The sequence below is a fragment of the Barbus barbus genome (genome assembly GCF_936440315.1).
Source record: "Barbus barbus genome assembly, chromosome: 6".
Lineage (NCBI taxonomy): Eukaryota > Metazoa > Chordata > Actinopteri > Cypriniformes > Cyprinidae > Barbus > Barbus barbus.
The window spans coordinates 1,003,183-2,156,615 of record NC_136734.1 but is presented as its reverse complement, the minus strand read 5'-3'; the positions used below and the strand labels follow the sequence as shown (position 1 = coordinate 2,156,615).

Here is a 1,153,433-nt window from a genome sequence, read left to right as displayed (position 1 = left end):
GTAAAAGATTATGAGGGCACACAAATTAAAATAAAATGATATGCAAGGATATATTATAATAAACACTGCAATATTCTGGAAAAAAAATTGTTCATTTCCATTTCATGGTGACAAATGTGATTTTATGGTTTTATCTGAACACAGATATTTTTGTCTGCCTTGTACTCGTACACTTTTATATTATTTTATGTCGTTTTATTGTGCATTTCTATTATTATTTTGTTTATTATTATACTGCTTTTTTCTGGCAATTGTTTTGCTCGACTGTGACAGTGTTTTGCTACAATCCCCTGTAAACATTTTTTTTTTTTCGTTGTTTACAAAAAAATAACTAGCTGTTTAGTTAATTAACTCCCAGTGGATTAAATCAAGTCCTGATCTACCTTTTCTTTTTTTTTTGCAGTGCATTTTCATGTTTAAAAATATATTCTCTGCATCTTGTTTTCCTTCTCATTTCTTGCTCTGAGTGTAAACAGAAAACTATTTATTTTCTCAACAGGATTTTCAATACATTTCCTCAAGGCTTCAGACAGAAAATGACTGCAGAAATGACATGCAGATTGTTTTGTGCATGAATAAGCCTTTGCAGCATCTACCGATTTTAAAATATAAATGCAATTGACATTGTAAGAAATGGTCTGAGCTACAGTTCGATGTTACATAAATAGTTTGTGCTTGTGGTTGTAAACATGGCCTGCCTTGTGGTCATATGTAGGAACCTTTATTAATGGTGTTTGTTAATGAAAGCATCATATTACTATTTAGTGTTAGTGATGTGATCAAACCTCTTACATTGAGTATTACATTTATGTATGAGCGAACGATTCCTTTAATCATGTGTCTTTTTGCCGTTCTCCACAGTGTCCTATCAGCAGGACGGGGCTGGAGAAATGGACCAGTCAGATCTATCCAGAGCCTGAGGCGGCATCAGAGGAAGTACACATGTTTGACTTGGATTGCTTCCTGTCAGATATCTCAGACACGCTGTTCACCATGACCCAGAAACCCAGTCCCTGGAGTGGAGACCGCCAAAACAGTGAGTCCATAGAGGGACAGTTCATCCAAAAATCATTTACTCACCTTCATGTCATTCCAAACCCAGAAAATCAGTTTGTATTGGCCCTTCAAGATGCGATGTACCAGGTTTAACATCACTGATGCCAACAGTTATTGGTGCATGGCTTGTAATGATTCACATTGTGCTAATTTTGAAATATGCAAAGGCACAGATGTTTTATGGACTGATTTTCAGGATTTTTGTAGGTTTTAAAAATTGGAGCATCAAGTCTTACATTCATAAAGTCATGTCATTAAATATTGCATGCACTGGAAATAAAAAAGAATATCTTCCTCAGTAGTCTTCCAATGCAAATATTTAAACGTTCTTAAATCAAGATACATTTATTGAGATGCAAAATTAATTTATGCTTAAAACATCTGTCAATAGGGTATACAAACTTTTTTCTTTTAAACAAGCTTTTCTGAGCCTGTTGGCAGATATTTGTTGGTTTTAACCATAAACTCCCTTTATTTCAGTTTCTGAGAAAATAAGACGTGAATTTTCAAACTTTGAAGTGTTGCTAATACAACTCATTTTCTGTGTCCTACACATTTACATTTAGACAACTTCATTTTCCTTAACTTTTCTAGTTAAGGTCCTAATAAGTCTTAAATTTAACTTCATAAAACATGACCTTTTTGGAGCCTTACAGCACATGAACATTATCTGCATTCTCATATGAAAAACATATAATCATATAAAAATACAATCTAATTTTATTTCCCACAGAAAAAAGTAAGCTTTGAAATGACATGTAATTAAATTATGAGAGAATTATTATTATTGGATGATCTGTTCTTTTAAGCTCTAATGCAAGATCAGCTTTGTGAGTCTCAGTAAAAATAATTCTGTGGTCACTATATATTGATCTTGAAAAGATATTTGGCTGATTTAACAAGATTGCAATATAATATGCATCTTTCAGTGACATTTAATGCCTCCCCTGCCTTAAAGTATTTTCATTTAGGATTTCATAAATAAGAGATGACTTTAGAGATTTAGTCACATGAGTTCATAAAATATATCCAGGAAGGACACCACACCCTAAAACAAGGAACTTTAAAAGAATAAATGCTCCAAACAGAGCAGTGTTAAACACACACATCCTTACAGTATATTTCACTCCTGTGGTCTCAGCGTACACCAGTAATGCAGATATGATCCAGCCCGGCTTGACCCCATTACAGCCCAACTTGGATGACCTGATGGACATACCGGGTGAGTTTAATGAACTCTTCGTATCACTCTTTATTATACTCACATTGCTCGGCTTTATAACTCAAACTAAATTGTTTTATATGCTGTGTGCTGCTCTGCACTCTGGTCCTGGTGCCTTGGATGCACTTGATTATAAAGAAGAGTGGTATGAAAAGGGAGGCATACATTTACACCTTCTTACTATAGTTGGAACGCTAATATGAAATGTAATTAAATTAAATATAGTCATTAATGTAACGGAATGATATAAAAAAGGTAAATCATTTTTCAACACTAATATGTTGATTTAATATTTATGAACAATGATTTAACAGCATTTTGAATGTTAATAAATATAATCATTAATATAAATATTATACAATTTTTCATTAATTTTCAATAATATATTGATCAGTATTTTTGAAAAAAAAAATGTCTGTAGCTTGAATGTTAATAATAAATAGAATTCAAATTCAATATAGTCATGGATATAATTAATATAAAAATGTTCAATATTTTTTCAATCAATATATTGATTTAATGTTTATGAACAATGTTTTATCTGTATATTTTTAATGGTAAGTTTGAATGTTAATAAAAATATAATGTAAATATAAATTAAATATAGTCATTATTACATTATATTCATACACACACACACACACACACACACACACACACACACATATATATATATATATATATATATATATATATATATTATTAATGTTTAGTGTTTCTGAAAAATGTTTTAGCTGTCTTTATTAAGAATCTTAAATATAATTTAATGTAAAATTAAGTATAGTCATTAATATAAAATATTCTTGTTTCAATATTTCAGTATCAATATATGAATTAATATTTGTGAACAATATTTATATATTAAATTGAATATAATATAATTTAAATTGAATATAGCAATTAAATATTTTGTATAACAATGTTATATGATATAATGATTATTTGTTAAATTAATTTTTCAATATTAATTTATTGATGGATATTTATAAACATACTGTATATATAATGATTGATTAATTGTTAAGAATTAATATTATTTGGAAAAACCTGAAGAACCTTAAGAATGGTAAAAATAAATATGTGATGAGTTTATGAATAGATACTTAGTTGATAAGAAGTATTGGATAACTTTGAGGAGCTATAAGGAAGTTCAGAAGTTAATTTGCGCAAGCTTTAGTGAAGCCGGCCCAACAATCTGCCTGTGCTTCAATTTTGGGGTGTCTAGAGGGCAATGAATGAGTCTAACCCCTTTGTGGCATATCTGGGATTTCCTCTAAGGGCATTTGCGACAGGGTCGTTTAGAGGGTAAAGAGTCAATGACTGAAGAGTGGAAGTCAGACAGGATGTGATCAGCCCTGAAGAGTGAGTCATTTGTAGGGATGAGTTTACTTTAGGACAGCAGCACCGTTCAGCTCCCTCCATTTGTGTACTGATTTATCTTCTGTCAGTGTCAAGAATACGCAGGTGTATTTGCATTCAAAAAAGCTTTTTTAGTGCTGTCAAACGATTAATCGTGATTAATCGCATCCAAAATAAAAGTGTTTGTTTACATAATATATGTGTGTGTACTGTGTATATACACATACTGTCACGGTGCACACAGCAGTAAACTCAAATGAACACCAGGGAGTAACGAGTAGACCAGACGACACGAAACTGAACACAGGATAATCATAGATAATGAGACAAACACAGCTGGACAAGAATTAACTAATAATCACGCTAAACAAGGACAGGAAACAAACCAAATATGGAAACAAGTGGCAGGAACACACGACAGAGGTCGGACACATACAGTATATATTTAGAAAATATTTATATGTATATATTTATATTCATTTATATGAGATATAAATATATTTAAAATATAAACATATATTGTTCTTAAATATATACATGCATGTGTGTGTGTGTATTTATATATACATAATAAATATACACAGTACACACATATATTAAGTAAACAAAAACTTTTATTTTGGAAGTGATTAATCACGATTAATTGTTTGACAGCATTAATATTTATAAGTAAATGCTATAATGTTATAAAGATCTAATTTATCTATCTTATAAGTGTTAGAATTTCATCACATTTTGTCCATATAAATATCATCATCTGCACCAAATTGCATATTTTTGCTCAGTTTGGGCATCTGAATTAAACTGAGCAGTTTTTCCTCCATATTCTCAAAGCCTGATGTATCAAATATGATGCTCAGCAATAATAATCTAAACTACGATCAGGGCCTCGCTAATGGACTCTAGTGCACCAGCATATGACTGTCATGTTCCTGGCAGTGTTTGCTGTGTTCAGCTGGCAGGACTCGGTCACGAGGCTCTGGACTCATTCATTGTGGCAATGCCAGGTTTCTCACAGATATCAACACAGATCACGTGAGCGTCCACATTTGATCTGTAAATGTTCTTAGCTTTATTTATATATTCTGCTCAGTAGCATCACAGTGGTAAGTGTTCTTACTATAATGTAAATTCACTCTATTGAAGCGTGCATGTGACTGAAACATTAAGGTCTGGTATTGCATGGCCACATGAAGCACGTATCAGCTGAGGTGGAAAATACCTTTCCCAGAAGGCAGTCTGATTGGTTGCATGTGGGTTTGGCAGGTCCAGAGGAATAGTTTAGATACTGTGAGAGACTAAACCATGCTGCATGGGCGCTTGCTTGTAGTGGAGACTTAAGATTTGCCGATTCATGTTCGTATGGCAGTTGACGTTTCTTCTGAGCCATTAGAAGTCATTTTTAAGCCATTGCAATTTTCAGGATACGTCTGAAGAACATGTGAGTCCCTCTCACCTACTTGCTAAGAAATAACTTAATTCTCTTTGCTTTCTAGACATTTTCATGAGTTTCCGCGGGCAGCCGACGGAGCACGTGGGTTATTCAGACTGCAGCTTCTTTGAGAGTTCGTCTAGCGTGACGTTTCCTTCAGCTGCTTCCTCTGCCGGCACCAGTCAGATGATACACACAGGATCTCTGCTGACACAGGTACAGCACTCATTCATGGTTTAAACAAAGTGTGTAATTGCAAAGTGCCACTAATGTCACCAAACAAAGCTGTAAACATGACTGTTTTCTCAAACACTTCCCCCGTCTGCCATTGTACATATTCCAGAGTTTCATTTTTAGCAGAATCACCCTACAAATGAGCTGATTCATTCTGAACATTAAATAATACTTCATTATTTTAATGTTAATGTTTGTTATTATATTAAAATGTATTTATTATTTATATACGTATATAAAATTTTATAAATGTATTTTATTTCCAAAATTTTTATGTAGAAATGTGTGCCATGATAATTATTCTATTCTATTCTATGCTATGCTATTATTATTTGCATGGTTATTATAGGCATAGTACACATTTCATTAAAATAAAATAATTGTATTATATTTATATTATATAATATTACATTCTAATTATTTGCATGGTTATTATAAGCACAGCACACACTCCAACAGTAAAATGCATAAAATAAGATGAATATCTTATAATTATTGTTTGTATAATCATAGGCATAGTACACCTTCAACATAAAATGTTTCAAATAAAATAAATAAATAATAATATATTGTATTACATTATAATTAATAGTATGGTTATAAGCACATTTCATATTTCAACATCAAAATGTTTAAAGTAAAATAAATAAATAAAAATCAAACTAATTTAAAATTTAAATTAATTATATTTAATATATAATAAAATCATTTGTTTTATTTAAAATGTTTGTCGTGTTTTGGACTATTTACCTCACATAAATTTAATGCATTTTTTCCAAATGTATGTCAAAAACTGTCACATAATTTCACTTTTTTTCAATTTAAATTTTTAGCCTCCTCTCTCAGCTGAAAGTTTATCTCAGCCGTCCTCATCTGTAAACCTACCTGGACCCAGTTATCCTCACCAGACCATCGACCCCGACTTGACCTTCAACCCCAGTGGTGAAACCTCAGAGCCCAAGTTCAAAGGTCACTCAGAATACATCAGTGACTTCCATCACTCTCTGAACCTCTCGTCTGGTCTGGTCCCGTACGGTCCGCAGACGTCCTTCAGCGGTCACGACACTGAGATGCCGGGTGTCATGGCACAGGAAAGCCCTTACCCATCAGCCTGCCTCCGACACAGATATTCATCCGGCCAATCACGGACCTGCGCAGCTGCCACGTCCACGGTCATCACCCACACTGGCTCTGCCACGAGTGCCCTGCCGCTGGACGCCCAGCACGGATACTCCAGCATGGCCGAGATGTTTCCTCCTGCCACCTGCATGTCTTTGAGCTACCAGCCCATGACGCTGACCCCGTCTCTGCCTTCCCCCTGTGCCTCTCACAGCTTCTCTGTGCCGCAGCAGGTGGGCGTGGCCACTGGCGGGGGGAAGCACAAACAAAAGATAGGAGGAGCCCAATTGGTTCCCAGGGTGATGACTTCATCTACAACCCCGCCCACTCAGACGAGCTGCCTGGCCAATCTGCTCTCTTCCAGATCTCAAGAGCGTATGTAGATGTTAGATCAGGGGTCACCAGACTCGGTCCTGAAGGGCCACTGTTTTTATAAACTTTTTCTATGAACTAAACATGAACTAAGAATGAACAATACTTCTACAGCATTTATTAATCTTAGTTAATGTTAATTTCAGCATTTACTGATGCATTATTAAATTCACAAGTTGTGTTTGTTAACATTAGTTAATGTACTAACATGAGTAAACAATGATCAACTGTATTTTCATTAACTAACATTAACAAAGTTTAATAAATAGTGTAATAAATGCATTGTTCATTGTTTGTTCATGTTAGTTAATACATTAACTAATGTTAATAAATGGAATCTTATTCTAAAGTGTTACCCTTTTTCTAAATAATCTGATTATTTAACATCATTCTTTAACATTTTAAAAAACTTTCTAGGAAAACCATCGAGTTTTGACGTTCCTTCTGCAGGGTTAAAAGGCCACAGACCATCGTCACCCATCTCTCCGGTAAGCTCTCCTCATAGCAAAATCTAATATCTGCAGCACACGCTGTAAAACAAGTGACAATTATATAAGCACGCTGACAGACATTTATCCAGACTAAAGTAACAATGCTGAAAATTCAGCTTTGCCATCAAAGAAATAAATTACATTTTAAAATAGAAAACAGCTATTTTAGACTAATAATATTTCAGTTACTGTATTTTTGATCAAATAAATGCAACTTTGGTGAGCAGAACTTCTTTCAAAAACATCTTAATTATTAATTAATAATTACTTAATTATTCACCATGACAGCCAAAGAGCAGCAGTCGAGGAGGATCGCAGATGTCCCACAATCCCCCCTGGGCCTCCACTGCAATCCCACCACTGTCACCTTTACACTGTCAGACGCCCATGTCAACCCACAGCCACAGCGGCACCTCGCAGGGAAGCACCATTTCCTCTCTGCTCATGCAACAAACGCCGCTTCTCATCCCAAAAACAGAAAAACTCTCCCCGGTACAAATGCACACAAGTGACAGGACCAGTTTAACAGGTGTGTTGATCTGTGTGGTTTTATAGGAATAGTTTACCCAAAAACGATAATTTGCTAAAGATTTACTCCCTCTCAGGCCATCTAAGATTAGGATGAGTTTGTTTCTTCATCAGGTTTGTAGAAATGTGTCTCTGCATCAGTGTCTCAGCAATGGATGCTCTGCAGTGAATGGGTGCCGTCAGAATGAGAGTCTAATGAAAACATCACAATAATCCACGCCACTCCAGTCCATCAGTTAACATTTTGTAAAGCAAAAAGATGCATGCTTGTAAAAAACAAATCCTTCATTAAGGTGTTTTTAACTTCAAACTGTTGCTTCCAGCTAAAATACAAGTCCATAATTCATAATACTGCTTTCTCCAGTGAAAAAAATGATCTATTCTGAATCAGGAGAGAAATCTGCACAGATCAAGCACTATTTACAAGACAAAACAGTCCAGAACAGCTCAAAACAAATATGTGGCTGGAGTTTGATGTGAGAGACAACAGGAGATTCTGGATTATGGACTCATATTTTGGCTAGAAGCAACGGTTTGAAGTTAAAAATGTTTGATTGATGGATTTGTTTCTTACAAAAACACAGCTTTTGTCTTCTCAAGATGTTAACTGATGGACTGGAGTGGTGTGGATTATTGTGATGTTTTTATCAGCAGGACTCTCATTCTGACGGCACCCATTCACTGGTGAGCAGGTGATGTAATGCTACATTTCTCCCAATCTGATCTACATGTTGGATGGCCTGAGGGTGAGTACATTGTTAGCAAATTATAGTTACAGTATATTTACATTTACAACTATATCATGACACACATAATAACTCAAGCACTGTTGTATTCCAATAGTAATGAAATGTCTTGTTGAAATGTTTTTATAGTCAGTTTTTCAGGAAACATGGGACAGGCTTCACCTACGAATCCAGCAGAGAAAAGCCCGGAGTCGTTACCTGGACAAGCCAAGATGGATTCCACAAGAGTAAAAACACAAATCCGCACATGATTATTTCATAACCCGCTCAGTGTGTGTTGTGCTTCTCATATTGTCTTGTCTTACAGACAGACACACGGCGGATCACACACATTTCAGCCGAGCAGAAGAGACGGTTCAACATCAAGCTTGGCTTTGACACGTTACACAGTCTGGTGACGACTCTCAGCTCACAGCCGAGTATAAAGGTAACACTCGTTTCAGTGACTCTATCAGTCAGCACTTGAGAAAAAGACTTCATTGGATTGAATGTGCACATGTAGTGTACTTCAAATCTCAAAAGGATGTTTTTTTTTAAACTGTACTTGCAGTAGATAATATTAATGAAATAAAAGGCCACTTAACTGTGTCAAGAAACGTAGTCATGAAAGTGTCTCTCTTCAAGTACATTTTAAGTAGTGCGATTAATCGCATCCAAAATAAGCGTTTTTCTTTACATTATACATGTGTGTGTACTGTGTATATTTATTATGTATATATAAATACACACACATACAGTATATATTTTGAAAACACGTACCTATTTATATTCATAGAAATTATATCATATGTATATATATTTAATATATACATGTAACATATTTTTCTTAAATATGTACATGCATGTGTATTTATATATATACAGTACATAATAAATATACACAGTACTACATGTATGTATGTATAATATGTGTGTGTGTAAATAAAAACCTTTATTTTGGATGCGCTTAATCGTTTGACAGCACTAATTTTAAATAATTGTTGTCATGCTTGTGTTGATTAACATACTAAGGCACATGTAAAGTGCTTGATTATAATTTAATCTGTAGTGTACTCTTGGATATAAATGTTATAGTTAATATTGTTGAAGTACTAAAATTCTAAAACTGAAATAAAAATAAATAAATTCTTAATAGAAATATGAAAAAACTAATAAAAATTACAAAAAATACTAACTTAAACTTAAAAATTCAAATATAAAAAATATAAGCTAATTTAAAATATTAATAAATACTGTAATGACAAGATTCAATAGAAATGACATAAAAGTGTATTTTAGTTTACCATAAATGCTTGTCAGTACATTTGGCAGTACAACTTTACCATATTTCAAAGACAGTAGTAGTACATGTGAAGATGTAAAGCACTCTCTTAAGTTCAACTAATTGCATTTAATATAAATTTAAATTAGCATACATTTTCATTTAATTGTAAATAACATGCACGAGTACTTTTTCACAAGAGAATAATAGCTGTGGATTTTAGCTTCTAAGTTACTTTAGATGAAAACGTCTGGGAGATTTCTCATCTGATTTAATATCTTCAATCGTGCTTCCTCCACCTCTGTGCTCTCATTCCCGCTGGTCTCAGATCAGTAAGGCCACGACGCTGCATAAGACGGCGGAGTACATCAGTAAGATGCAGCAGGAGAGAGCTCAGCTCCACGAGGAGGCCCAGAGACTCCGAGACGAGATCCTCATGCTCAACTCTGCCATCAAGTGAGTGTGTTTGAGCGGTTTTACAATGTTCTGAGAGACGGCTACATGAATGCATGAGTGTGATTGTGATTGTATCTGAACTGTGTGTATGTAGTGCGTGTCAGCAGCAGCTTCCAGCTACAGGAGTCCCAATAACACGACAGCGCTTCGACCACATGAGGGAGAAGTTCAGAGAGTATGTGAGAGCTCAGACGCTACAGAACTGGAAGTTCTGGATCGTATCCTACGAAGCGGTTTCAAATCTGAAACAAAATTGCTGACCGACAGAGAAAGTCTCTGTCTAGGTGGACTAGGTACAAGAAATGAACTAAGAGATATCACCACACTTCCTACAGTTGATTAAAAACTTGATTGTTTAAAGGGGTCATATGATGCGATTTCATGTTTTCCTTTGTCTTTGGAGTGTTACAAGCTGTACGGCTCATTCAAACAGGCCTCCACATGTCTACTGGGGACACAATTTTTATTCTGGCTGTAGTATTGTTGCTGCCGCCGGCGCTGAAAGCGAAAGTACTTCCAAAAGAGGACATGACTAGAAATCAGTTATTGTGTTTACAACACTGTTCCAAAACAGTTCAACCCAAATATTCGAGTGTGTGCAGCGCAATTTACGGAGGACTATTTCCTGAACCTGGGAGAGTAGCCTACAATGTGAACACTATGAATGGCTGTGAACACTTTACTATAAAGTGGGGCAATTCCAACATCGCAAGGACAGTCTGGTGCTTCTGACTCACAGCCTGTAAGTACGTTTCGATATTTAAAGAATTTCAAACGCAAGTTTTGAGCAGTGCAGAGTAGTGCTTGTTTGGCGTTTCTACGATCACAAATGCAGACATGGTGTTGTGTTTACGTGGTGCAATGCGTAAAAAGACTTTATGCGTCATTATAATCAGTAATTATGTCCCCACTGGATGTAACAAATGGCTCGTTTATCGTGGGTTTTACTGTTTTTGTGTTATCACTCACGGCATCACAATACGGTAAGGGGCATAACATTTCCGTCTCACACTTGAGGTATTCGGCCAATCACAACGCACTAGATAACTGGCCAATCAGAGCACACCTCACCTCTCAGAACGACGAGCTTCGTAAAAATCGACGCATTTCAGCATAGAGGAGCAACAATAATGTGCAGTATGTGGAAAATAATGTTTTTTTGAACCTCGAACCACGTATACGCATTACACCAAATACACAAAATCATGTTCTTTTTAGCAACATCATGTGACCCCTTTAATTAACTAAGCACTAATTTGCATATATTTCCAGAAGTGAAATCTGAACATAGGACAGGTTCAAAATTCAAAGGTTTTTACGGAAGGGATTTGGGATATTTTTTAGCACCCCATAAATCACAAAATACTGTCAATAGCCAGAATAATAAATTTTCCCGTTTTTAGGAATACAATTTTGTAGAAAATCTGTATTAATTATTTATGAACAAAAACTAAAGTTTTGGATGCAAATAGATGATGTGTAATAAAGTAAACACTTAAATGTGTATTTTGGATGTTTTCTTTCTACTAGTCTGTAATGGAAGTAAAATAGCTTTAAAATCAGTCAGTCCATGAAAATGTTTTTGCCTGTGTTTTTGTGGATATCAGCATCCAAAACATCTGTGCTTGTCCTGGTAGCGTGTTTAATTCTGTTAAGATGCAAGGCCTCCACGTCTGCGTATTTTCCTGAACCGCAGCCGTTCTCTTAGTTCAGCATCATCATCGAGCCGCTGTTTGAGTCGTTTAACGGGATGGTGTCCACAGCCAGTGTTGATGATCTGTGTCGCAGCACTCTGTCCTGGCTGGACCAGCACTGCTCTCTGCCCGCGCTCAGACCCAGTGAGTGACCAGCACCTCTCTAGAAAACACTGCTTCCTGTTTCACTTTCACACTTCCTTCCCTCAGACCTCACTTTCAGAACCACTTTTCCATGTCCTGGCATATTTATCACTCTCTGCCTTCTTGTTTTGTGTGTGGGTATATTAGTATTTTCACCATATTCAATTTCACCATGATTTTACCACAGTTAAGGGGTGTTTTTAAGCATGATGCAAAACAGAATCATGATCAACTTACTGCGTTAATTATACTTTAATATTATATAAATAAATAGAATATAACATTTTTAATATAAAATTATCATATTTTTTAAATAAATTTGGTAAAATTTTGATAAGATGTTAAAATAAGTCACTTTTGCTCATTGAGGCTGCATTTATTTGATCAAAACTACAGTAAAATAACTAAAGTAATAATTCTAGGCAATATTCTGAAACATTATTGCAATTTAAAATGTGTTTTCTATGTGAATATATTGTTAAAATCCTTCAGAAATCATTCTAATATACTGATTTGTTGAAACAGTTGTGCTGCTGATTATTTTTGTGGAAGCTGTGATACTTTTTTGTTTTTCAGGATTCTTTGATGAATAGAAAGTTCCAAAGAACAGCATTCATTTGAAATGGAGATCTTTTGTAACATTATAAATGTCTTTACTGTCACTTTTGATCAATTTAATGCATCCTTGATAAATAAAAATACTAATTTCTTTAAAAAAAAATTGATTATTTCGAATAAATGATTCTTCCGCTTAGTTATAAATTAGTTGCACAACTTATCAGTAATGCAGCAGAACCTGCTTATCCAATCAGAAATCGAGTCGGATCTACCAGGTAATATCAGTTTGATTGTAATACTTCTACCTTGTCTTGTCTCTGTTTCTCTTCAGCTGTTTTGAGTTCCCTCCGTCTGCTCAGCACCTCCACATCAATCCTCTCAGACCCCAGTCTGGTTCCTGAACAGGCCGTCCAGGCGGTCACTCACGGACATTCATCCCACAGCTACAGCCAATGACAGCACACGCTCTCAAAACCACAGCCAATCACACGACCCACATGCACATCCAATCAGAACACTCGTCCCACACCAACGACCAATGAAATTTTGCAGCCAATGATGCTCTTCCCCACTAATGTGCGAGTGACAGCTTCGGTTTCTTTTTTATTATTTATAATTATCAGAATCGATGCGGAGAAGAAAGTGGAATTGATGTGAGCCAGACTAAAACTATGGGTTCAGTATTTCAGATTCAGTTTAGTTCATTGCAACCAGTATTTAACATGCATTTGTCCCGTGCCGTTTAATGCCTTACTGATGAAGACCCAGCATCTGTCTCTTCTGTTCATGTTACTTTGTAATTCTCATAAAAATATCAGTGAACGTTCTGTGCCTTGTTTACGTTTCCACATGTAATTTCAGCTTTGGACTGTTCGGCTGCTCTTTTCAACAGTTCCTCCAAGGAATAAATAGAAAATTTGATTATTTTTCTTAAGTGTGTTTTTCTTTGTGATGGCATCACTCACACTCATGTGGTAAGCTTTGGTGTCCCGTAAAGCATTTGAGGCACACATCCCATGTTTTTTTTTTGTTTTTTTTTGCCAGGCTGTTAGGTAAACTATTATCTAGTAAATTATATGTGAATTTTTAAAACCCCAAAAATGACAATTCGTATGCTTTCTACAGAATCAGGTGTAGACAAGTAAATTATTTATTTAATTAAAAAAAAATTTCATTTTTAATCTCAAGCATACAGTTCTGTTACAAACGTTATCATAAGAAAAATACCAAACAAATACTAAATGCATATATATTTATGATTCGAATATTTCCTAAATATTACCGTAATTTAAAATAACTGTTTTCTATATGGATTTATTTTAAAATGTATTTTATAAAACTGAATTTTCAGGTTAGAGTCTTCAGCCTTTTTTTTTGGGGTGTTTTTGTTTTTCTGTAAATGTTCTAAAAACAAAAAAGTCTAGGTTAAATAATATTTAAATAAATGGATAAATAATAAAATAACACTTATTCTAATCTAATTATTCTAATTATTTATTTATTTTCAAAATGTTTATATAATAGACAGAAATGTTCCTGTGGTAAAACTGCACCAGCAGGTGTTCCATCACATGTTTTAAATGTGTGTTTTATGAATTATAGTAATTATTATTTCATAATTAGTCTGTTTTGATATGAGTCAGTCTTGCGGCACGCTGCGGTGTCTCCTCCTGAGCGCTGGAGGACGCTGCGTCTGATGCGCTCGCGCTGTCCAGCACTCAGAGCGTTCAGCACCGCGAGCGGAGGACAGCTCCCGACCCTCCGAGAAAAACACCGCAGACCGACGCAGAAGCGCTTCAGCCAGCCTCGTCTACATCTACAAGACCAACCGGTAAGATTACTCCCCGCTTCCCATCAAATACAGCGCTGAACTAACACGAGAGAGTGCGTGAGCATCAAACACACAACAGCAGCGGCGCCACAAGCTCTTAATGTGATTAAACGCGATTATTGCTCCTTCTTTTGTTCTTCACACTGTGTTTATGTGCCTGCGTAACTAAAATACACACACATGACGTTTGATTTTAATATTTTCCGTCTCATCTTGACCGTCTGACAATAATAATAAGACATGTTAGGAATTAACGGCGAGCTTTATAGCTGACTCTCAGAATAAATGTAGAACTGAATGCATTTATTGATTTAAATGACACGGTAATCTGATCCGAGCCATAATGAAGAAATTATGAAAGAAATGTTTCATTTATGTTTATACCAAAAGGGTGAATCTCATAATGAACGTGATCATATTTGCAGGAGGGTAATAGAAACCTAATCATAACGTTATTTAAAGGTTGCAAAAACGTTTCTTAGACAAAATAACATCATAAAGATGTTCAGAGAATGTTCTAAAAACGTTTTCTCTCAACGTTATGAGAACATGTTAATTATGAGAACACATTACTTTGAGGACGTTTTGTCCTAACATTATTATAACTTAAATAAAAATAAAAAAGCTTTAGAGAAAGGTGTTAGCTGGCTGATGCATGTTTAGTTTGCTTGCACAAAATAAACTGTGTGTATTATTCTAAATGCATAATTACCTTGCACAGCTTCTTATGTTTATGCATTATTGTTTTTATTCCTGTTGCTAAATGAATGATGTGTAACACAGACATGGTAAAGTGCCACTAGTATTTCTTACTATGCTTTGTTTTTGAATGGTAAAGCTGTAGAGATAGGTGTGCCTGTGTTTAACACCTCTGTCTCTGTGCTCCGCTCAGCCTTACATGAAGCTCTCGACACCCTCTTTATTCTGGGGTCACTGGCTGCTGGTCGTTCAGAAAGAGATAAATGCACTCATGTAATGGAGGGGAGTTAGTTATCCACGGCTGGTTGTCAGTAATTTCCCAGGGTGCCGTTTTAGTCTGCATATCCCCAGTAATGTAGATTTATTTCTTAATGTGTACAGGAATTGTGTTTTTAGGAAGTAATTTATCCACAGTGTGTGAGTGACAGTAGTAAACGGTTTAAAACATTGCTGGTTTGCCTGAGAAATGTAAGAATATCAAATATGAAGACTTTAAAGATGTACAATGTTTGCTGGGTTGATCTTTGACTGCAGCTGTGGGGCAGAAAATTCATTCAGATCAGTTTTGTGTGTGTGAGTGAGTGTGTAAACATCTCTTAATGTCTTCTTTCTTGTGTTTTAAGTGTTTGTTAGGTTTTTGCCAAGTGGTTGCGAGAGTATCCTGGTTGGCAGGTGTTCTGTGTGGAAAGTGCATCCTTTGATTTTATTTAATGGCACTCTCAGAAAAAGGTGCAAAAGTTGTCACCGGGGCAGTACACTTTCAAAAGTTATAAATATGTATCTTTTAGATACTAATATGCACACTCTAGGTACAAATATGTATCTTTAAGGTAACAAAATGCATCCTTTAGTTGTAAAAAAGGGTACAAAGAAGTAGCTTTTGAAAGGGTGCCATCCCAGTGACAGCTTTTGTACCTTTTTTTTTTGAGAGTGCAGGTAAAAATTGTAAGTCTAATCTCTTAGTGCACTAACAGCACAGCTCTCTTTTGACACAATCTGATGATTTGATTTCGACGGATTACAGACATTATTAGCCAATGTTTAAGTTAATGATTTGAACAAACTACAAACTTCTAGTAGCGATGATTTACTCTACAATTATCAAAATCAATATAATGCCTTTAAATTCATGCTGGTCCATGTGTTGGTCATGAAAATCATCCAAGTCTGTTTTTTTTCAGCGTTCTTTTATTGTGTAAACATCAATCATCTTGCGCTTCATAGAAATACTTGTAATTGAACCCAGAGCAGAGAGCTTTCTGATTGGCTGTGAATGTCCTGATTGACAACTAAATATTTAAATGCCTAAATTTAGCACAATTGCATCACAGTCCATGTTGACTCCTGATCACAGATCACAGGGGGCCGGCTGCATAAACTGTTTAGACTGGTCTTAAAAAGTTAGTCATCTAATTTTTTTCTTTAAGACTGGTTATAGCTTTTTTAATTCAGTTTTGAAAAGGAAGATTGGTCTTATTTGTATTGGAAAAGTGAGACTTATTACCCCTTGGCAACTGCTAGTTGGTAAAACTGGTTCTTAAGGCACAGTCGTAACATTATGGCTAAGTTTATGCAACTGGCCCCAGATGTGCTTATCTGTTTCAGATCGAGGCTACAATTGTTTGCATCGTCATCAAAACAAATGACAGACTTGAAACAGTCTCTTTGCACCCCCTAGGGACCATGTGATCTCATTAATATTCATGCATCTTTTTTTACACAAACAAAATATCAACATATTGACAGCTTCTGAAATGCACACCCTTTTATGCATACATAAAATAAAACTGATTTGAATTGCGTTGACTGCAACAAATGCTTTGTGCACATTTGTTTGTCTCTAAAGCTTGTTTGTAAACTATACAGCGGTTATATGGAGAAGTTGCATATACTGTACATTGATATTTTACTAATAAATACTGCAGGCAAAAATTAAAAGTAACCATTTATACGCTGCATTCATTATTTTTTTTCATTACATTAATTATATTGTCACAACATTGAAAGAAATTGCTAGTACATTATTCAGAAATTGCTAGTACATTTCACAAGTAATTACAAGGAAATGGCAAGTAACACCAAGTAGGGCTCGCTGCAGTCCACAACATCTAGGGGGCGTGGTTGGATCCACATCTAGGGGGTGGAGATGGGTAGGTTTAGGTATAGGCAGGTGGGAGGAGTTGGACCTGGATCCAACCTGTCACGTTCCCTCTCGGGATACAAGGAGGTGCGGAGACGTGAAGGTTCCTATAAGGATCTTTATTAGAATCCAGCATACAAACAGGGATCAAGGGGAGAGACGAACACATCTGACGTGATGACCGGACACAGGGGCTAGGAAACACAGGGCTTATAAACACTAGGAAAACAAGGAACAGGTGTGGACTAATCACAACACAGGGCTAGGGACTAATTAAACTAATGAAGACAAACGAGGACAGGAACAGGAAGGCCAAATATGGGCACAGGAGGAGGGGAAACACAAGACAAGGACTGACATTACGCCCCCCTCCGGAAGGCGTGTCCTCACGCCTAACCCCATCCAATGGGGAGGGGGGGTGGGCGCTCTGGAGGCCTCCAGGGCGGTGCCCGTTCCAGGGGCCATGGCGGGTCAGGGGACTCGGGAGGCCATGGCGGGTCAGGAGACTCGGGAGGCCCTGGCGGATCTGGAGACTCGGGAGGCCATGGCGGATCTGGAGACTCGGGAGGCCATGGCGGATCTGGAGACTCGGGAGGCCAGGGCGGATCTGGAGACTCGGGAGGCCAGGGCGGATCTGGAGACTCGGGAGGCCAGGGCGGGTCAGGGGACTCGGGAGGCCAGGGCGGGTCAGGGGGCTCGGGAGGCCAGGGCGGGTCAGGGGGCTCGGGAGGCCAGGGCGGGTCAGGGGACTCGGGAAGCCACGGCCTATTTTTTTCGGGTCGTGTGGCCTTGGCCCTTGGCCCGGCCACACAGGCTGTGACCCTCTTACCCCCCCCCAAAATTTTCTTGGGGAAGCTCCCCCCTGGGAGCCACAGAGGAGCGGACTGTGACGGGCGCTCTTGCAGCGCGGACTCTGACGGGCGCTCTTGCAGCGCGGACTCTGACGGGCGCTCTTGCAGCGCGGACTCTGACGGGCGCTCTTGCAGCGCGGACTCTGACGGGCGCTCTTGCAGCGCGGACTCTGACGGGCGCTCTTGCAGCGCGGACTCTGACGGGCGCTCTTGCAGCGCGGACTCTGTCGGGCGCTCTTGCAGCGCGGACTCTGTCGGGCGCTCTTGCAGCGCGGACTCTGTCGGGCGCTCTTGCAGCGCGGACTCTGTCGGGCGCTCTTGCAGCGCGGACTCTGTCGGGCGCTCTTGCAGCGCGGACTCTGTCGGGCGCTCTTGCAGCGCGGACTCTGTCGGGCGCTCTTGCAGCGCGGACTCTGTCGGGCGCTCTTGCAGCGCGGACTCTGTCGGGCGCTCTTGCAGCGCGGACTCTGTCGGGCGCTCTTGCAGCGCGGGGCTGGATGGAACCAGCGGAAACGCAGGAGGGCACGTGCGTGGAGCCGGCACGGGAGGGCACGTGCGTGGAGCCGGCACGGGAGGGCACGTGCGTGGAGCCGGCACGGGAGGGCACGTGCGTGGAGCCGGCACGGGAGGGCACGTGCGTGGAGCCGGCACGGGAGGGCACGTGCGTGGAGCCGGCACGGGAGGGCACGTGCGTGGAGCCGGCACTGGGGGGCGCTCGGGAAGCGCGGACACTTGGGGGCGCTCTGGAAGCGCGGACACTTGGGGGCGCTCTGGAAGCGCGGACACTTGGGGGCGCTCTGGAAGCGCGGACACTTGGGGGCGCTCTGGAAGCGCGGACACTTGGGGGCGCTCTGGAAGCGCGGACACTTGGGGGCGCTCTGGAAGCGCGGACACTTGGGGGCGCTCTGGAAGCGCGGACACTTGGGGGCGCTCTGGAAGCGCGGACACTTGGGGGCGCTCTGGAAGCGCGGACACTTGGGGGCGCTCTGGAAGCGCGGACACTTGGGGGCGCTCTGGAAGCGCGGGGCTGGACGGAACCAGCGGGAACTCAGGAGGGCTGGACGGAACCAGCGGGAACTCAGGAGGGCTGGACGGAACCAGCGGGAACTCAGGAGGGCTGGACGGAACCAGCGGGAACTCAGGAGGGCTGGACGGAACCAGCGGGAACTCAGGAGGGCTGGACGGAACCAGCGGGAACTCAGGAGGGCTGGACGGAACCAGCGGGAACTCAGGAGGGCTGGACGGAACCAGCGGGAACTCAGGAGGGCTGGACGGAACCAGCGGGAACTCAGGAGGGCTGGACGGAACCAGCGGGAACTCAGGAGGGCTGGACGGAACCAGCGGGAACTCAGGAGGGCTGGACGGAACCAGCGGGACTTCAGGACGGCTGGGCGGAACCAGCGGGAACTCAGGAGTCCACCTGCGAGGAGCAGGCACTGGAGGGCGCTCTGGAAGCGCGAGTTCGCGGGGGCGCTCTGGAAGCGCGAGCGGCGGCGGGCTCGGGAGAGCCGCGGACGACGGCGGGCTAGCTTCGACTCGGGCCCGGAAGTCTCCCAGACACCGGTATATCCCCAGCCTCCAGGTCAATCCCGTGGTGTCTGGGAGGTTCATGGGGCGGTGGTGACAGGCCCCGAGCCGGAAGAGCTGGAGGATGACCGCGTCGTGCAGCTCCGCCTTCCCGGCCAGCTCGCAGAACTCCTCCGTGTACTCCACGAAGGGGAGGTCCCGCAAAACGAGGGCGCCGAGGCGGGCGGTGAACTCCATCGCCGTGGAGGGAGCGGGAAAAAAGGAGCTAACAAAAAACTTTCAAAAGCGGAAAAAAAAGGCGGGGGTGGAAAAGCGCCGCTTACTTCTGTTTGGGTCCGGTCATCTGTCACGTTCCCTCTCGGGATACAAGGAGGTGCGGAGACGTGAAGGTTCCTATAAGGATCTTTATTAGAATCCAGCATACAAACAGGGATCAAGGGGAGAGACGAACACATCTGACGTGATGACCGGACACAGGGGCTAGGAAACACAGGGCTTATAAACACTAGGAAAACAAGGAACAGGTGTGGACTAATCACAACACAGGGCTAGGGACTAATTAAACTAATGAAGACAAACGAGGACAGGAACAGGAAGGCCAAATATGGGCACAGGAGGAGGGGAAACACAAGACAAGGACTGACACAACCACGCCCCCTGGATCTTGTAGGAGACGCTTCTCAGTAACGCTTTGAATTAAAGGTGAAATTTTGAAGTAGAAAGAATGCATTATTATATGTATTATGTGCAACTTCAGTTTTTTACAATGTAGATATTTCACCAATTCCAATCTTTTTCGAATGGGTTCTTAAAACTGCCAGTAAGATGAAGTACAAAAATGTGCACTTTTAATGTATGAATGCGCAGCGAGAGCCAACGCGATCATCCTAGTAGGGTGCTGCGTTTTAATCCGGGTGTCTGGAAGACAACTCGTTTCTCTCTCACCCCATTTTTCTCTTTTTTTTTCTCAGCCTCCATTTTATCAAAAGTGTCTCCTCCTGCCATCCTAATTCTCCCATCCGCTGATGGTTCCCCTGAAGGGCACACAGATCCTCAGGGGGCTGGTTAGCGTGTGTGTGTGTGTGTGTTTTCCAGCATATGTCTGTCCTCTATACCCGCACTGGAGTGTGTTTAATGCTAAATGGGAATGTTGACTCTCAGCAGGCTTCTGTCTCTTTTTTCCAGTCTATTCCTGTCTATTTACTCTTAGAATTTCACAGCAGAATCGCTCTTAGAATGGCAGAACAATTAGCAGAAATGCACCTTTTTTACAGATTATTTCATAGACATAATTCATTTCAAAAAGACTAAATATATAGATGTGCATGCTTCATCTTGTTTAAAAGATTTGATGGTGATAACTTAAAGGAACAGTTCACCCCAAAAATGAAAATTTGCTGTAAATGTACTCAGCCTCAGGCCACCCATGATGTAGGTGAGTTTGTTTAGAGCTGTTTTGGCTTGAAAATGGTGCTTCTGTGCAGATTTCTCTCCTGATTCAGATCAGAAGACTTTTTTATTATAGGCTATGGACTCATATTTTAGCCGGAAGCAACGGTTTGAAGTTAAGAACATCTTTCACTAGGAATAGTTCACCCAAAAATGAAATTCAAAATTAAAATCATCACATCAAGTTCCAAACTGTATGACTTTCTTTCTTCCTTCCATGAAACACAAAAGAAAATATATTGCAGAATTTGACCTGTTTTTTTTTTTATAATGGTACCCGGGGCTTCAAAAAGAAAGCACCATTAAAGCGTAATAAAATTAGTCCATAAGTCTTTTGAAGTCACACAATGCTTTCTTTATTCATTATAAGTCATTATTCACTGAATGACTCTTCATACCAGACGTTTGTTTTTTTGACATCACTGACGCGTATTACAGTCATTTTAGTGAAAAATCATTATTTCTGTCATATGACTTTTTAAAATTGGGGATAGTGTATAAGACACCTTTGGTCATTTTAGAAGCTTGACAGCCCTAATCCTCATTTTTGTTTTTGTGTTATATGGCAATTAGCACAAGAAATAACCACAAAGAAATGGGACACGAGTAAATGATTTCGCTTTAAGCAGGAGTGTGTGGTCATCTCAGTCTGCTCAGTGTATTCTGGGCAATCTAGACAACTCATATCTACACTCATCTCAGTTCAAAGGACGTATCAGACAGAATATGCAACATCCAATTGAAATCAGGATATAAATGGAATCATTTGAGTCACATCAAAGACAAAGTTCATTTGTAAAGCAGCATCATTCGATCTCTTCTGACAGCATGTGGTTTGACATCATGAGATGTTTATTCACTTTCATAAATTGCATTTATTTCCTCTGTGCAGAAATTTATTTTTGTGAAGCAGAAAGAGTCAAAATAATGATCTGTTCATCATTGCTAGTCTGTGTTTTCGCTGGTGTCTCTGTGCTGGATTGCTCTGGTCTGGTCTGGATGTAGAGAGCAGATGAAAGGGCATTATTGAAGAGATGAGGGAAGATGGAGGCTGTCTGTTTGAAGCTTTGCTGCTCATGCATTTGTCTACAGGGATGGCAGAAGACTTCTGTCATAGACATTGCTGTGTGTTTGGAGCATATCTTATGCTCTTCCTTCCTAACCTTCCTTTCTTCTGCTTCTTTTGGCTTCACGTTTGCTTTAATGTCTCTCTTTAAAGTTCCTGAAACATTTAAGTCAATGTAACATCAAAGTAGACCCTATTTACATTCTTAATGCATGTTCCCGGTCTTATGGTTATTGCAAAGAAAAAAGTATCCAAATAACCATTACGCAGTTTTTGTAATGCAGCCTAAAAAAATTTAAATAATGAATTTTGATTAATGTATTTTTTTGTCTTGTTTTCTAGTACAAATAATAACATTTCTAAATCGAGATGCATTTACTTGAGCAAGAAAAGGACTTCAGATATTAAGTGTTGCTGAAAAATCTATCAAAACTGAGTGAGTTCATGCTTAAAACTAGAACAAATATCTGCTAGTGGGGTTAACAAGGGAAAACAAGATTATTTTTCAGAAAACAAGACTTATATGTTATGTAATTTTGCATTTCATGTAAATGTATCTTGATTTAAGAATGTTATTGCAGATATTGTACTGGAAAAAGAGACAAAAAAGAGAAAATAATTTTTTGCAATATTGGCATTTCTGCAAATCTGAGCACAGTTTGAGACAATGTTAAGATCTCTTCTGAAACTGATGCATGTGAGATTACTTGCATTTGTTTTACCAGCAAAATTCAATTTGCCCTCAATTGCTTTCTAGGAGAAACGGGTGCGATATTGAAGCCCTCGCATTTGTGATTTTCTCCATCCCGTGTGTGTGTTCAGAGATCTGTACATCTGCACTGTCTTCCTCTGAATAATGGAGGAGCATGTCTGTCTCAGGAACTCAGGAGAGTGCACACACACACACACACACACACACACACACACACACACACAGATCAGGTGGAGCGAATCGGGTTTCCAGATACAATAAGAGGCGTAGCAGCCCTCAAACATCACCGCAGCGTCTGCTGCACACAAGCTAAGATGGATCTCTGTCTTGTCTGCGTTCAATGTAAATTAAGCTATTAATTTTTATTTTCTGAAAAATGTATAAAAATTGAGTGAGTTTACGCATAAATATCTGTCAGTGGGGTAAGAAAAATGACCTTAATTCAAAGGGAAAGCAAGATTATTTTCTGGCATGACTGACAGATTTTTTTTTCTCCTGGTTTTAAGCAAAAACTTACATAATTATATACAAGACAAGATAAAATAACCAGACAAAAATACTGAGTAAGAATTAATTTGCAGCATGTAAACCCTAAAACCTCAAAGTTACTGTAAAAATGATGACTGAAACAACGTCACATCCTAAATAACAGACAGGGTTTAACTGTGCTTTTATCAAATAAGACATATTAACACACACACATTTTTGTTAATGTGTGAAGATGCTCCTTTATGCCCCTTATGACAGAATCCAGTATCTCTGAAGCTTATTTTGATGGATTGTGGTTTTTAACTCTTCTAGGACTCTGTTTTTGGTCGATTCTCATGAAACTGTAATTTAGTAAATTAAGTAAGACCATATTTTGTTATAGATTTTTTTTTAACTTTATTTATACATTTTGCTTTTATAATTTTTTTTTTTATATGTTTACTTTTTCTATTTTTCACACGTTTTTCACCTTAAATATAGCAGTGATTGTTGACTTGGTACTAAATTATAAACAAACAGTCAAACATGCATAAAATTATAATCTTCATTTAAATTATTAGAAAAAAATCACTTTCATTATCAGTCCCTCATACACCTCATTTTATTATTATTAAAAATAGTTCATTTTTTTGTGCTAATTAACATTATGCCACAAATGCTGACAATTGAGATTAGCTTGTATTAAACCTTCTGCTTGTTCTTAAAGTACGAGCAGCTGCAGTGCAGTTTTTTTTTTTTCACACTGTGACCGAATGCATACTGTGTGTATCTGTGTGTGTGTGAGATGCTTTGACTGACAGCTCAAGACAGCTCTTACAGCGACACTGAACTTTCCTCCCCTCTCTCGGGAGATCGCACACACACACACACACACACACACACACACACACTCTCAAAGGTGCTGCAGTTACATCACAGATGGCACTCAACAGAAACCATCTGTAATGCAACAAGCATCACTGTATACGCCAGTCCTGCTTCTAATTAGACGCTCAGATCACATGACCTGCTCATTATCTCTGGCTATAATAGAACAGCACCATTTATAATTTACTCTGTTGCTGAATAGTAGAGAAGACAATAAAATGAACAAACAGCACAGACAGACAGATAAATACACACTCTTCATACTCTCTCCTACACATTTATTTTATGGCAGTGACTCTGCACTGAGGTTAAATAGTCAGTCTTGTTGGCAAAGTCTGTTTTCAGTAACTCCGCCCACCATTGCTCAGATTTGGTATATATAGGGTATTATGTCAACTTACACTTTGCATTAATATTATCTGTCACGATTTGTGCTTACTGTAAACAAGATGTTCTTTGTTGCTATTTATACTCGCTGTCTATCAGCATGTACGTTTTTAAAACTCATTATAAATAGCTGCTGCTTTAATTAATCAAGTCTAATTCCTAGCACAGCCCCAGTGATATCAGCACAGTCCGATCTCACATATAAAGATGGGAAATGACATAAAGTGCCCTCCAAAAGTATTGGAACAGTAAAGACAAAATTGCTCTGTTGGCTGTGGAGTCAAGACATTTACAAATATGATTAAAAGATGAATATGAGACAAAACAGAATGTCACATTTTATTACTGGGTGATTCAACACATAGGGTAAACGTACCCATTAAGCTCACCAAAATCTACATTGAGACATTTTTAGTGCACAAGATATTGGTTTCAGTACAAAACGTTATGTTAAAATAATTTAAAATTTTAAATGACAAAAGCATTTCAATTGAGATATATATCATTAAATAAAAAAAAAAGTCTGTCTGTACTTAATGGGTACATTTTTGTACCCTGTTCCCATTAAGCGCACATCATGTTTTATTAAAAAATCTTATGTTCAGCTGTCCCAATACTTATGCTCACATCAATGAGTGGGATGAACTCTAAAAGTGCTGTTCTTTTTATTTGGTAAAACATGTATGTGTTGAAACGGCTAATAATAAAATGTGACATTCTGTAGTTTTGTCTCATATTCATCTTTTAATCATATTTGCAAATGTCTCCACAGCCAACAGAGCAATTTTGTCTTTACTGTTCCAATACTTTTGGAGGGCACTGTATTTTGAATGTTATCGTGTGTGTGCTGTCAGACGGCGTATTACTCATGTCCCATAATTGAAGGTAATGACAACGTTCAGAGAAATCCAAGTGCCCTTCATAGAATGGATCTTAGAATTATTACTATGTTCGGAAATATAGAATCAGCACACATTAAAGGACAAAAGAGGCGCTTAATTTTTATCAGAATCTTGTTGTATAGAGCAAATGAGCTCTCTTCAACAGAAAGGACTTAGGTGGGGCATTTCTGAGTATCAGATGAAGCCAGAGACGAGGGCACTTACTAGTGCTCTGCTCTTAGAGCTCGATAACAAACACATGATCCCACTGACTCTCAAATCGCGAGGAAGAGAGACACATTTCTGAGGCATTCCGATGCAAGTTTGCAGGTTAAAATCAAATGGTTTGGCATACAGTCGAATTAGTTTAAAATATCTGGATTTTGCATTCATTTCTCAAAAAATGTGGTCTGATCTTCATCAGTTATAGACACAATCTGATTTAAAGGCAGGGTTGGTGATTTGGTTCAAAAACGTTTTGGTCTGCTGGTTGAGCGTCTCTTCTCATCCCGATAGCAATCACTAAGTTAAGTGGTCTAAATATATTTATATTGTCTGTGGAAGGCGTAGGACCATGAAATGTTCTCCAATCATATGCTTCAGTCCGAGGGCCACGATAGACTGTCCCACCTGCCTGTAAATGTATGTATTTGCATACCTCTGTGCACTCTGTTCGTGCAGACATGGTGCATCATCAGCATGGTCCATTGCGTTACTGCAGACTGAGCAAGAAAGGAAGATGTTATTATTGTAATATTATGCGCTTTGTACTGTTATGTTTTCTCTCCAGAGATAATCTGACTGCATTCACTCCGTTTCTCATCTTGTCGCTGATGTCTGTGCTCTGTCTGTGTGCGGTCATGTGTTTTGGAGGAGGCGTGGCTTCGGGTAGTGATTTGCAGGGAGGGAGGAATCTTATGCTTTCAAAGCTAGATTGCTATTGCTAGCCTCTCTCTCCCTACCTAATAACACACACACACGGTTGTACTTTTCACGTTTTTACTGACTACTCAGGATGGAGAAAATAAGTGACCCCTTGAACTTGTAGATGCTCCTATAGGAGCAAAACCTCCACCGTATGCCTTCTGTAGATTTTTATAAGACTTCTGACCAATTTTGAACCATCCCTACCCACGAATCTGTTTCAGTTTAGCAATATTGCTTGGTTTTTTGAATAACACAACCTGCTTTAGGTTATGCCACAGCGTCTCAATTGGCTATTTGTGCACAACTGGCTCCAATTCAGAGGTTCACTTACTTTTTCCAGCCTGCCATGTCAATGATCACTCAGTGTCTTCAGTAACTTTTTGAAAAGTACAACCGTTTGTATATTGTTAGGTCAGAAAGACTCACCACCATCAATATATTTGGTCCAATATTCCCTATTTACCTAAATGTTAAAGCAGATATATACTACTATAATTCAAAAGCTTGAGGTCAATAAGGTTTTTTGTTTTGTTTTGTTTTTAATGTCTCTTATGCTCATTGAGACTGATCATAAATACAGTAAAAACAATAATTTTGAGAATATTATTACAATTTAAAACATTTTGCAACAGTGTCAGTGAAAAGTGCAACTGTTTGTGTGTTATTAGTTAAGTCAGATAAGACAAAAGTTCATAATAGGGTTTGTATGAGTATATGTATTTAAATGGCTCATGATGTTAGACTAAGTGCATAAGTGCAGATGTTTTCTTTGTTACTAACAATATTTTATTAGCAGCAGTGTTTAAAGAGCTTTAACTCCGAGATGCTCTGTGAGAGTTGCTATGGGTTGTTTAACATGAGACACATATTTGTGTTCAGAAACAGCTGGACGGTGAGCTGAATTCAGCAATGTGTTCATCTAACGTCTCGAGGTGTGCTTAATATTGAACTTCACTTTAAAGTGCTTTACATACTATTTGATCTCATATTTCTGTCTGTTTGTTCTCATGCTGGGTTTCTGGCAGTCATTACAGTAGACATCATCTCATGTTTTGTTCGGCTCCTTTATTTTCCTGAGAGAAACGGCTGAAGGTCAAACGCTTCCCGCCGCAGGACTGTAACGTCAGGTGTTCTTCTCCCTCTTGAATCAGCAGACGCAGCAGGAAGTCGCCATATCTCTTGAAATGCAGTGCGGTGTATGATTGTGTGTAAAGTTGCAGTCATCGCTTACATCACTTTTATAGGCAGCGGCAGATGCTGTTCACTGACACAGAAAGCCATTATACCACAGCGCTGCTGTTTGTCACCGCTGCTGAGTGCGTTTATGGACTGGCTATACAGTTTTCAGTGCACTTTGTTTAAATAGTTTGATGTGCACCATTGTCGCTGGCATATTTTTAAAAATACATTTTTGGTGAATTTTCACTGTAAATATGTAAGTTAAGGAGATAAACACCACCATTTAATTTTTTTCGGTCTGTAAGATTTTTAATGTTTTTGAAGTCTCTTGCTCACCAAGGCTGCATTTATTTGATCAAAAATACAATGAAAACAGTCATACTCCAGTCTTCAGTGTCACAAGATCCTTCAGAAATCATTCTAATATGCTGATTTGCTGCTCAAGAAGCATTTCAGATTATTAATAATGTTGAAAACTGTTCTTTTGTGGAAACCCTGATGCATTTATTTTTTCTTTTGATTCTTTGATGAATAGAAAGTTCAAAAGGACAGCATTTATGAAGTAGAAGTAGAATTGTTTGCAACAAAGTAATAGTTTTACGGTCACTTTTGATCATTTTAATGCGTCCTTTCTGAATAATAGTATAAATATCAAAAGCTTTTGAATGGTAGTGTATGCATTTTAAAAAATTATTATTAATTTCCCCAAAGCTAACAGACATACAGTATGAGTAAAAACCTAAATTTTTTCCATTCTGTATTCTATTTCACTTGGAAATATGTCATATTGTGTACAGTATGTAAAATTGTTTGCAGCTTTAAGCTTCCCTCAATGAAATCTCCTGTATTGTAGAAAGCAGAGGAAGTCGAGCAGGAGCTGTGAAGGTTGTGATGATATGATTATCTGAGAGGAACCTGCTAGAATACAGACTTTGTGATGATCATCCAACCATGTAGAGAGACAGAAAGAGAGATCAACAGCTGGCGGAAATGGATGCAGAGAGCGAATTTTGAGTCCATATGCCTTAGGGTGAAGAGAAGGGCTGTCTGACCTTTTTCAGCAAATGGAGATGACTATATGTGAGCTGAGCCCACAGCTGGTGAATAACATAACCTCGCTGTCTCGCTCTCACAGTCTCTGATATCTGTCATAATACACTCACGGCTGACATGCAGAAGGCATGCATGCGCGATTATGCATGTGCACACCCGTGTGTATAGCGCTTTGTGGGAGTGTTAAATCATTTGTATGTGATGGATGTTGTGTTGTTTTCCACAGATAAGCGAGAAGAGAGAAGCAGGCGATCACTGTTGAAGATTTCAATATTTTTTTCTTTAATCTTTGTTTGTGCATTTGCTATGAAATGGCTTAAAGGATTTTTTTTCCAATAATAGGAACCAAATAGAACAGCCATTTTAGCCCAGTAGATTCAAAATGCAAGAAGAAACATGCAAAAAAAAGAGAAAAGAAATAAATAAAAAATACAATCTAAAGATAAATACAATAAAATTAATAAAGATTTTTGTAAGAAATGAATAGATTTATTTAGGATTCATTAAATTGGTTAAAAGTGGCAGTAAAGATTTCTATTTCAAATGAATAAAATACTGAAAAAAATTTATCACAAAAATATTATGCAGTTTTTAGTATGGAAGCAGAATAATGACAATAGTTTTTGAAACATAAAGCATGCTGAATTCCACAAATTGAAAAAAAAAGATGCATTGCAATTAACAGTGCTTGCATTTTAATGCCTTGTATTTCCAGGGTTTGCATTTTTAGGTCCTGAAATGTATCATAGTTGTTTATTTAAGCTGTGAATATTTCATTTTAAACTATTTCACACACATTTTCATAATTAAAAATTCAATAATTCATATTCACCTTCCAGAATTCACTTCCAAAATATCCAATCTGTTTAAAAATACTATGTATAATATTCGACAGGCAAATTTCGGTCATTTTATTTCACTTTCCAAATTCGCTACCACAAATTAAGTGGTTAAAATTCGGCAGAAAATTCACCTGTAAGGCCGGGACATCCAAGTTATAGAACCTGGCAAATGTGGACAGTGAGGCCCAGCTGGCCGCTGCACAGATGTCTGTCATGGACACACCACTAGACCACGCCCAGGAAGAGGCCACGCCTCTAGTGGAATGGGCTCTCACTTCAATGGGGCTCTGGAGGCCTAGGGAGGAGTATGCTAGTGCAATAGCGTCAACTAACCATCGAGATATCCTGTGCTTTGTGACCGGAGACCCCTTGGTCGCCAAAGCAGACAAAGAGTTGTTCCGATTGCCTAAAGGGCACGGAATGCTCGATGTAAGTTCTCAATGCTCCGACCGGGCAGAGAAGGTTGAACTCTCGGCCCTCCTCAGAAGGAGAGTGTAATAACCTGGGCTCTAAACGGAGTGTTGAGCACCTTCAGAACATAGCCATGTCTTGGCTTTAGGACGACCTTAGAGTCGTTACGCCTAAACTCAAGACAGGCAGGGTTTACAGAGAGAGCCTGCAAGTCACCTACTCTCTTCACCGATGCTAGCGCAAGCAGCAGAGCGGTCTTTAGCGACAGTGTTTTTAAGCTTGCAGATTGTAGTGGCTCAAAGGGAGCGCCCTTAAGGGCTCTCAGGGCCGTGGGCAAGTCCCATGCAGGGACTGTGAGGGGTCTGGGTGGATGGAGCCTCCTAGAACCCCTCAGGAAACGGACAACCAGGTTGTTCCGGCCCACCGACTGTCCGGCTATAGGAGCGTGAGAAGCTGCTATAGCTGCCACATAGACTCTGAGCGTGGAAGGGCCGCGGCCCTTATCCAACAGCTCTTGTAAATAGGACAATATCACTGATATGTCACATGTTGTCGGGTCCTCATCGTGGGCTTGACACAGGCGGAGAAAACCGACCACTTAAGGGCGTAGAGGCGTCTCGTGGACTGGGCTCTAGCCTGATCAATGGTATTCAGGACATTCTCAGGGAGATCTATTGAGTCCCATCGAGTGCCCATAGATGCAGGTCCCACAGCTCGGGCTGGGGGTGCCAGATCGTTCTGTTCGCCTGAGAGAGGAGGTCTCGTTACTTAGCCCCGTGGCTCTATCGTTTCATTCTCCGAGCTTGCTGAGAGAGGAGAAACGGAAGAGCGGAGCTGCCTTCATAGAAGGCCAGCGAGTGGAGAAGAGCGAGACTCATACTCGAGTGAGCATTCTGTCTCAGTGAACGCGCAGTCTGTGTTCACCGCCATTCTGCATCATGCAGAATTCCCTGCGCGAGCCACACTCACAGTGCGACATTTGCAACAATGTCGCTTGAAATTAGATTTTAGACTCACCGGATGGCCGCAGGGGACGAGGCTGGCATCTGCACAGGTCGCTGGAGCAGCTCGAAGAGCAGGCAGAACAGCGAGAGGGCGCAGAGGAAAAGGCAGCTTCTATCCGCAGCGAGGCGTTTCTACGGCGAGTGTCTTCAGTCCCGAGTGTCAGCGAAGGGATGATCATCATGGCTGAAGGAGAATTGATCTGATTTCCTATGGCGAAGCGCCCGCTTATATAGCCAGATGGCCCCGCCCTTTCTGGCGGGCTCTGGCGGGCTTTGCCGCCATAGGCTCGTGCAGCGTCGCTGACGAGCCATTGGTTCGTTTTTATTTACTGCACGAACCAATGGCCGTGCAGTCACACTGCTTGATTGAAAAAGTCTTCAGTCCTCTGAGAAAAAGGAGTTTTCCCCATAGCGTCTAGCGACGCAGTACGAGTGAAGTATCAACAGGGAGCCACCTTAAATCAGTGTAATATTCACAACGTTGCTTCATTTTATAGACAGACTCACAGTGTCGTGTGTTAGGAAAGTGTATTTGATTATTCAGCTCGCTTGGCTGTAAAATGCAATATAATGTGACAAAAAAAGTGATTTAGTGTTTTGTCACGGTACACTGCTACATGTTGGAAAATTACCTTTTAAAAAAAAGCAGCACTGAAGGCACCTGTCACACTGCTGAAAGATGTATTAAAGTTAGTAGTGTCACTGCTGTTAGTTAGTTACTCTCCAGCACTGCAGACCAAACCTTCACCCGCCGTTCATTTGTATTCCACGAGCCTGCTGGCACCTGCATCAATTAAACGCCACAAAACGTGTGAGAGAAAGAACGTCTGAGATCCAGTCGTTGAATATCAAGGGAAATTTCATGCCTGCTGCTCTTTCCGTCAGGGTAAAATTGCCTACTATTGCTGTGTGTTCCTCCCCAGAGACCTTAAACAGCTGACCTGGAAACCAGCCTGAGAGTCTGTGAAAGGAGAAAAATACAGAAAATAGATGAAGATGGAGGTGACACAAAATCACAGACAGTAATCTGATAGATTAAAGATGGTACTAAAGCATTAAAATGGTATGGTACTAATATGGTACTAAAGCATTAAAAATACCATAACATGTTTGCAGATATTTAGGAAACATGCCAAGTACATATACTTGTTTCTCCGAAATTTGAGTTCCGTATTTTGAAATTTGAGTTCCGTATTTTGAAATTTGAGTTCCTTATTTTGAAATGTGAGTTCCATGTCGGAATGTCTGCTGTTGTTTTGGTCTGTGGGACTCCACCCGCTGCCAATTTAGCCAATAGTATTTAAACTCTCCAGGTTGCCAGTTGCCAGAAAACACAGTGCATTGCAGCCATGGCGGCCAGCAAACAAACTGGGTCAGAGATAGCAGATTCTACCTGACCTAAAGAGCTTCGCCATCCATTTAAAAAGCTATTCTTGGATTTATGCGGTTGCTAAGGTGTTCTGGGTGGTTTCTAAGGTTTTCTGTGCAGTTGCTAGGGAGTTGATATGCATTTGCTGATATGTTGTGTGTGGTTGATAGGGATTTATGCGGTCGCTAAGGTTTCAGGGTGGTTGTTACAGAGTTCTGTGGTTGCTAAGATACTCTGGATGTAGTTACAGAGGTGTTAAACAGTTGCAAATGTTTCTGGACAGTTGCTAAGGTGTTGCTATACAGATGCTGAGATTTTCTGGGCAGTTGCTAGCGTGTTGTGTTTCTGTGGGCAGCACAGAATCGTGTGGCTGGTGTTTGTGCTGATTTGCAGTCAGTTTTTTGGTTGCTCCTGAAGTATGTAGGTCGGTCCGGTGGATATTAATGGAGGAAAGCCCTCGCTGCTTCACGCTCAATGGGAAGGCGAGCAGCTGTGTCCCAGTAGCACAGTTTGACCTTCCTTTTCCCTGTGATCCAGATCAGCAGAGGACAGAATTCCCAAAGGATGCCGGGCAGGAAGTGATTCAAACAGACGGCTCTCGGTTTGTCTCCCAGGAAACCAAACTGTGAATTAGACCGGTAGAGACTCTAGCAATATGTGACAGCACACTAGCCAGTGTTGTTATTATAAACTAAAACTAAATAATTTTTGTTAATTGAATAAAGCTGAAAAGAAAAAAAAAATTATATGAAACACTTAAAAAGTATTGCCTTGGCAACTATTAAAATACTACCATACCACTTTTGCACACTACGTTTAAAAAAAAATATATATTAATTTGTTTTCTTTATAAACTAAATATATAGTATATTTTGTGTAGTAGGTAGTATACAGTATGTTAGCATGTGAGCATAGCAAGCTCTTGTTTGTGTGTGTCAGGATCTGCCGTAAATGTGAATGAACACTCATGATGGTGTACTGTTTCATCTTGATCAATAATTTATAACACTCAAATGTCACAGACATCATTTCTCCAGAACACAATGGAGAGAAGAGCATGTTTAGGTCAGGGAGTGGCTGCAAGCATGTTGCTATGGGGTTGCCTAGGTGATTAAGGGTGTTTGCTAAGGTTGCTATGTTGCTATGTAGTTACTAGCGTATTCTGGGCAGCTGTTAAAGAATTATGCAGTTGCTATGGTGTTGCTGTGCAGTTACTATGTTCTGGAAAGTTTCTGAGCAGTTACTAGGATGTTCTGGGAAGTCACTCGGGAAATGCAGTTGTTAGGGTGTTCTGGGAAGTTATTGGGCAGTTGTTATGCAGTTACTAAGGTGTCCTGAACAGTTGTTGGGGAGTTGCTATGCAGTTGCTAGGGTTTTCTCAGAAGTTGCTTGGGAAATGCAGTTGCTAGGGTGTTCTGGGAAGTTGCTAATGAAATGCAGTTGTTAGGGTGTTCTGGACAGTCGCTATGCAGTTGATAGGGTGTCCTGCGTAGTTACAAGGTGAATTGCTATGCAGTTACTAGGGTGTTCTGGGAAGTTGCTACGGAAATGTACTTGCTAGAGTGTTCTGGGTAGTTGCTAGGGTATTCTGGGCACTTCCTATTTAGGTACAAGGGTGTTATGAACAGTTGCTAGGGTGTTCTGGGAAGTTGCTAGGGAAATGCAGTTGCTAGGGTGCTCTAGGGAGTTCATTGTGTTTCTGTATCGTATCCGATGCTCCTTGTATTTCATCTGTCACTCTGTACGACTGTATTACCACTGATTCACTGGCAGCTAGAGATGCTTTATTTATCTGAACTGGTCCTGTGGCGTCTCTCGTTAGAAGGAGTGAAGGTGTTTCTGTATCAATCTAAAGGTTAGAGGTGCTGTGAGTGTCTGTAATACAGTCCGCAGTGAGCTCTAGTTAGTTGTTCATGATACATGTCAGCAGTTAAAGCGCATACGATCCTACCGGGTGCAGAAATGAGTGTATGACTGCCTTCAGCAGCCCAGTAATATCTAGAAAAAAAGGCTTTACATAGATCTGACATAGATTTGCTTCTTACGCTGGATATTATTTCTGATTTATGTCCTCGCAAAGCTTCTTAATCAAGGATTTGACATCCCTGCTTAAAAGACCAGCTCAGACTGGTATGATTTTCCATTCTGCTTCAAACTGGTTTAGATCGTTAGAGCCAGGGACAGGGACATTTCAACCAAATTAAACTTCTGTCATCATTTATGAACCAAAACAGCGTCAAACAGTCAAACTATCCTCTTTTCCATTGTTTATTTAAATTTTATATAAATATTAGAACAAAACATTCTTAATTTAATGTTTATGGAACATTCTTTAATATTTGACTTCCTAAATATTTTATATTTGAAAATGTTCTAAGAACATCTTTCTAGGAATGTCCTTATGATGTTATTTGTACTTGATGAACGTTCCAAGAAACATTTTTGTAACATTTAAGGAACATTCTAATCATGACAAGGAAACTGGACATTTTAATGTTCTTGGAATGTTAAAAACAAACGTTCAAATATTTTGGGTTATATTTTGGGTAAAATAATATGAAACGAATGTTCCCACAATATTTTATAACCTAAATTTGTTACCTGGGTTTATTCAGAAGAAAGAAGGTCAAACAAATTAAACCTCTGTCATCATTTATGAACCAAAACAGCTATAAACAGTCAAAATATCCTCTTTCCATCAAGTTTTATAAATGGACAAAACAGTAATGAAAATGGACTGTTCTTGTAACTTTATTAATATTTGATATAAATTCTAAATATTTAATATTTTGAAAAACATTCTAAGAACAACACACTATAAATGTCCTTATGATGTTATCTGTACTCGATAAACACTCCAAGAAACTTTCTTTGCAACCTTGAAATAATGTTCTAATCACAAAATAAAAACTAGACATTTTAACGTTCTTAGAAATAAGAACGTTAAAAGAAATGTTTAAACATTAAACGAAATGTAAAAAAAAAAAAATTAAATAATGTTATATTTTGGGTCAAAATAAAGTTAGTTGAAAGTAGAAAGAAATATTTTGTAACCTTTTCATGGCCAGAAAACTGGACATTTTAACATTCTTAAATATTAAAAATAATCGTTCAGATAATGTTTTTTATTTCTTTTTGAGGTAATAATAACTTTATTAGAATGTTATAAGAAACGTTTTTTGTAAACTTTAAATAACGTCCTAATCATGACAAGAACCTTCTGTTTATGTGGATCCTAATTATATAAGATTTGTAGGTCTAATCATGTTCCATATGCACTGTGCTGTAAAAAAATATTTTTCAAAGTTGTTTTACAAGAAAATTCCATTTAAATCTTTCACATTTAGTTTAATGGTATTTCTTTATTAAATTTACTAGAATTTTCTAAATAAAATGTTCTAAAGATGTTCTGATACAGATGGGCATAAAGCAAACGCTAGTTAGGACATGACACCCCATCATCGAGTGCACAGATATAATCTCATCAGCATCACAACACGACAGCGCTGGGATTATGAAACAGAGCCGAGAACAAGTCATCACTCATTCAGGAGACAGGGGAAAGCATATGAGAGTGTATTTGATTCACTGGGTGGACGCAATGCATTCATATTCAACATGCATTCAAATTAAATCAAAATTTACTGTGTTGTTCAAAAGACGTATGTTTTTAAGGAAATTAATGCTTTTATTGAGCAAGGATGCATTAGGTTGATTAAAAGCGACAGTAAATGCATTTATATTGTTACTAAAGAGTTCCATTTCATATAAATGCTGTTCTTTTGAACTTTCTATTCATCAAAGAATACTGAAAAAATATGATGCATCACAGATGTTTTCAACATTGATAATAAAATATTTCTGAGCAGCAAATCAGTATATGAGAATGATTTCTGAAGATCATGTGACACTGAAGACTGGAGTAATGATGTTGAAAATACAGCTTTGATCACAGGAATCAATTACATTTTACTATATATTCACGTGGAAAACACTTATTTTAAATTGTAATATTTAACAGTATTACTGTTTTTACTACTGTATTTTTTTATCAAATAAATGTAGCCTTGGTGAACAGAAACATTTAAAAAAAAATCTAAACTTTCCTAAAAAAGCCATCCTAGGTTTTTGTCTTATTCAGTGTCAATGCCTTCACCCATTACTTATTTAATAGTCTATTTTCTCGTTCATTCTGCTTCACTCATTTATTCCTCCTTTGGAGGATGTTGTATGACTCCAGCAGGAGAAAGAGAGAGAGAGAGATGCTGTTTTCCGCATCACGGATGCTGAGGGTCAGAGCGGATAGAGCCAGAAATAAGCTGTCAACAGCTTTCACCTGTCCGCTGATTGATCTCTCTATCAGTTTCTCTCTCTCTGCTCATTTCACATGACAATGATCTCTCGTTCTCCCTCTGGCTCGCCTCCATCTGTCTCTCTTCATCATTTTTTATTATCACTGTCCTTTTCTCTTCATATGCGGACTAAATATCTCTACATGCACTTCATGCTTACTAATGACAAGCAGCTGGGATTGAACATGTGCTCACATAATGTTGGATTATGTAATAATCATACATTTAAAGAAATAGGTCACCCAAAACAGGTCTTTCTAAAGCAGATTCTCAAACTGGTAGAACCTTTTGAGGAACCTTTAGGTATTTTTATAAATGGATTTTGCGTTTGTATATCTGCTTCTGTTTTCAGTTCATTAACCTGTCTGTCAGCAGAATTTTACATTAGGAAAGGAAAGTAACATCTAATGGATATCTTCCTATCTTCAGCCCCGCTCTAATTGAATGCTTATATTCATGTGTCTTTGCATGTCTGATCTGGTCCAAGAAAGACAGGATCAAAAATCCTGCAACCGGTTGAGTGCATTCAGTTGATAGCAATACAGTAAAAACAGTAATTCTGTGAAATATTATTGCAATTTAAAACACCCATTTTCTATATGAATATATTATAAAATGTAATTTATTTCTGTGATTAAAGCTGGATTTTCAGCATCATTACTCCAGTCTTCAGTGTCACATAATCCTTCAGAAATCATTCTAATATACTGATTTACTGCTCAAAAACATTTCTGATTATTATCAATGTTGAATTGCATATTTTTGTGGAAACTGTAATGCATTTTATTTTTCAGGATTCTTTGATTAACAGGAACCTAAAAACAACAGCATTTATTTGAAATAGGATAAATAAAATAAATATAGAAATTAAAATATATATTCAAGATAATATTTACATTTCACATATGTCTCAGTTTCAGTGTTTATTTATTATGAATTTTAAATATTTTTCCGTTTGTGATAAAAATTGTTCCACATTAGTTCCTCAGTTTCAAAACTTTACCTTTTGTTTGCATGAAAAAATATTTTATTTATAAAGAGTAAAATTAATTCAATATTTATACAAAATATAATTGATTTATAATTCGTAATTTTAAAGTAATATTTCCTCAAATATAACAGTACACAGATCTATTTTACTAGATGCATTGTATAAAAATGCACACAAAGTGCACACTTTTGATCAATTTAATGCAGGCTTGCCAATGTAAAATATTAATTTCTTTCCAAAAATTGTCCTGTTGTGTGCCAAGGAATTTTATTTTATTTATTAGATTTTTTTTGCATTCCAGGTTGCATTCCAAATCCAGTTGGCTCAAAATGATGACAGTATGAAGCATGGCCTCTTGCTTGTTGTAGTTTTAATAGGTTTAATCAGAAGTATTCAAGGATTTGCTCTTGTGTGAGCTGTTGTGTTTTTCTCTCAGCGGTCAGCAGTCCCAACACCTTCATCATGTTCTGCTTTTGTCAGATGCTCGGGTCGGTACAGCACTGTTGTCCTTGAACTTCCTGTCACATACTCTCTCCAAACGCTAGAAAAGAATCCTGCTGTTGCCGTGGATACACACAGCGGCCGTCTGCACCTGCAGTTCACTATTAGACACCGACACCCCACCTGCAATCCAACCCTCAATCCCTCCATAACTCACGTCATTCCACTCATGTCTGTGCAAACACAGCAGCCTTGATACTTCAGACATTTACAAAAAATCTTGGTAACACTTTAGTATAGGGAACACTTATTCACTATTAACGACGACTTTTCCCCTCAATAAATTCCTAATTTGCTGCTTATTAATAGTTAGTAAGGTAGTTTAGGTATTGGGTAGGATTAGGGATGTAGAATAAGGTCATGCAGAATAAGGCATTAATATGTGCTTAATTACTACTAATAAATAGCTAATATTCTAGTAATATGCATGCTAATAAGCAACTAGACCCTAAAATAAAATGTTACCAAAATCTTCAGTATGGTGGTTTTGCTGAAAATCTATTTCTCTATAGAGAAGATAAATTGGATTTTTCTTATTGATTTTTACTACTTTGCTCTATAGCAAAAGATCTACATGTTGAGTATGAATCCTCCGCAAACTTAGAAGAGCCAGAGCCCCGGTCCCCATCATGTGCACCTTCTACAGAGGCACCATCGAGAGCATCCTGACTAGCTGCATCACTGTGTGGTATGGTGCTTGCAATGCATCCTGCCGCAAGTCACTTCAACGCATTGCGAGAGCAGCTGAGAAGATCGTTGGTGTCTCTCTCCCCTCCCTCCAGGACATCTACAGCACCCGTCTCACCCGCAAAGCCCTCCGCATTGCAGGTGATCCTACCCACCCGACACACAGCTTCTTCAGTCTGCTGCCATCAGGGAGGAGACTGCGGAGTCTCCAGGCGAGGACCAGCAGACTGAAGGACAGCTTCATACATCAGGCTGTCAGGAAGCTGAACTCCCTCCCGTCCTTGCCCCCCCTCCCCTCTTTTACCCCATGCAACACTGAACTCTGATACTACGACCCACAGGTCCCCACATCCCCAGGACCTTCCACCCCCCCACCCACTTACAAACTGTGACCAGCACCTGTCACTTGTGCAGCATTGGACTGATCACTACCTCATCCAGCATTGACTGCAAACTACCTCTTAGTGAACTTGGTGCACTTTTCTCAAAAACTTAAGAAAATCTCGAAGCAGCTGTATGGTTGCTAGGCTGTTCCACATAGTTTCCAGATGGTTTCTGAATGTTTTTACTTATTTTATCGTCCACCACCAGGTGATAATTATGCAACTAAGATGCAGAAATCATTTATTTTTAGTTGCAGAGAGTTTGATGCCTGGTGTTCAGATCACTAACCCTAAATATGAGCAGTAGTACTAGTGATGGTTGACTTGGCAAACAGCACTAATTATCTTCCCACCTGATGGGAAATCCATCCTAAAGAGTCTGTGAAGTGCTCATGAAGATAATTACTGGGTTTCTGTTCTAAATTGACATCCAAACAGCGTCGTGGGTGGAGACTGTATATTCTGATAAATCACGGCAGAGCATCATGCATGAGCTCCCACCGCCAAACGTGATTATCATGTTCCTCCTCGCTTATTCCTGATGATGTGAACATGTGAATGTGTCATTAGCGGAGACTCGAAATGAGCTGCTATAATGAGCACATTGTTGCTGTTCTACTTTGGTCTTCATCATTTTTGTCTTTGTAAAGTCCCAGCGAGTCTGGGTGCTCTTTTTCTGAACATCCGTCTCGCTCTTGCCCCATTTCTGTTGTCCTCTCGTCTTCCTCTCTCTCGCTGGGTTATTTCTGAGATAGTGGGCATCAGCGTTACTTTGGTATCATGGAGATACTAAAATAGTTTTTGTTTGTATTTTGAATTAGATTATATTTTTACATTTTGTGTTTTCATTTTAATTTAAGTCATTTTTATTTTATTTTATTTTTTTGTAGTATGTAGTATAGTAAATAAAGTTTTAATTTTTTGTTTTAGTTATTACTTAAACTTAACAAAATGTTAATCAACTAAAGTTTTGTTTTATTTAATTTTAATTTTTCAGCTAACTGTTTCATTTTCAGTTTTTCATTTTAATTTTAGCTTAAATTTACTATTTTTCTGTGCATTTGTTTGTGCATTTAAAAAAAATATCTCTATGTTTTATATTAATTTTATTTTAGTTTTGGTTGTTTTAATACATCGAGTAAAATATTTATATTTATATTTTTAATTTAATTTCAGTTGTAGTTTTAGGAATTTTGGTACTTCATCTTATTTTATATCAGCTAATGTTTATTTTATGAAGTAACGAAAAGAATGAAAAAGATAAAGCATTGAAAATTTTAATTTCAGTTTTAATTTTAATGTATTGTACTAATTTTCACGTGCATATGTTTAATATATTTCATATTTATTTCATTTTATTTCAGTTTTGGTAAAGTACTTCAACTTCTTTCTTTCTTTCTTTCTTTCTTTTGTTATTTAGTTACCAAGGCAACATTTTTCATCTAATATTGAATTTAATCTAAATTTTTTTAGATTTTAATTCTCGAAAATAATTTTTAATAGATGCAGTTAACAATAACACTTTCACATGCTCTATTTGTTTGAAATAGTATGCAGTTTGCAATGTGCTAATCTGCAGTCTCTCTTTGCTCATTCTCTTGATCTCTCACCCACATACATCGTAAAATAGTTCAATATTCCATTAAACCTACAGTATAAAAACACAGCTGTGGGAGTAGAAGCAGAAAGACGACTCATTTCCTCCTCTATTTTCTTTCAGATTGCTTCTGCTCCTGCCGCCGCCGTTTTCTCCTCGCTCATTGATTTCCGCCTCCATCTTCTCTCTCTATTCATCTGTCTAACCCGTCTGAGATTTGTGTGTTTAGCTGTTTGTATCACTTGACTTTACATGTTCAAATTTTAAGGTTGGAAATGGATACCGGCATGCGTTTATGACCCTGAACATGGAGTCAATCAAGCGTAATTTTCAATTATCAGCAGGCATGCGCAACATGTCCACGGGCTCCGTTCCAAACGAGGAGAGCTGCCTACCTAGATGGCATTGGGACTTGATATGAAGGCTGTTTCCAACAGTAGGAGGTAAAATTATTCTGCCTTTTGATGCTAAATTCTAAGGCAACATCGCATGCAACCTTTCACAAATAAGATCATCTTAGAATGCAATGCAACAAGCTAAATTGCCCAAAATAGTGATACTATTTCATACCCAGTGCAACACCCAATGCAATACCCAATCCAACTTCTCACTAGGGGTTTGGAACGGAGCCGTGAAGTGCTGTTGATTTGCAGACCCTTCTAATGCAATAGTCTGGTGTGTTTGAATCAGATCTGGTTTCAATGAAGATGCATGTCTAAATAAACCAGTGGGAATCAAAAGACTCTCTTCACTTCTGCTTTTGGGGTTTATTCATCGCTTTCCCTCTCTTTCACTCGCTTCACAGCTCTTGTTTACAAACTTTGTTCTTCAAAGTATGCTAATGGACAATGTGACCCAGATCTGTGTGTGTGTGTGTGTGTGTGTGTGTGTGTGATGGGAGAGACACCTGGCCTGTGAGGATGAGTGTGGTTGGACTCATTATGTAGAAGTGGCAGCCGAAGCCATAACCCTCATACTCCAGAGAAATCACTTTCTGCTTTTGCCCTGAAAAATTACTCAATTATGTGTGTGTGTGTGTGTGTGTGTGTCTCTCTCTTTTGATCAGTCATAGTTATGTGAGTTACAGCAGATGCTTTTTATCCCATATGACTTGCACAAATAAAGCTCTTCAAAAATCTAGTGAGCTGCCTTGGCTACTAAGTCAAATGAAGCTCGTAAGTGACTGCTTTGGAGCACTAATGCACAGTAGTCATTAGGGGTGACCCCGACTAGTCGAAGATTCGATGCTTTGATAGGAGGAGCCTGATTCAACTACCAATCTCACAGTTGAATATTTGCAGATGTATTATGATCATGCCATTTGGGCTATAGGGGGGTGCTCAATGTCTGATTTCACATAGAACTAGATTTAAACACAGGAATAAATTACAATTTACCATATATTCAATTAGAAAACAGCTATTTTAAATTGTAAATTGTCTTCCTGAAGTAAATGTGATTATCTTCGAAGGCTCTCAGTGAAGGGAAAGTGTCGTCCCAGGTTTTCCTCAAGATCTCAGGATCTTTACCCTGCTCAGACACATTAAGGCAAGTGTTAAAATAACAAATACGCCCTTCGCTTCAATCCTGCAGAGCTAAATTGAGTTTCTTTGGCTCTTTTTACAACAACAAAGCAGTTTTCTTATTGATTATCATCTCCTTCAACCCTGTGAGACTGAAAGCAACAGCAGAAAGGAGATCTAGAAACCCTCATATTACCTTGAATATCATACCGGCAAAGTATTTGGTGTTGATAAATGGTAATTTTATGTTTTTGCAGTGCTATTATGCATGTTGCATGCTGCTTTGCGCTGTATAACGTGAAAAGCAATGCATTCATTACAGTGTGTGTTTGTGGCCATGCATTTAGTCATTGGTTTAATTCACTGCTGTAAACACAGTGTACATTAGCAGTGAATTTCTGTTCATTTTTGTGTACTTCATCTAGTCCAGCAGACACTAACAAGGTTTTCTACCAACAAAACCGCTGATATATTCAGACATTGTGTGTGCGTTTCAGTAGGTAGAATTGATGTACTGGGTCAATGTGTTGTGCCCGGTGAAGGCGATATGATGAATGTTTGTTTGCAAAGCTCAGACTCGCTGGACCTGAAACTGAATCAATTACTCCGCTATCTCTGAAAAATACACACAGGGCAAATTTACACACTAGAAAGTCAACAGTATGCCCTTTAACTCGCCCTGCCCGCTGTGTGTGTGTAACTTTTAGCAGAATAATCTGTTTTAGCACGGACCGAAGGCAGTATGTGATGCTCTTTTTAGTAAGGTTTAACCCTAACAAAAATTGTTAGGGTTAAACTGAAGTTCATGAAACAGTAGCACAACTTCAGCACCAAACCCACAGTGCGATGTAACCAGGTCAGTGTTATTAGTTCAGCAAACACATCTGCTTTCATTGTAAATGTGTAATCCGATTCTACAATCGTCAGCGCTGTTCGTCTGCTGCAGCTAATGCTGTGCTGTTTGATTTCACACAAGCATGTTTACATATTTTCTAGTGATTATGAGTAATGCATCAATTGATGTGCAAATAAACACTTTAACTGTGCATATATTCAGGCATCAGGGATATTTTTCCATATTTACACAGATTTACATGTTTTCCGACTTGAGACGTGAATGAAGTTTAGCATTTGAAAGCTAATTTAAGACATTAAATTACATCCATAAATGTTAGTATTACAAGCTTACTTTTATTCTGTATAATAATAATAATAATAATTATTAAATACTTGATTTGTTTATATTTTACTTATGCAATAATTATTTATTTTATAGTCAAATAATGTTAATATTAATATTATTATTAATAATAATAAGTAGAATTAAATCACATAATAAATAATAATTGTTTTATTATATTTCAATAATAATAATGTATTTATTTGTTTAATTCTTTAACTGTTTAATTGACAAAATAAAATGATATTAATTGCTATTATTATTATTATTATAACACGTTTAACTGTCATATTTTTATTATAATATTATCAAATACTTTTATTTTTATTTTTTTTTAGATTAGTATTATTGCAATAATAGTTTATAGTTGATATTAAATTATTGTTATCATTATTATGATAGAGTCATATTGAATGGGTGCACAGCTATAATAGTGAAATGCTCAGATTTCATTATGAACTTGATGGATGAAGTCTTATATTCCTGTGAATGAACACTGGTCTGATTAAGTTTGCTCACAAGGTTTCTAGACCCTTGCTCTGCAATATTTATAGAAGCACATTTCTTCTGAACTTTATGATTCGTTTTGTAGAGCGTTAGACATATTTTTTTGGTCTTTTAAATGCACGAGGCGACGCTGACCCCCAATTTCTGTCTCCTCTGAGCCGTAGGAAAAAACAGCCCTGAGGGGAAAAAGTGAACAGATTCTTCCTCCATAACTCCATCAGCTGTGGAGGATTATTCTGCTTCAAGAACAACTTTCTTCCATCCTCAGATAATGGCGCAGAAGGTTATTTCAGGTTTTCTGTGAATGGAAAACTTCTAGAACCAGTTTTGTGTCTTTGTTCATTTCGTATCCTCAAAGCTAAAGAGAGTCCTTAAGAAGAAAATGAGAAAATGGTGGTGCGTTCGCTGTGTCGGCTCTCTTTTTAAGAGAGGCAATAAAGCTTAAAATCATTTGGAGGAGGACAGCTGCCCTCTGGGAAAGGCGCTCAATCTCGGGGTCTTTCATTCGCTTCATTCTGTGAGATCGACCCGTCTTTAAAGGCCACGCCACTGAAATCAAGTTGATTCAGGTTCGCTCCACTGAGCTTCTCACGCTCTTCACAGTAAATGGCAGAAGCCTGAGATGAAATTATCGACGCAGTCAAACTACGTAACACAGTCTGTGAGCAGAGATGCTGCAGTTCACTGAGGGTCTCGTGTAGTTATATAGACTCTTATACAGTTATAGACAGTATGTCCTGAGAGCCGAAGATCAGTCGAGATATTCATCTAGAGCATTTTGAGTGGGGGTTTGTCTCACAAAGATCAATTTGATGCTCTCCTGGGCACTTTCTATCCTCATTATTTATTTACAGACTGTTTTCACCAGCCTAAACAATAGCTGTGTTTCAAAACCTAGTGAGCTGCCTACTGAGACGGCATTTTGAGGCATAAGGAACGCTCCCCACACAAACAATATAACTTATTTAACACCAATTCTATGATAACAGTATACATTCAAATACATACTTTGGTAGATAGTTTATAGCATATGTAAAATCCCCATAGTGGAATTTGTATATATGTTAATCATATCTATATGGTGATTGTTGTTATATGATATTATATGTAGCAACCATATAGTGCATGTCAACAGTGCATTTTTATTTATTTATGCATCTTTATTAAAACAACATATAGCCTATGCAAAAAATCTGTATGTTTTTGCGATATATATAAGAACATGTATTGACAGGTTTTAGGATGGATATACATGTGCAATGCATATATGTCCAAAAATGTATTACACATATGCTGTATGTTCCCATTTCTAATATGGTTCATATATTTTTTTACTTTTTTACTCCACATGACAATAACATTTAATGTACATATATTACATTTGCATATGGGATAAGATAATAACAAATGAAGAGTTTATTTGCAAAAACAGATAACTCCATTATGTTATTATGTTTTTATTAAGCTTTATTGTGTTAGTTAGCTGTATTTTTTAGTTATTTTTCAACCTGATCAAAATGACCCAACTGCGGTTTGATTGAGATTAATTGGAATGCACAATGAAAAAAATAGATTTTTGAAAATTGTTAAAAAGGAGTTATCTGTTTTTACAAATGAACTCTTCAAATATATTCTTGATTCTTTATTCTATAAAGAATTTTAATTTAATACTGATTCTGTTCAAAAGTTTGGAATCGGTAAGATTTTTTACTTTTATTTAGCAAGGATGCATTAAATTGGTCAAAAGTGAAGGCAAAGACATTTTATGCTGCAAAAGATTTCTGTTTTCAATAAATGCTGTTTTTGAACTTTATCAAAGAGTCAAACATGTATCATAATTTAAAAAAGAATTAAAGCTGTTCAATATTGATAATTATCAGAAAAGTTTACTGAGCAGTAAATCAGTATATTAGAATGATTTCTGAAGGATCATGGGACACTGAAGACTGGAGAAATGATGCTGAAAATTCATCTTTGATCACAGGAATAAATTACATTTTAACATACATTCAAATAGAAAGCAGTTATTTTAAATTGTAATAATTTTTCACAATATTACTGATTTTACTGTACTTTTGATTAAAAAAAAATGCGGCCTTGGTGAGCAGAAGAGACTTTATAAAAACATTATACTGGCCCCAGACTTTTGAATAGTATATGTTTCTATCAAATTACACGCTTCAGTTACACAAGGTTCCATTTTAATTAGGATTCTGTCTTAATAGGCTGCTGTCATGTATGCAGCATGTTAGCTCACTGCAGTTTTTTCTTCTATGTGAGATGCAGATGCTTTTAATGAAATCAACGCTAAAAGAGAAAGTGTTTATTCCTGACATTTGCCTGGGGAAAACATGAGTTAGTAATAGATAATTAAAATAATGCCAGAAGAGTGTATGTATGACAGCGAGAGGAAATCCGCTGAACATAGAGAACTAAATGAACGGAGCCTCAGAGAAAAGCAGAAGTGGTTTAAGATCTCTTGAGGATCTCTGGGGAAACGGCGTGTGGAGGGTGTTGTTAGCGCTCAGGTGCACAGGTGATCCGTTCTGAGGTGAAATCAGTTATAGTGGTTGAGTCTGAGTGTGATACAGCGAATCCCGGCGGCTCACACTCAGCAGATCCCAGCTGTCTGTCTGAAGCAGCTAATGCAGCAGAACTCGTGTCTTCTCCTGTCCATCGTTTCGTATACCAAATCCTGCTCTACTCCTCCTTTCTTCCTTTCTCTTATGTTTGTGTGAAGCAGAGTTAATTCAGTCCTCCAGGGCTTCTGTGGTCTTCATCAACACCCTTTTCTGATGCAACAACAGAACAGTATTTTTCACCTTTAATATGGGATGTATAATGTGCTTAAAGGGATATTTCATCTAAAAATGACATTTTTACCATCATCATGTAGGGCTGCGTAATAAATCTTATTTTAAATCGCAATAGCGATTTATGCTTCTATTTGTATTACTTAAAAGTAAGTGTTTATTTAAATATAATACATCAAAAAAACTACACGAGGTAAAATAAGGGTTTTGGGTTAAACCTGCATGCTATTATTAACAGCATTGCTACTGGTGGAACAGATGCACACACTAGCACCCGTCTGTCACTTTGCGGTTTCTGTATTTTGCAGATTTATTCCAGGCCAGTCTAGTCTGACAGGCGAGCGCTGTGACGGTCTCTGGAGTAATGCTATTCTAACTCACTCTCATCGGGCGCACCGAAATAAATGCACCACTTTCAGCCGTTTTATCCACACTGGGCTGGACGGCGTGCGGTCATTGTCGCTAGTTAGTATCCTAGCTGCTGGTTGCAAAGGCAGAATTAGTGAGGAGAGTGAAAAATAGGCTGTGTAGATTGAGGTTAGAAAGACCTTCAGAGCTCTTGAGGAGGCCTTGAAGAATGATGCAAGATTGCATTGATGAGAGCTGGAGCGAGGGATTTCATGCGGCAGAAATCATGCATTTTGCATTCAGAGAAGCAGAGCAATAGAGAATCTGGTTGAGTTGAACAAGATCTAAAGTTCTCTTTTCTTTTTCTTTTGCTTTTTAAGGCCATTAATCATCATTGTAACGATTCATAGTCATAAATTATCATTAAGTTGACTTTGAAGCAGAATGTCATTTAAGGAAATGGCAAAAAGTGCCTTTAGGAATATGAATTAATCTTTTTTCTAAAAAATGAAATGATACTCTAAATATGAAACTAAAGCCTCTTGTATATTTTGTATAAATATATATAAAAACATCTGCTAAATGGAAATATATTAACAGTGGATGATTTTATATATAAACTTATATATAAATTATGCTTGCAGTTTTAGTTTTAGTTTCGTTTGTCAAAAAATCATTTCATATTTCAATATTATTTGAAAACATGAATACCCATTTATAACCATCATTTCTAATCATTTCTTTTCTCATCTAATAATGACTGTAAATGATCTTTTGGGGGGGTAATTTCTCAGCAAATATTGATGTGCATTTTATTTGAAATGATCTAATTAATTGGCTATTTGAATAACTCTGCTAAATGCATTACTGCAATTGCAAAGCTTTATCAAAGGAAACTTGGATCATTCTTAGTCATGTGTGTTATATAATATTTCAGAGTATTTAATATTCGTTTAGCCTGGAAGCAAACTGTAGGCATACACAAAGCAGAATAAGATTGACCATTACAGGTCACTAGCGATCTCTGTGAGTTTATAAACACCCACTGGGTTTAGAAAGTGACCTGTGTTGTAGTCTTCATCTTTGCTGACCAGCTGCCCACTATCTGGTGCATATTGAGCGCTGCAGGGACGTTCACATTGACACTGATTCAGTCCAAGGAGGTCGGCAGGTTGCTGTAGAACTGGATGTTAGTAGACTATACAACTTGACCACAGTATCCATCCTATTAATAGCACATGAAAAACAGACTTTATTAAGTAATATTCCAAATGTTTCTTCTTTTTTTTCCCTCAAATTGCTTACATTTTTTGCCTGATTTCTGATCATGTGACACTGAAGACTGGAGTAATGATGCTGAAAATTCAGCTTTGCATCACAGAAATAAATTACATTCTACAATATATTCAAACAGAGAGCAGTTATTTTAAATTGTAATAATATTTTAAAATATTACTGTTTTTACTGTATTTTTGATCAAATAAATTTAGACTTGGTGAGCAGAAGAGACTTCTTTCAAAAAACATCTAAAACACCGGCTTAGCATCATAGTGGCAACTTCTGTATTTTCCTTTAGAAAATGTATGAATGTAGTTAATATTGTTGAAAATGTTAGTGCAGAGTGCCTTCATGCTCATCTTATTTCTGACTGATATCAGTCTCTTGTTCAGTCATTCTTGAGTAGTAAAAGTTCAGTTGTACTGAAAGTCTCCAGGTATCACAGGAAAATGCTGATACCCGTGAAGTAGCCTGTGCTGTTTAAAGTTTGTACCAGTGGTAATTTGACAGTCGCTGCATTAAAGAGCTTAATTGCCCAGTTTTGACTCAAAAGTAAGCAGTATTTTTTGTTTTGTTGAACTGAGTAAAAGGTGTCAGCACAAATTACAATGAAGTAGAGACTATGGGAACAAAACAAGACCATATCTAGCGGTTTTTAATTATACTCTGGAGAGAGAAAGAGAGTTATCAGTACATTGCTTATTCAGGAAGACACCTGTACTAAGGTTTTCCTCTAATAATCCCAAAATTAAGATTTATATGTACATGCAAATACATATGCATATAGTGTAGCACTATTTAAAAGTTTGGGGTCTATATGTTTTTAAAAGAAGGCTCTTCTGCTCTCCAAGGCTGCATTTATTTGATCAAAAATACAGTAAAAACAGTAATATTGTCAAATATAATTACTATTTAAAATAACTGTTGTCTATTTTAATATATTGTAAAATGTAATTTATTTCTGTGCTCAAAGCTGTATTTTCAGCATCATTTCTCCAGTCTTTAGTGTCACATGATCCTTCAGAAATCATAATAATATACTGATTTGCTGCTCAAGAAACATTTCTGATTATTTCTGAAACTGTGATGCATTTATTTTTTTAGGATTCTTTTATGAATAGAAAGTTCAGAAGAACAGCGTTTATTTGAAAAACAAATCTTTCGTAACATGTCTTTACTGCCAATTTAATGCATCCTTGATGAATATAAGTATTAATTTCTTTAAAAAAAAATGTACAGACCCCAAACATTTTAATGGTAGTATATACAGTATTACATAAAAACCACCTCAGTGATATCTGTCCGGTAGTATGAACATTTTATGTGTAGTTTATCAAAGAAATGACTTGTTTTAATGATGATGAAGGTCAGGTTAGAGTGTAGCATTTTCTCTGTACTTCACAGATCGTTTGTACTCACTTTAATAGAGATGGGGACTTAAATATCATTTAGTATGAGAGAAGTGAATAAATCAGTACAGTATGCTGCTTCATGTCCTGTGTAATTGCTTTTATAACCATCAAAGGTCACATGTCAGAAGACACAATGAATATAAAGGGAAATAATTCAGAGACTTATGAGGAGAATAAGTATTCAAGTCGCAGATATCTGAGGCAAAGATTTAGCCTGTAATGAATTCAGTGATGATTCCTCCTGCTGTTCCACCACCTGTTCAGCTCTACGCCGCTTCATGACTTTACCCACAATCCACGGCGTGCTAAACAACACAAAGAACGTCACCCTCCGTCATTAGTCCTTGCTGGAAAACAAGCATCTGTAATCGAAACCTTTTAGCACCCAGCTCTGACTGCGTGATTAAAAACAAGAAGAGAAAAGAGAATATTTTACATTCTAATTTCTATGCACTCCTGTTGTCTCTTCTACTGAATCTAAACAATTATATCATTTCTTTTAATAAAACAAGATTTTTGAGGTCAAATCTCTCCAGGTAGTTTTTCCAGGTAATTCACATTTATATTTTAAATCTTTTTTTGCACATGATTTATATCATAACCCACATTCATTCACATCAACATGTTTTTATAAAAAAAAAAAAAAAAAAAAATATATATATATATATATATATATAATAAAAAGGCTGTAATTAATTGAAGAAATAATCAAAAGATTAATTAATTTTTACAATAAATGTTTGTTGAAGTTCTAAAAATGTTACATTATATTGAAAACAATTTGTGTGTGAGATTGTTGGGCTGTGAATATTGAATAATGTTCTTTAATAAAATGTTTTGGAATTTTTATCTGCTGTAATAAATTGAAGACATCAAAAATCAATTAATTATCAGGTAACACTTTACAATAAGGTGTCATTTATTAACATTAGTTAATGTATTAACTAACATGAACAAACAATGAACGATGCATTTATTACACTATTTATTAAACTTTGTTAATGAGAATATAGTTGTTCATTGTTTATTCATGTTAGTGCATTAACTAATGTTAACAAACACAACTTGTGATTTTAATAATGCATCAGTAAATACTGAAATTAACATTAAGATTAATAAATGCTGTAGAAGTATTGTTCATTCTTATTTCATGTTTGCTAATGAAACTTATTTTAAAAGTGTTATCAAAATAAATGTTCGTTGAATTCCATTTTTTTTTAAATATAATATTGTTACATATATTTCACACAGTTGTTTGAATAGCGTGCCCTTTAATAAGATATGTAGAAATAAAAGAAATTGTAATGGAATAAACAATGAAAATCTAACCTATTTTCAAAAAAATGTTATGAACATGAAACAATTATTTCAGACATGCATATGACATCCAAATAAACAGCAAAACCTTTATGGAAATGTGAGCCTGCAGCAAAGCCCTCACGCAGGGAAAGATCATGAGAGAGTTTGCGGTGACAGTGATGAAGGGAATGTGTTGAACTCAAGTCTCTATTTTGAAATACGAGACCGTTAGTCGCAGGTTCTGGGATCTCATCCAGACGCTTCTCTCCCTTTCTCATTTTTGTGGTATATTGCCAGCAGCAAATATGATTCAATCAACTCAGCAAAAAAATACTGCCATTTATTATACCACGTCATTTAGGTGAGAATGTCTTCTTTGTGGATGGGAATTACTGGCCGGATGTTAATGTTACAATGGACTGTGTTATTCAATCAGTCATTATACGTGTCCAACATCGAGATTGCATCGAGTTCATGGTTCCTGTAACATAAAATAGAGCTTATATTTGTGAATGCAAACTATAAAAGCTCAACTTGCATTGAAAAGAGACATTTGCTCCTAATTTACATATATATGCAATTGCAGTCTGTGTCCTGTACAGAAGATATGGGCGAAAATAAAAGCTTGCATGCCTCTATTGCTGCTTGTGTTGCTGTAGTTATCAGGGCAGAAAACAGTCATGTCTTATTTCTTTATAGTTTCTGTCATCCTCTTAATGCCAGTGAGGTCTGAATGTGGTGGTGCGGTTGATTTTATGGTATTTTTTGCATTAATTATTCACTGCTGTTCAAAAGATTGTGGCTATTTTTTAATGTTTTTGGAAGAAGACTTTTCTGCTCACCATGGCTGCATTTATTTGATCAAAAATACAGGAAAAAGAGTAACATTGTGAAATATTATTAAGATTTTAGAAAAGTGTTTTTTTCTGTGTGAATATTTGAAAATGTAATTTATTTCTGTGATCAAAGCTGAATTTTCGGCATTATTACTCCAGTCTTCAGTGTCACATGATCCTTCAGAAATAGTTTCAGTCGTAGTTATATAATAACTCTGGTCTGTGATGTACTTCTGGAATCGTTGTTCATTTCGGATCTCATGTCTCTGTGTTTGTGTCTGTCAGAGTGCCGTGGCCATGTACGATGGGGCGAGGGTTCCCTCCCCTGAGGACGCCGCTAACGGGGGCCCGCTGCAGCCCGAGACACCCGCGGTCACACATCCCAAAGCCGCCGAGCAGCCGGAGGAGGAAAACGGAGTCCCACCTGAGCCTGTCCTGGTGAAGAAGGCTCACCGTGAGATTCTGGATCATGAGAGGAAGAGGAGGGTGGAGCTGAAATGCATGGAGCTTCAGGAGATGATGGAGGAAGAGGGGTGAGTGAGTCACTGATAGCACCATGTTTAGCTCTGTTCCAAAAACCTATCAAGCTGCCTTGTTGTCTACTATCTACTTGTTGTCTACTATATCCAAAGCAGCATCCTAAATGTTCAGGAGCCTCATAAGTGACTCACTAGTGCTGGTATTGTAAGGTAAAACTAAAACTATAAAAAATTCAGAAATCATTAATTGAAATAAAGCTGATTTAAAATATTTTATACACTTAAAAACTTAAAATTGTGACATAATACTATGAGTCTCTTTATATTCTACATTCTACATAAATAAAGAGTTTAAAGTCAAAGTTAAACGTAATTCAAAATTTTTCTTGGACTATAGTTGAAATAATACATTTAAGTTGCAAATTATGTAATAAAGTCAGTCCCTCTACATTCTAAACATTGTCTGAATTTGCCTATAAATGAATATTTTGCAATATGCTTCAAATAAATGATATTTTGTGTTTATAATCAACAACTTAAAATTAACTCAAAATGTTTATAATTTGCATTCCATTCACCGTCTTCACTGAAATAGTGTTTTCTTATAAAACAATAATCTTAATTTTATTTACAACTTCAAAAAATCGTACTTCAATATGACTACAATATTTGTGCTTTACAAAGGAAACGTGATTTTTTTTCTTGCATGAGACGTCACATGAAGAGCAAAGACATGAAGGAGAATATGAAATCACAGTGCATTGTTGCCTGTGCCGTTGTTTTATTTACAGTAGTTCTTGCATTATTTCTGATGCAGAAATGCAACGCTGGTATTTCTTCATGCACTGAGGTCTAAACTAAGCAAGCACCAAAACAGAAACACTTGATTTTATGGATTGTTGCATTCTGAAATGTGTCAGAGCACAATTCATAATTCACAATTGCATTCTCAATATTGCCACAAAGTCCTCTTCTGTGGTCAGTTTACTTTTTCAAGTCAGCTATTGTCTTGGCAGTGCAACAATTCAAAGAGAATCCTGCAGGGTGAGTTCATTAAAGTGCTGACATGTTAAGGTAACCAGTTATCTGAGTAACGTATCTGGCACAAACTATTGAAGGAAAGTGTATCGTTCCTTTGAGTACTGATTGTGAATTTGAATTGAATCAACTGCACAGGAAGTTGGATTGTAATTTGAATCGGAATGACAGGAAATGGAATTTACTGAATGAAAATTAAAAGAAATTCAACATTCTGGTAAAATAATTGATCTTCCATTCTGATGCATAAAAATTATTTTTTTAAATATGACAAAATATATACATTCCCATTCAGACATTTGGGGTCAGTAAAGAAAAAAACTTTAATTCATAAAAGAATCCTAAAACGTATCACGTTTTCCCAAAATATGAAGCTGCACAACTGTTTTCAACATTGATAATAATATTAAATATTTCTTGAGCAGTAAATCAGTATATTAGTAATGATGCTGAACATTCAGCTGCGCATCACAGAAATAAATTACATTTTGCAATATATTCATATATATATATATATATATATATATATATATTCATATAATACATATATGATATTTTCATCTATATAAATATTAGATGAAAACTCTAAGTTGCAAATTATGTAATGCTGTCAGTCTCTCTACATTATAATGTGATAAGAATCTGCATATATATATATATATATATATATGAATATTTTGCGATTATACTTCCAAGAATTTTTTTTGCACTTTAACTTGATCATAAGAGACTTCTTTGAGTAACATTATAAAATCTTACCAACCCCAAACTTTGAGTGGTTTTAACTAAATACAGCCTTTTTTTGTAGTTAAAAAATGAGAGATTTGTGAATTTTAGTTCATTTGAATTCTCCTTCTTTAAAAGTCCTTCTCAGTCCAGTTCTGACCGCTCCACAGCGCTGCAGGAAGCAGTAAAGCACATGGCCTGTAATGCTGCTGTATTTGTGATGTGGTGGAGGATTTGTGGCCTGATTGACATCTGCTCTAATCCTGCAGACGTCTGCGCTCGGCCCGCGTCTGACGGCCTTCTGAAGCAGCTCTGAGTGTCTCTAATTAAACAGCAGCTGTGTGACCTTGAGGCAGAATGAATGATGGTGATAAAGCACACAAACACCGCCACGGGGGAACCGGCTCAGCGCACAAAAGCTGATGAAAGATTTGCTTCAGTTCAGGATTAGAAATCTGCTAACGTGCTTAAATGCTTAGTGAATGAGGTGCTGAGTGGGCCTGAATTTCTGCTTCCATTCATCAAGAAACAGAGGAAAGCATGTTTGGTTTATCAGCAGTTTAGTTTTGGATTCCATGTGTAGAACAGATAGTTTCAGTCCCGTCATCTGATTGGTCAATCCAGTGGGGATCTAGTGTATATCACTGCACAGCTTCCATAGAGAGACTATATACATGGGTTTACATGACAACATTAGATTACTAGTGGAAGAACGACACCAAGCTCGACAAAGAAAATAAGTTTGAATGAAAATGTGTGTCCTTAAATTTTATTATTAGGGATAAGGGATAGTTCAGCACCCAAAAATTAACCTTTAATTTTTTTATTTTTTTTTATTGGCATGATTGTGTTTATACAATATTGCCAAAGCATTGTAGACAAAAAAAAAAAAAAAAAAATATATATATATATATATACAGTACAATATAACCATAACAAACAAACAAAACTGTTATAAAAAAGTATGAAAATATTATAAAAAAGTTATAAAAAATATGAAAGTCAATACAATGAAAGTCAATGAGGTCCAGTGTTATTTTAGTATTATTTATATTCTGTTATAGTATTTATTAATATTTTGAATTAGCTTTAATAAGACATAGCTCTTGAATTAGCTATATTTTCAGTTTTCATTTTTATTTCAGTTTTAGTTTTAGCCATTTTGTACTTTGTAAATTTTTTCTTTTCTTTTATTTTTATTGGACTTTTTTATTTCAAGTTTTGGAATGAATATTTATATTTCATTTTATTTCAGCATTATTTCAATAAAGACAATTATTTTTAATAGTTTTTGTTTTAACTGACAATAACAATACGGAATGACATAAGTGAAAGTATATGATGACAGAATTTTTATTTGGGTGAAAGAATAGAATAGAATAGAATAGAATAGAATAGAATAGAATAGAATAGAACCAATGTTTATCAAAACCTAGTAGAATGTGGCCCCTTTAAAAGTGAACGGTGTAATTTCTGCACCACTAGCAGTGGAATTCTGAAAATAATGACTGTTTTCAAACAGGTTTCCCAAACGTTTGTCTGTATAAAGTCACATGTACAGTATGAAGACCGTCTCATTTTCATGCTCTGCATCCTCTTATTAGTGGAAATGGATTTTTGCTTGTTAGGAGTTCTTGAGTAATAGTTATTAGATTGATGACGATGCTGTGGAGCAGGATGTTGGAGATGGAGGAGGGTGGTGGATCAGCCATCTGGCAGCGCACACACACACACACACACACACACACACACACTGCATCATGACTAATTGTGCTCTGCTTTAGGAGATGTTGGCTCCCCATATGTTTGTCCCAGTGTGAGTAGCAGCAGACGCCGTGCAGCTCTGTGAAAGTCAGACGAGCTCCGTGTAGCATTTGCTGAAGATCTGGTTTTCTTGTGTTAAACATGCTTCAGCGGCCACGTGTCCTCAGCTTATCTCTGTTTGTACAAGAGACTTCCACATGTCATCCTTGAGGCTTTTTAAATGGACAGTTCAGCCAAAAATAACATTCTGTCATCATTTACTCACCCTCATGTCGATCCAAACCCGCATGACTTCATTCTTGCAACGCAAATGAGATTTTGAAGAATCCTTCAAGCTGTTTTACAAACAGGAACTAAAAAGCAGCATGACTCTTGCGCTGTATAACAAATCATATGATTTTTTTTTTTTTTTGTGAGGAGTATTATTTGCTGAAAAACTTGCTCTTCATTGTTGCTCTTGAATCTCATTTGCATTTATGCATATTCAAACGTGACTCATGAAGATGCATCGCTTCAGGTTTGACTTAATGTGCATCTCTTGATCAAGTCTGAATAAGCATAATGAGATTTGAGAGCTTGTAGAACCGAGAATATTGTACAAACAAGAATGAATATAACCAAACATGTTAGGGGTATATGGACAGAAAAAGACAAAAAAATCTGAAAAACATTTTACATTTCAAACAATTTAAAGTTTTTACTTTTAGATACAGTATAGTTTCCAAATACAATTAAATGTCAGTTTTAAAATGTTAAATTCTCTCAAACCAGTTGCAGTAGCAGTGTATGATATTTACACAAGAAAGACAGTCATAGGTTTGGAATGACATGAGGAAGAATAAAAGATTTGTAGGTGAACTGTTCCTTTAAACGAAGGGCTTGTCTCTATGCATCAGATATCAGCGAGATGCAGGATAATTGCAGGGGTGTTTCACAGAGAGCGGCGGGGAATTACATTTTATAATGGCGACTGGAGGCTCTTCTCTGATGCTGTGGATATAAACCGATGCGACACTCCCCCCATAAAGTCTTTAACCCCGTAACCTCTTGTATACAGCCTGCCCCAACACACACACACACACACACAGTTTCTTACCCACCCAGCTTGTTTTAGCTTGATTAAATAGGCAGATGGATGAAGCACACACACATATTTATGCATAAGACTCATCATTATTAGTGTTCGATGATTTGTACAAACATGCGATATTAAACTTCAATGTTTGCATCAAACAGAGGTGTGCTGTTATTAGATGTTATTTTTAGATATGTTTTTGTATATTTTTATATTTCACTTTATATATATACATTTTTATGTATTCATTTTAGTGTATTTAGTTTGAGTTATTTTAGTACTTAAAGTTAAAGTAAATGAATGAGAAACGTTGGCTTGGCATCTAGCCAAAATAAAATATTTTATTTTATTTATTTTATTTCAGTTCATTTTGATGTTACTATTTTTAGGTTGCCTTTTTTCAGCGCATGCATTTATTTAAGTTGTGATAATACAGTAGGGCCACTGAATTTCTTTTTAGTAATGCGTAGTGTAAACTAAATACAGCCTGCAAGCGTTTGTGCTTCACGTGTCTCGTTGAGCAGAGGTGTGCTGTTCTATTCTAAGCGACTGGACATGCAGTTTTGCACCTGTCGGACGATAAAACAGGTTGAAAAATCCAGCAGTAGTTGGTCGTCTGGCATTTTCACCCCAGCAGGAACCAATTAGTGGAGTGTTACTGTTGGAGCAGCGCTCCGGTTAATCACTCCACCGCCACCGGCTACGCCAGCGGCCCAAGGCCTCCATCTGCCCCCACCTCCGGGATCAGACCCGTCCGCGGCCATAGAGACGGGACAGACAGATGGAGACGAGGATGAGGCTTCATGTATTATTGACACACTCCCTGGAGAAGCGTGCTGAGACTCAGTGGATGGACAGATAGATAGATCGACTCCAGTAAGGAAAGATGTAGTTCATTGTGTAACTGGATTCCCAGACGAGTCTGAGGCTCATTAATATGCATGATACCTTTTTATTGGACTTTAGCATTTAACCTTACTGTAAACCACCAACCAATCAGATCAACTCATGCCACGTTAAATAAACACAATAGTCCAATGCCGATCTTGGTTTTGAAAGTACTTTTAGACTTGTTTTTAGAGGTGGAATGTGTTGTTTTGATGAAAAAGGCATTTTTGAACATGCATTTTCAGGTTTTTGGGTAGAGGAATTAATTATGAATCAAATGATTTATGAAATGTTGATTGCATCATATCACCATATTATGAGAAGGGAAATGTAAAAAGTTTTAGTATTGTTTTGATTTAAATAATACAGCAAGACACACTTATAGTTAAGTTGTTATTGGTGTTTCATAGCCATATGTTGTGTGCGGTTGTATGAGAACTAAATAGATAATAAATACATATTCATGAAGCTTACTTTTCCTTCACTATATTCCAAAGCATAATATCTGACTTTTTACTCCACTTCATTTTAAGGAAAACATGCTGTTTCTTGATGCATTACTCTTTTAAATGTTTTACATTTACATTTAGTCATTTAGCAGACAAAGCTTTAAACACTAATAGGTCTTTCTCTTTACAAAGAAAGAAAGAACAAGAAAAGTAAAGAAAAGAACACTTAATTTCAACATTTATTCTCCATATCCAGTCATCTTCGCTGAGGTCAGCTAGCAATGTCCATTTCAAATCTTTTGAGTCAGGTCTTTTTTTAATGAACCACAAATTCACCAATTACATTTAATGATTCATTTATGAATTCAGGTGATTAAACTTTCAGCAGTTAACAAAAATATTTTCTAAGAACGTTCAAAACTTCCAGTTTTTTTACATTTAAAAAAAAATTGTTTATTTTCCATGAACATATAAAAAACAAGTTAGATAAATATCCAAATAAAATATTTCAGAAATAATAAATAAAGACCAAACAAACGTTCTAGTGAAGTGAAGTGAAGTGACATACTGCCAAGTATGGTGACCCATACTCGGAATTCGTGCTCTGCATTTAACCCATCCAACGTGCACACACACAGCAGTGAACACACACACACACACACACACACAGCAGTGAACACACACACACACACACACACACACACACCTACAATTCCTGCCGGCCCGAGACTCGAACCCGCAACCTTTGGATTACGAGTCCGACTCTCTAACCATTAGGCCACGACTTCCCCTCAACACTACTTATTTCTACTAACATTACTGAAAGAACACTTGTTCGTAACATTGAGAGAGCCTTTACAGAACGTTAAACACCTCAATTGATCTTGTTCACAATAAAATGATGCACAATTAAACCAGTTTTTTTCACTGAAATAAAATCTGCATGAGTTGACAGTTTGTCAGTACAGTCTGCACCATCAGTATTGATATGATTGATCAATAAGCTGCACTCTATAATCCATCTCTATATGCTCTGCATTGAACCGCCGGCTTCATTAGGTGCACAGGGGAGTATGTGCTATTAAACAAGGTTAATCAGTGCTATCGATTCACAGTTAAACAAAACAGACAGAAGGTGCATTAGTGTCCCAGGAGTCTTCTGCTAATGATGGCGACTTTGCTCTTGTCATTATAATCTAATTGGCTTAAAAAGGCCTTTTCCATTGTGAGTGTGAGTGCATGTGTGTGTGTGTGTGTGTGTGTGTGTGTTACAGTTGCTATTTTCAAACATGGCTAGAGCCCCCTGCAGGTCATGTTGGCATAGGAGTCCATGTACTGCCTTCCACTTATTTTTATAAATAGAAAGTGAAATAGCAAGTAATGTGCAATACTGAACAGCTCTATGCCACATATTTAATTCACCAAGTGGCATCAGTTGTCATCTCAAATATACACTTATACACTCAAATAAACAGTTTGTTTTCAGAAAGACTTTATTAAAAAATTAATGATTAGTTTTATTCATCAAAGATGCGTTTAATTGATCAAAAGTAACAGCAAAGACATTTATAATATTACAAAAGATTTCTGTTTCAAACAAATGCTGTTCTTTTGAACTTTCTATTCATCAATAATCCTGAAAAATAAACAGTTTGCACAAATACATGCAGCACAACTGTTTTCAACATTGATACATTTTTGAATGGTAGTGTATGCATGCTTATTTTATTTATTATACAATATTGTAACATTTGGAAGCCCAATATAATAATTGGTCACAAATTAGATATTAAAAATTATAGTTGATTTGGGCGTTGAGCGTGTCATTGGGAAAACGTGTCAGATGCAATGGATACAGCATCTGTATTAATGGTAAATTTGTTCGAATTAATGTTTTTTTTTGTAAATTTAAAATAAAAATAAATTGCATGGACAAAATACCATATTATTGTGCAAATAAAACAGAATATATGATGATTCAATTTATAGCACCTTCACAAGTTGAATAGAAAAACAAAGCAAAAATACATCCGATGTATATTCGTTATTCATTATTGCGTAGATGTAGAGAGAAATGTTGCATCTCTGTCTTACTCCAACCTGATTTGAACAGACCTGAGGTCATAATAACAACTTCCAAACTCATAATCACAATCTTCCCAGGAGGACGTGAACGCACCAGACATGTCTTTTAAGTCAGTAAAATTCCTAAAGGAAAATATACAAAATAAAGTGATTTCTAAAAATATTTAAATCATCAATGATCATGAGAAAAACGTGTGTGCTTCTGTTTGTTCTACCTGCTGTCCTCTGCTCATATTGCACAAAAAGCACAGAAAATCATTTTTGTCTTGTGTGTGTGTGTATATGCGCGTGCATATGTCGGAATGGATTTGATAAAGCAGCATTATCTCCAGCCCCTCCAGCACAAGCTTTTATTGCAGGAAAGTTTGGCTTCTTCACAAACACACACATCATCTTCCTCATGCGCTTCTGTGTGCAGCTGCTCTGGGCAGAGGCTGATAAAACCTGCTATTGTGATACCATACATTACCAGCTGAACTGAATGCACAATGGTTGCCCCTGGTTACACCAGTCTACTTTAACCAGACAGCAGGTGCATCATGTGCTGCTGTGTTAAAACTCCTTCACATGACTTACATCAACAAACCTCGACACACACGTCAATGTGCTGCTTCGATCTCTGTGTGAAAACCTGCTCTGCTCCAAAACCTAGTGATCTGCCCTGCTGTCTGCTGCCTGCATAGTGAGCATGCTGAATGAAATGGAGCAGTGCACATCATTGTGAAATGCACAAGATTTGACTCGCAGTTGAATTCAGTGGTTGCATGATGGTAAACTGCAGTAATATACGTAAAAATGCACAGCACACACAAATATTGGGGAAAATAGTCATTATTTAAGCTACATTTACACTACTGGTCAAAAAAAAAAAAAGGAATTTAATCTCTTCTGTTCACCAAGGCTGCATTTATTTGATCAAAAATACAGTAAAAACAGTCAAATTGTGATTTTTTTTTTCTATTTGAATATATTTTTAAAATGTAATTGATTCCTGTGATCAAAGCTGAATTTTCAGCATCATTTCTCCAGTCTTCAGTGTCACATGATCTTCAGAAATCATTCTAATATACTGATTTGCTGCTCAAGAAACATTTATTATTATTATCAGTGTTGAAAACATGTGCTTTTGTGGAAACCATGATACATTGCCATTTTAAAAAATTTGGATTAAAAAAATAATAATAATAATACTTTAATTCAGCAAGGACACATTAACTTGATAGAAAATGACAATAAAGACATTTATAATGTTGCAAAAGATTTCTGTTTCAGTAAATGCTGTTCTTTTGAACTCTATTCATCAAAGAATCCTGAAAAAAAATCACAGTTTCCACAAAAATATTATGTAGCAAAAACTGTTCTCAACATTGAAAACTCTAAGAAACAGTATTAATCACCAACAAGAACTGATAATAACTAAGCAGCAAATCAGCATATTAGAATGATTTCTGAAGGATCATGTGACACTGAAGACTGGAGTAATGATGCTGAAAATACAGCTTTGCAACAGAAATAAATTACATTTTAAAATATATTTAATTAGAAAACAGTTGTGCACCATCCAGTGGCTGACCCAAAACAGACAGGAGTGGAAGACTTTTGTTGCTGCCCTACATGCCAAGGGCATACTGGGTAGCAAGTAAGTATTAGAGATTGTAATAATTTCACAATATTGCTGTTTTTACTTTGTTTTATCAAATGAATGCATTGAACAAAAGACACTTAATTATTCAAAATTTTGACTTGTAACATAACTATTGCAATGCTTTCTGTTGTTTATAGAATTATTCATTCTAATAAATGACGTCTCTCACATATTTCACTTGATATATTTGATAGATTTTTTTCGCTCAGCTTGTTGCATATAACTTTGTCTCGGAAGGGAGCACGTCTGAGATGCTTCAGCATGTTGTGTTCATAGGCAACTGGTTTGGAACAGGATTTCAGTTCCATCTCTTTTTGCACAGTATGTGTTCGAATGTTATCAAGCGCACACTGTTGTCTGTGTGCTGACTGTCAAGTCACCTTTGCCACCCACAGATTTCTGCATGGTGACATTGAGTGAATATAAAGAGTGTTTCTCCGGTCCGGCGTCCCCTGCAGGCAGCTGTGCGCCTCTGAAATCACATTACAGCCAAACTGTGTGGCATGACAGTCTTACACACACACACACACACATACACACACTACACTAATCTTGTTTCCTGATGGATGCGCTCTGGAGAAAACGAGAATGGCCCATTTAATATCCAAACCCTTAGTGCAGCCGAATGTTTCCATGCTGCATTTATTCACTCATTTTTAGCACAGCTCTGAAAGAGGCAAGACTAAAACTAGACTTTCTGAAGAAATTGTAAGTGGTGACTGGTGCAAAAGTTTTTCTGGGCGGTTGCTGGCAGGGTTAATTATGGTTGCTTGGCTCCCTCCATCAATGTTTGCTGGGATTTTTTCACCTGTTTTATCATCCAGTGAGTGAAAATCACTCCAGACCTGAAAGATTCTTTAAACCGTGTTTTATTGAGGACATTGTTGTCAGTTGACTGCTTTCATTTTTGTTTGCAGATATTCCGAAGAAGAAATCCGGCAGAAGGTTGGAACGTTTCGGCAGATGCTGATGGAGAAGGAGGGTGTGATAACTCGAGAAGGCTTGCACCCACGTCCCCCGTGAGTCAATCACACATGATGCTTGTCAGACAGTAAACGAGGAAACCATCGATCCGCTCTGATCCTATTTTCCTCACGTAATTGAATATAGTGTGTGTTTCCTGTAGAGACAGTATCGGATAGCGTTTGTGTGTGACATTGTATTCCTGTGATTAATGATAATGCTAACCAGCACTGATAGAAACCATCCATAACACGGATCTCTGTGCCAGTGAATAGATACTGCATGTTTAATAGATAAATGTACATTAAATACAAATACAACTTTAATTTATGTAGCTCACTGGAAAACCATTTAGCTAAATAGTGCAATGCAAAAATGCTTCACAGGGATTGAAATGAATAATTTCTCTTTCTGGTTCATTTACATGAACTGTCTGAACAAACTGATTCACTAAAATGAATCTTTGGGAAGTGCATTCTCTATATTTTAGCTACCGATGAACAGAAACCTTTTTAGCACTAGTGCATCAAAATTAAGCACAATTGATGAACATTAAAGGCTTTAGCTATATAGTGTATTTTATAATGTTGTCATGGAGGATAATGGGAAATGTAGCTTTGTTGCCTATAGCATAAAGACAAGTCATAACGTTGGCTTCCATGAGGTCATGTTGAAATAGGTTCATAAATAAGATGTTGTGTTTTGCTGCATATAGGCTGAATGTATTTGTTTCAGCAGGTACACATACAAACTTTCTTATAGCTTGTGGGTGCAGGTCCTTTATCAGGAGCAGAAGAAGGAGATGATTTAATATTCTCTACAGATCATAAATGACCCTGTGTTAATGCCGTGCACAGCCCAGAGGAAACCTCAGCGACCGTACATCACCTCCTTCACCCAGAGACCAATCTAATAAAAAAGCCTTTTCATCTTAAACCTAAACTCCTGTTCTGGCCATTCTTTTCACAAGAACTCAGAGCCTGAGCCATTATAGCTCCAGCAACACAACATTTCTGCTACAGTGCCCTCCAAAAGTATTGGAACAGTAAAGACAAAATTGCTCTGTTGACTGTGGAGTCAAGACATTTACAAATATGATTAAAAGATGAATATGAGACAAAACTACAGAATGTCACATTTTATTATTGGGTGATTCAACACATAGATGTTTTACCAGCTAAGAAGTTCAGCACTTCTATAGTTTCATCCCTCTATCTGATGTGAGCATAAGTATTGGGACAGTTGCCTCTCAGGTCTTTCTAAGTGATCAGCTGTGTCCTGTTGCATTCATTCTTCAGGTGAGATGGCGCATTGGACATTTTTTCTGGTTTTTGATTATTCAGACGCCTTGTTGGATGTTCTAGTCGGAGGGGCAGCGGTCCTAGTCAAACGCGCGCTTAGATGGAAAAGAGGGAAGCGTGCCGGGGTGCTGGTTAAGCTCCGCGAACAGCGCTCCCTAGTATCCATCTAGCGAATCTCCGATCCCTTCCTAACAAAACGGATGAACTACTTCTCCTCACCCACACAGACAAGGATTTTTCAAACTCTGCTGCATTGTGTTTCACTGAAACCTGGCTGAGTGAAGCCATTCCGGACAACGCACTTCATTTGCTGGGCTACCAGCTGTTCAGAGCGGATCGCATCACGGAGTTAACACGGAAAACGAGAGGTGGTGGACTATGCTTCTACATACATGACGGTTGGTGTACAGACGTAACAACTATGAAGAAGATGTGTTCTCCTAATTTAGAGGCATGCTTCATAAACGGTAAACCGCTCTACTCGCCGCAGGAGTTTTCTTCTTTCATTCTCGTGAATGTGTACGTGCCTCCAGACGCATGCGTGAGCGCTGCGATGCAACAACTGGCTGAACAAATATCTGAAACAGAGCAATGGTACCCGGACTCTCTTTTAATCATTCTTGGAGATTTTAACAAAGCAAATCTCTCCCGTGAACTGCCAAAATACAGACAGCACGTCACATGTCCCACCAGAGACAGTAATATATTGGATCACTGTTACACAGCAATAAAGGACGCATATCACTCTGTCCTACGGGGAGCTTTAGGACTCTCTGATCACTGTTTGGTTCATCTTATTCCGTCCTACAGGCAGAAACTTAAATCTGCAAAACCTGTATTAAGAACTGTTAAAAGATGGACTAATGAAACAGAGCAGGATTTACAAGCCTGTTTCTCTCTCACTGATTGGACTGTTTTTGAAGCTGAAGCCACCGATCTGGATGAGCTCACAGAGACTGTAACTTCATATATCAGTTTCTGTGAGGATATGTGCATCCCCACCTGGACATTCTTATCATTCAATAATGATAACCCGTGGTTTACTGGGAAACTCAAACAGCTTCGTCAGGCCAAAGAGGATGCTTACAGAAGTGGGGATAAAATATTGTATAAACAGGCCAGGAACAGACTAACAAAGGAGATCAGAGTAGCTAAAAAGAACTACTCTGAAAAGCTGAGAAGAGAGCTTTCAGCCAATTTTCCGGCATCAGTATGGACTGGTCTGAGGAACATCACCAAGTACAAGACACCACCCCCACAGTCTGTGGAGACTCAACAACTGGCTGACGATCTGAATGTGTTTTCCTGTCGATTTGAAAAGGCCAGACTGACACCCAGCACCCGCTCTGATCTGCACTCCACACATTCGCCTACCCCCCCTGCAACCCCCCCCCCCCTACTCCCTCCCCAACCATGTTACCTGCGCTTAAAGTCTGTGTAGAGGATGTGAACCGGATCTTCAGAAAACAGAAATCTAGAAAAGCTTCAGGACCAGACGGTATTTCACCTGCCTGTCTAAATGTCTGTGCTGACCAACTGGCCCCCATCTTTACACAGATCTTCAACAGATCTCTGGAGCTGTGCGAAGTTCCCTGCTGCTTCAAACGCTCCACCATCATTCCCGTTCCCAAAAAGCCCAAAATCACTGGTCTTAACGACTACAGACCTGTCGCTCTCACGTCTGTGGTCATGAAGTAATTTGAGCATCTGGTGCAGTCACAACAACTTGGAGCTCAACACACTCAAAACAGTGGAGATGATAGTAGACTTCAGGAGGAACCCCCCTGCACTCCCCCTACTCACCATCATGGACAGCACTGTGGCTGCAGTAGAGTCATTCAGGTTCCTGGGCACCACCATCTCCCAGGACCTGAAGTGGGACATTCATATTGACTGTATTGTGAAAAAGGCCCAGCAGAGGCTGTATTTCCTTCGCCAGCTGAGGAAGTTCAAACTGCCACAGGAGCTGCTGAAACAGTTCTACTCTGCCATCATTGAGTCTATCCTGTGTTCATCTATAACTGTTTGGTTTGGCTCAGCTACCAACACAGCCATTAGAAGACTACAACGGACAGTCAGGACTGCTGAGAGGATTATCGTACCCCTCTACCCAACCTCCAAGATCTTTATATCTCCAGAGTGAGGAAAAGTCACTCTGGACCCCTCACACCCAGCTCACTCTCTCTTTGAACTGTTGCCCTCTGGCCGGCGCTACAGATCACTGAGCATCAGAACAGCCAGACACAAGAACAGTTTTTTCCCCCAGGCCATATCCCACCTGAACAACACATAACACACCCCGGTACTGTACATCTATAAATAACTCATCAAACCCTCATCCGTACATAAGACATATGCACATTCACAGTTCTGTCTATGGACATTTTTTCATTTTATTATTTTCTGCATATTTGTATTTTTATTACTGTCGTTATTTATAATTTATTGTCTTTTCTCTTCATTATTAGTGTTTTTATTACCTTAATTATATGTTGTCTGCACTATGTTTGTACTTCTGTACTGGAAGCTCCTAACACCAAGACAAATTCATTGTGTGTGTAAAAACACATAAAGCTCTTTCTGATTCTGATTCAATGAGACAAAGATGAACCTTTATCTAAGTGACGGGAAAGCAAAAATGTGGAGAAAAAAAGGGAACTGCAATGATCCCAAGCATACAGCCTCATCTGTAAAGCATGGTGGAGGTGGTGTCATGGCATGGGCATGCATGGCTGTCTCTGGAACAGGCCCTCTTAACTTTACTGATGACTTAATGTATGATGACAGTAGCAGAATGAATTTGGAAGGGTACAAAACCATCTTGCCTACCAATATTCAAGAAAATGCCACCAGATTCATTGGGAAGTGCTTCATATTGCATCAGGACAATGATCCAAAACACCCTGCCAGGTCAGTCAAGGAATTTATAAAGAAGAAATGGAAAGTGTTAGATTGCCCAAGTCAATCTCCAGATTTAAATCTGATTGAACATGAATTTCAGCAGCTGAAGAGGAGAGTAAAGGCAGAAACTCCACAAAACAAGCAACAATTGGAATTTGCTGCATTAAAGGCTGGGAAAAGCATTTCAAAGGATGAGAGCAAGAGTCTGGTGATGTCTATGGGTCACAGACTCACTGCTGTGATTGTGTGCAAGGGATCTGCAACTAAATAATAGCTTTTAATCTTTTATATCTGCCTTATGTTCAACTGTCCCAATACTTATGCTCACATCAATGATTGGGATGAACTCTAAAAGTGCTGTTCTTTTTATTTGGTAAAACATGTATGTGTTGAAACGGCTAATAATAAAATGTGACATTCTGTAGTTTTGTCTCATATTCATCTTTTAATCATATTTGCAAATGTCTTGACCCCACAGCCAACAGAGCAATTTTGTCTTACTGTTCCAATACTTATGGAGGGCACTGTATATCTTACAAATCTTCTGTTCTAGCAGAGGAACCTTATGTTGTAATTTAACCCTTCTATTCCAATATAGGACTATTATGTTGTCATTTAATCCTTCCGTTCTGTCACAAAACCCTTGTATTGTCATTTAATCCTGCTGTTTTATCACAGGACCCTTATGTCTTGAATTAGCCCTTCTGTTCCTTCGTAGGGCCCTTACAGTATGTTGTCTTTTAACCGTTCTGTACCCTTGTGTAGTCATTTAACCCTTATTTCATCATAGGACCCTTACAGTATTTTGTCATTTAATCCTTCAGTTTTGTCACAGAACCATTATATTGTCATTTAACCCTTCTGTTTAATCACAGAATCCTAATTTTGTCATTTAACCCTTTTCCCATCATAGAACCCTTACAGTATTTTGTCATTTAACGCTTCCGTTCAGTCACAGAACTCTTATATTGCCATTTAACCCTTCTGTTTCATCACAGGGCCCTTATGTAGTCATTTAACCCTTCTGTTCCATCATAGGACCCTTACACCCTTCTGTTCTGTCACAGAACCCTTATGTTGTCTTTTAAACCTTCTTTTAAATCATAGAACAGTTAGGCTGTTAATAAAAAGCACTTTTGCAGAAATTATTGGTATGTAAAAATAAATAGATGTTGACTTAACCCAGAGAAAAATGTTTTTGCTCACAGGTTGCTCTTTCATAGATCAACTGTGTCTCAGATGTTTTTTTTTATTTTTTCTTAGAAAAAATAAAAATGAGCCAAGAGGTGACGAATATTAAAGTATAGAGTAAAATTAACATACATTAGTGTAAAATGAAGTCTTTCAAATCTGAACACAGTTTGAGACACTGCAAGAATGAGACAGAATAGCTCATTACTGCATTTTAGACCAGCGCAGGTCATGACCTTTGACCTTTACCTCCTACATGCACAGGGTTAGGCTGCTTCCTCACGGGGATGAAGATCATGTGGAAAATGCTGCGTACATCGAGGGCTATAAGGAAGACTGTGATTGGGATGGAGAATATTACGTGCAAGATTCAGCTGCCTACGATGACTGCAGGTGAAAAGCTAAAAAAGAAGCTCTGAACTCAACACCTACATGCTGAGAGAAACTGAAAATAAATGAATTAAGAAAATAAATGCAATTAAGAAAATGATTTAAATTTCCATAAATTTACTTAATAAATACTATTGAAAACATCTCAAGCCAGGTGCTTTCATTCTGAAAAACCACAACAAAACGCTAGCTGATGATGAGAAAAATAATGCAAAGCTAAAATGTAAATAACTTTACTTTCCAAAAAGAATATTAACAATGTAACAGAATTGATTACCTATATTAGGTATAACATAATATAAAATGTTAATAACTTACCCCAACTATATACTGTATATGTATTTCCAACACTGCATTTGTTTTACTCCATTTCTTGTCTTCTACTCTAGATCCAAGAGGAAATCCAGCAGTTCACCTTCCCCTCGGCCAAAAAAGAGGAAAAAGAAGAAAGCAAGAAGACACAGTCGGTCAGTGTGCTTTCTGTGATTTGCAATGCAATGCAGCATCATGTACTGAAAAGTCAGTTCACCCGGCAGCCAATGTATACTGTGAATAGTTTGCAAATGTTCTGTATGCAATGCATAGAATACTTAAATGACCAAACGAGTAATATACAACAGAAACACTGTGTCCAACAATGCAGTGAGCTAAAAATTAACCTTTAATTGCCAGTGTGATCTCTCACGTTGAGTTTTTGAGCCAAAAATTGAAATTTAATGTTTAGAAGTTTGTTCAGATTAAACAAATTAAGTATAAACAGTACTAGTAAAACTTGACATACTTTAGCAAGAAACAAGTTTTTTTTTTGACAGTGAAAAGGGTCAAGAAGCATTTAAATATAATTCAGTGAAAATGATGATATGTGAAGAAAATGATGGTATGTGCTTGTGTGATATTTCATCCAGCAGTATTGTTGTGTTTGTGTGACCCATAGAGCTGACAGTCCATCTCCAACCCGCAGAGACAAGAGGAAGAAAAGCGGAAAGAAACACAAAAGAGACAGGTGTGTGTGTGTGTGTGTGTGTGTGTGTGCGTGTGGTTATTCATTCACACAGGTGTACATCATTCACCGATCAATTAACACTGATCTCCCTGCCAATATTCATTAGATTATACTGTAGACTGCAGTATGCAAACTTTCAGTATCCATACCACACAAATACCAATATGACCTACTACATTAGTCAAAGTGTGCATTATACACAAAACACACTACATGAGATACTGCATCCTACAATGCAATGCACTAAATCTAAATTTCCATTTCTACTAACACAAACTATCACTTTATTATATCTTCTTGACCTGTTACTTGCTTAGATCAGTTTTGTTTATACACAAAATTGGATTAAAAATGCAAAATTTGCATTTTAGATTAAATTGAACATGCAGCATAGAGAGATCATGTGACAGCAATGTTGCAGTGATGGTGGCACTTTTCTATTCTGAACATATAGTCTCAGAGTCTAACTTTAATCTTTGACAAAATAGAAAATGGCTTTATGAAGAGTAGCTCGGGCAGATTTAAACCGTTCTTGTTCATATTTTATTATCAGCGTTTTTATTTTGACCAGAAGCATCAAGGACTAGAGCAAACTCAACTCAGTGTCCAAAAATAGCACCAGACATGAACAAGAAATGCCTGCTTTACACAAAGACCTTTCTGCGTTCATCAAATATTCATGATATTATGTCAGAAATATCTGCTGTATTTTGCGCCTTTGCAGCCTTAAAAACGTCCTTGTCTAAATATTGATAACCGGACGTCTCAGCATTTTAAATGCTTCGGTTTCTGTCTGTCTTTCTATTATTATAATTAGTGTGTAAATCTGTGTATCACTATACAGGTTTCTTCTGAGTTTCCTCTTGTCATGACCTCTACTCTATTAAAATTCATAAGGTGGTTTTTCCCACAGCAGTCTATTTTGAACATGCTATATGATTCTGTGTATAGGGGTCTTGACACAGAGTTAGCAATGCCCTAGCAATACCAAGGTCATCTATTCAATTCCCAGGGAACACAAAGCATAAAGCTTGTATGTAATGTTACTCACTGTGGATAAAAGCATCTGCTGAATGAATAATTTATTCTGAATTTCCGGCTCACAGGCTGATAGAGTTTCATATAGTCTCTTAAGTGTATATTCAGTTTTTACTTCATGCATTTTGGCTTGTGCCTGTAGTCTGATTTATTTATCGATTTACTTATATAATTTATTTATAATTATGTGTGTGTGTGCAATAAAATTTCTTCCAATTCAATGCAGTCTTCTCTGTACAGGAGTCAGGACAGATCATTTTTATTCATCTCACGTTACCCTGACGGCTTTATTACAGCTTTTTTTTTCTATATCAAGAAAACATGACAGGACTGACAGATGCTTGGGTGCTTGTGTATCTGTTTGTGTCAGATGTATATAATAGCGAACACACTACGGAAACATGGTGGATCCATGTCTTATCACAGCAGCTTCAATACTGTCAGACTGTGTGTGAGGGGAAAAAGTGTGAAAGAGAGTTAGAAATTGAGCGAAGAAAGTCAAGTATTTCTCCTTTCAGTATAAATTGAGCAAAGACGTTTAAAGGTGAAAATGTGGTATGTGTATTCTGTGTTAAATCACTCAAAAAAATCCACAAAAGACCCAGAATCTTCCAACTGAGGCAAAAGTTGGTAAGACAGATGTATGTTAACCATTGTCTTTAACACAACATAAAAATATATGGATATTTAAAAATGAATGTCACTGCATTAGATATAAGTGCCACATCATCTTTTATTTTCACTAATGCCACTTTTCTTCATTATTTTTGCTTAGTGTCTTTTAGTCAGCTGGTATTTGTTTGATTTGTAGTGGATGTCTGAAGTCAGTTATCCTTGACTTATTAATGGGCAACAACACAAGATCTATCGTTTTATCATTTCAAACCAAACTAATTTATTTTTGTCAAGTATTTTGTTTGAAAAGCATGATCGTACATCTTTCTTAACTCTTTCCCCGCCAGCAGTTTTGTTCTAGTTTCATGCATTATTTTATTATCAACAATTGAATGCGGGTTAGTTTCATGAAAAAGCAACATTTTGAATTTAAAATTTAAATAGCATTTAAATAGTGCGTCCCGTTCGGCAGCATCCTATACCACTTCCTGGATCGACATTTCATTTGGTAATGTTTGGCAGTTTTGATTTATATGCTGTTTAGTGTTTAATGATTGCATCATTTTACATATGTATCTGCTTACATATGCAATAATTTGTTTCTGCTTCTTCTTCACTTGTGTTTTGATTCAGAGATTCAGTACTCTTTCAGAAGATGTGTAATAGCAACTTCTACCTTATAACAGTGAAAACACAGAAAGCCGGAAACTTCCATCAATGGCGGGGAACAATAAATGGCTTTTATATTCCAGTATCTAATGCATGACATTCAGAGATTTAAGTCTGACTTCAGTGTCCAAATACTGAATGCTGAAGCCTAAAACTACAAAATCTACTTATATAAACAGCAGCAGTTTTCTGGTAGTCATAATCTGTTATCTAACCCAACATTTCCTCTGTGTCAGGTCCACATCTGGCTCAAGGAAGAAGAGGAGACACAGGTAAACACTGAGCTACCCTAAGATCCTTTAGATTTTATGGTTTGGGAACTGTGCTGGATTAGTCTTGCAGAGCCAACATCCACTTTAAAGTTTGTCCAAGAGCCGTCTATTGACATGTAAAGTGACAAGCCGCAGTTCATTTTGCTTGTATGTACTGTTTAGGGGTGAATAAATAAAAAATCGATGATACCGCAGTAGTAGACTGGCCTAGAAAACGCTCGTTCAATAGTAGTCTCTTTGAATAGCTGTACAAACAAAACTGAAGAAAATAGCGTAAACGTAATAAGTATTGATCATTTCACAGACATCACTCAGAAAACAAAGCAGAATATGCAGTACTGCTTATAGACCTCTACACTCTAAGAAAAAAAAGGTACACAAGCTGTCATCTTTGAAAAAGGTACACCTTTGCACTCTATTTACCCCAAAAGAGGACATATTAGTACCTTAAAAGTACATGTTAGTACCTAAACTGTACATATTAGTACCTAAATGGTGCTTTATAGTACCTTTTGAAAAGGTACTATGACAACCTTTGTACCTTTTTTCTGAGATTTTAGTGTCTTGAACAAAACTGAGTATCAGAAGTGTTCACTGAAGCAGTAACATAATTTAACATAATTTTGTTTTGATTTCAAGACTTTAATGCTCCACACTTAAGCTCTAAATTCAGTTCTTATTTAGGTATATGTGTTTGTTTTCTCCTTTCAGATCTGGGAGCCCCAAAAACAAACACAAAGACAAGAACAAACAGAAGAAGAGGTGAGGGACGTTTATTCTGCTGTTTGCGTTTCTAAAAATGTTCAATGTTCAGAATGATGCTTTCAGTCACAATACCGTAATGCCTCAGCCTGACAAAGAAACTCCAATGCACTGATTACAGAGTTTAATGATAGTAATGTTCTAAGCAATCAGTGTTGTGATTTTTCACTTGGGATAGTAAGCAAGCAGGCAGCAACCATCTAGAATACCTTAGCAATCACTGACAACCACTTGAAACATTTTAAAAACTACATAGCAACACCCTGGCAACCACCCTCAACAACCTAGTAACCATCTAGAATGCCACAACAACCACTAAGCCATTCAACTACATAGAACATTTTAACAACCACATAGAAACACCCAGGCAACCACCCACAACACCCCAGTAACCATCTAGAACAACCACATAGAAACACCCAGGCAACCACCCACAACACCCCAGTAACCATCTAGAACAACCTAGCAACCACCAGCAATGCACTGACAACCATTTGAAACATCTTAGCAATTGCATAGCAACACCATAGCAACCACCCACAATGATCTTGTGACCATCTAGAGCACCCTAAAAACCACCTGACATTGCACTGACAAATCAAATGCATAGCAACAACCTGGCAACACCCTAGAAACCACCTAGAACACCTCAGCAATGCACTGACAACCAGAACAAACAGAATCAGACAAAATAAATTTGTAACTAAATAGCAACACCCTGGCAACCACCCACAACACCCTAGTAACCATCTAGAACACCCTGGAAACCACCTAACAATGCTGTCAACTCAGAATCTTTGAGCAACCACATAGCAACACCTTGGCAACCACCCACAAGAAACCGTCTAAAACACCCTAGTAACCACCTAGCAATATATTGACAACCACTCAGAACTTTTTAGCGATTGCATAGCAACACCCCAGAAACTGCCCACAGCACACGAATAAACATTTAAAACTCCCTAGCAATGCCTTGACAACACTCAGAACATTTTAGCAAACACATAGCAACACCCCGGCAACCACCCACAAAAAAATGTCTAAAACACCCTTGTAACCACCTAGCAATGCCTTGACAACCACTCAGAACTTTTTAGCAACTGCATAGCAACATCCTTTCAAACAACCTACAACACCACAGTGACGGTCTGAAGCACCAGAGTAACCATTAAGTAATTCACTGTAAACCAGCTGAAACATTTGAGCAAATGCACAGCAACATGCTGGCAACCACCCAAAACACCTTAGAAACCACCTAGCAATGCACTGAAAACCGTTCAGAACATTTTAGCAAACACATAGCAACATCCTAGCAACCACCCACTACACCCAACACTCACATGTCAGTGTAGGCCGTATGCATGGATTGTTTATGAAAGGATTGATGACACAGACTGTGAGGTGTATGATGAAGCGGTGTGGGCAGAGTGTGTGAGTGTGTGTGTGGTGTGACGTGTGTTTGTGTGTGTCCCGCAGGTGTTCAGTGGAGTCTCCCAGCAGGAGTTCTCAGCACAGAGGCAGCTGCTGTAGTTCCCGCAGCGGATCCGTCTCCTCCACCGCCAGCGTCTCCAAATCACCCAGCAGGTGCGGCTTATATTCGGCCTCTTATCTCCATTTCACAGGCCCTCCGACAAACCTCCTCTAACACACATTTACTATGGTGAACATAGTTTCTGCCAAAATACCATGGTTACTACAATAAGACTGTGGTAATGTGGTGTTAGTCACCACTGTCATCACAGAAAGGGAATAATCACTATGGCAGAAAGACAGAAAAGCTTTCCATAGTCATTTATTATGACTTTACTGCACTAACTATGGCATAGTTAAACTGTGTAAGGACCTACACTACATTTCAAAGCTCAAGGCTGCATTTATTTCATAAAAAATACAATAATATTGTGAAATAATATTACAGTTTAAAATAAGTTTTCTATGTGAATATATTTTAAAATATACTTTATTCCTGTGATCAAAGCTGAATTTTTAACAACTCCTTCAGTGTCATATTATCCTTCAGAAATCATTCTAATATGCTGATTTACTGCTCAACAAACATTTGTGATTATTATCAATGTTGAAAACAGTGCTGCTTCATATTTTTGTTGATTCATTTTATTTTTCAGGATTCTTTGATGAATAGAAAGCTCACAACAACAGCATTTTGTAAAATATAAATATTTTGTAACAATATAAATGTCTCCACTATCAATTTGTGCTTGCTGAATAAACCTATTAATTTCTTCTTAAAAACTGGAAATATCAGGGAATTTCAAAAATGTGATTTTTTTCCATATATTTCGTCCATATAATTTTTTTTATCTGTAAATTCAGTTTTAAAAATCTGCATTAGTCAATTTCAAATTGATCCCAATTGATCAAATTTGAAACTTTTAAACAACCTGCAATGTGCAAAAACAGCATTTCATGTCAAAACAGTTGCCAATCCCTGGACTATATAGTTTATTATACGTGGTACACAACAAATACACTGCAAAAAATATGTTCTTTCACAATATTTTTATCAGTATAACTATCTAAACATTCAAAATTATTTAGGTTTATAGTCTGATCTTGTTTTCTGGAATTATCAAAATCAAGTGAGTTTATACTTAAAACAAGAAAAAAATCGGGGGTCAGAAAAATCAACTTCATTGAAAGGGAAAACAAGTTTAATTTTCCTTCTCCATCGGTAGACATTTGTTATTATTTAAAGCATGAAGCCACTTCAGAAAATAATACTTTATATCTTGTCATTTTGCTTCTCAAATAAATGTCTTCATTTAAGAATGTGTAGATATTTTACTGAAAAATAGTAAGACAAAAAAACTCAATAAGAAAATTAGTGAAGCGCTAAACTCAATCCTTTCCAATCTGACCTCTCAAACCAGATCAAGTGCAAAGTGCAGGAACGACAGGCACAAACAGGAAGGAAGTCACCCCAGCCACAGCCCACTGCCATCCCCCAGCGCTGACCAGCCAATCACGTGGCAGAATGGGAACCACAGCGTCCGGGTACGCAATGGCAAAGATTCAGGAGCCAATCACACGGAGGGGAATAAAGGGAATGATGTATGTAGTCTCCTCTACTTTACCTTCATCTGTTCTCTGCCACTAATAATCCCACAAACACTCTCTCTCTCTCTCACACACACACACACACACACACACAAACTGATTCAGTCATATCTGTGTGAGCTGACTCTATATCTCTTTTCCCTCTTTGGCTCCATTTTGTGAGTTTTTCTGTTCTCAAGCCATTTATGTGTTTGTTGGGAAGGGTTTTTATTTTGTCGAGACAGATGTCCATCATTTTCTTTCTGTAATAATGTCATGCTTTATTTCACGCATTAGCCATGTTGACTTTCTCAGTTCTAGAAAGAGAATCCATGGAAATATTTAGGATCCATTTAAAAGTTTTTTACTTACAGTGGAAACTAAAATACAACCAATTGTTGAACATGTGGGATTTCATGGAGGCACCAGCTCCATCCCGAAGGCACAAACTGATGGTTGCGACATTTTTTTTTACATAAAGCATCTATTGCTAATACTTCAATAGCTGGTGTTGGATAACATCCCTCTATGCCTCAACCAGATTAATTATAGATATTTTGGTAACACTTTTGCTTCATTTGTTAACATTAGTTAACTAAATTAGTTAACATTAACTAACAATGAACAAAGTGAATGGGTGCCGTCAGAATGAGAGTCCAAACAGCTGTTAAAAACATCACAATAGTAATCCACACCACACCAGTCCATCAGTTAACATCTCTAGAAGCCAAAAGCTGTGTTTTTGTAAGAAACAAATCCATTGTTATGGACGTTTTAAATTCAAACCGACTAAAATACAAGTCCATAATCCATAATAGCGCTTCCTCCAGTGAAAAAGTCCATCTCCTGTTTTCTCTCACAACCACCCATATATTTGTTTAGAACGGTTCTGGACTGTTTTTACTTGTAAACAGTGCTTGATCTGTGCAGATTTCTCTCCTGATTCAGATTAGATGACTTTTCACTGGAGAAAGCAAGGTAACACTTTTTGATAGTCATTGTACTAACAGTAAGTAACTTTGCTACTAAATGTCAACTAGCAGTCATTAGAGTATTAGTAGACTGTCTGCTTAATATCTTCTACCACTTCATTTGGATGGGTCCACAGCATACAACATACTGACTATGAGACATTATGCAAGTTCTACTAACCCTAAACCTAACCTAACAGTCTACTCTGAGAGTTAGTAGACATGTAGTTGCAAAGTTACTTATAGTTAGTAGAATTTCTAAAGTGCCCTATCAAAATAAAGTGTAACAGAAAGCAATATTATGGAAAGAGGACTTGTATATTAGATGGAAACAAAGGTTTGAAATTAAAACGTCATAACGATGGATTTGTTTCTTACAAAGCTTTTGGCTTCACAAGGAGTGGAGTGGTGTGGATTACTTGTGGATTACTGTGATGTTGTTTTTTAGCTGTTTGGACTCTCATTCTGACGGCACCCATTCACTGCAGAGGATCTATTGGTGAGCAAGTGATGGAATGCAACAAATGGATTAACTAATGTTAACAAATGAGACCTTGTAAGTGTTACCACTATTTTGAATATCAGTCTAAACTTCATATATAAATCATATAAAAACACTTTTTGTTTTCTTATCTTGTACATTTTATTGTGTACCACAAAACGTCAGCGCAGTTTATTCAAAGACAGTGAGGAGGAATGAATTGTGGCGATCATCTTTTATATAGTAATAACACCACATTAATCGCATTTGTGCTGAAAAGAATGACAGCAATGTAATTTAAATATGCATGACATATTTTGTATGTATTCATACAGTCACACAGTGTCTAATACGGCCACAATTATTATTTAGCTAATCTTTGACCTGTGTTTGGACAGATATCAGATATCTGGTCATACTTACTGTATCTGGGACAGTTTGCATGCAGTTTTTCAGAAGTTCTCATGCTCTCTTTCTCTCTCCTTTCATTTGCTGAATTCATCCCTCTGTTTTGTTGATTTCTTGACCTCTATGAATTCACATGATCTCTTCCCACAAATAAATGCCCAAACTTTTCTGTCTTGTTTGTGTAAAAAGCACTCATATGATTTGGAACTGGACCGAGTAGATTAAATGGGTATGTCTACTAGTTTTTCTTGTCAATACAGTTGAAACTCTCATTTTCTGCTCAGTTTTACCGTAGCACCCTTTTCCAGATGTGTATCAGGTGTTGAAAGAGCCGATGATCTGAGACCTGCAATCAGATCGTCCCTTATTATTGATCATTTTCTGTAATGTAAGGTGAAGAACTATTAATCAAGAGATGGTTTTCATTGACCAACCCCTCAGACGCTTTTAGCCAATCAGCTGTCATTCCTGGGTCTGCTGAAAGGATGAATGAGTCTGAATGTTACAATCACAGATAGGAAATATGTGGATGCTGCATTTGGCGGATCTGGATTTGTCATTAGTGCCGCCATCTTGGAAAGGTCAATGGATTGGAACATTATATAGTCCTTTATAAAGAGTTTATTGTATTCTTCAGTTTATGGAGTGTGTTTCAGATTAGGAATGTACAATTATTTTTTTTTATTATTATTAATATTATGGTTAATAGTTTTAAAAATATTAATCAATTGTTTAATTATTTTTAAATTTATATAATAATTATACAAATTAAAAATAATAGTAATAATAATTATTGTTGTTGTTATTATATCCATAAAACATTTTTTTTCATTGTTCATGGCCTCATAGCTTTAATTATAAATTTCAAACAATCAGAGCTCTATTATGATAAATTGTTGACCAATAAAATGATCTTATTTTTTTATTTGTTTGTTTATTTATTTATTTATTTATTTACAGCATACAACAACTTTTCTGCCACTAAAAATCTGACATTGTTGGGTAATTGAAGAAATGCCAGTTTGGACATTATGATTTTGTATGTCTATGTTTGTTACTATACCTAAAAACCTGTGTTTGTTCATTTTATTTATTTATGACTCTATAATAACTGTACAGAGTGTTTTATGAATACTCATTTTGTTACATCTGCAATAAGCAGAATTGTATGGTGGTATAATTCTTATTGACCTTTCCAATATGGTGGACGTGCTGATGTATTGTGGTAATTAGAATGGTTGCCAATTTGATTTTGCTTGTAAATACCAATAAGAGAGTAATTCTGCATCATTCCCCCAAATTGTCGTCCAAAAGCAACATAGAAAATGCAAAGAAATAAAATAAATAAAATGCCGTTTTGGGCCTGTTAATGCAGTATCTATATCTGTGGTCACAACAGGCTACAGATTCATGAATTCTCTCTTGGGTAAAGGCTGAAAAATCTCCACTGACAAGGGCCGGTTCAGTGCCATTGGTGATTTCAGATGGTTTTCATCGACATGGTTTCTAATGCTCACTTTTCACTAGCACTTGCTATGTATAAATATACATTCTTATACTGTAACTAGGTGTTTGTTTCCTTCCTGTCAACATTTGAGTGGTGTAATGTACGTCTAGATGTTTGACAGGGACAAACGGACGCTCTATAAACATTAGCCGACAGCAAACTACACTAACTAGGGTCATTTAGTAAAGTTGTTACACTAAAAGGGACCCAAGCCATTTGGATTCTCTTCCTAAGCGAATGTGGCATCTTTGCATCCTTTGTGAAAGACTTTTGACAATTGCTGAGAGCAAAAATCTACTTTTAGTGTTAGTGAGTGCCAACAAACGAGCACTAAATTCTCATTACGTAGACCGATCGATAACGATACGGCTTAACGAACGTGACTGGGGTCCCTTTGAGATGTTAGTCGTCCATCCTAGAAGTGACCACCCTCCACCCAACACCCCTCTCCCTTCACCCGTTCATCTGTGCTGTCCGTTGTCCCGACATGCTTTCTCTTTTCCCATTAAACCACATTGCGCATGCATGGCCATCGATATTTACGTTCCTTCTAGCAAATTGGATTTGTTGAGATTTTGTCGCACCCTAACGCTCCTTAACGTACGATAGAATGTGGCTGCACATGTGTCCAAGCGAAAAAGACAGCAATTCATGTAGATTGCTTTGGGGGTTTCTTATTCCTGATTCATTTCGTTTTGGGTTCTTTGTTGTTTTTGATTTTTCCTTTTGTATGTCCACTCTTTTTTTGTTTTGTTTTGCTTCGTTTTGTTGGAATTGTCTCCTTTAGTCTGTGGATCAATTATCTTAGCCTGGATACTAAAAGAATTCATTGTCTTTTTCCCATTTCGCTGCGGAGAATTTTCCTTTCTCCTTTTTGTTTTTCCTTTTTCTTCCTTTGTTTTGTTGATATTGCATACGTGTCACTGATTGAAGCGGAAGGTAGGTAACGCTCTGCCTACGCACGTGGAGAATGTGACAAGCACCCTAGCTTGACATCAGTGTCTCTCTCTCTTTTTCTCTTTGTTTATCTGAGGAAAACCAAAGGTTGGCGGGTTGTTTTTCATTGTTTTCCTTTTAGAACTGTTTGCTCTATTTTCATTCTTTTTTTGTTTCAATCTGAAATCTACCTTTGCTTTCATGCTTCAGTCTTCAGTACACTGCCCTCCCCACAGGTCCATCTCTTGTCTGCGTTTTATTTGATTTTTGTTATTATTTTTCGGTAGAATGCATTTCCTGTCTGTGCCGCATTCCTTTTGTCTTTGGTGAAATGGTACGTGTCATATGATTTGGTCACTTTCCCTCCTTTTTATTTTTTGTATACACAAGGGCTGTTTCTGAAGTATCTGGGATTTAAGTTCAGCTGTTCATTTTTTTGTTTTTTTATATGATATTATTATTATTATTTTTCTTTTTTTTGTTTGGTTAAGTCTGAGGTCGATCAGAAATCCTTGCCTACCGATGGTAATAAAAAAGAACCAGATGGATGAATAGTGTAACACATAGACATTGCTTTGCTTAGTGTAATATTTTAGCCTCAATTTTCAGTTTTGCTGCTAAAGATGATCAGTCTCAGCTCTGAAGGACCCCATGAAATCCAAAGTAAAGTTTTGTGGTTTTTGGTTTATGTGTGTGAATTTGACCTGATACATTGAAAATTTGGTGTAGAAACAATTCTCTCAGATATTGCTAGTAAATTACACAACCATCAGGTAACATATTAAACTGAATGTGAAATTTTGATTAGATCATATTGCACCTCAAAATCAAAAAGAAAAATAAATAAATGAATATGTATGTATGTATGTGTAAATTATATATTTTATATATGTGATGTATTTTCAACACTTTTTGAAAATTTTATATTACATCCATCCATCTATTCATCATTATCTGGGACTGGGTCACAGTGGCAGCAGGCTGAGTAAAGACACCCATACGTCCTTTTCCCTGGTCACTTCCTCTAGCTCATCCTGGAGAATCCTGAGGTGTTTCCTGGCCAGCTGAGAGATATAAACTAGTGATCGACCGATATTGATTTTTTTTATAACCGATACCGATGCCAATTATTTGCATGTTTATGTGCCCGAGAACCGATATTTGTTTACTGTTATAAAGTAAATAAATGACTGCGTGAAGTAAGTCCATACTTCACTTTGGTTTTTCAGCTGATGGTTGCTTAGCAACGACAGACGCCTCCGGAGCGCAACCGCCCGAGCGCTTTGGAAAAAAAGGAGAAAGCGGCGCATCTAGCGTTTTCCAAGCGTTTTTAGGCGCAATATGTGAACGGCCCCTGAGAGACATGTTGCTTGGTCACTTTCCCATTGAGAATGGGTAATAAATTTCTATCAGGATATTTTAGATCGGTTGTGGGCCCTGTGTCTCACCTGGTTGCCTGTTGATGGCAACGTTTCCCAAAGTTGCCCGACAACATTCCTCAAAAAGTTGCCCCTTGTATCATCAGCCTTGGACCCCTGATATGGACACACTCCATCCTCCTGCTCCGCCTTAAGATCCTGTTCATGAATATAAAAAACAGGATTGGTGACAGGGAACAGCCCTGGAAGAGTCCAGCACTCACTGGGAACAAGCCGGTAGTATAGAGCACGTATGAACCTGGATGAACCCAGCACCCCATACTCCCGGACTACCCCCCTACAGTATAAGCAATCACGGGGAACATGGTCATAAGCCTTCTTCAAATATACAAAACACATGTAGACTGGATAAACAAACTCCCATGCCCCCTCCAGGACTCCTGCCAGGGTAAAAAAACTGGTCCAGTGTTCCACATCCGGGACGTAATCCGCATTGTTCCTCCTCCAGTTGAGGTTCGACAATTGGTCGGATTCCCCTTTCTGGTACTCTGGCATAGGCTTTCCCAGGCAGGCTGAGAAGTGTGATTCCTCTATAATTGGAACACACCCTCTGGTCCCCTTTTTAAACAAATGAGAACCACCACACCTGTCTGCCAATCACCAGGCACTGTTCCAGATTCCCATGTGATGTTGGACAAGTGTGTCAACCACAAAAGCCCAACTTCATCTAGGGCCTTCAGCTTCTCAGGGCGAAACTCGTCCACCCTTGGCACCTTGCCACTTCTCTTCCCACACCCTGAGTCTTTGCTTCCCTGACCACTGTAGCTGCGGTCCTTCTAGCCTGCCAGTACCTGTCGGCAGAATTGGGAGACCCACAAGTCAACCAGACCCGAAAGGCCTGCTTCTTGTGCCTGACGACCTCCCTCACCGCTGATGTCCACCAGCGTGTTATTGGGCTTGCCGCCACAACAGGCATCAACAACGTTCCAGCCACAGCTCGCAGCAGCCATTTCCGCGATGGAGGATTTGAACAGGGCCCACTCTGAGTCCATGTCTCCAGCTGTCACTGGGAGCAAGGAAAAAGCTTCTCTGAACATGGGGAGTAGAAAATATTCCAGACAGGATCCTCTGTCAGATGTTCCCAGTTAACCCTCATTATTTGTTTGGGTTTCCCGGGTCTGTCCGGCGGCCTCCCCTGTTATCTTATCCAACTCACCCACCTGGTGGTGATCAGTTGACAGCCCTGCCACTCTCTTTCCACTCACTCTCTTTAGTGTCCAGAACATAAGGACACAGGTTTGATGATACAACTAACGTAATCGATCAAAACCTTTGGCCCAAGGCGGTCTATTACCAAGTACACTTTTGAACCACTTTATGTTCGAAATTGATTTTGGTCCATGCTGAGCACAGAAGTCTAATAACAAAACACCACATGGGTTCAGATCAGGCAGGCTGTTCCTCCAAATCAACCCCTCCAGGTTTCTTCATCATCCCCAACATGAGCATTAAAGTTGCCCAACAGAACTATGGAGTCCTCAGGCGGTACCCCTTCCAGGGCTCCACCCAAGACATCCAAGAAGGCAGGATACTCTGAACTGTATTTTGACACATAAACACATAACACAGTCAGAGGCTTCCACCCCACAGGCAACCCTCTCGTCTATTGGGCAAAACTCAACACAGTGGCACCGAGTCTGGGACTTGTGAGTATTCCCAGCCCCGCTTGGCTCCTCTCACCCTGAGCGACTCCGGAGAAGGAGAGAGTCCAACCCCTATCTAGGAGTTTGGTTCCAGAGCCAGAGCTATGCGTAAAAGTGGGGCAACTATATCTAGCTGGTAACACTCAACCTTCTGCACTAATTCCATTTCCCACCAGAGAGGTCACATTCCATGTACCAAAAGTCTGCAGGCACCCACCTGCGAGCTTGCATTTATGTATCCATATGTGTAACATTACTTTGTATCTAAATATAAATTGTAAAATAATGATAACAATGATTAATAAATATTATAAATAATAATAATTGTATTACTAAAATTAAAATAATTGATTACTACCATTATGCATATGTAATATTTTATTTTTATTTATCTATCCATTACAGTAAAGGAAGTTTGAGGTACAGTATGCTTATTTTCTAAATTAAAATATTTGATGTAAAATACGATTTTTTTTATTTTTGCATTAAAGAAAATAAGATATTGACCTAAATAGGCTTTATGCAAAATATGATTTATTTTCCTTTTCCTTATTTATGGGGTGCAATATGTCCTTGATAGGTTTTGGATATTAAAGTATCCCCAGTATTGTGTGTGCTACTGCAACTTTGTGTTTCAACAAGAAATGCATGAACAGAAAACAACCGCTTGTTGAGCCATTTCATGGGGTCTTTAATTCAACTGATTGATAACCCATAATGCAAGTTCAGTTAATGGTTTTTACTCAGAAACTGTTGAAACGAGAGCATCCATTCGTAGCATATTACAGTCACTCTTGAACCTTTAAAACCTCACAGAAGAGTGAACCACTGTTAAAATGCACTCAAACTGTTCGCGTTCCAGCCCACACACTGTGAGATCCGTTTGAATTTGATTTCTTTTGTGTGTCTTTTTCTCTCTTTAGTTTGATTTTCATGCATTGTTTCATACTCACTATCCAGGGAAGGGTGTTGTGTCTTTTTCTCTTGCATTTTGTGAATCTAATGATGCACTTATGTTGCCCCACTTTTCCCTTCTCTTCATACCTTACCTACTAAAGGAGGGAATACCACTTTATTGGTAAGTGGATGTTAACCAAAAGGGAGTTGAAAAACAGAATAACCTTTTAAAAAAGCTATTAAAACAGGAAATGGGTCGCTGTTCACATCTCAGCAATTGTCTGCAGGACAAAACAAATCCACAAGCAAGTTCTATTGAGTAGAAGACCAATTGTTTTCTAATTTGATTGAATCTATTCTTGTGACTCTTTATTTCGTTCCTTCCATTTCTGTGATGTTCCGTCAAGTTGTCTTTTCTTTATTTTCTAGTTTTATTTTTCACCTTTTTTGTTTGTAGCTCTTTCTGAAATTGAAAAAGTCCTCTTTCTCTTCTACTGTATATTCTCCAGTCTCTGTCGCTCTTTATATTCTCTCTAAACTTTTTTCTTTCAGAGTTTCGCATATTTTCCCTCAATCCCTTTTTTGTTTCGATTTTCTTTCGGGACTATTCTTTTCAAATCATTATGGTTTTGCATGCCGAGTATTGCATGCGCTGCACAATAGAGGACTGTCTATAAGCCAGAGAACAATCCTAGCACTTTCTTTTAGATATTTTTTTGCCAAGTACACGATAACGCTCTTCCACCCAGGAGGAAAAAGACTCTAATTTCACTGTTCTCTTTCTGTTTTTTTGTTTTTTTTCACATTTATTTCTTTTTTCCCTTTGGTTTGTTGGTTATAATTCATCTACAGAAGCTTCGATCTCTGGCTCCGTCTCCCTCGAGCACACAGACGCACGCGTCGCCTCATCTAAGAGGTGCTAAACACCACGCCGACCGTCTCAAGAGCCCCGGAGGACCAGCGGTGCAGACGGGAGAGGACGGCTGTGCAGACGACAGGCCGGCGATGGGCAAACCGCTCTCAGAGTCATCGGGGAGACGCGGCGGGAGGCCGAGGGTTCGAGAGAAGACGTCGCACTCGCCGGCGCACAGCAGTGACACTGAACCACACACCAAAACCAAGAATCAGAAGAAGTAAGAACATTAACATTTATCATTTATTCAGATGCATGCATTACTGGTCAGAAGTTATATAGGAATACATTTTTTGAAAGACTTCTCTTCTTCTCACCAAGGCTAACCCTAAGGGTTTTGACCTAAAATACAGTAAAAATTGTGAAATATTATAAAAATTTAAAGGGTTAGTTCACCCCAAAATGAAAATTAGCCTGTTATTTACTCACACTTCAAGACATCCTAGGTATATGTGACTTTCTTCTTTCAGACAAAGCTCAATCATTGCAATGGGTGGGCGTTTCTGTTCTACAGTCCAAAAGATAAAGCGCGCGTATCCATAATAAAATGTGCCTCACACGGCTCCGGGGAGTGAATAAAGGCCTCCTGTAGTGAATCCAGGCATATTTCAAACATAAACACTTCTCTCTCACTTCATCTAACTGTCATAAGCGGAAGTCGTTCCGGCGGATGACGTAGGACATCGGCGTTGCGTGATTAGTGACGAACGCGGAGAGAGAACAAAACAAAATGCCGGTCATGAATTAGACGTACAAACCGAGGATTTGTAAAGAAAAATGTTGGAGGATTTCGATATATAAAGGACTGGTTTTCCTTTCTTCAGTGTCACATGATCCTTCAGAAATCATTCTAATATGCAGATTTGATATTGAGAAACTCATATAGACCATCATTCAAAAGTTTGGGGTGAGTATTTTTTTAAAGAAATTAATAGTCTCAAAATTGAGAATAATAAGAACCATTATTAATAATTGATCACCAATAATAATAGATAATAGCTGAGCAGTAAATCAGTATATTAGAATGATTTCTGAAGGATCATGTGACACTGAAGACTGGAGTAATGAGGCTGAAAATACAGCTTTGATCACAGGAATAAATTGCATTTTAAAATATATATTATAATAGATTTTTTTTTTACCTACTAATAATATTTCACAATTTTAACTTGCAATAATACTTCACTGTTTTTACTGCGTTTTTATCATATAAATTTAGCCTTGGTGAGCAGAAGAGACTTTATTAAATAAATTATTCCAAACATGACCAGTAGTGTGTATTACACAAAATGTATTTTAAAACATGTTGTTGCACCTTTCTGTCTAATACTGCATAAAATGCAATTTATAATTATTTTATTATGTATGCCAAGGGTAAATTAAGCAAGCAATGACAAATGTTAAGTTAGCTGAATTTCTGTTCACACTGAAGTCAGAGAAATCAGATACATGTCCAGTATATTTCCATATCAGAAAGTTTCCCAGATCATATTGAAAAATGTCTAAGTGTGACTTTCCACATCTAAGGTCACATTCAGCTTCAGCTTGAATTTAGCTGTGCAGAGATTTGCCAAAATATTTAACAAACAAAATCTGCTATCAAAAAGATCTCAATACGAACTCAAACATTTTTTTATGCTTCACATTCATTTTATAACTCTGTACTCTTACTTTGTCAATTTGAGTAAGTTTAAGAGCAACATCTACAGTAGATCCCTAAATAAACCAAAACTGAGAGCTCTTTTAAGTCTCTTGATGATGAAAGGCAAGCATATCGAGCACCGTTTCTCAAGCCTATCACTGTATTCTCACTCAGAACGAAAGGATCTCATTCGTCGAAGCGACACCATCGCGGACGCGGTCAGAATCGCCACCGGAGTTCCTCTGTGTCACCGGGTCGGCACAAACACACGTCCAAGAAGAAGAAGAGCAAGAGTCACGGGACGGCCCGGCAGAGGAGCAGCTCCTGGAGCAGCGGGAGGTCGTCGTCACGAGCTCATTCTAGAGAACGCGGATCGAGCAAGAACAAATCACCACACGTCCGACAGAACAACTCCAGGTACACACAAAGGGTTAATATTGTTTAAAAATATATATTTTTGTTAGTGCCCTCAAATGATTAATCGCGATTAATCCCATTCAAAATAAAAGTTTTTGTTTACATAATATATGTGTGTATGCTGTGTATATTTATTATGTACGATATATATAAATACAAACACATGCATGTATATATTTCAGAAAAATATATCAGGTTTATATATTAAGTATATTTATATATAATATAAAATATAAGAATATAAATATAGAAATGTATATACATGTAAATATTTTCTAAATATATATGGTATGTGTGTGTATTTATATATATACATAATAAATATACACAGTACACGTACATATATTATGTAAACAAAAACTTTTATTTTGGATGCATTAATCGTTCGACAGCACTAATTTTTATAAAAGAAACTCATTAATATTCATGGAAGAAGTATGATTTTGCAAATTAGTATTTTTGCCTTGTTTTCCAGTACAAATATCTAAACATTCTCAAATCAGGATCCAAAAAATTTAAAAAAATTAAAGCATGTTTTTGAACATGCTTTAATTTTGTCTAAAATATATACGTCTAAAATAAGAAAAAATATCTGCCAAAGAGATCAGAATTTTTTTTTTGTTTTCTCTTTGAAATGTTTTTTTCTGATCTCAGTGGCAGATATTTTTTCTTGCTTTACACATTAACTCAATAAAAAAAAATTGAAAACAAAAATGTTGAAAAGTAAATGAGTTTTTGTCAGAAATAAGAAAGAAAATGTGCCAATGAGCCAAGTGACACACTCTTAAACCTCAATACGTTTTATGCTTAAAACAAGAACAAAGCAATCCCTGAAAAGTCCCTAAAATAAGAGAAAGTCAGATGCAACTAAAGCGATCTTCCTGCAGTCTCTGTCACATAAATCCAGTCATCTGAAGGACATCACGTGCCGTGATGAGCAGACCGTACTCAAATCCTCTCAATCCCAGCATGCCTTGTGTCTGTCTGTCTGCAGGGAGAGAGACAGTCCTCATCACTCGGATGCAGAACGAGCTCGCCGCCGCTCACGCAGCTATTCTCCCATCCGCAAGAGACGGAGAGACTCACCCAGCTTTATGGAAGCTCGCAGGATCACCAGGTAAAGACATCTCACGCTGCCTCAGGAGTCTGTGGGTGTTTCTCCTTCTGTTTAAAGTGCAGTAATGGTTTGGTGTGGGAATGCATGGTCATTTCTGCATTTACAGGCTGTTTTCAGGTCTGACTGCAGGTCGCCTCTGCTGGTAGATGTCATAACTGCACCATCCAGAGGCAAATGTTTCTTTTTTCAAGCAAATATTACATTTTACTACAGTAGATCAAAAGTTCCTAGCATGAAATGGATTTATATTCACCCTGTCTGTTTTTTTTGGACATCACATCAGGACAGTTGCTTTCAGTCCCAATAAATAATTTCCACCTGAATCAGTGCTATTTTAGTGTCATTAATACACATTAATACGTTTTTGTTAATATTTTGAATTAGATTTTATTTTTTTCTATTTTCACGTTAATTTTAGTTAAAGTTTTAGTAATTGTTTTATTTTTGTCATTTTTATTAGTTTGTTTTATATGGCTATAGTTTTTATTATTTCATTACTTTATTTTATCCTGAAGAAGGCTTTAAAGCCGAAATGATTTATTTGAATGATTTAGCCCAGTTAATTAAAGGCTTTCTATTGTTACTACGAGTACCTTGGAGTAATTCAACTTTATAGTTTTTATAAATTTGTATTTATTAGTTTATTTAGTTTTAGTTATTTTAGTTTTTTACGTTTTTTTATTTTATTTTAGTTAACATTCATTTTATTTCAAATAAAAAATGCATGGTTTTAGTTTTAATTAATAATATTATGCAGTTTATTATAATGAAAGCATTGTTATGGGTATAACCCGTATAATAGATCAACTCAAATAGGGGTTAAGAAATATGGAAATTTTCTCTTTAGTGTGTGTGTGTAGTCCGTAGCAAATAAATGTTGCATCAGATCAGTGTTGATTTTTATCTATATTTTGAATGTATGTTTATTTTGATATTTTTCATTTTAATTTTAGTTTAAGTTTTAGTCATTTTTTTTATGTGATTTTTTCATTTTTATTTGTTTCTTAAAAATATTTATATTTCAGTTTTAGTCATTTTAGTACTTTAACTTATTTTAGTTGCCACATTAGTTGATTTTAGTGCAACATTTCTAGTTTTAAGTTTTTTAATTTAAATTTTTTCACCATTTTCTTTTCATGAATATCAACTTTATTTCAATTACTGAAAAAGTTAAAAGATAGTTAAATGGTTTTTATTTTATTTTCAATAACAGCACTGACATTGACCAGGCAAATTAAAGAAACACTGACACCTACAGGCCAGTCTGTGTACTGCAGGATTTCTGCATTCATTCTTCGAGTGTTTTCACCAATAGCAACTCATTTTAGCACTAGAGCAAAAAAACTGGCTTTGACTTGCAATGCAAAAGTCTGATTTTGGTTTTCCTAACACAAAACTCTTTTTTAAGTATTTGGCATGTCCTCACTTTGCTTTAATCACAATTTTTAGGTTTTCAGTATGGACTGTGTACTGGAATGAGCGTTCATAAGCATTATAAAATGATTTTTCTGTACTCATGCAAATTATGAAACATTTTTAAATGATTTCCCTCTGCTCTGATTGGTCAGGATTTGAATTTACTCTGTCCTATATGAAGGTTTCCTCGACGACCTCACACCGGAATGATGCTAAACTGCAGACACGGTTACCATGGTAACTGTTACCATGCATCAGGACACCCTGGTTTCCTCCTGAAGCAGCTCTCAGCGTCTCAAGAGTACAACTATATCTGTGTCTCTTTACTTCCTTTCTCTCTGCTTTTGTCGTTCTCACCACTAAACGAGTTCTCTTCACAGATTAACACTAACGATCCCACACAGTTCGCTGACACAGAGATACTGAGAGCCAGAATGCACTGCAATGAGCTCAGTGAAAACATCCATCCAATATGGCTTTCAGAGTTAAATGTTGACTGAAAATATACTTCATTGATTACTGAATAACACAGAGAAACAGTGATACTCACTCGAATCATACAGAAGAATTCATTCACAGTTGATTTACAGATTTTGATGTTAACATGATGCTGCTATGTATCTTATTGTTAGATTGAACTACTTTATCAATGTCTCAGTGTTATTTTATTTAGAATAATTTTTATAATCAGCTTTTTTCCTCTGAGCTTTTAGAAGTGCATTCTGGCTGTTGTGAAAAAAAAGGAGAACACTTCAGCATACTTTCAATAATAATTATTATTATTATGAGAAGAATATGCTTAAGTATGAACTGAGTGTAATTTTTTTGGATACTTAATTGTGTGTTATTTACTATTGAATGGAAATGTATTAATATGTATTATATTATAAAAAATAAGATTTAAAAAATTAAAACAAATATGGTTAAAGTGTACTGCTGTGTAGATTAAAATTAATACAAAAAATATATTAACTTCAATATTATAAAAATTTAATTTAATTAAAAAAATTATCAAATCAACATTATTTTCAAAAAATATATTATAATTAATATATACATATATTTTTATATTATTATAAAAAAATAAGATATTAAAAAATTCATACAAATCTGATTAAAATAAATAAAAATGTGATCAAAATAAGTAAGTAAACCAATAAATATAACACTACATTACAGTAATGAGAAAAAAAACAATGTTATGTAACTTAATAGAAATTAAATATTTTCAAGACAAGAATTTTTGGTGAACTGAAATATACTTTAATAACATTTCTATTGAAACTTGTATTTAAATATATTTATAAATTACACAAATGTAATGATAAACTTGCAATTTAGTACATGTAAAATATATTAACTTCAAATGTAATGTCAAATAACACATTACAGTTAAAATTATAATCAAGTACTTTACACGTGTTTTAGAATGTTAGACAACACATCAAAATAAGTGTACTTCTATAAAGCTTCTTTGATGGAAGATTGTTAAAACAGAATGACGTAAAAGTGTTCTTAAGTGTGTTAGTAACCTAGAGCAATCTATGAAGCCGTAAATAAGTAGCCGTAAGTAGTAGGGTACGGCACAGATCAGAGTCAGATCTCTCTCCGTGTTCACAGAAACTAACAGCCGCTCACTGCAAACACTAAACGCTACTGGAGTGTGAATGTGTGTCTAACATACTGTAAGAACTGATGTTTCTCTTTGAAGACGGAGCCCATGTGTGTATTTACAGTCTGTTTACATGATGATGATGATGCGGTTAACACTCACTAACCAAAGCTCAACCTTTTCCAGACATTTTCTCTTACAGAAACTAATCATCACTGCAGCACGCTGGCACTTCCACCGCTTTGACCACAACAGTGTTTTGTTGGTATATGTTAAGGCAGAAACCTGCTGCTGATGGTCAATGGGTCTGCATGGTTTCTAGCTGGTCCAATAAGCTGGTCTAGATCAGGGGTTGTCACACTGGGGCCTGGGAAATGACTGGGAATTTTTTTTAAATAAATAAATAATAAAAGTAAAATTTAAAAAATCTGATTAAAATAAATAAATACAAAATAGACATGTAAATAATTTTAAAAAATCAATAATGTAAAAAATAAATACAGAATTAAAATAAAATTAAAAAATAATTAAAATCATTTAAAAAAATGTATTCAAATAATATGTATATAAATAAAATAAATAAATAAATAAGTAAATAAAAAATAAGTATATTATAAAATACAATTTACATGAAAAAAATAGATTAAATAAAAAAATCTAAATTGAAAATTTGAATAATTATATAAATGATTAAATCATTCTACAGTGTACAAAATGTATATAAATAATAAAAATTCAAATGTGATTAAAATGAGTAAATAAAAGAATAAATAAATATACTCAAAAACAAATACAAAATGTAAAAAATAAAATTCAGATTAAAATATATACATTTAAAAAAAAAAAAAATGTCCTGTGCGAGCCTCCTGCACCCCTTTTTGGTGTAGGCCGGGGCTCGCGACCAGAAGACCAGTCACTGTTGTCGTAGCACTACCCACTCCGTGAGATTGTATAACACAGGGAAAACGTAACCATTCCACTTGGAACAGGAACGTTGCAGAAGCCCGATCTTTCCCGAAGGAGAAACGTGTTGAACGTGTTGGGGGTCGCCCAGCTCACAGCTCTACAAATATCTGTCAGCAAGTTGCCACAAGCCAGTGCCCAGGAGGATGAAACACTTCTAGTAGAGTGAGCTCGCAACCTGTGCAGGCAGGGCACACCCTGTGCCTGATAAGCCAGGGTGATGGCATCCTCTGCTTAGAGACGGCATTCCCCTTCTGCCGGCTTCCGAAACTGACAAAGAGCTGATCTGAGGTCCTGAAGCTTTGTGTCCAGTCCGCGTACCATCTTACGTGAATGGGGCAGAGCAAAGCTAGGGCTTGGTCTGCCTCCTCTGGGGGCAGCGCTTGCAGGTTCATTACCTGATCCCTGAAGGGAGTACTAGGAACCTTGGGCACATAACCTCAGAATTACCTGGGAGTCAGCTGGCCCAAACTCTAGGCATAATTTGCCGACTGAAAATGTGTGCAGGTCCCCTACCCTCTTGATTGAGGCCAATGCAACCAAGAGCAGCGTTTTCATTTAAAAAACTTTAGCTTGACTGACTGCAAAGGCTCAAATGGGCCCTTCTGTAATGCTCTGAGCACCAGAGTCAGGTCACAAGAAGGTATAGAGGGAGGACAAGGAGGATTCAACCTTCTCACCCCCTAAGAAACCTGATGACCAGGTCATGCTTCCCTACCAACTTCCCCTCCACGGGGTCATGTTAAGCAGAAATTGCAGTGACATAGACTTTAAGGGTGGAGGGAGACAACCTTCCTCAGAGGAATCTTCCAGGGGGGAATATGAATGGCATGAAGCGACCTCAGATGCTTCTGAATCTAGAGGAGGTGGCAGGCTAGTTCAGACATGAGACGGGAGCGCAGACCACCTTGTCAGTTGATGTACGCAATGGTCGCAGTGTTGTCCGTATGGACCAGTATGTGCTTGCCTCGTAAGTGCCTTTTGAGACGGTTCATGGCAAGGTGCCCTTGAACGAATTCAAGCAGTTCAACACCGACCGTGCACGTTGCTCTGTGAGATGTGCTGTCTGTTCGACCGAATTCATCTCCATACTGAGAAAAGAGATCCTCTGCGTCTGGGAGAGTTTGCTCTTTTCCCAGTTGACCCAAAGACCCAACTGGCTGAGGTGCCTGAGCATCAGGTCCCTGTGCTCGCACAACTGATGCCGAAACTCATTGCACCCTATTGGCCCAACCGGATCTGGTTCCCAGAACTAATACTCCTTGTGACAGCAAAAAAAAGGCTCTTTTAGCATGCTGAAGCGCACAGGGGAGATGGCCGCTTGCAACACAAACAGGGGGTAGTGCAGCCTGATGTGTGCAACCCACTCAACACGGGAAAACGACCACCACTGTAACGCCGTTCCACCAACACACAGAAGCTCCCTTAGAGCGCGCTGAACTTGTCTCGTTCACAACCGAAGCTTTTTAAGAGCAGAACGATTGATACCGCTCGGCTCTGAAGTGAAAATCTGAGTATGCATTGCACCTGCTGCCTATTTATACTCGCGCTGCGATCAGTGGCAGCTGGATGCAGTCATCGCATGCCAATGTGCATTGGCTCGTTTCTTTTACACTCAGAGTAGATTGGTCTCTCTAGCAAGATCGTCGATCATCAACGGGACGTCGAGAGTGGCCGACTGAAAGGAAACTAAATATTTTCCAAGTAACATTTTAGACATATGTATAGTTTTAATTTTTCACAGTATAAGTTGATTCTTTATATAAAATTGTATGTATAAATTGATTGCTAAATCATCTCGGTCAGGCTAGTTAGAGCTATTAGACCACCTTGGACCATCAAGAAACAAGCTAACATGTAAGAAAATTAGAGTAAATTTACTTACTCTATCAAGTGGTCAAAGTGGTATTAAAGTGCTTAGGAATTTTTTATTTTATTCTATTACGTGTCTGTATTATATGATCTCTCTCTGCCATCTTTTCTGCAGCGCACGGAAGCGTCCCATCCCATACTATCGGCCGAGCCCGTCCTCTTCCAGCTCGGCCAGCAGCTACAGCAGCTCCAGTCGCAGTCGCAGCCGCAGCCGCAGCTACTACAGCTACAGCAGTTACAGCAGCTACAGCCACAGTCGCAGCCGCAGCCCGAGCCCCGCGCACAGTTACTACAGCCAAAGCAGCTACGACAGCCCCGGATTCTGAGACCCAGTGAAGGTACGGAGGGGAGACGAAACAAACATCGCAGCCGTGCAGGATGCCGCAGGATCTGTGTTGGAGAAAACACTATATAACGTGCAGATGTAGTGCAGCGGGTACCAGGGTTTCCGGAGGGTTACCTGACAGGACGCTCCATACATACATGCTAGCATGCAAAAACTGAACAAAAATGATATATGTTACAGGTGAAGTGGGTAATTGCACTGCAAAATGTGATTTTCTTACTTAATATTTTTGTCCTGTATTACAGTACAAATGTATATCCAGTACAAAAAAATTATTAAATCAAAATACAATTACTTGAGAGGGTAAAATGAACAAAATGCTAAATGTTTTATGAAAAAGATTGTCAAAATGAAGTGAGTTTATGTTTAAAACCAGAAAAAAATATCTGCCATTAGGGTAAAAAAAAACTAATTTAAGGTGGAAAACATCATTATTTTTCTGGCCACACTTTGTTTTTCATACATTTTTAAGAAAACAAGACTTATATCTTAATTTTGCTTCTTAAAATTCAATTTGCTAAAATTTGATCCATTTAATTTAAAATATTTACATATTTATACTGGAAAATAAGACAGAAATACTGATTAAGAAAATATTTTTTATTCTATTAATTAAATTTTTGTGGTATATCTGACTCAAACTTGGCTACATTTATTATATTTAATTATATTTAATATTATATTTAAGAGAAAACATGCTTATTTTGTGACCTCGTGATGCAGAAATCACACCCTTCACCTTTAACATAGTCTTTGTTCAGTCAGAAAGCAAAAATCATTATTAATTTTATTATTATTATTAATTAATTTATTTATATATATATATTTATTTTTTTGGGGGGTGTATCTGACTCAAATCCACTCTGTCCAATTTTTTGTACTTTAAACAGCATTAAAAAAATGCATAATATCAGATTTTTCCATCTTTTAAAATAATTTAAAAAAGGTGTTATCACTATGGTAAATTATGTAGATACACCAGATATAATGCATAAACTACACTGTCTGAACAAACACGTCTGATGAGAAATGACATGTAGACTTGAAGAGTGGATTTGAGTGTTCAGTGTGAACAAAAGCATTTTAGGAAGTGAATTGGGAAATAACTGCAAACAATATATTTGACGTTACACGATAAAACAGTCTTTACAGATTAAAATCAGCCGCTCATTTTACTCACCAAGAGTTGCTGACTAACATCAAATACTGTAAGACGCTGACACACACACACACACACACACACACACTTATGATGCTGTCAGCATTCAATGTTACAAATAGATCCAGTGTCTCTATTTAAAGACTAAAAGGCCTGAAGAACAAAGATGAGATGAGCACTTTTTCCTGAAATTCTTCCACGCTGTAAAAATAACCAAAAACCTGGGTTAACAATGAGAGACTAATGTGATGGAGTCTAAAATATTCTCCAAATCAAGAGACTTTATTCCTGCAGTGAAGATTCAGACTCAACTTGATGAACGAAAGCAAGAACAAATGATTCGGTTTTACAGTAGCTTATGATTTGGGTGAATCTCGTAAAGAAATGTCCACGTCATAAAGAAATATACACACACACATTAATAGTACTTATACAATGATTTATTTCGGCTGCTGACAGTTTGGTGGTTTAAATGTGTTTAATAATCTTGATTGTGTTAATTATGTTTAAAAAAATACATGCTTTATTTACTTTTCTTATGCAAATTGAATTTGTCTTTTTTTAATTCATTTATTTATTGATGATTGGGTGGTTTAAATGTATATAATAATAATAATAATAATAAACAAAAATCTTTTTTATACAAATTTTTTTATTTATTTTGACTGACAGTTTTTGTGAGATTCACCCATTTAGTATTTAAAAAAACTCATGTTTTTTCAAGAAGTTGTATTATAATGATTGTATGTCAGGATGTTTCAGTTTGAATATTTACGCTGCAAGTTTTGGCTGTAAACTATGCACTGTATATTCCAAGTTCTATAGCGGATTATATAAAGGCTTTGTATGTGGAAAAGCTTGGCATGATGCAGAGGAGAGGCTGCGTTTCTGGGTGTCAGTCCTTTACTCTCCGATCTCTTTGGTAAATCCATATCTGATGCACCTATAATGCCATTCCATTTTGGAGATGTGATATTTCTTATTATATACAGTATTCCACTTCTATTTTGGCTGTGTTTAGTGCATATAAATAGAGCTCTGTGTTATATAGACACCATGTACAGTTCCGATCTCTGCTGTTTTTAAACTCGCGTCTCTAGTGTAGTTGCACTTTCCTGAAACCAGGCTGCAAAAATATACACACACATGTCTTTTTCAGCATATTTATTCAGTGACTTATTCATGTGATGCTGTTTATTTATTTAGTATTTGTTGTATATTTATTTTGTTATTTATTCATTTCTGGCTCTGAGAACACATTTTGGATCGTTTGCAATGACAAGCTTCTGCGTTCTTTAAAGTCAACATGAAATCAGAATTGATTCGATTTACTTTCTTAATGCTTCTGGTCCAAAACATTGTCTTTATTATTTGTCATCTCTGAAACAACTTCAAAAATACATTTTACGTCTCAAGCATCTGCCAACTTCATCATCCAATTCATTCCTGATGCATTTTCTATAATTCAAAAAGTTGGTGCAGTCTGAAGTACGTTGCATTTTGAGAATAAAATGAGCTTCATGTTGACCTTAAATGCAGAACCAAGATGAATTGTTGTGAAATGATTTTTTCCAGCAGAAGACAGATTGTTGTTTTACGAGTTTGCATTTTGCAAATATTTATTATGATTTATTGTACTATTTATTCTATCATTCCCTCCTTCAAATGGAGACTGAACTGGCCTTTATCAGTGATTTCTTTTTCTTTCTCAATCTTCCTGTGAGTTCTGTAAAGAGCTAATAAAGGAGCCCGATGACAGTGAACTTTAACCTCGTGATGCAGGAATCGGCCTGTCTTCCTTTTTCAGTGTTATATGATTTTACAGACACCTGTTGAGTTACTCATGTGAGTTGATACGGCTCTCACTTCCCAACTGTATAAAGTCAGTAGATTTAGTGACCAGTCATAATTAAACACATAATAAAAGTCTCTACAAATGGATCACCTTCATGTGCTGTTCTTGATTTTGAGTTTGCCTTTGTTTCTTGTCAGGATTGTTATCATAAACTACAACTATTAAAATAGTTTTGTTGTTTGAAATAAAGCTAAAATAATATATGAATGTTTGATGAAAAACGTGAAATTTGAAATGTTGCCTTGCTAACTAACTTGAAGCACTAAAATTACTAACTGGAAATAAAAACTAAAATTAAAACTGAAATAAAAATAAATGAACCCTAATTGGTAATATAAAAAAAAAAAAAAAAATTAATTAAAATGGCAAAAGCTCATAACAAAATTACTAAGAAATCATCTTAAAATTTAAACTGAAAATATAAAAATAAAAGCTAATTCAAAACATTAATGAAAAAGTAAATAAAAAATAAAACTGAAATAAATTCATCCTAAATAGTAATATTAAAAAAGAATACAACTGATAAAAGCTCATAACAAAATGACAAAAAAAGCTTGAAATGAAAACTAATAATAAACAAATAAAAGTTTACAAAGTTCAAAACATTAATAAAAACTATAATAATGTATTAATTAATAAATAAATTGATCTGAAATATAACTAAATTAATCTTAAATAGTCATATTTGCAAAAGAACAAAAACCATAAAAAGCAACAAATAAAATGACTAATGAAAACGGGAAATATAAAAATAAAAGCTAATTCTAAACAATATTCAAAACAATCAATCAATCAAACTAAAACTGAAATAAAAATACATTAATCTTAAATAGTAATATTTTTTCAAATAAAAATGAGACGCCAAAAGCTAAAAATCAACTTGAAAATATAAAAAGAAAAGCTAGTCGAAACATTATTAAAAGCTATAATAATGTATAAATAATACTTAACACATTTCTAGTGCTTAGAATGGATACTAGCACCTGGTGTGTTGTACAGTGTTGATTTTTATAGGACATGCTGCAGAATTTGCAGTCATAATATGGCAGTATGCTGTTTTTTTGAGTGTCTTCAGCACTAGATGACGTTACTGATGCTGTAGAAGAAGCTCATGTGATCTGGATTTGCGTCTGGAAGTTTCCTGCTCACCTGGGAAAATGGATCAGTTGTATTTTTAGTCCGGTGGCGCAAAACCAGCAGCTCAAATGACTTGTCTAGCCATTTCTACTGCCTTCCATTAGTTTCTTCCAGAGTTTTATTTACTGAACATTTCAAACTCCATGAAAGCTACTAAAATCACTTCTTTTATCAGTTCGGATGAATTCATTTTAGTGAAAATTTGCGTTCTTTTTATCCTAGTAACTTTATTGTAATTTATTAGTCTTGATATCTTTATATCTAGCTGCAGATATAGTAGTCAGTCCACCTTCATTATATTTTCAGCACTATATACACATTATAGCACTTCAGTCTGAAACCATCTGTACAATCGATGTACTTACATTAATTCATTTTACAGACACTTTCATCCAAAACGACTTGCATTGCATTAAAGGTATACATTTAATAGTCTAATTCATGCATTTGCTGGGAATCGAACCCGTGACCCAGACGTTGCTAGCATTCTAGCGTTTGACCCCCAGGCGTCGATGCAGGAATGAAATCACATGTTCATGCAGTCAGGAGATTAATGCAGAACCGCCGCAGAGCTGAAATCAAACTGCTGACACACTATTTGAGGGTTTAATTAAACATCTGAGTGCTGCTTTACTGATACATGTGCGTCATTACTCTATATTTAACTGTGATATAAGATATTGTTCATGAAGATGTCATGATATTGTCAGTGAAGAGCAGTTCCCTTTGAATCAGTGTTATTTTATATAATTGATATACAGCACCTTTATAGTTTTTGTTAATTTTTTTTCTCTTTTTTTTTGGTTTTACTAATTTTGTTATTTTGTCACTTTTATTATTTTTTTTTTAAAGCCTATTTAGTTTTTTTTTTTATTAATTTCTATTTATTATTATTATTATTTAGTTTTACTAATTTCAGTTGGCAACTAGCTGAAATAAAATAACTTTAAGCTTTTTTTTATTTCAGTTAAAAAAAAATTTTCAAGTAAAATTAAAGTAAAAAATGTTTTTGGTTTTATTTTTTTAGTTAAGGATAATAACCAAACTTCCATGACGATTCATAAAAGAAGTCATTTTTCTAGCTTTTCTACATTTATTGTTTGATTTTGACAGTCTATGGTTCCTTGTTTGTCTTCAGTGTTATTTTATTTTATACCATTATAGTTTTATATATTATAGTTTATAAAAAAAATTTAGCTTTTTTTATGTATATAATTTTATTTTATTCAAAATAAAGATCAACAAAGATTAATGAACTTTATTATTATTATTACTATTATTATTTCAGTCTTTCTACTTTAACTTGTGACTGTAATTCAGTGCATTCATTAATGTTTCTTAGTAATTATTTGTGAAGTTTACTAGATTATTCTCAGTAAAAAGTGACAAATCTGAGTGTCTGTATTTTAATTTGTTTTGTGTTCTGTGTGTTTGCAGATTGACTGAATTCCTCCTGTGAATTAGCACATGTGTGTTTGGTCCCCTGTTGTATCTTTGTGTTATCAGAAGGCTCGGTTTGTGCTGACTCGCTCTGACCTCCAGATTCCTCCGCTCCTGTGTCACGACAAGAGAATGTGTTTGAGAGAGGGGTTCAACCATCCAGGAAACGTACGGTGCCGGCTTTGGGAAGGCCATTCTCATGCGAGGCCGTCCGTGAATAGACATTCTAGTCACTTCTATAAATATCTGGATGGGAGGGGGTGTTGCATTAGTGTGAAAAGGGGAGTGTTGCTTAAGAACGTTCTTATAAATCTCAGCACTCCCAAACCGAACACAGCACTTGCCAGAAAACTTTCAGAGCAAGAACAAACTTCAGCCATGTCCGAGAGACGTATTCCTTTCACCTTCATGCACGGCCCATCCTGGGACCCTTTCCGCGACTGGTACCAGGGCAGCCGGCACTTCGATCAGCCACACTTCTCCGAGGAGATGCCCACCTTTCCCAGCACACACTGGCCCGGATACATTCGACAGTTTGGATTCCCAGAAATGGCCTCTTTAATGCAGAGCCCAGTGGCTCAGATGCCCATGTCGCCCACCGCCACCATGATGCACGCCCCGAACTACAGCCGGGCCCTGTCCCGACAGATGAGCTCAGGAATGTCTGAGATAAAGCAGACGCCAGACGCCTGGAAGATCAGCCTGGATGTTAACCACTTCGCCCCGGAGGAGCTGACGGTGAAGACCAAGGATGGGGTGGTGGAGATCACCGGTGAGCACTTTGCTTCATAATTTCATCATTTAGCCCAAGAAGAGCATCTCATAAAGTATTTGGACACTAAATCACTCTTAAAAATGTCTGAATGTCATTGCATTAGATTCCAGAGTATAAAACCAAATGTTGTTTATTATAAAGAAACATGCATTTCACAAAATAGGTTTGACATGCTAAAACAATAGATGCCAGTATTGTGCTGGTTTGTGATTATTTAGTGGATGATGTTGCTAGTTAATGTGATTCTTTACACCTGCGTGAACTGATTTGTATTGAACATCCACTAAAAAACACCAAAACATCAGCTGATTTCAAACATGAGTCTTTAAACATGATGCAGAAAAGTGAACTTCGGAAAAAGATCGTCTTGATGCAATGAATAGTAGTCCAAGTGTTATAGCATGTAAAAACTACTATAAAAGTTCATATTTCACTTTCAGGAATGAAATTAGAGCTGGTTTGTTTGGTTGTTTTGGAAGGGACATGTCCAGGAAGTATAGAAGCCCATTTCTGCTACATAAGAAAAAAAAAACTGTTTTGATAAATCATAATTCTGACATAAACATTGATATAATTACAAAAAAAAAATATTTTGATAAAATAAATGACAAAAAGAAGTCTATGAGATATGAGATGAGATAACTATGAGATAAAAATCATAATTATGACAAAATTTGACTGTCATGATGACCTTTTATGTAACAATTATGAGTTAGTATGTCATGTTATAATTTTAACGTTTTATGTAATTTTTTTCATGATTAAACATCAATTTTGACTTTTTAATGTCATCATTTCAACGTTCAAAATTATGACTTAGTATCATATTCTGTCATAAGAGTTTTTATCACATAATTATGACTTAGCATCTCATAATTTGGACTTTCTTGTCAATTATGACTTTTTATCTCAACTTTAATTAGAAAATATAATTTCTATAATTTTTTTGTCATAATTGAGTCTTAATTTTAACTTTTTGCCTCATAATTATGGTCATTTTGACATTTAAAAAAAATGTTACTTAGTGTCTCATGATTTTGACATTTTGTCATAATTGGGAATTTTATCTCATAATTATGATGCACCAAAGCATGCTTTTTTTGTTTGTTTGTTTTTTGTGGAAGAAATGGGCTTCCCTAAGGAAGAGAGGCGGTCGAATGAATGAATGAATGAATGAATGATGAATGAATGAATGAATGAATGAATGAATGAATGATGGATTTATATAGCGCTTTATTGTGTATTGCTGTACACCCAAAGTGCTTTACAAGCATGTCTCTCCCTCAACCACCACCAGTTGAGTGTGAAGGAAACAAAAGGCTGCTGAATAACAGGCATTGCTGGGAAAACTTTTATCTTCTGTAGGGTGGGAGCTGATTTTCCTGAGAAATTCAAGAGATATTACACAACCCGAGCACAATGCAGTTAAAACAGCGTTTGCAGAATGCAGAGGCCAGAGCTTGAGACTAAAGTTATCAGCTTTGTGCCATTCAAGTACAAACATTTTGTATGTAACATCATATTTTTGCTGTCTTAACATTTTTACTTTTATTTCAATTGGAAAAGCATCAGATTTCAGAAGTGAAATGGTGATATGGGGAGTGTTTCATGTTGAGCTTGTGAAGTAATACACACTGGACTCCTCTCATATCTCATCCGTCACTGTGGCCGTCTGTCAGATGGTGAGGGTCTTCTGAGGTCTCAGTCGCGTTGTCTAAACAAACAGAGCTGATGCTGGGTTACCCGGCCGGGTGTCAGCCAGAGTTTAGAGCTTTGAGGAACAGTCACACAATATTATGTTACACATTCAAGAGAAGGAGCAGATACTCGTCGCCAAACTGAGGAACCTTAAATATGACACATTAGAGGCGAAGCTCAGTCAACATGTGGTTAAACATTCCTGATTGTCTCAATCAACACTACATCAGAAACGTAACACTAATCAGATTTTGCAAATATAATCAGATTTGTACATTTTCTGAATAATGTGAATGGTGATTGGTTGCCACGATGTTGCTATCCAGTTCTTATGGTGGTATCTTATAAAAATAGACACAACTGAGACAGCTGATATACAGCAAGAGTATGTGTATAGCAGCTTAGATCATTTGATCCCAGGAGATTTTCATGAGAAATGTCCATTTGCTCTCCTTTTAATTCAGTGTTTGTTGTTTTGAAGAATTTGAGAGATATTTCATGTGTGTTTTTTTCTTTTCCATGTGTCTGTGCTCGTCTCATCTACATGCAGGCAAACATGAGGAGCGGAAGGATGAACATGGCTTTGTGTCCAGATGTTTCACCAGGAAATACACGTAAGTACGGCACACTTGATAGGGAGGCTCAAGAGTCACAGTGTCCCGAGAATACTAAGAGGGTGGGACATGTTTGAGATAATGTCTCTTGACAATGATTCATATATCACATTGCATAATACTTCACATCTGCTTTTGAAAGAGCTGAAACTCTCTGTGGAGCTGTGCTCATATTTTGTGCGAATTTCAAAATATGAGGCTTGGAATTGCATTTTTTTATTTTTTTTTTATTTACTTATTTATTTATGCATTAACTACAAAATTTCTGTGATTGTATGGCAGACACGTCAGTGAAAAAAGTGCACTAAAATTGGTATAGAAACAATTTTCACTCAGAAATTCCTAGTAAATTTTACAATTACAAGTAACACATTTAATTAGATGTGAAAAAGTGGAATAGTTTTTTCTTGTAAAACATACTTCAATAGTCTTTGTTTTATTATAGTGTAGTAGCTTTTGACCTAAAGAAATATATAGTACAAATATAATGTAAAATATTCTCTAGATAAGTCGAACAGATTTAAAACTTGATGTGATGGCTTCTAAAGATGACCTTTTGTCTGGAGCTGTGATTTCCTGAATGTAAGGTGATTGTCTTGTGTTGCAGTCTTCCCTCTGGTGTCGACTCTGAGAAGATCACCTCCTCTCTGTCTCCTGAAGGCATCCTGACCATTGAAGCTCCGCTGCCCAAACCTGCCATCCAGGGCTCTGAAATCAACATCCCTGTTAACACAGGCAGCGCAGTGACTGCCAGCAGTACAAAGAACCCCTGAGCACTACAACACACACACACACACACACAGGCAGATCACAGTGGTTCTTTGAGTTTGTTTTCTTCAGCATGAACGCAAATGTTCCATATTAATGTCTTGATACTTCTATTCTTTGTAAACTGCAGGTAGGAGATGAGGAATTGCCATATTGCATTCCCATCTCATGTTTTACATCACTCTTTTTCCTCATTGTCTCTTCTTTTTATCATCCTCCTCTCTTCTACTTGTAGTAAATAGCAATGACTGTGTACACACCAATCTCTAGAAAAAATGCTAATCCCCCCCTCTAAATCAAAAAGATTCAATATAAAATAATATTTTGCATAAAGAAAATTAAGTCTGTTTTATGTGCAATATATTATCTGGAGGGATTGATTTTATTCAATGTGAATGAAATGTTTTTGCACTACAGTCATGTAAGAATTTAAAATAATGTAACAATGCAAATGGTCCTAAAATATGGATTGTCTTTAAGAAAAATAAAATAAAAATGTCTTTAGATTTTGAGGTGAATTATGGCCATGACATTTCTTCAGGAGCTTCACAAAACTGCAGTATTACCGTGTGCTGGTAAAATGTTGGTTTTAATAATATGTATTCATCAAAATGTTATACGTTGCTCTGCCTGAAACCTTTTTTTCTGCTATGTCACCTTGTCCATGTTAGCTATCAGTTAATGTTGACAAGTAAATACTGTAGCTTTTTAGCCATTGTTTTAGGCTACAATATTGTAGCTTTTTTAAACTCTATTCTCATATGAAGCTGAAGACACTGAAAATGAAGGATAGCCTGTTTCCTTTTGAAATGATAAAAAAGGTTACTCTTGTCCTTTGAAAATCATATTTCCCATGTTACAAAAACAGCATTCTTCCATCTTAGAAACATTGCCAAGCTTCGAAACATGCTGCCTGTTTCTGATGCAGAAAAGCTAGTTCATGCATTCATGAGCTCTAGACTGGACTATTGTAATGCACTGCTAGCTGGTTGTCCTGCATCTTCAATAAACAAGCTACAGATAGTCCAAAATGCAGCGGCTAGAGTTCTTACCAGGTCAAGAAAATATGATCATATTACCCCAATTTTACAGTCTCTGCACTGGCTACCTATTCAGTTCCGTATCATTTACTAAATATTATTACTTGTCTATAAGGCCCTAAATGGTTTAGCACCTGCGTACCTAACTCGTCTTCTACCACGCTACAATCCAACCCGCTCCCTAAGATCGCAAAACTCTGGACTTTTGGTAGTACCTAGGATAGCAAAGTCCACTAAAGGAGGTAGAGCTTTTTCACATTAGGCTCCCAAACTCTGGAATAGCCTTCCTGATAACGTTCAGGGTTCAGACACACTCTCTCTGTTTAAATCTAGATTAAAGACACATCTCTTTAGCCAAGCATTCACATAATGCATCTTATAATCTTGTACTGCAGTTATATCTGATCAAATGTACATTATTATTATTCTTTAGCTTGGGTTGAACAAATCATTTTTGCTTAGACGGAACAGCAGCTACGCTAATTATGTCTCTATTTGTTTCTCTGTTTCTGTAACTAGGAATTACAGAAGCTTCAGTCTGGATCCAACCCTTAAATGATCTGAGACGACCGAACACCTGAGAAGAGATAATGCCAACCCCTCAGAGGACCTCAGAGGATGCCAAAGCTCAGTCAACGTACAGAATTACCTAATTTTGCCATAAGTTAAATATATTAAGGTTCTGCAATATATAAATATATTGTGGAAACTTAATTTCCTGTAGAGCTGCTTTGCAACGATTTGTATCGTAAAAAGCGCTATACAAATAAACTTGAAACTTGAACTCTTGAATTTATCATACAAATAGATTCCACCAGACATCGCCATGCTGTTTAACTGCAGGAAGCGCAACAACATGGTTTTCTCACATCAGTCGTCTCAGCAGGGAGTGTCTTCAGATTGGTCTCTTTGGGTTTGGTGAGGCATTGCATAATGTTTTAAATGACTGGAATAAAGGCTTTGTTTCTGAATATCCTCATGGTGGAGTTGGGTATAAACATCTTCAGGCAGTCTGGATTAACTGGTGTTTATCTGTTTGATCACAATTATTTATTATTATATGTTGCTACATTTTTACCATATTTAAATCAGTTTAAAGAATTACACAAATCCTGACTGTACTTGCCAAGTCATCTCTCTCACACAACAGGAAAATATTTAGTCACATCTTTCATGAATTTAAACATAAAATCAGTATGGTTATTGACTGTAACTGTAAGAGGTGCCTTAAAATAGCAGTGATGAGACAGAAACGGGTAGAAACCCCTTTAATAAGTAATGCACATTATTTGAAATGTTTTATGCATAATGCATTAGTCATGCATGTAAGCTTCATCTACTGAAGTAGCATCTTTCATGTTCACTGCACGCAGTTTTCATCATTGTCAGGAAAATCCTTGCGTTAATATTACCCGTGCACTTCTGTGGTGAACAAATTACAGACGTTTTTAACCCTGCATGGTGCTTTAGGTGATAATGCAGATCTAAAGGAAACTGATGAACTCTATTGATTCTGACAGCTCTGAACAAAGATTGCCTTAGTACATGAGCCAACAGACCACTGAAAGTGCAATGTGCTGTTATCATTATGTAATTTTAGATTTACCAACTGTCATGCATTTCATGTTCATTTTGTATATTAAAATGATGTCGCATTATAAAAGCAATGAAGGTTTTCCCATTTGTTTTGTATAGTTACAAAACAAATTTGTAGCCTACAGTATGCATACAAATGAATGTGTATCTTAATTAATTTTGGGCTAGTCTAGATGAATTTAAGTTGTTGTTAAAATACATATATTCTAGCTTTATATACAGAAGCAACTGTGACCTATTCTTTGTGTAATGTAAAATTATTCCTAGTGGCCTGAAATTGGCATAAACCAATGGCATGAGATTGAAGGAAATTGTTTGTCCAACTAACTCCAGATTTGGTCCAAGAAACCAAAACCAAAGTCATTATTTACTCTATGTTTGACTGCACTGTTCTTCTGAAAAGCTTTACCTCTTTCCCATCTATTGCATCCATCCATTCCTTATTTTGCCAGCTGTCCTTTTCTGAGCTAGTCCGGTTTTATGTAGTGAAATGAGCCGAGGGTTTGATTGGAGGAACCACAGATGCGTGCGCATGCACACCGTCAGCTGAAACGCAGAAATAGGTCAGCTCTCCTAAGACTCTGTCTCACTAACTCTCATTGCAGTAATATTGATATGACTGCCTAATTTTTATAAAAGCAATATGGGGTGCAATTTATCTACTATATAAAATACAGAGAGAGCAATTGGCCAAAGAACATAAAAATAAAATTTCAAAGGACTGAGTGGATTAACTCAGTGGATAACCCTTATGGATTAACAACTGGCAATATTTCAGCATATGCACTTTTGAGGGATGCTTTATGGAAACTATGCACTAAGGACCCTAGAAACAATAGGCCTTTTTCAACATGATAGTTGGTTCTGTGTTGATTAGCAAATACAGGACGTGACTTCAGAACATGTTCTAAGATCTGTCTAAAGTTCTTTATCTATTAATTACATGAAAAGAATGAATTCTGCGGCATATATTTAGGATTTTCTTGGTTCTCAAAAAATGGTTGAAAGAATCTAATTCTTTCACATCATGTCATTTTATTCACCCACACTACAACAAATGCAATTCCCATGAGACTGTAGTTTGGCATAAATAGTTGAATCTCTCTGCAATGGATGTTTCTGCCATGTAGCATATAAAAAAACTTAGCCTAAACATAGCAGCTTCAAATTGAACTCTTTTTTATGTTAACCACAAATACATTATATACTGTACATCCCCAAAACATTTGCACTACACATAGTTTATAGGGTTTTTTTTCAACCGCGTGGCAACTTTGATCCCATTGAATGGCGCGTTCGCCTCTGCACCATCTTGATTGGTCCTTTTCAAATTGTGTCTCAAAATAAATCACTGTGGGTATGAGATTTGTCAGAAATATAAATGATGTAGGTCGCATCATTAATTCATTCCCTGTCCCTGAGGTCGTTTTGAAGCATTTTAGTAATTCGGTTGAATAAATGATTCAATGACTCACTCATCGTTTTTGAAAGAATCAGTTTTTTAAATAATCCGTTCATTTTTTTTATTATTATTAATTTAAATGTGATTTACACTATTTTAGACTATCGTATCGTCAATGTCCATGTTTGGATCCAAACTACTTTTACCCTAGTACTTCTATAGCATACAAAAAATTATTAAGAATATAGATAAAATTATGGATTGAAACAGAGGTACCCTCCAATCCCCTCATTTCAGAAATAGTCGAATCTCACAAAATCAAAATAAATAAATAATTGCATAAAGAAAATGGTGAAATAGTTTTCAGGTCCAAGCAGGAACAGTAATTGATCATTAGCTGCATCTTTTTATTTAGTAATTATTTTATTCCTCAGTCACTAATTACCTTGAATAAAGTGTGCAAGGAATTGTTTTGTAAGTGAAAGGTCTATGCAAAAAGATTGGTTTTCCAGATCATATTATCATTAGTAATGGGGTTTGGAAGAAAGCGATCAGGCATCCTCATGATACTCGCTGGCCTTGCTTCTTTTGTTCATAATCATTGATTTCCCATTCTCTGTCTTTGCCTGATGGTATAATGTTCACAGAAACTCATCAACCCCAGACCGAATCAATATTTGCTTGTGTTGTAGGATTTAGTTCCCTACTGGCTCCATCTTACTCAGGCAGATTGCCTACTTGACTTTGGACTGGAGTTGGTGGCGTATACAGCTATCCAGGAGCACAAGGGCACTATTTCATTAGTATTTGTCTATGAAACATTGGTACTTTTGTTGCAGTATCATGCCGTTATGTATTTACAATGTATTATGATTTTCACCTTTCAGTGACGTTCTCGTAAATGCATTGATTAAATGTCACAGTTTAAAAAGAAGGCATTTAATTAGTGTATCATTAGCATATTTGAACTGGTGTAGCATCCATGCTTTTTATAAGGTAGGTAAGTCTCATCAGTACAGAAGTCCTTGTAATAGTTATAGAGCTAAGGGTAAGGTTACATTACATTTTTCCTTTGCGTTTTTGAAACGTTTTGAGTACAGATGACAACGTTGACAAAATGATCCCAGTTCATACAGATCCTCAAAAACTACTAAAAAACCCTGTATTATGGATGCCAGGCCAGTAGTTGGCGATGTCACGTTGTTAAGAAATTAGTGCATGCCTATACACTGAAAACAAAATACGCATGCGTGTAACATTTCACTAATTCACATTTTTATCATTTACACACAGTTGCTAATGGTATTGTTTCCAAAAATGTGCACTTTGAAACCAATAGTTTGCATTTTTTGTGCCCCCAAAACACCATTGTCATGTGAATAAATGTCCAAAACGCATAAAAAGTGTTTTGATTCTAGTTGAAAATGGCATCGTGTGAGCGCTTCCTTGGATAGAGTCATAGCTTACATTAGCATGCTTAATGAATATTAATTTGTGGTTGCAAATGGTTTGTATATTTTCTGGAAATGTTCTGGAAGTTTCCTAAACTTTTTCAGCCCCTTTGCAGTCCTATTAATATTTAAAAAGTCATCATCTCACTCTTTCTATATCCATCTTATCAATACCTTTGGAAAAGTTGAAGTTAAAGAGATACTTCATTCAAAAATGAAAATTCTGTCACTGTTTTCAAAAGATATTTTAAAGAATGTGGATAAACAATTGGTACCACTGACTTCCCTAGTATGGGAAAAAAAAAAAAAAAAAAACACTATGGAAGTCAATGGGGACCAGAAACTGTCTTCAAAATATTTTTGAGTTCAGCAAAAGAAAGAAATTCATTCAGTTTTGGAAGAACTTGATGGTGAGAAATCATGACTGAATTTTCATTTTTGGGTGAACTATGCCTAAACCAGCTTCACCCGAATGAATTTTAGACTAAAGCAGAGCTGTTGGCACTAACTGTGTGGCAGATGCTAGCATTAAGCACAGCTTTAGCAGAGACAGCCTTCAGCTATCTAGGAGATGGCACGGGATGGCACCGAATGGGAGGGGAAAGAGAGCTCAAACAGAGTTGTTCAGTATTATCTGACTACTAGACTAACCACTGTGCCATTGGATGTGCACTTATTAATAATAGCACATCAAGTTTTTCTGATGATGTCAACAGGAAACGACTCAACAACAGCACTGAAATGGTGGTTAGAAGAGCACAGTCATGTTTTATTTTTTAATTATCATTATTATTATCATTATGTTTCTTTTGTGCAACCGCTACATGACTCACATTTAAGATACCAGTAGACGAGGAGAAAGAAAGAAAACAAATCATAAGAATAGGTCATGTTCCATGAGTGAATCCCATACAGAAACAGATTCTGAGGAAAAAAACAAACACATATTACAGCAAATCTTAAATATCTCACAGTAGAATTTGACAGAAGAAAGCACAGAAAAGGAAAAGTCATTTTAAGAACAACATTAATCGTTTCACAATGTAATCATAATTTACTGAGACCAAACACCAGACTTGGTGTCTTCTCTTAGTTTTTTTGTCTTTTCACTTCCTTTTTTGTTTATTAAAAACCAAATACAAGAATCGCATGTCACTAGAGCAATATCCATAGCAGATTATTTCATGGTAAACACGCACTGTTTTGGTATAGCGTACTTCAGCAAGGAAAAAATATATAAGTTAAAAATCATAACAGATTGAAACAATCAAATAGAAAATAATCAGATTAAATCCTTGTCATTTCTTGTTCATATGAATACATAACATCTACAGATTTTAAAGTTAATAAAGTCGAGCTATGGTATATAAATACATCACCAGCATGCACAATATTGTATTATCAAGAATATTGGAGCTGTAATCGTCCTACACTGAGAAACAGTATAATAGGCAAGTGCATTTCATGAGAATTAAAAAAAATAAAAATAAATAACACAAGCAATGCCAGTGCACTGTCAAAAACTCAAAATAAATTAACTGAATAACAAAAAAATAGTCTATGGTACCAGTAATATTAATTGAGTGTATCAAACCAAGTGATTAGGCATTACTTTAGAGAGGTCTTTTTTTTCTGCTAAGCATTGGGCATTTTAGTGCTTTTCGTACATTTTATTTTTCGCCTGTACCGTCATTTGATTAATTTATCTATAATATTTATAACTATTCTTCAGTGCATTAAAATCAAATCTAATTTTTCTCATACAGTGTGGGTCAGGCTTGACGATTTTTGAAACTGCATCCATAATAATAATGATAATAATAACGATTGGAAAAGGGTTTTAGCTTTGGACTGAAAAGGCAATTCATGTACCAGGGAAGTCTTAACTGTGTTATTTTTGCACACCTAATCAACATTACTGTAATACAGTAGTATCGTGTGGTTCCGAGGTGAGACGCATACTAACGATGTGTATCATAAATGGCACAGATAACCAGTTTGACGTAAACGACTTTCAAACATTAGTGGGTGCGATTCAGAATCCCTATGAACGTTTATATCAGACAAAAACACGACCATTTACGCCCAGTGCAGCCTGTTACTACCTACTTTTGCGAGGCGATAACATTCAAGTTTTCACTTAAAGATTTTTTTTTGTCATTTACACCCACCTTTGACGCTTTAGAGTACTCTTTACTCACAATGTAAATTAATATAAGCAGCTCCGCTTCGTATTTCACTACAAGAACAGTCCCTATGCCAGCGGGTTTAGCGTAACCCTTCAGCCATTTAGAAACGACTGACGCACTGACAAGCTTTTTCCTCAAAGTGTTGAGTAAACGTCACCGAAAGAGAGGTTTAAGTTATTCTTTTTAAGCTACTTCTTAATTTTTTTGAGACATACCATTCTTTGTAACTAGCATATTTCTCTCAATTGGTAATTTTGTGGAAAATAAAGAAAACTGCGCTGCTTTGCTATCAGCAAACGTGGCTGACACAGTTCCATCATGCCCCCTTTTGTGAATTTTTCATGTAACTTATACTTTTTTGTTTTTCTTTGTTGTGTGAGCACGCGTGTTTTATGTTACGGCTGAGAGGAAAAGGGTCTCAAAGATCTTCTCTTTTCGTCTTCAACGCTTAATTGTTGCCTTCGCCTCCCTCGTCGTCTTGTTGATCGCTCGTCCAGAGCGTCAAGTTGTCTCGCAGGAGCTGCATGATGAGCGTGGAGTCTTTGTAGGAGTCCTCGTTCAGGGTGTCCAGTTCGGCGATCGCGTCGTCGAAAGCCGTCTTGGCCAGATGGCAGGCCTGCTCGGGTGCGTTCTGGATCTCGTAGTAGAAGACGGAGTAATTGAGCGCCAGGCCCAGGCGGATGGGGTGCGTAGGCTGCATGTGCTCTTTGCTGATCTCGTGGGCCTCGCTGTAGGCCTTCTCAGAAGACTCCACTACCGTGGCTTTCTTTTCGCCCGTGGCCACCTCTGCCAGGTAGCGGTAGTAGTCACCCTTCATCTTCAGGTAGAAGACTTTGCTCTCGTGCTGGGTGTCGTTGCAGTTCTTGATCAGGAAGTTGTCGAGGAGGTTGAGCACGTCTTGGCACACGGCCTCCAGCTCCTTCTCGATTTTCTCGCGGTAAGCGCGGACCATCTCGATTTTCTTCTCATTGCCATCAGCGGAGGTCTTCTGCTCGATGCTGGAGATGACGCGCCAGGAGGAGCGGCGCGCGCCCACCACGTTCTTGTAGGCCACAGAGAGCAGGTTCCTCTCCTCGTTGGAAAGGGCCTCGTTCAGCTCTGTTACCTGAGAGACAGGGAGGAGGAGGAGAGGTTACTTAATCATTCTTTCAAAATTGAACAGGTTTACAAAGTGATAAACAGGCCCAATGATACATGTTCCACTGATACACTTGATGAATAAAATGATCTATTTACACTACCTTTAGCCTCACCAAGGATGCATTTATTTGATCAAAAAAGTGAAATATTTTAACATTTTAATATACCAATTTTCTGCATATGTCATTTTATTTAATAGAATTGAATTTAACAATGTACTGTAATTTAATGATCAACGTTTAGCATCATTACTCCAGTCTTCAGCGTCACGTGATCCTTCCGAAATCATTCTAATATACTGATTTACTGCTTGAGCAACATTTCTTATCATTAGTGTTGAAAATCAAGTTTGGGATAAATAAGATTTAAATAAAAAGATTCTTGTATATTTATTCAGCAATGATGTATTTGCTCAAAAGTAACAGTGAAGACATTTGTAATGTTACAAAACATTTCTATTTTAGATTGTTCTGTTGAACTTTGTGTTCATCAAAGAATTTATCACTGACTTTACAAAAATATTACGCAACAAAAACTGTATTTAAGCACAAATAATAATTGAAAATTTTGCACCAAATTGGAATATTAGACTGATTTCTGAAGAATAATGCTTTGCCATCACAAGAATAAATGACATTTTTACTATATTTTTAATCAAATAAATGCAGCCTTGGTGAGCACTTACTTAATTATTCCAGTAATTATCATAATTATTCCAAACTTTTGACCGGTAGTGTACATGTATGCATTAGGCAGGCACTTTTATCCAAAGCAATTAACATTGCATTCAATGTATATGTATACATTTCAACAGTCTAATTTGTCCAATACACTCCAGGTTAAAATGACAGTCTGAACTATGGTGCAGTGCAGTCTTATTTTATGAAATTATCATGTTTTCTCCATCGTCTTCTACTTCAGCAGAAGGAGAGAAGGAAAACCTGCTGTACTGCAGTATGCATTTTGATGACATCTGCTAAAAGCATCGCTTGCAAACCAAAAAAGCACACTAACTCGACGTTTAGTGAGAGAGCTGTTTATGCAGCATTAGGGTCACTCGTAATCCTTCTTCATTTGCATGGGTCACTATAATGAAAACTGACTGGGAGAAGATTATCGTTATACACTAATCCGTGTCAACTTCAGCCTTTTCTTATATTCATTACATTTGAATAATGAACAGTTTAAGGACGTGTCATTTAAGTACAGAATAGCAGCAGAGATGTGGATAAAGTGTTGTGTTGTGAATGTAAGTAACTTCAAGTAAGCTCCAATGTGGTGTTTTGCCAAATGCCTATTTATGGACATGGCATCTTCATTGTTCATTTTCATCAGCACATGTACCACATGTCCTAGTGTAGGCTGGAAGCGGTGTAGTAAATCTATTCATAGAAGACTGGCAGCGCTTCAAAATGAAAGATCAGTTTGGACTATCATGCCACTTGCGTTGTTTAAAAACACATTGCAACCTGAATTACTGTATGTTGTTTACTGTGCGACATAGTGAAAAGTGAGCCTACACATTCCCGTGCAAATGAAAGCATCGCAGCACATCGTCGCAGAGATGCTTTGATTTAACAGCCTGGCAGTGGGCGGATGAGCTGGTGCCTACAGATCTCTCTCGCTCTCTCTCTTCTACTACTTTCAGATGCAATTTCCTGCATCCTTTGGAGAAGCTCTGTGATTTACAGCATTTTTTGCTGAATCATTCACTGTTTGTGTCATCGTCAACCAAAACGCAAGCACAACCACATAGCATGCCGATGCATCATGCTCAAATTTAATACAGAGAACGGCTGTTGATAATACAAGCGCTCATCAACAAAGCAGGTTTGATGTTGCTATTATTCAGATCCTGTTTAATTTGACCTAAATTATTTACTTGAAATGCCCAGAGATTAAGTTATTATTTAAATAATTTAACAACACATGTTTACAGTTCTCTGGCAGTGGTTAACCAAGTTTTGATTTTTAGAATTTTTTTTACTTCATCAGAATGGAATAAAACTTGGAACAGTTTTTGGCAATTGCTATGAGAACACACACACACACACGATTCGGAAAGGTTAAATTATCTTTGCAGTCAAAAGTGGTGAAATTGAATTCAATTGAAACTTAACTTGACTTAAACTTAAATTGAAATTGAACTTTAAATCAAAAAAGTGAATTAGAAACTTTTGGTACTGCACCTAAACAAAAGCATAATAAAAGCTCATTTTTTATTTATTTATCAATTTATCTAAAAAGAAAAAATAGTATTTTTGTGTGTTTTTCATAATAATAATTGTATAACTTTTTTTTATAATTATAAGTAATAATTAGTGTCTTCTTTAAAAATAGACCAAACTTAAGTCAAGATTGATGAAAATTGGGCCTGGTTTCACAGACAGGGTTTAGACTAAACCAGGATTAGGGCATAGCTCAATTAGGACCTTTAAGTAATTTTTATTAACATGCCTTAGAAAAAAAACATTACTGGTGTGCATCTCGACACAAAACAAAGGAACTGATATATTTTAAGCTCAGTCAGTGCAAGTTTATTTCAGTTGAAATGGTCAAATTACATTTTAGTCTGGGACTAGTTTTAAGCCATGTCTGTGAAACCAGGGGTTTCAGTTGGAAATTTAATTTTCAGTCTACACTCAAAAAGTGGTACAGATAATAAATGGATCATAACTACTCCATAAATATAATCTAGTACCAAAAAATCGCCTAGAAATACTAAATATTAAATAAAAAACACTTTTCACTACAATATAGTACCTTCATTGAATTTTTGACCTCCATGCGAACAACACCAAAGGGTTAATGGACACGTGACATGCAGGTAAAATAATAAAATAATTAAAAAAATTTTGTGCAATTTTGATTGTAAAAAATTGAATAATTAACTTAAAATTAATCATAAAAATTATTAATTAATTTATGATTAAATTAGGTTTTCATCAACCCCTTGTTCCCTCACAAACCTCCGTTTGGGAAACTCTGTGTGATTGATTCATTGCCGGCATTTTGACATGGACATCTTTCTAAAAAGAGACATCTAAAAAGGTTGTGTAGTAAATGGCATAACTGATTCATTTCAATCAACAACTGGTGCTTCCTCAAAAGAACCAATTAAATGGATTCAGAATCAGAACATTATTAGGGTTGGATATCATTTCAATTTGAGTCTGATAATTAATGAGTCCCATTTTCGATTCCAATAAGGTATAAAAAAAAAGGAAATCAAACATTTAAATTATCAAACATATTTACTCCGGTCTTTTTTTTGCAAAACTTTCTGTTGCAGTTGAATACTATGAACAAAAATCAGCACACAGGTATCGATAAGTGGAAGCAGAACAATTTATACCGATCAATTATTCCAAAACTTCCTTACTTCCTTCATCTCAAGCACAACAGCCATTAAACACACCCTTTGAGATTGAAAGAGACAGTGGCTGAATCACCGTGTAACACATTGACTGGTATTGCAGACATAGTTTTGGTTGTGTACAGTAGCTGTTTTGTTATGTTACCATTTACAAGCTGCCTTTAACCTCTTCCGCACATAACCTCCCATCCAGACAGCAGGGGGTAAGTAAAGAGCTATCTCCCGTCTCCATAGAAACACGGCAGTCGTCTTTGTTTGGATGCAATTGACTATCTCTGCTGCTGCCGTGGCAACAGCAACGATGTCCACGCTTCTTGTGTGTGTGTGTGTGTGTGTGTTTGGGGAGTGAGCTGTAGATGTGTGTGTGTGTGTGTGTGTGTTTGGGGAGTGAGCTGTAGATGTGTGTGTGTGTGTGTGTGTGTGTGTGTTTGGGGAGTGAGCTGTAGATGTGTGTGTGTGTGTGTGTTTGGGGAGTGAGCTGTAGATGTGTGTGTGTGATGCACGTGCGAGCTTGTGGGTGGATGTGTTGTGCTGTTTTACTTTGTCACACATGGATCAAACTCAAACTGTAGAAGAATCAACAGATGTGTGTTAATCAAGCCGTATAAATAGAATATCCTGGAATTTCACTGAATGCTCAAACTTTTCTATGTACATTTTGAGCTCAGCTTTAAAATTATAATACCGTGTTATTTTGTGTAGAATGTAATGGAAGCTTATAGCTTATCTCTTATATTTTTTTTGTTCCCGCTACAAAAAGGTACTTGAGAGGTTATCTCACAATTGCAAGTTGATGACTTTTCTCCTCAGAAGTTTTCAGAATTGTGAGAAAAAAGTCAGAATTGAGAGATATAAACTCAGAATTGTGCGATTAAAAAGTTATTTTTTATTCTGTGGCAGAAATATAACTCCATAGAATGTTTTTCCACATGTATAAAATAAATTGTCACTTATGATTGGATCACCTGAGACAGATCAAAATACTAGATAGAAATACTACATATAAAGGGGCCTAAATTATTTCAGAAGAGGAGGTTGATTTGTAATATTCCTTTTTTGTTGTTGTTCAGTGTTGATGAACTTGCAACATATCTACACTGGAAGTGACCGAGGTGAGGACCAATCAGCTGTAAGCTTGATGCCTAACTTCAGGCATGGATAAATTTCTTTGTTTGTTAAGTTACCTACTTTTTCAATATATTAAATACTGACTTTATATTATCTATTTTAACATAGTGATTAAAAACCAAAAGATAGTTTAGTAACAAGAGAGAAGAAACATCACAAGTTCACTTTGAAGTAATGATTAAGTAACATTTATAGTAATAAATTCATGATATTTGTAAATAAGCTAATTTTATTTATGAAAAAAAAGGGAATATAGTGGGTGCAGCAAGTGTGCTGCAATATATAAGGCGCACTAATATAAAACAATTCAAATGGCACTTCCGGTGTAGCGTTTATTATAATGGGAGCGAGTTATGCCTGGTAGCCTAATGATTTATCACGATAATTTGGGTCTAGAAAACCATGAATATAACTGAAATACAAATAAATAGTTAATAGTATGTGCAATACAACTGCATAAAGTTCATGTGATGACATAAGCAAAAAAAATAAGCACATTTCTGTACAGTTTGCACAAGTGTACATCAGTGGTTGTATGTGCAGAGTCTGTGTTTGATGAATGAAGACGGGCTGCGCTTATGTCTTTTCTTTCTGGTGGAGCCTATTAGCCTTTTCATTTCTCTCTCCTGGCCTGCCCTTTCCTCTTGATCTCACTGAAGTAAGCTCATAACCTTAAAGTCAGCTTGAAATCAAACTTGTCATCAACCAATGGGTAAAACTGATTTAGTTTCTTGTTAAATATCCTGTTTCACTCAGTAATATGTCACATTATGGTCATCATTTACCCATTATAATGTTGTTTGAAACCAATGTGAACGATATGCACAAGTCAAATCTGGCAGCTTCACAAAATGTATCTGCAGCTGGAAAACATGGTGCGTTTTGTCCTTTTTTGGGGTGGACAATCACAATTGTGGTTGTATGGAAAAAAGCAACTTGGACATTATGCTACATAACACCTTTTGTGTTCTGCAAAAAAACTAAAAAAATCACAGGTTTCAAACACGAGTCAGTATCTTCGAGAACAAAAAACCTAACACAATGCTGTATGATTCATGACAAGTGTAATGGTTTTAATGGAAGGCAAATCTCAAACTACTTTGTTTTTATGATGCCTTATCAATTTCTTAGAACTTTGTTGGCGTGCAGCCTCGAGTATATAAATCGTACACAACCTATTCTATGCGTGGTAAAGCACTTGATTATTTGGCCTAATTAGATACAGATGCATTGAGCAGTGTTGCACAACAGTGCAATGATACAGCTCATAGTGTGCTAATTCTGTCTGTGAGCCCTTTGTAGTCTTGGTAATCTCAGGGCACTTGCAATTGGAGTTGCATCATAAGACTCCAATAAAGCCGCCAGCTATTGCAGCACGAATGTTCGTTGACTTTTAGCCCCAGTTGTAGATTATGACAAATGCAAAAGGGTGAAGAAAAGAGAGATGGGCTTGAGATGGCAGTAAGCAAGAAAAGAGACGTTTATGGCCATCAAAATCTAGTTAATGTGACTTCAGTTCAGTGTTATTCTAACACTCTTTTCCACTTCGTTGCTTAATAACTGAGAAAACCCCTTTAGTGACCGGCTGTTACTGAGCCATGCAGCCTCTCTCAGCAATGAATATCATTGAAATTATAGATGATATCATTGTGGACTTGATGGAGAGGACTAGTGCCATTTCCTGGTAATCTGGTGATTTCAGGAATGCATGTACAGTGTCAATAGAAGTGTGTCTAACTAGAGATTTTGCTATACTGTTTATGACTCGTTGATTTACATGATTTATGCATAAGATTGGCAAAGAAATATGAAAATGGGATATTTTTTTTCTAATGAGGGCATTTCTTATCTTTGTGATTTTTTAAATAACTGAAGGAAACAAACTATTTGTGGTTATATGCTGAATAGTTTGAACAATTAAAATCAGAGCTTACTTGAAACGAAGACGTCTTATGAAAAAGTTTTATTGTAAAAAGCAAGTTTCCTTTTTTTTGCAAACAAAATAAATGAATATTTCCATGTCAAAAGTAGAAAATAACCAGCATTTCTTGCAAACAAAATAGCCTACTTTTTAAATATTGTCATGCGAAAAGCAGAAAATAATATCTTGCATCTCCTGTAAACAAATGTTTTACATTATGAATGTAAATAAAACACTGCTGATTAAAAGAAAGAGCGTGGCACCATCTCAGTGATCTTGTCCTGTAATGCTATATGTGCAAGTATTTACTCTAGGTCAGTGATCCTCAAATCTGGCTCATGAGATCCACTTTTGGTTAGGGTTCGAGCTAAACTCTGCAGGAAAGTGGATCTCGCGAGCCTGATTTGAGCCTGATCCCTGCTCTATGTTATACTGGCCATTCACACAGAACACGTCTTTGTGTCTGAAACCGTGAGACTTAGGAATGGTTTTTAAAAAAGTGCAGTGCAGAATGCCTACTCTGCCATGTTGCTGTAAAATACAAAACTTGTCATGCCAGCCTGCTACTGTAAACACACTTGTCCCGCCTCTGCGGTCGTCTGATTGGTCCACTGTTTGGGAATTGACATTGATAAGCGGCACTGCGTGTATAAGTTTAAAATCTTTTAATGTGCCTCTCACGTGCAAGACGCTGCAAAAGACCCGAGCACGACAGTCATACACACACGGTAAGTATCTTTTTAAGGGAAAAGTATTAAAAATTGAAATAACTACATGGGAAAATTATGTCAGGTTTCTGCTTCGATTTCTTTTCGATTAATCGTCCAGCCCTATTTTGAACAATATAACAATTCATTGTATAGTATATTATATAATATTAAGTCAATATATTAATATTATATATAAAATCTAAGTTTGAATATTAACTTCTAAATTCTTCCAGCAAACAATTACTCATATATACAGTATATACTCTTATCGTGATATACAATTACTCGTACATTGAAGTAAGATATTGGTCATACTGCCCTCTCCTTTTTATCGTATTTGGAGGAGATTGATATTTATCATAATAAAAGAAGAATCACGTGGAGTATTAGACAGATCTGCCTGACAAGGAGTTATTGTAATCCTGACTAGTGCTATGGTGTTATCATGAGCACAAAGAGGCTCTTTATTCTCTTCTACAGTCTTATAATTCATAATACAAAGCAGCTCATAATTCATCTGCACATTTTAAACTTCACGTTAACATTTAGTAGATTATCTGAAAACAACATTTAGGTCTGAGGTAATAAGTCATTTAGCCTAAGTTGAATTCAAATATGCTAGTGCATCTCAAATCAGTTTCTATTAAAGTGAACAGGGAATCAAAACAAAGCTTTGATTTGATCAAGCTGTGTTGTTAAGTTAGGAATTTAATTTAAGGCTAAGAAATTTCAAATAGGTAAGCGGAAATGCCCAGTCAACCCTTTGCCAAGCCTGTCGAAGTCTCTTGTAATCATCTATAATTATGGCTGTTGCTTCAAATCAAAAGTTGCTTGCAAAAATGCACAGAAATGAAGTACCTATAGACTGAAGTATTTCCATGGTGATAGTGGAGCAGGAAGGAGTGGAGGATGGGATGATGGGGATGTTGCAAGGATGGAAGAAGGGGATTCTTATTTAAAGTAGCTCATTGTTGTTATATAACCATCGAGTGATTGCAGATGTTTTTTCAAGAAATGTTTTTGCAGCAGCTGCAGGCTTCTAAAAATAAAATGCATGAAAGCTTTATTACCATACTGTTTTGAAAAAAACATGAGTTGCTGTCTTAAAGCCACGTCCATGGTAATGCCAGATGAAAGACAGCAGATGGAGGTGGATGTGGGTTTAACGCCACACATGATGGATAATTCAGAGCATAAGCACAGAAATTTCCCAATCGGTTAAAAAATGCAATGACTCTAAAACTGCTTTCCTTTTTTATGCAAATCCCAGTTTTTCAAACGAAATACATTCTGGTACGTAATGCCAGAGACTGTATAACGGAAACAGTCCGCTTGTAAATATTTAAATGGGACCCCTATATATGGCGTCTGTAGTCCCACATTACAGTTACAAGAGTCAATTGCATTTTTCATAGCATCACAACACAGCTGTACGAATGAAAGTCCTGTTTACAGTTAAAAGAGCCAATGTGTTGGTTACTGTAGAACAGGGATTCCCAAACAGGGGTTTGTGAAATCAAGAAAAGCTAATACTTAATTACATCGTAGGTAAAATTAAAATAAGATGGGCTGCACAATAATCGCAAGAAAGCTTTTGTGCGATTATCAAATCAAAGGATGCAATTTAATTAAATAACTAGTCTGATGCACTGTGTGCTTCACTCTTGACTTTAATTAATAATCTTTATTATAATGATCAAATATTTACTGTTTTATTTTACAGTACAACTGTAATATATACATACACACACACACACACACACACATCTAAGGGGTTTGTCTGACAAAAAATTTGTAGATGTGCATTAGTATGAGCATAATAAATAAATAAATATTTAGCATGATTTGAGCTTAAGAAATAAAATATATAATACCTTTGTTGAAACAATTTCAACAAACAGTTACAGATTTTTGTATTTCCTTGATCAAGTAGGAATAGGTGCTTACTTAAATGACTAAATATTTTGTAAAGGAATGCAAGCTGAATTTGCTTTATTAGCATTTTTCGTATCAACTTTGATTATGATTTAAAATCACTTTTTTACCCACACCTTCTCTCTCTTCTGCTTATGAAAGCAGAAAACGGTGTGTTTCTGCTGAATAAATGTATGCAGTCTAAAGGTTCAAAGCTGTAACTGTGCCAGATTGGGTACAACATGTCAGAATAAATGTACTATAATTAAACAACTGAGTGTAAAACAGTAACAAATGAATAAAACTCAATGCATGCTTAGAAGTCTAAATTAAAACACCTGACATATCACATGGCAGTTTGCAAGAGTCAGAACATGTTCCAATTATTAATACAAATTATTGCATAACAATTTTTTGTGTATTTTGTATTGAGCAGTTTTAACTGCGCTACAGCTCAGTCTCATAATTTGCAAGGTATCTGATTTCTTATTCCAGGCCTTTAAGGGCGTAGGCTGCCAACAGGCAGTGAGCATCGCCGCAGTGATGAGAGTTTCCTCCCATAGTGAGAAGAAGACACGACTGAACACACACACCCCTGAGTTGCTCAGGGACCTTCCAGCTAGATGAGCTTTCCGGTCAGCTGAGGAGTAAATCGATACATGGACAAATCAATCCATTCTCCAGTGTGTCTCAAAAAGAGACAATGCCGAGTAAGTTGCATCAATCCCTTTGCATGCATAAGCACACTGAATGAAGTTTAAGTCAGTCACTTCTGCTCGAGTGTAGGGGAGAGTGGGGACAGTTGCAACACTTTTTGCATTTCCTTTAGTTTTTCAGAGACTGTTTGCATTAGAAAGCCATAATTTTAATACAATAAAGCAACATCAGTCGGCTACTCACCCACATTGCTTTAACACGTGCACATATGATTATATACACACAATTTATACTTGAATAGACAAAGTCCAATGTTGCAACTAACCCCCAACAGGGGACGGTTGCAACAGTCCACAGGGGCAGTTGCAACATTCATTAGAATGTAATTAAAACCATTCTTAAATATCATTTTGCAGGTTCTTTATTTTATTTGTGCATAAGTTAAATTGGCTGTATAAAAACAAAGAATAGTAAATGGAAGAAAAAAAATTCAAGTACCATGTAACAACCTTGTCTTGGCTAATTATGACAATACATTTGAACTGCAAAATATTAATTTAATCAGAATCAAGACACTAAAACTTAATAATAGCCTTCTTCTGTTAACATATGTGAAAGGTTACTGAACTAAGGCCAGTTGCATGAACTTAGTCACTGTCTTAAGAACTAGTTTGACCAACTAGCAGTTAACCAAGTGTATCAATGTTGTGGTAAGGGACAGCATGTTGGGACGGTTGCAACTGTCCCCACCCTTGATAGCCGTGATGAAACTTGGTATAATAGCTTGACACAATATCTTTGACACATGCTAGCTATGCCTATTAGAAGCTAAGAAAACACAGATATAAAACATATGTTCTTACAATGCTTCACGCAAACAACTTAGACAGTATGACAAAAAAAAAATATGATTAAAAAAATACTTTTTTACCATGAAAATTATTTTTTGGTAAAAGGAAAGGTCACATGTTCCTAATTTCATCCAGGAAGGATGGGGGGCTGATTTAGCATGTGCAGTATGAATATCATTACTGTAGCTCATTCCTGATTGAAGAAATAAGCCATGTTGCAACTGTCCCCCGTTGCAACGTCCCCACTCTCCCCTACTGCATGGAAGCCTGTTTCTGCCACTGAATAAAAAATTAAAAAGGTAATTGCACAATCCTGCCTTTTTCTAGTACTTGCAAGTTTACATCTACATCAACAAAGTTGCAACTGCATGTTATAAAGTCAAAATTGCGAGATATAAATCTGAGTTTACATCAGGCAATTCTGACTTTTTTTTCTGTTTTATATGAACTCTCAATTCTCTGAAAAAAGTGTCCTTTAATTTCCTCAGAACTGGACTTTTAAACTGAGAAAAGACCGATTTGTGACAAAGTCAGAATTGCGAGATATGGAAACCTGTTTCTGACACTGAATGAAAAAAAGGTAATTGCAACTTTATATCTCACAATTCTGACTTTATAAAATGCAGTTGCAACTTTCTTGTTTATATCTTGCAATTGCAGGAAAAAAGACACAATTGTCAGATTAAAAAGTCACACTTATCTTTTTTTGTTTTTATTTTAGAAGTGAAAATGTGCTGCCATATGTGTGAGATCAAGTAGGACCTTAACGTGAACCCAGACGGGGTTGGTACATGCCATTAATGGCCGGTCAGAATTATTTATTAGTATAGACCACGTAAAAGCAAACCGTTTAGAAAGATGATGGAGATCTGGGGGAGCTAATCATTGTATAATATTTGAAATACACAGGAGTGGAATCAATTTGTCAAGCTCATCGTCTCCGAATGAAAATTGTTTAGTAGAAATCATTATATGAACCGCACTAATGGCAGACCGGTGTATCAGAGGCACTGTGCAATACACCTTATCATTTCCCTTCAGTAACTACTCATCTACTCAAAGCAGATGTCAAGAGAGTGCAATTAGACTATGACTGAGCATTTCTCAGTAATGGACAGCATCCAGTGAGTAACTAAATGGAAATGCACTTTGCTTTTTATTTAAATGGTGGCAAGTAGTTCATTTGCCCAAATCAAGACTTTACATGCAATGATTTGCAAACTAATAGCCATTTTTTATTGCTGTAGACAACCTACACCTTAATGTTATCTTTGCTCATAACATTTATGGATAGTAGTGATGCTAAAAAATTTAATACATTTTATTTTCTGTGATATAATTTTATCTGCATAGGTCTATTGTCCATTTAAAAACTTATGTATTTCCAATTTAATGATTGAATTGATAACTGATTTCATTTTATTTGTAAGTGTCACTCCTAGTTCTCCGTATTTCAAGAAAACCTACCCGGTTGATGTTTTCACATGTCTTAAACGTTCCATGTTGATTATTATTTCACTTTAAGGGTGGTTTCTAGAACATATTACAAATGTTGTAGAGACTCCACACATGAAATGGGTATCAGATAAAGGAGACATGCAAAACTTCCATGACAGGAGTCAGAAGGCAACACTGAAATATGATTTTTAAAACACTGTATTTAAAAATCTGATGCAAACTGCCTCATTGCATTATGGCCCTATCAACTTTCAATGCAAACCTACGCCCTTGATAGAGAGAGAGAGAGAGAGGTTGGTGATTGGACTCTATTGGATGGAGGCTGATGGATCGGATGAAATGGTGCATTACGGACACTGCACCTTGGCACACGTTGCGACACGCCTAGTGCGAGCGTTTTCACCACATCTTCAAACGCGCATCTGTCAGCGCTGCGCGTTCAGTATCTGCTTCGGATCGCCTCCTTATATGAGACAAAGAGAACAGCTTCGATTTGAGGGGTTTTCATCATTAGCCAGCGTTATTAGTCCTAAAAACGCTTATAAATCACAAAGCGCTTTATTACGGCTCGGTTTCAGACTCCCGCACTGGAGAATACGGCGTTGAAGTGGCATAGACGCGTAGGCTACATCATTAACGACAGCTGATTTTAAGCAAATTACGTCCATGTGCAATAATGAAGTGTCATCCTGTGGTCATGTTGTCCAGCTCGTTCGGATCTCGCAAAGGCACCGCCCAAATCTGGATTCACATTCAATGCTGCATTTTCCTCTGTTTTAATGAATGACGGACAGTGACATATAATATTCCGAAATACGCCTCCTCATCATTTCAGCAGGACTGTGAGCTGTCAGTCGATCCGGATCAACTTAGACGGGCCTTTAAACTGAATACAAGAACTGGCAGATCTTTAAAAAAAAAAAGACTCGATCGCGAAAATGAGCGGAATTTCCAGAGGCAATGCGACATGTCCAATGCATTATTTTATACAGCTAGAACGTAATTATGAAACGATAACTATCTGAATAGCTGAATCATTCATGAATTATGAATGTGCATAATAATGAAGCAAAAGTTGCACTTACCGATTTCATGGCAGCAGCCATATCATCATATCTCTCAGCCTGCTCAGCCAGTCTGGCTTTCTGAACCAGCTGCTCGCGGTCGACCATGGTTAAGTTGCTTCAGGAGCTGTGTGTGGGTGATCGAGGAGTATTTGGTGAATATACAGTCTTACCGCTGCAGCTGCTCTCTGCTGTCTGCGCGACGCGCGCGTGCCGATGCAAGACGCCACCCCCCCCCCCCCCCCCCCCCCCACACACACACACTTTTACACTGGATTGCGTCATCAGTTGTGTGTGTGTGGGGGGGTGCTGGCGTCGTGCTGGCGTCCCCCCAGGGGGGGCCCTCTGCGTAATGACGTCCTTATCATGGGAAACTTTCGCGACAAACTTGCCGAATCATCCCGTAAAATTTTAATGTGACCCTGGAGCACGGAACCAGTCATGAGTAGCACAGGTGTATTTGTAGCAATAGGCAACAATACATTGTATGGGTCAAAATTATGCCAAAAATCATTCGGATATTAAGTAAAGATCATGTTCCATGAAGGTATTTTGTAAGTTTACTGCCGTAAATATATCAAAACTTAATTTTTGATTAGTAGGCCTAATATGCATTGCTAATAACTTCTTTTGAACAACTGTAAAAGTGATTTTCTCAATATTTAGATTTTTTTGCACCCTCAGATTCCAGATTTTCATAGCTCTAACTCGGCCAAATATTGTCCCATCCTAACAAAACTATACTTAAATGGAAAGCTTATTTACTCAGATTTCAGATGATGTATAAATCTGTTTTAAAAAAATGACCCTTATGACTTTGTTTGTGATCCAGGGTCGCAAATAACTACTTACACATTTTAAGAGATATCGACACAGATTGTTCTCTTTGTAAAAGTCATGCTGAGACTGTACATCAATGCTTAATCCGGGTGCATCCTTAGGGACATTGTTGTCTTTTTTATTTTTATTTCATTTTGGTCATTTAAATGACATTTAAGTCATTTTGGCTGTCTTAAACATTTTGTCAAAATGTATGCTGTTTGCATTATTTTAATTGAAAATTTAATATCTGACTTATTTCTTTTCAGGTTTTTTATTTTATTTATTTTTTTACTATTTTCCATGTGATTGCACACCTCTTCTCAGGTTTGGCCTGTAAGCCAAATAAGAATAACTGGCATATCTAAGACTGTAATAAAGCAAAAAAAAAAAGCAATTCTGGTTAGCACTTACAATTTTGGTACATAAATTAATTATTTTCCGTATTCTATGTCCCAGAAAAATATTAATTAATTGATTTTTTTTCTGCCTTCAGTTTTTGCTTTTCCATGAAATCTTCCCTGATGTTTTTGTTTTTGTGTGAATCTATTGTGATATCTTATGGTTGCTCTTTTAAAGTATAATTATCAATATTATTAGAATTTTGAGAATTATAATATTACCAGTTTGGTAGCCTTTGTATGATAACCGGGGCTAGTTGTCACATAGTAAATTTTACTCCAGTGAATATTTTTTTATGGTTGATTTATTTTTCAAAGTCATTTTCTGTAGCGATACATAGGCTACCGTACCAGATATGCTACAGAAAAGTGAAAAAAAGTACAAATCCAGACTCCCTTTATAACTAGTAACTAGTAATATGTTAATTATAACTAGTAACTTAGTCATGTGTTATGTACTGCATATTCATTATTTTATCAAATTTGTTTTACAGTAAACGCAGATAATTAAACCTATAGAGCACCTGCAGTAAGAATAAATTATGTTATTTTGACTTAATAGAAGAGAATTGTACAGATGTTTTAGTTAAAAAAAACAGCTTTAGTCCACCTCTGTTAATAATAAGAGATTCATAGCTTTATTTCCATATATATTGACAAAATCATTGATGTTTCACTCCAATATTTTAGGAAAGTCTGTACAGTAAAAAAGTTACATCAAAAATATTTGATCAACCGTCTTTTCCTTTACTTTTTTTCTTCTTTTTTAAAATTTAGGATATCAAATGTTTAATTATATATTATATATAAAATATCTTAACATCATTTTCCCCCAAATATCTTTCTTAGCTCATAAAATAACCACTTAATACACTAAGAGGTTATGCAATTAGGCCAATGGTTTAGTTTCCTCAATGGAAATGCAATATTCCTTTTATCCCATTAATTTTTATTCTGTTCATCTACTCAAAAAGAAGAAAACAAAAAAAGAGAACAAAATAGAAAAAAGAAGAACAGAAGAAAATGAAAACCATTTTTTGCATTAAAGCCATTATTTTTCCCAATCAAAATGGACCTGAGAACATTTTTTTTTCTAAACAAGTCAATTATTATTATTTATTTTTTCAGACTGAATAATGAAGGCTATTTTTCATTCAACAAAATGCAAAGATCTACACTCTTAACTTTTAAGATATGCAACACAACAATCTTCAAATATTTCAAATATTTTATGTTTTACTTTTAGCATTCAGGAAACAGATCCAGTGGAATCAAACCTTTTTATAATCGGAAAAGTACTAGACGTACGCTTTTTTTTTGTTATGGCATAATAAACTTGGTGCTTGAATCAAAATGACAGGCTAAAAAGAGTCTAAAACTTTGGTTTCCACTGTATATCAATAGTTTAAAATATGTTCAGCGTATTTATTCACCTATGTGTACACATTCTTTTAGTTTATAAAGTGCATTCATTCATAATATTTATTACAAATATTTATATAACAGTATTAGCATAATTTATTTTTTCTTGTTTCACACCCAATAACTATTTCATCTTTAAAATCTCCTTGTCAGGGTTGGCGTGAGGTGTTATGTACAAAATTTATACAAGTCCTGGAAACTCTTTCGCCCCCACTGCATTCACTGGACCGGGGTGGTGGGCGTGGCCTGTGGTGGGTGGAGTCATTAGAGTCCACATGTGACGCCTGCATCCTCTGAATGGTCACAGTTGTGGACGTTCCACGCTATGTGAGAGCACTGAGTGAGAGCAGCTTCTGTGCCTGTGCACTTCAGATTGTCCATCTGGATTGTGCCACGGCCGGGACCGAAGTGGGCCATCACCTGGGCGGCTTTAGGCAGCGCACAGCCCATCTGCCGGCACACCACCTTTGCATCCGCAAGATCCCAAGCGTCATCGCATACGGTTCCCCATTCTCCTCTCAGGAATATCTCCACACGGCCCTCGCAGCGGTTCAGGCCCCCAATGAGCCTGATGGTGCCTTGAGAAGAGAAAGAAAGGCATAAGCTGTGTGCCAATTCAAACACTAGTCATCCTAAACAGTACACTGTTAAAAATAAAGGTGCTTCACGATGCCATTTTTGTCTAAATGGTTCCATAAAGTACCTTTAACATCTGCAGAACCTTCCTGTTTCACAAAAGGTGCTTTGTGGCAGGTTCTTCAGATTATAAAAAGGTAAGAAAGTGATGGTTCTTTAAATCTTTTGACTGAATGGTTCTTTGTGGAACCAAAAATGGTTTTTCTATGGCATCGATGTGAAGAACCTTTTAAGCACCTTTATTTTGAGATTAGAAATAGTGTGTCCTAAATCATATTATGTAGAAAACAGATGGTCAAAGGTGAAACATTTGTAGTCTTGTAGAATTTTGCACTCCTTTTCAGTTATTATTTTAAACATTTCCTTGCTTAATATTTTTGCCTTGTTTTCCTGTACAAATATCTAAACATTCTCAAATCAGTCTTGTTTCATAAATCTATTGATGATGATGATGAATCTACAGATGATGAAACATTTATTATATAAAAGTTATTATATGAAGAATAAATAATGTCTCGATTTGTCTTAATATGAGAACATTTCTAAATATATATATGTTAATAATAGGGTTGCAAAACAATTAATCGTGATTGATCACATTCAAAATAAAAGTTTATGTTTACATACTATATGTGTGTTTACTGTGTATATTTATTATGTATATAGAAATACCCGCATATATATATATATATATATCTATATATATATTTAAAAAAAATATTTGTATGTATATATATATATTTATACTTGTATATAATTTATATTATATATATATATATAAATATAAATAGTTTATATATAAATCTAACACATTTTCCCTTAATATGTACGTTTGTGTACTTATATATACATAATAAATATACATAGTGTACACACCTATAGCATGAAACATAAACTTTTATTTTGAATGCGATCAATCAAAATTAATCATTTTTTTGCAGCCCAAGAATATATAATAGATTCATAGCGTTCTTTATTTCTATATACACTGGCAAAAATGCTGCTGCTTCTGTCCATTACTTTATGAAAGACTGTACATAAAAAAAAAGTGATGACAAAAATATTTAAAAATATATATATAAAAATATATTCTGAACCTTTTTTTTTTTACTTTTGGTATCACACGTTTAATTATATAAAGGGTTTGTGTTGACTTTGAGCATGAAGTCTTAAAAACATGAAGTCGTGGCATAAAATGTGGCATGCATTGGGAGGGAAAAATCATCCGTATTTTTGTTTTGTTTTCCAGTACAAATATCTGCACATCCTTAAATCAAGACACATTTACTTCAGATGCCATTTGAACATACAGTAGTCTTGTTTTCTAAGAAACTGAACAAATTGAAGTCAGTCTACGCCTAAAACCGGAACAAGCATCTGTCAGTGAGGTATGAAAACTTGTTTTTCCTTTAAATTAAGCTTGCAACTTGGCAGATCATTGTAAAGGGATAGTTCACTCAAAAATGAACACAATGAATGCTTCTGTCTTTTAGGATGTTAAGGATGTTAAGACTAGATGTTAAGGATGTTAAGACTAATGTCTTTTAGGATGTTAAGGATGTTAAGACTAGATGTTAAGGATGTTAAGACTAATGTCTTTTAGGATGTTAAGGATGTTAAGACTAATGTCTTTTAGGATGTTAAGACTGGAGCGTGACGTTCTTACCGTCCGCTGGTGTTGTGGTTGTAGTTGCTCTTGTAGTTGTCAGAGGTTTCTCTGTGATCCCGATGCCAAAGTCTCTTCCGACTACCTCAAACTCCATAGGTGCTGAAAGAATGAAAACACACATTTAGTTAGAAACTTCTTTTGATTAACTTTCATTTACGGTGACTGAACGTACACTTTTATACACATTAAGCTGTGCATCTCATTCATGAAGTGGTCTAAGGGTTGATACTTTCATTCCTTTATCTGGTGTTTATTTTAGTCTTTCCCTCTTCTCTTAAATCCTCATCTATTAGACGCGTGCATGCATATATTTATGCGTTAGTGGATGCATGTGGTCTGTGTGGAGGACGGCTTCCCCTGCGGGTCTGTGCTGATGATGATTTGCTCTGACGGGCCTCTTTATTTTTCATGTAGACACGGCGACTGACGTACAGAGGATGCTTCTAAAGTTGCTGCAAATTACAAATGCTGATCTTGAATCAGTTTAGCGATTTCTCTAACGGTGGTCGAGGGGATTTCGAAAAGAGGCAGCGACCAAGTAAATGTAATGGATTTGAGTTTGAGAGTATTGCTTATGTGTGTGTGTGTGTGTGTGTTTGTGTGTGTGTAAAAGAGGAAGCGTGCCAGAGGAAAAACTGCCCTGGAGACTTGATTTAGTCCAGCAGAACATTGTGTTGCTGTGAGGATTGTGTGTGTGTGTGTGTGTTCTTTCATAGTGAATAAATGCTGGTGTTGTGAATGACTGGGGGAATTTCATGAATGAAGTCCTGACGGCACACGCAAGTCTTGTATGTGTGAATCTCATCAAACCTGTCATGTTATCTATATATTTTTTATTTATGCGGAAACCTCTGGCAGAAACCTCTCTCTATATACTATACTGATAATATGATTTATATGCGCAAATTGCAAAATGATGTGAATTTTTCACACATATTTAGATTCAGATTTAGATTCAAATATACTGCCATTCAAAAGTTTGGGATCAGTAAGATTTTTCATGTTTTATGTTTCTTCTGCTCATCAAGGTTGCATTTTTTTTATCAAAAATACAGGAAAAACTGTGATACTTTGAAATATTATTGCAATTTAAAATAATGGTTTTCTATTTTAATACTATTATTTGTTCCTTTGACGTAAAGCTGAATTTTCAGCATCATTACTCTAAACTTTTCACTTGATCCTTCAGAAATGATTTTAATATGTTGATTTATTATCAATGTCGGAAACAGTTTTTGCTGCTTAACTTTTTTTTTTTTTTTTTATGTGTGATACTTTTTTCAGGACACTTTGATGAATAAAAAGTGAAAAATAACAGCATTTATTCATAAATAGAAATATAAAACTTTTGTAAAAAAATATACACTACACACTACCATTCAAAATGTTTGGTCAATGCTTTTTTTCTTTCTTTTTTTTTTAAATAAATTAATGCTTTTGTTCAGCAAAGATGTGTTAAATTGATAAAAAAAAGTGGTAGAAAAGATTTATATTGTTAGCTGTATTTAACCTGATAAACAAATAGTTGAATGTGTATTGTTGCCTAAAAGTAAATGTTTTTGGGCTGAAATGTGACGTGAACATTTTGTATGAACTAATTTAATGTGAAATATTGGAATGATTTTTTTTTTAAAATATCTATGAGTACATTTAAATAAGTATGCACATTGTATATAAATGTAAAATGCATGGCTTTTCAAAAGTATTCTTTTCTATGTGATCATTCTATGAGACTGTAATGAGTGTCATATTTCTCTTACGTGCACAGATGACTCCAGCGTCTTCGTAATGGCCGCAGTTATGCTGTCCCCAGCCCAGATTGAAGCAGTCGGACAGCTTTTGCTCACTGCCGCTGCAGTCCACGTTATCCAGCAGTATGGGTCCGGAACCATAGCCAAAGTAAGCCAGAGGTTTGGCTGCGATAGGCGGCCCGCATCCCATCTGTCTGCAGACCACCTGAGCGTTGTCCATATCCCAGTCATCATCACAGACCGTTCCCCAGATGGTGAAGTAGAGGATTTCCACTCGGCCCTGACAGCTGTTGAGACCATTCACCAAACGGATGCCCGGCTTCTCTGAAAGAGGCATGCACGATGAGAACATACACTACTGTTCAAACGCTTCGGGTCGGTATGATTTTTCAAATATTTTTGAAAGGGACTCTTCATCAAGGCTGAATTTATTTGAACTTAAACAGTAGTATTGTGAAATATCACATGCTGATTTGTTGCCCAAGAAGTATTTCTGACTATTGTCAATGCTGAAAACAGTCGTGCTGCTTCATATTTTTGTGGAAAATTTGATACATTTTATTTTTCAGGATTCTTTGATGAATAGAAAGTTCAAAAGAACAGTGTTTATAATTTGCAACATTATAAATGTCTTTACTGATCAATTTAATCTATCCATCTAAATACATAAGTAAATAAAATAATTATGATAAAATAATAAAACAAATAATATCTATGGATGGATAATCTAAATAAATAAATATGTATTTAATGTAATTTATGAAACATAATTTAATGTAATTATGTATAGGAAGATAAGAAGATTTTTGCCATCTATCCATTTAAGTGCATAAATAAATATGTAATTAGATATATATCTAGATTATTAGAAATTGAATTAATCAATGTATTTAACTTATTGCTATCTACCTATTTAAATACATAAATAAATATGTATTTACTATAGATAGATAGATAGATAGATAGATAGATGATAGATAGATAGATAGATAGATAGATAGATAGATAGATAGATAGATAGATAGATAGATAGATAGATAGATAGATAGATATGTGTCTTTACTACCTTTCGTTGTTGAGGCTGTAGTGATCACCGTGGTTACTGTTTCAGGTTGTACTGGCACTGGCATTTCTGTCACTAAAGAAAACAGAGAAAAACGTCAGGAAAGAAGGAGGAACACAGACTAATTGAGTGTGCTTCATAGTGTGCTCAGTGATGTTTTGAAAAGACGCCATCTGCTGGTGCTTGAAGAGGTTTATAATGCAGGATGGTCCTGTTAGCAGGCAGTGTGTGACAGATGGTCAGGCACAGCAGTTAATAACAATGAATTGGCTATTAATTCAACCGTGCATTATTGAAAATAACAGGTGAAGTTACAGGCCCTGTGTACTGTATAGACAGTGTTTATACCTGCTGTGCTTTCAGGAACGGGGAAATCTCTGCCTTTAGTCTCTGTGTTGATAACTGGGACCATGGTGGAACTGGCACCTGAAATACACAAGAGAGACAGAGAGAGTTAGAGCTGCAGTCAAACGAAATACAGCATTACAGAATATGCACATACAGTCAGGTCTGAACGATCACATTGAAAATAAGTTATGTAAAAATAAAGTTTCACATAAAAAACACCTGCTCAATTAATAAATGTATATGTAAACAGCAACATATATATATATATATATATATATATATATATATATATATATATATATATATATTTATATATATATATATACTGTATATAGTAATAATTCAAGTGATTATGATCATATCATTTTGCAAAAATTTTAATTGTAAAAAAGTATGAAAAAAGGGCAAAATATAGTGGTTGCAAAATAAAATTGCAAATAAAGGGGAAAAAAAGGCCAAAGAAAATTGCAAAAATTATGAAAAAATGCTAAATAAAATCACTCTATCTATCTCATAAAAATTCTAAATAAAATTGCAAATATAATGAAAAAAATATGAAAATTGCTAAATTGTAAAAAACAAAAAATATGAAAAAAATTCTAAATATAAGCATTTCTGTTGGACCCCACTCAGTACAGTAGTTCATCTGAATATGGCTTATTTCAACAGAAAATGTGGATCTTATGTGCAAGTTTTGTGAGTTCCAGTCATTTAAGTACAAAATATCCCATTATGCTGTTTGATATTGAAAACTGGTATTCATATTATTTTATTATCGTATTCATAAACACACTGGATTGTAGCACAAGTAGTTTAATATTCTTTAGTTATTCTTGTAGTTATTTACCTATAGTGACTAATAAATCAGAAGTCTTGCACATTCAGAGAAAATAGCTGACTTCTGCTTTGTGAAAGAGGAGAAGTAAATGCACCTGAGCAGATGACACCGGCGTCCTCATGATGGCCGCAGTTATGAACTCCCCAGCCGAGGCTGTAACAGCTGGCCAGGCTGCCCTCCTGTCCGTTACAGTTCACGTTATCCAGCAAAATCCGTCCCGTGCCGTAGCCGAAGTAAGCGTTTGCAGGTGCGCTGACAGCCAGTCCGCAGCCGATCTGTTGACACACGACTGTGGCGTCCGCCATGCTCCAGTCATCATCACACACCGTTCCCCAGCTGCCCTGATAGTAGATCTCCACCCGGCCCTGACAGCGGTCCCCTGTCCCCATCAAACGCACCGCTCCGTCTCCTGCAGCACAGGACGGTCAGATGTGGTTTTAGGAATGTGACAGGCAGATATGAGAGTAGACAGATCATCAAATTTAAATTGCATATATATATATATATATATATATATATATATATATCATATTTTTAAAAAGTGTTTTTTGGTGAGTATCATATTTGAGCTTTTTATGGCTCGTATAGTCTGATATAGTGAGAATATGGAGAAAAAAACTGCTACATTTTATTCAGAGACTCAAAAGCTTCAGATGCTGATATTGATACAAACATATAATGCAATGATTAAGATTAAGATTATGATTAAGAGATGAGGAAATAAACGTTCCTCAAAAGATCCTGATGATCAGATTTGAGACGCACTGATTTTTTCTAAAAAATGACTGATGGAGAATCAAGTAAAGCCGAGCTGCTTCAGTCCAGTAAATGTTCATCTGGAAATATGACTACAGATATTCTGACGTTTGCTTGATAAAAATCAGTCAAGATTTGACAGCAGAAAAACACGAGAAGCTCGAGCTGAAGGTGGACATTTGTACAATTACACTAAAAGAGCTTTGACTTGATAAAAAGACGAAGAAATCTGACAACAGAAGGCATTCTTGATCATTTAGAGGTCTTATAGATTCCTGTATTCACTTTTCCTGTTATCTATTATGTAATGATTTTTTCCAGAAACATTATGAAATCATCACGAAACACCTGTTGTTTGTCCAACAGAAAGTGCACAATTATCTACACTTTGCTCCAAGAAATCGTATAGTTTGCTCCATAGAGGGTGTGGGCCAGATTATCGGTAATATTATTCTGATGAGTTTAACTCGGCATTGAATATGAAGCAAACGGAGGGATATGGTTTCAAGCAAAAACACACTGATGTGCCTCGTATTGTTTAATTGAGCGACGCCACCACATGGACTCAAAAGCCATTCTCACATTGCCAGAGGAACAAAGCCTCAGCGGTGTTTCCATACTACAAAAATGCCATTCAGTTCCCATAAGGCTTTGTTACTTTCTTTAGACGTCATAACCTCTGAACTAGATATGGGCAGGCACTTCTCATGACTGAAACAGGACATGAGAAACAAAGACAGGATGAACATGATCCCTCAAAGAGTTCAGAGTTATTACAGTTAACCAAAACTAAAGCAAAAAATAAAACCATAACTAAAAAAAAACGCATTTTTGTTACTCAATATATGTTATAAAATAGAAGCTGAACTGAAATTAAATAAAATACTAAAATAACTAGAGCAAAAAAAGTTAAATAAAAATAATTAATTCTATATAGATAGATATTTTGAAAAACAATAACTAAAGCAATCACTAAATCTATATAAGCATATAAAAAAAACACAACAAGAAAAGTAAAATGAAAACAAAATACAAATAAAAACTAATTTAAATATTGTTCAAAACTAATTTAAAATAACAAATAATGAGATTTATATTATGAGATCTAGGATTGTCACATAAATTCAAATATGAACAAAAAGGCCCTACAATTAGATGTTTTGGGTCATTCACTATGCAGTATAAATAAAATATTAAAATGCATTTAATTTATTTATGAAATTATTAACATTACTAAATTATTTTCAAAAGTATTCTTTTCTATGTAATATAAAATATGTTATTTACATAGTATTACAATCTTAAAAAAATATTCATATTCAAAGATGGAAATCAGATTATTTAAGTTTTAATCTAAATATCACAATGAAGTGGATATAAGAGTGAAGTTTAAATGGTTTTAGACACATTTTTGGTTATCCTTATTCTAGTCGAAATGTGCCAATTAAACATTGTTTTAATTCATTATCAAATGTCCTTAATATAACTTTCAGTCTGTTGTAAAATCCCAAAATGACATCCTCCTCCTCCTCCAGGAAGTGACATCATTTTGGAGGGAAATCAACAGGACACACAACATAAGTATCAGATCAATTCTGTGTTTTTTGTCTCTCTAAAATGTTGCATCTTGTTTAATCAAATTAGTTTGTTGATATTAACATTTCACGATATATGCTTAAATAAAACATCAAAACGAACTTTAAGTTGAGTTAAAAAAAGGCAGAATAAACTGTGCAACTTACTTAAAGCAGAGATGAGACGGGACGGTGTGATGGGCTCCAGGCCTCGAGGTTCCACCACATTATTGCCTGTGAGAAATTAAAAATGAATGATATCACATAAATGAATATTTAGTTGAGCTCATGCAAGGAAATCAGCAAGTCTGAAAGTTTCTGTGGTTGATGACAGCGTATTGACTCTCAGCTGCTCACTCCACGTACCTTTACAGGTGACGGCCACATCTTCATAGTGGTAGCAGTTGTGGACGCCCCATCCCTGATTCCTGCACTGACTCAGGTCCATCTCTCCTCCTTTACAGTCCACGTTGTCCAGCAGGATGGGCCCGGAGCCCTGGCCGAACTTGGAGCTGCTCCCCACGGCCACGGCCACGCCACAGTCCAGCTGCCGGCAAACCACGTTAGAGTCCACCATGTCCCAGTCGTCGTCGCACACCGTCCCCCACGTCCCGTTATGAAGCACCTCCACGCGCCCCTCGCAGCTGTTCCTGCCGTTCACCAGCCGCACTGGAGGACCAGGAGCACCAGATCATTACGTGTTTAGTATTACCCAGACACTATTACAGTTTTCAATTAATACTTTAAATTAGCTTTTATTTTTTATTTGTATTTTCCATTTTAGTTAGTTTTAGTCTTTTTTTTTTTAAACATGTCTGTTTAGTTTTTATTCATTTTGTATTTTAGTTTTAGTTATTTTAGTGCGTCAAGTTAAACTAAATGAAAATGAGAAGTTTTGCCTTGAAATAAAATACCTTTAAGGTTTTATTTAATATTTTATTTTACTTTTAGTCAGTATTTTTTATGGTTTGTTTTAATTAAATATAATTACCCTGGTAATTAGAAGAACATCTATGTTTCAGTGTTATTTTAGTATAATTGAGATACTTTTATAGTTTTTATTAATAGTTCTAATTAGCTCTTATTTTTATATTTTCTGTTTTCATCATAGTTAAAGTTTAAGTATTTTTTGTGTGTTTTTGACATTTAAAAAAAAACATGTCTATATATATATATAAATTTTTTTTTTGTCCAAGTTCACTTAAATTAAAATGAGAAATGTTACCTTGGTAACTATCTGAAATAAAATAAGTTGACTTTTTAAATATTTTATTTCAGCTTTATTCAGTATATTTTTATGGTATTAGTTAACTATAATAGCCCTTATAATTAGAAGAACATACAGTATTATTTTAGTGTCGCTGAAATGCTATTGTAGTTTTTATTAATATTTTGAATCAGCTTTTATTTTTATTTTCATATTTTCCATTTTCCTTTTAATTTTTCAGAATATTGTTGTGTTTTTGTCTTTTTTTTTTATTCAATAAAATTTTTATTTCATCCACAAGTTAAACTAAATGAAAATGAGAAATGTTGCCTTGGAAACTAGCTGAAATAAAATAAGTTTATTTTTATATCTTATATCTCAAGTAACAGAAGTAATGGTTTTAGTTGTAGTTAACCATTATAACTGTGGTATGTTTTTTGTGTAGTGCTCTCAGACTTTAGGAACTTATTTTGCAGTTTACAATTAATATAAATGTTTTATGGCTTACATATGATGCACCAATGTACTTTAAAGAATCCAAAAAAGTAAAAAAATTGCATAGTGCAATATATTTATATCATATTTATATTTACATTAATATTTGCATATTTATATTTACATTTATATTTCCATGAAATTGCTTTTATATATTACCATGGTATTTAAAAAAACATGGTGCATGTCCCAAAAATGTAATCATTCCAAAACAAATAATCTTTTATGACTGTTTAGTCCTTTTTTGCTGGTGTTCATCATGTAGTGCACATGAAAACGGCAGGTTTCTGAATAACACAAGTTGAAACGCAGAGCTGCACGGCTCAAATATAATGATATAATGAAGCCTGTAAGAATGTCTCTAATCCCCTTCAACTTAACGCACAAAGTCTAAATATGACATATGACTCCAAAAAGAGAGGGAGAGCATAGCGGTGGAGAAGGGATTGTGTAAATTGAGCGAGAGGAAGTGACCTGTCTTTTTTCCTGTGCCTTAGAGGCAATTATGATCCGGTCCTGCCGTGATTCTGCCAATGGGCGATGGCAAGCGTACCGTTTCTTAAAAGGGTGTGCTCTTGTATAAAGGAGCAAGAAAGGGTGAGAAAGTGAATTGCGAAGACGCTCACCTTGAGACCATGCTGTCGCTGAGGCATTTGTGTTGTTGGCTGTGAGGGGGAAAAAAACAGGAGAGAAAGTCAGAGAGAGAGAGAAAACAACGATTGTGGTAAATTATTTGTTGAAAGGAGGTTCTTGGCCCTCCAGAGCTGCAGCCCTCTATATCGACTACATCTATTTTCCTGTAATTTTAGACTGGTGAAACAGGAAGACTGTGAATTCAGCTCGGGCTGTGATACAGACTCACTGCAGAACAGACATATAGAAGAAAATCACACGCCTCTCATAATGCAATATCGGATACTGAGATTGTGCTGTGAATCTGATCAGATTCAGCTGATAAGACGGTGGATATTGAATCTCAAATATCATGAAAAAATGATCAGTAACTGCTTGTTACCAGTCTAGACCTCTGAGACACATTAATGAGTCAATTATTTTAGATATATGAAATAAAAATATGGGGGAAAAGGAAAATATGAAGATTTATATATATACATTACCATTCAAAAGTTTGGTATCAGTAAGATTGTTTATTATTATTGGAAAGAAATTAATTCTTTTACTCAGCTAAGAACACATTAAATTGATCAAAGGTGAAAGTGAGGACTTTTTACACTGTTAGGATTTCTTTTAATCATTATTAAAATGCTGTTATTTTCAATTGTAATAATGTTAGACTTTTTTTTTTTTTACTGTTTTTTGATCGAATAAATGAATGCAGCCTTGGTGAGCCTAAGAGTATTCTTTCAAAAACATTAAAACCCTTACTGAATCCAAACTTTTGAGAAATTAAATGAAAAATAAATGAATAAGACATATTTAAGTGCACTTTTTCTCTGTGACTAATCAACTCCAGTGCCGCTGTCAGTAAAGTGTATGTACTGTATGTTTGTAATATATAACATATATAACCCTGGACCAGAAAACCAGTCTTGAGTCGCTGGGGTATATTTGTAGCAATAGCCAAAAATACATTGCATGGGTCAAAATCATCGATTTTTCTTTTTTTGCCAAAAATCATTAGGATATTAAGTAAAGATCATGTTCCATGAAGATATTTTGTAAATTTCCTACTGTAAATATATCAAAACCTCAGCTTTGATTAGTAATATGCATTGCTAAGAACTTCATTTGAACAACTTTAAAAGTGATTTTCTCAATATTTAGATTTTTTTGCACCCTCAGATTCCAGATTTTCAAATAGTTGTATCTCAGCCAAATATTGTCTTATCATATCAAATATATTTGTAAATCAACATTTTATGAAACTTTGCTAGACATTTCACCTAGACTTCGTTTGTGTTTGTTCAGAATGTTCTGGTGTTTTTCACAAAGCGCTGACCTCCCCGTCCCTCCTCAGACTCCCTTTCTCTGGGGTCTGTTTGTCCTGTGTTTTGTAGCAGTATTGAGACGGCTAATGCTAGTGCCTATACAAGCTTTTGTATCAAACTGTGAATCGATGGTGTTTGATTTCAGCGCCTGACAAAGACAGCAGAAAAGAGGCTTTTTTTCCATCACATCCCATTTAGGTCAATTCACAGGCTTCTCCTCCTCCTTATTAATGTGTATGTCACTGAAATGTTAGTTGCTCTATATATATAGCGCTTCGGACGTGTGGGTTAATTCACACGTACACTTTAGTATTCATATAAAGCATGTGGTTGGAAAAAAACTTGGTGTAGAATTCATTTTCATTTAGAAATTAGTACATTTCAGGATTAATTACAAGAAGAAATGTTTTATTTACAACTTTGAGAAATCTTGGTAATCTTTTTTTTTTGTGCTATTCGCGGCTATGGAAACCCGTTTCTGTGGAATAAAAAATAAAAAATTGTGACTTTTTATCTCACAATTCTGATTGTATATCTCATAATTCAGACTTGCGAGGGAAACATCTGAATTGCAAGCTCAGAACTGTGAGAAGCAAACCTGAATTGTAAAAAGCTGCAATTATTTATTAAATTATTCAAAATGTTTTTATTCCGTGGCAGAAACGGCCTTCCAGTTTTTACATTGTACATTTTCAAATTGCCGCTACAATGTTGCAAGTTATTTAGAATGTTGCTTCATGGTTGCTATGGTGTTCTGAGTTGTTTTAGAATGTTGTTATGCGGTCGCTATGGCGTTTTTTGTGGTTTCTAGGACGTTGCTTATGAAAAGTCACAGGAAGTGTAAAGGTTTAGTTTCAAATAATACTTACTGGAATCTGATCTTCGTTGGAGTTTGATATCTTCTGCACAGAGAAAAGATCAACACAATTATAAACATTATCATCAAATAACTTAAATATGGCACATACTGTACACACATTATCTCCCGTCTTTGTTGGCGTTTGCATCACTGACAATCATTTGTTAGATCCATTGAAAGTCACTGATCTGCTGGGAGTTGGGTTGTGTCATGTACAATAGAGGAAACCACCCATAATGCTCTGACACACATACGCATCTTCTCAGATGTCCATGTCCTCAATAAGTCTTTAGTTCGGCTGTCTTTTCACAGGGTATTTCCCGCTGTAGGCTTTACATCCTGATGAAATACTCTGATCGGTTTGTTCCACCAGGATCCATTAAGCCTGAAGGCTGTTGACTTTGATTTTGATTATTGTCTTTTTAAAGCAGATGCTTAAAGATGGCAATTTAATACTTTCTGGTGTGGTAGTTAAAACTTAACTTGGTAACTAAAGGTTGCTGGTTCAATTCCCACAAGGAGTCTTGACCATAGAGGCAGTTATAGGCAGTCTGCATTTGTAATTAGATTTTTATATTTTAGTTTCTAGATTGTTCTGAGTGGTTGAGTCCCCTCTTTACGGGATTTTTTTTTTTTTTTTGAACACTGAATAAAGTTACAAGACACTTGATGTGAGGTTCACTGATGATCGTGACTGAATTATGCATCAAAGTTTAGTAATGCAAATATTCAATGCAGTTTCTCAGTATGAGTACATAAACCTGCATGTATATTGTATTTTATTATATTATTAGTAAAATGCAGTTTTATATAGCTTTAGAGGGAGTGTTTCATACGAACTGCTAATATATATCATACAATACTAGTCCAAACTTTGGAATAAATTAGATTTTTTTCTTTTTCTTTGATATCTTTGATCTGACCAAAAATACAGTAATACTTTGAAATATGATTACAATTTCAAATAATGGTTTTCCAATGTAATACATTTTAAAACCTAATTGATTTCTGTGATAAAAGCTGTATTTTCAGCATCATTACTCCAGTCTTCAGTGTCACATGATCCTTCAGAAATCATTCAAATATACTGATTTGCTGCTCAAGAAACATTTCTGATTATCATTAATGTTAAAAACAGTTGTGCTGCACAATATTTTTGTGGAAACTGTGATACATTTTATTTGGTCACACTTTATATTAGGTGGCCTTAACTACTATGTACTTACATCAAAAATTAGTACAATGTACTTATTGTGGTCATATTGTATTGCAAAACATGTCTGCTGCTATTGAAGTGGGATATGGGTGAGGTTAGGGACAGGTTTGGTGGTCTGGGTCGGTTTAAGGGTGGGTTCAGGTGTAAGTGATGGGTCAACAGTGTAATTATAAATGTAATTACAGAAATGAATTAAAGATGTAATTACATATATATTTTTTTAAACATAAGTACAATGTAAAAACATGTATGTACACAATAAGTGCATTGTATCAAATTATTAATTTAAATGTAAGTACATAGTAGTTAAGGCCACCTAATATAAAGTGGGACCTTTTATTTTTCATGATTATGAATAGAAAGTTCAAAAGAACAGCGTTTATTTGAAATACAAATCTTTTGTAACATTTTGTAACATTGGAAACAAAATGTTTTTGTCACTTTTGATTAATCCTTGATGAATAAAAATATTAATTTCTTAAAGTTTTTACTTTATATTTGATCAAATAAATGCAGCCTCGGTGAGCAGAAGAGACTTGATTACTCCAAATGTCTGACCGCTAGTGTACAATCTTTCTTGTATCGGTAAACTCTGACTCACCGGTTGGAAGTAAGCTGGTGATGGCGATCAGTAAGAATGATGCCAGCAGGCAGGTGAGGATCCAGGCAGCAGATTTCCAGCATCTGCGCAGACCGTCTGACACACGCTGACCGTTCATGACAGAATAGATCCAGCTGGATGCCTAAAGCACATACAGACACCTTCAGTGAGTGCTTTAACTTCTCAAGATCAGTTTATCTGCGTGCAGTTTGACTTTTCCTGCCGCTTCTTCTCACTGCAGTTGTCTGACACAACAAGGTTATTACAGTAACTATAGGCTACTACTGAGTCTGCTGGTCAGTGATTGGACAACTACTCCTCATAGTACGCTATATAAAAACACACATGCACTCACAACATCAACAACAACAAATGCTCAGCCTACAGGCCACAGGCTGTTCTGGACAAGCATGTATTGATACACGAGAGCAGACCAATCGGTTGTGTGACCTGCTGCTAATAAGCTGTCCAGAGAGGTTTTTATGCTCCAGAGATGGTGTAAAATGTGACTAGTGATGCATTTGATGTATTTTTGCACGTGAAAGTCGTTTTTAGATGTTTTTAGCTTGATTGCACATCTAAGTTTGACCCATTTTCCCAGACCAAAGCACTAGCTACTATGAGTACACAGACGACATGAAGACCAGACTTTAAAGTCAACAAGAAATCTTTCCTAATTCATATTCATAGTCTTATTGTGGACGGTCAGTTTCTGCACAAAATTTCAATGCAAAACATTTTTTGGCCAATGGCATTAATTCCTGTAGTTCAAACAGTAAAGCATGATGCTCACAATGGCAAGGTCATGTGATTCGTTCGATTACTAGGATATGCATATCCATGTAAACCTTGAATGCAATATAAGTTGCTTTGGATAAAAGCGTCTGCCAAATACATATGTGACCCTGGACCACAAAAAAGGGTCAGTTTTTCAAAATTGAGATTTATACATCATCTGAAATCTGAATAAATAAATACGCTTTCCATTTATATATGGTTTGTTAGGATAGGACAATATTTGGCCGAGATACAACTATTTGAAAATCTGGAATCTGAGGGTGCAAAAAAAATAGAAAATCGCCTTTAAAGTTGTCCAAATTAAGTTCTTAGCAATGCATATATATACACACACACTTATATTATGTTTAATATTTCTAAATAGTTTAAATGTATTTTTATTTCTGTTTTAATTTAAGCTTTTATTAATTTTAGTACTTAAACTTCAACTTATTTTTTCATACATACACTCTTAAAAATAAAGGTGCTTAAGAGGTTCTTCACAGCGATGCCATAGAAGAACCATTTTTGGTCCCATAAAGAACCATCTGGTTTTTGTGGAACCAAAAATGGTTCTTCTATGGCATCTATGGCTAACCTAACCATCTGGTTCTTACATTTTTTAATCTGAAGAACCTTTTTCACCACAAAGCACCTTTTGTGAAACAGAAAGGTTCTTCAGATGTTGAAGTTTCTTTATGGAACCATTTAGACAAAAAAAAGTTATTCTATGGCATCGTGAAGCAACTTAATTTTTTTTAAGAGCACACACACACACACACACACACACACAAACAGACGCACTCTATTAAGATTTTTAAAATTAATTTTTTTCTATCAGTACCTGGTCCATCTAAAGATTCGAACCCTTTGCACTAATTAACGGATTGCTTCGTGAGGCTGCATAGTGATTTTTGTAGATCTATAAACTGAATTCAGCTGTTTATGACATTGAAATCGAATCTTGGATCTCAGAGTAAGTTTGTCGTTATCAGTTTTCTAAACGCAACACATTCTACATCTCTTAAATTCTCTTTTATTTTCTTATATTCAAGTTCATAACGTTTCTTTCTCTTTTTCTTTTTCCCAAATCCCTCCTGACCTTATGCTGGAATGCATGTAAATGGTGGGATTGGGCTCAGGATCTCGGCTCCGGGAGAATATGATATTCCGCGGCGCAGATAGTGAACATTCCGGGCCTCGGGCGCACAAAAAGACATTTCTGCTGTCTGTGGTCGCCATCGTCAGCGGCTAAATGCTGCTTCCTGCGAATCTGTCACTGGGACCGTCCTGAACGCTCAGGCACTGATGACACCGCTGGGGCGCCTCTCGGGTGCGGAAGGGGGGCAGATCGTGGAGACGGGACAGAAAGCGTTTAGCCCTGGTTATACCTGTGAGAACCTGGCTTATCATAACTAAAACCATAAAAAAAATATTTGTTGTTTATTATAAAGATTGTATTTTTTTTTATTTCATTTAAAAAATATGACAAAAATACACAAAAAAAATATTTTGTAATTGTTAAATTGTTAAAATAAAATCAAATTCAAAATATTAACAAAAACTGTATCAGTATTTAAAGTAAACCAAAGCCATTAAAAGTTTTTTTTTTTTTACTTGAAATATTTATTTTTAAAAAATGTTTGATTTCAGCTAGTTGCAAAGTCAAATAACTAAAACCGAAATAAAAAATAATAAAAAATAATTTATTAAAAAAATTAAAACTAATAAAAATGACTAAAACTTTAACAAATATTAAAATGAAAACAGACTAATTCAAAATAATAATAAAAACTATAAACTATGTAACTAAAAAAAAATTATAATAAAAAAGTATCTAGCAAAATAACATTGCTTCAGCCAGCAGTTGGGATAAATGGATGCTCAAAGGGAAAATTGTATTGTAAGAGACCTCATTTGATATTTTTCTCTTCTACAGGTGCCTCAAAAGTCAGAAACCTTGCAACAAGCATATAAAGCAGCCAAAATATAATCTAAGTCTAAATCTCTATCCGACAGCTACAGAAAGCACCTCCTCACCGGCCAAGAATAAAATCCCATTTGCATGCACTTTCTGATCTGCTTGCATTTGAAGAGCTAAAAGCCTGATGCTCAGATTGTGCAGCCAATTAGCTGCTGAGAACTTTCTAACGCGAGTCTGCAGACAAAATGGTGCGGTTGTGAAGGCCTGAAAATGAATCTAGTCACCAATATTATGTTTTTCAATACTCCATTCATGGCTGGATGCAGCATGGATCCACGAGGGAATAATGTTGGCTTTTGTGTCGCCTGTGTTTGCCCTCCCTCTCTCTCCTTCTCACGCTGACAGATCCCAGGCGCTCGCGAAAATACCCCAAGATAAACCGGGAGAGAACTGTCATCTCGCTTTTGACTTCAAACTGGATTTTGATTCAAATTCACAGTCAAAAGATTAACTTTGATTGTTTTCTTGTTTCTGATGTCATTTCTTTTCAATTAAGACTTTAAAGAAACAGGTGCAACAGGTAAACCTTAAGTCTAAATAATTGATATTTAAAAGGACCTACTTTTGAGAAATAAATATATGTGTGATTTAATATATATAATTTAATTATATAGTTAAAATTATATATATATATATATATATATATATAATTGTGAGCTATATATATTTATATATTATAATTAGATAATTGTAATATATATTATATAAACATTTTATATATAATTTTGCATAAAGCAACTTGTATTTTAAGAAGCAATAATTTTTACTTTTTCTCACAATAACAGAATATTCAAAAATATTCTTTTTAATTTAAATATATTTTATTTTTGCATAATGCATATTTTGAAAAGTTATTTTTTTAAGAAGCAATAATGTCAAAATAGCAATACAAGATCTTAATTGTAAAATTATCTTAAATTCTGCCCCATAAAGAGAATGATAAACATACCTTAGTTGAAAATCAGTTTTCTTCACAGACACGAGAAAAGTATATTTTTCCCAACGAAAATATAATTTTTACTGACTATTTTTCTCACAAAAGTCCACTGTGCTTTATATTCAGATGGCTTGCAGCTCACAGGAAGATTCTCCAGCTCTGAGAGGTAAACCTTGGCTGGGAAAAGAGAAAAACCGTAGTGCATCCGACTGAAGAGCCACGAGGTCTTTCATCTCACTAACCTTGTGAGTCTATAAGTACCTGGCTGCTCCAGTACGTATTACGTAAAAAACAAAAAGACAACAGCATTGTATGTTAATGCGCTGACACCTAGTCCTGCCTGGTTTGTGTGAATGAAGAGGAAAAGGGAGGAGGAAAGAAGACAACACTGAAAGCCGGCCCTTCACAGCATCTCTGGTTTCAGCTTGCGCTCACGAAAGGTGCGGTTCATCCAAAGCGCTCTGCAGGTGTGTGCTTTTGTGTTATAACTGCTTAGCTTTCACATTTTGCATATAAAACCAAATGTTGAATCTTTATTATCAGGCTTTAATGTTCTGGCCATCAGAACTGTCCTGCTCCTCTGCTGGATCAATAGTGTTCGGCCGCAGCCACAATATCAGTTCAATGGCTTTGATTGCGCTTGAGTTTGGACAGCTTCCATAATCATTACCGCCCATGTGTGTTTGTGAAGCGTTTTACCCCACCCAGCCTTTGTCCCATTGCAATTTCAATCCATACACCACAAAGCCTTAATGGACCAAATACTACAGGTTGTGAGAGATTGACAACTTACTAGTTGTATTTAACCATGTTCAATGTTGTGTTTAACGTTTTATTTACAACTTCAAAAAATTATTTTTATAGTGTATTAGTAGCACCTATTTGGAGTCTAAACCTGTTTCCATAATGGAAAAAAATAAAAAATAAAATAAAAGTAATTGTGACTTTTTATTTCACAATTCAGATTTTTTTCTTGCAATTCTGAGAAAAAAAAAGTCATGATTTTTTTTTCTTGCAATACAAAAAAGAAAGTAAATTGTGAGATATAAACTCAGAATTCTGTCTTTCTTTCTTGTAATTCTGAGTTCAAATTTCACAGTTCTATTTTTTTTCAGAGTTCTAAGTTTAAATCTTGCATTTTTCTTTGTTTTGTTTCCGCCACAAAGGTAACTGTGATTTTTTTTTATCTCCAAATTCAGACTTTCTTGCAATTCTGAGTTTATATATCACAATTCAGACTTCGCATTTCTGAGAAAAAACTCGGAATTATGACCTTTTTCTTGCAATTTTGAGTTTACATCTCGCAATTCTGTTTTTTTGTTTCCACCACAAAATAAAAAATAAAAAGGGTAATTAAAAAATTTATCTCTATTGCAATAATGAGTTTATATTTGTATTTATATTTTTATCAAAAAAAATTTTTAAGCATATTACAACAATTTATGCTTAACTAAGAATAATGGTCAAATTTATAACTGTTAATATTCTAAAATAAGATCTTCTTTATGACGTATGCAGCCTACCGTTTGAGAAACGTTGTTGTTTCGGTTTCTTCTTCACTTGTGTTTTTTGGAAATTCTGTACAGAAGATGTGTACTAACACCCCCTACCATATAACAATTCAAACATTCTCGGACCACAAGTATAGCTCAAATAAATTTGGACTTTTTCTAAGTATAAGACAAGTATACTTAAATGTCCTTTTCTGAGAAGTACAGAAAAAGTATAGACTGAAAGTAAACTTCTTTTTCATAAGGGCTGTTTGTTTTATATGTAAATGTTTATATATGTTTATATATATTTACTTTCCAGTGCATTGCCTGTTGAAGAATTTAGCCATGTATAAGGTACAGTTTGTGTTTGATTCTTGTCCAGATTGCCAGTTGGTGCACTTCCTTCCCCATAACTCCACTGAGTTGGCGGTAGTAGGGAGGGGACGGCGGTGTCGCATTGTTTCTTACAGGAACCTGAAGTGTCTCTGGCCGCTCTGCAGGACCTCATTGGCTCTCGCTGTCTGCCAATCTGTTTTTCACCAGGTGCTCCGGCTGCCAGTCAGTAGGTTACATAAAAAGAAGAACACAAAAGGAAGTAGGAAACAGACACACAGCTGACTCACAAATCACAAAGGTGATACAGAGAATGTCACTGTAAAAAAAATTATAATAATAACCTAAAAAATCAGGGAACCTATTGCGCTGCATTTAATTGAACTAAACTAATTCTCTCCCATTCAAATTTTAACAACTTAAATACTTTTGTTCAGCTGATGAGTAATTCAAATTAAGCCAGTAAATAACAGCGGCCACATAGTTATTTTAAGCTGCAGTGCATCATGGGAATGTGTACAACATTGTTCAGCATAAAATTGTTTGTTCAGATGACTTCATTTGGAGACACAATGTTTCAGACAAATACTTGAGAATCTAGGTAAAGTCAACAAAATAACTTTGTTAGTAACATGTTTAGAGTTTTCTTGTTCAGTTCACATAAATGAGCATGTTCTTTGTTGTTGACTGACACGTGTTTTCCTGTAGGTCCTTCATTTTCCTGGGAATGCCTCCTCTTTTTCTAATAAAGCTTCCTCTTTCCTTTTCTTACTTTCTTTTGTGTCTTTTTTTGCATTATTCTCCTACTCCTTGTTATTATCCATCAGGTTGCTGTGTTTGCTGTTTTGCTCTTCCCCTGTTGTTTTTGGGAACACCTTAATCTTAGGACTTATTTCCTTAATTATGTGTTTTTTTTTTTGTGCCAAATGAATAGTTTGCAAAAAAAAAAAAAGGAATTATTGTGCAGAATATTCCCTTCATCTCTACTTTACTATGTAACCTGAAATATAATGTTCTGGCATCATAATCAACAATAAACCTACAATAAACAATAAGACTTCTAAAACAGTTGTAATATATTTTATTGGTAACACTTTACAAAAAGGTCGCATTTTTAACATTATGCATGAACTAACAATGAACAATATATTTTTACAGCATTTATTAACCTTTGTTGGTTAAAAATGTTCATGTTCTTGCAGTGCATTAACTAATGAAACCTTAAGAGTTACACTTTTATTCTGCATAAGGTCACTGTTAAAAAAAATAATAGAGATACCGTATTCTGGTGACCAAATTAATTTAAAATATTAAGAAAAATGCACATTTTAATATTCCTAATTAATTTTTTTTTATTAAATATATATTAATTATAGATTCAAAGGTCAGTGTGGAGAACAAGCTCCAAAAATAGATACATTCTGGTGATCAAATTAATTAAAAATATTAAGGAAAGTTGCAAAGCGGAATATTTTTATTTTATTTTTTTATATATTTATCATTAAAAGTTCATTGTGGAGAACAAGACCAAAAAATATTTATTATAGATTAAAAGGTCAATGTTGAGAATATGCCACAAAAATAAATATTTCTGTTGACAAAATTAATTTAAATATTAGGGGAAAACTGAAAGACAGAAAATTCCTTTTTTATTTTATTTATTTTATTATTTATTATTTTGTACTTTTATAATGTGTATTTATTATGGATTAAAAGGTCAAATAATGTTTGTAAAAAGTACCATGCAGAACAATTTTTAGAATGCATTTTAGAAGTTTTCTATATATATTTATTATAGATTAAAAGGATAGTGTATAGAACAAGCCCAAACACAGAGGAAGTTTTGCAAATATCACCTTTTAACACTTTAAAAATTTTGGAAAGTTACACTAAATTATACGGAAGCGTATTGCATTCACTTGAGGAAAAAAAAATCTACTCTGTTTTTCTGAATTAACGAGTTAATTATCTCAGAATTACGAGATAATTAAGTCATTAATTCAGAAAAACAGAGCAAAAACTTTTTTTAATGAAAAATTTTCTCGTAATTCTGAGATAATTAACTCGTTAATTCAGAAAAACAGAGCAAAAACTTTTTTAATGAAAAATTATCTCGTAATTCTGAGATAATTAAGTCATTAATTCAGAAAAACAGAGCAAAAACTTTTTTTTCTTTAAAAATGATCTCGTAATTCTGAGATAATTAAGTCATTAATTCAGAAAAACAGAGCAAAAACTTTTTTTTCATGAAAAATTATCTCGTAATTCTGAGATAATTAAGTCGTTAATTCAGAGAAACAGAGCAAAACCTTTTTTTTCATGCAAAATTATCTCGTAATTCTGAGATAATTAGCTCGTTAATTCAGAAAAACAGAGTAGATTTTTTTTCCTCAAGTGAATGCAATACGCTTCCGTAAAATTATTATCAATAATGTTTTTTTATTCTTTTCTTTTTTTTTAAATCCCCTAAAATGATGAACTAGTCAAGCATGCAAACACGGGTGTTGTACTGTCGCCGGGTGTCCAGCAGCGGTCGCTGTGTCCTCAGTCAATCTCTGGTGTCCAGAGCCGCAGCCGGACATTGATGTGGTGCAACAGAAGCAACTGGTGCTTAAGACGCCTTTACATCGACAACAGCAAACAACGAGTAATATCGCGCTGACGCGGTTTCTAGAGGATTAATGCGAGTTTAAACGCGTCTTTCGGAGGTTTCCAGTGGAACTGAGCAATATATGACGCGCATCTTGAAGTTGTCCTGAGGAGGAAGGTCAGTGTTTATATCCCGCTCGTTTATTCTCTCATTAAAGTCTCTGTGGAGATCTTGACACGCGTCTGAGAAGAGACTTATACTGTAGCGTGACACTTCAATGTTTTGTTTTAGGGACACACGATACATAGTATCATAGAGTTTGTATCATCGCGCTTTTGTATCTTTGTATCACCGCGTCTGTGTCATTGTATCACTGTGACTGTGTGTTACTGTATCATTCGTGTTTGTGCGGCGTAAACAATCAAACCAATAACATTTACCGCGTTTTCTCTGCAGATTTCTGAGGGACAGACTGCTGTTAGTGTTTTCTGTGATATATAGGTGAGATTCTGCATGCTTGTTACATTCTCATATTTGACATTTTGTGTGTGTGTAAAAGGAAATGAGTTGTCAGTTGTCTTGGAATATGCCAAATATATTTACAGAAAACTTGTGCTGTCTCTTACACACAACCAGTCAAAATCTTGACACACTTGTTTCTCAAAACCCTTTAATATACAGGTTTATGCTTAAATATTTGAAATAGGTTTTTAAACAAATACATTTTGCTGCAAGTAATTTATATGCGCAAATAAAAACTGTGTAAGTTGTCATTTGCATCACGTTTTAATCACTACATCATTACCATACTTACATTTGTGTTATTTTATAGACTTTATTATTATTATAAAACTTTGAAATGAATTATAACAGGGTGTGTTAAAACTTTTGACTGTCAGGAGTTTTTATTGTTTATTTAGCATGTTTAGTATATGTAAGGGCAGTATTGGTGCATTTTATTTTAAATTACATTTGTTAATTTTTTTTTACTTTTTTTAAATTAAATTTATTAAGTAAACTGGAATGTTATATACTGTATTCTATCGTAATTGTACACTACTGTCATATTTTGTCCATGCAACTTAGCTAGTTCTATTGTAACTGAAAAATATCTATAATTTTAATAATTGCATCAAATTTACCATCAATACAGACACTGCATCTATTTTGTCTGCAATATTTTCTCAGTGACATGCCACAAACTCGGAAATTCGAGACTTAAAGAAAGTTTAGTTTCCTATAATTCTGACTTTGTGATGACGTTTATGTAGCGTGATCATTAGTCTTTTTTGCTGGATATGTCCTTGCGATCATTCTGACTTCTTGACTTGAATGCACCATATTTCCTGAGCTCTTCAGTGACTGATTGCATTGTGTATGAGTTTGTTTGTAAAGATGGTGCATGTGATCATAACAGCAGTGTTGGGGGAAACACATTACATGTAACGTGAGTTACGTAATCAGATTACTTTTTCAAGTAATGAAAGTATCAAAGTTTCAAAGTAGTGCATTTAAATTTACAAGAAAATATCTGAGTTACTTCAAATACTCAGATACTTCAAATAGGTAACGCCAATTAGGCTACTTCGTTGTCCCATTTATTGACTGACAGCTCTCCTGTCCCCATGTTGGGAGAAATCAGGAGTAAGTGCAGAGGCGTTGTGTGCTCTGTGGAAACACGATGTTACTGTAGTTCTAGAATAAATGTCAACATGCATTTTACTCATCTCACTTGCACCAACACAGATACCGTATTCCTCAAAATGAATAAAAACAGTGAAAAGCAAACGCAGAATATGATGCAAAACTGCAATAATTAAATATGTTAACACAAATATCCTTTATGCATTTAATCCAATTTTATTAACTACTGTCTTTGCCGCCAACCTTCGATGATCCAATGCAACCATATTAATTGATCTTATTATATAAACATTTGTTAATTTTTTTTATTACTGAAGAGATTTGAGCTTTCTTCTCCTGCGTTCTATTCTTCATGGAATCCAGAATGGCAGCACAGCTGAAAAGTTAGTTTGAGCTGCTGTATGAACAGCTCTACTACAGACGTGAATTTACATTTCCATCAGCCTGAAGCTTATTTGTTCCACTTTTGATGTGAAAAGGCTTTTACGTTTGCCAAAAGGAGAACTTTTTATATTAAAAACAAACAAGCTAGCCCAGCCCAGTTAAAAAGTAACGCAAAATAAAACAATGCATTACTTTACATAAAATGTAACAAAGTAACATGATTAATTACATTTTTAGGGAGTAGCGCAATATTGTAAAGCATTAATTTTAAAAGTAACTTTCCACAACACTGCATAACAGCTTTCTGAATCTTTCTGTCGCCATGCTGATAATCATCTTTCATCTCTGCTCTTTTCAGCTGGCATGTTGCATTGTGTGTGCATGCTGTCTCCTGTTTAACATCGTCATTTTCATCCCACCTGCATGCTACTTCTGTGTGTCCACCATTAACACCATCATGGGCGAAAACTGTGATAACCCCCCGATTCTCTCCTCCAAGAAGCACTGCAGCTGCAAGTGTGATTCAAGCTCCTATCCGTGGCGGGATGTGGAGCGTCTCCACGCGGCGTTAGAGGTGGAGCGAAGCCGCAACCATCAGGCCCACCGGCGCTTCTCTCTGGAGCTGCGGAGGCAACGGGAGGAGGCTCGCGAGGAGCGGGAGCGAGCGCTGAGGGAGCTGACCTACCGACACGAGCAGCAGAAGACGCTGGAGCTGCTGAGGCAGCGGGAAGCTCTTGGCCGGGAGCGTGCAGCGGAGGTCCGGCGTTTGTTACGCTGGCGGAGTCAGGAGTTGAAACGTACAGAGAACTTGACACTCAGGCAAACCCAAGAAGTGCATCGTCAGCTAGCGGATGAGATCGCCGGTGGATCTGCGTTTCAAGGTCTCAAACCTGGATGTAAAGGCAACGGGGCGGCGTATCGCAAACTTGAGGAACTCTTAAAGACGCTGCTTGCTCAGTCAGATGGACGGCAGGTCGCTGTCCTTCAGCGTCTCCAACAGGAAGTGGAATTAGAGAAGAGCTATTTCCTGTGCCATCTACTGGAAGCCCATAGCGGGACGTCCTGCGTGGTGAAACGATCCAGACCGAGGTCGAAGAGTTGCGTGCATCTGCTCCCGCAAGGCCAAAACCACCCAGACTCCTGTAAGGAAGGAAAATTCGCTCTATTCCGGTCTCGTTCACTATCCCAGACGTGGCGAAGCGATTGTTCTCAACCCATGAAGAAGAAAAATAAGCAGGATTGCAAAACTTCTCCTCTCAGCTCATCTCCAACAGAGGATGGAGATCTTCTAGAGGATTCACCTGAGCCGTGTTCATCTGATGAGGGATTGGAGAAGTGCTCCCCATTCAGATGTTCAGAGGACAATATGGATCATCTGGTAAGAACTTTATTGGATTTGAACAGTATTTGCATTTGTTTGCATACTTGTGTAGATTTTTCTGGGTTCACTTGCTTAGTTCCAGGATAAACATTGGTTTTGTTCAGTTAACCAAGCTTGAAATTTATCCAGCTAAGTTGGATATTCCAATTATTGCAATTCCTGAAAACTTAATATGCTCAGTATTGTTTTGCTTTGATGTTACACACACACACACACACACACACACACACACACACACACACGCACACACTCATATACACACACACACACACACACACACACTCATACACACACACACACTCATACAAACACACGCTTTATTCTTTATTTGGATTCAAAAGAGAGCAAAGAAAGCAGAATCCAAATACCCTGGGAAGTCATCTTGCAAGATGAAAGGTATACATGGCCCACATACATTCACAAGTCCTTATATTTATAACATGTTCCACAGATTTTTATCAGCTTGCACGTCCTGCAAACAAAATAAACCTTAATTGATGCAGTTTGGATCTTGCTTGCAGAATCTGGAATTAGATGAAAAAGAATCACTTGGCACATTTCGGCAGAGCTGCTGAGTCTTTAACCTTCTTTAGATGTGATCGATTGTGACAGTGAACGCAATCAGTCAGGAAGTGTTCCCTAAACAGTCACGTCAACTTTACTGCATTTCAGCCAACATGCTACTTTTTAGTTACCACATTCTGTAATGTTCCCATGGTCTTTAAAGAAATAGTTCACCCAAAAATGAAAATTAGCTGAAAATGTCCTCACCCTCAGGCCATCCAAGATGGAGATGAGTTTGTTTCTTCATCAGATTTGTGGAAATGTAGCATTGCATCACTTGCTCAACAATGGATGCTCTGCAGTGAATGGGTGCCGTCAGAATGAGAGTCCAAACAGCTGATAAAAACATCACAATATAATCCACAACACTCCAGTCCATCAGTTAACATCTTGAGAAGCCAAAAACAAACGTGTGTTTGTAAAAAAAACAAATCCATCCTTAGGATATTTTTAACGTCAAACCATTGCGTCCATTATCTGTAATATTGTTTTCTCCATTGATTTTAATAGAGGAAGAAAAATATGTTTTTGTGACACAGATATTGTTTTCATCAGTAGTTTCTATGCCAAGGCATGCATCACTATTGCTTTTGCTCATGCACATTGTTTTAAAGTTCATAGTGAACTTTAGAGACTTCAGAATATGAAATAAAGAAAAAAACAATAATAAAAAAAAATCTAGTTTTATTGTCTAATGCAAACCATGAGGAGAGAGTGAGTGAATGTGGTCTGATGGTGCTATGAATAATTCAGAAGTACAGAGAATAACAGTCTACTGCCACTGTGAAACCGCAGACTAAACTGTGTAGTTCAGTCCTTAGAATTGATGTTTTTTGTGCCCTGTGCTTGGAGAGAAATGGATAGTGGCTAAAAGTTGAACCTTTGGACATTGGCGTTGTGTTTATGCACTGAACAGTTTTGCAAGTGCTCTTATGATGTTTAAAGTGCCGCTTTTCGAATATTACCTTTCATGCAGTGTGTCATGTAGCACTATGTGAACAGAAACTTTCTGCAAAGTTGCGAAGCCAAAAGTGCACGATATATAAAGTTATTGTCTATCAAAAAAAAAAAAGTCTGCTCGCAATCGCCTAAATGAGTCGTTAGGAATTTGAATCTTATTCTATTACGGCTGTACGTCACAAATGAACACATTTGCATAATGTCCGCCCATGGGCTGTTATTCGAGCTGTACGCGGTAGACCAATCACAAAGGACTGCTCCATCTGACCAATCACAGCAGCGAGTGCTCATGGAAAGGAGGGGTTTAGAGAGACTGATGCTGCGTCCCAATGTGCCTACACACTTTTGAGTGTGCAAGCTTTATTTTTGTTTATAAAAGTTCACATTGCTGTTGCAGATGAAAAATAACACGGATAACAATAAATAAATATTTTTTACCAGGTTAAATGTTGATTATTAGTAACTCAAACCTTTTTGTAAACCTCTCTACCTAACAGTCGATCGTGCAAATCCGCCCCGTTTGTAGTTTTTCTGACGCATTTTATTCGTGTTTGTAGTTCTGGACCGAATCCTTCGCCAAAGCGCAATGGATTGTGGGCAATTTTAGCCATTAGAGTGTGCACGGATCCACACGTCAAAAATCGACCTGAAATAGTAGACCATCCGGGGACTTTTGGCATACTCTTTTCAACATACTATGCTTTGGGACACATTTATTGTAATCTCACATACTATTTAGGATGGATAGTATGAACATTGGGACGCAGGGTGATTCTTCAAACTGCTTCGCACGAGTCGTTTAGGAATCATTTAGAAAGGAGGTCAAATTAAAGCTATTTTTTGAGAAAACTAAACAGTTTTTTGACCTTGGATGCATGTAAACCTGTTTTAGGAGACTCATAAAACAATAATAGCAACCTTAAAAATGGCATAATAGGGGCACTTTAAGCTCTGGATTATGGGATGTTGGTTCAATGAAAGCACCAATTCTTTCTGCATCTAATTCTCAGTTGGCTTGATTACCTCACTCACAGGCTATATAACAATGATTTAGCTCACTCTATTTGTTTTCATCTTATGTAATGATGAATATGTGCACATTTCAGGTCTAGAGATTTGATATCTGATTGCAAATGCACAGTCAAACAAATCAGAAAGACATCTGTTAGCCTGTCAGTCCTTGTTTAATGGGACAATAGCTCTAATACACAAGTATAATTATTGTGTAAAAATATACAGTTTGAGGGCAAAGAGTTGCGAAGAGTTGTATTCATTATCATTTATATAGTATTGAGTAATATTTGTAATGAATTTAATTTCGATTTTCAATTAAAGTTTTAGTAATTTAGTTGCTTTTGTCAATTTTATTAGTTTTATGTAATATTTCTAATTAGCTTTAATTTATTTTTATTTATCTTATTTAATTTCACATAGTTGACAAGGCAATATTTTTAATTTTCAGTTTTAATGTTTTTAAAGCTTTTTAGTTTGAATGTTTTTGCTTTAAATATTTGTTAAAAATGAACTTGTTATAATTGAGAGAAATACTGAAGTGGGATCATAAATAAAGTTGAGAACCCTTACTTATGGAAGTTTGTTTCCATAGGGTAAAAAAAAAAATGCGTAATTGCAACGTTCTCACAAGTCAGACATTTTTCAGAGTTTATATCTCACATTTCTGTCTTTTTTTCTGAATTAATAAACTCAGATATGTGAGATATAAACTCAGAATTGTGGGATTATAAACTCAGAAATGCAAGATAAAATGTCAGAATTGTGAGATATAAAGCCAGATATGTGACACATAATGTCAAAATTGTGAGATATAGCCTAACTTTCCATCACGTGGCAGAAAAGGGCTTCCATATCTACTGTACTAGTGCATCAGTTTATGAATTATTGTCTGTAAGAGTTTGGCCTGTAAAGCTTTCAGTGTTAAATAAATCTCTGATGTCTTCTGAAGGATGCTGGTTCCTTAGTTTTGTAAGAAGTGCAAATCCATGTTAACCATGTTGTCTGCTGACCTTTCTGACCTGGGAGCAAACTGCAGTGGCTCCAGTGAGGTCAAACCGTAATGACTCAGATACACCATATTGCCAAAAGTATTGGGTCATCCCCTTCTAATGAGCATATTTGACTACTTTAGTAATTTCTATGAGTACAAATCATAATGTTTAAACATATAATGGTATTCTAGGGAATTGTGCTTCTAATTTTATAGCAACAGTTTGGACAGAACCCTTTTCTATTCTAACATGACTACTCAAGTAGTCAAATATGCTCATTAGAAGGGGGTGACTCAATACTTTTGGCAATATAGTGTATCTGCATGAAAACTGAGGTCAGAAATTCGCTCTGAGGTCTTGCTTGATAGCTTATTTTTTAAGCTTTATGACAAGGCTTTGCACAGATCAGACCACTAATTTCTGTTTTTAATATGTGGGCGACTTCATTTTAGTCCTTCAGTGTTTCTTCCAGTTCTGGTTCTTGCAGTAAACATAATCAGCTACTAATGGATTCATTAGGATAATGTGTATATTTGTGTCTGTGTTTGTGGGAGTGAGCGATCGACTGAGCGACTGTTTAAATGAGTTGGAAGTTTATAGTCGTTTAATTTGAAACCGTTAATGGCCCGTCTGTCAGAGAAACTGAAGGACGCACCACACAAGTGAATCACATTACAGGAAACAGTTGATGGTTAATTAGATCATTTTTGGTCACTAATGTCTCTAATTGTATACTGCCTACTGTTTGGATAAATAGCATGTGAAGTAGCATGCAATAAGCAATGATAAACATTTGAAACCGTAGTATGCTTCATGTTTGTCATTTGACCTCATTATGTTGCATGTTTAATTCCGCATTTAATTTAGAATTTTATCAATTTTTGTGGGAAAACAACAATCAAATTGTTGTCATAAGATCTAATACCACGGATCTAATATGATTGCACTTTTAGCGAATGTAGTTGAATATTTCATATTTTCATCAAGTATGCATGCATATATTTAATTGTGCATGCTTTAATATTTTCAATATTCAATTGTGCATAAGTATGCATACCGTATTCCGCTTCTATTAAAAGTAGTGGTGTGAGATCACACGTAAGCTATGTGTTTTGGTGCTACGCATCTGGCCAGGTCAAAACGCATAACCATTCTTGTGTGATTTGTGTCAGTTTAGCATTGTGTTCTTGCATTTAGCATCTTGTGTATGTACACATATGTGTATTGAAACAGCAGTGTGATTAAAATCATATGCCACAAACAGACAGCATTATGTTATAATCTGATCTGTTTAAGAAAGACTTTAAATAGCTTTGAATATACTATGGTATCATAGGAATGCAGTGCAGCTGGTGGGATATAAGAAGCCACTGACATGTGGTGTGTGTGTGTGTTTTTATTTTAAGAAATATACACCACTGTTCAAATGTTTGGTTAGATATTTTGGAAAGAAGTCTTTTTTGCTCACTAAGGCTGCATTACTTTGATTAAAATACAGTGAAAACGGGTAAATTGTGAAATTAGTTTGAAATAACTGTTTTACATTTGAATATATTGTAAAATGACATTTATTTCTGTGATCAAAGCTGAATTTTCAGCATCATTACTCCAGTCTTCAGAAATCATTGCTGCACAAGAAACATTTCTGATTATTATCAATGTTGAAAACAGTTGTGCTGCTTCATATTTTTGTGGAAACGATGATTAATTTTACTTTTCAAGATTCTTTGATGAATAGAAAGTTCAAAAGATCAGCATTTATTTGAAATGGAAATCTTTTGTAACATTATAAATGTCTTTACTGTCACTTTTGATCAATGTCATGCATCATTGCAGAATAAAAGTATTAATTTGTGTAGTTTGTATTAGATTCAGATCTGTTTTTCCTTTTCCTTTGTCCTCCACAGATCTCTTTGACAATAATACATTTGATTAAATATTCATGAATAGGTTACTGTTAAGTTATGTAGCTTAGGTTTGGAGCCAGTTCACCAGCACAAGTCTACTTTTTGTTATTCCGTATCACCTACCCCTACTTTCCACCACATACATGTTGGTTGTCACTGAAATGTAGTGACTGAGATTGTTGTTTGTTGCTTGTGTTTTATTTTGAGCTAATAGTCGCTGGGGTCTGTTTTTGGCATAACTGGGTCACCCCCTCCATTCCCTCCCAAAAACTGGTGCGAGGTTACACAGAGCAGCTCTGAATTATTGATATTAGCTTGAGATCAACCCAAACAGCGGCAGACGCACGTTCACTACATGATAAACACCCGACAGAGCATTAATGTGTCTCAAGCTTTTTAATGCTGGAGAAAATAAAGCCGCTGTGTGTCTGGAAGACCTGCTTCTGAACTTCCTGTCTCTTTTGTGAGTTTGTTTTTGGTTTCATGGAATCATCACTGGTTCATTAGATCTTACTAAGATCTTATTCTTTCTCATCTTTTTCTCCTCAGTGTAACGTTGGGTCTTTGAAGTAAAATTTTAAAGATCAAGAAAAAATGTGTATGTAAACACACACACACACAGCTAAGCAATAATAATATTTAATAAAAGATTAAATATTATAGACATTAAAAAAGCCAATAAAAATGTCAAAAAACACAAATTACTAAAATTTAATTACTTAGATTAAAATGAAAATAAATATTAATACAAACTATAGTAGTATCTCAATCATACTAAAGTAACACTGGTGTAGTCCAAGTGTCTCGTTTTTTATTTTTATTTGATTTTTTTTCATTTAATTTATTTTAATTTGTTATATACATTTACATTTTTATTTTATTTTACTCATATTTAATATCTGGTTTCAAATGCAATATAATGTTTATATATTTCCTTTCTCTCCTCTCTTCTCGCCATTGGTCTCTCCAAACAATTAAATTAAACAGTTAAATTTGTTCTTGTATGTATGTCCATAACACCAAAATGTTGAGTCAAATTTATTTGTATAATGCTTTTCACAATACGCATTTTTCCAAAGCAGCTTTACAGAAGATAATGGTGTCAATGTTTATAAAATTACAATATCTTCATGCCTTCGTCATATTCATCAGATTAGCCCTGGGAGATCATGTACATTATGTGACGACACATGCAGTCAGGTAGTTGAGATTTGCTATATTGCCTTATGTGAGTGCACTGCAATTATGTGGAAAGAGTTGGGCATATTACATGTCCATATATTTTTATCTCTCTGTGTGGTACATGAGTCAGCTGTAATAGTCTATATTTGGCAAACATTCACTGTTGATCTAATTTTCTTCCCTGCTTAAGCCAAGACACTGATGATAAATCTCATTTATATATTGGAAAGAAAAGCAAAACCTCTGCTGTCTGTGCTTTTGCTCTTTGTTTTGCATTGAAGATCTAAATTAGGACGAGTTCATCCTTCATGCTGTTCAGTGCCTGAACTTCCAATTAGGAAAACTGTTTCAAAAACTTTGCGATCTGTTGGGACGTCTAATGAATTCCCTCAATATTTTGTCATTGCATGAGATGTACCTCCCGAGCAGTAAAATCCATCTGAATATAAACCCGTAGTAATTGATGAGGCAGCCATGAGCACCGCAACCACCCCATGAAATTGTGTGAAGACCTGACGTCTAATGAGATGTTAATGGAGCGCGTTTTACCTCAGACACACACGCACGGGGGGGTTTCATGGGTCTGAGTTGAGTTCTCCTCCCCGTGAGGGTTACACTCTATCTCTGTGTGTGTTTGCTCAGTGGAGAGGCAATTAGCGCAGCGTTTTTCCATATGAGAGCGAGCCAGCTGAACTCCACAGAGGTGGATAGCATCGCAGGATAATTAGATTTAAAACCGCTGGGGTTTTCACTGCGCTTTATATGCTATGTATTTGTCTGTCTGTCATCAAATGACATGACTTCCGTAATTATAATTATAGTTTTTATTAATATTTTGAATCAGTTCTTATTTTTAGATTTTCTGTTTTCATTATTATTTTAGTTAAATATAATTTAATTGAATATAATAAGTTTTACTATTTTGTTTTGTGTTTGTGTCACTTATATTTGTTAGTTTTTTATATACATGGCTATATAGCTTTTATTTCCCTTTTAGTTATTTTAGTACTTAGTACAACTTACACTAAATTAAAAATAAACATTTTCTTGGCAACTAGTTGAAATGAGAGGAAAACATGTTTATATATCCTCCTGAGACCCCCCCCCCCCCCCCCCCCCAAAAAAAAGCTTTGTGAATTTAGTATTTTTTCATGTCATTACATTGTTTAGAGCATTAGAGAAAAATGGAAAATTAACATTTTTGAAAAATTGTGTTTTATTCTATGTCCTCTGTAGAGGACACTAGGACTAAGTTTTCCTAAAAATAAAATGGCATGAATAGACATCAAAAAGGCAAAAACAATGGTTTTTTTTTTTTTTTTTTAATCACCAATACATTTTTAGGTTTCAGGATTTTTTTTCTTCTAAACTTTGCTTAAGGATGATTCTCAACTATGTTATAAAATATATAACAAAATGATTTGATATACCATTTTGTTTTATGCAATATGTCTGTACAAATTTCCATAAACTGGTTTTCCCATTAAACACAGTGTATCTTTACTGTATCTAATTTGCATATTAATGGGTTGCTGTTGAAAAAAGAATTGTCATAATGGGAGTAATAATTGGCCAGATTTTCATAATAATATCTAATATTTCATAACAAAATAGATATATAATTTATTTTCCTATTCAATTGTTATGTCTCCCATAATGCATAATAAACATACTTTTAGTCCTGGTGTCCTCCACAGTGGACATGTATGAAATGATATCCTGTTTCATAACAGGAAGTCATATTCGAATTTGAAAACCCATAACATTTTCCTGAGATGTTGCTTTATGACAAACAATTAGAAAATTATTCAGATTTAAATGACGATTACAAAATATAATCATATTTCCATAAGGATGTAAAATGTTTCACTAAATTAAATTTAGCCATCTTTAAAGACCGAGGAGAGGGTGCGGTCCTGGTGAAACGTCCAATCATTTAGTATCTCTGTAAAGCCCTGAATGTGCTCTGTACAGGACATCTGTGACATGTGAGGTCTCAGAGACATTCACTGAAATAGAATGTCCACTACAGAGGCAAAAACTCCAGAGCTGGGTCTCAGGACAACACAATTAGATAATACCAACCAGTTACCAAACAATGCTTCATTTTGTTCAGTCTTTGGTGTAAAAAGGTTGCATTAGCAATTAAAGCAAAACATGGTCCGGTCATAGTTTATGAATAATTTGGGTCCTATACAGATTATTCTTTATTAATCAGCGACTTGAGCAGTCGAGTGATTTCTGTTTTTCTTTTGTTCTGTGATTTACGTCAATGACAGACTTCAGCAGGTTTCACTTTAAAAGCAGCGCTGTCTCTTTAAAACCTGATGCACATGACGTGGATCTGACACCCTATTTTCTCCAAACTCTTTTTACGGTCATTTAAGACTTTATAACTCATTTAAGACTATGTTTACGAGGTAACTCGCCGAAACAGCATATTTTGACATAATTGTATGTGTGTCTTCGTCCGTTGAAGCGCTATTGGTGCGCTAAAGCGGCTGCGTCTGTGTACAGCCCAATGAGGCAAGCAACCTTTCAAACTATAGCCTACTACACTGCACCGTTTCTGCGGCGTAACCCCAGGTATGTGTTGCCACATTCTTGGGTTATGAAGAATAATGAAGAAAAAAGTTAATCTTCCGAAATGAAGCTGCAATATCTTCTCAGGTTAGAACCGTGTCTGGCATCACACTGCGCTGACCTTAACAGTATCTATTATTTGATTCGCTCTTGTCGCTTATGAACGGCTATAATCACGATGATCTTGTCTTTGGAAAATATTATTTGATTCGCTTACGTCAGAAACTGCGAATCTCTTTAAAAACTGGCTGTTGTTCTCACTACATTGCATTGTTATATTTTGTAAAAGTTTTACCCACCAACTGGCGACTGACACTGTTACATATACTCGACAACGACGATTTTTTTCTCTCATTTGGCGCTTGGCGAGTGTTCATTTTAGGCCCTGGCTATAACCTTTACTAGATTGTAACACTTTACAATAAGGTCCCATTAGTTATCATTGGTTAATGTATTACCTAACATTAACTAACCGTAAGCAGTACATTTCTTACGGTATTTATTAATCTTTGATGATAACATTAGTTTATATTAAAAAAAGTTATAAAGACTGTTTATTGTTAGTTGATGTCTATTAACTAATATTAACAACTTTGGATTTTAATAATGTATAAGAAACTGTTGAAATTACCATTAACTAAGATTACTAAATGCCTTAGATTTTCATTAGTATTTCATGTTAACTAATGTAGTGTTACCATTTCAACTATTGGCAAGATATTAGAGGTGTCATTACCTACAACAGGAGAATATCAACTACCAATGACCGAACAGCTGATTGATCATTGGTTAACATGAACTAATACTGACATCAGTCTTTTCTGAGGGAGAACAAATTGTTTCATTTAAGATTTTGAAGACTTAATGAATAGTTCACTGTAAGACCAGCAGCATGCATTAATAGAGTAAACAGGGTCAGTGTTGACTTCAGTGACAGAATCTCTAGTAATAATGCTTTGCGGTTGTGTATTTCGATATTTCCACACTCTCCTGTTTGATTTCACATTCCAAACACTGTACGTCATCACTACCTTTGTCTCTCAATGCTAATATTGGAGAAAGCGCGTGTGGCCGTCCTTTGGTCCTTTCCGTCGAGCAGCGCTGCCTCTTTGACGATCAATAGAGCGACATCATTCCAGCGTCATCTCCATGGAAACCATCCTGCTCCACCACCGGGATTGGCTCCCTCCCAGAGCCTGCTTGAGTGTGATTGGAGAACCCCCACCTCTCTCTCTCTCTCCCTCCCTCTCTCTCGCCTTGCTCGCTCACTCGCTCAGCCACACGCTCTCCTCCTCTTCATCTTAATGTTGTTATCTTACCAAACACACATTTAGGCAGAGCACCGAGATCCAGCGTGACCGCTGAAGCATCACTGAAAACCAGGATCGCTCCTTCATGAACTGGCACATCCGAGCTGATGATAAGATGATAAGGATGAGAGGACGGCGCAATGAGCCGAGTGCAAATCCAGTCCGTGGAGAGAGAGGAAATTAAGAGACCTGTTAGAAAATAAGACGTCACCTTCTGCGTTGGCTTCAAACTGGTCTTTATACAAACGGTTGTCTCTTTTTCTCAGTCTTTGAGCCTTTTGTATCAACAGCAGGAGGAGATCGAGCAATATATGGATGACGGCAACACGCTGGGACTAAACATCATCAGAGCTTCGTCTCTCGATCATTTTGTACTGGAAATGCATTTTTTTACAAAACATTGACATTTCTGCGTTTTCTATAATGGGGGAGTTATTTTGAGAGCGATGTACTTGAGCTTGGTGATGTCTCTTTAAGAATTTGCAACAGCTGTGTTGCTTTTTTGCGTTTCCACTTGCATTAATGAATTGTTTTGGGTCGTTGATAGGTGTCTTATTGCTGTGCATTTACAAGCTGGACCTGAAGACCTTTTGATGAAGTGTTTCTTCAAGGCTTGGAAGATTTAAAAAAGTGTTGTTTTTCCTCCATGTCCTTAGTTGCGAACATCCCCTTCTTGAAACATCCTTGAAACCTGTCTTTGCGCTCATAAACAGAGTAATGCACGACTTATGTACTAGGCCAGACCCCCCCGAACCACCTCAGCACGGTTCACCCATGCCGGAGATGAGTAGCGGTGAACCCGAGTCTCCGGCTGGACCCGGGCATCCCGACAGAGCGAAGCCAGAGGTGCGAGCGTTAGCGTCAGATGCATTGAGCGGGATGAGCCTGGGATCCTCCACCACGACTAATGGAAACGGCAGCTTGACAGTGCCGTCCGCCGTTCTGTGCAAACGGCATCATTCTCTCTACGAAGGGCTTAACGGATATGAGGCGGGAGGCTTCGGAAAGGTGCGTTTTGCTGGTTGAAAATATGGTTTCTGTGTGCAGATTTTGAGGGCCTCTTATAGTCTTTCTATTATACAACCAGTTGGACCCATTTGATATTATAACTATTCTTTTTTAGGCCGTTTAGTCTTTTTTTTTAAACCTTGATTAATATAATATTGCATTACATTACGCCATATTTCACACTGTTCTTTTTTTTAGGCCATTCAGTCATTTTAACCCTTGATTAATGTAGTATTGCAGTACCTTGTTCCATATTTCACATCCTTTATTAGCAATTAATCTTGGGTATTTAGGTTTGAGATTTCACATTGTGACTCTGTAAACCCTGAGCTGACATTCTTGACGTTGCATATTTATGATGTTAATAAGTAATTGTGCAAGTATAATGTGCATTGATTATGTGATTATGTGGAAATGTCACACTTTAGATCTCAAAGTGTATCTGTCCTTTTAATGGTTTGCATGCATTTTTAACTGAAAGCTGAACTTAAACCCACTGTGTGACGGTTTCTGTACTTAGTTCATGAATATTTTTTTTTTCGATTTACAATACAACAAAAACAAACAAACAAAAACAGGTATCATAGTATACAAATATAAAAACATGCATCATCAAATCCAATTTGTGTTAGCAAATTAAAACTGATATAGAATGACATAACATGAATGATCAATGTGATAACAATGAATGTCAAGTTGTATAGGCACGAGTCAAAGGGTTCATAGGTTCAAAAAAAATATTCCAGTTCTCAAAGAAAATGTGGGTTTTGTTTTTTAAACTGTATGTTAAATATTCCATATGTAGTGTGTCGTTTATGATATTTTTAAATGGCTCAAATGTTGGAGGGTGTTCCTTTTTCCAGTTTAATAGAATACATTTCTTAGATGAGTAAGAAATCAACCCTACCCTTTTAATAAATAAACGGTCTGATATCTCATTTAAATCCACCCCAAAAAGATATATTAAAGGAGTTTTGGGATATTTCTTCTCCAAGACAGTAACGGAGAATTCATGTACACTATCCCAAAACTCCTTTAGTTTTTCGCAGTTCCAAAAATGTCCATGAATATTTAATGAGGAAAGCATCTATGCAGTTAATGACTTATTGACTGTTCTGGAACTCTCTGTAGTGCGGCATTGTTTAACACTTTTTCACAAGGGTTAAAAGCAGTGCGAACCCACTTTTAACATGTAAAATGTGGCTTGACCCAGGGTCAAATTTTTCCATTATTCAGGGTTAACCCAGGTGTGAAAATCCCTGTAGTATTTCACCCGGTTGTTACTCTATTCATTTGCTGTTCAGTGTCAGAGTTCAAGGTCTAGTCGAATCAGAACACATCCGGAAATCAATCGTGTGAATCCCAAACACATGCAGAATAGTAAGTGTTTACTGAACTGTCGGTTTGATGCATGCATCTTGTCTGCAATGTGTTTGACAGCAGCTAAATCCAGACACAGTGAGTGACCTCAACCCATATTCACCGCTGCTGCAGCAGACTCAATGTGGGACAGCGCAGGATTCACTTAATGCGGCCTCATTGAAAATCAATAGCAGCGCTGCAGATTGTCTTGTGCCTGTTACTGGCCTCAGTGATCATTCTGAAGGTGTGAAGGCGTGCTTTAAGTGACCTTGACCTGCACACGTGTGCTCTTTTCTCATGTAGAGCAGCAACTAGTTAATCTAGTAGTACTTAACTGGACTCCAGTAATGAGCCACAAGTAGCAGCACAGCATGAAAAAACATGACATCGCTGACTTTTTTGCCACATGGTATTTTGCACTGTATTCAGCGAGCTAAATGATTAATCTTATTACATATGTTCATTAGGATGATTCATGCACCAATTCAGTTAAAAATTATTCACACTGTGTTTTTATTAGTAAAATGTTTAAATGCTAGTGTCTCAAATCTATATGCATTTAAAGCCTTTATAATGCATTATATGAAAATGCATCATCATAAAGTATGTTAATGCATTATATCTTTTGATAAATAATTGTAACTTGACTGTTGTTTAACTACTTTAAATTGAGTAGCTTGGGTACAGTTTTCTTTTTAACAATTTAAAGATAGATATGCACACACATGGTTGTTGTTATTCAGCTGAAGTCACACCGATTGTTGTGAACATGCTCACAGACTTCACATTGGTGTCTTTTTGGGCATCACAGTTGGTCAAGTGTGCATTGAATATTTAAACATCTCTTTAGGGTCAGAATAATGTCTCTTAAGCTGTATGTGTGGATGCATGACTGTACATGTCAGTACATAAGGTTTCTGCTCCAAAACTCTGAAGAGTCTGACTGTTTCATGACCAGCAATGCACCTCAAGATTCTTTGAGGTCAAGATTTATTTGATTTGAGCTCTATGCATCTTTGCAGTTAAAGGAATAGTTCGTCCAGCAATGAAAATTTGCTGAAAATGTGCTCACCCTCAGGTCAGCCAGGATGTAGATGAGTTTGCTTCTTGACCAGATTTGGAGAAATGTAGCATGACATCACTTGCTCACCAATGGATCCTCTGCAGTGAATGGTGGATTTGATTTGTCTTAATGATATATTTGTTTCTTACAAACATGCAGCTTTTGTCTTCTCAAGATGTTAACTGATGGACTGGAGTGGTGTGGATTATTGTGATGTTTTTATCAGCTCTTTGGACTCTCATTCTGACGGCACCCATTCACTGCAGAGCATCCATTGTGAGCAAGTGATAGAAAGATGCATTTCTCCAAATCTTATGAAGAAACAATGTCAGCTATATCTCAGATGGCCTGAGGGTGAGGATTTTTCAGCAAATTTTCATTTTTGGGTAAACTATTCCTTCAAAACGAGCCACTGATTAAGTGAAAAATGAGTGCGCTAACACAAATAGACATTTTCTCTGTTCTTTGTTAGCCAATAGAGCTTGTTTGTGCTGTGTTTTTGGTCAAGTTCTCAAAAGTCTGGAAGATTAGTGTTTTCCTGTGCATTGAAAAATTAGCAAATGTTTCCAATTAAAGAAATAGTTCACTAATTTTTTTTTCTCATTTACTCAAATACACTTTTCAAATACAAACCATACAGGAAATAAAAATCATAAAAGTAGTCCAAGTCATATGCATTACTTTTATTATCCTTTTTTTGTGCCATTTGAAGCTTGACAGATGAGATCGATTTGCAATGTCATTCTTCAAAAATCTCTTTCTGTTTCAAAAATCTATTTGTGTTCTGACAACATGACAGGGAGTAAATGAATTTTGGTTGAACTATTCCTTTAAAGGGCTACGAATTCTAAAGGCTGGAGCTCCAGGGCCAGAAATAGAAATGAGGGTTGAGAGGAAGATTGGGACCCTGAGAGGGAGGAGGGTGAGCGCCCATGGGATTCTGGGATGGATGGATGAATAGAAAGATGGATTTTGGCTCATGCATGATTGAATTGGTGGCAGGGATGTGGTGTGGTGCCCTTATATCGTCCTGACCGATTTGTGACATGCTCTCCAGCCCTGCGGGGGGCAGACACAGTTCAGACACTGTCTGTTATTTAAAAGGCCCTTCAGAGGACGTCCAAATTATCATCCTGTCTCAGTCCAGTGTGGATCTACACCAGCTACTTGATGCTGCATTCTTTGTTATTCTCTTGTGTACCTACTAATTTGGTGGTGCTCTCTCTGTAGGAGTTTCCTTCAAATGTCAGTTCACTTCTTACTGAACACCACTAGTTTCTTGATGGTTATTGTTTGCTCCTCCGATACAGACCTCAGTGAGGTGAAATTGTGTTTTTTTTACAGTGAGTTGAATAGATAATTCTGCCTTCATTTCCTCATCCCTGCTGATCTTTAGATGTTTAAGAGTGTGGGATTAGCATGTACATGTTGCTTTGTTGCAGTGTCATTTCAAGCGAAAGACCAACAGCCCGATTAAAATGTCTTCTAAAGTAACATAATGTCAGGTTTGTCTGTGAGCCACTGAAGTTTATTTGCATGTTCTTCTTCTTTGGTATTGTGAGGTTTCTGAATGTATGCAAATAAATAAGTTCAGACTTTTTTTTTTTTCATCCTATATATAATTTGCATGTTCATGATTTAAGTCTTCATGTTGCGTTTTTCATCCCATTCATAACAGACATCAGAACCAAAGTGTCTATTGTCCTTCTGTTGTGTTTTTGAATGCATGTAAATAAATATGTTTTTATGCATGTTTTAAAGGCATCAGATTTCAACAAAAAAAAAATTCAGCAAAAGCAATTTTCAGCAAAAGCATGCATTTGGCCCTGTTCTTTGCACAACACTGTTGCATGACATTAGAAGACCATGAGTATAGTGAACAGTTGCATGAGCAACTTTTATTGTGGTTTTGCATCTTTTTTTTTTTTTGTCATTTTTGGAGCTTGACCACCTGACTACTATCTGCTTTGTCATGCATTCTGCTTAACATATAGGCACAGAAATGTTAAATGTATAAACATATTGAAGAAAACATTGTGTTTTAGAACAGGCTGCATTTAATCTGCACTGAATTTCCGAGCAGATTCACTTGAACAAAAAATCTATCCTAATTATGATTCATTCAAAGGTTGATTCATTGTCCTGATATTGTAGGACTTAACTTGAAATATGCACTGGTTTGAATCCTCTCTGAATTCACATAGTTTCCCCCAGGAACTGATAGAAATGCATATAGTTTGAATGCAATGCAAGTGGCTTTGATAAATGCGTGAATGTAAACCTTCTGAATCTGCTGCTGTAAAGCATTAATGGGAAATCAAAGAAAAACAACATCACTGATGCAGGTCATGTTAGCAGAGATACTTGTGGCTCTTGAATGTTTCTGACAGTATGAATAAGTTTATCTATTGTAGTGAAATTGAGTTTGCTGGTTATTTAAAAGCGTGTTTTAAGAGGGTTGATATGATATTATGAGGCTGTAAGAATATCTAATATTACGCCCCAGGACACGCGTGAACAAAACGCATATGTTGTCTCTCTCTCATCGTGTTTTGTTTTGTCTTCAGACTATTAATCTTCCTCCTGTATAGACGGGCGGTCTCTGAAGAAATCCCCCTCTCCGTGTTTGCTGTCGTCTCCTTTAAATCACTCACTTTATTACACGCTGAGTCTGATATTTCTCCTTTTGTCGCTCCATCCCTCACATCCTGTTTTATTCCTCTCACATTTCTTCACTGTATCCGTTTTGCTTAAAAGGCTGATGTTAACGATGTTATCTTTGGCTGTGTGTCCCGTCTGTCATGGGCTGAATCAGTTTTTGGATGACAGACAAAGCACTTATCAAATTGATTAGGGTGTAGTTCATTTAGCAGATCTAAAGTGAGTGCACTTATTTAAGATACAATACCACTAGAGTAACCTGAAGTTCAGTGACGCAATGCTGGTAGTTCACGACTCTCTTCATATATAAATAAGAGCCCATCTGATTTTTGTGGATTCCATTTCAATTAGATTTTAGTAATCGAAAAGCATATCTACTTAATTAAAATCATGAAACTTACATTTTTTAATTTATTAAAAATTTAATAAATATTAAATTAAGGCCCTATGAAATGCATTACTTTTTTTTTCCTTTTAAAAAAAAAAAATCAAATTATGCTTTTTTTTTTTTTTTCTGGATTCCATTTTAATGGTTTAATTAAATGGTAATAATCAAAAAGCATGTCTAATCGATACAATTCCTAAATCTTTAACAATTTAATAATTTATCATTTTTTTACACTAATTAGGCCCTAAGTTTTTTTTTTTCTGAGGTTTTCTGGATTAATGATTTAATACAAATTTATCCATCCATCCATCCATCTTCTTCCGCTTATCCGGGGCCGGGTCGCGGGGGCAGCAGTCTAAGCAGAGATGCCCAGACTTCCCTCTCCCTAGACACGTCCTCCAGCTCTTCCGGGGGGACACCGAGGCGTTCCCAGGCCAGCCGGGAGACATAGTCTCTCCAGCATGTCCTAGGTCTTCCCCGGGGTCTCCTCCCAGTGGGACGCGCCCAGAACACCTTCCCAGGAACAGATGCCCGAGCCACCTCAGCTGACCCCTCTCAATGTGAAGGAGCAGCGGCTCTACTCTGAGCTCCTCCCGAGTGACCGAGCTTCTCACAAAAATAAAATAGTGGTAATCAAATAAAGGCATAACAATTTAATTAAAAACATTAGCAATTTAATCTTTTAAAATGTAATCAAATTAAAATTTAACAATCGATTTAATTTTTTGGCAAAAAAGTGCTGTACAACAGATGTTTGTTTAAAACATTCAAGTAAAATTGTGATGTTCCTTAAAAATGAAGTTTTAATAATTTTATTTTTTGTTTGCGAAGTGAATTCTACTATACAATAGTAATTCATGTAGTTAAACTGACTAGTTAATTAGTAACTTTATGTAGTTAAACTGAACTTTCATTTTGAAGGTTTGTAGTGAAGACCTGTCAGTTTCTGTGCTCAGTCTGATTGTTTTATCAAATGAAATAGTGGAATGTTTGTGAACTGAATCCCTGTATTCATGACAAATTCCCCGACATTCCACATTATGCAGCAAATTCCATTTTTTATGACTGGATTCTGTGATTCCGTCTGATTTTTCCACATCATGGAACTCCCTTCCCATCAGATTGGAGCTAGTGATTTTCAGCAGCACATGTTATTTTTGTGTGCAATATGCATCGCTGCTAGTTGTCTTTTGTTGAGTATTTGTCTGCAGAAGAGGGCCGTACAGATTTGTAGGGCATTTGCTTATGTTAAACATATGCTGGATCAGACCAGGCATGAAACAAACACACACACATCACCTGTCAGATTGCCAAACACCCACTGTCTGCACAGGGTGGCCAAGGTGACACTTTAGCACAGTAAATCTCTGACTGAGAGCAGATCTGACATCTACAGTCCCGTCTCACACTGCAGCCTCCAGCACTGTGACCTCCAGTGTCACACTTAAAACACATTTAACCTGCACTTCTCCTGCATTTATCCAATATTTCTCAATTTTGTTTAGTATGTTAAAGTAGTAAAATAACTAAAACAAAACCGTAATGAAATCTATACAGACATTATATTAACTAAAATTAAAACAAAAAATATAAAAATTCAAATTTCCGTAAACTATAATAGTATATCACTGGTTGTGATGTTAATATGCTATTTTTTAGTTTTTTTCTTTTCCATATTGCATTAATGTGATGTCCAAAAAATAGGCTTCATTTTTTTATATAAAATATTCTTTATTTCTTTTAGTTTTAGAAGTAAAATATGACCTGTGCATGTTCTTGACCGGTTCAGTGTTATTCAGTTACATAGTACACAAATATCTTTTATTTTAAAAACACAAAATCTTGTTTGCAATGATAAAAGCCTCTTATAACCTGTAATTCTGGCAAATCTTCTTTAGTGTCTTTTGCTGTCGTAAAAGATCAATAATATCAGAATGGATGGATCTCTTTGACAACATGAGCAATCATGTTATCTGATTAATAGCACTGAGCTGTAAGACACCTCAGGGGGTTTTGAAGGAGATTCGACCCCTTTATATATCGATCTGGATTCTCTGTTCTCCTCCATACTGTGCCTCTCTGTTGGAGCTCTCGGAGAAGATTGATTTCAGCTTTTCCAAAACTAGGAGATGCTCCTTCAGTCTGACATGACAACAAAGAGGTTTTCTTTCAAAGAGCCCTTGAGTGATTTTGACAGCTGGACGTTTTCAGCTGAGTTTAGAGCCAGAGAACAAATAACCACTGTAAAACCAGCACATAGTCCTTTCCTTCTCCATTATCTTCATTTTCACCCTAGATGAGTTGTTTTCTCATGGATCAGGCTGAGCTTAGTTCAGGACAATGTCATTTGACATCTGAACAGGACGATGGTTGGTAATGAGTCGTGTTTAAGGTCGTATTGAGTTTCTGCTCACATTATTATAGGCAGTTCCTTGCTATTTTGGTCTGTGCTGTTGGACGTTATATGACGAGATATTTGAGGCTTTTGTCCTGGCTTTTAGCTCAAACTAAATGGCCTCAGTCTTTAAACCTGTGTCTCTTTTAATGCGGCATGTTTAAGTTATATGTAAAAAACTATGAATTAACATTTAGCTGATGTGATGAAGTGATGTTACATTTGAAAAAAGTATAACTGTAAAAAAGTTACATTTTTACAGAAGACGACTGTAAAACATGCTACAGTAAAAACCTGTACATTTTACTGTAAAATACTGTCAGTGCTTTTTGGAAGTAAAACTAAAAAACTAATAAAAATTATTCACTGTAGACATTTAAAATACTGTAGACTTTTTCATTTTTTTTTTTTACGGTGAAAAACAGTAAAATTACTCATTTTTGTTTAGTTTAAGCTAAAGTACCCAAATAACTAAAACTAAAACTTATCAAAAACTGTACAGTCATATAAAAAAAAACACACACACAACACAAAATGCTACAGTAAAAACCTGTTAAAAGATTTATGCAATTTTACTAAAGAATACTGTATGTTTTTGGATGTAGAAGCTATGAATTACCATAATTTCACGGTGAAAAACTGTATAAGGACAATCAGGTATGATTATATTTTATTTAAATAGATTTATATAGTCTTATTTGTATCATCAGTATTTTATGGACACTAATGATGATTCACCACACAGGTTTCTATTTTTCCACATGTATTATTGTGAAAGGTACAAAGCAGGTTTTGATATCAGTTCAGGTAGATTGGTATATTACCATTAGGCCTATATAACTTAATTTAGTATGCAGTTATAAGTTTTAAAATATACAGACATCAAGGCACTGGCACTACGAGTCATTTTTTAACTGTTTAACTGAAATAGTTTTGAGTTAAACCAATGGAAAATCTATTGATCTTGTCCTTTTTGACAGTGTAAATGAGCTAATAATTGTTTAGGCCTATGTCAAGTTGTCCAGTGTACTCTGGTTTTGGAGCTGGTAATACCTACCCTTAAGTCAACATGTAGCACAGTTTGTTACGGATGCTGTGCGGAACAAGGAGCGCACGACGAGAATAGACAATAACACTTTCTTTTAATCAAGAATCCAGGAGCAGAATACATTCAAGGGAGTGCACACACATCAATAATAGAGACAATAACCGACAATCAGACATACTAACACAGGAACTTATAAAGGGACAGATAACGAGGATGGACAGGTGCACACAATGACTAATTAAACTGAACTAGGACACAGGGGAAAACAGAAAACCCGACATGGAACAGTCACAAAAAAACCCAACATGTAACATATCGCCCCCTCCCCGCAAGGCGTGGCCTCACGCCGTACCGTAACAACTGAGGAGGGCGGGTGGGGGTTCTGGAGGAGGATGTGGAACAGGAGGGTGACGGAGACAAGACATGGAGTCCAAACAATAAGTCCATGGGGGAGTGGAGGGTGGGAGGAGCCAAGGGGGAGCCAGGAACAGGAGGAGCCAGATGACGACCCAGGCCACAGTCAGGATGGTGGTCCACGGGGGAGCCGACGGAGGGAGGAGCCATGGTGGAGGAGTGACCGCCGACTCCATGGGACCGACCCACGGCGGCGGAGCAGGTGGAGGTGGAGCCCGAGGTGGAGACGGAGAGCCGAAGAGCCAGGGTGACGCCGAAGATCCGGAGGTCCAAGGCGGAGCAGATGTCTTCGGCGACCTCGGCGCAGGCGGAGATCCGGAAGGCCGCGGCGGAGCCGGAGCGACAGAGGACATAGGTGGAGCAGGAGGGAAGGAGGAGCCCAACGGAGCCGAAGGGACGGGGCGCAGCCCAAGGAGAGTAGTCCTGAGGTGCAGGTAGGGGGACGACTGACCAATGCGGAGCCGGAAGGACGAGGGAGCCCGGTGGAGCTGGTGGACAGACGGGATCCGGTGGAGCCGAGGGAGCTTGAAGGCATGGTGGAGCCGCAGGGTCGCCGGACTGAGGCGGAGTCTGGGTCTCGGAGGCTGAGGGCGGAGACGAGGGATCCTCCAGACTCAACGCCAACAGAGCTGGAGGTCGGCAGACCCGCGGCGAGCCCACGCCACAGATGGTGTGCTGAGGGTGAGCAGAGGGGCTGACGAACTCCAGTGATGAGGGTGTTGGAGTAGGAACTAGATCAATGAGAGGCGGTGGGAGAGGGAGGTCGGGTGGGATAATTTCCCAGAAGTTCAATACAGGAGCTGGCTTAAGGATGATCGTGTCAGAGTGGAAGTCAATGAGGTTACCCAGGTCCAGTTCATGCTCACCCTCAGCGGTGGCGCCGTGGGCGGGGCGCTCCATAGCCCCCGCGATCTCCACAACTTTCTCCACCGTCGGATGCACTGCCGGCTCTCGCACCTGGTCAGACGTTTGGGGCTCGGGCTCCGGGACGATCGGCAGCTCTGTCGCTCCTGATGGCGATGGCTCAACGACCGCGGCAGGCTCTGGCTCTCCGTCTGCGGTGGGCTCGGGCAGCTCCGCGCTGCGGGGTGGTAGTGGACTGGGCGCTGGGTCCCGAGTGGGGCTGGTGTCATTCTCTGCGAGGTCCACGGTGAGATGCGATTTGCAAGACACCAGCACCCACTCGATAAAGGCGGCGAGGCTCTCTCGAGGACCGTCCCCGGACAACTGCCCACGTGTGGTGTTGTTCAGTCCAGCTTCGTAGAACGAGCAGAGGCAGTAGTCCGGGAAGTGTGTTAAGTTGGCCAGGAATAAAAAATCCTCTGTGTGGTCCTCGAGAGAGCGATCCCCCTGTTCCAACAGGAGGACGAGGACACCGGGATCCATAATAAAAAATAAAAAACTTGGCAAAAACCGGGAAAATAAAACGGGGGAAAAACGCCGCAAACTTGCTGTTTTGGTCGGTTATTATGTTACGGATGCTGTGCGGAACAAGGAGCGCACGACGAGAATAGACAATAACACTTTCTTTTAATCAAGAATCCAGGAGCAGAATACATTCAAGGGAGTGCACACACATCAATAATAGAGACAATAACCGACAATCAGACATACTAACACAGGAACTTATAAAGGGACAGATAACGAGGATGGACAGGTGCACACAATGACTAATTAAACTGAACTAGGACACAGGGGAAAACAGAAAACCCGACATGGAACAGTCACAAAAAAACCCAACATGTAACACAGTTCTCATCCTATTTTACGTTCAAACTGATGTTTTTTTCTTTTGGATGGTGAAAGTGGGTGTATCATATCCGAATGTAGGCTGGTTTATTGTTACGTTTGTGTCAGTGTGGTGTTTTTTTTTTTTTGTCAAGCTTTTCTGCTGCAGTGAGGAACTGTACTGACCCAGTTCTCTAGCGTGACAGTAGTGAGAAAAGCTCCCTGCTTTCATCCAGGTGTGTGTTATTTTCAGTCTCTGGTTCTGCTGTGCTGTCAATCGGAGCTGTGTGCTGCTGTGTATGTGTTCAGTCTGGCAGCGAGTCGTGTCAAAGCTCGGTGGCTTCCACAGCTGCTCACACACACACACAAACACACACAAACCCAAAGGACCGCGGTTACCCCGGTTTCTGATCCTCCTCAAAGGGGCTTTTGGGACTTTGGGAGCTGAACTGTCAAAGCAGATGTGAGCATGACCCGAGCGATCACACCCGGCGCTCTGATGTGCTTTGAAAGAACGCTTGTCAGCTGATTCTGACTGCAGACCAGTCCATCACTGTCCCATTTGGGAACGCACTGGATGACAAATAAAGGAATCATTTCCATCGGATTGAAATGGAATCCAAATATCTCCTCCCAAAACGCTTTAAAAACGCATCCAGAGCAAAATAAAGAGAATTCTGATGAACTAGACCTGCCAAGAACCAGGGTTGATATAGTTCACTAAAACTAAAACCGGAAAAATACCTTGAATCAAAATAAACTTTAACTGAAATAAAATAAAATATGAAAAATATATTTTTGCTATTTGAAAAAAGTTAACTTAATTAAAATAAAATAATATATTGGCATTAAAAAATTAATAAAAATGAACAAAATTGCTAAAACTTTAACTCATTAAAAAGAAAATAAAACAATTAAAAAAATATTCAGAAATAATTAGTGATACTAAAAATATCAACAGTGTGAAACAAGATACACAATTATATTTAGAATAAGGGCAATGACTGCTTTGGGAACTATTATGACATTTATTTTATATAAAAATTAAGCAAGTTTTCCTTCAAAACTACAGTATCATTATTATAATCTCATTTTCAATACTCTGTGGGAGGACAATTTAGTTTATAAATTATAAAATACAATTTCATCCTGATAATATCTCATCACTGGAATATATTTTATTTATTTTGTAGTATTTATTTAAATTTATTTTGTTTAAAAAATTTTAATGGCTTATTTTATTTAATAATAAATGTCTCATCACTGGATGTTTTTATTAATTTATCTATTAATCAAATATTAATTTAATTACAATTTAGGAGGTCATGAATATAATTTCACAATGCAAAAGAATAATCATAGCCATCCTAAAATAGCCTTAAATATTAAATAGAAAAATATTGTGGTAGCTCTGAGGCTCACTTACATTTGTGGTGCAGTTCCAGTCATGAACCAATTATGACATTTATGATGCATTGATGCAGAAGTGTTGCTATGCGTATTGTATCATAACACAGGATAGTTGCTGATACCCTAGTGCACCCACACACTCATTATACACTATGAGCTCATCTCATTATTGTAAAATTCCCACAGCCTAATACTTTTCAGAAAAGATCAAAAGACTGGCAGCATTATTTATTTATTTATGTGTCGCATCAGAATGCAGCTGTATGAATATTAACGATGCCTCGCTGTGCTGTCTCTCTTTCTCTCTTTTCTATCATCCAGGCGACTGAAATGTCTGACATGATATTTTTGTTTGGTTGGAAACATAACATTTGATGGGTGGAAATGCTTTGAACAGCATGAGGGAATGAAACAGCACTGAGCTTATTTTGTGTGTGTGTGTGTGTGTGTGTGTGTGTGTGTGTGTGTGTGTGTGTGAGAGTGTGTGTGTGTCTGGCCAAATGCGCTTGTCACTTGTCTTCTGAGTGTTTATTCTCATTCTTTACACACAGAGTTTAGTTATTTCCTGCAATAACAACAATATTGTGAAAATGTTAGGTGATGATGATTGGTTTCTCATTAAATTTGTGTCATGTGTGCCGTAACCAAACTATGAAAGCTTGTTTCCTCCATGGGATGAAAAAAGGTAATGGTGACACAGTTCGGACTTTTTCTTGTGTTTCTTGTGAGAACATTCGGAATTGCAAAATATAAAGTCAGAGTTGTAATTGTGAGGAAAATGTTTAAAAATTGTGACAAAAGTTAGTTACCTTTTTAATTTTTCTTTCTGTGGCAGAAAAAAAGTTAGAATTTCGAGACATAGCTCTAAAGTCAGAATTGCAAAATATAAAGTCAGAATTGTGAGATAAAAATTATAGTTACCATTTTTATTTTTTAATGAGGCAGAGAATGTGAACACAGATAAAGCCTGTTAACGGATCCGTCCACCCTCTCGTGGGAGGCGTGCAGCTTCTGAATCTGTTGTCTATTCAGAGCATATCCTGCATTTCCAGTGTGTTTGCGTCATTATTCCTAGAGGGGATTCATGGAACGACACCTGAGCTCTGACTGACGTTCAGCACAAAGTATTGAATTATTGAATTAAAGTATGCTTTAAGTTTAATCTTATATTTTAGGTGCAATGACTGAAAAGCAATTGTCTTTGTAAGCTACAATGAGAAGCTTGAGTTTAAATGAGCATTTGGGGTTTCCAACAATTTTATGCTCATGTCGTTCTTTAAGCACTCATTAAATCTATACAAAGATTGTGTTTTTAATCTGTAATGTTGCCTAGGTCATACTGTTAGTGGTGGAGCTTTTATTTTGGCGGATGAACTTTGTGTTATTTCAGATTATTGAGATGCAATTGTAGTTTTTATTAATATCTTGATTTTTTTTTTTGGTTTTATATTTTGTTTTCATTTTAATTTGTTAACATTTTAGTACTTTATAAATGTCTATATAGTTTTATTATTTTTTTTATTTGTTTTATTCTTAATTGTTTTAATACATTACATTTTTAACCATTTTATTATATGTATTTATTCCACTTTATTTTTATTTCTAATGCATTTGTTGTAATTATTTTATGATTATTTTATATCCTTTTTATAAACTTGCCTTAAAAATAATTTTTGTTAAATTTATTATTTATTATTAAATTGATTAACTTTTAGTATGTCAAGATATGACAGCAAGAAACTTTGCCTTACCTACTATTGCTGAAATAAATTATTTATTCATATATTTAAATATTCTCTTTTTCTGTTAACATTTACTTTATTTCAAGTTTATTTCAAAAATATTTTTTATGTTTTTTTGTTATATAACCCACATGTTTGTCTTTGTAACAGTCTCTTTTTTTGCATATATCATGCAAAATCTACAAGGTTTATACTGGCAGTGATTCTATCCTATTAGTCTCATGTCAGCATATAATGTTTAGTTTTGTGGCTATATTTTTGAAATTGAGTATTTGTATTGTCTTTTGCCTTTAAAAAAAAAAAAAAAAAGAGAAATTTAAATTGAAATGATTTTCTGTGCTGATGAACAACATGTCACATGTTTTCTCTAGAGCTTGACTTATGAACCTGGTCCGTCTTATGGTGCGGCTGTGAAGGGGGCGTGTCGATGATGGATCAGCTGACCTTTTGTGTTTGTCACTCTCATTTACTTTATTTCTCAACTCTGACCTTTACAGAAGCCTTCAGTATCCTTTCTAGACCGAAGACCCTGACCAGCACACACATTCATATCGAACGATGAATAGCATTAGGAAAACAGGATCAGCGACAGATCGCGTCCTCTGAAAAATGTGCCCTGTCTCTGACCGTCCTTGGATATTAATTCTGGTCAGACGTGGACCATCTCGCTGACTTTAGTGTCAAGGTCTCGCAGCAGCTGCCGTGTCCTTGGGTGTGTTAGAAATACTTCACAACCGTACTGCTATTTTTGTATTGTGTATTCCTGACATATTCCGATAACCTACATTGCCACATATGACATTACAGCCAATAAAGTTCATGAGACTTATATCAGTGTAACTTCGGATTGTTTGTTCAGATAGCAATTTTAGGCCTTATACACAGTCAACTTTTTTTAAATAGCATTGTATACTTACAGTACTGATAGTTTCAAGGCAGCTTTATAGTAATAAACATGAACCTAATTGTTAAAGTTTTCAATTATGAAACAAACTCAACTTCAGCAGTAAAGAATCTCTATAGAAGACAATAGTGTCATAATTCAGCTCGATTTAAATCAATGTTGAATCAGTTCAGTTTAATAATATTGCCAGTGTTGCAAAGTTCGAAGAAGACAATTATTTAGCTTGGTGTCATTATTCAGCTCAAGTCACTTCAGTGTTGTTTCAATTCAGTTTAATAACAGTGAGTGCAATATACTATAATCATAAAATTCTTGACTCCTAATTAATATTGTAGATAAAAATAAGGCATTTTTACAACAACAACAAAAAAATAATAATAAAATGCAAAAAAAAAACAAATGACACATGCACTACAGTGCAATGCAACATATTATGTTAAATGCCTACTTTTGTTTTTTTTAATCATAGGCTGTATTTAGTATATACTGCGGAAGTATATAGACTGGAGTGCTGGAGTCTCAATTTATCATCATCAGATGTCACTGGTCAACTCCCTTGTGGCTAATTAAAGCTGATTGGTGGGTGATAGGGTGGAAGTTGATGAGGACTCGCATTGATCTGATCTGTTATGGCCGCATGTGATGGGACTAGAGCTCTTACCAGAGAAGATCTGCTCTGCTGTTTTCCCCTCAGACTTACTGTACAGAATGCGTAATGTGTTTCATAGCTTTGTGTCTGTTGGTTGGTGCAGTGCTGGCTCTCTCTCTCTCTCTCTCTCTCTGTTGGCAGTGATTATTAATCAGAGGTGTGCACTTTTGCAGCCTGTTGGGTAAGATGAAGTGGTTAAACATTTTACTCATTTGTAGAGTTAATCACACAGACCCGGTTCAGTTATTTTAACCCTATAAATCCCACGGAATCATATTTGTTTATCATATTTATAGGGCCTCTAAATGATGAACATGATCAACACTGTTTGCACACAATCTATTCCATGCCTTCTGTCGTCTGATTTATAGTTTAGAAAGTTTCTCTACTTTTTATCAAGTAAAAGTCCTTTAAGTTTAATTGTACAAACGTCCACCTTCAGCTGGTGCTTCACATGTCTTTTTGCTGTGAAATCTTTACTAATTTTTATGACATAAATGTAAGAGTAACTTTGATTTTGATAGTAATATTTCCAGATGAACACTGAATTGAAGCAGCTTTGCTTTACTTGATTATCATATATAATTTTTTAGAAAAATCAGTGTGAATCAAATCTGATCATCAGGCTTTTGAGGAACGTTTGTTCATCTCTCAATCATCATTTGGTTGCATTGCATTATGTTTTTATCAACAAAATAAGCATTTAATCACCTTTCTAAGATTTTTGAGATATAGAGTGATGACTAATTTTTATATCAATTTAAGTTTCTGATACGGTTATACAGATCTCATTGATTTACATTACAGGCATAACCAGCTATTACATTGTTCTTGTTCTTATATGTTATGCTTCATTACTGACACTTTACAGCATCTTAGCAAATTTCCAGAGCTGTTTTTAAGAGATAAATACTGAATATGTGAAAACACCTCATGCCTTTGTCTCATTCTGCCCCCCTCTCTCTCTCTGATGTGGCTCATTAACGGCTCGTTTAACCCCTCATCAGTCCAGAGTTTGCTGCTGGGACTCCCACAATACATTAGTATTCTGTAAACATTGCTTACATTGGCGCTGAGACAGACACACATCTGTATTGACTGCACTCACTGTGTTCACCCTCGTCCCGCTGGGATGTTTGGGTGACAGATACATGCAGGTAATCACCAATAATCAACTTCTCAGAGATGGTCACTGATTGGGTTGGGATCGCTTCTGATGACTCAATTTAGTGGCTTTGGTCAAACGCTTGGTGACAAAAATATTGGAGTACACCTCTAGCAAAAATGAGTGAAAATGAAACTTTTTTTTCCTTTAATACTAATTACTTGGAAAAACATTCTTTGTTTTTGTGTGTGTGTGTGTGTGTGTGTGTGTACTGGTATATATTGGACACAAATGTGTATAATGACATGCGTACTGCAATGTAAACATGGTTTATGAGGACACTTTATGTGTCCCTGTAAACCAAAAGGCTTAAAAAACAGTGTTTTATGAAATTCAAAAATTGCCAGTAGTTTTCTGTAAGGGGTAGGTTTAGGTGTAGGGTTGGTGTAGGGCAATAGAAAATACAGTTTGTACAGTATAAAAATCATTACGCCTATGGAGAGTTCCTGTAAATCACAAATGCAAGTGTGTGTGTGTTTCACTGGTATTAGTATTGCCCTGCTGTAATGTACTGAGTTGGAGGTTGGAGACACTGGTTAGAAACACAGTAATTCACTCCTGACATGATGAAAGAGCCATTGTGAGTTGCACCATGAAATGCATTTGAATTGAACAGATGAATTAATATGCTGCTCTCTGATGTACTGCAGCTGAAGAACACATGCCTGTCTGCTGGGAAATGGAAATCACTTTCCCTTGTGTGTGTAATTAAAACTGGCAGTGGAATTTGAAGGCCTCTAGGCTTTTCTGTCTCAGTCTCTCTGCTCTGGTGATGATGAGGGACAGTCCTTTATACGGAGTCTGTATTGTTCTTTTACTACTTGGAAAGCATCTACAAAAATGCATCCTTATCTAGTTGTGCACATACAGCATCGATTTACTCAAAGTGGAAAATGACCAAATTCTCCAACTGTTGGCTAAATGGGAGAGAAAGTTCAGACATTATGCCTTCTCTGGAATCTGTTAGCATTTACTACTCTGTTTGTATTGCATCGTTGATATGCTTAAATGCAAGAGTTTCGTTAAATAATCAAATCGCGGTTGTATCCATGAATCCCTCAAACAGTGTTGGAAGATAGTTTGACCGGCAGGCCTCTTCAGCATTATGAATGTAAATGCATCAGCCGTTGAAGAGCGGCACTGTTATCATTTGACCGTGATGGAGCGGGCAGCATGTTTTGACAGCTCTGTGGGTGTTTCAGACACGAGGTCAGCTGATCCGCTGAGAGCTGATGACACCCTGCTGTGTTAATGGAGCTATTTATGCGGTTTTATTTTATTATGGTTCATTTGGGGTCTGCTGCATAAGTGTAATGCACTGAATGTGTGTCTGCACATATTGAGGATCCATCTGTCTGTGGGAATCCCAGACTGTAAGGACTAGATCTTCTAGCGCAGTGGTTCTCAAAGTGTGGTACGTGAGCTTCCTCTAGTTGTACGCAGAGGAATCTCTGAATTAAATATAAATTAGGCCACATGTCCACCAAAGCGGGTTTTTTTTTTTTTTTGCCCGAGGATAACAAATTTTTTAAATTGTTTTAAATGGGAGCGTCTTTTTCATGCTGAGCACTCGGGCGCCGAGAGTTGAAGAATGTTTGGGTAAAAACTTAGCGCTCATCACTGTCACTTTTTAGTCAGCTAACCAATCACAGTGGAGGAGGGGTGGGACTAATACAGTCACACCCTCCGGAGTACCATATTATTGTTATGAAAAATAATGCTTGGAGAAGCATTTCATTCGCAATGCGTCTGCCATATTACTTCAGCGGATATTTCATATCATAGCAACCACAGCGTCTCAACTGAAAAAAAAACAAAACAAAAATACACTGCCCTCGCAAGCTAGATTTATACTTTCGCCTGTCTCCGCTTCGCGAGCCTCCGCTGACTGCGCACGCACCTTCCCGAACGGATGAGGCTTTGATACTTGTCGCGTTCGCCGTTCAAGCGCTCAGAGCTGGGCGTTTTCAGCTGGCTTTTGCGGCCTGATTGTCGTGGGAAGTCGTGGCCTAATGGTTAGAGAGTTGGACTCGTAATCCAAAGGTTGCGGGTTCGAGTCTTGGGCCGGCAGGGATTGTAGGTGAGGGGAGTGAATGTCCAGCGCTCTCTCCACCCTCAATACCACGACTGAGGTGCCCTTGAGCAAGGCACCGAACCCCCAACTGCTCCCCGGGTGCCGCATGGCTGCCCACTGCTCCGGGTGTGTGTTCACGGTGTGTGTGTGTGTTCACTGCTGTGTGTGTGTGTGTGTGTTCACAGTGTGTGTGTGTTCACTGCTGTGTGTGTGCACGTTGGATTGGTTAAATGCAGAGCACGAATTCCGAGTATGGGTCACCATAATTGGCAGTATGTCACTTCACTTCACTTTTAAACATCAATTTTCTATGGAGACTGTTAAATATTATTTTGCCTTAATTTGATCATTTTAGTATAGGGTCCAATTCTCACTATTAACTAGTTGTTTATCAGCATTAGGTCGACAGATATGGGTTTTTTGACAGCTGATGCCGATTCCGATATCTTGGAAAGCAGGGTGGCCGATGGCCAATATGAAGCCGATATAATTTTATTTATTTTAATTAATATTTAAGAAATTTGAAAATGGATTAAAAAATAAATGTTAAACATACTTTTAAAAAATGTCAAAAAGTCTCAATTGCCTTTATTTTTTATTTTTATTTGGTGGAAACAAGAAAACAGAATTGCAATATGTAGCCTAAACTTGGAATTTCCTTCTCTCAATTTTTCTTTCTCATTTTTTTGTTTCTTTCTCGCAATTATGAGTTTACATGTTACAATTCCGACTGTTTTAAATGAATTCTGAATTTCCATCTCGCAATTGTTTTTTTTTTTCTGCCACAGTCTGTATCATGCAATTTTGGATTTATATCTCGCGATTCTCAAAATTGTGAGGGGAAAAAGTCTGTATTTTGAGAGATAAACTCACTATTGCAAGAAAAAAGTCAGAATTATGAGATAAAAAGTTGCGTTAATACTATTACCTTTTAATTCATCTCATTGCAGAAACAAGCTTCCATAGTTTAATGATTGATTATAATGTGCAGTTTATTTTAATGCACAGTATATTTCTTAACATGATTGATTTCTGTTCTCTTTATAGTGAATTTCTGTGTGCATACAGTATGTGTGTGTCTTCATGCTTTAGGCCACATCCATAAATATCCTCCGTATCCTGCTGTGAAAGTGATAGCCTCTCAATGTGAGGCGATGTCAGGCGTGGAGTTTGTAGTGCTGTATGAAACACATGATGAGATTAAGGGCTTATGTGCGTTTGAAGCGGTCGGGGTCTGGGCCCGTTTGGGGGTGATGGGATTAGACGGCAAATACAACCCCCGTTCTTAAACAAGAAACTAGACCCAGTTACTGACCCGCTGTGAAATGCATGCCATCATCTGATGACTGCGTCTTTTGCATGCTTGATATGCAGGAGTCACAGCTGCGCTCTGTAATTGTGTTGTTAAAGCAGCAATTATTTGGAGTTAGTCGTTGGAGATTTCCATGCAGTTCTTGATTATGATGAAGTCTTGTGATTATGATTTTTGTATGTGTGTGCTGAACATCTGTGAGAGTTTGTTGCAAATCACCTCACCAAGGCTGCATTTATGTGATCAAAAATACTGTAAACATAGTGATTTTGTGAAATATTATTACAATTTAAAATATTTTAAAATGTAATTTTATTTTTGTGATGAAAAGCTGAATTTTCAGCATAATTTCTCCAGTCACGTGATCCTTCAGAATCATTCTAATATGCTGATTTGCTGCTCAAGAAACATTTCTGATTATTATCAATGTTGAAAACCAGCTGCTTCAGATTTTTGTGGAAACTGTGATGCTTTTTATTTTCAGTGTTCTTTGATTAATAGCAAATAACATTTGTTTGAAATAGACATCTTTTGTAACATTAAAAATGTCTTTACTGTCACTTTTGACTGCTGAATAAAACTATTGATTTCTTAAAAAAAAAAAAAAAAAAAAGTTACTGACCCCAAACTTTTGAACAATTTTATGTGAAAGGATAAAAACAGATTGTGAATAAATTAGCAGGGTTTTTCATATTTTTTTAGACAAATTTGCATGGTTTTTGTTTGTGCATCTAGTGATCAATTCAAAATTCAGTAAATGTTTCCATCATAGTTTATGCACATGTCCTCTTACTGAATAAAAAAAATCTACCTCTGTGAATTTTTTTTTAATGCGCATTTTATCATTAGTATGTGATTTGCATAAAATATTGCAGTTTTGGTAACTGGTAAAAGGTGTATCTTGTATACCTTAATTCTTTAAAGGTTCTGGCGTTGATAGCCCCATGAAGAACCTTTAACATCAGTGGAATCTTTCCATTGCACAAAAGGTTCTTTATAGTGGAAAAGGGTTCTTTAGATTGTTACAATTTTCTTCACATTAAGAAAAATGATTTAAGAGCTTCCTTGGGGAACTGAAAATGGTTCTTCTTTGGCATCACTTTGTAAACCCACTTTTGGAATCTTTATTTTTAAAAGTGTTGAATGCAGTGCAAGTCGGTTTGGATAAAAGTGTAATGTTGAATATATTAACTGTTGAGATGTCAGAGTTTGATTGTTCTGAAAGATCTCAAACCTCTAGTACACACTAAGCAACCTACTGAGGTAAGAAAACAACATACCAACAAATGAACCAAACTCTGACATCAAGCACACTTGACAACAGTGGTGTAGGGCACAGTTATATGAATTCAGGTGCCCCTGTCGGTGTGTGTAGTTGTGTGCTGAAGTCAGCCTATAGGTTGATCATTATTTAAGCGGTGACCCTGGTATTTGCTTTATATTAGCATACGATTACGAGCAGTATGCTACTTTTGAATTATTCCTCACTGATGGGGTCATGCTTCATTATCATAACATGGACTACAACAAGTTTTAAGGGCTCAGAGGGGAAAACTCATGATAATGAAGCCCGTTTACAGTGAGTTGCTGGTTTGCAGCATTTCAATAGCCACACCAGTAGTTCCTTTTGCTTGAGTGTGCTTTTTATAAAGAAGTTAATGCTTTTAATCGGCAAGGATGCATTAAATTGCTTAGAAGTGACAGCAAAAATATTTAGAATGTTATAAAAGATTTCTATTTCAAATAAACGCTGTTCTTTTAAACGTTTTATTCATCAAAGAATCATAAAAGCAGTTTTCAACATTAATAATAATCAGAATTATAATCATTCTTTATTGTAGCCACATGCAAACTACATATTTTTAAAACTGCAGGAATGACTAGTCAACTAATCGCTCTCATACAGTATATACATCTACCAATGCATGTGTACATGGTGAGAATGCCTGCAAACTCTCATTGTCTTCTAGATTCAAGGGCAGGGATGAGTTTGACCTGCAGCTGAGGATTTCTGTGACTTATTATCAACATCTTCAGCTATACAGTGGCAGTCGAGACCTTTTTTAAGTGTGTGTGTGTCAAAGCAGATAACGTGCACTTGGGACCTTGTCCGGTTTGCCCTCTTCAATGCAAACCGCCTGGAGCAGACAACAGATAGAAGGCATGTGGGTAAATGCCGGTGACAGATAGAAATGTTAGCGTGTGTGCTGTAAAAAATGGATGAAACTGGATGGAGAAACCTGAGGTGATTTTAGTGTTGCTGATGTCTGCATACTTCCTCATGAAACCCCCCAACACACACACACCAATACATCACCGTCAGGTATCTGCGACAAATCACGTGAGGGAAGCAAACGGCACTTAAGGGGCTCTCTTCATGACTTATATATGAGTTTGGAGGGGGTTGAGGCTCGTATTATCGCCCTCAGTGCTGCCATAACCTCTGCCTCAATATTGCACGGGTTTCATTTTTTTATCGCTCTTTTCCAAAACCTAGTGAGCTACATTTGCAGCATTATAAGGCAACATATTTGCAAATAAATAGTTGTATTTCATTCAGTATCAAAAAACATTGATGGTAATGCACTATTTTACCCAATATTTGCATGTGTGTGTGTTTTTCATGTTATTTATGCATTTTACATTGCACTGTCAACTTAAGTGTTATTTTAGTGTCATTGAGATACTATTATAGTTATTCGTTTTTTTATATGTATTCTGTTTTTAGTTTCATTTTAGTTACATTTTTAGTAATTTTGTTTTTATAATTTTTTGTATTTTTTTAATAAATGCCAGTATAGTTTTTATTTTTATTTCAGTTTTAGTTAATTTAGTGCATCAAGTTAAATATTTTGCCGAAATATTTTTTCTGTATTTTAATTTTTTTTGTTATTTTTTGTTTTATTGTATTTAAAGTAAATATTTTTTTTATTTATTTTTACATTTTCGTTTTATTTGTAATTTTAGTTTACTATAATATCCCTGCAGTTTAGCAACATTTTAATGTCAAACTCTGTTGTCAAAGTTAGTTTTGATAAACTGCTGAAATAATTTTACAGTTTCACAACCTATATTTCACAAATATAAATAATGCATTCCTACAGTTTCATTCATAAATGGTTGCCACATTCTACTGATTAAAATTCTATCAGATTAAATATTTAGTTGTTGTTCTTTCAAATGTCACGTATGAATGTTATCTTCTTGAACTATAATGCACACACATGCAGTACATATTTATAGAATATAATATGTAATAAATTGTGTGTAAATTAAAAAAAAAATGCAGATACTTGCTAGTATGTTCTTAGTGGGTTGCTTAGAAATCCGCTGCCTATGTAGGCTGACAGTATGCTAGGGAACAGAGCTATTGTGTTTCTCCTTGTAAAGGGATCAGAGAAGACCTCGTCCTCATCCTCAGGGGCTTTTTGGGTTGTTTTTTTTATTATCTTTCCCGTGTGCTGCTCATTTAGGATTAGATTTTGAGTCGACCACGCTAGTCTGGGTTTTCAATTAAATGCGCAGGCGTTAATCACAGCTCAGAGGAGACGTGAAAGCATGTGGTAAAGCGGTCAATATTATAATCTTATTCTTTGTAATATGTGCTGATGTGAAGATCAGGAAGGCAATAACAGAGACATGCGGTGTGGGAGTGTTTAATCATACCGGTGCTGGGTGTGTGAGAGCGTGTCTGGCTTTGTTCAGCTCCGCAGACAGACTTAAGCTAAATAAAGGTGCCGTTTCCACGCAGACTATAGATTCACACTTGCAGTTTTTGTAAATGAATCTTGCTAAAATTATGACATTGTAAATGAGGACAAAGTAAGAGTTTGTTCCTGACATCATCTTGTTGACTTCTGTAGGCCAGAATATCAGATGTTGTGCAGAATGTTCTGGCTGCTCTGTTCCATTGTGCAGATATGGACTATATTTATCATTCCGTTTCTGTTCCAGTCAGATTCAAACCTGCGTCTCCCATATGAGCACCACATTTCAATGAGTCTGGAGAGATGAATTTACTTGTATTAGATATTAATAAAAAATCTAAGCAAATCTAATGAAATTAGAACAATTGTTGGAACAAATGGGAACATATTTGTTTTAGTTTTCATTCATCACTGTAGAAGTGTACCCAACTATGACGAATGAAACACTAGTGAAGTATGAATGAGGACATGCAGTAGTTTTCAGGTTGCTTTACCTCTGCGCCTCGACCGGCTGCTATAGCCCTTCCTGAATCAGTCAACACACTCAGTGTTTTCCTCATGAGGTGAATGAGTAAGCATTATATAAAAGACTAAAGCTCCTCACACAGATTCTCAAAGTAGATGAGAGAACAATAGCTTGTATTTGCTTGTGTTTGTGGCATCAACATTAACATATGACAAGCTCTTTGTCAGAAAAATGGTAAAAAAATGGTTATTACAAGCTGTTGGTGCAGGAAGACCTTGATAGAAGTGGAGTAGAATAATGAAATGCTACAAAAGGGTAGAATATGATCTGTTTTACATGCTGTAGAGTAACACGCAGAACTTAATGACGTCTATTCACTGCACAAGTGTGGAAAATATGATCGCATGGCTCATTGTGTGGATGTAGGTCACAGGAAGCCGGTTATTCTCCTGCTCCAAATACAGATTGCAGCTCTGACTCTGAGAGAACGAGCTCTGAATCAAAGAGCACACGGTGCTCAGGCAGCGAGGAAAAAACACCACTTAAACCGCTAAAACTTCAGGAAATTGAAGGACTGCGTTGAGGGGAGCTGAGCACAGATACGTGTCTGTTTGAAGTCAGATGAAAGGCAGCAAAGAATATTAATGCAGTCGTTTTTGACATTGCATGCAGTGAATTTAGGCTGACAGGAGTACTTTTTAACTAAAAATTAGTTGTGTGTATGTATTGGATTGCCAATAGTTCATTTTATGGCACAGGCCTTAAAACATCAGCCACGTGTTCATTTCAATTTTTCCATTTCAGTTTTCAATATTTAATTTTCAATTGAAACAGCAAGCAAACAGCGACATATCAAAGATAAATATTATTTTATTTTATTTTATTTATTTAGAATTGACAATTTGATCATTCATATTGATAATTTATGTCACAGGCCAGCAAACATGGCAACAGTCACTATTTAGACAACTTATGAAATTTTCTGTTGAAACTGCAATTTGGCATGGGACATATGAATTTTATTTTATTTTATTTTTGGATTGCCAATAATTTTTCATTTACATCACTTCCTGGCAAGCATGACAACACTAATGCCGAGTTCACACTGCACTAGGGCTGGGCGATATGACGATATTATCGTATATCGACGATGTCTTGTAAGTATCGCAATGTCAACAGTCAGGTAAAAGACGATTATTGATTTTATTGAAAAAAAAAAAAAGATAAACCTAGTAAATTGCAAAACAAACTAAAAAAAAATTACATGACCCCATAGTCACCATACAGGTCTTTTTGCATGCAAGAATTAAATAATTTAGTAGGGTTGGGAATCGGAAAAAAAAGCCGTTCCGATTTTTGAAATCAGATCAGATGGAAGATCAGGAACCGAATTACTTGTTATAAAATGAAATCTCGATTCTGCTTCTCCATTCATGTATGGGCATTTATTGTGATTTCAAACGATTCAACTGCAAGAAGACGAAATAGAACTGCTTCTGCACTCGAGCACTGTTTTCTGTGATGTGCACACACACACAAAGTGCACGCACAAAAGCCGTCTCTTATATACGCGAACACTGGACTCGGCTCTCTTTCTCACATTCTTACACATTCGAATGGACAAATACACACTGAATTTTATCAAAATATCCCATAAAAACAATAGGTTATGTCTTAAAGGAACACTACACTTTTTTTTTTTTAAATAGGGTCATTTTACAACTCCCCTAGAGATAAACGGTTGAGTTTTACACTTTGAAAATCATGCAGTGTGAACTCGGCATAACCTGTTGACTTTTAATATTGTGCTGATGTTTTGAATGAAACCTTCACTGGAACAATCCCTGTCTGTGAATTCCACAAATCAAATTATGAAATCACATAATAATGTGGCTTCGATTGGTTTTGTAAGCATTTGATTTCATGTAACCTTGTTGAACAGAACAGTTCTGAATTCCTTATTTGTAAAAATCAAATTCATATAGAGCAGCATTAATATTTGATATCATCTTATGCTTTGTGTTAAGATAATTTAAGCAGAGAAAACACAGGAAGAACAGGTTAAATGGGGAATTGAATTGATTTTTGTTTCTGTTGTGAGCTTTAGTTTCACTGTATCATCAGCGTGAAGGACTAACAAGATGTGCTTATATTTCTGTATGACACTGAAAGGTTTCCAACAATTGTAGATGTTTCTGGAAGCTCTTTTTGAACCAGGTGAAGGTTTCTCCTAAATTAAATTCTTCTCAGTCCAGACAGTCGCCATTTTTAAGACGATTATTGCATCGTGCCAAAGATTTTTTCTCTGCTAGCTCTCCGCTCGGAAATCACATCTTGCCCATCACATCCACTCCAAAGCCAGACGATGCACATCCAGATCCAATTTAGATGGTGAAATTACATTTCCCTGCATTCTAAAGCATTCCGACAGCGAGGATATGGAATTCTTAGTGTAACAGGAATTCCCTTGAGGGAGAATTTTTGGAATTTAAAAAAAAATTCCAAGATGATGGTGGATCAAAACACGAGTGGCGTCTCATTGTTATGCAGATGCGGCGATTGTTCACAGAAGCCGGTTTATCCAATTCTAATTTATATTCTGACACTTTAGACAAATGCGGCCTATTTTCTTTTTAATGGAAACGAATCACAGGATGTATGATTGTGTTTGATTGAATGAGACGGGAGAAGGGATGAATGTAATGAGCTTTATTGTCTGGTTACTGGAGTATATTTTAGGACGCAGACGCTCTTATCACAGCAGCTGTCAGTCATATATCAGCATTGAGTTTATTATTGAATGTTAGGTTAACTAAAGCTCCTTCTCGTGGAGTTAATGGACCCCCAGCGCTTATTTAATGAGCGACCTCTCGTACGCACACTTGTTTAATGTCGCTCCAGCAGTCTTTAGCTAAAGCACCTGCCGGTGTTACTCACAGACCTGCAGAGATGCTGATATTCAGTTAACTCATAATAGAGTATTTTAATTATACACACTGAACTCAATGCAGCGTGACCACATCTGATTGCGTTTTAAACCGTCAACTCTTTGCATTGCTTCAAGAAAAAGGTCAGTAATTTTGTGTAGACGTGTCTGATTGTAAATGTCAAGCACTGTTTTGTCCGAAACACAAGTGCTAGTGAAGGCTGAGCCGTGTGACCTTCAGTATTTCGACGTATAGAGCAGCCGCTGACTATGTTTGAAATATCAGTGTCACACTAGCGCTGCACGATTTCATCAAAATAACATTTAAATCAGGATATGAAGTGCTTATAAACCAACTGCTGTTGACACGAGAAGCTTTAAGGGCTTCTTGAAGTTCTCCCTGAAAATAAAAGCTTGATGGTTGAACGTTTGAAAAGGAAGAATTTAAGACCGCCAAAAATATTACGATTGTAATTTTATAATTATACAGTAAAATATATATTTTTTATTTTCTTTATATTTTTCTATATAGTATTTTTTTTTTTTACTACTATTGCTACTACTAATTAATATTATATAATTTATTTTACAGTAAAATATTGCATTAATAATATTTCATATTTTTAAATATTTAATTATTCTACTAGTAAATAGAATTATTATTGTTGTTGTTATTTTTGTAATATTATAAAATTATTACAGTATTTTATTTTTATATCTTAAAATACTCTATTTTTATTCTACAGTAAAATATTGTAGTTATGTTTTATAAATGTTATTTAATAATAATAATAATAATAATAATAATAGTAGTAGTTGTAGTAGTATCAATAATATTTTGAAGTCTATTGATACTGTATATATTCACCAAACCTGGAGATCTTCTTTTTTGTTTTTAAATGCATTTAAAATTGCAATGAAAAATGATTCCCCTTTCCCCAAATCCCTAACTCAATGCTAAATGCCCGGATGAACTAGAGGAAAACTGTAGACCACAATGCAATGTGCAAAACTTGAGCTACCATTTCCATTTCAGTCTCGTTTTTGACTCATTTTTTGATCTGACTGCCAAAAGTTAGGTTATTTTGACAACATTAGATATAGAGAAAAAGAATATTTAATGCATTGAAAACTAAAAACTGGATGCCACTAGCTGAGTTAATTCAGCATGCATATTACTGTTTGAAACCTTCATCTCTGCATACTTTTTCACATACTAGTTTTAAAAAAAATCTCAGGGGTAATGCTTTACTTAAATTCTTTGTGTAATGCATTATAAAAGTAGTTTTAATGCATTAATTATGCCTTGTAATGCACCTTATAATGCATTGTACAGTCTCATGAATAATTGTAACCACAGTCAATACATTATGACACTTATCAATTCATTGTTAAACTATGCATTTTAAATTTGGTTATTTACAACAAATGCACATTATGAATAATTATGATGCATCATACCCTTTAATAACACTTTATAATACATTAATATATAAAGGCTTTAAGTGCAGTGTTACAATAATAGGCAGCGCAGTATGCAGTAAGCAGTGCACTAGTGCTCTCGTCTGAACATGACCATTATCTAGAGAAGGCAATCATGAGCTGTCCTGACTCTCAGGAAACAGGATGAAACTCTAATCACAGTCTCTTTCCCAGCACTTGTTATTGGTGTGGAGAGAGCGGTTTTTGTTTTCATTAGAGACGGAGCACAGGACGAGACCAGTCAATCAACATGGGAGCTGCGGCTTTTCAGAAGACCAGTTACCAGAGGAAGAGTCTAAACTCAATTTTTACATATACTGAAGAATACGTAAGGAGAATTAGAGTGTTGTTAGGTTTCTGTGTGGTTGCTAGGCACTTGTTTTTGTAAATATCCCTCAGGTCCTTCCTTCAGTGTGCATCTTTTGGCTTTTGTTCACCTGCTTTATCATCCAGCAGCTGAAGAGAAATAGCAGCACATACTCTGAAAAACAATTCAGTGGCTTTGTAAATATCACAATTATCTGTATAATCTAATAATCTCTGTTTTAAACATGCATTGTAATACACTCACAGCATTAGACATTTGTCTCTTGCAGACGTCTGGTGTATGTGTGTCTCTGTAGGGTTCACACACGTTTTATTATTGTGTTGCTCGTAACAGCTGGTCTGCTCGTGGTTTCTCGTCTCTGGGGGATTGTTGATGGTAAAATGCTGATGTCTGTGTTTTCGTTTAACCTGCGAGAGGCAGATTTGGTCACGTGCATGTTTACAGGAATTTAAGAAGGGAAGTGCAAGTGTTATTTTACCAGAAGTATGGATGCACTCATACAAATAAAGATTCTTTATAGGCCTCGATGGTTCCATGAGGAACCTTTAATAGGGTCATCAGAAGTAAAAATTCACTTTTACATGGTGTTTGAATATAAATGTGTGTTGGCAGTGTGTGTACACAACCAACAATGATACAAATCCACCCATTTGCCGGATTTTTTAAAATCCCTCAAAATAATAACCCCTTTCTCAAATGAAGCCATTCACAGATTCTGGCCTGATGTACGTCACACAGACCCAGGCCCCTCCCACGATTGTTGATTGACACTGGTGTTTTAGCACAGACCCGTCCTAAATTAGCTGTAAACAGTCCGCCATTGTTTCACCGTCGGAGCAGATGTAGACAAGAATGTCTTGTAAGCGATTGAGGTGTTTTGTCGTTGGATGTAATAATGAACATAGCAGTCGTCATTTACTCCTGACATCTCAGCTGCTGAAGACACAGAGGATTACGTTTGTTTTGGGTGCATCTATGTTTGTGGCAAATCATTCGTGATCCAGAATCTTTCCTAATAATGTGCTAGTTAGCAAATTCCACGGTTAAATGTGTCTAAAGTGAACAGTCTTATGAGAGCGGCTCATCACCCCACAGAAGAGAGGGGCGGGGTGAGCAGACCTCATTATCATGTAAAGAGACATGCACTGAAACGACTTGCTGTGAACAGAGCTGTTTTTGTCAGGGTAAAAAGGGTGTTGTTTTACACTACCATTGAGAAATTTTAACTATACTTTAAATTTTTAAGTATATGTCAACTTGTGGGGAATCTGATGTCCCCTTTAACATCCATAGAACCTTTTTACTGCAGGGCTAAGAAAGAAATGTTGCTTTGGCAGCTTGCTGAATTAAAAAAAAAAGTTAGATTATTTTTAATAATAATTTTATTCAGCGCTTTTCTGGGTACTCAAATCATTTTACATGAAAAGCGGGTATCTCCTCATCCACCCATTTAAAATTGTATTCAAGTTAACATTTAGTTTAATGACAGTTTATTTTTCTGGTTTTAGTTAACTATAATAACCCTAGTCACAATCAGTCTCTGTTTCATTATGTGACATTGTGAATTATTTCTCGTATTTTAGTTTTCTGAAGGCAAAAATAGACTAGTATATACTTCTGATATTCTATGAATTTTCCACTTTGATGTTAGATGTGTAAAGATTCACAACAGATGTTTATTTCATGGATTCTTTGTATCGCTTTGATTTACAGTTTTTAAGAAGTGACAAATTAGCAGGTGCACTCGCCATCCTCGTTTGTCTCTCTCTGTTTATCGCTGCCTTCCTGTTTTCACTCCATTCCTTCAGCTGTCGTGTGTGTGTGTGTCAGGATGTTTTTATGCTGCTCTGAAAATGATTTGACATGTCATCTGTCTGTCAGTCTGTTTATCTGTCTCTCACTCTCACCCAAACTGAATGTTTAATAATCCCACTCCAGTTCTAGACGGTGTATCTAGTCGAGTGTTTCTGACATGTCACAGTTTGACTGTCACATCAAAACTGATGTCCTGACATATTCTGGACTTATTATTCGCTTCTCACTGCTGGAGTTTAACGGCACTGTAAAGTCACTTTTGAGAGTTTTTGAGTGATAATTCACCTGAAATCAAAATACTGCCATTATTTACTCCATTTACCACCATGTCTTTCCAACCCTTGATTTCAGTACTTTTACAGTACTATTTAAGACTGTATATCTTTTGTAGAGTAGAGTCTATGAATTCCATTTTATTTTTCCCAAATTCCCTGTTATTTTTTTCCAAATTTAATTCAATTATTTTTTTGTTTTTGGTTCTTTTTGGTCCTTGTTTTAGTTTTTCTGGATTCTATTTTAATGTTGAAATTAAATGTTAGTGATCAAAAAACATTTCTAATTAATTAAAATCATGAAACATATACAATTTAACAACAATTTATTAAAAGTGTAAAAAAAATGAAGTTTTTAAATTTAAATTTGAATAATAAAAAAACATGTCTAAACCTTTAACAAATTATGATTTTATACAAATTTATTAAAAAAAATGGTATTAATAAAATAAATACACAAAGCATGCACAATACATCTTTTAAACAATGCCTTTTATTTTTGGCAAACAAATTGCTGCACAACAAATGTTTGCAGTTAAAACTTGTCAATATTCCTTATTTATAATTACTATTATTATTATTATTACTGCTACTTTGAAAAAAGTACATTACACTGTGCAATGGTATGTTTCTGTTACAATTTCTTCAAGTTAAACCAAACATTTTTTTTAATGAGTTGTATTGAAGTTTCTTTGTGTAAGTGATACAATGCTAGATTTTCTCAAAGGAAATCATACAGTAGGGCTCTAGCAAAGTGTAGTAGAATTTATATGCTGCAGTTTCGATATAATAAATGCAGACAGTGATGAGGACTTTCATTTACGTTTACATTAATGCATTTAGCAGATGTTTTTATCTGAAGCAATAGAGGAGCACAAGCAGTTCATCACAGAATTGACTCTTCAAGCTCCATAAAGGATGCAAAAGCAACAGAAAAATATGCAAATCGTACTTCTGCCTTAGATTTAATTTGCTGTATTTGCTTAATGGAAGAAATGGCATTAAGATGAGTAAATGATGACAGAATTCAGGCAAACTATTCCTTTAACAGTTTTAACAAACCAGTTTTACGGACTTAAAACATTTGTTCACTGCGTAATCTAGTATAGTATTTATGTACTGTTCTCCAGTTCTAAATTTATTCCATGCATAAATTTAATGAACAGTGATGATAATGTTCAAATTCATTGCATTTCTCCATCTTTTTCCTTTCAAGGTCAGTTAGTCACCCACAATTACGAGCTCAGATTTACTCCGGCAGACCTTTGTTAGATGGGCTTTTTTCTCTTTGCTGAGTTCGCTCTGATTAATTGACTTCCCGTGGAGTTCTTGGCTGAAACGGCCCAATTTGTTAAAGGCGAGTCTTTGTGCTGGTAACCCAGGGGCCGACGCACTTCATGAAAGAGCCCTGAAACATTTGCTTGTAGACGGTGTTGTCACTGATCTGAGAACAGCTCCACCTGTGTCTCTCCTCGCACGCAGGGGTCGCCACCTGCGCTTCATTCGTTATGTGTTTGTTAATGTTATTTCCCCGGAGTAACAAACTCTGTGGCCTTTAGCAGAAACGGCTGATGGAACGCTGGCTTAAAAGTGGCATTGCCATGGAAACCGCCTCCAGACTCGTTGCCGGGTCAGCGTGCGTTTGAAAGCGGCACGCAGCCTTCAATTATCTCTGTTTGTATCTGTGTTGATTAGAGAGGAAGAGAGAGAGGGGCATGATGGGAACTCCAGCAGACAGTCTTTTCTCCGCCTGAATCTTCCCACACCTGCAGTGTGTTTGTCTATGCAGTAACAAATGCAGACGGCCACCCGTCCTCAGGAGGAGTGATTCAAGGAATATTTCACCCAAACTTGACAATATGTTTTTAAACAACAACTTGTTTGTTTCAGAATCATTACATTTAAAATAAGTGAAGCTGAAGTGAGTATTTCTGAAAAAATTCGGAGAAAAACTTGCAATTGCGATTCATAAACTCGCAGCTGCAAGTTACTAATTGCAAGATGTAAAGTCAGAATTGTAAGAGAGTTTTTTCATAATTGAAAGCTATATCTCACAATTGCAAATTATTAATTGAGAGACATAAACTTGGAGTTGAGGAAAAAGGACAAAATTGCAAGATGTGAACTCGTAATTTATTTAAAAAAAATTTGCGAGCTTAGTTCACAATCAAAGTAAGTTATTAATTTGCAAGATGTAAACTCAGAATTCTGTTAAAAAAGTCAGAATTGTGAGATGTAAACATGCAATTATAAAAGCTCTCAATTAGTTTTTTTTCTTTACAATTGCAATTGCGAGTTAACTGAATCCTGAACAAAAAGCCTGACTTGCGAGACGTAAACTCACAATTTCTGACTTCTTTCCTTATAATTGCAAGTTATTAATTCTGATTTGAAGTCCTAGATGTAAACTAGCAATTTAAATTTATAAATTGCAATTTCTGACTTTTTTTCTCTGAATTGTGAATTTATACCTCATGATTGCAAGTTAATAATTGTGAGATCGATGTAAGGTCAGAATCCTGAGAAAAAGTCAGAATTGCGAGAAGTGAGTTATTAAGTGCAAGTTATAAACTCGGAATTCTGAGAAAAAAAGTATGAACAGCAGACTGAAAAATGTCTGAATTGTGAGATAAAAAAAAGTCGCAATTACTTTTAAATATTTTTTATTCTATGTCGGAAATAAGCTTATATAGGTTCACTAGGTTGTGATAGAAGTGCCAATGCAAAATAAATAGAAATGTGTTTTAAAACTTGTGAATTTTCAATTATAATATATCAATAAAAATGATAAAACATGATATCATGAGCTAATATTAAAATTGTAATATAATAAATACAATATTGATATTAATTTCAACCATCCTATTTTAAATTCAGCATTAAAGTTTTCATTCTTGATGTTTATTGAAAGGTTGGAACATTACTTAATTTCTCACAGGGGATGTAAAGTAAATAATTTAATTTAAGAGAATGGAATCCAGCAGCATATGGTGTGTGTCTTAGTTAAATGCTAGTTAAGACATATAATAAATATTCTCATAATTAATCGCTCCAACAGGTCGTCAGGAGATATTTACTGGAAAACATGAATGAGAGCGTATAATAGTGAGAGTAAACTCCTGTGTGTCAAGATTGTGTGTGTGTGTGTGTGTGTGAAAGAGAACGAGTGATGAATAAGGAATGATATATGACATCTGTGTAAAATTAATGACATGAAGCTAATGAGTGTTTTCCTTCTCATTTATGTCTCGTATAACCTGAAAATCTGTCTAATGGAATGATACACATTATAAATCATAAATCATTGTGTTTTAAGGGAATTGAGCATTAAATTAGCATTAAATTTACATTGAGAACTTGTGCAGTGACTTTTACCTTACATTCATTCTTTATAACCATTATTTTTTTATTTAATTTTTTGCACATTTTTCATTATTTTAGGACTATTAAGTGCATTTGCCTGATGCAAAGACATTTTATTTATTCCTTTTTTTTTGTTACTCTCATTTCTCTTTCTTTCTGAATGTGATTCTCATTAGATTGACATTAATATAATATAGTATTTTAGAATGAGTTGTCATCAGAATAATGTCAAAATGCAGCTGGCTGATGCACATTATAAATCATAAATCACATGCAGTCTGATATTATAGATATGATAAAAATAAGAGATTATACTTTGCATAAAGAAAATTAAGCCTCTTTTATAACCATTAAAAGTTTTTGCATTTTTGGGACTATTAAACAAATTTCCCTAAAGCATATATGTTTTATTTATTTGTATTTTATTGTTATTGTTTCATTTATTTAGTTTTTGTAACTTTCTTAGTTACTTGCATTAGGTTATCATTACTGTAATACAGTATTTTAGAATGAATTGTCATGGAAATAATGTCAAAATGCAAACCTTTGCATTGTGCTAAAATAAGCCTTATATTTATTAATTTCAGACATTAGTCTCAATGTAATTTCCTCAGTTTTAGGATGAAATATGTAGTCATTTTGTTGGGAATTGACTCGGGGAATGCTGCCGGATGTGGGCTTACACGAGTGTTTTCTCTTCCTTCGAGCAGAAAGCCCATCTGTGCGCGGGGAACCCCTGTCGACTCCATTATGCTGCTAATGGAGGTCTGTGTTTTAATGGAGATGAGCTTTGCTCCAAGACCTTTCGCATCTGAGATGCAACTATTAATGTAGAGCGGCACGACCCATCCATAATCAGAACAAAAGGATGGTCCTGGCGTCCAGCGCAGATGCTTCTGTAACGAGCAGGCATCTATCATATCCCAACAGCCCCGGCGGGAGACACGAGCGCTCGGATAAGAGGCCAATCACAGCCGGTGCACAGACAGGATCGCTTTCACACATGATTGACAGGGCTCTTAAACATTACTTAAAGTGTATTAAGATAGTGACAAACCTGTATGACTGCAGAATGACTCTCATGAATATTATAATTCAGCAGTGGAGGTTTTAGAGGTTGTGGCTCTTATTGGGGTCTTGCATTGTTTCTAATTCATATATTGTTATTTCTCTTTGGCTCTAAATATGATCATGCATATTGACCCTAGAGTGATTGCATCCCAGTTGCACTCAGCAGACGTCTGGATTGGCGTCTGTACAGCTAGAATCAGCAGTAGGATGAGCAGCTGCTTTGTATTTCATCTGATGCAATAGTAAAACCCAGTCGACACCAACAAAGGCAGTGTGTTGGGATTCAACTAAAACAGATTAAAAAGCTGTGTGTATATTTCAAAGGCATCAACATAGAGTGAAGTTTATTGAAACTGGAGCATTGTAGTTTTGATGCTTTGTGATATGCTTTTTGCTTTCAGTGATGATAAAATAAGACAAACTCGAATTATCCATAAACTCAGAAGTGGTTCTGCCTAGTGTGATTTTGTGTGTTTAATGTGTATTTACACCATTTAAATTCAAAATGTTGGGTATACATTGTATTATTTAGCCTACTATTATTAAAATGTATTATACTCTACTGTTCAAAGGTTTGAGGTCAGTTTAATTTCTGCTCACCAAGGTTGCATTTATTTTATCAAGAATATAGTGTGTGTATATATATATATATATATATATATATATATATATATATATATATATATATATATATATATATATATATATATATATATATATATATATATATATATATATATATATATATATATATATATATATATATATATATATATATATATTATAATTTAAAATAGCTGTTTTCTATGTGAATATATTGTGAAGTGTTATTTATTTCTGTGATCAAACTGTATTTTCAGCCTCATTACTGCAGTCTTCAGTGTCACATGATCTTCAGAAATCATTCTAATATACTGATTTACTGCTCAACAAACATTTCTGATTATTATCAGAGTTTAAAACAGTTGTGCTGCCCAATATTGTTGTGGAAACTGTGATACGTTTTTGTTTTTTTTATGGAAAAAAAAGTTCAAAAGCATAGCATTTATTTGAATTAGAAATCTTTTGTGACATTAGAAATGTCTTTACTGTCATTTCAGATCAAATGAATGTGTCCTTGCTGAATAAAAGGATTAATTTCTTTAACAAAATCCATTGCAGTGCGTTGCTAAAATCATGTGTGCTGTGTACAGTCCTGTATTTACGTCTCCCATTGAGGCTAAACATCTCTGTGTGGCTTTATATTCAGTGAAACCACCCTTCACCCTGGAATGACACCAGCTCCAGCTGGCATGACATGAACAAAACACGCTCTGCTGAAATCAAAGCTGTCACCCTTCAGATTCGCCAGCGGGCGGATACAGTGATGAGAAATAAAGAGCAAATGCGGGAGGAGCGCTGATGGAGCATTTCTGACATTTTGGTCAAATTTCTCATAGTTTAATGCTGAGTTCTTGAATTATGTATTGTTTATTGGTGTTTTTTAATCATATTTAGTGGGGTTTTCAGTGGAGAGACTGAAGCTGTTCATAGAGAGCTGATACAGTATACAGAATTACCACAATTAAAGTTTTGTCCATTTGGTTTAATACTAAAAAAAAAAACTTTACTATGGTAAAATCACTGTTTGCATGCCTTACGTGGTTTATGATTTTGTTTTTCTGTATTTTCTGCTCTTTTCATCACAGGAAGGATACTCATTTCTGACATTTTGGTCAAATTTATGATGATTTCATATTAGTTCCTGAATTATTTACTGCACACTTTAAAATCATATTTATTGGGTTTTTCAGTGGACAAGCTGAAACCATTAACTAAAGACCAGCATCGTGGCTGTCGTATGCTGATAAAGTGTTTTCCACTTGGTTTAGTACCTAAAAACACCCCTTTAATATCTTAAACTACCACCTTGAGTGGTTTGATGTAATTTTGCTGTATTTTCTGCTCTTTGCGTCACAGGGTTTGTCTTCTGTATCTGCTCCTCTCTTTATTTGTTTCTTTCTCAGCTGTGACGGATGAATTAAGCTGGACGGATTGAGTGTCTGTCGGTCCTCCAGACGCTTTAGAGATCTTCATGCTAGAGCTCAAACTGATCTTCTTGTGTGTTTGCTCTCCTCAGAATGGCAGGGACTACGGGTTCCTGGTGCGGCAGAACTCGGAGCTGCTGCGGGCGCTGGAGGAGATGGAGAAATCATGCAACGCTCTCAGAGAGGACAACAGGATACTGGTGAGGCCTCATAGTCCTGCAGATCATCTGAGCATTCAAACATCTCCACCGAATTGATTTGCATTTGTATTTTAAGTGATTTGTTTGTTCAGTATGTTCATTTGAAAATGTAGAATTTGTATTGGAACATTTTTCAAATTTTTATACACAGTTTTTACTTTTTAACTGAAACTTTTTTTGACTTAAAACAAATGAAATATTTAAAACGTTTCACATTTAATTTAGTTTAGTTCCAGTACTACAATAACTAAAACTAATAAATAGACATTAATAAAAAAAAAACTCTAGACAAAAATAAAAAAATGACAAATTACTTTAAAATAAGTGAAAACAACATATGAAAATTCAAAATAATAACAAAAGTTATAATAGTATGTCAGTGATAAACCTTATATGCCTTATAATGTAAATTATGATTTCAATTTTCCTTAACATTTTCTCTTTTACAAGCATTAATTCTCAAATCAATACTGCAAACAGAAAATATAAAAATTAATAATAGCATCAGTGATGCTTAAGTGGCACTTCCTTATAACGTTAATCATAATTTAGTTTTGTATTAACATTTTCTATTTGTAAATGTGCTGTTTTGCAGTCATTTTTGCGCAAATCAATATTGCATGTGCTAGTATTTATTTATATGGAAAAATAGCATTGCAGCACTTAATACTAATCATGTTTGGGTTTATTTTGTGGAAATGATTGGTTGAATGCACATTTATCCCTTACGTAGCACATTCAAATATTTTATCTCAAAAGACCAAGGAAAATTCTCTTAATATAAGCCCTTTATATTTTTCATATTTAATCACATTTGAACTTGCTTGCAGTTCTCAAACTGTCCTGGTGTGACACGATTTGTTTTAAATATCACATTTTTAAATACACACTGCAGTACTAGGCCTGAATCTGTTGTTTATACTTCACCCCTTTGAACATATTTGATATTGCTATCAGTTTCTCAGATTCTCTCTTTATTCTCCAATACTAAGTCTCTAATATCCATGTTTCGTCAGAGGAAGAGCAGTTCTCCAGAGACGGAGGAGAAAGTGAGGAGGTTGAGGAAGAAGAACACCGAACTCGCCGTCATCGCCAAACGTCTGGAGGAGAGAGCGCGGAAACTACAGGAAGCCAACCTGAAAGTGGTGCGTGCACAATTATACAGCTTCATATGATTTAGTGTCTAGAGTTGATGCATCACAGCATGAGTTTTAGCATTTGATGTAAAACACTTTCAGGCAAAACTGTTGTTTTTTTCATGCACAGGCAAATTTTGTGGCTTCCATAACACGTCGTCTTTTAGACTAGTGGAAAGAAAACATTCAAAATGCACATTTAAGTGTTTATTTCATTACACTTGATGTATTTGCTTCAGCAGATTTCAATTCCAATACATATCTTTTTAAAGTTTTTTTTTTCTCCATTTCAGCAGTATTTAGACTAAACTTCCAATCTATATTCTGAAGGGTTTTAGAGAGTTCATATGTCATTTCCACTGATTTATGTAACGTATTTTTTCCCTAAAAACATGGTAAAATGTAGCCTTGTTTTCTGGTTGTTGACAGCATTTTCTGATTGATAGAGAAATGTAAAATCATCCCTGTAAAAATCTTTAACTCTAATATGTCAACAAATTAAAGATGAATTTTGAACCTGACTTTAATTAGTGTTTAATTCTGGACGTTTATGCAGATTAGTGCATATTTAATTCAATCATGCCTTTTTCGTTTGCGTATTTCAACATAACATTTCAGAAAACGTGTAATTCAACACAACAGTACAACTAAATGTACTGTGATTAATCAATTTAAGATACCCCTGTTGTGTTTTGCCTAAAATGCATTTCAGTTATCAGTGCAAAAGTACAGGCAATCTTTTTGGTTTTTCTTGTAAGTCTGAATATGAAGACATTAGATTGATTTTATACTTTTAATGCAATAGACGATGAATAAATGATTGCAAAATATGTTTTTGATGGAACTATTAAATTATTACTGGATTTTTGCATTTATTATCTGCCTCTTTTCCTTTGGTGGATATTGAACCCTGTCATTTAGCGTCTTTTGAACTGAACGAAACAATATAGAGCAGTTGACCTGAAAAACCCGTCCAGTGTTTACTTATCAAACACACTCATGGCTCATTCAGTGCTCTCTTCTGTCTCAAATATAAAAAGCCAAACCACAGATTGAGCTTTTATTGACTTTTCTTGCTGTTGAATTTGTTCTGAATGACTGTGACTAGTTAAATACTTTACAAATCTGTTCTTAAACAAGCTTCTGTTTTACAGTGACTTTGAGCTTTTGATGTAGAGCAACAATACTGGTTACATAAGACAAGACGAAACTACACACAATACTGCAGTAGAGGAGTGAATGATGATGTGTGTGTGTGTGTCTGTGTCTGTGTCTGTGTGTGTGTGTGTGTGTGTGTGTGTGTGTGTGTGTGTGTGTGTGTGTGTATGAGAAAGTCTGGACAGCGTATCCTCGCCCTTCACCCCTCTGTATGTCTGGTACACTGTAATTCTAGTCCACCTGTATTGCCACCCGTCAGCTCCCAGGTGCTCATGGGTAATGACTGACGCTCACAGCACAACACCTGTTACTTATATATGTTTTATAGTGTTTCTAGAGGAGTATTGTATTAATTTCCCCCAAACATTTTACAGTGCAAGTCAACTTGACTTTATTATATTGTACTAAAGTTTCTCTTGTTTTATTGTTATATTGCAGTTAAAATATATTATTATTATTATTATTAATTAATTAATTAATTTTGCTTTAGATATTGTGTCTGTTTTTATCATCTTTTTTTATAAAAATATAAAAAAAATAAAAAATGTGGAAACATTCACACCAAGAATTATAACTAAAGAAAAATATAACTATTACTAAAATGATAACTAAGATTAGTTTTAACTAAAATATTTTTTAGCTGTGTTTTCAGTTGATTTTCCTAATTTTTACAATCAACACTATAGTAAAGCTCTTTCGCTTCTTATTTTTTTATTTGCTTTTCTGTTTGATCCTTGTAGAAACCATAATAATAACAATAATAATAATTTTGACTTTAATCATTTTGTGTCAGTGTATTAATTATTATAATTTGTTACTTATTTCAATAATATTATAATTTATTGTTATAATTATTAACTTTAAGATTTTAGTAACAACAACAAAAATAATTTTATATATATATATATATATATATATATATATATATATATATATTTATTATTATTATTATTATTATAACATAATGCAAAGGATAATAATATGATTTTAGCTTTAATAATTTTAGCTGCCAATTTTTGTTTTTTATACACTTTATTTTAAAATAAAGAAAGTGTGGAAATGTCCTATTGATTTAAAGTCCATCGACAACTAAAAAAAAGATAAATACATAAAAACTATAACTATAGCAATAACTATAATATCATCCACACAGGTGGATTATAAAGTGCTGTTATTGTTATAGTTGTGGTGGATTTCACTATGTTTCTGAAGTACAGTGATTATTAAAACTTACAGTTATTGTCCTTGGTGTGAAGGGCCCTTTAAATTGTTCAGTCAGTGTTGACATCATTTGTGAACTGTGATATGAAGCACTGATATTTCCTTTTTGAAATGCAAATCCAAGAATAGCATGTGATTGGCTGGTTTATCTGAAGGCGTGTCCTCTGTGTCCTTTCTGATTGGTGGAATGCTGTGATTGACAGCTGGAGTAATTCATAACACTGATTGTAGTTGTTGTAGATGATTTCTATATAAACTCCTGCTGTTTCCAGGTAAATACTCCAATGCCGGTGAAAGTGGGCGCTGTGGAGCAGTACAAGCGTGCGTTTGCCCGTCAGAGAGCCAGAGACCTGGCGCAGCACGCAGACACGCTGCTGTGTAAAGACAAACAGATCGCAGCGCTGCAGCAGGAGTGCAGACAGCTGGAGACACGGCTGGGACAGGGGAAGGTATCTCCCTCACTGAAACCATACGGCATCTTTAATAAGTCAAGCATCACTAGTACTGATGCTTAAAAAATGACTGATTTGCATCAGAATCTCAATAGATCTGGGGCCGGTTGCATAACTGTTTAAAGTCAGTTACAAAAATGTAGATTGGCACAATTTTAATCAGAAAAGTGAGACTGATTATCTCTTGGCCAAATGATAGTTGGTCAAACTAGTTCTTAAGGCACAGTCATAGTCATTATGCAACTGGCACCTGGTCCTATTTTTTATTTTATTTTTATTTTTTTATTCTAGTTCAGCATTTTAGCTGCCATAGTCTTATTTTAGTTTTCATTTTGGCATTTATTTATTTATATTTGCATCAGAATCATTTTATTTTATTTAGATCTCATATAGTATTTTTTTAACTTAAAATATCTGACCAACTTGTTGATTGTAATAATTACTAAATTTCTAACATGATTTCTCGCAGTTGCTCATGTGTTTCGGTTCTCAGTTCCCTCATGCATTTTCATTATTGTGACTTCTGTTGTCACCTGCTGGTGATGTCATATACTGCACAGTCAGCATTTACTGAACACATTCTTTTAGTACATGGACATACATTTGAAGTCTGAACCTGGCACAGAAATTCATTTGTCACACCGCAGGACTATTTATGTGAACTGCTCCTAAAGCTGTGAATGTGTGAATGTCATTGAGATGATTGATCACGTCTCTCTCTCTCAGGGTCCTATGGGAGTCAGTGAGTTTGAGCGTCTCCTGAAGGAGTCTCAGAAGGAGGTGTTACGTCTGCAGAGGCAGCTGTCTGTCACCTCCTCCAGAGACCAGAGCAGTGCCACGACAGAAAACCCTTCAGAGACACAGGACCGAGACGGCAGGGTGAGAGCATGTTTCCCAACACTGAGCAAACGCTTTCGCTCTCTGATGCAACACAGGAATGCTTATATTATACAATATATTATTTATTCTTTATTTAGCAAAAAATATGAATTATTTAAATGGGCCAATGGCAGTGTTATTTTAGTATTATTGAGATGTTGTATTTTTTATTAGTATTTTGGAGTAGTTTTATTTGTGTATTTTGCGTTTTTATTTTAATCTGAAGTTTTAGTAATTTTGTTGTGATTTTTAGTTTTTTTTTTAAATGCCTATTTAGCCTATTTTTGTTTTAGTTATTTTAGTACATCCAGTTAAACTACATGAAAATGACAAACAAAAACAAAAAAAATTTAAATAAAAAATTATAGCTATTTTTATTTATTTAAATATTTTCTCGTTTATCATTTTTTTAGATTTTATTTCGATGTTTATTTTATTTAAAGAAAAAAAATATTTTTATGGTCAAAATTTTAAGGTTTGGTTTGATTTTAAGGGAATTTTAGTTTAATTGTGTAGTTTATTTTATAAAACAAGTTTAGTTTGTTGCGTTTTAGTTCAAATAGATATCATATTGTTTTCTTTTTTATCGGGTGCTAAAAATTTCTGACTATTTGTAATCATTTCAAAATATAAAATATTTTCTTTGTACTGTTGCTCATGTTTTTTGTTGGGTTTTTTTCCCCTACAAAGGTTTAGTCAGCTTTATTTGATTTTATTTACGTATTACATGCCGTTCTTGGTTTAAATTTAACATTTTTATTTACTTTTCTGCAGTAATTTGTCATTTTAGTGGTCGGTTACCTCGTGTAAAATCTGGGTCGTGATTCTTGTGAAGCAAAACCAGTTGAGACCCGCTGGCCTGCATCATGCTGACCAGTGTGGCGTAATCCTCTCAATCCACTGGTGAACTGTTGTAATGCTGTTATTGCTCGGCCGTTTCTCTGCGCTCTGAAGTGTCATTGATATAAACGGCTATCTAGAGGATTCTTCCTGAACCTCTGTGAAAGCGGCCGGTCAGGAGTCGGATTATAGTGTGTCTGTGTGTGTGTGTGTGTGTTATGATGTGTCTGTTCCTGTGGGGTTTTTCAGGGCTTATTTTGTGTTTACACTCAAATGAATGTTGTTTCTGCTCTTATGTAATGGACTACACCATAATCTGTAATACTAGCTAATGAGCAACTCTATATACTGAAACCTGTGTGTGTGTGTGTGTGTGTTCCCATTTTCCAATTTAATCAGGTGCAGTAGGCATGTTTAATTAGCAAAATTTATGACTGTTTTTTCAGTTTAGTTTTTCCAGTGTTGCAACAATTATCACTTTTAAAGGAATAGTTCATCTAAAAATGGGTGAAAATGTGCTCACCTTCAGGCCATCCAAGATGTAGATGACTTTGTTTCTTCATCAGATTTGTAGAAACATCACATCAGTGTCTCAGCAATGGATGCTCTGCAGTGAATGGGTGCCGTCAGAATGAGAGCCAAACAGCTGATAAAAACATCACAATAATCCACACCACTCCAGTCCATCAGTTAACATCTTGAGAAGACAAAAGCAGCGTGTTTGGAAAAAGAAATCCATCATTATGATGTTTTTAACTTCAAACCACTGCCTTAGGCTAAAATCTAGAGTCCATAATCCATAATGTTTCCTGTAGTGAAAAAAATGGTCTGGTCTGAATCAGGAGAGAAATCTGCACAGATCAAGCACCGTTTACAAGCCAAAACATTCCAGAACAGCTCTAAACAAATATGTAGCTAGATATTAATGTGAGAGACAACAGGAGAAGGACTTTTTCACTGGATTATGGACTCATCAGAATTATGGCCATAAGCAATGGTTATATAATTTTGTCCATAAGCAATGGTTTAAAGTTAACAAGTCTTACTGATGGATTTGTTTCCTACAAACATACTTCTGGATTATTGTGATGTCTTTATCAGCTCTTTAGACTCTCATTCTGACGGCACCCTTTCACTGCAGAGGATCCGTAGCTGAGCAAGTGATGTAATGCTAAATTTCACCAAATCTGATTTTAAAAAACACTGAGGGTGAGTAAATCTTCAGCAAAGTTTCATTTTTGGGTGAACTATTCTTGTAAGTCTTAATCAGGTTGATTAAATCATTCTTTCTCATCAATATGTACGTTTGTGCATACTGTATGTGTGCAAAAGTCTTCTACCTAAATGCTTGGTTAGTTAGTGAAATGGCCAAACTTTAGACTGCTAGTCTATGTTGCACTCACTTTACTGACCATTTGAAGTTTCGATCTCAGATGTCCTCACCGTCTCTGTAAAGCCTGGAGGAGAATGGCAGTACAGGGTAATCTGGTCATTTGCGACACACACACACACAGAAAGAAAGGGGCCATGTTGTATGCGCTCTAATCCCCTTTGACAGCAGAATGGTACGGTCCCATAATCCTCTAGCTGTTGCCGTGGTAGCATTGAGAGGGTTTTGGATGGTAGGTACGACTTCAGCCCAAAGCGAACCAAAGATTCCTGCAGCTGTCCCAAACACGGACACTTTGCTTTCCATCGGCTCACAGGACAGGGGTAGGTCACTTTTACCAGTAGTGACGTGTTCATACTTTGAGCTGTTGCGGAGAAGAGAGCATCCTGTAGCTGTGATAATTGCATGAATGCTGTAATGATGTAACATGCATGTGTTATGTGAGATTGAATAGAGAGTGTGTGTGTGTGTGTGTGCGCGTGCCGTCAGTGCAGGAGCGATTATAACACTCACCTGTCCTCATCAGTAGACGAGCGCTGGCATCTGATTACGGCCCTTCCAGCTTCTCAGAACTCACTTGCACAGTTGTGTCGTTGCATGCATAAAGTATGTGCATTATTGTGCATGAAACAATAGCTACAGAAGAGGCACTTTTAGGCCTAGTTTGGATGATGCGTAACAAAATTTGGTGTTTTACAACAATTCTGCTTAGCCAGACGTGACATTTTGAATATGCAAACAGATCACAGTAGCAAAATGCATGAAATACAGTCAATGCATTTAATGCATGTGCTATAATAGCAAACCAGCGGCAGGCATGCCAATCCATTAAGGTGCTTTTTAAAGAAGTGATCTAGTTACCCGTTTCAGTAGTCCACGGGGATTACAGCAATGTACTTATAGTGAACAGAGGCTGGCGTATGGAGTCGAACGACCTTAACGCAAATAAAATAAGGTCGAAGGTTCGGTTTCTGATCAGTTTATTTGACTTTGAGTTTTCAGTCTTAAAGGTGCAGCTGAATAGGATGGTGAGCAAGTGTTAGCTTTAGCCACCAGGAGGCCTATGCATGAGAACTCAATATAAAACCGTTTAATCCATAAAGTATCTAATTTGAGGATTAGTTTTGCATTTAATTTAGAATAAAGACAAATACTCTCATAACTGTTTGTCTGTGCAGATGTCTTATAATCAGAATGGGAGTTTTTGGCATGTTAGCTTTACTGCTAACATGCTAGTGTTTTAGTAAAAGTTGACAAACTTTTTTCAAATATGCACATTTAAACTTCTAGGACAATGGAATAGCAGTTTTTGTCTAATGAAGCACTCTCTAGATTGAGACCTCTCCATAATTCGACCTGTTAGTGACTAGCATTAGCATGTTGTGGTTAATGATGACTAGGTGCTAGTTTAAAATTTTGCATAATCACAAAACAGAATACTGCCATTTATAAGGTCATTGATATTAGTTATAATTCGCTCTGTGTACATGCATTATCACTGTTGTGTTTGGTGACTTTTCGGGATCATATGAACACAGACATGCACATAAACACAGACCTGTTCATAACTTCAATGCAGTGTTCGTGAGAATCCTTCATACATCAGCTATTTAAGGCAAGATGCTACAAGCAAATCATTGGTTATTTTTCATGCACTAGTCAAATGTAAAGCTATTTTGCTTCTGTAACATGTCTTCATTTAGACTAGTGAAAACAATGCATCAAAAATACACATTTAAGCATTCATTTTATTACACTTTATCTTATTGCATCTGTAGATTTCAGTTCCTTTACATCTTTTTAAAGGCCATGAGTTTTTCTCCACGTCAGCAACACTTACACACACCAGCTTTATTCCTTCCATCTATATATTAGTCATATATTGTCATGTCGTTCGCCTGAAACATTTAAAAAAAAAAATTCAAAAAACATGGTGAAAATGCATTAAATTCTGACTGTTGACAGTATTTCCTGATTTTTGAAGTGATAATAAAATCCCCTATAGAAGCTTTTAACTCTGTGTCAACAAAATCAAACACATTTAAACATAACATTTTCACAAAACCATTGTCTTAATGTACATTGATTAGTGTATTTTAATGTATGCTCTTTAATTAATGTATTTTGATTGAGAGAGAGTTCAATTCTGTCATCATTTACCCTCAAGTTGTTCAAAACCTGTATGACCTTCTTTTTTCTGAACATAAACGGTCAACGTAAATGTCACCATTGACTTCCATAGTTTGAAACAAAAATTAAAAATACTATGGAAGTCAATGGCGTCCATCAGCTGTTTGGTTACACACATTCTTCAACATATCTTCTTCTGTTTTCAGCAGAATGTATCCAGGTTTGGAACAATTTGAGGATGAGCAAATTATGACAGAATTAAGATTTTTGGGTCAACTGCCCTTAAAGATGTGCTTTTCAACCTCCACCTAACATTTCCCAACTGTTAGATAATGCAGTTGCATGTGTCTGTCAGTTTAATTAAAAGTGCACGCACAAATCTGTCATTATACGGGTGTTTTGGGGATGCTGGAGTGTGAGCCTGTTCAACTGGCTAGATGCCAGTCCTGCGCTTTTACTCCTTTCCTTTAAACATCAGATGATTTTATGCATTATAAAGTGCAAATGACAAAAACAAAAAGGCAGATGCTCAGTCAAGAGGTTCAACTCAAATGTTAAACTTTAGAAGAAAAGTGCCGCACTCACTGTACAAACATAGACTTTGCTTTCTTTATATTTTTTTATTGAACTAAATTGAGCTGAATGCATGATACTGTTGTATTTTTAGAGCTGCTTTACAGCAGAAATCATATTTGTTTCATAGTTGAAGAACATTAATAATGTTGTTTTCTTGTTTATCACTGTGAAGTTGCTTTGAAACGATCTGTATTGTATAAAGCGCTATAGAAATAAATGTGACTTGAATATAAACAGTGACTATAAACGTTTCAGCCGACTTCATGACCTTCATCAGACATCAACATGATCTGATTAGGTTTATAAGGAAAATTTGTAACACTTTACTTAAAGCCTTTATATATAATGCTTTATAAAAGTATATTAATGCCTTAATAATGCCTTGTAATGCACCTTCCGATGCACTGAATAATTGTAACCACAGTTATAATACATTATAATACCTATATATTGTTACACCTTTAGAAAGTATAGTGCATGTCAAACAAACCTTCAAATGCATTTTCATTTTGGTTACAGTTATTTATGAACATATATAATAATGCTTTACAATGTGCATTATGAATACCTTTAAAGCTTTAAATGTTACCAGAATATTTTGTCTTGTCTTCTGGCAGATTTGCTAAATTGTGAACATTTGTTATTCTATTCACTACAGAATTATTGAGTTTTATGCATTGCATATAAGAAATTCATGCTAATTCGATGCTGTCTCTTCTTGACATTAAGAAAAGGAGTTGTTAATGAGATCTCTGATGCACTGAACTAAATTTTTCACAATTAATTAAAAAGAAGCGGCAAGCAACATATTGAAGACTGAAATAGTATTTTCTTGTAAAACACATTTCAGTCATCTTTATTTACAACTTAAAAAAAAACATTTTCTTCAGTGTGCTAATAAAAAATAAGATCTGAATTAGTCGCTCAGTCCTGCTTGGTTAATTCATCATGTGAACCATTTTGTTTATTCAGATTTCAGCCGAATAGCGTGTAATAATTTGAGCTGATGAGGGTTTTTATGCTGCTGATTGTGAGCGGTTTATTCCGATTTATCATTTTGCATTGCTATGTAACTTTTTTTGCATGTTACTGTTGCTTAGATTTTGTATTACAGAGCAACAACCACTTCTTCAGCAGCCTTGTTTCCAGAACTATTTTCCCATTCATTTGCTCCATCAGAAATTAGAGAAAATCTTTTATGATATATCTTGTGTTTTATGATGGAATGATCAACTCATCCTATGAATCATTTCTTGATAACACCAGCCTGAATGAAATCCAATGCTCGTTTCTTAAAAAACATGACAAAGACAAGTTTTGATTGATTCCTGTCTGAATCTGAGCCAGATTACAACTATTTGCTCAATTCTCAGCCCATTTTCACCCCGAGGAAACGCAAACATGATCCAGATGCATCCTCACAGTCACAGAAAATGACAGATCTTGTGAAAAAAGCAAATTTAGCTTATTTTATAAAGTTCTTTGTAATTAAATAGAGCATTTGAAAGTTTTTTCCACTCTTTTACAGATTCTAAGTAAAATAATACATTATGAATAATACATTATGAAACATTTGCCATTTTGTCTGGTTTTTTTTTTGATGAGCTAAAATAAATTTTTATAATAATAAAACTTATTTTGTGAAAAAAGATACTATTTTATGTTTCTGAGATCAGCATCATCAAATTAGCATTAACATCATAATTCTTTTGCAAATCAGATTATAAAAAAAAATCAAGATGCAACACTATAAGTAGTAAAAGAACAATATTTTTAAGTTCATTGCAAAATTAAACATGCATTTAAAACTGTTGCTTGATTTCAATAGCTTATACCATGGTAGGTTTTCTTTGAAAGATTTATGCTTTATTATTCAATTTCTCTTTGGTGAGCATGAATGGGATTTTAACTTCCTGAAGCCGCCTGCAGCGCTGAATCATTATAGTGTGATAAAATCACATTCACTATCAGACTAAATATTCCTCTCATTATGGATCTCTTTTGGTAGAATATGACTGAAGTTTGGTCTGTGGGGCAGTAAGTGAGAGTGTGTGATGTTAATGAGTCTGAATGCTGACGAAGCTGATGGACGTCTCCTTGTCCACTTGTGCTGCGTTGGCTGTTTGATCCTGTTACCAGGTCGTGGCTTTGGCCGCAGTGGAATAGGTCCACTTAGAGCATAAGTAGGTATGGTCACTAAAATTAGCCGTTAAGGCATTTGACCCTTAACCCGCTGAGTAAAGACGAGCTGTGACCAAATGTCACCTTCTCCCATGACTGGTGCTTTCAACTAAATTAGCTACAGTAAATGGACTTTATGACTGCAATGACGGTAAAGTGTGAATCTCTCCATAACTGGTAATTAATAACAAGAAATGTCCATGTTTTTATTACATTTTTTTCTTTAAATATGCAAATAGGTCATATTATGGCAGTTAAAATGGTCACACTTTATATTAGGTGGCCTTAACTACTATGTACTTGCATCAAAAAATAAGTACAATGTATTTATTGTGGTCATATTGTATTGCAAAAGACTTCTGCTGCTATTGAGGTGGGATATGGGTGAGGTTAGGGACAGGTTTGGTGGTATGGGTCGGTTTAAGAGTGCGTTAAGATGTAAGAATGGGTCAACAATCATTACAGATATAATTACATATAGGTATTTTTAAAAATATAACTACAATGTAAAAACATGTATGCACACAATAAGTGCATTGTATCAAATTATTAATTTAAATGTAAGTACATAGTAGTTAAGGCCACCTAATATAAAGTGGCACTGTTAAAAGATTGCATTTCATGTTGACTTTAAGACCATTAAGATTTTTTGCTTTGTAATTAATTTCATGAAGAATATGACAACACATCCCTGAATTATTAGTAATGTACTGTAATGTGAAAAAATCTAATTCTCACTATTGTGAAAAAAAAAATGGTAAAAACCATGTTTACTTAAATTTCACTGAAATACTAGCAAATTTCATAAATTGCTGGTTAATTTCAATTACCAGAAATGGCCAGTAACAATAAATTAGACATGAAATTTTGAAGCTGAAAAACTGAAATAGTATCTTCTTGTAAAAATGTTAATAATCTTTGTTTTATTTACAAAAATATTTTTTATAGTGTAAATATACATCATGGCAGTGTTTGTTTCATTGATTTATTCTTTCCTGGTTTTAATACAAAAATATCATTGAATCTGAAAAGGATGGCTTTCATTTCTCTATTATCATAATTAGATATTTTTGATTTAAGGAAATGTACTTACATTTTTTAATGCAAAATGTGATTTAGTCTTTTTGAGTGAAATATTTCTTTGAGTTTTACCCAGTTGTTTGTTGTCATTAGCATATACATTATCCTATGGTGAAGTATTTGTGTTTGGTTACAGTTTATAAGTGTTGTTTTATTTTCAGGTTGCATTTGAAACCCCTCCCGCAGTAGTAGATGAGACCCCTGTTAAGGGGGAGGAGACTCCTGCAAAGGGGGAGGAGCCAGGGACGCAAGTGAAGCCCCAACAGGGCACAGGCTCCACCCACCGGGAAGAGCAGACCACAGAAGAGCGTCTTCAGTTGCTGGTAATATATATATGTGTGTGTGTGTGTGTACATTTACACTAACATCAGATCTATACACTGACATCAGCTCTTTTATATGCACATATTTTGCACTCCAAGTAACAAACCACCCTAAAAAATTCCAAAATGCCTGAATTCATGGGAGCCTGTGACAAATATACGAAAGAAATGGGTCTGGGACAAATAAATATGCACTGTCATGGAAAACTTGGAAATTTTACAGAATTTAAAAAGTCATGGGACTCTTCAAAGTTTTGTTCAGCTGTGAAATATTCAGTTTTATATTTTAGAAATTGCTCTTTTCTATTTTTTTTTATTTGTCTTTCAAACTTGCAGTCTTTACTATTTAAATCATTATTATTTATTGTTTATTGCATTATTATATTTATTTTTTATTACAAATGTATTTATTAAATATGTTCATTGTTTATTTTTGGATCTGTGACAAATTGCTTATGTTGGATAAAAACGTTTGCTAAATGAATGAAAGTAAATGCCAAAAAGTACATTCTCTGACACCGAGCCTAATAAACTAGTTGATCATTTGATGATTAATAATAATTAATTAATGTGCATAGTTATACATTATATTAGTCAATTTATTTTTTTATGACATTTAAATTATTTTAAATTAATGTTTAAAATTGCAAATCCCTTAGTAGATATATAATCTTTCTAGTGTTGTTCAGCTGTAAAATATTGAATATATATTGTCATTTTCTGAATTATTAAAAAAAAGATTATTATTATAATATTATGATTATTATTATAGTTATTTTTTTCCTTAGTAATTATGAATGACTGCAAAAGTCATGAGGTTCTCTTGTCATTTGATGAATATATATCTATGTTTCTGAACATGTTCTTTGATGTTTCTGCAGGAAAGTGAGTTGGGCAAGAAGAGGAAAGAATGTGAAGTGCTTGAGCATGAGGTGCGGAAGAGACAGAAACGATGTCTCGATTTGGTGAGTGTCTTTGCTTTATTTTAATGCTTACAGTTTGTGTCACGTGCGTGTGTGTGTGTGCGTTTTTGTGACAAATGAGGACATAATAAATGTGTATAATGACAGGTATTACAAGGTGAAGGTGACTTATGAGGATATTGCCCCATGTCCCCACTTTTCAAAACACTTATAAATCATACAGAGTGAGGTTTTTTTGGGGGGGAAAGTAGAAATGCACAGTCTCCTGTGAGGGGTAAGTTTAGGTGTAGGGCAATAGCACATACAGTTTGTACAGTATAAAAACCATTATGCCTATGGGATGTCACAAAAACAAACTTGTGTGTGTGTGTGTGTGTGTGTGTGTGTTCACAGGAGAACCAGCTAGTGGACGAGCGCAGCAGAAATGAGCACTTAGTGGAGGAGACAGAACTCCTCAGGAGAAAGGCTCAGCTGCTCGACAAGGTGAAACGTTGTCAAATTAAAGTTATATTAAAAATAATTTAAAAAGGAAAATTTGCCAAAAATGTGCTCACCCTCAGGCCATCCAAGATGTAGATGAGTTTGTATCTTCATCAGATTTATTGAAGTGTCATTACATCACTTGCCCACCAATGACTCCTCTTCAGTGAATGGGTGCCGTCAGAATGAGAGTCCAAACAGCTGATAAAAACATCACAATAATCCACACCACTCCAGTCCATCAGTTAAAGGCTTGTGAAGCTAAAAGACACATCATTGAGATGTTTTTAACTTCAAACCATTAAGTCCTCTGTCCATAATATTGCTTTCTTCAGTAATCTGGTCTGGGTCAGGAGAGAAATCTGCACAGATCAGGCACCGTTTACAAGCCTAAACAGTCCAAACAGCTCTAAACAAATATGTGGGTGGATTTTGATGTGAGCGAGAACAGGAGATAGACTTTTTCACCGGAGGAAGTGTTATTATTGATTATGGACTCTGAATATGGATATTTTAGCCGGAAGCGATGGTTTAAGGTTAAAACATCTTAATGATGGGTTTGTTTCTTACAAATACTCAGCTTTTGTCCTCTTAAGATGTTAACTTACTTGTGGATTTTTGTGATGTTTTTATCAGCTGTTTGGACTCTCATTCTGACGGCACCCATTCACTGCAGAGCATCCATTGATGAGCAAGTGACGGTGTGTTTATGCTCCCTTTGGTTAGTGTAATCTGTGTTTCTGTAGTCGCAGGATGAAAATGAGGAGCTAAAGGAACAGCTCTGTGTTTTGAACGCTCAGCATAGTTCAGTTCTGGAGGAGAACCAGCGACTCCGTGCAAAGCTGGAGAACCTAGAGCAGGTCCTAAAGGTAATACTCACATTTAGTCCGTTTTTCAGCATGTTCACATTGCGTTCGGTGTGTAAACGGTTTGTTTATTTGTGTTGTGTGTGTGTTTGTGTGATGGCAGCACATGCGAGAGGTCGCCGAGCGCAGGCAGCAGCTGGAATTGGAGCATGAGCAGGCACTGGCTATCCTCAAGTTCAAACAGGATGAAATCAAGCGACTCCAGCGGGTCAGTTTCACATTGTTGTTATCATAGTAATTCTGCTTTTAATGGGAATTTATATAGTAACAAGTCTAATGTTTGTGCTTCGTATTCCTGAATGCAAACCCTGATGATCTGTTGAAATAGGTTGTAATCAAGGGTTATGTGATAAATCACATTTCTGCATGTTCATATATAATGTCAACATATTATGCCTGCTTAGACCAGAGCATCAAAGTGTGCCATTGACATTATGCCACAAATGCAATTGATAATGCTGGTATTGAACCAATAATATTGCTTTAAAATGTTAGGAGAAAAGCAGATGTATGTGGTGGTTATTCAGTCTTTACATGCCTCTCCCTGTCACAACATCATAAACTGTGACAATTTTGTGTTCAATTTTGCTTATTTGCTAAAATTGTATTATTATTTATAGTGATGGTTCTGTGACAAATTGCTTATGTTACACATATTGCATCTGGTAAATTAATACATGTAAATGTATAATTGAAATGGTTATTTATGAGACAATTATATGTGTGATTTTGTGTAAAAGAGTGTGCTCTGCTTCCACAGGCTCAGTTATTTGCTAAAAGAGAACATGAAGGTGTTGTGCAGATGCTGGAGGTGAGTTTTGCTTCTCATTGCTTTGCTTTTGTGTTTGTCATGATAGTTTCTTGTGAAATTAACCCTTTAAATGACATTAACTAAAGAGCTGTGATGAGTGGATGATAGAAAATGTCTGTTTATGATGCTTGGGGTTTAATGACTGTGTATTTGTGTGTTGTTTTAACTGAGTTGTGTCATTCTCAGGATCTGGTGCAGCTCGTATTGCACAGAGAGCTGGTAGAGTACAGAGTGTGCACTTCCTGTTTGATGTGTTGCATTTCCTTTTTCTCTCTCTAAACTGCACCACTGTTGATTGTATGTGCAACCTGCAGAGGGCTCTGTTTACCTACTAGTCCAATTTGTAATATTTTTACATACAGTATTGCCAAAACATCTATTTATATTTTAATCAAATTAAATAAATTAAAATAAATAAACAATATGCAACAAATTAAAATGAAATAAAACTAAGCATTACTTCAACAAGGTGTGAATGAGCATTAAGATTGCTTAGAGAGCTCTTGAATATGGTGTTCAAAGCAGTAATTTGCTTTATTTTATCCAAAGTAACTCATATTGCATTTGACCTTTACACTATATCAGTATCAGTGGGAATCAAACCCTTGATCTTGATGCTGCAAGCAGGTTCCTGATTGGTTTCTGAGTGTGTTCAGCCCAGATTTCTTGCTTGACCTTGCATTTGATCTAGAAAAATATAGTATGAAGCATTTCACTCTAGTACCTCCTAACTGAAAAATAGCTTAATAATACTCTCAGTTTTTGTGCATTTTGAGTCTTGAGGTTTTAGATGCATTCAGCAGTGATGCGGTTCGACAGGTCCTGGACTGCTGCGTTAATCATCTAACCTAATATCTGCTCTGACGACTTCTGAAATGCATGATGTTTCCTGTCTCTCTTTCTGTCCTATACTTTGTGTTTTGTGGCCGCTAACCAGAAAACACTGGACTGCATGCAGGTATCAGACCTGCTCAAAACACATGCATTTGGTCCAAAACCCCCTTTTTTGCTTTAGTTTCTAGAGCTTGTGTGTGTGGTTTTGTGCAAGCTGTTTTAGGATTTCTCAACTAGACAAAGTTTTTAACACTCAAGTGCAACAGGAACAACAGAAACCCTCCTAAAAGTGTAGTTTTATTAGTTGGTGCCGAGCAGCTTTTTGTGTTGCAATATGCAAATGCATTTTGCTAACTATTTTCTATGTAATGTCTTAACGTTAAATGTGACACTTAAAGTTTTAATGTGACACACAACCTTTAGAGGTGAGAGTTTTACAGGAAACTCTTTATTTTTAGAGTTTAAGCACTGACTGAACAAGTGACAGTCAACCTGTGTGTGTGTGCGTGTGTGTGTGTGTGTGTGTGTGTGTGTGTGTGTGTGTGTGTGTTTTTGAGCCTTGCTCTCTGTGTGCCAGGAAACTGAACCACAGAGCCGGAAGTGAAACTAGCTCACCGTACTCACACACTTGAGTTTTTAATGCTTTTACTACATGTTTGTTTTACACTCAGCAAAATGGCTTTAGCCCCTTTCCTTTGTCCTGTTTACCTCCATTTTACTCACTGCTTTATTTATGAACCTTTATTGTGTTGCGAGATGCTTTTTTATAAAGATAAAATGTACTTCAGACTTGTGATTTTCATCTGTTGGATGATAAATAATATTTATCAGAAAACTTATAAGCGAGTATGCAGTTATATATTTTTTCCCTAATTTGCACCTCCATAAGATGTTTTCTTTAAATATTTTAAAATAATAATTTTTATAGTCTCAAACTCATTTACAGTTATGTTTATTTTTTAGGTTACGTTTTTTTTTTGAAGAACTTTCCACTGAGATTAATATCCTGAAGTTCACAAAAACGTCTTGAAAATCAAAAGAACTGATAGCTCATCTTGACCTCTGAGTTAGATATTTTCATTTAGATGATTAATCTATAATTTGACACAAGAGACTTGCCCAATTGTAGATGATGCCATCTTCATCACATCATCTCATGCTCTGATTGGCTAATCCCACATGTGCAGTGCATCATTCATTGCTTTGGCTGACTAATAGCATCTGGATTTCCTCATTAGAAAAGCTGATATGTTTAAAGTATTAATGCCCCTCATGAATATTAAGTAATACCTGCATATTAATGTCGACCTTGTGTGCAGGCAAAAGTTCGGGAGCTGGAGGAGAAATGCCGCAGTCAGAGCGAGCAGTTCGGGATGCTGTCACAGGAACTGGACAAATTCAGGGTTCAGGCCTCAAAGATCGACCTGACGGGCCCCAGCCTGACCCAGCTGACCAATGGGGTCGGCCTGTCCAGTGAGACCGGTAAGATAAAATCCCGATCATTACACGACATACAACAGATGCTTTTGTGTTCTTTCAGATTGAAATGAGGGTTTTTGCATCAAATCAAAGTTTGCAGTGCTGTTGATTTATTTCACAGCTGATTGGTTTGGTTTGAGGCTGTTTATTGAAGAATTGTGGGTGGTCGTTGTTATTCTCTAGTATTGTCGCCGTTTTGTTTCTTTGAGCACATGAAACTGCTGTGCAAGTATTAATTCTTGAGTAACCGAGTTCTTGTCTTGTCGATTCCTGTTGTAAATGTAGACCAAAACAAAAGCGGCGGTTTTCCTTTTAGCTCTGTACCTCAAGATGAAATGCTGCAAAACCAGTTTTCCATTCTCAATTTTTCGGAGTAGTTTGTTGTGATTGTTTACAGAGTTTGGTCTTGTGCATTGGTCCACTGATGTGAGATGAAACAGTAGCCTAAAGCCTAGTGAGCTCGCTGTCTACACAGCCATCAGTCTCAGCATCCTAAATGAAATGCAGCTAGTTATGTGAATGATTTGCAACACTCAGCAACACTTTTATATGTGAAGTGCACAGAGACTTGATTCCAGTGGCTGTTTGATATTATTATTATTATTAGTAGTAGTGCTGGGCAATGATTAATTGTGATTAATCACATCCAAAATAAAAGCTTATGTGTACATAATATATGTGTGTGTACTGTGTATATTTATTATGTATATATAAATAAATACACACACACACATGCATGTATATATTTAAAGAAAATATGATATGTTTATATATTAAATATATTTATATATAATATAAATTATATAAATATATACATGTAAATATTTTCTAAATATATACTGTATGTGTGTGTCTTTGTACATAATATATAATAATAATAATAATATAATTTGTACATATACATAATAAAAATACACTGTATGCATACATATATTATGTAAACAAAAACTTGGATTAATCGTTGCCCAGCACTAAATTAGTTTCTAGGTTAATAATGCTCATACCATTACATTTCTAAAAATATACAGCAAAACAGTTCCTTTTTTTAATTATTTTTTTAATTGATGTTATATTCAGTACTCAATATAGGGTATAAGCTTGGGGTCAGTATGATTTTTTGTTAAAGAAATACTTTTATTCAGCAAGGATGCATTGAATTGATCAAAAGTGACAGTAAAAACTTTTATAATATTACAAAAGATTTCTGTTTCAAATTAATACTGTTCTTTTATACTTTCTATTCATCAAAGAGTACTGAAAAATAAATGTATCAGTCTTTCCATGAAAATATTCAGCAGCACAACTGTGTTCAACATTAATAATAATCAGAAATGTTTCTTGAGCAGCAAATCAGCATAAGAATGATTTCTGAAGATCATGTGACACTAAAGACTGCAGTAATGATGCTGAAAATACAGCTGCAGATCACAGAAATAAATTACATTTTACAATACATTACAATAGAAAACAGTTATTTTAAACTGTAATATTTCACAATATTATAGCCTTTAGTGTATTTTTTATCAAATAAATGCAGTCTTGGTGAGCAGAAGAGAGTCCTTTTTAAAAACCTTTAAAAATCGTACCGACCCCAAAATTTTGAACGGTTGTGTATCTATAATGATGATAGATTTCTCTTGATTTTTTCTGTGATTGTGCATTCTGGGTTTCTGTACACACTATAGTGTGTTGCCATAGAATTAGGCCAAAACAACCTGTCTTTTAAAGTAACATAGCATTGTTGCTGAACTTTTGGACCAGCTTTAGAGTCGGGTCACACCTATGATGTTTTATCATGTCTAGGTTGGCAGCTCACTAGGTTTTGGAGCACAGTGTCTGAGATCCATAAGTGGATTGCCTCTGCATTATCCCCTCTTTTTCCAGGCACAAATGCCTCATGGGAAGACATCGCGTTCTGGAGTTTGGAGGGTAATGAAGCCCTCTGTGACACCTCTGAGCCTGGTACTATTGAATTCAGTTTGGTTCTAGGCTGTGATGTCACGTGTCCGCCTGCATGAATAACACATGGAGTGTGACCGTGTGGTGAGCAGTGGGCGGTAGTGGTCACATCCATGAAGAGTTTAATATGTGCATTCCTGAGCTAGAGCTGGGCGATATGATGGTATATACCGTGAGAAACCAGTCAATCATAACGCCCACCCCTATCCTGAACCATAAAATAAATCGCTTTGCTATTTAGTTGATGTTGATGGTCGTACTGTTTGCAGATCTCACCTTGTTAACATAGGTTTGGTTTGTTTTTTGTCATATTATCACTTATGCAATTGGAAGCACATTGCATGTCTCTCAGCTTTGTGAGGATATGATTGGCTGCTTTATTCTGATGGACCAATCAGAATTCATCATGGTGATCCATGCTTAATGACAGCTGCTGCTGGACTATGTTCACAATGGTTTACAAGTATATTACTTATTACATTACTTATTAATTTTACAGTAATGCTTATTTATACATACACTACTGGCCAAAAGTTTGTAATAAGTCTCTTATGCTCACAAAGGCTGCATTTATTTGATCAAAAATACAGTAAAAACAGTGAAATATTATTACAATTTAAAATAGCTATTTTCTATGTGAATATATTGTAAAATATAATTTATTCCTGTGATCAAAGCTGAATTATATACATTATAAATGTCTTTAGATCACTTTAATGCATTCTTGCTGAACATGTAAAATAATTGCTGTCCGTTTGAACTTTAAATTCATAATTCAAATACATACAATCCTGAATAAAATGTTTCACTGTTTCCACATAAATATTAAGCAGTAAAAACTTTTTTTTTAAATTGATTATAATAAGAACCATTAATAATAATAACTGAGCAGTAACTTGTGGTTGCAAAAAATTCAGCTTTCTCGTCACATGAATAAATTTCACAATATTGCTGTTTTTCTGTATTTTTTTTTTTTTTTAAGTAATTATTCAAAATATATGGCTTTTAGTGTAAATACAAAATTAACATTTTCATACGCATGAAATTCCTGAAGGATCTACTTTTTAAAAAAATTAGCAGCATACAAAAGAGCAATTTATCATACAATGCAATTGACTCAACTAATGAACTGAAGTAATATCAGCTGTCATTTGTGACATTTTTGACTCATTATTTAATCAAACTGCCAAAAGTGGCATTTTTGCATTAAATTGGATTAGAATGTAAAGTAACTGAATATTTCTAAGATGATAATTGCTTATTACTTACGAAATTAAACATGCAACCTAGTAAGGCCAAAGTGTGGCGTAGTCCATCACTGTTTCATGTACTAATTTTACACGGTAGGACTGAGTACAGTATGTACTGTTTGTATGTACTGTAAGTACTCCATTCTGAACATAGTTCTGATCTTTAGGTCTGGATGCATTATTAGGTTTAGCACACAAGTAACAGCATGTTTAAATGTTAACATGCACATTTTAGTTTCTGCTATGCATTTTTGTGTTTTTATTTGCTTTTTCTAATTAATTCTCTGCAATATAATTAAGTCTGTTAAAGCTGCAGGTGAAAATTCTCAATGAAAATGACATTTTATAGCAAGCAAACAATGCATGAATGTGAGCAGAGTGAGTAGATGACGGTCAAAGAATGATTTCTACTGTAGTCTTACAGTGACTGGGGTCATGACCCTTCTGCAAGCAGATGGTTTTCATTTAATCAGCCCTGATTCTAACCTGTAGATCACAGGGGTCGACTAGACACATGAACACATGCATGTAAATCGCAGCTCAAAGCATTATCCCACATCTGTGCGCACACACACATGCATGTTTAGCTCACTGTCTCATTGAGGACATACTAGGGATGCACCGATACTAAATTTTCCTACCGATAACCGATTATTCAGAATGATATCTGCTGAGACCGATAGTTTAGTTTTCTTAAAGGGAAAAAAATCTCTCCGAATTAATGCTGTAAAATATACAGAGAGCCTTCTCATTTGGAATATAATGTTGGGGGTTAAAATTAACAACAAAACTATTATATTCAGTGCTATTTATTTTAATATATAATAGTCAAATAGTCACAGTCAAACTGTAATAGTCACAGTCAAATAAAAACATTTGTATACAATGCAACTGCACATAAGGTAGTTTTAATAAAAACTTGTCTTTATTACAGATTTCCCTCCAGTGTTTTTATAGCCAACTAATGAACTGTGAACACTGGATAACTTGACTGAAGTAAATGCAACGTTAAGTGACATATATCGTTCACAAGCTGTTTTATTTGACGTCTTTCTTTTGGTTGAAACACTGATTGAGTGATTATATGAGACATCATACATTTCGGTAAGTTGACTATCTTTTAACACCTTCTGATGTTCACTCATGTATATTTCATGCTATAACTTGTATTAAAGTGTAAGAGACTCACGCTCTGCACTGCCTCTTGAACTACAATGATCATCTGTCACGCCTCATTTAAGATCATTAAAACAACATTTATTGTTGAATTTGTGATAAAATGGACTTTATTTGAGAGCTGAGACTTAGATTGGTAGTGATGATAATTGCTTTTTATTAGCCAATATTGATTATTGGCCGATATATCGGTGCATCCTTAGGACATCTCAATATCATATAAAATTTACAATCAGCATTATTTTAAGTTGTATTTCTCTGCAATCGTTGCATGTTAGATGTGGCTGCGGTTTTGCGGACGGGCTCCACGCCACACGCAGCTGAACTGTCTCGTCCCGAACGCTCACCGACCGTCAAACACAGAGAGCTGCCTGCCATCTGCGTGAAGTCCGGGTCCACGTCCAGCCCTACACCACCCAGATCTGAGACCACTCACCTCTCACCCAAATCTGCTGGATCTCACCCAGCCAGCCCCCGAAAGGCCAGCCCTACACATGAGGTGAGAGGAGCTACCAGTGTTTACACAAATGCATTTAGTAGATGCAAAAAGAGGCAATATTTGTAATATACAGTGCCAGGTTTGTTAGACAGCTGGATTAGAGTTGTTATCATTAACCTTAAACTAAATATACAGTGCCCTCCAAAAGTATAGGAACAGTAAAGACAAAATTGCTCTGTTGGCTGTAGAGTCAAGACATTTACAAATATGATTAAAAGATGAATATGAGACAAAACTACAGAATGTCACATTTTATTATTGGGTGATTCAACACATAGATGTTTTACCAGCTAAGAAGTTCAGCACTTTTAGAGTTTCATCCCTCTATCTGATGTGAGCTTAAGTATTGGAGCAGTTGCCTCACAGGTCTTTCAAAGTGATCAGCTGTGTCCTGTTGCAATAATTCTTCAGATATTAAAAGCAGGGAATGTGTCGTATCAGTTATATCCATTACTTCTGTATTCTGAATCTTGCATTCGATGATGACACACACAAACCAGGATGAAGACGAGGGAGCTGACTTTGAGAGAAAAGCAAGCAATTTGGATGCTAAAAGAAAAGAGGAAGTCAGTTAGAGCTCTAGCAAAAACAAAGGACATGGAGAAATCAAGAATTTGGAAACCACCAGCAACCAACAACGACCTGATCGGCTGAGAAAACAACAGTAGTTGATGACAGACAAATCATAAAAGCTGTGAAAATGAATCCTAAAAGACGTGTTTGTAAAATCACCAACAACTTCCAGAAAGCTGGGTGATGCTCTGACAATCTACTGTCCTCAGGAGACTTTGACACAGAATTACAGATGCTACACAGCAAGATGCAAACCTCTGACCAGCACCAAACATAGAAAGACAAGATTAGAGTTTGCAAAAAAGCACAAAGGTGAGCCAGAAGAGTTTTGGATCTGTGTTTATGGACCGATGAGACAAAGATGAACCTTTATTAAAAAATTGAACTGCAATGATCCCAAGCATACAGCCTCATCTGTAAAGCATGGTGGAGGTGGTGTCATGGCATGGGCATGCATGGCTGTCTCTGGAACAGGCCCTCTCAACTTTACTGATGACTTAATGTATGATGACAGTAACAGAATGAATTTGGAAGGGTACAAAACCATCTTGCCTACCAATATTCAAGAAAATGCCACCAGATTCATTGGGAAGTGCTTCATATTGCATCAGGGCAATGACCCAAAACACCCTGCCAGTTCAGTCAAGGAGTTTATAAGAGTAAAGAAATGGAAAGTGTTAGATTGCCCAAGTCAATCTCCAGATTTAAATCTGATTGAACATGAATTTCAGCAGCTGGAGAGGAGAGTAAAGGCAGAAACTCCCCAAAACAAGCAACAATTGGGATTGGCTTCATTAAAGGCTGGGAAAAGTATTTCAAAGGATGAGAGCAAGAGTCTGGTGATGTCTATGGGTCACAGACTCACTGCTGTGATTGTGTGCAAGGGATCTGCAACTAAATAATAGCTTTTAATCTTTTATATCTGCCTTATGTTCAACTGTCCCAATACTTATGCTCTCATCAATGAGTGGGATGAACTCTAAAAGTACTGTTTTTATTATTTGGTAAAACATGTATGTGTTGAAACGGCTAATAATAAAATGTGACATTCTGTATTTTTGTCTCATATTCATATTTTAATCATATTTGCAAATGTCTTGACTCCACAGCCAACAGAGCAATTTTGTCTTTACTGTTCCAATACTTATGGAGGGAACTGTATACATAAAAAAACATGGTAATTTAAACAAATGTTAAGCCAAATAAAATAAAATACTTTAGTTCAAGAACTAAAACTACTAAAACAACTTAAATAAAAACTAAGAAGCTATAAAAAACTAATAAAATGTTTAACATTAAAAAAAAGACAAACAACAGAATGACTAAAACGGAAGTAAAAATGTAATCAAATAAAAAAATATAAGAAATGGGTGGGGGGAGGTAAAAATGAATTCAAAATATAACCAAAAAATAAAACAAACTGTAACAGTATATTTGTACTATTGCAATAAAAGTCCATGTGTCTAGTGCAGGGGTCAGCAAATGTTTTTATTTTTTATTTTATTAATAAAAATGACCAAAACAAAAACGGAAATAAAAATGAGTAAAAACTAAATAGACATAAAAAACTATTACTAGTTCAAATAATTTATATATAATATTACATAAATAAATAGGCATGATAAAAAAGACAAAAAAATAAATAAATAGGCATATTTAAAAAAGAAAAAAAATTACAAAATCAAACTTAAAATATAATAAAAAATAAAAACTGGAGAATAAAATGTAATTGAAAATATAATAATTACTTCAATGTTATATTAATTTTTTTTTTTTTAACTGCTTATAAGTACATATGACTAGTACAGGGGTCTGTACACATTTTTTGACATGAACTAGGACTTCAAAATGTCTTTAACAACTCATGCAGAGCAGCTTGTTTTGCTGCACTATTTTTGTGTTGAATCATCTAGCATGCCAGCTATTTGTTGGTTCTGTCTGGGTTAGATTTCATGAATGAGTTTACCTTGAAGCGTTTGAGCTTTAGCTGTGAAGTTTAAAAACTGTTCCCGGGTCAGAGTGCAGGCGCTCTCGGCGCCTGTGCAGCTGTCTAAAGCTGATATTCAGTGAGATAATCCTGAGCAGTGCTGCTGGATTATGAAGGTTGTAGTAGTTGTAAGTGATTATCCATAAAAGGGTTTTACCCTTGAGCTATAAATACTGCCTGCATGCCTCCATTTACTTCTTACTCACAGCAGCACTATATTTAGATGATTTCAGCAGCTGACTCTGCAAGTTTATTAAACCACAAACCTATTATTATTATTGAAAAATGGACATTCTGCATGTGCTGCATAATATGAGATAAATGAGCACAATGCTTGCATAGGTATTGTCTTTTTGTGATTTAGATTTAGTTTTTTGAGTTTTGCTCATGGTTTTTGAATATGAGGGCATCATGCAATCTGTCCATGCAGACATCTTTGTAATTAGAATCATACCATAGTTTGATTGGAAATAAAACATCAAAACATCTGGAAAGTGTTTCTCCTTTCCATTTAAAAGATTTCAGCCTATTGATTTTACTATCCTATGTGTTCAATATTCTGAGTGTGTGTTTCAGGTGGACACTGCTAGTGAAGTTGAGGAGCTGGATATTGATGTTTCTCCGGCGCCGTATTCGGTCAGTAAAGGAGCAGCGAAACTCCAGGTCTTCATCGCACGGTACAGGTAAACCGCATTTAACTTAATTTATTGATTTCTGCTTACGAGCTTACTACATATGCTAAACTGCCATGATCATCAACAGTGTCATGGAGAAAATCAACCTGTGAATGGTTTATTTAAATGATACAGTTGTCTCTGCATATTAAACTGGGAAAGTATCTTAACATCGATCAAATAACACACTTTAAATGGAGGCTGGTTTTATTTTCTAAATGCAGTTACAATCCCTATGATGGTCCTAATGATAACCCAGAGGTCGAATTGCCCCTCACAGCAGGAGAGTACATTTACGTCTATGGAGACATGGATGATGATGGCTTTTATGAGGGTGAGTTTATTCAATTTTTTTTACGTTTTTTTTACAATTTTAATACTTTTATTTTATTTATTTAAATTCTATTTATTGAGGGAAAAACGCTTTCCAAACCTACCTGGCCCTACGTGAAAAAGTAATTGCCCCCTCCTGTTAAATCACAAGAACTGCGATTAACCACATTATTTTAGAAAGCGGAGTTAAATTTCACTAGCTACACCCAGGCCTGATTACTGCCAGACCTGTTGAATCAAGAAATCACTTAAATAGAACATGTCTGACAAAGTGAAGCATGCTTAAAGAGCAACACATCATGCCGCGATCTAAGGAAATTCAAGAACAGATGTGAAACAAAATAGTTGACACGTATCAGTCTGGAAAGGGTTATAAAGCCATTTCTAAGGCTTTGGGACTCCAGCAAACCACGGTCAGAGCCATTATCCACAAATGGAGAAAACTTGGAACAGTGGTGAACCTTCCCAGAAGTGGCCGGCCTACCAAAATTACTCCAACAGCGCAACGACGACTCATCCAGGAGGAAATAAAAGAACCCAGAACATCATCTAAAGAATTGCAGGCCTCACTTGCCTCAGTTAAGGTCAGTGTTCATGATTCAACAATAAGAAAGAGACTCGGCAAAGATGGCATCCATAGGAGAGTTCCAAGGCAAAAGCCATTGCTGACCAAAAAGAGCACAAAGGCTCGTCTCACATTTACCAAAAAATATCTTAATTATCCCATAGACTTTTGGGCAAATATTCTGTGGACTGATGCAAAAAAAATGTATAACTTTTTGGAAGGTGTGTGTCCCGTTACATCTGGCATAAAACCAACACACATTTCATAAAAAGAACATCATACCAACAGTCAAACATGGTGGTGGTAGTGTGATGATCTGGGGCTGCTTTGCAGCTTCAGGACCTGGACAACTTGCCATAATTGTTGGAACCATGAATTCTGCACTCTGTCAGAAAATCCTGAAGGAGAATGTCCGGCCATCAATTTGTGACCTCAAGCTCAAGTGCACTTGGGTTATGCAGAAGAACAATGATCCCAAACAGACCAGCAAGTTCACCTCTGAATGGCTCAAGAAAAACAAAATTAAGGTTTTGGAGTTGCCAAGTCAAAGTCCGCTGTGGCATGACCTTAAACAGTCCATTCATGCTCGAAAATCCTGCAATGTGGCTCAATTAAAACAATTCTGCAAAGAAGCGTGGGACAAAATTACTCCACAGTGATGTGAAAGACTTGATTGCAGTTGTTGCTGCAAAAGGTAGCACAACCATAGATTTAAGGGGGGAATTACTTTTTTACATAGTGCCAGGCAGATTTGGACAGCTTATTTCCCTTAATAAATGAAATCATCATTTCAAAACTGCATTTTGTATTTACTTGGGTTATCTTAGTGTAATATTAAAATTAATTTGAGGATCTGAATCTTTTAAGTATGACAAATGTAAAAAAAATGTAAAAAAAAAAAACAGGAAGGGGGCAAAAACCTTTTCACGGCACTGTACATTATATATGTATGCATGCGTGTGTACTTCTCATCACACTTTTACCCAGAAAATGCAAAAAGCTAATTCAGTTCTCACTTCTTAACTTAAAATCTAGTTTAAATTTCATTCAACAACACTTCCTATTACTGACAACAATTGTTAATCTTTCTGTCACCCTTTGTAGGCGAGCTAATGGATGGCAGAAGAGGCCTCGTTCCCTCCAACTTTGTGGAGCGTGTGTCGGATGATGACTTTATGAGCTCGCACCCTCACCAGGCTGGCGATACGTCCCACAATTCCTTCCAGGAGAGCAGCTTCCACAGCGGCAGTGAGCGGCTGCACCAACACCACTTACGCTTCGCCCACAGCGCCTCCGAGAGGACGGAGACCTCCACAACAGCCTCGGCTCCTGGTCACAATGCCAAAGCTAACCCTGCCCTGGCCATCCCACTCACTAACGGCTTAGACTTGGATCTAGAGGAGGTTGGGGTGGAAACTGTGCCTTACCCCCGCAAGCTAGCGCTAATCAAGCAGTTAGCCAAGAGTGTCATCATTGGCTGGGAGTCTCCGCTGGTCCCAGCCGGCTGGGGTTCTGTGTTTAGCTATAATGTCTACGTGGACCACGAGTTGCGACTCAACGTGCCATTTGGTACCCAAACGAAGGCCGTTCTGGAGAGGCTGGATTTCACGCAGAAGGCGTATCGGATTGCGGTGCAGTGTCTGACAGAGCGAGGCAACTCGGATCAGCTGCGTTGCAGTATCCTAGTCGGACGGGACGTGAGCGTGGCACCAACACATCTGCGCGTTGAACGCATAACGGCTACCTCGGCCAGCCTAACCTGGCTGCCTAGCAACAGTAACTATGTGCACATTGTGTCTTTGAACAACGAGGAGTGTGAGCTGGTAAAAGCGGGATGCTATTCACTGTGCCTCAGCAACCTCACACCCAACATGCAATATAACATTAAAGTGGAGGCCAGGCCGCACCGCACAGCCTGGGAACTACCACCGGAGTGCCGAGAACGCAAAACCGCAGTGACCTCTTTCACAACCCTGACTGCAGGTGAGATGCAAAGATTCACTGATGATGTTCACAACAAGACTAGGAACATGTATTAAGAGCAGTGTTGGGGTAATGCATTACGTAATAAGATTAACTAATAAAGTAACACATTACTTTTTAATATTAGAAGGAAATGTCTGTTACTTTTTCAAATAAGTAACGGCAGCTTGACGGACAGCTCTCGTGTTGCCATGTTGAGAGAAATCACGAGTAAGTGTCAGAGGCATGGTGTGCGCTTTGTGAACATGATGCTTACTGTAGTTCTAGACTAAATATGAACATGTTTACTCATCTCACCTGCACAAAACCAGATTCAGTATTCCTCAAAATGAATAAAACCAACCATACTACCATGTAGGGCTGCACGATATATTACATGCGACTGTCTTTTTCACTGACAAGCTACGCAATGTCACGTTCATTATCGCAGGCGATTCATCTGCCATTATGAGCCCAAATTGTGTAGCTTGTCAGTGAACTACGGCTCTGTGTAGTAAATGCCGCTTCATCTGAAAGCAGGTGATGGAGATTTACAACTAATCACGGAACCAGGTTTACTGATTTGTTTACTGAACATGGTTTGCTGCCACGTTCTATTTTTGAAACAAATTTCAAATGATTTTCAACGGTCGCTTTGTCACATCCAGTGTAGACAGACTTTAGCTGTTGTAGCGCGGCGCAACACGACGACTGTCGCGTCCGGTGTAGACACGGTATAAAACTTCTGTTCTGCAGACATTTTTATCCGCCATCTCTATCATTCTGTCGTCGTTTGGCTAATGTCCGTCCTGTGCACCGAGTGCTCTCTCTCCCCCTCATCATGAGTAGACACTCCTCTTACTGCTGATTGGCTACAAGTTTGTTTTGGTACTCGGCCCCAACTCGTTTTCTAAAGCGTTTTTGAAAAAAATACATACCCCACCTTTAAAAAATAACTTTCCCCAACACGAAGTAAAAGTCCTTTTTGATCTAATGTTAACTTTAACATCCTTTGGTTTGCCCTTTACCCTTGTCCTCCAGGTCCTCCTGATGCTCCTTTGGATGTGCAGTTGGAGCAGGGCCCATCTCCGGGAATAGCTCAGATCAGCTGGCTTCCCGTTACTATAAATGCCGCTGGGACGTCCAATGGTGTACGAGTCACTGGCTACACCATCTATGCTGACAAGAAGAAGGTGAACCAGAGAATTCTTCTGAAAAGTCCACTTTATATTATGATTTCTACTAGAGCTGCACGATTAATCAGAATGAAACTGCAATCGCGATTAGGCAAAAGCTACATTTTTTGTTAGATTTTTTTTTTAATGTGCAGCTTGTCAGTGAAGCAGGGTGATCAGTAGTAAATACTGCTCCATCCGAAGGCCAGAGGGCACTTCTTGCACTTAAACTCCAAATATGCCCCGCAGAAGAAAGGTGAAGCACCTTGTTCCAGGAAATCCCTATAGCTGTAGCTGAATAAACAGAATATTCAACTGCTTTCATTAATTCAATGTGACATGACTATTATTATCATTTTCATAATAAATTATATTTACAATGCAATGCTAATCGACGTAGCCTTTAACACTGCATAGAGTACTATGAAATAAGCTGCATGCCTTATTCTGTGTAAGAAGCCACATCATCTCACAGAAGGATTTTATTTCAAACTCTCGACTGATTTTATGAAGTGAGTTTGGAGTAAAAATGTTAATAAATGTGGTATTTTTTTGTACAAGAGGTTCATAGATGCTTCTCATGTCTGGAAAGATGTTTGACACGTGTTGCAGCATTTACTACTGATCACAGAGCTATACTTCACTGACAAGCTGCGTATAAGAGCTTTCATAATCGCAAACACTAAACCAGACGATTTAATAGAATTTTCGACCCCAATTTCGATTAATCGTGCAGCCCTAATTTCTACAATAAATGTGCATGTAAAACTCTCTCACCTCTGTCCACAGGTATTAGAGGTGTCGTCACCCACAGCAGGCAGTGCTCTGATTGGTCCATCTCAGATCCAAACATTACAGGCAGCCCGTGAGCTCACCGTGCGGACCATGTCAGCTTTTGGTGAGTCTGTGGACTCATTGCCGGTGAATGTGCCCGCCAAATTGCCTGCCGTCATGTCCGGTGCCTCATTGTCTCAATGCCAGTCTGTGCCAGCCACCGTCAGTGTCCTCACGGCCAGTGCCAACCCAGATCCTGCTGTCTGTGCCACATCTCTCTCTGCTGCCAAAATGTCCATTCTGCCACATGCTGCTACACTGGATGAACACACCACTGGTCCTGTTCGGGGACTCTATATCAATACACCCAATGCAACCACTCGTGAGGCATCTCCGTCTCCTGCTTCCTATGTAGAAGCCTGGGCAAACCCAACATCAGCTGCACCCATGCTAGTACAGGAGGCACTGTCGCTATGTGTCTCACGTACTAACTCAATGGTGAGTTTAAACTAAAAATCTACTTGTCTACAGTTTTAGTCACTACTGTATGTGCAAATAATAAGTAATTAGCATATATGCTTTAAGAGCCAAAAATGAAAATGTTATCGTTTGCCCACGTTTTGTACCAGTTTCTTTATTCTTTATAGTGCAAAAGGAGATGTTTAATAGAATATCCACGGTGCTCTTTTCCATATTGTAAAAATGAATGGGGATTTATGCTATGAAGATCCATAAGTGATGAAGAGTACCATAAAAGTATTATAACAGTGTTCTGTATGACTAGATCGCAAACAATTATTCACTGTAAATGGCCCTCTGCTTGTAACCCTGGGGCATCTCTTTGTGCCATATTTAAAAATACTTAAACATAAAAGAGATTTTATAACTGCAGTGGATGTTAAATTTTGATCTGTTCCTCACACAAAATTATTGTATGTCTTCATAAAACATGCCTTCCCAGTTAATGTTATTGTTTAGAAAACACCCATGACTTTTCACTAAAATTTAGATCTGTCAATTTGGCCTAGGATCAGTACACTTCTGCTATAACCTTAATTTTCTGCTTTACCCTATCCTCATTCCTAATATAGAATTGTTTTTTTCTTGAGTTGGCTGATACATTGTCAGTGTGCAGAGATCTGGGATGTGTGGGTTCTGTTTAATATTGGAAATTAGTTGGGAATAAGTATTGTGAATGATCTGATTGAATAGTAATATTTGTAAGCTAATAAAGCATCTCCATCAACAGGTGAGTGTATCTACGCCCATGGTTACACCTGCACCCGTGGTCATGCCTGCGCCTGTTGCTTCACCAACATCCATGGCTGTACCTGCTCTCTTGACCACACCAGGACCCATGCCCACACCAGTGTCCATGACAGTGCCAGGTCCTGTAGTTGTGCCGGCACCAACCACCATGCCTGTGCCCATGTCTGCGCCCATACCTTCACCTATTGTTGTACCTGCATCAGTGCCAGCGCAGTCCAGTGTGGCTCCTGCTGTGCAGAACCCAAGCAGAGAGACAGACAGCCCAGGAGGCCTGCGTCCTGTTGCCTCCCTCTCCGACTTCTTGGAGGACCCACGTGCCAAACTTCACACACCACCACCACCCAATTCCACCTCCCCCAAAATCAATATCCCAGGAAAGGACCCTCTCGATATCCCAGATACGCACCCACTGAGGCCTCCCAATCCGTCACCTTTTGAGTCAGAGCCCGAGGAGGACAGGGAAAACACCAGGCTTGTATCCATGGAGGAGTTCCTGCGGCCTGTACCTCAACCTCGAATAAAGGCCAGTTTCCAAACCAAATCTTGAGACCATGTGTGTCCCTGTGCAGTTGTTATCATTTTGGACTGCACTCATTTTATTATCTTACAATTGCCCTCAGAGCTAATCTTCCTTCCTTTATATACTTATTTAATCCAGCAGAGAAACACCTTAATTATTTGAAACATTTTGTTGTCCTAGTGCAGGGGTGCCAAGTCCTGCTCCTGGAGGGCCACTGTTTTACAAAGTTTAGCTCCAACTTCAGTTAAATACACTTGAACCAGCTAATCAAGGTGTTTGGAACTACTAGAAACTTCCAGACAGGTGTATTGGGGCAAGTTGCAACTTAATTCTTCAGGAGCAGAATTGGACACCCCTGTCCTATTGTCTCAGAAAACTGTGTTGAAGTTGTTGTATTTGTGGTACGCTATCAGGTCTATGCTGGTGGTCTTATGGACCCTCCCCCAGACTACCACGGGGAGAGCAGTCGGTCTGACCTGTCTGATATTCTGGAAGAAGAGGAAGAAGATCTGTACTCTGAGCCTATTACTGACGTCTCCAGAGGTTACAGTACAGCTCCTACGGGCAGGGTATGTACATGCACATGAATGTTGTAGTGTTCCTCAGTGAACCTTTGGACAAAAAGTTGAGTCCTATTGCAATGTGCCAAGACTTTTTGTTGGTATTGCACCAGGTAATCATGCTCATAGTGAAATGTCACAGGTTCAATATCCTGCTCAATATAATGATATATTAAACATCTAGCAGGTTCTGATTGGCTGCAATTGACCTAACAAGTGGAAACTTGTTGGGATTCAGCCATGCATGTCATTTACGTTCTTCTGTTCTTATATTTCCTCTGTTGCATTTTAATTTTCTTGTTTCTTTTCCTTGTTTTGTTCTATTTTCCACTTTTGACACCAATCAAATCTTTGCCTCTTCTATATGTTCTCGATCTTACACCTTGCTCGTTTCCTACTCTGGTAAATCCCAATGCTCCTCTAAAACAACCCTAGTCTGAAATGTGGGAACCTGACAGCGATGAAGAAATTTTGGAGAGGATTATAAAGCTCCCCCCTCAAGCCTACCACAACAAACAGCTCTTTAGCATCCCAGAAGTCACGGAAGACGAAGACAACAGCGAATCTGAACCCCACACTAGGCCTTCCCCAGGCCGGACTACTTCTGGCAAGGGCCGCCAGAGTGGACATGAGGGTCGTCGACATTCGCCCCAACATCACAATCATGGACGTAAAATGGAATCTGATTCACCCGTAGTGAGGTACAAAGGGACTGTGCCAGTCAGGACTAGACCCAGAGTGCACTACGCTGACACGGTGGACACCATCAACTATCTGGATGAGGAGGAGGAGGTGGAGTTGGACTCTGACAGTAGCCTGTACGCTGGGCCTAGTTCTGTAAGTGTGGCTGCACGTCGTACACCACACAAAGGCCATGGCGACCGACTCAGGAGAGAGGCCTTGCTCCGTAGCCAGATGACTTCTGGCACAGGGCAGGGACCGTATTTACTTAGCAAGACCATACACCGTGTGAAGTCGCCCACTGGAGCCTCAACAGAGATTGACGTAGAGTATGGAACTGATAACGACGAGGAGCCTCAGCTGTTTGATCCTGGAGAAGTGGTGTTAGAACAAATGAGCTCAGAGTGGTGGGTGGAAGGCGATAACAATGAGTATCACCACTTGCCCCTGACATGCAGACCGCAGCCAGAACTGCCCCAAAGCAGCCGCTCATGGGTGGGTTGTCCTCTGTCCATCTGTCTCCTGTTGTACCACAGCCATCTATCCCTTAAGAAGCTCTCTTTGAGAACCTGTCCATCCCTTTAGGAGATGGCTAAAACCTTTTGCATCCTAAAAGCAAAAATAACCAAGTTAGCATCCAAATCAGTTGCAGTACCCAAATCGGTTCACTGTAGCTTAATTTGTCCAACTTGTTGTATCATAGTTAGAAGGTTTAGAACTGGGAGTCTAATCTCTGGCCCTCAATATCCACTTTCTTGCAGAGTTTAGCTCCAACACTGATCAAACTCACTTGCTCGTAATCCTGAAGACCTTTGTTAGGTGGTTCAAGTGTGTTTGATTAAGGTTAGAGCTAAGATCTACAGGAAAGAGGACCTCGAGGGCCAGAGTTGAGAACCCCTGGCTTAATGGCTATTGTTGGAGTTAACAATGATAATCTTTAGGAATTGAGAAATTCAGGTTCCAGTACTACTTAACATTTGCATTTACAATCCTTTTGGAATAGACAATATTATGGCATTCCTGTATGTATATTTCATGTTAAGTTATCCAGGAAGAATGCAAATGTTCCAAAATTGTTAATGGAACTGAAAGACAAAAACAAAACATCAGTTTTAAATAAGAAGTGGTTCTCTGTTCCCAGCTCTACATGGAGCTAACATTTAAAATGCATGCATTTACCACATACAGCGGCTACTGTGTCATGTGGGACTCCACCAAGTGCTCAATGACTCTCCAACACTAATTTTACTGTGTATGCAAAAGGTTTAAGCCTGTACATCGCACTCCTTGTGTACCCTACACCCTTTCTCTTAGTCTCTAGTCAAGGCGTCTTTGTATTTGTAGATGTGTAGCTGGCAGCACTGCTCTATGCATTTGTCCTATGTCTTATTCTTCCCAGTGTTCAATTAGAACATTGCTGTTGTAGGACTGTGGCTGTGCATCATCACTCAATAGGTTTTCTTGCTCTGGTGCATCTCCTTCCTTGACACAAATGGGATGTTTCTTGACCCACATATTGTCAAGGTTGTCCAGAGACTGCTTGAGCAGTTAAAGTAGAGACTGGACAACACCGAAGTGCTGTATGAAACTGTATGTTGTGCTTGCACAGGGATCTCCTCTTTGTTCCCATAATTCCACTGTTGCAATGAAGAACAACCCCAAGTGCTGCTTCTGTTGGTCTGGAATCAAATGTCGCTTGAGCAATGGCTTTTTCGACTTGTGTGTGTATTTCAGGGCTCCAGGCTAATTACTAATTCAGTACAAAAGAGCTTGCAACAGTGATTTCAAATAGCCTAAGATACCAGAACTTCATATCATGTTGATATGTGGCTTCTTCATATACCCTAGGAAGGTGCACAAACACAGATATGTTTGGCCAATGCAATCGCAGTCCATTGTACATAGTTAGACGCTCTTAAATTTAGTTGACACTGTTTCAGGCATCTTGGTTAACAGGTAGCAAGTTAAGCAAAGTAAGCTGCAGACAGGAACATTGTGTACAGCAAATGTTCCAAATGCTAGCTTGGAAATTCATTTAATATGGACTGTTCTGCTTCTGTAATTTGTCAAAATGTGGCTCCTAAGCGATTGTTCTAGTCTGGGGCCCCTAGTGTACATTAGTGGTATTACATGAAGATTGTGTGATGTTACAGTTGTTCCACTCTGATGTTATTAACATGTTAGATTAGGGAACACTATTCACTATTAACTAGTTGCTTATTAGCCTGCATTTTACTCACATATTAGCTGTTTATTACTATTTGTAAAGAACATATTAATGCCTTATTTTGCGTGACAATATTAGATCCCTTAATCCTAAACATAACTACTACAAACAACTTGCTTACTATCAGTAAGCAGCAAATTAGAAGTTTATTGAAGGAAAACTCTTAGTTAATAGTGAATACGTGTTCACTAATCTGAAGTGTTACTGTGATGTTCATGGCTGTATCCCACGTTATCTAACTGTTTGTTTCTGTCAAACCAGGAGGCAGGTGGAAGAGAAGCTTCGTTGGCAGATCCAGGTGCAATGTGGTGCGATGTCACTCCAAAATCGCCACGCTCTGAAATTAGACTACATAGAGGTGAGATTCTCTCACTTCCTTTTCTCTCTCTCAACGTGAACTGTCTTCAGCTCTTATTTAGATCACATCCTTTTCTCTCTCTCATTTATCCATTTCAGAGTACTGCCCACCCACCCAACTTTAAACTGCCCTTAACTGTTCTTCTCCGAACTTAGTTTAAACCAAACCAACACATGTATCTAGCCTAGTCTAAATTGAGACTTCTGTCATGCTTAAAACTAATTATTCTGCTTACTTTTAGGGTTAGTGATTTGATCAAACCTGAAACATATTGTATTAAAGTTTGGCATGTAATATTTTCAGAACTGGCTTGTTGAGGAGTGCTATTACTATTATTATCAGACATATACTTTGTAGCCTAGTACCATTGCACTTTTACAATTAAAAAAAGAAAAATTATACATAATTACTAATTTTTTATCTTTTTTTTTTTTCATTGAAGGCCAGGTGGTTTACCCGAATGTAGCCCCTTTTCTTCATATTTGCCCTCAAATATGAGCCGCAGAGGTTGTGAAATGTCCTCTTGTCTTTGATCTGCCCTTGATTGTTGCTACAGCTGGTCTTGATCCTCACTAATGAGATGAGCACATCTCACTGCTGGAGCTTAACACAAACATGACAGACACCTATTAGCACCACTGATTATACATCTCTGTTTTACACTATAGTCCTCACCCACCCTCATCCAACCCATCTAGAAACAGGAAATTGATCCTGATGGCTTCAGAGTGCTGACCTTTGACCTGATGACCCTGACAGATGCTTGAGGGTTGCTGTCAGTCTGCAGTGTACAGAACAGCAGTTTTATCTTGCATGCATGCCCAATAAATAGCACAGGAAAAGTATGGGTGGTGTTTTGGGGCATTTGTTTGCTTTCCACTTATTTGTATGTCATTTTATCTATGCAGTTGGATTGGCTTATTTATTAGACATTTTTATCCATTTCTGACTTGCAGTGATGCATTTTTATCAGATCATGCAGTAATCGATTGTTCAGCACAGTTGCTAAATTGTGATTCCCAACACATTATGGGAAATATTAGCTTGACTAATCAACATTGAGAACCAGAACTGGGTTGGTTTCATTAAATATTATATGGATATTTGTTTAGTGTCGTTTATATTATTTAGTTTTAATCTCTTCCACAACAACATTATTGAAAATCACAAGTTTTTTTTTATTATCTGATTAGACATTCTTTCTCTCTTCCTGTCGTTCTCGCTCTGTACAGATGACTCATGAGCGCACGTTTCTGTAGCGGCTCATGGCGGCTTAGGATCAGGAGGTTTTAGTATGATTACCTCACTTAAGGACACGCCTGGGCTGCACCATTATGGTTTTCAGGCGGGGGAGACCACAAACATTAGTTTCCTAACTGTAGTGTTTCACATGCGTCATGGAAAGTCACATAAAATGTAACAAAACTTTGCACAATTCCAACTTCATCTTCTCAAAATGTGATACAGGCATGACATGTCCAGATCAACCACCAGTGTGTTTTTGCATAAATACTGGAGGTCTTAGTCTCATGATATATCCTATGAAATAATTTCTTGACAAGTTTGCTCTTTGGTGTTGCAGAGCCCAGAGCATCTGGAGAAAATGAGGTGAGAGTCTTTGTTGCCCTCTTCCCATATGATCCTGCAGTCATGTCACCCAATCCTGATGCTGATGAAGAAGAGCTTCCTTTTAAAGAAGGCCAGATTATCAAGGTATGACTCAGTTGAATTTGAGGTTGTGATTTTCACAGATTAATTTGTCTTTAACCCTGTACAGTGTGCCATGTGAAATAATAGTCAATAATAGACATGGAACAGTTTATATTAAGTTTGCATATACGTTTTGTATTATGTTTGATACATTCAGCTTTTATGGCTCATATAGTCTAATATAATTAGAACATGGAGGAAAAACAGCTCAGTTTTAATCAGAGGCCCAAACTAAGCAGAAATATGCAATTCGGTGCAAATGCTGATATTTGTATGGCCATAAAGTATGATATTCTGAAGCATGTATTGTAAATCAATGAGATCTTTATAACAGTATAGTAGATACTTACAAAAAATGATATAAATGTCAGTCATCACTCTGTATCTCCAATAATATGTTTTAAGTAAGATGAGATCTAAACGATCTAAACATATAATGTAGCGCAATACAATGATGATTAAGAGATGAAGAAATAAACATTTTTCAAAAGCCTGAGGATTAGATTTGATACATCTGAACATGAAAAAAAGTTCAAATAATCAAATAAGTTGCACTTGCAGCAGTCCAGTAGGTCTTCATCCTGAAGTATTACTAACAGTGCAAAAGTTATAGAGTTATGATTACTCTCTGAAAATCAGTAAAGATTTGACAGCAAAAAGACACGTGAAGCACCAGGTGGACAGTTGTACCATTTAACAAAAAGGACTTTTACTTGCAAAAATAGTCTAAACTATCAATCAGAAGACAGAAGGCATGGAGTAGATTGTGTGCAACAGGTTTTTCAACCAAGGTTTGATCATTTAAAGGTCTTAGAAATTTGATAAAGTAGGTTTTATAGGGTTAAAACTACAACCCTACATAGAAAGAAATGCTTAAAAACGGTCAATTCTCGCCCACATTAGCCTACAAAATGTTAATCTCCAGTGCGGCCTGCAAAACATTATTGCTCTCATTATAATTAGCAAATAATACCAAAAAAAATATCACTTTGCTGTTCATAATGATTTCAGAACTTAATGAAGTTCCTGTAGAAAGTTGATTGCAGTGTTTCTTCTCTGCAGGTCTATGGGGACAAAGATGCAGATGGTTTCTACCGGGGCGAGGTGGGTGGCCGTCGTGGCTATGTGCCATCTAATATGGTTTCAGAGATCCAGGTTGATGATGAGGAGACCAGAGACCAGCTCCTGATGCAGGGCTTCCTCTCCACAGAGGCGTCAATGGAAAAGATAGGTGCGTTTATCAGTGCATGCATCAGACTCGCACATCTGCACCTCATTGTCAGTTTTCACACCAACATATATCATGTTTCACAAAATATTTGTGCGTGCAATGTTCTTTTAGTTCTTATTTGATTCCTGACCATTTGTTAGCATTACGCTCTATTGAGATCAGCTGTAATCATTAAAAATCATTAGCATAATGTCACTGCTTGGCTTCACATCAGGATCTTAAAATGCTGTCTAGATAGACAACTGACTAGGTTTTGGAGCAGAGCTGTAGTCTGACTGACATTTATTTAAGGTCATATTTTGAGCATGTTTCTAAAATAAAAAATAAATCTCTTAACTCCCTGTAATCGTTCAAAGAAAAAGCCACAAAAATCCAGCTGCAGCTGACATTTTAGCATTGCTGGAATCACGCTTGTAGACATGAGCTTCAAAATAGGCTTCAAGCTAACAACTTTAAGGAACTTGGGTTTCCCTTGAATTCAGGTTCTTGAAGTGTTGGCGGTGGTGGTGATATGTGGTGCTTTTTTTGTAATCCGTTAAGCTACGTGTTGTAGTCTTTCTCTCATTTCAGGCAAGACACTAAAGGTAAAACCGTTGAGATTTTGGTTCCATAACATGACTTCTTTCAGACTTCTGGAAAGAAAATATCCTAAATACAGAATTAAGTTACACTTTATGTGTAGATTTCAGTTAAAATACATATCTTTATAAGCTGTAGTTTTTTCTCCACTTCAGCAGCACATATATACACCAAACTTTACAGTTTTAGTCTCATCTAAGGTATTTAAAGGGGATTTGTTTATATATTATTCACCTGATTTACATAACAGCATTTTATTCCTAAAACATGGTGAAAATGTATGTTTTTCTTGCTTTTGACAGTATTTTATTTATGGAGTGATATAAAGAGATCTCCAAAATCTCCTCTGTAAAAACCTTAAAAATGTCAACAAAATGAAGCAAGAATTTTGAATTCAGATTTCTGTTCTGGAAATGTATGCATATTTAATTAGATAATGTGCAATTTGCATATTTAAACATAACATTTACAAAAAAATGCTCCGATTAATTGACTATGGACGTTTAGTGATATTTATTAGTTAAACATTTTTACCCTATTCACCGGCAGTGTCTTGCCTGAAGTGTTGCATGTGAACATTTCTGCAAAGTCAGTACACCTTAATTCCGCACTGCATTTCGTGAATCTGTTCTTGATTTAATCTAGTTTGTGGAAACCTGTTTCCGCCACAGAAAAAAGGAAATTGCAACGTTTCTCTTAACTCTGTTTATATCTCACAATTATATCACACAAATTAAAAAATCAAAATTCTGACATTTTTCTCGCAAAATCATTCTTGCGAATTTATATCTTGCAATTCTGTTTATATTTCACAATTCTAAGTTTTTATCTCATAATTCTAACTTTTTTCTTGCAATTGAACCTTTATATCTCAATTCTGTTTATATCTCAAAATTCTGACATTTCTCTCGCAAATTATGAATTTATATCTGGCGATTCTGTTTACAGTGGTGGCCAAAATTGTTAGAACACTTGACATATATAAGAAGTTTCAGTTGTTTTTGTTGAATTGACCATTGCAATACCCATGAAACGAACTATTGCTGGAACTACCTGCGACGGAAGGCATCTGCTGGAACATTGAAAATGATGGACTGGTCCCCTCAAAGTCCAGACCTCAACACCATCGAGCAAATTAGAGGCGAATTGGAAAATAAACTGGACAGATCTATTGTGCATTCAATGGAAAGCCTTTGGCTTGAGTTGCAGAAGGCATGGGATAACATTAGTGCAGAGTTCTCAGGAAATACATTGACACTGTGCCAGAGAGATGTACTGCTATAATTGCTGCAAAAGGTGAACATACCAAATATTAAAGTTAAAAGTGGATAAAAACAGTACGACTCGCTTCATCTGATATTTGTTGTGCTCCGAGCAACCATCTGCATGTTTCATAAACATTATGAAATGAAATCATGTTTTGGAGGCCAAAAAGGGTCAATATTTTTAGATCTGTCTTTTGGCCACCACTGTATATCTGACAAACATCACTGTTTATAAGTGTTTTATCTCAAAATTCTGACTTTTTCAAGTTCATGTCTCACAATTTTAAATTTTTATCTCAAAATTCTGAGATTTTTCTTGCTGTTGCGCATTTATATCTCATGAGTTAGCTTTTTTTCTCAGCATTATGAGAGAAAAGTTTAAATTGTGAGATAAGGAATCACAGTTATTTGATTTTGTTTAACCCGTATCAGAAACAAGCTTTTCATTGGTTTATGTTCCACAGTCTGCAGTTTCATTTCAGATCACAAAGCTTTGCTGTTTTTACAAAAGTGCCAAAGTGCTGTTGTTGTAATGTGTGTTTTTGTGGTCACTGTAAGCAGTTCAAAGAGCGACAGTGGAGACCTTGTTCAGAGACCTTGTTTCCCAGAATGCTTTGCTGCAGTGGTGATTCATCTCTTTCTCACTTGGTGCCTCATTGCTGATGCTAATGCTTATTCTTATTCATGTTTTCAGCTTGATCCTTGTTTTGTGAGGTTTTGCTTTTCTTTTGGCTTCTCATTCATTCTTGTCTGCTACTTGTCTTTTTTTTCCCCCACGTATCCTGTATAAATTTCATAAAGACGCCCGCTTACATGCACAGCTTCCACGCCGTCCCGCTGCACCGCCGAAACCTAGACGCTCCAAGAAAGGTGTGTGTCAGCGCTCGCTGTCTCCTCCTCCTCTCCGAGATTTCACCTGCGTTTGGTTTGCTGAATTCACTCCCATCAGCTTTCTGCTTCTGCATCAGGAACTCTGACCAAAGGGGGGCACGAACATTAGATGTCCTTAGTCTCGTTGGTTTAGTTTTGAACCACAGTCAGCATGAAATCAAAATTAACCTTTTAATTTTAAGTTTTTTACCAAACCTGGTCTTCTTGTGCATGATTCAGTACATGCTATTGTTATGAAAACGATGCATCAAAAAAATAACATCTTTTCTTCTGATCTAGGAAAGGCTGTTTGGATGGAGAAAAACAGTATTTAATCAATAATATCATACTCAAGTCTGTTTACACGAATGGCCACTAAAAAGCAGAACACTTGTTAAATGCAATGGCATGTGAAATCAAGCTTCATGTTTACAGATCACGGCTGCATTTTCCAAAATCAACGTAAGCTTAGGTAGATTGTAGAAACCACTGGCTTACGATGCTTTTGGGAAATGCAACCAAAGTCCGTAAGTAAATCAGTCACACTTAGTCTCTGGTGAACATGTATGTATATTGCATTACGTTGCAAATGCATTAACTCTAACTGCTGTTTTTCTTTTTATAGACAAAAAGAACCTGATAAAAATAAAACGAATGATAATAGTAATAGAATATATAGTATTAACTTGCATTATGCCACAAGTGCTGTTTTTAATTTTTGAACAAAATTTTAATGGTATGATATTAATAATTAAAAATAAGTATTTTGTGGTAATTAACATTATTGCACGTATTCTTTTTTTTTTAGATAAATAAGATGAAAAATACTAAATAAATTACAACAACAACATAAGTGGTAAATAGTAATTGACTTTCACAAATAATATTTTTTCAAACCGTAATAATAATAATAATATATTAAAATAATTATGTATAATATGTTAAAAAAAATCTAAATAAATAATATATGGTAAGTGGTTATTTCACAAATGCTATTATTTCAAAATAAATTAATAATAATTAATAATAATATATTAAAATAATTATATATAATATAAAATAACTTAATGATTGACTTTATGCCACAAATGCTGTTTTTCTTTTTAGAAAAAAGAAGCTGAAAAATGTAATAATAATAAAATATAAATAAATAATGACATATAAAAATATTTTTGTATTAAGTGAAATTTATATTGAACCTGGAATGATTTCTTTAAACCAGTGTTTTCTAATGTTTGGGCTCACAACCCCCTTTGGTCAACCACCTCTCTGAAGCTGACTGCCTGAAGAGAGAGAGAGAGAGTGTGTTGTGTTGTGTGTGTTGTGAGTGAGTGAGTGAGTGAGTGAGTGAGTGAGTGAGTGAGTGAGTGAGTGAGTGAGTGAGTGAGTGAGTGAGTGAGTGAGTGAGTGAGTGAGTGAGTGAGTGAGTGAGTGAGTGATTGTGGCTCATAACCGCTTCACTCATATCCTCAAAGCGCTGTGGCTCATTTTGTTCGGTTTTATTTGGTTTTGTTTAGTTTGATTTGACTTTTTCCCCATGAGCCCCAGTGTCAATCAAGGTCAGGCAGCCAATCAGATTGTGTCTAACCCTTCCCTCCCCACCCACTTCTGTCCTTTTCCAGTGGAGTCTGCCGCGGTGTGGGACGACACGTCCGCTATGGACTCCTCCAGTCAAGGTTTGAGCTCCTGTCCCATCCTGTCTCTCTCTCATGTTTCCAGCTGCATGACAGTTAACTGCATGTTGATGTACTGATGCAGCGCTGCATGCTGTTACCATGGAGATCTGCATCCACACACCCTCGTCTCTGAACTAACCAATAATGATCTTTCAGTCTCTCATTTGACAGCTGAGTTCATGTCTTCTGTGATTTGCTTCACTTTGCATGTACTTTCAGTGTTTCTCTTGAAGTGTCATTAAGTGCCTTTTTCTTCTGTTCAGTCTGTTTATCATGCAGTAGGTTTACAAGAAGGTTTTTAACACAAATGAAGAATGAGTTGTACATAATTTACATGCATTCTCGATGGATATAGTCTGAGCCTGATAGATTGAGTTTCATACTCTGACACTACTGCTGCTACTGTACACACGTCAACCATTTAATTAACCGTTTAATTAGCTTCCTCAGCTAAATTGTTTTCGAACTATTCCTCTGCCATGACACTTGTGGACCTGAAACTGATAACTGTTATGAAATGTGGTCAAACATTATACAATAATGCATAATTCAAGCTTACATAGCTTGAAGTTTAGTGTTTATAAACGTGCATAGCATATGTATCTGACTTACAGTAAAAACAGTAATAATGTGAAATATTGTTTTCATTTTAAAAAGCTGTTTTCTGTTTGAATATATTTTATTGTATAATTAATCACTGTGATGCAAAGCCATTAGAATCTTATGACACTGAAGACTGTAGTAATGATGCTGAATATTCAGCTTTGATCACAGCAATAAATCACATTTTACATTTGAATAATATTCCGCAATATTACATCATTTTTTACACAGTAATTTTTCCAAGCTTTTGACTGATAATTGTGTATATATACAAGTTTATGACATTATCAAAAATTTTAAAAAAAATTAAGAATGGGCATTTGTTGCTAAATGTTTTTTTTTTTTAACCATATTTCACAGCAAACAAATATTTCAATTAAATCAAATATTAACATAGTTGTAACTAATGCATAAAATGCTAGAATACATTTGAAGTAGTTGTCCGTTTTAGATTAAGCCGTTTTTACTGTCAGCCATCACAGTAGATTTAGATATAATTGTCATTTCATGTTTTGAGGTCGTTGAGAGCGTTTCCTTCACATTCAAGCTCTGTAATGTCTGCAGGGACACCAAACCATCGCCTGATAAACCCATAATAGAGACTTCACTAATATATCAAATGTTCGATATCAAATAAATATGTATTTTCTGCCATTTCTCTCGCTTGCTGTGTCATTTTCACCCTGAGCGCTGCTTCATTTCCGATTTTTGTTGACTGCATCTTTAAAGACGTTCATTAAGACGTGTTTGACTTGCAGACCTCAGTCGCTCAGCCGGCCCGATGGGAAGCTCCAGACCTTGCAGGATGGTGGCCGTCTTTGACTACGACCCCAGAGAGAGCTCTCCTAATGCAGACATAGAGGTGACATGATTACTTTGACAAAAAAAAGCTTCTTATACTAGTAAACGGTCTAAAGCATGAGAGTTTAATGTACTGTTTGTCCAGGCTGAACTACCCTTCAGCGCGGGCGACATCATCTATGTGTTCGGTGACATGGACGATGATGGCTTCTACTATGTGAGTTTCTTTCATGTCTGTCTGTCTGTTAGTATATTCATAATAAATAAGAGTTTTGTGCAATGACACATTTGTGGCTGTACTACCATTGAAGTTATTTCCAAGGTGAATAATAAAAGTTGTGAAGTAATTGCTTAATAATAACTGTATTTCGGTGCTGCAAAGATCTGAGCTGATCTGTCAGAGCCAGTGTTGGGGGTAACGCATTACAAGTAATGCAAATAATGTAATCAGATTACATTTTCAGAAGTAACGCAAAAGTAACAAACTACTTTTAAGTTTACAATGAAATATCTATTTTTTCAAATAAATAATGCAAGTTAGTTTGTAACTAGTTTACTCTGCAGGGGCAGTCCCTTCAGCCTGAGGCTTAATCATTTCACTTTTGGTGTAAAAGGGCCTTTACAGTTAAGTAAGTAAGTACTAAGTATTAAGTAAGCACAGCCTAGGTGACAAAATGTAGCATGAAAGTAACATGCATTACTTTCCATTAAAAAAAATGCAATAACGTTATATTGTAATGCATTTACTTTTAAAAGTAACTTTAGTTACTATTACAATACTATTACCCAAGTATTATTATTACCATTTTTATTGCTATTTAGGTTTCCTTTAGTATTTTAGTTGTATCTTAGCTTGTAAGTGTTTCATCTAATATTTACATTTTGATTTCAGCTTTTTCAATTAACAACTCAATTAGATATTAACTAAATAATTGTGTAATTTATTCAGCTATTATGTGCATTGTAGAAAGTTAGCTCCCTCTCAGCACTAGATGCTTTAGTTTACTATAAAATCTAGTTCTTTAATGTTTTTTTTTCCTTTATTCCTTTAATTTGACAAGAAACCCCCACGTGTCTGCGTCCTTTTTATAGTGATGTCAATGGCTGCTCTGTGCTCAAAATTTAAAGTGATAGTTCACCTAAAAATGAAAATTGTATTTTTCTTGTTTACTTATGAAAAAGACTGAAGACTAGTTTTAAAGCTATTGTTATTCAAGATTAAGATTGTTATCTAAGCTATTGTTATTAAATGGAGGGCAAATGCACATATGTAGATCAGGGGAATGAAAATATATCCCAGAACCGCTCAGTTTTTGTATCTCTGTATTTCTAATCCCTGTGTACGGCCATGAACACTGAATGACTGAGCAAAGCAGCAGTGCATGATGGGTCTGTGGTTTTCAGGGGGATCTCAATGGACACAAAGGCCTCGTGCCGTCCAACTTCCTACAAGCTTTTCCAGAGACAGAAGAAGATGCAGCGCGGACAGAGCACACGGTGACGGAGAGCCGCAGGGATTCACAGGTACGTGTGTGTGTGTGTGTGTGTGTTTATTGCATGCATTAATGTTGATCATTGCATGTATTTTCCATTCTGTTCTGTCCATCACTGATTAACAGCATTAGTTTCTCCAGCTGTCTTTTGTTCTGCATGTCGTCTTATGTGTGTTTGTTTTTATTTTTGCATGGTTTTCAGAAGCCCAGGAGAGGTGTTCACTTTAAACAGTGACCGTAAGTGTTTCATAGATCTGACCCGACCTGCAGCAAACCCTCTCTAGCGTCTCTAGATGTAATGACTCTGAACATTACACTGCGAGTCTGAAGATGAATTTTAGAATCAATGCACATTCTCAGACAAAGAAAAACTCTAAAGAAGTACTGTAAAGTTTTAGAGATTCAATCATTTTGAATCCAGAATGTTTGCATTGAGAAAACCCAGCAAATTATCTCTAATCTTCACATAATAATTCTCCATTTAAAGTTTTGTTTTGTTTTTGTCAGGGTTAGGGACCAGTGTTATATTAGTATTATTTATATACTATTATAGTTTTTATTAATATTTTGAATGACCTTTTATCTTCATATTTTCAGGTTTAATTTAATTTATTTATTTATTCTAATAATTATACATACTTTGTCATTTTTTTATTATTATTATTTTATTATTATTTTTTATTATTATTATTATTACTTTTTTTTTTTTTAAGTTTAATTTATTAGTTGTAGGTTTTGTTTTAGTGCTTTAACGAGATTTTTATTTTTAGGTGAACTGTCCCTTTAAACTCATGGTGAGAGCCATGCCTTATAAGCTTTTGTAATTTAAGCTGAAGCATTTAAGATCATAAAGTCAGATGTTCAGAGTTGTAACTGCTGCTGTATTTTTTCTCCTGCTACTTTGGATTCCCACCATAGCATTTCATACATACAGTATTTAATATATGCAGTATTAAATCTCCTTCATCTTACATAATTTTAGACTTTTTTTTTCTTATGTAATTGGTTGAAAGTCAACTATCTCTTAGCCCTCTTAAGGACTGGAATTTTTTAAATAAGAACTTACCAGAAACAGTCTTAGAATTTTTATCATATAGACATTTAAACAGCTTGTGTTCTTTTAAGCATATTATAATAATATTTATTTATTTAGTTTTGTATAAAATATCTGACATGGCATTAAAATCTCAACTACCTGCTTAGCTTCATCTTTCCTCTGTTTATCTCCCAGGTGAGCCAGACAGAATCGTCTGAGCATCTTGATCCCATGAGCTCCTCTCCGCTAGACCCAAATCCTCCGGCTCGGCCAGAACCAAACCCTGAGCCAGACTCAGATCAGAAACCGACCCGGAGCTCGTCTCCACCCGCGACCCCTCCGTTCCCCGAAGCCTCCCTGCCCGAGAAGAAGAAGAAAGGTTTCTTCTCCAAGGGCAGGAAGCTCTTCAGAAAGCTGGGCTCCAGCAAGAAGGAATAGCTGTGAGCTTGAAGATCTGCAGATTGCACTTTTTCTCGTGTGACGTGTCAGTTTGAGTGTGTATCCGTCCGATACGAGAATCTTTCTCATTCTCTGATTTTTTGCCATAATGATGCAGATTTACCTTTTTCTTTTTTTCAAAAAAGCAAATAATCGCAATACTTGTGCAAATAGGGAAATGGGTTTTGAACCCATTAAAGCTGTGACTAGAGCTAATGCCTGTTGAAAAGCTATAAAAATACTCATTTGAAGAGTAAAAAGATAGCAGAATATTCTAACTAAACGCTTAACTTCAATATAACAGCATCTAGACACGAATAACCATCTGTTAGTGTTCACAAACATAATCCACTGAAAGGCAGAGCACACTTAGAGGAGATATGTTGACATGATATTTATTCCAGGAATTCTGGAAAATAAAGTGTGACAAAATAATTCTTTGTCGCTATAAAAATATTTTGCACTACAAGTAGGGTCCAAGACTGCAGAACTGTGTCTCTTCACCTGTTTTATGTTGCTGGTGTTATCCAGTTAAAGCTAGAATAATACAAACCGGTTAGTTAAACCCATACAGACTGAGCTGAACTCAAATCGTTACATATTCATTCATTCGTTTTTACTGGAGAAAATCTGAATGATCACCGACTGGCCGAAAGCTTTTTAAATCTATATCACAATATTTTCTGCACTTTTAGTTTATTTCATTAGTACCGTTGCTGTATTCTACTGAAAATTGTGTTTTATTATATTCTACACACTACTGTGTGGAAGCCCATTTGTGCCACTGAATAAAAAAAAAGGTAATTGCGACTTTTTATCTCACGATTCTGACTTTTTTCCCTCAGAATTGCAAGATATAAACTATTAAGACAGAATTGCAATATGTAAATTAGAAATTGTGAGAAATAAAGTCATAATTGTTTTGATCTCGCAGTTCTGACTTTTTTCTCCCAATTCTAACTTCTTTTCTCAGAATTGTAAGATATAAACTTGCCATTCTGAGTTATAAAGTCCAATTCTAAGGGCAAAAAAGACTATTTTCTTAAAGTTTCTATCTTGTAATTTGCGAAACTCACAGTTGCGACTTTACATCACACAGTTCTGACTGTATTTCTTAGAATTGTGAGATGTAAAGTCTGAATTACAAATTTATATCATGCAATTCTGAGAAAAAGATCAGAATTGTGAGGAAAAAAGTCACAATTATTTTATTTTTTTATTCAGTTGCAGAAATGGGCTCCCATACCTCTGTGCTCATTTAGGCAATAAATTACATTCTTATGCGCTTTTTTACCCAGTTGAACATCATGTTTGCATTTGCTCAAGAAAAACCAACAACAATACATATTTATTATCATTTTCAACTTTATGATTTATGTTGTTTGCATGCTAAAATGGCATATTGAACCGGAAAATGTTGATCATTCTCTGTAAATGTAATATTGTGCATCTGATGATGCACTGAAGCTTTTATTGTTCGTAATGAACTTTGTATTTAGTTTTGCTTCGCCTTTTCTCAAACTCAACGACATGGAACTCACTCTTCAATAGCATCATTAATAATTCACGAAACAGAGAAACATTGGCTTCTTTCTGCATGAGCTCTGTCTTAACTCTTCTTGCTTGGTTCCTAATTTATTTTCCTCCGTTTTAGGAGCGTCATAATAGAGACACAACATGTGAGAATAACACCACACACCCTTCAACTTTACATTGCAGTATAATGCATTTGTTTTTCTAGCATCATCCGCTGGTTCTTGTGGTCTTACAGGGCTCACATGAAATCATTTCTCAGGTCGAACCGCTCATCAGTTTCGCGTCTTAAGTCAGCTCTTGCTCTTCTCAGGCGAGACTGTCCAAACCACACAATCTTGCCAAATCTTGATGTGTTCTGCACGTCACCACAGCGACCAATCACAGAATGCCAGGCGTTTGCAAGGGCGGAGCTAGAGCCCAAATGTCCTCACAGACAGGAAGTAGGTGAAAGTTTCGACCGTTTCTCAAACTGGCAGAACAGAATATACAAAGAAAGTTGTGCTTTAGCATTTTTGTAGATTGTCATCAAACAAGCATCCTTGATTATTTCATGGGTAGTGATGCGCTGTACAGCCCCTTAATATCAACTAGTCAGGTGATATTCCCCTCGCTGCACTATATAATCCAGACGCATGCTGTGATTCCTGCCACGGTGAAGCTGAGGAACGCACAGGCCGCAGATCTTACCATCGTAACTGTTGCTACTGCAAGTAGGCGTATCCTAGGCCATAATAAAAACTAGCCTTATAAGACCTCGTTTAGTCTTAACTTCAAGTTTACTACAGCTGTGTTTGTAATGACTGCATGCATGATGGGTTTCCATCTATACTCGGCCTTATTTATTCTATTTATGTGTCGTAGTAGTTGCACGTAGCTTTGTTTGGCCGTACGCAGAGGAGGCGGCGTTGAGCTCAGTGTATTTTTGTGATTTAAGGTATGATATTTTCATACAGCCAGAACGAGACTCTATTCTTGTGTCTGTCCTGAAGGATGTTTTTTTGTACATTTTTGTAATGCATTTTTTGGAAACTCACCTGTAAATACGGCTTCTTTTGGTAAAGTATTTTACAGGTTTCTTTTGTGCATGCCGAAACCATGTTTTTGGATAGTCACACAGGCGTCTTGCTTTGTGGGGAAAGTTGTAGGGATTTACTTGAAGTGAATCCTCAGACTTGTTGCAATATGGACTTTTTACAGAAATAAAGTATATTTTCACATAAAATGAGTTTGTGATGGAGTATCATTCAGATTCTAGCATATTACTGTGTATTTTAGTATAATATTATAAATATTATAGGTATGTTAGATATTATAGATAGTCATTTTTTATATTTCCATTTTTATTTCAGTTAAAATGTTTAGTAAAGTTTTTGTACTTTTTAGTATTTTGGGGGGATTTTTATGTATGTCTGTATGGTTTTTAGTATTGTATTTATTTTTTTTAGTTTTAGTTATTTTAGTACGTCAAGTTAAACTAAATGAAAATTAGAAATATTTTTGAAAAAATTAGTTAACAAGCAATAAATGCTTGTTTAATAAAATTTCAGCTAACATTTATTTTGTTTCAAGTAACAAACATGCTTTTTTATGTTTAATAAATAAAATGAAAGTGTTTTATTTCAGGTAACAAAAAATGTTTTTTCATTTTAGTTTCAGTTTTCGTTACCAATAATGACCCTGACTCAAAGACACATGTGTTTTATTTGTTTCTGTTTTATTGAAGTTTACATGCATCATACAAGACATTTTCAATGATTTTAGAGCAACAGCAATCAGAGAAACCTGGCTTTAGTTTCTGCAAGCGTGCCGCCGTCTCTCGTGGATGTGCATTGACACGATGAGACGTGCACGGCTTTACGAAACCAAGCCAGTTCCTCTTTTCTCTCTTTTCTGTCGTTCTGCGTCGAGCGGCGTGAAGTTTCCCAGCAGCCAACAGTACACTCATCCATAAAGTAGGAAACACTACACTGTGGCAAGGGGTTTAGTAGTGCTTTCTACTTTATGGATGACTGCACTGTACATCCCAATGTCCAGGTGTCCACGTCTCCTCTGGAGAAACGCTGGAGATCTCAAACTCCTCCTTCACACACACACACACACACACATTTCCACTTCTGCACTGCTCATGAACCGCACCCAAAGTCTATACAGACTTGAAACTCTTAATGTTTGAGGAAACTGAGTTTGATTGATTGCAATTTGAACATACGACATGCAAAACAGAAATGTTTTACAATTAATAATTCATTGAACTAAATTAAGTGCATTATGTATGACAAATATACTGCAACATGCATTTTGTTGAATTATGTTAAAGTTTATACAGCAATTTTTAAAAATAAGTTGATTAAAATACAAATTTTCTGAAAGAATAATGCGTCATTCGTAAATGCTAGCGGTGGCGACACAAACGTCTTCCTCACATCAGACGGCAGCCATTTTGATCAACATGAGTAAGCTTTTTCTTTTAAAAGAAGATGAGCGTTTTATTACAGGTATTTATTTAAAAAATATTTCATATTTTTTTGGATTTGCTGTTGTTTTGTGTGGGGAAAAAAGAAACTACAATAATAGAAAAAGAGTGCAATTTTTAGCACTCTTAGCATTTTTGTTGAACAGGAACTGGTGCATTTACATTACTTTTAAAAATTGTTCTTCAAATTGGCAGTTAATAAATAATACTGAAATAGAATTGACAATCTATTGCATTCCAGAAACTGATCAAATATTTTTTTACATTTTATGCATGCATCAATGGAGAGTCCGACATCATCATTTGCTCACAAACGTTACAGTGAAAAACGTGAAAATATTTATGCAGAACATTAAAACATAAAGTCGTGCACTGATGACAAAACAAGAAAAAGTCAAAATGTACAAAATAAATCGCTTCCTGTTTCTTGGGCATCCCAGTATAACCATAACCATACGTTACCCATCAGAACTTGTATTTTATGGCCCTATTACATCCATACCTCCGTAGATCAAGCCCAGTAGTGCCATATTTGCCTCTTCCTTCTTCTCCAGTGGTCTTAGCAGAGTTCTTCAGGCGTCTTCGTCTCCAGCCCAAGTAGAAATGGGCCTAAAACAGGAGAAGTGCTCGTATTTAACCCTGCTGCCAACCACGTGGTGCTCAACCACACAGGAAGAGGCATAACAGTCAGTGCCTCACGCCTCTCTTTCATTCGCTGCTCTTTTTGACCCCCGACTCATTTAAGCGTATGCTAATGTCCACATATACAGGATTCACATTTCCTTTGCTGTGACGTGTTTTGAATTCTGCGTTTATTTTACAGGTGCCATTTCAATTGAGACAGATGTCTCAATAAATCGATATTAAAAACTCACATAAATAAAATGATCATTTGCTCACGCTGAAGTTGCTCCAAACCTGTATGAGTTTCTGTGTATCATAAAAAGATATTTTGAAGAATGGCAACTAAAAAGTTGTTGGTCTCTAGTGGGAAAAAATACAATGGAAGTCAATGGGTACCGCCAACTGTTTGGTTTACCAGCATTCTTCAAAATATCTTATATTATGTTTGCAGAAGAAAGAAACTCATACAGGTTTGGAGCAACTTGGTGGTGAGTAAATGACAACATTTTTATTTTTGGGTGAACTATCCATTTAAGAGTCTCAATTCTGGTTATGAATAAATTGTATGAATAAATAATGTATGAAGTTTGTATGAATAAATAATGGAAACAGTAAAAAGCATGGTTTTTATTGACAGTCACTGATGCCGGATTCACTAATATGCTATTTTGCTCTATTCAAGGATTTATTTGTACATTTAGCAGACACTTTTATCTAAAGAAATGAGGAAAACAAGTGATTCATCTAAAAATACAAGCGATTCATCTTGAAATACAAGAAATTCATCTTGAAATACAGGTGATTCATGCTAAAATACTGGTGATTCATCTTAAAATATTGGTGATTCATCTTAAAATACTGGTGATTCATCATAAAATACAAGCATTGCATTTTAAAATACAAGCAATGCATCTTAAACCATAAGCGATGCATTTTAAAACAAGCGATTCATTTTAAAACACAAGCGGTTGATCATAAAATAAGCGATTCATCTTAAAATATAAACGATTCATCTTAAAATACAAACGATTCATCTTAAAATACAAACGATGCATCTTAAAATACAAGTGATGCATCTTAAAATACAAGTGATGCATCTTAAAATACAAGTGATTCATCTTAAAATACAAGCGATGCATTTTAAAATACAAGCGATGCATCTTTAAATGCAAGCGATGCATCTTAAAATGCAAGTGAGTCATCTCTAAATACAAGTTATTCATTTTAAATTTTGAATACAAATGATTAATCTTTAAATACAAGCGATTCATCTTAAAGTACAAGTGATTCATCTTTAAATAGAAGTGATTTAACTTAAAATACAAGCGATTTATCTAAAAATGCAAGCAATTCATCATAAAATACAAGCGATTCATCTCAAATACAAGCGATTCATCTCACATACAAGCGGTTCATCTTAACATACAAACGATTCATTTTAAAATACAAGGGATTCATCTTGAAATACAAGAAATTCATCTTGAAATACAGGTGATTCATGCTAAAATACTGGTGATTCATCTTAAAATATGGGTGATTCATCTTAAAATACTGGTGATTCATCATAAAATACAAGCAATGCATTTTAAAATTCAAGCGATGCATCTTAAAACACAAGCGATGCATCTTAAACCATAAGCGATGCATCTTAAAACAAGCGATTCATTTTAAAACAAGCGGTTGATCATAAAATAAGCGATTCATCTTAAAATATAAACGATTCATCTTAAAATATAAGCGATTAATCTTAAAATATAAGAGATGCATCTTAAAATACAAGCAATTCATCTTAAAATACAAACGATACATCTTAAAATACAAGCAATTCATCTTAAAATATTAGTGATGCATCTTAAAATACAAGTGATGCATCTTAAAATACAAGCGATGCATCTTTAAATACAAGCGATTCATTTTAAAACACAAGCGGTTGATCATAAAATAAGCGATTCATCTTAAAATATAAACGATTCATCTTAAAATACAAGCAATTCATCTTAAAATACAAACGATGCATCTTAAAATACAAGCAATTCATCTTAAAATATCAGTGATGCATCTTAAAATACAAGTGATGCATCTTAAAATACAAGTGATGCATCTTAAAATACAAGTGATTCATCTTAAAATACAAGTGATGCATCTTAAAATACAAGTGATTCATCTTAAAATACAAGCGATTCATTTTAAAACACAAGCGGTTGATCATAAAATAAGCGATTCATCTTAAAATATAAACGATTCATCTTAAAATATAAGCGATTAATCTTAAAATATAAGAGATGCATCTTAAAATACAAGCTATTCATCTTAAAATACAAACGATGCATCTTAAAATACAAGTGATGCATCTTAAAATATTAGTGATGCATCTTAAAATACAAGTGATGCATCTTAAAATACAAGTGATTCATCTTAAAATACAAGCGATGCATTTTAAAATACAAGCGATGCATCTTTAAATGCAAGCGATGCATCTTAAAATGCAAGTGAGTCATCTCTAAATACAAGTTATTCATTTTAAATTTTGAATACAAATGATTCATCTTTAAATACAAGCGATTCATCTTAAAGTACAAGTGATTCATCTTTAAATAGAAGTGATTTAACTTAAAATACAAGCTATTTATCTAAAAATGCAAGCGATTCATCATAAAATACAAGCGATTCATCTCAAATACAAGCGATTCATCTCAAATACAAGCGATTCATCTTAACATACAAACGATTCATTTTAAAATACAAGGGATTTATCTTAAGGATGTAACCAAATATTTGAAACTGGGGCACCAAGTTCATGGAAAATGGTTGAAATGAACATTAAAATGACCAGAAATATGCTAGTGACTATTTCCCGGTCAGCGTTCAGCCTTATCATGCTTTCTGTTCTCCTGAGCTCTTTTGGTTTGTTCTCCCATTGCTTAACAGTTGCAACACGAGGGGAAACGCCAAAGCGTGTCTCTTCAATCCCCATCAGAGGGAAGTGAATTATCAGCCGGTGCAAAATTAGTGTGAGGAAAGTGTGCGGGAGATGTTTGTGTCTGACTGACTGGGATTGCATTCAAAGCAGATTCCAGATCAGTACGCTCAGTTTATTGGTGGAACAGCTGGGTTACTAGTTCTGAAAGCCTGCTAAAATGAAGTAAAATTGACTAAAAGAGGAGAAAGGCAGATTTGATGTGATCAGGCACAGGAAGGAGCCGTAAAGCGACTCAAGCGTGTTATTTCCTGTGTGCAACACCTGCAAAGAGCTGTGCATGCATGCCTGAGTCTGATGAGCAGTTGCATGTATTGTCTCATTTATTTTACAAAGCATTTAATAACAGCACGTTGCTGTCATATGTATTTTGATGATTGCAGGCGTGCATACGAGTCTTACAGCTGTGGTTGAAGAGTCGTCGATTAATGAGAATATACTGAGAGATGAATAATGTCTGAATGTGATTTTTAACCCAGATCATTAGAACATTGTGGTTTTAAGAAGGTCTGCTCTGTTGCTTTAGCGGTTATTGACATGCACATGAACATGCACATGCAGCATAAAGCACATCGGTCTTCTCTTTCTCCTTTGTATCTGAACAAGGGCATCAGATATAGCTCGGATTTGAAGGCCTGAGCATTTATTTTCATACAGGGAACACCGGCCGGGTTTCAATTCCCCAGCTTATATTATCAGACCAGCCTTTCAAAGTCTGTTTGCAACCATGACAAACTGACACAGCGAGAGCCGAGCCGGGGATTTTTAAAAAAAATGTGTGTGTGTTTGAGGTCAGAGCCGCATGGTTTTTCAACAATTATAAAAAGCAGAGTGGAAAAAGGTGTGGTGAGAGAGATGTGATCTGAAGTTGACTCTCGTCTCGTTTGGTTTCGCTATGACACATTTACCCTCCAGTTTCAATGCCTTTGTCTTTTAAAAGAGGAAAAAGTGTTGAGAATGTAATGTAAATACATATTTAATATTCAATATATATTAATACCATATTAAGATTAGATATTTGGATGCATATTAAATATATTTAAATATTATGATATTTTATGTTAAAAGTAAATATTAAAAATATTAATTTGAAACCTCTGAAATGTACAAAACGATGCTGTTCATAGGCCCAAGTATGTTTAAATTTAAGTTTCTTTTTTTTTCTGAATATTCAAGACTGATTACATTTTTAGTATATCTTTTTTTTTTTCAAGTTTATACGTCTTTATAATTTTAAGAATGTATTTTTATTAAAATATCTATTTTATTAAATTTATTTTAGCTGAGATAGCTAAAGTAAAATAATTTGTATATTTTATTTCAGTTTATATTAAGTCATTTTTAATATATTATTTTATTTTAATTCATATACAGTACATTTATTTTAATTTAGCTAGAATAGATTAAATAAAATAATTTTGTATTTCATTTTAGTTTAATAATGTTTATTTTATTTAAAATGACAAAAAAATGTTTTTTATGGTTTTAGTTTTAGGTAACTGTATTAACCCTGTAGCAAATATTACTAGACTTTGAAAATGGAAGTTTACATGTTTTATAGAATTTTACTAGCCAGAAAATGGCTAATGAGAAACACAAAAAGATGTATGCAATTTAAAAGCAGGAAATGCACTTTCATATTTTAGACACCCCACAGCATGCAGGTCAGTAAGACAATCATGATCCTTAATAGATTGATGAAAGATACTCTGAGAAGCAGCTATTTTGTCTTTTAGCTGAGAAAGAGGAAAACACAAGTCAACCGAGGTGTGAGGAGGGTGAGAGTTTGTCTGTTGCCACTTTCTCATGGCCGCTGAAGTCTAATTGTGTCACAGACGGTGGCTTTTGTGCTCTTTTATTCTTCCTGGAGCGAGTCCATGTAGAAGCAGAATATCACCTACAGCAATTAAAAATAGCTCAAACTTGATTCTGTTTTTAGGTGTTTCAGTGTCAATATAAAATTAAATCCCTATTAGTGCAAATTATTATGAAGAATAAATGTTTCTCTCCACTTGTAAAACAGTTTTGGTTAGTGTTAACCAATACTCAGCTAGTTATTCACTGTTTAATGTAAACTTTAAATAGTACTTTAATGCCAGTTAACTATTCGTGATCCATTTAATTCCAGATGGATGAAATAATATTTTTTCTTGCTAAACATCCATTTTCCCTCTAAAATACATCCCATTATGGGAGTAAAATGAGTTGCATGTTCATTTTAATGCATACAGCTGCCTGTTTAGATGCATTCGTTTAAGTTACACATTCTTCTATATACACACACAAATCAAGTATTGTACAGCACAAACACACTTGGGTTTGAAATGTTAAGTCTATAGATTTATTGCAGACATTATTGTGTTTGTGGTTGATAGTTGATAGTTAATGTCATTCTCACACCTGTGGTTGCTCATGTAACAGGTTAACGTATAGAACAGTCTGAACAGGAAGTGACCTATGCCCGTGCTGGAAGCTGATTGGCTGATGGCGAGGCTGTTCTGTCCAGACTGATAGGCCTTATCTGGTTTGGCACCAGCTTCCCCTCCCCTGCTCTGCTCCCGAGTGTCTTTGTTCCCTTCATTCCTCTTAACTGTCCTCAAGACCGACCGCTGACCAGTGTTTTGCAAACCGATGGTGTCACCGTTTGTTACTTCCTCTGGTTTTAAAATATGACTGTGAGCCGCTGTGTGCGTGAGAGAGAGAGAGAGAAGGTCTATTAATGACTTCAAATATTCATTAGTGGTGTTTAATAAAGCAAAGATCAGTCAAGTTGTTATAAATGCATGACACCCTTTTTTTGTTTCACAGCAGCTTTACAGAAAATTTACAGACAAATATCAAAATATCAAAGAATTATTCAAATGAATAGCCTGAATATTACAAAAGCATTTAATATTACAAAATAATTAGCAAGTGTCTTGATTTTTAGCCTTTTATATATATATATATACGTGTGTGTGTGTGTGTGTGTGTGTGTGTATATATATATATATATATATATATATATATATATATATATATATATATAAAAAAATCATTTAATATTACAAATTAATTTGCAAGTGTTTTTTTTGTTTGTTTTGCTTTTTGGCCTGAATATTACAAAATAATTTGTGTATTGCAAGCGAACTGTTACTTTGCTAAGTGATTAGATGCATTATTGTCACCTGCTGGAACACAAAACAAGTAAGATGCACAATAAAGATCACTTTTTTTTTTTCATGCAAAAACCGCTCACACAATCCACACTGAGAGATGAGTTTTGTTCACTCACATTCATTAAATCATTTACCTCCACTCACTAGTGCACACGTCTCCAAATATGGCCATAGAAGGAACTGGCCAATAGCGGCCGCCCTGGGAGCCGTGTCATGATGAGGTCACACACGACGGCCATCATTCTGACTTTAAACTGAAGATTGTGTGACTGAAACACTCAGAGATCCTGCTGTTGACCAACTATGTGTGTGTGTGTGTGTGTGTGTGTGTGTGTTTTGTGACAAATGAGGACATCAATTTGTGTAATGGCACAGGTATGACAGGTATGACAAGGTGAAGGTGACTTTTCAGGACATTGCCCCATGTCCCCACTTTTCAAAACGCTTATAAATCATACAGAGTGAGGTTTTTTTGGGGAAAGTAAAAATGCACAGTCTCCTGTGAGGGCTAAGTTTAGGTGTAGGGCAATAGCACACACAGTTTGTTCAGTATAAAAACCATTATGCATATGGGATGAACCCACTTTTCACAAAAACAAACGTGTGTGTGGTTTTTTTCCTCTCACCGGAGGATATGATGTAACATAATATGATTAATAATGTGGTCTGATTTGCTTGATAAATGATGTTTTAGTGTGAAGTGATTCAGACTGTCATTTTATCTATTGATAGATTAAAGATGCTGTTCATTAAAAAACACAATCCTTATTGACAAGCTGGGATCACTACACTAAAAAAGAAATGATAAAAAATGGCTTTTTTGAGGTATAACAGAGATTATTAAGAACATTTTGAATTCACATTAAATCCAATGTTACTTGCCATTTCTTTGTATCTTTTGTGAATTTACTAGCACATTCTGAGTTAAAACTGTTTCAAAGTGAGTCCTACACCACATTTCTTTCAATGTAGAGATCAATCCAACGCTCACATGGAGGTCAAAAATTATATTTTTTTTATTTCAATGAAATGAATGCACTTCATTTAGTATTAATGCACTGTATTTTTGTTTGATAATGTTTTTTATTTAATGATTTGCATTTTTAGGGGATTTAATGATACTAAATTATATTTATGAAATAGTTATGATCCATTTTTAACACTTTTTAAGCATCAACCTGAAAATGAAATTTCCAAATTAAACTGTCATATACTGTATCGTGAATACTTTGGGGCACAGACTTAAAGTGTTCGTTCATCCAAAAATGAACATTCTGTCATTAATTACTCACTCTCATTTCATTCCAAACCCGCAAGACCTTCGTTCATCCTCGGAACACAAATGAAAATATTTTTGATGAAATTCAAGAGCTTTCTGACAATCTATAGAGAGCAATGCAACTGAAATCTTCCCAGGTCCAGAAATGTAGTAAATACATCGATAAAATAGTCCCATAAAAAGTTGTAGAACCCAGACCATTAATTGTGTTTAAAGTACTTTTTATTGTCAGAACATGACAACCACTTCACGTTTTTGAATTCTTTACACTTTTCCAGTCATGTTTCCTTAATAAAATAAATATCTTAATAAAAAATAGCTTAATTTAATTTCTTATTTTCTGCATGTTCTGAGTGATATTGATTCAAATCATGAAGCAGGTTAGTGTTGCCTGACTTTAATAATGTGAATCTTCAGCACAGTTTGCAGTGCAGGCTGCAATAATAACAAAATAGCTTTTTTTAGTCTCTTAGAAATGCACATTTGACAGTAGCTCTTGTTGACAGTAGTAGTTTGGATGCAGATGTAAATGTATGTTCATTATCAAAAACAGTACAATCTGTAAAAATTGTAACAGCCTCATTTTTATGTGGTTGAATTTAATTATTCTGGCTGTTTGAGTTTTATTAAAATAGTTATATTTATATTTATGCATTTAGCAGACGCTTTTATCCAAAGCGACTTACATTGCATTCAAGTTACAGTTTTTACATTTTATCAGCTCTTGCCTTCCCTGGGAATCGAACCCATGACCTTGGTGTTGCTAGCGCAATGCTCTACTGTTTGAGCTACAGGAAAGCCACACAGTTCCACAGTTAAAGCCTTAAAACCATGGTAAAAATGTATCTGTATGGTTTCTAGGAATTTGTTTGAAAAACAGTAGTCTAAATACATTTAGTATTATTGCACAAACACTATAGCTTAATCAACAAATATTAATGTATGCTTACATTAATAATATAATAAAATTCTATATGAATATCCCACATTTCTGCCTCAAAACCATGGTGCAGTTGTTACTACAGTAAATCCATGGTAAATGATGGCCATTTGTAGATTGAAAAGCTCTCTGACTGCATCGTTGCGCACAGCGTTTCTCCTGTTTGTCAGCGCCGTTTCATCTGGCTTTAAACTATACATTACTAAACATTTGTGTTCTTGGCTGAATTCAAGCGCTTCACACCAGCTCTCACAGGGGCATTCTAAAACGCTTAACATGGCTTAATGTATTAAAACAGTGTTTTTAACCAAACTCGGTTAACACATAACACACAAAATGCTTAATTAAACACGTTGCATTCTTATTCTGGGCTCTTATGCTTGTCTGTGCATAGTATGATTTATTAATAATGTGTTTACTGAGTTTGGTCATTTAAAAACACTGTCTTAACGCATTAAACCATGTTAAGTGTTTTCCTTATAACAGTTTTCTATGGGAGTAAAATGCTTAATGCATAATTAAATGCATTGTGTTCTTATTCTGGACTCATCTGCTTGTCTGTACATAGCCTCAGACGTCACACCCACGGACCACTTGCTAAACGTCTGATGCATATGGCACACAAAAGTGGAAACACTTCAGGAGTTTCGAAGTCGTCATCGGATTGGTTGAATTATACAGGATTTCCGGGAGATGTGTGAGTCGCATTCTTTAACGTTCTGCCTGGAAACAAAGATGCCGTGACGCCAAACCCCCTCGCGAAAGAAGAAAGCCATTGTGTTTACAAATATGACGACGAGCGCTTATCAGGATCAACTAAACGCTGGATTCTCAAAGTACTGTATATGAAATATTTTTCATTTTTGCAGTATAAATCTTTCAAATACGTCAGAGAGTCTGTTATTGTGGCGAGATTTCCACGCCCCAAAACGTGACGCTGAACGAAACGAATTGTAATCGGTTGTTTGACATCCTCATGGGCGGGCCTTGGCCAATGAAAGCTGCCATGGATTCAAGACCTTCAGCCGTCAGTCTGAACATACGCGAGACTAGTACTTAGTATACTTTATTATTAATTAGTGCTGTCAATCAATTAAAGAAATAACTAAATTCAATTTTTCTGAAATTAATTGCGATTAATCCCACTTAACATTAAAGTTTTAAAATATACTTTTATATTGCAATAATTTCACATTCAACCTTCAAATTAATGTCGAAACAAAGCCAATATTTCAATATTTGTTTAATGGCATGTTTTTTTATGACCGAAGGCCAGTATCACTGATACCAACACTACTGATGTCTCTATAAAATAGTTTTTCCCCCCTAATGTTTAACTATTGATTATAGCCATTTAGCATTACAGTATAATTGAGAGCTACCAATTTGAACATTTAGTATTAACTTATATTAATAATAAATGTTATTTATACATTTAAACCATCTTCAACCCATTATAATGTCATATTTCATGCTACCTGCCCTTCAGCAAGTAGTAAATATGCAGAAATTGAATAAAGTTATCAAACACTAAATTCTAAAATAAATATAGATGCATCCTTAAAGCTACAAAAGTTATCGATTTCCTCTTTTTTTCTATTGTTCTTTGATGAACAGGCATCACAGCAGCTGGGTTATTAGGTTATTTCCATGCTATTGCTTTAAGAGCTGCTTCTGCTGAACATGACTCAGATCTGACACCCATGGTATTTTTTCTCAACTCCCTTTACCTTTTCTGACCCACTTTCAGGTCTTAAAGTCTCTATTAATGAGCTGATGAGTTGAATCGAGTGTGTGTGTTTTTGAGGGAGACCGTGCTGCTCCAGGACAGTTTTGAAAACCATTTCAGAGACTTGTTCTTAAATAACTCGTATATAACAAATACTACACGGATGCACAGTTTTAAGGCAGCTTTAATTGCCTTTTTGGTAACTTCATGACTTAACATAAAGTTTAAGTTTATTATGAAAAATGCATAGTCACCACTGATAAGCTATTATAAATATAATGAATCGTGAAAAGCACTGTACAAATAAACTTGAATTGAATTGAATGTATTTTCCAAAACATTTTACTCTAAAACTGCATGAAAATCAAAAACATGAATCTAAACGAGCTGTGCTCCAAATTTGAAGTTGATATCACAAAAAAGGTCTGATTTTGTTTGAAATTCATTCCCTTTCATTGTCAGTGTGTTCATTTTAGGCCACGAGGAGTACATATTTTTAATATGTCCATTATTTTTGTGTGTATAGCAAGTGCCAAAACCTTTACCAGGTTTCCTAACACTCCAATGAAGTAAAAAAAAAAAAAGATGACTGAACAGCACTGAGGGTTAAGTATTTAAACACGCATGAAGGTTTTGGTCGTTTTTGTACAGTAGAAAGTGAGTCGTGCTTTTAATCAGGTCAATCTGAGTTTCACGAGACTCATGAGACTCAACGGTTGATCTTGAAACAGGAAGCTGATGTGGATCTGAGCTTCAAATCTGTTTCATTTGATTATCAATCAAGCTTACAAACTCAGCTTTGTTTTTAAGCTCATTTTAGTGTATCATGAGAATTTTCATGCTTGAGCTAGTTTCAGTTAGCTTTTAAATGATAAAAACAAGTTCTAGTAGCTTGTAACTAGATTTTATGTGCAAACAGATTAAACAGAAGAAATAAAGAGCATTTGACCATGAAGACAGATGCATTATATAATTATATTTAAGCCAGAATTCAGTCAGCATAATTAGGATTTTGTAACATACGTGAGCTGTATGTAAATGGTTTTCGGTCGTATGCTGACTGCTGGTTTTGAACTGGATCTGTTACTGAGTGGGTGTGTTTTTGCACCATGTTTTAGGGTGTAAACTCGTGTGCAAACCTGAAACACTTTGAAGTGCACAAATACAGCCGACATAGTGAGCCGCTGTTATGTATCTGTGGTTAAACCCCACAGAATTCAAAACTGAGGAGGGGAGACGAGATCACCTGCTTTCGCGCCCAAATCTAAACGAGATCTTAAAATCCAAGTGTTTCTAATATAAGAACCTTCTATAAATAATTTTCAACTAGTTCCTCTGAAAAGCTTGAGTGTTTTAAAGAACCCAAAACATTGATTTCAAGTATCTGTAATGATTTTTGTTTTTCATTCATTTTGCATTATTTCAGTCTGTCATCTCCCTTCAGAGCACTGAAGTTATTCCTGTCTGTGTTCTAATGAGAAGTTGTACTTTCACTCTTAAGTTTCATTTACTACATTTTAAGTAACTTTCTCTTCTTCATTTGTGTAGGTGATGAACCTCATCATAACTCACTGACATGAAATCATTTTTGAGGTGGGTGCAACAGCATAAAAAAACGAGCTTGTTTACTATTGTTTATATAGGTGAATTAATATATTTTAACTTTATTTATTATTATATTATAATATTAAATTATTTTGCAGTATTCATGCTAAAATCAAGACATTTGCAAATTATTTTGTAATATTCAGGCTAAAAAACAAGAGACTTGCAAATTATTTTGTTATATATATGTGACCCTGCACCACAAAAGCAGTCTTGAGTCGCTGGGGTATATTTGTAGCAATAGGCAAAAATGCATTGCATGGGTCAAAATTATCGATTTTTCTTTTATGCCAAAAATCATTAGGAAATTAAGTAAAGATCATGTTCCATGAAGATATTTAGTAAATTTCCTACTGTAAATATATCAAAACTTAAAGGGTTACTCCACCCCAGAATGAACATTTTGTCATCAATCACTTGAAAAAGTGTTCTCGCAGCCACGTTATGATTGAACCACTGATGGGCTATTCTGACGATGCTTTTCATACTTTTCTGGGCCTTGACGGAGCTAATTGTTTGGCAGCCAATGGTACAGTCACAAGCCTCCCGGTTTTCATCCAAAATATCTTAAATTGTGTTCCGAAGACGAACGAAGCTTTTACGGGTTTGGAACAACATGAGGATAAGTGATTGATGACAAAATTTTAATTTTTGGTGGAGTAACCCTTTAAGTTTTGATCAGTAATATGCATTGTTGAGAACTTAATTTGAACAACTTTAAAGGTGATTTTCTCAATATTTAGATTTTTTTGCACCCTCAGATTCCAGATTTTCAAATAGTTGCATCTCAGCCAAATATTGTCCTATCCTGACAAACCATACATCAATGGAAAGCTTAATATATTCAGAAAATATTCAGCTTTCAGGTGATGTATAAAGATGTATATCTTGTGTATGTATATGTATTTTCGAAAGATATATATACATAGTACCTAATAAAATTGTATGTGTATATATAATATCTTGTATATAATTTAGAATTTAAGTTGTATATATTAAAATGTATTTAACATATACATAAAAAAAATTTTTGCACTCAAACCGACATCGATGTAAATGAGTTCTGTAATCATAAGGCACATTAGTAAGATCACTCTCAAAATGAACGCAATTTCTGATTCAGCTTTGCATGTCAGTTCATAATGACCTTGATCATACATCACGATAAGCGCAGTGACGCAGATCTGTGACTGGCTGTGTGTCAAACCTGTACGGATCTCGATCACTTATAGAACTACTATGATTCATTCAGGCCCAGCTACAGTCACACTCGCCGAGGTTCATGCCTCATGTTTAGTAGGTGACATTCAAAATGACATTTAGTTCTTTTTCAAACTGCTGTCGGTCTCAAGCATGTAAGCATGTAATGTTCAGTTTAAACAAACCACTTCCTGTCTGCTGCTAGTGTCACAAGTACAGTGATGTTTGTTTACTGCAATCACACTACTAGAGATCAAATATATCACTCAAACACGGAAATTATGTTTTCACCTCTCTTGTTAATAGTTTGTTTGAAGCGTGTGCTTACTTTGATATTTTGTGATTAATGCAGTAACATTCAGACATTTTGAAGTGTGACTTAAGTGTGTGTGTAACATCAAGAAATGTACCATGAAAATACCTCTGGTAAAACGTCTGTGAGTGCAGCATTTCTCAGACAGCGTGCTGCTGCAGTGAAACGACTGAAATGACTCTGAGGTCTGGTTTGTGAGTCAGTCAGTAACTGTTTGCTCGTGTGAAGGAGGTGATGTTTCCCTCTGAAACGTGACAGAGGTGGAGATGTAAAGTGTGTTTTTCAAACATGGAAAAATCATGCCCACCCGGCACGCTTCCCACACTAATATCATAAAAAGAAACTTTCAAAAAAGCTCACATTTGTCAAAGGTTAGTTGCAGTGTTTATGATGCACATGATAAACAGTATGACACTTTGTTGCATTCCGTGACTATTTCCAACAGACACAACAATACATTTATGTCTTAATAAACAAGCATGTCCCATCTGCTTGCACTAAAACATTATTCAGTGGCTATGTAAATATCACAGTAATAAATAACTATACTACCGTAAAATCTCTTTTTTTAGTTGGACCTGCCAAAATAAATGCCTAAAAAATATCCAAAACTTCATTCTGTTTAAAATGATATACACTGCCGCTCAAAAGTTTGGGATTAGTACGATTTTTTTATGTTTTTTAAAGAAGTTTATTCTCATATGCTCATCAAGGCTGGATCTATTTGATCAAAAATACAGAAAAAAATGTTATTTTGTGAAATATTATTGCAATTTAAAATAACAGTTCCTTCAGAAATCATTCTAATATGCTGATTTATAATCAATGTTGTAAACCGTTGTGCTGCTTCATATTTTTGGGGGACCTGTGTTTTTTTTTTTTTTTTTTTTTTTTTTTTAGGATTCTCTGATTAATAAAAAGTTAAAAAGAACAGCATTCATTTAAAAAATAAAGTTTGCGTTCCAATATACAATGCTATTCAAAAGTTTGTGGTCAGTACATTTTTTCTTTATTACTTTTATTCAGGAGGGATGTGTTAAATTAATAAAAAGTCATAGTAAAGACTTATATTATAAGAAACGATTTCTATTTTGAACAAATGCTGCTCTTTTTAAACTTTGTATTCATCAAAGAATCAAAGAAAAAAGTATCAGGTTTCAAAAAACAATATTAAGCATTCAATTAAATCATTAAATCTGCATATTAGGATGATTTCTGAAGGATCATGTGACACTGAAAACTGCAGTAATGATGCTGAAATTTCAACTTTGATCACAGGAATAAATTATATTTTAAAGTATATTAAAATAGAAAACTGTTATTTTAAATTGCAATAATATTTCACAAAATAACAGTTGTTTTCTGTATTTTTGATCAAATAGATCCAGCCTTGATGAGCAGAAGAAACGTTTTTAAAAACATTAATAATCTTACTAATCCCAGTGTATATTATGTAATTATATCGTTCACATATATCAATTATTATTATAGGGGATATATATATAATATTTTTGTTACATTTCAATCTAAGAATTTGAAAATGGAGAAATTATACTTATTACTCATTCCATATCAATATTCTTAATTTTGGACACAATTAACAATTGCATGCAAAGAGTGTAAATCTGAAACAGTCTGTATAATGAGAATAAATGTTTAGTTATTCAGATCTACTTAATCTTGTTCCCATACATTTACTCGGATTATAAGGAGTATTTCAGTCATTTATCAGCTTTAACCCTTGCTGTTCTGCGCTCACATTTCTTTAATTTGATGCTCCCTGCCATGTCAAGTCTCATAATGCTCTATTATCATCAAATCTTCAATTTAATCTTTTGTCAACTAAAGAAAACAAGTTGATAAAACCATTGAATCCAATATTTGGTAATAATTTTTTATTTTTTTTTGTAGGCTGGACATTTTTGACCAGGAATACCACAAGTCTAGGAATAAAATACCAAAAAAGTACAAACATGATCCAGTGTTTGGGGGAAAGCTATGCTATATGTCAGTAGTGTAATATTTCAGTCAAATGTATTATGGGTATTGTATCATCCTCCAAGTCCAGAAAATGTTCACTTTTCCTAATAAACAGTGCATGATGTCCGTTGAATAAACAGCAAGTATTAGTTTAGTGTGGTGTTTAGAGTCCTAGTAAACCCCATAATGAATCTGAGCTGATGATGAGACTCTTGTCAGGAGTTTGAGTAGCGACAGCGCTCTCTCATGGTGTCGTCTCACAATTACACAGGGTTTCTGGTTTTAGAAAAGTACATCTTTACAGACTTTAGAAGACCAAGTAAAGAAAATTTAGGGAATAAATTGAAGGGAACAATATATATCAATATGTTCTCTAAATGTAAATGTCTTAGAAACACAATGAGTTGTATTAGAAACACTGAAAAGCGTTAAAATACAATCTCCAAAACCTTTTAAATATTGTACCAGCTTAAGGTCTGAATAATTCTGCTTCTGATCACACTACAAAAAAAATTTTAGTCTTATTTTCCAGTGAAAATGTCTAAAGATTCATGAATCAAGATACATTTGCTTAAAGCAAATACTGAGAAATTGATCAAAATGAAGTGTTTATGATTACAATAACAACTATCTGCCAGTGGAGTCACAAAAATCTTAGTTCATCTTACAGATATTTGTTTTAGGCATAAACTCATAATTCATATATATTTTTTTTGTCTTTCACAGATAATGTGTTTAGATATTTGTATCGGAAAACAAACAGAAATACCGTGGAAGGTATTCATTTTCGCATGCAACATTTAATGCCATGACTTATGCTCTGATTTTATATCTTTTTAAAAGGCCTTCATTTGTGGAAGAGTGAAATAAGACTTTGTAAGACCTTTTTAACTGTAGAAATTCTACTGACCATATAAAAAACACAGGCTGAGCACAAACAAAATGCTGTTTATAAAACTTTTATTCATGTTTAAATCATGTATCAATCCAAATACCCAAAAAGTGTAAAAAAAAAAAAAAAAATCATAAGACATTAAATGAAATAACAGACACTAAGAGAACAGCAGGCTTTACAAACGTGATCCAAAAACGGATGTTTTCATGTTTTAACAGCCGTGTCTCTGGATCTGTAGATGACGCCTCTGCTCTTCAGCTCTCGCACCACACCTGAGACACAAAACACAAAATCAACCTCCGAAAATACACCACGTCCTTCATTAGTCATGAGAGAGCCATTCTGCTGAGCCACTAACCTGGAGGCAACCGACCCGTTACCGTTACTGCATAGACTCCTGGCTTGAAGTTACCTGAGAAAGACATACAAGCTTCTGGAAATCTGCTTTTTATAGCTGAACTTGACGTCGTTTCATAACTGATGTAACTAACACTTATTTTCCAGTTTATTACTGTGAAGCAGCTTTGAAACTCTCTGTATTGCGTAAAGGTGTTATATAAAGACAGTAATGCGTGAGGTAACTCCATCTGAACACCTCCCAGGTAAAGTGCACTCAAGTACTCACCGATTCTTTGCCATTTTGCCACCCAACTGTCCTCGGGGCTCATCATAGCAATAACTCTATAATGAAGACACATCACACATTAGAGCTCAAATGAAATCCAAACGTGTGTGTTTTAAAGGAATAGTTGCCTCAAAATGGAAATTAACTGGGCAAACCAGTGTAATTCTCTTTCCTACGCTGTAATGGTGCTTTTTAAGAGTGAAGAACAGCTCTGACAAGTATAAAGAAAGCAAGCCATACATGTTCAGACCAACACGAGGGAGAGTAAATGATGACCTGGTTTACTCTGGAGTGAATTCTCTCTTTATCATGACGTACCCATCAAAAGAAGAGCTTGTGCATTCATAAACCATCTCTCGATTGCCCTTCATCTGCAGATATGATTCACAGTTGTCACATCCGTCGTACTCGAACTGATCAATGGTCTGAAATCAGAGAAGAGGAGAGATGATATCAGTCAAATAGATTTACAAGTATATTCCCTTGCAAATATTTACCACAGTAAACAAACCGTTTTATAAGGTTGTTACTGTAAAGCCTACGACTGCATCTAATAATATGATGTAACAGTAAGAAGCAGAATGATGTTTTCACATGAATCATTGTTATATATTTCTATGTCCAAAAACATTATTATCGTGATACGATAGAGAAAGCCTGTCTATAGAGTTGTATGTCAGTGTAATATCTGCTCTGAGTATCTAAATCTGAAAGCATCTGTTTTGTTTACCTTGACAAGAGAGCACAGCAGACACGCTCTCAAATGACGCAGATCTTTCGGGACAGTCTCCAGAGACATCCCTGTTGTTTTGATAAAATATATTTGAAATTAAACACCAAAAACTCTTTATAGGTGCCTCGAAACAACGACTGTTTCAACGAGTTGTTAGCTTTTTCTACGCGAGCCTGAACCGCGCATTCGGCGCCGTTTAATGACGTCACTGATACGCGCCGCTCGACCGTGATTTGAAATATTAGCTATTTATTTTTGATCATATAATTGACTGGAATATTAGTTTTATTCAAATTCGGCCGTTACGTTACATTTGGATAATTCATCTGTAGGTATGCTTGTGACCAGTGAGCTGCATTACCTACTACAGAACGCAATGGAATAGAAATTATCGAATTAATAGAAACACAAAGCCTATTCATTCCATAATGTTTTTTCCCCTCCTAAATAGTCCATGACAGTTCAAAATATTTTTCAAACAAAAGCAATTTTAGAGGATAAATGTAAACGAACTGCAAAATAAGAGTTTCGGAATGGAAAGCTAACGAATAAAACTCCAAGCCGATGTTTTTTCTTTTTACCATGACGTTTTAAAATATTTTTTTAGCCAAAATTTGTTCTGAAGCAATTTTCTGTAAACAAGCTGTACTGACCACAACAGCAACCACGTGCTCTTTGAGGTCACGTGAGCCTCGTTCTGATGCGGTTTAAATGTGTTCTATATGTGAACGCGCATTATGGTTTAAATGTGTTCTATATGTGAACGCGCATAACGGTTTAAATGTGTTCTATATGTGAACGCGCATTATGGTTTAAATGTGTTCTATATGTGAACGCGCATCATGGTTTAAATGTGTTCTATATGTGAACGCGCATAACGGCTCCAGTAACGGCTGGTAGAAGATTGTAAATATAAAGACACGTAAAGACATTAATTAATCGATTTTCATTAACTAAGATTCATAGATTTTGATGACATACAGGTATTGTGCTCTATTCGGATCACACGTTTTATATTTATTGAATATTTCTAATGATCTGTTCAATCTAAGATGTATCAATTATGATAAAAAGTAGCCTAAAAATGTGTTATATATTGACTTTTAGCGATGTTTATGTCATTTCCATCATCTGCAGGTCATTATTTGATTTGACTGTCATGGATGTGGAGTTTGATAAGTCTCTTCTCAGAGTCCACATAAACTACAATAACTTCCCGGCTAAGTTATGGCGTTTGATAAACAATCCCCAAAACGACTCGGTCTTCTGGAGCCCAAATGGAGAGAGTGTGACTGTCGACCAGCAGCGGTTTGAGGACGAACTGCTGTCACCGGTCAAACAAGACGATAAACTGTTCAAGACCACCAACTTCACCAGCTTCATCCGCCAGCTCAACCTCTACGGCTTCCGGAAGGTTTATGACAGGTCCTTCAAGGACAGACGCCACAACCTGCACCACTTCCACAATCCCTTCTTCAAACAGGGTCGGCCAGAGCTGCTGGTCCACATGAAGAGGCTCACGATCAGTAACAAAGCCAAGATGCAGGCCGGAGAGCAGGTGACCTGTCGCCCCCCGCGCCGAAACCATCAGCAGTCTCAACACAACACTACAGATGCCAAGAGAGGCCAGTTTAACTTTCATATGCTAGATTGAACGTGTCCTCAAAAAGACACTTGATTTCAGGAATCATGCATGTCTGGATGACCTTCTTTAGACAGCAGTTTTATGTTGAGTATCATATTTGACCAGTGTTGGGAAGTAACTACATGTAAAGGAATTATGTAATTTAATTACGAAATGTAATTGTAATCAGTTACAGTTACTGAGAAAAATGTGTAATTAAATTAGTTACTTATGAAAATGTTAACGATTATAAAGGGGGAAACATTTTCTCACACACACACACACACACACACACACACACACATGTTGGTTTTTGTGGTTTATGGGGACTCTCCATAGGCGTAATGGTTTTTATACTGAACAAACTGTGTGTGCTATTGCCCTACACCAACCCTACACATAAACTTAGCCCTCACAGGAGACTTTGTGCATTTTTAGATTTTCAAAAAAACACCATTTAGTATGTTTTTTAAGCCTTTTGAATTACGGGGACATAGGCAGTGTCCTCATAAACCACCTTCATATTGTAATACCTCTGTCATACCCATGTCATTATATAAATTCTTGTTCTCATAAACCACATAAACATGCACAAACTTGAAATCTGTAACTTATTGCATTTCCAAACTAACCTTCCCAACACTGTATTTGAAACATCAGGCTTTTATGGCTAAAAGAGTATGGAGGGAAAAATCACCTTAATATTATTCAGAGCAAAAATATGCAGTTAATGCTGATTTATGATATATGGCCAAAAGGTAAGATGAAATTCTGATGCTTATAATGTAAATCAATGAGATTTTTAAAACAGTACAGCAGATACTTATATAAAACGATATAAATATCAGTCATCACTCTATATTTCCAATAATATATCTTAGTAAGATGAGATTGAAATGATCCAGTGCAATGCAATCCAACGATGATTGAGAGATGAAGAAATAAACACTCCTCAAAAGCACGATATGATAGTCACTGATTTGCTTTTCTAACAAAAATGATGTATGAATAATCAAGTACAGCTCAGCTGCTTCAATCCAGTAAGTGTTCATCTGGAAATATTACCAACAGTATCAAAGTTATTATGTTTACTTTATAAAATCAGTAAAGATTTCACAGCGAAAAGACGTGTGCAAAAGGCTGTTTGAGGAACTCTGTCCAAAACTTTATAAAAATATTATATTATTTGTCAATACAGCCAATTATATATATATTGAAATGTCAGACTTTAGTGAAAATGGTTTAGTTCATAGTTCAAAAGTATTTCATTGGGTCTGAAGACAATTATTATAGTGAAAGCTTAAGTTTTATTAGAAATAATAGTTCTTTTTATCTGTTTTTTTTTCTCTCCCCATGCAACACAAAAAGAGTTAAAAAAGAGTTTCTCCCCCTATAAGTTCAGTTGCAGTTTTTCTTGGTTCATTATAAAAATGTATTTTATATCAGGATTTGACTCTGGCCCTCATGCACACTTAACATGAAATGACACCTCTAGACTGTCTTAGGAAGAAGTGCCAGAACCATCAACTCAAAAAACTGGCTTTTCTGTAGCTTTTTAAATTTTTCAATGATCTATAAACTTCTGAAAAGCTCCTTTATACTTGCTTCTCAGGTTTTGCAGAGCCAAATCAGCACTTTGGTGCTGTATCCCATCAGCAGATGGGGTCTGACCGAAGCCCAATCCCTCCGCGCTCCTGGATCTTTCCTTACAGTGATGTGCCTCCCTTCTACTCTAACAAAGGCATCCCGGTTTCTGTCATCCGCCTCAATCCGTACAACACTCCTCACAGGATCCAGTCCGGTCCTGGTGCTCAGTTTCCACAGGAGCCTAAATATATACCTCATCAGCTGTCCTATCCTCCTGGATTTTACCCGCCAGGTACTGACTTACTTTATCCTACAGTGCATTAGATAGATAAATTAATTAAATAAAGCTATGGTTAAAAATGTTGCAAATAGTGTTTTCAGTGTATTCCACAGGAAAAGGACTCACTCTAGTGTTTGAGAAGAGATCTCCACAGTGTCTCAAACTATGCTCAGATTTGCAGAGATACCAACATCCTCCTTTTATCAGGAGAATCCTCTGCCAAAAACCTGTTACTGTTGCGTTTCTATTTGCTTATGAACATTTTGTTCAACGTTTGTTTGTTTGTCTTGCTCTCAGTAGTTTGTCAGTGTTGCACTGCTGGTTTTATTGAAGCAGATCGAGCAGGAGCAGATCAGACACCTCTGCCATATTCACATTATGCTTATTACCCGGTGAGAAACATTACACAGTTGTATATATTTGTATACATATGTTGCATATATTTCTGATGCTTCCCAATCATAAATAACTATGAATGAATCACACAAACCTGTATATTTTACTCCATATATATACTGTATATATGTATGTGTATTTCTATATATATGTGTGTGTGTGTGTGTGTGTGTGTGAACGTAGAATATAAACACTGAAGTATTTTACTTATTTACTTAGTTTTGTTGATAGATAGATAGATAGATAGATAGATAGATAGATAGATAGATAGATAGATAGATAGATAGATAGATAGATAGACAGACAGACAGACAGATAGACAGATAGACAGATAGATAGATAGATAGATAGATAGATAGACAGACAGACAGATAGACAGACAGACAGACAGACAGACAGACAGACAGACAGACAGACAGACAGACAGATAGATAGATAGATAGATAGATAGATACTTTTATCCATAGCAACTTACAAAAGCGGAAAAAACTATTTGTCAAAGTGCTTATTATACTTTATATATATATATATTCAAAAGACCAAATAAAAACAAATTTATTTTTATTCTATTGTCTTATTGTTTTGCAATATGTGACCCTGGACCACAAAACCACTCATAAGGGTCAATTTTTAAAATTTGTGATGTATACATCATCTGAAAGCTGAATAAATAAGGTAGGACAATATTTGGCTGAGATACAACTATTTGAAAATCTGGAATCTGAGGGTGCAAAAAAATAAAAATATTGAGAAAATCACATTTAAAATTGTCCAAATGAAGTTCTTAGCAATGCATATTACTAATAAAAAATTTAGTTTTGATATATTTACAGTAGAAAATTTACAAAATATCTTCATGGAACATGATCTTTACTTAATATCCTAATGATTTTGGCATAAAAGAAAAATCAATAATTTTGACCTTACAATTTATTTTTTGGCTATTGCTACAAATATACCCCAGCAACTTAAGACTGGTTTTGTGCTCCAGGGTCACATATTTATATATTTTATAAGATAAAAACACTTTTTTATCTCAATTTTTTTAAAGATTTTTATTCTCATTACTCTAGCAGAACTATTCAGTGAGCCACCATCACAACAGCATCCAAACTGCAAACTGGCCTGCACACGTTACGCCTGAGTCTCAGCGGGGAGACGTGAACCTCGACAGGGTGTTCCAGATGGTGGATGAGTTCCAGGGTTTGCCCAACGTCCACGTAGTGCGAGTGGGCACCCCTGTGAACGGCCAGCACACCTCCAGCCCATCTCTCTGCACTCTACCTGCTGCCTCTAAACCTGACCCCGACAGTCCTCAGGGCTCCAGGGCAGACACTGTGGCATCCAGTCCTGTGAGAGACGAGCGTCCCTCTGCCATGGCCTGCAGTGTGGGAGCTCAGTACATCAAGCTGGAGTCTGAGGGACATGATGTTGAGAAGCAAGGAGCCAGCCAACTCATTAAAGAAGATGATTCAGCATCCCTGGAGGCCTCAGAAAAGGTCAAAAAACGCTGGTATCGTTTTAGTTGGTCTTTAAGTGTGTGCTGTTTTACAGTACCTAAAGATACAGTATGTATCACAAACTATAAAGATGACTTAAATTAAAACCGAGCCTTCATGGATTGATGCTATAACTCAATACTCTGTAATCAGGCTGCTACAGATCAGAAAGGGACCCAGGAAAGCATCAGAAACTGACAGCAGAGCAAGACTCACTACAGCTATTCTTGGTAGGACAGTTTCAGATTATATCACACCCTTGAATTATGTTTTTGCACAATCATTCATTTTTTAATTTTTTTTTTTTTACTTTTTATGACTTTATGGTTGTTATGATCCACAGATGACAGGCAGGATTCATCAGCATATGCAAATGACAAGCATCACAAAGCTATTAATTATTTAATTATTAACTTAAGTATTATTATCAGTTATGTAAGTTATTTACAGTATTTTAAAAACTGTATGAACTATTTAAGAAAGTTTTGAAGATTTTAAGTAGTGTTAAGTTAATATTGCTAGCTGTTTTTTAAGTTGTTTTCTCACCTTTCTGCCTTTAATTTTAATAGTATTTATGCTAAAAACACACACTAAATATCTACAGTGAATGTGATATTATTTATCTTATATATATTATTATAATATGTATCTTATATCCTATATATTTCAGTATTTGTAAACATCAGTATATATATATATATATTTTTTTTTTTTTCTTAATGTAGCACAAGAGTGAAAGTCAGATTTTAATAGCATTGAATGAACTGATTTGTTTGAAGCTTTTCTGAATTTGAATAAATGCAAAGCAAGTGAAATCCCTGATAAAGACTGAACATGCTGTTTGTTTTATGTTGTTTTGACTGCTCAAATAATTATATTTGTTATATTATTATATTATTAACCAGCTCAAGTCATGAGAACATGTTCAGTATTAATCCTCATTTCTGACTTTATTTTAAAACGACCTATTTATAATTTGAATAAAAGTTAATTACAATTAAATTAGGAGGCAATATTGATGTATCAATGTTTCAATCTATGGTGTGAAGGAAAAATGTCAATAAAAAACCTCTAACATTGAAGATAAACCTCTCTCGTGCTATTTGTCACTCTAAGAATGAAGATACATTTTTCTCATGTTATTTGTATGTTAAGTTTTTTCTACATGTTTGCTGTCACACCATAGGACACAGTCCAAATTTTATTTGTCAACTACCCAATTATATTTTGCAGTTGAAGTATGTTACTGTGATATTTAATTAACTTTTTTGGCCAACAAATTGTAGTCACTCAATTTGACTACAAACACTGTAAAAAAAACAAAAAAACCTGTCTTCCATTTAATTCTTTCTGTTTGCCTTAAATCAACATCCCTAAAAATACATCCAAAATACTGTTTTTCAACATTTAATTTTGATTTTAAAGGAGTAGTTCATTGAAAAATCTAAATTTGCAGAAAAGTTATTCACCTTCACTGGATGAAGCTTTATTATGGATTATGGACTCGATTATATTTTGAAGCAATGGTTAAAATGTAAAAATGTCTTAATGATGGATTTGATTTTTTCAAAAACATACAGCTTTTAGTTTCTCCAGATGTTAACTGATGGACTGGAGTGGTGTGGATTATTGTGATGTTTTTATCAGCTGTTTGGACTGCAGAGGATCTGGTGCTGAGCAACTGATGCAGTGCTACATTTCTCCAAATCTGTTCCCATTAACATCTGTTCCAGTTAATATGAAGCTTACATTGTTATACTGATAATTATATTCACGTTTAGAAAATCAGTTTTGGCATCCAGCATCGTTCTGCAATTCAGATTTTTCTCCAATGATGTCAGCTAGAGGGCGCAGTGTGAGTGTCTGAGAGTGTGTGTGTGTGTGTGTGTGTGTGTGTGCGTGCGTGTGCGTGCACGCGTTTAATGGGTCGGATCAGTTCTGCTCCACCCTCGCTGACAGTCAGCAGGTACACACACACACGCTCGCGCGCGCTCGTGTTCACTCTCAACTTTAAACTTTTCCAGCGTTCCTGCTGTTCGGATCAACAACACTGAAGCTTCGGGACTGCGCGTGCGGATTCTACACTTGAAGTGTCTGGATTTCTCGACATGGATCTGTGGAAAATTAATCTGAGTCGAACAGGTTTGTGAAGGTTTAATTAATTTAGGAACATGGAAACGATTGTTCAGAAACGGCTCTCTCCTGATCGCTCCCGCAAAGCTCTTGTTTTATCTGGATAATTGTTTTTTTTTTTTTTTTTTTTTTTTTTTTTTCGTCGCAATTTTTATGTCGGACCTGATGGGAAACGTTTCCTGGGGTTCACAGTGGGATTGTGATGCGTGTTTGATCAGAGTGGAATAACTGAGACATTGTTGCATTATTGATGGATACGGTGATTCTGCTACAACCTGTTACATTCTGGAATGTTTGGAATCCTTTGAAGTGGACGCGGCGCACCGCACAATAATGGAGTCATTATGACGTCACGTTATCAATCACGACGCGCGGGAATCCACGGGGGAATCTGTAATATTATCGATCCAATCTTTAGGAGATCATATTAAACTCTTTTTGTCGTTTAAATCCATGCTCGCGCCAGGAGTCTGTCCGCTGTCAATCACCCTGTCCCTCTGTCAATCACGTTCTGTCAGTGATACGGGCCAGTCCCCTACTAAAGTTCCATTGAATTGCTTGTAATATTCTTTTATTTCAAATCTCAACCCTGCAGAGCTTATAAAACTATCCACTCTAAAAGCCACTGGGTTTTTGGACAGTTTCAGTGACCTCTAAGGATTTTCCTGTCTATTATCTGAGCTCTGATTGGACGGATAGCGCATTATGTATGGCCGGGGCCCGCCGCTGCATCCAGGACAATGAGGGTTCCTGTGCAGCATTTGGCCGGGCTCTGGCCGTGGCTGCTCATGGCTGCCTCACAGGTGGCGTTGGGCCACACAGGCCTGGAACTAGCCGCTGCCGTGGAGTCTGATCGCTCCGCACCCAGAGCCACGATCAAGGTGTCGCTGCTGAAGCAGGAGCCCACCAGCAAGCCCATCACCCTAGAAGGGGTGTTCGCCGGGGGCAGCGCAGGCTTTGCTGAAGGGAAACTGATGCAGGTAAGAGCCGGAAGGTATTTTCAGGTTTCTTTCAGTCATGCATTGGACTGATGTTCTTTGTTGGAATTTTCCATTCCACAAAAGGTTCTTTTGTAGTGGAAAAAGGTTCTTTAGATTATTAAAATATTCTTTATGCTGGGAAAAATAGTTCAGGAAACTGTTCACTGAAAGATTGAAATGGAGGTTCTATTGCATTGCTGCGAAAACCCTTTTTTAGAGTCTAGGTAACGACATGGGATCTGTGAGAGAATACAGCTGTGTATCTCATGCATCTTCGCTCTTGGAGGCTTTAACTGGCAGACATTGGCATCAAAATGTGTTTGGACTCTTAAGCAACACTTCAAACTGTCTGAATGTCAATGCATTAGATGTTAGATCAAAGCAAGTGTTCACTGTAAAGAAACCGCACAAGCGCACCGTCACATTCTCTTTATTTTGGACTATTATTTTTTATTTTGGTGCCACTGTAGATGTTTTGTCATAGTACCAGAAACACCAACAACTCTTTGCATGATCATCTTCAGTCTTGGAAGTTTTTACTGGTAGTGACCCTAAAAAGTATTTGGTCACTTCAAACTGTCTGAATGTCAGTGCATTGGATATTAGATCAACGCAAGTGTCAGTTATTGTAAAGAAACTGCATATGCCTGTTCTTCCAACAAAACATTTAGCAAATTAAAAATGCATTAATGTTCTGTTTATTTTGGAATATTATTTTACATTTTTGGGCCACGATACATGTCATATAGTACCAGAAACACCAACAATCCTTTGGAAGCTTCAACTTGCAGATAGTGAACGTAAAAATGTCTGAATGTCATTGCATTAGCTATAAGATGAAAACCAAATGTCCTTTATTGAAAATAAACAGCACAAACATGCTCTTTTAGTGAAACATTTGGCAAACTAAATGCAATTCGGTTTGGTTTATTTTGGAATATTATTTATTTTCTATATTTGGGCCACGATACATGTCCGATAGTACCAGAAACACCAAGAATTCTTTGCCTGATCATCTTTGATCTCAGAAAATTTTACTGTCTGAATGTATTACGTTAGATCAAAGCAAGTGGCATTTATTGTCACTCTTTTTACAAAACATTTGGCAGAATAAATGTAATCACATTCTGTTCATTATTCTTAATAACTTTGTGGTCACCTATAGATGTTTTGTCACATAGTACCAGAAACAGCAACAGCTCTTTGCACGATCAATACCACACCAGTCTTTGCTGATGGCGTAGAAGTCTACAGCGCTAATGTTGCGTCTCATCCGAGATCTGTTGTCGTCTCGCATGCAGAATCGCTCACCGGGGAAGCCATCAAATGCATCTGTGTGAGAGCCAAGAGCTGCCCGGTTCTTATTGGAGCTGATAGATTTGTGGTTTTGTAAAGCGTTAGGTCTGTTCTCTGAGGCCATACTGCCAGATGTTCGGGCTTTGAAGGCTGCGAGTTCTGCCGTTCTCTGCAAGAGCCGTCCCGATCAAGCCAGAGGGGATGCACTCACTGTAAATGGATTTTGAAAGCCTTTATCCCTGTGGGAAAGAGTTATTGCATCATAAAAATAAACTCAAACTGATTTCTTGTTAGTGCAATGTGTCTTTGCGATCAGCTCGATGAGGCTGCATTTGAATTTGACAGCAGATCACATTACAAGATGATTGCTTCATTAGACACGGATGGAGAAAGGTGTTTCTGGAGTTGTATTTTATTGGCAAAACACATTTTGCTTCCCTGTTCTGTTGCAAGTTGCAACTAGATTTTTGCTTTATGTGAAGAAAGTGTGCCTGCCTGTGCAAAACGTGCTGTGATGTGGGTGGTTGCTAAGGTGTTCGGAGTGGTTGCTAGGTGGTTTCTTACCATTTCAAGCGAAGAAAGTCCACCCTCAAGTCTCTGTGATTATTCTGGTCTCTCTTCAGAGTTTATCTAGGCTGTTTTATCAAAGTCACAAACATTTTTAGGTGTTATTCATGCTGCCTGTAACTAGTATCTACATGCATAAAGTAAATTTTAATTGCAAGCCCGTGCAAAAGAACATTGTGGGTTTGTAACTCAAAGGTTGAAGGTTCAAGCCCTGTAAAGGGTGTTTTGTGAACTGTAGAGTTGCTGAAGTTGGCAGTTGTTCTTGAGCGAGTGCTTTGCGTTGGTTATGAAACATCCGCTTCTATGAGTATAGCTAATTATCAGAAAGATAATGCATGCATGTGTCTGATTTACAGAAGGGTATCAGTCTCTTGCTTACAGAGAGCGTGTCGCACAGACAGATGCTTTTTGTTGCAGCGCCAACCTGTTGCAACAGGCCTGGCTTGCTTTGGCGCATTGTCCTCCTGCATAATGTTCCCTTCCTCTAGGGGACAAAGTGATAGAAGCAGGTGGGGGTAGGGGGAAGTTTCTATCTTTTCTTCACTCACTTTTTCCTTTGGCCAGACCGCATGAATTCAACGTTACTGCTTTTATCTGCTGCTGGGAAGAATTATATCGAGTGATCTGCTGTATAGCGTGTTTGTATGCTGTTTGTTTTAATTATGGAGGGTGAAAAAGCTTCAATTATGTCTCTATATTTGGCCTTTTGACAATATTTGATTATATAAATCTGGATATTTATATGCTTTTTGCTCCATAGTTGCCATTTAAATCCAAAATGTTTAATGTAAGAAGTAAAATATAGTCAAAATCTAGTTAAAATAATCAAGGCATGTTTAACATTGTGTTTTGCACTAAATGAACACAAGGAAGAATATTTTTTCCAGATTTTATTTTTCTAAAGGTAAATAAGTTTTGTTTTTTTTTTCTCAATTTTGTCCAATGTTGCTTTTTAAACTTAAAATGTGTAATATGACAAGTACAATATATTAAAAAAATAAAACAATATACTCATTTCTTTCTCTTTTTATTATCTTTCAGATCTGGATTTTTTAGTTTTCCATTGTTTCTATTTAAACTCAAAATAACAAGTAAAAGACAATAAAATCTAGTTGTATTGTTTTGCAGAAGACAAAAAAAAATCAAGACATGTTTTGCACAACATTTTGCACTAAATGAACACATGGAAGAATATTTACAGTATTTTATCTAGATATGTTTTTCCTAAAATTATATTTTTTCTTTTTATATTTCATTAAATAACTGGAAATTTATGTATTTGCTTTTTTTTTTTTTTTTTTTTTTTTTTTTTTTTTTTTTTTTTTTTTAAAAATGTTTTGATGTATAAGTAAATACAGAAAAAATCAAGGCATGTTTTCCACAGTGATTTTCACCAAATGAACAGAAGGCAGAATGCTAACAATTTTTTTCTAGATTTTCTTTTCCTAAAACTCAGTATTTTGTATGTCTTTTAATAAATAGAAAATTCTTCATCTAGTGGTGATGCTAACAAAAGGTTAAAATCAAGTTCTGAGTTCATTTGAGTTTGAACTGATTCACGGAAATTAATCAAACTTAAATTATGATGTTCATAGTTATATTTCTAGTCAAATGCATGGTGAGCATTGAATATCGCCCGGGCATACCGTCCTTGGTTCATTTGCTTCCGTATTAAACTCCAAAGTAAGCGAGGTGAAGCAACAGCCTTCCTCTCTAGTTAAGTGTGCTGGATTAGTGCTTTTCCAGGCGTGTCTGCCTCGGCTGTCCTCGGGCGGCTCTGAATTCGCCACGTTGAGGATGACAGCCAGTTTTCATAACCACCAGTAATTACACATCTCCCATCCCATTTGATCTTCCTAAGCATGTTGTTTCTCCAGGCCACAGGTTGGCGAGCGGCGCTACCCAAATTTGACTGGCTTTTCTGGGCCGGTCGGCAGATCACAGGCAGAGCAAAACAAGATCAGACATGATGATGGTGGAAATGTTTTATTTAAGGAGAAAAGGCCTCTCGGCGCAGCCACTGGTCTTTAATGGAGGCCGATCGTATGTGCTCTGTTTATTTTTCTTTACAAATGTGCAATTTGATTTGACACAAGTGGTACCTTTTGCAGTTTAAACCAAAAATATATTATATTTTATTTATATATCATTCTAATATTACAGTACGCACAGTTACTATTTGTATGTCAGTAAGACGCATGACATGAAGTCCTTTTACCCCACCGATTTTCTTTCATAACTACCCAGATGCATAGCGTAAAGCATAAAAACTTAAAAAAAAAACACCAAAGTGCTGTTTACGCCAACAAAGCAATGCAGCGACCCCAAAATGTATTTAAACATGGAATAAATATTATAAACATGGAAGCCACAAAAAAAGATTATGATTTTCTCTCACAAATCAGACTTTTTTTTTCTTTTCTTTTTTTTTTAAAAAAGGTCATAATTACCTTTTTTAATTTTGAGGAATTAAATTAAAAACATCAAAGCATTTATTGTAAAGAAGATGCACAAGCACACTTTACAAGTGAAACAATTTAATGCAAAGTGGCTAGGTATTCTTTGGACTGCCGTTGCTGAGGGATGAATTTATTTCCAAATGTTAGACTCTTGCAGTGGATATGAGGGTCCAGTTTGATCCTCTGGTGGGTCAATTAAACGATGCTAACCCAGTTTAAAGAGCGCGCTTTCCTTCTGAGTCTATTAGATTAGTTTCTTCCTCCTTCCCTCCTGGTTTGTTTGGTGCTTTGTGGTGGAGAGGTCAGCTTAACCTTTGTAAACGCTCACAAAGACCCGTATCAGGTTATACTGAGCCCCTGACTGAAGCGACTGATCTAAGATCAGATCCTCTTACCTTTAGTAGCGCTGGGTGGCATGATGGGTGAAATGAGCTCGGCAGAGATTTTGCTCTTCTGCTTATATTGCAGTAAATATCCATTCAAAGGGGAGTAAATTAATGTTTTGTTTTTTTTCACAAATGATGCAAATTGATCAAAAGGGACAGTAAAGACATTTCTAATGTTCTTTTGAATTTTCTGTTCATCAAAGAATCCTGAAAAATAAAATGTAATACAATTTCCACAAAAATATAATGCAACACAACTGTTTTCAACACTGATAATAATCAGAAATGTTTGTTGAACAGAAAATCAGCATATTAGAATGATTTCTGAAGGATCATGTTACACAATTAATGACACATTAATTACAAAGAAATGGTAAGTAACACATTGAATTAAATGTAAAATTCTGAAGTAGATAAACTTTCTTTTAAAGGGGTCATATGATGTTGCTAAAAAGAACATTATTTGGTGTAATGCAATGTGTTTATGCGGTTTAAGGTTCAAAAAACACATTATTTTCCACATACTGTACATAATTGTTGCTCCTCTATGCTCCACCTTTATGAAATGCGTAGATTTTTACAAAGCTCATCGTTCTGAGAAGTGAGGCGTGCTCTGATTGGCCAGCTATCCAGTGTTTTTTTGTGATTGGCTGAATACCTCAAGCGTGTGATGGAAATGTTACACCCCTCACCGTATTGTGATGCCGGGTCCCGGCACGACGACTCAAAAACTTTGCATTGCGACACATAAACATTACCATGTCTGCATTTGTGATCGGAGAAACGACAAACAACAAGCACTACTCTGCACTGCTCAAAACCTGCGTTTGAATCATCCGTGATGAATTCTTTAAATAAGAAAACATACTTGCAGGCTGTGAGTCAGAAGCACCAGACTGTCCTTGCAACGTTGCAATTGCCCCACTTTATAGTAACAGCCTTTGTGCACTTCAGGAAACAGTCCTCCGTAAAGATGCGCTGCACACACACTAATATTTGGGTTGAACTGTTCTGGAACAGTGTTGTAAATACAACTTAACCACTGATTTCTAGTTGTGTCCTCTTTTGGAAGCCCAAACAAAGTACTTTCACTTTCACAACAAAACACAGCGTCTCCAGGACATGGTGGCGGTGGCAGCAACAATACTACAACCAGAATACAAATCACGCCCTCTTTCTTTGCGTATACATTTGGTATACATACTCCCCACACCGTGACATAGACATGTGGGTGTGTTTGAATGAGCCGTTTTAGGAGGGTGTGGTCTAGTTCAAGTTCAAGTTTATTTGTATAGCGCTTTTTACGATACAAATCATTGCAAAGCAGCTCTACAGGAAATTTAGTTTCCACAATATATTTATATATTGCAGAACCTTAATATATTTAACTTATGGCAAAATTAGGTAATTCTGTATGTTGTCTCAGCATTGGTATCCTCTGAGGTCCTCTGAGGGGTTGGCATTATCTCTTCTCAGGTGTTCGGTCGTCTCAGATCATTTAAGGGTTGGATCCAGACTGAAGCTTGTCATTCCTAGTTACAGAAACAGAGAAACAAATAGAGACATAATTAGCGTAGCTGCTGTTCCGTCTAAGCAAAAATGATTTGTTCAACCCAAGCTAAAGAATAATAATAATGTACATTTGATCAGATATAACTGCAGTACAAGATTATAAGATGCATTATGTGAATGCTTGGCTAAAGAGATGTGTCTTTAATCTAGATTTAAACAGAGAGAGTGTGTCTGAACCCCGAACGTTATCAGGAAGGCTATTCCAGAGTTTGGGAGCCAAATGTGAAAAAGCTTTACCTCCTTTAGTGGACTTTGCTATCCTAGGCACTACCAAAAGTCCAGAGTTTTGCGATCTTAGGGAGCGGGTTGGATTGTAGCGTGGTAGAAGACGAGTTAGGTACGCAGGTGCTAAACCATTTAGGGCCTTATAGGCAAGTAATAATATTTAGTAAATGATACGGCACTGAATAGGCAGCCAGTGCAGAGACTCTAAAATTGGGGTAATATGATCATATTTTCTTGACCTGGTAAGAACTCTAGCCGCTGCATTTTGGACTATCTGTAGCTTGTTTATTGAAGATGCAGGACAACCACCTAGCGGTGCATTAGTCCAGTCTAGAGGTCATGAATGCATGAACTAGCTTTTCTGCATCAGAAACAGGCAGCATGTTTCGAAGCTTGGCAATGTTTCTAAGATGGAAGAATGCTGATTTTGTATAGTGTTGCTCTCGTCAACGAAAATTATGACTAAATATATAAATAGAAATAGAAAATTGCAACAGCATTTGACACTATTACGGTTTTCTCTGTATTGTCAAATAAATGCAGCCTTGCTGAGCAGAAGAGACTTTTCAAAAACAAAAGTCTTTCAGACCCCAAACGTTTGAATGATAATGTGTATATGTACATTTTTGTACAGTATATGCATATGTTTTCATTCCATCTTGAGCAAAAATAGCTACTCATGATGTATGATCTGATGGAAAGAGCAGCCCGGCTCTCACCTAACCTTTACTGTCATCAGCCGATCTGCAAACTGACCTCATTTTTCTCATGTGACCTCTACAGAAATGGCTTATTGGATTACGACGAGCGTGACAGCAGATGTTGGAATTAGCCGAGCAAACGCTTTCGACGTCTTGGCAGCCTCATATCTATCGTGTAACTCTCCACTTTTCTTCTAAATAATCTCCTGCCCTGTCTGATCTCTCAGGAGGACGGATGATAGGGAGGCCGGGATGGATGCGTTAATGGAGTGCGAGATCAAAGCGCTAGGTTGAAAATGCAAGTCTAGATGATTAAAAAGGAGCTTGTTTACTCTGCGCTTCCGATAGGCCTCCCCTCCCCTCATTCAGACGGGTTTCCTGTCTATATTTCCCTCTTGGAAACTGATAACAGGCCGTCCGTCCCGACCTGTTGATGTTTGTCTTCCAGCCTGCAAATTGAAAGCTTTTGCTTTGCTCCTGATGTTTCTTTTATATAAAAAAGACCTCAGGAATCTCTCATGTGTCTCCTCTCGAGTTTCTGAAGAGATATCGGCATAAACGCAAACATTTCTTGTCAGGTTCTCCCAAGATCAAATTATCTGTGCTGGAAAAAAAAATAAAAAAAATGCTGAAGACACAATTTTGACCCAGAAATTACAAAGATATGTCGAGCAACACATTGAATGTAAAATGTAGAAAAACTGAAATAGTATTTTTCTTGTAAAACATAATTAATTAAAAGATTTATTAAATGTTTAAAAAAAAAAATATTTACAAATAAAAAAAAAATGTGGCTAGTGATGTTTTGTTAACTAAAACTATTAAAATAATTTTCTTTAATTGAAATAAAATGGCAATAACAGAAATGTAAACAGTAGAAATACCGCCTTGGCAACTAACTGAAATAAAGTTTGTGCTGAAGTACTAACATTGCTAACACTAAAACTGAAATAAAAATAAATAAAGTGTATAGAAATATATATTATAAATTAATAACATTTATAAAATAGAGAAATCACATCAAAATTACTAGAAATTAAAATGAAAACTGAAAATATACAATTTAAAAATGTTTTTAATATTAATGAATTTTATAATAGTATTTAAATAATATAACTAAATATATTATTATAAATATATGTATATGTATCATGTATAAATAATAGCTAAAATGACACAGGATCTGAGTTTTTGTTGACATTAATTTGCTGTAGAAACAGTTTTCACTCAGAAATGGCTACATTTCACAATTAAATAAAATTGAAACAAGAAATATTACAAATGACAACATTGCAACATTTTTAAAAATAAAATGAAAATATGAAAAATATTAATAAATAGTATGAAAATAATAAAGAAATAATTTGTAGTAATCACTTCTGTATATCAACTATTAACTCAATTTTGTCTCTTTCTTTTTCTAGAAGTATATGAGTAAATGTCCTGAGCTTTTAAAGAGCAACACCTGAGCAATTAAATTTGCTTTGCATAATCTGAAATTGATCATAAGTTTGTTTATTAACTAATTGTTTCAGGTCCTGATTTGCATTCTGAACACAGAAGCACAATACGAGTTACTACCACATGTCTGGACTTTATAACAGTTACATCAGTAATGCGAGTGAATGCAAACCACATTCCCTGTGCTTTCTGCAACATCATTCGGCCTAAAATTAGCCCCTGCGTGTGCCAGCGCATTTGCGAACGGTGTTAGCGATTTGTAGGACGTTGTATTGAAGGCTAGCAGACGTTACAGGCTGCTGCGGGACATGATTGGGGTCACCGTACCGTCGGCGCTGCTCGAATCAAACCGGGCCAATCAGATTACACGCTTTTATGGCCCACTAATAGCTTGTTTCTTCCTTCGTGTCATTGTGGAATTCTCGATGATTTGAATGAAGACGAAAGCAACAGGAAGCTTTTTCTGGAGCGACGGAAGGGACTCTGGATCTGTCATTATGAAGCTGATTAAAGTGTGTGTGTGTGTGTGTGTGTGTGTGTGTCGTAGCATGTCCCGAGCGGAGATTTCACAAAAGATTGGCCTGTGGTGGCTTTGAACTCTTAACTACCTGTAAAAGCCTGATTAATCCTCTGTTGACTCTTGCGTAAATCCATATTAAAACACTATGAACATGATAATCCCTCATTTAACTCTCTAATAGGCTTTTCACTAGTGATGTATACACTTAACTGTGGGTTTATGTTTGTTTACCTCCAGGTTATAGAGAGAGTCCTCATGCCATTTCAAAACTCTGAAAGAATGCTGGTTGCCAAATGTTTTTAGGTTCCAGCACTGAAGTCCGTGGGAACCGAAACGGTTTGTATACCAGCATTTTTCAAAATATCATCTTTTGTGTTCCGTAGAAGAAAGAAACTCAAACAGATTTGGAATTACATGAGGGTGCGTAAAAGATGACGGAATTTTCATTTTTTTTGGGTGGACTGTCCCTTTAAGGCCACTTTTAGTATTTCACAAACTTACATTTTTGGTTTGCTTTTATCCATTGGTTTTTAATCTTAACATGCCAGTTTCAATAGTGGTCTTCTGATGTATTGTCAAAGCTGATATTTGCCATTTTTTAATTATCAGCATTGAACAGTTTTTCTGTTTGGCTGATATGTATTAAGTGGGACTTTTATTTTGACAGCACTGAGCACAGCAGCGCACAAACAGCAGTTCGTACTGAGTGCACTGTTGGCAGTGTTTACATCCTATTTATTTTTTTTATTTGTTAAAAATAATATAATAGTGTTAGACTCAAGCAGTTGCCATCTAAGTGAGTGTTATACGGATTTATAATTTAGTATGTAAAAAATGGTGATTTAATTTCAGCAATCGTGCAAGTGTTTTTAATATTTTTAAATTAAAAATGTAATAACTTATATATCAGCCACCTTGCTTTTTAAGATATTGGTATCGTCTGTTGGCTGTTTCGTCTGAACTAGGATTACTATGCAAGTTATGTTCCTGTGTTGACTGTGCTTTATGCTGAGGTTTTTTGTCTGTTCTCACACTGCACTCTCTTCCAAGAACGCAGTGCGAGGACACTTTTTTTTCTCCTCTCTTTCCTCATGTTATGCTGTATTTCTTCTTCTCTATTGCATTTCGTTGCCTTGTACCTACATGTGCAATGACAATAAATTGAATCCAATCCAATCCAATCAGCCTTCCAAAAATCAATCGCAGTTGACCGCAAGTTTTAATCTGTTTAACCACTGACCAATCACAGATCATTTTGTATTTATTTGCTGTCTAGAAGTGTGTTCATTTGAAATAGATGACACATGTATGATTCAGTACATATGACATAGTTTATGAATGAATATGATTCTCTGCTTGAAGCATGTGATTTCGGCTTATACGTTTTTCTGCTTGGCCGACAGAGTGTCAAAAGTCTGACTTTTATTTTGACAGCACTGAGAACACTTAATTTCGTCTGCTTTCTATTGGGCGTTGGCTACTCTGCTCTGTAAGGCTGCATCCTAAAACTTAGGCAGCTGACTTGCTGCCTCATGAGGCAATGACTTTGCAGGCAGCGTTTTTGCACGAAGGCATCTCACGAAACTGATTTCGGACAGGCTTCTGAGGCAGTGTAACGGTTTAATGATCTACAACAAAATAGAACGAGTTTTGGTGACGACTAAACAAATATTCAATTACTATAATACTAATTTCTCGCTAGAAATAACATCAAAAGTGCAAAAAGTTAATCAGAAATATACATTTACACACAAACTAACCACCAAACGCAACATTCAGACGCTGTCTTTATTTTCTAGCTCAACCGTCACGGAATGGAACGCACAGGATTGTGGGATATCAAAGGCAGCGAATGAAAATCGATTGGAAGCTAACTTTGGATTCAGACGTGCCTTGAGGCCTTGATGATTAATGTGTCCTCCGAAGGCAGCATTTTTCAGCTTTCAAGAGATCAACATCGGCCCTCAAAAAAATCAATGCAGTTAACCACTAATTAATAACCCCAGGTTAACGGTTTCATCTGTGAAAGCCCATAATAGGCATAAGATTAATCAAAATCTTTAGCATGAACCAGATTCTACTGTGAAACATTTTTTGCTGCAGTTATACGGGCAATTAATGCCTGAATTATTATTTTTTTGCTGTAGACAGGAGCAGTGAGCTCAGCGTTTCCATCAGCAGGTGTGTCTGTCTGTTCCTTTACATATATATCAGCGAGTCTTTGAATCCTTTATAGTGGGAATTTCCAATCACTAACCCTTGACTGTGACCTTTGTGAAGATTTTTCCTCATGCTTTTATAGTTTCCATGCATAGGCCTTTTTTATGTAGTCTTGATGCAGCAGCTCCATAGTAACACCGCTTCGTGTTGAGGTTGTAATACAGCAGCTTTCTTAATTGGTGGTACTTTTGAAGAGGGTTGAATGCATGGAAAGGATGCATCTTCTCTGAGATGGTTTTATCGTGTTGACGCCGTGCTTTAGATCACGGTCTAACAGTAACTGTCAGCGTGCTGAATGCTCTTGGGGAAGATGCGTGTGGAAGTTCACGGCCTTCAAAGCGCCGCCGTCATCAAAGCAGTGCTTCTATAACACATTCACCAGCTTCAACAGTATATTTCACTCAATTACTGTCAGTCGTTTTGCTCTGAGCGCTGTTGCGGTTGTTGGTGAGAACTCTGAAATTAAAGATTATTGTTATTCAGCCTATTTATTTCTAGGAAATATTGAAGGACTGCACTCAGCAACTGTTTATTTAGAACTAATAAACACGTCTGATCGTGTCTGGTGGACAAGATGATGCTAATCCAGCTTAATTACACAGGACTTCCTGAAGACAGACTAGTCAACTAGTGTTGAGAGATTTTGAAATAATGAAATTATTTTTGTACATATATTTATGTATTTGAGTTAATTTTATACAGTGCATCTCAAGTAAATGCATCTTTCCCATCTAGTTCTGCATGTGTTTTGTGTGCCACAATATTAGGATGCATGCATAATATACATTGCATGTGGATATATTTCAACAATGGTATTTATGGTTGCCAAGGTGTTCTCAGTAGATTTTAGTGCATTGCTATGGAGTTGCTGAGTATTCTGGGTGGAATTTTACTGATTTGAGTGCCTCTAAAGTATCTGTGATTTTTCTGGTCTGTAGATGTGACTCTGGTTCCTCCTTCAGTGTGCATCTGAGGGATGTTTTCATAGGTTTTTTGTTTCTGGTCCAGCTGGTGAAGATGATCTGATCACTTAGTAAAGTAACAGCACACCTCTAGTCGACAAGAAGTTTCATACTTATTGTTTGTGCAAATCACCTCCCTACACCAAAAATTGAGTTTTCTGCGTGAATGTTAAAATGTAATTTATTTCTGTGATTAAAGCTGTATTTTCAGCATCATTACTGCAGCATTCAGTGTCACATGATCTTCAGAAATCATTCTAATATACTGATTTGCCGCTCAAGAAACATTTCTGATTATTATCAATGTTGTGCTGCCCAATATTTTTGTGGAAGCTGTTATTCATTTCTTTTCAGGATGAATAGAATATTTATTTGAAAGCATTTATTTGAAATATACAACTTTTGTAACATAGTACATGTCATTAATGTACCTTCTGATCAATTTAATGCTGAATAAAAGTATTTAAAATCTTACCGACCCTGAATTTTCAAACAGTAGTGTGTGTGTCCTGGTTTAGTTAGCTAGGTAAGTGTGTGTGTGTGTGTGTGTGTGTAAGTGTGTGTGTAATGGAGGGTTGAAGTGGAGGGGATTCATGGCAAAGCTCTTAAAGTCACTGGGCCACGGTCTCTTGTTTTAGTCATTAGAAGAGAGGAATGCTGGGATGTATTTGTGTCTGTCAGTGGCATGTTATACAACACATTCCTCTGGAGTTTTCAGGCAAACAGTCTCTTAGAGAGGCTCCATCAGCGCTGCGTTGCATTACACACACCATACACACAGCAAACATGAGTGTGGGCTAAACATGCTAATGGGCTTTTGTTTATCCCAGGTCATTTTTAACTGTGGCTTCATGTAGTTCCAGATGATCTTTTGTGTTTCTCACTCTTTATATGTTAGTTTTTCATGCTGTATGCCTTAATTTCAGATTAGATGTGTGTAATCTCGATTTAATTGGGATTAAAGTAATCATTCAGTCATTATTTGGCATTCCAAACGTATGCTTGTCATGAAGTGAATTCATAGTGATCGTGTCTGTCAGGCTAATAACTGGCTAATGGAGAAGCGATCAGTCAGCGGAAAAGCCTTAACACCTCGTGTCTGTTTCTGTTGTTTAGATTATTTGCAGCTAGGAAGGATTATTTCGTTTACTATCTATTTGTTTTCTACTTTCATTATCATTTGTATTTTGATTGCACTTAGTTGTCATTAGAATATTAGCCACCCATCGGCTAAGAAGAAGCTCGTCTAATACAACCGTAAAGTAAGGCAGTAACTTTGGTTGCTAAGGTAAAACTCTATATATGGAGGTGTATATATATATTTAATTACAACCACAGGACCACAAAACCATTCATAAGTGTAAATCTTTCGAAATTGAGATTTATACATCATCTGAAAGCTGAATATATATATATATATATATATATATATATATATATATATATATATATATATATATATATATATATATATATATATAATCTTTCCATTGATGTATGGTTTGTTATGATAGGACAATATTTGGCTGAGATACAACTATTTGAAAATCTGGAATCTGAGGGTGCAAAAAAAATCTAAATATTGAGAAAATCGCCTTTAAAGTTGTCCAAATGAAGTCCTTAGCAATGCGTATTACATGACGGCATCCATCAACATTCACTTTGATTATATGACATTATACAGTATGTTCCACCGATGAAAGACAGACAACATGAGGGTGAATAAACCATTTTTAATGTACAATTAAACTTAAAAGGTCAGTAAGATTTTTCAAAACGTCTCTTCTCACCACGTTTACATTTATTTGAGCGAAAATACAGCAAAAACAGTAATAGTGAAATATTTTTTACAATTTTAAGTTTTTTTTTTATGTGAATATAGCAAAATGTAATTTATTTCTGTGCTCAAAGCTGTATTTTCAGCATCATTAATTAGTCCAGGCTTCAGTGTCACATGACCCTTCAGAAATCATTCTAATATGCTGATTTACTGCTCAAGACATATTTCTGATAAATAACAATGTTGAAAGCAGTTAATAATAATACATTGTTTGCAGGATTCTTTGATGGAAAGAGCAGGATTTATTTGAAATAGAAATGTTTTGTAACATTATAAATGCCTTTGCTGTCACTTGCATCCTTCCTGAATAAAACTATAAATTTCTTTCCAAAAGAAAAAAAATATTTTGAATGGTGGTGTGCATAAGCAATATTTTGCATCAGAGCTCAGTATTAGAAACATCTGCATGCAATATTTCACTCCCAGTTTTCCACAGTCAGGCTTTGTTGGAGTTCATCGTCATGTGTCCAGCAGTGTTTCAGGATCTCTGACTGTAATGAATGATAATTGTCAGTCTTCAGCTCAGCTGATGAGATTCAGATGTGGGCCGATGGCTTTTTATTGGTTCGGTCTGTGGGTGGAGATCAGGATCTGCGCTCAGAGATAAAAACATCAAAATGAACATCATCTGAAAGTCAAAGGGGATTTGATTTCTGACACACAGCGTCTGGTCTCCCTCCGCTTGAGGTTTTGTGTGAATTTCTTCTGGGAAAAATCATATTCTCAGAGCTTGCATCATATGATAGTGTGTATTCCTTTTGTATATGTCACGAGGTCAGTGCGTTTGTGTATTTCTATAAGCGTAATGAGCTTTGATCGTGACCCGCTAACGTGCTCTACGTGATTTAATGCTTTTATTAATAACTTGCATCGTTGGCTTCCTCTAATGGATGTGTTTTTCTGTGTGCAATCGGAGGTCATTGTAAACAATATGTGTCATGCGGCTTTTTCATTAGAATACATCAAACATAGAGGAAGGACACAGGAAGACCATGATTAGTGAAGGAAATGTAGGCAAACAGAGCTACTACTCTCAGTTTATACACATTAAAGACATTTATGATGTTAATAAATGCTGTTCTTTTGAACTTTATATTCGCCTGTGAATCCTGAAAAATAAAATGGATCACGGTTTCCACAAAAATATTCATCAGCACGACTATTTTCAACATTGATAATATTCAGAAATGTTTCTCGAGCAGCAAAACTGTATATTACAATTATTTCTGAAGGATCACGTGACACTGAAGACTAGAGTAATGATGCTGAAATTTCAGCTTTGCATCACAGGAATAAATGAGATTTGAACAATATAATAAGCAGTTATTTGAAATTGTAAATATTTCAGAATTTTTCTGTTTTTGTATGGTTAATCCTTGGTGAGCAGAAGAGGCTTCTTTCAGAAGCATTTAAAGGGGATCTATTATGCCTCTTTTTACTGATGTCCCCAGAGCGTATATGTGAGGTTTTAGCTCAATATGCCCCACAGATCAATTTTTATAGCTTGTTAAAATTGCCACTTTTAGGGTATGAGCCAAAACGTGCTGATTCTAAGTAATTTGCTTTAAATGCAAATGAGCTGTTGCTCCCGGAGAAGAGGGCGGAGCTTCAAGAGCTCAAGTGCTAGCCTTTGCAAATAAACATTCCACTATTAATACAAGCCTGTTATCTTTACAGAAAACATACTGTTTCAAAGTCAGTCATCTAATTGTACTGTGCATACTAAATTTGTGTTTATGAATTACACAGACGGAGCACAGCGGGACAAAAATAGCAATATGGTCTCAAATAACAAGCTGGTCTCATGCTATCACAAACTTTAAGTCCCACTTCTGATCATGAGCTTGACAACTTCAAATGATCGACTCACATTGCTTTCGCATGCAACTTTTAACTACCACATTCCTATTCACTATCATTCTGGCAGCACTTGAAGGCAGCATTAGTGAAAACACACAAGAGACAATGATAGCTTTAGCAATTAGCCTTACAGAGTGCAAATAAATAAGCTCTTTCAGAAAGGCAATTTGTACGTGATACATACTTTGTCTGGAGCTGACGTTTGCGCACGAAGCGTTTGTATTGATTCCTAAACATTTAGGGGAAGTTACCGAATTTTTTCTAACTCCTATGTTAATAAGGGCAACACTTGTAAAGCCTCTTTGGTGCTGACAGTGTATATATCTCCAGTAATGGTGGACCGCAGCTTCTCACTCAGGGCTGTGTTTATGCTAATAGGGCAGAGAGCGTCACAAATGGGTGGGACTTTTTCCCCTCAGTGACGTGCACAGAGGGAGAATCTGAAACATCTCTTTTGGAGAGACTGTTTATGATTTATTGGTTTTATTAAAATGAGTTGGTGGATAACATTATAGGCTGGTTGTTTTCACACACTGCAGCCACACAACTGTGTTCAAACACCTTATAAAAGTGATTTTTGCATAATGGGTCCCCTTTAAAAAAAACTTACCACCACCGAACTTTTCAACACTAGTGGAATATTTTTGGGACTGAACCCCTTAAATGATCATCCATGTTCGTATGGAATACAGGATTTGTTCATAAATTGGGACAACATAACGATGACTATATTTGGCGTCTTGCAGCTGTAAACCTGCTTGGATATAAGCAGCTTTTGACAAAAGTGAGCTGTATTCTAGTTCCTGAGATGTTAGTAAACCTCTGTAGTCAGTGGCGCCGTGTTGTTTACGCTCTTCAAGCTGTTGTTTTAGGCGGCGCACTTTCTCTGGATGAAATGCATGGCTTTAGCCGAGAGCGCGAGGTCAAGGTTTGGCTGGTAGAGCTACATTGCACCACTAGGCTGCCAAAAAGCATATTTCCCCATTGATGTCCTGAAGAAGTACAGTTTTTGTGAGCAGCGTAGAAATCTTATTATTGTAGATATTTTACCAGGGATATGTGCTCTCTTTGCGGTCTTTGACATCATGACTCAGTAGTGAAGGGGGGCTAAGTGGGGGGGGGCTCCACTGGTTTACGAACTAACAATCAATATATTATATTCTTTGTCATGTATGTTGATCTTCATTTGTTATTGCTTTGCACTGTTTTAATTGTACAGAGCAGTGCAAATGTAAAAAATATTTGACATGAAAACTACTTCTAAAGCATTTATTAATCTTACTTTGTTAATTTACTGATACATTATTAAAATCAAAAGTTGCATCTGTTATATTTTAATATTTACTGTAATAATATCTGTAATATTTAATGGCTAAGATGAACCAACAATGAAAAGTTGTTTTTGTTAACCAACTTTAAGAAAGATTAATAAATAGAGAGAAGTCTTTTTTGTTTGTAAGCTATTGTTAATGCATTTAACTAATATTAACTAATGGCATTACCTATCATATCATAGATGTAACTTAAAATTTTTATGATATTTGATTTTAAAAATAAAAATATTTTTTAAAATAATATTTGTTATTGTTAGCTGACTAACTAATATATTGAACTAATGTTTACAAACTAAGCCTTTTTGTAAAGTGTTACAATATGACTTAATGGACCTAAGTGAATGTGAATGCATTTTTATGTTGATATATTATTAACTGAGATAAATATTGTAACAAATGCATTGTTAGTATGTTAGTAAATGCATTAACTAATGGAACCTTATTGTAAAGTGTTACTGATTATTTAATAGACCTGAGTGAACATGAATTAATTTTTTTTATTAACTAACATTAACAAAGATTAAATACAGTAACATAGTTAAAGCCCATTAGTAAGTTAACGATCATTGTTAATAAGGTAATGCATTAACTAAGAGGACCTTATAGTAAGTGTTACCAGGTCATAATCAGGACTGATTGTCCATAAACATTTTAAGCATGAAGATACGTGCATAATTTCAGAGCATGCATCTCTTTAGTTATTATAGAGGTTCTTGGAGAAAACTGAGGTCAGAAGGTCACTGCTGAGTGTTTGAGTCACGCTGTGTGTGAGAAAAGTCCCTTCGTAACTTAATTTGAGTCTTAATGCAGTTTTAGCTGTGACATTTATATGAAATTGAATGATGTGTGTGATCATTTCCTAACCTCCATTACTCCACATCAGAGCAGCTCAGATCTCAAACAAAAGCCATATTGTACACGCAGATCCCGCCAGCGAACGCTTCAAGCGTCTCAGAATCACATGCTCAGCGTACAGATGGCCAAGAGCGGTGCGGTGTCCCGCTGCTGACCTCTCGCCGGACGAGACCTCAGAGCCAACTGTCCAACGCTTTGTGCCAACCCTGCTTTCTCAAACACTCCTGGAGTCCAGCAGCCGTCCGTCAAAAGATCTGTGACCTCTGTGCCGTTTCAGATAACATCAGTTTGATGCAGGTCGACCGTCACAGCCCGAGTGCAGCATGTTGCTTCAGTATTTCTTCAGAATTGATGCTATTTTTATTAGTATTTTGATTTAATTTTTAATTTTAGTTTTTAATTTCTTCAATTTTCTCTCGTTTTAGTCATTTTTGGGGTGCTTTTAGTTATTTTTTATAATTTTTAAGTTTTATTTTAGTACAAGGTAAACTAAATGAAACTAAGCAATGTTTACTTGGTAATTAGCAGCAATAAAATAATTTCAAATATAAAATGTTTATAATGTTTTTAATGGTTAAAAATGCTGATGTGCATTGTGATTTATTCTGTAGACAGATGTTTCACTTTAAAGTAAAGCCAGAAAAGCAGTTTCTTCCGGCCAAGAACTGCCCGCTTCAACAGGAAGTGATGGTTTGATCGATTTGTAAACCGGTTAATCACAGTTCAATTCAATTTTGCATGCTAATTAAGGACTTGTTTACCTGAAATTCTTCAAATTATAGCAGAACGGTTTTTGTGGATTCTTGTGCTGAAAACTTGAAGTTAAAGTTCTGCTTATCAGTATTTGTTTGTTTTATTTTATTTTTAAACCAAACTCTTTTAATTTGGTAACTGTATAATGTTTTGATGCAGTTAACGTACTTTTGATCCAAATTGTCCTCTAGGTATCTTTTTTGTTTTTTTAATTATACATTTTGTTTCCCGGTGGACTGATAGAGACCTGTGCATTTTATATTTGCATGAATGCAGTCAATCAGATGATTTTAAGACGGCTGTTGTCATTTGTGTGTGCGAGAGACTGCGTTTCTGTCTGGCGTTTGCCGTTTTCACTCTCATTCAGACGGCTCGGGGAAAGTATGTGTGGATTCTGTTTTTTCCCTGCATTATTGACTTTGAGCTGCTTCTATCATGAGCAGGAGTCCTCGGAGAGTGACGTGTGGTTTCACTCATATGCTTGAGAGGAGCAGACGAGCTATCTAAAGCACTGCTTTAAGCCTGTTGTTAGCAGTTTTTTGTCAGCGGACCCTTTCCACCATGACGCATCATTGTGATTTATCATCTCCAAAGAATTTAGTGCATCAGTTGCTGAATTTAGTTGAAGTTCTTGTGAAGTCATTAAAAGAGTAATTTAATGTTATTTTGGTTTTATTCTGGGTCTTGAGACGTGTTCTTCAGTGGTGTGGATTTGAAGGAATAGCTCGCCCAAAATCGAAATGTTCACTGTTAACTCATCTAGACGTCATTGCAGACTCATAAGGTCTTGTTTTTTCTGTGCAACACATCAGAAGAGTTTTTGAAGAATCTTCATGCAGCTTTTCCATACCTTGATGCATCTAAGGGTTTTGGAACAACATGAGGGAAATGATGGGTGAGCTACTCTTTAAGACAGCATGTCAAAAATCCACACCACTGAAGAACACGTCTCAAGACCCATTCAGTTCACTCACATCTTAAGAAAAACAAAATGCCTTAACCATTAAATGACTATCAATTTTTGGGTTAACCAAATGACACCATCTGATGAAAATGTTCATGGGCTGGGCAATTACTAAAAACTAGACCTCTATTTTTCCTAATTTTGATGATTTTCAACATATATACTTTCCATTTTCTATATGGCTGCATGAAAAAAAATCTAACTACAGTTTTTCTGATAACCACAACAACAATGATACATGCATATATATATTTTTGTTATAATGTTATATATAAATAATATGATTTAAATGTTACTTAATAAAAAACAGTAAGTAATATGTTAAATAATAATATTTCATAATTTATATTATTATATTGTTATTATAATTTTATATTTGATCTATTTTATTTTACATTACAGCTGTAAAATTACAATATTTCTGGCTGTCATTTAATTAATTTTTATGGAAAACTGCAGCATCTCATTAAAAGTATGTTGTGTTCCCAAACTTTTAACATTATCACAATATGATGGATCTTGCCTAATTTTAAATTGTCAGCTGAATTATCATGATGATAGTGCTACTATTGGAGTGGCAGTATGGTGCAGGTGGAACGGCCTCTCCTCCCTCCTGTCAGTCTGACTGAGAGGAACAAGACAGAAAATCTCCCTCCCAAACGCCGCTGTGCTGCATGAGCCACATGACACTGACGCAGGCCTCTCTCTCGCTCTCTCTCGCTCTCTCTCTCTCTCTCTCTCTCTCTCTCTGGTTGGATGTGAAGGCTTTGGCTCGCTGCTGCAGGAATGTTTAAGGACTGCTGCTCTGTTGGCTGCTGCTGCTCAGATGAGTGGAAGTTCAGAAGCCAGAGCTGCCCACATCATTAACCCTCTCCTCTCCACTGATGTAATGTTTTTAAAAGCTCAGATTTTGTTGCATTTATTTTATGTTTGTATCAAACGGTGTTGATCAACGTTTCTTACACCAAACAATTTAGTTTCATTTAATTGCATTTCATTTTACAAACTCATAACCATACAGGTCCATCTAAAACTCCAAGTTTATTTGAGAGGTTTTAGATGCAGTGTAAATCAGATTTTCATCTGACACGGATGAGGGAAATGAAGGAGTTGTTATTGTGCTGTTCCTGTAGATGACTTCATGGATTATAATGTGAGCAGTTAGATTTGATGCAAAGCATGCAGTCTAGCCAGTATAATGTTCATGACAGTTTAATGTGACTTGATGTCTTACAATGCCATGCATATGTTTTTGATCAACCCATTTGTTGCAGTTTTGATGCCACATGTCCCTCATTTGATGCTGTTTCCATGCATCTTATTCTAAAGCAATACTGCATCACCTCAGTGATGACTGTCTGATGTTTTTGCATGCTTTCATATTGGCAGTTTTTGCAGCTCTGTCCCGTTTGATTTAGTTAGCTGTGGTGTGGGTCTTTAAGTCCTGACGGGCTGCAGTGACTGACTGCACAAAGAGCACTTCACAGAGCCTGAGAAACGTGCAGCTGCTTTCACGTAGTTTTTATCCGTGACAGTAACTGGCTTTCTTTCAGTCTCTTCCACATCAAGGCCTCGCTTGCATCAGCCTGAGTGAGCTTCAGAGTCACACCGCACACACGCACACTCAGAATGAGTGGGAACAGCTCTGGCTTTAATAAAAGCAGATATTTAAAGCAACGGAGGATGAGAACGCAAAGAGGTTCGCTCGGAGTGAGCTCCTCTCTGGATGAATGTGATGAACACAGGTCGTATTACACCTAAATATTACTTACAACCATATTTCGTTTCATTTGAACAAACCCATAACCCTACATGTGAAAATTTTATTTTTGTATAATTTTTATTTTATTTTCTGAATGCATATAATTGTAATGTAAACAATTCATATGTGCACGTTTCTTTACTTTTTTTTATTTAATCAATGTCATTATTTATATATATATATTTTTTTTTTTTTGAACAAACTTATAATCCTAAGAATGAAACTTTTAGTTTTTTTTATGATCAAACCCAATCTTTGAACCTTATCCTGTTCATTTAAAAAAATGTATTAAATTTTTTTTGTTGTTGTTGAACAAACTCATAAATAAATAAAAAATAAAAATACAACTTTGTTTTTCTTTAAGCAAAATAAAACAAACAAAATTAGGCTGAAATATCAGGAAGCAACAGTTATGGGTCATATTACACCTCACAATCAAAAGAAAAAATGCAAATACATTTTATATTGCATTAAAAGAGATTAGAGTGTAAATTTTCATCAATTTTACAGTAAAAAAATAATTTTTCTTTAATCAAAATGCTGTTTTATTTTGATCTGACATTTGATTGGCACGTGTTATTGAGTGGTTTGGTGAGAGATTCTCTCTCGCTCTCTCTCTCCATTGATATTTCTCTCTCTGGTGTGTTAATGGAGTCTGTTTGTGTGCCACAGTCTTTCCTGTTAGCGTTCGTTGGGCCGGTTTCCCTTCAGATAATGACATGTCTCCCAGAAGACCTTGGACCGTCTGGAACGCCGTGTAGCGCATATGTCCTCAACGGGACGGCGCTGCATTCCTTACACACGTGCACACCAACACCAGCTCACAGCCGTTCACTCACGCATGCCACTGACATCCTGTGCACGTTTAATATTGCAGAGAATTCTGTATTAATACATTAACAGCCTACAGTTAATGAACTTCTTTACTTACTGGAAGAATTCTTTGCCATTAATTGGTCAAACTAACTCAGGGTCTTTCTCAGGATTAGTGGTTTAAATAAATCCATAACCCTACGAAACTCAAGTGTATGCATTTTTTTTAATTTTAAATTTGTTTTAGTTAATGTTTGAACCTTATACGGTTTATTTTTTATTTCATCTTAATTATTTATTATTTTATTATCTATTTTAATTTTATTATCTATTTATATATTTTAAACCATGAGCCTGTGTCGGAAATTAAATTAAATTTAAATTTACATTTGCATTTACATTACATTACATTATATTGTTGCATTGCATTTCACTGCATTGTGTTGTGCTGCACTGCATGGCTTTGCATTGCAACAAACCCATAACCCAACACTGAAACTTATCCAGTACTGTATGTGCTACAGACATGCAAGATTCCTCATGATTCTACTCAAAACACCCTAGCAACCATCCAGAACACCCTAGCAACCACTTGCACAGTCTTTTTATTGTTTCTACCGTTTTCTTGAAGCAATAAGCCAATGGGGGCCATGCTTAACTGACTTTTACCAAAGTTTAAGGACTTTTAGACACTCCATGTCACGTTAAATCGACATGAAATGAAAATGAATCCTATGCATTTTATAAATGCATATTATAGATCTAATTATGAACTTCATATTTGCATGCATGTGATTTATTCTTACGAACTTTGACATTGGCATGTTTAATCAAAATGAAGCGAGCTGACTTCTCTCAGGTGACGTATGCAAAACGTACACAGGATCTCTTGCATTCATCCATAAAATCACTGTAACAGCTTCTTGTGGCTTTATTGCTTTTTGAAAGTCTTGTTGTGAGCAAAGCGTTGAGGTTTTACTGTGATGATGCTGAGGCTCTTGTGAGTCCTGTGCAGGTGTGAGAAACTCCTCAGTTTTGCTTTTGGCTTTTTTCCTGGTTTTTATGTAGTCTTTTTTTTTTTTATTGGAATCTTCTTGTTGCTCGTCCCGATCCGCTGTGGTGTCAGAGGCGGGAGCGGCTTGGCGGATCACACTAATGATGCGAAACTCATCTTTTGATGTCAACATTCCACGCTTTTATTATATTAATGCAGGGGCTCAATTAGTGTTGAGTAGCACTGGATTTTGCATTCCTTCCATTCAACGCATGTTCGCAGTCCGACGTGTGTTCGGACATGTTCAGAATGCTGCTTCAAAGAGCTCGGCAGTGTTTGGCTACATCCCTGTGTGTGTGTGTGTGTGTGTGTTCAACGGCGGTGAAACCGTTCGTAACGGTGTGTGATTATTGTCTTTATGCCCATTGCCCACTATCCATCCATCCAAGGTTGTTTTCACATTTGTAGTCATTTACCTATATCCAGAACAACTTATACCTAACTCGGAATCAATTTTTTGTTTTATTTAGTGTTATTTTTTTTGTGTGTTTTATGGTTTATGAGTTTTCTTATTTTATATTGTTTTAATTTTACATTTTTTTTATATTATTTTAAATTTAAATTATTTTTATATTTAATTTTATCATTTTATATATTTATTTTTCATGTTTTATTTTAAATTTTATTTCATTAAATATGAAAATAAAACAATGTTTTACTTTTTATATTAAGTCCATTATTATTTCATTTTGTTTTTATCATTTAATTTAATTTTTATATACTTATGTCACTTGAGTAGCTTTTGTTGTTTTGAAATCCCAAATTTAATCTAATTTTAATTTTAATTTTAATTTAATTTTATTTTTGGGCTGCTGTCCCACCCTGACTTTGACTTTGGCTGAATCCATACTTTGTATAAAATAGTTGCATTATTTTACACAATATATATATATATATATATATATATATATATATATATATATATATATATATATATATATACTTATACTCAGAATTCACCAAAAATGTGACTTTATTCTCCATTTGGCAAGACTGTCTGTGCATTTTTGGCATTGAGACAAAGGACGAACACTCTTGTTAATTGGCAGAGCAGACACAGTTATGTGAATCGAATGAATATTTTATATCAGTCCATCATACACTGGCGCAGACAAAAACATAAAACTAAGTTGCCGTTGCCGTGCAGATTTTTTTTGCTGAAGCGAATGAATGGAAGATTGTGTATGATATGAGACTTTCTTTCTCTGTGTTTGCTGACTGTTAACTATTACCAAGCCATGTGTGTTTTGGCCGAATCCCAAACTGTTACACACACACGAGCGAATATCAAAAGACTTGCATTACGGCCTGGAGGAGCTCCAAAAACTGCTGCTATTGTGCTGCGCTTCCATCTTCCTCATTTACCCACTTTAATATCGACGCTTATTTACATCTAATATTGTCATAAGTTCATAAATGCATGCAGATATTGCTGCTGGTGTGTGATCTGTAACCCGCCTGCACTCTCTGGTTATTAATGGATAGCTGATCAAAGACTCAGACACCGCCAGCACAACTTAACTCTGTTTACTTGCCCCAATATCTCTTCCATTTACATCAGCCAAACAGTTATTCATTAATTGCTCCTTTCCCTCCTTTTCTTGATGTTCCCTGAGCACTGAGCTCACAGTACACTTGCTTAGAGTAACATGCTCAAATGCACAAAGGTGTTTTTTTTTCTTTTGGTTTTTAATATATAATTTTTTATTTTTAAATTTAATGTAATTTATGTAAGTTTAGTCTTTTTTTTTTTTTTTTAATTTGTATATTTTAAATATTTTATACTATTTGTATTTAATTATTTTTGTATTCTTTAGATTTTGTTTATTTTAAAATAAAATAGTATAAAATCTAAAATTAAATAAAATAAAATAAAAACTTAAAATATTAAAAATATAAATATTTAACTAAAATATAAAAATATTATATAAATATAAACTTAAATTATAAATATAACACATTATATATTAAGTATAAAACAATAACAATAAAATAAAGAATAAAATGAAAATATTTTTATTTTATTTTAGATTGTTTGTTTGTTTTTAGTGTTATTTTTTGCGTCCTTCTGGTTATAAGGCCTGAGCTTACAGTGTGATTTATTATTGTGCTGCATTGTTTATGCCTCCGTTCACTTTCACCCGCATGTCTGGTCAACAAATCAGGGTTTTTCAATGGCTGAGCAGTTTAATTTTAGTTTTTAAAGGGGTCATCAAATGCAAAATTGACTTCATAAGTTGTTTGAACTGAAATATGTGTCGGAAGTGTGTGTACACATCCATCCTATAATGATGAAAATCCACCCAGTGGTTTGTTTTAAATCCTTATTTTAAAATCCCCTTTCTCAAATCAGGCTGTCCTGAGAGCCCTGTCAGAATGACGTAGATCTGTACAGACCGCTCCCACGACATTTGATTGACAAGCCCGTCTTACCTTAGACCTGCCCTGAGTGAGCTGAGAGCTGTCCGACTCTGGTGCAGGGGAAGACGAGATGTCTCCGAATAAGCGATTGAGGCATTCTATTGTTGGATGTAATAGTGAATATAGCAGTCGTCATTTACTCCCGACATCTGAGCCACTGAAGATGCAGAAGATTAAAGTTACTGCTTAAGGGTACTGCTTGTCACCCCTTGGAAGAGAGGGGCGGGGTCAGCAGAGCTCATTAGCATTTAAAGCGACATGGACTAAAACAAAACCGCTTATTTTGACAGGGTAAAAAGGGTGTTTTTTACACTACCATTGAGACATTTTAACCAAAGTATATTATAGACTTTTCATTTAGACCCTAAAGAATCATATCAACTTTTGGAAAATGGGCATGTACTGTATCGCTCATTTGGCTTCATAAAGGGCCATTCGCTCAGAACGTGCTTCGTAAAAGTTTCCCAAACGCTGGTTTCTTTTGCTCTGTGTTTGTCGTCATGCGTTTGTGGTGTTAGTCAGAGATTAGTCACCAAGGCGTTCTGGAGGTTGAGTCATGAACAATAGACACACATTTGGCTGTAGTGTGGGTGAGCATGTAGTTGTGTCTTTGAACACTGATTTAACACATCAATCAGTCAGTCAGTCATAAAGAACCTCCGGGGAAAACCCTTCCTGGAATGGAGCTCTATCTGCTCTCCGCTGCGTTCTGCCTCCTCATTGGCCACCTTCCAACGATCCAGTCACCTTCGGAGCTTCTTATTGGCCGACGCCGTGGCTTTATCTCTTTGATCGGTCTCAATTTCCTGCCGCTATTGCAGAGCCTGTTTTCATGCAAACTGGGGAAAGAGACGCCGCTTTGGAAAACGTAGCAGCGCCTATCGCTTTAATCTGTGACCTGGAGAAATAATTCGCTCTGAATGCGAAATGAGCTCAAACAGACACATGTGTAGCTGCAGGCTAGAGGAACTGTTTTACAGCCCGGCCCGGAGAATCGCCGGGGAAGTTGGAGGTTTGCATTTTAGTGAGGCAGTTCTGCTGAAAGTGACGCTACGAATGCAACTCGAACCTCAGGGAAAACACAAACTGATCAAATGAATGTACTTAAAGCTGCTTTGTAAATGTGTATATTTCAATATAAGTAAAAAGAAATATTCATAGTAGTTTATTTTTATTTATTTGTTTTGTTCAGTGAAATATTGATTTATTTTTAAATATTTATATAATAATATTTGAATGTTTTTATTTAAATATATATTTAATTTAATTTTTATTCATTTATTTAAATATAAGTAAAAGTACATTTATGTAAATATAAATAAATTTAATTTAAATATAAGCATAATATAAATATATTTATTTTATTTAAATTATTCATTTAAATAGAAGTACATGTACATATATTTGTTTCAAATAAAAATAAATATGCGTATTTATTTATATGCATTTAAACAAATATAAGAAAAGTGTGTGTGTGTGTGTGTGTGTGTATGTAAATAGGAATATTTATTTATTTACCTACCACTCTCGCTAGTGAATGTTGTATATTCTGTCTTGAGATCCTGGTACCGTTGTTTTGTTACTGGTAAAAAAAAAAAGCTTTGAATAAAGCATCTGTGAACTGCATGAATCTAAACATTTCATTTTATTTGTTTTTCTGTTCCTCTGCCCTGCTGAAAAGACTTGCTGGTCAACAACAGTTTTCTTAACTAGCTTAACCTGCAATGCTAAACTGGACACCCAGCAGGAAAAGGGTTTTTGCGCCCGTATCACTGTACCGTCTCGTTGACCTTGGCATTCACCGGTTTGTTTTTCCTGGTCAGCGTGAATGTGAATCTGCTCTATAATGTGTCTGAAGTGGCAGCTGCGACGCGCCTTTGTTACATGCTGGTAAACGGACACCGCGTCGCTCAACGCTTTGAGGAGACATTGTTTAACCATCTGCCTTTTGTCCTGCACAGAACTGCTGCTTTCACATGGGACTGATTGCGGTGCAAGCAAACATGCTATTTTTAATCAATATCTTCGAAATAATGTAAAATAACATCTTATTTTTCAGGGTTTCGTGCTGACTTTTATTATGCTACTTCACTTTTCTGTTTAGTTTTAAGGATGTTTAGAAATTTTTATAATTAACAAGACAAAATTATTTTATTTTAATATAACAATTTGGGTTAATATGAGAACTTTTTAGAGCTGCACAATAGTAAAAAAAAACATTACAATACAGGAAATTCCAGATGATTTGAAAAAGTTTATTCCAAAAGAATTAATAATAAAGCTGAAAAATAAAGTTTTTTTTTTTTTTTTTTTTTTTTTTTTTCTTTTTTTTTTTAAGTGTAACCCATCTTTTTAGGACTAAACTTTTCGGGGGAAAATAACAACAAATATAAAATTAAACCATAAAGTAAACATTTTCCCCCCTGCTTGTCATAGGCCAACTTTTCATTGTTTTTGAAAATGAGTATAATTTTTATTATTGTGATTTATTATTAATTTTGTATTGTGATTTATTGTATATTAAACAATCTAAAAAGTACATTGAAATTACACAAGTATACTGTCGAATAACAAATTGAGTATTTAATAAAAAAAATAAAATAAAGTTAAATTACTAATGTTAATTATATTTTATTTATTTCACTTTTATTTTGCCAGTTTGCATGCAGGCAGGCAAATTAAATGATCATTATAATGAAGTATTCTAAATGTAGACTAAGTATAGCCATACCACGATAACAATTTATTTAGATTTATTTTGTGCATCACTAATGTTTAGAATTCGTTATTATAATGCTCCCAATATTGTTGCTCCTTTTCAACATTATTTCCCGATATTTTGCTGTGCCACGTGCGACAGCACCTTCTGAATGCTTTCATAAAGTAGCTGACGTTCAGTTTAGTTTGGCGTGCGTTGTCATGTGCTTTCAGGGCACGTCGAGTCTCTTTAACAGCAGTGAAAGTGGATCCAACCGGTGGATCTGTTACACCGTCCGTCTCGCACAAAGACAGAGATTTCCATCCGTGCAACACAAAAGAAGCCTCATGTATGAAGTGAGACAGACGGTCAGTCCCTGACACTAGAGGAATTTCCAGAAAGACAGACGAGCCTGTGTGTGTGTGTGTGTGTGTGTGTGTGTGTGTGTGTGTGTCTGAGCTCAGATACTGTGTGTTAGGAAGAGGTTACAGTAGTGGAAAGGGTTAAATGTTAACACTTTGACCTTTTCAACCTCCCTTTAGGAAGAAATCATAAACTAGTGCATCTAACCTACCAGTGAGCGATCGCGGAGCAGGCCCGGCTTCAGAGCTCACTCTCACAACCCAACAATCATTGACGTGCCCGAGAGTTTGCAAAGCGGGAAAATCAAAGGCGGTTGTAATATAGGCCTCTTTGGGAGAAAATTACGGGCTGGAAAAATAAATAGACTGCGAGCGAGGCTGGCACGCCCTTCGGCGGGGGTTGAGTTTCAGTAGCTGCCTTTGAAAGACGGCACAGGTAACTAGAAACGCACGGAAAGTTTTCTGGATGCACTGGATGCGGTTTAGATCTGGTTGGCGGTTAACGCCTCGCTATTGTGTTTGTGTGCGTGCGTGCATGTGCGTTTGTGTGCCTCATGCATTGAGCGTTTGGCTCATTTGTCCGGCCAGAGTTGCATTAATATCAGTATGAATATCACAGGGGCTTTGTGTACAAATGCATTACATGGTTTTCCGTGTCACACGGGCTTCTTTTTCCACGTTGCCATGCCAACTATTTACACCAGTGATTCTCAACTGGTGCGTCGAGATCCAAAGGTGGGCCGCAGGTCTTTTTGGGTTAATAACTTGACGCACATAATAAAATGGATTGCATTCCAGTCTTCAGTGTCACATGATCCTTCAGGAATCATTCTAATATGCTGATTTGCCGCTCAAGAAACATTTCTATTTATTATCAATGTTGAAAACAGTTGTGCTGCTTCATATTTTTGTGGAAACTGTCATATACTACCAAGTTTGTTTGTTTTTTGAAGAAATTCATCATTTTATTCAGCAAGGATGCATTAAATTGAAGCAAGTGAAAGTAAAGAGATTTATGTTACAAAAGATTTTGGACTGTATATTCATCAGAAAATCCTGAAAAATAAAATGTATCACAGTTCCACAAAAAACGTTAATAATAACAAAAAGAGCCATTACTAATAACTGAGCGCTAATAATAATTAATTAATATCTCAGCAGCAAATCAGTATATTAGAATGATTTCTGAAGGATCATGTGACACTGAAGACTGGAAAACTTATGCTGAAAATTCAGCTTTGATCACAGGAATAAATTACATTTTAACATATATTCACACACAGGGAAAACAGTTATTTTAAATTGTAATATTTCCAAATATTATAATATTTTTACTGTAAATTTTTGGTCAAATAAATACAGCCTTGGTGAGAAGAGACGACTTTCAATCATGCATAGTAAAATAAAAAGCAATCGTGTTCACATTAATGTCAGATGCATAAAACCAATTAAAGAGACCAAAATTTACCATATTTCAGGCTGATGTTAATCATTTTGCATGTTGCTGTTTGTTGAATTTTTTTTAGCTTTTGTGACATAAACATTTTGACAATGACGTCCAATGCACAATTTGGGACTAGAACCACTGATTTACTCATTCTTCAATTTTCAACCAACGCTGATGTTTTTGAGCTAGCGCATCACGTTGATTTCTGCTCTTTATGGCTGTTATTGCTCCACAGCAGCTGGAGAGCGTGGGGTTTGATGTGCTGCCAGCGTGTTTATCATGTACGTCGTCCTTTGAGCGTTTGACCTGTATAACGTTCCGCTCTGGCCTTATTTTCATAACCTTCCCCCACACGCTTTTATCTGTGATGTGCACCAGTATTATAGGGAAACTTTGAACTGTATTGTTCATTGTTGAATTGGGATCTGAAATGCTAATCTAATGTAAATAGAAATGGGGCAAGCCCTTCATTTACAGTGGCTATTTTAAGCCTGCGGTCCCTCCTCCACCGATGGAAACGTATGAACTTTGAAGATATTCAACCATAGCAATACTTACCTGTTTACAACTGCTCTTTTCCACATAGATTCTTGTTTGAAATTCCTGCATTGCAAAAATTACAGTATTTTTTACTGTAAAATGCTTAGTGTCAAGTTGCAACTTGAATTGATATTTTTAAGATTATCTATTTTGCTTCCATAGCATGTCTAGTAGAAAGAAAACATCCTTAATACACATTTAAGTGTTTATTTTAATACACTTTCTGCAATTTTCTGCAAAAATATATCCAAAATCTCCTCCGTAAAAACCTTTATATGTCAACGAAATGAGAATTTTGAACCTGGCTTTATACAATGTTCTAGAACATTTACACATCTGTGCATGTTTAATTGCATAAGCATTTGCGTATGTAAACATTTCAGAAAACTTTAATACAAAGTTGTCCTAATATACTTGAGAAAGTACGGTGATATGTATTCGTTATATTCGGTTATTTTCTTAGGGCATGAACTTCTGAAAAATGTGAATTTGTCAGATTGTATGCAAAATGAATGCAAATACAAATCAAAAAAGAATGTCATCCATCTTGCATCAGTTGAAATATCCAAATAGCTATGTCATATTTGAGTTTCCTCTTGTTGCCTTTATTCCATGCAGCGCAGACACACGTGACGGAGGAGTAATGTGCATGGAAGATCAAGATGGGAAGATCAAAGGCTGCTATCAGAATAAACACACGAGTGTGTCCCAGTGCAGCTACATTATAAGCAGACAATGCGTGTCACGCTGGAGCTGTTATTTGATATGCGTGCGTATAGCGGGCAGGAATGCAGACAGGTCTTTCCCGTAGCCGTCATTCAAACATCAAAGCTCTCGTAAACACGATTATTTTTAGAGCCGCTATCTGAAATTGGCATGACAGGACAGCGTAAAAAAACAATATGTCTGAACCTGTGTGAGGCTGAGCATCGCAGCGTAAACAAACATGCTGCCTTAACCTGTCTGTCTGTCTGTCTGACTGAAGCGTGCTTCTCATTTTCTCTCAGTCTCTGTTACACTATAACAGACTTCTGTAAAGATATTTTGATGGATGTTAATAAAGGCCTTGCAGGTGCAGAAAGGATTAACCACTTATACAAAACATGAAATGCATGATATTATGTTAAATAAACTACCGCTCAATGGTTTGGGGTGAGATTTTGTAATGTCTCTTATGCTCTTCAAGACTGCATTTATTTGTGACCCTGGAGCACAAAAGCAATCATAAGTATCACGGGTATATTTGTAGCAGTAGCCAAAAATACACTGTATTGGTCAAAATTATTGATTTTTCTTTTATGCCGAAAATCATTAGGATATTCATGTTCCATATTTTGTAAATTTCTTATCGTAAATATATCAGAACTTAATTTTTGATGGTAATATGTTGCCAAGGACTTCATTTGGACAACTTTAAAGGAGATTTTCTCAATATTTAGATTTTTTTGCACCCTCAGATTCCAGATTTTCAAATAGTTGCATCTCGGCCAAATATTGTGAAAAACCATACATCAATGGAAAGCTTATTCATTCAGCTTTCAGATGATGCATAAATCTCACTTTCAAAACATTGACCCGTGTGATTGGTGTTGTGGTCCTGGGTCACATTTGATCAAAAATACAGTACAAACACAAACTTTATGAAATATTTTTGTAATTTAAAATAACTGTATGCAAATAAATGCAATTTATTTATGTGATGCAGCGCTGTATTTTCATCATCATTACTCCAGTCTTCAGCATCACATGATCTTCAGAAATTATTCTAATATACTGATTTACTGCTCAACAAACATTTCTGATTATTATCAATGTTGAAAACAGTTGTGCTGCTCAATATTGTTGTGGAAACTGTGATGCGTTTTGTTTTTCAGGATTCACCGATGAATAGAAAGTTCAAAAGAACAGCATGTATTAGAAATAGAAAACTTTTGTAAGATAAATTATTTTACTGCCACTTTTAATCAATTTAATGCTTTTTTTTTTTTTTTTTTTTAAATATGCACCATTTGTTGTTATTTTATTGCCACTTGGACCTAACAATAGAAACCTAGTCAGAAGTGTGTTGTGTGGATTTGAGAGATCTGGATCACAACATGCATGTTGTGTGTTATTTGAGTGGGTGAATAGGGGAAATTTCTGCAAAGGAGTGTGGGAAACACTGGACACCGTTTGCATGTAATCGAGGGGAGTGTCTTTGACCCTCTGTGTGTGTGTGTGTGTGTGTGTGTGTGTGTGGTTGTTTGCTTCACAATCAGCATTCTGCAGTCTTTGCTAAGGGGCCTAGTTCTGGCCTAGTTGGACACACACTCTGTTACAAAACCCTAGGTGGCTCCCTTGCTGTCTACATAGGCAGCAACTGAAACGAACCTCGTGAATGACTGAGCTGAAGCATCTCTCATCTCTGTGTGTCATATTCTCCCTCTCCTGTCAGAGTTTCTCAAGGGTTGCCAAGTAAGACCAATGACTTTATTTACTAGCAGATGTGATCGGGGCCTGTGGACTCGTGGAGGGTCATTTATTTACCCTAGTGAGTGTGCACTACAGGACGGCAGTGGCGGCTCGTGGGTTTTAAAATAGAGGCGGCACACTTGGTCTGGGGATCCTTGCCTTTTAATATTATTAACGTATTTGCTTAAACATTTTAAAATGGCTTTTTGGTTGCTTTTAGTCAGAAAACGTAAAAGAAAAAAAAAAAGACTCATACAGCAAGATAATATAATTTCACTTACCTGGCCTGTCACAAACATCCATCCCTTCTTTAAAGTCTGTGTTAAAAGAGCTGCCTGTTGTGCCATTTAATTAAACCAACGGCTGTAATCCAGTGTTCTCCCTTCATTTTTAATTTGTATATACACTGTTTGAATGACAGCTTGGTAAATCTGTTGGCGATCAAATATTCAATATTGCTACTCATCATAAGTAACTTCGTACATTATCAGCTCAGCGGGATACGTTCAAACTAATATCACTTTATTTACGTGTCTATAATGATTGGTTGATATACCAGAAGGGCTAACCTCCCTTGCCAGGTTTTTTTTCTCAACGATTCTCAGCGCTTTCCAACTTCAGCAGCATGTTATGATTTACATTTACCTGACGCTTTTATCCAAAGCGACTTACAATTGCTATATATGTCAGAGGTCGCACGCCTCTGGAGCAACTAGGGGTTAAGTGTCTTGCTCAGGGACACATTGGTGTCTCACAGTGGATTCGAACCCGGGTCTGTCACACCAAAGGCATGTGTCTTATCCACTGCGCCATCACCACCCCATTATGATATTATAGCTGTGAAATTACAAACAAAAAATGCTAATTTTGAGACATGAACTGAAATTAATTGTGAATTTTATTAACATTAAATCGTCATCGTCCTCCCATTTTCGCCTCCCCTGACGAGCCATCACTGCAGGATGGTGCTACAGGCTCAGTGTTTATAATTGTTTGCCGTGGATCATATGTTTGATATCTTTGGTGGTGTTCCATTGGTGTGTTTTTGCAGTCATATGTGACTTTAATGCATCATGTGCATGTTATTTACACAAGATGCTTGTTGGTAATAGTTCTTTCCATGCTTTTCATAATTGCAATATTTCAGTGGTTTATTCATTTTTCATACCACAGCAGAAAAAAATGCCTTTCAGTGCCCTCCTTTATTTAAAAAGCTGTTTTAAAATATTAATATTTATAAATATTAACAAGTTAGACTTAAATTAAATGAAAACACTGCCATGTTGCATTCATGTATATATTATGTAAAATCATTTTTTAAACTTTTTTTTTTGTCAGCCGAACACAAACATCCTAAAATATTTACTTGAAGCCCTCCTGAGATTTTAAGGGAATATTTCTTTATTGAATTAATATTTAATTGAATGGCATGTTTGCATGTTCATGGTTCTCTGATGTTTTCACAAAAAAATTTGAAATATGTATGTGTATATACAGTATATGGTTTTTATTTTAATTGTATTTTTTGTCTTTGTCTTTATTTTTATTTATATTTATTTGTTTTTGGGTTTTTTATATTTACTAGGTCATATCCTACACATTGTGTGACGCAATCATTTAAGTCAGGGGTTTGCACTGTTTTGTCAGCTTAATAATTATTAGCTTTTCATTGGGAAACCCCAATAAATAAAGAGCAGTGCAGTGTTATTTTAGTATTATTTATATACCATTGTAGCTCACTTTAATATTTTGAATGAGCTGTTTTTTTTATCAGTTTTAATTTTAGTTTAAGTTTTTGTAATTTTATGTGCTTTTGTCATTTAATTTTTTTTTTTTTTTTTTTTATCTACTGGAGCAGTGAGTGATTTTGATATTTCAGGATAATAGCATCGTTTTACTTTATTTAACCTTCCTAGTTTCTCATTGTCACTTTTTTTTAGTTTTAGATGAGTTTCTCCTAACACATTAAGTATGCAGCGCGTCACGTTTGCGATGCGTTGGTCATGTATTTGTGTCTGTGTTTGCATTCTTGTGTAAAGTGTGTTTCTGGACGCTCACAAGAGGAGATGGCAGAGGAATTTGGGAAGCTGGAATGGACTGTGCGTGTGTGTGTGTTTGGGGTTGGGAACAGCTGGTCTTCCATTGACGAGTTTTGAATGCTGGCAGTTAATATTTCACTCTAGAAATGTGTGTGTATGTATGCAATGTATGTGAACAAACACACACACACACACATTCTGCTTCTTGACAACAGAGACCAACTGCGTAAAAGCAAAACAGAGGCCATATGGAGCTCAGAAATCACACCGTAAACCGCCACAATCACTGACATTTACAGAAGGCTCATCTCGTGTGAACAGGAGGACAGAAGGAACTGTACAGAAATATGGACACCTGTCTGGAGCTTTGATCGCTCCGCCATGTGGCCTTTTCCGTCCTATGAATAAACGCCAGCAGAACAGATCCCTGTTCTCCGCTGTGAGTTTAAGTCTGTTCTTTAAAGGTGAAGTGCATTTCTGCTGATCTACTGCAGGCGTGTGACGACATCTTTTTTCACCTCATTTAAAAAAATTTTACACATTTGAAGCTTTTATTTTATTTTATTCTATTTTATTTTATCCTTTTTATATTACTGTAAATGCTAAAGCTTTTATCATGATATTGGATTAAGTTAAAGAAATGCATGTGTTGTCCTCAAGTTTAATATCTTTTTTTTCATATAGCAAAAAGAACTTGCATTTTAAATGTTCAAAGTAAACACATGTTTCAAACAGATTAAGCAAGATCACAAATATAAAGATTTTCAGATCTAAATACGTCTCAAGTATTTGGTGTTGTTTGATAAGCACCATAGCAAATACACAAATCTGAATGGCAGTTTGAAAACATGTAAATACTTTGACTTCCTTTCTTCTCCATGACATTTAATTTAAATTTAACCCATTATTCTATTTTTTATTTCATTTCATTAAAAAAAACTAAATTCATAAGGTATCCAGATTTATTATTCATAATTAATATTAAAATTTATAATTTAAGACATCACATTTGACAAATTTATATAATTTATTGCAATTTATTTATTTTATAATTGACACAATCCATTGTTATAATTGACATATTTTAAAAATCAAAATGATTCATGGTCAAGAATTAATAATTATTCATTTTAATTTTATTTTAATACGAGTGTATCACATATAACACATTTTATATATTTTTATTGTATTTTATTTGTATATAATATTTATTTACTTATTTATTTATAACCTACACCCCCCCAAAAAACTTTAAAAATCCAAACATTTCTAGAATTATTCAGAGTAGTAATTAATATTAAAATGAATAATTATTAACATATCACATTTGATGCAGTTCTGTTTTATATTTTTATGGTAGTTTGCATATTTAATTTAGTTTTCTTAAAAAGCAACCCAGAACACATTCTAAAAATCTAAATAATTGGTAATATTGTGTATACATTGATTCACAGTATCTTAGAGCACCGATGATAACAATTTCATGCATGTTCATTACAGTATTACTGAATAGCATCACATATCACTCCCACAGCCATATCACCCTGCAGCCCAAGACTGGTTGCCCACTGAAGCTAAGCAGGGTTGAGCTGGTCAGTACCTGGATGGGAGACCTCCGGTGAAAGCTAGGTTGCTGTTGGAAGAGGTGTTAGTGAGGCCAGCAGGGGGTGCTCACCCTGTGGTCTGTGTGGGTCCTAACGCCCTGGTATAGGGACGGGGACACTATACTGTCAAAAAGCACTTTCGGATGAGACGTTAAACCGAGGTCCTGACTCTCTGTGGTCATTAAAAAATCCCATGGCACTTCTCGTAAAGAGTAGGGGTGTAACTCAGGTGTCCTGGCCAAATACCCTCCACTGGCCCTTGTCTATCATGTCTCTCCTCTCCACCTGTAGCTGGTGTGTGGTGACGCCGTTGTCCTGTGGCTGCCGTCGCATCATCCAAGTGGATGCTGCACACTGGTGGTGGTTGAGGAGAGACCCCCACATGATTGTAAAGCTCTTTGGGTGTACAGCAATACACAAAGCGCTATATAAATGTGTCATTCATTCATATCTTCTCTAGTGTCAGTAAATGCAATTGCAAATGAACCGTGTGATGTGCTCATGTTTGTTCCTTTCATTCAGGAGGACTTGGATTGTGCTGTTCCACGTCCTGTTGTGCTGAAGCATGACTCTTTTTATATCTGTCATTTTCTTTCTGAATTATAGATTGTGTAGGCCGTCTATACCACATGTTTAAGTCCAAATGCAGCAGTATAGACGGAGGTTTCTGAAGACTCGACTTTAACTATAGATGCCCATTTTCTCTCTTCCACGAGTCGCTGAGGATTTATTGATCTCTTCATGGAAACGTAGTTATTTGTAGAGACCAAAAACAGTCTGACATGGGAACGTACAAGACTGCAGAGGCTGTATTTGTTGATTTATTTTTTATATGCATCCACTTATGTGAATCAGACCATGAGGTCAGGAGCAGGTGATATGTAAATATGGGTGGTCATATGTTAATGAGGATGTGACATCATAATCACAATTTTTTTAACGAGTTGTTTTACGGGTTCTGATTTTACTCCTGAGGAATTGAATATGGCAGATGATTGGAGGAAAGAGTTAAAAAAAAAATAAGAGACCTTGATGAAGTCAAGAAAATTTTGATGTGCGTTAAACTTTGAACGTGGTTTTGTTGTCGTGTTTTTGTCCTGTCTTCCGTCTCTGACAGCTGGCTCGGTGTCACTAACATCCACTGTGGCTGAATCCTGTCGTCTGTTCGCAGCTGTCCAGAAAACTATCTGGTGAATTTGGCATCCGGCCGCGCTGGATGTGCTGGAGAGGGAATGAAAGAGCAACAGATAAATGAGCGTACGATGAGGGCTGCTTGTGTTTGCTTTGGAGTTGATCTGCTGATGCTCTGATAAGTGTCTGTAACACTGTTGCTCTGTTTGAAGGCCTCCCGTCATTAACACAGATATTACTGACTCACTTTACTGAAGCGGCTCGGCCGATGACAGACTCATTAGTGTAATGAGCGGGTAGTTAGTGGAGCGCTTACAGATGAGTTAAGATGTTTGTCTCAGAGATCATCATGCCTCCTGGTGGCCGCAGACACACGCAAACAGACCCCAGACGACAATGGAGGGTTGTTTAGGATGAATTCTGCATCAGATACCCCTCAAACAGGACATTTTATGCATAACTGTCTCCCATTGTGGCCCCTCAGGGTCTAGTGTGTTCAGAACCTATAAGGGTAGCTGATATATACGCTAAGGTCTGATTAAAAAAAAAAAAAAAAAAATTAGCATGCTTGCTTTTTTTGCTTTGTTAGTTGGTTTGATTTGATTGTTTGATTGATTTGGCAAAGTGTATTTTATCTAAGCGCATTTGATAGTAAAAAAAATTATAAATATTTGTTTAATATGAATATTTTTTTTTTATTTTATTATAATTTATATATAAAAAAACAGCATTAAGATTTTGATAATTTTTAAATTATTTAAACTTTTAAAAGATTTAAACTTTATTATTATTATTAATTCGTTTTCTATGCATAAAGGAAGGTGTATATCCTATATTCACTTTTTTATATTTGTGTATATTTTTAAATTTATGTATGTTTATTAATAATAATAATAATATAATATTCTTTACTTATTAGCTTGTTGTTATTATTATTATTATTATTATTATTATTTTGTTCTTTATTTATATTGTAATTTATATATTTTTTAATTCAGCATTAAGACTTTGAAATTTAAGAATTATTATTATTATTATTATAAGTTCATGTAAAAGGGAAAGTTTTTCATAACTGATACATTATTTTTATATATATATGTATATGTATATGTGTATATGTATATGTATGTGTATCTCCTAAAAAACAAACAAGAACAAACTCTTTTTGCTATTTTTAATGATAGTTTTTGTCTTCACTAGCTCTTTATAAGTGGTCCTGCTGTGTGACAAATAATTTTTTAAAGTCCAAATATGTATGCCATCTCTTAATTATTAATATGGTTTTAGATGGATTATAGCATGTCACAGCGCAGGATCCTTCCGTCACTCCTTGTAATTTGATGTCAATCAGCCATAAACCGCACTCATATCCTCCAGCAGAGCATCACATCTCCTGTGTGTTTGGTTTGACTGATTAATCGCTCAATCCTTTATAATTAGGCCTAGTTGTAATCTGTGTAATTATCCTCTGATATTGTCTGGTTTATTTGAGTTGTTCAGTGGCTGCAGGTTTCATGTGGTTCTGAAAATAATAACCTTAACCTCAACTGCTGTACTAAACTACTCATAAACCTAAACAAATCTACATATTAACCATGACTTATGAACACAGCTGAAAGTACGAACTAGATTTTTTTTTTTTTGTAATTCTGTATTTCCAGAAGTTGTAATTCCTGTAACTATTGTCAAAAGTTTGGAATAAATGTTTTTTTTTTTTTTCATCTGCTCACCAAGGCTGCATTTATTTGATCAATAAATAAATAAATATAAAAATAGTAGAAATAGTGAAATAATATTACAATTTCAAATAACAGTTTCTGTGTGAATATATTGTAAAATGTAATTGATTTCTGTGATCAAAGCTGAATTTTCAGCATCATTACTCCAGTCTTCATAATCCTGCAGAAATCATTCTAATATACAGTTTTGCTGCTCAAGAAACATTTCTGATTATCAATGTTGAGAACAGATTAATATTTTTGTGGAAACCGTGATACTGTACCATGCAAATGTTTAAGCTTACATAAAATAAAGTTAATACTTTATTCAGCAAGAATGCATTAAATTGATCAAAAGTGTGAGTAAAGATTTTTATAATGTTATAAAAGATTTTAATTTCAAACAAATGCTGTTCTTTTGAACTTTGTTCATCCAAGAATCCTGAAAAAATAATGCATCACGGTTTTCACAAACATATTCATCAACACAACTGTGTTCAACACTGATAATAATCAGAAATGTTTGTTGAGCAGTAAATCAGTATATTATTATGATTTCTGAAGATCATGTGACACTGAAGACTGGAGTAATGATGATGAAAATACAGCTGCAGATCACAGAAATAAATGACATTTTACAATATATTCACTTAGAAAAGTTATTTAAAATTGTAATAATGTTTCACTCTTTTTACTGCATTTTTGATCAAATAAATGCAGCCTTGGTGAACAGAAGAGACTTTCAAATACACTTTTAACCAGCAATGTGTTTTGAGCATTCTTTGAGTGTCGTCTCGCACACACACACACACACACACACATATATATACACACACACACACACACACACACACACACTTCAGCTCACTAACCCAGACTGCAGTGCAGGAGATGCTGGATGTGTTCTCCAGCGCAGGAGCATCAGTGGAGCTGAACCGCTCTAGATTACTCATTGAGACCGGCGCTCAGAGAGGAAGTGAAGCCTGCCGGTCTTCAGCGTCAAACACGCTCAGGTGCAGCGCTCTGCTCTTTCATCTCCGTCTTTCATTTCATCCATCTGCGCTCGTTCGGCTGGCCTCTCTTTCTCAGTCCCTCATATCTCGTTCTCATCTGTTGCTCTTGGCGCGTTTTTGCAGGTAAAAGCCTTTGTGATTTATCAGCCGTCATCTCTTATCACAGTCTCGTATGTGCAAGGTCTTTTATTTGTCTTTGCTGTCGGCAGGCTTTTATTTCCCATTCAGCCTTCACAATGAAGTCCACAACAAGGTTTCAGGAAAAAAACAGTCCAGGGTTCTTATCCTTAACTAAAAACCGAAACCTTAAAAACTGTGTTGCTTGAAGAAAAAAAATAATGGCTGAAATAAAATGAAAAATATAAATGTTATTTTATTTTCAGCAAGTTTCAAAATTCTGCTTTTGTTTAGTTTAAGTTGAAGTACCACAATAACTAAAACTACAGTTAGAAATATTTAAAAAAGAAAGTAAATATAAAAATTTAAATTAAAAAAGTTTTTTTCATGTAGTTTCCAAGGCAAAATTTATTAAAATATATTAAACAAGAAACAAACGAACCAACGTGTATACAATAAAAAAAATGTGTGTGTGTGTGTGTACATTTTTTAACAACAAAATTACTAAAAATAAAAAAAGGGCAGAAATTAAACACATAAAATCTAATTTATGATGGTTGCAAAGGCAAAAATTCAAATTTTGGATTAAAGGTAAAGTACCAAAATAACTGAAACTTTAAATTTATTAAAAAATGATGAAAACACAGCAGAATTACTAAAAAAAACTGGGGAAATGAAAAACTATTACACTATCAGATATAGGGACAGAGCAATGTCACAATTTGCTTAATTAACATAACATTTAATTGAGCAGAATGTAGAGTCTGAATGATCTGTTTTCTAATATTAGTTTGACTATTTTGAGTCTTTAGTTTTTAAATCCGATTAATCAGAATATGAATATTTTTTACACTGATTTATTTATTGGATATGGTTCATCTGCTCTTCTGCTTCGTGTCAAAGTATTTAATTGCAAACAGGAGATGTTAAGGGACTGATGTATGTCGGTCAGGTTGAGAAGTCATTCTTTTCCGAGCATTTTAAAATGATCAGCATCAGCCGTTTAGATTAGATTAGAGTCATCTTTATTATCACTGCACAGAGTACAAGTACAGAGACCAGAAGTGAAAAACAATGATTTAAATAACTGATGGTGAACGTGCAAGTGGTGCAGAGGGTAAGAAAGCAGTCAGTGCAAATTAAATTAGAGATAAAGTGCAGAAAAAGGACTCTGCAGTATGAAATAGTGTAGAATATTGGGCGTTTTGTGTCAGATTTGATATAAAAAGACAAGACTGATAAGTACACTACTGTTCAGAATTCTAGATGAACACAGTGACAGTAAAGCCATTTATAATGTTAATAAATCCAGTTCTTTTGAGGCTTCTGTTCATTTTCCAGGAAAATATTGGGCGGTACAGCTGTTTTCAATACTGATGATAATCAGAAATGTTTCTTGAGCAGTAAATCAGTATATTAGAGTGATTTCTGAAGATCATGTGACGCTGAAGACTGGAGTAATGATGCAGAAAATTCAGCTTTGATCACAGGAATAAATTACATTGTATTATGTATTCAAGTAGAAAACAGTTCTTTGAAATTGTAAAAATATTTCACAATTTTACTCCTCCTCCTGTATTTTTCATCAAATAAATGCAGCCTTAATGAGCAGAAGAGACCCGCTGAGCGCGTGAGGAATAACACAAGATGCGATAAATCTGTTCAGAGCGCTTTTAAACATTGAAATCTCTTCAATAACGGCGTCACTTTTTAAAGCGGCTTTGTCTTTTGATCTGGAGATTTGCTAATAACAGAGACTCAGGGCTTGTTTGCATGATTCGGATGATAAACGGGGCAATATAAACAGACGTGGTGTCGTAACATGAACCTTCCGATCATAAACAACCATTCACATCCACACACAGGAAGTCGTTGTTATAGTGTTTATCGTTCACCAGCTCTGTCCTGGAATAGTCCTCTGAGCGACGACTTCGGTCTCTGACCTGCTTCCTTTGATCCGACGGCTTTCCAGTGCAGGGAATCATGGGAAATGAGATAGGAGAGGTCATGTGATTTCTGTTCTAGATGTTCTAGTCAGATATCCTGTTCAATTTATTAGTTTGTCGAATGTTGTTTTATGTAATGTTATCAAAGGGCTGGTTTTAATTAAAGAGGCGTGGGATTGGTTGGAGTCGACTAATAAAGCTCTGTGTGTCAGTTTGCTTAGTGCTGTTGACTCTTACGATTAAATGTACATTTATGTTGTGCGAGGACGTTTATGGACTTTTCTGAGCAGATAACGCTCAGAGTTCAGCGTTAAAACCCTCGCCTGTCCCACACACACACACACACACACACACACACACACACACACACACACACAGCTGTCGCAGGTCTGTCCATCTCAGGAACTGTGAGCTTTAGAGTCAAAAGTCCAAATACACACATGCTTGTTTTCTCTGGAAGTGCTTTTGTTTGTTGCTTTCAAACAGACTGTTCAGATCCACCTTAAATTGGGATTATTTTGTGAATTATATCCATTTTATATAATATATCTGTTCCATATTTTCAGCTGCAAGATGATCATAGCAAGTCATGGGAATGGATGTTTTTCCATTACTTTAACTTATTTCAACTTCATTTTTATGTTTTTTGGTTATATATTATATATTATATTATGTTATAGCCAATTTGATTGTATATAAAGACTTAAGTTCAGTTGCTACCTGCAAGTTTTTAAGTTGACATTTGTGGAATTTTTTTGCAAAAAGGCAAGGTCAATAGTTTGGGGTCATTAATACTTCTATCAAGAACACATTTAATTGATCGAACGTGAGGGTTTCTATTTACATAATTATTATTTTTGTCACGGTATAGATTTTAAGAATGTGATCAGGATATACAAATATTTTGTTAGATTTTCACATTTATATAAGGCGTGTTTTCAGAATAGTTTATGCAAACCATTAATATCCATTTCTGTTGGCCAAAGCAATTTTCTGTATTATGTTTTGTATTGTGCTTAATAGTTTTAATATTTAATTCTGCTGAAAAGTCTTTAATATTGTATTTAATCATGTTTCTATTGTAAAACAAAGTACACAAATGCAAAAATGCAGTAGCTACCTATGGCAAACAAAAACTAAGAAATATAGCTTTTCAATAAAAAATTATCAGTTTATTGATTTTGATGTGGTTCTGAGCCAAACTGTACTTTATTTTTACTTGATCAAATTATTGTCAGAACTCAATATGTGCAACATTTGTCGAGCAGTAGAGTGTGACAACATGCCCCATTGTAGGATTGGTAAAGGTGGAAATACTCCAAAGCTTTTTCAGAGCAAAGATATTTTGTGTCTCTACAGGGACAGACTCATTTCACATGGAAAGAAATTATAATAGTGCTCATTTACATATAAATAGAAAAAAATATTTAGTAACATTAAAACGGCTAACATTTTTAGAGGTTACTGAGGGAAGTCTGAACTAAAGTGTAAGCCATAAAAACCTTGAAATAAACTCGATGTACTAAATTAACTGAAATAAAAAAACAACAGAGTGACTAAAGCTTTAACTAAAATTTCAAATGAAATGCAAAAGTAAAAATGAATTTAAAATATGAATAAGTTTGGTAGTATCTCAGATGTGTTTTCTAAAGCGTTTGGAAACATGTTGAGCGTCTGATGTGTGATTGTGAATCTCTTGTTCCTGTAATCAGACACTCGATCTGATGCATCTCCTCGTACACATGCTCATATGAGTGCTGGAAAATGCACCGAAAAAGTGCCAAGAGCGTGATCGAATTTCATTCAAATGTTTGTGTCAACATGAAATTGCAAATGCGTGTTTGCATTATGTGCATTTCGGGCCAAATTCTCTACGTCTCATGACTTTCGTTGTGTATTTAATGTTTTTTTTTATCTCTGTTTTTGTTTATCTTTGTTTATTATTCTTACTTTTATTGTATTGTTGTTTTGTTTGATATTACTAGGTGTTTGCATCTGTTTGATTTCATTTAAATCATAGTTTTAAAATGTATATATTCAAATTCTTTAGAATTAGCACAAATAATTCTATTTTCAAAATGTATGTTCAATTTATGTAGAATTAGCAATAATAATTCTGTTTTCAAAAGGCATATATTCAGTTACTGTGGAATTTTTTTAAATTGTATATATTTCAATTCTGTAGAACTGGCGTAAATAATCATATTTTCAAAATGTGTTTATTCAGTTCATGTGAAATTAGCATAATCCGTTTTTTTTACAGTGTATATATTCAAATGATCTAGAATTGGCATAAATAATCATATTTTTAAATGTATATATTTAATAGAATTCGTGTAAATGTTAATTGTGAACTGAATCAGTAAAAAGTATGAACATGGTTTAAATGTGGCTTGCTGTGGAACAAGCAACATTCTTCAGTTAGTTGAAAATGTATGGTTTAATAAATCGATTGGATGAAAAATATATCAAACTATTTATTAAAATACATACATTTTAATAGTGTCTTTCCATGAATCTCAATCTAGTTTAATTTGTGTGACTCACAAATATGCATCAGATTTAGTTTATTAGTTGTGTTTGAATGGTATAATTAACCATTAAAAATACATAAAATATAATACATTTTAGGCCTAAACATTTTTCCTTCTGTTTTGTCACACTTGTTGTGCAGCTGTAGTTTCTGCTGTACGAGTTGGGGTGTGTGTGTGTGTGTGTGTGTGTGTGTGAGAGATGGATCATGCAGATGAAGTTTCATATGTGGCATCTTCACAGTGGCAGCTGGGATAGCGATCTGCTTTGATGTGTGTGTGTGTGAGATGTGGAAAGCACCCTGCTCTACTTCCTCTTCCTCCTCTGATGTTGGGGCTTCACTTTTACATTCCTCAAGACACTGTGTTTTTTCCATGGGGTTCCAGCAGAACTATGTCAACTATTTCTGTGCGTGTTGTAATATCCGGAGAGCATCTACTGTAATTAGTTTTGTAAAGCAGCACAGAAGGCAGGACTTTACTGCTCATTTCAAGAGTGCAGCAGGTTATTTTATCTAGCAAGACTTCCCATAGACTTTTTTTGTTAACTAGAATTACTCCACTCTAAACTTAAACCTCAACTAAAAAGAGAACGTTTGGGTTTGTTCTGCTCTCTTCTGCTCACCAAGGTGCATTTATTTGATCAAAAAATACAGTAAAATAGTCAAATATTATTACAATTTCAAATAAGTGCTTTCTATGTGAATATCTGTTAAAATGTAATTTATTTCTGTGATCAAAGCTGTATTTTCAGCATCATTACTCCAGTCTTCAGTGTCACATGATCAGAAATCATTGCTGCTCAAGAATAATTTCTGATTATTATCAATGTTGAAAACAGTTGTGCTGCACAATATTTTTGTGGAAACTGTGACTCATTTTATTTTTCATGATTCATTGATGAATAGAAAGTTCAAAAGAACAGCATTTATTTGAAATGGAAATCATTTGTATCATTATAAATGTCTTTACTGTTAGTTTTGATCAATTTAATGCATCCTTGCTGAATAAAAGCATTCATTTATTTCAAAACAATAATCTTGCTGACCCAGAGTTTTTGAATGGTAGCATTTTTTTTTTTTTTTAAGTGTAGTTTATGAACTACTTATCCCTCTCAACCTCCAGGAAGATTTTGAGCGATCTTGTGCCTGGAGGTCAGAAACAGACACGCTGAGCGCTGACTGAGCCGGTTGGAGGAGGATGTGTGTTAGACGGCGTGTTTGATTCCCCAGAGGCGTTGCATGCTGGGACAGCGCCTCCTCTCGTCTCCTCTGATCTCTCTCTCTCTGTCCCCTGTGGTCATGGATCTGTTTTAGGACCTGCTCTGGTTTGTGTCTGTCTGTCCCTCACAAATCAAAGACGTTTCATCTGCTTTACCAAACTAACTAAATATAATTCAACAATGAATTGGCGTAGAAACCTAATGATGTCATTACGATGATATGAAAACTGCTTTATGTGCAATTTAAATGTTTATGTACAACTCAAGCTTTTATTTGAGTGATTACATCGAAATAAATTTGGATTCCTTTGTTAATTTGAACCTTTAATATTACAGTAATCTACCATCTGACCGTTCCCTGTGTAGTTTACTGCTTTAGTTGACTGATGCTGTGACTGATATACCTCGAAACGAATCAATATTCAACTGATTTGTGAAATATGTCAGAACTCAGTCCTAATATATCCTAGCTTTATATGGAACAATCAATCTGCTTCCAAACTTCCTATTTCCTTTCTTCCCTCCATCCAAACTTACTTCTAAACTTCTTTCTTTCTTTCTTTCTTTCTTTCTTTCTTTCACTTTTTGTTCATTATTTTATCTTTCTTCCATCCTTCATTCCTTTCAAATGTCATTTATTCCTGTGATCTGCAGCTGTATTTTCAGCATCATTACTCCAGTCTTCAGTGTCACATGATCTTCAGAAATCATTCTAATATACTGATTTACTGCTCAAGAAACATTTCTGATTATTATTATTAGGTTGAAAACAGTTGTGCTGCTTCATATTTTTGTGGAAACCATAACCCGTTTTCTTCAAGATTAATTAGAAAGTTCAATAGAACAGCATTTATTTGAAATAGAAATCTTTTGTTGTATTGTCTTAACACGTTACACTTGTGATCAATTTAATGCATCTTTGCTGATTAAAAATATTAATATTTTTTCATACAGTGTAAATCTTACCTAGCCCAAACTTTTGAACAGGAGTGTCATTTCTTTTTTTTTTTCTAGTTTATGAACACGTTCTCAGATGAGTGTAGTCGTGGCCAAACGCATTACACTGAAAATGTGATCAGAGCCGCACGTCTCGTGTGATGAGAGTTTATTCTGTCTGCGTAAACTGTGGCGTGTTGGGTTATGGACAGTAATGCCGCAGGGAGCGCTTCTGTATGTTTTCATAACCTTTTGAATAACATGAGTTTCTGGCACCTCTGCTGCTAAACTCTGCCCAGTTGCCAAAATACACACACTTACACACACACACACACACACACATATGCAGATGCACACACAACATTTCTCATCGCCTGTAGTCAATCTGGAAAAAGTCATGTGCTGCCAATCGGATGCAGTAAAGTCATTCAATCAAAACTGAATCTATTTATGTTTCTGCTCTTAGTGTGATCAACTCATCCATGCAAAATATGAAAAATGTGTGTTATCTTTGTCTGTAATGTGCAATTGCACACTTGTTCTGTTGTTGTTGTTGTGAACAGACAGGACCTTTTAAAGTCTTGAAATATCTTTAAATTCAGTTTTCTTTTCAAATTTAAGGCCAATAATTCTTAAATATGTTAAATGAAAAAACAAAAGTCTTGAAATAGAATTTTAAGAGGTTTTGAATTTGCAGACATAGAAGCAGGAATCACAACACAGACAAACGTGATTATAAAACTTCAGAAAGCAATGATTTAAATAAATGTTGCTGTGTGTTGAGGTCAAAATTTGGCACTTTTGCATGTTTTACAGGGTCACAAGTTTCAAAGCAGTTCGTAATCCATGATTACCGCATGTTTATGCCGAACGATTGCTTATGATCTACTGTTGATGAATTATGACAATGTTTATGTAATATGTTGTAAAGTGAGTATTTTATCTCCCTGATCTGTTTGAATGAGCAGCTAGAAGAAGTAAAGCATAGACATTTCAAAGTAAGAGTCCTTGTGCATTTTGCTCTTTCTTATAATTAAAAGTCCTGAATTACACGCAGAATCTTTTCTGGTTATTATTGGTATTTTAGTGACGCAATATAATTTTTTTTCTAATAATGACCAGGGTTATTATAGTTAACTAAAACTATAACCATCTTTGTTACAATAAATAAAATAAACGTTAACTGAAATAAATTAAAATATAAAAATAAAATGCATTTAATTTCTCATTTTTGAGTTTAACTTGAAGTACTAAAATAACTAAATCTAAATGAACTAAAACTAATAAATAAATAAAAAAACGTGTCAGTCTTTTGTTTAATTTTAATATTGCTTTTTGATGTTAAGTATTTCCTGTTTGTGCCTGTATTTTGCCTGTTCATGCATCAGTAGTCGGTCACTGTAACGGAGTAATAGGTCATAGGGTCAAATCCCATGAGGGCCTTGTGATCTTAACCTCAGCATGAGGCACTTAACCCTTAGTTAACCTCATCTAATAAATCTCCTTTGATCAAGTCAAGCATGCCTCTGTCAGCAGCTCTTCTGGTTTTATCCGCCGCTTGATGAACACACACCGATCAGACGATCTGATGCTGAACCGCACACCAGAGTGTGACAGGCCTGCATTGATCTGATTTACAGTGCTCTCACGGCAAGCCATCTTTTGTTTTCATAAGCTACTTAATGTTAAATGGTTTAATCTGTAACTATTTCCTTTACATAACTTGATATATTTAGATAAGCTACTCGTGGTTAATAAAATACTCAACTGTTATTTTAGTATCATTAAGATGCTATTCGTTTTTTGCTGAATGATGATTCTGATCTTAATTTGAACGTTTAACTGCAGCCAAGAAGGTAATCTTTCAAATTTGGTATGAACCCACATTCCTGGCTGACAAAATGTGGCTTATAGAACTAAAAAATATTGCACTGTTAGAGTTCAACAGCAAGAATTAATAGAGCTAAAGCAAGAACAATTAAGGCATGGTCAGAATTTGAGAAACATTCTTATATAACTTGATAGACAGACAAAAATATAGTGAAAGATAAATAGTTGGTATTTCAGATGTGTATAAATGTGGCTTGTCACCCCTAGAGTGTTTTTTTTTTAAATTTATTATATATATTTTTTTTAATGCAAACCCTGGCTTGTATATAGTTATTGTAAGCCATGTATGCTGGCTTTGTTCTACAATAAATAAACAGAAAAAAAAAAATGCTATTGTATCTAGTTTTTAAAATATATATATATATATATATATATATATATATATATATATATATATATATATATATATATATATATATATATATATATATATATATATATATATATATATATATATATATATATATATATATATATATATTCAATTTAATTAGTTACATTTTTAGGAATTTTGTGTTTGTCAATTTGAATAGTTTTACTTTTGTTTTTTATGTCTTTGTAGTTTTTATTTATTATTTCAGTTGTAGTGCATAAAAATAACTAGTACATATTACACATTTTAACATATTTTCTGATTTTATTTTAGAAGTTTTAGTAATTTTGTTGTGCTTTTGTCATTTTGTTTGTGTCTGCATAGTTTGCATTAATTTCATCAAAGCTAATTACATGTGAATATTACATATTTTAACATTGTACATATTTTCAACTTTCATTCATTTTAAAGTTTTAGTAATTTATTTTTTTTATTTGGTCTTGTTTTTTAATGTCTATTTAGTTTTAATAAATATTTAAATTTGAGTTATTTTAGTACATACATGCAAAGAACATACTACCTATTTTAACATTGTGCATATTTACTTAGTTTTAGTAATTTTGTTGTGTACTTTTGTCATTTGTAGTATTTTTTACTAATAGTTTTTACTACATTTTATTTCAGTTTTAGTTATTTTTGAACATCAATGTAAGCTAAATTAACAGAAAAAAATATTAGTTATTAGCTGAATTATTTTCTCAGTTGCTTCTTTTATTGCAAAATGTTTTTATATTTGTAGTTTTAGTTAACTATAATAACCCTGATAATCAATTTGACAAATTACTTGCACAAGCAACTGCACTTTTGAAACAAAACATGGCTTAGAATTAAAGTGAAAACAAAATGAAAATGGCTTAAAATCACAAGATATTTAAATGGACTCATTTTCATAAAATGCATGTGCACGGTTTAGTTTAAATTTCTCTTTTGGAGTCATTCCTACTGTGTGCTTGTGAAATATTAGTGCATGAGAGATGCTGTCTGTTCGTTCCCATATGAGGAATTAATGGCTTTTCTAAAGTGAACATATATGAGTTCTTGAGCGAGATTTCCTAAGGAATCGTGACCAGGCATGTATGGAAGGGTTATGAGTCATTAGCTTTGATTTAATATCCATGTTTCTCTGCTAGCCCAGCAGAAAGGAGAGGCCGGAGCGAGAAAGCTCCAGTTCAGAGCAGCTATTGTGTGCGTGTCGGGTTTTTTGAGAGTAACAGTCTGTTTAGTGTGTTGTGGTGAAGCGGCACAGGTGAAGTGGTTTTCCAAGCAGCTCTGCTTTTTATTGAGACTTTGTTTGATGTGATTTTATATTTAGTCGTGTGTTTGTTTTTGCAGCACTGTGGGAAACTTTTACTGTCACCATCATGATGCCAGTGTGCTTTTATTGAAATCTGCAGTGCAATATAAAAATGAAAAAGCAGAGTACAGTACAAGCTTTTGTATATATTTATCTATTTGTCAAGCATTTGTTTATTTGTTCATTTAACCTTTTTGTTTTATTCAACTTTGTGTTTATCTGATTTATATATTTTTATTTTTGTCTGTGTACAGAAAGAGCTGTAGTAGGACAGATATTGATTAAAATGTGAAAAGTGGGCGGTGCCTGTCAGAATGCATGCAGGTGATTGGTGGAGAGGTCATTTCAGAGGCGGAGTAAGTTATTTTTAAGACATATGTTCATTTATAATAACGTGAAATGATGAATCGATCGCAGTAATACCAGGAACATGAATGTAAACCAGGTCTAGGGTGACTTCATGTTGACTAAGTGACTGTTTTTCATTAGTTGCTGTCTGTTGCTGATGGAGAGTTAACAGTGTGGTTTGTGTGTGTGTGTGTGTGTGTGGATCATGGTTTTGTAGGCCACCCATGTGGCAGTGTGGCTTTTTTTCTTTCTTTTTTTTTACCAAATATACGCTCCGTTTGACTGCCAGCGTTTCACCTCTGAACTGATTTATTGCGTTGACTATGAAGTTTTACTGATCTGAGAGATTTCCCTCTTTCATTCTCTCTAGCCGCTGGTGCAGGTGTGTGTGTGTGTGTGTGTGAGCTCTGTAGTTGTGTTCTGGCATGCCTACAAAGGCTTAGACATTGAAACGGAGCTGGGATTTTTTTTTTTTTTTTTTTTTGTGACCCACCACCAAAAACACCCCGGATCCATAAAGCGTAGATGTTTTTCCAAACGCGTCTGCTCTCGGCTGCTTCCTCATCCATCTGATACAAGCGTGTTCAGCTTCATTGATGTTTTAGGTCAAAAGTGTGACACAAAATTCATCATGTGCAAAACCATGCATCCTGGTGAATCTCATGAAGATTAATGAGCGAGTGGATCATAGTTCACCTCGTATTAAAAGTAGAAAAAAAGGAAATGTTTGCATAAAGGTTACATTTTTTATTTCATTGTTATATTTTCTTGTCAGTTAAGTTCACTTGTTCCCTAACTGCCATTACAGTACAGTAGTGCAAAAAAAGAAAAACACATTACTTTAATACAATAATGAAAATCATCGTCTTTATTTATTTTATTTAACATAAATTTTATTAAATGCAATTTTTTTCAAATTCAGCCTGTTTATTTGTTTAATCTTTTATTGATGCCTTTTTATGTATTCCTTTATTTTTGTTTAACTTATGCTTAACATTTAAAAGATTTGATAATTTATGCATTTATATTACTTTATCACACTAATGCAAATCAACCTGTGTAGACTTTATTTTAATTAGCCTTTGTCATTTATTTATACCTAATAAAATCATATACATTTGATATATGAGATAATATATATTATAAAAAATTAAATTATAAAAATTATAATGTATGCCTTTATTGATGCATTTATTATATTTTTCTATTTAAAATTCAAGAATTTAAGATTTTTATATATTTTTATTATTTGAATGCACTAATGAAAAACATTGTCTAAAACAAACTATATATCTTTATTTTTATTTATTCCTTTTTTATAAATTCTTATAACCTTAAAACTAAAATGTGTAAATTTATAAATCAGAAAATTATTTTTACTTTAATACTGTAGTGAAAAGCATCCTGTCTAGACTTTATTTTTAATTACATTTTTTGTTATTCCTTCCTTTATTTATTCCTTTTATTTCTTTCCTTATTTTTTTTGGGGGGGTAGAACATGACCTGTCCATTTGTAGCTATCTTTCGAGTGATTCACCTGCACACACTATCAGGCTTTGTCTCGGTCTCTTGGTAAAATCCCATTGTCCACAGACACAATCAGTCTTGCAAGCCATGGCGTCTCTGTCGTCTGTCCCCTCAGGACAGGCGAAGTGCTGCCCGTGGAGGAAGTGATGCACGCCTCTGATTTCAGATCAGCGCAGGTCAGAGGTCAGAGTCACTGGACCTTGTGTCTGGTGCTTTAATGAGGTTTGTTTTTGCCAGGTTTGACGCTCCGGTTGGTGGCGGTTCAGCTGCGGGACGGGCCATTTTCCACCAGTGTGTTTTGAAAATGAAACTCGAAGCCTGTAGCTGTTCCTCCCGACCGCCTCGCTCTCATCCCATTGATCTGCTTTCAGCCGCAGAATGGAAAAGAAAAGATGCTGAGACACCGAGCCTGGTTCTGGAGGAGCGATTACACACACGGTTTCTCCTGGAGATGCGTGCGGTTCTTCAGTCGTGTTGCTGTTGGCTCGTTCCTCCAGTAGTACTGCGGTTTCTTCAAACACGCTGCTAGTGGAAAGAGCTCCGAGCGAGTCGCACGTGATCCACACAGCAATCAAAACATCAGGCTTCTAGGCTTGAAATGGTCAAATTGAATTGATCAACGGTTGATCTCTTGTGATGTTCCAAACAATTACGATATATATAAAAAAATAAGTGCATTAATTCTGTTATTGCCCCCCATGCTCAATATCTTCAGTGGTGAAAATTATCCTTTCATTTATTTACTTACTTACTAATTTAATTGATGTCCATTTAGTTAGTTAATTATGTTTATTTTTCTTTATTTCATTAGAAACCATCTTTATTTAATTTTTTTTTTTTTGTCCTTTTTTTTTGTCCCAGATGTTTACCAGAATATTCACGCTAATTTTTGGAGCTCAAGAGAATATGCTTACTGTATGGAAAGAAATGGCAATGATGCTCAGGAAAATGAGTCGTTCTGTGCTTCACAGCAGAACGGAAATCATACGGGTTTGGAATGACATGAGAGTGAGTGAATGATGACAGATAAGTAACTGCTCCTTTAAGATCTGCCAAGAAGTTACATTAGGCTTTTAATTTTTCAGGACATTTCCTAATAAGAGTTCATGAGTCATATATTTGATTTATCCTTGGGGTGCTCATGTTTGACAGTGAAGATCCTTGTTAATGTTAAGTTTGGTTGTGTTCATAAGAAGAAAGTAACTGTGGTGGTCTTCAGGCTGAACGTGTGACCTGGAATGACCTCGTGTGATAAATCTCTAATGGATTCATGAGCAGTCGTGGAAATCCAGAGAGAGGATGCTGGAGAAGCTCTTTGAAGACGTGGAGATTGAAATACAGATGCCAGAAGGAAATGAGTTAAGGAGCCCCTTGGAACGCATCCTGGCCTGGTTTTGTCATATGTCTGAGCTTTTTATAGCCGTAGTAATCATGTAGTCGCTCTGGCCTATTTCAGAGTATAGGAGGAGAAAGATATGTAAACTGTATGTTGAACGCCTGCAGTCTTGTGTATGATCATGCATTTCCTCACTGATGCTTCTTAAACCTCTACTAGGAAGAATAAGATGTTTGTTAAAGCAATAAGGCATTATTGGCATATTATATAACCAGATGCCGTTGAAAGAAAATCTGTTCAAAATCTGTAATATTTTTAAATGCTTTAGAGAGAAGTCTCTTCTGCTCACTGAGGTTGCATTTATTTGATCTAAAATACAGTAAAACCTGCAATATTGTGAAATATTGCGATTCAAAATAACATTTACATTTATTCATTTAGCTGACGCTTTTATCCAAAGCGACTTACAATTGCTATATATGTCAGAGGTCGCACGCCTCTGGAGCAACTAGGGGTTAAGTGTCTTGCTCAGGGACACATTGGTGTCTCACAGTGGATTCGAACCCGGGTCTCTCACACCAAAGGCATGTGTCTTATCCACTGCGCCATCACTGCGCCATATAACAGTTTTATATTGTAAAATGTTTTAAAATATAATTTATTCCTGCGATGCAATGCTGAATTTTCAGTAATTTTAATTTTACAGTAATTTCGGGGTTGGTAAGATTTTAAAATAATTTTTTAAAAGTCCCTTCTGCTTACCAAGGCTGATTTATTTGATCAAAAGTACCATAAAAACAGGGAAATATTATTACATAATATTACATATTTAAAAGAACCATTTTCTGTGTGAATATATAGTAAACTGTAATTTATTTCTGTGATCAAATCTGTATTTTCAGCATCATTTCTCCAGTCTTCAGTGTCACATGATTCTTCAGAAATCATTCTAATATACTGATTTGCTGCTCAAGAAACATTTCTGATTATTATCAGTGTTGGAAACAGCTGTGCTGCTTCATTATGTTGTGGAAACGTGATACATTTTAATTTTAATTTTTCATGGTTCTTTGAATAGAGAGTTTAAAAGAACAGCATTTTTCATTTTTTATTTTTTTTGTAATATACTCTTAAAAATAAAGGTGCTTAAAAGGTTCTTCACAGTGATGCCATAGAAGGAACCATTCAGTCAAAGGTTCTTTTAAGAACCATCTCTTTCTTACCTTTTAATAATCTGAAGAACCTTTCACCACGAAGAACCTTTCGTGAAACAAAGGTTCTTCAGATGTTAAAGGTTCTTTATGGAACTTTATGGTTCTTTTATGGCATCGTGAAGCACCTTTTATTTTTAAGAGTGTATGATAAATGCCTTTTACTCTCGCTTTTGATCAATTTAATGAGTAAAAGCATTAATTTCTTAAAAAAAAATAGTCTTACTAAATGGTATAGTGCATACAAGATATATAATTTTTTTTTTTTTGCACAGTGAGTCTTTTGTTGTGCTTGATTACTAAAGCCTCAGGAGGCTGTTACAATGATTTTTACCACAGGCAGATGTTAAAATCACTGCAGTTCATTTTGTTTTGCCACTTGTCTGTTGCCATTTAAATCGTGCAGTACGCTATTCCTAAATTGTGTTTGTCAACCAGTCATCCTGTCAACTAGCCAAAGATGTTTTTTCTCTCAATTTGGTGCCGGAATGACAAGATTTGATGTTTCTGTCCTAATTTAAATGTTTATTTTGACGGCATCCGAACAGGAGGCCCGTTAAATGACCGCTTTCCTCGCTCGTGTCCCAATCACTCCGAGAGGGGGAGACAAGGGTGAAAAACATCAAGCGTCTGGATGGCGAGCAGAAAGCAGTGGTGGTATGGTTGAGGGAGGCAGGCCTGTGTTTATGTGTTTGTAGCCGGCGAGGCCGATGGTTCCGGGCCCGGATCATGACTCAAGATGCTTTGCCTCTTCTGTAATTATGTCAAAAATACACTTTAAAGCGGAAAGATGTGGAGCTGTGGGTGTGGAGGGGATTTTCATGCTGATGACTTTCCCCTCCGCCTCTGATGGGGTTTGGGAATGCCGGCCAGCGTGGCCCGTGACACAAATGAAGATAGAGCGATGCTTTATTTTCTGCTGTCTGTCGCTGAGGGGGCGGCGCCGTGTCTCTGTTTGGAGCGAGGTGGCACCAGGCTGTGAAAACGGAGGCCCTGTTGAAGCCAGCATGTGTCCAGTGCGGCCGCAGCTCACTGTGAGTGTGTCACAGGCTTTAAAGCTGAACAAAGCTTTTAAATCCATATAGCACGAGTGAGAATTAGTGTATCATCTGCAATACCATCGTAATAGTTGTTTTAAAGATGTGCGAGCTGACATTATCAAGTGTTTCACTCGCTTTGCGAAAAGCAAACAAAACGTCTTGAAGTCCAAAAGCATTAACTGCATGATGAAGCCTATTAGAATGCAGTTAGATTTCCCCTATAATGCAAAAGAAAAAAATATCCCTGTATGGGTTTTTTTTTTATATTTATATAGTTAAATATAACATGAGCAACAGTGCCGTTTTACTAAATATTAGCGTGTGAGCGTGGTCACAAATGTGATATTTGTTTTGAGTGAGTTGCATTTTAGACGCAATATTGTCTGTTTTTTGTTGTGGTGTTGCTAGGGTGTTCTGGGTGGTTGCTGTGGTATTCTGGGTCTTTAATGCGTTAATCTGTGGTTGCTGTGATGTTCTAGGTGGTTGCTTTTGTGTTGCTAGGGGGTTCAGAGTCTTTAATGTGTTACTCTGTGGTTGATGTGGTGTTCTGGTTAGTTGCTGGGGTGTTGCTAGGGTGTTCTGGGTCTTTTAATGTGTTACTCTGTGGTTGCTGGGGGTGTAGATAGGGTGTTCAGAGTGTTTTATGTATTACTCTGGTGTTGCTGTGGTTTAATATTTCAAGGTTAGACTTTGATCACCACTGTTGAACAGCATTGTTCCGTTTCTGACACTCACTCACTCACTCACTCACTCACTCACTCACTCTCACACACACTCACTCACACACTCACTCACTCACTCACTCACTCACTCACTCACTCACTCACTCACTCTCACACACACTCACTCACTCACTCACTCACTCACACACTCACACACTCACTCACTCACTCACTCACTCACTCACACACACTCACTCACTCATTCACTCACACACACACACACACACACACACACACACACACTCACTCACTCACTCACACACTCACTCACTCACTCACTCACTCACTCACTCACTCACACACACTCACTCACTCATTCACTCACACACACTCACTCACTCATTCACTCACACACACTCACTCACACACACTCACTCACTCTCACACTCATTCACTCACTCACTCACTCACACACACACACACACACACACACACACTCACTCACTCACTCACTCACTCACTCACTCACTCACTCACTCACTCACTCACTCAATCGTCCTCAGTTTACCTGAATCGAGTTCTGGAATGTTCCAGCATAGATGGAGTGGTGATGATCATTATGGGATGGTACTGGCAGGTGCGAGTGTATCACAGACTGTGTGAGATTGTTACTGTAGGAAGGATAAATTCTGTGTTTCTCCTCCTGTTGTCTGTCGGGATCCCGGCAGCGATGAAAAGGATTTAGTGCTAGAGAGACTCTAGAGTCAGACATCAAAGCGTGGAGCAACAGTGTTTACTCTGGGAGAGCATTCCTGACGCTCACTTCTCCATGAGCCCATCTGTGTGTGTGTGTGTGTCTGCTCGGAACATTTGATATCTCTGCTGCTGTATCCAATGACGCATATGGATGTTTACAACAGAAAGATGTTTCATACTTGAGTAGCGTTTGAACCCTCACACTTTAAAATGCCAGAATGTGTTTGCATTAAAATATGAAAGAAAGCTTGATTTATTGTAAAGAAAAATGCACAAACAGTTTGTGCAGTGAAGAAAATGAAGTAAGGGGCCATTCACACAGAATGTGCCTTTTGTGTCTAAAAACACTTTCTGCACTCAGGGGAAAAAAGGGCAGCACAGTACGCGAGGGTCTCGAGATGCGCTTTTCAGTCATGATGCAATAATGGAAATAACAGTGCCACCTCCACCATGTTGCAGTCAGATAAAACAGTTGCCATGCCAACTTTCTACTGTAAACCAAAGCTCACAACGCTTGCCCCGCCTCTGGGATCTTCTGATTGGTCCACTGTTTTGGAACCGACACTGATGAGCGGCGCTGCATGTAATAGTTGAAGTTCTTTTATCTTGACACAGCAACTTAAAAACACGGCACTCATGTGACACTGCAAAGACGTGAGCGCAAAGTCCATTTAGCACATATACATAGGAAAACAAGTGAAAAGTATTGTATTGGAATAACACCTTCTGTGTGAACAGCCCCTTAGCTCTGAGAAAAGATCCAGTAGCATTTGTTTTTGATATTTTGCATGTAATGCCATTACTTTTTTTTTTTTTTTAGTGACTGCAAGTTGAAGTCGGTGTGCTGCTGTTTGCTTTAAGAGACACTTTCCTTTTTTTTTTTTTTTTCAGGAATTTCCATGAGGGGATAAAAACAAAGATCAGTTTAGCCATTCAAGCTGTTAATTGTCTGCTTGTTTAAGCGTCAGTAATTGATCGGTCGTCAGGGGTCAGGTGGTTGCCATGGAGTCTGTTTGTACGAGCAGCCGTGTTTACGCTCCAAAATAAAACAACAATAAAAGAGTCGGCCTTGATGTGGCCGTTTGTGTACGGACGTACTTTACCATCATTCCAGTGTTTGATTATGGGGCTTCGGCCGCACGGAGTCCCAGGAGAGATCTGCTGTTACTCCCGCACGTCAGTACAGTGACACGCCGCTGCCTTAGCTCGCATACACACTTATTATAACTGCAGAGCTGTTTCAGATGTTTAGAGAGTACTTCATTTCTCATTCGATTTTTTTCATACAGATCTGGTTTTTTTTGTGTGTGCATATTAGTGTGAATAGTAAAAATCACTTGAAAAATCATGCAATTTGACAAATCTACTCAACATTCATTAAAACTGCATGTGTAATTTTGCCTTTTCATGAAAATGGTTGGCTCAATGGAAAGGTCTAAGCATGTTTAATAAATATTTATGCCATTTATTTAGTATATTATTTTAATGGTTGTTTAATTTGTATAAAATAAATAACACTATATTAAATAAATTAATATATTTAAATATAACATTTAATACTATTTAACAAGTCTAAATGGCATGCAACTTTTTCTTCTTTTTTTTTTTTTTTTTAGTTAATACAGGTGTTTTATGGATCCCAAGTCATGTGAACAACCTCAAAGCAGAAAATGTAATTGTAAATTTAATGTAATTATTTTGATGAGTCAGATCAGAATTCAGTTTTTTTTTCCCAGTACTCCATTATGGAGGCTATACACATGTGCAGAGCAATGAAACACGACTATGTAATTAAAGTAATTATTTGAAGATGTCTAAAGAGAGTTTGAGATCTATGGCAATATTTCATGCTGAACGGCTGCTGTCTCTGTTTCATGCCGTGTCTCTTATCGTGAGGTTTGCTGTGTCTCTCTGATTGTTCGGAAAGGAAAAGATGGATGAAAGTGAATCTGAGAGGAAACTGTGACTGTATGGCCTTTGTGACCAACGGAGGGAGAAATCAGTGAAAGAGAAACAAACAAGACAGGAACAGGAGGAATACTGTTAGACATCAGCTTGCATATGAACCCTGAAATTGATCTTTAGGGGCAGTTTTCCTAACCATCTAAAAAAACAGTCCATTTATGTGAAATAAGGGGGCTACCGATGCTTCAAATCAAGGACTAATTTAAGGACAGTTTCTTTCCTACAGCCATACATATTATGAAATCCAAAATGCACTGACCTCATACATTCTTCACTTGAATGTCAGTCTTAATGCATTTTCATTGCCCACTGGGAATGCACATTTTAGTGCAACATATTCTTTATTGTGCAATACAATTTCCCTAGTGCAATATATATACTTTCAACAAAAGCAAGAGAATTCTATTACACATTAGTTATAGTGTAACTCGTTATCTGTGAATCATGTAATGCACTTTAACAAACACGTGAAATGTAAATCATGCTGATGAGAAGCTATCCTAATTTCATTGTATGCAATGTATAATGACAATAAAAAAAGGCATTTGTAAATTCACAACATGAATAATTATGGACAGTTGTGCAATCATTAAAAGGTCAAATACAAAAGTAGCTGTAAAAAAGCACAAGTTATTATAAAAACTCTGCTAGAATGCATTTGAAATAATTACCTCGTGAAAAGACATCAAGACGTTTCTTAAGATATTTGTAAGAAGTGTAGATTTTTTTTATTTATTTTTTTAGATTTCACAATTTTTAAGAACATTTATTTTTCTTCTGATTGTACAGCAGTTATGACTGAGCCTTGCGTTTTTAATGCACTCTGTATTTTAAATAGTTATTTTGTGCTAAATGCTGCTAAAATGGTCATAATTAGTAAAATAATACAAATTCTTTTCAGGAATTCAAATTATTCTAAAGTTTTGTTTTTACAACGGTCTCAAGAAAAAAGATTCTTAGTATTCTTAACTTTATTCTTTCTTTTTTATTTATTTTGATCAAAACAAGGTACATTACAAAACAAGACAAGCTCTTCCAAAAGCATTCCTTTTTTCTCTCTTTCTAATTATTAATTCCCATCCCAACACAAAATATATAATAAAATAACAAAAAATATATAAAATAAAATAAAAAGAATTAATGATGTACACAAATAATATACACAAAAAGTATTCATGTAACAAAAACATTAAAATGTAAATTTGGGAAAGACTGAGAGGATAAATTTAAATAAAACAATAAAATAAAGATTACTTGTACCTTCAAAGAGAGGAGACTACATTTTTTTTTTCTCAACGTAAATTTATTAAAGGGTCCCATATTTTGTAAAAGTTTGTTGATCCCCTGAGAAAATATAATTTTTTTTTTGTTTGTAGTCTTTTTAGAGACAACATTAGGTCATTCTTAACTTTTATTCTTAAGTTTAAAAATAAGAAGGAAAATTGTTTTGTATTGTTATATAAACTCTATTGTTATGTGTGTGTATATATATATATATATATATATATATATATATATATATATATATATATATATAATTTTTTTTTTTTTTTTTTTTTTTATCTGGCCCATTCATTATTTTATTCCAACATAAGATGTGAAATTAATCTACATTTTTTTGCTGCTGTACTGTGATGAACCCAAAGAATTTCTCATATTGTGTGAGATCTTGTGTATCTGCATTGGCTGTAATGATCGTTTGGTGCAGGTGTGTGTGCGTGTGTGTGTGTGTGTGTGTGCATTCACCCCCTCTGCTGGATGATTTGTGTGTGACGGTGTTAAACTTTGACCCTGTGTTATCACACACTCATCTGACACTGTGCCCTGATTCATCAGTCAGGATCTTTGCCTACTAGTTTAATGTCTGAAATGACACCAGCTCTGCTCTGAAACCTAGCGATTCTAAAAGAATAGTTCACCCAAAACTGAAAATCTGTAGGAATGTGCTCACCCTCAGGCCATTCAAAATCAGGTTTTGGAGAAATGTTTCATCATCACTTGCTCAGCTATGGATCCTCTGCAGTGAATGGGTTTCACTGGAGAAAGCCATAATATGGATAGACGACTCATTTTTTAGTCAAAAGCAATTATCTGAAACTAAAAACATCTTAACGATGGATTTGTTTCAGCTTTTGTCTTCTCCAGATGTTAACTGATGGACTGGAGTGGTGTGGATTATTGTAATGTTTTTATCAGCTGTTTGGACTCATTCTGACGGCACCCATTCACTCCAGAGGATCCATTGGTGAGCAAGTGATGCAATGCTACATTTCTCCAAATCTGATGAAGAACAAAAACGTATCTACATTCAGCTATTAATAATAATAATATTGTGTGTTATTGTGCATGTGGTAAAATCACTGTAATTCTCTCATGTTATTGCTTTATTTTGAATGCAGCTTATCAATTATCTAGCGTGCGATCGTGAGTATTGTTTCTTCCACCTGTGATCTGCTGCGGCTGTATTTCACTGGCTCATTCAGCGTTTTTCTTTCAATGTTTCAATGATAGGAGCGTCCTGATGATTTCTGCAGGTGAAGTTACCCAGTCGCCTCTATCGGTTTCCATTTTGCCTCGTCTCCTCTCCTTTCCTCTTCTCAGGAACCGCCACAATACCTTCTAATCCCTTTCATTGAGTCAGCAGACAATCCGACTCTCATTATGGTGTGGCTTTCCGTGCATCTCAATGGGCGACGGTTGTAATCTGAGCTCGCTCCTGTTTTGACAGTGCTATAGTTCTAATAGCCTCGCCAACCATCTCACAACTCACTTTTCCAGACTTCATCCTGTTCGCTTTCCACCGCCACTTCTCAGTGAGCGGCTCACAGGTCAGTTGGGAAGCACAGAAAGCAAGTAATATTAGCGCTAGATGCAAATTAGCATGTAATTGTGCATAAAACGGTCAGCAAAATAAATGCTTTTGAGTAATTTGGCAGAAATTTATCTGCTGATTGGTTGAATCTTTGATCAATGTAGTCCACATGGACTTAATATTTACAAACGCTGTGAGACTACATATATATTTATATTTACTTTTTACTTTTAGTCATTTAGCAGATGCTTTTATCCAAAGCGACTTACAAATAAGAAAAAGTAACTAAAACTAAAAGTTAACACTCTGTAAATACTCTATACACACCCATTTAAGAAAATACAGAAATTAAATAAAATTGACAAATGCATACAACAACATTTCAATAGTAAACATATAAAAAGGGAAAAAAAATAAATAAATAAAAATAAAAAGCGATGCTTATATCCTTTGCCGGTGTCCTAGCCCGGTGGAGGATGGTCTTTACACTCTTTGGTCTTCACACTAAGAGGGCTTCTCATGAGGGCTGCTGCGACCACTGCCGCGGTATAATAACCTTTTTTATACCTATCTAACAAATCACTACTAGAATTCAGCTGAACCCACTTTCCTATTAATCACTAAAAATGGTCAAGCAAGTGCACACACTGACAAGATATGCGATACAGTATGAGACCAAACGCACACATATATATACACACATACACACACACACACACACACACACATTATTTATAAATTAGTGCTGTCTAGAGATCGACCGATATATCGATTTACAGATATTATTCCCGATATTTAAGTATTTTACCATAATCGAATATCGGTTTTGTAATATCGGATTCACCGATAAACACTGCCCTCTTGTGCCCTTTATATAAAATATACAGTAGTCAACATTTAAAGTAGATCAAAAAAGTTAATCAAAGTTGTCCTAAGAAAATAAATGCATTTTTGTTTAAGGACTTTGAAAGGTCCACTTCAAATGTTGACTACTGTATACATAGACTGATGCAGATGACTTTACATTTACATTACATTTATGCATTTAGCAGACGCTTTTATCCAAAGCGACTTTCATTGCATTCAAGTTACAGTTTTTACATTTTATCAGCTCTTGCTTTCCCTGGGAATCGAACCCATGACCTTGGCGTTGCTAGCGCCATGCTCTACTATTTGAGCTACAGGAAAGCCTTCTTTAGTGCTGATTTGGCATTAAATGGTAAATAAATAAGATAGAAAAGAGCGACTGGCACGCTGGAGCTCAGCTGGCAAAAACATGAACAAACTGCGTAACTGGCAGAAGAAGAAAGAAGCTCCACAGGGCAAAAATACTTTCTCACCACACCAACTCTTTATTATCTCTCCTCTCCTGTGTTTGTTTTGAAGGCCGTTTGATTTATGAGTATTTTTAGACGTCTGTCTGTGGTGGAGATGACGCTGGAATGCCTTTATATGCCACTACAAAGCGGTGGAAGGGCCGTCTCATCCCCAGCCGGTTTGCGGTTTACACAGACGTACGGACGGCTCGGACTATTGTCAATAATCTGTTTGTGTGCCACCGTTTCTCCAAAAACCAAATGAAGATGTGTCTTTTGGGGTCGGAACTGATGTCGTTTTTAGATTTCTGCCCCTTTGTGAGATAAAAATACCCAACGGAGATGATAGACTGCGCCGGACGGTCTCTTGATGGTAAACAGAGCTGGTTTACGCTGGCCAGAGATAATGGTTAGCTTTACACCGGCTCCAGAAGCTCGTACTGCTTCAGAACCGCCGGGAGAACTGATGAGAGCGACTCATTCGTGAGAGGAGCTTTGTGGGATTACAGAGCTGAATGACTGAATCCAGACATTATTTAACTGCTTTCCTCCTTTCCTTTCTGCTGAAGAAGGCCACACAAGCCTCCTCAGACCTCAGGCAGATATATAACGTTTGGAGTCAGTAAGATATCGTTTTTAAGAAATGAGTTCTTTTATTCATCAAGGATGCATTATATTGATTGAAAGTGACAGTAGAGACTTTTGCAGTATAATGTTACAAAATATTATATTTAAAATAAATGCTGTTCTTTTGAACTTTCTATTTATGAAATAATCCTGAAAAATAAAATATATCATGGTTTTCCACAAAAATATTCAGCAGCACAACTGTTTTCAACATTGATAATAATCAGAAATGTTTGTTGAGCAGTAAATCAGTATATTAGAATGATTTCTGAAGATCATGTGACACTGAAGACTCGAGTAATGATGCTGAAAATACAGCTTTGATCACAGAAATAAATTTTTTCAGTAGATTTACACAGAAAACAGCTATTTGAAATTGTAGTAATAGTTTACAATATTCCTGTGTTTACTGTATTTTTAGTCCAATACAATTTATAAATTTTTTACAAAAACGGGTAGATTAAGAAGTGTATTGAACACCATTGAAGTCCATGTCTGTCTCAGAAAAATTGAATTGTGAGATGAAAATGTTGCACTTACATTTTTCATTTTTTATTCTGTGGTGGGGGAAAATAAAGAATTGTGAGATGTAAAAATTGTCCAAGTTTTGCAATGACCTTTTTTATTTTTTTATCCTGTGGTGAAAATAGGCTTCCATGAATATACGTTAGGTGCTCAGAAATAAAGTGTGTATTTTTTCTGCTAGAATCATGAGTGTATATGATAACGCAACTATTGAAAGTGCTCAGAGAGCATCCTAAAGACGACCTGAGCGCCTGACCTCTGACCTTTAGGGCAGGATTCTGTCCGCTCCTCTGTTTCTCCCTCGTCTTTGGGTTTGATTGACGCGCACCAGCCCTTCTGTGCGGATGACATCAGCGTCTCTCTGCTGATCTGCCAGCTGCTGATGTCACAGCTCAGTTTCACGCTGGGATTTCCGCTCTGTTGAACAAGATGAAGGGATGCTGGCGGGTGATGCAGGTCACAGCCAGCCTGAGCATCCCACGGGAACCGTCCCGCTGCTGGAAGCTTATTTGGGGAAGGGTCCAGTGCATCCATGATTATGTCCCAATTTGCATACTTTCACAACCCACCAGAAGTTCACTGCTGACGGTAAAGTTCACACTTCTGAGTTTGTTTTAAGACTGGATGCCGTTATTAGGACATACTGTCATGTCATGAAATTCCACCTGGATGCAACAGACCCATTTATCTCATGTGTCTTGTGTTAGCAAAGCATGTAAGAATTAGCATCTAGCTAAATTGTTACTTTTAATTCATCTGTTTGTCAACTATTAATTAATAGTTTATATTATATAATTAAATTATTAATATAATTGATATGAGATACATTAACATGTTAATATATTCATTAATGTAGGATACATACTTATTCTATATATATATATATATATATATATGTGTATATATATGTGTGTGTGTGTATATATATGTGTATATATGTGTGTGTGTGTGTGTGTGTGTGTGTGTGTGTATAGAGATATAGATAGATAGATAGATAGATAGAGAGAGAGAGAGAATAGTTTAATAATTCTAAATGATAATTTTAAATGAATTCATTATTAAAACGTATTTATTATATATTGAATTTAAATGTAATATATAGATACTGTATAATAAATAATTATGGTAAATTAAGTGCAGTAAATAATATAATATAATAATTTAATTATACATGTATACACACACATTTATTTCATTTAATCTAAATAGTGAAATTGTGTGTGTATATGTATATAATTTTTTTTTATAATGATATTGATTAATTATATGTGTGTTTTTATGTAAATGTAATGTAATTATATAATATAATATATAATTTAATTATCTAAATTAAAATTGTAAATTTGTTTTATGTATATTTTATGCATAAATTAAATGATTAAAATAAATATAATAAATTAAATTATATATATATATATATATATATATATATATATATATATATATATATATATATATATATATATTACTTTTTATAATGATATATTATAATTATTCACTTTAAATATTGATTTATAATATGTGTGTTTATGTAAATGTAATACTTAATTATATAATATAATATATAATTTAATTCTAAATAATTCAATAATTTTAATTAGTTTTTATATGTATATTTATGCATAGATTAAATGTGATTCAAATAAATATAATACAATAATTTATGTATATGTATGTGTATATATATGTATGTGTAGTGAATGGGCAAATCACCTAATTAATATTCATGAGCCTGTAGCATGCCCCCTTTAAAAACATTTCAACATTTTCTCTCTATCTCTCTCCCTTTCCATGTCACTTCTATCATTTAGTTTTCATTGATAAGGGAACTATTAGTCAAATGTCCGCCCACGCGTGTAGGAAAAGGAAGTTGCCTCTTGAGCATCAAAGAGCTGTTGCACGCTGAAGTTTCAGCTTCATGAACTCGTGCTTCATGATGCTGCTGCTGTATTCAGAGAGAAGAAGAGTGACTCCATTTGATTCCACTTTAGTTCATCGGGGAGAGTCACGTGAAGCAGATTCTACATTAAATGTGTTTACATTTCTAAAAGGATGTCATCATATTCTGACAGGACTGAAATAAAGTAAATATCCATGAAACATTTGCTTGATCTGTGAGAAATGAGTCTCATCTGTGTGGAGATTTACTGAGCAGATGTTGTGGTGGATCTCAGTCACGTTTCTGAATCTCTCTCTCTGTGTGTGTGTGTGTCTGCAGTCTCACCCGCTGTCTCTGTGTAACACCAGTGAAGATGACCGTCAGGAGCCTATCTTCATCAGCATCGTCAAACTCGAGAGTCCGGAGAGCAAAGTGCCGCAGTGCCAACCGCTGCTGGATAAAGTAAGACAGATGGGAAACTCAAGCACACACACACACACACACACACGAACACACTGAAGTTACAGGAGTTTTATATAAGCTCAACTATCATGTTTGTCCAGGTTTTGTGCACCAGAAACCATTTATCATGTTGTTTTTCTTGGTCATTTTCTGTCCGCTCTGACCCTTGAATGAAGCGGGCTGATTGATTCTAGAATTATGTAAATGAGCTCTGCTGTGATTGGCTGCGGTTCAACCTGTCATTCATCAGAGCAGGTGAAGTTGCAGTCAAATAGATGTTAATATGTAAATGTGGGAGTTACGTGTCAGTCGTGTTATTTTAGGGTCATTTATGTGCTATTGTATTGATTTTGTTATTTAGATTTTTATTTTTAATTTTTCAGTTTTATTAATTTTATGTGCTTTTTATTAGTTTTAGTTTTTGGAAATATTTTTTATTTAATTTTCATTTATATCTATATCAGCTGTAGTTTAAGTTTAATATAAAAATATTTATTTGAATTAATGAAAACAATTTTTAATAGTTTTCCTTTTAGTTAACAGTAAGAGCACTGATGTTAATCAGTATTTTACTTAATACTATTTTGGCTTTTATTTGTATATTTTCAGTGGAAGTTAAGTTTTGGTCATTTTGTTATGTGCTTTTGTTATTTTACTTTTATATGACAATTTAGCTTTAATTTATATCTGTTTTAGTAATTTTAGTATTTCAACTAAAACTTATTTTAAGGCAACATTTTAATTTTCATTTAAATATAAGTACAAGTTTTCCATCTAATTTATTTTATTTGTTTTTTATTTTACAAATCATAGATTTTTTTTCAAAGGTTTTCATCTTATGTTTTTTTTTATTCTTATTTTACTTAACTGAATTAATTCAGTTGATGATAAATGCTTTTCAGTCTTGTTAGTTGTAGTTTTACTGAACTAATCAACCATGACATTAATGAGCTTGTGGCTGTGATGTCATCTGAACGAGATGTTTTTGAACCTTAGGTCTGAAATTCTTGAGCAGTTTATGGCATGTGTTTTTGTGTCGGACATGCTTCTGATCATAGTGTGGATGGAGTTTGTGTAGTGAATTGTTGGCACAGCTGATGTTGTCTGGATGAGTGAGCTGATGGTCTGTGAAAGCTCAGGAGGTGCGGGGCACACCAGCAGGAGGCTGTGCTTTGGGCCGTTTCCTCAGGACGCTGGCGCTGGACGTGAGAGATGTCAGATGCTGCTGTCACAGACTGAAAACCTCAAAGCGTCTCCTGAGGAAACCTCAAAGCTGTCTGTCTATCTATCTGTCTGTCTGTTTGTCTATTGTTCTATCATTCTAGCTATCTATCTATCTATCTGTCCGTCCGTCCATCCATGTATCCATCTATCTAGATGTTTTGCTCTACGTATCATTCATTATGTCTAGTTTCTGTCTATCATTTTTCTATCATTCTTTTATTCATTCTGTTGTTTGTTCTATCTGTTGTTCATTATATCTGTCATTCGTTCTGATGTCTATTGTTTGTTTTTCTCGTTTTTCTAGCTATCGTTCGTTCTCATTTTTATACCATTGTTCATTTGTTCTATCGTATGTTCTATCTATCATTTGCTATTATCGTTCATTCATTTTTTTAATTTGTTCTGTCTATCATTTGTTCTATCGTTTTTCTGTCTATCACCCTTTCTATCTATCGTTTAATTGTTCTGTCGTTTGTTCTATCATTCATTTTGTCATTCTATCATTTGTTCTATCTATTTATTGTTTATTATATCTATCGTTCATTAATTTTAGCATTCATTCTATTCATTCAATTGTTAATTGTAATTAATTTGTTCTATAGTTTGTTCGTTGTATCTATCTGTCGTTTGTTCTATCTATCTGTATGTCTGTCTGTCTATCTGTCAGCTTTTTTGTTCCATCGCTCTGTCATTCTATCTATCGTTTATTCTGTCTGTCCATCTGTTATTCTGTCGTTCTATCCAATCCCGGTTCATTTGAACTTTTAATGTGTAATTAGTGTTTTTTTTAACTGAATTTCTTTTTGCTACTGATACGTTTCAGTACTGAAAATATATTTATAATTGACATTTCCCTCGACTCCAATCCACCAAGTTCGTCACAGTGCATTCTGGGATTGGATTGATGTGCTGCTGGCTCTGTGGAGGTTTGTGATGTTGTGTATGTAGGCAGCTGACGGTTCAGATGAGAGCTGAAGGGATTTCCAGGGTTTACTATGGTTCTACATGTGAACGTCACGCCGTCTGCACCAGTCACACACATCCAGACAGTCTCAGCAAGTTAATCAGAGTTAATAACCCGTCTGAGGAAACCGCTTCCATTTATGTCTTTCTCTTGGTAGCGGCATGGGCCTGGATGGATTACTGCTGCGGATCCCACTTTGTTTAGTGAACGTCTGAAGGACTCTCAGGAAAACAAAGCGTTCTGTTCCAGTGGTTCTGAATGGGTATAAATACACATGAGAGCAGGCAGAATTGAGGGCTTTTGGTTGTCTGATGGCTGTGAATGTTTAGTTTGTGTGTACACAATCATTTCACTGTTTACATCATATCGTGTTTCCCAACAGTGCAGCCGTCTTATTTCAGTCTTTCAGATGCTATTCTGGCTTTTATTCATATATTTAATTGAATAATACTTTTTATTATTCACGTGCATAATTAGCCTACTTTTTATTTTCATTTTAAAGATTTGGTCATTTCATTGTGTTCTGCCATTTATATTTTTGTTTAATTCGTGTTCGTGTTACATATGTATAATTTTGGCATTAAAATTTATATTAGAGTTTGATTATTTTAAGATATTAGTAATACACCATCTAGCTGGAATTTATTTTTAAAGAATCTTGCATTCGATGATGACACACACAAACCAGGATGAAGAAGACGAGGGAGCTGACTTTGAGAGAAAAGCAAGCAGTTTGGATGCTAAAAGAAAAGAGGAAGTCAGTTAGAGCTCTAGCAAAAACAAAGGTCATGGAGAAATCAAGAGTTTGGAAACCACCAGCGGCACCAGCAACCAACAACTACCTGATCGGCTGAGAAAACAACAGTAGTTGATGACAGACAAATCATAAAAGCTGTGAAAATGAATCCTAAAAGACGTGTCTGTAAAATCAGCAACAACTTCCAGAAAGCTGGGGTGATGCTCTGACAATCTACTGTCCTCAGGAGACTTTGACACAGAATTACAGATGCTACACAGCAAGATGCAAACCTCTGACCAGCACCAAACATAGAAAGACAAGATTAGAGTTTGCAAAAAAGCACAAAGGTGAGCCTGAAGAGTTTTGGAACTGTGTTTATGGACCGATGAGACAAAGATGAACCTTTATCTAAGTGATGGGAAAGCAAAAATGTGGAGAAAAAAGGGGAACTGCAATGATCCCAAGCATACAGCCTCATCTGTAAAGCATGGTGGAGGTGGTGTCATGGCATGGGCATGCATGGCTGTCTCTGGAACAGGCCCTCTCAACTTTACTGATGACTTAATGTATGACGACAGTAGCAGAATGAATTTGGAAGGGTACAAAACCATCTTGCCTACCAATATTCAAGAAAATGCCACCAGATTCATTGGGAAGTGCTTCATATTGCATCAGGACAATGACCCAAAACACCCTGCCAGTTCAGTCAAGGAATTTATAAAGAAGAAATGGAAAGTGTTAGATTGCCCAAGTCAATCTCCAGATTTAAATCTGATTGAACATGAATTTCAGCAGCTGAAGAGGAGAGTAAAGGCAGAAACTCCACAAAACAAGCAACAATTGGAATTGTCTGCATTAAAGGCTGGGAAAAGTCTTTCAAAGGATGAGAGCAAGAGTCTGGTGATGTCTATGGGTCACAGACTCACTGCTGTGATTGTGTGCAAGAGATCTGCAACTAAATAATAGCTTTTAATCTTTTATATCTGCCTTATGTTCAGCTGTCCCAATACTTATGCTCTCATCAATGAGTGGATGAACTCTAAAAGTGCTGTTCTTTTTATTTGGTAAAACATGTATGTGTTGAAACGGCTAATAATAAAATGTAACATTCTGTAGTTTTGTCTCATATTCATCTTTTAATCATATTTGCAAATGTCTTGACTCCACAGCCAACAGAGCAATTTTGTCTTTACTGCTCCAATACTTATGGAGGGCACTGTGTGTGTATACATGTATGTGTATATATGTGTGTATATATATATATATATATATATATATATATATATATATATATATATGTATTTATACTGTTATAATTGTCAAGCTCCACAAAGGACCAAAAACACTGTTAGTCCATATGACCTGTATGTTAAAATAATTAGGTTATTTTAATATATTAATGAGAATTTATTAATTTAAATATTCTTTTAGTTTACATCTTGATTTTAGATTTAAGCATTTCAGTTATATTGGATTTTATTTTAATGCAAAATATAAAAACTTTTATATTATTTATATTTTTTATATATTTTATCATTTAGAATTTCCTATAGCTGTCAATCTGTTAAATTTAGTTTATATTAATTGTTGATGATTTATTTAAATAATATAATATTTATTTTTTTACATCTTGATTTGATTTGTTGGCATTATAATTTATATTACAGTTAAATAATTTTAATATTTTTTATATATATATATATATATATATATATATATATATATATATATATCTATCAGTTGAAATGTTTATATTTTATTTCAGTTATGTTTTTTATGGTTGTAATTAATAAGCCTGCAGTGTAGTTGCGTATTGAACTCTCGTGAATGAGATGTTCTGCTGTAACTTCCTGCATTTGCATCGCAGATCAATCCAATGCAAATGTTCCCGTCTGAAGACTTCATGGACTTTATCACCAGTTTCCATCCAGATGCTGATTTCCTCCACAGGCACACAGCAGACAGAACGAGACACTTCACACTCGTATCATGGATAATGTACGTCCCTTTCACGAAGCGTCCCAGTCTGGACTAGTCCGGCGGTATGAAAAGAGCTCCAAATATTTACCCAAAACTGCTCATAGTCTCCCACACAATCCAAACATCCCCTGCGTCTTGGGCTGAAGGTCCACGCCAAACCATCAAAGGCAAAAGCCTGGGATTGCAGCTCATTGTGATTACGAACGCTCCCAAAAGACCTGCTGACTTTATATTTGCTCAAAGCTTAATCCGCAAAGCGCTGTTTTCATGCCGAATGAAAGGAGCGAGTGTTTGGCTGTGTCTTTCGCTGGGAACGTGAGTCAGAGCGAGCAGGAAGAGACAGGAGCCGTGCCTCGACATGCTGCCGTCCTCCCAGATCCCCGCTTCTCAATCAAACACTCCTCCTCTCCACAGCTAATGCTGTTTGCTCTTACCAATCAGATGGACAAGTGAAGAAAGAGTGTGTGTGATGGAGAAGAGCTTTTAATCACTGTGATGTTATGACACGTATCGTCTGTCGATTTTATTTTATAGTTTCTATATATTATTGTTTTTTCACATTTTAATTTATATTAGAGTTTGATTTCATTATACTTTTACTATACTATATACTATATTATACTTTTATTTTACAACTTAATTTTATTTTTTTTTTTTTACATTTTAATTTATATTAGGTAAATTATTTTAATATTTAAAATCTATTCATTTAAGTACTCTTAATTGACATCTAGATTTTTTTAGCATTTTCATTTATATTAGCGTTAGATTGTTTTAATAATTTATTCATTTAATAAAGCATATTCATTCTTTAATATTTTAATATTAAAATAATTTATATATTATACATTTTAAAGAATTGTAATATATTAATAATAATTTATACATTGTTTTTTTTAGCATTTTAATTTATATTAGAGTTAATTCATTTAAATACTGTTTACATCTTGATTTTTTTTTTTTATTGCTGAATTTAATTCATTTCTTAAAGGACATTTTAAACACAAAATTGTTTAAAAAGTATCTTGCAAAAAGACACTGAGACGCATCTGAGATACTGGGCTCTTTTTCTCTGAAAAAGAAGTAGGAGACTGGTGTAAAAGACGAGTGTTTTCTTGCACGTGTTCAGAGGAAGTCAAACTCTCATCGAGCATCTCTTAACGAACGCTCGTTAGTGACGGGGTTGCGTGTTTGCACATGCGTGTGCGCTGTATGTTTGCGTGACCCACGGGGCTCAGGAAGTGTGTTAAAGAGGGAAATCCTCAAACACACGTGTGTAAATCTGTCGCTTTGACTGTGTTTCTCTCACAGCTCAAACTCTGTCTTTTACTGGCTTATTCCCTCACTTCATCTTTCTTTGTGTTCTTTGACACATAGGCATACAGTGGAAACGCTGTGTTCGTCATCACACTCTCTGAGAGATGATTGGATATTGATACAGAGCACAAATATACATCATACACCGAATACGGTTTATAAACAGGATGCATTATTCAGTAAATGTTTTACAACATTTCAAGTTTACTTTTTTGCAATTATATTTTTTTTAATTCAAATTAAACTTTAAAAATGTATGTCATAAAACATGTTTGGGTTTTGTAATATGTATTTAAACTCTTAAGAAATATTTTTCATAAGAATATGAAGCCTAGTCCTTTTGCTTTAGTATTTAATTTTGCCATATTGTCACGACTGTAATCCAAATGTTTTTATTTATCTGAGTGTTATTATTATTATTATTATTATTTATAACAGTAAGCATTTTACGACGCCTGTTTTATTGCGTTTCAAAAAGTATTTTTTTAAACATTTGAATAAAAATGATGCATATTATACTGTGTAATATAATGTAAATGCATATATTATTGGTAATATTTCACACCTAAATAGATTTTTGCATGGGCAAAATGAAGCCTTTATTATTACTGTGTTTGTGTAACAGTATGCATTATTCTACAATTGTTTTTCATATTTTGTTTGTTTTAATAAAAATACAAAAATTTGTATGTAATTGTGTGTTAAAAAAAATTAATTGACTTACCTTTTAAAATGTATTGATTTATATTATTATTATTATCATTATTATTAACCTTATCACTATTTTGCATTTAATTCAGAAATTTTTCTGCATTGTTTGTGTAACAATATGCATTATACAGTTGTTTTACAATGTTAAAAACTTAAGTTTCAATAAAAAGTCTTTAAATTTTTTTTCTTTCATCTAAACCTATTTTATGCTGCTGTCACATGAAGCATGTGCAGGATAGCATTGGATTAAAGTTGATTCCAGCGTTGGGAATTTCAGGAAGTGCAGATCGAGTTAGTTTTCTTCCAGTGAATTCTTGGCTGGTTCTGATTTCCATGCTTCAAGTTCCTTTAGCAGCTTTGAAACTTCATCCAAATAGAAAGGAGACACGTTTGTCCTGCATGAGAGTTGTGTTTTCCTCCATCTGTCGGACGTGTTTTTGTCGTTTCAGGGACAGTGCAGGGTCATATTCATATTTCAGATGCTTTAGGACATGTATATGTTCTCTGTGAAGCACTTTAAAGAGAATGGGTGTTTGTGTGAAGCGTGATGGATGGAGCGCCGCGTCCTCTATTACAGGAAACCAGTGAATGAGCTGAGATCTGCTGTATAATATATATATATATATACTGTAAATACAAAAACAGTTACTCAGACTCAAACATCAAGCATCTTTAGCCCTTTCATTATCACACTCCTCAAAGTATTTAAAATATATTCAGCATATTAGAATGGTTTATGAAGGATCAGGTGACACTGAAGACTAGAGTAATAATGGTGAGAATTCAGCTTTACATCACAGAAATAAATTACATTTCACAATATATTCACATAGAAAACACTAATTTTGAAAAGCAATAACATTTCACTGTTTTTTTTTACTGTTTTTAAAACGTCTTTATATCAGTTTTAGTATAAACTGAATGAAAATGTGAAATGTTGCTTTGAAAACTAGCTGAATTTAAGTTTTCTTAATATATTTAATTTTATTGCAATGAATGTTTATTTTGTGTAGTTAACAAATTAGTTTATTATGGGTTTTAGTTAACTGTAATAACCAATATTAAAATATGAAGACATGAGTGAGTTTCGTGACTTTGTATTATATGAATGACACGAGCTCAAGAGCTGTTAAGCATAATAAATGCTAGTAAAACATCTGACTTGCTCTTGTCTTTCAGCTGTAATCAGACAGACACTATACACTAAAGAAAAGCGTTTTCCTCGTGTGTTGCTGTTGTCGTCTCTCGCTCCAGTGTTTTTTGCGGGCTGATGTTATCATGTATGTGATAAAGAGAGAAGAATGGGCAGCTCTGTATGCAGGACGTCCCTCATCATCATCAGGGAGAGCGTTTGATTGGAGATGGAATGCATTCATACACTGCACAGGAAGTGGGCCTTTTATGTAGTGGCTGTCAGGGTGTGTGTGTGAGATGCCTGTGCCACTCTCTTTAACTAATACACGTCTTTGTGTGTGTGTGTGTGTCTGTGTTTTGGCCCATTTGTTGCTGGGCAACGGCTCCCACAGTTGTTGTGGATTCCAGCGCTGCATTTGTTATGTTAGAAGCTCAAGGTCGATAACTCTTCTCTTGTTGTTAGCCACTCACACACTTTGTGGGATGTTCCCATCTGAACGGGTTCCTCTCACATGAAAACACAAGAGCCTACATCTCCTCTTTAGAGTTTGCAAAAAATCATAAAGGTGAGCCAGAAGAGTTTTGGAACTGTTGGTGATTTTACAGACACGTCGTTTAGGGTTCATTTTCACAGCTTTTATGATTTGTCTGTCATCAACTACTGTTGTTTTCTCAGCCGATCAGGTCGTTGTTGGTTGCTGGTGTCGCTGGTGGTTTCCAAACTCTTGATTTCTCCATGACCTTTGTTTTTGCTAGAGCTCTAACTGACTTCCTCTTTTCTTTTAGCATCCAAACTGCTTGCTTTTCTCTCAAAGTCAGCTCCCTCATCTTCATCCTGGTTTGTGTGTGTCATCATCGAATGCAAGATTCAGAATACAGAAGTAATGGATATAACTGATACGACACATTCCCTGCTTTTAATATCTGAAGAATTAATGCAACAGGACACAGCTGATCACTTAGAAAGACCTGTGAGGCAACTGCTCCAATACTTATGCTCACATCAGATAGAGGGATGAAACTCTAAAAGTGCTGTTCTTTTTATTTGGTAAAACATCTGTGTGTTGAAACGGCTAATAATAAAATGTGACATTCTGTAGTTTTGTCTCATTCATCTTTTAATCATATTTGTAAATGTCTTGAGTCCACAGCCAACAGAACAATTTTGTCTTTACTGTTCCTATACTTATGGAGGGGACTGTATATGTGTGTATGCGTGTCTGTGTGTGTGTGTGTGTGTATATATATGTATATGTATGTTAATTAAAGTTGAAGTATTCTAATACAGAGGCTTATAAACAGCCAAACAGATGAAGTACTCATTATGTTGTGTTTGGATAATTTCTGTATTATAACATGGATGTTTGGGGTCAGTAAGATTTTTTTATGTTTCAGAAAGAAGTCTCTTCTCAACAAGGCTGCATTTATTTGATTAAAAATACAGTAAAATGAGCAATATTGTAAATATTATTACCATTTAAAATAGCTGATTTTTGTGTGAATATCTGTTAAAATCAAATTTATTTCTGTGATCAAAGCTGTATTTTCAGCATCATTACTTCAGTCACATGATCCTTCAGAAATCATTCTAATATACTGATTTGCTCAAACATTTCTGAGTATTATCAATGTTGAAAATGGTCGCACTGCTTCATATTTTTTGGAAGTTGTTGTGCATTTTATTTTTCAGGATACTTTGATGAATAGAAGGTTCTATTCTATTTAAAATATAAACTTTTTGTAATATTATAAATGCCTTTACTGTCACTTTTGAGCAGTTTAATGCATCCTTGATGAATAATAATATTTAAAAATATTAATATTATTTTATTTTATAATATATATATATTTTTAGATTATATTATTCAATTCAAGTTTATTTGTATAGTGCTTTTCACAATGCAAATCATTGCAAAGCACCTTTACAGAAAATTAAAGTTTCTACATTATATTTATAATAGCTTATCAGCGGTGACTAACTGAAGTTGATGTCCATATTGCAGAAATGTACAGTAAAAATCAAGCAGTTAATGTCAAGTAATCAAACAGACAGTGAACACTATTAACAGCAATGATTATATGTTGCGATCAAACTTGTAGCAATATTTGGTAGTTTTGTATGCTGTCTGAGGGGTTGGCATCATCTCTTCTCAGGTCTTTGTAAGGGATCCAGACTGAAGCTTCTGTCATTCCTAGTTACCTCAGGATGCCAATCCTGTGGCAGAAACAGAGAGAAATCAGCGTAGCTGCTGTTCCAACTAAGCAAAAAAATAATAAATAATGACAGGAGACAATGTCATATAGTTATATAGATTAAAAAAATGTAAAATCACTTGAGTTCCAGTGTAAAAATCTGTATTCTGAAGCAAAACCAGCTGAAAAGTACTGATATAAAAGTGTTTGTCAAGTTATATTTATTGCTATAGCACTTTATGCAATATGGTTTGTTTTAAAGCAGCTTTAAATGAGAAAATACCATAATTAATCGGTTATGAAGCAAATTCAGTTTTAGCTGTAAAGAAGACAATAGTGTCATCATTCAGATTAAGTCAGGTCATGTTTTGTTCTCATCTGATAGTGTCAGTGCAGTAATATTACAGAATATGAAATGTTATCTATGTAGCTCATGTAGATGGCTAGCTAAACATATGTGAGTGTGTGTATATGGGGTCTGCTTTTGGAAACTGGGAATGCAAAATGTTTGCGTCTCGTGTCATTCTTGAAGGTGCGCTCATTTCTTCTCGTGTCAGATGGTGGGCTCTGTGTGTGTGTGTGTGTGTGTGTGAACTGTGAGGAATGCCGCTCTAAATATAACTCCAGGAGCCTGATGCTGGTGCACACAGTGACCCGCTGCCATTTAAAGCTGCGCTGGGACTTTGGTCCTCTAGTGGTTGAAGTGTAAAACAGAAGTTATTTGCATGTTGTTTTGGTCGTTGCGTGAGTTGTGCTTCAGCTCTGCTGTTGAATCGGTTGAGAACATGATTACAGATGATCGCTTTATTAGTGCGACCGTCACTCTCCCTGACAGGTTAGATGCTATATTGAATTGAACAGGGATGAAAACGAGGCTGTGAGGAATACACTTACAGTCTTTACAGTGGCTCGTACTGTATTAAGATCCGAGATCACATCATTTTCATAACTCTTTTATGGAGTTTCTGTTTGCTGAAAGCTTTTTTTTGGAAAGATTTTCCATTGAACTTCCAATCCATTGAGCTGCATTTCTGTTCCTCAAAGCCTCGATTTCATTCCTGTCACAAATTAAATATGGCACTACCTTGAATAATGTCTATAACAAAAGATGAATATTTGTAAAATATGTAAGTAGTTTATTATGCTGCTGCTGTTTTGACTTGAAAATATAAAAATAATGTTAAATGCCAATATATTTATTATTTTTAATTTTAATTTATTATACATTTACATTTTTAATTTTTAGTGCAGGTTTCCGTAATTGTTAATTAAATTTTTATTCTTAACGTATTAAAATATTTTCTTTTAGTTTTTAATATTAATTTCTAAAAAATATTGCGGTTTTTTTTATTATTTTAGTACATAAAATGAAAATGTTTAATATTTTGTTTTTCTTTAACTATAATAATTGTGCAAAGCTGCTATTCTCAGTAATATTGTGAAAATATATTTCATAATATTACTGTTTTGATTGTAAGATTGATCAAATAAATGTGGCTTTGAGCAGAAGAGAATTCTTTAAAAAAATGTAAAACGTAATTATTTTAAACTTTTTGATATTTATTAATATATTTGTTTTATGTTTTTAGCTGACTTTACTCATTACCATTCATATCATGCAAGTTAAAACAGCGGTAAGTTACAAAAATATAGGGAAGTTAAAAAATAACTTGGCTAGTAGTGATTGTTTTTTAAGCACAAATAGTTGCATATAGTGTACACTGAGACAAAGTTTATTGGAGTATATTTGACTATAAAATACTCTTTCCGTTTTTTTTTTGTTTTTTTTTCAGAATTCCAAGTTTAATGTGTTACATGCGATTTTTGTTATTATTTGTGAAATTTACTAGAAATGTCTGAGGGAGAATTGTTTCTACACCAGTTTTATTCAGTGCAGCTTTAATCAGTGTTAAATTACAGCTATTAAAATGCCTGCCGGTCTCGTGATTCCTGAGTTTTTTAGTATCTCTCTCTCACACACACACACACACACGCGTGCAGGGAATGCGGCGGTGTTTCTGCTGTGCCTTGCAGCACCGCTGCTGTATAAATTTTACTGTCGTCATTTTTCTGCCTTTGATGCAGCGAGTGTTGTTTGAAGATCAGCCGTGGTTTAATTGGCTGTGAAATACCTCTGCGGAGCGGATCGGCCCGGGCCTGCGCTCGTGAACACAGGAGGGAAGCGGGTCAGAGGACGGGGATCGCTGCAGGCCCGGAGCGGGTGACTGGGGGGAATGTGCTTTGCTTTGGGTTTAAAGTTTATGCCATGATTCAGAAGACCACCAGAGTGGGAGATACGGTTTAGCGAGGTTGAACCCTACTGATTTAGACCTAAAACCCCAAAGTAGTGATTGGGGGTCTTAAATGTTCAAATGTTTGTGGCCAGTTTTACAATAATATTAAAGAAATTGATGCTTTTATTTAGTAAGGATGCATTGTTGATCAAAAGTGACAGTAGAGACATCTATAAAGTGAAGGTTTCTGTTTCAAATAAATGCTGTTCTTTTGAACTTTCTATTCATCAGAAATCCTGAAAAATAAAATGTATCACGGTTTACACAAATATATTGTACAGCACAACTGTGTTCAACATTGATAATAATCAGTAAATCAGTATATTAGAATGATTTCTGCAGATCATGTGACACTGAAGACTGGAGTAATGATGCTGAAAATACAGCTTTGATCACAGAAATAAATGGCATTGTAAAATATATTCACATAGAAAAACAGTTATTTGAAATTGTAATAATGTCACAATATTACTGATTTTGTAAATAATTTAATTTATACAAATAAATGAAGCCTTGGTGAGTACAAGAGACTTTTTTGAGAAACAATTTTTTTCAAAATGTTGACTGGTAGAGAATAAAAATAAAAAGTGTGTATATATATATATATATATATGTATGTATGTATATATATATGTATGTATATGTATATGTATGTATGTATATGTATATATATATGTATATATATGTGTGTGTGTGTGTTTTAAGGGAGTCTGTTCTGCTCATCAAGGCTGTATTTATGCAAAATCAAAAATACAGAAAAAACAGTAATATTGTGAAATCTTATTCCAATTTCTAATATTGATTTCCTATTTTAATATACTTTAAAATGTAATTTATTTCTGTGATGCACACTGCACAGCTGAATTTTCAGCATCATTACTGCAGTCTTCAGTGTCACATGATCCTTCAGAAATCATTCTAATATACTGATTTATTATGAGAGTTGAAACTGTTGTGCTGCTTCATATTTTTTTTTTGGAACCTGATACTTTTCTTTGATTCTTTGATGAATTCCAAAGTTAAAAAAGAGCAGCATTTGCTCAAAATAGAAACCTTTTCTTTACTATGACATTTATTAATTTAACACATCCCTCCTGAATAAAAGTATTAATTACTTAAAATAAAAAGAGAGAAAAAAAATTACAGACCCCAAACTTTTGAATAGCATTGTATATTTTAACACTTTTTTTTTTTTTTTTATATAAATGCTGTTCTTTTTAACTTCACACAATTCACAGAATCAAAGAAAAAGTATCACCGGTTCTAAAAAACAATATTAAGCAGCACAACAGTTTCAACACATAATAAATCAGCAAATGCCACACTTAGAATCAACTCCAGACCTTTTAGCTGCTTAATGTAGAAATAACGAAGGAATAGCTCACTTCTGTCCATGAAACAGCTTTTGAGTCCACTGTTCAGTTACTTATGGTCTACCTATTGATTTCTTATCTACTTTATTCAAACTTCCTTTTTTCCAAATGTTTTGTTTGTAAAGCACGTTTGTGCATCTTTCTTTGCTATAAATATCACTTGCTTTGGTATTTGTGTATCTAAAATAATGACATGTATATAATAAGCGTGCTTGTTTTGGAATCTAAGCACTCTGACGTGTCTTCTATCCACTTTATTCTTGAATATTCGCCATGACTCAGTCTTGACCAAACAGACTCTGTTTCACCCTATAGCGGAGGAACGCTCGTGTTTCCAGACGGCAGCGGCCAAAGCTTGACATTTATAAGAGAGACGGGTCTTTGACTTGTGTGAATGTGGTGATGCTTCATTTGGAGTTTCTGAGGGGGTTTCCAGTAATAGAGACAATACAGAGGAGGATGGAAATCGTTGGTGTTCAAATCTATCCGATCATAAATCTCATAACTACTTGAAGTCAAATCATGAATGCAGGCTTTCTTCAGGTCTTAAAAATGTCATAATTTGCCCCTCCACAAATTAAAGCCTTAAATTTAATTTGATTTTAATTTAATCTTATACTGCAAAAAATGAGTATCTTCCTCAGTATTTATGTCTTGTTTTCCAGTACAAGTATCTAAACATCCTTAAATCAAGATGCATTTACTTCAGATGCAAAATAAAGAAATTGAACAAAATGACCAAGAACAAATATCTGTCAATAGTGATTGAAAACTGGCTTTCCCTTTGAGCTAGGTTGATTTTTCTGACTCCGTTGGCAGATGTTTGTTCTTGTTGTCATCAATTTTCATTTTCTCTCTCAGTATTTCTGTCTTGTTTTTGTTTTTTCAGTACAAATATCTAAACGGCCTTAAATCAAGATACAAAATGACTCGAGATATTAAAAAAAAGATCAAAATGAAGTGAGTTGTAGTTGAAAATGTGAAAGTATCTGCCAGTGGGAATAAGAAAAATCAACTTAAAAAAAAATATATTTTTTTATTTCAAATTTAAACATTTAGATTTTTTTTTTCAGAAGAAAGGCTGTCATTTTGGTTCTCGAGTAAATGTGTCTTGATTTATGAATCTTTAGATATGTGTACTGGAAAACAAGACACATATTTTGTAGTGTCCTCAGAAAGTATAGTAAAAGTTATTTCCATATTCTAGTGTTTGGAAGCAGATCTATTCAAAACTTAAGCTATTTTAATTTGTTTAATGAATTAAAAAGTAATGTGCATCTATTGCAAGTTGTGTTCTTAAACTTTGAAGTAATTTGCTAATGCAAGACATTTACATTTAGAGACTATTTTGAGCTATTTTTACATTCAAGTTATTCCTTAAGTCTTAAATGTCCCTTCATCAAGCCAGCGGAAACCCTGTGAATGACTGAGGGACTTGGCTAAGTGATCAGTGTTGTGTAGCGTCTCTAGATACACGAGTACAGATGTTTACTTCTGCTGCAGTTAGTTTATTCCCAGATAAATGTGTGCGTTTAAGTTGGAGAACTCAGTTCAAAGCAAGAACAGATGCTGTTTGGATGGCTCTATCAGGTGTGTATATACACACACACACACACACACTCTGACAGTGAGAATGATATCACTGGTTTCACAGCGCTGGATTCGCTCATAACCGCATTAAACAAGCAGCTTATAAAAGCCAGATTCCTGGGCTCCGTTCCGGCTCCTCCGCGCCGCTCTTCTCTTTCTTGCTCTCTTCTTAACGCTTTAAATTTGCTGGAATTCTTGAATCGACTGCAAAACGCAGACAAGTGAAGCCCTGTGGTGACAGAGAGAGTGAGGAGGAGAGATTTGGCACACAAAAAAACATATTGTGGATGCTGGGATTGTGAATTATCCTGGAATCAGTGGGGTTTTGTGGATTTAGGAAGTGGAAATTAACTTTATTGGGTGTTTGGCTACTTAAAGTGAAATCTCACATCATAGGATGCATTTATTATCATAGGATGGGTTTTAATATTTAGATATTAAATTTGATACCTTTAATATGAATCAGCATAGTACTGTTTAAGTTTGGGGTCTGTAAGATTTTTAGTTTTTAAGTCTCTTCTGCTCATCAAGGTTTGCATTTATTTGATCAAAAATACAGTAAAATTGTTAAATATTACTTTACAGTATTATTACAGTAAATGTTAATTTTTTATTTTATTTTTTGCTGTGATTTAAAGCTGAATTTTCAGCATCATTACTCCAGTCTTCAGTGTCACATGATCCTTCAGAAATGATTTTAATATGCTGATTTATGATCAACAAACATTTCTAACAGTTGTGCTGCACAATGTTTTTGTGGAAACCATGATAGATTTTTAATTTCAGGATTCTCTGATGAATAGAAAGTTCAGAAGAACGGCATTTATTTGAAATAGACTTTACTGTCACTTTTGATTAAATGAAAGGCCAAAAATATTAATTTCTTTTAAAAAAAATTAAAAACTGACTGACCCCATACTTTTAAACTTTTAGGCCTGGTTACACAGACAGGGCTTAGACTAAGCCAGGATTAGGCCATTGTCCAATTAGGACTTTTAAGTAATTTTTATAAACATTACTGGTGAGCATCTTGAGACAAAACAAAGGCACTCATATATTTTAAGATCAGTCAGTGCAAGTTTCTTTCAGTTGAAACGGCTAAGACTTACATTTTAGTCTAGGACTAGGCTTAAGAATGATATCACTATTATAAATGATACCTGTTTATGTTTGACATTGCAGGGCATTCTGAATGACACTATTTGATCTCATTTATAATATATATTTTTTAATTTTGTAATATTTGTTTGGCTGTATTTCAGTGCTGTTAAGGTTGCTCTCTGACCTCATAGGAAACGCCTCTTACTAAAAGTCAAACTTCTGCCGCGCTGACTCAGAGAAGTCCCAGAAACACTGCTGCATTTAGAGCTTGTTAACGTACAGATGCATGACTGATGTTCACAGCAGAGCAGAGGTTTATTCTGAGCATGACTGTTGTTTTTGCGGCAGCAGCAAGCAGAGGCATGCGTCGCAGCGCACATACAGGCCGTTTAGGCTCCTTATGGGAGATTAGGTCACACCTTGCTATGAAAAAGACATTTCCCATTTCCATCTTCCCCCTCTGGTCTCACTCTCGTTCTCAAGCCTGGGCAAAAACTCCTACAATCCCCTTAGAGAACTGTAGCGTCCTGTCAACACGTCTACCACCTCTTCTATCAGCAAAATCTAGCATCTTGATACCAGTAAATTTAGTAATAAATAAATAAATACTCAGATCATATCTGATTAGATGAGGCACACTCACTGCAAAACAAATAACAATAAAATAAAAAATAAAAAGAAAGAAAGAAAGCTTTTCTTCATTAAACACTGGAAAAGCATTAGATGAATTTGCATGGCTGATTTATGCTATTTGCATGTGCAACACTGCAAAAAAGTGGGTTTCTTCCTCAATATTTTTAAAATCTTAAATCAAAATGCATTTACAATATATGGCATTAAAAAATTAACTTTTTTTTTTTTTTAGCTTAAAACAAGAAAAAATATCTGTAAATGATCAGAAAAATAAACTTGTTTTCCCTTTGAATTAATTAATTTTATTATTAATTTTTATTTTTATTTTTAGTATGATTTCACTTCATTTTGATAGATTTTTTTAGAAAACAAGGCTCATTATCTTTTTGCATCTCAAGTACAGTATATCTTGATTTAAGAATGTTTAGATGCTTGTATACTGGAAAACAAGACACAAATACCAAGTAAAAAGTCCATTGTTTGCAGTATTGCACATGTAAATGGCAAAAATCAGCCATGCAAATTCATCTAGCACGGTATAATCGATGTAACAACTGCCTTTCCAGCTCTCTTTAAAGTGTTGAAATCCATTCCACAGATTTTCCCTCAATCAGCACAGAAGATGTGAGAAAGCATGCAGATCTTCTGTGTAGGCCGGGTTATAAGCGCTCCAGTACTTCGGCTAGATCGGATTCACGGGTCTTATGGAATAACAGGATACGGATCTAAACAGGAATGTTTTCATGTGGCAAATGAAAGCACAGGAAGAAGCGGCTAATTAAGCTGGCGCTCCGAGCCCGAGGACACGCTGGAAACTCCTCACTCACGCTTCATATCACCGTTTACCCCGTCACAGATCATGCTCACGTGGAACGCTTCGCCGCTGGAAACCTGTCCAGATTTCAAACATGCAGTGTTACCTGTAGTGTTACATGGAGTATTTGGCTCTGCTTTGATTTTGGGTCTGCTTCAGAATTTTTTTTTTATTAATTTAATATTTAATTTGATATATTATAGCATATCAGAAGAATTGTCTATTAAATTTAATTAGATAGATAGATAGATAGATAGATAGATAGATAGATAGATATGTGACTCTAGACCACAAAACCAGTCATAAGAAAATCTGGAATCTGAGGGTGCAAAAAAAAAAATCGCCCTTTAAAGTTGTCCAAATGAAGTTGTTAGCAATACCTATTACTAATCAAAAATGAAGTTTTGATATATTTATGGTTGGTAATTTACTAAATATCATCATGGAACATGATCTTTTACTTCATATTTACTGATTTTTGGCATAAAATAAAAATGGATCATTTTGACCATACAGTGTGTGTGTGTGTATATATATATATATATATATATATATATATATGTATATATATATATATATATATGTATATATGTGCTGTCAAATGATTAATCGCGATTAATCGCATCCAAAATAAGTTTTTGTTTTCATATTATATGTGTGTGCTGTGTATATTTATTTTGTATATATAAATACACACACATACAGCATATGTTTTGAAAATATTGACATGCATTTACATGCATATATTTATATTCATGTAATTTATATTATATATAAATATATATTAAATATTTATATATAATATAAGTTATATATATTTATAATTTATTATATATATAAATATATTTAATATGTAAACGTAACATATTTTTCTTAAATATGTATGCATGTGTGTATTTATATATACATACATTTTTACTATGTAAAAAAATATAAATCTATAATTGAATTATTTTTAAAAATTTTATTTCTATCTGATATGTGCCAAATTGAGCTTCAGTAGATCAGCTCAATATTGAGACTGTTGTTTAGTGTCTGGATGCCAGTAAGACGTTACCGTCAGGCTACTGTAGTAGATCATTTCAGGAATGTGAAGTTATTACAGTAGATGACTGAGTTTCATTCTTTGTGTGTGGCTTACTTTAATCATGGAGGTTATCTGAGGGAATCTATCCGAGGGTTTTGTCTCTCCGGTGTTGGACGGGCTCCCTTCGCCTGCGGGCTGGAAATAAACCTACAGCTCTCAGAACAAGGGATCAAGCTGAATTAACAAATATCCATTTATGTTGATGATAGAGGGATGATTGTTTAGTGTGATTGAATGAACCGTTGAGTGATTAAGTGAAGGGAAAGAAAGAGATGAGGAGGGGCGTCTAATTATGATCTCAATGCATTTCTTACCTTTATCTCACCAACTGCCTTTAATTCTGTTTAAATGAATAATTCACTCAAATATTTTGTCATTATTTACTCACCCTCATTTTCCAAACCTGTGCACTGTTTTCCCAATGTATTTTTCTGTTCATTGTGAGTATGTCAGGCTTGAAAAAGACAAAAAAGCACTAAAGAAATGCCTAGTTATGTACCATATTTGAGTTCAGAGACATATGACCTATATTTATGACACATTTATGGTAATCTCTGTCTGCTTTCATTGTACAGTAAAGAACAGTGTGAACTCCATTCATTTTCTCCATAGGGAAATGGATTTTTAACAATACATTAAACTGTTAAAGACAGACCTACTGTGATCTCAGGACTTTAATTAAAGGTAGATGCTTTTGTTGAAGCTATAAGTTCACATTATTTCAACTTATTTTTTTTTTTTAACTGTTTAACTGGAGGAATTCCTGGTTAAAAACTACATTACCCACAATTCTGCAGTGAAATCTCCACCAATCAGAGAGTCGTGCCAAAAGAACTCCTATATAAATTCTCCCTACTTTCTCAAGCCACTTAAATATTTGTATATAAATGATTTTTGCGATATATTTATAAGATACTGTTTCTATATATGTAATCAACATCTTTGAATCAATATTTTATGTTTCTCTAGTTTTTAGTTCAATTGTCATTTGCAGTGGTCCTTGGGATTGTAGTTCTTTCCCTTATTAAAGCCGATAAGTGCACAGTTTTGTATTTTTGTCTTTTAATCTGATTTTCAATCATTTTTTGCTTCAAATCAAAAATTTTAATCAGATTCTCTTCATAGCTGGTTGGTTTGGTTTAACTCTTTATCAAACACCTTTTAAAATACCTATGGGGAAGAAAATTAATTTTATTCTGAACAAAATGTGTGTGCTATTGCCCTACACCAACCCTACACCTAAACTTAGCCCTCACAGGAGACTTTGTGCATTTTTAGATTTTCAAAAAAACACCATTTAGTATGTTTTTTAAGCCTTTTGAATTACGGGGACATAGGCAGTGTCCTCATAAACCACCTTCATATTGTAATACCTCTGTCATACCCATGTCATTATACACATTTGTGTCCTCATAAACCACATAAACATGCACACACACACACTTCTGTAAGATGCATTACACTCTGCACACATCTGAACCATCTCATTAACTCAATTAAATCTGCACACTGTTGGTTCTGATAGAAAACACTGATGATTTCCGTGCACATGCTCGGTTAAACCTGTTAGCTCTTTGTGTGTGTGTGTGTAGCTAGCAGGATAATGATGGGTCTGTGATTGTACTTCCTGTCTCAGAAGAGTCCGTCTGCAACCATGAGGCTGTTATTAAACCTTTAACACACAGCACAGTCTTTGTCCAGAATTACAGTCAGAGCATTAACTTTTTTACCACAGTTTCTTATCTATAAGTTATCTGTCAATTATGGAGGAAACTAAATGTCACACAGCATCAGTTGAATTTTACCGTTTCATAATGCACTTTTTATTGCTGTAATTATTGTAACATCATGGATTGGTGATTTGCATATGTGTGTTTTGTTGAGCATCATATTTGATGCATCAGGCTTGTATGGCTCTTATAGTCTAATGTAGTGAGAATATAGAGAAAAACACCTCAATTTAATTCAGAGGCCCAAACTGAGCAAACAATATGCATAGTGGTGCAGATGTTGATATTTATATGGTCAAAAAGCAAGATGGAAATTCTGGTTGATTATAAATCAATGAGATCTTTGTAACAGTATAGCGTATACTTACCTAAAATGATCTAAATATCAGTTGTCGCTCTATATCTCCAGTAATATGTCTTAGTAAGATGAGATTTAAATGAGCCAAACATATAATGCAATGCAATCCAATGCTGATTGAGAGATGAAGAAATAAACGCTCCTCAGAAGATGTGAGATGAAGATCATTCCTCCGCTGAGGAACAGTGAGAGTAAAGCTTCTGGAAACAAACGCATCCTGATGATCAGATCTGAGACGCACTGATTTTTAAATGAGAATCAAGTAAAGCTATATTATTCTGACGTTTACTTGCTAAAAATCAGTAAAGATTTGACAGCAAAAAGGCACGTGAAGCAGAAGCTGTACAATTAAACTGAAAGGCCTTTTAATTGCTGCAATCAACACTAAACTATCAATCAGACGACAGAAGGCATGCAGTAGATCGTGTGAAACCGGTTGTTGTGAACATGTTGATAAATTAGAGTAGTTTTTACTATGCAAAACTTATCACCTTGTTGCTAGGATTTTGTGTGCACTTTCTGAGGCATTCTGGGTAATTTATTACAGTCTTTTGTTTAATGAGTTTCCTTCAGTGTGCATCTGTGGTATTTTTGTCACCCGCTTTCTAGTCCAGCAGGTGAAAATGGTGCATGTGATCACCCAGTAATTGCACACTTCTCAACAACACACATGATTTGAGTAATTATTCACGTCTGGAGCACAAACGCTTCAGGACAACACACACTGTCAAGTTTAATTAGAGTTTGGGTTTGCACAAATCACTAACCTTCAGTCTAATTTACAGTAATAGCAATGTTTGACTTTGCAAGCACTGCTAATTATAACCGCTCAATCACTTTACCACGGCTAAACGCACACACACGATCATTGTCTGAAACGCAGCAGTACACTTTCCTGCACCTCACACTGTGACCTTTGACCTTTCAACTCTCAGCAGTTGGGCAGGAAATAGACCTTTGGTGAGTTATTGGTCATTGTTTGGGCAGAATTCCCTCCCAATCGCACAAGAAGCGCATCTATCTTGACAAAGACGGGGTTGGGTTTGACAGTGGAAGGAAGTACTAGTGTTTTTGTAGTATATGAACTGTTTTCTTCTCTAAAATGTTGCCTTCAGGAGTTTATACTCTACTGATAATTCATCACAATAATGTGTATGTTTATCACCTAGTTAGTTGTTTGCTAATTTAAGCAAACTTGAACTCCTAACCTGAAGTAGTAAGGCAATAATGTAGTGCTTGTGTGTTTTGGTGCAGAGGACAGACCTTCCTTTCAACTGGATGAATTTAAAAGGTGCATTTCATTGTTTGTCGATCTCTACTGACTTGTGTCGTAGTCTCTTAAAATGTCTTAGGAATTTGGTAAGAAGTTATTGAATGTGCAGATTTTCACTTTAACACGTACTGTCTCTCTCACAGGGGTCAGAAACAGTGCTGATTTGCATAATGGCCAGATTCAGTGTCTCCATATGTGCCAGGATTGCCATCTGCTGGCTCGTGGGATTTCTACAGCACAACTAAAGCTCTGTCTCTTTGTGTCTCTCAGGCTCGTCTGGCTCTTCAGAGAGGTGCTCAGGCGGTCATCTTTGACATCACAGATGATCCCGGTGCTGCTCAGGAGGTCAGTATGTGTGTCCCTTGTAATAATAGACCTTGGTAGCCATAGTTTCTGCCAGCTTATTACTCTTTTTTTTTTTTTTTTTTTTAATCATAGTAAATTAACATGGGTTCTCCTTCAATCGATGTATTTTTATAATTTCTTTTCACTTTTCTTTGTATTAATTATTTATTTTAAGTTATTCTATTATATTCTGTTTTCAATCATTTTAGTTTTTTATTCCATTTTATTTATTATTATTATTTATTGTATTTATTTGTTTTTACTTTATTGTTGTTGTTTTTTTGAAAGACACTTGCAGATAAAAGCAACATATCACATCACTAAATCTAAAAATAAAAACAGGATCTCCTTCAATCGTTTTTTTTAATAATTTTTATTCATTATTATTATTATTATTATTTTGGAAGACAGTTGCAGACAAAGCAAATCAGTTTTAACAATCACTCTAAATCAAAACATGGGATGTCCTTCAGTCCATTTATTTTTTGTTTTTATTATATTTTATTTATTATTATTATGTATTGTATTTTGCATTTTTATTTTTATTAATAAAAATAGCATTTTAAAATAATTTTATATTTATATTTTTATTTTGTTTTGTAAGACAATTGCAGATAAAAGCAACTTATTGCAGTTTTAAAAATCCCTCTAGTAACTAACGTGTTTTGGCAGATTGCTACCATTGTGAAATAGAAAACATTTTGTTTCTAGGGCATGTAGATCGCAATATAACTAATATATTTTTTTCCGTATTTAGACACTTTGTCCTAAAGTTTTTGTTGTTGTTTGTCTTTTACATGCAGCTGCGTGATTCAGGTTCGTTGCCTCGTCCAGTGGTGCTGGTGAAGTCATCAGATGCAGAAGAACTGATGGGACTCGTCAATAAAAACGAAGAAGCCATGGTGGTCATAGACATCATGATGGAGACTCAAAAATGGGTGAGTAATCGTATCCACATTTAATTGATGTCTTTTAATTTCTAGGCTTTACTGTTTCAGTCTTCCTGCTGAAAACAAGAGTTTAAACCAGCATGAGTTTGCATGGCTGGTAGTGTTGGTTCAGCTGACTGACCAGTATGTTTAGGCCTAGTTTAAATGTTGGGGTCGGAACTAGAAAATAGTTTAGAGATATGGTAAGTACTGTTGGTTTAAAAGGAACAATGTTGATCCTGTATTATCACAGTTATAGCTGTGTTATGTGCCTGAAAATATTAGCTAGTAGGGCTAGTCAACCAGTATGGTCCCTCTGGAGATGCTGTTTGGCCAAGATTGTCTTCTGCTAGTTAATAGATGACAACATCTAAAAGTCAACATACAAAATACAAACATAAAAAAAAACTGTAACTGGGACAGCATCCTGTTAGATTTGCTTTAACTTAAAGTGTTTTTGGGATAGCACCTTCTGTCTGTTTATTGGTTAAAATCCTTTAATTGGTGGTTTGAGGACAGGACACTCAAGCTTCACTCTTCGTATGTTATGTACACAGCCTCACTATGATGTTGGCATCCTGTTGACTGTGGCTCTGGTTGTGTTGGCCATCATCATGATCTTTGCTCTACGCTTCCGCTGCAGGTCCAACAGAACCTGGGTAAGAAAACACAACACACATTATACCTGGAGTGGTCCTGAAGAGCCACAGTCCTGCAGCCTTCATAAAAATTCACCTTCCTGTAGCTTTCTAGTAAGCCTCGGACCTTGATTGGCTCGTTTAGGTGTGTTTGATTAGAGTTGGTTTGAAACTCTGCAGGACTGAAGGTGGTCACCCCTCCATTATATACCAATACAGCCTACAAATACTTTTAGTCTTGATTGTAACTTTTCCATTGCATCATTGTACTCCACTCCTGTTCTGCATGATCATAACTTATTGTTTTGACTTTTAAATTCACTCTAGAATTCTCATCATTTTTTCTCAACTCCCAGGACTCTGTGCACCAGCAGAACATGCGTGCCATCAGCAGGTTGGAAACGCGCACATACAGTTCTCAGGGTTGCTCTGGCTCCCAGCATTCTCGTGGGGCTCCAGGGTCAAACAGCAGCTCCAATTCCAGCCCAATCTGTGCCATCTGTCTTGAGGAATTCATGGATGGCCAGGTAGGAGACGAAAAGAACAAAAAAGCATTATATGATTTTGATGAGGGGCGAGATAAACCATCAAACCCAGACAGGAAAAGGACCACTTTTGTATTGAGGCACACCAATGGTACATTTAATATTACATTTTCTCTGTCTCTCTGGTAGGAATTGAGAATCATCTCCTGTGCTCATGAGTTCCATAAGGAGTGTGTCGACCCCTGGCTCCTACAGCACCGTACCTGCCCACTGTGCATGCACAACATCATGGGTAAACAGCCTCAGGGTACATATATATTTCTCCAATAACATTACTGTAGAGCCTCAGAGGCAGCACTGTATTGAAATTCCTCTTCTTTCTTTATCATATGCTTCCTAAATATGAACACATCCAGTTTAATAAGATGCTGAAACCTGTGTGACTTTCTTCTATGGAACACAAAAGATAAAAGGCCCCAGTGTTGTTAGACCCCAATGTTCTTCAAAATGTCTTTCAATGTTCTAAGGAAGAAGGTCATTATAGGTTTTGGTAAGACCTGAAGCAGGATTTCATTTGCTCAGAGCCAAAGCCTGAACATACCCTTAACTCTAGTTCTTGATTTTCAAGAAGAGTTGTTTTCAAGAACCAAATGTTTTCAAACTAAATTCACCATCTATCCCCCATTAGGTTCAGATCTGGCATCCCGTCAGCCCCAAAGAAGTCGAATGCCACCCCCTCCACCAGAGCACAGTCAAGCTTTCCTCCTTCCCCATCACTATTCAAACCAACACCCTTATCCCCAGCACCACGTTCCCTTTTCCCTGCGACATCATTACCCCCGTAACCCCTCTGGACCTTTACCCCATTTGGGCCACTATGGAAACTCTCCCCCTCCTCATACACGGACTCTCCATTGCTTTCCCAGCAGACCGTTGGGTGCTAGCTGTGCGTACCACTTGGCTCCGGATGCCCAACACGGACATCCGCACAGGACAGGCGGGCATGGGTGTCGGACCGGGGAACATCACTATGCAGCCCCAAGAAGGTCGTGTCACCGGTGTCCCGGAGGGCCTTTGCGGAATGCTTCAGGTTCTCGGATGCATCATGTGGCATCGTCCGCAAACCATGCAACTCATCATCACCTGCCACGTGGAGGAGGCTCTCACAGTCGCCAGGATGACGGCAGCTGCTCGGGAGGGAGTTACCATACGGAGCGTAGCGGTTACCTTGCAGACGGACCGGCCAGCGATTCCAGCTCAGGATCGTGCCACGGCTCGTCCAGTGACTCTGTATTGAACTGTACGGACATCAGCCTGCAGGGTGTCTATGGCAGCTGGTCCACTTTTCGTAGCTCTCTAAGCAGCGATTACGATCCGTTTGTCTACTGCGGTCCAGGCAAAGCTCCACTCAGAGGGAGCATGGAGGCCACGCAAAGACCTCGTTCCTTGGACTCGGTAGTGAACCGAACCGGGGGTGGAAGGGGCGATAATGCCGGGGCCATTTGCCCGGAAGAACAGCAGCAACAAGTGGCTGTGTTCAGTCACGTTCACTATCACAGGCATAGACACCACTATTACGAGGACGGGGAACTCAGTAAAGGGCCCAGCCGAGGCTCTGACGAGGAACAAGGGGCCACGTCCTCAGCCGTGGCAGCAAGCGGGACTTGTCTAATAACTAAAGAAAAAGACTCCTCCGGGTGTCAGGTACAGCACCAGTCTTGCCACTGCCCCAAAACAGACCTCAGTTCAAGGAGGGTTGAGGATAGAGACCCGGACCCTGTTTCCTCCTTGGGTGCCTCCGTGATCCTTCCCTCTCCTCCCTTAACCTCTCCGTCCCCAACCTGTTGCCACAAAGGCCCAGGGTGGACAACCAGTCGGAAAGCAGCTGGCTGTCCATTGGAAGTGCCTTCACCGATTGCTCACTTCCATCAAAATTTGGACCTTCAGGATGATTGTAGCATTCATATCCACTACGGACAGGGAGCGGGAAGCTACTGCTGCACACCTCCGCCAGACATGGCCCCCACACTACTGCCAGTGCCCCTGATCTTGGACTCGACGGGTATGACTGACTGGCCTTGCTGTAGTGGGGCACATGTGGTGTGGCAGAAGCAGGTGCAGCAGGCCCATTCAGAGCCTCAGCTCCTGGGACCCACTTCTGGAATGGACAGACCCCTATGTAGGGCCCATCATGGCCCAGGGGATGAACTTCCCATGGACATCTGTCTGTACTGCCAAACTCTACACAATAGTCAGGGTGAGTATGTCTGACTGTAGTGCTCCACTAGAGTACTGCTGGAATGAGTCCTAATAAGGCTGATGATACACAGGGGAAATTTTTGAGCAATGTTGCTGGGCAACTTTGGTTAATGTTGCCATCAAAGGGCAACCAGGTGAGAGACAGGGCCCACAACCGATCTAAAGTATCTAGATAGAAAATTTGTTACCCATTCTCAATGGGAAAGTGCCCAAGCAACATTGTTTAAAAAAGTTGCCTGGCAAAATTGCTCAAGAAGTTGCCCTGTGTATCATGAGTTGCATGAGTTTTTGGACTTATGGTTCCATTGTGTGGCAGTCAGTTGTTTTTTGGTGAAATGCCTGAAATAAAGGCTGTGATTTCCACAGGCTCAATATATTTTCACATTGTATTCTACTACATAATATACACCATTATTACCGCTCATGTTTTTTAAGCTTTTACACATCTTGTCAAACAGGTAAACTTATCTTCTCAATAGTCTACTTTTAGAGCCTTTTTGTATTTATAGTCACATTCCCACAAACTATTCCAACTCAAATTTTCCAACTTGTAGATTTTTAAAATTGAATAAGGTGTCGGAAACTTGGTGATGGTGAAGTTGAAGTCATAAATTTTTGTTTTTTTTAGAAAAAATATATAAGAATCATACACTTTTGTTTGTCACAAAGCTTATTTTTTGCAATAGCCCAAAAGCCAACTGAAAAAACCCTATTGTCTTTTTGTTGAGGGAACTAGGGTGACGGGGTTGGTGTATAAAATTCTCTATTGCTGGTTATAGCCTGAATGTACACAGCTGATTTTCAGTTTTAATTAACTGTCCCTTCAATTTAATGAGTTTTACATGTTTTTTTTCCTTCTTCACAGGGTCAGAGGAAGAGTCTGGTGTTTGAGAAGACTCTTCATCCAAAACTCCTCACGCTGCTACACAAGAGCCGAAATGGACAAAACTCTTCGGCGATCTCTCGCTGTCTCTTTCGCTCACATGTTGAGTCTTCCGTATAATTCCAAACATCTTCTGCAATATCAAACTGAATTACTCAGAATCTCCAGACCTCAGATTTCATTCTCACAAATAATTCAGCAGTCACTGACGATTAGATGGATTCTCCAAAGTACTCTTCAGTAGTGACCCACTGTTACTAGCACCTTTCCAATGTCCAGAACAAGTCATTCTTGGTACTTTACCCAATACGGTCCAAATGCGACTTTTCATAGACAAACAAGTGGTATTAATTCAGGCCGTTTTCAAAGGATCTGGAACATGCGCATGAGATTAGTATCTTCTCTTGTAAACAAGTCTGAGAAACAAGTCTCCTTGGCGATCTTCATGAAAACCCTTTCCATTGAGATTCCAACCCGTATTCCATTGAGATTTATACTTGGCGTATGTCCTTTATGCAAGTACGTAGATGCTTCTATCTACACAAGCATGGTTGTTGTGTTCTGAAATGTGTCAGAACTGATTCATAATGCGACAATTTGTCTTGTTCTACAGTCATTTTTCTCTTTTAGGTTAATTACTATCGTGGCAGAATTCTGTTTACAACAGCTACCTGATTAATAACATAATATGAAGGTATAGTTATACCTTGAAGACTGAGATACGAAGCATGTACAACGAAACCAAGCGCTTGCAATGCATCAGCTGTGCACTTCTGTGTTTGCGTACTTGCATAAAGTATGTTTCATTAGTTCACTGAGCCTACTGGCTAAGTTTGAACTATCTAGTCATTGCGATGCTACCCACCTCTTCCATTTCATTTCTAGTTTTTTAACTATGTGTTGGGCTACGTTCAAGCATCTGGCCTGGTTTTCCAGCACTACCTCAGATAACCAATCAGAAAGTCCTGTTAGCGAGACGGTACTTCAAAGGTACTTGTGCGTTGGCCTCTCGTTACCTCTGACAGATATTAACTCTATCTGTCCTTGGAAAGGAGCATTTCATTGAGGTTTCAGGTCTCGGTTTTGTTAATTCAGAAATGGCAGCTGTTATTTACAAATGTTTGTGTCTTCATTTATTAATTTTGCTCGTCAACTGAATGAAATGACTGAATATATTTAGGGAAGGTTGTGAAGATTTTTTTTTTTTTGCTTTTTGTTTTATTTTGGTCTGTTGAGCCTGTAATGTGTTCGGGCTGAGAAGGACTTACATTTCCCAGAATGCTTTGCTTTCACCTCTGTGACTCTCATGTTCCCTTAAAGGGACGCGACATTTCATAGAAACCAACCAGCAAACAAGCTTACCAAAAGTGCCTCTGTAACCCATGAAATGAACACTTCATGAAGTTTATACATACGTTTATGTAGCCTGCTGTCATGTTCCTGGCAATACCAGCTGACACACAAAACTTGAGTTGACTCGACGCGTATTGCCTGCAAGCATAGTTATTCTCTGTTACCCAGAAATGTCTGTTGTCATATATTGTAAAATCCAACCTTTAAAGGTATGGTCTGGGTTCAAAACAAGCTAAAACATGTGACATGCTGGAAGTAACCCCTTCCTTTAGTTTGTAAAAAATATCCGATGCAGTTCTGAACCTGTACCATTCCTTTAAGTAAAGAAAAGGAAACACTGGAAATCTTGCCATGACAAACACCTGAATGTTTTTTTTTTTTTTTTTTGTCTGTCAGTAAATGGTCAAACTGGTCAAAGGTCTTGATCCTTTGAACCACAAACACCTCCCATGAGTATTTTTGGCTTTATACCGTCACATGCTGGTTTTCATCAAAATGAGGCTGAATTCCAAATGAAAATATATGCAAGACAAAATATAGTAAATCCCAGTATAGGGTTTCCTCATACAGGGTTCCCACACCTTAAGACCAATGATTTTTCCAGTTGTTATCGTAAAGAGTCATTTTATAGAGATTACACTCAGAAAGAGAAAATTTTAAAGATACTTTTAAAGTCTATTAAAAATTTTAAAGCCATGCATAATAGTAAGAAATTATTTTGACTGGAATGTTGTTGTTTTTCATAACATGATTTCCAGGCCTAAAGAAGCTTTTTAAATGACCTTGTACTTTGTGTGGGAACCCTGGCAAGTTCAGATACTTAGATGCATCTAGACAGTCATTTGTTCACTTTTTCATCAACCAAAGATAAGAATTGTCCAATACTTTCATTAAGTTGCAGTGAATCTTGTAAGTAATTTTAGTAATTAAATCCTTATGATTTTCTTTTAACTCAAGATAGTTCGTAAACACAGCTATTGCTACCAACAACCACGGATTACTGAAGATCTGCTTTGCACTTCCTTGTTGGCATCCGTCTCATACAGATTCACACGTAAAACTCTTAGCTTTGTCTAGAAAGGATGCAAACAGCACTTTTCCTTGGGAAAAAACAAAATCCGCATGTGATTCAAGAAAGGAACGCAAAGCAAAGCAATCGAAGCACTATGTAGCTACCAGTTCTACGTCAATCAAACCAAACAGTGAGGATGATTTTATTTTCGGTCCTTTGTGTTGGTCATCAATTATGTCTGTTTTGTTCATACGCTCTCTCTTTTCCACAGCAAATCAGTTAAAACTGCCTTTTTTAGTAGAGCTAAATCCCTTCAGAAATCAAGGGATATGCCAGTATATGTTCAATATTTTGTGTAAAAAAAAAAGACAGACAGTTATAAGATAAAGTGTTGTATTTTATATATAATAGAACATTTCAATATGGTTAATGTCACTAATATATTTATTTACTAATATATTTATCCATTTTTGTCCAGGTCTGAGAAAATTTGTAAAAATGTTATTTTCTCACTTTTGGAATGATATTCTTTATGAAACGTACAGCTGCCATCATAGATGTATAAACCTGGCATCATTCCGATTATATACAAATAAATTATTTTGAAATAAAAATACAGAGAATGTGGTGTTCATTTTATTTGATTTAATATATAATTGTACACACACACACAGGAAGTAATTATTTAAAAATAAGGTCCATGTTTTTATTTTTTTATTTAATGTTTTAGATATTTTTCTTTTTATCTGTCCTTTTATTTGGGGGGGGGGGGGGGGGTTGTATTATGTATGGGTAGTTAATAGTAACAATTTTGTCTGAAGGAAGGGACTCGAGCCATATCCAGTAAACTACCTACAAGACAACTTCAAAAGTTGTTAATTCTTAAAAGGTAAATTGGTTGTTCACCCAAAGCGATCAAACTTCCTCAGCAAGATGTTTATTGAAAGTTAAATTAGTGGTTGAATAAACTACTATTCTAACTTTAACAAGAGACCCACATATTAAGCCAGACCACCTCAGCACAGGCAAGAACCACTTAAATTTTCTGCAGAAAAATATTTTAATTTTTTTTTTTCAATCCCCTTTGACTCTGAAAGTGGATGTAGCAGATGAACAAATAAGAAAATGATATATAGTTCTTTTATTAAATGTCTTTATTGTTGTCCTGGACATTTTAGTTGATGGTGTTATATTATTTCACTCCAGCATGAGGCCAGAGTAAATCACCTTAATGCAGTTGTGTGTGTTAGTAAAAGGCCTTCGGGACGCCCTGGCTCTCCGGTGTGAGAACCGTGAGGTTTCCTCTGGCATCCTGGTCTTTCTCAATGGCCTCGAACAGAGATTTGAAGTTTCCAGCTCCAAAACCCTAGTGGATAAGAAGACATGGCAGAGTGACCGGTTTAACTGGGTCCTTATGATGAAAAAACAGAGAATTAGACCCAGATAAAACATGAGGTGTGGAATATGCTTCACTGAGAAATTGCTAGTAAATTTCACAAATAATTAGAAAGACACAGCAATATTGAACTTGAAGTAAATGTCAGTTTTTGAAGTAGAAAATCCAAAGTATTTTCCTGAAAAACATACTCCAATAATCGACTTTAAAATATAATTTTTTTTACAAATTTACCTCACATTTTGTGACATTTCTACAACTTTACTTTTCAAACCAGAAGAATTAAATGGCACAGAAAAAGTAACCAAGATCCCTTTTTATAGTAACATTGTTTACAGTGATGTGCAACCTGTATATATCTGCTAATATCTAAAAATAAATGTGTTTTAGAGTTTCATTGTCCTTTAACAACAAACCAGTCTTTGGATTTGATCTGTTAATGTCATTGGGTTCATTTTCTTGCTCTGTCTTACAGTTTAAACACCACAGAGGAAAGTAAAGCCCCCTTTAGTGCAATTCAGGTAGAAATGTCTTGTCTTTAGGCATTTCCTTCACTTCACAAGCTTTAAAAAAGCCCCTAATAAAAACTATGAGCCTGTTCAAACATGTTTTCTTAGAGCTCAGATTCAAACTCAGTACTGTATTTACTGTACCTCATAAAGACTATATATTTGATCTTGTATATTTCATCTGCATGACATTATTTTATGCCTAATCCTGATATCAAGGTTATTCAAGGTAAAAGGCCGTCCGTCACTGAGGGTGATCTATTGTAATTCCTAGGCCTGTCCAGTTGGTAGAGAGTGTGGTCCAGTGAGGCTCCAGAACAAAAATGAAAGTCTTTTGCTATGCCTTTGATTTCGCACAATCCGCTTGATCTGAGGTGTCTACAGCGATCTATCACGCCACATTAAAGAGCACCAAAACGGTATTTATTGCTTGAATTTCCTAATAAAATGGACAGGATTTGAAATCTGAGACTGCATTTCATATCAAAAGTAACAACGCACAAAGCTTAACCTATTGCCTACTGTGCATTCATCAAATGAAAACAGCATCGACTGGGAGTTAAGAAACGATATTGGTTCATAAAAATAAGAATCTATTAAAACACATAAATCGATTTTTCTACCCAGCACTAGCATATTTTGTTGTCTCTGTTCATCTGTTCTCTTCATAAATAAATACCTATATGCTCGTCCTTTAGATTCATTATTAAAAAAATGAAAACGAGAAAAAAAATAAAAGCGAAATGGGTTATAATTAAAATATGAAAATTAAAATGACGGGTAATAATAGATTATGACGGAATTTTTACGTCATTTTTTTCATATACAATCATGGCCAAAAATATTGGCACCCTTGGTAAATATGATCAAAGGCGGCTGTGAAAATTAATCTGCATTGTTAATCCTTTTGATATTTTATTTAAAAAAATCACAAAAATCTAACCTTTCATTGGATAATAAGAATTTAAAATGGGGGGGAAATCTCATTATGAAATAAATGTTTTTCTCTAATACACATTGGCCACATTTAATGGCATCCTTTTATTCAATACTATTTGAAACCTCCATTTGCCAGTTTAACAGCTCTAAATTTTCTCCTATAATGCCTGATGAGGTTAGAGAACACCTGACAAGAGATCAGAGACCATTCCTTCATCCAGAATCTCTCCAGATCCTTCAGATTCACAGCTCCATGTCGGTGCTTCTTCTCTTCAGTTCACCTCACTCATTTTCTATAGCAGTGGTTTTCAATCCTATTCCTCGGGACCCACAGCTCTGCACATTTTGCATGTCTCCCTAATTTACACACCTGATTCAGATCATCAGCTCATTAGGAAAGAGCTCCATGAACTCAAATGAGTGTGTCATATAAGGGAGACATGCAAAATGTGCAGAGCTGTGGGTCCCGAGGAATAGGATTGAAAACCACTGTTCTACGGGGTTCAGGTCAGAATAATTTCTTGCAATTATATCTTGAATATAGAAATTATATCTTGCAATTCTGAGGAAAGAAGCCAGAGTTGCAAGGGGGAAAAAAGACAGAATTGTGAGAAAAAAGTCTGAATTAAACACCCACATTGTTGTTTCTTATGCATTTACACCCTCCTGCCATCGAATTGTTGTTTAAATCCAATATTACACTCGGATATGGCTGTACAGTGGCACGATATACAGGGTTCGTATAAGGTGCTAAAAGTGCTCGAAGTACTTGATTTTGACTTTTTGAAATTGAAGTCCTGGAAAGCCCTTGAAAACAGCCATATTTATGAAAAGGTACTTGAAAAGTACTTGAAAATTTAAAAGGCAGTATACATGAAATTAGTGTCAAATTACCTTTTTTTTTTTTTTTATTCAGTGGCAAAAACGGGCTTCCATATTAAACCTGGATGAATGAGGTCAAACACAGACTCACTGAGTGGTTGTTCCTCTGGATGACCTCCAGGAAGAGCGTCGGTCTGTCCTGCACGGGTTTGGTGAAGATCTGTAGCAGGTAACCTTTTTCGTCATAGTCTACTAAGATTTTTAACTCCTGCATTGGATAAAAGAACGCATGCATTTGAAAAATGCATTAGAAAAGGCATTCAGATGTGTCCATTTATTGAACTGAATGCACTGTCATATTGCTTTCTCTGACCTGCAGTGTTTTTAGGTCCTCCTTCACCTTGATCTTGGCCGTCTTGAGATTCTGCCGTAGGGAGTCGTAGTAATTATCTGGTGCGGACAGGAACTCCAACCCTCGAGCTCGGAGGTTCACAATCTGATTCATCAGGAAAGAGTTCAAGGTTTTGTATTTGACTTTATTGTAGTCTCATAGGAATGAATCATATTGAGAGGAGATGTGAGTTTTGAACCGTACAGCTTGGATGATGTTGGAGGTGTTTAGTGCGATGTGCTGCACTCCAGGTCCTCCATTGTAGTCAATATACTCCTTTACAAACAACAAGATGAAATTATGGAGGTAAGACAGATGTTTATTATAGATTTCAAATGTTTTAGCCAAAGGTGAAGTGTACCACAATTGTGGTAATTATGTTGACTTGACAAAGCCAACAGTGATCTACTATTTAATCTGCTTCTTCTTCTGAGACTAAATTAAGTCAGGGCCTCCTCCAAGAGTTTTCCAACTACAACCACCAAACTTGGGTCAGACCTTACAATTGGTCTGACTCGGGTTGCTGTATCTTCTCTAACTGATCGGAGTTATAGTTTTCGTTAAACGGACATTCAAATCTCAAATAGTCCCATTGACTTTTTATTAAGGGGGGTCAAAACTTTTGAACAAATATCACTTATAAAGTTATAGTTGTTTTTTAATTATAAAAAAAAAAAAAATAGTTGTTGTTTTATAGTGCAACTATAATTTACAACAGCAGCCTCATATATTTGTCTTCATTTTTATGGAGTAAAATTCAACTTAAATTAACAAAAACTAAAACAATAAGTTATTGTTAGAAATTCAGCTAATTTCTAGGACAAATTTAATTTTGAATTTAGTATAACTTAATGCACTAATTAACTAAAACTGCTAAGAATAAAATTAACTAGAAATTATTTGTAAAAAATGATTAAAAATACTAATAAAAATGATAATACTGTTTATAATAATAAATAATATATATAAAATGTTAAATTGCTGTTAAAATAACCATATTTTACAAAATAATTGCAATATGTTTTGGCCAAGTCGTGCAGTCCTATATAAATAACTTTAAAAATATATATGTATAAATATTTATAAATAAAACATTTACTGAAAAACCTTCAATGTTTGAGGTGTTTATCTGCATGTCATTTTACCATTAAGCAACATCAAAGAACCGTGAGCATGTGAATGTGTTGTTAAATTTGAGAAATATTAACGGACCCCTCTCAGGGGTGAATATTTTACATGAGGGTTTCAGCTGATGAAAAACGGTTTGGACTCACTGCCTTCAAGAATTCAGTAAAAAAACTGAAATATGTATGCAAGAAGTTCTGAATCTGCTGGAGCAACCTGGATTTGTGATTTCTTTTTCCCCGTGGCTGGTTCATTAATGGGCATCTTGATGGTTTCCTCATAATTGGTGACTACGATGGACCTGAGAGCGCTGTATTCGGTGTGGATCTGCTTATCATCGATGGACCAGAACCTGTGGAACATCAGACACTTCTGATACCTGCAGAAAAAGACAGATCCCGTTATTTGCCAGTGACATTTCCTCGAATTTGTCTTATTGATTTGTTTGTTGGACGTGTGACCCTCACCAGTCAGAAACTGGCACCATTTTATCATCTGGCTGGTTTCCCACAATGTGATCGATGAAGCGTAAATGTCCCGGCGGCCTTTGCACAACAAAGAAAACCCATTGTGAGAAGTTTGATGCTTTTGAAAGCTGAAATATATTATTTATGCCTAATTGCATGCATTTTGGGGTTGTGAAATGTCATAAATTAGGCAAGCGTTTGCATATCAGTATGTTTCTGGCCTAAGACTTGATTTGAGTGAATTTCCCAGTAAAACCACTCACAGTTTTGCTAACAGAGGGTCTCTGAACAGCGGCTCTTTGTATCCTGGCAGAAACAGACCTTTATACGGCCCCATGGACTCCACAAACGTGTGTGTCGTGTCTCCGTACTGCAAAACATCGCATCTCCAGCTCAAGCATTTAATGTAAGTGGATGTGTGTTTGGGCAAAACTCTTGCTGACTTACCGTCTGAATTACGGCGTATTTGACTTTGCCGTCTGAATCCTGCTCGACCCACGGCTCTCTGACGATCACTGCTCCTCTCTCTTTGGCTTTCTGCGAACACAGACACACTTCTATTCCAAAGTCCCTTCAAGGCAAATCAGTTCAGTGTGTGCAGTTATTTTCCAGGTGATGATTGTGTTCAGAATGGAATACTAACTGGCTGTGAACTGAAGAGAAAACACTGTACTGCCTGTTTAAAAAGTGCAATAGTATGCATTATGCAATGATAATTATTTTCATCTTATTACATGTTTTCTAGTTTTGTTTTTTTGTGATTGTTCTTTTCCAGAACCATTTTAACCCTCAAATTTGTTTATATGTAATTATATATTACATTTGCTTTATGTAATATGCATTATGCAGGAATAAAAAAATTTCCCCATGTTTTTGAGATTTTTTTTTAATTTCTGATATTCTTTTAATGACAGATAAATCCATTTTAACCCTCACATTATCATTGATGTAATGCAAATAAATAAATAATCAATCCTGCTGTTAACTTTAAAATGTGATTGTGTTTTTTTTTTTAACTAATGCCTACTTTTTAAAAAACAAAAGTGCTATAATATGCATTATAAAGATTTTTAAAACATGTTGCATGTGAGTTGCGTCCAGCTATCATTTTGGAAATAAATGTTTAATTTTCCATTTTTAAAGTGTAATTTTGTTGTAAAAATATCTTCTCTTTTGACAGCCTGATCAAAACTGAAGTTTTTAAAAAATCAGTCAATTTGAGTTTATTTATAAAGAGACTCTCTAGCAAACTAGAAAGAGAACACTTCTTGTAATATATGTTTAACTAAGGAAAGGCATCAATGACATCATCAGGAAGTGACATCATATTGGAGGGAAAAGGTCAGTCCCAGTGGATCGGATGAATTCTTTGATATTTTGTATATATATACTGCAGGAATAGTAAGAGTGATATTGGACACCCTCCCTGAATTAACCATGCAACATTATAAACATTATTAGTGTGAATTATTTAACATACTTCTGAAACCTTGCGCAACATATAGTGTGCAGTATCAGTATTATATATGAACAGTATTAAATATGATTTACCTTGATTAAAAAGTCACAGTCCTCCACTTGAAATGCCACGTCTTTCACTCCGTCTCCATGTTTCATGAGATGCTCGCCCATTTCTGTGGAGAGACGCTGGTGAGCGCTTGTCAATGTTTCTTGATCTTTTCATGTTTTTTTGTTTTTTTTAACCAGGCTCATTTTTAACCCCAAGTTAATGTTTCATTATGTTATTCCATGCTTTTAAGATGAATTCTGAATTAAGAATTCTTATCTTCTTAATGCAAAATGTATTATATTAGGTTTATTAACGCACTAATATTATGTGGCCTGTTTTTTCTTCACACCAGAATGTATAAAATGAATTGAAACAGTTCATACCTTCATTCCCAGGGTTTAGAGAGGACTCAAAGACGAAGATTATCTGAGAAATGAACAGAACTTCTTAAAGAAGTTGGTTTGTTTCCAGTCATTTTAGGCCATGTATATTCACACACACATGCACACACCTTGTCCTGTCTGATGGCGTGAGACACCACGTCTCTGCTGCCCGTCTCCAGACCTTTATACGCCAGCGGCTCGAAGCCAAACTTATCACAGTAAAACACAGCAGCCTACGGCAATAACAACATGAACAGATGCTTACTGCATGTCTTCAAGTCCATTGGTTAAGTATGAGTTACTAAGCAAAATAATTAAAAAAATTAATAAAAAAAGCTGTTAGAACAAATTAATAAAATGAATTTGTGCTGAAAAAACAAACAAACTGAAAACAACACTGCATAAATTGTTTAAGTTGTAATTAAATCTGGCCAAAATATATTTTAAATATGTTGTAAACTCTGAAGCTCAATGAAGAATATTGAAAATATATTTAGTTTCACCCTTCGAATACCAAAATGTGACAGATTCAGTGTTATTTTAGAATCACTGAGATACTGTAGTTTTTGTTAATACTTTGAATTAGATTTAAATTTGAATTTTTCTACATACATGTTCATTTTAGTTCAAGTTTTTTGTCTGTAGTTTTTATTAATTTTCATTACAGTTACTACATAACTAAAGTCAAACTAAATGAAAATGAGAAATGTTGTCATGGAAACTAGCCACATTTTTTTTTTTTTTTTTTTTAAACTATAATAATCCTGATATTGGGATTAGGGTTAGATATATGTGGATGGGAAAATATCATTTTAAATGCTTCTGAAAATACATTTATATTTTGAAAAATATACAATAAATGGTCAAAGTATATACTGATAGAACATATATTTACATAATTATATTTATTGAAATATATATATTTGAGCTTGTCTTACAAAGAAATACTTTTTGAGTCTTTGTAATTCAAAATTTTATGTTGAATTCAGTGTTACTTGTCAATAATTGTTACATTTATTTAAGTGTAAATCGTTTCCACGCCAATTTTGCAACTCTAAACCTACAAAGACGAAATATTAGCGGTGCAAAATAACGACATATTGGTCAACTGTGTTAATATGTAAACCTGTTCACTGAGACTAGCGAGATCAGATGAGATGAGCTATTGCATCACTGTTAGATTACGATCACGTTATTGATTTCATCTTCAGAGAAACCTTCGTCATCTGCATTAGTTCAGGATCTCTGGAAGCTTCTCTGATCTTCTGCTAACATCAGCAAGTCAAATATATAAGCAACATACAATATTAGCAGTCTAAAATATTTTATTTCATTTCAACCCACTTTATTTCATATTGTGCCACTAAGTTTATATTCAGTGCCAATATCTTATCAGAGACTCTCATTTAAACCTTTTGCATCAAAGCAGATTCGCAAAGGTTTCCAGTACAAAACTATCATACCTGAAAATTGAATTAAGTGCAAAATTATCTTGTTTTCATGTCAAAGCACTGTATATCATCACAATACACTAATTTTGTCATAACTGTTTTTTATGCACAGATTTAACTCACCTGTTTGGCGTTTCCCACCCAGAATTTCACATGGTGAAAACGTATAAATTTCCCTCTCTCTGGCTGCAAAAGAAAAAACTCATATTTAAACTTTTATATATATATATATATATATATATATATATATATATATATATATATTATATATATATATATATATATATATATATATATATATATATATATAATAAAAATAAAAAACAACTTAAACAAAAATAGTTGTTACATAATTAGAAGATTTTAAAATAAACATATTATAAATAATAAATATTTATAAATAAGATAATCAATTATTTAATTTTTTTAAACTTTAAAATCATAGTCAGGTTACCTTCTCTCCTTTGTCAGTGTAGGAAGTCTAAAAAGGGAACAGAGATCATAAATATGCATTTAAACATTTGTTCTCGATTGAAATAGGCTTCGAAAAACATTCAGAAAAGTCTCTTCAGAAGACTTCTGACCAGACAATAGATTGTTATTGTTACGAAAATTCTAATATAACTAAATATAACACATTTCTGCATCACAACTTTAATTTTACTGTAATTGAATGAAAATACAGTTAATGGATTCATAATCTCATATGGAAATGCAATATATAACATATATTGCCCTGTATGATATTGTCATATAAGGTGATGTATTATTTTATTATTTTTCATTTAATATTTGTACATTCTCTGCAGAGATGAAGATATAATTATAAATCCTCAAATAATTTTTATGTTTATGTTTTATATTTACTTATATAATATCAACATGTATTGACAGGATTTTGGATGAATATACATGTACGTGTATGTCCCAAAATGTATTACACATACATAAACATGCATATGTGTATGAGCTAGATATATATGTTAATATATGAAACTGTACCAATTTCTAGTGCATGTTAACTCATATGACAATATATTTCATGTGTATTTGTAATGAATGTAGATATATTGTAAATGTATATTTACTCACCATATTGATGTTGTCGGTGGGTCTGATGGACAGAAGAGCTTCACACACACACGGCCTGTTTTATGGAGCTCAGGTTAAACACCCCTTCAGTCTCGTCCAGCCAAAAGAGAGTCTGCACACACACCCACAGACACACACACACACACACACACACACATAGATATGCGGTTTATAGTGACTCTCCATAGATGTAACGGATTTTGTAATGTACAAACTGTATTTTCTATCCCCTTATAGCCCTACACCTAAAACTTCCCCTCACACAAAACTTTTATGCATTTTTAGATTTTCAAAACACTTCATTCTGTATGATTTATAAGCAGTTTTCCTCATGTGGACCAAAAAAAAACATGCCCACAAGATAAAAATTTACTGGTACTGCTAATGTAGGGAATAACACACACAGACACACACACGTTTACTTAGCTATCTAAATGGGTTCATCCCATAGGCGTAATGGTTTTTATACTGAACAAACTGTGTGTGCTATTGCCCTACACCAACCCTACACCTAAACTTAGCCCTCACAGGAGACTTTGTGCATTTTTACAATTTCAAAAAAACTTTGTTTAGTTTATTTTTAAACCCCTTTTACAAATTTGTCCCCAAAATATGGTTAAGTAGTCACACACACACACACACACACACACACACACACACTAAACTAAAACTAAATAAACAAATTAAAATGAATAAAAGATTATATAGGCATATTTAAAAATTAAACACAAAACAAAAAATGAAAACTTTAAAATTAAAGTGAAAACAGAACAAATCCAATTTAAAATATTAACAAATATAATAATTAAATTATGTATTCAAATATTAAAACTATAATATCATACTAACACTGGTTCACCTTCCCCTTACCAGTAATGTAAAATATAATGTGAAAATAGCACTGTTTTCCAAACAGGAAATAATTTAATAAAATCTGCATATATAAATCTGAATATAGAGAAGTACATCAGAATATATGACATGTTCATTAGAATACATGGTTGTCTAAATATATAGATGCAAATCTTGATATATAAATGTAAGTTGTGAATGTATAGAAGTAAATCAGAAAATATAGTTATAATTCTGAATATATAAACGTAAGTTGGAATGTATAGATATAAATCTGAATATATAGATATAAAACTGAATGTAAAATCACATGTATATATATATAGTCATAAGTCTGAATATATAAATCTGAAAATATTGATGTAAGTTTGAATATAGCCTATAGGTAAATGTAAATCGTGACTATATTTCTAGTTGCTAAAATGTTTCTGGATTATTCTACTGGCAAAGATATGACTTTAGTAATATGCATACATAGAATAAATGTCCATTTATTATGGGATCGTGCAGTACTTTGATTTGTACGCTAGAGGGATCCCTATCATTCAATATTTCACCATAATGAAGCTTCTAGAAACTCTTAACCAGACACTGCATGTTTCTGATATGAAAATATGTTTTCAATAGTTTTTAGTTTTAATACACAGAAGAGATTTACACTGAATCCCTCTGCAGTTTCCTCAAAAGCCGTCATGCGAGCAGTTTCCTCAGAAATGATCATCTGACTGGACCAAATAACACGAAGCTAATGAAGAAACCTGAGCTCATCTAACAGAACAGAACTGTTATCTAGAATATTGCCAAATATGTGCTGTTTTGACAGAGCTGCATTTTGCTTTATAGAAACAGTTTAAGACTGTCTGAATGAGAAGTCTCTGGTCAAACTTGTTTTTTGACCTCGTCTGTAAGCACACTGAAAGACTGAACTACCTTTGTCCCACTTCACCATCATTTCGTCATAACGACTAAAAAACAGGTGAGAAGCCATATGACCGATAACAAGCCCAGAGAGAGGTGTCAATCAACAGCCAGCCTTCTGTACTACATGAATGGCAGAAGTTACACTTCAATCAAACTCTGTTTCTTATGGGGTGAAAAACATCTGGATCTAAAAGCTCAACAAAACAAAATGTATGGGAATATATCGGCAAATAAAATGCAATTTATTATACCGAGGGGGGGACTAGTGCTTATATTTTTCAACATACTGCAATATATGCATGGACCACCTATACAGCAATGAAGACAACAACAACAAAAAACGCATTACATTTTTACATAATAGCTTTATTTCATGAGTTAATGCTTGGGTTTACATAAATCTGAATATATATAATCATAAACTTTTATCTGAATTTATTGTTTGCATAGTTAGGCATTTTATATATGAAAATATGTATGGTGGTATATACTTAAAATGTTATATTAAGATTTTAGGGTTTTTTGACAATTTGATGTCTTGGTAAAGCCATCAAAATATTTTCCTCATAATTGTGCGCAATTGTATATAATGCACATATATAATATATGCGTACTGTATTTTATCACATTTATGTATATATTATGAAGTGTATTGTTGAATATAAAATTACATGCATTACGATATATACGTAACTAAATTGTCATATATTTTTAAATTAAAAAGTGACAATTCCTTAAGCAATATATTATTCTGTAGATTTTCTGTATGTTTTGTATATTTTGCAGAAAATGATTTTCTGCCTCAATATTTTGTCTTGTTTTGCAGTAAAAATATCTAAACATCCTTAAATCAAGATACATTTACTTGAGATGCAAAGTGACTTCTGAGCGATCTGTCAAAATGAAGTGAAATGATGCTTAAAACAAGAACAAACATCTGCTATAGGGTCAGAAAAAAGGGGAAAGCTAGATTTTTCTGACCTTTTTTTAATTATTGTAAGCAAAAACCCACATAATTTTAATAATTTTTCAGCAAGCAAGACTTAATATCTTATGCCATTATGCATCTCATTAAATATCTCTTGATTTAAAAAATGTTTGTACTGGAAAACAAGACAAAAGTTTGAAAAAAAGTCATTTTTTTGCAGTGCAGATGAACATACGAGGATCATCTGAATGCAAAGATGTGGCAGGTTCTCCTCAGATCTATTCCAGCTCATCGGAGGATGAATCAGATCCCATCTGGAGGAACTGATGGAGTATTGGCTCCTGGATGTGGTCGGGGTCGGGGCGGCACCACAGTATCTGCTGAGTGCTGATGTCAGGAGGCCAATCTGTGATTAAAGACGAAAGCCAGCTCAGAAATAGCCCAAGCTCTACGCACCCAGCTATAAAGACATGTGAGCTAGATTAGATCAGGATAGGTAAACCGCACGATACCGTATCAGCTGAACTTCACGTCTTAATGTTGTGTTAATGAGGCAGATAATCGATGGCCTCTTGTCTTCAGATGTGTTTGCTCACTGTTAATGATCAGCTGGACTTGTTTAGGATAAACTACAAGTGTACAGCATCATGTTATATCATTCTTGTATTCTCTGCATCACTGATGCAGTCATATTCATTTGCATTACATTTGAATTTCACTTCATTTTAATAATAAGTATATTATACAAAACAATGCAACAAAATGCACAATACAATATGTACAATATGTTCACGATCCGCAGTCCTTTGTATTGCATCTTACAAATTTCACTGACATTCTATTATGTATTGAAATCAATATTTTACTCTGATAATGTGACATAAATCTGTTAAACCCTTGAAACCTCTTGAGCAGTTGCACGGATTGATTAAATCCAGACACTCAGCTGAAGAGTCGGATTAATCATTCATGCTCTTGTGCATAAATACACATTGTCACCATTGTATATTAGACTTGGTACATGAGTGAAATTATATTTTGGGGTCCTTTACCATGGTATTCTTTGAAATACAGTGTAAGTACAATGGTATTTTGTTGTGTAGGCTATATATGGTAATCAGTACCATATATTTTGTTTTATACCTGAATACATCTATATAAAATATATGAGATTTAAGACTACTTAAACACTTTTTTGCTTTAAACTTGTTTCACATACGCGCTCCGTCTCTTTAAAACCAAGCCTTGCACGACGCGCCGCGAACCACGTGGTCCCTTAGTGCCGCGCTGTGATTTTCTATTGGCTCAAACCTCCCCCTCCCGCTCCGCCTCAGCCTCGCCCTGATTGGTTCGCATGTGGGCGTGCTCGCGGCATTCAGGCGTCCTGTTGTTTGAGGCGCTAACCCACCGTAGCTCTCCATTGGCTGTTGGACGTCTAGTACGCGGCGGATTCTGCCTCGCCATTGGTCAACTCTAGGGACACGCTCTATCGTGATTGGCTGGCGTATAGGTCATCGCCAGTGAATGCGGAAGTAGTGCACTCTACTGAGTCACCGTTGTGTCAGCTGATTCTTTCACAGTGAGTGTCTTGATCACATTTCATTTTCTGTTTATATAACTTGATTATTTTTTAATGTGTTTGCGGTTACCTTAGTCGGATTGTTGTATAAACTAAATACGCATGATTTAGCGTGGTTTCTGCCGACCATGTGTTTGTATTGACCAGCTGGGATGTTCTACAGGCTGTAAAATCCTCCACCCATACTAAACACACAGACACACACAGACACACACAGACACACACACACACACAGACAGACAGACAGACACACACACACACAGACAGACAGACAGACACACACAGACAGACACACACAGACAGACACAGACAGACACACACACACACACACACACACACACACAGACACACACACACACACACACACACACACACACACACACAGACACACACAGACACAGACACACACAGACACACACACACACAGACACAGACAGACAGAGGGAGATCAAAGACCACCGTCTGGGTGAACTGCTGGAAAGTCACATTTGGAGAGTATGTTGATGAACTGTATTTAAATATTGAGTATTTCAGTATACACACTCATGCAGTATTTCAGTATACACACTTTTTAAATGAATTCACAGGCGTTGTGTAATAAGGTGCCTTGATCTTCCTGAATGTTGTATGTGGCTTTGTAAGGTGGGTTAGGTTAGTTTTGTTTTCAATATTCCTCACACATCTGAATTGCTGGTGTTATGTAAGATGCCTATAAGACTTTTCTATAGTAAAGAAAAAAGAAACAACATATGCCATGCATGCATAGTAAAAATCTTGGTATTACATAGCATTATTTACAATTACATTATTACATTACACTCATAACACTTCTTGCAAGGAATTTTATTGTTAATTATTATTGTTATTATTAATATTATATATATATATATATATATATATATATATATATATATATATATATATATATATATATATATGGTTTGTTATTTGTTAAAATAGTTTTTTGTTTTGTTTTTTTGTAAAAAAGGGAAAAATAATGTTCTAGAAATGCATGCATGGTAAATATTGCCATTTTTTTGTTTCATTTTAAATAAAGGTCTGACTTCAAGCTTTGGTATATCTGTATATCTGAGTGAATTTGTGTTGAATTAATTTATTTTTCTAGCAGATGTCATACTACAGTGCTTGCTTGACATCTGTTGATCACAACAGTCTCATGTGTGACATTTAAGCACTTTTTTTTTTTTTTGTAAACTGCTCCGGTTAAGGGCGTCTGCTGAATGCTTTCAGTGTAAATCCTTGTGTTTGCTGTGCCTTACTGGTGGATTTATTTGTCCTTCTTCAGTTACATATGAAACAGACAGCTTGTGCCCTGCAGCTAATCGAACGTAGTTTGCAAAAGCGTTTCATATCTCTAATGGAGAATAATTGCTCCGGTTCTATTTGATTATAATCGGCGAGGTCTACCAGTGAGCACCAGTGATTGGCTCCTGTTCAAACCCACCGGATCCCGTTCTCATTCCTCAGCCTGGGAAGCTCAGCGATCCGTCCCGGTGCTTTAGGTGAAATGTCTAATTGATGGCTCATGCTCATGTTACAGGTCAGACTGCTCTTTAAATAGCCTCATGACTACCCCTGCACCGCTCTGAATCTAGGTCTCTGTAGCCGTGACAGTATGTTTATGATCTCTTTAATAATAGTTTTAAATTTAGCATTATCTCCTGTTAGAAAGCTTGATGTTCTAGCTATGAGTGCCATGGCTTACCTTGTGACTAAGTGGAAGGGAAACAGTCAATCTTAAGCTGGTTACAAAGTTTTAAAGATGTCTTTTTGGTGATAAAGTGTGTTAATTGACCGTCAGTTTCATTTAAAAAGTGAATAAAGTGAGTGCCGTCAGAATGAGAGTCCAAACAGCTGATAAAAACATCACAATAATCCACACCACTCCAGTCCATCAGTTAACATCTATTATTTTGTCTTCTCATTAGGACATTTTTAACCTCAAACTGTTGCTTCCAGTTATTATGGTTCATAATCCATAATAATGCTTGCTCCAATCTCCTGTTCTTCTCACATCTAAATCCACCCATATTAACTGTTTTAGCTAAGTGGTGCTTGATCTGTGCCGATTTCTCTCCTGATTCAGACGATGTTTTCGCTGGAGGAAGCATTATTAAGGATTATGGACTCATATTTTAGCAGGAAGCAAAGGTTTGAAGTTAAAACGTCTTTATGATGGATTTATTTCTTACAAATACGCAGTTTTTGTCTTCTCCAGATGTTAACTGATGGACTGGAGTGGTGTGGATTATTGTGATGTTTTTATCAGCTGTTTGCACTCTCATTCTGACGGCACCCATTCACTGCAGAGCATCCACTGGTGAGCAAGTGATGTGATGCTACATTTCTCCAAATCTGATGAAGAAACAAACTCATCTACATCTCAGATGGCCTGAGAGTGAGGACATTTTCAGCGAAATTTCATTTTAGGGTAAACTATTCCTTTAAGAGTAACGGCACATTTTGTACACAAACATGAGCACGTCTCAGAGGCTTGAGTTAGTTTGTTTTATTGCTTCTTCATACTTTTACCTCTCCGCTCCTGCACTTTGACATGTTGTGTTTGTGTATAACTGCTTCTTCATATCTCTGGAATGATAAGTAGAGCGAACTAGATGATGATTGATGAAACTCTTTCAGATTTGTGCATATTGAACTTTGACATGTAAAATAAGGGATTACTACGCTAGAGCGAGATCAAATGTTTGTTTATATAGTAGATGAGCTTGTTTATATTTTCTATTGAGTTTTAGGTGAACCTCAAAGCAAATTTCAGGCGAATATAGAAGTGAAACTTTCTTTTTTTGGTGTAGAGAAGTGATACTGATGCGACAAGCCGAGGAATTTAAATCCAATTCTGCCTAGAAACACAAAAAACAACAGCTTTTAAAGGGAAATTTGTAGCTATTTAAACTTTTTTTTTTTTTTTTTTTTTTTTTTTGTCACATGGCTGGCAGTGCGTTGCTTTGGTGTTCTGGATGGTTGTCAACCAACCAAGTCGTTATTGCCTTAATTGTTCAAAAATCTCAAACTAAAATTCATTTTTACTTTTCTTTACTATTTTTACTTTCACTTTGTCTGATAAAAGAAAAAACATGAATTCTGATTTTTAAATGACAGCCAACTTTTCCAGGTGGTTTGTAATCTGGTTAAATCAGACCCAGCCACAGATAAATTTGAACAGTCTGTCTAAAAATCAGATCTTGTGAACAAATCCTAGTATATTCTGATGTCTACGTGCCATGCATTCACATTTCATTCAAAAAATCCAAAGTTCAGTTGGTAGTGCCTCTCTCCTAAACAAATAGAAAAGATTCGATTTCTCATTAATATCATAGTTTTTAATGTATTTATATTGGCCCTGCTGTGGTTTTTAATTCCCTCTCACCAATCTCCGTTCATAAGATCAGCACAGATGCGGTTTTCATCTGAAGGGAAATAAATGAGATCAGATTGTCATCTACGCTAAACGCAGGCTCACCAAATCCAATTGTCCCAGACAGACGATTTCAGTGTATTGAATTTGCTCTGTTGATGACGACAGTGTTTGTATCTGTGTTTTGAGTTGAGATTGAGCTTGACGAGTGTCTAGAGGTCAGCGAGGTCATGGGTGGGTCGACCTGAGTTCGAGTTCGCCGTCCCCTTCGCTTTGACCTGGAAACAGATTCTAGATTGTGTCTAGTGTTTTCCTCATGAAGGATTTTGATGTCGGTTTTGTGATGTTTGGAGCGTGTGCAGTGTTGTGTGGAAGTTGGTTGTAGTTTTCTCCACTTCGCGGGCCTGGCCACTGGATAAATGTATCGGCAGGAATAAAACTGCTTTGTTTTGTTGCCAAATGTTCTCAGTGATTGAACTAAAGCTCAGACCGTTCAAGCACAGTAGAGCAGTAGCAAGTTCTTCAACAAAAGTATGTTGAGGACACACACAACCAGTTTCATAATCTGATGTTGTACTCTTAAAAATAAATGTTCCAAAAGGGTGTTTAGGCAGCAATGCCATAGAAGAATCAGTTTTGCTTCCCCAAAGAACCTTTCAGTGAGCAACCATTTTTTTTTCTTGGTGTGAAGGACATTTTAATAATCTAAAGACCCTTTTTCCACTGTAAAGAGCCTTTTTTGGAATGAAAAGGTTCCATTGATGTTAAAAGTTCTATGTGGAACCATTAATGCCAATGAAGAACCTTTATTTTTAAGAGTGTAGCAATAGTACAGTAAAAAATGAAATGAATTCTGGAAACAACATGTTGTTTTTATAACATAGGTCCCCAAGGTTTTTTACAACAAAGTGTCAAAAATCAAACCTAATTGAGTGTATATTTAGTTGCATTGGAAATAAGTCACAGCAACTTTGGCCGAATCTTTGTAGTGTCGCATTTCATATTTTTCTTACACAATATAAAGGGCTTTCTATGCATTTAAATGTAATAGCAGCCTTAGAGTTTTGCGGATTCATATGTTGGGGTATTAAGTCACATTTCTATCTATCAATCTATCATTTGAGTTGTTGAGTGATTTCTGAAATGCATGTAGAATAGCTCCGTGTGTGCTGTGTGAAGTCGGATAAGGACTGGCGTGTTTGGACCTGTGTGGGTGCGGATGTGGGAATGCGGATCTCTTCATTTACACAAGGCTTTGCTGTTCTGGAGGTGTGTGGCAACTCCTCAGGTTCAGATGCACAGTTACTCCTGATGCGAGGTTCAGATTTACAAAAAGAATCAGTCTTAAAACATATTGCTCTTGTGTTAGCGGTCTTGTTGAAAAGCCTGTGAAATATTGGCACCAAATAAAGTTTCCCAAGTGCTGCAGAAAGTAGTTGTGAGGAATTTTGTGGGGAATGGAAAGTTCATGGAGGCTAAACATAGAAAACACACTTTCACTTTCTTTTCACTTCCTCCATCACCTCACAGGTGAGACTCTCACGGAAGTCCCGTCGTAAAGCATTTGCCTGATGACTGCAGCGTATGTTACTGCCATAAAAGGCGTTTTGTGCCGTGTTTGGAGGCTTGGAAACTATGGGGAAGTTTGTGTGTAACATGGTTAGATAACAAGTGCAATAAACGCTGATATAGAATATTTATGTTCATATTATCATTGATTCATAAATATAAGTGCTAAATATTTAGCTTTGTCGGCTTTCTGCATGTTAGTCTTTAATGTATAAACAGCTATCCTGGAACAAATGGAAAGATCAGGAAAAATGTGCTTCCTAGATTGAAATAGCAGCCGTTTTTGGCTTGTAATCCAAAGAGAAAAGGGCTTTTCAAATTAAAGTATTCATTTGTTTTTTAGTTGCAAATTTTTTCTTTGGTTCCCATAAAGTGCACAATTAATAATTAATTACATTAAATTAATGTTAAATTAATACATTTAACGGATCATATACTCTGTTCAACTGGTTTCTTGACTCCAATATAACTGTGTAATCGTTATGAAGGTGTAATTTTTTCAATATACAGTATAATAAAGTATAAATTGTATACAATTTTTTTGAAGTTGTAAATAAAATAATGATTAATGGAGTATGTATTACAAGAAAATGGTATTTCGGTTTTTCTATAGTATTATGGGCATAATAATGAACAAAATCATAGGCACAGTCCAGCACCACATCAGAAGCTTAAAGTCATTTACTCATTCATTTAATTTCATAAAAAAACAGCAATTGGGCAAAAAGTTATGAGTGTGTGTACATATATTTTTTTGTCTAGTTGTAATAATTTTATTAATTTGCCCAGTTGTAATAGTAATTGATTATTATTAGTCACATTATTATTATTATTATTATTTATTTTTATCATCAATTTAAATGAATGAGTAAATGACCTTTATAAATAATAAATGGCTTCGGCTTCCGCTTGCAGTTTTCTCCAGGTCATTCCAGTGCAGTGGAAACTCTATTGTGATAGTGAAATGTATCGCGGGTGGGGGCGTTACATGCAAACAAAACGCAGCGAGCGCTTCTTTGCTATGTGCTCTGCTGATATAGATGCTCGTATACACTGCTATGTGGACGCGCATGCGTTGAACGTTTGTTTAGAAGACAGCGATGGAAACGTGCGCGCTATGCCTGTGCTGAGACACGCAAAAGAGCAGCGCGGTCACGTACAACATGCCCAGAGGCTCCGCCCACTTCGCGCGCTTTGTGTGTGAGTGTGGATAGGCGTGATCGTAGCGTGAAGCCACGCACACAGACAGACAGACAGACGCGCTCAGGTAAGAGCTGAACTTCTTTAGTCGTGTTTCCTCTGAGAATGAGCGTTTCGTTCACTGACACGCTGTTGCGCGCGAATGGAATGTTGCGCTCGTTACATTTGTAGCGCTCTCGGAAGTTTAGAACTTTCAGCAAGTGTTACAGTGTGGCTTCAGACGCGAGTTAAACAGTTCCTCCTCTCTTTTTAAATGCCATAAGATGGAACGTGAGAAGTATTTCTGATATCTTTGACGTGTCTCATGAGAGTTTGTGCTGAGTGAGTGTATGCAGTAGTGGAACAAAATCAGAGGGTGTGTTTCAAATGAATCTCTGACTGCAGCAGCCTTGTATGGTGGGTAAAGGCTGCCCTCTTGCATTCAGGTCGAGCTGTCATGTTTGAAACGAAACCCTAAGAAAAGCTGTCACCGGGGCGGGGCCTTTCATTTTTTTACCCTATATTTACTCCTAAAGGGCGCATATTAGTACTTTAAAAGTACATATTAGTGACCAAATGGTACAGATTAGACCCTTTTGAAAAGGTACAAAAGTGACATTTGTGGAAACTTTTTTTCAGAGTGTGTGTATAAGAATGGCCATTTAATTGATCTCAAGTTCAACAATAAGGTTTTTTTACTTGTCTTGAGAGTAGATCTTTTTTCTTGCCCAGCCATTTAGTTTTCAGAGTTTATTTTACTGTATGTTTACACGTATCATGTCGTCCTGCATTAAAATCCATCATACACATGTAAATTGTCTTTAAATATACAGTATGTATGTGTACATAGTTGTAGTGTACATAAACGTACATATATTGCTGAAAAATATAATAGATAAAAAGGAATATATAAAATTATATATTCAAATAAAATTAAATGTATATAAATTAAAATGATATATTTATATACATGTGTGCATCTCTAGTAAATGTGTATTTGTTTAAATATTATATAATTTAAATTTTATATACAATTTTTGTGTGTGTGTATGTATACTCTCTCACACACACACATATATTAATCGCATTCAAAATAAAAGCTTTTGTTTAAATAGTGTGTATATATATATATATATATATAAAATGTGTGTGTATATATGTGTGTATATTGTGGTGGGAGGAGCAAACGACAGACACAGTGGATGTGGCATTAAGCCTCGGAGAGGTTTTTATTAAACAAAATAATCAAAGAAAGTGTCCAAAAGGGGGTAAAAGTGTCCAAAATAAACAGGGGATCTGGTGTCCTCGTCGTGCTGCGGGGTTCGTGAAGGGAGGCAGTGTTTGGAAGGGAAGGGTCCAGGTAAGGGGCGGAGTCCGGTGGCGGCACGCGCTCCCCTCTCGGGTCCGGGGCGCGAGTGGCGGCGGCTTCGTCCAACGTCTGTCCTCGGCACTTCCGGGGGATTCGACGGCCCGGCATCCTGGCCCGTCAGCCGTCTCACGGGTGCTCGGCGCTATCCGGACTGCGGGTTCGGCAGCTCCCGTCTTTAGCGGTGCGGGAATCCTCTCAACGCTCCCTTCCTGGACCCACGAGGACACCAGCGTGCATGCACGGAGAAGAGATCGGTCTCTCGAGGAGAGGCGCGCTCGGCATTTAAACAGCGGCGGTGATGAGGCTCTATTCACATCAGGTGCGCCTCATCATACACCGCCAGCCCTGGCTGTTTCAGCGCCCCTCCTCTCTCACACACCCACTCCTGTCGGGAGCCTGGTGAAGGGCGGCGAATACGGGACGGGGTGGTGATGATAATAAGGGGGGAGGCAGCCGACTCGTCGCAATAAATAAATAAATATATATAAAATATTACAGTGCCTTCCAAAAGGGACAGTAAAGACAAAATTGTTCTATTGGCTGTGGAGTCAAGACATTTACAAATATGATTAAAAGATGAATATGAGACAAAACTACAGAATGTCACATTTTATTATTGGGTGATTCAACACATAGATGTTTTACCAGCTAAGAAGTTCAGCACTTTTAGAGTTTCATCCCTCTATCTGATGTGAGCATAAGTATTGGAACAGTTGCCTCTCAGGTCTTTCTAAGTGATCAGCTGTGTGCTGTTGCATTCATTCTTCAGATATTAAAAGCAGGGAATGTGTCGTATCAGTTATATCCATTACTTCTGTATTCTGAATCCTGCATTCGATGATGACACACACAAACCAGGATGAAGATGAGGGAGCTGACTTTTAGAGAAAAGCAAGCAGTTTGGATGCTAAAAGAAAAGAGGAAGTCAGTTAGAGCTCTAGCAAAAACAAAGGTCATGGAGAAATCAAGAGTTTGGAAACCACCAGCAACGCCAGCAACCAACAACTGCCTGATCGGCTGAGAAAACAACAGTAGTTGATTGATAGACAAATCATAAAAGCTGTGAAAATGAATCCTAAAAGACGTGTTTGTAAAATCACCAGCAACTTCCAGAAAGCTGGGGTGATGCTCTGACAATCTACTGTCCTCAGGAGACTTTGACACAGAATTACAGATGCTACACAGCAAGATACAAACCTCTGACCAGCACCAAAAATAGAAAGACAAGATTAGAGTTTGCAAAAAAGCACAAAGGTGAGCCAGAAGAGTTTTGGAGCTGTGTTTATGGACCGATGAGACAAAGATGAACCTTTATCTAAGTGATGGGAAAGCAAAAATGTGGAGAAAAAAAGGGAACTGCAATGATCCCAAGCATACAGCCTCATCTGTAAAGCATGGTGGAGGTGGTGTCATGGCATGGGCATGCATGGCTGTCTCTGGAACAGGCCCTCTCAACTTTACTGATGACTTAATGTATGATGACAGTAGCAGAATGAATTTGGAAGGGTACAAAACCATCTTGCCTACCAATATTCAAGAAAATGCCACCAGATTCATTGGGAAGTGCTTCATATTGCATCAGGACAATGACCCAAAACACCCTGCCAGTTCAGTCAAGGAATTTATAAAGAAGAAATGGAAAGTGTTAGATTGCCTAAGTCAATCTCCAGATTTAAATCTGATTGAACATGAATTTCAGCAGCTGAAGAGGAGAGTAAAGGCAGAAACTCCCCAAAACAAGCAACAATTGGAATTGGCTGCATTAAAGGCTGGGAAAAGTCTTTCAAAGGATGAGAGCAAGAGTCTGGTGATGTCTATGGGTCACAGACTCACTGCTGTGATTGTGTGCAAGGGATCTGCAACTAAATAATAGCTTTTAATCTTTTATATCTGCCTTATGTTCAGCTGTCCCAATACTTATGCTCTCATCAATGAGTGGATGAACTCTAAAAGTGCTGTTCTTTTTATTTGGTAAAACATGTATGTGTTGAAACGGCTAATAATAAAATGTGACATTCTGTAGTTTTGTCTCATATTCATCTTTTAATCATATTTGCAAATGTCTTTACTGTTCCAGTACTTATGGAGGGGACTGTATACACACACACACACAGACACACATATACATAGAAATATAACCTGTGCCTTTTGTATGAATTTCTTTACAAAACTTTAATTGCAACTTTTTTAGTGGATGTTTTGTTAGGAATCCCAGTCAACAAGTGTGAGTGCACGTGGTTGGTGATCTGTGTGTTTCCCATGAGCTATTGGCTCCTGTGGTGTTTTCACTTTCCTTTTCCTGTAAATCAAAGCTCATCCTATTAGTCAGCTTGTAGCTGGAGATCAAGGTCGTTTCAGTGGGTGAGAGCAGCACGGGGTGAGGAGAACTCCATGGGTGTGTTCACGAGCACATACACACACTGTGCTTTACACTGGATCATTAAACTGCCTCTTTCTCTGTGTGTGTGTTAAGAGCACCTGACAGTGACAGACTGCACTGATAACCTGAATGTGTTTCCTTTCCTATTGGTGTGTGTTCGGACTTGTTTGCTCAACTATGTCTTAGACTCAACATTTTTCTATCAAATTTTGCAAGCATTTGGACTCTGAGCAGGAAAAACACAAATGCTGAACATTCCAGTGAAAGAGTTGAGAAAGACTTTTGATCTGAGCAGAACTGAACACTAATATCACTTAATTATACAACACTGATGTGTGTCATAGCTGCTTGCATGAGCAATAACAGAAATAAGATACATGCACACAACATATTTTTGAGGTCAACTTTTCGGCTGACTGGACTGGTCTTCAGAAAGGCCAGCATAATTTTGTGTTCACCAGTTGGACACGTTTTTAGGGAGGCATTTTTGTAAAATGCACTTTTGCATTCAAAAACGGGTTAGTTTTCAAGTAGCATATTTTGCAGCTTTTTTTATTATTTATTTTGCATGTGTTTTGTCATCCTGCAGCAAAATGTATGGTGTGTGTGTGTGTATATGTGTGTATGTGTGTGTGTATATACACACACACGTACATGCATGCATACAACACTGTTCAAAGGTTTGGGATCAGTAAGATTTTTTCAAGAAGAGTTTTTTCTTTAGTTTTTCTTAAAGAAGTATTTTCTGCTCATTATGGATACATTTATTTGAGTAAAAATACAGGAAAAAATTTAATTTTGTGAAATATTTTACAGTTTAAAATGATGGTTTTCTGTTTTAATAAACTTTAAAATATAATTTATTTTTGTGATGCGAAGCTGGATTTTCAGCATCACTCCCCCAGTCTTCAGTGTCACATGATCTTTCAGAAATCATTCTAATATGCTGATTTATTATCAATATTGAAACAGTTTTTGCCACTTTATATATTTTTTTATAAATTGTTATACTTTGATTCTTTTATGCATAAAAGGTTTGGGGTCAGTTTTTTTTTTGTTTTAAAGAAATGAATACTCTTATTCAGCAAGGATGTGTTAAATTGATAAAAAAAAAAGGGAGGGTAAAGACTTATATTGTTACAAAAGATTTCTATTTTTAATAGACTTCTGTTCTTTTTGACATTTAATTCGTTCCCCATCTGACCTCACTGATGCTCATGTGTTGAATGGTTTAGTGAACAGTTGGCATCACTATATTTTACATTGGCTGATTTCTGATCTGTTTTCTTGCAGACTGTGTGTCTCGTGAGCTGTCACTGAGTTGCGAGACCCATCACGGTGAGGAGAGCTGGCGGAGCTGTAGCCGAGACTAAATCAAAGCACATCTGCTGAGAAAATGGTGAGTCTGGGGCGAGTTAATGTGTGTCACAGTGCAGTAACTTGCTTTTTCTTTTAATCTGGGATAGAAATATGACATTTTAGAACTGTTTTTGTGAGATTCAGGCAACTTTTTGTAATTTACTGTGCTTTTGCTGACTGAGGGTTACCTGAGGATAACCAACGCTTTATTTGGTTAGATACATTTTGTGTGCTTCAAATCTAATAAACCACCCTGAGTGTACGGTGTGTGTTCAGCGCTGTGGTCTCTTTGGCTCAGTGCATGCTAAAGAAATGCCCTCCGGCTGGAAGAGCAAGCCAAGACGACTTCTATCACCTTTATGAAACAATCCTTTCATTATTGGCAGATCAGAGACTGTCTTTAGATCGCATGTTGTGCTTCATGTGTTTGTCGTGACTCCGTGTTATTAACCGTCATGATGGTTTGCAATCCGCTCTCTTCCTGTTTTTCACGTTCTGCTCTTCCAGAGTAGACTTTCCCAATAAAACTACCTTGCAAGGGTGAACAGATGTTGGCAAGTTCTTTGATGTTTGCATGTATATGTCTGAAGAAAGCTCGGGGAATGCTGATGCCTCTTAAACACTGATGGATAGATTGACTTGGAGTTTTATTGGAAACCTTTTTGCTGCAAAATACCAGTATGAGGTTAATTATCTGACCTGTTGAGCAAAAGTTATTTGAGTCTCTGAGGCCAACATTTTACTGCAAAAGTTCCCCAAATGTTTAGGCTCAATGAACAATCATCTCTTACTAAGCTGTGTCAGCATTAGAGGAATCTAGACCATGTTTGGCTGTAGTTTTAGTATGTTTTGACATGATCATATATTCTGCAGGTCTTAAAAAGTCACCCATTTACAAATAAAGGCCTTAAGCAGAGGAGCAGAAAGTCTTAAATTCATAGTCGTGGCATTACATGTTGCATGTACTGAAAAAAAGAATATCTTGCTCAGTATTTGTCTTGTTTTCTAGCACAAATATATAAACCTCCTTAAATCAAGATACATTTACTTGAGAAGCAGAATGATATCAGATAAGAAGTCTTGTTTTCTGATAAATTGATCTAAATGAAGTGAGTTTATGATGAGAGCAAGAACAAATCTGTCAGTGGGGTATGAAAGCTTTTCTTTTGAATTACATTGTTTTTTTGAGCCCATCAGCAGTGTTTGTTTTAATCATAAACTCATTTCATTTTGATCAGTTTATCAAAAAGTATCGTTAACTAAAATTAAAGCCATAAAAAATAAAATGTTAAATAAAATTAACATCAACTAAACCAATATAAATTACAAAAAGTTTTTTTTTTCATTACAACTGGTTGCCAAGGCACCATTTATCATTTGTTTAGCTTAACTACAACTAAAGCAAATAAATAAATTATTAAAACTGTAAAATAAGTTATATTAAAACTAGGGATGTCCAGATCCGATCACGTGGTTTCAGACTCGATCGGAATCGGACGTTACCTCCCGATCAGGACTCGGATATATATGTATATATATTCTCATTATTTTTTAACACATCTATAGTTATGCGGTGGCACAGAGTTAGACCTCTTGACTCCACACAGAAACAGCAACGCGTGCGGCATGACATCACTTTGTTGCAGAGACGCTATTGGTTAAATGCTGGCAAAGTAGAATACGGAAGCAGCTTGAAGCGGAAAGCGCGAGTATGTCTGCGGTCTGGAGGTATTATAAAGTTGATGACAACAGCATTGCCATAGCAAACTGTGAGATATGTAAACTTGGGATTGCAAGAGGTGGAAAGAAAAAGGCTACATTTAACACCACAAACCTGATACGGCACCCCAAAAACAAACACCCGACACAATACAGCGAGTTTACCCAGGCAACCCAGCCGAAGACGAGTCAGCTCACGCTGCAGAAGAGTTTGAAGAGGAGAGAAAAAATGCCCCGTGACAGCGCGAAGGCGCAGGACATCACAGCCAAGATAGCACAAACGATCGCAATGAGCGCCTTTGTAGAGAACCCTGGATTTCTTGGAGCACGTAGAACCTCGATTTGAAATGCCGTCTCGCCACTGTTTCAAAGCTCTGCCAGCCCTTTATAAGAAGATTTCTGACAAACTACTTGTCCTGTTATCAGATGTACCCCATGTTTCGTTCACCACAGATATCTGGAGTTCGTCCGTAGCTCCCATGTCTACTAAGCCTTACCGCACAATGGATCGACCTCAGTTTTGTTTTACGCCGTGCGACCCTACATGTCCAGGAATTTCACGGATCGCACACCGCAGAGTGCATCCAGCAATCGATGGAAAAGATGCTAAACAACTGGGGAATAGACAAGCAACGGGTCTACGTAATTTTGCGTGACAACGCGGCAAATATGAAGAAAGCTATGAGGGATATGGGCGTGCCGAGTGTGGGCTGTGTCGCCCATTCCTGTCAGCTCTGTGTGCATGAGGGCCTGCTGTCTCAGCGCAGCGTGGCCAACGCAAGGAAGATTGTAGACCATTTTAAACACTCCCCGTTGGCCTACTCTCGACTAGAAGACATACAGATGGACCTAAATATGGATATCAAGCGCCTACAGCAAGATGTACAGGTGAGATTCCTCTCGTAACATTCTTTAATGTATTTCTATTTCCCATACACTTGATTTAGTAAGCCACTAATGCATTACGTGCTCTGCACCTAATTTGCACAAAAATAAAGTGAATCATGTTCTCTTATGTGCAGACACGATGGAACAGCAGCCTCTACATGCTGAAGAGCCTACTGCAACAAACACGTGCTCTTAGTGTCTTTGCAGCTGAACGCACTCTACCAGCAACACTGACAGCTCACCAGTGGGAGCTGATGAATAAGACTGCTGTTGTGCTATCCCCCTTTGAAGAGCTGACCAGGGATGCGAGCAGGGAGACTGCAGCTGATGTGATCCCTGCCATAACAGGTCATTTGTATTTTTATTTATTACTTTATACTGTAACATTTATTGATGTTGTTTGAAACAAACTATAAACCCATGCATTCATTAAGTCAATCATTCACTCATTAGTGCTCAGACGTATTCTGTCTCCGGAGGATGATGATGACCAGGGAATAAAAACAATGAAGAGGACTCTGCTGGAGGCAGCGGAGAAGCGCTTTGCTGATGTTGAAACTGAGCCACTCTTCTACATCCCAGATACAAAGATGGGCAAGTATAGTAAAATTAAAATGCACCTTTTGTGCATCATGTTTATATAAAGTCAAGTCATCACCAGACACCAGTATTAAGCCATTTTATTTTTTACTTCCTTTTTAATTTAGTTTTGGGTAATTTAGTTAAGGTTTGATTTTTTTTTTTTATTGTTTATTAATTGAGTACATGTGTAGGCAGTTGCCTAACTGAAGAGCTGTGCTATGTGGTGTCTCTTGTCTTATTGTTTTGAATTGTGTTACTTTTATCTGTTTCTAGCTTTTTCACAAAGTCAGCCAACCTGTTGCTTGCAAAGGAACAGCTTATCCAGGAGGTGGCAAAGACAGAGGGGAGGAGGGCTGTCAGTGCAGTGCCAGAGGAAAATGAGGCTGCAGCAGAGCCAGTGAGCAAGGCACCACATCATGAAGCATGTAGCAGCCTGGACATCGCCTTTGAGGAAATCTTACAAGAGAGGCAGTCACAGGGATGGTCCGTGAGTACCACATCAGCAGAAACTCAAGTGCAGACCTACCTCTCAGAAAAAAACCCCCCTAAGAAAAGCGACCCACTTCAGTACTGGAAAGAACATGCTGATCAGTTTCCCTCTATGGCTGCTGTTGCAACCCAGTATCTCAGTGCCCCCTGCAGCTCTGTGGACAGTGAGAGACTTTTTAGTGCCGTTGCAAACGTCCTTGATGAGAACAGAAACCGGCTCAAACCTGACAACGTAGAGCTGTTAGTTTTCATTAAGAAAAACATACATTTCCTTCTGTGAAACTTACTACTGTGATGACAGTAAGAGTTAGGAGTGCAGTTCCTAAAAGCACATTACTGGCTTTGCAAACACTGTGGCACTTTTCGTTATTTATTTGTTTACATGCCTGCCGGGTATTTTAAGTTGAGGTGCTATTTGTTTTTATATTAGACTTTTTTTATATATTTACTGTTGCACTAAAGTCCAAAAGTGAAGAATTTGTTATTTATTACTTGATTGTTCAAGCTACCTCACAGAAGTGCTCTGTTTGTTAAATGTTAAAATAAGGTGAATTAAATAAAAAATAAGGAACATCCTGGATCTGTTTCTTCGCTCTTCTTTATTCTTTTTTTTTAATGTATTATAGAAGTATCGGATCGGGACTCGGTAACAGTAGATACTCAAAATCAAATGACTCGGACTCGAGGGCAAAAAAACCTGATTGGGACATCCCTAATTAAAACTGCTATATAGAAGTTTTTAAGAACCTAACAAAAATGACAAAAAGCACAATTACTAAAACTTAAATTAAAATGAATGTGAAAACATATAGAAATATATTATCAAAAAGTAAACAATCTTTTTCAAAATATTAACAAAAAGTATAACACGTGATGCTAAAATAACACTGGTGCATTTATTAGTAAAAAATAAAAATGTCAAAACTAAATGACAAACTTTATAATTGAAGGTTGATTCATGTTCTGTATGTTTTTTGTGCTGCTGATTTGAGCTTCAATCACACTTTAAAGACTCAGAGTGTGAGAGCAGCGGAGTGTGAAGCCGTGGGTTTTCCATGATGATGTGTCGCTCTGAGCGAATGAACACGTCCCTCGACACTCATTAAACACTTAGCGCTCTCTGTAAACAAAGCACAGCCTGTGCCTCGTCCTCCTCAGGACCGTTCATAAACCTCGTAAGAGTAAATCAACCACCGTCGGGTCAGTTCTGCACTGCGGTCCGTCCAACAGCTGCTCAGAAACCCTTCCCAGAAACCATCTTCTCATCTCATTTACACTAAACCAGAACCGGAGCTCTGCAGGTGCTCTTTTCCTGCTTTCTGCCGGTCCTTAAAGAGTCTTAAATTTGCTCATACGAAGTCTTAAATAGTGTAACAACAGTCTTTATTTTTTAAGAGGTCTTGAATGTGAGGATGGAAAAATAGACAACGTTGTACAGATTTTTGGACAAGTTTCGAAAGGCTGCGATTCATTTAAATACATGTGAGCTCTGCTTATTTCAAAGTCAAAACATGGCGCTGTTGCACATCTAACAGTTTGCAATTAGTGAATATTGTGCATTTATGCCTAACGATTGCTTATGATGCACCTTTGATGGATTGATGTTTGTTTTTTTATATTATAATATGTTGCAGATGGTCGTAAGATGCATATTTTATGTCTCATGTTTTTGAATGAGCAGCTACACTCTTAAAAATAAAGGTGCCTCACGATGCCATAGAAGAACCTTTTTGTCTAAACGGTTCCATAAAGAACCTTTAACATCCGCAGAACCTTTCTGTTTCACTATAGGTTCTTTGTGGTGAATTAGGTTCTTCATATCATAAAAAGGTAAGCAAGAGATGGTTCTTTGAAGAACCTTTGACTGAATGGTTCTTCTATGGCATCGCTTGAAGAACCTTTTGAAGCACCTTTATTTTTAAGAGTGTAGAAGTAGTAAAGCATAGACATTTCATAAGAGTCCCAGTGTATTTTGGGCTTGTTTGATAAAAAAAATCTCTCATTTTGTTATTATTGGTGTTTTGGTTCCTACATTTTTCCCATCTTTTGAATGAACAGCTGGATATAGTAAAGCATAAATATTTCAAAATAAGAGTCCCGGTGTATTTCATTTATTTATTACACTTTTTGGGGTATTACTCAGTAGTGGCATATGTGTGCAGAAAAAGGTCTTTAAAGTCTTACATTAGTTTTCAGAAGCGCTGTGATGAGTAATTGGTGTGTGATTGGATGGGAACTGATGGCCAGTGTTCTGGCTGAGTGGACGCAGTCAATGCTTCTCACTGGCCCGTTGCGGCCGCGGCTCATATTGTGTAGCGTCTGTAATTGTCTGCGGAGCAAAGTGGCTGGGAAATGTTCCTGTGAAGGTGTTCTGAATGTGATCATTTGAGCTGTTTTTCTTATTGGTGGTTCTTTTGAGACTCCATTTGGTAAAGCAACTTCTGTTTTTGTTGTAAAAGTGTTTCTACAGTCTCCTGAGAGTTTTCTGTTGAGCAAATTGATTGTAGAAATTGTGGTTTGCATGTTTCCATTCTTAACCATTCATTATCTGAGCTGTTATGTCACCCTGGAGTTGATATACATCTGAAAGCTGACTAAATAATCTTTCCATTGATATATGGTTTGTTAGGATAGGACAATATTTGGCTGAGATACAACTATTTGAAAATCTGGAATCTGAGGGTGCAACAATCTAAATATTGAGAAAATCAGCTTTAAAGTTGTCCAAATTAAGTCCTTAGCAATGCATATTACTAATCAAAAATGAAGTTTTGATACATTTACAGTAGGAAATTTACAAAAATATCTTCATGAAACATGATCTTTACTTAATATTCAAATGACTTTTGGCATAAAAGAGAAATGTATAATTTTGACCCATACAATGTATTGCTATTGCTACAAATATACCCGTGCTACTGATGACTGCTTTTGTGCTCCAGGGTCACCCATAATAATCAGTATTTTTGACTCCTTCCAGTGTGAGTTTGAATTGAATTGGCCATGGCAGACAGGAAGTTCAATAGTACCTGTAATTTGAATTGGAAGGACAGGAAGATGATTTTATGACTAGAAAATGCACTAGGCCAACACCATTACCAAAGTTGTTCTGTTTTGTTTTCTGTCTTGTAAATCTGATCATCTTCTTTTGGCTCATTTTTTAAAAGAAATATATATAATACACATCAGTTATTTTATTGTTGTTATTATAGTTTTTATTAATATTTTAGCTTTATTATGCTAAATTAACTTTGTTTTATTTTAAATTGTATCGTAGGTTTTAATAAATTTGTATGTGCTTTTGTATTTTTGAAATTAATTTTAAAAAATGTTTATTTTTATTTAATTTACAGGATTGTTTCACAGTATCTTAAATTTCAATTAAGTTGATTATTAAATTGATTTAATAGTATTTAGTGTTCAGTATCTTCTGTTCTCATGTGACATCTTATTGGTAATTCATATATAAAAATAATTTATTGTTAACAAATACACTTACAGCAGTAATATGAATTTTGTTTAAAATTAATTCTACGTATATGAAATTGATATTTGAGTTACAATTCTGTATCTTTTTCCAAAGTCATTTCAAGTTCAGTCCAGTTTAGTCCAGTTGATTTGTGAGAGGTGAGTTTTCCAGCAGGTGTGTCTGTGTGTCTCTACATTCATTCACACACACCCAGAAAACAATCGACTTAAACAGTCTGTTTCTGTTTCATTCCCTTTCACTCACAGACGACAATGAGGATCTTTTTTCCTTGTTTTTGTCTGTGAATAATGGGCCGAGTGAAGGTGGGGCCAGACACCGTCTCGCATGATGTCAGGATGTCTCTGAGCTCACCTATATCCATCCTATGGGCTGAGCTGTTTTATGGCTCAAGGAGCTTCAGGCAAACACTTGAAGACTCAGTTACAGGGAAATCAGGAAATTTAGATCTACATGAATCGTTCGTTATATAGCCAACAATGAAAGTATTGCAAGAGGTGTATATTTACTATTTTTTTTTTATAAAAACAGAAAAGTGTTATTTTTTTATTTGTTTTCTATATTTGTTAACATTTTAATTAATGTATTTAATTTCCTAATATAAAATTATAAAATTTAATAGAATTTCTCAATATATATATATATATATATAAGTGCTGTCAATCGATTAAAAATGAGCTAATTGATCACATTTTTCTGAAATTAATTGTGATTAATCGTGATTAATCCCACCTAACATTAAAGTTTTTAAATATACTTTTATATTGCAATAATTCCACATTCAGTCTTCAAATTAATGTACAAACAACATAAAGACAATATATTTTTTAATATTTGTTTAATGGCATCTTTTTTATGACTGAAGGCCGGAATCACTGATACCAACACTGATTTCTCTATAAAATTGCCCCCCCCCCCCAATATTTAACCATTGACTATAGCCTTTTAACATTAGTGTATAATTGAGAGCTATCAATTTTAACATTTATTAGACCTTAAAAAAATAACTTCTAATTTAAGTGAACTTGAAACAATCTTCACTTAAACCCATTATAATAAATGTCATATTTACCTGTGCCCTTCAGTAGAAATATACAGAAGGTGAAGTTATCAAACACTAAATTCTAAATTAAATATAGATGAATCCTTAAAGCTTATCCTTAAAAAGTTCTCTTTTTTTTTCTCTCTTTTTTTTTTTTTTCTTTGTCCTTTTGATTAATAGACATCTCAGCAGCTGGTTATTAGGTTATTTTGGCTGTTATTTCTTTAAGAGCTGCTGCTGAACGTGACAGGGATCTGACATGCATCATATTTTCTCTCAAATCTTTTTACCATTTCTGACCCACTTCAGGTCTCTATTAATGAGCTGCCGAGTTGAATCGGGTGTGTTAGATGAGGGAGACAGTGCTGAAAGTTTTGAAAACCATTTCAGAGACATGTTTTTAAATGTGACTCATAAAATATATTACATGCACGCACAGTTTTAAGGCAGCTTTAATCGCCCTTTTCATGACTAAGTGACCATGACATTGCATGCACGTAGTTTATTTCGCGCTTTGATATGAAAATATACAGGCTACAGCGTGCGCCGGCGTACCACTGTGAGCACAGTACTGTTTCTGCGCTCGTTTGGCTGGCGCTGAAGTGAAGCTGGAGGGCACGTCTGAAACGTCTGCGACTGAATAAATGCACTTCTTGCCAAGAGAAAAACTGACAGAAACAGCAGTTGTGAGAGGGGTGGCCAGCCCTAGCCCCGCCCCTGCGGGAATTGCGTTAAATATTTCTCTACATACAGTTGTGTTTGTTTCACTCTTTCTGCTCACGTAGAGTCATTAAGTACAGTAACGATCAGGTGCTTGTCGTCTTAACTTATCATTATGTATTACCTGAATCAATGTTTGATGTTGTTGTATATTAATGAATGTTTGACAGTGGTTGTTTACTGTAGACTGTGTTCTAATGGCTCATGTAGTTAAACCGAGTGAGTTGTTTGTGGTGTGGTTGTAGGATTTCCTTCTTTATGGCCCTGTGTCATGCATTTGTGTGACGTGCACAGCTGTTTCAGGGGAGCGACGTGTGTGTGTGTGAGAGACGTGAGGTGTGTGTTGTGCTGTTTTGACACTGTATTAAAGAGGTCATGAATTGATCAATCAAAATTGCCTTGATCTTTTGACATATATAAGGGGTCATTTGGGGGTCATACTAAAAAACATCCTGTAAGTTTCAGAACTCAAAACTTTTTTGTTAATCTAAAAGCAGCTTATATTGAAGGCAAGCTGCTAAAATGACATCTTTTGGAATGTCACTTATGACGTCATAGTGTGATGAAATCCCGCCTCTAGCCCCGCCCACTGATTTATGCATGTAGTAGGTAAATAAAGAGAGAGGCGAACACAGGTTTACGACTCCGAGGATAACAAGACGCTGTGCAGGACCAAGTTATGGAAAAACACAGTCTTTGCATTGCCTTCCTTCCTTGCCTGGAATAAACTTCATTTTGAATAAGTTCCAGATCGCGTCAGTAAGAACCTGGTCGTTTGTTCACTTAATTTTACCACAGACTCTTTTTTTAAACAAGACACAAATCGACACTGGATTTTCAGAAAGATTGAAACTAAAAGACGATGCTGTGCCGACTATTGGATTCAACAGCAATGTCTCGACACACGTGTTTGAGTAGCAGCTGTTTTTATCATGTCTCACTATTGCTTTGTCTGTTATTACAGATCGCTTGATAAGTACTGAGTATTTATACATTCGTAGCCAGTCATAGCAGTGGACGTTTACTTTACAAGTCTAAATCTTATGTATAAGTCTTGTTAATTATGTGCATATTTATATGTTCTCTAGAAGCTTGCGTTCTGCAAATGAACGTTGCTTTGTTGTTCACCCCAAAGAGGCACAAAATCACTTTCACAGACTTTTACATGAACCGTTCCCTCCTGCCCAACTCAGTCCTTAACCATCTTCAAGAATCTCTTCCATCTTTATTTGACCCTCTAACTCTAGCACTCTATTCTAATTCTACTGTTTAAAAAAAAAACTAACATTAGCTTTTCTAATGTTTTTGTATTCTATCTATTTGTTTTCTTTTTATTTATTATACAATTAACAAAGCAAACAAACCTTGTTATGTGTACTGCGTTAAGCTAACCAAGATCATGCATATCATTGCTCTTTTGTTAATTTTGATTGCTTCTAATGTCCTCATTTGTAAGTCACGTTGGATAAAAGCGTCTGCTAAATGACTAAATGTAAATATAACATTATAAAAGAGGAGAGCAAGACCTCAGGGAACAGTATGAAATAAAAAAGGCAGTTCATGACCCCTTTCAATTTAAATATTTGTAGTTGGTTTATGAAAGATTTTATTTATATAATATATATTTATTTATTTCTAAAAGATATAGTGTACAGTTTTAAAATTACATTAAATGTGTATTTTCATTGTATTTTTGTTGAAAATTTATGTTTGATTTTAAATAATGCATTTAGTTTAAAAATGAATATTTTATTTTACATGTTGCACAGTTAGATGCTGATGGTGCATCTGTATTTTGGCCGGGTATGAGGAGAGAGAGAGTCGTGACTTTAGATAAAGAGCTTAAATCATTCATTGTCATGTGCTGGGACTCTTCCTGTCTGTACTTCCTGTCTGTCACGACTCACGGCAGGAATATTCCTGATATATGCTACAAATGTAAACAAGAAAAGGGGACTTTATTCCATGAGAATATAAGAATGTAGTTCTTTTTATTTCTTTTTTTAAATAACTTTATTTTATATAGCACCTTTTAAAGCAAGATTTCTTGAGATAAAATAGAGAACAATAATAGAATAAAATTAAGGAAAAATTAAGTCTTATCCTAATATATATATATATATATATGTGTATATATGTGTGTGTATGTATGTGTATATATGTATATGTGTATATATAAAGGCTGTGTAGAATAATTGAGCTGACCTGAGTTCTGCGTGTTTTTTTTTATAAATTATTTTTATTTATATTATTTTGTGATTTTATTATACATTGAACAAGCTTCTCAATAAAAATCAACTAAAATCTGTCCTTTTATATGTAAATATAAAAATCTCAAATATTTGCAGAACTATTTGAACACTTTGACCTCAGTTCAGAAAATTAAGAGAATTATAAAACAAAATGAATAAAAAAAATCAAGTAAAAGAACCTAAAAATGTTTAGAAGTTTAAAAGTGGGAAATTGGTTTAAAATGTACCCTTTTGCTCACTTTATGATGGAACAAAAGCAGCTTTTTCCATGTGGTTGAAAGTGTGAATTTAACATTTTATTCAGTATGTGCAGACATGAAAGGTTGGGGTGAGGTGGACATGAAATGTTGTGCATGCTGGGAATGACGTCACGGTGGGGTATAGCGGCACATCGTGGCACGTTCTTCACGCTCTGAATGCTGTGGAGTCTCTCCTAGAGACGGACGGCGAGGTACAGCACGTCCTTTAGTGCAGACAGCGATGCATGCTGGGAAACTGCGGAGCGAGTGTCTCTCAGCAGGTTACAATGGAGCCCGTGAGGGAGGGAGGGAGGGAGGAGACTCTGAAGAATGCTGTGTCACTGGAGCCGCTGCGGATCCCCTCTCTTTCTTTCTTTCTTTCTCTCTCTCTGTGTGTCAGTGTCTCTCGCCCGTCGTGACTGAAGCGCGCTGATGCGTCCCCCCCCCCCCACTGCAGCCATGCAGCATCGCAGAGCTTCGGCAGACAGAACTCACAGCAAGGAAACATTAACCTGATGAGGAGCACCTGATTTAATATGTATATCTAATGCATTTTTAAATCTGATGCATTGAGAAAATAATCGAATAATTGAATTGAGGAAATGAGCCTATACCCATTTTTAAATAAAGCATGAATATTAAAAAAATATATATTTTGCTTTAAAATGTAAATAGCTGTAGGTCAAGGTCATGGGTTTGATTCCTGATTAAAATATTTACGTTATAGTCAGAGGATAAAAGTGTCTGCCAAATGCATAAATGTAAATATAAAATGAATTACATAAAATATAAAAAGTGTTCATAAAAATGAATACATAAATATTAGTACAAAACTATATGTAGCAAATAAATAATATAAATACATGCAGTATTTGTGTGTGTGTGTGTATGTATACACACACACAAATACATACATACATATGTATATAAAAAAATTGTATATAAATAAAACTTATATTAATTCGTCTTTAGTATTTTTTTTTTTTTTTTTAGTAGGCTAGTTTTGTAGTTTTATAAAAACAATTTTTTTTTTTTTATAGATTTCTCATTTTTATTTAATTTAATTTAAATATTTAATTTAATATATTAAGATGTATGTGTACATGGAATGAGTCAGTCCTATTTTAGTATAATTAAGATAATATTCCCGTTTTTATTAATATTTTGCATCATATTTTGTTTTTATATTGTGTTTTCATTTACATTTGTGAAGTTTATTTTTATTGCTTTTTGTACTTTTTAATAGGCTACATAATTTTTATTTCAGTTTTAATTTTATTTATTTTAGTATATCATGGTAAACCAAAGTAAAAGAAGAAATGTTGCTTTGGCAAATAGCTGAAATGTTTTTTTTTTCAGTTAACATTTATTTTATTTTATTTTATTATGGTTTTCATTTTAGCTAACTATAATAACCCTGTTCTTCATTGTGGCTCGTTCAGCGTTGTGCAGCTGGTGATCCTGATGCAGTAGTTGTCTTTATTTCCCATCTCAGTCATTTCAGAGCGGAAATGGTCTGGGTGTTTCTGTGCTCATGGACGCAGTGATATGTGCAGCGCTGGCGTCTTGCTGAGGTTGCAGGCTGGCACTGATGAGATCTCGGTGAAGGGTGAACGCAGGAATAACGAGAGAGAGAGAGAGAGAGAGAGAGAGCGTGCACGTGAGAGGATGCAGTGCACGAGGGTGGAGCTTAGCATCAGGCAATACCCCGTCTAATTCTCTCTCTCTCTCCATCTCTCCATCTCTGATCTCTGTGCGCTGACGCCGGTTAACCTGTCTGTGCTGTCCTGCTTTCACCAGCCACTCTGTCTTTGTTCTGGAATATTCGGAGCGACAGGAAGCGCAAGGAATTGTGCGTCAGATCGATGTGTGTGTGTGTGAGGAGGTGAAACGCACACTGGTCTCGGCAGAGGGAAGGATGGTTTTGCCGGATGGTTTTGCGGCGGTTCTCATCCGAGTGCGTGTCTCCCGGGCAACCGCGCCATGAGCTGGACCAGCCGCGCCTCCTGCTCAATGCTCAACTGCTTCGTAAGTGTGTGTGTGTGTGAGAACGCTGCAGCTGTGGGTTAAGTAATTGATACCACATGGTCATACAGATGTGTGTGTGTTAGAATCACAGAAGTGCTGTTTCTACAGAGAAAGCGAGAGTGAGGAGGGTGATGGTGTTTGTCATAAAGACAGCAGCAGCGGTGCTCAGAAGCTCAACCAGGAATATATGAGCAAACGGCGGGAGAGAAGTTCAGAAGAGTGTCAGATTAGGAATATTTTGAGGTCTTTAGATTTAATTTTTTTTAATAGATTCTCTATTTGGAAAGTTTGAAATCTTTGTATGAAGATAGCAAAGTCGTTGCAAGTGCAATATTATTAATAATAATAATAATAATAACAATAATATTATTATGTAGAATAATAATAATAATAATATAAAACAATAAAAAATTTAATATTTTATAATGATATAGTGGTATAATATCTCATTATTATTGTAGAAATATATTTTGATAAATAATAATGCTAATAAATATACTGAAAATGTTGTATAGTTGTTACAATCATTGTTACATTATAATAGTATGAAATTATGCTAAATAATTACAATAATGATAATGATTATTATTATTATTATTATATAGCTTAAGATACAAAATAATAATAAAAATAACAAGGATACTAAAACAGAAATAGAAAATAAAAAAATTAGAAAATGTTATGAAAAAAATATTAATTGTTTATAATAATAGTATAATATGCATACAATTGATATTTTATTATTGATAATATTATAGTAATATTATTATTATTATTGTTATTATTATTATTACTACTGTGGCATAATATCTTGCCTATTAATATGTAATAAGCGTGATTTAAAAAATGTGGTGACGTTATAATAATTTTTATTATTATTTGTTATATTAGTAAAATATTATTGTTAATAATAATAATATTGTTAATAATATAATAATCATAAGTATAGTAAAAAATTATAATATTATTTATGTAGTATAATAATGGCAACAGTGTTATTTATTATTATTATTATTATTATTAATAATAATAATAATAATAATAATAATGGCATTTTGTATTGTATTAGTTTTTGGTTTGTTTCCCATATTAAGTTTCCTGTGTTTTCTGTGTTGTTGTGATTCGGTGTTGATCTCTTTAGTTTGAGAGCACATGGCTGTAGTGTAGCGTGGGGATGTAAGGTGGATGTGAACGGCAGTCTCAGCTGCTCACTCAGCACTTCTGATGGTAACGAGGATGTGTTTAGTGCAGACGTGCTTGGGTGAGTGATTGGTGTTTATAGTCAGAAGGTCTTTACGGTGATCTTGCTATTGTCTGATTGGTCTATCAGGAACATATTTTCGTAAAGGATTGTGGGCAGTTGATGTCATGCATTCGTGTGGCACTTTTCCAATTTATGGATAGTTGTGATCGACCGATATTGATTTTTTATATATATATATATATATATAACCGATACAGTGCCAATTATTTGTATGTTTGTGTACCCGATAACCGATATGCAGAACCGATATTTTTTCTGTTATACTTCTGTTTTGACACAATGATAACAACACCACTGAACTGAACAAACCATTTTATTTACAACAATCACTCCCTCCTTGCATACAAAACAACAAAACATTTTATTTATAAAAAAGCATCATCAGCCACACTAATATTAACAATAAGCAAAATAAATGTAGAATGTCTAATGTTTTCAAATGGAGAAAATAAATAAAGGACGGGGGAGTCATATCAACTTTGCAGAAATGTAATGCTTCGTTTTAAATTAGGCAGTTTAATAGGCTAAAGAGTGAAGAATAATTCACTGGATAATGTTAATTAACTGAATAATATTCTCTGGAATATTAGAATATAACAAATAAAACATTGTATTTTATTGCATTTCTCAACTGGTATATCAGAATTATTAATGTTTTTGTCATTCTAGATCATGAAATGCCTGCTGCACGCTGTGTTTATGTAGATGTTTATTAGCAAAATAATGGTTATAAAGTATATGTTAATATAATTTAGGCTGTTTTAAACTAGTGAATCTTGTTCAAAGTTACATGCAGTGGCTATGCTGGAGCATTTCCTGAACAGCGATATAAAAGCGACTTCACGAGACTAATGATGAGCATATAGACAACAGAGAGAGAATTAAATTCAGTGCTGTTATTTCCAATATGCGTTCATTCATGGCTGTATTATAAATAATGCATTTAATTCATGCAAAATTACATCTTTATTGGGACAATAAAAAAAATCTGCCTTTTTTATGCAGTATATGCAGCAATTAGTTGACAAACCAATACAAAAACAGTAATTATAGATTTTGAAAATATGTATTTCTAGATAAAACTGTTTTTCTAGGTAAGGTTTATTTATATTTGAGAGTGTCCCAAACTGTACCAGACTGTTTGGCCCAAAACAATTAATTAACTGAAATATGTAAAAAATAAGTAGGCACTTCCACATAGGTATTTAGTAAATAAAGCATCATATTTGTCAAATTTCCAGGAAAAATACTGATTCTAAAGTATATATTTTATAAACTATTATAAAATCCATAAAAATAACAAACAACTATAAAAGTCATGTGTTGGGTTTTTAATACGTGAAGCATTTCATGTTGAATTTCCAGAAAAAATAACAAAATATTGTACTGTTATAATATAAAAATAACATAACTATAAAAATAACGTATGATGGATATTTAGCATATAAAGCATTTACAATGTTTTATTTGTCCCATTTCTAGCAACAATAACTACTATAAAGTGATATTTTATAAACCATTTCAAAATAACTATAAAAATAACTCGTGGTGGATTTTTAGTATGCAAAGCTTTTCATTTGTCAAATTTCCAGCAAAAATAACTGTTTTATAGTTATAAAACAACTAAAAAAATACAGTGGAGATACCGTATTTGTTTGGTTTTTAGTATGTAAAACATTGTCAATTTTCCAGTAAATGTAATTATTAGAAAATTATATTTAATGAACTAAAACTAAAAATGTTATATGTATTTGTTGAATTATAAAATTCTATCCTGAAATGGCTATAAAAATAACATTTATAAATATAAGATGCTGTGAGATTTACAGTTGCTGAATCACTCATTTGTGAAGTAAGATATTTGTTGTATCTCATACACCTGCATTAGACTGAATCGTGTTTGTATTTGCTCCTGCTGTGAGTGTTATGTTCTCAGTGAGAGCAATGAGAGGCTCTTATTGAATGAAGAATGATTTTTCTGTGCGGTGACGTGATCGGTGTCTGATGAAGCAGTAATATGAGCTCTGTGTTGTTGATGTGTGTGTTTTGCATGCTGGAGAGCTCTGTGTGTCGTAAGTGTGTGCGAGGGCACAGCTGTGACGTCTTATCGCTCTCTCGCCGCGGATGAGCCGCTGTAAAGCCTGCAGCAGATGGAGGGTCGTGATGAACACACCTGCAGACTGAAAACGTTTCCTCAGCGTTATGTCAAAGAAATCATTTCAATGTCGCTCACAGGTTATCTTTCATGCATAACTCTCAACTAGAGCACATTCATCAATTATCATAATTATCGTAAACTCGTCAATTGTACATACTGTGTTTAGTGAGTTAATAAACAACGGAGACTTCTGTGGAAATTACGGAACATTTTTTTTAATGCAAGGTTTAAACACTTATTTATACTATTTCTTTATTTTTATTTTTTATTTTATTTTTATGGTTACAGTACTGGAATATAGGAGATCAGTATGGTTAAAGTACTAAAATAAGTAAAACTAATAATATATAAAATATAATAAAAGACAAAGCATGCAACAAGATTACTAAAATGTAACTTCTATTAAAATGAAAACAGAAAAATCTAATATTACTCAAATATTGCTGTTTTATATGTATATACAAAAGTGCCCTCCAAAAGTATAGGAACAGTAAAGACAAAATTGCTCTGTTGGCTGTGGAGTCGAGACATTTACAAAATATGATTAAAAGATGAATATGAGACAAAACTACAGAATCACATTTTATTATTGGGTGATTCAACACATAGATGTTTTACCAGCTAAGAAGTTCAGCACTTTTAGAGTTTCATCCCTCTATCTGATGTGAGCATAAGTATTGTTGCATTAATTCTTCAGATATTAAAAGCAGGGAATGTGTCGTATCAGTTATATCCATTACTTCTGTATTCTGATGCAATCGATGATGACACACACAAATCAGGATGAAGACGAGGGAGCTGACTTGAGAAAACAACAGTAGTTGATGACAGACAAATCATAAAAGCTGTGAAAATGAATCCTAAAAGACGTGTCTGTAAAATCACCAACAACTTCCAGAAAGCTGGGGTGATGCTCTGACAATCTACTGTCCTCAGGAGACTTTGACACAGAATTACAGATGCTACACAGCAAGATGCAAACCTCTGACCAGCACCAAACATAGAAAGACAAGATTAGAGTTTGCAAAAAAGCACAAAGGTGAGCCAGAAGAGTTTTGGAACTGTGTTTATGGACCGATGAGACAAAGATGAACCTTTATCTAAGTGATGGGAAAGCAAAAATGTGGAGGAAAAAAGGGAACTGCAATGATCCCAAGCATACAGCCTCATCTGTAAAGCATGGTGGAGGTGGTGTCATGGCATGGGCATGCATGGCTGTCTCTGGAACAGGCCCTCTCAACTTTACTGATGACTTAATGTATGATGACAGTAGCAGAATGAATTTGGAAGGGTACAAAACCATCTTGCCTACCAATATTCAAGAAAATGCCACCAGATTCATTGAGAAGTGCTTCATATTGCATCAGGACAATGACCCAAAACACCCTGCCAGTTCAGTCAAGGAAGTTATAAAGAAGAAATGGAAAGTGTTAGATTGCCCAAGTCAATCTCCAGATTAAAATCTGATTGAACATGAATTTCACCAGCTGAAGAGGAGAGTAAAGGTGTGCGTGTGTGTGTGTGTGTGTGTGTGTATACACACACACATACATACACGCATACATAGCGTAAAATGACACCAAGTAAAGCAATAAGGCCAAGAAAAAGTTAATGTATTAATTTTTTTTCCCTGTGTTTAGGCAATGTTGTCACACAAAGTGGGCATCAATATAATAAAAGATGTGTTGTAAACGATTAAATAGATTTAATAATCACAGTAAATATTTATTCCAGCATGTAATAGTTGATTAGTCTAATGCATGCTGATAAAGGGAACTGAAGGATCTAAACTGATGTGCTTTGATGGGCTTGTGAATATTTCGGCATGTATTGAACATGACGCTGCAGGATGTCCTGAGGTGCTGTGATGAAGGGGGTCGTAGATGTCTGTGGATGCATGTGATGCTGGAATCTCGTGCGGATCGTGTTTGATTGGCGAAGAGCTGATCTTCATCATGATGTATGAGTGCTCCACATACGGCCGTGTTTCACCCGTGTTCTCGTCAGCGCTGGGCTCTGGTGCCGCGGATGATCTTTTCAAATATTCCTGCTCCTGAAATATTCAGTAGCAGCGAGAGAGAGAGAGAGCGACTCCCTTCCCACTGAAGCATTTGTTCTTCATCTCTCTTCCTTCTCATGCATCTGTTCTCCTCTTTGAGCTTTCGTAGATTGTTTCTCGGCTGATTTGGACAGCTGTACCTACTGATACATTAAAATTTCGCCAAGCGAAAGTTTTATAAACTACTACATGTTTGAATAGATCTGTCATGAAGACGAATTTTTATTACAGGCGCTGTTTAAATGTTACAAACATACAAATATACAAACATAATTATATTATTAATAAGTTGATACGAAGACTGCCTTATGGCGAGTTAAATGTTCAAATACAAGTTACAACTTTTATTTGAGTGTTGATTTATTAAATGCAAATGATTAATTAGCCTAATTGATTATAAAAATGGTGTTCAGTTAAATGAAAACGTAAATAAAAAGCTGTAGCTATAATAAAATGAAAAAATTAATTCCCTGAAAAATAAATAAATGGGTTTTTATCCTATGTTTTGGTCACATATCTTGGTATTCTTTACTTAGTCATAATATTTATAATAATAAAAATAATATTAATAGTAATAATAAATTAATAATTTTATATGTAATAAATGTGTAATAGTGCTTAAATGCATGGGTTTTTTCCCCCCTGAGGCATTTGGGTAAATTTTTGCTTTTTGCTGAAGTAATTGCAAAAGTATACATTTGCATTTTGCAGACATATTTGGTAATTGCAATCATTTCATATTGAGGTTGAGCAATTAAAATAGACGATAACTTTTGTGTGTGTATGAATATGAGGGAAGAGTAAAGCGCAGACGGAATTCCTGCGGTATCCATGGAAACGAGATGAATGCGTGTCTGGATGTGTTTTGATCTGAATCGCTGTAATAATCTCTAGTCAATCGACCTCATGCGCTTCCCGCTGGATTACAGTAAATGGTTGTTTTAATAAATTAAACCAATAGCTGTACCGTCCCAAAAGCTCTTTGAATGAGTCCTCCCGTGGCCGACCTGTAGCACAAATGGAGATCTAGAGCTGGATATGATGAGATATGACAGAAAATAACCAAGTGACATAAAGCACCAGTCGTGTTTTAGTATTATTTATATACTATTGTAGTTTTTCTTAATATTTTGAATTAGCTTTTATTTTTATAATTTCCCAAATAATATTTGTTTTCGTCATTCATACTTTTTTAAATTTATTTTTTTGCTTTTGTATTTATTTATTTTATATACATTTCTAATTAGTTTTGTTTAATTTAGTTTTTATAATCTAATATTTATATTTTATTTCAGCCTCATTTTATTTACCTTTTTCCTGCTTATTTGCTTTCGTGATTTTTAATTATTTTTCTATGGACTTATTTTATTTTTATTTGTTTTAGTCTTTTTATGTGCTTTTATGTTGCATTTGTATTGTTTTATATGCATTGCTGATTTAATGTTTTTCTTATGTAATATTTATTGTTTAGGCTTTATTTAAATTACTGAAAATTATATTTTTCTTGTTGTTTTTACTTGCTTTTGTCATTTTTTTCTGTAAAGCTTTATTCTATGTTTATTTTTTGTAGTCATACTTAAATGACTATATATATATATATATATATATATATATATATATGTGTGTGTGTATATATATATATATATATATATATATATATATATATATATATATATTAGACATTTTATTTCTTTATTTCTTTCATTAGTTCAGCTTTATTTCAATAATATTTTTAATAATTTTATATTTTCATAATTTTGTGTGCTTTTGTCATTTCTATTGTTTTCCTATAAGTTTCTAGTTTAGTAATAGTACTTAAACTTGCTTGTCAAATATTTCTTATGGTTTATTTAAAACCGAAGCCGTTGTGGGTGAATTTGATGCTGGCAGCGTTACTCTGGAGCGTGTTGTTAATGCATTAGCGAGTGCAGACTCGGTGCTTGGTCTTGTGTTACTCTATTTCGAGCGTGTGCTGTTCTCTCACCGGCGACAAACAAATGAGGTAAAGAACGGGATCGAGGGGAGGGAATCGAGCATGACGAGGCAAAAACCGCAGCGTCCTCAATCACCGTGTTCCCAGAGACTCAAAGCCTGCGACAGGACGTTTTTCGTGCCGCTGTCTCGAAGTGACAAGATAATTGGTCTGAGGGTGAGCTGACCTCAGCTGAAGATTCATTAAGCATCTTTTGACACGAGAACATTGTGTTTCCTGTAAACTACCCAAAGGTGACGCCTTACAGCAGGGTTGGGCTCTGAGAAATGCTCTTCTGACGCATCTTCAGCTGCTTTTTTGTGCCTAAAATATACTTTATGCATGTAGGTGAACATTTTTGGCTACGTGGACATGTTTTTGCATTTTTGCATAGAATGTAATTTTTTTACTGTTGATATTCATAAAATAAGAAATAATAAAATATAAATTAAATGCTTGTCAAATAAATTCAAATATATACAATGTCTTCTGACAAGTTTTTAGCAAATCTTGATTTCACATGTTTTGCTTTTCTTTAGTGTACTTCATAATTTACCCTAATTTTTTATTAACTGCTGTTCAATGAAATGTTATTAAATAAATTAAATTACCTGAAAATAAATAAATATGGTTTTTTGTATGTTTTTTGTGCCTGAAACTACTAAATTAAATTATTAAATTAATTTAATAACTTAATTACATGTTAAGTACTGCTAATATATATTAATAAATCAAATGAAAAAGAAATAATTTAAATTCCCTGAAAAAATAAACTTAGGTTTTTAGCGTATTTTTTTTATCAGTATTTATATACTACTACTACTTATTATATTTATAAAATTTTAATAATTTTAATAAAAAAAAAAATCTAAGAATAAGATGTTATTTTTATATTTTTGGTTTTTATTTTAATTTAAGTTTAATTTAAATGTGTTTTTGCCATAATTATTTTATTCTATTTTTCCCGTTTTTTTTTTTTTTTAATTCCTGTGTAGCTTTAATTTATTTTTATTTCAGTTTCATTTTAAGTAATTTTAGTACTGAAACCTACATTTACTTATTTTAGTTACTTGCCAAAGAAATATTTTTAGTTGTTAGACAAGGTTTTTAAATCTAATATTTATATATTTTTCCTGTTTGTTTTCAGTTTCCAAAAATAATTTTAATAATTTAGTTACGTTAACAAAAACACTGGTATGCCCTGCATTCTTGAAATGCATTGGCTGAACGTTTGTTTTGCGTTGTTAGAACGTTTCTAGCATCACTTTCTACTTTTGTCGTCACTTTTCGCATGTTTGGGTTGTTCTTGCGTCTTGGCCTCGTTTCTGTCCTATTTCTGTCCTGTAACTTGCTTAAGGAGTCATTGGTGTGTCTGTGTGCCGTTTGAAGATCTCCGTGTCACTCTGAGCTTTTTATAGCGCGTCTGCAGCCGATCCTCGTTAGGAGAGTAAAATCTCCGCTTGTTAATGTCTCTGTTACCCAGCTAGAATGCAAACGCAGCAGAAGCGATCCATCGGCTGATTGAAAGAGCACTGATGTACGTTGAGGATGGAGAATGTGATGAATTGCTCGTGGGACTCACTGAGTGATTGATTGAAAACTCAAGCCCATCAGAAAGATTGATCTTAAATCTATCGCCCCTCTCTCTCCCCCTTCATTTCTACTCTGTAATTTATTGCTCTTGTCTTGTGTCTATACAGGTTACAATTTCCATTCTATTATTAATATTACCAATAATAACAATGCCCATTAGTTATAGTTATTATATAATTATTAGTTGATGGATGCATTAATTACTAACTAATATTGAGCAATATTTATTAGTGTTTTTTTAAATGTGTGTAACGTTAATACAAATACAACTGTTCATTGTTAGTTCATGTCAGCTCAGGTCCATTAATTAATATTAAAACACAACTTTTTATTTTAATTAACAAATATTTAATTTTAAGTTAATTATATGCCGTAATAAATGCTTTGGCACCATATTTTGTTAAATAATGTAAATAGGTCCTTAATGTTAAAATGTTATCAAATTTTATTGTATTTTTTTTAATCAGTCATAATATTTATTAGAAAAATCACAATTAGATTAGATCCCATAAATTGTGCGATTAGTGCATGTTACATTTCCTTTATTCCAAGTCATGCACTTTGCATGCACACACTCAACACTAGTGTAAATGAATGAAGTTCTGTCTGTAGACCTCACATTGGTTCCAGGATACTAGAGGTGGATGTTGATGTGGTCGTCTGTGATTAGACTGTGAAGGGCGTTTCTAAGGGCTGATCGCGGCCGCATTGCGTGCTGACTTCAGTCCTCTGAGAGTCTCTGCTGGCTCCACGCCTCAGAGACACGGAAACAATGGCTCTCCATTCATCTGCTTAATGGAGAAAGTGCTGGATCATTTACATGAGCGGCTGAAGAGTGAGGAGCTTTCTTTAGCTAAATCAAGAGCTCTAGACAATTCGCCTTTATTAACTGACAGAAGTTTTGCTCTCTCTCCTCCACTCAAGTCAAATACACTCTTAGGCTTTGTTCCAAAATCTAGTGCACTATGTAGGCAGCAAGTTTAGATTCGAGATTGATTGATTCTTTTTGATTTTTTTCTAAGAACCGGTACAGATATGGAAGATGTTTTTTTGTTTGTTTGTTTGGTATTTATTTATTATGTCTTTCTCCCATTTCTGCTGGAGTGTTTAGTATAAATTGACCGATACTGATTTATTAATTTTTTTTCTAGCCGATACAGATTCTTTGCATGTTTGTGACTAATAACCGATATGCAACGTCAATATTTATTCATTTTATTTCTACGGTTTCTGCTGGAGTGTTTAGTAGAGATTGACCAATATACATTTTTTTTAAATAACCAATACAGTTTATTTGCATGCTTATCTGCCCAATAACTGATATGCAGAATTAATATTTAATAATCATATTTCACAATCAATATTGTTTTTTTTTTATATAACTGCCACAGATTATTTGCATGTTTATGTGCCCGATAATCGATATGCATAAGTTATATTTATTTGTTTTACATCTATCTGCTGTTTCTCCTGGAGTGTTTCATATAGATTAACCGGTATTGAATTTTTTATAACCAATGCTGATTATTTGTGTGTTTATATGGCCACTAACTGATATTCAGAATCAATATTTCTGTTTTTGACACAAAGTTGTTTTATTTATGCCTAATAGCACTTCAGTACTGTAATTTCTCTTTCATTTGAAATTTCAGTCGTCTTAAAAACAAAAAGACGTTGAAAACTAGTATTAAAGATCATGTTAAATTTCATTTTCATATTACAATGAAAACATTGCATCTTTTTATTTACATAAACAACAGCAGCAACATTCATAAGTTGTGAAATTTACTCGCAAGTGTTTACCGGCAATTTCTGATTGCTTTAATTCTACAAAATAAACCAGTGCACATATTTGGTTTGATGCACTTTAAAGTTATACCTTAATATGCAGTTATTGTTTTGCTAACACTAAATGGAATATTTATGGTATTTTGAGGTTCTGAGAGAAACTAGTCCAAGATTATTTTTTGGCTGGCCACTGATTATGTTTAACTCATTCAGTTGTTTAATAATCAAGCCATTGGTTTGCTAATGATGATATATCATGCAGATTTAGCAGACGGAGGGTTTACCACTAATTAGCTTTTGACACTCGTGCAAACCACACTTTGATTCCATGCAAACAGAGAGCAATGATTTAGGGCATTTTTCTGATGTAGCAGATAAACAACATATAAATCAAGTCTTTATTTATTTATTTAGGTAATAATTTGATGGATCTTCCTCTTGTTTTTCAGCCATTCAGCTGTTTTCATTGCATGTCCAGTTAGTTGGATGCAGGCCTCACTGGAGGCACATTTTCTGTCTTGTCTCAATTTTTGCAGAAACGCACAGATGAAATCTGCATATCAAACCAGTTCTGCCTTTTTACTCTTCTGTCGCTCTTTTCACTCGTTGTGTCCAAACATAACCTGCCTGTAAATGATAGATAAATCAGACATGAACTGAAAAACATCTCTAAAGATTTTTTCTAACTTTTCGAGCTATTATAATTATAGACGTAAACGCAAACGGAAATAATATAAGCTGACTCATGGCGGTTCAGTAAATGGCAGTGGGCATCTCGCTCTGATCTCACACGAGCATCATGACCTCTGGGTCTTCCTGAGAACTACCGAAGCCTGCTGCTATAGCAACAGGCCACACTCAGCCCCATGGAATTGTGGGAGTGAACCCATGGGCATTCTGGGAGTGTGGCGTGTCTCAATACAGCTGTGTGAGCAGAGATTTCAGCAGGAGATTTAGTTATCACACTGAAAGGGAGAATATCTGTTCTATTAATACTGATAATGTTGCATTTAATGTCATGAATATGTAATTTGTCATGTTCAGTTTCATCTTTTATCATTAGTCTTTTTTCCCTCTTTTTCTTCAGTTTCATTAATATCGCATGTCTCTATTTTCTTTATAACCAACACAAGCGCACATTTTGACTGAATTACTTTAAAAAAATAATGCATGTCTTATTAAGTATGCATAAACATTGTTTTCGTGTTAATGTCAAAAATGTAGGGGTTGATCATTGTTAGACGGTTTTCTAAGAAGTTTTTTACTATTCAGAATTGTATTATGTTTTATTTAATGTTATTTTTGGTTATTATTAAAATATTGTTTATTGCTTTTATATATTATTATTATTATTATTATATTTTTAAAGTCACTTTGTGTTTTAATTTTTAGTGAAACATTTTAATAAAACATGCAAAGCTTTGTTCAAAGCTTGCCTTTAAATAAAACGGCACTTTTAAATACCATAGAATCACAATGACATGAGATTTTTAAAAGGTTTACAAGCAATGTGGAACATGAATATGAGCATTAACCAGTTATTATTAGCAAAGGAAAATGATAAAAGAGGCTGACCTCTGCTTTTTTACCTGGTGATGTAAAATCATGATGCATTTTAAATATTTATAGATTGTTTGGTATTTTGTAGTGTGCTGAAGTTGTTAAATCATGATTTCTGCTGTAGTTTGCCCTCTGAAGAGCAGCACGTGACTGTCTTCCTCTCGTCTCGTCACTCACATGTCCTGCTGTCATGACAGGTGTTGGCGTCTATTGTCACTTTGTTCATCTGTGAAGGACACACATGCCGAAACACGGCCCTCCATCTGCGCAGACGCCTGATGACAGGACGCTTTATTTGAAATAAATACTTTATTCAGCAAGGATGCATTAAATTGATCAAAAGGGACATTTGTAATGTTAAGAAATATTTATATTTCAAATAAATGCTGTTCTTTTGACATTTCTATTCATCTGTGAATCCTGACAAATAAAATGTGTTCATGTTTCCATAAAAATATGAACCGTTTCCAACATTGATAATAATCAGAAATGCTTCTTGAGCAGTAAATCAGTATATTATTATGATTTCTGAAGATCATGTGACACTGAAGACTGGAGTAATGATGCTGAAAATACAGCTGCAGATCACAGAAATAAATTACATTTTAACATATTTAAATAAAAACAGTTATTTTAAATTGTAATAATATTTTACTGTATTTCTGATCAAATAAATGCACCCTTGGTGAGCAACAGAGACTTCTAGTTGTAGTGCCACAGTGTTTTTCTGTTTTACTCTAAAGCGATATTTATAGTGTTTTTGATGTCTGAAAGTATCATAAAATTCAGTTTATTTCAGTAATTATGATGTTGCATATCAACTTATGTCAAATGTTCCCTGTCGATTTTTATAGTAAATCCAAGGATGTATCCAAATATTCAAGATGTGGGTGACCAAATGTTAAAATTGAAGAATTGGTCACTAAGACTGTTGTGTGTGACGTTTACAGGCCTGATTGAACCTGTCTGGTCAGTCTCTCAGTTGTGTTTTGCAAACATCTGGTGCGTGTGTGTATGTGTGAGATGGCACATCTGGCTCGTCTGCTATTGTGTCAGTCAGGTTAGAGACTCTTAGACACACACACACACACACACACACTCTGTCCATCTGTCTACGGGCGCCGCCGGTCGACAGGAGTGTGACCGTGGGACAGTGTGTGTCTGGGTCATTTGCGCTCTGTCTCTTCCCTACTGGTTGCAATAATAATTTAGCAACAAGGTACAAAATGATCAGACAGTAAAGCCTTTGAGTAATAGAGCTTCACTAATATAGTGTTAAAAACAATGTAAATAAAGTTAGACTATAGTAAATCACTACATTCAAATATCAAACACTGTTAAATTATATTCAGATAACTTTAGCTCGTTTCACGTTAAATGCATTTCTCTAGTTCAAACTAGCTTAGTAAATTATATATATAGTGTGTGTGTGTGTGTGTATATATATATATATCTCCATTAGTAAGTTTCACCTGGTATTTCTGCTGCTGTTTCCACAGAACCACCTGTTGTTGTGCACTCTGTCCTTTGACCTTTTGAGCCAACCTCGAGGGTCGCTGTGGGTTTGGACGTGATGTTTTGTGATTGACATGTTGTCTCTGTCTGTGCCAGCGACCATATGAGATTTTAAAATAAAAAAATATATATTTTTAGTTTATCAACTAATAAAAATGACAAAAACACTAAAACTTTAACTAAAATTTAATTGAAAACAAAAAATAAAATCTCATTTCAAATATGAATGAAAATAGATTAATATAAATGTATTTTATAGTATAGTATATTTTAATATATTACAATGCTATTTTATTTAAATAGTATATTTTATTTTAGTATTTATATACTAAAATAGTATATTTTAGTAAATAAATACTAACATAACTCTGGACCGCACCAGTCTCATGATGCTGCTTATGGTCACTTTTGCCTAATATCATAAATAAATGTTCTTGGTCTTATTGTGCATGTTATTCTGAAGTTTTTCATATCCTTGTTTAAATGCAATGGCTCTTTCCTTCACAAAACCTCGTCCAGCTGCTAGCGATGCTCGTATTCACTCCACTGCGCGGCTGCTGATGTCAAACTCCTTTGATTTGCTGCAGACTTTAACAGGCCCTGTGTGGCAATTTCTGCCCCAACTGCTGCATGAAGAAATAGAAAGAGAGGACGAAAGCTGTGTGTGTGTGAGAGAGAGAGAGAGTTTTTCACTGATGTTCAGGGTTTTATCGCAATGTTTAACAGTCTGCTTTTCTCAATCATCAAACTGTGCCAGAGCGAGGTCTTCAGATGTTCTTCGCTCTGGAATGTGACGTCTGAACCTCTCCCAGTTTCTTCTGAAAACAAAACTCTTGTAACATGCTGTAGAGTTTGCATTCGAGAGCTTTCTCTGTGTGGGACTGGCGCTTGCGTTCTCGTCCGTTGGTGTGGTTGATTTCTTCACTCGCGTCTGATGCCAGGCGAAGGTCTTTCACCTCGTCCTGTGATGTGAACGGCGGCTCAAGGTCCCTTCAGATCAATGTTTAATCCACTGCGTGATGCCTGTGAACACGTAGCCCTGAGATCAGACGTTTCTGCCGCACCGGAAACTCTGTCCTACCTTTCTATCTGAACAATTTCAGTTCGATTTAGGTTTCCTTCCCTTAATTCCCTTAATCATTGAGTCCTAGTGTATGTCAAAAACATCCAAGGAGATGCTGCACACTGGTGGTGGTTTAGGAGAGACCCCCTCTTGATTGTAAAGTGCTTTGGGTGTACAGAAATACACGAAGCACTATATAAATGCCTCAGTCATTCATTCAAGAACAGTCACTCTGTAAATGCTCATAACTCACAGCAGACACTGATATGGACTGAATGCGGTACGTGTTGATGTGTTCTCTGATGACAGCTGTTGTAGGTGTCTGTCGTCTCTTGCTAATTGTTCGTTTGTTTGTCAGTCACGAGTCTCTCCGACTGATTGTAGTTTGTGACTGGAGCAGAACCGTTACATCACTGCTGGAAATGACAGCAGATGGGAGACACAGTTTCCATCATTCATCCGCGTGCATGAGGCCTGTTTAAATGACATATAAATGAATAACACAATACATAACATAATGCAGAAATATTGAGTCAGATTTATTGCTTTTCAGCATTGATTGAATTGTAGATGCATTCATCTCACTTCGTCTGCCATTGTGGATATTTTTGGAGCTTGTCGCAGTGCATCATTTTAATTTAGGATTTTAGCTGCGTGACTTTCAAAAAATGTCACGTTTAATTAACAAAAACAATGTAAAAAATAATCAAATAAAACAAACACAATACATTTTAAAATAAAGTAATATAAAATCAACTAAATATTAATACATATTAATTAATTTTATTTCTATATTTTATTTTAATGCTTTTTTAAGGTTTATTTAAGTTTAATTATTACTTTGTGTTATTAAATACAATATTTAAATTTTTGGGGGATTTTATTAATGTTGCTCTATAGAGGTTGTTGAATCAGTGACTTATTACAAATAGTAGTGTAAATGATTTATAACATCCCAAAATATTTGAAATTTAATAGCAGTTTCTGAATGTCAGTGTATAAAGGCATGTTTACTCCAAAAATACTTAAATAAGCAACTTCATTATACATCACTAATAACTAATGATTGTGATAATGAAAATAAATAAAGCTGTAATGGTAATATTTGTGTTTTTTGTCTAAACATGCTTTAGAATTTGGCCATAGCAAATTTGTTTACAGTTGCCAAGCAACAGAACATTCCAATGACAGCAACTTTAGAATTCCGCTGACATTTCTGTCAAAGGTCAAATTCGAATATGGCTTGTGAATTGGAACAGTTTGTTTTCTGAGGTTGATATGTTATAGCGTGTGTGTTTTGTGTGTCTGTTTTCAGGGTGAGGAGGGGCCGCCCAGCCTGGAGTACATTCAGGCCCGGGACCTGTTCCCCCAGAAAGAGCTGCTCAAAGAAGACGACGCTCTGCAGGTCAGTTTCATTCCTAATGTCAATGTCTTCCTCTGTGAAGAAAGTGGGTTAACACACACACATACACACGTCTGTCCTCTGCGGTTAAATGTGTGTGCTGTACCGCGATGGGAAGAAAATCAAATGCGAGGTCTGAGGAGAGGTGGGTAACTGATGTGGAGGTGAAAAGTGAGAAATTCATCAAAAGGACAAAGCAGTGACACCAGAGACCAGACATGGGAACAAGAGCGCCAGAACTTGACATTGACTCTTACTCAATGACTTTGCACAAACCTAGATGTAGCACTTACTGTCCATGTGCTTCTGTTACTCTGTTCCTGGTCTTACTGTGAATGATTTTTCAAGGCATGTTATAGTAAGGTTTGTATTAATGCAGGATCCAATGCTACATTTCTCCAAATCTGATGAAGACACAAACTCATCTACATCTAGGATAGCCTGAGGATGAGTACATTTTCAGCACATTTTCATTTTTGGGTGAGAGATTCCTTTAAGGAGGTTTCATTAATAATCATATGCATGCACTGGGATGCAAATGCAAAGATGTGCACATAATTATTGAATGGCACAGTTTTCCTTGTGTTAAGTTAACATGTTCGTGCCATGAATCTGTACTCATAAATGAAGTATATTGCATCCTTCTGCTTGAGTAGATAGAGGAACAATGACTTAGCGATCTTTGCCAAATAACACAAAATCCAGTCGTTGTTAATGCAAGCATCCTCCTGCTCTGGGATTTGAGTCTGATTTTGAGTCCTACAGCCTTCAGTATTTGTTTATTGTGTTTTGTGCGCTGTGGGTTTTACACGTCTGTGTGTGTGTCGTGCTCGTGCTGCGTTGAGTTCTCTGTCAGGCTCTGTCTGTGAAGTTCAGCAGTAGGAGTCGTTCTCCCAGCGCTCACCTGATCCCTTTGAAGCCTCGCTGCTTTCATGCCACGTCGAGTGTCACCTGGTTGGCATGCAGCTCCATGAAATATGGATGCGGATTTCCATAGATCAGCATTACAGCTGCAGAATGCCCTGGCACTCACATGCTCCACGATGTTGTATTTCTCTACACATTCTGCGCTCTATAGTATTTTATTTCTGCCTGAAGTCCACTTATTGTTTTCTTGCAGCAAAATATCCCTCGTTAAGCTTTTCGTGACCATTTTATGCAGTCTCTGATTTTGCCTACTGTACCTTTAAGACTTCTGCATATAAATAACCTCTGAAAGAGAAAGTTGTGTCAGAGAGCAAGTTATACAATTTTGATGAAAGATGATGAAAAGCAATCTTTTATTTAATTTGGAGTAACATGCACTTTTTGTTCATGATTTTATGTGCATTTACATCTTTCATATTTGTCTGTTTTTGACCATTTTCTCCCATCTCTCATTTTGTTACTGTACCTTTAAGACATCGGTATATAAGTGACCTCTATTGTGATTGGTTAACCTTTGCTTACCTAATTTATAAATCAGGCCACTGGATATGTATTGAAATGTAAATATGGGCCAGCATATGTTAATGAGCTCATGGTTGTGATGCCGAGACATTCTCTGAATTCTCTATAACAAAATTAATTTGGTAGTATTATACACCGTTACAGTATTTTTACTTTTTTTTATTTTAATTTTAATTTTAGGTATGTGTGTGTGTTTGCAATTGTTATCTTTTTTTAGTATTTCTGTTCAACTTTATTATTTTTATTTCAGTTTTAGTATATTTTTCTGTTTTCATTTTAATTAGTTTCGGTTTTAGTAGTTTTATTATAGTTTTGTTTTTTATTATTACTTTCAGTTTATTTTATATCAGTTGTAGAATGTTTTGTCAGTTTTCATGTTAATTTTAGTTTTTGGTATGATTTTGGCTTTTTTTGTAAATATTCTTGTTCTGCTTTAACTTCAGATTTAGTATATTCAGTTTTTATTTAAATTTAGCTTTAAGTTTTAGTAATTTTGTGCTTTTTAATTTTTTTTGTATTTTTTGTAAGTTCATTTTTTAAATCTAATATATATTATTATTATTATTATATTTTATTTTTTTCAGCTTTATTTCAATTAACAAACATTTTTTTTAACGGTTTTAGTTAATAACACTGGCAACTGCCCATAAATATCTCTTAAATATGAGCTGTTCTTGTGTCTATGTGAGCGGCCGGTTGTAAATCTGAGTTTAATGACTCGCAGTAATTCGTGAAAGATGGATGCTGTATGACTGTCTATATATTCTCCAGGCTTGTCTGACATGCTGTTATATCGCCAGGTCGTTTATTATCTCGCAGGTCGACACACAGTCTTACACACAGAGAGCCTAAACCTCACTGCACGCATAATAATAGACCAATAAGGCTTGATTTCAAACATAAGGGTTTGATTGCAAGTATTAATAAGCATTGTAGAGTTGCTGCACATGTAGAGCGTCCCAAATCATTCACTTCTGAGGTTAATTTTGGAGAGGATGTTGTTTATGTAAGCTGTAGACTCTTGCCCAGACGTCTTTCTTCATCCTTTGCTGTCTTCGTCAGGCTCTGTGTCAGTACCTGTGGTGCAGACGCGTGGAGAGATGGTAACAGTAGGAAGTTGATGAGTAAGATCTCATGTGGATGTGCTGCTTTTGGCCTCCACACTGAGACTGATTCATACAGGGCTGAGAGTGAGACAGCTTCACCATCCGTAGATAGGAAGCAGTCAAAGGCAGACGGTACCAGCGTGAGGTTTGTGTATGGTGTGTGCTCTGGCTTCACGGCAGCGATAAAGTCAACATGAAATGCTGGTCACAAACCATTTTGCTTCTGCAATCTATTTTTTGTTGTTGTTGGGAAAATATTGAGTAGGAGATAAAGAGGGGCTGAAAAATAGAAAAGATTCGTGATGTCAGCCGAAAAGTTTCTAGTTAAAAGTTACTACATTTTGATAAAAAAAATTTTTTTGGAATATTGTGCTGAGAAGAATGATTTATAAGAGCAGAAACATGTTAACGTAAATAATCAAGTTTGATTTTGTTTTTATGTATGATGTAAAATATTGTATGCATTTATATATTGATTTTTATTTATTTAAAATGTATTGTTTTTTTAAATATTTAATTTAATATAATTTCTTTAATGTTAATTAATTATATTATAGAATTAATATAAAAATATGTAAATGTATAAAACAGGGTTATTTTTAGCATCATTGAGATACTATTAGTTTTTATTCAGCTTCTATTATATATATTTTTTATATATTTTCTGTTTTAATTTTATTCAGTTAAACGTTTAGTAATTGGTGTTTTTTGTAATTTTTCTGAATTTTTTTTCATATGTCTATATAGATGTCATAAATTTTTATTTAGTTTTAGTTTGTTGTTTTAGTGCATTAACATAAACTAAATGAAAATATGAAATGTTGCCTGGACAACCAGCTGAAATAAAATAAAATAAATTTAGGTTTTTTTATTATTATTTTTTACTTCTGTTAAAGTGTATTTCAGATTTTTTTTTTAAATGTTTATGGTTTTAGTACACTATAATAATCCTGTTAACTTTTTTTTTTCCCTTGTGCCAGGCTGCTAAAACAAACGCATTTCAATTTCATTTGGTCACTCTTTACGCCTTATGCAACACATGGCCAACCTAAATGCAGCTTCAGAAAAAGCTGGAAAGGCAAACGCTGCCTTGTTTACTCTTTAGTAAGAAGGTCTTCAAGAACGGCCTGAACTGCTCCAGTGTTTGGAGTTTGAAGAGCATTCGTTCTCTCGCTCCGCCTGGTTTTCTGGTCTGTTTACAGAGAGCCAGTGAGTCAGGACAACCGCACAAACCGCTGGCACTGATGGCATTATGGGTGATGCAGAGCTACAGAAGAAACCATTTCTCATAGTTCAGACTAAAAAAAGCTGCGAAACCACATTCAAACCACTACAGGCTAAAAGGGATGCAGTTATGTTGACTAAAAAACATCCTGACTGAGAAACTTGAGAATGAAAACGTTTGCATTTTAAAGTATATTGCAAAGATAAATTTACATTTAGCAGACACTTTTGTCCAAAGCGACTTAGAATAGATGTTAAAGGGATACTCCACCCCTTCGTTCGTCTTCGGAACACAATTTGAGATATTTTGGATGAAAACCAGGAGGTTTGTGACTGTCCCATTGACTGCATAGTAAATTGCACTGTCAAGATCCATAAATGTAGACTAAAGCTAAGACAAAATTTTCATTTTGGGGTGGAGTATCCGTTTAATAAGCAATTCATCATAGAGCCAGCAGTATTTGCAGTAAGCAATGGCATATTTATTGGAAAGCTAGATTAGGAACCATTAGGAATGGTCATAATTTCTTCAAGTCAAACCAGACTTTTATTTTGACGGGTTGTTGTGAAGGTCTTTCCATTTCACTTTCAGTTTTAGTGTACACTGGACAGTAGTTTTTCTCAGATGAAACTGTGTAAAGCTGCTGAAGTGAGTCTCAGAGCAGCTCTGGAAATAAAGATCATGTGTTCATGTCCTGATATATTGAGATGCAGACACTAAAAACAATGCAAGCGTCCCATGTGTCCAGAGCTCATGACCGTTATTGACATAAATTTTGTTGCGACTCAATATCATTTTATTGCCCAGCCCTACTTTCAGTACACAGTTCAATGGCATGTTTTTGTGTTTTGGTCTGTCCAGGTCCCGTTCCCTGTCCTGCAGGGCGAGTGGGTGGAGTTCCTGGGCCGTGCGGACGATGCCATCATCGCCATCTCCAACTACAGGCTTCACATCAAATTCAAAGACTCCATCATCAATGTAAGAGCACCAACAGCACAAGAAAGAGAGAGCGAGAGAGTTCAGCTCCCTGAATTAAAGTCTAGACTCTGCTGTACCTCCTCTGATAGTGGTCCAGATGTTGTAGTCTTTGTGTTTCCCGCCGAGGGGCTCGTCTCCTCTCATCCCAGTGAAAGAGCCGATCTCTGGGCACGGTTTGATTTCTCTGATCTCAGCAGCTCTTGACCTCACGGCTCTCGGAGGTCTGAACACAGAGTGAGCTCATGTTGGCACACAGGCCTCTTTTTCGCTTTCTTTCCACCCACAGCCTCCCTGACATCAAGCACACAAACTGCTGCTGCCGTCCCAGTTGAGTCTTTAGTGAAGTTGATGTTTAGATTATTTTTAAATATTGTTTGTGTAATTTAAATATAAAATACTTTCTCCTACACACACACACAAACACACATATATACAGTGCACAGCATAAATGAGTACACCCCCTCTAAACTTAACAAATTCAGCAATTACTCTTTACTTTGATGGCATGTTAGGGTTCTTTGGAGATATAATGTTCCAACAAGCCTGCTTGATCAATTACCAAAGAAGAATTTCAAAATTATTCAGCAAAATCTTCTTATTAAAGTGATAAAATGTTACGTTGCAAAAATAAGTACACCCTCCTGAAAGTTACTAAATAAAACTATACATTTGCTGAATTAAATCTAGGGTGTACTCATTTCTGCAATCCTTCCTTTAAACAAAATAGGCTAATTTACTTACCTTACAGAAAATATTGGCATATATTTTGTTGTTTTTATTAAGTACGTGTTTAATGCATTTCAATTTTACCATCTTTCCATTAATTATATTAGTGATCATTAAGAAAAAATATCTTTTATATTTATTCAGATGAAGTGTACTCATTTATGCTGTGCACTGTGTATTTAAATATTTTTTATATAGCTTATTATTTTATATAGTTTATATAGCGTAGAGTATAGCTTATTTACATCTTATATATATATAAACTACTATAAACTAGCATCATGAGTGAATCATTAATTCTCAGTGTTGGGGAAAGTTACTTTTAAAAGTGATACGCTACAATATTGCGTAACTCCTTGAAGAAGTAACTAATTGTAGTACTTGGTTACTTTTTATGAAAGTAATACATAGTTACTTTTGCGTTACTTTTTGTCACCTGCTCTGGGCTTGCTTGTTTGTTTTTTAATAACAAAAAACCCAGAAGTGATATTTTTGCCATCTATGAGGGCCCTTTCACACCAAAAGGGAAACGAATAAGCCTCAGGCTGAAGGAATTCTCTGCACTTCCTCCAGATTTCTCTCAACACGGGGTGTCAGTGAATAAACGGGAAAACAAAGTTACTTGTTTTACTTTTTTGAAAAGTAATTTAAAAGTAATGTGCTATTTCAGGCTATGTTCACACTTGTCGTCTTTTTTGAAGCTGCCGGCGTCTGTTTTATATTATAATCCTATGGAGTAAACAGTGTTTGGAGCGCTTTTTAAAACGCCACCGCCGGCGTCTTTTTCTGCAGCTCAGAGCGTCTTTTCAAGTTGAAAAAAGTTAAACTTTTCTGAAAAAAACGCCCGATGTCAAGCGCCTTTTTGACAGCTGACCAATGACAAGCGAGTGGCGAGTCGTTTCCATAACAAGGAAAAGGAGAAGATAGCCGGTAGACAAATCATACTAGTTTCGGAGCATAGTTGTATGAAACAGTGCATCATCCAACCGGAGCTCCTGGACTAAATTGTTGGAAGCACCATACAGTTTCCTTCCCTGTATAATGTCGCGCTCCCACAAACCGACATACCCTTCCCGTTAACCTTCAAAAGCCGACGTTTTTGCAGCACAAAGCACTAGGCTACCGTTGCAGCTGCTGTTATAGCAACAAAAGATGCCCTCGGCTGCTTTTTCTAGTCAAAGACGCCAAGTGTGAACACACACTTACTAGTTACTTAAAGTAATCTGATTGTAACTGGCGTTACTTGTAATCCATTAGCCCGGCACTGTTGATGTCCGTCAGCGTCACACTCCTTCAGTGTGCAGAGAAAAGCCTCTTATCTCATACGTGTGTTTAACCCCCGTCTGCTCTCTCTACTACGTCTGCGTCACCTCTCTTCATGTCTGGAGTGCTGATCTTAAAGGAGAGGCTTTATTAGACTTCTTAAGGGGGAACTTTGACCTGTTTATTTTCAGTGTTTCTTTGTTAAATCGTCGGCTGATGGAGGCAGTCTTGACATCACTGATTGCGCTGATAATGAACAGTTTCTCCTGCGGTTCAAACGCCCGTCTGTCCTCTGTCTGACTCACGTACAGCCGAGGAAACACAAACTTCCTGATATTCGCCATGTCACTCTGACATCTCAACAATGTGACGTGTTTAAAGGGATGTTGCTTGTTTAACAGTGGTGTTATTGTAAAACAAAAAGGAAAAATATTTTCATTAATTGAAATAAAGCTGAAATGACAAATTAAAAATAAACATTTATTTATAACATTTAACAAACCACAATAATAACAATTCTAATCTAAAATTAAAAAAGTAAATAAAATATAAACATTAGATAAGCTTAAACTTAAGCTTAAAAAATAATGAAAAATTAAAATTTACATTTTCATTTCAAACAGAAATATAAAAAAATGGCAAACATAATAAAATTACTAAAAATAAAATAAACTCATTTAAAATATTAATAAATACTATAATAAAGTATAAAAATAGTAAAAATAACACTACTGTTCAATGCTTTAAAAAAACCCAAACTGAAAATATATAAAACTTAAAATAACTTAAAATAAAAAATACTGTAGTAGTTTATAAATAATAACAAAAGGACACTAATGTTCAATGCTTCTCTTTGACAAAATAAAATAAAATAAAACTGAAAATATAAAAATAAAAGCTCATTTTAAATATTCATAAATACCATAATAGTTTATTACAAAATAACACTGATAAAATTAAAACAGAAAATTTGAAAAGCTAATTTAAATATTCATAAATACCATAATAGTGTAAAAAATATACTAAAATAAAACTAGTTTGCAATGCATGTCACTGTATGACATTATTTGTTATTTGAACATAAATGAGCTTTATTCTGATTGCACAGACATCCATGTTTTCACATTTTTTTCTTGTTTTTACAAACTGAGGGATGCGATGAAATGATTTTCTGTCATAATTTGCATTATGCTAACCAAATGTTCCTTCAGCCATGAGACTGGAATCTTAATGGCGTTACCCAGAATCCCTTGCACTCGGCACCCGGTTAACCCAGCTGCATTACAACATCATGTGATCCTGAGATTTAAGGCTCTTTTTTTAACTATCCTGGATCTTTTTGCTCAGCTTCAGCAAAGATCTCTCTATCTCTCTCTCTCTCTCTCTCTCTCTCTCTCTCTCTCTCTCTCTCTCTCTCTCTCTCTCTCTCTCTCTCTCTCTCTCTCTCTCTATCTTTGTGCATTTTTCATACCCTTCCATTTATATCCTCCTCTTTGTTTGCTCGTTTCGCTGAGTCACGTTTTCATCTCCCTATTTTTTTTCCACCCCCTCTTCCTCTTCCTCTTCCTCATCCCTGTGTCGGTGTTGTAGATGTATCCTGGTGTGGACAGTGAGATTTCTGTGAGTAATCTGCACCCTCACCTCTGACCTTTTGACCTCTTCATCCCTCCTTTTCATGTCTGTAATTTCCCCCGTTACTGTTTGTTTTGATGTTTCTCTCTGTTTCTCACATTGATGTAGTCTGGTTACGGTAATATTATTGTTATATACTAAATTATATTATTATAACTACTAAATTAAATTGTATATTATATAGTATATATTGATGTATTATATAAATAAGAGGAGAGACAATGGTTAAAAAAGCTCAAGACTAACTATTGAGCATATTAAAGCCTTTTGTATCAGTATATGAAATATTATATTATTAAATTGCACTTTTATATTATGTAGAATATATTGATATATATTACGTAATTAATAGTGCAGACAGTATAAAAATAACTAGCTACTAAGCATATTAATGCCTTTTCTGTCAGTATATAAAGTTGTTTTATATGTATATTATGTTATATATATTATGTTTTATTTTATATTACATTTTATTGTATCAAATATCAAATAATGAACAGGACAGACACTTAAGACTTGAACTATTGAGTATTGAGTCAGTATTTAAAAAATATTATTTAATTATACTATTAATATATTATATACTTTTTAAATTATATTAAGTATATTTATTTAATCAATCAACAGAGCAGACCATGTTAAAATAACTTGAACTATTGAGAACTGATGTCAGTATATTAAAGGCATTAATATCTTGCAGTGACACTATTTCAAAAGTCAGTTTGATTCAGCTTTTAATGGCATCTGTAAATGCTCTCAATAATCAAGTTTCCATCCAGATTTTGCGCTGTTTTGTTATCGACAAAGAGAATATGCGTTAAAAAACTTTGCGAAATTTGCTGTCTACCGCCTGTTTCCATCCAACTGGCCTTTTACCGATAAAATGGTGTGCGTGATGATGTCATCCCTAAAAAAAACGAATAGGTTTTGGTGTATGGCAAAAAAAAAAAATTGCCCTTGTGCTGTTTCCATAAATAATTTATCCTATTGCGTAAATTATAGGCTATAGGCTAGTAGCCTGTTCTTCATCCATTTGAAACCAAACAGCCTATTATTAAATTGTATAGGCCTAAATAAAATAATTTTTATTAAGTGTCATGAGTTTTTTTTTTTTTTGTACTTTGTTATAGACTAGATACATAGGCCACTGTTGATAATCAAGCAATGATCATAAACAGGTGCAGTTTAATAAAAGAAACAGGCCCATATGCAAAATACATTTTTCTAAAAAATAATTAATGAATTAACAAAACAAAAGAAAAAAACTGCAACAATTACCAGCCTAGATGCAGAATTTCGGTTCATTTTTGCGATGCGCTCATGAGAAAGCGGCAGTTTGTTTCCTTTATTTCACAAAAATAGTTTTTTATTGTGAATGTACACAAATAAAATAAATATTTAGAATAATGTCTAACTCTTATATGACCACAAATGAAGGAGTAGGCTAGTGTAAGTTGTTTCCAAGGATAAAACCAAAAACAAGCGATCGTGCCGGCGCCTCACACGCAGTTAAGCATCCACAACGCAGCCTGTTCACAGTCATAATAAATATTGAATAAACATGAAAAGAATATTTAATTTCCCCTCACTCCACAACAAATCCTTTAAATGTAACGGTAGAAAGAACTCAGAACAAAACAAGAATAAAAATATACGAAGCTAACAAGCCAGAACGAATTAATTTAAACAGTTGTACTTCACGTTCCAATATCCATGTAAAACAAAATGTTTTTGGCATAATATCACGGGGTTATGGTGGTCAAGCTGGACTAGGCTATTTAAACTGAACAGTGCACTGTAAAAAAAATAAAATAATAATAATGTAAACATAGGCTGCCTACTAACACCAAATTAAGATAAGTATGTTTGAGAGGTAACTCGTCTTTTTCTTACCATTTTAGATGCAATTGAATAATATGAATATGATTTAATGCGCTTTTGAACTACAGGGAAACGGTGCTGTAACGTGAGCAACATGAACACGGATGCTGCCTATAGGCTGATTCGGTCATGTGACACCACATTTATTTGAGTTAAAGCCCCTTTTCTCGACAAAGTGTTTCCAAACATTTGAAGTATCGATATGGAATTTTGTTAAACAGAAAAATATTTTGTCAACACATGAGAAATTGAATCAATAATTGCCATTTCCATCAGCTATATCGTTAATATTTTAAAGTGCTAAATATTTTTTCGCAGAAAATCCTTGGATGGAAACCTGGTTAATGTTACATGCTTTATCCTGCCGTTTAAAACTGTTACATTGTTGCATGTTTTTCAGTTAGATGCTCATGATTGGTCGATGCAGTCATGTGATGAGGTCTTCTGCTCTCTGATTGGCTGATTGTGTGTGTGCAGGTTCCTCTGAGGTTGATTGAGGGCGTTGAGAGCAGAGATATGTTTCAGCTGCACATCATCTGCAAAGACTCCAAAGTAGTGAGGTAACACACAAACAGAGACGCACGGAGATAGTCCTTGACTTCCTCCTGAAAGAATTTAGTTTTTTTCACATGTTTCTGTGGCTTTTTCTGAATCCGCTGCAATCTGTGTTGTCTTCTGACGTCTGCTAAATGCATGAACGCAAATGTTTTCTGCATCAGGTGTCATTTCTCGACGTTCAAGCAGTGTGAGGAGTGGCTGAAGCGCTTGAACAGAGCCATAGCGCATCCGGCCCGTCTGGAGGAGCTGTTCGCGCTGGCGTATCACGCCTGGTGTTTAGGAGGAAACACGGACGATGAAGACCAGCACCTGCACCTGTGCAGACCAGGTACACTCACGCATGAGCAAGAGGGCTTTTATGGCTCATGATGAGTCATGTCTGATATAGTGAGAATATGGAGGGAAAAACAGCTCATTTTTATTCAGAGACTCAAACTGAGCAAAAATATGCAATTGTTTGCAGATGCTGATATTTATATGGATGACAAGTGATGAAATTCTAATGCTTGTAAAGTAAATAAATGAGATGTTTATAACAGTACAGCAGATACTGACATAAAATGATCTAAATATCAGTTGTCTTGTCGCTCTATATCTCCAGTAATAGGTCTTAGTAAAATGAGATTGAAATTATCCAAATTTACAATGCAATGCAATCCGATGCTGATCGAGAGATGAAGAAATAAACGCTCCTCAGAAGATGTGAGATGTTTTGGAGGCTCGCTGAGGAACAGTGAAAGTAAAGCTTCTGGAAACAAACGCTCCTCAAAAGATCCTGATGATCAGATTTGAGACATTGATTGATGGAGAATCAAGTAAAGCTGAGCTGCTTCAGTCCAGGAAGTGTTCATCTGGAGATATGACTGCAGTTATTCTGATGTTTACTTGATAAAAATCAGTCAAGATTTGACAGCAGAAAGACTGAAGCAGCAGCTGAACAATTACACTAAAAGAGCTTTGACTGGATAAAAAACTATCAGCAGTTAAACTCAGACGACAGAAGGCATGGAGTAGATTTAACAGCAAACTTTTATTATACTGAGAATTTAGACTTTGGAGCTTATCAAATATGTGTTTGTGTCTCTCAGGTGATCACGTGCGGCACAGGATGGAGGTGGAGGTGAAGCGGATGGGATTCGACATGCAGAACGCCTGGAGAGTGTCTGATATCAACAACAACTACAAGTAAGAAAACAGTGTGATGGTCGATGGATGGAAACAGTCTTGAATTGATTTCATTAATTTACTGAAACCTGTCGAACGGCGACTCGTGAGCAGGACACACATTTCTTTTGCTACAGTATTTTGCTTAATATTGATGAACTTTGCAACATTGATTCTGTAGTTGAGGTAAATTGAATTAACATTGAACTAAATTGAGCTGAATGTATATTTGTGTTTGTGTGTGTGTGTGTGTGTGTGTGTGTTTTACTGAAAATAAGGTTTTAGATACCAGTGAAATTTCACAATTATTGAAACATTTTTTGAAACTAGTGAAATTTGCTTGTAAAGTAAATAAATGTTAACCTAGTGAAATTTCACTAGGTTAACTAATTAAAACAAAGCCCTCAAACAATTATTGAAGACTAGTAACAGTAATACAATAAAATTAAAGAACAAAATTACAAACAAGAGGACAAATAAAACACACAAAAGGACAGAAATGAAATGAGCATTAACACGACATGTGACATCACATCACATTTTTATATTTTTCATGTAAGTCAATTTAATGGTATAATGTTCAACTAATAGCCTACTATAGAAATTGAATAAAGTAATCAAGGGACGGAATGTGGCACAACAATCGGTTTATTATCATGTTTTCATAATCGTTGAAAGCTGAAATTCAACTCAAAGCCTAAATTTGATTACTCACGCTTACGCAGAGCTGCTTTCTGGCTGAATAATTGTTTAATTTGACTATTTATTTACTCGTTTATTGCTGTAAAGCTGCTTTGAGTGCTAAATAAATAAATTTGACTTAACTGTGCTGTAGGTGTAGGCCATGTTATAGCAAAAATCCATTAAATATGTGTGCAGAGCGTTGAGTTTGTAACACTAATGCAGCAGTGTGTTGTGAGATGTGCTGTAGAGACGGATAATTAAAGCGAGCTCGAACCTGCTGCGCCGCATGACTCACATCAGACAAGCTCGTGTGAGTGTGTGTGTGTGTGTGTGTGTCTTGGGTCAGTCATCGAGGCTCACGGAGCACGTCAGTATATAATTGGACTGAGTTTGTCATTTGAGGGTGAGACGGACGCAGCAGGCGTGAGACAGAGATGTGATTGATCTGAACACTAGAATGAGACGCGAGCGAGAACACCACTCTTTTTGTTCTTTTTGATGTTCAGATACTTTCTTGTTTAATGACTTTGCTATTCCATTTGCCATGAAAAGAGCCTTTGCTGCTAATATGGTTTATTGGTTTTATGACATGTTATTAAATTGTTGTATATTAATTCCTAGTATGTTTCGCCATGAAGAAAAGCCTTTGCTGCTGATATGGTGTTAAGTAATAATATTAGTAAATTAATAATTCAGTGCTGATTCTGTGAGTTTCATTGTCTGACTCTTGTTGTTGTAGGTTGTGTTCGAGTTACCCACAAAAACTGCTGGTGCCCGTCTGGATCACAGATAAGGAGCTGGAGAGCGTGGCCTCCTTCAGGTCCTGGAAGAGGATTCCTGTGGTGGTGTACAGGTGAGAGAAGCAGCTGGTCTGTCTCCTGGCCTCCTGCACTCCTGACAGTGACTGATGATCTCTGCGGTGTGTCCCGTCAGGCACCAGCGTAACGGGGCGGTCATCGCCCGCTGCAGTCAGCCGGAGATCAGCTGGTGGGGCTGGAGGAACACTGAGGACGAGTATCTGGTGACGTCCATAGCAAAGGCCTCTCAGCTGGACGCCGGGCCGCTGGCCTGCAGAGCCAGAGGAGATGGACCCGACTCGTCCGACAGTGACTTCGGTAAGTTTTTTTTTTTTTGTTGTATGTATGTTTTCATTATTTATATATATAAATATTTTTTCCCTGAAATTCTGCTTTGTTTTAATGATTTAGATTTATGATTTAATATGCATTTATTATCAAGCATAGTGGTAATCAAATGAAGGCATAAAACATTAACAATTTAATTAATCTTTTAAAATTTAAATTAATATTACTTTTTTTTGGCCAAAAAAAAAACACCAGAGGTTTACTGTTAAAGTTAAAACATGGAAGAAAAAGTAATATTTCTTAAAATATGATTATATTGTATTATATTATTACTTTATGAATTACATTCTGCTGTACAACAGTCATATATTTGTCACAATTTCTTCAAGTTAAACACAACTTTTATTTTGAGTTTTTATGCATTTTTTGTTGTAATTTTATTTTATTATTGTATATTTTATTTTACTGCTTTATTGTATGTGATTATTTTTGTTAACTGGCATAGTAATTTTAAGGAACTTGTGACAAATGGGTCTGTTTGTCTTTGTAGAAAAATCCAATGAATCAATTTTTTAAAAATGCATTAAAAGCTGTAAGTATAAACATGAATCTGTAAATGCTTCAGCCAAGCTTCTCTTTATCCTGGCGTTTCTAGTTCCAGTTTTAGACCATTGAATCCTTTGAAAGTTTTTTCTTTTCTCTGTCAGATAATTACTGAATACATGTAGGGCGGAAATGCCATTTGTAATTAGTTTCTGTCTTAAAATGCATTCTCACCCTCGTTTTTTCCCACAAAGGCAGAGCGTAAACTCGTATAGAGACAATTACGCTGTTGGACGGCAGATAAGTCATTTGCGCCGACCTGATTGCTAAGAAACATGGGGTTTGCCATGGGAAAACTCTTTGCAACACACCCTCAATTACAGCCGCTTCCTCTCAGACGCTGCCAGTGTGTGCTGGGAATGAGACGGGCAGAGGTGCCATCGACTCGACTGCAGACTGACCTCCACAAGAGCCTGCAAATGAGTTTGGAGGCTGTTGTCTGAGAGGGAATTTGGCAGGAGTTTTTTTGCACAGTTGAAGAGTAAATGCACTCTAATTACAGTCGTAACCATGACGTCTAATGAGTCGAGGGCCGATGCCAACATCCTCCCAATCAGACGCTTCTCTAACAGATAAAACTGTCTGATGGTTTGTGCATTATGGGTTAGTTAATGTGCTGTTAAGTTACTCACCCTCAGGTCATCCAAGATGTAGGTGACTCTTTTCTTCAGTAGAACAGTAAAGAAGATTTTTAGCTGATCCTTGGTGAAGTGAAGTGACATACTGCCAAGTATAGTGACCCATACTCGGAATTCGTGCTCTGCATCCAACATGCAAACACACAGCAGTGAACACACACACACACCGTGAACACACACCCGGAGCAGTGGGCAGCCATTTATGCTGCGGCGCCCGGGGAGCAGTTGGGGGTTCGGTGTCTTGCTCAAGGGCACCTCAGTCGTGGTATTGAGGGTGGAGAGAGCGCTGGACATTCACTCCCCCCACCTACAATCCCTGCCGGCCCGAGACTCGAACCCGCAACCTTTGGATTACGAGTCCGACTCTCTAACCATTAGGCCACGACTTCCCCTTGGTGATTCATACAATGCAAGTCTGGCTACTGTCACTTTGAGAGTCAAAAAATGCATATACAGGCAAGACAAAATGAATCTCTGTGGCTCCTGATGATATATTGAGGTCTTATGAAGCGAAATGTTTGGTCTGTGCAAGAAGATGAACATTATTTACAACATTATTACCTGTAATCCAGATTGAACCGTCTGAAACATCTGACAGTCAGTCCGACTCAAAATGAGCCAAAATAGTGGCGTATATGATCCTATGATGAATGAACTGATTCAGCGTTCCAGTTCTGCCAACAGTCACTGATTTGTGGAAACGGTTCGACTCGGACCGAAGACTGATGATATAATGTGCCAAATGAATGTTTTTATGGTTTCTCATTGTTTATGTAAAAAGGTGAGTTGATTAAGACTAGTTTATTCACTTTATATGCTTTAGACATTTAAAACATCCGCATTCAATGTCATTATTGGGTGCTTTAATAATATAACTGGCTGCGCATACGTTACGTCATTGTGTCATTACATAGTGAATTGAACTGGTTAATTAAGCTCTCTGACAGAACCAGTTTGCAAAAAAGAATCAGACTTCCCTGTTGTCTGAGGCTCTGTATTAAATAATATTCAGTTACAATCGTTTCACTTCATAAGGCCATAATATATCATCAGGAGCCGTGAATATTAATTTTGTCTTGCCTGTATATGCTTTTTTGCCAGTAGCCATTGAATTGGATTTTATGAATCATCAAGGCCCACAGTTTCAGCCAAAATCTGGGAAATTTACACTTCAGATTCCTGTTTTGATTTATTTGTCACCACAGCCCATTGTTTTCTTCTGAAATGTTGTTTTATTTGATTTTTTTGTAGTTGTTTTTTACTGGAAGTAGGGGTGAGCAATATGACCAAAATCTTATTTCACGGTGTAAGAAGTTTTATTTTGCAATAATGATCTATATGACTATATAGTTATTTTTGTTTATCTATTTATTTTAATTTATTTATTTTCCATTAGGAACGAATTCAGTAATTGAAAAAAATGCTTTGCATTAACAGTGCTTGCATTACACTGTATATAATAGTATATAGTTAATATATATAATATATAGTTATTTTTGTGTGTTTTTTTTTTACAAGAACTAACTCACTTATTCAGAACTGCATTGCATTAACAGTGCTTGTATTTTAATGCATTGTATTTTCAGGGCTTGTATTTTTTTGGAGCTGAAGCTCAATGTTTGTATATTTAAGATGTTAATAGGAACCATTTCACACAGTTTCGTTATTATAAAAATTTAATTATTTATATTTAGTTCATTTGCAAAATATTCAGTCAAAATGGAAAAAAAGCTAAAAAATTATATAAATAACATTATAAATAAATTTTTCATGCTTGATTTATAACACAAGATAAAACGAGAGCATCATAGCACAGTGTAATGCTTCAAAATAATCACAATTTATTTTTGCGCAAAGCCAAAACCATAACTTAAAATGAATTTTGATTATTAAATTAATATATATATTGTATGTAATCTTTGTATTTTGACTTGGGCCACAACTACTCACAGTAAAGAGTTTTGGATGAACAAACCTCACTTATCTTCTTAATAAAATGCAGTTAATTAAATTATTCAGAGCAGGATGGTTCTGTTCTGATCCAATAATCATTTACCCTGCGTTTCATTACTTAATGCACTCACTCTTATTAATTAAATGTGTTCCACTGAAAGCAGGCGTGTCTGTTTCTGCTGAGTGGAGACTCATCTTTAACTCTTCTGCTCGGTTTTGGCTGGTCTCTGTAAAGTCTTAATGGCCGTAAGTGAATTGGCTGTCATGGTCGTGATGGCAGAAGTTCCTCCGCATGCGGCCGTCGATGATTTTCCAGCGAGACAGACTGAAGAATTATAACTGCACTTGCGTCGCATTAAAGCGACTCTATTGTGTCACTCATCTCATCCTCCGCCTTCTCTCTGGCACACTGATACTGATATTTCTGCAGTATGCAGTAGGGCTGGGATTGTGGAGATGTCACGATTCAAGACACTGCAGAGCATCTTAATATCATAATTGGATCACAATTGAAGCTGCGCCAAACCAGCAGTTCACTTCACTTCTGTTCATGTCTGTTTAGAGAACCTGTGCATATGCATAGTGACTGATTTGCTTTGAAACATTTGGTGCATACTATTTTTGATAGCATGCAGCTGGGTCAGAAATGAGCTTTTCCATTAAAGGGGAAATATTAGCATTTTTTTTATTTATTATTATTCTTAGGCCTCTCATGCCATCCGAGATGTAGATGAGTGTGTTTCTTCATCAGGTTTGTAGAAATGTGTCTCTGCATCAGTGTCTCAGCAATGGATGCTCTGCAGTGAATGGGTGCCGTCAGAATGAGAGTCCAAACAGCTGATAAAAACATCATAATAATCCACACCACTCCAGTCCATCAGTTAACATCTGGAGAAGACAAAAGCTGAAACAAATCCATCATTAAGACAATTGTAACTTCAAACCGTTTCACTGAAGGAAGCGTTATTATGGATTATGGACTCGCATTTTACACGGAAGCAGCGGTTTGAAGTTAAAAGCATCGTAATGATGGATTTGTGATGGATAAATACGCAGCTTTTGTCTTCTCCAGATGTTAACTGATGGACTGGAGTGGTGTGGATTATTGTGATGTTTTTATCAGCAGTTTAAACTCTTAACGGCACCCATTCACTGCAGAGCATCCATTGCTGAGCAAGTGATGGAATGCCCCTTTTTTGCACCCTTATCATAAATTTGGGGGCATTTTTGTTCATTTTGATGACACCAGTCCCCCATTAATTTTTTACCCTGCTATGCAGTATGTCAGTATCCTGTTCTAATCACTTCTACTCTATGCAGTACGTTAGTGTTCTTTTCTGATCACACCCACTCTCTGTTTTCCTCAGACTCGTCTCTGACGGTATGTCCCGCTCCTGATGCCAGCGGTGCAGCTCAGAAATTACTGATTCTGGATGCCCGTTCTTATACCGCCGCCGTGGCGAATCGTGCCAAAGGAGGAGGCTGCGAGTGTGAAGGTCAGCACAGCTGCTCTCATGTACTCCATCTCTGGATGCCATTGGACATTATTGTTTTTGTTTTGTTTGTTTGTTGGCTGAAGGCAGGTTTCTGTCTGGTTTATTTGTGTTTGTAGAGTACTATCCCAACTGTGAGGTGATGTTTATGGGCATGGCCAATATCCACTCCATCAGAAACAGCTTTCAGTCACTCAGAGCCGTTTGCAGTCAGATCCCGGATCCTGGCAAGTAAGTGAATCTCCACACATTCTCCCTTCTGACATTAAAACAATTCATAAATGTTTATTTATATATTTAAAAATTAAATATATATTAATTTTATTTATTTGAAACATTGTTGATTAGTGCTCTTTTGATGTATTGATATTGGCATTTTTTGCCCCCATATACACAATATTGCCAAAAGTATTGGCACCCCCTTCTAATGAACATATTTGACTACTTTAGTCATTTCTAGGAGTACAAATCTTAATGTTTAAGCATATAATGATAGTCTTAGGAATTGTGTGCTTCTAATTTTATAGCAACAGTTTGGACAGGACCCTTTTCTATTCTAACATGACAGTGTCTCTGTGTATAAGACACGGTTCAAAAAGACATGATTGATTGAGTCAGTGTGGAAGAACTTGACTGGTCTGCAGAAAGACAAGTCCTGATCCCAGCTGAACTCCTCTGGTGTGACTTTATATGCAGACCTTGAGCCAAAAACTCATCACCAAACACCAATGACTTGTAAACAAGGGTATTGTCATTTTAGACACATCCAAAACTATTGCAACAGAGAAGGAAATAAAAATTTTAAATACATGAATTGTGTTTCCATTTTTGCCACAGTTTTGTTAGTGCTTTCTTCTGTTCTAAAGAACACTTTTGTCCTTATAGTGTCTATACAAGTCATTGGTGTTTGGTGATGAGGTTTTTTTAATGCGTTATTTGAGGCCTTTATGTATAATGTATTTCTGTATAAAAAGTTATTCATGCTGCACATTGCAATGCATTGTATATATTTTCATAAATAAGTGTAACCAAAGTGAAAATGCATTATAATTGCAGATTCCTAGTTGTTTGTTTTAATGCATTGCACTTTCTAAAGGTGTAACAATGAAAAGATATGTCTTATAACTGGTTACAATTATTAACGTGATCATACAATGCATTATAATGTGTTAGGTGCATAATTAATGCATTAAATTACTTTTAGAATGCATCATATTTATTAGGCTTCAGGTAAAGTGTTTCCTGATTTTCCAGCAAACGCACACTTGTATTCTGCTTGGTGATCCAGATCGAAGATCTGCAGTTATTTTCAGCTTTCCTCCACATGCAGTGTCTCTATGGTGTTGCGTTCAGATGTTTGTAACCCGAGTCGTGTGTCTGCTCTCTCTCCAGCTGGCTCTCGGCTCTGGAAAGCACCCGTTGGCTGCAGCACCTGTCCGTAATGCTGAAAGCCGCCACTCTGGTGTGCTCTGCGGTGGAGCGGGAGGGACGGCCGGTGCTGGTGCACTGCTCAGACGGCTGGGACCGCACGCCGCAGATCGTGGCCCTCGCAAAGATCCTTCTGGATCCCTTCTACAGGACCATAGAGGTACACGTGAAAAAAAACCACCACATATGGCTCCGTGTGAATTAGTTTGCTCATGGGTTTGATTCACAGGGAATACATGAACTTAAACGTGCACCTTGAATGCAAAGATAAAAGCATCTGCCAAATGTAGTCTGTGGGCTTGACAGCAAAGTGATTAATATTAAATGCATGTTTAATTTAAGTCAAGTCACAGTTATTTATACGGCACTTTACTCAGTACAGATTGTTTCAAAGCAGACAGTGTCATTATTCAGATTAATTTAGTTCAATGTCAGTTCAATTCAGTCAGTTCAAACTTTAAATGGTCTTTACACATCCGAGTCAAACCTGCTCTATGCCTGCTTAAAATTCAGCGTAACTATGTAATGTTGCATTAAAGCCAGACTAAATAATGCCCGCTCTGACCCACATCAGCACCTAGTAAGGGTAATTATCGTTAATGAAAACTAAAACCATAAAAACACATTTTGGTTACTTGAAATTAAATAAATAAACAATAACTAAAATAAAATATTTATCTTTATTTTTTATATATATATATTATATATATTAATTTATATATTTTATATTTAAATATCTATTATAATTATTTAAAAATAATAAATATAAACATTTTTAAATATCTAGTTGTCAGGGCAAAATGTTTGGTCAAAATACTAAAATAACAAACTAAAAAAAAGGCAAAACACAAAAAATGGCTAATGTTACATGAAATAAAATATTTATATAGTATTTTACATTTTTTAAAGACAAAAATACAATAGAATTATTAATGTTAAATGAAATATTTCTATTTATATATAATTTGTTGGCAGAGCAACACTTAAGTACTGACATAAACACTAAAACTAATAAATAAAAATTAATAAATACTATATAGACATGAAAAATGACAAAAACAACAAAAATTACAAACTTTAACAAATTCAAGTGAAAGCAGAAAAACTAAAACTAAAATCTAATTCAAAATAACAACACAACCTATAGTAGTATATCAGTGATGCTAAAGCAACACTCTTCTCTAGTATCAAAGGCAGTTCTTTTATGCAGGTATAAATGTAAATTCCTCTAAATGCCACCAGCTTTGCTGTGTAAATTTGTCTTTAGAAATGTTAAATGAATCCCTTGTGTTTGCCTGTCGGAGCCAGTCAACGTTTGTTCGTTCCGCCTCGTGTCTCTGACTGTCTGTGGGCCTGGGCAGGGTTTTCAGGTGCTGGTGGAGACGGAGTGGCTGGATTACGGTCATAAGTTTGCGGACCGCTGCGGTCATCAGGAGAACGGAGAGGATGTGAGTGAACAGTGTCCGGTGTTCCTGCAGTGGCTGGACTGCGTTCATCAGCTCCTCAAGCAGTTCCCCTGCCTCTTCGAGTTCAACGAGGCCTTTCTGGTGCGCAGCCTTTGCTTTCATTTATGTGTCAATATAATGCTTAAGATTTAGGTATTAAAAAGTAAACATGTTGCTTTTTATAATAGCTTGTATATTATGATTTTGTTAATTATTATTCAGTGGTTTTTATGAATGTTGGAACAAAAAAAGTCATATTTAAATCCTCTTTAATCCTCTACAAACTCAAAACTGTAGTTTAATAAACAAATAAGCCAAAGAATTTGAGTTATAATTATAAGTTATATATAGTATAAACAAAAAGCTTTTTCAGTTTGTTTGTTTTTTAGCAAAATATTTTCAAGTGTCAGTATTTTTATTAAACAAAAAACATAGTTTATAAAAAGTATTTTTACAAAGCATTAATTTTTATAAAACATGAAATTGTTTTTAACACTAAACTAAGTTTGCATTACTTGCCCTAAAGGCATTTTCAAATTTTATTTTTAGCAAAATAGTTTAGGCATTAATATTTTTTATTAAACAAAGAGCAAAATGTTTTTATAAAGCATTAAATGTTTTTAATGCAATATTAAATTACGCTCTTTTTTTTGCAAAATATTTTTGTCCGCATTATCAAACAAAAAAGTATTTTTTATAAAGCATTAAATAATTTTAATACATTAGGTTTGCTTTATTTGAATAATATCACTACTTTTTCAAAATGTATTTAAGTGTTTTTAGAAAAACTGACATGTTTATTGCCTAATTTTTTTTTTTTTGTCGTTGACCTTATATGTGTCTGTTTTCCATTGTGATGACAAACCATAATAAAGCCCGATGGCTGAAACGTTGGTTTATAATCAAATAAGCCTAAAAAATTGAGTTATACTTCCTTTTTTGATATAATTTGACTTGCACCTTGACATTTAATTGTCCTTTTCATTCATTTCTAATTTACTCATAAATCTGATGCCTGATTCACAGGATTATGCAGGAAGGATAAATCCTCAGTTTATATGAGCTGTAGGTCTCGTCCAGATGTTGTTGTTCAGTTTTACGCTGATTAACTTAAGTTTTTCTGTTGTATTTCCAGGTGAAGCTGGTCCAGCACACGTACTCCTGTCTGTACGGCACCTTCCTGTGCAATAACGCGAAAGAGCGCGAGGCCCGTAACGTCTATAAATGCACCTGCTCCGTCTGGTCGCTCCTGCGCAACGGCAACAAGAACTTCCAGAACTTCCTCTACATCCCCTGCCATGATATGGTCAGCACACCTCCAAACACAAACACATAAAACACTATAACACACCTCTTTGGATTGGTTCAGAGGATTTATGCTGCGTTCACATCCTAATAATTAAGTGCTTCCAACTGCAGACTAAGGGGTTTTAGCCAATTAGGTGTTTTAGAGAAATTTCCATATCTTTTTAAGATTTTATTCATATCTCTGTCTTGTCCAGATTGGAAATTGCTATTTTAAAATTCACCAATATTTAAAGGTTTTCTGTTTCTCATTTGCTGTGCTTTATTTATGTAATGCCCAGTAAATGCAGTGTTATTTTTTTTTATGTCTATATAGTTTTTAATTTTTATTTCAATTTTAATTATTTTTGTACATAAAGTTAAACTAAGCAAAAATGTTGCCTTGGTAACTAGCTGAAATTAAATAAAATGTTATATTTTTATGTCAAGTAATGCCTTTTGGGCTATATTTGGATCAGTGCGGATCTCCATCTTTATGTAATGGATTTTTTTTTTAATGGTTTTAATTAACTATATGATACGTACGCTACATTTATTTTAAAACACCGATTTGTGTCACGTCTAAACACAAACATATAATTACTTTAAACAAGATTCATCCACTTTCTGAGTAATTATAAGCTTTCAACAAGAGACTCAATTAACATTTTTGTTTTTCTAAAACAGCAATTTTAGTTAATTAACAAAAACTGTTTATATTTACCAGAGAAATTGCCATAACTTTTTAACATTTTGTTCATTTCTTTGCCTTTTACAGATTGGAAATCACTGATATTTGAAGGTTTTCCATGACTCCGAGAACCCTGTTTAAAAGAAATTCAGTTTTCCTCCTCATTCCTCTGGTTTAATGCAGCGTTGTTTGTGCAGATGTTGAGTTGTTGTGGTGATGTCCGCAGGTTTTGCAGCCGGTCTGTCACACGCGGGCTCTGCAGTTGTGGACGGCCGTGTATCTGCCGACGTCCTCGCCGTGCACCGCGGCTGAAGATGCCATGGAGATCTATCTGAGCCCTTCGGCCGGAGGAGAGGAGTTCAGCTCTCGCTCCCTCGACAGGTGACCATTCATTTCATTACAGTGCTAAAAATGCTGCACAATTACATTTGCTCACATATTGCTTCACTAAATCTTTATTTGGCCGCATTCCAAACAACTTTCCCGAAAGTAATATACTGATGTATTTCCTTCTCTACAATCAGATTCCAGCACACTTATATATATATATACTATATAGACTACTATATATATATATAGAGAGAGAGAGAGGGAGGGAGGGAGCAAAATATTAAGTGTCAGACAGTATATTTATTAAACAAAAAGCAGTATTGTTCTAAAGCATTAAATATTTTTTTATAAAACATTAATTTTGCTTTATTGGCCTGGTGACTTTCATTTTTTTTTTTTATATAAATATTTCTTAACTGTCAGTATTTTATTGAACAAAAATATTTTTATAAAGCATTGAAGAATTTCTATAAACCAATACATTTTATTTCTATAAAACATTGTTTGCATTTCTTGCCCTCGTGACATTTTTAGTGTTTTTTTTAGCAAAATAATAAGTGTCTATTAAACAAACACAAAATATTTTTATAAAGCATAAAACAATTTCTATAAAACATTAATTTGTATTGTTTTTATAATAATTAAATTGGCTTTACTTGCCCTGGCAAACATTTTAAGTTGTCAGTACTTTTTATTAAACAAAAAGTAAAGTAGTTTTTATAAAGCATTTAACAATTTATATAAAACATGAAATAATATTTAATTTTTATAAAAGTTCATTTTTCCTTACTTGCCCTGGTGATATTTTCACTTTTTTTTTTTTTTTTGTCAGCATTTTTATTAAAAAGTTACCCTTTTTTTTATTATTAAACATGACATTTACCTTACTTGCTTTTTTTGGAAAATATTTTTAACTGTAAGTATGCTTTACAAGACAGAACAATAAAACTTTAAAATTACTTAAATTAAAACTTTTGGGAACACTTCAGAAAAGGGAACACTTATTCACTATTAACTATGACTTTTCCCTCAATAAATTCCTAATTTTCTGCTTATTAATAGTTAGTAAGGTAGTAGTTAAGTTTAGGTATTGGGTAGGATTAGGGATGCAGAATAAGGCATTAATATGTGCTTAAAGACAGGCAGCAGCTAGTGAGGCTGGGTAAACTCACATCCAGGACTCTCACCATCAGCACTGGCGCCCCTCAGGGTTGCGTTCTCTCCCCACTGCTCTTCTCCCTCTACACGAATGACTGCACATCAAAGGACCCCTCTGTCAAGCTCCTGAAGTTTGCGGACGACACTACAGTCATAGGCCTCATCAAGGATGGTGACGAGTCTGCTTACAGACAGGAAGTTGAGCAGCTGGCTGTCTGGTGCAGTCTTAACAACCTGGAGCTGAACACGCTCAAAACTGTGGAGATGATAGTGGACTTCAGGAGAAACCCCCCTGCTCTCCCCCCACTCACCATCATGAACAGCACTGTGACTTCAGTAGAGTCATTCAGATTCCTGGGCACCACCATCTCCCAGGACCTGAAGTGGGACAATCACATTGACTCTATTGCGAAAAAGGCCCAGCAGAGGCTGTATTTCCTCCGCCAGCTAAGGAAGTTCAACCTGCCTCAGGAGCTGCTGAAACAGTTCTACTCTGCAATCATCGAGTCTGTCCTATGTTCTTCTATAACTGTTTGGTTTGGTTCAGCTACCAAAACAGACATCAGAAGACTACAACGGACAGTTAGGACTGCTGAGAGGATTATCGGTGCCCCTCTGCCCAGCCTCCAAGAACTTTACACCTCCAGAGTGAGGAAAAGGGCTAAGAAAGTCACTCTGGACCCCTCACACCCAGCTCACTCTCTCTTTGTACTGTTGCCCTCTGGCCGGCGCTACAGATCACTGAGCACCAGAACAGCCAGACACAAGAACAGTTTTTTCCCCCAGGCCGTATCCCACCTGAACAACACATAACACACCCCGGTACTGTACATCTGTAAATAACCCATCAAACCTTCATCTGCACATAGGACACATGCACATTCACAGTTCTGTCTATGGTCATGTCTCTTTTCTGTATATTTTTATTTTTATTACTATTGTTATTCTTAATTATTGTATATTCTCTTCATTAGTGTTCTTTATCACCTTAATTATATGTTGTCTGCACTATGTTTGTACTTTCTGTACTGGAAGCTTATAACACCAAGACAAATTCCTTGTGTGTGCAAACACACTTGGCAATAAAGCTCTTTCTGTTTCTGATTCTGATTCTGATTCTGATTAGTACTAATAAATGGCTAATATTCTAGTAATATGACCCTAAAATAAAGTGTTACCAAACTTTTTTATAAACACTTGTATACTTGTATGTATAAAGGTCTAACCATCATCCCTTTAATAAGGATGAGTTGCTGTACTGAGATGTTTGTGTTCAGCTTCTGCCCTCTTGTGGTGAACTGAAGCACACTGTAAACACTGTTTTTCAATTCACTCAGGCTCCCCAAAACACGCTCGATGGACAACTTGGTCTCTGCTTGTGAGAACGGCGTGACGCTCACCCGCACCTCGAGTGACCCCAACCTGAACAAGCACTGCCAGGAGGGCCGTCCGGCGCTGGAGTCCAACCAGCCTGCGGCCATCCAGAGCGCCGCTTCGTCCGAGGACCCGCCAGTCACTGGATCGATCGCCGCTGAGCCGGTGTGTGAGGAAACCAGCTCTTCAATATCTCCTGAGGATGATTCAGGGGCGGAGCCTTGTTTGACATCCCAGCCCCTTCCATCGTTGCCCCACCCCTTATCATTAGATCATGCCCCGCCCCTTCCAGTCACAAACCAAGCTCTGCCTCAAATCCCAATTAGCTCACCACAGGAAATCAGAACTGCAGAAAACACAAATCCTCCACCTCTTTGTAACGGCTTCGCACATGTAGAAAACGCTAGCGGATCTGCGAACTCTGAAGCCATTGCACCAATGGAGGCGTCAGTGGAGACTCTAACGGAGCAAAGCACAATCCCTCCTTCTAGGAAAGCCACTGACGTCCTGTTCGAAACACCGATACGAAACAACGAACTGGTTCCTGCCAGAGAACGACCGCCACCTGGCGACTACGCCAAAGCAGCGCGCCGTTTGATTTCCCAGAGCCAGCTAACGGAGCTCTCGCTACTAGGTTCCCAATGGGACAGCGTCCAAGGCCTGGTCCAGTCGGCCTGCGGCGGCGCCATCCAACATGGCAGCTATCACGGCCGCCGCCTGGCGAACAAGCTCCTCCGTGCCCAAGCTGGAAGCGCTAACGGCGGGCCGTGTTGCCGTCGAGACCCCCTGCGCGCTCCTGGAAGCCCCATCCAGTCGGGCTGGTTCTCTGCGGTGAGGAACTCCAGCTATGCTGCGCTTTGTTCCTCAGCGGCGTCTTCGCTAGCAATGGGACCGTCCCTCCGGCAGCTGCTCCCGTCCCATTCCTCGCCGTCCTCCAGTGGCTCTCCGGCTCCGGCGTACCTGGATGACGACGGGCTGCCGGTAGCGTTGGACGCGGTGCAGCAGCGGCTGCGGCAGATCGAGGCCAGTTACAAACAGGAGGTGGAGGTGCTGAGGCGGCAGGTTCGACAGCTGCAGCTCAAACTGGAGAGCAAGCAGTTCTGCACGCCGCCCTCCGAACCCGACGTCGACTACGAGGACGATATCGTGAGTCTATGTTCCCAGTATATTTAGCATGCTCACTGTGGGTCCTTAAAAAAAATCCAACATTCAGTTTAATAGAATTTATGGACTTACAGCCTTCAATATCTTGAATGGTGTAACAGAACCATGATATGGCCTACTGTGATTATTAGACTTCAGAAGGCTTAATAATTTAATATTTTTAACGTTTAGTCAATATTTTTAATATTTACTCCAAAAAAAAATAATTTTTGCTATATATAGAAATTTGTTTTAAAAAGTAAAATGTAATCTAAAAAGAAGAAAAAATGAATATGTATCTATCTATCTATATATATATATATATATAGAGAGAGAGAGAGAGAGAGCGAGAGATTAGATAAATTTCAAAAACAATTTAAAAATGGTAATCCAAAAATAAGAATATTTATTTTTTTTGGAATAATAAAATTTTTAAAAAGTCACTTCTGGTCACCGAGGCTGCATTTATTTTTAAAATAAATAAATAAATACAGTAAAAACATCCATATTGTGAAGTATTATTATTTCTATTTAAATATATTTTAAAATATATTTAATATAGCTTTGCCATCACAGGCATAAATTACATTATTCAAATAGAAAACAGTCCTTTTAAATTGCAATAATATTTAATAGTATGAATGTTTGTACAATATTTTTGATAGTATATCATAAATGCAGCGTTTGAAAGCAAGAGAGACTTCTTTCAAAAAGATTACAAAATCTTTACATTTTACTACTTTTTATTTACTTGTATTAAGTGAAAGAATCTGATTTTGAGATGATAGTGTGCATTTTATTTCTCCAAGTCATAAAGGTCTTAATTTTGGGTGTCCTGTGATGCTTGTGATTTTATTACAGGTGGATTCTGTGCTTTCATGTCTAGATAAATCGTTTACTTTGTGAATTGCAACACAGAAGTGATGTTTTGGACAGAATGTGCATTATTTTGGCGAGTTCAAAGCAAAAGCTTGTTTCAGTGCAGTATTTGATTGACAGCTGTGTCTTTGGTCCTTTGAGATGCATTTGTGTTTCCATTCTTGTGTCTGTGGCTCCACTGACGTCTCTCTCGCTCCTCCAGACGTGTCTGCGGGAGTCTGACGGCAGTGACGAGGAGGACTCTTTATCCAATCACAGCGAGGACTGCTTCAGCGAGGGCAGCTGGGACCGTGTGGAGAGGAAGGACACAGAGGTCAGTCGTCCTCGCTCTCTCTCGCTCTCTCTGATGCTGCGCAGTACAACTGATGATGGTTAGAGAGTTTAACCAGCTTGTTTCTGGACGCACAGGTCACCAGATGGGTGCCGGATCACATGGCCTCTCACTGCTTCAACTGCGACTGTGAGTTCTGGATTGCCAAGAGACGCCATCACTGCAGGTGCGGCCCAGTCTGATTCATGAGAAATAGGAGCAGATCGGTTAAATATCACTCCATTTTCAGACTTTTCAGGGATTCCCGTGACTTTTTCCCTCTGAGATTTTAAATAACATTAAATGTTTAGTAAATATACGGAATTCACATCAGTTGATTTATTGCAGATAATTAAAATATCTAATTGTAATCAGTGTTTTTACGATCAAAGTGTCCAGTTTTTTGATGGTTGTTTGTCAGTGGCAGTTCAGACATGATTTCAACAAACTGAAGAAAAAAAACTGAAATATGTGATTGATTTTAAACTTTCTTGATAAAATATTTGATAGAAATAGTAACGTTTGTTTTGTTTGTATATTGGATTTCTAGATTAATATGTGATTGATTGGCTGGTTTCTAGAATATTTGTGTATATATATATAATTTTTTTTCTTTAGTGAATTTTTATATCAGTTTTAGGCTATATTTCAAACTTGTCTTATTTCTATTCATTAGTAGTAAATTCATCTATTAATTTTTTATAACTTTTTATTTTTATATTTTAATTTGTTTGTCATTTTTATTTTATTACTCATTCTATTTAGCTTTATTTTTATTGGTTTAATATTTAATACTTAAACTTGAGCTAGGAAAATTAGAAATGCATTTTTCAATAGTGTTTTCAATAGTTCAAGTTTTTTTTTTTTTTTTTGAATATTCAGTTTTCTTTCAGTTAACATGGTTTGTGAGATGGTTCTAGTTAACAGTAACACTATTTACAGTGCTGATAGTGATGGATTAGTTTGTTGGTTAATTGTATTCAGATATTGGATGGATAGTTTATATTTGACTGAACATGTGATTGATCTTCTGTTCTGATTTCCTGTAGGAACTGTGGGAACGTGTTTTGTAAGGACTGCTGTCACCTGAAGCTGCCCATCCCAGACCAGCAGCTGTACGACCCGGTTCTGGTGTGCAACACCTGCCACGACCTGCTGCTGGAGTCCCGCACGCGAGAGCTGCGCTCGCAACAGCTGAAGAAAGCCATCGCCACCGCCTCCAGCTGAGACGGCCAATCACAGCGCACCACACGCCGGCGTCTTTTAGAGCAAGAGCCGCTCTCTCCTTCTCCGAGGGCGATCTGGAGTCCGAATCAGCTCTGAGACTGATCCACACGAGGAACGGGACGGATGAACTCCAAAAACACAAGTGCGGTTTGCGACGGAGGGGCGATTTTATCACTGCAAGTGAACTCCAAGCTTCTTTGGTTGAGGACAGAAACCGAACCCAAAGGATCCTTGGGTTCCAAAGCCCAAAGTGAGGCGTTTCTTCATCTGGAAATCACCACACGGCCCCTATGCATCACACACATCAGACGATCTCGGCCATGCATCCATCCAGAGGCTCTCTATTTAAAACCAACCAAGCTGCTACAGTATTTAAAAAAAACGACAAATTCTACTTTTGTATCCTTATTATTTTGTGCACTACGGAGGGGGGTTGAGACCAAAACGGAGAGATCTGCAGCGGTTTCCTCGCTGTTCGTCTGCTGATATGAAGCTTGAATGTACGGCTGTTTGGTTTATTTAGATGTTTTCTGAAACTGGAGGGATTTGCCGGTGCAGTTACTGAATTTAAGCTGCCAGTGCATTGATTTGATGGCAATTTTTTGCAATTTTTGTTTTTCAGCCACTCCCGTCAAAACTGCGCTCTTGCTGAGCTGTGAAACGGTTTCACTCTCGTTTGATGTGAAATACTCGACTTTAAATGCCAAACTCAAACTCCAACATAGCAGTAATATATAAACAGAATCACTCCTAAATTCATGTTTCTTCTGGCTGGTTGTGTGTGTGTGTGTGTGTGTGTGTGTAGCAGGAAAAGCAAGAAAAAACTGAGCAAGCTGAACATTTATGCTGTATGTTGTTGTGTACGTTACGGTAAAACTATAGCCATGTTGCACTGCTCCATCTACTTTAGCCAGAATACTAGTGTACTAGTTTCTTTTTTATGACTTCATCTGAACAAACCAATGACGATAATTAACATGACAAACTGAAACAGGCGAATCATTGGAAACTGGTGGCGATTTAAAGGACTTTTGTATTGAGGGTTTGACCGCTTCGCTGCTGTCCGCTCACATTCTCAACGGCATTACATGTTCAAAACAAGTGATGTGATTTCTTTTTCATGTCGTCCGCGTCTTCAGGCCCTACGTTGATTGTGTATTGTAATGTTGGTGAACCTCTCAACAGTGCCATGTGTTTGATTTTCTTATGGATTCACTGATTTTATAACTTTAACATGTTGGATGGTACAATAGCTAGAGGCTTAACAGTCAGAGGATGATTTGTTGAGAATCCATGAGGTTAAAAACACTCAGAACCGGTTTGATTTTGTCTGATGGTTTGATTTTTCTTTTCCGTGGTGTTGATGAAGGACACATTTTGAGTTAAATGCATTGAAAAGGAACCCAGAAATGTGATGTATAGTTATCTGGTCTGTAATAGTGGCTCAAATTTGTCACTTAGTGAATAATTGTTGTAAAGAAATGCACTGTACCAGTTCAATCCCATGGGTTAAATAAAACAATACGTCTTTATCAGCCATCTACGTCCTGTGTTGAGATGATTATTCTTTGCTTTATCATTTTGTTCAATTACATTGCATCAACTACTGATGAACACATTCATTTTTATTTGAATTATTATTCTGTATGTTTTTTTTAACCATGTGTTATTAATTAATTAAAATGCACATTCACATTATTTCTTAGTTACATGTAATGCAGGCATTCCAAAACTTTGTCATCTATACCTTATTCACCGAATATATTTGCTTTAAGGTTTTAAAATAAATATTTCAATAATTATCACATTTGCATCTTCACGGTTTCTTTGATGTTGATTAATGATCACTTATACTACGGGGCCGTTGAATGCTTGAATCTGATTGGCTGACGAACGTTCTGAGGTGTGCAATTATTTTCAGGGAAACGCACGGCGAACGTAGTTCCAGGCAGCTTTCTTGACCGCATTACAGTTCCGTATCACTTCGCATCGTTGTCAGCGCTGCCCTGACGATTTTATCAGTTAGCCTAGTGTAGCAACTTAAAGGCTACACATGACATTTTTCACTAGCGAGGTAATAACAGCGCTGCATCTTAAAACAGACTTACAGTTTAGAGACGGTGCTTCAGAACACTGTTGAGGGACACACAGAGGTAGCCTAATTCATACAAGCTCTCTCTCTCTCTCTCCGTTTCTCTTTCTCTGTGTCTCTGTCTCTCTCGCTCTCTTTCTAATAACTTCATTATTAACTGCATTAGTCTGCTATCAACGGCTCAAGCCTCCATTGCCAGCTTTAAAATGACGTTTTGGAACTAGCAAAAGAGTCGTTGGATGAGATGCGGAAGAAATAATCCTACTCACAATAGCGATTTAAGTAGAAAAACCGGACGAATCCCTTGAAATATATAATCTGATCGATGTCTTGAGGTGTGGCAACCGTAGTATAAGCGGAATAATTGACTCCGGACCGTTGAATTATTAGAAAAATAATGCACACCCGAGGTGTAACGGCCACTCCGCTTCGCGTCGTGGCCGCATCACCACCTCGGGTGTGCATTATTTTTCTAATAATTCAACGGCCCGTCGTCAATTATTCCTTACATGGCATGCAGGTAAATACAAATATTTCATCTTTTTTAGTAATTGTTTTATTTAAAACAAAGACTATAGAAATACAAAGACGGTTCACTCCTATAGGCCTCCTTCACTCCTATACTTATGAATGGAAGAAACTGCAATGCACTATATGTAGGAATAGTCCCACCTTCTAAATGAAAGAGCCAAATTTCCCATAGAAACCTGACTAGACCAGCCAATGCACATGCACAGTATAAGCAGGTTATGATTCTGCATAACTGAAAAATAAGCTTTTTAAATGCTATTTTAGCATAAGAAACAACATTCATTGGGCCATTAATTTCAGATTTTTGTTGCTGATTTGACATGTAATTTAATAGTGAGTTCAGCAAGCAGTTTTTGAGATTTCAGGATTCCCTCATTCATTAAGATTAAGAAGGCGTTGCAAATATGGCCGCCGAGTGAAGGGACTTTCCTCAAAAGGGAGTTTGTTTTAAAATTATTTTTTTTATGATTTAATTAATTGTCAGCTTTTCATTAAACACACAACCCCCCTGCAGTTCCTTTACGAACCCTAGTTTGGGAAACCTTGATGTAATATAATGTTTCATGCACTTTATATTGTAAATTACAATGAATGGAACAAGTTTTCTTACTCTTTGCATTTTTTACATCATTATGGTACAAGATAATGCTATTTAAATCAATGTGATTAATGAGTTAAATCAAAAGTAATCTAAAAGTAATCTGATTACATTACCTAAAATGTGTAATGTAACGGATTACGTTACTGACTACAATTTTTGTCATGTAATCTGGAATCAGTAACGGATTACAATTTGTAAGTAATCTACCCAGCTCTGCTAATAAGTAAGTAATAATATTTTGTAACTGATACAGAACTTACCCAGACAGCAACAGTGTTGGCCCACATCTGGCTCGTGTGAAATCCATGCCGCATCTGGGCTGACACTGCTTGCTGTCTGGGTAATACGTAGCCAGTGCAGAGACTGTAAAATTGGGGTAATATGATCATATTTTCTTGACCTGGTAAGAACTCTAGCCGCTGCATTTTGGACTATCTGTAGCTTGTTTATTGAAGATGCAGGACAACCAGCTAGCAGTGCATTACAATAGTCCAGTCTAGAGCTCATGAATGCATCAGAAACAAGTAACATATTCCGTAGCTTGGCAATGTTTCTAAGATGGAAGAATGCTGTTTTTGTAACATTTGAAATATGATTTTCAAAAGACAGATTGCTGTCTAATATAACAATTAAAAAAATACTCCCTGAACGTTGTGCTGAAAAGTAGCAAATGAATGCATTAATACTTGTATTAGTAGTAGTACTGCTGTATAGCCGAATTATCATTATATTGCCTAGTTCCAGACTATAATGATACTAGGCCTTGAACCGGCCATTAGAGGTCACCAAACTCACATTAACGATTGTTTTGCGCTCAGCTGGTCAATATTCATAACTGCATATTTCTGTTGTGGAGAAAGCAGGTGTTTACTCAGGTAACTTTATACAAGATAATAATAATAATCTCCCATATACACACTATAAAGTATATGAGTAACAGAAATATTTCCCTGAAACAGCCCTACATGGAACAAAAAACACTGAAGGCATCATTAGGATTTCACCTGGAATAATCCAATAACGAGTGCCATTTTGGGGGTTATTCATGCTTTCAATTACAACTTGGAAAAATAATCAATAATAAAAATACAAAGTTTGAATAAGATGATCTGAGATTGGGCACGACTTATTTTGGTCATATGCTGCCATGCACACTTGGATTGTCTCTGTAATAAATGTAGCCTAAGTTGATTTGGGGGGGAAAAACATCTTTTATGATCATATGATCATCGTTAGGTGAGGAGTTTTTTTTTTTTTTGGTAACACTTTACAATAAGGTTCAGTGGTTAACATTAGTAAACGAACTAAGAATGAACAATATTCCACAGCATTTATTAAACAATGTTAATTTCAGAATTTACTAATGCATTATTAAATTCACAAGTTGTTTGTTAATATTAGTTAATGCACTGTAAACTAACATTAATAAACAATGAACAACTGTATTCTCATTAACTAACATTAACAAACATTAGTAAATAGTGTAATAAATGCATTGTTCGTTGTTAATTATTGTTAGTTAATACATAAATGTTAACAAATGACACCATATTGTGAAGTTTTACCGTTTTTTTGTACTGGCATTTATCATATCTGACCATTAAAATGACTTTGAGATAGATATAGATAGATAGATAGGTGAGTAATAATAATGAGCATATAACGTGATAATACGGGTGTGATGTGATGCTCTCGTTATTGAGGAAAGTGATGGGAGGGGCCAGCAGACTCCATCCTGTCCATTGATAGATATATTACTATATAAGAGACGATCACACTCTCAAAGGGTCGAGTCTCATTGCTGGAGTCACAGGACTTTCACAATGCGGTGTCTGCTTTCAGCCTGTCTTCTTTCACTGCTTCTGCATTCGTGCACCGGTGCAGGTGAGTCCAGCACATTCATGATCTGCTGCTCAATGATGCTGCCGCAGCGCTGCTTCAGATATGCGTTCAATCTCATTTACAAACTCTACAAATACACAAGCTTTCAGTGCTCAGGTAACACCAGGGACATTTCTCACTGATCAGATTAACTTACTGAATGACCTCAGATCTAGATCAAATTTATTAGTATTCATTAATAGCTAATGTGCTTCATTTAAAGGTGAACAGACCGACTCTTCTGAGCAGTAGCCTAGTACTAGCCTACTAATAGTTATAATAAACTTTTCTAGAACAAAAAAATGCTGAGTCTTTTAATGCACAAAACACTCCTATCTGATATTAATGTTTTAACAAAAATTATTTCAATAGCTTAAAAGTTGAAGCTTTTCAAAAGTCCACGCATGCTGTTTTTTTAAACGTCTTTATTGCAGTTTTGACGAGGCAAGAATGACCGTTCAACTTTATTCAGAACACCTAATAAAGATGATCAGTTCATTAAACTCAAAATCCGTTTTGCAGGATATTTATGCATAAGCCGCAGAAATAATGCAACTGTTATTAATCTGATAAATTTAGAAGGACCTTCAGTTTCATCTGATGCACGAACCTCGAACCCCCTTAAAAAATCCGTCAGGGACAAACGAATAATCTTGCGCACGAGAGGACCTTCTACAGGACGAGCTCCTGAAGTCCAGTGTCTGCCATCATTCATGACTAGAGCTGCACCTGTATTCAGTCTATTTAATGCGAGTGTAGGCTAAATAGCTTATTTAATAATATTTAAACGTTTGACAAGCCGAAAATAATGACATACATTTTGATGATTGACAGATTAATTCCAGTGGTGCCAAAACTTATGTAGACAGTCTCAGCTCTACGAAATATCAAAGCAAGTCAGTTATTATAAACAATCCACATAAATGATTCTAGCTTAAAGACATTAAAACATATATCTCCTGCTTTAATGTTAGATTTCCTGGATCTAAAAATATTTAAACAATTAGCACACATTTTCTGGATCTGCTTTGAAATGATGTGCATTGTAGAAAAGCGCTATATAAATAAAAATGACTCGATTAAAGGAGGTTTGTTCACTTTGAAATGCTAAAACAATAGATGGAGTGTTGAAAATGAGGACAGTCGGTATTCAGTGACTTTGTTTGTTTATAATGTGATTAAAACTTTGAAAAGGAAGAAGTTCGCCAACAGAAAAGCATTTTTAAGTGTGACTTAAGCGTCCAAATAGTTTAGCAGTATGTCAAAAAAAAAAAAAAAGTCCACAAAAGGCTGCATGTCTCCATTTAAGAGCCACTTTAGATGCATGTTCAAGTGATTCAAGTGATCGTTTTAGTCAAGCGGTTAAAGAAACTTCTGCAGTTTCATTGTTGCTTCATTGTGCTCTTGATCAACACACTTACTGTATCACGGCTTCAGTCCCTCTGGAATAAACCGAGGTGAAGTCAGCTGTAAATGACTTTTAATTAAAGCATCTGCTAAATGGCAGCCATCTGAATTAAAGGTCAATAAATGTCAATATGGTTTATAAATGGCACCTTAAGTGGTACTAATGAAGCCAGTGGGAATGTTTACATGCTGAAGAACTGCTTATTTTGGTATGCTGAAATATTGGCTCAACCTAATAAAGAAAGAAAGAAAATGAATAGAATGCAACACTGCAAATCTCGCCATCTTCCTTCTTAGTGAAGCTTCTTAACCAAAACGAAAAGTGTCGGGTCTTCAAATAATTATTCCTAAGGTAAAGTGCATGAATGACATAAAAAAACAACAACAACGTAACTTAAAAAAGCACTGTTGAGTTAAAATGGAGTGATAGTTTTCGGTGCAATACAATAAACAAAATGCACAGTGCATTTCTCTCAAATGCATCTGTGATCTTGAATCTAAATGTTTGCTTTACCAAATCTTAAATGCAGGGTAGGTGATTTGGTTAAAAAACGTTTTTGTTATGTTGGTTGAAAGTCCTTTCACATTAAGGTGACCAGATGGGCCACGTCCCAGGGACACGTTCTGCACAGGATTTCTAAATTGCCTAAAATAATCAGGTGTTGGTTGGTTTTTTTCCGCTGCGTAGATCAATCGGTTATTTTAGGCAATTTAGAAATCCTGTGCAGAACGTGTCCCTGGGATGTGGCACGTCTGGTCATCTTACTTCACATCCCAATAGCAATCACTAAGTTAAGTGGCCTAAATGTATTTATATTAATTTATACTGCCTGTGAAGGCATAGGGCCATAAAATGTTCGTCCAATCATATCCCACAGTTCAAGGGCTACGATAGGCTGTCCTATCAACGCATGTATGTATGCAGAATTGACGCCGTTTCTCATCTTGTCGCGGATGTCTCTGCTCTGTCTGTGTGCAGTCATGTGTTTTGGAGGAGGCGTGGCTTCAGAGAGTGATTTGCAGGGAGAGTGGGATCTTATGCTTTCAAAGCTAGTTTGCTATTGCTCTCCGAAATTATCTACCCTACCTTTAAAAACCCATGTAAGATCAAGAGAACTTCCTCCAAATCCCAACTAGTCAAACACGGTTGTTTGAACAAAGAATTGAAAATTTAACAATAATGCTGAAATGTTAAGCGTTTGTGTTCCCAGCATGCATTGCAGCATGGGAAATTTGCCTTGCCTTGTTGAATTTATTGGTTGAATGAGGCATTTTGCATCTACTGAACAAACTAAACTGACAAAACAAAGTAGTGTTATTTATTCCTATTATACATTGTGCAGCTCACTCAGTTTTGGAAGAGAAGGTGTGAAAAGCAATAAATATGAGGTAAACTTTATCAAACATGTTAAACCGAAGCCTAAATGCAGTCATGTTGTGTAGAATATCAAACAGCGTACATTTACAAAAACATAAATAATATGCAGTTTGCATGTTCTACCAGAAATGCCAGAATGCCTTGCTGTCTAAATAAGGGACTCTGTTTCTGCCTAAGCAGATTCACATTATCTATATCGTACACACCGTGATGGAGTAACTCACAGCAGATTACGTTTCTCGCCAGGATTTGTTTTGGTTTGCATGCATGAAACCGTATTTTCTTTGCTTTGTTTTTTGTGTCTCTGTTCATCTGCAGTGTTGCGTCTTTGGCTCTTTGAGATATTACTGTGACCCACTGTGACACTCACTTTGTTTCTCGTGCAGCTCTAAAGATCAAAGGCTGATTGTGAATTCATATCAGCGAACAGGCAGGTATTGTTCTCCGCTGACGTGCGCTCCAGACTCGATGCGGTTAATGATAGCAAGACCAATAAATTCCTTCATAACACCTGCTCATTTAATGCCAAACTAGTTCTTATTGATCAACAGAAACTCTCATTACAGTATGCATTGAGAAATGCGTTTATTGTGGTCACAAGTAATCAAAGCATGAATGTTTGCTGCCCACATTTTCAGCAGAATTGGTTCTGGAAGGACAGTCTTTTCTGGGTTGGTTGAGGAGAGACTGAAACTGTAAAAAATTTGTCTCTTTACACATAACATTTGTTCTTGAATAATAAAAAAATACTTAAATATTTTTATTTGTTTATCTAGTGTAAACTTATTTTATATCTCCTAATATGGTCAGTTTCTGGTTGATAGTTCTTGAGAATAAAAACATGTGTTCTTGCGAATAGAAATAAATAAAAAGAAGAATTAAAATAATAATAATAAAAATAATAATAATTTATTGATTGATTGATTGAACCTTTTATTTCATATCTTCTAAGGCAGTCTGTTTCTGGTTGGTAGATTTTGAGAATAAAAACATTTGTTTTTGAGAATAAAAAAAACTATCATTCATTCATACATTGATTGAAATTTGTATTTAATATCTACTCAGACAGTCTGTTTCTGTGGATTGGGGAGGGACTGAAACGGTTGCTATACAAATAATATGCTCTTAAGTTTTTATATTATGGTCGTCCTAAGAGACTTCTGTGAGGGAATGAGATCATGTGCATTCTGGGTACAGGCAGCACACAGTGGGAGATGATAAACAGGTTCTGGATGAGGAAGGATGGCCGGTTCACACGTCCCCTGGCGTTCCTGGCTTTGTGCTCCAGGTTTTCATCTGGCTCTGGAGACGGCAGGTCTGCGTCAGGTGGAGCGAGGATGCCGTTCTTTGTGAGGCCGATTATCATGTGCCCACAGAAGGAAACGGCATCGCAGATGAGGTCTAAAGACCTGCCCGCTGTGCCATTTCTCTGGCACTTCCTCTGAAAAACCTTTACTTCCACCAGCCGCCCTCCATGTGTGGGACTGAACTTAGAAATAACAAAACGAGGCGACCCGACCCATTCATTTCAATGGTGCGCATGTTTTTCATAAATATTGGATTTCAGAGATAGGGTCAGAATATTTGTGAGATGGAGACATGCTTCTCCATTGTGAAATATTAATAAAATAAGAGTGGTCTATATGAGATAGCAGAGACTGACAGAGCGGTGGACCCTTGACTCGTGTCTGTCCAGCTAACGAACAATAGAAACGCAGTTCCTGTGTATTAGAGGCATTTGAATGCCAGAGAATAACAGCTAATGATGGAGTCGTGGGAACAATACTTTGTTTGTGAGGGAACAAAACAAAACAAGTGAACAATCGGGGAAGAGTTTAATAAACATGAAATGAAAAATTTGATTGACACTGAAGTGACTAAAAACAAGTTTGATGCCAAAGCCGTGAACTTTTTAGCTTGATGAGGTCAATCTAAGCAATTAAATACTAATGCACTTCAATAAAGAAATTAATCAAAGTAGGAACAGTGCTTTTGAACTTAATAAAATTTCCATTCCAAATTTTTCACACAGACAAGCTAATGAACTTAATGTGATGCATGTTTCTCAGTCATAGCCTACATGGCATAATTTATTATTAAATATTTGCATCTATTTGGTTTTATTTAAATAATCATATTTTCAAAATGCATTAATTCAAATAGCTTAGAATCAGCATAAATCAGTTTATTGTGAAAACAATTAAATTGATCATTAGGTTAAAAATGATAAATGATGTATGAGGGTTGAAACTACTTGTATTTATTGATGATATGCATTTAACCTATTCAATTTATTAGTATAATTATAGAAATCCGACTACTTTCATTTATGCATGATTGACATTAAAAAGAAAATGTGCATCACATTAAGCTTATTAGTTTATGTTAAAACTATGTAATACAAATGCATGGACATTTTATTTGCATCAATACATTAATCTTGATATTTCTTTTTTTTTTTTTTTTTTTGGGTGGAGGGCACAAATTCTCTTTTATTCTATATATCAGTATTTCACAGAAGTGAATACACCTCACATTTTTGTAAATATTGTATTATATCTTTTCATGTGACAACACTGAAGAAATTAAACTTTGCTACAATGTAAAATAGTGAGTGTACAGCTTGTATAACAGTGTAAATTTGCTGTCCCCTCAAAATAACTCAACACACAGCCATTAATGTCTAAACCGCTGGCCACAAAAGTGAGGTCACCCCAAAGTGAAAATGTCCAAATTGGGCCCAAAGTGTCAATATTTTGTGTGGCCACCATTATTTTCCAGCACTGCCTTAACCCTCTTGGGCATGGAGCTCACCAGAGCTTCACAGGTTGCCACTGGAGTCCTCTTCCACTCCTCCATGACGAAATCACGGAGCTGGTGGATGTTAGAGACCTTGCTCTCCTCCACCTTCCGTTTGAGGATGCCCCACAGATGCTCAATAGGGTTTAGGTCTGGACACATGCTTGGCCAGTCCATCACCTTTACCCTCAGCTTCTTTAGCTAGGCAGTGGTAATCTTGGAGGTGTGTTTGGGGTTATTATCATGTTGGAAAACTGCCCTGTGGCCCAGTCTCTGCTTCAGTATGTCACAGTATATGTTGGCATTCATGGTTCCCTCAATGAACTGTAGCTCCCCAGTGCCGGCAGCACTCATGCAGCCCCAGACCATGACACTCCCACCACCATGCTTGACCATAGGCAAGACACACTTGTCTTTGTACTCCTCACCTGGTTGCCGCCACACACGCTTGACACCATCTGAACCAAATAAGTTTATCTTGGTCTCATCAGACCACAGGACATGGTTCCAGTAATCCATGTCCTTAGTCTGCTTGTCTTCAGCAAACTGTTTGCAGGCTTTCTTGTGCATCTTTAGAAGAGACTTCCTTCTGGGACGACAGCCATACAGTCCAATTTGATGCAGTGTGCGGCGTATGGTCTGAGCACTGACAGGCTGACGCCCCACCCCTTCAACCTCTGCAGCAATGCTGGCAGCACTCATACATCTATTTCCCAAACACAACCTCTGGATATGACGCGGAGCACGTGCACACAACTTCTTTGGTCGACCATGGCGAGGCCTGTTCTGAGTGGAACCTGTCCTGTTAAACCGCTGTATGGTCTTGGCCACCGTGCTGCAGCTCAGTTTCAGGGTCTTGGCAATCTTCTTATAGCCTACGCCATCTTTATGTAGAAACAATTCTTTTTTTCAGATTCTCAGAGAGTTCTTTGCCATGAGGTGCCATGTTGAACTTCCAGTGACCAGTATGAGAGAGTGAGAGCGATAACACCAAATTTAACACACCTGCTCCCCATTCACACCTGAGACCTTGTAACACTAACGAGTCACATGACACCGGGGAGAGAAAATGGCTAATTGGGCCCAATTTGGACATTTTCACTTAGGGGTGTACTCACTTTTGTGGCCAGCGGCTGTGTGTTGAGTTATTTTGAGGGGACAGCAAATTTACACTGTTATACAAGCTCTACACTCACTACTTTACATTGTAGCAAAACGTAATTTCTTCATTGTTTTCACATGAAAAGACAAAAATGTGAGGGGTGTACCCACTTCTGTCATTACATAATGGATGTGAACATGCAAATTGGCTGATATTCCAATTAAAAATGGACATTTAAAAATAAAATGTTGCACACAGAGTCAGATCTATTCAAAATTATCATTATCTAGTTTATTATTTTAGTAATAAGTCACTAAAACACGCAGAAGGTAGCTACTATCTTACTGTCATTCTTTCTGTTAATAAATATTTTGTCATCAGTGTCAATACAAGATCATATGTGCTCATTCTGACAAAGGCAATGAAAGGTCATCAAATCAATTCATGAATGAATAACTTCTTGCAGAAGAGAAATATCACTTGCATTCGCCTTGCAACTGTGTGATGCGTATTTTAATCTCACTTTCTCTTGAAAGAGTTCTGACCAATTCCATATCCAGTCATTTTTGACCTTAGCAATGTCTCAAATGTGCAGCAACATCTGCAATTAAAAGTCAAATATCTCAATATGAACTCAAACATTTCTCATAAAATTATAAGTATTTTTAGGAGAAATATCTAAGACTCAAATGCAAACCTAATGAGAACTGAGTGTGGTTTCCAAGCAATAACATTTGGGTCAGTGACATTTCTCTTTAATTCCTAAAATAACAGGATCTGAAAAGGAGACCTGGGGTCATGAAGTCCAGTCATGTCTGAATAACTTCTTGAGAAGTTGCCTGAGAGACTTCAAAACATCCCGTTAGTTACTTCTGTTAAGAATATGAAGATAGTTTAGTCATCATCAACAATTCTCATAACAATTCAATATAGCCTGTGCTCATTGTGAGCGGCAGGGAGAGGTTTTCCTGTTGGACAAGTCAATGGAATGAAGTCAGAATTAATAACTTGTTTAATTCACTTGCGGTCAAAAGTTTGGAATGATCACAATTTTTTTTTTATGTTTTTGAAAGAAGTCTGTTCTGCTCACCAAGGGTGAATTTATTTGATCAAAAATACAGTAAAATTGTGAAATATTATTGCAATTAAAAAAAAAAACTTTTCTATGCGAATATCTGTTAAAATGTCATTTATTCCTGTGATGCAAAGCTAAATTTTCAGCATCAGACTTCGATGTCACATGATCCTTCAGAAATCATTCTAATATGGTGATTTGGTGTTTAATTACTATCATTTATTATTGGTGTTCAACTATTGATAATACCGGTAATAGGTATTGCCATGACCGGTAATAGGTAGCCATGAAATCATTCGAAAGACTGGTTCTGGCTCATCTGAAGGACATCACTGGACCCTTACTGGACCCCCTGCAGTTTGCCTACAGAGCAAACAGGTCTGTGGATGATGCAGTCAACATGGGACTGCACTTCATCCTGCAGCATCTGGACAGACCAGGGACTTATGTGAGGATCCTGTTTGTGGACTTCAGCTCTGCTTTTAACACCATTATCCCGGAAACCCTTCAAAATAAACTAACTCAGCTCTCCGTCCCCACCTCCGTCTGCCAGTGGATCAACAGCTTCCTGACAGACAGACAGCAGTTAGTAAAGCTTGGCAAATTCTCATCCAGCACTCGAACCATCAGCACTGGAGCTCCTCAGGGCTGCGTACTCTCCCCACTGCTCTTCTCCCTCTACACCAACGACTGCACATCTAAAGACCCCTCTGTCAAGCTCCTGAAGTTTGCAGACGACACCACACTGATCGGCCTCATCCAGGACGGTGACGAGTCTGCTTACAGACAGGAGGTTAAGGAGCTGGCTGCCTGGTGCAGTCTCAACAACCTGGAGCTTAACACGCTCAAAACTGTGGAGATGATCGTGGACTTCAGGAGAAACCCCCCTGCTCTCCCCCCACTTACCATCATGAACAGCACCGTGACTGCAGTGGAGTCATTCAGATTCTTGGGCACCACCATCTCTCAGGACCTAAAGTGGGATATTCACATTGACTCCATTGTCAGGAAGGCCCAGCAGAGGCTGTACTTTCTTCGCCAGCTGAGGAAGTTCAACCTGCCACAGGACTTACTGAAACAGTTCTACTCTGCCATCATTGAATCCATCCTCTGCACCTCAATAACTGTCTGGTTCAGCTCAGCTACCAAATCTGACCTCAGAAGACTACGGAGGGTAGTCCGGACTGCTGAGCGAATCATTGGTACAACCCTCCCCACTCTCCAAGAACTGTACTTATCCAGAGTGAGCAAAAGGGCTGGTAAAATCACTCTGGACCCCTCACATCCAGCACACAACCTCTTTGAACTGTTACCATCTGGTCGACGCTACAGAGCTCTGAGCACCAGAACGACCAGACACAGGAACAGTTTCTTCCCTCAGTCAATACATCTCATGAACACTCAATAAATAAACGTAGCACACACAACTAATACATTATCCATTCACCACACTCACTTATTTTATTTTCTCATTTCTAATTTGCACATACTTCACCTGTACATACATAGTCGCCTATATTATATATTATATATTGTGTATTTTTTATTTTTTTTGCTGCTTTGTACATTGGTTATTGGCTATTTCCTGTTATTTTGTTTCATTACCTGTGTCCTGTCCTGTTACTGTCTTTCTGTTGCACTGTGGAGCTTCTGTCACTACAACAAATTCCTTGTATGTGTAAACATACTTGGCCAATAAAGCTCATTCTGATTCTGATTCTGATTCTAATAGGAAACACATATTATATGTTGAACATAGAAATATTTTCTAACATTTTAGAAGAACTATCACTTTTAAACAATTTATTGTGTTTGTTTTTTTTCTTTTTCTTCTTTCTCCAAACTTGTGGTAGTCTATCACAGTTTCCTCTAAAATATGAAGCAGAACAGCTGTTTTCAATATTGATCATCCGAAATGTTTCTTGAGCAGTAAATCAGTATATTAGAATGATTTCTGAAGGATCATGTGACACCGAAGACTGGAGTAATTCAGCTTTGATCACAGGAATAAATGACATTTTAATAGATATTCACATAAAAAAAAAAAGAGTCATTTTAAATTGTAATAATATTTCACAATGTTACTGTTTTTACTGTTTTTTTTATAACTAGTGTTTTTTTTTTAAATCAAATAATTACAGCCTTGGTGAGCAGAAGAGACTTCTTGCAATTTAAAGGAGTCATATGATGCGATTTCAAGTTTGTCTTTCTCTTTGGAGTGTTATAAGATGTTTGTGCATAGATAAGATCTCTGAAGTTGCAAAGACTAAAGTCTCAAAACCAAAGAGATATTCTTTATAAAAGTTAAGACTCGTCCACGCCCCCCTAAAACAGCTCATTCAAACACATGGCATGTCTACGTCACGGTGTGGGAAGACTTGCAAAACACCGGCCAAACGTATACACAATGAAAGGAGGAGGAGCTATTATTCTCGCTGTAGTATTGTTGCTGCCGCCGGCGCCATGTCCTGGAGACACTGTGTTACGTTGTGAAAGAGAAAGTACTTTGTTTGGGCTTCCAAAAGAGGACACAACTAGAAATCAGTGGTTAAGTTGTATTTACAACACTGTTCCAGAACAGTTCAACCCAAATATTAGAGTGTGTGCAGCACATTTTACAGAGGACTGTTTCCTGAACCTGGAAGAGTAGCTTACAATGCTGAATTTCTATAAAGTGGGGCAATTCAAACTTTGCAAGGACAGTCTGGCGCTTCTGAATCACAGCCTGTAAGTATGTTTCTGCTACTGATGATTCAAACGTGAGTTGAGCAGTGCAGAGTAGTGCTTGTTGTTTGTCATTTCTCCAATCACAAATGTAGACATGTTTACGTGGTGTGATGCAACACAACGTGTAAAAAGACAGTATAAGTCATTATAATCAGTAATTATGTCCCCACTGGATGCAACAAATGCCTCGTTTATAATGGGTTTTATTGTTTTTGTCTCGTCGCGCCAGGACACGGTATCACAATACAGTAAGGGGCGTAACATTTCCGTCTCACGCTTGAGGTATTCAGCCAATCACAACGCACTGGATAGCTGACCAATCAGAGCAAGCCTCGCTTCTCAGAACGATGAGCTTTGTAAAAATCAACGCGTTTCAGAAAGGTGGGGCATAGAGGAACAACAATAATGCACAGTATGTGGAAAATAATGTTTTTTTTAACCTTAAACCGCATAAACACATTGCATTACACCAAATACACAAAACAATGTTCTTTTTAGCAACATCATAATATGACCCCTTTAAAAATCTTAATTATTCCCCATTTTGACCAGAAATGCCTAAAGGATCTAGTGTGAATATTGCTTAAAAAAAAAGCATTAAATCGCTGAAAATCAAGCTTTAATGCAAAAATATCTAAATAAAGTATTTCCGTTTACTAATTCATCTTTTATACTCACACAGACTGGTGCTACCAGACACAAGTGAGCTGTCAATCTCACTGTAAAGGTAAGTGTAGCCTCTATGTGCAGATTCTGTTTCTTAATGTGCCATTCTAGACATCACTCAACTATCTAACACGTATATAAACTAAATCTAATGTTACTTCTCCATGTTGCTCTAAGGACCAGGCCGATGGAGTGAAGTCAATGCAGACTGTGGGAAGACCAAACAGTCACCAATCAACATAGTGACGAAGAAAACCAAGCTGGACGAGCGGCTGACGCCTTTCAAATTCACCGGCTACCAGACCATATTCGACAGCACCATGAAGAACAACGGCCACTCGGGTAAGACTGCAAACTGGACAAGAACAGCAGCTGAAGACAAGACTAATCTAGTCTGATGTAGAGCATGTAGTTTGAAATGTCGGTAACACTTTATTTTGATAGTCCACTTTAGATATTCTACTAACAGTAAGTAACTTTGTAACTACATGTCAACTAGCAGTCATTAGAGTATTAGTAGACTGTCTGCTTAATATCAGTTATCATCTTGAGAAGATACAAGAAACAAATCCATCAAGACATTTTTAACTTCAAACTGTTGCCTCTGGCTAAAATACGCTGCAGTATTTTGGATTAAGGCCTCATATTTATAAGTTAAAAACACTTTAATGATGGATTTGTTTCAGCTTTTGACTTCTCAAGATGTTAACTGATGGACTGGAGTGGTGTGGATTATTGTGATGTTTTTATCAGCTGTTTGGACTCTCATTCTGACGGCACCCATTCACTGCAGAGCATCCATTGCTGAGACACTGATGCAATGCTACATTTCTCAGAATCTGATGAAGACACAAACTGCTCTGTGTGACGCTGGACTGTAATATTGTGTTTTCCACATCAGTTCAGGTCAGTATACCCATCACAGCCACAGTGTCTGGAGGAAACCTGGGAGAAACATACAAGGCTGTGCAGTTTCACCTCCACTGGGGCACCAACGGAGGTCCTGGATCTGAACACACCGTCGATGGAGAGCAGTATCCCATGGAGGTGCGACCAACACCATATCAATGAAAAACACCGGCCTGCATCAGATTCACTGAATGAAATCCAATACTCGTTGACAGGGGCGGCGCTAGTGGGGGGGAAAGGGTGACAGAGTGCTAGGGCCCAGCGGTCTGGGGGGCCCGCGATCGCCTACTGGCCATCGGGAGCACCGGGACATTCTGTTCGAGTAGTAGGCCAATCGCAGAAACGAGGGAGACCTCCCCGATATTAGGCGCTGTTTTTAAATGACAGCGCATGCAAAACCACAAAGTAGCACTCCCCGATGCATCTGCCAGCCGCGTGTCAAAGCTGAATCTCCCGCACAGCGCTGGCGAACATGCAAGTCGCTTGATCCATTCAGATGTGACACAGAATTCTTATACAGTCGTGTGATATGAGAACATTAAAGGTTCTGTAGTGATGCTGGCTGAAAACAGCCACGACAATGAGATATATTGGAAAACGGCACTAGGCTTGTCAATTCAGCACCATAGTAATTTAACTTGAAGTTATTAACAATGTTTACAATTGACAAGTAATTGACAAATAAAACAATTTATTATAAATGTTACTGTTATTACATATTGGGGAATATTTTAATTTTATAGAAGGTGTTTTGTAGTTTCTTCATGTTTAGTTTTTTAGCTAAACTCTGGATTCTAAGCAAGAACTTCTTTCTTCTTAGATGTTTAGCTCTAATTAATTTTAATTGAAGTAAAATGTTAATTCAATAAGGGCCTGATTAATCAGATATCAGTGTCTTATATAAATTAGGTGTTTAGTATTTACAAATATAAAGTTCTTACAAATGAACTTGATTTTGAGGGGGCCCCATAGCAAATTTAGTGCACAGGGCCCAGAATTCACAGCGATGGCCCTGCTCATTGATTACCATTTTGTGCTTCTGATTCCAAAAATACTGTCTGTTTTGCTCGAGTTTTTATTTATTCATATATTTTTTACTTATATATATCTGTATTACTCTCTCACCAGCTGCATATTGTGCACATGAAACAAAGATACATCAGACTTGAAGATGCACTCAGAGATCCTTCAGGAATCGCGGTGCTGGGATTCTTCTACGAGGTTTGAAATGCTTGTGCTTTAAAATCAAGAAATGTGAGTTTGTTTAGTTCGCTCAGATGATTTTGAATTTGTACAATGAAAAATCAACATTGCTTCTAACTTTCAGGAGTCAAGCAGCTCTAACAGAAAGTATGATCTTTTCACACACGGCCTGCAAAGCATCCAGTATACAAGTAAGAAAACCACCTCAATCTGTACAGCGTTTCTGCAGTATTACAGGAATATTCCTTATGTGACATGCTGTTGATCAACACAGACAATCATTTTGACTTGGTTTGAATTTCTGATACCTTTATATTTTAAACACCTATTGATGGTGCTCTGATTCTTTCACTGTGAATGCATTGTCTGCATTAATCAAAAGCATGCTGATCAAGATGAATATATACTGGAATATCCCTTTAAGAGTGAAGTGTCATTTATTCAGTGTTCAACTAGCTTGTCCTGTTTCAGTTTAGTGTTCAGAGTGTCAGACAGTCATTGGTCATAGTTTGACTTCCTGAAGAGAGAAACACTGACACTTTCATAACATTGATCTGTTTGTTTGAGTGATACGATATACCAGATTATGACTCAACCAGTGACGTGAGCTTGAGACAACAGGACTATCTGGAAACAACTGTTATCTTTATTTTTCATGATTTTGTTCCGCTTAGTGCTGCTTCTAACAAAGAAATTACACACTTTTAATTATATTTTTTAAAATTAATTTTAATAAAAAAAAAAAAACGTTGTCTTCCTTATAATAATATTGAACTATTTTTTACTGTATTTTTGATCAAATAAATGCATTGTTCAACAAAACTGTCTGAATGACTCTTTTTGCTTGCGCAGATGGAAACACGACGCTCCGTAAGATCTCTCTGAATCAGCTCATTCTTCCTGAAGCCAACATGACTAACTATTACAGGTATGAAGGCTCTCTAACCACACCGGGCTGCACGGAGGCTGTGGTGTGGACGGTGTTTGAAAACCCCATTCCCCTCGACAGAGAACAGGTACGTTATTATCCTGAATACCAAAAACTGCACATGAACTTGTATTTAAACTAATTTACCTTGCTACATTGCTATCTTTTGCCATTACAGTCGTGCTCAGAATTATTGGCACCCTTGGTAAATCTGATCAAAGGCGGCTCTGAAAATAAACCTGCATTATTAATACTTTTGATCTTTTATTTAAAAAATTCTAACCTTTCATTGAACTAAAACAATTTAAAATGGGGAAAATATCATTATGAAATAAATGTTTTTCTCAAATACAGGTTGGACACAATTATTGGCACCCTTAGAAATTCTTATGAGTAAAATATCTCTGAAGTATATTCCCATTGATATTCACAATTTTGAGCACTCCAGGGTGATTATGAACATGAAATTATCCAGCCATGGCTTCCTGTTTCACAGAAATATAAATAGGAGGGAAAACAAAACCCAAATCCCCTTAATCATCCATCACAATAAGAAAAACCAAAGAATATGAACTAAATATCTTTAATGGGAGAATTAGAAAGCCATGAAGCATTGTGAATAATAAAATTACTAACTTAAAGTTGTTGACAATTTTTAATTTGTCATATTAAAGTGTTGTTTTAGTGTCACTGAAATACTATTATATTTTTTATTAATATTTTAAAGTTGGTTTTTTTTTAATATATTTTCAGATTTTTCTATCTTTTTTGTTTTCAAGTTTTAGTAATTTTGTGTTGTGTTTGTGTCATTTTTATTAGTTTTTTAATGTATATATAATTTGTATTCATTTTTACTTCAATTTATAGTTATTTTTAATGGAAGCCCGTTTCCACCACTGAATAAAAAATAAAAACATTTAAAAAAAAACATTTAAAAAAAAGGTGCAACTTTTTCCTCACAATTCTGACTTTTTCTTAGAATTGCGTGATATAAACTTGCAATTGCGACTTAAAGTCCAGTTTTGAGGGGGGAAAAGACTCAGAATTGCGAGTTTATATCTATAATTGTGAGAGAAAAAGTCGCAATAACCTTTTTTATTTTTTATTCAGTGGCAGAAACGGGCTTCCATATATTTTAGCATCTCAAGTTAAACGAAATGAAAAAGAGAAAAGTTGCTTTGGCAACTAGCTGAAATAAAATAGTTTGTCTTTATTTTGTATTTTGGTTAATGTTTATTTTATTTGTAGAAACAATTTTTATGGTTTTAGTTTTAGTTAACTATAATAACTCAGATATGTAAACAACATAATTGAAGTTAATACTGTAGCTATATATATAACGAGACACTAAAGAGCTGTTTTGGCACAAGTAGCTTGTTTTGATTTATATTATTTTGCAGAATTGTGGGTAATGTAGTTTTTCACCAGAAATTCTGCTTTTAAACACAATTCTAAGTTGAGTTGATATAATGCGAACTGACGGCTTCAACAAAAGCATCTATCATTGAATAACAACCTTGTAGCTCACAGTAGATCTGGTTTTAAAGACTAAAATCAGTTCCTCTATGGAGAAAATGAATGGGATTTTTACTTTCTATTAAAGGGCCAGCTCACCCCCAAAATTCAACTTCCTGTCATCATTTTGAACCTGCATGATCATTGCTTTGATAATTATGTGTCTTCAAACAGCTCCGGGCATTTTCCACCCTGAAGTTCCATAATGGGACCCTGATGGTGGGAACGTTCAGACCCGTTCAGCCGCATAACGGACGCGTGGTTTACCGGTCCGGCGGAGCAGCGGTTGCCGCCAGCGCTGTCCTGATTCTGGTCTCCATCAGCGCAGCGCTCGGCCTGTCCCGTCCCAACTAGAGCGAGTCCGACCCGCCACCAGGACACAATCAACACAAGGAGTTCTCAGCCAATCAACAGACCAACAGAAGAAAACCACAAACAAGCTGTTTCTACAGGACACTAGATGAGTTCGTGTAGAATCTGACTAGTAGACGTGTGTTCATAGCTATCAATAGGAGCTGGACTAAAGCCGCTCGGACTTTCTGTGAAGGTCTGACAGGGAATAAATGCATGACCTTTATCTGTTATAGACATCTGCCAAACACACACACACACACACACACACGGGCTATATTTACGAAGGCTTTGATGTGCTGGAGATGTGCATTACTAACACACACAGCGATGATCGGCACTCTACTGGTGAAAGGTCACAGAGGTCAAGGGTGAAAGGTCACAGAGCCGTGAGAATAGATCGGAGAGAAACCCAGATACAGCAAACACACAAATACATCTACATTAATTCTGTTGACAGATTTATACGGTGTTTCACACTTGAAGTCAACAAAATCAAATTTCCTTTAAATAAATCAAGTCAATTGATCGGGAACTGAGAAATTAAATGTGTGTGTGTGTATATATACTGTATTATATTATTTATAATTATTTAGATATTATTTATAATTATTTATAATGTGATAGGCATGCATTCTATATACTATATGTAAAATTAAATATATATATATATATATATATTCCTGTCCAGTTTTGCAAACTGCTTTCAGACCCCTAAAAATGTGCCAAGTGTGAACAAAAGGGAACCAAGTATTTTTTCATTTCTAAGTTTAGCCCAGACATGCATCGCTTCATACAGACACATAAAACCCTTTGCTAGTCAATAGAGATGGTCAAAGTGAAAGTGGTGTGTTCTCTGTGACAAGATTTTGTTTAAAATTAACTACAATTTCACAACACCTCCAGTCTGTGGCATGATATTTACACACATCTGGACTTGCTGTGGACGTCTTGAAGTCATGCATCTTGTGCACAAACTTATACTGTATATCCAAAAGATTCTGTTCATGTCTGTTGTGAGGACACATGATTTGTGTTTTATAAACTTTGAGGGTCTCAGACGCACTAAACGTGATGCATCGCTGCTCTTGCTGGAGAAAATGGATTAGTATTTGCAGTAAAAGCCGTTCAGACTCTACAAACAGGGAAACGTGCAACGTCTGTACTCATAATGCATTATGTTAACATTATATGTATGTTTTACACATCTATGTATGTATGTATATTCATGTAAGCCAGGGAAGGGCAACTTTGGTCCTGGAGGGCCACTGTCCTGCAGAGTTTAGCTCCAACCCTAATCAAGCGCACATGAACCAGCTAATCAAGGTCTTCAGTATCACTAGAAAGCTACAGGCAGGTGTGTTTTATTAGGGTTGGAGCTAAACTCTGCAGGACAGTGGCCCTCCAGGACCAAAGTTGCCCATCCCTTATGTAAACGCTGCTGTTTGTTATCTGTATTATTGCTGAAAGCATTGATAAATCTGACCTCTGGAGCAAAGCATCACTGAATCGCCATCTCCTGCCTGTGCATATTGACATTTAATCTTCATTTACATTGAAAATGCCAGTTTTTCGGCCTGTCAGAATGCACTGATGATATTATGATGTAACTGCTAATGATATAGTGAATGCATTCCAGTATAATAATAAATGGTTGCATTTCATTTTTTAAATAACATGCGTTCGGTCATTCTTTAGTATTTTAGACAAAGGTGAAGTCTGTCATTTCTGCACCAGTGAAATTGTTTTTAGTAATTGAAATAATGCTAAAATAAAATTAAACATTCTATAAAATGAAATAAAAATTCAGATGAAAGAATTAAAAACTGAAGCTAAAAAAAAATATCAGAATTGTGAGATTAAAACAAAAATAGATGGAATTTTTATATATTTTTTCTACTTAATTTTTTTTATTCCATGTCTGAAACAAGCTTCCATACTAATATTAATAAAACTGAAATGAAAATAAATTTTAGCTATTTTATACAGAAATATTTTTATAAAAAGAAATGATAAATGCACATAAAATTACTAAAGCTCAAACTAAAGCAATAAAACCTAAACTAAAGTAAAACTGAAAATATAAAACTAAAATCTACTTTAAAATATTAAATAAATACTATAATAATATAAAAATAATACTAAAAAACACTGTTCGGCAGCACTTTTCAAATTTAATTTAAAAAATAATTTTAAAATTAAATTTAATATAAAAAGAAGTTTTAAAAATAACGTTACATTTCTTAGCAATGGCATTTCTCTCTTTAGCCCTTTGATACAGCAGTGTAATGGCATTATAACCCAGTCAGATGTGCATCTCATAATAGTATAATACTAAGCAGTCAGACAGCTATGGAGTATAAATATATGCATTATTTACATTTACATTTATTCATTTAGCTGACGCTTTTATCCAAAGCGACTTACAATTGCTATATATGTCAGAGGTCGCACGCCTCTGGAGCAACTAGGGGTTAAGTGTCTTGCTCAGGGACACATTGGTGTCTCACAGTGGATTCGAACCCGGGTCTCTCACACCAAAGGCATGTGTCTTATCCACTAAACTTATCCACAAAACTCCTCATTCGTGAATGACTGCATTCAGTGAGATAATATTTTCATAAGGCAGAGGTCAGTGATCTCTGTCTGTCTGTCTGTCTGTTATCAGCGTATAGGTGAGGTGAGATTTAATTGCTCGTGTCTCACATTCCCACATAAACAAGCTTCACTCCGTCAGTCTGCGACACGTATCAACATCTAATCCGCTTCTAATTGACTCACACTGAACGCTCCAGTCTGAACCTGACAGTTCACTGCTTCTCCAAGGACTCTCAGAAACAACACAACCACATTAGAAACAGCTTTTTCCTACCATAAAGAGATTAGAAACAACTAAAAATATATTTCTTTATTATATCCTTCAATAAAATTCTTATTTTCATACATTGTGGACACTAAACAAATTAAATATGTATAATATATTTGATATGAAATTCTAATATATATATATATATATATATATATAACTGTTGGTGGTCTTTCTGAATTTGTCTTTTAACCAAAAATGTACTATTTACTTGAAGGACTCATCTGTGTTCAATGTAAGTGCAGCTCCATCAACAGCTTTCACAGCATACTGTTTATATCCACTGACAATAAACATTATAAATGCAATAAATGTCAGAATATACAGTTTGTAAAGTACAGCTGCAAGATTTAAACATTACACACATTAACAAGCGACCAGTCATAAAACATCTTACCAATATTGCATTTGTAAAGTCTGTTGGCAAAGTTGTAATCCAATATTTCACTTATATTGCCATGATTATGTAAATCTGCTAAACCAGTGAGTTCAACCTGAGAGATTGATCTGTTCACGTTCCCATCCATCTCAATGCCTACAGCTCATCTGACTCATTCAGCCATGAATGTACAGTACATGACCTGCACATCTTAGCCCTGTAAACATATTCTCTTCCACCTAAACCGTAATGTCACGTGAATATTTATCATATAAGGGGCCAATGTTTGGCCCTGGTGGTATAGTTAAAGTGTCTACATTTCAGGGGGCAAAAAGCATCTTTCTCCATTGACACCATTCAAAATAGATGGACATCAAGCAAAATCATTCATGCAAAATTGGCCACGCATTCATTTTTATGCATGAAATGAAAATGTTCCATTATGGAAGTTTGACCAATGCACAGTTAAAGGGGTCATCGGATGCAAAATTCACTTTACAAGTTGTTTGAACATAAATGTGTGTTGGAAGTGTGTGTACAACAGTTGCCAAGTCTGCGCATTATATGTGACTTTGGGCTTCTTTTTTTGTGAAGTTGCGTGGAAAAAATCCCTGGTTGCGGGTTGCGTTTTTTTTGGGCTTATTTAAAAATATATGGTTGCGGTTACAGAAATAGGACTTGGACAGAGAGATGGATTAATTGACAGGTATTTATTGACAAATAGCTGAGCAACAAGGAGTGAGACAGGTAAGTGGTTATCTTGGAGGTTATCTTGGAATTGTTTCAGTAAATCCTACATTTTTTTCAGATTTAAAAATTTCACTTGCAAATTTCAATTGTTACTTCTTAGTAACTGATATTTTTCACAAATAATTACAAAGAAATGACAAATAACATTGAATTCTATGAATTTTTTAACAAAGAAAAACTGAAATATTGAAATATAAAGTATTTATTATAAGACAAATACTGATACAACTTTATTTACAGAAATCAACCTAAAGTTACAAATGTCTTTCTTACGGTTTTATGCATATTAAGCTAAAATGTGAGAGTATTTTAATGTAAGAAAATCTAGACATTTCTCATGTAAGACTCGACTAAAAATGCAAGAAATTAGCAAAATCAAACTACCTTCCAATTTCAGTGTGAGTGTGAAGTAGATCAGACGTCAGTGTTGAACAAAAGCAGAGAGAACTAACCCAAATAATGCTGGCGTGACCATCCTGTGACCTGCAGACATGATCACAGCGTGTTCTCATCAGTTTGGACCTTGATACTGTGTTTCCATTTTAAGATGTCCTATGAAGACAACAATATTTGCTTTTATGGTGATAAAGAAATATTTCAGCACATCATCTGAACTGACACTGTCATTTGAATCTGTTTTGTGCCAGATTATAAAGGAGCTGAAATAGAAAGTTCAAGTAAATAATCAGTTAGCAAATAAGGTCATCGCTTCACTTTGAACGCAAAAATAGCTGTTAGAAAATGAGAGCTAAAAATAACTTGAGTGAGGTTTATTCTTGAAACAAGTGAAAATATGAAATTAAAATGTCACAATTACAGTATGTCATCTATGTCAAGGGTAGGTGGTTTGTGGTGTTTAGTAGCTGTTTATAAACACTAGTATTTCTGCTCTTTGGTCTAGTTCAGGTCAGGATGAGTGCGGGACAGCTCTGGCATCAGTGCATGTGTGAAACGTTTCACCCAGAGAGGATTTGGGGCGGACTGAAGGAAAGCTGATAAAGTGCAGAACAGGCGGCATTCCTGATGACACTGCGCCAGCAGGAGCAGATTTCCTATCACCTCTGCTCTATATCGCTGAAATTTAATCAAGCTGAGATGCAGGGGACACAAGAGTGAGTTTTTGTGTGTGTGTGAGTGAGTGAGTGAGTGAGTGAGTGAGTGAGTGAGTGAGTGAGTGAGTGAGTGAGAGAGTGTGAGGTCCTGAGGAGAGATAAGGAAAGTGAGTCAGAAATAAATTAAAAAAAAGGGACACAACTTTAAAGTCTGTACAAAAATAAATAACTAAGATTTAGACATCACAACTTTACATTCTCTGGAGAAAACTTGTCAGGGGGTTTCTGTGTGATTGCTTAAGTGTTCTGAGAGGTTGGGTCTCTAGCAAACAGCATGCAGAATTGGATATTTATTTAAATTTGAACTAAAGAAATTAGATAAATTAAAATTAATTAAAATTCAAAGAAATGCAAGAAAAACTTTGGGATACATTTGGGATAAACTATCAAGATGATGGATGGATGGACAGATGGATTGATTAATAGATGAATGGTTGAATGATGGATGGATGGATGAATGGATGAATAGACGGATGGATGGATGGATGAATAGACAGATGGATGGAATAATAGATGGATGGTTGAATGATGGATGGATGGATGGATGAATAGACAGGAAGATGGATGGATGGATGACTAGATAGATGATGTATGAATAGACAGATGGACAAATGGATGGATGATGGATGGATGGACAAATGGATGAATAGATCATGGATGGATGAATAGACAAATGACAAATGGATGGATTGATTAATAGATGGATGGTTGAATGATGAATAGATGAATAGACAGATGGATGGATGGATAAATGGATGGATGGATTAATAGATGGATAGTTGAATGATGGATGGATGGATAGATGCTTGAAATATCATCTATGGGTCTGTATTTAGTTTTTATATTTCATCTTATTTAATAAATTAACTTTTTTGGATCAAGGAGCAAGAACACATTTCCCAGAATGCATTATCTGTGTTGAATTGCTTTGAACACTTCTGTAAATTCCTATTCCTGTTATAAATTTGAATTCAAATTCCACTTCCACTGAAAATGTGTGGCCAAAGTGTAAAACTGAAGTTCAAAGCTTTGTGTTAGTGATTTGATCCAGACAGTGATAGTACCTCAGCAAACACACTAATAAAACAGGGTGAGAGGAGAGAAGAGGTCAGCTGCCCACAGACTGACTCCACAATAATTCACACTCATTTACACACACTTCATACCGTGCGTGTCTGCAACAGAAGCACATAAATGCTCTCTCACACACACACACACACACACAGAGAGAGAGAGAGACTCAGCGAAGGTGACCTGACACACATGGCGTTCTGGTCTTAGCAACCAAACGTATACGGTGCCAAGACTTATAAATAAGCAACATCACCAGACCTGCCATCTCACACACACACACACACACACACCTGATCTGAGGCATGTTCTGCCCGCACACGCTGTGATGATGAACACGAGTGCAGCTGATCTCGGATCAGAGCTCATATCTGGAGCCGGTCTGAAGAGCAAAGGCTCAGAGGAGGACGCAACAATTAAAATCAACAGGAAGCTACTTGGCCTGCGGTACGGCCCACTCCGTCCAAAATAAAACTTATATAAAGCTGCACAAAGAGTGGCTGAAAGTAGGACAGTCAGACTCACTCATGTACCGTCTCGGTCTGGACTCACTGTTATTGTTTTCAAGGTACATTCATCATTTCTCTCACTGCAAAATATCCACTTCCCAATCAGTATCTTTGACTTGTTTTTCAGTAAAAATACTTCAAATTAACTTCCAGTTCAAAAGGTCCAATAAAACTGAAACTGTTTCGAGTTTGTGGATTTCCTTCCTTATCAAGTTCATTTCTATGTCTGCACAGTAAAAGCTGACAAAATAAAAAAAATTTGCTGGTAAATGTATTTAGAGTTCACAGTCTTTCTCTGGCCACACATATCGATGATCTTGTTCACAGGGGTGTATACAAATGTTTGTCCAATTAAACACTCTCTATAATGAGAATGTCCTTCCCACTAATACCAGCTGACACGGACTAGTATTGGCTAGTGAATCACAGTTCATGGCTGGGATGTAAACTAAAGGCTCCTGGCTGTTTAAAAACAAGACAAGCTCTTCATGATGTAGACATCATTACAGGGCAGAAAACTGGACTTATCAAGACACTTCATGTGTTTAAAGAATGCACACGTTTTCAGACAATGAATATTGAATATCTTGTTTAGAAACATATTTTTGCCTGATAGGTCAGCTTATGGTTATGATTAGCTTAACTTGATAAAACATGTCAAACAATAGAGAGGTAGATGGATGGATGGATGCATGAATGAATAATACAAAGTATATATGGATGGATGGATAGAAACAATAGAATGATAGATAGAATGACAGAGAAAGATGGATAAATGGATGGATAGATGATGGAAAAATAGATGGAAAAACAAAGAACAATGGATGGAAACTATAGAATGACAGACAAATTATGTATAAATTGATGGATGGATGGATGGATGGATGGATGAATAATAGATAGAAAAACAGAAAGAACAATGGATGGACAGATGGATGGTTGGATAGAATGATAGAAAGAACAATGGATGGATGGATGATAGAATGATAGATAGAACAATCAAAAGAACCATGAATGGATGGATGGATGAATAAAACAACAGAAAGATTAATGGATAGACGGTTAGTTTTGAAAACAGATGCGGAAACTTTCGATTTCAATTTTAAATCATGCCTAAAGGTCCTTGCACATTGAGTCCAAAGGTTTTGCATGCATTTTTCCGTATTCCTTATTCTTCCTATCAAAATGCATGCTACGGATGCGAAAATGCAGAAAATCAAACCTGATCCAAAAATTGTTATGATGGACAAACGTTTCGGAGGCAGTGTGTAAACATGATTGATGCAAAATGAGGTCGTATTTATTTTTTAACGTGCGAAAATTTCGGACGAAAATCTTGAAAGCTATAGTTCATTAAAAAGTGAAAGTTCTGTCAGATATTTAGAAGAACACTGAGGTACAAATAGCATCGTACTCCACTGATATTCATTGTTTGCATGACATGAGGCTGAGTTCATGATGACTGTCCTTTAGCCCTATTCTTGATGAATGTGAATGCAACTTTACTGGTCTTCAATTATAAGCAATAAAATAAAATAGCATGTCTAATTCACAGAAAATGTTGACTACAGAAGTCAAAACTAGCCAAATTCATGAACACAATCGCAGTGGAATGACTTGAGGAATGTCTCAGGTATTTCTCGGGTCACCAGGTCTCTGTATTGATCACGGTCACCGTGAACTAAGAAACTATTCTGAGGGAAACAATTGCCGGGAATATTCGCCAACAGACAGCTGAGGAACCCGCCTGGATGAGTGACAAAACAAATGAACAACATGTTTGGCTGCTTCTGATTGAACTTCTATCAGACACGAGAAGCTGGATTTTGAAAACATGTCCTCCCCGACGGTGAAGCCCAGCAGCTCGGGTCACCTCAGATCCTCCACTTCAACAGGAGTCTGAATCTCTCAAATAACACACAGACTGATCAATAAATGTGACCAGGTCTGTTGACTTATTAATAACCAGTATTAATGCTGGTTATTGACTGGTAGAAGATAAATTACATTAAACACAGACTGTTATCATGGCCAAATTTGGGCATGATTTACTCAAATTCTTTTAAAGGGCCAGTTCAGCTAAAAACACTCATCCAAACCAAAAAAAAAAAAGAAAAGATTTGAGACAGAAATCAGCACAATAAAACAATACAAAGATTTCCCATTTTTCCTTCCGTATTCAATTTCTTTTAAACAGCAGTTTCTCCTCTGACAAACAACAAATATATAAAAATTAACAAATATACACACAACATGAGATGCATTTGTTAGAAATGAATAATTAAATAAAATCTGATAATTTTGTCTTTGTAATTACAGTGATGAATTAAGTTTTTTTTTTGGGGGGGGGGGGGGGTTATTATGGTTATTTTGAGGGGATTATATCATTTAATAAAATCAATTATATGGGTTTAACCGTATATTTAGTTAAAACCATAAAACTGAATATGTTGCTACTGTATTTTTATGGTAAAGTTCTGTCATTTTTATCATAAATTTGATAAATTAATTTCATGGATTTTTTTTCCACATGTAGTTACTATATTACTATATAATATTATATGAAAGTGAATGTTCGAAGGTTAAATTTAATTTTTTTTTTTTTTTTTTTTTGGTAGGATGATTTGTTTTTTTTTGGGGGGGCGATATCAGTTAAAGTATATTATATGTTCTTTAACTGTATATTTAGTTCAATCAAAAAAAAAAATCCATATGGTAAGGTTCTGTCACTTCTTGTAATATATTTCATAAAAGTTCATTTTATGGATTTTTTCCACATGTACTGTAGTTAGTATATGAAGGTGAATGAATATTAAATTAAGTATATATGTGATAAAAGTTTAACTTTTTGTTTGGTGCATTATTATTAAGATTATTTTTTGGGGGGGGGTGATATCAGTTAATAAAATTAGTTATATGTTTTAGGGATGCATGATATTGGATTTTGCCGATATCCGATATTTTTCAACTCGTTCTGGCCGATGCCGATATATTTCCCGATATATATTTAAAATTTTGGTTAGTTTTTAACACAAACTTATTTGTTAGAATTAAATAAAAATAAAGGTTTTTTGACTGTGCATTGAAGCTTTGAAAATAACTATAATTAAACTATATATCAATAACTGCATTTTTCCCGCAGAAACACAGTGTTAACCCTAGCGTTTACAAAAGCAAAAGAGCTGAAAATCTTTTAGAATTTAAATTAAATTAAACATTAATGAATAAATCAGTATATAAATCAGTATATCATGTTTGTGATTTTTTCCCCATGTAAGCTATAGCTTAAGCTGACCATTAAATCAAAACATACTCATTTTATGACATCAATTACTGCTTTATTTAATCAGAAACACAGTCTAAATGTTTGTGTAGGCTATCTTTTCTTTTAATTTAATTAGAAGTAGGCTAACAGCGCCCCTACAGATTAAAACGCCTTACCGACAGAGCGATAGGACCCGCTGTCACTGCTGCACGTGCTATTACTGTTTACTCTATCACACACCGAGGGAGTCATTCTGTGTGCGGTCACAGATTAAATGCATCAATCTAATTGTCATTCAGACAAAACTTTGCTTCAAGAATGAGCCACACTGCTGACATGATCTAATCACTAGCACACCTTGAACACATGTGAGTTAATGCAAGACATATCGGCATTATTTACATTTAAAACCATTATCGGCCGATTCCGATATCGCGCATCCCTAATGTTTTTTTTTTTTTTTATAAGTGTATTTAGTTCAATCCATAAAGCCTAAAATACTGTATTTTTATGTTAAACTTCGGTAATTTCTTATAATGCATTTCATAAAAAGTTACTATATGAAGGTGAATAAATATTATATGAAGGTGAATAAGTGATAAATGGAGGTTAAAAATCAAATGTCTTATTTTTTGTTTGAGGGACTATTCTTGTTTGGTGGATAATTATGATTATTTTTGGAGGGAGTATAACAGTTATCATAATAGGATATGTTTTTTAAACCGTATATTTAGTTCAATCCATCAAATCTAATAGGTTTCAACTGTATTTTTTATGGTATTTTTTCATACATTTCTTTTTAACAGTGTAGTTACTATATGAAGGTGAATAAAGAATGACAGAATTTTCTAAAAATGAGTAGGACATACTGTCCTCTTCTCAGGATGTGACGTGACCTCACGCGACCCTGCCCTCAGCTATGGGCTCCAATCAAACTTCCTGTTCCACAAGAGCGTCTGGCACCCAATCAAAGTTTCAGCTGGCAGGTTTGGCCACTGATGCTAATTTTACGCCGGTTCTTTTGTGTAATGCACCTGCCTCTTGACATTCCCAGACCAAAAGCTCTGCTTCCACGAGCAGCGGCCGAATTGTGTTTTATGAACAGGATAAAAGCCAGAGGAAGACACGAGACGCCAAAATGACAAAAACTCAATGACACCAATCCATCATAAAGAGCAGAACCCAGAGCGGGCCTAAACAAACCACACAAACCTCCCTCAGGAGCGCGTTTCCATCACGGCTTGGTAGCACAGATGAATGGGTGGTGGGAAAGTAAACACGTCGGGAGTGTTTTGGTTGGAGTGCCAGAGAGATTTTCATAACGACGGAGCGGAATAATGAGCGCGTCTTCCTTTCTCATAGAAATATTTACATCTCAAAAGGAAGAGTCCGCTGTCAACTTCCCAACAGGCTCTTGAGAAGATGAACCGTGAGACGATTCTTTTCAGAGGCGCACAGACAAGCGGCAAAGAAACTGGAAAAGATTGGCTGGAGTTCTCACATACGCTTCAAACTTCAGTCCTGCAAGATACAAATATGAGTGATTGTTGCAGTGAATAGTAATAAATGCAGATCATACTGAACAGTGTGAAATAGAGAGAGGATGGATGAGAGATCAGTTCAAGTAACATGATATACACTATATAGACTAAATGAATACTTTTATGCAGCAAGGATGCATTAAATTGATCAAAAGTTACAGTAAAGGCATACTACAAATGAATATTTCAACTAAATGTTGTTCTTTTGAGCTTTCTAATTTCTAATCAAAGAATCCTGACAAATAAAATGGATCATGGTTTCCATAAAAATATTGTTTTCAACATTGATAATAATCAGAAATGTTTCTTGAGCAGTAAATCAGTATATAAGAATGATTTCTGAAGGATCATGTGACACTGAAGACTGGAGTAATGATGATGAAAATACAGCTGTGATCACAGGAATAAATTACATTTGAACCGATATTCACATAGAAAGCAGTTATTTTAATTTATAATAATATTTCCTAATTTTGCTGTTTTTACTGTATTTTCGATCAAATAAATGCAGCCTTGGTGAGCAGAAGAGACTTTTTTCAAAAATATTTAAAAATTGTAATTATTCCATTTTTTTTTTGACCAGTAGTCACAGAGATATTTAAAACATTTAGGCTCAATTTTCTGTCAAGCAGCTTTAAAAACTTTTTTTTTTTTTTACTATTTTAAAAAGCACTACAGAAATAAGAATAAAAAATTATTTAGCAAAAAGAGCAAAATTATTTATATTTTTAGACCACAGTTAATGGTCAATGGACAGCAAAGTAATATAATTTATATTTGATAGCTGTGACATCTCTCATATGAAGACACTTCATCTAAACATAAAACATTTGCTGAGTATATGAACATTTCTCAGGATGGCAAACACACATACACACACACACACCCTCTGAATGACTTTTCGTTACAATGAAACCACAACAATTTGGGATTTGCAGAACTAATAGATCTCAATTTTAAGTCTCACTGAAATCAGTGTGATTTGAAATCAGTGAGAAATCAATGTGATTTGCCTCTTTTGATATTAATAAATATTAATGCTTATAAGTATTGTGAAAAACTGTGATGGAAAAATGGATTTTATACAGTTAAGAATTAGTTTGCACTTGTTTTCAAATGTTTCTTGAGCAGAAAATCGGATGATTTCTAAAGGATCATGTGACACCAAAGAATGCCAAAAATTCAGCGTTGATCACAGGAATAAATTACATTTTACAATATATTCACATTATTGAATTATATTATAGTCATTTTAAATTGTACTAATATTTCACTATTTACTGTATTTTGTTCAAATAAATGCAGCCTTGGAAAGCAGAGGAGACTTCTTTTAAATATATTACATTTTTTGATTATTCCAAGTTTTCGGTGCATTAAAAAAAAAGTGTGCTGCAGTTAAAAAGTAGAATTAACTGCACGTTTGGGATGATCTAGCTGATCTAATAGACTCCTGAGGAGTGTTGTGATTGTAAATGAGAGTTTAATCAGAAGTCAGACGAGGGCACGACCTTTTCAAGCATGCAGTGAAAAAGCACCTGCATTGATTTACTCTTTTCCCTGCAGGACGTCCCGCTCGATACCTCGCAGATGGCAGAGCCGACACACGCTGGGACAATAACACACCTTTCAGACACACAGCGGCATGCCCTTCATGAACACAGGAAGTGAAGCAGGAAGTGGGGAGGAAATATGAAAGTGTTTCCCTTTATTCTGGGGGCTAAAATGAGCCTTTGTGCTCAAGACCAGCTTTCTTCATCTGACCGAAAAATACAAGTTCAAAGACCCTCTCATGTACGTCATGTCAAAATGTTCAGTTTGGGGTCACTATGAAGAAATTGATACTTTTATTCATGCATGAAAATGATCAAAAGTGTCAGTAAAGACATTTGTTACAAAAGATTTCTAATTCAAATGAATGCTGTTCTTTTGAACTCTCTATTCATCAAAGAAAATGTATCATGGTTTCCACAAAAATATTGAGCAGCACAACTGTTTTCATCACTGATAATAATTAAAAATGCTTCTTGAGCAGTAAATCAGTATATTAGAATGATTTCTGCAGATCATGTGACACTGAAGACTGGAGTAATGATGCTGAAAATACAGCTTTCATCACAGAAATAAATTATATTTTAACATATATTCACATAGAAAATAGTCATTTTAAATTGTAATATTTCACAATTTTACTGTATTTTTAATCAAATAAATGCAGCCTTGGTGGGCAGAAGAGACATCTTTTGAAAACGCACAAAAACAATGACTGACAGTAATATCCAGTGATGCTCAAATTTTTTGTTAAATTTTGAAAATGAAAATATAGGCATTTACGTGATTCATGTAATTCATAACTGAATGTGATACACTATAAAAAAAAAAAAAAAATGTTGTTTCAATTTAAAATAATTTGTTACCCCGCTGATGTTTGGTTTAGGCAACTAAAATATTCCAGTTGTCCCTTAAATTAACATTGAGTAACTTAAAATTTCAAGTTTTTTAATTCTGTGCAACATAAAAGAAAACATTTTGAAGAATGCTAGTAACTGAATGCTAATAACTTTCTGTTCTTGCTGACTTTTATTATATGGACAAATAAAGAGGGGCTTTCGCACCGAAGGAGGAAGGTTTTCATAGTTACTATAACTATTGGCAGAAGTGCCTGCTATCTGACGTGTTCGCACCGCAGGAACTGGGATTGATTTTAGTCATAGGAACACCTTTTGGGGAACTAAATTAGTAAGGTCAAACCCAGGACAATAGGAACTACCATGTAAGTGTATGTTTACTGGCTGAACGCATCTCACCTGCCATTTTAAAAAGCCATGTGAGCAGCACACAGTTTACATACCAACTCTACGGACATGAAAAACAGCAATAGATAGACCAACAGTCAAGTCCAGACACTTCTCTGGCCTCCATCCTCCAGCTGATGACGTTGTTGAGTGTCACTCTTTAATGTGACCCTGGACCACAAAACCAGTCTTAAGTGTCAATTTTTCAAAATTGAGATTTCTACATCATCTGAAAGCTGAATAAATAATCTTTCCATTGATGGGTTTGTTATGATAGGACAATATTTGACTGAGATGCAACTATTTGAAAATCTGGAATCTGAGGGTGCAAAAAAAATCTAAATAGAGAAAATCGCCTTTAAAGTTGTTCAAATGAAGTTCTTAGCAATGCATATTACTAATCAAAAATTAAGTTGATATATTTACGGTAAGAAATTTACTAAATATCTTGATATTAATATCCTAATGATTTTTGGCATTTAATTTTGACCCATACAATGTATTTTTGGCTATGGCTACAAATATACCCCAGCGATTTAAGACTGGTTTTGTGCTCCAGGGTCACAAATGATGTCGCTGACAGCCAGCTTCTGATGGTGAACTGTGAATGAAACCAGTATAAAAGGCTATAGGGAAAAAATGACGGCTAGTTTCTATAACTGGTGTGAAAGCCCCTAAATACGAAGGAAGACAATGGGAACCAAAACTGCTTGGTTACCAGCATTCTTGAAATTATCTTTTTTATGTTCCACAGAATAAAGAAACTCTTACAGGTTCGAAAGAATATGAGGGTGTGTAAATGACAGAATTTTTATTTTTGAAGCATGAAGGGGAAGATCTGGGTCTCGCACACGTCTCGGTTAGACTGGACTCAGTCTGTTGTTGTGGATTTGCATCTGACAGAGTGAAGAGTGTGTATCAGTGCTGATTTAGACCTGATCTCCGGTTTCACACCAGCATGTCCACACAGCACAATTATGAAGGTGCAAACCACAACACACACACACACACACGTTTTTGTGGTTTATGGGGACTCTCCATAGGCGTAATGGTTTTTATACTGAACAAACTGTGTGTGCTATTGCCCTACACCAACCCTACACCTAAACTTAGTAGGAGACTTTGCATTTCTACTTTCCCCCCCAAAAACCTCACTCTGTATGATTTATAAGCGTTTTGAAAAGTGGGGACATGGGGCAATGTCCTGAAAAATCACCTTCACCTTGTAATACCTGTCATACAAATTTATGCAAATAATGTATAAATGAAGTTTTCTTTTAGGGGTCTACAATAAATTTCTTTCTTTGACAGAAAACTGTTTATGTTGGAAAGTTGCCTCACTTTTGGGACAAAACAGATCTCTGTGTGGAGCACTGGCTGTTGTCAGACTCCTTGTGCAAACAAAAATCTCACTGCATTATTAAAATTAATGGCAAAATGAATGTTTGGAATATTTCCTACTGACACACTACAGCAAAAGATAGAAATAAAATTTTTAGCTGCTGAAAATACTAGTGTTCTACAGTATTTCTTTTCATATGCTTACACACAAAATCTTTACTTGTCACACAGTTTCTGAAAGATGACACTCAAACAGGAAAAGCACACACCAAATCTGCAAAATTCTTGGCCTTTGACTCGGTTTTCAATTTCATAAAATACTTTTTGCAAAACAACACACAATTCTCTATGTAACACACAAACATCTAACAGCAAAAGAGAGGCAAAGTTTTGAAAATATAAGTAGTTGAAAAAAAACTAAAGATTTTTATATAATGTCAAGACTGTTATAATTTTGGCCACCACTGTAAATTCATAATTCTGGGGCGAAAAAAGTCTGAATTGTGAGATATAAAGTTAGAATTGCAAGTTTGTCACAATTATAATAAAACAAAAAAAACTTGAATTGCAAGTTTCATAACAGAACCTGTATACATTATTAATTAAATTCAGCTAATTCACTTGTATTAAAATAATATTAAAAATATTTTTATTCAGCAGCTTCTCATACTTTTGTAGTAGCAGCTGTTTTCTCATGCCATGTAAATGTTTAAATTAATGATATTTTCATATTGATCTCCTAAATCTTGAGCAGAGAAGTGAAACGTGAATCAAACTGATGCTCTCCATGTTTCACGTCACACTTTCAGGTCCAGAGTTACACATAAACTCTACATCAAACCCTGAATTGATACAAAACATTTATAGTGAGTGTTGTGAACTCACAAAACTGGGTTGAACTTGTTTATTTTTGGCAAATCTAAACCTATTTACAATTCAGCTTGCGTAACAAGCCATTGATCGAAACCCTGAGAAGTGAATCAGCTTATTGTCTCTACAGTCTCAAGCCATTATTTCCTGCTATGATTCTGGCCAAGTTTCATTTCAAAATACAGTCCCGGCCCCGGGCACCCTGTGAAGGGCCCTCACCTCTGTTTCTCCATGTTTTCTGGTGTGTTGACAGCTGTGTCTGTCCCCATGACGTCCTGAGAGAAGATGAAGATGATCTTGTTTGTCTCCCTCCTGGGGGGTCTGTTATAGGGAAGAGAAAATACCAAAATTTTAAAGCAACAGTTCACTCGAAATTAAAGATTTGTCATCATTACATGTAGATGAGTTTGTTTCTTCATCAGATTTACAGAAATGTGTCATTGCATCACCAATGGATGCTCTGCAGTGAATGGGTGCCGTCAGAATGAGAGTCCAAACAGCTGATAAAAACATCACAATAATCCAAAAATAATCCACACCACTCCAGTCCATCAATTAATGTGAAGTCAAAGAAACAAATTCATCATTAAGATGTTTTTAACTTTAAACCATTAAGTCCTCCATCCATAATAATGCTTCCTCCAGTGAAAAAGTGGTCTGAATCAAGAGACACCGTTTATAAGCCAAAACAGCTCTAAACTAATATGTGGCTGGATTTTGATGTAAGAGACAATAGGAGATGGACTTTTTCACAGCGTCATTATGGACTTGTATTTTGTAACCAATGATGTATTTTTTTCTTACAAACACAGCGTTTGTCTCCACAAGTCATTAATTGATGGACTGGAGTGGTGTGGATTATTGTGATGTTTTTATCAGCTGTTTTGGACTCTCATTCTGACGGCACCCATTCACTGCAGAGCATCCATTGCTGAGCAAGTGATGTGATGCTACATTTCTCCAAATCCGATGAAGAACTCTACACTTTGGATGACTTGAGGGGTAGTAAGTGACAAGAAAATGTACAATTTGGGGTAAATTATTTATTTAAAGTCATGGAGATGGAAGAAAAGCGGAGAAAGGAGAAAGAGAGGAGGTGTTTGAGGAGAAACGGACCTCCGAGTTGAAAACGGCTCCCCAGTTTCAGGGACTATTTCTGACATTTGAATATTTCATGACAGGCTAAAAATCTCCCCCATTCAGAAAGATTGAATGCAGCAGCACAAAATGTTCATACACACGCACAAATCTGGAAAGTTGAAAGTTTGGACAGGCACTAACAGACTTGCACTCACAGCAAACTGAGCCAAAGAGAAGAAAGTCTCCCAAACTACACAGACACTAACTATTCATTCATCCAAAACTTGTGTTATACAGTTAATTCCCATTTTATGACTGAAATTCATGATTCTGTCAGTTTTCTGCATTGTGGAGAATACAAGGCCCTACAAATGCAATGCCATTCATATATTTTTAAGACTGACTTCAACCCGTTTTGAGGCCACAATAAACAAAAGTTTTCAGTAAAGTGTAAAACACAAACCGTCTCGCAGCTCGCTGTACTTTTCAGAGAGTGTTTCAATCTACATCCAGCAGATTTAGGAACGCGTGTGACCTTCAGAGGGGAGCATGTTTTATTTAGGATTTGGAACTTTTAAAGGGAGGCACTCTGAGCGTCCAGCTGCATGAATCAGGCCAACAAAGCACTTTGTCACAATGATATACAAATATAAATAAATATGAAAATACTGCATTAACATACACACACATATATATATACACACACACACACACACACATATATATACACATATATATACACATATATATATATATATATATATATATGGGCTCCTGTGGAATGACAAAGGGCAAAAGAAGGGCTCATTCCAATGACTTACTACTGATATAATTAACAGAAAACCTGATCAAAATATTTAGATATTTCATTGACAAATGCGCATGTGCAAGGATTGCCCTATCGCCATTTAATATTTTTAACTTTCATTATTTAATTCATTATAATCTTATATTAGTATGGGATGCAAAATAATTTTTACATGTATGCATTTGGTGGATGTAAATTACATTGCATTCAGGCTGCGCTTCATGCATTCACAAACCATAAATTATATTCTTTTAAGTCTATTTCACATACATACGGTCCCCTCCATAAGTATAGGAACAGTGAAGACAAAATTGCTCTGTTGGCTGACTACAGAATGTTACATTTTATTATTAGCCGTTTCAACACATACATGTTTTACCAAATAAAAAGAACAGCACTTTTAGAGTTCATCCCACTCATTGATGAGAGCATAAGTATTGGGACAGTTGAACATAAGGCAGATATAAAAGATTAAAAGCTATTATTTAGTTGCAGATCCCTTGCACACAATCACAGCAGTGAGTCTGTGACCCATAGACATCACCAGACTCTTGCTCTCATCCTTTGAAAGACTTTTCCCAGCCTTTAATGCAGACAATTCCAATTGTTGCTTGTTTTGGGGAGTTTCTGCCTTGAAATTCAGGTTCATTTGGATTTAAATCTGGAGATTTGCCTTGACTGAACTGGCAGGGTGTTTTGGGTCATTGTCCTGATGCAATATGAAGCACTTCCCAATGAATCTGCCAATGAGCAGCTCCCTTAGTGATGTGTGTGTATGTGTATGTGTATGTGTGTGTGTATGCGTGCATGTGTGCATGCGTGCATGCGTGCATGCGTGCATGTATGTATATATGAATGAGTTCTGTATTCAGTTCGGTGTCATTTTACTTTTAGTGCAATTATCATAATTGTTTCTGTATTTGTTTCAGGAACTATAACTAGATGCCACTTGCTGAATTAAACATGGAATTAAATTATATAGTGTTTGAAATGTTGCATAAATCACACCATCCTTCACATGTCGACCAGGTCAAAGGCAAAACTGTAGAATCAGTATCAAAAGTTCACAACATCCACAAGCAGCTCTTTTCTAAGGTCAAGAAGCAGAAATGCTTGATAAGCCAGATGCACTTCAAGCAAACGGACTCGACACGCTGATGCAAACACAACCTGAAGACACAGTCACAAAACTGCAAGATCAGACTCACGTCATCTCGTCATCTGCTGACGCTGATGTGAGGACCGTCTAGAGAGGACACTTATCTGAGATCAGCGCCCAGACCCTTCACATGGAATCATCTGGACTGAGAATCTGCTTGTGCTTCAGAGTAAACATGAGTCTTCTTGGAAGAACATTGATGTATTCCTGAATCTGACAACAAACTTTAAATAGATGCAGACATTTAAACGTGAAGACAGAGAAGAAATCATAAAAAGATACGGTTAACCTTGCATTCTGGCATATTTTTCAGTAATATTATATGCAACAGTATAAATATACAAGTATTTAAGTATCTGCATCTATCAAGCAAGTGCAATTTCATTTAGAAACTACTAAGAAACCCCCAATGAAGACAATTTAAGACATTTTGTTGTTAGGACAGATGAGTAAATCATTTACTAAATATAAAAATATACAAAAATATATACAATAAAAAATAGTTTTTTAATTGCAAATATATATAATATATATATATATATATATATAAAACAACAATTAAAATAACATTTCATAAATATATGCAACAAAAATATATCATAACATTTTAATAGAACAATGTAATAAATTATATTAAAAATATATTATACAACTCACAATCCTTATAACATTTCCTGAATATTGACTTAAATTAAACATTCATCATTTACTCCAATCTCCTTATACTCTCCATATTCAAACTTTGGCTAATAATGGTATTTGTCACATAGATTTTGAATAAAGGTTGAGTGAATATTGCCAGTTCTAATTTTTGGGTGAAATATTTTTTTAGACCCAAACATCACTGACTTTTAACCTACAGTTGTTTCACAGCTTGTTTCTGAACTTCAAACCGCAACAGAAGAATCCTGGAGCTCCATTCTGCACCAAAGGTGAGCCACCATAAAGAGAGGCAACTTCCCCCCATTTTCATATCAAAACGAGTCTCTCGAGAGGTTACAGATGTTGAGTTTGCCCTCTATGGTCCGGCTCACTCGTATGAAGCCCTTTGCTTTATCAGAAACTCACAGCTTCACACAGGCCTTGGTTCAGTCTTAAGGAGTTTCTTCCCATCATTGTGCATGCAGCGTTTGATCAGCGCTCTCTTTGTGACGCATGTGATCACTGATTGGCCCGAAAACTGAACCACAGATTTATCTTAAGCCCCAATAAAGAGCTTTCACACGGGAGATTGAAAGCTTGAAATTCACAGTTCAGCTAAAAATACTGGTCCCACTTTATATTAGGTGGCCTTAACTACTATGTACTTACATCAAAAAATAAGTACAATGTACTTATTGTGGTCATATTGTATTGCAAAACACATTTGCTGCTATTGTGGTGGGATACGGGTAAGGTTAGGGACAGGTTTGGTGGTATGGGTAGGTTTAAGGGTGGGTTACGGTGTAAGGGATTGGACAACAGTGTAAATATAAATGTAATTACAGAAATTAATTACAGATGTAATTACATATAGGTATTTTAAAAAATATAAGTACAATGTAAAAACACGCATGTACACAATAAGTGCATTGTACCAAATGATTAATTGAAATGTAAGTACATAGTAGTTAAGGCCACCTAATATAAAGTGGGACCAAAATACTTTCACACAAAACAGCTGAAGTAACAGGAAAAAATATTGCAAAATTGCCGTCACTTTTAAATAAAACTTATTTTTCACAAATGTCACTATTCTTTTTTATAATGAGAGCTTCAAAATAAAACTGAAAAATTAAAGTCTGAAGTCATATAATAGTTTTGAGAGAATTTCAGTGAATAATGAGCGTTTTATTTTCTGAACAGTACGCTTAAAAAGGAAAGAAAATGTTCTACAATAAAAGGTAAAAAAAATAATATTGTTTCGACTTTGTCATATTTACATAACATTTTCATCTACAGTAGTCATTTAGCAGATGCTTTTATCCAAAGTGACTTAAAAATGAGGACAACAGAAGCAATCAAAACCAAGAAAAGAACAATAAAATGTCAGTGCTGTGACAAGTCTTGGTTAGTCTAACGCAGTACACATTGCAAGGTTTTTTTTATAAAAAAAGATAGAAATAGAACAGAGCGCAAATGTTAGAGGGTCAAGTTTTTTTTAAATGGGTCATCCGATGCAAAATTCACTTTACAAGTTATTTGAACATAAATGTGTGTGTGTGTGTGTGTGTGTGTGTGTGTGTGTGTGTGTGTACACACATTCATCCTATAATGATAAAAATCCACCCAGTGGTTTTTTTAAATCCCTATTTCTCATCCCCCCACTTTCTCAAATCAGGCTGTTTTGAGAGCCCTAGAATAGAATTAGAATAGAGAGTGCTAGAGTTATAGAGTCAAATAAAGATGGAAGAGATGTGTTTTTAGCCATTTCTTGAAGATGGCTAAGGACTTAGCGGCTTGGATTGAGCTGGGCAGGTCATCCCACCACGAGGAAACAGTTAATGAACAAGTCAGTGAAAGTGATTTCTTGCAGAGGTGTGATGTGTGCTCTTTCCAGGCTAATCTTGTTGCTGCATTCTGGATTAGTTGTAGAGGTTTGATGGAATTGGCTGAAAGACCTGCCAGGAGAGAATTGCAATAGTCCAGCCTGGACAGAACAAGAGCTTGAACAAGGAGTTGTGAAGCATGTTCTGAAAGAAAGGGCCTGATCTTCTTGATGCTGAATAAAGCAAATCTGCACGACTGGGCAGTTTTAGCAATATGGGCAAAGAAATTCAGCTGATCAATCAATCATAACTCCAAGGTTTCTGGCTGTTTTTGAAGGAGTTATGGTTGATGTGCCTAACTGGAAGGTGAACTTGAGATGAAACTACAAGGTTTGATGGAACCACAAGCAGTTCTGTCTTGGCAAGGTTGAGTTGAAGGTGATGGTCCTTCATCCAGCAAGAAATGTCTGTTAGACAAGTCAGTCAGGATGGAATGAGAGGTAGAGTTGAGTGTCAACAGCATAGCAGCGATATGAAAATCCATGTTTCTGAATGACAGAACCTAGTTATGCAATGTAGACAAGAGAAGTGGTCCAAGAACTGAGCCCTGAGGCATCCCAGTAGCTAGATGTTGTGACTTGGAGACCTTGCCCCTCCAAAATACCTTGAAGGACCTATCTGAGAGTTAAGACTCGAACCATTGGGGTGCAATAGGGTTGACAGGAGGATAACCATGTCAAAAGCAGTGGCAGTCATTTACTAATTTTTTCGGAAAACAAGATCTTAAGTCACTTTGCTTCTCATATTATTTATCTGCTTCTCAGATATTTGTAGTGGAAAACAGCAAAAAATAAATAAAACCGATCTGCGGAAGAAAATATATATATATATATATATTTTTTGCAGTGAATACTGAATACTGCTTCAAAAGATTTGGAATATAGTACGCAAGCTTATGATGTTTTAGTGCTTTTTTGTCATGTTCGCAGCTGTTGTGTTAAACAACTCATCTTTGTTTTTACCAGAAAAAAAAGAGTCATACAGAACAACATGATGGTAATCAAATGACAGAAGTTTAATTTCTGAGCTGGCCGACTATCTCCACCGCGTGAGTGAGTTACTAGCAAACACAGATTGCCTGTTTTATCAGGCATTGTCATACTGGAGGTCTGAGTTTGCACTGGAGTGTGTGAGTATCCATCTCTTCTCCTCATGGGTGAGTGGATGTGTTACTCCTTAAGTCACTGAAAAGCTTCAACAAATGTTCAAGATGACCAGCGCTGCGGCTCTGCTTTTAAACTCAAGGCCTTGCAACTTGCGTGCCACAAAAAAAAAAAAAAAAAAAAAACTATATGCATTATTTTTGCATATTCCAAGTCAACATTTTATTTTATTCATCATTGTTCTTCATCATATTAAATTATTAATAATTTCTTAATAAAATAAGCAAGTTCTCTCATTCAAAAGTTTTTAATGTTTTTGAAAAGTCTCTTCTGCTCACAAAGGCTGCATTTATTTGTTAAAATTGAATTGATTTCTGTGATCAAAGCTGAATTTTCAGCATCATTACTCCAGTCTTCACCGTCACATGATCTTCAGAAATCATTCTAATATACTGATATACTGCTCAAGAAACATTTCTGATTATTATCAATGTTGAAAACAGTTGTGCTGACAAATACAGGTCCTTTTCAAAAAATTAGCATATTGTGATAAAGTTCATTATTTTCTGTAATGTACTGATAAACATTAGACTTTCATATATTTTAGATTCATTACAACACAACTGAAGTAGTTCAAGCCTTTTATTGTTTTAATATTGATGATTTTGGCATACAGCTCATGAAAACCCAAAATTCCTATCTCAAAACATTAGCATATTTCATCCGATCAATAAAAGAAAAGTGTTTTTAATACAAAAAAAGTCAACCTTGAAATAATTATGTTCAGTTATGCACTCAATACTTGGTCGGGAATCCTTTTGCAGAAATGACTGCTTCAATGCGGCGTGGCATGGAGGCAATCAGCCTGTGGCACTGCTGAGGTGTTATGGAGGCCCAGGATGCTTCGATAGCGGCCTTAAGCTCATCCAGAGTGTTGGGTCTTGCGTCTCTCAACTTTCTCTTCACAATATCCCACAGATTCTCTATGGGGTTCAGGTCAGGAGAGTTGGCAGGCCAATTGAGCACAATAATACCATGGTCAGTAAACCATTTACCAGTGGTTTTGGCACTGTGAGCAGGTGCCAGGTCGTGCTGAAAAATGAAATCATCTCCATAAAGCTTTTCAGCAGATGGAAGCATGAAGTGCTCCAAAATCTCCTGATAGCTAGCTGCATTGACCCTGCCCTTGATAAAACACAGTGGACCAACACCAGCATCACTGACTGTGGGTACTTGACACTGGACTTCAGGCATTTTGGCATTTCCCTCTCCCCAGTCTTCCTCCAGACTCTGGCACCTTGATTTCCGAATGACATGCAAAATTTGCTTTCATCCGAAAAAAGTACTTTGGACCACTGAGCAACAGTCCAGTGCTGCTTCTCTGTAGCCCAGGTCAGGCGCTTCTGCCGCTGTTTCTGGTTCAAAAGTGGCTTGACCTGGGGAATGCGGCACCTGTAGCCCATTTCCTGCACACGCCTGTACACGGTGGCTCTGGATGTTTCTACTCCAGACTCAGTCCACTGCTTCCGCAGGTCTCCCAAGGTCTGGAATCGGTCCTTCTCCACAATCTTCCTTAGGATCCGGTCACCTCTTCTCGTTGTACTGCGTTTTCTGCCACACTTGTTCCTTCCCACAGACTTCCCACTGAGGTGCCTTGATACAGCACTCTGGGAACAGCCTATTCGTTCAGAAATGTCTTTGTGTCTTACCCTCTTGCTTGAGGGTGTCAATGATGGCCTTCTGGACAGCAGTCAGGTCGGCAGTCTTACCCATGATTGCGGTTTTGAGTAATGAACCAGGCTGGGAGTTTTTAAAAGCCTCAGGAATCTTTTGCAGGTGTTTAGAGTTAATTAGTTGATTCAGATGATTAGGTTAATAGCTCGTTTAGAGAACCTTTTCATGATATGCTAATTTTTTGAGATAGGAATTTTGGGTTTTCATGAGCTGTATGCCAAAATCATAAATATTAAAACAATAAAAGGCTTGAACTACTTCAGTTGTGTTGTAATGAATCTAAAATATATGAAAGTCTAATGTTTATCAGTACATTACAGAAAATAATGAACTTTATCACAATATGCTAATTTTTTGAAAAGGACCTGTATTATGGAAACTGTGGTACATTTTATTTTTCAGTATTCACAGAAAGTTCATCTATCTAATCAACATCAAAGTTTGTTTCTAATTTTCATCAGCATATCACAGACCAACAACAAACACACACACACACACACACACACACACGCTGTGACACACAGCTACAAATATCCCGCCAGCCCCAGGGGAGGTGAGGAGACGCCTGGTCCCACCTATAACAATAGACAGCGTCCTCAGGAATGCTGCGTTATAAGGCATCAGAGACAGCGAGAGACCGAGAAAAAGAGAGAGAGAGACAGAGAGACGGCACCACACAGTGCTTTTACACTACAGTGGGAGGATCTGCTGAACAAACACACGCGTGTAGACGGATCTGTATGAATGAAAGGTTAGAGGTCATTCTGTCACTCAGTGTACTTCATGATGATCTGATCGCTCTGAGGAGTTTGAAACAAACCTCCTGTTTTCTGTGCGGCCGTGCTGTAAACCCCGATCGCTCTCAGCAGGGGTGTGCCCTGTGTTCACCTGATAAACATCGAGCCCACCGAACCAATCTGGGCTTGATAATCAGCCATAGGCACAATCGCTGTTCCTTGGTGACAATTACATTGAACACCAGAGAGGAAATTAGTCTGGAAAAGTTGACTGTGATAGGATGTGATAGTAAACAATGCATTCAGTGTTCTTGAGTCATTATCCTGCAAGTCTATGAACGCCTAAAAAAAAATAATAATAATTACACCAGGTACTAATTTCCGAAGAAAACATTAGTGGCACTTGTGGATGGCTGCTAGGGTATTCTGTGGGGTTAGTTGTATTATATTCAGTATATTGTGTTATTGTTAAATAAACTATTAGGATTAAAAATTGTGTTTCAAACAAAAGCTCAAATAAAAATAAATTATTATTTATTTTTAAGAACTAACTGAAATAGAATAAGTTTCAAGTACTAAAATTATTAAAACTGAAATAAACATATTTAAAAAAAATAAATAAAAAAAATCAATAAAACTGAACATAAAAAAAAAGCTAATTCAAAAAATAAAATACTATAATAAACACTTATATTATAGTATAATTATATTATAGTATACACTGCTAAAATTGAAATTAGGAAATTAATTGTTTTACAATTTTCACTCAAAGTACTAGTAAATTTCATTAAAAATGACAGAAACAGCAAGCAACATTGAATTAAACATGAGATTTTGAAGTAGAAAAACAGAGTATTGCTGCTTTTGTTTTACTATTATTTTATTATTTATTTGTTGTTGTTTTTAATAAAGACATTGTGCAGTGAATTATTTCAATTCTTTAGTTTGAGTGGCTGAATGTGAAAATTAGTGAAATGATTTTATGTTCCAAAATCAATAATAGTCCTAAAATGTTGTAATAATAATAATAATAATAATAAATAAAATATAATATTCTGAACAATTATTTTTTACTCATCCAAAATATTTCTAAACTAAACATGTTTTCTTGGTAAAAAAAAAAAAAAAAAAAAAAAAAAAAAAAAAAAAAAAGTATAATAATAATTTGATTTCAATGAACAGGTTTTCAATATCACTTTCTGTCCTTTTAGTCTTTTGTAAAGCAATTAACAAAAGTCAGTAGCCTTTATTTAGTTCTAAGGTAAATAAGTAAATATTATCAATGGAATTCAACAAATCAGTTTGATAATATCAACATTCTAAAAGAGAGTTAAAAATATGAAAATAAACATTATGTTGACAAGCTCGTGTAAGCGAACGGTCAATTCCTCATTGAGCAACTTCAGCCCTTTTATTAAAGTTTTTAAAATAAAAAGGAATAATCTGATCTTTACCAGAGAAAGTGTGTGAGACCCTTTTATAGAAACAGTCCCAATGTTTCTGAGAACAGACTGATCCAGTGTCAATTATTTTAACACAATCAATTCAGTTCACCAAATATACAGTATAGAGCCATCTATTGTTCTGTATCTATTGTTCAGGAGAGCATCGAGGTGAAATATCCTGTGAATGTACATTATTTACATTCCACGCCGTGTGTTCTCTGTATGTACCGTTCCATACTGTCCTCGCTAAAGGTCAGAGGTCAATCTCCAATCTCCAGCACCTCATCACAACATCTCTTGAGTGAATGCAGTGTTTGGTCTGCTCTGAATGTTTGGTCTCTGCACTCTTGACATAACGTACATGTGTCCAAACACACAGACTGATGTATATACACACATACATATATACACACACACACACACACACACACGCACACGCACACGCTGGAGGAGGGCGGGTATGTGCTCCTGTGATTTCTGCGATGTGAAAAACACGGACAGAATTATGGAATCCAGTCATTAAAATAGAATTTACTGTACATTGTGGAAAGTCTTGGAATTTGGCAAATTTTGGATGAATAAAAGTGCAAAAAAATTACTCAAATTTTAACAAATTAAAACCGAAAATCTAAAAAAAAAAAAAAAAAAAAAAAAAAAAAAAAAAAAAAAACTAATAGTTTGATACTAAAATACACATTTTACAAAAAAAAAAAAAAAAAAAAAAAAAGTAGCCTAATGAATTATTAAATTGTTAAAGCTTTATGAATTGAACTGAGACAGGCTTTTCAACTTTTAAAATGTCATTAAACTAATAAAAAGGAATCCAGAAAAATTAAAGGAAATGGAATTTGTGAAAAAAGATGAAATTCGTCAGGAAAGGACAAGCAAAGACAGGTCAATAATTTCTGTCTCAGACCCTCGTCTTTTTATATTTATTGGTGGGGTAACTTTGCTCAGATGTAAATAAAATTTAGACCAAGCCAAAAGTCGACAATTGCATCAGCAATCACTAAAACTGAGTGATGGAGCGGAGATCTGTCCCAGTTTGTCACATAGATCTTAATCTTAATCCAAACCACCAAAAAAGCAGAACATAACCATCTGTGTCAACCTACTGTGGTCTAAACCGGTGTGTTCCGCTGCTGCGATGCAACCCAAATCTGTTCTGAAGCATACAATCACATAAAAATAAGACAAAAAAAAAAAAAAAAAAAAAAAAAAAAGTCAAATCATTGTTGTTGAGGTCTCTATGGTAGAAAACTCTATGGTGTTTGAGCAAATTCGTCTGTAAACAGGTTAAATTAGACAATCATCAATCGTGTGATGCCCTCATCCTCAATGACCATGAATAAAACTACACGGGGTAAAAGAAAATACAACCCAGATTACATTAAATACTGGTTCACTAGCAGCGAGAATAAACATGGTTTGTGTCGAACACAATGTGTTTGGGTTGTGAATCTTCAACTACAGACAGAATAAAACCACTGGATTTCAACTCACATTTACAAACCAAAATACCTGTTGTCCGTCTCATTTTGCACATGCAATTTCCAAATGTCAAAATAAATACCTTATTTCTTTTTAGAAAGAAAATGATTATTATTTTTTCAGCAACTTTGTCCTTATGTGGCACAGATAGCTGGACTGTGTTGAGGCGAAGGGATATCTTTCTGGTGTTGTGTTTTTTCTTTTATCTGTGTCACGTCTCCTGTAAGCTGATCTCAGCATAAGACTCAAACCAAACATGAGACAAACCCTGTACAAACCTCTCAACATTACACAATAAACATAAATTTAACATTGCTTAAGGTGTGGCGATATAACCAAAATATGTCAAAGTCATTTTATTTCATACAAAACATAACTTTAAAGCTAACATAAAACATCTTAAACCATAAAGCAACTTAAAACATAAGATGATTTAAAATAAAGCAACTGAAAACAAATTAAACACATAAAGACACATGTAATCTAACACAATATAGCATGAAGGTCTCTCAGTGAAAAGCTCCCAGAATGCTGCTCTACCTCTAACCTCTACCACACGTCTATTGCTCACTTTCACGAAGTGCATTTCTCCCTCCAGCTCACAGCAGGAAGAGGAAGTAGGAAGTTTGACCGCATCGTCAACTGTGAGCGGAGAGAAATGCTGTTCACAGGTCACAAATCCTGAATTATTAGATTTCATAATCTCAAGCAAACACGTCAAGCTCTTAAACTAATGTCCATTGTTGAGGTTTGGCTGAAAGCGTGAGAGATCCAGCCGGCATTAAAGGCTCTGGGAACGTCAGTGCTGGGTTATTTGTGCAGCTGAGCGACTGTCTTAAGAAATGAAAGATCAATGATGCCGGCTTTGAGATCAAAGACCATTGAAAGCCGCCGGAAGCAGTCTATTTTAAGAGAATGAGCCTCATTACTGTAACAGAGACAAGAGAATTAATATGCTTTGGGTTTGACACAGTCCTCATTATTTAGTGACAGTTTCTTAGGAAAGCTGCATCACATTGTGACTGATTCACAAAACAATCAAACACTGAAACATACAGAAACAAAACACTACAATAAAAATAAACTACATTGACATCAGTCTTTGATTAGACGTTTTTGACTTTTTTTTTTTATCTCCCCCATTTCAATTACATGAATGTCCTATATTTTAGTTTGATATAGTTTATTATTTTTTAAGGGATTAGTTATGATCCGTTTATTACCTATTCACCACTTTCTGAGCATAGACCTGGAAATAAAATTTCCAACTTAAACTCAAATCGTGAATGCTTTGGGGTCTTAAGTTTGGTCTTATTTAAAGACAAAGATGATCATTTCTGACGTAAAACAAGTTTAAAATGTGAAAAAATTAGAGTTACAGAAGTTTATTATAATAATGCACAATAATAATAAAAATAAAATGTATTTTTTTATAATATATATTTTCCTAAACATGTTTTACTCTAAAACTGCACACAATTAAAGCCATAAATCTAAACGAGTTGTGTTCTGAATTTGAGGTTGATATTACAAAAGAAAAATACAAAAATTAAGATTTTGTATGGAAACTGCACCAGAGGGTTCAAATGTATATTAATCTTTAAAATAGTATATATTTACTTGAGAAACACTGAATTATTTGCATTCTCTGTACACAAAACAAAGAACTTCATTAGCCTAATTAATTGAGCGTTTGTTTCCAGAAGCTTTACTTTCACTGTTCCTCAGTGAGCCTCCAAAACATCTCACATCTTCTGAGGAGCGTTTATTTCTTCATCTCTCCATCAGCATTGCATTTTATCTTTGGATCATTTAAATCTCATATTCCTAAGACATCTTATTGGAGTGACCACTGATATTTATATAATATTATGCAAGTATCTGCTTTAATGTTATAAAGATCTCACTGATTTACATTACAAGATATTTCATCACATAAATATCAGCATCTGCACCTATTTGCTTTTGCTCAGTTTGAGTATTTGAATAAAACGGAGCTGTTTTAATTAGCATAAAACACACATTGTGATTCATCCTTTCACCATGAAAGATTTGAGAGCAAGTGTTCACTGATAAAATGAAGAGTAAACAAACACTCTGTATTTTAATAATGAAGCAGGGGTCGTTCCTCATACAGCACGTCTCATGGGACAGAGCTGTGATGGAAAATACATGAGAGAGAGAGAGAAAGATGTAAAAGGTAAGTCTGTATAAAAGGTAAGTGTGTAAGAGCGGAAAGGCTGAATGGCTTGCGTCATTGCTCTGCAACACACACACACACACACACACACACTTACTCTATTTGGGGACATCACATTGACTTCTATTGTTTTATACACAGATAGTTATGAGTACTCGAACCTAAACCTAGATAGCTTTCAGTATTTTTACAATTTTAACCTTTCTGTTGGGTTTCAGTCACTTTCACCCACACTTGATTTTTTTAAATACTGGTTAAACCATTTATTTCTTCTTAAAATTTAATTAATTTTTTTTTTTTTTGGTACAAATTATCCCTTAACTCGAAAGAAGTAGCAATAAAATAGATGGGAATGATTATATTTCTCACATATTTAATCTTTTTGAGTCCCTGATGAGGTACAAGTTTTCTTTTTTCATTAATCTTTAGTGTCTTTCATAGTGTTGATTGTGGCAAATTGCATGGAAATCAATTCCAAAACCAAAAAGTACCCAGTTTTTAACACAACAGGATAAAAAAAAAAAATATATATATATATATATATTTTTAGACTTTACAACCTGAGATCCGGAAATATTGGGACGTTTTTTAAATTTGTATAAAATGAAAACAAAGACTTTCAAAATCACATGAGCCAATATTTTTTCTTCAAAATAGAAAATAAATAAAATGTTTAAATGGAGAAATTTTACACTTCTCATAAATTGTATCCACTAAATCAAATTTGTCTCAAAAAAAGTACGGGCAAGGGGGCAACAAAGGGCTGAAAAAGCAAGAAATTTTGAAAAGATTCAGCTGGGAGAACATCTAGCAACTAATCAAGTTAATTGACATCAGGTCTGTAACATAAAAGAGATGTCTTAGAGAGGCAGAGTCTCTTAGAAGTAAAGATGGGCAGAGGCCCTCTAATCTGTGAAAGAGTGCGTAAAAAGATTGTGGAATACTTGAAAAACAACGTTCCTCAATGTCAGATTTCAAAGGCTTTGCAAATCTCATCATCTACAGTGCATAACATCAAAAAAATTGTTGATGACAAGGCCAAAGAACTTTGTTGGATGCCCATAGTTATCGGGGCCTCAGACAACACTGCATCACTCATCGGCATGATTCTGTCATTGACATTACTAAATGGGCCCAGGAATACTTCCAGAAACCACTGTCGGTAAACACAATCCGTCATGCTATCTGCAGATGCCAACTAAAGCTCTATCATGCAAAAAGGATGCCAAATGTAAACATGGTCCAGGAGTTTAAACATTTGTTATTTTATGCATGTTCTATTGTGAATAAAATATTGGCTCATGAGATTTTAAAGTCTTTTAGTTTTCATTTCATTCAAATTTAAAAACGTCCCAACATTTCCAGAATTCGGATTGTAAATATAATGCATTAATAAAATCTAGTTTTAGTGAATGAATCACACCTTGTAATGCACCTTATGTAATGCATTGTATGATCTCATAAATAATTGTAACCACAGTTAAAGTAATACTTATCCATTCATGGTTACACCTTTAGAAATTATAATGCATTAAAACACGACAAACGAACCTTTTAAATATTATAACGCATTTTGGTTAAAATTATATACTGCATTATAATGCATCATAAATAATGGCTTTAAGTGTTACCAAAAATTTATTTTGTAAATTAATTTTGTATATTTTTTTCTGCAAATGAGGATATGCCCAAAAAGTTGTTTTTTCAGGTTTAGCTCACTTCTGGGTACAAAAAGGTTTCCAAAACATGTTAAAGTACATATACAAACACACAAATTCAATATCCCACAGCATTTTCTCTAAATGCTTCTCAAATGTCCAAAGGTTCTTCCCATAATGCAATGCAATCAACATCCCACATACAATCACATATTGTATTTAGACACACACCTTACATAACGCTTCTGAAACACACACACACACTTATAACAAGACTATTGTTTCGGTTTAAAAACGAGTTGTAACCCAAAATTAATTCTTTAATCTAATTGTAAACAAAAACTGTAACAATAACCCACATTCATACAAAGATATGAAAACACTTGAGGAAGAAAACCCACGCTGAGACCTGACGTAGATGTATTGACCAACACAGCAGATGCTCTTTTATCTTCCTCCTGTGGTCGTGAAGAAACCCATCCTCGCAAAAATACATTTACCACCTACACACACACTCATATTCATAGTCTTCCCACACATGCACAACAAAACACACGCTCCCACAAATGCACACATGAAAAACAATGATTCCTCCAATCGTGTGATGTTATTTTACTAGATGCATTGTTTATATAACCTGCTGGAGCATAAATCCCACACACTGCAAACAAATTATTTTCTTTCTTACTGTAGTATTTTTGACTAGTTTCCCAGTACAAATAACATTCATAAATCAAAATACGTTTACTAAAAAAGCTAAATGACATTAGATATGATAGTTTTCTGAAAAACATGTAAGTTTAAGTTTTTGCTTAAAACAAGGAAAAAATGCCAGTGGATCAATAATAAAGTTAATTCATAGGGAAAACAAGATTATTTTTCTGACCCCGCTGGCAGATATAACAACTCATTTACTTCTCAGAAAACAAGACTTAATATCTAATGTCAAGTTGCTTCTCGAGTAAATATCTCTTGATTTATGAATTGCAAATTGCACTGGAAAACAAGACAAAAGTACTGAGTAAGAAATAATTTTGTGCAGATGCACAATGAAGGGTGAACCTGAGCCATTTAGAGACTGAATACAACATGATCTCATGAGTATTCAGATGTATTTTTATGTAAAATGTGGTTCTGCCACACATACATGTACTTACATTTACATAGAGACTGAAAATTACAATACTGACAGCATCTAATCATACAATACTGATGTACTGACAGCATCTAAATGAAAATTATGAACAACTTTACAGACTTGCAAAAGAGTCCTTTTTAAAGAGAATTTAATGTGTGTGCTCTAAATCTTCAGAATCCATACGATTGCAAGGAACAGACTCAATTCAAGCCTTTATTCATCGATCATCTATGGCAGTGACTGCAAATTCACACTTACTACAAATTCAAAAATTGTCTTTATTTATCGATAAAATTAAATAAGAACATCTATACAAATATCTGACAATAGATTAAAAAAATATTTGTTTTTAAGTCAAGTAAATATGCAATAATATTTACATAAATTTCAAGGAGCTATTTCATTTAATCAATAACATGATAAGAGTGCATCTACAAAAATCCTTTCATGTTGAAATTTTCATGTTTTTTAGTTGTAAATAAGTAATGTTTACTTTTTAGGTGTTTCGAAATGTCCAAATTATACATTTCAGCATTGATGTGCATTATGTATTGATGTGCGAAAATGTGCATTAAAACTTAAAAAAAAAAAAAAATCTTAAAGCCTACTGGATAAAGTAATAAACAAAATGGTATTAACATTTGAAGAAGCTATTTTTAATTCATCAATAATGTTATAAATGTGCATCAATACAAGTATCTTTTTATATGATAAAGTTTGTAAATATTTAACATTTTGTAGCTGTAAATGTGATAACATTTATGTTTTAGATGTTTCAATACATTCAAATTGTACGTTACTTTCAGCATCATATGAACAAAAATGGACGTGGAATATCACAGAGACTAGAGGAACTGAATAGCAACACCTCGGTAACAGCCCTAAACACCATAGCAACCGCATATAAACACCATGATGAAAACACTGCTTATGCTCAATTAAAATGGAAGTTCTTTAGGAACTTTTTGTAACAGCATTTAAACCAAAAAGAGTGTTTTCCTCATTCAGCACTCAAAGGGGTTTCTGATCCTGCAGACGTGGCCGTTACTGCAGTCAAAAGTGTCAAATGATGTTGACAAAGTTTTTAGGGAACTTGATAGGCTGCTTGTTTTCTGCAAGCTCTTTTTTTGAGAAACGAGGATGTTCTTGAGTCTTGAGTTAATGACATTAACATTGTTAAATGTGTTGGCTGATGATTTTATATCACACACACCCACACTCGCTCTCTCTCTCTTAATTAGTATACCTCTCTTTAATCACACGGGCTCATTCATCATTCACGGCCGCAGCGGAATGAATTATTCATCAGTCACATTTCTGCACAGAGGAAGGAGAATGTGAGGGATTGCCAGAGTCTCTCCTGTCCTCGCTCATCTCTAAATGTCACAACAGCATCTTTCTGCTTTTATCCTCTTTTGTCCTTCATTCGGTCTTTGATTGTAAACACAAGCGTGCTGGAAAAAAAGCCACTAAAACTTTGCCTAAATATGCATTTGAGAAAATAATGCAACCATTATTCATGCCATCAATATACAGTTTTTTTAGTGTATTAAATATATTTCTAAATAGTCAATTTAATTTTAAATATAAACCTTAAATACTAGACAAAACATATACTTAAAATAAATTTTAAATACCAATCTTAAACTAAAAAAAACCTATAAACCTATACTGGACAAAACAATTAACATAAATAATGAAATGTTAAATATTAATGTCAATCCAAAATATAAACCTTAAAACCTACTGGGAAAAAAATAAATCTCCATAAAATAAAGGTTAAAAAAAAAAAAAAAACATTTTACATTAGGTATCCCATAATCCTCTGCTCTGCTGACAATCATCTGTTCAAAGGGAAGAGGGTGTGAGGAGGCTGAAAAATGCTACACAAAACAGGCTTTCACAGTGCATCTCTCAGGACCGCTGCTTCAGTTTCACTTAATTAGTTCTGCTTTCCATTAACAGAGCTTCATTTGCATAAGCCACCCACACACACACACGCTGATAGGGACTTAATGAGATTGAGACCATGCTTCTCGCTCTTAAAGCATCTCTGACAGCATGCATGCGATGCAGGGCTTGCAGTTTGTGGAGCACGAAATGCAATCTATGTCATGCAGAGTTCATCCCTTTATTTTGTTACTTATCCTACAATCTGCATAGATACAGTCTTACAATGCTCAGAGGTTGATCTTTAGCTGAGAAGATTTAATTGAGTTCTCAATTACAGATCAAAGCACCAACTAAAGTTCCTCAGGAGAAATTAGTTTGAACGCAAGAAAATGTATATTGCACCTTCATTGCAATGCATCTGCCAAATGTAAATACAGCAAGAGTTATATAATGAATGTGGATAAGCAGGGGAATCTGATGCAATCTCTAGGCAAGGCAAGATTATTCATAGCGCATTTCATACACAATGGTAATTCAAAGTGCTTTACATAAAAGTAAAATAATAAAAAAAAACACAATAAAACCAGAAATTTAAAAATGTTAAATGATTTAAAAAAATTGGTCTTATTGCCGTTTAAGGAAAAAACTGTGACATGAAAGATGTGATGTGGGAGTTTTCTTTCATGCATTTGGCAGATGCTTTTACCTAAAGTGGCTTGTACTGCAATATTCATTTTTAGTTCACTCAATCCCTGAGAATGAGACCCAGGAGTTTGATGTTGACAGCACCATGCATTACTGTTTGAGCAACAGACTGCTTTTCTACTCTTAAAATCATTATTATTGTAGTTTCTCTAAACCAGTGATTTGGTTTCTAGGTTCTTTAAAGAAATAGTTTCTTCTTAGTTTCTTAAATTCCCCTAAAAATTAAAATTTGCTGATATGTTTATTCATGGGAACAGATCTGAAGAAATGTAGCATTCCATCACTCGCTCAGCAATGGATGCCGTCAGACTGAGAGTCCAAACAGCTGATAAAAACATCACAATAATCCACACCACTCCCATCAGTTAACATCTGGAGAAGACAAAAGCTGAAACAAATCCAGCATTAAGATGTTTTTAAACTTCAAACCGTTGCTTCCGGCTAAAATACGAGTCCATAATCCATATTTCTTTCTATAGTGTCTGAACCCTACAAGCAGAAACGGTCCAAAACAGCTCTAAACTCATATGTGGCTGGATTTTGATGTGAGAGACAACAGGAGATGGACTTTTTCACTGGAGGAAGCGTTATAATGCATTATGGACTCTGCATTATCCATTATTTTATCTAGAAGCAAAGGTTTTGAAGTTATCTTAATGGTGGATTTGTTTATAAATACGCAGCTTTTGTCTTCTCCAGATGTTAACTGATGGACTGGAGTGGTGTGGATTGTGGATCAGTATACATTTTTATATTGTTTAGATCAACTAGCCGAGTAGACATACTGAAAATAAGTAAATATTGTTAGCTGATGCTAACTGTCTAGCTAGCAAGCTTGCTGGTGCTAAGTTGAGGAAATTTTTAGATATAAAGTCCAAATATTGTTATTCAATCAGCTATAGATTATATCTGAGGGAAACAGAAAGGATGTGATGTTCAGAACATGGTAACTACAGTCATTATCAGAGTGATGCTCTCTGGGGCATTTGACCAGGGGTGTTTTTGCACCACAGACCAGATAAAATAATAATAATAATGAAAATATAATTATATTTTCCTTAAAATGTTCAGGCCTTATTCTCGTGTCATATATAACTTAGACGGTCTGCAAAACAATCTTTAAAGCACTTTTTTCTTACTGGTGAAAATGAGATGGTCAAATCAGTTCTCTCAATGTAAGCTTCACAGTGAACATTACATCACTCTCATCAACGTAGTCCATATCAACAACAAAATATATATCTGGACTCCATATAGTGGTTATTTTGGGACAATCCCAGGTATTTTGAGCAGTAGGATTATAAAAATATGTGCCAATATAAAATTAAATCAAGTGGTCTATATCAAATTGCTAAATAAATGTATCAGTACTTGAGTACATAAATTAGTACTTTTGTACTTTCACTCGAGTAAAATTGAAAAAGCAGTACTTTTACTGGAGTAATATTTTATAATACGTATCTGTACTTACTCAAGTACTTGATTTGTGTACTTCGTCCACCACTGTTGTGGATAATTGTGATGTTTTTAATCAGCTGTTTGGACTCTCATTCTGACGGCACCCATTCACTGCAGAGCATCCATTGCTGAGACACTGATGCAGAGACGCATTTCTACAAACCTGATTGTTGTGTCTTTGTGAAAGAAATGAACGTTGCAATAAGAATAAGATGACACACAAGTTAGCTTGCTCAACTGCTATGTTTACTTCGTTTTTTATATACCAACTTCAACCAGAACATTTCCGGAAAGTAACAGTGCATTCTGGGTGCTGTAGTTAAATAACAATGCAACCAAATATACAACACTGATGAAGAAACACACTCATCTACATTTTGGACCGACTGAAGGTAAAGACATTTTCAGCAAATTTTCATTTTTGGGTGAACTATTCCCTTAAAGTAGCAGATTATAGATGGGTTTCTAAAAGAAGAAAAGCATCCATCATTTTAAAATGGATTTCAGGTCCTGGATTTAACCTAGTCATTGTGCAGCTCACAGATCGCTCTGGGAATCACGTCACTGAACCAACATTCACGTTTTGGCAGCGGAGCAGAATAGCTTTCTGCCTACAGAATGAAAACTAATGGAATATTTCAATCACCCAAACATTCCTCTAGATCTGAAACGTCAGCACAGATGATGTTGTCGTCAAGGAGGAAAGCGCTTGTCACTCAAACACACGGCGGCTCCATATGGGGGTCGCATTTGTCACCCGTCATCCTGTTCTCCTCATGTGCTGCTCGTTCTGCTCTAATGGAGCTGAAATGAGCCACAATATCCACCAAGAGAAATAAACCCTGGCTGCGGCTCATCTCAGGTGCATCAGTGTGTGTGTGTGTGTGTAAAACAATCTGCTACACTGTTCTCAGTGTGTGAATGGACTGGAGGAATATATATTTGGATATATTTGTCTGATGCTTTTCAGACAGTACTATTATTATTTTAGCATCATGCTATTATAGTTTTCTCTAAATATGTTGGATTTGCTTTTATTTCCATATTAATTTTAGGGTTTTAGTCATTTTGTTGTGCGTTTATAAAACGTCTATATAGTCTCTCACATTTTTATTTATTTTAGTTGTAGTTATTTTAGTACATCAAGATAAACTAAATGAAAAAGAGGAATGCTCTTTTATGAAAGCTTGTTTCTATCATAAAATAAGTAACTGCAAATTTATATCTTGCAATTTTGACCATTTTTTCTCAGAATTGTTAGTTTACACGAATGTGTTTTTTTCACCACAGAAAAAGAAATTAAGTAATTGCAACCTTTTATCTCACAATTCTGACCTTTATTCTTGCACTTGTGTATATACACCTTACAATTCTGAGATATATATATATATTTATTTTAAGTTGTAAGATAGAAAGCATCAATTACCTGTGGCAAGAATAAGCTTCCATATTTTTTTTTGTAGTTTTAGTTAAGTATACTAAACCTGTATGGGCAGAATGAATAATGCAACATTTTCTTCAAGCCATTTATGTAGCCATTAAAGAGGCAACAAGCAACAATCCTGAAATCTCTAGCAACATTCTAAAACTATTCAAAAAATGCAACTGCATAGCAACTCCCTAGCAACCATGAAATAAAGATTATAAAAGAGATAATTGCGACGTTCCCTCTCTCAATTGTGACTTTTATTCGCGCAATTACAAGTTTATAGCTGACAATTCAGAATATTCTTCTCAATTGCAAATTTGTTACAATTCTGAGTTGCATCAAAGTCCAAACTGTAAAGCAGCGATTAATCTGTGGCAAAAAAATAAGCTTCAATTTCTTCTAGTTTTAGTTAAGTATACTAGTCCTAGACAGCAGAGGCTCAGAACTGAATGAGAGCGTCACAGCTCATTCATCACACAACCAGAAACACTGATGCTTTTACCGCTTACGTGCATATTTTTAACTAATTGAAACTTGCTTGTTAATACAAACCATAAAAAAAAACCATACATTTAATTATTTTAACAATTAATAGATTTATGCAAATTATACAGAATTTCAATTAATACATTTGACACACACGACTCGCTTTTTGATTTCATGGGGTCTTTCAAGAGTGTCCGCATTATTTCCCAGGGACAGAGACTTGGAGAAAGAAGCGACGGCAGCAGGGCTGTTGGCACGCAGCTCTGGAACAGCACAGGTGCCACTACTGGCCTTAAGAGATCGTTTCCTTCTGTCACAACTGCGCCTACACACACAATCTGCCACCAGCTGGAGTCTCTCTGGGCATTCGCTCTCCCGGTGCATTTCCACCGGAATGTGGATCAGTAATCAGGCCTTTTTTGTAACTACAGAAAAAAAAAAAAACTGGGCACGAGAAGGGTTTCAGATCAAGTTCTTGTATCCTACATTTGCAGTGCCAGTGCTCGACGGGTCTGACTCAAGTGTGCTGATGATCAGAGTAAAGCAGCGAATGATGCGTCAGCATGCTGGCACTGATGCCAAGACACTGGGGCTTAATGGGACACACGCGCCAAAAAAAACCCTCCAACGACTTCCTTTCCTTGAGCAGATCATCAGTAACTACTGACACATCAGACTGAGACAGAACAAGGTCGTTCGTTAATGAAAACATGAGTGCTGTCATTTAAAAAAAAAAAAAAAAAAAAAAAAAAAAAAAAGCACCTAGCAACAACCCAGAAGACCCTAGCAACCACATAGCAAAACCCTAGCAACCAACCAGAACACGCCAGACCAATAACACTCTAGAAATCATGCAGCAAATCACTCAAAATTATATAGCAATCAAATGCAACATTTTGAAAACCATTCAAAAAACCTTAGCAACCACATAACATTCTAAAAACCATCAACTGCATAGTACGGAAGTCCATGCATTATTAGAATTTTTCTGTCTTGTTTTCTCGTGATCTCGACATAACGAAAGTTGTTGATCTCAACCTAAAAACAGTTCTCACGACGTAATTGTAGCTATCGTGAGAAAATCAGGGTCGCTATATTGTCTTCGACGATAAAGTTGCAGACCCGACAGCCTCCTTCTCAAGTGTCGAACACTTATGTGTAAGTCGTCAATCATTGACAGACACAGAGCTAAAATGGCCGAGTATGAATATGCATGAAAAGTATTCTATCATGGATCAATGTAGTCGGTCACACACACACACACACACACACACACACAACACCTTCAATATTTGGGCTGGTACTTATACCATATTTTTATTTTTATTATTTCAGTTTGAGTGAGTCCCTGATCAAAGTAAAAGCGAATACGATCATCCATGATGCTGCGATGATGCTGCTTCTATAGCATTTTCTCATGCCGAATACACAGAGAAAATTAAGTTCTGATAACGACAAAACAAGACAGAAAAATTATAATAATGCATGGCCGCTTAGAACTTCCGTAGCATAGCAACTCCCTGGCTACCATTTACAACTCCGGAGCATCCTATAATATTAGTGCTGCTTCAGGACTCTTTTGACTTGGGCCATTAAAAAGCACCTAGCAACAACCCAGAAGACCCTAGATAGCACAAAGCAAAACCCTAGCAACATCTGTGAAGGCCCATAAGTAGAATATATCACTAGGTGCCATTCAAAAATTGTGTCATTAAAAATGGTAAAAATCGAGAATCGGTCAAATATTCTGAAAAAAAAAAAAAAAAAAAAGGGGGATTTAATTTTTTGGCATATCGCCCTGGCCTAATGCAACGTAAATGATGCAACATTTTATGCAAGAATGATTTTATCATTATTCACACACAAATTCATTCTGCTTTCATTTGGGATTGGGTCATTAAACATGAATCTAGCAACAACAACCCAGAACCTGAACAATCTGAACCAGAGCAACCATATGGCAACCATTCAGAAAAACCTAGCAACCAATGAGAGAAACTATCCCTGAGGTCTAGAAAGTCACAACCTCAAAATCAAAGATCTCATTCACAAAATAAGCAGAATGAATAATGCAACAATTTATGTAAGAATAACATTTATGAATGATTCATTCTGCTTGTTTTTCCATCAATGAGGCTCCAGGCTTTCATGTCATTTTGAATTTAAATTACTTAGTCCAAAAAAGGTTAAACAGAGCAAATATTTTATGCCACACGCATATACAAAAGCCCTTTTATTTTGACATTTCTAGTTTTAATTAATAAAGTAAGCTGCATGAGTGAAGAACGAGCTGAGGTTTTAATCTTCTGTGACACAAGCGAGCGTTTGAGATTCGATGACAGGCGTCAAGAAGCACTTCAATATATCCTCATCTGATTTTATGCCATCTCAGAGACAGAACGCTGTTGCAAGCAACCCTCATTACGTCAATCCACAAACACTGTCATTCTGCATCAGTCAAATCTGAGATCGTTTCAAGCGATTAAGTCAATAAACGTGTCCAAAAGAAGCAGCACGTTCTCATAGAGAACAGACATGGCACAGACTCACAGCGGGACGCCAACAGACGGAAGACAAGGAGTTTAGGATCTTCCTAGAGGGATGTATAGAAATCTGAAGGAAACAGATTTCTCTTCCTGGTCTCATAAATGTCCAGGCGGAAGATATGATAAGAAATATGTTTACACAATATAAATTTAACAATGCAGAATAACAGGACACTTTAGAGATGCATCTGAGCAAACGCAGGAAGACAGATGATTGGACGAAAGAAATATGTGGATGCTCTGCAGTGAATGGGTGCCATCAAACAGCTGATAAAAACACAATCCACACCACTCCAGTCCATCAGCTCACATTTGGAGAAGACAAAAGCTGAAACAAATCCAGCATTAATATGTTTTTAACTAAAATACGAGTCAATAATAACGCTTCCTCTAGTGAAAAACTGTTCTGGTGTGAATCAGGAGAGAAATCTGCACAGATCAAGCAGCGTTCACAAGCCAAAACAGCTCTAAACTAATATGTGGTTGGATTTTGATGTGAGAGACAACACGAGATGCACTTTTCACTGGAGGAAACATTATTATGGATTATGGACTCGCATTTTAGTTAAAAATGTCTCGATGGATTTGTTTCTTTTGGTTTCTCAAGAGGTTAACTGATGGACTGGATTGTGATGTTTTTAGCATCTGTTTGACGGCACCCATTCACTGCAGAGGATCCATTGGGGAGCAAGAGATGCAATGGTACATTGCAAATAACTCATCTACATTTGGATGGCCTGAAGGTGAGCACATTCTCAGCAAATTTGGGTGAACATCATTTAAGCACACAGACACTCAATGTCATTTTTTATGATTGTGATATCTCCGCTCTTCTGATGGAACAGATCTGTCATCGTAAATTAGTAAAAAAAATTAAAATAAACTTTATGGGTTATGAAATATACCCAAAACACTGAAGGCCAATTCAAATTTTTTCCTGTTTTATAACAGTAATAAAACCTCTGACAGGAAGTTCAAAAGCCACCCATAAAATAAATAATCAATGATCGTTTAAGACCTGCTGTAAATTCACACCTTCATCACCTCTGGATTTTTAAATGGGCAAATGAAACCTTGAAAAACAATATTAATATGTGCCTTCTGGAAAAAGTCAATAGCTGATGCAAACACTAACATGAACTAAGAAAACAAATCAATTTCATGCCAATTAACTTCAAGTGTGGAAGGTGATATACAGCAGTTTATGTCTGATCAGGAGGAATTGCTTTGTTTTAAGGTTTGGATAAAACCATCTGCTAAACTAATAAACATGTTGGCATGTAAATAAAATAAATCAAATTCATTTGACCGTGAGAATGCAAGTCTATAATAAACAATGTATAATCTCATATGATGAGAAAAATAAGAGTGAAACTGCTGTCAGCAACTGACACCATGTTTTTGACTGAACATTTTTAGGCTAAAGCATGATGTTCAGAACTTTCTAACTTCACAAACAACTTAAGCCCAAGTACGTTTTCCACACAGAAACTGGGTCACAAAGTAAGGTCAGCCTGAAAAGGCAAAAAAAAAAAAAAAAAAAAAAAAAAAAATTGCGTTTCAAGCACTTAGATGGTTATGTAGTTCTAATAACAGCAAAAGGCACTGGGGGTGAAGATCTGAGAATTCTCCTAAAACCCGTCTCACCCTATGGCTATCAAGTAAATGTGCTCTAATGCCATTTTAATTAGACAAGGTTTATTTAGAGAACCTCCAAATTATATGTTCTGTCCTTAGATTATTTGCACATGACAAATAAATGTATATTCTGTATTACATGACAAATTAAAACGGTTTCAAATTAATATTTATCTATAAATATAAAAAAAAAAAAAAAAAAAAAAACAGAATTAAGAGATATAAACTTGAGTCTGAATTGTGAGATACAAACTTGCAATTGCAAGAAAAGTCAGAATTATGGGATAAAAATGTGCAATTACCTAAAGGAAAAATATGCAAAAGATGCTACTGAGTATACAGTCCATAAATCTTTGCTCTTTGGATGCAGGATTGCTTAATATTTACTTATAACTCCAAAAGCACTCTAATACCATAAATAACCATAACAAAAAGCTGGAAATGTGTGTTTTTAAGAAGCAACAGAACAATAGGGACTAGTATCATATAACGTGTTATGACACATAACATCACTGGGTAAAAATGTCAGAAACTGACCCCTCGAGTCAATCACAATGAGAGGGACTCCAGAGGACCACAGACTGTTTTTACAGAGCACTGCTGGGAAAACACGACAGGAAATTAATCCTGGATTTGTCCATGACATGATGGCTCATTTTAATTGTTTATTCAGTATTTCATTAGTTGTGACCTCACTTAAAACGAAAATCACCACAAGCTGTTCCTCTGATATGACTACTAATAACTAAACAAGCAACTTAATGAGCAGAAAACTGAAGGAATTTAACAGAATGTGACTGAAAGCAATTATTTCCACTCAAAGAAATTAGCCCCAAAGAAATAAATCATAATTTTGACAAATATATTGAAAATATAGTCCACTTAACAGGAGATAAAGACGCTGTAACGGATCTAGTAAGCGGTTACCTTACTTCTGTGATTTAAGTACGGGGGAAGTCGTGGCCTAATGGTTAGAGAGTCGGACTCGTAATCGAAAGGTTGCGAGTTCGAGTCCCCGGCCGGCAGGGATTGTAGGTGGGGGGAGGGAATGTCCAGCACTCTCTCCACCCTCAATACCACGACTGAGGTGCCCTTGAGCAAGGCACCGAACCCCCAATTGCTCCCCGGGCGCTGCAGCATGGCTGCCCACTGCTCCGGGTGTGTGTTCACGGTGTGTGTGTGTGTGTGTGTGTGCATTTGTTCACTACTCACTGCTGTGTGTGTGCACTTGGATGGGTTAAACGCAGAGCACCAATTTCGAGTATGGGTCACCATACTTGACAATACGTCACGACTTTACGACTTTACTTAAGTGGTAATTTTACTCCCAGTCATGAGGGGGCACAAGGGAGTCATTGTTAGTCAAGTTTTTCTAGATTAGAGAATAAGAGGAGTGGGAGGTTTGAGTAAGGACACATGTGAGCGGGGAGTATTTGCTCTCCCAAACCCTTATTGAGAAACCTTTGTGTTCTACATCTCAATGCAAGTTGCTTTGTTTCTTTAATATTATCAGAGGTTTTATAATGGGAAATGTACTTTGCTTTCTGTACCTCATGTTGTATTGTTTGTCTAGAGGGTTTTTGTATTCACCTGATTTTGAGGGCATCTCAACTGGTCAGTGTTTCTGATTTACTATTCTTCTATGCTCTTCTAAAGGAAATATAGTAAGCTATTCACTGGTGATTGATCCCCCTTCATTTTCTTTGTGACATTTGATATTGGTGACTTACATAATTTGGCGCCGAACAGGGACTTTGATTACCGCTTTAGCAAATTTCCTGAAGAGTGAATTGAATGAGTGTTCTTTGAATCAATCGTATGCCATGTCTATCCAATATATCCATGTACAACATCAATCTTTTCCCCATTTGTTCACCCAAGTGGTAGGATACAATTTGTAATTGATAGTTGCTTCATCTTTTTTAGTCTTATTCTTGGCAGAATCGCCTGCATGAGACAACAGCGAGTCTATTCCCAAAATGGATCCAGACTACACTTCTGAACCTTTCATGACCCGACGTGCCAGTTCAAGAACTGATACACTCCTTCAGCAGTTTGTATATAGAATCAGAAGGAGGGGCGATTGCGTCAGAAGAGGATAATGGCTCAAGTTGTCTACCACCTCCACCACCACCGGATGAGGAAAGTTTGATCAGTCTGACCATTGCAACAAGGGTAAGTCAGTTGGCATTCAGAATGGACAAGATGGAGAAAGAGAGTGTGGAACGTGTCCAGGGAGTAGAAAGATATGTTCAGAATTGACTTCAGCAGTATGACCATCGTTTGACTGCTGTAGAGGGACAGATGCCAGATTTGGCAAAGCGAATGACCACTCAGTCATCTCTTGACACTCAAAGTCTGACAGAGTTGGAGGAGAAACTTACTGACTTTGTAGAAAAGAAAAGTAGTCTCCTGAAGAAATCTCTAGAAGACCAACTGCAAGAGATGGGAAAAGCTGTGATGGATTGCATGAAAAGGAGAGACAACCATCTCAAGTCCTTGTTTTGTCTTACGCCTGGAGCTACTTCTACACCAACTATTACATCAACACCAGATGCACAGATAAATCCCATGCTACACCAGCTGCCTTACAAAATGGCTGTAAAAATAGAATTACCTAAGTTTGGGAGCACAGTAGATGAAGACCCAATAACTTATTTAGAGAAGTGCGCAGAATATTTAGCTGTACGTGATGAATGATGCGGAGATATTAGCAACAATGCCATCTATGGTGGATTTCTTCTAGGCAAATGCGGTTTTGTGTACATAGACGACATTGTTGTATACTCCAGAGACATTCAACAACACTTCCAAGATCTGAAGGTAGTGTTTGTTGCATTGGAATCAGCTGGCTTAACACTTAACCTTAAGACGTGTAAATTGTTAAGAAAAATCACTGACTTATCTAGGACACGTCATATCAGAGGAAGGGATCAAGACAGAGGATTCCAAAGTGAATGCTGTTAAGAATTTTCCTACACCCAAAAATGTTAAAGTTGAGCGATTCTTAGGTCTTGCAGAGTGGTATCATCGCTTTATTCCGTATTTTTCAGAACGTGCTGCCCCACTTCATGCGCTTAAGAAGGGGATACCATGGAACTGGGCTGAAGATTGCCAACATTCTTTAGAAGACTTGAAAGATGCCCTGCAAAAGGCCCAAGTTCTCATGCCACCAGATTCAAGTAGACCATTCAAGGTGCAAACTGATGCGAGTGACATCGGACTTGGGGCTGTACTGACTCAGGAGTCAGAGAGGGGAGAACATGTCATTGCCTATGCCTACCGGCTGCTTAAAGGAGCAGAAAAATCATATGCTGTGTCAGAGAAAGAATGCCTTGCAGTGGTCTGGGCGGTTAAGAAGTGGCGACAGTACCTGGAAGGGAGATCTTTTGTAGTACTTGCAGATCACGCCGCACTCACTTGGGTTTTTAACCATCCTCGCCCAACATCAAGACTTACTAGGACTCCAAGGATTTGACTTTACATCTCCCTGTCCGGTATCTCACAGTAATGTAGTGGCCGATTCATTGTCCCGTGTGATGCATGAAGAGGAGCCACTTGGATGTGTTGCAGTATGCCAAGCAAAAGATGTGAATGGAGATTTACCAATTACTTGGGAAGAACTTGGTCAAAGCCAGAAAAGTGACCAATCATTGCAACCTCTGTGGGATGAAGCAAAGCTCAACCCTATTGACCCCCAACAGATCTGCTATGTTGAACACAACTTTTTGTTCAGATGTATTCCTGATGGACAAAAGGGGCATACTTTGCAAGTAATCATCCCAAAAGATCTACGGCAGCAATTTCTCCAGTTTGCTCATGACAATCCTTTGAGCAGGCATCTTGGGCGAATTAAAACATTACGTTAATTACTCAACGTGGTATATTGGCCAGAAATTCAACCGGAAGTATGGGATTACTGCAAACGGTGCCAAGTCTGTCAGCAATGCAAGCCGCGTATATCTAAACTTTCTGGAACCCTTCAGTCTACTCCTGTAAAAGAACCTGGATACATGGTTGGCATTGATCTTATGGGTCCGTTTCCAAGAAGCATGAAGTTGAACGAGTATTTGCTAGTCACTGTGGATTACTGTAGAAAGTGGGTTGAGGTATTCCCTTTGCGGCCACCTTTGATAACGAACATTCTTATCAAGGAGATCTTTACTCGATGGGGGGTACCTACTTATTTGGTGTCAGACCGAGGACCGCAGTTTGCATCTCAACTTCTGCATGCTACCTGCAGACAATGGGGTGCAATTCAAAAACTCACCACTGCATACCATCCACAGACTAATTTGACAGAAATGGTGAATAGAACTCTTAAGATAATGATTGCATCATACGTCAAGGACAATCATCGGAACTGGGACCCAAACTATTCACTTCAACATTGGAATTTCTTCTGAATTACTTTATGAACTACTGCCATGGATGATCTTGAACTTTATCCCTGTAATATCCTACCATCTGCAACGCTGTGATGAACTAAAGACATTGGTGGTAACTTAGGACTTTAAATCTGATTAGACCTTTAAAAGGTTTTTGCCTCCAAGTATGAACAGACTGATCGCACTGCTACACGAAATGTGGTCCTGTCACTTGTAATGTTTGATGTTGAAGTGAATAGTAAATCAGAAACACTGACCAGTTGAGATGCCCTCAAAATCAGGTGAATACAAAAACCTTCTAGACAAACAAAACAATACATCATGAGGTTCAGGAAGCAAAGTACATTTCCCATTATAAAACCTCTGATAATATTAAAGAAACAATAAAGCAGGGGTTCTCAAAGTCTACATTCAAAGGTCCAAATCTGAATTTTCATCAGTGTCAAAGGTCCGGAACAATTGGTTATTACAAAACGTGTTTTTAATAAACATACATAACATAACAAATAAACACTCATTTTAAAAAAAAAAGGTTCCCTTTGCATTCAAAATACTTTAATAAGTGCAAAAGTGGCAAAACAATTAATTTAAGTGTCAGCAGTAGAAGTCGACCTATGTTTTTTCTCTGGCTAATGCCGATATTTAGAAATCAGGGCAGCCTATGGCCGATATATGTTGCTGATTTTTTGGGCCGATTTTCTCTTTTTCCCTTTATATCAAAAGAGAGTTTGCGTAAATGGTTATTGCAGGGCACTAGATAGTAACAGTAGTAGTAGTAGCCTAATTCATAGTAATAATACATGGCTCAAAACTTAAGCACCTTCTCAAAACAGTTCTGAAGCATGCTTTTTTGTTTATGTTTGCTGACAGACACCAGTGTTTCCCGCAGACTAGCAAATGCAAGTTGATTCTCTGCCAGCAGGAGGCGCTGTTGGAGCGTGATATATAGCTGTTTCCCCGGTAACGACTGTAATCAAATAAGTGCTACTTTATCAGCCATTACAGGAAAGACCAAATGAAAATTGACAAAGCTTTTCTGAAGAAAACGGACGGTTCTTTTAAAAGATACATTCATATAAAAACACCCGCGCAGCATTTTATTTTTGAAACGCGCAGTGCTCAGTTTATTCAACAAAGTATAAGCCTTTTGGAAAATCTATTTGTAGCGGTCAGTTTTGATATTGTGACAAGCCGCCACAAATAAATGTATACACTGGGCACTGCTATAAGACAAATTGCCATAATATAAGTGATAGCAAAACAAAACAAAAAAATTAAAATATTAGCGGTGAAATGTCGCCCGATTACGTCAAAGGTCATACGCTCACTGGATGTCATGATGACAACAAATGTCATGAAGGAAAAGTTTCAATATCTCGCCTGCAATTTCGGACCTTCTCCAAAAGACATAAAAAAAACAAGAATAAATAAACAAATGATTTACAAGTTTAACGTGCGTTTATCAAAGTAGGAAATATAATTAGTCTTCTTGAAATATGAAATAGAAGCGGGTCCGGATTGAATTCCCTCCGGGTCCGGATCCAGACCGGAGTCCGGACTTTGAGAAGCACTGCAATAAAGCAACTTACATTGAGATGTAGAACACAAAGGTTTCTCAATAAGGGTTTGAAAAAGCATGGAGAGCAAATACTCCCCGCTCACATGTGTCCTTACTCAATAAAAGTGCTATAAAAATAACCTTGCCTTATCTTTTTTAAAAATCTGCTTCAGAAACAATAACTACAGATGCAAAACATGTTACATCAACATGCATTTGAATGGCCAAAAACACAAATGTATCCACATTTAGAACACACCTGAGTACCACAAAGAGCTAAAAAGAGAAAAATGAGCGCTTTACACTTTATTTGATCTGATATTTCACAATATTTGTTTTATTTCTGTACTGTTTGCACTTTCAGGTATAGCCCATTTTATTATCCTAATCTGACACTGTCTGGAGCCGCCATGTTGCATTCAAGAAGAACTTACCTCAAATTTGGTCTGAAATCTTCCAGAGATCTTCACCTGTCCACCCGAGTTAAAATCCTGTTTCCTCCAGCGCTGAGAGGGGCGATAAATTTGACCTTTTTAGCGCGAGTTTTCCAAAATACTGCATTTTCCAGATCTCATGTGCTTGATTTCTGTGTCTCACCTGAGAGACTTTAAACACACTTAGTTACAGCTGTTAGTTTTATTGTAGGTGCAGAAGGGTTTCTGTAGCCAAAGAACCCATTAGGAATCATTATTCTGTGCACACGTATGCAAATATATCATATAGATCAGAGGTCTTCAACCCTGCTCCTGGGGACCCACTCTCCTGGAAAGTTTATTTCCAAGCGGCTTAAGCACACCTGTCTGCAATTTTCAAGCAGTCTTCAGGAGCTTGATTGGCCGCTTCAGGTGTGTTTGATTTGGGGTGTAGCTAACTCTTCAGGATAGTGGGTCTCCAGGAACAGGGTTGAAGACTTCTGATATAGATGCTTTGGAAGTGTGAACTGTTTGAGAGTAAAGTGAATCTCGAGTGATATGTTGTCTCCCCCTCGTGGTTGAAACGACACCTGCACTTTCGTCTTTTACATTACATTCAAGCCAGTTTTACTTTTTAGCAGAGATGGACAAAGTACACAACTCCATTACCTGAGTGAAAGTACAGATACTGCTGGTCAAATATTACTCCATTACAAGAAATCCTGTAAATACCGAGTGATAAGGAAGGACTAAAGAATGCATTAAAACCCAACTGTAGCTGTATAACTTTACAACAGCAACACTGCTTTAACAAAACATCAAAACAAAAATTGTAAAATGCTCTCGCAGTACTTTGATGTCACACACTGCTTCAAGTCCAACACCTGTGTTTTATTAGGAGACGCACAACAGTTCTTTATAGGTAATATTTCCACGTTTGCAATATTGTGTCTAATATATACCACAATATCAACTTCTTATTATTGAATTGTTGTAAGTAAATATCACATTTGCAACTGGACAGTGTTCAAAAAATGCTGGGAAATCCCTTCATGTAGCCCTACTAGAGTGATTACTGATAAACTGTCCTAAAAAAAAAAAGTCATGTTTTAGAGAAGAAAATGATAGAAATGTAGTGGAGTGAAAAGTACAATATTCGTCTTTAAAGTTAAAGTCATAAGTTTCCAGAAAAAAGGAAACTTTTAGGTTATTTAATTTTCTGAGTCTGAGGAGTATTATTAATCTGACATTATATGGTTTCTCTAAAATCCTTGATTTCTTAACACTATAACATCTAGAATAACCATGATATAGCCTGTAACATATAGGCCTAGTGTAAATAAAATGCATGGTAAAATAATTATTTACAATTATCATTATTATTATTGTTGTTGTTGTTGTTGATTTTTTTTTTTTTGAAGGGGCTGATTTTAAAGAATTACAAATACAGACAGAGTACAATAGAATAAATAAAAAATATAATTAATTATAATATTAAAATCAAGAAAAAAATATTTACTTTCTTATTTTTTAAGCATAACATTGTTTTAGATATTGCTGAGCATCTGCTTTAAAAAATATATATATATATTTCCCCTATATTTACAATTATCTATATTAAATACAGTTAACTAATGGAAGTAGCGCAGATTAATAAAAAAAATATTCCTTATAATAAAACATGTCACAGGTGAAAAACCGAATGAAACATTTTCAAAACAGCTGGCAGCTGGGCATGATGTGAGGCTTAATGAACGAACAAAAGCGAGATGAATGACAAAATAATTCAACAAAAGCATGTTTCTGCACATAAAGCACAAAATACATCAATATAACAATTAAATATATTTACAAGATAGAACGGTAATTGCGATGATAATACTTATAAATAAGTCTTTTTATTATTATTCATGATTAAATATTTAATTTGAGGTCGTTTTTAAATTATTATTATTGTGACGTATTTGAGGAAGCGTCGCGCGCAGCGGAAGTACTTCGGTGTAAACAGAGCGTCGAGCAGCGCGCGATGGGCTCAAGCGGAGCGGAGCGAGCGGCGAGACGCGTGTTTCTGGCCGCTCTGTGCAGCGTGTGTCAGGCGCTGTTTCCCACAGAGTCGCCCTCCAGAGAAGTGAAAGATGTGAGCGGCCTGTGGAGCTTCAGAGCGGATCTGTCTCCGGAGCGGGACCGCGGCTTCGAGCAGCACTGGTACAAGAGTCCGCTGGAGCAGGTCACGTGAGATCCGACTGCTTACATTCATACACATCAGCACAATTATCTGAGATAAAAGGCGAATTTGTATCGAAATAAATCTTTATAGATGCCACGGACCCCCATCCCCAATTTAAAATAAATATAAAAATGTTTATGATTTTAATAATAATAATACATGTATGTAGTTAGTTAAATCTAGTGTCTTATAATTGTTTTTGTTTTTTGGGGGGTTTATTTGCATAATTTTTCTCTAATAATTTCTGTGAACTCCGCAATGCTAAATTATAATTTTAGTTTTCTACTTGTGATATATTACTGCACTTTTAGGGTTGCACTATTTAAATAATTTTTAAAAATGATTTGAGTTATTCTTGTACCTTATTTGTTTATTTATTTAATTTTAATTTAATTTTTACAGTTTTTCTCTAATATTTTCCATGAACCCCAGGAGCTCCCATAACACTACCTTATTACATTTGATTTACATATATTGTGTGCTGTTATGGTTGTGTATCATATTATTATTATTATAATTAGTCTTATTTATTTTTAAATTCTAGTGTCTTATTTATTTCAGCTGCATAATCCTTTGCATTCATTCCCTGATCAGTTGTTGCACAATAAACTGATGTGCAATATGTGTGTTGTGTAAGGTTTCTTGAGAAGTAACATCCTCTTTATTAATGCTGTAATCAGAATAAAATGTTGTATATTCCCAGAAACGCTGCCAGTTTAATTAGAGACTATTGTTAAAGTCAGGCAATTTATATAATTGCATGATATTGCATATTAAGCATGCAGTCGTTCATATTTTGCATTTTAAGTGTGTTTTTAGGTGTTTATTTTTGTGATTGTGTGATTTTTATTCCAGACGGGGCCTGTTATTGACATGCCGGTGCCGTCCAGCTACAATGACATCACACAAGACGCCAAAATCCGTGATTTCATTGGCTGGGTGTGGTATGAGAAGGACGTATGGGTGCCGGCGCGCTGGATCCAGGACCGAGGAACACGGATCGTGCTCCGAGTGGGAAGCGCTCACTATTACTCAGTGCTTGTAAGTCTGTGGGATGCAGATGGTTGTCTTTGACTCATGATTAGTCACAGTCTCAGGATCTGTGGTGTGTCCATGTCGCAGTGGGTGAACGGGGTCAAGGTGACCGAGCACGTGGGCGGCCATCTCCCGTTTGAGGCGGATATCAGCGGCGTGCTGCGGCAGACGAGTGGGAGTGCGTGTCGAATCACAATCGCTGTGAACAACACTTTAACTCTTGAGACACTTCCACCGGGAACCATCCAGTACATGAACGATCGCACCAGGTCAGACCTCATCGATGTGTCCATATAGTGCCCTAAAATCACTGAAAACGGGACGGGTTAACAAAGGAGTTTTCAATAGATGCTACAGAGCCCCAAATATCATCCTAGGAAACCCATCCTAAAATTAGATTTATACTGTGTAATAAATATGTTTAAATATTACTAAAAAATATTTAAGTACATTTTCTACTCATTGCACTGTGCTATTTTACTGTGTATTATTTATTTACCTATTTTTAAACTCAAATTACAATTATTATTTTATTCAGATTTTGGTAACACTTTATTTTAGGTGTCCTTGTTACTTGTACTTACTGTTATAATAATTACATGCAAGTGGCCCTAAGCCAAACGCTAACCATGTAATAAGTACATGTACTTATTAGTCAGTACTTGAATGTATAATTACACTGTAACAGGGACACCTTAAAATAAAGTGTAACCCAGATTTTTTAATTAATTATAATTTTTTTTTAAATATATATTTTTACACTTCTACTCTAAACATTTATAAATTAGGTGTGGGAGGCCCAATGATTAAATATAACCACAATGAGATATTATTGTAATTTTAAACTTGTTAAGATAGTGTGACACATTGTGATTTATTACATTTTTGCAGAACATCCCCAAAGCAAAACGATGTCCACATCAGTCCATAGAATGACAAACAGTCAAAAAATAATGTTGGATGCAAATTATTTTATTATTCAGTACCTAAAGATTAATATTTTAGTATTTGCAGTTTATACTTTGCATCCTTGTATCAATATATTGTGACCAAACAGGCGAGAATAGTGATAAGTGTTACTGTGCATCGTGTGTTACAGTGTATCAACCCAATCCCTTATTATAAATGTCTAAATATTATTTGGAAAATATTTATGTTAATTATTACACTTCTGGCTACTCATTATAGCACTGTACTGTTATTCTTTATTTTCTGATTTTAAGCCATTTTTTCTGTATTTATTTATCTTAATCTAATTTTTGTTTGGGTACCTGATTTCTATATATTTTATTATTATTATTATAATTTTTAAACACTGTTTTTGCACAGATTCCCCTAGCTCTCCCCTGATCATGTTAATCATAATCATATTGAAGGCTATAACCAGTAGATTATTAAAAGGCACATGATCTCTTGTCCTATATATTTTATGTCTTTACCATCTTCTTTTCCTTCAGATACCCGGCTGGCTACTTCGTTCAGAACACTAACTTTGATTTCTTCAACTACGCTGGAATTCATCGATCTGTCCTGCTGTACACCACACCGAAGGCACACATTGATGACATCACAGTGGAGACGACCTTCTCTGATAACATCGGTAAGTGTCCGGAAATTATTTTTAACAGAACAGCAGGCTTGGACAGTTTGACCTTCCTTCAAAGTCTTGTTTTTTTGTATATAATATATGCACATATATATTTTGTATATAACAAAAACACTTATAATTTTTTTTTTTTTTTTGTTAATATACCTTTATTGTGTTGCTTCATGAACTTTCCTAGTACACAAAAATTAATACTTTTAACTCAGAAAATGCTGGTGAATTTCACAAATAATTATAAAGATCTATAAAATAAGTAACACATTAAATCAAAGTGAAATAGACTGAAATAGTATTTTCTTATAAAACATACTCAAATAGTCCAGTAAACTTCTTTTTGTTTTTTTATGGGGAAAAAAATCCCATTTTTGTGTTTATTATGAAAGGTACTAAATGTTCTCTGAATGTATTTTTGCATGTATTGATTGTCTGTGTGTGCTTTATATTGCTGGCTTCTCAAAGATACATTTTAACTTGGTTAACAAACAGTAAAGATTGTATTGTATTTTATTGTATTGAAAGGCTGTTGTCAAAGAAATGCATGTTTTGCATAATATTGCATATAAATCATTCATAATTTGCATTGTTTCTTCTGACTGTGTTTTAGTTATTTTACTTTGTCTGAGTGACATTATTTTCTATGATTACTTTCTGGCCGATACAGATGCTGCCTGAAGAGCTGAACTTTATAAATGTCCGTTGATTTAGTCCGACTGTCCTGTGTTTTAGGGCTGGTCAGTTATAACGTGTCTGTGTTGGGCAGCTCTAAACCCGCTGTGAAAGTCACGCTCTCGGCTCAGGACGGCAGATGCGTGGCTTCGGCCGACGGCTCGAGAGGAGTCCTCAAAGTCACAGACGTCAACCTGTGGTGGCCGTACCTGATGCACCAAAACCCAGCTTACCTTTACTCCATGGAGGTCAGTGTCGAGAGCAGTTTCCTCTGGGCGTGTAAATGCTTTAGAAGTATTCATCTTAACTAATTTAGTTATGTAATGTCAACAAATCAAACCTTCTTGTAAAGTGTTATCAAGTTTAAAGATTCATTTCTGTGAATCAGTTTAGTATCATTAAGATACTATTACAGTTTTTATTAACCCTTTAAAACCTAAGGGTAAAATAGGTCATTTTTACATATTTTGTTTATTTGACTGTAAAATTCTAACAGAATGTGCTATTTTCAAGTGCAAGGTGTCATTTTTTTCAGAAAACAGACGGCTTTCAAAAAAGTACAGTTTTTGACCATTAATGTCGTGTGTTGAGTTTGTAAACAGAATTTAAATAGACAAAAATAAAAAACAACAGTAAAATATTTTCTGTTTTTTATTTATAAAAAAGAGAAAAATCGTGATCGAAATAATCCAACACTTCTTACTTCAAAATTCAACTATATTACATATATACAAGTAGTTTTGGGACACTGGGTTGCACAGTTTTCATTCAGGAGGCTTTTTTGTTCATACACGCATACATTTATACATGCATGTAAATGCGTGCACATGCATACACCCATACATTTACATGCACGGACTCATTATAGCGATGCACACACTACATGTGAAAAAGTCTCACTCAGACTGCTCCCAAAGTCTCATCAAAAATCATCCCAATCGACTCTTATGCTGTTTACTCCTCCACCATGTTTTTGTTTGTTTCGTTTATTATTTTATGCAATCCAAAACTCCGCGCTCCCTATCGCTCCATTCAAATTCTCCCTCCCCGCTCTCCCGGAAATCAGCCGTCATTTGTCGACGGAGCGCAAGAAATTACCGTAATAAGCAATATATTGCCGAAAAGCGCATATAGTTTTCTGTCAGGAGCAATTTGAATTATTGTGATGGTGCAAACGGTTGAAGAGTTACGGTAACATGAATACAGCTTGGTTTAGTGTGTCGGCGACGACACAGCCGGTGTCAATTTAATTTGATTTTTTTTTTTTTTTTTCAATTTAAATTTTTTAGTAATTTTGTTTTTATTAGTTTTATTTATAGCTTTTATTTTATTTATTTTTATTAGTTTCAGTTTCAGTTACAGTGCTATGCATAAGTTTAGGCACCCATGCTAAAGTTGACTAAAAAGAGGAATAAAAAATCATCAGATTTTTATTTTTAAAGGCCAGTTACTTCATGGATCCAGGATACTATGCATCCTGATAAAGTTCCCTTGGCTTTTGGAATTAAAATAGTCCCACATCATCACATAGCCTTCACCATACCTAGAGATTGGCATGGAGTACTTTCCATAAGATCACCTCTCAATGCAAATCAAACCAGCTATTAGGCTAACTGAAATAAAACCATGCCAATCTCTAGGTAGATTGACTGATAGATTCAGTAAGTTGCTTGTTTGCAGCATTAATCCAAAATATTAACAGATGCATGGCATTTTTCATGCATTAAAAATACTGTATATGTAGATAAATTGATAAAAGTATGTAATGCTAAAATGCGATGGACCCATGAAAACCTGTCTGATCTGGTTTTGTAGGTTCAGGCGACAGCAGAGGACGGACAGATGGACGTTTACACTCTTCCTGTGGGAATTCGTACCGTTAAAGTCACCAGAACACAGTTTCTCATCAACAACAAGCCGTTTTACTTCCACGGGGTCAACAAACACGAGGACGCAGACGTGAGTGACACCAGAGGGCAGCAAAACCAGACACTGACTGACTGACTGATACCTAGAAAATATACACTCACCCTCACTTCAGTTCAAACCTCTATGACTTTCTTTCTTCTGTGAAATGCCAAAGGTTAACGTTTAAGCTGCTCTTTTTCAAGTAATTGAGGTTTGGATGCTGACAAGCTCCAAAAATGACAAAAAGACACTATAAAGTTTCATAAAGTAGCTCATAAGACTGAAATCTGGGCGTCGTCTGAAATCATATGAGACTGAAACGTTATGGTTCTTGTGCCGATTACAATGCGACTTAATGAATACACACATGATCTTTTCTTTTATATTATATTTTTTGTTTTAAGTTTTAGTAATTTTTCTACTTAACTTATTAAACTTATTACAATTGGTTGCCAAGGCAACATTTCTAATTTATTCTAATTACAATTACAATGCAAAAAATGAATGAACATGGACACGGTTTTCTTTTATTATCATTACCTTTATTCATATTTTGATTAAATTTGATTATTAATATTTATTTTATGTATGATCAGTTTTCCTTTTAAATGTTAATTTCTGTTTTAGTAACTGTTGCTTATTCTTCTCTTTTTTCCATTTTAATTTATATTAATTTCAGTAACTTTAGTTCATAAACTTATTTCATTTCAATTAGTTGCCAATGATAATGATTAATGAATGATTATTCTAATTCTGATTACAATGCAAAAAAACAAAGATTGAACATGCATATGATTTCTATTAATTATTATTATTATTATTATTATTAATATTTTGAGCTTTTATATAATGTATTATCAGGTTTCCTTTTCATTTAAGTTTTGGTCTTTTTTTATTGTTTTTTAATTTAATTTAATTTAGTTTTAGTCATTTTAGAACTTCCATTTTTTTGTAATTCTGTCTTTTATATTTATTAATATTTTGAGCTTATTTTATGCATTTGTTTCTATTTATTTAAATTTTACTTTTAAGTTTTGGTAATGTTATATGCTTTTGTCGTTTGTGTGTGTGTGTGTGTGTGTGTGTGTGTGTGTTTATTTTAGCTTTAAATGTATTTTTATATCAGATTTATTTTTTGTAATTGGAGTACTTAAACTTATTTCAGGCAACATTTCTAATTCTGATCTGAATACGATTGAATAAATATGCACATGCCCCTCTTTTATATTTATAAAAATTTTGAGTATTTGAGTTTTATGTATACAGTTCCCTCCAAAAGTATAGGAACAGTAAAGACAAAATTGCTCTGTTGGCTGTGGAGTCAAGACATTTACAAATATGATTAAAAGATGAATATGAGACAAAACTACAGAATGTCACATTTTATTATTGGGTGATTCAACACATAGATGTTTTAGCAGCTAAGAAGTTCAGCACTTTTAGAGTTTCATCCCTCTATCTGATGTGAGCATAAGTATTGGAGCAGTTGCCTCTCAGGTCTTTCTAAGTGATCAGCTGTGTCCTGTTGCATTGACAGAATTTTCAAACTATGGCTTTAAGAGCGTGGTTGTGGTAAAAGCAGCTGATATCATCTATTAACTCGACCGCTCCACCACACAACTGTACTTCTGTTATTATAGCTGATGTTTGCTCAGAGTTCACAGACACACACTGATCCTCATGCAGTCGCTGTGAGAGTAACACACTGTATCACATCTCACTGAAACCCGTGGTTTGTGTGGCAGATCCGAGGGAAAGGCTTCGACTGGCCTCTGGTGGTGAAGGACTTTAACCTGATGAAGTGGATGGGGGTGAACTCGTTCCGCACCAGTCACTATCCCTACGCCGAGGAGATCCTGCAGATGGCCGACCGCCACGGCATCGTCATCATAGACGAGTGTCCTGGAGTGGGAATCAAAGACATGTGAGACGCCGTCCCAACAGATCCTAACACCGCAGCCTTTACTGAGGGGGTTACCCAACACAACACAGTGTCTAGTGTCCCGTTTCATCCCTTTCTGTATATTATGTCTGTCTGAAACTATTTCAAGGTTACAAACCTGTAGGAAATAAATCCATGTCTGACAAGATTCATTTGACAGGTCACTGTTTCTTCAGACCAGTGTTTTAGTATTATTTATATGCTACAGTATTTGTTCATATTTAGAAGCTGCTTTTATTTTTATATATATATGGTTTTTTTTGGTTGTTTTAGTCATTTTATTATTTTCACATTTAAGTTAATTTCCTATTTTCGTTAGTTTAAGATTTAGTTTTTTTCTTAATATTTATATATAGCTTTAATTTATTTTTATTTCCATTTTAGTTATAGTAATTTATTATTTAAACGTATTTCGGGTTAATTGTTACATTTTTGTTTAAGGTTTTTTTATTATTTAAATGTATTTCACTTACATTTTTAATACTTTTCTTAGTTTATGATTTATGATAGTTTAATTTTTTTTCTTTATTTATATTTATATATATATATATATATATATATATATATATATATATATATATATATAAGTGTATTTTTTTATTTCCATGTTAGTTTTTGTAATTTTATTGCTTAAATGTATTTCAGTTCATTTCTATTTTTTGTTTGTTAAAGTTTTTTTTTCTTTATTTGTATTTTTTATTAAATCTTTTATTAGTTTTGGTCATTTTATTATTTAAACGTATTTGTTCATTTCTAATATTTGTCAGCTAAAGATTTTTTATAGTTTTAATTTTAGTTTATTTGTAACATTTATATATAGCCTTAATTTATTTTTATTTCCATTTTAATTTGAATAATTGTATTATTTGAATATGGGACAAAATATGCTACAGGACTAAAAAAAATACAAGTTTATTTACTGAGGTGTGTTCAGAGGTATTCACCTATATTTTGGTGCAACCCCCAAATATTTAATAGAACTGTTGGTAAATCTAGCATTTAACTTCAGTTAAGAATGAATTATCAGTGAATCTCAGTATATTGAATTGATACAGATTCGTTTTTAATCTCAATCTATTGAAAGTGTTTTGGTGTGAGGCGGTTTTATCGTCATATCTAGATCCAGATAATCAATAAGAGTGTGTGTGTGTGTGTGTGTGTGTGTGTGTGTGTGTGTGTGTGTGTGTGTGTCGTCCTCAGACGCAGTTTTGGGAATGTTTCTCTGGCTCATCACCTGACGGTCATGGAGGAGCTGGTCCGGCGTGATAAAAACCACCCGTCTGTGGTCATGTGGTCTGTGGCCAATGAGCCAGCGTCCGAAATGCAGCCCGCCGGATTCTACTTCAAGTGAGTCAAACTGAATATGAAGGACTCCTTTAGTGGCTTCAGTGGTCCAGATCACAGCATGTTCACACCTAAAATCGGAGCGGACAGATTAAACTCTGACCTCCTGTTGTTGTAGCACAATATCAATTATGATGCCGTCTTGAATCTTAGTTTAAAAGGGCAAAAATCCTGTTTTCATGACTCTGTGTTCAAGTGAAGCTGTTTTGACTAATAATGCATGATAATGAGGGGTTTGTGTGTGTATATGTCAGGTCTTGTTTAGCGCCTTTATATCTTCAGGTAGAAACACCTGCTCTGAGCCACATTGACATACCGGAGCATCATAGACATGCCACGGGCCAAAACACCCAAAACCTCTCAGGCTCTAATATATACACAACTCACTGAGTCTCAGCAGCTTCAGCTCTTGATGGGAAATTAATTTGCAAATAACATCCGTTTGAATTATTAGCGCTAGCTAGAGCAGCAATAGCGTAATATTAAACGTAATGTCATGATGTCAATGTCCTTTCTGTCTGCATCGCTGACGTCTGACTAGGTTCTTGTTCAGTTTCCAGTGAACACCTGGAAATGTTAAAATTGTGGTTTCCAGGCCTGGAAAAATAGAATAATTAATACAAATGAAATTAAATTAATTAAATAATACAATTAAAAGACAATAAATAAAATAAGAGTTGAAAATCTTAGAGATGTTTTTGACCTTGTTCTTGTGTTAGAAGGACAGACTTATTTGTCATTGACTTGCATTATATAGTTGTATTTTTTATTATTATTTGTTTACTATTGTAGTATTTATTAATATTTTTAGTTTGCTTTTAATGCATGCATTTTCAGATTTATGTAGTTTTTTATTTATTTATTTTTTGTTATTTCCATTTAGTTGTAATTTAAAGTTAATAAATAATTAAAAATAAATTAATAAATAAAATAAAAAAAATTGTTAAATTAAAATACAGTGAATAAAATAGATACAAAATAATAATTAGAAATTGAACATCCGGGAAAAGTCATGGAAATCAATGAAAACTCATATTTAATCTGCCAGTAATTACTCGTGGTGACTGTAATTGGTATAATTTTGTAAATGATATGACAGTAATCATTAATAACGGGCAGAGTCAATATTTTCAGGCAAAAAGTGTCTGAAACAGTTTTTTCAGCTGGATATATTTTTTTAATGTTTATAATACCATCTCTAAATTCTTGTATGTAATGTCAGAAAAAAACATGCTAAATTGAATTTTTCCGAAGGGAACTGGTGTCTCATACGAAATCTCTGGATTCCTCTCGGCCGGTCACGTACATCACAGCCAGCAACTATGCCAGAGATCTAGGGGTGAGATGTGGCTTTTTACATTTTATACATGTATTTTTTAGCAATTTCTGTGTTGCAAAGTAACCATTTCACAACCTTGCATCTACTTTCCTTTTTATTCCAGCTGTTTGAACAGTTCTTATCTTATATTTCTCACAATCATGAGTTGAGTTGATCTACAGTAGCTTCAAACAGTCAGTCATTCAGTAAATTTAAGTCCCAATACTTATGCTCACATCAGATAGAGGGATGAAACTCTAAAAGTGCTGTTCTTTTTATTTGGTAAAACATGTTGAAACGGCCAATAATAAAATGTGATGAATTCATCTTTTAATCATATTTGCAAATGTCTTGACTCCACAGCCAACAGAGCAATTTTGTCTTTATTGAAAATATTGATTTAGTTTTGATAACTGAACTGTATGAATAGGAGAGGGAGTTTTTGCTGATTTGCTGTGTTCTGGTCGTCAGGCGCCGTATGTGGATGTTATCTGTGTGAACAGCTATTTCTCGTGGTATCATGACCCGGGTCACACAGAGATCATCAGTCTTCAGCTCAACACTCAGTTTGATAACTGGTACGGCAAATACCAGAAACCCATAATCCAGAGCGAGTACGGAGCGGATGCCGTGCCCGGCCTACACAGCGTGAGTCCTAAACACACAGATGCCATTAATAATGCTTCATTTTAACTCTAAAACAAGAAACCAACCTTATTTTAGATGTGCATTTCAGTAAATGTCTAGCCTGTGTCTGGATACACAAGGTACGAATGAATTGCAGGCACTGATGGCATCATTTATTTACACTGTGTTATTTTAACATTTGAATCACTGGGAATTATACAAATACATGTCTTTTGTGATAAAATATACATTTTCTTAAACACACACACACATGCAATACATCTGTATTGTTAAAAGCGCTATATAAGTAAAGGTGACACACATGTGACTGACAACGTCTCCAAGAAAAAGCTGCTTTAAACACAAAGGATGCTCACACCAAAAGTTGATTTAATTTAGTTAATAAAACTTAATTGATAAAGAAAATCTATGTATGACATTATTTTTGACAGCATCCTCATTTTACAGCATCTCAAGTACATAAAATTTTTAATAGTACTGTAGCTTTACAGGAGGTTTCTTGAAGCGTCTTGGAGACAGATTTAGTCAGTCTCAGTTTGTTCTGTTTCTTCATGTCATTCCAGACAGACTGGATGATGATCAGATCAGATCTTGTGGTGGCTTCTGCCTTTTCTATGAAGAATCACTCTCAAAGTCTTGGGGTTTTGATGCCAGAAAATAGACTTTATTACAAAATGAGAATAAAGCCGAGAAGTTTTCTGCAGAAAAGATCTCCAGAATGTTTTCTGTGTCCTCTTTAAATAGTTTTTCTTCTAGGCGTGTTCAATACATTTCATACATATGTGTTTTCCTTATACATACAATTCGATTCCTCCCTAGAGAGAAGGGGCTCTAAGACATGTTATAGTAAGGAAAGAAACCCCCTTTATATTTTTTACAGATGTTTCTTATATAATGAATTTCTGTAATTGAATTTATAATTACACTGTTGACCCGCCCTTAAACCGACCCAGACCACCAAACCTGTCCCTAACCTCACCCATATCCCACCTCAATAGCAGCAGAAGTGTGCAGTACAATATGACCACAATAAATACATTGTACTTATTTTTTATGTAAGTACATAGTTGCTAAGGCCACCTAATATAAAGTGTGACCAAATATATATTTTTAACTAGGGATGCACGATATTGGATTTTTGCCGATATGCCGATATTTTTCAACTCATTTTGATTGATAGCCGATGCAGATACAGATATATTTCCTTTTGTTTGGAAACAACACCAAGTCTCTCCTGTGTGGAAATTATAAGCAAAATAATTTTAATTATTTTGATTAGTTTTTAACAAGAACTTTAATTAAAATAATTAAATAAAGAACAATTAAGTTATTTTATGACAGTACATTGAAATTTGAAAATAACTGTAAATAAACTATATTCAATCAGAAAGATGCAGTGGTAACCTAAACATTTTATTTTAAGATTTAACATTTGTAAATGGTCTAAAGCAAGAGTTGTAAAAATTCTAGAGCTCATAATTTGTTTTAAAAATATAACATATTACACGTTAATGAATAAATCAGTATATATACGATTATTTAATTTAAATTATTAATTATTTTTTTTTATTGATGTAAGCTATTGCTTCTGAACTTTAAATCAAATCATACTCGTGATTTTATGGCATCAATTACTTCTAAATTTAATCAGAAATCATAATTATTTGTGTATTTTGCTTTCATCTTATTAGAAGTAGGCCTACAGCGCCCCCTACAGATTTAAAACTCCTTACAGAGTGGACATTAGGACCCGGGGGAGGCTACCGCTGCAGTTCCTAATACTGTTTACTAGTACTAGTATTTATCATTTTTACTCTGTCACACACCGAACGCGTCATTCTGTACACGCATTCTCAGTTTAAATGCAGTTATCCAACACAGTTAATCATCAATCAGGTAAAACCTTGCTTCAAGAATGAGCCACACTGTTGACGTGATCTAATCGCTAGTACACCCTGAGCACATGGGAGTTAAGGTATTCCTCTTATCGGCAAGACATATCGGCATCATTTTTCATATCGAGCCGATGCCGATATTTACATTTAAAGCCATTATCGGCCGATTCCTATAATGGACCGATAATATCAGGCATCTCTATTTTTAACCAAGTTATGCAGTTTTAAGTAGAGTTGGCAAAAAATAGTATGGATGGCGAACTATTTACGTTATGCTGTTGAAGTTTTGTGTTGACAGCTGTGGAAAGACGTGAACGTGACGTATTTGTTGTCCTGCAGGATCCACCCATGATGTTCACAGAGGAGTATCAAAAGACGGTCCTGCAGAACTACCACAACGTGTTCGACCAGAAGAGGAAGGAGTTTGTGATTGGAGAACTGATCTGGAACTTCGCAGACTTCATGACGTCTCAAAGTAGGAAACAACCGCAGCCTTTTCCTTTGCTCTCAACAGGTTTTTCTGGAACACATAGCACATATTAACTAGCATATTGTTCACTCATGCATGCTTTAGATAAGAGTATGAAACCATGTCAGACGGATGCTCGGTAACCAGTATAGAATCTGCAGACTTTATTTGCAAATGTTCTGCTCTGATTAATAGATGAAACTCATAGTTTTGAAGTTTAAAGGAGTAGTTCATGCAAAAATGTAAATGTGCTGAAGATGTCCTCACCCTCAGGCCATCCGAGATGTAGATGAGTTTGTTTCTTCATCAGGTTTGTAGAAATGTGTCTCTGCATCAGTGTCTCAGCAATAGATGCTCTGCAGTGAATGGGTGCCGTCAGAATGAGTCCAAACAGCTGATAAAAACATCACAATAATCCACACCACTCCAGTCCATCAGTTAACATCTGGAGAAGACTAAAGCTGAAACAAATCCATCAACGTTTTTAACTCAAATATGCATCCATAATCCATAATAACGCTTCTTCCAATGAAAAATTAGTCTGGTGTGAATCAGGAGAGAAATCTGCACAGATCAAGCACTGTTTACAAGCCAAAACAGCTCGAAACTAATATGTGGCTGGATTTTGACTGGAGGAAGAGTTATTATGGACGTGTATTTTATATAAAAAGGTCTTAATGATGGATGTGTTCCAGCTTTTGTCTTCTCCAGATGTTAACTGATGGACTGGAGTGGTGTGGATTATTGTGATGTTTTTATCAGCTGTTTGGACTCTCATTCTGACGGCACCCATTCACTGCAGAGCATCCATTGCTGAGACACTGATGCAATGCTACATTTCTCCAAATCTGATGAAGAAACAAACTCATCTGCATCTTGGATGAATTGAGAGTGAGGACGTTCTCATTTCTGTGAACTGTTTCTTGAAGCTGTGCATTAATCTCTCTCTGTCTCCAGCTATCACTCGAGTGGTTGGGAATAAGAAGGGAATCTTCACTCGGCAGCGGCAGCCCAAAGCCGGAGCGTTTCTGCTGCGAGAGCGATACTGGAGGATCGCCAATGAGACAGGTGTGCTGCCCACCTGGGCCAGGTATCCCTGCCAGTGAGCCGGATTAGCTGCTTCCTGTGCAGGAAGACCAGGTCAAAATGGACTGTTTATCAAGTGGAAGTGCCTTATATGTGCTACACCATGACAATCACACCTGTGTGAGGAATCCATGTGCTGCTTGTTCTTTGTAAAGACACTCAATTTTTTAGATTGGTTTGATTACAGAAGTCCATGTTTTGAATTGCTTTTAAATCAAAGTAACACAGGAATATTTTTTCCTTTAATGTGCCTTTTTCTGGTGTTCATCCTCTGGGATTTATATTGTGAATGTTCACAATGATATTCAGATGAGTGAATCTCATGAAACCTGTCGAGCGTGTCCGGCTCATCTTTCACCTCAAAAGAAATAAACGGACCACAAGAAAAATTTAGGACCAGCAACTGCATTATTTTGCATTATTAATATTTACATTACAATTAAGACACATTTGTTCCCAAATTCATTACTGTAATGCAAAAATTGTAAAGTATTTACATATCTTGGTAATATATGTTGTACTTCATATAGTATAATGCAGTATATAATAATAATTACATAACAGTAATCATATCTAATAAGGATCATTGACAATTATATTATGGTGATATTTATTGTATTGCCTTCATGCAGATTTATATTTTAGAAATAGCTGCATTATAGTAATAGCAATATCTAATGAGACTCTAATAAGGATCATTATTGAGAATGAGAATTGCAATAAACATCCATAGGAAAAAAACTATTTTATTAATCAAACTGTAAATTATTTATATATCATGGTAATATTTGTTATACTACCTTAATGCAGATTGATTTTTTTTTTTTAAATTGCATTACAGTTGCAAAAAAAAAAACATCTAATGAGAATTTAATAATGATCATCATTGAAAATAATGAGGGGGAAAAAACACATTTAATAAAACAAGAACCTGAGGTCAAAATAAATATCATTTAAGGTTTTTGTTTTTTTTGAGGTGAAATGTGATCCGGATGTGATCCGGTAATTTTCTATGAAGTTTAATCATCTTGTAATAATTGGCGCCAGTCTTTTATGACCAAAATATTTCTAATTTTAGTTTCATCTCAATGTGTGAGAGTGACCAGTGATGTTGATTTTTGCACGATAGCAGAGAATACTTCACTTTAATTACTTCATAATAAGCAATTGAATGAATCCTTTGTATTTGTGGACATTCCAGACATTCCTCAGCGATGTCATCGAAATAAACGACGTTCCACAGCATCAGACCTGAGACTCATTAATGCTCGTGTTATTCATCAGAGCTCTTGTCTAAAACACACTGGATGTTTCAGCACATCTCATCTGTTTCCTACATTCAGTTCAGATGTATTTAGGCCATACTTTACAAGATTAAACATCTCAAAGTGCTTAAGAAGTTGTAAAGATAGCAAACAAACATCTGACTAGTAAGATGAGATATAGATAGTAAGCATGATCATTTAAGTTAACAGTTAAAGGGACAGTTCATACAAAAATTAAAATATCTTCATCCTCAGGCCATCCAAGATTAGGATGAGTTTGTTTCTTCATCAGATTTGGAGAAAGACAGGTTGATGGGAGCATCCAAAAAAAAAATCAAGCATTTTCTTTTTCTTTAATATTTCCAGAAACTCTCCAGCTGTTAGTACAGCATGTGCTTTATTACACACAGTGCTGTGTTGTTACCATGGAAACAGCTTTACTGCATGCTAGTTTTAGAAGGAAGTCTAGAAAGAAAGTTTAATTAGTTAGACGGATGAAGTCTGAGACGAGGCATCACACCGTGATGGATGTAAAAATACTGCTTCAAAAGCATAAACACAAGACTTGGTAAAGTCTTAGGATTCTTAGTGAGACAGAATCATTCATGATGTGATATTCACTGTTAAGAGAATATAAAGACAGTAAGCTTACACAAGAATTACAAGGATAAGAGACATTTTTTGTAGCATATTGAAGAATGAATGTAAGCGAATCTCTCATTCCGTAGACTTGATCTTGTAATCTACATTAGGATACGAACTGTTTCTGAAAAACTTGGTTGCATTTGAAAATATAAACATCCAAATTCATAGCATCTGCTTGGCAGCATAAAAGAAAACTTTCAAAACTTTCCGTTTTGATCAGTTTCTCAGAAAGAGACTGCTTATGCATCTTAAATCTTGATATTTGTACTGAAAAACAAGACAGAAATTCTCAGGAAAAGCATCACTTTTGCTGTGCAGAACATTAATTAGTCAATAGATTTAAATGGCTTTGATTGGCAATTGCATTCATATATGATCGGTTACAGTGCTGCTGAAGAAATCACTGCAAGAAGACTGGAATAGATCTGAATGAAATGCTGGAACTGGCACTTGTCATTTCTAATTGAGACACTTCTGCCGAGTCGTGCAGCTCTATGCCGTGTTCAAATGTGAAAGTATGCAGTGATAAATGTTCCAAATACTAGTATGCTACACTGTTGTCACATGACCTCAGCATGTTGCGTCTTGGGAAAAATGATTGTTTTGCATTTTCACAATTCAGTTTTGTGTGAAAATGTCTTGATTTTGGCAGCACAGCAGGCCTTTAAAAAAGCCTTAATTCACCCTTTCACATATTACAGCCTTAAATCGGAGCAGAAATCTTAAATTCATAAAATCGTGGCATTAACTGGTGCATGCAGTGCATTTTCATCTTAATCTCCAGTACAATATCTAAACATCCTTAAATCAAGATGCATTTACTGGAGATGCAAAATGAAGAAACCAAGTCTTAGTTTCTGAGAAACTGAACACAATTAAGGGAGTCTATGATTAAAAAAAACACTTTTCCATTTGTATTAAGTTGACTTTCTGGACCCAATGCCAGATATTTGATCTTGTTTTAATCATAAATGAACTTTTCATTAATTTATCAGAAAACCAGGCTTCTTCAATATATATATTATTTTAAGGATCTAAATATTTGCACTAGAAAAGATGAAAACACTGAAAAAAAAAAAAAACTTTTTCATTTTTTGCAGTGCAGTCAAAAGGTGCATTTAAAGTTATTTCCATATTATAGTGGTTGAAAACATTTTTATTCTGCATAATGCATACTTCATAAATAGTGCTGTGAGAGGTGTAATACCGTAGTATGTTATTCCAAACACAGCCTGTCCATTCTCAACACAATATAGTCAATGGTTTCTCTCATGAGGTCAGAGGTCAAAGGACGGAAGGGCTCAGAGAGGTCTGGGGGAATGTTTTAATGGCAGATCAAATCCACACAACAATGACACTCGTTCATGTTCACTGCGGTGTCTCCTCCAGCTGATTCCCAGACACAGAATTCCTCCGACGTCCTTCTCCCAAACACCTCATCCATGTAAGAAAATACAGCATTTTTTTACTTACATTTGGCAAATACAGAAGCAAACCGAAACAGTTTATTCTCCACAAACAAAAAAATACCCCAAAAAGGTATGATTGGAAATAAAAAACCGAGGCCAAACATGAACTCTCCAACCCATCCGTTTCTCATCTGTTTATCTACTAAAATAGCTAGAACGTTAACAGTCTCAATCTACAGGGGCTCGTCGTCATCAAGACGCCCCGACAATTACATCAGGAAATAAAACGAGCAACTAAAAAATAAACAATGCTATTTACTATCGGAAACTCACATCGTACGATTCTCAGGACAGATCTAAACTAATAAATAATACAAGATGAGTGAAGGAACAACCAAACCGCTTTATGAGACATCTGGATTTAGGTTTACAGTTTTTGCATTTTAAAAGGTTATGAGACAACCCCGCAGATATTTCAGTGGTCACCAATCTCTTAACCCACCCATATAGAGGCAAGCGGACAGACTGAACCAAACCGCTTTGAATCAAGGCTGCAAAGTTACTCCAAACTAAGGCCCAGTGGACATACAGAAGGCACTTTTAATGGATTTAACGATGTGAAGGCAACCCTTTCTTATTATGTGTGTGTGTGGGGGGGGGGTCAAAACCAACTATTTTCTTAATGCACTGCAAAAAATGATTCTTACAGAGTATTTTGCCTTTTCAAGATGCATTTACTTTAGAAGCAAAATGAGTCTTGTTTTCTGAACAAAGTACCAAAATTAAAACGAGAAAAATATCTGCCAATGGGATCAGAAACATAAACGATTCAAATTGAAAACAATATTTTTTTGACCTCTTTTTGCAGATATTTTTCTCGTTTTAAACTATTTAATTTTGATTCACTTTTTCAGAAAACAATATCTTATGTCATGTTGCTTTTAGTAAGCGTCTCTTGATTTATGAAAGTTGAGATATTTGTACTGGAAAACAAGACGAAAATACTGAGTAATAAAATCATTTTTGCAGTAAACACCTTCCTACTTTAACAATTCACATTATTACAATTTTCTTGTAATACTTGAAAAACTTGATACACAACATTTTTAAGATCATGTTGCTCAGGTTATTGGTTAATAAAAAAATATTTACACAATCGGATCCTTTTCACAATAAATATCCAGTTGCACTCTGAAACACGTCACATTTCTGAAGTAAAAAGGGTTGCAAACTGTTTCATGTTGAGTTTAATTGGAGAATTACCTTTCTGGCATCATAATTAGTCTGTGTGAAATATATAAAACCAACAGAACTCACATGCAACTAATGTACAAATCACATCGACTCCTGTAGAATTGAGCTGCGAAACTCTAACCACCTTTCGATTTGTTCGCAAGCTTGGCTGAAAACACGTTACGAAGATCCGAGTTCAGCCACACAGACAAAGACAGCAACCACAAGTTGTGCTTCACAAAAGCAACATCAACTAAAGAAAGGTCAACAAATTCAACCAACCAACCAACCGTTCAAGGAATAACTTAACATCACCAATAGAGTTGTTTGAGTAGAAACCATTTCTAACTGTTGTGAATGAAAACAAGACTGAGGGGCAGATTCATGCCTAATGTTTTCCAGTAAACAACATCTTTTCAGTGTCTTGTCAAATGAACAATCGCCACCAACAGTCTGTAGATCAATCGCTTTCATTCACGTCGTTTCATGTTCACTACACCAATTCAATTCATTTCTCTTGACTTCAACAACGCATCACATATCCACGTTCCAGTAGCTCCTATCATCTGCACAAAGCACACCTGATGGCCATTCGAAGACTGAAATTAGCTCAACATCACCAGAAAATGATGAGCACGAGTAGTTTGACTCATGCAATACTGGATTGGATAGTTGGTCAATTCAGATCGAGTTTGAATTGTGAACTGACAAAATAATGACTTTCAATGTCTAACACAACAGTGCAAGTACTGACATAAACTCTTAAAAATAAAGGTTTCAAACAGGGGGTTCACAGCAATTCCATAGAAGAACCATTTTTGGTTCCCCAAAGAACCTTTTTTCTTAGTGTGAGAACTTTTCTGACTATGAAGAACCTTTAGTGGACTGGAATGTTAAAGGTTCTTTAAGGAACCATCAATGACCCTTTGATGTTTATCAGTAATATTGTGGATCTAAATGCATACACTGAACGATCTGATGCATTTTGACTCCAAACAAACTTAAAGATGGACTAAAACTGGCAGGTTTGGACTTTTCTATTACATCAAAACAGCTAGAGACAAACACTGAGAGGTAGAGGTGAAGGGGATCAAGAGCTGTGGGTACTCGTAATTTCATGGGAAGGTTAAGGCGACAGCAGGTTGAGGGGTTTCTGGGTAACAGAAGTGGGGGAAATTACATTACAGTAGATGCAGCTCATGTGACGTCTCAAAATATTCAGGTGAAAATCACCAACCAAACAAAAAAAGGATAAACTGTAGCTTTGAGTATGATGAACGTGACAAAATGACAATATAAACCTAAAAACTCAACCACGAAGAATGGAAACCTGGGAGAGGGCAAAACCTCTCTGTTTACTTCTATAAGGAACATTAGTGTACTTATGAAACAACGATAAAAAAAAGTTTGTCTGAAATCTCCAGGAACACACTGAAAACATCCTAAATGATCTTTTCAATCTGAATTTGTTGGAATTACCAAAATGATGATGTTTATTAATAAGCTTCTTTCTTCGTGGAGAAATGTAGCATTTCATCACTTGCTCTGCAGTGAATGGGTGCCGTCAGAATGAGAGTCCAAACAGCTGATAAAAACATCACAATAATCCACACCAGTCCATCAGTTAACATCTGGAGAAGACTAAAGCTCAAAAATAAAAAATGTCTTTATGATGGATTTGATTTTTACAAACATGCAGCTTTTGGCTTCTCAATACATTAATTGCTGGACTGGTGTGGATTATTGTGATGTTTTTATCAGCTATTTGGACTCTCATTCTGACGGCACCCATTCACTGCAGAGCATCCATTGCTGAGCAAGTGACAGAATGACACATTTCTCCAAATCTGAACCATCTCATCCACATCTTGGATGGTCTGAAGGTGAGCAATTTTCCTTTTTTGCTTAGTATTCCTTTAAAACCAAACCCCGATTTGGTGTTATGAGTGCTGACGGAGAAATAAATAATTCTTGAGTCTAACAACATTACAACATCTCAATTACAGTAATTCCAACAGGACAAATGCAGCGTTTAATCTGGATCAAGACCCCCTTAGGATGAGTAAAACGCTAAAACACTTGCACAAAGAATAACCCGCACACTCGCTGTTGAAAGCACTCATTGGAAGTGACGGACATGCCGTGGATTGGGACTTTTTAATGTTTCAACGGTAAAACACAAACTAGTCTGGAATATTGCTTTGCGGCAGCTATTTACAGAACAAACGAATAAAAAAAATAATAAAAAAAATAATAAAAAAAAGTAGTCACAGACAAATCTGATCTACACACATACAGCTCACATTCTTCCATGTTTTATGAGTGGTCCTCTTCCAAAACAATAATTAAAAAAAAAAAACACTTTATTTGTTGTTTTCAATAGTAATCCGTCGTTTTTGTGGAATCATCTCTGCGAGCGGTACATTAGCCTCGTGATCATTCGTGTTTACCCTTTATAAACCCTTAAATTCGGTCCCGCTGGAATCAGCTGCTCCCAAAGAGCAACGACTTTCCCAGTGGATTCAAGTAAACAGTATTTCTCACATTGTTTTCTCCATTATTTTATTCCTCAGGGAAAGGACACCCTCTTCTGAAGTGCTTTCTGACTGCTCTCTCTCTCTCTCGATCGATCAAAGCGCAAACCTCATTTTCATCTCAGGGAACAAAGAAAACAAACGAGAAATCAAAGCGGACAAAGATTTGTGTTTCTCTTTTCCAATCCTTCCTTGCAATGCAATAAACCTGTGATCTGTGGCCCCTAAAGATACGTTTTCTTTCCTTGTTTAATTTTTTGTTTCGTTTTACACAGACAACAGAATGAACATTTGTTTGGAAGCAAGGTCTCCTGGTGGCAAGAGGTCACATTTTCCCCACGTGTTGGATGATTTGTTATCCTTCTATACTTTTGTTGTTGTTTTTTTGTCTCTAGTCTTGCTTGGCTTGGAGCTGCTGCTTCCAAGCCTCGTTCAAGTAAACCAGTCGCTTGTAGTTGAGCACAAACAGGATGAAGTTCAGTGCGTATGTGGTGATGCAGATGACGCAGAAGTCCTTAAGGACAAAGTAGAGGATGTAGCCCAGGTAGAGGGAGCCCATCACTGACGCGATGGAGGTGGTCATGAGAATTAGAGCAGCCATCGCACTGGCCGTCAAACCTGCACACACACACACACACACACACACACACAGACACACACACACACAGACAGAGAGGTTAATGCACTGAAGAACAACAACAGCACTGCAAGAGTTCACTAATGCAGCAACTGCATCAAATATACATGAATATACTTTAGACATGATGGTAATCTTTTAGTACCAGAAAACATCATTTTCTAATGTAACAAGTAGTATGTTTTTTATTGTAGTTTTATTTTATTTTAATATTATTGTATTTTGTATATTGTTATCTCGTTTGCTGATGCCTTTAAAATAGTAATAAACTGCAAAAATGAGAAATAACATATAACATTAATAATAAAATGACAGATAATATATATATCCAATAAAAACATACTTGTTACATTACGAAATGAATATATTTTTGACAGAAATAATCAAACAATAATAATAATAATAAACAATATACTTTCTCCAACATTACAAAATCAACTATATGAATATTGTTCATCCTTTTGTTCAATATTTGCTATTTTTCAAGATTTTTCCAGGTGAAAAATTCTTCTTCTGACTCTCAGCCTGTAAGTATGTTTCTGCTACTGACGATTCAAACGTGAGTTTTGAGCAGTGTAGAGTAGCGCTTGTTGTTTGTCGTTTCTCTGATCACAAATGCAGACATGGTAATGTTTACGCAGCACGATGCAACAAGACGCATAAAAAGACAGTATAAATCATTATAATCAGTAATTATTAAGTAAGGGGCGTAACATTTCAAAAGAAAAAAGAAAATCCAAGCAAAACCTACTTAACTCCTTCACTGTTTGTCATTCACTTGTCACTGAACAATGAATACTGTAGAATGACACCTATATTATTGTCACATATTGTTCCATCTCTATAGCACAGAGAGATGCTGCCTATGTACATCGTTCCAAATCCAGGTTACACTTGCAGTTAGGATGCTGCTTTAAAAGGCAGGTGCCTTAGCGTTTATGAGTTTAAAGTGGGCGTGGTTTATAAGGGGGCGGGGCACATTTGAGGCTTGACCTTTCCCCTACTCATCACTCACTCGAGCCCTTCAGAAAAGGGAGCATTTCTCAAGAACAGAGGGCATTCAACACACACCCTGGCACAATCTTGCTATTCATAGTCATGAAATTTCATTAGGGCAGAGCAGGACAAACGGATCACACACATAACGGTCCAGACAAGGACAGAACTATCTGAGATTCGAGTCATGGAGATAAATAACATAAATGAGTGATACGGAAAGGTTTCAGAAATTAAAAACATATTCAAGTGTCTGTTGGTTCAAGGCTAGACAAGATGGATCTGTTCCAAAACCTAGTGCAGCCTTTAAATTAAATGGAAGTTGATGAGAATTATATTATATTATAAACAGATTTCAAAGGGTCCTATTACTGTTTAAGTATTAAATCATTAAAGGTGAACAGGGTAACTTTAACTAATAGATATCATCAAACTTTCCCAGTTGATTAATCACAGTACATTACTGTGATACAAACTGTTTCACAATACAAGTTTTTCTGAAATGTTACACTTAAATTTGCAAATGAGGCATCATATAATTAAAGATGCACTAATTTACAGAATAAAAATCTCAAAATTGACCAGTGTATGGAAGAAAAAAAAACCTATGATTTTGTCTGTAGTATCTTGGCTTAAAACAGAATCCAGAAAAGCACAGAATTTGGGACTGACGCCATATGATCTAATATGTCATATCACATTAGAAGTGCAACAATACCATCTTAAATTGCCACATTAGAAGGCAGCTCTAGCACTATATACTTCTAGCACTAGGTTTATGAAAGACCAGCCTGTCCATTCATTCATTCATTCATTCAAAGTAGCGTAGAAACTGTGCAGTAAAATGTAAAACAGTTTATAGGAAGTGCAAAACGGTTCCACGCATACAGCCGTCCATCACTCCGGGAGCAAATTGCATGCTGGCATTATGCAAATGTGCTGCAATAGTGTGAAGAAAGACTGTGTCCAGTTTTAGAAGCACAATGAACCTGAGGACAGATCAACAGAGCCAAACACGCAGAAGACCTTGAGTCAGCAAAGCCCACATGACTGCTGAGGAACGAAGCAAGGGGAAATTATGAGGTAGACATGCGTGCACGAATGGGTCGACTAGTCAAACCAATTAATGAGGTTGAATAGTTTCTGTACATGTGTATTTAGATTTCTTTCTTTTGTCATTTTCATGACAATTAAGCAAATTTCCCCCAAATTGAGTTTTTTCCCCCAAAAGGTGAGATTCTCATTACTACAATACAGTAATTTAAAAACTACTGCTACTTATACTACTTAGTTTCAGTCTGTGTCATTTATGTTTCTAATTAGGATTACTTTATATTTATTTCAGTGTCCGTTTAGTGAATTGTTTTATTTCTAGTTAGTAATTCTAGTGCTTCAATTTAGTTGCCAAGGCAACATTTCTAATTTTCATTTAGCTCGTTTTTCATCTAATATTTTTATTTTATTTTAGCTTTATTTAAATTGGAAAAAAAAAAAGTTTCAATAATAACCCAGTCGAAGGGAATGCCAAACATAAGAGAAACTGATAGAGCAGTAACTCAAACGCTGTCCGGAGAAGAGACGCACACAACACGAGAGTCGTGGGGTTAAACTAAGGTTGTGAATGTTTGACCTGTGCCTTATCGCACTGAAATGCAAAGAGATTTCAGCCGTCAGCGATGACAGACAAGGACAAGTGAGGGTAATAATTCAGAGGCCTGTGAGACCGCTTTAGATTACAGACAGTAATGTTCCTACTATAACCGGACACGCTCTCACCTCCCGTCTCAGGAAATAATGTGTGTTAATATTCATCTCTGGCTAATGGCAGACACTGCACAAATTAATGTGAACTATCAAATGTTTCACAAATAAACCTAGATGGAGACTAAATTATATCAGCTAACAGTTTTAACACAATTCTCACAGTAGTACATCTAGATTGAGAGGCTGAACTTTAAATATAATTCAACTGAGAAACATAAAAATATTTATTTTTTAAATGTTTTCAATTTTAAATAAAAACGATAAAACAAAAATGCATGAAATCAAAATAATTAAGATCAACTAACTTGTAGTGCACTTTCACAACCTACTGAAAACTATTAAACAATCTGAACTGTAACTCAATTATCAGTTTTCATAATTGTCGAAAGCCAAAATCTTCAAGGCAAATTTATTTGTACAGAGCTTATAAGCTTATAACAATACAAATCATGTAATAGTTCACATTTTGCAACGATTGAAAATCAAGCAGTTGAGAAAATCACAAGAGGAAATAAAATGGAAGGTGAACTTGATGCAAAATAGACAGTAACAAATGATGCACACAATGACCAAAGGTGTTAATAAGGCCATAAATTGATATTTAAATCTGCCATACTTTCTGTACTGGTGCAGACATAGAAAGAACCTGTTGTTGTAAAAACGTCATAATCTGCAGATCAATGTGGTTGATGCTGTCCTTACCTAGTAACAGCTGAAAGATATAAAACAAGATTCCATAGACACTGTTTGGCTGGTTTACTGCACTGTCGTTCCCAAAAATGGTTCCCAACAGTCCAAATCCTCGACCCCATCTACAGAAAAGATGAAAACACAGAGACAAACAGTAAAGTAGCAGAAATCAAACAACGAGAAACTGGAACTAAAAATAAACACTAATATCATGTGTGAGCGCTCTGGGTTTCTCCAGGGAATACGAGCACATTATGACAGAATATTTGGCCTAAATCAAATCAGACAATGATCAAGACAGCAGCATATAAAAAGCACAGTTTCCTTTATCAGTGCGAACGGAGATTTCTGACCCAAATTTCTTGAAATTATACTAACAAAGGAGAAATGTGGTGGTTTCCAGTCACATCCAATTCCGGCATATATACATAAACCGCACACATAAATATTAGATAAAATACTGCAGGTTAATTACATTAACAATTGATATTTTTCAGTATTAAAATAATATTAAGTATATAACTAACATTTCTCTTTTTTACTGACAGAGCTCATAATGCATTTTCTGCAAAGAAAGAAATCTGCCAAAACAAAGTATCTTAAAGGGCAGGAAAATCATTTTGCATTTTTTGGGCCTTAATTATGGCTGACAATCACAAAACTGGACACATTTCAGCATTAAACAGAAAAATATAGAACTAAATGGACAATTATGGTTCATTTGCTAAACATTCAATCCATTGCAACACCATTTATAATGTTGTGAGTAAACTTGAACGCAATGACTGGATTCCAGTTACGATTCATTTTAGGGCTGCATGATATTGGAAAAAACTCACATTGCGATGTTTTGTTTTTCTGTGATATGAAAAAAAAAACATGATTGGGTGATCTTGTGAGTAAATCAACATAGGAAATAAACCAATTACAAGCATAGATAAATATAATAGAACAAAGATACAAAATGACATAAACAGTGCTTTGTATTTTTAAAGACAAGTCTAACAGTATTCAGTACAGAAATCGAAAAATCAAATGTAAAATAACACTGTATAAATTAAATCTAATAAATCGGCACCTATTATGCCCCTTTTTACAAGATGTAATAATGGTCTTGGGTGTCCCCAGAATGTGTCTGTGAAGTTTCAGCCCAAAATTCCCCACAGATCATTTATTATAACAGCTGGAAAATGTAATTTTTGCTCTAAAAACGAGCTGATTTGGAGTGTATGGCTTTAATGCAAATGAGCTGCATATTCCCGCCCCGTCTCCAGAAGTGGGCGTCGCATATACGTGTCTCTCTCTGCATTGCATATCTGCAGCAATAAACACAGCCGGTAGAAGCAACGTAACTGTAAGCGAGCGAACCGGTGTTCAGCCATAAATATGGGAAGTCAAATGCACTGAAAGTGGGACGAAACAGCGCGGATCTCGCACTACGAACGCCACAAACTAATCTCACAAGCACGGCACTGATCAGTTAAAAAAGATACTTAATGTACACACACAAATATGGTTAAAACGCTAAGCACTAATGATATGACATTCACAAAGGAGTCTGGAGTGCAGCACGTATTTAGGTAGATTTTGAGGCTCATTACCTTGAATAATGAAAGTAATCGACAGCATCCTCAGCAGCTCAGATGTTAGGAGAAGATGAACTCTTATGTTCATTCTTACATGCAAACACAGCACAGGGATTGCTTGAGATATTGTTGACGTTACATCTGCTCGAGCGCGGATAAAATGAAGGCCAGCTTAACCGCTGAGGGCAGAAACTATAGCAACGCAGGGCTGTCAATCAACCCATGTGGCCCCACCCTCCAAAATGTGACGTCACACTGCAGTGAGAGCCTAGTGAGACTGACTTGGTTTAAGTCAATAAAATTTTTTTTTTTTAAAAAGTGGGTGGATTTTTATTATTGTAGGGTGGTTGTGTTCACACACTGCCAACATACATTTATGTCCAAACACCATGTAAAATGGGAGTGAATGTCCAGCGCTCTCTCCACCCTCAATACCACGACAGGTGCCCTTGAGCAAGACACCAAACCCCCAACTGCTCCCCGGGTGCTGCAGCATAAATGCTGCCCACTGCTCCGGGTGTGTGTTCACGGTGTGTGTGTGTTCACTGCTGTGTGTGTGCACGTTGGATGGGTTAAATGCAGAGCACGAATTCTGAGTATGGGTCACCATACTTGGCAGTATGTCACTTCACTTTCAAAAGTGGATTTTGCATAATAGGTGCCCTTTAAAGCTACAAAAGTGATTTTTCTCCATGTGTTTTGTTGTTTGATTATGACACCGAAAGCAACAGGGACATTAAACTGCTGTTATTGTCATCCTCTTTCTTTCTCAATTGCTTACATTCACCTAAGAACTGTTTTTTTACAAAGATACATGCATTTTGACAATTTCGCGCATGTGCGTCATTTCAGAAGCAAATAGTAGCAGAAGTGAATGGAATTCAGTGTTCACGTGCATCTGCGTGGCTCTCACCGTGTCTACACCGGGCGTGAGCAGCATGACGTGACAAAATACAATAGAACTCATAATCAGTGATGCTGTGTGACTGTCTACACTGGATGCAACATGACAAATCCCCGCCAGTAAACTGATGCTGCCTCATTCTATTTATGACGTACTGACACAAAGTTCAAATGATTGGCAACGGTCGCTTTGTCGCATCCAGTGTAGACAGACTTTGGGGCTGTTCACATGGTGCGCCTAAAAACGTGTGGAAAACGCTGTCGTGTCGCTGTCTCCTTCTTTCTAAAGCGCTCGGGAGCTTGTGCTTTCGTGGCGTCTGTCGTTGCTGACCTGTGCTTTTCTCAACGACATGGAAGTTCAAAGGATAAATGGATTTCCTGCACTAAAAATCAATGCAATATCTCTACTACTAACTTTATTTAAAAATGGATATCTCTGTACAGCTGTCATGTCCGGTGTTGACGCGGTAGAAAACGAATCAGTAGCCTATAGGCCTACTAAACATCGCACATCCTGCGATGTGACTATCGCGGATGCTCACATCGCGATATTGATGCTGAAACGATATATCATGCAGCCCTAGTTCACATAGAGCTTTAATCTAATTCCTACATCAGTCAAGTGTTTGAAAAGCCTCAAACCTTTTCTATTAACTAACCTTAAAGAGGAAAAAGGTGTGTAACCCAACACTTGAGAGCAGTTTCCATTTCATAACTTCCTGCCAATGGATTTGTCGAAGATCTAATGCTGCCAAACAACTGAGGTCATGCTCGATCTCCACCATATGTCCCAGCATTCCCAATGAAAGCATTTCTGCTCAGAAAACAAGTGTGTGCTACATAAATAATAATGCAAGTACAATGATTCAATATTGCATCGCAACTTCAGGTCCTTGTATTGATATTTTCTTAATTATGTGTTCATTCAATTCACTAGCTAGTTTAAATAATGATGAAGCAGTTTGTCTAAACAAGCAAAACTGAGCACAGCGTTTCTTCAGTAAGATCTGGTACCAAACAAAAGCAAACACACAACACTCATATTTTCTTTAGAATGTAAGTTAGTCAAATGTTTGCATTATTACTCCAATGAGCATTCATATTAACCCTCTAAGCGCCAAAGTCGCAAAATTGCTCCTTTTGTACTAAGACCAATTGGTAAAAAAGTTACCAAAGGTACAGAACCCAAAAATGGTTCTTCTGTTATGTTGCTGTGAAAAACTCCATTTGAAACCTTGAGTGTAGTGTAACACAACAAAAACATGAGGACTCACGCTTACTAGCAAGTTAAGTCTGGATTCCAGACATGCAAATTCTCCACTTTTACAAGAAACACCTCACAATACATGCAAAAACCAATTAAAGCACCGTGACAGAATGACTAGAACAATAAGTATGTGTCCACGTTCATTCTCCACAGGCATTTCCATAGATTATTTCACTAATTGAAAGCCTTCAACTAAACCAACCAGCTCAGGAGATGAATCACGACGTTACAATGTTGATTAAAAAAACAAAAGCATGCAAATCAGATTTTAAAAGGATAACGAATGTGTAATTAAACCACACACTGAACAACTGCACAATATTTAAACCATTGATCCATGAAACAATAAACAACAGAATATATATAATGTAAAGCAATAATACAAAAACATGCAATATAAAAACAACAAATATAGCATATAATCAGTATGCATAAAACTAGATTGAGAGGTTAAGAAGAGCAACTCGCAAAGCTTCATGGGATTGGACGGTCACTTTTAATGTGATTTTCATTGCTACGTTAACAGCGAATGCACTGATTCGCTGAAATCTCTGTGCAGGATCATAATGTAGTTCTTCACAGGGAATTTGGTTTATAAAATATGATCTCTGAATAATAAAATCACTCTGATAAACATTATTGATAACAAATATTTATGGAGAAAATAAATGGGATATTTACTTCCAGAACCAGACTGTTGCTCTTTGTAATGATGTACTACTAAATTCAATTTCTGATACCAATACATGCACCAAAATAATACTGTTTTCTTCTATGCTGTTGTAGTGTCAGCATGTCTGCATTTATTCAAGCTTTCTGTGTTGCATTTAAATTTCACTATACTTTAAATATGAATTTCAAATACAAGAGTTTACCGTTATGAAACAAGCTACGTATGTGCAGCGAGAGCTGGCATGAATCTTGACTCTATCTTTGGTTTGTCTGGCAACTCCAGTCATAGAGATGAGATATAAACCAACATTCCCTTCTGTTTTACGGCACAAAATAACATCTCCCAGATCCACAGGGATCCACAATATTTCACAGACCTTTCGTAAGCAGCGCAGTCAAGACTCAATGATCAGTACAGTGCGGTTTCCCAATGGAGAGACCATTCACAACCAAATTAGAGGCAAAACCCTTAGCAAAAGATCTCGATCAACTCAAGCTGTCTGATTATCTGAAGTCGGTTCGGCTGCACAGAAAAGTCTTCTAAAATTTGGCTTCCTTTAAGAGACTTTAAGCCTGATTATGTAATGCTCCTTAAAAACCTTCACCCGGCTGAAGTGTAGTTTGGTTGTTTTCCCTGCAGACCGCCTGCTTTATCAGACGGCCCGCTGTGAGCAAACAACACAATCAGCAGCTTTCTGAAGCAATTCGATAGACTCCAACATGCTAACGCACAGCCTCTTTATCTACGTGATGGTAATAACATAAGTGAGCATGATATATGATGCTGTCCAATTTATTTCATGATGAGTGAGCACACCTACAGATTCACAGATAAAGTGGGAGACTCTATTAATACCAGATCTGCAAGACACATCCGTCTGTATCATGTCATCTCAATATGTGACAGAATTGCATAACAATATCAGAAATCATCCCTTAGGACAGCTGATCTACGCTGATAAGATCTCAGAGTAAGCATGTGACTTGTTTTCCATCAAACTTCAAATGTCCTGAAAGTGAGTGAACTTCACATGGTTGTCCTGAAAACCATATCAACATCTTTTTCCCTCCAAGCGCTTTAATTCAACAACAAGTTGCATGAAAGAAGTGGTATTGTTGTTAGTGCTGAATAAAGGGAGGGAGGTTATTTAATAAACAAAAGTAACCCAAAAACTGGACCTTCTAAACTGCAAACTTACATATTATTGTTATAAATTAATTACACTAAATTAACTGAATTTATTCACTAGCTATATACATTTAAATTAACATTTAGTGTATATATTCCACACACTAGTTAATATAGTGTATAAGTAAAAAATATATATATTTATATTTTCATATATTTAGTGTTTATATAAAAATAAAAATGCACATGTATGTGTGTGAATACACACACATACATCTATACATATAATACTAAATACTAACTAAATATTACCAGGATAATTTGAGCATTAAAAACAATTACTCCATTAATGGTTTGATGATGTGTAAGGGTGGATCCTTCAGTAATAAAATCAGGAACTGACGTCTCAAACAAGTCACTCTGATTTCAAAGGTTACTAAAACAAAGTTGAACCCTGATCAGACTCAATGAATTCCCTTCTCCAGCTCACCTCTCATACATCAATAAAACGATTACACTCCTGCATTTAAAGCATTGGTCTCCAACTCAACTCCTGGAGGACCACAGCTCTGCAGTTCAGCTCCAACCCTAATCAAACACACCTGATCCAAATAATCAAGCTCTTCAGCATTATTAGAAACTTCCAAACAGGTGTGAGTTAAAGCTAAACTCTGCGGAGCTGTGGCCCTCCAGGAGTTGAGTTGGAGACCAATGCTTTAAAGGGTCTGTTCAATTTCATATTCAAAACATGAAGAAAACTAAATAATCTGACAGGTAAGAAACAGCCTTTGTACTCGCATAAGGGATGTGCTATCAGCTGAAGATGCTAATAAATGAGTGGCTTTGATTTCACCTCAAGACCACAACCAAGTCCAGCACATTAGAAAATAAATGTACATGAAAATATATTAGTATACGGCATTGAGCTCATTCACTGATTAGCACTGTTAGCATTAGCTGCTATCGCACTGTTTCTGCTCACAAGACAAAAGCCACATTCAAAAGCAGCTTTAAAATTACGTCGTTTAATTCATATTTATGTCTATTTGTGTCAACCCAAAAGGTGTTTATAGAAAAGACTATAAATGTGAGACGGATATGTTATTTTATCACCTTTTCAGTCAGTCAGCGGCCCGGAGCGACTCTCCGGCTGTGTGTCAAAACCTAGGCACCTCCCTAACTAGACAGCACTTTCAGATCGCCAAAAGCGCATTCAAACTCTGGAACCATCCTGAAAAGTGCTAAAGCATCCAAAAGGGGTCAAACCCTTGTTTTTGAACGCTCGAAGCGCCTCCGGCAGCCGCAGATGTTGTCTAGCTAGGGAACTCGCTAGGTTTTGACACTCTCTCTCACCTGGACGTGAAGACTTTAGAGCAGCTGATGGAGCTGCTCAGGTCGCACATGGCGCGGTAGTTGGCATCGCGGTTTTTTTCCCTCTCCACATGGAATGCGTACAGGGATAACAGGATACCTGAGAGACACACGAGCAGCCGCACTATCCGCTCCCAGCTAGGGGTGGACACTCGCAAGACGGGCGCCGCCATTTTTTCCCGGCCTTTGCACGAGCGCGCGCAGCCTCCCCTGTCTCAACCGTTGGGTGCGCGACGTGGAAAAGTGTCGGTACGTGTCACAACGTCGGGGGGGGCAGGTTTTTTTTTGACGAGGGCGTGGCCTGGTCGCAGGAGGCGTGTCCATTGACCGTCTCGCCATTCTTGTGTCAGTGGGGGCCATTGTAATAGTACAGATTCTATTATCTATTATTATACTCTGATTACACACCCGCATGTCGTAAAAGCACAGAGAGAGATTTTGCTTGAGATATGATGACTGTCACTTGATAGTATGGCTGAAGAAGGAATTTAGTGTTGCAAAATTAGATATAATGGGAAAATATAATATGTGATCCTGGACCACAAAACCAGTTTTTTTTTTTTTTTTTAGATTTATACATCATTTGAAAGATGGATAAATGATCTTTCCATTGATGTATGGTTTGTTAGGATCGGACAATATTTGGCTGAGATGCAACTATTTGAAAATCTGGAATCTGAGGGTGCAAAAAAATCTAAATATTGAGAAAATCTTGTTTAAAGTTGTTCAAATGAAGTTCTTAGCAATGCATATTACTAATTAAAAAATGAGTTCAGATTTAAGGCAGGAAATTTACTAAATATCTTCATGGAACATGATCTTTACTTAATATCCTAATGATTTTTGGCATAAAAGAAAAATCAATAATTTTGATCCATACAATGTATTGTTGGCTATTGCTACAAATATATCTGTGCTACTGGTTTTGTGGTCCAGGGTCACATATTTAATATTGTTTGACGCATCACCACCAAAGTTCAGCGATGTCAGACAGGTGATCCAGCGGGCAAGATCTGCTTCAGCACCAGGCCCGAACGGAATACCGTACAAGTGGCATAAGAGCTGCCCAGGAGTGCTGAAGCTGCTATGGACCCTGATGAGAATCACCTGGATTAAGCAGACCATACCATCTGAGTGGCAGAGGGCAGTGGCAGTCTCTATTCCCAAACAACAGAACGCCAAGACCATCGAGCAGTTCAGGAGCATAGCTCTACTGAATGTGGAGGGGAACATCTTCTTTTCTGTGATGGCAAGATTAATGACCATCTACCTCACGGAGAACAACTACATCAATACCAGCTGTCAGAAAGCTGGGATTCCAGGTTTCCCTGGCTGTGTAGGGCATGCTTCCATGATTTGGGAACAGATCCAGACCGCTAAGAGGGAGAAGAAAGATCTGCACGTCATATGGCTAGACCTAGCCAATGCCTATGGGTCAGTGCCACGCCTGCTCATAGCCTAAACCTTGGAATTCTTCTACATCCCAGACAACATCAGGACCATGATCATGAACCACTTACAGGACATGCACATGTGCTTTGCACTGAAGAAAGTCACCACTGGCTGGCAACAACTGGAAGTAGGGATCGCAATGGGATACTCCATTTCTCCCATCCTCGGGGCAAGGCAGGTGGTGGGTGGGGTCCGGCTGCCTGCAGGTCAGAGGCTCCCGCCTCTAAGGAGCTATATGGACGACATCGCTTGCCTGCTACGAACCACCCCATGCACATTCAGGCTGCTTAAGAGGTTGGATGAGCTGAACACCTGGACCAGGATGAAGTTCAAGCCACAGCAGTCAAGGAGCCTCTCATTGCGAAAGGGGGAGAGAAATGAGTCCCCTTCATCGTGGATCAGCCCATCTGAAGCCTGGGAAGACATTATACATCTGGTCTCTTAGACAAGGATATGGGGAAAATCATCCTTCGGCAGCTGTCAGAAGGACTGTCCAAGATCGACGCAAGCCAGCTACCTGGAAAGTACAAGGTGTGGTGTTATCACTTCTCCTTGTACTCAAGGGTCATGTGGCCTCTGAAGCTGTGCGAAGTCACCTCATCAGCAGTAAGCCGGATGGAGGCAAAAGCCAATTCCTTCATCCGCAAATGGCTCGGCCTACCACGGTGCTTCTCAGCTCAGTCTGAATGGATGGAACTCACACCAGCTACCCCTGAAATCCATCACCTTGGGCTACAGGCAGGAGAAGGCAAGGCTGGTGATGGAATTAAGGGACTCCTCCGACAGGGCGGTGGCTGATGTAAATGCCAGAGTGGAGACTGGAAGGAAATGGAGGGCGCAGAAAGTGATGGGGAAAACTGAAAAATCAACAAATCGTGGGCATGGTCCAGACAGGGCGGGCAGGCCTCGGAAGGAGCGAGCCACCCATCCTATGGGCCAAGGCAAGCAGGAAGGAGAGGAAGGACCTTGTTGTTGGAGAGGTCACCAAATCTCAGGAGGAGCTCAGAGTGAGGTCTGTGGCACAGGGGCAGCAGGGGCTGTGGACAACTTGGGAGGGTGTCGCGAGCCGAGCAATCAGCTGGGCAGAGTTCTGGAAACTGCCACAGGCTCGGCTCAGTTTCCTCATTAGGGCAACATGTGACACCCTCCCGAGCCCTAAAAACCTCCACCAATGGCTTGGAACAGAGCAATCCTGTGACCTCTGCGGGACCATCAATGCCTCACTCCAGCATGTTCTGTCGGGCTGCAAAACAGCACTGACACAGGGTCGGCTCAGATGGCGGAATGACCAAGTGCTCAGGAAGCTGGCAGAGGTGCTGGAGAAAAGTCGGCAGGAGGCAAACGACCAGAGTCCATTAGAGAGCCGATGCAGGGTACACTTCCTCAGGCAGGGGGAACCCACAATGCATACCAGCAAGAGACCACCCGCCAAGCTATTAACACCTGGGGTGGTGTGGAAGATGAAAGTAGACCTGGGAAGGCAGCTCCAGTTCCCACAGGAGATATGCAGCACCACCTTAAGACCAGACGTGGTGCTGTGGTCTGCAACTGTGAATTCAGTGATACTGATCGAGCTGACAGTGCCATGGGAGGAGGGACTGGAAGCTGCCTAAGAGAGAAAGAAGGTGAAGTATGCAGACCTGGTGCAGTGCAGAGAAGGTGGAGGTGGGAGCCAGAGGCTTTGTGGGCAGATCAACATCATGCCTGCTCAAGGACCTTTTTTTTAGTCTTGTGAAAAGGGTCCAGTTCCTTTCTAAAATGCTTACATGACATGCAGGTAAACGCATGCTATTATGCATGATTTGATCAGCGACAGTTGTAGTATTGATTATATACATGCATATAAATACAGTAATGTGAAATATTTTTACTAATTAAATAATCAATATTAATGACAAGAACGTTCTTGAGAAGCAAATCAGCATATTAGACTGGAGTTATGATGCTGGAGTTATGAAAATTCAGCTTTGCATCATGGGAATAAATTACATTTTAACAAATTCACATGGAAAACAGTTATTTTAAATTGTAATAATATATCACAATATTATATTTTATTGTATTTTTGATCACATAAAATGCAGCCTTGGTATATACACACACACGTGTCTGCATGCATACATTTTAAAATAAAATATAATGTCTCCATTTTTATTTTTTATTTTATTGACAAGTATTGAACTCAAGTGCATTGTATTGTATGTTGTTCTGAATTGTACTGTATTTTGCATTTTGTTATGTAACGGACATTAAACTGTTTAGTTAAATTTTAGTTCAAATAACATATATTTCTATAAGAGATGTTAGTGAAACTACACTGCCATATAGTGGCGTCTTTGTGCTGCAGCACATGCTTGCATTTTATATGATACCTGCTGCTTTAGTTTTCTGAGTTTCCTGTTGTCCATAATCAAAACAGCATGTCTTTAAACAAGAATGCGAAACATGTTGTGACAGATGTATTTTTAAATATATACTTCAGTGAAAGGTCCTTTACGTGTAAATGGTTTGGAGATACAGGATAGAAATGGGTGTAACAATGAAATGTCATGTAAAAAGGGAGCCAAATTTTTAGGTTGATGACAAGTGCATTTATAAAATGACAAGAAATGTGTTTGTCACGGAAAAAAATTCCAAGGGGAATTTTTTATTTTATTTTATTTTTTGTTATTATTTAATCGATATGACTAATTGGAAAAAAAGCATGGTTCTTACCTTTTAGAAAGTCTGTGTCCCCAATAAAGTTAAAGAAATACATTTAAAGATTTTGCATAATATATACCCCACTAAAGAGATTACATCCAAATTTGGTAATCCTCATCTGAACTGTAATTTCTGTAATGTCAATATTGAGCATCTTTTTTTTTTTTTTTAAATGCCCGCTTAAGGAATTTTGGTCTAAAGTGTCAATTATTTTCTTCAAAATCCAATGTAGACATTGATTTAACTGTTTGTTAGTTTTCTCATTGTAAACATAACATAGAATATATATATATATATATATATATATATATTAGGAAATTTATTTATTTTGTTGGGAAAATATTCATAAATGTAAATTTTCTTTAACATCTTCAAAATCACAATTTTCTTTGTGACTTTAACTTCCTACTTATAACACTAAAAAAATATTAACACTAAAAAAGTGTCAAATTTGTGAAACTGTATAATGATATGCTGAATGTTAATTTTTTTTATTTACTACCTCTGTACTACTTTTATATATTTATTGTCTTCCTATATTTCTGTATTTATAATGTCATCCAATGTTATATTTAATTGTTTATACTTGCAATAAAAAAAACTGAGTTTAAACCAGAAAGATCATCTTGGTTGGTGATTCAGTAACACAATTATTGTGACTTAAGAAAAAATAAATAAAAAATGGGTGTAACAACATGTTGCGAAACTTCTGTATTCACGTGATCTGTGTGTCATCAAAAAGTTATATAACTTGAGTGTTTTGTTTGTCTCGGGTATAAAATGAAGAAATATGCATTATAAACTTTAGAGGTTTTTGCCAGCACAGATAAATGCACATTAATTTAAATACAGCAAGAACGCTTAAAATTACATGCAAAAGTGTATGTCCATCTGTTAACAGCAGGAATTATACTTATATATGCTTACACAGATTTATACTTACGTGTATAAAATAAAGTCAGGCAATCATGTCAATGCTTTTTTTTTTTTTTTTTTTTATGGAACATTATTCAATATGAAATAGTTGCAAAACAAATCTAATTTGGGTTTATTTCATACAGAACTGCAAATCTGAACAGGAAAGCGATGATCATTTTTGCGCTTTATCTTTTTGTATTCGAGTTACATGTTAAATGTACTTTTGTGCACAAAGAAGGAAAATGCGGAAGTGAGCTTTGTTTTGCATGGATGCACGGTTATAAACAGCCCAGCCTTCAGCCAATCACAAGCGAGCAGGAACTCTCCACCAATCACCGAGCAGTTCTCAACACCACGTGACGCTAGTGTTTCAGAAAAGCGTGTGACAGCAGCGTTGTTTACTCACAGAAGAGAAGAGCTCGTCTTATTCTGATCAGCATGGCCACCGACATCGACAGATTAGTGTGTTTCGAGGAAGCCAATTACGACGAGTATGATTATTATAACCTGGAGGAGTATCCCTGCCACGCTGGAGGAAAAGGCAGAAGTAAGAAGGAGATCGGCCTGAACACTAATCGCCACAGCCCCGCCGGACACGAGAGAAAAATAGCAGGAAAACTGCAAAACAGTGAAATAAAACGCAGGAGAACCAAGAGCTGTTCCTCCTGAGGAAAATGTCTCGAGGTGAGAATGATGTCTAGGCAAGTCCTCCGCCCTCTTTGTGCACCAACTCCCATTTTTCATGAGCACCAGCAGACAATTCCTGTCTTTAATGCTATTTGTGCTGTATTTTATTGTGAATATTCATTTTTAATTAATTACAGATTCTGGCTGCACATACTGGAAATGGATGAGTGAAACCGGATCGTGGTCCAAATATCTGTTTTTACCTTTTTCCTGACCCACTGAGTGTTGGTGTCACGTGACGTCATTCAGCTGGAGGCGCCGCCGCGGTCACATTTGATTGGGTGCTCCTGTATATGGCGTCACGCCTTAAATGTTCACTGACTTCAGAAATGTGTTCAGTTGAAGGAAACGACATCAGAAAACTTGTTGACCTCTATAATTCAAGATACATGATAATAAATAAATTTGCATAATTCTCTGTGGTTTTGCATTCATTGTTTTTAATTAGCATCTGAATATACACCTTTTTTTTCATTTGAACATGGAAATAAGATGAAAGTATTTTATTGTCAAGGTTTAAAAAATGATCAAACGAGTAAACATGTTTAATATGATCATCAGGTTATCAAACAAATTTTATATTTAAGTGTTCAAATCTTTTTTGGGGTCACTGTATGTAACGTATATGATACTCAAAAGGAAAAGTTTGCATTGACAGATATTTTTTCTCGTTTTGAGCATAAACTCATTTAATTTTGTTAAAATTGCATCTCATACATCTTGATTTTCTTGATTTAAGGATGTTTAGATAAAACAAAAATACTGAGGAAGGTATTTTTTGCAATGCATGCAGCATTTAATGCTGTAACTTTATGCTGCTCGGATTTAGGAGCTTTTTAAAGCCTTAATTTGTGGAAGTAGCTAATTTTATTTTAGCTAAAACATTTGATACCAGTGAGAATTCACATTTACCATGATATCCATGACTGCACTAGCTCTCTGACCTCCTCATGGATTGGAATTATGAACAGCCAGAATTAAAAATAGTTACAACAATATAATATCTATGTTCATCACATGACAAACTTCTAAATAGTCTGAAAATTACAACCAAAAAACAAAGTTACTTGAAATAAATATAAACATTAACTGATATAGACAGATAGACATTTTAACTTGTACTACACTGTATATATATAAAAACAATCTGAGCCAACTTAAAAGTTTAAGGCATCCAGCTTCAGCTGATTTTTGAGTTTTCTTTCATACAAAACTCAGAAATTTCCTAAAAAAGAAAATATGTTGAGAAAACTCAAAAACCAGTTGAAGCTGGATGCCTTAAACTTTTAAGTTGGCTCAGATTTTTTTTTTTTTAATATACAGTGTAAACAACTTCAACTAAATAATAAAAAAGGGGGAAAAAATAACAAAAAAACAGCACAATATTAACTAAAATAAAAATATAAAAATAAAAACATTCAAAATATTCATACAAACTGTAATAGCATCTCAATGATACTAAAATAATATGGGTTTGTTTGTATGTGACCATAACCCTGTTTAAAAACGATGTTCGGTCATTTTTCTAAAAGATCTTGTGTGTAAACAAAGAGGCACAAATCACTTTCTCTGGCTCTTTATTCTTACAAATTAATTCCTATTTTGTTCCAAACCCCATCCTTTTAAAGGAGCATGAATACAGTATAAAAAGCGTAAACATCTGAATTCAAATCTGTTGCATCACAAAAAGCCTCCTCTGCTCATGCTGTAATGGAAAGTTTTGATACTAATACTAAACATGTGCTGCTGGTACATCATGTGCACCATAAAAACCTGAGTGATCACATTTTATCCGTCTTGTTTCATGCACTGCATACATATATCATCCTATAAATGTGGTTTTAATATGATTTGCAGAGTGAAGCAAATAGAAGTATTCGTTAAACTAATGTGCATTTGATATGCTTTTGTTTCCCCATACTAGAAAGTGGCATGCATTACATTAATATACTGTATGTCATCTAATGATTCCTGAATAGATCAGAATTGGCACCGCAATTTACAACAGCAGATCACTCAACATCTATGCAGTGTCTAACAGTGTCTCTACATGCTGCACTTCATAGAAAAAACTAAACTCTTTCAGGTCTTAGGTGAATTCTGCATTCAAATCCAGCTGAACAGAACCAAAGTCAGTCTGTGTTTAAGCACTTGTGGTTGTGAATGACCAGCTAAAGGCATTAAATATTTACACGCTTCAGTATAAAAGAGTCGTGGCATGCACTGCATGTCGGTAATGACGTGTCTGTACATAAGATCAGTGCAGAAACACTGAGAATGAAGAAGAGAAAACAGTTCTGACTCCTTATTCATGAACGAATCTTCTGAAAAGGTCAAATTCTCATCATAATTCACATCTCATTACTTTAATGTAAGAAATAATGACATACTGTTTAAATGTAAAGTTCTTTGCATTCAAATAACCAACATTTTGGTGAAAATAATCCCACAATGATCCTAAATAATTATGATATGCGATTCTAGTTTTTAACTTTTTAAATACATTTTTCAATTTCATTTAATTTTTTGAAATTTTGCTGTGCATTTTTTTGTATTTTGTAAATTTTTATTTTTATGTATATTTGTTTTTATAATTTATTTGCGCTTTAGTTTTAGTTCAAATTAACTAAATCAGAAATGAAACTAGCTAAAATAAAATTTGTATATTAATTTATTTTCAAGTAACTATTTTTTATTTATTGTTTTTAGTTTGTTAATTTAGTACATGAAAAATTATCTTGTAGTTTTATTTCAGTTAATGTTTATTTTATTTCAAGCAACTATTTTTCTATGCTTTAAGTATTAATTAACTACAATAACTATGATAATAATAAATATGACCCAGACATCACAATACCGATCTCCAGCTTCATTCACACATATTTGTATTAATTTTAACTTATTCAGAGGTAAACTTGATTCCAAAACACTCCAAATCTTAAACTTACTAGTCAGGTTTTATGATAAATACATTGACCTGAACAAAAATCACATGCAGACATTCGAGAAAGCAAACCTGAATTTCATACAATCAGATTCAGCAGTTTGTAAAAGAGCTAGAAACAGGCGTGACATCTTAAGATCTATAGCAAGTAGAAAGGACTCATTCACTTCTAGAAAGTTAACAAAGCAAAACTCTTTGGCAAAAACTGCCTAATGTGTTGCATATCAAATCCAAAAAAGCAAAGCGCTCCAACTGTTCATTTAATGATGCATATTGTGAAAAAACGGACAGTTTTAGATAGTAGATGAACTGTTGGAATGCTTGGCTTTTTTCTTTCCATTAAGCAGTCTTCAGAAACATCAAACCGCAGCATTTGGAAAGCGTTAACTCTTGGACGCGCGCAGCTTCCGGCGGAAATACTCCGGCGCGGCTTCCTGCAGCCAGTCGGCGTCCACCAAACACAGATCCCTCATGTAACAGCGCGATGTGTGCAGGAGCTCGTTGAACACCACGCAGGCGGGTTTGGCCTGGAACAGGACGGATGAGGGATGGATGGCCACGGGCTGGTGTGTGTCCAGAGCCACGTAAGAGCCGTCCGGCTGCAGCTCCGCCGCGTTCATGAACAAACCGTGAGCCAGACAGCGCCGCACATTCGCCAGGTCCGACAGAGACGATACCAGCTTCATGTTCATCTGAGGAACACAAGATCACAGGCACTTAAACATGCAACAAATCTGGGTTCATTTATCTGATTTAGTGTCATTTGCATGTCACTGAGATACTATTATAGTTTTTTTATTAATATTTTGAATTAGCTTTTTTTTCCGTTTACTTTTTGGTAAATTTTATTTAGTGTTTTTGTTATTTTATTAATTTTTTTTTTTAAATATGTCTATATAGTTTTCATGACACTTTATAAAAAAAATTAAATTGTATTTTATTTCAGTTAATGTTTACTTTATTTCAAATAACAAATACGTTTTTTATGGATTAATTATTTTTATGGGGTTATTATAGTTAAATAAAACCATTAAATTTTTTTTTGTTTTTTTTTTAGATAACATCAATGTTAACCAAAATAAAATATATATATAAAAAAAAATTATTTAGTTTAACTTGGTGTATGAAAACTACTAAAACTAAACTAAATAAACCTAATAAAAACTATATAGGCATATAAAAAAATAATAAAAATGACAAACACACACACAAAAATGAAAACAGAGATTAAAAAATAAAAAACTGATTTAAATTGAACAAAAACTATAATGAAAAAAAAAAAAAAATGAAAACAGAAAATCTAAAAATAACTAAAGTATTAACAAAGGCTATAATGATAAAAATAAAAAATAACAATAAAGTGAAAACAGATAATCTAATTAAAATATTAACAAAAACTATATCAATGATACCAGAACTATTAAAAATGATATATATATATATATATATATATATAAAAAATAATAAAAAAAAATTGCTCATTTTAACAAATTAAAATAAAAACAGAATGTTAACAAAAACTTTAATAGTCTATAAATTATACTTAAATACCACTGGTTTATTGCCAAGTGCAGTGTTATGATTATACTTTCAATATTTAATATTTATTCTGGCTTCTCCTTTAGACGTTCAGTGCATTACTGTAAACATGATTTTCCCTTCTTACAAATAAAGGTATGATATAAAATTATTTTCTGTGATAACTGACATCATGCCACAGATGCTGTACATGGAGCCAATTCACGCAGATGCTTTTATCCAAAGTGACTTCCATTGCATTGAAGAAATACACTTTCTCATTTCATGCATTCCCTTCGAACCCATGACTTCGGCGCTGCTTTCGCAATGCATTACAGTTACAGATACTGTTAGAGAAAGCTACCTAAATGCTATTACAAAACACATTCTCAGACGCAAGCTAATCTCACAGGAGTTGCATTTGCTCTTGGTTTTCTCTCTGCATTTGTGTGTGTGTGTGTGTGTGTGTGTGTACCTTGATGCAGATGTCTCTGAGCTGAGTTCGAACCTCCAACACCAGCCCCATATTCCTGCTGTTCACAAAGTTCTCTCGACACCAGTCCTGTGAAAACACACAACACAGACATTTCCTAAAGTAAATTCACATGCAAACTCAATAAATATGATGCATTTCATTAATATCAGTTCTTCATGTTCAGTTGTCCTCATAAGCGTAAACACACCTTGCAGAATCTGGAAAATGGTAATCATTTTAACAAAATATATAGAAACGTCATGTTGTTTTTCATTTAGCACTGCCCTGAAGAAGCTATTTCACGTAACAGATGTTACCATATTTTGCAACGTTCGTGTCAGTACCTTGTTTCCGCTGACTTTCTTATAGGCCCTGTAGATGTTGAGGAGCGTCATGTGGTCACCCTCGCTGGAGATGAACTTCTTGCGGACGGCGAGGACGTCGTCTCTGCGTGCGGGAGGATTGTAGAGGACCGAGTCGACAGAGAGGAGCGAGATGATGGTCAGAACCTCCTCAGCGCAGGAGAAATCAGAAGAGATCAGCAGAGTCTGTGGAGACGCAGAAGAACACGCTTACAGTCAAACTACAGCCAGAAAACAACAGCTTCAGCTCCAAAATCAAATAAACACCAACTCAAATCATTCAGATATGCATTTTATTTCAGCTAGTTGTCAAGTCAACATTTCTCATTTTCATTTAGTTTTGATGTGCTAAAATAACTAAAACCGAAGTAAAAAGTCATAACTAATAAATGTAAAAAAAATAATAATAATAATTATTAAAACTTGGACTAAAATGAAAATGATAAAAAGTATTTAAAAATAATCAAAATGATCAAAATTCTAAATTAATCAAATATAATACTAACATAGTAATGCTAACACAACTCTACACAAATACATACATTTATATGCAAATACTGTTAGACAAGTGTTATAATAAAGCAATTTCTATTTTATAATTCAAATCAAATAAATCAATCACAAAACAAAATGACTAAAATTAAAATAACCAGAAAATATAAAAATAAAAACTAATTCAAATAAATGCAAACAGTTACACAAAGGAGTTGTAGTGAAGCAATTTGTGCTTGTATGCATGATCAAATAAAATAAACATTTATAAAAAATATACGTAATAAAAATAACAAAATTACAAAAACTAACTAAAATTACAATGAAAATGGAAAATACTAAATGCTATTAGACAAAAAATGTTACGGTGAAGCCATTTATATTTTTTATATAACAAATATAATTATTGTGAAGCCATTTATATATTATCAAATCAATTAAAAATTATATAGTCATCCCTAAGAAATTAAAACTAATAAAAATTACACGTATATAAAATTACTAACTCAAATTAAAAACGGAAGAGCTATTAATTATAACAGTATCTCAATGATATGCTATATTATAAAATAACACTGATCCACAAATGCATATATATGCAAATGCTTTAAGTTTTTTAAAGTGAAGTAATCTGTTTTTCTGTAGATTATCAAATGACAAGTCAAGGAGTTTATCTTACTTTGGAGAAGCGGGGCTCTAGAGGGAAGCAGGCCATTTTCTTGCCCAGCGGCGTTAATGACACCTGATCATCTTTCCTATCGACGGCGCCGAGGATACACAGCTGCTCCACGGCCGTCCGCAGCGACTCTACACACCATACATGTTACCACCACATAGCACAATGCATTATTAAATAAACCCGTATATTAAACGGGCATATAGAATACAGTATAATGATCTGTTCTCAGTCTCACCAGGAGACGGTTTGGACATGAAGTCAAAGTTGAGGATGTCAGGAACGCCCAGAGCGAGCAGCTGCAGAATGACACTGGCCAGATTACACCTGCAGAGAGAGAGAAACCATCAGTGAACACACACAGACTCACAGTGTGAAAGCACAGCTTTATACAACTCATTATCGCTCACATCTGTCTGGCTAAAGGGCCGTTCACACTGGATGCATTCTTGTGCTCAACAGATGAAATGAAACAGAACGGATCAGAACGCACTGAACTGTCTCAATACATTAAAAACAATGTTGTAAAACTCTGCATTTTTTTAGAAAATAAGCATAATGTAAAACGATAGCATCTTTTAAATTAGGCTTTTTTTCTAAGAAAGCTAGTATTGTTTTGTAAAGAAAATAAGCATACTTTTTCTAACAAAAGTATTATTGTTTTAAAAATAAGTATTGCTTTTTAATATAAGTATTTTTAACAAAATAAATATATTTTTGCACTGCTAGTAAAACCAAAATGTTTTTAAACCACCTCAAAAACAAAATTGTAAAAACTTGAAAAACAGTATAATTTTAAGAAAGAAATTACATAATTATATAATGGCATCATTAAGAAAATACGATTTTTTTTAAAAGAAAATAAGCATCTTTTTTTAACAAGTACTGCTTTAAGGAATTAAGCTTTTTTTTTAAATAAATAGTTTTCTAGCTCAAGTAAAACCAAAATGTTTTAAAACAACCTTAAAAACAGTTTGAAAAACAGTATTACTTTCTAAACAAAATTAGTATATTTAAAAAAATCTTTAATAAATCAAATTTTTCTGAGAAAACGGGTTTTGAGAAAATAAATTTAAGAAAATAAATCGTTTTATTATCGATATAAGAAAAATACAAAATTTAAGAAAAAAAGTATATATTTATAATAAATATGCACTATTTTTAATATAGTATGCAAAGTAAGTAATTTTTTTAATAAAATACTCTTGTTTCGTTTTTTGCACTTTTAAAATAGACAAAACATGCAGATGAAATGCATCCTGTGTGGACGGCTATATATCGGTCTTATATGGTCTATTAAAGCACCGCAGCTTGATGAATCTGCAGACGGTGTGGGCCGTACCTCTGTATCTCTGGTACGGTCATGTTGGCAAGGTTGTCAAACTCCTCTTCAGTGTAGAGACGGTAACATGAGCCGGCGTCTTCTCTCCCGGCTCGACCGGAGCGCTGCCACGCCTGAGCTTTAGACACACGCTGGACCGCCAACACCTCCAGACCGCTGTCTGAATCAACACAACAACACCATCACCATCATCTGGAACCACGTACTGCTTTCCAGTGAGGTTTTCTAGAAGGTTATCAATACAGCACAGAAGATCATTGGCTGTGAGCTTGCAGCTTTCTGAAAGAATCATCCCATCCAGCACATCATCTGTTTGAACTGTTAGCCTCAGGAAAGCAGTACAGGACAATAAAAGCAAAAAAACAGCACATATCCCAGGGCTGTTGCGATAACAAGGGGAAGTCGTGGCCTAATGGTTAGAGAGTCGGACTTGTAATCCAAAGGTTGCGGGTTCGAGTCCCTGGCCGGCAGGAATTGTAGGTGGGGCAGTGTTAATTTCGTTGACTAAGACGACGACGAAAAATATTCGTCAACGAACCTTTTTTCTGTGACTAAGACGAGACGTTGACGAGCTAAAACTAATATCTGATGATAAAAACTATGACGAAATTTATGCGCGTCTTCGTTAACAAGACGAGACGGGACTAAAATGTTATTTGAGGACTACCGGACATTCAAAATACATCCTATAGGCTAAGTTATTAACTGACTTGTCTTTCAAAATGTGCGTCTCTGTCATTGGATAAGGGGCGTTTGCATATCTAGTCTGTCTCAGTATGGAAGCCGCAGTGGACGGATAGGCTACCAAAACGCGAACTATAGCGATCAGAAACAATGGCCTCAGCAACCGAAGGGTTAGGGAGTGGGTGACCAGACGTCCCGTTTTTCCCTGGAGTCACAATTCATTGTCGATTAACTTAAAGTCAGTGAAGGTGCGATAGGCGGAAACGCGCTGATAGTTCTCATACAGCGCGCGATCAGTTCTCAGCGCTCAATACAGTCCGTTATGGTTTAAGTGAGCTTAAACAGGTGGGTGAAAACTGAATGTATGTCAGTAGGCTATTACATGCTTACCTTCTGTCTTAAATGGACAGCATTCCTAATTATCTGTCATAAATGTTAACCAACAAAAGATGTTAAATAAATGTATACTTGTTAAGTAAACCTACTGTATCTGAAAAATGAGTTTAATTTATATTTCTACCAAAAAATGAAAATTTATTCCAGTTTTTCCAAATTCAATCCTTGATTCAAATTTCTCATAAATAAGCTTAATTGATTTGTCTAAAGAGAGAAGAATTGGTGACTGTTTTTGTTTAAATACTACATATAAAATAGCTACCAAAATAAATGTTGGTAACTGCAGTTTGACTAAAAGTTGACAAAAATGCAATGACTTTTCGTCGACTAAAACTAGACTAAAACTATGAAAGACTCAAATGACTAAAACTAGACTAAAACTATGATATACTCAAATGACTAAAATGTGACTAAGACTATTAAGCATTTTCGTCTCAAGATAAAGACTAAGACTAAATCAAAAATGCCTGCCAAAATTAACACTGAGGTGGGGGGGAGTGAATGTACAGCGCTCTCTCCACCCTCAATACCACGACTGAGGTGCTCTTGAGCAAGACACCGAACCCCCAACTGCTCCCCGGGCGCTGCAGCATAAAATGGCTGCCCACTGCTCCGGGTGTGTGTTCACGGTGTGTGTGTGTTCACTGCTGTGTGTGTGTGTGTGCACGTTGGATGGGTTAAATGCAGAGCACGAACTCCGAGTATGGGTCACCAAACTTGGCTGAATGTCACTTCACTACACTTCACTCACACTACATAATAAATGAACACTGAATGAAATGCATCTTTTGTGCAATATTCCACCTTGTTTCAATCTAAACTCTGCAATTATTCACAGTGGTGTATTCAACACTGCTTCAACTGTGATGTATATGGAAATATTGCTGCTTAAAGCATATTTATGTGTGTGTGACCCTGGAGCACAAAACCAGTCTTAAGTCGCTGAGGTATATTTGTAGCAATAGCCAAAAATACATTGTATGGGTCAAAATTATGCATTTTGCTTTTATGGCAGAAATCATTAGGATATTAAGATCATGTTCCATGAAGATATTTAGTAAATTTCCTACCGTAAATATATCAAAACTTCATTTTTGATTAGTAATATGCATTGCTAAGAACTTAATTTGAACAACTTTAAAGGTGATTTTCTCAATATTTAGATTTTTTTGCTCCCTCAGATTCCAGATTTTCTAATAGTTGTATCTCAGACAAATATTGTCCTGTCCTAACAAACCATACATCAATGGAAATATTATTTATTCAGCTTTTGGATGATGCATAGATCTCAATTTCCAAAAATTGAACCCTATGTGGTCCAGGGTCACATATATACATACACACACTGGTCTTTTTATTTATTTATTTTAGTATATTTATCTGTAAATTGTTTTTAGAGTGGTAGACTCTAAAAGGTTTTTGCACTGAATAGGGTTGCTCATAATTTCATTGCACTTTTTGTAAAATGACCATAACGATTCTGATTCTATAATATTCTCCACACGAGTGAGCTTCAGAGATTTGAGAGGGTTGAGAGTCTGACCTGGATTGTAGCGTTTGGCTTTCACCATCCCCGTGTCGATCACGTATTTGATGCCGGAGATGGTGATGGAGGTTTCTGCGATGTTTGTGGAGAGAACCACCTTCCTGGATCCCTGTAAGGCACAGACAGCAGGGTGAGAGAAAGCACGGGTTCAGCGTGTTGTGTGTTATTGTCTCTGGTGCTGCAGGGACCTTGGGCGCGGGCAGAAACACCCGCATCTGCTGGACCGGCGGCAGCGAGGCGTAGAGCGGCACGACCGTCATCGGGCCGCAGCTCTCCGGCAGGTGTTTGGAAATATCCCGACAGGTGCGAGCCAGCGCTTCAATCTCCTCCTGACCCGTCATGAACACCAGGATATCATGCGACGGTGGAGCTTCCTGGAACAAAAGAAGCATCATGTTTTAAGAGAAAAAATATAATCTTTAAAAAAAATGGTAACTTTAATTTTTTTAAATAGGTATAATTTTTAAAGAACATAAGCATTGCATTAAAGAAAATAAGTATTATTTTTTAAAGAAAATAAGAAAATAGCATTTTATTAAAAAAAAAATATTATTATTATTATTATTTAAAAACGTATTGCTTAATCATTTTTCACAGAAAATAAGATTTTTTAAGAAAGTAATATTTTTGTAAAGAAAAGTGTTGTTTTATTATTTTTTAAAGAAAATAAGTATAATTTATAAATAGAATTTTAAAGAACCTAAGTATTGGTTTTTTTAGGAAAATAAATGATTTTTAAAGAAACTAAGTATTGGTGATGTTTATTTTTTAGGAAAATAAGATTTTGTGTTTTTGAGAAAATTCATATCTTTTTAAAAATTGTTTAACAGGTAATAAGTATCTGTTTTTTTTTTTTAAGAAAATATATATTTTTTATAAAATAGGAAAACACATTAAGAAAATAATCTTGCACTTCAAACAAAACCAAAAATCCAGAATTGACTTGTACTCAATAACCATTTGAAGCTAAAAAAAAGCAACTGCTGTGAGCAAAAGAAATAGAGTGAAAATATGATAAAGACACACATCAATCAATCCAAAAGACACAGAGCAACTCATTACAACTTAATAGAAGTCAAAGACGTGATCATATGTCTATGGAATCTGTCATATTTGTGTCTGTGTGTGTGTGTCGGACCTGGTGAATCTGAAATATGGAGACGAGCGCTGCCTGCAGATAGTCGGACTGAGGCTGTTTGGTGTAGTAGATCTGAATGGGATGCTGTCGGCCCTCCAGATACAGAACCGGCGATTTGTTGAAGTACTGAGAGAACAGATCCACATCCATGGTGGCAGACATCACAACAACCTACAGATCAACAGCATTCAAACACACAGAATATTACCATATTGACTACAGATGATTAACTATACACATAACCAAATACGGACCAATCAGAGTAAAGCATGCAAATATTATATTGATGTCATCACTTTTACATTTTTGAATGCTGAGCATTCTATTAAAGATATTCAAATTTAAATCCTTTAAACCTCACAAAAACATGGATATTGCATGGAGTCTGTACAGTATGTTAAGCAGTTCAGGCTGAATGAATTGCAGTAATTTAGCATTAAAAATATTTACCTTTATTAAAAATTCAACTTAATTTCAGCTTATTTTATTCGAGGAAACATTTCGCTTTTTTATTTAAAAAGTAACTAAAACTGAAATTAAAAAATAAATAAAAGCAACTATATAGACATACTGAAAGAAAAAACAAACACATACAAATGATATATATATTTTTCAATACAATTCACAATATTAGAGAAAACTATAGATTGCCAAGCCAACATTTCTATTTTTATTTAATTTAACTTGATGAATTAAAATAGATAAAAAATCGAATTATTAGTAAAAACTATATAGACGTAACTAAAAAACTAAAATTAAAATGACAATGGAAAATATTAAAATAAAAATCAATATATTTTTAATTAGTCGGAGTAATCAGAAAAATTCACAACAAACAAAACTGAAATACACTAATAAAAACTAATAACAATGGCAAAATGCAAAACAAAATGACTAAAACTTTAACTAAAATTAAAAGAAAATAAAAATTATTCATATGTACAACTGTGAATTAATCATTGCAACTTTTCTAATAAATGTCTTAGTTTGATCTTAAGGATAGGTCAGGTTCTCTTGTACCTTCAGAGGTAGGGAGCATAACTAGCTGTACTAATATGTCATATCGAGGCACTTATAAATTAAACGCTACATGAGTGTCAATACGTACAAACCGGGTTCTCTCGTACCTTCAGAGGTATTTTGTTCTGTTGAGTGCGTTTGCGTTGAGCGACCTTCACCACGGCGAACAGGACGTCTGTGTGAACGGTGCGCTCGTGAGCCTCGTCCAGGATCACCACTGTATAGCGCAGTAATAACGGATCGCCTATCGCCTCCCGCAGCAACATCCCGTCCGTCATGAACTTCAGCTTGGTCTCCGACGACGTGACGTCTTCAAAGCGCACCGTGTAGCCCACCTGAGCAATATGCATCATATACTGACATTGACATTCAGATGATGCAGATGGAGAAGTTTAATGTGATCTTCAGTCGTGAAACACACCAGTTTTCCCAGCTGAACCTTCTTCTCTTCGGCCACTCGTGCTGCCAGTGATATGGCGGCGACGCGGCGCGGCTGAGTGATGCCGATGATGCCCTGCCGGCCGATGCCGGCCTCATACAGGTACTGCGGTATCTGTGTGGTTTTACCTGAGCCCGTCTCACCTGCAACAGGAAAACATTACCCATGTGCTCTTCTGCTGCTGCTATAGTGTGCTTTCTGAAAATACACTGAAAAACACAGCTTGTGCGGGACAAGACCACGGGAACCAGATGAGTCCTCTGCACAATCTGACTTTGCTGCAGCAAGGAACAAACTGCTGGTTCATCCATTCTGTCACTGATGGGGTGTTGGTTCCTTGCCGCTGTCGCCTCTGGCTTGCTTAGTTGGGGACACTTAATTTGATTGCTTGGTTAACTTGATTGCACAGATACTACTTAAACTGAACTGAGCTGGACGATGACATCACTGAATTCAATGATGAACAGACAATCTCGAGTTTATTTTAATCAATTAATGTATTTATTTAGTTGAATCTTATTTTTATTATTTATTTATTATTACTTTTACACTGTTTTTCTATATTATGTATTATCCTCCATTTCTTATTTAATTTAGATTTTATATGCAACCAGTCAATTGAGTTTAATTTTATAATTTATTTTAGACAGTTTTTCTCTCAACTCTTCTACGGACCCCAATTATGATCTTCCTCATATAAAGGGACCCCATCTCAAAACTACCCTAAAAGGTCAGCTATTTGTTTTATCTATAAACACCCAATTTTTACAGTGAAAATATGTTTTTTCTACACACTATAGTACTGTATTGTTAGCGCATTTATTAAAGTACATTTCTGTTTAATTTAAACCTTTTAATACGGTCAAATGATAAATCGCATTCAAAATAAAAGCTTTTGTTTACATAGTGTAATGTGTCTATTTAAGTATATTTATGTATATATAAATACACATATACACATGAAAATATTTACATAATCATTAAATTTATATATAAATATATTTGATATATAAACAACATATTTCTTAAATATATGCATGCATGTATGTGTATTTATATATACATGATAAATATACACCGTACACACACACACACACACACACACACACACACATATATATATATTATGTAAAAATAAAAAACCTTTTATTTTGTATGTGATTAATCGTTTGACAGCACTAGCTGGCTCCAGGCTCCAATAAAGTGAATTGAATTGAATGTCTCCTTTCTCTGACACACCAATTTAAGGTCTTGGAGTCTCTACTAATGAGCTGATAATCAGGTGTGTTTGATTAAAGAGACAAGCAAAGCGTGCAGTGTTGGGGTGCCTCCAGGACCAGTGTTGGGACCATTGAGATAGGATATCATAACACGTGCTATGTATGTGTTGTCTTACCGATGAAGACAACATTGTGCAGCTGTCGGAGCTGGTTGATGAGCTGGGTTCTGCTCTGATAGATGGGCAGCTGTTTGCGCTGCGCGTCCACGCCGACGGGCGCGTGTCCGGCTCTGGGCAGCAGCATGCCCGGCTTCTTATTATCCAGGCGGAAGAAGGGAGAGCCCGGCTTAAATCTCTTCGCCGGAGGAGGGTCGGGGTCGTGGGGCATGATCTGCGGGAGACGCGCGGCAGTGTGAAGGGCCGATCTCGCTCATAAAGACAGACGCGCTGCGGTTGTTTACATCATCCGCTCATGTGGCTCAGGGTCTGCTGGCGCGCGGCGATGACGTCACCGCGCCGCCTCGTGGCGCGTCTCTCACAGACGCACCACGCATTCATTTTGTAAATTAATATAAAGCGTAATACAAATTAATCACGTATTTTCAAAGCGCTGGCCAGCAACAACAACAAAATCACTGAACATTTACATTTATTAATTTAGCAGAGGTTTTATCCGACTTACAAGTGAGGAACATAGCAAGCAGTTCTTCACAAAGACAACAATATTCATAGTATGTTTATTAAATGAAATGCACAAAATAAGAAAAAGCTTTTTTTTTATATATATATATATTTCAAATAATTCTGTTACGGTACAAGTGAACTGCAGAGAGAGAGAGACGTGGGTATTGACCAATCAGCGCACAGATACGCCTCCTCCGCTCGATTCTGATTGGATGTTCCACTGGTATTAATATTCTGCCGCTTCCAGCAGCGGCCTCTTTCTTTCGCGCGTCCTTGCTGTGAGGTGAGGAGTAATGCGGCCCTGTGCGGCTTTCCTTCTTTTAAACGACGATTGTGGCTATATGAAATCTTAATACGCCATAAATATGGTCAAAATCACTAGCGGATATTATAATCGCTCGACATACGTATAATAATAGTCGTTTGAGGACGAAGTTAGCATTAGCCTGTTAGCATAGGCCAGTGCGCCATGTGAGACGAGACTTGAGCCCGATTCTGACGGTAATTGTTTCTCAGGGGGACGTAAGTGATTTTCACCATATACAGGGGGTAGTTGTTGACTTAATTGCCGTCCGAATTACCTAACGTTACGGTTTTTTGACAGACAGCAAGGTCGTGTGGTAATTTAATTGCCGTCCGAATCCACATCTGAGTTTACTAGAAGAAATCGATTCAAAATTCAGCGTTTAGGCCCTTTTTGAACTCTCCCGAACACCGTACTGTAACCGTTGTACTCCTAGACATATAAAATATGGTATTTAAATATTTATAAAGGTATTTATTGTCTATGGTTGTACTAAGGTGTAATTTGCATACATATTTATTTCTGAAATGCTAGAAAGTATTTAAAAGAATAATACTTCATAACTGCTCCACTCACAGCGAGTGAGAGCAGAAAGAGAAAAGCACGTAAACATTCGAAGTGGGTCTTTATTGCAGCAGCAGGAATGCAATACAATTTTAAAATGTGTATTATAAACCGATATATATCGCGTATAATTACATACAACTATAGCGCGTATTTTCCTATTTTTAAACAGGAGATTTAAATAACAAATAGGATTATACATGATAAAATATGCTTGGAATAATAATACATTTTACACTAAGAATAAATTTGTAAATTAATTTTATTCACAGCACAATTATGCGACTGGCCACGTGAGCAGCGCGTGCTCTGGTCGCAGGATCACTGAACTCTGAATAAATCACCGTCTGAATCCATCAGTTTTATCACTGAGGAGATATGTAAATTATGACAGACGTCCATATGAGAAACAATTACCGTCCGAATCGGGCTTTAAAATCACTATAATTTATTAGTTTCTCATTGAAGATTGATATTGTTATTCTGCGGTATGTTTTCTAATTGTGTGTGTATATAGTGTTTTTTTTATTACTTATTATTTAAAATATTACACTACAGGCCAGCTGAGTCAGTACCTGCTGAAATCAAACTTTCCTACTATCCCTGTCTGTCTGAATCCTCCTGTCCCTGTCTGAATCCTCCTGTCTGTCTGAATCCCCCGTCCCTGTCTGTCTGAATCCCCCGTCCCTGTCTGAATCCTCCTGTCTGTCTGAATCCCCCGTCCCTGTCTGTCTGAATCCTCCGTCCCTGTCTGTCTGAATCCTCCTGTCCCTGTCTGTCTGAATCCTCCTGTCCCTGTCTGTCTGAATCCTCCTGTCCCTGTCTGTCTGAATCCCCCGTCCCTGTCTGTCTGAATCCCCCGTCCCTGTCTGTCTGAATCCCCCGTCCCTGTCTGTCTGAATCCCCCGTCCCTGTCTGTCTGAATCCCCCGTCCCTGTCTGTCTGAATCCTCCGTCCCTGTCTGTCTGAATCCTCCTGTCCCTGTCTGTCTGAATCCTCCTGTCCCTGTCTGTCTGAATCCTCCTGTCCCTGTCTGTCTGAATCCCCCGTCCCTGTCTGTCTGAATCCCCCGTCCCTGTCTGTCTGAATCCCCCGTCCCTGTCTGTCTGAATCCCCCGTCCCTGTCTGTCTGAATCCCCCGTCCCTGTCTGTCTGAATCCCCCGTCCCTGTCTGTCTGAATCCCCCGTCCCTGTCTGTCTGAATCCCCCGTCCCTGTCTGTCTGAATCCTCCCGTCCCTGTCTGTCTGAATCCTCCCGTCCCTGTCTGTCTGAATCCGCCTGTCCCTGTCTGTCTGAATCCGCCTGTCCCTGTCTGTCTGAATCCGCCTGTCCCTGTCTGTCTGAATCCCCCTGTCTGTCTGAATCCCCGTCCCTGTCTGTCTGAATCCCCCTGTCTGTCTGAATCCCAGGACTTGCAGGGACGCTTGGTCTCAGACATTTTATTAGGAAATTAAAGCCAATAGATGACAATTAAAGCACTATTGTTTAATGTAAAATTTTTCCAACTATTTTGATTTTGGCAATTAGTGACATTTTAGTGAAATTTTGGGTATTAAGTGTTTTTTTTTTGTTTTTTTTTTAAATCTTCATTACATTTTATACACTGCAAGATGTGTCTCATAGAGAAGTCTGTCTAAATGGCTTTCAACCTGTGGTCCTCCAGATTTTTCAACCTTGTCTTTAAACCGGCTGTTCACCGATCCTTGGAAGCACTGTCAAGATGCCCAGGGAAGACAGGGCCTCGTGGAAGTCCAACTACTTCCTGAAAATCATCGTAAGTTCTCCACGCTTCTATAACATGAACTACAGCAGGACATCTACAGCCCAGCTGTCTCAGTGCTGGTCGGTCGTTCCCCCTGCTGAAATCAACCTGAATCCTACTATCCCTGTCTGTCTGTATCCCAGGACTTACAGGGATGCTTGGTCTCAGACATAATATAGTCATGAACCCCGTAAGGTTGTTGTTCTTGCCAAGTGGTGGTTGAAATTTATATACATTAAAAAACAATATATATATATATATATATTTTTAAGACTTGTAATAAATTGTTTGATTGAATATTTAGTCTGTTTTTAGTTCAACAAATCTTTTTTTTTTTTTTTTTTACTGAGTCATTACTTTTTTATCCAGTATCTTTTTAATCAATTTTTTTTACTTTAATAAATATTAAGTTTTAAATCTAATTTATTTAAAAATGTAACTTTAAAAAAAAAAAACTTGGATCAAGTATCTTTATTAAAATGTAACTGTACACTTAATGATTAGTAATATACATATTTAGTTATTTAAAATATGAGTACATATTAGTCTGGTTCAAGAGCTGCTTGATTCAATAAATGCACGATTTCCCCACCCGTGTAATAAACTCTCTCCTACTATCTCTGTCTGTATCCCATGATCTGCGGTGATGCTTTATCTCAGACACAATTAAATCACAATTCCCATCCGGTTGTGTAGTCTGACACATTTTTCTGTTTACAGCAACTGCTGGATGACTACCCCAAGTGTTTCATCGTGGGCGCTGACAATGTCGGCTCCAAGCAGATGCAGACCATCCGTCTGTCCCTGCGGGGCAAGGCCGTCGTGCTCATGGGCAAAAACACCATGATGAGGAAGGCCATCCGTGGCCACCTGGAAAACAACCCGTCTCTGGAGAGGTGCGTGTCAGCCTGGGCACAACAACGACCTAATGAAGACCAAGGTTTTTAAAGTCTTTATAGTGTGCAATCTCTATAAAATGATGGATAAAACTCATTTTATAATATTTTTTTTCCTTTTGACAACCATTTGAGGTAAAGAAGTCTTGTATTTTCCTTTAATTGGCAAACACCACATTACAACTATTTGCTCAATTCTTAGCAAGTTTTCACATGCATGAATGATTCTAATGTTTTCTGCATCTGTGGGCGTTTTACTACATCTAAACTGACACAGAAAAATTGTGAGGAAAAAAAAAACCTGACTATAAATGGACTATTTTTGCCTATATTTGACATTGGTTAAATTTAAGCTGCAGGATTGTTATTAATCTCCTTTCGTTTCAATTCCTGAAAATTGACCAGCAACATGATTTCAACAAAAGTTCCTTGTGAACACATCGACCTTCATTTGCTCAAGTCATTACAAACGCTGATTAATTCAGAGTTGCAGGAACAGCTATGGGCCGGCTGTGGCAGTGCCGGCTTGTCGTTCCCCTGCACAAATAAACCTGATTCCTACTATCCCTGTGTGTTGCATCCCACAGCTCACAGGGACGCTTGGTCTCAGACACTGCATTAGCCGCACATCTAAACTTTTAAAGAACTCCAGGTAAATGTTTGATTTATTCTTGTGTTTTGCAGGCTGCTTCCCCACATCCGTGGGAACGTGGGCTTCGTCTTCACCAAGGAGGATCTGACTGAGGTCCGGGATCTGCTGCTGGCAAACAAAGTGAGTGTCACTGTTGAGTGACTATGTGAATGTCTGAGGTTCTTCAGAGCGTGACTGCATTTCTTCATGTGAACTCTTATTGTCGTCTGTGGTGGTAGGTGCCTGCTGCTGCCCGTGCTGGTGCCATCGCCCCATGTGAGGTGACCGTCCCGGCTCAGAACACCGGGCTCGGTCCTGAGAAGACCTCCTTCTTCCAGGCTTTGGGAATCACCACCAAGATCTCCAGAGGAACCATTGAAATCTTGGTGAGTAGCAGAATTGTCTGCTTTCAGCTTCCAATGATTATAAAGACTAAGATTTAGATTTTTATTAGCGTATTTTTCTTTTTTAGAAATTAATTGATTTAAGTTTGTTTTATTGTATCTTTTTTTTTTTTTATATTTTAGTCAAGACAACGCAGTTGTGCATCATTCACTTTAGTGACACTCAACATTATTTCGTCTTTTTAAAAATTTTACATTTATAGAGAATTAGTTGACTTTTTTTTTTTTTTTTTTACAGATTTAGTTAGTTTTTTTTGTCCTCCACTGAATGCATGCTTTTTCCAGTCAATAAATAGTTAAATTGTGATTCTTTATCTAATTTGTATGGGTGTGTATAAATACATAAACGCAAACAAAGAAATAAATTGACCTGTTTAAACATCATTTCAACAAGTTTTAAAGATTCGAGCATCAGGTCATTAGAAACGCTGATGAATCCAGAGTTGCAGGAACGGTTATGGACCAGCTGTGTCAGTGCCGGTTTGTCGTTCCACCTGCATAAACCTGTTTCCTATCCCTGTGTGTTGCATCCCACAGCTCACAGGGACGCTTGGTCTCAGACACTTTCTTCAAGTGAACTAAACTAAGTGTCCTGTACTGTCCACAGAGCGACGTTCAGCTGATCAAACCTGGAGACAAGGTGGGCGCCAGCGAGGCCACGCTGCTCAACATGCTGAACATCTCGCCCTTCTCTTACGGGCTGATCATCCAGCAGGTGTATGATAACGGCAGCGTCTACAGCCCCGAGGTTCTGGACATCACTGAAGATGCTCTGCACAAGAGGTTCCTGGAGGTCAGTCTGGTTAATGCTACTTGTGCTTGTTGGGATTTGACCTGAAAGAAATATGACTGCTCAAGATGCTAAATCTCAATTTTGGGTATTGGATGATTGTATTTGTAAAGATACAGGAACGGTTATGAGCCGGCTGTGTCAGTGCCGGTTTGTCGTTCCCCCTGCACAAATAAACCTGTTTCCTACTATCCCTGTGTGTTTGCATCCCACAGCTCACAGGGACGCTTGGTCACAGACAATTATTTATTTTTTCAATGTTACACTTAAATTCTTTTAAATGGCACTTGTATTTTTATTTTTTAACTTATTAAATTGTTTAAATGTAACAAATTATGTAGGAGCTAAAAATAAGTAACATAAAATTGTCTATGTATTTGCATGTAGAATTTTATTAAATACAATTTAAATCCTTAACTTTATTTTAATTAAGCAATGTAATTTATTAATTTGATAATTTTCTCTTATTCAAAAATCTAAGTGAGATACTTGATTATAGAATTGAATATAAAAATACTTATAACTAATTTAAACTGCTTCAAATAAAATATATTTTTATGTAATTGTTACATTACTATTCTTTTTTTTTTTTCTTTTTTTTTTTTTTTTGTCCCCCCCCCCATCATATAAAGTGAAATGTTTAAAATTTTAAATCTAATTTAATGTAAAGAATAGTTTAACTAAATATACAATTATTAAATTAATATTTTTAAAAAATAATTTTTTAAAATTAATTTCATCTCCCTTTCAGGCCTTAAAGTGTTTATTCCCTGACGTCTGTGTAACTTGTCCATCTCTTCTGCTCAGGGTGTGAGGAACATCGCCAGTGTGTGTCTGCAGATCGGCTACCCGACACTCGCCTCCATCCCTCACTCCATCATCAACGGGTACAAGAGGGTCCTGGCTGTCGCTGTGGAAACCAACTACTCCTTCCCCTTGGCTGAGAAGGTAAAGCTCAGTTCTCTCACACCGATGTGCTGCAGGTTAGGTCACAAAACCGCTTATCCGTGCCGTTCTGTTGATCAGTCCTGCACAAAGTGACCTGCTTCCAGCCATCCACATCTGTCCATGTCAGTGCTGTTCATCCCGACAGACAAGGGCGCTTGGTCTTAGACCGTCCTAATAGATGTTTTTCTGCCTTTATTGGAGCTTAAAGCATGTCTGATGTGTAACATGGTTTCCCTCCGCAGGTGAAGGCCTATCTGGCTGATCCCAGCGCTTTCGCTGCTGCAGCTCCTGCTGCTTCGGCTGTGGAGGTGAAATCTGCAGCTCCTGCGGCCAAAGAGGAGGCGCCCAAGGAGGAGTCTGAGGAGTCTGATGGGGACATGGGCTTCGGCCTGTTTGATTAAACTGCTGAGAAATATCCATGTCAGATTAACATCAATAAAACATCTGGAAACATCAGTTGTGACTCTTGTCATTTCATTCAATATAATTCAATAGTTTCACCAAAACCAAGGTAATACAACATTATCTTCATACATGTAGTTTCAATCATGCCTGTTATTTTCAGTCTGTGTATTAAAAACAGACTGAAACAGCAGAAAATGTTGAATATTAAACAAAAGTGTCCCTAACATCTGACAACGCTTACAGGAGAAGTAATGCTGATTTAATAACACAGAAAATAACTTGCGTTTAGCAGAACAGTTTAGTCAGTATTTCGACTGTTCATTTGTTAGCATCAGGATCTTTTCTGCTCAATGACTGCATGAATCCGCTCCAGAAGTTTCTCAGATGTTTTTCCCAGTGACCTCCATAAGATCCGTTATCATCTCAGAGCTGTAAGAAGTTTTGACCGGTGCAATATTTGTTCCTTCAGTCTCATTCTCATTTGAAGAAACTGCGACATCAGCTTTTTTTTTTTTTTGTATTGACATGAAAAACGAACTTTGAAAGGTTAACAGAAAATGAGCATTCCTGCTACTCGCACCCTCTCTAAAACATGAATGTCAAACAGGAAACAATCAGGTGCATATCCACCTGCACCCATGTGACCAAACACCTAGGAAGAAAAAAAAAATCACAATACAAAATAAAACAAACATTTTCTGCACCTACAATGAAATTAGGGGAACGTTAGAATAATGCTCATTTCAGCGGCTCTTCGGTCCGAATCGAATTTCTTCAGTTCAGTGAAATAATTCATGCAGTGGAATGGCAAATTCTCTCTGGTGATGCGGGATGTTTGGCATTGTAGTCATGTTTGGACTTTATTTCTGTTTGTTAAAATGTTTCAGCATTTTTCAGTCCGTTGTTTCATTCTTTGACCTTAAGCAATAAAAAGAAAAAAAAAAAGCACAAATTCACTCGTATGGGTATGTGCTTCATAACCGTGCAGCCCAGGGGGCCTGTTGTAATAGCCTGCTCTAGGGCCCATCATTACTATGTTACTCCACTGACGAGCGCTATCCGATCAGCAGGGCGAGAAGCACTCGGGCTCTGAGTCAGTGTGTACTTGCCACTTAATACTTAGTGCTCCAAATTAGGATGTCGGCGTGGCCAGGCAGATCGAGTAACCCTAAATGATATCTTCCATCCATTCTCCACCGGAACACGTACGGGATTAGCAAAGCGTATTCCACAATGCTTTTTGGTGATGAATCAATGGAGAAGACCTATGCATCATAATGAAGAAAGGCTCTATTGAAATGCCGCTCTGTGCTGCTTACATAGGGTGCTACTTATATAGGCTCAGGTGCTGCTTCCCCATCCCCTTTTCACAAGCTCGAGCGATGCAATGGTGTTAAGCAAATAAGGCTTCGGTATTTGAGGAGAAAGGTGTTCCCCAAAGCTATCAGCGTATGCTGAACTTACTTTCCTTTTCCAGCCTCCTCTGCACTGAGGGGGTGAAAACTTTTGAACAGGATGATGGTGTAAATTGTTTCTATTTTGTCTTCTAGAAAACGTAAATATCTCATCTAGCTTTGGAAGGACAGTACTTTAGTTCTTTAAACAAAATAAGAGCAATTTACACTAATCATCCTGTTTAAAAGCTTGCTCTTAATGAAGCATTTCTGCCATGCTTATCTGCTGGGAAGCTGCTGAGACATGCAGGAAACTAAACATCCTTTTCCCGGAAGTAAACATTCCCAATGAAGACCTGAAGAAAATATATTAAAAAAACTTCACACTGGACTTCAAGCGACATGGATTCTGTGCCTCTCCACTCTTCCTCCAGACTCCAGACCTTGATTTCCAAACTCAAATGTAAATATGTATGCAAAAATGCAAATTTTGACTTTCATCAGCTGTAAGCTCTAATCATCAAAATTAAAACAAAAACACTTTTGAATTTTTTTACTTTACATGCAATGAATCTAAAATATCTGAAAGTTTCACTTTTTGAAATAACTTACAAGAAAAAATGATCTTTTTCATGACATTCTAATTTATTGAGATGCACCTGTACAAGTTACTCGATCAAAACTCACTTTCAGACGCTTTACAATCACTCCAACTCAAAACGAGCCAAAATAGCGGCTCATATAATCCTATGATAAATTAACTCATTCTCGCGCTCCAGTTGCTGAATCATTTACAATAAGATCAAGATGCATTTAGAAAACAGACAGAATTTTAATTTCTTGTCGACTTGTAATGTAGTCATATTTGTGCCTGGAATCATTTAGCTTCAGCGACTGCACGAATCTGCTCCAGCAATTTCTCTATGTTGTTTGAGATGTTTTTTCCAGCGACCTCCATAACTTCAGTGATCATCTCAGCGCTGTAAGGACCTTTTAAGATGCCATATTTCTTCCTCCAATCACCAGGCTTATCTGATGGAACAGTAATACACTTAAACTTATGCATTTGTTTTCATTTTGGTGAAATTTGACACAATTCCCCAATAAATTCGGAAAATTATTGATTGCATTTGAAGCAGGAAGTGTTGCATCAGCTATTTAGTGATTTCCCCGTAGTTTATTTCAAGACCTTTACTGGTCTTGAAATAAAATCCAGAGTCCTTTTAGTCTGAGACCAAAACTGAGTACAAATTAGGTCGAGACTGAGACAAGACCAAGACATTCCAAACAAGTGCAATATGGGTTAAGACATGGTTTTTTGGGGACGTTAAATAATGGTGCAGAAAAAGTCAACTTTACTAAATGTCTTCACTACAGGCTAGGGTCCACTTACCTCCACAGTTGACCACATTAAACAGAGGGATGTGAATCACGGTTGGAACGTTTTGGCCTTTGAACACATAGAAGTCCTTTGGTTTCTTCCCTTCTTTACTGGGAATGTCGACTTCAGGGAAAGGGATGTTTAGTTTCTTGCATGTTGTAGCAGCTTCTCTCAATGTCTGCAATGGAAAAGTATAGCAGTAGCACTTTATTAAAAGGCTTAGACAGACGTTTTTATTGAGACCGAAATTATTCACCCCTTCATTCTATGCAGCCTATACTTCATCAGGCACCAGCCAAGAAACCGCCACTGAGATGAATGGGAAACCTGAAGGATGGAAAGCTCTATCCAGATATTACAGAATGCATGAAGATATATATGCCACACATAGATAGTCAAAACAGATATCATCTGTTCAGATGATACACAGCTTTTGTAATTATCTTTCTGTGCTTTTGAAGTTCTGTATATTTTAGGTTATGGTAACTCTGAATATCATCATTATCATTATTCTGTTCCACAGAAGAAGGAAGAGTTTAGATATGGGATCAGAACAACTTAAGGGTGAGTAAATGATGGAATTTACATTTCTAGGAGATGTATTCCTTCAAATTAACTTTTTTTGAGACAATATGTGCGTTATATTGAATTAAATAAGCATATACCGTGAAAGGATCTCCATCGCTGAAATCCAGAGCAATGATGAGGTCAATGTTTCGTTGTTTTCTCAGCACTGAGAAGTAGGGTGAGTTGATCAACAGTCCGGCGTCTATAAAATCTCTCGTCTCTTTTTGCAAAAGAGCGGCTGGCACTGATTCATCTACTCAACCAGAGCTTGAAGTGAGTCTATTTATTATTCACAATGTATTTCCACTTACCAAAAGGGTCTTTTCTCACCTGTCATGTTGTGGAGGAAGTTATAATTCCTTCCCCAGATCCTCTGAGCGATGCATCTACAAAGATCAATGAAACAAATACACTTCAAAATGAGTTTTCTTCAGTTCTTCAGCTCAGTAAATGGTTGTTAGGCTCTTATCAGTAATTCTTGGCTGTATAGGGTTCTTAACTACATGGTTCTTTGCAGATTCTTTATGGAATCTTATGTGTAAAGTCTATAATATAAGGTGACCTGTAGCGAAGTATCAAGAGAGCTATAGAGAGCAGCGCAATTGGCTCCTTATGCTTTCGAATCGCTCTTGCGGTATTTTGATGTCATACAACGATTGATCAGCACAGCGCAAACAGTCAATACCTGGTTATTTTAGGCAATTTAGAAATCCTGGGCTGTGCATTTAGCCTGACTATGTCAGACTTTGTACTTCCGCTCAATTTCAGTTCGCTTCTGCACTCAGTCTCAACGAACAGAGGGTGGGCTGGGAGCTGTGACGTAGATGCTAAGCGCCAAATTTAAGATTGTAGTTTAGGTTAGGTAAATCGACAGTGGACATGGAGACACGGGATGCTATACCCTCTGTTGTGGAGAATATTCCCGGCATTTGCCAGGTCAGTGTCTCCTCTCTTTTCCAGTCCTTGAAAATTGCCATGTCATGCTGTAATCTTGCAATTAAGCTGCAGCATTTCCGACAGACTCTAAATGAACGAAGAGCTGTGTTTAACAGAACTAATCCTAACTTTGACAGTTGGCTGCAAATATTTTCTTGTTTGTCTCTACTGTCAAATATTAGTTTAGATGCACTAATTGTACTAATTGTTAGTTTAGATGCGCTAATTGTCATTCACAGCCATCTTCACTCCGTTATTTCCCTCGATGGTTTTGTTTTCAATGCATACCTGTGTTTATAGCGGAAGCTCGAGGCAGCTGAGCTGGCGCATAACATGCATCATATCCAAACATTATGTGATTGGCTTACGGGTACACCAATGATTTTAAATTTCAGACAAGTGCCCCCAAGAGAAAGTAAACGCTTGTCAATTATGCCCTTCCAGACTCTGTCTATGAAGTAAAGCGAAGTAGCAGAGTTTGGTATTACCAGGCTACTGTGCATTGGCATGATTCAAATCGTACTTATCTGATCAATTCATTCGTGAACTAAGAGGTATCATATCGATCACAAGTACAGCATGGAGTACCTCAAGGCTCAGTACTAGGACCGCTGCTTTTCACGCTCTACATGTTACTCTTTGGGAGATATCATCAGCAAACAATGTGTTAGCTTTCACTGTTATGCTGATGATACTCAGCCCTATATTTCTTCAGGCCCAACGAAACATACCAATTTGCAAAATTAACAGAATGCATAGTTGACATAAAAATGGATGAATTCTTACTGCTAAATGTGTTAATTATCTGGCCCGAAAAAAAAAAACCTGCATGTAATAACCTAGAACACTGTCTAACACTTGATGGCTGCTGTGTCAATTTTTCATCATCAGTTAGGAACCTAGGTGTGCTGTTTGATAGCAGTCTTTCATTCGAAAGCCACGTTTCTAACATTTTTAAAACCGCATTTTTCCATCTAAAAAAATATTATCTAAATTACAACCTATGCTCTCAATGTCAAATGCAAAAACATTAATTCATGCGTTCATAACCTCAAGCTTAGATTATTGTAATGCTTTATTGGCTGGTTGCTCTTTGTGCTTAATAAACTCCAGCTGGTCCAGAATGCAGCAGCTAGAGTTCTTACTAGAACCAGGACATATGACCATATTAGCCCGGTTCTGTCAACACTGCACTGGCTCCCTATTAAACATCATATAGATTTTGATATTCTCTTGCTAATTACTTACAAAGCCCTGAATGGTTTAGCACCTCAGTACTTGAGGTGAGCTCTTATCGCACTATAGTCCTTCACGTCCGCTGCATTCTCAAAACTCTGGCCATTTGACAAGATAGAATATCAAAATCAACAGCAGGTGGCAGATCCTTTTCCTGTTTAACGCCCAAACTCTGGACATGTTCTGTTTGGCCAGAGGGGAACTTGACGGATTGAGTTTGGTTTCTCCCAAGGTTTTGGTCTCTAGTCTGTCACTGATGGAGTTTTGGTTCCTTGCCACTGTCGCCTTTGACTTGCTTAGTTGGGAACACTTAATTTCTGGCAATATTGTGTGCTTGACTGCACAGACACTATTTGATCAGAACTGAACTGAGCTGCATGATGACGTTACTGAATCAACAATGAACTGACTTTACTGAAAAATGTACCGTTCACTATTGTCCTCCTTTTAAAGCTGCTTTATAGCAATATTTACACACCTTTTCTGTTTAACACTGTAAAGCTTGTTCGACTCAATCTGTACTGTATAAAGCGCTATATAAATAAAGGTGACCTGACCTGACTGTTTTTTTGGGCTTATCAGCAGTTTTCTGACCTCCAGAAAAGTCTGTAAAAAGATAAACATATATATTAGTCATTTGTTCCTATTCTAGTTTGTTCATCTACAAGCATAATATACAATTAGCCAAAACAACAACAACAACAAAACAGTGGTTTGAATGATATTAAGGCACGTTATCCTATCCATTTTTGGGGTTTCATGATTTGAGTTTCATAATTGTTTTACTATTTAAAATGTGCTAAAAAAAGCCTTTAAATAGACTATATAACATTTACATATAAATTCACATTATTTAGCAGATACTTTCCAAAGAGACTTACTGTTAAATACAGATATAATGTGAAATATGGCTTTTTTTCATTGCCAATGGCTGACAGACATCACTATGTTGAGCTGGCACAGTTTGATTTATCAATAACGTGCTTACAGAGTTTGGTCTTTAAAAAAATGCCACGTTAAGCGTTTTTCACATTAAGCATTTTAGAATGTCCCCTCTCTGACAATGTGCCCCACACTACAGACAGTAATTTAATTTGATGTTAATTTGATGTGAAAACAAGTCTGTGAGGGACAGCCAAAGTGTACAATGAGTTGTACTATTGTTTACCTTTGTTAACATAAAATAGTAAAAATATTTATTCCCCTGAGAAATATTCATTGCAGTAATTGCAGTAAAGTAACAGTAACTAGCCCCAAATATTCTCTATATAAATTCTAGCACATTTTTGGACATGTTTACTGGGCAGCGCTGTTCTGGTGGCCTCAAGAAGAGAAGAAGGATCAGCATTCACAAGGTTCACGAGATCCTGGTAACATTCATCTATAAGTGGAAACACAAACATAAACAACTGCCAAATGTCTTGATTATATATATATAATATCAGGCACACAACACCTGATAGGGTACACTATGTAAGTAATAAGGAGCGATTTAGAAGATGGTCCAGGTCTTTCTGACGTGTTTCTGAAATGCAGTAGAGTAAAAATATGATATGCTTTCCAAGTTTCATGAAATGATTCTAAACTTGCTCTTAAGTGAAGTAAACCGTTTAAATGGTTTGTTTTTGCCAACCATTAGCTAATAGACATCAAGTGAGTCATTGAAACATTCACTCAGCTGATTCATTCAAACATAGTTCATCATAAAATACATTATAAAATAGTATGTCTCTTTAGTTTGAGCTAGGTTCCTAGCTTCTAGTTTTACCGCCATCAGTTTATTTCATTGGCTACTAATCTGTATACACTGGTTCCTATACTCACTGATTACATTGCTTTCATTATATAAGCCCTGTTTTCTCCTCAGCTCCTTTGTCCTGTATTGATGTTTTTATGTTTGGTGTTAGTGCTAAGTTTTTGTCCTGCGCTTTCCTGTTTTCTTCTTGTGGATTTATAAAAAGACTGTGTATTCTCCTTCTCCATCAAGCGTGTTTAGCACTGACTGATGCGAGTTGATGGAAAATAGCATTTTTAATCTGTGCTTACAGTATTTTTCAAGTATTTTGACGTGCTTCTTTTTCATTGTTATTCTTCTATTGTATGATGAACTATTATTGCATTAATGTATTCTATTAAAGAATTCAAGTTGTTCCTTCCTTTTGAAAGAGTTTGCCAAGAAAGTTCCTCACTGACCTTCAGCGAAAGGCTGCTGAGTGGTTCTCGATTGGTCTCCTCCGGTGTTATCTTTTCATTTTTACAGTGAATAGCAGCAGGTGTTTCCCCACAACCAGAAGAAATCATACAGAACAATGTTACATCAGGGCTAGTGATATATTTTTACCAAGTGCTACAGACAGAGATGAAGAGAACTTTTTAATATATTTTTAGTGCCTGACACTTAACTTTTCAGCTTGTAGCTTGAAAATTTGCTTGGCCACAAAAGATAGATCAACAAATATTTTAATACAATCAATAAATCAACACAATAAAATTCTATACCTTGCTTCATTTTGTCTAATGCCATTTTTATCTCAGGTACTGAAATAGCTGAAAAACAAAATCAAATGAAAACAAAATGACTTTTAAACCAAATTAAATCTTCAAGTTTCACAATTCAAGTTGTACCTTTTATCCATTTCCAGGTCGCCTCTCCATCAGCTAAAGCACTGCTACACACAGCTGCAGAAAACACAAGATGAAACAAACACACCACATTTAAAAAAAATAAATAATTCCCACAAGAGATGTGTTTGTACTGAGCCGGAGTTTGCAAGTATTCATTTGTGTATAACATATTACTCCTATTTTTATGGCTGTTGTGTTTATTTGTGCTATATAAATAAATTAAATGAAATCAAATTAAATATCAATGCAATTGGCATAAAGTTTTATGCTGAAAAATTATTTTTGAACATTTCTGTAGAGAAATGTAGCTCTCAGAAAACTCGGTTCACAAGTTGTAATTAAGAGTTTTACGAGGACATGAATGCTATTTACATGTTGGTGTCTCGTAATCATGGTAATTACAATATGATGTGAATGCACCTATAGAACTAGTGTTTCACTTGTGTGATGTCAGTCGATGCTTGTGTTTGAAGTTCCTTGTTCCCTCTGTTTTTGTAAATCTGTTTCTCTATTAAACTGCTCTGCACTTAGATCCTCACCTTTGCCTGCTCTGTCCACACATTACAGCAGTCCTGCAACAGAGTTTGTTACCTTGCAAGTACAGCATGTCCATTTCAGGCTGGTGTTTTTTCTTTGAGCCGTTGTCAAACTGGCTGCCGAAGCTGGAGGTTTCCACAAATGCTCCAGTGAGGGAATAACCTGCTTCATGTGGAGTGATCTCAAACCAGGGGTCTGCAGACACAAAACACCTCTATACAACAGCTGTCACAAACACATTAAAACTCTGTTTCTTTCAGACAAAAACACAGACCTCCCTCCTCACGCCTTTTGCATTGCTTGTCGATCACTGCATAGATGGGATAAGGATCTTTATCGTGCTGGTCCCGCTGATCTGTGAGTGTTTGTTCATCAATCTGAAGAGAACATATTTTTTTTACAGCATCATGTTGTAGTGGAGACATAACAGGATGGTTGAGGTTCTGCAGAAGGTTCCACCAGGGACTTTACTTCATTAAGAGGGCATATAACAATGAACAACAAATGCTAGAGGTTAAAGTACTGGAAGAAGGTGGAAACATGACGTTAGAATATATGTTGTATAAGAGGCAAAAGAATAAACTTATTAGAATTGCTTTGATAAACTATCTGAAAGGTACAGGAAATTATCTAAGAATATATTGATATAATTTTGTTTGTACTATCGTAAAGTTTTTTTTGTTACATTGATGTCACACCTGCGTATATCGGTCTGTGCAGTGCCAATTCATCTCGAACCAACCTAATATTTTGTCCGAATCGTGGTTCGTTTGCATCATCATGCCAGCAGCGGTTTATCCTTTTGTTTAGTAACAACTGGCGCAGGACAAGCTGGCAAAATGCATAGCATTGCTCTCTTCACTTTTAAATTTATGTTTTTGAACAGTTGGTTTTGTTTCCAAAGCTTCAGTACATAAGAGTACTTACATCTGTCTTACGAATGTACGGCAAATACTCTAAAGAATGCTGAAGGCGAACAGAAATCAACTCTCTGCTTGCAGCGTGTCATACTCATCAGGAAAGTGAAACACAAACACAGATTTTTATCAAAAAATACATCATTAATAGCGGTTCCCTTCCACGATTTGGTACGATTGCATTCAAGATCAGTGGCAAACCTTTCCGGAGTTCACTTGTACCTCAGACCACCCCTTTTAAGCTGGATCGGGTACGGTTTGTGGATGCGCACCCGAGTTTGGAAGACAGCGTTCACATCATCCAAATGTACTGAACTCTGACATCAATCAAACCCGGGTAAAAGCACCCAAAGTGTGAGAGTATATGTACAATACACATACATGTATGTAATAATACCTAGCTATCGTTATCCATAAAATCCACTATAGATCGACCTAAAAACACATGCACTTTAAATCTGAACATGACCACTTCTACCCTCAACAAGTCAAGGTGGGTTGTGTTATGAATAGTTACAGACCTCTTTCACATATGATGTGACAAATAGCACTGCCCAGAGGTCAGTCAAGCTGAAACTGTCTTTCATGTAATATTTCTTCAATTTGGTCAATTTTTCTGTCCAGCTCACTCCTGGACCGCCGAGCCTCTCGATGATTTTGTCTTTCACGGTCTCTAGTTTGGTGGACCAGTCTGGTTCTTGGTATAAGGAGGCCATGCACCTTCAGAGAAGAACATACTGCTCTCATTTTTTACATTCAACCCAATTCAATCTCTCTGTGTTTGTTGTTTCTTAGAATTCGTACCAGGTGGATCCAGAGACTCCGCTCAGATAAAGGATGCAGTCCAGAAGACCCGCTTTATCAAACTGAACCAGGGATTCCAGCAAAGCCACCATGGCTCTTTGTCCTCCTCCAGAACCCAGTAATGCAATGTTTGGCACTTTATCCTGAAACACACACACCACTCAAAGCATGAACGTAAGGAAATATTTCCCTATCAAACGGTCACTCCCATTGCATCACTTGATGACTTTGGGGAAAATCCTGTTTACTCTGATACTGAAGCCTGATCTGTTCATGTTTGTGTAGCTGCGCAAACCAATGGTGCTCTAGCCCAGCAGAATGGGAGGAACCGCTGGCTATATATATATATATATATATATATATATGTAATGGAGACTACATCCCCAGTCGTTTCAAATGATTTGGTCGGTTTTCGGCAAGGCAGAGGTGGACCTCTTTTCCGAAGAAGACAATTATCACTGCCCAATCTATTTTTCAAGACAATGGGATGCTCTGGGCCCGTATTTATCAAGCTTCTCAAAGTGCCATTTTAGTCTTAAGTGCTAAGTCTTTAATCCTACTTTCAAACTTAAGTATAAAAGCAAGTTATCAAATTTTTTTAAAGCTAAGAATCACTTTTACTCTCCCAAGTTATCTAAGACAGCTTGAGAGGTCTGTCAAGTGGTTAGGAGTTGCCAGCAGCGGCTTGTGATGGTCCTGAGGAGACAGAGACATGCGCAAATCTTTCAGGAGAGGAAGAATGTTCTTGAAATGTTTGTCAATGAGCATTTAATCAAACGGTTACACTTCCTCAGTTATTCAAAACGAGGAAAGAACATTTACTTTACCAAAGAACATCATAACTGACTTCAGTCTAGCGCGAGTGTTTTATGCTCTTTAAAACACTCCTGTTATAATCAGTGAAGCTATCTACACTGTATGATGAATAAATCTCTTACCCCTTAATTACACTGCACATGTCTGCAGCGTGTTGCGGCTCCGACACGGACACCGGAGCTGATCGTGGACTGGCACTTACAGACTGACACTTAAGATTTAGTCCTACACTTCGCTTAAATTACGAATGAGATGACTGATAACTAACTTTTAAGCGCTGCTTTGAGCCAAGAATTGTTTTACACTTAAGTCAATTCTTAGCAGAGTTCTTGAGAGTAATTCTTAGAGGCTTGATAAATACGGGCCCTGGTCCACAATTGGCCTGTTTATATTCCTTCCCTCCGATCACCCTGCTTCCTCAGGTTATCAGGTGGGTCAGGGTAACAAAATGCTCTCTCCTCTTTGTGGTTCCACTCTGGAGAAACTAGGCTTGGTTTCCAGAGATGATTCAGCTGCTGTTTGCTGTCTTGAGTTTTATATCTTGAGTTTAGGCCCAACAACTGAAAAGTCATTCTTCAACCGTGCAGCGGTTATATACTGTACCTAAGGTGCTCTCAACTCCGTTCAAAACCCAGGTTATTTCTGTTAGCTCTCCCTATGGTGGACGGTGAGCAGAGTCTCAACTTACTGTACGCTAAGCATTCTAGATTGTACAGACAATGAGAGCAGCTTTTTGTGTGGTTTGGAGGCTGCTCTAAGCGGTTGCTGATTACAAAGCAGAGACTACCTCGCTGAATAGTAGATGCTATAGACCTGGCTTACACCGCAGTTGGCTTGCAATGCCCTATAGGTGTGAGGGCCCATTCCACCAGAGGAATGGCCTCCTCCTAGGCGTGTTTCAGTGGGATCTCTGTTGGAGAGATTTGTACGGCCGCCGGCTGGTCGTCGCAGTCTACATTCATTAGATTTTATAATTTGGACATCCCTGCCCTGAGGCGTGGATCTTACGTGCTTAAATCTACCCATTCCCCCTTTTTAGTGGAACGGCTATGTTAGTAGACCTCAGATTATAACTCGGGTCTCTTCTGTAGCTCACGCTTACGGGGCCCTCTACTGAGTGCTCCTGAGTTGGGCTTGTAGAGCAGGCTTAATTCTGCATCTGCTCATAGCGCGGCACTGCTGGATGCGTTCCCCGTAATTGCAATGCAACAGGAGTGACCGTTCGATAGGGAACGCTCCGGTTACTAATGTAACCTTGGTTCCCTGACATAAGGGAACGAGCATTGCGCGACTGGTCATGCTATAAGCTGCACACGAATCAATCTTCAAGCTTCAGTTGAATGATTCTGATGAGATGGTGCCCTGACCCGGATTATATAGCTGGTGGCTCCTCCCATTCTGGCGGCTTGTTCACAAACGTGAACAAATCAGGCTTCAGTATCAGAGTAAACAGGAGTCATCAAATGACGCAACGTTCGCTCCCTTATCTCAGGGAACCGAAGTTGCATTCGTAATAGGAGCGTTTTTCACAATCAAGACAGTGAAACTGATGTTTGACATCTGATGTTCACTGGTCACAGAATTATTTGTAGGTCATATCGATATAACCAGTTAGATATATGAAGTATAACATAAGATGTTTTACCTGACTGCAGCATATGTTAAACTTCTGCAGGCATTGTAGAACAGTGTTTCTCCTTCTGGCTACAAACTCTTCCTCGTTCGTATTCAGAGTGTCCGATTCTCACCTCACCACTGCAGCAGAGACACAGACAGAGCAATGCTGAATTTAACTTCACCTATTTGAATTAAGTATTCTAGATCTGAATACAATTTATTCTGCAATTCATTTCAATAGTTTATTCTCCGAATTATCCAGTTTGTTTAAAGATGCTAATTGTGTAAGTAATGCAGTACAGTTCTTATCCCATCATTCTAAGAATCTGTGCAGAATTACCTTTCCTGTGGTTCAGATGCACTCATCTATAAAACAAAAGAGTTAACATTAAAGTTAATCTTCTAAAAATCATTTGATAAACTCATGAGTCAGTTTTTCTTGTCAGAAGACCTATTTTTTATATATATATATATATATATATATATATATATATATACACACACACACACATATATATATACACACACACACATATATATATACACACACACATATAACCACAACCATTTTCATAACTGATAATAATCAGAAATGTTTCCTGAGCATGATTTGTGATTGATCGTGTGACAGTGACAACTATTAAATGGGATATCTGATGCCTGTTTTCCACAAGTTGATATGATTCTTTAGGGTCTTCATGAAAAGTCTATAACATACTTTGGTTAAAATTTCTTAATGGTAGTGTAAAACAACACCCTTTTTACCTTGTTAAAAACAACTCTGTTCACAGCAAGCTGTTTCGGTGCATGTACCTTTAAATGATAATGAGCTACTGCTCACCCTTCGCTGAGACTGTTAACTTTAGCCGCATTCGTCGTGGAACTTGCTTACTAGCACATTATTAGGAAAGGCAATTTGCAAAGATTCATTACAAAAAACATATACTCACTTCTTTTGGAGGTGAAGCTGGATCACGAATGATTTGCGCAAACAAACGAATTTATGTAGATCGGAGGGTGCATTCCCTTCAAAAACAAAAGTAATCCACTGCGTCTTCAGCGCCTCAGATGTCGGGAGTAAATAACAACTGCTACTGTATGTTCATTGTTACATCCAACAACCCAATACCTCAATCGCTTAGAAGACATTCTTGTCTACACCTGCTCTGGCATCGAAACAATGGCGGACTGTTGACAGCTTACTCAGAGTGGGTTTATGCTAAAACGGCAGTGTCCGTCTACAGTCGTGGGAGGGGCCTATGCTCTAGCCGCGTTCCAGATGAGGTTGTTTGAGGTTGTTCCAATCCACTCCTTGTTTGACCTTTTGCCCTCAGGAAGGTGTTTCAGGTCAATCAAAGCATGGATTTCCAGATTTATGAACAGTTTTTATCCTAAGGCCATCCATACTCTCAATCAACACACGTCTCATTTGCTGTAGTTCATTATGAACACCATCTCATTTATGTATTTATTTATATAGCATACACAATTTCATTGTATTAGAGGAAGAAATTAAGAATTGAAATCTCCTAATTCTGATTTTTTTCCCCCTCACAATTGCAAATTCATATCGCCATCACAACTCAGCCATTATAACTTGCAAGCCGAGTTTATTTATTGCAATTCTGCTTTTTCATCTCAGAATTGTGAGATATAAACTAAGAATTTCAAGAAAAGAAAATGTAGAATTGTGAGATATAAACTGGAAATTACATTTTTTACTCTTTAATTCCGTGGCTTTCATAGACTTCTACTGCAGAACTGTCATCTTCTGCCACCAGGTCGGCTCAGTCCTCCCACAAAAACATGGCTGTTTGTGAGTCCAAGGCAGGAATTCACATGTCTTGTGTTGACATGCCCCAATGGAAGAGAGGGGTGGAGTGAGCATTTAAAAGAGATTAGCATTTAAAGAGAATGGCTTGCGTTGAACAGAGCTGGGGGGGGGGGGGGGGTTTACACGACAATTGAGTCATTTTAAAATTAATTTTACACTATAATTTAGGTTACTTTCTAATATAACATTAGATAACCATAATACAGTTGATAAGTCATCTCACTTTCTTGTGCAGTCATGCACTTTATGCTCTATTATTAATAGATCAAAATAGCCGTAGTATGTTTCAAAGAATTATTTATAGTATAGTTAACATAACATTGCACAGATTTCTATGGAAAATGGAAGCAATTGAAATATGAATCCCTCAAATAATTTTTCACCATGATTATTTATGCAATTTTGGTAGTGTGCAGGTCATAGTTACTGGCCATATTTTAGATCTTATTACTGACAAATGATGGATTAATCCATGCTCCAGCTGTCACATGTCAAGCATAATGACATTAAAATGTTAATTGCTCTTCTATTGTTGAAAATACCTCATCTACATAAAGCTTTAAAACATATACTCACAGTTCCCGTAGATGTGTGATATAAATGCGATGTTTCTGGGTAAACGAATCATGAAAATCCCTTGAAGACTGATCAGATTTATGTACAGGTGTGTTGGGGAGGGAGGTGCGGCACCTCGCCTTTAAGAAGTTTGAGTGGTGTGCAACAGGTTGAGCTGGATGAACTTGTTGATAGAAGGATCTTTTCACTGCAGGGAGAATGGCTTCATGCTCATTAGCTTACCAAAGACTATTCATGATAACATTAAAATTTTAAGTGAACATTGTTACAGTAAAACATTCAAAATGAATATAAAATATTCATAAATCATAGAAAATATTGCAAACTCATTTTGATATTTTTACATATATTCACTTAGCTGACGCTTTTATCCAAAGCGACTTACAATTGCTATATATGTCAGAGGTCGCACGCCTCTGGAGCAACTAGGGGTTAAGTGTCTTGCTCAGGGACACATTGGTGTCTCACAGTGGATTCGAACCCGGGTCTCTCACACCAAAGGCATGTGTCTTATCCACTGCGCCATCGCCACCCAGCGATATATTGACATCCACAGTATTTTAAGCCCTAAACAGTGAAAATTATATTTTCCATTAAGGGGCGATAGTTTATGACCAAATGCTCAAAATAAAATGATTAAATAAATGTTGAGATATTTAAAAATAATTGTAAATAAAACACAAAAATCTTTAATTATCAAATCACCAAACAAAATGAATATATGGCTGTTGTATTTCACTTTAGCATTCATTGGTATTCATTTGTCATTTTTATCATGTTTGAATTGATTTTTTATTCAAGCAGCTCGTGTCATTTCATTTTTATTGTTACAGTTGTCGACACGTCACTCAGCAATAATTCGAGTCACCTTTTGAAGGTTGAATTCTTGTTTTTACAAGCGTTTTTCTTTGTTTTCTATTTACGTGCGTGTTTGAAAGGTGATGCCCACTAATGCTGAAATTATGCTTAAATGAAATCAGTTCAAGGTAATGAAGCAAAAAAAAAAAAAAAAAAATATATATATATATATATATATATATATAAAATTTTATTTGTACCAAAAAAGACTAAGTGTCAAAGCCTCAAAGAAAGAACCTTCCGGTGACATCTAGTGGTCAGCTGCAGTTATAGCAGCCACTTTCAAATGATTCACACATGTTGCTGATTCCAGTTTCAACACAATAGAAATACTCAGCAAGAGCAGCTGTGTCTTCATTCTGAGAATAAATGTCCTCACATGAACGTGTTACTATGTTACTATGAAGCAGGGAGGGAACACCAAGCATTTTGCGTCTCCTTATAATGAATGACGCCGTGCAAATGATTCAAATCAGTCACCTCTAGGTGTTTCATTGTGACATATGAAGCCTTGTGATTGAATGTTTAGGTCTTCCGTGTTTCCTTGACTTCGTGTTTTGATCCTTGGACTCTTACCTTGTTTTTTGATTGATTGCTGCCTGCCCTGACCATTGCCTGTCTTGCGGATTACTCTTTTGCCTGTGCCTTGGATTATACTGCCTGTTTTGACCATGTTTCATAATAAAGCCTTGCATTTGGATGCATTGTCACGGCTCCCCCTTCATTACACCATGTATGCTTTGGATGGGTGTGAGATTTCCCGGCCTCAAATTGTGTCCCAGTCTAGCTACTTTTTGTAGTGCATCGCTTAAAGGAATCAGCACGCAATATAGTTCCACTGTTTGGTTGCTGATCTGTCATAAAAGTGCTGGAATATTATATTTATTTTTGCAATAATTTTAGCTAATTATTTCTATATGATAATGCTTTTAATTTTAGAATTCTTTGTAATAATTTAATATTTAGAGTAGATGTAAACCCCCCTCCCCACCAGTTTTTAAGAAAAACGTGGAACACAGGTTTCTGATAAATGGCCAGAAACCGAACCATCCATAGCTGCATATGGAGTTTAGCTGCTTTTTTATCATCAAGATTCAGTTTTTACACTGGAAAACAAGCTGACGTTTGCCAGGCATCGATTTTATCTGATGGAACAGTAACACACATAAATCAGCAGGGTTGTATGGTAACACTTTAGAATACTGTTCCTTCGTTAATGAATAACTACACAGGAAAAAGTGACTAATGCACTATTAACACTGTAGTAACTACCATTACCTAACAAGAAACTCTGATTAATGATTTAGTAAGTAATAGCGCTCAGCTGAAACTGGTAGTTCACTATTAGCTAATCAATAACTACTATTTTATATATATCCTGGAGAACTACTAAGAACTACTGTATACAGTTTCATAATGTGAATTGTGCGTAATGTATAATTAATTATAAAATGAGGATCCCACTAATAATGACTCAAGAATGACCAAATCCTTCTAAAGGAACTACTAATTACTTTGATCAGTTTTCTAAAGTGAAAAGCATCATAAATGTGACCATTGATCAGATGTTGGACAATCTGAATGTAATAAACTTGATTAAGCTAATAAGAGCCCCCTGAAATGTAAACATAAAATACCAAGCTTTGTTTAGAAATATTTGGGATGAGCAAGTTTTAATAACACTATTCAGCAAGGATGCATTACACAAATGTATCCATCTTTGATTAAGTCTAGGTAGAATAGGAGACCGGTCTCATGAAAATGCATATAAATAGTACGCCAAATAAAAAGATTAAAATAATAATAGTTGTCAAAAACTGTAAAATAAGTAAACACTTTTGCAAACAGTGTTTTTGTAAGATGTTATGAATCAGATTTCCCAAATATAGTGTGATAATGCAAAACTTTAATTTCACATTTTATTTTCATTTTCATCTTGAAAATACTAAATTTAAAGAGAATTCAAGAGAATTCAATAGAATTTAGAGAAAATGAGAACAGTTAATGTAAATAAAAGTAAGAAAATTAGGTATTATATAGAAAATAAAGAAAATATTTAAGTACAATATATTTAAAAAAAAATCAGAAAATAAAAAAGTAAGAAAATAGTTGTATTTAATTTTTATTATATTATTTATCACAGGTTTTTTATTAATTTTTTTGAAAATCATGACCATTTCACCAGATCTCAAATGGTTCAAAACAACAACATCAAGCAAAGTTTGTACCATTTTCTGTTTATTTTGATAGATTAATTAATTGTTTTAATTTAATTAACTTTTTAACATTTATTTTATGTGTTATTGAACATGACAAACAAAACAAAACATAAATTAGGCCTACATGAATTATATAAATTAAATTATTAATAATTTAAATAATAATAAATAAATCCTGCCGTAGTTTATTTCCATTCTGGTGTCCAAGCTGAGAAGGTTGGCACCCTCTTGAGGTCATTGTGCCCTATTTGAGAATATAGGGGGCGATTTCGGATGCAGCCTGTGTGCTTGTTTGTGTCGTGTTTACAGTGTAGTAGAGGTGGGATATATCTCCCTCTGAAGGGCACTTCGGAGTGAAAACAATTATGGCCGCCATATTGAAGGGTCGTTCAAAACTAGCCACTTCAAAGGACCCTTCGGAATGAAGGATTTCGAAGTGTACAACAGATGGACACTTCAGGGCCCCTTGATCCTTTGTGCAGATGCTTTGCATGTTGACGGCGCCTCCGTGTGGGCATGGGATGATGATGCAGAAGGGCACTTCAAGAAACAGTTGTTTGGTCCCCTACACCCTTCAACCCTTCAAAGCTCTCACTCTGGAGGGTAAACCCTTTGAAGGGATTAGGGCATAGGTATGAGCCGTTCCGAATGGAACGCAGGGCGAGCCGTGCCGATGTAGTCATACCACATAGTGGAAAAGCGCCAATAGACATCAAAGGGGGCCTGAGTACCTGCCCTTTTTCTTCCTCGAGAGAAAGTGTCCTATTTTCTGGGCAGGTGTTTTTTGTTGTTGTTGTTGTTTTTAATAAATGAATATATGTATATATGTGTGTGTGTGTTTGTGTGTGTGTGTGTGTGTGTGTGTGTTTGTTTCTGTTTGTGAACAGCTTTCCCTGTCAAACAAATAAAACATTTTAAATATCAGGTTGGGTCGGGAAATGCTGAGAGACTGTCGAGTTCCAATGCATTTCTCCCCATCCCTCTCCACGCGGCACAGCAGTGCACACATTGATTGAATTTACAGCTAATTATTCAGAAGACAAAAGTCAAATATAAGCAGTCTCATTAGAAGGCTGTGCCCTCTGTAGGATGTGTAATTTATACAAAGTGTCCTCAACCTAGAATTAAACAAGACGGCCTTCGTAGGACGGGCGGAAAAGGAAACATGTTCCTATGCCAACACATTTAGAGCGTCGTTGCACTCTCACACTACTTAAATGAAGGAAAATTATTAAAAAATTTGGAAAGTAATTTAAAAAAAATTTTTTTTACTTGTTTTACTTTGTTCAGTGTTTGAGGAGCTGTAGCATACGCACAACAGACATCTGTGAGAGAAAAAAAGGAGGAGGATATTAAGAACAAAGTTTATCCGTTTTACCACAGGAGATTTAAGGTAAGCTGTAAACAACACATCTGCGCTTGTGTGTACATCTGCCAGCACCACCATTTTTAAAATTAATGACGGTTGTTTACGGCGATGCTAAGAATTGTGTGTTATCTGTAGCAGCGAAGGATACACTTCATGCATCCTCCAAATTCCTGTGAAAGAAGGTCGCATTCAAAGGTCGAAATGAGATGTATGCAGCCTTCGAATGCGACCATCAGCAGCCAACACAAATCCGCCGCCGTTCGCGGCCCACGCAAGCTCGCCGCTGTCCGCGGCTCTCCTGAGTCTGCCGTTCACGGCCAACTCGAGCCTCGGGCGCCCTCCTGTGCCCGCTCCTCAACAGCACCCTCCTGTGCCCGCTCCTGCAGAGCACCCCCAAGAGTCAGCGTGCCAGCTGGATCGAGCCACTACTTCCCCCCAAGGATTTTTTTTTTGGAGGGGGGGTAGTAGGGCTCCTGCCGGAGAGGCCGAGGCAGGGTCTGGGGCCGTGGGCTTGGTCTTGGAGGTGGATCTGCCATGGCCGCCCAAGCTCCCTGCTCCGCCATGGCCTCCCGAGTCCTCTGCTCTGCCATGGCCGCCCAAGCTCCCTGACCCGCCATGGCCTCCAAAGTCCTGCCTCCTGTTCCCTGGAGGCCTCCAGAGGCCCCCCCCCCCCCCGCTGGATGGTGTATGGCGCGAGGACACGCCTTCCGGAAGGGGGCGTAATGTCTGACTTAGTCTCTCTGTGTCTTGTTTCCCCTCCTCTCGTGCCCATATTTGGTCTTCCTGTTCCTGTCCTCATTTGTCATCATTAGTTTATTAGTCCCCAGCTCTGTGTCAGTAATTATCTAGTTTTCCCCAGTGTTTATAAGCCCCATGTTTCCCTGCCTCTGTTTCCGGTGTCTATCATGTGTGTACTTCCATGTTTCCAGCGATCCCTGAGTTTTGTCAATTAAAGATCTGAGTTTGTTAAAGAATTTCCTCACCTCCTCATCCCTTCTCCTGTGTGTGAGTTGTGACAAATGTTTAGTGATTTAATATCTGTGCTACTTGGTTGGTTGCTTATTTATTTATTTACTAAATCTGTGTGCTTGTGGAGACCAGAAGAATATATTTTAATTTGGCATTTCCTCATTGAACTTTGATCTTAAAGTGTTTGGGCTGCATTTATTTTATTGCATTTAACAAGAATCGCCTTTGTGTTTAAAGTAGCACACAGACACCAATAATCATAAATTATTACAAATCTTTAACTCAAAACTACATATAAAGATTAACAAAAATCAAAATGTCCTTGAGTCTTATGTGAGATGTGATTTAATTGCTAATTTGCATTTCTAAATAGACCATCCACTGCATTAAAATGTTCACATTGACTGAGACTCTTTGGATAATTCAGCATCAAAACAGGCATGTAAAATTAGCAATGCCTCTATAAACTATTACATATACACCATTCATTTGGATAAGCAAATACATTTTCCCAAGTTCAGATATATCCCAATTCATCTACTGTATTAAAAGTGCAGTTGTATATGTTCTTTTTTTCCTGTTCCTCTCTCTCTAGACTTTCCAAGTTTCAACACTTGACCTTCCTCTTCCTCTAAATGTCAGAAAGCTTCACTGTATTTGTCAGACACACTAAGCTATACTAAGAGAAAGGATTTCACAGAAAAAGTATGTATTTCATTGCATTTTATATTTTAGTTTGCTCTTATTTTATTTCAAGTAATTTCTTTCTTTCTTTTAGTGTTAATTTGGGTTAACTAATAACTCTGGACTCCCAATAATCTTCTTAAATAAGAAGAAAGAAGGTAAAAGAAAATTCCAAAAAGTTTGTAAGAATATTCTTTGAAAAAAACACATATTTGTGGAATGCTTGGAAAAACTAGTAATTAGTCAAGAAAAAGTAGTCATCAGTCATTATATTATCAGTTATATCAGTCATTTTCTTTTTCAATTATTCAATTCACTTATTTTTTCAGATTATCATCAGGGTTGTAACGCAGTATTAGCCTATTTTTATGATTGATTTTTATCATTTAAGAAAATCTGAAATAAATGTAAAAACAATAAAATATACATAAAAGTGTAAAGTAATAGAAATAAGTAATGAAGACATAAAGGTATGGCTCCCGGTGCACACGGCAGGGAGGACACAGGAACACGGAGACGAGGATGTAACTCAAAATATAGTCTTTACGCAACACAGGACAAGGCAAGGCTTACGCACAAGAAACCCCGGGAAGTAACGAGTAGACCAGATGACATAACACTGAACAGACAGGACTATAAATACACAGGTAAATCAGTGAGAACGAGACAAACACAGCTAGACAAGGATTAACTAATGATTACATCAGACAAGGACAGGAAACAAACCAAATAAGGGCACAAGAGGCAGGAACACATGACACACACTACAGAGGTCTGACAATGGCAAGTTTCCAACAAAGTTTTAATGTCAGCTTTTCTTAAGACAAATGCTGAAATCTAATAGTTTAAATCCAAAATAAACTCTGTGACATAAGTTGTTGTTTACAATATAAAAATATTTGTATTATTAATTAAATGCTAAATATAATAATTACTATACAATTTATAAAAATATTATTGCATCAATATTAAATTACAAGTAAACTTTATTTTAAACAATACTGTAAAGAATGACACAGAATCATAATCATGGAATAAATATGACTTTCCTGGAGCAACAATTTACCATGTTTTCACATGAAGCTTTTTTGCCCCACCCTCCCTTCCTGTTACATGAAATTAATTAATGTACCCATTCTATTAGTAATGTTTTATGCTGATAGATCTTAAAAGCCCTCCCTCAAATCTGAAACACAATGCAAACAGGTTTTCTGTAAGGAGTAGATTTAGGGTTGGGTTAGAAAATTAAATATAATAAAAATATATGACTGTATTATATATATTTATATTTTACATGTAAATAAATTAAAATTTATATTTACAATTTAATGTTGTCAGACTTTGTCTCTCTGTGTCTTGTTTCCCCTCCTCTCGTGCCCATATTTGGTCTTCCTGTTCCTGTCCTCATTTGTCATCATTAGTTTATTAGTCCCCAGCTCTGTGTCAGTAATTATCTAGTTTTCCCCAGTGTTTATAAGCCCTGTGTTTCCCTGCCTCTGTTTCCGGTCTCTATTGTCATTCTGTGTACTTCTATGTTTCCAGCGATCCCTGAGTTTTGTCAATTAAAGATCTGAGTTTGTTAAAGAAGTTCCTTGCCTCCCCGTCCCTTCTCCTGAGTGTGAGTTAGAACAGAAGACCAGACCGAAACAGCAGTAAGCCGCGTGCCTCCTCCCCGAGTTTTTGTTTGCGTTTTTAGCAAAGTTTTTTTTTGTTCCTGTGTTGTTCCCGAGGCGATGGAGTTCGCCGCCCGCCTCCTCGCCCTTATCCGGCGAGATCTCCCCTTCGTAGAGTACGCTGGGGAATTCTGCTGGCTCGCCGCGGTGTCAGAGCTACATGACACGGCCATCCTCCAACTGTTACGGCTCAGGGCCTGTTACCACCACCCCATGGACCTCCCAGACGCCACAGGATTGTGTTGGAGAGAAGGGATCTTCCGGTGAAGTGTCTGGGCCCGTCTGCGGCCAACACAAGGCAGTCGTCCGTGGCCAACGTAAGACAGCCGCCATCATCGGCCAACACAAATCCACCGCCGTCCGTGGCTCTCCCGAGTTCGCCGTTCGCGGCCAACTCAAGCCTCGGGCACCCTCCTGTGCCCACTCCTCGACAGTAACCTCCTCTGCCCGCTCCTCGACAGCACCCTCCTGTGCCCGCTCCTGCAGAGCGCCCCCAAGAGTCCGCGCATGCAGAGTGCCCTCAAGGGTCCGCGTGCCAGCTGGATCGAGCCACTACCCCCCCCCCCCCCCCCCCAAGGATTTTTTTGAGGGGGGGTAGTAGGGCTCCTGCCGAAGAGGCCGAGGCGGGGTCTGTGGCCGTGGTCTTGGAGGCGGACCCGCCATGGCCGCCAAAAGCTCCCTGACCCGCCATGGCCTCCAGAGTCCTTTGCTCTGCCCTGGGTCCCAGAACCTGGATGCCTCCAGAGCGCCCCCCCCCCCCTCCCCACTGGATGGTGTACGGCGCGAGGACACGCCTTCCGGAAGGGGGCGTAATGTCAGACTTTGTCTCTCTGTGTCTTGTTTCCCCTCCTCTCGTGCCCATATTTGGTCTTCCTGTTCCTGTCCTCATTTGTCATCATTAGTTTATTAGTCCCCAGCTCTGTGTCAGTAATTATCTAGTTTTCCCCAGTGTTTATAAGCCCCATGTTTCCCTGCCTCTGTTTCCGGTGTCTATCATGTGTACTTCCATGTTTCCAGCGATCCCTGAGTTTTGTCAATTAAAGATCTGAGTTTGTTAAAGAAGTTTCTCACCTCCTCGTCCCTTCTCCTGTGTGTGAGTTGTGACAAATGTTTAGTGATTTAATATCTGTGCTACTTGGTTGGTTGCTTATTTATTTACTATATATATATATTTATTATAATTACTTGTTTGGATAAGTCACATAACATTTAGTATATGATTTGTTTTAAATTTAATTTTACAAACTCTGAGATAAAATACCATAACAAAGGCAAAACATTTATTTACATTAACAATTACCAAAATTTTAAATAATATGCCAATCTAATCTCAATAATACACAAACATAACATTTATTATAGACCTTTTATGAATTTACAGTGAATTCCAGTTAGTATGTGTTCAGGGACACAAATCTGTGTGCTTGTGGAGACCAGAAGAATATATTTTAATTTGGCATTTCCTCATTGAACTTTGATCTTAAAGTGTTTGGGCTGCATTAACACTTTATTGCATTTAACAAGAATCGCCTTTGTGTTTAAAGTAGCACACAGACACCAATAATCATAAATTATTACAAATCTTTAACTCAAAACTACATATAATGATTAACAAAAATCAAAAAGTCCTTGAGTCTTATGTGAGATGTGATTTAATTGCTAATTTGCATTTCTAAATAGACTATTTCCACTGCATTAAAATGTTCACATTGACTGAGACTCTTTGGATAATTCAGCATCAAAACAGGCATGTAAAATTAGCAATGCCTCTATAAACTATTACATATACACCATTCATTTGGATAAGCAAATACATTTTCCCAAGTTCAGATATATCCCAATTCATATCCCAATGCAGTATTAGCCTATTTTTATGATTGATTTTTATCATTTAAGAAAATCTGAAATAAATGTAAAAACAATAAAATATACATAAAAGTGTAAAGTAATAGAAATAAATAATGAAGACATAAAGGTATGGCAAGTTTCCAACAAAGTTTTAATCTCAGCTTTTCTTAACAAGACAAATGCTGAAATCTAATAGTTTAAATCCAAAATAAACTCTGTGACATAAGTTGTTGTTTACAATATAAAAATATTTGTATTATTAATTAAATGCTAAATATAATAATTACTATACAATTTAATATTATAATATATTAGATATAAAAATATTATTGCATCAATATTAAATTACAAGTAAACTTTATTTTAAACAATACTGTAAAGAATGACACAGAATCATAATCATGGAATAAATATGACTTTTCTGGAGCAACAATTTACCATCTTTTCACATGAAGCTTTTTTGCCCCACCCTCCCTTCCTGTTACATGAAATTAATTAATGAAGAGCTATTGTTTTTCTATTGTCTGAAGTCCATGTTCATCCTCTCCACCCCTTATGATGAGATCCATAGTCTTATAAAAGAGCATGATCAAAGAGAAAACAGCTACTGTTGTTACTGGTGAATCTCAGGATTTGACAAGACTATACAAGAATAGTGAGTATACATTTTAAAGCTTGTACTGCAAGCAATTGAAAGCATAAATGATGTTGGTTTCATTGCTTCTATTGTCCTCATTTGTTAGTCGCATTGGATAAAAGTGTTTGCTAAATTCCTAAATGTAAATATAATAATAATATTTAATAATGAGCTTTAATTCTAAATAAAACTTGGCCAAAACCAATGACTTATACGGTAAATACTCTAACTACCACTTTAACAACTTTTTAAAAAACAGTGGTTTAATAATTGACATTTCAGGTAGGTGTGTGTAACTTCAATGTTGACAATGTTTTACAGATGAGTGCATCCAAACTACAGGAAAGGTCTGTAATCCTGCTCAGATTCCAGCATTATACAGTTGCAATCAAAATTATTCAACCCCCTTGACCTGCAAGAAATTCAATAATATAAAACGAAACAATTCAACCAAAGCATCAGAAATTTTGTAAAATTTTTGCAATAGTAAAACTTTGTGCAAATTTTAAATTTGAAGTGCTTAGAAGCTTCTGTTACCTCTCTACTGCAAACGTGGCCCATTCCTCCCTTGAAAAAGCTTCCAGATCACTGATGATGTTTGGTTTTCATGTTGCCACCAAATATTTTCAATCAGATTTAAATCTGAAGACTGAACAACTATTCTCTGAACAAAACGTAAGTACATTTGGATGTGTACTTTGGGATGGCTGTCTTGCAGGAGAGTCCATTGATCATCAAGCTGCACTGAAGGCATCACAATTCTTGCTAAAATGGCTTGATACTTAAAAGAAACAATTGTGTCCTTCATGCAGTGAAGTCAAAACACCTCTAACCAGTGGCCCACCTCCATGTTTGTCCGTGGAGATGGTGTTCTTCTGCTCTTGAGATTTGCCTTTTTTGCACCAGATATGCTGATTCATGGGTCCAAAAAGTTCCAGTTGAATTACATCACTCCATAAAAATGTTCTTCCAGACCTCCACAGGTCTGAATTGAATTGAATGCATATTCAAGTCGACCTTTTATGTTCTTCTTCGCCGTGCTTGTCTAGTGTTCAAAAACATTACATTATTGACATTATCACTTTTAATTTGCTACTAAACAGTTATAGATACATAAAAAAATATTCTGGATCTTTAAAAAAGCTTACATTTGTAAATTATTACAGTGTCCAGGGGGTTGAATAGTTCAAATTCCAATTGTACATAAATACAGCATAAACACAGTTATGAACGTCTATTACAATCGTGATCATTCTGCGATCTGTTCATAATTGACATCAGAGTAAATTGTATTCAAATGTAATATAATAAAATAAACGAAATATCGTGTCTGTCTATGTCTCCATTTCAGCGGGGAGGTGAGAATCGCTCACTCTCTACATACGAAGGAAGAAGAGTTTGTAGTCAAAAGGAGAAAAACTGTTTTTCAAAGCCTGCAGAATTTTAAGATACACTGCAGTAAGGTAAAACATCTTATACTTAATGTATTTACTAGCCTACTAGCGGTGTAACGTACCGTAAATTCCTACATTTTTGGAAGGCCCGGTCGTTGGATTCTGTATGCATGCATGTGTAACGCACAAATATAGCTGCGTAATAACGCAATAATAGTTTCTCAATAGTGGAACTGAGTAACAGGGGCCCTTGGTAAGGGGTGGGGGGGTGATATACTGATTATTATTATTAACATGATTGATGAAGTGTAGTGTTCTGATGGGCCCACTCTCGTGGTTGTGTGACCGGGGCCCATCATTTGGTGCTACGCCCCTGTTTCCCAAGTCAAACTGTGTGCGTTTCAGGATGAGGTGCCACACATTGCCTTACTGGGTTCTGGAGGAGGACAAAGAGCCATGGTGGGTTTGCTGGGATCCCTGGTTGAGCTTGATAAAGCGGGTCTTCTGGACTGCATCCTTTATCTGAGCGGAGTCTCTGGGTCCACCTGGTACGAACCCTGAGAAACAACAAATACACAGATCGAGTTGAATGTCAAAAATGAGAGCAGTATGTTCTTCTCTGAAGGTGCATGGCCTCCTTATACCAAGAACCAGACTGGTCCACCAAACTAGAGACCGTGAAAGACAAAATCATCGAGAGACTCAGGAGAAAGGATCACGATCATCAGGATCATCAGAAGAAAGTCAGCTGGGGAGACAAATATGAAAAACTGAAGAAATATTATTGTGAGAAAGACTTCTTCAGCTTGACTGATGTCTGGGCAGTAATGGTCGTCACAGAATATGTGAAAGAGGTCTGTAACTATGCACCATCCTCTGCTAGGAAACACACCTGCAGACGAGGAGTCCAAAGTCTAAGACCACATTGGAAATCTGAATCAAAGGCTAATCTGAATTTAACTCAAGCATAGCTGAGAATGAATTGGTGATTCTCTTTTCTGTAAAAATGAAGAGTTGCAGGTGCTTACGGACTCCATTCTGTAAGTATCTCTGAGATGTTTTATATTCTCTTCAGATCGACGAATGCAAACTCTCAGATCAGTGGGACCATCTCAGTAAAGACCCGTTTCCCATCTACACAGTGATCGACAAGCAATGCAAACAATGCAAGGAGGAGAAAGGTCTGTGTTGGTGTGCATCTGAAAGAATTAGAGTTAGTTAATGTGCTCATCACAGCTGTTATATGGTGGTGTTTTGTGTCTGCAGACCCCTGGTTTGAGATCAGTCCACATGAAGCAGGTTATTCCCTCTCTGGAGCATTTGTGGACACCTCCAGCTTCGGCAGCCAGTTTGACAACGGCTCAAAGAAAAAACACCAGGATGAATTTGACATGCTGTACCTGCAAGGTAACAAACTTTGTCACAGGAGAGTTTATAAATATTACATTTTAACAGCACAGGGAGTTGCTGTTTTACAACATAAACATTCTCATTACACAGTGAAATTTAAGGGTTCAAATTACCATTTGATGCATTTGACTGTTATATTACACATTTTGTTTTAAAAGTCAAATGTATTGAAAACCTGTGAAATGTAAATGTGTTTTCTGCAGCTCTGTGTGGCAGCGCTTTAGCTGATGGAAAGGAGACTAAGAAAGTCCTCTGGGGAAAAATAAAAGGTGCATTTGAAGATTCAGTTCTGCTTAAAGTTGAAATTATCATGTGAACTCTGATTTTATTTAATTTTTTTCCCCTCAGATTTCTTTAAAGATCTATTACATGATCTACAACCGGAGATGTTTGAGGAAATGAGGAAACGTTTTAAACACAATAAAGGTGAAAAATTAAAGATGAGCTACAATGATAATTATCTTTAATCTGGTTTTAAATACCGTTAATAATCCATAATTAATTCCATATCAGTTGATAGGTATAAATATATAGTAACACTTTACAATGAAGTGTTTCCATTTTCCAATTAAAAAATATTTCTAAAGCATTTAGTCTTAGGTCATGTTTATTGCAAGATTTACTAATACATTATTAAAATCAAAAGTTGTATCTACTATTCAATGAGCTAACAATGTATTTTTACTAACATTACTAACTTAATAAATACTGTAACATATTTCTCATGCATATCGAACGTAGCGTTAGTTCTGGCAGGTCACGTTAGTCAAGCTCAGGCTCTCAGCTGATCCCCATCTACCCATAGGAATACGACACCTATCTAAGCATCCATATATAAGGTCGTCAGCAGTTTTCGCATTGCTCAATAGCAAATTACCCTCCTCCATCCCCAACTCCTCCTCTGTCAGTCAGGATCCAGCCTTCTGTTTCTCTTTTGAATCAGACAAATTCCAAAATGTGTACATAAAATTACTGAACTTTTCAATCTGCAATACTTTTGTTGGTTCTGTTCTGTTTACCCTGGGGGTGTTATCGCTGCTCTCCATGCTCTCATCCATGCTAGGCTGGGAGTTCCTGCCCAGAACTTATTTGTCATCAAATTAATTTTAGTTTCAAATCATAGCGTCTTAAATGGCTTTTGGACAATGTTATGTGTATGTTTCCTTGTGGGGAAACTCCTGATATCTGAACATGATGAATTTGGGGGTGGAAAGCACTTACATTCAAAACGTTTTGCAGTGTGTTCATGTTTGTTCAATGTGTGTTTTCTCTCAAAGACACAAACTCCCCACCTGTAGAAAAGTGTTTCCAGGTGCTCATGGATCTTGTGGACATGAATATCTGTGTTTTGAATGGCGAAGATCCTTCTGATCTTGATGAATCCATCAGAAAAACGCTGAATGGTAAGAGTGTGTTAGGAGGATTTTTGTTTGTTTGTTAATTTTAGAGTCTAGTTATCACACTTACTGCAGTGAATATATATTTCTATTATTTCTTAATAACCATAAGTGCCCAGAAAAAATACAGGGTCTATTAAACACAGTGAGGATAATTTTATGCCAAATAAATTACAACTGTGAGAGACAGATGTACAATCGCTTCAGAAGGTTGTATTCATAAGGTTCATTTTGAATGGTAGAATGACAGAAAATAAGGCGGAAAATACAATTTGAAATAAAAAGGCGGTATTTCACATATACCTATATTTATGTATCAAGGTCTCCAGGATTTTCAGAAAACAAAAACAGTAAAACATAAAAAAAAACTAATTGATGAAACTGCAAAACTGTATAAGGTAACAGGCAAAAACATATGTTGTGGCAAAAAACTAATTTAAACAATATACACAAACTACAGTTGCATGTTGCCAGATGGCAAAAACTTAATAATGCATGTTTCTTTCTTTTACAGAGCTCGGTGGAGGCAAACATCAGCTGATTTTTCCTATAGAAAAACTCAATCTCGCTCATAAACATGTTGCAAAACACTATATGAAGCAACACTCTGAAGATGTGTGTAATAATTTGAGTCATTGGTTCAGTTTCTGTACCGGTAGGTTGAATTGTCTGTATAGTCTATTTGATTTGTACAATGTATTCGATTTTCTAATCAGATTAATGTGCGTGAACTTAAAATTGCTTTACTCTGAGATTTTATAAAGCTTCCAAAACAGACTGATGCCACAAAATAACCTTTTCTTTAGATGACCAGTTATGTTGCATAAAGCTGATGAAATTAATATAAATAATAATTTCCAAAAAACATATAATTATGTGAAAACAATATATAGAATATAAAACAATATCATTTACTAAATTTAAGAACCACTGTGCACTTGTTTACAGATATAAAGATGTGTACATGCATTTATCAATGCATGACTCACTGGATCTGGGGCAGGAATTATGACTTTCTCCACAACATGGATGGTGAGAACAGACCCATTTGTAAATTTGCAACTCAATGTGAAAAATAAAATGATTTCATGCTGTGATCCCTCAGATAAAACTGTGCCTTCTACTCTTCTGGAAAGTAAGACAAGAGACTATGAAGATGCCGGACTGTTGCTAAACTCACCCTACTTCTCCGTGCTGAGAGAAGCACGACACACTGATCTCATAATTTCCCTGGACTTCAGTGAAGGCGATCCTTTCACGGTCTTATACGCACACATAGCACACACTATAATAAAAGTTAAAGAAATAGATCACCTATAAATGATCATTTACTCTCCCTCATGTAGTTTCCAATATGACTTTTGTATGGTGGCCGAGAGAGCTCAACGCACTGCAAATAGAAAAAACACCTGCAAATTAAGAAAACAACTTTGTCAATTTTACAGCAAACGCGCTGCAAATGCTCACAACACAACCAAATAAAGAAACACACAGCAAATAGAAAAAAATGCCTGCAAACAACTTCATCAATTTGACAACACGTGCTGCAAATGCTCACAACACAAACAAAGAAACGCGCTGCAAATAAATTCTTTATTTGGTTGTGTTGTGAGCATTTGCAGTGCGTGTGTTGTCAAATCGATGTTGTTTTCTTGATTTGCGGGTGCTTTTTCTATTTGCACGTGTTTTCGGAAGTTGCCGCACGTTGAGCTCTCTCAGCCACGTACTTTTGTTCTTCAGTAGAAAACAGGAATAGTCATGCTGCTCTTTCCTCATGACATACCTTAAAAAACATGGACAGATAATTACAAAAGCATCATTTAAACAGATGAAAAACAAGAAAGAAAACCATTTAAACGTGCATATGATTTAATATTAATCTAGCATTCCCATTCATCTCAACCTTATTATTTCAATGAATAACAACTTTAATTTCAAGTGAAATTTTCTTTCACCATTTTAATGAAGTGATACTGTTATGCTTTTCCACTGCAGACAGTGAGAGAAGCTGCTGATGTGTGCAAGAGACTAAAGATCCCTTTCCCTGAAGTCAATATTCCCAGTGAGGACTCGCAGAACCCGAAGGACTTTTATGTGTTCAAAGGCAAAAATGCTCCAACTGTGATTCACATCCCTCTGTTTAATGTGGTCAACTGTGGAGGCAAGTAAAGATTGTTTAGTTGAATAAAAATGAAACATCATCTATAATTCCATTTAAGTGTTCTACTCTTTCTTCAGATGAAGTTGAGGCCTGGAGGAGCAAATATACCACCTTTCAAGGTTCTTACAGCGCTGAGATGATCACTGATCTTATGGAGGTCGCTGGAAAAAACATCTTAAACAACGGAAAGAAACTACTGGAGCAGATTAATGCTACTGTTGGGCAAAAAAGGAAATAAGTCCTTACTGTTTGTTTTTCTGTTTTGTGTGTGTGTAAGTAAATTCCATACCCTTTGTCACTTTATGTTGACATATTTTAGGTTACATAAATGGACATTACTTACACTATCAAAGAGAAAACAACACCAACAACTAACTAATGCCGTTTATTAAAACAAAGTATATTTCTCATCAATTTAGTGCTTTTCAAGCATGTTTACATTTATTCCAAACTTATAGGTAACTATAAATAATTTAATATTCCATGCATATCGATTAACTGCTATATTCAGCTGTTAATTTCAGACCATCAGTCATCAAAGCTCAGTAAACATTGTGTTCACCAAGCTGATTCTCTAAAAACGTAAAAAAGGAAAGTGTTTTCAGGTCATTTCAAGGCTGAATGCGACTTGACGTGCATCTAAGTGAGTTGTTGACTTAACTTTTAATTAGGCTTCTCTTTAACACCATGTTTATACCGACTTGAGGATGAGGAGGTAGGGTTTATCAGCCAATCAGCTCTTTTCTGTTGAATACTTTAAACACTCTTCTGCATGTTTCTTCTGTTTCTTCATGCTTGACTTTCATTAAGCAATAAATAGATGATCATTAATAATCAAATCAACCATACGACAGACGTGATCACAACTATGATTAAGTGCTTTGACACAATCTGTATTGTTAAAAGCGCTATAAAGGTGACTTGACTATGATTGCTTCTGTTCCAATGACTAAATAAACTGTTCTCTAAAATAAGGTTTTGTCCTGGTCATTTAGTTTCACAGCACAAATGCTCATTATTGTAAAATAATTACAAACTCCATGATGCGAGGAGACACATGTGTTTCTGCAGAATCTCCAATCTATAGGTGTGTTCGACTTGAAGCGGCGCTGCGCAGACTGATCAGTGTATGACATCAAAGTACCGCGAGAGCGATAAGAGAGCAGATGGATCCTTATGCTTTCCAATCGCTCTCGCGGTACTTTGATGTCATACACTGATCAGTCTGCGCAGCGCCGCTTCAAGTCGAACACAGCTAATGGTGTCCAAGCTAAGAAAGTTGGACTTTAGATCCCTCTTGTGGTTATTAGATGTAAGGTCATTTTTTTCGCCTGTTGTCTTTCGTAGTGCGTCCGTGTTGAATCCAGTCCACCATGTGGATATATTTCTTTATATTACAGAAACTGGTTGAAATAATTTTGAGAGTAAAGATAGACAAGTTCTCTGCTTGAAACTCCCTCAGAGAAAGTTTCAGCCACTAGCAAAATAGTGCTAGTTTTAAGCTTTCTTCAAGTTCATTGCCTGCAATGTGTGTTTGTGTGTGTGCGTATTCTGTTTTGTGTTATTTAGAAACTATTTGCCAAAGATCGCGATACTATGCTCAAAATTACCTAATCAATTCTGTATTACCGTGGCGACGGGAATAAACTGACTTGGTAAGAGATACTGATTTTAATGCTTGCTGGACAAGTCATTAATAAGGTATGAGTTGGACGTTTTGATCAATATCAATTAATTATATAAATATTGAATCGTTACGACTCGATTTCCAAAAGCTAAAATTAAAATAATAGTTCTAAAATTATTACAAAATAGACACTGAATGATATTAAATGTCAAATGTTTGTAAAGCCATTTAGCCCACACCCATGAACCTTTCATGTTTAAAGCTTTACCATGATTGAATTGTGTTTTTATACTTCATTTTTTAGCTGCTGCCACGTTCTCGTTTCTTTTTTTTCTTTTTTTGTGTGGCCATGGGATACCATTAATAATAATTTACAGTTTTCACCTCTGATATTATAACAGTTATTAACCGTTATTAAGAACTCTGAGTTGACTTACTAAACTCTGAGTTCAAGTTTAAACTCCGAGTTGGTTGAACCTCCTTATTGAAACGGGCCCCAGGACTTTTAGAGAACGGTTTACAAATTCAATAGAACAGAAGCAAAATAATACTAGATTTTTAATCGGCAGACATAGATGCAATTCAGCCTGTTTTATGGTTGATTTGAGCTCTTTATTGCTTAATGAATGTCAAGCATGAAGAAGCATTCAGAAAACATTTTGAAAATATTAAACTGCAAAAATGACAAAATAAATGAAATGATTAAGACAAAAAATGAAACACTGTTTACTGTGAAATGACTGATATGCAGATCAGTTTATTCTATGTTCAGATTCTCATTTGCCATTGAGGTTAATTAAAGCACCCGGATCCTTTTTTCCAACGGCCACCTGAATCTCCTCCAGCAGTTTCTCTCGGTTGTTTGAGATGTTTTTTCCAGCGACTTCCATAAGATTCGTGATCATCTCAGCGCTGTAAGAACCTTTAAAGGTGCGATACTCATCCCGCCAAGTCTGAAGTTTATCTGAAGAAACAGTTACAGATTCACATTAGAATTTATTTCAGTGATATTTCCGATTCAATCAGGAAAACTTTTAAATGTAAACTTGCCTCCACAGTTGACAACATTAAACAGAGGCATGTGAATCACAGTTGGAGCATTTTTGCCTCTGAACACATAGAAGTCCTTCGGTTTGTTCACGTCTTCATCGGAAATTGTGACTTCAGGGAAAGGGATGTTTAGTTTTCCGCATGCATTAGCAGCTTCCCTCACTGTCTGCAGTGAAAAAAGCAAGCTTTTGAACAGGATGATCAGTGTAAATGGCTTTTATTTTGTTAATAGATCTAACGTACTGCCCTTCAGAAGCTAGATGAGAAATTTGCATGTTTCCTAGGCAAAATAGAAACAATCGTCCTGTTAAAAAGTTTTCACCCCAATTATAATTCTTTCTTCATAAGCATCAGTGAATGTTTGTAATAGTTGTATGAATTCCTCAATTATCCTCATTATGAACAGATGGATCTTAAAACCACAGTCACTTTTGGAAAGGGTTCAAATGTGCAGAACATGCTGTAAAATCAAATTAATATATATATTTTTTTTCTGAAGGACATCAGTCAGTTTAACTGTTCAGGACAAACAGGAGTCTCGTGAACAAGAATGGATCAACCAGGAAAGAATACTCAGTCTTAAGAAATAAACATTTGTACATTTTTTAAACTGGCTCATTTGTGCAAATTTCACTTATTTTGTTGTCTATATTTGTCCATATATGAACTATATGTAAACATCTGTTATGTGAAATAGCTCATTGAGGGCAGTGCTAAATAAATGCAAGATTTGATCCCTCATAATTTGTTAAAGCTACACATTTGTTCTCTAATGGTTCAGAAATAAACTCAGTTTGCCTAGCCTCACTAGCAGGCATGATGGTATTGAAGGCCGAACTGAAGTTCAACGAGATCCTTGCTCAAGTCCAAGGTCTATCTATTGCAGAATATAATGCAGTCCCATGTTGACTGCACCATCCACAGACTTGTTTGTTCTGTATGCAAACTGAAATGGATCCAGCAAGGGTCCAGTGATGTCTTTCAGATAGGCCAACACCAGTCTCTCAAATGACTTCATGACCACAGACATAGTCGATAAGTCGATAAGGCTAGTGATTTTGGGTTTTTTGTGGACCAGAAAGATAGTGGAGCATTTGAAGCATGAGGGAAGTTCACACAGCTCCAGGGATCTGTGTGAAGATGGGGGCCAGTTGGTCAGCACAGACTTTTAAACAATCAGGTGAAGCACCATCAGGGCCTGAAGCTTTCCTAGTCTTCCTAGGATTTGCATTGTTTTTAGAAAATTGTGTTTTACGTTTGTTCATTGTGTGGTCATTTCTTTCTAAATTTTTTGACGAGGACCCCCATGGTAGAAGCGATATTGTATCTCAATGGGACCTTCCTGGTTAAATAAGTAAACAAACAAAATAAAACTTTTGCAAAGCAAATTGTTCAATTGAGTCAAAGCTTTGGGTTCATTTCTCGCATCATGACACGCATGGGCGAATAGAAAATTACCCACGGAATCCGTCCCAACAGGTCTAAAATATAAACAGCTACTACAGGCTTAGTAGTTTTTTGTAGTAATTCAGAGTAAGACAGACACTGTTTGGAAGATGGGTCTATTATTCTTTAAATTTTGTTACTGTAGCAATAAAATTTACATTTTGCAAATTTGTAAAGAATTCTATGTATATAAAAGCCAAGCCTACCATGAAAGGATCACCTTGACTGAAATCCAGGGAAATGATGAGGTCAATGTCTCGTTCTTTTCTCAGCACGGAGAAGTAGGGAGAGTTGAGCAACAGTCCAGCATCTTCATAGTCTCTCGTCTCATTTTGCAGAAGAGCACCGGGCACTGCTCCATCTAATCGATCACAGTGTTAAATCAGTCCATTTATTATTCTAATATTCAGAATTGCAAGTATTTTGCCGGTCTGTTCTCACCTGTCATGTTGTGGAGAAAGTTATATTTCCTGCCCCAGATCCACTGAGCCATGCATTTACAAATGCTACACCACGCATCTGTAAAACAGTCATACTTACTTATTTTCTAAAGTTCTTTATTTCTTTAAACGATTCTTATTTTATTATCAAGAACTGTTTTGGCTGTAGACGTCTTGACTTGACAGTTTGGTTACAGAGCAGTGTTTTTTTTTTATGTTGATGATAAATATATAAACCTGGTTACTGTGTATTTAAAACACATTTCATTAATTAGTATTATTACAAAAATCTGACCTGTTTCATTTACTGTATATATGACTGACAAATGCATCACATTCATTTTTTTATTGTAATGTTTTATTGCAATTCCAGATGGATGGAAATTTTCCCTGCAATTCAAATACATAAATCTTAAATTTAGGCCTATTTTTGGATATTAGAGACAGTTCAACTTACTAAATGGCCAAAACTTGATCCGATCACTCAAATTGTTGCACACATCGATGGTGAAACTATTTATATCCTGTTCTTCTGCTTCTATATCATCAGTTTCAATTGAACAAATCTCCAGATTTTTGCCTCCAGAGAGGTCTGTAAGAAAACGGGACATGACAAAAGTGGGTAGACATGATTGCGTTATTATTACACATTATTTTTAATGTTACTTTATCCATGTTTCTTATTTTCATAATTGTACATTTTATATGTACATATTCAGCCGAGGCTTTTATTCCAAGCAATTTACAAGTGACAATTTTTAAATGCAAATATGATGTGATTTTTTTTAGACAGAATTTCATATGTCAGAAAATAAAAGGTATTCTTCGCAAATCTGTGTTATTAAACAGCAGTTTCTCACTGTGATGTATAGGCCTAATGGTTTACCGTTCAATTGTTTTCTGATGGATTCATCAAGTCTAGAATGATCTTCGCCGTTCAAATCGCAGATATTCTTGTCCACAAGATCCATGAGCACCTGGTAACATTCATCTACAGGTGGGGAGATTAGATCACGATCTGAACCAAACCCACCATGGAAGGAGTCTGATTCCAGCTTTATTTTCATCTCTTTATGTCCCCTCTCAGGTAATTCTGTCCAATATATATTGAACAAAGATGAACACACTCCATAAAAGTGCTTTTTCCACCATCAAATGAATGATGTTCCGATATCAGTTTTCCCACAACCAAAAGCAATTATGCATAGACCACGGCGTACAATATGCAGAGGATAGGATCCTCTTTTAATCAAATATAAATTCACTCCCCTGCACTTTTTTCACCAGCATCAATAAACCTATATTTAAATTCAAAATGAAAAGATAGTCTATCCATGACCTGGCATTTATTCTTATTCAAAATGAGGCAATGTGAATATTATGTAGCGCTAAACACTCTAGTGCAGTGTGTGTTTCAGTCATACTCAAAGCCAGAGGGCGCTCAGTCTAAACCGGACTCATAGAAGTAATAACTTATGATGTGCCAGGAAATCCTAATATGGACAAAGGACTCATCGCATCATAAAATTCAGATTGAACAACTGATGGCCGATGGACTATCCTGACAATGCTTTTCATACTTTTCTGTACCTTGACAGTCACAAGCCTCCAGGTTTTCATCTAAAATATCTTAATTTGTGTTCCAAAGACAAAATAAGCTTTTACGGGTTTGGGACGACATGGGGGTACGTGATTAATGACAACATTTTCATTTTGGGGTGGAGTAACCCTTTAAGTCCACGAGACTTTAGGGTGTCCCATTCGTCATTTTAGCATTCAGAAAGGTGCCTGCAAGCTCCCCCTTTGCAGTCGCTATGTGCCCTATGCGCACTTCTGCCGAACCCGCACTGAGACGAGCTCCACAGCAGACTTCTACCCAGAGGTTGCGTTAGACTTTAACATTTAGCATCGAGGAACTCCTCTCCAGGTTTAACTCCAACTGTTGGACTCTTCAGGCTAAAACAGGCTCTGGACCCTGGACTGATGAGTCACAAACTACATGGTTTGTGTGTTGGAGCAGGGTTGGAACTAAACTCTGCAGGTGCAGGGCTGTGGCCCTCCAGGAACTGAGTTTGACACCCCTGGTCTAACCCCTCCATCTCCACCATCTTTTTTAGTCAGTTTAAACTAGTCTCAGTTTCAGATTTGCTGGAAATAGTTGAGCAGCTTAAGCCTTCGGGTTCGCCTTCGGCTATTCTTCCTCCTTTTTTATTTAAGCACGTTTTTATTGACATTGTTCCGTATATTTTGATCATAATTCATCGCAGTTTGGAATCTGGCATTATGTCTGACTGTTTAAAGCATGCAGTAGTTTACCCACTGCTCAAAAAACTGAATCTGGACTCATCAGTTTCTAACAAACTTTAGGCATATTTCTAATCTGCCTTCTATCTCCAAGATTCTGGAAAAAAATTGTGTTTTCACAGTTACAAAGTTTTTTAGCTGATAACTCAATGTTCAATACATTTCAGTCAGGTTTTCGTAAATGCCATTCTATCGAGACTGCGCTTTTGAAGGTTCTTAATGATATTTTAATATCATGTGATTCGGGTGATTTTGCTGTCCTTGTGCTCTTAGACTTGACGTCCACTTTTGATACAGTCGATCATGCTGTTCTCATTGATCGTTTAGAATATTGCGTTGGTTTAAGAGGTGGAGCTTTAGAATAGTTTAAATCGTATTTGCAAATAGGAGTTTTTCAGTCAAGATGGGTGAACATTACTTGAGTAATGCTTTTTTGCCTTGTGGGATTCCCCAGGGTTCTATTTTGGCTCCCTTGCCTTTTTCTCTCAATATGCTCCCTCTTGGCTCGATTTTTAGAAAACATGATTTGTCATTTCACTGTTATGCGGTTGACACCCAGGTTTATTTGCCTGTCAAACACAATTCTGTGTGTCTTAAGTCTCTTATGACATGTTTGGCGGATGTGAAGGCTTGGCTTTCATTAAATTTTGTAATTTTCAATAAAAAGGAAACTGAAATTATAGTTTTTATTCCGTCTGAGTTTTCAAATTCCCCGAAACAGGATTTGGGTGGGATATCTCTGTGCTTGAAATCATGGGTAAAAAACCTGGGTTTCATTTTTGATGATGGCTTAAAGTTTGACTGTCAAATAAATTCAGTTGTCAAAGGCACAATGCGGACAAATGCGTTTCATCCATTTTTTCATCCCAAGTATCAGCACCTTTATTTGTGCAAATTTCATTTGTCGGTGATAATAGACAAGAAATGTAGTGTTTTATACCATCGTGCTGATAATGTTTCTTTAGTCATTCGGCAATCCTACAATTACAGTAGCCTACAGAAGAACTACAAAATATATTTTCTGCCTTAATCTGTAATAAAATTGGGGGGAAAAAAGTGTAGTAGCCTATGTAAACAAATCATAAAATCGCCATAAGAAAATATAGGGAAAAAATACAGAATCTAAATTATTATTATTGTCCAGCAGTGTATTTATGAAGTGTAAAAAAAGTGTAAAAAAAATAAAACCTGTCAATTAGACAAAAAAAAAAAAAGGTATTAGCCTGTTACTTTTGATATTTCTGTCCCTCTCGCTCCTGAAATGATGGCTATACCCATGGTAGGCCTATATTAAGTATACTTAAAAATACTCAAATATTTTAGTTCTTAATATAAAATGCTTAAATAAAAGCAGTAAGAAATGTTTTACCGTCCTCCATGGCCTCAAGCATTGTTTCTTTTTTTTGAAAGAAATCTGAAAAACATAAAAAAGGATGATGAAATAACTGTTGACTTTAAGCAAAATTCAGTCCTCAGAAAAAACAATATTCACCTTTTATCTTTTTCCAGATATCTTCCTTAATCTGTTTTTCATCTGCTAAAGCGCTGCCGCAAAGAGCTGCAGAAAAACACAATGTCAACACACTTGTCATGACCACCAACTGGAGTGCACATGAGCTCCACCAGTGGGCATTTCATCCCTGACTTTTACCATTCACCCAAGACTCAATTTCCCATAATCCTTTGCCTGGACTCATCATCAATTGCAGTCACCTGTCTCTCATTACCTCATTAATCTCACTCTATAAGAATGGCACACACAAGCTCACGTCACGATTCCATGTTAACTTGCCATGCCTTGTATTTTGATCTTGGACAGTTTTTTGGTTTCATGATTGTTTGCTGCCTGCCCTGACCTTTGCTAGCTCTGTGGATAGGCATAACTCTATTGGATTACCTGGGATTACTCTGTTTGCTGATACTGACCCTGCCTGTCTGACTACGTTTTATTAATAAATCTGCATTTGGTCCACACATCTGTTCTCATGCTCCTGATGTTACAACACTTGAATTGTGGACATTTTGTAATGATTGAAATGGAAAAATTTTGAGAAGTGACAAGGATGTGTCTCTATTTTATTAATTGGTAGCTAATTCGTATGAATCATATGAAAACGTAGGCCTACATTTTCAGAAAAAATCAGTGAAGTACAGCGTGCAATCAATGTGTTAAACTACGTAAGTTACAAATAAAGTGTTACCCAAAGTTTAAACTACTGTGACAATTTTTTTTTACCTTGCAGGTACAGCATGTCAAATTCACCCTCGTGATTTATCTTTGAGCCGTTGTGAAACTGGCTGCCAAAGTTGCAGGTGTCCACAAATGCTCCATTAAGTGAATAGCCTGCTTCATATGGATTGATTTCAAACCAGGGGTCTGCAGATAGAAAACATGTCCATGTAACTATTGACACAAGCACATTAACACTTTATCTCTTTCTTTCAAACATCACACGCAGACCTCTGTCATTGCTCTGTTTGCATTGCTTGTCGATCACTGTGTAGATGGGAAACGGGTCTTTATTGTTCTTGTCCCGCTGCTCTGTGAGTGTGCGTTCATCAATCTATAGAAAACATTTTTGCGGCATCATGTTATTGTATTGTAAGCAGACAATTGTAAGACATTCAGTTTTTTCAATCACCAACAATGTGTTCTCAGCAAAGTTCTCTTAATAAGGATCTCATCTTTTAATTATTAATTTAATAGGATATTAATAGAATAAACTATTAATTAATAGAATGTTTTAATGTTTTGATGTACATTTATATCACTGGCATTAAATGACAAAATACGCAACTACAAAGCCCAACCTGCGTAGATTTATCTACAAATGACTGCTATTATGAAAAGAAAAAGAAATAGTAGTCAAATTCAAGAACACCGAAGCAGCATCATCTGACCACTGAACTGCAAGATATCAATAACTTGTTTTTGGTAAAAATGATAAACTAACCTTCTCTATACATCAAACTCAAACAATATGTTGATTCAGCTGCACGTTTTCTCTGAGGAGGTTTGGGAACTCGTGTTATTCGAACACGGATGTGTGTTTTAAAAAAACTACGGGGCAAGTTGCCGTTTTTGGCAGACTCAGCGATCTTCTAATCCCATTGGGATAAGTTATCTGTTATTTTCCACAATGCTTCTCCTTGTCCTCCTCTTTGTCGAGCATTTTATCATGTCGTGAAATCTTGAAATCAAGAATACGATGCCAATCACAGAAACTGTGATAGTAGCTTAGGTAAGAATGTAATCTTAAAGTTTTATTGTTTAGGCATAAAATATCTCAATATTTAATCAAAATCTAGTGTTTTCACGACGCATCATCAATCAGCCATATTGGTGGCACTGAACATAAACAATGCCACTGAACCGAATGAAACTTGCATATTTTGCTGCTGAATATGGTCAATTATTGTCATGTTTTGGGCTGTACTAATCGGTCGGACCAGGAAAAACATTTGGAGTAATAAGTATAGACGGGCAAAAGTTATAACAAATCAAGGAGAAAAGAGCAAAAAACTGAAGAACAAAAGGCGTTTGTGGTTGACCAGACTGAACCAGGATTTCCAAGGCAAGAATCTTGACAACATTCGTGTTTGTTCTTATCATTTCCAGTCAGGTAGGTGAAATATTAGGCTAATATCTTAATTAATACTGCTCGTACGTATCTTTACCACCTATTAACTTTAGTTTGTCAAAATATTTCGCCCATTTCTGCCTACTAAGTCCTTCTCTATATGATTTAGCAGCTTCCACACGTTTTTTTTTTCTGTGGTTTAGACAGCATAAATTAGCAGAACAATATATTCAATAGTACATTAACCGTGCAATCCATGCTGTTGTTTACATCCGAGTTTCTCCAATATGGCGACGCATCTGGATAACTGACTAAACAGTGATGTAAGTTCAAACCCTCTATAGTATTCATACCACCCTATAATTTGCTAAATTATAAATAAAAATTAAACCTGTAAAATCCATCCCTGTTTACAGACCTCTTTCACATATGACGTGACGACCAACACTGCCCAGACGTCAGTCAAGCTGAAGAATTTCTTTTCATTGTAATATTTCTTCAGTTTGGCCAATTTGTCTGTCAGGCTCACTCCTGGACCGCCGAGTCTCTCGATGATTTTGTCTTTCACGGTCTCTAGTTTGGTGGACCAGTCTGGTTCTTGGTATAAGGAGGCCATGCACCTTCAGAGAAGAACATACTGCTCTCATTTTTGACATTCAACTCAACTCGATCTGTGTATTTGTTGTTTCTCAGGGTTCGTACCAGGTGGATCCAGAGACTCCGCTCAGATAAAGGATGCAATCCAGAAGACCCGCTTTATCAAGCTCAACCAGGGATCCCAGCAAACCCACCATGGCTCTTTGTCCTCCTCCAGAACCCAGTAATGCAATGTTTGGCACCTCATCCTGAAACGCACACATAATTCAAAACATCTGCTTCCACATGCTATCAGAAGTATCATAAATACAACATCAGAGGGCAAACATTTGCATCTTCGGAGTACAAAATGTATGCAGGTTTCATTTTTTTTCTTTCTTGGAAGCCTGTATGCTGGCTGTTCCGGTTTTCTGCATTTGCTTCACTATATAAACACATTATCAGACCTTGTTACCGTGATTATTATCCTGTTTTGGGGAATAGAGAGAGACTGGATTGTATGATTCTGCTGTTGAATTGGAGCAGCAGATAAGCAGTATTAACTATTTTGTTGCAGCTCGTGTGTTGTTGCATGGAGCTGGCATATTTACTCTAATTGTCTACATTTACTGCATTTAATACCTGCAGGATCAGCTGGATTGTGGCTTGGGGCCTGTGGTGGGGTGCCTTTCCCATCTTTTGTAAATGTGTTGTGACTCGTCAGTAACAAATTTCAATTAAAGACTTAAGCAGCGTGCAATAGACGATCAGTCACCTGGCGGTCATCAGTCATTTCTGAGGTTGACTTGGTTTTCATATTAATTGATTTTGTTTTTTATTCTCTTCTTATTGTTGATTTGAGTTTGTGAGATATTTGTACATATGTCTATATTTGTGTTTGATTTATGTACTTGTTTTCTGTGTTTTTTTGTATTTATTTTCTTTTCTCATTGTGATTGACGTGAGGTTATTTTGTATGTGTGCTTTCTTTTTGCGGTAATTCTGTTGGCTGCGTTGCCTGTTTTAGTCAGTCAGCAAATTGGTTGTTGTGGTGGCCGGACGCGGCAGAACTGACGTGCCAAATTTTTTTTTTTGTTAAAATTGTTGTGTGATGCATGCTGCTCAATTAATGTGTTGTTAAGACAATTGTGCTGAGTGTTTGTTTGGTTCATTGTTTTTTTTCTCTTTGCTCTCCTTCAGAATTGGGGTGGCCAGTCGCAGAGGATCAGCGTCTCCCTGTGTTGTGGTGGTGGTGGGTTTTTCGCCTGAATGCTGTGCTCACAGTGATGTGTGGCGTGCTGTGGTGCGAGTGTGCACGTATGATTGCTGTCTCCCTCCTGCTTAGGGGTGACAGTCCCAATTATGAAGTGGTAAAGTTCTTGTGGGTTATTAGTGTAAATCCTATTTTGTGTTTTGTATATCAAGTCTGATATTTTTATCGTTTCAAAAAGTTTTCATTTCTTTTACTCAACCCATGTCTGATACCTGACTCAGCCGTAAACGGACCTGTGAGCCTTGCCCTAATGTGAAGGGCATTTCCCCAGAAATAGGCCCCAGGGTGGTGTAGTCTGTAATTTGGTAGCAGTTCCCTTATTTTTGAGGTCTGTTTATCCATGCTAATCTGTGTGTGTGTGAGAAAGGGCTACGAAGTTTCAAAACATTTCAGCACCCCTTCAGTTACACTTACACTTGTTACTCAACAGCATAATCACCTGACATGGGCTTTGATGCAATCCTGTTTCCTCATTACAAGCTTTATCAGGTGATTCATTATTCTGAATCTGTATTAAATGTGATGCATTTAACCATTTTCAATTCCGTTTAACCCGTTCCTGAACAGAATCACAAAAACAAGTCTTATATTTATGAGAGAGTGATAGAGTCAGAGATTTTTATGATCGATTAATTGGTTCTTCATAGTTTGAATGGTTTGGTTTAAAGACATTTTCACTGAAAATACCTCAAGCTCTGGTATTCTGGTAAACTTGGATCACTTGCCGCTTGCTTTGTCGTTTAATGGAAAATGAACTGAGATAAACAGTACGGGGGCTGTTCCCATCCCACAGTTAAATCCTGTGACTAATATAATTATTACAAAACTCAGGCATGTCCAGTCCTGTTCCTGAGCTTTTTGAAATATTGAAGCATTGTGTTTAACATTTTGTAAGAACACATCAATGCTTGCTACCTAGGAATGGCATTATTTTTCACAATGAAGAGAGCTAAACTGATGCTTGACAGCTGATGTTCATCACCCAACACATCATTTGTAGGCCATTTCAACATAAGCGGTTGGAAATATGAAGTATAACATAGAATGTTTTACCTGACTGCATTGAATCTGAAGCTTCTTCAGGGATTGTAGAACAGTGTTTCTCCTCCTGGCTACAAACTCCTGCTCGCTCCCATTCAGTAAGGGTTTGATTCTCACCGTAGCGCTGAGGAAGCCACAGAGACAGACAGACAGATCAGACAGACAGACAGATCAGACAGACAGACAGATCAGTGCTGACCTGAACATGACTTATTTGATATATTTAGAAGTCAAATATTCTAGATTTCAATGCAATTAAATCTGAAGTTTATTTTGCACAGTTATTCTAATGCAATTAAATCTGAAGTTTATTTTGCACAGTTATTCTCGGAATATAGGAGTTTGTTGTAGTGTAATTGTGCTATTTTACTGCTTCCGTGATTCTAGGAATCTGGGCAGGATTACGTACCTTTCCTTGGGGTTAGATGCACTCATCTGTAAAACAAGAGAGTTAGTCAAGTAAATTTCATAAACAAGGATATAGCAAATCAGTAAACTCTGATAGGCTGTTTTTAGAGAATTATGATAAAGCAAAGAAACAAAACGTGAAAAAGATTAATATTATGCATGCGTCAAAGTAAATACAAACCTATTGTAAATAAAGTAGAAATATGTGTGAAATGTGTTCCAGCTTGAAATGTCAACACTTTTGAACTATTTAACATTTAAATAACGTAAAAAACATGATCTGAAATATATTTTTTTATTTTATTAATTTTTAAATAAAATATTTGATGCAGCTGATTACTTCAAACATCATGCAATCTTTCATCTTTATAGTTTTTAGCATCAGATTGCTAAATGTTCTGTTATTGGTTTAAAACATCAGTATACGTTTCAAACATGCAATTATTTATAGTATATTTCAATAACGTTGTAAAGATTGCGATGCATAAAAAACGCAAAACTTTGTCACACTGAAATATGAATCCCACAATTAAATCATTTTTCACCATTGTATATTTTTATGCACTTTTGGTAGTGCGGGGGTCATTAATAAGGTTGTCGAATGCTATTTATAATGACATGAAACATTTAAATTGCCCTGACATTATTTATATAAAGCTTTAAAACATATACTTACTATTTCTGTAAATTGTGAGACTTCAACACCCCACCGAAAACAACACAGCAGTCCTTATCTGACTTTCGGCCAGAAGATGCTCTTATATGGAGCTCTGAATCTACTCTGCAAGTCTAGACATCACCCTGAAGGTGAGGTTGTGAATGATGAATGACTCAATCATTCACTGAGATCACAAAAAGTGTGATATTTTCTGCTCAGCTGCTCCGAGTTTGTGGAATGCCCTTCCTGATCATTTGCGGACTCCACAACCTGTCGATGTTTTTAAAAGTGGTCTCAAAACTTACCTTTTTAGTAAAGCTTTTAAATGAATTTTTTTGTTTAACATTTTTATTTTAATGTTTCTTCTTGCTTTAATCTGTAGCACTTTGGGATTCTGTGTGAATATAAAGTGCGTTACAAATAAAATTTATTATTATTATATTTCCTTGTATATTAATTTTGTATCCTCACCTCATGCAACTCACCTAGTTTGTGTGGTGGGAAACAGATTGTCCCGTTGTCGTTTTCAATGAGAACAGGGGAAAGCCTTCATGCTCATTACCAGCAAAACATGCTGCAACATGGTATTGCATACTTAAAATTAAAGAATGCGTGCTTGTGCCAGGGTTTGGTTTTAATTTCAACTGACATATTTCAACTTTGTTTCCAGGTAATGCCTTAAGAGATCAAATGTGAACCTTGACTGCAACTTGTTTTTCTTTTTAAATTTTCATCAAGCTATAAATTTGTGGATTGGATAAAAAAAACAAAAAAAAAACATACAATATTAGTTTTAAATTTTGCCACTACATACATTTTAATGCATAAATGTTTAAAATATTGTCAAATATAATAAATGTTTCAAATATCAGACATACTATTCTGTGTTTTTGACTAAAAAGTATCACAAGTTCATAAGAGTCATGTGTTCGTGATTCGGCTACACAGGTGGAGCTGGATTCATGGATTCATTTGTTCATGAATAGTCTATATAGCTAACACTTTGTGGTATTGACTCACTAAAAAGAACCATACCTTCTTCCTGACTGAACTTCACTAGTCACACTACATGATTACGATGTGTGCAACGTTTATTTCACATTACACAGTAGTCATCACACTGAAGAGCACTAGCGCAGTCATGGAAACACTTACATTTAAACACAAATTTGCATTTAATGCACAGGGGTGGCAAAGCTTTTTCTTATGGACATACTAAACGCTTCGACTGAAAAACGTGACATTAGCCCACCAAAACAGCAGTGGTGGAGGTAATGAATTACAACTACTTATGTTACTGTAATTAAGTAGTTTTTTCGGCATTTGTACTTTCATGAGTATATTTTTAAGTCTGTAATTTTACTACAAGTTAGTACAAATTAATCAAAGTATTCTATTTCACTACTTTTAAAACCACAATTCATTACTGAAGCCCCTTTTCCACCGCATGAACTTTACCCAGGAACTAGGGACTTTGGGCCGGTACTCGGTGTGTTTCCACCATAGGAACCGGGATCTAAATAAAGTCCCAGGTACAAATTTGCCCCTCAGAAAGTCCCTGCTCGCGAGGTAGTACTTTTTCAATGATCCGGGACTTTCGGGGGCGGGACTTGGGCGCTGAGCATGCTGATTGGGTGAGTTCACGCAGGACTGTATTTCAACCACCATATTCGCATAATTTTTTTTTTTAAATATTACTGTTTGTGTCATGAAATGTAGTTTTAAAAGTATTTCAGGCGAGAATGTAATTGTCTAAAACTCAAATCTGCTGTTTATTTAGAAAAACGGCGCCTATTTGAAAATGTGCTTCGCCGATTTCGGATTCCAACGTCCAATGCGCCGATGTCCAGCTCTCTCAATACCACGACTGAGGGGCCCTTGAGCAAGGCACCAAACCCCCAACTGCTCCCCGGGCGCCGCACATAAATGGATGCCTACTGTGTGTGTGTTCACAGTGTGTGTGTGCGTGTGTGTGTTCACAGTGTGTGTGTGTGCGTGTGCGTGTGTGTGTGTGTGTGTGTTCACAGTGTGTGTGTGCACTTTGGATGGGATAAATGCAGAGCACAAATTCCGAGTATGAGTCACCATACTTGGCCATATGTCAAGTCACATTCAAAAACATTGTGTAACATATTTTGTTCCAGCCTTTGATATTCCTGTATATTTATCTGCTATTAAATTACATAAAAGCATATTTAATCTTATGTGCTTTAGTGAGATATATTGTGTATTTATGATTGCAGCAGTTGTTCTGCTGTCATTCAGGACGTTTAGATAAATTGCTGCTTGTATTAATTGTTTGTCAAAAGCATCTGTTGAATGAATAAATGTTTACGTAAGGGTTTCTTTTCCAAAGAATAAAAATGTCAATTATATCACATGACTGGTGCAATTAAATTAAAATTTTATAAGAACGTTTATGTGCTACTTTAAACACAAAGGCTATTTTTATTAAACTGAAGCAGGCCTACTAATACTGCCCAAACATTTCTGCATGTTTAAGCTCGAGGAGCTGATTTAAAATGTTCTTCAGAGTGAAAGTAAAGATGTAGGTTACTGAACACGTACTAAACTCAATTCACTGTAAACTCATGAAAGGAAATAAATGCAATGTGTATTATTGGAAATTGATTATTAAATAATGTAGGCTTACTTTTTGACACAAATTAAATTACTAAACATTCATTTGAAAATTTTTATATATTTGTGTGTAAAATAACGTGTAAATTTAATTTGATGCGGACACCAAAATGGGACTGATTTTATAAATACAAGGGTTGACATTTCATGTCACGTCATCATTTCGTGCTACCCCCAGCATAGGTCTCATTGTTTGGACGGGAAAAGTTGAGTCTGTGACATAATGGCAAAAAATGCAAACCAAATGCTGGAAAACTGCCAATGAACAGAGTCTGCTGTGTATATATACACGCCTCTTAGCTTGTTAACTGGGTTGATTACTGATTGGTCTCATCTCGTGTTAATTAGGTTAATTATCTGAACGTGCTCCTCCAGAACTTTGTTAATAAAACATAATTTAAATCAGCGCAAGCCTAATCTGTGCAATAAGTCACCACACCAAGCTTGTTTTTTTCTTGAAGTCCATGTTAATGATCTCCACCCCTCATGATGATCCAGAGCCTATAAAACAGCATCTTCTGCCTGATTCCAGACGCCACAGCAGCTGAGTTATTATCGGTGAATCTCAGGAGTGTACTAATCAAGAACAGTGAGTATATGTCAAGACTTATACAACAAGCACTTAAAAAGTGTTTAGTGTCATTATATTTATAGTGCCAATAATAGTATGAATGAATTTAACTAATTAAAACTTGGCCAATATCAATGACCTGCAAACTAAAGACTATAATCTGTGGCTAATAATCAACATTTGAGCAGTGTTGGGCTAGTTACTCAAAGAATGTAATATTACTAGTTACTCCTTTCAAAAGTGATATTGTTACTTATTACTTTCTGGCAACAGCAATTAGTTTATTACTGTTTCTTCACGCCTCACAGAAGTTGTAACTGTATCTTCCACATAAAATTCTTCTAGAATGTTACTAATAACATATTTGTGCCTCATCTTTAGACCAAAATCCACATTGGATCGCGGTCAGAAGTTATTACAAACACTCAATAGTGATTGATCGTGACATTCAAGAAGTGTTGTATTAATCTCATTAATTGTCATGTGTAGCGTGAAGCTAATTATAATTTCTCTGTTTCCAATATACAATTATATTTTCATGAAGTTTGTAAAACTGGAATTTTTTTCAATTGTAGTAAAATAATGTACCACATGTGGGTGGGATGTAATGCCAGAGTAACGTAAAACCACAACTTACACAACCGTTCACTGTTCAGATCATCTCTTTTCCTGACAATCAATATGATGCAATATTTCTATCTGCTGAATGTAAGCGTTTCCATATTCCACGTTCGCCTGCTGCACTGGGGACATCACATGCATGTGCAAGCCATGAAAATTATGGAAATAAATCCAGGACTGATTTGATTGTTGATTAAATCAGCGGGGTTGAGGCATCAAAAGTAAGCTGTTTTATCGATGGTAACTAATTATTACTGATATCTTTAATATTACAGTAAATAAGTTACTAGTAACTAGTTACTGCCCAACACTGCATTTGAGGAATGACTTTTCCTGAGTTTATCAAAAGATTTTCCCTAATAGGTTTCAAATAATTTTAACTTTAATGTTGACTCTTGTTTTACAGATGAGTGCATCCGAGCTTAAGGAAAGGTTTGTAATCCTGCTCAGATTCCTAATTATATACAAGTACTGTACTTAATTACTTAATGTCTATTACAAACTGGATCATTCTGTGAACGACTTCAAAATAAACGTCAGAGTTGTATTCAAATCTAAAATAAAACTTATATTAAATGGCACAAGGCCAAGAATGGAGGGATGTCTTTGTATTCAAAACATCCCAATGCTAATGGACTAATAACGTAAAGAAATTAAAGGATTTGGGATAATATAGAAAAAGAAAGTCAAAGTTTAAGTAATCAATTTGAACTTTTTTATTTTTTATTTTATAAATATGCATAAATACAATTTGTGTATCTAACTGTGTTTGTGGCCAATGCAGCGGTGAAGTAAGATTATCACAAGCGCTACATGCAAAAGAGGAGGAGTTTGTAGTCAAAAGGAGAGAAGCTGTTTTCCGAAGCCTGCAGAGTCTTGAGATTCACTGCAGTCAGGTCAAACATCTTATACTTCATATCCATCTACCTGGCTTCTTTCTGTGACCTAGAAATGCATGTTTGCACAATCAAACTGTGTGTGTTTCAGAATAAAATGCCACGCATTGCATTACTGGGTTCTGGAGGAGGACAAAGAGCCATGGTGGCTTTGCTGGGATCCCTGGTTCAGCTTGATAAAGCGGGTCTTCTGGACTGCATCCTTTATCTGAGCGGAGTCTCTGGATCCACCTGGTACGAACCCTGAGAAACAACAAATACACAGATCAGGTTGAATGTCAAAAATGAGAGCAGTATGTTCTTCTCTGAAGGTGCATGGCCTCCTTATACCAAGAACCAGACTGGTCCACCAAACTAGAGACCGTGAAAGACAAAATCATCAAGAGACTCAGTGGTCCAGGAGTCAGCCATGAAGACGCATTGGCCAAACTGAAGAAATATCACGATGGGAAAGACCACTTCACCTTGACTGATGTCTGGGCAGTGTTGGTCGTCACAACGTATGTGAAAGAGGTCTGTAATATTCATAACACAAGTCCTGCATGATTTATGGTAGTCACATTCAGCTATATTTGTACTAAATTGTTGATCATGAGATGCCAAGGAGCCTGAGGCATATGAACACTTGCTGTAAAATTCTTCTGATGACAAATGACCGCGAATCTACCTAAAGTAGGAAACATGCATGCAGTGGGGTGCAAAGACCGAGACCACATTGTTACAGATTTATTGGCTAATCTGAATTGAACTGGAAATGAATATTTTAGGATTTAAAACAAACAAATAATCTGTGACGTGCTGAATGAACATTATCCAGCTTGTTATACATCTACCTGCCACAAGTAAACAACCGGTCACAATATTTGAGTAGAGATCCTGCAATTTATGGCCGGACGGTCTCCCCACATGATATTTTGACACTTTGGTTTAAGTTAAAGTGAGTTCATGAATGGGAGAGGCCCTTCATATATGGCTTATTTTATTTTAAGCAAAATTTAGGCGTCACGTCACTGTGTATATATTTGTTTTTCCTCCAGATTGATGAACGCACACTGACGGATAAGCAATACCAACTCGGTAAAGACCCATTTCCAATCTACACTTTGGCTGACAAGCAAAGCAAACTGGAGGAAGGAGGTCTGTTTAATTCTCAGAAAAGTGTTATTGTGTTTGTGTCAGCTGTTGTATAGAGGTGTTTTGTGTCTGCAGGCCCCTGGTTTGAGATCAGTCCACATGAAGCAGGTTATTCCCTCACTGGAGCATTTGTGGACACCTCCAGCTTCGGCAGCCAGTTTGACAACGGCTCAAAGAAGAAACACCAGCCTGAAATGGACATGCTGTACCTGCAAGGTAACAAACTGTCACATGAGTTTATTAATATTTGCAGTATAAACGTACACTGAACAAGTTAATAGGCGTCAAAACAGAAATATAAACATTCCTATTAGAAAAGTGAAATCATTTAAAGCAGTTTTAACAGCACAGTGATTTACTGTTCAACTCTTCATCGGCTCAAATAATAATTAGCTGCTTTAGACTTATTACGCTTTGCTTTTAAAGTGTTTTGTTTCATTGTAAACTCTTAAACGTAATGGTGTTTTCTGCAGCTCTGTGTGGCAGTGCTTTAGCTGGAGTAGATGCAGAATACATGTGGAGACAAATACAAGGTGCAGCTGCATTTGAATTCATTTCTGACTAAAGCTGACAATGATAATGATTTCATTGTGAATCAAGGATTTTATTTTTATTTTTCCCCAGATTTCTTAAATTCAAGAACTATGAGAGCGAACATTAATATGTTTGCGGTTATGAAGGAAGGTAAAGCATTTCTGCTTTTATTTATTGATGCGTTCTGTCTTGTCAACTGATCTAACATTAACGAAGATGAATCCATACTGTAACAAATGTACTGCTCATGTGCATAGTGTTATCGAATACATCATGAGATGTGATCAAATTCTCTTTAGCTTCAAATCAAAGCATCTTAAATGGCTTTTGGACGATGATGTGTGTGCTTGATTAATTTGGGGGTACAAAGCACTTAAGGACTTTTTTTCAGTGTGTTTGTTCAATGTGTGTTTTCTACAATAGACCCAAACCCCCCACCTGTAGAAAAGTCTTACCAGGTTCTCATGGATCTTGCGGACATGCATCTCTGTGTTTTAAATGACAAAGATCCTTCTGCTCTCGATCAATCCAACAGAGCAACGCTGAACGGTAAGAGAGTTATAATTATAGAGGAGACCGGTTTATTTTAGAGTCTAGTTATCACACTTACTGTCAATAATCCTCAAGGTTCAGTTTCTGAATAGACGATCAAAGAGTTATTGAACTTTAAGCTAATGGGTGAAACTGCATGTTACTTATTTTAAACAAGATGGACAAACTTTAATTCTACTTTGCCAAATAACAAGAACTCAATGTTTCTTTCACAGACCTCGCTGGAGGCAAAAGTCAGCTGATTTTTCCAACACAACAACTGGATCTCGCTGATAAAGAAGCTGCAAATCTGTATATGAAGCAATACACTGAGGATGTATGCAATTATTTGAGTCTGTTCAGTTTGAAGCCTGACGGTAAGTTGAACAGTCTTGACAATGTATTTGATTTGTATATTGTCATTTTTAATGTGTAAAGCAAGAAGTGCTTTACTCTGCTTCAATAGAGCTTCCAATCAGCAACAAAATAGTTTTAACTGATGCCAAGAAACAACCTTTTCTGTAGACGACCTGTAGTACGATTATGGCAGAAATCACAGTCATGATGATTTTAAAGGGACAGTTCACTCATTTACTCCCTCTCATGTGGTTTCAAACACTTGTTCTCTGGAACAGAAAAGATAAGTTTCTGGAATCTGAGAGATTTCTGTCCCTCCATTTTATAGTTTGTTCACCCAAAACTATGACGCTCCAAAACATTCATAAAGTTGTAAAATAAATCCAATATGAATCGGATGGTTTGATTTCAAGTTTTCTAAAGAGACTTTACACAAACCGATTTCATTTGGGCTTTTTTCTCACCTCTTTCTTTCTCAACTGACCCATCACTGACTGTATTTACATGAACACACCAAGACCATTTTGATATCCTTTCTTTAGGTGGATAAAAGAGCACAGCTGTAAAGGAAGGCAACCGAATGTGGCACAATCACTTTACCATGTTTTCATAATCTTTGAATGCCAAAATGAAAATTTCAACCAAAATCTGAAAAATCCCCCCCCCCCCCCACCTTTAAAGCATAAAGCTAAAGTAGCTAATTAAAGTGAAACTTCATCTCCATGTAGTCAACAGAGACAATATAAAACTATAGGAACCATTTACTAATTAAGAACCATTGTGCATTTGTATTTCAGATGTTTTCTTGAGCACTTTTAAATGCGCCACTCAGTGGATCTGGGGCAGGAATTATAACTTCCTCCACAAAATGAAAGGTGAGAACAGACCTGCTATTAACTAGAGATTCAGTAATGTGAATAGTTGAATAAACTGATCTCTTTCATGCTGTGATCCTTCAGATAAATCTGTGCCTTCCGCTCTTCTGGAAACTGAGACGAGAGACTATGAGGATGCAGGACTGTTGCTGAACTCTCCCTACTTCTCCGTGCTGAGAAAGGAACGAAACATTGACCTCATCATTTCCCTGGATTTCAGTGACGGCGATCCTTTCACGGTATTACACACATTAAGACATACTCTAATAAAAGCTAGACAGATCACCTAGAAATCATGGTTCACTTCCCCTCCTGTTGTTCCAAACCTGTATATCTCTGTTCTGTAGAGAAGAAAACAAACACACAATCTTGCTGCTTATCCTCATTCATTGGACCACCAGAGTTCACACTAATCTTAAAAGATAGACGGATAATTTAAAGTGCAGTGCATTTAATTCAATAAAACCAACAGGATAGAAATCATTTAAAGGTGTCATGAACTGCCTTGATTTATTTTTTTGGACTGTTCTGAGGTCCACTTCGAAATTATAATGCCATCAAGATTTTTACAGCAAAGTAATCGTTATATTCGTTGTTTTTACCCCCCTCATTAGAATGCACAGTCTGAATAGGCGTAGCAGACTGTAGGGCTCTAGACTGAATTGGTCGCATATGCAACCATTTAAGAATATGCAGTTAATTTGACGTCACGTTTGTGCGAGTGCATGGTCTGCGCTGCTCCAAAGCGTCTGCTTCATACAGAGCTGCAGCACATTGTAGCAGGAGTCAGATTTCACTGATCACATGAAGAGAGGCGCTTTCAGTGCGAGCGCTTCAGGTGTAGAGCCTGTGTCGGCTCGAGCGCAGCGGAGGATTTGGTTTTCAAACTAACGTAAAACACCGCTTCTTAAACCAGAGAAGGTGAACGTGTTCTTGTAAAAAAAAAAAAAAAACATGCAAGTCTAGTCCGCCACAACCAATTTAGTTTTTACTTTTGTTTTCGTTTTCAAAAGTTTATCCTTGCCGTTTTATTCTTTTATTTGATTCCTCAGTGTTTGCTAAACATTCTGTAGTTTATTAGTCTGTATATAATACAGCATGTGATGTGTCCTATGCCTTGTCTTCCTAGTTTTTGTTAATGTCATGTAAGCCAGTTTGTCACCGTAACGTGCTGTTTTGTTGTGCTTTTAAGAATAACAATGAATCCATCTTTGGTTTTAGTCGGAAAAGTGAACGGAGTATAGATATAAGAAAAATAGACTCTCTTCATGTAAACCGTGACCCAGATCTCGAATTTGAAAGTGAAAGCGCCTGAAAAACGTAATTCCTGTTCATAATTTAAATCACAAATACTGATGGAAAAAGAACCGGTTCAATGTTGAACTTTCGTTACCGTATTAAACTATGGTAAAAGTTCATTCAGCAAGCATTGATTAATCTGTAGCAAAAAATAAATTGCGACCAAATTATGAGCTCGTGCGACCAACTGAGAAAGGTAGTCGCAAAAGTGTGACCAGTGGAAATCTAGAGCCCAGCTGTAGACTCGGAGGTAAACGGCCACTGCTGTGATTGGCTAATAGTTGTGTTTGACAGCCTACATTCCTCCTAGATGGATGCTGTTTTTTTTTTTTTTTTTTTTTTTTTTTTTTTTTTTTTTTTTTTTTTAGGTCGAAAACATAAGTAACTCGGTACATATCAAACAATCTGTAAGAAGAGACAAAGCCATAGTGATCATGTCATGAAAACAGTAACTCAAACTTGTTGCAACATTACATCGGATCCAATACAGGCCGCACAGCTTTCTGAAAATCCCACGTCGACTTGCTCCTTGTTTGTAAATGAATCCACCGTAAAATAAGGGACCAAGTTCTTACTGACGCGATCTGGATGTTCATCCACACTTTCCTGACGTTGAGATCAGAAGGAAGGCAAAGCAAACAGTTTTTCTACATCTTGGCCCGGCACAGCATCTTGTTTTTAGAGCATCTTTATCGTTTGGTTTCTGCGTAGACCTGGGGCCCGTTCTTCGTACGTCGCTAACTCTGAAATGGTCCAATCAAATCCAGCTATCAGTTGATCTTGGATCATTTGGTTCTTCGACGCTCATCCTGGACTTGCTGTACGGGAGTAGGCTTATTTCATTTAAACGGGATTAGATTTGCATTTTAAGCAGAATTTATACTTAATATCTGCCCAAGCCACCGATATTTTATTACAAGTATCTTACTGGTCCAAGGACAGTACATTGTAGTATTATAGACTAAAGTTAATTTGAAAATGCAGTGTTGTGTAACTTAAAGACACGGCCCAATTTATTAGTGATGAAATAATTACTGTATCTGTATTGCATGTAAGACTCTTATAATGTAGAGCCATGCATTAATTTGAGTGGTGACTGATATTATGGGAGTGGCTTGATGGAGCACAGATGCAGGTAACTTGATCTTGACCCTCAAGAATCTTTAATGCGGTCACGTAACAAATCTGTTTCAAAGATAAAATTAAATGAATTGCTAATACATTGAAGTAAAAAGGTATAGCCTGTACAAATACTAGAAATCATGAATATAAATAAGTGGGAATTATATAAATTCAAATAAACTGTGCACATTTCATTTATCGGTTTATGTAGTTTTGTTCGCTTGGCTGTTTTCTTAAAGTCCATGTAAAGAGAATTCTGAGAATTTTCTAAACGTTAGAAATGTATTGCTGAAACGCATTACAAAGACTCTGAACTATGTAGTACTAAATTGTGGAGTTAAAGTTTTTCACCAATTCTGTGTTCAGGATGTTTTTGGGCGGGGCTAAAACGGTGGCTTGATGATGCAATGGAGTGTGGCCCCGCCCTTAACACTATAATAACTGTTGAGAGGTCAAGTTCTTAGTTTGTCTTTTTGGATGTCTGTGTTATACAGATTCTAGGCAGGGACGGTTCTAGGGTGAATGGGTACCCGGGTCTTATCCCAGAGACATCAATATGTGGCAGAATACATACAATTTAAAAACATGGAGCGTTCACAATTCGCATCTATAAACGCGAGCTTTACTGCTTTTTTTCAAAGCGCACTGGAGCTTCAGGAGTGGACACGCACGGCTAAACTGGCAGCGCTGTAGATGCAGGTGTTGCTCTTCTGTGGAGGCGGTGCTGATCCACACCATTACATCATCGAGTAGAACATTCCACAAGCTGTGGTTTTGTTAGACTGCCTTCAATTAAAGCTGTTTTTAGACTAACTACAAAGTTTTGGGTTCTGAAGCTTACAGGATGTTTTTATAGTACAATGACCTCATGTCAAAAGATCAAGATAATTTTGCTTTCTCAGTTAATGACCCCTGTAAACAAGTGCATATGTTTTCATTTTAACTGGTAGAACACCTGGAGAGAGCATCCACTTGCGTTCCAATTCATCTCAGCGTTGAATTTCAACTGAAATTTGTCTAATCCTTTCAATAAATTTTGCTTTTCCACTGCAGACGGTGAGAGAAGCTGCTAAGATGTGCAAGAAACTAAAGATCCCTTTCCCTGAAGTCAACATTCCCCGTGAAGACCTGGAGAAACCAAAGGACTTCTATGTGTTCAAAGGCCAAAACGCTCCAACCGTGATTCACATCCCTCTGTTTAATGTGGTCAACTGTGGAGGCAAGTTACGATTGTCTAGTTGAATAAAACTACAACAAAAAGCCTATAGATATGCAAGTGTTTTATTTCTTCAGATGAATTTGAGGCCTGGGGGAACAAATATAGCACCTTGCAAGGTCCTTACAGCGCTGAGATGATCGCTGATCTTATGGAGGTTGCTGGAAAAAACATCTCAAACAACCGAGAGAAACTGAAGGAGCAGATAGCAGAGGTCGTTGGGACACCACTGACGAGAATCTGAATCCCAGCACAGCTGAGGCACTCTTCTATGTAATGTTTTTGCACATTTCAGTCTCTTCCCTCAGACTGCTTCACTTTCACTAAGCAATAAATAGATGATCATCAAATCAACCATAACTGATTAAAATACTGTATTGCTTTGCCTCTGTTCCAAAGAATTAATAAACTGTTCTATAAAAATGCTGTTTTGTCCTGACTTTTCTTCAACTTCGATAGACTACACGTGCAATATTACAGTTTTTCTCAATCGATTTGACGCATTTCTCCAAACTCAGGTCTCGGTTTTCAAAACGGTTCACACGTGATCTCAACACTTTGTAATTGTCCTAACCAGATTGTACATTTTAATTAATTTCATACAAATTACAAATCATGCAAATAATTCTCAAAACAATGTGCACAACTCTCAAATGTTTTCAAAATTGTTACTTCAACCAACCAATACTTTAAAATATCTGAAAAAAGGTTTTACACAAATCACAAACATTTGTACAATTCTTCCAAAGATCACAAACAAAACTGCCATTTGTCCTTCTATCAAATGGACATGGTGTATTTTCGATTGGCCCTAAACTGATAACTCGGTTAATCATACACTCAACACAGGAAATGCAGTTTTCTTAATAGTTTACACATTCATCATAATTGCTTTAGTAATGATAAAAGGGAAAGAATACAAGGAGCAAGAACGAATATGCTGTTAAAGATGGCACAAACAGATTTGAAGTTTAAAGGGGCGATTAGTTTTCTCATTGGTGACAGCGGGTGTTGGATAATTATTACACAATATAAAACAAAACTCCATGTTGAAGAATAGCAATAAACATGTATTTTCATTAGCATATTTGTGCATCTACAGCTGAATGTGGTTTACAATCAATAGAGAACACACCTATAGATTTGATGTAAACATTTACTTTTAATAAATGCATTACGAGAAACCATTGCAGCGCTTCATTTTGCAGGAATGATGAACTGGTTAAGATAATTGTGTTTGGATGGCTGTGTTAATTGTTTTGAGAACCAGTACATTGCATTTAAATCGATTGAGAAAAACTGTTAGCTTTTCCATATTGCCCTTCCTATGTCACCATTAACATTATTTAATAATCTTTTGTCATAATATTGAATAACACTGGGCTGCACTCACTTCCTTGAGGGATTCATTATCTTGTATATCTTTGAATCCTCTACTTCTATTGTTCTTTCAAGCAGAAAATCCATTAATCCAGTTGTACAACTTCCCTCCTGTTCACATACATTTAAGTTAAATTAAAAGCCTTTCTTTCCAAAGCATGTCTTATGTTTTCTCAATATAAAAAAATAAAACCCTATAAGTAGCCTTCTTTATTTGCTTGAGCTTTCCTGCTTTGGCTTCTAGGCTTAAAACAGAATCCATGATATTCTGTCCCGGCCAAAATTCTGTACTTTTAATATCCTCTGATACATTATCATTATCGTGGACTTTGACAAATACTTCTAGCGTTTCATTCTGTCACTGTTATATTTCCTGTTGTATTGTTTGATTTCTATATATTCCTCCCATTTTTCCTATTGTGCCGTATACTTCAGTCATATCTTCTATTGTATTACGCCAATCTCTCCAGTTCTTCTTATAACTGCTCGAACAGTTCTTCTTACTTCTACACAGGTGCGTTATGAGAGGCTGCGAGGGACAAAACCACAAAACACGAAATGATGACGTGACATGAAATGTCAACCCTTGTATTTATAAAATCAGTCCCATTTTGGTGTCCGCATCAAATTAAATTTACACGTTATTTTACACACAAATATATAAACATTTTCAAATGAATGTTTAGTAATTTAATTTGTGTCAAAAAGTAAGCCTACATTATTTAATCAATTTCCAATAATACACATTGCATTTATTTCCTTTCATGAGTTTACAGTGAATTGAGTTTAGTACGTGTTCAGTAACCTACATCTTTACTTTCACTCTGAAGAACATTTTAAATCAGCTCCTCGAGCTTAAACATGCAGAAATGTTTGGGCAGTATTAGTAGGCCTGCTTCACTGTTTAATAAAAATAGCCTTTGTGTTTAAAGTAGCACATAAATATTCTTATAAATCTTTAACACCTACTACATAATAATTATAACAATCAAAAAGCTGAGTTAATAAACAGTCCACGAGTCTGGTGTGAGAGTTCCAGGGAAATTGATTTAATTGCACCAGTCATGTGATATAATTGACATTTTTATTCTTTGGAAAAGAAACCCTTACATAAACATTTATTCATTCAGCAGATGCTTTTGACAAACAATTAATACAAGCAGCAATTTATCTAAACGTCCTGAATGACAGCAGATTATTAGGAGGCCATGATAGACAAAGGCCAGTAGAGGGAATTTGGCCAGGACACCGGGGTTACACCCCTACTCTTTACGAGAAGTGCCATGGGATTTTTAATGACTACAGAGAGTCAGGACCTCGGTTTAACGTCTCATCCGAAAGACGGTGCTTTTTTTTTACAGTATAGTGTCCCCGTCACTATACCGGGGCGTTAGGACCCACACAGACTGCAGGGTGAGCACCCCCTGCTGGCCTCACTAACACCTCTTCCAACAGCAACCTAGTTTTCCCAGGAGGTCTCCCATCCAGGTACTGACCAGCTCAACCCTGCTTAGCTTCAGTGAGCAACCGGTCTTGGGCTGCAGGGTGATATGGCTGTGATAAATGACTTCATAAATAGTAACTGCGAGTTGTTATTTATGCACGATTTTCCGCTGTCCCAGACTGGCGTCGTGAAACAATATTTCTATATTGATTTCTAATTGGCCACGATGGCTGGTCGAGCGAGCAGGGGCCGTGTCTGGCGGAGAAAGACCATCCTGGGGCCGGAGGGTCCTAAAAACCCCCAGCATAAGTCTCATTGTTTGGACGGGAAAAGTTGAGTCTGTGACATGATGGCAAAAAGTGCAAACCAAATGCTGGAAAACTGCCAATGAACAGAGTCTGCTGTGTATATATACAGGCCTCTTAGCTTGTTAACTGGGTTGATTACTGATTGGTCTCATCTCGTGTTAATTAGGTTAATTATCTGAACGTGCTCCTCCAGAACTTTGTTAATAAAACATAATTTAAATCAGTGCAAGCCTAATCTGTGCAATAAGTCACCACACCAAGCTTGTTTTTTTCTTGAAGTCCATGTTAATGATCTCCACCCCTCATGATGATCCAGAGCCTATAAAACAGCATCTTCTGCCTGATTCCAGACGCCACAGCAGCTGAGTTATTATCGGTGAATCTCAGGAGTGTACTAATCAAGAACAGTGAGTATATGTCAAGACTTCTACAACAAGCACTTAAAAAGTGTTTAGTGTCATTGTGTTTATAGTGCTAATAATAGTATGAATGAATTTAACTAATTAAAACTTGGCCAATATCAATGACCTGCAAACTAAAGACTATAATCTGTGGCTAATAATCAACATTTGAGCAGTGTTGGGCTAGTTCCTCAAAGAATGTAATATTACTAGTTACTCCTTTCAAAAGTAATATTGTTACTTTCTGGCAAAAGCAATTAGTTCATTACTGTTTCTTCACGCCTCACAGAAGTTGTAACTGTATCTTCCACATAAAATTCTTCTAGAATGTTACTAATAACATATTTGTGCCTCATCTTTAGACCAAAATCCACATTGGATCGCGGTCAGAAGTTATTACAAACACTCAATAGTGATTGATCGTGACATTCAAGAAGTGTTGTATTAATCTCATTAACTGTCATGTGTAGCGTGAAGCTAATAATAATTAATCGGTTACCAATATACGATTATATTTTCATGACGTTTGTAAAACTGGAATTTTTTCAATTGTAGTAAAATAATGTACCACATGTGGGTGGGATGTAATGCCAGAGTAACGTAAAACCACAACTTACACAACCGTTCACTGTTCAGATCATCTCTTTTCCTGACAATCAATATGATGCAATATTTCTATCTGCTGAATGTAAGCGTTTCCATATTCCACGTTCGCCTGCTGCACTGGGGACATCACATGCATGTGCAAGCCATGAAAATTATGAAAATAAATCCAGGACTGATTTGATTGTTGATTAAATCAGCGGGGTTGAGGCATCAAAAGTAAGCTGTTTTATCGATGGTAACTAATTATTACTGATATCTTTAATATTACAGTAAATAAGTTACTAGTAACTAGTTACTGCCCAACACTGCATTTGAGGAATGACTTCTCCTGAGTTTATCAAAAGATTTTCCCTAATAGGTTTCAAATAATTTTAACTTTAATGTTGACTCTTGTTTTACAGATGAGTGCATCCAACCTTAAGGAAAGGTTTGTAATCCTGCTCAGATTCCTAATTATATACAAGTACTGTACTTAATTACTTGATGTCTATTACAAACTGTGAACAACTTCAAAATAAACGTCAGAGTTGTATTCAAATCTAAAATAAGACTTATATTAAATGGCACAAGGCCAAGAATGGAGGGATGTCTTACTAATAATGTAAAGAAATTAAAGGATTTAGGATAATATAGAAAAAGAGAGTCAAAGTTTAAGTAATCAATTTGAATTTTTTTTTTACTTATTGTATTTATGCATATTTATAAAAAAATGTGTATCTAACTGTCTTTGTGGCCAATGCAGTGGTGAAGTAAGATTATCACAAGCGCTACATGCAAAAGAGGAGGAGTTTGTAGTCAAAAGGAGAGAAGCTGTTTTCCGAAGCCTGCAGAGTCTTGAGATTCACTGCAGTCAGGTCAAACATCTTATACTTCATATCCATCTACCTGGCTTCTTTCTGTGACCTAGAAATGCATGTTTGCACAATCAAACTGTGTGTGTTTCAGAATAAAATGCCACGCATTGCATTACTGGGTTCTGGAGGAGGACAAAGAGCCATGGTGGCTTTGCTGGGATCCCTGGTTCAGCTTGATAAAGCGGGTCTTCTGGACTGCATCCTTTATCTGAGCGGAGTCTCTGGATCCACCTGGTACGAACCCTGAGAAACAACAAATACACAGATCGAGTTGAATGTCAAAAATGAGAGCAGTATGTTCTTCTCTGAAGGTGCATGGCCTCCTTATACCAAGAACCAGACTGGTCCACCAAACTAGAGACCGTGAAAGACAAAATCATCAAGAGACTCAGTGGTCCAGGAGTCAGCCATGAAGACGCATTGGCCAAACTGAAGAAATATCACGATGGGAAAGACCTCTTCACCTTGACTGACGTCTGGGCAGTGTTGGTCGTCACAACGTATGTGAAAGAGGTCTGTAATATTCATAACACAAATCCTGCATGATTTATGGTAGTCACATTCAGCTATATTTGTACTAAATTGTTGATCATGAGATGCCAAGGAGCCTGAGGCATATGAACACTTGCTGTAAAATTCTTCTGATGACAAATGACCGCGAATCTACCTAAAGTAGGAAACATGCATGCAGTGGGGTGCAAAGTCTGAGACCACATTGTTACAGATTTATTGGCTAATCTGAATTGAACTGGAAATGAATATTTTAGGACTTAAAACAAACAAATAATCTGTGACGTGCTGAATGAACATTATCCAGCTTGTTATACATCTACCTGCCACAAGTAAACAACCGGTCACAATATTTGTGAGTAGAGATCCTGCAATTTATGGCCGGACGGTCTCCCCACATGATATTTTGACACTTTGGTGTTAAAGTGAGTTCATGCATGGGAGAGTCCCTTCATATATATGGCTTATTTTATTTTAAGCAAAATTTAGGCGTCACGTCACTGTGTGTATTTGTTTTTCCTACAGATTGATGAACGCACACTGACGGATAAGCAATACCAACTTGGTAAAGACCCATTTCCAATCTACACTTTGGCTGACAAGCAAAGCAAACTGGAGGAAGGAGGTCTGTTTAATTCTCAGAAAAGTGTTATTGTGTTTGTGTCAGCTGTTGTTTAGAGGTGTTTTGTGTCTGCAGACCCCTGGTTTGAGATCAGTCCACATGAAGCAGGTTATTCCCTCACTGGAGCATTTGTGGACACCTCCAGCTTCGGCAGCCAGTTTGACAACGGCTCAAAGAAGAAACACCAGCCTGAAATGGACATGCTGTACCTGCAAGGTAACAAACTGTCACATGAGTTTATTAATATTTGCAGTATAAACGTACACTGAACAAGTTAATAGGTGTCAAAACAGAAATATAAACATTACTATTAGAAAAGTGAAATCATTTAAAGCAGTTTTAACAGCACAGTGATTTACTGTTCAACTCTTCATCGGCTCAAATAATAATTAGCTGCTTTAGACTTATTACGCTTTGCTTTTAAAGTGTTTTGTTTCATTGTAAACTCTTAAACGTAATGGTGTTTTCTGCAGCTCTGTGTGGCAGTGCTTTAGCTGGAGTAGATGCAGAATACATGTGGAGACAAATACAAGGTGCAGCATTTGAATTCATTTCTGACTAAAGATGACAATGATAATGATTTCATTGTGAATCAAGGATTTTATTTTTATTTTTCCCCAGATTTCGTAAATTCAAGAACTATGAGAGACATTATGTTTGCGGTTATGAAGGAAGGTAAAGCATTTCTGCTTTTATTTATTGATGCGTTCTGTCTTGTCAACTGATCTAACATTAACGAAGATGAATCCATACTGTAACAAATGTACTGCTCATGTGCATAGTGTTATCGAATACATCATGAGATGTGATCAAATTCTCTTTAGCTTCAAATCAAAGCCTCTTAAATGGCTTTTGGACGATGATGTGTGTGCTTGATTAATTTGGGGGTGCAAAGCACTTAAGGACTTTTTTTCAGTGCGTTTGTTCAATGTGTGTTTTCTACAATAGACCCAAACCCCCCACCTGTAGAAAAGTCTTACCAGGTTCTCATGGATCTTGCGGACATGCATCTCTGTGTTTTAAACGACAAAGATCCTTCTGCTCTCGATCAATCCAACAGAGCAACGCTGAACGGTAAGAGTGTTAGAATTATAGAGGAGACCAGTTTATTTTAGAGTCTAGTTATCACACTTACTGTCAATAATCCTCAAGGTTCAGTTTCTGAATAGACGATCAAAGAGTTATTGAACTTAAGCTAATGGGTGAAACCGAATGTTACCTATTTTAAACAAGATGGACAAACTTTAATTCTACTTTGCCAAATAACAAGAACTCAATGTTTCTTTCACAGACCTCGCTGGAGGCAAAAGTCAGCTGATTTTTCCAACACAACAACTGGATCTCGCTGATAAAGAAGCTGCAAATCTGTATATGAAGCAATACACTGAGGATGTATGCAATTATTTGAGTCTGTTCAGTTTGAAGCCTGACGGTAAGTTGAACAGTCTTGACAATGTATTTGATTTGTATATTGTCATTTTTAATGTGTAAAGCAAGAAGTGCTTTACTCTGCTTCAATAGAGCTTCCAATCAGCAACAAAATAGTTTTAACTGATGCCAAGAAACAACCTTTTCTGTAGACGACCTGTAGTACGATTATGGCAAAAATCACAGTCATGATGATTTTAAAGGGACAGTTCACTCATTTACTCCCTCTCATGTGGTTTCAAACACTTGTTCTCTGGAACAGAAAAGAGAATTTTCTGGACTCGGAGAGATCTCTGTTCCTCCATTTTATAGTTTGTTCACCCAAAACTATGACGCTCCAAAACATTCATAAAGAGTTGTAAAATAAATCCAATATGAATCTGATGGTTTGATTTCAAGTTTTCTAAAGAGACAGTCACTTTACACAAACCGATTTAATTTGGGCTTTTCTTCACCTCTTTCTTTCTCAACTGACCCATCACTGACTGTATTTACATGAACACACCAAGACCATTTTGATATCCTTTCTTTAGGTGGATAAAAGAGCACAGCTGTAAAGGAAGGCAACCGAATGTGGCACAATCACTTTGCCATGTTTTCATAGTCTTTGAATGCCAAAATTAAAATTTCAACCAAAATCTGAACCCCCCCACTTTAAAGCATAAAGCTAAAGTAGCTAATTAAAGTGAAACTTCAAACTTCATCTCCATGTAGTCAACAGAGACAATATAAAACTATAGGAACCATTTACTAATTTTAAGAACCATTGTGCATTTGTATTTCAGATGTTTTCTTGAGCACTTTTAAATGCGCGACTCAGTGGATCTGGGGCAGGAATTATAACTTCCTCCACAAAATGAAAGGTGAGAACAGACCTGCTATTAACTAGAGATTCAGTAATGTGAATAGTTTAATAAACTGATCTATTTCATGCTGTGATCCTTCAGATAAATCTGTGCCTTCCGCTCTTCTGGAAACTGAGACGAGAGACTATGAGGATGCAGGACTGTTGCTGAACTCTCCCTACTTCTCCGTGCTGAGAAAGGAACGAAACATTGACCTCATCATTTCCCTGGATTTCAGTGACGGCGATCCTTTCACGGTATTACACACATTAAGACATACTCTAATAAAAGCTAGACAGATCACCTAGAAATCATGGTTCACTTCCCCTCCTGTTGTTCCAAACCTGTATATCTCTGTTCTGTAGAGAAGAAAACAAACACACAATCTTGCTGCTTATCCTCATTCATTGGACCACCAGAGTTCACACTAATCTTAAAAGATAGACGGATAATTTAAAATGCAGTGCATTTCATTCAATAAAACCAACAGGATAGAAATCATTTAAAGGTGTCATGAACTGGCATTTTTTTTTTTTTTTTAATCCTAAAGCAAACAGTGAAAATAACTGGATTAGAAAAGGCAAATGTACCAATGAGTGATCCTCTGCAGCCATCTACTGGTCATAGCAAAATGAAAATGACTTTATATTACCACTAAGAATTTCAACCAGGCGACAGAAATCTTCCCCTTGCATGGCACATTTTCCATGAAATATCTACATTAAAAAAAACAAATGTAAATGTATAAGAAAATGGGCTTAATTTAGAGACAAAAAAAGCAGTTTAAAATGGGAGCAATATAGCAGTGTTTTTTTTGTGGTAAGGAATCATGGGAGAGGAGGGTGGTGTCTGTCAGTGTTTTCACTCCTGATTAACACGGTTTTCTGTGAGGGTTAGTGCTAGGGAGTAAATTGTGACCTGTGCTGGCAAAATGAGTCGGAATGAGCATTTTTCCAAAATGAGTTCTTTTGATTTTCATTCTCCATTTAAAATACCTTCTAAATGATGTGACTTCTTGGAATTGGACTAAATAACTGAGCTACAGCTGTTTGAAGGCGTTAGAGTCAGCAGTTTATTTTGAGAAGAGAAAAAAATCCAGTAACTTTTCTGAAGATTCCAAAGCAAAATCACCAAGCAACGTTGCATATTTCCCTCCAATTATTTCCTTAATTACTGTATTCACAATATAACCATTTTATTACTAAAAAATAAGAACAAAGATGCAACTAAACAGTAGTTTAACCAAGAGCAGCAAGTGATTCCGTCTCTTCTTTTAATGTTTGATTAACATTGAGACCTCTATATTAGGACCTACTGTAATGCATGGATATGTTACACATCAGATTCATTAACTAAAGGTTCATGTCAGACTAAACAGATTGCAATGTAGGGAGAACGCGTGCTTGTGGAAAGGTGCGTCTTATGCTAATGTCAGTCAGCGTGATCGTTTTGGTTTCATCAGCATGGGTTTTAAAATCACATTTCACTGGTTTGGACTCCTATAATCAAGAACTCGATTATTCACAGCTGGAATGCTGCGCTTTGCAACGATAGATCTACAACTTGTGTTGAGAAGCAGCAGCAGTCATCCAGACGTGAGCAGAACACGTACTGTATCATTAAAGAAGTTATATTTGTATTATCGTTTTTAGATGTTTAATTACTATTTGGAGCATTGGGATCGCCAGAAGAAGGCTTAATGAACTCATTTTTGTGAACCTCAAATTTGACCAAAACTGACATTTTTGTGGGGGTGACAACGCTGATCGAGAGGCGGTGCTGATCCACACCATTACATCATCGAGTAGAACATTTCACAAGCTGTGGTTTTGTTAGACTGCCTTCAATTAAAGCTGTTTTTAGACTAACTACAAAGTTTTGGGTTCTGACACTTACAGGATGTTTTTATAGTACAATGACCTCATGTCAAAAGATCAAGATAATTTAGCTTTCTCCGTTCATGACCCCTGTAAACAAAAGTGCATATGTTTTCATTTTAACTGGTAGAACACCTGGAGAGAGCATCCACTTGCGTTCCCATTCATCTCAGCGTTGAATTTCAACTGAAATTTGTCTAATCCTTTCAATAAATTTTGCTTTTCCACTGCAGACGGTGAGAGAAGCTGCTAAGATGTGCAAGAAACTAAAGATCCCTTTCCCTGAAGTCAACATTCCCCGTGAAGACCTGGAGAAACCAAAGGACTTCTATGTGTTCAAAGGCCAAAACGCTCCAACCGTGATTCACATCCCTCTGTTTAATGTGGTCAACTGTGGAGGCAAGTTACGATTGTCTAGTTGAATAAAACTACAACAAAAAGCCTATAGATATGTAAGTGTTTTGTTATTTCTTCAGATGAAGTTGAGGCCTGGGGGAACAAATATAGCACCTTGCAAGGTCCTTACAGTGCTGAGATGATCGCTGATCTTATGGAGGTTGCTGGAAAAAACATCTCAAACAACCGAGAGAAACTGAAGGAGCAGATTGCAGAGGTCGTTGGGACACCACTGACGAGAATCTGAATCCCAGCACAGCTGAGGCACTCTTCTATGTAATGTTTTTGCACATTTCAGTCTCTTCCCTCAGACTGCTTCACTTTCACTAAGCAATAAATAGATAATCATCAAATCAACCATAACTGATTTGATTACAATTACTGATTAAAATACTGTATTGCTTTGCCTCTGTTCCAAAGAATTAATAAACGGTTCTATAAAGTTTTGTCCTGATGGTTTTTTTTTTTTTTTTTTTTTTTGCATTCCCATTTGCTCATTCCATGTTTTGCCATTCATTGTTAGTGACTTAACATCTTCCTTGTTAAGAGTCACTTGTATATCCATTTCTGAACGTTTAAGAGCTTGCTTTATCAACCATTTCATTAACCTCCCCTCCCATATGAGCAGAAACCCACAGGAAGATGATTAAACTGGCACTACTTTTTAACAAAAAGAGTCAGAACAAAGTACTATAAGTCTTGGTTTTAAACCCACTGGAGCGCTACCATCACAGCAATTAATTCTGCTGCATACACTAAGTGGTCAGTTATCCTTTTCTTAGTGCTGTTTTGACATTTAGGGATATATACTGGGGCTGCTGTTCTACCAGAGGCAGGATTCATCACATACTCAGAAATTAACCCATCCAAAGTGCACACACACACATCCATGTGCGTGTGTGTTCAGTAGGGAGGGTAAGATTCACCGATTTGCATCGGTGCATCGGCATAAAAGCTTACGATGCGATGCATCGATTTAAATAAGCGTGCATCGGATACAGTTGGCATTTGTATCGCGATGCATCGTTTCTAACATATCTGCATCGGTAAAAACCGATTTATTCATATATAATTATTACTAGATGCGCTATTCTTTTAATATTTATAAAGCGACCAATATTTTGTTATGTAACTTTTAGATTGATTTCTCCTTTCTGAACTGTTGCGAAAGCGCGTTCTCTCATCACCACTGCAGCTGCTACGTGATTATGCAACCCAGTCTCACGGCAGTTCGTGATAGTCACGAAATTTTATCTATTGATTCATTGGATTATGACGTATCACAACAACACTACGTAGACCAAGAGCTGTCCTCCTGAGAGTTACCACCTAGAACGGATTAACATGGCAGACTCGGAACTCTTTCTTCCACCAAGTCATTTTAAATCCAGTGTTTGGAAATACTTTGGGTTTTATAAGCGAGGTGGAAATCTTGACAAAACCCATGCAATTTGTAAAATATGTCGCGCCGCTATAAAATATACAGGCAGTACGACTAATTTAACAACACACTTGAAGTTACAGAACATTTCTTTATTGTTTATCCCTGAGCAGCATTCTTAAATTGTTTCACCTGTTAAATGTTTGAGCTGTTAAAAGTAACTAGAGACAAGACAGGAAAAGAATGTCTGTTTTTATTTAATCTTTTGGTTTTGTAAAAAAAACTAATCTTTTGTTTGTGAAAGAGCCATGTGTAAAGAGTCAGATGGCACTTACTTTACTGGATACTTTACGATAAGATTTCTGTCGGAACAAAATAAATAAAAATTAAATATCTACATATTGAATTGCACAGCATATTATTTTTCTCCATTGCATCGTATTACACTGAATCACAATCACATCGTGTTGAATCGAATCGAAATCATATCGCACCGCATCGTAATAGCAGTGAATCGAATCGCATCGCATCGGTAGCTGCCTATATTTATCTTTAATGTATCGCATCGTTGGCTATGCATCGAGATGCGTATCGCATCGGCCTCAGTTATGGAGATGCACATCCCTAGTGTTCAGTGTGTGTGTGTGCACTTTGGATGGGTTCATTTCTGAGTATGAGTCGCCATACTTGGCCATATGTCACGACACTTTCACTTTCAAAATTCAAAAACATTAAAAACAAAGCTATTAAATTACATAAGATTAAATGTTTTTATGTGCTTTAGTGAGATATATTGTGTATTTATGATTGCAGCAGTTGTTCTGCTGTCATTCAGGACGTTTAGATAAATTGCTGCTTGTATTAATTGTTTGTCAAAAGCGTCTGCTGAATGAATAAATGTTTATGTAAGGGTTTCTTTTCCAAAGAATAAAATGTCAATTATATCAGATGACTGGTGCAATTAAATCAATTTCCCTGGAACTCTCACACCAGACTCGTGGACTGTTTATTAACTCAGCTTTTTGATTGTTGTAAATTATTATATAGTAGGTGTTAAAGATTTATAAGAATATTTATGTGCTACTTTAAACACAAAGGCTATTTTTATTAAACAGTGAAGCAGGCCTACTAATACTGCCCAAACATTTCTGCATGTTTAAGCTCGAGGAGCTGATTTAAAATGTTCTTCAGAGTGAAAGTAAAGATGTAGGTTACTGAACACGTACTAAACTCAATTCACTGTAAACTCAAGAAAGGAAATAAATGCAATGTGTATTATTGGAAATTGATTAAATAATGTAGGCTTTTTGACACAAATTAAATGACTAAACATACATTTGAAAATTGATATTTGTGTGTAAAATAACGTGTAAATTTGATGCGGACACCAAAATGGGACTGATTGTATAAATACAAGGGTTGACATTTCATGTCACGTCATCATTTCGTGTTTTGTGGTTTTGTCCCTCGCAGCCTCTCATAACGCACCTGAGTAGAAGTAAGAAGAACTGTTCGAGCAGTTATAAGAAGAACTGGAGAGATTGGTGTAATACAATAGAAGATATGACTGAAGTGAAGTATACGGCACAATAGGAAAAAATGGGAGGAATAAATGGAAATCAAACAATACAACGAGAAAAAAAAAAAAAAAAAAAGGAAAAATCAGTGACAGATAATGAAAAATCTGAAATGCTAGCTGAAGTATTTGTCAAAGTCCACAATAATGATAATCCAGTATCATTCATGGTTATCCAGTAAAGGGAGTGATGGATCCTGCCTCTGGTAGAACAGCAGCCCCAGTATATATCCCTAAATGTCAAAACAGCACTAAGAAGAGGATAACTGACCACTTAGTGTATGCAGCAGAATTAATTGCTGTGATGGTAGCGCTCCAGTGGGTTTAAAACCAAGATTTATAGTACTTTGTTCTGACTCTTTTTGTTAAAAAGTAGTGCCAGTTTAATCATCTTCCTGTGGGTTTCTGCTCATATGGGAGGGGAGGTTAATGAAATGGTTGATAAAGCAAGCTCTTAAACGTTCAGAAATGGATATACAAGGGACTCTTAACAAGGAAGATGTTAAGTCACTAACAATGAATGGCAAAACATGGAATGAGCAAATGGGAATGCAAAAAAAAAAAAAAAAAAAAAAAAAAAAAAAAACCATCAGGACAAAACTTTATAGAACAGTTTATTAATTCTTTGGAACAGAGGCAAAGCAATACAGTATTTTAATCAGTAATTGTAATCAAATCAGTTATGGTTGATTTGATGATTATCTATTTATTGCTTAGTGAAAGTGAAGCAGTCTGAGGGAAGAGACTGAAATGTGCAAAAACATTACATAGAAGAGTGCCTCAGCTGTGCTGGGATTCAGATTCTCGTCAGTGGTGTCCCAACGACCTCTGCTATCTGCTCCTTCAGTTTCTCTCGGTTGTTTGAGATGTTTTTTCCAGCAACCTCCATAAGATCAGCGATCATCTCAGCGCTGTAAGGACCTTGCAAGGTGCTATATTTGTTCCCCCAGGCCTCAAATTCATCTGAAGAAACAACAAAACACTTACATATCTATAGGCTTTGTGTTGTAGTTTTATTCAACTAGACAATCGTAACTTGCCTCCACAGTTGACCACATTAAACAGAGGGATGTGAATCACGGTTGGAGCGTTTTGGCCTTTGAACACATAGAAGTCCTTTGGTTTCTCCAGGTCTTCACGGGGAATGTTGACTTCAGGGAAAGGGATCTTTAGTTTCTTGCACATCTTAGCAGCTTCTCTCACCGTCTGCAGTGGAAAAGCAAAATTTATTGAAAGGATTAGACAAATTTCAGTTGAAATTCAACGCTGAGATGAATGGGAACGCAAATGGATGCTCTCTCCAGGTGTTCTACCAGTTAAAATGAAAACATATGCACTTTTGTTTACAGGGGTCATGAACTGAGAAAGCTAAATTCTCTTGATCTTTTGACATGAGGTCATTGTACTATAAAAACATCCTGTAAGTGTCAGAACCCAAAACTTTGTAGTTAGTCTAAAAACAGCTTTAATTGAAGGCAGTCTAACAAAACCACAGCTTGTGAAATGTTCTACTCGATGATGTAATGGTGTGGATCAGCACCGCCTCTCGATCAGCGTTGTCACCCCCACAAAAATGTCAGTTTTGGTCAAATTTGAGGTTCACAAAAATGAGTTCATTAAGCCTTCTTCTGGCGATCCCAATGCTCCAAATAGTAATTAAACATCTAAAAACGATAACACAAATATAACTTAAATGATACAGTACGTGTTCTGCTCACGTCTGGATGACTGCTGCTGCTTCTCAACACAAGTTGTAGATCTATCGTTGCAAAGCGCAGCATTCCAGCTGTGAATAATCGAGTTCTTGATTATAGGAGTCCAAACCAGTGAAATGTGATTTTAAAACCCATGCTGATGAAACCAAAACGATCACGCTGACTGACATTAGCATAAGACGCACCTTTCCACAAGCACGCGTTCTCCCTACATTGCAATCTGTTTAGTCTGACATGAACCTTTAGTTAATGAATCTGATGTGTAACATATCCATGCATTACAGTAGGTCCTAATATAGAGGTCTCAATGTTAATCAAACATTAAAAGAGACGGAATCACTTGCTGCTCTTGGTTAAACTACTGTTTATTTGCATCTTTGTTATTTTTTAGTAATAAAATGGTTATATTGTGAATACAGTAATTAAGGAAATAATTGGAGGGAAATATGCAACGTTGCTTGGTGATTTTGCTTTGGAATCTTCAGAAAAGTTACTGGATTTTTTTTTTTCCCCTTTTGAAAATAAACTGCTGACTCTAACGCCTTCAAACAGCTGTAGCTCAGTTATTTAGTCCAATTCCAAGAAGTCACATCATTTAGAAGGTATTTTAAATGGAGAATGAAAATCAAAAGAACTCATTTTGGAAAAATGCTCATTCCGACTCATTTTGCCAGCACAGGTCACAATTTACTCCCTAGCACTAACCCTCACAGAAAACCGTGTTAATCAGGAGTGAAAACACTGACAGACACCACCCTCCTCTCCCATGATTCCTTACCACAAAAAAAACATTGCTATATTGCTCCCATTTTAAACTGCTTTTTTTTGTCTCTAAATTAAACCCATTTTCTTATACATTTGCTCAAAAAGGAAGCATTATAATTTGTTTTTTTTAATGTAGATATTTCATGGAAAATGTGCCATGCAAGGGGAAGATTTCTGCCGCCTGGTTGAAATTCTTAGTGGTAATATAAAGTCATTTTCATTTTGCTATGACCAGTAGATGGCTGCAGAGGATCACTCATTGGTACATTTGCCTTTTCTAATCCAGTTATTTTCACTGTTTGCTTTAGGATTAAAAAAAAAAAAAAAAAAAAAAAAAAAAAAAAAAAAAAAAAAAGGCAGTTCATGACACCTTTAAATGATTTCTATCCTGTTGGTTTTATTGAATGAAATGCACTGCATTTTAAATTATCCGTCTCTCTTTTAAGATTAGTGTGAACTCTGGTGGTCCAATGAATGAGGATAAGCAGCAAGATTGTGTGTTTGTTTTCTTCTCTACAGAACAGAGATATACAGGTTTGGAACAACAGGAGGGGAAGTGAACCATGATTTCTAGGTGATCTGTCTAGCTTTTATTAGAGTATGTCTTAATGTGTGTAATACCGTGAAAGGATCGCCGTCACTGAAATCCAGGGAAATGATGAGGTCAATGTTTCGTTCCTTTCTCAGCACGGAGAAGTAGGGAGAGTTCAGCAACAGTCCTGCATCCTCATAGTCTCTCGTCTCAGTTTCCAGAAGAGCGGAAGGCACAGATTTATCTGAAGGATCACAGCATGAAAGAGATCAGTTTATTCAACTATTCACATTACTGAATCTCTAGTTAATAGCAGGTCTGTTCTCACCTTTCATTTTGTGGAGGAAGTTATAATTCCTGCCCCAGATCCACTGAGTCGCGCATTTAAAAGTGCTCAAGAAAACATCTGAAATACAAATGCACAATGGTTCTTAAAATTAGTAAATGGTTCCTATAGTTTTATATTGTCTCTGTTGACTACATGGAGATGAAGTTTGAAGTTTCACTTTAATGAGCTACTTTAGCTTTAAAGGTGTGGGGGGGGGGGTTCCAGATTTTAGTTGAAATTTTCATTTTGGCATTCAAAGATTATGAAAACATGGTAAAGTGATTGTGCCACATTCGGTTGCCTTCCTTTACAGCTGTGCTCTTTTATCCACCTAAAGAAAGGATATCAAAATGGTCTTGGTGTGTTCATGTAAATACAGTCAGTGATGGGTCAGTTGAGAAAGAAAGAGGTGAAGAAAAGCCCAAATTAAATCGGTTTGTGTAAAGTGACTGTCTCTTTAGAAAACTTGAAATCAAACCATCAGATTCATATTGGATTTATTTTACAACTCTTTATGAATGTTTTGGAGCGTCATAGTTTTGGGTGAACAAACTATAAAATGGAGGAACAGAAATCTCTCCGAGTCCAGAAAATTATCTTTTCTGTTCCAGAGAACAAGTGTTTGAAACCACATGAGAGGGAGTAAATGAGTGAACCGTCCCTTTAAAATCATCATGACTGTGATTTCTGCCATAATCGTACTACAGGTTGTCTGCAGGAAAGGTTGTTTCTTGGCATCAGTTAAAACTATTTTGTTGCTGATTGGAAGCTCTATTGAATCAGAATAAAGCACTTCTTGCTTTACACATTAAAAATGACAATATACAAATCAAATACATTGTCAAGACTGTTCAACTTACCGTCAGGCTTCAAACTGAACAGACTCAAATAATTGCATACATCCTCAGTGTATTGCTTCATATACAGATTTGCAGCTTCTTTATCAGCGAGATCCAGTTGTTGTGTTGGAAAAATCAGCTGACTTTTGCCTCCAGCGAGGTCTGTGAAAGAAACATTGAGTTCTTGTTATTTGGCAATGTATAATTAAAGTTTGTCCATCTTGTTTAAAGTAGGTAACATGCAGTTTCACCCATTAGCTTAAGTTCAATAACTCTTTGATCGTCTATTCAGAAACTGAACCTTGAGGATTATTGACAGTAAGTGTGATAACTAGACTCTAAAATAAACTGGTCTCCTCTATAATTCTAACACTCTTACCGTTCAGCGTTGCTCTGTTGGATTGATCGAGAGCAGAAGGATCTTTGTCGTTTAAAACACAGAGATGCATGTCCGCAAGATCCATGAGAACCTGGTAAGACTTTTCTACAGGTGGGGGGTTTGGGTCTATTGTAGAAAACACACATTGAACAAACACACTGAAAAAAAGTCCTTAAGTGCTTTGCACCCCCAAATTAATCAAGCACACACATCATCGTCCAAAAGCCATTTAAGATGCTTTGATTTGAAGCTAAAGAGAATTTGATCACATCTCATGATGTATTCGATAACACTATGCACATGAGCAGTACATTTGTTACAGTATGGATTCATCTTCGTTAATGTTAGATCAGTTGACGAGACAGAACGCATCAATAAATAAAAGCAGAAATGCTTTACCTTCCTTCATAACCGCAAACATAATGTCTCTCATAGTTCTTGAATTTACGAAATCTGGGGAAAAATAAAAATAAAATCCTTGATTCACAATGAAATCATTATCATTGTCAGCTTTAGTCAGAAATGAATTCAAATGCTGCACCTTGTATTTGTCTCCACATGTATTCTGCATCTACTCCAGCTAAAGCACTGCCACACAGAGCTGCAGAAAACACCATTACGTTTAAGAGTTTACAATGAAACAAAACCACTTTAAAAGCAAAGCGTAATAAGTCTAAAGCAGCTAATTATTATTTGAGCCGATGAAGAGTTGAACAGTAAATCACTGTGCTGTTAAAACTGCTTTAAATTATTTCACTTTTCTAATAGGAATGTTTATATTTCTGTTTTGACACCTATTAACTTGTTCAGTGTACGTTTATACTGCAAATATTAATAACTCATGTGACAGTTTGTTACCTTGCAGGTACAGCATGTCCATTTCAGGCTGGTGTTTCTTCTTTGAGCCGTTGTCAAACTGGCTGCCGAAGCTGGAGGTGTCCACAAATGCTCCAGTGAGGGAATAACCTGCTTCATGTGGACTGATCTCAAACCAGGGGCCTGCAGACACAAAACACCTCTATACAACAGCTGACACAAACACAATAACACTTTTCTGAGAATTAAACAGACCTCCTTCCTCCAGTTTGCTTTGCTTGTCAGCCAAAGTGTAGATGGGAAATGGGTCTTTACCGAGTTGGTATTGCTTATCCGTCAGTGTGCGTTCATCAATCTGTAGGAAAAACAAATATATACACACAGTGACGTGATGCCTAAATTTTGCTTAAAATAAAATAAGCCATATATGAAGGGCCTCTCCCATGCATGAACTCACTTTAACTTAATCAAAGTGTCAAAATATCATGTGGGGAGACAGTCCGGCCATAAATTGCAGGATCTCTACTCACAAATATTGTGACCGGTTGTTTACTTGTGGCAGGTAGATGTAGAACAAGCTGGATAATGTTCATTCAGCACGTCACAGATTATTTGTTTGTTTTAAATCCTAAAATATTCATTTCCAGTTCAATTCAGATTAGCCAATAAATCTTTAACAATGTGGTCTCGGTCTTTGCACCCCACTGCATGCATGTTTCCTACTTTAGGTAGATTCGCGGTCATTTGTCATCAGAAGAATTTTACAGCAAGTGTTCATATGCCTCAGGCTCCTTGGCATCTCATGATCAACAATTTAGTACAAATATAGCTGAATGAGACTACCATAAATCATGCAGGATTTGTGTTATGAATATTACAGACCTCTTTCACATACGTTGTGACGACCAACACTGCCCAGACGTCAGTCAAGGTGAAGAGGTCTTTCCCATCGTGATATTTCTTCAGTTTGGCCAATGCGTCTTCATGGCTGACTCCTGGACCACTGAGTCTCTTGATGATTTTGTCTTTCACGGTCTCTAGTTTGGTGGACCAGTCTGGTTCTTGGTATAAGGAGGCCATGCACCTTCAGAGAAGAACATACTGCTCTCATTTTTGACATTCAACTCGATCTGTGTATTTGTTGTTTCTCAGGGTTCGTACCAGGTGGATCCAGAGACTCCGCTCAGATAAAGGATGCAGTCCAGAAGACCCGCTTTATCAAGCTGAACCAGGGATCCCAGCAAAGCCACCATGGCTCTTTGTCCTCCTCCAGAACCCAGTAATGCAATGCGTGGCATTTTATTCTGAAACACACACAGTTTGATTGTGCAAACATGCATTTCTAGGTCACAGAAAGAAGCCAGGTAGATGGATATGAAGTATAAGATGTTTGACCTGACTGCAGTGAATCTCAAGACTCTGCAGGCTTCGGAAAACAGCTTCTCTCCTTTTGACTACAAACTCCTCCTCTTTTGCATGTAGCGCTTGTGATAATCTTACTTCACCGCTGCATTGGCCACAAACACAGTTAGATATACAAATTGTATTATGCATATTTATATTAAAAAAAGTTCAAATTGATTACTTAAACTTTCACTTTCTTTTCCCATATTATCCTAAATCTTTTAATTTCTTTAAATTAGTCCATTAGCATTGGGATGTTTTGAATACAAAGACATCCCTCCATTCTTGGCCTTGTGCCATTTAATATAAGTCTTATTTTAGATTTGAATACAACTCTGACGTTTATTTTGAAGTCGTTCACAGAAGGACCCAGTTTGTAATAGACATTAAGTAATTAAGTACAGTACTTGTATATAATTAGGAATCTGAGCAGGATTACAAACCTTTCCTTAAGGTTGGATGCACTCATCTGTAAAACAAGAGTCAACATTAAAGTTAAAATTATTTGAAACCTATTAGGGAAAATCTTTTGATAAACTCAGGAGAAGTCATTCCTCAAATGCAGTGTTGGGCAGTAACTAGTTACTAGTAACTTATTTACTGTAATATTAAAGATATCAGTAATAATTAGTTACCAATCGATAAAACAGCTTACTTTTGATACCTCAACCCCGCTGATTTAATCAACAATCAAATCAGTCCTGGATTTATTTTGATAATTTTCATGGCTTGCACATGCATGTGATGTCCCCAGTGCAGCAGGCGAACGTGGAATATGGAAACGCTTACATTCAGCAGATAGAAATATTGCATCATATTGATTGTCAGGAAAAGAGATGATCTGAACAGTGAACGGTTGTGTAAGTTGTGGTTTTACGTTACTCTGGCATTACATCCCACCCACATGTGGTACATTATTTTACTACAATTGAAAAAATTCCAGTTTTACAAACTTCATGAAAATATAATCGTATATTGGTAACCGATTAATTATAACTAGCTTCACGCTACACATGACAATTAATGAGATTAATACAACACTTCTTGAATGTCACGATCAATCACTATTGAGTGTTTGTAATAACTTCTGACCGCGATCCAATGTGGATTTTGGTCTAAAGATGAGGCACAAATATGTTATTAGTAACATTCTAGAAGAATTTTATGTGGAAGATACAGTTACAACTTCTGTGAGGCGTGAAGAAACAGTAATGAACTAATTGCTGTTGCCAGAAAGTAACAATATTATTTTTGAAAGGAGTAACTAGTAATATTACATTCTTTGAGGAACTAGCCCAACACTGCTCAAATGTTGATTATTAGCCACAGATTATAGTCTTTAGTTTGCAGGTCATTGATATTGGCCAAGTTTTAATTAGTTAAATTCATTCATACTATTATTGGCACTATAAATATAATGACACTAAACACTTTTTAAGTGCTTGTTGTATAAGTCTTGACATATACTCACTGTTCTTGATTAGTACACTCCTGAGATTCACCGATAATAACTCAGCTGCTGTGGCGTCTGGAATCAGGCAGAAGATGCTGTTTTATAGGCTCTGGATCATCATGAGGGGTGGAGATCATTAACATGGACTTCAAGAAAAAAACAAGCTTGGTGTGGTGACTTATTGCACAGATTAGGCTTGCACTGATTTAAATTATGTTTTATTAACAAAGTTCTGGAGGAGCACGTTCAGATAATTAACCTAATTAACACGAGATGAGACCAATCAGTAATCAACCCAGTTAACAAGCTAAGAGGCCTGTATATATACACAGCAGACTCTGTTCATTGGCAGTTTTCCAGCATTTGGTTTGCACTTTTTGCCATTATGTCACAGACTCAACTTTTCCCGTCCAAACAATGAGACCTATGCTGGGGGTTTTTAGGTTAGTTAGTAAGCTACACAGAAATGGTATATGTATGGGTTTTTTATTTTTACCTGAACTTCAAATTATGCATTGTATTTTATGTTTAAGGGTTACAACTTAACTGATAATGTCCTGGCAAAAAATGACCGTAGCTTTTCCGTTTTTCTACATCCTTTTTAACTGATCTGGGGCCCGTTTCTGAAAGAGAGGTAACTTACTCTGAGAAATCTGGTCAGGAGCAGGATTTCTTTGGTAAAGCCAGAGTTTCTTTCTGTCTCCTCTCCCTTTTCTTACTGAGTATTTGTGTCTTATTTCATATTTCATGCATTTTATATATAAAAAATGGTCTACATTGTCTTGTTTCCTGGGGGATTTACCTTTTAAGTGCATTTTACATAAAACAAGTAAAATACAGGGTAAGAAAAATAATCTTAATGCAAACAGAAACAAAAATATTTTTAAATTTCTTACCCCATTGGAAGATAATTAGCGAAATAAGAGAAATGCAGTTTAAAATATTGAAGATGCAGAGCACATTATAAGTCTGCTGTATGCAGATTTTAAGGAAAGTGTGCATCGCTCTCAAACTCATTCTGAGGATGTTTTCCTGCACAAATCCATCAAAGAGGAGTTTCACAGGACTGTAGGTCAGTGGTGTAGCAATGGGTTTAAATCAGGCTAATCTGATGAATGATGTTCACTTGATAACATCTTTCTGTGACCTCTGGAAGTAACCTAATAATCTGAATTTCCTTCAGGATTTCCAGTGTGTTTGGATGCATTGAAGACAAGCGTATCCAATACTTGACCATCTCCTCTTCATCTGTCAGTGGTGCAGGTGCTTGCTGTCGACAAGTCAGTAGTTCATTTTATTACTCTATTTGAGAAATGTTGGATTAGATCATATTTAATTAGCCTATGTGAAAAGAGTGTTTTAGACTATGTGGAAAAAGCTGCAGCGCATTGAAATAGACATTGAATGATATTTAATGTCAAATGTTTGTAAAGTCATGCATTTATGAACCTTTCATGTTTAAAGCTTTACCATGATTTGAATTGTGTTTTTATACTTTTTTCAGCTGCTGCCAGGTTCTTGTTTCTTTGTCCTTTTTTTCGTGACCATGGGATACCATTAAAATGTGCTTCTATTTTTTTTTCATTTGAATATGCATTCATATTTTTATTTGATTGTAAAGTTTGTTTAGCATGATAAAAAAAGAAGCATATATTAAAATGATTTAAAATGCCTTTAATGCAGTTCATCTCTGTTCTATTGTGTCCAAGCAGAGGAAGTTGAACTTTGACGCCCTCTAGTGGTCATCAGATGAATCGTCATCTTTGCGGCTTCGCGTTTGCTGGTTTGTCCCTCGCGGGCTCTCGTCGCGCTGTCTCTGCTCGCTGTAGAAACACGTGTGTCTCCGCACATCATGGAGTTCGAGGGCTGCAGCTGCTTCAGACAGAGACTCGTGTTGTCCACACTGAGCGGAAAACGAGTGAAAATACGAAACATCAGATCTAAAGATGACAATCCCGGCCTGCGAGGTGCGTTTAGATCACAATATCTCTCATGACATGTGACGCAGTAACACAGCTCTTCATCATCAAAACATCTCTACATGCATTTATGAAACATATTATCATCACAGAGTCATTAATCTACAGCACATGAGACGTCAAAAACACAACACAGATTTTTAGTTTCTATAGTTTTAAAAATGTTTATTACTTGCATCTCCAATTCATTTAATCATTTGTTTGTGATTCATTTGTTTAGTTTTTGTCATTTTGTATTATATTTATTCTATTTAATTTATTTTCTAAATAAAATACTACTGCATGTCCATGTTTTTATTTACTTTGTTTGATTGATTGTTTGTCATTTGAAGCTCTATTTATTCTAGACTTGTTTATTTGCCTTTTAGTTTCTTTTCTAAATAAAATAAGGTCTTGCTACTATATTAGAATTGATTTTTGTTTTTATTAGATTTAATAATTTAAAAAACTTGACTATTTTTTTAGTATTTTTTAGAATTTTTGGCTCTTTTTGGATACTTAAAATTCACATAAATTTAGTTATTGATCCACTTGACTTCATCAATCTTAAAGGATTGTATGAAATTTTAATCTTGTAATAAATACATAATCAAATTTATGTTTGACTACAAAACTAGTTTCAGACATTCTTCTCATCAGATTTCTTTGTTCAGTTTGAAATCTTGTTTTTAAGTGTTTAAACATGTTAATGTTCTTGCTCTGTTAATGAAGATACTGTTTTATAATTTCATTGAAAGCTAAATTCAGATGTGTTTGTGTTGGTCAGATTTTGAAGCGAGCTTCATCAGGCTCCTCGACAAAGTGACCAACGGCACCAGAATCGAGATCAACCAGACGGGTGAGTTCTGGTGAACACTGATGGATGGATGATTGACAGGTGTGTTGGTTGTTCTCTGATGGTGTGTGTGTGTGTGTGTGTGGATGCAGGAACGGTGTTGTTCTATCAGCCGGGTTTGCTGTACGGTGGCTCGGTGGAGCACGAGTGTAATGTCCAGCGCTCTGTGGGGTATTATCTGGAGGCTCTGCTCATGCTGGCTCCGTTCATGAAGACGCCGCTCAGAGCCGTGCTGAAGGGCGTCACCAACGACCCCACAGACCCATCGGTGAGTTACTGCACTGATATTTGACCTCTCACCTTTAGTGTTAATTTGCCATTTTAAAGGGATACTTCACCCAAAAATGAATTCTGTTATCATTTACTCACCCGAGTTTCTTTATTCTGTTGAGGACAAAAGATGATGTTTTCGACGGTAGCCATTGACTTCCATAGTATTTTTTTCCTTACTATGGAAGCCAGTGGCTATTGTTCACTGGTTGCCAGCATTCTTCATAATATCGTCTTTTGTGTTCAGCTGAATAAAGAAACTCATACAGGCTTGAAATTGCAGTTTTTGGGTGAACTATAATCCCTTTAAACAAAAATCTCTCATATCACAGATCCAGTGAGCTTTTATTTTTGAGATTGAGAGGGGTTATTGATATGAATATGAGCTATGTTGTTATGTAGGTCTTGATAAGTTAATAAGTCATGTTAATATCAGCCGTGTTCATGTGGAATTGCTGTCTGTGTTTTTGCTTTTGCTCTTCTGATAACTTGCTTCACAGCATTCTGTTCTTACATGAGAAACACTATAAAGTAGTTTTGTGAAAGAAACGTGAGAGCAAGATGAAATATATACTAAAAAATGAGCATAAAGGTTATGTAAGTGCATAAACATACTGTATAGCGTACGTTATTAAAAAATTGCCCTTGAGTTGAATTTATTTCTGTACATTTCTCTTTCACTCCATTTGTAGTACCTTCATACATTCCATGATAATAAAATAAAACAAATTATTTTTATATATTAAATTTTTTTTTGATTTTGGATTTATTTCTAGACACGATTGTTAATTTAATACATTTAATTTTTATTCATATAACTGTTTTGAAAACTATTGGCTATATTTTCCAACATTTTGTTCTAGTGTTCATGTTGGTTTGTTGTGTGTGTGTGTGGTAATACTATAGTACTATAGTCTGATTATCCGTATAAAATGCTAATGTTCTCTGTTCTCCAGGTGGATCTTCTGAAGGTCACTGCTATTCCTTTGATGAAGAAGTTTGGGATTGATGGAGACGGTCTGGAAATAAAGGTCTGTCAGGAGTGTGTCAAACAAAAACCTTTTTGAAACAAATTAAGTTGGTTTAGTGTCCCAGTGAATGCATGAACGGATGAAGCAGTGCAGTTCAAGTTGCTTTGGATAAAAGCATCTGCCACATGCATGGATGCGGTTGGGTTGTGTTGATGATCTTGTCTGTAGGTGCTGAAGCGAGGCATGGCTCCTGCAGGAGGAGGTGAGGTGCTCTTCACCTGTCCGGTTCGCCGCTCCGTGAAACCCGTTCAGCTCACAGAACCCGGAAAAATCAAGAGGATCCGAGGAACAGCGTATCCTTCCATTGATGATTAAACCGATTTGACACAGTACCACAATATTAGTTGCATCCAGTACACTTGAACTTTCACAAATCTCTACATCAGGGGCCGTATTCACAAAACATTTCATCTTACCACTAAGAGTTCTCCTAAAACCTCCTCCTTCAAACCTCTCCACAAAGCCTTTAATAAGGAATGGGGAGGAATCTTAAGCTAAGGGCAGGGAAGAGCTCGTTACTATGGCTTAGCTTAAGATTCCTCCCCATTCCTTATTAAAGGGCAGGGAAGAGCTCGTTACTATGGCTTACTAACTCTGATTGGCTGAGGGGTCTGTCATTTAATCCGAGAAATATTATAGGAGTAGTATCGTGTTGCCATATTCAAATAAAGAGTATAGAATAAAAATGTTGCCATATTCAAATAAAGAGTATAAAATGTAGGCAAAGTTTTGTTACAGATTTAGGAGCTGGTTTTTGTGGAAACCTGTTTTTGCCACTGAATAGAAAAATAAAACGGGTTAATTGTGACTTTTTATCTCACAATTGACTATTTTATGCAATTGCAAGTTTATATCTTATAATTCTGAGGAAAAAAAAAGTCAGAATTGTGTGACAAAGTTGCACTTGTTTTATTTTGTATTTAGAGGCAGAACCAGGCTTTAGCACTAAAACACTTTGTGAAATACTATTAGAGCAAACATTTAGGAGTCAGAAAATTAGGGCTGACATGCCTATTATAATTTTTTTAGGAGATGTCAAGTTTGGAGCTACTATTTGCCTGAAGATGTTTTGTGAATACAGCCCCAGTTCTTGATGAACACTTTTTGAAGTTAAATATAAACTAGTGAAATTGTGAAATCTAGCCTTCGAGTGTTTTTCGTTGATGTGTCTCATCACTGGTGTTTAGTGTTGATCTTTGACCGGCGTGCGTCAGGTTCTCGGTGCGAGTTTCTCCTCAGATGGCCAACAGGATCGTGGACTCGGCCAGGAGCATCCTGAACAAATTCATCCCAGATATTTACATCTACACCGACCACATGAAGGGAGCCAGCTCTGGGAAGTGAGTTTCTGCAGTCGGTCTGAGCTGATGAGCTGAACTGATTGTCAATAATTAAGGGATTCGTTTTATTGAACATTGGCAGTAGAGTGGGGTTTAGTTGTGAAGCAACGTCAATGACCTAGAAAACACCCCAGTAATGGCTCAGAGGCTAACCTAATGTCGTGCTGGTAAGCAGTGAGTAAGAGGTTATGGTGAAGTGACTAATGCTCTGTGTTGTGTGCAGGTCTCCAGGGTTCGGTCTGACGCTGGTGGCTGAGACGGTGAACGGCACGTTTCTGGGCGCTGAGGTCGTGTCCACACCGCAGGGTCAGGGAGATCCGGTGCTGCCGGAGGACTTGGGCAGAAACTGTGCCAAACTACTGCTGGAGGAGATCTACAGGGTGAGCAGAACCAAACACACACGCATTTGGTTTCCATAATTTATGGGGACTCTCCATAGGCGAGATTGTTTTCATATTGTACAATCTGTATTTTCTGCCCTCTACACCAAAACCTACCCCTCACATGAAACTGAATATGAAAATGAATAAAGCTGAAATAAAGACATATTCTCTGAATTATAAAACGGTAAAAGTGGGTGAGTCCAATATCATTGGTCTTCAAAAGTGGGTGGGTCCAATATCATTGGTCTTCAAAAGTGGGTGGGTCCTATCCTACCAATATACAATGGTCCCGACACCCATGCCAGGACCGCACGCACCTCAAACAAATACACGCACACACACCTCAAAGAAATACACACACACATTCATACACCTTTCAAACAAACACACACTCACCAACAAACACGCATCTCAGACAAACACACACAACTTTCAAATAAACACACACACCCAAACAAACACACACTCACACAATAAATAAATATATTTGTATTTAAAAATAAAAAAATGCTCTTTGTTTTGACGACTAACGTGTTTACTGAAATTTAAAAAGTACAGTTATGTAAAGCGTTACCAGATATTTTAATGTTGATTAATTTTAATTAAGCTGAAGTTTGTAATTCCTGTTGTTTGAATGGCAGACTGAGATATGACATCATTAATTCAACCACCTGTTTGTTTGACCAATGACTGATGAAGGTCTGATAATTACTCTGAAAAGTGTTTGTCTGCTTGCACTTGGATGGAAAGAGTCTTAAAGGGATGGTTCACCCAAAAATGAAAGTGCTGAACACAAAGGAAGATATTTTGAAGAAAGTTTGTAACCAGGCTGTTTTGGGGCACCATTGACTTCATAGTAGGGAAAAAAATACTATGGAAGTCAACAGCACCCCCAGAACTGCTGTTTCCCACATTCTTCAGAATATCTTCCTTTGTGTTCAGCAGAACAAACACATTCATACAGGTTTGGAACTACCTGAGGGTGAGTAAATGATGACACAATTTTCATTTTGGGGTGAACTATCCCTTTAATCAAAGCGTGGTTTGGCTTGTTTACACTGTCCTGGTGCAGAGGCATGCTGGGAAATAGATGCTTGTCTGTTACATCTCAGTATGAGAGGTGAGGTTGTTGTTGTATGAGAAAGCGTGTGTTTGTGATTGAGAACGGGTGAGAGAGCCGGTGGGCCGCAGCGATTAGATCCGCTCTGCTAAAGGGGATTACAGCCGTCTAACCGTAATCCACTGTAACTCACTGTACTGACACCAGATAAACACTCAGCATACGCTCCCTTCATAGTGCGCACACGGGGAACACAAGCGCCACCCGTCTCTCTCTCGCTGCGAGGCTTGTGACGTGAGTTAAAATGGGCTGATTCTGTGTTTTTCATACTGAATGCTGGGTGGCAGGGGCGTTATAGGGCATCTTTTTAGGACTGTTAATATTTGAAGGTGCTGGCTGATCGCACACAACAGCCACTGCGTGCACGCATGCATTTGTGTGTGTGTGTGTGTGTGTGTGTGTTGAGGTTAATCAGTAGCTGGTGGTCGATCTCTGTAGTAAACAGCTCCTGAATGCAGACTAGTTCTGATTGTGCTGCTGTTGGATGGACTGGAAAACATGATGTGAGTTTATGCTCTCTCTTTACGAATCCAAAAATATGTTTTTGTTTTTAAATGGAAAAAGTCTGAATTACCATCTGAATGTTCAGTCTGTTTTAATGCATTTCAGTGAATACATTTTTTAAAACAATATTGATATTGTGCTAATTTTAAGGAAAAATTATTTTAATATATTATATTCATTAAGAAAACCTTGTTTATTATGTCACTGCTAGGCTTGCTTTAGGCTTATTTCTTTGGTATTGCTCAAGAAATGCTTAACTAAGTAGCAAGTAATTAGTATTTGTAATTGTCTTTATTTTTGTTAATTTTATTTTGTGTAATTTTATTACTATTTTATTTTCATTTTTGTTTATTTCTTTGATTTTGCACATGAAATGCTTAACTAAATAGCAAGTAATTTGTATTTTTAATTTTTTTTATTTAATTTTTTATATTTTAATTTTTTATTTATTTTTATTACTATTTTATAGCATTTTATTTTCATCTTTGTTTATTTGATTTTGCACATGAAATGCATAACTAAGTAGAAAGTTATTAGTACTTCTAGTTATTAATACATGAAAGTTCTTTTTTTTTTTTAACGATTTTATTTTTAAAAATTAATTGTTTATTTCTTTGATTTCTGCACATCATGAAATACTTAAATGAATGGCAGGTTATTCATACTTGTAGGTATTAATTAAAGCATATTTCTGTATTATATAATTTATTTATTCATTTTATATATATATATATATATATATATATATATATATATATATATATATATATATATATATATATATATATATATATATATATATATATATATATATATATATATATATATATACACACACACACACACAAATGCTAGCAGTCAGGGTTTTTTTTTTTTTTGAGTGGGCCGACAGAACATATCAGCTATTGTTTTGATGTTGGGGGTGGGGTAACTTGTTATTCAACCAATAGCAGACAGGTGCAGTGTTAAAAACCTGTTTGAAAACAGTCACAATTTTTTTGTTTGTGCAGGAACAACACACTTGAGCTTTAAAAGGGTTTTTGTTACAAAAAGACATGGTGGTTTTTAGCATGTTGTCATATGAACAATCATTCAGTAATTTTTCTGAGTTTGTGTTGGTGGTGCAGGAATTATGGGAGCGTTTGTGTCCAAAATGAAACCTTTTCTTGATACCCAAACATGTTAATAACACAATATCATCATTTTGCACTTTTTTTTTAGTATCTTCACTTGTCAAAATGAATAGCTGAGGATCAGACTACATGAGTTCTGTTATGACTGTTGTTGTTTTCAGCAGCCAGTCGTTGATCATCCAGCACTCCCAGATGTTGTTTTTGTGTTTTTGCGAATGAGTCCGGTTATTTTCATCAGTTTTCTGAATGACGCATACTCTTGTTTGTATTGCGTGTGTTTTGGCAGAGCTGTGCGGTCACTGACACGCTCGTGTCCTTGTTTGTGTCAGTGGGTATGAGAGTATCGACTGCTGTCAGCGACACAAACATGAGTCTCATCAAGAACTGGCATATTTCACTGCAAAATCAAAATAATATTTTGCATGAAAAAAGTCTAACTTTATTTTTCACATTATATTCTCAAATGAAACACATTTTGCCCAAAAAAGTCTTGATGCAAAAATAAAATATATTATGTATTTTGTCATTTTAATATTATTTATACATTACATTACATTTCATTTTTTTATACCATGGTAAAATAGTATTTAGCCTAATTTATGCTGAGCTAAAGCATTTAGATCAGACAGTGATATTCATTACAAATAAAATGCATAATCAGTTTGTTTTGAATTTTATTTTTATATCTTCAGTTTTTTTTATATGTCTATAGTTTTTATTTTTATTTCAGTTTTAGTTATTTTATATTCCTAATGTTAATGCAGCATAACAATGTAAGAAAGTTTGCTACGTAAAAAAAAAAAGTTTGCATTAATTTTAAATGTCTTAGTGTTTTTGTTTATTAGATACATTTTGCTTTCTTTTGGCTCTGCTGCTGATGAAGCGTTAAATATAATTTTTCCTCTGAAACACGCATGTCTGATTCTGTTTCTGGAGATCTCATGTCTTGTAAACATGCGGCCGGTTGTTATGCAGGTTTGACAAAGACGTTCAGTGTGCGGCTTCATAATTGCATTTGAGGATCCGTGCAGCAGCAGACGGTGAATATGACCGGAGCATCACGTGGAGAGCGCTGCACCTTCGTTAACGCTCACGGAGCGAAATGTTTGGGACTTTTCCAACAGGCATTATGGGAAAGTTTCCGAGTGTTTCTCATCATGATACAAAAAGTACAGCATTAGATCAAATCAATCCCTTTATCAGGACGTGAATGTCTCTTATTGGAGTCTCAGTTCTTGGTGAGGATTGACTTGTTTAATATCTTTGTAGTTTTTCATTCTTAATGCAAATGTAATATTCCTAATTGCATCACTGTCTCTTTAAATGAGGACGTACAGTTATGTATTTTAGTTAATTTCGTGTCCAGGTTGATGAGTTTGTTCATGAATGTCGATGGCTCAGACCTTTCTGTTTTGTGCTACTGAAATGAATGATAAAGATATTATGTTTTTGTTTGGATGTTTTCTTATTTTCTATGTAGAATCATTTTAATGCTGTAATGTATATGAATATGCTAATTATTCAGTACTGTGTAGGGCTATGTATAAAAGCACTATGGTTATTGTTTTATCATATTCATGAACTAAAAGACCTGATTTGTTGTTGCAGTTGTTTCTGCTAGACTTGTTTCGCTTATTTCTTTAATTTTGCACATTAAGTGCATAAGTAGCAGTTTATTAGTACTTTTAATTATTAGCATTCTTTATATTTTAATATTTTTTATTTTATTTTTTAAGTATATATATAATTTTTTTTTTTTTTTTTTTTTTAAACAGGCCAACATAATTTTATATTTATGTGTGTGTGTATATATATATATATATATGTATGAATGACTGAATAGCTTTTTTTTTTTTTTTTACTGCTGACAGGACGTAACAACCAATGGCGTGATGTTGGGGGCGGGGCTGTACTGGTTTGGTCAACCAATGGCAGACAGCGTTTGAAACCTGTTTGAAAACAGTCATTATTTTGGCAACAAGCTTCAGCTTTTTATTACAAGGTTGTTTTAACTTTTATTTTTTTCATATGAACAGTTATTATTATTTTCGCAAGAAACAAAAATGTAACATTAGACCATAAGACCGAACCGAATATCAGGATCTAAAAGTCACTTCTGGAAATGAGGATTGACTTGTTTTAAAGGTTTTGAACGTTTCATCCTAAATGCAAATGTTTTACTCTTCAGTTTCTTAGTAATGTAAACCCTTCACAAAGAGACTTTTTTTTTTTTTTTTTTTTTGATGTTATACTTGAGAATGCATTAATGTTAATGCCATCATTTATGAATATAATAACTGCATATGAAAGTATCATGGTAATTGTTCTGTGGTTCTTGAGAGTTAAAGTGGATTTTAAAGTGTTTGCATGTGGATCAAACTTGAATTATGTCATTTGCATTTGTGGTTTACAGCGCACAGGATCAGTGTTTAGAGTAGTTTAATGTAGTGTTTCAGCAGCTTCATCATGAATTCATCAGACACAGAGGAGCTCTTCAGTTTTAACCTGAGATGCAGATCCGTGTTTGAGGAACATTTTCCTGAATATCCCACACATTCTCCCTCTGATTACTGCCGTCTGTCCAGTTAAAGCTGGATGAGCTTCATGTTCAGAGCCACTAAACTCGGTCAGTGGTAGCTTGACGTTTTGACGACTGCTTGTGAACGACTGTCAATGGAGAAACTCTTTACTAGCAGAGACCTGCTAACCAGCCTAACCTCCACCCACTGTTCTTTTAGCTTCATGGAATTACTATTGTCGTCTTCATTAATGTCTTTATCTAGTTTTTATATAGTCAGTTTTCATTCAAATTGTAGCTTTGCGTTTTTGTCTTTATTAGTTTATAGATATATATATATATATATATTTCATTTAAGATATTTTAGTATATCAAGTTGTTGTTTTTGTTTATTAGTTTTTGTTTGTTTTTTATTTTAGTATCAAGATTTTTTTTATAACTATTTTATTTTAATTTTTTTTATTTCAGTTCAGTTTGTTATTTTAGCACATCAAGTTAAACAAAATGAAAATGATTTCCTTGGCAGCTAGCTTAAATCAAATAATGTTCAGTTTTTGTTCATTTTGTTGCAAGATTTTGTTTTAGTTCTATTTAATTATAATAATAACCCTGCTTTGACCCCATTGATTCTGACCTTTCTTGTTTTCTCTTCCAGGGCGGCTGTGTGGATTCGACCAATCAGAGTTTGGCTCTCTTGTACATGACGTTAGGCCAGCAGGATGTGTCTAAAACGCTGCTAGGACCCCTCTCTCCCTACACGTGAGCACTCACACACACACACACACAACCAGAGGAGTAAGAGCCAAAGAAGTGTTTTTCAGGGATCTGACATCAGTATCAAGTACTCAAGTATACATGAATTACAAAAACTATCAAATGTCATCTCAAACTGCTTGCAGCTTTTCCATGTGATGCAGAAAGACTGCTATCTTTACTGTTAGCTTGGTGCCATTTGACACCACGGATGCACTTCCATTTTTTTTTAACTATATATAATTATGGCATCCAGAACTGTCTTTTTCCCAGTGATACTATTTCATCTGTTTGTGTCCGGATCCAGCAGTTTTCTCTCTGCCGTCATGAATTGTCCATTTTCAGTTATCATGGTACCGGTGCTGTGTGCATGTCAAGTACAGTACTATGATAACTGAAGATTGACGGTGCCAACACGTGCCTCACCTCCAGGGACTCCAGCTTCATATGAGCAGGGGATTGATGCTGAAACATGTCTAATGCAGTCTTCAGAATTTTGTATTTATTAATGGTTTGAATTAGTTTTTATTTTTATATTTTATTTATTTATTTCTCCGTTTTGCTAATTTTAGTGTTTTTGGAAATTATTTTATGTCTTTTTAGGATTTTTTCAGCTTTAGTTATTTTAGTACATCAAGTTTAACTAAATGAGATGTTTCCTTGGCAACTAAATTAAATTATTTATGTATTTCTTTCAGTTAACATTTATTTTATTTCAAATGACAATCTTTTTTTATTTTATTTAACTATATTAAACACCCTTTTTTGGTATTTTTATTAGAATTTTACATTAATGTTGTTTTTAATGTGGTTTTAATTAATGCTGTTTTCTTTAGATCTAAACTAACAATAAATCGGATTCCAAAACGTTTTTGACACGACTCCTTGGTCCTAAAATATTTAATATTTCTATAATTTAACAACCTTAACGGTTCTCTAATGTTGGTTAATGGTCACATGACATGCAGCTACACAAATAAAATACTTTCACTTTTTGTTTGTTTCAAATTACCTTAAATTTATTTTATATTTTTAAATATTTATTTTTTATTATTTATTAGATTTAACAACTTATTTACATTTTATTTTCAAATTATTTCTTTATATTATTTACTAGTTTATATTTTATGATTTATTTGGTTATTAGCTTTAAATCAAGTCACAAACCCCTTGTTTAGGAAACTCTCTGCGATAAAGTATCAGAGAGAACCCTACGACTACCATGCTGTTAACGTACCATGGTAATACCATGTTTTTGGTCATGTACTAGGGTAACGATGATGATTTTGTCTGGGATGATATTAGACTCAAAATGATTGATAGATGCACAAATTATCCATATACTGCATAAAGTTTATGCATGCATCTTACTAACCACAAACAAATGTCTTTCAATTTGTGACCTCTTTCAATTTCAAATTTATTTTTCATAAGTTTGTAGGTACAGACATCTGTTGCGGCCATTCTTGGCCGTTTTTATGAGGCTTTTTTAAAATAGTTCATATCGATATCGGAATTAAATCGTATCGACCGAAATTAATAAATATATGGTGATAATTTTGGCCATATCGTCACAACATTTTTATCCACAAATCTGTGTGTATTTGTTCAAATCTCTGCACAATAATTTAATCCCGAATTCCACTCAAATTGAAAGACATGTTTGTGGTTAGTAAGATGCATGCATAACATTTATGCAGTATATGGATAATTGTGCGTCTATTAATCATTTTGAGTCTACCATCATCCCATAATTTTGTTCTTGTTGAAACCATCATCTAACTCTCACTGTTTTCCATGCAGCATCGAGTTCCTGAGACACATCCGAGACTTCTTTCAGATGATGTTCAAGATCGAGCAACAGAAACCTGGAGAAGATGAACAGAGAGGAGGAGAGAAGGTCCTGATGACGTGTGTGGGAGCCGGATACAGCAACATCAGCAAAACCATCAAATAAAGACTTGAGCGTCTGCCTAGGACTGAAGAGTTTGTGTTATACTGTGTTTTTGTATTTTACAGTGGAATGATAGCATTCCCATATTTTTTCATAAAGAAGTGTCTGCTGAACATTTTGTACCACTTTGAGAGGCGTTTTTGTGCTTCACAATGCATTTTCAGATGGAGGTGCCAGTAATAAAGTAATAAACGCATGTGCCGTTTCTTTGCTGATCTCTGCGTTTCTGAGGTGTTTGATATTCTCGAGTCATTCTGCATTTCTGCACCTTTAATTCACGCCTCAGTCCGTCCCGAAGAGGATTATTGAGACCCGCGCGTCTTATCTTTCTCCACAATCCCATTTCAGTACACCACACTACAATGACAGGGACATTTGCTTGATGCATTCGCTTTCAAAACACGCAACTACTGTTAAAGACCTGATGAAATCAGAACGGGAATTGTAAGGGTTTGACTCATGTCAGTAGTATTGAGGTCAACTGCACTAGGGTTATAAATAAAACTTTAATAGAAATAATAAACATTTTATTTCATTTAGTTGTCAAAGCAACATTTCTCCTTTTTAATTTTAAGTTTATGCACTAAAATAACTAAAGCTGAAATTACAATTTATGAAAACTATATAGATGTATTTGTGTGTGTGTGTGTATATATATATATATATATAATAGAGAGAGAGAGAGATTAATAAAAAGGAGAAAAAAATTACTAGTACTTTAAAATTAAATAACTAAGCTAAAAACAAAAAGTAATCATATAGATAGATGGATGGATAGATTTTTTAAATATTTTGAACAATATCTCAATATTAAAACCTTGTATTTTCTTCATTAATATTCAAAAAGTTAAATTAATATAGACTGAACAACAAAAGAAAATTGACATCAAGCTCTGGGCAGCTAGTAATTATATTTTTTTTATACAAATATTCTTTCTTACTATGTTATGCAAATTTCCATCAGAAAATGCAGCTGTATTTAAACACATTTCAGGTTTATCAGGGTTACTATTGCTTAATTAAAACTATTAAAATAAATATATTAGATGAAAAAAGTAATGTTGCCTTGGAAACTAACTTGAATTTAAGTTGAAGCATAAAAATTAGTAACTGGAAATATATAAAATGGCCAAAACAAAATGACTAAAAATTTAACTTTAAAATGAAACCTGAAAATGTACAATTAAAAGCAATAATTAGATTTAAATCGCACTGATAGATCGGACAGAGAAAGTGAGCGAGCTCATAATGCTTGTGTTTTCTGTGAAATCTGAGCCTCTGTTTCCTTCCAGATCCATCAGCTTCCTCCGCCGTTCTTCTGTTTCCTCGGCTAATGTGAGAAATGCTCTTGTTTGGACGGATCGCTGATGTTTTTGTTCTGATCTCTGCTCAGGAGTTTTTTAAAAGCTTCCTATTGTTGTCTTTGGCTTTGGGTTTCTCTTCTGATACTCGTCCGTTCTCCATCAGACATTTATAGTGATTTGGCCTTTGTTCTCTCAGAAAAGAGTTGCGCAAAGACTAAATATTGACAGATGATCAGCAGTGATTTCTCTGAGTGGAATAAAAGCCTTTAGTCATGCTGGAAACACATGCGAGGTCAAAGGGCATCCCACAGTTTGATGACTTTCAGGTCTGAGGAAACTTTCTCCAGAAAGCTGTCTTGAGAAATAGTAGTTTCACAGCTGAGACGCCTCAGGTTTTCTGTGTGTTCTTTTCTCGTTTGGCCTCTTCGTTCCTTCTTCCAGCATTTCATTTTCATTTCTTCTTTCTCACTTTTCTTGTGCCAAAATTGGCCATCTGTATCTACATTTGCAGTTTGGGCTTCTTCCTCTTTACATGAAAGAGTAAATGACCAAAACACTGTAATGCCAACAAGTCTCTTCACCATTTAATGAAGTAATACGCATAATATATGTTTGTGTATGTGTATAAATAAATACAAATGCATAGATGTAAGAAATATTTACATGAACTGTGTATATATACACTATATTGTCAAAAGTATTGGCACCCCCTTCTAATGAACAGGTTTGACTACTTTAGTAATTTCTATGAGTACAAATCCTAATGTTTAAGCATATAATGATATTCTAGGGAATTGTGTGCTTCTAATTTTATAGCATATTCTAACATGGCAGTGTCTCAGAAAGACATGATTGATTGAGTCAGTGTGGAAGAACTTGACTGGTCTGCAGAAAGACAAGTCCTGATCCCAGCTGAACACCTCTGGTGTGACTTTATATGCAGACCTTGAGCCAAAAACTCATCACCAAACACCAATGACTTGTACGTAAGGGTACTGACATTTTAGACACGTCCAAAACTGTTGCAACAGAGATGGAAATACAATTTTTAAATACATGAATTATGTTTTCATCTTTGTTGTCACAGTTTTGTTAGTGCCTTCTTCTGTTCTAAAGAAGGGGGTGTCCCAACACTTTTGTCCTTATAGTGTCTGTACAAGTCATTGGTGTTTGGTGATGAGTTTTTGTAACATAGTTTTGTCTCATATTCATCTTTTAATCATATTTGTCTTGACTCCACAGCCAACAGAGCAATTTTGTCTTTACTGTTCCTATACTTATGGAGGGGACTGTATATATATATATATATATATATATACATATTAGTGCTGTCAAGCGATTAATCGCATCCAAAGTAAAAGTTTTTGTTTACATAATGTGCATTGTGTATATTTATTATGTATTTATAAATACACACACATACAGCATATATTTTGAAAATATTTACATGTATTTGCATGTATATTTTTATATTTATATTATATATAAATATATTTTTCTTAAATATATACATGCATGCGTGTTTATATATACATAACTATACACAGTATACACATGTAAACAAAAACTTATTTTGCATGCGATTAATCGCAATTAATCGTTTGACAGCACTAATATATATATATATATATATATTCATATTTATATTATACATAAATATAAATATTACATATATTTCTTAAATGTATACATATATGTTTGTGTATTTATATATACATATACACAGTACATGTGTAAACAAACTTATTTTGGATGCGATTAATCGATTTGACAGTACTAATAATATTCAAAATCAAAGAAAATACATATAAATGCATTTAAAATGAAACATAATTATTCATATATTTTATATATTAATACATTTGTAAATAATATTACAAAAAATATATATTTACGTATTTAAAAATAAATATTTAAAATAAACATAAATTACTTTATATTAAAATAAATGTATATATTTATTTTCAAAATAATATTCCGAGTAAAATCAATATTATTCAGAATAAAAACATCTAAATGATTTTAAAATTAAATATCAATACAATAAAAATAAAATAAATATCCATTTATTTACAATAAAAATAAACCTTTTTACTTATTTTTGTAAGTCCCTTTTTTGTTTTAGTTTTTTTAATAATAATATAATATTGTTATACTGTTATGTTTTACAACATGTAAAGTGATTAAGAAGAACATGCAGTTTTATGTGAAGTATTGTGAAGTAAAGCGGTGTGCTGCAGCAGCGTGTGTTCATGATGGCGGCGGCGGCGGAGGAGAGCGGCAGCGGCGGCAGCAGCGACTCGGGCAGCACCGCGGAGGAGGAGCGCGTGCGGCGGCTCTTCCAGACGTGCGACGGGGACGGAGACGGATACATTAACCGGTCAGAAACCTCAGCAAACGCACTCCGACGGGTTTACGTGCAGAATAATAACTCTGGAGACTCGCTGAGCCGAGCAGCGGGACAGGCGCGGTGCGACACCAGTCTTTTAGTTTGTATAAACGATCGCAAAGCAGCGATATTATGATTTAATCAACGACAAGAAGGCAAAACAAACATATTAACGCGTATAAAGTTGGTCGGACGCTCGTGGGCTTGTCAGAGGTGTGTTAGTTGTGGCGTCGGAAGTGGCAGGAAATGTTTCATCCTCATCCGCTAAACTCTGGGGTTTGTTGATGTTTCTGAGCTTGTTTCAGTGTTGATAGTTTGTAATGTTGTTGGCGGGACATTTTGCGTACATTTCTGAATTAAAAGTGATTCTGAAGAGGTGATATTGATGGCATCAGAACTGATTTGCCATCTTTTTCTTTGCTAAAAAAGACAACAACACGTTTCAGTGTGATTTAAATAAAAAAGTTGAATATCGTTAAATGTTATGCATCTGCTCCAAAAGTATTTGGACACTTAAAATGACTCTTTAAAATGTCTAAATATCGTTGCGTTAGATGCAGAATATAAAAAAGAAAGATGCACATACTTTACAAGCAAAAACATGTTAAACTTGTTCAGTTTCAAATGAAAACATGCCGCTTTCGAGTTTAGTATTAAGTACTGAGCTAGAGCATATCATGCATTCAAGTCATTCAAATAATGCAGAAGCTTTATATTGTTTTAAGTTTGTTTTTTAATATTATTTCACATTTTTATTGCACTTCTTAATGCATGATGTCTAACAAAACATTTATTTCAAATAAAGCAAACCATGAAATATGAGAAATGTGACATTTATGAAAATGTGCTGGAAATGTGCTCACCCTCAGGCCATCTGAGATATAGATGAGTTTGTTTCTTCATCAGGTTTGTAGAAATGTGTCTCTGCATCAGTGTCTCAGCAATGGATGCTCTGCAGTGAATGGGTGCCGTCAGAATGAGAGTCCAAACAGCTGATAAAAACATCACAATAATCCACACCACTCCAGTCCATCAGTTAACATCTGGAGAAGACTAAAGCTGAAACAAATCCATCATTAAGATGTTTTTAACTCAAAATATGAATCCATAATAATCCATAATAATGCTTCCTCCAGTGAAAAAGTGTTCTGGTCTGAATCAGGAGAGAAATCTGCACAGATCAAGCAGCGTTTACAAGACAAAACAGATCAAATAAACATTTGAGACAACAGGAGATGGACTTTTTCACTGGAGGAAGCGTTATTATGGATTATAGACTCGTATTTGAGTTAAAAACATCTTAATGCTGGATGTGTTTCATCTTTTGTCTTCTCCAGATGTTAACTGAAGGACTGGAGTGGTGTGGATTATTGTGATGTTTTTATCAGCTGTTTGGACTCTCATTCTGACGGCACCCATTCACTGCAGAGCATCCACTGCTGAGCGAGTGATGAATGTAGTGTGTCATCTAGATTTACACTTAGTTATAAATATGACTTCGCTTGATCGTTCATGTGTTTACAAATCATAACTTTGATATTTCCAACTCCACTTGTAGATGACTAGGTGATTGTGAAACATTAGTGGAAGATGTTCACAGTGAATGTGATGAAGTTGTGAGAAAATATCCTGCAGATACACACAGTTTTTCATGCTTTTCCTGATTAAACTGTCCAGATGCAATTTGGGATGACTGCACATAATCTCATTGCATGTTTTACCTCTATCTTGAATCTCAAGCATCTCTGTATTTTGGTCAGGAATGATCTGCTGATGGTCTGCCGGCAGCTGAACATGGAGGATTCGGTGGCAGAGATCATGGGGCAGCTCGGCGCACACGAGCGAGGAAAGATCTCCTTGGAAGACTTCACACGCTGCCGCATGCAGCTGGTCAACGAGATCCGCAAGGAGGAAGGACAGCTATCGCTGCTCTCCGGCGACTCGGAGAAGAGGAAACCTCACGCGTGTGTTGCCTCCTGGCCCACCAGCAGCGAGAACAGTCTAGGTGTGTTATCTATATGAGGATTTTCCTGTCCAGGGGCTGCATTTATAAAATGTTGTGCAGAAACCATCCTAAATTTGAACAGAAAACACATGTACACCTCTCTTTCAGATGTGACATCTATGAAATCTTGTTTCAGCTCTCTGCCTTGTAAATGACTCCTAATTAATGTCATTAACATATAAAAGATCACCAGTCATCATCCAAATTCGTTGATTTAGAACAGCGAGCTGCAAGAACAGCTTACATTTTCAAAAACCTTCAGTACGCTGGCTCAGACCCTGACATGACGCTAAGCACTTTTCCAGGTCAACGCCAGTTTTTAAAAATATGAGCGCTAGCGTGGATTTAAGCGTACACACACTCTAAGATCAAATCTGTGTGTACACACACTTTATAAATGAGGCCCATCATCTCTATGAAGTCCATATGTTAATTAATTGTTATCAAAGTCTTCCAGAGCAATTGCCTTGCATGGTATGTACTTTAAAAATAAACATTTAGTATGTAGCATATTAGTGTACACTTTGTTTTTTTTTTTTGTAGCATTAATGGACAAAAATATAGACGTTTTTGTATTAAAACAATCACATTTATTGTTAATAATGAGAAAAATATTGAGTGCAACAGTGCCGTTTTTTTTATTACACACCATGCTTCTTTATTTGCAATAATGGACAAAAATATGGCATGCAACAGTATAATTTTTAACTTAAAAATCACAATGTATTAGCAATTATGGACAAAAATATGGAGTGCAACAGTATATTTTTTGTTTTAAAAACCTGTTATTTGTATTAAAATCCACAAATTCTTTAGCAATAATTGGCAAAAATATAGAGTGCAATGTATAATTTTTTTATTAAAAATCATAATTTTTATTATCAATAATGGACAAAAATATAAAGTGCAACAGTATGTTTTAAATAACACATTTTATTAGTATTAAAGGACAAAAATATAGAGTGCAACAGTATGAATTTTGTATTAAAAATCAGTTCCATATGGAAATAAGTTAATTATTTTAAAGTTAGACCTACTGTGAGCTCTGAGGTTATTAATTGATCGTTTATTCTTTTATCAAATCCATTTTTTTCTTTAAGTAATCATATTTAATAGATAAAAATTCCTGGCCACAAAATAAAAATTATGATTATGGCAGCTGCACTCTCAAAATACTGAAATCTTTTTATAATTATTTGCATATTTTGCAGTAGGCTTATAATCTGTTTTCTATATACATTATCAACAATTTTAAATTGATATAAATCATAGCTCTTTCCACCAAGTTCACAGTCTTGTATCTTTGTCTTTTTTTTTCGAGTACATTTTTGCTTCAAATCAAAGTTTATGTTATGATTTGCCTCATAGCTGGTTGATTTGGTTTGTGGCTTTTAACTCTTTTCTGTGGGAAATTTGGGAAAGCATCCCATATTTATATTCTGTGTTAATGCAGTGTGTTTGTTTGTTCACACAGGCGCTCGTGAGAGCTGGGAGTTTGATTCTGGAGCTCAAGACTTACAGAGTCCAGACCTACAGTCTCCGACACAAACACATGCTCCGCAGCAGAGCTCACCGTTGCTCCAGAAACTCCTGGATCAGCCCAGCGCTCTGGAGCCTCCGGCTGGACTTCACAAGCTCCTGTCCCAGCATCCCTCCGGCCACGGCGGAAGCTACCTGGAACTGGCCAATACTGTGAGTCTGAGCGCTGTTTAACAGCTACCTTTGATTGCAACTGGCAAGAATAAATCCATTTCATGTGGCTACTGCATTATAGTGATGAACTGCTTGTGATGCATGGGAATTTACTTAGTATGGGTAGCTTTTGTTATTCAACCCCTTTGTTTTAACCAGGCGGGACTCAACAAATCAATTATTTTTGACATTATAACTTACATATTGTAATTATGGTACATATTGTCAGTGCTGAATCTCAGTGGATTTTTACTATGGCAACATTAATAATATTATAAGTAACTATAAAAAAAGCTATGATTTTTTTTTAAATTAACCTTTGATATATTACGGTAGTATTTCTTGCACTGCCTTTAATTTTTGCTGCTTTATTTGAAAACCATTGTATTATGAGATTTTTACAGTGAGATATATAACTGCACACTCACTTATAGGTTTATTTTTATCAGCTTAAATATATTTTTATCGTTTGCATTAATGCTTCATTACAGAATTTATAAAAATACTTTATTACAGCAGTGAGAAAATGATAAGAATCATCGAGATTATTGAGAATGACAAACAAACTGTATGCAACAGTATAATTAATTTAATGGTCATTAAAATAGGCTAAAATAGATTAATTATTATTTTGTTTGTTTTTTGGGGCAAAAATGTATGAGAGCCTATTTCCACCAAATAAAAAATAAAAAAATCATGTGTATTTTAAAAGTGGAAATGATGACAGTTGAAATTTTGAGATAAAGCAAAAACTAATATTTATATCAGAATTTTGAAATTAACTTTTTAAAAGTTTTTAATTACATAATTATGATTGTGAGATTATCAGAATTCATAAAAAGCCATAATTTCTATTTTTTTCATCTCAATTTTAATTTAGTATGTCATAATTTCAACTTTGAATCTCATTAATGAATTAGTATCTCAAAATTTTGTCTTCATCTCATAATTTTGACTTAACAGAGCTTATCTTTTTTTTCTTATGTGGTGGAAATAGGCTTTCATATTGAAATGTGACCTTTACTTGTTTTTGTGAGCTTTACCCATGAAGAGCAAAACACGGCTCTGTAGAGCTGAATATGAGAGATGAATCTGTGAGCTGTCGCAGCTCGATGCAGTGTGTTAGTGAGTCTGTAGGTGGCGCTGTGAGGTTATTACTGCTGAATGCTGCTGATCTTGTCCTGCAGTGTGTCTGATCTCAGTGGTTTCACTCCTTTCTTTGGTCTTTTTTTGACTGAAGGCAGTTTAATTTCCTGATGAGATCTCTTAACATCTGATATGAAGGTTGAATGTATGATGCTGTTTGGCGTAAGAGACATGAATGCAGTTTAGTAGCATCTGCTCATCAGTGCTCTCTTGTTCAGCGTCTGCTCTGGACTGCAAGTGAAGAATGTGTGACCGCTGTTTGTGGGTCTGTTCATGTTTGATCATGATTTATTTTGATCCAGAAGCATTATATTTAGCTTAAAGCCGTAAAGATTGAATGCATTGTGTATTTTCATAACAATTAAGCACATTTGCCCTCTATATTGTCATTTCTGTTCACGTTTTTCTTCTGAGATTTTATGTACAGCCAATTCTCATCATTCTCAGTCATGATTTTCATTTTTTCATTACAGCAACAAAATGTTTTCATTAATAAAAACTCTGATTAATTTTCTTTATGCAGAATGTATATTTCTTCATGTTATTGTGAAGTAAAACATGAGCAGGATGCGATTCATTGCTTTATCTGTGATGCACCAATATATTCATTACAGTGATTGCACAAGATGCAGTTTGCTGTCATGGATTCTCTAAGTGTGTGTGTGTGTGTGTGTGTGTGTGTGTCAGTGTCTCTGGGCTGCTCTGACATATGGCATGTATTAGTGTAGGTGACGTCAGAGAGCGCGTGTGTGTTTATAGTGATGCAGGAATGTGTTTGGTGTCATGTGATGTTTTAACAGCTCCGCTCTGCTATACAGCCGATCCGGTTACCGCAGTAAAGCTGTACCGAATCATTAGAGAGGACATCACCAGCGTGTTGCACCTCTGTTTGACTCTTTACGTGTTTTCACAGGTTTATTTGTAGTTCTCTGATTTAAGAAGATATTTTAGCTGTTTTTATGTGTGGATGTTGTATTTCAGAAGCAGTGCTTTGTGATTTTCTGCTGCTTAGTGTTGTTTTATTTCTTTATTATTAAGACGAACTCTCATTAACTGCCTCTTTAGCACAGAAATAATAGTTTGTGAAGGATTGCAGTGATGTTTTGTTGCGGTTGCATTCATGCTGTTTCTGCTGTAGTTTACAGTTTTCTTCATTAGGCAGCATCTGTAGTTTTTATTGAGCAGTTAAAGATGCTTTGTAGGAGCGTGAGTGTGCACTTTCTGTTTTATGTCCATCTGTTTTTAGGCTAAGTATGTGAGAAACAGCCAAAAAAAGTATTAATTAACATGAGCTAACAATGACAAATAATGAGTGTGTGTGTTTTCCATTTTATTTTATTTTATTAATCTTTAATGTTAATTTTACCATTTATTAATGCCTTACTGACATAAAAAGTTGTATTTTTTAATATTATTTAATGGAGTTGAGCTAACATGAACTAACATTACAATATATTTATATGAACTAATATTAACCTGTTAATAGCACCAGGACGCCAGTGCTCTGAATGCTCTTTGTTTGCACATGTCATTGTCAAAGAATAATAAATACTGTAATAAATGAATTGCTCATTGTTAGCTCATTTTAGTTAATGCATTAACTAATGGGACCTTATTGTGAAGTGTTCTCATTACTTAATCTAAAGACATACTAGTGATTTATAGATGGAGTACGTTTCTGTCCACTGATTATTGAATAAACACACCATTGCAAAGTATGACTGAATTTCACATCAGCTTTATAGGCAAATATAAATGCATGTTTATGCATAGCAATCATGACTTTAGTATTGTTCTAAAATAACTGTATAGTTATAATCTACCCGATTATATAGTGCTGTAGTTGTTGACAGACTTTACTAATAGTAAGACTGTTTAAAACTTCTTTCTTGCTTTTCTCTTTCTCTAATACTCTGTTAGAAAGCGAGTCTATTGGATCAGTATTGAAGGTCTGCCGTCTGTCTGCTGGTATTTAAATCTTTCTCTGTCTCTCTCTGGTTTTCTCTGTCACTTCATCCTCCACTTAGAGCCCAAATTTCATTATGGACATTATCTGCTGAGCGCTGCGTTCTGCCCCGAGCGCTAATGTCCTCATCTCACTAATGCATGTAGACCATATGTCAAAGTCACGTTTAGTGGAGCGCGTTGCAAATCATCTTCAGTCTGTCCAGAAGATCATGTTGAGTCCAGATCGAAATGTGCTTCAGTCTTTATTGTTTGTCATTTGTTTTCAGTTGGAACAGCATCTCTAAGATTTAAGGAGAATAGATTTTGATTTAAAAAGACTTACTAAATAGTTAAGTGGAATTGTTTTGATTGTTTCAGTCTTATTTTATGGTTTGTATATAAATATACATGCAAATGCACAAAAATTGCACAAAAGACCTTTGTTCATAATTAAGGCCCTGTGAAATTCATGTTGTTTATTCCCAAATTAATTTTATATATTTTTTTCCAAATTCCCTTTTTTCCCCGTTATATATATTTCATTATAATATATTTATATTCTGTTTTCCCATTATACATTTTCTGGACTCTGTTTTAATGGTTAAATTAAATTTTAATCATTTTAGTGTCTAATAATTGAAAGAATGAAACTTTGAATGAAAGTTCTAATATATATATATATATATACATACATACATACATACATACATACATACATACACACACACACACACACACACACACACACACACACACACACATATATTTTTTGGGCCTTATAAAATCCTATTTATTTTTTTCTAAATTTGCCAAAATCCATGACATTCCAAGTTATACAATAAATGCCATTTTTTCTGACTGGATTTCGAGAATCGATTCACATTTTATACGTTGTATAAATCATAGGGCCGTAATATAACAAAGGGTTTTCTTAAGTTACATGAGTAGTTCATCCAAAAATGAAGAAATTAGTCATTCCATCTCTTATTCACCAGTGGATCCTCTGGAGTGAATGGGTGCCGTCAGAATGAGAGTCCAAACAGCCGATTTTCAGCTTTTATCTTCTCCAGATGTTAACTGATGGAGTGGTGTGGATTATTGTGATGTTTTTATCAGCTGTTTGGACTCTCATTCTGACGGCACCCATTCACTCCAGAGCATCCATTGCTGAGACACATTTCTACAAACCTGATGAAGAAACAAACTCCTAATCTTGGATGGTCTGAGGACAAGTACATTTTTACTAAATTTAAATTTCTGGGTGAACTATTCCTTTAACTCCTGTAATGTTCTTCAGTATTCATCATAAGTTTGTTTGACTATTATAGTTATTCAGCAAACCTGGGAATGCTGACTGATCGCGGCGTATAGTAAGTCCTTCCCAATGTGTTTAACACAGCAAGATCCAGCAATCCCATCAGCGCCGCCTCATCTGTCACCGCTGATTCATGACTGTCACGCCATTTAGCTTCATCTCATTATTGGCTTCATTAAAAGCTCAGAGCAGTAACGGATACACACGTATATCTGAATCATTGCTCAGAATGGAGGCCTTATGTGTGATTTGATATAAACACTGTGTCCTCAACAGATGCAACAACCCATAAAAGTTATGCATGCAAAATGTTTTGCCCTGAATGCAACAGGACATTTTTAGGCACTTGGTTTCTTTTTCTGCTTAGTTGCATTGGTCTACACACTTGGCTTTTTGATAACAAATGTTGCATATCTAGAGAGCATAATGCTGATGTGTGTATAAACACACCACCATTCAGAATCGGCAAATATTAAGACATTTGTGTTTTTGGAAGACATTGACACGTTTATTCACCTCGGATGCATTAAAGATATTAAAATATTACTGTAAAGAGTAAAGCCATTTATTATACAGATTATTTCGGGGAAAAAAGTGTATTATCCAAACTTTCAAAATATATTTACATAAATATTTTCTAAAAATATATTTTTGAAAATTGTTTTTTTTTTTTTTTTTTGGAAATGTATTTTAAAAATATAAATTTTTTTTTTTTTTAAATCCCTTATTCTTTTAAATGATATATTTTTTATTATTTGACCTATATTATTTTCCAAATTATTTCAGTTTGAGGAAATACATTCACATCCATCACTTTTTAATATAATCTTTATTTGTTACTTTTATGAACATACAAGTCATTTGAATAAAAATCAGTAAAGAATATACTTTATAATGCTTCAAAAACATAAAAAAATATATAATAGTGAAGCATTATTACATTAGACTAACTGATATATTTTCAGTAGGCTCCCTGAAATACATTTTCAAATATACTTTGGTATATGAAGGTTGAAACTAAATATATGTTCAATTGCAAACACATATTCCATTGAGCTCCACTGTTTACAACATTTATTTAGCGTGCATTTAAAAATATATTTTGGCCAAAAAAAAAAAAATGCTGTAAGGGCTGATTTGAAAAAAATGTACATTTGGGAAAAAAATATTCAGATGAAAAAGAAAACTACGTTTTATAGTGTTTATGAATAGAAAACAGCAATAATTTATAGTATTTATAGTAGGCTATTAATGTTTTGGTTGTATTTTGATTAATTAAATGTCATTTTTGACCAGAATGATGAACTTCTTCATAAAAATGTCTTAGTATTTCCAGTCTTTTGAGTGGTGCGTTATTGCTATAATTTTTTTGTTGTTTTTTTTTCAGCTGGTGGCTCAGAAATGACACTCATATTTGCTTTAGGTGAGGACAGAAAACTGCTGTGTTGTGTCTGGTTGCAAGCTCATTTAGAGCTAGTTTGTCTGGTTTGGTTCTGTAGCCTCATTATTTAGAGTTTGCCGCAGGTTGACGGTCTCCCTCACCTTCATGTCCTTCAGATGCAGTTGTGCTGCTTCAAGCAGTTTTTCTTCAGCCGTTGTGAACGCTGCTCATTTAAAAGGCCAGACGTGTGTTTTATCCTTTAGAGGACAGATGAAGAGACGAATGCTCACCATGGGAGTGGTCTGAAATGATGAATGTGAATACTGTTTCCTCTCCTACCCTCGGAAATAAACACACACACACACACACACACACACACACACACTCACACTCACACTCACACTCACACTCACACTCACACACACGCACACGCACGCACACACACACTGTATAATCTCCCTACCAGAATGCCAGAGTCACAGCTCCTTCACTGCAAAACATTACTACTTCTGAAGTCTTTAATTAACCTTTTAGTCTTTTTTGACTTATTTTCCAGGCAAAATATACAAAAAAAGTAATTTAATTTTAAAATGTAATAATTATTATTAGACCTATATACACGTGTGTGTGTGTGTGTAATTTAATACAGAAGCAACACTGTATAAGATATAAAATTGTATCCTGAATATAAGTGTATTTTTTACACTTGCTTTTATTGTTTTACTTAATTTTGTATGTTTATAAACTTATTTAACTAGACGAAATACACTTCTATAAAAGATACAATCAGATATTAACACGTTTTCTTACATCTATATCTATTTTATATTATATAATATATATAGCAGATTTTTAAAAACAAGTTTAGAAAAGTATTAAGTATAAACAAGTAAAAACCAACTGCAAAAAATCTGCAGTAAGATAAAATGTATTGAGGTCACAATTAAAAAGGAGTCTTTATATATCATATGCATTGATTTTTCAGATTGGAGTGTGTTTTACAAGAAGATACTATTTCTGTCTTTCTACTTGCTTGCTATTTCATTATAATTATTTGTGAAATTTGCGAGTGAAAATGGTTTCATAGTAAATCCTGCACCGTTTTTGAAATACCTTTTTTAGTCTTTTCTTTATTCTACACAGCAAATATGTATATCTGACATGAAACTGCATGTATACTGTTTGTACTGGAAACCTGAGTCAAACACATCATATAGTGACGTGTGCGAGGCCTGTGTGTGTTTGCAGCGGTGAATTCTGGGTAAAGACTCAGGAGTGCGTTCCAGGATCTGAAGCCGTATTGTGAGGGTAATTGTGTGTATCAGTGATATTGTGTGTCTTGATGAGATCAGCGGTACGGAGGGGTTTGTGGGACGTTTAAAGGCTGAGAGGTTTTATGGTGATGTAGGTGACCCTCGTCTCACCGCGGTAAGAACTGAAGGAGGAAACGCTCAGGTTAGTGGTCTGTGGTTTGAGCTGGAGGCACTGCTGATATATCTATACAGGGGTGGCCAAAATGAATAGAACACTATTATTTCCAGCAGCTAAAAATGGCTTTAAGTCAGTTATTTCTATCTTTTTTTGTAGTGTGTCAGTAGGAAATATTAGTTTACATTTCCAAACATTCATTTTGCCATTAATTGTAATAATCCAGTGAGAGTTTTGTGCTCCACAAAAACCTCCTGAATTGTTTGTCTGTCAAATTGCTAATTTCGTAACTATCATGTACAGTATGTTCTATATCATGTACTAATGTAGCACATTAAATACAATTTTACAATTTTTTCAATTAATTAATCAATTAATCAAGATATAATATTTTTATGTTTTAATGTTTTACTCTTTAAAATATATTTAAAATATTTATTTAAAGTTTATATATATATATATAAATACATGCATGCATGCATACATACATAAATACATGCATGCATGCATACATACATAAATACATGCATGCATGCATACATACATAAATACATGCATGCATGCATACATGCATACATACAGTTCTCAGCATTTGAAGTGGATCAAAAAAGTTCATCAAAGTTGTCTTAAGACAAGAACGCATTTTGGTTTTAGGACAACCTTGAAGAAAGTTTTTTTTATTTTTTTTTATTGTAATATTATATAATTATTATATATATATATATATATGTATATGTATATATGTATGTGTGTGTGTGTAAATATAATACTTTATATTTATAATGTTTTTGTCATTTTAAATGATCTTTGTAAAGTAATTTTCATAAATTGCATTTAATTAATTAGTACATTTAATTTAGTACATGATACATGAAATAAATGCTTTAGAAATTAGCAACAAACAAACAATTAAGAAAACTGTACAAACAGACGATGAAAATGTGTTAAATTAGCAGTGTGGAGTAAACGGAGCAGCAGGACGTTTCAGTCCAGTGATTTCTGAATTGATTTCTGGGAGGAGTAAATTAAAGCCACTTTAATCAAACAAGCAATTAAGAAGAAGAATCTAAAGATGAAGACTGAATGTGTCAGTAATATTGATATTGAGCAAGTGTAGTATATGAGATGCTGACAGGGTTCAGTAAGTTGAATTATTCATCAGAATATTTTTGTATTTGGTTTCTCTCTTCTTCTTCTCTCTAGCAGGAAATGCAGCTGCTTGTTTCCAAAAGCAAGAATAACACCGAGTGTGTTTGTGTGTAGATTATATAGCTGTGAGATGATGTGCATGAGTGTGAATGCTGTTGCAATGGATCTGGAGTGTGTTTTGGGTTATAAAGTACATATGTGTCCCTGCAGCACAAAAGCAGTCATCAGTAACACAGCTATATTTGTAGCAATAGCCAACAATACATTGTATGGATCAAAATTATAATTTTTTTATGGCAAAAATCATTAGGATATTAAGTAAAGATCATGTTTCATGAAGATATTTTGTACATTTACCGTAAATATATCAAACTTCATTTTTATTAGTAATATGCATTGCTAAGAACTTAATTTGAACAACTTTAAAGGAGATTTTCTCAATATTTAGAGATTTTTGCATATTTTACAGATTTTCAGATAGTTGTATCTCAGCCAAATATTGTCCGATCATAACAAAAAGCTCATTTATTCAGCTTTCGGATGATGTATAAATCTCAATTTCAAAAAATGGTTTCTTATGACTGGTTTATGACTGACATCGTCACAAATGATGACAAAACTTAGATTTTTGGGTGAAATGATCCACCTTACATCTTCACTAGAGGGAGCTGTTGAATCCATGATATAGCACTGGCATGTTTAACATCAGTATTAGACTCTTTTTACTCAACCCCATCTCGCTCTGGACGTATGAATCCACTCGCTCTAATGCTGCCGTGAGATTGATGCAGGGTGTTTTTCATTGCTTCTGACAGAGTGTTTGATGAAGACTCGTCTAACACAATGACACACAGCTATAATTAAGTCTGTTACACGGCGTCTGTGCCAGGAGAGCGATATAATCTGCTTAAGAGCCTCAGCCAGAGAAACAGCAGAGAAAGTTCTGGATCTCGGCCAGCGTGAGGAAAACAATGAGCAAAGAACAAACCATCAGAGGATGGGTGTTAAAGAGACAGTGCGCTAAAAAATGATCAGATCAGTCGTTTATCCACATTCATGTCGTTTCAAACCTGTATGACTGATTTTCTTCAGTGGAACACAAAAGCAGATGTTTTGCAAAATGTTCACACTGCTTTGTTTTATACAGTGAAAGTGGATGAAAAAAAGACCAGAAGCATTGAAACGTACATTAACACTTGGTATATATAACTTGCTGTATTTTATATACTGTAGTTATAATTTGTCTTTGGTTACTTTGGATTATTAATGTCTAATGTGGTGCTTTGCGTCTTTTTGTAGTTTGTTTGAATGAGTGGAAGTGTGAATCTGACTTTAAAAACAGCAAATAATGACCTTTATGATGCTTTTTAATGGTGCTTTTATGATCTTTTATGGCATTTTTTTGGGAGTATAATATTTATTTATTTAAAATATATAAATGTAATATTTATTCATTACACTTATTTTGTATATAATGCAACATATTCATATTATAAGTTATTTACATAAATGTATGTATTTATATGTAAATGTACATATGCATTTAAATATTATTTTATATTAAAATATTATTTAATATTATATTATACATTTAATGTTACATTCAATACATGTAAAAATAATACATTTATGTAAATTATAAATTATTAATATTAAAATGTTTAATTATAATATATACTTATGACTTTTTAAGTATTTGTAATCATTTCAAAGTATTTCTAAATTATATAGTATTTTTGAATTAATTATTAATTGTATTTATGTGTGTGTGTTTATATAGAAAATTATAATGCAATATTGTATTTTAAATAATGGTATAATTCAATATTATTTTTAATTGATTAAAAATAATCTGATATTAATTATAATACATTCATTCTTATTAAATAATTATGAATGATAGATTATCAAACACAGCATTTATGAAGTCAGTTGATGTGTCAGGATGATTTATTTATATAGTATTTACTGTAAGTGTAGAAGTGAGCGGCTGAGAGCAGAGCAGCGTTAGCATGAGGGAGGAGGTCGAGAGCTTGAAGTGACTGATCATATTCCAGCCGAGGGGAATCTGACAGCCTGAAACGACCCTGAAGGAGTCTCCTCCCACACACACACACACACACAAAACACTCCGTCCTGCGGCCCCATGCAGCTGTGAGGCCCCGAGGAGCTCCCTCTCTCTCTCTCTCTCCCTCTCTCTCTCTCTCTCTGGATCAGAGCAGTGCGGCGCTGCTGCTGCTGCCGGAGTCTCCAGCTGCCTCGAGGAATGTGCGGAGCGTGGATTTAATGGTCTCTGGTGCGGATCAGCGCTGGGATTGTGTTGGGAATACCGCCAGATTGTGTGGAGGATGAGCCGACAGCGGCGCGTGTGGATTACAGAAGCGGGAGGAACCTGAGAACAGACGTGTTTCTCGCCAGCCTCGGGCGTCTGCCGCTGGAATACCGTCTCCGGAAACACGCTTAGCTCCAGGAGTTTAGGGACCATGAACTCTGGAGTAGCTGTGAGCGAGGGAAGTGAGGTAAGACGAGGCTCTGACTGCATTCAGTGTCATCTGCAGTCGCCTCAAACCCACACACAGGGAAAGACTCTTGCTCTTGTTTTCTTTCCGTGTGTGTTTCTCTGCTGTCACTTTTAAAGTTGCAGGAGCGTCGCAGTATTTCTGCTTCATCATGTGATTCTCATCCTCACTATCTTCAGGGTCAGATCGCATCTGAACGCTCTCCTGCACCGGATATGACTGTCAGATGTGCCTGTTTTAAACTTTTTTACTAACAGAATCTAGAAAATTAAATAGAAAAAAATCTATTATAAAATCAGTATTATTAGTAAATAAGAATACATTGAAAAGTAAGCATAAAGTGCAAACTGTATTCATTTAAAATTAAAAAGTACATAAAATATACCTTGATAAACATTTTGTTTGCTATATATGCCTCTCATTGTTTTATCAGCATCTTGTGCCATGAGCTCCACATTTTTAACAATGAGATTGTGTGTGTGCGTGTGTGTGTGCGTGTGTGTGTGCGTGTGTGTGTGCGTGTGTGTGTGTGTGTGTGTGTGTGTGTGTGCGCGTGTGTGTTCATTATTTTTAAGAAAATCTTTATGCTTACTCCCTCTTCCCAAACAACTGGAAAAATCATAAATCCATTGGTCAGAAAGTGTGTGAACACTTGTGTATTTAAACACGGTACATTATTTTACATTAATACATGTCGCACTGTTCACTTTTTAAATATTTCATTAAATGCAGGATAAATCTATAATGAAATAATTTAGTTTATTTTATCCCTCCATTAAACTAGTGCTTGTTGTGCATGAATTAATTCAAGATTACTCTGGAGAAAACACCTTGTTTTGATTGCATAATGTTGCAGTCCATAGATTTGGATATCTTGACTTACAGCAAAAGAAAGAGCCGTTTAGCTCGGTGTGCTTGTAGTGTCTCGCCGTGTGTTTTATGAGCTGCTGTTGTTGCTGTTTGAGTTTCAGGGATGTAATCGAATCCCGTCGTACTCGCTCAGAGCGTTTGATCCCACACCAAATCACATGAAAGCCACACTTAATAGGGAGCACCTTTGATTGGGACCTGCTAGCGTAACATTTTAATTGGCCAAACACGTGTTAATGTGAAACGTGCGGCTCCGAGCAGCTGCTGCTTGTCAGGGAAGGCTGTTTTATGGGCTGGTGTTTAAGGATGTTTACAGATGTTATCCGCTCACATTGATCACAGATTGGTCTTGAAGTGAGGAGTCTTACAGCGCTTAAGGGGCATCTCTGGGGGGTTTACCAGCCAAATGATGTGTTGTTGATTCTGAATTATCCCTCTGTTTTATTCAAATGAACTGGAAGTGTTTTTACAGTAATGTTCTCAAGGTCAAATCTTGTAGTTTTTTGTATTCTTGAGAAACCAAGTGAAACAGCAGATGTCCGTGGATTTATGTTAGGCACTTAAGCGCTATTTATTTACTTATTTATTTTAAATTAATTCTTATTTATTTATGTATTGGTGTTTTGTTGATAATGCATGAGAAATAATTCTGAATTATTTCTCAGGGAACTGGAAGTATTTTTTTACAGTAATGGTCTCAAGGTCAAGTCCTTGAATAATTATTTTTTTATTGTAGAGAAATAAATTAAAACGGCAGATGTCAGAGGATTGATATTATACACTTGAGTGTAATTTATTTATTTTTTAAAAGAGCATTTATTTATTGGCGTGTTGTTGATTGCTGCTTTTTTTATATTCTTAAGAAACCAATTAAAACAGCAGATGGCAATGGATTTATATCAAGCATTTAAATGCTATTTATTTACTTGTTTGTTTATTCAAAAAAATTTGTATTTATATTTAATTATTTTAAGTGCATATTATTTATTTTAATTTATTTTACTTTATTAAATTGTATTATTTAGTTAAGTTTTTTGTAAGATTATTTGTTTTATAATAGAACATATTTTTAATTTGAACTATTTTAATTTATTTTGATTTGGACATTTTGATTTTATTTGTATGATTTATTTTTAAACTGCCCAGTGTATCCAGGTAATTTCACAGCTCATTTACCAGTTTAGTCATTTTGTGCAGTAATGAAGTCCAATAGTTGCTGTTAAACTGTATAAAATACATCAGAAAGATGTTATAGTTGGTCAAGTATAACATTTTGTGCACATGTGTATGTATTAAATTTGCAAAGCGCTGTGATTATTGCAGATTTTACAGTTTATTTCTGATGCTGTACTTTGGCCCGCTTCCATTGAAAGTGCATTACTGTACAGTAAATACAACAAGTTGAGACTATATTAGCTCAGGTCGATTATAGTATTAGATTGCGATCAGATACGACTTTTGATTTTAATAGTGTATTAGTAATGCTTTAGAAGTAAGTATTTTTCATTCATTTGTTCATGTGTTACCAAGAACATTCCTTCCAGGAAGAGCCGGTCTAAGGTTGAGATGGTTTTGGGCTGACAGGGATTCTTCTGTTCTCACGCTGACGGCCGGGAGACGTGAGACAGAGCTGTCTTTATCTGACCGGAGCGTCTCTCCTCCTGCAGGCAGATGGCCAGAAATAAAAGCACTGTTTGATAAGCACATGTCTATTTTTATCTGCGCTTGGCCTCTTCACACTGATTTAGTGCGGCGGTCGTCTCTCTGGCTGTAGTACACACTAAAAGGCACTTTAGATGGGAGGATACTGTATCTGCTCAGAGCTGTCTGTGGGGTCGAGCAGGAGCCTCGTGTGGAGATCAGACTCCAGGGGCCCATAAGAGACGCTCTTCATCACCATAATCACACATCTTTGTTCCTCCAGCGTTCAGGGAAAAGCCTCACACTCAGCTGTTACTGAGCTGAAAACACTGCTCTGCTTTCACTTTATGGTGAACATGGCTAGTTTTGATGCATAGGGCAAATTTTGTAACTAACTTTTCAAGAAAAATAATAAGAATAAAAAAAAAAAGAAAAAAAGGTATTATAATAATTCTATTAGTATTATTACAGTTTTTTTTAAATGCTGTCAAATAAGAATAAAATAATTAGTAGTAGTAATAAAAATGTAACTACAAAAGTCTAATTATTTATTATTATGTTTTAAATACTGTGTTAATTTTAATATTTGTATTGTTATTATCAGTATTAGTTGTGGTAGTAGTAGCACTAGTCAAAAATATAATTAAAAAAGGCTACAATAATGTATTATTATTAAAGTATAATTGCAAAAACTATAATAATAATTTACCTTTTTAGTATTGGTGTGTTAAATGTTGTACAATAATAATAATGATGATAATAAATATCAATACTAATATTAGTAGTATTAAAAAATAGTAGTAAAAATATAAAAGGCTATAATGATGTATTATATTATTTTATTGTTAAAATAAAATTACAAAAATTATAATAATTTACCTTTTAGTATTGTTGTGTTAAATGCTGTGAAATATTAATAATGATGATAAACATTATTATTAGTTTAACCATTAACCCATTTACACCATATTAACATCCAGTTCCTGTGGCCTGAATCTGATCACACTTGTGTAAAGCACCAGCTGTAAATGTTATCCAATCACTGAATTGCATGTGAGCACATTTGCAGAGAAATTAACACTGAAGTACTTTTAAAAGCAATATTGAGTTGTGAGTAGATGTAAATTAGTGTAGTCATGAAATCAGAGACTGTTTGATGAAATCTCATCACAAGTGTTCAGAGGAGACGCATTTGAGGCTCATGCTGATAAACTATGATTACTAGAGATCAGATCACCTGAGAGCGAAAGCTGCTTTTCTGACTTTCTGTTCGGTTCATGTTCTTACCAAACATGCTGGGTTGTTTTATTTAAGTCAACTAGTGTTTAAAAGTTATTATATTGTTGAATCACACACAGAATTACTAGAGACAACAGCAATAATCAAAAGATGAACATTTATTATTAAGCAAGAACACACATGGACAAAATACAAGACAAATTGAATTTATTTGAGTGAATACAGCTTAGTTTACAATATTACATTTAAACTCGTTTAACAAGCATTTTAGAAATAAAAATGTAACATTTTAAAAGTAGCATTTTAATTTGTGTATTCAGCCGTTCTCTGCAATCACTTTTTACTGAAATAGTGGTAATTATGTGGTAAAACCTGCCCATAAACAAACACTACTGAGATTAGAGAACATATTTTAACATTAAATTAAACTCAGTACTATAACGAATAAAAGCAGTTTATGTAATGCAAGCGATTCCATCATGCGAAGCGACTGCTGCTGACTGTCATCTCGTCCTTATGTTGTGTTGCGTAAAATAATATAATTTACAGCACAGTAAAATGAAATCAGATGTATACAAACCTTTGTTTGGCTGAAGAAGTGCACCAAATTGGCGGCGGCGCTGAGAACCGCTTTCTCCTGTAGAGGATGCAAAACTCAGCAGCTGGGTTGTTTCGTCAGACAGGCTCAACTCAAAATAACCCAGCATTAAAGGGGTCGTATGATGTTGCTAAAAAGAACATTATTTTGTATATTTGGTGTAATACAATGTGTTTATGCAGTTTAATGTTCAAAAAACACATTATTTTCCACATACTGTACATTTATTGTTGCTCCTCGATGCTCTGCCTTTCTGAAACGTGCCAATTTTCACAAAGCTCATCGTTCTGAGAAGCAAGGCGTGCCTTTTATGCATCGCGCTGCTTAAATATTACAATGTCTGCATTTGTGATCAGAGAAACTACAAGCACTACTCTACACTGCTCAAAACTCACGTTTGAATCATCAGTTGCAAATTCTTTAAATAAGAAAACATACTTACAGGCTGAGAGTCAGAAGCGCCAGACTTGAATTGCCCCACTTTACAGAAACGGCCTTTGTGCACAGCTGGCATTGTAGGCTACTCTTCCAGGTTCAGGAAACAGTCCTCTGTAAAATGTGCTGCACACACACTAATATTTGGGTTGAACTGTTCTGGAACAGTGTTGTAGATACAACTTAACCACTGATTTCTAGTTGTGTCCTCTTCTGGAAGCCCAAACAAAGTAGTTTCGCTTTCACAACGAAACACAGCGTCTCCAGGACATGAGCTCTGTCTGTGAAGCCTGGCCCAGGGATCTTATCTATCCACAAACAGCTTGTAACACTCCAAAGAGAAAGGAAAACTTGAAATCGCATCATATGACCCCTTTAATAATGACCCAGCAACTTAGTTACAGAAAAACTACACAGCAACTGGGAAAAAATATTTAAAAAAAATAACCCAACGGGCTGAACCCAGCATTTTTTAGAGTGCAGGAAGCCGATCGGTCTGTTTCTCAGTACTAATGTCCTCAGATTTAGCGGCGGCTCGTAAAGCTCTGCGCTCGCTGATGGATGTGATGGGAGATTGTGAACGGAGAGCGAGAGCGAGCTGCTGTTGTGACGGCTGTGATTTATGGCACTTCTGCAGGGAAGACAAACTCACTGGAGAGGAAAGCGGCGTCTCGCTGCGATTTACAGGCCCTCCGCTCCACGAGGCCCGAACAATGAGCCTGTGTAGATATGAAAGCTGCTTTTATTTTATACAAATTTACAGCATGCTTTATTAACCCCGCGGGGCCGGTAAATCCACAGCATTTTATTGGGTTTGTTTGTCTGCTTCAGCGAGAGGAGAAAGGTGTGCAGCTCATTAGTTTAAAACCTTAATGCTTTACCTCTCTGAATCAATCTGACGTTACAGGAGGTTCATGCATTTAAAACTTCCTGCGTCTATTTAATTTGGATATTTAAATAAAATCACTTCAGTCTCACATGCAGTTGAAGTCTGATGTATTGGACAGAGCATTTTAACGGCTGATTTTTGGGATATTTTGGAGAATATTGACTGATAACGCAGCTATTTTGCCAATATTTGTCAGCCAAACTCCTTAAATTATTTTCTTTAATTAGTTTTTTTAGATAAAAATCTGACACCAGATAATTCATGCAAAGTCAAAGTCTGCTTTCTTTTCCTTTCTTCTGTCTTTTTTTTTTGTCATTTCCATCTAACAGGCAGATGAATCAGAAAGGCTGGGATATTTTTAAGATTAGTGACTGATAACTCTGCTTATTTGACCAATTATCTGAACTTCAGACTACATACAGCTTTTATATTTAATAGTTATTACAGTTATATTAACTAATTGATGTCAGTACACATTTTAGATACATTCATACACAATATTTGGCCACAAAATGCCAATATGTTGAGCTTTTTAGATACAATTTTGACACCAAGTAATCCATGCAAAGTCTAGTGTCTCTTTCTCTCTTCTTGTCGCTGATTAATCAGAATTGCTGATACTTGTGATATTATTGAGATTATTGACTGGTAACTCTTCTTATTTGGCCAATTATCTGACGACTAGGCCTAAACTTCAGAATTCATACAAGACTGTATTTCAGATTATATTGATTTATTGAAGTCATTACAACATTATACAAACTTTTTGACCGCAGCATGCCAATATATTAATCAAATCAAGTATGTAGCATGTATGTAGGGATTCTCAAACACCCTTTTGACACAAAATATACAGTATTCTTGAATTTGGCTCTTTAAAAATACATTATGACACCAGATAATTCATGCATAGTCAAAGTCTGGTGTCACGTTTCCTCTCTTTTATCTTCTTTATCATTTCCAAATAACAATAGCCTGTTTTTTTTAGTATTTTGATGTCAGTTATACATTTTACTGTCATTTATACACAATATTTGACCACAGAATGCCAATATATAACAATATAACTTCAAAGAAACACATAGCATTTCATTTCTAAATTTACTCTCCATATCCAGCCATATGCAAAGCATGCTGGGAACTAAGAATCACCGCTAAACTGCAAAATTGAGCTAATTCTCTTAAAATAATTAGGTAGCCTTCTTTCCTTAATTTTTATTTAGTTTAATCAGTTCCTCAATTCAAGCCTCAAAACTGCTTAAGTTCCCTTTAAAAAAATGAGGAAAACACATCTCTTGGTTTTATTAGTAAAAAGTCCTCAATATTTTCAATACAACACTGAATCACAATTTCTTTAATGAAATATACACACTATTTCTTTTTAATTATCAACTTAATTTTTTTTAAATGAAAATTACATTCATTTTTTACAGTGAAGTCGTATAAACATAGATATAAGTAGGGATTCACAAACTTTTCCATCAGCTGAAACCCTTCAACATAAAATATTTTATTGAATTTGGCTCTTTAGATAAAATTCTGACACAAGATTATTCATGCATAGTCAAAGACTGGTGTCACTTGTTGTTGTTTATTTGGTATTTCTTGTTGTTTCCAACTAGGGTGATATATTGGACAGTCCATTTAATTGGCTGATATTGGGATATTTTTGCTGTTAGTCTGATAGCTTATTTGGCCAGTTAACTCGAGCTGAACAATTAACTGAACTTCAGACTGCATAGAAGTCTGTGATTATTTAAAGCAATATTTCACCCCAAAATTAAACCTTTTGTCATCATTTACTCACCATCATGTCATTCCAAACCTGTATACATTTTTTCTTATGTTGAACGTAAAAGAAGATATTTTGCTGAGTTTTAAAGAACCAAACAGTTGTTGGTCCCCATTAACTTAACATAATACTATGGAAGTCAATGAGTACCGTCAACTGTTTGATTACCACCATTCTTCAAAATATCATGTTTTTTGTTTTTGTTCAACATAAGAAAGAAACTCATACAGGTTCGGAACGACATGATGGTGAGTAAATGATGACAAAGGTTTAATTTTTAGGTGGACTATCCCTTCTTTTTTTTCATGCACTGGTCAAAATTGGGTTTTTACACAATATTTGACCATAGTATTGATAAATCATGCATTTATAGTAGATAAATATGCATATAGTCATTGACAGAAGAGGAAAGCGAATAATTTCTGTCATCATAACGCTCAGATCATGCTGTCGTACCACAGCAGCCCAAGAAATTCACCGTTCGTCTCTCTGAAATATTAATCAGATGTCAGATGCTTTCAGGAATCGGCTGAAGATGTTTGAGTGTGCTGATGTTTAAATGATGAAATGTCGTGGCAGTAATATTAATGTGTTTCTGTCAGGACGGAGGTGAAGCTCTGGTGTGTGACGCCAAGATACTCAACAAGAGGTTTATTTTTCTTACGTTTTTCTTCAGAAAATCTTGTCTGTGCAGAACTTGTGAAGGCATGACTGTGCAGTTGCTAAGGAGTTCTGGGTGGTTGCTAGGTGCTGTGGCACCCAGGTGGATGAGTTTGAATGCAGTTTTTAAATAGACGTTTTGACATTTTTATCAGCGCTTAGACAGTTGCATGGTGAAATATTCAGATAAGTTGGATCTGTAAATGCATTCCCTTTAAAACAGCACAGCTACAGCTGTACACATAGAGATGCCTTTACATTTCATGTCATATCTAGTGTTATTTTAGTATTGTTTATATACTGTTATAGTATTTATTGATGTTTTGCAGAAAGCTTTTATTTATTTTTTTATTTTATTTTTTCATTTTTATTAGTGTTTGTTTCTTTTAACATTTTAAGCTTTATTTTTATTTGTGTTTTAGTGTTTTTAATACTTCAACTTAAACTTGAAATTTTATTTCAGTTAGTTTTTTTGTATAATATTTATTTTATAAAAAAAAAAAAAAAGGAAAAGCGATTTTTAATATCTGATAAATGTAAATATTTTCAAATATATGCAAATTACTTTTAATTTATTTTTTATCAATTGTATCAATTAACTATTTAATTAATTTAAATTTTATCAGAGTCGAAACAAGCGAAACAACAGCTGTTTATAAATCTGCTCAGTTTGCTGATGGTAATTAGGGGCCAAGCACGATGCTTAGGCACCTATTGAAACAGTTAGGATTCTTATTATTATTATTCTTCCGCCATTGCGTCTATGGCAGCCCATAGAACCGATTGCGGGAAAGTTGTACAATTTGGCACGCTGATAGAGGACAGTCTCAACATTAACCAAAGCAAATTTAGCGCCACCACTTGTCCAAAGTTTCACTCATGTTTATGCTAATAACATTTGAACCGTAAGCCACAAAATGAAAATTAAAAAAATCGTAAGGTTTAGTTTTTTCGCTACTTTCAATTGTTCGTAAAACTTGCTTTTTCGAACTCGTCCTAGACGGTTCGTCCGATTTTCACCAAAATCGTCTCAGATCATCTACAGACCATGCTGGCAAAAAGTTATGGAATTCAAGTTGATTCGTCCAAGCGTTCTCGAATAACGCGCAAACAAATTCTATGATAAGCATGCAAAAATGGCTATATCTCCGCAACGGTTTGGCGTATTGAGACAAAACTTGGTGTGTATTATAACAAGCATGACCTGAGGCTACGTGCAGTGTTTTGGCGTAGTGCCACCTAGTGGTCAAGAGATACGAAAAATGGCTATTTTTGCTTATAACTTCTCAATGGCTTGACCAAAAATCAAGAAACTTCTCTCTTTAGATTCAGTGCATCATGCCGAGTCAAACCGTATCCAATTTTCCTATGTCAGCTATTTTAGGCGTTGGCCATTTTGAATTGTGTAAAATGTTATATTTTACGAATGCATTGATGTATCATTACAAAACTTGGTATGGGTCATCAGCACGATGCCTTGAAGGAGCCTGAGAAGCTTCGAACCAGCGCCACCTAGTGGTAAAATAAAATATTCACATGCTTATAACTTTTGGTTTGGTCGAAATATTTGTCACATTTTTAGAGTCCTGAATCCTTGCTGAGTCCAGCGATACCAAACTTGCCAGGTTCTGCCTTATGGTTTGTGCTACATTGCATTTTAGCGCTTAAAAAACATTTGCCAATATCTTAGAAACCGTTACTCCGATCGACGCGAAACCACCGTAGGAAATTCAGAAACATAGCGTCCCACCTATATGCTAATACCCAGTTGCCAAAATTTTGATAGTAAGTGGCACAAAAATGCAAACTAAGTCAATAATCAGTCATTTTCCATCTACTTACACACAAATATGTCTATAACTCCAAAACAAAATGAGATATTGTCACCAAATTTGACACACTTATGTATGGGCACACTCTAAAGACACACACAAAAATTGGTGGCATTGTACCTCTTGGTGGCGCTATAATTGATGAAAACATGAAATTGGCATTGACTATAATAGAGTATTATGATATAAAATGCTATTTTTTATGAATGCATTGATGTACCATTACGAAACTTTGTATGTACCATTGAGACCATGACCTGAAAGTACTCAAAACGTTTTGAGACAGTGCCACCTAGCTTTCTGTGAATGTTTCCTATTATAATGAGACTGGCATTAATAGATTCCTTGGGTCATGCTGAGAACAGTGATACCAATGTTGCCATGGTCAGCCAAACTTCCTCTCTGCCCTTTTGATTTTCTTAAAAAACCTACTTTTTCGAACTCCTCCTAGACCATTGGTCTGATTTTCATCAAAATTTAATCGTATCATCTTCAGACCATGCTGACAAAAAGTTATGGATTTTGTGTTGATCGACAAAACTGTTTTCGCATAACACCGCAACATGCCGTATCTCTGCAATGCTTTGGCATATTGACACTTTGTGTGTGTCATTGTCACCTAACACGGAACACACCACATCACTTTCATAACGGTGCCACCTGTTGGTCAAAAGTGATAAATCGAATCAGATCTGTTTATGAATCTGTTCAGTTTGCTGTTGGTCATTGTTTTAATTATATTTATTAAACTTTATTTTATTTCAATTTCTATTTTATTAATTTTAGCACTTAAATGCATTTAATTTCAATTTATCGCCTAGGTAATATTTCTCTCTTTTTTTAAAAAGTGGTTTTTAAGTGTTAATTTTTATTTTTATTTCCATTTTAGTTTTGGTAATTATACTTTAACTTAATTTATTTTAGTTATTTAGTTATCTCATTTTTATTCGTTTTTTTTCACAAAATCTTTTAATAGCAGATAAATGGAAATATATTCAATGCTTCAGCAAAATTGTCATTCATTTTATCACCTTCTTAAGAGTCCAGTAAACTGAATCACAGAGCGTTTATAAACCTGTTCATTTTGCTGATGGTTGCATTTCATTTGTTGGAATAATTGGTGCTGTTGTGGATTTTAAGAGTCGTAACTGATTTCAGAGAAACAGCCACACACACTCGTAATGCTTCTAGTCAGCACTTGATTCGCTTACCGATCCATTTCTCCTGATTGCAGATTGAGTTTTAATAACAGTGATTCTCCGGCTTTCCTTTTCATCTGGATGCTCTTTTCTGTGTTTGTGTCTCTCTCAGCCTCAAACCTCTTCTATTTATAACATTAAAGACTGATGGTCTGAGAGCCCTGACGTGTGTGTGTGTGTGTGTGTGTGTGTGTGTGTGTGTGTGAAGTGTGTTTGGTGTGTGTGACGCGGAGGCCTCAGAGCGAGTGTGTACAGAGATAATTCACCTTTCACAGACCATTAAGCTGGAAAACGAACGTGTGAGCACCTCAAGTACCTTCAGCCCCTTCAGTCCAAATAAATGCAGTATTTACACTGCAGCCGTGGCTCATAAAAGCTTCTCTGAAGACAAAATGTCCTTTATTCCTGCTCTGTAGAGGGAGAGAGATGGACGCGTATGCCTCGAGTTTCATAGGGGAATACTGTTTTTGTTACCTGCCAGGAGAACGAGCTCATTTTGCTGTAATAGTTCAGGTTAGACACAAAAGATGTCACATTTTGGAGATTTGATGTGGCATGTTTGATTATGCAGAAATAAAAGAAATATTTTCATGCAAAAAATGGCTTAAATTTGTGTGTTCAGCTTACTAAACCCAGTGATCTATGCTAAACTAAGCTAAGCTAAAAGTGCTACCGCCAGACCCGGAGATCGGCTGAATGGATTCAAAAACAGTCAACTGTTAAACTCTTGGGGAGTTGGAAAATGAGCCTATTTCCAAAAACGTGGAGTATTCCTTTAAGCCACCACATATTGGTGGTTTACTTTCATATTGAAAGTATAATTTCTAAATGAATCTGTTGACTCAATGACTCGCTCATTAAGCCACCACATGTTAGCAGTTTTAGATTCTTATAACATGACAATGTGATTCTGATCTGATTAGAGCAGTTTTGAGTTAGCATGTGAAGCGTCTCTGTGCTGTGACTGATGTCGGTATCGTTGCTGTTATTTCAGTGTTCAGTTAGTCAGGCATGTGTAAGATCCTCGCTCACTCATGTGATTCACCAGCATCAACCACCTGATTTTTATGTAACACTGTTATATTTGGCAGAATGTGGGTATTATGCAGTTTGATGCCGATGCAGTTATACAGTTTGATGTGTTGAAGATGCAGATGCATCCGTCCAGCTCTTAATGAGCTTCAGCATCTTTATTTATGACTCTGTGTTTCGCATTAGAAGAGAAACTGATTAAAAACACGTTTTAGAAACATATCAGAGGTAGATCTGATTAATTTGGCTTGAAATGACTTGGATCTTTGCTTTCACGCTCGTATTATTTATCCAGAGCAAAGCTGATTAGATTCAGAGCTGGTGGAGCTTTGATTTGAATTGGAGATGCAGATCCACTAATGAACAGAGAAACTCGTTAGAACTCATTCTGACCGGGGAATGATATGGAAATGACCCTCTGCGCTGCTGTTATTGTTGTTCGTCAGGCGTTTTCTTCTGGTGTTTGACCGGCGGGGTGGAGATCCTCTTCCTGATGGGAATCTTCAGTGTCTGATTGTTTACGGTCTGCTTGCATTCCACCGGTGGGAAACACGTGAACGCTCATTCTGTGGCAGTCTTGTAGATGCCAGCAAATTAAATACAAAGTTTACTTTTACCTTGAAGTGTTTTTCAGAGCATCTTCTGATTGCAAATTGATTTTATATTATGCTATTTTCCTGGATTTCATTTTAATGATTTAATTTCATTTTAATCATTAAAAGGTTTGTCTAATCAATATACTGTATATAGATATAGATAGATAGATGGATAGGTAAGGCTTTAACAATTTAATAAATTATTTAAAAATTATAAATAATTGGGCCTTAAGGAATGTTTTATTTGCTTTCATCCCAAATTACGTTTTATTTAATTTATTTATTTATCTCCAGAATTCTGTTTTATGTTTGAATTTTTTTAAATTTCATTTTAAAGGTTTATTTTAGTTTTAGTAATTGCGTGTATAACAGCATGTCTAATCAATTGAATTCATAAAGCTTTAACAATTTAATAATTTAAAAATGTATAAATAATATCGCCCTATGGAATATTTCTGGATTGCAATTTAGGCCTAATATTTTAATTGAAATTTAATAATCAAAAGCATGTCTTTTCATATGATTCAATAAAACTTTAAATATATATATAAATTTTGTTTTATTTTTTGCTCAATTTTTTCCCCTGTTTTGCCAGATTTGGTGACATTCTACACTATATTGTAAATTCCATTTTTATGACTAGATTCTGGGATTCTGTCCATGTTTTCTGCATTTTAGAAATCACGGGGCTCTGATTTGTTGAATTTAGAGTTCCCTGATTCTTAAAATGATGTGAACGTAAAACCTTTCATACTGCACTTAAAACAAGACGACTTAAACATTGTTTTTCTTTCAAAAACCGTTATCTTTGATGTCCAGCGTGTTGACCACGACCTTTGACCTCAGCCTCATCGTGAGTGTTTGAGGTCTGACGTTACACGTTAGTAGCTGCAGGAACTCAAGCCTGCAAACGTCATCCTGCGACTGATGTTAAAAACACTCGGCCCAATAAAGTGAATCGCCTGCAATTTAGTCTCTAAACGATTCACATTTTTGCAGTGCTTTGGGGGAAGTTTGCGTGTCTGAACGAAAGTGAATCACGCTCCAGTTACTGTCATGCTTTATAACCCGCCATGATGCTGTTGCTGCGAATCGGGCTTTTCGGTTTGTTTCTAATGGAAAAAAAACTATTCTTTTTAAATTCTTTCAATTTAGATGCTTTGAATTTTTTATTCAATTTGTTTCTGTGTTTTTGATGTATTATGGTCTGTATTAGTGACAGACTGATATATCAACCTGTTTTAGAGGAAATTTGAGATTGTCAGAAGTTGACTTGGACAATTAATGGAAGTTGTAGTTCCTCTGTGTGTCAATTATAAAATCTTGATTTCAGCAAATGTTGTTTATATTTATTTTGTCATCATTAAGTTAAATACGCTATCAGTTTGAGATTGGTAAGAGATTGTTTTTTTTAAATATATTTTTCAAAGAAGTCTCTTCTGATCACCACGGCTTCATTTATTTATTTGAGCAAAAATACAGTAAAACGTTTAATAATAATAAATGAATAATTTATTCAAATTTAAGCAATAATAGGGCCTTATATTTTTTATTTTTTAAGTTAATAACTTATAAGTTTAATAAGTTAAAATTCCAACAATAATAAGGCCCTATGAAATGTATTATTTTCCCCAAATTTAATTTTTGTTTTACATGTTAATGGTTTAATAAAAATGTTATTTAATGTATTTAAAATTTAAAGCATGTCTAATGAATTGAATTTGTGAAATCTGGACAGTTAGACAATAATAGACATTGCTAAATGAAATGTGTTTTCTGGAATTCTATGTTTTATGATTTAAGGCTGCATTTATTTGATCAATAATGAAGTAAACATTTTATTAATATTATTATACCTGATTTCTATTTGAATATATTTTAAATCCTAATTTATTTCTGTGATGCGCAGCTGTATTTTCAGCATCATTACTCCAGTCTTCAGTGTCACATGATCTTCAGAAATCATTATAATATACTGATTTACTGCTCAAGAAACATTTCTGATTATTATCAATGTTATGTTATTATGTTGAAAACAGTTGTGCTGCTCAATATTTTTGTGGAAACCGTGATACATTTTATTTTTCAGGATTCACAGATGAATAGAAAGTTCAAAAGAACAGCATTTATTTGAAATAGAAATCTTTTGTAACCTTATAAATGTCTTTTACTGTCACTTTAGATCAATTAATGCTGAATAAAAGCCTGAATAAGAACGTATTACAATTTAGGCATTGGCTATTAAATAACCTCATATCTCTGGACTACTAGTGTATATACAGTTATAATAATGATAATCATAACAAAGGCCTGACACACAGAGACGCTCCCTCCCTATCCTGACAGGAAGGAAAGGCCGGCGTAAACAGTTAAAGGAAGCGGAGGACGCAGAGCGTCTGTAGTCCACTATAGGAGACTCACACGGCTGCGAACAGACACTTTATAATATTCATATGTGAACGAACCGAGACTAGAAGCGCAGATGATGATCGGATGCTTGAGCCTTTCATTTGGAGTTTAGCAGCAGCGACACACACCAGAGAGAGACGTCATATCAGTGACAGTCAAAGGTGAGCGGATCGTGTGAGTGTGTGAGTGAGAGAGAGAGTGTGTGTGAGTGAGAGAGAGAGAGAGAGAGTGTGTGTGTGTGTGTGTGTGTGTGTGTGTGTGTGAGTGTGAGAGAGAGAGAGAGAGAGAGTGTGTGTGTGTGTGTGAGTGTGAGAGAGAGAGAGAGAGTGTGTGTGTGTGTGTGTGTGAGTGTGTGAGAGAGAGAGAGAGAGAGAGAGTGTGTGTGTGTGTGTGTGTGAGAGAGAGAGAGTGTGTGTACCTGTTTTTCTATGCAGGTGGAGACTTAAACCTGAATACACACAGACTCTTGGGGACTTGTGTCACGGTGGGGACCTAAATTGAGGTCCCCACGGGTAAACAAGCTTATAAATCACACAGAATGAAGTTTTTTGAAAATCTAAAAATGCAGAAAGTTTCCTGTAAGGAGTAGGTTTAGGTGTAGGGTTGGTGTAGGGCAATATAATATACAGTATGTACAGTAGAAAAACCATTACACCTATGGAGAGTCCCCACAAGGATAGCAAACCAGACGTGTGTGTGTGTGTGTGTGTGTGTGTGAGTGTGTTTGGAAGAAATGATTCCCAGCATTCCTGTCAGCAGCATAGGCACCTCTGACATGTTGTCAGACAGCTGGGTAAATTAGCCGTGTGTGTGTGTGTGTGTGTGTGTGTGTGAGTCGTCATGATCCAGCTGCAGAGCTCAACTGAACCGTTTCCTGACAGACGTTTCAGAGTGGCTGTTTTTATTATGTAACATCTTGTTAGTCATTCCCAAATTGAATGCATTATGTAAAATCTCATATTGGCAGGTTGGGATGTGTAGTTGTGTGTGTGTGTGTGTGTGTGTGTGTGTGTGTTTCTCTGTTTATTGGCATTTCAGTCAGTCATCACCAACTATATTCATAATATATAATCTACACCGCCATTCAAAATTTTGGGGGCAGATTTTATTCAGCAAAGATGCATTAAATTGATAAAAAGTTACATTTATAATGTTACAGTAGCTTTCTCAAATAAATCCTGTTCTTTTGAACTTTCTATTCATCTGTGAATTTTGAAAATAAAATGTATTATTTTCAATATTTTCAACAAAAATATTGAGCAGCGCAACTGTTTTCAGCATTGATGATAATAATAAGAAATGTTCCTATATATATTTATTTACGTAAACAAAAATTTAAACACAAAGATGTTCAGGTCAGTGAAGAATATGTGCAGAATAAGCAAAAACCATTTCTTGTATTTATCTGCTTGATTTAGCTTGAACTCAGGACATGAAATGACTGATGTGGCACATGCTTGGTTAACGATGGCTTCTTATATTGAAACAACACCATTGTGGAAGTGCATTTATGATTTGGTTGCATTTTCTGCACTGATTTTGGGGTGAAATGTGCAGAATAAGGCAGAATGGAGTTAACTGAGCTGATAATCATAATATTAGTCAAAATATGTGATAAAATGGCATGCAGTGAGCAGAAGACTATTGTGAGTATTGGTTGTTGGGGTTCAGGTTGTGCTGGTTTTGTGTGGGTCTGATCTGAACTCAACATAAACCGTGTGTGTGTCAGCGTTACTCGTGTGGTTTAATGCTTCTTATAGAGCTGAGTGAGATATTGAGTCTCAGACCTGCTTTCACAGGCATTAATGATCCGCTTCTGACTTAATGAAACGAAACAGAACTTAATGAATTAGAAACTAGAAACGAGACTTGGCACTGAGGTCTGGATGAGTACTGGTTTTGCTTCAGGACTCAGATTTGACATTGTACAGTAACCCATAAGCAGCATTTAATGTGCCAGGATCTTGTGTAAATAAATAAATCAGTGTCTTTCTAAATATCACAATAATAAAGAACTATAATAAAATCACATAAGTGATTGTTTGAATTGAACAAAAAAATCCAACTGTAAATTGTCTACAATTGACAAATTAATTCAGTTTATTTCATGAAAAGATACGTATTATGTTTTTAAGATATACTTTAAGCTTTTAGAATGTTGTTTTGTTCACGCTTTAAATCCATAGTTTATTTCATGAAAGTAAACTAGTGTTTGAAGAATTAAGAATATTTATATAAAATATTTTTTTATTTATTTCACAGCTTTAAAATTTATATTAGTATTTTTAAGTGTAAAAATGTTTAACCAAAAACTGTTTAAAAACTAGTAATAATAAAATAATAATTTTTAAAGCATATTTTTGTTCATGCTTTACATCTATTAAGAGTATTTGACCAACAAATTATATTTTAGGATATAATTAATATTTTTTGTCAAAATATTAATTGAGAATGGAGAATATTTTTTTCGGAATATTTCTTCATTTTGCTCATGCTTTACATCAATTATTTAAGTTTATTTCACAAAAAATAAACTAGCATTTATATTTTTAGGATATACTCTATTTTAATTAAATGTGAATTAAAATATTTGAGAATGGAGAATATTTTTGATATTTCATTGTTTATGCTTTACATCTATTTTTTTTAAGTGTATAAACTATTTGACTAACAAATTATATTTTTAGGATGTCCTTAATTTTTTTTTTGTTAATTTTCAGTCAAAATATTTTAAAATTGAGAATATTTACTGTATATGGTACAGTATATTTCACTGATTTCACAACTTTGTTTGACCATTTTCACAAAAATGTTCTCTGTATTATTAAGTGTAGAAATATTTCACCAAAGAAATAAACTAAATTAAAATGAGAAATGCTGCCTTGACGATTAGCTTCAATGAAATATCTTGAATTTTTGACTCTTTAATTTCAGTTCATGTTTATTTTGTTTCAAGTAACGAAAATCTTTTTGTAATGTTTTTAGTTTTAGTTAACGATAATAACCCTGGAAGTGCTGTTTTTTAAAGTTGTGCGTGTAAACCTGTTGATATGGAGGCTGATGGTCTAAAGCCATCCCGAATGTTGCTGGTTCGATTCCCTTAAGGGTCAGTAATAAAGATCCAGTTGTGTGTGATATATTCAGGCGTCTTCATCATGTGACTCTGTAATAGAGTCCATTAAAGAGGAGCACGAGGAGACGTGGAGATCAGGCTGAGCGCTCAATGCTTTTAACCTGATTGTGACCCCTGGAGAAATGCTGGAGCGGGTCATTAGCAGATTACAAACTCCACCGCGTCTGTGTGAATATTTAAATCAGCTGGACGACAGCACTTATGTGGATTACTCCAGTTTTTACAATACATGCGTTTGTTCTTGCTGTTTATGAATCACAAAATTCAACCAAATATGCTGTTTTATTCTCTATATAAAAAAAATCTCCAAAGTCTCTTAAAAAGAGCTCATATTTGGACTTGGACAACAAATTCTGTGATGTTTCTCAGGAATCACGTCGGCTTTAAAACTGTTTTTTTTGTAGTTCACAATTATTTGTGTAGTGTTTAAAACTCTAATAATATTTTATATGCAGCTGTATTGCATTAGTTTATTTTTTTAATTCTTAGTTAATTTAATGTAATAAATTTAGTACTTGCATAGTATTTGAAAATCTAATAACATTCTATTTGTATATGCAGCTGTATTGAATTAGAATGAATAAAATAGAATTTTGTGTAGTATTTGGGGATTTATATCGACACACATCTACTAAAATCTACTAATATTCTACTTGTGTATGTGGCTGTATTAAATTATAACTATATGTATGTATGAATGTGTGTGTGTGTGTGTGTGTGTGTGTGTATATATATATATATATATATATATATATATATATATATATATATTATATATATATATATATATATTAATTCAATTTTTGTAATTTTCCTCTTTCTGTAGTTTGAAAATCTGCTACATTTTCTACTTGTATATGTACTGAATTAGAAGAATATTTTTTAAAAGTTAATTTAATTTAAGAGCATATGCTGTTTGATTTTCTCTTTGTAATAAGTATAAGCGCTTCCAGAGTCTCTTAAAAACAGCTGGTGTATATTTGGACGTGATGTTCTGCTGGAGAACTAGAAGGAAAGTTGTGTGAAGTTTCTGGAAATGGCGTCATTAGTAACACATGGAGTAACGCGAGCTGCGGCCCGTAATCTGTTCAATTAGCCGCTGTTAAACGAGCCCCTCGTGCTGCGTTTGGCTGGTCTGCTTCTGTGGGTTCAGAACAACAACAGAGAGGTGTTAGTCTGCTTTTCAGAAGACTGTTGTTTGTTGTGTCCGTCTCTTCGATATGATGAACGTCTCAAAATACAAGCGTTTGCCAGACGACCTTTATTGTGTCTGAGGTCATGTTGGCCTTCCTGACATCTTTAATAGGCTGTCTAGAGATTACCTGCTTTACTAAACACAAATAATGCTTGTGGCAATGTATTTTTTACAGATTTAACATGGACTGGTAGTGTATAGTTAACTGAAGAGGACGGGAAAACATGCAACTGTACTGAATTAGAATTAATTTAATTGAGTCAATTTTGTATTTGTGTGGTAGTTAAAAATCGGATATTCTACTTTGCAGCTGTATTGAATTACAATAGTATAATTTAAAATTATTAAAGTAAATTTAATAGATTTATTATATATGTAGTATATCTAAAATCTAATAATATTCTACTTATATTCAACTCTATTGAGTTATAATAACATTAATGTAGTAATTTTGCAGTTTTTGTGGCCTATTTTCTAATTTTATATGCAGCTGTAGTGAATTAAAATGTTTTATTTTTTTAATTTAATTTACTAATTTTAGTATTTGTATATATAAAAAACTAATATTCTACTTGTATATGCAGCTTAGAATTTTTTAGAATTCTTATTTAATTTAAACATCCAATAATATTCTACCTACATATGCAACAGTATTAAATTAGATTAGTTTTTAAATTCTTAATTTAATTATTTTACTATTTCTTCAGTATTTAAACATCAAATAGTTGTTTGATTTTTGTTTTGTTTATTTTTAAAGTTAATTTGATTTAGTATTTGTTTACTATTTGAAAATATCTCTGAACAATTAATATTCATAAACAATATTAAAACTTTATAAATAATCATATTTTAAGAAAACCTTTAAAATGCATATTCCAAGTGAATTAATTTCTATTTTCCGTGCAGCTGTTAACACATTGTGTGTGTCAACTGATTTTCTGTGTTAATAAATGTAATGCTACAGATGCTGTCAATAGATGCATTAATATTGAACCTGGAGTATTTCTTTAAGGGTTTTAAATTTGCAACGTCAATCAATCAAGTCCCATTTCATTAATTTGGTTTGTTTGCCACCAAATGACTGTGTCTTCTGATGTGGTGTATCTTCATCTTCAGAAATGAATAATTACTGTACAAATGTGTCTTCTGACCTATAATATTACATCCCCTCTCACATGAGACTTTTTCCACCCAGCATGGTCCATGTTTTTCTGTGAAAGCATGACAGATTTCAAGTGTGAGTCCATGAATGTTTCATAAGGTCAGGCATGAGTATATAAGTGTGTTTTTATGAGACAGAGCTGTTTTTATATCAGCGGTGGGTGCACTATAGCTCCAGCTGTGTTTGATTTGCGCTCACAGGGTCACGCTCCGCTCAGGAGGAATTTTCCAGGTGTTTCTTTAATCCGGAGCGGACAGTGATTCAGGAAATGGATGAACGACAGGAAACACTTACAGGAAGCAGATTCTCAGAGAGTAAACATTTCGGCTGGTTTATAGGCCTCTAAAGATATGTGCATTTCATTCAGATAATGGTAGCTAATACTAATTACTGGTTAGAATTTTTTTTGTTTTGTTCTGGTCATGTTGTTTGTTTTTTTTAGTTTTTATTATAGTTTAAATTGGTTTTTATTTGGTATATTTTGGGTTTATTTTAATTAAATTAAATGCACACTATATATGTGCATATATAAAATAATCCTCGTTGGCTTCAAATTTATATAATGATGAAAGACTGATACTTTTGAAATGGATCATATGATATTTATTATTTTTGCATAGATGTATTATATCAATTAGGGATGCACCGAATGTTCTGCAACTGAAATTATCAGCTAAAATTTCTTACATGTAAATATTTTCTAAATATATACTGTATGTGTGTGTATTTATATATGCATAATAAATGAAGACAGCTGTAACTGTTAGGACCATGTGATATTTCAGTTTTTCTTTTTTAATAAATCTGCAAAAATGTCAACAATTCTGTGTTTTTCTGTCAATATGGGGTGCTGTGTGTACATTAATGAGGAAAAAAATGAACTTAAATGATTTTAGCAAATGGCTGCAATATAACAAAAATTGAAGGGGGTCTGAATACTTTCCGTACCCACTGTATGTGGAGAATAAGGCACGGCAATCAGTTCTTTTTTATTTAAAGTGGTGTTTATCGGTTTTTGCAAATGAACTCTTCAAATATAAACAATACACACACACATTATGTAAACACACACTTTTATTTTGGATGCAATTTAATTGCGATTAATCGTTTGACAGCACTTTTTTCATTTTGCTTCATACATGGTGCATATGGCAATAAAAGACTTTGACGCTTCATTTGAGTTTCTCAAGATAGAAATAAACAGAAATGAGTCAGATGTATTATTTTGGTGGCGTATGGATTCTGTAAAGACTCCAGCTGATGTTCATTGACTGCTGTCGCTGTCTGATGTTCATACTCGTCTCGTCCATCAGCCGTCACAATAGAGGTCAGAGGTCGCGCTCGTTGGAATGGGATTTCTAATTGGCTGAATTACTGTTGCTGCAGTCGCTTCCTCTGCGTAACTCATCCGTCTTCATTCTCTCAGCACTCTGTCAGTGTTCTCCTAACGTTTGCAGACAGTGCTGTATTTTATAATGCATTTGTCCTCGTCTCTCAGATCTCAGCATGTGACTGTGTATTTATTACCCACCGTGTTTCTGATTTATACTCGTTTTCTGGCTGCTTTGGTATGAAAGTGTGGATTGAGTGCTTAAATGTCTACGTTATCATGAAAATATTGGGCAGCACAACTGTTTTCAACAAAGATAATAATCATAAATGTTTCTTGAGCAGCAAATCAGCATATTTGAATATTTGTTAACACTTTTGTTTATTGGTGTAGTGGCAGTTTAGCACTATTTATTATCTTTTTGCAATTTATTAAATTTCATATGTATTTTATTTTTGCTGTAAAACAATACTAGCAAATGTCATTCCTTTTGCACCTTGTAGTCATAAATGAAATTAATCATTAGAATACGAGTTAAACAGTCTTGCAAAGTTGTTGGTAGTGACTTAGTTGTAGATTTACTGCAAGGGTCATAATTTTATAGTATGTGGGAAAATATATATAGTCCTAAATAAACCGTTTTAGCCTGAGCTGAACACTTTCAGTGTAACACACACACACACACACACACACACTGAATGCAGTGTTTTCATGCCAGATGCTGATGGTGTGTGAAAGAGTGTTTCTCAAAGAGGTGTGTGTGTGTGTGTGTGTGTGGCTGGTTCTCATACACTCAGGATTTTCTTTCTTTCTCTCTGCTGAGGTGTGAAATAGATTTGAGTAGACATCACAGATCCACTGTAGAATTCAAATGGAGGTTGATTTCATGTTTACCAGCTGATGCCAGTAGACGACCAGCCAGCAGTGTGTGTGTGTTTCCACTGCAAAAACATTTTACATGTAAAGAAATGATAGCTTTGTCAGATCTGTTTAGATGATGATGATGATGATGATCACTCACATGGGTCAGCAAGATTTATTTTAAAGAAATGAATACTTTTGTTCAGTAAGAAAGCATTAAATTGATCAAAAGTGACAGTAAAGACATTTATAATGTTACAAAAGTTTTCTGTTTCAAATAAATGCTGTTCTTTTGAACTTTCTATTCATCTGTGAATCCTGAAAAATAAAATGTATCACAGTTTCCACAAAAATATTGAGCAGCACAACTGTTTTCAACATTGATAATAATCAGAAATGTTTGTTGAGCAGTAAATCAGTATATTAGAATGATTTCTGAAGATCATGTGACACTGAAGACTGGAGTAATGATGCTGAAAATACATATTTAATCACAGAAATCAATCGCATTTTAACAGATATTTATATAGAAAACAGTATTTCTGATCAAATAAATGCCTTAAGACTTCCATCAAAAACATTAAAAATCATAATTATTGCAGACTTCTGAACAGTAGATGTTTATATAAAGTCCAACATGATTTTATGACTGCGTGCTGTAATGTGTGTGTGTGTGTGTGTGTGTGTGTGTGTGTGTGTGTGTGTGTGTGTGTAGCTGCATCTGGCTGCACTGGCATCTCTGAAGGGCGACGTGGTGGAGCTCAACCAGCGGCTGCTGCAGACCGAGAGAGAGAGAGACACGCTGGAGAAGAGACTGGCCAAAGCACAGGTCACTACACTCACACACTCTCACACACACACACACACACACACACCGCTGTCAGATCCTGGTACACGAGATGTTTGCACACAACAAACCTGCATGCCATCTCTGCAGTGCATCCACTCTCCATCTCACTGAAAACCAGCATCCATCCAGAAAACACAATCAGCCCCTCTTCCTTTCTTGAAGCTGTTCCTGGTCTTACTGTGAACTATTCAGCACTGCATGTGATTTATAAAGGAAAAACATCTGTTTGCATTTGTAATTTTTAATGAAAATCTAATTACTTGCTCTAAAATTACATTACTGGTTTTTTGCATCACTTAAAGCCACAAACTGGGGTTTGTGAGTCAATAAATAGCTAATAATTAATAAAATCATAAAAAGTGCCATTGCGCTTCGGGTGTCCCGTGTTCGAATCCCGACTCGAGGATCTTTTTTGTGGGAGTATAATGTGTTGTGAAGCCAAAGATACATTTCCACTTGTGGACAATAAGGGAAAGTAAGTTAGTTTTCTTATGGTCAGTGTTTGTTTGTTTATATTAATAGATTTTGATTACAGTTTTCATTTTTATTTTTATATTTTCATTTAAATTTTTTAAAGAAAGATTTAATAATTTACATTTTATTTTATTTTAAGGAACAAATGAAATATATTTCTATAAAATAAATTTTTCTGTTTATATTATTTTTAGTTTGCTGTAACCGGCCTGATTCTGGTATGTAAACTCATTTTTCACCATGCATTCAGTTGATAAATACTTTCTTTTTTACTTGCTTAATATTTTCAGTATAATCTAAAGTTGGCTTGACAATATTGTAAAGTATTGCAATTGCAATATTGTAAAAAAGATATATGAATCATTCACAGTAAGACCAGTAATGCATTAAAGTCAGTGTGATTTCATGTTCTCAGTGAACTTGAGCCTGATTGGTGTCATGCGTGTCATCGCTGCTCTTTAGCGTGTAAATGTCATGTTTTCCATCGCTTGAGCGTCTCACAGTTTCCTGTCATTAGCGTCACGGCTGTGTGGGTTTGATTGCTTATTAATCAGGAGCTAATGTTGAGACCCCAATTAACACTTGTACAGCAGATGATATTAATCATTAATTGTGTCTAGCAGCTCTTTCATGCTCTTTATCTACAGTGTTGAGTTTTTACTCGAAGGCACGTCTGTTGAAAAAATAATCTGACGAATTATAAATCACGTTTGATTCATGAATGCTGTTAAGAAGTTGATTTTATCTTCTAAAAAAAATGTGAGTGGTGTTTGACTATGCAGAACTCACTATAGTGATTCTTGGATGTTGCTAGAGTGGTTGCTGTGCAGTTGCTAAGGTGTTTGGAGTTGTTTTCTGTGTAGTTGCTAGGGTGTTAAAGGTGGTTGCTACGTGGTTGGTAGCATGTTGTAGGTGGTTAGATCTATGGCTTGGGTCTCTATTAACAAAAAGTATATAACGTTTTTAGTAATATTTTGAATCTGTTTTTAATTTGTTTATATTTTCCATTTTCTTAATTTTAGTAAAGGTTTAATTGATTTTTGTTGTGTGATTTCTGTCTTTATATATATGTGTGTGTATGTGTGTGTGTGTGTGTATATGTATATATATATATATATATATATATATATATATATATATATATATATATATATATATATATATATATATATATATATATATAAAAAAAATTTTTTTTTTTTTTTTTCATATTTTAGTGAACATTTATTTCAAGTAACGAAAATGTTTTTTTTATGGCTTTAGATTTATTTATTGTTTTTTCGCCTGTTTTATTGTATTAATAAATAGTATTAATTTTTATTATGTGATTATAAGACCCTTAATTAGCTATTAACCGCTTGTTGATGGTTATAGTAGCTAACTAAAACAAAAAGAAAATTACTTTAAATAAAATAAACATTAACTTAAATATAATGTAAAAATTTTGCATTTGTTTACATTAAACATGATGTGCTAACATAACTAAAACTGAAATAAAAATTATATATTTAAAAATATATATTTTTTAAATAATAAATTAATAAAAATAACAAAAATAAGCAAAATTAATAAAACTTTAACTAAAATTAAAACAAACTAATTCATAATATTAGTAAAAATAATAGTATCATAACGATGATTTAATAGTATCTCAGTGATACTACAGAACATATTGGTGCATGTTTGTAATCGCTTGTGCAGGCGTTTACTGTGACACACAGATGTGATTCTCAATCTGACAGCTAATTTGTCTGGTGTACATGCATGAAAAGTGCATCTGGACACTCATGATGAGTCCGTCTCCAATCATCCCCGGCGGTGAGACAGACTCCATCTGTTGCCGACAGCATCACATGACTGTTGAACTGGACACACGATTCTTCAGACCTCGTTGAGTGGCGATAATTAAAAGATTGGAGTGTAGTCCGTGTTACAGAAGCTGTCACTGCTGTCTGACACTACGGCCATCTCTGTGGAAGCCCGAGGCTCTGAAACAGAAACATTGGCAGGAAAGCAGCCAATCAGAAACACTCTCTGCCTGTCAATCATTGGTGACACACACTTTGCTGGCATCTGATTTGTACTTTGGGGGCGGGGTTTAGGAAAGAGGGCGTGTATTTTCTTATATTAATTTTGTACTGTTGTTGTTGTTTTAGCAGGGAGTGTAACGGGTTTTTAGACCATGTTTGTTAATAAGCTGTTTTGTGCGTTAAAGAATGACAGAAGTTATGCAGTAATATGACTAGCAAATTTAACATTCATTCATTTATGAGCATGTTTGTCAATTACAATGCATTTATAATCTCTGCTTTCAGTTCATTTAAAGTGAATTTTGAAATATTGTGTACGTGGAATGCAAGTCGTGTATATCTTCCTGTTTGTTGTCTTTAAAAGATTATTCCAGGTTTAGTAGAAGCTCAAGTTAAGTGGTACCAAATGCTTTCAGTTTGACTAATAATCAGCAGTTAGTCGTAATTATTTATATATTAGAATTTAAAAAAAAGTAAATTTGTATGTATACATATTTAAATATATTATATTATTGTAACACGGGGACAGCAGAGTAAGTATTCAGTGGATTATACTCAGAGTATAAATAGGACCTAGGATCGACTCTAGGAGGATTTCATAGTAGATATTGGGCCTGTTATATGTAATTAGCAGCCGGCAATTTTATTGCATTTTATTTTATTTTATTTACAGCTTGAGATGGAGTTCAACAGTGTATGTGAAGCCCAGAAATCAAACAAATAAAACAGACTTAATAGTCCTTCCGGCTGCTTTGTGTGTATATGCAAAATCCCCAAATGTCAATGGGCCTCATTCATGAAACTTGCGTAAATATATGAGTAAATTCTGAGTAATTTGCGCATAATACAGACCTTCCTGAAAACAAGGGAGTTACATCATTATATTATATTATGTTATATTACAGTTGAGGTCAAAAGTTTACATCCCCCTTGTTAATGTTAATTATTTTACCAAAATAAGAGGGATCATACAAAATGCATGTTATTGTTTATTTAGTACTGACCTGAAGAAGATATTTCACATAAAAGACAAGTTCAAAAGTTTACATCCCCTTTTTTTCTTCTGGAGCATATATGGGAACTTATGTCCTCACAGTGCTTGTAAACATTTTGTTTTATTTATCGGTATTTTACATTATTTTTTAATATAATTCATTAATTTCTGTAAGTTTCTTTCTCCCAACAATTAAATTTTGACCGAGTGTGACTTATTTTCTGGAAGTTGGGTGCTAAGCGTTCATTCTAGTGGTCGACCAGTTGATTTATTTTAGCCGATTAATCGGTACCGATAACCGATTGACAAAATCGTCAGAATTTCATGCTGGTAGTTTTTTCGTTGCTGGAACAGCTGAGAAGGCTTATGTTTGTTTTCATTCAGTATCCATTCTAAAAATTATCAGTTGATTAATCGGTTATTGGCCAGTGCCAACCTAGTTATCATTATCGGTTTAATCGACGTCTAGTTCATTCATTCGTTCTTTGCCAATGATAATTTCTGTTTAATATTTATTACAATGTTATTATGTATATGCAGTATCAACATTATATTAACCATCATTTGCTCTGTTCTCTAGTAATCAGCTTCAACCATTTAGATGCCCGTATCGGTCAATCTAGAAAAATAGTTAGAAATAACTCTGAAGGGTGTAGGCGTATTTGTTGTGTTCGTGAAGGAATGTCAGAAAAATGTGAAATGCACAATCCTGAAAGATGCCATGAAAGGGCAAGACGGCCTCAGGCACATGCCTCAGTCTTGACCTTTGACCTCGACCTGAAGGATTCTTGACCTTTGACCAGCAGCCTATTTCAGAGAGTGCTGCAGAGGGTCCGTTCTCTTTGTCTTTCCTTTAGTGTGTTTTCCCATGAAGCAACACTTTTCATCAAGCAGTCCCACACGTCCCGAGTTCTCTCCTGAAACAAAGCGAGTATTGTTGCCAGTGTGAATTACTGTTGAAACGCAGCCATAAACATCAGCCGGCGTCTAGAAATTAGAGCAGCGAATTGACGGTGTACTGCTTATTCGTGACACATCCGCTTAATGAAAAAACCCCAGCGAAAAGTGAAAACACATGCCGTCAAGCTGATAGTCGCTTTGAGATCTTCAGTTGCGTTTGGCGACTCCATTCTTTGCCTTTTGTCTAGATCTGATCTAAAAGCTGCCTTGCTGTGTAACGCCTGCATACGAAGCATCTTCACTGAAATCGAAGCTCATGAATGACTGACTTGAAAGACTCGATGTAGATACGTCATGTACAACACAAGAAACTCAACTCATTCTTCACTACAGTGGAATTTTATTAGATTATATGTGTACATTTCATCTAATCTAATGACATGATATTCTAAGCATAAAAATACACAGCACATAAATAAAACATCCTTTTTAATTAGATAAGAACTTTATAAGAAAAAGAATTATATACTGCAAAATAATATCATATATATATTTTTTTTTTGCATGTTTGTCACACAATGTTTCAGATCATCAAACAAATTTAAATATTAATCAAAGATAACACAAGTAAACACAACATGCAGTTTTTAAATGATGGGTTTTTTATGAAGGGAAAACAAAATCCAAACCCACATGGCCACATTAAAGTGTGCCAAACATGCAAAAAAAAAAAAAATCAGGAAGGGGGCCAACACTTTTTCACACCACTGTATATAAGCATTTATATAATTTTTACTAGTTTTTTTTTATAAAAAAATTACAACAATGTATTATGTAATTGTTTTCTATATAAAGAGAAAGAGAGATAGTTTTTGCCATTTAAAATAATTTAAGAAAAAATATGTATTATAATTTTCTAATTTGTTGTGTGTGTGTGTGTTCTCTATTGTATATAAATTTAGGAAAAATGTATATATGTATATGAATGTATGAAAGTGTACATAAAGTAATGTACAGTATATTTATTAATATATAATATCAAATGTATGTAAATATATTTTATAAAAAATAGATTGAAATATACACACAGAAGTATAATTAGATTAGATTAGATTAGATTAGATTCAACTTTATTGTCATTTATGCAGAGTACAAGTACAGAGCTAATGAAATGCAGTTAGCATCTAACCAGAAGTGCAAGAATATAGTGTTTTATATACATATAAGTGCAGAGTAAATGAAGATAAGATTTACAGAATGTACAGTGGAATTGCTATATACAGTATTGAGCAGAGTATATACAGAATATAAAATAGTAATGCAATGTAGGGATTGTATGTACATATGAACAGAGCAATGTAGATTATATAGATTACAGATTATATATACACATTATGAACAGCAGAAACGTGAGAACAGTGGTAATAAATAAATACAGCTGGATGAGTGTGCAAAGTATTGATAGAACAATGTATTCTATGCAAAATAGCAGTAGTGCAATATTTTAGAAATAGTTTACTGTGCTTGTACAGTAACAACTTTAGACAGTTTATAGTGTAATGACTTTGACAATGTGGAGTCTGTGCAAAATATGAGTAGTGCAAATGCATGTGTGTAAAGTACTGTGACCAGTGCAGTAATAAGCAGGTGCAGGTTAGATTGGTGGTGTGGCGTTCAGAAGTGTCACAGCCTCGGGGAAGAAGCTCTTCCTGAGCCTACTAGTGCGAGAGCGTAGGCACCTGTAACGCCTGCCGGATGGAAGGAGGGTGAAAAGTCCATGGTTAGGGTGAGAGGCATCCTTGATGATGTTTCTTGCCCTGCCCAGACAGCGCTTATAATAAATGTTCTCAATGGAAGTTAGCTGGGTGCCGGTAATCCGTTGAGCAGTTTTCACCACCCGCTGGAGTGCTTTGCGGTCAGATGCGGAGCAATTGCTGTACCATACTGAGATGCAGTTCGTGAGTATGCTCTCAATGGTACAGCGGTAGAATTCCACAAGGATCCTGGGATTCAGGTGAACTTTCTTAAGACTCCTTAAGAAGTAAAGGCGCTGCTGTGCCTTTTTGACCAGAGTAGAGGTGTTATGGGACCAGGTGAGGTCATCAGAGATGTGGATGCCAAGGAACTTGAAACTCGACACACGCTCCACTTCAGCTCCGTTGATGTAGATGGGTGTGTGTGCATGACTCCTAGTCCGCCTGAAGTCCACAATGATCTCCTTTGTCTTCTGGGTGTTTAGCTGTAGATTGTTGGTGGCACACCACACAGCCAGGTGCTGCACCTCATCCCTGTAGGCTGACTCATCGTCATCCTTGATCAGACCTACCACCGTGGTGTCATCTGCAAATTTGATTATGGTGTTGGAGCCATAAACAGGAACACAGTCATGGGTGAAGAGGGAGTACATAAAAAAATAATCTATTTATGTATAATATATTTATCATATTATAGAAAAACAAATATTAATATTAAACAAAAATATGTACATTAGACATCTCTGTATATTTTATATATTTAGCGTTCACGATTGTACATAATTCAGAAAAAATGCATTTGTATATTATGGCAGTTATATTTGAAATATATAATAATATGTGAAGTGCGTGTGCATGTGTCTGAGTGTGTGTGTGTGTGTGCGAGTACATGTGTGTGTGTGTGTGTGTGTGTGTGTGAGAGAGAGTTTGTGTGCATGCGTGAATGTGTGTGAGTGCGCGTGCACGCGAAATATATAATAATATGTGAAATGTGTGTGTGTGAGTGTGAGTGTGTCTGTGTGTGTGTTCCTGTTGCATCTGTTCTTCATGAATAGGCTGATTGTGTGGTAATTGTTGCTGTGGTTGGAGGTGGAGTGTGTGTTTAGCGGGTTATTGTCTGTCCTGGTTTGAACTGAGTGATTGAGTGTGTTTTGTTTTCACACAGACTCTGTAACTCCAGCCAGGAGAACATGCCATTCCGCTCAGATCACTGCAGGAAGGGCGCGTAACACTCACTCGGCCAGAAGATGGGATCTAATTCCCCCCTGACGTTAGATCCGGGCATTCAGAGCCGCTCACATTCATTTATTCAGGTTCAATCTGTTTGATGGACTCACTTTAAACGTGTGTTTAGTCTCGATGAGCAGTTTAATTCTGTGCCAGTTCAATAGTATTGAGTTGAGCGCTGTATTTACTGATGGTTTTGCTGTTAGTAGCTAATAGAAGACAAACCAGCAGTCTGTTTCAGGTCACTCACAGGAACACAGGTGCTGCTTTATTCATTAAACATGTTTCTGTATCAAAGCATATTTCTGCCACCTAAGAAAACAAAATCAATCATGCTTTGGTAATCATAATTTTGACTTTAAAAGTCAAAATTGTGACATAAGTCATAATTACAACATAAAATTATGACTAACATATGACTTTATGACTTTAAAAATTGAAAATGACAAAAAGTGATAATTATGAGATAAAAAGTCAAAATTATGAATTTAAAAGTCGAACTTAAGACTCTAAGATGAAATTATGAGATGAAGGCAAAATATACTATAACATAATTTAAAAAATGTTTTAAGTCGACTTGTCAATTTCGACTTTTAAAAATCATAGTTCTGACTTATTTGTACTTTTTATCTCAATTTCAACATTTTATCTCATAATTATCACTTTAATTATACATACATTCATACATACACACATATATATATATATGAATATATATGAAGTGTTGTCAAACGATTAATCGCATCCCAAATAAAAGTTTGTTTACATAATATATGTGTGTGTACTGTGTATATTTATTATGTATATATAAATACACACACATTCATGTGTATGTTTAAGAAAAAGATGTTACGTTTAAATTAAATATATTTATATATGATATAATTTATATGAATATAAATATACACGTAAATACATGTAAAAATTCTCAAAATATATGCTGTTTGTGTGTATTTATATATACATAATAAATATACACAGAACATACACATAATGTAAACAAAAACTTTTATTTTGGATGCGATTAATCATTTGACAACACTAGTGTATATTTGTGTGTGTGTGTGTGTGTGTGTATATATATATATAAAATAACTAATAAAAATTACAAAAATACAACAAAATCACTAAATTAATACAACTTAAAAATGTTACTATATAAAAATAAAAGTAGATAAAATTTTAATTATGCATAATTTAAAGTGTTAACAAAAATTATAACAATATATCATTAACCTGACAAAAAACAATGGAAGTCTGTGAGAGGAGCTCTCTAAAACAATATTAGCTCTGTATGTCTGTGTGTGATGATTTTTCTCACTCATACTGTGTGTGTGCGTGTGCGTGCGTGTGTGTGTGTGTGTGTGTGTGTTTCTGCAGGTGTTCTGCATGTCTCATGGAGGGTTGCATCTCTCACCGTGTGTGTGTGTTCACACCATGTCTTGTGTTTGAAGTCGTGAAGTCATGGCCTAATGGTTAGAGAGTCGGACTCGTAATCCAAAGGTTGTGGGTTGGAGTCTCGGGCCGGCAGGGATTGTAGGTGGGGGGAGTGAATGTCCAGCGCTCTCTCCACCCTCAATACCACGACTGAGGTGCCCTTGAGCAAGACCCCGAACCCCCAACTGCTCCCCGGGCGCCGCAGCATAAATGGCTGCCCACTGCTCCGGGTGTGTGTTCATGGTGTGTGTGTTCACTGCTGTGTGTGTGTGTGTGTGCACGTTGGATGGGTTAAATGCAGAGCACGAATTCCGAGTATGGGTCACCAAACTTGGCTGAATGTCACTTCACTTCACTGTTTGTTTGTCTCACCTTGCCGTTTTCTCCAGTGTAACTCTGCATTATTAATCCCTCTCCCGCTGTGTGTGTGTGTGCGCAGTGTGTGCAGTGTGAGCAGTCTCATCTGCTGCGGGAGCACGAGGAGGTTCAGGAGAGGACGACGCTGCGCTACGAGGAGCGAATCACAGAGCTGCACAGCATCATCGCTGAACTCAACAAGAAGATAGACCTGCTGCAAGGAGCCACCATCAGGTCTCTCACACACAGAGACACACACACACACACTCAAACACACCGCATGCACACACACACACACTCAAACACTCACAGAGACACACACACACACACACACACTCAAACACTCACAGAGACACACATACACACACACACTCAAACACTCACAGAGACACACATACACACACACACATTCAAGCACACCACATGCATACATACACACACACACACACACACACACACACTCAAACACTCACAGAAACACACATACACACACACTCACACACCACATGCATGCGCACACACACACACACACACACAAACACTAACTAATGCATTATGTGTGACTTTCTTGAAGCTGCCTGTATAAACTACTTAGAGGTGGCCAATATGATATTTACTGCCAACCGACCAACATTTTAATCTCTTAATAGGTCAATAATGACTAATATTTAAATTCTTTAATAGATCAATAATGACTTATATTTTAATTTTTCTAAACTAAATATTTAAATTAAAAAAATTAAAGAAATAATTAAAATACTTTATAATTAAATTAAATGAACTAAATATTTTACTAAAGATTTTAATTTTACTAAATATTTTAATCTCTTAAAAGATCAGTGACGACTAATATTTTGGTTAACGCTTTACTTAAAGCCTTTATGTGTAATGCATTATAAAGGTATTCATATTGTACTTTATAATGCATTATATTTTTTCATAAATAACTGTAACCTAATTTAAAACTGCATTATAACGCTTGAAATTTTTGTTTATGTGTCTTAATGCATTATATTTTCTGAAGGTGTAATGCATATGTATTATAACTGTGGTTACAATTATTCATGAGATCATACAATGCATTATAAGATGCATTACAGACTACTTTTATAATGCATTTTATATAAAGCATTTAAGGAAAGTGTTACCAAATTTTGTAATCTCTAAATAGATATTTTAATCTCTTAATAGAGCAATACAGATTAATATTTAAATCTGTTTGAATCACTGTCGCACTGATATACAGTGCCCTCCAGAAGTATTGGAACAGTAAAGACAAAATTGCTCTGTTGGCTGTGGAGTCAAGACATTTACAAATATGATTAAAAGATGAATATGAGACAAAACTACAGAATGTCACATTTTATTATTAGCCGTTTCAACACATACATGTTTTACCAAATAAAAAGAACAGCACTTTTAGAGTTTGATCCCTCTATCTGATGTGAGCATAAGTATTGGAGCAGTTGCCTCTCAGGTCTTTCTAAGTGATCAGCTGTGTCCTGTTGCATTCATTCTTCAGATATTAAAAGCAGGGAATGTGTCGTATCAGTTATATCCATTACTTCTGTATCCATTCATGCAGGTACAACCATAGATATGTATAAGTAGATGCCCTATTATTTAGATGGCGGATGCGTCTGCGTGCTTGGAGCAGTTGAATGGGGAATCTATCTATACATATCTATGGGTACAACAATGAGCATGATGTTATTGTTTACACGGTCATGCAGAGAGAATGTGGGCATCCACGCCATCATTTTCAAAAGTCTCAGTTTTGGTCTGTTTACACTGAAACGCTACCTAGGAGTTTTCAAACTAAAACAGGTCTGCAGCGTTTTCAAAAGTCTCAATTTTCGAGAGTCAAAAACGCTGGAGTAGTGTAAACGACAGGTGTAACCGTAGCACAAGTTATTGGTTTTAAAGCAAAAACACATTACTGTAAACATAGCCTGAGTATAAACTCAGAATTGTGACACAAAAGACAGATTTGTGAGATTTAAACTGGAAAAACATTAAACATCATCACTTCAAATCTTTTTATTGGTATTTTGTGTGACAGTACAGAGCATCTTAACTTTTCAAGTCTGATACAGTAAAAAAAAATATCCTTCCATCTATCATGTGTGGTCATCCACCTGTCCAGAGTTGTGTTGTGAGCTTTATTAAATGTATCTCATACAACTGACCAGAAAGTTACCAGCTGTGGACATGTCCAAAGCATAAGCTCCTGTCTGGGAAAAGAGAAAAAACATTATTATTTTTTTTATCTTTGGAGGAATCACGCTTCCATAGATTGGTGCTCACACCGAATCAGTGTGTTTTTGATGGGCTCAAAAAAACATATCACTTTCTGCGATGATTCTTCTCATTCATCATGACGTGTGTGTGTTTCTCAGGGAGGAGGATGAGTTTTCCGAGCTTCGCTCCGATCTCAGTCACAGCCAGCAGGAGGTTAACGAGGACGACCGGAGCGTCGATCAGGACCCCGACCAGGCGTCCATCTCACTGCCTGAGAACCAGTCCACGCTGGTCACTGCAGACATGGGTAAGAGCAGCTGTACAAAACCTGAGGGATTATTGTATGTCCAAATCCAATCTCAGAAATGCAGACCGACAGACACGAAACCTGCCGGAAATATGAAAAACATCATTTTTGAGGAACTGAATCTAACCGTAGAATGTGATGCCTTTTTTGGAAATATTTTTTAAAGATTAATTTATTATTACATTACTTCATTATAACAGTTAAGCACATTTGAACTGCAAAATGTTCATTGCCATAATGCAAAAACAAGATATTTACATTACAGTAATGAACATAATGCAATATAAATGTGCTTAACTGTTATAATGCAAATGTAAAATAATAAATGTAAATAATATAATTAAATGCAAAATAATGTCATTAAAAATGACAATGCAAAATAATAAATGTAAATATTAAATAAAACTTACAAATAATGTTATAATAATGCAAATGTAAAATAAAAAATTATATATAATGTCATTACATAACAAATGTAAAATAATAATGTCATAAATACTGTTGTAATAATATATAATATAATTATGTAATAGATGTTAAATAATATGTAAATAAAAAAATACATTTAAATTGGAAATAATACTAAAATAATACTGTGTCTTACAAATGATGTTATAATAATGCAAATGTGGAATAATAAATAAAATAATTATGTAATGAAAATAATGGCATAACCATTCAATAAATAAAACTATTGAACATCATGCTTGTTTTTGGAAACAATACAGTTTTTTAAAAATTAAGCACATTTGAACTGAAAATGTTCATTACTGTCATGCAAAACGTGTAAAACGTTGCATCATGCTAGTATTTTTTGCTATTATTGTATGCTGGTTACAATAACATTTTACATATATTTCTATAATACAATAAAAACATTAGATTAATAAGAATTACTGTTGAGAATAAACCCCAAAAACTGAGATTTTGTTTGCATTTCTATAATGAGAAGATGTATTTGTCAGGGAAGGAATGTCACAGTGCTCCTAAAAAAGGCTTCACTATTATTCGTTACATTTGTTTTATTGATTTGGGGGTGAAATGTTGTAAGACACTCCTTTATCTTCACACAGTGACTTTGAATGAGTTTGCATGGTTCTGGAGGTCACGTCTCTGTGTTTATCACTGCAGACTCATGGGAAATATTCGGTGAGATCTCCAGTGTTTCTTCCAGACAGCAGTGAAGTTCATTAGAGAACAAATAAAGGCTTTTGCTGAGAGAGAGAAACCTTCTCTGTGCGTGTGTACAGTACGTGTTTATAATGGCAGATGAAAGACAGACAGACTGGTTTTGCTTGAGCGTAATCGTCGTCTTCCCTCTGCTTTCTTTTGTTTTTCCACTCGATCGAGCCGATACGCTCAAACAAAAGCTTTTAAAGGCCTCAGCAGTCGGGATGCTGTCATTGTCCCTTCAGTCTAATGGCGTTTTTCATTACGAGTGTATTGTAGGAGCATTCCCAGCATGCATCACTCCTGTCTGTGAAAGGAAATGACAGATTCAGATTCTTCAGGCTTTATCGCCGTGATTAAAACAGCTTTGCATTACAAAAGTGGAAATAATGGAGTTGTTTTCCACTTGCAATTAGAGAAATTTACTTTTAAATTACAATTTTATATTCAGACTTTTAGTATCATTGATAAACTATTATAGTTTTAGTGAATATTTTGAATTAGATTTATTTATATTTTGATTCCATTTAATTTTCAAGTTTTATATATTTTTTTGTCATTTTTATTATTATATTTTTTTTTTATCTGTGTAGTTTTTGTGAAGTTTTACGTTTTATTTAATTTAGTTTTAGTTATTTCAGTACTTAAACTAAATGCAAATGAGAAATGTTGCTTGGGCAACTAGCTGAAATAAAATAATTTTGTATTTTGTTTACTTTTATATTTTATTTCAGTTCAATTTTATTATTATTATTATTTCAAGCAGTGAATGTTTTTTATGTTTTTAGCTTTAGTTAGAAAATAACTGTTCAGAATTTATTCATTTGTATATTCAGATATATATGTATAATGTATATTTATGGATATATGTATGTGTGTGCGTGTGTGTGTGTGTGTGTTTGTGTGTGTGTGTGTGTATATGTGTATATATATGTATATGTATTTTATATATGTGGTTATTTTGCTATCCTCACCTATATAAATGAACTATAGTGTCCTGCACCTCATAGTAAAAAAAATATATAAAATTATATCTGGTGTCTTAATAATTTTTGGTTTGACTGTGTGTGTGTGTGTGTGTGTGTATATAGACTGTTTCATTTACTTCATACAAAACTAAACTTCAGAACCGTGCCATTAAAGTGATGAATCTCTAGTTGAAATGATCCTGGAGGAGGCTCAAGCTCATCCAGTGTTTTTCCCACGAGCGCTTTTATGTTTCATGGTTAATGTATGACGGCACATTGCCTGCCTTTGTTAATATTAATACAGCTCTGGATCAATAACCTGCTCATGTCAGCGATCACATTAATTCATATGAGCTCTGATTTACTCCGGTTTTTCCATTTCATTTGCCTGCTGGATACTGGATGAGCAGGTTTGGATGATAATATTATTACAGGTTAGGCAGGAGACTTCATGAGTTCTCAGGTATGGTTAATGCAAATTATTGAAATAATTTCTAGAGTTCATATTGAGATCTCTGACTTCTGATGCAGACTTTGGCAAATCTAAGGGCAATTGGAGACATTGTTGAGATCTCATCTGAAACTTTAGAAGAGACACTTGTCTTATTTTCCCAGGAGGAGCACCTGAGGATCAGAAGATGTCAGTAGAAGTCTCTGTTTGCTCCCTACTTTGATCTCATTGCTGTGTAGGTGAAAAAAGTTGAGACAGTACAGTAATTGTATGTGTGGTTATCATTTACTATACTTTTACATGATATTTAAAACATTATTTTTAAGCTGTTTATTCAATGTTTTCATATTGCGTTCTTTAATTTGACTTTATTAGCTCTCCTATACAGTAATGGACTGCAAGTTTACATTTAGTCATTTAGCAGATGCTTTTATCCAAAGCGACTTACAAATGAGGAATCAAAACCAACAAGAGAGCAATGATATGCAAGAGCTACAACAAGTCTCAGTTAGACATATAACATATAATAAATAAAAAGAAAACAGAATAGTGCATGCTAGTGTTAGAGGCCTGTTTTGCTTTTTGTTAATTGTATAATAAATAAAAGTAAACCGATATAATACAAAAAGAATAGAGAAGCTAGTGTTATTTTATAATTTTTTTTAAAGAAAACAAGCAGTTAGTAAATGAATAGAGTGCAAGTCTAAAGGGGCAAGTTTTTTTTTTTTTTAAAGAATAGAATTATAATAGTACGACAGTGTTTTAGTGCCATGTTAAAAAAAATTAAAATCTAAAATTATAAGACTAAAGTCGCAATACCCTTTTTTTTTTTTTTTTAAGAAAACAAGCAGTTAGTAAATGAATAGAGTGCCATTTATTTTTTTTAAACAGTAGAATTAGAATAGAGAGTGCTAGAGTTAGAGGGTCAAATTAAGATGGAAGAGATTCTTGAAGATGGTTAAGGACTCGGCTGCTGGGATTGAGTTGGGCAGGAGGGAACAGTTCATGTAAAAGTCTGTGAAAGTGATTTTGTGCCTCTTTGGGACGTTCACTTGCAGAACGCAAGCTTCTAGAGGCACATAGGTCTGAAGTACTGAATTTAGGTAAAGAGAGCCAGAGGTGGTTTTATAGGCAAACATTAATGACTACAAAAAGGTTGAAGTTGACTGAGATGCGTGTGTTTTTCCAGATAACTGCAGTGACCTGAACTCGGAGCTGCAGCGGGTTTTGACGGGGCTGGAGAGCGTCCTCTGCGGCCGCAAGAAGAGCACATGCAGTCTGTCCGTGGCGGAGGTGGACAGACACATCGAGCAGCTGACCACCGCCAGCGAACACTGCGATCTGGCCATCAAGGTAAAACACCTGACAGGTGCAGTACAGGAGCCCACAGACACTATATAGTGCACAATACCTCAAACTGCAGTCTGACCGGCTGGCTTTGGCAACTGACCGTTCGCAAAGAGCTTGATTGACAGGAGATCTGACCAATCATATAACAGCCAGTCTGCCATCTTGCCCGACAAACAAATCAGACAGGAGAGTAGATTAACTTCGGTGGACTTAAACTTGAAAAATATTGTGTATTGACGTCTTTCCGTGGTTGAAATATAATATGCTATGATGTTCATTCAACCTTGTTCTCCAAATATTTCGACTTTGTTCTGGTGGTTTCGAATTTGTTCGCGAGTTATTGAGACTCAAGAAACATTTCTGATTATTATCAATGTTGAACACAGTTGTGCTGCTCAATATTTTTGTGGAAACTGTGATGCATTTTATTTTCCAGGATTCACAGATGAATAGAAAGTTCAAAAGAACAGCATTTATTTGAAATTTAAATGTGGGGATGTGACATAAGGCTGAAAACTGTGTGTTTGCAGACGGTGGAGGAGATCGAGGGCGCTCTGGGCCGTGATTTCTACCCCAGTCTGTGTGAGGAGCGTGTGCGCTGGGAGAAGGAGCTGGCTGGACTCCGGGAGGAGAACGAGAGCCTGACGGCGATGCTGTGCAGTAAAGAGGAGGATCTCAACCGCACCAAAGCCACCATGAACGGCATCCGAGAGGAGCGGGACCGCCTGCGCAGACGCGTGAGTGACGCTACCCTCAAACCATGCATTAAACATCTAAACCATGCCACAAACAGCTGTGTTACGACTAATAACTACTGATTCATCGTTTAGGTTTAGGGGGTTCAAACCGCCATCCTTTCTCCACTCATTAATAGTCTGTTGATTATTTTGTCCATATTCCAGGTAATCTGGGGTCAAATATATCAGTATAATTCTTCCAGATCTGTCATTTCATAGTTTTGACAACTTTATTATCTTAAAGTGTTGACTTTCTATTTGTTATCTGTGACAACAGGAAAACAGTCAGTGGCAGAAATAGTTTGTTGAAGTATGTTGTAGTCATTGTATCATTTTATTATCTCTGGTAGTGGTTTTGCTGTTATTTTAATGCACATTGTTATTAGAATTCTAAAATGGTTTACTATAATGTTATGCTCAACTTTTTATGATGATGATGATAATAATCCTAAAAAGCCTTGTTTTCCTGCATATATTCAGATATTGTTTTTATGCTATTTGTTTTAACAAAATTACTATAAATTATATTGAATTGCACTATGTTACTCTATTACAGTCATGAGAATCGTATAATCATCAATGACAATAATGACATGACAGTACCTTGTATTCATTGATTTCATTATTTTTATTTTTTTGCTGATTTTATTCTGATTGAATTTTTTTTTCATAATAAACACTAATTTACTATAAAATACTCTATTACAGTAATGAGAATCTAATCATAATCATCATTTACAAATAATCTCAAACACGCAGTAACAAGACGTTAGAATGAGTTCAGTTGTCATGAAAATAATGCAAAAAAATGCAGTAAAAATAGTAAAAAAAACGTAACTGAAACGGAATGACATTTAGATGCTTTACACACTGTTTAATGCAGCTCAGAGGGACATGTAATGCTTTAAACTGCAGTTACAAATGCATAAATAATGTTTTGATATTTTAAATATAAAACATTGACAACTGATGTTTGAAATTAATAAAAAAAAAAAAAGATACTCTAAATGTGAAATTAAATCTGCCAGCAGGTGGCAGCAAGTCACTGTTAACAAGTGAGTCACTGCGATTGAACCGAATCATTAAACAGTTGATTCATTCAGGAACGAAACGCCGTCATGTTCCTCAGAGACACAAAACAGTGCTGTAGCTTTGTTTGGATTTATTTTTGTTGTCGAAATTGAGCAAAATAGGTAATATGCTGTCTAAAACATAAGTCTATTAATTAACTTTTGCTTACTGAACTGTTGTAAAAAAATCATTATTACAAAAAAATCATTTGTAATAATGTTGATTTTTGGAGAGAAAAAACGGGTCTCTTCTGTGATATTGATTAACTATATGAAATTATGAAAATATATACACTTTCTGACCCATATCTTGAATTTTGTGATCATTCTAAATGCATTTTAATAGACTGAATTATGCAGTGAAAGAACTAAATGCGCGCACAAACCTAATAGAATAATATTCTGTAATAAGATTAGTAGTAGGTTTATAATAATATTCTGTAATAAGATTAGTAGTAGGTTTATAATAATATTCTGTAATAAGATTAGTAGTAGGTTTATAATAATATTCTGTAATAAGATTAGTAGTAGGTAATAAGAACAGAATTTTGAGAAAAACTGGTTTAAAGGGAGGCAATGAAAATAAAAGTACAACAGTCAAGTATCACAAGTAAAAGATATTTTCAGACAAGATGTTATAGAATAATAATTTAATGAAAAAATTTACATTCGACCTATTTTCTAAAATTTCCTTAAAAAAATATTCCCAGCGCAACATCCAGTGGGTTTTCCTAGATCACATTTATTATATTATATTATAGTTTGTGTATCTTGTATCTCAAGTGTTTTGTGCTCAGTTGCAGGTCTTTCTGATCACAGGAAGTCTAATTCAGTCTCTTCCTGTGAGAAGAGAAAGTCATTAAAGTCTTATGGGAGAAGCTGCTGGTCTTTCTGGGCCGCAGATGCTCCTGTTTATATCCCCGACTCATGTTAATGGCATTCAGGTGTTCTCAGTATCACACACCGGCTGATGTAAGAGTCCTCAGAATTAGATATTATTTATTCCTCAAATACATTTCTGGCAGACATTTTTATCCAGAGCAACTTGAACTGCATTTTCGGTATAGTTATTCTACCTGTTTGAGCGACAGGAATGGATCAATCCTGACATTATGTCCGAACGATCATATTTACAGGATGAAATATCCAGTGGGATTTTATTTAAGACCAAACCTTTCCACTCCGTTTCCTAATCTGGGTGGAAATGTCTGACGTGTTGAATGTACAAATTAATTTGTACTCAGTTGATGAAGAACAGAATCTCATTACAGGGAAATGTTTATATGTTGTATAAATTGTAAATGCATTTATTTTATCCTTAAAATCAAACAATGAACTGTAATATTTATTTTCTGTAGATTAAAAAAAAAAATCTATTATCACTGTTATGCTCTTGATCAACACATTTAACCTGAATAAAATTAAAATAAAAAATAATTAATTTAAAACTACGTCTACTGTTATCCTCTTGATCAAGACTCATATTCTAAATAAAAATAAAAATAAGAAAATTAAATGTACTGCTACTATGATGCTCTTGATCAACACACTTAACCTAAATAAAATTTTTTTATAAAAATCTACTATTATTATTATGCTTTTGATCAAGACACTTAACTTGAAAAAATGACAAGTTATCTTTTTCAAATAAATATTATTTGCTTTTATATGCATATTTGTGTCTGATGTCAGAGACACATAAAGACACAGTAATGAGGTCGAGAGTCTCGATGGTCTCAGCATCTCCACAATAAACCCCATCCCGTCAGAAACAGCAAGCGATGCATCGGACAGATTTCATTAGAGATAAATCGCAGGCCGTTTGTATGTCGTAGGTCCGACCCGGCTGTTTCTATAAAAGCCTTTGGCCTTTTTCACTCGATGCATTTCAGGGCTAATCATGTTACTGTGCTAACCGGCTTCAGACGGCCAGATTCGATTACAGGCCGTGTCTAAAAGCAGCAGACTAATCGATGCAAACAGGTTTGTGCTGTGCGTTTTTCCAAACGATCCGAGGACAGAGCCATTCCTTATTTAAGCTCAGTAAATAGATCAATCACCGCCGTATGGCCGCTTCTGTGACACCAGGAAGAAGGACACTGTGCAGGATTCAGCGAAGCCAGGATGAAAACTGAAAAATAATCCAAAACCAGTGACAGAAATGAACTTTTCTATTAAAATTGACCTCCTTAAATGTACCTTCCCCTGTTTTGACATGGAAAACATACCAAAAAATGCTACAAACTTAGTTTTCAGTAAGGGAACAAAACTTTGCAAGACCCTTGAAATACACAGAATTTGTAAGTTTTTTTTCCAGATAATTTATAATTATTTTTTAAGAGATATAACCACGTTTTGTGCTCGGGTCATTTTTGACCCGGATATGTACATTAGGTTTCAACAATATATTTTTTTGTTAAATTATCTGTGAAGTTATATTAGTGTCAGAAAACTTTTGTAACATATACAGTATTTAGTATATTATTAATTATTACTTACAGTATTAGTATTTATTACAGCATTTATTGCTTTTCTCCATATTTTTCACACTTTTGGGACTGAAATTCGTTGCTAAACGTGAATATATGTGCCACTGCAGCACGAAATCACTTTTTTCATCTGAAAGTAAAAGTTTATGCAAATAAAAATAATTTATTAATTTAAGAATGATACTTTAAGAGTAATAGTTATGCTGTTTTGTTAGAAATAAATATGTAGGTTTCTTAAATTTGGACTGTTTTTGAGCAATCATGAGCTAAGTCAAAGGAATTTAATTAAATTATATTCATTCCAATGGGGTTAATACTGGGAATTGTCAGATGATATATTCTTATATTTTGAATGCATTATGAGGGTTAAATTAATTTCCAGGGACATTTTTACCTTTTTAAAGTGGATGTGCATACGTTCATGTAAATTCTTAAACCTACTCAAGAAATGCCATCTGAATAATAAAACACAGTAGGAAATGAAATCAGTATCAATAAAATCCATATTTTCACTGCAGAAGTGGCTCACAAGCTGCATCTGATGTATTTATACAGACTGTTTAATGCAGCTCGGAGATGCCATGAATGCAGTTTTACAGTTGCATGTTATGAGATTGTATGTTTAAAATATAAAATAGATTGAATATAGAACTGTGAAGTGATGCTTTAAATATGAAACTAAAACTGTCAGTAGGTGGCAACAAGTCACTTTGTTAATAAGTGAGTCATTGATTCACTCGTTCAACAGATTCGTTCAAAACGGCTGATTCATTCAGGAGTGAAGCGAGTGATTTTCTGGCATAATACTCTTACTGTTTTTGCCATAAATGCATTTTTTTAGTTTAGCAGCTGTCTTTATGAATGGCTTATTGAATCACAGGAATGAAACACCACTGTGATGATCGGAGACAGTGATTGGTGAAATAGAGCAAAAAAATCCATAATGAAGTATTTGTCTAAAATGTAAATTACTTCATTATTAACTGTACATATATAATAATAATTTTTATTTAATTTTTTAGTTTTTTTGCTTGTTAGTTACACACCAATCACAATCCGGTCCTGAAACATGGCTAATGGCTATTCTTTCTTTTTTTTTTTTTTTTTTTTTCAGAATTATAATTTTTTTTTAAATCACATTTATTATGTAACATTAGCATTTATTTATTTGTTTGTTATACACTATTGTTCAGACTTGAACACAACATTAGGATTTATGTATTTATTTTAATTTTATTTATGCACTATTGTTCAGACTTGAACATAACATTAGTGTTTATTTATTTATTTATTTATTATACACTATTGTTTCAATTTGAACACAACATTAGGATTTATGTATTTATTATACACTATTGTTCAGACTTGAACATAGCATTAGTGTTTATTTATTGTATACTGTTGTTCAAACTTTATTATTTATTATGCATTATTTATTTATTTATTTTACACCATTGTACAAAGTGTAAAATAGCGATCTTAAAAGGACACGAGCGTCCGGCTCAAGCCTGTGCCAGTTGGCGGATATGGTATTTCAGAACCGGACTGTCCCACCTAAAACCGGACTTCTGGCCACTCTAATCATGATCCAGATCTGAAGCACGGCTATATTTAAACTCACACGCCGCAGCCGCTCAACCGTAATTACTGGCCTGGCTTTGTGGCAGTGGTTTTTTTGAGTGGACTCGACTACCGCAGGTCAGCTGTGTGTGTGTGTGTGTGTGTGTATGTGTGTGTGTGTGTGTGTGTGTGTGTGTGTGTGTGTGTGTGTGTGTGTGTGTGTGTGCCGCATTAATGCTGCCGTCATCCATCTAAGTCACAGACGAACACTTACACACTCGCTGCCGTCCATTACAGACTGTGAGGACGGACAGCATTGAACTGCCAAGTTAAATATTGATGTTTTCTCTCTTTGTTAAGAGCTGATGGTTCGAGCGGCTGGTGGAGGGATGTTTCAGTGCAAACACATCAGAGCTTCAGAAACGCTTTAGCTTCAGAAACCCAACTGATTAAAAGCATGGTTTATCATGCAAAATCAAATAAAATGTCCTTAAAATCAAACAGTGAACTGTAATAGTGTTAGTATGAACTGAACGGATCCAACAACATGCTTGACCCTGAACAAACAGACTAAATGGCCAGCATTTGCATCATAAACCATGCACACAATTCAGTTCACAAATTCAACATTGAGCTTGTTTGTATATCTCGTTAATACCAATGATTATGATTAGATTCTCATTATTGCAATACGGTATTATAGTATAAAATATTATGTTGTGCACATTTCACTTCAAATTATATATAGATTTTATTTAATTTTTTAAATGTGACTTGTAGATGTTTTGTGTTTTTTTTATGGTAAAATGGTTACACTCCTATTGATTGTCAGATTAGCTGAAATATTGAACGAGCATGAAAGCATGAGTAATGTTTGATAACTTTGTGAATGATCAGTAAACTCAGATTCTATGTGGTCTGAATCAGTTATTCATCCGGCTCATGTAATAATAATAACACTAAGAGCTTTAGAGGCGTTGAGAGTGCTGAGCTCGGTCTGATGTTGTGTGTGCGGTGCATACGTTCAGGAGTCCTTTATTTGTCCTTTGGCAGCTTTTCCACTGGCAGGAAAAGCTTTATTTGCCTTGAAAAATTCACAATCGCTGCCAACATCACACAGATGCCGCTCTGGGACGGCTGACCCGAGTGCTGCCCTCTACAAACACAAGTGTGTTCACAACAAAATGCCCTTGAAAATCGATTTGGAGGCACATTTATTTCACTGCAGTTCAGAAAAGGTTGATTTCTGATTCTCAGTGCACTCATTGAACTGGTGCTGTGGTGTGTGTGTGTGTCTGTATGTTTTGTGTCTGTCTGTTTGTGTGTGTGTGTGTGTGTGTGTGTGTGTGTGTGTGTGTTTCCTCATCTATTGGATGAGAGGTCTGTGATCATCGTGGCTTCTGCTGCCTGTAATATAGACTGAGCCGAAGCCACGAGGTTAAAATCTGAGCAAACCTCAGTGTCTAGATTTAGCTCTGGAGCTGCTCTCTGAACTCTGAAGATGGAAAACGGACTCAAGCCAGTGTTTTGACAGACAGGTGTGTTTCCGTCCCTGCAGGTGCGAGAGCTGCAGACGCGTCTCCAGAGCATTCAGCCCGGTGCTCCGTCCAGTCCTGGGCGTCTGACTCCAGCGGGACGTCCCATCAACCCCAGCACCGGAGAACTCAGTACCAGCAGCAGCAGCAACGATATCCCCGTCGCCAAAGTACTTCATAGCTCTTGATAAAGCCATTGATTTATTTATTCATATTATTTTTTTTTTAGTACAAGTTAAACTAAATGAAAATGAGATATGGTGCTGTGGCAACTAGATGAAATAAAGTAATAAATAATTTTTTATATATATTTTATTTCAGTTACATACATTTTTTTATAGTTTTATAGTTAGCTAACTTTTATTTTTAAATCTTTTTTTAGTTTTAGTTATTTTAGTACAACTTAAATTAAACTTAAAGCTAAATTAAAATGAGAAATATTGGCTTGCCTGATATTTTTAGCTGAACGTTTTTTATATTTATTTTATTTAAATATAATTTTTATGGGATTTTATTTTCTTTTTAAACATTTAAAAGTATATTCATTTATTTTATTTTATAAATTTTCATATAGTTTATTAATTTGATTTTTCTGTTTTATTTTATTTATTTTAATTTAAGTGCCTTGATCAAAGAGCATAATAGTGATAGATTTAAAAAATATATATTATTTTAATTTAAGTTTGATCAAGAGCATAAGAGTGATAGTAGATTTTACTTGATTATTTTATATTTTATTTTTCCATTTTATTACATTTAAGTGTCTTGATCAGGAGCGTAATAATGATAGTAGATTTTTATTTTATTTCTTATTTTTCCTTTGTATTTTATTTGGTTTTAGTGTCTTGATCAGGAGCGTAATAATGATAGTAGATTTGATTTGATTTAGTATTTTATTTGTTTATTTTATTATTTCTTTTTTTCAGCAGTCTGTTGCTCTTCTGTTATGTGATGCTTTGTGTCATTTCATTGTAGAGTTTAACAGCTCCAGTCCTTAAGTTTTGTTGTTTGAAAAAGAAAACTCACACAGGTTGATATAAAATAACAGAAGTATTGCTTTAGACACAAGGCTGCACTTTATAATGCTCATCCTGTATGTTTGTGTGTGTGTGTGTGTGTGTGTGTGTGTGTGGCAGGTGGCGGAGCGAGTGAAGCTGTCGAAAACGCGCTCAGAATCGCTGCCAGCGGAGAGATCCGTCCTCGGCTCTGAAATCAGCAGCATCGGGGTGAGACAGACAGAAAGACACTTCGACTGTGTTCAGATTAGAAAACCTCACATATTAGAGCTATTACTACAGTACACTGTGTTTTTAAAGTGAATGGGTCACTGGATTAACCAGACCATAATGATCCTGTCTGTTTTACACTGCACATTCACTGTAGTCGATCATGCAGATGTTGTACACACTGCATACTGCACTAATAGTGTGAGTAGTACTGTACTCCCCCCCCCCCCCCCCCCCCCCCTCCCCTCTCTCTCAATTCAATTAAATATTGCTTTATTGGCATGACTGTAAAAAATACAATATTGCCAAAGCTTGAAATATATGTGGAGAAATATAATAACAATGAAAATATCAAAATAATAGAATAAAAACATTATAACAATATTAACTTAAATAAACAGTGTAACAAAAAAGAACTTGTGTGAAAATTTCATACCACAGTGTTTAACGTATAAACACACACAGTTTGAGGGTAACTGTGGTGGACATTAGGGAAACACACTGAGGTCAGACATATTACACACACACACACACACACAGGTTCACCTGCTGTCTCTCAGGCTGTGGCACACACACACACACACACACACACACACGTATCTCGCAGCCAGTGCTGCTGTCTGTCCTTCTCCTGGTATAATCTTTATTTGCTCCTCTTCAGTCATGTCTGTAAAGTTCTTCATAATGTTTTTGAATTTGTTGATGTATATGTCTCTGATTGATTTAAATTGGTAACAGTGAAGTAGGAAGTGCGTCTCTGTCTCAATCTCTCTGTGCACTGATCCAGAGAAACAGGTCACCTTCTCCTCTTCTGTCTCTCTCTCTCTCTGTCTCGCTCTGGCACTAATGCTAATAATCAGAGCCAAAGCGTTTAATATTCCATCAGAGAACAGCAGAACAGACTCAGACATCATTCAGCTGATGTTATGATGATATTTCGATCAGATTCAGAGAAACGACACATGATGCAACAGCTTCTTCAGTGTAAACACAGCAGTTGATGGTTAAGAAAGAAAAGACCAATCAGAGTTCAGAATGCAAATAATCCAATAATGCATGATTTATTATGCAAATGTTTTGATGTCATCACCATTGGTTTATTCTAATTTATTTTTGTTTTTTTATTTTATTGTTTATTTTTATTTTTTTGTTTTATTTTATTTAGGTTAAGCTCTTAACCAAGAGCTTAAGAGCATTTTGTTTTAATTTCCTTTAAATGATTTCTGAGTGTAATTAATGATAGTAGAATTTTTTATTTTATCTAAAAGATGATGTGTAATGAGGTGATTTTATAATTTAAAATTCTGTAAACAAACTTTTACTTTGGATGCGATTAATCGCTTGACAGCACTAATATGTATATATATATATAGTGCCCTCCAAAAGTATTGGAACAGTAAAGACAAAACTGCTCAGTTGGCTGTGGAGTCAAGACATTTACAAATATGATTAAAATATGAATATGAGACAAAAATACAGAATGTTACATTTTATTATTAGCCGTTTCAACACATACATGTTTTACCAAATAAAAAGAACAGCACTTTTAGAGTTCATCCCTCTATCTGATGTGAGCATAAGTATTGGAGCAGTTGCCTCTCAGGTCTTTCTAAGTGATCAGCTGTGTCCTGTTGCATTCATTCTTCAGATATTAAAAGCAGGGAATGTGTCGTATCAGTTATATCCATTACTTCTGTATTCTGAATCTTGCATTCGATGATGACACACAAACCAGGATGAAGACGAGGGAGCTGACTTTGAGAGAAAAGCAAGCAGTTTGGATGCTAAAAGAAAAGAGGAAGTCAGTTAGAGCTCTAGCAAAAACAAAGGGCATGGAGAAATCAAGAGTTTGGAAACCACCAGCAACACCAGCAACCAGCAACGACCTGATCGGCTGAGAAAACAACAGTAGTTGATGACAGACAAATCATAAAAGCTGTGAAAATGAATCCTAAAAGACGTGTCTGTAAAATCACCAACAACTTCCAGAAAGCTGGGGTGATGCTCTGACAATCTACTGTCCTCAGGAGACTTTGACACAGAATTACAGATGCTACACAGCAAGATGCTAACCTCTGACCAGCACCAAAAATAGAAACCCAAGATTAGAGTTTGCAAAAAAGCACAAAGGTGAGCCAGAAGAGTTTTGGAGCTGTGTTTATGGACCGATGAGACAAAGATGAACCTTTATCTAAGTGATGGGAAAGCAAAAATGTGGAGAAAAAATGGAACTGCAAATGATCCCAAGCATACAGCCTCATCTGTAAAGCATGGTGGAGGTGGTGTCATGGCATGGGCATGCATGGCTGTCTCTGGAACAGGCCCTCTCAACTTTACTGATGACTTAATGTATGATGACAGTAGCAGAATGAATTTGGAAGGGTACAAAACCATCTTGCCTACCAATATTCAAGAAAATACCACCAGATTCATTGGGAAGTGCTTCATATTGCATCAGGACAATGACCCAAAACACCCTGCCAGTTCAGTCAAGGAATTTATAAGAGCAAAGAAATGGAAAGTGTTAGATTGCCCAAGTCAATCTCCAGATTTAAATCTGATTGAACATGAATTTCAGCAGCTGAAGAGGAGAGTAAAGGCAGAAACTCCCCAAAACAAGCAACAATTGGGATTGGCTTCATTAAAGGCTGGGAAAAGTCTTTCAAAGGATGAGAGCAAGAGTCTGGTGATGTCTATGGGTCACAGACTCACTGCTGTGATTGTGTGCAAGGGATCTGCAACTAAATAATAGCTTTTAATCTTTTATATCTGCCTTATGTTCAGCTGTCCCAATACTTATGCTCACATCAATGAGTGGGATGAACTCTAAAAGTGCTGTTCTTTTTATTTGGTAAAACATGTATGTGTTAATCGCTCTGAGTACCCAGAAAAGCGCTATATAAATGTAACAAATCTGCAGAATCTTGCAAATCTCCCCACACCGTGATGTAGATGTGGGGGTGTGTTTGAATGAGCCGTTTTAGGGGGGCGTGGCAGAGTCTTAACTTTTATAAAGAATATCTCTTTGGTTTTGAGACTTTAGTCTTTGCAACTTCAGGGATCTTATCTATCCACAAACAGCTTGTAACACTCCAAAGAGAAAGACAAACTTGAAATCGCATCATATGACCCCTTTAAAGCTTATAAAGTACAAACAACCAAAAATGAGTTTCAACTGAATCTATTTACATTAAGGTTTGAGCTGAATGCGTTGCAGGATATTGTGGAGAAGACAAATGAAATGCAGTGTGATGAGTATGAGGGTTTGAGTGCAGTAACAGCGGTGATCCGCTGGTTTAGTGTTGTTTCCGCGTGTCTCCGCAGGTGTCCAGTAACGTGGCTGAACACCTGGCTCATTCCCTTCAGGACTGCTCCAACATCCAGGAGATCTTCCAGACGCTCTACTCACACGGATCCGCCATCTCCGAGAGCAAGATCCGCGAGTTCGAGGTGGAGACGGAGAGACTCAACAGGTTAGAGAGCACAGACGACAAGAACCGTAGGATTCACTCAAATCACTCGAAGTCAACTTCACTCAGTTACGTGTCTCAGTATAGAATATTTCCACTTCATACCCGTGGAGTTATTGCTAACTAAAACTATTTACTAAATGTTTTTGTTAATTGAATTGAAGCTGAAATAAAATAAAATATTAAATAGAAACTTAAACAACTTTAACTTATTTTATTAAAAAATTATTTAATTTCTCATTTTTAAGTTAAAATTTTTTACTAACTCACTGAAATGGAAATAAATTAAAGTTACATAGAAATATAAAAAATGAACAAAATGACAAAAGCACATAATAAAATTACTAAAACTGAAATTAAATTAAATAAAATGAAATTAAGTAAGTTGAAGTTGAAGTACTAAAATGACTAAGATGTGTAAGTACTAAAAAAAAAAATAAACTAAATAGAAATATTAAAAACTAAAAATTATTTAAAAATTATAAAAATGTAATTGAAATAAAAAAAATTAATTATGAAGTACTTAAATGACAAAACAAACTGAAATAAAAATGAGCTAAAAAAAATCCTAATGAAAATGAAAAACATCAAAAATACTAAAACTTCAATGAAATTTAATGAACTGAAATAAAATAAATTAAATTTTTTCAGTTGAAGTACTAAAAAGCATAAATCTCAAACTGAAATAAAAATAACCTAAATAGAAATATTTAAAAAACAAAAACAAAACTGACAAAATGACTAAAACTTAAATGAAATTCAATCAAATGAAATAAAATAAGTTTTTAAAGTTTGTACTGAAGTACTAAACTAAGTACTATGACAGACTCAAACTGAAAATAAATAATACTGAAATAACATTGCATTATACAGAAAATACTGCATTTGTGCTATTCGTCTTCAGATATCCCTATAGTGAGCGTGTAGGGAGCAGTGAACACTATGTAGGGACCCTGTGTGTATATCTGATCATGACTGCTGTGTTTCAGTCGTATCGAGCACCTGAAGTCTCAGAACGATCTGCTGACCATCACGCTGGAGGAGTGTAAGAGTAACGCCGAGCGGATGAGTATGCTGGTGGGGAAATACGAGTCCAACGCCACCGCGCTCAGACTGGCCCTGCAGTACAGGTACACACACACACCACACACACATTATAGTCCGATCCTAAACACACTCACACTTGGCTCTCGCTGCTGAAGACTGTTTCCGCTTCCTTTTAGATGCTTAATCGCTTTCAGTGTCATTATTTGATAAAAGCATCAGAGGTGGTGTGACCTGCAGACGAGTGTGATGAAAAGCTGCCGTATCGCTGGGGAAATCTCCGTCTTACGCACACACACACATGCTCACACACTCACTCACACATACATACACTCACTCACACCCACTCATACACACTCACGCTCAAACACACACACACAGCTGTTTTGAATCATAATAATATTTTACAATTGTACCTGTATTTATGATCAAATCAGTGCAGCCTGGGTGAGCAGAAGCAGCATGTGTTGGATGAGTGATTGTCTGCTGGTGTGTGGGGTTTTCAGCAGGAGGTCGAGGATCTGATTGAATTTGTTCTCCAGTGATCATGATGTCATCTGACTGTCATTACATGAGGCCAGTCAAACGCTCATAAAGACGGCGCAGAGAGCATAAAACACCATAATTAATCACGCTGACAGCTCTCACACACACACAAGCAGATCAACAGCATAAACACACTCACGTGATCACAGATGCTTCACACTTCTCCTGCGACAGCATTCACATAAGAACACAAATAGCAAGAGAAGAGTGAAACAACTCAGTCTGTATATGATGGCCGACTGGAAAATAATTATTTGTGACTTCATTTCATTTTGATGGGCACATTTATTTCTGTAATAATGTGCACTGATAATTCACAATATTTAGTATTTTTATTCATTAGTGTATATGTTGCTAAAATAAAATAACTAATTAATTCATACAATTATTTATAATCAGCCACACCAGGTTGGTTTGTTTACTTTTACGTGTGTGTGTGTGTGTGTGTGTGTGTGTGTATTTATATAGAGAGAGAGAAAGAGAGATGTGTGAGAGAGAGCGATGGATACATTTTTTTTATATTTTTTCTGGTTTTACTTAAATTTTTTGTTAAAGTTTTAGAAATTCTGTTGTTATCAGCTTTTTAAAAATATCTCTGTAAAATATTTAATAATATTTTTTAGTTTTGTTTTGTTTGTTATTTTAGTATTTCAAGTTAACTAAACAAAAATGAGAACTAGCAACTAGCTGAAATAGGGTTTTATATTTTATTTTAGTTATGTTAAAATGTATTTTATTTTTTAAGTAACACTGATGGTTTTTTTATGGTTTCAGTTTTAACAAAAATAACCCTGCTTTAAAGCTGGTGTGTGATTTGTAAAAATAACTAGACTTTTCCAGTTTCTGTAGAAAATGAAGTTATTTCTCCAGTAACTTCATACAGTCAGACTCACTGAAGAAGATCCAGGACTCTGTGACTCGTGTAGACTGCTTCTTGTTTGTTTGTACCTGTGTTATAATCGGAGGCTGATGAAACGAGTGCATTCCAGCATCACGTCTGGGCCTGTTTCTGGCTTTTGTTTCCCGTTAAATATTTTTTCAGAAGCTGATGAAAGATCTGTACTGGCCTCCACATTCCTCCGGAGTGTGTTTTCATGACCGTGTGTGTGTGTGTGTGTGTGTGTGTGTTGCAGTGAGCAGTGTATCGAGGCGTATGAGCTGCTGCTGGCGCTATCCGAGAGTGAACAGGGTCTGGTTTTGGGTCAGTTCAGAGCCGCTGGGGTCAGTGCTGTGGGTAAGAGACACACACACACACACACACACACACACATCTGAATCAGAACGTCCCATACACTTCTGTTATATATACAGATAGTTATAAGTGCTATAACCCAGGAGTTCCCAAACTTTTTTGTCAGCCGAACCATTTGAGCTCAAATAATTTCTTGAATGCCCACTTAAATTTTCAGTTAATATTTCAATAATTTAACACCTCATTTGCATGTTCATGGTCCTCTGATGTCAGTTAAAGGTCACATGACATACAGGTAAACAAATAAAATATATGTTTTAAATATAGTACAAATACAAAAATGCAAATAAATATTTGTATAGAATTTTAGATTTTTTATTTATTTAAAAAAAAAATCTTAATTTGACATTTTGATAATTTAATTATTTTTAAAATATATAAACCTGAGTTTTTGAAACACTGGCCCTTTGAAATCTGTTGTATTTTTTCCTCATTTGTTTCCCCATTTAAATGGTTAAATAAAATTTTAATAATGAAAAAACATGTCTGAATAATTTAAATTGTGAAACACTAACTTTTTACAATAATACAGCCCTATTAAATGTTTTATTTTTCCCAAATTCTTTTTCAGTTTAAACCTGGATTCTGTTTTAATGGTTTAATTAAGTTTTAGTTATCAAATAGCATATTTAATCAATTGAATTCATAAAGCTTCAACAATTTAATAGTTTATTAACATTTTTACAATAATAGTACCCTATGAAATTTATTTATTTATTTATTTTTCTATTTTATTATTTAATGCAAATTTATTATTACGTTTACTTAAAAGCAGTTGTAATCAAATGATGGCGTAAAATATTAAGTTAAATATTTTTTTAAATTTTTAATTCCTTTTTTTTTAGCAAACAAAAAATTGGTTTACTGTTCAAATGGAAGAAAAATTGTTTAGCATTCCTTTAAAAAAAATCATATTAATATTATTGTTGCTTTTTCTACTATAGTATTATATTTAGTATTTTATATTATATTTTTGTCACAATTTCTTCAAGTTAAACCAAGACAATACTGTGCAGAGACATGCAGACTTCATATTAAATTTCATTCATATTTCATCAATTTCACAACATGATTTACTGTGTATTTCTGTGAATCTGTATTGTATAAAGCACGATAGAGATGACTGTGATTTTTATACAGTCGTCCCTCCTTCATGCTCGCTGTTCTCCTCGGGAGCTTTGAGCAACATTTAATATCCTGGTTCTCCAGCGCTTCATTAACGGCTCATGAGTTATTAGTGTAATTAGTTTCTCTCCACACACTGAACATCTGAACGTATCCACACCGCTGATGGAGAAATTAAACATAAATTATTCAATAAAACTGTGAGAATTCAGCATGTCGAGATCCACAGAATCTGGGCCAGATTTCCACACAATTCATCGGTCACAGTCGTTTATTTCTAAATATTATCTTTGATTATTTTCTTTTCATTATAATTGCATTTGGAAAGAGTCTTGCATAAATGTTTAAATTAATTACAAAGTGTAGTGTTTTAATTAGATCATGTTTTCAGCTAACAGTGTGGTACTTTCAGCTCTGATTAACATATTTTACCATATATTTAAATCTCCTTGTGCAGTTACACTTAAAGTTCCCCTACAGAAATGATGAAAATATATTATATCGTATATTATATGATACTTATATCGTGTGTGGATCTGAACCGACAGCTGTGGATAAGCGAATCATTCTGAAACAGTATTTTCGTGAGGTTGTGTAATATTTTAATGTGTGCGATGGCAGGAGAGCAGGCGGGTGAAGAGAGCATCACACAGATCCTGAAGAAAGCTCACGACAGCAGAAAGACGGCAGAGATCGCCGCTAAAGATCTGCTGACGCGTCTGGATGGCAGCTGCGGAGCTGTGTTTGCGGTCAGCGGCTGCAGCGTCCAGCCCTGGGAGAGTCTCTCGTCCAACAGCCACACCAGGTGAATTCATTCATTCTCCCTTATTCTTCTTTTAAATCTTCCTTTCTAAATCGCTTCTATACATTCAGAAAGTCTTCCAGTTTTATGGACAATTTTTGTTATTTCTTATTTACAGTACATGCACTGAAAGTATTCCCAATTTAGTTTTTTTGTTGTTTGTTTTTTTGTCAGCCGAGCCTCTTTCACCTAATATATGTACTTGAAGTTCCCCCTGAGATTTTAGGTAATAAGTTAATAAAAAGTAACACATTTGCATGTTCACAGTTCTCTGATGCTGGTTAATGGTCAGATGGCAAATAATACATTAATTAATTAATTATTAGCTTTTCATTAAACTCATGAACCCCAGTTTGGGAAACCTTGACATAGTGTAATGTTTAATGCACTTCATGTTGTTAATAACAACGAACATATTTTCATTCTTAACGTGATAAAAGAGTTAGGTCAAAAGTAATCTAAAAGTAGTCTGATTACTTAAAATGTCTAATGTAATGGATTATGTTACTATGTGTGGATTATGTTGTGTGGTGTGTGTGTGTGTGTGTGTGTGTGTGTATATATATATATATATATATATATATATATATATATATATATATATATATATATATATATATATATATATATATATATAAGTTTACATAGAAAGGAGTGTGTGACTTAATCAAGTAATAAAAAGTAAATGCATGTGTGTGTATATACATCAACACCACGTGATATTTTATTTTAAAGTAATTAACTGATTTATGTATATTTTTTTGTATATTTATTAAAAATATATAAATGTATAAATAATATATTTTAAAGGGGTCATGAACTGAGAGACCAAAGTTCCCTTGATCTTTTGACATGTAAGAAGTCGTTCTACAATAATAATTTACTGTTTCAGAACTCAAAATTTTGTCGTTAGTGTATTGTATTGTGTATTATATTGAAACTCTGGCGGTGAAACAATGGTGGACAGCTCTCAGCTTGGGTCTAAGGTAAAACGGGTCTAAGGTAAAACGCTAGTGTCAATCAACAATCATGGGAGGGGCCTGGGTCTGTGACATCACACAGCCAAGAAGCTGAGAACGGCTTGATTTGAGGAAGGCGATATTATTTATAGATTTTTCTTTTTTTTTAAATCACATTTTGCAACCGATGACCCCTTTAATAAATATATAAATAGATTATGTATTTCTAAATATTTATTTATATAAAAAAGTGAAATAATTGTACATATAAAACATGAAAAATTTGTTAAATTATTTATAATTACTTGCAGCCACAGAAGGTAAGAGTTGTTTTCATAGAAAAGTAGAAATGATTCCATGTGTTTTTTTGTTATTTGTGTTTATATTTTGGTTTTAAAATGTTTACTGAAAAGGTGTGTTAATACTTTGATTGGTAAGATTTTTATTAAAAATAATTATTTAAGGATTGATACAGGAAAGGCATTGTGGACTCCAGCGGCTGTGTGATTCTGCAGGTCTGGTGTTTATCTGTCTGACGTTTTGTACGTGGTTCTGGTCCAGCGGTTGCCCATGACAACACACTCTCATCCGCGCTGATGTGTGAGGTTTCCCATGAGCTTTCATTGAGATTAACTGCTGCACAAACATCCATCCGATCACCTGATGCTGCAGCTGTCAGTCACACCAGTGTTTCTCTCACACACACACACACACACACACACACACTGCGCTGAATCACTATATATGTATTAAAAAAAAGATAATTTATCATCATTCATGTCGTTCCAAACATGCATGACTTTCTCTCTTCTGTTGAAGATGAGTAAATGATGAGAGATGTTTCATGTTTTGATAACTTGTAATATTAATGCTGTGACATTAGTGAGGTGTGGGTCATTGTGAGAATGAGACTGAACTGATCTAATGCAGAAAAACCTCTTCAAACTGACAGCTTGATATCTGGGAGGATCGATTATAAGATGATGTGTTGATCTTCAGAGGCTTGTATGCTGAAGGTTTGTCATGTGTACATGAGTTCAGTAATGTGCTAAATATGTATTTTATACAGCAGAAATGACTGACAGACAAACATTGACTTATTGCAGACAGTCTCATGCCTCACCTCCCAGCACGTACACTCACACACACACACACACACACACAGGCATTTATTGCGTGTGACAGCAGGAGGGCGAGTGAATTGCGCTGATGTCTCGTGTAATTCGTCAGGCTGCAGCAGCGTTTCATTATTGAAATGAAAAATAAATTATGTCTGCAGTAACCGTTCCACGACTTATGAATTAATGAAATATGGTTTATTTTCAATCATGACAAATTACAAGTTTATTGTATGTGCTATTAGTAAAACTAAATTATGCCACTACCCTAAATGAGATTTTTAGGGTAATTTAGATTATTTTTGTAACAGGAAAAAATTGTAACACTTTAGTATAGGCACCAATTCTCACTATTAACTAGTGGCTTATTAGCATGCCTATTATTAACATATTGGCTGTTTATTAGTACTTGTAAAGCACATATTCTGCATGAGCATATTCCACATCTCTAATCCTACCCAATACCTGAACTTAACAACTACCAACTAACCTTATATATAAACAACTTATACATATGTCTATATATAGTATATGTAAATATGTAGTATATAATATACTACATATTTACTTATACTATATATAGACATATGTATATTATATATGTTTATTTAATATAGAATTTTTTTTTTATAGCTTATTTACAGGACTTTTTTATATATGTGTATATATAGCTATTAGTTATATATAATGTATATGTATAAGTAATTTGTAATTTTTATTATTTATTTCTTACTACACACACACACACAACTACCCATATATATATATGGGTAGTTAACGTATCAATGTGTCCTATGGTCTAATAGAAAAAAAAGAAACGAACATTGAAGATAAGCCTCTCTCATGCTATTTGTAACTAAGAATGAAGATACATTTTTCTCATGTTGTTTGTATGTTAAGTTTTTTTTCTTTTTTTTCTAGTTTTGCTATGTCACACCATAGGATGCAGTCCAATTTTGATTTGTCAACTACCCTACCTATATGCTTATATATATATATTAGTGCCCTCCAAAAGTATTGGAACAGTAAAGACAAAATTGCTCTGTTGGCTGTGGAGTCAAGACATTTACAAATATGATTAAAAGATGAATATGAGACAAAACTACAGAATGTCACATTTTATTATTAGCCGTTTCAACACATACATGTTTTACCAAATAAAAAGAACAGCACTTTTAGAGTTTATCCCTCTATCTGATGTGAGCATAAGTATTGGAGCAGTTGCCTCTCAGGTCTTTCTAAGTGATCAGCTGTGTCCTGTTGCATTCATTCTTCAGATATTAAAAGCAGGGAATGTGTCGTATCAGTTATATCCATTACTTCTGTATTCTGAATCCTGCAATCGATGATGACACACAAACCAGGATGAAGATGAGGGAGCTGACTTTTAGAGAAAAGCAAGCAGTTTGGATGCTAAAAGAAAAGAGGAAGTCAGTTAGAGCTCTAGCAAAAACAAAGGTCATGGATAAATCAAGAGTTTGGAAACCACCAGCAACCAACAACGACCTGATCGGCTGAAAAAACAACAGTAGTTGATGACAGACAAATCATAAAAGCTGTGAAAATGAACCCTAAAAGACGTGTCTGTAAAATCACCAACAACTTCCAGAAAGCTGGGGTGATGCTCTGACAATCTACTGTCCTCAGGAGACTTTGACACAGAGTTACAGATGCTACACAGCAAGATGCAAACCTCTGACCAGCACCAAACATAGAAAGACAAGATTAGAGTTTGCAAAAAAGCACAAAGGTGAGCCAGAAGAGTTTTGGAACTGTGTTTATGGACCGATGAGACAAAGATGAACCTTTATCTAAGTGATGGGAAAGCAAACATGTGGAGAAAAAAAGGGAACTGCAATGATCCCAAGCATACGGCCTCATCTGTAAAGCATGGTGGAGGTGGTGTCATGGCATGGGCATGCATGGCTGTCTCTGGAACAGGCCCTCTCAACTTTACTGATGACTTAATGTATGATGACAGTAGCAGAATGAATTTGGAAGGGTACAAAACCATCTTGCCTACCAATATTCAAGAAAATGCCACCAGATTCATTGGGAAGTGCTTCATATTGCATCAGGACAATGACCCAAAACACCCTGCAGTTCAGTCAAGGAGTTTATAAAGAAGAAATGGAAAGTGTTAGATTGCCCAAGTCAATCTCCAGATTTAAATCTGATTGAACATGAATTTCAGCAGCTGGAGAGGAGAGTAAAGGCAGAAACTCCCCAAAACAAGCAACAATTGGGATTGGCTGCATTAAAGGCTGGGAAAAGTCTTTCAAAGGATGAGAGCAAGAGTCTGGTGATGTCTATGGGTCACAGACTCACTGCTGTGATTGTGTGCAAGGGATCTGCAACTAAATAATAGCTTTTAATCTTTTATATCTGCCTTATGTTCAGCTGTCCCAATACTTATGCTCTCATCAATGAGTGGGATGAACTCTAAAAGTGCTGATCTTTTTATTTGGTAAAACATGTATGTGTTGAAACGGCTAATAATAAAATGTGACATTCTGTAGTTTTGTCTCATATTCATCTTTTAAGACATTTGCAAATATGATTGACTGCACAGACAACAGAGCAATTTTGTCTTTACTGTTTCAATACTTTTGGAGGGGACTGTGTGTGTCTGAATCTGGATCCGGAGGTTTGAGGCTCGTCTGTTGTTCTGGATGATGATCCTGCAGTGAACGGATGGGATTTCAGGCTCGTTGCAGCTTCTCAAATAACCACACATTGATTTTCTCCCTCTATCCTCCATTCAGTGTTACAGCGTCTCTGAACTGTGTGCTTACAGATGAGGAGAAACAGAGCTCATCTCCTGCGTTTACTGCTGTTCTCCAGCGCTCAGATATTATTGAGTTTTAATGAGACAGGTGTTGTTTCCAGGTTTCATTGTTTTCCCGCGGTAATCTTGTCCTGCTCATTGAAGTGTGTAAATGATTATGAATATTTCTGTTGATGATGTTCAGACCAGTGATGGTTGAGTTTATAATGACTGACAGATCTGAAGATTATAAGTATGTGTGTGTGTGTGTGTGTGTGTGTGTCAGCAGTGTTTCTGTGCAGATGGAGATAATTGGGATTGTCATTGTAATTAGGGGCTTTGCTAATTGAGGGAGGGAGATTGATTTGGAGGCGTTTTCACGCTTCATTGCGATTGTGTTGAGTCTGGTTCAGACTGACGATGATTAAACCGCTGGAGTCACACAGTCTGTGCAGCGTCTCATCAACAGCACTTTCTCACACGCGTCTCACCACAAATCAACAACTCGGTAAAAACCAATGATGGGCTGCCAATTTGTCACTGCCATGAACAGCCCTGGCTTAATAAATAATAGTAATATTAATAATAATAACTCCCGTTGTTATTAAAATGATTATAAACTTTAATTGTAAAAAAAAAAAAAAGAATAATAATAGTTACTCTTATTAGTAAAATAATTATACATTTCATTATAAAATGCTTCTACTTCTATTATTATTATTATTAAGAATTGTCATTATTAAATGTCATTATAAAAATGTATGATTCAATTATAACAGTAATAATATTTAAATAATATTTAAATAACTATATATATATAACAGTAAATAATATTTCATTTGTATAATACATTTTATAATTATTTTGTAATAACAATTACTCTTATTTTTATAAAAAATTATTGTTATTATAAAAAGAATCTATGAAAATAAAAATTCTAACATTTAATAGAAAATGTAATAACTGTTATTAAATATATTTTAAAAAATTACTATACAAAATTATAGTAATAATTACTCTTATTAAAGATTAATTTTAAATTATATAATAATAATAACTTAATATAAATGATTTGTATAATATATTTTATAATTATGTTGTCATTTTTATTTTATTAATATTATTATGACTTATTATTTTGTAATTTAATATTTTATTATACATGTTTAGAATTCATTTTATAATAATAATAATAATAACAACTAGTAGTATCTAAAATATGGGAATTGGCTAAATAATAACATAGAGACAAAAGTATTTTAGTAAAAAAAATTTATGGTTGGTGAGAATAATAAAAAATGTATTTCTATGCAAACCCTTTCAAAAGAGTTTTATGGTTATGGCAATAACATTTTTCTTTTAATATAAATCTTCAGAATTTTTGTCAATGTTGCAGCACCACCAGCTCGACGGCCAGCAGCTGTGACACGGATTTCTCCAAAGACGACGAGCATCGTCTGAAGGACTACGTGCAGCAGCTGAAGAACGACCGGGCGGCCGTCAAGCTGACCATGCTGGAGCTGGAGAGCGTCCACATCGACCCGCTGAGCTACGACGTCAAACCCCGCGGAGACTCGCAGAGACTCGACCTGGAGAACGCCGTGCTCATGCAGGAGCTCATGGCCATGAAGGTGCCCAAACTCTGCTAATAATTATAATAATAAATCAACTTAGCTTGTCGGCTTCTGCAGTAAAACGTGAACTCGTGATGCCGTGAAAGTGGACAATACGGGCTTTTTTGACAAAAATGTGTTTAGGGTTCAGATCGCGCTATATATGTGGAGAATAATGCACGGCGGATCCAAGGTATGACCGTGATTTATGCATTGGACCTCGCACCCGCTGAGAGAAGCTAAAAGAGTCCATAAGATTGCAAAAGTCCTTGATAACGGTTTACCAGGGCAACAAACGGGACATTAATATTTTTATTTACATTAATATTTTTCCTATTTTCATCATATTTTATATTTTTTATCCATTTTGATCATTTTTAAAGTGTTTAATTTAATCTTTTTCAGGTAAAATATTCAATCTTTTTAGTGTTTTACTTTATTTTAAATAATTTAAATGTGATTTCAAACATATCTTGTTCACATTTTCATGATATTTTATATCTTAGTGTTTTATTTTGATTAGTTTTTTTATTTAAAAAAATATTTTAGTTTATTTTAAATAAAATATAGCATCTTTTTATGTCATCTATTTGTATTCATTTAAAATAATTGATTTGAATGCCGTTTAAAAATATTTCATATTCATACTTTTCATATTCCTCTTTATTTCATATTATTTAAGTAGTGCTTTATTTTGATGTATTTTTATATTTTAATTAATTATCTTTTCATTAACTCAGAAACCCCCATTAGAGAAAGTCTGGTATATGCAATATAGTTTTTCTCGTGTTTATATAGATTATAAGTCGATACAATATGATAAGAATGCACTAATCTTCATTGCATCAAACACAAGGTCAGGGTTTGATGAGTGTGTTTGTGAAGCGTATCCGAGCCGTGAGATGCTCTCAGCGGTGATGTGACCTGTCAGATGAAGCTCTGTGAAATGAGCTGTAGGTCTCAGATGTGTGTGTGTGTGTGTGTGTGTGTGTTCAGGAGGAGATGGCTGAGCTGAAGGCGCAGCTGTATCTGCTGGAGAAGGAGAAGAAAGCTCTGGAGCTGAAGCTGAGCACGAGGGAGGCTCAGGAGCAGGCCTATCTGGTGCACATCGAGCATCTGAAGTCTGAGGTGGAGGAGCATCAGGAACAGAGACGCCGGTCGCTCAACTCCACCGGCAGCAGCGCTGGAGCCAAAGACAAGAGCGGGAAGGTACAGTACATACACTACAACATACTGTCAGCTGCAAATGTGTGCATGTATCATAAAAATCCTAAATGGAAATGTCAAGATACAAATAAAAGATAAAATTTTTTAGTCATGAAAAGTTTAAAATCATAAGACTTGTGCACATCATCTGTCTGTCCTTCCTTCTGTCCATCCTTCCTTCTGTCTGTCCATCCTTCTGTCTGCTGTCTGTCCTTCCTTCTGTCTGTCCATCCTTCTGTCTGCTGTCTGTCTGTCTGTCCATCCTGCTGTCTGCTGTCTGTCCTTCCTTCTGTCTGTCCATCCTTCTGTCTGCTGTCTGTCTGTCTGTCCATCCTGCTGTCTGTCTGTCTGTCCTTCCTTCTGTCTGCTGTCTGTGCATATGTCTGTCTGTGCTCGTCTCCAGCAGCAGCTTGTGTGAATTATTGACGAGTATCTTCTCTCTCTCTGTTTCGATCGATTGCTCTGCTCTATTCTTGTCTCTCTGCTGTGAAAGCGTCTCTTCTGTGGGTGTGAGAGCGGGTTTGTCTGCTGTCGATCTCTCATGTGCTGTGCAGGAGTCTGCGTTACACGTGATGTTCTCTTACAGTATCTGCAGATCCCAGAACGCCTCGTCAAACCTGTGACCTTGATATTGCTAGCGCAGTGCTCTACTGTACACATAATCCTCTTTATTTATTAGCACCACATAAGGTCCAGTTACTTTTTTAATGATAATTTGTTAAGATAGTTGCATTTACGTTTATGTATTTAACAAGTGATTTTATCCAAAGCAACTTGCAATAAAGAAACAAATTTGACAACAGTTTTGTCATTTCATGCTTTCCCTGGAAATCAAACCCATGACCTTGGTGTTGCTAGTAGTATGATTTACTGTTTGAGCTTCAGGAACAGTTACATTATCATGATAAAACATGTCTGCTTATCCAATACGTAAATACTCATGAAATATTCATTCGTGCAAATGGTTTAATTACATTAGAAGAACTAGAGTGAAACTAGGGCTAATTTCAGCGGTTCTCAACCAGGGGGCCTCAAGATGACTTATGATTTTAAAATAAGCTAAAACAACTTAAAATCAAGACTTTTTCAAATTTATTTCAATCCCTCTACAATGTTTTTTTTTGTGTGTTTGTTTGTCTTTGAAGAAACAGGATTATCACAGACTCTGAAAACCTGGATATATGAGGAGGCCTTGATTTCTTTCATTTAAGGAAATATTTTGAATTAGCTTTTTTCATTTTAAGTTTGTTTAAATTTTAATAATTGTATGTGCTTTTGTAATTTTTCATGTTTCTATTTATCTTTAATTTATTCCTATTTCAGTTAGTTGCCAAGTAAACTTTTTTTTGCAATATTTATATTTTATGTGTATTTGTCACTTATTTGTTGTAATATTTCTGTTTAGCTTTATTTATTTATTTTTAGTTTTTTTTTGCCACGGCTGTGTCTGATGTTTCTAGGGTTTTTCATATTTAAGTTTGCATACAATATTTGTTATTTTGTTTGTCTTTTTTTAGTCATTTTAATATTTATTTTTGCTAATTTTTAGTTAAATATACAAATAACATGATTTGCATACAATTTTGATTTGCTCATAAATATTGAAGGAAACCGTGATTAGACAGTGAATTGTGATCGTGTGATATTTGGCTGTCATGTGTTAATGAGCTCGTGGTTGTGATGTCATCAACATGCTGTTTTTTTAATAAACTGTTTTTTGACATTTAGCTTTAATCTCTTTGGATGTGGAGAGGACGTTTTTAAGCACTGAAAGTTAGTGTTGCATGTAAAAACAGGATTGATGCACATTTGAAACGAGAGACTTTGATATGAACCATTTAACCGACTTGATGCAGACACAAATCTGTAAAAACTGATTGCTGTCTGTCTGTGTGTGTTTACAGGACTCTGATTCTCCAGCGATCAGTCTGTCTGATCTGAGGAGTCTGAGCGACAGCGACCTCGCAGCGGAGCTCACCAGCGTCCTCCGGAGGTCAGTTACTCTCAAACCTCTGAGCCTTCTTTTGTGGATGTGTTTTGAGTATCATATTTGATCATCAGGCTTTTATGGCTCATGTAGTCTGAATTATGATGATGAAATTCTGATGCTTGTATTGTAAATCAATGAGATCTTTATAACAGTACAGCAGATATTGACATAAAAGTATATAAATATCAGTGGTCACTCCAATAATATGTGACCCTGGAGCACAAAACCAGTCATAAGGGGCAATTTTTCAAAATAGAGATTTCTACATCATCTGAAAGCTGAATAAATAATCTTTCCATTGATGTATGGTTTGTTAGGATAGGCTGAGATACAACTATTTGAAAATCTGGAATCTAAATATTGAGAAAATCTCCTTTAAAGTTGTTCAAATGAAGTTCTTAGCAATGCATATTACTAATCAAAAATTAAGTTTTGATATATTTATGGTAAGAAATCTACAAAATATCTTCAAGTAACATGATTTTTACTTAATATCCTAATGATTTTTGGCATTAAAGTAAAATTTATAATTTTGACCCATACAATCTGGCTATTGCTACAAATATACCTGTGCTACTGATGACTGCTTCTGTGCTGCAGGGTCACATATGTCTCAGTAAGATGAGATGTAAATGATCCAAACATATAATGCAATCCAATGCTGATGGAGAGATGAAGAAATAAACGCTCCTCAAAAGATCCTGATGATCAGATTTGAGACATTGATTGATGGAGAATCAAGTAAAGCTGAGCTGCTTCAGTCCAGGAAGTGTTCATCTGGAAATATGACTGCAGTTATTCTGACGCATTCTTGATCAAAATCAGTCAAGGTGTGTGTGTGTGTTGCAGAGAGAAGAAGCTGAAGGGTCGTGTTCAGGAGTTGGTGGCAGCGTTAGAAAGACTGACTAAGAGCAGTGAAGTCAGACATCAGCAGTCGGCGGAGTTCGTTAACGACCTGAAACGAGCAAACAGGTACCAAGCACACAGGAACAGACGGCTCCGAGGCTTGCACTGATCTGTAAAGAGGATTCAGTGTTTGTGTTCAGCTGAGCGGCGCCTCCTGCTGGTGTTTAATACAAGCTGCTCACTCTCCGAACACCATTAATGCTGGTATTGCACATGGGAAATTGCTGCTGAATATATGTTTGCATTTATTATTATTTTAGTGTTATCTATATATTATTATACTATTTATTAATATTTAGAATCGGCTTTGATTTTCTTTTATTGTTGGTTTTAATTTTATGTTTTTTAAATAGTTTTATGTGCTTTTTTCAATACATCTGTTTAGCTTTGATATATTTTTATTTCAGTTGCAGTAATTTTGGTTCTTCAGCTTATTGCAGTTAGTTGCGAAGGCTACATTTCTATGTTTGTCTTTTAATTTATATTTTTTGTTATGCACTTGTCATTTATATTCATTTTTTTATGTTTTTGTTGAGCCTTTATTATTTTCAGTACCTAAGCTTATTTCAGTTATTTGCCAAGGCAACATTTCTCATTTTCGTTAGTTTTTTTCATGTACTATTTATATTTTATTTTGTGCTTTTGTCAGTTTTATTCATTTTTTTAAATATTTTATTTAGCTTTAATTTATTTTTATTTCAGTCATTTTAGTATGGCAACATTTTTAAAGTTTTTATCTAATATTTTTTATTTAATTGCAGTTTTATTAATTTGAGTATTTTAACTTTATTTCAGTTAGTTGCCAAGGCTGTGTTTTTGGTGTTCGTGAAGTTTTTAAAGCTCTGGAGTAGATGAGCAGTGATGGACTGGAGTGTATATATATCAGTGGCTGTGCTGTGTTTGTGTGCTGCAGTAATCTGGTGGCGGCGTACGAGAAAGCCAAGAAGAAGCACCAGAACAAGCTGAAGAAGCTGGAGTCTCAGATGATGGCGATGGTGGAGCGGCACGAGACGCAGGTGCGGATGCTGAAACAGCGCATCGCTCTTCTGGAGGAGGAGACGTCTCGACCGCACACCAACGAAACCTCGCTCTGAACTCATCAAACCCTCCGGACGTCTCAGCAAAACCACACAAAAGCCATCATTCTGTCATCATTCACAGCCTTCTGAGGAACACGAAAGAAGAGGTTTTTTAGGATGTTCACGCTGCTCTTTTACTCAAAAAGCATGAAACGACGGCTCAGACGTGCTCGTTTTGTCACGTAGGAGACCGCGTTTATTTTATACTGTTCAGTTTTTCCAAGTTAAAATTATGAGGTTCACAGTTTTTATGCTTTTACTAGTCAAAGCGGTAATTATGATGAACAGCAGAAATCCTCATAATTATTCGTAATCTCAGAATGAAACGACATGAGAAAGTACAGCAGCACAGACTTAAAGACGAACTCATCGCTGGTTTAGTTTAATAATTATATTTCATAATCATACAGTGTAGAGCAGTATAGTTTTGAGCAATAAATGAGAACGAGGTTTCCTTCATCTGCTGATTAAACTCATCCTCGGTTTAACCGCCTCACAGGACTAGTTAAGCCTCCGATGAACAATCTGTCATCATTTACCCAGTTTCCTAACGTCTGATAATCTGTGCTCAGTTTATGATCCATTATCAGATTTATGAACTGTAAATACAGATTGCAGACAAATCAAGGCCACAAATGATCAATATGAGATGAATTATGAATTATTGATTTGAGACACCACTTATATTGGTAACAAATGAAACCTTAATGGTAAAGTGTTACCAATTTATCATCAAAATCTAGATTATTTTTGTAAATTTCAGTCATATTTACACTTCTGCTGATCAGGAGCAATTTTTTGCATTAATGAAAACATTTAATTGGTTCACAAGAAATGATATTTTTCTTTAGAAAAACATGCACTGATGAATTCTGCGAACAACAAAGCTTTTTTTATAGCGCCTTCAAAAGTTGCATCTCAAAGCGCTTTAAAAAAAATAAATAATGCATTGAAATACAAAAACAAAACAATTTAAGAATAATATGAAATAAAAAGAATTACAATCACGTAAAAACGACTCAGAAAGAGGGAGTTTTAAGAGATTGAAAAACAATGAAAGATGGCAAACAAGTGTTGATAATTTCCAAAAAATAAAAGTGCAGAAGTGGAGAAAAACTCATTTTCAAAAGAAATTTTTTTTTACTTCATGCTGGAAATCTGATGACAGAATCTTCATTTTTATGTGAAATCTTGCTTCAGCCTTCAGGTGTGTTTGCGCGTAGTTTTTAGCCGAGGAATGTAACGATCACCAAATCTCACATTTCAGCTCATGCAAAAAACAGGCCGTCTTTCCCGAGAGGTTTGGCTTCCTCCTGGACGACACAAGAACTTTTCCAGTCTGGTGGACCGGATCACCACATTGCCTTCTTACGGACGAGTATTTATTTCTCCCTCTCCTGCAAAATATCAGCAAGACCTCAAACTCACGGTTTTATACGATCCTGCGACTGTTTACACGCTCCAGCTCCACAGCTCTTCGTCCAACACAGATCTAGTGAAGACGGTCATTATGCATAAACACTCATATTTATCAGTTATGAGACTGACTTTTGATTCATGGTGAAATATTCAATGCAATAGAAATGCGACCGGCTCACAGAAAGAGGCGCTGTTAAAGGAATAGAACTACTTTAATGTGAACAAGCATTTAATAGAAGAATCCATTACTCATCGACCGATTCACGTTTATGGTTTTCTTTGTGCATCAGTAAGTAAAGGAATCAGAACAGAAGGATCGATTATGAGACAGTTTATAAACATCAGACTGAGATGCTTGTCCTTCCTTTCATGAAAAGTATATGCATATCCATAAACGATGGGCTGGAGAAACTATAAAGGGTTTGTGAATTGTACTTAATTTGCACAAATCTGTTTATGAATCAAATCTTTGCAATCATTTTGTTTTATTTTAATACAGAATGTATTTGTTTATATAATAAAGAAATAATGCAACACTTCGTTAATCTCCAGTCATTTTACTCCAGATGTATTTCTACATTGAAATATTCAGCAAAGAAATGTAGGTTGAGGTTCATTGATTGAATGGTGACCGTTATTATAGTGTCATTACAAAGATAAACATTTCTTTAATTCAAGATAGAATAATGTTCCAAGTACAATGCTTTAATCTCAAATAATTCCTGAAGATTTTTTAAAATTCAGTTCTCAAAGATTTTTAAGAGCATTGTCTTCAAATATTTTCTTAAGAAAATTTTAATTCTCAATTAATTTTTTAGCACCCAAATTTTCTACGGCTTGGTTTAAGTACATCTTTTTAGTTCTCAAAAATATTAAAGTGCTCAAATATTTTCTATATAATCTCTAATTGTCATACCATTTGAATTTCATATAAATTAAATTATAAAAATTTTAATACTGAAATATAATTTAATTTCAGTCGCATATGTTTCAAAAACACCTTTCTGGATTACAATCCGCCATCAAACTGATCATTTATTCCAGCTGCTGTGAGAAAAGGCTATAAACGATCCTCACGTGTGATATAGCTACTGGCTGGGAAAACTTCACTGCTATTTTGAGGCGTCTGAAATAAGACTGCCCCATTGACCAACTAACACCTGGGGCCTGTACTATGAAGCCGGATCATCTGGCTAGCTTCGTCAATTTCAGTTTAGCTTGCACTTATTTTTAAGTATTCAAATCATTTTATTAAATATATCCTTTTCTATGAAGTTCTTTAGACTATTTTAAAATTTCAAATATTAAAAGTTCAAATATTTTCTATAAAAGCAACTTCTTAAGCTCTCAGATATTTCTCTAAAAGCATTTTTTAATCTTAAATGTTTTTTGAAGTTCTTAAATATTTTAACATTTAAGTAACTATTTTTAAGAACTTTAAATCAAGTTCTCAAATATTCTTACATTTAATTTCTTAATTTTTCATAATTCACATAATTGAACATTACATTTGCTCATTTAACAATAATTAAAATGTTTTTTTTTTACCTCTTAAGAACAATTTAAAAGTATTGTTGGGAATACAAAATAATTCTCAAGTCATGAAATAAAACTGAAGTTAAGAATTAGTTTTGTGATTATTGAACCTGGCTCCAGAAGAATCTGTCAGGTCAGGTCAGGTCAGGTCAACACAAACAAACTCTGCAATGCTGTTTCCATCTCCCGTCGATTTATTCTGCAAGTATAACAATTATATTGTGGAAAACTGAATTATTGCCAAGACTGAACAAAACATTTCCTGTATATTTACAGTGAGAGTTTGGGTTAAACAGAATTTATATGAAATACTGTAGAAATTTGCAAGAAAAAGTTTTCCTGACGTGATTTACCTGATGAGGAGCTACATTATTCTGAAGACATGCTGAAGGTGGCATGCCCTGAGAGAAAGCCAAGGCCGTGTGTCCTATTCCTCTAACACTAACGCATGCAACAGAAACGTCTGTCTGAGAGATCGACAAATCAACATGCCAGAACCCAAGAAGAAGAAAACAAGGCATCGCGTCAAAACAAAGAAACTTGATGTTTTAGTTCACACACACACACACACACACACACAACATCCGTTCGTTTGCAATCATGAAAAAAAATCTAAATGATAAAAGCGGACTGAATGTCAAACCTCATGGCACATTCACGAGACCGAAATACAAAAAAGCTTCAGGTGCATAAAAACAGACTCGTTTGTTCACAGTGGTTAGCAGGGGCGATCGGGAGCACAAATCATCTTAAACGTGTCGATTTAAAAATCCAGGCGTGCCGTTCCTCCTGTATTTCTATGCTCGTGTCAAACTGATACGTTGTCCTGAAGTGGGAGTAAAAAGCCGTTTGTGAAATTAAAAGGCTCCCCTCTAATATGCGAGCGGCTGCTCGGGACGGTAAACGAGGAAAACAAGGGAAAGAAGGGAAATAAAGACGCAGTGGACGGCTCCTGATCCGAGCGTATGATACAAGTCCGGCCGGCTCGAGCGAGCCTCATTTCTTGGCCTGTTTGGTGACCATGTTCCTGGGAGGAGTCACTGGACGACTGGAGTTTGGCTTCTTCTTCTCTGCCGGCTTCAAAATCTGCAGGAGCAGAAATCAACACGTCAGATTAAACAGGAATTTGAGGAAAAACTAGTGAATGAATTACACGAGCATCACAGGTCCTGTCTCTGCTCAGCATTTTCTTGTTTCTCATGAGTCTTTTTCTCATCGTGAGTTCATTTTGAAACTGTTATGGTCATCTTGCATGTATAAAAACAATAACAGCAAAATACCATTTTTTAAAAATGTATTCTGTACAAATTTGAATTTAATATAAATTTAAATAAAATTTTAAATTATTCAAAATTTTTAATTAATTTTAATTAAATGTCTGTTTAAGGGAAAGTATATGTCTGATGTCCTGTAAGCATCATTGCTTTTTTATCCTTTTGTCATTTGTTTTAAAATAGTTTAAGGTGTATTAAATTAATTAAAACTTTGTTTATTTCAGTTTTCAGTTTGACGGCAAAAACAGAAGAAAAAAAAAACTATTTTCACTTCAAATGATTATTTACATAATTAATGCATTATATAAAAAAAAAACAAAATCACCAAACAAATGACTAAAAACAAAATGACATTATTTGTGAGACTTCATGTAATCTTAATGATTTTTTTTTTTTATCAATATGTTCCATGCAGTCTCACAAATAAATATGATTTAAAAAAATGAATACATAATATTTTTTTTAAAATAGCAAAATGATATGTAAAACTGTTTTGGGTGGACTAAGTGGTCACTGCATTTTAAATTGCCTTTTTGCCATCAAATTTGCCAGAGTATAGTCTGGACCATACTGTACCTGGAAGGAGCACATGAGGGTCTCGTCGACGCTCATCATGGCTCCTGCGTTGTCGAACTCTCCGCAGTAGTTCGGTGCAGAGAACAGAGTCACCAGCTGCCGCTTGGCGAAGAACTCGTACCCGTCCTCCACCACCTGCAACACACAGGAAGAGGAAGTTCACCATCACTGCTCTGAGTTTACAGGGAATATAAAACTACAGTCAGTCACACTCACTGCAGGGCTCCAGACTGACACATTTTTTCTGCCGGTGCGACTAAACTTCATTGTCCAACTCATAAGCTCTGCATATGAGAAACATCAAATGGCAAACGAAACAAAAGCGTAACAAAATCCCGCTACTCATTTTTGAGGACCGTGACGCAAACAGACTTGTGCGAGCTAGGAACAGCTTTACTCGGGAACCAAAGTTGATTTGGCGGAGCACAGCGCTGCGAGATCCAGTGAGAAGCATTCAAATTCTGCACAGAAATCTGTTATAAACCAATCAGACAGCGCTGATGCAGAAAACCAGAAGCAGTAGCGCTGACTGTAACCATGCTGTTGTGGCAGAAAGAGTCGAATGTTATCACATACATCACAGGGTTTGTACAAACTTTTTGAGAGAGAAATTCAAGCACTTTCACACAACACTTTAAAACTCCTAAATGACCCAAATTGAATGTTAGTTTTAATGGGATGACCAAAATATGAACAAACACTTATGTAAGATTACAAAAATACATTAAATCCATCACCATTATAACCTGCAGATGGCAGCAGTCATTTATTTCTACTTTTTCCTTTATATTTTGAAATGACAAAAATCACTATTATAAAATATCAAATCATCAAGAAATCAGATTTGGTCAGAGTTCTGCACTTCGAGTAAGAAAAGTTCAATTTGTAACAATCACACAGTGTTCCTTTTATTATCACTGATGTTATCAGTCAGGTACATATAATACTATAAGAATAATGGTACATTTAATGTGAGTAGAATAGCTTATATTAATTGTCCATACAAAATTAACTTTTTAACAACAGTAACGTGCGAAAATTTTATATGCATCAACTCGAGCTCAGTGCTATACTGTCAAATGTGTCTTACCAAGAAATAAACATGTCATATTATGAGTAACTGCTCTTATTAATGCAAATCAATAGTCATTTTTTTATTAAATCATCTTAATTTTTAACAGACCCACCCCCACCCTCCAAGCGCTACCATGAATTTCTATTCATCACAGAGCTGGTTCATTTCCAGCTGTTTTTGCAAATTAAAAGCCAGATATTATCTTCTTGGCGTTTTATAAAATTCTCCAAATGATGCAAAATAAGTAAACACAGTCAGTTATGTCTTGAGGACAGGTTTCCAACAGATGTGTGCACTGCAGAACTGCCGCCTGTCCTTGATGAAATCAGTAATAATCAGAGCAATAATGATGAGAAAATTAGAAAAATCCCTCACTGCATTGATACTGTAATAAAAAAAAAAAAAGTTAAATAAAAAAATTAATAAAAAAAAACATTTCAACCTAGTTGTATTTTAATGTAATCTAACTTAATGTACTAAAATGACAAAAAATAAAACGAAATAAAAACAAGACATATTTCTAAAAAAACCTACTTAAAACAACAAAAACACACAACAAAATGACCAAAACTATACTAAAATTACAATCAAAATAATTCAAAACATAAACAACTACAATAGAATCCAATAATTCTCAACATACAATTGATGAGATTTATTAATTTGTAAAAAAAAATATATATATATATATATATATATATATATATATATATATATATATATATATATATATATATATATATATATATATATATATATATATATATATATATATTATATAAATAACTGAATAATAAAATGCAGACAATATATTTGAAATTTGAATGAATTCATGTCAGTAAATTAGTCTTAAGACAAATCTACAGTGAAGACAAAATTAAGAAAAAACTATTAACTTTTATTAATTGATAAGACAAAAATGTTAGAGTTGTATAATAACTCCCAGAACTTGAATCGTAAAGATTTCATAAAGATCCCTAATTATTTCTAGCTGTTAATGAAAATTAAAAAAGTTAAGTATTTTCTTCTAGACATTTCCTGGCAAAAAAATAAAAAATAAAAATAAAATGCAGGTCAAAACATTTTCTGAAACTGAATCTGAATGATAATGTGAAACAGACCTTTGAGCAGATGAAGTGAAATAATCAAACGGCAGATCTCATGACCGTATCCTTATCAAGACAAGAGAAAACTCTTCAGCATCAGAACAGAGTCATCAGGTCCAAAGTCTGAGAGGAAGACGTCACTGAAACCAGGCGACATGAGAGTCGAGAGACCGCTGTCAGGACTGCTTTATATCATTTGCACACAAGCACAGCAATAAAAGACTGAGTAAAGTGAAAATACAGAGCAGAACCATTCCCAGTTTGCTTTAGAATAACAGTTTGACTGTTTTGAGTCTATAGTTTTGAACTCAAGCGTTTCATACACTGATGTCAAACTGATTCATTCATTTTAATATGAATCATCTCATCTTGTGATTTGAGTTCATCAAGTTTTAAATAAAAACCAAACATGATCAAAAGATAAAAAAATTATAAATATATCGACAAAAAGAAAGCAAGGCATGTCAAACATCTGGAAACAATTCCCATTTTTTTCAGTGACAATTGAGAAAGTGTTCAACGGACATAAATCTGGCACCTCTGCCTGGAGGCGACATACCTATTTTCTAAGTTCAATGTGTTTATTTATATTTTAAGTTATTAGCAGTTATTTCATATTGTGCTTTGGCTTATTTAGCCTATTTAAACTGTTTGTTTAGTTCATCGTTTGGTGCGTGTGTCTCAAGCAGTACATATAAAAACTGAGGTGCCGCTATTTGTGCTTTTGTTTTAACGGATAATGTTTTATAACGCTAATAGAAAAATACCCCATGTTTTTGTCAGGTGTGGTGCTTTGGTTTAGCATTACTTCATCTTAGTTAAACGCAATCATGTTTAAAGCCTGCTATTCTGGATGTTAAATTAAACGAATATTTGTGTAGCCCACATTTACTACAAGCTGTGAACACAAACATTGCGGGCGGTTGCAGGTTTAAGAAAACAGAGCAGGGCTCTACACTGAAAAGCACAAGAAACTGAACAGAATCGGCACACGAGTATAGTCTCTGTGCGTGTGCTGCTGAGCGCTGGTGAGTCACTAGATTACAGTCTGAGTGGATATAGATTAGGGTTTAGGGAACAAAACACACACAGAGACAAAAGGAGCGTCCTACACTCGTCTCAAAGCCCTGCGTCATCAGACCAATGTCAAAGGCTCTTCTCAGATCTGCAGACTCATGCACGGCCGGCTCAGGATGTACCGCTGTGACTCATCCCGTGCTTTTAACCAGGAACAGGTTCACATTTCCAATAACTGGACGTTCATGTAAGCTGAAACTGAGCGACTCGCCCAGCCGAGCCAGGCCATCAGACTACTGGCTCATACATACAGTGACTAGAGACCAGCTACTCATTAACTAGTTAGCCAATTAGTGAAGTCGACTAGTGTTTTTATCTTTTCCAGTTTTTAGATGGGGATACATTTGGAGATTCTTCTCCGAAGTGTTTAGTGTGCTGACAGCAGCATGCTAACAGTCCAACAGTAGCTATTACTGTCAGCAGGGTGAAAGCCTCTCTAAGAAAGTCTAAATCTATCTATTGCACCGCTGCTACAGACACTGCAGCTTTTAAACAAAACCCACCACATGCAACAATAAATTATGTAATTCCTTAAGACAGACTACTCAAGGCTGGAGCTGTACGATACTGGAGAAACCAGACATTGCGATATTTAGTTTTTATGTAATACACTGAATAATGCAATATGGAAAAAGAAAGGGATTTTCATCAAATGACCTAAATAGCCATATTTGGAAAGAATGAATCATTCCTGAATGATTGGGGTGATTTTGTTGGGAAGTGCATCTGAAATAGAAAATAAAAATAATAAAAAAACAAAAACTGAAGACTTTTTTTTGTAGAGCATGAAACATCCTTTTAAGAATTGGATATAAGAGTATTATATAACACTTGGATATATAAAATACTAATTAAAGAAATTTTATTTAATACAAATACAATTGTTCATTGTTGTTCATGTTAGTTCCAGGGTTATTATAGTTAAACTTAAAAAAAAAAAAAAAACATTTCTATTACTTAAAATAAATGTTAAATGAAAATTTATATATAAAATAATTTTTTTTATTTCAGCTAGTTGATAAGGCAATTTCTCATTTTCATATAGTTTATCTTGACGTGCTAAAATAAGTTTAAAAATTAACAAAAACTATAGACATTTAAGTTCAACAAAAACTTATTACTGCAATTTAAGTTAAATTAAAATGAAACAAAAATATAAAAAATAACATTTCAAAATAAACAAAAACTGTAATAGTATCTCGATGATACTAAAATAAGACTGGTTAGTTCAGTGCAAACAGCAACAACATTTGATTTTAAAAAAGTATTATTAAATGTTGAAATTAACTGTTGAAGTATTGTTCATTGTTAGTTTATGTTAACTAATGCCAACAAATGACACCTTCTTGTGAAAGTGTTCCCAAAGCAATTCTTTCCACTTGAGCTTTTATAGGCCACTTTTATATTCTCACTTTAACTCATCCAATACAGCTACAAAATATTATTTTTCTGCTTATTAATAAAAAAATAAATAGGGAAAAACCGCGCATAGGGGAGCGATTGCAGGCTTTCGCACGTGTAAGCTAACTGCACGATCGCCCGAAAACACCACCCCCTGCTCAACGTGATTTGTGGACCCTACAAATTTAAATTACAATCGCTGCTATTATTATTGCATACTAATATGTGTAGGCATTTCATCACCCCTAATTACATAGTAAAAATCATGTTGCACTCTGCTTAGGCACACAGTGCTTTTTCACCATATTTGGTTCGTTTGGAACCGAACCGAGACCACCTCTTCAGCTGGGTCTCGGTTCGGTTGTTTGGTGCGCACCAGAGTGCGATTGCTGTATTCACACCTGCCCAAAAGATCCGCACCAAAGGGGGAAACGAACCAGAGTTCATTTTAATCAAACCAAACAAGAGAGGTGTGAATACACCCTTAGTGTTCATGTAAACACTACATTCAGATTCATCAACTGGAATGAATTCAGTCCGATTGAAACAAAGGTTGTGCATGTAAACATAGCCAATGAAGCGCGGCCACTCAGACGAAGAAGCACAGCGTGAGCTGCTCACGCGTAAATGAAACCAGCAGCACGTGTTTATTCAATTAAAATGCCTTCATGATTTGGCAACTGCAATAACCCATACTGAAAATGTCAATTTCATTTCGATATATTGTTCATCCCTACTGAAGACTCACCTGGTGGGCCCTGCAGATCAGATCCAGGTCGTGTTTGTGAAGAAACTTGGCCACCACTTCCGCTCCGAAGGTGAAGGACACGCCTCGGTCGTTCTCGCCCCAGCCCAGCACGTCCTTGTCCGGGTCGGACCACAGCAGGTCGCACAGGAGGCCCTGGTCCGGGACATCTGTGGGTCTCATGATCCTTCTGATCTGCTCCATGGACTGCAGATCAGGAGACAAACCTGAGGAACAGCAGAAACAGCTCCAGATTTCACCTTCCTTGAAAGTCTACTGGATGAGTTCCTAGTTTCTTAAGAAAAGCAAGGCCTTATAACGCCTCATCTGTCCAGGGATCACACACGACACACTATCCGCCTGGGATTCACACCGACTCAGCACTCAGAAATGTGGGAGATGATTTCAGTGCAAATCATGAAGTGATGAAGTAAGATGATTTACACACCCTAAACATTTCAACAACACAAGGGACAATCCTGTGGTGCAAGAACTACCCTGAGAGGAGAGTCTCAAAGCGACAGTAAACACTAAATGTTCAGGCTTCTCGTTTTACATGCATCATGTATCTAAAGTCCTTCCTGCTGCTGCTTCAGAGAAAGATCCTCTGATTGAGGAATTACTAAAAGTAGCGACGCAACTAACTTAAGTAGTATTTCTTTCTCACGAGGATCACTTTAGCAAATCAGTTCAAATGGACATTCAAATTAATGACCGGGAAAAAGAACACTATGATTTATTTAGTAATATTCTGTAACAGAAATATACCATTAAATACTGTTTTTAATTTAGTTACATACATTTTTTATTTTTAGCACTCTAACTGAGATTGAGATTATATTATTTATAAAATACAATTATACATTTGTTTTTTCAATTCTTTGTTTTTGTTTTTATTTTAATAAAGGCTGCGTTAAATTGATCAAAAGGGACAGTAAAGACATTTATTTCACAAAAGATTTCTATTTAAAAAAAAAATATTGTTCTTTTGAACCTTCTATTCATCTGTGAATCCTAAAATGTATCAGTTTCCACAAAAATATTGAGCAGCACAACTGTTTTCAACTTTGATAATAATCAGTGTTTCTTGAGCAGCAAATATTAGAATGATTTCTGAAGATCATGTGACACTGAAGACTGCAGTAATGATGCTGAAAATACAGCTTTGATCACAGAAATAAATTACAGTTTAACACATTCACATAGAAAACAGCTGTTTGAAATTGGAATAATATTTCACAACATTACTATTTCTATTGTATTTCTGATCAAATAAATGCAGCCTTGGTGTGTAGAAGTAACTTCTTTCAAAAAAAATTGTTTCATAAAAACCGACCCTTAACTTTTGAACCGTGGTGTATATTTAATTGGAAATATTTTGAAATATATTTTTAAAAATATAATAAAGAGTTAGCATGCGCACGCTGTCTACTGAACATAAACAACGCTGATTACATTCTGGGGTACTCTCCAAAATGGCGGAAGACGGTAACTCTGGGAGAAGAATTGCTGAATAAATTGTTATTCTTGTTTTCTTGGCGCACACAAAAAGTATTCTTTGTAAAATTACACCTGAACCACTGATGTCACATGGACTGTTTTACCAAAGTCCTTGTTACGTTTCTGGACCTGGGAACATTGCAGTTGCATTGCTGTCTATGAAGGGTCAGAAAGCTCTCGGATTTCATCAAAAATCTTAATTTGCGTCCTGAAGATGAACAAAGGTCTTAAGGATTTGGAACGGCATGAGGGTGAGTAACATTTTTGGGTGAACTAACCCTTTAAGCTAAACATCCGCAACTGCCATTTATGTAGTAAACCAATATAAAAATATATTAAACTAAATGTCCAGCAACTGTGTTTATAAAACTAACCCGTCACATGTAGAAAAAGATTTCCAAACGGATTTGAGATTTAACTTGGACTCGTGACAGAAGACAGGTGACGTAACTTGGACTCGACATCAGACTTGTGGACAGTCACACTTACAATGTTTTGAAAAACGCCTAACAAAGATGCCCTTGTAAAAACTGTGAACTTGATTGGATGCCATAAAAATGCAGATTCATGACATTCCACGTAGCAGAAGAGCCGGCGCTTGTTGTTTAGCAGGTGAAAGTCTCTCTGGGTTATCCAGAGGGTTTTAGCAGCACACCCACCTCCATGACAGCAGAAGATCTTCTCATCAACGATGGCAGCGATGGGCAGACAGTTGAAACAGTCTGTGAACGTCTTCCAGAGCTTGATGTTGTAGCGTCTCCTGCCTAAACACACAAACATGAGCTTAATATCACCTTCAGGATTTATTATTTAAAAGTGGTTAAAATGTAAATGAATAAAAAGACCTCTAGAGGGACAGACTCTGCTAAAAATACACAGCGGTTCCCTTCACTCTCACACACATGACTGCAACGGCGCTAAATAATTAATTCTGCACTGAATGAGTATTTAATTCAATATTTAAATTGTGTGTTTGTGCGCATTTAAACATCAGGTAGGGCACTATGAATCCATTTTATTTATTATCAAATTTTTTCCCAAAAAATTCCTTATTTTTAGACATACATTTTTTGGTCAATTTGTTTTTAATTTTAGTTAGGGACGCACGATATTTATCGGACCGATAAATTATCGACCGATATGAGAGAAAATGACGTCATTTTTATTGCTCCGATAAATAAATTAAATCCGATAACTAGATCCGATAAAGTATGCTTGCTGGTAAATCAATCAATCATCCCTAATTTTAGTAATCAAAAGCATATTTAATAACTACGTTTTTGAAGTCAATGTTATTCTAGTAGCACTGAAACACTATTATAATTATTTTTTTTTTTGACAGATTTAAATGTATATGTAGTTTTCATTAATTTTTATTTCAAGCAACAAAAACTGTTTTATGGTTTTAGTAACGATAATAATCCTGATTGATGTCATGAAATCTACAATTTAATGATTAATATTTTTAAAGCCCAATGAAATCCATTTTATTTTCCACGAATTCTGTGTATTCATAAAACTACAACAATTTAATAATTCAATAAAATGCTTGCAATATTTATTTTTCTAGAATTCTGTGTTTTGTTTTAATTTTTGACTTTTTATGATTTATTACAAATCAAGTTATACAAATAAACGGTGGTAATCAAAAAAGGCATAAAACGTTAACAATTAATCTTTTAAATAGTAATCCAATTTTAAAAAAAATCCTTCTATTTTTTAGGCAAACAAAGTGCTGCACAACAGAGGTTTACAGGTAAAACAGTGTTTTCTGCATGGTGGAAATCATAGGCAGTAATCATGGCACAGTGCAGTATCTACGGGACACTCACACTCATCGTAGAAGCCGTAGATGCGGTTGATGGAGGCACACTCGTGGTTTCCCCTCAACAGGAAGAAGTTCTCAGGGTATTTGATCTTGTAGGCCAGCAGGAGACAGATGGTCTCCAGAGACTGCTTCCCTCGGTCCACATAGTCGCCCAGGAACAGGTAGTTGCTCTCCGGAGGGTATCCTCCGTACTCGAAGAGTCTGAGCAGGTCATAGTACTGCCCGTGGATATCGCCTGTGGAGAGGAGAGCATCTCATTCGCTGAATGCTGAACACACTATTTCAACAACATGACAGGCTAAACCAACTCTGAAAGACAGAATAGGGATGGGCGATATCTTATTGTTTGCGATATACCGATAAAAATTCTTCCCGCGATATAACGATGAAGTCTAGCTGTTGACATATTTCTGTGTGCGGCGGAAGGCGGAATGTGAAATTGAGGAGTTTATTGCTAAATGAGAAGCTAGAGCTCCTTTTACAATCTGGAACTGGTTTGATCAGGGCTGTACAATGTGAAAAAAATAAAAAAAAATAAAACTCGGTCTGAGCCTTGAATAAATGTACTATAGTAACACGTTTGCGATACAGTTTTGCATGTGTATGAATCTGTTTACAAACCTGTTGTCCAATAAATATATCATTTATTGACATGCTTTTACTCCAGATTAACTTAAAATAGTTGAGTGTTTGAAATACTTTTGTGACCAGACGTGGTTTCATATTACAGAATATATATATATATCAGTGATAAAAGCTATGTCGATTAGCATTGCATTATATACTTTACTTATAAAAAATACCCAAGATTGCTTGAATCTGAAATATCATGTGCAATCGTCAGTTAAAATTTCTCTATCTCCGTTGTGCATTTTATTCAGTGATAACAGGATAACTTTGTCCATAATAGGGATTTCCTGGAGCATCTCAGTGCTATTACTTCTGCGATGCATGTGTGTAGTTTTTGCGCAAGAGCGCCCTCCGGCTTCCAGTATGAATTAAACAGACATTACATTACATGCTCACAACACCCCATTTTGAGTAGAAATAGGAAAGATAATACTTTTCTCTAAAGAAATTATCGTCATTGATATCATTATCGCAGTAAATACCAGAAATATCGTGATATATTTTAAAGCCCATATCGCCCATCCCTAGTAGAGATTCTGCATTTCTATATTTAACATGGTATATCTGCAGTGTGATTTAACTAAAGGTTTGTGTTACTCACCGCAGACCTTCAGCGGCGCTTCCAGCTCCAGGAGGATGGGTTGGCTGAGGAAGATCTCGCGGGATTTCAGACACAATCCACGGATCTCGTTCTCCTGCAGCTGAACGTTCTTGCCAGGCTTCGACCCTCTTACTGCAGACACACAAACAAACCTACAGTTAACTAAAGCACCGGTTCGGCTCTTTGACCTTTGCCATGGGAAAATATAACATGCAGAAACCAGAACTGAAAATATACATAATATACATAAAAGCAAGCAATAAACAATTACAAATGACAGTTATGTAACACTTGATGATTAAAAACACAGTTACTATAGTATATCACTGATATACTATGATAGTTCCCATTTTATATTTTCTTATAGGGCTATATTTTGAGTTTAGTTTTACATTTTAATTTTCATTTTAGTTATAGTTTTATTAATTTTGTTATACATTAAGTTGATCAATTTTATTACCTTTTTTTTTAAATGTACATAGTTTTTAATTCCATTCTATTTCAGTTATACTTTCATTTATTTTAGTACTTAGGCTTAAACTAAACAAAAATGTTTTTGTAACTAACTGAAATAAGTTTAAGGTTTTTTATTTATTTTTTATTTTAAACTTTATTTTAAACCATTTTAAGCCTTTATTTCAAGTTATAAAAAAAAAATCACTTTTTTCAAATTCATTTTTTTCCCCATTTTAATTCAAATTTTAGTAATCAAAAAGCATTAATTGAAATCACAAAACGTACACCATTTAAATGAAAGAATGAATTGAAATTATGAAATTTTCTTGTTAAAACAAAGATGTGGACAATTTATCAACATAAGTCAACACTTAAATCACCACCAGACGTCATTGTTCATGTAATTATCTGGTTAGTTGAGCAACAGTTTCTCGCAAGCATGCGTCCAGAGTTGCGAATCCGGACCCTGCAGTAATTCTGAACAAACACTACTTGAGCTTGCAGGGAAAACTGTGGCATTATGCAGATAAACGTGGCGTTTTTAATGGCCTTTCTGTGATCCGTCAGCACAGGGAAGGGAAGTAGGTTAGGTTTGTCTTCCTGTCTGCAGACGTGCCCTACTTGCAGAGGATCAAAGTGACCTACAGGATTCATCCCTGATGTGCAAAGCAGCCTCTCCAGAGAGCACACGGATCATCCCGCAGTCCAATTTCTCCCCGCTTCCAACATCTTCCTGCTCACAATGTTCGCAGTTTTCACATCGATCGTGTTTTTATTGCACTGGAACTCCAGGGAATAGTCAAAGGCTGGCCTGTGCACCACGACGGCCTGTTACTGCCCAGCATTTCTATTTTTACCCCATGTTTGGAGCAACTGGCACAGTTCTGTAGCTCTGGACTGAAGCTTGTTTTGCTGGTTACTGAGAGTTAGGGCTGGGTGGGAGGACGATACATACCGTACACAGTATTTATCTGGATAATCCAAATATAGACATCTGAAATGGTTATTTAATATAAATCCATTTTCCACTGATTTACCAACTAAAATAGAGAAATATACTGTTTCTGTGAAATAAAAACAACAATTACCGGGATGTAGGATTGCGGTGATTTACATTTACATGCAGGAGGGGTTCCCCAAATATTGAAAAGTTAAAATTCAATCAGAAACTTAAAAATTACAACACTTATTTTAACATAAAACAATGAAAAATAAATCACTTTCTAAAAATAGTAAATATCTCATACAAATGAATTACATATAAAAATAAGACAATAATATTATATTATTTAACGTGAATATTAAAAGCTTTTAAATAAAAACAAAAATATTTTAAAATATCTAGGGCTGCAACTAACGATTATTTTGATAATCGATTAGTTGGTCGATTATTCTTTCGATTAATCGGATTAAAAAAATATTGCCCAAAAAAAACACTATTCCACATTCTGCCCAATGTCCTTCAAACAAACGTGACAACTGAATACTATGAAAACATACAGTGCTTAATTTATTAGACCACTTATCATAATAAAGAGAAAACATATTTTAGAAATTTGTCAAAAATTTGTTTAAATTTAAAAATGTTATTGTCATTTATTGGTATTAATAATAAAAAATGTCCTCATAACAGCTTGCATTCTTGCTGGTATTGTTTATGTACTTTTTGACTGCAATTGGGTATCGCGAAAAAAAAATACTCAAATAAAAAATACAAAAAAAAAATAAGTGCTCTGGTTTTCTTTCATAGATAACAGCAATAATGATATTATAGCATTAAAAATAGCCTACTACTGTTACTAAAGAGCTTACACATATTGGAGTACTAACCAGTACAGAAAGCCGAAAAATGATTTTGGTTATCACCAATACTGTTACTTTAGAGCAGCAGTGGCACAAACCTTACATAAACACATTGTTAAAAAACTTACATCAATTTGTTAAGCATTGTAAAAATTGAATATAGTTTAAACCTCTATTAAAAATTAAAATAATAAAGATAATAATAAAGACGAATAAAAACACAAACTCAGTGTTAACCAACAGGTAAGAGTAATGTTCTGCAGGAACTACTTTGATCACAGTCACCTCGTCATTTCTTTATCCTGTAAAAGGCCGTTATGGAGCGTCTCATGTTTATATTCAGACAGACAATTACACGCTGTTATCCCTTTAAAGTTCCTACTCTCATAAAATATTTTAATTTATTTTAAACCTTAAATTAACTTTCAACAACAGATAATTCAGCACAGTGGATATGTTTGCGCTGAAAAGCCTATTAATTGTCTCCCTCTCTACTGTGTTCTGTCCGTCTGACGCGCGTGCGCGCGCCCGCCGCGCCGGCGCTCATTCGGTATTTTAAACTTAACACAGACTGTCAGGACGGACCTTTATGCAAAAATGGAAATGCTCGCGTGAATTTGTGGCATTTATAGATAAGGATATGACCGTAAACTGAACGTTTTTGCGCTGAGGACGCACACGCATCTGTCAAAGCGCCTGACAGGGCAAGCCATTACTCTTATGCATTAACTTAAAGCTTAAAATAAAGAATTATCATGTTTTGGGCAGCTTGGATCACGTGCTTCTCCGGCAGAATCTCATTCTGTTTCCTCCACTATTTTTAGATGCATTTTGTCCATAGAAATGCATTATTCAGTGCCGTAATTTGACTAACCAGCTGAAGTTGGACGTGCACTGTGGGCAGACCCGATTAATCGATAATGAGAATCGTTGTCGATGATTTTCATAATCGATAATAATCGATTTTATCGATTAGTTGTTGCAGCCCTAAAAATATCATGATTGACATTTATGATTTATTAATATTATTAATAATAATAGTGTAAAGTAATAAACAAAAAACTTAACAATAAAAACACTGTCAAAGTAAATATTATATAAATAAATAATATTAAATATATTACTTCATATGAATAAATATTACTTCATATGAATATTAATAATAAAAACAACAAAAATAAAAAAATATAAAATGTATTATATTATTTTATATAAATATATTATTTAATATGAATACAATTAACCATTTAAGTAACAACAAAATACTGCAAAAATTAAATATATTGTATATATAAATTCTATATAAAAAAATAAAAATAATATTATCTCAATTAAGCTGACGGCAACATACTTGAAAACAAAAGATGGCTTATTACTAGAAAAAACACCTTATTTTATATCTGTCTGCATCCAAAACAGTGATCTCGATCAGTATTTAAAGGGACAATGCACTAAAAAAACGTTGCAGCTTTTATTATTTTATATTAATATTAGTAATAATTCTGAAATAAAAACAAAACAAATAATACAATTAAATACACAGATACGCATACAGGTGTAAAAGTGGAATAAATGAGTGATTTAAAGCAAATGAGTTTCCACTGGCTTTCTGCATAATGTCATGTCAACAAACTCTAACAGAGTAAAGCGAGAGAGGGAGGATCGGCTGACACACTCCAAACAACAGGGCTGTGAGACTTATAACAGCAGCCACAACAATGAGCAAAGGGCTCTTTTAACGAGTGCTCAGTGACGCTATTCAACGAGATGATGTCGCTTCATCACCATTAGCTGAGACTTTCTTAAAGGAATCATTCATCCAATAATGAAACGGTCATCATTTACTCAGCCAAAAATTGCACGGACGCTGACAGAAAACGCCATGAAATACGTCATTATGTTTTGGATGCAGGCAGATATAAAATAGGGTGTTTTCTCTAATACTATAAGCCGTCTTTTGTTTTCAAGTATATTGCCATCAGCTTAATTGAGATCCTTATTGTTTTTGTGACAGACAAACACTGCTCTGAAATGCTAAATTATATAATCTGCTACTTATGTAACAAAAAACTAATTGCCCCCTTAAAAAGCTTGAAAGCCGCTTCCCCGACGCTGGCGCACAGATCGGCCACATCACAAGGTTTCAGGCTGTGACTGTGCTAGTATGCATACTATGAGTCTATGAGGCTGGACTTTCCTCCTGCACCACCAACACTTCCACTACAAACAAAACACAGCTGACAACGAGGGAGATCCGCCTGCTTGATGCGAAAAACACTTCTGAACGTTTAAAATGCGCAATACGTGCGGCGAAGCTTTGAGTTTGGAGCTTTAGAGCGACTGAAGCCAAAAGATGACACAAGCACAAGTTAAATGACTTTGGCGAGTCACCGAAGTCACTGCCATGTCATTCAGCATCTGAAACTCCCTGGAACGAGACACACATTCCTAACTACACCTTCTGAGCTATGTTACACAACAGCTGAAGAGTGTGGAAAAGCATCTTTATACTTCTTAGCTTCTTCGTTTACTTTACTCGATACAAAGGACTATATTTGAAGTCATCAGAGTTTGACTTCCAACTAAGTGAGTCATCAGCAAAATATTACCGTCCGGAACGATGAGTACAAATGCATTTGGTTTATGTATCATCAAGCTAGTGATTACAATAACATGCCTTGATCACTTTTTCAGTTAATAAAAGCCAATAATCAAGTGTGAATCCTCACAATTCATGCTGTTTCATATCTATTCATGACTGACCATATTTTAGCTTAATTACAAAATGCTGTTTAGGAAACATCCAGTAGGGGAATTTTTTTTAAATGATTTGAGACGGATACTTGTGTTTCCCTGAAACTCTTGAACACATTTGTCCTGCTGTGATTTTACTTGAATGTTTTTAAATGGTATTCAGTGAAAATGAATAATACTTGGAGGTCGACCGATATGGGTTTTTCTCTGGCCGATGCTGATGCTTAGAAATCAGGGCAGCCGATGGCCGATATATGATGCCGATTGTTTTGGGCCGATATGTTTGGCCGATTTTCTTTCTCTTTTTTTTCCCCAGTAATTTAGCAAAATATTTAAAAAGGTTTGCTGCATGGTTAAAATATGCTGTGCGTATAAAAAATTGTGTTTTTTAGAGAGAGAGAGAGCGAGACAGAGAGAGAAAAGTCACGTATAAGTCGCATTTTATTATTTCATTCAGAAGTAGGCCTAATGCCGACGCAAAATGTTTACGAACATTATAATAAACACTGTAAACATAGCTAGGCTATTTTAGTTCCCCCTCACTTTACAACAAATTCTTTCAATTAACAGTATTTAGAAAAAGAACAAGAATTAAAAATATAAGAAGCTAGCTATAAACGACAAGCCAAAACTAATTAATTTAGGCTAAAATGAAACTGAAACCAACGTTGGGTCTCTCATTCGACACAAAATCAAATGTTTCCGTATTCGCGATGTATTTGAATGCCAAAATATTATTTATTATGTACAGGACAGGTACATCTCAATAAATTAGAATGTTGTGAAAAAGTTAATTTTCACAAAAAAATGAAACTTTCATATATTTTAGATTCATTGCCTGACCTGAACCGCATAGAGAATCTATGAGGTATTGTCAAGAGGAAGATATGAGACACCAGACCCAACAATGCAGATGACATGAAGGCCGCTATCAAAGCAACCTGGGCTTCCATACCACCTGAGCAGTGCCACAAACTGATCACCTCCATGCCACGCCGCATTGATGCAGTAATTCATGCAAAAGGAGCCCCTACCAAGTATTGAGTACATATACAGTAAATGAACATACTTTCCTTTTTTTATTGGTCTTATGAAGTATTCTAATTTGTTGAGATTGGTCGTTTTTTGTTAAATGTGAGCCTAAATTATCACAATTAAAAGAACCAAAGATTTAAACTACTTCCGTCTGTGTGCACTGAATTTATTTAATACACGAGTTTCACAATTCGAGTTGAATTACTGAAATAAATGAACTTTTCCACGACATTCTAATTTATTGAGATACACCTGTACTTCACAGAATTACTGAATTTCACAGAAAAGATTTGTTTATTTTTTATAAATAAAGAACTGTATTTCTTTAGTCAATTATTAAAGTATTACATGTTACACGGGCTGATTTATTCATTTTTAAGTATTTGGGATTTTAAGAACAAGTGGAAAATGTGCTGAATGTTTCATTTCATCCAAGTGAAATTAGCAAACAGTTAAAGACTTAATTTACATTCGTTTTAAACGCAGAGCCAGGCGCGAGTGGACACAGGCTGTGCGCGCGTGCGTCAGGCCTCGTCCATATTGCCAGATGCACTTGTGAGAGACTTGCAGAGCAGAACCGATGCGAGACTGTGAGTATAAAAGAGCATCACGAGACAGGCTGTGTGTAAACGGCTCATCCGTGATGAAGTTGGTATGTCAACCTGTAAATCTGTTCTTCAACGTTAAAATCTTTTCATGTTTGTTTCTTGTGAATTACACCAAACAGAATATGTTTAACAATAATAAGCACAAAATTAACTGTGCACAAACATCTGGGATAAGTTTAAAGATGGGAGAGACACTTAAAGGAATAGTTAGAAAATTTGCAGGATGCTCTGCAGTGAATGGGTGCCGTCAGAATGAGAGTCCAAACAGCTGATAAAAACATCACAATAATCCACACCACTCCAGTCCATCAGTTAACATCTGGAGAAGACAAAAGCTGAAACAAATCCATAATTTTTAACTAAAATTAGAGTCCATAATCTATAATAACGCTTCCTCCAGTGAAAAAGTGCATCTCCTGTTGTCTCTCACATCAAAATCCAGCCACATATTTGTTTAGAGTTGTTTTGGCTTGTAAACGCTGCTTGATCTGCAGATTTCTCTCCTGATTCACACCAGAACACTTTTTCACTGGAGGAAGCGTTATTATAGATTATGGACTCTAATTTTAGTTAAAAATTATGGATTTATTTCAGCTTTTGTCTTCTCCAGATGTTAACTGATGGACTGGAGTGGTGTGGATTATTATGTTTTTATCAGCTGTTTGGACTCTCATTCTGACGGCACCCATTCACTGCAGAGCATCCATTGCTGAGCTAAATTTCTCCAAATCTGATGAAGTAAACTCGTCTACATTTTTGATCCCCTGAGGGTTCCTTTTTCCATCAATTATCATTTTTGGGTGAACTATTCCTTTAAATGTATTCTGCTCTTCATCCTCAACACTTCATGAATCTGAGAAGGACTCGGTCTCCAAGACTGATATTCTCCACCCATGAACTACGAGGCAGGTCCTGGCACCACGTTGGGCGGCATTAAACCAAGTGGGGTTATGTAACGTGAGCAGACTGCCAAGGGAACAGCCGTACTAATGCTAGGTGAGCAGATATATGTGTAGTCCACACACCCCGGGCTGGTTTCTAGGCTGTATAGCAATAAACATGCAGGTGGTGCAACTGGCTCCATGTAAACTCTGACGAGGTGGAAAAAACAGGGAGAGGTTTCTAAGAAACACAGTTACTTTACTTTATAAAGTATCGTGAGAGCAGCCCACATTAAAAAATACATCTGGCTCGAACACAAAGTCAAATGGCAACAAAAATAGCCACAAATAGAGCCACAAATAATTTTTTTAGTGCACATGAATTATGAAAATCCATGTTTACGTGCCAAATGATGACATATCTCTACTTTACAATGTTAGAAAGTAATGCAAACACAATACAAAGTATATACAAAACCATTTCAACCACACATCTATTTCACACTGTATGGACACAATCCTAAGCATGTTTCTTGTGTACAGTCTTGTGTTGAAGTCACTGCTAAATATATGATTAATAAATAAACAGATACACATAAAAACACCCCTCGAAGAACTCATTACATCTATATGAGTCAAAGCATCAAGCTAAAAAAAACAGATGAGCAATGATGAACTGCTCTGCGTATAAAAATATTGCACAAAACAGAAACCAGCAGTGAGTTACGTAAATACATTTATCATGAACCAAGATTGGTATTACACTGTACACAATAAAACAATTCATTTTTAGCATAACCACATGGTATTTACTGTAGTTACGACTTTTATTGCTTTATCATAATGCATACAATAAAGCAATAACCTCATAAAACATTCACTTGTATGATGAACTTACAGTATAAAATAAAATATAATACCAATATAATAATTCATAAATCTACAGGAGATTATTGTGTTATGTTTTTGGAATTATTTCAGTGTTTATCATCATAGCAAAAAAAAAAAAATTATATAAAGATAACACTCTCAATGATAAATGACATCTGAACTGAACTAAATTAAAAAAATATATTAACTAACGTTAGGCCAGGACCATTTTTACAAATGAGGGAGCTTAATAATAAGTGCTCTGAACGGTCAAAACTGTGTTTAATATCACACTTGTCAGCATTATATACTGTATTCTTGTTTTTAATGAAGAAGCACAGAAACCGCGCGTAACTTACAGCTCGGCCGTGTCTCAACGCCTAGTGAGCTGACTATGTAGACTGCATTTTTGGGCATCGTCGGCGTGTTTTGAACGATTCAGAACACAATTTTACAATTATCCCGACTGTACGCGTCACAAATGTTGTCTAGGTCGGAAACTGACCAAGTTATATAACGTTATTTGAAACGCAGCCGGTTCTGTCAGTACGTTAACGCTCTGCTAACCGTGTTAGCTCAGCTCAACAACTCTAAATACGACCCAGATAGCTGATAAATCGGTCATATACATATCCATACGCTACAACAAGAATAACTTTGTAATTGATTATCCTATATAAGAACATTTTAGCCGTTTCTTGACGTGAAACTCACCTTCGAGCAGGCGCTGAATGATGCTGTCTATGTTGAGTTTGTCGATGTCAGCCATGACTAGCCGAATAAAACACAAACAACGCCGCTCAAAACACACCAGGCACGACGAATAAAACTATCTCGATTAAATATAAACAGATTTGTCTCAAGAAACTCTAAACAAAAGATTTAGGATCTCAGCTTGGAGCGTGCTGCGGCGGAGGCACACCGGCTCTGCGGAAGGATACGCGCATGCAGCAACGGCAGTAGTATAGCTGCTGGAGCCCGGCGGGCGGATGAATACAACACAGCTGCACGAATGAGGAAAAATAGGGCGGAGGAAATGGGAGGGAGCGCAGCTGAATTTCACAATAATGTGTGACGCTGAATGTTAATTGAACACTTTTTAGCTATTTAATATTTATATGTTAGACATTTATTAAAAATGTGTTTACATGTTGATATTATTTTAATTACAACATATTCCCACAGTTCTCATGTAATGCAAAAAGGAATTAAGCTATTTATTTCACAAACTGTAAAATATTTAAGCATCATGCATTTAATTTTTGCCGATTTAGATTTTAAAATCCCAGTGTTTTTACTGTAATGAAGTATGTTTATATGGCTGAGGGAACATGTTGATAGATGTTCAGCATCATACTGTATTTCATCACCTCTTCTTGGAGGAAATGTTTTTTTTTAAAAAGATGTTTCACCAGCATCCTGATCACATCAGGTTGCACAAAGAACATTGACAGGGTGTGTGTCTGAATAAACCACATCAAAACAGTAGGCCTAACAATTCCCTTCATTTTATCTGCATCACAACAACACAAACTTGTGTCTACTTCTTATTGATCGCATAATTTTGCTTTTCATTATAAGTGAATTAACTAATTGTAGATGGAAAACATTGCAGATGGATTCAAATACATGCATTTTACCAAAAATAAAAGCTTCTGATCATATGTTTCTCAGATATACTGTATATATTCAGAGCACTGGCAGTAGAAACAGAACTGTGGTGTCCTCTAGTGTTTGTTGTCAGTGACTTTTTTTCAATTCAATCCTTTTTTATACATAAATGTGAATTTGACAAGAATTCACTGAATTGCAATTCAAAGAAATTCAACACAATCCCAAAACAAAAAATAAAAATAACAACCTGATAGGTAGAATATCTTTCATACAGCACTGTGAAATTTCACCACATTATTTTTAGATCATAATTTAATTGTGTAAATTCTAGGCAGTTTGCTTCTATGGATTATAATCTAGTGGGTAAAATAGAGCATTCTGGGAAATTAAGTTTGTTAAATAGTGCAATATATAAATCAAATACACATTTATACATGTGTCAGACATCAATTAATAATATAAAATAGTGTTTCTGTAAATAGTTCATATGCTATGTGGACGCCAACCAGGGTTATTATTGTTAACTAAAACTAAAACCATGTTACTTAAAATAAAATAAACATTGCATGAAAATCAAACAAATGTTAACTGAAATAAAATAAACAATTACACTTATTTAATCAGTTTAACTTGAAGTGCTAAAATAACTCAAACTGAAATAAAAAATAATAAAAACTATATAGAGATATTTAAAAACAACAAATGCAACAAATTTACTAAAACTTTAAATGAAAACAAAATATAGAATAAAAAGGAATTCAAAATATAAAGAAAAACTAGCGTTGACTATAAATGATACTAAAATAACAGATGAGAACATGATTATGGGCAATTCATATTGAAGATGCAAAGTATTATTTAATACTAAACAGGTCTTAAATTATTATTATTTCTTAAATTATGACACTTAAATGCTGGATGAAATGACAGTAAAAAGGTTTATGCACATTTTGCAAATATACCATGTTTCATCAGTAAAACTCCACAAACACAGCAGTGTGATGAAATCGTCAGTCGGCCGTCGTTTCTTCAGCTCTTTCTCTTTCATACAGGTGTCCTGGAGCTTCAGAAGCTTTAAAACAGGCTGAGAAACAGGAGCTCCTGACCCATAATCCAGCCTGTTACCAACAATACCAGCCCATCCAGACCCTGGATTAACACTACAACTGACACACGATGACTAGAAGAGGAGCACTTAAGACACAGGAATTCTGAGTTACATGTGTGTGTGTTTAATACAACAGCAAACACTACTAACACAACTCCCTCATCTTTGGCAGTCATGACCTGAGATGATCAACATCCCGTCATACATAGTATGGCAAGCTGTTTTAACATTCAGTCCTAAAAACATACTGGTATTCATGCTTCTAGTACTTTTTTTTTTAGCTACTAGTATTTATGACATGAAGTACTAGTACATTCCTTAACTACTACTCTTTAGCTACCAATGCTTATTCTTTAGGCACTAGTAACTTGTTAAAGATGCTGGTACTTATTCATTACATACTAGTTCTTATTTATTACAAACTAGTAGTTAAAATAGTGATAATAGTGATAATAGACACTAATAGTGACTAGTGTGTTTTTAAATATTACTAGGAAGGATTCATAAGATACTAGTAGGCCTACTTATTTATGAAATACTATAACTTTTTGTTAGATACTAGTACCTATTTAATAAATACTAGGAGTTATTCAAATGTGGTCACCCTAGGGCGGTCTGCAAGTAGCATGAAAATAGATACTAGTAGGCTTTAAGGATTAAATGTTAAGCAGCTTGCCATAGTCAGACATCAGACACCCGGAGGTTTCTGTGAAAGCACAGCGCTGCTCATTGTCTCGGGCCGCTGCATTAAGACTGTATTAGATTACAGGCTGCACACAGAAATAACAGCACAGGCTTTGACTTTATCCCAGCAGAAAATAAAAGTACTGCCACCTGTTCTGAGAGTCACTGAGGGATAGAAAACACCCGCACAAACACAGCCAAACTTCAGTGACTAGAATGATATTCACTGATATTACACAAGAAATTAATTTGTTATTAACAACCTCTAAAACTACGGCTCTTCCTTGTTTCTAAATTTCTAAATTAGCTAAAATGTTTAAGTTTGGCTGTGTTTTCATATTAACATACTCTAAAGTCCCCATATTTGTATGCGGTTTTGCGCCGCCATTCTCTGTAGGTCCCGCCTTCTCGCAGGCCACGATTGGTTGATTATGTCCAATGCCTGCAAGCTATTGGTCGAACTACTTTTCAATCATTACCTTAAGCAAGCATGGAAACAACTGGAAAACAAAACCAAGACATTTTAGGCTATTTAGAAATCCTGGACCGGATATATATCCTGGAAAAAGCATTTGTATGCATGGTCACCAAAAAGTAAATTTAAAAATTGATCTGTTAAAAATGAATTCCTTTTAGTATAATTTGTACAAATATTCACCTTCAGCTCGTGCTTCATGTGTTTTTAGCTATGAAATCTTCACAAAATTTTATAAAGTAAACATAAGAATAACAATATTATGAAATTGTTAGTCATATCTCCAGATGAACACTTCCTGGACTGAAGCAGCTCAGCTTTACTTGATTCTCCATCAATCAACGTCTCAAATCTGATCATCAGGATCTTTTGAGGAGCGTTTGTTTCTTCATCTCTCAATCAGCATTGCATATGTTTGGATCATTTCAATCTCATCTTACTGAGACATATTACTGGAGATATAGAGCGATTACTGATATGTAGATCATTTTAGGTTAGTATATGCTGTACTGTTATAAAGATCTCACTGATTTACATTACAAGCATCAGAATTGCATCATATAAATATCAACATTGACGAATTACCTGACTTAATTGATATGCAATTTCATATACATTCATATACATTCACATTGTATATAATTCGGGCTGTGTAATTTTGCATATCGACAGAGATTGCTGATGAACAGTTCGGTGTGGGGAAGCTAACTGTTTCTCAACAAAGCGTAAGTGTTGATGTAATCTGTATCAGTGTACTGTTACATTTATTAGTGCATAATTTAGTGCAAACCAGTGTTATTGTTTAGAGGGGAGAAAAGTGCTCTATAGACAATCTGAGTGTTTCTGGTGTGAGTCTGAAGCATCCAAGTGAGTGTTGTTCACTTTTAGTGCATTCATGTTTCATTGGAACAAGTAATGGTATTGTTTTAACGTCATGTGTTCCAAATGTTAAGGAAAGGTTTTGTATGTCGTCCCTTTATCGTCCGCAGAAGGAAATCGAGGCAGCATATGGCAGTGTTAACGTGTACATGTGCTAGAGCGGTGATGAGCTGTAAGTTTGAATCATCAAATTTCATTCAAGTCCTATGAGTACTCCCTTTACTAATGTACTAATGTAAGGTTGACTGAGGGTTAAATTGTGCAATAGTGTTTGTAATGTATTAAGGATACCCAAAAATGCAACTTCTAATTTCCTTTCCATGTACTTTTCATGTAATTTGAGTAGCCTTGTTTGGTTTGACAGCTTTGATTTGTTGACAGCTGTTACACCTGTGTCTATTTATTTTCCAGCATGAAAGGTTTCGAGCTTCAAGTGGTCTGAACTCGGCTGAACTAGCACGGACACCGGGAAGAAGGATTTGAAACTTCGTTTGACATCTATTCATCCGAAAGATAATTAGAGAACGGTCTATTATGAACTGTTTTGGGAAATATGGATGTGAATAGCAGGTTTTAATCCTTCATATCGGTATACAAATATAACATCTGCAACAAATTGCATAATTTTGCGCAGTTTGAGTTTTTGAATAAAAGAGCTGTTTTTTTCCTCCATATTCTCACTGTATCAGACTATATTAGCCTTAAAAGCCTGATGATAGTCAAAAAACACATATGGTGTCAATTTAATTTTCAAATCATTTCCTTGTGTTTCTCTTCATTTGCACTCAAATCAGTATTTCATATATGTTTATTTACCAATTACATTATTTTTTTGTAAGTAAAGTCCGACAGGTTTCATGCCAAAGGTACAAACATCAACACATCATCATACGTTAAAAAATCAGAACATTCTTGTTTCAATAACTACATCCGTTTCATAAACAAGTGGGCGGGTACAAACACACAGAGAGCACTGTGATTGGCTGAGGAGCGAGTGAACTATTCTTGGTCCTTCTCCTCTCCGTGAGTGATGATGTGGACCAGATTGCGGTAGTCCAGGTTTCCTGCAGCGTCTGGAGGGAATGCGCTGAACATCTGCTCCATCTGAAACAACACGCAGTCAGTGGTCCTGATACTGTATCCACGGCAACCATCAAGCATCATAGTACATGTGCCTCACCTCCTCAGCAGAAAACCGATCGGCCTGCGTGGTCAACATCTCAGTAATACTGGAGAGATGCATCAAGAACAATGCATTTAAAAACAATGCTTAATGCATTTAAAAAAAAATTAAATAAAAAAAAAAAATATATATATATATATATATATACACAAAATTTGTATTATAATATATAATGTTATTGCATTTTTACATATTTTAAATTTTCAAACTACACAAACACCAAATCAAAAATTATGATATTATAAAAATTATAAGTCTTAATTGAATATTACTGTATGAATTTATAGGAACAAAAGTACAGTATTAACTCCATCGGACTGAAACCTACATATTTCCCACGAAACAATGTCAAAATAAATATACTCTGAAAAATGTTCAAACAAAATAAGTGCATTTTACTTATTTTCAGTCTTCCAATGTTCATTTAGTTTAAACTGAAGTACTGCAATGACCTAACTAACACACAAAATGACAGATATTAGTATAAAAATATAAATCAAATTACTATAAATATAAGTATAATTAATAAATATGACAACAAAAATACTAAGACTTTAAATATTAACAGAAAATATCTATAAATGATACTAAAATAAAACATAAGAACATGAATATGGGTGTCACACACTGGATGGAGAGGCATACGAGGATGAGCAAGGTAAGAGCTTCTTTATTAATCAAACTGAAGGCAACCTCAACAGGTAAGTGCAATAACTCAGATTTCAATGAAGCTCAATAAACTGGGGAACCAATCATCCTTATATTTCCCTTTAGTAGAATCAACTGGAGGAAGACATCCAGAGAGCCACAGGAATCCAGCAGGTAAGTGATAAGACAGACGACACGCTTGTAACCTCAAGACCAGACAATGAGGATATGGGTCGAGTGAAGTTTTATAGGGAGCTTGATTAGTGGCAACAGGTGAGGAGGATTCCCTGATGGCGGTCAGGTGTGAGTGATTATAGATGGAGTGCAGGTGAGTGGCAGGAGGGATGCTGGGAATTGTAGTGCAGTTCGACTGGTGACTGTGACAATGGGTCATTTATGCAAAGTATCACTTAAAACTAAATACAATACATTTATTTTACTTTATTTTTACTTTACTTTCAGATAAAAAAGTGATACATTTTTCATACTGCATTGCTTCGTCAATAGACGAACTTATTCATGTTTAGCAACAAAATTCAGTTCCTAAAGTTTGTGAGGTATAGGGAAAATGCTAAACATATTTTACAAACATTTTTGACACTAATATAAATTCATAGATAATTTTTACACCTAATGGTGCTCCATACATATCCGAGTCAAAAATGAAAAAGTAAAAATCAAAAATGAAAAATGTAAAAGATCTGAAAAAAATAATGGTGTGTATTTTGAGGGTCTTAAAGCATTTTTATTTTATTTTTTAATATTTATGTATTTCTTCCGGGTCAAAACTGACCCAAATGCATTTATTTCTTATACACATATTCATGTATATTTATATGCACGTTATTCAAAAGACAAAACAATAATGGCTGAGTGTTTGTGTTTCTGAGCTAAAACAGGTCTGATAACACTGAACATCTTACTATTCCTTCTTCAGGATTCCCTTCCCCTCGGGATCGAACACTTTGAAGGCGTTAAGGATGGTTTCCTCTGGATCGGCTCCTGCATTCAAACAAACCTCCATCAAACTCTCCGAGTCACAATAAAAGGCCTGAACAAAACATCTCCATCTCCAGTTTGAAAAGTTCTATACAGGCAGCAGCTTCATATCTCACCATTGATTTTTAATGCAGTAAACTTGCTTTTCAATGTTCAAGATCATGCTAAAGTCTCATCTCTTGAAAACCTGCCTTTGAGTTTCTCTCCGAACATGGTGAGGAAGACGGTGAAGTTGATCGGACCCGACGCCTCCTTCAACATGTCATCAATCTCCTCCTGCTTCACATTGAGCCGGCCTGTTACAAGACAGAACAGGGGCATGATGGGAAATGAGATTCAATACATGTACGCACTAGTTGCAATCAAACCTGACCGAATCTAAGTTACTATTTCTGTTTTATGCTCTATAATTTTACTATCTATACATATCTATACATATTTTTTAAAAATCTTTAAAAAATTATATATATTATATACAGTGCCCTCCAAAAGTATTGGGCTTTTATAAGTATTTATAAGTAAAATAAGTATTCATCTTTTAATCATATTTGTAAATGTCTTGACTCCACAGCCAACAGAGCAATTTTGTCTTTACTGTTCCAATACTTTTGGAGGGCACTGTATATGCATATATGTGTATATAAAATATATAGAAATAAAAGTGGCTATATCAGAATTTTTAAATCCGAGTTTTTACCCATATAGAAATTATTAAAGTTATTTCCTGTAATTCATTTATTTATTTTTAAATTTATTTAAAAATAAATAAATGTTTAAATATATTATTAAATTTATTTTTAAAACATATTTGTAATTGTTTTATCAAATATATATTAATTAAATAAATAATTTAATTATATATTATTATTAATATAATTAAAATAAAATAAAACTGAAACTGAAAACATACTGTGTTATAATATTGTATTAATAAATCCTAGAGTTCTAAAGTATTAAAAGAGACTGAATTAATCTATCCGCCTTATTCTTCCCATCCATTTGTAAATTCTATGGGTCTGGCTTCCGGTGTCATCCGTGTCCAGCTATTTTTAGTTGTACAAAACCGCTTGTTTTGCTGCTTGATATTGCAAATGGGTGAGTCTTACCATATTATTTTAATGTATTATATTAATTATGAACACACTGGTTTGTAGTGCCAAACATTTTTCTGTTTACTGCACTTTGTTTTTCCTCTCATTATTTCCATTTCCACATTCACAGAAAACGGCTTACTTACACATTGAACAATAAGGTGGATAAACTCAAATTTTTGAAGAAAAAAAAAAACAAGATGATCACAGGACCAGTGAAGAATCTGTTAACGAACTTTGCACGTTTTACATGTTTATTTTCCTATGATCTCATTTGTCTTATGAAGGTAAAAACCTGCCAAACCAACCTAGAGCTGCAAACGTGTCCCTTAGGTCATTCTTGTCAATGAATCCGTCTCTGTTCTGGTCCATGATGATAAATGCCTGCAAATAAACCCGGAGGAACACGTCACTGCTCACAGGCTCTCTGTGGTTGTCTGAGACGTCACAGAGGCTCAGATCCTTGTTATCTGAGGAGAAGAGTTTGAGATCTCTGCTATTGTCCTCCACAGACCCTGGCAGATGGACAATGCCACACATGTGCCAGTTATCCTGACAGAATTCAGTGAATCCAGTATGATAAGGAGCACCTCTATAAATACATATATCAGTCCTCCATAGGGATCAGACGGGAATATCAGATTCCACAGGAGCTTTACAGAAACACACAACAATAGCAGCTGCGCTCTTCTGCTCAGCCCAAAACAGAAATACTGACATGATCAATGACCAAATTTAAAATGCATCTACAATCATATTCACTTTTGCATATTTAAATTTGGATAAAACATTAAATAAAAATCAAAGCTGTTTGGACTGTATGAGAAATTAAGATGTTTGGTGTCATTAAAAACCTTTTTTTGTTTCAATCTGAGGTTTGAGTCCTGTTTGAAAAGAGAGACAATAAATAAATAAATATACACAATCTATCACATATAATCTATTTAAAATTCCTTAAAATATTTTAAATGATTTGAAAAAATGACAAATATGTATTTCTTTAAAAAAAATTATATAAAATTAAATAATACTATATATATATGCAATCTACATTTTAAGAATTATTTAAAAAAATATCTAAATTACATAAAATAAAACTATATGTATGTAGTTATATTTTATATTATTTTGACTTTTAATTGATAGAATTTTGACACATCTGTCATTTTAGAGTTATATATATAAAACATGTTTTAAAAAAATATTTTTTTAAAATTTGATTATATAAAATAAAATTTTATGATATATATTGCTATTATTTATAATCTATATATATATATAAAAAAAAAAAAAAATCTAATAGGCCTATAAAATTTCTAATATGATACTATAGAAAATGTATACATGATTTTGTAAATTTGGGTCTGTTCCTCACACAAAGCATCATAAGCCCTGAAATAATGCAGAGGTCATGCAATTTCATATTATGAAACTTTTACGTGATAATTCTTGGTCTTTTTTGGAGTCTGGCAGCCACAGGTTTGGAAGCACATGATGGTGAATACATGATGACAGATTATTAATTTGGATGAACTCTTCCTGTAAGGATGCTGGTTAAGGTGAGACACAGGCAGACATGAAGGAACATGATCAGACCTCCTTGAACTCCTGGATCTGTGCTTGTTCAAACATAGAGAAGACGTTGGAGTTCGCTCCATCAGCCGCCCTCTTCTTTGCTTTTTTTGGTGCCTGAAAAACAAACATTCATGTCATCTTTAGTTAGACACGTCTCGAGCAGTTCCCTAAAGAACTAGTGTTTGCCTTCTTATTCAAACTTTAGTAAGAAAAGCTGCTTTAAAGTTTGATTCACTTCCACAAATCAGCTCAAACTCTGAATGACTCAAGTAAAAACACAGATTCAGAGACTCATTTGAAGCATCACTCAAAAGTCTTATACATTTTTAAAAAGTTTGTAAAAAAAAAAATTGCATGTCCCAGTTTGCATGTTAATATGAAAAAATTGACTTTTCACAAGTGTTTTACAAATATTTAGAATTACAAATTGCTGTTGAATTTTAAGATTAAAGTACGTGCCTAAATAAATTGAACAGAAAATGTACTGGTGATTTTCTGCCGGGACACACTGATAGAAATTTAAGGTAGAAATAAATTTCACGATTAATTTAAAAGAAATGGCAATTATCGGTAAATTAAACATGACATTTTGAAGAAGAAAGACTGAAATAGTATATATTGTTTTGTGTTGCAGTCATTTTTTATTTACAATTTTTAAATTATAATTAAATTTTACTTATATATTTGCATTTTTAATAACATTGATCGAGAAAAACAAAACAAAAGATATGTAGCTAAATATAGCTGTTTGTTAAATATTTTTATATTGGAGCATAAAATAAGAATGATTAAATATGATTATTATTTGTATTAATTAGGTGGAAAAAACTGTGGGATAATCTACCTTGATTATTTTCATTGTTCAGTTCTTATATTAAATATTTGCACCAAATGAGGTGCTAACAATTAAATGAACTCAATATTAAACTTCAAATTTACTCAAAATTCACTAGAACATTTTTGGGGAAAAAAGCAAATTAGGACTATGGATATTATGGAAAATAATATTATTTTGGAAATTACACAAAATGGTCAAATATCCTCTCAAAATGGTCCAGCCGATTAATGGCTGGCCGATATATCGGTCGATCTCTAATTAAAATCTTTGCTCAATCCAATGCACCGGTGATTCCCGAAGCATCTCTAAAGTTACTCACCATGAGCGCTGCTGGACGGAGGAGAATCTCAGGAGATCCCGAGCGCAGCCGGACAATGGGGCGCGGAGGAACTGCCTTTTGTAGATTAGCCATGCTGTTGTCTACTGGCCGATATAAATAACACATGCCCTGTTTAGGAAGTGACAGGTAGATGATGATGATCCCTCAGACACACACTGCTCAAGCTCCATTGTGATGTGGTTTAGAATGACAGGACGACTGGAAGAAGCGTTCAGCTGTTTGGTGATGCACTTCTCTTCCTCTGGAGGTTATTTCAGGGTTTCTGAATCCTATCAGAGCTCAGGAAAGTTCAAGTAGCCTGTGGATGATCATATCGTAGCATTCAAGCGATTTCTACATTTGTTGCATTTTCTGCTTTCTTTCAGAAATTCATGTTATAAACACATTGAGCATCATTTAGAATTGAATTGACAATGCCTCTTAAACTCCTAATTTCATTAACTTGCATTGTGCTGGTATTTATGGTAATTGGTCACGGAATTAACTAGGGCTATACAAGGTTTTTCAGCTCACAATTCGGACTTTGTTTCTAACAAGTCTAAGATTAATTAAATGTAGAATTCTGACTTTTTCTCCAATTCCGAGCTTACCTCTTGCAAATGTTTTTTTTTTTTAATTCCGAACATAATTGCAACATTTTATTTCACAATTCTGATTTTTTTCTAGCAGTTCTCTGAAAAAAAGAAGAGAATTGAGATACAAATTCAGAATCCTGAGGGTTTTTAGCTACGAGTTTACATATCTCAATTCTGTTTTTTGTTTCCACCAGAATAAAAAATAAAAAGGTAATTTGCGACTTTATCTCTCACAATTCTGACTTTGGTTCTTACAATTCTGAGAAAAAAGTCAGAACCGCAGGATATAAATTCAGAATTCAGTTTTTTTTTCTCTTAATTCTGGGGGGTTTTCTGCACATAAAAAAATGTCATTTGTAATTTTCTATTTCACAATCATTTTTTTCTTTCTGACTTTATTCCCAATCCTCACAGGTCACATCTAACAATTCCGACTTTTTATCTCGCAATTCTAATATATCACAATTCTGAGAAATTGTGAGGAAAAATTTAAGAATTGTGAGATAAGGAATTAACTTTTTATTATTTTTTAGGATGCGGAAAAGTAGCTAATTACAATTTTTCGAATTAAAATGGCATGAAATTCAAGTTTTTAATAACACAATTCATTTTTAGAATGAATTACCTACAAACAAGTTCTCATAGAACATGGGTCGAATTTAATAAACTTGTAGCCTATTCCTGAGCAAAACCTGACACGGTTTAGACGCAGACGCGTTGATTTTTAAGATAAAATGACCGTAAACATTTTAAAAGGGAATTAAAATGTCCATTGCAGGCAAAAAACAGAATGTAAGTAAAGGCAAAGGTTTGGTCCAGGACAGGAAAGGGGCGGGTCCGACAGCTCATGACGCGCCGCGTGCTTCCTTCATCACCGAGAAACGCCAACGCTTGGGTTCTGCACTTAGTTTCGAGGGAAACCGTCGCACATGCAGAGGGAACAGACGGCTCTCTGGCTCGGTATTTAATGATATTTAGCTCCATTCAACACCGCCAGCGACCCTCCACACACACACACACACACTGATCTGAAGAGGAGATGTTCTTACGCCACAATATTTATATAATAAATTAAATACAATAGACAGAAAGACATGCTTGTCTCACTGTAAATACTGCAACTGAATATTTTCTATGAAACCTTTTGAGTCTCAAATACTAAAAAATGCTATTTTCTTGAAACTACATAAAAATCCTTGTCAGACCAACAAAGTTACCCCAAACTTTGTCCCAACTAGGCAAACAGAGTTTACAGTGTTGTTTGTGCAACTATAACAATTAAAACATGTTGTTGACAGAATCATTGTTTCAAATTCAAAGAAGGAGAGATTGATTTCCTGCAATTAAACATTTAAGCATAAAACAAACCGTGAGAATTTGTTTAAATATGCACATATTAAAGTGGCTGTATTTTCATAATATGTGCTACACATAAAATATGCACATTTGAAACCAAGGTGTTAGATTGCTAACATTAATTTCTCAACTGATGAAGTCCTGGTTATATTTAATCAAAGAGAGTTTTGTTAAACAGCAGAAATAGATGCGTCTCAAAATCAGTTTTTCATAGTTTCATGCTGTTGTGGTTCAGTAATATAACGCCACCGAGCAGATGCTATGTTGTAAATGATGTTTCTTTATATTCCTGAAATCAATACTGTGTCCTGTGAGCTTCAAATCAATCATCACCATCAATACAACCAATACAGACAATCAATATGTCATCTGTGACCCTCAAACATCCTCATTAAAACAGATTCCAGATGCAGCATTTGAATTTAGCATAAACTGAGGACGACATATTGGATATGAAATATTGAAATGATATATGAATTATGTTTGGAATGGAATACTGCACACTACTCAATAATAAAGTGAAATAGTATAACATTAACAATAAACAGTAGAATGTATCATTCACCAATGCTATTGTTAATGTTTGCTGTTTCATGTTTTATATGATCATAACATGACCTCAGTGCATATATACAGCATGAATATTAATATTCCTTTGGGTTGCTGTGGCAAAACTAGTAATTTTATGCTAGTATGCTGTTCTGAATTCAGCTGTAGATTCAGAGTCACACTATTTTAGACATACAATAATTAGATTTTATTATACATTTGATGAATATTAATGGCGATAGCAGTGATATTTTAGTATCATTGAGATATAGTTTTTGTTTATGTTTTCACTTTTAATTTCAGTTAAAGTTTTAGTCATTTTATTGCACAACTAGTTGAAATAAATATTTATTTGATTTCATTTACAATTCATTTCTTTTAAGTAATAAATATGTTTTTATGGTTTTAATTTACTATACTGGCACTGGCAGTGACTACATGGAATAATGGTATTTTTATAAATTAATTAGTCACAAAAAACTCATTAAAAAGTGGAAAACTGAAATGGTGACCTAGAATATGCACGTTTGCATATGCATGCAGCTGAATGCACTTCTCCTCTAGACTGATTGATTGATTGATTGATTGATGTATGGATGGATTGATGGATGGATGGATCTGGTCTCCTCCCCCGTCAGCTGCTGCTATTGATCTATTGATGAATTGATGGAGCTCTTTGTTTGCAGGGGGGTATTGATTGGCTGTGTTTGTCCCTCCCCTCGTCTCTTCTCTTGTATCTCGGCTCTGGTCTGATGTTAGTTTGCTGAAGCTCAGCGTCAGGAGCGTCTCTGGATGCATGGAAATACATTAAGACCAAGAGCAGATCCACAAACACATGGTAAGTGCTGCTTCCGTTTCAATCTGACTAAATGTTTGTAGGCGCTCGAGGTGTTTTGACACGGCATATCTCTGTCACTTTGATTATAGAGTCAGTTTCTGGGTTTTTGTACAGTGTTTGTGTTGGGGATATGTGTATTTTAGATGCTGCCACAATTTTTCAGCTTTTACCCTGTGTTTTAACCACTTTGTAGTTTCTGACACATTTTAAAGTACACATATTGTTGGTATTTGCTTTGTCTGTCATGATGTGATCATGTTCTCCAGCATGATTTGAGATGCTTCAAACAGCATCTTGAGCTTCAGGTTTGAACAAAGAGTCACATGATCCATGACATTTGATTAGTCACATGTCTTATATCTATTTTTTTAAATGCTAAAAATGACTTTTATATTTATGTATTAATTAAATCCTTTGATCTAGTCATTTAAGCATTCACAGTGTCATTTTGTGGCATAATTTGTGATTATCCAAGTGTAAAATATTTATTTATTGGTTTGTTTAATATTTCTATGCGAGTCAAAGGTTAAATCAATGCAGTCAGAATCTGATTGCACGGACCTGCATTGATTTTTTTTTTCTTCTTTGCATCTTTTCAATAAATATTTGACTGAAATCACAAAGCATAAACGTGGAAAAGAGACAATTCAAAATATTTTAGTTTCTGTTTCCCAGCAATGGTCTGAATTACAGTAATGTGTCATATTTCCATACTAAAGCTGTGTGATGTAAACCAGGGTGTGTTTGCTGCTTTAGTGAATGTTTACTAGTTTTGAGCTCATCTTTCTGTCTGCTGTCTTCATCTTTACAGGATCTGTGTGTGTTTACTGCAGCGTCACCAACGTAAGACTTTCTTAACTCTTATAAAAACTTATCGGATTTTATTTCTTTGATTTAATTGGAGATGGTAATGAAGCTCGTCTGATCTGGCTGGTTTGTAGCTCTGCTGATTTGGAGAGGATGGTTGCGATGAGAGATCATGACATTCATCGTCTGGAACAGGAAGTGCGACGACTTCAGCGTCTGCTGCAGGAAGTCCAGGAGCGAACGGCCAATCACGTCGCTCTGCTGCAACAGCAGCTGGCCAGTAAATCACAGCATATAGAGGTAGAAACATTTCATGATTAGGAGCAGTTATTAAAGATTCGTTTACTCACACTAACATCCCATCTGTTCATTAGAGACTTCAGGCCAAGTTACAGTCCCAGCAGGACTACGAGAAGATCAAGACCGAGCTCAGGTAGTGCACAAATATATTCTCTCCTCCAATAATCTGCAAGAATATGGTCAGAACGTCTCTTTATTGTTTATCTTTCAGGACTCTTCGAGCGCTGATGCAAACTACAGATGTAGTTTCGGTAAGAGAGCTTTTCTCTTTCTTATACCTGACCCTGGAGCACAAAACAGTCATAAGGGACAATTTTTCGAAATTGGGATTTATACATCAACTGAAAGCTGAATAAATAATCTGATGTATGGTTTGTTATGATAGGACAATATTTGTCTGAGATGCAACTATTTGAAAATCTGGAATCTGAGGGTGCAAAATAATCTAAATATTGAGAAAATCTCCTTTAAAGTTGTTCAAATGAAGTTCTTAGCAATGCATATTACTAATCAAAAATGAAGTTTTGATATATTTACGATAGGAAATTTATTAAATATCTTCATGGAACATGATCTTTACTTAATATCCTAATGATTTTTGGCATAAAAGAAAAATGGATCATTTTGACCCATACAATGTATTGTTGGCTATTGCTGCAAATATACCCCAGCGGCTTAAGGTTTTGTGCTCCAGGGACACATACTATATTTATATGGCAGAAATATTAATAATATGCTATTCTGAATTCAGTCACTGAGACTGTGCTCTGAACAGAGCTGTTTGAGGGCAGCGCCACCTACTGGTGAAGAATGACTGTCTTAAACTCACATTAGTATTTTAACTGGTGTTTTATTCTCTCTCAGGGGTTTTCTCCTCCATCTGATGATAACGGTGAGGGTTTCATCCACTTCACAAATATATTTTGTCAGCCAAACTCCTTTGAGCTCAAATATTTACTTGAAGTCTCCCTGAGATTTGAAGTTCATATATCAATAATTTTAATAACACATTCACATGCTCAAGGATCTCTGATATCAGTTAATGGTCACATGACAGGCGGTAAATACATCAAATATTTCTGCTTTATTAGTAAGTGTTCCATTTGGCTTTTACATGATTTACTCTCAATTTAATTCATTTCAACTTAAATATTTAGTCTTTTTTGGTGTTTTATTTAGATTTTCTTTTATTTGTAAATTATTTATATGAATTTGAGTTTAGTTTTAGTAAGATTTTTTTTTTGTTATTTAAAAATGTATTTTAATTTAAAATTCTAAAAAATAATGTCAGCTTTTTAGCAAGTTTTATTTTTAGTAATTAAATTTACATTATTCTAACATTAATTTATTTCCAATAAAATATTTCAGCTTTTTAGTGTTTATTTTGTTTTTATTTTAGTTATTTACTTTAATTACAAATTAATTTTTTGTAAGATTTATTTGAAAATTATTTCTTCTAATTTATTTAAAATAAAAAATATATATTTAATATTGAAATAAAAGTACTTTTTATTTTTATTATTTTAATTTTTTTAATAATATATCAGATTTTTTTGTATTTTATTTTGAATTGTTTTTATTTCAAAATCATTTGTACATATTTAAATGTACTTCAAATAAAATATTTAATTATTTACATGTTTATTTCCGGCAACTCACAAACCCGAGTCTGAGAAAGCCTGGTATAATGTGACAACTTTAAACTGAACATACAGTCTATTCTGGCCTAAAAAAAAGATGATAAAAAATACAATTAAACTAAAACTATAAAAACTTCATCTGCTTTATAAAAAGTGTAAAGTATGTGTTAATACTTTGCTTATTGACAGATCCTGTGATCCAGAAAGAAACGCCAGAGTTTCATCACTCCACTGGGAAAGAAGAAGCCCTGAGTGAATCTTCCTCTGTCATCTCTGGGTCACCAGCATCATCTTCATCATCTCTGAGCGTCCAGAGCTTCATTAAAGAGGAGACAGACTCTGGTGAAGAGGAGCAGGAGTTTGACACGGCTCGATTAGCTCAGCAGGTCAAAGAGGCTCTTCAGCGGCTGAACATCGGCCAGCGGGTCTTCGGTCACTATGTGCTCGGTCTCTCTCAGGGAACCGTCAGCGACATACTGGCCCGACCCAAACCCTGGAGCAAACTGACCAGCAGAGGAAGAGAACCCTTCCTCAGAATGAAGCACTTCCTGTCTGACGAGCACAGCATCCAAACGCTCAGCGCCATCCAAGAGAGACTGAGAGGTGAGAGGATGCATGGAGGCATTGATGGAGGCATGGATGGATGGATGTTTGAATGGATGGATGGATGGATGCATAAATGGATGGATAGATGGATGTTTGGATGGATGTTTGAATGGATTGATGGATGGATGGATTGATGGATGTTTGAATGGATTGATGGATGTTTGAATGGATTGATGGATGCATGGATGGATGGATGCATAAATGGATGGATGGATAAATGGATGGATGGATAGATGGATGGATGGATGCATAAATGGATGTTTGGATGGATGGATAGATGGATGGATGCATAAATGGATGGATGGATGCATAAATGGATGGATGGATAGATGGATGTTTGGATGGATAGATGCATGGATGGATGTATAAATGGATGGATGGATAGATGGATTGATGGATGGATGCATAAATGGATGTTTGGATGGATGGATAGATGGATGGATAGATGGATGGATGGATGGATGGATGCATAAATGGATGGATGGATGGATGGATGGATGGATGGATGCATAAATGGATGGATGGATAGATGGATGTTTGGATGGATTGATGGATGGATGGATGGATGCATAAATGGATGTTTGGATGGATGGATGGATGTTTGGATGGATTGATGGATGGATGCATAAATGGATGTTTGGATGGATGGATAGATGGATGGATGGATGCATAAATGGATGTTTGGATGGATGGATGGATGTTTGGATGGATTGATGGATGGATGCATAAATGGATGGATAAATGGATGGATAGATGGATGGATAGATGGATGGATGGATGCATAAATGGATGGATGGATAGATGGATGTTTGGATGGATTGATGGATGGATGGATGCATAAATGGATGTTTGGATGGATTGATGGATGGATGGATGGATGCATAAATGGATGTTTGGATGGATGGATGGATGTTTGGATGGATTGATGGATGGATGCATAAATGGATGGATAAATGGATGGATAGATGGATGGATAGATGGATGGATGGATGCATAAATGGATGGATGGATAGATGGATGTTTGGATGGATTGATGGATGGATGGATGCATAAATGGATGTTTGGATGGATTGATGGATGGATGGATGGATGGATGCATAAATGGATGTTTGGATGGATGGATGGATGTTTGGATGGATTGATGGATGGATGGATGGATGGATGGATGCATAAATGGATGTTTGGATGGATGGATGGATGTTTGGATGGATTGATGGATGGATGCATAAATGGATGTTTGGATGGATGGATAGATGGATGGATGCATAAATGGATGGATGGATAGATGGATGTTTGGATGGATAGATGGATGGATGCATAAATGGATGGATAGATGTGTGAATGGATGGATGGTTCGATGGATGGATGTGTGAATGGATGGGTGGATGCATAGATGGATGCATGCAATATTGATATATGGATCTGTTTTTGTTTTCAGAAAGTATGAAAAATAGGGCAAGCAAAATAAATAATTTCTCTTGTTTTAAACAGTAAATTTTGTTTGTTTATTTGAAAACAAATGTTCTTTCTTTTTCTTTCTTTTCTTTCTTTCTTTCTTTCTTTCTTTCTTTCTTTCTTTCTTTCTTTCTTTCTTTCTTTCTTTCTTTCTTTCTTTCTTTCTTTCTTTCTTTCACAGTATAGTTTGTTGTGTAAAATAAACAAACAAAATTAATATTATACAGTATTTTTATTATTTTGAGTTCATTTTAATTTTTTGTTTTAATTTTAAAGTTTTACTAATTTGGTTGCTTTTAGTTTTTGTTTTTAAACATGTCTATACAGTCTAATTTTATTTTCCTTCAAGTTGAACCAAATTGTCCTTGTCAGTCTTGTCAGCTAGCAGAAGTTGTTTTGTTTGGCAGTAAATATTGCTTGTGTAAATCTGTTTCTGTGCTGCTGAAGGCATCTTCGTCCCGTGGGTTGGTCCTCCAGACAGGAGCTCAGATGACGTGATCAGGAAGATTCTGGATCAGAGCCATCTGGAGAGTCAGTGCTGCCTCATATCTCTGATCTCACTTTCAAAACAATTCATTCTTTGAAATAATTTATAGAGAGTTATCACATCAACATTGGATTTAAATATGAATATAAGTTCCATTCTGATTTGTGTGATTTCTAAAGACCTCTTAAACCATAATTTAAGTCAATATTTGTCTAATTTGAGCAAATTTAGTGAAATCAAAACTTTGATTAATTGAGGTTCGTTAAAATATGAGGTTTAGTTTCAGTTGTTTTAGTGCATCATGCAAGTTAAACTAAATGATAATGAGAAACGTTGCCTTGGAAACTATCTGAAATAAGTTTAATTTTTATATTTGATTTGATTTCTGTTAACATTTATTTTAAGTAAGATTTTTTTAATTAACTGATTAAAAATGTTTCCTTGGTAACTATAACTGCAATAGATTTAATTTGAAGTACTAAAATTACTTTAACATGGCACTAAAAATAAATTTAATGTAGAAAATAATTTTAAATTGAAATAAAATAAGCATTAACAGAAATTAAAAACACACACACTTATTTTAGAAAGTCTTTTTTTCTTCAGAAAAGTTAATTTTTTAAATTTATTTTAACCTAACATACTAAATAACTAAAACCGAAATAAAAAGTAAAATTAATAAACTATATGAAGTTGTTCTTCCATTTTCCTCTAAAATGGAAATAAAAATAACTTGGAACTAAAAAACTTACTTATTTTTCAGCTAGTTGCATCATTTTTTTATTTTGGAGAGTCCAAGTTAAGTTTAAATTTAACTACTAAAAAATTACAACTGAAATTAAAAAATAATATATACACACACACACACACACACACAGTACATAATGTGTGTGTATGTGTATATATATTTGATTTAACATTCATTTTATTTCAAGTAATGATTTATTTATTTATTTCACTAAGTTTTAGTTAACCATGATTAGAAATGTTTGCTAAACTAAACAGAAATAAAAATTAAAGCTACTGTATATTTAAAAACATTAAAAAATATTGAGCAAATTCAATAAATTCAAAATTTGCAATGCTAAGAAAATATGAAGATCACCTGAGATTCATTCTTTGGTGTCTGTGGTGTGTTTCAGTGCTGGATGATGATGATGATGAAGGCAGATGTCAGCGCGGTGCAGACGCATCAGACGACGTTATCAGGAACATCCTGCAGCAGACCAAACGTGAGACGCAGACGCCTGCGACGAACGACGCACCACTCCGGCAGGAAGAGGTGGATTATGGGACACTGGAGCCCAGTGTTCAGTCCCCGGTTGATTTTGTCCAAAGCATCATCCAGAAGGTCAAATGTGAAATAAATGAAGATACTGAGCCCTCAGTTTCTCCATCCTCTGTGAGCGGCTCGTTCCAGACGCTCGCAGCGGATCTGGATCAGAGAGCGCAGGGGTTTAAGATGGGGACGCGTCAGAGACCTCTCTCCTGTCCCATCAGCAGCAGCTGTGAGCTTCAGTCTCTGTGTCTGGACACGTTCAGCATCACGCAGAGAGTCAAAGAAACTCTCACGGCCAACAACATAGGTTTGTGTTCACCGCACTTAAAGCACACAATGAACAGAAATCAGAGTTTGTGCTCTAAACATCAGTGATTTCTCAGGTCATAACTGATCTAATGCATCACTTTCACCTGCTGGAGCAGAAAACAGGTGAAAAAACCCACAGAGGCACAGTGAAGGAGGAACATGAGCAACATCTACAGACCAGAAGCATTTATTGTTACCGTTAACTAGAAATACAATTATTAAATTCAGTTTCATAATATAATTATTTAATTCAGTAATTTAAATAAACATCAAATAAAATAAAATATAAATATTAGATGAAAAACAAGTCTTAAACAAAAATAAAATAGTTTTATTAAAAATCATATATATATATATATATATATATATATATATATATATATATATATATACATACATTTTTAATTTTAAAGTTCTAATAATTTTGTGTTTTTGTATTTTAAAAAAAATTCTATAATTTATTTCAAATAATTAAAATTTTAGTTAAACTAAATGAAAATGAGAAATGTTGTCTGGCAGCTAAAAAAAATTAACTATATATTTTTTAAATATCAAAAAAATGTAATAATATAGCAAATAACAAAATTACAAAAAAAATACTCAAATTAAAATGAAATATATATATATATATATATATATATATATATATAAATAAATAAAGGCTAATTTAAAATCTTAAAATTAGTGCTGTCAAACGATTAATCGTGGTTTTTGTTTACATAATATATGTGTGTTTACGGTGTATATTTATTATGTATATATAAATACTAACACATGCATGTATATATTTAAGATAAATGTTATGTTTATATATTAAATATATTTTTAAATAACATAAAATATAATTATATAAATGTATAAACGTAAATATTTTCAAAATATCTACTGTATGTGTGTGGATTTATATATACATAATAAATATACACAGTACACGCACATATATAATGTAAACAAAAACTTTTATTTTGGATGCGATTAATCGCTTGACAGCACTAATTAATATTCTTTCCCTTAATGGATGTGATCTAAAGAAAACAGTTCATTATATAATTATCATAAATGGACATGTAATGTACCAAAAATTGTACATTTGATTTAAAATGTCAGTAATTAATTTAAAGATAATTTAATTTAAAGAAAGAAAGTAAATCCTGATCGGCCAAACTTTAAAAATAAAATAATTGTTGGTTGTATATTTGTTTGATAACTACTTATGCAAGTTTACAAATATTCAGTTTGATTTGGAGACTAAATGGTAAAGAATTATATGAAAGTTTGCTAATAAAGTCACTTTTGGTGACTGAAGTTGAAAAACTATGTCTGAACCTAATTTTTACATCACAAGATATTTTTGTATATATTTCTAAAGTATATATTTGTGTATATAATCATCAATGGGCATGAAATGTACCAAAAGTTGAACATTTACATTTAATGTATAATCTGAATTTTTAATTTCTATGTAATAGTGCTGTTCCTGATTGTTGTTGTTCTGGCAGGTCAGCGTGTGTTTGGTGAAGAGGTTTTGGGTTTAACACAAAGCTCTGTGTCTGAACTGCTGTCGCACCCCAAACCCTGGACTAAACTCAGTCTGAAGGGAAAGGAGAACTTCATTCGGATGCATCTGTGGCTCCAAGACCCTCAAAACATCCAGAAGCTCAACGCTGTGAAGAAGATGGACCACAGAGGTAAATGTGTTTCATTGACTCACCCTCAGGCCATCTGAGATGTAGATGAGTGTGTGTCTTCATCAGGTTTGTATAAATGTGTCTCTCAGCAATGGATGCTCTGCAGTGAATGGGTGCCGTCAGAATGAGAGTCCAAACAGCTGATAAAAACATCACAATAATCCACACCACTCCAGTCCATCAGTTAACATCTGGAGAAGACAAAAGATGAAACTAATCCAGCATTAAGATGTTTTTAACTCAAATACGAGTCTATAATAACGCTTCCTCCAGTGAAAAAGTGTGAATCAGGAGAGAAATCTGCACAGATCAAGCAGCGCTCACAAGCCAAAACAGCTCTAAACAAATATGTGGCTGGATTTTGATGTGAGAGACAACAGGAGATGCACTTTTTCACTGGAGGAAACGTTATTATGGATTATTCTACAAATCTGATGAAGAAACAAATTTATCCTAATCTCGGATGACCTGAGGATGAGCTCATTTTCATTTTTGGGTGAACTGTTCCTTTAAACGATCCTGATTAGTGTTAAATGTCTTCTTCCGCAGCTCGTCTCAAGCGTGCTCTGACGGGATCAGACTGTGCTTCACAGAGGTGGCTGGATGTGGGAGGACAGGGGTTTTGTGATCGACGGTGTGAGGCGATGAAGAGGCCGCGTGTCATCCTCAGCGCTCAGGAGAGAGAGGCGCTGATAGCGGTGTATCAGACAGAGCCGTATCCGTCTCAGCACACCATCGAGAGACTCGCAGCACAGCTAGGCCTGCACACCAGCACTGTTAGCAACTGGTTCTACAACTACAGGTGAGTGAGAAGACTTTAATCCAGATCATGGCCTTGTGAGTTGATCAAAAGCTAATAATTCCATCAAATGTGAAATTAAAAACTGAAATTAATGAATCCTGTTTTTGGTGCAAAAAATAACCACAATACATGGAATTCAAGGGGAAAAAATATTATATGAGCCCTTTAAACTCACACAAAATAAGTGTAAATACAATAAATTCCCAAAGCTTTGCTTTCTCTCTGTTAACAGGTCTAGAATTAGACGAGATGGTTTTTCTGAACCAGTACAAACCAGAATGTTTCAGAATCCAACCGGGTCTAGTCCGGTTTCATCCAGTTTAGTCGGAATCAAACAGGAGCCCAGTGATGGAGAGATGGAGGATGATGCAGATCTGCAGAGAGAAGAGCACACTCACGTCTCTGTCTGCGTACAGTCCATCACCAGCGTGAAGAGAGAGAAAGATGAAGATCCTTCTGAGCTGTGAGACTTTACCTGACAAATCTTAGGAACATCACCACATCTGTGACCAGAAGTCTTTTTATACTCAGATTTTTTGATCATGATTTATTTCATAATTTAATGAAAAGGTAAACCCTGATTGGCCTATATTTTTTAGTTTGACTGCAGAATAATTGTTGGTTGTATATTTGTTTGATAAATACTTATGCAAGTTCATTTATATTCAGTTTGGTTTGGAGACTAAATGGTAAACGATGATATGAAAGTTTGCTAATAAAGTCCTTTTTGGTGACTTAAGCTGAAGTCTGAATCTTAGTTTTGCTTTCATTTGTATTTTTGTTGTTATGTTGCTAAAAATGGCTTTTAAATGAGTAAATGTAAATATGTTTTAAATAATAAACAATGCCATTTTATTAAAAGAATACATCTCCAATATACTGCCTGTGATTTAACTCTAGATCAAATTAACAAACAAAAACATACATTTAAACTGAAGGAAATCAGCTATTATTATTATTATAGCCTATCTTTTTATTTTTTTTACAAAAAAAACACTATTAAATGGATTTATTTTTGCTAATTAATCAAAAAACATAATACACATATACATGTGTATTATTAAGAATTATTTATAATTTTTAAATTTACATTTGTTTTTTTAATTTTTAATGCGCGAACAATTGCAAAAAAGAACATTGCCAAAGATTACAAAATACATCAAATAATTACCAACAATAGATAAATTCTACATGCACAGTAATTAACACACAGCATAACACATTGAGAAGAATTACAAATAAACAACAACACAAACAAACTAACAAAAAACAAAGGCAATGCGATCATCTGTATCCAAACAAAACGTTCGTCACGTGACGCGCGTGCGTGATTGCGTCGCGGCGTCACATGACCGTGGCACAGCTGAGAGGGGAGCGTCATGGCGGTGTAGAGCGGATTACTCGCAATGTTTACATTCCGTTTACCGTCTCTTTTCTGATTTTACTCCGATTTTACCGCAACAGGGCGCATCTTCTGCGGCGAACGCGTGAAGCAGGTGAGTGTGCGGCGCTTGCAGCGGTTTATTAACGGGTTTCGGTGCCAGGTTCCGCCCTCCACAACAACAACAACAACAAACATAAACAACACAACACGCTCGCATCGAGATCTAATGACAGACATTCATGTTTAACATCCGATAAAGTCCACTCAGGAGCGGTTTCCTCAATGCACTGCTGTTAGTTCTTGCAGCTGTCAGTTTAGGCCAGTTTAACGACTGCGCTGCAACTACACAACACTCCTCATCTAGTGCATCTCTTTAGACAGCATACTTGGTTTACTGCCTTCTTAGGCATCATCAACGCGCTCAGAGTCAGCTGGAGTAGGTTGACAGTTCACTACATGCACAAAGCTGCTGTCTAGGTAGTCAGCTCACTAGGTTTTAATGCACAACAGACGTGGTTTAGCACGATTCTTAACATTTACACTGTTGCACAATAGACAATACAGAAAATAAATAAGTGCAGGTAGCTGTTTTTATCTGACCTGCCTTTGGAAATTGATTATTGTGAGATTAGACACTCTTGCAATAGTAAAGCACTTGGAGTAAATTTGCTCCTGCAGGATTGAGCTGTTGAAAGCCATGATAACATATCTGTCATTATATTGTCAGCTAATATAAGATTGTCAGGAACAGCATAACAAGGCCTTTTGTTTGCATGACCTTTCTTTGCATGTTCTTTGCATTCCCATCAACATGAATAGCCACATATCTCTCTCTCTCTGTGTGTTTTAACATTTACATTTATGCATTTAGCAGACGCTTGACTTACATTGCATTCAAGTTACAGTTTATCAGCTCTTGCTTTCCCTGGGAATCGAACCCATGACCTTGGTGTTGCTAGCGCCATGCTCTACTATTTGAGCTACAGGAAAGTTAACCATAACGCTGCTCAGGTTTGACCTGCCCTTCAAAACCGGTTTTATTTTTAATCCACCCTCCTGTTTATTATTATTCTGATCAGGTTGTACAAGGTCATACATGGCCTACTTCCCTCCTGTAAGTCTGGCACACATTAATCAGGGTTTCTGCCGGTTTTAAAAAGGTCTTAATTCACCCTTCCACAAATTAAGGCTTTAAAAAGCTCTGAAATCAGAGCAGAAAGTCTTAAATTCATAGTTATGGCATTAAATGTTGCATCCACTGCGAAAAAGGAATATCTTCCTCAGTATTTTTGTCTTGTTTTCCGGTACAAATATCTAAACATCTTTAAATCAAGATACATTTATGGTACTTTAGATGCAAAATGAACATATAAAGTCTTGTTTACGAGAAATGAAATAAAATTAAACAAGGTTAAAACAAAAACAGATGTCTGCAAATGGGGAATGAAAACATGTTTTCCCTTTGAATTAAGTTTTTTTTGTTTATCTGAGCCCTTTTGCAGATATTTGTTCTTGTTTAAAGCATAAACTCATCTGTTTCTCAGACTTCTTATTTCATGTCATTTTGCTTCTCAGGTGAATCTATCATGATTTAAAAATCTTTGCACTGGAAAACAAGACAAAAATACTGAGAAAGAACAGCACTTTTTGCAGTGTGATGATCAGAAGATACAGTAAACGTTGTATTTTCAGACTTTATATTTAGAGACTATATTGATGTATTGCGTTCCATTCAATATATCCCTTAAGTTTTCTTTACTTGGTCTTAAGTTTACCTTCATAAAACCTGCAGAAACTCTTAATAATCTTTTATATTTATTTCATTATTAATAATAACAATGGATGTTGTTGTGAAACTTTTCTTACTTTATTCTGCTTCCCGTCTTTTGTGAGACAGCATGCAATGCAATGATAAGTGAAAACTGAAGTGTGCTACATTGTCCCATGATCTGATTGTGTTTAATTTGGTTTTTAATGTTTAACTCTGTCTTTTTTAACCTCAGACTTTCTTCGAGCGTCTTCTCGACACACAGACAGACCGATCCAGATCCAGAATCAGGTCTGTAGATCTTCTCTATAACATCATGTGTCAGAAATGCAGTGTGTGCATGTTAGTGCATGTGTGTTACAGACAAAGATTAGCCATTCGCTGCGGGTAGAGTTAACTTGCATAGTTTAGGATTAGCCAATTATGTCTTTTCTAATACATCAACACACAGGGAAATTAAAATGAACACTGTGTCTTGTGCTGATATTGATGAGACATACGATCAGATTTTGAGGTTGTTTGGGATGGGAAACTAATGCTTTCATGCAGTTTTATTTCACATGTCATTGTATTAATGAGAATCCTGTCACACATTTTGGTTTTATTTTTCTACAGATAAGATAAGAGATATTGCAGTTATTAAGTCTCTGTGATCTGCGAGACCTGTAAAATCATTCATAAGTCTCTGTGTCAGGTGCTTTGTAGATTGTTGTCGTAGTGAATCTCATGAAACCGGTCGGTCAGGATACATTTCACCACAAAAAAAAAAAAAAAAATTATATTTTATATTATTGACATTACTGTATATACATTAAATTGTCATTACTGTAATATAAAACTCATTTTGATTACTGTAATGCAAAATTATATATTTTAATTTTAAAGTATTTATATATCATGCTAGTATTTGTTTTCATTCTTTTCTTTGTGCTGATTTAAATAGAGCATAATTGTATACATTTACTTTATATATATATATCTCACTGTTATTTTTTAATAGTTTTTCTATTATATTTTGACTTCTTATTTTTATATTTATATTTGAGTTTGTTTATAATTTCCGTTTTAATTTTAGTTAGTTTCAGTAATTGTTTTTATATTGTTTGATATATTTGTTCTGCAGGATTGAGCTGTCTATACATATGTGACCCTGGACCTCAAAACCAGTCAACTTTTCGAAATTGAGATTTATACATTATCTGAAAGCTGAATAAATAATCTTTCCATTGTCTCCATGGTTTGTTAGGATAGGACAATATTTGTTAGGATAAATCTGAGGGTGCAAAAAAATCGAAATATTGAGAAAATCTCCTTTAAAGTTGTCCAAATGAAGTTCTTAGCAATGCATATTACTAATCAAAAATGAAGTTTTGATATATTTACGGTAAGAAGTTTATTCAATATCTTCATGGAACATGATCTTTACTTAATATCTTAATGATTTTTGGCATAAAAGAAAAATCAATAATTTTGATCCATACAATGGCTATTGCTACAAATATACCCCTTGCGACTTAAGACTGGTTTTGTGCTTCAGGGTCACATATTTCTATATAGTTTTTAATTTCAGTTTGTTTTTTTAGTACATCAAGATCAGGGTTGGGTGTAACGCATTACTAAGTTACTGTAATTAAATTACTTCTCCACTGAAAAAGTAAAGTAAGGGATTACTGCTCATTTTTAGGTAATTTAATTACAGTTACTTATAAAGTACTTTTGTTACAAACAGTAAATAATTTCAACAGTTCTAAAATCAATATCGAATTTGAAATCTAAATTTACCGTCTAAAGATACCGTCCAGCGCGCTCACTTTCAGATTTTCCTGATTTTCCTGAGAAGCCTTAAATACTCACATACATGAATATTCCTGATTATGTAATCCGTATGAAAGCGAGACCATTCTTTCCCGTATCTGAAAGCCTGAAGTGTCTACTTTTAAATGAACGAATTCAAATCGAAAACTAATATTTCTGATTATGTAATCCGTATGAAACTGAAGTACAGTCTTTCCCATATCTGAGCTCATTATATGTAGTCACCTCTGCGCAAACGCCCTCACCTAGATGCTAAAAAAAATACAAATAAAAAAAAAATCAAGATCCATCTAATTTTCATCATTTTTGAAAGAAGACCTGCTATGAGGAATTTACCTCATAACAACAGCGCGATCTGACATGGCTTTATTCAGCAGAGAAGATCATTTCTGTTATTTATTCTTATTGGTAAACGTGTTATTTTTACATAAACCTGTACGGATTTTACTAGTTGGGCTTTTCCTGAACATCTTGCTGAACTGAAATGTATTGTTTAAGCTTTTTTGTTTTTCATATATTTTGCAGAGTATTTCTATTTGTTAACCAAAGAAGATTACATTTTTTATCAAATGTTTTAAGTATTACAGTTGTTTTTAAGCTAAAAGGCTAAACTATTCTATGTTTGACTCAAATTGAAAGAATTTAATTTCTATTAAGGTTTATATGGATTTTAAGATGTAGCCTATTTAGCGATTTGAATAATTAAGTTACTTATTGAGTAACTAAGTTACTTTTCAGACAGAGTAATTAGTAGATGAAGTAATTAGTAACTGTAATTAATCACTTTTTGAAAGTAACTTACCCAACACTGATCAAGATAAACTAAATGAAAATGAGATTTTTATATTTTAATTTATTTCACTTAACATTTATTTCAAGTAATGAAAATGTTTCAATGGCTTTACATTTTAACAATAATAATAAGATTTAATAATCTTAATGGTACTAAACTAATCTTTTTTTGAATGTAAAATATAATTTCTTATTGCCTTCTTTTGGTTTTGGGGTGAGTTTTACTCTAGTGTTGAATCTCTGAAGTGCCTGTATAAGGTAAATCCATCCGATCAATAGCTTCAGTCTCATCTAACGGCGTCACTGTATTGATCTGCTTTGAAACGATCGGCATGATTCAGCAACAGCTGAACGCCTCATCGATTATGAAATGCGTGATTGATTATGGCACTGTTTGTGAAGTAAAGGGAGATCGGGAACCGTTCAGTACTGATTTTAATAGCATCAAACCAAACCAAAACGTGAATAAACCTATAATCTAAAAGAAACCCTTAGAAACCTTGAACCTAAATGGATTTAAGCATGGTAAAGTGTGTTAAACTGAGTGAAACTATGATTATATTGATGTCTCTCAGGTCGGCCGGTGTGTTTGCGGTCTGTGGGACTGAGATCCTCTCTGCCCGCCCGTCCCAGGGTCATGGTAAGACCTCTAACACTGCTTTACATGCACTTATTCTGCTCTCACATCACAGCTGCATTCAAGGCATTAATGTTTGCCTATAAAACCACCTCTGGCTCTGCACCGCTTTACCTAAATTCAGTACTTCAGACCTATGTGCCTCTAGAAGCTTGCGTTCTGCAAGTGAACGTCCCAAAGAGGCACAAAATCACTTTCACAGACTTTTACATGAACTGTTCCCTCCTGCCCAACTCAGTCCCAGCAGCAGAGTCCTTAACCATCTTCAAGAATCTCTTCCATCTTTATTTGACCCTCTAACTCTAGCACTCTCTATTCTAATTCTATTTTATCTATTTGTTTTCTTTTTTATCAAAACACTTGGTTTTAATCGTTTTCTAACTGCTTGTTTGGTTTTTAAAAAAGCTTCTAACACTAGCTTTCTCTATTCTTTTTCTATGTTTTCGTTTTATTATATAATTATATATTCAGAATCTGCAAAATGTTAATTATTTTAAAATGCATGTTATTGTTTATTTAGCAGCACTGACCTGAATAGGATATTTCACATAAAAGAAGTTTACATATAGTCCACAAGAGAAATTAATAGTTGAATTTATAAAAAGTTCAAAAGTTTACATCCCCTTGATTCTGTGTTGTTACCTGAATGATCCACAGCTGTGTTTTTTTTTTTTGTTTAGTGATAGTTTAGTGATGAGTCCCTTGTGTTACGCCCTTGGGCGTTTGATTTCTTTTTACTCTAAATGTAGGCCTTGTACCTTTTTTTTGTATTGTGTTTTGTGCTCTTTTCTGCCTCTTCCTCACTATCTCTCTCAGGTTAATTACCCCCAGCTGTTACTCGTTGTGAGCATGCCTGACAGAAAGTGAATGCAGTCACGAAGCCAGATTCTTTTCCACTCCCACGAATGGAGGACTGTGTAGATAGGGTTGGATCAGCCAGGTTTGTCACAAAACTTGACCTACTTAAGGGATATTGGCAAGTTCCCCTAACTGCCCGTGCTGCTGAGATTTCTGCATTTGTTACCCCAGACTACTTCCTTCAGTATTCTGTTCTTGCTTTCGGAATGCGAAATGCACCAGCAACTTTTCAGAGACTAATGCACATTGTGCTTGGAAACGTGCCTAACTGCAATGCATATCTGGATGACATCGTTATCTATTCTGAAACTTGGGAAGACCATTTAAAGACTCTCAAAATGGTTTTTGAAAGGCTGGAAGGTGCTTCACTGACCTTGAATCTTACCAAGTGTGAGATTGGTAAAGCCACTGTAACCTACCTAGGGAAAAAGGTGGGTCATGGCTGGGTGAAACCTGTGGATGCCAAAGTGGAAGCCATCCTTAATTTTCCTAAACCCAATAACAAACGTGAGCTTCGACGGTTCCTTGGAATGGCTGGTTACTACAGAGGGTTCTGTAGGAATTTTTCCTCCGTAGTTGCACCCCTCACAAACTTACTGAGCACGACGAGAGTGTTCATGTGGAGCAGTGATTGTGATCATGCCTTTCAAGCTGCTAAAGATCTACTTAGTAACGCCCCTGTACTGGCGGCTCCTAACTTCAACCTCCCATTCATGTTGCAGGTGGATGCAAGTTACTCTGGTGCAGGTGCTGTGCTTGTGCAAGAAGATGCCCAGGGCATAGAGCACCCTGTATCCTACTTTTCACGCAAGTTTTCAAAATGTCAGATGTCCTATAGTACTATTGAAAAGGAAGCTTTAGCTTTATTGTGGGCTGTACAACATTTTGAAGTCTATCTTGGCAATAGTGTTCAACCGATAATTGTGTATACAGACCATAATCCATTAATTTTTCTGTCCAACATGTCTTCCTCTAACCAGCGTCTGCTGCGCTGGGCCTTAAAACTTCAAGATTTTAACCTCCAGATCCAGCATATCAGAGGCACTGACAATGTTATCGCGGATGCCTTATCAAGATCTATGGATGGGACTGCTTAATCGACATGTGGGAGAATGGAGGGCCGGAACTTTCTTTGAATTCTGGACTGTAATCTTAGTGGTGGGGGTGTTACGCCCTTGGGCGTTTGATTTCTTTTTACTCTAAATGTAGGCCTTGTACCTTTTTTTTTGTATTGTGTTTTGTGCTCTTTTCTGCCTCTTCCTCACTATCTCTCTCAGGTTAATTACCCCCAGCTGTTACTCGTTGTGAGCATGCCTGACAGAGAGTGGAGCAGTATAAATGGAGCTTCTAGATGCTGCTAAGGAGGATCACTTCTCCTCAGCTCTTGACTGAAATGCCTTGTCTGCTTATGAGGGTAGCCTGTTGTTCTTTGTGTAGGAATATTTTCTCATTTGTGAGAACTGCCTAATAGTTAAATCCTTGTGAGGGGGTAACTAAAAGGTACTGTGATTTATTCCTCTTTATTGACTGTGTGTTGCTAACTAACTTGCCTAGCCTGTGTGGGTAGCTACAAGGGGGTAGTGGGCTGCGTGTGTTATGTAACCCACTTAATCAGAGCAGATAACTAGTTGCTTTTCTTTTGTTTAAACCTGAAAATTTGTATATAATTACTTAAGTAGCCAACTTGGAGTGAGTGCCTTGTTTATTTTTGACTATCTTTTCTCCTGGTTATTGTTAAGAGAGGGAGCTGAGGGAAGTTCATGTGTTTTTCGGTTTTCATCTTTGTTTTGTGTATAGGTTAGTCAGCTCCTTTAATCCTTTTAGTTAGCTGTGTTTTGTTTGTTATTTTTGGCTACACTCACTCTAATTAAACCTTGTTTTCTGTTACAACCCATGTTTCGTACTTAATAAATGGCAGTTACTGTTTCTTTAAAGAATTGTTGCGTTTTCACTCCAGGGCTGAGGTTTGAAGTGTTTCTCCTCTTGTTTTTCTTTATCTGCCTTTAATTTTCTTTTATTTGGCTAATTTCTTTCTTTGTTACGCCTCACAATACCTCTAGACTAAAAAGGGACGTAACACCTTGTTTGTCCTGAACAGTTAAACTGTCTGCTGTTCTTCAGAAAAATCCTTCAGGTTCCACAAATTATTTGGTTTTCCAGCATTTTTGTGTATTTGAACCCTTTCCAACAATGACTGTATATTGTATACTCATATGTAGCTATTACAGAAGGTTCAAACGCTCACTGATACTCCAGAAGGAAAAACCATGCATTAAGAGCCGGGGCGTGAAAACTTTTGAACAGAATGGAGATGTGTACATTTTTCTTATTTTGCCTAAATATCATATTTTTAAATTTAGGACTGCCCTTCAGAGGCTACAGAAGATATTTACATGTTTCCCAGAAGACAAAATAAGTCAAATTTACCCTGATCTTCAAATTAAAAAAGTTTTCACCCCCCGGTTCTATCACTAAACAAAAAAATCACAGCTGTGGATCATTCAGGTAACAACTCAGAATCAAGGGGATGTAAACTTTTGAACGGGGTCATTTTTATAAATTCAACTATTATTTTCTCTTGTGGACTATATGTAAACGTCTTTGATGTGAAATATCTTATTCAGGTCAGTACTAAATAAACAATAGCATGCATTTTGTATGATCCCTCTTATTTTGGTAAAATACATTTTGCAGATTCTGAAAGGGAGATGTAAACTTTTGACCTCAACTGTATATAAAACACTTGCTACATGTACTACATTAGGCTAACTGAGACTTGTTATAGCTCTTGCATATCATTGCTCTTTTGTTGGTTTTGATTGCTTCCATTGTCCTCATTTGTAAGTCGCTTTGGATAAAAGCATCTGCTAAATGACTAAATGTAAACACTGATGGCTCTTCTCAAACACCACGCTTGTGTTTTGAAGGTTGAAGAGGGGCAGCAGCGTTTGGAGGCCTGTGGGAGCCCTGTACTGGAGGACGAGCAGGTATCACAGCGCTTAGGAATAATAATAATATTATATCTGTCCTACTTCTGTTATTATGTTGCTTTTAGTTATGAGAGACAGTATGTTTTCATCATTCAATAAGAGTGAATTGCTCAAATTTAATTTTTGATTACATTTTAAAAGATCAATCGATCTTGTTTTTACAGGAAAAGTTTAAAGTTTCATCCAATCATTTAACTAACACCATTTTTGATGATAAATTTGTATGAAATCATAAAACACAGAATCCAGAAAAAATAAGATAGCACAGAATTTATATACACCTACATGCAAACAATCTAGAAAATTAATAATACAAATTGTTGATTTAACCATTAAAACAGAATCCAGAAAACTTAAAAATGTATTTAAATATGTGTGTGAGCTAATCCTGGTGTGTGTGACGCAGGTCCCGTTCCCGCTGCTGCAGGGCGAGTGTGTGGAGCATGTCGTGAGAGCAGAGGAGTCCCTCATTGCCTTAACCAGCTACCGCCTTCACATCAAACTGCAGGAGAACATCATCAATGTGAGTGTTTCTCTCACACACAACACCACAACGGAGCATCTGTGCCGAGAACAACAGTATCTCAGCCAGAACACTGTTACACACCAGATCGGTCTGACCGCATGATACGACAGTGTCAATCACAAACCACAGCCAATCAGAAGAGCCTGTGGGCGGAGTCTCTATGCTCTATGCATTATCTAATATACTGACTCAGTGCCTGATATAATCTTTGTATATAATGCAGTACACTTAACAGTTTCAGCATTCTTGTTTAATTTAATTCAGGTAAATTATCTTATTATATAATTATTATCACTAGAGTCATGCACAGTAATAGTCAGCGCTAATTAAAACAATCGTAAAATGCTAAAATACATAAAATGCTCAATGCGACCATATCTTGCACAATTATGTACAATTACATAGTATGTTTTAACTATAAATTATACTCAACCTTCGTTAAATTGTTTCAAAGTATAACCTGTTTTCCTTTTTACAAAAAAAAAAGTAATATTAAAATAAAATGTATAAAATAAATAAATAAAAGTAAAAAAATGGGGGGGGGGGGGGGGGGTATCTATATACATCCAACACATTGCAATTCAATTCCATCCAGAATAACCTCAAATGACCTTCATTATGTATATAGATATTAAACAGAGTACATATTCACAAACGTGTACATATACACACACACAACATATATCTATCTATATATTGATCATCTTTTATTTATTTATAACAACAAAATCAGACCTTCTTTCTGAAACATATTCAACCCATTTCCTCCACTTTCCCAGAAAGGCATCCTTCTTTAAATTAACCAAAAAAGCGTATAAATCTCTATGGTCACATCTATCCAATTATCTAAAGTTGGTCTCTCTTGTTTTAACCATTTACGTGTCATTGCTTTCTTACTGGCTGCCAAAAGCACACCCATCAGGTATTTACGATATCTGGATATATGCAGCCAAAATACAACCATTTGCTTTCTAGAGGTATGTCTCTTCTAAAAATATATTTAAGAGCCTCCTGTATTTCTTTCCAGAATATGTAGGCATTCCCAAAATATATGATAATGGTTTGCTTCATTACATCCACAGTTTGGCCAACGCTAAAGACTGAGTTGTGATGTTTGTGTGGTCTCTTCAGGTTCCTCTGCAGCTGATTGAAAGTGTGGAGTGTCGGGATCTGACACAGCTGCACCTCACCTGTAAAGACTGTAAGCTCATCAGGTACGGCTGTATAACAGCACTGCTTTGACTAACACATGTGTCCTCGCTGCATCTGTACACAGGGTCATCAGTGCTAGACTGTGTTATGTGTGGAATAATGCACAGAAGACCGTTTTCTCCACAGAATGAAAAAACTAATAAAAATAAAAACAATTGTGATTTTTATCTCACAATTCACACTTTATTTTGCAATTCAGAGAAAAAAATTTAGAACTTGCAAGTCTGACATTTTTTCTCAGATCTCTGTTTTCATCTTTTTTTTTTCGGTCATGGAAGAAAAAATAAAAACGTTGTGACTTTATCTGATAAATCTGACTTCTTACAATTGTAAGTTTATATCTCGCATTTCTTAATCTCACATTTCTGACGTTTTTTCCACAATTCCTAGAAAATTGCAAGAAGAAAACTCAGAATTCTGATTCTCTTGTAATTCCCACTTTTTCTCAGAATTCTGGGAATAAATAAAAAAGGCAACCGCAACTTTTTCCTCGCAATTACAAGTGTATATCTCACAAATCAAACTATATAATATATATTTATATCACACAAATTTGCATTTATATCTCAACTTTCTCACAATTCTGACTTTTTTCTCTGATTTCTACATCTCGCAATTCAGTTTTTTTTTGTTCTGCCACAAAGGTAATTTTACCTCACAATTTGGACTTTTCTTCTCAGAATTATGACTTTATTTCTCTCAAGTCTGAGTTTTCACGTGTAGCAGAACTGCGAGAAAGTCTGAATTGTGAGACATGTAGGGCTGTCAAAATGGCTGAAAAACTAAATTCAAATTTTGTACTTAAATATTATCAATATTCAAATTATATTTGAATTTAAAAGGCATCATTTCTGTAATTAGGGGGAAAAAAAAGCTTTTGGCTTCTCTCCTGAGGCCACAAGTGAGCACATCAAGCAAAATATTACTAATGCATGTTTCTTCAAAGCAATAAAATAACACGACAATCTTAGAAAAAAGTGCATAATGTTTATAAACCATATATAATTAATAAAGTTGCTTAAACAATTAGAAACAAACAGCATCATGCATGTATGTATGACTACTTTCTTCATTTAAAAACATGAGCTGCAGTGGAATGGGAGGAAAAACCGCCATAAAGTCTCGAGACGTGTTTTTTAAAAGTTGAACTTACATTAATTTTGCATGGCTTTCTAAACATGCGGCTCTCTTGTGTATGGAAGCCCGTTTCCGCCACTGAATAAATTTTTTTACTTTTTTCTCATAATTGCATGATATAAAGTCACAATTCTGAGAAAAATAAGTCAGAATTGTCAGTTTATATCTCGCAGTTATGACTTTATTTCTCAGAATTGCAACTTTGTGTCTCGCAATTGCGAGTTTATATCATGCAATTATGAGACAAAAAGTCAGAATTGTGAGATAAAAAGTCGCAATTACCTTTTCTATTTTTTATTCAGTGGCGGAAACGGGCTTCCATACTTGTGCGAGACGCGAGTGCAACGGTGATAGATGTCCCTCTAGAAAATGTGATAAATACGCCTTCTGTGTGAACGGCTCTGTTTCAGTTTTGCTGTAAACAACATCTTCTCCACATTGAAGTTCTTATTTTTCTGCAATATTTTAATTGAACAAACCAGCAGCACCGCATGTGGTGGGTTCAACTGGATAAGCTATGAAAAGCATTAAAATGCAATGACACCTACATCGTCGTCGCATTTCGTGTGCCACTGATAAGGCTGCATGATGCACACCTAAAATTTGAATGCATTCGAATGTGGATTTTTATTGAAAATATTTTTTTTTGACAGCCCTAGAGACAAGATGTCACAATGACCTTTTTTTATTTCTTCATTCCACAGTCGAAACAGGCTTCCATTATGATGTGCATTGATGAAGCATGTCTACATGTCTGTTAGGAGAGCAGATGGTTACCTGCAGAGTTTGTGTTCAGGTGTAACTTCCTGTCGGCGGAGCAGTGTCAGGATTGGCTGAGGAGGATCAGTGCAGTCGTGCGGCCGCCGGCGCGGCTGGAGGAGCTCTTCGCCTTCGCCTTCCTCTCGTGTAGCGCCAGCGTCTCCGCAGAGGACAGAGAGGTGCATGATGGGATCTGCCGCGCAGGTAACTGGACGTTTGTGTTTTACAGGTTCTTGTCCTTAAACTGGTTTACTTATCTTTGAACAATGAGGAAGAAATGAACAATGTGTCCTCACCCTCATGTCGTTCCAAACCTGAATGACTTTGTTTCTTCTGTGGAACACAAAAGAAGATGTTTTAAAAAAATGTTCATGCTGATCTTTTTCATGCAGGATGAATTCTGTTCAGCTCCAAAAATTAGAGAAAGCACCATAGAACTACAACAATAACAATAATTCAATAATTTATATTAATTGAAATAATGCAAAAATAAATAATAATATTAGACTTTTCTAATGGGAAATAAATAAATAAAAGAATGAATCAATCAATAAAACTGAAAGTTAAAAATATATTAATCCTAAATAGTGATATTTAAGAAAATAATAAAACTAATAAAAATGACAAGAGCACATTACAAAAAATATTTAAAAAATATTATATAATAATATAATAAAAATATTATAAGAGTATAATAATATATAATAATTTGTAGCTTGTTTCAAAGGAAGTATTTCTCATTTTCATTTATTTTCAATTGATGTACTAAAATAAAATTAGTTAAATGTATTAAATTACAATGAAACCTGAATTTATATAAAAATATATATATATTTTAAATATTAATAACAAATATAATTAGTAATATATATATATACTAGAATATAGTATGTTTTGTATACTATACAAATAATGCTAAAAATAACACAGATTTGACATGCATTTTTGCATTGGTACTCAGTGTCATTACAGAGTGAAATCTGCATTAAGTCCTGTGTGTAGTGCATTGAAAATAAGGATGAAAGTACTGTAATTCTGTTTATCAGGACAATCTTTTGCCATGTAGGCGTTTATGAAGCAACGTGAAATGACAGACCAATATCTCGCTTGATGCAAAATCTACACAAACAAACTGTGTTTTGTAAATCAGGTGTGTGTTTAAAGTCAATATTCAGGTGATTGTAAGGCCTGAGGGAGGTGTGTGTTTGGCTCTGTGTTTGCAGGAGGACACCAGCAGAGGTTCAAGGGAGAGCTGGAGAGGATGGGCTTCGACACCCACAGTGCCTGGAGAATCTCCACCATCAACAGCAACTACAGGTGAAAGAAACACACACACACACACCTCCTCACACCAACAGCCAGAGCAGCTTCATCACGAGCCGTGTGTGTGTGTGTGTGTGTGGTCCCGCAGGCTTTGTGCCAGTTACCCAGAGCAAATAGTCGTGCCTGCTGCCGTCACCGACCAGGAGCTGGAGAAGGTGGCGGCGTTCAGATCGTGGAAGAGGATCCCGGCCGTCGTTTACAGGTGTTTCTCAGTTTGATGAAGGACTGTTCTGGGTTCAGTATGATCGGTAAACACATTAATTACATGCTGAAGGATACAAAGGGTTTGCATAACTACCCATAAAGCACTGTTTACACTGTTACTAAACTCAGGAATTATATCAGTAATGCATAACCAAACATTGTTTAGCTCAAACACTTTTTAGCTCCAATCAAATACATTTTTTGTACAGAATAATTCATTTAAGTGGTTTAATAAAAATGTGAGCTTCACATTGCTGCTTTTAATGTTTTATAGGGCCCTATAAAATCCCAGATTATCTAATTTACATTTACATTTCTTCATTTAGCTGACGCCTTTATCCAAAGCGACTTACAATTGCTATATATGTCAGAGGTCGCACGCCTCTGGAGCAACTAGGGGTTAAGTGTCTTGCTCAGGGACACATTGGTGTCTCACAGTGGATTCGAACCCAAAGGCATGTGTCTTATCCACTGCGCCATCGCCACCCCTAATTATTTAATTAATTTAAACATTTTAGGGCCCTATAGTATCCATTTATTCCCCCGCCCCAAATTCTGTTTATTGTTTCCCAATTTATGTTTTTTCTGTTTTCATTTTTCTGCATTTTTTGTTTTTCTGGATTCTGTTTAATTGGTAAAAGAAGTTGAACAAAAATGATATTTTTAGCGCCATATGATATCCATTTGATTTTTTTCCCAAATTATGTGGTTTCTGTTCTGATTTCTCTGGATTCTGTTTTAATGGTTTAATGAAGTGTTAATAATCAAAAATCATGTCTAATTGATTGAATTCATAAAACATTAACAATTTAATAATTTTTTTAATATGTTATATATTTATATATATATATATTTTTTAAATAACATTTTTGTTAATGTTTTTTTTTTCAGAAATTTTAATAGTTTTGGATTTATTATTTAATTTTAGCAATCAAATGAAGGCATGAAACAATTAAAAAACAATTGCAATTTGAAATGTAAAAATCTCACAAATCATCTTTTAGATTTCCATTGTGCATCACTGTAACCTTTTTTTAAAAACTGGGACGAATCAATTATGTTCTGATATAAACTTAATAAGTATTGAACCTGGAACGTATTTTTAACATCTGCCCAATGTTATCTGTCCCTCACCTTTACCTTAACCTTTGACCCAGACACCAGAGTTCGGGCGCTGTGATTGGTCGATGCGGCCAGCCGGAGGTCAGCTGGTGGGGTTGGCGTAATGCTGACGATGAGCATTTGGTCCAAGCCATCGCTAAAGCCTGCGTCACGGATCGGGCTACGAACACATCACAGGCTAACGGCTCCTACGTTCACCGTCACGTCCCCGGTGAGCTCAGTGACTCTGATCCGCACACGGCCAATGGGAGCGCAGAGGTGGAGCCGAAAGCCACGCCCCCTCAGAAGCTGTTGATAATGGATGCGCGCTCATACGCGGCAGCGGTAGCCAATCGGGCGAAAGGAGGTGGCTGTGAGTGTCCAGGTAATGCTGCAGAGCTTACATTTTCAAATAAATGCTAAATGTATAAAACCATCCATGATTCCTCTCTCAAACGCCCTCTGTGCCTCCTCTGTGTAGAGTATTACCCCAGCTGTGAGGTGATGTTCATGGGGATGGCCAACATCCACTCCATCCGGAAGAGCTTCCAGAGTTTGCGGACGCTCTGCGCTCAAGTGCCTGATCCGGTCAAGTGAGTCGAGCTGGGAACCACAGCAGCAGACTGGTTAAAGCTCAGAGTTATTTACTGAGTGCAGGTTTGGTTACAGAGACAGTTTTGGTTTTATTTAGTGAAGCACGGATTTTGAAATTCTGGTAAATCAATAAACCAAGAAATATTGTTATGCTATGGCTGATAACTAATTAATGTCTGATATTGTGAAGCAATACTGTTTCGTATAAATTCTGTATCTATATATAATATATTGTTGGGGATGTACAGTTAAAATCCAAGGACCAGGTATGATGAACAAAGACCAGCTGTCAGAGATGCAAATAATTTAAGAACAATTTACTGAAGAAAATAGTTTGCAGTTTCATCAGCAGAAGTCAGCTTCAATACTCGCGATGGAGTTCGTAGGAGTTCTAGACACCAATAGTCATACTATAACAGAGGTCACTAATTACGTCAATACATAGGTAAGCAAGATTCTGGTTGTTAGAAAAACTTAGAAAATCTCACACATGGACGTAAAACTCAAAGCATATCTTCTAGTGATTATATTTGGTGACAACTGATCAGAGGTCAGACGCAATAGGCCTCTCCAGAGACGTATCTCTGTTACCCTGGACATCAGGGCGACGGCAAATGACTGATTTCCTCCTAGAGCTCTCTCTCTGCATCTAGCTGCAAAGATAGACATTCACACACATACGCAGAGAACACTTATCTGTACCTCAAGGTTGCCGGGCTCTGCCCTTAATCTTATCAAATATGGTTAACTACACACACACACACACACACACACACACACACACAATGAGAGCAGCTTCTTAGAGAGTAACAAGGCAGACTAAAGCCATATTCAACTTATTTTCTAACATGCATAAATGTAAGTTTGATAAATAATTATTCAAGAAATATTATAATTAACATTATTATGAGGGCCATTGCAGATCTGCAATCCACTCCTTCAATATATACACACACAATTTATATTTCAATTTATATAATTCATGTAGTTATTATACTTGATAAAATATTATTAAGCAATACTGTTATATAAATAAAATATATTTAATTTATTTTTAATTTTATTTGTTATATAAAACTGTATAATACAATTCAAGGTATATATATATATATATATATATACACACACACAATTATATAATTATTTGGTTATTATATAATATAGTTAAATGTGAGACATTTACTTTGTTATATATTTGTTATTATTTATAATAACATATTATTGTTAATAATACCGGTATATAATATATTATACATTATATATTGAACAAATATTGTTAATATTTAGTATTGGAATGTATAGAGAAATTTGTACATTTCTATAACTGTATATCTATACTGAATATAATAATTATAATAAATATACTAATAAATGTCTTTTGTTATTAAACTGCTGTTAATATCAGACATTAGTGTATATTATTATTATTATTATTCTAGTATTCTGTGAGTGTGCGCATATACACACAAAATTATTAGTAACATTAGTAAAGCTTAAGGTCGCATAACTTTTTCAGTTAATAAATATGCATACAGACGCTCATTTACATGCACTGTTAAAGATAAAGTGGATCCTGTTTCTATGAGTTTTGCTCTTAAAGGTTCAACCTTTTGTTTAACCCCTAAGTCAGTGGTGGTGTACGGCTAGGTTTTTAATTATTAGGCAAAAATGAGTATTCCCTAATGAAATATGTGATATCACCAATGCTTTGAGACACTAATATGAGCTGATGTCTGGGATGATTGTGCATTTCTCTGCTGTTGTGTGATCAGCTGGCTGTCGGCGCTGGAAGGCACTAAATGGCTGCAGCACCTGTCTCTGCTGCTGAAGGCGTCTCTGCTGGTGGTGAACGCGCTGGATCGGGACCGCAGGCCTGTGCTGGTGCACTGCTCCGACGGATGGGACCGCACGCCTCAGATAGTGGCTCTGTCCAAACTGCTGCTGGATCCCTTCTACAGGACCATCCAGGTCTGTTTCATACACACACACTTCTATTACTTTTATACTGGCCAAACTTTATTTTTTTTATCCCCTAACCCTAAACCTACCCCTTACAGAAAACATGTTTCCATTGTTACACTTTCAGATAAACAAATATGTTTTTCCTGGTCCCCACAATGTCATAAATTTCAGGTTTTACTCTCCTTGTGGGGACATTTGGTCTCCACAATGTAGCATAAACAGGGGTTACACTTTACTTGAAGGGGTGTGCATAAGACTGACATGACACATCTAACAGGTTTTTTATGCATGTTTATGACAACTGTCATTAAGTGTCATTCGCTCAGTCATGTCATTTTTAATGCAAAGATGACATTGTTTGAGATGTCTTTTATGGGCTAGGGGTAGAGTTAGGTCAAATAATATAATCTTTGCATTAAAAATGACATGACCGAGCGAATGACACTTAATGACAGTTGTCATAAACATGCATAAAAAACCTTCATATTCATGACATGTGTCATGTCATGATTATGAAGGTGTCATGTCAGTCTTATGCAAGTGTTACCTAAACAAGTATGCACACGCACACACACGTCTTGCTTACAATGTCAAACATCTTTGAGCGCTTCCTTAGAAGATTAATATGCATCATTTACAGCGTTGCAGGAGTGTTGTAAAATCTTAGTGCACATTCGGGTGTAACCTGACTGCAAACTGACGATTAATATGTCAACACTTTCTGCGTTTATGGACACAATTAACTTACACTCGCTTTAGACATATAGATCTGAGACATAGTTTTTTTAAGCTTTACTTTTACCAAACAGAGACTGCACCAAGTTCGACTGTGTAATATAGCTAAGAAAGATAACCGATAACCTTTTGCAACACCAAGATCATGGGTTCGATTCCCAGGGAATGCATGAACTGAAAAAACAATTTAAACCGAACGCAATGCAAGACGCTTTTGATAGAAGCATCTGCCAATTGCATAAATGTAAATGTATTTTATTCTGAAATGGTTTCATAGGGTAAACAGTTGTAGCCTAATAAATTGAAAACTTTTTTATGCACTGATATAACAGTACATCATAAAAAATTTTAATAAAAAAATGCCATGTAGGGACTTGATGTTAATGTAAAATAATCGTTGAATCAAGTTAGTTAAGTTAGACTGTTTCAAAGTAATTAACAGGAAAATAAGAAAATCAGTCATGCAAACTTAAAAAAAAATCTAATTCTGCTCTAGAAAAAGACAATAGTGTCATTATTCAGCTCAATTCAGTTCAGTTTAATAACTGTGTAAAGTTAATTAATTATGAAGTTCAATTCAGGTATAAGCAGCTCTACAGAAGCACATCTACACATCTTAATAAAGTTTTGTTTATTAACAAACATCATGACATTTTAAATTATGAATATCATTACTTAACATCTTACTCAATTTAACAGTTAAACTAACCTTGCCAAAATAAGTGTTAATATGAATACAATTATAAATGCATTATAAATATAAAGTAATATTATTAAAATTTATATATATATATATATATATATATATATATATATATATATATATATATATATATATATATATATATATATATATATATATATATATATACACACACACACACACACATTTAGTCATTTAGCAGATGCTTTTATCCAAAGCAACTTACAAATGAGGACAATAGAAGCAATCATAACCAACAAAAGAGCAATGATATGCAAGAGCTATAACAAGTCTTGGTTTAAACGCAAGTACATGTTGAACGTTTTTTTTTTTTTATTTTTTTTTTTTAAAGAAAACGAGTAGATAGAATATAGAAAAAAGAAACCTAGTGTTTTTTTTTTTTTTAATAAGACACAAGTAGATAGAATAGAAAAAAGAAAGCTAGTGTTAGTTTTACAAGAAAAGTTAGCAGTTAGAGAATAATATGCAATTGATAGAGGGTCAAATGTGTGTTTTTTAAATAAAAATGATTTATACATAAAATATTTAATAGTAATATTTAAATAAAATAATATTATGAAATATATATATCTCATAAAATTCTTCAAAATAATTTTTTTTAATGCTCAGCATAAGAAAGTTAGTTTTCGGGTGAATTATGCCTTTAAGGAACTAAACTGATCAGGAACTCTAACGACGAACTCTTTTTGCTATTAAAGTTTCAATCAAATGCACTGGACTTCTGAAGCCTTTTTAGATTTCACAGAATGCGGCGTCATCAGTGAATTGTTTTATTTGGTCTGGGCAGGGTTTTCAGGTGCTGGTGGAGACGGAGTGGCTGGATTACGGTCATAAGTTTGCGGACCGCTGCGGTCACGGCGAGAACACAGACGATCTGAACGAGCGCTGTCCCGTGTTCCTGCAGTGGCTGGACTGCGTTCACCAGCTCCAGAGACAGTTCCCCTGCTCCTTCCAGTTCAACGAGGCCTTTCTGGTACTCGTGTCCTTGTTTTGATCAGTGCTTGCTTGATTCATTATCAGGCCCACTGGATTTATTATTATGGAGTGATCTTTAACATACATGTTTTCTAGTAATGCAACAAAATGTTTTTTTTATCAAAACATTTAATTAAGGGCTGTCGATATAGCGTGTTAATTTAGTGCAATTTATTATGTAGAATATAACATGTTAAAATGATTCATGCATCAAAATTATACATTTTTCTTTTATGCCAGAAATCATTAGGATATTAAGATCATGTTCCATGAAGATATTTTGTAAATTTCCTACCGTAAATATATCAAAACTTCATTTTTGATTAGTAATATGCATTATTAAGGGCTTCATTTAAAAGGCGATTTTCTCAATATTTCGATTTTTTTGCACCCTCAGATTCCAGATTTTCTAATAGTTGTATCTCAGACAAATATTGTCCAATCATAACAAACCATACATCAATGGAAAGCTATTTATTCAGCTTTCAGATGATGTATAATTCTCAATTTTGAAAAATTGACACTTATGTTCTGCCCTTTATCTCAAACGCCTTGCTTGAGTATGCAGTCAGATAACGCCTCCCAAAGACAACAGACACAGGAATTGTTTCCAAGGTTTACTGCTGCCCAAGGAATAACGTAAAACTGTAAAAATACAAAATACAGAATCCTAAATGTACAGCATCGATTACATATTTGCATAAGCACAACAAAGGCTTTTACATTGAGTATAGTTAGTATCAACTATAACAGAAACAGATTGTGCATTCATGAAACAAAGAAAACTAAATTTACATCTGGGATATAAGATATAACAATTAAATATGCATAGGAGTTATAATGTAGCAACATCTACATACCGAAAGTGCCTTCAAAACAACTTAAATAAAGGAGCAATAGTAGCCATGGCCGCATGCTCTTCTTTGCTGCAGGGCTCACGTTTGTGATGTCATCATATAAGGACATTAACAAAATTATATGCAATACCCAACTTTGAACAAAAGGGGTCACTTTACTACAACTTTTATATCAAATAAATGCAGAATGTTCATATAGAACAGCACACTCCCCGTCTGGTATTAAGGGAATACCAAACCTTCTTACTTGAGTGTAAACCTGAACGGTCTATTCCGAATCTTCATGGAGGAGGAGTACGATCTCATTAATAGGTCTCAGAAACAGTTTGGGTCCATCTTTCCCAATGATTTTTACTTGTACCTTTCGAACTCGCCCATCTTGGCTGGGGTAAGTTTCCGTTATGATGCCCAGGGGCCAATCGTTTCGTTTTGACTGAGAGTCCTTGAGCAGAACTATGCATCCTTTGGAAACGTTTGGCTGTTGGTGTTGCCATTTTCGTCGATGCTGTAGGGTTGAAAGGTACTGTTTACGCCATCTGTCCCAGAAAGTGTTTGCGAGGCTTTGCACAGTACGCCACTGTTGTTTGTACAGATCAGGCTTTCCAAAGTCCCCAGGAGGAACTGAGCTAGTACCAGTCTTTTGGGTAAGTAATGTGGCAGGTGTTAGGATGAAAGGATCTGTTGGATCAGTAGACACAGGTATCAGTGGTCTGTTGTTTATAATGGCAGTAACTTCAGCCATGAAGGTGGTGAGTACCTCGTGCGTGAGTTTAGAGGATGCCATCTGAAGAAGCATGGAGTCCAAAATCCTGCGAGCAATGCCAATCATCCTTTCCCATGCACCGCCCATGTGTGACGAATGCGGAGGGTTGAAAGTCCATATGCAGCCGTGATCTGACAGGAATTGTTTCACCGCCTTTTCATCAACATTGGAAGGAATTTGCAGGTCTTTACAAGCTCCAATGAAATTGGTCCCTCTATCAGAGCGAATCCGTTTCACTGGACCCCGGATTGCCAGAAACCTCCTTAAAGCATTAATGAAACTGGAGGTATCTAGGGACTCGATCACTTCAATATGAATGGCTCTGACACTTAGACATGCGAATAACACTGCCCATCTTTTGCTTTCTGCATAGCCGCCTCTTGTCCTGCGAGCAGATACAGACCAGGGGCCAAACACATCTAGTCCCACATGTGTGAAGGGAGGCTCTATGCTGAGCCTGTCGGCGGGCAGATCTGCCATCTTTTGAGTCTCGCAGCCCCTCCTGAGTCTGCGGCATACAACACAGGAATGGATGAGACCGTTCACACGTCTTTTGCCTCCTATTATCCAATAGCCGGCAGATCTTATCGCTCCCTCTGTGAAGTGACGACCCTGATGATGTGTTTGCTCATGAAAGTGTCGTGTTAGAAGTAATGCTACATGGTTCCTACCAGGTATGAGGAGGGGTCTCTTTTCTTCAGAACCCAGATCTGCTTTGACCAGACGACCTCCGACCCTCAACAGTCCGCTTTGATCGATGAAGGGATCTAGTTTTTTTAGTGTGCTAGTCTTGGGAAGTGGTTCGTTCCGTTTGAGGCACTGCAACTCGTCAGCAAAAGTTTCCTGTTGTACTGCTCGTATGACAACTTCTGTGCTCTGAAGTATTGTGTCAGCACTAAGAGGAAGTTTGCAACAGTGCCATCCCTTGCATGCCTGAGGGGTGTCATTTTGATCCTGCTTATAAGAGCGTGCAATATGAATCAGCTTTCCAACAGCTCGGATCAGACGGCTCCAGTCCGAAAAGCGTTCAAAGCGATTTGAGACGGTGGTATGCAACACTGTTACTTGTGGACGAACTTCTGAATCTCGATCAGGATCAACAAGTGCGAAGGGTTCTCTAGGGAAAGTCTCTGTTTTTGGATGATGCAAGAATGCTGGTCCACTGAACCAGATAGTGTCCTGCAATTTGGTTGGAGCTATCGGTCGTGTTGCGACATCAGCTGGATTATGCTCTGAGCTCACATAATGCCATTGTTCTGGGTTAGTGCTTGTCCGGATTCTCTGTACACGGTTGCTTACATAGACATGAAATCTGCGTTTCTCATTGTAGATATAGCCAAGGACCACTCTACTATCTGTGTAGAAGGTGATCTCATCGAATTTGACCGCAATCTCTGCAATGATGGTTTCCATCATGTTCACTGCCAAGACTGCCGCGCAGAGTTCCAGACGAGGTATAGTGTGCTCTGGTTGTGGCGCTAGCCTTGCTTTGCCTGTGATGAACCCCATATGACAGCTACCATCTAAATCAACTGTTTTGAGGTAAGCAACTGCTGCTATTACTTTCTCAGACGCGTCTGAAAAAACACAAAGCTCCTTGAACTTGGCACCTGACAACGATGTGGACCCATAGCTTCTTGGGACTTGTACATGTTGCAGTTCCTGCAGAGAATCTCTCCACTCCTCCCACACCTTTTGTTTGTTCACAGGTAAGGATGCATCCCAGTCAGCAGCATTTTCAGTTAGCTCCCTCAGTAGTACTTTGCCCTGAACTGTGATGGGGGCCACAAATCCTAGTGGGTCATACAAACTATTTACAACAGACAGCAGTCCACGCCTAGTGTAAGGCCTTCTATCCTTTTGGATGTGGAAGTTGAAGCAGTCTGTGTCCAGATTCCAAAGCAAGCCAAGACTGCGTTGCATAGGAAGTGAGCTAACACCTAAATCCAGTTCTTTCATTGAATTGGCGTAATCCTCAGATGGGAATACTCCCATAACTTCCTTGCTGTTTGAAGCCAGTTTATGCAACTTCAAGTTAGATCCAGCCAGCATGTCCTGTGACCTTTTTAACAGGTCGATTGCCATCTCTGCGGAGGGCAAGGACTTCAATCCGTCATCCATGTAAAAGTCTTGCTCCACAAACTGTAGGGCGTCTTGACCGAATTCCTCTAGTCCTTCTTGGGCTGCACGACGAAGACAGTAAATGGCCACTGCCGGAGAGGGACTGTTCCCAAATACGTGTACCTTCATACGGTATTCTATGACCTCGTTCTCTGGGTTATTTTCATGGAACCAGAGGAACCTGAGGTGGTTCCTGTCTGCAGATCGTACTTTAAAGCAGTGGAACATTTGTTGTATATCTACCATGAAGGCGACAGGCTCTTTGCGAAACCGCATGAGGACACCGAGGAGACTGTTGTTGAGGTCAGGACCCGTCAAGAGAACCTTATTCAGTGATGCCCCTTTGCATTGAGCGCTCGAGTCAAAGACCACTCGGATCTGGGATGGCTTTTTTGGATGGTACACAGCAAAAGAAGGTAGATACCAACACTGTTCATTGGGACCAACTGAAGGAGCTATTTCTGCATGATCATTTTGAAATAGCCTCTCCATAAAGGCTACAAAGTCTTTTTTCATCTCAGGCTTCTTCCTGAAAGATCGTAGAAGTGAATTGAAGCGTTCCACAGCTTGTGGACGATTGTTTGGAAGACATTGCCTTGGCTGCTTGAATGGGAGTGGGGCAACCCATGAATTTTCCTCGTCTTTATAGACGTCTCTGTCCATGATCTGCAGAAAGAGTCGGTCCTCGATAGACTGAGCTGTTCTCTCGTCATCTTTTGTTCTCTGAAATACATCCCATTCTGCTAGTCTTTGATTCCGCTCCTTGATAAGGGACTTGGTGAGTGACTCGCTTTGGGATCTATCCTTTACGGTGTAGTTGTTAGGACATGGATGAAAGTATGTAGACTGACCATTTTCCATAATGTTGGTGTGGTAAGTTTGGGTGAAAGTCGGTTTATGAACTTTCCCGAGGCACATGTCTCCAATGATTACCCACCCGAAGTCCAACTTTTGTGCAAAGGGAGCATTTGGTGGCCCATTCACTTGCTTATGGGCTTTGTGGACTCTGATCATATCTCTGCCTAACAGAATAAGAATGGGAACACAATGATCGGGCTCTGGAATGTATCTTGCAAGATGTTTTAGATGCCTGTGGTTACTAACTACTCCCGGAGTGGGGATTTCAGAACGATTGTCTGGAATTTCGTTACACTCAAGTAGCACCGGTAAGGGTAAGACTAAGCTTCCATCAAATGATTCCACTTGAAAGCCTCGTGCAAGCCTGCCTTCTGTTTCGACTGTGCCTGCGCATGTTTTGAGAGTGTAGGCTACATTACACTCTGTAATGTCAAACAGATCGAAGAATTCGGATCTTGCGAGCGATCTGTTGCTTTGATCATCTAGTATCACATACGTTTTGACTGCCTTTTCTGGGTGGCCTTCAGGGAATACTTTCACGAGACATACCTTGGAGCATGAGCGTGGAAGTTGGCCGTTTCCACATACCTCTGTACAAGCTGAGGAAACCTCAGATTCCACTGGTACGTCCTCACTCACTTTGTGATCCTCTGATGTCGGGAATAGTGGTTCTTTCGTCCATGGTGCTGGGCCTGGATGGAGCGCAGCCATGTGGGTAACGCTGCCACATTCTGAACACTTTACATCCTGATCACAGTTCTTTGCCATGTGGAATATGGAGCTGCAACATTTAAAGCATATGCCTTGTTGTTTGAGCAATGACTTTCTCTCTTCCATAGATTTCATCCTGAATCCTCTACATCTGAACAGAGGGTGAGGCTTATTGTGTAGAAAGCACTGTTTTGCCGGATTTACCTTATTTTTGAGTTCGCTAGCAGCTGATGAATTCTCAGAGGAGACCTGTGTCTTGTGTGTGATGACAGCTCTGGGAAAAACAGATTTGTTTAACTGTCTGTTTGGTTTGCGAGTTTCTTCCTGTACAGCTGTGAGAAAGAAACTTGGATCGTTGCGCATTTTAGCTTGCTGACACACAAAGTCTACTAAAAACTTGAAGGGTGGAAAGGAAACTCTGCAGTCCTCTTTGTACTTAGATCCCACCGTGAGCCACTTCTCTTGTAAGCTGAATGGTAATTTCTGAATTATCGGATTTACTCCACGTGGTGTGTCTAGATAGGAAAGACCCATTAGATCACCATCCTGCTTAGCTGCTTGGATCTCCATGAGCAAATCTCCCAGCTCGCGCAGTCTGTGGCTGTCTCTGTTTGCTATTTTTGGAAAGCTCTCCAATTTAGCGAATAGAGCACTTTCTACCATTTCCGGCGAGCCATATGTTTCATAAAGTCTGTCCCAAATCAGCCTGAGCCCTTGTAACGGATGGTTAATGTGCACAGCTCTGATCCGTTTTGCATGCTCAGCTGACTCACACCCCAACCATTTCACTAGCAAGTCCATCTCCTCGCTAGGTGAGAGATTAAGGTCTTTAGTGGCATTTATGAAGGATACCCTCCACGCTCTGAAAGTCTCTGGATGATCGTTAAACTGCGTAAGACCGGTAGACACTAATTCACGTCTTGCGATAAACTTGACGACATCGGACATTTGATTATTTGCATACAGATTACCTTGATACTGTCCAGCTTGTAAAGGTGTTGCTGACAGAGTCTGATAATAGTCGAACGGCACCCTTCTCTCTCCACTCCTTTCCTCACTGTCTGGAAATGGTGCAGATCGTGGGTGATGCCCATCTCTAGGTGACCTGAAGTATGACTCATGCTGAGCCGGGCATGGCAACTGTACATCCTTGGCTTGCGAAATGGTAGGGTACTGCACACACTCTGCATTGACAGGCTGAGATTTGAGTGGTATGGCATAAAAACCACGCTGACCATCAAGCTGCATGTAGGATTCAGTAGTTTGTGGTTGTTGCAGTTCTGAAACGGTTATGCCTCCGTTATCATAAAACGGCCCATCCAGCACTGGCATTTGTGAATCTACAGCACTATCCGCTTGTTCCGATAAGTAAGCCTGTGTGCGTTCTGTTGTATCTTCTATAGGTAGGTCTATTACGCTCGAATTCCCCCTACTCTCTTGCTCTGCAGCTGTTTCTAAAGCCTCTGCCTTCGCTTGTATGGCTGCAGCTCTTTTTTGCAGCCTTAAAGTCTCTAGTGATGCCTCAAGCTGTGCTTGTTGTATTTTAATTTCACTTTCTTTCTTAGCAAATGCTATTTCCGCTTTAGCCGCTTCGGCCTCTGCTCTAGCCATTGCAGCAGCTGTGGTTACGGCCGATGAGCCTCGTGAGCGCCGTGACGAACATGATGCATTCGATGCTTGCCTCCGTGATCCAGACTTAGACATCGTAGGAGGAAGATCACCTTATGGGCTAGCTTGCTCCCCGCCGTGGAGTTAGAAACTAGAAGTTGGTCACTGAAGAGTTTCGTTTTACTGTTCTGCCCTTTATCTCAAACGCCTTGCTTGAGTATGCAGTCAGATAACGCCTCCCAAAGACAACAGACACAGGAATTGTTTCCAAGGTTTACTGCTGCCCAAGGAATAACGTAAAACTGTAAAAATACAAAATACAGAATCCTAAATGTACAGCATCGATTACATATTTGCATAAGCACAACAAAGGCTTTTACATTGAGTATAGTTAGTATCAACTATAACAGAAACAGATTGTGCATTCATGAAACAAAGAAAACTAAATTTACATCTGGGATATAAGATATAACAATTAAATATGCATAGGAGTTATAATGTAGCAACATCTACATACCGAAAGTGCCTTCAAAACAACTTAAATAAAGGAGCAATAGTAGCCATGGCCGCATGCTCTTCTTTGCTGCAGGGCTCACGTTTGTGATGTCATCATATAAGGACATTAACAAAATTATATGCAATACCCAACTTTGAACAAAAGGGGTCACTTTACTACAACTTTTATATCAAATAAATGCAGAATGTTCATATAGAACAGCACAACTTATGACTGGTTTTGTGGTCCAGGGTCACATTTAAGGTGACTTTTTAATGATATAATTCTGTTTCTACTCCAATTTTGTTGTTGGAATAAAAACGTATAGATGGTGGCTGTAATAAAAATCAGTTTATGACAGATTTATTGGAAACTGAGAGTTCCTGTGTCATGACAGCGGCTGTGTTTGTTGCTGCAGGTGAAGCTAGTGCAGCACACGTACTCGTGTCTGTTTGGGACGTTCCTGTGTAACAGCGTGAAGGAGCGCGAGGAGCAGTGTGTTCAGGAGAAGACGTGCTCTGTTTGGTCTCTGCTGCGGCCCGCCAACGCTTCCTTCCACAACATCCTCTACTCGCCGCGCTCAGAGATGGTACTGCACTCACATAACATATCTGCCGCTCTGTGTTAGCAAATATATATTACAGCCAGGTTATTACAGTTAACCAGAACCATTAAGAAAAACTTTTGTTACCTGAAATAAAATGACCTTTAAAAAGTATATATAAAAAAACCTTAATCTTAAACTTAGTCTATTTTTCTAGTTGCAAAGATACTACTTATTATTTTTTTAAATTAAAGTGCTAAAATCACTGAAATCAAAAGTAAATAAATTATATAGACATTAAAAAACTTAATCAAATGAAAAATAGACAACTAATAAAAACTAAATTAAAAAAAGGCAAAAACACAAAAGAAAATGAACACTTAATACAATTTCAAACAAAAACTAATTCAAAACAGGGTTATTATAGTTATCTAAAACTAAAAACATTTTTGTTACTTAAAATAAAATAAACATTAATTTATTTTAAAAAATTCAACTAGTTGCCAAGGCAACATTTCTCATTTTAATTTAGTTTAACTTGGTGTGCTAAAATAACTAAAATTGAAATAAAAATGAATAAAAACACACACACACACACACACACACACACACACACACACACACACACACACACACGTAAACAACTAAAAATTACAAAAGCAATTACTAAAGCATGCAACAAAATGACTAAAACATTAACTACAATTAAAATGGAAATTATATTAAAATGTAAAATTAAAATATAAAATTAAAACTAATATAAAAATTTTTAAGTCTCTTAATGATAGTAAAATAACATCACAGCACATGCATTTTCAACATTGATAACAATAATCATGTTTCTTGATTTCATGTGACACTGAAGACTGGAGTAATGATGCTGAAAATACAGCTTTGATCACAGAAATAAATTACACTTTAACACATATTCACAGAGACAACAGCTATTTTAAATCATAATAATATTTCCAAATTTTTATTTGTGATCAAATAAATGCAGCCTTTAAATGCTGTCGTGTCTATCTAGGCAGCTCACCAGGTTTTGAATCTCTCCATCTCTGTCAGGTTTTGCACCCGGTGTGTCACGTCAGGAATCTGATGCTGTGGAGTGCCGTCTACCTGCCTAACTCCGCCCCCTCCACGCCTTCTGATGAGTCATGTGTGCCACACTCCGCCCCCTCAGCCTCGCCCGAGGACACACCTGTGGGCAGGTAAACCAGACGTGACACGAGTGTTTGTGTGCTGCATTTCCTTTTCCAAACACATTTTCAGCATGAACCATGTTTACATGCATCAAGGTAATGTGGTCACATGATGTGTACTTAATTATGCATTAGTAACTCTTTTATTCGAAAGAAATTAAAATTGCATTTAAGGCAGTGTTATTTTAGTATCACCGAGATATTCATATTTCAATATACATTTTTTAACTCAATACTCATTTATGTAATGTTGAATCAAAATATTTCTACTTTTTTGTAATGTCTATTTAATGCTTTTCTCATCTAACATTTTTTAAAGTGATCTTTTGAGGTGATAATTTCTCAGCCAAAACTGATGTGGAATTAATTTGATTAAACATTTTAATCGCTTGACATCCCCCCCCCCCCCTCCCATTTTAATATTAGTTAGTTTTAGTAATTTCATTGTGTTTTTGTCAGTTGTTTTTTTTTATTTGTCTATATAATATAATTTTTATTTCAGTTTCCATTTTAGTTATTAGTTTTTTTTATTTCAGTTTGTTTTTCTTTCTAGTAAAAAAATGAGGGTTTTAGTTTTTGTTTTAGTTTCTAGTTTTAGTTAATCCTGATTTGAAAGATTCCCTCGAAATCAAACCCAATTTCGTTAATATTTAATATCATTTTGTATTTGCATATTTTCCATTTTCATTTTAAGTTCAGCTAAGTTTCATTTTTGTAAATACATTTTTAAAAATATTTCTGTAAAGTTTTTATTAATTTCTTTACAGTTTTAGTTATTTTACTAAATCAAGTTAAACTAAGTTAAAATTAGAAACAATGCTTGAAATAAAGCTTTTTATATTTTAGTTAATTTAATGTTTATTTTATTTCAAGTAACAAAATGTTTTAGTTTTTGGTAACTATAATAAATATATAATAATAGCTACAGAAATGCTAACATAAAATGCTTACGTAAAATTTAACATTATACAATACAATACAATGATTATTTATATAGCACACTTAAAAACAACCAAAGTCGACCAAAGTGCTGCACAGAGTACGCAAAATAAAAGATCAACAAGATTATAAACAATAAAGCAAGCTATAAAACACACTGTAAAAATGGATGAGGTTCAACAAAATAGAGAGTCATTGCACAGCAAGTCAAGGAATATTGAATGCCATGGAAAATAAATAAGTTTTAGGAGTAGACTTAAAAATAAGATAAAGTTGAGGCAGATCTGATACAAACCGAGAGACTATTCCACAACAGAAAAAGCACGATCAGCCCTGGAGCTTGCAGTAAACCAGCATCAGAGTGATCTTGATTATAGGCTCCTCTCTGATTATGAATTGTGTGATACAGTTTCTTTTTGTCTATTGTTTTCAGGTTACCAAAGACACGGTCGTACGACGATCTGCCCACGTCCTGTGAGGGTTTGACCCCAAACCGCCGCAGCAGCGACCCAAACCTGAATGAGAAGTGGCATGACCGTCTGCTCGCACTGGAGATCAGCGTGGAGACAGAAGCCGACGGAAAGCACTCGCAGACGTCAGAACGAGGCGGCCTGGATCAGAGACTCGGCCTAAACACAAACCTTTCTGATCAATTAAACCCAGATCGGCCAGAAAACGGGGCGGAGCTTTCTGTGACTGACAGCCAAATGCAAAACATCTCACAGGAAGAGCACAGGAAAAACACGCCTGCCTTCGATATCCCAGAGGAATCGGCTCTGAATGAGAGCAACAGTGAGGACCAAACGCTCGAGTCGCCTGAGGAGCTCGAAGAAAAACGACCACCTGCATCCCAGCATCCTGATGAAAACATTGAATTAACACCAGAAGGATTGCATCTAGATAATTGTACTATTACCCATGATTCTTCAGAATCTAGCAGCCAATCGTCTATGGAAAGCTCTTCCAGTCCAAACCACACAACTCAGACTCTTAATGGCGTCTGCTCACCTTCCCAGCATCCCGTTCATCCTCTTTTTCCATCGGCCGATCGGGATGCAGCGGGAGACGCCTCTCCGACGTCGCCCCACAAGCGTCCGCTGGGTGTTTCCGGGCGTTTATCGGCGTTAGGGCACCTGGAGAAGGACGGCTTGAGTCTGCACAGCGACGCTGTACAGGTGCGTCTGCGGCAGATGGAGGCGGGGCATCAGCTGCAGGTGGAGACGCTGAAGAAACAGGTGCAGGAGCTCTGGAGCCGTCTGCACGTCAATGGGAAGCTGGTGAGGAACAAACACACGTTACGCTTCATAACCCGTGTTTACATTTAGCAGATGCTTTTATCCAAAGCAACTTACACATGAGGACAATAGAAGCAATCAAAATCAACAAAAGAGCAATGATATGCAAGAGAACAAGTCTCAGTTAGCCTAATGTAGTACATGTAGCAAGTTTTTATTTTATTATTATATAATAAATAACAGATAGAATAGAAAAAGAATAGAGAAGCTAGTGTTAGTTTTTTTATTTTTAAGAAAACAAGCAGCTAGTAAATGAATAGAGTGCAAGTCTAAAAGGAGCAAGTGTTTTTCAAGATTCAAGATTCAAGAGTTTTATTTGTCACATACACAATTATACAGAGTATAACCAGCACTGAAATGTAGGTCAGGTCCGCTCCAAGGACAATGCAATTATAAAGTATACAAATATTAAGAGAAGAAAAGTAGAAAAAATTAAATAAAAGAATATATATATTATAGTTATTGTTATATTTAATATTATGGTTATTGTTATAGGGTAAACGTACATTAAGCTCACCAAAATCTACATTATACAACAAGATATTGTTTTCAGTACAAAAAGTAATGTTAAAAATAATGATCCTTACACAAAAATATAAAATTTTGTTTTAAATGACAAAAGCATTTCAATTAAGATATACATTAAATTCAAAAAGTCTGGCTGTGCTTAATGGGTCAATTTCTGTACCTTTAAGCACACCCCTGCTGCCATTAAGCTCACATTATGTTTTATTACAAATTATGAAAATATATATTTTTTGAAGGTACAAAGTCAAATCACAAAAAAAGAGCACTAAAATCAAGCAACAAGGCACTCAAGTGGATCAGTTATATATGAAGTGTCATCTAAGCACATATCAACATCTAGACTAGTCCATGTTCAGCTAAGTAACACAGAAACTAGCCTCATTATGAAGCCTCTTATTAAATGGATGTAAACTAATCTATAGTCTCTTAAAGCTGGAATACACATGATTTCTGCCCTGATTCTCCACAGATTTACAGTCTGGAGAAGTTGATGCTAGATGATCAGAGCCAGTCTGCAGATTTGAGTCGATAGAATCCATAGAAAATCACTTAAAGTGACAACCATCAGTTAATATATAAAGTCTGTTTATGAAGTATTTATATAGATGTTCAATGTGGAAGAGCTTAAAGAGAGCACACTGAGCTTAATTGGAGCAGCAACTATCTTTTTATATATTTCACGTAATATTTATTAAAATGACAGGAGTTTGCTAAATAAATAGTCTAGGTCATGTATTAAGATCATACATATTTTAATATGAACAACTATTATTAACAATATCAATGAAATTATCCTTTTTCCTATTGATGTCACACTGAAGCTGTGATTTTCCTAGTAGTGCATCTTAAAATAATATGAAATCTTTAAAAATAACAGCACTGTAAAACCACAGACCAGCAATAAACTGTATGTTTATAATATTATGGATGTAAAAGTACAAGCCAGTAATATATTAGCGTAGCACACAGTCTTATACAGCTATAAGATTGGATCTAATGTAATTATTTTCCCACATCCAAGTTCCAGGTTATAATATGCAAAAGTTTGAACATTAATCTCAATCAAAATAAAGGCTTAAACATCTAAAAACGCACATTTAAGGGGCTCCTCTTTTGGTGAAAGTTTTTAGACAGCTTTCTAAATGTCCGTCAGACGGTGTGAACACATGGAGACTCATATCTCAGCGTGCGATGATCTGACTGACTTCAAATTATAGGAGGTATACAGTAACAAACATATCAACTGGTTAAGACATCAAGCAGGATAATACATTATTTTTTGTTTTTATAATCTGATCTCAAAAATGGAAGTGTGCTTAATGGGTACGTGAGCTTAATAGATATGTTTACCCTAGATATCGGTGTAGTTATTGTCATAGTTATTATTATAGTTATTGTTAAAGATCCGTTATAGTTATAGTTAGCTCTATAGTTATTGTTACAGATATTATTATTGCTATAGTTATCGGTATAGATTCTGTTGTAGTTTTTATAGTAACAGTTAGCTCTATGGTTGTAGTTATTACAGTTATCGTTATAGACATTGTTACTGTTATCTTTACAGTTACTGCTATAGTTGTCTTAATATTTATTGCTACAGTTATTGTTATTATATTTATCGTTATAGTTGTCTTTGTAGTTAGAGATATAGTTATCGGTATAGATCCTGTTATAGTTATTATAGTTAGCTCTAGTTACAGATATTGTTAGATTTATATTTATCGTTGTAGTTATCATTATAGATATTGTTATAGTTATTATAATTATCGTTATAGATCGTCTTATAGTCATAGTTACTATCATAGTTATTGTTATAGATCGCTATAGTTAGTGTTTTTGTTATCATTATAGTAATGGATATTTTAGTTATAGTTATCGTTGTAGTTATAATTTTTATTATAGATATTAATTGCAGTTAGCATTATATTTATTAATAAAATGACTGTTATTGATTTTTAGTCATCATTATAGTTATTATAATTAATGTTATAGATATTATAATTATTGTTATAGAGATGATTTAGTTGCAGTTAATGTTAAAGGGACCGTTAACTTTATCAGCTGTGAATCTCACACTTCCTGTTCCTGTGTGCCGCAGACGTCTCTGCCAGACGGGGAGAATAACATGGAGTCTGGCTGTTTGCAGCGCTGCGGGAACACCGATCTCCTGCCCGAGTCCAGCTGGGAACAGATCGAACAGCGGGAAGCAGAGGTGAGCAGATCAGACCATCAACACAGTTAACAGCCAGTGGTTCAGTTCACAGATTTAATGAACAAATCCAGTAGCAGACTGCGTAAAACACCGGATTCAGTTCAGAAGAGGAGTGACTCTGAATTAGCCGCAGTGTGAACTAGGGTTGTGACGGTGAGGTTGAGTTCGACGTGTGACAACACCGATAATATCACCGGGGGTGGGGGGTGTTTGTGGGGGTAGTTTGTTAGCGTTTATACAAAAAAATGCATACGAAAATTTCGGACTCTAATAATTTGGCGAAGTGATATGGACATGCAATGCGGTCAAGAGCTGCCTGGAACGTGCGTTTCCCTGAAAATAATTGCACATCTTAGAACGTCCGTCATCCAATCAGATTCAAGCATTCCACGGCCCTAGTATAAATAACAAATAACCTAATCAAAGTTTAAATGTGAAAAAACTGAAAATCAGCAAACACGGTGGAACCAAATAAATAAGAAACTAATGTTTTAAAATCACCTTACATAAACAGCAAAAGTCAACAGCTTTTACAAAACCCAAAATATTTTTAAAACAGGTGCTTTTGCATTTCGTTTGGAAACTAAATCTTCCGCCATCGTCTCACCTCACTCTCCTCACTCTCCTCACGTGATAAATGAATCTGTGATCATGCGACTGTCGTTTGGCAAGCAGCATTGAGCAGCCGCGTTCAGTTTTTAATTGTAGTGTCTGTTCTGAACTAAATGATTTAGAATTTATTACTATAAAAAATCAAAACGACGGTGCTGCAGTGGGCAAGTGAAGTAACCGGTGTTGTGGCTTAACACCGGTAACACTGTCAACACCTTCATGTTTCTAATGCTCGTTGTGTTTGTGGTCATGTGACACAGTGGTTCTCGGATCGCGCGGCGTCTCGCTGCTACGGGTGCGAGAGGACGCTCTGGCTGGCGGCGAGGAAGCATCACTGCAGGTGATCTCTCAGTGTGTGTGTGTGTGTGTGTGTGTGTGTTTTGTTACCCTCCTCTGTCCTGAATCTCACCTGCTACTGACCCTAAAACACATGCAAATATTTCAGCTTCAGTGCACAATAATCCATAGCATTTGTTAAACTCTAAAATACTCACTAGTACAGCCACATGATATAAACAGTATGCTTTACAGCTCGGTTAATACAGTTTTAACAGTACAGCTTCACATTTCTGCTTTTAAATCCTCTGAAAAGCTGCCTCATTCATCTTCATTTGTGAGTGCGTCGCTGTGTGCTCCATTTTGCTTTTTTTAAGTAAATAAAGGACAAATATTATTTTTTTGTAGTAATCAACATTATGGAACAAATGCTGTTGATTGAGCTGAACTTTGTACTGAACCTGGAATATTAATTTAAGCTTTTCACTCCGCACTTAACGCTGGTTAACGCCTTTTAAACATCAGGTCAAGCAACATTAAACCTTTTAACAGGAGGTTAGAAGCAGTTTTAGAGGTCTGGAAACCGTTGTGAATCAAGTCTCGAGCTCTTTCCATGATGAGCACTATTTATTTGGATTGAATGATTTATTAAAATTTGATGTATTAAAATAATCGGTAACACTTTACAATAAGGTGTCATTTGTTAACATTAGTTAATGTATTAACTAACATGAACAAACAATGATCAATACATTTATTACACTATTTATTTAACTTTAACGTTAGTTAATAAACAGTGGTTCATTGTTAGTTCACGGTGCATTAACTCATGTTAACAAACACAGCTTGTGATTTTAATAATGCATTAGTAAATGCTGAAATTAACATTAAATAAGATTAATAAATGCTGTAGAAGTCTTGTTCATTCTTCGGTTCGTTAACTAATGTTAACTAATGAACCTTATTGTAAAGTGTTACCAAATAATCTAAATAATTAAAATGCTAAAAAATGTAATTAAAAATACAGTTCTTGAACTATTGGAATCACAAAATTGATTGTGGTTTATTGATTTAATGCACTGAGATATATTCTAAAATATACTCATTTTAAAATATATTCATTTAATTATATTTAATATATTTAAAATTAAAATGCTAAAAACTGAAATTATAATCCTACTTTAATCCCCTCCTCAATTTTTTTTTTCACAAAAATATTTATTTCAATATATCTAATAAGATTTAATTTAATAATTTATTTATTAAAATTGTATGTATTACAATTATCTGAATTAAAATGGTAAAAATTGTAATAAAAACCTGCAAATTATATTAATTTCTACACTTTTCCCCTCAATAACTTTTGTTTTCTTCTAAAACTTTTGAACTTCTTTAATATAAGATATATTCATATAAAACCGATATGAATTTTAGATTCTGTTTCAGTTGCGCAGCTGAGTGTGAGTTTGACTGTGGTCTCATCCGTGTCTGATTCTCTCTCTCTCTCTGTCTCTCGTTCTGCTGCAGCGGCAGAGAGCCGGTTGAGGAGGCCTGGTGAGACTCCTCCTCTTCCTCCTGCACTTCCTGTCAATCCATCCGTCTTTCCCTTCCCTCCTAAACCAGTGTGTCACTGCTTGTCATTTTCTCATTATCAGCTCTGAATCCAAACCACCTGTTGCTTGTGTTCACACTGGACCAATCCAGTTTAGTTAACTGAGCTCTGAGCTCAGATTCACAGCAGTCGATCAGAGTCAATGCTGCTCTGGGATGTACTTCATTTGTAGTTAGTATGAAAGAAATTGGGATCAATTTGTGGAAATGATGCCATTGATGTATAATTATTCTGTTTATATATATATATATATATATATATATATATACACATACATACACTACCAGTTGAAAGTTTTTGAACAGTAAGATGTTTAATGTTTTTTAAAGAAGTCTCTTCTGCTCATCAAGCCTGCATTTATTTGATCCAAAGTACAGCAAATGTTAAAATATTTAAAATATTTCTATAGGAATTTTATTCCTATTTTCAGCATCATTACTCCAGTCACATGATCTTTCAGAAATCATTCTAATATTCTGATTTGCTGTTTACAAAATATTTATTATTATTGTTGAAAACAGCAGAGTAGAATTTGTGTCAGTTTAGAACGGCATTTATCTGAAACATAAATCTTTTGTGACATTATAAAATCATCACTTTTGATCAATTTAAAGCTTCCTGGCTAAATAAAAGTATTAATTTCTATAACACAAAAAAATATATACTGACTCCAAGATTTTGAATGGTATAGTCTAAACAATTAAGATACTTTGTTTCTCAAGCAGCAAATGATCATATTATTATGATTTCTGAAGATCATGTGACACTGAAGACTGCAGTAATGATGCTGAAAATACAGCTGCAGATCATAGGAATAAATTACATATACTTAAAATACATTCAAATAGAAAGTAGTTATTAAATATTTCACAATTTTACTGTTTTTGCTGTATTTTGGATCAAATAAATGCAGGCTTGGTGAGCAGAAGAGACTTCTTTAAAATATCTTACTGTTGTAAAACTATAGTGAAACTGAAGTACTTTTATTAAGTCTATTTCTATAAAGCAGCATTAGAAGTTTAACTTGTTCACCGGACTCTCTCTCGGTCCTCTAGGAACTGTGGGAATGTTTTCTGCGCCAGCTGCTGCGATCAGAAGGTGGCGGTGTCGAGTCAGCAGCTCCGTGAGTCCAGTCACGTGTGTCAGGCGTGTTACAGTCACCTGCGGCCCTCCGCCGTCCCTCCGGCGCTCCCTCCCGCCGACCTGGAGCTGGAGAAACCCATCGCCGCCAGCTCTAACTGAGACCAATAAAGCACTCCCTCACGCAGAGCCGTAAGAGTCACTGACTTCTGTGCAACACTAAACAGCACTTCAGCATCTGGGGGCAGATTCACACACAGCTTAACAGCAATTCTAGGAAGTTCAAAAGAATATTCAAAAAAATTCTCTAAACATTTCTCAAATATTTTCTTAAGGCGAGACACTGCAGGTGAATAAGGGTAAAAAAAAATGAACTAATAGTTATCGCCTAACCCAGTCGATCGATCACATTGATAAGTGCAGACATTTTTTGTATTACAAGGTTTATAAAATATTAGGTTTAAATATGCAAATGAGGCATTATTTAATGAAATATGCGCTAATTTGCATACATTTATAGAATAAAAATCTGAACACTGGATGAAGTCAGATTCACGATTCTTGTTTAATATTTATGTCCCTGCAGCACAGAAGCAGTCATGAGTAGCACAGGTATATCTGTAGCAATAGACAACAATACATTGTATGGGTCAAAATTATACATTTCTCTTTTATGGCAGAAATCATTAGGATATTAAATAAAGATTATGTTCCATGAAGATATTTAGTAAATTGCCTACTGTAAATATATCAAAACTTAATTTCTGATTAGTAATATGCATTGCTAAGAACTTCATTTGAACAACTTTAAAGGAGATTTTCTCAATATTTAGATTTTTTTGCACCCTCAGATTCCAGATTTTCAAATAGTTGTATCTCAGCCAAATATTGTCCTACCTTATTTATTCAGCTTTCAGATGATGTATACATCTCAATTTTGAAAAATTGACCCTTATGACTGGTTTTGTGGTCCAGGGTCACATATTAGAGTCAAATGTTTTAAAGAGGGAATTTTGGAATCTCATTTTTGTCACTCCATAATTCAGACAGAAAACAATATATTTTCAAAATTTGGGGGGTATAAAACATTGTATATAATCAAGCAAATTATATTTGAACAAATCCCTCTGTAAAAACCTTCAGGATACAGACAGACAGTGCTTCTGAAGTGATTTATGGCTCGGTGTAGGAGAAAAACTTGTATTGTAATTGAAATCTGTCAACAAAAATAGATAAAAGTGCTATAAAATAAACACTTTTGCATGTTTTCTTTCCACTAGTCTGAAAAAACACTTCATGAAAAACCAAAACCCCCCAAAATCTCAAGCTTGACGTGTTTTTGCCTGCCGTGTCTCTCTTTAAGACAAACAAGATAAATTTGTGAGCGCATGTTTCTTCCCAAAGACTCCCAGATCAATGCAATGAAAAACACCTCGCGCACACTATTCATCGGTGTGACCGGATTCACAAACATCTTCTTAAGAAGTTAGACATTTAACACAAATTCCAAGAAGTCTGTACAATTCATGAAAACATTATGAAATTAAAGGTGTTGCATGTCATTTTTTGACTCTTCTGAAGCCAAAAAATAACATGTTTCTTTAATATCTACAAACATGTTACGTTTACATATAATGCTATAGCCAGTAATTCTACTCTGAAATGTGTCCGTTTCAACCGCTAGCTGTCAATATTACATTCTGCACCTTAAGACATTTCCTAAGATCATATTTAAGTTTGTGCGATTCACAGAAATATCCTTAATTTAACACATTTCTTAAGATAAATTCCAAGAAGTTCAAAAGAATCATGAAAATCTTAGACGAGATAAATTACAAGTTTGCACAATTCATGTAAATATTAAGAAAACATTTCTTAAAATAAATTCCAACATTTGTACGATTCACAATTTCTTAAATAAATTACAAGTTCATTTTTTTTCATGTAGAAAACATTTCTTTAGATTTTTGTGAATTATAAATGTTTTGGAGTCTTTTCAAGTAATTTCTTCTGACTTCCAAGGCCATATGATGCACAAAAATCTTCTTAAGAAAGAAAGAAGTGCGTAAGAATGTCTTATTTTTGTTCTTAAGAACAACATGCCAGGCTTAATTAGGTGTTTGTCTGATTCACAAAAACCTTCTTAAAGAAGTTAAGACATTTCTTAAGATAAATTCCAAGAAATGCTCAAGAATCTTAAATTAAATGAAAGTTTTTAATATAATTTTTAAATCATCTGTCATTTGCGGTTCGTCTTTTTTGTGCTTTCTCTAGAGTGAACGTGTCCTGTATCTATCATCTACTGATCTAATCAAAACTTTAATTATATAAGGGTCCCTATGTGACCAGTTTTTGTTGAGTTGATACTAAATTTCAATAAATTTATTAAACGACTTGCCTTTGGGCATTTAAGACTAGTTTGAGGTTATTTAATTTTTAAACTTGACGATTTTATGACGTCAGATTCTTCATAAGAAACAACATTCTACAGAAATATTTTTAGGAATATAAAATATTCTTAAATTTACTCTTAGGTTTGAAAATATTAAGAATTTTATTCTTTGTGAATCTGACCCCTGAGCTTCTCTTTTGATTATTTTTATATGGTCATGCTTCAAAAAGACTAAAAAGTGCACAACATTAATGTAAATAAGAGTTAAATCCGGCTCTCCGTGCTTCGGTGGCTCAGATGTTCTTCAGACGTGTTGCACTGAAGGAGGAAACTCTTGAAGCAGCATGAGAGCGAGTGAATGATGACAGAACTTCATTTTTTTATGTGAACTTCCTGTAGGACACGACTCTTATAATCATGTTCCCCGGAGGAGTTTTGCACACTTGAATCCGTGTACATGTAATTTGTCTGTATGTCATGTGACGTGTACAGCCAACGTAATGAACTCCAGCAATACTGCACAGGATCTCAGAGCGTCGCCTGAATCTCATCAGGATGAGTCGTGTCTGATCTCAAACACATCTGCTGCCGCTTCGCTGTCTGGTCGAGGGGGGGGGGATGGAGTCACCCTGAGGAAATCTCCCACAATGCTGCTGTCTTTCCTCTCTGTGTCAGACAGAGTTTGTATGAGCCGCTGCCGCTTATGGAGGCGTTTGTGTGAATGAAATTAAAGCACAACACACTGCCAACCTGATCTTGTTGATCATTAGGCTTTTTTGGCTCATTTAGTCTGATACAGTGAGAATATGGAAGGAAAAAGGTTCAATTTTACTCAAACGGAGCAAAAATATGAATTTGGTGCCGATGCTGATATTTATGATGAAATTCTGCTTGTAATGTAAATTAATGAGATCTTTGTAACAGATAATGTTACAAAGCAGATAATGACAAATTGATCTCCGCTCTGTCTCCAATGATATGTCTTAGTAAGATGAGCCTGAAATGATCCAAACATATAATGCAATGCAATCCAATGACGATTGTGAGATGAAGAAATAATGTTAATCATTAAGCCTGATGGAAAAAAAGAAAAACTGCTTAATATGAAATACCTCATATGTCCAATGCAAAGACGTAATTATGTGACTTTCCATGTGTGGTGGATCTATCATCAAAATGTAATAACTCGCTCCACTTCAGAAATGTATTCTCATTGAATATTCAGTTTCACCTGAAAGAATGTACAGAAAAACGCAGAGGCTCAGATAAAGATAAACTTTAGTTTATTAGTGGATATAGATAATGCTATCAGACCATAATCATAAAAAAATGAGAAAACAAGAAACGCTACATCTCTGGTTAAACATCAGCGTGGATTAGCGCAGAATGAAGTGCTTCAGGAACAGAAATGAGAAGCAGGAACAGAACAAACCCGTCACAGCGTCTCCATGCGGCAGAACGAGACGAAACGGCACTTCAGTCGCAGAGAGAGAAACCAGAGCGATTCCTTTAGTACTGGTACACTGGATCCTGAGTTCATCATTCAGAGAAGCGGACGATACTGCGGTAAAGCTCCGAAAGCGACACCGAACACGTTTAGCGCTGCCGGAGCTGGAGAGTGAGCGCCATCGAACACACCGCCAGCTTGATTCAAGCAAAATGTGCCACTTTGAAGCAGTTTCGGACGATTTAAACGAGTTTCTCGCATTAACAAAAATAGACCCGCCTCGTTATTCGCTTCTTATAAAAAACATCACGTGGGCGTATTTACAAGGTTACCGTGACATTCTGGAGGTTTACAAAGATTCCCTTTCCGTCGAGACGGACGCTACGCTGTCGCCGGGGATTGTGGGAAAGAGCAGAGGAAGAGGAGAGGAGACAGAGGAAAGTACAAAGAGAAGGACAGGGAAATCCAGACAAACAACAGGCAGAAGTGTGTGTGGTTTAGTAAACGCTGGCCGGATCCGTGTGTGATCGTCTGTGTTTGTAAGGCCTTGTGAGCGAGACGTTGTGCTGAGAGTTTCCTCATCCGGACAGGATCAGATGTTCTTCACTGATGACACTTACACCGACGACTGATCCCACACCTGCTGGACACAAACACACACCATTAACACCAGCAAAACCAGTCACGATCTACTGCATGCCTTCTTTCGATCCAGTAAAAGCTCTTTCAGTGCAATTGTTCAGCTGCTGCCTCAGTGTCTTTCTGCGGTCAAATCTTGACTGATTTTGATCAAGTAAACCTCATGAATGAGCGCCAGATGAACACTTCCTGGACTGAAGCAGCTCAGCTTTACTTGATTCTCCATCAATCAACGTCTCAAATCTGATCATCAGGATCTTTTGAGGAGCGTTTGTTTCCAGAAGCTTTACTTTCACTGTTCCTCAGTGAGCCTCCAAAACATCTCACATCTTCTGAGGAGCGTTTATTTCTTCATCTCTCCATCAGCATTGGATTGCATTGCATATGTTTGGATCATTTCAATCTCATCTTACTGAGACATATTACTGGAGATATAGAGTGATGACTGATATTTGAGTCTCCGAATAAAATTGAGCCGTTTGTTTTCTCCATATACAATACAATAGAAAAATGTTCCACTGAAAGAGCTGCACAAATTAAATTAATATCATTCAGATACAGGTTTGATTAATGATAAACTTCACATTTCAGCCTTTTAATTTTTACGAAAAGGGCTGAGTGGAAAAGCATCAGTTATAATAAATTAAAATAAATTATCAATCAGTTATGCTAATTTAATAACAAATACATCTTAGTGTCTTAATTGTTTAGGTTTTTATAATGCATTATTATTAGATTCTTGTAGATCCACCGATTCACATTTACAGTGTTTGCTGTGTAAAAATATGCATTGGTCTGAATAAAAATAGCAGACGGGCTGATTGAAAATGCACATTCATCCTCTGCCAGCAGGAACGACAGAAATATTGCAGTCTCCCTGGTAACACCTGACTTTGAAATGTGCACAACTCATTCATTCAATGAAACCAGATCCTTTTGAAGTTTAATTAGGACATATTGCCACATGGCAATTGTTGTCTTTCCGTCCCCAAATTTAAGACCTTTTGAAATCATAATTAAGACCAGTCATTTTCTTGTACCATTTAAGACTTTATGGCTTTACGACTAAGGCCACTAATTAACTAACACACTAAAGTAACAACTAACTTGATACAACTAAATGTAAGACTTTTTAAAAGCCTGGTATATACTGGTGTTTTTTAAAGGGGTCATATGATGCAATTTCAAGTTTTTCTTTCTCTTTGGAGAGTTACAAGCTGTTTGTGGATAGATAAGATGCCTAAAGTTGCAAAGACTAGTCTCAAAACCAAAGAGATATTCTTTATCAAAGACTCTGCCACGCCCCCCTGAAACGGTTCATTCAAACACGCCCCCACATGTCTACATCACGGTGTGGGGAGATTTGCAAAACACCGCCCAAATGTTTACGTAAAGAAAGTCAGCGGAGCTATTATTCTGGCTGTAGTATTGTTGCTGCCGCCGGCACCATATCCTGGAGACGCTGTCAAAGCGAAAGTACTTTGATTTCTAGTTGTGTCCTCTTTTGGAAGCCCAAACAGAGGTTATCTACAACACTGTTCCCGAACAGTTCAACCCAAATATTAGAGTGTGTGCAGCGCATTTTACAGAGGACTGTTTCCTGAACCTGGAAGAGTAGCCTACAATGCTGGCTTGCACAAAGGCCGTTTCTATAAAGTGTGGCAATTCAAACTTTGCAAGGACAGTCTGGCGCTTCTGACTCTCAGCCTGTAAGTATGTTTTCTTATTTAAAGAATTTGCAACTGATGATTCAAACGCGAGTTTTGAGCAGTGTAGAGTAGTGCTTGTTGCTTGTAATTTCTCCGATCACAAATGCAGACATGGTAATATTTACGCAGCGCGATGCAACGCGACGCCTAAAAAGACAGTAGAAGTCATTATAATCACTAATTATGTCCCCACTGGATGCAACAAATGCCTCGTTTATAATGGGATTTATTGTTTTTGTGTCGTCGCAGCGGGACACGGCTTCACAATACGCTGAGGAGCGTAACAGCTCCGTCTCACGCTTGAGGTATTTGGCCAATCACAACGCACTGGATAGCTGGCCAATCAGAGCACGCCTCGCTTCTCAGAATGAGCTTTTTCCGTTTTAATGAATGTTCTTTTTAGCAACATCATATGACCCCTTTAACAACTGGAGTCACTCGGAATTTAACACACTAGACCGGTGCTAAAGATCTCACTTGAGCCTTTAATGCATTGAGTGTGTGTGTTTGGTGTCTTCAGTCATCCTGACCTTGTTAACCGTGTTGATGGGAGTTCGCGCTGATCCTGTGTGCAGTCTTTGGCGGGGCTCCTCAAACGCCCGGCCGGGCGAGCGCTCCCTGCGCAGGTCCATGATCCGTCCTGGCGAGCGGTCCAGCCGAGGGTCCATCATCCTGCCGGGCGATCGCTCTAGCCGGCCCGGGGACTTCTCTCTCTCCAGGGGCCGCGCGGGGGACTTGTCCCGCCTGAACTCGGTGCGAGCCTCGCGGTAGCGGTGGGGCGTCCCGGGCTGGTGGAGGCCCTCCTGTACGGCGGGCATAGCGGCCAGACGCTTCGAGATGTGCTCGTTATAGGTGGGGGGACCGCGCTTGTTTGGGCTGCGAGAAACCGGGAAGAAAGAGTCAAAGTCAGTCGCATTCATTTATAGTCGTCAACATTTGAAGTGCATCAAAAAAGTTAATCAAAGTTGTCCAAGGACAAAAACGCTTAGATTTTAGGACAACATTGATGAAAGGTTTTGATCCACTTCAAATGCTGACTAGTGTGGTTCACAGAAATATACCAGTTTCCACCAAAACACCTTGAAGTTGTGTTCAGCTCGGTTTCAACAGTCAGTTTCTTTCACTTACACTATTTTCGAAGCAAATTAATTTGTAAAGATGATTTTCATGGGTTATTTAACAAAAATGTACAATGTAAACAATGTTTACAGTGAACATTACAACTGTATGTGTAGATAGAAATGCAGAAGTCATTTGAAATATGAATAAATCTAATGTAAATACAGTAGTTAAAGAAATTAATACTTATTCATCAAGGATGCAATAAAATGGATCAAACTGACAGAAATCTTTTGCAACATTATAAATGTCTTTACTATTGCAAATAAATGCTGTTCTTTTGAACTTTCTATTCATCTGTGAATTCTGGAGAAAAAAAAAAAAAAAAAAACGACTTTCCACAAAAATATTGAGCAGCACAACTGTGTTCAACATTGATAATAATCAGAAATGTTTGTTGAGCAGTAAATCAGTATATTATTATGATTTCTGAAGATCATGTGACACTGAAGACTGGATTAATGATGCTGGAAATACAGCTTTTATTCACAGAAATAAATGACATTTTAACACATATTCACATAGAAATCAAATATTTTAAATTGTAATAATATTTCACATTTTTTACTGTATGTTTGATCAAATAAATGCAGCCTTGGTGAGCAGAAGAGACTTTTCAAACACATAAATTGAATGTTTTTTTTTTTTTTACACACACGAGAGTTCACAATCACCTGACAGATGTTCACCAGTGAGAGGAGATTATATATATTTGTACAGTTATGAATGTGACCCATCCAGAGCTCATAATAACCACACGCCCACCAGACCAGTGAAGATTCAGATTCATGTGTGCAACTGAACCTCTTAAAATCACAAGACTACTTACCCTCTAACGGTGAGAAACACGTCTCCTCATCCGTCATATCCATAATAACACACTTTCAACACATTTATGCTTTTAAATAACATTATAAAAGGAGAGCAACAGTCAAATTATGAACAAGAGCTTCTGAAAACACCTAAATATAATATAATGAGAGCGTTTTCAGTGCGTCACATTAAATCTAGTCTCACACCGAGCGGTTCAGGATATTCTCCTTAAAAACACTTTATTCATCACTCAGTTCACAGGTTAAAACGTTCATGATCTGTCACTCCCTCGCACAAATAAAGAAAGCGCTTTTCTTCCTGTAAAGAAGAGAAACACAGTCAGAAACTCTGGACCAATCACAGACAGATTTCAGGTCACATGGGGTCGTGCACAGTCAGATAGAGCTGCACTTAAATCATTTTCTCTGATGAGATCCTTAAATCTCACTCTGATATTGCAGGTTTGATGCCAGTGACTTTAAATGTTTCTCATGTCTTCTGACTGATCGTTATTAACGTCAAACCTGATTTGACCGACACTTAATGAAAGAAATCTATGCACTCTGAGAGAAGCGCGGCACTGTGTTCATGTACACACGAGCAGCTCGTGATCCACCAGTGTTTTCAGCGTCTCAGTCTGCAGTAAACGCTGCGCTATATGAACTCATCTCTGAATATTTAAGTCACTTATACATTTTGAAAGTGCAACACGTGCCAACCATCTTCCAAATTTGTCATGAAAATAGTTTATAAATCAACAAAACAGAAGCTCTCAGATTTCACTGCAGTTTTCCACAAAAGCGTTATGGTTTAACATGTAAAAAAAAACTAATTAAGAAATATTACTATTGTAATTTTACAGATTTTTACTATAAAATAAAATGATTTTAATAGTTTATTTACAATAGTATTAAAATAAACACCTAATATAGAAAAGTATTACAATATATAGAATTAAATAAATTACAATAGTAATATTTCTTATTTTAGTACTTTAATAATAATAATCAAAATAATAGTAAGAATTAGTCATATTATTAACACTTAACAATATGGTCTCATTTTTTAACAATATATTTTAACAGCTTTATTTAAATAATTGTCATTAATAAAAAAATACAATTGTTCACTGTTTGTTCGTAGTGCATTAACTATAATAATAATAAAAAAAATATATACATTTTAAAATAAATGCTCAGTAAATGCTGAGATTAACATTAAGAATAACGAATGCTGTAGAAGTATCGTTGATTGTTAGCTCATGATAACTAATGTAGCTAACTAAGGTTAACAATTAAAACCTTACCCATATTATAATAATAATAATAATAATAATAAAAAAAAAAAAAGATTTTTGGACAAATTGTGCAGCCCTACAAACAAGCGCAGCAAACCTGGAGCTCTTTATATATTTAAATTAAATCACTTTTTTTTTTAAGCAGAAAAATCCATAGGTGGAGGGTTAAGGCTAAAACATCATAACCCTGTCTTTTAGGCAAGCACACATGGTACCCACTGAATAAAAATAAAACAAGGGCATTAAATATTGAGAGATAAATTGAGATGCAATCTCTCTCGCAATTGTGAGTTTATATCTCGTGGCTAATTCTGTCCAGTTACCTTTTTTGTTATTCAATGGCGGAAAAAGGCTTTCCATAAGCACCAGTTATGGGAGTCATGTCACAAAATATTTTAATACGACTGAATTTGTATATAACATGATCATCATTTAATAAAAACATTGTAAGTTACTAATTATAACGCTTTCACAGCACATAGATTATATACAAAAAGCAAACAAAAGAACACTTACATCAAAGAACATGACTGACTTCAGTCTAGCGTGAGTTTAAGCATGCTCAAAAACCCCGTTATAAATCAATAAAGCTGCCTACAATGTCAAAGAATCTCTTAAAACGTACGTACATTTCCACTTTGTTTATGATGAGAGAATTCAGTCAGCGCGAGCACGCTCAACACAATCCGGCGGTTCAGCGAGGACTCATCTGAACGCCTCTGATTGGCCATCGCATTCATAAGCTCAACAGAATCGTGTGTGATTGGATATAATGCGGAACGCTGTAAAAACGCATAATTTGATGCATCATTAGCAGATCTAAATTTAATGCCACAATATCGGCGCATGTGATTAACTGCTTAAATACGTCCATGTTTACACAGAAAATCAATGGAAAAGCAGCGCAAGCGAATCAAAACCTACTACTGTATTTCTGATATTTGATGTTTGCATCATGGTGACCGGTTGAAAGCTGCTGTTCATTGTTTTTACAGAACATTTATACTTAATAGTCTACATGTTATACCTTCAGTCATTTTGAATTACCTTGACTTTTGAGATTTTTTTTTTAAAAGCATTTTCCTCGTATTATTTCTGAACATATAAGTTTGTACAAGATGTAGTTGTAGTTCATGCATCTTTTCTGCAAAGATTGTTAAGCAAATCACTTGTTAAATTTTACATCATGTGTTGCACTTGGAATATAATGTTCTTTATCTAGAGGGTTTATAAAGAACAAGTTGAATCATGTTGTAATTACATTTTCAAGTTGACTAAAAATTGAGGACCGGTCAAATATTCTGAATTTTGTTTAATTTGTTTGCCATATCACCCAGCCCTAGCTGTGCCTATAGAAAAATAATTTCCCCGACCTAGAAAAGATGAATCTGCTCCTAATGAAGCTTTTCCAGAGAAGCGTGATGCGTGAGTGATGGGAAGCTCACACTGACCTGCGCGTGGAGCCGTTTCTCTGCGGCTCTGCAGTCGATCCCTCCTGACTCAGGTTTCCTTTGCAGCAGATCACACGCAGCTTGTTCTGGTAGGATGAGGCCAGATACACCGCGCCGGACGAGATGGCCGGACCCAGGTAACGCGGGTTAGGAATGTCCAGGTGAGCGTAAGAGTGAGGCCTAAACACACACACATACACACACACACACACACCACTCAGTGCGTCTCTAACAAACATCAGGAACAAAACCAAACAATACAGGGGGCAGCGGTTTTACCCGAGCGCAGAGTGACTCTGAACCTCGATGACGTCCAGAGAGTTGAAGTAGGTCACAAACAGGTATGGCTCTCGGTACGCTGTGGAGAAAACAGACAGGACATGATTTTATTGATCAGGAACTGATGTGACAGTGTATCAGAATAGAGTCAGAGCCGAGTGAGAGATTGCTGAAATGATGCCTAAATAGATGAGATAATCAAGACAAATCATAAACTAGAAATCACATTACATAAATATTTTAAATATTATAAATAATTCAAATATGTTAAAAAACAACAAAAATTACAATTATATATTTAAGAAACAGTAGTCATCATAAAAAAAAAAAAATTAAAAAAAATTAAAATATAATATTTTTTAAAATAAAATATAAATGTATTAATGTCCTTTTATTTTCCAGTTGAATTATTATAACTTAATTGTAATTAAATACACACACTAATATATAAATATTTTATTATATATATTATACTACGGGGCCGTTGAATGCTTGAATCTGATTGGCTGACGAACGTTCTGAGGTGTGCAATTATTTTCAGGGAAACGCACGGCGAATGTAGTTCCAGGCAGCTTTCTTGACCGCATTACAGTTCCATATCACTTCGCATCGTTGTCAGCGCTGCCCTGACGATTTTATCAGTTAGCCTAGTGTAGCAACTTAAAGGCTACACATGACATTTCTCACTAGCGAGGTAATAACAGCGCTGCATCTTAAAGCAGACTTACAGTTTAGAGACGGTGCTTCAGAACACTGTTGAGGGACACACAGAGGTAGCCTAATTCATACAAGCTCTCTCTCTCTCTCTCTCTCTCTCCGTTTCTCTTTCTCTGTGTCTCTGTCTCTCTCGCTCTCTTTCTAATAACTTCATTATTAACTGCATTAGTCTGCTATCAACGGCTCAAGCCTCCATTGCCAGCTTTAAAATGACGTTTTGGAACTAGCAAAAGAGTCGTTGGATGAGATGCGGAAGAAATAATCCTACTCACAATAGCGATTTAAGTAGAAAAACCGGACGAATCCCTTGAAATATATAATCTGATCGATGTCTTGAGGTGTGGCAACCGTAGTATAAGCGGAATAATTGACTCCGGACCGTTGAATTATTAGAAAAATAATGCACACCCGAGGTGTAACGGCCACTCCGCTTCGCGTCGTGGCCGCATCACCACCTCGGGTGTGCATTATTTTTCTAATAATTCAACGGCCCGTCGTCAATTATTCCTTACATAATTTATACACTACTAACATTTAAATTATATAATAATAATAATAATAATAATCATCATTTATTATTTAAAATCTATATTACAAAAATATATTAATACATTTATATTTGTTAAAGTATTGTTTTTTCAGTAGAATTACATTTATAGTTCTAGGAAATCCACTGATAGAGAGACTATTTTTTATGAAGTGAAATATATGGATGAGGAGTAATTACATTAAATTATTGTGATTAAAAATAATGTCAAACTATCAAATAAAACCATCGTCAGCTCTCTAGACTTTACACTGAGGAACAAAACTAGGTTTTACCGAAGGACAGAGGCAGCCGGCTCCATTTGATGTCATCGCTGCGGCTCCTGCGGCCGTACGCGTCCACAAACACGCCAAACTCTGCAAACAACACACACACGTGAAACATGGATTCTCACACACACTCAGCGTCTCATGCAGTTCACACACGCACCGTGGAAGCACAGCAGGTACTCCACTTTCTGCGGCGCGCTGGACACCTGGATGATGGAGATGGGGAAGCTGTGGGACGAGGCGGCGAACACGGCCGAGGCCAGAGTCACGTCGTTCTTATCCAGGAACTCTGAACACACACACACACACACACACACGAGTTCAGTTCATCAGCAGCGGTGAGATGAAACAGACCCTTACAGAGTGTGTGTGGATCATCTCACCTTCCAGCACGTACTGCTTCATCTCGATCTCGTAGAACTTGTTGGTGCCGATGATGATGCTGTATCCGGTGAAGTGGATGCAGCTGCAGGGTTCAGACGTCTCGATCTCCTGCGGAAGAGCAGCAGACACACACACACACGTGAGAAGGGAGGAGTGAACGTGTGTGTGACGCATATGAGGCTTTTATACGTCACCTTTCTGATGCAGAACTTGTTGAGCGTGTCGTTGAAGCGCAGGATGGTGATTTTATTGGGCATCGCAGCACAGATACACATGTACGTGTCGATCTGAAACACACACTTTAGATAAATAGACAGACATGATCTCATCATTAACAACTAAAAATAAATATTAGATGAAAAACTGTTACCTTGCTTACTGAAGTAAGTTTAAACTAAAACTGAAATAAAATAACCTAAATAGTAAAAACAAACAAACAAACAATTCAAACTAAAATGTTTGAAAACTATTAAAGTACTAAAATTACTAATGTTAAATTGTTCTAATTTTTTTTTTTTACAAAATTGTACTAAAATACAGACATTAGATAGCTTGCACTTACAAACGTAAATGAAAATAGAAATGTTGCCTTGGCAACTAAATTAAATAAAACAGGTAGATTAAATTGTACTAAAATGTTACAAGATAAAAGACATCCACTAAATAAAAATGAGAAATGTTGCCTTGGCAGCTAACTCGAGAGAGAGAGGAGAAAAAAAGAAGAAAAGTTTAAGCTGAACTAAAACTAAAAATAAATAAATTCAAAATATTAATGAACTAGTATAGAAATAATACTAATATAACACTGTTAACAACATTTTTAATGGGGTGTTTCTGTCAAATGAAATAAAACTGAAATATAATAAAATATAGATTTGATGAAAAACTTGCAACACTTAAAACCTAACAAAATGTTAAATGAAATAAAATAAAGTAACTACTAAATGAAATAAGTACTAAAGTTACTGATGTAATTATATTGTACTAAAGTTTAAATTTAAATGTGAAAACTGAAAATAAAAGCCAATTCAAAACATTATAAAAACAGTAATGGTATATATAAAAATAACACTGGTCCTAACCAGCAGTTAGTCTCTGACAAGCTTTTCCCATCAGCCTCGACCATGACAAGCAACAGGAGTTTTAATCAATCCATGGGTTTCTATGTCAAACACTGAGCTGGTACAGTAGCTCCGCCCACAGCGAAATCTCATTGGTCCAAAATCATACATACTGTATCTAGCCTACATCCACAGATCCTACAAAGGGAACTTCCAGGTTCAATACCAGTCAATGTGAAACACTGCGCAAAACCAATTTTACTTCAATAATGAGATGCATTTCTGAGTAAATCAGATTCTGGAGGAGTTTAGATGCAACCCTAATTAAACACATCTGATCCAGCTAATCAGATCCTTCAGGCTTATTTGAGAACTAGATGGTTTGTGTGTTGGAGCAGGGTTAGAACTAAACTCTGCAGGGCTGCGGCCTCCAGGAACTGAGTTTAACAGCTCTGTACTAGAGATCAAACACAGGAGCTCTCTAACACCCAGTAACAGGAAGAGCATCATATAGTGTGTGCAGATGGACTGCTCGATGGGTCACTTTACCTTTCCAGAAGCGAAGAGATGGCAGCCCTTCACCGCCTCGAAGATGTAGGGACTGAGATCGGGCTGCGCCGGGAGATGAGACTGAGCTAGAGACTGTTTGACACGCTTGATGTCCACCAGACACAGAGCACGCTCCTCACCTGTTACACACACACACACACACACACACACAGTCAGCTAACCACACTCAAACCATTTAAGCCAGATGAGCTGCTCTGATGCCCAAATAAATCAATGCATCACAAATCGAGAAATGATTCTGCATGATTGGTTCTGAGATTTTCCAAATGCATCATGATTCTGATCTTCGTTTTTAACAGCAGATGGCACGGTGTGCTTTAGAAATGATCATCTTAGGTTCAAGTGTGGCTGTTTCTAAAGTTCGCAAAGGTTGAAGCGAAGGGTGTTCTGTGTTTACAATAATCTTGTGTCATATATTCGGGTCAATACTACTTTTAAGACTATGATTTTTCTTGGAACTACATCGGGTCGTATATTCAGGGTCTAGACTTGACACAACAATAGGTGGCGCCAAACACATTAAACGAGTGTGCAAAGACATAAAATGTTGTAATAATGTTAGAAGATCACGAGTGTAAACAAAAGAAAAAGAAAAGCTTACAGCGGCATGAGTCGTGACTGTCATGTTAGCCTGATGGGAACAAACGTCCTCTGTAAGTGATTTTAAAAGCAGACAGAACCCAGATTTGAAGACTACAGTAAGATTTCACTTCTACTGATAATGAAATGTTGGTAGGTTACTATGAGATGGATAGACTAATTGTTATATAATTCAGATGGGCTACATGTTATTTTTATGGTATATCTAAAAGTGTAGATTTTAAATGATTGTTGGTACATTTGACCAGTATTTTCCATTCATTCAAAACAAAATTTAAAATAATTTAAGAAAATTCTTAAAACAAGATTTGGTTTTCAAAAAGCCTTTTCCAAAAGGTACATCTTAAAAAACAGGGGTCATCTTATAATCAGGTGTAATTGCATGAGCATTTGAGTGCGTGGTTAAACTAGATTAATCTCAGAATCGATCCACGGATCACGATGCATTGTGACAGCCCTAGTATTCTGCTAGTAAACCACTGTCTGTGATTATTTTTCACCTTTAAGGTCTCATTATTCTGTCAGTAAGAGCACACACACATGAATCAGAGAGACGGACACTGACCGGTGATCATGAGCAGCTTGTCGAGCTCCTTCAGGATCTGGATCTGGAACACAGAGTCCAGTCCCGGGATGTGTGTGAGAGAGTTCTTGATGACGTTCAGAGCGTACAGACCCTCCTCTGAGCCCACCAGCACGATCTGAAACACACACACACACAATCACTGGAGCAGATGAGATCACAAACCTGATCTGAATAATCACACCACTGTCTTCTGTAGAGCTGCTTTACAACTGAAATCAAATTTGTTTCATCACTGATCAACATTAACACTGTTATTTCTGTGAAACAATCTGTATTACATAAAGCGCTATAGAAATATATTGGTCTTGACTTGAGCTTGTTCACACAGGACACATTACTGTCTCTGTTTTTAAATCGCTGGTCTGTGTACAGGCTTCAGATAGATGGCGGTCTACTGCATTTGAAAACAAACGTCATTCCCAGTCCTATAAATCAACAAACTTATGTTCTTTTAAGGACAAATACACACACACACACACACACACACACACACAGAGAGTCTGGTCAGCTATCCTTGTAGGGACTCTCAACAGGCGTAATGGTTTTTATACTGTACAAACCGTATTTTCTATTGCTCTAGAACAACCCTACACCTAAACCTACCCCTTACAGGAAACTTTCTGCACCTTTACCTTCTCAAAAAAAGTCATTCTGTATGATTTATAAGCTGTTGTAACCATGGGAACCTCAGTTTAGGTCCCCTCCATAAGTCCCCATGAGTCTGTGTGTATTCAGGTTTAAGTCCCCACCAGGATATATAAACCTATACACACACACACACACACACACACGCGCACACACACGCACGCTCAAAAGTTTGGGATCAGTAAGATTTTAATGTTATTTAAAGAAATCTCTTCTGCTCATCAAGGCTACATTTATTTGATCAAAAGTACAGAAAAAAAAACATTGTGAAATATTACAATTTAAAATATTTTTCTGTTTTAACACTTTAAACTAATTTATTTAAAATAGAAATATTTTCTAACAATGTAAGTTTTTACTGTCACATTTGATCAATTTAAAACATCCTTGAACGACACACACACACACAATGTCACACAATGACACACGTGTACAGCATTTATTCAAAATAAAGTGTGTTTTTTATTATTATTAGTTTTCATTATTAGTAACCGTGTGGAATAATGTGTAGTTGGGTTTCTTTTTGCGATTTATTTTTATACATTTTTCAACAATGCTGAATAATGTGGAGATGGTGGATTTTTTTTTTTTAACAATATTGAATAACATAAGCTGTGGGTTTATTATTATTGATTTTTATTTTCTGTGTTATTAATAACACTGACCTGGTCGGTCAGAGGTAAAGTGCAGTTTATATCCAGCCGATCGTCTCCCTCCAGCTTCAGCAAAGAGTTTCCCAGCAGTTTCTGTTCAGACAATAAAAGACAGACGGATGAAGGATTAAACACAAGTCACACAGATCACTGGGTAAAGGAGCTGAAGCCAAGCGCATGTGTTCAACACAGATGTAGCCGCTCGCGATCAGAAACGTTTGCGTTCAGGATCTGCCAGTGTTTCCTACAGTTTGAGTTAAACATGAACAAATGCACATAAATTCTGAATTTGTGTCAAACATTTTGATGTATATCATCTCAAATAAACAGAACAAACAACAAAAAACAATGGAGGAGCACTTCAAATGAACTGATTCATAAGAGTCATTTGTTTGTGAATCAGACTACACTGGTCCTGCTGCATGTGAGAACGTCCCAATATAAAGACGTCTTAATTGTCTATTCATTGTTTTTGTATTATTTTCAAGAATTTCTGCTTTCCTAGACTGAGCTGCAGGAAACACTGGAGTCTGCGGCTGACGTACAGTGACGTTCATTCAGAGGAACGGTCTGATGATGCAAGCGACACGGGCACCAGACAGAGGAGCATGCTGGGTAACACACACACACACACGAGAGTGAGTGTGTGTGATGAGCTTCCCTCAATCATCTGATTACCTGAACCAGCGGCGAGAGAGTCTTCTGGCGTTTAACACCGGCCTACAGCGTTCAGAACACAATCACACTCACAGCGTTAGACAATCAATCATCACACACGAGTCTCTGCTAGCTTCAGATCTGTACTAATGTCTTCTGGGACCTGATCTGATCGTATTAGCTTGCTATCTCTGTTCATCTCTTTCGTATTCACCGCCATTAATCTGCCCCGCTGATGCTTAATATTAAAAGTTCTTAAAAGTTGACAAAACGACAGATTTTAACAACGGTTCGATATTAAAAACAAGTCCAGTGTTGTTCTTGTTAATTAAAACTATTAAAAATAATTTTTGTTAACCGAAATAAAGATGAAATCAAATATTAATATTAGAATAAAAACTTGCCTTGGCAACTAATCAAAAGAAAATTATGATAAAAACAATAAAATAAGAGAATTTAAAAAACAAAATTACTAAAATGACAAAAGCACAAAACTTTCAAATGAAAACAAATAAAAGCTCATTTAAAATAAATACTAGAATATTGTATAAATGCTATACTAAAATAACACTGCTAACATCATTTTCTTCACAGGGGCATTTGTTAATTATAATAAAGCTGAAATAATATAAATATGACATGGATTTAATGAAAGCTTTAATGAAATTACTAAAACTGACAAATAAAATTACATTTAATATAAAGAAATATTTTAATTAAGAAAAATGACAAAAGCACCTAAAACTACAAAAACTGCAGCTAAAATGAAAAGAAAACTTAAAAAAAAAAAGCTAATTAGACAACATTAATGGATACTATATTAACATCTTCGCATCATATGAATAATACTAAATAACACTACTGACAATATACTTTTTACATTGCATTATTTTTGTGTCAGTTTTGCATTACTGACACACTAGTGTCCTATTTGATACTGTAAAGCTGTAAAAGCGCTATATAAATAAAGGTGAAGACTTGGCTTCTGTGCAGTAACAGCAAGCAGTAAATCATTGTTCTGCAGTGACACTAAACTAAAGCCTGCTGGTTTAAAAAAAAAAAAAAAAAAAAAAAAAAAGACAAGCCCTTCAGTATTTCCAGAAACTGCATCAGTCAAACCATCTCATGAGGTCATAAAGAGTCAGACACACAGGAGTAATTATTATTATTCTGAGGGATTCGTTAGAGGGACTGAAGGAAACGTTCACTCACCGCATCAGCCTCGCTTTTCTCTCGGGATCCTCTGCTGCCGGCCACCACTGACTCCAGAACAGCCACCCAGCGCTGCTTATCTGGGAAACTGGGAGCCATGAAGTACAGAGACTGACCCGGCCAACACGTGGTGTGAGGATGAGACTCCAGCTTCAGCACGTACGGGATATCTGACACACACACACACACACACACGTTTATCTCAATAGTGTTAACTACACGTGTCAATGGTGTACTTCTATAATCACATCAGGAAGACAAATAAGAAGCAGCAAAACAATTAAATATGAAGTTACTTTGTATTCCTTTAAACAAAGCTAATGACACTTTTGACTATTTTTTTTGCCGATCGTGGGCAGAGATATGAATGATGTGAATCAGTGTTATCAAAGTTAAAGCTGCAGTCCGTAACTTTTTTTGGTTAAAAATGATCTGAAATCAATATTTGAGCAAGTCCATAACCAGCCAGTGTTCAAAACTGTCACCTTCAGCCCGATTCACAACGGTTAGCTTATAATGTTTTCTAATCTGAGTGGTACGGGTAGGTTTCCGCGGGAGATTCGAGCATGACTCTGCATCATTACGTCACGTCTGTAAACATAAAGAAGTTGTCCCGGATAGTAGACTATATCACGTGAGGATCCTGCAGGTGACGGATCGTTTATAGCCTTTTCTCACAGCAGATGGAATAATTAAATGGATCATTTTGATGGTGGATTGTAATCCAGAAAGGATTGTGTGTTTATGAAACATGTGAATGAAATTAAATTCCAGTTTTAAATGTGCTTCTGATTACAGATAAAACAGATTCAAAGTACAAACCACGCAAGCAGGATAATTCTGCAAGTAACGGCAATTCCAGGTTTTCAAACACAGACGGCGACAAAGAGGAAAAATTTACGGACTGCAGCATTAAAACCATAAAAATCATTTTGTGCTTAAAATACCATAAAATATAACAAACCCCTAAACTTATTTGATTTAGTTAGATGCCAAAGCAATATTTCTCATTTTATTTAGTTAATAACTGCATACACAAATAAAAACAAACACAAAATTACTAAAACTTCAAATAAAATTGAAATTAAGAGAAAATCTAAAAATAAAAACGAATTCAAAATATGAATAAAAACTAGTTTAACTTCATGTCTTAAAATAACAAACTGAAATAAGAGATTAATAAATACTCAATAAAAATGACAAACATGCAGCAAAATTACTAATAACTAACAAATTAAAATGAAATTCTAAATATTCATGAAAACTAAAGCAGCACTGGTGCAGGTTAACCTCATCGACTAGAATCCACAGAACACACTAAAATACAACGTTTGTGACTATCAGAGGTGAAAGTTACGCTCAGGATGTTTCATCTCGTTGCTAAACACATGCATGTGATTGAGTTTTTCCTCGAGCACAGTGATGTTCTGACCTGATTTAGCCGTGTTGATGAGCTCAGAGGCTCCGACGGCTCCGTGCACCGTCACCTCACCGTCCGGCAAACACAGCTCAAACTCCTCCTGCGGCTTCACCGCGTCTGAAACACACACAGAGCTCAGAAAACACACCCAACTACATCACCTGGAGTGATCTGACGGAGGGATCGTTTACCTTCTGTCGGCTCGGACTCGTAGATTGATAATTTAGTCCCGTCCAGCACCACATACTTCCTCTCCCAGCCCTGCTGGCCTCTCTTACCGTTCCTACAAAACACATCAAAAACAGCCAATCAGTGGCAGCACGTTTAATACCATCTGCTTTGAACATTGCATAATGTTTAAAATACAATTTTTTGTTGCAGGTCAAACTGAACTCCATCAGGTAATAGCAGTAAAGCTTTAACATGAGTAATTCTCACACATTATGACTTTTAAAACTGTATTAATCTTCACGTAACTTTCCACAGAAGTGTGGAAAAGCAGTTATTCAAACAGTAGAAACAATGCTCGCAACGGCAAGATTAAGGGTTCGATTCCCAGCTACGTAAATACGATAAATAAAAGTGTCAGTTTATACAGACTACATATAATTACAGATAAACACACCAACATATCTTTTCTGTGCAGCTGCCTTTAACCCTGTTATTTTAGTATCACTGACATACTATTATAGTTCATTTTCTAAGTAGTATTTATTTTTATATTTTCTGCTTTAATTTGAAGTTTAAAGTTTTAGTAATTTAGTGTTTCATTTTTACTAGTTTGTTTTTGAGTAGATCTATAGTTTTTATTAAGTTGGAGTTATTTTATTTCAGCTAGCTGCCGAGGCAACACTAATTTTTAAGTTGAAGTTTTTAAATTATATTTAATTTCAATTAAAGATTTAAATTATGCACATTCCACAAGACATTAGAATGAGGAAATGTTGCATGCATTTATTATTTATCCTACATTGACAGAGTCATAAAATATCTATGCATACTGTATATAAATTACAGATGAACTCTTTTCCTGCCAAACAGAATTTTCCGGGTTTCCGCGTTCTCACTGTTATAAACTCGGGGACGCTATTACACATCCCCTGAATGAGTCTAGAACGTGCCGATCAAAAACAGGCGAGGAAGACACAGAAACGAGCGATCTCCTAAGTATGCATAATAATATGCATATCAAAAATCATCATCAACAATAAACAGCATTTAAATGAAAAGTCCCTAATGTTACCAAGTGAAATGTTGATCCAGAAAGTTGTAAAGACCTGTGCAAGCTTTGGAAGTACTGATGGAAGCCATCTACTGCATCTTTGCTTTGATAATATTACTGAATATGATCCAGATGTAGTACTTGATAAAAAGGCGATTTTCTCAGCTTTTTGCTCAAAATGCTGCTTTTTTATGAAAGCTACCAACATTCAAGTTGATAAAAAAAAAAAAAAAAAAAAAAAAAAGAATGCTTGAAGCTAGAATAAAAGGGATTTTTTTTTGTTTAAAAGTAGAGGGCCTGTTCTTTATTTTGATATTGCTTGTTCAGATATTCATACAACAAAATATTCTGGGGGCCATGAAATTTGACTGAAAATCATCAGAAATGCTGGTGGTGGCTGGCAACTTTTTTCAAAAAACGCTGGCGGGGAAAGAGAACATGTTTCTGAAAACTCAAACATCGATTTGGGAACATATTACAGACACATGATGAGCAGTTTGGTCATAAGCACACCTGGGCTGCTTCATCCAGCCCTCCAGACGCATGTGACCCGAGGCCTCTTTGACCTGCAGCGCGGGTGAGCTGGCTTTATCCCGACACAGAGCCTCAGAGAAGTGAGTGGCGTATTCAGCAGGAAGACCGCAGGTCGCCGGCAAACATGGAGAACACTTGGGGTGGCAGAGAGTGCGACACTCTGAGCGAAAGAGGAGAAGATAAAGAGAACATAGGGAAGATCGAGAGAGAGGACAAGACAAAATGAACAAATTCTCTACTAGTCATTTTTTCTTGATCCAATGATCCAAATGAACAACTACTAGCCGACCAGAAAATCTTAAGTCGAGGGCAGGCCTAGTGTGTGTATTTGTGTTTTTGTACCCAGACATGTGGCAGCCTGTCGGCCGAAGTGAACCGTGTCCAGACAGACGGCACATTTGGCCGCCCTCATGTTCAGTCCCACCGTGAAGCGATGCGGGATGTTGTGATGCATTCGCTCCTTCACGCGCCGCCCGTACTCTACAGACAGACAGAAAGAGTTAGTTAGTGTGGGTTATTAATGTCCTCTTGTGCATCTCAGTGTGAATGATGTCAAACCGATCAGCTGAAAATAAAACGCATCACCGTCCAGCAGCAGAGCATCGGCCACAACAAAACAGCGTGTGTCTGCCTCTGAGCAAAACAAAACATCATCAGCGATCGCATGCAGGTCTGCGCGTGTCAGGCTCCAGAATAAAAGAAATATAGACAAGCAGAAACTCCTGAGAGCAGAAACTTAATCATCAGTCGTCTTAAGAAAAACATGACATGCTGCAGAACCCAAGAAAAGAGACGGAGACAGAAGACATGAGAACAGCAGGAGCGATACATCACTGTATGTGCTTCAGTTTAATCTCTGCAGAAACTCATGCTCTTCTGCTTTTCTGAGAAAACTATCTATACTGGCATTCAAAGGTTTGGGATCAGTAGGATTTGATGTTTTTTTAAAGTCTCTTCTTTAAGTCTTTTGCGCTCACCAAGCCTACATTTTTTTTTTTTTTTTACCAAAAAAAACCCACAGTAATTTTGTGAAATATTTAAATTTGTGTGTTAATGTTTTCTATTTTAATATACTTTAAAATGATTTATTCCTGTGATGCAAATCTGAATTTATCAGCCATTACTGCAGTCTTCCTTCAGAAAGCAGTGCGATTTTTTATTAATATTCTGATTTATTATCAATGTTTGTTGCAAACAGTTTTTGCTGCTTAATATTTTTTGGAACCCGTAATACTTTTTTTTTAGTATTCTTTGATGAATCTAAAAAAAAAAAAAAAAAAAAAAAACAAAAACAAAAGCATTTATTCAAAAAAAAAAAAAAAAAAAATAAATTTTAAAAACATTTAGGTCAAACCGCAATTAATTTTTTTTTGCAAAACTCATGAAGCTACAGTGTTGTGGGAGGTTGCCAAGGCGTCGATATGATGTTGCTATGCAGTTGTTAGGGGCCTTTCACACAGAATGCATTTTTTGGTTGTTTCTCCATATAAACACACTAGACGGGTGCATTCAACTGTTGTGTTCACAGTGTTCAGAACAGAGCTCATGTTAGAATAGGTTCAACATTTAAAAAACGCATCTTCAGACCTTGTGTTTTTCCACTTCCCACATCTCACTTTTTTCAAAGCAAAAATGCATTCTGTGTGAATGGCCCATATATCTGCTGTGTGTGTTTTCTTCCTGTCTGGTGTCTCTCAGACATGATTTCCATCAGCACATGACCCTGAACTACATGCTGATCTCAGAGCGACAGAAACAGAGATGGAGGAACAGAGAGACACACTTACTTTCAAACGTCACCCTCCTCTTCTCTGAAAGAGCAGGACGCAGAAAGAAAGCGAGAGTGCAGGACGACACCGATAGAAACATGAAGAGACAGAAGCAGCCACAGTGAGAGAGAAAACCACTGAAATATTCCTCATCTACAGACAACATGAGCTTCATTCATCTGTCAGACTGAAAAACTCCTTCATTAACACTTTAGTTTGGACCTGTTAAAGACGAAACTATGCTCAAAAGAAAAAAACATTTCAAAACAAATATCTATTTTAAATCTTAAATTTAATATTTAAATTAGTTTTGTTTGCATTGCAAAATATGGACTTTTAATTTAATAATTAAATAAAATATTCATACACACAGACCAAAATTATAAACCCAACACTTTTGTTTTTGCCCCCATTTTTCATGAGCTGAACTCAGTGCGTGTGTGTATGTATATATTTTTTTTTTTTTTTTTTACAGATGAATAGCTCACAATAAGACCAGCATTATAGAATCAATTTTGCATAAATTTTCCTTTAAATACTAACTGCACTCCAGTGTGATATAACCAAGAAACCAGCTGAAGATTTTTCTGTTCCATCAGTATTATCAGAAACGCCTGACCAATCACGTCACAGCCACATTAGCAGTATGTGTATTCGAGTGAGTGTGAAGCAAACTCTGTCGGTGCTGTACTGACCCTCCGGCGTGGAGCTCTCTTTGCGGCGGGCCGAGCTGGACGGGTTCAGGAGGCTGCTGGGATTGGGCTGGCGCTCTGGAGATTTCACGATGGCCGACATGAGGATCTGCTGACGGGCTGACGCCGGCGTGGATGGAGCCACGTGCTCCTGCGCTTTAAAATGAGCCGCTGAGAGACAGAGAGAAGAGCTTCAACAACATGAAACAACATTTACAGTGCGTCGCTGTACTAAAGGGATAGTTACCCCCAAAAATGAAAATTCTGTCATTAATTACTCACCCTCATGTCGTTTTGCAAAATACACGATAATGTCAAATTGCACATCATTAAAACAACAATTACGATATTATTCCCGACGATATATATCACACACCCCTAGTCAGAGAGCTCTCGGATTTCAACAAACATCTTAATTTGTGTTCCGAAAGATGAATGAAGGTCTTACGGGTTTGGAATGACATGAGGGTGAGTAATGACAGAATTTTCATTTTTGGGTGAACTAACCCTTTAAAGACCGATGGAATGATGAGCAACTGAGGACAGACATCGAAGACTCACCCTCCTCGCGTAGGGAGCGCAGCTCGATCCTCATCTTCTGCAGCGCCTCCTCCAGATCCGAGCAGCGCACTCGTTCCTTCTCCAGCGCCGCTTTCATGTCGCCGTACTGCAGAGGAATGGCGGGTTGAGACGAGACTGCGACGGCGCCGTTAGCCGTGACACCCACCTCCTCACGCCGCCGCCCGAAAATACCCTAAAACACACAGATCACATTCTGACTGGTTACCTATACTATAAATCCCTACCGTTTTCTCTGCTAGCTAGATTTCATCTTTTTAGTGTTTAATGTTAATTGTTTTCATAAAAAAAAAAAAAAATAATAATAAAAAAAAAATAATAATATATATATATATATATATGTGCTGTCAAAATTAGCGCGTTAACGCAGGTGATTAATTTTTTCAGTTTAATGCGTTAAAAATATTTAACGGCGTTAACACAGGGGCGGGGCTAGTGTTGGCCACCCCACTCACAACTGCTGCCTCTGTCTCTTTTTTCTTGCTAATTTAGTCACAGAACGTCTTTACGAGCATTTCAGATAGGAGATGTTTCAGACGCGTGCTTCAACTTCACTTCAGCGTCAAGCGTGAGTCAAAGGAGCGCGGAAACTGTACTGTACTGAACAAAGGCGCTGCCGCACGCTGTAGCCTTTATCATTTCATATCAAAGCGCGAAAGAAACGATGTGCATGCAATGTCGTGGTCAGTTAAGTCATGAAGGTGATTAAAACTGCCTTAAAACTGTGCTTGCGTGAAATATATGAGTCACATTTAAGAACATGTCTCTGAAATGGTTTTCAAAACTGTCCTGCACTTTCTCACTCATCTAACACACTCGTCAGATCATTAATAGAGACTTTAAGACCTGAAGTGGGTCAGAAAATGTAAAGTGAGTTGAGAGAAAACACGATGCGTGTCAGATCCGCCTCGGCAGCTCTTAAAGAAAAAGCAGCCAAAATAACCTATTAACCCAGCTGCTGTGATGTCTGTTCATCAAAGAACAAAACAACAAAAAAAGGAAATCAATAACTTTATAGCTTTAAGGACTCATCTGTATTTAATTTAGAGTTTGATAACTTTATTCAATTTCTGTATATTTCCTACTTGCTGAAGGGCATAGGTAGCTAAATATGACATTGGTTATACTGTGTTTATGAGAAAATTGTTTAAAGTTCACTTAAATTAGAAGTTATTTTTATTAAAGTCTAATAAATATTAAAATTGATGGCTCTCAATTATACTGTAATGTTGAATGGCAATAGTCAATGGTTAAATATCAGGGAAAAAATTATTATTTTATAGAGACATCAATATTGGTGTCAGTGATACTGGCCTTCATTCATTAAAAAGATGCCATTAATCAAATATTAAAAATATACCGTCTTTATGTTGTTTCTACATTAATTTGAAGATTAAATGTGAAATTATTGCAATATAAAATTAGATTTAAAAAGTTTAATGTTAGGTGGGATTAATCGCGATTAATTTCAGGAAAAAATTGTGATTAATTAGTTAATTTTTTTAATCGATTGACAGCACTAATATATAAATATATATATATATATATATATATATATATATATATATATATATATATATATATATATATATATATATATATATATATATATAGCCACCTTTCAAAAACAAATTGTGTATTTGATCAAAAATACAGTAATTGTGAAATTACTGTATTTTACAATTACTGTATTTTTAGCTCATATTATCATCATTTATTACTGATGCTTCGTTATTAATAACGGTCCTTATGGTAGTGTAATAGCGACTATAGGCGTTTCGATGACATCCAGGCCAGGAATTCCTGATATTTCCAGGTTTTCCATGACTGTGGGAGCAGTTTTATTCTCTTTAATAAAGCTAGTTCTAGATTTAGCAGATTCCACAAGCAGGCAGACACCAAAACTCAAACTGTTCATTCCAGACGGTAAAGTGCCTGCGGTTCAGTGAGAAACACTCAATCCCACAAATCAAACACAAACTCAGTCTTAAATGTACATCGGACTGTAATGAGACAGGTTTTAAGAATGAGATGAACTCCCCCTGAGGAGTCACGGTCTCATTAACACCCTCCGGTCTCTCTCACCTTCTTCTTCTTGGTGGGCTGGTCCATCTTGGCCTGCAGGAAGTCGATGAGTTTGGTCTGCTGTGAGATCGTTCCTTCCATTTTCACTTTCTCGTGCGAGTAGACCGCCTGAGGAGAGACCAGGAGGAAGATCATGAAGACAGATGAGTTTGAGTCGTAATGTGGTCATTGACACCAATAACCCTAAATGAAACTCAAATTCAGCTGTGAAGCAGCTCTGCAGAAGACAACCGTGTCATTATTCATTCAGCTCGAGTCAGTTCTCATCAAATACTGCTGGTGGTGCAATCCAGAGTTATTACTGTTAACCAAAACAAAACATTTAATAAAAAATGAAATTTAAAAAATATTATATGCATTATGTCAGCTAGTTGCCAAGGCACCAACTGGCAGACTCCGGTCCGAATTCATGAAGGCTTTTGGCATAATGAAATAAATACCAAACACTAATTTAATAAATCAAATTTATATTAAGCACGTCAAGGTCAGTCACTCTTTACTTGTCATCAATACTTGTTTTGAGTAATTTTTTTTTACTCAGCCTAGTATTAGTTTCTGCTTTGATATGGAAGAACTGTGACATTTCACAGGTACTGTATCTAAAATACTAATATCATAACCTTATTTCCAGCAAAATATACTTAATATATCACTATCTTGAAAATGAATATCACGAATACTTCTATAAGATTTACATCATATTGCCCACTCCCAATCGTATTGAATAGTCATGATTACAATATTGACAATATAACCATGATTTTTGCCATAACTGAGCAGCCCTACTTCTGATTTGACCAATCGTGTGAGTTTGGGGGCGGGGCTATCTGTTTGATGACCAATGACAGACAGGATTGTGCTTAGAAAACCTGTTTGGAAATGATCATTATTATTTATCCTCTTGTTAAAGTTAAACACTAACATTATTTCATAATTTGAGCAGCATTCATTTATGATACCGACACACATTGTCACTAGTCACAACTAGAGCGGTCAAATAAAAATTAGAATATTCATCGAATTTAAAATAAAAATCCACATTCGAATGCAAAAATGTTTGTAAGTTTGTAACGTTTGTGACGATGTAAGTATCGTTGCTTTTTAATGTTTTTGAACTCACTGGATGCGGCGCTGCTCAAAATATTTTGGAAAAACAGACCATCAATGTGGAGATGTTTTTTTACGCCAAAACTGAAACCAAGTCGTTCACACAGAATGCATATTTTGCACATTTTCTAGAAGGACCTCTATCACTGCTGCACTCGTGTCTCGCTTTAAAAGTTCAATTTTTAAAAAAAGACTTTTTTCCCTCCATCGGTTTAGTACTATGTAATTGGCTTTCGTCTCTTTGTATTGAACCATGCGCATACATGATGCTGATTTGTTTATAATTGTTTAAGCAACTTAATTATATTTGGTTTATGAACGTTATGCTGTTTTTCACAGATAGTCGTGTTATTAGATTGCTATAATAAACATGCATTAGTAATATTTTGCTCGATGCGCCCTCTTGTGGCCTCAGGAGAGAAGCCAAAAGCTTTTTTCCACCCTAACAGAAATTCTAATTTAGTTTTTCAGCCATTTTGACAGCCAGCCCTAGACACAACTATTTATTGTGATGTGTATGGTATCTTGAGGCGGTTGGCGAGTGTGTGTGTGTGTTGACACCTGAATGTTCTCCAGCTGGTACTCGAGGTCAGTTCTCTCAGTCTTGAGCAGGTCGGTCTGGTCCAGTGCGTCCTGCAGTCCCTGTGTCAGTCTGAAGATGTGCGTCTTCTGCAGGTCCATCTGCTGCTGCAGCTTCCCTTGCTGACACACAAACACACTAATTCATCCATCAGTCCAGAAAAAGACCTGGTAGTAACACGAGTCCGCTGTGACCACTTCAGATCTGATTGCATGACTGAGAGTGAGTGTGAGAGTGAGAGTGAGTGTGAGTGTGAGTGTGAGAGTGAGAGTGAGAGTGAGAGTGAGAGTGAGAGGTTTTTCACCTCTTCCATGAGTCTTTGTTTGAGTTCTCTCTCCGTCTCGAGTTTCTGCTGAAGGCTCCTTGCGTTCATCTCCAACATGGCATGTTTCTTCTCCAGGTCATTGAGCTAAACACACCACCACAACACAATAAACAGCACATATAAACAGCACAGCTTCTCCTGTCTGAGGGAACAGAAGGTTTTGTTGTTCACAGTGTTCAACTAATGCGCAGCGACATGTTCATGTGCAGTGTTTAATTAATCTCCATCAGCTGTGGCGCTTAATCGTGGCTTGTTAAATTCCATATTGGCATGAATATTAATAAACGCAGATGGAGGGCCGGAGCGAACAAACTGTTGCGAGTGTGTTTGTGTAACTCACAGTATCAGACAGACTCTCTGCTTTCAGTCTCTGCTCTTTCAGCGCCTGCTGCAAAGCTACGATCTCGGCCTTGTGCTCGCGGACGGCCAGCTCGACCGCCTGCCGAGACTCCGTACTGCGCTGGTCCGCTCGCAACCTGGAGGAACAGGGTCGAGTCGAGACAACACCACAGATTAAGAGTATTTACATGCACTACCATTCAAAAGTTTGGGGTCAGAAAGATTTTTAATAGTTTTAATGGATTTATTTGATCAAAAATACAGTAAAAATAGTGAAATAGTTCTGGAATTTAAAATAACAGTTTTCTATGTGAATATACAGTCAATCTAAAATGTATTCAGACACCTTCAACATTTCTTACATCACAGTTTATTCGCTATAGTTTAGAAAATGGTAATAAAATATGACAAGAACTCATATTCATCTTGATAATGCCAGATAACTTTGATAGAAAGGTATGTAATGAATTCGGTTGAGTAGCTGTTAAAGTTAAAAACACAATTAGATGCTTCATTTTATTCAGTCTGTGGTGGAAAAAGATCAAATTAGCAATTAAAGAAAAAAACTTCAGCAAAACAGGCTCAAGTCAAAGTGTCTGAATAATTTTGGTCCCAAATGTTTATCAATTTTACTGCTAGTCCACTGTATGAAGAATTTTTGGGTATAATATATCACGGTTTACTTTATTTTGGTATCCTCACTTCCATAAATGAACTATAGTGTCCTGCACACACTAGTACAAAATATCAAAAATTATATCTGGTGTCTGAAAAGTTTTTGGTTTGACTATATTAAAATGTAATTTATTGTTGTGATCTAGGGATGTAATGATATGATCAATATTGTGATATCGCAATAGCAAAACTGTCTCAATATTATCACATGAAGATATGAAATGTTAGGTCTTCCGGGCAAAAGTGTTTTCAGAGAAGACCCATCGTTTTAGGAGCATTTTTTAGATTTGGATTAAAGATTATGAAGACAAACTAACTTTTTTTGTGGATTGACTTGCATGGATGAAATTAAAGTCAATAATTGAAGGTAGTGTTTTGTGACTGCTGCTCACAGTACCTGTTCTGCTTCTCGTTGTCCAGCAGTCTCTGCATGTCTCGGGTCCTGCGCTCCGCCTGGTTCTTCTCATCCTCCAGAGCAGATCTCCAGTTCTCCCACTGCCTCTCCTTCTCCAGGAGCTCATCGTTCAGACTCTCCAGCTCCACCACCTGCTCCTCCAGCATGCTGCAGGTGGTCTTCAGAGTCTCAATGTTCTGCAAACACAAACACACTGTCCTATAACACGCCGCAGTATAGTACAAATGTCCAGCTTCAATCCTGTCTCGGCGGTCTACAGACAAGTCCTTGGACTCCATGGCTTGGTTTGTGCTCTGACATGCACTGTTAACTGTGAGACCTTATATAGACAGGTGTGTGCCTTTCCAAATCATGTCCAATCAACTGAATGTACAACAGGTGGACTCCAATCAAGTTGTAGAAACATCTCAAAGATGATCAGTGGAAACAGGACACACCTGAGCTCAATTTTGAGTGTCATAGCAAAGGCTGTGAATTCGGGCTGTCAGTTTAATGCATTAACTTACTTAATTAGTTGTAAAAAAAAAAAAAATAATGCGAGTAAAATATTTGAACGCGGTTAACGCACTGGTCCCGCCCCAGACCTGTACGTCATCTAACATTTCATACAGTTGACTGTTGACAAATACGATGGAAGGCAACCACTCCATAAATGCAGTTATGCCCTAAAATTCAAGATATTGGTGCAAAAATGCCCCTGTATAAGTTTTTGTCTCATATTTATATCATACGAGCAGCGAGAGCAGAATTGCACGAGTGCAGTTTGTCCCGAATATCATGATTTTAAATCTGATTTAATGAATGAATGAATAATGTGTTTTTGCTCAATTTTGCAGAGAACATAATTACCTTTAAAGCCATAGCCAGGGTTGCTGCAGGATTTTTAAGCTCAAATTTAAGACTTTTTAAGACCTGCACAAATACTATTAATACCATATGAGCGGGGCAGGGCAATGTCTATAGTACCATATTAAACTGTAAAATGACTGTAAAAAGCATCATTTACAATTCAGATACAAGTTTTCACAAAAACAAATAGTTTTGCAAAATGATAAACTTTACATTTCAGCCTTTAAACCATTTTTAAGAAAATGGATAAGTCAAAAGTTTTAATAATATTGATTTTAACAATTATCATCAATAAATTATTATATAAATTAAATAAATTAGGGGTGTGCGAAATTGGCAAAAAATTATATCTTGATATTTTCTGGGATTTTATCGATAACGAGTGTGTTATTGTGCTGGGATCATAAAGATTGCCGTGGACAGCTGACTCCTGAATTTTTTATATTCTTCATATTCTGCGTGGTCAGTTCACAGCAGTGATAGACATTCATTTTTTTTTACCTTTAAGCCATTTTTTCTAAAAGTGTGCATCATCTTGAGTCAAAATGTATCTTTGCAATGCATCTGAAGTGTTATTTGGATGTATTTACACACTGTTTAATGCAGCTCAGAGGGACATAGAATGCTAACCTGCAGTTACAAATGCATAAATAGTGTTTTGATATTTGAAACATAAAACATTGAAAACATGTTTGAAATTATTTTTAAAAAATGAAGATACTTTAAATGTGAAATTAAAACCGCCAGCAGGTGGCAGCAAGTCAGCGTTAATAAGTGAGTCATTGCGATTGAACCGAATCATTTAAACAGTTGATTCATTCAGGAACGAATCAGAGACGCAAAACAGTGCTGTGTTTGGAATTATTTCTGTTGTAGAAATAGAGCAAAAGCAGAAGATATGGTGTCTAAAATGTAAGTCTCTTAATATTAACTTCTTGTTTATTGCACTGTTGCATTAAATCAATATCACATTTGTAATCACGCTGAATTCTGGAGAAAAGACAGTCACTCTTCGTGTGATATTAACTATATGAAATGATATAAATATAGGCTATACATTTTCTGCCCCCATATCTTATATGTGATCATTCTAAATGTATTTTAATAGCCTGAATCGTGCAGTGAAACTCGTACGGCATTAGTTTAACCTACGGTAACTGATTCATTCTCTGCCAGCAGGTGTCGTGTTTGGCTGAAATATACCGGTTTTCCCCGGTAAACACAGTAGACTACACAAAGCAGCACAGCACCGGACCCGAAACTTTCAGCGCTCATGGTTATTTAATGAAATCATAGCCTTTTCAAGTTTAATCACCACATTCAGCCATATCGCAATTCTTGTCTTTCCGTTTCCAAATTTAAGACCTCCTGAAATCATAATTAAAACTTTCTTGTACAATTTAAGACTTTAAGGCCTTAAATTTGATACAACTAAATTTAAGACGTTTTAAGACCCCGCGGAAACGGGGAGCGGTGTTTAGTTTCTGAATGAATCCGTGTTTTGAACAAATCGTGTGAACCAATGATTCAAAAACCCATTCATAAAGAGAGCAGTTTACTTCATTACTGAAGGAATCTTTGAATGAATGACATTTACCGCCACCTGCTGGCAGATTTAGTTTCTTATTTAGAGTATCATTTAATTAATAATAATAATAAAAAATTAAAGGGATAGTTCATCCAAAGAATTTAAATTCTGTCATCATTTACTCACCCTCATGTCGTTTCAAACCTTTCTTTTGTGGAACATAAAAAAAAAAGAAGGTATTTTGAATAATGTTGGTAAAAATGACGTTTTGGTTACTAATGACTTTCATTGTATGAACAAACAATACTGACTTGTTTCTCAAATTATCTTCTTTTATGTTCCATAGTTTATGTTGTAGCCTAAATGTTTGTGTGTAATATTTTTTTTGTTGAATTAAATCAAATATTTCTAAAGCTACAATTTGTAACGTCTACTTGATACTTTCTCATTTAACACAAAAAATAGCTTTAAATAATCTTTTGTGGGTAATTTCACAGTCAAATTTATTTTGCGATTAATTAATCAAAACATCATGTAGTTAATTAGATTAAAAATGTTAATCGACTGACAGCCCTAGAGTGAATACTTATGTACATGTGATTTTTTCGTTTTTTATTTTCAATAAATTTGCAAAGATTTCAAACAAACTTTGTCATTATGGAGTATTGTTTGTAGAATCTTGAGGAAAATAATGAGTTTATTATATTTTGGAATAAGGCTGTAACACAACAAAATGTGGAAAAAGTGAAGCGCTGTGAATACTTAACGGTTGCACTGTATTACACGAGTTTAACTGATTTCAACAGTGTGTGGAAGGGAAAGTGAACTGACCAACTAAAACAAACAAACCACAAAGAGATGTGACTCCACTTATAAGGAGCTGTGAAAGCAAAGAGAACTGGACTCGCTCCACATATCGCGGACTGAGTTGATTTAAAGTAGGTTTGAGTGTGCAGATGACGTGTTTGCGCACCTGCTTCTGGTTGTTGAGGTGCATCTCTCGGTCGGCCACCTCTCTGCGCAGACGGTCCACGTCCTGACTGAGCTGCAGTCTCTCCTCGCTCTCCACCGTCAGCTCGTCCAGCTGCTTGGACAGGTAGAAGTTCTGCCGGTTCAGCTCGGCATTCTCCTGGGTCAGCTGGGTCAGCTGCTCCTCCAGGTCCGTGATCACCTGTGACGACACGCCGCATCATTCATCCTTATCAATATGCATGAATCTTCCATCAAACGCATAATCATTCCATTCATTAGAGTCATTCCACCGCAATCACTCTCTGTTCTGACACTGCGGGAATATTCCAGATTCATGAACACTGCAGCTACAGGAACTGAGTGAAACAGATGGAAATATCAGAGCTCACAAGGCAGGAAAACAACAGCTCACTGATCTGAGGTCTGTGATCGGGGATAAATGAGGCATTAAGGTGACAGCAACTTTCCCCAGTGTGTATTGATTCTGTTGTGTGTCACTCAGGCTCACGGCCAACAGAAGAAGCCACTGTTTAGATCTCTGCTTTCTTCGGCTCTTCTAATCAATAGTTTCTCTCCGAGCTCTCTATCCGATCCCTGAGGATCCTCAAGCTAAATGTAGAAGCTATCGAGCACAACACACCACTGAAACCTTACAGGTTCAATCTCTTGGAGCTTTAGTCAGGATAGATGCCATTTCATTGGAAGTGAATCAAAAGAAGGTTGAGAGAAACAGTTAAATGAAGTAAAGTAAGAAGTCTGTTTTTATATTGAAGAGAACCATCATATTCAACCCTCCTGAGCAGTGCAGGGGATTGTGGGAAATCTTAGCGCAGATAAACTCACACTTACCGAGCAGCTGTCTCTCAGCGCGTCAAACTTGCGCTGAATCTCATCTCTGTGGGCCTGCAGGAGAAGGACAAACACATGATGCTGTGTGTGAATGTGTGTGTATCATACAGATACCCTGAACTCACTCATATAAGAACATTTTGTCTCAGAAATTCAGTTTCCCAAGCTCATTTTACACACTCTCTCAGACCTGTTAAATAGGCCGTTTTTGGTTCTTCGTTGCTACCACATGTAAATAATGCTCAGTAGTCCCTCCCAGAAATATATCTACTGTAGTATAAATGGTAGTTTGTATGATATATATCGATATATTTTTATAAGCGATACGGTATGAAGAAATACCGTTAATATCGATATACAGTAGTTTGATTCGAGCGCATCTGAAAAAATATCTAGGGAGGACACAAACTATACTATAACTGCTGCAGAGAAAGTGCATAATACAATTTGTTCTAAACATGAATTTATGCACATTTATATGAAGGGCTTTAAAAAAAAAAACTCGTAAGATATAGTAGCCTATAGTTTATAATGAGTTTAAAGCAGCTCTGACAGAAAGGCCACTGACAGAGATGCTACTCGTGCTGTTTAATGTGTTGATGTGCCGTTTTCCTTAATGCATAACTTATATTTCACAGGTATATTCTCCATTTGTAAATGTTAGAAAGCCATGGAAATATTTCCACTTTGCTGTCAGAAGTGCATGAGCTTTTGCTTTGCGATTTTCTGCTAAACTTCACTTAGAACGAGCGCCGCCGCACACATGCACGCCAAACAGACAGAGCACAATGAAATAGGAGCGCAATAACTCTTACAAATATACATTTTACTGGAATATGTGTAGTTGGACAATAAATGTGACATACGTAGAATTTTAAACCTACAAGTAAGTGTATGTGTATGATAGCACTAACTGTAAAGTGTAATGGGGTAATCAGAATAGCCTTTTTACTCAATTAGTCCGTGCTTTTTTATTATTTTCATTTTTAGTTTAGTAAATTTAACTTCTGCTTTAAAAGTATAATCCTGTTTTTAGATTGCAATGTTACAATGTAATGTGATTTTAACCCTTTTTGCACATGACATATGCCTACATGCTTGCATTCACTTTATATTCTGTAATAATTAAACCATAAAAATATCAAATTTAAATAAATATTAGTTAATCAATAAAAACCAAATAAAACATAAGATATAATAAATATAGTTTACTTTTATATAATAAACATTGTATTTGTTTACCTGGCTGCATGCCATGTTACCTAGTATTATTTTAGCATCACTGATGTCCTGTTATTGTTTTAATTATTAATTACTTATATTTTTCATTTTAATTTGAGTAAAAGCTTTAGTAATTTTGGTGTGATTTTTGTCATTTTATTAATATATACTAGAAATATTTATCAATTTGTATTTCAGTTTTAGTTATTATAGTACTGCAAGTTACACACACAAAGAAGAGAAATACAGCCTTGCCAACTATTTTTTATTTTCTTGCTGTTAGCATTTATTTTATTTTAAGCAACTTTATGTTTTCAGTTTTTTATACCATAATGAAAATTATTGTTGAAATGATCCACTGGAGCATGTTTATTTTATATAAATATACATAAGTATTTATAAATTAAATATTTTATTTGTTTACCTGCATGTCATGTGACCCAGTGTTACTATTATTTTGAATTAGTTTATTTTTTATTTTCCATTTTAATTTAATATAGTTGATATTGTAAATTTTTTTAATTTCAGAACCTTTAAATCTAGTTTTTCAAGTTAAATCTTTAAATTTAGTACATCAAGTTACACTATATGAAAAGGAGAATGTATACAGTATGTGTGTAATATTTGATTTTTTTTATTTTTATATTTTGTTATATTTTAGTTAATATTTATTTAAATGGTGCAAAATTCACCAACAGAGTACAAATGTGTTGTTAAGTTATTGAAATAATATTTTGCTTAAGTTATTTTATCTCAGAGGGCTTCGGCTGATTTAACAGTGTGTCCTCAGTGATCTGCATGCGTCTCACTCTCAGCGCAGTGATCTCCTCCTCAGCCTCGGCCGTCGTCTCCTCCAGCTCGGTCTTGGCCTGCTGTAGCTGACTCTCGAGCGCGTGCCGCGCCGCCTGCAGGCTGCTGATCTGAGACTCTCTCTCCTGCAGCGAGAACGTGAGCTCCGTCACCTGACGCTTGATCTCCAGCTTCTGCTCCTCATGCTCCAGACCCATCTGAAACACACACATACTGTCAAACATCACTACTACTGCCAGTTTCAATTCATTCAAATCTTGTAAATCTTCGGTTACAAGTAATTCCTCACAGTCAGTCTCCTCTAAGACTTTCACACCAGCCTGACCAATGCAAACTAGTCTGGTAACCAGCCAAGGTCTGGTCAAGTCTTCTGGGATATCTTCTAACATTCATACTTAACCAGTAATTCTCACATTCAACACTAGTGATGCACCTAAACTTCACCGAACAAAAATATTTGATCCTTTTTCAATTGATTTTGATGAACTGAGACTGAGTCTGTGCTGTTTTCTGTTGATGCACAAACAAAACTTCACTAAACATTGTTTGCCATGCAATAATCGCAATACGCTTTGATATTGTAGATATGAACCAAAGTCTCTATAAAAAAATATTTATGCCTAAATGTAACATTTATGTATTTGAATTACATGTAAAGTTTCAAAACAGACTAATAAACTTAACGTAATGCATATTTGTCAGTCATAAATTAAACGGTCAGATTTCTGTAACAGTACTAATAAACTAAATGTGTTTTAAATACACAATAACTAGCTTTATATATTTATCAACAATAAATCCAATTTGTTTCAGTCTCATACATTTTAAGTTAATATTGCCAGCCATATTTTAACCATGTTCATAATTTTAAACCAAGCAATCTGAATAAACGCATTTTGAAAATATGAAATCAAACAGATGCAGATAGTTAAAATAAAGCATGCTGGGAGTTTTTTTTGAAGGCAGAAATAGGACCCGTTTCATTTATATTTGACTGTCCGGATCTGCTCGCACCTCTCTGAGTCTGGTCTCCAGCTCCAGGATGCGGCTCTTCCGGCTCTGCTCCTGCTGGCTCATCTTCTCCAGATGTTCCTCCAGTTTGGCATTCTGAGCTTCCAGCTTCCCCGCCTGCGACTCCAGGTAAAACTTCTGCTGCCGCAGCTCTGAGATCATCTCCTCCTGAGCTTTCCTGAGAAAAACACTGAGCTTGAATCTCGTGACTCATTATTTCTCTGATTTTCCAGTGTTTGATAGCTTGTTTTCCAGTAAAAGGAGTGAATTAGATTTCTCCTTCAATAAACTCATTTCAGAAGCATCCTGTGAATGACTGCTGCATCTCCGGGGTGCCGTTTCTCAAATAATTTTAGTTTGGCTAAATTGCAATCATTTCTATTCCTCAGTCCCCTATTAAATCTAAAACACTTGATTTAGAAGTTGAACAATGCAGAAGAGATGTTCTGATTGAACATTTATTACAAGCTAAATGCTTCCCCAGATTGTCGTTTACAGATTTACAGTAAGTAGTATTTAAATATCTCCAGGATCAACCCCTATTTACTGTAATATGACCTAAAACTACACTCTGAAACTGAACTGTAATTTAGCATAACAGTCAGTTCTGGAAGTAAAAATCCCATTCATTTGCTCCATAGAGGAGCTCATTTTTAATGAAAACTTATAAACTTTTAAAAAGCAGGCCTAGTATGAGCTATGAGGTTTGTTAATCGACGTTATATGCTTTTGTTGAAGCCATCAGCTAACATTATTTTCAACTTATTTTTTAAATAAGCGAAATTCTATGCGAAAAAAAACAAACAAAAAAACGCATTACCTATGATTCTGTTTGGTTTTGATTCTCTGATTCGTGGAGAAACAACTCTTTAGCTCCGCTGCCCACTCCCATGAAGAACTAAACTAAATGGTTATAGCATGTTTTGCAATAAACAAAGTGCTTCTAAATTTTTAATTAACATTTAAATCAGCAGTTTCATGTGCATTTAGTTTGATTATGCAGTGCTTGCCATAGCCTATTTTTGTTTGAAATCAAGTTTGTAATGCTGTGATTCTCCTCGTAGCTGGTTGGCTTGGTTCATGGATTATAACTAGGGGTGTAACGATTCTCTCGTTTTCTCGATGCATCGGTTACAAACCCTGACGATGCATATGCATCGATCTTGAAACATGGATTTCTGCCAGTAATTGATTTAAATCGCTAAGAATCGAATGACTTGCGATTTCTATAGCAATTCAATGCTTTAAGATATATACACATTAAATTACTACAAGCATGAATTAATGGAGACCTTGAACAGCAGTGTTATTCATGCCTCACATCTCTCTTCATGCGCTCCATGACTCATTTCATTGACATTACCGGAGCAGTTGAAGCTGCGCATTTGGACGGAGCTAAAACAATGTGAGTGTCTAAAAGCATACGCACTGTTCCACTGAATGATAAATGACTTTTAACTTAATGTCGTTTAATCGAATGCATGAAGGAAACTGTTCAAATAACCACAGCATTAACAACAATCTTGAAATAAGAGCATGAGGTTTATCTGTCCATCACATGCATGAAAGCTGCGTTAGTCATTATAGCAAATAGACATCGGGTGCGTTTTCTTTCAGAATCATCAGATAGAGAGGAAAAGTTAAATGCTGTAGCATTTTACTCTATGAAAATAAGATAAAGCGGCTCACATCATGCAAAGGTGTCCTTTTTTTTAAATCTTGGCTTTTCCTAGTGAAAAATAAATACTAAAATGTATTTGAAATAAATGTATTTCATGCTACAGTACGTATTTTACAAACACATTTAGATATTTAAGTGCTTAATAAAAATACCCTGCAATTGTACTTTTAGTATACTTAAAGTCTGCTAAACTGGAAAGACTAATTTTGTACTTAATGCACTTTAATTGTGAGAAAGTTGTGTTAAAGTCCAACTAAATATATAGTGAAGTACATTTGACTGTGCTAAAGTGGAACTATTGCAAGTATACTTCAGGTACACTATCACAATATCTTGCATTTAAAGACTGATATTATTCAAAGATCATACAATCCTCATTAATAGTGACATTAAAACACATTTTAAGCTTAATATTAAGAAATGTGCATTGTGCACAAGTACTCCTCCAAATAAAGTTTAATTATAATTTTTATATCAGTAAGTCTCGAGCGATGTGTCAGTAAATGTATTAATAGGTTTGAACTATACTTAGATTGTATGTAAAACATATTACTTTTTTACTAGGGTAAACTTCTACATATGCCATAAGTAATGCCATAGCATCACTCTTTGACTCCCATAAAGGCTGCTGTGTAATTTGACCTCTGACTAATTTAGGAGAAGCATATTAATAATCCTGTGATTGTATTTAAAGAATGCAGAATCGAAACATTAATCGAATCGCATCGAATTGAATCGTTCTGAATTTGCAAAAATTGTTCTTGATTCAACTGGAAACCCTTTGAATCATGAATCGATTCGCTGTTTACCCAAAGATTCTCAACCCTAATTATAACCCTTTAAAAAAATCCCAATGGGAAATCTGAATGAGGAAAAAACTTCCGGAACGAATGGCACTAATGCACTATACATCAACCAGCTTTGTGGGAAATTTGCAGTTTGAATCTCCTAGCATTATATAGTCTCACAGCAAGACTGCTTTATCTGGGCTTCAGTGCACATTTCTGCTCTGAGATGAACACACTGAAGCTTCAGTCGTCTAGTGCTCGGAGGAGACTTCAATAAAGGTCAAAGCAACTGCGCCCTGGGCCTCTAATCATTTACATGCATTCATCTGACAAACGTATCTATCCAAAGTGACTTACGATACCGACACACCGTGCATTATATCCATGACCTGCTGCTGCTAGTGTCGTGATCCACCAGTTATAGGAGCTACAGGAACTGTCAGTGATGTTATAGTGTATTAAACAGTGTTAAAAACCAAAGATACTAGACTGAGGAGGGCCAAAGATCAAATCTGAGCAAACTAATCACTTAAAAACCTGTTGATAAACCATTCATCTGAATATTGGGGGACCTGTCGCCACGGTTTCTAACGCTCCAAACAAATTCAATTTGTTCAAACGGCTGATTCATTCTGTAGTGAAACTGATTGTTGATATGAACACATCGCTGAATCATTGATTTGTTCAAAAAAATTCTGATTCTTTCCGTATCGAAGCTTTGTTTAGAACTATTTTCGTTGGTGAAATAGAGCAAAAACAACTCGCGATATTAGAAAAATCAATATTACATTTGCAATCATGCTGATATTTGGGAAGAACACTCTTGCTTATGTGATGTTTAACTATATTATATATAATAAATGAGACAAAAACTCCCCATAGAGACTAGTCTCACACCCCTAATTCAATTCATTAACCCCCGGTTTCCCAGACAAGGCTTAAGCCTAGTTCCAGACTAAAATGTAAATCTGAGCTGTTTCAACTGAAATAAACTTGCACTGATTGATCTTAAAATATGCCAATGCCTTTGTTTTGTCTCAAGATGGACACCAGTAATGTCTTTTTCTAAGGCACGTTTATAAAAATGACTTAAATGTCCTAATTGAACTATGGCCTAATCCTGGCTTAGTCTAAACCCTGTTTGTGAAACCGGGCCTAAATGTCACTGAGTTGATTCAAGTCGGTCAAATGAATCTGAACTCAATTCATTTAATCAGTCACATGCTTTTCTACTTGCCCACCAGGCTTTTTAACAAGCTTCATCGGAGAAACCATTTTGCTGGTGGAGTGAATACTTCTGCAGGAGATGCAGGTCTGGAAACTCGAGCTGCTCTGAACTGGACCGGTTTCTGGCATCATGTTTTAGACTCTTACATGTTTTTCTGGGTGTAAATGCTGCTGTTGGCTGCCAGTTTATTGGCCTCGGAGAGTTCAGCGATCCGCTGCTCCAGACTCTTCATCTTGTTGTCCATGGCCTTGATGGTCTGTAGAGACAAACCCGTCAAATCCAGCATCGGGATGCAGATTTACACATACAGCAAATGTTAGTCCACCAGCGTGGGCAGAAGAAGCATCAGGAGAGTTTGAGAAACACATGATTTGTCGCTGCTAGTGTTGCAAATTACACTTCACTTGACTTTTAATAACAGGACATCATAAGAGCCAGGAGCTGAGTTTTAATAAAAGCTCAAATTAAGTCAGAATAACTTCATGGATGCCAGTAATAAACTCTTCATTACGCAGAGTTTTTAATTTGCTAGCCTGAGCTACACCAGTGTTACTTAAGTATGTAAATGTTGAGAATGCATCATATAAAACCACCCTGCGGTTTCATACACTGAGCATGTGAGTCTGCAATCAGGGCGGTAATCTAGTAAGATAAAGTCTAACCGGTTAACTGGATCAAGGACTAAAAGGCTAGAAAATTATCAGAGTGAACTTTCTCAGGTCTAATTTCACCACAAAATCAAATAGTTTTCAGTTTTGGTCTTGGAATGGATTCTAGTAGCTCAAAAATTCTGCTGGATGAACTAGTCAGTGTGTCTCCAGCAAACACACACACACACTTCTGTGCAAACAGTCTGTCAGGAGTCAGAGTTTTGATGTGAGATGAAGACGAGACACTCACAGCTTTCTGTTCACTGATGAGTTTGCATTTCTCACGCGCCTCTTCCTCGTGCTGAGCTCGTTTCTGCTCCAGACTCTCTTTATCAGCCAGATCTGCCTTCATCTGAGCCTCCAGAACCTACAGCACACACACACACAAACACACACACACACACACGTCAGGAGTCTTACATGCATCTACAGACGATAATCATCATGTAACAGATCAGCAGGTATATTCAGATATGAATATGATGTGATGCTGTGGAGTTTTGATATTGTGTGTGATGGAAATTACATTTGTTAGTTTTTGGAAAAGTTGCTAACACAACAATCTAACTAGCAGTCCATTAACTTTTCTATTGATTAAAATGAGAAGAAATTGATTGTTTTTGAAAAACTGACTGACCTAGTGAAAAAAAAACTAATAAAAATACTAACATCTAAAATACTAATATACTACAAATACTTTTATATATTTATGTACTTACTAAAATTGAATCCTGCAATTGAAGAGTTTATTTGCAAAAACATAACTCTTTTTTGAAAATAGTGTTTTTTTATGATGTTTTGTGTTAGTTAGCTGTATTTTTTTTTTTTACTTAATCAAAATAACCCAGTTAGTTATCTTTTTTTTGCAAATTAACTCAACTGTACTTTTGGTATACTAAACTGGCATACTTAAAATCTGCTAAACTGGAACAACTAATTTTGTACTTAATGCACTTTATTGTGCAGAAATAGTGCTGAAGTCCAACTAAAGATGAACTGAAGTACATTTGATTCAGCTAAAAACAGATCTATTACAAGGATACTTCAGGTACACTTTAAATATCTTGCATTTAAAGATTAATAAAGAGATCATAAATCCTTATTAATAGTGATAATCAAACACATTTTAGGCATAATATTAAGAAATGTGCATTGTGCAATAAAGAAATACTCCAAAATAAAGTGTTTATATATTCAAAGTATATTCAAAGTATACTTAGTATGAAATAAATGTATTTTAAATATATTTTGGCATAGGTTTGTGTTTTAATAGGGTGATACTGACACCTAAAATGAAAATTAAAGGATGTTTCTGTTACAGATGTGTTCCTGTCACGTCTCATTCGCGTGCGTGTTCAGAAGACAGATATTTTACCTGGACAAACTCTCGACTTCATAATTGCATCAGTATTTGGACACTGATTCTTTGTTAAATACTTGTCACACACATCTGTGCACAAACACCTCATGCTTTGAAAATTCTATTTTCTAGTAAAAAGTGAGAATCATTTTGATTTAAAGACGGTTTGTTCATTATAAAGAGAGAAATAATGTTTGCAGCATGAAATAGTCAATACACATTTACTGAGAATAATCTACTTAAATAAATGTAATAACTCTCATTCACCCAAAATGGCACAATCAATCAATCGTCACTGACCCCAAAACGTCAAGCAACAGAACAAAAGTAGCGATGCATTAGTCGTGTGTGTCTTTCATAAACTAGTGATTTCCGCACATTTTTACGAGTGTCTGTGGTCTGTGTTCAACTCTACCTTGATTTTGTCCTCATAGAGTCGCTCCTTCTGGACCAGGTGGGCTTCCATCCTATGCGCTGTAGCCTGAGTGTCCCGCAAGTTTTCCTCAAGCTCCTAAACTCACACACACACACACACACACACACACACACACACACACACACAGAGAGAGAGAGTCCGCAGTCAGGTAACAGGTAGATCGAAACCGTTTCCAGCAGTAAAATCCCATCACCAGGTGAAATGAAGAAGTGAACTTGCTTTGAGAATCTGAGCGCTGCTTGACGGGACGGCATGAAGGTGTGTGTGTTCCTCACTGAGAGGTGCAGAGGTGTGTGTGTGTGGCAGCAGATGGGACATCCTGTTAGTGTGTGTGTGTGGTTGTTCTGTCATATGCTAATCTGTAGGAATCCGAGAAGACAGACGCACAAGGATGACAGTGCAAAGACAGACGTGAAGAGACCTCTGTGTGTGTGTGTGTGGGTTACAGGTCAGCTGGTTAAGGAGGCGTGTTAGTGGTTTAATCTTTGCTAGTCTAATCCTTCTCTCTCTCACCAGTATCTTCTCAGCCATCTGTTGGATCTGTTGGGATTTGGTCTGGATGTCATCCTTCAGTTTATTCTCTCGACGCTCCACCATCTCCAGACGCTTCACTTGGTTTTCCAAAGTCTTTCTGCCCTCCTGAACACAAGAGTGATTTAACAACTATTACAGATTCATTCCTCCTGAAGTAACCTGAGCTTCAGGAATCACACCAAACCTGCCAACAATCTTATCAAGTTCATATTACACATCAAAAACAAGAGGAAGAAATTATATTTGCATATAATAATAAAAAATAAAAATAAAAGTTTGCTTGTGACATTATTTTCATCATAATTCAGCACATTTAACACTAACACAAATACGGATTAGAGTAAAAGACACATTTGCTGTACTAAATACACTACTGTTTAAAAGTTTGGATTCAGTAAGATTTATGAAGAAATTAATATTTTTAGTCAAGGACACATTAAATTGATCAGTAAAGACATTTTTAATATATTTATATTTCAAATAAATGCTGTTCTTTTGAATTTTCTATTCATCTGTGAATCCTGAAAAATAAAATGCATCACAGTTTCCACAAAAATATTGTGCAGCACAACTGTGTTCAACATTGATAATAATCAGAAATGTTTGTTGATCAGTAAATCAGTATATTATTATGATTTCTGAAGATCATGTGACACTGAAGACTGGAGTAATGATGCTGAAAATACAGCTTTGATCACAGGAATAAATTACAGTTTAACACATATTCACATAGACAACAGCGGTTTTAAATTATAATAACATTTCACAATTTTTACTGTTTTTTGATCAAATAAATTAGTGGGTAGAAGAGACTTCTTTCAAAATAAACTTTTAAACAGTAGTACACTTATTTAAATAAACACAGTATTTTATTATACAATGCAATAAAAATATTATTACTATAAGTAATGAGATCTAATAAGAATCATAATTATGGCAATTATTAAAAAAGACAAATATCTAGGCACATTACAGTAATTAAAAACGGTCATGCAAAAAGAGTTCATATAAAAATCTTCTTGGTCGCAAAAACGTTTTTTTCATTTTCTTCAAGCAACTTATTTGTTATCCTTTTTTAAATAATGGTGTGAACAACGATCCAGTGATAATTATTTCAGTCAGGCCAGTTAATTATCTGATATTTGTCCATTTTGAGATACAGTATCAGCTGATAACTGAGCGTCAGCTGTTTAACAGAAGCATTAACGCTCTCTTCTATCAGTCCCACAATCCACCAGCAGTGCATAATGCACATTATCTCTGTGTGTGTGTGTGTGTGTGTGTGTGTGTGTGTCAGTGCCCCGTCGCACCTCAGTCTCTCGCAGGCGTCTGCGCAGCGTGTCGCTGGGGTCAGATTTGTTGTGCAGACGCTCCAGCTCTCGCTCCAGACGCTCTTTGGCCTGACGGATGTTCTGCAGCAGCTCCGTGGCTTCTGTGCTCGCCTTCACCGCCTGCAGGGTCAAAGGTCAAACACATGCAGAGCTCATTAGAAGAACTGCATTATACACATTATTCATGTAACACTCAAGAGGTCAGTCTGTGACCTTTAGATCCTCTGAAGATGTCTTTCCAAAGGTACAAGCAAAAGATTCAAATGTGCAGATGCAATAAGATTACTGAGGTTAAGGGGTGTCGTTAGTCTTTGTTCCATGGGAAATCACACTGACTCTAGTGGCTTACTGCTACAACATGGTGGATTAAACAGTGCAATTAAACACTAAAGTAATATACTGTACTGCATTATGTCTGCGGTCTGTAGCATGTTAACATACAGCACCTTTGAGAGTTTATCCTGCAGCTCCTGGATCTTCAGCTGCTGCTCGGCGTTGGTCTGGAACACAGAAGCTCATAAAGTCACACACTGTGACCATCACAGCAGATGTGTGTGTAATTACAGGAAGTTAAAATGTCCACGCAGGTGAAGTCAATGACAAGGCAATGTTTCAAAGTGACGTTTAGCACCTGGGCGGCGAGGAAAGTGCAGAGATGATCACAGTGTAGTTTAACTAAAACTAGTGAGGCCAGATTTATGACTGGCTATATCGATATTGACCAACAGTTATTGGTTTATTTAGGAACTGCATCAGTCAGACCAGGCTGATATGGAAAAATTAAAATATTGAAAACAATATCAAGGCTTATGCATTCCATACCATAATGCATCACTCGAATACTATTATAGTTTTAATTCATATTTTGAATCAGTTTTTGTTTATATTTTCCATTTTAGATATGTCTATATATTTTATATAAATTTCAGCTTTTGTTACTTCAAGATAATCAAGATAAACTTGTTATAAAAATGTTATTATTATATAATTATTTGGTCAATCATCCTGTTATTTGTGATCTACCCTGTATCTACAGTCTATATAGCTCTCATAACAACATCAAGTACATTTTTAAAAGGGTTTTTCTACAAATATGTGAAAAATTTGAATAGCAAATGCAAATTTTCTGTAAAACATGGTGTTTGAGTGTGTAGTTTTAATAGATGAGCTTATCATCATATTTTATAAAAACATTTATTCATGAAGAAGTGTCCTCTCAAAATGAAACTACTTGACCGGAGAGAGATTTCACAGCATGAAGAGCGCAGTGAGTATCATTGAGGATGATTAACACACACATCAACACACACACACACACACACACACACACAAACACGATGTGACTGAGCAAATCAAAAAAGGATTTAAACTCACCACAGAAATTTCCATTACTTTTTTAGATTACATTCAGTGTTTCGGCAGGCCTAGAAATCACAGACGTCCCTGATATTTCATGGTTTTGCAAGACTCTGGGAGCTGTGCTGGTTTATTAACAATAATAATTGGGCACCTGTATGATCTGACTGTGAGGGCTCTCGTGGGATCTATTTGAGCTCTCAGTCAGAGATCAAGGAGCCCACAGGGACATCCCGTCCAAACCAGAGAAGTCTGAGTCTAGCATATGATCCACCGGTCTGCTCAATTATTTATTTGGAGGGACACAAACAGATTTCAGATGAATTTCAGTCATTGTGTGTTTGACTGATTTGTACCTACCTTCTCGAGTTTAGAGAGCAGTTCCTCCACCTCTGCTTTCCCCTGCTCCTTCGCCTGAACACAACACACAAACACAATCCAAATATCACAATCACACGACAGGATCATAAAGAACAATCCCTCACACACAAACCACTTGTACTGTATATATTGGCTATGTACTGTACACATATTTATAGCAATTTAATCTAGTACATAAAAATATACAAATGGAAAATAAATGTATTTTAATTTGTACACAAAATATAATATATGTATATTAATAAAACAAAAAGTAATAAAAGTATTTTTATTTACATAAAATATATATTTATAATTTTTATATTTTTCATATATATTAAATTGTAATACAAAAATATTTAATCTACTGTATAATTAATCTAAATTATTATATATATTTTATAATATATGTAAAATATATTATATAACATAGAAAGAGAATAAAAATTATGCAATTTAATCTATATACAAAATATAAAAATAATCAAAGTTATTATTACTTAGAGAGAGAGATTAAATAATGCAAATTAATACTAATTATATATATATATATATATATATATATATAAATAAAATATTTAATATCAATATTAAAAAAAAAAATTTGAACAATGGCTGAATTTATGTCGCTCATGATTATAAAATCATCTTCATTTAACTGCTTCTGTTGAAATGCTTAAAATTAGTTTTGTAGAAAAATATATATATTCTGCATATGTACACATTTCTTTACAAAAAGATATTTATAATGCACATTTATAAAGCATCCCAGGATGAGTGTCCAGAGCGAGCAGAGCTCAGAAAATAGAGACAGAAAAGAAACACAAAAACTCAAACACTTCTAACATGTGGAAACTAGTCAAAATAAAGACCGAGCAAATGTGTCCAAGCATCTGACTGGTTGTGTAGAGATATTGTGGTTGTGATTGTTCTAGATATTGTCATTATAATGGTCACTGACTGAACCCACACACACACCTTCTGGATCCTCTGCTGGTACTCGGCTGCTTTCCTCTTGAGCTCTTCGCTGGTCTGCCGTGACTCTCGCAGCTCGGTCTCGTACAGGTCGCTGCGGCGGCGGGCGGCAGACAGATCCTCCTCCAGCTGCCTGATGGTCACCTGCATCTCCTCCAGCTGAGCGTGATACTCCTGAACATCAGAAAACTCTGATGAATTACACTAAATTACTACAATTAGAACCATAGCACTGTCCAAGAAACATAAATATCACAGCACACAAATATGATAACCAGTACAGCTCCTGATACAGTGTATCAGTAACATTTTACATGGTTATGAGCGGTGTTATTTTAATATTATTCATATACTATTAAAGTTTTTATTAACATCATTAAATAGTTTTTATTTCTTTTTCTTTTCTTTTTATTTAATTGATTTATATTATAATTTATTATTCCATTTTATTGTTTTAAACTTTTTTCAGTTACTTGCCAACATTTCTATTTTTTCTTATTTCTTATTTATTTTATTATCATCATCATCATCAAATTTTCTTTTTACATTTTCTAAGTTTTTCATCTAACATTTATATTTACTTCAATTTAACTTCAACTGTTTCATTTCAATAAATTTTTTTTTTTTTTTATTGTTTTAGGTAACAATAACCCTAGTTATTTTCTAATTATTTATATATTATTTTTATTAAAATCATTGAATAGCTTTTGTTTTTTTTTTAAATATATTTTCAGTTCATTTTAATTTTTAGTACTTTTATTATTTTACATTTGTCTCAGTTACTTGCCAACATTTAAAAATTTTGTCATCTAATATTTATATTTTATTTTAGCGTCATTTGAATTAACAAAATTTTTTAAGGTAACGTTAAAGGTATCAATAATAACCCTGGTTATCTAGGAAAGCTTCAGGACCAGACGGTATTTCACCTGCCTGTCTAAAAGTGGCCCCCATCTTTACACAGATCTTCAACAGATCTCTGGAGCTCGGCGAAGTTCCCTGCTGCTTCAAACGCTCTACCATCATTCCCGTCCCCAAAAAGCCCAAAATCACTGGCCTTAACGACTACAGACCTGTTGCTCTCACGTCTGTGGTCATGAAGTCATTTGAGAGACTGGTCCTGGCCTACCTGAAGGACATCACTGGACCCTTGCTGGATCCTCTTCAGTTTGCCTACAGAGCAAACAGGTCTGTGGATGGCGCTGTCAATATGGACTGCATTACATCCTGCAACACCTTGACAAACCTGGGACTTATGCAAGGATCTTATTTGTGGACTTCAGCTCGGCCTTTAATACCATCATGCCTGACCTTCTCTCAGACAAACTCACACAGCTCTCTGTGCCCACCTCCATCTGTCAGTAGATCACCAGCTTCCTGACAGACAGGCAGCAGCTAGTGAGGCTGGGCAAACTCACATCCACGACTCTCACCATCAGCACTGGCGCCCCTCAGAGATGTGTTCTCTCCCCACTGCTCTTCTCCCTCTACACAAATGACTGCACATCTAAAGACCCCTCTGTCAAGCTCCTGAAGTTTGCGGACGACACTACAGTCATCGGCCTCATTCAGGACGGAAACGAGTCTGCTTACAGACAGGAGGTTGAGCAGCTGGCTGTCTGGTGCAGTCACAACAACTTGGAGCTCAACACACTCAAAACAGTGGAGATGATAGTAGACTTCAGGAGGAACCCCCGTGCACTCCCCCCACTCACCATCATGGACAGCACTGTGGCTGCAATGGAGTCATTCATGTTCCTGGGCACCACCATCTCTCAGGACCTGAAGTGGGACATTCATATTGACTCTATTGTGAAAAAGGCCCAGCAGAGGCTGTATTTCCTTCGCCAGCTAAGGAAGTTCAACCTGCCACAGGAGCTGCTGAAACAGTTCTACTCTGCCATCATTGAATCGGTCCTGTGTTCATCAATAACTGTTTGGTTTGGCTCAGCTACCAAAACAGCCATCAGAAGACTACAACGGACAGTCAGGACTGCTGAGAGGATTATCGGTGCCCCTCTACCCAACCTCCAAGATCTTTATATCTCCAGAGTGAGGAAAAGTCTAAGAAAGTCACTCTGGACCCCTCACACCCAGCTCACTCTCTCTTTGAACTGTTGCCCTCTGGCCGGCGCTACAGATCACTGAGCACCAGAACAGCCAGACACAAGAACAATTTTTTCCCCCAGGCCATATCCCACCTGAACAACACACAATACACCCCAGTACTGTACATCTGTAAATAACTCATCAAACCCTCATCCGTACATAGGACACATGCACATTCACAGGTCTGTCTATGGGCATTTTTTCTTTTCTGTATATTTGTATTTTTATTACTGTTGTTATTTATAATTTATTGTCTATTCTCTTCATTATTAGTGTTTTCATTACCTTAATTATATGTTGTCTGCACTATGTTTGTACTTCTGTACTGGAAGCTCCTAAAACCAAGACAAACTCCTTGTGTGTGTAAACACACTTGGCAATAAAGCTCTTTCTGACTCTGATTCTGAAAATTAATCTGCATTGTTAATCCTTTTGATCTTTTATTTTAAAAAAATTCACAAAAATCTAACCTTTCATTGGATAATAAGAATTTAAAATGGGGGGAAATATCAATATGAAATAAATGTTTTTCTCTAATACACATTGGCCACAATTAATGGAAACTTTTTATTCAATACTTTTTGAAACCTCCATTTGCCAGTTTAACAGCTCTACATTCTAAATCCATCACAATGAGAAAAACCAAAGAATATATTTCTGATGTGCAGCAAAAGACAATTGAGCTTCACAAATTAGTGAAGTGGCTTTAAGAAAAGAGCTAGAGCAGTGAAAATTCCCATTTCCACCATCAGGGCAATAATTAAGAATTTCCAATCAACAGAAAATGTTAGGAAACAGTTATAGACAAAACTGGAATTTCAAATGGAACTGGCTTCTATGGTCAGATGAAACTAAAAAATGCACTCAAGATGGGTTTGGTGAACGCAGGGATAAAAAGTACCCCATGTGTTCAATGAAATATACTGCTGTATTTTTGATGTTGTGGGCCTATATTTTTGCTGGAGGTCCTGGACATCTTGTTTAGACACATGGCATTATGGATTCTATCAAATACCAACAGATAAAAAAATCAATAAGTGACTGACTGTGTTAGAAATCTTATAATGGGCCATGTTTGGATCTTCCTACCAGACAATAATCCAAACACAAACCTCAAAAACAACACAAAAATGGGTCACTGAGCACAAAACCAAGCTTCTGCTGGCCATTCCAGTCCTCTGACCTGAACCCTGTAGAAAATGAGTGAGGTGAACTGAAGAGAAGAAGCACCGTCATGGAGCTGTGAATCTGAAGGATCTGGAGTGATTCTGGATTAAGGAATGGTCTCTGATCTCTCGTCAGGTGTTCTCTAACCTCATCAGGTATTATAGGAGAAAATTTAGAGCTGTTAAATTGGCAAATGGAGGTTTCAAAAAGTATTGAATAAAAGGTTGCCGTTAATTGAGGCCAATGTGTATTAGAGAAAAAAAATTCTCTTCATATTGATATTTCCCCCCCATTTTAAATTCTTATTATCCAATGAAAGGTTAGATTTTTGTGATTTTTTAAAACAAAAGATTAAAAGGATTAACAATGCAGATTAATTTTTACAGCCGCTTTTGATCATATTTACCAAGGGTGCCAATATTTTTGGCCATGACTGTAGGTAAGAATAATAACCCAGATTCTGAGCAGCATAAGACTCTGATAAAGCTCTGCTGTTCCTGTGAAACGACCCGCTGACAGCCAGACGGGTTAATGAGAGTTTGAGCAAGTAAGATGCATTAAAGAATTAAACGAGCGGCTGAACCAGATGTTCAGAGAGTGACTGAAATATAATGTGAATGATTACAGGCTGAGATTCTCCCTGAAGCCGGCGGGTCTCGCGAGGTTAATTGAGCTGAGTTTAGAGGTCTGAGAGAAGTGCACTTTCACAAGCTCTTCACCTCATTTCAATTCAACCAAAGACAGCATCTTAGTTTGGATCCAACGAGGAAACATTTAAGGAGACAAATGATGTTTTAGTTGCCAAATTACAGGATTGCTGGATATAGATGTTTGTTCAAAGGGACTGTGACTCACAATCACGCTCTGAAGGTCCATCATCAAGTCATTTAAAGCTGCTGTAATTGAACCGTAATGGAAAATATCACTATTAAACGACAGACTCCAATGAATGATTATGTGTTCATGAAATATCACACACTAACAGCACTAGAGCCTGGATAATGCATTAAACAATGAAACTGCAGGTCAATATTTAAGCCTAAATTTAAGATTTATGTATCTGAATTGCATTTGTATTACATAGTTTTATCATAAACAAACTAATAAACTTAATGCGATGCATATTTTTCAGTCCTACATAAATGAAGCGGTTAAGAAACAGGTCAGATTTCTGCATTCAAAGTCACAGCATAGTTTATTATAGTGCGATCAAAAGATTAATCGCATTCCAAAATAAATGTTTTTGTTTACATAATATATGGGCGTTCGGTGTATATTTATTATGCATATATAAATACACACACACACAGTATATTCTGAAAATATTTACATGTATTTCCACACATATATTTATATTCATATATAAATTAATTTATATTATATATAAATTGTTATACACAGTAATAAATAAATAAATATACACAGTATATTTATTGTGTATACATAAATACACACATGCATGTATATATTTAAGAAATAAGTGGTTTATATTTTAAATACATTTATATATAATATACATTATATAAATATATACATGTAAATATTTTCGAAATATCTACTGTATGTGTGTGTATTTATATATACATAATAAATATACACAGTACACACACACATGTATTATGTAAACAAAAACTTATTTTGAATGCGATTAAACGCGATTAATTGTTTGACAGCACTAATATAAATATATTTACACAGTACACATTATGTAAATAAAACTTTATTTTGGATGTGATTAATCGTTTGACAACACTAGTTTTTATTTATTATTATTTATTATAAGCTATTCCTCGATTTGGTTTTGTTTAAATAATTATATTTCAAAATGCATTTATTTAAATGTCTTAGAATCAGCTATTATTCATACTTTTGTGAATATTATACATTATATAAACATGGCTAAAATATGACGAGCTGTGGAACAAGTAATATTCAATCAGTCAAAATTTATTTTTGCATATTTTCTAAAATGGTATCATATTTATGATCAGTTCAGTCACTTCTATCAAAACGAGACATCTCAGTAAAATATCTTATGCCATTTAAAGATGTTGCCCTTATTTTGTGTGTGTGTGTGATTGAATCAGGCTGATATTGATTGGAGGAGACTGACAGTGAAGGCTGTGTTGTGGATCAGATCTGCTGACGTGTCAATCAGTAAGACTCTTACTTAATTACTGCAACGTAACGAGAACAAAACGTCTAGCATGCTAATAAACAGTCACATACAACACAGGCCTTTTAGTAATCTGCAGTTATTATCAAGCAAACACCAGTCAATGTTCTTCATATGTGCAAGAAATCTAGTTCTCTACAGGTATCTTCAAAAACAACATGTCTACATTATAGCAAACAAAACATATTAAATGTTACATAAAAATGTTGGTAGCTACAATACTGTTCAAAAGTTTATGGTCAGTAAGTTTTTTTTTTAAATAAATTCTTTAATTAAGGATGAATTAAATTGATCAAAAGTGACAGTAAAAGACATTTATAATGTTACATAATATTTATATTTCAAATAAATGCTGTTCTTTTGAACTTTCTATTCCTCAAATAATGCAGAAAAATAAAATGTATCACGGTTTCCACAAAAATATTGTGCAGCACAACGGTGTTCAACATTGATAATAATCAGAAATGTTTGTTGATCAGTAAATCAGTATATTATGATTTCTGAAGATCATGTGACACTGAAGACTGGAGTAATGATGCTGAAAATACAGCTGCGCATCACAGGAATAAATTAGTTTAATATACAGTAGATTCACATAGAAAACAGCCGTTTTAAATTGTAATGATATTTCACAGTTGTTAATGTATTTTTGATCAAATAAATGCAGCCTTGGTAAGCTCCTTTCATAAAATCTTTGGCCAGATGTATAGATAGCTATGGAAAACAGGAAAACAGTCAGGCTGGAAACATTTCTAAAAACTGCACACAAAACAAAGATCTCTCTTCATCTGATGGCTCAGTTTGCTGCTGTTCTTCTCTGTAAATCCTGCTGGTTTGTGACAAAGCCGTTCTCGGATCCCAACGTACTCTGGCTTTAAAAACGAGCTCGACACAGGTTTGCCAGCACAGGATTATGCACTAATTCTTGTTTCTAGTTCAGTGAGTGAAATATTATTCCCCATAATGCCTTGAGCTCATGTTCATACACAGAACCAACTAAACTTAAACAGCATCATGTTTGCCTGACGTCTGTGCTTCCGGGCTGTGTTCATCAATAAATGATCAGACTAATTTAACTCCCAATAAAACCTATTTTAACAAACTATTGCTTGCTAGTTGTTACACCAGTGGTGGGCCGTCAGGGCCAGCAAAGCCTTCTCTGCTGGCCTAAACACATCAGAATCACTGACTTGGTTTTAATATATTTTTCCTTTAATGTGTATTAAATTATTTACTATAGTCTATTCTCTTCATTTCATAGCTTTTCTCTTGGTTGCACTGCTTCCAGTAGCGTATATTTATATTAGAGCTATTATCCAATCATATTTCAGCAATTGTGTTGCCAGCGTCAAATAAATCTGCCTAAGGCCTTCAGAATCAGCAGTGCAGGCATCTGTAGCTTAACATCAGCGGCAATGAAATCATTGCTTTAACCAATCAGATTTCGAGCTGGCAGCCCCCGGGTCATCTAGCAGGCTTCCGATAACGTCAGCATTTTCTCGTCCTCTGATTGGATGCTCAGAGAGCACTAGTCAAAGTTAGCAAACAGCATCACTTTAAATATTTTTGTTTTCAGTATTATTACTGTTTCTCACCGTATATGCTGTGTACAGTGCATTCTGAAAAATATTCGCCCTCTGTAAATCTAAATACTAAATGGCCGCGGTAAAAAACAACCAGACACCTACTCGGCAACGGCGCTGTAAAAGACGTGTGAAGATGAAAAACTACTAGAGTATGGAAGGTTAGGTTTCATTTTTGACTTTTATTGCTTTATGCATTGTATTCTGATGTTATTTGCAAGATATAAAGCCATGTTTAAGTTTCCGTAAGAATATCTCAGTTTCCGAGTCGAGCTGTATTAACTTGGTCATCGTCTTGTATGAGTTTTATCATTTTAATCCAGCATTAAGACATTTTTAACTAAAATATAAGTCCACAAGGAATAATATTAACGCTTCCTCCAATGAAAAAGTGTTCTGGTCTGAATCAGGAGAGAAATCTGCAGATCAAGCAGAGTTTACAAGACAAAACAGCTCTAAACAAATATGTGGCTGGATTTTGATGTGAGAGACAACAGAAGATGCACTTTCTTTCACTGGAGGAAGCGTTATGGACTTGTAATTTAGTTAAAAACATCTTAATGCTGGATGTGTCTCAGGTTTTGTCTTCTCCAGATGTTAACTGATGGACTGGAGTGGTGTGGATTATTGTGATGTTTTTATCATCTGTTTGGACTCTCATTCTGACGGCACCCATTCACTGCAGAGCATCCATTGCTGAGCTAAATTTCTCCAAATCTGATGAAGAAACAAGCTCATCTACATTTTGAATGACTTGAGGCTGAGCACATTTACAGCAAATTTTTAGTACTGGGTGAAATATTCCTTTAATAACCTAATTTTTTTAAACTTTTGGGAAACCATAAGGCCAGTTTTGATTTTTTTACAGTGTTGAAACGCCTCTAAAGAAAACAAATGAAAAACACTTTCAACGCAGCAGAAAAGTGAGCAGTTGGAGCTCAAGTACTCTGAAGTCTCATAAAACACAGAAAGATCCTGAAGATCAGTCTGAGGTGATGATGAGTATTCATGCTGATGCTTCATATTAGTATTACGCTTAAAATTACCCTGCACAATGACCCATAGATAATAAACTATTACAGCTGTTTCCAAGGAAACCAAATGTCCAATGAGCATCTCCAGCTCTCCTCTTTCACAGACTATAGTTTTTACCCAAATATCGGTTTCATATTCCAAATTTGCTTCATATTTTTGATACACTGCCATTCAATAGTTTGGGGTAAGATTAAAAAATGTATAATAAAATACTTTTATCCTGAAAAAGTGCATTAAATTCAAAAAGTGACAGTAAATACATTTATAATGTTACAAAACTTTTCAATTTCAAATGAATGTTGTTCTTTAACTTTCTATTCATCTGTGAATCCTGAAAAATAAAATGTATCACAGTTTCCACAGCAATTAAAATACTTGATACTTTCTCATTTAACACAAAAATAGCTTTAAATAATCTTTTGTTTGGTATTTTCACAGTCAAATTTATTTTGTGATTAATTAGATAAATTAATGGCCACATCATGTAATTAATTAGATTAAAACTTTTTATTAAAATATAAAGCGAGGATCTAACGGTGTGGTGAAGTGCGGTTGCTCACCTGCTCCTTGATCTCCTGGAGTTTGTTGCTCTGTTCTCTGATGTCATGGAGGAGCTGGAGAGCTTTATCATCTTCCTGTGACACTTCAACACGAGCCTGTTCCAGACTGCGCTTCAGACTCTAAACACACACACACACACACACACACGTCTGTTATGTTGAGATGCAGCGGCGGTTGGAACGCAAGGTCAGAACAAAAAATGAACAGCGTGCCAAGAGTGCTTTTATCAGTGGGTGTCAAGAGAACATCAAGAGAGCAGATATGAAATAGAGTCAGTTTTGCTGTTCTAGATATAAAACAATAGATACGTCCATGAGAGTGTGTACTGATAAAGTCCTGCTGTCAGAGGGAACGAACTAAACAACTAGCAGTTAGCCAAGTGATAGAAATTAGCCTTACTTCTTGACCTCAAATAAGACCAATCTAGGTTTTTTTTTACTGACATTTAAAGAAAAAGAACAGATGTTCAATGTGCAAAAGTACATTTCTGGCTGAAGTAAATGAGACACATCTGTTTATTATTTTTTACAATTATTTCACAATTATTTTAATCTCCAAACTGTTTGAGATAATTCAGCTTTGCTTCTTATGCTTTGCTAAAAAAAAAAAAAAAAAAAAAAAAAAAAAAAAAAAAAAAAAAAAAAAAAAAGTGTTGGGTTGTGAAGGCATTTTCTGCGTTGAACAACACTCGCAGCGCGGATTACAGTTCATAGCCGCACCGGAGTGAGCCCGTTTCGAGGTTTTATGGACATATTTCATAGACTCATTAACGTCTGTAAATTAAGAAATTAAAACGTAAATATTAGTAGTGAAATTTTACAGTGGTACTATAAAATAAAACAGTTATTTTTCTTAAAAACTTAAATTTCTGCCATATTATGCTTTTAATTATGATTAAGCTTATAGTAATGTCAATTGTTTTTTGATCTCAAATATTTTGGTGGGTCTTGAAATAGATTATACTCGTCTAGGTGGGTCGTGGAATGGAAACCCCTGCTCTACAGTATCTGTAACTTCTCATTGTCAGTCAGTAGTAACGGCTCTTGGTTTAATTTTAGATGCATATGATCACAAGTAATGCTCTGTGGTTCAGTGTGAGTTCATCTACAGTGAGATGAAAGTCGTTTGGCTTCAGCACTTTTAAAAGAGTAGATCTCGATCCCCAAACACAACATTAGTTGTCAATAAAACTTATATATTATTGCATAAAATATTTGCAAATAAACACCATTTCCTTCCCATGTGTTTCAGAGAAAAAAATCTTCACTTCCTGGGAAACTGGTGTTAAGTATCAGTTTTTTAAATTTTAAAGTTTTTTCCCCACATAATAATAATTCATTTTTAATTAAATTTAGTCTTGAATTATTTTTTACTACTCATTTTTAATTATTTTCTGTATTTATTTGTAACTTTATTTTCATTCTTTAATTTTTTTGTTTGTTTGCATATTTGTTTTTATGAATTAAGCATTTATGCACATAAATAAATTGCATGATTTAAATGTGGCAATACATGACTGTGGGAATAAAGAAATAAACACAAATAAATATAAGTAAAATAAAAATACATTTATAAAAAATTAATTAAAATAATAAAAATACAGTTAAAATAAAGACAATAATCACAAATAAAATCAGAACTAAACGGAATTAAAAATGAATTGTATTTGTTTTTAGTTTTTATTTTCCATTTATTAATTTAAAAAAAATTATAATTTGATATTTTGCCAAAATTACTTTAAATCAACGCATCTCTAATTTCTTGGCCTTTGTGCCAAAGTATCCTACTCATTTAAAGCAGAGATTGCTTGTCTCAATAAATGAAGTGTATTATGATTAATGAATGACTGTTACTGTTCTAGAATAAGCGTTTGGGCGTCACTCACGCTGCATTCTGTGATGTAGGTGGCAAGGTCCTGCTCCAGGATGCTCCTCTGGGTCTCGGAGGCTTTGAGCTCCACATCCTTCTGCTGGAGGACTGACTCCAGGTCAGTCATCTTACGCTGAAACCGTGAGATCTCCTGCTCCATCTGAGCGGCCACAAACACAAGCACCAGGTCTAAATGCATTTTACAGCAGCGCTCGGACAACACCAACACATCCACACACACTTGCGCATGAGCAGCATCAGTGACATTATGAATTTTAATTGATTCTCATTTTGATGAACCAATACTGCTTCTTAAATGCCATTATCAATCTTTTAGCTATTCATAAACACAATAACCTTTGTCCTTCGTTACTGAAAAAGCATGAGCTTTAAAATTCTGTAAATTTATCACAAAATGCAAACAATAAATGTGGTTGACACTCTTTAATGTGGCCTGACAGATGGCTGTAGTCGCTAGGGCTGGGTATCGAGTGCGATACTTTTTAGGCACCGTCCGAATTGCCTCGATACCACCGAGTATCGAAAAACATCTTGTCGTTCGGTACCAAATTTCTCAAATATCCAGGTTTATTATCTGTTTCCATTCAGACTCTACCCAGAAATCTCTGTGCTCTAACCTTGTGACATTTGTCTTGAGTGTCTTGCAGTTCTTTGCTTTTCAGGTGCAGTTTTTTTTCCATGGAGTTGGTCTTGGCTGGAGAGTTGAGCCCTGTGCCAACCGATCTGACGACACAAAGAAAAACATACCCGATCAGAAGCATAACAGATTACACTCATCTAATTATAAATCTCCAAGATAAAGAAGTGTGTGAGATTTAGTTTTTTCCTGGGAATGTAGGGAATATCACACACGCATGTCTGCTCAGCCTTTCACATTCATTACACACACCATTAGTTTCATGTGAATTAATTCATTCAAAACCAAAGAACATCCTCTTTATGTGGCGTCCATTAATTAACCTGACATGAAGTAGACGTCAGGGAACATTCTCATCAGGAACACTAACCGCAAGTGTCACAAAATCCACAAGCAAATGAAAACAGAGCTACATTTATCTCAGATTAGATTAACAGAGATTTGTCATAACAAAACTCCAATTCGATTCATTAACAAGGACAGACCGTCCACATCATGTCAAGACAATCATTCACTTCACATTCTCTCATTTCATCACATAACGCTTGTGTCTTGCTCAAGCGATCTGAACTCAAAGATCTGTCTCCACCATTAGACATCGGCTCATTACAGCTGAAAGTGCTGAGGAGGGAAACGCGCACACACACACACAGGGAGAGACACACACACACACACACACACACACACACACAGGGAGAGACACACACACACACACACACACACACACTCGCTGCTAAAGTGCTGATTATCCAAACCAGACCGGAAGGTCACATCACCACAACAACTGTCCTTCACTTACACACACGTGTGAGTCTGTTTGAGTTCTGCACAATTTGAAATCAAATTATTGAAGTTTTCAAACTGAACCATAATTACTCATTTTAACAGTATAATTAACCTGTGCTCTTTCATCAGTGTGTACTCGTTTAATGATGTCATTTGCTCATGTAAAACAGGAAGTTGACCTCTCTTCTCTCTAGAAGCACACGTTCCTGAATGAAAACCGACATGAATGAATGAATGAATGAATGAATGATGCATTTATATAGCGCTTTATTGTGTATTGCTGTACACCCAAAGCGCTTTACAATCATGTGGGGGGGGTCTCTGCAGCAGAAAAACACATTAACTGATACCTAGTTTCATGAGCAAACACATTGTACTGCATCAGATCAACCACAATTCAGTGCACATGAATCAGCTGTGCATGATTCAGATTTTAATTGGAATCGAGGTTTCAAAAAGGATGCAGGACTGTAATCTACTTCACAATCAAATTCAAAGAAATTGGTAACTTTACAATAAGGTTCCATTAGCTGACAATGAACAATATTTCTGCAGCATTTATTGGACTTAATGTTAATTTCAACATTTACTAATACATAGTTAGTTCACATTAACCAATGCATTAACTGATGTAAACAAATGAGACCTTACTCAAGTGTTACAAAGAAATTAATATAAACTTTTTTTTTTTTTTTTAAATGCCACCTTTAGATATTTGTATTTAGTTAATACATTTCATCATATTTATTAAATGTACTTTTGTGGATTAGAGTGGAAGAACACATCTCCCAGAATGCATTTTGCATATGCAAACCTGAGACTTAATTTTATTTTCTTCACAGTCTTCTGAATTTCAAGGTAAAACTATTACTGTTTCCACACAGGTTTCCCAAACACTCCTCCCACCCCTTTGACTCCGCCCTAAGTCTGCCATTGGTAAGTCAAACTGATAGACTCCTGCCACACTCTCCCAACTGATGGAGTCAGAAACTGATGAGCAATATTTGGAAAGCAGCACAGATGCTCTTCAGGAAGCCAAAGTACCAATGGATTTCAGTTGAAAACTCACAGAGGAAACCAAGGCACAGAGAAATGCCTAAATATAGAGAACCGACCGCCTACAACAGTATATAAAAGACACGTGAACCTCAGAACAAACCAACAAGGACAGGAAACAACTTGAGCTCCCACATGCATCATATGTTAGTGATTCAGAACTGGCGAAATGTTGTCTGATGGAAAAACACGTTCCAAAAATAAAGAGTGAAATCCCAGCCAACGCACAATCACAACAGACATTACTAACAGAGATAGAGAGAGAATAAAACTGACAAAAATACTGCAGTGGAGGAAAGATGAACCAATCGCAGCAGCTCGTGAATATTTGCTTTGAGCATCGTTCTGACCGCTCGTCCACAGAGTCCTGCAGACCTTTAGCTTGAGCTTAAATCCCACACAGTCAACAGTGTTCATGTGCACAAACGGTTTAGTCTGCTCAGTGTTTCCTGCTGAAGGAGACGTCTGAAACAGAGAGAAGAGCATTTTGGCCATGCTTTTCTAATATTGTGTGTCCCTCACAATGTTTCAGAGTCCATTCCTTGAGCTTCCTCTGGATAAATTCCCATCAAAGAACTTCAGCTGTTCCTGCATCCCAGAGAATAAAGAAAGACGGCATTTACAGATGCTGTCGGCTCCAACCACCTCTGATGAACAAATAAACTACAGAAGAGCAATGAACGGCACAGAATAGCACAGTATAGTGTGATAATTTTGGTCAATAGTAGTCACAAACATACTGTCACAAGTATTTGTTATCATTATGATTAGTTCTTTTTGGAAACATCACACATTTATTACTTTAAAAATGTTCTTAAAACAGCCACTTTACAGAAAACAATCAATCAGAATTCAATAATTCTCTTAGATTTGTTTTCAGTCAATGTACGTATTTTGCGACAGCACATTAAAGTCATTAATTATGAAGTCTATAATTCAAAATAAACTGATAATATGTTTTCTTCAAAACTATCTACACATTTTTAATATAAGAATAACATTTAATGCTATTTAAGGCCTTATTTTCACAAAAATCTATTTAATGACGTTTAATGTTTTTAAATGCCCTGCGGAAACCCTGTATTAGCAATATTAAAGTCATTTTATATTTTAAGTCAATATTATTTAATTTTTTTTCTTTTAAACGTGTAAATGTCTAAGGCAATGTAAATGCACTCACTAGTCTTGGTACCAACTACTGACTTTTTAGATATTACTCTTTCTCTCTATTACTCTCTCACATCTGTACAGAACACAAAACCAGGGCTCCAGAAGAAAAAATAGAAATCACATTAATTTCCTCCACAGAGCACTATAATGTATAAAGACTCCAGATTCATCACGAGCTCTGAGGATGCTCAGCTTCTGTAGAGGCACACTTCAGCTTCATTTTATGACCATCAATCATGTTTGAAAGCCAAATTGCTGGTGAATACACTAAATAATAATCAGAAAAGTCGCTGTTACCATGGAAACAGAAAGAAGGCTCAGTGGTGACCGCCCACTCCCATGAAGCATTGGGGCTGATGTTATCCAATCAGTCTGCCTACACTCACAAACTACTTGTTTACCATAGTTATATTTATTTCTAATGAAAGTTCAACTTTATGCTTTTCAATATTTCAGTATTTTCTGTTGTTTCTGGTTCCATCAGAAGTCAAGTGTCATAGGATGAGAGCGGTTCATTAACCTTGTGAAGCACACAGTGTGTCTTATATTCAGATGTTCAAAGAATCGTTTCATCAAAAAGTTGCAACGCTGGGATTCACCTCAGAGTCGGTTGGTTTGGTTCATGGTTCTCTATTGAAGAATGTGTTGAAATCTCCATGGAGGAAATGAACGTGAAAAACACTTCTAAACCAAGACTACTTATACCAAGTAACTACTTATAATAGTTGGCAGCAGGATTATTAGTTGCCTACAACCAAATCAGAAACTAAAATAAAACTATAAAATAACACTTTTGTTAAAAAAGTGAAAAAACGAAAAAGCTAAAATAAAATAAAACGATAACTGAATTAAAATAAATATATACATTTTTATTTCAGCTAGTTGCAATGCAACATTTCTCATTTTAATTTAATTTACCTTGATGAACTAAAATAAATAACTACAACTAAAATAAAAATAATAATAAAATGTTATAAACAAAAATAAAAATAAAAAACAACAAAATAACTAAAATTTTAAATGAAAAAGAAAAAACTTAAAACTGCAAAATATTAATAAAAACTATAATAAATAGCTTTTATAAAGTAGTTATAGTACAGTATAATAGTAATCTCAATGATAGCAAAAAAAAACACTGGTTGGCAAAACGCATTACGATTTGGACGCTAAATCAGTTTTATTTATCCCAAAATATTTTTCTGGATTCTGTTTTAATGGTATAATGAAATTTGAATAAATCAAAAAGAATGTCTAATCAATTGAATAAAACATGAAACTTTAATCAATTTAATAACTTATTATAATTTCAACAACAATACTTCACTATGAAATTAAATGTTGTCCGTTTTAATTTTTCTGGATTCTATGTTTTGATTTAATACATTTATTATCAAAAACATTGGAAAGTAAATGAATGCATAAAACTAACAAATGAATTCATCTTTTAAAATGTAATCAAATAATTTGAACAATTCCTTTTATTATTTGGCAAAAGCTTTAGAGGTTTGCGTTTTAAACTAAAACAGACGAAAAATAGTTATAGTCCTTAAAAATTAATGTTTAAATGAACTGTTTTATTATTATTTTAAGTAGTATATTCTACATGCAGAATTCAAATTTACATAGTTTTTTGAGCTTTAATAAATCACAGGCACTAGTCCATATCACAGTTTGATTATTTGATTATTCATCCAAAATTCTGTGACATTCTGCTTTATACAGTAAATTATTGTTTCTGTGTAATAATTCCGTCTGCGTTTTCCACATCGCTGAAATCATAGGGCCCTAATTACGATTACAGGAGCATGACGGCATGTGTCCTCCTATCAAAACACAACTGAAGGAGCTGTGAAATGGAAAATCTCGACACTTCCAGACCCCCTCGAGAGCCTCTAAACGCACACAAACACACCCAGCTCTAAATATGCTTTCCACGGCATCATACCAGTGGGGTCTAACCAGATTAGAGGTTCTGCCTGTTTGCTGTAAAGCAGTCCATTACCCAGCGCTTACAGACTTCCCTTTGGAGAAACAGACGCATCCCAGGGGTCTGATCAGAACGGCCCACAACCGACTCGATTATGGGGCGCATGTGTGTGTGTTTGGGCTCAAAGTGTAATTATAGGCTATGCATTTCAAACTGAGCCCTTTGAGAACATGTTCTAAGAGAAAATCCTGTCTCAAAGGGACAAATAAACTGCAATGGGAAAATATTTTTGACCTTTGAGAATTACATTTATTGCAGCATTTTTTAATCGAACTATTGATAATTCAAGCACGTCATCGCATGCAAACTCGCACAAGCGCATCAGAGCGTCTTGCTCTTTTTGCCTAAAGTGGGCGGCAGTCGCATTGACTTAACTTTGGGCATCTGCGGCGGATGTAAACACACTTGCGCATTCTGTGAATACAGTAGCTATCGATCTGCTGGAGCGCTGATGCATTCCTACATTGGCTATTCTTAGCGCAGCTGAAAGACAAAGACGAGGCTGACTCACAGCCTATGTTCGGTAAATGTTCTCCCGATGTTCCTGCGGCGACACTGTCAACCAGCGGCACACACACGCTGCGCTGCATCGATCGCCATCGAGAAAGGTCAGGCAAACCAGTGTGGCGGGTGGCCATCCACAGTTACAGATTTCATAGCATTCATGAAGAACAAGGACGTTCACACACACAGAATCAGCTGATGAACTGCACTCTGAAGGGAGGGTGGTCTTTAAACAAACTGAAGATCACAACAAGAGTACCCGGGTGAAGACAGGTTTACATTTATGATCAGAGCAGATGCTTTCCTATCAAAGCATACTTGGGCTTTTTCAATATTTTTTTTTTAGGGTTAGGGTTTGCAATCTTGATATTTAATGTATTTGCTCTGAAAACAACACTGTTTTTTGACTAAATGAACAAGGAATAATATTTAATGATTGCAACTTACATGCACCCAAATATACAAAAAAAAAAAAAAAAAAAAAAAAAAAAAAGACAGTCTGAATTGATTATCCAACTAATCAAAATTACAACTCTAACCATGTTTTTTGCTGCTTATATTTATATGAGAGACACTATTAAAACATCTGAACACTTGCATGAGACACAAGACAAGCAAAAATTACACAAGCTTAAACAAAAACTTAAAAAAGGACAAATAAAACGTGCACTAGAATCAGCACAATACTTCAGTATTTTTCCCCATCTTAATAAATAATTAAATGGGTGGTTTTTTTCTAGGCTTGATTGTGTTTATGGGGTGCAGTCAAACACGTGTTAATGCTTCGTTTTTAAAAAAAAATGCATTATCTTTCACATAATTTACCTTTATTCGACACCGCTCTGTCCCTTCTCTGATAAACGCCCCGATTATTTCCTGGTTTTAATAAGCCCCTCCCTCAGAAATATGGGCTCTGATTGGTTAGCTGGTCCAGTGTGTTGTGATTGGTTAGCTGGTCCAGTGTGTTGTGATTGGTTAGCTGGTCCAGTGTGTTGTGATTGGCTAAACTGCCTCCACTGTGCGTCTGAACGTCCCGCCCCTCGGCTCAGCAGCATGTGCTCAGGTTGTATTGTAAACAATGGCGTTGTCTATATTGCTCAAAGTGAGCCTGACTGAGACGCAGAGAATATTAGTGAAGAGAATCACGCAGACCTGTGCAAGCACGGCTTTTAATGGTATGTTTGTTTGTTTGTTATTGGTTCATACTTTTAGATACGTGGTTATTTGTAAGTGCTACTGCTTCTGTCAGCTTTCAATATACGGTTTTATCCTGATTAAAGCTTTAATACAGCACACACGTCCATGTATAACGCTTCTCACTGCTATGTAAAAATAAGTGTATAATGTGTTTGTTGGAGCGGATCTGAATGAGAGAGAGCGAGAGAGAGATGCAGAGTGCAGGGAGACGCCAGGAACAGGATTGAGAACCGCTGCTTTAGAACACCGATTCTGAAACTTGTGAATCCATTAGAATCGTTAGAAGACAGAATCACGATTCATATATGAATAAATTTTTACACGCACCCCTAGTCTTCTCATCCTCTGCAGCATGGCCCCGCCCCCTTTGCTGCGTGTTCACGGGGGCGGGGTTTATCTGGGTCCATGATGTCACGAACCCGGGAAGTAGCTCGTTGTAGTCCCTACCAGCTGTTTTTGTAGGCATTAAACTGCCAGAATTTTAAAAGACATCTCCATTCGCATTGAATTTTCAGCGCTGCAACTTTGCAGATATTGTTTATGCTCAAACGGCAACATTACACACTAACTAACATTAAAAAATTAAAATCGCAATCAACCACCCCTTTAAATGATTTGCTACTTATAAGATTTTTATTTGGAAGCCAATGCATAATATATTGTAATGTAATTAGTATTTATTTATTTATTTTAGGGGGGAATTTTTTTTTTTGGTAAAGTTTAAGAATGTATATTATACCTGCAAATTATTTGTTTTGTCATTGATTGTAAATTTTTTTATTATGCATACTAGCTCATTTTAAATATTCAATGTCGCCTCGTGCTAGGGGTGTGCCATATCAAACCGTTCACGATAATACCGGTATAAATTTTTACATGATAAAAAGTGTCATATCGCGATATCAATGATATAGCGAAGCGATGACATATTTAATAGGGATGCACCGATTGTTCGGCAGCCAAAATTATTCAGCCGAAAATAAGTTGTACAGAACAATGACGTGACGCGATCAAACAGAGGCGCGCAGCAAACAAGACGGCAGTGTGGAAGTATTTAAAACTGTCCGTGAAAGACGCAAAAACCATTACAATCATCGACAGCGAGAGACTGTTTAGTACTGCATCTCATGTCTCCGACGAGAAGAGGAAGGGGAGGTTGTTGCTGGTTACTGTATGATGATTGAAACTGCAAAATGGCCTTAAAGAATTAAATACACTGCAGAACATTCTGTTTTCTAATACACGCATTAATTACATTCAAACATCGCTGAGGGAGCTCGCAACGCTGTCTCATTAGCCACAAGCCAGGGTTCAAAGTCCAAACCGCGAGGGAAATCTGCGCTGAAACTGTATTACTCGTCAGTCGCTCAGAAAAACTTTTATGAATTTTTACAAGGCATGTGACAATGTGATAGGTGCATCTTCCCAAATTAGTAATGAGAATAATTTATACATCTGCTGCTGTCAACCAGCAAAAAGAAGCACTGAGGACTCCCTGTGGATTTCCGTCAAAAAAAAAAAGCTCCACCAAATTCATAAATGTTAGTATAGTAATTTCACTGTTGTTCTGTTAAATAAAATTAAAAAGACAATAATAATGATAATTACAATAGCTCTATTAATATGTTTATTATAACATTCACACAGTGTTCAAATTGGGATTTGTAATATTTCCTAACGTTTTAAAAGAATTCCCTTCTGCTCAGCAAGGCTGCATTTATTTGCATGAAGGGGGTCTCAAAAATAAGCCACAAAATATTATTTTACTAACTCATTCATTTTAAGTTAAATTGTGCTTTGTTGGTATTAGTGTTGTCACGATACTGGAATTTCTAACTTCGATACGATACCTTGAAAAATATCGATACTCGATACCATTTTCGATACCACGGTGAAAAAAACTGCCACAATATTAAGGGGGTAATTTTTTTCATTTAAAGATAAAATGTAACAAGTCGAGAACATGCGGTATATTTTACATGAACAAAAAAATGTCTTGAGGTACTGCATTTGTTGGATTTATTTATTAATCTTTTATTAATCTTAGTTAAATGTTAATTGAAACTAACGTTTACTAATACATGTACTAATTAAAATCCAAAGGTCTATTTGTTGATATTCTCATTTGCTTCATAACCAAAATATTTCCAGATATAGGGCCCTATGAAATCCATTTTATTTTTCCCCAAATTCAGTTTTATTTTTTTCTACATTCAATTTTTTCCATTTGAATTTTTCTGGACTCTTTTTTTTTTAATGGTCAAATTAAATGCTATTAATCTAAAAGCATGTCTAATTCATTAAAATCATGAAAATTATACAAATTAACATTTAATTTATTAAAAGTGTAACAAAAATGACACGTTTAGGGCCGTATGAAATGTTTTATTTTTTTCTCACCTTATGTTTTATTGTTACCAAATTCTGTGTTTTAGCATGTCTATTAGGCTATTTGAATGCATACAAACAATTTGTATTTATTCTTACAGTAGCCTTATGAAATGTGTTTTCCCCCTCAGAAATTCTGTGTTGTGTATTTACATTTTACTGGATATCAGATGAAGGCATAAAACAATTTAAATTAATTGATATTTGAATTAATGAAAATTAAACATTTACATTTTTGGCAAATGAAGGGGATTTACTATTAAAATATTTTGTGATTATTTCTTTTTAAAAAGTGAACAGCAGTAGTAAGTAGTAGTATTATGTACATTCTACTAAATAATAGTAATATAGCCTATTTCTGGCACACGGTCTTTAATAGGCTGAGTTAAACCGAACTTTTATTTTGACGGGTTGCCGTGAAGACTTTTAAAGTTCTGTGTGTGTATGATATGACGCTAGTTTTACTCAAATTAAATGGTAAAATGCTGGTAAAGTGCCTTTCAGATCAGTTCTGGAGATATTGTTGATGTATTTATGTCCTCATTGAGACGGCAGACGCTGAAATCACCGCGAGCGCCACATTAGTAAACACAACCGCACGTGCAGCACATTCACACAGAGACGCGCAGAACATGCAGGATTCATATTTAAATCCACTTTTGCGGCTTAATATTTACAGATACTAGTCCATATCGCGATTTGATTTAAGTGTAATGACCTACTTTTGATGAATTCATCCAAACTTTGACCAATTCCGTGACATTCCGCGTTAAACTGTAAATTCCGTGTTTATGACTGGATTCCGTGGCGTTCTCTGCATCGCGGAGATCATAGATCCCTACAGATAGCGCTCCTGCTGTGTTCTTTAACAACCAGAGCAGTCATCTTTCTATTCACTTCACTTTTGCTATTTAACCAGAGCGAAGGAGACGAGTGCGGTCACATGTGGTGCTGGTCCACGCGCCTTTGGAGAGAAGTGAAAGTGACAGCTCGGCTAGGTATCGGTGTATCGATACTTCGGGAAATTAATATTGGTACCGTTCAGATATTTCAGTATCGATATTTATCGAAATATCGATATTTTTGACAACACTAGTTGGTATAATGTCTGCTAGAATGTTAAAAAATGTTCAGTGTTAAATACGTGTTTTTAAAGTGATGTTTTGTATTAGTGTACCATGTTTAAAAATAATCATTTATTCCATGTAGTGTCCATTTCATTCATTTAACATTTAATGTTGGAGGCATCCAAGTTATTTGACATATTTAAACTTTTTTTTAAAGTAACGCTATAGTTACTTTATATGGTAATTGGTTACTTTTATAATGTTGTAACAGTTACTAATTGTGAGAAGTAACTAGTAACTAGGCTTATAACTAATTGCTTTTTTAAAGTAACTTGCCTAACACTGGTCACTACTATTGCACTACAATGCTGCTTCTGCCACCTCGTGACAATAGATTAGGTAGTCTGTCATCAATTACAGTAGCTCATTGGAAAAGGATTAATAAATGCTGCTGCCTGCCAGCTGCAATCACCAATAAAACGCTGTTCCATATTTTTTTGTATATCGTCATAAATATCGTTATCGTAAATATTCTAGAAATATTGTGATATAGTTTTGAGGCTATATCGCCCACCCCTACCTCGTGCAAAAAGGAACTATACTTTCCTGCCAAATACTTGGACAGACGGCTGAGAATTCATATTTGCTAAGCTCAATGAGAAGCATATTCATGATAACTGCAATGAAACCTCAAACCAGATTTAGTCGCAAACACTAGTATGTTTTTAAATCAGCATGCAAAAAAAAAACTAATCTACTCAAAGTGATCGGGCGGTTAAAACGTGTCTAACATATCAGCAGCCATCCATATATTAACAGAAGCATAGAAGAAAACCATCCTATCACTGTTTCCAGATCAGATACGGTCAGAATCATAAAGCACCGCATCAAAATACTTCAGATAGTCAGAGGGTTTGTTGAGGTGAAGCCGTGAAAACTCCCACTGGAACCGAAACACGATAACGTCGCTCGCGGTGTGAAATCACAGCTCTGAAATCCAGATGCCAGATAAAGTGCTCTAATACTTCACCCGGCCAACGATAATAATTCTATCATCATTTACAAACCATAAAGGTGCTTTAGGAGCCGAACAGCCCCTGGTCACTGTATGGAAAAACACTGTGTGAACAGAGAAATATCAACACGAGGGCAAGAGAATGAGGACAATATCTCATTATTGGACAAACTATTAGTTTACTGACAAACCAGCTAGTCTTTGAATTATCCAAGCTGCATCACCCAGACGAACCGTGAGTCACAGAGAGAAGAGGAAGCCACCTACTCTCGGCCGGTCATTATTACAGCAGTCAGGAAACTCTCCAATTAGAGCACTGACTCAACCGAAAAAACAAGCTGTCTCTCCAGAGATACTTCAGCATGGCATACATCATATCATTAATGCACTTTTACTACACAATGGGGTAAAATGTTAAATGCGACTAAAGAGTGCGCAGCGATCGCTGCTGTCTAACAGCAGAGCGTTTCACTTTGTTTTGGGAGTCAATTAGTTCTCCGAGACAAATGTTGGCTAATTTACTGTCAACGCTGACAGATATAGAGGCGGCTTAAATTTGTATTTCAGTTTCAAATCAATGGGATTAATATATTTGCATTTATGCATTAAGCAGATGAGAATTGGAGCAAAATTAAAATGAAATAAATGCAATCAAAAAACATTATAGTAATTAGAATTTGTTGCATTATGAAAATAAAAATTGTAATGAAAAAAAAACAACAACAACATTACAATAATGAGGGTTTTTGTATTATGGTAATGAGATTTGAAGTTTTACTCTACACAAGCACTCACAAAGATCTAGATCTATATATTTATGAAATTTACTAGCAATTTCTGTGTTTCTAAGCCTTTTTTCTTTAAAGAAAGCAAGGAACTCGTTGAATTAAATGTTAAAATTTGAAGTAGAAAGCCTGAAATTATTATTAATATTTTCTTGCAAAATGTACTCTGATAACCTTTGTTTTATCAACAAATAACTTTTTACAGCATATCTGCTGAAATTGATAAAACAAAATTGATATTCACTACAGAAAACTCAGGAATTCAACCAAGTTTGTTCATTGACCAACTGACGTGGAGAGAATTCAGCAAAACAGTCATTATTTGTGCAATTCTGTTTGGTGATGTTAGTAACAGAAATAACATGCTTCACCTTTAAAACTCCCTGATATTTCCATTCCTATGCACATTTCACCAGATATTTACCCAATTACTGTGACAGATCTTGTCTTGGTGAATCTGTTAATAAGGAAAGAGACACACAGCATCTTTGGCCTGACGGATCTATAGTGAGCAAGCACACAAAGGCGGCATGTGAGGGGAGTCCACACGTCACAATAGCGCCACTGCAACCCCATCAGACACGGCTGGACTGTAAATCAACAATCCTAAGGTACCTGAGATGTTTATCTATTGCACTGCCTGATCATGCGCTCGCCAGCTGTGCAGCACAAAAAGAATGCATGTTTATGAGAGAGATGTGCGGTACATGAATAACGGCACGTCAAGCGTGCTAAACAACACACCTACTGCAGCCACAATGCATGCATTTCTGAAGCGTGCATCAGTGAGGTTTACGACTGGTTTCGCTCATTACAGATGTTCTGTTTGCCTCGAGACGGATCCAGCGCTCTCATATCGCAGCGCATCTCCTGAGGTGTCAGTCCACCAATCAGCAGCTGCGCTTCTGCATTAACATTCCCACGCTCCTCTGCTGTTGCGTTCGGCGGATTTCATGGTGCTGGAAATGCTATATGAAGAAAACGGCAACAACATGACACATGGCTGGACAAATACGCATTTCAGGATTAGAGAGAGAAGAAGCGTATGAATGGATGGAGAGACTGAGGGGGAGCGTGGGAACAAAACTCACTCTGGTTACCATAGAAATACATTCTGGGTTCATTCTCATTCTGACTAACGTTATAAAGCTTCACCTCACCCTCTCTTTTTCCCTTTCCCTTCAGCTCCTGGGAAAAAAAACATGTTATTTATGGCTCATCTGGGATCAGATTCCTGACCGAGACCTTCACCTGATTCGACACATCATACTCACACTTGAACGCATTCAGAGACACAGGGAATCACTGGACAGCACGTCACACACACACACACACTCTCATTACTGTAATGCATCCAGATATTTTACTTTCGAATCACTCATTGCAATACAGTTATTGTGATTAAAATCAACAAATGAAAGCACAACCACTACCAATGATGTTTAAATACTTTACAATGCAATTTTTATTGCATTATATGCATGATGAGAACTGGGGTTGTCATCATGCATATAAAAAAAAAACAAAAAAAAAGAAATTATGTTAAAAAAACATTACAGTAATGAGAATTTATTTTACATTATGGTAAATGACAATTGAGGCGGATGAAAAAAATTACATTAAATATTAATGAAAAACATTACAGTAATGACAATTCAGTTGGCATTTTAGTAATGAGAATTGGGGGGGGAATTAAATAAAACTGAAAAAAAAGTTTTTTGTACAGTGATGAGAATTTTGTACATTATAGTAGGGCTGGGCGATATGGCAAAAAAAAAAAATTAAATTGATTTTTTTTTCAGAACGTTTGACCGATTCGTGATTTTCTACGATTTTTAACTAGTCAACTTGAAAATGTAACTACAACGTGATTCACCATGACGCAAACATGAAATATCAGTCAATGAAATGAAATATCATGAAATTAGTAGTTACAGGTTTTTTATTTGCTTGCACTGCTTTTCCACTGTTTTTTCTATGTAAACATGTTTCATGGGTTAATCATGTGCGCCGACATGCGGTTGGATCGTTCTTTTCTCTTTACTGTGATCATTGGCATATTGTCAAAGTGTCTAATTCTAACCTTTGGTAATATTTCTATTCAAAATCTCGATTCCTCGATTTCTAAAAAACTAAATCGTGGCAAAACATTAAATTCAAATTAATCAAAATCTGAAGAAAAAATAATAAAAAATAAAAATCACCCAGCCCTGCATTATAGTAATGAGAATTGAAAAAAAAACATTTAATTAACATTATAGCAATGAGAAATGTTTGCATTATGATAATGAGAATTGAGTAAAAAATTAAATTAAACAAGATTCTTTTTTACAGTGATGAGAATTTTTGCATTATAGCAAAGATGATTCAAGGAAAATTAAATAAAAAATATTATAGTAATAAGAATTGTTATTGTAATGATAAGTGGGAGAAGAAAAAAACTTATTAAATTTAAAAAGCTTTTTTAAATTATGGTAATAAGAACTGGGAGAAATTAAATATAAAATGGAAAAAATATATTACAGTAATGAGAATTATGTTTCCATTATAGCAATTAGAATTACAAAAAAATATTACAGTTTATGAGGTTTTTTTGCATTGTGGTATAAGAATGAGTAATGAGAAATACAGAAATGAGAATTATTTTTGCATTATAGTAATGAGAATTGGGGAAATTAGCTAAATTTTTGCATTATGGTAATGAGCATATGGTTTTCTTCTGCTTTTCCTGCTTTTCTTCTGATTCAGAGATGAAACACAACCCAGACATGTTCTTAACAGATTATTGTGAGATTCACCGATCAAAACAACCAACCACACGATCAGACGCAAATGCAAACCAAAACAACAGACTGAAGGCTGACCACATCGCAGCAAACACAGAGCCGATCACGTTACACAGTGTTTACGCACTGGCTTTCATTGTGCTTCAGATCATATCACACACATACAAACACACACACACGCCAGACGAGGGTTTCCCGTTCCCCTGCATGCACATGGCAACACATGCATGAGATATTCTGAGTCTCCGGATATAAAAACAGCGGCGCGCACACGCGGCTCCCTCTCATTCATCTTAAAGACATGTGAAGTGAGAGAACCGCAGCTTTCCCCGCACAAGCAATACCTCGCATTCAGCCACAATGTTGCCTGGTGACAGTCGCCGTAGTGATGTAGCCGTCTCCGCACCAATGGACCACCTGTGACTAGACTAGTAAAATCAGCATGTGTGTGTGTACTCACTCAGATTTGGCCAGTGCGCTCAGGGCCCGACTGAAGCACCACCCTACAAAGGGCAGGTCTCGTCCGTGGAAGCCTGAGCGAGGATGATCTCGCTGGGCAGCGGCCGCAGGGCGGGGGGGCCTCTCGGGCTCCTCGAAATTGGAGGTGTCATCCTCAGAACGCAGAGACGGAACGAACGGAGGGAGCACTGGAGGAGATGAGAGGAGAAAAGGTGGTTGGTGAGAAAAACAGACTGGAGAGAGAGAGAGCGAGAGAGAGAGAGACGGGGGTCTCAGTGATGAGACTGTAGCGCAATAACTCGCTCGCCCGCTCTCGCTCACTGCAGCAGTCTCAGCTAATCAGTGTGAGTCACAGCCAAAACCCGATGCGAGAATCGCGCACACACACACACACACAGAGGTGCATCCACACAAACAGCTGTATTGACACACACACACACACACACAGAGAGCTGCATCCGCACAAACAGCTGTATTGACACACACACACAGTATCTGCCGCTGGGGGTTTTTGTTCATACATTTATACAATTGGCTTTTTTTAAAAACAACAACAACAACAACAACAAATCACAGAAGGATCTAACAAACACGAGCACATCGACTGCAGGAGACACGTGATGATTTCAGCAAACGCTCAGAGCGGTTCATCAGCTCATCTGAATATGTTAATCATCTCAATAGAGTCGATTTATCTCAGGAAACTGACCAAATGACATTATGATAGCAATAACAAGCCTTTGAGCTGCAGGTCAGTTCAACATACAATCAATCATAATCACATCAGACGCACAGAAATAACAACTGTCTTTATTTTCATGCAGTAGCAGCCAAACAATATTAATTTTATAAGTGATCAAGATGTAGCCTATCTAGAGAGCAAGAAGATTGCAAATAAATGGGCAGTTTTTGTTGTCAACATGAATATTTCAGGTCAAAACATTTACATTTATATAAGCTAAAGTATGTTTTAGATGCTAAAACTAATAATTAAACGGTTTAACAAAAAAGGTAAAGTATGTACTATAGTATGTATATAAAGTAAGCACTTAGGGATAGGGTTAAGTATTTTTAATTAACTTTCGTAGCATTTTATTTTTCCCTGAATTCTACTTATAAAATGTTAGTACTGTACATTTAAGGTTTCTATGGCTTATAAATAAATCTTATATATATATATATATATACACACACTATTAGCAAATGTCATCTTCACTCAGTAACCGTACACAGCTGATCAACAACAGTGGGTCTGTTTCTTCCTTTTTTTTTCTGAATTTGTGAATGTGTACACACAATAGGGGTTCTTTTCATTACAGCAATTCTGTGCCCATCTCATCTTATCTAATTCTATTATACAAATACTGTCAGTATGTTGGCCACATTGGCCTGCTTCAGATTGCTCATTAGCCTTTGTCCTATTTTTAACTTGGTTTCTTGCAGCCACAAGAAAAATAAAACATCTTACAGTTGTGAGTTTGTGCATTATGTGCAATTAAAGACAAACTGGACACTACAATATAATACAATAAATAATCAACACAATGTCTTAGCTGTAGGGCTGTGTATTACTTTGCGATATTATGTTGCGATACTGTAAGCAAGGCAAAATATTGGGATATTTCTAATTTTAGGAATAGGATATAATTTTAGGAAAGAACACACCATCATATGCAAACCTTAGTAAAAATAAATAAATAAACTTAACCAGAACACAGTTTGCATTAATCAGTCCCAGTAACATTCAACGTTACTGAACCACTTTCTTTCCAGTACGAGTAAAGGTGGAAAAATAAAGTGCTCGCAGGATTCTTTAGTTAAATGTATAAAAAGTAAGCTTTTATAAACATACCATATTTTTAGACCCTGCTTTAAGTTTACAATTGTAACATACAATCAGAGGTTGTGTTAGACTTTAACATTGTCTGTTATTTTGACAGACAGGGTTGTAAAAAATTCCATCACAATCTATTATTACCCCTCATTTTAATTTTCATATTTACTTATAACAACATATTTAATAGTTCAAATTTTCATTTTTAATAATGAACCTACAGGATAAGCATATAGGCTTATGCATTTCTGTATTTACGAAGAGAACAGATGAACAGAGACTGTGCTTCACATGTTCAACACCGCAGTGACAGCAACTAAAAACAACTAAATATGCTAGGGCTGTGTAAAAAAAACAAAGACTTCTCGATTTATGAACAAATATTGATTCTTAAACCCCAATCCATTCTGTTTTCAGTTGATGAATGAACATATATAGTGCGCCTCCCATGGAATTACGTGTGGAATCGCCGAGACACTTCAGCTTTGTACACCGAAAGAGGAACTGGATCAATTCTTTCATCCTCCATTACTGGCAGCGAACTAACGCTAACATTAGTGGCGTGCCCTAATGCCAGTATTTCCTGTCACTGTTTAAGTTCAGAGATGATGACTGCTATCTAGCTGTCGGGATATAAACTCAAAACAAAACAACTGCCATGAATCTTGTATGAATTATTTTTTTTCTTTAAAGATCAATATTGCGTTTTTGATATATAATATCGCCACACAAAATATCGCAATACTACCATGTATCGATATTTTCTTACGCCCCTACTCAGCTCAACTCAATCGTCACTGAATTCACAAAAGTTACCTTTATTTAATGGTTTTAACAATAAATTGTGCTAAAGCAGCTTTACAGTATTAAATAGGAAAAATAGTATGTAATAATACAAAAGGACAACAGTAAACACTCAATTTCAATTAGAGTCCGAGATGATTCAGTGATGTCCTCGTCCAGCTCAGTTCAGTTCAAATAGTATCTGTGCAATCAAGTTGACGATATCGCTGGAAATTAAGTGATAATTTCAACTCACCTCACTGAACACACTCGTCACTAGGGCTGGGCAAATAAATCGATGCATCGCGAATTGAGAAATGATTCAGCATCGCGATCCTTTCTCGAGTTGATTCTGAGCTTAGTTTTGAACAGCAGATGGCGCTGCATGCTTTAGAAACAGCCGTACTCTGCTTGTTTCCAAATCTTTACACACACACTTGAACCTAAAATAATCATTCATAAAATAAATATAAAAAATAAAATAAAAACAAAGTGAATTACAAGTGTGTTCACAGTGGGCTGTGTTTACATTAATCTGGCGTCATAAAAGCATTCTGAGCCGAGGTGAGATTACAGACTCCGAACGCACAAGCACTCTTCTTCATCAGCATTTGAGTGTGCGGATTAAAAACTAGATTAGAGTGCCATCTGCTAGGGGTGTAACGATACACGTATTTGTATTGAACCGTTTGGTACGAGGCTTTCGGTTCGGTACGTATTACAAACTAGGGATGCACAATATTGGATTTTGCCGATATGCCGATTTTTTCAACTAATTTTGGCCGATACCAATGCCGATACCGATATAGTTCCTTTTGTTTGGAAACAACACCAAGTCTCTCCTGTGCAGAAATTATAAGATAAATATTTTTAATTTTGGTTAGTTTTTAACAAGAACTTATTTATTAGAATTAAATAAAAATGAATTAAGTTTTTTTTTAACAGTACAGTGAAGCTTTGAAAATAACTATAAATCAACTATTAAATCGCTGCATGTTTCCCCCCAGAAAGATGCAGTGTTAACCCTAACATTTTATTTTAAGATTTAACATTTGTAGATGGTCTAAAACAAAAGAGTTGTAATAATTCTAAAAATCTTTTAGAGCTCATGATTTGTTTAAAAAATAAAACATTACACAATGAATCAATCCACGAATCGATTCCTCATCGCAGCCCTACTCATCACTGAACTCACGCAACTCAATGAACTCAACTTATTGAACTCACCTTAGGGCTGCAACAACTAATCGATAAAATAATAATGAAAATCGACAACAATTCTCTAAATTAAGCTTTAAAAGTCAACATGTAGTGCACGTATTTTATGAGATGGGGATAACTGCGTGTAATTGTCTGAATATAAATATCAGACGCTTCATAGGCGCCTTTTAAAGGATAAAGAAATGACAGTAAAGACGACTAAACTAGGCTATATTCACTAGCCTATATACAGTGCTTAATTATTAAAACAAATTTATGTAAGGTTTTAAACTAATTGTGTAACGTTTGTGCCACTGCTGCTCTATATTGGTGATTACCAAAATAATTTTTTTTGCTTTCTATATTGGTTAGTCCTTCAATATGCATAAGCTCTTTAGTAACATAAGGCTATTTCTAATGCTACAATATAATTATTGTTTTTATCTAAGAAAGAAAAGCAGAAACAAAGTCTAGCGTTTTATACTGTTTTTTTTAAACAATTACAGTCAAAAAGGTACATAAACAATACCAGCAAGATTTTAAAATGTAGTTGTTTGTTTGTTATTTTCCCAATACATAACATTTTTATATTTAAATAATTTTTTGACAGATTCCTAAAATATTTGTGTTTTCTCTTTATTATGACAGGTGGTCTAATAAATTGTTAAGCACTGTATGTTTTCATAGCATTCAGTTGGCACGTTTGTTAGAAGGACATTGGACAGAATGTGAATGTTAAATGTCTTTTTCTCTTAAATGTTTTTTTATAGGGGCAAAAACAATTAAATAAATCCATTTTTTTTAAGAGAAAGAGAGAGAGAGAGAGAGAAAAAGAGAGAACAAATGCATAAAAAAATGGTATATATATATTTTTGTTCGAAATTGGTAAAAATACTGAGATTTTGTTTTAGCTATACCATCCAGCTCTAGTTGGAAAGAATCTTGATTCCTCATTACACCCTTTTAAATTAAACTAATTACAGACAAGTTGTTCATACAACTGCAGTTCAATGGTAAGATTCTGCAGGAACAAAATCCTGTAGGAAACTCTGCATGTGCAAGAGATGTTTCACGGTGTGTGTGTGTGTGTGTGTGCGCTTGTGTGGTGTGTTATCTCATTAATGTTTGGCTGTGTGACTATTTGAGCACTTCTCTCTGTGAGAACACCTGCACACTCCATAATCTGATTAATGCCACAGAAATCCACCCGCTGCCCCACCGGAAGAACACAAGTGTGTGTGTGTTTGTAAGTTAATGCATTATTAAACATATGGTGGCTTTTTATTTTCCCATAAACGTAGTTTGTTATCAGTGTGTGACTGCAAATGCTGTCATACGATATCAACTGCTTTTCCAGTGCTATACAGTATGCACATCACAACACATGCACTACTGCAATATGTTTACTGTGATAAAGAAGTACTAAATCTGTGATTCAAGATAATGCTCATGCTTCCCACCCCGAGCTAACAATCCTAAAGTCTTAAAGCAGATATAGAAGAAACTCTGAGCTTTACGCCACAGGCTTAATGAATTATATCAGATCATCTGTGTTTCACTTAAACCTGCAGAGCAATCTGTGCACTCAGACACATCCCAGCCCACTACAACAAATCCAGCAATTACACTAGAGAAGTAATCACTTTAAAGGGGACAGAAATAGCAGCAAGTCAGGCTAATGACTAATAGCTTGTAATTAACAGGTACATGGAAAAATTACGCTGCAGACGCATTGACGAGGCCTCTGATGGCAACGTGACTTTATTGTGCTTCAGAACGAATTAACTTTTAACTCCGAGCGTCTTACCGTGTCTCAGGTTTGTCCAGTCGACGGAGGAGAAGAACGGATGCGAGCGCAGGCCCTCGTATCCCAGACGCTCCCGCGATCCACATAACAAACTCTGCAGCAGGTCGACAAACTGAGCGCTGGCTTTGGGTTCCTCTGGAAACTTCAGAAAACGCTGGGTGCAAAACACAAGCAAGAGAACATCAATTTTTGTATGCAGAGTTGGGTGATAGAATTTTTTAATTAATATCAATTTCACTGCACTGACACTCACGGATAAGAACAAATTGAGCTGGACAGTAACTTGCAACACTGACACTGCTATTGAGCTGAAATGAACTGAATTGAGCTAAATAATGACACTATTGTCTTCTGTCCAGCTGCTTTTATAGATTAAACTGAATTGGTTTCATAACTGCTGAATTTTTACAACATTAACACTGTTATACTCCCGTTTATTAATGTGAAGCTGCTTTGAAACCATCGGTTTTTATAAAGCGCAATAGAAAAAAAAAATGTGATTTGTACAGTTTGTACAGTTAGGTCCATTTGGACACTGGCACAATTTTCATAATTTCGGCTCTGTATGCCACCAGAACAGAATTAAAAATAAAACAATCAAGATGAAATTGAAGTGCAGACTTTAAAGGCAGGGTAAGCGATTTCTGGAAGCCAATGTTGATATCTGAAATCACCAAAACAAACACGGCCCTATTTTGATAGCTCCGCCCCACATACATGTAGCCTGCGCAACCCAGGCAACGATTAGTTCTGTGAAACATAAGCTGCTTTTCTACCGAAATGACCTGGAACAATATGTCCCAGGAACTTTTTTCCCCCCAGACCTGAATGAATGAAGTACCGAGAAGATTAGGCAAATAGTCTGGTGACTTAACGTTAGGTCTGTGTGCGTTTCTCAATACCAAGTATGCAAATTTCAGACTTGCATCCTCGGTCGTTCGGACTTCACGAGTTAGACTCGGGAGTGTGAATCCCACGGAGGAACGATGCAAGTCCGGTAATTCTGCAAAGAGCAGCGTACTTGATAACATCAGTCAGCTCCCGGCTGCTGCAATCTTCCTCACTGTATTTACAGACAAAATATTTCAAACATTGCCTCTTTTCGTTTTCATTTAAACATTAATAGAACAGATTACCTGTTAGATTTACACAAAATGAATGATATCTTATGTTTATCCACTACAGAGACATCAGAGCCAGCGGCAAATGTCAGAAGGACTAGCCGAGGTTATGCTCCTCTCTTCGGGATACATGAGAGCTCACGGCTCCGAAATCGGGTGAAGCACATCTTCAAATAGGCGCTGTTTTTATAAATAAACCGCAGATTTGAGTTTTATACAACTACATTCTCGCCTGAAATACACGCGTCCAGTGTAGGCAGGCTTTAGTTGATCCGAAATCTACATGGGTACTACTTCTTGCCTTATCGTTCCGCAGTCGTTTTTTTATCCGCCATCTCTATCTTTTTGTCGCTCCGCTCGGCTGTTCACTGAACGCTCTCTCCTTCATATAACGAGTAGACACACCCCTTACTGCTGATTGGCTACAAGTTTGTTTTGGTACTCGGCCCCGACTCAGTTTTTGAAAAATTACACACCCTGCCTTTAAGCTTTAATTCATGGGGTTGGACAAAAATATAACATAAAATGCTTAGGAATTACAACCATTTTTATACACAGTCCCCCCATTTTCAGGGGCTCAAATGTAATTGTACAAATAAATATAATCCTAAATAAAATGTTCATTTTTAATATTTTGTTGAGAATCCTTTGCAAGCAATGACTGCCTTAAGTCTGAACTCATGGACATCAGTAGAGACTGGGTTTCTTCTTTGAGATGCTTTGCCAGGCCTTTACTGCAGCTGACTTCAGTTGTTGTTTGTTTGTGGCACTTTCTGCCTTTAGTTTAGTCTTCAGCGAGTGAAATGCTGCTCGATCGGGTTGAGATCAGGAGATTGATCCGGCTGCTTCTGTCTCATCATCACTAAACATCAGTAACTCAGAGCCACTGAAGCCATGCAGCTCATGATCACACTGCTCCGTGTTTCTCAGATGATGCTCTGTGCTTCGATCATGAGCTGCTCCAAGCCTTCTCCAGACTTCTTTCTTCCAGTCATTCTAGTGCAGGTTGATCTTAATTTCAGCTGTTCAAAGAATTCTTTTCCAGAAGTGGTCTGGCTTTTTAGATGTTTTTTTGGCAAAGTCTAGTCTGGCCTTGTTTGCAGCTTGAGGTGAAGCCTCTGTATTTGCTCTGGTGAAGTCTTCTCTTGATTGTAGACTCGTCTGCCTCCTAGAGTGTGTTCTTCTCTTGGCTGGATGTTGTTAAATGACACACTTAGAATCAGCTCCTGACCTTTTACCTGCTTAATTGATGTAGAAATAACGAAAGAATAGCCCACGCCTGTCCATGAAAAAGCTTTTGAGTCAACCGTCCAATTACTTATGCTCCCTTGAAAAAGGGGCATGGTACATATTAAAGAGCTGCAATTCCTTAACCTTTCCTCCAATTGTGCTGAGAATACCCTCAAATTAAAGCTCAGAGCAATACACTTTAAGCAATACTCATTATATAACTGTAACTTGAATATGTTTTGGTCAGCAGCTAAATTAAAAATTGTGCCTGTGTCCAAAAAAATAAGGATCTGACTGTATATATTGATATTTCTTAATATTCAGCATATTTCTTGATATTTATGTATTAACACTGAACTTATCAGGTGTACCTAATAAAGTGGCCGGTGAGTGTATGCATTATAAAACCACATATTTTTACAAAATTTGTGTAGCAAAATGAAAAAATTCTGGAATGCAAACAAATCAGTGAATCCGTGTTTTGAACCTACACATTAAAACAAATATTTTCTTGGAAGACAAATAGTGTAATTCAGACTGAGCTTTCAAACATCAAGCTGCTAGATTCACCTGAAAGTTCAGGATGTTGTTGATGGTTTTTGTGGACGTGCCGTCAGCGAAGGGTGATTTCATGTAGACCATTTCATAAGCAATGACGCCCAGGGACCACCAGTCGCTCTCGGGGCCGTAGCTGCACGTCGGCCCTCCATTGAGCGCGGACAGGATCTCAGGGGCCAGGAAGTCTTGAGTGCCCACCGGGAGTTTGGAGCAAGTCACCTGCCCCAGATAACAACACACCATTCAATTCATCTGTGTCCAAACTCTGACTGTTTAAAGTGGACATGAAACATGGTTACACCACATTTAAACACATTCAGCTGATATCAAACTCAGGGCGCACATGTTCGGTCCTCCCTGAACAAAACGAAAGGTTCCTCTCTGAATAACGTGATATCAGAAAGACATCTTCACACTCATTACCGTTCTGTTAGCGGTCAGTCTGGCTGCTGATCCAAAGTCGGCCAGTTTAATGTGACCCGTCCGGTCGATCAGAACGTTCTCTGGTTTAATATCTCTGACAAAAGAAATGAATGAGGACAAGAAACAAGAACGAGAGGATTAAGAACTTAATCCTTTGAATTTTCCCGTTCGTTTATAAAAGTTAAAATCAACTTTTATCAGGTAAACACATTTAGAATTTAGTCTCTCTTCCAAGAATAGACCAGAATAAGATAAAAATAAAAGAGATTATTTCTCTGTTGAGTCTATGAAATTAAAACTGAAGTGTAGCATGTGCTATTTATTAAAATTAACTTTCAGCAGGTAAAAAATTTACAATTCCTCTCTTCCAGGAAAAATAAAATAAAATACACACAAACCAACATGCACTCAGGTGCTTATACAAACATATGCTCAACAGAAAGAGAATGTCTAATACCTGTCTAGCAACAGAAAATAGTAAATCATGTTAATAGTGTGTGTTTTGTTGTACCTGTGCACGTATCCCATCTGATGGAGCGAGTGAATGGCCTGTACGAGCTCCGCCAGGTAAAACTGAGCCATAGACTCGTCTAACTGATCTTCATATCTGTTCATCAAAGCCATGAGGTCCCCGCCGGGCAGAAACTCCATCACCTGGACAGAACATGAACAGCATTTGATGCAATGGATTCAGTCAGAGTCAAAAACAGTGAAAAAAAAAAAAATCAACTCTCAAATTTTTTTGAACACTTAAAAAAAAAATTGTAAATATCATGGCATTAGATAGCAAAATACTAAACAAATGTGTTTTCTTCATCACTTTTGTATTTAATCAGCTAGGGTTTTGATTTTGAAACCTCTTTTACAAATGTTTTGTTTGTAAAGTGTGCATGTACAATCTTTATAAATGACACTTGTTTTGACATTTTATCCAATGCAATGACAGAAGTGCTTCTAACGAGCACATAACAGTTTACAGTAAGTGGGAAACTGAGCATCATGTGTACGACAGATCTCACAACGTGATCTTGCGTAATCATCACCTGTAAGTGAATCTATTACTGCACAAAACATCTCCGTCCGGTTGGTTTAATTAGCAGCCACTCGTCTCGATCACACATCCACATTCTAAATAAAAGCTTGTGATTACACCATTATCCTTCTAATTAGACAATTAGCTTAAAAACTGCATCTTGAGAGAGTGGCGTAATTTCACACCCAAAGAAAACAAGGAAAAACAGCAGAGAAAAGCCCAGAGAGAGCGGTGTGAATGCTGCAGGTATATGAATGAATGACTGCGTTTTTATTTATAGGCGCAGTATCTGCCACAATATCAGCCTCTAACCATACAAAAGGCTCAAATTAATTACTCTATAAAAGATCTGAACATGTAAACAGAGAGATTCCTGATGTATGAACCTCACAGACTCCAGCACAACAATGAATATATGCAATGAATGTAAACAGTTAATTATTTGGTGATTTTCAGCAGCGCTGCATCTCTAATTGAGTCTCGTCTGACTAATACATCAATAACACATTTTATAAGCAAATGCAAAATAGCCGGAGCCATTTTACTGGAATAGAACATGAAAGAGATCATAATCATTAAAATTATGTCCCGAAATTCCCAAGACATTACACAGCGACGTGAAGCATGTGAGGGGAAAACGGCTCGTTCTCTCATTAAAACACACTGCTTTAATTCTTCTACTAACAACGTCCAGTGCGTTTACATGCGACACACAGCAATTCTGTCATTTCTTTCCTTTATCTCGTCAACATTTCCACCACAGCTCAGACGATTTCTTTTATTTGATCACATTCTGTGGTGGAAAAGACATTCGAAGCATTTCTGGAATAAAACATTTCTTTGTCTTTCTGAGACTAATTTCATAGCATCTATGCATCCCAAATACACACACACACACAATAATTCTATAAATAGTGTCATTTGGCAAAAAGACTCATAATGATAATACTGTTTTCATCACACATCACCTATCATGTTCCTCAAGCTCTTCCTTGACAGTCATGTATCCTGGGTAAATAAGCACACTAACTTTTGATGAAACAAAACTGCTAGTAATGGTGAAAAAGACAGTCAAAATGCATAATACACACATTTTTCATAATGTCAGATATTAAATATTTTTTCATGCCACAAAATAATGTAAATTTATCTATAAAATTATAAATTGTATTTTATATATAAAAAAATTATTTGTCTTTTATAAACCATATATTATCATTCTAACATAAGATTTATATAATTATCTTTATTATATATCAAATGATAATATATTTGTATATTTAACATTATGAATATAAATTTAAAAACATTTTAAAATATTAATAATTTTATAAAAACATTTATAATTTTTGTCATATATATATATATACACATACACACACACTAAACATGACACTATTATTATAATTTTATATAATACAACTCTTATTATTCAGAATAAACACAATATTATAACAAATTGTTATTTATAATCTCAATTATCTAAATTTATTGAATTATCTGAAATTATGTTTTGTATATATAGTAAGAATAAAAATATTCAGTTATATAAATTATAATTAAATAATTTGTAATGTTAAATATTTATATAAACAATACAAAATAATTATAAAAATTGTTATAATTTTATATAACAAAATTCTTATTCATAATATTTATAAACAAAATTAATACATACAATTTTAATTAAATACTTTTTTACAATTATTATGAATAGAATTATATGCATACAAAAGCCAATGACATTAAAATTTAAATCTCACTTCCAGTTACACAAACAGAGTGACAGATTTCACCCTTTCTTTAAAATGTAATCTAACACACGGATCTCATAAACATCAAATACAACAAGCTCTTTTCCATCAAATCACACTTCAAACATGCACACACACACACATCGTTCTTCATCAGAAACTTCCCTCCACACTGTTGCTAAAGCTCAAACAGACTCCCCACGTGCTTCAGATGAGATCTGCCCCTGTGTGACGGCTCTAGGGCAAACCAGCACCACACAAACACAGAACGGTGCGTGAAAACACACATGTGCACGTACACATGCCCACACAAACACACATACACGAGAGAACATGAATGGAAAGCGCCGAATTCTAGCCCACGTATCCTAGCAACAAGCTAGCGAGGGTCTTTTCAGCGCATCGCTCGGTTAAAGACAGATTACTGTTTTTTTCCCCCCTCTTCTGCCGGGGGCGTTTGGAGCAAAGGAGGTGGCAGAAATAGAAAACTGTCTCTTTAGTCACTTCGAGCTTCATGCGTTTGCCCTCATGAGAAGCTGGAAAGCCTCCACCACACCCCACAAATATTGCATGGGGCGACAGGTAATCACTGTCTGTGCAATATTACACTAAAACACACATTAATGATACTGTAGCACTGATTCCAAACAGACCGTGTTGTAATTATAAGTGCTGTTTGCTAAAAATAGGGATTCCCTGAACATATAGTTGTAAAGATACAAGTATGTGAATGCAAACGCATCTACTAATATAGTTTCATACACTGATGATATAACTGCTGCAGATTAACTATGGAAATATGATTATCTCCACAACAATTTGAAGAGACACTTGCTGAGCAAATTAACACTAAAGCCTGACCAAATTCTCTAAAATGGAACAGTTGAATGTTTAGACAAAATATATTTTAAACATTTGAATAGATGCATTTGTTGAGCATTATATGATACACTAGGTTTTATGGCTCATATAGACTGATAGAGTAAGAATATGGAGGAAAAAACAGCTCAATTTTATTCTGAGATTTAGCAAAAATATGAATTTGTTGCAGATGCTAATATTTATGATGAAATTCTGATGCTTGTACTGTAAATCAGTGGGATCTTTATAACAGTACACCAGATACAAAATACAAATACAGACATAAAATGATCTAAATATCATTGATGATCAGATTTGAGACGCACTGATTTTACTAAAAAATGATTGATGGAGAATCAAGTAAAGCTGAGCTGCTTCAGTCCAGTAAGAGTTCATCTGGAGATATGACTGCAGTTATTCTGATGTTTACTTGATCAAATCAGTCAAGATTTAACAGCAGAAAGACACGAGAACCTCGAGCTTAGAATTGCTAAAAAAAAAAACCTCTAAACTATCAATCAGATGACAGAAGTCATGGAGTAGATTGAGTGAAACGGTGATCATGTAGAGCCTTAGAGATGTGCATAACAAATATGATACAGTAGCTTTATAGGAAATGGTCATTTTTGGGTGAACTATCCCCATCAGTTAAGTAAATCATAAGAACATTTTAAATGTTCATAGTCTGTTGCCTAAGGTGTTTATTTGGCCTAAAAATACAAACGCGGACATTATAGTCTTATCTGAATCCTGGCTTAATAAATCTATCCCAGAAAACGAAAGCTAAACAGCATGAACTATCAGCTTTAAATCTTTCTGTGCCCAAGACCCTTCAGCTCACTCTAGCTGGTTGCTATAGACCTCCTTCAGCGTGTAGCGGTGTTTTACATTCTATAATGGATTCATTGGCCTCTTTGAATTACAAGAAATTGATCGAAATGGGTGATTTTAATTTGAATTGGACTCATTCAATATCTGATGATTTTAAATGGCTCTGTGATAGTCGTAATCTTTTTCATTGGTAGATACACCCACTTGGCCTAATTTGAAATTCCCAGAAAAATCTACATTAACAGATCTTGTCTTTACAAACGCTCCGCATAAATATTCTTCAGCTTCTGGGCTAAGGCCAGACAAACACATTTAGATTCTGACTGGCTACATTTTAGGCAGCTTTGGAACAAATGTACAGTAGCGATTAGAAAGTCTAAATCCGACTACTTTCTTGATAAAACTAAAGTAAATCTGACAAATCCTAGGAAGTTGTGGAAGAATATTAAATTCCTAACCGGGACCAAAACATTTACAGAGCTTCACCCTTGTATATTGACAGACTCTACTAAAATTACAGATAAAAAGCAAACGCTTAATAGTTTTAACAGTCACTTTATTGCATCAGAGTCTTTATTTCTGATTTCTGACTTAGAATTTCTTGAAGCTGGACGTAATTTATGGACAAGAGAGTTTGTTTTCCAACAAATTACTCTCTCTGATGTTTGTTCTGCTTTAAAAGAATTAAACGCGAGTAAATCGCCAGGTCCTGATCATATTGCCCCTCTGTTTTTAAAACTAGCGGCTGATTTTATTTCTCCTCCGTTGACATATCTTTTTAATCTCTCGTTAATAACTAATACAATTCCTAAAATTTGGAAATCAGCATTTGTTGTTCCTCTGTCAAAAGGGGGTGATCTTTCTTCAATGGATAATTAAAGACCTATATCTGTATTCTAGTTAATAAACAGTTAACACAGTATTTAAATGACAACATCTTGTCTAGTAATCAGTCTGGTTTCCGTAAAGGACACAACACTACTACAGCCACCTTAAAAGTTATCGTGGAGTCCTTAGATAATAAACAACGCTGTGCATGTCTTTTTATTGACTTATCAAAGGCCTTCGATACTGTGGATCACAACATATTATTAGATAGGCTTAGATGGGTAGGACTATCAGAACATGTTATTTTATGGTTCACTGCTTACTTAAAGCGTAGAACCCAATGTGTCCAGGTGGAAGGTGTTCAGTCAGATCTTTTGGAGGTTGTCAAAGGAGTTCCACAAGGATCTGTGTTGGGACTATTATTATTTAGTATATATATATAAATTGCCTTGATTTTAATATTGATAAAGCAAGGTTCCATTTCTACGCAGATGATACTATTGTATACTGTTCAGCTCCCTCTAAGCAACAATCAGTGACTGCATTAAAGTCTGTTTTTGATATTATCCAAAACAGCTTTCGTGCTTTAAAGCTGGTTTTAAAATGTTGAAAAAATTAAACGTATTCTAGAACTTCTTTAGAGAATTCTATTGTTATTCAGACTTCTCAGGGGAGCCAAGTTACTTCAGTGTCAGAGTACAAATATCTGGGTATTATCATCGATAACAAATTGTGTTTTGGTTCACATATTAAGTATCTGATTAAAACATTAAAGTAGTAGTTAGGGTTTTATTTTAGAAATAAGTCATGTTTCCCATTTAAGGTGAGGAAAAAATTTGTGTCTGCTACATTTCTACCGATTCCCGATTATGGGGATGTGGTTTACCAGCATGCCTCCTCTCATCTTCTTTCTTCCTTGGATGCTTTGTACCACGGTGCTCTGAGATTTATAACCGATTGTAAATTTATAACGCATCACTGTGAATTATATGAAAGAGTTGCATGGCCTTCTTTGAGAATTCGGCGAAAAATGCACTGGCACTTGTTGATATATAAGGCAATTTTGAGTCATTTGCCAAATTATCTACATTGTTTTATACAAAGAACTTTGTTTGGAAATCATTCATTACGTTCTCAATAAAATTATAAATCTCTGTGTGCCCTTTGTCAGAACTGAGCTTGCTAAAACCTCTTTTAAATATTCTGCCGCCTCAGATTGGAACCTTCTCCAAAAGGAGATGAAGTTACAAAACTTGGTGTCTTAAAATAATTATAAGTCCTTACTATGTAATCTAGAGAGCAACTTAACGGTGTGTAATTGTTTTTAACTGGTTATATGTTGGTTTGTAATGTTTGTTGTAACTATGTTGTTTATTTGTATATGCAAACTCGGCTGCCTACCTTGGCCAGGACACTCCTGGAAAAGAGATTTTAATCTCACTGAGTCTTTTTTCAAGTGGCAGAGTGTTGCCAACGAACTTTACAGAACAGCATTGAGTTCATTTAACCAAATTTAATTACTGAAAATGTATTTTTACCTAAATTTGGATAACACTTATTTACTTTCATTGAAAATAGCTCATTTTGAAGAATCACTAATAAAATTCTGTCACATTTCCCAATTCAAATTGTTTGTTTCTGCCTCTGTATTGTTTGTTTTACTTGGATTATGCATTTGTCTTACGTTTTATGTATTCAAAAAGTGACCTTAAAGTATATATAAAAAAAATGTGTGTCTCATATATATATATATATATATATATATATATGTAAGTATTATTATTAACTGGTAGCCCCATAAATCCAGTTCAAGGAAGTTCTGATCCTCGTGCAGCATTCATTTTCATTTTCAAGTCTGATGATGCAAGAGCTGTTTTTAACATGAATGTCTCTCTCTACAGGAAATATTCTCTATAATTCTGAATCTAAACTTTGAAGTAAACTTCATGTCCTCATCTTCAGGTCAGACTGTAGCTCTACAGATGAAAGACGCAGACACGGTTTGTACGGAGCAGGGCGAGAACACTGTGAACATTTGCTGTATTGTCACCCGGCATGATCCATTAGAAACATCCATTAGAAAGACAGACAAAGCGCCGTGTTACGCCCCACCGCTGACACAAAGGGAGTTTTAGCTATATAAAGCAGCCGGATCATGTTTTTCTATCCTCTTAAAGGTGAAGTGCACATCATCCTAGTTTCATCTAACATGAAACAACACAAATTAAAACAATAAATCATTTGATATGTGCCACTCAAACTTCCTGTTGCATAAGGAAAATGCATCAACCCAAGAAAGATAACTGCACTTGTTAAACAGTACTTAAACAGCCTGACATGTCAACATCTCACACAGTCTTTTAAACAAACTCACACTATTAGGTGAGTTAGATTACTTAATCACAACATTTATTTTTGGCTAAATGAAAACATTTTCTGTATATGTGACCCTGGACCACAAACCCAGTGATAAGTGTCAATTTTTTGAGATTTCATAATCTGAAAGCTGAATAAATAAGATATGGTTTGTTAGGACAGGACAATATTTGGCTGAGATACAACTATTTGAAAATCTGGAATCTGCACTTGTCGGAAGGAGGGACTTTGTAGAAATCGAAGCGTTTGAGAGAGGCGGGGCATAGAGGACATACAATAATGTACAGTATTTGAAAAATAATGTGTTTTTTGAACAATAAAGCATGTCAACATATTCTGTTACACCAAATACACAAAATAATGATCTTTAAAAAAGCATCATATGACCCCTTTAAGACTGGTTTTGTGGTCCAGGGTCACATATAATTCCCATCCAAGAAGTTCAAGGAAGTTCTGATACTCATGCGGTTTCATTTACAGTAACTTGTGATTGGAAATGTGTTGCATCAGATGTCTTTGTTAAGTCAAACTTAAACTATTAGTTGGCTCAGATCACATAATCACACGTGAAATCATTATTCAGAGCAGAGGAAACTCCAGCAGCCTAGAGAAAATCTCCTACTCTGGGTTAAAGCAGTCACTCACCAGACAGACGTGGTCCTGGTCCTGGAAAGCGTGCTGGAGCTGAGGGATCCAGGGACTGGAGTTCAGGGTCAGGATGCTTCGCTCTCCCTCAAAGAACGGCACCTTCACAAGACAGAGAAGAATGTATTTTTAATGAGATCCTGATATACATGCAACAGATACTAGTTAACTCAATGAGCCATTTAGTGGATGCTTTTATGCATTTATTACGGTGAAAATCATCCTGGACTAACCTGAGATTGGATTTCTTGCTCAAGGACAGTGACTGCACTTAACACAGTTCATTCACTGAAGCACGTTGCGCACAAAAATAGCAAGAGCTAGCGGAAAACCAGGAGTGTTGGCTGGTGTTAAGGTACAGTCACATTATCGAAATTTTAAAGAAACTTAGTTTGCAGGCACAAAAGATTTATTGTCAGTAGTGTAACGATTTATGAAGAACAGCTCACATATGGTTTGTGTAAGATATTTTATTTTTGTTTAGTGCTCAGAAGAAAGTCCTAACCAGGTGAACTGTGACCAAGTAATTTAACAAATTACCAAGTAAATTGTCCACACTGAAAGTGCAATTACATCGGGACTCTATTTATTTATTTATTTTTTTAAATAAAAAGACATGAGTGGACATGCATAGGCAAAACAATAGATTTTTTAAAATCACCAATACATTTAATTTTCAGGATTTTTTTTTTAACCAAACGTTGTATAAAGATGATTCTCAACTATGTTATAACAGAATGATTTGATACACCATTTTTCTTTATGCAAAATGTGTGTAAAATGGCCATAAACGGGCTTTATCATTATATACAATGCATCTATAAAAGAACTCTATTTTTGCATATTAATGTGTTTTTGGGGCAACATGTAATGAAAAAAGAATAATGGGAGTAATAATTGACAAGATTTTTATAATAATATTTCATAGGAATATTGAAATATAATTTATTTCCCTATTCATTTGTTGTGTCTCCCAAAATGCGTAATAAACATGCTTTTAGTCCCGGTGTCCTCATATGAGGACATGTATGAAATTTGAAGACCAAGGAGAGGGAGTGATCGTCAAAAACTTTAGTATCTCAAAGGCTCTGTACAGGACATGCAGCCTGAAAACTGTGTCATGTATAGTCTCAGAGAAATCCACTAAAACAATGTCCTCATATGAGGATGCAGGGTCTTAGGAGGTTACGCAAACTAAATAAATTGACAAACTAGTCCAGATTGTTGAGTTGATGATGTTTTTTGGGGAGCAAAGCAAGGTTTTCACCACAGGTCACCTCTAGGTCAGGACGCAGTGTAACGCTTCAGGTTTGGAGGAGACTCACATTGTCCTGTGAACGCAGGCTGGTTTTGTCCATGATCTTCATGGCGTACACATCTCCTGTAGCTTTCTCCTTCACCACCTGCACCTCGGAGAACTGTCCCCTTCCCACGATGCCTCTCACCTCAAAATCCTTCTTACCAGGAAGCAGTTCCTGAACTTCAGCCACCACTTCAGAATCTGACACACACAAACGGTCACAATGCAACAAAAACAAGGACTAAATGGCTATTTGACTGATTCCATATCAAGGCGCTTACATTTATTGACAAAGTTAGCCACATGTTTGATCTTCATGTGCTCTGGTGTGGCGCACTCTTGATAGAGCAGCAGAAAAGCATCAATCAGAGTCTCTCTGGAAACTGCATTTACTCCTGTAGAGCCCGACCCGCTGCACTTTCCCTGAGAAACCACAAACATTCATTTTACAACAATTTATATAGAAATACTGTATGTCTTGCTGGAGCATGTAAATATTTTCTCACAAAATATAATGCACTTCATTGCATTTTTGCTTTAGAAAAACAGGAGAAGTAGTCTCGTATTCTCCCTTAATCAGCAGAAAAACACCACAAAGACGTGATTCCTGTCTGAATATGAGCCATATGGCAGTTATTTGTTCAATTCTCAGCCCTTTCCATTCATACATGAATGATTCAAGGCATTATTTTATGCCCAATCCTGATTATGCCACTCCTTTGCAGATTGTAAATTAAATCCTTTTCTATTCTAACATGACAGTGTCTCTGTGTATAAGACACGGTTCAAAAATACATGATTGATTGAGTCAGTGTGGAAGAACTTGACTGGTCTGCAGAAAGACAAGTCCTGATCCCAGCTGAACACCTCTGGTGTGACTTTATATGCAGACCTTGAGCCAAAAACTCATCACCAAACACCAATGACTTGAGTAGACACTATAAGGACAGAAGTGTTGGGACACCCCCTTCTTTAGAACAGAAGAAGGCACTAACACAACTGTGACAACAAAGATGAAAACATAATTCATGTATTTAAAAATTGTATTTCCATCTCTGTTGCAACAGTTTTGGACGTGTCTAAAATGTCAGTACCCTTACGTACAAGTCATTGGTGTTTGGTGATGAGTTTTTGGCTCAAGGTCTGCATATAAAGTCACACCAGAGGTGTTCAGCTGGGATCAGGACTTGGCTTTCTTCTTTTTGAGCTCACCTGCAGCAGCTGATTGAGTCGAGCGCAGCGGCTGGTGATGGAGTCGACAGCAGACAGATCTTTAACGCTGCCGTGGCCTCCATATTTAAACTTCAACATCACTGCAGGACAAACATGAGCAATACAGTCAAATACAACACACGTCACTGTCCGCAATGACTGTGTTCAAATACAAATCAGCTGCCTATCCAGACAGCAATTACGGGAATATGCCTATGTTGCCCAAACATGTTTTCTAAGTAGTTTCTTAAGACCTTTCAGAAAACCTAATTTAAAAGAAAAGTTTTCATGCCCCATTGACAGATTTGTTTCGTGTTTTAAGCGTAAATTAATTTTGCATCTCAATAAATGTATCTTGATTTAAGAATGTTTAAATATTTGTATTGGAAGACTACTGAGGAAGATAATTCAGTGCATGCAATGGCATGACTTTACGAATTTAAGCCTTGATGCTCCAATTTAAGACCTTTTTAAGGCTTTAATGTATGGAAGGGAGAATCAAGCAATTTTAGGACCCACAAAATCCTGAAAATCAGTCCATAAAACATGTGTGCCTATGCACATTTAAAAATGTGCACAATGTGAATAATTTATCAGCAACTTTGTAACTACATGTCAACTAGCAGTCATTAGAGTATTAGTAGACTGTCTGCTTAACATCTTCTAACGCTTTATTTTGATGGATCCACAACATACTGACTATTAGAAACTTTGCAAGTATATGTCAACTTATGTAAACCTACCCTACTGAGAGTTAGTAGACATGTAGATACAAAGTTACTTATAGTTAGTAGAATGTCTACAGTTAATTGGACTATCAAAATAAAGTGTTAAAATCTCAAATAGCAGTATAAAAACAAGGCTTCAATGAAACTAAAAGCTATATAAGTTACAACATAACATATACAGTCAATGACATGTCAAGCAGTGACATTTTAAGTTAATTTTAAACAAAACCTCTTTATTGTACAGTTTTATGTGGCCATATTAACTAAAAAAACAATGAAAAAAATATATTTAAAAAATTAATTTGCCACACGACAGGAATATTTAAAATGACCCATGTCACTATACAAACAGCCTTAGTATGTATTGAAAATAAATAATGAATCACTGATTAATGAAACTAATTAACATTAGCTAGTGTTAAAGCAGTTTGACACTTTCCCTCGTTATTTACCGTTGAGCTCATAACGGTCGCGTTTAACAAACACATTCAGCTCAGTCTGAAAGAAGATTAGATATATGCTCACCTGATGCTCATGTGAGAGAATCTGGAGCATTAAAGCAGAATTATTGTGGATTAATCGCGTCTAGATGAACATCTCTGACTGACTGACTGCTGTGTGGAAACGATCAACGCTTCCTGAGGAATTCAAATTTTGCGCGTTCGGCGCGAGCATTCATTGGTCGACGCATCAAAGTGACGTCACCGCGTTCGCCTAAGCGCCGCCCACCAGCATCATTGTCTGCGACACATCGCTTGCGTTTTGTTTAACACACCAATTTTTTCAATGTTTTAATGTAAAGATGTTATTTATTACTATTTCGATTCATAAGGTTTGGTCTGTGTAATGTTTGTATTATTACTACTATGTTTTGTAAATTATCTATTTTTTTTCATTTATTTATTTTGCATACATTTACTCCTTTTTTGTGTTTTTTCTTGTATGTTGTAGTCATTACATATGTTGCATTAATATAATTCTAAACACGTGATGGCTCAAAAGCTCACTGTTCAACAGGTAATGGATACAGCTCATTATTGCAAAATAAAAAAAATAGTTTGAGTATTTGAGATTTTCACACAAGTGCTGTTAAAAACTCTAAATGTAAAATTTTAAAATATTATTAAACTATAAAGATACACAATCTTTGAATATAAACATTAATATTGGCCATCAATATGTAGTAATAAACTTTTTTTGCATTTTTATCCAATTTTGCAACAAAATAAATACACTAACTATATATTAATCTTTTTAATTTTAATATATAGTTATATAGTTTAATATATAGAATATTAATTATTCTTTATAAATATATTTCACTTCCACTTTAGAGGTCATAAAGGAAGGGTCAAGCACATTGCATTATGGGATGCAGTATTTAATGCTCAGTGTATACTGTACTATATTCTGCAGAAAACACAAAGTCAAGTCAATTTTATTTGAATAGTTTTTATCACTGTATATTGCTTCAAAGAAAAATTAAAGACCATTTAAAAAAAGGGAACAGGGAAAAGTTCAGGATTTTAATACAATAAAGCCTGCTTCAGCTTTCTGCTTATAGACAAATCTCAATGGAAGCCCATTTCTGCCAGTTTTTAAAAAAAAATACTAAACTTTTTTCTCACAATTTGAACTGCAATTCTAAGAAGGAGGTCATAATTCCGAGACAAAAAATTCTAAGAATTGTGAGATAAAAAGTCGCAATTACCTTTTTTTGTTTTTTTATTCTGTGGCAAAAATAAAACAATTGTGAGATTTAAATTAGGAAATGCAAGAAAAAAAAAAGATTTTTTTTTTTCTCAGAATTGTGACAAAGTCTGAACTGAGAGATAAAAAGTCACAATTACCTTTTTCTATTATTCTTCTGTGGCAGAAACAGGCTTCCATGAGTCTCAGTCTCAGAACAGAAGTGTTTTAGATGTAGTTCAGTCTGACGTGTCACACCATCTGGGCTGTGTCTCTCTCTATAGACTACATAAGTTACATTACCACACTCTGACCTCTGACACGCCACACAGAGCAAATACATTCTCATTGAGTTTCACTGCCTTCTGAAGATCTGGTTTCCCTGGTGATGTCTGTGAGCGCCATGGCAACAGCCTCCCCGAGCTGTGATAGAGACATGGGAAATTACAGAGAAAACAGAAACCATTCATATGATAGACAAGACGATATCCCCAGCACTCATAGGTCATTAGAACAATCACGACATCATGCTCTAAAGAAATCAGCTTGCCTGACAAACTGATCATGTTTCTTCATCAGGTTTGGAGAAATATGTCATTCCGTCATTGTCTCAGCAATGGATGCTCTGCAGTGAATGGGTGCCGTCAGAATGAGAGTCCAAACAGCTGATAAAAACACCACAATAATCATTTTCAGATTTCTCTCCTGATCCAGACCAGAACACTTTTTCACTGGAGGAAGCATTATTATGGATTATGTCTTCTCCAGATGTTAACTGATGGACTGGAGTGGTGTGGATTATTGTGATGTTTTTATCAGCTGTTTGGACTCTCATTCTGACGGCACCCATTCACTGCTGAGACACTGATGCAATGCTACATTTCTCCAAATCTGATGAACATCTTGGATGGCCTGAGCATTGTATGACTTCAGAAGACTTGAATGTAGTGCATGAGTCATATAGTCTATAGCATTATGATGCTGCAGAAAGAAAATGCCATGGAAACAACATCATTCTGCACAATGCAATGCATCATTCTATGAATTTGAATGCATTACACATCCTACACACTGTACAGATTCTATTAAAGCAGTTTTACTCTTTAAACTCTGTTCACGTTCCTGCAGGAGCAGATGGAGCAGACATGACCTCACGGGTCACCGCACCAGCAGGACGACAAACGAGGACATCTGGAGCTAAAACTACAGTACATCTTCACAGAGACCTCAGAGCAGCTACAGACTATACACACTCGCTGAAGAACATGCAAACCTCACCGCCATGATGCCTGATATTCTGGATGGTCGAGACACAAGTAAACTTAAAAAACATCAAAGCAAAAGTCTTTTTTTTTTACATATTGTGAATTCAGTGTCACATGATCTTCAGAAATCATTCTAATATACTGATTTGCTGATTATTATCTATGTTGAAAACAGTTGTGCTGCTCAATATTTTTGGTGAAACAGTGATACACTAGTTGGGGGTAAATAAGATTTAAAAGAAACAAGAAACTTAACACTATTATTCATTAAATGGATGCATTAAATTGATCAAAAGTGATAGTAAATACATTTATAATGTTACAAAGGTTTCTATTACAAATAAATGCTGTTCTTTTGAACTTTCTATTCATCTGTGAATCCTGAAGAAAAATTAAATGCATCAGTTTCCACAAAAATATTGTGCAGCACAACTGTGTTCAACATTGATAATAATCAGAAATGTTTGTTGAGCAGTAAATCAGTATATTATTATGATTTCTGAAGATCATGTGACACTGAAGACTGGAGTAATGATGCTGAAAATACAGCTGCAGATCACAGACATACATTATGATTTAACATATATTCACACAGAAAATAGATGTTGTAAATTGTAATAATATTTCACAATTTTACTGTTTTGACTGTATTTTTGATCATATGTAGCCTTTATGAGCAGAAGAGTCATGAAAACACCTTAACTAAATCAAACCTTTGACCTGTTATTTGCTTTTAAATACAAAAATCATTTAAAATTTTAAAAAAAATGTATTACACGAGGAGCACAAACAGTACCCATTTTGTAAAATGAAGTCCCTGATTTTAACACAATTCAGATTCTAGCCTGACTGACATGAATGTTTCTGATTTGTCTCCAAAAATGCATTTAAACAGTAACTGGATAAAAGCTTATCCAGAAACAGACCAGAGCCAGATCATCTGAACAACAAAGCAAAGCGTAGATCTGAATCAAATAAAAGCTTTAGACTGCAGGAGTTTAGCGACACCTTGTGGTGAAACAACCACAGAAGCATTTTATCTAGTAAAGACAATGAGCAAAGATGAACATTTAGTTCTCTTAAAATGTTTATTATCATTAGACTCGTGTTGGGACAATGAATATGAGTAACAGTGGATGGTTTCCAGTGTCCACCAGATCATTCCACACACAAACAGAAGCGCACAGATGCATGTGTCAGTGTCCACATGCAGACATGCGTGTTCGCTCGCGTGTAGCTGCGTCATATAGAGCAGACGCTCAATGATATGAACACATAAATTAGCACAACGGTGGTTTCATAAGGGTTTGTCGCAGATTCCCTGTGAACATCTCAAAGCAAGAATCATTCACTCCCACAATCTGTCACTGTAATCATGTATTAGGATCCAAAAGCATCACCAGCAACACTCGGCTCTTCAGGATGTGATATTTTCAGTCGTAAATGCCGCTGGTGTCTTAATATTCCTGCTGAAAAGGAACTAGATTGCGTTCAGAAGATCCGAGGAGTCAAATACAGCAGATTACAGTCACATGATCCGCTTTAGAGAGGTCACTTTTGTTGTTAGTCTCTTTCAAATTGGAAAATAAGGAGAGATTGTGCTCTAACCAGCACTGAGAACCGTAAATTCAATTAAAATGCTTCATTTGCACGCCTCCGTGTCTTATGTCCTTTCTAATGTGAAACACTAAGGAGACATTTAGCAGAATGTTCACGCAGCTCTTCTCCATTCAGTGAAAGCATCATAAAACACTTTCCGCTTATGATCCACAGAGGAAATTAATGGTTTGCAATGACATGAAGGTGAGCAAATGAAGAAAGTGTGCGTTTTTGCGTGAATTATTCCTTTAAAGGAATAGTTTATACAAAAATGTGCTGTAAATGTGTTCACCCTCAGGTCATCAGAGATCAGGATGAGTTTGTTTCTTCATCAGGTTTGGAGAAATGTGTCTCAGCTGATAAAACCATCACAATAATCCACATTCCACAGTAATCCACAAAACAATTCTCACATGCTTGATCTGTGCAGATTTCTCTCCTGATTCAGACCAGAACACTTTTTCACTGGAGGAAGCTATATTATGGACTCATATTTTAGTTAAAAACATCTTAATGCTGGATTTGTTTCAGCTTTTGTCTCCTCCAGATGTTAACTGATGGACTGGAGTGGTGTGGATTATTGTGATGTTTTTATCAGCTGTTTGGACTCTCATTCTGACGGCACCCATTCACTGCAGAGCATCCATTGCTGAGACACTGATGCAGAGACACATTTCTCCAAATCTGATGAAGAAACATCTACATCTTGGATAACCTGATAGTGATATCATTTTCATCAATTGATGAACTATTCCCGCACTTTCATGCAGTTGCACATGAGATTCAGCGTTTCCTCCCAGCTTTGTAAATATAATAACTTTCAGTCAATGGCACCAGATTCACTAAGCGCTACTGTGTGTTTGATTGTATAATTTGTTAGTAAAAAAATACAACTTTACAAAAATGAAAGACAAAAGAGAAAGCAAAAGGCAAAACAAGTGTCTCTTGGCAGTTGGCAGAGCAGCACACATTTGGTCCATAGCGGCCAGACAATCCGTCTGTGACGACGTGCATGAAAACATGGGAAAATTCATGATGTTCTCCAACTTATATGTGGTCCTGATTGGTGTCGGTAGGTTAAGTCACATTAACACTGCAGTCGCTCACATTTGGCCTTGTTGGTATGATTCCACAGCATGTGAAACGCAGACAATGACGAAAACACAAACGTTTAATTTTCTATTTTAAAATTTCTGTGGCAGATCTTCCGAGCATCTTCTGGGAAAAAAGACAAGGATGAAGTGCGATGCCACTGGAATCCAATCCTGCTGAAGCATTGGAGTCTGCAGGCGTCCTCCCAAATGGGCTCATCGTTAGTAAATCTCTATAGATATCTCTCTCATTACTAGTCTCTCACGGGTTGGTTTAAGTGTGTTAAGCTGTCTGGCTCTTGTCAGTTCAGTGGTGTTTTGTCGATTGGCTCTCTAAGGGTGTGTGTGTGTGTGTGTGTGTGTGTATACATGAGTCCGGTCCATTAGCAGCATTTCTTCTTGCGTTTGCTGCTCTTACTCAGTTTGACGACTTCGCTCTGCTGCTGCTGCTGCTGTTTGGCCACAGACACTTTCCGGGCCTTCAGGACGAGCTCGGTGATGCAGTTGAACATCTGATGCACAGACAGACACAATAAGACATCACTGAGACAGTCTGAACCAATAAAAACAAAGCATAACGCACTCCTGTACATTAGATGTTTGCTTATAATTATATGAAAAAGGGCCCATACTGTGCACTTTTGTGTTATTTTAGTATCATTGAGATACTATTATAGTTTATTAAAATGCTGAATTTATTTCATTTATAATCATTTTATTTATTGATTCCATTTGTGTTTTAATTTTAGTTAAAGGTTTATTAATTGTTATGTTTTTGACTTTTCATATTTCATTTTTTTGGCTTTTTGAAATTATTTTTTAATTTAATAATTATTTTGTAATTTTATTAAGTTTTACTTATTTTAATACATCATAGTATTATAGTTTTATTAATATTTTGAATAATGTTTTGTCTATAGTTTTATTGTTTTGCATTTATAGTAGGGCTGTCAGTCGATTAAAATTTTTAATCCAATTAATTACAAGGTGCTGAGATTAATTAATCTATTAATCCCAAACTAAATTTGGCTGTGAAAATAGCCCTAAAAGACCATTTAAACCTATTATTGTGTAACATATTTAGGCTACAACGGAAGATAATTGGAGAAACATCTCAGTATTTTTGTTCATGCAATGAAAGTCACTGGTGACTTCAAAATACTTTCTTTTGCACATAAAAGAATGTAAGTCATTCAGGTTCGAAACAACATGAGGCTGAGTAAATGATGACCGAATTTATTTTTCAGGTCATGGTCTCAATGGTACACAAAGTTTCGTAATGGTACACCGATGCATTCGTAAAATCTAATTTTTTTTTATCATAATACTCTATTCATGTTTTGTTCAATTATAGCGCCACCAAGAGGCACAATCCCACCAAATTTTTTCATGTGTCTTTAGAGCGTGCCCATACATGTGTATGTCAAATTTGGTGAAAATATCTCATTTTGTTTTGGAGTTATAGATATATTTGTGTGATGAAAAATAGATGAAAAGTAGCTAAAAAATGACTTTGTTTGCGTTTTTGTGCCACGTAATATAAAAATTTTGGCAATTGGGCATTAGCGTATAGCCGGGACGCTATGTTTCGGAATTTCCTACGGTGGTTTCGTGTCGATCGGTGTAACGGTTTCTAAGATATTGGCAAATGTTTTTTAAGCACTAAAACGCAAGGTACCACAAACCATAAGACAAAACCTGGCAAGTTTGGTATCGCTGGACTCGCGAGTCTAAAAAGGTGACTCCCATGAAAATAAGTCGACCAAACCCAGTTATAAGCATGTGAATATTTGATTTTACCACTAGGTGGCGCTGGCACAAAACTTCTCCGGCTTCTTCTGGGCATCGTGCTGATGACCCATACCAAGCTTCGTAATGATACGTCAATGCGTTTAGAAAATTTAGCTTTTTAGTACAAAATTTCAAATGGCCGACGCCCAAAATGGCTGACATGGGAAAATTGGATACGGTTCGACCGAATCTAAAGAGACCAGTTTCTTGATTTTTGGTCAAACCACTGAGAAGTTATAAGCAAAAAGAGCCATTTTTCGTATCTCTTGACCACTAGGTGGCACAGCACCGAAACACTGCACGTAGCCTCAGGTCATGCTTGTTATAACACAATCTGTCAAACCGTTGCGGAGATATAGCCTCAGATCCATTTTGCGTGCTTTTCGGCGAATTCGTTAGTGTGGTATTTGAGAACGCTTGGACGAATCGACTTGAATTCCATAACTGTTTGCCAGCATGGTCTGTAGATGATCTGAGCCAATTTTGGTGAGAATCGGATGAACCGTCTAGGACGCGTTCGAAAAAGAAGGTTTTACGAACAATTGAAAATAGTGGGAAAAAAACTTCATTCAACTGCTACAAATGAATAAATGTTTTGATTCATAAAACGTTGAAAACTGATATTTGAAATTATTTTTAAAAAATACTGTAAATGTGAAATTAAAACCACCAGTAGGTGGCAGCAAGTCACTGTTTATAAGTGAGTCATTGCGACTGAACCGAATCATTTAAACATTTGATTCATTAAGGAATGAAACACTGTCATGTTGCTCAGAGACGCAGAACAGTGCTGTGGCTGTGTTTGGAATTATTTTTGTTGTTGACATAGCGCAAAAACAGGCAATATGGTGTCTAAAACGTAAGCCTCTTAATGTTAACTTCTTGTTTATTGAACTGTTATAAAATCACATTTGTACTCATGATGGTTTTTGGAGCAAAAAAATGGCGCTCGATCTTCGTGTGAAACAATATGAAATGATATAAATATATAAATTTTCTGCTCCCATCTTGAATTTTCTGATCATTCTTCATGCATTGTAATACTGAATCATGATAATACTGAAAGAACGCTCTTGCACGTGAGCTAGTCTAACCTGGACGATTTTACGCGTGCACTCTGTATGTGTGTTTTGATTGATTCTTGCAATACACTCGTTAAAACAACAATTACGAAATTAACGATATATATCGCACACCCCTATAACAAAGGCTAAATCATAAATAAAGGCAGTTATTATTGTTTTTGGTATTGACTTTTTCAAGTTACTTGTCCGATTTCTCTTCCACTTGCCCGACCAAAGCATTCACTTGTCCCGGACAAGCGGACAAACGTTAATGTCGAGGCCTGGGCTGCCATAGACTCAAGAGCGGAGGAAGAAAATAATAATGGCAACAAAAACAATAGGTGCTTGGCCCCTAATAAATATGACTTGCAGCACCAAAACAGTCGATACATTTCCTATTCCCCAAAAGTCTTTGGTCTTTAAAGGAAGTTTCTGAAGGCTCTGGTATGTCACATCAAACTCTTTTATTATACAAAAGAACAAAGCAAATGCTGCTTTTCATGATATGACTCCATTAAAGGTTTTATTTTCTGTAGCATGCTGGTGTTTAATCTAATCGAAAAGCTTGAAAAGCTTGACTTACGTCCTCGACGTTGACGTTCTCCTTGGCGCTGGTCTCAAACAGTCGGATGTCCATCTGCTCAGCAAACTTCTGCGCGTCATTGGTCTCCACCACTTTAGAGGCGGGATCGTCATTCTTATTACCCACTGAACCCAGAGCAGAGGACATGAGCGTTAAACAAACACAACCAATAACCACCGCCACAACAACATCTCCATATGAGCCAAGAGCAAAGGGCCAGTCATTCAGAACATGCTGAATCTGAAACACTATTAAGAAATGCCAAGCTCATATTTCATCCCAAAAACAAAGAATTAAAGATAAAGAAAATTATGCCTATTATTAGGACCATTATTTTTAAGACCAGATTTATTTTTGTATTTGTGCAAGTCAATTAAACACATTATCCTCCAAAAAATCTCATTACTGCATTAAAATAAAATATGTAAAATATAAAAATTTAAGAAAAACAATATAAAAAATAACAGCATTAAAGTAATAACAATTTGAAAGGAAAATGCCCAACATTTTCTTCAAGAGCAGTAAAGACAAATTTTTACCATCTTTAAATAAATACATAAAATTGTGTAAACTATCCTGTAGTCCATATAATGAAATATACAAAACGTAAACAACAACGTGGACAGAAATATCATTTAAATATATATGCATTCTTAATTGCATTATAACATTGCATTAATACTTCTATAAACGTTTTTGTCACACCATGAAAAGTGAACTGTGGAAAAAAAAAAACCTTCTTAAACATATAACACACAAACAAATATATATATGTGTATATATATATAACCTTAAATCTTCATGTCAACTACTGCAATTGAACTTTTCCACATGTAACAGGACCAGGATATTTCTCTGTGAAATTCAACCAAAACAACAACAGCAATATACTTACCTAATATTCGACAAACGTCGTCACAGTTTTGATTGATTTCATGAAGCCAGCGTTTGACGTTCACGAAGGACTCCGCGCTGCTGACGTCATAAACCACTATAACGCCGTGAGTGCCTCTATAGTACCTGAAAGAGACCACCACACACACACACACACACACACAACCACATCAGGGCTCTGAAGCTTGACGAATACAAAAATAAAACCACAATAAAAGTCCTGATCTGGGATCAGCCTCGGACAGACACGATGATGGACACAAGGACAGGTCTGTTTGTTGGTTTGTTTATAATTTAGCATCATTCCAGCTACAACGGCTATATTAATTGTGAGAAATAAGTAAAAACAAAGTAAATAAAAATCTATTTATAAATGGTTTTTAAAGTGAAACAAGGACATGAAAACCTGCTTAAGGAATAAAAAATATTTATTTATTTAATGTTTTATTTATTAGGGACAGATACAATAAACAGATGAAACTGAAATAACATGCATGTATCATAGTGCTTGTAGCTGAAGCAAAAAACAACTAGTAGTACACAAATTTATAATATAAAGTACTCTAAACATGACTACAAGTTTGTTGCTGTATCAACCAAGATTTCGTGGCTTTTTCAAAATTATCATCATTTGCAATAGATTTTAAATAGTCAGGCAATTAATTCCCAAAATTTTGGAGCAAAATTTCAAGCCAAGCTGACAATTTTATTGTAAACTTTTCTTCAATTTCCACACAATTCCTACCAGATGCGTAGATAACCATGTCATCAGCATATATTTGAAGACTCGCATCACGACACACTTCTTGAAGATCATTAATGCTAAAAAGAATCGGACCCAAAATTGTTCCCTGAGGAATTCCTATATCAATATTATGAGGAACTGACTTAACATCATTAATGACAACACTTTGTTCACAGCTTGAATCAAACTATAACAGAGATCTTTTTGATAAATTATATTTTGTTACTTTTGACATTAAAATATTATGATTTATGGTATCAAATGCCTTTTTCAGATCCAGGAACACGGCACCAACTTTGAATCCTTTATCAAGTGACTGCTTAATATTTTCTAATAATAAGCAAGTAGCTTATTATTAGAAAATATTCAACACAACCATCTCTTTAAGACTTTAAAGAGTCGTTAAAAAATTTATTAAATCATAAAAATGCTAAATTAAAATAAATAAATTGTAAAAACAAAACCATTTAAAATAAACACTAAAATATTTTATATAAATAAAAATTAATAATATATATATAATTAACAATATATTTATTAGTTTACCTGCATGTGACCAAAATCACAATTTGTTTTTAATTATTGAAATATTTAACTTAAAATCTCTGGGAAACTTCAAGTAAATATTTTAGCTCAAAGGGGTTTGGCTGACAAAAAAAGTTTGGGGATCTGATCTGAGAGAATAAACACATTTAACTCCACAGAAACCGTTTTCAGCAGGACTGGTACTAAACTCCACATATTCTGTGTTTATTAAGTTTTAGATAATCTCATCATGCTCTCATTGACCAATAAGAACACATTTTACCATGTTTAAATCCACAGATTTCATGCTAAAATCTGCACTGAAAATGAGAAAAGGCCATCTAGACTCCAGCATGTGCAGCGTTTAAATAAAACACAAGCAATCAATTCTACATGAGACTGAGGGAAAGGGTGGCCCGTGACTCTTTCACTTCCTGCGACTGACATCACTAACAGGAAGTGGTTGTCTGAGATGACTTTTCTGAAGGCACACATCCATCAGTTCCCACGTCAAAACATTCATCTTCGTGATCTGAGGATCACTCATGAGCACACAGCGTTGTGTTTCGACAGCGTCAGCAGGTTTAAAGTTGGATTTCTTTCCCATGAGTCGTAACAGAGGCTGTTTCTGAGCCGAAATTCACTTATTCCAGACTGCAACTCATACTGTGAGTGAAGAAAATCTCTGTTGAATTTAGGGCTGTCAAAATTAACGTGACAATAAGGCATTAACAGTTAAAAAATAAAAAGCTACATTAAAGCAGGCTCTATTTGACCAGATGAATCACCCGTAGTTCAAGCCAGCATTGCCAATTCTGCAGTTTTCCTCTATACACCAAACATTTGTGCCACGCCTCGCATCCAATAATCACAAAGAGTTCTGTGCTTTCTTACTTCTGATAAGAAATAAACAGCTTTCAAATCCTGTACATTCTATCATGAAATACAATAAATGCCATTTTGACGCAGCAAAAACTAATAAATTTAGTTGCTTTTTTTGTCATTTGCAATGTATTGATAATTAAAAATTAAAACTAATTATAGTGTGAATTTTGTGAGAAAACTGACAGAATTTGAAACTGAAAAGATTAATCTTCAGATTTTGATATTGAGATCACACATCAGTAAAATAAACATTTTTAGTGTTCCACAAAAGCATGGGTTTGAAACTAACTGAGGGATTTACTTCAAAAGGCACTTCACAGATTGATCAGATTTAAAGCTACAGTTTCCTTCAATCCTCACGCTCTCAGTCTGAACACATGAAACATGTCCTGGAAAGCATGAAGTCAAACATGCTCTCGTCACGCACCGCACTCAGTGCATTGAAACTGAATGTATGAAGTGTCTAAAGGAAGGCGGCTTTAACCTGCGGTTTCCACGCAGTCTGAAAGAGGAAACAAGACACTTTAAAACCTGCTGTTCCTCCGCTTGACTGTGTGAGATCACATCATTCAGATATCACTCTAAAGATATCACTTTTACCACTGCAACACGCCTCATTTAAAGACGTACTTGCTCAAGGGTATTCTAAGAATTAGAAACACAGTTCACAGCTAAAATACCAGCAAACAGCTCCTTCACATACTGTAGGAGCCCCATTCATCAGAACAACCGGTTCAAATCTGCCACGAAGCAAAGGGAAGCCAGATGCATTCAACAACTACGAGCCGGACCCGAGCTAATGTGTACTGATGAACACCGACACCGAGAGAGCTGGCGTTGACCAACCCGGCTCTCTTAACCAGAGCAGAAAAGTCAAACAAAAAAAAAGAAAGAAAAAGTAACAGTGATTTTTCTGATGTTTACACAGTAACTCGACTACACCCGAGTTCAGCATGTGGACAGTTCTTTAGGACTCATCCAATGCTGCTCTCAAAACTGTCGAAAAGAAAGCGTCTTAAAATGCATCGGTGTAATGCGTCACTCACGTGGAGGTGATCGTCCGGAATCTCTCCTGTCCCGCTGTATCCCAAATCTGCAGCTTGACTTTCTCCCCGTTGATTTCCACCGTGCGAATCTTGAAGTCCACACCGATGGTGGTGATATAGCTACCTGCAACAACACAGAAATCAGCATAAAAATCACAAAACGCTCAGGGAACTAAGCAGCAATGGAGAGCGCAACTACAACGCTGCTGATTTTATTCTCATAAGTAGGCCTGTCGCAATAATCAATATATCACCCATTATATTTACATAAAAACAAAACACAATAACATTAATAAAAATTGTTTTTTGCACTCCACTTGTGCCTGTGTCCTTTGCAGCTTCTTGTACATAACGTGGTGTATTCATAAGGTGCTAGTTCAAATTGAAAAAATGCTTCTACAAAAAAAAAAAAAAAAAAAAGTTTAATCTGCAGATATGGCCTTGTTTAGAGATCTGTGCCTTTGTGCATGCGGAGATCTGACTGCTAGGGATTGTGTTTTTCAGCAATAGTGTGCACCCTTAATTTACAGAGAAAAGAATGTCAGGGAAAAATCTCCGGACAATATTGTACCGGACAAGAACATATTTGGTGATGCAATAATATGGCAGCGTAGAGTGAGGTGCACAGTAAACATGAAGCCAATGTGCAAGTGAAGAAGCATTTAAAACCGTCTGAGAAAGACACAAAAATCATTCCAAGCACGGACACCAAGAGACTGTTTAGCACTGCTTTCGCATGTCTTCGATGATAAGAGGAAGGGGTGGTTGCTGTATGATGATTGAAACCGCGAAATGGCCTTAAACTGCAGAATGTAATGTTTTCATTCAGACAGTGCTGCACCGGTTCAAAGTCAAAAGTGCCAGGAAAACTAATCAGGTGCTCAGTAACATTTTTACTAATTTTTACAAGGCATGTGACAATGTGCGACAAACATCTTCCCAAATTCTTAATAAGAATAATTTATAACTATATCTGCTGTGTTGTCAACAGGAAGCACTGAGGTCCACCAAAATAAAAACGCCAACAACATTCATAAATGTTAGTACTGCAATTTTACTGTTGTTCTGTTAAAAAAAAGTAACAATAACAATGATAATAATAATTACAACAGCTCTATTAATACATTTATTATTATATTCACACATAGTGTTCAAATTGGGATCTGTAATATTTTCTAATGTTTTAAAAGATGTCTCTTTTGCTCAGCAAGGCTGCATTTATTTGTACAGTAAAAATGACAAAAACAGTAATATTGTGAAATTTTAATTAACTGTTTTGCATGTGAACTTATAGTAAAGTGTAATTTATTTCTGTGATGCAGCGCTGTATTTTCAGCATCATTACTCTTCAGAAATCATTCTAATATGCTGATTTGCTGCTCAAAGTGTTCAGTTTTTGTTGCTTTTTCTTTGAAAAGCAAGACAAAAAAGCACATTTTGGCCATTTAATTTTTGTAATGGTGAAAAAAATTATGAAAATACACTGGAAAACACGTATTTGGCCATCAGCCTTCGGCCAAGTGTTTCATTTTGTTCAGCTTCAGCCAAGAATTTTAATTTCGGTGTATCCCTAATAAATGTAACCCTCCAAAATCTCTCCATGTATCTCTTATTTAGCAAATGTGTATAAACCTTTATAACATTAACCAGCATTAAATTAATGTGCAGCTATTGGCGGGACTGTAGAAGTCAGCATCATCAATCATATATACGACGGAGAATCAGTTAGTACTTCTTCCACAGCTCATGTTTGTTAAAAGCACACGAGACGTGTCGATCCTACCTGAAAATGTGTTATCAGCAAATCTCAGCAGTAAACTGCTTTTGCCAACACCTGTGGAAAAACAGAAAGAAAAAAATACATGAGACGACATTCAGAAGCTCTGCGGTCATTCACATTCTATATAATTACATTATTATTTACCTTTTTTAAATTATTATCATAAACATACATATTAGGTCAATATTATATCACATTATATTTTTTTTTACCTTTTTTAAATATTATCATAAACATACATATTATTTGTGTGTGTGTGTGTATATATATATATTACTTTTTAATATTAAATTTAAATATTATTTATTTTATTCCTTTCATTTAATAATATATCAGTACAACATCCCAACATTAAATAAATAGATCCCAGGCTGAAATGACCTATACTAATACTAAATCCCTCAACTTAACCATCTAGTTTGTTTATTCATCGATTCTGTCACAGACAGTTCAACTAATATGCCAGTCAGTATAACATATTAATATTTTACTTTAATAGACAATAAAAATATAATATTAGAACACACTCTGACTGTATTACTCTACACTGTTGACAGGCCCATTATATGAGCTAAAGCAGAAGCAACATCCCTACAGACCTCATACAATGTCATTTATAAGCTGTCAGATGAATCAAAACAGATGTGTTAGGTGTATATCCAGCACAAATAACCATCTGAAGCGGTTCTGGTTCATGTAAGTGTCGTTCTAGGCGAGCCGAGGCCTGTTTCCCGTCTCTCATCCTCGGTGTTTCCTTACCGCTGTCGCCGATGATGAGCAGCTTGAAGAGGTAATCATAGTCCCGCGCCATGGCCCGGATCGATTCCCCCGCACAGAGAGGCTGTCCAGGAAGCGAAACCTCCCGCTGCACCTCCTCTCCCGGCGGAGAGACAGCCGTATATGTGCTTTAACGTGTCCCCTGGTTTATTTTGAGCGGTTTGCGAGGGATCGGATCTACACTCGCAGCGGATCTGATGCTGCTCGCCGCCTCGCAGCCGCTCAAACAAACCCCGCCCACTACAACTCATGATGCCTTACTGCGCAGGCGCACAAATCACTGCGGCACTGCAGCAGATCCTCCAGCAGAGGGAGCTAAAGAGGCGTCTCTTCAGTCACACTTCAAATCATAGACATAATAAATACTATTTTTTATTATATCTATGCTTCAAACAGGCAATTACATTATTTATTTATGAGGATAAACCCCAACCTAAATCACAGTCAACTTTCTGCATTCTTACTTTCTCAAAAAAAAAAACTCATTCTGTATAATTTATAAGCCTTTTGTACCTCAATTTAGGTCCCCACCTTGACACGAGTCCCCATGAGTCTGTGTGTATTCAGGTTTAAGTCCCCACTAGGATATATAAACCTGTACACACACACATACATGGAATATACATGTATATATGCAAAAATTAGATAAATACTACTAAAAACACACACAAACACAGACACTAATGCATAAAGACAATACAGATTAAAGGCCAATTTTGTATTTATTTTTTGAAAGGAGTACAAGAAACATAGTGAAAACAGTAATATTGTGAGATAATATTACAATTTAATTGTTTTCTATGTGAATATATTCTATATGTATTTTCAGCATCATTACTCCAGTCTTCTGTGCTGCATGATCCTTCAGAAATCATTTTCAATAAATGCTGTTGTTTTTAACTTTCTATTCATCGAAGAATCTTTTTTTTTTAATTATCTACACAAATAAATTATATTTTACATATTTAAATACAAAACAGCTATTTTAAACGGTAAAAGTGTAGGCTTGAAAGGAAGATGGCGGCGCGATCGATCGCTGCGGCTGCTCCGGGTCCCAAAGACGGTGCTTTTATGTCGTTTAATGTCGTCTGTTCGTCTCCAAATAGTGTCAGTTTACCGCTAACTCTTAAGGAAATCACCCCAGAATTCATCTATGATCGCCAAAGTCTTTTGGATATCAGCAACGCTTACGTACACCAACTCTCGCCGGCGGCTACTGAGAAGCTACGAGGCCTCTGTTTACTGCTGGAGCCGGACCTCGAGACCGCGGCCTCGCCTACTGACGCTACCCGCACAAGGCAGCGTCGCAAGCGGTGTGAGAGAGGACGGAAACGCGGTAAGCGCGGAGGTATACGAGCTAGGCTAAGAGCTAACCCCTCAAGACCAGCTCTTCCAACACTCATGCTCTCAAACGTCCGCTCTCTGGAAAACAAACTGGACTTAATTCAACTCAGTCGATCTACACAGCATGAGGCAAGGGACTGTTGCGTGTTTGTTTTCACCGAAACATGGCTAAACGACAACATCCCGGACTCCGCCATTCAACTGCACGGGCTTTCCAACTTCCGAGCGGACAGAGATTCATCACTGTCTGGTAAGACACGCGGAGGTGGCTTATGTGTTTATATCAACAAAGACTGGTGTAACAATGCTGCGGTACTATCAAAACACTGTTCATCGCTGGTGGAGTTTATGGTTGTGAAGTGTCGACCGTTCTATCTGCCGCGGGAGTTCACGGCCATTGTTATCGTTGCGGTTTACATCCCCCCGTGTGCAAACGCTAAGGACGCGCTTCGTGAACTGTATAGCGCCATCAGTGAACAACAAACAAATAACCCCGACGGCTTTTTCATCATAGCCGGTGACTTCAACCACGCAAACTTAAAGACAGTTTTGCCAAAGTTCTACCAACATGTGAACTTTGCAACAAGGGGAAACAACACACTGGACTTTGTTTACACAACAGTTAAGGACTCTTACAAGGCTGAACCCCGCCCCCACCTCGGGTACTCCGACCACATCACTGTTATGCTAATCCCAGCATATAGACCACTTCTCAAACTCACCAAACCGGTTGAAAAGCAGATCACAGTATGGCCAGACAATGCCACCTCAGCACTGCAGGACTGCTTCCAGGACACAGACTGGAATATGTTTAAAGAGGCAGCCACCTACAACAACCACACAGACCTGAATGAGTACACTGAAACTGTGACTGCTTACATCAAAAAGTGCACTGATGATGTGACAGTCACCAAAACCATCACCACACGTGCAAACCAGAAGCCATGGATGACAGCAGAGGTTCGTGGGCTGCTAAAGACCAGAGATGAAGCATTCAGATCAGGAGATAAAGCAGCCCTCAAAACAGCAAGAGCCAATCTGTCCTGTGGCATCAAAAAAGCAAAACGGTCATATGCCCAAAAAATCAACAACCACTTCACAGACAGCAGAGACACACGGAGCCTGTGGCAAGCCATTCAGACCATCACTGACTACAAGCCCCCGCCACAGGCCTGTGATAAGGACACATCCCTCCCCGATGCACTCAACCACTTTTATTCACGGTTTGAAATGCAGAATGACACCCCTGCACAAAAACTGCCCACACCTCCCAACGACCGGGCGCTCTGTCTGTCCCCAGCCGACGTAAGGAAGACCCTATCTAGGATTAACCCACGCAAGGCTGCGGGTCCTGACAACATACCTGGCCGTGTTCTGAGAGACTGTGCTGCACAGCTGACAGATGTCCTAACAGATATCTTCAACACCTCGCTGAGTCAGGCAGTCGTCCCCACGTGTTTCAAATCCACAACAATCATACCGGTACCAAAGAAATCACCTGTGTCCTGTCTCAATGACTACCGTCCCATAGCACTGACTCCAATCATGATGAAGTGCTTTGAGAAGCTAGTCATGCATAACATCAAAACCAGCCTCCCCAACACACTTGACCCGCTCCAGTTTGCATACCGTCCAAACCGCTCTACGGACGATGCAATTTCCTCCACCCTCCACCTGGCTCTTACCCACCTAGAAAATAAAGACTCCTATGTTAGAATGCTGTTCATTGACTTCAGCTCGGCATTCAACACAATAATCCCACAACAGCTCATAAATAAGCTAAACCTGCTGGGCCTTAACAATTCCCTCTGTAACTGGATCCTGGACTTTCTAACTGGAAGACCTCAGTCAGTCCGTGTCGGCAACAACACCTCGAGCACTACAACACTGAGCACAGGTGCCCCACAAGGCTGTGTGCTCAGCCCGCTGCTCTTCACACTGCTGACCCACGACTGCACTGCCAAGTTCAGCTCCAACCACATCATCAAGTTTGCTGATGACACAACAGTGGTAGGTCTCATCAGCAACAACGATGAAACGCACTACAGAGAGGAAGTGGCACAGCTGGCTGAATGGTGTGGCACAAACAACCTGTCCCTCAATGTGGAGAAGACAAAGGAGGTTGTGATGGACTTCAGGAGAAACTCCGTTGACCACCCCCCACTGACCATCGACAGCTCGACTGTGGAGAGAGTCAGCAGCACTAAATTCCTGGGGGTGCACATCACAGAGGATCTCACCTGGACCACCAACACCATGTCACTCTCCAAAAAGGCACAACAGCGCCTACACTTTCTCCGCCGGCTGAAAAGAGCAAGTCTCCCTCCACCTATCCTCACCACATTCTACAGAGGCACCATTGAGAGTGTGCTGACCAGCTGCATCACTGTCTGGTACGGGAACTGCAGTGCTGCTGACCGCAAGACCCTCCAGCGGACAGTGAACACAGCTGCAAAGATCATCGGTGCCCCTCTCCCCTCCATCCTGGACATCTTCCTTACACGATGCTCCAGCAAAACCAACAGCATCGTGAAGGACTCCACCCATCCCTCCCACAGTCTCTTCCAGCTCCTACCATCAGGAAGACGGTACCGGAGCATCAGAGCCCGCTCCGCCAGACTGCTCAACAGCTTTTTCCCCCAGGCTGTGAGAGCCCTGAACTCAAACCACCCCGCCCCCCTCTGAAACCTCATGCAAACCCCTACCTCCTGAACATGGACCACCCCCCACCCCAAACCTTACCACACCAAAGAAAAACTGTATGGAACTTTTATATATTTTTTTTATTTATTTTATTCTTATTTTTCTTTACACTATGGACACTCTCCTCTATGTGCACTATGGACACTTTACACTATGGACACTCACACTTTACACTATGTGCACTATGGACACTCACACTTTACACTAGGTGCACTATGGACACTTACACACACTGCTGCGTGTGCACAATCTCACAAAAAACTCAGCAATATATGTATGTTATGTTTACATGCTCTTGCACTACAAATCATCCTGCACTGTTCCCCAACCAGCTGCTGACTCAAATGTCTCTCTTTGCACATGTACAGTTTGTATTTTTTGTCTTCTATTTTTTAGTTTGTATAGGATAATATTTATGTGAAGCATTCGTATAGTTGTATTTTTTATCCTTTATTCTTTTAGTTTGTATAGGGTAAATACTTATATATAGTATACTTATAGTTAAATCTGTTAGTAGTGTATAGGTTTATAGTGTTTTTTTTCTTACTTCATTGTTGTATGTCTGTATTTATGTAGCACCGTGGTCCTGCGAGACACGACATTTCGTTCCACTGCATGTCCCCACATGTAGCGGAATGACAATAAAGCTCAACTTGAACTTGAACTTGAACTTGAACTTAATAGTATTTCACAACATGAGCAGAAATGACTTCAGAAATATTTTTAAAAAATTACTCCAATTTTTTGACTGATGGTGTTAAAAAATGTGGCAAATAAAAATAAATTAAACCAAAATTAATTAATTAATAAAAAAACAAAACAACAACAAAAACATTAAAGCTCTGTTATCAATGTATAGCCTAACTGTCATTAAATAAAAAATATCAAAGTGTCATTAATTTGAGAGAAAAATAGCATAAGCTTACTTTTTTGGCCAAAGGTGATTGTGCAATCCTGGCATCACATGTATATACGGTCCCCTCCAGAAGTATTGGAACAGTAAAGACAAAATTGCTCTGTTTGCTGTGGAGTCAAGATATTTGCAAATATGATTAAAAGATGAATATGAGACAAAACTACAGAATGTCACATTTTATTATTAGCCGTTTCAACACATACATGTTTTACCAAATAAAAAGATCAGCACTTTTAGAGTTCATCCCACTCATTGATGAGAGCATAAGTATTGGAGCAGTTGAACATAAGGCAGATATAAAAGATTAAAAGCTATTATTTAGTTGCAGATCCCTTGCACACAATCACAGCAGTGAGTCTGTGACCCATAGACATCACCAGACTCTTGCTCTCATCCTTTCAAATGCTTTTCCCAGTCTTTAATGCAGCCAATCCCAATTGTTGCTTGTTTTGGGGAGTTTCTGCCTTTACTCTCCTCTTCAGCTGGAGAAATTCATGTTCAATCAGATTTAAATCTGGAGATTGACTTGGGCAATCTAACACTTTCCATTTCTTTGCTCTTATAAATTCCTTGACTGAACTGGCAGGTGTTTTGGGTCATTGTCCTGATGCAATATGAAGCACTTCCCAATGAATCTGGTGGCATTTTCTTGAATATTGGTAGGCAAGATGGTTTTGTACCCTTCCAAATTCATTCTGCTACTGTCATCATACATTAAGTCATCAGTAAAGTTGAGAGGGCCTGTTCCAGAGACAGCCATGCATGCCCATGCCATGACACCACCTCCACCATGCTTTACAGATGAGGCTGTATGCTTGGGATCATTGCAGTTCCCTTTTTCTCTCCACATTTTTGCTTTCCCATCACTTAGATAAAGGTTCATCTTTGTCTCATCGGTCCATAAACACAGTTCCAAAACTCTTCTGGCTCACCTTTGTGCTTTTTTGCAAACTCTAATCTTGTCTTTCTATGTTTGGTGCTGCTCAGAGGTTTGCATCTTGCTGTGTAGCATCTGTAATTCTGTGTCAAAGTCTCCTGAGGACAGTAGATTGTCAGAGCATCACCCCAGCTTTCTGGAAGTTGTTGGTGATTTTACAGACACGTCTTTTAGGGTTCATTTTTTCTTATATATCTATGTTGCAAACAAAGATGCAGTGCCAGTTTAAAAGGTTTTGTGTATTAGGTGTGTGTTGCATATGTTATTATCTGACAATCTGTGCCCGGAGGTAATATTCTCTGAGGAAATAGACAAAATTAAGCAAAAATTATTTATAATGCTTGCTCATGTGAAGAGGGAAGTGATACTGATACTGAAGCCTGTTATAAATCTTCAAATGAACGAAAGTTTGTGTTTATGGACACTATTCACTATTAAACACGTATAGTTCATGTGCTGATATAAGTGTATCTGTTGCACAAAACACAACCACACAGATTTGCATTATGTACCAGAAAGATAGACAATATTCAAATGCATAAAGTTTTGAAAGAGCAAAAGATCATCTTATATAAACTCTGAATGTCGCAACAGAAGTGGATTTATCTCCATACTCTCAGAGCCAGAATAAAGCAATGACATGAAACAGGAAGTAGATGTTTCCTTTCACTGAAACTGAGTGGAAAAACTGATCAAGGGTATAACTAGATAACTGCACACTCGCTATAGAGATTTCCATGGCTTTTACATTTCAGTGACTGGAAACTCCATTTTAAAATTCCCTGATATTTCCTGATTGCTCATGACTTTGGGAGCCTCCACGTTGCAGTTTATATTTTTGCCTAAAACTATAGATAGACAGACTCGTTCCTCATTTAATGAGCGGCTTGATGGGTCACAGACATAATATTTGCAGAAGAAATGTTGTGTCCACCCAGATTGACCTGATTATCACCAGAGCAACAGGTTAATTTCATGCTAACAGATCATTTATTTACTCATGAGAGAAAAACATCGTCTAATCATGTCCTTCATCTTCACCACATCTTTTCTTGCCTTTAAACCTATCGAGTTTATGCTCTTAACAGTGTAGAGATTTCAGTTTAACTATACTTTAAACACTGTAAAATACATATATGTATATACATGCATACATATAGAAATAAATAGATAATATTTATTTTGCATTAAATCATTGACTACTAGTAAACTTTTTTTTTTCATTGGCTGGACAAATCACACTTAATCTGACAAAAAAAAGACAAAATCTCTTATTAATTAAAAAGAAAATTCTTCTTATACATCAATAAAAAGATAAATCCAAATCATTCATATGAATCAATGCTTCAGTTTCAAATAATTCTTTAGCATCCAACCTAAAAGAGCTGAATATTTAAAGATAAGACAAACACAGAAGAAATGCATGAAATGTCAGGCATCAGTATTCTCAGATTTGCACAAGATATCTCATCAAGTTTCATCTCATGTTGTTGCATACTATTAAAGATCAGTGTGCTGTTGATCTGCCTCCAGTCTCCTGTGAAAAAAAGACAAATTAATTTGAAAAATAAATAAAAACATTTAGTATTTAATCAATTTTGAAAGAACAATTGGCAAAAATCTGTCCAAAACCACACTGTGGAGCACAAAAGATGATGTTCGCCAAGAATAACACTTCAAAATGTCAAGGAAAAGCGGTCTATGACTCATTTTTGCGTTGGACTTTCATGTTCATTATGCAAAAGAGCTGCATGAAGATTTGAATGAGTAAACATGACAAAACTTTCACACTTCAGAACTTTGCAGTTCGGAGACTGAACCCACTGAAAAGCCAGATGTGTTTCGACACATCTCGTGCTGAACTAAGTATAGCTAACCACAGACGGCGAAGAAAAGCCGAACTCATGCTGGTCAAGAGCAGAAGTTGGACAGACGCTTGCCTGAATCTGAATTCTGGCTGACTCTGCAGTCATGACTCATTTTCCTTTAGCCACATTTTTAAAGAAACACATATATTATACAAAAAGAGAATGCACAATCATACAAAATGCACTGTTTTTTTAGCAGCACTATCCCAGCACTTCCTGTACTACCCCCAGCTTCCTGTTGATGTAAAAGAGTCAGATCAGGCTTCCCAACAGAAAGCCGGATGCGAGTCCAACGCTCCGGGCTAAAAATAATATCCCACACAGCTGTGTATGACTATTGAGAATATCTTGAGATGTTGAAATGAGTTTATAGTTAAATATTAAGAGAAGATGCATGCAACCTCAGGACAAATACACAAATGAGTCCAGACCAAACGTTACAATGATTCTTTATTTCCATTTCAAAAATATCGTTTTAAAACACAATGCTGGCTTATTTAATTACTGCTCATCACTCACATAAACGTCCAGGTTATTTTGCATACAGAAGTTGTTTTCAAGCTGGTTTATGCCACGGAATAAAACAATTAAAAACTTTGTCTCACAATTTGGACTTTGTTTTTGCAATTCTGAGACAAAATATAAACAATTGCAATTCTGACTTTTTCTCACAATTCTATCTTTGCATCTCGGAATTCAGTTTTTTTTTCCACAACAGAATAAAAAAGGTAACTGAATTTGCTCTCATAATTCTGAGTTTATATCTGACAATTCTGACTTTTCATCTTTAAATTGTAAATTTGTATAATATTACAAAAAATAAATTTAATATGTTTTTTCATTTATTTTAATTCATTTATTGTGTATTGTGAGTTTGTTACACCACTTGTAGATAGTAAAACTTTTTGCGCTATAAACCAGCATGTTTATGAATATGATAATCAACTAAAATATTATGATAAGTAATACCAGTTTGCAATATCAATCAGTATAACAGACTGTTTTTGTACCAGAAGCGTCTGAAACTGGAAGACGTTACAAATGGCTGGTTCTTCCGTTATAAGTGAGCTGTGTAAAGCTGTGAGGTGTTTGTCTTCACTCACATGAATGTGTATCTTTATTCTAGAGCAGGGTGCATGAGCGGGGCTCTCTGAACGGGTTACTCCCGGCCGGGACGCCTACCAGCAGTGCGTCTTTACTGGCGTTCTGGAGGCAGTACTGCTGTAGATCCACAGCGGCTTGAGAAACCTGCATCACAAACACACTCACATCAAATGGAGAAGGAACTGGCAAGTGGTTTTCCTTCAGAGTTCACTAATTAAACTGCAATCTGGGTTGCATCAGCTTTGACTTTGAGTAGTTTTCTTCATGTTTTTCCAGGAAGAGTGTGACACACAATCTGTCAATGTCAGAATCAGTGATGAATTTGGGCCAAAATACTGTAAACATATGACCTTTGACATCAAAAACTAAAGACACAGAAAGTGTTTTCACCCCCTCTTAAAGGTTGACAAGCCTAGTCGGCTAGTTTCATTTTATTATTCACATTTTACCGTGTTATTTGCTTCTTCTGCATGCTGATCATGATCCAGCAAAGTCAAGTCACCATCGTTTCTATAGCACTTTATACAATTAAGATTGTTTCAAAGCAACTCCACAGAAATAGGACAATGATGCAAAGATGCAATCTTTATCAAATTGGAGACTATATCAAAACAGAATAATTTTTTGAGCATGATAAACCAGTTAAAACAGACCCTCGGCATCTCATGTGTGAAACTTAGAGAAAACATAATCTGCCAATTTGTACTGTTTATTACTATAATTTGATGCCTGATGTCTATTTTTAATAATAACCATGCATTTCAGTTGGAAACAATAATCTGTGGCATTATCTGATTCCAATATCAGATTGATAATAATAATTAAAATAAAAAAAAAAACATGATTGCTCATTCATATCCGCGGCCATATTTTGCTGTATATCATATTTTAGGATATTTGTGAACAGCATTCAAATGATCACATTTCTGCTTGTTTTGAATGTTTATGAAAATCCATTAATAGACACATGAACAGTATTAAGAGCAGCAGTGGAGTGATATTGTGTATTTAATATTATTATTTGTCTCCTATCTAAATACATGTTAATTAGAAGATTGTTTTAATTAAATAAACTGAAGTTTGTTGAGTATAAATCTAACATCACTGTATAATGAATGAGAGATCACTTACTTCTGAGTGCTGAGACTTACTTTGATTCTCTCCACACTGGCTTCGAGTTTGAGCTGCTCAACAGTTCGTCTCATGGTCGTGAGGCTTGAGTTTGAAGACATGATGATGATTCCTCTCTCAGGACAGATGAAGGAGTGTGTCTGAGGAGCGTGAGCTGGTTCATGTGTGAGTGAAGCTGAAGGACTGGTGACTTCCAGACAGAAAGTGGCTGCGTGGGTGTGTTTATGGGAGGGGCCATTGGTGGGGATGGAGTGCTGTGTTGTCGTGCATGGGCTGGAATCCATGCCACATTTCCAAAGCAAGTATTGAAAAAAGAAATACATATGTGACCCTGGTCTTAAGTGTCATTTCGAAATTGGGATGTATGGTTTGTTATGATAGTACAATATTTGGCTGAGATACAACTATTTGAAAAACTGGAATCTGAGGGAGCAAAAAAATCTAAATATTGAGAAAATCTCCTTTAAAGTTGTTCAAATGAAGTTCTTAGCAATGCATATTACTAATCAGAAATGAAGTTTTGATATATTTACGGTAGGAAATTTACTAAATATCTTCATGGAACATGATCTTAATATCCTAATGATTTTTGGCATAAAAGAGAAATGTATAATTTTGATCCATACAATGTATATTTGGCTATTGCTACAAATAAACCTGTGTTACTCATGACTGCTTTTGTGCTGCAGGGTCACATATTTTGAAACATAAAAAGAAAGTATATTTTTGCAAACAAAAATAAAGAATTGCAAAATATAAATACATCAGTGCAAAAATAAAGATGCAATTAATTAAGGATTTAATGAGTTTAATACTTATGGGCCCGGTTTCACAGACAGGGTTTAGACTAAGCCAGGATTAGGCCATAGTTCAATTAGGACATTTAAGTCATTTTTATAAACATTCTTAGAAAAAAACATTACTGATGTGCATCTTGAGACAAAACAAAGGCACTGATATATTTTAAGATCAATCAGTGCAAGTTTCTTTCAGTTGAACCAGCTCAGATTTACATTTTAGTCTGGAACTAGGCTTAAGCCTTGTCTGGGAAACCGGGGGTATGACTTTTTAAAATCTCTGTAACATATTTTTTGTGAGACAATGTTTTGCAACACATTTTATTTGTCTTTTACGATTCATTATTTTTGCTTGCTGATCTCACTTTTGTTAATTTTGTAGGTATGGAGTTAAAAATGTGCCAAAATTAAACAAGCAAATCCAGCATTTTGCAAATAAACACAAAGGAAAACTCGACACACAGTTTCGATCTGACCATCATCATGGCGGCAAGGATGGAGAAGAAGAACAGGGAAGGAGGGGATGTGGGAGTGAGGGGAGGGATATAGAGATTCAGGAAGTCCATTAGTGCTTTCTCGGTTTCTTGTTTCTGGGAGACCTTCTCAGAATGTCGTCCTCTGATTTCTACACAAGAAAAAAGTAGATAGCAAATGTATATATTTTTTAAATATCTGGAAACAGCTTGCAATGCATTTCTCAATCAATCACCTGTAAAGCCCTACTTGGGTTAGTCTACAAAAATAAATTTGCAAGGCACCTTAGTGATAAAATGTTGTGCATTTAGTTTTATAATCCTGCAAACCTTGGAAATGCATTTCTCACGTGGTCAGTCACATGTTCAACATTTATTTAAATGTCGTATTTAATAGGAAATCTGATGCACTATGGTTTAAATGGTAATGCATGTCAAATTTTTAAACGTGGAAATCATCAGAAAGAAGTTAACACACCCTAACACATCCTTATTTACATAAGGCAAACATTTGACCAGATTACTTGGTTGACAATGTGAATGACCATATGTGTAAAACAACAACATTTGCTTATAAAGACATTTCCTATGGGTTTCTAGTAGCACGAGATGCTCTAGCTCATTGCTTCTCCTGTGGAGTCCTCTTCTTCGCTCATCTTCGCTTCTGAGGGAACAACAACACAGAGTTACAGAAAACAGCTCAACCTTCATAAGGTCCAAACCCAAGTCTCCGAAAGAGAGGAGAGTGTGAACAGAACTAGAACTACAAACATAGAAAGAAACTCTTCCCACCAAAGAACACAACTGCTGTGACTGGTCGCATTTGACTGTATGAAAGATTTAACAGAAGTTGTTTATAGCTTCCTCCTCCACATCTGGCTGTGGTGCATCTGCCTTGTACTCAGCAGCAGATGTGGACTCTGGGATCTTCTGGTTCTCACAGTCGGTGTTGTGCCCATTTTTGTGCCACTGTAAAAACAGAAAAGTTATATTCTCACAATAATGCCAGAAAACAGGATGGTTTATTTTTTCCCATTTTGTGCAATATTTTAGTTTTTTTTTCCCACCAAAACCTTTTTTTTCTTTTGCAATACTTTACTGTTTTTCAAATATATGTGGTATTGAGTCCATAATACTGTGTCTGTTACCATTTTTATATAGCTTAGCTTTTTAATAATAGCCTAGTTTTAGCCTACTTGTTACACGATTGTGTTTTTATTATAATTAACATATTTTCTTATTATATTTATTATTATCATGTGTAGTTTGCAGCGTTTTTATAATTATTAAAAAAAAATTTTTTTTATATTTACAAAAAAATTATTTTCACTTGTGTAAATAAAATACATTATAATATAAATGATTAAATATGTAAAAATATATATTTTATTTGATATTGTATTGTATATTGTCTGGACTTTTGCCACGATGACGATCTTTATTATGAAATCATTTCCGGTTAGACTGTCATCACAATAGCGGTTTTCACACTAAATGCTCTCTCTTCCTTATTCTGTCCACCGGTGTAGTGCTCGTCCAAGCCATGCTCGTCATCAGTCATAACATTTATTAATAAAGGTAACGCGTTTGCGGTCGTGATTGTGGCATGACGTCATAACGCGCTTTCACGTGACGATAGCAACGGAGCCAGCGTCCATAGAAACAGGCATCTTGAAATTAGTTCTCATTCTATAACGTTAAATGTGAATTAAAAGTTCTGTTTTGATTATTGTGCTGTGTTTTCATGAACTGAAGCTGATGGAGCTGCTGCCCATTCTGGAGCCGGAGGAGCGGCCGCAGAGCAGACAGTGGTATCAGCTGTTGTGAATTACTGTGTGTGTGTCTGTGTGTGTGATCTCTGTGTGTGTGTGTGATCTGTGTGTGTGTGTGATCTGTGTGTGTGTGTGTGTGATCTCTGTGTGTGTGTGATCTCTGTGTGTGTGTGTGTGATCTGTGTGTGTGTGTGTGATCTGTGTGTGTGTGTGTGTGATCTCTGTGTGTGTGTGTGATCTGTGTGTGTGTGTGTGATCTCTGTGTGTGTGTGATCTCTGTGTGTGTGTGTGATCTCTGTGTGTGTGTGTGATCTCTGTGTGTGTGTGATCTCTGTGTGTGTGTGATCTCTGTGTGTGTGTGATCTGCGTGTGTGTGTGTGATCTCTGTGTGTGTGTGTGTGTGATCTGTGTGTGTGTGATCTGTGTGTGTGTGTGTGTGTGTGTGTGTGATCTCTGTGTGTGATCTGTGTGTGTGTGTGTGTGTGATCTCTGTGTGTGTGTGAGATCTCTGTGTGTGTGTGTGTGTGAGATCTCTGTGTGTGTGTGTGTGTGTGTGTGTGTGTGTGATCTGTGTGTGTGTGTGATCTGTGTGTGTGTGTGTGTGTGTGATCTGTGTGTGTGATCTGTGTGTGTGTGTGTGGGATCTGTGTGTGTGTGTATGATCTCTCTGTGTGTGTGTGTGTGTGTGTGTGTGTGTGTGTATGATCTCTCTGTGTGTGTGTGTGTGTGTGTGTGTGTGTGTGTGTGTGTGATCTCTCTGTGTGTGTGTGTGTGTGTGTGTGTGTTTGTGTGTGTGTGTGATCTCTCTCTGTGTGTGTGTGTGTGATCTCTGTGTGTGTGTGTGTGTGTCACAGCTGTCTGTTTCTCTCACAGGTATGTCGTGGTGCCCACAGGAGCCGGTCCTGCTGTTTCTGTGGGTCATACCTGCACATTTCTGTCCTCCAGTGATGCAGGAAAGGGACGGATTGTAATAGTCGGTGGAGCCAATCCTGAAGGCAGCTTCTCTGATTCTTACATTATCAACCTAGGTAGTGCGCTCACTTCAGCATGCTGCATGAATAGGGTACAACTGAGTCCTGTTACAGTTTAAAGCGATAAAGGCACAAATCCAGTGTTCTTCAGAGACAATCCATTACTAAATAAACTAGGAAACGCAAGAAGTGACATAAACTGTTGAAAGTTTAGAGAAAAATGGTGTGCAAAAAGGTAAAATAAATTATATATATATATATGGGTATGTTAACATTACTAAGTGCATTGTAAACTAACAATGAACAGTAATATATTTGTAAACTAAAAAAACAAGACTAACAAATGCAGAAAAAAACAGTAATTGTAAGTTCACAATATGTAATGCATTAATGTATTAGTTAACAGTGTACAAAACCTACAGTGTGTTTAATCAACATCAACCTTGTAGGTTTAATTTATATAAATATAGTAACTATATATTTTTAAGTGTCATCATTAACCACATTTGATAATTTATTGCATGTAGTGTCTCAGTTAATACGAGCCCATGAGATCTGCAGTTATGTAACATTGCCTTGTATTTTTTGCAGATAGTCATGAATGGGACGTTCCAGACTGGGTCGGGCTGCAGGCGCGGTACGAACACTGCAGCTTTGTTCCCGAGAGCAACCCACAAAGTCTGTGGGTGTTTGCTGGAGCTGAGAAGAACGGGAACCGCAACTGTGTTCAAGTGTTGCGCACATCAGGTTATTAAACGCTGAATATTACCATATAAGAAGAAAAGACGTGACATGCATATACATTTAAACACTACTAAAAAGATTTGAAATAATTAAGGTTTTTAGTGCTTTTAAAAGAAGTCTCTTCTGCTCAGCAAGGCTGCATTTATTTGATCAAAAATACTGTAAAAATAGCTAAATATTATTACAATTTAAATCAGCTGTTTTCTATGTGAATATCTGTTCAAATGTAATTTATTTCTATGAACAAATCTGTATTTTCAGCATCATTACTGCAGTCTTCAGTGTCACATGATCTTCAGAAATCATAATAATATACTGATTTACTGATCAAGAAACATTTCTGATTATAATCAATGTTGAAAACAGTTGTGCTGCTCAATATTTTTGTGGAAACTGTGAATTTGAGATGCATAACAATTAAAAGATTTCTATTTCAAATAAATGCTGTTCTTTTGAACTTTCTATTCATCTGTGAATAAAAAATATAATGTATTCCACAAAAATATTGTGCAGCACAACTGTGTTCAACATTGTTAATAATCAGAAATGTTTGTTGAGTAAATCAGTATATTATTATGATTTCTGAAGATCATGTGACACTGAAGACTGGAGTAATGATACTGAAAATACAGCTGCGCATCACAGAAATAAATGACATTTGAACAGAGAGATTTTAAATTGGAAAAATATTTAGCAATTTTTACAGTATTTTTGATCAAATAAATACAGCCTTGCTGAGCAGAAGAGTCTGACATATCTGAATTCTTCCCAACTATGCTGTATGTTATCTATAATGCTGTATGTGGTGCAGCTGATGCTGAAGGCCGTGGTTTGTGGCAGACGGTTCAGGTGAGAGGAGTGGCTCCGACAGTCAGGACGTACCACACGAGCTCCGCCTGTGTTGGAGACAGACTCTATGTGTTTTCTGGAGGAGACGCCGGAGCTTCGCCTGTCACTGATCCTCAGCTCCACGTCTTTGATACGGGTCTGAGAAACACAAAATACAGATTCAGGACTTGGTCAACTGAAGCATGCATGACTGAGATACTGTGTTTGTTTGCAGTCAGTGTGACGTGGCTGCAGCCGGAGAGCAGAGGGACGCCTCCTGCGCCGCGGCACGGTCACGTGATCACCGCCGTGGGCTCCAACATCTACATACACGGAGGAATGGCAGGAGAGAAGTTCCACAGTGATATGTTTCTACTCAACACCGGTGATAATATTATGCAATAAGAACATGACATTTACAAGCACAAAAACAATAAACAAAGCAATTCTACAAATGCAGATTATATGTATTACATCATAGACGGCTCTTACAGGCAACTGAGTTCATTAAAGAATCCAAATATTTCTCAACATCTTTCTTGACAAAAAAATAAAAGAAGCTATTTTATTTAAAGCATAAGTTCACTTTCAGAATATAAAATTCCTGATAATTTACTCACCCCCAGGTCATCCAAGATGTTCATGTCTTTCTTTCTTCAGTCGCAAAGAAATGAAGTTTTTTGAGGAAGACATTCCAGGATTTTTCTCCATATAGTGGACTTCAATGGTGGCCAATGATTTGAAAGTCCAAAATACAGCTTCAATTAATTCAGTCAATTAATTAAATATTATTATTTTTAAAGAAAATGACAGATCGTTTTGCTAGATAAGACCATTATTCCTTGGATGACCTGGGGGTGAGTAAATTATCAGGAATTTTATATTCTGAAAGTGAACTTATTCTTTAACAAAAAATTACATATGACAAAATAACTCAGATATTTGGTACTCACTGAGTTTGTGCTGCTGTTTTCCCACCAAACTGATGTCACTTCCTGGAAGATGATGTCATTAAGGAAGTGCCCTTTGTTTTCTGAAGTGATGTTGAAAATATTAAAACCTATAAATTGATCCAATTAAAACCTAATCTTTTTTTTTTCTCCTAATATTTTATCCTACAATTTCATCTTTAATAATTAGATTTGAATATTATATATAAAAAAATATTACCATGATTAAAAGTTTTTAAAACAGTTCTAATGTTTTATCCTACTATTTTATGTTTAATAATTAGTTTAATAAATTCTCTCTCTATATATAGTACTATAAAGTTCATCATATATTGTACATGATGGGGGCATAAAAATGTAAAGTTGTATGAACGACCCGGGTATATTATCTTCATTTTCAAGTAGAGACTCAACTGTCCTCATACACACATTGATGTATTTCACTCTTTTCTCTCATATTTCTTCAGAAATTATGAAATGGGAGAAGGTGAGAGCTAAAGGAGACGTCCCGCCAGGAGTAGCAGCTCATTCATCTGTAACCTTCGGGAACAACATCTTCATCTTCGGAGGAATGACAGCAGACGGAGCCACAAACGCCATGTATAAGTTTCAGTGCGGTACGAACTCACGTTTATTATAACAGCTCAAGATTTTGCAACCTTTTCAATATATATATATCTCTTAATTTACATAACCCTAATGTGGCGAGAAAAGCAAGCTGTGCACGTCTTTCTGTAGATCATCAGAACATATAAAGTAAAATCAGTTCTCACTTCTGCTGGCAGACAAACAGCGCTGGACGCTGCTGAGGTTTGATGGAGATCTTCCTCCCAGCAGACTGGATCACTCCATGTGTTTGGTGCCGTGGCGTGTGAAGACACCTGAAGAACACGCAGCTCAGTCATGTGACGCAGACGTGGTGCACCTGTGCTTCGTCTTCGGAGGAATGGACACTCAGGGCGTCATATTCAACGACTGCCTTGTTACTGTGCTGACATGAACGCTGGGCTTTAATATTCAGTTTTACTGGTTAAACTGTCAAAGATTTGATTTCCTAAAAAAAATCTCTTGAACCTGAATCTGTTTTCAGCATAAAACTATAAAAGTAGATATTGTAATTGTTCACCATATGTTTGGTAAATGAGTTAATGACAAACAGGAATCTGAGAACTGGTTGTTTTTATACTTGTTTACTTACTGAATCTGTCTAAATGTAATCGGTGTATTAGTTTTTTACTTTGTACGTACTTGAAAAGCTTCAATCATCAGAATAGTCAATTACAATTTTTGGGTTTTAAATATTTTTTTTATAAATTTTTCCAATATACACTCACCTAAAGGATTATTAGGAACACCTGTTAAATTTCTCATTAATGCAATTATCTAATCAACCAATCACATGGCAGTTGCTTCAATGCATTTAGGGGTGTGGTCCTGGTCAAGACAATCTCCTGAACTCCAAACTGAATGTCAGAATGGGAAAGAAAGGTGATTTAAGCAATTTTGAGCGTGGCATGGTTGTTGGTGCCAGACGGGCCGGTCTGAGTATTTCACAATCTGCTCAGTTACTGGGATTTTCACGCACAACCATTTCTAGGGTTTACAAAGAATGGTGTGAAAAGGGAAAAACATCCAGTATGCGGCAGTCCTGTGGGCGAAAATGCCTTGTTGATGCTAGAGGTCAGAGGAGAATGGGCCGACTGATTCAAGCTGATAGAAGAGCAACTTTGACTGAAATAACCACTCGTTACAACCGAGGTATGCAGCAAAGCATTTGTGAAGCCACAACACGCACAACCTTGAGGCGGATGGGCTACAACAGCAGAAGACCCCACCGGGTACCACTCATCTCCACTACAAATAGGAAAAAGAGGCTACAATTTGCACGAGCTCACCAAAATTGGACGGTTGAAGACTGGAAAAATGTTGCCTGGTCTGATGAGTCTCGATTTCTGTTGAGACATTCAGATGGTAGAGTCAGAATTTGGCGTAAACAGAATGAGAACATGGATCCATCATGCCTTGTTACCACTGTGCAGGCTGGTGGTGGTGGTGTAATGGTGTGGGGGATGTTTTCTTGGCACACTTTAGGCCCCTTAGTGCCAATTGGGCATCGTTTAAATGCCACGGCCTACCTGAGCATTGTTTCTGACCATGTCCATCCCTTTATGACCACCATGTACCCATCCTCTGATGGCTACTTCCAGCAGGATAATGCACCATGTCACAAAGCTCGAATCATTTCAAATTGGTTTCTTGAACATGACAATGAGTTCACTGTACTAAAATGGCCCCCACAGTCACCAGATCTCAACCCAATAGAGCATCTTTGGGATGTGGTGGAACGGGAGCTTCGTGCCCTGGATGTGCATCCCACAAATCTCCATCAACTGCAAGATGCTATCCTATCAATATGGGCCAACATTTCTAAAGAATGCTTTCAGCACCTTGTTGAATCAATGCCATGTAGAATTAAGGCAGTTCTGAAGGCGAAAGGGGGTCAAACACCGTATTAGTATGGTGTTCCTAATAATCCTTTAGGTGAGTGTATATCACGCTTATCAATCCCCCAACCCTTACCGACGAATCCCTAGAGTGGCATTCATGCTGCCTATTCAGAAAGAAATTACAGGTTTAAGAAATAAGGGCATACATCTATATACACGTCTACATCAGCCAAAAATCAGATATGTATATATGCGGTGCATTACCGGTAATTTTGTTCCTTGTAAAGCGGCAAAATGCTCATGACCCTGAGGTATCTGCTGAAAACGCAGAGGAATTTCCAATAATACCTGTGCTCTGACCACAATGTCTCCAAAGGCTACAATGAACATATCGTATCCGTATTAGTCCTGCAGTCTCTGCTTATGGCAAAGCATCGAGGTTTATTTCAGCCAAATGTTGAAAGTGCAAAATTAAAATTACTCTAAAAACCATCAACTAAACTCATTTCAGTTTTAATGTTGGTTTCAAAAAAATAAAGCACCATATCATTCACCCAAATACTAATTAAATTATAACTGTAAAATTTAATGTAAAAATAAAAACAAAAAACACTTACTAAAAGAACAGATCTAATTTATTTTTAGCTACATGTCATGTGACCATTAAGCAACATCAGATAAACATGCAAATGTGTTAATGTCAAGGGGACTTCAGGTGAATTTATTTTTGCGCATTTGTCATTTACTAAAGTCAATTTTTTTTTTTATTTCAGTTTGTTAAGTAAATCACTTTAAACCAGGGGTGCCCAAACTCAGGCCTGGAGGGCCGGTGTCCTGCAGAGTTTAGGACCAACTTGCCTCAACGCACCTGCTGGGAAGCTTCTAGAATGCCTAGTAAGAGCTTGATTAGCTGGTTTAGGCGTGTATAATTAGGGGTTGATCTAAACTCTGCAGGACACCGGCCCTCCAGGACAGAGTTTGGGCACCCCTGAACTAAACTGTAATGAAAGTTTTATATTGTTAACATTTCAGAGGAACAAAAAACAACTCATTTTAGACAGTGATATTTAAAAATCAGACAAAAACAACCGTGATCATTTTGTATCAAACCTTTATTTTGCAATTGTGGTAGAAAGGTCTTCTACAGTTGCCGAATTTCAATAAATAACTTTGAGCATGTGACATGACGTTTATCCAGTAACCCCTGACCCGGAGCACCCTCCTCTTTCGCTCATCGCACCACAGAACTGCCTAAGAACAGCAGCATCGAGCCTCAAACCAGGCTGACAAAATCTCCACCGGAGTGAAGAGAAAATAAGACAACAAACGCAACTCTACTGCTTCTCATAAGTCTTTCCCAAAGAGATTGGACGCTTTACGTTCGCCCATCTTGTACAAAAATGTCCATCGTGTTCAATATGTACACGTAGAGAGGCGAGAGTGTCAGCACAACTGAAGTCCAGACGGTCTACAACTCATCCTTGTTGACCTGATCTTCGCCCTCCTCTGGCGGTGGGCCGCCCGCGCTGCCGTACAGCTTGCTTACGATAGGCTGCACGATTTCCTCCAGCTCCTTCTTCTTGGCCTGGAAGTCCTCGAGCTCTGAGTCCTGGTGAGACTCCAGCCACTCGATCTTCTCCTCGACAGCCTTCTCGATGGCCTCCTTGTCGTCGGATGACAGCTTGCCGCCCAGCTTCTCTTTGTCCCCGATCTGGTTCTTCAGGGAATAGGCGTAGCTCTCCAGCTCGTTGCGGGCGTCGATGCGCTCCTTCAGCTTCTTGTCCTCATCGGCGAAGCGTTCGGCCTCGTTCACCATGCGCTCGATGTCCTCAGGGGTCAGTCGGTTCTGGTCGTTGGTGATGGTGATCTTGTTCTTGTTGCCTGTACCCTTGTCCTCAGCGGTGACGCGCAGGATGCCGTTGACGTCGATCTCAAAAGTGACCTCAATTTGAGGAACGCCACGGGGAGCCGGAGGGATGCCAGTCAGGTCAAAGGTGCCCAGGAGGTGGTTATCTTTAGTCAGCGGACGCTCACCTGGAAAGATGAAGATTAAAGAGTGAAAAAAAAAGGGTTTCAAATGTAGCAAAATGGGAGGAAAAACCCAGACAAGAGAGATGGCTTAATATAGCTAAATTTGACCCCAAAATAATAAAATAAAAAAAAAAAAACAACCTCATCTTGAAAAAAAAAAAAAAAGAAATATAAATGCATGTCATTTAACCTTTATGTGAAGCTTAATTTTTAAATTTACTACACATATTTTGCTACATTCACACTTTCAAGTCTTTTCAAATGTAAAAATTCTCAATTTCAATTTAATGATACAGTTTGAATTAAATGGAAAATCTAAATATTTGGCTTACAATGGCTTAAAATAATCAAAATATGAAAAGATACGTTCAGAGAAAGAAAAAAAAAAGAATTCTTTTGATTACATCTAAAAAGAAAAGGCTACAAAAAGAAAAAAATAAATAAAAAAAACTCCTACATCAAAATCTTTCATATCATCCACCTGAATAAAATAAGGTCATAACATGTACACTGCCATGGCTAGTCGATGTGCTGAAAAGGTTTGCTCACCTTCATAAACTTTGATGGTCACGGTTGGCTGGTTGTCTGAAGCGGTAGAGAAGATCTGGGACTTCTTGGTCGGCACAACTGTGTTCCTGGGAATGAGTTTGGTCATCACTCCTCCAACCGTCTCAATGCCCAGGGTCAAAGGGCAAACATCCAGAAGTACCAGGTCACCTGTTCAACACATTTCAGTCAGTAACCATCATACAAGAGATGGTGTGATTATACAGCCCAGCCCTAGATGTGTCCATCATTAAAGGCTGCAGACAGACTCACCAGTGTCCTCTTCTCCTGAAAGGACTCCGGCCTGGACAGCGGCTCCGTAAGCCACAGCCTCATCAGGGTTGATTCCTCTGGACGGCTCCTTGCCGTTGAACAACTCCTTCACCAGCTGCTGGATCTTGGGAATACGAGTGGAGCCGCCGACCAGGACGATCTCGTCGATCTCAGACTTCTTCAGGTCCGAGTCTTCCAGAACCTTCTGCACTGGTTTCATGGTGGAGCGGAACAAGTCCTGTGAGGAGAAACAAAACATTGGTCATTTTCCATGCATTTCAAGTTATGCAATGTAACGAAAAAGGTTTATTGATATGATTAATAGACTGTAGTTTCAGTTTAGTTGGTAATGCGGAGCTTCTCTTACCATGTTGAGCTCCTCAAACTTGGCGCGGGTCAGCGTCTCGGAGAAGTCTTCACCCTCGAAGAAGGACTCGATCTCGATGCGGGCCTGATGCTGGGCAGACAGCGCTCTCTTGGCCTTCTCCACCTCACGACGCAGCTTCTGCACGGCACGGTTGTCCTTGCGCACGTCCTTTCCAGTCTTCTTCTTGTAGAGCTTGATGAAGTGCTCCATGACGCGCTGATCGAAGTCTTCCCCGCCGAGGTGAGTGTCTCCATTTGTGGCCACCACCTCGAAGACGCCGTTATCGATGGTCAGCAGGGAAACGTCGAAGGTGCCGCCGCCGAGATCAAACACCAGGATGTTCTTCTCACCGTCCTTCTTGTCCAGACCGTAAGCGATGGCAGCGGCGGTTCTGTGGAGAGCAACAAGATCATTAGGGTTAACTAAATGGATTTAAAAAAAAAAAAAAAAAAAAAAAAAAAAAAAACTTATTTCAGTTAACGTTCATTTTAAGGTAACAATACTTAAACATTAAAATAAAATGTAAACCGAAATACAAAAAAAAAAAAAAAAAAACCTTAAAACAACAATTCTTATTTAACTGAAACTTTAAAAATTAATAAACTAGAGTCATATTTAATAATAAAACCAAATTAGAAAAAATAAGACTAGTTTAAAAACTTAAAGCTGGTAAAGATAAAATCTATCTGAAATTATTAATAAAAGTTATACTAGGAAATCAGTGATATTAAAGTAACTCTGATGTTGATTTATACAAGATACTTTCAAGAAAACGACCGGTTATGCAACAAAGCAGAATTAATACAGTACTTACGGCTCATTGATGATCCTCATGACGTTGAGACCGGCGATGGTTCCTGCATCTTTGGTGGCCTGGCGCTGGGCATCATTGAAATAAGCGGGCACAGTGACCACTGCATGTGTGACCTTTAGAAGAGCAGAAACAGATCAGGTGTTGAGTTTTACTGCAGTGCAACTGAGATTACATGTTTTCTTGGTGTTAGTGTCAAATCTTTACCTTCTTTCCCAAGTAAGCCTCTGCAGTCTCCTTCATTTTAGTCAGAACCATAGCAGAGATTTCCTCAGGGGCAAAAGTCTTCATCTGACCTGATCCGATGTCCAGCTGGATGTGAGGCTTGTTCTTCTTCTCAAGAACCTGGAAGAGATGCAGCAAGCGTTTAGTGTTCGCACTGAAGTCAAAAGGACATATAGTTCAAACACAAGCTGGCAGATGTGTGTACCTTAAAGGGAAAGTATTTAATGTCCTGCTGCACAGCAGAGTCGCCCCATGTGCGGCCGATCAACCTCTTGGCGTCAAAGACGGTGTTCTCTGGGTTGGAGGTCAGCTGGTTCTTCGCAGCATCTCCGATGAGACGCTCACCTTCGGTGGTGAAGGCCACGTATGATGGAGTGATGCGGTTTCCCTGGTCATTAGCAATGATCTCCACACGACCGTTCTTGAACACTCCAACACTGGAACAAAAATAGAATAGGATAATACCATATATATAAAAAAAAATATTTAGCAAAATATAAATATTCTTTAAGATGAGCATTACAAGATAATATAAACTAAAATATAAATGTAATTAAATTGTAAAATATTATAGAGAAACATTACAGCTGAGCATTAATAGAAAATAAAATCAGAGAAATGAACCACACATAATTAACTATAAATAAAAACAAGTACTATTAAATAAAGAAACTACTTGAAAGTCCATTTTAATGACCCTGTGACCCCGGTATATAAATCCAAACTCGTTCTCACCATGAGTAGGTCGTCCCAAGGTCTATTCCAACCACCGTCCCAACACTTTCCTTCTTGTCGTCCTCTTCAGCAAACACACTGCCGGCCACCAGCAGAAACAGGCAAACCAATCGCATTTTGATGCTGATCTTCTGTCAAATCTCCACTAATTTCTGTAAAGAGTACTTTAGAAATAGAGGTCACAGGTCAGGTACATAATGAAGCACGTCACTATATAATCACTATAAATCAAGCAATGCATTTTCATGCAAAAACTAATTATCTGGTAATTTTCTTTTAGATAATCATCAAAAACAAGTCATGAATGGCTGCATTGAGTTCAGCTGCAAACGCATATTAAGCAAAACTAAATGCATATTTACTGAAGGCCATGCAAACAGACACCATGTGTCCCCAAAAGTATTAAATGGTCAACTAATCTAGATTCTGTACTAGTTAAGAGTAACTAGTCTCCAGTTCAACCTCGTGGCTGCTGATTCACTCTTCATCAAATCATCACTTTTAATATTTTCTCTAGATATTAATATTGTGATATAATATACGTCCTTATTCATTTAAAACATTTACTTAAGATAAAAGCTATTTAAGATAAAAAAAAACATTGATTTGTCTCGTCTTACCGGTTACTATCGAAGTAATGAACATTACAGACGCATTTATGATTTACAAACACTTTTTAAAAATAAATAGTTTACAAACATATTTCTAAACGAAGGTTTTAACCGTTTCTCGAGACTATCCATCCAGTCAAAACAGCTATAACGGGTTAATTTGATCTTTAGCGCTTTTGGTAATACAAATCAATTAAATGACGAGTTTAAATGAGATATAATTGTTACCTGATAACTGCAGTAATGCGCTCTAATCTCGTGCTGCTCTGAGTCTCGTCTGTAACTCATGGCGCTGCGCTCGCCTGTATATAAGCCGTCAGCGCTTCCCCGTCGTGGAGCCTCGCCATTGGTCGGAGAGCAGCTCGTTGGAAGGCGCTGATTGGCTGAGCGTTGCACGCTGGCTGATGCTGATTTGCACATGTACTGGTGGCGGAACGTCATCAGATGAGGCGAACTGTAAGGATTTGATTGGTTCGCGTCAGTGTCAGTCTGGAAGGGGGCGGGGCGCTGAACGCTGCTGCTTTTGAACCAGGCCAAGAAATCAGAATATTTTACTGAAATTTATGATAAAACGCTCATTCTTCACAGGTTTAGATATTTCATGCGTTTTTACTTATATATACTTTCACATTAAATATTTGACTCTTCTCAAATAGAAGCAGATGTTATGGATTTGAATATATGGGGAGTTAAGTCTCAACTGAGGAAAATTGTCTATTGTGTATGTTATATAAGAGATTGTTTGTACATTATCCTGCTATTTACATGTCTTATTAATTAATTATACAATTCTGTATCATATTTAGGAAATAACTGATACAAAGCAAACGAGTAAGTAACCATTGAGGGTTAAAAGAGAGTTAGATGGGTGTATGTGCGCCTAATGAATGCATGAATATATGACACATTCAGAACTATATTGTTGTGGTTTGGTGACTCATTAGCAGAGCCTGAGCAAAACTATCTGCACAAACAACAAATGATTGGCTTTCACGTTGATGCCACGATAAGGAACAACTCTGAATCTAGTATGACTGCATTTGACGTAATACAAAATAGTTATTCTGACATATTATTGTCAATTTCTCAATTGATTTAGCATTTTTATGCATGCTTGAGTGATATATTTTCATTTACCAACAGTGCTAATGAATTACAGGTAAGACTAGTATTTGAAGTGTCTCATTCAAAGTCACAAAAGCGATAAGTTTGGAAAAGAGTAACATTTATAAGGACTTCGTTACTAAATAAAGTTGGGGTGCTAACGTTATATTAGTACACTTACCTGATCAGGCACCATCCTTCAGAATAGATAAAATGATCTATTAATAAAAAATATCTGCAGACAAACTTGACACATCTAGTGAATATAAGCCTACATAACCTCAGCTTCAATCACGGTACAATGGTGAGACCATGGAAAAGACATGCTAGAGATCTCTGACATTGCTTTTCACAACTAACTGCCCTGAGAAATCAACAGAAGGAAGAGGAAGTTCAATATTAAAAAAAAAAAAAAAGAAGATTTGTTGGGCCTTATGTTGTGTCACACTCTTACTAATGTCATTTAGACACCAACGGTGACTGGAAAGTGTAAATCTGCCTCAAAAATGATCAGACTTCACGTAAATGATGACATTTTCACACTGAACTTGTGATTTATTGTATGTTATGAAGAGGTCTGTTTATTGCACAGAACTGAGCCTAAATATTGACCATCGTTTACAGGAACCTGATCTTCTGGCAAATACATAAATTTCTTCAACATTTGAGTCTTTTTTCTGATTTTTATCATGTACTAACCATTAAAAAATAAATAAAAGAAGCAATTTAGCCAGTGCTTGAGGTCATGAGATACTGAGAATGTGTGTGTTATGTATGACTGTCTCACTTGTGTGTTGGGTCAATTTGAGTTGCAACTATGGCAGCTGAGAAGGCCATTCTATATGTTTAATACTGCAAAATACGCTCAACAAACGTCTTCTAATATCTTCAATTGTTGGCTATAGACAGCTGCAGTGGACACATTTGTGAATGACTTCACTTGGACCCATTGTGTGGTCTGTCTCTTTAACACCGGGTGGTTTATCTACATGTTGCTGCTGATTGGGCTGACATTTCTGACACATCCACCAAACAAGAGAAAACGGATCTCAAACCCCGTTGCACACCGTTTCCAGGAAACATGTCGTTCAACCCGGAAACCGGAGCAAAACGTCATGCCTGAGCCTGAACATGCCCCAGTTTTCAGTGTCAAGTGATCATTCAGAAATCAATAAGACATCAAATTCAAATAAATGCTGTTCTTTTGAACTTTCTATTCATCCTGAAAGATTTTTAATTATTCAAATTTTTTGACTGATGGTAACAAAAAAAGTGCCAAATGAAATTATTTAGGCTAAATCTACTGGGGCTTCAACCAGAACTCTTTTAGCAGTTTATGAATGTTTATGAAATAAAATCAAATCAAAGCAAGTGTCATTTATTTAAACATTTTATATAAAATATATTTAAAAAATATATATAGAGCATGAGTGCAATTCTTTTGGCCAGCATTGTGGTTGTGAAACGTTGGTGAAACATGTTTATAGGTAATATAATTAATTCACTGCGCTAAATGACGAAGCTCTGAGAAAAGATCCTGTAAAAAGTCTAATGATATTTTATAATGATCAGAGTTCAAATGTCTCTAAGTACTTTTGGGGCCACTTTGCATATTCCATACTGTTTTTAAGCAGTACATTCAACATTTTAATTTGTGAACATATTGCTGGACCACAAGCTTTCACTATTGCATTGTTCCATTAATGTCTGCTGTGAGACCGACCCAAGCCCCTTCTCCCACGATGAACAGGGCCCATGATAAAATGTTGACTTTGCTTGTTGTACAGCATCACCTAGTGTTCATTTTTGTCCTGTTGGCAGCAGTGGTCTAGCTGCCTGTATCGATGGATCTTGAGATTCTGAGGGTCATTTCTTGTCTTGCTTTAGTGCATTTGAACTCTTCCTCGAGGTAGGCAGCTCAAGCATGACATGTCCATACAGGCTGATAATATTCAGGCTTCGTGGGGCCCCTATCCATTTCCTCACAAAGGAGCTGATCATCCTTTCCACCTTCTCATCATTTGTGAGAGGAATATCAACAACAGTAAGAGGCCACATCAGTTGGGGCAGCACAAACTGTAGGCATCAGAGCTTTAGATTGCAATTCTCTCACATGACAGAGACGTGGTGCATCTGTGCTTCATCTTTGGAGAAATGGACACTCAGGGCAGTGCTGACTTGACTGCTGTCCTTTAATATTCAATAAATGCGCTTCATCTTTTGCTTGCATAATTGTCAAAGATTTGATTTCCTGAAATTCTTTTGAACTATAAAACTAGATATTCACCATAGATCGGTCGATGAAAAACAGGAATCTGATAATTTGATGTTTTAATGTTGTTTGCTTGATGAATTTGTATAAATGTAATCTTTACATTCATTTAGACTTTGTACACATTTGAACAACTACTACAATTGAAATGCATTTTTTAAAGTATGTTTAATACAGGGATTCAGAACTGATGAAAAGCTTCAAATGAATGTAACAATAAAAGTGTAAAATATTAACCTTAAAAACCATTCAAATAATAAAATATTAAATATATATTTAAAATATTAAAACAATATATTGTATTTGTTGCTCACATGGCATTCAAGTAAAACAAGTAAAATATTTAATCTTTATTCAGTGTTGCACTGTTCAGAGAACAACATCAGAGAAACTCAGGGGACTTCAGGTTAATAGAATCTAGAAATGTACTGTCGCCCCACATTTTAGTCAACTCAGTATTATAAAACAAATGCCATTTAAGTTGACCAGCAGTCATCTATAATAAAGCTATAGGCAGCCCTAAGACAAATAGAAAAATTACTTAGTACATAATACAATATTCCTTGATTTAAAAAAAAAGAACAAAAAAAAAAAAACAAACAAACATAAAACTGGTAAATAAATAAACAATATGACAAATACAAGACAAAATTAAATGTTTTTCAGGTACATTACCCAAAGTTTAACATGTCTTAAGAAATACCACAGAAATTGAATAATCAAATATAAAAATAAAGTATAATCTTTAATGAACTGTGTATGAATTGATTCATAATAAATATACAAATGTGAGTCAGCGCTATGTAGACAAGAGAAAGGGGTCCAAGAACAGAGCCCTGAGGTACCCCAGTAGCTACATGTTCCAAACGGTCTACAACTCAACCTTTTCATCACGCTCCTCTGGCGGTGGGCCGCCCGCGCTGCCGTACAGCTTGCTTACGATGGGCTGCACAATTTCCTCCAGCTCCTTCTTCTTGGCCTGGAAGTCCTCGAGATCTGCGTCCTGGTGAGACTCCAGCCACTCGATCTTCTCCTCGACAGCCTTCTCGATGGCCTCCTTGTCGTCGGATGACAGCTTTCCGCCCAGCTTTTCTTTGTCCCCGATCTGGTTCTTCAGGGCGTAGGTGTAGCTCTCCAGCTCATTGCGGGCGTCGATGCACTCCTTCAGCTTCTTGTCCTCATCGGCGAAGCGTTCGGCCTCGTTCACCATGCGATCGATGTCCTCGGGTGTCAGCCGGTTCTGGTCATTGGTGATGGTGATCTTGTTCTTGTTGCCCGTGCCCTTGTCCTCGGCGGTGACACGCAGGATGCTGTTGACATCAACCTCGAAGGTGACCTCAATCTGAGGAATGCCGCGGGGAGCAGGAGGGATGCCGGTCAGGTCAAAGGTGCCCAGGAGGTGATTATCCTTGACCATTGAACGCTCACCTGGAAAGATGCAGGAAGAGAGTGAGAACAGATTCTTTTCTGAAGATTGATATGAAGGCCTCGATATACATCGAACGAAGTTAGTTTTCGTTCTTCGTTTGGGGGCAAAAAGAATTTCGAAAAGGCTGAGCGACGGTATACTGTTTCCGAACATTCTGACACCCCCGCGCTGATGGAGGCGGGGTGTAGATTAATGTAAACGTGTCGCGATGCTCGCACGAACGCCCTAAACACAACAACGATGCTGTATCTAGGTCTCTTATTAAACTGGATAAATTACGTTTTTATATTTTATGTGCTGTCATGATTTGATAAAAACAAAGGTTTATTATTGTATGTTCTTTTGGAATTCCATTTATTGTATACCTTTTAAAATTCGCTCACTGAAAGAACAGCAGCAGCAGCAGTATGGTGTAACATTTATTTGAAACATGTATTTGATACTTGCTACCTTATATCTTTACTCTTTCATTTAATTCTTTTCATGGCTTTGGAAAACTTGCATGTGATGTTTCTCTACGTCGCTTTTTGCATAACGGTTCGTCCACACCAAGCTTCGTTGCAATTTCTTTCTAGGAATTAAATGCTTTCTCTGAATCTTTAAAGTTTCTCCGTGAGCGATTGTACAGGTGCGGATATATTTGTGGCAGTTCAGTTATTCAACAAAGTATTTATGTTGCTAGTGACTTCGAGTTGTTGTTAAAAAAAAAATAATAATAAAATAAATACGTGTCAAAGAAGGCGGAGTTCACGAACCCACCCACCAATTGCATCATCGCCACGGACCAAAGGTAGCTCAAAGGCGTTTAGAAGCCAAAACAAACTCCCCCAGAAAGTTTGCTTTGGTGGGCTGAATCGAACTGCCAAAAGGAACTTTGTTTCGGCCTGATTTTGTTCGAAATGACGTCATATCAGTTCGTTCTTCTATTTCGTTTGAAGTATATCAGTGCCTTAAAGGCGAATGAAAAATTAGAAACAGCCTAAAATGAAGCCAAAACATCAAAATAAAAAAATAAAATAAATTAAAAAAAAGCCAGACAAATAAATATACAGTATTTATAAATATATGTCTGCATGTTTGTAATTTAACACGCCAGCTACATTGCCAATTTTAAGCAAGAAATAGCTTAATTTAGGAAAATATGGGGGGGGGGAATTCAAGTTTCTTGAAAAATTTTTTTTAATTTAAAATAAATTTTGTATGATGTAAATCAATTGGGTTTATAAGTTTAAATGTATGCATGTTTGTAACTTGCCAGCTACCATGGCTATTTGAGCTGTTAAAAAAAAAGCCCTCAAACAATTCATAAGCTGTTGTTTTTTTAATAAGTTTTATCTTCAAAATCGGAAACAAAACCATTAAAACTCTTTTCATACAAAATAAATAAAAATGGGTCATAAATGTCAAGTTCAAGTTGAGCTTTATTGTCATTCTGCTACATGTGTGGACATATAGTGGAACGAAATGTCGTTTCTCGCAGGACCACGGTGCTATATACTAGTTAAACATTAGATAAACATACAACAATGCAAGTATAAGAGAAAAAAACAATAGAGCATCTGACTATAGACAAAAATAGACCATCTGACTATACATATACTATAACTACTATACATAGTTGCCTAGACATACACAACCTGAGACTGTACAAGAACTTTACATATATACTGTACATGAAATTGTGCAAAAAAAAAAAAAAAAAAAAAAATTATAAATATATTTTGTCATTAAATTGTTGTGCAGATTAAAGAGAGATTTTGTGGGAAGCAGCGCATAGTGCAAAAAGATTTGTAGTGCAATGCTCACGTAAACATTTTCTTATTGAATCTTTGTAGCAGGGAGTGTTTATAGAAAGTGTCTAGTGTGCATATAGTGGGATGAGTGCGTTACTACAGGTGGTTTGTATAGCCCACTCACCTGTGTGTAGCACACTCAGTTATTCGACAAAGTATTCACTCAGAAAGTGTTGCTTACCTTCATAAACTTTGATGGTCACGGTTGGCTGGTTGTCAGAAGCGGTGGAGAAGATCTGGGACTTCTTGGTGGGCACGACTGTGTTCCTGGAAATAAGTTTGGTCATCACTCCTCCGACCGTCTCAATGCCCAGGGTCAAAGGGCACACGTCCAGAATCGCCAGGTTATCTGTTCAGCACATTTCAGTCATTAAGCATCTGGCAAGAGACCTAGCCAGTTGTTCGATTATCGGAAAAATCATGATCAAAAATATATTGCCCAGCCCTAGCTGTGTCCATCATTAAAGGCTCACCAGTGCCTTCTACTCCTGAAAGGACTCCGGCCTGGACGGCGGCTCCGTAAGCCACGGCCTCATCAGGGTTGATTCCTCTGGACGGCTCCTTGCCGTTGAACAACTCCTTCACCAGCTGCTGGATCTTGGGAATACGAGTGGAGCCGCCGACCAGGACGATCTCGTCGATGTCAGACTTTTTCAGGTCAGAGTCTTCCAGAACCTTCTGCACTGGTTTCATGGTGGAGCGGAACAAGTCCTGTGAGGAGAAACAAAACATTGGTTGTTTCCATGCATTTCAGATACAGGCACAAATCACAGTTATTTTTGTATTTTTAATAAACTACAACAGTATTTATCAACATTTAGGATTATTTTTAGATTTTCAGTTTTCATTTTAATTTTTTTTTCAGTTTTAGTAATGCTAAAATAAAAATGAACAAACCAAACGCTCTCCCTAGATAGATACAGTATTAGATTACAATATTTATTAATATTTTGAATTAGTTTTTGCCTTTTAATTTTTTTATTTAATTAATTTCTTTGTTTTATTAGATTAACAAAAAAGAAATGAATGGACAAAAAAAAAAAAAAAAAAAACTAAGATTATGAAAAAAAAATAAAAGACAATTATTATAAGTTTAAGCTTTTCCCCCTAATATTTATATTTTTTAATTTCAGTTTTATTCAAATAAATAAAAATATTTTATTAATACTATTAATAATTAGCAGTTTTATTAATATTATTCATAAATTATAGTTGTAGTTTAGTTAAAGTTTAGTTGGTAATGAGGAGCTTCTCTTACCATGTTGAGCTCCTCAAACTTGGCGCGGGTCAGCGTCTCGGAGAAGTCTTCACCCTCGAAGAAGGACTCGATCTCGATGCGGGCCTGATGCTGGGCAGACAGCGCTCTCTTGGCCTTCTCCACCTCACGACGCAGCTTCTGCACGGCACGGTTGTCCTTGCGCACGTCCTTTCCAGTCTTCTTCTTGTAGAGCTTGATGAAGTGCTCCATGACGCGCTGATCGAAGTCTTCCCCGCCGAGGTGAGTGTCTCCATTAGTGGCCACCACCTCGAAGACGCCGTTATCGATGGTCAGCAGGGAAACGTCGAAGGTGCCGCCGCCGAGATCAAACACCAGGATGTTCTTCTCACCGTCCTTCTTGTCCAGACCGTAAGCGATGGCAGCGGCGGTTCTGTGGAGAGCACCAAGACATTCACGAGTTATTATCGTTAACTACAACCATTAAAAAAAAAAAAAAAAAAATTATATATATATATATATATATATATATATATATATATATATATATATATATATATATATATATATATATATATATATATATATATATATATATATATATATATATATATATATATATATATTTTTTTTTTATTATTATTTTTTTTTTTTTTAAGTAACAATACTGAAATAATAATAAAAAAAAGAAAAAAAGTTAACATTTTATTTAATTTAGTTGTCAAAGCAACATTTCTTAATTTGAGATGTTATTGCATGCAGACCGATTTCAGATCTCTTTTCTGTCAAAGCAGGGCTCACAAATGGCCCGACGTCCCGGGCTATTGTGTTTTCCAGTCGGGCTACCAAAATGAATCACTGCCCTGCCCGACGGGCCTTAAATACAGGGCAGGGAGTTTAAGGCCTTAAAAAGTTTTAAATACGTTAAATTGTATAAGAAAAGTCTTAATTGTAATTTCAAGAGATCTTACAGTTGGGGGTAGAAAGGCAAGAATCGTGATATGGCTGGAAACTTCAAAAGGCAATTATGCAATTGAATAAATATGAGCGCTGCACGTTTTAAAGTCAAAACAAGGCACGGATGTCTTTGTGAATATATCTCTGAAGGGAACCGACTGTCCCCAGAAACGTATCGTTGACATTTTAATTTAATCTTGCCTATAAAATGCCTGATGAAGCAGCGTTTATGAGCGCGGTGCTCCACTCATACGGTGTTCATTTTACTTGTGCAGCGCAGTCATAAATTGCCTTAAATTGATTTAAAAAATATACAGGGTATCTGCAGAATTTTGTAATATAAAATGTATTCGTTGATATTTGTGTATTGAAAATGTTTTTGATTGACATTTATGGTCTTTTTTTAGTTGGGCTAGTTGAATAAATTTTCGGGCTACCAAAACCTGAAGAGTACCTGCCCGAAGGGCTACCAGGGATTTTGAAAAGGGAGAATCCTCACAACTATGTTCCTTCTTAGAAATTGGCTCTGTGAGGATTTCCAGTCAAGATTTAGATCGTATCATAGTACTGAGACTGCTCTTTATAAGAGTTACAAATGACCTACTCTTAACATCCGATCGTGGTTGCATTTCTCTATTAGTACTATTGGACTTGAATAGTTAAAAAAATTATGTTGGCATTAATGCATTGGCATGTTTCAAATCTTATCTCACTGTCATCAATTCGTAGCACTGAATGAAGAGATTTCATATCAATCACAAGTGCAGTATGGAGTACCTCAAGGCTCAGTACTAGGACCGTTGCTTTTCATGCTTTACATGTGGGGAGGTATCATCAGGAAACATGGTGTTAGCTTTCACTGTTATGCTGATGATACTCAGCTCTTTATTTCTTCGCGGCCTGACGAAGCATACCAATTTGCAAAACTAATGGAATTCGTAGTAGTTGATAAAAAAAAATAAAAAAATCCTGGATGACCTGTAATTTCCTACTGCTAAATTCTGAAAAAACAGAGACTTTAATTAACAGACCAAAAACCTCTGCATATAATAACCTAGAACACTGTCTAACACTAGATGGCTGCTCTGTCAACGCTTCATCATCATTTAGGAACCTAGGTGTGATATAGCCATCTTTCTGCAATTGTGAACCACATTTTTTCCATCTCAAAAACATTTTTACAACACTAAATTACACTTTAGTTACAACCTATGCTCTCAATGTCAAATGCAGAAACGTTAATTAATGCATTCATGACCTCAAGGTTAGATTATTGTAATAATAATAATAATAATTCATTACATTTATATAGCGCTTTTCTAAGCACTCAAAGCGCTCTACATTGTGAGGGGTGGTGTCTCCTCGTCCACCACCATTTGGTGGTTGCTCTGTGCCTTTAAACTCCAGTTGGTCCAAAATGCAGCAGCTAGAGTCCTTACTAGAACCAGGAAATATGACCATATTAGCCCGGTTCTGTCAACTCTGCACTGACTCCCTATCAAACATTGTATATATTTTAAAAGCTTGCTAATTACTTATAAAGTTCTGCGTGGTTTAGTTCCTCAGTATTTGAGCGAGCTTTTATCGCATTGTAGTCCTTCATGTCCACTGCGATCTCAAAACTTGATAATACCTAAAATAACTTAATTAATAAAAACTATAAAAGAAATATTTAAAAATAACAACAAAAAAGGAAAACATTAAGTAAAAAAAGTCCATCATGGATATTATCATTAACTAAAACTGCAAAAAACCATTACATGAAAAAATTACCAATATAAAATTATATATACAAAAATTAAGCTTGTTGCAACATTTATAACTAAAAATTAATGAATATACTATAAACACATAAAAAATAAAAATAAAAATTTAATAGATGACAATATACAAAATTAAATCTATATCAAATTATTAATAGAAGCCATTATAGAATATCAATCAAAAAAAAAAAAAACAAACTCTAATGTCAATTTCAACAAAGACATAGAAGCAAATAACCTAGAAGCAATTGGATACTTACGGCTCACTTATGATCCTCATGACGTTGAGACCGGCGATGGTTCCTGCATCTTTGGTGGCCTGGCGCTGGGCATCATTGAAATAAGCGGGCACAGTGACCACTGCATGCGTGACCTTTAGAAGAGCAGAAACAGATCAGGTGTTGAGTTTTACTGCAGTGCAACTGAGATTACATGTTTTCTTGGTGTTGGTGTCAAATCTTTACCTTCTTTCCCAAGTAAGCCTCTGCAGTCTCCTTCATTTTAGTCAGAACCATAGCAGAGATTTCCTCAGGGGCAAAAGTCTTCATCTGACCTGATCCGATGTCCAGCTGGATGTGAGGCTTGTTCTTCTTCTCAATAACCTGGAAGAGATGCAGCAAGCGTTTAGTGTTCGCACTGAAGTCAAAAGGACATATAGTTCAAACAGAAGCTGGCAGATGTGTGTACCTTAAAGGGAAAGTATTTAATGTCCTGCTGCACAGCAGAGTCGCCCCATGTGCGGCCGATCAACCTCTTGGCGTCAAAGACGGTGTTCTCTGGGTTGGAGGTCAGCTGGTTCTTCGCAGCATCTCCGATGAGACGCTCACCTTCGGTGGTGAAGGCCACGTATGACGGAGTGATGCGGTTTCCCTGGTCATTAGCAATGATCTCCACACGACCGTTCTTGAACACTCCAACACTGGAACAAAAATAGAATAGGATAAGGACAAACTCATATGTTAATTAAAAATAACAGAGAAATGTTTTAAACCTCAGCATTAATAGGAAAAATACACATAACAAAAAAAAAAAAAATTGTAAATGAATAAAAGATATATACACAAATATAGAGATAGAGAGAGATAGAGAGAGAGACAGAGAGACAGAGAGAAGGATCAAGGGCCAGATTTCTTTTTTTTTTATTATGATGTCCTGCTACAAAAAAAAGAAAAAAAAAAAAAAAAAGAAAAAAAAAACAAAACAATGGAATTCAATTTGGTCTCCTTTCTTTTTCACATGACTGTGTGTGTGTGTGTGTGTGTGTGAGTGAGTGAGTGTATACACAGTACATATACACATATGTGACCCTGGACCACAAAACCAGTCTTAAGTCTCTGGGGTATATTTGTAGCAATAGCCAACAATATATTGTATGGGTCACAATTATACATTTTTCTTTTATGCCAAAAATCATTAGGACATTAATCTTCATGTTCCATGAAGATATTTTCTAAATTTCCTATCGTAAATATATCAAAACTTCATTTTTGATTAGTAATATGCATTGCTAAGAACTTTATTTGGACAACTTTAAAGATGATTTTCTCAATATTTTTTTTTTTTTGCACCCTCAGATTCCAGATTTTCAAATAGTTATATCTCAGGCAAATATTGTCCTATCCTAACAAACCATACATCAGATTATTTATTCAGCTTCCAGATAAATCTGAATTTTGAAAAATTGACCCTTATGACTGGTTTTGTGGCCCGGGGTCACACACACACACACACACACACACTTTAATGACCCTGTGACCCCGGTATATAAATCCAAACTCGTTCTCACCATGAGTAGGTCGTCCCAAGGTCTATTCCAATCACGGTCCCAACACTTTCCTTCTTGTCGTCCTCTTCGGCAAACACACTGCCGGCCACCAGCAGAAACAGGCAAACCAATCGCATTTTGTTAATCTTCTGCTTGTTTCCCAGCCCTGATGTAGTGTGTTGTGTCATCATGTACTTCATGGAATGAGATTTTACTCCGTGTTAAACTTCAAGAAGCACTTCTTCTCTGCTGTGAAACAGAGGTGCACGTTACACTTTTTGCACATCACTTTGGGTGTCCCTGCGCACCCAGGAGCCCTGCATCTTCACTGTTTGTCACACATTATTTGCCCGTATGTATTGTCAATGGGAAATCCTGATTAGGGATGAGAGTCGTGGGCCCCTGCTTCCTTACCCCTTATCACCATTGAAAATGATGTTCAACATGAAAAAAGAAAAACTAAATTTCTGAAAATGCAAAAAAAAAAAAAAATCATAAAACCTGACACAAGTCTTCTCTACACCTTCATAAACACACACGTTTTTTAATGTAAAGTTCATGTCATTTTAAATAAGATTACTAAAGTAAAAAATCTTGGCTTCTTCTCACACCATGTGCTCCTGTGACCATGTCCTTCTCTTCACATGGTGCTTAACAGTGACCCCCACACCTTCTTTGATACCTTTCAAACATTTTAATTGGTTGCAATCATTTAAAACAACATGTACTGTGCATGGGGAATAAGAAACACTTTCTGTAGAGGGTTAAACAACAGTTTGTTTGTTTCTTCTCAAGACTATCCAGTCAGTGTTGGCAACTCATTTTCAGGGGAAGTTGCTAAAGGAAGGTTGATTTGTTGCTATATCAATATATTTTTATGTATGTTAATTTACATTTGTTCGTAAAATAATATAAATACATAACATAATATTAAAAAATAAATAGCTATATTTAAATACATTGAATTTGAACGATTACCAACAATTTTAAACGATTACAATTTAAGCTTTTTTTATTAGCTAGTAAACAAGTGAAACTACACATTCTGAACATTACAGTTTTAATCTGTGTATTAGTAGTTAGTATAATAGGGCACAATCTACTATATTAATATGAAGGAATTTTCTATATTTAATTTTTTTTTTTTTTTTTTTACCTGCATTTTTAATTACACATTATATTTTGTGTTTTCGGGTTACAACAGATAATGTCCTGGAAAATGACTAGTATTCTAGCTATATATAGATACATTCTAGATATTTTTCTTACGGTGTACTAACTATTGCAGGTACAAGCTACTAACAACGTGTATCATAAATGAACAATTATTAAATTAAACAATTGCAAATAGCAGCTAAATTAATTTACTGTCTAAATTAGCCTACTACTATGCATCTTTTTTATCAAAAGTTGCTAAAAGTTGCCAAATAAATTTTAAACAGCTAAATTTGTTGCTAGGTGCTTTCGGTAGAAAAAGTTGCTAAATTGTAACATTGTACATTGTATCCAGTCAGAAGCATTATATCGCGTTAATGTTATATTTAAAGCTTTTTTGTAATATAAATCCATTAAATGAAGAGTTTAAACGAGATATAATTCTTACCTGATACCTGTAGTAATAAGCTCTGAAGGGCGTCTCTGTTTCTGATGCTTTGAGTCTCAGCTGTTTGTATATAAGCCGGTTCCCCCACGTGAAGCCTCGCCATTGGTCGGTGAGCAACTCGTTGGAGGACGCTGATTGGCTGAGCGTTGCACGCTGACTGATTCTGATTTGCACACGCACTTTTTGCGGTAACGTCATCAGATGAGGGGATCTCTAACGATTTCATTGGCTTGCATCAGTGAGAGATTTTTATGTTATTAGGAGAAATATCAAAATTGACATCAGAATATGGCAAAAAAAAAATTAAATCATTATTAGAACCCATCGTGCTCTACAGGTGTGAAGTCTGGGGCCCAACAAACCAAGAGTTCACTAAATAAGATAAACACCCAATAGAGAGGTTGCAGACCGAACTATGCAACATATTGCTATGAGTACAGCGCAAATAATGCCATAATAAAGATTATACCCTCTCATAATCCTAATTCACAGCAGTTGACTTTTTTTTTTTTTTTAAATGAAGTGAAGTGACATACTGCTATTGGGGTTTGAATATTTGGAGGGTTCACTCAATTATCTGTGAAATTGAATATTGTGTATAGAAGCGACTGTCTGTACATTATATATGGCTACTTACTAAATTAATAAATCAATAATACTGTTTTGTGTCATTATAAATAAATATTTATCTGCAGAATGACAGAGTTTACTATAATATTCAGGTAATAACCTTATTTAACTAATAAAGTGCAAATAAATAACCACTGACCAATTGATAGTTAGATGGGTGTATGTGCGCCTAATGAATGCATGAATATATGACACATTCAGAACTATATTGTTGTGGTTTGGTGACTCATTAGCAGAGCCTGAGCAAAAATATCTGCACAAACAACATATGATTGGCTGTCATGCAATGATGCAACAATGGAACAATCTGTCAAGTTTTTCAGTATGATTCAATTCTGAATCTAAATTACACTATGACTGCATTATAGACGTAAAGCACACACACACACACACACACACACACACACACAGATTCATAAAAATACTATTATTTTTTTGAAAGTAGTCTGCTCACCAACACTGCATTTATTTGATCAGAAATACAGTGAAATTTTAATATTTTGAGATATTACAGTTTAACTGTAATTGTACAATTTTACAATTGCATAATGTAATTGATAGCTGATGCAGCGTTGTATTTTCAACATCATTACTCCAGTCTTCACTGTCACACGATCCTTCAGAAATCATTAGAAAATCAAATTCATATAAATGCTTTTGTTTTGAACTTTCTATTCGTCAAAGAATCCTGAAAAATGTATTTGCAGGAATAAGCTTCATTTTACAATATATATAAATAGCTATTTTAAATGGCAATAACACCACATTTGCCTCTTCTGTGCCATCCTCCCAGCATCCTGTCATGGTCCTGCTGGGGTGCCCTGGTTGGCCACCAGATGTCACTGTGTGTGTGTTTGAGCACATGGCTTGTTGTGTGTTGTTGGTGCCATGTGCTCTCCTGTCTGTTGTCTGACCCCGCCCTCCTTGTTATCTCATTATTGTTTCAGTGACTCCACCTGTGTCCTCCTCGTTTGTCTCCCCATTTATTCTCCTGGTGTCTGCAGTCCTGTGCTGTTTCGTTGTTTAAATGTCAGATGTTTGATGTTGTGTGTGTAGGTCATGTCTGCCTGTACTACAGTTCTCTGCCTGCCTACCTGTTTTTCCCACTCGGGGTGGTTTTTGTTCATTTTTGTTTCCTTTGATTATTAAAAGAAAGACCATTCAGCCAACAATTGAGTCTTCGTCTCTCCCCACCTCTGACACATACTATAAACATTATGAAGTTTTGAAACACATATTGACTTCATACTGGCTTATTTAACTGCTTGCCCCTCCTTCTCCAGAAGAGCAGGGGGCTGTTCCATAAAAGACGCTAAGAAAATCGGGGATTAAAGTCCAAAACCTGACTTGAAATAACCTAACAAATCAATCGGCACTAAAGCGGTTCCATAAACGACAATTCAAGTTCACGCAGTCTGACTAATGCTATCCAGGTTCAGTGAGTCAGGATGATGTGACGTACACGCTTATTCTGAAGCAGCCCTTAATGTCGATCATGGATCAAATCGATCCACCATAGCAAACAGCGAATATTTGTGCTGTTTAACGCATTTGAAACATTGTGTTTTCCTCAATGCATAACTGATACGTCACTGATACGTCACAGGTATATTTTTTACATCTGTAAATGTCAGAAAGCCATGCAAATATATCCATTTAACTGTCAGGAGTGGGCGGGGCTTATGCGAGAGAACGAGCGCTGCGGCGCGCATGCGCGCTACACAGACGGAGCAGAATAGAATACTAGCGCAAGAATTCTGAATAAAATATACATTCTGCTAAAATATTTGTTGTTGGACATTAAATGTGACACATACAATTTTAATTTCCTACATATAAGTGTATTTTTATGATAGCAGCAACTGTTAATCACTAGCTCAAATGAGTTAAATGTGTGTTCCTCTTATCAGTTAAAATGTACTCTGATTTCTATTATAAATTTACATTTTTAATTCAGTGATTTTAACTTTTGATTGTGTTTTTATGCCTTAATGCTTTAAAGAGCCATTTTAGATTGTAATGTTTTAATGTTCTAATAACCATAAAAGGTACAGCTGTCATAAATTCAGAGAGAAAGGCTGCATGGCTAGAAACTGCTGATCAACTGCATGCACAAGTAGCAACTATGTTAAAATGGCATTCGCCTACATTTTGGGCACAATACAGTAAATACAGTTGGTTGTAGCCTATTTTTTATTTATTTGATTATTTAAGGTGTATTTTCTGTATACTTTTATTTTTGGACCGATAATAAATGAAACTGACTGTATGTGAGAGAGTCAGTGGTAATATGGATGCGTTCCTATTGGTCAGAGTTAGAGGAGCTCAGCTTAGCCGGACAGTTAGCCTGCTCTGGACCAGGTTAGTTTGCCAGCATAAGTTGCCACAGTGACTGAGCTTGAGCTATGGTAATTTTGCTTTCAGAAACCAAATCAAGTGAAAATAAGTCAGAATTACTGAAATAAGCATGGCTTATTTGGTAAACTTGTTTTATGGAACAGGCCCCAGAGCATATTCAGTCATAAATATTATGACTACTGGATCACTGTCAAATATCCAGCTAATTTTGCAATGCAGAAGTACACTATTTTCTATGGAAGCATGTTTCCAACTTTTTATCCGAAATAAAGTCAGAATTTGAAAGATATGCCGATATAAACTAGCAATTCTGATTTTTTTCCCCCATCGGTATATAAAAACAAGTACACACACACACACACAACACACAAAACTCTGCATTTAAACAGTCAATTGCAAATAATTAAACTGATAACAACAGTCGCTGATTCAGAAGCGCCAGATTGTCATAGCAAAGTCAGAATTACCTCCTCTCCTAGGTTCACGAAACGGTCGTCCATAAAATGCGTTGCTGTTCTGTTCTAAGTAATCTTAATGATTCCTAAATGCATCAGCTTTCAGAAGGCCAAATAAAGTGCTTTTGCTTTCACCTAGAAACGCTCTCCCTGGCTTCATCAACACTACAGCGGTTACTGAAACCACGCCTTCTTTCTTTGCGTGAACATTTGGGCTGCATTATGCAAATATTTCCACACTGTGACGTAGATGTGGGGGCGTGTTTGAATGAGCTGTTTTAGGAGGGTGTGGACAAGTCTTAACTTTGATAAAGAATATCTCTTTGGGTTTGAGACTTTAGTCTTTGCAACTTCAGGGATCTTATGCACAAATAGCTTGTAATACTCCAAAGAGAAAGACAAACTTGAAATCGCATCATATTACCCCTTTAAGTGTAGAACTTGAAATTCATCAATCCAGTATTATAAAACAAATGCCATTTAAGCTGACTGCATCTACACAATAGACATAATATTCAAATTAAATAAACCTTAAGTTTTTCAGGTCCATTAGCTCCCCCACGGACATCCCTGTGCCCTCCCTACAGATCGACGGGGACGGCCGGACTTTAGTTTAGCGTGTATAATAGTCTAACTAACTCATAGTGTAAAATAGTCTAACTGATTGCTTTTAGATGGAAAAGTTGCCCATAACTCCTGGTCTAGGATCTGTTTTCTTCGTAAGAATAGCATAACAAAATAGATTTTGCAAACAATCAGTTTCTTCTGCTTTGGAAAGCATCAAATGATTTTACAATGCATTTTCGAAGAGGGGAGCAAAGTAGCCAATCAAAGACATGCTTCAGAGGTGTTTAGGTTGGAATCCACGCACAAGCTTTTTGTCCAGCGCCGAGTTCTAGCATGCTCCTAACTTCATTAAAAAAAGAGTTACATTGTGTGTTAACATTCATTGGTTAAAACAAAACTTTGTAAGATGAATGATGAATGAGTGACAGTTTTTAATAAATTTAAAGGGAGTGCTCTTTGCTATTCAGAATTTAAATAAAACTTGTTTTTCAAAGCGACTATGTACGACACAGAGATAGCTAACTACACTATATAGATCAAGATAATAATTTCAGAAGCACAGAGTGATGTGATTCTGCAACCGAGCCTGGTCCAAATGCAGCATTTAGGTAACAACATGGTTATTAATTATTTGTATTGGCTGCCATGCCAAATCATGCACCGCTTGCTTTTCTGTTATATGCAACTTATATGCTTTAATTACAAATAATTGTAACATTTTACAATAAGGTTCCATTAGTTAATGTTAGTTAATGTATTCAAGTGTATTAAAGTGTTAGTGAATTATTATAAAGTGTTACCAAAATAACGCATTTTGAGCATTTACAACCAACTGCACACACAATCCCCCCAGTGCTATTCGGCCCCCCCAAGTCATGCGATATGGCGCCAGGCCTGTATAAAAATAAAATGAAGTAGTCTTCACTGTATGAACTACATATAAATTGATTCATAATAAAGATACAAAAGTGATTCAGGGTTTTTTGTTTGGATTAACATTAATGTAACAGATGGCAACAGTTTATTAGTCAGCTGTCCCTTTAAGAACAAATGCACGGATCTGCTATAGTGTTACACATCTGATTTGCTCCGAACTGTTTACGTTCACGTATGACATAATAGATTGTGTTTATGCGAATACTCCACACGATGTACATATTGACATTGTGTGTGTATTTGACCGCTTAAGTGCAATAAACTGTGAAAGAGAACTAATTTCGGAATTGCATCTGAGAGGTGGAATTTGTTCTCACACTTCGGCTGTGTGTCCGTCAGCATCAACACTCCATTGAGTCCTTTTTCGCAGCTTACTGTAACGAATAACTCTAACGTGCCAATTTAATTTTTTTTTAACGCTTTAGAAAATCGATTTAGAAGTTAGAATTGTGATACATATGCAAATCAAATTTTCCCCCACCTCTAATCGAGCCTCAAACCAGGCTGACAAAATCTTCACCAGAATGAATAGAAAATAAAATAACAAATGCAACTCTCGAACACTTCCCACAAGTATTTCCTGAAGAGATTTGAGGCTTTACATTCACCCGTCTCATACAAAAATGTCCATTGTGTTCAATATGTACACCTAGAGAGACGAGGGTGTCAATGCAACTGAAAACAGAGTCGGGACGGTCTACAACTCGTCCTTTTTATCGTCCTCCTCCGGCGGTGGGCCACCCGCGCTGCCGTACAGCTTGCTTACGATGGGCTGCACAACGTCCTCCAGCTCCTTCTTCTTGGCCTGGAAGTCCTCGAGATCTGCGTCCTGGTGAGACTCCAGCCACTCAATCTTCTCCTTGATGGCCTTCTCGATGGCCTCCTTGTCGTCGGATGACAGCTTGCCGCCCAGCTTCTCTTTGTCCCCGATCTGGTTCTTTATGTAGTAGGTGTAGCTCTCCAGCTCGTTGTGGGCGTCGATGCGCTCCTTCAGCTTCTTGTCCTCATTGGCAAAGAGCTTGGCCTCATTCACCATGCGCTCAATGTCTTCGGGTGTCAGCCGGTTCTGGTCGTTGGTGATGGTGATCTTGTTCTTGTTGCCCGTGCCCTTGTCCTCGGCGGTGACGCGTAGGATACTGTTGACATCGATCTCGAAGGTCACCTCGATCTGAGGGACGCCACGGGGAGCCGGAGGGATGCCAGTGAGGTCAAAGATACCCAGGAGGTTGTTATCCTTGGTCAGCGAACGCTCACCTGTAAAGATGCAGGAAAAGAGAACAGATTCTGTTCTAAAGAGTAAATGCATAATATGTACGTTTTTGTCGCTAGAGGTCGCATTTTTAAAACAATAACAAAGGTGAGGCTTGATGATGCTATAAAGGAGAGTGGAATGATGGGAAATGTCATTTTCACCATCCAGAGATGTATGCAGAGTCCTTGAGAAACAGAGTTGCAGCACTCCCATAGGAATCCATAGGAAGTAAAGCATGTCACGGAGCAGCCAATAGTTCCAAACAGCCAATAGTTCTAGCATAGAAGCCCATTCATTTCAGTATATCTCAAGGAAACTCGCTGGTAAATGACTGCATTTTTGACATTTTAATGTATTAGTTGACCTCTCTGGCCAGTAGTGGTATTTTATGAAGCGCGTTATAGTTAATATTTATTGTTAGACAATAGACAGTTGTACTATAATTTCAGTTAGATAATGCAAGAAACGCCTTAATAACAGCCATAACCAGATGTTAATTATCATATTTTTAAGTTTTTAGCCTTCTGCAATCTTTCTCTCCCTGCAGTAGGTTTAATGAGTTTCATTCAAGGAATGCAATAAATAGATTTGCTGAATTATATCATAAAATAACACAGGGATGTGAGTAAATAATCTTTATAAATTTAAATAAAATAATAAAAAATTGAGTTTTTGATAATGTCTAAATATACATTCAAATGCAAAACTAAAAAAACAAAACAATTATGAACGGTAAAACAATTATGAATGGCAAAACTCCTGGCAAACAGAGTAGAGCTAAATACATGTAGGTTATAAACAGCTATTCAGTCATCTAGTGGTTAAACCATATTACATATGAACTTTTTTTTTTTGGCTACCAAACACCTCTAATTTGCCTCTTTGTACTTTCTATTTTAATCCTAAACATTACACTAATTGTAATATAAATAATAAGCATATTAGAAAATTTTATATTTTAAATGGTCATTCATGGATCATAATCATAATTGCAATTTAATCATTAAAGGGGTCATGATTGCCTTGATCTTTCGACATATAAGAGGTCATTGTACTATAAAAACATCCTGTAAATATCAGAACTCAAAACTTTGTCATTAGTCTAAAAACAGCCTATATTGAAGGCAGTCTGCCAAAACGACAGCTCGTGGAATGTTCTACTCTGTGATGTAATAGTGTGGATAAGCGCCACCTCCACAGAAGAAGATCAACGCCTGCTTCTACATTGCAGCCTGTTTTGCCCCTCCCCCACCACCAATTTGTGCATGTAGTGCATGTTTACGAGAGAGGCGAACACGCAGCTCTATGCAGAAACCAAATGATGAAGATGCTCTGAAGACAACAAGACACTGTCGTGGAAAAACAGTGTTTGCGTTGCCTTCCTTCTGATCCCCATATTAGGAAAGAGTGAATAAACTTTATTTTTAGTGAAGATACAGACTGCGTCGGTAAGAACTCAGTCCTTTGTTCACTTTTTACCATGGATCCATTTATAAACAAGGCGCAATTCGACGTGGGATTTTCAAAAAGATTGAAACTAAAAGATGATGCTGTGCCAACTACATTATATAGAGTAATGTCGCAACACAAGTGTGAGTACTGTTATCATTACGTGGTCACTATTGCTTATTACAGATTGTTAGATTTGTATTGAGTTATTTATGCATTTTTGACCTAAATCAAAGCAGCGTCTATATATGAGGAATGCCTACTGTCAAACTAAGTATACTGTCACTATTAGCCATAGTAGTGGGCGTTTACTTCTGAGTCTACAATCTGCCATGTCTATTCATTCTTCTCCTCCATGTCACTCTAGAGCACCCTTTTGGAAAGCATCACAATCCATGCATGTGCACTCCTCTATATGTAAACAAGGTGCAGTGCATGCATGTTTAATGTCAGCTGCTCTACACACATGCGTTGTATACGTGCAGGAAAACCACGTGCATGTGTCGTGATACTCTCCAAAATGACACGGAGGAGAAGAATTGTTGAATAAAGTTGTTATTTTATGTTTTCTTTTTGCACAAAAAATATTTTAGCTTCATAAAATTATGGTTGAACCACGGATGTCACATGGACTATTTTAATGATGTCTTTACTACGTTTCTGTGCCTTGATCGTTTTAGTACCCTTGCTGTCTATGAAGGGTCAGAGAGTGCTCGAATTTAATCAAAAACATCTTATTTGTGTTCCGAAGATGAACGGAGGTCTTATGGGTTTATGTGGCAGCGTGCACAGTCTTATCTGGACTTTGGCTCTGGTCCAGAGATGCAATCACAAGGAGAGGATCATATGCGCGAGTCGACATATATTAAACACTTTTAAAACCACACAGCCTCAGCATGATTTTGACTTAGTTCACACTGCAGTCTAAAGTGGCCCAAATCAGACTTTTTTGCCCAAATGTGATGCATATCTGATTTTCTTATGACAGTCTGAACAGCACAAATCCGATTTTTTCAAATCAGGCCCAGGCCATTTTCATATGTGGTCCTAAATCGGATACATATCCGCTGTTTTGCAATGCGACTTCAGTCTGAACGGCCATGTTGCATTTCATGCGATTTTTACGTCATTGAAATTCGACAGACATCACAATTCTGCGCTGGAGGAGGCGGGAAGATTAAAATCACAATGGCAGACAATATATAGAAGACAATAATATCACTTCGTTATTTAGGCTCCGATTGCACATTAACTTAAAAATTGCTAAACGCATGCTAACACAAGCAGCATCCATTTTTATTTTCCGCAAACACAGTGCGCTGCGTCTGACGTCACGTCTTCTTCTGGGGATGCTGGTCACTTCAGGGCCGTATACAGTTCACACATGAGACTGATGGCAGTCACATTTAAATGACAATGTGAACAACAGTGCAAAAAAAATGGATTTCAGCAAAAAATCCGATCTGAGCATTAAGATCCTGCAGTGTGAACTAAGTCTATGATCACTATTTTGTTTTACTAAGAATTTCATATTGAATCTAGGGGGTAATCTATTAAACTGTGGCTGTCAAATGCGGCTTTACCGAGCTCAACGGCTCTGGCCAGAGCAGATATAAACAAAACGCTATTGGCTATTTTAAAATGGGGGCGGGTCTTCTTGATATGACCCACCCTGTCTTCCTGTTTCAGTTGAAATTATGTCACTTGCGCACTGTGTACATGCCCTTGTGCTGTAACAACTTTCAACTCCATAGCATAGAATTCAGTCAGCAAGTGTGTGCACTAAACAAAAATCTCTGGCATTTCAGTGATGATTAGTCTGAATGCATCTAATTGGCCAGTGCATTCATAAGCTCAACAGACGCGTGTGTGATTGGTTATAATGCACAACACTGTAAACAAAACAAAAAAAGTAAAAAAAGATAATGGTACAACACTGAGCAGATCTAACGATGGCATGAAATAAACGATGCAATGTCATCACGACAGTCAAAACAAGCACACCTCTTCCTCACTTCGCACAGCAAGGAGGGTGTTCTGGTGAAACATCTCACTTAATGCTATCAGAGAACCGGGGTTATGCAAGTTCTCTTTCAAGCATACATTTCAGTGTGTCACTATGGGATATCCTAACTCCTGTATTACTAGATAACCTCTAAAGGCTCCAATATGCTTTTGGGGGCAAAAAGAAATTCGAAAAGGCTGAGCGATGGTATATTGTTTTCTAACATTCCAACACCCCCACGCTGCTGGAGGCAGGATGTAGATTAATGTAAACATGTCGCGTTGCTCACACGAATGCCCTAAACACAACAACGATGCAATGATGGTGTATCTAGGGCTCTTATTAAACTGGATATATTATTACACGTTTTTATATTTTATGTGTTGTCATAATTTGATAAAAACAAAGGTTTATTATTGTATGTTCTTTTGGAATTTCATTTATTGTATACCTTTTAAATTCGATATTGAAAGAACAGCAGCAGCAGCAGTGTGGTATAACATTTATTTGAAATACATGTCCTTGGTACTTGCTACCTTATATCTTTACTCTTTTCGTTTCATTTCATGGCTTTGGAAAACTTGCATCTGATGTTTCTCTACGTCGCTTTTTGCATAATTCCGGGTCGTCCACACCAAGCTTCGTTGCAATGTCTTTCTAGGAATTAAATGCTTTCTCTGAATCTTTAAAGTCTCTCGCGCAAGCAATTGTACTGGTGCGGATATATTTGTGGCAGCTCAGCTATTCGACACAATGTATTTATGTTGCTAGTGACTTAGAGATGTTGTTCTCCTGCCTGACCACCATTGAATGAGAAATGAACCGGGAAAAAAAAGAATTGCGCGTCAAAGAAGGTGGAGCTCCAGAAAGCACCCACTGATTGCGTAATTGCCATGGACCAATGGTAGCTCAAAGGTGTTTAGGAGCCAAAACAAACTCCCCTAGAAAGTTCGCTTTGGTGAGCTGTTTCGAACTGCAGAAACAAACTCAAACCAAACTTCGTTTCAGCCTGATTTTGTTTGAAATGACATATCAGTTCATTCTTCAATTTCGATTGAAGTATATCGGGGCCTTATGTCTCCTGCCAACCAAAGAGAACTGTCATGACACAGGCTAGGAGACAAAGAGGTAAGTGGTCAAACAGAGGCATATATTGCAGGATGAGCAGGGAGAATCAAGAGCAGATGAAAAGGTGAGTATAACACTGAGAGTCAATGTCCAGATGGCTTAGCTTGCGGTAATGGATCTATGTTTCTTTTGCAAGAATAGCGTGAAGCAGAGGGATCGTTGCAGGACAGGAACGGTGGAGAACAGGAACTTCTAGGGTAAAATAAACACAGGTAAGTCGGAATAAGGAGACTCATAGAGTTCAGTAATGTGAATGGTAGACCAGACAAGGAACATGTGTGGAGTGAGCACTGATAAAGGGGAGCTTGATGAGCTGCAGCAGCTGTGGGGAATCAATAATCTGGTGATTGGAATCTGGTAAATGTGGGGACTGAAGTGACTGTGACTCCCTGATAAGAACTACACTGAAAAAAATGACACAAATTTTTTTTTAAGGTAAGTGGTTGCAAACAATTTATTTTAGCTAAATTTAAATGAACAAATTTAGTTGAAAGTTAGTCAACGGTTAGTTTGACTAGTTGTTAGTTAGTTTGAGCAGTAACATCCGGTTTATAGAACCTTGTAAATGTGTGTTGTGAGGACCAACTCGCCGCTTCACAAATATCTTGTATAGTGACCTCATAAAAGAGAGCCCATGATGTTGACATTTCTCTCGTTGAGTGAGCACATAAACCAGATGGAGGCATAAGACCCCTACTGGAATATGCAAGAAAAATTGCCTCCACTATCCAGTGGGATAAACACTGTTTAGTAATTGCCTTCCCCATAGGTGGCTTCGTCCAAGACACAAACAACTGATCACTCTCTGAACCCTTTGGTTCATTCCATGTAAATACGTAAAGCATGCACCAGGGATAACGCATTCAGCCTTTGCCATGGATAGGGCAGTAGATAAAAGGCTTATTGAACTGTGGGCATGTAAAGTGCTTGTGACTAGTGGGTGGGTGTGTGCCACTGCACCGTCTCTCATTCTCTTCACTGCTCTGCATCCCCTGGCCCAGCTGCCTTTTTCTTGCTCCTTACCACCCAGGTAGGATGAGGAGCTGGCATGTGGATAATTTTTTTCTGGGCCAGGCAGGTTTCTGCTTCGGTGCGCCGCTTTGACCTGCTGCATTCACACACGGTCTCTGTCATCTAGAGGCCGAGACACACCAAGCCAGCAGTTGGCGAGTGTCTGTCGGGCTAGTTTGTTTGGGGCTGTAGGCACAAATGAGAACTCTGATTGGATACTCAGTTTAGAGAACGAGTCAGTGCTCGAGAATTAAAGCGAAAGTGATGAAAACGGGCAAGTAAATACAGGTGACACAGACAGAAGATATTTTTATTTTATGTGATCTAACCAAAGCATTCCAATATGTGAATATTTTCATAACATGAGCTGCTTAAAATAAAGTTATTAACATAACTGATATTCAAAATGGTAAGCAAGCGCTGCTTTGTTACGATTCATACTGTATATCTATGTATATGTCCTATATCCTTGTTTCAGTTTCCCCTTTTGTATGACGAATATATACTATTGATAGCTGCTGATATAGACAATTAATTCCTTTCACGCAGGCGCTGAACGTACATGTTAGTTTGCAGTCAGCTGTTGTCTGAGCAGTGTGTTCAAGAGCAGCTTTTTGATCCAGACGCTGCCGACGCGAGGCGACAATGCCGTAGGCTTTTGTAACCGCTAGTTCTTTGTGGTCGGCTTGTTGTGTCCTGGCCTTAAGAATGTGAAAGCTGGGAGGTGGCGAGCTGTAACCTGTGCAAAGGTCTGCCGAGGAGGTGGAGGGAGCGCAGTCTGCATCTTCCTTGGCATACAGAGCTGCAGATCCTCATCATCTCTTTTCTTCTCCTTGCATCTGTTTTGTTTCCGTGTCAGCACTGGGTGTAATGCCTTATACGGTGACCAGTGCATCTAGAATGGCTTCCTTTTCTCCGTTGGAGAAATTAGCCAACTTAAGCCAGCATCCTCTCTTTTGAATGACCGTTGTGGCCATGGCCTTGCCTTGCCTGCAGCTTGAACAGCACAGCTCTGAAGATGGAGTGAGAGATCTGTGATCTGTGAGATCTCCGCTTGGTATGCAGTCAGCAGATAGATAGCATTCAGAGCCTGGACTGAGAGTGTGACTACTCGGTCATGGTTAACTGGAAGCGGTATGCTTTTGATAGCAATACCGGGTTTGCAGCCACTGTGTGCTGTGTATGCAGATGTGCAGCGAATAATGGCTACATGGGGGCATGCGAAGAAGGCCCTCCTTTTCCATCGCCTTGTCAGACAAGCTAGCTTGCCGTGCTAACCTGTGTCAGAGGCTCTTCATGGTGAAGCGCACACAGAGCTCATGAAGTCAGGACTTTCAATTGCCATTTGGGTATGTTTCAGTCAAAGACACGCAGAGCAGACCTGGTGTGTGTCTTTGCATGAAATCTTGTTCCCGCATGAGCAAAGCTGCAGAGGATATCGCTCCCTGAGTTATTAATAGGTACTGAATGACCCTAAGAGGGTCATAATGACTTTGTGTCGCTCATTTTATACCAAGGGGATGGACTCCGCTACTATAGTCAGCAACGGAATATTTAGTTTCTCTGCCACGCGTTTGCACACGCCTTGCAGATCAACACTAAGAAGCGGAGAGGTCTATGCCCCATCTACCTCCCCCGTGGATCCCACCAATGACAATGTCCAGGGACGAACCATTATTTAAAATTGGATTTTGTTTACAAATCCTTGGGAACTTTTGAGATAACATAAGTACACAACTGCATGAGATATATCACACTGTGACTCTTGATCTTCATTCACCTGTGTCTTGATACCTCATCAGTCTCACCATGTTTAAAGCCAGGATTTTATTTGATTCATCGCTTAGTCTTACTTGTGTTACCGCTGCTATTCTAAGTCCTTGTTCCCCATGCTCCCGTGTCTTCGTTTTTTGGATTCTTTGTGTTTTCCATTGTTGCCAATGCTCTGGATATTGTTGGTTGGACTGCCCTGTCTGTGCTTTGGACCTTTTGCCTGTTTGGACTATGTTTGTGGATTACCCCTTATTAAAAGCTACATTTTGGGTCTTCAATCTTCATGTCTCCGTTTAGTGTATGTATATATATATATATATATATATATATATATATATACTAGGGCTGCCCCCTAATAGTTCACTATCTGTTAGTCGATCAGAAGAGGCTTGGTTGAAAAATTGTATTAGTCGCTTAGTCGCAAAAAAAAAAAAAAATCCACATCAGCTAAGTCACGTAGTCCATGATGGACAGATCGTTAATGGCTGGTCTTTGTGGTAATACAGTACATCAGGCAGGATATCCAAATGCCTGCCTATCATTCATTGACCTCAAATATGGCTTATCATCTGAAATATGTTTGTAGTAACAACTTTACATGGCTGCTCAATCTAAATTTAACCTAGAGAAATGTACGCTATTCAAGTGTCTGTGTGCTCTGCTCACTGCAGCATCTTTCGAATCTGTAAAGATTCTACAGTAATGTGTACACTCACAATAACAACAAAACATTGTGCTTTTGTAAAATAATGAAAGCAAACAGGATGCGCTTTCTGTTGTCTCTGTCTCTGTGAACTTGAGCGAGAAACTCTGAAACTTTGTGTACACTAGCCTTACAGCCTTACAAAAAAATATATCTATAGTGAGTGAAATGTCTACTTTCAAATAACCCAATTCAAATGGAATACAAATATTGTCAGATTATGTAATCCGTATGAAACATGCGTACAGGTGCATCCGCTACTGCGGAGATGACGAATCAGTGTCACCAACTTAATTTCTTAAACTGAAAACAAAGAAAGCACTAGTTTATCAGTAAATTATCAAAATATCAATGCAGCCTCCTTACTATTTTTCTCTGGCACATTCATAATCATTACTTCTGCCGGTGTGCTGTAGCAAGCTTTGTGCATGCTCTTGAGTGCTTAATAGGCAATGCAGACAATTAAAGGGTCATTATTATGATTTAAATGCTTTATTAATAAATGTGCGATTAGTCAACTAATGCTTCAAATGAACGACTACTAGTCGACCAGAAAAATCTTTAGTCGAGGGCAGTACTAATATATATATATATATATATATATATATGAAGAGTTCATTTGCAAAAACTGATAACTCCATTTTTTTTTTTTTCAGAAATCAAGTTTTTTTTATTGGGTTGTTTTGAATAAGTAATAATAACTTATACAAATACAGGTAATTTACAAAATTAAAGTTAATTGAAAGTATTTTTTTACATATTAAAAGATTGTTTTATAGTAAAAGCAGATAACTCCAATAGTAGTTTTTTTGCAAAAGCAGATAACTCCACATTTCATGTTTTTGAGTAAAAAAAAAAAAAAAAAACGCTCGTTTAATCTTTGTAATCTCCTCAGATGACAATGTACATGCCTGACAAACGTTGTTGTTGTTGTGATCATAGATTATGGATGTGATTACACGCAATACACGGAGCATTTCCCTCACCATTGTAATGCATTGCTTTTGCAAGGATCCATGAAAACGTTTCAGCTTTTATTTTCCTTTTTCACCCTGAAGAAGATATCAAAGGTTCATCAAGTTCGTTCGCACGTTTTTTCAAAGTGAAAGTAGCCTTGTCACCTGACCTGAATACAGCGAGCTGATTTGCTAAAATTGACTTATCGGCTTCTGTTCAAAAACAACAAGGGTGATTGTCGGCTTCTGCAGTAAAACGTGAAATTGCAATGCCTTGAAAGTGGACAATATCGGCTTTTTTGACAAAACGTGCTTAGGGTTCAGATCGTGCTATGCGTGGAGAATAATGCACGGCAATCAGCTAATTTTTTTTTTAAGTGCCGTTTGTCGGTTTTTGCAATTGAACTCTTCATATATATATATATATATATATATATATATATATATATATATATATATATATATATATATATATATATATATATGAACGCAATTCATACATTTTGAAATTAATGTCCAATTTAGAAATATCTAAGATCTAAAATTAAAGACCTTTTCATATGAATCAACTGAAATGTAGCAAAATATGTTGGGAGGGGGGTTATTAAAAAAAAGTTTCTTTAAGTTTTATCTTTAAAATCTAAAACAAAACCATTTAAACTCTTTTCATATAAACTGGATAAAAATGGAGTCATAAATGAAGTAAACTATGTCAGTTTTGACTGAAAGTGTCACTCACCTTCATAAACTTTGATGGCTACGACTTGCTGGTTGTCAGAAGCGGTCGTGAAGGTCTGGAATTTCTTGATGGGTACACCGGTGTTCCTGGGAATAAGTTTGGTCATCACTCCTCCAACCGTCTCAATGCCCAGGGTCAAAGGGCAAACGTCCAGAATCACCAGGTCACCTGTGCAACACATTTCAGCCATTAAGCACTTCACAAGAGAGTTGGTTTCATTACACAGCCCAGCCCTAGATGTGTCCAACATTAAAGGCTGCAGACAGACTCACCAGTGTCCTCTTCTCCTGTCATAACGCCGGCCTGGACGGCGGCTCCGTAAGCCACAGCCTCATCAGGGTTGATTCCTTTGGATGGCTCCTTGCCATTGAAGAACTCCTTCACCAGCTGCTGGATCTTGGGAATACGAGTGGAGCCGCCGACCAGGACGATCTCGTCAATGTCAGACTTCCTCAGGTCAGCATCTTCCAGAACCTTCTGCACTGGTTTCATTGTGGAACGGAACAAGTCCTGTGAGGAGAAAAACACAAAACATTTTTTGTATCCATGAATTGAACAGATAAAGGCAAAATCATAGTTTTTTTTTTTTTTCAATAAAAATGTCAATTTATTCTTTAACAATATTTTGAATTAGTTTTTTTTTTTTTTTTTTTTTTAAGATTTGCAGTTTTCATTTGAATTCAAATTTTATATACTACTGCAAGTTTTTATTTTAAAAGGAAAAGACGTGATGTGACGTGGCCAAGTATGGTGTCCCAAACTCGGAATTTGAGCTCTGCATTTCACCCATCCAAGTGCACACACACACAGCAGTGAGTAGTGAACAAACAAGCACACACACACTGAGAACACACACCCGGAGCAGTGGGCAGCTATTTTTGCTGCAGCAGGAGAAGTTGGGGGTTCAGTGCCTTGCTCAAGGGTCTTAACTCAGTCGTGGTTTTGAGGTTGAAAGGGAGCGTTAGTAATTCACTCCCCCCACCTACAATCTATGCTGGTAACGATACTCGAACCAGCAACCTGTGGGTTACAAGTCTGAGGGTGGGTTGCACCAACAAGGATTAAAATAAGCAAAGTTTAGAGCTAATCAAGGATTTGTTGATCTGGGTTTCATTTTAAATCGAGTTGTGTTGCACCATTTACTGTAATTTTAAACACAAATGAACAATTAGAATAGGATTTGACTTCTAACCTGCAATTAAAACCTCCATCTACGATTCATTTTCACCAGAATGATAGATTCGCCATTGTAATTAAAAAGCAACAATGTTAATATTCCTTATCCTTATTTACTGACCACCAAACTCTCTCTCTGACACAAGTTGCTCTTGTCCATAAAGGAAATAATCCCACAACAGCTCATCCACAAACTAAACCTGCTGGGCCTTAACACCCCTCTGTAATTGGATCCTGGACTTTTTAACTGCAAGACCGCAGTCAGTCCGTGTCGGCCGCAACACCTCCAGCAGTACCACTCTGAGCACAGGTGCCCCACAAGGCTGTGTGCTCAACCCGCTGCTCTTCACACTGCTGACTTACGACTGCACTGCCAAGTCCAGCTCCAACCACATCATCAAGTTTGCTGATGACACAACAGTGGTAGGCCTCATTAGCAACAATGATGAAACGCTCTACAGAGAGGAAGTGGCACAGCTGACTGAATGGTGTGGAACAACCTGTCCCTCAATGTGGGTAAGACAAAAGAGGTTGTGATGGACTTCAGGAGAAACTCTGTTGACCACCCCCCACTGACCATCGACGGCTCAACCGTGGAGAGAGTCTGCAGCACTAAATTCCTGGGGATGCACATCTCAGAGGATCTCACCTGGACCACCAACGTCACGTCACTCAACAAGAAGGGACAACAGAGCCTCCACTTTCTCCGCCGGCTGAAAAGGGCAAGTCTCCCGCCACCCACCCTCACCACTTTCAACAGGGGCACCATTGAGAGTGTGCTGACCACCTGCATCACTGTCTGGTACGGGAACTGCAGTGCTGCTGACCACAAGACCCTACAACGGACAGTGAACACTGCCGCGAAGATCATCGGTGCCCCTCTCCCCTCCATCCTGGACATTTTCCTTGCACGATGCTCCAGCAAGGCCTCCAGCATCGTGAAAGACCACAACCACCCCTCCCACAACCTCTTCCAGCTCCTACCATCAGGTAGAAGGTACCGGAGTATCAAAGATCGCTCTGTCTCTGTCTCACAGCTTTTTTCCCAGGCTGTGAGAGCTCTTAACTCCAATCTCCATCTCCCCCTCTGAAACTATGATGACCTCAGCCCCCCCCCCAAACTCATTAATAACTGTTGACAATTTTCCTAAGTGCAATTCTGAGTGTGCTACACACAGGTGAGCGGGCCATACAAACCACCTGTAGTAACGCACTCATCCCACTATATGCACACTAGACACTTTCTATAAACACTCCCGGTTACAAAGACTCATTAGGATAATATAGGTTTACTTGAACATTGCACTACAAAATCTTGCACTATGCGCTGCTTCCCACAAAATCTCTCTTCTGCACAACAATTTAATGTACTATATAAACTGTATATTGTGGCGGGAGGAGCAAACGACAGACACAGTGGGCGTGGCGTCAGGCCTCGGAGAGGTTTTTATTAAACAATAATAAACAAAATAGTGTCCAAGCGGGAAAAAGTGTCCAAAATAAACAGGGGATCTGGTGTCCCCGTGCATGCACGCTGGTGTCCTCGCGGGTCCAGGAAGGGCGCGTTGAGTAGGAGGACTGCCGCACCCGTTAGACGGCTGACGGGCCAGGATGCCGGGCCGTCGAGTCCCCCAGAAGCTCCGGGGGCCTAGGAGTAGGATGTCGCCGTTGGAAGAAGCCGCTGCCGGAAGAAGCCGCCGCCACTCGCTCCCGGACCCGAGAGGGGAGCGCGTGCGGCCACCGGACTCCACCCCTTCCCTGGACCCTTCCCTCCTGAACACTGCCCTCCTTCACAAGCCCCGCAGCACGACGAGGACACCAGATCCCCTGGTTATTTTGGACACTTTTTCCCCCTTGGACACTATTTTGTTTATTTATTGTTTAATAAAAACCTCTCCGAGGCCTGACACCATGCCCACTGTGTCTGTCGTTTGCTCCTCCCGCCACAATATATATATATATATATATACATATATATATATAATTTTTTTTTGCACAATTTCATGTACAAATATCTCTTTTGCACAATTTCATGTACAGTATTTATGTAAATTTCTTGTACAGTCTCAGTTTGTGTATGTGTAGTCAACTAGGTATAGTAGTTACAGTATTTATAGTATTTATAGTATATGTATAGTCAGATGGTTAACTGTTGTATAGCTCTATTGTTTTTCCTATACTTGCATTGTTGTATGTTTATCTTATGTCTAACTAGTATGTAGCACCGTGGTCCTGCGAGACATGACATTTCATTCCACTATATGTCCACAGTCCACACATGTAGCAGAATGACAATAAAGCTCGACTTGACTTGACTTGATGAGCACAACATGAGCAAAGTTAGAAAAACAGATCTACATTCAGATTGGCTAGATTTCAGATGACTGTGTAATGCATGCACAGTTGCAGTCAGAAAAGCTACAGCTGAGCATTTCCTTATACAACTTCAAATAAAACAATTAATCAAAATTTTGGAAAACTGTTAAATCATTAACTGAAAATAATAAAAGTATAGAACTTCAATCATGTATTATGAAGGGCTCTCATGCAATCATTGATAAAGAAAAAATGCTTAATTGTTTCAATGAACACTTTATAGCTTCTGGCTTTTTATTTGATTCAATTTATGGCACTCATGCAAACTCTTCAATTGTGCAGTCAGAGAATTTTGTGTCTAGTCAGTCATTCAATTTTTCACTAGTTGCAATTTCTGAGGTATGTAAAGCCCTTAAATTTTTAGATGTTTCAAAATCGGCAGGTCCTGATAAATTGGAACCTTATTTTTTAATGCTAGCAGCTGATTTCATTGCCCCTCCTTTGACTCATATTTTTAACCTTTCTTTTGTTTAAAATGAAATTCCACTTATATGGAAATCAGCTTTTGTTCTCTCCCTGTTTAAATGTGGAGATCCTACACAGCTAAATAATTATCGGCCCATTTCAAAGCTGTATGTCCTTGACAAAATCCTTGAAAATCCTTGTCAAGAATCAATTAAAAGACTTTCTTTCTGTTAAATCTGGCTTTCCTGTAGCTCAAACAGTAGAGCATGGCGCTAGCAACGCCAAGGTCATGGGTTCGATTCCCAGGGAAAGCAAGAGCTGATAAAATGTAAAAACCGTAACTTGAATTCAATGTAAGTCACTTTGGATAAAAGCGTCTGCTAAATGCATAAATGTAAATGTAAATCTGCAGTCTGTAACTTTTGCCTCTTTGTCGCCATCTCTGTTTGAGAAACTGGAATTGCAGTTTCTTGTGGAATTATCATCTGTGCATGGGGTTGTGATCCAGTGTTCCAGCACGGATTAATCTAATGTTTTGAGGAGTATGTGTGGCTATCAGTCACAGCACCGGTGTGGATGTTTACTGTACTTCACAATCACAGATTCTATCTTATGTCTTGGAATATATGACCCAAATAAGAATTTTCACCATATATTGCCATCTAAAAAAGTAAGTAACAAGTCTGCCACGTTTGTTCTGCCCAAATGAGGAAAAAATCATTACCATAAATCACACTACCAATGGTGATTTAATCTAAAGATCAGTTAGCTCATATCACATTTAACTGTGCAAAGTATTATCATTGTTATACTTTGTTCTCAAATTATTAATGTTAACAACATTAGCATTGCGTGACTATGAGTATAGTGTGTATTAGCATGTAGATTTCAATTTCTGTACAGTCTAATCTATTGTCATACCATTCAAATTTCATATTAAGAAATTATTTTAACCCAAAAATCAAACTATGCTCCCTTCCAACTGGATTTCTTTAAAATAAAAATCTTGTGTAATCCCAGGCTATCTGTAATCAGAAGCACATTTAAAACTGGAATATAATTTAATTTCATTCACGTTTCATAAGCACATAATCCTTTATTTATTACAATCTGCCATTAAAATTATGTTTAATTATTCTAGATGCTGTGAGAAAAGGCTATAAATGATCATCCACCTGCAGGATCCTCACATGCGATATAGTCTATTAGCTGGGAAAACTTCTTTATGTTTACAGGCGTGACGTAATAACGCTCGAATTTCCCGCGAAAACCTACCCGTACCACTCAGATTAGAAAACATTATTATAAGATAAGATAACCGTTGTGAATCGGGCGATAATTTTGTAACACTGGCTGGTTATGTACTTTCTCAAATATTGATTTCGGATAATTTTTTTACCAAAAAAAGTTACGGACTGCAGCTTTAATAATATCCTGTCTGATTTTCAATCTGGTTTTAGAAAACAACATAGCACAACTACAGCAGCCTTGAAAGTATTAAATGTCTTTATTGAATCTGTTGACAACAAGAAACACTGTGCAGCTTTATTCATTGATCTATCCAAAGCATTTGATACTGTTGATCATACCTTGCTGACACAACGCCTCAGTATCGGATTATCTGAACATGCTATTAGTTGGTTTAATAATTATCTCTCTAACAGAACTCAGTTTATTTCTAGTTCACTTAGAATGAAACTAAAGTTGTGCCACAGGAGTCAGTCCTAGGACCACTCCTGTTTACTAATATATATATATATATATATATATATATATATATATATATATATTGATCAAAATGTTAATAATACAAATTTTCACTATTACGCTGATGATACAGTAATATGTATTTCTGCATTCACACATAATCTTGCTCTTTCACAGTTACAGCTTGCTTTTAAGATCTAGTTTTAACAAAATCTATGTTTTCTAAATCAAAATCAATCCCTCATAATCTTCTTTCTATTACAATTTATCAAGGTTCAGAGACTGAATTTGTGTCTCAGTATTAGTATCTCGGAACTTTAATTGATGATGCTTTCTCCTTTGGCCCTCATGTCCAGCAACTGGTGAGAAAATTTAAAGTGAACTTGGGCTTCTATTTTAGAATTAAATCCTGCCTTTCTTTTGAGGCAAAAAAGAAGCTTGTTGCTGCCACTTTTATGTCTGTATTGAACTATGGTGATGTTATATATATGCTCACATCTTCTCAGAGTTTACATGCTATTGACACGGTTTATCATGGTGCACTGAGGTTTATGCCTGGGTTGGATAGTCTGCTTTGTCCATCCGTTGGTTAAAACACTGGCATGTTTTTATTTACAAATCTATCCTGGGTTTACTTCCCTCATATCTTAATACTTACATCTGTAAAAAATCTATTCGTAGCTATAGCCTTCGGTCAAAGGAATTTTTCTTATTGTCTGTTCCAGTGGTACGTACTGAACAAGGGAAAAAGTCATTTAAATTTGCTGCTGCCTTTGCTTGGAATAATTTTCAAATTAAATTCCAATTTAAGGAGCTGGTTTCACTAGATGTTTTTAAAGGGATTTTAAATAACTTGGAGATGGAAACATTGGGCTCTAGATGTTTTGACTAGTTGTGCACTGATATCAGTTGTGCGTGTGTGTAAGTATGGATGTTATCTACCCCAGTGAGCTGTGTTACTGTAAATCTTGGCCAGGATGCTCTTGTAAAAGAGATTTTTATTCTCAATGTAGTTCTTTTCCCGGTAAAATAAAGGTTATAATAAAAATGAACTTTTTGTATGCGTTGTTAACCCTGTCATGACCCCAGAGACCACAAACAAACTTCTTGTATGCCCTAGTTGCCTTATCACACTTAAAGAGATCACTTATGAACCCTTAACCCTGCCTGTCACAAGCCCAGAGACCACTTGTGAACTATCTATCTGTCCTATCTATGGGTCTAATTGTGAACTATCAACTTGTCCAGTGTCCCAGCATGTGTTTGATTTTCCTGTCTGTCCAGAACCAGTTAATAATGCTGAGTTAGGATTGTCAGCCTTACCAGTTTCAATCAATGATTCCACATATGAACTGCCTGCTTTTTCAGTGTCTCCTAATGTGCCTGATTATGACTCGTCTGTATTGTCATTTTCAGTCAGTGAACCGAACTATGAACTATTTTTCCATTCAGTTTCTCTGGATATGTCTGAGTTTGAACTGTCTGTCACAGCCCAAAAATCTGCATTGGAACTTTTAATCCTGCCTGTCATGAATCTATAAAATAAAAGGCCACTCTATGTCTGCACTGTTAACCCCGTCACTGACAAAGTGGCCACTCATGAACTATCTGCCTGTTCTGTTTCTCCAAATGTGTCTGATGTTGAGCCATCTGTCTGTCCAATTTCAAATAATACTGTATGTCTGATGAACTTTCTGTCAGTCCTATTTTAGACCATGAGTCAAATATCTGTCCAGTTTCTATTAATGGGTCTGAGTATGAATCGTCTATCTATCCAGCTTCAATCACTGAACCATCTGCCAATCCAGTATCAGTCACTGGTTTTGATTCTGAATTGATTACCTGTCCAGTTTCAGTTACTGATGTCAGTTATGAGAAGTCTACCAGTCCAGTTTCAGACAATACATCCAATTGTGAACTGTCTGTTGGTTTAAATTCTGCAGTCGAATCTGAATTATCTGTCTGTCCAGTTCCAGCCAATGAGCCTGAGTGTGAGCAGTTTGTTTGTCCTGTTTCCAGTAATGGTCTGGTATTGAACTGTCTGTCTGTCCAGCCACTCTCAAGGAGGCCAACACTGAAATTGCAAACCTATTAGTCATGCGCAAGAAGACTGTTGATAAGCTCACTGTATTTCCTGTTCCGACTCTTGGGGCTGTAGATTGTCTCTCTGTGTTCTGTGTTTCAGCTTCTTTGACAACCTCTATCTGGCCGTGGAGGTCTTCTGCTCCACCTGCTCTGTCTGCTCTGTCGTGGTGGCCTTCTGCCCTGCCCTGGTGGTCTTTTGCTCTTTCTGCTCCTCCGTGATGGTCTTCTGCTCTGCTCTGGTGGTTTTCTGCTCTGTCTGCTCCTCCATGGTGGTCTTCTGCTCCGGCTGTTCCACCCTGGTTTCCTGCTCTGCCGGCTCCGCTCTGGCTTCCTGCTCTGCCGGCTCCTCCCTGGCTTCCTGCTCCAACTTGGCTCCCTGCTCCACAGTTCCCAGGTCCTCCACCTTCACATGGACCTGGCTGTCCATGTATATTGCATGGTTTTTCAAACATATGCACGATATTCGTATCATACGATAGACCTCCTCATTCAAACTTTGTCTCTAGAACCACTGCGGTCAATCAAACCATTTGCTAAATGATTGAGAAGATGTTAAAAAAAAAACTACTTTGGCAAACTAGTCCTAGGTTTTTCACTCAATCTAGACAAAACCACTGCAGTACAATTCTCTGGACTCTCTAGGTCAATCATCATCAAAAATGCTGAAATTTGTTCTCTTTGGGAAGCTATAACGGGGATGTTTAGAAAACGTAAATATACTCAAAAGCCTATAAAGCCTAAATGAAAACTCAAAATTTCAGTAAACCTGGTGAGCACATGCGACAGGTGATTCTAAACAAGCATGCAAAGTTTTAGGGAGATTGGACCACAGCTGGCACTATAATAGTCATAAGTGTTAAAAAACATCATATTTCTATGGCAAATTACCTGTATTCGCCAATAATGCTTTTATAAAAATACTTTTAAATGCAATAATGCATTTTTTTATGATTTTTTAAAATTGATTTAGGTGGTTACAGCCATGTTAACACAATGTCTTTTTCCTTATGTGCTTAAATACCATAAGTGCTTGAACCCCGGTACTCACTACTTGCAGCTATATTTATTATTATTATTATTATTTATTTATATTATTCTATAATTATCATTGTATTATTGTCGACTGCCTAAGCCTTACGAAAAGCATTTCAATGTCACTGACACTTCTACAAATGACAAATAAGTTTTATTCAGATTTATCTTTTATTAATATTATTAATAAATTGTAGTTTTAAGTTTTTTAGGTTTAGTTTGTAATGCGGAGCTTCTCTTACCATGTTAAGCTCCTCAAACTTGGCACGGGTCAGCGTCTCGGAGAAGTCTTCACCCCTGAAGAAGTACTCAATCTCGATGCGGGCCTGATGCTGGGTGGACAGCGCTCTCTTGGCCTTCTCCACCTCACGACGCAGCTTCTGCACGGCGCGGATGTCCTTGCGCACATCCTTTCCAGTTTTATACTTGTAGAGTTTGATGAAGTGCTCCATGACACGCTGATCAAAGTCTTCCCCGCCGAGGTGAGTGTCTCCATTAGTGGCCACCACCACAAAGACGCCGTTATCGATGGTCAGCAGGGAAACGTCAAAGGTGCCGCCACCGAGATCAAACACCAGGATGTTCTTCTCACCGTCCTTCTTGTCCAGACCATAAGCAATAGAGGCGGCAGTTCTGTGGAGAGCACCAAGATGTCCATGAGGGTTATCATTAATCAAAACCATTAAACTATAAACCAGAATTAAAAATTTTAACATTTTATTTCAGTTAGTTGCCAAAGCAACATTTGTCTGTATGTATGTATGTCACTACATACAGCCCAATCTCAAATCTCCCTTTTCTGTTAAGTATACTAGAAAAGGCAGTATCCTCACAACTATGGATTTCCATTCATGATTTAGACCGTATCATATTATTGAGGCTGCTCTAATAAGAGTTAAAAATGACCTGCTCTTAATTTTCGATTCGTTATCTCTCTATAGTGCTACTGGATTTTCATGCTGCATTTGACACTATCGACCACAACATTCTGTTGAATACACTAGAAAATTGTGTTGGCATTAGTGGAATTGCATTGCATGGTTCAAATTTTACTTTTCTGACTGTCGTCAATTTGTAGCAGTAAATAATGAGGATCACAAGTGCAGTATGGACTACCGCAAGGTTCAATACTAGAACTGTTGCTTTTCATGCTTTACATGTTACTCTAAGAAGATATCATCAGAAAACATACTGTTAGCTTTCACTGTTATGCTGATGATACTCAGCTCTATATAATAATTCGCAAAAATAACGGAATGCATAGTTGATATAAAAAACTGGATGACTATTAATTTCGGTCACGGTATGTGTGCATAGGAACACATGGAGATGAAGATGATTAAAGTCTTTAATAACAAATAAACAAGTAATCCAAAACAAGAGATAAACACGCAATGGCACTACAAACACTGACGTACCGTAGATGAGACCAGACAATCAACTGAAACACAGGGACTTATTAGCACAGGGGAATAATTAACATAACACAAACAGGTGTGGGGTAAAAGGCAGGAAAACAGAGCAAAAGAACACAAAATGGGACAGACACATTACATTACTCCCCTCTCCGACAAAGCTTGACCTCGCGGCGTAACGGAACCAACTGAGAGGACCAGGGTGGCAACAATGGAGGGAAGCCAGGAGCAGAAGGATGCAGGCGAGGACCCAGAGTCCAGCTAGGATGGCAGCCCACGGTGGAGTTGATGGAGGAAGGAACCATGGTGGAGATTGGACTGACTACACCAAGGGGCTGACCGACGGTGACGGAGCTGATGGAGGTGGAGCCCAAGGCAGAGATGGATAGCCACAGAGTCAGGGTGACACAGAGGAGGAGGAGCTGATGGCTCAAGTTACTGAGGCTGAGGAGGGGATCTGGAAGGCCATGGTGGAGCCGGTGCGACTGAGGACCAAGGTGGAGCCGAGGGGAAGGAGGAGCTCAAATGGAGCCAGAGGGACAAGGAGCAGCCAGAGGAGTGGGGTCCCAAAGTGGAGGCGGGATGGCGACTGGCCAGAGCGGAGCCAGAGGGATAAAGGAGCCTGGTAAAGCTGATGGGCTGACAGGCCATGGTGGTGATGAGGGAGCATGGAGCCAAGGTCGAGCCGATGGGTCGAAGAGCTGAGGTGGAGTCCGCAGCTCAGAGGCTGGAGGCGGAGACGGGGGGTTCCACCGACCCTGATGGAATTGGTGGCTGGAAGTCCTGCGGCAAACACAAAGTGCTAGGTGTGAATGGCTGAGGGACAGACAGAGACCAGTGGAGGCTTGGCTGAAGAACTGGCTGAAGTCTGGAGAGGAGGTGGGAAAGGGAGGTTGGATGAGGACGCGAACAGTTCTAGGGATTCAGACAGATTCAGTTAATTCAAATAGTCCAGACAGTTCAGGAGATTCAGATAGTCCAGACAGTTCAGTGCTGGGTGTGAATGGTTGAGGGATAGACAGAGACCAGTGGAGGCTTGGCTGAAGGACTGGCTGGAGTCTGGAGAGGAGGTGGGAGAGGGAGGTTGGGAACCAGTAGGGATGGAAGCAATAAACAATCCATTTTGCATAGACTGTCAAAAATATCAGAGTATTGAATTTGCTCACCCTTAGCGGTGGGAGTGTGGCAGGGCTTCCTCTCATGACCTTGTACTGCACTATAGCTCCCTCGTTTACGGGCGTTGTTGCTAGCTCATGTACCTGGTCAGATGATAGCTGAGGCTCTAGCTCCGGGGTAGCGGTATGCACAGTCGCATCTCCAGGCTCTTGCGTGCTGTTCGTGGCAAGCATTGTCTCTCCGTCTGCTGTGCGCTCTTGCAATTGCTCCATTCGGCAGGGTGAAGGCAGGCTGGACTCTGGATCCGGAGTGGGGCAGGTGGCGTCCTCATCAGCAGGGCCAACGGAGAAACTGGATCTGTTTCTCATCAGCACCCACTCCACAAACGTGGCAAAGCTCCCCAAGGACCATCCCTGGACAACTTTGCCCAGGCAGTGTTGTTCAGTCCCGCGATGTAGAAAGAATAGAGGCTGCTGTCCGGTAGTGAGTAAAGTTGGAAATGTCCACAAAGTCTCTAGTGTGGTCCTCAAGGGAGCGATCTCCCTGCTCTAGCAGGATGACGAGGACAGAGGGGGAATCCATAAATACAAAACAAAATGGTGGAAAAACTAAATAAACATATTACACTTTAAAGGTCCAGTCTTCTGTCACGGTATGTGTGCATAGGAACGTATATGGAGATGAAGATGATTCAATATAAAATTTTTAATAACAAATAAACTAGTAAACCAAAACAGGAGATGACCTCAGACACAATGGCACTACAAACACTGACAAACCACAGACGAGACTGGACAATCAACTGAAGAAGCACCGGGACTTATAAGCACAGGGGAATGATTAACAAAACATAAACAGTACTTGAGCAAGCTTTTAATGCATTACAGTCCTTAACGTCCTCTGCAATCTTAAAACTCTGGCCATTTGATAATGCCTAGCATATAAAAATCAACTGTGCGAGGCAAATACTTTTCCTATTTAGTGCCCAAACTATGGAACAATCTATTTAGCATTGTTCGGGAGGCAGACACACTCTGTGAGTTTAAATCTAGATTAAAGACCCATCTCTTTAACTTGGCATACACAAAACAACTGACACATTTCTATAATATTAAATCCTTTAAAGGATTTTTAGGCTGCATTATTTAGGGAAGCCAGAACCAGGAACACTCCCCATAACACCCAATGTAGCTACTTGTTATACTGTAAGAAGAATGGCATCTACTCTAATATTAGTCTGTTATATTCTTATTCCGAGGTCACCGTAGCCATGCAGATCCAGTCCGTATCCAGATCAGATGGTGGATCAGCACCTAGAAATGACCCCTACAGCCCTGAAATGCCAGTGGAGATCATGTCATCTAGATGCTTCCCCTGTGAAGACCTCGTCAACTAGACGGCCATCGGCACAAGATTATGAGAACCAGAGAACTAGAGTCCTCTGCACAGTCTGACTTTTGTTGCAGGCTGGAATTAACTCACACCATGCTGGTTTCATCTGGCCAATGGAGATCTGGCCCCCGACTGAGACAAGTTTCTCAAAAGGTTATTTTCTCCATTCTGTTACCTATGGAGGTTTAGCTTCTTGCCACTGTCGCCTTTGGCTTGCTTAACTGGGGAGACTTCATTTCTAGCAATATTGTGGGCTTGATTGCACAGACACTATTTGAAGAGAACTGAACTGTGCTGGACAATGACATCACTGAATAAATGATGAACTGACTTTATGTAACGATCATCAGCTGGAGTGCCCTTGATAGTCACCAGAGGGCACACCATACCATTGCCTTTCCTGGACAGCATTTCCCATAACCCATTGCCTGGACCCATCATGCCTGATTGTTTTTGCCTGTTGCTCATTACCTCTGCCTATAGAAGCCCTGTGTTTTTTTCTGTCACATTGTGAAGTCTTGCTAGCATTCTGGCTGGTTTAACGTCTCTTGGTTTTTGGTTTTCTTGCCTGTCTCTAGGATTACCCTTTTGCCTGAGTTTCAGGCCTTGTTGGTTTTTTGGATTGGTTGCCTGTGTTTTGACCTGCTTCCTGTATTTTGGATAATTTCAACCACCCGCGTTCGTACACAACTTCAAATGGAGTACACTTTGAAAGGCTACACGTTTGACTGTATGTATATGCTAGCGTACACGTACAAAAACAAAATATACTTAGGCCTTAAAGCTGCTTTGGCACAATATATATATATATATATATATATATATATATATATAAGTTCTATATAAATAAAGGTAACAAAAATTTCATTTAGTTTATGTTGACATACTAAATAAGTAAAATTAAACAAACTATACAGACATATACTGTATGAAAAAAAACTACAAAAAAAACTAATAATGAAAAATATGTCCATCAGGGTTATTATCATTAACTAAAATTAAAACCATAAAACATGTTGAATAAAATAAATGTTAACTGAAATAAAATCAGATTATTAAAAAAAGTTTAGTTAGATGCCAAGGCAACATTTCTTATTTTACTAAAATAACAAAAACCTAATCTATAACAGCTATAAAGAAATATTTAAAAAATAACAAGAAAAAACAACTAAAAAAACTTAAGTAACAAAAAAGTCCATCATAGATATTACCATTAACTAAATCCTTTAGAAAAAAATTATTTAATGGAAAACAAGTTGACAAAAATAAAATATATAAAAATGCAATATTTCTATAGAGGACAGTATAAAAATTAAATCTATTTCAAATTATTAAAAAAATATTAGAAATATAAAAATATTATACAAATATTATATACTATACTAGCATATCAATCATACTAAAATAACACAGATTTTGATTTAAACAAACACCTAGAAGAAAACGACCTGTTTTACAACAAAGCAGAAGTAATACAGTACTTACGGCTCGTTGATGATTCTGATGACATTCAGACCGGCGATAGTTGCTGCATCTTTGGTGGCCTGGCGCTGGGCGTCATTGAAATAAGCAGGCACAGTGACCACAGCATGTGTGACCTTTAGAAGAGCAGAAACAGATCAGGTGTTGAGTTTTACTGCAGTACAACTGAGATTACATAGGTACGTCCCAAATCATGTACTTATGCACTATTCTATGTTGTTTTTTAGTATAAATAGTGTGAGTAGTGTGTTCACACTGAAAATTCCAAAAGGAAAAAGTGCACTTTAAATACCTGAATGATGCACTAAACCAAAAAACCTTAAATTTATACACTACATGGTTGAGTAAATAGTGCATAAGTACATAGTGTATGAGTGCATAGTGTATAGTGCATCATTTGGGACTCAGTATACATGTTTTCTTGGTGTTGGAGTTAAAACTTTACCTTCTCTCTCAGGTAAGCCTCTGCAGTCTCCTTCATTTTAGTCAAAACCATAGCAGAGATTTCCTCAGGAGTGAAAGTCTTCATCTGACCTGATCCGATGTCCAGCTGGATGTGAGGCTTGTTCTTCTTCTCAATAACCTGGAAGATACGCAGCAGGTGTTTAGTGTTCACATTGAAGTCAAAAGGACGTATAGTTCAAATACAGTTCAAACAGAAGCTGGCAGATGTGTGTACCTTAAAGGGAAAGTATTTAATGTCCTGCTGCACAGCCGAGTCGCCCCATGTGCGGCCGATCAACCTCTTGGCGTCAAAGACGGTGTTCTCTGGGTTGGAGGTCAGCTGGTTCTTCGCAGCATCTCCGATGAGACGCTCACCTTCGGTGGTGAAGGCCACGTATGATGGAGTGATGCGGTTTCCCTGGTCATTAGCAATGATCTCCACACGACCGTTCTTGAACACTCCAACACTTTGAACAAACTCATATGTTAATTAAAAATAATAGAGAAATGCTTTAAATTACTAGGAAGAAACTAAAATAAATACACACACACACACATACACTGAACAAAATTATAAACGCAACACTTTTGTTTTTGCCCCCAATTTTCATGAGCTGAACTCAAAGATCTAAGACTTTTTCTATGTAAACAAAAGGCCTATAGATGGATGAAATGCACAAAAATGGGCCTCAGGATCTCATGACAGTATCTCTTCACGGGCAACAGCTCTGGTGGACATTCCTGCAGTCAGCATGCCAACTGTACGCTCCCTCAAAACTTGTGACATCTGTGGCATTGTGCTGTGTGATAAAACTGCACATTTTAGAGTGGCCTAATATTGTGGCCAGCCTAAGGTACACCTGTGCAATAATCATGCTGTCTAATCAGCATCTTGATATGCCACACCTGTGAGGTGGATGGATTATCTCGGCAAAGGAGAAGTGCTCACTAACACAGATTTAGACAGATTTGTGAACAATATTTAAGAGAAATAGGCATTTTGTGTACATAGAAAAACTCTTAGATTTTGAGTTCAGCTCATGAAAAATGGGGGCAAAAACAAAAGTGTTGCATTTATAATTTTGGTCACTGTAATATATATATATATATATATATATATATACACACACACACATATATGTGTGTGTGTGTGTGTATTATTCCACTTCCGGAAAGTATGCACAGCGCTTCACTTTTTGTTACAGCCTTATTCCAAAGTGAATTAAACTCTTAATAATTAAAGAATTAATTTAATTATTTTCCTCAAAATTCTACAAAAAATACCCCATACTGACAACGTGAAAGAAGTTTGTTTGAAATATTTGCAAATTTACAAAAAATAAAAATAAATTGAAAAAAAAAAAAAATCACATGTACATAAGTATTTACAGTCTTTGCTCAATACTTTGTTGAAGCACCTTTGGCACCAATTACAACCTCAAATCTTTTTGGGTATGATGCAAACTTTGATCATCATCATTTGGAAATTATATACCATTCTTCTCTCCTCCTCACCTCTCAAGCTCTGTCAGGTTGGATGGGGGTAGACGCACATTTTCAGGTTTCTCCAGAAATATGGAGTGGCTGGGTCACTCAAGGACATTCACAGAGTTGTCTATAAGCCACTCTTGCTGTGTGCTTAGGTTCATTGTCCTGTTGGAGAGTGAACCTTCTGCCCGTCTGAGGTTCTGAATGCTCTGGACCGGGTTTTCATGAAGGCTATCTCTATATTTTGGTGCATCGAGATTTTCTTCTACTCTGATGAGTCCCTCGGTCCCTGCTGCTGAAAAACAGCCCCACAGCATGAGGCTGCTACCAGCACACTTTACTTTTGAGATGGTACTCTGCAGGTGATGAGCAGAGCTAGTTTTCTTCAAACATGATGCTTGTAATTGAGGTTCATCTGAGCAGATAATATTATTTCTCACAGTCTGAGGGTCCTTTAGGTGCTTTTTTGGTGGGTTTTCATGTGTCTTCGCTGAGAAGAGGATTGAGTTTGGCCACACTGCCATAAAGCCCAGATCGGTGGAGTGTTGTAGTCATGTTTGTGCTTCTGTAGATTTCTCCTATCTCCACATATGATCATGGAGCTCAACTAGAGTGACCATCAAGTTATTGGTCACCACACTAACCAAAGCCCTCAGTTTGGCCAGGAGGCCACATCTAGGAAGAGTCCTGGTTGTTTCAAACGTCTTCCATTAACAGATGCTTCTGTGAAACTTCAGTGTTGCAGAAATCTTTCTGTATCCTTCCCCAAATCTGAGGTCTACAGACAATTCCTTGGACTCTATGGCTTGGTTTGTGCTCTGACATGCACTTTTAACTGTGGGACCTTATTTAGACAGGTGTGTGCATTTCCAAATAATGTCCAATCAACTGAATTTACCACAGGTGGACTCCAATCAAGTAGTAGAAACATCTACAGTTTGTAGAATTTTGAGTAAAATAATTAATTTAATTTATTTTGGAATAAGTCTGTAACATAACAAAATGTGGAAAATTGAAGCGCTTTGAATACTTTCCGGATGCACTGTTATACACACACACAAGGATCCTGTGAACCCTATATACTGTATGATTCTAAACTCATTCTCACCATGAGTAGGTCGTCCCAAGGTCTATTCCAATCACTGTCCCAACAATTTCCTTCTTGTAACTTTCCTTCTTGTCATTTTCCTTCTTGTCACTTTCCTTCTTGTCGTCCTCTGTGGTAAACCACCAGCAGGAACTACTGGCCACCAGCAGGAACAGGCAAAGCAATTGCATTTTGATATTGATCTTATGTCAAATGGACACTGATTTCTGTAATGAGTACTTTAAAAACAAAGGGCACAAGTCAGAGCATCTAATAAACATCTATTTTATGACAATTTCAAATAAAAATGATAGACAATGACAACAAAATAAAAAAAAAAATTTTTTTAAAGCTTTTTTGTTCTTGTGAGATGTTACTCACTGCATTATTCCAATAAGTAGTCACACAGCTGGCAGAGTAATAATATTCTGCTGAAATAATGAGCGGACTATCCTATTATTATTTTTGCAGGAAGAAGCAAAACACAATCTACCAACAAAAGTATCAACTAAATTAAGAGAAACTGGTGACAAAGAATAGGGAACCTTTCAGTAAAACAACAGCACCTGATGGGATAGACCCCATAACTTTGTACTCAAACCTCATGAAGCCCTTGAACCTACAGGGCACTGACCTGGGTCCAAGCCGGATTGCCTGCACCAAGATGCAAAAAGCTTCCTTAAAAGCTTACAGGCACCTTATAGAGGAGTCCTAAATTTAGGAATAGTGTCTGAAATCTCAGCTGAAAGCCTAGAACACATCAATATGCTCCACTCAGGGGTCACACCCACAGTTCATAAATCACACAGGGAGCCAAATCATACCCTGGGTCTATTATAGCCAACAATGTATTATAGGCCTAAAATTGTTAAAACGTCAGTCATCAATGAAACTTAAGAGCAGCTTTATTTTAAGCACCGACTTTCAAAAATAACCTGTTCAACATGAAATATGTTTCTTCTCATTGTTTTCACTATGTTCGGGCCACAAGAGAAATATTAAGGAAATAAAATAAAGCAATAATAATAATAATAATAATAAGTTTTATTTATATAGCGCCTTTCCATTGCTCAAGGTCACTTAACATAGTGCTATAAAAAACATTTACATACCCAAAAGACAATACAAACATATAGACCAAATAAAGCCACATTATCCAAAATGCTAATTAAACAGATACGTTTTTAGCTGCGTCTTGAAGGTAGACAAAGAAGATAAGTTACAAAGTGTAAGGGGTAGCAAATTCCATAATTTCAGAGCATTGACACTGAATGACCTACCACCTACAGTGGACAGCCGATAACAAGGAATGGACAAAAGACCAAGCTCAGATGATCTGAGGGACCAGAGTGTAGACTAGGAGTACAGTAGGTCAGACAGATATGGAGGCGCAAGACCATTTAATGCCTTATATGTTAGAAGTAATATCTTAAAATGTATATGAGGTGCCACAGGTAGCCAGTGAAGATCATGCAGTAGAGGAGCAATATGAGCAGAACGCCTGGTGGAGGTAAGAAGTCGTGCTGCTGAGTTTTGAACATACTGTAACCTTGCAATACGTTTTTTAGGCAGACCAAGAAATAGAGCATTGCAATAATCCAGACGTGATGTGATTAATGCATGAACTAAGATTTCAGCATCAGCTAGAGTCAGAGAAGATCGAAGACGTGCAATATTACGAAGATGGAAAAAAGAGGTTTTGACAACAGAAGAAATGTGAGAGGCAAAAGATAGAGATGAATCAAATAAGACAGCAAGATTACGGACAGATGAAGAAGGCTTAACATGAACCCTGTCAATTTCAAAGGACAGGTCCATCCTTTTGACTGAGGTAACAGAGCCAATCATCAAAATGTCAGTTTTGTTATTATTTAGCTTAAGGAAATTCAAGGACAACCAATGCTTGATATCCCTGATGCATGCAGTAAGTGACTCGGGCAGTGATAACCTATCACAGCTGGTGGATTAGGTAAATTTGAATGTCATCAGCTTAGCAATGAAATTGAAGTCCATGTTTGCTTATGATGTCACCAAGTGGATATATGTAAATGATAAACAGAAGTGGTCCAAGAACCGAACCTTGAGGAACACCCTGTGAAACTGGAGCAGTGGCAGATTTATACCCTTGTATGGTGATATAATATTTTCTATCAGTAATGTAGGAAAAGAGCCAGGAAAGAGCTGAGCCAGTGATACCGATATCAGAGAGACGGGAGATGAGTATTTCATGGCAGACTGTGTCAAATGCAGCGCTTAGATCGAGAAGAATCAAGATGTTTACTAACCCAGAATCCATGGACAGAAGAATGTCATTAACCACACAAAGAAGAGCAGTTTCAGTGCTATGTGATGAACGAAACCCTGACTGAAAAGGTTCAAAAAGGCCATTAGCATTTAAGTAAAATCTTAATTGTAAAGCCACAACTTTTTCAAGAATTTTACTTAAGAATGGAAAATTTGAGATTGGCCTATAATTGTTCATGTCTAGATGGTCAAGAAACGTTTTTTTAAGTATGGGAGTCACCGCAGCCATTTTTAGTTCTGCTGGAACAATGGCAGATGCTAAACTACAGTTAATCATATGTGTTATGAAAGGTTCAACCTCATGAACACACATCTTAAGCAAAACAGTAGGTGTAGGATCAATCTGGCAGGATGTAGAATTTGACTTCACAATTAGATCTCTTATGGCAGCAGAAGTAGTGAGAGTAAAGGCAGAAAGAGAGTATGTTGGGTGAGACGGGTCAGCTGATATCAAATGAACATTTGAGTGAGTTGTATGAGGGGTGTCTTTGGAAATGGATTCAGTGATTGACTGAAATTTATCTGAAAAGTAATGAGAAAAGTTATTCACAAGCTCCTCAGAGCCAGACATAACGTTGTGGAGGATTAGTGAGTTTGTTGACGGGCCTGCACATGGAATTCTTAATAGTAGAAGAGACATATGAGGATCTTGCAGCATTGAGGGCTGTACAGTAATTGAGCAAATGTTCTTTCAAAGCCGAAGAGTGCACACTGAGTCCAGTTTTCCTATACAGTCTTTCCAAGCGTCGTCCCATAGCTTTCATTGCTCGAAGTGCAGGAGTGACCCAGGGTGAAACGTGTGTAGATGGAACCAATCTAGTTTTAACAGGAGCATGTTTCTCAAGTATGTGGGAAATGGTATTATTATAGATGCTGCATATTTCCGATGGACAGTTGGATAATAAACAATCAGACAAGGTCGAAACCCTTACTGAATCAGAAAAAGCAGATGGATCGACAGAACAGATTTTACGATAAGTGAGCATTTTTTTCACAGGTGATGTAGAAATTGGAAAACTAAAACTGAAGTTTAGTAGTTTGTGATCTGAAAAAGCAAAATCAGTTCTTCTAACAATAATATTATTTAAACCAGATGTACATATAAGATCCAATATATGACCCCTAGAGTGAGTAGCAAAAGTTACATGTTGAGTTCAAACAGTCCAGAACAGACATCAATTCCTTGCATTGTACAGTGTTTTCATGTATATTCAAATCACCGAGAAGAAGTACAGATGAATAACTAGCACAGACAAGTATAAGTAACTCACTAATCTCAGAGAAAAAATCTGAATTAAATTTTGGAGGTTGATAAATTAAGATTATAGCCATTGCTGTTTTGCCAGTCATTTTCAATGCAAGATATTCAAAAGATGCAACGTCATGGAACTCGATCTTAGATATGTTGCATATTAAGCAGGAGATTTGTCTCTCGTTGTCTCTAAGAGAATATAAGCCATTAAAGCGTGCATTGTCAGTTTTTACTTTCACTTTCATGGTGAAAGACGTTCACCGGCATAAGTCTTGCACAAAGTTTGCATGTTGCTTGTATGATATCCACTGGCTTGCCTTCACTGTTATATTTCCAATATTGTGACGTTTCATATTTGTACTAAGATGTGATTTCACTGTTTAACGTCTCCCAAATAAATTATATCATAACTTCCTACCACTATGGAATAATAATTATATTACAGTTAGAAACAAATCACTGTATGACAAGGACTGGATGGAGAAAGGAATTTGGTCAGTGTTTAGTTTAATTGACAGTAATAGTGGAATTATTTCATATGGAAATTTTTGTATTAAACAATTTAATTTGCAATTGGACCAAATCTATTACTGAGACCATCCCTAACACTATTGTCTGTCTAATTAAAGAAATTCTCCCTTATTCTATCCCCATGACCCCGCATCTCCCACCACTTTCAATTGATAGTTGTGATTTCAAAGAAAGAAATATAAAAATATAAAGAAATATATTTAACAGCATTTCTAATCCTGTAGTAAATTTAACATAACTTATCAAAAGATACCATACTTAGAACCAAATATTTACCATTTCCTTTATCTTCCAAAATTAAAGAAACTGTCAGTGGATATATCCATTCAGTGAATATTTATGACTTAGATCTGGATTTGATTCCAATAAATGTATATTTTGTGATGATATTGAAACCACATATCATCTGTTTTGTGTTGTTGTTGTTGTTTTTTTCACTGTATGAATGACTGGGTGTACCCAAAGGTGTCCTCACCTTAGAAACTTCACTGTGAAATACATTATATGGACTTTGATATGAACAATAACAAAGATGACTTCCTGGTTAACAACATCCTTCTGGGAAAAATTTATATACACAAATCTAAGAACTTGAAAGTGAAACCAATGTTTTGTGCATTTTAAAACAAGTTTATTTCTAATACAAAAGCCCCCAAAGTGATGAAAAAGAAAAATGCAATAAATCTTGTGTCCTTTATAGAACAATATGATTTACAGGGGAGAAAAAAAAACCTAGACCCTTTAATGTTTTTTTCTTTTCTTTATATTTGTATTTCTTCATGCAACTTTTCTGTAGGCTATATTAAATGTACTGATATTTCCATGATGTTGTTATATTACGAATTGTTTATTAAAAACATTTATATATGTAATAATATTTTAAAAACCTAGAATTTGGAAGTAGTTGTGCAAGTAGTCTATTGGTTCAGCTGATTCGAAGATTAGAAAAGGTTCGTTTCTCCCATCTCTAGACGATTCTTACCTGAGAACTGAATAAGCACTTGTCTAAACGGTGTGTGTGCTGCCTGTCTCTCTTCTCTCCGTTTCTCGTGTCTTCTCTGAGTCTCAATTAGTCAATTTAATGGCTCTAAAGTAGCCTACTTTATGGCGCTGCGCTCTCCTGTATAGCCAGTGTTAGAAGATTTTCGGTTTCGGATATTTTCTGTTTGAGTGGGCGGAGCTATCATGAATATTCATGAGTTCCCCCGCGGATATTTTCTGTTTGAGTGGGCGGAGCTTTCATGAATATTCAAGAATGCAATCATTCAGTCAGGGATGACTGCACAAAGTGTGCAAAGTTTGTGTAATAAAAAATGTGCACTGCCAAATAATAAAAACATTATACAGTGCTACAAAATGATGATCAAATGTACTTTAGGCATAAGTTTGCACAACACTGGAAATACAATTACCTTTTTTAAAATGTTCCATTAAACCTGCTGAAATGCAAGGAGCGTTAACTAAAATTCTCACATGTTTGGGAAACTCGTGAATATTCATATATGATCTGCCCACTGAAACAAAAAATCTCAGAAACCTCAAAATCTCGTAACACCGGCCACTGCTTCAGATGAGGCGAACTGTAACGATTTCATTGGCTTGCTTCAGTGAGACCTAGGGATGGAGAAGTGAAGCTTCCTATTAAAGCTCTGACACTTTTCTTTGATTGTTTTGGGAAAAGATTCGAAGCAACAGGAGTGTCGAAAACAGTGTCATCTTGTGGGAGGTCCAATGTATAGTAGCCATAAACCTGAGCAAGCAGATCTGTTTTAAGCACAAATAAAAGCCTGACAACACTAAATATTAAGTTATCTGATAATATAATTTATGAATTAAAGTGTGGCAATAAATTAAGTGTAGTAGTAATAACAAAAACAGCAATAATAATAATAGACCTAATAATAATACCAACAGCATTGCTTTAGAAAAGGAAATGGTGGTTTAATAATAATAATAATAATAATACCAACAGAATTGCTTTGCTTCACGTGACTGGAAGTAAAACAAGGTTTCGTTTTTCGTTGATCACATGATTCATGAGAAATTGAGCTGCCTACTCTCGATACACGCTTTGAAGCTTTAGTGTCATATGTAACATCACAAGGCCGAGCAATGCAAAGTTTTACTATAAGTACAGCGCAAAACCCCAAATAATGCCTGGAAAGATATTGGATATTAGTGTGCAGAAGTTCAGATTTTCAGCCATTGTTATCTGATAAAGTACTATTTAAATCTTGACATTTTTGTACAAGAAAATATTCCCATGGACAATCCCAGGACAGAAGTGTGGGGAAAAAAGTGTCTCGTTCAAGGTCACAAAGCAATAAGGTTGGAACAGATCCTTTTAATAACTCAACATTTCTTAAGACTTCATTAAAAAATAAAGATAGGGTGCTAAAGTTGTATTAGTACACTTACCTGATCAGGCATCATCCTTCAGATGCTTCAGAATAGATCAAATTATCTTCTAACTAAGTCCAATAGTAGAGAGTGCATCTCCTGGAAAACTTTAAGGTCAAGGTGCTCTCTGGTCTAGGGTTTATAATAGTCAATCAAAGACTTTATGATGACCATTGCACTCTTTCAGATTTAAAAAGCCTTCATTATCAGATGGCTACATCCAAAAAATCTCAAGCCTTTCTCAGGGAGAGCAAACAACAAACTCATCACAAGTGAAAGCAGTGCTGATTAGTAGACAACTGTCATGTGACCAACAACGCTCCGGTTACCAATGTAACGTCGGTTCCCTGAGATAAGGGAAGGAGCGTTGCATTGCTGACGCTAGGGAAACTCCTGATTCTGAAGCCTGATTTGTTCACATTTGTGTAGATGCACAAACCAATGGCGCTCTCACCCGCCAGAATGGGCAGAGTTCCCAGACCTTCAGCCGTCAGTCTGAAGGTCTGGCTACGCAAGACTACTGCTCCGCCAGCCCAAGTCCAAAGCACTCAAAGAGGGCTTCATAAGACTGAGCTACAAGGAGACCCTTGAGGTTAACCAACTTAACCCTTTCTGCCAAAGGGGGAAACAAGGTAATTTACACAGATAAAATCCGTGCCTGCATAGCAGGGATGTCTAAGATGTTATAAAATCTAACGAAGGTAGACAGCAACGACCAGCCGGCGGCCGCACAAATCACCCCAATAGAGAGTCCACTCTGCATATAATGAGCTCAGATACGGGAAAGACTGTACCTCGCTTTAGTTTCATACTGATTACATAATCGGAGAATATTCTCTGTCAGAGAATATAATCTCTCCTCTCCTCCTCCTGCCTGTCCCTTTGGACACAAGCAGAGCAAGCCTGTTCTTGATAACACTGCGTACATTTCGGAATTGCCGAAGACGAGGCACATTTTGCAGCATCCGCCTCCAAATATTTAAGCAATTTTTCCCTGAGCTTTTCAGCACCACCATTTTGCTTTGGAGCAAGATCCCCTATCACTCCGTCTATATAGTGCTTTGTGATGGGCCACTGTCGCTGCATGATGGGTCGGTCCTTGGCGGAAAAAAAAAATATTGTACCGGCCCAAAAGTGCATCTGCCCACCAGGAAAATGCCTGGTATGCCAGATTACCAGTTCGGTACTGGCCCCAACCTGAGTTAGAGGTGTCTGTCGTGACTACCTTCCTTCTGGAGATCAAACCTAACTGAACGCCTGATAGAAAGCTTTCTTGGAGGGAGCTCCGGCCTTTGTGAGAACTAGCCCTCTCCTCTTCTTCTCTGCACTCAGATCAGGATGGCTTCTGAGGCTCCGGGTCCAGGGAGGGAGAGGACCTTGGCGCTTCGGGAAGGGATACTTCCTAGCCCCTCGGGGCGCTGTTGCAGCCCAGGGTCTGGCTTCAGCGGGGGATAAGGCGGCACTGCTTTAGTCGATTGATGAGTGGACACGGTCTTAGGCCGAGTTCCTCCACAGCCCTCATCAGAACCTGGATCAGATGGAGACGGGATTTCAGGCTCCTCGCTGGAACACACCAACTCTTAAGCATCAGACGCAGTCAAGGCCATCGAGTTGCAATCTCAAGTTCAATCTCATCCACAGCTGCACCGAAAGAAACCAGGCCGCTCGCAACAGACAAGAAGCGCTGTTCCTCCCGTGTGAAGCACACCGGCAAGATGAGGCATTGTGGGGAGAGGAAGGATCTCCCATTGCCTCTTTGGGCGAAAAAGGACATGGGGGAGCAGGCGGAAGGCGGCGATCTGCGAGCGAAGACAGGCGGACTTATGTTCTCGCAGTGAGTGCAGGCCACATGAGCAGCGTGTTCTCTGGTTCGTAGGATCACAGAACTCGCTCCTCCACTGTGAATAATTTGCCATCCGAATCCATGAGTTTTATCACTGAGGTGATATGTAAATTAATTTTTACAGACATCCATATGAGAAACAATTACCGTCCGAATCAGGCTTTAGCCTTAAACTTATAAATCCAAAATGTCTCTCTCTGGTTAAGTTTAAGTTCTCTATTTCATTTCCTAATAGTAATATTCACATGATCAATACCTTGTATTCTAAGGATCGAAGGATTACTTTTATGCATTAAAGATTAAAGTGTTTTGCCATAGGATATTCTTCATTATCCCTTCTGATGGCATATTTGTGGCATATAAGAAGGGCTATGACATGTCCCCCATAGCACATCCTTTACTTGTTTAAAAATCTTGAAAGACAAATATATTGTTAAGGGTCCATTTTGTCAGATTTAATAAAAACTCAGAATTTGGTAACTCAGTACTTTTCATAAAATACTCCAAAGCAAACAATCCATCGTCATGGTCAATATTTATATATAAAGGCTAAACATCCATGGTTACCATATAGGAACAATTACTGATATTATTCAACTCTTGAAACTTTTTCAATACATCAGTAGTGTCTTGAATATATGCAGCAATGCCATCTAATCTGGCACATATTACGTTTAACCCAGAAGTTATGTGACATCTATAGGTCTGTTGATCACGTGACTTTTGTGGATATATTGGCCAGTTACTTCCTGTTTTTACAACTGAGGAAGGTGTTTGGATAGACACCGAAACGTTTTGTTGATTAATTTATATTCCAGTGATTTAAATAAAAAAAAAATTTTTTTGAGCGTCTTATTACCTGGAATATTTAGTTATGAATCTACACAGACGCACTTATTTAGATATCTCCCTGTTTAACAATAGCAAACTAGTGAATTGAATCAAATAGTTTAATTAGTGGTACATCTAAAATTTTCTGGGACAGGAGTTGAGAAACACTCTGACAAATGCTCGAATTTCCAAAACATGATTGCATGCCTCAAAAGCTAATCAATGTGAATTACATATTGTCTGTTGTTTGTCTGTGCTTTGTAGGTATTAATCCAGAGAGAGGAACAAAGAAGTTGAAAGGAAAAGTGCCATCGAAAACAAAAGGGCAAATGGTACAAAAAAAAAAAAAACAGGTTGAAGTGAACCCACATGAAAGATTTTCAGTGGAATTTCTGAAATAAAAGAAGTATGCACACACACACACACACACACACACACCCACAGATACACACACACACACACACACACACACAAACACATACAGTACAGCACTGCTGGAAATATTACAGTAACCGGCCGGCAACCCTGCTGCCAGTATTTTACTGTAAATCTTACAGGTAATTTTTTACAGTATATATATATATATATATATATATATAAAATCACAATTGCACCTCCTTTGACAGCTTTTTAAAAATGATCTATCAATAAAATTTATCTGCACAAAAACCCAACAAATTAAGTGAATATAAGCCTACATAACTTCAGCTTCAATCACGGTGCAATGGTGAGACCATGGAAATAAAGACATACTAGATATCTCTGACATTGTCTCTCACTAAATACACAACAAACTGCCCTGAGAAATCAACAGAAGAAAGAGGAAGTTGAAGAGAAAAATATGTTGAGTCCTTATGCCATATAATACTTGGGTTCATTCAGTAAACCCAATTATTGACCATTGTTTACATGTGAGGGACTAAAACTTTCAGCAAATGACCCTTCATGAACTTGTTCAACACTGGTACCTTTTCTAATGTTTATTAAGTACTAACTAATTTTTAAAAAGCAATTCAGCCTTGAGGCCATGAAATGCTGAGAATATGCTCTGTGTGCCATGTGTAACATTCAATATATAGCACGACCCAAGGTTTAACTGCCTCAGTTGTCATTCCATTAACCCTCCTGTTGTGTTGGGTCAAATTGAGCCACACTCGATTTGCAAACTGATTGAAATACTGGTTAAACTATTTATTTGTTCATTAAATTTTGTGAGTATTTCTCATTAAGGGTCATGAATGTGCAAGCAAAGCATCACCACATAGATATGTTTTGGAAAGGCTGTAAAAGTTTTGTTAAAACTCTTGTATTGGGGTCGAATTGACCCCTAATGGCTCCCTAAAATTGGTCAAAAATCAACATTTCTAAAAACACTAAAGAGTCAGGTTAAAAAAAAAAAAAAAAACTTTATTGAAGATTGCCAAACACTAAACTATGAAATACATGCAAACTTATGAAATTTAAGAGACGTAGTTTACTTGGAAACTGAGACTTGCCTTCTGTTTTAGCCAAGGAAAATGCACTGCTTTCAGTTGTTAGTTTATTTTTTTGGAACTAAAGTACTAGATTGATGTAGAAACTTATTTACTCTCACAATGGGTTTGAGAACCACACATAGCAAAAATGCACAGTACAAATGTAATAACTACTTTCACAAAGCACAAAAAACTTGTAGTTATTTGCACGTCAACAAGTACTCATGACCAAAAAAAAAAAGAACTGAACAAAAATGTCAGTCAAATTGACCCCTAACACAATAGAAATAACAAACAATTATTGAATTATATTGCTCACATATTTATAGTTTTTAATCTCTGACAGGGTACAGTACAGTTTAAGTTTTTCCTTTTTCCTTGCTGTGGTTTAGTATGAAAGAAATGTTAGCCGTATGTTGAGCAACACCGGGTAGTTTGTATATGTAGAGAAATCAATCAATCTATTTTTTGGAGTCAGAACAGCTGAATATCTTGCAGTGCAGATAGGCCAGTTTCTCGGCATAAGAGCGCCGCAGCAAGGGAAACCATTCCCAATGAGGCAACTCTACGACTCTGTATCCGGCCAGTGCTAGCTGTCTCCTCTTTAGTGCATGTAATCCAAGCAGCTGCTTAGTCCTGTAGCAATAGTGGTTCCTATGTGTCACTTGAACAGCAAGTCTCTGAATCGATGGTTTAGAATCATGCAGGTGAGACGAGTGCTTTCGACATTTGGTCAGCGCCATCAGCAGATCGTCTGTCAAGTCAATACCCACATTGAAAATACTTTCTCTTTCGTGGACTGGTTCGACGGTGTGAATCTCTGGCTTTTGGAAGAACTGGTTAGATGGTTGCACTGGAGTCTTACGTGTATTAGTTAGTTGAGCCAGTAGGTCGTCAGTTATGGTAACTCCAGAGAGCCTTGCATCTGAGTTTTGAGAGGCGAGATTTTGTTGGCAAGATCCGGGGGATACAGGAACAGGCTGGTCATTTCGGTCTAAATGCACTTCCAGATCAATCGAACGCAAGTGTGGAAGAATCATTTGTTTGCGCACAAACATCTCTCCACCAAGAAGATTCCTCAACACATCTTCAGCGTCGAGCACCTCAGGCTTCTGGCAGATATCCGATTGAGCAAAATCCCACAGTAGCTTGGTCACTTCTTCCCGAATTGCAAGACTAAGTCTTGGGACTGTCGACTCGGGTAACTCCAAGCCTACAGTTCCATCTAAGGTGAATAAGTCTTTCTTCAGCTCAAGCTCTTTGGAATTATAAGCCTTGTTGACAAACTCTGCGCTTAAAGCCAGACTGAGCAGATCTTCGGGGAATACACCGGCAAAAGCAAGTCCGAGCAGAGCTGTCAACAGATGTTCGGGGTATCGCTGAAACTCGGCTTGGCGTTCTCGTAAAATCGCAGTGAGACACGGATAAAGGTTGGGACATTGTTTGGGAAGGACTCCTAAAGTCCCAAAGGCCCACAGCATCTTTGCAGCATCTTTACTCCGGCATTGACTTACCACGTTGGGTAATCGTTCGGCCACAGCCAAGAGAATGCGATCATCCCGATAGTGCAGAGCGGAGCAAGCCAAGACGATATGCATAAGACCTTGAACCTCCATTTGCGGGGCACGTCGAGGAACCTCCGATCCCATGGCCTCCAACCATGGGAGATGGTCTAAATAGCTAAATCGCATAAGCTTCATTACATTAACGATGCCAAAATCACTCATATCCTCGACTACTACAAGCGCCCTGTCCATAAGCCGGCGTGTCGCTCTCTCGGACAGAGAGCGTTGTGATTTGAAGAGGCCTAAGCAAACAGCGCCCAGCTCTTCAGGCTTCAACTGGCTCAAATGACGCATAAGTAATGACTCGAGGGGTTGAACGAGGGTATCCGGACATCTCCTGCCTTCTCCGATTATGTACAAGAGTTGAACCAACTCTGGAACACCCATCTGGTTGAAGTTTTGGCTCATGTTGTTGAAGAGCCTCTCGAGGTACTTAGGAACACCTCGACTGAGGCATCGCCACAAGTCGGCGGTGAGCAGCAACTGGTGAAGCTCCATCTCGCTCGCTCGCCGACAGAACTCGGTTTCGTACAATCCCAGAATGCTACTGGATTGAGGCAAGCCTAAGTTCACAAAGGCCCTCAGTGCATCCAATAACTGCGGCGTTGTGAAGTTTTGCAGGATCTCCACGCTGTATCGCAGGAGCGTGTTGAATCGCTTGTCACCCCTTACGACCGTGGTCTGTTCTTTGGGAATCTGAGCAAGTCTGGACAAGAAATTAATTACTTCTGAAGGTTCCATGTTGTCTTTTTGTACAGTGATTTTATGAAGAACTAACAAGGCCTCATTGAGGTCTACCGTTGATGAGCGTTGGGATGGGTCATGGGTCATGTTGCGGTATTCAGGCCGACATCTCTGAAAGGCTCGTGGGTCGCTGTTGATGCTTGGCTCTTTGGTGGCGTTTGGGGTCGAAACGGCTCCTGGGTTTGAAGCGGTGTTTAACAGCGTGTTCTTGGTACTGGAGAGCCATCGTGAGGCGCTAATACTGTACGGGCTACGCTGTTGATGGAAAGCACGGTTTAAAGGGAGATTACAGAACAATTCTTCTTCAGTTTCTGAGCGGCCCACGGTAGAGGAACGTACCGCTGGCCTCTTGTAGTAGGCCGAGGGCTTGTACACCAGTGTGTTTTCTGTTTCTTTTTGTCTCTTTTGCTCTCCATTTTCCACGTTTGATGATAAACGTTGGGATCTAAAGATGGAAACGCGTTGTATGTGGGCATAAAGATGGCGCTTTGCCACAAGATGAAACAGCACCGTCGCAGACATCAACAGCAGGTACTGGAAAGGATAATAAAAGAGATTATTGTTTTTAATTTGCAGACCAACAGTGTTTGAAATTTGAGCAACTTGAAAAGAAATGGTCAGTTATGGGGTGTTAAATCATTAATGCTCACTTTTAATGTTCTTCTAAACAACAACTACAAATTATGGCTGAATTATTGTTATGTAATGTTTCTAGAAAAGGTTCAGCAAATATTAAATATTTCAGTTAAATCTGCAAAACAAGAACCAAAATCCATTCAAATATGATGCCTTTTGCATCTCGTGAGTTTTGACATAAATTACACCTAGACGTCATTGAGTTGACTTGTCTTGAGATGTGAGAACCAATGATAGTAAATGAAATGTAAACAAGCTTGCTGAAACGCAAAGAAAACTTATTTTACACAATATATATCAGCCAAGTGATTATAAACAATATTTTAACTGTCAAAAATGGTCTCAAATATTGTTTTTAATTAAATATTATCTATTATTATTATTTTGTCTCCAATATTGTCTATCACTATTCAACACATCATTGACTAAAGTCGCCTTTACATTAAAGTTGACATGAAACTAAAATTGCGATCATCCCTCATTTTATTCCCTATATGATGAAGAGAGTGTATGAATTTATTTATAATTAATAATGTGCATGGGTTATTTTTTATAATAAATACTGCAGTAAGAATTGTAACGATTTTCATTTCATGATGATGATAAATTTGGGTCTGTGCATGCTTTTACAAGACTTAAAATTAGTCCATTTATCCTCCTATGTATGTATGTTATTGTTGTTACTTGAGTTTAATAGCAAACGCTCCAATTCATTATTAGTGAATGGAAACGAGCATTATCTATCATAAATAAGAGCATTTTATATCATAAATAAGAGCATTATATATCATAAATAAATAAAAATATATATAATATTAATTTTGGAACAATCTATTACATTTGCGATTCTGTACTTTTACCTGACTGACACAGAAGAGACCATAAACAGAGGAGATTCTCGTGTCATTTAATAAACCTAACAACAGATTCACTATTTCGGCTTCGTTAAACAAGAATTTAATCCAGTTGTAACTACTAAATTTCACATTGACTTTCTCCGCAATAAAGGCTTTTTTCATATGCATTTAAAAAAAAACAAGAAAATTAAAAGTGAGATATTTAAAGCGTTATTTCCGCGTGGCGAAACGTCTTTAATGAAACCTAAATCACCGCACGCCCTTGACAGCAGCGCAACTCATTCACGTGTAAAATACCAAACTGAAACAACATATTGAGCGCCAATAACTGAGGAAATGATGCACGTACCTTCAGCGCGTGTATTCTTCAAGCACTCCTCTTCAAATCAAGTATTGATGTCATTAAGACACTGTAAAAGCACTCATTTCTGTGCTGAATGCACACTGACAGCAGCACGTGTATGGAGTGAAGTGCAGCGGTCACGCGCTACGGAGGCTCGCAGGAGACAAACACGCGCACAGCTACTGCACCATGATCAAACTTAGAAGAAATATTATTATTATTATTATTACAATGATAACGGACGTTTACTACAGTCAGTGCTGTTATATAAACAAACAAATAAATAAATGTCCGAACGCTTCTTACAGTGTTTAAGATATTATATAATATAATTAATATATAGGCTATATTATGATTAAAGTCAATGCCATATAAATGAAGTATAACTATAACAAAATATATTAAATTAATGCATGATTTTACAATATTAACAGTAATTGTACAGCACAATTACATATACACTTACATTAATAATTTTACAGTATTAACAGTAATGGTGCAATACAACACATAAATTAATAATAATAATTATATGATTTTTGATTTTTTTTTTTTTCTATTAACAGTAGCTGTAAAACCCCATGTATAAAATGTAAGGAACAGATGTAAAATTTAAACACAAATCACAAACAGGACAAAAATGTAAGCAATTAGTTATTTAAAATAACTTGTGCTGTACTTTAATTCACTTTGGCTTTCATTTGACCTAATATTTCATAAACGGATGTGTGCAGTCTCATAATGATAATTTGTCATTTAATAATTGTACGTGAACTCAACCTGTGGAGGTCTATTTTAAAGGAAAATCATGAAGAGACCAATTTCTTATTCACATCTTTATTATTTAAATTAATATTTGCTAAGATATGCTTTTCTCAAGCAAATTCTGGAAAAATAACGAAAGAAAAAATGAAATGTTTACAAAAACCTTTTGCATAACTGATGGAGAAAGGGAAGGACTTTACCGTAATATAGCCGATCGAAGAGTCATATATGTATATTATATTCCTATATTAATAGTTTTGAAAAATAAAAGCTGACATGTCAGTCTCATTACTTGACAAAAGTATTCACACGCATTAGCTCGGTATATTTGAATAGAATAGTTCTGTACACATAAGGAACAGTGATATTTACATGCAGTCGACTGCCTTTGTCTCTACCAAACACAGCAGGACACAACAGAAGCACATAGCAGCAAATGTGCCAAAGACAGCAGAGGTCTAAAGCTTTCTCTCCTAACACCTAGTGTCATAAAGCTGCAATGATTATCTCAAATATGGCATGATAGAAAAGAAGAGGCACGAGCGTTGGGACCAGAGCTCTCCGCGTCAGGGGAAATGAATCGCTTGTTTGTGCTTGTTTCCGAGATCCGTTTCCTATGCAAAAGAGAGGGACTCTGGCTTGTTAGTGCTGCGATGTGACTGCGTTAAAGAAATATCACTGAAAGTCATCGATTTTGCTTCAATGGAATAACTTCTGTAGCTTATTTCAAGACTTTGTGACAAAAGGTGTTCTGTAAAATGCTCCCACTCCCTCGTCAGAGCCTGTAGTGCATTTGTTATCTGGCCGTGTGCTGAAAAAAGCATACGAGTATACGACTTCTGCTGTTTCTATACAAGAGAGCACACTGCATACTACATACTGCACGCTTGGCCTTCTGTTTCCAGTGTGATGATGACAGAACCACCATCATACAGTCCTTCTTCATTTGATTAGATGCTATTTTTAAACAAGTTTGTATTAAAAATGCAGCATAGCCATTTTTATTCAAGAGACGCTGAATTGCACGTTTTGTTTCACGTGTCATTAAAAAATAATAATAAGTAAGCAGTATATAGTGCACATGGCATTCTATGGATGCTTACTTCTGCAACAGAATAAAGAAATAAAAAAGGTAATTGCAATTTTGTTTTTTCATCTTACAATTCAGATTTTTTATTCCGTGGCGGACTCAAGGTTGACTTTTTATATCTGAATTATGAGTTTATATATTTTATGTTTACGTCTATCTTGCAATTCTTCATTTTCTCTGAATTGTAAGAAAAAAGTCTGATTGCAAGATATAAACATGCAGTCAGAATTGTAAGATAAAAAGTCATTGTTCCCTTTCTAGTCTTGCAAATTATGAGTTTCTATCACAATTCTGACTTTTTTCTCCAGTTGCGAGTTTCTATCTCACCATTTTTAATTTCTATCTCACAATTCTGAGCGAGAAAAATGTCAGAATTGTAAGATAAAAAGTCAAAATTGCTAGCAATGCAAATAAAAATGTGTATTGCAAGTTTATACATCACAATTTTTAGTTTATATCTATAATATACAATTCTCACAAATTGCAAGTTAATATTTTACAATTCTGACATTTCGTCTCGCATTAATGACTTTATATCTCACAATTCAGTCATAACTCTCAATTCTGAAAAAAGTCAGTATTGTAAGATAAGTTTCAATTGATTTTCACATTTTCAACTCGTATCTCACAATTCTGACTTCACGTATTGCAACTTTGAGAAAAGAATTGCAAGGAAAGTCGAAATTGACATAAATAGATAAAAAGTTGCAATTACCCTTTTTTTTTGGCAAATTGCAAGTTTATATCTCAATTGCGAGTTTTCTCTCGCAATTGGGAATTTACATCTTGCAATAATGACTTTATATTTCATAATTCTGACTTTATATCTTGTAACTCTTCATTTTCTCAGAATTGCAAGGACATAAGTCAGATTTGCAAGATTTAAACTCAAAAAGGCAAGAATTGAGATAAAGTGATTTTGCATTCTGACCAAATTCCCCATTCATTCATCACACTGTTAATGCAAAGTCAATCCATACACTTTGCATTGTGAGAAACAGTATCGTGCAGAGCGTGCTCTGTTGTATACGACACAGAATATACACACTGCAGAAACAGTACGAGTCGTATGACAAGCTCAGTCTTCACACACAAACCACACATTTCATTCTTCACAAACCCTTCCAATATTCCACCTGATTTCTGTGCACTTCAACATTTAAATCATCACTTCAGTCTACTGCATATGACATTTTTAAAGTCAAATATTCTAAATGATACTTTCAGTATGTATACATTGACATGTTATATGCTCTTTTTGGAAGAATGTAAAGTCATATTCAAATATAATGGAGATCGACCCGTCGCCCTCTGCACAGTTTTGGCTCAGCCGCTGTCCGTCAGTCTAGCAGCTTCATCAACCAAACCTCATTCAGTAGCTGTTGTTCACAACAACCGAGTCCTCAGTTTAAAAGCAGGATGGTCTGAGACCGAAGCGTCAAGTGCACTAACATATTGACTTGTTTTTTAATCTCAATCTCTCGTTCTAGTTTACTCTACATTGCTCAAAACATAGAAAAGGGCAAAAACAACATTCAGGTGATACAGTACGTTCTGAGTTGAAATGAATACACGTCCTCCGCCGCTGCTTTGGGCAATAGAGCAGGAGGGTTGAGCGCTCCTCTATCCCGCACCAGGCCTCGGCCTCCAAACATACTCTATTTGAGCACGCGGATGCAAACACAAACTCATTTCACTGTATTCTGAGAAGAGCAATGCATTATGCATCGCAACAATGCATTCTGAGTCATTCAAAAGCTCAGGGTCAGCAAGATTTAATACTTGTATTCATCAAGGATGCATTAAATTGATCAAAAGTGACAGTAAAGACATTTATAATGTCTTTTATAATGAAATTTCTATACATCTGTGAATCCTAAAAAAATTAATTATCATGGTTTCCATGAAAATTAAAACTGTTGACATAATAATCTGGATCATTACATCAACTTAATATTGATTGTACTTGAAGTTTCTGCTTTAATTTCTATTTCTACTACATAAACTTAAAATATTCAGTGTTATTTCATTTTTAAATTTTTTCATCATTAATATTCAGTGTAATTTAAACAGATATGTCTGCATTAATTGATTTTTATCTTGATTAAACCAACTTAATGTCGAATGTAATTTAAATAGAAATTTCTGTTAATTGATCTTTTTTATTCTGCTTACATAGCTGAATACTGCATGTAATTTAAACTGAAATGTCTGCATCAGCTGACCTTAAAAAAACATTATTGATAAGATTTAGATATGGATAGCAGATATGTTGAAATTAATTGTAACAAAATATTTTTGAGTAATCAACTTAATATTGATTGTACTTGAAGTTTCTGCTTTAATTTCCATTTCTATTACATAAACTTAATATTCTGTGTTATTTCATTTTTAAAATTTTTATTACATCATTAATTTAAACTGAAATTCAAAATATTTAATATTGCATGTAATTCAAACTGAAATGTCTGCATCAGCTGACCTTAAAAAATAAAAAACATTATTGATAAGATTTAGATATAGATAGTAGATATGTTGAAATTAATTGTAACAATATAGTTTTGAGTAATCAATTAAAAAATTGTGTTTATGCTACAAATTATTACGTTCATCTAACTTAAAGTAATTTGTTGGTGAATGTAATTTTGCTACAAGTTGTCATAAATCAAAAACATCCATGCAAACTGTTTTACTTTTTTAGTAAGTATAGAATGATTTCTGAAGATCATGAGACACTGAAGACTGCAGTAATGATGCTGAAAATACAGCTTTGATCACAGAAATAAATTACACTTTAACACATATTCACATAGAAAACAGCTGTTTTAAATTGTAATAATATTTATAATTTTTTACTGTATTTTTGATCAATTAAATGCAGGCTTGCTGAGCAACAGAGACTTCTTTCAAAAGCATCAAATCTTTTGAATAATCTGTTTCATTTGTCCTGCACGTCTGTGTACTTGCGTAGAGTATGTTTCTGCGGCCCGACGAACATCGACATAAACACTCTCGAGACTGGCACTAAGATTTGGTCCTAAACGTGATGGCACGTTACGTCTGAGCGCCATGCGAGATCTTCACTTTAAGAGAAACTCCCTGCAGTTTTAGCCTGATAACTCTAATATTGATTGTTTGAAGGCTGCAGAGTACAGAAGATGCTGTGATCGTAAGGATATTCCTCAGCGCATCTAGGAAAGATGGTGACTTCTTAATCGCCTAAATTCTAGCGCCTGTAAAAACACAAAGCTTAAACAGTCCGTGAATAATCCCCTTAAACCCCTGAGTGTTTTCTGCTTGGCGACTGACCTCCTCCTGATAAGGCCACACACGCTCTCGTAACTACCCAACGAACCTGCCCTCAACCCACACACCTGCCCCAGACAAGCAGGGCATCCTTGGACAGTCCTCGGAAGCGGTTCAGTTTTTGGATTGTACTGAATGCAGTTATAATCAGGGATGCATTAGATCTCCGTCGACTCGATCCTCTCCAGTCGGGTCGGCACGGGCCACAGCGGAGCCAGCTGGTGCATCTCTGGCAGTTTCTTCTCCTCCGCCGGCGGGGTGGGAGAGGTGAGTGATATGGAGACAGACACGGGGGGATCTGGAAGCGGCGGAGGCGAGGCGGGCGACGGCGTGGCGATCTGGGCTCCCAGCTTGTCCACACGCTCCTCCAGAGCCTGGTTCTTCTGCAGCATCTCCACGTAGCTGAGCTGCAGCTGCGCCTGGTACTTTAGCACTCGCTCCTTCTCGTCCTGCCAGGTCTGGCGCTCCTGAGCGAAGGTGAGCGCCTGCCGCTCTCGCTGCTGCCGCTCCAGACGCAGCTCGCCCTGCAGTCGCTCCAGCTGATGCCGCATGTCGCCCGAATCCTGCCGCTGCGCCTTGGAGTCGTCGCTCTGCAGCGAGAGCAGCGGGTCCGGCGCCGGGAGCGCGGGGAGGGACGTGGGCGTCTCCGGAGGGGACAGAAGACGCTCTCGGCTGCGGGAAGCCACCAGCTGACCCACATCGGTCAGGTTGGGCTCACTGGCACGACTGGAGCTGCTGCTGAGTTCACTGAGGGCCTTCTTCAGCCGCGCCACCTCCGTCTCAAACGCACTCAGCTTGTCTCGTAGCACTGTCACCTACAGACACAGAGAGGGAAGGAGCACAAAAGCAGTCATCAGTAACACAGGTATATTTGTAGCAATAGCCAACAATACATTGTATGGGTCAAAATTATCTAATTTTCTTTTATGCCAAAAAATCATTAGGATATTAAGTAAAGATCATGTTCCATGAAGATATTTTGTAAATTTCCTACCGTAAATATATCAAAAGCTATTTTTTGATTAGTAATATGCATTGTTAAGAACTTCATTTGGACAACAAGGCGATTTTTATTTATTTATTATGTATAAATCTAAATGTACCTTTTTTGTGGTCCAGTGTCTCATATCTAGACATATCTAGCTCACAATTTGGGGAAAATATCAATGTTTCTTATAAAAATAACAATTGTTATTTGAAATTTGATGCCAAAAAATAAGTTCCAGGTTTGCTGTGCTCGTTTGTAGGGCTGGACAATTTTGTAATTAAATATCATTATGACCATTGTTGGAGAAAGTTACTTTTATTTTATTTTATATATATATATATTCTATCTGTTTTCCTTTTATTTATTATAGAAGTAAAAGAAAATAAAACACTTGCTACATGTACTACATTAGGCTAACTGAGACTTGTTGTAGCTCTTGCATATCATTGCTCTTTTGTTGGTTTTGATTGCTTCTATTGTCCTCATTTGTAAGTCACTTAGTATAAAAGCATCTGCTAAATGACTAAATGTAAATGTAATACAGTACTGAATGAGATTGAACTGCTTAGATTATGTGTTTGTTTGTTGCAGTGAGAACATCATAATGTACAGATGTTTTACATTTTTTATGATCATCAGTCTACACCACTTTTAATTCCCACTGCAAATGCATATCTCACATCTGACCTACTTTCTGTGTTGCAGTGATGCTTTTAGAGTCAGTGTTGGTACCTCGGCCAGCATGGTCTGCAGCTCGGCCTCGCAGCGCTCCAGCTCCAGGGTTTTGGTGCAGAAGGACTCTTTGAGGCTGATCTCGGCCTCCTCTCGCTCTCTCAGCTGAGCGTTGAGATCCTTCAGTTGACCCCTGAGGGCCACCATCTCTCCGGCCCGCTGCGTCACCTCGCCCTGACTCTCCCGCAGCTGCTGCTTCAGCAGAGAGATCTCGCCCACCTTCTGACACACCTGTACACACACACACATACTGCACAACTACTGCATACACTCCTGTGCAGTCCAAGCTATCTGGATATTTATAAATTACTAAAACAATGTTTTTGCATGCAAAAGCTGCAAATATTTCACCAGTGATTTAAAGCTGCAGTCCTTAACCTTTTTTGTGTTCAAAATTTACAAAATTAATATAATAAGCGAGTACATCATGAATCCATTTTCCAAACGGTGTTTTTGGCTTGTCCTGAATCACTACGGTACACCTATAATAAGTGTTTATATTCGGATGATTTCAGACCGGTTCTAAAATAGCCCCACATCATCACATAGCCTTCACCATACCTAGAGATTGGCATGGAGTACTTTCCATAAGATCATCTCTCAATGCAAATCAAGCCAGCTATTAGGCTAACTGAAATAAAACCATGCCAATCTCTAGGTATGGTGAAGGCTATGTGATGATGTGGGGCTATTTTAATTCCAAAAGCCAAGGGAACTTTATCAGGATGCATAGTGTCCTGGATCCATGAAGTAACTGGCCTTTAAAAATAAAAATCTGCCTGCCTCTATGGGAATTTAACATAGGGGTGTCCAGACTTATGCATCCTGTATTTCAAGGAAGAATATTTATTTATTTACAATACATTATTGATTCACAAAGAAAATTGGTGTCCTTAAAGGTTGGATTTTTCCTAATTTTTTTAATTAAGGCATTAAGTAAAATTTCCAAAAGATGATTTTTTTATTCCTCTTTTTAGTCAACTTTAGCATGGGTGCCTAAACTTAAGCATAGCACTGTATGTATATATATAATGTTTCAACAGTGATTTTATGAATATACATATTTTAATATATACATACTTTATGGAGTTATATATATATATTTTTTAAGGTCTTCTTATTCTAGAGAGTATTTTACAAAATACATAATTTTAGTCCATCTCCCGGGAAAAGAAGGACTGTAATTTTTAAATGCTACAAAATTAAGCGAAATTTACACGTTTAAAAAAACAAAAATATCTCTCAGTGGGGTCAGAAAACTAAGCTTGTTTTCTCTTTGAATTAAGTTGATTTTTCTGACTCCACTGTCAGATATTTGTTCTCATTTTAAGCATAAACTCACTTCATTTTGATCGAGTTCTCAAAAAAAAACTGTCTTTTTATCCTGTCATTTTGCATGTCAAGTAAATGTATCTTGATTTAAGGATGTTTAGATGTGCTGAGAACAGTGGATGTGCATTAGGCTACAGATGTTAGTCTCAAGATGAACTAAAACTCCATCTGTGAGTCTCTCTCACCTCCCACTTGGTCTCCTCTAGCCTGGGCAGGATATCGGCCTGCTCCTTCCTGAAGTCCAAGCACTTCTTCTCCAGCTCCTCTCTCTGAGCGAGCAGCAGAGTCATCTCGTCCTGCAGCCGCCGCTTGTCCTGCTGCAGACGGGCGATCTGTGCCTGCAGGGCCTGCTGTGTGCGCTGGGCTCGTCGGGTCACCTGCTGCAGCCGCCCGGCGTAGTTCTGCCTCAGCTCCTCCATCTCTCGCTCCCACACGCGCTGCTTCTCCTCGAACACCTGCACGATGGCCGCCTCGCTCTGGTCCAGGTTACGTCTCATGTGAATCACCTGTGAGGAGGGCAGCACGGCCGAAACACGCAAAAACCAGTCTCAAACAATGCAAGCTGGCATTTGCATACTTGCATAGAGAATGTTTCTGACCTTACTGACAGTTGATGCTAGGGATGCACGATATTGGATTTTTGCCGATATCCAATATTTTTCATCTAATTTGGGCCGATACCCATGCTGATACCGATATATTTCCTTTTGTTTGGAAACAACACCAAGTCTCTCCTGTGCAGAAATGATAAGAAAATTATTTTTAATGTTGGTTAGTTTTTAACAAGAACTTATTTATTAGGAATAAATAAATAAATAATGAAGGTTTTTTGACAGTACATTGAAGCTTTGAAAATAACTATAAATAAACTATAAATGGAATTCACCCCCCCCAGAAAGATGCAGTGTTAACCCTAACATTTTATTTTAAGATTTAACATTTGTAGATGGTCTAAAACAAAATATATGTAGAAATTCTGAAAATCTTTTAGAGCTCATGATTATTATAAAAAATAAAACATATTACACATTAATGAATAAATCAGTATATGTAAAATTATTTAATTTACAAGTGTCATGTTTGTGATTTTTTTTCATGTAAGCTATAGCTTCTGACCATTAAATCAAAACACTCATTATTTTATGACATCAATTATTGCTTTATTTAATCAGAAACACAGTCTAAGTGTTATTTGTGTAGGCTATTTTACTTTTAATTGAATTAGAAGTAGGCCAACAGCGCCTCCTACAGATTAACTCTCTTTACCGACCGGGCGTTAGGACCCGGGGGAGGCGTCACTGCTGCCGCTGCACGTGCTGTTACTGTTTACTCGTCTATCACACACAGAACCTGTCCTTCTGTACATGCTTTCACAGATAAAGTGCAGCGATCCAAAACAGTTAACCTTCTTATAACCTTAGTTTCCTGTTCACACTCACTGCATTTGGGGTATATATGACCCCAAAATTTAAAGAATGATTGTGAAAAAAATGTACATTTTTAATAATACATATAATATATTATTTTTTTTGTTTACTTCTCATCTGTACAGTAATGCTGTGTTTTTGGATATACAAAGTACTTTTGTACCTATTTACCACACAATTCCTCAACTATACCATTAGCTTGCATGTAAAATATTATTTTTTTATGAAAAAAATACTTAAACAATGATCTAAATTAAATATAAGTTGTTTCTGGATATTGATCTAGGTGTTAGCTGTACAATTCTGCCATCTGTTGGTCAAAGACAAACCTTTAGGAATTAAAATTTAAGAAAGAAATTGTATTGTCCATAGATACCCAGAAGAGGGCAATAGAGATCCATTCATTTTACTGGATGTAGCCAACTGCTCATATTATAACTTTTGTGATAGATTTTGTGAATTTATACATGTATAAACATTATTAAAGACATTAAAAATAAATATTCTTTCAAATAGTAGAATTTTGGTCGTTTTTGAAGCGATTTGAAATGTCTGTTTTTACAAAATACCACAGAAATTGCCACATAAGAAACACCTAAAGGACAAGACTTAGAATCAGATTGTAGTTGAATATTATTTATTTTAATGAACCAAATGTCTCAAATGGCTCAGAGTCATCGCCCTCAGTGTCTTCCAGGCATGATTCAGTTTCACTTGAATCAAGCAGGCAATCTAAAGTCTCCAGGAGAGTGTAACGCTTTGCCATACTGACACAGAATGAACTGTGTGACACCAAAGACCCTCTTTTATACCTTTGGTGTGGGAACTATTTCTTTGTTTTCAAAATAAAGTTGCAGCTCTTAGATCTCAGAGTAAACTTTCTCAAAGTTGAACAGGTCAGTTGCCTTTCCTCTCTCCCTTGCTCTCTCTGTCTGTCTGTGTGTGTGTGTGTGTGTGTGTGTGTGTGTGTGTGTGTGTGTGTGTGTGTGCGCGTGCGCATGTGTGTCTGTGTGTGTGTGTGTGTGTGTGTGTGTGTGTGTGCGCGTGCGCATGTGTGTGTGCATTAGGTCTCACCCCTTTTATCTTTGTTCTGCATTTGTGGCTGATTTTATTTGGCTGTGGCAGTCATACCTGTCTGTGTGTGTGTGTGTGTGTGTGTGTGTGTGTGTGTGTGTGTGTGTGTGTGTGTGTGTTGAGTGAGCATGTCTTTTCTACATTGCATTTTTGCTCTAGTACCAGGCCTTCATTTCTGTGTGGAAATTTTCAGATTTATGCTGGAATTATTGATTTTATTTGTCAATTTCTAAAAAAAATGCTTTCAATTGGAGTCACACCTGTGTGTGTGTTTGTGTGCGTGAGCATGTGTGTGTGCAAGTGATCATGTTCGTTCCACATTACATTTGTGCTCTAGTACCAGGACTTCATTGTGGTATGGAAATTTTCAGGTTTATTCTGGATTTATAGATTTTTTTTGACAAATGAAAAATAAAAAACATTTTTTTTTTGATTTTCCCATTCATTTCAATGTGGGGTCATATTGACCCCAAAGGTCATGAGTGTGACTTTTTTTTTTACATACCTTTAGAACAACCAAATCAAGCCCAGTTTTTTTGTGTGTGTATGGATAGATAATTTAGAAAAAGTCACAAGATTTTATTCCACTGAGATAAAGGGAACCATTATTTTTAACTAAAGAAAAGTCGCTTGGGGTCATATTGACCCCAGAGGATAACTTAAGGTTAATCTAATGGTCATTCAGACAAAATTTGCTTCAAGAATGAGACACACTGCTGACATGATCTAATAACTAGCACACCCTGAGTTAATGTATTCCTCTTATCGGCAAGACATATCGGCATAATTTTTCATATCAGGCCGATATTTACATTTAAAGCCATTATCGGCCGATTCCGATATCAGTCTGATCATATCGTGCATCCCTAGTTGATGCTACTTCTTGGAACGATAAAAACTGATTAAAACCATGTTAACCATAAAAATGGTCATTCTATTTATAATCAAGCAACATTTCCACTAAACCAAAGGACCTTTCCAGGTGAAAATGTTCTATTCTTGATTAGTGAAACTCACTGGCTTACTGTCATGAATGCAATTCAATAGGCATAACCAATGGTGTATGCAAAAATAAATTAATTAAAATAAATAAATATCCAATGGTGTATGCAAAATTGTGAGTAATAATAATAATTATAAAAAATATCCAGTGGTGCATGCAAAATTATAAAAAATAATAATAATTAAAAATATCTGATGGTGCATGCAAAATTATGAAAATTTTGGAAAAAAATAAATATATATATATATATATTTTTTTTTAAAGTACATTAAAATATAAATAAATAAGTAAAAAAATAAAATAAATACAAATAAAATTTAATTAAATATCCAATGGTGTATGTAAAAAAAAAAGCCGCTGTTTATGCAAAACTAAAGAAAAAAAATAATAATAAAAAAATCCAATGGTGTATGCAAAATGAAAGAAATTTTAAAATTAATAAAAAATTATCCAATGCAGTATGCAAAGTTAAAGAAAAAATTTATAAAAAAATATCCAATGTTGTATGGAAAATTAAATTATACAAAAAATAAAAATATGAATGAAGATTTCAAGTTTTGAAATACTGAATTTGTCTATAATGTTTCTAGGAAAAAACATGGTGACAGATGCACTTTCCAGGTGGCACATGGTAAAATTATGCCTCAGCGAGTACATCACATTTACATATAGTCATATACCAGACACTTTTATTCAAAGTGACTAAATAAATAAATAAATAAAATAAATAACTGAAAATAATAATAAATAGTAAACAAAACCAAGATACTTGCCAATTAGATTCAACAGAAAAATGCACTACTGTTCAAAACATCAAATGACACATACATAACGCTAAAGAATGAAAAAAGTTCTGTCACCTTACTTACTTCTTGCTCTCTCTCCCACAGACGGTCCTCCAGGTCCTGAATCACGTCGTCGGAGGACGGAGAGGGTCTCAGGGGCGCGGGAGCGTCGCTCAGGTGACTAAGGCGCTGGTACGAGGAGGAGCTCTTGCCTGAGGAGGAGCGGCCGCTGTCCGAGGCGCTGAGGCCGTTCTGGTAGCCCGGCTTGTCCAGGGCGACGGTGCCCAGCCGGTTGATGTGACTGGTGGAGGCACTGAGGGGTCCGAGCGCGGGCGGCGGGCCATAGCTGGAGCCCGTGTACGTGGGCAGACTGGTCAGAGAGTTCCTCCCGGAGTCCGACAGACTCCCCTGTCCTGCCCGGCCCACGCCGGCGTGTGTCCCGGGACTGTCCTGGTTCGGACCCCCCTTCTCACCCCCACTCCCTGCACCGGCCGTCCCAGAACTGGTCTGGAGGGGACACACCAGGTTCTGCATGGAGTGAAAGCTCTTGGGTACCACGGGTTTGAAGGCTGATGGACGCACCAGAGAGTCATTGGTCTGCAGAGACACAAACTCATCTGAATGGTGGCATCAAACACAGAATTCAGTTTTTGTTACTTTACAGTTAGTTTTTTTTTCAGCTGCTTTCACACATTTTCAAAACTTTGCCTCTTTTTTTTTAAACTTTACACACAAATTCAAGAATCGCACACACAAAATGCCTCACATCTCTTGCAAAACGAAGCACTGCATTCAAAATATCACAAACATCTCAAAAGCATGTGTGTGTTACATAGAGAACTGTGTGTTGTGTTTTGCACAAAGTGTTTAATGAAATTGAAAAAACTGCAATATCAACTGTACTTTAGTATAACTATATGTTGATATTTTTAATTAGCTTTTATTTTTATATTTTATTGATGTATTTATTCATTGATATATTTATTTTTATGTCCTTTTGTCATTTTTATTGTGTGTGTATATACATATATACATATTTCAGTTAGTTGCAATTCAACATTTCTTTCTAATGTTCATTTAAGCTTTTTGTAATTAGAGTTAGTTCACCCAAAAATGAAAGTTCTGTCATTAATTACTAATAGACTTTTAATGACAATTATTTATTTTTTAGCTCATTATGATGTAATATGTCATCATTTTGAGTGTGTCTCAAAATTACGATTTAGTAGCTATGGCATAATTTAAATTTTTAAGGACATAATAATAATTTGTTACATTTATATAGCGCTTTTCTGGGTACTCAAAGCGCTTTACATGGAAGGGGGGAATCTCCTCAACCACCACCAATTTGACTATTTATCTCATAATTATGACTTGGTATGTCCTAATATTTAATTTTTACCTCATAATTTTGACTTAGTAGCTACTGTATCTCATAATTTCAACTTTTGACACATTTATGACTTTTTATCTCATAATTTTTACTTAGTAGCTACTGTATCTCATAATTTCAACTTTTATTGACACAATTATAACTTTTTTTTTCATCATTATGATGAAGTTAATCATCAAAATCATTTAGAATTTTTGTCTCACAATTATGGTTTAGTAGCTATCTCATAATTTCTACTTTTTATGTCACAATTATGATTCAATAAAGGAGGGCTTCCATAAATGTATGTCCTGTGAGGCTAAAGGGTTTGCTGTGCTTAGCTGGGTATGTTCTTGTGTTCTTTATTGTGCCACTACAAAACACACTAAACGATGCACTACTCGCACCTCCTCTTGAACACAGCCGTTGTTGGCGTACCTGTGCATGCTCGAGTTTTCCCGAGACGGGCAGGATGTTGGGCGGGTTATGATTATCGGGTTTGGCTTTGCTCTTGTCCTTGTGTGACGGCCGAGGCAGCTGCAGTGGAGCTTGATGGCTGCCGTTCTTGTCGTTGTTCAGCACGATGTTGTTCCCGCACAGGTCCAGACTCTCTCCGCGCCTGTGTCCTTCCCGCCGCGCCCCGTTGGCGAACACCACGTTGGACACCAGCCTCTCTCCGTTGAGCGTCTGCTGGCGGTTGGCGTTGTGTGCAGCGGTGCGCTCGACGTCGGCGTGGTTGCGAGCGTTAGCATGGAAATCCCTCTCAGCGTTATAGCTGTGCTCGTCGGCGGAGACGCCCTTGGTCTTGGTGCTGGGGCCGGGGATGCGCTCGGCACTGAAGCTGCGGTCGTCCAGGCGGCGGCGGGCCGACCCGGGGGTCGGCGCGGCCACCAGCGGGCCGTTGGGGGTGGTGCGGGTGCCCACGCTGCGCATTGTGATGGGCCGCTGACTGGAGGCCCCGCTCCCTACGCTGCCCATGCCAGGAGCCTCGAGTGCTTCACTCCGCCGCCCACAGCTCCAACACACACGGGCATGAAGGGGAAGTGAGCCGGGTCACACACAGACACACTGCAACACAACACACTGCGTTAGTGGCCTTATTCACAATATACCACATGAAATGAAAATTCTGTCATCATTTACTCATGTTATTCCAAACCTGTAACACCATGTCCTAACTAGGCATGACACTGTGACACGCAAAAAAGGTTTCTTTTCCATGTTAATTAGCCGTGATGGCAACACGCAAAATTGGAAACGGTTTCTATTTCAGTGACTTCACAGCTGGAACAACAACATACAAACTATATGACAATAGATAATCTCAGGTGATTATGTGCCTTATTCAAAGTTAAACATGTCTAATGTGAGTTTAAATACACAGCAAAAAATGCTTTTCTTGCTTAGATTTTTTTGTCTTGTTTCAAGTCAAGATATCTAAAAATTCTTAAATCAAGAAGGATTTTCTAGACAAGTAAAAATTATTGTCTTGTTTTCAGAAAAACAAGTCAAAATTACAGGTACATCTCAAAAAATTAGAATATCGTGAAAAAAGTCACTATTTTTTATCACTCATTTCAGAAAGTGAAACCCATATATCATATAGATTCATTACACATAGAGTGAAATATTTCAAGCCTTTATTTCTTGAAATTGATGATTATGGCTTGCAGATAATGAAAACCCAAAATTCAGTGTCTCAGAAAATTAGAATATTACATAAGGATAACAAAAGGATACAAAAATGATATTTTAAACAGAAATGTCAGGCTTCTGAAAAGTATGTTCATTTCTATGTACTCAATACTTGGTAGGGCCTCCTTTTGCTTTAATTACTGCCTCAATGCGGCGTGGCATGGAGGTGGTCAGTTTGTGGCACTGCTGAGGTGGTATGGAAGCCCAGGTTGCTTTGATAGCGGCCTTCAGGTCATCTGCATTGTTGGGTCTGGTGTCTCTCATCTTCCTCTTGACAAGAGTTCAAGTTCAAGGTTCAGGTCAGGTGAGTTTGCTGGCCAATCAAGCACAGTAACACCATGGTCATTGAACCAGCTTTTGGTAGCTTTGGCAGTGTGGGCAGGTGCCAAGTCCTGCTGGAAAATGAAATCAGCATCTCCATAAAGCTTGTCAGCAGAAGGAAGCATGAAGTGCTCTAACATTTCCTGGTAGATGGCTGCGTTGACTGTGGACTTCAGAAAACACAGTGGACCAACACCAGCAGATGACATGGCAGCCCAAATCATCTCTGACTGTGGAAACTTCACACTGGACTTCAAGCAACATGGATTCTGTGCCTCTCCACTCTTCCTCCAGACTCTGGGACCTTGATTTCCAAATGAAATGCTAAATTTACTTTCATCTGAAAAGAGGACTTTGGAGCACTGAGCAACAGTCCAGTTCTTTTTCTCCACAGCTCAGGTAAGACGCTTCTGACGTTGTCTCTGGTTCAGAAGTGGCTTGGTAGCCCTTTTCCTGAAGACGTCTGAGCGTGGAGACTCTTGATGCACTGACTCCAGCTTCAGTCCACTCCTTCTGAAGCTCTCACAAGTGTTTGAATCAGCTTTGCTTGACAGTATTCTCAAGCTTGCAGTCATCCCTGTTGCTTGTGCACCTTTTCCTACCCAAATTCTTCCTTCCAGTCAACTTTGCATTTAATATGCTTTGATACAGCACTCTGTGAACAGCCACAGCTTTCAGTAATGACCCTCTGTGTCTTACCCTCTTTGTGTCAATGATTGTCTTCTGGATCATTGCCAAGTCAGCAGTCTTCTCCATTATTGTGGTTTCAAAGAACAAGAGACACCCGGAATTTATACTGTAGAGATGATCATTAATTGAAACTCAAATGTAAATATTCTAATATTTTGAGATACTGATTTTTGACTTTCATAAGCTGTAAGCTCTAATCATCAAAATTAAAACAAAAAAATATTTTGAAATATTTTACTTTACATGTAATGAATCTAAAATATATGAAAGTTTCACTTTTGAAATAAGTTAAAAGGAAAAAATAACTTTTTCACAATATTCAAATTATTTTAGATGTACCTGTAAGTGAGTCTTTGCTTAGAGCAAGCAAAATAATCTTATTTCAGACACCGTTCTGGTTCTCACCCCTCGTTTTGAAGAATGTGTGTAACCAAGGAGTTGATGGGCCCCATTCAGTGGCGGAGCCAGGATGACTGCATTTCACTGTTGTTTTACTGAAGCAAGAGAAAAAGGGACAAAAACTGTAGTTTTGAGTGGAGTGGCCAAGCTTAGGTCAGCGGTGGCCACACCCCCTGGCTCCGCCCCTGTCCCCACTGACTTCATAAAATACTTTGGAAGTCAATGGGGACCAGAAATTCACACAGGTTGAGTAAATGATGACAGCAATTCCCAGACTTTTTTGTAAGCCAAACCCATTAGAGCTGAAATATTATTTTCAACCAGTTATCATGTTTGTTGTTCTCTGATGTCAGCAGGTAAACAAATTATACAAAATATATTATATAAAATATAAATTTAGTTTGGTATGTCATAACTTTGACTTTTTATCTCATAATTATGTCTTAGTAGCGATCTTATAAAATCAGATTGACTGTTTTGTCAGCTGAACCCATCTGAGCTGAAATATATTCTTGAAGTCCCCTGAGATAAAGTTAATATTTTACTAATTTATTACCATATTTGCATGTTGATGGTATCTGATGTTGCTTAATGGTCACATGACGTAAACAAATAAACCATTTAATCTTTTTTTAGTATGTTATTTTAAAATTATTTATTTTCACTTTAATTTATTTAAAATAAAATATTTAATCTTTTTTAGTATTTTATTTTGAGTTTGACCTTTCAAAGATTTATTTAATTACACTCTAAAAAATAAAGGTTCCAGAAGGCGTTTTTTTCACAGCGATGAAAGTGATCCTAAAAAAAAAAAAAAATTTCAGTGAAAAGTTCTTAAAAGAACCTTTTTTTTTCTTAGTGTGAAGAGCTTTTTTTTATCATCTAAAGAACCTTTTTTCATTACAAAGAAACTTTTGTGCAATGGAGAGATTCCATGGATGTTAAAGGATCTTCAATGAACCATCGATGACAATAAAGAACCTATATTTTTAATAATGTATTTATTATTTAGTTTTTTTAATCAACTCGTGAACCCCCGTTTGAGAAAAGCTGCTGTAAAATAATAGTTGCTCTCTATGGGGCCACTTAGTGTGTTTTTGCATTAAAAATGCAGTGCTATGGGTAAAATAATTCAAGGTTTCTGAAAATTTTTACTTTTAACTTGAGTGACGTTTTTAGAATGCTTTCTCGTGCACAAGTGCAGCAGTTGAACCATGTACTGCATGTTTACATAGAAAAACAACAAAAAAGCAGTGAAGTGGAATGCAAAAAAGTGAACGGCCTCTATATGAGCGCTGTGCAGTGAGAACACTGGAGCACTGGATCGAGCAATCACAACACAACTAAGCTGCTTTATAAAATTACATCCACAGCATTACTAGAAAATGCAAGCAATGTGGACGAGCATGTACCACATGTACAGTATCAAAAACACAGTTAAAAACATTCCAAGTGGATAAATGGATATTACGCTGACAGCTCAAGAGAAAGGAAACAGTCGTAAATAAACAACATACGTGAGTCCCTCGAGAACTGTAAAAGCAGAAGCGTTTCCTCCTCATGCTGAACGTTTATCAGACCTCTCAAAGAAACTGACTGCAAGTTCTCATGCCAACAAATGAAAGAAAAAGCGTGAGGAGCTTCTCTAACAGTCGTAAACATCAACGCGGATCTGTTTCAGCGAAACTGTACCCTGATGATGATCTCTGGAGATAAACATTAACCAAACACAGAGCAAATCTGACCTGATTCTGACGTGTGATTGTAAATCCTGCAAAGAAAGGCAGCGCTCACATTCAACTCCAAGTGACGGATTGGTTTCTAAATGACAATTCTGATTGTGACCACTTTCATTTGTGAAAATAAATTGCAAACAATATCCAATTTTTTGCTGTGTGATTAGGTCACATTTATGTCAATCAAACTGAACATTCATTATAATTGCATGCTTGATTTGCTCTTCCTCTTGGTGTGAATCATGAAATCATTTATGAATTGCACTAGAATCTTAAAGGGAAAATTAGAGGGTGCTCTTTGATTTCTGAGATTTAATTGAGTCTGCAGTGAATGGGTGCCGTCAGAATGAGAGTCCAAACAGCTGATAAAAACATCACAATAATCCACACCACTCCAGTCCATCAGTTAACATCTGGAGAAGACAAAAACTGAATCAAATCCAGCATTAAGACGTTTTTAACTCATATACATTGAGTCCATACTAACTCTTCCTCCAGTGAGAAAGTGTTCTGGTCTGAATCAGGAGAGAAATCTGCAGATCAAGCAGAGTTTAAAACAGCTCTAAACAAATATGTGGCAGGATTTTGATGTGAGAGACAACAGCAGATGCACTTTTTCACTGGAGGAAGCTATATTATGGACTCATATTTTAGTTAAAAACATCTTAATGCTGGATGTGTCTCAGCTTTTGTCTTCTCCAGATGTTAACTGATGGACTGGAGTGGTGTGGATTATTGTGATGCTTTTATCAGCTGTTTGGTCTCTCATTCTGACGGCACCCATTCACTGCAGAGCATCCATTGCTGAGACACTGATGCAGAGACACATTTCTACAAACCTGATGAAGAAACAAACTCCTCTACATCTCAGATGGCCTGGGCTGAGCACACTTTCAGCACATTTTCATTTGTGGGTGAACTATTACTTTAAGTTTTAGATTTTCTCCCAAAAAAACAAAAACAAACAAAAAACACAAACAACAACAACAACAAAAAACAATAGACTCAAACGTGTTACTAATTATCATCCTTTAAGAGTATAAGAGCTATAAAATGAATGTGAAGCAGCTCAGGTCAACTGATAAGAAATGTTTTGAGTTCATATTAAGATTTCTGACTCTTCATACCATCATTTTACCATGGTACTTCTTTGAAAGGGTAAATTAGGCTACGATGCATCGATATAATGAACAGTGTAAGACTGTAGCAACATTCAACATTACAAATAAAAAAAACATGATTGCTCAGCTCTTTTGTCTCATGCACTTGGATCTATATCACAGCATTTTAATGCACATGGATAATTTCCATATTTACCCAGCCATCCGAGGAACACCACGATACTACCATGGTGTGTATCAAGCATAACTGTGTTTCAGTGCACTATACATTAACATGCATGCCCTCCTATGTTCGCTTTCATATAAACTCTCTCCCAAAGCCATGCAAGCGCATTGAGACGTCAGCTGGAGCAGTGCTGATGATGGTGGTGGTGTGCAGTAGCATCTCTGGTCCAGCAGAGCTCTGGATCAGATCAGCACTGGCACGTGCCTCTACTACCCGCTCCAGCACAGTCAGTCACTCACAGGCATTACATCATCGCTTACATGCTTCATATATCCCAACACACATTAAAGATTGCCATCCTAATTACATCAGCCTCTATCAATAATGCAAGATCAGATTCACAGCATAACCTCATCACTGCATGGCAAACATCAACGCGAATACACGTCTGTGCATGGATGTAAACATGCAGTGCAGCAGAATGACACACTGTGTTGATGCATCGCACTCACACACCGCAATACAATTCCAAGAAAACACAAACACACACAACTGGAGAAAATGACAGTGATGCGTGAGATGGAGGCCTGTACACAAACAGATGACATCAGAATCACAATATGCACTAAAAAAACATCTTCACCTGCTTCACCTGACAGTGAATCAGTGAATGCGGGCCTAGTGATGCTACTAACCAGCAGACGCTCGGATGCATTCAATAGGCTGCGTTTATCATAACATAAAACGCTGTGCCTCCATTTAACAGAGGGAGAGACGAGGATGCAGCAGCAGCACAATGGAGGTCCAGCGCTCACCTGACTACAGGACGAGGCATCCGCTCTCATTACATAATGCGTGTTAGCGCTCATGCAAAATGATGCATCACTGCATCCGCATCCTCCATAACAACAGCAGCATCCAGCGCGCGCGCACACACACATACTCACTGTCTCACCGCGGATCCGTCTGTCCGTTCGCTCGGATGCTGCTCTGCTGCTGCGGCGTAAACCAACGCGTGAAAGCCGCGCGATGCGCTGCTGCTGACGCCCGCGACGGAGATGAAACGCGCGCGCGCAAGGAAAGGGAGAGAGAGCGTGAGCGGCGCGCATCAGCTGAGAGACACACCCACCTGCGCCCCGCCCCTTTTGGACGCGGCCGGACACGCCCCTTCTGCTCGCCGAGGGCGTAATAAACTGATTATAAGAGTTTATTATTATTATTATTATTAGGAGGAGCGAGAAACTAACAATTAATCAGATTATACTATACAGATTCTCCAGGGGCCGGATTCACGAATAAAACAATACTATTCGTCAAAAATTCATAAAGAATAACACTGCAATTGTCTTATTTTCTAACTTAAGCATAAAGATAAGACTTTTGTTCACAAAACATTTCTTAAGAATGTTATCTTTTTTTCTCTAGATTGTTCAAAAGGCAAAACCACACAAAAATAAAAATCCTAAAAATCATTGTAATAAGTTCTTCAAATTAGATTTACCTCCAACTTCTCTTAAATTACACTTCTTAATAATAATAATAATAATAATATCATTAGACTTTCAAGAATTGCACTTAGCAACATTCATCATAATCTTCTTAGACTTTATCTCAAGACATTATTTTATTTCTTTAGTCTTGTAAATAATGAGCTGTTTTTCAATGACCTGTGGTGTGTAAATTATGTTTTGTGTATTGTTTATGATGGACATTTGGGTTTGAATTGTCAAATGTTATATTTATTACGCGAGTTGTTCATGTGAAGGTCGTTATAAAATGTTTTTCAAATAAAGTTGTCAAACCTCTTTCTTTCTTAAGTGCGTCTAAATTAAGCAGAAATTCTAAAAAATAAAATTATATTATAATTGGAAATTATAATTTCCATATAAAAAATATAATTAACATACAAATTGACATGCAACTGTGTTGTTTTTCAGGTAACACTGTACAATGCGGTTTCATTTGTTAACAATAAATGTTCATTTCTACATTCAATAATACATTTTTAAATAAAAATGATCTATGTTGCCTTAATGCACTGTGAACTAACACGAACAATGAACAAATGCATTTTTAGTAACTAAAAGATATAAAACATTGTTCATAATTAGCACATAACTAATGTTAACAAATGAGACTTTATTGTCGTTTTTACCATTAGTAGGCTAAAATAAAGGAAATAAAGTGAGATTGCTGTGTTGTTCAAAGCATTATCTTCATTTAAACATTCAAATAAGTATTTTGCAACAGTAAGCTTCAATCAAACAGGCATAAACAACTAAATCAGAATGAATGCTGATGATATATGCATGCACAGCTTTAAAAACAAACTCATTTGAGATGATCAATGCTTGTTCAGTAGCAGAAGCAGCGCTCACAATACATACACATACGGTCCTGTCAGTGCCTATATCAGTAGGTTAACGGGTTTCACATCATTTCTCTCTATGAACACTTATACTGTACAGCACAAGCTATGGTTTAGTGTTAATCGTGGTTTATATCATGCACAACTCACAAACACTAGACACATTATAATAAACCCATCAAATCTTTATCTCTCATATCTCGCCATTCACAAATTCATCGGTGACATCAACAACTTCTCAAGGTTACTATGGCGATGGTCTCCATCCAACTGGAGCAGAAGCTGGTGTCATGTGACGAGAGCGAGGAGCTGGATGGAGTCTAATTAGAGAGAGAGCTGAGAAATTAAGGCACAGGAGAGCTGCGCTTCCCATGATTCACTGCTGTCATTCAGAGTTCATTTAGCGAGATGCATTTTCAACAGGAAGATCTATCAGTCCAGATCACAGAGGAAGTGTGATGATATAGATCAACTTTGGAACAGAAATTCATTTTTTTTTATATTGCAATAAATTAAAAATGGCTTCACACAAATATAAACACAAACTGCATAAATCCTGCTTAGACTCAGTGTGTTTATACTTTAAAATCCTATAGTAGCCTCAGTGTTTGACATGCCTCTGTTTTTATATTCATTAAGACAAATTAAATACTACAGATTCGTTACAGATGCACATAAATGAAAATCTCTCTCTCATGCTGCTCAAACCCTATTGACTTTCAAGGGACCAAGAAACTGTCCAAAAATTAATCTAAACATTCATAATCAGGAGTCCATATGATTTGTGCATTATATAATATAGAATAGTGCTATTTTAGCATCATTATACTACTATAGCTTTTGTTAATATTTCGAATTAGACTGTATTTTTTACACATTTTCACTTTTAATTTTAGTTAAGGTTTTAGTAATTTTGTTGCATGCTTTTGCAATTTTGCAACTTGTTGAAATAAAATGTTTACATTTTTTATATTTTATTTCAGTTCAATTTTTTTGTAAACTATCTGAAATTTTCTTTACATTTTCTGCTACTTGTAACCTTAATTTCAAGCAACAAAATGTGTTTTAAAGGTTTTAATTTCAGTGTTAGTTAACTATAATAACTGTGGAACAGAGACCCATATTTAAGTCATTATTCACTGATAATCTTCCTGTCAATGAGAGAAAGAAAGCCATACAGCTTTAAACAACACGAGGTTGAGTAAATCATGACAGAACTGTCATTTTGGGTTGAACGGCATCATAATTCATCCAGTAAATCCAGTAAAATACTAGAATATCAAATAAATGGAGAAAAATGGTGCAATATTATTCTGGTTAAAAGAGGGAATACAAATACAGTATGAAGAGAGAAAAAATAATAACAACAAGAAAACAAAACAGACAACAAGGTTGAACTCATGAATAAATAAAATGCAAAGCTTGTTGATGTTTGATGGACGAGCTGGAGATTTCACATCTTCTTTTTTCAATTACATCACAAATAAACTCTTCCAGGAAGCTCAAGGCACATTGAGGATTGATGTTTGATTTGTTTACTAGTTTCTCTACAGAAATTATGCCACTGATTACCAATAAAATAAAAACAGCCCTGAATTTGTTCGTTTTCACACTTGAGTCAAAAAGTGAAGTGAAAAAGAATTCAGTTCTGTTTGCATTCACATTGCATGTGGACTAGAAAGTGGAAGTGCTGATCAGGTCTCAGTCCACTTTCTGTTCACACTGTAGTTGTTTGGAACCTTGGCAACTAGATTATATTGAGTATTATATGAATTATTCTTATTTACATACAAATTGAATAATAAAGATGAATATTATGTTGATATAAAGGCTGAGATAGTTTGTATAGAGTTAATTTGGAGCGTATGTTTATAATTGAGCATAAGCTGAAACAAACCAAGTGTGCCCTCAGTGGTTTCTGAATTTGGTCCGAAAGCAGAGCAAACCTGCACAGAAAGTATAATGCAGAACTACTTATGTGTGAGTTTCACTGCAGGTAACTGAAGGATCTCACGCTGCCTTCAAGTCATGTCGGAAAAATCATATTTACAGAAAAACTACATTTCCCATAACTGTCTGTTGTGGAATTAAAACACACCTAATGCTCATCCTTCACTCTTCATTATTCTGCATGTGTGCAACAAAATGCCTCCCGTGTTCATCGGTGAATGCATTTATTTTATTCTGACCAAGAGCACTTGAATGCACAGTATACCATAAATATGATTTCTGAACTCGTGAAAAAGATCCAGCAGGACTTGAATTTGAATTGAGGCAGCAAACAGGATTCAGAATCGCCAATTAAGTACAATTTAAATGGCATGAAATTCATTAAGACGTTTCATTTTTCACTACAAATTACCCATAAACACAGTCATCACACAACATTTAGGCCATTTTAAGAAACATTAGATTAGATTAGATTAGATTCAACTTTATTGTCATTGCACATGTAAGGTACAAGGCAACGAAATGCAGTTAGCATCTAACCAGAAGTGCAATAAGCAGAGGTACAGGATATACAGTGCCTACAATATGTTACATATGTACAGAAATATACAGATAAGGCAGTAGTACTATGGACATAATTTACAAGTTTTTAAATACTATCAGTATGATATACAGATGGGTGATATGAACATACTATACAGATGGGTTGTGCAGTAAATGTATGTACACTATGAGCAAAAACTATGAAAATAATTACAAATGGATATGAATAAGCTATAAATTAAGATATATAAACACTAGTGCAATGAACATTGAAAGTGCATAGAAATAAAAATTTACAGTACATAGTAATCAGTGTAGATTGGTTGTTTTTTTGTTTCGTTTTTTTAATCGATTTAATGATGGGGAGGGGTGAAGAGTTTGTAGTGGTGTGTGAGGGGGGTATCATTGGGCAGAGTTTAGTAGGGAAACAGCTGTAGGGAAAAAGCTGTTCCTGAGTCTGCTTGTCCTTGATCGGAGGCTCCTGAAGCGCCTCCCAGAGGGCAGCAAGTTAAACAGTCTATGGTCAGGGTGAGAGGAGTCCTTAAGAATGCCGCGAGCTCGACGTAAACAGCGTTTTCTCTGGACGTCCTCAATGGCAGGGAGTGGTGTCCCTGTGATGCGTTGGGCGGTTTTCACCACCCTCTGTAGTGCCTTGCGGTCAGCAGCTGAGCAGTTCCCATACCAGACTGTGATGCAGTTGGTCAGGATGCTTTCAATTGCACACCGGTAGAAGTTCCGCTGGATGATTGGAGACAGGTGGTTCTTCTTCAGTGTCCTAAGGAAGAAGAGGCGTTGGTGAGCCTTCTTGACTAGGTTGGATGTGTTGGTGGTCCAGGTCAGGTCCTCCGAGATGTGGGTTCCCAGGAACTTGAAGCTGGAGACACGTTCAACAACCATCCCGTTAATGTGGATGGGGTCATGCGTTCCACTTTTCTTCTTCCTGAAGTCCACAATGAGTTCCTTTGTCTTGCTGGTGTTGAGGAGCAGGCTATTGTCAGCACACCATGCAGCCAGGTGCTGTACCTCCTCCCTGTAGGCAGTCTCATCGTTGTCTCTGATGAGGCCAATCACTGTGGTGTCGTCAGCAAACTTGATGATGGAGTTGGATCCATGCACAGGCCTGCAGTCATGGGTGTAGAGGGAGTAGAGAAATGGGCTCAGCACACAGCCCTGTGGTACGCCGGTGATGCTACTATTATTTTTAGATTACTATGATGCTACTATTATTTTTAGAATGAATAAATGTGTATTTGATTATTTTTACACTTATAAATGTCTGAATGTCATTCATTACTAACATGAATCTTACTGTAAAGAGTTTATGGATTATTATGCTATAAAACTGGTTTTCCCAGAATGCTCCAGTTTATCCCTGAGATTTAAATATAGAGTCAAACAATATAAAATGATCTGAAAACGATTGCTTTCACAATATTTTCTCAAACCAATTCTGAAAAATTAGCTCTATATATATCAACAAATAAATAGTCATGCTTAGTCTGAATTAAGTACATAATGTTTGAACAAAAAACATATTTTCACTGTTTTGTTTTTGTTTAATTACTTTTAATTGTAATGTAACAAAAATATATTTGAAGTAGATTTCGCTAATGTTCCAATTAAGTTATGAAAACGTTATTTCTGAACATTTAAAACATCCAGTTTTTAAAATTTAGAAAATGTTTTTTCTTAATTATTCAAACATTAAAAGAACATTCTATTTAATAATGTTGCGAACATTATGGGAATGCTACTTTTGAATGTTCTCGGAATGTTTTGAAACAATTAGTAACATTTAAAAACGTTAGACAAACTCAAACATGTCAGAATATAATGTATAATTAATGTTTTTGTGCTAATGTTTTGAGAACATTATTAAAGACTAGATAACTTGGAAAAAACATTCTATAAATGTTCCTGGAAGAACGTTTGTTCATAATGTTGAGAGAACCTTGTTAGCTGGGATCCTGTATACTGTGATCAATTCAATTCAAATTCACACTTATGAACCAGAAGGAGAAGATTCTTAAATTCTGGATTTCATTCGTTCTGTACGTGCTCCTGAGATCACCTGATCTAACAGCAGCTCTTGTTCAGCTTTGCTCTTCTGCCATTAGAAATGAAGTGCACCTCTGTCTGTTTACTCCTCCCTCTCAGCTCGACCAATCAAAGGCTCCGTCTCGCTGTCCGCTCCATCCACGCTCAGGTACTCACAGGGCCTGATGGGTTCAGGACGACCCTTGAGGGCCAGAGCGCACGCTAAGAAGGAGAAGAGCAGGCCCAACGTCTCGATGTAGAAGCTTTCTCCTGCAGACATGCAGAGCGCCGGGCGGCTTTCTGTCTTCGCTCGCTGCAGGTTGTGTTCAATCACACTCATACAGGCCGCACACACACCCACCACCGCCATGCAGACGAATGCTGAGGGGAAATGTGAGAAAACATACTTTAGTAAAACATCAAGATCACATCCGGTTCTTCTCTGTGCACCGCTTCATTATTGTAATTCCAGAGACTAGAGCTGTTTGGTTGCAATATCAAAAGACTCTCAGTATTTCTGCTTCTTGACTTATTTGATCAAACTACCAAGAGTAAATAAATTTTTATACAAAACTGCTAAACATGGAACACAATAGATTTGGTCGGTGTCGCATCATAGATGTGTGGGTGGAGTCGGCGGGGGGGAAAACGATCATTTCCCCCTCATTGGAAAAGCATGGTGTTGACAGAGAATGGTCTACATAAAATCATTTCTGCTGCACGACAGAGCAAGATACGTCGAAAAACTGAGCCGTATTGGGACTGTCCGTACGGTATCAGTGACTGGACAAACGACCCAACGGAATGACCAGAGCTGTCGTTTCCTGACACTTTCATTACCTGACTGAGTCTCCAGGCAAGAGACAGCTACAAGCCTATACGTGACGGCTTGTGAAAGTGAACATTTGTCGTTTTGTTTTGCTTAATTTTAATAAAGTGATAAAGACTAGAGTAAAAGCCTGTCATACTTTTTTATTGCTATATTCAAAATAATTTTAACATTGACAAAACATTACATTAAAGGTCTACTGAAGTGCCTTGAAATGCACAGCATTATGTGGTGTGTGCTAAACCTACAACCTAATCATTTTTACAAATACATGCCGTAAAAAAATAAGATATAAAATAACATGAAAATATCCCGTGCGAAAATTAACCGTGGTTACAACCAAAAAACATGGTTACTATAGGTAAACCATGGTAAAAAACTAAAATCAAACGTTTTGCTACACTAACCATAGTTTAACCATGGTATTTGTAGTAAAACTGTGGTTATAGTCTACAACTGGTAATAAAAACACGGTTAGCCTACTATAGCCTACTTTTACCATAGTAATACCATTGTTAATTTTCATAAAGGATTGTGTATAATAATATGAAATAACTGTTTTAATAGATTATGACATTTCCATCACAAAATATGTGTGACACTAAAATATGTGTTACTGTAAGTCCCTTCAGAACTGGGTCGTGGTGCAGGCGGGACGGGACTAATGACAGGTCATAGAAGGGTAGTGCAGCCTATCTGGAGTCCATATAAATATAAATATTAAGCTTGATATGTTTCATATGTTGTATATCCGTAATTAAATGTGCACTAATTTGCATACATTCCTACTGGAAAAAGCCAGATTTTTAATTCTTGATTGATTTTGTTGTCATAATTTGGATTTCTCTTCTTATCACTCCATAAAAAAAAAATATATATATATAATAATAATACTGTCAACAGCCAGAAAAATAAATGCTTTCACCATGTTTTTAGGAGTAAAATGTTGTATATATGAATATGTAAATAAAATGAATAGGTAAAGTTTGCTGTATGTAAGAGAAAAACTCTTTAACGACATGAATTGGAATTGAATCTGCAGATGCAAATAGATAAAGTGCAATAAAATAAACACCTAAATGTTTTAGAAGTTTTCTTTCCACTAGTCTGAAAGAAGAGGCATGTTATGGAACCAAAAAAGCATGAGAAAACACAAGTTGTGTCTTGCATTAATGCATACTGAGTTATGAATCAGAAACAGAAAAATATTACGTCAATTGAAAATAAAATAACTTGCGTAAGACTAGATTTATGGACTTCTGGACCCTTTTCACACGTTACTAACAGTTTAATGTGAGGCACCTGTCAAGACGTGCAGTGATGTCACCAGCTTCGAGTGAGTGACCGCTGCTCCGAGGAAATCCAGCAGGAAAGAGGAACTGGACAACAGGACAGCGCTGTAGCAGAGAACGGCTAGAGAGTAGAGCAGCCACATTCCTGATCCCTGCAGCCCACCCAGCGGACCTACAGCAGACAAAACCAAACAAAACCCTTCACCCTGCATGCAGAGGAGTACAGTTATTACTTTACAATACAGAACTCAAGTCAAAGAGTTTTTAAACGTTTAAAGGAATAGTTCATCCAAAACTGAAAACCTGCTGAAAATGTGTTCATCCTCAGCATCATCCAAGAATAGGATGAGTTTGTTTCTTCATCAGGTTTGTAGAAATGTGTCTCTGCATCACTGTCTCAGCAATGGATGCTCTGCAGTGAATGGGTGCCGTCAGAATGAGAGTCCAAACAGCTGATAAAAACATCACAATAATCCACACCACTCCAGTCCATCAGTTAACATCCATTGCTGAGACACTGATGCAGACACATTTCTCCAAACCTGATGAAGAAACACACTCATCCTGATCTTGTCTGGCCGGCGGGTGTTCACAGTAATAAACAGAGCTATAAGATCACACCTGTGTCTGTGAGATTCTGATAAGCGTGCAGCGTGAAGGCCACGCCGTAGATGAGTTTGCTGCTGGAATCAGAGCAGTTCTGGACCTGGATCCAGTTGGGATCTGCTATAGATGTGCACAGCGACACCAGCGAGAAGCACTGGCACACGGCCGCAGGGGTCAACGCCAGGGTCATGCTGATCTGAGGAACACAAGCAATTAAACAAGGAGCACATGAGAAAAACAGATCTTCTGTAGAAACGACTCACCTTATTCAGACTTCAGCTGCTGCACTCTTTGAGTGTTTATGGTTCCTCATAAACAGAGTACCTTTGGAGAAAGAGCAGTGAAACACCAGCATTATTACTCTCTGACTGTCACACATTAAACTGCATTCATGTAAGGGGCTAGTCGTCACACTATATATTTTTAGAGAATACTTCTCATATATATATATATGAGATATGACATTATATATATATCACACTATGTGACAACTAGCCCCGGTATCTACTGTAACTTAATAATAATAATAATAATAGCCCGTCTGACAGCGAGTCCGGCTGAAAGATAACGATGATTCTTACTTTAACAGTTACAGTCGAAGAATCCCTCGAAACATTATAAAAGCTATGATTTGACACACATTAATGCAGATATTCTGCGCACTGAACAAAGCGTCGATAATCTGCGGATCTCATCCTGGACCGGAATAAAGAAGCTCAATCTATCTACATTTAAAACGCTGCTCACGTTATTGAAATATACAGTAAATAAAAGCTCATCTCAGCGGATTAAAACGCGGAACGTCCTGAGACAAGCTGAATCAATATGAAAGTACATAAAGCATACTGCGCATGCGCAACTCGACTCAAACAGCGCCCTCTAGAGGCCCAACGCACATCTGCCACACATATTACATCAATAACACCACTGACTGATATCTACACATTTAGATCAGATTCAAATGTATGATTCAAGATTCAAATTTCAGCTTGAATTACACTAAATTAAAAGCTGCTGTAATGTTACTGATTTTGCAATGGCTGCTGTGTTGATGAACACAATTTGGGAACTACATTATAAATATTTAATCACAAACAAAATAAAATAAATTAAGATTTAATTGTGACTTTGTTAAATTTTGTGGTTTACATGCTTTCCTTTATTTCTCCCTTTGTAGTCTAATTTTTTCCACTCATGATATATATTTTATGATAAGGAATATTATTTAATTAATAGGCTACTTTTATGATCTAAATTTAGTATAAATGTAAGATTGGGGAAATAAGCCTTTGTTTTTAATTTTGTAGTTCAGCAATACCTAAAAACAATATTATGCTTGAAAAGTCTGTACATTTTTGTAAACAATTTAATGTTCTTTATTTCTATTTTTTATGTTTGATTATTTTTATTCTGTTTATCCTAAAGTACCCCCTAGCTATAGCGAATCTTTAAAACCAATCAAAACAGATATGTGCAAAAAGAAAAGCTGCACTTCAGGGAAATCTGGAAATCAGTGTCACAAGACAAACAAGCAGCAAACAATTATAAATCCTGGCAGGAATAACGCCGCTGCTCTCATATACATGCTTTCTGATTCTCTCAGGAAAACACTGGGAAGAACTAAAATAAAGATGAACAAATCATTTAAGGAAAACATGCATAATGAGAAGAGACAATAAAAGCCCTGTTTGAGCCGTCACTACAATACAATAAACTGTAGCTTGTGCTTTTTTATTCGACAGGACAGGCAATAGTGAGAGGAAATTACTGGGATAATACCTACTGCATGATTCTTATAGAGTGACATAAGGGAGATTAGGTAGGAAATGAGCCCTGTTTGCTGGTAAATGATATCATGCATCCGACTTTATTTGCAAGTCCTTGAAATGGAAACAGCATTTAGTGTTCATGCATTGGTCTGGATCTCCGGCGTCAGGTTTATGAGGCTGTTACTGGCTTGAGCGAGTTCTGAGATAGAGACTCTTCCTCTCTGTTTGACGAACTGAGCCACAGCGTTCAGCTCCTCCGGCGTGATGAAAATAAACTTCCCTCGGTCGTCGATCACTCCTGCTCAAACACACACGGTTATATTAGAGCGGTCAGTTTAACATGTTAAATGAGTGCAAATAAGTCAATTAAAAATGAATGCATTTGTACATTCTGTAATTGAACTACTTCTCACTCGAGATGCTTTATGATCTTATAATGCAGTGAGATGCACATCAAAGATGTCAATGTGACGTGTGTAAAATATACCAACAATTAAACTAATTCAGACAGAATGTGAACAGCCCCTCATTCTACCTCAAATGTGCCAGGGTTATTATAGTTAAATAAAGGCATTAAAATCATAAACAAATACTTAAACGTTTTATTTATTTAAGGTAGCTGCAGAGGAAACACTTCTCATTTGAGTTGATGTACTAAAATACAATAAATACAATAAAATAAAAGTGAATTAAAACTATTTAGACATAAAAAAAAAGGACAAAAACAACAAAATTACTAAACTTTAGAAATGAAAATAAAAACAGAAAATATAAAACTAAAAACTGATTCAAAGTATCAATAAAACTATAATAGTATCTTAATGATACTAAAGTAACACTGGGACTGACTGAAATGCGATTGTAAAATTAATATAGAAATGTGATTTTTCTCATCAAATACTGGTGTATATAATAATTCAAATAATTAAGCAGTAGATAAATATTTAATTTTACATTTGTAATTTTTGTAGTATTATTTTGGATTGTGTTATCGTGGAAAAGTTCACACGTTTTTGAATACGTTTAATTTTATGTGAAGCCACTGCATTTGCAACCTAGTTTATTTCTGAAACATGACATATTAGCAGAGAAGAAATATATTTAATAAAATAAAAAAAGAAATGCAGTGCATCCATCAGAATTCTAATATTTTCCCAGGAGAAAGGTTTTTAATAATGTCCATTAATGCAGAGTTTCCTAGTTTCACTTAAAGCAGGAGACTGTAAAACATGTTTTGATGTACAGTTACTGCTTCACATCAGAATATAATTCTATTGAGTCACACACGTACCTGTCAGAGAGCCGTCTGCTATCAGGTCCTGCAGTCTGGCAATAGCATCCTGACATACAGAAACACATTTCAACAATCATTTAAAAGCACCAGTACATGTTCAGAGGTCAAAGGTCAGCTATGAACACTGACCTGTGTGCGCAAGCTGAAGTGGGACGCCAAATCCTCCAGCAAAACCACTTTAGAGTTCTGAACAGACAGAGAAACAGAGTCAAACCTACACTCTTTTCTCTATGAGACATACCGCTGTAACAGGGGCTGCTAATAAACAAGCGGAGCAATACTTATTTTACAAAGTTCAAATCAACTCCATACAGTTCTATACTTTTTCAAGCGATTTCTGGGTAAATCATGCATTATTTCTGTATAAATGTGTCTATTTTACTATTTTGAAACCTATTTGAATGCAACCTAAAATTTGACTCATTCAAAGAGACCTGTTTTACAATTATATAATGTTTTATAATAGAAGTATGACTGTTTTAAGTCTTGAAGCATTTTGACTGATTCACTCATTTTATCAAGTGCATTCAGTTCCAAATAAAAAATGATCTATCTTCCATTCATAAAGAATGTCATTTACTGTATTATCAAGAAAAGTACATATAAAAAGTATTTATCTAATAAACCACTAGATCTACCCCAGGTGTCAAAAAAAGCAAAAACAAAGTACACTTCCATAATGTACATAAAGTGCTCAATTTTTGCGCACAAATTTTGTACTAAATATACTAAAAATGATTTTAACATAGTATCTCTGTTGTTACGTCCTATGTTATTTGTTTGGAGTTGTTTTTCCCCCCCTTTCTTTTTTTACTCTCTGTCACTTTTAGCAGGACGAAGCGGCTATCTGATTGGTTGATCCATCTGTCCATCATCAAGATGCCGGGTGATGCAGCTGCTTTAATCTGAATGCGTGTGTTACCTGGACATACTGGATGAACTCCTGCAGCAGGTTGCGAGACTGAAAAACACACAAACATGAGATAACGTGAAATGCTGAGGAAGGAGAGCAGATGTAGAGAGCGCGCAGGAAGAGAGACGCACCTCCTGTTCACTGAGCTCCTCTGCTTCTCCCTGATCCTCGATCACAAAACACTCCTTCAGCCGCTGGTACTCCTCCTCCTCCTTACGCTCCTGCTCCTCCTTGGCACGCTGTAACTCCTCCTCCTGCAGAAGAGAGGAACACACAGCTTTGGAGAACCTTTACACTTATTTAACCATGTTTTGCATGGCGTGTGAGTTTAACATATAAAGCAGCGCTGACTCGTGGTCAAAACTAATGGTTGACCAACATTAACTTATTTTAGAGAGCAGTCTGACCATTGGATGATAAAAAAAATTATTTGTAATATAGTAAATAACACACACATATCCATTTCTGCATAATAGTGGTTGTGTTTTAATTATTAGAAGACCTGTTAAACAAAGACAGTGAAAGATTGAAGATGGAGAACGGAAGCTCATGTGCATCTGCGCTCAGGTGCTGTCAAAATAAAAGTCCTGTTTTCAACCCTTATAGGCCAACCAGAAAAACCTAAGGCAAACATCGGCCATAATATCAGCCTTGGCAATATATTGATCAACCACTAGTTAAAGTTACCTGTTTTTGCTCCTGCAGTCTGTCCTTCTCCTCTTCTTTCTGTCTCTCTTGATCTCTGAGCTCCTGCATCTTCTTCCTCTCCTCTCGCTCTTCCAGCTCAGCCTACAACACACACGCATTAATAACCAGACTCCTGATATGGGTGAAATGTAAGACGTAACAGCAGTGCTGTAACCTCTCTCTGAGCTTTCCGTGCTTGTTTCTCCTCCAGCTTCTTCTGTTTCTTTGCTCCGACTTTAGCAGCGGCTTGAGGACGTTCTTCAGACGGCTGCGGGTCTTCCTGACTCTCATCCGCTTCCACAGGACTGTCCTCTGAAGAGACAGATTAGAGACACATCTAGAAGTGTTCTATGCGACACTAAGGCTGTATCCAAAATCGCCACTATACTACACCCTTTAATCACAGTATATTAAGACAATTATTTTGTATTACAAGTTTTCTGAAATGTTGTTTAAATATGCAAATGATACATTATCTAATTAAATATATGCACTAATTTGCATACATTTCCAGCACAGAAATCTGAAGATTTGTTAGACAGGTTCTTGTTTAATTTTACAGACATATCAAAGTTGGATTTCTCTTTTTATCACTCCATAAATCAGAAAATACTGTCAACAGACAGACAGCAAAAAAACAACAACACATTTTCATGGTTTTAGGACTCAAATGTTGTATAAGTGTGAATGATATATGAACGAACCTTCAGAATATAGACAGGAATAAAATGTCAAATTTGATGTGTGTGTAAGAGAAAAAAAACATGAAAGAAAAACAAAAAGATATGAATTGGAATGAAATGAATTGGAATATGAAATGCAGAGACAGAAATAGATAAAGTGCAATAAAATAAACACTTAAATGTGTATTTTTTAGTGCTGTCAAACGATTAATCGCAATTAATCGCATCCAAAATAAAGGTTTTTGTGTACATAATATATGCATGTCTGCTGTGTATATTTATAATGTATATATAAATACACACACATGCATGCTTATCATTCAGAAAAATATGTTATGTTTATATGTGTCCCTGCAGCACAAAAGCAGTCATCAGTAACACAGGTATATCTGCAGCAATAGACAACAATACATTGTATGGATCAAAATTATACATTTCTCTTTTATGACAAAAATCATTAGGATATTAAGATCATGTTCCATGAAGATATTTAGTACATTTCCTACTGTAAATATATCAAAACTTCATTTTTGATTAGTAATATGCATTGCTAAGAACTTCATTTGAACAACTTTAAAGGAGATTTTCTCAATATTTAGATTTTTTTGCTCCCTCAGATTCCAGATTTTCTAATAGTTGTATCTCAGACAAATATTGTCCTATCATAACAAACCATACATCAATGGAAAGATTATTTATTCTGCTTTCAGATGATGTATGAATCTCAATTTCAGAAAATTGACACTTAAGACTGATTTTGTGGTCCAGGGTCACATATAGTAAATATATTTATTTATAATATAAATTATATGAATAGAAATACAGACATGTAAACACATGTAAATATTTTCAAAATATATACTGAAAGTGTGTGTATTTATATATACATAAATATACACAGAACACACATATATTATGCAAACAAAAACTCTTATTTTGTACGCGATTAATCATTTGACAGCACTAGTATTTTTCTTTACACCGGTCTGAAAAAAGACAAATGGAAGCAAAATTGGTCAAAACTGATCAGTGCATGAATAAAACACTGGTTTTGCCCGTAGTGTCCGGCCTTAATGAATGAACCAGGTATGACCCTAAAATGAACTTTGCAGCAAATGAAACAACTTTTTTTGCATGTGCACACTGTTACGTGTTTACCGTTGTCTGATGACCGCTGTGCGCGCTGGACGTTCATTCTGCTGTGCAGGTTTCTGCGGCGGCGAGGCATTCCTGCTGGACGCTCCTCTGCCGCCTGCGGACGGACCACGGCTCGAACCGCCACATTCTGACCATCCTCTCGATCAGCTGCTGGAACACAGACGAGCACAAGAGCTGTGATCAACTCATAACAGGCTGCTATATGTGTATAAAACCCCACTTCAGACTAACCTAAATTGCTATAATATACACATTTATATTTAGTCATTTAGCAGATGTTTTTATACAAAGCGACTTACAATACAAATGAGGACAATAGAAGCAATTAAAATCAACTAAAGAGCAATAATATGCAAGTGCTATAACTCTCACTTAGCTTAACACAGTACACGGAGCAAGGTTGTTTTTTTTATTATTATATAATAAATAAAAAGCAAACAGATAGAATACAAAAAGGTTATATACCATTAAAAATTCTATATAATACTATACTGTTAGATGTGTTATTTGAATCTTTTTTTCTTATTTTTATCTCAATTTTATCATTTGAATATGATTTTATCATCCATAATACTGTTTCCGCATTTATTTTAATATAATTTCTTTCTTTTTATTATTATTTATTTATTTTCTCTGTTAACTTTTTGACAGACATCAGTTTGAAACATTTGTTGTACAGAGGATTTGAGAAAGAAATAAAGATTTTACTAAATATGTTTTTAGTGTAAGTTACAACTAAAAGTAAAACTACTACTTTATATTCATTTTAATTAGAACAATACTCCAAAAGTGGGTCGAAAAAGGACATACTTGACACACGTACAAATTTTATTTTAGATAATATTGTAATAATTTGTTTTGACTTTAAGTCAGGAACAATATAAAGCCAGAGCTGTATTGTTTGCAGCTGTATTGTGTTCTTATAGAGCATTAATCTTAAAAATATATAGTTTCCGTTACATTTGAGGAAAGAGAAGATTCATTCTTCAGATCCAGTGACTGCAAGAACATCACAACCTTCGCAGAGTCTTCTAGCAGCCAGAGAAAGTCTGATTATAGAGTAATATGAGCTTTGATGGACACTAATAAGAGCACTAGTATAGTCTGACAGCTGCTTTATGTTCATATTTCACTCACCTTCTTCAGTCCGTCCACGAACTTTCACAGCAAACACTATCAGAACGAGCAGAATAACCGCAGCTACAATATACAGAACCACATCCATTCCAATCACTAACTAAATTACAATAAATCCAAAACTGCTAACAACTTCACACCGCTGCGTGAAGACTCAGCAGAAGTTGACGTTCGTTTCGTTTGCTCGAGCGTCACTTCCGTGTCACAGCGCGACCCCTAGAGGTGCGGAGGAACTTAAAAATAACGTAATCAATAAAAATATAATATATACACATCAGTTGCATACTTTTCTTTACTATACGATATACTAACTATAATACTGTAATATTAATAAACAATAAAATAATTATTTATATAACAATAAGAATATAAGAATTCATGTTTGTTTAATAACGTAATGTAAAATATTATTATAAATAATTTTGTACATGAATTCTATCATCTAAAATTCCTACACTTAAAATAAATAAAATATGAACAGGAATGTGCATTAAAGTATATAGGATTTCCATAATTCCTTCCTAACTGACAGAAGTGTTAGTTTAATATTATTTTATATACTATTAGTTTCTATTAATATTTTGAATTAGCTTTTATTTGTATATTTTCAGGGTTTTTTGTTTTAAATTAATTTTACATTTTAGTAGTTTTGTTATGTGCTTTTGTCATTTTTATCAGTATTTTGTCATTATACTGATTAGGCTTAATTTATTTTAATTTCAGTTGTAGTTTCTATGTATTTTCAGTTAGTAATTTCAGTACTTCAACATAAACGCATTTCAGAGTTATTGTAGTAGTAATGAGATACTATTATAATTATTAATATTTTAAATCAGTTTTTATTTTTATAATATCTGTTTTTAGTTTAATTTCTGTTTTTACTTTTAGTAATTTTGTTATGTGTTTTGATAATTTCATTAGTTTTGTTTTTTATGTGTCTATATAGTTTTTATTTCAGTAAGTATAGTTATTTTTAGTTTACTAATTTAATACATTGAATTAAATGAAATGTTGCAATCAGCAACTAGCTGAAATAAAAAGATTATATATACAGGTGCATCTAAAAAAATATAAATATTGCCCAAATATTGTCCTATCATAACAAACCATACATCAATGGAAAGATTATTTATTCAGCTTTCAGATGATGCATAAATCTCAGTTTCGAAAAATTGACACTTGAGACTGGTTTTGTGCTCCAGGGTCACAAATAGTGATGAAGCCTTAAAGAAATAATGACTAGCTACTAAAATTTTCACTTTCCCTTATATATTCATGTGCTTTTTAGCCCATTTTTACTTTTACATTTATGCATACGGTAGATGCTTTTATCCAAAGTAAGTTACACTATATTTAAGGTAAACATTGTATTTTATCAGCTCATGCTTTCAGCGGCAATCGAACCCATGACCCTGGTATCAAAGAACATTTTCATTGAGTCTAAAGTTCAAGCATTCTCAAAAACTCCCATTAAAATCACTGAAGCTGTTTACACTGTGAAATGGATATCTTACACACACATCTTCACTTTGTTGTTTCTAATGAGAGAATTTGCCAGAAAGAGGTTTTCAGTCAGCAAGCGAGTGAAGAAAACACCGGCATTTTAGCAGTGACTAAAATATTATTCGGGTATTTTTTGTCTTTTGGAAGCTGCATTCAAAATCCACTTGACTCACTTTGAATGGGCATTGGTGAAGTGTTATTTTGGTTTCCAGTCACCAAGGAGAGGCTAGGGAAGGTCCTAAAGATGGCGGCTGCAACAAAAAAGTCACATGACTGAAACCCATGAATATGCTTGCTGCTTATGGCTCATCTGGTTATTGGAAATGCTATTTCTTAAGCTTTTCTGACTGTTGCATATGCTGTGATTAAGCAAGTAATATGCTTGTTGCGTGAAGCTATCAAGTATATCGGTAAGGGACTTTGTCAATGCTCACGCGTTTGTCAGATTGAGGACACGCAACACAATGAGCGCAATGTCAGAAGGAGGTAACAAACTGTAACTAGGTCAGGTAGAATCTGAGATCTCTGACCCAGTTAATTTGCTCACTTCCATGGCAGCAGTACGCTGCGTTCGCTGCAAGCTGGCAACCTAGGCTGCCAAATTCTATTGTTTTTGTTTTTTTTTTGGGGGGGGGGGGGGGGGGGGCACCCCTCTGTTGCTATATCTGCAGGGGCATGATTCTCTCACTCCTCTATAATGTTCTAGGTTTGACTGAGGAGGAGGGGGGGGGGGGGGTCATCATGCAATGTAAATAATGTTGCCATTTTTAAAAAATTACATTTAAACAATTATTTATTACATTTAACATAATCAATATCTACAAGTAACAACCTTTCTTTCCATTAACTTTGACGCAGCGTCTTCAAACATGAGCTCTAGTAAACACGAGTAACTAGTACAGTGCATTCACATGTGGACAAATCTGTGCAAAATAATATAATGCAATATAAAATGGTAAAACTTTACAGTAATTTAAACAAATATGTGCAGTGTGCTGAAGAATGTGTGTCCTGTCATCCCTGTTACTCTGTGCATAGACATTTTGAGGGGCAGGGGAGCAAGTGTAATTTTAATTTTTTTTTCTAAACAAAATGTTAAATATATTAGCACAACTCTGACTGACTTACCAGTTTATTTTAATTCCCTCACACTCACCCAATTGTTTCATTTTTCAACAGGTGTCTACTAAAATAATCCGTTCACATAGAGCGCATGGTCTTCTTTATCATTCACTAATTTTATCACAAGAACAGGCAACAAGCCACAATGTGCATGTTTTCTATCTAAATCTATGCAAATTAGCATATTTTAATTGTTTAACGCCTGATTTCATATGGATTCTGTCGTTTTTCTATTAAGTTAGCCTGTATGCCCATAATATATTGCCTTAGCTAAACTTTATCTAACTTATTGCATGGTAGCTCATGAATGAGTCATGGATGTTAGCAAGACAAATGAACTATTTTTGCCTTTTGGATAATTAGCTGTAAATTCGAGGCACAAATAGCTTAGTCTTTCATCACCTCCACACCAAGACAAACACAACTGGAAAGGAGGGAGGCTCTCTGCCTGTCTGTGATGTGCATGTGCATGTGCAGATCGATGTGTGCTACACTGCTGTCTCAACATTTCCCGACCCGAACTGATATTTAGATTTTTTATTTGTTTTAGAGGGAAAGCTGTGCGCAAACAGAGACACACACACACACACATATAGCCTATACATATATTAATTTATTAAAAATAATAATAATAATAATCCCCAGAAAAAAGGGTTCAAGCCCCCTTTGATGTAGTATTTGTGCACTGCGTCCTGAGCTGCATCCGGCCGTCACCGCAAGAGATGCAAATGATAGAAGTGATATGAGTGAAAAGAGATGAAGCGATAACCGCTAGAAAAGCGCTCTCTGAGTGATCACAGAATCACAGTTTTACTCTGTTTCAACGCGTGCAGGTGGAACCTGTTTCTCTGGTCGAGCTGGTGTGTCGAGTTTCTCCGGTTTCATCGCATCATTCATTAGGACGCAACACTTCAGTCAGGACTGCAAAAGGTTGGGTAATGATGTGAATGTGTATTGTGCATTTTTTTCATTATCAAGCTGCAGTTGGATACGTGAGGGTAATTTAGTAGCAGTGATGCACCGAAACGAAACAGAAAGACGAAACATTTTGATAAAAGTGGTCATAGCCTACTTTTTTTTTTTTTTTTTTTTTTTAAGAAGTTTGAATGAACTGAACTTGAATTTTGGTCTGACTCAAGTAAAAATGGGTGGACAGATCTTCCGCATGCAGCACAGAAAACCGCACCTGTGATCGGTTTTATACTAAACATCCTGAAAACAGAATTAATTTATTGTTTTTAAATGTTAATGACGACGCAGAACAGACTGTGGTTAAAATAGTTAATGTTTGACATTTGTTTGGTGAAAATGGGACATTACATTCCCCGTTTTTATCACATACCCCTCAAGCCAAACCTATCTGGAAATGCATGTTTCTTTAAACAACATCAGAATTTTCAATTTCAGAATTTTCTAGAAATGTTTTTTTTATTAGACATATAAATCAATTTAAAACAGGGCGGATCTAGAAAATAATTTTTAGGGTGGCAACGGGGTGGCAACAAAGCAAGCCCCCATGCATAGTTTTTGGGTATTTATTGTCTGACATGTACAGTTGTGTTCACAAATATTGCATTATCATTAAGTAATCATCTGTACTGTTTAAAATGAAAAATAAATAACAACATTTCAATATCCATCATGGCACCAAGTCAACACACAAAATAAAAAACTTCAGCTGGTTATAAATGTTTCTGAGCTTACATAATTAAAGACGTGGTTCTATTAATATTACATACAGTGCCTTGTGAAAGTATTCATACCCAATTTTTTTCACGTTTTATGTTGCTGCCTTATGTTACACTGCTTTAAATATTTTTTTCCACATCAATCTACACTCCATGCACTATAATGGTAAAGCAAAAAAAAAAAAAAAGGTTTTAACATCTTTGCAAATTTATTAAAAATAACAAAATCTTAAATGATTCCATTGCATAAGTACTCATACTTTTATCTGGGACAGTTGGAATTTAGCTCAGGAGCATTCATATTGCTTGTAGGTGTTACTAGACTTTGAGTGAAGGTAACCTGTGGCCTCTGACCTGGAAGTACAGACGTCAGTGGCGCGCATATTGGAAAGCTGCCGCGGTGATTTGTGTGCAATACGTCGTGCTTGGTTTATATTAGTATTAAGATACGGAGCGGCATCATCGTCCTCCTCAGCTTCTTAAGTGGGACAAGCTGAGGAGGACGATGATGCCACTCCGTGTCTCTCCTGAGAGCTCATCTTAATAATAATATAAACCAAGCACGACGTATTGCACACAAATCACCGCAGCAGCTTTCCAATATGCGCGCCACTGACGTCTGTACTTCCAGGTCAGAGAGCAGCTGTCCATCAAAAGCTCACTAGCCAATCAGAGTGGATCGCTGTTAAGCCCGCCCCCACGAGAGGTTTGTGCCAAAACAGCAAACAAAAATTTGCGAGGCGTAAGCGAAATCTAGTTCAAGATACTAACAGTAAAGTCCATTTTGTCTCAGATCCAGCCCCGAGATTGGTTTGTGACCATCGATCTAAAGGATGCATATTTTCACATCCAGATCGTCGAGAGACACAGGAAGTTCCTCAGGTTCGCTTTTGAGGGCAAAGCTTACCAGTACGGTATTCTTCCGTTTGAACTGGCTCTGGCCCCCCGAACATTTCTAAAATGTATGGACGCAGCTCTGGCCCCGTTATGGCTCCTGGGCATCCGAATTTTGAACTACTTAGATGATTGACTGATATTAGCTCAATCCCAGGATCAGGCACAGAGACATCGAGACTTAGTGCTCGATCCTCTACGGAGTCTGGGACTACGAATGAACCCACGAACGAGCCTCGGCAGCGAACAACGTTTTTAGGGGTAGACATGGATTCTCGCACGATGTGGGCACGTCTGTCTCCTGCATGTGTGCAGTCATTACAGACCTGTCTCAGTCAGTTCCAAACAGGACGTCTAGTCCATTTAGGCTTGTGTCTCAGGTTGTTGGGTCTGATGGCGGCAGCGTCCCCTGTAGTTCAGTTGGGCCTGCTCCATATGCAACAATTTCAGTGGTGGACCAAGAGCCAGAACATTTCACCTCATTGTCATCCGTTTCGCAGAATTACGGTGACACGCAGAGGTTTTCGTGCTCTAAAACCGTGGAAAAGATCCCAGTTCCTTCAGAAAGGAGTCCAGCTGGGATCGTGTCTTCATTGCAAAACTATCATGAAAGAACGCATCCCTGACGGGCTGGGGGGCGGTCCATCAAGGATGCCCAGTTCAGGGAATCTGGTCAGCGGAGCAGTGGAGTTGGCACATAAATCGGATAACCTATTAAACTACTAACAGTCTTCCTGGCTCTCAGGCAGTTCTTACCGCAGTTGATGAGCTGTCATGTGTTAGTCAGGACAGACAACATGACCGTAGTTTCATACCTGAATCGTCAAGGAGGATTACATTCTTGCCCCCTGTACAGGCTGGTGAGGAGTGTTCTTCTTTGGGCTCAGACCAAATTCCTGTCAGTCAGAGCAATCCATATCCCAGGTCACCTGAACTCAGGAGCAGACCTGCTCTCGAGGCAGAGGCTGAAGGACGGGGAATGGAGACTTCACCCTCAAGTGGTGAATCTCATATGGCAGAGGTTCGGACGAGCGGAAGTGGATCTATTTGCTTCGAGCATGACTACGCACTGCCCTCTCTAGTTTTCCCTTTCTCCCCCATCGCCTGGATGCTTTGGCCCACGAATGGCCCAGAACCAGTCTGTACTCTTTTCCCCCATCCGGCTGCTCCCAGTAGTTCTACTATTTGATTGGACAGAGTGGAGCACCTGTTGTTGGTGGCTCCGTGGTGGCCTACACAGTCGTGGTTTTCAGACCTGGTCAGTCTGTCGGTCGGCCCTCCTTGGGAGATTCCCCTCAGACACGATCTGTTGACTCAAGCTCGGGGCATGATTTGGCACCCTCGGCCGGATTTATGGAAGCTATGTGTGGGCCCATATTGCCCGCCCACTTGTTGCATGCAGACCTGGGAAAACTTGATTTTCGCATTGATCTGAATAAAAATGTAAATTCATTCTTTGCCACTAGGTGCCACTTTTGGAGCATTAAAAATAGCTGTTTCCCAGTAACGCTGTACACAAAGCAGCACTGCACTCACAAACAGTGCTTTATCAGGCATTACACTAGAGATGAAATGAAAATGAGACCAATCACTGTAGATTAGCGTCACGCAAAGGAGGGGTTTGGAAAAATTAATCGTTGAATGAATTGTTTGGGAGTCGTTGAGAAAATAAGGTAAAAATAAATGCATATTATAAGAAAATGAAAGTGTTTTTTGATCTTGCATGCATGTCAACCTGTTGTTGGGGACTCCCAAAACCCAAAATATGAACCTTTCATAACCCATAATAGGGGCAGTTTAATTAATCGAAACATAATGTAATTAATTAGATTAAAAATTTGAATCAACTGACAGCCTTTTATATATATATATATATATATATATATATATATATATATATATATATATATAATTAAAAACGGTCACATTCTCAGGATACTAATGAATTGTTTTGCTCTAAGCAGACTGGAGAGAGACAGTGAAAATCTTCTGTGAAGTGGAGAAATTAGTCCAAAGACCACCATGGATTCCAGGTGTGTTAAATTTCACACACATGCTTTTACAGGAGGGTAAAGGATTTACTTATTTTATTTATGATTTTATATTTTACATTTACATTTAGTAGAGTTGGGGTACTTGGACTCGACTCCGGACTCAAGTACAACTTTTAGCAGACTTGATCTTGTCTTGGACTCACGTGCATTTTTACTTGGACTTGACTTAGACTCGAGCCCTAGGGACTTGAAAAAAATTCTGAGTCCAACCGAGTCCAGGGACAATTGATGGAACTGACACTGACCCGATGTATTGTCTTGAAAATGACATTCAGTATTTGCATGTATAGGCAGGCTGGGAAAGTACAGTACGTACACATTCACACACACGGAAACACACTTGCGCTCAGAAGCATCTTGTCAGCGCTGTTCTGATGATTTTATCAGTAAAGTAGCTCAATAACTTCAAAGCTACATGTCATTTCTCACAAATGAGATAATATCGGTGCTGTTCTTGAAAATGAACAGTTTCCCTTTAGAGATGCTGTAGCCGAATATTGTTGAGAGACACACAGACTCTGGTAATTCACACTTGCTTAATTTCTCTCTAAGGCCTCCATTACAGGGGCTAAAATTATGATTCATCTGAGCTTGTTTTGAGAATAAATGGGCATGCCAGATGAAGCCTTGAATCGAGGCTTGTGTTGTTAGAATAGAAATCAAGTGACCAATGACAAATGAAGCCTGACTTTCTGTCCAGTCACGTGCACTATTCACTTTGTGTGTCGGAATGTTCGAACCCCCAGATCTTACTTTACAAGTTTTCATTCAGATTTATTCAATTAGATTATTAAATACAAAGTTATACAAGTAATATTAAGAATACAAATTATTTCAAGAAAATTAAATATTTGCCATATGCAGTCATATATGTGTACATTATTCTTCTATTACATAATATTGATATTCCTACTGGCATTAAATTTATTATGCACAGTACAATCAGATGACTGACTTTGAAACAGAGTATGTTTTCTGTAAAGATAACAGGCTTGTACTAATAGCAGAATGTTTATTTGCAAAGGCTAGCACTTTTAATGCTGGAGCTTGAGCTCTTGAAGCTCCGCCCTCTTCTCCAGGAGCAACAGCTCATTTGCATTTAAAGCAACATACTCAAATACAGCGCGTTTTGGCTCATACCCTAAAATTGGCCATTTTAACAACCTATAAAAATTTATCTGTGGGGTATTTTGAGCTAAAACGACACATATACGCTCTGGGGACATCAGAGACTTATTTTACATCTTGTAAAAAGGGGCAAAATAGGTCCCCTTTAAATTGACATTACCTTTTCTAGTTTTAAAGGTTAAAACAAGCTTAAATAAAACGAGAAAACCCAGGAGACAAACACATACATCTACATACATTCACATAAATCTACATACATTCAACAACTGACAAAGAGCAAGTAAACACAAGGGCTATATTTACACAGGGGGTATCAAGCTAACAAGATAATGAGACAACTAGACACACCTGGGGAGAGTAATCAAGGGAAAAGTCTACAAACTGACTACCAATGAAGCACAGGAAACACTTCAAAATAAAAGAAACAAACACAAGGAATATACAAAAGATGCGACAGTGGGTCAAGTTGAAATTATTTATAATTATTAATAACACTTTTAAAAATGCATCTCCTTGCAGTTTTAAATCCACAGACCTGCAATTCAAGGTTTTAACTGCAGAAAACGTAAATGTCAATTTCAAACTAAATGTGCTTTTGCATTCCATTATGCTGCTTTTGATTTAGATTTTTTAAAATTTAGATATGGACTACAAAAACGTCTGTGCCATTGTGATATTTTTTTGTACATTTTTTCAGTACCTCACATATGAGCACCATGTTATTAAATCAATATGTCAATTTTTAAGAAAGTTCAACACAAAATGTCTGCATTTTGACGGGTGTTTGAATTTATTCTACACAAATTTCTGACATTTGCCTCCATCTTTAATTTACAGACAGCCAAGTGTTCCACCACACAGACCAAGTCTGATTGATAGAGGTTCTCCAAAACGATTCTGTTTAAGTACAGAGAGAAACATTCTTGATGAATCTGGGAAAGTTAGAAAATGGACTTATGGTGTAAAAGACACTAGTAAACGAAACAAAATTGTTCTGCTGGTGGGAGAAACTGGCGCTGGCAAGACGACTCTCATCAACACCATGGTCAACTACATACTGGATGTGAAGTTTGAGGACGAAATATGGTTTGAAATCACAGAAGAAGAAGCCAGAGACCAATCAGAATCACAAACCTCTGAAATCACCATGTATGAGGTGTTTTCTGAAAAGAATCCTGTATCTCTCACCATCATTGATACTCCAGGCTACGGAGACACTCGAGGACTAGAAAAAGATATGGAAGTTGCTGAGAATTTGGCTGTTCTGTTTCAGAGCAATGATGGAGTTCATGAAGTTGACGCTGTGTGTTTTGTGATTCAAGCATCTAAGAATCGTCTTTCAGACAGACAGCATTACATTATCAGTTCAGTTCTGTCTTTATTTGGAAAAGACATTGTGAACAACATTGTGTTTTCAATCACACACGCTGATGGTATGGAACCCAAAAACGTCCTTGGTGCCATTAATAAAGCTAGAGTCCCCTGCAGACGAAACAAAAGCGGCCAGCCTGTTTATTTCTTATTCAACAATCGGCAAGCTGATGCCCGTCAAACTGAGAGACGTTGCAATCGTGCTCAAAGAAGAGCTTGGGAAGACAGCATGGACGACATGAAGCATTTCCTTCAGTCTCTGGACATAAAGAACAGAATAAGTTTAGAGTTGACTTCACATGTCCTGATTGAGCGAATTCGATTTGAAGCATACATCTCCAACTTACAGATGCAAATTCAAGAAATGGAGCTGAAAAAGGCTGAAAAAGTTCAGACTCAAGAGGCAATAATACAAAACAAGGAAAAGATTGAAGAGTGTAAAAACTTTACCTTTATGTTAAAACAGACTGTGAAACTGAAGGTGCCCACTGATAGTGCATCATGGAAGAATAGGAAGGCGACGACCTGCACCGTCTGTGAGGAAAACTGCCATGAGTTTGGCTGCTGGTGGGCTATTAATCCCAGCAAATGTGAAGTCATGAAAAACGGCTTCTGCACCGTGTGCACAGGGAAGTGTCATCACAGCCAACACGTAAAAAAAAACCATAAATACATCATCAAAAGTTCCAGCGTAAAGGTAGAATTTGACAACTTCATAAAAAAATTTGAAAAAGCTGAAAAGAAGTCCAAGACGTTTTCAGCTATAAAGGATAGACTTGAGAAAGATCTGCAGGAGACTGAGGACCAAATTTCAATTCTTCTATTCAATGCTTACAGGACCATCAAGCATCTGTCTCAGATTGCATTAAAGCCAGACTCTGCTTTCACTCTTAAGCATCTCAACTTCTTCATCCCCAGAGTGAAGGAGGCTGGGAAAGACAACTGGGCCAGAGAGCTGGAGGAAATGAGGAGAAACGCTGAAGCTGAAGAATCAAATAAAGATGCTCTGAGTTATCTTCAAGCAGGTCTGGGAAATCTTAACGTCGGCAATGAACAAGTGCAGACAGGACAGCTGATGAATCAATAACAATGAAGAAAACTGTTTACTGTGAGAAATAAATGCAGGTTACTCTCTGTAGATCTAAAGATATCGCTCATTTAACCATACTATCAAGTGTTTTTAGTGTTTATAGCTTGATAACATTTAATCTCCTGTTCTTTCATGTACTGTAATTACACTGAAAAATAATATATTACATTTCTGGGTTCTGGATGGTAGCTTTAATATAAAATGTCACAACCACAAAGAGAGATTTGTTTCTTTTACATTTTACCTTCATCAATTGCAATCAGTTGAAATCTTTTCATGTTTTATGTCTTTTTTATTGCTATTTCCCTCAGATTGACTGTCTGCTTGTCGGTCTGTTTCTATGTTGCTTGTCTGGAACTCTTTGTTAAATAAAACTTTGTGTTCTATCAATTTAAATTTTTTTTGAGTTCACTTATAAGTTTATGTTGTGTTCACCTCACAGTGTGTTTGCTTTCCCCTTAGAAAGTTTGTGTTCAGTCTCAAGAGTGTTTCATTCCACCAAGAAACCTTTGCTCACAAAGAATCAAGTTTTGCACGCTAATGAAATGTTTCACTGAGAAATGCAAAACCTTTGCAAACAAATGCTGTTTCTTAGGTGAATGTGCAACTTTTGCGTTATATAGAAATACATTTGACTCTCTGACTTGGCTCATATGCATATATACACTGTACACAGAAATGGAAGGGGGTCAAATATTTTCTTTCTCAAAACACTGCTGGGTGTTTTACGAGTCTGTAATCCATAAGAACGCTTCCTCCAGTGAAAAAGTCTATTTTTAGAAATTTTGATTTCAAAGTGAACACGTGATTTCACACATGATGACTGGGTGTAGGTCATTAGTAAATGAGTGTGGCATTTAAATGGCGGTGTTTCCCAAATATCACTAACCTCTCTAATGTGATAGCTGGAACTGCTTCTCTTTGGCGAGGCGTCTGATGTCAGTGATGGCAGTGATGATGACGATGCTACTCGCAGCTGGTTCTCCAAGCTTGGGTCTGTCAGTCTTGAGCAGAATCGAGTCTTTGCGCGTGTCAGTTTTGAAAAGAACGGTCCACAGCAGTAGGTCGTCCCTAACAGAGATGCAAACTTCAGTACATGTTTCCTAAGAATGGGAAAATCCTCAGAACGTACATACAGTTTATAGCAAATATAGCAAATATCTTCAGTTCAGAATATCAATGGCATGGCAAATATCTTCATTTCATGTCATAAACCTCTCGCCTAATGCCTGAAGCAGTTTTGCACACTCACCACTGATAACTGATTTAAAACAGCTTTCTCCAATACTTTTGATAAGAATGGCAATTTCGAAATAGGTCTATAATTGTTAAAATCAGCTGGATCCAGATTTGCTTTCGTAAGCAGCGGATGAACCACTGCATGATGGAACTAAACTTGTCTGTAAGGAACTGTTGATAACAGAAATAATATTTGGTGCAACTGCATCCAACACTTCCTTTAATAGCGAAGATGTTATAACATAAGCAAGTGGTTGATCTTAAACTGGACACTGTTCAGAGAGTGTGAGATAGGATAAAAATGTGAACATTTAGCAGGACTCGTAGGTAAATACCAAACCTTCTGAGATGGATTCATAACAATCTGCGATTTAATACAAGTAATTTTGTTTATGAAAAAGCTGCAAAACTTCTCACACAGCTCTGGGCTATGACCAATCCCAGAAGACCAATCTGGATTTAATACAGAATTAATGGTAGAAAACAAAAGCTTCGGACAATGAACATTTTGAGAAATCAAATTAGAGAGATATTTAGACCTTTGCAAGGCAACTGTCTCTTGAAATTTGACCAGAGAATTTAACTGATAAGAGATTTGTAATTTGTCCTTTCTCCATTTTCTTTCTGCCCTTCTACACTCCTTCCTTAGAACACAAACTTCTCTACAAGGCTGTTTTCTACATTTTAGCTTCCTGACCTTGAGGGGGGATATTTCATTTAAAATCCCAGTACATGATGTATTAAAACTATCGATCAAACCATCCAAATCAGAAAACTTTGTTGTGACACCCGCTGAGAGTTCTGCAAAGACCTTTCTGTGAACTGTACAGCAGTAGAGTTTATAACAGACAGATATGTAGAAGGCCTGCTTTCAGTTTTTAAGACAGCAATAGAACAGTCAAATATTATTGAACAGGATCAGACAAACCAGATTATTGGATCAGACAAACCAGCATCACGGACCTCAATGTTTGTTATAGGAAAACCTAATAACATAACAAGGTCAAGTGTGTGGCCCTGCATATGTGTAGGACAGAAATAAATTGTGTAAAGCTGAAAGAATCTAAAAGTTGAGTGAAGTCTCTTACAAGTGGCCAACACACATGTGCATTGAAATCACCTAGAAGCAGAAAATTATCAGCTTTTGTGGCCAAGATAGATAAAATATCTGAGAACTCCTTATTGGAGTTATTAAAAAATCCTTATTGGATTTTGGCGCTCCGTAAATCAAGGCACAAAGCAAAGGTCTGATCCACTTCACAAACTAAAGCCTCCAAACTGGAATAAACATCTATAGGAAGAGGCCTGCGTGAAAACACATTCTTAAAAATCACAGTAATTTTGCTTCATATTTCCCATACAGTGCAATCAGTCGTTTGTCTTAACTGTTTTATTTACAATAGACAAAAAATACAAACATATATACATTGATTTATGCGATTGCCTGATCCACCGAAGCGACTCTCAATATCCATCAGTTTGCAGATAAACGTCTTTCACAAACATTTCAACTTTATACTCAGACCTGAAGAGACAGGAAATGTTTTGACGTTTTGAGTCTTTAAAGCTTTAAATTATTGCTGAGCTGACTCTTTATGCACAACTGTCACTGAACTGCAGTGAAGTCTATTTTATCTTAAAGAGAAACATCAACATACATGTTAAAATGCACTCCATACAAAAGATGTGCTGCAAAAAAATGATTTTATGACTGTGTTTTTGTCATTTTCCAGTACAGATATCTAAACATTCTTAAAATCAAGAGACGTGAAATATACAGTGCATCTTGTTATCTGCAGAATGTATCAGAATGAAGTGAGTTTATGATTGAAATAAGAACAAATATTCAAAAGGGAAACAAATCTTGATTTAAGGATGTTTAGATACTGGTAAACAAAATACTGAGGATCAGTAATCACCTTTGCAGTGCAATGAAATGTTTGAATTTGTGATCGTAAAAACATTTTGGTCTAAAATAATTCTTCTTTACGCACCTGAAATGTATTTATTTTAATGCATTGCAGTACAGCGGTGTAATACTGTAATACGGTGTAAATGCATCTTGATTTATGAATCTTCAGACATTTGCGTTGGAAAACAAGACAAAAATACTGAGGAAGAACATCACTTTTTGCAGTGTTATCAGAATGTACAGTTAAAGTTTTTTTTGTTTTTTGGGAAAATTATTTGAAAAGTATTATTTTCAAATGTTAAAACATTGCTAATATTAGACATGACCCTGGAGCACAAAACCAGGCATAAGTAGCACGGGTATATTTGTAGCAATTGTATGGGTCAAAATGATCCATTTTTCTTTTATGCAAAAAATCATCAGGATATTAAGTAAAGATCATGTTCAATGGAGATATTTTGTAAATGTCCTACTGTAAATATATCAAAACTTAAGTTTTGATTAGTAATATGCATTGCTAAGAACTTCATTTGAACAACTTTAAAGGAGATTTTCTCAATATTTAGATTTTTTTGCTCCCTCAGATTCCAGATTTTCAAATAGTTCTCAGCCAAATATTGTCCTATCATAACAAACCATACATAAATGGAAAGCAAATGATGTTGTATAAATCTCAATTTCATAAAATGGACCGTATGACTGGTTTAGTGCTCCAGGGTCACAGATTGGCCCTTGGGTTTAGGTTAAGCCAGGTTTAGGCCACAGCTCAATTAGGGCATTTAAGTAGCTTTTATAAATATGCCTTAGATAAAAACAATGGATCTGTCAGTGCAAGTTTCTCTCAGTTGAAATTGCCCAGACATGCATTTTAGTCTGGGACTAGACTTAAGCCTTCATTCAATTTTCCTGCAGATACCCTGTGTGTTTTGTGCCATGTTTGATTAGTGATCTACATCCAGTGATCATTCATTCACTCATCCTCCTCCTCCTCCAGCGTGTGGTGTCTCTCACAGTTATTGCTGCAGGTTTGTGCTGATTAAAGTGCCTGTTCCTGGACTCGGTCCGTCTGCGCTCTCAGAGCACCATGGCGGGGACGTGGCGCAGCAGTGCAGGATGGGGAGCGGGCGGAGCCTCCGGGTTCGATCGGGCGGGTCTGTGTCGCGCACTCTTCTGATGCGCGCGCAGGCCGGCCAGTTGCGAGTATGCGCTCTGGCAGACGGTACACTTGTAAGGGCGCTCGCCGGTGTGCAGACGCACGTGGTTGCGCAGCGTGGAGGACTGGCTGAAGCGGCGGCTGCAGAAGCGGCACACGAAGGGCTTGTCCAGCGTGTGGATGCGCATGTGCGAGCGCAGGTTGCTCCTGGAGTTGAAGCCGCGGTGGCAGATGACACAGCGCATGCGGCACGAGGAGGAAGAGGAGGACAGAGAGGAAGACGCGGCGTCGCATGCGTGAGAGTCGTCTGCTGCGGAGGACAGGGGAAATGTGAGAATCTACATTTACATGCTAACTTGAATGCAGTTTAGCAGTAAAATAAAAATGAATAAGGATGCACTTATTAAATTAATGAAATTAATAAAATCAAAAAAAAAAAAAAAAAAATGGAAAAAAATAAAACCATAAAAAGCCATGAAAATGAATAAAATCTTGAAAAGTCATGGAAAATAATAAAATCTCAAAAATTTATAAAATCTTAAAAGTCGTAGAAATGAATAAAATCTCAAAAAGTCATTAAAATGAATAAAATCTAAATATATATATATATATATATATATATATATATATATATAAAATTCATGGAAAAAAATTAAACCATGAAAAGCCATGAAAATGAATAAAATCTTGAAAAGTCATTAAAATAAATAAAATCTTGAAATGTCATGGAAAACAATAAAAAAAAATAATCAAAATAAAACCTCAAAAAGTCATCAAAATGCATAAAATATATACACAGTTTAAATAAAAAAAACGATTGATCGATTTTTATATAAAAAAAAGAAAAAACAAGTTGTTAAGAGGTTTGAATGGTCGAGCTTGACTAATGTAGTTATTTAATGTGTATAAAACTATTTTTCATGCTGTATTAATTTTATATTAGATAATATTTATATAGTACACACAGTTTGTGCTTCATATGGGACATGAATTATGAAGCATGACATGAAAGCACCCAAAATAACATCTGAGCAGATATTGTTTTTAAAACACTATGGCATGTCAGATGTGGAGAGCAATCCCATCATGCACCACTAGAGGGCACACGTGTTTGTGTCTCTCACAGATAAGCATCTGCTCCACATTCCTTCCTCCAGCTCTTAACCTCAGACTAATTAAGCAATAAAGCTAAGAGGGCCTAATGAGTTTGATTGCTCTCAGCTCAAGCCGCAGGTGAACACATACCGCTCCTCTTCTTCTGCTGCTCCTCCTCAGGCCCCGGAACGCCAGGAATTCCCAGGAAAGTGTTGTGAGAATTCCCATACCAGACCAGCAGCTCCTGCTCCGGAGGAATAGCCTGCAAATACAAACACTCAGTGTTCACTTAAAAATGACATCTGACATTTACTGTCTTTTGAATAGAGAATTTATATTTTGAAGAAAAATATATTCTGAGAACATTTAATTAACATTAAGTTATTATTTCTGAATGTTCTCCAAACATTAAAAACATCCAGTTTTTTATTTTTATTGTTATTTTTAGAATTTTATTGTATATGCATTAACACAGCCAAAATTATAAATAAATAAAAATAAGAAAAACATAATTCTTAATTTTATGCAATTGTCTTGTTTTTGAAATAATAAAATATGGTTTATTTCCTTATGAATTTTATTCAGATTTTAAATCCCATACATTTCCATGTGGACCTCTCTCTATATGGATGATGAGCACTGTATGTCTGAGTTTCACTCATCATGTGAGTTTGTGAAGAAGATGTTTGACCTCCAGAGTTTTGTAGAAGATGCTGCTGCCGATCTGAACCACCTCCAGGTTTTGTTCCTGCTCGTTCCGAGCACATTTAATGTAGGTCATCCAGCTGCGCTGGTCCTCCTGACTGGCATCGATGAAGCAGCGCACTGTGCCGTCCTGGTTAAACACCTGAACACACACACATCTCTTCATTAAACCGCTTCATCTGAACCAGTCCCATGCAGAATAATGAGCCCACACACACACACACACCTCCCACATGAGGTTATTGTTCTTCTGCAGGTCCACGTGCTCGGGGGACACGACCCTCCCGGAGAAAGGGCCCATCTCGGTGCCAGCTTTGATCCAGGCCTTGGAGAAAATCCCCAGCCCTTCTCCAGGGACTGAACTCTGGGCGATGATGACCTCGCTGGGCAGAACCAGACTAGACAGCTTCTGCACCTCTGCAGGAGACCATCCATATCAATAAGCATCATCTGAGATATTCAGTGCTCTTAAAAATAAAGCTTTTTTAACTCTTAACATCCATCAATCTTTCCATTGCACAAAAGGTTCTGTAGATTATTAAAGTGTGTCCCTGGAGCACAAAACCAGTCAAAAGGGTGCATTTTTTGTGATATTGAGATTTATGCATCATCTGAAAGCTGAATAAATAATCTTTCCATTGATGTATGGTTTGTTATGATAGGACAATATTTGTCTGAGATACAACTATTAGAAAATCTGGAATCTGAGGGAGCAAAAAAATCTAAATATTGAGAAAATCTCCTTTAAAGTTGTTCAAATGAAGTTCTTAGCAATGCATATTACTAATCAAAAATTAAGTTTTGATATATTTACGGTAGGAAATGTACAAATATATATAATTTTGATGTTATATTTTGGCTATTGCTACAAATCTTCCCGTGCTGCTCCAGCCTCACAAATGCTCTTCACACTAAGAACAAAAATGGTTTGTAAAACTGTATTTTAAGGTGTCCTTGTTACACATTACATGTACTTACTATTATAATAACAATAAACTATGCATAATTACATGCAAGTAACTCTAAACAAAACCTGAATGCTAACCATATAGTACATGTAGTTAATTAATATTAATTAGTACTTAAATGTATAATTACACTGTAACAAGGACAGCTTGTGTAGGTGTATTAAATTAAGAGTAAACCTTAATCTTTAAGTGTGTAACATTAATAATATACAAAATTAAAGATTAAATATGTAATATAATCCGTGGCCTAAATAACAATCACAGGTTATATTTGACTCGATCAGTATTTTAATGCGATATAAGATTGTTAAATATTAAATATACACATCGAACAATAACATAAGCAGCAAGAAACAAAGCATAGACCTGCAAAAACATAAATGAATCTTTTCAATCGGAACTTTAATCATGTGTAACGAATTAATATTAATCATGAATATAAATCGCTTTGCTTGTTTTAATTAAAACATCTGTGATCTATTATTATGCTGGTGTTAATTTATCATTTAATCTGCACTTTTTAAATAATGTCTAAGAACAAAGTAGCGTTTATAAAAACAGTTTGGATGATTTAATTCGTTTATCCGTCAAACAGACTTTGACAGACGCGTCCAAACGAACGAATGAAAGCAATCCCCTTCATTATTATTTTAATCACGGAATATGACCTGTATTTAACCGGATTAAGCGCGTTAAATGTTGGGGAGGGACCCAGTAAAAGCGCATTTAAGTCAAAATCACAGAATCGCGCATAAAACACAAACAGATTCGTTCCGCTGGAGCTGACAGCGACTCATTCCTCTTTCATTATCCTTCAGCGATACATGTGAGAGAATGAAGCCACGGCTTGTTTAAAAACACGCAGGAATCTCGCAAACAAAAGATGGAAAGCGATTATCTGCTTGAATGAGACAGAAAGAGCCGTTCACGCTGCGTTACTGGAGAGATCCGGCACAGCTTTCTTCAGGTCAAGCACAGAGTTAACCAAATGAATTTAAAGCCGCTTCATTCAGTCATCAGCGCCTTCAACGCCTTCAATGAGAGAAAGAAGCGAGAGCGAACCTGGAGACCAGACACATCCTGCTCAACCAGCCTCAATCACTGCAGGCGTTTCACAAATAACTGCGCGATTCAGTGCTTTATTAAAGAATCCAACAACTAACACCTCTCAAACTAACTAAACCAAACCAACACTTCTCAAACTAACTAAACTAAACCAGCACTTCTCAAACTAACTAAACCAGACTAACACTTCTCAAACTAACACTTCTCAAACTAACACTTCTCAAACTAACACTTCTCAAACTAGCACTTCTCAAACTAACTAACCCAAACACAGAAACACAGAACACTGCCAACAGCACATTTACTACAAACTCTTTCTCAAGAACTTTTATTCGGACGATTTTACAATAATAAAGCAAATGATCTGACTTTTAAAAACGCTGTTTCCTTCTCTGCATTTGAAATTCAACAATAATATAATTCTAATATCATGAAAACATATTTAAAAATTTTTTTTGTTTGTGATTTTAGCCACACAGGATCCAAAACTACAAATCAACACTTGCTTTAAATGTATCGATATTGTATCATTGATCATTTCATCTTTGTCAGGTTGAAACTTTAAAAACATAATGTTTTATGAATAAGTTGATTTCGTATAATCGAATTCAGGTAAACTGGGACACTTTTAGCCATTAAGATGACTTGATTAAACAAATGTCTTATCCTCAATTCATACTCTTCTTCAACCAGTTCACTTACGAAAATTAACCATGGTTTTATTAAAGTTACCATGTTTTTTTTAATGTGTTGATTGCCATTGTTTTAACCATAGTTTTTTCCACAAATGCATGGTTAGTGCAGCTAAAGCACAGTTAATTTGTGTTTGCATGGCTGAACTCTATGGTTTGTGTTTGCATGGCTGAACTCTATGGTTTGTGGTTGTGTTGGTAGTGAAAGCACGGCAGGTTGTCGGTGGATACGGTGCTGTTACCTCCGGTGAAGGACTGCGCCAGAGCCTCGGCGGTGAAGGCGGTTCTCTGCTGCTCCTCGCTCGGGGTTTCTCCCAGCACGTTCCTCCATCGACCGTACAGAAAACTGTGCAGGATATCAGAGGTGATGATCTCACACAGCTGAGACCTGAACCTGGACTTCAGCGCCAGAACCGAACCCATGAGTGCTGTGGCGCAGGGTCTGAGTGCGACTGATGCGGGATGAACGGATCGGCTCCACTTATAGAGCCTGTGTGGCTCTGAGCCTCTAATTAGTTATTAATGACCCCTGGACCCACCTACACACACACACACACACACACACACACACACAGCAGGAGCCCCGCCACTCCTTCAAGACACACACCCAATGAGAAACTCTGTCTCTGTGAGGAGAGAGAGAGAGAGACAGATATGAGAGAGAGACACAGACTGAGAGATAATCTGGCATAAGTGGCTCAACACCTGTACAGAGGCTATTAACATCACAGCCTGCAATTATCCTCACATTTAACCAGCTGTTATTAACCTCAACACAGTCTCTCATGACATACAATTATTCTGCATTTCACTCACTTTCTCTTGCTGCAGTTTTTTTGTCTCAATATGTAATTTTTTACAACAAAACTTGTTTAAGTTTACAGTGGGCAATGAGTTAAATGTGCTTAAATTATATCGCATATACATTTTGACTATATATACAGTGTCATTATGTAATACATATAGCATATGCATTTAAAGAAATAATCTAAGAATATTTAAGAATAAGTGTAATGCAATTTTATGCATGTGCATTATTTATACAGTAGGCTATATAGAGTATGAAATTTATTCAGTTTCAGTATTCATAGCATTTATACAGTATATTTTCTATCATTTATATTATATAATAAAATTTATATTTTTATTTGATGTGCAGTGTCTAGTTATACACTATACAAAATATATAATTACTATATTAGATTATATATATATATATATATATATACAGTATATAATATGAAATGCATGTATGTCATTATGTGCATAATTTATACATTTGCTATATGTATATGCACACACACACACACACACACACACATATATATATTATGTATAGAGAGAGAGAGGCTTTATGCTCTATCTATAAATGTTTAGGTTTTTTATATTTCAATGCATATGCATTGTTTATACAATATATTTATCAAACAATCTAAGAACATATAATATTTTATGCATAACATACAATACATATATTTCTATAACTAGGCAATAATGTAAATGTTCAATGTGCCTTTCTCTATTATTGTCTCACATTGTAAATTTGTGACACAGGTTATTATGCGTGAGTATTTTTCTCTTGAGCTCATTTTGCACATTATTCTTTTGACTGGAAGCAGATTAATAATTATTGGTGCTCATATGAAGCCCATTGCACTCCAGCTTTGTGAGCTTTTTCTTCTCTGGATTGGTGGAGTGTTTGAAACTTGCATTTTCCCACTTTCCTCCAGCAGGAGAACATCTTTATTCCATTCTCATCCCGCAGGTTCCCTTTCATTCGATGCAAATCAATGTGTCATGCTGTTCTGAGGATTTGACGTCCATGAGCCACAGTACACTGGAGATCATCAGAGGAACAGAGATCATTCATTCAACATTCATCAGGGTTTGAGAAAACACATTCAACAGCTGCCTTTCAGCAAGTCTGGAATCTGAGGGAGCAAAAAAATCTAAATATTGAGAAAATCACCTTTAAAGTTGTTCAAATGAAGTTCTTAGCAATGCATATTACTAATCAGAAATGAAGTTTGTAATACTTTATTTTAAGGTGTCTTACATGTACTTACTATTATAATAACAATAAACTATGCATAATTACATGCAAGTAACTCTAAACCAAACCTGAATACAAGTTTACATTGTCACTAAATGAAGGATTCAGTCAGAGAAATTAGTCAAATTAACTGAATTGTATCTTTTTTCACACGGCATTTTTTATAAAGCTTCATATAACATTACATACAAACTCGCATCATCACTGAACCCTGATTCTGTCCATTGTGATCCATGTCAGTCTTTGAGGCGTCAAAAACAGGGAAACTACTGAAGACAGACACAAAAGATGTCTCAGAGAGATCAGACACCAAGACTATTAACACTAACACATGAACGTGTGATTTATATTCACTAAGAGTAACAAGCCATTAACAAACATTACATCAGAGTTAATGTCATGCCATTTCATTCTATTTAAATAAACTAAAGATCTAATAAGAATCACATAAGTGTATAAAGTATCACAAACAAATGTGAAATGCAAATATTTAATGAAATCCCAGAATAAATCAACCTGTCATGCTCACAGGCTCCTGAATCTGATCGTCTTTGCAATAATAATATTCCACCACCAGCAGGTAAAATCAGTCTTAAATCATTCATCCTCCCAGATTTGTAAACTATTACTTTTCATACATTGAAATATGTTTAGATATCAGACACATTATTACCACCTAATTATAATTACGTGCACCACTAACAGCCATAGAGAAAATTCACTGACAAAACAGAAACATGCAACACAATGGAGACAAACCACACACACTCTCTCTCTTCTCGAAAACACACACACACACACACACACACACACACACACACACAGTCTCTCTCTTCTCTCTAACACACACTCTCTCTCTCTCTCTCTCTAACACACACACTCTCTCTCTCTTCTCTAAAACACACACACACACACTCTCTCTCTTCTCGAAAACACACACACTCTCTCTCTCTCTCTAACACACACACACACTCTCTCTCTTCTCTAAAACACACTCTCTCTCTCTCTCTAACACACACACACTCTCTCTCTTCTCTAAAACACACTCTCTCTCTCTCTCTCTCTCTCTAACACACACACACACACACACACTCTCTCTCTTCTCTAAAACACACACACACTCTCTCTCTCTAACACACACACACACACTCTCTCTCTCTCTCTCTCTGACGCCTGAGGGCAGAAGGAAACTCATCTGTGTTTAAAAATCCATTTAGACCAATGAATCCTCCCACAAACCACTTCTCGCTAAACACACACACACACACAGCTGAGCTTCAATAAAAGTAGACACCAAACCAGATGCATTACACTACGCTCTTAAGAACACAGGTTCTTCAGATCATTGAAGGTATAGTTCACCTATAAATGAGAATGTGCTGAAATCAGTCAGGCCATCCAAGATAGAGATGAGTTTGTTTCTTCATCAGATGAAATGTTTTAATGCTGAATGTTTCATCTTTGGTCTTCTCCAGATGTTAACTGGTGGACTGGAGTGGTGTGGATTATTGTGATGTTTTTATCAGCTGTTTGGACAATCTGATGAAGAAACAAACTCATCCTGATCTCATATGGACTGAGCTCGTTTTTATTTTTGGTGACTGTTTTTCACCACGTGGCATGCTTTGTGCCATCACAGGTTACACAGACAATACATCAGAAAGCAAACAAGCCTCGCAGATCTCTCTGAGAAGGACGCTGGCGAGCAAAGAAGAGGCATCGAGAAGTGGTAGTCTTTCGATCATTTTAATACATGGTTACCTGTACACGAGGAAGAAAAGAAACACTAAAATTAAACATTTTGAAATTATAATATCCCTTTTCATTAAGCAATGAAGTTAATACTAGATCAATTTGTAACTAGTCAATCATACATATATTAGATCACACAGAGTAGAAAGCAAAATCTGAATTAAAAAGTGATGGGATTGGGACTGTACAGGAGTCCACAGTGTGTACTGGTGAAGTGTAGGGCGTCAGAGAGACCGGCGGTACCAAATAAGACAAGAACGTTTGATATTCCAATACTCAGAATATAAAAAACTACAAGTAATTAATACACAGGTAGGCTCTCAGAGGCTTAGCAGTCTTGAACGCTTTAAAGTCGAAGTTTACAGAACTACACACATAAAACTTCTCATCCGTCAGCAAGATGCAACATCAAATTTCAAATTACACATTCACAATCTTTGACAAATCTCAGTATGAAAACAGAACAGAAAAACAGGGACAGTTTTCCTGTAAAAATGCAGGACAAAAAAAGTCTTTGATTTAATTATATATATTTTTTTAAATAAAGTATTTAGTCAAGTATCTGAGCATACATACATTTTACAAGAGAGCAAAGGCAAAAAAACAACCTCACGATACGCAAGACCCCCCCTTTCCCCGTCGGATCACCGTAATAAAAAAATTATCCGTTACATTTGCATACGACTACAAAAAACCCCTAAGATCTACAAGTTAAACGTCTGTCAAAATATTAGAGAAACCCATCTTTGTTTCCAAAAAAAAATGAAATAAGATATTGCACCTTTTTAAACCAGAGTACAATAAAATGACAATGAAAACAGAATACAAAGTACATGAGGAATTACATCATCAGGAAGCGACCGGCGACGTCGTTGCGTTTCTCGTGTAACAAAAGCATATATTTCTGTAACAAAAACATCACAGTTTTTCATCGCACTGAATTAAAATGCTTTATGTAAAAAAAAAAAAAGCAAAAAAAAAAAAGAGAAAACATTTTGTACACATTCTTAAAACATTTCATGACAAAACGAAACGATAACGAATTCAAGACTGCTAAGCCCACGATCATTTTATTGCAACAGAACTAGAAAAATAAGAGATTATATTGCGCGATCGATCGATGAAACGCCGCGACTCCGGGGTTCGTTTTGGCGATACACATCTATATATATATATCGTTGAATTAAAAAGGAAGAATAGAAAACAAACCAACTCTGAAACGGTGCAAAAGGGATCCCGGAAATCGCCCATTCGAATAATGGTGTACACAAGTATTTAGTAACAATTTGATGTCCTGATTTAGAAATAGTTCTCTTTTTAAATCATATAAGTCATTCTACAGCTAGTGTTTCTCACTAAGAAAAAAAGTAAAAGTCTTCAAGGCGTTGCAAATCTAGAAACCTCTGTTACAAAAGGTCTGTTTCCTCCTCGCAGTGATTCAAAAATCTTCAACTAAAGGGTCTGCAGTCGCCCGCTTTAATGATCCTGCGGGGCGAGAGGAGAAAACACAGCGTCAGGGTCCACAAACATGCGCAATTATGCGTTTTCATGGTTTGCAAAGAAGTCTCTTCTACGGAGCCCCTAAAGGGACATGGTGATGGTAAATATATGGAGACAGGAGGAAAACTGTATTCTTTTAAAAGAAAGAGAGAAACTTTTGTAATGGAAATATGATGTGGAAAGAAAAACTTCTTCAGTGCTTTTGCAAGGTTTCCCAGGAAAACGCAATACTTTTGCAAGAGAAGCAAAGCTGCATTTATTTGATCAAAAATACAGTAAAAATTCTGAAATATTATTACAATTTAAAACAGCTGTTTTCTATGTGAATATGTGTTAAACTGTAATTTATTTCTGTGATCTGCAGCTGTATTTTCAGCATCATTACACCAGTCTTCAGTGTCACATGATCTTCAGAAATCATAATAATATACTGATTTACTGATCAACAAACATTTCTGATTATTATTAATGTTGAACACAGTTGTGCTGCACAATATTTTTGTGGAAACTTTATTTTTCAGGATTCACAGATGAATAGAAAGTTCAGCATTTTTTTGTAATAGAAATATTATGCAACATTATAAATGACTACTCTCATTTCTGACCAATTCAACGCGTCCTTTAACAAAAGAAGAAATTAATTTTAAGTGTTTTCAACATTAATAATTCCGCAGTAATTCAGTATATTAGAATATTTTCTGATGGATCACGTGACACTGAAGACTGCAGTAATGATGCTGAAAACTGAGATTTGATTACAGAAATAAATTAGTTTAACACATTCACATAGAAAACAGACATTTTAAATCAAATATATTTCATAATTTGTTAAATTAAATTCAGCAAAAAGAAGAGACTTTTTTTCCAAAAACATCTTAATCCTAGCACACTTTTGACCGGTACTGTATGTTGATAACATTATATGATACATAAAGGTGACGGTGTTGGTGGAGTGTGTTTATTACCGGGAGGCCGGGAGCCTGCGTTTGTCCCTGGCCGTAATACGCCCCCTGCTGTCTGTAGTACTCCACCCAGGCGGCGCTATAGTCTGGAGGAGAGCTCTGCTGAGATCCAGGACCGGCGGCCTGAGCTGCACACACACACACACACAGAAGGATGAGAACACTGAAGTCCAGCTGGGTTTGACTGACATCATGAGGACAGATGTTCTTACTCTGTTTCTTGTAATACTCCTCCCATGCTTTGCTATAGTCGGAGCCGCTGCTCTGGCCTTGGTTCTGTTGACCTGCACAGACAAAACACGCAAACTCAGTCTCGGTTTGATCCAGGAACATCACTTACAACTACAGCTGCATGATTAGTCAGAATAGAACTGAAATCATAAGACTGCAATTCATTTAAACAAATATATGCACAGTGAGCGATCCGTGGCACTGTGTTCATTTACACAGCAGCAGCTCATGATCATGATTTCAGCGTCTCGGCACAGAAAATGATTCACACGACCTCCATCTGCATAATGCTCCGAGTAACTCACGTGCATTTGGGAACAAAACACACGCAAACCATCTTCACAAACTTATAACGAAGCCCTCGTCAAAGAAAGAGAAGTTTGAAGAGCTCCGGCGTCAGAGTAAAAGTTTGAATGTTTTCAACGATTGAAAATCAAGAAATTTGACAGTCAGAAATATTAGTGGTGTATTTTACAGTTAAAAATAGACTACAATTATGCATTATTAATATTTTTCTAATACTATGTTTTTAATTTTAAAGTGAAATATTACATTCGCAATATTTCTTTTTAATTTTTTTTATATTTTATAATTATTATGATTATTATTATTATAGTCATATTGATATATAATCTCAAAATTTTGGCCTAACCCTATAAGCAAGCACAAAACAACATTTATTTTTTTAAATGGCATTTTAAATCCCGATTGCAATTTTTTTATAAAAAAAAAATTAAACAAACAAAGTGCAAAGACTTCTACTGTTATAACGCTGTAAATGTCAATAACGGATCACGTCTTGTTGGGCTTGTTGTGTCAAACAACAAAAGTTGATCTGAGGCTTTTATCCGGACGAGTAATGAAAAACAACAGAATTCCAGTCCATCCCAAAATTGTTAGTCGGGCAAATAAAACGCTCTCAGCCGCGTCCTTTAAAAGTCCCAGCGTTTCCCCCAAACCTTCAGGATGTTTACACAGAAGGAACGCAGCTAAGTGTCTGAGGCACTTGCCTAGCTTTTTATAATACTGCTCCCACGCTTTGGAATAGTCCATCTGGCCGGTCTGAGATCCATTGTGACCTGAAATTAGCAAAATGTAATGAATCTAAAAGGAAAGTGCTGTTCCTCAGGAAGAAACAGCGATGCTTAAAGTAAATCTTACTGGGGTCCTGCTGGCTCTGAGGCTGCCATGTCTGGTACGTGGTTCCCCAACCTCCAGTCATGAACGTCTGCGGACCACTAACACACAAAACACAAACACAACATCAGCATTGCAAACACTCCACAGGAACACGCAGATAATCAACCCGGTCTGAAACACACTGATGCACACGAAAACGATTCATCTGAACGCTTCTGATGAAGAATTAGACATGCTCGTGAGGTTCAGTGCATCAGATCTTTGGCACTATCAAGTGATTTCTAATTCACTATTTATGGGAGGTGGAGATTAATTAATTGCACGTCAAATTTGGGTGAGAAATAACCCTCCAAGAGAACATTTAAAGTCATTACTGTGTTAAATGATAAAAGTGTTGAATAAACATTTTGATTCAACATTGTATAAATAATAATAAATAGGCGTGATTTTTTATTTTTTTACTGAACATTGAATATGAAAACTTAAAAAAAAAAAAATGAAACGATGCTCTAAATATGAAACTAAAAGCACCAGTAGGTGGCAGCAAGTCACTGTCTTAATGAGTGATTCATTGACTCGCTTGATTTCTTCAAATGGCTGATTCATTCAAAAACAAAGCAAACGAATGAGTGGTTGAATTATTGACTCGCTCGATTTGTTCAGAAATGTGCATTCATTCGGTAACGAATCACTGCTGCATGTTGATAAAGAGAGGCTCAACAGTTTGCTCAGTTTAGCAAAAGCAGACAATATTGCATCTAAAATGCAATACAATATTAACTTGTTTATTGAGCGGTTGTATAAATCACATTTGCAGCGCTGCAGATATTGGTGAAAAACAGCACTCTTGCTGATGTGATATTGCTCAACTATGAATATGAGAGGGTTATTTTTTTGCCTCATATCTTGAATCTATGCTCATATTTTTCCATAATTAGTCACACCAAATTTGTGTGTTAAACCGACAGCACTACAAATCTTAGTTTTGACAAAACATCAACCCAGAGGGAAACTATATTCTGATCTACTCAGACTAAAAATAACCTGAAACTGAAGTTCTTGATCAGAATAAACTCACTGGCAGAGAGGAAATAAAGGAAGGAAGGAAGGGACTCACTTCTGATGAGGAGTCGCTGGTCCTTGGGTAAAAGGACTGAGTCCAAAATTGCTGCTTCCTCCCAATCCTGACGCCTACACGAGGAAGAAACAGAATCAGTCATTAACAGGGACTGAACACTCAAGAGTCTGTTAGTAATGACTGAGGACAGTCTACATAAACTCAACTTGGCCATATGCCTGAAGTTTAGGGTCACTATGATTATTTATTTGAATTAAATTAACACTTTTATTCATCAACGATGCATTACATTGATCAAATAAATGCAGCCTTGGTGAGCAGAAGAGTTCTTTTTTAACCCCCCCCCCCCCCCCCCCCCCACACACAAACTTTTGAACGCTTTTACACCAAATGCACTTGCAAACAGAAAGCCCTGAGAAGCTGATCACTCACCCCGATCTTCTCGTCTATCAGCTGTCTGGCCATTTCCATCTGCTGAGGAGATCCGCGGATGGAGAAGATCCGGACGTTGGGGTCGGTGTTTGGAGGAGGATTTCTCTGCAGCTCCACATGAGCTCCGGACTGCTGGTTGATGTTCTTTATGGTCTCTCCACCTGAGCAGAACACAAACACATGAACACCATCCTTTAACAAGCTCTGTTTCTCACACAGATCCGTCACATGCAATATATGCTGTTTGAAACTTGAACAACTGGGAGTTTTAACTAGTATTCATGGTTTAACCAGTTAAAAACGCCAGGGATAATCAAACATAAAAACACAGGTGCAAAACACCTCAACATCAGCTAAACAAAAAATAAAAAATGTATTAATTAACAAAAGACAACCAGATAGACGAATGTAAAACATACAGGTGCAAAACACCGTAACACCAGTTAAATAAAAATAAATAATAAAAATTTATAAAGTAAAATAAGTAAATAAATACATAAACAACTAGAAACATCACGGACAGTGCAAAACAACTGCTTGCTAAACAACTTATTAATATTAAAAATTAAACCAATCAGAAATATCAGGGACAACAGCAGCGACAGCTCGGCTGGTGTATAAACACACAAGAGCCTGGTAAAGGGAAACTCAGTGATGTCTGAACATTTGTTCACTCATCCAGGCGGTTTGACCCGGAGTGACCCGGGCTGAAAACGCTCATCTAAACCACTCCTCCCGCGCCGGGGACGATGGACTGAGCTGGGCCAGTACGCCATTGTCACACAAATTTAACCGCTGCATTAATGAAGCCATTATGAGCTCCAGCATCAGACAGAGGCGCGGATAAAGAGCCGAGCGCGGAGTTCACGGACGGACCGATTCAGTTAAAGCGTGAGACGCTGCTACTGGTGGTCTTCAAGTCGCACTGAAAAGAGCGTCTAACAATGAGATGCGTGTCTCACACTGAGGTCAGAGCCAACGGCCCGTCGGGTCTGAGAACGCAAACCTGCTCAATACCACCGGATAATTCATGCAAAACCAATCTGGAGCTGATCTGGTGGCTGATGTGGACAGATAAATCACATGTGCATTCTGAAGTGCCATTACACTAACAAGCAACCAGTGATGAAGTATTCTGACAACCACTATAACTTAAATCATTTGCATTCATAATTCAGTGTCTAAACATAATATTCCTAAACGCCAGGAAAAAAATAAAAAAATTTACTTTTTGTAAACATTTTAACTCATTTAAAAAAAATATATTTTAATTTCGTTTTGTCGTTGTGTTTGTTATTTTTATTAATAAAAACTATTTTTTATTACTTTTATCTAGTTTTAGTTTAGTACTTCAAACTTAAATGAATTTTTTTTTTTTTAAGTTAATTGTTTTTGTCATTTTTAAAAAAATAATGTCTTTTATAAGGTTTTAGTTAATTTAATTTTATTTATTTTAGCACTTCAGCTTAAACAAAATTAAAACAAGAAATGTTGCCTCTGCAACTAACTGAAATAAAATTTTAATTTAATTATTTGGTTTGATTTTACTTTTTATTTTAGTTGAAATTTTTGTAATTTTGTTAGGTGTTGTCATTTTTATTCATTTTAGTTTAAGTCTGTATTATCTTTAAATTTGTTTTCTCATTTTCATTTACTTTGAGGTTCTAGCTGAAGGCTTTTTAAATATTTGTATCTTAATGTTCCCCCCCCCCCCCCAAGTAATAAAAATGTTTTTATGATTTTAATTTATGATAATAACCCTGCTATGCACTTAAGCTCAAAACGAAAAAGTGTGAATGTCAAGCGCTTCATTCAGCGATGAACAGAGCAGCACTCATCGGATGAACAGCGGTGTTTCAGACCACCCAGAAGATGTTTAACCCCATTGTATTGCAACGAAGAGCTCAAAAGCTCCCTACAGAGTGAACACTTATAAGGGTCATTTATACACGGTGACATTTCAGAAAACTGACTCCAGTTTGTTTCCTAAATTAAATCCAATACAACTTTCCAATACAATAATAAATGAAACGCCTTATGTACTGTTTGTAACGTTGCTTTAATAAACGTGTCTGTGAATGGCTGAATGCAGATGAAGTCCTAACCTTTCCCGATCACGAGGCCGCACTTATCAGCTGGTATTGTGTAGGTCACTTCCTGCAGGCCTCCAGGAGTTCCCATGTTCCAATCACCGCGACCTCTGCCGCGACCTCTGGGTCCAACCGGGCCTCCAAACCCATCACGCTCCTGAGCGGAAACAGACAAGCCATTAAAATATTTGATCTAATTCATTCATGACGTGTAATTAATTAATTGCACATCAACTCTGGCTGAGAAATTAGACTCCAAAAGATCATTTAAAGTCATTGTGTTAAATAAGAAAAGCATGAATAGACATTACAAAAAAATTGCTTTAGAAATAAATATGATTCAACATTGCATAATAAATAAATTTTATAATGAACAAGATATGAAATGACTTTAGTGGATGACGCTCTAAATATGAAACTAAAAGCGCCAGTACGAGTCACTATCTTAATGAGTGAGTCTTTGAATCAATCACTCAACCGATTTGCTCCAATGACTGATTCATTCACTTGAATCATTCAAAACTGTGGATTCATTCAGTAACGAAACACCACTGAGTGTTGATCAGAGGCTTGATTGAATTTCTTTTGTCAAAATTAGGCAAAAACGGACAATGTGTGAGACCCAGGACCACAAAACCAGTAATAAGGGTACATTTTTTGAAATTGAGATTTAAACATCATCTGAATACATTGAGCTGAATACATAATCTTTCCATTGATGTATGGTTTGTTATGATAGGACAATATTAGGCTGAGATACAACTATTTGAAAATCTGGAATCTGAGGGAGCAAAAAATTGAGAAAATCTCCTTTAAAGTTGTTCAAATGAAGTTCTTAGCAATGCATATTACTAATCAAAAATGAAGTTTTCATATATTTACAGTAGGAAATTTACAAAGTATCTTCATGGAACATGATCTTTACTTAAAGCTGCAGTCCGTAAGTTTTGCCTCTTTGTCGCCATCTCTGTTTGAAAACCTGTAATTGCAGTTACTTGCAGAATTATCTAGCTTGCGTGGGTTGTGCTCCGGCATGGCTCCAAAGCAGATGAATCTAATGTTTTGAGGTGAATGTGTGGCAGTCAGTCACCGCACCGGTGTGAATCCTAGTAATCACAGATTCTAGCTTGGAATAGATGACCCAAATAAGACTTTTCTCCGGATAGTCATCTGAACAAGTAACAAGCCACGTTTGTTCTGACCAACTGAGGAAAAAAGCTTTACTATAAATCGCGCTACCAATGGTGATTAAATCTAACGATCAGTTAGCTCATGTCACATCAAACCGTGCATATTATTATTGTTATACGTTATTCTCAAATTATTAATGTTAACAAGCATTGCGTGACTACGAGTATGAAGTATGTATTAGCGTGTAGATTTCAATTTCAATAGTCTAATCTAATTGTCATGCCATTCGAATTTCATATTAAGACATTCTTTTAACCCAAAAAGCAAATTATTCTTCCTACGAACTGGTTCTCTTTAAAACACAAATCTTCTGTAATCCCAGGCTCTCTGTAATCAGAAGCACATTTAAAACTCGAATATAATTTCATTCACATGTGTTTCATAAACACAATCCTTTCTGGATTACAATCCGCCATCAAAATGATCCATTTAATTATTCCAGCTGCTGTGAGGAAAACCTATAAACGATCCGTCACCTGCAGGATCCTCACGTGATATAGTCTACTATCCGGGACAACGTCTTTATGTTTACAGACGTGACGTAATGATGCAGAGTCATGCTTGAATCTCCTGCGGAAACCTACCCGTACCACTCAGATTAGAAAACATTATTATAAGCTAACCGTTGTGAATCGGGCTGAAGGTGACAGTTTTGAACACTGGCTGGTTATGGACTTGCTCAAATATTGATTTCAGATCATTTTTAACCAAAAAAAGTTACGGACTGCAGCTTTAATATCCTAATGATTTTTGGCATGAAACAAACAATGTATAATTTTGAGCCATACAATGTATTGTTGGCTATTGCTACAAACATACCTGTGTTACTTATAGTCATGCTTTTGTGCTGCAGAGACACATATTGTGTCTAAAATGTAATATTAACTACTTATTTACCTAACCATTGTATAAATCAATATGACATTCACAATGGTGTAGATATTGGGGAAAAAGCAGCATCTTGCCCGTGTGATATTGCTGAACTCGATCATATGATATAAATATAAGAGGGTGATTTTTTGGGGGTCATTTCTTGAATTTGAGGCTCATATAACTGCATTCTCCTCAGTCCTGTTTCATGATCATCAGTGAGAGATGATGTTCCAGACGTACCTGTGCAGTTTGGACCAAATCGTTGATGAGGTGAACCGCATGCTGACACCGGTCCGGCTGACCCATGACCTGAGCGATCCGGTCCGGACTGATCCCGTCATCTGAAACAGACACGGATCCGGCTTTATGAGTTCAGATCCGGAGATCACAAGAACTACAGCTCATTTACACAGCTTTAACCCTACAAAACTACTCTATCACACCGATATGTGAATTTCTAAATCATCAAAAACATGTCCATTTCAAAAAATTAGATTTTTTTGTCAGGGTTTACAGGGTTAACTTGTCTTTAATTAAACATAAAACTAATTATGTCTAATTTACTCGATGCATAGAATATAATTCTCTGCTAATTAGACATATTAATGCACTAACATGAATAAACAATAAACGACTATTTTCATTAACTAATATTAACAAAGATTAATAAACAGCGTAATAAATGCATTGTTCATTGTTTGTTCATGTTAGTTAATACATTAACAAATGACACCTTATTGTAAAGTGTTACGGTTTTCAGATAACTTATTTAAATATGTTATCATTAATAAATAATGACATTCAAGTTTAAATCTGTTCATGCATTCTTCCATCATGGTGCACAAAATTCAATTTGATCCATTTCATTGTTTAAGTAAAATTATATTTAAAAACATTAAAATCATCTAATGTTTAAGGAAGTCCATACATGCATAACCATGTTTATTAAAAACTACACTATACAGCAGGATTAATGAACTATTTCCATTGAATTCTCCTTCCTGATTCTGCACCTTGTTTGCTACTTCAGTTCAGTTTCAGTGTGAATGAATTGAACAGCATGAATATTCATGGGATTGTAAGCAGGCAGTAAACATGTGAGAGAACAGTATATTAATCCCCATAAACTTCTTAACGCGTCAATGATCCTGCTGGTCCTCTACAGTCTTAAGAGATTTGTGTGAACGAGTGCGTCCCAACATGCCCTAACCTGAGCTCAGCAGCATCGTCCCGAAACACACACAGGTTCAGATAAATCAAACACACCTCCTACAGCAGGAGCAGCTGAGACACAAACTAAACTCACAAAATAACAAACTAAACTCATGCACTATGCAGGTAATGGCAAAAAAGTTTGCAAAACTGCATACTGATGCATGACTTCAGGTGCATTTGCATGCAAACATTGCTCATCGTTTCCTGTTTTACGGTTTTATTTTTTGTTAAGCTGCTCTGGAAAGTCTTGTATTGTAAAAAGTGCTTCACAAATCAATTTCAGGAAGGTAAAACACTAAAACATTAATAGTAAAACAGACTGCATGATTAGAAACTATAAAATAAACCATGATTCTTAATATATATTATGGATCCCCAATTATCCACAAAAATGTGTTTGAATAAAGTGAAATGCAGTAAACCAGTCTACATTTTACAATGCAAAAATCAACAAGTCACTATTTTTTTGACTACGTCACCATTTAACTATAAAATAATTACAAAAAGAGCAGTACAACTTGAAGCTCTTGACACATTAGTGTGATAAAGAAACACATGAATGAGAAAGAGCACAAGCGTCATTTTCTGTTTCTGACGATGCAATGTGGAGCAGAATTTGCTAAAAGAAATCTTCACTTGTTTCTTAATAACTTGCACCGCTGATTTCAAAAACCATGCCTGTTTTGCTCTCATACATCTCACTTTCTCACTAAATGATGCATTTTGTAGCAGTTTTGCTTCTGAGAATCATATGAAGAGTTCATTTGCAAAAAAAGATAACTAGTTTTTAACAATTCTCAAAAATCATGTTTTTTCAATGTGCTTTTCAATTAATCTCAATCAAAACTGCAGTTGGGTTATTTTGACTAGGTTAAAAAATAACTTCAAAAAACAGCTAACTTGCACAAAACACAATGAAAACATAATAAAAAACATGATTTTTGAAAATTTGTAAAAATGGAGTTGTCTGTTTTTGCAAATAAACTCTTCATATATAAGGTGAAGACATGATTCCTATCAGAATCCTGACAGAATCTATTTAACTTTCAGCCCTTTTTCACATGCATGAATGATTCTGAAGACATTATTTTGTCTAATCATGATTTACCCTTTTGCCACTCTTTGCAGACTGTAAACTAAATTATGCATTTTGAATACTTCATGTCGTTAAAACTAATACTTTTCACATTTGACTGATAAAGTGCAATACAGTTGATAGCATCAATACATTAGGTGATATTAAACCTTTCTTTGTTACGAGATGTAGGGGTGTCTAATTCATCAGTATCTGGCCATGCATGTTAAAGCTGCACAAACATAAGGTTTGTGACCACTGACCTGGCTTAAACTGGATCCTGACTCCTGCATCATTCTGAATCTTCTTGATCATCTCCCCGTTTCTGCCAATGACGATTCCCACTGCGAATCTGGGCACTGCCACCTGCATGAGCAAACCAACAATCAAAACACGTGGCCTTTCCGGCTTCATCGCAGCTCTAAATGAAGCCAGAGCTGAACGTGTTCTTACATCAATGCTGCTGCCCAGTCTGGAGCCGAAGTCACTGCGACCGCTCCGGAAATCTCCCTGATCCTTTTCCCTGATGATCTCCACCACCAGCTCCCGTGCTTGCTGTACAGAACACACACTCAGAGTCAGACATGCAGCTCAAACATCATTTGTGACGCTGGAACACGCAACCAGTCTTAAGTCGCTGGGGTATATTTGTAGAAATAGCCAACAATACATTGTATGGGTCAAAACTATCCATTTTTCTTTTATGACAAAAATCATTAGGAAATTAAGTAAAGATTAGTGGTCAACCGATATCTCTCCAAGGCCGATATATCGGCCGATATTTGGCATTTTTCAAATATCGGTGTCAGCCGATAAGTTTTTCTGTTTGGCCGGACTTTTATTCTGACGCCACTCACATTCTCTTCTGTCTAATAATCAGATAGAACTGTTAAACAAAGGAATTAAAAAGTATACAAAAAAGTATTAACACAAACGCTTTTATATTATTAGTAATAGAAAGGTAAACATTATAATACTTGCTTGTTTGCTGTCAGCATTTAGCAAATATGCATTTATATCCTTTAAACAAATCTTTGAAAATCTAATGAACATTTAAATCTCAAAAACCTTGCAAATTTAGTTGAATCCAGTTGTGCATGTATATTCTCCATGATCGCGTATTCACTGCCTGACTATCGGTGTGAATTGAATGCTTTAAACTTTAATCTTGTGATTTCAAATTATGCTGCGCTTTATGCATTTGCCCACTGTCATATTCATGTCATTTTCACTGTGTGCTGTATGTAAAATGAGTTACCTTGGCTTTATTTGAAAATAATATGATTCCCAATGCACACAAACTTCCCAGAATACTGAGTGCCCTGTTAGTTACAGTGTTTACTTCCTTTTTAATTATATTTTTATTAAATATTTATTTGTGAAAAATGCTTTGTCATCTAAAGTATGTTTATTTTACACATTTATTTTTTAATCCATTTTCAAATGATTTCAAATTTCTTAAATATGAATTCAAATAAATAAAATTATATCAGCTTTATATCGGCCACCCTGCTTTCCAAGATATCGGTATCAGCTGTCAAAAAAAATATCGGGTCGACCACTTGTAAAGATCATGTTCCATGAAGATATTTTGTAAATTTCCTACCGTAAATATATCGAAACTGCTTTTCTGATTAGTAATATGCATTGCTAAGAACTTCATTTGGACAACTTTATCAAAATTTAGATTTTTTTGCACCCTCAGATTCCAGATTTTCTAATAGTTGTATCTCAGACAAATATTGTCCTATCATAACAAACCATACATCAATGGAAAGCGCATTTATTCAGCTTCAGATGATGTTTACATCTCAATTTAAAAAAAAAATGGACCATTATGACTGGTTCTGTGCTCCAGGGTCACACATATGCTGTGGATCTGTGACTGTATCTGTGATAGACAGACAGACCTGAACTTTATAAGGGTCTCCAGTGATTCTCAAGGGTTTGTCTGATCCAGTGGGCATCGGGTCGTCCTGAATCATGATCATCTTTACTCCTGTTCTCTCCTGTGGACAGACAACATTCATTTACAAAATGTTACTTTTTAATATAATTAGTTGCATGATGTTCAGATTAATTAATCTAAATAATCGAATTAATTGCACATCAATTTAACTGCATGACTGAGACACCCCCCCCCAAAAAAAGTTATTTTGTAACATATCTAATCAAGTTGAGTACTACATTTTCATTTTGCAAGTTATAAAGCGTTAAAATGTTTTTAATTTGCATATTAAAACTAGTGTAGAAAATGGCAAATTTAAATTTTATAATTGAATTTTCATTTTGCACTAAATGTCGCACGCATGTATGGGAAATGTAAATTTAAATACAGAAATACATTCCCATTTTACATATTGCACAGCCATTTTGCATATTACATTTAAAATTGAATCTAGCTACACTTATGCTTCCATAGAAACCAAGCAGGTGATTGTCTTTACTAATGAGTCATTGTATCACTGACTCACTCAGTTCATTCAAATAGGCGAGTCTTTCAGAAACAAAGCAAATGACTGTCTGTCTGTCTATGAATGAGTCATTGAATCACTTGATTTGTTAAAACTGGATACATTCAGTAATGAAACAAAACGGAGACGCTCAACAGTTCTGCTGTGGCTTTGATTGGAAGTATTTTAACTTGTGAAACTGAGCACAATATATACAAATAAAGATTGACTTGTGGCAGCAAATGTTAGAGAATTAACAAACCAACCTGAAGCTGTTTGATGGTGTCGCCTCCCTTCCCGATGACCAGTCCGACTTTACTGGCCGGGATCAGGATCTCCTGGATGGCGCTGTTCCCGTCCATCTGAGTATGAAAGCCCGGTCCGTTCCGACACCGGTCCACGATCTGCCCCAGCAACCGCTTGGCCTGCCTGCCGAACACGAACCACAGCAGACAAATGACTGGCGCTCATTCGGTGCACTCTGACACTAATAGACCTGAAAGTGTTGTGTTTGTGCTCAAGGGTTAAGCTGTGGCGCTAAAGAGGGCAGTGCATTCTTACTCGATGCTTTCTGGGGTCCCAGTCAGGGTGCAAGGCCTATCCATCATACCGCCACTGTCTGTGGGGGTGACATGACAAATAATTGCAAGCGACAAATTAGAAACCAAAAAATACACAACAGACTGTGGGCAAACGAGGAGCTGCTGTTCAGCTCACTTTTTCGTGGGCATTTCGCAATCATACTAATGTTAGCGCTACATGGCTAATGTGACGTCAGCTTCTAGATCGTAATAGCTTCAGAGTTCGTTTTCTCTCTGGATACTGCAACAATATTAGCAATAAATGAAGTTATGACTACAGATGGATCAAACGCTTTGACATTCATTATACATTCATCTTGATCACTAAAACCATAATAAATGGCACTGTTTGGTAAGAAAAGCACCCAAACAATGCCATTACAGAGTGTTTTTTTTATTTGTTTGTTTGCATAAATTCAACTAGAATTTCAATTCTAGAAATACAACTGTCTATTCAAATAGACACAGATCTAATAAAGATAATTTTGCAAAAATGAAATTATTATAAATTAAAAATCAATTATGAATAAAAATCTCAAATATATTATATATCGATATAATATTTATTACACATTTGATCATAATATTTAAATAGTTTAATTATTATATTATTTTTCTTTAAATTTTATTTACATTTATACACAAGGATAATTTCAAAATTTAGCATAAATGCAGTCACAAATTATTATAAATTAAAATCAAGAATATGCATCAAAAATAATTTCTCAAATGTATATTATAATTTATAATTATTAATTAAATATGTATTGAATATTAACATTTGTTTTATTAGAATATTTATAGTTTCATTACTATATTTTATTTATAAAATCAACAATTACTAAATTGTATGCATCAATAATATTCTCAAATGTATGATTAGAACGTATACTTATTAATGAAATATCTAAATATCACTATAATATTGCATAATTTATCATATATAATTTTTTTTATTATTATTAATTATCATTATTAATACAATATTTTAATATTTTCATTATTATACAATTTTTTTTTCATTTAGGCATTTTGCAGACACTTTTTCCATTGCATGTTTATATTTCATCAGTTCTTGTTTTCCCTCGGAATTGAATCGAATTGTTTGAGCTTCAGGAAAGACAGATGTGTTGCTTTTCTCACATTTATAATCAAATATAAATCAACATTAGACAGATGCAGTCAGTGGCATCTTAAAATCTGGCCTGCTGTAAACGTCACGCCACATTCACCTCACTCTCAGAGTTCTCTCGAGGTCTTTGAGGAATAAAGTCAACGAGATCAAACGAGACAAACTTGAGGTTTATGGAAGCAGAAAACCAGAAGATGAAGGACTGTAATCGGATCAGAACGTACCGGCAGCGATCTGGATCTTGCAGTTGGATTCCAGCTGAATTCTTGTGATCTGTTCACCGCCCCGTCCAATGACTGTCGGACAAGAAACACACACAGATCAGCTTATATCAGGCCAAAAACTGCATGCATGCTACTTATTAAAGAAAATAATCAAATAAATATACAGAGTTCAGCTTCTAAAAGGCCAAAAATTGTGTGCATACTAAGAAAAGACTACTAAAGCTCAAATGTTTGTGCAAAATCCATATGAAAACTATGTGTTTTATGAAGTGATCCACAGTACTTACTGAATCCAACCATCTTATCAGGCACTTTGAAGTCTTCTGTTATTATAGCCCTAAACAATCACATAACACATTCATTACAGCTGTGCATAGAAATGCACGTATTAATCTAAAAGTACAATGTGCAATAGCACAATATAAGAGTTTGAATGAATGAAAGCGCTCACCTTGTACCATGTACCATCGCTCCGAGCTGGTTAGCCACTTCACAGAAACAGAAGGGAAAAATACATGTGTTTATTACTGAAAAATACACAGAGCATCATATTACAGTCTGGCAGAAGAAACTTCAAATCTTAGAATACGCAAATGTTCAAAAAGCACATTTAAAAATACTGTCATAACTAATTTATTATATTTCAAGTTTTGAGACAATAGAAATGCTCTGATAAAATGTTGGGGTTTAAAAGTTAATAGTTAACAATTAAATAGATTAAATATTAATCAAAAATTAAAAATGTAATAGTATAAATACAGTAAATTGAGTTCATTGTTAATTATCATTATTCACTTATCTAACAAAAAGTTTTAGACATTCAATGAATTGCAAATAAATAATCAATATCAAAATGTTAAAATATGACAGCCATGATTTGGTGAGATTCGTGACGTTTACATCCTCTATTAGTCAAATATGAATAACTACATTAATTTGCAGGTCTAAACTCACCAGACTTATGCAGAAGAGTCTTTATTTTTAATATCTTTTAATATCCACTCCACTGGAACTTTTAATATTGTTTGTATTTATGCTGGTTTCAGTTAGACATTCATGCAACACGAAAATACTCAATTTAAAATGCCATGAAGTGAAAGTAAAGAAAATAAGAGGCATATGTAATTAATATAACTTTGGGGATTTTTTTTTTTTCTTAGGAAAAAAAAAAATATATATATATATTATTCCAAGCTACTTAATAAAGCTGTCCTTTCAAATTTTAGTAACAATTTGGGCCAGAAAAAAATAAATAAAAATAACTGCTTTAATAACTGAAAAATAATAATTCTCCACAGATTTTAACTTTAAGCCCAGTTTTTGACCATGATGCGTTTGAATCACAGTGTTTCTTTGCCTCTATGATGGTGTTTCTGCGGCCACAAAACCAGCTTTCACTTCCTCAAATGTCTCTCACACTCGCCGTTTCTGACGTTAGCCATCTCTTTCGCAAGCAGTTCAAGAACAGAAGTACCAATCAATAGCTCGTGCAGAAAAACGCCGTCAAAGGTCAATGCTTCATGAAGTCCTGCATTGATTTTAACCTCAGAGTTACTTTGCATTTGTCCTATCTACTGTATTACTCAGACGACATCGGCCGTAACTGATCGCACACTGCTGACAAAACTCATATTGACAATTAATCATTTCAGACAACTGTAAGCACAAAAACCCCAGCACCTCCTTCATCCAGTGAGCGCTTCTGCCCTCCGTAGCCGTACAGCGAGGCATCAACGACCGGAGACGAGTTGTTCAGATGCTGCATCTGCTCTCCGCCCATTTTAGCAATCTGTGAGAGATCAGAGAACAAACCACGGACTGAAACACGCCTGAGTGAGCACTTACACACAATTATGACCTAATTAAACACACAGACACATGCATAAATATATACATATACACACACACACACATATACAAACATATATACGTGTGTGTGTGTGTATATATATATATATATATATATATATATATATATGTGCATGTATATACACAGACACACAAAATAAAAAATACATACAAATCAATTTAATTGCAAAAGAAAAAAGTCCAGATTTGTTTTGGTGCTTTTGGTTTTTCACAGAACAAAAACGTAAAACAAAGAACTACTGTAACAAACAAACACACACACATAACAGTGGAGGGACAAATGCATACAAACACAAATCACGGGATTTGGACACGTAATTCTACAAAACACAAGCTTGTAAATGTGTGTCATTCATACAAGTACAAACTAAAATAGTAATAGGATTCGTGCTAGCAAAACAATTATGGTAAAAATGATAATGGATACAAAAAATAATAATTTTGCCATTGCTTCCTTTAGTTTTTTACAGCATTCATTTAAAACCACTGTATTAGCAACAGAAGTATACCAATAAAATATAAATGTGCTAAAAATAAATATAAAAATTGTGCATAAAACTGCAAATCGCTATATTATAAGCTTTGTATAATTATTTTTAAAATTTGTGGGTGTTATAATAATTCCATATAAAAATGTAATAATTTTTGCAGTACAGTGAATTTAGTTGTCAGGAATGCATTACGGAACATTATAAAGATCTTTTATTTATAAAGCATGGTGGCACATCTCTCATTCCAGTGTGTTTCTGCATGGAAGAGTTTATGGTTTCAGACAAATTAGTCAAATATCCACAAAACTGAGATATTTTGCAAATGAAAAAAAAAAACCCAAGAGTTAAACTCTCCTTTGGCACTGCATCTGAGTGGTACATTAGAGAGAAGTGACGCTCAACTCAAAGCAAGAGGCCATTTTGAGCAGAAAGACTGGAGCGTGGCAGAAAGAGAGAGACAGGCCCGTCTCCACCTCTTCCCTCCAGCTAAACCCTCTTTCTGGGGAATGCTGGGAAGGAATGCCAGCTATGTGAGCGGCGGGATAAACGAGCGACCCAAGGGAACGACTCCAGAGAAACGCAGGAGAAGGTAAACAGCAGTCGGAGGAATTCAGACCAACAACTGGCCACTTGTTGCCCACTCGAGCCGGACAGCAGGGCCTTTCCTTTCAGTAAACGAGTGTTTCGAGCGAGGAGCGAACCCAATGTGGGTCAAAGAAGCGCATTAATTACCCATGATGCAACAAGCATGCTGAGTGTTCATGCAGATCGGCCGTGTCACGACAGGTGGAGAAACGAGGCAGTTCACTTTTACAAGCTCACGGATTAATGTTAATTACCACCTCCTTTGATTGTTTCAATGGTGACTAATTAAATCAAAACCTGACGAGGCACAGGTTTCAACACTCAATGCAATCAGGTCCACTTTGACCCGGAATAGATGCATAATAAAAATAAAAAAAGTTTTTAGTGAAAGAGCAAAACTTTGCAAATGTTAAAAACGTCATGTTTCACATCCAGGTCATTTTTGAACCAGATATGTATGGAGTACCATTAGGTGTCAAAAATACTTTCCTATATTACTGTAAAAAAGACGTTTGTAAATTCTATTCTGTCTTTTCCCCGTATCTTTTGGGACTGAATATGTCCAACTATGAATATGAGTCTCTGCAGCAGGAAAAAACTATTTCAAAATGAAAGTTTATGCAAGAAAAAGCTTGCTTGAAACTTTATTTAATAATAATAATGAATAATATTATTGTTGTTTTGTTAGAAATACTTCCTTTTCTAAATTTGGAGTTATAAATTCTAAGGAATTTAATTAAATTCCATTAATTCTAATGGGCTTAATACTGGTAATTGACCAATTATATGTTCTTATATACTTCATAGAATACAATAAAAATTAAATGACTCATTTATATTAGAAATTTCAAATAATTTCTTAATTTTTAAGTGCTAAAAAATAATAATCATTTATAAATTTCTTCACATTTACTCATTAATTAGAGGTTGCTGATCAGATAAAATATGGTTTTAGTTGAAAAATATTAAGTAAATATTTTGCGTCCGGACCCAGAGTGTGATTTTGAATGCATTATGAGGGTTAAAACATGACAGCCGTCATTGCACGGGTGAAGCTGATTATGTAACGCGTTCACATGCACGTCATCACAAATCAAACGCAAACAAGCGCTCGTTTCTATCGCAGGAGAGCAAACTACAGATAAAGTGCATTGTGACAGCTGATAGATCAGCTCTGTTTTCTACACAGGCTGTAAAACGGGCCTGCGATTCTGGACGAGAGCCCAGGTCTATTTTCTTCCCCAGCAGAGCTGATAGAAGCTGAATGCACAGGCGTCCGGCCTGCGCTCAAACACCAGGAGAAAACCTCAAACCGGCCACAGGTGTCACAGCGCCACGTGTTCAAGGCCAGACGCGGACGGGTTACGAAATAGAGGCCAAACGGCATGCATGCGCACAAACATGTTCAAAACTACATGATCTATCATTTCAATCACTGTTGTATTAGCAGCAAAAACATGAGAGCAGAACAAAAGCAGAAAACCCTCAACAAAAAGCCCCTTCTGAGTATTAGAAAGAAATAAGGAACAAAATAAAACTAAAATTAAAAACATAAAAAAAAAAAGTTTCTTGGATTTTTTAAATATTCAAATAGTCACAAAGGCAAAATTTTAATATGTTTACTTGACATACGAAAATAAGTAAAACTAACACTAAAATTAAAATGAATTTGAACTAAAATAACACTTACTTCAGCTAGCAATTTTACATGCACTCATAATGAGAGGTTGCTGATCAGATACATTATGGTTTTAGTTGAAAAATATTAAGTAAATATTATAATTCTTTGAGTTTATGCAAAATTCATTTATTTTATTTTACAACTTTTCAGAGTAATGTTGTTGTTTTGTTAGAAATACTTCCTTTTATAATTGTGGGCTGGTTTTGAGCAACCATGAGTTATAAATTTAAGGAATTTAATTAAATTCCATTCATTCTAATGGGTTTAATACTGGTAACTCTCAAATTATATGTTCTTAGAAACTTCATACGACAATATATTCAAATTAAATTAAAATTTATCATCGATATTGAAACATACAGCGTGTATAGATTTCAAATAATATTTCCATTTTAACTTAGTTTAACTTGACGTACTAAAATAAGTCAAACTAAAACCATAAAGAAAACCTTTTTTGTTAACCAAAACGTTAAAATAAATTATTACTTCTCACTTTAATTTAGTTTAACGTGATTGACTAAAATAGCTAAAACTGAAATAAAAAAATTACATGCACACACACACACATACAAAATTATTATTATTAATAACACTGGCAAAACTAGTAAAATACATATCTTTGAGTGGCTTATTGCTTTTATGAGGGTAAAAGAATTAAACAGCAATGTTAAAGAAATTATTAATAATAATAACAATCAGAATAAATTATTCCTTAACAGTTCATTAAACGGCTTTAAACGTGGCTCAACCAATCAGAATTGAATCAGATATTGGAGTTAAATGACAGCTGCTTACATTAATTAATACACATCCATCCCACAAACTGACCCAAAATAACTAGTATTACACAAGTGATCAAACTGGAGCGGTTACAGTAGAAAGCAGAAGCCACGCAGTCTGTGGGTACAGTATCAGGCTCGGCTCATCCTGACAGGCTTTAACAGAGCATCGATCCATCAGGCGCCGACACTCAGGAGATTCACAATCAACTCATTCAGAGACAACAACTCCACACTCATCTGCATTAACATCTCAAATATGTCTAAAAAATGCTGGATGCAATTGTTTGCAACCTGTATGACAAGCTACAGTCTTGAAATCAGACCGGCATGGTACAAATAAGCGATAATAATGGAATATTCATGCGTTCACATCTGGTTTTTCATGTTATGCAAACGTGGCGTGGCACATGCATGCATGAGTGACTCCTCTCAAAGTGTCTCATATTCTCAGCGCGAGCTTCTCTGAAATACTGACGCGCGTGTCATGACAGCTGCTCACTGTACAGCTCTCATCAAATCAATGACTTTAACAATGAACTCAACTACCAAAGTAACTGTAGGAACTTCTGTGTTCAACTTACTAAGTTGACTTTTAATTGCTCATCTGAGCAAATATACTTCATGCACTACTGTACATAATTGTACAATTTTGATTTTGAGTATTAAAAGTGCTCATATGAGCAGATATAGCGCATGCAATGTGATAAGCAATGGTCAAATTATGACTATAATTAATAAAAGTGCTCATTGTAGCAGATATACTGCATGTAATCTTTACCATTACCTATAGTATTGCAATTATTCAAAGTGCTCAGATATACTATATGCCATTCATTACGTAATGGGAAAATTACACTTATAAAGGTTAAAACTGCTCATCTAAGCATGTAGCGGTAAAATGAGCACTTCTATAATTATTATTTACCATCATAAAAGTGCTCTGATCTCAGCAGATTTACTACATGCAATACTATACATAATAAAATGAAGATTGAGTATTTTAATACTTTTAATTTTTAAAACTCACAATCTTCATCTCAGCAGCAGGTATAATACTTGCAAAACTATATGTAATGCTAAAACTAGTACTTTATTAATGATTGTTATTTTATCATTAGATTTAGTATTGCATGTAGTATATATGCTCATTTGAATTATAATCCTTATCTAAGCGACTATACTACATGCAGTATTGTATGTAATAATAAAATGAAGACCGAGTATTTTATGATAACATACAGTATTGATGTAGTATTTCTGTTGAGATGAACGTTATATGCTCAGATGACAATTATAATTATTTAAAACGCTCATCTGAGCAAATACACAACATGCAATACTATATGTAATAGAGGAGTTTTAATAATAATAGTTGTTTTATATATTTTATAATTACATGCAGTCTTGTATGTCGTATATGAGCAATTTTAATAGTCAATCTTTATTTTTTCATTAAATATAGTATTGCATGTAGTATTTCTGCTGATGTGAACATTATGAGTATTAAAACAGCTCATCTGAGCACATATACTATATGCCATACAATGGTAAAAAGACGATTAAAATGACTAAAACTGCTGATCTCAGCAGAAATACTACATGTAATGGTGAAATTATCCCTTTTAATCATTAGAAATGTAATTTTATGACTACATATAGTATTGCAAGTATCTGCTCGGATGAGTACTTTTAATCATTTCACCGTTACATTAAATACGTAGTATGCATTTGTAACTGCAGGTTAAAGCATTGCATGTTCATCTGAGCTGCATTAAACAGTGCGTAAAAGCATCTAAATGCCATTCAGATGCAACTTCTGTGTTTCCTCTGCATTGCAAAGATGAATTGTCAATACTGACTTCATTTTCTTGGTAACAGTCCAAATGTCTTATTGACTGATTAAATGTAAAAATTGACTCAAAAGTTTACGCACACTTTTAGAAAAAAAAGGCTTTATAAAAAGGTAAAAAATGCCCATAAAAGGTAAAAACCAATTTAAACTTAATGGAAAAGATTAATCTGCTACATGACAATAGGCCACATCAGCTGGAATACTTCAATCCGGAGCTGTTTTTGTTTTATACGCTGCTAAGAAGACACCCCAGAACATGGGTCAAGTGTAGCGCCATCATTGTTCAAAGTAAAAAATGAGTTTTAATAAAAAAAAAAAAAAAAAAAAAAAAAAGGATATTTCTCTGGCATTTCTTCTTTTTGCTATATCGTAACGAACCGTGAATTCTGTGAGCCGTTACACCCCTACTATACATTTAATGATAAAATGATTAAAAGTGCTCACCTGAGCAGATGTAGCACATGCAATACTATATGTAATGGTAAAATGAGCACTTTTAATACTCAATCTTCATCTCAGCAGAAATATAGTAAAGTACAAAGTATTTAAAGTAAAGAGTGTAAAGACCATCGACTCCACCGGGAAAAAAAAGTTTATTTTTTCCTTTATATGTTTACTATTGAAATGTTGTTGTATGCATTTGTCAATTTTATTTCATTTCTGTATTTTCTTAAATGTGTGTATAGAGTATTTACAGAGTGTTAACTTTTAGTTTTAGTTACTTTTTCTTATTTGTAAGTCGCTTTGGATAAAAGCGTCTGCTAAATGACTAAAAGTAAAGTAAATACTACATGCAATACTCGTATGTAATGGTGCAATGTAACCTCAGAATCGATTCATATTCAATTAATTGACTTTTCCTAAGAGGTGGTGTGGAGAAGTTAGCGCTTTGTAATTCCAACAGAGGGCGAAACGTCTAGGTGTTCGAGACGATCAGCGTAAGACATCGTAGCACCGCGAGAGCGACTCCAAAGCATGTGGAGCATGTTATCGAATCGAAAGTTACATAATTGCAATACTCAATTAATCGCAATATATATTGAATCGGCACACAAGTATCGGGATAGTACTGAATCGGCAGAATTGCGTATCGTCTCAGGCTTAGTGAAATTATCACTTTTAATCATTATAGACTAAACGTGATTTTATGATTTTATGTAGTATTGCAAGTACTATACTGGCTTTAAATCATCATTTTACCACTAAATATAGCACTGCATGTAGTATTTGAAGATTGTGAGTATTAAAGTGCTCATATGAGCAGATATACTGCATGCAATGGTGAAATGAGCACTTTTAATAACTGTAATCTTCATCTAAGTAGATGCACTAGACGCAGTAGTGTACAGTATGTAGTGGTCAGATGAAGATTGAGTATGAAAGTGCAGTGATGCGAGCAAAGCACAAGGCCTTTGAAGAACACACACACACACACACAAGTTCTTCTTCAGTCCTAAAACTGCTCCGAGCACATGATCACCTCTGAGGATTCACTGCACGAGTGTGTGTGTGTGTGTGTGTGTGTGTGTGTGTGTGTGCGCTTTAACACAAGTGTCAACGTGCACAACAAACTTGACGCCGCGCACTTTCCGCTCGCGATCATTACTCGAAGCCTGTAGTTCGCTGAGGGAAGTTTTAAGAAGTGTGTGAGACAACAACAGGTTGCAGCAGTTAGTCGCTGCTGTTTTTGGAGTTTGTGGTCGAGCAGACCAAAGTTGCTGTCAGCGCGATTTGACCGCGTCTAAACGCTGTTTTACGGTTGTTCTTGTGTTGTGGCCTTAATCTGTGTGTGTGCTGGAGTTTTAAAGCTCCTGCAGCATTAGCAGCTAGCAGGCTAAACGCTTTCAGTCCAGACGCGCGCTCGCGAACACACACTCGCGCGTCAAACACACGATCGCTCGCGTCTCTACCTGTCGCGCGCGGTGGAAGGGGTCCGTGAATCCGTCCTTCATCCCGGTCTGAGCCACCGAGGCCTGTCCCTGCACCAGCTCCGCCATCATCATCATCACACACACTCACACACACAAGCGCATAAACACACACACAGCGCACACTACCGACCCCGGAACAGGAAACGCGCGCGGGAGCAACGCGGGACCTCAGCGAGAGACGAGACTCTGCGAGATTTCACACACGTGGTTCTCAAAGCGGTTCACTGCACTGTTCTTAATTATTAATTTATTAGCTTATTCAATAAAGAGTTCACTTTATTACATTAACCTGACCTTACTTGGCAAATTGGAAATATTTACGTTTTAATTGATTACTTCTGTAACGTTTTGCTTTTATTATATTTATTATATTTTATACATTATATTACATTTATCACATATTCATATTATTTTTATGTAGCGCACAATAAGTATTTTATTTAATGTATTTTATTTTAATTAAGTTATATAATTTATTTTATTCTTTTTAAAACTTTTTTATTTCTTATGTACTTTATAATATTATATATATATATATATATATATATATATATATTCTTTTATTTGACATTTATACACCTTGTTTTAGTATTTAAATGAATTAATGTTAAGAATAAAGAGTGTAAAAATGACAAACGCTGAGCAGCCGTGATATTCCACCACAACATCTTCATGTTAAAAATATTATTAATTATATTATTAATTGTGATGCAAGCTCTTATATATTCCTGATTCTACAGCAAACAGTGGCTTTGATTGACGAGCTGTTGGTGTGATGCAGCTGGGTTATGATGAACTCACTCACACATGTGGAAACACCTCAGAACATCTGGCAGGAACAAACTTAAATACATTAAAATTGCCATCAATTTTAGACCTGCTTATGCAAATTGGTTTTGTCGGCTGGATGACAGGCGTAATATTTGAGCCGTGAGAGTGAAATGTGAAATATAGGGCAGATTCTGAACTTATAACGTACTTATAGATCAGCCTGCTGTGTTTTTGCTTTTTCACAGAACAAACTGAACAACAACAACGAAGGAAAGAAGAAAAAAGGATAATTAATAATAGAATAGCCAGCCAACAAACATTGAGGGACAAATGCATACAAAGACAAATGATCATTTAACTGGTCAGGTAATGCATGAACAAGATACACATTCACTGCAGAGTCACTGTGAATATATAAATAACTCATAAGAATGACAATAACTGTACACAACACAAGAAGAGTGCATTATCCAATAATACTTTAGGCACAATATCAGTGAATACAGATTACACTGCATTATTAATAACTTTGGCATTAACTGGGGTCATTGGATATGAATGCATTACATCAGTTACCTGAAGATGTTCTAAAATCTGTCCCCAGGTTTTGTCAAATACCTCAGATTTGTCCTTGTATCTCATCCTCTCCAATACAAGCATATTCACATGAGGTTTTCCTAATATTCTTGCAATTTGGAGCACAACCAAGGATCCCTCTGCTACTTTACATCTATTAAAAAATGAAGAAAAATCTGGAAAAATGCTGTGCAGTTTCACTTTAGATGAATATATTTAATGCAAGGTTTGAAACTGAATTAAATGATGCCTTACATTAACTGAAGAAGCATGTGGGTCAGAGATGTTAAGATGTCCGCATCAAGAGACATTTACAAAAGGGATTCTATGCCCATTGAAAGCATATTAAAGTGTCTACTTTTAATGTTTCAAAGAAGTTTTTGGAGAATAAAATGTACGAATTTGGTTGAAATAAGGTTACATTGTCATTCAGTGTAACACAATATTTATGTAAAAGTTCAAACAACATGCTTATTCTGACTTGTACATATAAATATATAAAAGAAAAAGGGAGCATATAACATTTTATTGTGTTTTAAATTGATTTTTGTTGTAAATATGCCTGAGAAGATTGTTACACTGAATTACATTTTATCATATAGCATCCATTGCTGAGACACTGAGACACATTTCTACAAACCTGATGAACAAACACACTCATCCTGATCTGGGATGGCCTGAGGATGAACACATTTCCAGCAGATTTTCATTTTTGTATGAATTATCCCATGTCTTATTTTCTGACAGTCGATCACCTGTAAGTCATTTCCAGCTGCATATGAGCAATAAAACAGTCTTCAAACTCATGCAGACTGCAAAATCATTTTCTTAGACGTGTTGACCGGTTCAAGAATAAACAGGCCCATTGAGATATTGGTTTTCATCCACCTGTTGACCTCAGGCATTTTATCACTCAGACAAAAGTCAAGGTTTCCTGATCTGAGAAATGAAGCCGAGATCGATGCAAGACGTGATCTCACAGAATCAAAGCACGGTTTGACGTGATCCGCTCAGTTCAAGGGCTAGAAGTGTATC

General features: G+C 36.2%; 40 protein-coding genes and 1 pseudogene across 61 annotated transcripts in view; 18 read left to right on the top strand and 23 right to left on the bottom strand.

Moving 5' to 3' along the window:
* Positions 1 to 13,598, top strand: part of LOC306871502 (carbohydrate-responsive element-binding protein-like) — a 22,197-nt gene extending 8,599 nt beyond the window's left edge. The window contains exons 6-17 of one of the 2 annotated variants that reach the window (XM_079419497.1): positions 862 to 1,036; positions 2,198 to 2,278; positions 5,134 to 5,285; positions 6,137 to 6,797; positions 7,212 to 7,282; positions 7,574 to 7,814; positions 8,689 to 8,786; positions 8,867 to 8,986; positions 10,149 to 10,276; positions 10,371 to 10,494; positions 11,985 to 12,114; positions 13,004 to 13,598. In XM_079419497.1, the coding sequence (XP_079275623.1) occupies positions 862 to 1,036; positions 2,198 to 2,278; positions 5,134 to 5,285; positions 6,137 to 6,797; positions 7,212 to 7,282; positions 7,574 to 7,814; positions 8,689 to 8,786; positions 8,867 to 8,986; positions 10,149 to 10,276; positions 10,371 to 10,494; positions 11,985 to 12,114; positions 13,004 to 13,128 (2,106 nt within the window). In that variant the 3' untranslated portion in view covers positions 13,129 to 13,598. The remainder of the gene's footprint in view (positions 1 to 861; positions 1,037 to 2,197; positions 2,279 to 5,133; positions 5,286 to 6,136; positions 6,798 to 7,211; positions 7,283 to 7,573; positions 7,815 to 8,688; positions 8,787 to 8,866; positions 8,987 to 10,148; positions 10,277 to 10,370; positions 10,495 to 11,984; positions 12,115 to 13,003) is intronic. The other variant, XM_079419498.1, reaches the window with a different exon arrangement.
* A 784-nt stretch (positions 13,599 to 14,382) lies between these two features.
* On the top strand, positions 14,383 to 94,934 carry srrm3 (serine/arginine repetitive matrix 3; the record flags this gene model as incomplete). The annotated part of the gene is made up of 14 exons (XM_079419902.1): positions 14,383 to 14,503; positions 52,349 to 52,596; positions 63,130 to 63,231; positions 68,833 to 68,961; positions 69,348 to 69,425; positions 69,893 to 69,961; positions 72,520 to 72,555; positions 73,267 to 73,317; positions 74,794 to 74,901; positions 76,209 to 76,389; positions 85,509 to 85,789; positions 87,386 to 87,628; positions 88,623 to 88,745; positions 94,724 to 94,934. Exons 2-14 carry the CDS (start codon positions 52,361 to 52,363, stop codon positions 94,932 to 94,934), a joined length of 1,848 nt encoding a protein of 615 aa, XP_079276028.1. The 5' UTR covers positions 14,383 to 14,503; positions 52,349 to 52,360.
* Positions 94,935 to 100,615: 5,681 nt separating this feature from the next.
* LOC306870628 (heat shock protein beta-1-like) lies at positions 100,616 to 107,116 on the top strand. Its single transcript, XM_079418015.1, has 3 exons — positions 100,616 to 101,317; positions 103,569 to 103,632; positions 104,240 to 107,116. Exons 1-3 carry the CDS (start codon positions 100,678 to 100,680, stop codon positions 104,403 to 104,405), a joined length of 870 nt encoding a protein of 289 aa, XP_079274141.1. The 5' UTR covers positions 100,616 to 100,677; the 3' UTR covers positions 104,406 to 107,116.
* Positions 107,117 to 110,632: 3,516 nt separating this feature from the next.
* Positions 110,633 to 126,539, bottom strand: LOC306871670 (14-3-3 protein gamma-B). Its single transcript, XM_079419757.1, has 2 exons — positions 126,319 to 126,539; positions 110,633 to 113,183 (listed from the first exon to the last, which is right to left on the bottom strand). Exons 1-2 carry the CDS (start codon positions 126,403 to 126,405, stop codon positions 112,527 to 112,529), a joined length of 744 nt encoding a protein of 247 aa, XP_079275883.1. The 5' UTR covers positions 126,406 to 126,539; the 3' UTR covers positions 110,633 to 112,526.
* Positions 126,540 to 128,839: 2,300 nt separating this feature from the next.
* On the bottom strand, positions 128,840 to 144,019 carry LOC306871615 (scavenger receptor cysteine-rich domain-containing group B protein-like; the record flags this gene model as incomplete). Its single annotated transcript, XM_079419680.1, has 10 exons — positions 128,840 to 129,517; positions 131,242 to 131,343; positions 133,005 to 133,319; positions 134,062 to 134,133; positions 134,407 to 134,484; positions 135,339 to 135,653; positions 137,743 to 137,808; positions 137,932 to 138,267; positions 142,095 to 142,127; positions 143,902 to 144,019. 10 exons carry the CDS (start codon positions 144,017 to 144,019, stop codon positions 129,204 to 129,206), a joined length of 1,749 nt encoding a protein of 582 aa, XP_079275806.1. The 3' UTR covers positions 128,840 to 129,203.
* A 10,481-nt stretch (positions 144,020 to 154,500) lies between these two features.
* LOC306871740 (peripheral-type benzodiazepine receptor-associated protein 1-like) lies at positions 154,501 to 256,673 on the top strand (the record flags this gene model as incomplete). Its single annotated transcript, XM_079419865.1, has 32 exons — positions 154,501 to 155,421; positions 204,809 to 204,916; positions 205,933 to 206,061; positions 208,704 to 208,880; positions 209,610 to 209,762; positions 218,121 to 218,282; positions 219,164 to 219,247; positions 219,599 to 219,688; positions 220,432 to 220,554; positions 220,655 to 220,759; positions 221,312 to 221,362; positions 221,549 to 221,581; positions 223,516 to 223,678; positions 228,339 to 228,559; positions 231,696 to 231,802; positions 232,018 to 232,127; positions 233,796 to 234,674; positions 235,695 to 235,846; positions 236,618 to 237,100; positions 237,852 to 238,394; positions 238,805 to 238,960; positions 239,387 to 240,127; positions 242,121 to 242,217; positions 243,800 to 243,930; positions 244,990 to 245,158; positions 247,804 to 247,872; positions 249,495 to 249,548; positions 250,910 to 251,013; positions 251,098 to 251,169; positions 252,357 to 252,476; positions 253,677 to 254,896; positions 255,109 to 256,673. The coding sequence occupies 31 exons, from the start codon at positions 154,501 to 154,503 to the stop codon at positions 253,917 to 253,919; spliced, it is 6,750 nt and encodes a 2,249-aa protein (XP_079275991.1). The 3' UTR covers positions 253,920 to 254,896; positions 255,109 to 256,673.
* Positions 256,674 to 274,676: 18,003 nt separating this feature from the next.
* Positions 274,677 to 276,203, bottom strand: LOC306871016 (transcription elongation factor SPT4). Its single transcript, XM_079418657.1, has 5 exons — positions 275,984 to 276,203; positions 275,572 to 275,678; positions 275,254 to 275,309; positions 274,987 to 275,040; positions 274,677 to 274,900 (listed from the first exon to the last, which is right to left on the bottom strand). The coding sequence occupies exons 1-5, from the start codon at positions 276,050 to 276,052 to the stop codon at positions 274,833 to 274,835; spliced, it is 354 nt and encodes a 117-aa protein (XP_079274783.1). The 5' UTR covers positions 276,053 to 276,203; the 3' UTR covers positions 274,677 to 274,832.
* A 7,442-nt stretch (positions 276,204 to 283,645) lies between these two features.
* LOC306871759 (E3 ubiquitin-protein ligase RNF43-like) lies at positions 283,646 to 383,312 on the top strand. The gene is made up of 9 exons (XM_079419899.1): positions 283,646 to 284,485; positions 352,166 to 352,288; positions 375,074 to 375,148; positions 375,952 to 376,086; positions 376,635 to 376,736; positions 377,072 to 377,242; positions 377,390 to 377,507; positions 377,889 to 379,457; positions 380,325 to 383,312. Exons 1-9 carry the CDS (start codon positions 284,246 to 284,248, stop codon positions 380,348 to 380,350), a joined length of 2,559 nt encoding a protein of 852 aa, XP_079276025.1. The 5' UTR covers positions 283,646 to 284,245; the 3' UTR covers positions 380,351 to 383,312.
* Positions 383,313 to 383,843: 531 nt separating this feature from the next.
* Positions 383,844 to 392,852, bottom strand: LOC306871679 (4-hydroxyphenylpyruvate dioxygenase-like). Its single transcript, XM_079419774.1, has 14 exons — positions 392,793 to 392,852; positions 392,155 to 392,181; positions 391,824 to 391,886; positions 390,378 to 390,482; positions 390,250 to 390,292; positions 389,908 to 389,990; positions 388,804 to 388,893; positions 388,620 to 388,726; positions 388,357 to 388,434; positions 388,106 to 388,268; positions 386,969 to 387,040; positions 386,747 to 386,869; positions 386,525 to 386,641; positions 383,844 to 384,073 (listed from the first exon to the last, which is right to left on the bottom strand). The coding sequence occupies exons 1-14, from the start codon at positions 392,793 to 392,795 to the stop codon at positions 383,954 to 383,956; spliced, it is 1,194 nt and encodes a 397-aa protein (XP_079275900.1). The 5' UTR covers positions 392,796 to 392,852; the 3' UTR covers positions 383,844 to 383,953.
* A 4,160-nt stretch (positions 392,853 to 397,012) lies between these two features.
* LOC306871756 (phosphatidylinositol-3,5-bisphosphate 3-phosphatase MTMR4-like) lies at positions 397,013 to 469,656 on the top strand. 2 transcript variants are annotated; one of them, XM_079419893.1, is made up of 19 exons: positions 397,013 to 397,072; positions 408,260 to 408,365; positions 438,059 to 438,148; positions 442,787 to 442,903; positions 448,883 to 448,965; positions 449,125 to 449,291; positions 450,052 to 450,148; positions 451,551 to 451,664; positions 451,745 to 451,926; positions 456,458 to 456,586; positions 456,703 to 456,814; positions 457,976 to 458,171; positions 459,373 to 459,558; positions 460,592 to 460,762; positions 461,658 to 461,812; positions 464,257 to 465,439; positions 466,518 to 466,628; positions 466,724 to 466,812; positions 467,675 to 469,656. In XM_079419893.1, exons 2-19 carry the CDS (start codon positions 408,363 to 408,365, stop codon positions 467,850 to 467,852), a joined length of 3,363 nt encoding a protein of 1,120 aa, XP_079276019.1. In that variant the 5' UTR covers positions 397,013 to 397,072; positions 408,260 to 408,362; the 3' UTR covers positions 467,853 to 469,656. The 2 variants fall into 2 exon arrangements, with proteins under 2 accessions (XP_079276019.1, XP_079276020.1); XM_079419894.1 differs by lacking the exon at positions 397,013 to 397,072 and adding an exon at positions 403,261 to 403,305 and having other exon boundaries at positions 467,675 to 469,394.
* On the top strand, positions 409,408 to 412,780 carry LOC306871768 (zinc finger BED domain-containing protein 4-like). Its single transcript, XM_079419913.1, has 4 exons — positions 409,408 to 410,932; positions 411,067 to 411,280; positions 411,386 to 411,526; positions 411,788 to 412,780. Exons 1-4 carry the CDS (start codon positions 410,639 to 410,641, stop codon positions 411,913 to 411,915), a joined length of 777 nt encoding a protein of 258 aa, XP_079276039.1. The 5' UTR covers positions 409,408 to 410,638; the 3' UTR covers positions 411,916 to 412,780.
* Positions 469,657 to 483,999: 14,343 nt separating the features above from the next.
* On the top strand, positions 484,000 to 489,020 carry LOC306871614 (carbonic anhydrase 4-like; the record flags this gene model as incomplete). Its single annotated transcript, XM_079419679.1, has 8 exons — positions 484,000 to 484,015; positions 484,128 to 484,172; positions 484,289 to 484,453; positions 485,013 to 485,158; positions 486,149 to 486,241; positions 486,348 to 486,414; positions 487,076 to 487,239; positions 488,841 to 489,020. 8 exons carry the CDS (start codon positions 484,000 to 484,002, stop codon positions 489,018 to 489,020), a joined length of 876 nt encoding a protein of 291 aa, XP_079275805.1.
* Positions 489,021 to 507,730: 18,710 nt separating this feature from the next.
* On the bottom strand, positions 507,731 to 988,689 carry LOC306871772 (guanine nucleotide-binding protein G(I)/G(S)/G(O) subunit gamma-10-like). The gene is made up of 4 exons (XM_079419917.1): positions 988,521 to 988,689; positions 987,369 to 987,513; positions 983,925 to 985,934; positions 507,731 to 508,032 (listed from the first exon to the last, which is right to left on the bottom strand). Exons 1-2 carry the CDS (start codon positions 988,599 to 988,601, stop codon positions 987,388 to 987,390), a joined length of 207 nt encoding a protein of 68 aa, XP_079276043.1. The 5' UTR covers positions 988,602 to 988,689; the 3' UTR covers positions 507,731 to 508,032; positions 983,925 to 985,934; positions 987,369 to 987,387.
* On the top strand, positions 541,094 to 556,495 carry LOC306871761 (beta-glucuronidase-like). The gene is made up of 12 exons (XM_079419901.1): positions 541,094 to 541,335; positions 542,191 to 542,376; positions 542,458 to 542,639; positions 543,828 to 543,970; positions 544,703 to 544,890; positions 546,458 to 546,601; positions 548,296 to 548,474; positions 549,693 to 549,839; positions 551,091 to 551,175; positions 551,626 to 551,802; positions 554,037 to 554,172; positions 555,124 to 556,495. The coding sequence occupies exons 1-12, from the start codon at positions 541,135 to 541,137 to the stop codon at positions 555,270 to 555,272; spliced, it is 1,917 nt and encodes a 638-aa protein (XP_079276027.1). The 5' UTR covers positions 541,094 to 541,134; the 3' UTR covers positions 555,273 to 556,495.
* Positions 561,708 to 573,601, bottom strand: LOC306871769 (vitamin K epoxide reductase complex subunit 1-like protein 1). The gene is made up of 3 exons (XM_079419914.1): positions 573,336 to 573,601; positions 566,438 to 566,547; positions 561,708 to 562,956 (listed from the first exon to the last, which is right to left on the bottom strand). The coding sequence occupies exons 1-3, from the start codon at positions 573,524 to 573,526 to the stop codon at positions 562,730 to 562,732; spliced, it is 528 nt and encodes a 175-aa protein (XP_079276040.1). The 5' UTR covers positions 573,527 to 573,601; the 3' UTR covers positions 561,708 to 562,729.
* LOC306871760 (ATP-dependent RNA helicase DHX33-like) lies at positions 580,676 to 593,887 on the bottom strand. The gene is made up of 12 exons (XM_079419900.1): positions 593,542 to 593,887; positions 592,128 to 592,288; positions 591,814 to 592,041; positions 590,687 to 590,857; positions 589,737 to 589,922; positions 589,546 to 589,657; positions 586,923 to 587,082; positions 585,819 to 585,907; positions 585,584 to 585,711; positions 584,395 to 584,598; positions 584,051 to 584,137; positions 580,676 to 582,749 (listed from the first exon to the last, which is right to left on the bottom strand). Exons 1-12 carry the CDS (start codon positions 593,750 to 593,752, stop codon positions 582,441 to 582,443), a joined length of 2,046 nt encoding a protein of 681 aa, XP_079276026.1. The 5' UTR covers positions 593,753 to 593,887; the 3' UTR covers positions 580,676 to 582,440.
* On the top strand, positions 594,249 to 600,804 carry LOC306871767 (large ribosomal subunit protein uL10). 2 transcript variants are annotated; one of them, XM_079419911.1, is made up of 8 exons: positions 594,249 to 594,331; positions 596,581 to 596,691; positions 597,400 to 597,575; positions 598,260 to 598,347; positions 598,446 to 598,592; positions 599,218 to 599,403; positions 600,208 to 600,348; positions 600,591 to 600,804. In XM_079419911.1, exons 2-8 carry the CDS (start codon positions 596,638 to 596,640, stop codon positions 600,747 to 600,749), a joined length of 951 nt encoding a protein of 316 aa, XP_079276037.1. In that variant the 5' UTR covers positions 594,249 to 594,331; positions 596,581 to 596,637; the 3' UTR covers positions 600,750 to 600,804. The 2 variants fall into 2 exon arrangements, with proteins under 2 accessions (XP_079276037.1, XP_079276038.1); XM_079419912.1 differs by having other exon boundaries at positions 594,303 to 594,570.
* Positions 602,779 to 617,524, bottom strand: LOC306871613 (cytosolic phospholipase A2 gamma-like; annotated as a pseudogene). Its single transcript has 17 exons — positions 617,428 to 617,524; positions 614,534 to 614,550; positions 613,924 to 613,949; positions 613,612 to 613,721; positions 611,151 to 611,293; positions 610,868 to 611,066; positions 609,704 to 609,806; positions 609,484 to 609,624; positions 608,893 to 608,946; positions 608,767 to 608,814; positions 608,461 to 608,511; positions 607,550 to 607,648; positions 606,825 to 606,873; positions 604,426 to 604,481; positions 604,194 to 604,348; positions 603,541 to 603,706; positions 602,779 to 603,179 (listed from the first exon to the last, which is right to left on the bottom strand). The product of its transcript is annotated as a cytosolic phospholipase A2 gamma-like (transcript).
* Positions 620,641 to 632,850, top strand: LOC306871612 (cytosolic phospholipase A2 gamma-like; the record flags this gene model as incomplete). Its single annotated transcript, XM_079419678.1, has 14 exons — positions 620,641 to 620,838; positions 623,881 to 624,291; positions 626,572 to 626,597; positions 627,602 to 627,713; positions 628,050 to 628,192; positions 628,270 to 628,498; positions 628,720 to 628,825; positions 628,911 to 629,051; positions 629,258 to 629,323; positions 630,332 to 630,457; positions 631,400 to 631,483; positions 631,557 to 631,711; positions 632,447 to 632,612; positions 632,690 to 632,850. The coding sequence occupies 14 exons, from the start codon at positions 620,641 to 620,643 to the stop codon at positions 632,848 to 632,850; spliced, it is 2,124 nt and encodes a 707-aa protein (XP_079275804.1).
* On the bottom strand, positions 634,581 to 647,538 carry LOC306871763 (cytosolic phospholipase A2 gamma-like). Of its 5 annotated transcripts, none has more exons than XM_079419904.1 (16): positions 647,502 to 647,538; positions 647,035 to 647,410; positions 646,360 to 646,385; positions 645,963 to 646,074; positions 643,763 to 643,905; positions 643,479 to 643,680; positions 641,941 to 642,043; positions 641,716 to 641,856; positions 640,972 to 641,037; positions 640,849 to 640,893; positions 638,062 to 638,166; positions 637,633 to 637,767; positions 637,177 to 637,254; positions 636,942 to 637,096; positions 635,290 to 635,455; positions 634,581 to 635,203 (listed from the first exon to the last, which is right to left on the bottom strand). In XM_079419904.1, the coding sequence occupies exons 3-16, from the start codon at positions 646,383 to 646,385 to the stop codon at positions 635,016 to 635,018; spliced, it is 1,665 nt and encodes a 554-aa protein (XP_079276030.1). In that variant the 5' UTR covers positions 647,035 to 647,410; positions 647,502 to 647,538; the 3' UTR covers positions 634,581 to 635,015. The 5 variants fall into 5 exon arrangements, with proteins under 5 accessions (XP_079276030.1, XP_079276031.1, XP_079276029.1 ...); XM_079419905.1 differs by having other exon boundaries at positions 647,488 to 647,512; XM_079419903.1 differs by lacking the exon at positions 647,502 to 647,538 and having other exon boundaries at positions 634,817 to 635,203; positions 638,062 to 638,268; positions 647,035 to 647,141.
* On the top strand, positions 651,842 to 659,056 carry LOC306871611 (cytosolic phospholipase A2 gamma-like; the record flags this gene model as incomplete). The annotated part of the gene is made up of 11 exons (XM_079419677.1): positions 651,842 to 651,978; positions 652,056 to 652,257; positions 652,782 to 652,881; positions 652,954 to 653,094; positions 653,352 to 653,411; positions 653,836 to 653,961; positions 654,180 to 654,320; positions 655,098 to 655,175; positions 655,260 to 655,414; positions 658,650 to 658,815; positions 658,890 to 659,056. 11 exons carry the CDS (start codon positions 651,842 to 651,844, stop codon positions 659,054 to 659,056), a joined length of 1,473 nt encoding a protein of 490 aa, XP_079275803.1.
* Positions 661,863 to 669,730, top strand: LOC306871610 (cytosolic phospholipase A2 gamma-like; the record flags this gene model as incomplete). The annotated part of the gene is made up of 14 exons (XM_079419676.1): positions 661,863 to 661,945; positions 663,694 to 663,805; positions 663,897 to 664,039; positions 664,117 to 664,318; positions 664,841 to 664,940; positions 665,013 to 665,153; positions 665,411 to 665,470; positions 665,559 to 665,612; positions 665,886 to 666,011; positions 666,229 to 666,369; positions 667,151 to 667,228; positions 667,313 to 667,467; positions 669,321 to 669,486; positions 669,564 to 669,730. The coding sequence occupies 14 exons, from the start codon at positions 661,863 to 661,865 to the stop codon at positions 669,728 to 669,730; spliced, it is 1,728 nt and encodes a 575-aa protein (XP_079275802.1).
* On the bottom strand, positions 673,032 to 679,315 carry LOC306871764 (cytosolic phospholipase A2 gamma-like). The gene is made up of 13 exons (XM_079419908.1): positions 679,210 to 679,315; positions 678,976 to 679,118; positions 678,697 to 678,898; positions 678,070 to 678,169; positions 677,857 to 677,997; positions 677,540 to 677,599; positions 677,398 to 677,451; positions 676,999 to 677,124; positions 676,641 to 676,781; positions 675,781 to 675,858; positions 675,542 to 675,696; positions 673,481 to 673,646; positions 673,032 to 673,403 (listed from the first exon to the last, which is right to left on the bottom strand). Exons 2-13 carry the CDS (start codon positions 679,110 to 679,112, stop codon positions 673,237 to 673,239), a joined length of 1,527 nt encoding a protein of 508 aa, XP_079276034.1. The 5' UTR covers positions 679,113 to 679,118; positions 679,210 to 679,315; the 3' UTR covers positions 673,032 to 673,236.
* On the top strand, positions 682,474 to 694,706 carry LOC306871765 (RNA 3'-terminal phosphate cyclase-like protein). The gene is made up of 9 exons (XM_079419909.1): positions 682,474 to 682,638; positions 683,417 to 683,488; positions 683,578 to 683,753; positions 684,712 to 684,786; positions 684,955 to 685,079; positions 686,001 to 686,126; positions 686,350 to 686,506; positions 692,440 to 692,543; positions 694,341 to 694,706. Exons 1-9 carry the CDS (start codon positions 682,524 to 682,526, stop codon positions 694,492 to 694,494), a joined length of 1,104 nt encoding a protein of 367 aa, XP_079276035.1. The 5' UTR covers positions 682,474 to 682,523; the 3' UTR covers positions 694,495 to 694,706.
* LOC306871757 (colorectal mutant cancer protein-like) lies at positions 698,038 to 782,600 on the top strand. 2 transcript variants are annotated; one of them, XM_079419895.1, is made up of 19 exons: positions 698,038 to 698,175; positions 699,945 to 700,189; positions 701,664 to 701,881; positions 736,355 to 736,468; positions 745,745 to 745,896; positions 748,062 to 748,210; positions 751,989 to 752,152; positions 752,680 to 752,886; positions 759,564 to 759,710; positions 760,677 to 760,766; positions 764,091 to 764,239; positions 765,226 to 765,366; positions 766,960 to 767,060; positions 768,825 to 769,008; positions 775,246 to 775,480; positions 776,459 to 776,671; positions 778,573 to 778,661; positions 779,508 to 779,630; positions 780,478 to 782,600. In XM_079419895.1, the coding sequence occupies exons 1-19, from the start codon at positions 698,048 to 698,050 to the stop codon at positions 780,656 to 780,658; spliced, it is 3,030 nt and encodes a 1,009-aa protein (XP_079276021.1). In that variant the 5' UTR covers positions 698,038 to 698,047; the 3' UTR covers positions 780,659 to 782,600. The 2 variants fall into 2 exon arrangements, with proteins under 2 accessions (XP_079276021.1, XP_079276022.1); XM_079419896.1 differs by lacking the exons at positions 698,038 to 698,175; positions 699,945 to 700,189; positions 701,664 to 701,881 and adding an exon at positions 712,396 to 712,766.
* On the bottom strand, positions 781,011 to 804,809 carry LOC306871766 (serine/threonine-protein phosphatase PP1-gamma catalytic subunit A). Of its 2 annotated transcripts, XR_013784368.1 has the most exons (9): positions 804,533 to 804,770; positions 795,412 to 795,543; positions 794,185 to 794,415; positions 793,012 to 793,116; positions 790,856 to 791,079; positions 785,449 to 785,583; positions 783,952 to 784,684; positions 783,709 to 783,797; positions 781,011 to 782,040 (listed from the first exon to the last, which is right to left on the bottom strand). XR_013784368.1 is itself a non-coding variant. In XM_079419910.1 (7 exons), the coding sequence occupies exons 1-7, from the start codon at positions 804,585 to 804,587 to the stop codon at positions 784,595 to 784,597; spliced, it is 972 nt and encodes a 323-aa protein (XP_079276036.1). In that variant the 5' UTR covers positions 804,588 to 804,809; the 3' UTR covers positions 783,709 to 784,594. The 2 variants fall into 2 exon arrangements, 1 of the variants encoding a protein (XP_079276036.1); XM_079419910.1 differs by lacking the exon at positions 781,011 to 782,040 and having other exon boundaries at positions 783,709 to 784,684; positions 804,533 to 804,809.
* Positions 809,370 to 815,279, bottom strand: LOC306871771 (myosin regulatory light chain 2, ventricular/cardiac muscle isoform-like). The gene is made up of 7 exons (XM_079419916.1): positions 815,232 to 815,279; positions 814,096 to 814,188; positions 812,808 to 812,883; positions 811,600 to 811,704; positions 811,333 to 811,411; positions 809,759 to 809,807; positions 809,370 to 809,682 (listed from the first exon to the last, which is right to left on the bottom strand). Exons 1-7 carry the CDS (start codon positions 815,232 to 815,234, stop codon positions 809,578 to 809,580), a joined length of 510 nt encoding a protein of 169 aa, XP_079276042.1. The 5' UTR covers positions 815,235 to 815,279; the 3' UTR covers positions 809,370 to 809,577.
* On the top strand, positions 829,277 to 870,862 carry LOC306871758 (phosphatidylinositol-3,5-bisphosphate 3-phosphatase MTMR3-like). 2 transcript variants are annotated; one of them, XM_079419898.1, is made up of 20 exons: positions 829,277 to 829,439; positions 831,331 to 831,386; positions 834,278 to 834,342; positions 838,125 to 838,184; positions 838,594 to 838,710; positions 839,845 to 839,927; positions 841,859 to 842,025; positions 843,045 to 843,138; positions 843,233 to 843,346; positions 844,506 to 844,834; positions 844,931 to 845,042; positions 846,816 to 847,011; positions 849,252 to 849,437; positions 857,272 to 857,442; positions 858,463 to 858,608; positions 859,972 to 860,815; positions 863,460 to 863,573; positions 864,446 to 864,525; positions 867,129 to 867,345; positions 870,070 to 870,298. In XM_079419898.1, the coding sequence occupies exons 3-19, from the start codon at positions 834,340 to 834,342 to the stop codon at positions 867,313 to 867,315; spliced, it is 3,003 nt and encodes a 1,000-aa protein (XP_079276024.1). In that variant the 5' UTR covers positions 829,277 to 829,439; positions 831,331 to 831,386; positions 834,278 to 834,339; the 3' UTR covers positions 867,316 to 867,345; positions 870,070 to 870,298. The 2 variants fall into 2 exon arrangements, with proteins under 2 accessions (XP_079276024.1, XP_079276023.1); XM_079419897.1 differs by having other exon boundaries at positions 867,129 to 870,862.
* Positions 870,808 to 963,412, bottom strand: LOC306871755 (citron rho-interacting kinase-like). Of its 2 annotated transcripts, XM_079419891.1 has the most exons (49): positions 963,289 to 963,412; positions 962,036 to 962,136; positions 961,105 to 961,246; positions 960,849 to 961,024; positions 959,524 to 959,625; positions 951,707 to 951,849; positions 951,196 to 951,289; positions 950,785 to 950,991; positions 947,864 to 948,017; positions 942,241 to 942,427; positions 927,020 to 927,125; positions 926,398 to 926,541; positions 924,512 to 924,631; positions 915,885 to 916,055; positions 914,907 to 914,960; positions 913,637 to 913,690; positions 913,170 to 913,310; positions 911,839 to 911,964; positions 911,305 to 911,400; positions 909,780 to 909,896; positions 909,026 to 909,135; positions 905,186 to 905,360; positions 904,171 to 904,368; positions 902,141 to 902,194; positions 901,293 to 901,490; positions 897,925 to 898,118; positions 896,854 to 896,989; positions 896,493 to 896,597; positions 896,170 to 896,310; positions 894,502 to 894,609; positions 892,399 to 892,591; positions 891,841 to 892,008; positions 889,719 to 889,856; positions 889,356 to 889,536; positions 887,812 to 887,903; positions 887,633 to 887,737; positions 886,201 to 886,370; positions 885,010 to 885,051; positions 884,344 to 884,424; positions 883,013 to 883,148; positions 881,827 to 881,966; positions 880,411 to 880,503; positions 880,216 to 880,324; positions 879,993 to 880,121; positions 879,839 to 879,919; positions 878,300 to 878,378; positions 878,021 to 878,200; positions 873,871 to 874,216; positions 870,813 to 871,632 (listed from the first exon to the last, which is right to left on the bottom strand). In XM_079419891.1, exons 2-49 carry the CDS (start codon positions 962,132 to 962,134, stop codon positions 871,609 to 871,611), a joined length of 6,339 nt encoding a protein of 2,112 aa, XP_079276017.1. In that variant the 5' UTR covers positions 962,135 to 962,136; positions 963,289 to 963,412; the 3' UTR covers positions 870,813 to 871,608. The 2 variants fall into 2 exon arrangements, with proteins under 2 accessions (XP_079276018.1, XP_079276017.1); XM_079419892.1 differs by lacking the exon at positions 885,010 to 885,051 and having other exon boundaries at positions 870,808 to 871,632.
* LOC306871715 (ras-related protein Rab-35-like) lies at positions 964,131 to 978,746 on the bottom strand. 2 transcript variants are annotated; one of them, XM_079419826.1, is made up of 7 exons: positions 978,480 to 978,746; positions 977,724 to 977,774; positions 975,941 to 976,064; positions 972,741 to 972,865; positions 971,846 to 971,970; positions 968,826 to 968,919; positions 964,131 to 964,875 (listed from the first exon to the last, which is right to left on the bottom strand). In XM_079419826.1, the coding sequence occupies exons 1-7, from the start codon at positions 978,529 to 978,531 to the stop codon at positions 964,808 to 964,810; spliced, it is 639 nt and encodes a 212-aa protein (XP_079275952.1). In that variant the 5' UTR covers positions 978,532 to 978,746; the 3' UTR covers positions 964,131 to 964,807. The 2 variants fall into 2 exon arrangements, with proteins under 2 accessions (XP_079275952.1, XP_079275953.1); XM_079419827.1 differs by lacking the exon at positions 964,131 to 964,875 and having other exon boundaries at positions 966,248 to 968,919.
* A 2,526-nt stretch (positions 988,690 to 991,215) lies between the features above and the next one.
* On the top strand, positions 991,216 to 996,330 carry rabepk (Rab9 effector protein with kelch motifs). Of its 3 annotated transcripts, none has more exons than XM_079419513.1 (8): positions 991,216 to 991,436; positions 991,526 to 991,581; positions 992,416 to 992,570; positions 993,105 to 993,260; positions 994,069 to 994,242; positions 994,321 to 994,470; positions 995,503 to 995,652; positions 995,821 to 996,330. In XM_079419513.1, the coding sequence occupies exons 2-8, from the start codon at positions 991,529 to 991,531 to the stop codon at positions 996,033 to 996,035; spliced, it is 1,053 nt and encodes a 350-aa protein (XP_079275639.1). In that variant the 5' UTR covers positions 991,216 to 991,436; positions 991,526 to 991,528; the 3' UTR covers positions 996,036 to 996,330. The 3 variants fall into 3 exon arrangements, with proteins under 3 accessions (XP_079275639.1, XP_079275638.1, XP_079275640.1); XM_079419514.1 differs by having other exon boundaries at positions 991,243 to 991,348; XM_079419512.1 differs by having other exon boundaries at positions 991,224 to 991,581.
* Positions 996,331 to 998,576: 2,246 nt separating this feature from the next.
* On the bottom strand, positions 998,577 to 1,003,391 carry LOC306871691 (endoplasmic reticulum chaperone BiP). Its single transcript, XM_079419786.1, has 9 exons — positions 1,003,310 to 1,003,391; positions 1,002,471 to 1,002,634; positions 1,001,941 to 1,002,172; positions 1,001,718 to 1,001,855; positions 1,001,514 to 1,001,626; positions 1,000,700 to 1,001,090; positions 1,000,333 to 1,000,570; positions 1,000,063 to 1,000,230; positions 998,577 to 999,516 (listed from the first exon to the last, which is right to left on the bottom strand). Exons 2-9 carry the CDS (start codon positions 1,002,584 to 1,002,586, stop codon positions 998,951 to 998,953), a joined length of 1,962 nt encoding a protein of 653 aa, XP_079275912.1. The 5' UTR covers positions 1,002,587 to 1,002,634; positions 1,003,310 to 1,003,391; the 3' UTR covers positions 998,577 to 998,950.
* Positions 1,003,392 to 1,007,311: 3,920 nt separating this feature from the next.
* LOC306870903 (endoplasmic reticulum chaperone BiP-like) lies at positions 1,007,312 to 1,015,517 on the bottom strand (the record flags this gene model as incomplete). Its single annotated transcript, XM_079418477.1, has 8 exons — positions 1,007,312 to 1,007,885; positions 1,009,861 to 1,010,028; positions 1,010,153 to 1,010,390; positions 1,010,938 to 1,011,328; positions 1,013,876 to 1,013,988; positions 1,014,080 to 1,014,217; positions 1,014,303 to 1,014,534; positions 1,015,402 to 1,015,517. The coding sequence occupies 8 exons, from the start codon at positions 1,015,515 to 1,015,517 to the stop codon at positions 1,007,329 to 1,007,331; spliced, it is 1,953 nt and encodes a 650-aa protein (XP_079274603.1). The 3' UTR covers positions 1,007,312 to 1,007,328.
* A 5,885-nt stretch (positions 1,015,518 to 1,021,402) lies between these two features.
* LOC306871445 (endoplasmic reticulum chaperone BiP-like) lies at positions 1,021,403 to 1,055,390 on the bottom strand. Its single transcript, XM_079419386.1, has 9 exons — positions 1,055,220 to 1,055,390; positions 1,050,172 to 1,050,389; positions 1,047,811 to 1,048,042; positions 1,047,577 to 1,047,714; positions 1,047,135 to 1,047,247; positions 1,041,969 to 1,042,359; positions 1,033,218 to 1,033,455; positions 1,032,946 to 1,033,113; positions 1,021,403 to 1,023,183 (listed from the first exon to the last, which is right to left on the bottom strand). Exons 2-9 carry the CDS (start codon positions 1,050,339 to 1,050,341, stop codon positions 1,022,627 to 1,022,629), a joined length of 2,007 nt encoding a protein of 668 aa, XP_079275512.1. The 5' UTR covers positions 1,050,342 to 1,050,389; positions 1,055,220 to 1,055,390; the 3' UTR covers positions 1,021,403 to 1,022,626.
* Positions 1,055,391 to 1,060,699: 5,309 nt separating this feature from the next.
* On the bottom strand, positions 1,060,700 to 1,065,072 carry LOC306871141 (FAST kinase domain-containing protein 5, mitochondrial-like). Its single transcript, XM_079418859.1, has 2 exons — positions 1,064,938 to 1,065,072; positions 1,060,700 to 1,063,629 (listed from the first exon to the last, which is right to left on the bottom strand). The coding sequence occupies exon 2, from the start codon at positions 1,063,615 to 1,063,617 to the stop codon at positions 1,061,248 to 1,061,250; it is 2,370 nt and encodes a 789-aa protein (XP_079274985.1). The 5' UTR covers positions 1,063,618 to 1,063,629; positions 1,064,938 to 1,065,072; the 3' UTR covers positions 1,060,700 to 1,061,247.
* Positions 1,065,073 to 1,070,045: 4,973 nt separating this feature from the next.
* LOC306870638 (leucine zipper putative tumor suppressor 3-like) lies at positions 1,070,046 to 1,079,783 on the bottom strand (the record flags this gene model as incomplete). The annotated part of the gene is made up of 5 exons (XM_079418027.1): positions 1,070,046 to 1,070,907; positions 1,071,813 to 1,072,043; positions 1,073,330 to 1,073,650; positions 1,077,518 to 1,078,030; positions 1,079,244 to 1,079,783. The coding sequence occupies 5 exons, from the start codon at positions 1,079,781 to 1,079,783 to the stop codon at positions 1,070,251 to 1,070,253; spliced, it is 2,262 nt and encodes a 753-aa protein (XP_079274153.1). The 3' UTR covers positions 1,070,046 to 1,070,250.
* Positions 1,079,784 to 1,089,721: 9,938 nt separating this feature from the next.
* LOC306871362 (transmembrane protein 127-like) lies at positions 1,089,722 to 1,096,402 on the bottom strand. Of its 3 annotated transcripts, XR_013784328.1 has the most exons (6): positions 1,095,140 to 1,095,402; positions 1,094,822 to 1,094,882; positions 1,094,574 to 1,094,754; positions 1,093,963 to 1,094,124; positions 1,091,866 to 1,092,212; positions 1,089,722 to 1,090,914 (listed from the first exon to the last, which is right to left on the bottom strand). XR_013784328.1 is itself a non-coding variant. In XM_079419217.1 (5 exons), exons 3-5 carry the CDS (start codon positions 1,094,746 to 1,094,748, stop codon positions 1,091,935 to 1,091,937), a joined length of 615 nt encoding a protein of 204 aa, XP_079275343.1. In that variant the 5' UTR covers positions 1,094,749 to 1,094,754; positions 1,094,822 to 1,094,882; positions 1,096,342 to 1,096,402; the 3' UTR covers positions 1,090,141 to 1,091,934. The 3 variants fall into 3 exon arrangements, 2 of the variants coding, with proteins under 2 accessions (XP_079275343.1, XP_079275342.1); XM_079419217.1 differs by lacking the exon at positions 1,095,140 to 1,095,402 and adding an exon at positions 1,096,342 to 1,096,402 and having other exon boundaries at positions 1,090,141 to 1,092,212; XM_079419216.1 differs by having other exon boundaries at positions 1,090,141 to 1,092,212.
* Positions 1,096,403 to 1,096,406: 4 nt separating this feature from the next.
* Positions 1,096,407 to 1,102,410, bottom strand: LOC306871360 (DDRGK domain-containing protein 1). 3 transcript variants are annotated; one of them, XM_079419212.1, is made up of 9 exons: positions 1,102,200 to 1,102,410; positions 1,101,063 to 1,101,209; positions 1,099,397 to 1,099,533; positions 1,099,222 to 1,099,323; positions 1,098,666 to 1,098,788; positions 1,098,544 to 1,098,582; positions 1,097,751 to 1,097,807; positions 1,097,619 to 1,097,667; positions 1,096,407 to 1,096,625 (listed from the first exon to the last, which is right to left on the bottom strand). In XM_079419212.1, exons 1-9 carry the CDS (start codon positions 1,102,285 to 1,102,287, stop codon positions 1,096,465 to 1,096,467), a joined length of 903 nt encoding a protein of 300 aa, XP_079275338.1. In that variant the 5' UTR covers positions 1,102,288 to 1,102,410; the 3' UTR covers positions 1,096,407 to 1,096,464. The 3 variants fall into 3 exon arrangements, with proteins under 3 accessions (XP_079275338.1, XP_079275337.1, XP_079275339.1); XM_079419211.1 differs by having other exon boundaries at positions 1,101,063 to 1,101,212; positions 1,102,200 to 1,102,371; XM_079419213.1 differs by lacking the exon at positions 1,102,200 to 1,102,410 and adding an exon at positions 1,102,023 to 1,102,078 and having other exon boundaries at positions 1,101,063 to 1,101,212.
* A 5,793-nt stretch (positions 1,102,411 to 1,108,203) lies between these two features.
* LOC306871608 (uncharacterized protein) lies at positions 1,108,204 to 1,113,436 on the top strand (the record flags this gene model as incomplete). Its single annotated transcript, XM_079419673.1, has 2 exons — positions 1,108,204 to 1,108,427; positions 1,111,426 to 1,113,436. 2 exons carry the CDS (start codon positions 1,108,204 to 1,108,206, stop codon positions 1,113,044 to 1,113,046), a joined length of 1,845 nt encoding a protein of 614 aa, XP_079275799.1. The 3' UTR covers positions 1,113,047 to 1,113,436.
* A 3,838-nt stretch (positions 1,113,437 to 1,117,274) lies between these two features.
* On the bottom strand, positions 1,117,275 to 1,122,301 carry LOC306871607 (PR domain zinc finger protein 12-like; the record flags this gene model as incomplete). Its single annotated transcript, XM_079419672.1, has 5 exons — positions 1,117,275 to 1,117,663; positions 1,118,599 to 1,118,710; positions 1,119,140 to 1,119,295; positions 1,119,380 to 1,119,570; positions 1,122,121 to 1,122,301. The coding sequence occupies 5 exons, from the start codon at positions 1,122,299 to 1,122,301 to the stop codon at positions 1,117,275 to 1,117,277; spliced, it is 1,029 nt and encodes a 342-aa protein (XP_079275798.1).
* Positions 1,122,302 to 1,125,661: 3,360 nt separating this feature from the next.
* LOC306871565 (far upstream element-binding protein 3-like) lies at positions 1,125,662 to 1,151,193 on the bottom strand. 3 transcript variants are annotated; one of them, XR_013784345.1, is made up of 19 exons: positions 1,151,031 to 1,151,189; positions 1,143,541 to 1,143,649; positions 1,142,312 to 1,142,348; positions 1,142,148 to 1,142,197; positions 1,141,861 to 1,141,932; positions 1,140,485 to 1,140,542; positions 1,140,190 to 1,140,352; positions 1,139,381 to 1,139,479; positions 1,137,924 to 1,138,025; positions 1,137,734 to 1,137,836; positions 1,135,421 to 1,135,521; positions 1,133,132 to 1,133,273; positions 1,131,027 to 1,131,187; positions 1,130,634 to 1,130,707; positions 1,129,538 to 1,129,614; positions 1,128,358 to 1,128,429; positions 1,128,149 to 1,128,273; positions 1,126,764 to 1,127,168; positions 1,125,662 to 1,126,019 (listed from the first exon to the last, which is right to left on the bottom strand). XR_013784345.1 is itself a non-coding variant. In XM_079419608.1 (19 exons), exons 1-19 carry the CDS (start codon positions 1,151,124 to 1,151,126, stop codon positions 1,127,160 to 1,127,162), a joined length of 1,719 nt encoding a protein of 572 aa, XP_079275734.1. In that variant the 5' UTR covers positions 1,151,127 to 1,151,193; the 3' UTR covers positions 1,125,662 to 1,127,159. The 3 variants fall into 3 exon arrangements, 2 of the variants coding, with proteins under 2 accessions (XP_079275734.1, XP_079275735.1); XM_079419608.1 differs by adding an exon at positions 1,129,387 to 1,129,455 and having other exon boundaries at positions 1,125,662 to 1,127,168; positions 1,151,031 to 1,151,193; XM_079419609.1 differs by having other exon boundaries at positions 1,125,662 to 1,127,168.
* Between the last annotated feature and the right edge of the window lie 2,240 nt (positions 1,151,194 to 1,153,433).

Bases quoted from the DNA above. Each gene is read 5' to 3' on its own strand.
- LOC306871767 (XM_079419911.1), top strand. From the start codon at position 596,638: ATGCCCAGGGAAGACAGGGCCTCGTGGAAGTCCAACTACTTCCTGAAA. The intron at 596,692-597,399 runs GTAAGTTCTCCA...TTCTGTTTACAG, and splicing joins ACTACTTCCTGAAAATCATC to CAACTGCTGGATGACTACCC. The intron at 598,593-599,217 runs GTGAGTAGCAGA...TACTGTCCACAG, and splicing joins GAGGAACCATTGAAATCTTG to AGCGACGTTCAGCTGATCAA.
- LOC306871141 (XM_079418859.1), bottom strand. From the start codon at position 1,063,617: ATGTCTGCGACGGTGCTGTTTCATCTTGTGGCAAAGCGCCATCTTTAT.
- LOC306871670 (XM_079419757.1), bottom strand. From the start codon at position 126,405: ATGGTCGACCGCGAGCAGCTGGTTCAGAAAGCCAGACTGGCTGAGCAG. The intron at 113,184-126,318 runs GTAAGTGCAACT...CCTGTCTCTCAG, and splicing joins TGGCTGCTGCCATGAAATCG to GTAACAGAGCTGAACGAGGC.
- LOC306871565 (XM_079419608.1), bottom strand. From the start codon at position 1,151,126: ATGATGATGATGGCGGAGCTGGTGCAGGGACAGGCCTCGGTGGCTCAG. The intron at 1,142,198-1,142,311 runs GTGAGCGCTTTC...GTGATTGTTTAG, and splicing joins GCGATGGTACATGGTACAAG to GGCTATAATAACAGAAGACT. The intron at 1,131,188-1,133,131 runs GTTAGGACTTCA...TGTTCTGCTCAG, and splicing joins CGGCCTCGTGATCGGGAAAG to GTGGAGAGACCATAAAGAAC.
- LOC306871765 (XM_079419909.1), top strand. From the start codon at position 682,524: ATGGAGTTCGAGGGCTGCAGCTGCTTCAGACAGAGACTCGTGTTGTCC. The intron at 682,639-683,416 runs GTGCGTTTAGAT...TGTGTTGGTCAG, and splicing joins TGACAATCCCGGCCTGCGAG to ATTTTGAAGCGAGCTTCATC. The intron at 685,080-686,000 runs GTATCCTTCCAT...GGCGTGCGTCAG, and splicing joins AAGAGGATCCGAGGAACAGC to GTTCTCGGTGCGAGTTTCTC.
- LOC306871764 (XM_079419908.1), bottom strand. From the start codon at position 679,112: ATGCCACGCATTGCATTACTGGGTTCTGGAGGAGGACAAAGAGCCATG. The intron at 677,452-677,539 runs GTGCAGCATTTG...ATTTTTCCCCAG, and splicing joins CATGTGGAGACAAATACAAG to ATTTCGTAAATTCAAGAACT. The intron at 673,404-673,480 runs GCAAGTTACGAT...TTGTTTCTTCAG, and splicing joins TAATGTGGTCAACTGTGGAG to ATGAATTTGAGGCCTGGGGG.
- LOC306871763 (XM_079419903.1), bottom strand. From the start codon at position 646,385: ATGAGTGCATCTAACCCCAAGGAAAG. The intron at 646,075-646,359 runs GTACGTAATCCT...TGGCTTCCTCAG, and splicing joins GCATCTAACCCCAAGGAAAG to CGCTACGGTGAGAATCAAAC. The intron at 641,038-641,715 runs GTAAAAAAAAAT...GTTTTTCTGCAG, and splicing joins TGACATGCTGTACCTGCAAG to CTCTTTGCGGCAGCGCTTTA.
- LOC306871691 (XM_079419786.1), bottom strand. From the start codon at position 1,002,586: ATGCGATTGGTTTGCCTGTTTCTGCTGGTGGCCGGCAGTGTGTTTGCT. The intron at 1,000,231-1,000,332 runs GTGAGTCTGTCT...TGTGTTGAACAG, and splicing joins TTCAGGAGAAGAGGACACTG to GTGACCTGGTACTTCTGGAT. The intron at 999,517-1,000,062 runs GTGAGCAAACCT...TCATCTTTCCAG, and splicing joins GACCATCAAAGTTTATGAAG to GTGAGCGTCCGCTGACTAAA.
- LOC306871760 (XM_079419900.1), bottom strand. From the start codon at position 593,752: ATGCCCCACGACCCCGACCCTCCTCCGGCGAAGAGATTTAAGCCGGGC. The intron at 585,908-586,922 runs GTACGGCCCACA...CTCTCTCTGCAG, and splicing joins ACCGTACCAGAGATACAGAG to GTGTAATCTGGCCAGTGTCA. The intron at 585,712-585,818 runs GTGAGACTGAGA...TATGGTGTGTAG, and splicing joins CATGTCCAAACCGTCTCCTG to AGTCGCTGCGGACGGCCGTG.
- LOC306871016 (XM_079418657.1), bottom strand. From the start codon at position 276,052: ATGTCTCTGGAGACTGTCCCGAAAGATCTGCGTCATTTGAGAGCGTGT. The intron at 275,310-275,571 runs GTACGTCATGAT...TCTTCATTATAG, and splicing joins ACAAGCTCTTCTTTTGATGG to AGTTATTGCTATGATGAGCC. The intron at 275,041-275,253 runs GTGAGTACTTGA...TGTCTTTCTCAG, and splicing joins GGCAAAATGGCAAAGAATCG to GTAACTTCAAGCCAGGAGTC.
- LOC306871758 (XM_079419897.1), top strand. The intron at 844,835-844,930 runs GTAATGCTGCAG...TCCTCTGTGTAG, and splicing joins AGGTGGCTGTGAGTGTCCAG to AGTATTACCCCAGCTGTGAG. The intron at 864,526-867,128 runs GTGATCTCTCAG...TCGGTCCTCTAG, and splicing joins GCGAGGAAGCATCACTGCAG to GAACTGTGGGAATGTTTTCT.
- LOC306871360 (XM_079419211.1), bottom strand. From the start codon at position 1,102,287: ATGGATGTGGTTCTGTATATTGTAGCTGCGGTTATTCTGCTCGTTCTG. The intron at 1,098,789-1,099,221 runs GTAACTTTAACT...TCTCTTCTGCAG, and splicing joins GACTGCAGGAGCAAAAACAG to GAGGAGGAGTTACAGCGTGC. The intron at 1,098,583-1,098,665 runs GTGCGTCTCTCT...TGTGTTTTTCAG, and splicing joins AGGAGCTCAGTGAACAGGAG to TCTCGCAACCTGCTGCAGGA.
- rabepk (XM_079419513.1), top strand. From the start codon at position 991,529: ATGGAGCTGCTGCCCATTCTGGAGCCGGAGGAGCGGCCGCAGAGCAGA. The intron at 992,571-993,104 runs GTAGTGCGCTCA...TATTTTTTGCAG, and splicing joins TTCTTACATTATCAACCTAG to ATAGTCATGAATGGGACGTT. The intron at 995,653-995,820 runs GTACGAACTCAC...TTCTGCTGGCAG, and splicing joins CATGTATAAGTTTCAGTGCG to ACAAACAGCGCTGGACGCTG.
- LOC306871715 (XM_079419826.1), bottom strand. From the start codon at position 978,531: ATGGCGCGGGACTATGATTACCTCTTCAAGCTGCTCATCATCGGCGAC. The intron at 971,971-972,740 runs GTAAGTATATTG...CTCTGGGTTCAG, and splicing joins CGACGTTTGTCGAATATTAG to TGGGTAATAAGAATGACGAT. The intron at 968,920-971,845 runs GTAAGTCAAGCT...TCTGTGCATCAG, and splicing joins AGAACGTCAACGTCGAGGAC to ATGTTCAACTGCATCACCGA.
- LOC306871766 (XM_079419910.1), bottom strand. From the start codon at position 804,587: ATGGCTGACATCGACAAACTCAACATAGACAGCATCATTCAGCGCCTG. The intron at 794,416-795,411 runs GTGAGTAACACA...TCCTCTCCACAG, and splicing joins AGCGCCGCTGAAGGTCTGCG to GCGATATCCACGGGCAGTAC. The intron at 791,080-793,011 runs GTGGGTGTGCTG...GCTGTTCCTCAG, and splicing joins GATCTTCTGCTGTCATGGAG to GTTTGTCTCCTGATCTGCAG.
- LOC306871679 (XM_079419774.1), bottom strand. The intron at 390,293-390,377 runs GTGTGTGCATGT...TTCATTTCTCAG, and splicing joins ACGCCATCAGACAGGACAAG to ATAATCTTCGTCTTTGAGTC. The intron at 388,727-388,803 runs GTAAGTCAGCAA...GATGTTTTGCAG, and splicing joins AATACGCCGTAATTCAGACG to TACGGAGACACGACACACAC.
- LOC306871757 (XM_079419895.1), top strand. From the start codon at position 698,048: ATGATGGCGGCGGCGGCGGAGGAGAGCGGCAGCGGCGGCAGCAGCGAC. The intron at 760,767-764,090 runs GTGAGACAGACA...GTGTCTCCGCAG, and splicing joins CTGAAATCAGCAGCATCGGG to GTGTCCAGTAACGTGGCTGA. The intron at 776,672-778,572 runs GTACAGTACATA...GTGTGTTTACAG, and splicing joins CCAAAGACAAGAGCGGGAAG to GACTCTGATTCTCCAGCGAT.
- LOC306871771 (XM_079419916.1), bottom strand. The intron at 811,705-812,807 runs GTTGGTTTGGCA...GTCTTGTAACAG, and splicing joins GGACACGTTTGCAGCTCTAG to GCCGGCTCAATGTGAAGCAG. The intron at 809,808-811,332 runs GTAAGATGTTCA...GCATCTCTCCAG, and splicing joins GGAATCCTGAAGAAGGAATA to TATTACTGAGATGTTGACCA.
- LOC306871759 (XM_079419899.1), top strand. From the start codon at position 284,246: ATGAGGGTTCCTGTGCAGCATTTGGCCGGGCTCTGGCCGTGGCTGCTC. The intron at 377,508-377,888 runs GTACATATATAT...ATCCCCCATTAG, and splicing joins CATGGGTAAACAGCCTCAGG to GTTCAGATCTGGCATCCCGT. The intron at 379,458-380,324 runs GTGAGTATGTCT...CCTTCTTCACAG, and splicing joins AACTCTACACAATAGTCAGG to GGTCAGAGGAAGAGTCTGGT.
- LOC306871445 (XM_079419386.1), bottom strand. From the start codon at position 1,050,341: ATGCAATTGCTTTGCCTGTTCCTGCTGGTGGCCAGTAGTTCCTGCTGG. The intron at 1,047,248-1,047,576 runs GTAAAGTTTTAA...GCTCTTCTAAAG, and splicing joins AGGCTTACCTGAGAGAGAAG to GTCACACATGCTGTGGTCAC. The intron at 1,023,184-1,032,945 runs GTGAGTGACACT...GCATCTTTACAG, and splicing joins AGCCATCAAAGTTTATGAAG to GTGAGCGTTCGCTGACCAAG.
- LOC306871755 (XM_079419891.1), bottom strand. From the start codon at position 962,134: ATGTTGAAGTTTAAATATGGAGGCCACGGCAGCGTTAAAGATCTGTCT. The intron at 951,850-959,523 runs GTGAGTGACTGC...TGTTCTGTCCAG, and splicing joins ACCAGGACCACGTCTGTCTG to GTGATGGAGTTTCTGCCCGG. The intron at 914,961-915,884 runs GTGTGTGTGTGG...TGTTGTGTTCAG, and splicing joins ACCAGCAGAGGATCCAGAAG to GCGAAGGAGCAGGGGAAAGC.
- LOC306871768 (XM_079419913.1), top strand. From the start codon at position 410,639: ATGGAAAAGATGCTAAACAACTGGGGAATAGACAAGCAACGGGTCTAC. The intron at 410,933-411,066 runs GTGAGATTCCTC...TCTTATGTGCAG, and splicing joins GCCTACAGCAAGATGTACAG to ACACGATGGAACAGCAGCCT. The intron at 411,281-411,385 runs GTCATTTGTATT...TTCACTCATTAG, and splicing joins TGTGATCCCTGCCATAACAG to TGCTCAGACGTATTCTGTCT.
- LOC306871772 (XM_079419917.1), bottom strand. From the start codon at position 988,601: ATGTCTTCAAACTCAAGCCTCACGACCATGAGACGAACTGTTGAGCAG. The intron at 987,514-988,520 runs GTAAGTCTCAGC...TTTGTGATGCAG, and splicing joins CCAGTGTGGAGAGAATCAAA to GTTTCTCAAGCCGCTGTGGA.
- LOC306871362 (XM_079419217.1), bottom strand. From the start codon at position 1,094,748: ATGACCCTGGCGTTGACCCCTGCGGCCGTGTGCCAGTGCTTCTCGCTG. The intron at 1,094,125-1,094,573 runs GTGTGATCTTAT...TGTCTGCTGTAG, and splicing joins TCAGAATCTCACAGACACAG to GTCCGCTGGGTGGGCTGCAG. The intron at 1,092,213-1,093,962 runs GTGCCTCACATT...ATTTCCCCTCAG, and splicing joins ATCACTGCACGTCTTGACAG to CATTCGTCTGCATGGCGGTG.
- LOC306870628 (XM_079418015.1), top strand. From the start codon at position 100,678: ATGTGTTTGAGAGAGGGGTTCAACCATCCAGGAAACGTACGGTGCCGG. The intron at 101,318-103,568 runs GTGAGCACTTTG...ATCTACATGCAG, and splicing joins TGGGGTGGTGGAGATCACCG to GCAAACATGAGGAGCGGAAG. The intron at 103,633-104,239 runs GTAAGTACGGCA...CTTGTGTTGCAG, and splicing joins TGTTTCACCAGGAAATACAC to TCTTCCCTCTGGTGTCGACT.
- LOC306871756 (XM_079419893.1), top strand. The intron at 448,966-449,124 runs GTAACACACAAA...TTTCTGCATCAG, and splicing joins AAAGACTCCAAAGTAGTGAG to GTGTCATTTCTCGACGTTCA. The intron at 460,763-461,657 runs GTCAGCACACCT...TGATGTCCGCAG, and splicing joins ACATCCCCTGCCATGATATG to GTTTTGCAGCCGGTCTGTCA.
- LOC306871761 (XM_079419901.1), top strand. From the start codon at position 541,135: ATGGGCTCAAGCGGAGCGGAGCGAGCGGCGAGACGCGTGTTTCTGGCC. The intron at 543,971-544,702 runs GTAAGTGTCCGG...CCTGTGTTTTAG, and splicing joins GACCTTCTCTGATAACATCG to GGCTGGTCAGTTATAACGTG. The intron at 554,173-555,123 runs GTAGGAAACAAC...CTCTGTCTCCAG, and splicing joins AGACTTCATGACGTCTCAAA to CTATCACTCGAGTGGTTGGG.
- LOC306871769 (XM_079419914.1), bottom strand. From the start codon at position 573,526: ATGGCGGCGCCCGTCTTGCGAGTGTCCACCCCTAGCTGGGAGCGGATA. The intron at 566,548-573,335 runs GTGAGAGAGAGT...TCTTTTCTGTAG, and splicing joins TCTAAAGTCTTCACGTCCAG to ATGGGGTCGAGGATTTGGAC. The intron at 562,957-566,437 runs GTAAGGACAGCA...GTGTGTGTGCAG, and splicing joins TATCTTTCAGCTGTTACTAG to GTTTGACGGCCAGTGCGATG.